At 44.0% G+C, this 1,153,433-nt stretch overlaps 1 protein-coding gene and 1 long non-coding RNA gene across 2 annotated transcripts; one reads left to right on the forward strand and one right to left on the reverse strand.

Moving 5' to 3' along the window:
- Positions 1-207,940: 207,940 nt before the first annotated feature.
- On the reverse strand, positions 207,941-209,159 carry LOC141231236 (vomeronasal type-2 receptor 26-like). Its single transcript, XM_073667681.1, has 4 exons — positions 209,084-209,159; positions 208,884-208,964; positions 208,710-208,787; positions 207,941-208,623 (listed from the first exon to the last, which is right to left on the reverse strand). The coding sequence occupies exons 1-4, from the start codon at positions 209,157-209,159 to the stop codon at positions 207,941-207,943; spliced, it is 918 nt and encodes a 305-aa protein (XP_073523782.1).
- Positions 209,160-327,308: 118,149 nt separating this feature from the next.
- On the forward strand, positions 327,309-328,284 carry LOC141173421 (uncharacterized). Its single transcript, XR_012252646.1, has 3 exons — positions 327,309-327,419; positions 327,536-327,750; positions 328,152-328,284. It is a non-coding gene; the product is annotated as an uncharacterized lncRNA (long non-coding RNA).
- The last annotated feature ends 825,149 nt before the right edge of the window (positions 328,285-1,153,433 follow it).

A 1,153,433-nucleotide genomic window follows, 5' to 3' on the forward strand; every position in this document is an offset into this window, starting at 1 on the left:
ATTGTAATAAGTAGTGATCTAATGTAATAGACAAATCATTAGATCATACATTGTAATAAGCAGTGATCTAATGTAATGAACAAATCATTAGATCATACATTGTAATAAGTAGTGATCTAATGTAATAGCACAAATCATTGGATCATACATTGTAATAAGTAGTGATCTAATGTAATAGTACAAATCATTGGATCATACAATGTAATAAGTAGTGATCTAATGTAATAGACAAATCAATAGATCATACATTGTAATAAGTAGTGATCTAATGTAATAGACAAATCATTAGATCATACATTGTAATAAGTAGTGATCTAATGTAATAGTACAAATCATTAGATCATACATTGTAATAAGTAGTGATCTAATGCAATAGTACAAATCATTAGATCATACATTGTAATAAGCAGTGATCTAATGTAATAGACAAATCATTAGATCATACATTGTAATAAGTAGTGATCTAATGTAATAGACAAATCATTAGATCATACATTGTAATAAGTAGTGATCTAATGTAATAGTACAAATCACTACATCATACATTGTAATAAATAGTGATCTAATGTAATAGTACAAATCATTGGATCATACATTGTAATAAGTAGTGATCTAATGTAATAGCACAAATCACTACATCATACATTATAATTAGTAGTGATCTAATGTAATAGCACAAATCATTGGATCATACATTGTAATAAGTAGTGATCTAAAGTAATAGTACAAATCATTGGATCATACAATGTAATAAGTAGTGATCTAATGTAATAGACAAATCATTAGATCATACATTGTAATAGTGATCTAATGTAATAGACAAATCATTAGATCATACATTGTAATAAGTAGTGATCTAATGAAATAGTACAAATCATTAGATCATACACTGTAATAAGTAGTGATCTAATGTAATAGACAAATCATTAGATCATACATTGTAATAAGTAGTGATCTAATGTAATAGTACAAATCATTAGATCATACGTTGTAATAAGTAGTGATCTAATGTAATAGCACAAATCATTGGATCATACATTATAATTAGTAGTGATCTAATGTAATAGCACAAATCATTGGATCATACATTGTAATAAGTAGTGATCTAAAGTAATAGTACAAATCATTGGATCATACAATGTAATAAGTAGTGATCTAATGTAATAGACAAATCATTAGATCATACATTGTAATAGTGATCTAATGTAATAGACAAATCATTAGATCATACATTGTAATAAGTAGTGATCTAATGAAATAGTACAAATCATTAGATCATACACTGTAATAAGTAGTGATCTAATGTAATAGACAAATCATTAGATCATACATTGTAATAAGTAGTGATCTAATGTAATAGTACAAATCATTAGATCATACATTGTAATAAGCAGTGATCTAATGTAATAGACAAATCATTAGATCATACATTGTAATAAGTAGTGATCTAATGTAATAGACAAATCATTAGATCATACATTGTAATAAGTAGTGATCTAATGTAATAGACAAATCATTGGATCATACATTGTAATAAGTAGTGATCTAATGTAATAGTACAAATCACTGCATCATACATTGTAATAAGTAGTGATCTAATGTAATAGTACAAATCATTGAATCATACATTGTAATAAGTAGTGATCTAATGTAATAGTACAAATCATTAGATCATACATTGTAATAAGTAGTGATCTAATATAATAGCACAAATCATTGGATCATACATTGTAATTAGTAGTGATCTAATGTAATAGCACAAATCATTAGATCATACATTGTAATAAGTAGTGATCTAATGTAATAGACAAATCATTAGATCATACATTGTAATAAGTAGTGATCTAATGTAATAGACAAATCATTAGATCATACATTGTAATAAGTAGTGATCTAATGTAATAGACAAATCATTAGATCGTACATTGTAATAAGTAGTGATCTAATGTAATAGTACAAATTATTGGATCATACATTGTAATAAGTAGTGATCTAATGTAATAGACAAATCATTAGATCGTACATTGTAATAAGTAGTGATCTAATGTAATAGTACAAATCATTAGATCATACATTGTAATATGCAGTGATCTAATGTAAAAGCACAAATCATTGGTTCATACATTGTAATAAGTAGTGATCTAATGTAATAGTACAAATCATTAGATCATACATTGTAATAAGTAGTGATCTAATGTAATCGACAAATCATTGGATCATACATTGTAATAAGTAGTGGTCTAATGTAATAGACAAATCATTAGATCATACATTGTAATAAGTAGTGATCTAGTGTAATAGACAAATCATTAGATCATACATTGTAATAAGTAGTGATCTAATGTAATAGTACAAATCATTAGATCATACATTGTAATAAGTAGTGATCTAATGTAATAGTACAAATCATTAGATCATACATTGTAATAAGCAGTGATCTAATGTAATAGACAAATCATTAGATCATACATTGTAATAAGTAGTGATCTAATGTAATAGACAAATCATTAGATCATACATTGTAATAAGTAGTGATCTAATGTAATAGACAAATCATTGGATCATACATTGTAATAAGTAGTGATCTAATGTAATAGCACAAATCATTGGATCATACATTGTAATAAGTAGTGATCTAATGTAATAGCACAAATCATTGGATCATACATTGTAATAAGTAGTGATCTAATGAAATAGCACTAATCATTGGATCATACAATGTAATAAGTAGTGATCTAATGTAATAGGCAAATCATTAGATCATACATTGTAATAAGTAGTGATCTAATGTAATAGACAAATCATTAGATCATACATTGTAATAAGTAGTGATCTAATGTAATAGTACAAATCATTGGATCATACATTGTAATAAGTAGTGATCTAATGTAATAGCACAAATCATTAGATCATACATTGTAATAAGTAGTGATCTAATGTAATAGACAAATCATTAGATCATACATTGTAATAAGCAGTGATCTAATGTAATGAACAAATCATTAGATCATACATTGTAATAAGTAGTGATCTATTGTAATAGCACAAATCATTGGATCATACATTGTAATAAGTAGTGATCTAATGTAATAGACAAATCATTAGATCATACATTGTAATAAGTAGTGATCTAATGTAATAGACAAATCATTAGATCATACATTGTAATAAGTAGTGATCTAATGTAATAGACAAATCATTAGATCATACATTGTAATAAGTAGTGATCTAATGTAATAGACAAATCATTAGATCGTACATTGTAATAAGTAGTGATCTAATGTAATAGTACAAATCATTAGATCATACATTGTAATAAGCAGTGATCTAATGTAATAGTACAAATCATTAGATCATACATTGTAATAAGTAGTGATCTAATGTAATAGTACAAATCATTAGATCATACATTGTAATAAGCAGTGATCTAATGTAATAGACAAATCATTAGATCATACATTGTAATAAGTAGTGATCTAATGTAATAGACAAATGATTAGATCATACATTGTAATAAGTAGCGATCTAATGTAGTAGACAAATCATTGGATCATACATTGTAATAAGTAGTGATCTAATGTAATAGCACAAATCATTAGATCATACATTGTAATAAGTAGTGATCTAATGTAATAGACAAATCATTAGATCATACATTGTAATAAGTAGTGATCTAATGTAATAGACAAATCATTAGATCATACATTGTAATAAGTAGTGATCTAATGTAATTGCACAAATCATTAGATCATACATTGTAATAAGTAGTGATCTAATGTAATAGACAAATCATTAGATCATACATTGTAATAAGCAGTGATCTAATGTAATGAACAAATCATTAGATCATACATTGTAATAAGTAGTGATCTAATGTAATAGCACAATTCATTGGATCATACATTGTAATAAGTAGTGATCTAATGTAATAGTACAAATCATTGGATCATACAATGTAATAAGTAGTGATCTAATGTAATAGACAAATCAATAGATCATACATTGTAATAAGTAGTGATCTAATGTAATAGACAAATCATTAGATCATACATTGTAATAAGTAGTGATCTAATGTAATAGTACAAATCATTGGATCATACAATGTAATAAGTAGTGATCTAATGTAATAGACAAATCAATAGATCATACATTGTAATAAGTAGTGATCTAATGTAATAGACAAATCATTAGATCATACATTGTAATAAGTAGTGATCTAATGTAATAGTACAAATCATTAGATCATACATTGTAATAAGTAGTGATCTAATGTAATAGACAAATCATTAGATCATACATTGTAATAAGTAGTGATCTAATGTAATAGTACAAATCATTAGATCATACATTGTAATAAGTAGTGATCTAATGTAATAGTACAAATCATTAGATCATACATTGTAATAAGCAGTGATCTAATGTAATAGACAAATCATTAGATCATACATTGTAATAAGTAGTGATCTAATGTAATAGACAAATCATTAGATCATACATTGTAATAAGTAGTGATCTAATGTAATAGACAAATCATTGGATCATACATTGTAATAAGTAGTGATCTAATGTAATAGTACAAATCACTACATCATACATTGTAATAAGTAGTGATCTAAAGTAATAGTACAAATCATTGGATCATACAATGTAATAAGTAGTGATCTAATGTAATAGACAAATCATTAGATCATACATTGTAATAGTGATCTATTGTAATAGACAAATCATTAGATCATACATTGTAATAAGTAGTGATCTAATGTAATAGACAAATCATTAGATCATACATTGTAATAAGTAGTGATCTAATGTAATAGTACAAATCATTAGATCATACATTGTAATAAGCAGTGATCTAATGTAATAGACAAATCATTAGATCATACATTGTAATAAGTAGTGATCTAATGTAATAGACAAATCATTAGATCATACATTGTAATAAGTAGTGATCTAATGTAATAGACAAATCATTGGATCATACATTGTAATAAGTAGTGATCTAATGTAATAGTACAAATCACTACATCATACATTGTAATAAGTAGTGATCTAATGTAATAGTACAAATCATTGAATCATACATTGTAATAAGTAGTGATCTAATGTAATAGTACAAATCATTAGATCATACATTGTAATAAGCAGTGATCTAATGTAATAGACAAATCATTAGATCATACATTGTAATAAGTAGTGATCTAATGAAATAGTACAAATCATTAGATCATACATTGTAATAAGTAGTGATCTAATGTAATAGACAAATCATTAGATCATACATTGTAATAAGCAGTGATCTAATGTAATAGACAAATCATTAGATCAAACATTGTAATAAATAGTGATCTAATGTAACAGACAAATCATTAGATCATACATTATAATAAGTAGTGATCTAATGTAATAGTACAAATCATTAGATCATACATTGTAATAAGTAGTGATCTAATGTAATAGTACAAATCATTAGATCATACATTGTAATAAGCAGTGATCTAATGTAAAAGCACAAATCATTGGATCATACATTGTAATAAGTAGTGATCTAATGTAATAGTACAAATCATTAGATCATACATTGTAATAAGTAGTGATCTAATGTAATAGTACAAATCATTAGATCATACATTGTAATAAGTAGTGATCTAATGTAATAGACAAATCATTGATCATACATTGTAATAAGTAGTGATGTAATGTAATAGACAAATCATTAGATCATACATTGTAATATGTAGTGATCTAATGTAATAGTACAAATCATTAGATCATACATTGTAATAAGTAGTGATCTAATATAATAGTACAAATCATTAGATCATAAATTGTAATAAGTAGTGATCTAATGTAATAGTACAAGTCATTAGATCATACATTGTAATAAGTAGTGATCTAATGTAATAGCACAAATCATTAGATCATACATTGTAATAAGTAGTGATCTAATGTAATAGTACAAATCACTACATCATACATTGTAATAAGTAGTGATCTAATGTGATAGTACAAATCATTAGATCATACATTGTAATATGTAGTGATCTAATGTAATAGTACAAATCATTAGATCATACATTGTAATAAGTAGTGATCTAATGTAATATTACAATGTATGATCTAATGATTTGTACTATTACATTAGATCACTACTTATTACAATGTATGATCTAATGATTTGTACTATTACATTAGATCACTACTTATTACAATGTATGATCCAATGATTTGTGCTTTTACATTAGATCACTGCTTATTACAATGTATGATCTAATGATTTGTACTATTACATTAGATCACTACTTATTACAATGTATGATCTAATGATTTGTACTATTACATTAGATCACTACTTATTACATTGTATGATCCAATGATTAGTGCTATTTCATTAGATCACTACTTATTACAATGTATGATCCAATGATTTGTGCTATTACATTAGATCACTACTTATTACAATGTATGATCTAAGGATTTGTTTATTACATTATATCACTACTTATTACAATGTATGATCTAATGATTTGTCTGTTAATTTATATCTCCACTTATTACAATGTATGATCTAATGATTTGTCCATTACATTAGATCACTACTTATTACAATGTATGATCTAATGATTTGTTTGTTACATTATATCACCACTTATTACAATGTATGATCCAATGATTTGTCTATTACATTAGATCACTACTTATTACAATGTATGATCTAATGATTTGTCTATTACATTACATCACTACTTATTACAATGTATGATCAATGATTTGTCTATTACATTAGATCACTACTTATTACAATGTATGATCTAATGATTTGTACTAAGTAGTGATCTAATGTAATAGACAAATCATTGATCATACATTGTAATAAGTAGTGATGTAATGTAATAGACAAATCATTAGATCATACATTGTAATAAGTAGTGATCTAATGTAATAGACAAATCATTGGATCATACATTGTAATAAGTGGTGATATAATGTAACAAACAAATCATTAGATCATACATTGTAATAAGTAGTGATCTAATGTAATGGACAAATCATTAGATCATACATTGTAATAAGTGGAGATATAAATTAACAGACAAATCATTAGATCATACATTGTAATAAGTAGTGATATAATGTAATAAACAAATCCTTAGATCATACATTGTAATAAGTAGTGATATAATGTAATAGCACAAATCATTAGATCATACATTGTAATAAGTATTGATCTAATGTAATAGCACAAATCATTAGATCATACATTGTAATAAGTAGTGATCTAACGTAACAGACAAATCATTAGATCATACATTGTAATAAGTAGTGATCTAATGTAATAGCACAAATCATTAGATCATACATTGTAATAAGTAGTGATCTAACGTAACAGACAAATCATTAGATCATACATTGTAATAAGTAGTGATCTAATGTTATAGCACAAATCATTGGATCATACATTGTAATAAGTAGTGATCTAATGTAATAGCACAAATCATTGGATCATACATTGTAATAAGTAGTGATCTAATGTAATAGCACAAATCATTGGATCATACAATGTAATAAGTAGTGATCTAATGTAATAGACAAATCATTGGATCATACATTGTAATAAGTAGTGATCTAATGTAATAGTACAAATCATTAGATCATACATTGTAATAAGCAGTGATCTAATGTAATAGACAAATCATTAGATCATACATTGTAATAAGCAGTGATCTAATGTAATAGACAAATCATTAGATCATACATTGTAATAAGTAGTGATCTAATGTAATAGACAAATCATTGGATCATACATTGTAATAAGTAGTGATCTAATGTAATAGTACAAATCATTAGATCATACATTGTAATAAGTAGTGATCTAATGTAATAGCACAAATCATTGGATCATACATTGTAATAAGTAGTGATCTAATGTAATAGCACAAATCATTAGATCATACATTGTAATAAGTAGTGATCTAATGTAATAGCTCAAATCATTAGATCATACATTGTAATAAGTAGTGATCTAATGTAATAGACAAATCATTAGATCATACATTGTAATAAGCAGTGATCTAATGTAATGAACAAATCATTAGATCATACATTGTAATAAGTAGTGATCTAATGTAATAGCACAAATCATTGGATCATACATTGTAATAAGTAGTGATCTAATGTAATAGTACAAATCATTGGATCATACAATGTAATAAGTAGTGATCTAATGTAATAGACAAATCATTAGATCATACATTGTAATAAGTAGTGATCTAATGTAATAGTACAAATCATTAGATCATACATTGTAATAAGTAGTGATCTAATGTAATAGTACAAATCATTAGATCATACATTGTAATAAGCAGTGATCTAATGTAATTAATAAATCATTAGATCATACATTGTAATAAGTAGTGATCTAATGTAATAGTACAAATCATTAGATCATACATTGTAATAAGCAGTGATCTAATGTAATAGACAAATCATTAGATCATACATTGTAATAAGTAGTGATCTAATGTAATAGACAAATCATTAGATCATACATTGTAATAAGTAGTGATCTAATGTAATAGACAAATCATTGGATCATACATTGTAATAAGTAGTGATCTAATGTAATAGTACAAATCACTACATCATACATTGTAATAAATAGTGATCTAATGTAATAGTACAAATCATTGGATCATACATTGTAATAAGTAGTGATCTAATGTAATAGCACAAATCATTAGATCATACATTGTAATAAGTAGTGATCTAATATAATAGTTCAAATCACTACATCATACATTGTAATAAGTAGTGATCTAAAGTAATAGTACAAATCATTGGATCATACATTGTAATAAGTAGTGATCTAATGTAATAGACAAATCATTGGATCATACAATGTAATAAGTAGTGATCTAATGTAATAGACAAATCATTAGATCATACATTGTAATAGTGATCTAATGTAATAGACAAATCATTAGATCATACATTGTAATAAGTAGTGATCTAATGAAATAGTACAAATCATTAGATCATACATTGTAATAAGTAGTGATCTAATGTAATAGACAAATCATTAGATCATACATTGTAATAAGTAGTGATCTAATGTAATAGTACAAATCATTAGATCATACATTGTAATAAGCAGTGATCTAATGTAGTAGACAAAGCATTAGATCATACATTGTAATAAGTAGTGATCTAATGAAATAGTACAAATCATTAGATCATACATTGTAATAAGTAGTGATCTAATGTAATAGACAAATCATTAGATCATACATTGTAATAAGCAGTGATCTAATGTAATAGACAAATCATTAGATCAAACATTGTAATAAATAGTGATCTAATGTAACAGACAAATCATTAGATCATACATTATAATAAGTAGTGATCTAATGTAATAGTACAAATCATTAGATCATACATTGTAATAAGTAGTGATCTAATGTAATAGTACAAATCATTAGATCATACATTGTAATAAGCAGTGATCTAATGTAAAAGCACAAATCATTGGATCATACATTGTAATAAGTAGTGATCTAATGTAATAGTACAAATCATTAGATCATACATTGTAATAAGTAGTGATCTAATGTAATAGTACAAATCATTAGATCATACATTGTAATAAGTAGTGATCTAATGTAATAGACAAATCATTGATCATACATTGTAATAAGTAGTGATGTAATGTAATAGACAAATCATTAGATCATACATTGTAATAAGTAGTGATCTAATGTAATAGTACAAATCATTAGATCATACATTGTAATAAGTAGTGATCTAATATAATAGTACAAATCATTAGATCATAAATTGTAATAAGTAGTGATCTAATGTAATAGTACAAGTCATTAGATCATACATTGTAATAAGTAGTGATCTAATGTAATAGCACAAATCATTAGATCATACATTGTAATAAGTAGTGATCTAATGTAATAGACAAATCATTGGATCATACATTGTAATAAGTAGTGATCTAATGTAATGGACAAATAATTAGATCATACATTGTAATAAGTAGAGATATAAAGTAACAGACAAATCATTAGATCATACATTGTAATAAGTAGTGATATAATGTAATAAACAAATCCTTAGATCATACATTGTATTAAGTAGTGATCTAATGTAATAGCACAAATCATTAGATCATACATTGTAATAAGTAGTGATCTAATGTAACAGACAAATCATTAGATCATACATTGTAATAAGTAGTGATATAATGTAACAGACAAATCATTAGATCATACATTGTAATAAGTAGTGCTATAATGTATTATACAAATAATTAGAACATACATTGTAATAAGTAGTGATCTAATGTAATAGACAAATCATTAGATCATACATTGTAGTAAGTAGTGATATAATGTAACAGACAAATCATTAGATCATACATTGTAATAAGTAGTGATATAATGTAACAGACAAATCATTAGATCATACATTGTAATAAGTTGTGATCTAATGTTTTAGCACAAATCATTAGATCATACATTGTAATAAGTAGTGATCTAATGTAATAGACAAATCATTAGATCATACATTGTAATAAGTAGTGATCTAATGTTATAGCACAAATCATTGGATCATACATTGTAATAAGTAGTGATCTAATGTAATTGCACAAATCATTAGATCATACATTGTAATAAGTAGTGATCTAATGTAATAGCACAAATAATTAGATCATACATTGTAATAAGTAGTGATCTAACGTAACAGACAAATCATTAGATCATACATTGTAATAAGTAGTGATCTAATGTTATAGCACAAATCATTGGATCATACATTGTAATAAGTAGTGATCTAATATAATAGCACAAATCATTGGATCATACATTGTAATAAGTAGTGATCTAATGTAATAGCACAAATCATTGGATCATACATTGTAATAAGTAGTGATCTAATGTAATAGCACAAATCATTGGATCATACAATGTAATAAGTAGTGATCTAATGTAATAGACAAATCATTAGATCATACATTGTAATAAGTAGTGATCTAATGTAATAGTACAAATCATTAGATCATACATTGTAATAAGCAGTGATCTAATGTAATAGACAAATCATTAGATCATACATTGTAATAAGTAGTGATCTAATGTAAAAGACAAATCATTAGATCATACATTGTAATAAGTAGTGATCTAATGTAATAGCACAAATCATTAGATCATACATTGTAATAAGCAGTGATCTAATGTAATAGTACAAATCATTAGATCATACATTGTAATAAGTAGTGATCTAATGTAATAGACAAATTATTAGATCATACATTGTAATAAGTAGTGATATAATGTAACAGACAAATCATTAGATCATACATTGTAGTAAGTGGTGATCTAATGTAATAGACAAATCATTAGATCATACATTGTAATAAGTAGTGATCTAACGTAACAGACAAATCATTAGATCATACATTGTAATAAGTAGTGATCTAATGTAATAGCACAAATCATTAGATCATACATTGTAATAAGTAGTGATCTAATGTAATAGCACAAATCATTAGATCATACATTGTAATAAGTAGTGATCTAATGTAATAGCACAAATCATTAGATCATACATTGTAATAAGTAGTGATCTAACGTAACAGACAAATCATTGGATCATACATTGTAATAAGTAGTGATCTAATGTTATAGCACAAATCATTGGATCATACATTGTAATAAGTAGTGATCTAATGTAATAGACAAATCATTAGATCATACATTGTAATAAGCAGTGATCTAATGTAATGAACAAATCATTAGATCATACATTGTAATAAGTAGTGATCTAATGTAATAGCACAAATCATTGGATCATATATTGTAATAAGTAGTGTTTTAATGTAAAAGTACAAATCATTGGATCATACAATGTAATAAGTTGTGATCTAATGTAATAGACAAATCATTAGATCATACATTGTAATAAGTAGTGATCTAATGTAATAGTACAAATCATTAGATCATACATTGTAATAAGCAGTGATCTAATGTAATAGACAAATCATTAGATCATACATTGTAATAAGTAGTGATCTAATGTAATAGACAAATCATTAGATCATACATTGTAATAAGTAGTGATCTAATGTAATAGACAAATCATTGGATCATACATTGTAATAAGTAGTGATCTAATGTAATGGTACAAATCACTACATCATACATTGTAATAAATAGTGATCTAATGTAATAGTACAAATCATTGGATCATACATTGTAATAAGTAGTGATCTAATGTAATAGACAAATCATTAGATCATACATTGTAATAAGTAGTGATCTAATGTAATAGTACAAATCACTACATCATACATTGTAATAAGTAGTGATCTAATGTAATAGTACAAATCATTGGATCATATATTGTAATAAGTAGTGATCTAATGTAATAGTACAAATCATTAGATCATACATTGTAATAAGCAGTGATCTAATGTAATAGCACAAATCATTGGATCATACAATGTAATAAGTAGTGATCTAAAGTAATAGTACAAATCATTGGATCATACAATGTAATAAGTAGTGATCTAATGTAATAGACAAATCATTAGATCATACATTGTAATAAGCAGTGATCTAATGTAATAGCACAAATCATTGGATCATACAATGTAATAAGTAGTGATCTAAAGTAATAGTACAAATCATTGGATCATACAATGTAATAAGTAGTGATCTAATGTAATAGACAAATCATTAGATCATACATTGCAATAAGCAGTGATCTAATGTAATAGACAAATCATTAGATCATACATTGTAATAAGTAGTGATCTAATGAAATAGTACAAATCATTAGATCATACATTGTAATAAGTAGTGATCTAATGTAATAGACAAATCATTAGATCATACATTGTAATAAGTAGTGATCTAATGTAATAGTACAAATCATTAGATCATACATTGTAATAAGCAGTGATCTAATGTAATAGACAAATCATTAGATCATACATTGTAATAAGTAGTGATCTAATGTAATAGACAAATCATTAGATCATACATTGTAATAAGTAGTGATCTAATGTAATAGCACAAATCATTAGATCATACATTGTAATAAGTAGTGATCTAATGTAATAGTACAAATCATTAGATCATACATTGTAATAAGTAGTGATCTAATGTAATAGTATAAATCATTAGATCATACATTGCAATAAGCAGTGATCTAATGTAAAAGCACAAATCATTGGATCATACATTGTAATAAGTAGTGATCTAATATAATAGTACAAATCATTAGATCATACATTGTAATAAGTAGTGATATAATGTAATATACAAATAATTAGATCATACATTGTAATAAGTAGTGATCTAATGTAATAGACAAATCATTAGATCATACATTGTAATAAGTAGTGATATAATGTAACAGACAAATCATTAGATCATACATTGTAATAAGTAGTGATATAATGTTACAGACAAATCATTAGATCATACATTGTAATAAGTGGTGATCTAATGTAATAGACAAATCATTAGATCGTACATTGTAATAAGTAGTGATCTAATGTAATAGACAAATCATTAGATCATACATTGTAATAAGTAGTGATCTAACGTAACAGACAAATCATTAGATCATACATTGTAATAAGCAGTGATCTAATGTAATAGCACAAATCATTAGATCATACATTGTAATAAGCAGTGATCTAATGTAATAGACAAATCATTAGATCATACATTGTAATAAGTAGTGATCTAATGTAATAGACAAATCATTAGATCATACATTGTAATAAGTAGTGATCTAATGTAATAGTACAAATCATTGGATCATACATTGTAATAAGTAGTGATCTAATGTAATAGTACAAATCATTAGATCATACAATGTAATAAGTAGTGATCTAATGTAATAGTACAAATCATTAGATCATACATTGTAATAAGTAGTAATCTAATGTAATAGCACAAATCATTGGATCATACATTGTAATAAGTAGTGATCTAATGTAATAGCACAAATCATTAGATCATACATTGTAATAAGTAGTGATCTAATGTAATAGCACAAATCATTAGATCATACATTGTAATAAGTAGTGATCTAATGTAATAGACAAATCATTAGATCATACATTTGAATAAGCAGTGATCTAATGTAATGAACAAATCATTAGATCATACATTGTAATAAGTAGTGATCTAATGTAATAGCACAAATCATTGGATCATACATTGTAATAAGCAGTGATCTAATGTAATAGACAAATCATTAGATCATACATTGTAATAAGTGGTGATCTAATGTAATAGACAAATCATTAGATCATACATTGTAATAAGTAGTGATCTAATGTAATAGACAAATCATTAGATCGTACATTGTAATAAGTAGTGATCTAATGTAATAGCACAAATCATTGGATCATACATTGTAATAAGTAGTGATCTAATGTAATAGACAAATCATTGAATCATACATTGTAATAAGTAGTGATCTAATGTAATAGACAAATCATTAGATCATACATTGTAATAAGTAGTGATCTAATGTAATAGACAAATCATTAGATCATACATTGTAATAAATAGTGATCTAATGTAATAGACAAATCATTAGATCATACATTGTAATAAGTAGTGATCTAATGTAATAGACAAATCATTAGATCATACATTGTAATAAGTAGTGATCTAATGTAATAGACAAATCATTAGATCGTACATTGTAATAAGTAGTGATCTAATGTCATAGACAAATCATTAGATCATACATTGTAATAAGTAGTGATCTAATGTAATAGCACAAATCATTAGATCATACATTGTAATAAGTAGTGATCTAATGTAATAGACAAATCATTAGATCATACATTGTAATAAGTAGTGATCTAACGTAACAGACAAATCATTAGATCATACATTGTAATAAGTAGTGATCTAACGTAACAGAAATCATTAGACCATACATTGTAATAAGTAGTGATCTAACGTAACAGAAATCATTAGACCATACATTGTAATAAGTTGTGATCTAATGTTTTAGCACAAATAATTAGATCATACATTGTAATAAGTAGTGATCTAATGTAATAAACAAATCATTAGATCAAACATTGTAATAAGTAGTGATCTAATGTAATAGACAAATCATTAGATCATACATTGTAATAAGTAGTGAACTAATGTAATAGACAAATCATTAGATCATACATTGTAATAAGTAGTGATCTAACGTAACAGACAAATCATTAGATCATACATTGTAATAAGTTGTGATCTAATGTTTTAGCACAAATCATTAGATCATACATTGTAATAAGTAGTGATATAATGTAATAGACAAATCATTAGATCATACATTGTAATAAGTAGTGATCTAATGTTATAGCACAAATCATTGGATCATACATTGTAATAAGTAGTGATCTAATGTAATAGCACAAATCATTAGATCACACATTGTAATAAGTAGTGATCTAATGTAATAGACAAATCATTAGAACATACATTGTAATAAGTAGTGATCTAATGTAATAGACAAATCATTAGATCATACATTGTAATAAGTAGTGATCTAATGTGATAGACAAATCATTAGATCGTACATTGTAATAAGTAGTGATCTAATGTCATAGACAAATCAATAGATCATGCATTGTAATAAGTATTGATCTAATGTAATAGACAAATCATTAGAACATACATTGTAATAAGTAGTGATCTAATGTAATAGACAAATCATTAGATCATACATTGTAATAAGTAGTGATCTAATGTCATAGACAAATCAATAGATCATGCATTGTAATAAGTAGTGATCTAATGTAATAGACAAATCATTAGAACATACATTGTAATAAGTAGTGATCTAATGTAATAGACAAATCATTAGATCATACATTGTAATAAGTAGTGATCTAATGTAATAGACAAATCATTAGATCGTACATTGTAATAAGTAGTGATCTAATATCATAGACAAATCATTAGATCATACATTGTAATAAGTAGTGATCTAATGTAATAGCACAAATCATTAGATCATACATTGTAATAAGTAGTGATCTAATATAACAGACAAATCATTAGATCATACATTGTAATAAGTTGTGAGATAATGTTATAGCACAAATCATTGGATCATACATTGTAATAAGTAGTGATCTAATGTAATAGCACAAATCATTAGATCATACATTGTAATAAGTAGTGATCTAATGTAATAGACAAATCATTGGATCATACATTGTAATAAGTGGTGATATAATGTAACAGACAAATCATTAGATCATAAATTGTAATAAGTAGTGATCTAATGTAATGGACAAATAATTAGATCATACATTGTAATAAGTAGAGATATAAAGTAACAGACAAATCATTAGATCATACATTGTAATAAGTAGTGATATAATGTAATAAACAAATCCTTAGATCATACATTGTAATAAGTAGTGATCTAATGTAATAGACAAATCATTAGATCATACATTGTAATAAGTAGTGATATAATGTAACAGACAAATCAATAGATCATACATTGTAATACGTAGTGCTATAATGTATTATACAAATAATTAGAACATACATAGTAATAAGTAGTGATCTAATGTAATAGACAAATCATTAGATCATACATTGTAATAAGTAGTGATATAATGTAACAGACAAACCATTAGATCATACATTGTAATAAGTAGTGATATAATGTAACAGACAAATCATTAGATCATACATTGTAATAAGTGGTGATCTAATGTAATAGACAACTCATTAGATCATACATTGTAATAAGTGGTGATCTAATGTCATAGACAAATCATTAGATCATACATTGTAATAAGTAGTGATCTAATGTAATAGCAAAAATCATTAGATCATACATTGTAGTAAGTAGTGATCTAATGTAATAGACAAATCATTAGATCATACATTGTAATAAGTAGTGATCTAACTTAACAGACAAATCATTAGATCATACATTGTAATAAGTTGTGATCTAATGTTTTAGCACAAATCATTAGATCATACATTGTAATAAGTAGTGATCTAATGTAATAGACAAATCATTAGATCATACATTGTAATAAGTAGTGATCTAATGTTATAGCACAAATCATTGGATCATACATTGTAATAAGTAGTGATCTAATGTAATTGCACAAATCATTAGATCATACATTGTAATAAGTAGTGATCTAATGTAATAGCACAAATAATTAGATCATACATTGTAATAAGTAATGATCTAACGTAACAGACAAATCATTAGATCATACATTGTAATAAGTAGTGATCTAATGTTATAGCACAAATCATTGGATCATACATTGTAATAAGTAGTGATCTAATGTAATAGCACAAATCATTGGATCATACATTGTAATAAGTAGTGATCTAATGTAATAGCACAAATCATTGGATCATACATTGTAATAAGTAGTGATCTAATGTAATAGCACAAATCATTGGATCATACATTGTAATAAGTAGTGATCTAATGTAATAGCACAAATCATTGGATCATACATTGTAATAAGTAGTGATCTAATGTAATAGACAAATCATTAGATCATACATTGTAATAAGTAGTGATCTAATGTATTATACAAATAATTAGAACATACATAGTAATAAGTAGTGATCTAATGTAATAGACAAATCATTAGATCATACATTGTAATAAGTAGTGATATAATGTAACAGACAAACCATTAGATCATACATTGTAATAAGTAGTGATATAATGTAACAGACAAATCATTAGATCATACATTGTAATAAGTGGTGATCTAATGTAATAGACAAATCATTAGATCATACATTGTAATAAGTGGTGATCTAATGTCATAGACAAATCATTAGATCATACATTGTAATAAGTAGTGATCTAATGTAATAGCAAAAATCATTAGATCATACATTGTAGTAAGTAGTGATCTAATGTAATAGACAAATCATTAGATCATACATTGTAATAAGTAGTGATCTAACTTAACAGACAAATCATTAGATCATACATTGTAATAAGTTGTGATCTAATGTTTTAGCACAAATCATTAGATCATACATTGTAATAAGTAGTGATCTAATGTAATAGACAAATCATTAGATCATACATTGTAATAAGTAGTGATCTAATGTTATAACACAAATCATTGGATCATACATTGTAATAAGTAGTGATCTAATGTAATTGCACAAATCATTAGATCATACATTGTAATAAGTAGTGATCTAATGTAATAGCACAAATAATTAGATCATACATTGTAATAAGTAATGATCTAACGTAACAGACAAATCATTAGATCATACATTGTAATAAGTAGTGATCTAATGTTATAGCACAAATCATTGGATCATACATTGTAATAAGTAGTGATCTAATGTAATAGCACAAATCATTGGATCATACATTGTAATAAGTAGTGATCTAATGTAATAGCACAAATCATTGGATCATACATTGTAATAAGTAGTGATCTAATGTAATAGACAAATCATTAGATCATACATTGTAATAAGTAGTGATCTAATGTAATAGTACAAATCATTAGATCATACATTGTAATAAGCAGTGATCTAATGTAATAGACAAATCATTAGATCATACATTGTAATAAGTAGTGATCTAATGTAATAGCACAAATCATTAGATCATACATTGTAATAAGCAGTGATCTAATGTAATAGACAAATCATTAGATCATACATTGTAATAAGTAGTGATCTAATGTAATAGACAAATCATTAGATCATACATTGTAATAAGTAGTGATCTAATGTAATAGTACAAATCATTGGATCATACATTGTAATAAGTAGTGATCTAATGTAATAGTACAAATCATTAGATCATACATTGTAATAAGTAGTGATCTAATGTAATAGCACAAATCATTAGATCATACATTGTAATAAGTTGTGATCTAATGTAATAGCACAAATCATTAGATCATACATTGTAATAAGTAGTGATCTAATGTAATAGCACAAATCATTAGATCATACATTGTAATAAGTAGTGATCTAATGTAATAGACAAATCATTAGAGCATACATTGTAATAAGCAGTGATCTAATGTAATGAACAAATCATTAGATCATACATTGTAATAAGTAGTGATCTAATGTAATAGCACAAATCATTGGATCATACATTGTAATAAGCAGTGATCTAATGTAATAGACAAATCATTAGATCATACATTGTAATAAGGAGTGATCTAATGTAATAGACAAATCATTAGATCATACATTGTAATAAGTAGTGATCTAATGTAATAGACAAATCATTGGATCATACATTGTAATAAGTAGTGATCTAATGTAATAGTACAAATCATTAGATCATACATTGTAATAAGTAGTGATCTAATGTAATAGTACAAATCTTTAGATAATACATTGTAATAAGCAGTGATCTAATGTAAAAGTAGAAATCATTGGATCATACATTGTAATAAGTAGTGATCTAATGTAACAGACAAATCATTAGATCATACATTGTAATAAGTGTTGATCTAATGTAATAGACAAATCATTAGATCATACATTGTAATAAGTAGTGATCTAATGTAATAGACAAATCATTAGATCGTACATTGTAATAAGTAGTGATCTAATGTAATAGCACAAATCATTGGATCATACATTGTAATAAGTAGTGATCTAATGTAATAGACAAATCATTGAATCATACATTGTAATAAGTAGTGATCTAATGTAATAGACAAATCATTAGATCATACATTGTAATAAGTAGTGATCTAATGTAATAGTACAAATCATTAGATCATACATTGTAATAAGTAGTGATCTAATGTAATAGACAAATCATTAGATCATACATTGTAATAAATAGTGATCTAATGTAATAGACAAATCATTAGATCAAACATTGTAATAAGTAGTGATCTAATGTAATAGCACAAATCATTAGATCATACATTGTAATAAGTAGTGATCTAATGTAATAGACAAATCATTAGATCATACATTGTAATAAGTAGTGATCTAACGTAACAGACAAATCATTAGATCATACATTGTAATAAGTAGTGATCTAACGTAACAGAAATCATTAGATCAAACATTGTAATAAGTTGTGATCTAATGTAATAGACAAATCATTAGATCATACAATGTAATAAGTAGTGATCTAATGTCATAGACAAATCATTAGACCATACATTGTAATAAGTAGTGATCTAATGTAATAGCACAAATCATTAGATCATACATTGTAATAAGTAGTGATCTAACGTAACAGACAAATCATTAGATCATACATTGTAATAAGTTGTGATCTAATGTTTTAGCACAAATCATTAGATCATACATTGTAATAAGTAGTGATCTAATGTAATAGACAAATCATTAGATCATACATTGTAATAAGTAGTGATCTAATGTTATAGCACAAATCATTGGATCATACATTGTAATAAGTAGTGATCTAATGTAATAGCACAAATCATTAGATCATACATTGTAATAAGTAGTGATCTAATGTAATAGCACAAATCATTAGATCGTACATTGTAATAAGTAGTGATCTAATGTCATAGACAAATCAATAGATCATGCATTGTAATAAGTAGTGATCTAATGTAATAGACAAATTATTAGAACATACATTGTAATAAGTAGTGATCTAATGTAATAGACAAATCATTAGATCATACATTGTAATAAGTAGTGATCTAATGTAATAGACAAATCATTAGATCGTACATTGTAATAAGTAGTGATCTAATGTCATAGACAAATCATTAGATCATACATTGTAATAAGTAGTGATCTAATGTAATAGCACAAATCATTAGATCATACATTGTAATAAGTAGTGATCTAATGTAACAGACAAATCATTAGATCATACATTGTAATAAGTTGTGATCTAATGTTTTAGCACAAATCATTAGAACATACATTGTAATAAGTAGTGATCTAATGTAATAGACAAATCATTAGATCATACATTGTAATAAGTAGTGATCTAATGTTATAGCACAAATCATTGGATCATACATTGTAATAAGTAGTGATCTAATGTAATAGCACAAATCATTAGATCATACATTGTAATAATTAGTGATCTAATGTAACAGACAAATCATTAGATCATACATTGTAATAAGTAGTGATCTAGTGTTATAGCACAAATCATTGGATCATACATTGTAATAAGTAGTGATCTAATGTAATAGCACAAATCATTGGATCATACATTGTAATAAGTAGTGATCTAATGTAATAGCACAAATCATTAGATCATACATTGTAATAAGTAGTGATCTAATGTTATAGCACAAATCATTAGATCATACATTGTAATAAGTAGTGATCTAATGTAATAGACAAATCATTAGATCATACATTGTAATAAGTAGTGATCTAATGTAATAGACAAATTATTAGATCATACATTGTAATAAGTAGTGATATAATGTAACAGACAAATCATTAGATCATACATTGTAGTAAGTGGTGATCTAATGTAATAGACAAATCATTAGATCATACATTGTAATAAGTAGTGATCTAACGTAACAGACAAATCATTAGATCATACATTGTAATAAGTAGTGATCTAATGTTATAGCACAAATCATTAGATCATACATTGTAATAAGTAGTGATCTAATGTTATAGCACAAATCATTAGATCATACATTGTAATAAGTAGTGATCTAATGTAATAGACAAATCATTAGATCATACATTGTAATAAGTAGTGATCTAATGTAATAGACAAATCATTAGATCATACATTGTAATAAGTAGTGATCTAATGTTATAGCACAAATCATTGGATCATACATTGTAATAAGTAGTGATCTAATGTAATAGACAAATCATTGGATCATACATTGTAATAAGTAGTGATCTAATGTAACAGACAAATCATTAGATCATACATTGTAATAAGTAGTGATCTAATGTTATAGCACAAATCATTGGATCATACATTGTAATAAGTAGTGATCTAATGTAATAGCACAAATCATTGGATCATACATTGTAATAAGTAGTGATCTAATGTAACAGACAAATCATTAGATCATACATTGTAATAAGTAGTGATCTAATGTAACAGACAAATCATTAGATCATACATTGTAATAAGTTGTGATCTAATGTTTTAGCACAAATCATTAGATCATACATTGTAATAAGTAGTGATCTAATGTAATAGACAAATCATTAGATCATACATTGTAATAAGTAGTGATCTAATGTTATAGCACAAATCATTGGATCATACATTGTAATAAGTAGTGATCTAATGTAATAGCACAAATCATTAGATCATACATTGTAATAATTAGTGATCTAATGTAACAGACAAATCATTAGATCATACATTGTAATAAGTAGTGATCTAGTGTTATAGCACAAATCATTGGATCATACATTGTAATAAGTAGTGATCTAATGTAATAGCACAAATCATTAGATCATACATTGTAATAAGTAGTGATCTAATGTAATAGACAAATCATTAGATCATACATTGTAATAAGTAGTGATCTAATGTAATAGACAAATTATTAGATCATACATTGTAATAAGTAGTGATATAATGTAACAGACAAATCATTAGATCATACATTGTAATAAGTAGTGATCTAACGTAACAGACAAATCATTAGATCACACATTGTAATAAGTAGTGATCTAATGTTATAGCACAAATCATTAGATCATACATTGTAATAAGTAGTGATCTAATGTTATAGCACAAATCATTGGATCATACATTGTAATAAGTAGTGATCTAATGTAATAGCACAAATCATTAGATCATACATTGTAATAAGTAGTGATCTAATGTTATAGCACAAATCATTAGATCATACATTGTAATAAGTAGTGATCTAATGTAATAGACAAATCATTAGATCATACATTGTAATAAGTAGTGATCTAATGTTATAGCACAAATCATTGGATCATACATTGTAATAAGTAGTGATCTAATGTAATAGACAAATCATTGGATCATACATTGTAATAAGTAGTGATCTAATGTAACAGACAAATCATTAGATCATACATTGTAATAAGTAGTGATCTAATGTTATAGCACAAATCATTGGATCATACATTGTAATAAGTAGTGATCTAATGTAATAGCACAAATCATTGGATCATACATTGTAATAAGTAGTGATCTAATGTAACAGACAAATCATTAGATCATACATTGTAATAAGTAGTGATATAATGTAACATACAAATCATTAGATCATACATTGTAATAAGTGGTGATCTAATGTAATAGACAAATCATTAGATCAAACATTGTAATAAGTAGTGATATAATGTAATAGACAAATCATTAGTTCATACATTGTAATAAGTAGTGATCTAATGTCATAGCACAAATCATTGAATCATAAATTGTAATAAGTAGTGATCTAATGTAATAGACAAATCATTAGATCATACATAATAATAAGTGGTGATCTAATGTAATAGACAAATCATTAGATCATACATTGTAATAAGTAGTGATCTAATGTAATAGTACAAATCATTAGATCATACATTGTAATAAGTAGTGATCTAATGTAATAGACAAATCATTAGATCATACATTGTAATAAGTAGTGATCTAATGTAATAGACAAATCATTAGATCATACATTGTAATAAGTAGTGATCTAATATAAAAGACAAATCATTAGATCATACATTGTAATAACTGGTGATCTAATGTAATAGACAAATCATTAGATCATACATTGTAATAAGTAGTGATCTAATGTAATAGTACAAATCATTAAATCATACATTGTAATAAGTAGTGATCTAATGTAATAGACAAATCATTAGATCATACATTGTAATAAGTAGTGATCTAATGTAATAGACAAATCATTAGATCATACATTGTAATAAGTAGTGATCTAATATAAAAGACAAATCATTAGATCATACATTGTAATAACTGGTGATCTAATGTAATAGACAAATCATTAGATCATACATTGTAATAAGTGGTGATCTAATGTAATAGTACAAATCATTAGATCATACATTGTAGTAAGTAGTGATCTAATGTAATAGACAAATCATTAGATCATACATTGTAATAAGTAGTGATCTAATGTAATAGACAAATCATTAGATCATACATTGTAATAAGTAGTGATCTAATGTAATAGACAAATCATTAGATCATACATTGTAATAAGTTGTGATCTAATGTAATAGACAAATCATTAGATCATACATTGTAATAAGTGGTGATCTAATGTAATTGTTAGAACCTTGCTCTTAGGTTTTTTCCTTTGCTGGTCACATGACCTTGTTGGCCTATTTAATCCTGCTCCGCCCTTCTGGCTTTGCTGGACTTCATTGTATAACTACTTTCTAGCTAGCCTGTGCTCTGTATCTAACTCTGTTAGTTTGCTTGGTCTACGGACCTCTATGTTCTATATATTTTGTTTGTTCGTCTGTCTGCTACTATTTCTGTTAGGAGGTGTCCCATTTTCCTCCCAGTCCTTAGTACTTGTAGGGATTCCTTCCCCACATCTATAGGTCTCCGTACAGACTAGCTTAGGACTTTAGCAGGTCTGATCGCAGGATCAGGTTCCCTGTTACATCGTAGGGATTCAGCTGAGTTCTATCGTAGGGACAGATCTCCTCTCTTTCCTTAGCTCTGGTAGCAGAACATAACAGTAATATCACAAACCATTAGATAATACATTGTAATAAGTAGTGATCTCATGTAATAGCACAAATCATTAGATAATGCATTGTAATAAGTAGTGATCTAATGTAATAGACAAATCATTAGTAGTGTTGAGCCACCCCCGTAGTGTTCGAGTTCGGTTCGGTTCGTCGAACACCCGTGTGTTCGCCGAACTGTTCGTCGAACACCTTCGAACACCGTTAAACCAATGGCAGGCAAACAAAAACACATAGAAACACATAGAAAACACCTTCAAAGGTGTCCAAAAGCTGACAAACTGCTCAGAAGACACAACTAACACATGGAAAAGTGACAAGTACATATAGACATGCGAAAAGAAAAGAGGTGGAGGAGTAAAAGGAGGGGGAGACACAGATATAGGCATGTCATGCCCTTCTAAAATCCAAAAAGTGAGAAGCCGACACGGCCAGTCCGCTCCTGCCCGTGCCACCTCCGTGTCGCCGGGTTTGTGCCAGAGCCGCGGTGAACCCTGACGGCCAGCCCCCCTCTCCCAATACTGGTGCCTGTCCGCTGGTGGGTCGAGAGAGCCCCCCTGTGGTGGAGGCAGCTCTAAGCTTTTTAATTTAAATTGTCTCTCTAATTTGAATGAATACACTTTAAATCCATTTACAAGGATCTATTGGAGGGCAAGTCTCATGCCAGCAGCCGCGTAATTCCAGCTCCAGTAGCGTCCACTAAAGCTGCTGCAGTTAAAAAGCTTTTATAAGGATCGAGCTCGGCTGTCCACCGCAAGGCATCCTACTGCCAGTCCCAGCCCCTATGCCTTGGGGTGCCTCCTGATGCTCTTCACTGAGTATCCCGTGGTCCCGAAGCATTTCCTTTAAAAAAATTAAGTGTCCAAACTACAGGTGGTGTAGCTTGCTTAACAGCCGGGATAATCCGCTGACTAGCAGACACTGCTACTAGGCACAAAGTATTTCCTGGGCTAGATGCAGTTAAAAATTTGTAAGTAGATACTCTCGTTGGATGCTGAGAAAGCATTACATAGAGTCTCCTGGCACGCCATATATGATTCTCTTAAAAAGCTTGGGGTAGGGGTCTAGGGGACCCTTTTATAGCCAAAATCACGGCCCTGTATCACAATACGTCACCTAGGCTGAAGATAAATGGAACTATAGCACCGAGGGCTCGGTTGCTACAGACGTATTGCACCTCACCCAGAGGTGTGATATCTCACTCTCAGATAAGGATGGAGTGTGGATCAGGACCCGACACCTGCATGCATTACACCACATTGCCGTGGGGCAGGGCGACCAATATGCCCCTGAGATGGGCACGACAGTCCCTGTCCCTGGCTGGAGTGGGGGGAGGGAACACTGAGGAAGGGGAACCCTGCAGTGCAGGAGCAGGGAGGAAGCAGTTCCTGGGTGCATTGAGAAGGGAGTATAAAAGGTGGGCACCATCTTAGTTCAGTGCAGAGAAGTCTGAGCAGAAGTGGCAGGGAGCAGGGGCTCTGCATGAGCTCTGCTCCGGAGGCGGGCCTAGTAACAGAGGCCCAGGCCTGCAAGAGGGAGAAGGAAGGAAGAGGAGCGGAGAAGGCTCCAGGAACGAGGAATGAAGGGATCCCAGGGGTGCGGACGGGCGAGTCGCCACCGCACGCCCGAATCCACCTGCGTGGAGGGGTCAGGCCAAAGGGGGAGACCGGTCCCCGAACTAGTGGAGGCAAGAAACGACCCTCAGCTAGAAACCGGAGGCTCTGACATTTTATGTGGCGCAGCCCCTTGCTACACCCGCTAGGAAGGCACCACATAGGGTCAGGGAAACTGGCGCCAAGTTTACCAAGAGGAGACCCGAGGCAGCAAGACAGAAGTGTTGGTAAGAAAGGCCAGACAAAGGACACACAAAGGGGGTCCTGTGAAGCGCTCCAAAGTTATCTGGGAGTTGTCTGAGCCCCTCACCTGGTGAGCACAGTACAACGTGGGCAGCCGTTACCTGCAGACGTGGTCTGGATAATAAGAACTGTGAGTAAAGGCCCTGAACTGCATCACTGACTCCGTGTCGTTACTGCTGCTGCCCTGCACCATCACCCCCATCCTCCGCATACACTGACCTGAGGCTATACTCCTCCCATGGGGAGTTATGCTACGCTCTGCTGCACCCACAACACCAGCCTTAGCGGTCTGCCCTGTAGCGGCGGTTCACTCTGACCGCAATCCACGGGTGGCGTAGTCGGACATTTAAACATCAAAACCACATAAATAGTTCCGACACTGGTTTGACCGCCCTGAGCCACGGAAACGGATCGCCGCCACGAAGACTACAACCACCAGCATCCACCAAAAAGGGTCCGGCTCTGGGTGTCCCAAGGCCCAGGGGGTGCGTCAGAACATTTTCATCACCTTTCACAATCACCAATGGGACAAGGCAGGGATGTCCTCTGTCCCCTCTCTTATACATCCTAGTGACGGAGCACCTGCTCTCATCAATTCGCCATAACCCCAATATTAGGTGGATTGAGGTGGGAGGCACCGAGTACAAGTGCTCTCTATTTGCTGATGATGTCCTAGTATATATCACTCAATCACATATATCCATCCCTGCTGTTATGGCTGAAATAGATCACTTTGTTACATGGTAAAATTTTAAAATCAATGCAGCGAAGTCTGAGGCCCTCGATGTCTCCCTCCCTAAATCCATATAGGATTCCATCCAGTCCAACTTTCCCTTTGCCTGGCCCTCACAGGGTATCAAATACTTAGGAATTCCTATTCATAGAGACCTCTCCCATCTATGTTATCTTAATTTTGGGCCCTTTATTGAACAATTCCATACAGACCACGGTTGGCAAGTTAGAACTGTAAGATTCACTACGTGAACCGCTGGTGTTTTGTGGAAAAGCACATGTACACCGCGTTCCAAATTATTATGCAAAAAGTGTTTAGGAGTGATAAGGGAAGAATTTGTTTGTTTGTCAGTTAAACTCATTGATGGTGATGTGTGTCAGGGCTCTTTATATCACTGTAAGCAATTGCAGACACCTATGCTAATTAGTTTGGCAGGTGTGTCCAATGAAAGGCAAGACTACTTAAGAAGGCTCTCTCACATTATTAAGCAGCCTACATTTTCTGCCAAAATGGGAAAGAAAAAGGATGTGTCGGCTGCTGAGAAGCAACAAATTGTGGAGTGTTTAGGTCAAGGCATGACTACAATCAACATTGTGCGATGATCAGGATGAAGTGTCTTGGCAATCAAGAAGTATGTAGCTGATTCACAGTACACACGTGTGCGTGCTGATAAGGGCAAATTGAGGACTCTTTCCTACAGGCAATTACGTCAGGTTGAAAGAGCAGCGGCAAAAAAGCCTTGTCATAGCAGCAGACAAGTTTTTGAAGCTGCTTGTGCCTCCAACGTCCCCCGAACAACAAGATGCAGGGTCCTTCAGAGGTTTGCAGCTGTGCATACGCCATCCTGTCGACCTCCTCTATCCACTTCACACAAGCAGAAACGGCTCCAGTGGGCCAAACATTACATGAAGACTGATTTCAAAACTGTTTTGTTCACGGATGAGTGCCGTGCAGCGCTCGATGGTCCAGATGGATGGAGTGGAGGATGGCTGGTTGATGGACACCCCACGCAAACACGGCTACAGCGCCAACAAGGAGGAGGTGGAGTGATGTTTTGGGCTGGAATCATGGGGAGAGAGATTGTCGGCCCCTTTAGGATCCCTGAAGGCGTTAAAGATGAACTCCATAATGTATGTGGATTTTCTCAAACAGCACTTCCTGCCATGGTTCAAGAAGAAGAACCGTGTATTTCACAGCAAGATCATTTTTCTGCATGATAATGCACCATCTCATGCTGCACATAAAACATCTGCATCTCTGACTGATATGGGCATAAAAGGGGACAAACTTATGGTGTGACCCCCATGCTCCCCTGACCTCTACCCCATTCAGAACCTTTGGAGCATCATTAAAAGGAGTGTCTATGATGGCGAGAGGCAGTTCACATCTAAGCAACAGCTCTGGGAGGGTATTCTGTCCTCATGCAAAACAATTGAAGCAGAAACCATCCAAAACATGACAAATTCAATGGACGAGAGAGTTCAGAAGCTCCTTTCGAACAAGGGGTCCTATGTGAAAATGTAACATCACCTAGAATAAAGTTTTGAGTTGAAAACTGTTTGATTTCAGTTTCTAACAACCTGCTAATGCTTATAATTTCAAAAATGACCATTTTTTTGGTCTTTATTAAAATGAAAAGGTTGATCGAAAAGTTTGGGGGATCTAAGAGTGTGGCAACCCAGTAGTCATGATTACTTCGAATTCTGACAATATGAGGGTCATGCTGCAGGTAGTGCAGCAAGAAGGCACTTATGTGTCTTGCGCATCTCGGAGCCCCAAAATTATTTTCCGGGCTAGATGCAGCTAAAAATTATTTTTAATTTTAAATCTGGTGGAGCTTATTATAGATGGCCTAATAGGATCAGTGCTGCACACTGCTACAAAGCCCAAATTATTTTCCAGTCAAGATACAGATAAACATGATTAGTAATTTGAAAGCTTAAAACGTTTGGTAGGGTGATTTTAACCAATCATCAAGCTTTTACTCTCCCCAGGATGACACAGGGGTAGAAAAGTCGTTTCGGATCCATGATTTGTTCATCTTTATGAACGTGAGTCTGTCTACATTATCAGTGGAGAGCCTCGTGCGCTTATCTGTCAGCACACCACCAGCAGCGCTGAACACACGTTCAGACAGAACGCTGGCTGCGGGGCATGACAAGATCTCCAAGGCGTAAGTGGCTAGCTCCGGCCATTTATCCAGATTGGAAGCCCAAAAAGAGCAAGGGTCCAGTGACACAGTCGTGGCTTCAATGTTTACTTGGAGATACTCCTGTACCATCGTCTCTAGGCGTTGACTATGTGTCAGACTTCTTGTCTCCTGTGGCCTTGCAAAGGATGGGCTAAAAAAGTGGTAAAATGATTCCGCAAAATTGATGTTACCAGCAGATACTGTGGTTCTGTTACGGTTTGAGTGCTGAACACTTGACGGTCCCACGGTTGGCAAGTTGGAACTGTGAGATTCACTACGTGCACCACTGGTATTTTGTGGAAAAGCACATGTAAGATTCTGCAACAGTCTCTGCTGATACTCCTGCATGCGTGCATCCCTTTCTATGGCAGGAATAATTTCTGCAAATTTACTTTTGTACCGGGGATCTAACAGTGTGGCAACCCAGTAGTCAGGATTATTTCTAATTCTCACAATTCGAGGGTCATGTTGCAGGTAGTGCAGCAAGAAGGCACTCATGTGTGTTGCGCATCCAGGAGCACCAAGTCCCTGTTGTGTTGGTGGCGAGGTAACAATCATGCTTCCTTCCTCTGTCCTCTCCCCCCAACCTCGCACAACAGAAATGTGATCAAGGTCTCCCTCATCTGATGAGTCTTCCATCAGTTCGTCCTCCACTTCTTCCTGGGCTCCTGCACCTTCCTCACTAGTTTGGCTGCTACCATGCGCCCTGGTAAAATCATCTCCCCCACCCTCACATGCCTGCCGCCTTGGTGCTGCCGACCGTCTGGACCTTGCAGATGTTAGCCCTTCCGCATACAACTCCTCCTCCTCTACTTCCTCCACCTCCTCTTGTGCAACCACCTGACTCCGCATTCTGTTTAACATGTGCTCCAGCATGTAAATCACCGGAATAGTCATGCTGATAATGGCATCGTCAGCACTAAACATCTTCGTCGCCATTTCAAAACTGTGCAGAAGGGTGCATAGGTCCCTGATCTGAGACCACTCCTCCAGCGTGATTTGCCCCACCTCTGAATCTCGTTGGCCCAGGCTATACGTCAGAACGTATTGCACCAGGGCTTGTCGGTGCTGCCACAGTCGCTGCAACATGTGCAGAGTTGAATTCCACCGGGTAGGCACATCGCATTTTAGCCGGTGAAGTGGCAGGCCCAACGACTTCTGTAGAGATGTAAGTCGCTGAGCTGCGGGATGCGAACGGCGGAAGTGAGCACACAGCGACCGTTCCCTCTGCAGAAGGCCATCTAGTCTGGGATAGTGGGCTAAAAATTGCTGGACAACCAGGTTCAACACGTGAGCCATACAAGGCACGTGTGTGACATTGCCCCGGCGAAGGGCCGCACCCAGGTTTGCAGCATTGTCGCACACGGCCTTCCCTGGTTTCAGGTCCAGTGGAGACAACCATTCATGAAATTGGTTCTCCAGAGCTGACCACAACTCCTCAGCTGTGTGACTCACATTTCCCAGACATTTCAATGTAAAAACCGCCTGATGACGTTGAGCCCTACTGTCAGCATAGTAAGGAGGTGTGCAGGATCCCTTCTGCGCAGTTAGAAAGCTTGTGGCATGACCAGACAGGCTTTGGGTGCAGGTGGAAGACCGAGAGGAGGTTGAGGAGGCAGAAGCAGTGGAGGAACTTTGACATAAAGAGGTTTGACGCACAACTCGTGGGGACGGCAAGACTTGGACAGCAGCCCCTTGTCCTGCTGTCACCATAGTTACCCAGTGCCCAGTCAGCGACATGTAACGCCCCTGTCCATGCCTACTCGTCCAAGTGTCTGTGGTGAAATGCACCCTGTCACACACAGAGTTTCTCAAAGAAGCGGTGATGTTGTGTGCGACATGCTGGTGGAGCGCAGGCACACCTTTCTTTGAGAAGTAGTGCCGACTGGGCATCTGGTACTGGGGCACTGCGACGGACATAAGGTCTCGAAAATCCTCTGTGTCCACCAGGCGGAAAGGCAGCATTTCTGTAGCCAAGAGCTTGCAGATGGTGAAATTCAACCTCTTAGCTTTCTCATGGCTAGGAGGAAATGGTCTTTTACTTGTCCACATCTGAGGGACCGAGGGCTGGCTATTGTGCTTAGATGGGGTTGATAAGGGTGTCCCCGGCAAACTGCCGGTCTGTGAGGAAGATGCAGGCGGACATGTTAGGTTGCCTTGATCCAAAGGTGGTGCTATCGATGTCGGACAGCGCTCAACACCAGCTGGTGTTACCACCTCCAAAGAAAATGATGACCTGCCAATCACGCTGGCTGTTGCGGGTAAAGAGGTGGCAGGTCTGCGCCCCAAAACAGGTGTGACTGCTGTCCCCCCAGTCACAGAGGATGAAGAGGCCGCGGATGCACAAGATATGGAAGACGGTGGTTGGCCCGGCCGGCTAGGCCGCATTGTAGCACACTGAGCTTCCCACTGCAACTTATGCTTCATGTCCATGTGCCGGTTCATGCATGAAGTACTCAAACTATGTATTTTTTGGCCTCTACTTAGCTTTTGCTGACAAATGTTACAGATAACACGAGTTGGGTCATCTTTATCGATCTGAAAAAATGCCCAGGCTATGCAAGGCTTAGCACCCATGCGACCTGAAGAGCCACCACGACTTGTGGTGAGAGGCAGAGTTGTGTTTGAGGATGCAGTTGTTGACGTGCTTCCAGTACTACGTCTCTGTCCAGGAAGGCGCAACCTGACCTCGTCGTCACTAGCATTTTCCTCCACCTCCTCTGCTGACCTCATCTCTTGGCTGACTGTGGGTTGACAGTAAGTGGGATCTCCGACCTCATCATCATCACCCTGTGCGTTATCACACCCGTCGTCCTCAGAGCCAACCTGTTCCTGCCCTGACAAAAAACTAAAGTTGTCGCTCCAATCAGGTATTTGAGTCTTATCATCGTCTTCCTCATTGTCTCCACCAACAGGAGTTACAGTTTGGGAATGAGGGTCTACATTATGGTCAGAACCTTCTGCGTCTGGTCCTGGATCCGACTCATAAAGATTCTGGGCATCAGTGCAGATCATTTCCTAGTCTGGATTCACAGAAGCGCTGGAGTCGACCTCTGATTCCCAGGCTATAGTATGAGTAAACAGCTCTACAGACTCAATCATCTGTTCTACCTCATACTCAGACGGGCAGCTGGAGATTTGGGAGCTGTGAGGAAGCAAGTGCGATTTGGGTGACACCTTTGAGGACTGGAGTATTTGTGATGTTGAAGTTGATGTGGAGGAGAGCCCACTTAAAGGAGCACTTGATATCCGTTGAAGCACCTGCTGTTTTTGTGCCTCATCTGGAATTTGTAGCGATTGGCGTGGCCGTAAGAAAGGGATCTTATCACATTGTCCGCTAAAAGAAGTAGACATTTTAGTTTGGCTGGAAGATGGTCTTTCTTCTGCAGATGTTACTGTTGCTTTAACACCTACCCCACGGACACAACCTTTTTTCCCCTTCCCAACACGCCTATTCCCCTTTCCACCAGCAGCAGGCCTTTTTCCACTCATTTTGGTGGTTAACTAAATCACAACTCTGGAGTTGTTTGCACAAAAAAACAATGGATGGTACCCGAGCAGAGCTGAGTGGCCAAACTGTGGCATTAGGCCAAAACTATTGGCTGGGTTAGATGCAGAAAAAAATTATTTTGAATTTGCAACCTGATGGAGGTCAGTATAGATGGACTAATACAACAAGTCGCACACACAGCTAGAAGCCCAAATATTTTTTCAGAGGTACTGTAGATGCAGATAAAAATTAGTTTTAATTTGCAACCTGATGGAGGTCAGTATAGATGGACTAATAGAGAAAGTCCGACACACTACTAGAAGGCCAAATATTTTTTCAGAGGTAGATGCAGAAAAAAATATATTCAGTTTGCAACCTGATGGAGGTCAGTATAGATGGACTAATACAACAAGTTCCACACACAGCTAGAAGCCGAATATTTTTTCAGAGGTAGATGCAGAAAAAAATATATTCAGTTTGCAACCTGATGGAGGTCAGTATAGATGGACTAATACAACAAGTCCCACACACAGCTAGAAGCCGAATATTTTTTCAGAGGTAGATGCAGAAAAAAATATATTCAGTTTGCAACCTGATGGAGGTCAGTATAGATGGACTAATACAACAAGTCCCACACACAGCTAGAAGCCCAAATATTTTTTCAGAGGTACTGTAGATGCAGACAAAAATTATTTTTAATTTGCAACCTGATGGAGGTCAGTATAGATGGACTAATAGACCAAGTCCCACACACTGCTAGAAGCCCAAATATTTTTTCAGAGCTAGATGCAGAAAAAAATTATTTTTAATTTGCAACCTGATGGAGGTCAGTATAGATGGACTAATAGACCAAGTCCCACACACTGCTAGAAGCCCAAATATTTTTTCAGAGCTAGATGCAGAAAAAAAATATTTTTAATTTGCAACCTGATGGAGGTCAGTATAGATGGACTAATAGACCAAGTTCCACACACCGCTAGAAGCCCAAATAATTTTTCAGAGCTAGATGAAGAAAAAAATTATTTTTAATTTGCAACCTGATGGAGGTCAGTATAGATGGACTAATAGACCAAGTCCCACACACTGCTAGAAGCCCAAATATTTTTTCAGAGCTAGATGCAGAAAAAAATTATTTTTAATTTGCAACCTGATGGAGGTCAGTATAGATGGACTAATAGACCAAGTCCCACACACCGCTAGAAGCCCAAATATTTTTTCAGAGCTAGATGCAGAAAAAAATTATATTCAATTTGCAACCTGCTGGAGGTCAGTATAGAAGGACTAATAGAACAAGTCCCACACACTGCTAGAAGCCCAAATATTTTTTCAGAGCTAAATGAAGAAAAAAATTATTTTTAATTTGCAACCTGATGGAGGTCAGTATAGATGGACTAATAGACCAAGTCCCACACACTGCTAGAAGCCCAAATATTTTTTCAGAGCTAAATGAAGAAAAAAATTATTTTTAATTTGCAACCTGATGGAGGTCAGTATAGATGGACTAATAGACCAAGTCCCACACACTGCTAGAAGCCCAAATATTTTTTCAGAGCTAGATGCAGAAAAAAATTATTTTTAATTTGCAACCTGATGGAGGTCAGTATAGATGGACTAATAGACCAAGTCCCACACACCGCTAGAAGCCCAAATATTTTTTCAGATCTAGATGCAGAAAAAAATTATATTCAATTTGCAACCTGCTGGAGGTCAGTATAGAAGGACTAATAGAACAAGTCCCACACACTGCTAGAAGCCCAAATATTTTTTCAGAGCTAAATGAAGAAAAAAATTATTTTTAATTTGCAACCTGATGGAGGTCAGTATAGATGGACTAATAGACCAAGTCCCACACACTGCTAGAAGCCCAAATATTTTTTCAGAGCTAAATGAAGAAAAAAATTATTTTTAATTTGCAACCTGATGGAGGTCAGTATAGATGGACTAATAGACCAAGTCCCACACACTGCTAGAAGCCCAAATATTTTTTCAGAGCTAGATGCAGAAAAAAATTATTTTTAATTTGCAACCTGATGGAGGTCAGTATAGATGGACTAATAGACCAAGTCCCACACACCGCTAGAAGCCCAAATATTTTTTCAGAGCTAGATGCAGAAAAAAATTATATTCAATTTGCAACCTGCTGGAGGTCAGTATAGAAGGACTAATAGAACAAGTCCCACACACTGCTAGAAGCCCAAATATTTTTTCAGAGCTAAATGAAGAAAAAAATTATTTTTAATTTGCAACCTGATGGAGGTCAGTATAGATGGACTAATAGACCAAGTCCCACACACTGCTAGAAGCCCAAATATTTTTTCAGAGCTAGATGCAGAAAAAAAATATTTTTAATTTGCAACCTGATGGAGGTCAGTATAGATGGACTAATAGACCAAGTCCCACACACCGCTAGAAGCCCAAATATTTTTTCAGAGCTAGATGCAGAAAAAAATTATATTCAATTTGCAACCTGCTGGAGGTCAGTATAGAAGGACTAATAGAACAAGTCCCACACACTGCTAGAAGCCCAAATATTTTTTCTGAGCTAAATGAAGAAAAAAATTATTTTTAATTTGCAACCTGATGGAGGTCAGTATAGATGGACTAATAGACCAAGTCCCACACACTGCTAGAAGCCCAAATATTTTTTCAGAGCTAGATGCAGAAAAAAATTATATTCAGTTTGCAACCTGATGGAGGTCAGTATAGATGGACTAATAGAATGATGCTATACCCAAAAGATTTTACTTCACTAGGTGCAGTAAAAAAATTGGTATTCTATACACAGGTGGTATATCTTGCAACACAGATAGGCTACTCCACTGACTAACACACTCTGCAATAGGCCAAAAAGGATTAGCTTTGCTAGATTCAGCCAAATGCTGTGAAAAAAACTTGCACAGCACTGGCACAGACCTGCCTGGCAAAAACTGATAGGAACTCATGTAACCTAGTCCTGAAAAGGACTCCAATTACAATTAGTCTTTACTCCCACAACCTATCTATTTAAGAGCACAGACCTCCCTGATAAAAGTCGTAGGAAATGCTGTAACCTAGTCTTTAAAAGGACTGCAATCACAACTATTCCCTACTCCCATGCTATCTGTATATTTGTGCGAAAATTGGCTTGAAATTAACAAGGTATAGCGCACACAGCAACAGCGGTGCCGTCTAACACGCAGCTGCAGCAGTGAGAAAATGGTGGCGACGATGAAAATGGCTTGGTCTTATAGGGCAAGGACATGTGACATACACTGCCAATGACACATGCCCTTGCTTGTGTGAAAAAAAGCACTTCGCTCCGTGTGTGCGCTGCTGATAGGCTGACAGATTGCACCTCCCCACTGCAAATGCGGGAAAGAGAAAAAAAAATGGAGATCTTCATTGTTCCTGCAGAGATCCATCCCCTGCCCCTCCCCCCACCCCGCTGTACACTCAAACTGCGTATTAACATTAATTTTCATCATTACTGAGAAAAAATCCAGTTATGATTTTGGTGCACGAACAGTTATCGAACATAACCTCGAACAGCCGAATTTTTCTCAAATTGTTCGTGTTCGCCGACCGGCTCGAACACCGCCCAAAACAGCTCGAATTTGAGATTGGCTTACAGTTCGAGTAGAACAACGCTCATCTCTAATCATTAGATCATACATTGTAATAAGAAATGATCTAATGTAATAGACAAATCATTAGATCATACATTGTAATAAGTAGTGATCTAATGTAATAGACAAATCATTAGATCATACATTGTAATAAGTAGTGATCTAATGTAATAGACAAATCATTAGATCATACATTGTAATAAGTAGTGATCTAATGTTATAGCACAAATCATTGGATCATACATTGTAATAAGTAGTGATCTAATGTAATAGCACAAATCATTAGATCATACATTGTAATAAGTAGTGATCTAATGTAACAGACAAATAATTAGATCATACATTGTAATAAGTAGTGATCTAATGTAACAGACAAATCATTAGATCATACATTGTAATAAGTGGTGATCTAATGTAATAGACAAATCATTAGATCATACATTGTAATAAGTAGTGATGTAATGTAATAGACAAATCATTAGATCATACCTTGTAATAAGTAGTGATCTAATGTAATAGACAAAAAATTAGATCATACATTGTAATAAGTAGTGATATAATGTACTAGACAAATCATTAGATCATACATTGTAATAAGTAGTGATCTAATGTAATAGTACAAATCATTAGATCATACATTGTAATAAGTAGTGATCTAATGTAATAGACAAATCATTAGATCATACATTGTAATAAGTAGTGATCTAATATAAAAGACAAATCATTAGATCATACATTGTAATAACTGGTGATCTAATGTAATAGACAAATCATTAGATCATACATTGTAATAAGTGGTGATCTAATGTAATAGTACAAATCATTAGATCATACATTGTAGTAAGTAGTGATCTAATATAATAGACAAATCATTAGATCATACATTGTAATAAGTAGTGATCTAATGTAATAGACAAATCATTAGATCATACATTGTAATAAGTGGTGATCTAATGTAATAGACAAATCATTAGATCATACATTGTAATAAGTGGTGATCTAATGTAATTGTTAGAACCTTGCTCTTAGGTTTTTTCCTTTGCTGGTCACATGACCTTGTTGGCCTATTTAATCCTGCTCCGCCCTTCTGGCTTTGCTGGACTTCATTGTATACCTACTTTCTAGCTAGCCTGTGCTCTGTATCTAACTCTGTTAGTTTGCTTGGTCTACGGACGTCTATGTTCTATTTATTTTGTTTGTTCGTCTGTCTGCTACTATTTCTGTTAGGAGGTGTCCCATTTTCCTCCCAGTCCTTAGTACTTGTAGGGATTCCTTCCCCACATCTATAGGTCTCCGTACAGACTAGCTTAGGACTTTAGCAGGTCTGATCGCAGGATCAGGTTCCCTGTTACATCGTAGGGATTCAGCTGAGTTCTATCGTAGGGACAGATCTCCTCTCTTTCCTTAGCTCTGGTAGCAGAACATAACAGTAATAGCACAAACCATTAGATAATACATTGTAATAAGTAGTGATCTAATGTAATAGCACAAACCATTAGATAATACATTGTAATAAGTAGTGATCTAATGTAATAGCACAAATCATTAGATAATGCATTGTAATAAGCAGTGATCTAATGTAATAGACAAATCATTAAATCATACATTGTAATAAGTAGATATCTAATGTAATAGACAAATCATTAGATCATACATTGTAATAAGCAGTGATCTAATGTAATAGACAAATCATTAGATTATTCATTTTAATAAGTGGTGATCTAATGTAATAGACAAATCATTGGATCACACATTGTAATAAGTGGTGATCTAATGTAATAGACAAATCATTAGATCATACATTGTAATAAGTGGTGATCTAATGTCATAGACAAATCATTAGATCATACATTGTAATAAGTAGTGATCTAATGTAATAGACAAATCATTAGAGCATACATTGTAATAAGTGGTGATCTAACGTCATAGACAAATCATTAGATCATACATTGTAATAAGTAGTGATCTAATGAAATAGCACAAATCATTAGATCATACATTGTAATAAGTAGTGATCTAATGTTATAGCACAAATCATTAGATCATACATTGTAATAAGTAGTGATCTAATGTAATAGCCAAATCATTGGATCATACATTGTAATAAGTAGTGATCTAATATAATAGCGCAAATCATTAGATCATACATTGTAATAAGTAGTGATATAATATAACAGACAAATCATTAGATCATACATTGTAATAAGTAGTGATCTAATGTAATAGCACAAATCATTAGATCATACATTGTAATAAGTAGTGATATAATGTAACAGACAAATCATTAGATCATACATTGTAATAAGTGGTGATCTAATGTAATAGACAAATCATTAGATCATACATTGTAATAAGTAGTGATCTAATGTAATAGACAAATCATTAGATCGTAAATTGTAATAAGTAGTGATCTAATGTAATAGACAAATCATTAGATCATACATTGTAATAAGTAGTGATCTAATGTAATAGACAAATCATTAGATCATACATTGTAATAAATAGTGATCTAATGTAATAGACAAATCATTAGATCGTACATTGTAATAAGTAGTGATCTAATGTAATAGCACAAATCAGTAGATCATACATTGTAATAAGTAGTGATCTAATGTAATAGACAAATCATTAGATTATGCATTGTAATAAGTAGTGATCTAATGTAATAGTACAAATCATTAGATCATACATTGTAATAAGTAGTGATCTAATGTAATAGACAAATCATTAGATCATACATTGTAATAAGTAGTGATCTAATGTAATAGACAAATCATTAGATCATACATTGTAATAAGTAGTGATCTAATGTAATAGTACAAATCATTAGATCATACATTGTAGTAAGTAGTGATATAATGTAATAGACAAATCATTAGATCATACATTGTAATAAGTAGTGATCTAATGTAATAGTACAAATCATCAGATCATACATTGTAATAAGTGGTGATCTAATGTAATAGACAAATCATTAGATCATACATTGTAATAAGTAGTGATCTAATGTAATAGACAAATCATTAGATTATACATTGTAATAAGTGGTGATCTAATGTAATAGACAAATCATTAGATCATACAATGTAATAAGTAGTGATCTAATGTAATAGACAAATCATTAGATCATACAATGTAATAAGCAGTGATCTAATGTAATAGACAAATCATTAGATCATACAATGTAATAAGTAGTGATCTAATGTAATAGACAAATCATTAGATCATACAATGTAATAAGTGGTGATCTAATGTAATAGTAAAAATCATTAGATCATACAATGTAATAAGTAGTGATCTAATGTAATAGACAAATCATTAGATTATACATTGTAATAAGTGGTGATCTAATGTAATAGCACAAATCATTAGATCATACATTGTAATAAGTAGTGATCTAATGTAATAGCACAAATCATTAGATCATACAATGTAATAAGCAGTGATCTAATGTAAAAGACAAATCATTAGATCATACAATGTAATAAGTAGTGATCTAATGTAATAGACAAATCATTAGATCATACATTGTAATAAGTGGTGATCTAATGTAATAGCACAAATCATTAGATCATACATTGTAATAAGTAGTGATCTAATGTAATAGACAAATCATTAGATCATACATTGTAATAAGTAGTGATCGAATGTAATAGCACAAATCATTAGATCATACATTGTAATAAGTAGTGATCTAATGTAATAGACAAATCATTAGATCATACATTGTAATAAGTAGTGATCTAAAGTAATAGACAAATCATTAGATCATACATTGTAATAAGTAGTGATATAATGTAACAGACAAATCATTAGATCATACATTGTAATAAGTAGTGATATAATGTAATAGACAAATCATTAGATCATACATTGTAATAAGTGGTGATCTAATGTAATAGACAAATCATTAGATCATACATTGTAATAAGTGGTGATCTAATGTAATAGCACAAATCATTAGATAATACATTGTAATAAGTAGTGATCTAATGTAATAGCACAAATCATTAGATAATACATTGTAATAAGTAGTGATCTAACGTAATAGTACAAATCATTAGATCATACATTGTAATAAGTAGTGATCTAATGTAATAGACAAATCATTAGATCATACATTGTAATAAGTAGTGATCTAATGTAATAGCACAAATCATTAGATAATACATTGTAATAAGTAGTGATCTAATGTAATAGTTCAAATCATTAGATCATACATTGTAATAAGTAGTGATCTAATGTAATAGACAAATCATTAGATCGTACATTGTAATAAGTAGTGATCTAATGTAATAGACAAATCATGAGATCATACATTGTAATAAGTTGGGATCTAATGTAATAGCACAAATCATTAGATCATACATTGTAATAAGTAGTGATCTAATGTAATAGACAAATCATTAGATCATACACTGTTATAAGTAGTGATCTAATGTAATAGACAAATCATTGGATCATACATTGTAATAAGTTGGGATCTAATGTAATAGCACAAATCATTAGATCAGACGTTGTAATAAGTAGAGATCTAATGTAATAGACAAATCATTAGATCATACATTGTAATAAGTAGTGATCTAATGTAAAAGACAAATCATTAGATCATACATTGTAATAAGTATTGATCTAATGTAATAGACAAATCATTGGATCATACATTGTAATAAGTTGGGATCTAATGTAATAGCACAAATCATTAGATCAGACGTTGTAATAAGTAGAGATCTAATGTAATAGACAAATCATTAGATCATACACTGTTATAAGTAGTGATCTAATGTAATAGACAAATCATTGGATCATACATTGTAATAAGTTGGGATCTAATGTAATAGCACAAATCATTAGATCAGACGTTGTAATAAGTAGAGATCTAATGTAATAGACAAATCATTAGATCATACATTGTAATAAGTAGTGATCTAATGTAAAAGACAAATCATTAGATCATACATTGTAATAAGTAGTGATCTAATGTAATAGACAAATCATTGGATCATACATTGTACTAAGTGGTGATCTAATGTAATAGCACAAATCATTAGATCATACTTTGTAATAAGTAGTGATCTAATGTAATAGCACAAATCATTAGATCATACATTGTAATAAGTAGTGATCTAATGTAATAGACAAATCATTAGATCATACATTGTAATAAGTGGTGATCTAATGTAATAGACAAATCATTGGATCATACACTGTAATAAGTAGTGATCTAATGTAATAGACAAATCATTAGATCATACATTGTTATAAGTAGTGATCTAATGTAATAGCACAAATCATTAGATCATACATTGTAATAAGTAGTGATCTAATGTAATAGACAAATCATTGGATCATACATTGTAATAAGTAGTGATCTAATGTTATAGACAAATCATTGGATCATACATTGTACTAAGTAGTGATCTAATGTAATAGACAAATCATTGGATCATACATTGTAATAAGTAGTGATCTAATGTAATAGACAAATCATTGGATCATACACTGTAATAAGCAGTGATCTAATGTAATAGACAAATCATTGGATCATACATTGTAATAAATAGTGATCCAATGTAATAGACAAATCATTGGTTCATACATTGTAATAAGTTGGGATCTAATGTAATAGCACAAATCATTGGATCATACATTGTAATAAGTAGTGATCTAATGTAATAGACAAATCAATGGATCATACATTGTAATAAGTTGGGATCTAATGTAATAGCACAAATCATTAGATCAGACGTTGTAATAAGTAGAGATCTATTGTAATAGACAAATCATTGGATCATACATTGTAATAAGTAGTGATATAATGTAATATACAAATCATTAAATCATACATTGTAATAAGTAGTGATCTAATGTAATAGTACAAATCATTAGATCATACATTGTAATAAGTAGAGATCTAATGTTATAGACAAATCATTGGATCATACATTGTAATAAGTAGAGATCTAATGTTATAGACAAATCATTGGATCATACATTGTAATAAGTAGTGATCTAATGTAATAGACAAATCATTGGATCATACATTGTAATAAGTAGTGATCTAATGTAATAGACAAATCATTGGATCATACATTGTAATAAGTAGTGATCTAATGTAATAGTACAAATCATTAGATCATACATTGTAATAAGTGGTGATCTAATGTAATAGACAAATCATTGGATCATACAATGTAATAAGTAGTGATCTAATGTAATAGAAAAATCATTAGATCATACATTGTTATAAGTAGTGATCTAATGTAATAGCACAAATCATTAGATCATACATTGTAATAAGTAGTGATCTAATGTAATAGACAAATCATTGGATCATACATTGTAATAAGTAGTGATCTAATGTTATAGACAAATCATTGGATCATACATTGTAATACGTAGTGATCTAATGTAATAGACAAATCATTGGATCATACATTGTAATAAGTGGTGATCTAATGTAATAGACAAATCATTGGATCATACATTATAATAAGTGGTGATCTAATGTAATAGCACAAATCATTAGATCATACTTTGTAATAAGTAGTGATCTAATGTAATAGCACAAATCATTAGATCATACATTGTAATAAGTAGTGATCTAATGTAACAGACAAATCCTTAGATCATACATTGTAATAAGTAGTGATCTAATGTAATAGACAAATCATTAGATCATACATTGTAATAAGTAGTGATCTAATGTAATAGAAAAATCATTGGATCATACATTGTAATAAGTAGTAATCTAATGTAATAGAAAAATCATTGGATCATACATTGTAATAAGTAGTGATCTAATGTAATAGAAAAATCATTGGATCATACATTGTAATAAGTAGTGATCTATTGTAATAGAAAAATCATTGGATCATACATTGTAATAAGTGGTGATCTAATGTAATAGACAAATCAATGGATCATACATTGTAATAAGTTGGGATCTAATGTAATAGCACAAATCATTAGATCAGATGTTGTAATAAGTAGAGATCTATTGTAATAGACAAATCATTAGATCATACATTGTAATAAGTAGTGATCTAATGTAATAGACAAATCATTGGATCATACATTGTAATAAGTAGTGATATAATGTAATATACAAATCATTAAATCATACATTGTAATAAGTAGTGATCTAATGTAATAGTACAAATCATTAGATCATACATTGTAATAAGTAGAGATCTAATGTTATAGACAAATCATTGGATCATACATTGTAATAAGTAGAGATCTAATGTTATAGACAAATCATTGGATCATACATTGTTATAAGTAGTGATCTAATGTAATAGACAAATCATTGGATCATACATTGTAATAAGTAGTGATCTAATGTAATAGACAAATCATTGGATCATACATTGTAATAAGTAGTGATCTAATGTAATAGTACAAATCATTAGATCATACATTGTAATAAGTGGTGATCTAATGTAATAGACAAATCATTGGATCATACAATGTAATAAGTAGTGATCTAATGTAATAGACAAATCATTAGATCATACATTGTTATAAGTAGTGATCTAATGTAATAGCACAAATCATTAGATCATACATTGTAATAAGTAGTGATCTAATGTAATAGACAAATCATTGGATCATACATTGTAATAAGTAGTGATCTAATGTTATAGACAAATCATTGGATCATACATTGTAATACGTAGTGATCTAATGTAATAGACAAATCATTGGATCATACATTGTAATAAGTAGTGATCTAATGTAATAGAAAAATCATTGGATCATACATTGTAATAAGTAGTGATCTAATGTAATAGACAAATCATTGGATAATACATTGTAATAAGTGGTGATCTAATGTAATAGACAAATCATTGGATCATACATTATAATAAGTGGTGATCTAATGTAATAGCACAAATCATTAGATCATACTTTGTAATAAGTAGTGATCTAATGTAATAGCACAAATCATTAGATCATACATTGTAATAAGTAGTGATCTAATGTAACAGACAAATCATTAGATCATACATTGTAATAAGTAGTGATCTAATGTAATAGACAAATCATTAGATCATACATTGTAATAAGTAGTGATCTAATGTAATAGAAAAATCATTGGATCATACATTGTAATAAGTAGTGATCTAATGTAATAGAAAAATCATTGGATCATACATTGTAATAAGTAGTGATCTAATGTAATAGAAAAATCATTGGATCATACATTGTAATAAGTAGTGATCTATTGTAATAGAAAAATCATTGGATCATACATTGTAATAAGTAGTGATCTAATGTAATAGCACAAATCATTGGATCATACATTGTAATAAGTATTGATCTAATGTAATAGCACAAATCATTAGATCATACAATGTAATAAGTAGTGATTTAATGTAATAGACAAATCATTAGATCATACATTGTAATAAGTGGTGATCTAATGTAATAGCACAAATCATTAGATCATACATTGTAATAAGTAGTGATCTAATGTAATAGACAAATCATTAGATCATACATTGTAATAAGTAGTGATCAAATGTAAAAGACAAATCATTAGATCATACATTGTAATAAGTGGTGATCTAATGTAATAGACAAATCATTAGATCATACATTGTAATAAGTAGTGATCTAATGTAATAGACAAATCATTAGATAATACATTGTAATAAGTAGTGATCTAATGTAATAGACAAATCATTAGATCATACATTGTAATAAGTGGTGATCTAATGTAATAGCACAAATCATTAGATAATACATTGTAATAGGTAGTGATCTAATGTAATAGCACAAATCATTAGATAATGCATTGTAATAAGTAGTGATCTAATGTAATAGACAAATCATTAGATCATACATTGTAATAAGTAGTGATCTATTGTAATAGACAAATCATTAGATCATACATTGTAATAAGTAGTTTTCTAATGTAATAGACAAATCATTAGATCATACATTGTAATAAGTAGTGATCTAACGTAATAGTACAAATCATTAGATCAAACATTGTAATAAGTAGTGATCTAATGTAATAGACAAATCATTGGATCATACATTGTAATAAGTAGTGATCTAATGTAATAGACAAATCATTAGATCATACATTGTAATAAGTAGTGATCTAATGTAATAGTTCAAATCATTAGATCATACATTGTAATAAGTAGTGATCTAATGTAATAGCACAAATCATTAGATCATACATTGTAATAAGTAGTGATCTAATGTAATAGACAAATCATTAGATCGTACATTGTAATAAGTAGTGATCTAATGTAATAGACAAATCATGAGATCATACATTGTAATAAGTAGTGATCTAATGTAATAGACAAATCATTGGATCATACATTGTAATAAGTAGTGATCTAATGTAATAGACAAATCATTAGATCGTACATTGTAATAAGTAGTGATCTAATGTAATAGACAAATCATTAGATCATACATTGTAATAAGTAGTGATCTAATGTAATAAAAAAATCATTAGATCATACATTGTAATAAGTAGTGATCTAATGTAATAGACAAATCATTAGATCATACATTGTTATAAGTAGTGATCTAATGTAATAGCACAAATCATTAGATCATACATTGTAATAAGTAGTGATCTAATGTAATAGACAAATCATTGGATCATACATTGTAATAAGTAGTGATCTAATGTTATAGACAAATCATTGGATCATACATTGTACTAAGTAGTGATCTAATGTAATAGACAAATCATTGGATCATACATTGTAATAAGTAGTGATCTAATGTAATAGACAAATCATTGGATCATACATTGTAATAAGCAGTGATCTAATGTAATAGACAAATCATTGGATCATACATTGTAATAAGTAGTGATCTAGTGTAATAGACAAATCATTGGTTCATACATTGTAATAAGTTGGGATCTAATGTAATAGCACAAATCATTGGATCATACATTGTAATAAGTAGTGATCTAATGTAATAGACAAATCAATGGATCATACATTGTAATAAGTTGGGATCTAATGTAATAGCACAAATCATTAGATCAGACGTTGTAATAAGTAGAGATCTATTGTAATAGACAAATCATTGGATCATACATTGTAATAAGTAGTGATATAATGTAATATACAAATCATTAAATCATACATTGTAATAAGTAGTGATCTAATGTAATAGTACAAATCATTAGATCATACATTGTAATAAGTAGAGATCTAATGTTATAGACAAATCATTGGATCATACATTGTAATAAGTAGAGATCTAATGTTATAGACAAATCATTGGATCATACATTGTAATAAGTAGTGATCTAATGTAATAGACAAATCATTGGATCATACATTGTAATAATTAGTGATCTAAGGTAATAGACAAATCATTGGATCATACATTGTAATAAGTAGTGATCTAATGTAATAGTACAAATCATTAGATCATACATTGTAATAAGTGGTGATCTAATGTAATAGACAAATCATTGGATCATACAATGTAATAAGTAGTGATCTAATGTAATAGACAAATCATTAGATCATACATTGTTATAAGTAGTGATCTAATGTAATAGCACAAATCATTAGATCATACATTGTAATAAGTAGTGATCTAATGTAATAGACAAATCATTGGATCATACATTGTAATAAGTAGTGATCTAATGTTATAGACAAACCATTGGATCATACATTGTAATACGTAGTGATCTAATGTAATAGACAAATCATTGGATCATACATTGTAATAAGTAGTGATCTAATGTAATAGACAAATCATTGGATCATACATTGTAATAAGTAGTGATCTAATGTAATAGACAAATCATTGGATAATACATTGTAATAAGTGGTGATCTAATGTAATAGACAAATCATTGGATCATACATTATAATAAGTGGTGATCTAATGTAATAGCACAAATCATTAGATCATACTTTGTAATAAGTAGTGATCTAATGTAATAGCACAAATCATTAGATCATACATTGTAATAAGTAGTGATCTAATGTAACAGACAAATCATTAGATCATACATTGTAATAAGTAGTGATCAAATGTAATAAACAAATCATTAGATCATACATTGTAATAAGTAGTGATCTAATGTAATAGACAAATCATTAGATCATACATTGTAATAAGTAGTGATCTAATGTAATAGAAAAATCGTTGGATCATACATTGTAATAAGTAGTGATCTAATGTAATAGAAAAATCATTGGATCATACATTGTAATAAGTAGTGATCTATTGTAATAGAAAAATCATTGGATCATACATTGTAATAAGTAGTGATCTAATGTAATAGCACAAATCATTGGATCATACATTGTAATAAGTATTGATCTAATGTAATAGCACAAATCATTAGATCATACATTGTAATAAGTAGTGATATAATGTAACAGACAAATCATTAGATCATACATTGTAATAAGATAAGATAAGATAAGATAAGATATACTTTATTTATCCCGTAGGAAATTGCGGTATCACAGCAGCAGAACACAGATCTCGAACATGACACATATGATAACATACCATTTGGAATACTTTAGACATTGCTTTTCAGACATTTGTTAAACACCCCCATAGCTGTTGGAACAAACGATCTCCTGTATTTTTCCTTTTTACACCTTAGTTGTATTAGGCGATTGCTGAATGTGCTCTTCTGTTTCGCAAACAGTTCATAAAGCGGGTGTGTGTTGTTGCCCATTATAGCTCTGCACTTCTTCTTAATCCTTTCCTCTACCACCTCTTCAAAAGTCCCAAGCTGTAGGCCCACCGTCGCGCTAGCCTTCTTTATAAGTTTGTTGAGCTTGTTGGCGTCAGCAACACGCACACTGTTACCCCAGCAAATTATTGCCGCAAAGGTGGCACTAGCCACAATGGATTGGTAGAACACCTCAAGCATTTTGCCACACACATTAAAAGACCTTAACTTCCTTAGGAAGTACAATCTACTCATCCCCTTCTTGTAGACCTTCTCCACGTGGCACTTCCAGTCTAGCTTGCTATCCAGGTAAACCCCCAAATATTTGAAACTGTCCACCATCTCCACATCCTGACCGTCAATGGTAACAGGTAGGCATACCTTCTTGCACCTTCCATAGCTCATCACCAACTCCCTGGTTTTCTTAACATTTAGTTCTAGATGGTTAGCCTGGCACCATACTACAAAGTCCGCAACCACCCTTCTATATTCCTCTTCATCCTGGTCCTTCCCAATACCGCCAACTATCACAGAGTCATCCGAGTACTTCTGGAGGTAACAACGGTCTGATTTATACTGAAAGTCAGCTGTGTACAATGTAAAGAGGAATGGCGACAGCACTGTTCCCTGAGGGGCTCCGACACTGCTCAGTACACTATCTGATGTAGCCGTCCCCCACCTAACAAACTGTGGCCTATCCGACAGGTAGTCAATTATCCAATTCACAAGTCCCTCATCCACCGCCATTTTAATCAACTTTCCACGCAGTAAGAGTGGCTGTAATGTGTTGAACGCACTAGAGAAATCAAAGAACAAAGCACGCACTGTGGTTCCATCATTGTCCAAAAAGGAATGTACTGTTTGTAGCAGAGACGCTACAGCATCGTCCACCCCCAGTCCCTGCCGGTACGCAAACTGAAGAGCATCAGTATGCGCCATCACCCTCGGACACAAGTGAGCAAGTACTATTCTCTCCAAGGACTTCATCGCATGCGATGTTAAGGCCACCGGTCTATAGTCCCCCGGGGAAGTCGGGAAGGTAGTCTTGGGAACCGGCACCAGGCAGGAAGTCTTCCATAGCACTGGTACTCTCTTTGATTGTAAGCTCTGGTTAAAGAGATGCTGGAAGACAGTACACAACTCATTTGCACACACTCTGAGGACACGTGGACTGAGACCGTCAGGCCCTGCTGCTTTGCCAATGGCCAGCTTACTAAACTGGTCCCTCACGTCATTTTTGGAGACCGAGAAATGATCTATTTCACCCCCTGTTAATTTAGCTAGTTGTTCCCCGGCCTCCTCCCCCTTCCCTGCTGCTACCACACCTTTATTGCTGAATCTATTGAAGAACTCATTCATTTCATTAGCCATTCTAAGTCCACCACCCACCTGCTCCGACCTTGCCTTAAACCCAGTCACTAGCTTCATTCCAGCCCACACCTCTCTGGAGCTTTTTCGTGCAAATTGATTTTCTAATTTAACTCTGAATGCCTCACGGGCAATCTTAATTTTCCCCTTTAGGTCTCGCTGTATAATTTTCAATGCCTCCTTGTCCTTCCTTTTAAAAGCCAGTTTTTTCATGTTTAGTAAATGTTTCAACTCTTTTGTAATCCATGGCTTATTGTTTGCATAACACCGAATCTCTTGAACAGGTACTACAATGTCCATACAGAAGTTGATGTAATCAGTAACTCTGCCAGTAATCTCATTAACATCACAATTCTCTTTCATGGTACACAACACCTCCCAGTCTGTACAATCAAAGCAGTCTTGTAACGCCTCCTCTGCTGCTGGACACCACTTCCTTATCTTTTTAATTGTCACTGGTTGTTTGCGGACGTCTGGTTGGTAAGCAGGAGACAATAGTATGAGGTTGTGGTCAGATTTCCCCAGGGGGGGTAATGCAGCCGATGAATAAGCATTCTTAACATTAGCAAAGAGGAGATCCAGTGTGTTGTTGTCCCGTGTAGGACATTTGACATATTGATAGAACTTTGGTATTGCAGATGAGATCTTTACTCGATTGAAATCCCCAGAAATTACAGTTAGAGAGTTTGGGTGTTTAGTCTGAAGCCGGGCCATAACCCCTGACAACACATCCCCAGCAGCCTCTGGGTTCGCACATGGTGGTATATACATCACAACTACAATAACAAGAGTGAATTCTCTAGGCAGATAGTAAGGCCTGAGGCCCACTGCTAACAGTTCAATATTTGGACAGCAATGTTTCTCCTTAACAGTTACATGCCCCTGATTGCACCATCTGTTGTTAATGTAGAGTATCACTCCTCCACCTTTTTTCTTGCCGCATCTAACTCTCTCTCTATCAGCCCGAACCATTTGAAACCCTGGTACCGAGACACATGAATCTGGGACCTCCTCATGCAGCCAGGTTTCTGTAAAGCACATGAGACTGCATTCCCTAAACTCCTTCTGGGTCTTACTCAGAGCCAGCAGTTCATCCGACTTATTTCCCAGCGATCGTACGTTACCCATGATAATGGATGGGACCACTGGTTTAAACCTTCTCCTCCAGGACTTGATCTTCTTGCCTGCTCTGCAGCCTCTGAAAGGTCTCCTTATTTCCCGTGGAACATTCAGTATTGCCTCTGCTGGAGAAGACTTTATCCTGCGCAGTTCCAGAAGATGATCCCTAGAATACACTGCTCGTTTAGCAACAGACCTAGGGTCCACCATCCCGTCATTGTTTCCACCCGTCACACCAGTCCTCTCCATGGCAAATCGTATGCAGTGACCTCCACCGCTCACATATGGCTGTATCCCTGTCACAGGCTGTGGGTAGCAGCATGCATCCTTCAGTAGCATTAGCTGAGATGGTCCGTATTGCGTGCCCCAGAGTGTCTGTACCTGCAGGAGACTTGTAAGTGGTGGAAGAAGATCCAGGTGCAGATCTCGTGCTGTGTGCCCAGCAGCAGTTGATAGTGTGGGAAGTGTTGTATCTTCCATCCCCAATAGACGAGTATACAGGAACGTTGCAATCCAGAGAAGGTAATAAAATAATAAAATAAAATAACTGTAACAAAACTGTAACTGAAATAAAGTAGAAGCTTCTGCTGCTGCAATGGGCTGCCAGTAGTCCGGCGCCGTATTGTCTCCACAATCTAGCAGAGAGGCAGACAGGCATGTCCACACCCTCCGGAGTCAGAAAGTGAAGTATAATAAGTGGTATAATAAGTGGTATAATAAGTGTAATAAGTGGTGATCTAATGTAATAGACAAATCATTAGATCATACATTGTAATAAGTAGTGATCTAATGTAATAAACAAATCATTAGATCGTACATTGTAATAAGTAGTGATCTAATGTAATAGACAAATCATTAGATCATACATTGTAATAAGTAGTGATCTAATGTAATAGACAAATCATTAGATCATACATTGTAATAAGTGGTGATCTAATGTAAAAGACAAATCATTAGATCATACATTGTAATAAGTAGTGATCTAATGTAATAGACAAATCATTAGATTATACATTGTAATAAGTGGTGATCTAATGTAATAGTACAAATCATTAGATCATACAATGTATTAAGTAGTGATCTAATGTAATAGACAAATCATTAGATCGTACATTGTAATAAGTGGTGATCTAATGTAATAGTACAAATCATTAGATCATACAATGTAATAAGCAGTGATCTAATGTAATAGACAAATCATTAGATCATGCATTGTAATAAGTGGTGATCTAATGTAATAGCACAAATCATTAGATCATACATTGTAATAAGTAGTGATCTAATGTAATAGACAAATCATTAGATCATACATTGTAATAAGTAGTGATCTATTGTAAAAGACAAATCATTAGATCATACATTGTAATAAGTGGTGATCTAATGTAATAGACAAATCATTAGATCATACATTGTAATAAGTAGTGATCTAATGTAATAGACAAATCATTAGATCATACATTGTAATAAGTGGTGATCTAATGTAATAGACAAATCATTCGATCATACATTGTAATTATTGGTGATCTAATGTAATAGCACAAATCATTAGATAATACATTGTAATAAGTAGTGATCTAATGTAATAGCACAAATCATTAGATAATGCATTGTAATAAGTAGTGATCTAATGTAATAGACAAATCATTAGATCATACATTGTAATAAGTAGTGATCTAATGTAATAGACAAATCATTAGATCATACATTGTAATAAGTAGTTTTCTAATGTAATAGACAAATCATTAGATCATACATTGTAATAAGTAGTGATCTAACGTAATAGTACAAATCATTAGATCAAACATTGTAATAAGTAGTGATCTAACGTAATAGACAAATCACTGGATCATACATTGTAATAAGTAGTGATCTAATGTAATAGACAAATCATTAGATCATACATTGTAATAAGTAGTGATCTAATGTAATAGTTCAAATCATTAGATCATACATTGTAATAAGTAGTGATCTAATGTAATAGCACAAATCATTAGATCATACATTGTAATAAGTAGTGATCTAATGTAATAGACAAATCATTAGATCATACATTGTAATAAGTAGTGATCTAATGTAATAGACAAATCATGAGATCATACATTGTAATAAGTAGTGATCTAATGTAATAGACAAATCATTGGATCATACATTGTAATAAGTAGTGATCTAATGTAATGGACAAATCATTAGATCGTACATTGTAATAAGTAGTGATCTAATGTAATAGACAAATCATTAGATCATACATTGTAATAAGTAGTGATCTAATGTAATAAACAAATCATTAGATCATACATTGTAATAAGTAGTGATCTAATGTAATAGACAAATCATTAGATCATACATTGTAATAAGAAGTGATCTAATGTAATAGAAAAATCATTGGATCATACATTGTAATAAGTAGTGATCTAATGTAATAGAAAAATCATTGGATCATACATTGTAATAAGTAGTGATCTAATGTAATAGAAAAATCATTGGATCATACATTGTAATAATTAGTGATCTATTGTAATAGAAAAATCATTGGATCATACATTGTAATAAGTAGTGATCTAATGTAATAGCACAAATCATTGGATCATACATTGTAATAAGTAGTGATCTAATGTAATAGCACAAATTATTAGATCATACATTGTAATAAGTAGTGATATAATGTAACAGACAAATCATTAGATCATACATTGTAATAAGTAGTGATCTAATGTAATAGACAAATCATTAGATCATACATTGTAATAAGTAGTGATCTAATGTAATAGACAAATCATTAGATCGTACATTGTAATAAGTAGTGATCTAATGTAATAGACAAATCATTAGATCATACATTGTAATAAGTAGTGATCTAATGTAATAGACAAATCATTATATCGTACATTGTAATAAGTAGTGATCTAATGTAATAGACAAATCATTAGATCATACATTGTAATAAGTAGTGATCTAATGTAATAGACAAATCATTAGATCATACATTGTAATAAGTAGTGATCTAATGTAATAGACAAATCATTAGATCGTACATTGTAATAAGTAGTGATCTAATGTAATAGCACAAATCATTGGATCATACATTGTAATAAATAGTGATCTAATGTAATAGCACAAATCATTAGATCATACATTGTAATAAGTAGTGATCTAATGTAATAGACAAATCATTTGATCATACATTGTAATAAGTAGTGATCTAATGTAAAAGACATATCAATAGATCATACATTGTAATAAGTAGTGATCTAATGTAATAGTACAAATCATTAGATCATACATTGTAGTAAGTAGTGATCTAATGTAATAGACAAATCATTAGATCATACATTGTAATAAGTGGTGATCTAATGTAAAAGACAAATCATTAGATCATACATTGTAATAAGTAGTGATCTAATGTAATAGACAAATCATTAGATCATACAATGTAATAAGTAGTGATCTAATGTAATAGACAAATCATTAGATCATACATTGTAATAAGTGGTGATCTAATGTAATAGTACAAATCATTAGATCATACAATGTAATAAGTAGTGATCTAAAGTAATAGACAAATCATTAGATCATACATTGTAATAAGTGGTGATCTAATGTAATACACAAATCATTAGATCATACATTGTAATAAGTAGTGATCTAATGTAATAGACAAATCATTAGATCATACATTGTAATAAGTGGTGATCTAATGTAATAGACAAATCATTAGATCATACATTGTAATAAGTGGTGATCTAATGTAATAGCACAAATCATTAGATAATACATTGTAATAAGTAGTGATCTAATGTAATAGCACAAATCATTAGATAATGCATTGTAATAAGTAGTGATCTAATGTAATAGACAAATCATTAGATCATACATTGTAATAAGTGGTGATCTAATGTAATAGACAAATCATTAGATCATACATTGTAATAAGTGGTGATCTAATGTAATAGCACAAATCATTAGATAATACATTGTAATAAGTAGTGATCTAATGTAATAGCACAAATCATTAGATAATGCATTGTAATAAGTAGTGATCTAATGTAATAGACAAATCATTAGATCATACATTGTAATAAGTAGTGATCTAATGTAATAGACAAATCATTAGATCATACATTGTAATAAGTAGTTTTCTAATGTAATAGACAAATCATTAGATCATACATTGTAATAAGTAGTGATCTAACGTAATAGTACAAATCATTAGATCAAACATTGTAATAAGTAGTGATCTAATGTAATAGACAAATCATTGGATCATACATTGTAATAAGTAGTGATCTAATGTAATAGACAAATCATTAGATCATACATTGTAATAAGTAGTGATCTAACGTAATAGTTCAAATCATTAGATCATACATTGTAATAAGTAGTGATCTAATGTAATAGCACAAATCATTAGATCATACATTGTAATAAGTAGTGATCTAATGTAATACACAAATCATTAGATCGTACATTGTAATAAGTAGTGATCTAATGTAATAGACAAATCATGAGATCATACATTGTAATAAGTAGTGATCTAATGTAATAGACAAATCATTGGATCATACATTGTAATAAGTTGGATCTAATGTAATAGCACAAATCATTAGATCAGACGTTGTAATAAGAAGAAATCTAATGTAATAGACAAATCATTAAATTATTCACTGTAATAAGTAGTGATCTAATGTAATAGGCAAATCATTGGATCATACATTGTAATAAGTTGGGATCTAATGTAATAGCACAAATCATTAGATCAGACGTTGTAATAAGTAGAGATCTAATGTAATAGACAAATCATTAGATCATACATTGTAATAAGTAGTGATCTAATGTAATAGACAAATCATTAGATCATACATTGTAATAAGTTGGGATCTAATGTAATAGACAAATCATTGGATCATACATTGTAATAAGATGGGATCTAATGTAATAGCACAAATCATTAGATCAGACGTTGTAATAAGTAGAGATCTAATGTAATAGACAAATCATTGGATCATACATTGTAATAAGTAGTGATCTAATATAATAGACAAATCGTTGGATCCTACATTGTAATAAGTAGTGATCTAATGTTATAGACAAATCATTGGATCATACATTGTAATAAGTAGTGATCTAATGTAATAGACAAATCATTAGATCATACATTGTAATAAGTAGTGATCTAATGTAATAGACAAATCATTATATCGTACATTGTAATAAGTAGTGATCTAATGTAATAGACAAATCATTAGATCATACATTGTAATAAGTAGTGATCTAATGTAATAGACAAATCATTAGATCATACATTGTAATAAGTAGTGATCTAATGTAATAGACAAATCATTAGATCGTACATTGTAATAAGTAGTGATCTAATGTAATAGCACAAATCATTGGATCATACATTGTAATAAATAGTGATCTAATGTAATAGCACAAATCATTAGATCATACATTGTAATAAGTAGTGATCTAATGTAATAGACAAATCATTTGATCATACATTGTAATAAGTAGTGATCTAATGTAAAAGACATATCAATAGATCATACATTATAATAAGTAGTGATCTAATGTAATAGACAAATCATTAGATCATACATTGTAGTAAGTAGTGATCTAATGTAATAGACAAATCATTAGATCATACATTGTAATAAGTGGTGATCTAATGTAAAAGACAAATCATTAGATCATACATTGTAATAAGTAGTGATCTAATGTAATAGACAAATTATTAGATCATACAATGTAATAAGTAGTGATCTAATGTAATAGACAAATCATTAGATCATACATTGTAATAAGTGGTGATCTAATGTAATAGTACAAATCATTAGATCATACAATGTAATAAGTAGTGATCTAATGTAATAGACAAATCATTAGATCATACATTGTAATAAGTGGTGATCTAATGTAATAGCACAAATCATTAGATCATACATTGTAATAAGTATTGATCTAATGTAATAGACAAATCATTAGATCATACATTGTAATAAGTAGTGATCTAATGTAAAAGACAAATCATTAGATCATACGTTGTAATAAGTGGTGATCTAATGTAATACACAAATCATTAGATCATACATTGTAATAAGTAGTGATCTAATGTAATAGACAAATCATTAGATCATACATTGTAATAAGTGGTGATCTAATGTAATAGACAAATCATTAGATCATACATTGTAATAAGTGGTGATCTAATGTAATAGCACAAATCATTAGATAATACATTGTAATAAGTAGTGATCTAATGTAATAGCACAAATCATTAGATAATGCATTGTAATAAGTAGTGATCTAATGTAATAGACAAATCATTAGATCATACATTGTAATAAGAAGTGATCTAATGTAATAGACAAATCATTAGATCATACATTGTAATAAGTAGTTTTCTAATGTAATAGACAAATCATTAGATCATACATTGTAATAAGTAGTGATCTAACGTAATAGTACAAATCATTAGATCAAACATTGTAATAAGTAGTGATCTAATGTAATAGACAAATCATTGGATCATACATTGTAATAAGTAGTGATCTAATGTAATAGACAAATCATTAGATCATACATTGTAATAAGTAGTGATCTAATGTAATAGTTCAAATCATTAGATCATACATTGTAATAAGTAGTGATCTAATGTAATAGCACAAATCATTAGATCATACATTGTAATAAGTAGTGATCTAATGTAATACACAAATCATTAGATCGTACATTGTAATAAGTAGTGATCTAATGTAATAGACAAATCATGAGATCATACATTGTAATAAGTAGTGATCTAATGTAATAGACAAATCATTGGATCATACATTGTAATAAGTTGGGATCTAATGTAATAGCACAAATCATTAGATCAGACGTTGTAATAAGAAGAAATCTAATGTAATAGACAAATCATTAAATTATTCACTGTAATAAGTAGTGATCTAATGTAATAGGCAAATCATTGGATCATACATTGTAATAAGTTGGGATCTAATGTAATAGCACAAATCATTAGATCAGACGTTGTAATAAGTAGAGATCTAATGTAATAGACAAATCATTAGATCATACATTGTAATAAGTAGTGATCTAATGTAATAGACAAATCATTAGATCATACATTGTAATAAGTTGGGATCTAATGTAATAGACAAATCATTGGATCATACATTGTAATAAGATGGGATCTAATGTAATAGCACAAATCATTAGATCAGACGTTGTAATAAGTAGAGATCTAATGTAATAGACAAATCATTGGATCATACATTGTAATAAGTAGTGATCTAATGTAATAGACAAATCGTTGGATCATACATTGTAATAAGTAGTGATCTAATGTTATAGACAAATCATTGGATCATACATTGTAATAAGTAGTGATCTAATGTAATAGACAAATCATTGGATCATACATGGTAATAAGTAGTGATCTAATGTAATAGACAAATCATTGGATCATACATTGTAATAAGTAGTGATCTAATGTAATAGACAAATCATTGGATCATACATTGTAATAAGTGGTGATCTAATGTAATAGGCAAATTATTGGATCATACATTGTAATAAGTGGTGATCTAATGTAATAGCACAAATCATTAGATCATACTTTGTAATAAGTAGTGATCTAATGTAATTGCACAAATCATTAGATCATACATTGTAATAAGTAGTGATCTAATGTAATAGACAAATCATTAGATCATACATTGTAATAAGTGGTGATCTAATGTAATAGACAAAACATTGGATCATACATTGTAATAAGTAGTGATCTAATGTAATAGACAAATCATTAGATCATACATTGTTATAAGTAGTGATATAATGTAATAGCACAAATCATTAGATCATACATTGTAATAAGTAGTGATCTAATGTAATAGACAAATCATTGGATCATACATTGTAATAAGTAGTGATCTAATGTTATAGACAAATCATTGGATCATACATTGTAATAAGTAGTGATCTAATGTAATAGACAAATCATTGGATCATACATTGTAATAAGTAGTAATCTAATGTAATAGACAAATCATTGGATCATACATTGTAATAAGTAGTGATCTAAGGTAATAGACAAATCATTGGATCATACATTGTAATAAGTAGTGACCTAATGTAATAGTCAAATCATTGGATCATACATTGTAATAAGTTGGGATCTAATGTAATAGCACAAATCATTGGATCATACATTGTAATAAGTTGGAATCTAATGTAATAGCACAAATCATTAGATCAGACGTTGTAATAAGTAGAGATCTAATGTAATAGACAAATCATTGGATCATACATTGTAATACGTAGTGATATAATGTAATATACAATATCATTAAATCATACATTGTAATAAGTAGTGATCTAATGTAATAGTACAAATCATTACATCATACATTGTAATAAATAGTGATCTAATGTAATAGACAAATCATTAGATCATACATTGTAATAAGTAGTGATCTAATGTAATAGACAAATCATTGGATCATACATTGTAATAAGTAGTGATCTAATGTAATAGACAAACCATTAGATTATACATTGTAAGAAGTAGAGATCTAATGTTATAGACAAATCATTGGATCATACATTGTAATAAGTAGTGATCTAATCTAATAGACAAATCATTGGATCATACATTGTAATAAGTAGTGATCTAATGTAATAGACAAATCATTGGATAATACATTGTAATAAGTAGTGATCTAATGTAATAGTACAAATCATTAGATCATACATTGTAATAAGTGGTGATCTAATGTAATAGACAAATCATTGGATCATACAATGTAATAAGTAGTGATCTAATGTAATAGACAAATCATTAGATCATACATTGTTATAAGTAGTGATCTAATGTAATAGCACAAATCATTAGATCATACATTGTAATAAGTAGTGATCTAATGTAATAGACAAATCATTGGATCATACATTGTAATAAGTAGTGATCTAATGTTATAGACAAATCATTGGATCATACATTGTAATAAGTAGTGATCTAATGTAATAGACAAATCATTGGATCATACATTGTAATAAGTAGTGATCTAATGTAATAGACAAATCATTGGATCATACATTGTAATAAGTAGTGATCTAAAGTAATAGACAAATCATTGGATCATACATTGTAATAAGTGGTGATCTAATGTAATAGACAAATCATTGGATCATACATTGTAATAAGTGGTGATCTAATGTAATAGCACAAATCATTAGATCATACTTTGTATTAAGTAGTGATCTAATGTAATAGCACAAATCATTAGATCATACATTGTAATAAGTAGTGATCTAATGTAATAGACAAATCATTAGATCATACATTGTAATAAGTAGTGACCTAATGTAACAGACAAATCATTAGATCATACATTGTAATAAGTAGTGATCTAATGTAATAAACAAATCATTAGATCATACATTGTAATAAGTAGTGATCTAATGTAATAGAGAAATCATTAGATCATACATTGTAATAAGTAGTGATCTAATGTAATAGAAAAATCATTGGATCATACATTGTAATAAGTAGTGATCTAATGTAATAGACAAATCATTGAATCATACATTGTAATAAGCAGTGATCTAATGTAATAGAAAAATCATTGGATCATACATTGTAATAAGTAGTGATCTAATGTAATAGCACAAATCATTGGATCATACATTGTAATAAGTAGTGATCTAATGTAATAGACAAATCATTAGATCATACATTGCAATAAGTAGTGATCTAATGTAATAGACAAATCATTAGATCATACATTGTAATAAGTAGTGATCTAATGTAATAGTTCAAATCATTAGATCATACATTGTAATAAGTAGTGATCTAATGTAATAGCACAAATCATTAGATCATACATTGTAATAAGTAGTGATCTAATGTAATAGACAAATCATTAGATCATACATTGTAATAAGTAGTGATCTAATGTATTAGACAAATCATTAGATCATACATTGTAATAAGTAGTGATCTAATGTAATAGACAAATCATTGGATCATACATTGTAATAAGTAGTGATCTAATGTAATAGACAAATCATTAGATTATACATTGTAATAAGTAGTGATCTAATGTAATAGACAAATCATTGGATCATACATTGTAATAAGTAGTGATCTAATGTAATAGACAAATCATTGGATCATACATTGTAATAAGTATTGATCTAATGTAATAGACAAATCATTAGATCATACATTGTAATAAGTGGTGATCTAATGTAATAGACAAATCATTGGATCATACATTGTAATAAGTGGTGATCTAATGTAATAGCACAAATCATTAGAGCATACTTTGTAATAAGTCTTGATCTAATGTAATAGCACAAATCATTAGATCATACATTGTAATGAGTATTGATCTAATGTAATAGACAAATCATTAGATCATACATTGTAATAAGTAGTGATCTAATGTAACAGACAAATCAATAGATCATACATTGTAATAAGTAGTGATCAAATGTAATAAACAAATCATTAGATCATACATTGTAATAAGTAGTGATCTAATGTAATAGACAAATCATTAGATAATACATTGTAATAAGTAGTGATCTAATGTAATAGACAAATCATTGGATCATACATTGTAATAAGTAGTGATCTAATGTTATAGCACAAATCATTGGATCATACATTGTAATAAGTAGTGATCTAATGTAATAGACAAATGATTAGATCATACATTGTAATAAGTAGTCATCTAATGTAATAGACAAATCATTAGATCATACATTGTAATAAGTAGTGATCTAATGTAATAGCTCAAATTATTAGATCATACATTGTAATAAGTAGTGATCTAATGTAATAGACAAATCATTAGATCATACATTGTAATAAGTAATGATCTAATGTAATAGCACAAATCGATAGATCATACATTGTAATAAGTAGTGATCTAATGTAATAGCACAAATCATTAGATCATACATTGTAATAAGTAGTGATCTAATGTAATAGACAAATCATTAGATCATACATTGTAATAAGTAGTGATCTAATGTACTAGACAAATCATTAGATCATACATTGTAATAAGTAGTGATCTAATGTAATAGACAAATCATTAGATCATACATTGTAATAAGTAGTGATCTAATGTAATAGACAAATCATTGGATCATACATTGTAATAAGTAGTGATCTAATGTAATAGACAAATCATTAGATCATACATTGCAATAAGTAGTGATCTAATGTAATAGACAAATGATTAGATCATACATTGCAATAAGTAGTGATCTAATGTAATAGACAAATTATTAGATCATACATTGTAATAAGTAGTAATCTAATGTAATAGACAATCATTGGATCATACATTGTAATAAGTAGTGATCTAATGTAATAGACAAATCATTGGATCATACATTGTAATATGTAGTGATCTAATGTAATAGACAATTCATTACATCATACATTGTAATAAGTAGTAATCTAATGTAATAGACAAACAATTAGATCATACATTGTAATAAGTAGTGATCTAATGTAATAGTACAAATCATTAGATCATACATTGTAATAAGTGGTGATCTAATGTAAAAGACAAATCATTGGATCATACATTGCAATAAGTAGTGATCTAATGTACTAGACAAATCATTAGATCATACATTGTAATAAGTAGTGATCTAATGTAATAGACAAATCATTGGATCATACATTGTAATAAGTAGTGATCTAATGTTATAGACAAATCATTGGATCATACATTGTAATAAGTAGTGATCTAATGTAATAGACAAATCATTGGATCATGCATTGTAATAAGTAGTGATCTAATGTAATAGACAAATCATTGGGTCATACATTGTAAAAAGTAGTGATCTAATGTAATAGACAAATCATTGGATCATACATTGTAATAAGTAATGATCTAATGTAATAGACAAAACATTGGATCATACATTGTAATAAGTAGGGATCTAATGTAATAGCACAAATCATTGGATCATACATTGTAATAAGTAGTGATCTAATGTAATAGACAAATCATTGGATCATACATTGTAATAAGTTGGGATCTAATGTAATAGCAGAAATCATTAGATCAGACATTGTAATAAGTAGAGATCTAATGTAATAGACAAATCATTGGAGACATACATTGTAATAAGTAGTGATATAATGTAATATACAAATCATTAAATCATACATTGTAATAAGTAGTGATCTAATGTAATAGTACAAATCATTAGATCATACATTGTAATAAGTAGTGATCTAATGTAATAGACAAATCATTGGATCATACATTGTAATAAGTAGTGATCTAATGTAATAGACAAATCATTGGATCATACATTGTAATAAGTAGTGATCTAATGTAATAGACAAATCATTGGATCATACATTGTAATAAGTAGTGATCTAATGTAATAGACAAATCATTAGATCATACATTGTAATAAGTAGTGATCTAATGTAATAGACAAATCATTGGATCATACATTGTAATAAGTGGTGATCTAATGTAATAGCACAAATCATTAGATCATACTTTGTATTAAGTAGTGATCTAATGTAATAGCACAAATCATTAGATCATACATTGTAATAAGTAGTGATCTAATGTAATAGACAAATCATTAGATCATACATTGTAATAAGTAGTGACCTATTGTAACAGACAAATCATTAGATCATACATTGTAATAAGTAGTGATCTAATGTAATAAATAAATCATTAGATCATACATTGTAATAAGTAGTGATCTAATGTAATAGACAAATCATTAGATCATACATTGTAATAAGTAGTGATCTAATGTAATAGAAAAATCATTGGATCATACATTGTAATAAGTAGTGATCTAATGTAATAGACAAATCATTGAATCATACATTGTAATAAGCAGTGATCTAATGTAATAGAAAAATCATTGGATCATACATTGTAATAAGTAGTGATCTAATGTAATAGCACAAATCATTGGATCATACATTGTAATAAGTAGTGATCTAATGTAATAGACAAATCATTAGATCATACATTGCAATAAGTAGTGATCTAATGTAATAGACAAATCATTGGATCATACATTGTAATAAGTAGTGATCTAATGTAATAGTTCAAATCATTAGATCATACATTGTAATAAGTAGTGATCTAATGTAATAGCACAAATCATTAGATCATACATTGTAATAAGTAGTGATCTAATGTAATAGACAAATCATTAGATCATACATTGTAATAAGTAGTGATCTAATGTATTAGACAAATCATTAGATCATACATTGTAATAAGTAGTGATCTAATGTAATAGACAAATCATTGGATCATACATTGTAATAAGTAGTGATCTAATGTAATAGACAAATCATTAGATTATACATTGTAATAAGTAGTGATCTAATGTAATAGACAAATCATTGGATCATACATTGTAATAAGTAGTGATCTAATGTAATAGACAAATCATTGGATCATACATTGTAATAAGTATTGATCTAATGTAATAGACAAATCATTAGATCATACATTGTAATAAGTGGTGATCTAATGTAATAGACAAATCATTGGATCATACATTGTAATAAGTGGTGATCTAATGTAATAGCACAAATCATTAGAGCATACTTTGTAATAAGTCTTGATCTAATGTAATAGCACAAATCATTAGATCATACATTGTAATGAGTATTGATCTAATGTAATAGACAAATCATTAGATCATACATTGTAATAAGTAGTGATCAAATGTAATAAACAAATCATTAGATCATACATTGTAATAAGTAGTGATCTAATGTAATAGACAAATCATTAGATAATACATTGTAATAAGTAGTGATCTAATGTAATAGACAAATCATTGGATCATACATTGTAATAAGTAGTGATCTAATGTTATAGCACAAATCATTGGATCATACATTGTAATAAGTAGTGATCTAATGTAATAGACAAATGATTAGATCATACATTGTAATAAGTAGTCATCTAATGTAATAGACAAATCATTAGATCATACATTGTAATAAGTAGTGATCTAATGTAATAGCTCAAATTATTAGATCATACATTGTAATAAGTAGTGATCTAATGTAATAGACAAATCATTAGATCATACATTGTAATAAGTAATGATCTAATGTAATAGCACAAATCGATAGATCATACATTGTAATAAGTAGTGATCTAATGTAATAGCACAAATCATTAGATCATACATTGTAATAAGTAGTGATCTAATGTAATAGACAAATCATTAGATCATACATTGTAATAAGTAGTGATCTAATGTACTAGACAAATCATTAGATCATACATTGTAATAAGTAGTGATCTAATGTAATAGACAAATCATTAGATCATACATTGTAATAAGTAGTGATCTAATGTAATAGACAAATCATTGGATCATACATTGTAATAAGTAGTGATCTAATGTAATAGACAAATCATTAGATCATACATTGCAATAAGTAGTGATCTAATGTAATAGACAAATGATTAGATCATACATTGCAATAAGTAGTGATCTAATGCAATAGACAAATTATTAGATCATAGATTGTAATAAGTAGTGATCTAATGTAATAGACAATCATTGGATCATACATTGTAATAAGTAGTGATCTAATGTAATAGACAAATCATTGGATCATACATTGTAATAAGTAGTGATCTAATGTAATAGACAAATCATTACATCATACATTGTAATAAGTAGTAATCTAATGTAATAGACAAACAATTAGATCATACATTGTAATAAGTAGTGATCTAATGTAATAGTACAAATCATTAGATCATACATTGTAATAAGTGGTGATCTAATGTAATAGACAAATCATTGGATCATACATTGCAATAAGTAGTGATCTAATGTAATAGACAAATCATTAGATCATACATTGTAATAAGTAGTGATCTAATGTAATAGACAAATCATTGGATCATACATTGTAATAAGTAGTGATCTAATGTTATAGACAAATCATTGGATCATACATTGTAATAAGTAGTGATCTAATGTAATAGACAAATCATTGGATCATGCATTGTAATAAGTAGTGATCTAATGTAATAGACAAATCATTGGGTCATACATTGTAATAAGTAGTGATCTAATGTAATAGACAAATCATTGGATCATACATTGTAATAAGTAATGATCTAATGTAATAGACAAAACATTGGATCATACATTGTAATAAGTAGGGATCTAATGTAATAGCACAAATCATTGGATCATACATTGTAATAAGTAGTGATCTAATGTAATAGACAAATCATTGGATCATACATTGTAATAAGTTGGGATCTAATGTAATAGCAGAAATCATTAGATCAGACGTTGTAATAAGTAGAGATCTAATGTAATAGACAAATCATTGGAGACATACATTGTAATAAGTAGTGATATAATGTAATATACAAATCATTAAATCATACATTGTAATAAGTAGTGATCTAATGTAATAGTACAAATCATTAGATCATACATTGTAATAAGTAGTGATCTAATGTAATAGACAAATCATTGGATCATACATTGTAATAAGTAGTGATCTAATGTAATAGACAAATCATTGGATCATACATTGTAATAAGTAGTGATCTAATGTAATAGACAAATCATTGGATCATACATTGTAATAAGTAGTGATCTAATGTTATAGACAAATCATTAGATCATACATTGTAATAAGTAGTGATCTAATGTAATAGCACAAATCATTAGATCATACATTGTAATAAGTAGTGATCTAATGTAATAGACAAATCATTAGATCATACATTGTAATAAGTAGTAATCTAATGTAATAGACAAATCATTGGATCATACATTGTAATAAGTAGTGATATAATGTAATATACAAATCATTAAATCATACATTGTAATAAGTAGTGATCTAATGTAATAGCACAAATCATTGGATCATACATTGTAATAAGTAGTGATCTAATGTAATAGACAAATCATTAGATTATACATTGTAATAAGTAGTGACCTAATGTAACTGACAAATCATTAGATCATACATTGTAATAAGTAGTGATCTAATGTAATAGACAAATCATTAGATCATACATTGTAATAAGTACTGATCTAATGTAATAGAAAAAGCATTGGATCATACATTGTAATAAGTAGTGATCTAATGTAATAGACAAATCATTGAATCATACATTGTAATAAGCAGTGATCTAATGTAATAGAAAAATCATTGGATCATACATTGTAATAAGTAGTGATCTAATGTAATAGCACAAATCATTGGATCATACATTGTAATAAGTAGTGATCTAATGTAATAGACAAATCATTAGATCATACATTGTAATAAGTAGTGATCTAATGTAATAGACAAATCATTAGATCATACATTGTAATACGTATTGATCTAATGTAATAGTTCAAATCATTAGATCATACATTGTAATAAGTAGTGATCTAATGTAATAGCACAAATCATTAGATCATACATTGTAATAAGTAGTGATCTAATGTAATAGACAAATCATTAGATCATACATTGTAATAAGTAGTGATCTAATGTAATAGACAAATCATTATATCATACATTGTAATAAGTAGTGATCTAATGTAATAGACAAATGATTAGATCATACATTGTAATAAGTAGTGATCTAATGTAATAGACAAATCATTGGATCATACATTGTAATAAGTAGTGATCTAATGTAATAGACAAATCATTGGATGATACATTATAATAAGAAGTGATCTAAAGTAATAGACAAATCATTGGATCATACATTGTAATAAGTAGTGATCTAATGCAATAGACAAATCATTAGATCATACATTGTTATAAGTAGTGATCTAATGTAATAGCACAAATCATTAGATCATACATTGTAATAAGTAGTGATCTAATGTAATAGCACAAATCATTAGATCATACATTGTAATAAGTAGTGATCTAATGTAATAGACAAATCATTGGATCATACATTGTAATAAGTAGTGATCTAATGTAATAGACAAATCATTAGATCATACATTGCAATAAGTAGTGATCTAATGTAATAGACAAATGATTAGATCATACATTGCAATAAGTAGTGATCTAATGTAATAGACAAATTATTAGATCATACATTGTAATAAGTAGTGATCTAATGTAATAGACAATCATTGGATCATACATTGTAATAAGTAGTGATCTAATGTAATAGACAAATCATTGGATCATACATTGTAATAAGTAGTGATCTAATGTAATAGACAAATCATTACATCATACATTGTAATAAGTAGTAATCTAATGTAATAGACAAACAATTAGATCATACATTGTAATAAGTAGTGATCTAATGTAATAGTACAAATCATTAGATCATACATTGTAATAAGTGGTGATCTAATGTAATAGACAAATCATTGGATCATACATTGCAATAAGTAGTGATCTAATGTAATAGACAAATCATTAGATCATACATTGTAATAAGTAGTGATCTAATGTAATAGACAAATCATTGGATCATACATTGTAATAAGTAGTGATCTAATGTTATAGACAAATCATTGGATCATACATTGTAATAAGTAGTGATCTAATGTAATAGACAAATCATTGGATCATGCATTGTAATAAGTAGTGATCTAATGTAATAGACAAATCATTGGGTCATACATTGTAATAAGTAGTGATCTAATGTAATAGACAAATCATTGGATCATACATTGTAATAAGTAATGATCTAATGTAATAGACAAAACATTGGATCATACATTGTAATAAGTAGGGATCTAATGTAATAGCACAAATCATTGGATCATACATTGTAATAAGTAGTGATCTAATGTAATAGACAAATCATTGGATCATACATTGTAATAAGTTGGGATCTAATGTAATAGCAGAAATCATTAGATCAGACGTTGTAATAAGTAGAGATCTAATGTAATAGACAAATCATTGGAGGCATACATTGTAATAAGTAGTGATATAATGTAATATACAAATCATTAAATCATACATTGTAATAAGTAGTGATCTAATGTAATAGTACAAATCATTAGATCATACATTGTAATAAGTAGTGATCTAATGTAATAGACAAATCATTGGATCATACATTGTAATAAGTAGTGATCTAATGTAATAGACAAATCATTGGATCATACATTGTAATAAGTAGTGATCTAATGTAATAGACAAATCATTGGATCATACATTGTAATAAGTAGTGATCTAATGTTATAGACAAATCATTAGATCATACATTGTAATAAGTAGTGATCTAATGTAATAGCACAAATCATTAGATCATACATTGTAATAAGTAGTGATCTAATGTAATAGACAAATCATTAGATCATACATTGTAATAAGTAGTAATCTAATGTAATAGACAAATCATTGGATCATACATTGTAATAAGTAGTGATATAATGTAATATACAAATCATTAAATCATACATTGTAATAAGTAGTGATCTAATGTAATAGCACAAATCATTGGATCATACATTGTAATAAGTAGTGATCTAATGTAATAGACAAATCATTAGATTATACATTGTAATAAGTAGTGACCTAATGTAACTGACAAATCATTAGATCATACATTGTAATAAGTAGTGATCTAATGTAATAGACAAATCATTAGATCATACATTGTAATAAGTACTGATCTAATGTAATAGAAAAAGCATTGGATCATACATTGTAATAAGTAGTGATCTAATGTAATAGACAAATCATTGAATCATACATTGTAATAAGCAGTGATCTAATGTAATAGAAAAATCATTGGATCATACATTGTAATAAGTAGTGATCTAATGTAATAGCACAAATCATTGGATCATACATTGTAATAAGTAGTGATCTAATGTAATAGACAAATCATTAGATCATACATTGTAATAAGTAGTGATCTAATGTAATAGACAAATCATTAGATCATACATTGTAATACGTATTGATCTAATGTAATAGTTCAAATCATTAGATCATACAATGTAATAAGTAGTGATCTAATGTAATAGACAAATCATTAGATCATACATTGTAATAAGTACTGATCTAATGTAATAGAAAAAGCATTGGATCATACATTGTAATAAGTAGTGATCTAATGTAATAGACAAATCATTGAATCATACATTGTAATAAGCAGTGATCTAATGTAATAGAAAAATCATTGGATCATACATTGTAATAAGTAGTGATCTAATGTAATAGCACAAATCATTGGATCATACATTGTAATAAGTAGTGATATAATGTAATAGACAAATCATTAGAGCATACATTGTAATAAGTAGTGATCTAATGTAATAGACAAATCATTAGATCATACATTGTAATACGTAGTGATGTAATGTAATAGACAAATCATTAGATCATACATTGTAATAAGTAGTGATCTAATGTAATAGACAAATCATTATATCATACATTGTAATAAGTAGTGATCTAATGTAATAGACAAATGATTAGATCATACATTGTAATAAGTAGTGATCTAATGTAATAGACAAATCATTGGATCATACATTGTAATAAGTAGTGATCTAATGTAATAGACAAATCATTGGATGATACATTGTAATAAGAAGTGATCTAAAGTAATAGACAAATCATTGGATCATACATTGTAATAAGTAGTTATCTAATGCAATAGACAAATCATTAGATCATACATTGTTATAAGTAGTGATCTAATGTAATAGCACAAATCATTAGATCATACATTGTAATAAGTAGTGATCTAATGTAATAGACAAATCATTGGATCATACATTGTAATAAGTAATGATCTAATGTAATAGACAAATCATTAGATTATACATTGTAATAAGTAGTGATCTAATGTTATAGACAAATCATTGGATCATACATTGTAATAAGTAGTGATCTAATGTAATAGACAAATCATTGGATCATGCATTGTAATAAGTAGTGATCTAATGCAATAGACAAATCATTGGATCATACATTGTAATAAGTAGTGATCTAATGTAACTGACAAATCATTAGATCATACATTGTAATAAGTAGTGATCTAATGTAATAGACAAATCATTAGATCATACATTGTAATAAGTAGTGATCTAATGTAATAGAAAAATCATTGGATCATACATTGTAATAAGTAGTGATCTAATGTAATAGACAAATCATTGAATCATACATTGTAATAAGCAGTGATCTAATGTAATAGAAAAATCATTGGATCATACATTGTAATAAGTAGTGATCTAATGTAATAGCACAAATCATTGGATCATACATTGTAATAAGTAGTGATCTAATGTAATAGACAAATCATTAGATCATACATTGTAATAAGTAGTGATCTAATGTAATAGACAAATCATTAGATCATACATTGTAATACGTATTGATCTAATGTAATAGTTCAAATCATTAGATCATACATTGTAATAAGTAGTGATCTAATGTAATAGCACAAATCATACATTGTAATAAGTAGTGATCTAATGTAATAGACAAATCATTAGATCATACATTGTAATAAGTAGTGATCTAATGTAATAGACAAATCATTATATCATACATTGTAATAAGTAGTGATCTAATGTAATAGACAAATGATTAGATCATACATTGTAATAAGTAGTGATCTAATGTAATAGACAAATCATTGGATCATACATTGTAATAAGTAGTGATCTAATGTAATAGACAAATCATTGGATGATACATTGTAATAAGAAGTGATCTAAAGTAATAGACAAATCATTGGATCATACATTGTAATAAGTAGTGATCTAATGCAATAGACAAATCATTAGATCATACATTGTTATAAGTAGTGATCTAATGTAATAGCACAAATCATTAGATCATACATTGTAATAAGTAGTGATCTAATGTAATAGACAAATCATTGGATCATACATTGTAATAAGTAATGATCTAATGTAATAGACAAATCATTAGATTATACATTGTAATAAGTAGTGATCTAATGTTATAGACAAATCATTGGATCATACATTGTAATAAGTAGTGATCTAATGTAATAGACAAATCATTGGATCATGCATTGTAATAAGTAGTGATCTAATGCAATAGACAAATCATTGGATCATACATTGTAATAAGTAGTGATCTAATGTAATAGACAAATCATTGGATCATACATTGTAATAAGTAGTAATCTAATGTAATAGACAAATCATTGGATCATACATTGTAATAAGTTGGGATCTAATGTAATAGCACAAATCATTAGACCAGACGTTGTAATAAGTAGAGATCTAATGTAATAGACAAATCATTGGAGACACACAGTTTAATAAGTAGTGATATAATGTAATATACAAATCATTAAATCATACATTGTAATAAGTAGTGATCTAATGTAATAGTACAAATCATTAGATCATACATTGTAATAAGTAGTGATCTAATGTAATAGACAAATCATTAAATCATACATTGTAATAAGTAGTGATCTAATGTAATAGACAAATCATTGGATCATACATTGTAATAAGTAGTGATCTAATGTAATAGACAAATCACTGGATCATACATTGTAATAAGTAGTGATCTAATGTTATAGACAAATCATTAGATCATACATTGTAATAAGTAGTGATCTAATGTAATAGACAAATCATTGGATCATACATTGTAATAAGTAGTGATGTAATGTAATATACAAATCATTAAATCATACATTGTAATAAGTAGTGATCTAATGTAATAGTACAAATCATTAGATCATACATTGTAATAAGTAGTGATCTAATGTAATAGACAAATCATTAGATCATACATTGTAATAAGTAGTGATCTCATGTAATAGTACAAATCATTAGATCATACATTGTAATAAGTGGTGATCTAATGTAATAGACAAATCATTAGATCATACATTGTAATAAGTAGTGATCTAATGTAATAGCACAAATCATTAGATCATACATTGTAATAAGCAGTGATCTAATGTAATAGAAAAATCATTGGATCATACATTGTAATAAGTAGTGATCTAATGTAATAGACAAATCATTGAATCATACATTGTAATAAGCAGTGATCTAATGTAATAGAAAAACCATTGGATCATACATTGTAATAAGTAGTGATCTAATGTAATAGACAAATCATTAGATTATACATTGTAATAAGTAGTGATCTAATGTTATAGACAAACCATTGGATCATACATTGTAATAAGTAGTGATCTAATGTAATAGACAAATCATTAGATTATACATTGTAATAAGTAGTGATCTAATGTTATAGACAAACCATTGGATCATACATTGTAATAAGTAGTGATCTAATGTAATAGACAAATCATTGGATCATGCATTGTAATAAGTAGTGATCTAATGTAATAGACAAATCATAGGATCATACATTGTAATAAGTAGTGATCTAATGTAATAGACAAATCATTGGATCATACATTGTACTAAGTAGTAATCTAATGTAATAGACAAATCATTGGATCATACATTGTAATAAGTAGGGATCTAATGTAATAGCACAAATTATTGGATCATACATTGTAATAAGTAGTGATCTAATGTAATAGACAAATCACTGGATCATACATTGTAATAAGTTGGGATCTAATGTAATAGCACAAATCATTAGATCAGACGTTGTAATAAGTAGAGATCTAATGTAATAGACAAATCATTAGATCATACATTGTAATAAGTAGTGATCTAATGTAATAGCACAAATCATTAGATCATACATTGTAAGAAGTAGTGATCTAATGTAATAGACAAATCATTAGATCATACATTGTAATAAGTAGTAATCTAATGTAATAGACAAATCATTGGATCATACATTGTAATAAGTAGTGATATAATGTAATATACAAATCATTAAATCATACATTGTAATAAGTAGTGATCTAATGTAATAGTACAAATCATTAGATCATACATTGTAATAAGTAGTGATCTAATGTAATAGACAAATCAGTAGATCATACATTGTTATAAGTAGTGATCTAATGTAATAGCACAAATCATTAGATCATACATTGTAATAAGTAGTGATCTAATGTAATAGACAAATGATTGGATCATACATTGTAATAAGTAGTGATCTAATGTAATAGACAAATCATTGGATCATACATTGTAATAAGTGGTGATCTAATGTAATAGACAAATCATTGGATCATACATTGTAATAAGTGGTGATCTAATGTAATAGCACAAATCATTGGATCATACATTGTAATAAGTAGTGATCTAATGTAATAGACAAATCATTAGATTATACATTGTAATAAGTAGTGATCTAATGTAATAGACAAATCATTAGATCATACATTGTAATAAGTAGTGATCTAATGTAATAGAAAAATCATTGTAATAAGTAGGGATCTAATGTAATAGCACAAATCATTGGATCATACATTGTAATAAGTAGTGATCTAATGTAATAGACAAATCACTGGATCATACATTGTAATAAGTTGGGATCTAATGTAATAGCAAAAATCATTTGATCAGACGTTGTAATAAGTAGAGATCTAATGTAATAGACAAATCATTAGATCATACATTGTAATAAGTAGTGATCTAATGTAATAGCACAAATCATTAGATCATACATTGTAAGAAGTAGTGATCTAATGTAATAGACAAATCATTAGATCATACATTGTAATAAGTAGTAATCTAATGTAATAGACAAATCATTGGATCATACATTGTAATAAGTAGTGATATAATGTAATATACAAATCATTAAATCATACATTGTAATAAGTAGTGATCTAATGTAATAGTACAAATCATTAGATCATACATTGTAATAAGTAGTGATCTAATGTAGTAGACAAATCATTGGATCATACATTGTAATAGGTAGTGATCTAATGTAATAGACAAATCATTAGATCATACATTGTAATAAGTAGTGATCTAATGTAATAGACAAATCATTGGATCATGCATTGTAATAAGTAGTGATCTAATGTAATAGACAAATCATAGGATCATACATTGTAATAAGTAGTGATCTAATGTAATAGACAAATCATTGGATCATACATTGTACTAAGTAGTAATCTAATGTAATAGACAAATCATTGGATCATACATTGTAATAAGTAGGGATCTAATGTAATAGCACAAATCATTGGATCATACATTGTAATAAGTAGTGATCTAATGTAATAGACAAATCACTGGATCATACATTGTAATAAGTTGGGATCTAATGTAATAGCACAAATCATTAGATCAGACGTTGTAATAAGTAGAGATCTAATGTAATAGACAAATCATTAGATCATACATTGTAATAAGTAGTGATCTAATGTAATAGCACAAATCATTAGATCATACATTGTAAGAAGTAGTGATCTAATGTAATAGACAAATCATTAGATCATACATTGTAATAAGTAGTAATCTAATGTAATAGACAAATCATTGGATCATACATTGTAATAAGTAGTGATATAATGTAATATACAAATCATTAAATCATACATTGTAATAAGTAGTGATCTAATGTAATAGTACAAATCATTAGATCATACATTGTAATAAGTAGTGATCTAATGTAATAGACAAATCATTAGATCATACATTGTAATAAGTAGTGATCTAATGTAATAGCACAAATCATTAGATCATACATTGTAATAAGTGGTGATCTAATGTAATAGACAAATCATTGGATCATACAATGTAATAAGTAGTGATCTAATGTAATAGACAAATCAGTAGATCATACATTGTTATAAGTAGTGATCTAATGTAATAGCACAAATCATTAGATCATACATTGTAATAAGTAGTGATCTAATGTAATAGACAAATGATTGGATCATACATTGTAATAAGTAGTGATCTAATGTAATGGACAAATCATTCGATCATACATTGTAATAAGTGGTGATCTAATGTAATAGACAAATCATTGGATCATACATTGTAATAAGTGGTGATCTAATGTAATAGCACAAATCATTGGATCATACATTGTAATAAGTAGTGATCTAATGTAATAGACAAATCATTAGATTATACATTGTAATAAGTAGTGATCTAATGTAATAGACAAATCATTAGATCATACATTGTAATAAGTAGTGATCTAATGTAATAGAAAAATCATTGTAATAAGTAGGGATCTAATGTAATAGCACAAATCATTGGATCATACATTGTAATAAGTAGTGATCTAATGTAATAGACAAATCACTGGATCATACATTGTAATAAGTTGGGATCTAATGTAATAGCAAAAATCATTTGATCAGACGTTGTAATAAGTAGAGATCTAATGTAATAGACAAATCATTAGATCATACATTGTAATAAGTAGTGATCTAATGTAATAGCACAAATCATTAGATCATACATTGTAAGAAGTAGTGATCTAATGTAATAGACAAATCATTAGATCATACATTGTAATAAGTAGTAATCTAATGTAATAGACAAATCATTGGATCATACATTGTAATAAGTAGTGATATAATGTAATATACAAATCATTAAATCATACATTGTAATAAGTAGTGATCTAATGTAATAGTTCAAATCATTAGATCATACATTGTAATAAGTAGTGATCTAATGTAATAGCACAAATCATTAGATCATACATTGTAATAAGTAGTGATCTAATGTAATAGACAAATCATTAGATCATACATTGTAATAAGTAGTGATCTATTGTAATAGACAAATGATTAGATCATACATTGTAATAAGTAGTGATCTAATGTAATAGACAAATGATTAGATCATACATTGTAATAAGTAGTGATCTAATGTAATAGACAAATCATTGAATCATACATTGTAATAAGTGGTGATCTAATGTAGTAGCACAAATCATTAGAACATACTTTGTAATAAGCCTTGATCTAATGTAATAGCACAAATCATTAGATCATACATTGTAATGAGTAGTGATCTAATGTAATAGACAAATAATTAGATCATACATTGTAATAAGTAGTGATCTACTGTAACAGACAAATCAATAGATCATACATTGCAATAAGTAGTGATCTAATGTAATAAACAAATCATTAGATCATACATTGTAATAAATAGTGATCTAATGTAATAGACAAATCATTAGATCATACATTGTAATAAGTAGTGATCTAATGTAACAGAAAAATCATTGGATCATACATTGTAATAAGTAGTGATCTAATGTAATAGCACAAATCATTGGATCATACATTGTAATAAGTAGTGATCTAATGTAATAGTTGAAATTATTAGATCTTACATTGTAATAAGAAATGATCTAATGTAATAGCACAAATCGATAGATCATACATTGTAATAAGTAGTGATCTAATGTAATAGCACAAATCATTAGATCATACATTGTAATAAGTAGTGATCTAATGTAATAGACAAATCATTAGATCATACATTGTAATAAGTAGTGATCTAATGTACTAGACAAATCATTAAATCATACATTGTAATAAGTAGTGATCTAATGTAATAGACAAATCATTAGATCATACATTGTAATAAGTAGTGATCTAATGTAATAGACAAATCATTGGATCATACATTGTAATAAGTTGTGATCTAATGTAATAGACAAATCATTAGATCATACATTGCAATAAGTAGTGATCTAATGTAATAGACAAATTATTAGATCATACATTGTAATAAGTAGTGATCTAATGTAATAGACAATCATTGGATCATACATTGTAATAAGTAGTGATCTAATGTAAGAGACAAATCATTGGATCATACATTGTAATAAGTAGTGATCTAATGTAATAGACAAATCATTAGATCATACATTGTAATAAGTAGTAATCTAATGTAATAGACAAACAATTAGATCATACATTGTAATAAGTAGTGATCTAATGTAATAGCACAAATCATTAGATCATACATAGTAATATGTAGTGATCTAATGTAATAGACAAATCATTGGATCATACATTGTTATAAGTATTGATCTAATGTAATATACAAATCATTAGATTATACATTGTAATAAGTAGAGATCTAATGTTATAGACAAATCATTGGATCATCCATTGTAATAAGTAGTGATCTAATGTAATAGACAAATCATTGGATCATACATTGTAATAAGTAGTAATCTAATGTAATGGACAAATCATTGGATCATGCATTGTAATAAGTAGTGATCTAATGTAATAGTGCAAATCATTAGATCATACATTGTAATAAGTGGTGATCTAATGTAATAGACAAATCATTGGATCATACATTGTAATAAGAAGTGATCTAATGTTGTAGACAAATCATTGGATCATACATTGTAATAAGTAGTGATCTAATATAATAGACAAATCATTGGATCATACATTGTAATAAGTAGTGATCTAATGTAATAGACAAATCATTGGATCATACATTGTAATAAGTTGGGATCTAATGTAATAGCACAATTCATTAGATCAGACGTTGTAATAAGTAGAGATCTAATGTAATAGACAAATCATTGGAGACATACATTGTAATAAGTAGTGATATAATGTAATATACAAATCATTAAATCATACATTGTAATAAGTAGTGATCTAATGTAATAGTACAAATCATTAGATCATACATTGTAATAAGTAGTGATCTAATGTAATAGACAAATCATTAGATCATTAATTGTAATAAGTAGTGATCTAATGTAATAGACAAATCATTGGATCATACATTGTAATAAGTAGTGATCTAATGTAATAGACAAATCATTAGATCATACATTGTTATAAGTAGTGAGCTAATGTAATAACACAAATAATTAGATCATACATTGTAATAAGTAGTGATCTAATGTAATAGACAAATCATTGGATCATACATTGTAATAAGTAGTGATCTAATGTTATAGACAAATCATTAGATCATACATTGTAATAAGTAGTGATCTAATGTAATAGCACAAATCATTAGATCATACATTGTAATAAGTAGTGATCTAATGTAATAGACAAATCATTAGATCATACATTGTAATAAGTAGTAATCTAATGTAATAGACAAATCATTGGATCATACATTGTAATAAGTAGTGATATAATGTAATATACAAATCATTAAATCATACATTGTAATAAGTAGTGATCTAATGTAATAGTACAAATCATTAGATCATACATTGTAATAAGTAGTGATCTAATGTAATAGACAAATCATTAGATCATACATTGTAATAAGTAGTGATCTAATGTAATAGTACAAATCATTAGATCATACATTGTAATAAGTGGTGATCTAATGTAATAGACAAATCATTGGATCATACAATGTAATAAGTAGTGATCTAATGTAATAGACAAATCATTAGATCATACATTGTTATAAGTAGTGATCTAATGTAATAGCACAAATCATTAGATCATACATTGTAATAAGTAGTGATCTAATGTAATAGACAAATCATTGGATCATACATTGTAATAAGTAGTGATCTAATGTTATAGACAAATCATTGGATCATACATTGTAATAAGCAGTGATCTAATGTAATAGACAAATCATTGGATCATATATTGTAATAAGTAGTGATCTAATGTAATAGACAAATCATTGGATCATACATTGTAATAAGTAGTGATCTAATGTAATAGACAAATCATTGGATCATACATTGTAATAAGTGGTGATCTAATGTAATAGACAAATCATTGGATCATACATTGTAATAAGTGGTGATCTAATGTAATAGCACAAATCATTGGATCATACATTGTAATAAGTAGTGATCTAATGTAATAGACAAATCATTAGATTATACATTGTAATAAGTAGTGACCTAATGTAACAGTCAAATCATTAGATCATACATTGTAATAAGTAGTGATCTAATGTAATAAACAAATCTTTAGACCATACATTGTAATAAGTAGTGATCTAATGTAATAGACAAATCATTAGATCATACATTGTAATAAGTAGTGATCTAATGTAATAGAAAAATCATTGGATCATACATTGTAATAAGTAGTGATCTAATGTAATAGACAAATCATTGTATCATTCATTGTAATAGGTAGTGATCTAATGTAATAGAAAAATCATTGGATCATACATTGTAATAAGTAGTGATCTAATGTAATAGCACAAATCATTGGATCATACATTGTAATAAGCAGTGATCTAATGTAATAGACAAATGATTAGATCATACATTGTAATCAGTAGTGATCTAATGTAATAGACAAATCATTAGATCATACATTGTAAAAAGTAGTGATCTAATGTAATAGTTCAAATCATTAGATCATACATTGTAATAAGTAGTGATCTAATGTAATAGCACAAATCATTAGATCATACATTGTAATAAGTAGTAATCTAATGTAATAGACAAATCATTAGATCATACATTGTAATAAGTAGTGATCTAATGTAATAGACAAATCATTAGATCATACATTGTAATAAGTAGTGATCTAATGTAATAGACAAATCATTAGATCATACATTGTAATAGGTAGTGATCTAATGTAATAGACAAATCATTGGATTATACATTGTAATAAGTAGTGATCTAATGTAATAGACAAATCATTGGATGATACATTGTAATAAGTAGTGATCTAAAGTAATAGACAAATCATTGGATCATACATTGTAATAAGTAGTGATCTAATGCAATAGACAAATCATTAGATCATACATTGTTATAAGTAGTGATCTAATGTAGTAGCACAAATCATTAGATCATACATTGTAATAAGTAGTGATCTAATGTAATAGACAAATCATTGGATCATACATTGTAATAAGTAGTGATCTAATGTAATAGACAAATCATTAGATTATACATTGTAATAAGTAGTGATCTAATGTAATAGACAAATCATTGGATCATGCATTGTAATAAATGGTGATCTAATGTAATAGCACAAATCATTAGATCATACTTTGTAATAAGTCTTGATCTAATGTAATAGCACAAATCATTAGATCCTATATTGTAATAAGTAGTGATCTAATGTATTAGACAAATCATTAGATCATACATTGTAATAAGTAATGATATAATGTAATAGAAAAATCATTAGATCATACATTGTAATAAGTAGTGATCTAATGTAATAGACAAATCATTAGATCATACATTGTAATAAGTAGTGATCTAATGTAATAGACAAATCATTGGATCATACATTGTAATAAGTAGTGATCTAATGTTATAGACAAATCATTGGATCATACATTGTAATAAGTAGTGATCTAATATAATAGACAAATCATTGGATCATATATTGTAATAAGTAGTGATCTAATGTAATAGACAAATCATTGGATCATACATTGTAATAAGTAGTGATCTAATGTAATAGACAAATCATTGGATCATACATTATAATAAGTGGTGATCTAATGTAATAGACAAATCATTGGATCATACATTGTAATAAGTGGTGATCTAATGTAATAGCACAAATCATTGGATCATACATTGTAATAAGTAGTGACCTAATGTAACAGACAAATCATTAGATCATACATTGTAATAAGTAGTGATCTAATGTAATAAACAAATCTTTAGACCATACATTGTAATAAGTAGTGATCTAATGTAATAGACAATTCATTAGATCATACATTGTAATAAGTAGTGATCTAATGTAATAGAAAAATCATTGGATCATACATTGTAATAAGTAGTGATCTAATGTAATAGCACAAATCATTGGATCATACATTGTAATAAGCAGTGATCTAATGTAATAGACAAATGATTAGATCATACATTGTAATCAGTAGTGATCTAATGTAATAGACAAATCATTAGATCATACATTGTAATAAGTAGTGATCTAATGTAATAGACAAATCATTAGATCATACATTGTAATAAGTAGTGATCTAATGTAATAGAAAAATCATTGGATCATACATTGTAATAAGTAGTGATCTAATGTAATAGCACAAATCATTGGATCATACATTGTAATAAGCAGTGATCTAATGTAATAGACAAATGATTAGATCATACATTGTAATCAGTAGTGATCTAATGTAATAGACAAATCATTAGATCATACATTGTAATAAGTAGTGATCTAATGTAATAGTTCAAATCATTAGATCATACATTGTAATAAGTAGTGATCTAATGTAATAGCATAAATCATTAGATCATACATTGTAATAAGTAGTGATCTAATGTAATAGACAAATCATTAGATCATACATTGCAATAAGTAGTGATCTAATGTAATAGACAAATCATTAGATCATACATTGTAATAAGTAGTGATCTAATGTAATAGACAAATGATTAGATCATACATTGTAATAGGTAGTGATCTAATGTAATAGACAAATCATTGGATCATTCATTGTAATAAGAAGTGATCTAATGTAATAGACAAATCATTGGATGATACATTGTAATAAGTAGTGATCTAAAGTAATAGACAAATCATTGGATCATACATTGTAATAAGTAGTGATCTAATGCAATAGACAAATCATTAGATCATACATTGTTATAAGTAGTGATGTAATGTAGTAGCACAAATCATTAGATCATACATTGTAATAAGTAGTGATCTAATGTAATAGACAAATCATTGGATCATACATTGTAATAAGTAGTGATCTAATGTAATAGACAAATCATTAGATTATACATTGTAATAAGTAGTGATCTAATGTAATTGACAAATCATTGGATCATGCATTGTAATAAATGGTGATCTAATGTAATAGCACAAATCATTAGATCATACTTTGTAATAAGTCTTGATCTAATGTAATAGCACAAATCATTAGATCCTATATTGTAATAAGTAGTGATCTAATGTATTAGACAAATCATTAGATCATACATTGTAATAAGTAGTGATCTAATGTAATAGACAAATCATTAGATCATACATTGTAATAAGTAGTGATCTAATGTAATAAACAAATCATTAGATCATACATTGTAATAAGTAGTGATCTAATGTAATAGACAAATCATTAGATCATACATTGTAATAAGTAGTGCTCTAATGTAATAGAAAAATCATTGGATCATACATTGTAATAAGTAGTCATCTAATGTAATAGACAAATCATTAGATCATACATTGTAATAAGTAGTGATCTAATGTAAAAGCACAAATCATTGGATCATACATTGTAATAAGTAGTGATCTAATGTAATAGACAAATGATTAGATCATACATTGTAATAAGTAGTCATCTAATGTAATAGACAAATCATTAGATCATACATTGTAATAAGTAGTGATCTAATGTAATAGTTCAAATTATTAGATCATACATTGTAATAAGTAATGATCTAATGTAATAGCACAAATCGATAGATCATACATTGTAATAAGTTGTGATCTAATGTAATAGACAAATGATTAGATCATACATTGTAATAAGTAGTCATCTAATGTAATAGACAAATCATTAGATCATACATTGTAATAAGTAGTGATCTAATGTAATAGTTCAAATCATTAGATCGTACATTGTAATAAGTAGTGATCTAATGTAATAGCACAAATCATTAGATCATATATTGTAATAAGTAGTGATCTAATGTAATAGACAAATCATTAGATCATACATTGTAATAAGTAGTGATCTAATGTAATAGACAAATCATTAGATCATACATTGTAATAAGTAGTGATCTAATGTAATAGACAAATCATTAGATCATACATTGTAATAAGTAGTGATCTAATGTAATAGACAAATCATTAGATCATACATTGTAATAAGTAATGATATAATGTAATAGAAAAATCATTAGATCATACATTGTAATAAGTAGTGATCTAATGTAATAGACAAATCATTGGATCATACATTGTAATAAGTAGAAATCTAATGTAATAGACAAATCATTAGATCATACATTGCAATAAGTAGTGATCTAATGTAATAGCACAAATCATTAGATCATACATTGTAATAAGTAGTGATCTAATGTAGTAGACAAATCATTAGATCATACATTGTAATAAGCAGTGATCTAATGTAATAGACAAATCATTAGATCATACATTGTAATAAGTAGTGATCTAATGTAATAGCACAAATCATTAGATCATACATTGTAATAAGTAGTGATCTAATGTAATAGACAAATCATTAGATCATACATTGTAATAAGTAGTGATCTAATGTAATAGCACAAATCATTAGATCATACATTGTAATAAGTAGTAATCTAATGTAATAGACAAATCATTAGATCATACATTGTAATAAGTAGTGATCTAATGTAATAGCACAAATCATTAGATCATACATTGTAATAAGTAGTGATCTAATGTAATAGACAAATCATTAGATCATACATTGTAATAAGTAGTAATCTAATGTAATAGACAAATGATTAGATCATACATTGTAATAAGTAGTGATCTAATGTAATAGCACAAATCATTAGATCATACATTGTAATAGGTAGTGATCTAATGTAATAGACAAATGATTAGATCATACATTATAATAAGTAGTGATCTAATGTAATAGACAAATCATTGTATCATACATTGTAATAAGTAGTGATCTAATGTAATAGACAAATGATTAGATCATACATTGTAATAAGTAGTGATCTAATGTAATAGCACAAATCATTAGATCATACATAGTAATATGTAGTGATCTAATGTAATAGACAAATCATTGGATCATACATTGTAATAAGTAGTGATCTAATGTAATAGACAAATCATTAGATCATACATTGTAATAAGTAGTGATCTAATGTAATAGACAAATCATTAGATCATACATTGTAATAAGTAGTGATCTAATGTAATAGACAAATCATTAGATCATACATTGTAATAAGTAGTGATCTAATGTAATAGACAAATCATTAGATCATACATTGTAATAAGTAATGATATAATGTAATAGAAAAATCATTAGATCATACATTGTAATAAGTAGTGATCTAATGTAATAGACAAATCATTGGATCATACATTGTAATAAGTAGAAATCTAATGTAATAGACAAATCATTAGATCATACATTGCAATAAGTAGTGATCTAATGTAATAGACAAATGATTAGATCATACATTGCAATAAGTAGTGATCTAATGTAATAGACAAATTATTAGATTATACATTGTAATAAGTAGTGATCTAATGTAATAGACAAATCATTGGATCATACATAGTAATATGTAGTGATCTAATGTAATAGACAAATCATTGGATCATACATTGTAATAAGTAGTGATCTAATGTAATAGCACAAATCATTAGATCATACATTGTAATAAGTAGTGATCTAATGTAGTAGACAAATCATTAGATCATACATTGTAATAAGCAGTGATCTAATGTAATAGACAAATCATTAGATCATACATTGTAATAAGTAGTGATCTAATGTAATAGCACAAATCATTAGATCATACATTGTAATAAGTAGTGATCTAATGTAATAGACAAATCATTAGATCATACATTGTAATAAGTAGTGATCTAATGTAATAGCACAAATCATTAGATCATACATTGTAATAAGTAGTAATCTAATGTAATAGACAAATCATTAGATCATACATTGTAATAAGTAGTGATCTAATGTAATAGCACAAATCATTAGATCATACATTGTAATAAGTAGTGATCTAATGTAATAGACAAATCATTAGATCATACATTGTAGTAAGTAGTGATCTAATGTGATAGCACAAATCATTAGATCATACATTGTAATAAGTAGTGATCTAATGTAATAGACAAATCATTAGATCATACATTGTAATAAGTAGTGATCTAATGTAATAGCACAAATCATTAGATCATACATTGTAATAAGTAGTGATCTAATGTAATAGACAAATCATTAGATCATACATTGTAATAAGTAGTGATCTAATGTAATAGCACAAATCATTAGATCATACATTGTAATAGGTAGTGATCTAATGTAATAGACAAATGATTAGATCATACATTATAATAAGTAGTGATCTAATGTAATAGACAAATCATTGTATCATACATTGTAATAAGTAGTGATCTAATGTAATAGACAAATGATTAGATCATACATTGTAATAAGTAGTGATCTAATGTAATAGCACAAATCATTAGATCATACATAGTAATATGTAGTGATCTAATGTAATAGACAAATCATTGGATCATACATTGTAATAAGTAGTGATCTAATGTAATAGCACAAATCATTAGATCATACATAGTAATAAGTAATGATCTAATGTAGTAGACAAATCATTAGATCATACATTGTAATAAGTAGTAATCTAATGTAATAGCACAAATCATTAGATCATACATTGTAATAAGTAGTGATCTAATGTAATAGATAGAGATGAGCGTTGTTCTACTCGAACTGTTCGCCAATCTCAAATTCGAGCTGTTTTGGGCGGTGTTCGAGTCGTTCGGCGAACACGAACAATTTGAGAAAAATTCAGCTGTTCGAGGTTATGTTCGATAACTGTTCGTGCACCAAAATCATAACTGGATTTTTCCTCAGTAATGATGAAAATTAATGTTAATACGCAGTTTGAGTGTACAGCGGGGTGGGGGGAGGGGCAGGGGATGGATCTCTGTAGGAACAATGAAGATCTCCATTTTTTTTTCTCTTTCCCGCATTTGCAGTGGGGAGGTGCAATCTGTCAGCCTATCAGCAGCGCACACACGGAGCGAAGTGCTTTTTTTCACACAAGCAAGGGCATGTGTCATTGGCAGTGTATGTCACATGTCCTTGCCCTATAAGATCAAGCCATTTTCCCCGTCGCCACCATTTTCTCACTGCTGCAGCTGCGTGTTAGACGGCACCGCTGTTGCTGTGTGCGCTATACCTTGTTAATTTCAAGCCAATTTTCGCACAAATCTACAGATAGCTTGGGAGTAGGGAATAGTTGTGATTGCAGTCCTTTTAAGGACTAGGTTACAGCATTCCCTACGACTTTTATCAGGCAGGTCTGTGCTCTTAAATAGATAGATTGTGGGAGTAAAGACTAATTGTAATTGCAGTCCTTTTCAGGACTAGGTTACATCAGTTCCTATCAGTTTTTGCCAGGCAGGTCTGTGCCAGTGCTGTGCAAGTTTTTTTCACAGCATTTGGCTGAATATAGCAAAGCTAATCCTTTTTGGCCTATTGCAGAGTGTGTTAGTCAGTGGAGTAGCCTATCTGTGTTGCAAGATATACCACCTGTGTATAGAATGCCAATTTTTTTACTGCACCTAGTGAAGTAAAATCTTTTGGGCATAGCATCATTCTATTAGTCCATCTATACTGACCTCCATCAGGTTGCAAACGGAATATAATTTTTTTCTGCATCTAGCTCTGAAAAAATATTTGGCCTTCTAGCAGTGTGTCGGACTTTCTCTATTAGTCCATCTATACTGACCTCCATCAGGTTGCATATTAAAAATAATTTTTATCTGCATCTACATTACCTCTGAAAAAATATTTGGGCTTCTAGCTGTGTGTGGGACTTGTTGTATTAGTCCATCTATACTGACCTCCATCAGGTTGCAAACTGAATATATTTTTTTCTGCATCTACCTCTGAAAAAATATTGGGCTTCTAGCTGTGTTTGGGTCTTGTTCTATTAATCCATCTATATTGACCTCCATCAGGTTGCAAACTGAATATAATTTTTTTCTGCATCTAGCTCTGAAAAAATATTTGGCCTTCTAGCAGTGTGTCGGACTTTCTCTATTAGTCCATCTATACTGACCTCCATCAGGTTGCAAATTAAAAATATTTTTTTTCTGTATCTAGCTCTGAAAAAATATTTGGCCTTCTAGCAGTGTATCGGACTTTCTCTATTAGTCCATCTATACTGACCTCCATCAGGTTGCAAATTAAAAATAATTTTTATCTGCATCTACAGTACCTCTGAAAAAATATTTGGGCTTCTAGCTGTGTGTGGGACTTGTTGTATTAGTCCATCTATACTGACCTCCATCAGGTTGCAAACTGAATATATTTTTTTCTGCATCTACCTCTGAAAAAATATTGGGCTTCTAGCTGTGTGTGGGTCTTGTTCTATTAATCCATCTATACAGACCTTCATCAGGTTGCAAACTGAATATAATTTTTTTCTGCATCTAGCTCTGAAAAAATATTTGGCCTTCTAGCAGTGGGTCGGACTTTCTCTATTAGTCCATCTATACTGACCTACATCAGGTTGCAAATTAAAATAAATTTTTTTCTGCATCTAGCTCTGAAAAAATATTTGGCCTTCTAGCAGTGTGTCGGACTTTCTCTATTAGTCCATCTATACTGACCTCCATCAGGTTGCAAATTAAAAATAATTTTTATCTGCATCTACAGTACCTCTGAAAAAATATTTGGGCTTCTAGCTGTGTGTGGGACTTGTTGTATTAGTCCATCTATACTGACCTCCATCAGGTTGCAAACTGAATATATTTTTTTCTGCATCTACCTCTGAAAAAATATTGGGCTTCTAGCTGTGTGTGGGACTTGTTGTATTAGTCCATCTATACTGACCTCCATCAGGTTGCAAACTGAATATATTTTTTTCTGCATCTACCGCTGAAAAAATATTGGGCTTCTAGCTGTGTGTGGGTCTTGTTCTATTAATCCATCTATACAGACCTCCATCAGGTTGCAAACTGAATATAATTTTTTTCTGCATCTAGCTCTGAAAAAATATTTGGCCTTCTAACAGTGTGTCGGACTTTCTCTATTAGTCCATCTATACTGACCTCCATCAGGTTGCAAATTAAAAATAATTTTTATCTGCATCTACAGTAACTCTGAAAAAATATTGGGCTTCTAGCTGTGTGTGGGACTTGTTGTATTAGTCCATCTATACAGACCTCCATCAGGTTGCAAATTGAATATAATTTTTTTCTGCATCTAACCCAGCCAATAGTTTTGGCCTAATAGCACAGTTTGGCCACTCAGCTCTGCTCGGTTACCATCCATTGTTTTTTTGTGCAAACAACTCCAGAGTTGTGAATTAGTTAACCACCAAAATGAGTGGAAAAAGGCCTGCTGCTGGTGGAAAGGGGAATAGGCGTGTTGGGAAGGGGAAAAAAGGTTGTGTCCGTGGGGTAGGTGTTAAAGCAACAGTAACATCTGCAGAAGAAAGACCATCTTCCAGTCAAACTAAAATGTCTATTTCTTTTAGCGGACAATGTGATAAGATCCCTTTCTTACGGCCACGCCAATCGCTACAAATTCCAGATGAGGCACAAAAACAGCAGGTGCTTCAACGGATATCAAGTGCTCCTTTAAGTGGGCTCTCCTCCACATCAACTTCAACATCACAAATACTCCAGTCCTCAAAGGTGTCACCCCAATCGCACTTGCTTCCTCACAGCTCCCAAATCTCCAGATGCCCGTCTGAGTATGAGGTAGAACAGATGGTTGAGTCTGCAGAGCTGTTTACTCATATTATATCCTGGGAATCAGAGGTCGACTCCAGCGCTTCTGTGAATCCAGACGAGGAAATGATCTGCACTGATGCTCAGAATCTTTATGAGTCGGATCCAGGACCAGACGCAGAAGGTTCTGACCATAATGTAGACCCTCATTCCCAAACTGTAACTCCTGTTGGTGGAGACAATGAGGAAGACGATGATAAGACTCAAATACCTGATTGGAGCGACAACTTTAGTTTTTTGTCAGGGCAGGAACAGGTTGGCTCTGAGGACGACGGGTGTGATAACGCACAGGGTGATGATGATGAGGTTGGAGATCCCACTTACTGTCAACCCACAGTCAGCCAAGAGATGAGGTCAGCAGAGGAGGTGGAGGAAGATGCTAGTGACGACGAGGTCAGGTTGCGCCTTCCTGGACAGAGACGTAGTACTGGAAGCACGTCAACAACTGCATCCTCAAACACAACTCTGCCTCTCACCACAAGTCGTGGTGGCTCTTCAGGTCGCATGGGTGCTAAGCCTTGCATAGCCTGGGTATTTTTTCAGATCGATAAAGATGACCCAACTCGTGTTATCTGTAACATTTGTCAGCAAAAGCTAAGTAGAGGCCAAAAAATACATAGTTTGAGTACTTCATGCATGAACCGGCACATGGACATGAAGCATAAGTTGCAGTGGGAAGCTCAGTGTGCTAGAATGCGGCCTAGCCGGCCGGGCCAACCACCGTCTGCCATATCTTGTGCATCCGCGGCCTCTTCATCCTCTGTGACTGGGGGGACAGCAGTCACACCTGTTTTGGCGCACAGACCTGCCACCTCTTTACCCGCAACAGCCAGCGTGATTGGCAGGTCATCATTTTCTTTGGAGGTGGTAACACCAGCTGGTGTTGAGCGCTGTCCGACATCGATAGCACCACCTTTGGATCAAGGCAACCTAACATGTCCGCCTGCATCCTCCTCACAGACCGGCAGTTTGCCAGGGACACCCTTATCAACCCCGTCTAAGCACAATAGCCATCCCTCGGTCCCTCAGATGTGGACAAGTAAAAGACCATTTCCTCCTAGCCATGAGAAAGCTGAGGTTGAATTTCACCATCTGCAAGCTCTTGGTTACAGAAATGCTGCCTTTCCGCCTGGTGGACACAGAGGATTTTCGAGACCTTATGTCCGTCGCAGTGCCCCAGTACCAGATGCCCAGTCAGCACTACTTCTCAAAGAAAGGTGTGCCTGCGCTCCACCAGCATGTCGCACACAACATCACCGCTTCTTTGAGAAACTCTGTGTGTGACAGGGTGCATTTCACCACAGACACTTGGACGAGTAGGCATGGACAGGGGCGTTACATGTCGCTGACTGGGCACTGGGTAACTATGGTGACAGCAGGACAAGGGGCTGCTGTCCAAGTCTTGCCATCCCCACGAGTTGTGCGTCAATCCTCTTTATCTCAAAGTTCCTCCACTGCTTCTGCCTCCTCAACCTCCTCTCGGTCTTCCACCTGCACCCAAAGCCTGTCTGGTCATGCCACAAGCTTTCTAACTGCGCAGAAGGGATCCTGCACACCTCCTTACTATGCTGGCAGTAGGGCTCAACGTCATCAGGCGGTTTTTACATTGAAATGTCTGGGAAATGTGAGTCACACAGCTGAGGAGTTGTGGTCAGCTCTGGAGAACCAATTTCATGAATGGTTGTCTCCACTGGACCTGAAACCAGGGAAGGCCGTGTGCGACAATGCTGCAAACCTGGGTGTGGCCCTTCGCCAGGGCAATGTCACACACGTGCCTTGTATGGCTCACGTGTTGAACCTGGTTGTCCAGCAATTTTTAGCCCACTATCCCAGACTAGATGGCCTTCTGCAGAGGGCACGGTCGCTGTGTGCTCACTTCCGCCGTTCGCATCCCGCAGCTCAGCGACTTACATCTCTACAGAAGTCGTTGGGCCTGCCACTTCACCGGCTAAAATGCGATGTGCCTACCCGGTGGAATTCAACTCTGCACATGTTGCAGCGACTGTGGCAGCACCGACAAGCCCTGGTGCAATACGTTCTGACGTATAGCCTGGGCCAACGAGATTCAGAGGTGGGGCAAATCACGCTGGAGGAGTGGTCTCAGATCAGGGACCTATGCACCCTTCTGCACAGTTTTGAAATGGCGACGAAGATGTTTAGTGCTGACGATGCCATTATCAGCATGACTATTCCGGTGATTTACATGCTGGAGCACATGTTAAACAGAATTCGGAGTCAGGTGGTGGCACAAGAGGAGGTGGAGGAAGTAGAGGAGGAGGAGTTGTATGCGGAAGGGCTAACATCTGCAAGGTCCAGATGGTCGGCAGCACCAAGGAGGCAGGCATGTTAGGGTGGGGGAGATGGTTTTACCAGGGCGCATGGTAGCAGCCAAACTAGTGAGGAAGGTGCAGGAGCCCAGGAAGAAGTGGAGGACGAACTGATGGAAGACTCATCAGATGAGGGAGACCTTGATCACATTTCTGTTGTGCGAGGTTGGGGGGAGAGGACAGAGGAAGGAAGCATGATTGTTACCTCACCACCAACACAACAGGGACTTGGTGCTCCTGGATGCGCAACACACATGAGTGCCTTCTTGCTGCACTACCTGCAACATGACCCTCGAATTGTGAGAATCAGAAATAATCCTGACTACTGGGTTGCCACACTGTTAGATCCCCGGTACAAAAGTAAATTTGCAGAAATTATTCCTGCCATAGAAAGGGATGCACGCATGCAGGAGTATCAGCAGAGACTGTTGCAGAATCTTACATGTGCTTTTCCACAAAACACCAGTGGTGCACGTAGTGAATCTCACAGTTCCAACTTGCCAACCGTGGGACCGTCAAGTGTTCAGCACTCAAACCGTAACAGAACCACAGTATCTGCTGGTAACATCAATTTTGCGGAATCATTTCACCACTTTTTTAGCCCATCCTTTGCAAGGCCACAGGAGACAAGAAGTCTGACACATAGTCAACGCCTAGAGATGATGGTACAGGAGTATCTCCAAGTAAACATTGAAGCCACGACTGTGTCACTGGACCCTTGCTCTTTTTGGGCTTCCAATCTGGATAAATGGCCGGAGCTAGCCACTTACGCCTTGGAGATCTTGTCATGCCCCGCAGCCAGCGTTCTGTCTGAACGTGTGTTCAGCGCTGCTGGTGGTGTGCTGACAGATAAGCGCACGCGGCTCTCCACTGATAATGTAGACAGACTCACGTTCATAAAGATGAACAAATCATGGATCCGAAATGACTTTTCTACCCCTGTGTCATCCTGGGGAGAGTAAAAGCTTGATGATTGGTTAAAATCACCCTACCAACCGTTTTAAGCTTTCAAATTACTAATCATGTTTATCTGTATCTTGACTGGAAAATAATTTGGGCTTTGTAGCAGTGTGCAGCACTGATCCTATTAGGCCATCTATACTAAAGCTTCACCAGATTTAAAAATAAAAATAATTTTTAGCTGCATCTAGCCCGGAAAATAATTTTGGGGCTCCGAGATGCGCAAGGCACATAAGTGCCTTCTTGCTGCACTACCTGCAGCATGACCCTCATATTGTCAGAATTCGAAGTAATCATGACTACTGGGTTGCCACACTCTTAGATCCCCCAAACTTTTCGATCAACCTTTTCATTTTAATAAAGACCAAAAAAATGGTCATTTTTGAAATTATAAGCATTAGCAGGTTGTTAGAAACTGAAATCAAACAGTTTTCAACTCAAAACTTTATTCTAGGTGATGTTACATTTTCACATAGGACCCCTTGTTCGAAAGGAGCTTCTGAACTCTCTCGTCCATTGAATTTGTCAGGTTTTGGATGGTTTCTGCTTCAATTGTTTTGCATGAGGACAGAATACCCTCCCAGAGCTGTTGCTTAGATGTGAACTGCCTCCCGCAATCACAGACACTCCTTTTAATGATGCTCCAAAGGTTCTGAATGGGGTAGAGGTCAGGGGAGCATGGGGGTCACACCATAAGTTTGTCCCCTTTTATGCCCATATCAGCCAGAGATGCAGATGTTTTATGTGCAGCATGAGATGGTGCATTATCATGCAGAAAAATGATCTTGCTGTGAAATACACGGTTCTTCTTCTTGAACCATGGCAGGAAGTGCTGTTTGAGAAAATCCACATACATTATGGAGTTCATCTTTAGCGCCTTCAGGGATCCTAAAGGGGCCGACAATCTCTCTCCCCATGATTCCAGCCCAAAACATTACTCCACCTCCTCCTTGTTGGCGCTGTAGCCGTGTTTGCGTGGGGTGTCCATCAACCAGCCATCCTCCACTCCATCCATCTGGACCATCGAGCGCTGCACGGCACTCATCCGTGAACAAAACAGTTTTGAAATCAGTCTTCATGTAATGTTTGGCCCACTGGAGCCGTTTCTGCTTGTGTGAAGTGGATAGAGGAGGTCGACAGGATGGCGCATGCACAGCTGCAAACCTCTGAAGGACCCTGCATCTTGTTGTTCGGGGGACGTTAGAGGCACAAGCAGCTTCAAAAACTTGTCTGCTGCTATGACAAGGCTTTTTTGCCGCTGCTCTTTCAACCTGACGTAATTGCCTGTAGGAAAGAGTCCTCAATTTGCCCTTATCAGCACGCACACGTGTGTACTGTGAATCAGCTACATACTTCTTGATTGCCAAGACACTTCATCCTGATCATCACACAATGTTGATTGTAGTCATGCCTTGACCTAAACACTCCACAATTTGTTGCTTCTCAGCAGCCGACACATCCTTTTTCTTTCCCATTTTGGCAGAAAATGTAGGCTGCTTAATAATGTGAGAGAGCCTTCTTAAGTAGTCTTGCCTTTCATTGGACACACCTGCCAAACTAATTAGCACAGGTGTCTGCAATTGCTTACAGTGATATAAAGAGCCCTGACACACATCACCATCAATGAGTTTAACTGACAAACAAACAAATTCTTCCCTTATCACTCCTAAACACTTTTTGCATAATAATTTGGAACGCAGTGTACATGTGCTTTTCCACAAAACACCAGTGGTTCACGTAGTGAATCTTACAGTTCTAACTTGCCAATCGTGGTCTGTATGGAGTTGTTCAATAAACGGCCCAAAATTAAGATAACATAGATGGGAGAGGTCTCTATGAATAGGAATTCCTAAGTATTTGATACCCTGTGAGGGCCAGGCAAAGGGAAAGTTGGACTGGATGGAATCCTATATGGATTTGGGGAGGGAGACATCGAGGGCCTCAGACTTCGCTGCATTGATTTTAAAATTTTACCATGTAACAAATTGATCTATTTCAGCCATAACAGCATGGATGGATATATGTGATTGAGTGATATATACTAGGACATCATCAGCAAATAGAGAGCACTTGTACTCGGTGCCTCCCACCTCAATCCACCTAATATTGGGGTTATGGCGAATTGATGAGAGCAGGTGCTCCGTCACTAGGATGTATAAGAGAGGGGACAGAGGACATCACTGCCTTGTCCCATTGGTGATTGTGAAAGGTGATGAAAATGTTCTGACGCACCCCCTGGGCCTTGGGACACCCGGAGCCGGACCCTTTTTGGTGGATGCTGGTGGTTGTAGTCTTCGTGGCGGCGACCCGGTTCCGTGGCTCAGGGCGGTCAAACCAGTGGCGGAACTATTTATGTGGTTTTGATGTTTAAATGTCCGACTACGCTACCCGTGGATTGCGGTCAGAGTGAACCGCTGCTACAGGGCAGACCGCTGAGGCTGGTGTTGTGGGTGCAGCAGAGCGTAGCATAACTCCCCACGGGAGGAGTATAGCCTCAGGGCAGTGTATGCGGAGGATGGGGGTGATGGTGCAGGGCAGCAGCAGTAACGACACGGAGTCAGTGATGCAGTTCAGGGCCTTTACTCACAGTTCTTATTATCCAGACCACGTCTGCAGGTAACGGCTGCCCACGGCGTACTGTGCTCACCAGGTGAGGGGCTCAGACAACTCCCAGATAACTTTGGAGCGCTTCACAGGACCCCCTTTGTGTGTCCTTTGTCTGGCCTTTCTTACCAACACTTCTGTCCGGCTGCCTCGGGCCTCCTCTTGGTAAACTTGGCGCCAGTTTCCCTGACCCTATGTGGTGCCTTCCTAGCGGGTGTAGCAAGGGGCTGCGCCACATAAAATGTCAGAGCCTCCGGTTTCTAGCTGAGGGTCGTTTCCTGCCTCCACTAGTTCGGGGACCGGTCTCCCCCTTTGGCCTGACCCCTCCACGCAGGTGGATTCGGGCGTGCGGTGGCGACACGCCCGTCCGCACCCCTGGGATCCCTTCATTCCTCGTTCCTGGAGCCTTCTCCACTCCTCTTCCTTCCTTCTCCCTCTTGCAGGCCTGGGCCTCTGTTACTAGGCCCGCCTCCGGAGCAGAGCTCATGCAGAGCCCCTGCTCCCTGCCACTTCTGCTCAGACTTCTCTGCACTGAACTAAGATGGTGCCCACCTTTTATACTCCCTTCTCAATGCACCCAGGAACTGCTTCCTCCCTGCTCCTGCACTGCAGGGTTCCCCTTCCTCAGTGTTCCCTCCCCCCACTCCAGCCAGGGACAGGGACTGTCGTGCCCATCTCAGGGGCATATTGGTCGCCCTGCCCCACGGCAATGTGGTGTAATGCATGCAGGTGTCGGGTCCTGATCCACACTCCATCCTTATCTGAGAGTGAGATATCACACCTCTGGGTGAGGTGCAATACGTCTGTAGCAACCGAGCCCTCGGTGCTATAGTTCCATTTATCTTCAGCCTAGGTGACGTAAAAGGGTCCCCTAGACCCCTACCCCAAGCTTTTTAAGAGAATCATATATGGCGTGCCAGGAGACTCTATGGAATGCTTTCTCAGCATCCAACGAGAGTATCTACTTACAAATTTTTAACTGCATCTAGCCCAGGAAATACTTTGTGCCTAGTAGCAGTGTCTGCTAGTCAGCGGATTATCCCGGCTGTTAAGCAAGCTACACCACCTGTAGTTTGGACACTTAATTTTTTCAAAGGAAATGCTTCGGGACCACGGGATACTCAGTGAAGAGCATCAGGAGGCACCCCAAGGCATAGGGGCTGGGACTGGCAGTAGGATGCCTTGCGGTGGACAGCCGAGCTCGATCCTTATAAAAGCTTTTTAACTGCAGCAGCTTTAGTGGACGCTACTGGAGCTGGAATTACGCGGCTGCTGGCATGAGACTTGCCCTCCAATAGATCCTTGTAAATGGATTTAAAGTGTATTCATTCAAATTAGAGAGACAATTTAAATTAAAAAGCTTAGAGCTGCCTCCACCACAGGGGGGCTCTCTCGACCCACCAGCGGACAGGCACCAGTATTGGGAGAGGGGGGCTGGCCATCAGGGTTCACCGCGGCTCTGGCACAAACCCGGCAACACGGAGGTGGCACGGGCAGGAGCGGACTGGCCGTGTCGGCTTCTCACTTTTTGGATTTTAGAAGGGCATGACATGCCTATATCTGTGTCTCCCCCTCCTTTTACTCCTCCACCTCTTTTCTTTTCGCATGACTATATGTACTTGTCACTTTTCCATGTGTTAGTTGTGTCTTCTGAGCAGTTTGTCAGCTTTTGGACACCTTTGAAGGTGGTTTCTATGTGTTTCTATGTGTTTTTGTTTGCCTGCCATTGGTTTTAATGGTGTTCGAAGGTGTTCGACGAACAGTTCGATGTACAGTTCGGCGAACACACGGGTGTTCGACGAACCGAACCGAACTCGAACACTACGGGGGTGGCTCAACACTAGTAGTGATCTAATATAATAGTACAAATCATTAGATCATACATAGTAATAAGTAGTGATCTAATGTAATAGACAAATCAATAGATCATACATTGTAATAAGTAGTAATCTAATGTAATAGCACAAATCATTAGATCATAAATTGTAATAAGTAGTGATCTAATGTAAGAGACAAATCATTAGATCATACATTGTAATAAGTAGTGATCTAATGTAACAGCACAAATCATTAGATCATATATTGTAATAATTAGTGATCTAATGTAATGGACAAATCATTAGATCATACATTGTAATAAGTAGTGATCTAATGTAATAGTACAAATCATTAGATCATACATTTTAATAAGTAGAGATCTAATGTAATAGCACAAATCATTGGATCATACATTGTAATAAGTAGTGATCTAATGTAATAGCACAAATCATTGGATCATACATTGTAATAAGTAGTGATCTAATGTAATAGCACAAATCATTAGATCATACATTGTAATAAGTAGTGATCTAATGTAAGAGACAAATCATTAGATCATACATTGTAATAAGTAGTGATCTAATGTAATAGTACAAATCATTAGATCATACATTGTAATAAGTAGTAATCTAATGTAATAGACAAATCATTAGATCATACATTGTAATAAGTAGTGATCTAATGTAACAGCACAAATCATTAGATCATACATAGTAATAAGTAGTGATCTAATGTAATAGACAAATCATTAGATCATACATTGTAATAAGTAGTAATCTAATGTAATAGCACAAATCATTAGATCATAAATTGTAATAAGTAGTGATCTAATGTAATAGACAAAACATTAGATCATACATTGTAATAAGCAGTGATCTAATGTAATAGTACAAATCATTACATCATACATAGTAATAAGTAGTGATCTAATGTAATAGACAAATCATTAGATCATACATTGTAATAAGTAGTAATCTAATGTAATAGCACAAATCATTAGATCATGAATTGTAATAAGTAGTGATCTAATGTAATAGCTCAAATCATTGGATCATACATTGTAATAAGTAGTGATCTAATGTAATAGACAAATCATTAGATCATACATTATAAGTAGTGATCTAATGTAATAGACAAATCATTAGATCATACATTGTAATAAGTAGTCATCTAATGTAATAGCACAAATCATTAGATCATACATTGTAATAAGTAGTGATCTAATGTAATAGCTCAAATCATTGGATCATACATTGTAATAAGTAGTGATCTAATGTAATAGCACAAATCATTGGATCATACATTGTAATAAGTAGTGATCTTATGTAATAGACAAATCATAAGATCATACATTGTAATAAGTAGTAATCTAAAGTAATAGCACAAATCATTAGATCATAAATTGTAATAAGTAGTGATCTAATGTAAGTGACAAATCATTAGATCATACATTGCAATAAGTAGAAATATAATGTAATAGCACAAATCATTAGATCATGATTTGTAATAAGTAGTGATCTAATGTAATAGCTCAAATCATTGGATCATACATTGTAATAAGTAGTGATCTAATGTAATAGCACAAATCAATAGATCATAAATTGTAATAAGTAGTGATCTAATGTAATAGCTCAAATCATTGGATCATACATTGTAATAAGTAGAAATATAATGTAATAGACAAATCATTAGATCATACATTGTAATAAGTAGAAATATAATGTAATAGACAAATCATTAGATCATACATTGTAATAAGTAGTGATCTAATGTAATAGACAAATCATTAGATCATACATTGTAATAAGTAGTGATCTAATGTAATAGCTCAAATCATTGGATCATACATTGTAATAAGTAGTGATCTAATGTAATAGCACAAATCATTGGATCATACATTGTAATAAGTAGTGATCTTATGTAATAGACAAATCATAAGATCATACATTGTAATAAGTAGTAATCTAAAGTAATAGCACAAATCATTAGATCATAAATTGTAATAAGTAGTGATCTAATGTAAGTGACAAATCATTAGATCATACATTGCAATAAGTAGAAATATAATGTAATAGCACAAATCATTAGATCATGATTTGTAATAAGTAGTGATCTAATGTAATAGCTCAAATCATTGGATCATACATTGTAATAAGTAGTGATCTAATGTAATAGCACAAATCAATAGATCATAAATTGTACTAAGTAGTGATCTAATGTAATAGCTCAAATCATTGGATCATACATTGTAATAAGTAGAAATATAATGTAATAGACAAATCATTAGATCATACATTGTAATAAGTAGAAATATAATGTAATAGACAAATCATTAGATCATACATTGTAATTAGTAGTGATCTAACGTAATAGTACATTGTAATAAGTAGTGATCTAATGTAATAGTACAACTCATTAGATGATACATTGTAATAAGTAGTGATCTAACGTAATAGTACAAATCATTAGATCAGACATTGTTATAAGTAGTGATCTAATGTAATAGACAAATCATTAGATCATACATTGTAATAAGTAGTGATCTAATGTAATAGTACAAATCATTAGATCATACATTGTAATAAGTAGTGATCTAATGTAATAGTACAAATCATTAGATAATACATTGTAATAAGTAGTGATCTAATGTAATAGTTCGAATCATTAGATCATACATTGTAATAAGTAGTGATCTAATGTAATAGTGCAAATCAATAGATCATATATTGTAATAAGTAGTGATCTAATGTAATAGTACAAATCATTAGATCATACAATGTAATAAGTAGTGATCTAACGTAATAGCAAAAATCATTAGATCATACATTGTAATAAGTAGTGATCTCATGTAATAGACAAATCATTAGATCATACATTGTAATAAGTAGTGATCTAATGTAATAGTACAAATCATTAGATCATACATTGTAATAAGTAGTGATCTATCATAATAGTACAAATTATTAGATCATACATTGTAATAAGTAGTGATCTAATGTAATAGACAAATCATTAGATCATACATTGTAATAAGTAGTGATCTAATGTAATAGCACAAATCATTAGATCATACATTGTAATAAGTAGTGATCTAATGTAATAGTAAAAATCATTAGATCATACATTGTAATAAATAGTGATCTAATGTAATAGCTCAAATCATTGGATCATACATTGTAATAAGTAGTGATCTAATGTAATAGCACAAATCAATAGATCATAAATTGTAATAATTAGTGATCTAATGTAATAGCTCAAATCATTGGATCATACATTGTAATAAGTAGAAATATAATGTAATAGACAAATCATTAGATCATACATTGTAATAAGTAGAAATATAATGTAATAGACAAATCATTAGATCATACATTGTAATAAGTAGTGATCTAATGTAATAGACATATCATTAGATCATACATTGTAATTAGTAGTGATCTAACGTAATAGTACATTGTAATAAGTAGTGATCTAATGTAATAGTACAACTCATTAGATGATACATTGTAATAAGTAGTGATCTAACTTAATAGTACAAATCATTAGATCAGACATTGTTATAAGTAGTGATCTAATGTAATAGACAAATCATTAGATCATACATTGTAATAAGTAGTGATCTAATGTAATAGTACAAATCATTAGATCTTACATTGTAATAAGTAGTGATCTAATGTAATAGTACAAATCATTAGATAATACATTGTAATAAGTAGTGATCTAATGTAATAGTTCGAATCATTAGATCATATATTGTAATAAGTAGTGATCTAATGTAATAGTACAAATCATTAGATCATACAATGTAATAAGTAGTGATCTAATGTAATAGCAAAAATCATTAGATCATACATTGTAATAAGTAGTGATCTCATGTAATAGACAAATCATTAGATCATACATTGTAATAAGTAGTGATCTAATGTAATAGTACAAATCATTAGATCATACATTGTAATAAGTAGTGATCTATCATAATAGTACAAATTATTAGATCATACATTGTAATAAGTAGTGATCTAATGTAATAGACAAATCATTAGATCATACATTGTAATAAGTAGTGATCTAATGTAATAGCACAAATCATTAGATCATACATTGTAATAAGTAGTGATCTAATGTAATAGTACAAATCATTAGATCATACATTGTAATAAATAGTGATCTAATGTAATAGCACAAATCATTGGATCATACATTGTAATAAGTAGTGATCCAATGTAATAGCACAAATCATTAGATCATACATTGTAAGTAGTGATCTAATGTAATAGCACAAATCATTAGATCATACATTGTAATAAGTAGTGATCTAATGTAATAGCACAAATCATTAGATCATACATTGTAATAAGTAGTGATCTAATGTAATAGCTCAAATCATTGGATCATACATTGTAATAAGTAGAAATATAATGTAATAGACAAATCATTAGATCATACATTGTAATAAGTAGAAATATAATGTAATAGACAAATCATTAGATCATACATTGTAATAAGTAGTGATCTAATGTAATAGACATATCATTAGATCATACATTGTAATTAGTAGTGATCTAACGTAATAGTACAAATCATTAGATCATACTTTGTAATAAGTAGTGATCTAATGTAATAGTTCAAATCATTAGATCATACATTGTAATAAATAGTGATCTAATGTAATAGACAAATCATTGGATCATACATTGTAATAAGTAGTAATCTAATGTAATAGCACAAATCATTAGATCATAAATTGTAATAAGTAGTGATCTAATGTAAGTGACAAATCATTAGATCATACATTGCAATAAGTGGTGATCTAATGTAATAGCACAAATCAATAGATCATAAATTGTAATAAGTAGTGATCTAATGTAATAGCTCAAATCATTGGATCATACATTGTAATAAGTAGAAATATAATGTAATAGACAAATCATTAGATCATACATTGTAATAAGTAGAAATATAATGTAATAGACAAATCATTAGATCATACATTGTAATAAGTAGTGATCTAATGTAATAGACATATCATTAGATCATACATTGTAATTAGTAGTGATCTAACGTAATAGTACAAATCATTAGATCATACTTTGTAATAAGTAGTGATCTAATGTAATAGTACAAATTATTGGATCATACATTGTAATAAGTAGAAATATAATGTAATAGACAAATCATTAGATCATACATTGTAATAAGTAGTGATCTAACGTAATAGTACAAATCATTAGATCATACATTGTAATAAGTAGTGATCTCATGTAATAGACAAATCATTAGATCATACATTGTAATAAGTAGTGATCTAATGTAATAGTACAAATCATTACATCATACATTGTAATAAGTAGTGATCTAACGTAATAGTACAAATCATTAGATCATACATTGTAATAAGTAGTCATCTAATGTAATAGCACAAATCATTAGATCATACATTGTAATAAGTAGTGATCTAATGTAATAGACAAATCATTAGATCATACATTGTAATAAGTAGTCATCTAATGTAATAGCACATATCATTAGATCATACATTGTAATAAGTAGTGATCTAACGTAATAGTACAAATCATTAGATCATACATTGTAATAAGTAGTGATCTAATGTAATAGTACAAATCATTATATGATACAATGTAATAAGTAGTGATCTAATGAAATAGTACAAATCATTAGATCATACATTGTAATAAGTAGTGATCTAATGTAATAGACAAATCATTAGATCATACATTGTAATAAGTAGTGATCTAATGTAATAGTACAACTCATTAGATGATACATTGTAATAAGTAGTGATCTAACGTAATAGTACAAATCATTAGATCATATTACAATGTAATAAGTAGTGATCTAATGTAATAGCAAAATTCATTAGATCATACATTGTAATAAGTAGTGATCTCATGTAATAGACAAATCATTAGATCATACATTGTAATAAGTAGTGATCTAATGTAATAGTACAAATCATTAGATCATACATTGTAATAAGTAGTGATCTAATGTAATAGCACAAATCATTAGATCATACATTGTAATAAGTAGTGATCTAATGTAATAGACAAATCATTAGATCATACATTGTAATAAGTATTGATCTAATGTAATAGACAAATCATTGGATCATACATTGTAATAAGTAGTGATCTAATGCAATAGACAAATCATTAGATCATACTTTGTAATAAGTAGTGATCTAATGTAATAGCACAAATCATTAGATGATACATTGTAATAAGTAGTGATCTAACGTAATAGTACAAATCATTAGATCATACATTGTAATAAGTAGTCATCTAATGTAATAGCACAAATCATTAGATGATACATTGTAATAAGTAGTGATCTAATGTAATAGCACAAATCATTAGATCATACATTGTAATAAACAGTGATCTAATGTAATAGACAAATCATTAGATCATACATTGTAATAAGTAGTCATCTAATGTAATAGCACATATCATTAGATCATACATTGTAATAAGTAGTGATCTAACGTAATAGTACAAATCATTAGATCATACATTGTAATAAGTAGTGATCTAATGTAATAGTACAAATCATTATATGATACAATGTAATAAGTAGTGATCTAATGAAATAGTACAAATCATTAGATCATACATTGTAATAAGTAGTGATCTAATGTAATAGACAAATCATTAGATCATACATTGTAATAAGTAGTGATCTAATGTAATAGTACAACTCATTAGATGATACATTGTAATAAGTAGTGATCTAATGTAATAGTACAAATCATTAGATCATACATTGTTATAAGTAGTGATCTAATGTAATAGACAAATCATTAGATCATACATTGTAATAAGTAGTGATCTAATGTAATAGTACAAATCATTAGATCATACATTGTAATAAGTAGTGATCTAATGTAATAGTACAAATCATTAGATAATACATTGTAATAAGTAGTGATCTAATGTAATAGTTCGAATCATTAGATCATACATTGTAATAAGTAGTGATCTAATGTAATAGTGCAAATCAATAGATCATATATTGTAATAAGTAGTGATCTAATGTAATAGTACAAATCATTAGATCATACAATGTAATAAGTAGTGATCTAATGTAATAGCAAAAATCATTAGATCATACATTGTAATAAGTAGTGATCTCATGTATTAGACAAATCATTAGATCATACATTGTAATAAGTAGTGATCTAATGTAATAGTACAAATCATTAGATCATACATTGTAATAAGTAGTGATCTATCATAATAGTACAAATTATTAGATCATACATTGTAATAAGTAGTGATCTAATGTAATAGACAAATCATTAGATCATACATTGTAATAAGTAGTGATCTAATGTAATAGCACAAATCATTAGATCGTACATTGTAATAAGTAGTGATCTAATGTAATAGTACAAATCATTAGATCATACATTGTAATAAATAGTGATCTAATGTAATAGCACAAATCATTGGATCATACATTGTAATAAATAGTGATCTAATGTAATAAAACAAATGATTGGATCATACATTGTAATAAGTAGTGATCTAATGTAATAGCACAAATCATTAGATCATACATTGTAATAAGTAGTGATCTAATGTAATAGCACAAATCATTAGATCATACATTGTAATAAGTAGTGATCTAATGTAATAGTTCAAATCATTAAATCATACATTGTAATAAATAGTGATCTAATGTAATAGACAAATCATTGGATCATACATTGTAATAAGTAGTGATATAATGTAATAGTACAAATCATTAGATCATACATTGTAATAAGTAGTGATCTAATGTAATAGTTCAAATCATTAGATCATACATTGTAATAAGTAGTGATCTAATGTAATAGCACAAATCATTAGATCATACATTGTAATAAGTAGTGATCTAATGTAATAGTTCAAATCATTAGATCATACATTGTAATAAGTAGTGATATAATGTAATAGTACAAATCATTAGATCATACATTGTAATAAGTAGTATTCTAATGTAATAGTACAAATCATTAGATCATACATTGTAATAAATAGTGATCTAATGTAATAGCACAAATCATTGGATCATACATTGTAATAAGTAGTGATCTAATGTAATAGCACAAATCATTAGATCATACATTGTAATAAGTAGTGATCTAGTGTAATAGACAAATCATTGGATCATACATTGTAATAAGTAGTGATCTAATGTAATAGACAAATCATTGGATCATACATTGTAATAAGTAGTGATCTAATGTAATAGCACAAATCATTGGATCATACATTGTTATAAGTAGTGATCTAATGTAATAGACAAATCATTGGATCATACATTGTAATAAGTAGAGATCTAATGTAATAGACAAATCATTAGATTATACATTGTAATAAGTAGAGATCTAATGTAATAGACAAATCATTAGATCATACATTGTAATAAGTAGTGATCTAATGTAATAGACAAATCATTAGATCATACATTGTAATAAGTAGTGATCTAATGTAATAGACAAATCATTGGATCATACATTGTATTAAGTAATGATCTAATGTAATAGCACAAATCATTAGATCATACATTGTAATAAGCAGTGATCTAATGTAATAGTACAAATCATTGGATCATACATTGTATTAAGTAATGATCTATTGTAATAGACAAAACATTAGATCATACATTGTAATAAGCAGTGATCTAATGTAATAGTACAAATCATTGGATCACACATTGTAATAAGTAGTGATCTAATGTAATAGACAAATCATTGGATCATACATTGTAATAAGTAGTGATCTAATGTAATAGACAAATCATTGGATCATACATTGTAATAAGTAGTGATCTAATGTAATAGCACAAATCATTGGATCATACATTGTAATAAGTAGTGATCTAATGTAATAGACAAATCATTAGATCATACATTGTAATAAGTAGTAATCTAATGTAATAACACAAATCATTAGATCATAAATTGTAATAAGTAGTGATCTAATGTAAGAGACAAATCATTAGATCACACATTGCAGTAAGTGGTGATCTAATGTAATAGCACAAATCATTAGATTATAAATTGTAATGAGTAGTGATCAAATGTAATAGTACAAATCATTAGATCATACATTGTAATAAGTAGTGATCTAATCTAATAGACAAATCATTAGATCATACATTGTAATAAGTAGTGATCTAATGTAATAGACAAATCATTAGATCATACATTGTAATAAGTAGTGATCTAATGTAATAGTACAAATCATTGGATCATACATTGTAATAAGTAGTAATCTAATGTAATAGACAAATCATTACATCATACATTGTAATAAGTAGTGATCTAACGTAATAGTACACATCATTAGATCATACTTTGTAATAAGTAGTGATCTAATGTAATAGTACAAATCATTAGATCATACATTGTAATAAGTAGTGATCTAATGTAATAGTACAAATCATTAGATCATACATTGTAATAAGTAGTGATCTAATGTAATAGCACAAATCATTAGATCATACATTGTAATAAGTAGTGATCTAATGTAATAGCACAAATCATTAGATAAGATAAGATAAGATATACTTTATTTATCCCGGAGGAAATTGCGGTATCACAGCAGCAGAACACAGATCTCGAACATGACACGTATGATAACATAACATTTGGAATGCTTTAGACATTGCTTTTCAGACAGTTGTTAAACACCCCCATAGCTGTTGGAACAAACGATCTCCTGTATTTTTCCTTTTTACACCTTAGTTGTATTAGGCGATTGCTGAATGTGCTCTTCTGTTTCGCAAACAGTTCATAAAGCGGGTGTGTGTTGTTGCCCATTATAGCTCTGCACTTCTTCTTAATCCTATCCTCTACCACCTCTTCAAAAGTCCCAAGCTGTAGGCCCACCGTCGCGCTAGCCTTCTTTATAAGTTTGTTGAGCTTGTTGGCGTCAGCAACACGCAAACTGTTACCCCAGCAAATTATTGCCGCAAAGGTGGCACTAGCCACAATGGATTGGTAGAACACCTCAAGCATTTTGCCACACACATTAAAAGACCTTAACTTCCTTAGGAAGTACAATCTACTCATCCCCTTCTTGTAGACCTTCTCCATGTGGCACTTCCAGTCTAGCTTGCTATCCAGGTAAACCCCCAAATATTTAAAACTGTCCACCATCTCCACATCCTGACCGTCAATGGTAACAGGTAGGCATACCTTCTTGCACCTTACATAGCTCATCACCAACTCCCTGGTTTTCTTAACATTTAGTTCTAGATGGTTAGCCTGGCACCATAATACAAAGTCCGCAACCACCCTTCTATATTCCTCTTCATCCTGGTCCTTCCCAATACCGCCAACTATCACAGAGTCATCCGAGTACTTCTGGAGGTGACAACGGTCTGATTCATTCTGAAAGTCAGCTGTGTATAATGTAAAGAGGAATGGCGACAGCACTGTTCCCTGCGGGGCTCCGACACTGCTAAGTACACTATCTGATGTAGCCGTCCCCCACCTAACAAACTGTGGCCTATCCGACAGGTAGTCAATTATCCAATTCACAAGTACCTCATCCACCGCCATTTTAATCAACTTTCCACGCAGTAAGAGTGGCTGTAATGTGTTGAACGCACTAGAGAAATCAAAGAACAAAGCACGCACTGTGGTTCCATCATTGTCCAAAAAGGAATGTACTGTTTGTAGCAGAGACGCTACAGCATCGTCCACCCCCAGTCCCTGCCGGTACGCAAACTGAAGAGCATCAGTATGCGCCATCACCCTCGGACACAAGTGAGCAAGTACTGTTCTCTCCAAGGACTTCATCGCATGCGATGTTAAGGCCACCGGTCTATAGTCCCCCGGGGAAGCCGGGAAGGTAGTCTTGGGAACCGGCACCAGGCAGGAAGTCTTCCATAGCACTGGTACTCTCTTTGATTGTAAGCTCTGGTTAAAGAGATGCTGGAAGACAGTACACAACTCATTTGCACACACTCTGAGGACACGTGGACTGAGACCGTCAGGCCCTGCTGCTTTGCCAATGGCCAGCTTACTAAACTGGTCCCTCACGTCATTTTTGGAGACCGAGAAATGATCTATTTCACCCCCTGTTAATTTAGCTAGTTGTTGCCCGGCCTCCTCCCCCTTCCCTGCTGCTATCGCACCTTTATTGCTGAATCTATTGAAGAACTCATTCATTTCATTAGCCATTCTAAGTCCACCACCCCCCTGCTCCGACCTTGCCTTAAGCCCAGTCACTTGCTTCATTCCAGCCCACACCTCTCTGGAGCTTTTTTGTGCAAATTGATTTTCTAATTTAACTCTGAATGCCTCACGGGCAATCTTGATTTTCCCCTTTAGGTCTCGCTGTATAATTTTCAATGCCTCCTTGTCCTTCCTTTTAAAAGCCAGTTTTTTCATGTTTAGTAAATGTTTCAACTCTTTTGTAATCCATGGCTTATTGTTTGCATAACACCGAATCTCTTGAACAGGTACTACAATGTCCATACAGAAGTTGATGTAATCAGTAACTCTGCCAGTAATCTCATTAACATCACAATTCTCTTTCATGGTACACAACACCTCCCAGTCTGTACAATCAAAGCAGTCTTGTAACGCCTCCTCTGCTGCTGGACACCACTTCCTTATCTTTTTAATTGTCACTGGTTGTTTGCGGACGTCTGGTTGGTAAGCAGGAGACAATAGTATGAGGTTGTGGTCAGATTTCCCCAGGGGGGGTAATGCAGCCGATGAATAAGCATTCTTAACATTAGCAAAGAGGAGATCCAGTGTGTTGTTGTCCCGTGTAGGACATTTGACATATTGATAGAATTTTGGTATTGAAGATGAGATATTTACTCGATTGAAATCCCCAGAAATTACAGTTAGAGAGTTTGGGTGTTTAGTCTGAAGCCGGGCCATCACCCCTGACAACACATCCCCAGCAGCCTCTGGGTTCGCACATGGTGGTATATACATCACAACTACAATAACATGAGTGAATTCTCTAGGCAGATAGTAAGGCCTGAGGCCCACTGCTAACAGTTCAATATTTGGACAGCAATGTTTCTCCTTAACAGTTACATGCCCCTGATTGCACCATCTGTTGTTAATGTAGAGTATCACTCCTCCACCTTTTTTCTTGCCGCATCTAACTCTCTCTCTATCAGCCCGAACCATTTGAAACCCTGGTACCGAGACACATGAATCTGGTACCTACTCATGCAGCCAGGTTTCTGTAAAGCACATGAGACTGCATTCCCTAAACTCCTTCTGGGTCTTACTCAGAGCCAGCAGTTCATCCGACTTATTTCCCAGCGATCGTACGTTACCCATGATAATGGATGGGACCACTGGTTTAAACCTTCTCCTCCAGGACTTGATCTTCTTGCCTGCTCTGCAGCCTCTGAAAGGTCTCCTTATTTCCTGTGGAACATTCAGTATTGCCACTGCTGGAGAAGACATTATCCTGCGCAGTTCCAGAAGACGATCCCTAGAATACACTGCTCGTTTAGCAACAGACATAGGGTCCACCATCCCATCATTGTTTCCACCCGTCACACCAGTCCTCTCCATGGCAAATCGTATGCAGTGACCTCCACCGCTCACATATGGCTGTATCCCTGTCACAGGCTGTGGGTAGCAGCATGCATCCTTCAGTAGCATTAGCTGAGATGGTCCCTATTGCGTGCCCCAGAGTGTCTGTACCTGCAGGAGACTTGTAAGTGGTGGAAGAAGATCCAGGTGCAGATCTCGTGCTGTGTGCCCAGCAGCAGTTGATAGTGTGGGAAGTGTTGTATCTTCCATCCCCAATAGACGAGTATACAGGAACGTTGCAATCCAGAGAAGGTAATAAAATAATAAAATAAAATAACTGTAACAAAACTGTAACTGAAATAAAGTAGAAGCTTCTGCTGCTGCAATGGGCTGCCAGCAGTCCGGCGCCGTATTGTCTCCACAATCTAGCAGAGAGGCAGACAGGCAAGTCCACACCCTCCGGAGTCAGAAAGTGAAGTTATGATCATACATTGTAATAAGTAGTGATCTAATGTAATAGACAAATCATTAGATCATACATTGTAATAAGTAGTGATCTAATGTAATAGACAAATCATTGGATCATACATTGTAATAAGTAGTGATCTAACGTAATAACACAAATCATTAGATCATACATTGTAATAAGTAGTGATCTAATGTAATAGACAAATCATTAGATCATACATTGTAATAAGTAGTGATCTAATGTAATAGTACAAATCATTAGATCATACATTGTAATAAGTAGTGATCTAATGTAATAGTACAAATCATTAGATCATACATTGTAATAAGTAGTGATCTAATGAAATAGTACAAATCATTAGATCATACATTGTAATAAGTAGTGATTTAATGTAATAGACAAATCATTAGATCATACATTGTAATAAGTAGTGATCTAATGTAATAGTACGAATCATTAGATCATACATTGTAATAAGTAGTGATCTAATGTAATAGTACGAATCATTAGTTCATACATTGTAATAAGTAGTGATCTAATGTAATAGTACAAATCATTAGATCATACAATGTAATAAGTAGTGATCTAATGTATTAGCAAAAATCATTAGATCATACATTGTAATAAATAGTGATCTAATGTAATAGCACAAATCATTAGATCATACATTGTAATTAGTGATCTAATGTAATAGCACAAATCATTAGATCATACATTGTAATAAGTAGTGATCTAATGTAATAGCACAAATCATTAGATCATACATTGTAATAAGTAGTGATCTATTGTAATAGTTCAAATCATTACATCATACATTGTAATAAATAGTGATCTAATGTAATAGACAAATCATTAGATCATACATTGTAATAAATAGTGATCTAATGTAATAGCACAAATCATTAGATCATACATTGTAATAAGTAGTGATCTAATGTAATAGTACAAATCATTAGATCATACATTGTAATAAATAGTGATCTAATGTAATAGCACAAATCATTGGATCATACATTGTAATAAGTAGTGATCTAATGTGATTGACAAATCATTAGATCATACATTGTAATAAGTAGTGATCTAATGTAACAGACAAATCATTAGATCACACATTGTAATAAGTAGTAATCTAATGTAATAGACAAAACATTAGATCATACATTGTAATAAGTAGTAATCTAATATAATAGCACAATTCATTAGATCATACATTGTAAATAGTAGTGAGATAATGTAATAGACAAATCATTAGATCATATAGTGTAATAAGAAGTGATCTAATGTAATAGCACAAATCATTAGATCATACATTGTAATAAGTAGTGATCTAATGTAATAGACAAATCATTCGATCATAAATTGTTATAAGTAGTGATCTAATGTAATAGACAAATCATTAGATTATACATTGTAATAAGTAGTGATCTAATGTAATAGACAAATCATTAGATCATACATTGTAGTAGGTAGTGATCTAATGTAATAGACAAATCATTAGATCATACATTGTAATAAGTAGTGATCTAATGTAATAGACAAATCATTAGATCATACATTGTAATAGGTAGTGATCTAATCTAATAGCACAAATCATTAGATCATACATTGTAATAAGTAGTGATCTAATGTAATAGACAAATCATTCGATCATAATTTGTTATAAGTAGTGATCTAATGTAATAGCACAAATCATTAGATCATACATTGTAATAAGTAGTGATCTAATGTAATAGCACAAATCATTAGATCATACATTGTAATAAGTAGTAATCTAATATAATAGCACAATTCATTAGATCATACATTGTAATAAGTAGTGATCTAATGTAATAGACAAATCATTAGATCACACATTGTAATAAGTAGTAATCTAATGTAATAGACAAAACATTAGATCATACATTGTAATAAGTAGTAATCTAATATAATAGCACAATTCATTAGATCATACATTGTAATAAGTAGTGATCTAATGTAATAGACAAATCATTGGATCATACAGTGTAATAAGTAGTGATCTAATGTAATAGACAAAACATTAGATCATACATTGTAATAAGTAGTGATCTAATGTAATAGACAAATCATTAGATCATACATTGTAATAAGTAGTAATCTAATGTAATAGTACAAATCATTAGATCATACATTGTAATAAGTAGTGATCAAATGTAATAGTACAAATCATTAGATCATACATTGTAATAAGTAGTGATCTAATGTAATAGTACAAATCATTAGATCACACATTGTAATAAGTAGTGATCTAATGTAATAGACAAATCATTAGATCATACATTGTAATAAGTAGTGATCTAATGTAATAGCACAAATCATTAGATAATATATTGTAATAAGTAGTGATCTAATGTAATAGTACAAATCATTAGATCACACATTGTAATAAGTAGTGATCTAATGTAATAGTATGAATCATTAGATCATACATTGTAATAAGTAGTGATCTAATGTAATAGTACAATTCATTAGATCATACAATGTAATAAGTAGTGATCTAATGTATTAGCAAAAATCATTAGATCATACATTGTAATAAGTAGTGATCTAATGTAATAGACAAATCATTAGATCATACATTGTAATAAGTAGTTATCTATTGTAATAGTACAAATCATTAGATCATACATTGTAATAAGTAGTGATCTAATGTAATAGCACAAATCATTAGATCATACATTGTAATAAGTAGTGATCTAATGTAATAGTATGAATCATTAGATCATACATTGTAATAAGTAGTGATCTAATGTAATAGTACAAATCATTAGATCATACATTGTAATAAGTAGTGATCTAATGTATTAGCAAAAATCATTAGATCATACATTGTAATAAGTAGTGATCTAATGTAATAGACAAATCATTAGATCATACATTGTAATAAGTAGTTATCTATTGTAATAGTACAAATCATTAGATCATACATTGTAATAAGTAGTGATCTAATGTAATAGACAAATCATTAGATCATACATTGTAATTAGTAGTGATCTAATGTAATAGTTCAAATCATTAGATCATACATTGTAATAAATAGTGATCTAATGTAATAGCACAAATCATTGGATCATACATTGTAATAAGTAGTGATCTAACGTAATAGCACAAATCATTAGATCATACATTGTAATTAGTGATCTAATGTAATAGCACAAATCATTAGATCATACATTGTAATAAGTAGTGATCTATTGTAATACTTCAAATCATTAGATCATACATTGTAATAAATAGTGATCTAATGTAATAGACAAATCATTATATCATATATTGTAATAAATAGTGATATAATGTAATAGCACAAATCATTAGATCATACATTGTAATAAGTAGTGATCTAATGTAATAGTACAAATCATTAGATCATACATTGTAATAAATAGTGATCTAATGTAATAGCACAAATCATTGGATCATACATTGTAATAAGTAGTGATCTAATGTAATAGCACAAATCATTAGATCATACATTGTAATTAGTGATCTAATGTAATAGCACAAATCATTAGATCATACATTGTAATAAGTAGTGATCTAATGTAATAGTACAAATCATTAGATCATACATTGTAATAAGTAGTGATCTAATGTAATAGCACAAATCATTAGATCATACATTGTAATTAGTGATCTAATGTAATAGCACAAATCATTGGATCATACATTGTAATAAGTAGTGATCTAATGTAACAGACAAATCATTAGATCATACATTGTAATAAGTAGTGATCTAATGTAATAGCACAAATCATTAGATCATACATTGTAATAAGTAGTGATCTAATGTAATAGCACAAATCATTAGATTATACATTGTAATAAGTAGTGATCTAATGTAATAGTTCAAATCATTAGATCATACATTGTAATAAAAAGTGATCTAATGTAATAGACAAACCATTAGATCATACATTGTAATAAGTAGTGATCTAATGTAATAGTACAAATCATTAGATCATACATTGTAATAAGTAGTGATCTAATGTAATAGCACAAATCATTGGATCATACATTGTAATTAGTGATCTAATGTAATAGCACAAATCATTAGATCATACATTGTAATAACTAGTGATCTAATGTAATAGCACAAATCATTAGATCATACATTGTAATAAGTAGTGATCTAATGTAATAGACAAATCATTAGATCATACATTGTTATAAGTAGTGATCTAATGTAATAGACAAATCATTAGATCATACATTGTTATAAGTAGTGATCTAATGTAATAGACAAATCATTGGATCATACATTGTAATAAGTAGTGATCTAATGTAATAGACAAATCATTGAATCATACATTGTATTAAGTAATGATCTAATGTAATATCACAAATCATTAGATCATACATTGTAATAAATAGTGATCTAATGTAATAAAACAAATGATTGGATCATACATTGTAATAAGTAGTGATCTAATGTAATAGCACAAATCATTAGATCATACATTGTAATAAGTGGTGATCTAATGTAATAGACAAATCAATCGATCATAAATTGTTATAAGTAGTGATCTAATGTAATAGTACTAATCATTAGATCATACATTGTAATAAGTAGTGATCTAATGTAATAGACAAATCATTAGATCATACATTGTAATAAGTAGTAATCTAATGTAATAGACAATACATTAGATCATACATTGTAATAAGTAGTGATCTAATGTAATAGACAAAACATTAGATCATACATTGTAATAAGTAGTAATCTAATGTAATAGACAAAACATTAGATCATACATTGTAATAAGTAGTAATCTAATATAATAGCACAATTCATTAGATCATACATTGTAATAAGTAGTGATCTAATGTAATAGCACAAATCATTAGATCATACATTGTAATAAGTAGTGATCTAATGTAATAGACAAATCATTAGATCATACATTGTAATTAGTGATCTAATGTAATAGACAAATCACTAGATCATATATTGTAATAAGTAGAGATCTAATGTAATAGCACAAATCAGTAGAACATACATTGTAATAAGTATTGATCTAATGTAATAGCGCAAATCATTGGATCATACATTGTAATAAGTAGTGATCTAATGTAATAGACAAATCATTAGATCATACATTGTAATAAGTAGTGATCTAATGTAATAGACAAATCATTAGATCATACATTGTAATAAGTAGTGATCTAATGTAATAGTACAAATCATTAGATCATACATTGTAATAAGTAGTGATCTAATGTAATAGACAAATCATTAGATCATACATTGTAATAAGTAGTGATCTAATGTAATAGACAAATCATTAGATCATACATTGTAATAAGTAGTGATCTAATGTAATAGCACAAATCATTAGATCATACATTGTAATAAGTAGTGATCTAATGTAGTAGACAAATCATTAGATCATACATTGTTATAAGTAGTTGTCTAATGTAATAGCACAAATCATTAGATCATACATTGTAATAAGTAGTGATCTAATGTAATAGACAAATCATTAGATCATACATTGTAATAAGTAGTTGTCTAATGTAATAGCACAAATCATTAGATCATACATTGTAATAAGTGGTGATCTAATGTAATAGACAAATCATTCGATCTAAAATTGTTATAAGTAGTGATATAATGTAATAGCACAAATCATTAGATCATACATTGTAATAAGTAGTGATCTAATGTAATAGACAAATCATTAGATCATACATTGTAATAAGTAGTTGTCTAATGTAATAGCACAAATCATTAGATCATACATTGTAATAAGTAGTGATCTAATGTAATAGACAAATCATTAGATAATACATTGTTATAAGTAGTGATCTAATGTAATAGCACAAATCATTAGATCATACATTGTAATAAGTAGTAATCTAATATAATAGCACAATTCATTAGATCATACATTGTAATAAGTAGTGATCTAATGTAATAGACAAATCATTAGATCATACATTGTAATAAGTAGTAATCTAATGTAATAGACAAAACATTAGATCATACATTGTAATAAGTAGTAATCTAATATAATAGCACAATTCATTAGATCATACATTGTAATAAGTAGTGATCTAATGTAATAGACAAATCATTAGATCATACAGTGTAATAAGTAGTGATCTAATGTAATAGACAAAACATTATATCATACATTGTAATAAGTAGTGATCTAATGTAATAGACAAATCATTAGATCATACATTGTAATAAGTAATGATCTAATGTAATAGACAAATCATTAGATCATACAATGTAATAAGTAGTGATCTAATGTAATAGCACAAATCATTAGATCATACATTGTAATAAGTAGTGATCTAATGTAATAGCACAAGTCATTAGATCATACATTGTAATAAGTAGTGATCTAATGTAATAGTAAAAATCATTAGATCATACATTGTAATAAGTAGTGATCAAATGTAATAGCACAAATCATTAGATCATACATTGTAATATGTAGTGATCTAATGTAATAGCACAAATCATTAGATCATACATTGTAATAAGTAGTAATCTAATATAATAGTACAAATCATTAGATCATACAATGTAATAAGAAGTGATCTAATGTAATAGACAAATCATTAGATTATACATTGTAATAAGAAGTGATCTAATGTAATAGACAAATCATTAGATCATACATTGTAATAAGCAGTGATCTAAGGTAATAGCACAATTCATTAGAACATACATTGTAATAAGTAGTGATCTAATGTAATAGACAAATCATTAGATCATACATTGTAATAAGTAGTGATCTATTGTAATAGTTCAAATCATTAGATCATACATTGTATTAAATAGTGATCTAATGTAATAGCAAAAATCATTAGATCATACATTGTAATAAGTAGTGATCTAATGTAATAGTACAAATCATTATATCATACATTGTAATAAATAGTGATCTAATATAATAGCACAAATCATTGGATCATACATTGTAATAAGTAGTGATCTAATGTAATAGCACAAATCATTAGATCAAACATTGTAATAAGTAGTGATCTAATGTAATAGCACAAATCATTAGATGATACATTGTAATTAGTGATCTAATGTAATAGACAAATCATTAGATCATACATTGTAATAAGTATTGATCTAATGTAATAGGACAAATCATTAGATCATACATTGTAATAAGTAATGATCTAATGTAATAGCACAAATCATTAGATCATACATTGTAATAAATAGTGATCTAATGTAATAGCACAAATCATTAGATCATACATTGTAATTAGTGATCTAATGTAATAGCACAAATCATTAGATCATACAATGTAATAAGTAATGATCTAATGTAATAGCACAAATCATTAGATCATACATTGTAATAAATAGTGATCTAATGTAATAGCACAAATCATTAGATCATACATTGTAATAAGTAGTGATCTAACGTAATAGTACAAATCATTAGATCATACATTGTAATAAGTAGTTATCTAATGTAATAGCACAAATCTTTAGATCATACATTGTAATAAGTAGTGATCTAATGTAATAGACAAATCATTGGATCATACATTGTAATAAGTAGTTATCTAATGAAATAGCACAAATCATTAGATCATACATTGTAATAAGTAGTTATCTAATGTAATAGCACAAATCATTAGATCATACATTGTAATAAGTAGTGATCTAATGTAATAGACAAATCATTGGATCATACATTGTAATAAGTAGTGATCTAATGTAATAGACAAATCATTAGATCATACATTGTATTAAGTAGTTATCTAATGTAATAGACAAATCATTAGATCATACATTGTAATAAGTAGTGATCTAATGTAATAGCACAAATCATTAGATCATACATTGTAATAAGTAGTGATCTAATGTAATAGCACAAATCATTAGATCATACATTGTAATAAGTAGTGATCTAATGTAATAGCACAAATCATTAGATCATACATTGTAATAAGTAGTGATCTAATGCAATAGACAAGTCATTGGATCATACATTGTAATAAGTAGTGATCTAATGTAATAGCACAAATCATTAGATCATACATTGTAATAAGTAGTGATCTAATGTAATAGCACAAATCATTAGATCATACATTGTAATAAGTAGTGATCTAATGTAATAGACAAATCATTAGATCATACATTGTAATAAGTAGTGATCTATTGTAATAGACAAATCATTAGATCATACATTGTTATAAGTAGTGATATAATGTAATAGACAAATCATTGGATCATACATTGTAATAAGTAGTGATCTAATGTAATAGACAAATCATTGGATCATACATTGTATTAAGTAATGATCTAATGTAATAGCACAAATCATTAGATCATACATTGTAATAAGTGGTGATCTAATGTAATAGAACAAATCATTGGATCATACATTGTAATAAGTAGTGATCTAATGCAATAGCACAAATCATTAGATCATACATTGTAATAAATAGTGATCTAATGTAATAGACAAATCATTGGATCATACATTGTAATAAGTAGTGATCTAATGTAATAGCACAAATCATTAGATCATACATTGCAATTAGTGATCTAATGTAATAGAACAAATCATTAGATCATACATTGTAATAAGTAGTGATCTAATGTAATAGCACAAATCATTGGATCATACATTGTAATAAGTAGTGATCTAATGTAATAGCACAAATCATTAGATCATACATTGTAATAAGTAGGGATCTAATGTAATAGACAAATCATTAGATCATACATTGTTATAAGTAGTGATCTAATGTAAAAGTACAAATCATTAGATCATACATTGTAATAGGTAGTGATCTAATGTAATAACACAAATCATTGGATCATACATTGTAATAAGTAGTGATCTAATGTAAAACACAAATCATTAGACCATACATTGTATTAAGTAGTGATCTAATGTAATAGACAAAACATTAGATCATACATTGTAATAAGTAGTGATCTAACGTAATAGTACAAATAATTAGATCATACATTGAAAGAAGTAGGGACCTAATGTAATAGTACAAATCATTAGATCATACATTGTAATAAGTAGTGATCTAATGTAATAGCACAAATCATTAGATCATACATTGTAATAAGTAGTGATCTAATGTAATAGTACAAATCATTAGATCATACATTGTAATAAGTAATGATCTAATGTAATAACACAAATCATTGGATCATACATTGTATTAAGTAGTGATCTAATGTAATAGACAAAACATTAGATCATACATTGTAATAAGTAGTGATCTAACGTAATAGTACAAATTATTAATTTCATACATTGAAAGAAGTAGGGACCTAATGTAATAGTACAAATCATTAGATCATACATTGTAATAAATAGTGATCTAATGTAATAGCACAAATCATTGGATCATACATTGTAATAAGTAGTGATCTAATGTAATAGCACAAATCATTAGATCATACATTGTAATAAGTAGTGATCTAATGTAATAGCACAAATCATTAGATGATACATTGTAATTAGTGATCTAATGTAATAGACAAATCATTAGATCATACATTGTAATAAGTAGTGATCTAATGTAATAGCACAAATCATTGGATCATACATTGTAATAAGTAGTGATCTAATGTAATAGCACAAATCATTAGATCATACATTGTAATTAGTGATCTAATGTAATAGCACAGATCATTAGATCATACATTGTAATAAGTAGGGATCTAATGTAATAGTACAAATCATTAGATCATACATTGTAATAAGTAGTGATCTAATGTAATAACACAAATCATTGGATCATACATTGTAATAAGTAGTGATCTAATGTAAAACACAAATCATTAGAACATACATTGTAATAAGTAGTGATCTAATGTAATACACAAAACATTAGATCACACATTGTCATAAGTAGTAATCTAATGTAATAGCACAAATCATTAGATCATACATTGTAATAAGTAGTGATCTAATGTAATAGCACAAATCATTAGATCATACATTGTAATAAGTAGTGATCTAATGTAATAGTACTAATCATTAGATCATACATTGTAATAAGTAGTGATCTAATGTAATAGACAAATCATTAGATCATACATTGATATAAGTAGTGATCTAATGTAATAGCACAAATCATTAGATCAAACATTGTAATAAGTAGTAATCTAATGTAATAGACAAATCATTAGATCATACATTGTAATAAGTAGTAATCTAATGTAATAGACAAATCATTAGATCAAACATTGTAATAAGTAGTAATCTAATGAAATAGACAAATCATTGGATCATACATTGTAATAAGTAGTGATCTAATGTAATAGACAAAACATTAGATCATACATTGTAATAAGTAGTGATCTAATGTTATAGACAAATCATTAGATCATACATTGTAATAAGTAGTGATCTAATGTAATAGCACAAATCATTAGATCATACATTGTAATATGTAGTGATCTAATGTAATAGTACAAATCATTAGATCATACATTGTAATAAGTAGTGATCAAATGTAATAGCACAAATCATTAGATCATACATTGTAATAAGTAGTGATCTAATGTAATAGACAAATCATTAGATCATACATTGTAATAAGTAGTGATCTAATGTAATAGCACAAATCATTAGATCATACATTGTAATATGTAGTGATCTAATGTAATAGTACAAATCATTAGATCATACATTGTAATAAGTAGTGATCAAATGTAATAGCACAAATCATTAGATCATACACTGTAATAAGTAGTGATCTAATGTAATAGTACAAATCATTAGATCATACGTTGTAATAAGTAGTGATCTAATGTAATAACACAAATCATTGGATCATACATTGTATTAAGTAGTGATCTAATGTAATAGACAAAACATTAGATCATACATTGTAATAAATAGTGATCTAACGTAATAGTACAAATTATTAATTTCATACATTGAAAGAAGTAGGGACCTAATGTAATAGTACAAATCATTAGATCATACATTGTAATAAATAGTGATCTAATGTAATAGCACAAATCATTGGATCATACATTGTAATAAGTAGTGATCTAATGTAATAGCACAAATCATTAGATCATACATTGTAATAAGTAGTGATCTAATGTAATAGCACAAATCATTAGATGATACATTGTAATAAGTAGTGATCTAATGTAATAGTACAAATCATTATATCATACATTGTAATAAATAGTGATCTAATGTAATAGCACAAATCATTGGATCATACATTGTAATAAGTAGTGATCTAATGTAATAGCACAAATCATTAGATCAGATATTATAATAAGTAGTGATCTAATGTAATAGCACAAATCATTAGATGATACATTGTAATTAGTGATCTAATGTAATAGACAAATCATTAGATCATACATTGTAATAAGTAGTGATCTAATGTAATAGCACAAATCATTGGATCATACATTGTAATAAGTAGTGATCTAATGTAATAGCACAAATCATTAGATCATACATTGTAATTAGTGATCTAATGTAATAGCACAGATCATTAGATCATACATTGTAATAAGTAGGGATCTAATGTAATAGTACAAATCATTAGATCATACATTGTAATAAGTAGTGATCTAATGTAATAACACAAATCATTGGATCATACATTGTAATAAGTAGTGATCTAATGTAAAACACAAATCATTAGAACATACATTGTAATAAGTAGTGATCTAATGTAATACACAAAACATTAGATCACACATTGTCATAAGTAGTAATCTAATGTAATAGCACAAATCATTAGATCATACATTGTAATAAGTAGTGATCTAATGTAATAGCACAAATCATTAGATCATACATTGTAATAAGTAGTGATCTAATGTAATAGTACTAATCATTAGATCATACATTGTAATAAGTAGTGATCTAATGTAATAGACAAATCATTAGATCATACATTGATATAAGTAGTGATCTAATGTAATAGCACAAATCATTAGATCAAACATTGTAATAAGTAGTAATCTAATGTAATAGACAAATCATTAGATCATACATTGTAATAAGTAGTAATCTAATGTAATAGACAAATCATTAGATCAAACATTGTAATAAGTAGTAATCTAATGAAATAGACAAATCATTGGATCATACATTGTAATAAGTAGTGATCTAATGTAATAGACAAAACATTAGATCATACATTGTAATAAGTAGTGATCTAATGTAATAGACAAATCATTAGATCATACATTGTAATAAGTAGTGATCTAATGTAATAGCACAAATCATTAGATCATACATTGTAATATGTAGTGATCTAATGTAATAGTACAAATCATTAGATCATACATTGTAATAAGTAGTGATCAAATGTAATAGCACAAATCATTAGATCATACATTGTAATAAGTAGTGATCCAATGTAATTGACAAATCATTAGATCATACATTGTAATAAGTAGTGATCTAATGTAATAGACAAATAATTAGATCATACATTGTAATAAGTAGTGATCTAATGTAATAGACAAATCATTACATCATACATTGTAATAAGTAGTGATCTAATGTAATAGCACAAATCATTAGATCATACATTGTAATAAGTAGTGATCTAATGTAATAGTTCAAATCATTAGATCATACATTGTAATAAATAGTGATCTAATGTAATAGCACAAATCATTAGATCATACATTGTAATAAGTAGTGATCTAATGTAATAGACAAATAATTAGATCATACATTGTAATAAGTAGTGATCTAATGTAATAGACAAATCATTACATCATACATTGTAATAAGTAGTGATCTAATGTAATAGCACAAATCATTAGATCATACATTGTAATAAGTAGTGATCTAATGTAATAGTTCAAATCATTAGATCATACATTGTAATAAATAGTGATCTAATGTAATAGCACAAATCATTAGATCATACATTGTAATAAGTAGTGATCTAATGTAATAGTACAAATCATTATATCATACATTGTAATAAATAGTGATCTAATGTAATAGCACAAATCATTGGATCATACATTGTAATAAGTAGTGATCTAATGTAATAGACAAATCATTAGATGATACATTGTAATTAGTGATCTAATGTAATAGACAAATCATTAGATGATACATTGTAATAAATAGTGATCTAATGTAATAGCACAAATCATTGGATCATACATTGTAATAAGTAGTGATCTAATGTAATAGACAAATCATTAGATGATACATTGTAATAAGTGGTGATCTAATGTAATAGTACAAATCATTAGATCATACATTGTAATAAATAGTGATCTAATGTAATAGCACAAATCATTAGATCATACATTGTAATAAGTAGTGATCTAATGTAATAGCACAAATCATTAGATCATACATTGTAATTAGTGATCTAATGTAATAGACAAATCATTAGATCATACATTGTAATAAGTAGTGATCTAATGTAATAGCACAAATCATTGGATCATACATTGTAATAAGTAGTGATCTAATGTAATAGCACAAATCATTAGATCATACATTGTAATTAGTGATCTAATGTAATAGCACAGATCATTAGATCAAACATTGTAATAAGTAGTGATCTAATGTAATAGCACAAATCATTAGATCATACATTGTTATAAGTAGTGATCTAATGTAATAGCACAAATCATTAGATCATACATTGTAATATGTAGTGATCTAATGTAATAGTACAAATCATTAGATCATACATTGTAATAAGTAGTGATCAAATGTAATAGCACAAATCATTAGATCATACATTGTAATAAGTAGTGATCCAATGTAATTGACAAATCATTAGATCATACATTGTAATAAGTAGTGATCTAATGTAATAGACAAATAATTAGATCATACATTGTAATAAGTAGTGATCTAATGTAATAGACAAATCATTACATCATACATTGTAATAAGTAGTGATCTAATGTAATAGCACAAATCATTAGATCATACATTGTAATAAGTAGTGATCTAATGTAATAGTTCAAATCATTAGATCATACATTGTAATAAATAGTGATCTAATGTAATAGCACAAATCATTAGATCATACATTGTAATAAGTAGTGATCTAATGTAATAGACAAATAATTAGATCATACATTGTAATAAGTAGTGATCTAATGTAATAGACAAATCATTACATCATACATTGTAATAAGTAGTGATCTAAAGTAATAGCACAAATCATTAGATCATACATTGTAATAAGTAGTGATCTAATGTAATAGTTCAAATCATTAGATCATACATTGTAATAAATAGTGATCTAATGTAATAGCACAAATCATTAGATCATACATTGTAATAAGTAGTGATCTAATGTAATAGTACAAATCATTATATCATACATTGTAATAAATAGTGATCTAATGTAATAGCACAAATCATTGGATCATACATTGTAATAAGTAGTGATCTAATGTAATAGACAAATCATTAGATGATACATTGTAATTAGTGATCTAATGTAATAGACAAATCATTAGATGATACATTGTAATAAATAGTGATCTAATGTAATAGCACAAATCATTGGATCATACATTGTAATACGTAGTGATCTAATGTAATAGACAAATCATTAGATGATACATTGTAATAAGTGGTGATCTAATGTAATATTACAAATCATTAGATCATACATTGTAATAAATAGTGATCTAATGTAATAGCACAAATCATTAGATCATACATTGTAATAAGTAGTGATCTAATGTAATAGCACAAATCATTAGATCATACATTGTAATTAGTGATCTAATGTAATAGACAAATCATTAGATCATACATTGTAATAAGTAGTGATCTAATGTAATAGCACAAATCATTGGATCATACATTGTAATAAGTAGTGATCTAATGTAATAGCACAAATCATTAGATCATACATTGTAATTAGTGATCTAATGTAATAGCACAGATCATTAGATCAAACATTTTTATAAGTAGTGATCTAATGTAATAGTACAAATCATTAGATCATACATTGTAATAAGTAGTGATCTAATGTAATAACACAAATCATTGGATCATACATTGTAATAAGTAGTGATCTAATGTAATAACACAAATCATTGGATCATACATTGTAATAATTAGTGATCTAATGTAAAACACAAATCATTAGATCATACATTGTAATAAGTAGTAATCTAATATAATAGTACAAATCATTAGATCATACAATGTAATAACAAGTGATCTAATGTAATAGACAAATAATTAGATTATACATTGTAATAAGAAGTGATCTAATGTAATAGACAAATCATTAGATCATACATTGTAATAAGCAGTGATCTAAGGTAATAGCACAATTCATTAGAACATACATTGTAATAAGTAGTGATCTAATGTAATAGACAAATCATTAGATCATACATTGTAATAAGTAGTGATCTATTGTAATAGTTCAAATCATTAGATCATACATTGTATTAAATAGTGATCTAATGTAATAGCACAAATCATTAGATCATACATTGTAATAAGTAGTGATCTAATGTAATAGTACAAATCATTATATCATACATTGTAATAAATAGTGATCTAATATAATAGCACAAATCATTGGATCATACATTGTAATAAGTAGTGATCTAATGTAATAGCACAAATCATTAGATCAAACATTGTAATAAGTAGTGATCTAATGTAATAGCACAAATCATTAGATGATACATTGTAATTAGTGATCTAATGTAATAGACAAATCATTAGATCATACATTGTAATAAGTATTGATCTAATGTAATAGCACAAATCATTAGATCATACATTGTAATAAGTAATGATCTAATGTAATAGCACAAATCATTAGATCATACATTGTAATAAATAGTGATCTAATGTAATAACACAAATCATTAGATCATACATTGTAATTAGTGATCTAATGTAATAGCACAAATCATTAGATCATACAATGTAATAAGTAATGATCTAATGTAATAGCACAAATCATTAGATCATACATTGTAATAAATAGTGATCTAATGTAATAGCACAAATCATTAGATCATACATTGTAATAAGTAGTGATCTAACGTAATAGTACAAATCATTAGATCATACATTGTAATAAGTAGTTATCTAATGTAATAGCAGAAATCTTTAGATCATACATTGTAATAAGTAGTGATCTAATGTAATAGACAAATCATTGGATCATACATTGTAATAAGTAGTTATCTAATGAAATAGCACAAATCATTAGATCATACATTGTAATAAGTAGTTATCTAATGTAATAGCACAAATCATTAGATCATACATTGTAATAAGTAGTGATCTAATGTAATAGACAAATCATTAGATCATACATTGTAATAAGTAGTGATCTAATGTAATAGACAAATCATTAGATCATACATTGTAATAAGTAGTTATCTAATGTAATAGACAAATCATTAGATCATACATTGTAATAAGTAGTGATCTAATGTAATAGCACAAATCATTAGATCATACATTGTAATAAGTAGTGATCTAATGTAATAGCACAAATCATTAGATCATACATTGTAATAAGTAGTGATCTAATGTAATAGCACAAATCATTAGATCATACATTGTAATAAGTAGTGATCTAATGCAATAGACAAATCATTGGATCATACATTGTAATAAGTAGTGATCTAATGTAATAGCACAAATCATTAGATCATACATTGTAATAAGTAGTGATCTAATGTAATAGCACAAATCATTAGATCATACATTGTAATAAGTAGTGATCTAATGTAATAGACAAATCATTAGATCATACATTGTAATAAGTAGTGATCTATTGTAATAGACAAATCATTAGATCATACATTGTTATAAGTAGTGATATAATGTAATAGACAAATCATTGGATCATACATTGTAATAAGTAGTGATCTAATGTAATAGACAAATCATTGGATCATACATTGTATTAAGTAATGATCTAATGTAATAGCACAAATCATTAGATCATACATTGTAATAAGTGGTGATCTAATGTAATAGAACAAATCATTGGATCATACATTGTAATAAGTAGTGATCTAATGCAATAGCACAAATCATTAGATCATACATTGTAATAAATAGTGATCTAATGTAATAGACAAATCATTGGATCATACATTGTAATAAGTAGTGATCTAATGTAATAGCACAAATCATTAGATCATACATTGTAATTAGTGATCTAATGTAATAGAACAAATCATTAGATCATACATTGTAATAAGTAGTGATCCAATGTAATAGCACAAATCATTGGATCATACATTGTAATAAGTAGTGATCTAATGTAATAACACAAATCATTGGATCATACATTGTAAAAAGTAGTGATCTAATGTAAAACACAAATCATTAGATCATACATTGTAATAAGTAGTGATCTAATGTAATAGACAAATCATTAGATCATACATTGTTATAAGTAGTGATCTAATGTAAAAGTACAAATCATTAGATCATACATTGTAATAAGTAGTGATCTAATGTAATAACACAAATCATTGGATCATACATTGTAAAAAGTAGTGATCTAATGTAAAACACAAATCATTAGATCATACATTGTAATAAGTAGTGATCTAATGTAATAGACAAAACATTAGATCATACATTGTAATAAGTAGTGATCTAAAGTAATAGTACAAATTATTAGATCATACATTGAAAGAAGTAGGGACCTAATGTAATAGTACAAATCATTAGATCATACATTGTAATAAGTAGTGATCTAATGTAATAGCACAAATCATTAGATCATACATTGTAATAAGTAGTGATCTAATGTAATAGTACAAATCATTAGATCATACATTGTAACAAGTAGTGATCTAATGTAATAACACAAATCATTGGATCATACATTGTATTAAGTAGTGATCTAATGTAATAGACAAAACATTAGATCTTACATTGTAATAAGTAGTGATCTAACGTAATAGTACAAATTATTAATTTCATACATTGAAAGAAGTAGGGACATAATGTAATAGTACAAATCATTAGATCATACATTGTAATAAATAGTGATCTAATGTAATAGCACAAATCATTGGATCATACATTGTAATAAGTAGTGATCTAATGTAATAGCACAAATCATTAGATCATACATTGTAATAAGTAGTGATCTAATGTAATAGCACAAATCATTAGATGATACATTGTAATAAGTAGTGATCTAATGTAATAGTACAAATCATTATATCATACATTGTAATAAATAGTGATCTAATGTAATAGCACAAATCATTGGATCATACATTGTAATAAGTAGTGATCTAATGTAATAGCACAAATCATTAGATCATACATTGTAATAAGTAGTGATCTAATGTAATAGCACAAATCATTAGATGATACATTGTAATTAGTGATCTAATGTAATAGACAAATCATTAGATCATACATTGTAATAAGTAGTGATCTAATGTAATAGACAAATCATTAGATCATACATTGTAATAAGTAGTGATCTAATGTAATAGACAAATCATTAGATAATACATTGTAATAAGTAGTGATCTAATGTAATAGCACAAATCATTGGATCATACATTGTAATAAGTAGTGATCTAATGTAATAGCACAAATCATTAGATCATACATTGTAATTAGTGATCTATGTAATAGCACAGATCATTAGATCATACATTGTAATAAGTAGGGATCTAATGTAATAGTACAAATCATTAGACCATACATTGTAATAAGTAGTGATCTAATGTAATAACACAAATCATTGGATCATACATTGTAATAAGTAGTGATCTAATGTAAAACACAAATCATTAGATCATACATTGTAATAAGTAGTGATCTAATGTAATACACAAAACATTAGATCATACATTGTTATAAGTAGTGATCTATTGTAATAGTACAAATCATTAGATCATACATTATAATAAGTAGTGATCTAATGTAATAACACAAATCATTGTATCATACATTGTAATAAGTAGTGATCTAATGTAAAACACAAATCATTAGAACATACATTGTAATAAGTAGTGATCTAATGTAATACACAAAACTTTAGATCACACATTGTCATAAGTAGTAATCTAATGTAATAGCACAAATCATTAGATCATACATTGTAATAAGTAGTGATCTAATGTAATAGCACAAATCATTAGATCATACATTGTAATAAGTAGTGATCTAATGTAATAGTACTAATCATTAGATCATACATTGTAATAAGTAGTGATCTAATGTAATAGACAAATCATTAGATCATACATTGATATAAGTAGTAATCTAATGTAATAGACAAATCATTAGATCAAACATTGTAATAAGTAGTGATCTAATGAAATAGACAAATCATTGGATCATACATTGTAATAAGTAGTGATCTAATGTAATAGACAAAACATTAGATCATACATTGTAATAAGTAGTGATCTAATGTAATAGACAAATCATTAGATCATACATTGTAATAAGTAGTGATCTAATGTAATAGCACAAATCATTAGATCATACATTGTAATATGTAGTGATCTAATGTAATAGTACAAATCATTAGATCATACATTGTAATAAGTAGTGATCAAATGTAATAGCACAAATCATTAGATCATACATTGTAATAAGTAGTGATCTAATGTAATAGACAAATCATTAGATCATACATTGTAATAAGTAGTGATCTAATGTAATAGCACAATTCATTAGATCATACATTGTAATAAGTAGTGATCCAATGTAATTGACAAATCATTAGATCATACATTGTAATAAGTAGTGATCTAATGTAATAGACAAATAATTAGATCATACATTGTAATAAGTAGTGATCTAATGTAATAGACAAATCATTACATCATACATTGTAATAAGTAGTGATCTAATATAATAGCACAAATCATTAGATCATACATTGTAATAAGTAGTGATCTAATGTAATAGTTCAAATCATTAGATCATACATTGTAATAAATAGTGATCTAATGTAATAGCACAAATCATTAGATCATACATTGTAATAAGTAGTGATCTAATGTAATAGTACAAATCATTATATCATACATTGTAATAAATAGTGATCTAATGTAATAGCACAAATCATTGGATCATACATTGTAATAAGTAGTGATCTAATGTAATAGACAAATCATTAGATGATACATTGTAATTAGTGATCTAATGTAATAGACAAATCATTAGATGATACATTGTAATAAATAGTGATCTAATGTAATAGCACAAATCATTGGATCATACATTGTAATAAGTAGTGATCTAATGTAATAGACAAATCATTAGATGATACATTGTAATAAGTGGTGATCTAATGTAATAGTACAAATCATTAGATGATACATTGTAATAAATAGTGATCTAATGTAATAGCACAAATCATTAGATCATACATTGTAATAAGTAGTGATCTAATGTAATAGCACAAATCATTAGATGATACATTGTAATAAGTAGTGATCTAATGTAATAGCACAAATCATTAGATCATACATTGTAATTAGTGATCTAATGTAATAGCACAGATCATTAGATCAAACATTGTAATAAGTAGTGATCTAATGTAATAGCACAAATCATTAGATCATACATTGTTATAAGTAGTGATCTAATGTAATAGCACAAATCATTAGATCATACATTGTAATAAGTAGTGATCTAATGTAATAGCACAAATCATTGGATCATACATTGTAATAAGTAGTGATCTAATGTAATAACACAAATCATTGGATCATACATTGTAATAATTAGTGATCTAATGTAAAACACAAATCATTAGATCATACATTGTAATAAGTAGTGATCTAATGTAATAGACAAATCATTAGATCATACATTGTAATAAGTAGTGATCTAATGTAATAGACTAAACATTAGATCATACATTGTCATAAGTAGTGATCTAATGTTATAGACAAAACATTATATCATACATTGTCATAAGTAGTGATCTAATGTAATAGACAAATCATTAGATCATACATTGTCATAAGTAGTGATCTAATGTAATAGCACAAATCATTAGATCATACATTGTATTAAGTAGTGATCTAATGTAATAGTACTAATCATTAGATCATACATTGTAATAAGTAGTGATCTAATGTAATAGACAAATCATTAGATCATACATTGTAATAAGTAGTAATCTAATGTAATAGACAAATCATTAGATCATACATTGTAATAAGTAGTGATCTAATGTAATAGGCAAAACATTAGATCATACATTGTAATAAGTAGTGATCTAATGTAATAGACAAATCATTAGATCATACATTGTAATAAGTAGTGATCTAATGTAATAGACAAATCATTAGATCATACATTGTAATAAGTAGTGATCTAAAGTAATAGCACAAATCATTAGATCATACATTGCAATAAGTAGTGATCTAATGTAATAGCACAAATCATTAGATCATACATTGTAATTAGTGATCTAATGTAATAGCACAAATCATTAGATCATACATTGTAATAAGTAGGGATCTAATGTAATAGACAAATCATTAGATCATACATTGTTATAAGTAGTGATCTAATGTAATAGTACAAATCATTAGATCATACATTGTAATAAGTAGTGATCTAATGTAATAACACAAATCATTGGATCATACATTGTAATAAGTAGTGATCTAATGTAAAACACAAATCATTACATCATACATTGTAATAAGTAGTGATCTAATGTAATAGTACTAATCATTAGATCATACATTGATATAAGTAGTGATCTAATGTAATAGACAAATCATTAGATCATACATTGATATAAGTAGTGATCTAATGTAATAGCACAAATCATTAGATCATACATTGTAATAAGTTGTGATCTAATGTAATAGTACTAATCATTAGATCATACATTGTAATAAGTAGTGATCTAATGTAATAGACAAATCATTAGATCATACATTGATATAAGTAGTGATCTAATGTAATAGACAAATCATTAGATCAAACATTGTAATAAGTAGTAATCTAATGTAATAGACAAATCATTAGATCAAACATTGTAATAAGTAGTAATCTAATGCAATAGACAAATCATTGGATCATACATTGTAATAAGTAGTGATCTAATGTAATAGACAAATCATTAGATCATACATTGTAATAAGTAGTGATCTAATGTAATAGCACAAATCATTAGATCATACATTGTAATAAGCAGTGATCTAATGTAATAGACAAATCATTAGATCATACATTGTAATAAGTAGTGATCTAATGTAATAGACAAATCATTAGATGATACATTGTAATAAGTAGTGATCTAATGTAATAGACAAATCATTGGATCATACATTGTAATAAGTAGTGATCTAATGTAATAGACAAATCATTAGATCATACATTGTAATAAGTAGTGATCTAATGTAATAGACAAATCATTAGATCATACATTGTAATAAGTAGTGATCTAATGTAATAGCACAAATCATTAGATCATACATTGTAATAAGTAGTGATCTAATGTAATAGTACAAATCATTATATCATACATTGTAATAAGTAGTGATCAAATGTAATAGCACAAATCATTAGATCATACATTGTAATAAGTAGTGATCTAATGTAATAGACAAATCATTAGATCATACATTGTAATAAGTAGTGATCTAATGTAATAGCACAAATCATTAGATGATACATTGTAATAAGTAGTGATCTAATGTAATAGCACAAATCATTAGATCATACATTGTAATTAGTGATCTAATGTAATAGCACAGATCATTAGATCAAACATTGTAATAAGTAGTGATCTAATGTAATAGCACAAATCATTAGATCATACATTGTTATAAGTAGTGATCTAATGTAATAGCACAAATCATTAGATCATACATTGTAATAAGTAGTGATCTAATGTAATAGCACAAATCATTGGATCATACATTGTAATAAGTAGTGATCTAATGTAATAACACAAATCATTGGATCATACATTGTAATAATTAGTGATCTAATGTAAAACACAAATCATTAGATCATACATTGTAATAAGTAGTGATCTAATGTAATAGACAAATCATTAGATCATACATTGTAATAAGTAGTGATCTAATGTAATAGACTAAACATTAGATCATACATTGTCATAAGTAGTGATCTAATGTTATAGACAAAACATTATATCATACATTGTCATAAGTAGTGATCTAATGTAATAGACAAATCATTAGATCATACATTGTCATAAGTAGTGATCTAATGTAATAGCACAAATCATTAGATCATACATTGTATTAAGTAGTGATCTAATGTAATAGTACTAATCATTAGATCATACATTGTAATAAGTAGTGATCTAATGTAATAGACAAATCATTAGATCATACATTGTAATAAGTAGTAATCTAATGTAATAGACAAATCATTAGATCATACATTGTAATAAGTAGTGATCTAATGTAATAGGCAAAACATTAGATCATACATTGTAATAAGTAGTGATCTAATGTAATAGACAAATCATTAGATCATACATTGTAATAAGTAGTGATCTAATGTAATAGACAAATCATTAGATCATACATTGTAATAAGTAGTGATCTAAAGTAATAGCACAAATCATTAGATCATACATTGCAATAAGTAGTGATCTAATGTAATAGCACAAATCATTAGATCATACATTGTAATTAGTGATCTAATGTAATAGCACAAATCATTAGATCATACATTGTAATAAGTAGGGATCTAATGTAATAGACAAATCATTAGATCATACATTGTTATAAGTAGTGATCTAATGTAATAGTACAAATCATTAGATCATACATTGTAATAAGTAGTGATCTAATGTAATAACACAAATCATTGGATCATACATTGTAATAAGTAGTGATCTAATGTAAAACACAAATCATTACATCATACATTGTAATAAGTAGTGATCTAATGTAATAGTACTAATCATTAGATCATACATTGATATAAGTAGTGATCTAATGTAATAGACAAATCATTAGATCATACATTGATATAAGTAGTGATCTAATGTAATAGCACAAATCATTAGATCATACATTGTAATAAGTTGTGATCTAATGTAATAGTACTAATCATTAGATCATACATTGTAATAAGTAGTGATCTAATGTAATAGACAAATCATTAGATCATACATTGATATAAGTAGTGATCTAATGTAATAGACAAATCATTAGATCAAACATTGTAATAAGTAGTAATCTAATGTAATAGACAAATCATTAGATCAAACATTGTAATAAGTAGTAATCTAATGCAATAGACAAATCATTGGATCATACATTGTAATAAGTAGTGATCTAATGTAATAGACAAATCATTAGATCATACATTGTAATAAGTAGTGATCTAATGTAATAGCACAAATCATTAGATCATACATTGTAATAAGCAGTGATCTAATGTAATAGACAAATCATTAGATCATACATTGTAATAAGTAGTGATCTAATGTAATAGACAAATCATTAGATGATACATTGTAATAAGTAGTGATCTAATGTAATAGACAAATCATTGGATCATACATTGTAATAAGTAGTGATCTAATGTAATAGACAAATCATTAGATCATACATTGTAATAAGTAGTGATCTAATGTAATAGACAAATCATTAGATCATACATTGTAATAAGTAGTGATCTAATGTAATAGCACAAATCATTAGATCATACATTGTAATAAGTAGTGATCTAATGTAATAGTACAAATCATTATATCATACATTGTAATAAGTAGTGATCAAATGTAATAGCACAAATCATTAGATCATACATTGTAATAAGTAGTGATCTAATGTAATAGACAAATCATTAGATCATACATTGTAATAAGTAGTGATCTAATGTAATAGACAAATCATTAGATCATACATTGTAATAAGTAGTGATCTAATGTAATAGCACAAATCATTAGATCATACATTGTAATATGTAGTGATCTAATGTAATAGTACAAATCATTAGATCATACATTGTAATAAGTAGTGATCAAATGTAATAGCACAAATCATTAGATCATACATTGTAATAAGTAGTGATCTAATGTAATAGACAAATCATTAGATCATACATTGTAATAAGTAGTGATCTAATGTAATAGCACAATTCATTAGATCATACATTGTAATAAGTAGTGATCCAATGTAATTGACAAATCATTAGATCATACATTGTAATAAGTAGTGATCTAATGTAATAGACAAATAATTAGATCATACATTGTAATAAGTAGTGATCTAATGTAATAGACAAATCATTACATCATACATTGTAATAAGTAGTGATCTAATATAATAGCACAAATCATTAGATCATACATTGTAATAAGTAGTGATCTAATGTAATAGTTCAAATCATTAGATCATACATTGTAATAAATAGTGATCTAATGTAATAGCACAAATCATTAGATCATACATTGTAATAAGTAGTGATCTAATGTAATAGTACAAATCATTATATCATACATTGTAATAAATAGTGATCTAATGTAATAGCACAAATCATTGGATCATACATTGTAATAAGTAGTGATCTAATGTAATAGACAAATCATTAGATGATACATTGTAATTAGTGATCTAATGTAATAGACAAATCATTAGATGATACATTGTAATAAATAGTGATCTAATGTAATAGCACAAATCATTGGATCATACATTGTAATAAGTAGTGATCTAATGTAATAGACAAATCATTAGATGATACATTGTAATAAGTGGTGATCTAATGTAATAGTACAAATCATTAGATGATACATTGTAATAAATAGTGATCTAATGTAATAGCACAAATCATTAGATCATACATTGTAATAAGTAGTGATCTAATGTAATAGCACAAATCATTAGATGATACATTGTAATAAGTAGTGATCTAATGTAATAGCACAAATCATTAGATCATACATTGTAATTAGTGATCTAATGTAATAGCACAGATCATTAGATCAAACATTGTAATAAGTAGTGATCTAATGTAATAGCACAAATCATTAGATCATACATTGTTATAAGTAGTGATCTAATGTAATAGCACAAATCATTAGATCATACATTGTAATAAGTAGTGATCTAATGTAATAGCACAAATCATTGGATCATACATTGTAATAAGTAGTGATCTAATGTAATAACACAAATCATTGGATCATACATTGTAATAATTAGTGATCTAATATAAAACACAAATCATTAGATCATACATTGTAATAAGTAGTGATCTAATGTAATAGACAAATCATTAGATCATACATTGTAATAAGTAGTGATCTAATGTAATAGACTAAACATTAGATCATACATTGTCATAAGTAGTGATCTAATGTTATAGACAAAACATTATATCATACATTGTCATAAGTAGTGATCTAATGTAATAGACAAATCATTAGATCATACATTGTCATAAGTAGTGATCTAATGTAATAGCACAAATCATTAGATCATACATTGTATTAAGTAGTGATCTAATGTAATAGTACTAATCATTAGATCATACATTGTAATAAGTAGTGATCTAATGTAATAGACAAATCATTAGATCATACATTGTAATAAGTAGTAATCTAATGTAATAGACAAATCATTAGATCATACATTGTAATAAGTAGTGATCTAATGTAATAGGCAAAACATTAGATCATACATTGTAATAAGTAGTGATCTAATGTAATAGACAAATCATTAGATCATACATTGTAATAAGTAGTGATCTAATGTAATAGACAAATCATTAGATCATACATTGTAATAAGTAGTGATCTAAAGTAATAGCACAAATCATTAGATCATACATTGCAATAAGTAGTGATCTAATGTAATAGCACAAATCATTAGATCATACATTGTAATTAGTGATCTAATATAATAGCACAAATCATTAGATCATACATTGTAATAAGTAGGGATCTAATGTAATAGACAAATCATTAGATCATACATTGTTATAAGTAGTGATCTAATGTAATAGTACAAATCATTAGATCATACATTGTAATAAGTAGTGATCTAATGTAATAACACAAATCATTGGATCATACATTGTAATAAGTAGTGATCTAATGTAAAACACAAATCATTACATCATACATTGTAATAAGTAGTGATCTAATGTAATAGTACTAATCATTAGATCATACATTGATATAAGTAGTGATCTAATGTAATAGACAAATCATTAGATCATACATTGATATAAGTAGTGATCTAATGTAATAGCACAAATCATTAGATCATACATTGTAATAAGTTGTGATCTAATGTAATAGTACTAATCATTAGATCATACATTGTAATAAGTAGTGATCTAATGTAATAGACAAATCATTAGATCATACATTGATATAAGTAGTGATCTAATGTAATAGACAAATCATTAGATCAAACATTGTAATAAGTAGTAATCTAATGTAATAGACAAATCATTAGATCAAACATTGTAATAAGTAGTAATCTAATGCAATAGACAAATCATTGGATCATACATTGTAATAAGTAGTGATCTAATGTAATAGACAAATCATTAGATCATACATTGTAATAAGTAGTGATCTAATGTAATAGCACAAATCATTAGATCATACATTGTAATAAGCAGTGATCTAATGTAATAGACAAATCATTAGATCATACATTGTAATAAGTAGTGATCTAATGTAATAGACAAATCATTAGATGATACATTGTAATAAGTAGTGATCTAATGTAATAGACAAATCATTGGATCATACATTGTAATAAGTAGTGATCTAATGTAATAGACAAATCATTAGATCATACATTGTAATAAGTAGTGATCTAATGTAATAGACAAATCATTAGATCATACATTGTAATAAGTAGTGATCTAATGTAATAGCACAAATCATTAGATCATACATTGTAATAAGTAGTGATCTAATGTAATAGTACAAATCATTATATCATACATTGTAATAAGTAGTGATCAAATGTAATAGCACAAATCATTAGATCATACATTGTAATAAGTAGTGATCTAATGTAATAGACAAATCATTAGATCATACATTGTAATAAGTAGTGATCTAATGTAATAGCACAATTCATTAGATCATACATTGTAATAAGTAGTGATCCAATGTAATGGACAAATCATTAGATCATACATTGTAATAAGTAGTGATTTAATGTAATAGACAAATCATTAGATCATACATTGTAATTAGTGATCTAATGTAATAGCACAAATCATTAGATCATACAATGTAATAAGTAGTGATCTAATGTAATAGACAAATCATTAGATCATACATTGTAATAAGTAGTGATCTAATGTAATAGCACAATTCATTAGATCATACATTGTAATAAGTAGTGATCCAATGTAATGGACAAATCATAAGATCATACATTGTAATAAGTAGTGATTTAATGTAATAGACAAATCATTAGATCATACATTGTAATTAGTGATCTAATGTAATAGCACAAATCATTAGATCATACAATGTAATAAGTAGTGATCTAATGTAATAGACAAATCATTAGATCATACATTGTAATAAGTAGTGATCTAATGTAATAGACAAATCATTAGATCATACATTGTAATTAGTGATCTAATGTAATAGCACAAATCATTAGATCATACAATGTAATAAGTAGTGATCTAATGTAATAGACAAATCATTGGATCATACATTGTAATAAGTAGTGATCCAATGTAATGGACAAATCATTAGATCATACATTGTAATAAGTAGTGATCTAATGTAATAGCACAATTCATTAGATCATACATTGTAATAAGTAGTGATCCAATGTAATGGACAAATCATTAGGTCATACATTGTAATAAGTAGTGATTTAATGTAATAGACAAATCATTAGATCATACATTGTAATTAGTGATCTAATGTAATAGCACAAATCATTAGATCATACATTGTAATAAGTAGTGATCTAATGTAATGGACAAATCATTAGATCATACATTGTAATAAGTAGTGATTTAATGTAATAGACAAATCATTAGATCATACATTGTAATTAGTGATCTAATATAATAGCGCAAATCATTAGATCAAACATTGTAATATGTAGTGATCTAATGTAATAGCACAAATCATTAGATCATACATTGTAATAAGTAGTGATCTAATGTAATAGACAAATCATTAGATCATACATTGTAATAAGTAGTGATCTAATGTAATAGACAAATCATTAGATCATACATTGTAATAAGTAGTGATCTAATGTAATAGACAAATCATTACATCATACACTGTAATAAGTAGTGATGTAATGTAATAGACAAATCATTACATCATACATTGTAATAAGTAGTGATCTAATGTAATAGACAAATCATTACATCATACATTGTAATAAGTAGTGATCTAATGTAAAACACAAATCATTGGATCATACATTACATTAACTTAATATCAGAAATCACTAGATCATACATTTGTCATGAAGGTGCAATAATGTAACTGGATCAGACATATATCTAGATGATGCCCTAAATACAGAGAAGTGAAAACATCGACTGCACATCAGATTCTTGTTGAATTTCATGAAATTCTCAAGTCCTGGTGAATTCACACATTGCCGAAGATTGCACCTGTCAAAGATTTGAGGTGTGGCTGTACAGTTTACCCCATAATGCACTGCAGCTGTCACATCACATGGTTTAGCACAATCAAACAAGTCACAGCCACTATTAAAGAGAAAGCAGGGATCGCCTCGGCCATTTAGAGTTCTACAACCTAAGTTTAAGCTGTCAGAGCGTATATACAGTGTATAGTTTATTGATGCAGTGCTGAAGAACATAGAAAATGAAACGGTAGTCTGTGAGTAGTGATGAGAGAGCATAAAATGCTCGGATACTCGTTGCTCAGGTCGAGCAAACTGGAATACTCGGGTGCTCGACCGGAGCAACGAGCCCAATGTAAGTCTATGGGAAACTCGAGCATTTTTCAGGCTGCTTCCCCCGGCGGTCTACAGAGGGCATAAAAATGCCCAAATCGATTGGAACAGTGCTCAAATGACATGGGAACAGCATGGGGAAGACCCCTGGAAGCATCTCTGACTCCCAGGTCACTGCTGTTAACAACGTTGTCAGCGCATTACGCCACTTTTAAGGACTCACAATAAAACATACAAAAACGAAACCAAAATGGATTTTCCTGGGAAATATGTTAAGGAACATCCTTTCCAGGGCAATGACTTGTATAGAAGGCAAAATAAATAACAAAAACCAAAAATACACCTCCACACCTTGGGCTATGTTAACACTTAGGGTGTTTGATGCATTTTTGCACTTTTGCATTGCTATAAACCAAGACAAATGCATTCACCAGGAAATGCAATTTTAACATTTTACAACCTTATCTGGCCATGTGGCGTGTGACACATCATCAGACACATGCATACAGTGCTAAATAGGCATGGGGAAGACCCCTGGAAGCATCTCTGACTCCCAGGTCACTGCCTAAAAGTGTGCCCATCATAAGTAATCATTGGCATGCAAAGATGCCTCTCGCCATGCACCTTTCATTGCAGACTTGCAACAATCACCGTCCACTTCCTTGTCCCACTGCAGCATTCAGTTGTCCCTACCCCATTTCTTGGAATGCAAGCGCAAGTATGCAGGCAGCCAGCCACCCACCCACAGGCTGCAATACTATACTGCCAAATAATTGACAGGTGTTTGTACTTGAAATATGGCCTATTAAGCTTATGGAGGCCGAAGCCTTTCACAACCTCATGCCGGCGGCAGCAGGGTGTCCATACTCTGTCCCCAGCCGCCACTATATTTCCTGGTATCGCCTACGCCTTCCACAAGCACGGGTCCCACAACATTACCCGTGCCCTCCCCAATGCACTTACGGAGAAGGACCGCCTAACCACAAACACGTGGACAGGTGAATGTGGACAGAGACGGTACGGAGCCTGTCCACACCTTTTTTTTGCTGAGTTGTATTATCTCGGTGAAAGGACTGGCAGAGAGGGAAACCCTATCTACCCTGCATGTCATTTCTCACAGGAAGTCCTGTAAAGCTGCTTGTTGCAGAAGCAATGGCAGCCCATCCAACATCAACTCACCCATGTCGGTGGTGCTTTGACACACACACATCTTTCTTTGCCCATTTAATTTCTTGACTACAGAGTTGGGCAATGGGTTGAGCTGTAATGCGGTTTGAGAAATAACATGCATAAGCATGGCCGATCCACATTAAAAAAGCAGCCATAGAGTGTCCGGGAACCTTCCCCCACACTTTTCTTAGCCAGGGTTGCTTTTTGGCAGGGTTGGACGGGCCCACCAGAGAATCGGAGACTCCTCCGGTGGGCCCTGGCTTCTCCTTCAGGAGAGTTCATAGTGCCGAGGTGAGGCCATGATGATGACAGATACCACCATCTGCTAAGTTTTCTCTTACTTGGAATGCAAGTGCAAGTATGCAGCCAGCCACCCACCCACCCACAGGCCGCAACACTAAACTGCCAGATTTCTGGGCAGCTTTTTGCACTTGAAATATGGCCTTTTAAGCTCGTGGAGGTGGAATCTTTTCACAACTTCATGCCAGTTGCGGCCGGGTGTCCATACTTGGTCCCCTGTCGCCACTAAATTTCCCGGTATCGCCTCCGCTTTCTACATGCACGGGTCCCACAACATCACCAGTGCCCTCCCCAGTGCACTTACTGGGAAGGACCGCCTAACCACAAACACCTGGACAGGTGAATGTGGCCAGGGATGGTACGGAGCCAGTCCACAACTTTTTTTGCTGACAGTTGTATTTAGCTCGGTGAAAGGACTGGCATAAAGGGAAACCCTATCTACCCAGCATGTCATTTTACACAGGAAGTCCTGTAAAGCCACTTGCACTTGAAATGTGGCCTTTTAGGCTCGTATAGGTGAAAGCTTTTCACACCCACATGTCTCATGCCTCGTTTTCATACTCGGTCCACAGCCGTCACTATTTCTCCGGGTGTTGTCTGCGTCTTCTACAAGCGCGGGTCCCTGAACATTACTGCTGGCACTTTTCTGGGGGAATTTGCTTGCCTCCTACCAGCCTGGAATATTTACAGCAAACTATGGTACGACGCCATGGTATTAGCACTGCCCCGAGTACCAGTAGGGAAACCATCCGCAATTTCCTTCTCAGGAATTTTATTTGGTTGACTGAGTGGCTACCCAAATACACTTTCTCACAAAGGAGCTGAAGATAGAGTGGCAGCAGGTGCAAGTTTCTCCAGCCTGTTAGATAATAGAGGGTGAACGGCATCACATTGGATCAGTGGTTAGCACTGAAGACTTGCAATGCTGGGTTCAAATCCCAGGAAGGACAACATCTGCAAGGACTTTGTATGTTCTCCCCATGTTTGTGTGGGTTTCCACCTCAGTAACAAAGCAGCCATAGAGTGTCTGGGAACCTTTACACACACTTTTCTTAGCCAGGACTGCTTCTCGGCAGGGTTGGATGGTCCCACCACAGAGTCCTCTGGTGTGCCTTGGCTTCTACCTCAGGAAAGTTCATGATAGCACTAACTTTGCAGCTGCTATTCGGCTCTTAAGCGGGGGAGAAAAGTTAGCCCTCAGAATCAAATCCTCTGGTGGGCACAATGTTTTTCAATCTGAAACAGCTTCTCAGTGGGAGTTGTATTTCACCACAGCCAGATTCTTTAGCTCGGTGAAAGGACTGGCATAGAGGGAAACCGTATCTACCCTGGCTGTCATTTCTCAGTCACCAGGCTCCGCCCATTGTCACACATGACCATGCCTGGCTGTATGTTCAGTGGTGAGAGCCACAGATCAGGCTGCTCTGTTACAACTTTCAACAACTCTGCAGCGCTGGGTGGTTTGTCAATTAAGCTTTAAGCATGTTATCTTCAACACAGCCTGCTGACGCTTGGTCAAGGCAGTGCTGCAGTGCTGTCAGCTTGTGACTGATTTGGTCATTTCGGAGATAGAGGAGGAGGTGCATGAGCTGAACAATGTGATTACATTGAGGTTAAATTGGTGACGCTGTTTTTTAAACTAAAGAAAGATCCTATTGTTTTGTTTTTTTTTAAGTTTTTTTTTAAGACAAATGCATTCACCGGGAAATGTCATTTTAACCTTTTACAACCTTAGCTGGCAATGTGGTGTGTGCCACATCATCAGACACTTCCTGTTTTATTTATGATGGAGGGACTATGAAAGTCATAAAGCCTATTTTTATAGGGACATCAGACGGCCCATACTATTCTTAAAATGCCAGCAGTTGGCCCTAACTACTGTTAGAGAGCCATCAGCCGGCTATGCCTTATTGTTCCCATTATTAACAAGTGGGTCTCCTATACTGTTATTGCGTTTCCAGTGACTGGAAGGGCTGGCAAAAATTTGGACATAGAGGAGGGTCTCAGTAAAAAAAATGTTCCCATTATAAAGGAGCGGGTCCCCTCTAGTGGTATTGTCCATGCTGTGACTGCAAGGGCTGCCAAAATTTGGGAAAAACCCCACTAAGAATTTAAAGACACATAGAGCAGGGCCACAGTAACAAGTACGACATGTTCCCATTAGAAAGGAGAGAGTCTGCTATACAGTTATAGGGTTTGCAGTGAGTCCAACAGCTGACCAATTTTAGTAAAAACACCACTAAGAATTTAAAGACACATGGAGTAGGGCCACAGTAACAAGTACGACATGTTCCCATTAAAAATGAGAGAGTCTGCTATTCAGTTATAGGGTATGCAGTGAGTCCAACGGCTGACAATTTTAGGAAAAACCCCGCTAAGAATTTAAAGACACATGGAGCAGGGCCACAGTAACAAGTACGACATGTTCCCATTAGAAATGAGAGAGTCTGCTATACAGTTATAGGGTATGCAGTGAGTACAACTGCTGACAATTTTAGGAAAAACTCCACTAAGAATTTAAAGACACATGGAGCAGGGCCACAGTAATGACAAATTCCCATTAGAAAGGAGAGAGTCTGCTATACAGTTATAGGGTATGCAGTGAGTCCAATGGCTGACAATTTCAGGAAAAACCCCACTGAGAATTAAAAGACACATAGAGCAGGGCCAGGGCCACAGTATCGACAAATTCCCATTAGAAAGGAGAGAGTCTCCCATAGTGGTGGCCTATGCAGTGAATGCAAGGGCTGCCAAAAATTTGGAGGCACTACCATGCCCCTTGGAAGAGACGTGGAGGAGGGCCTCATTAAAAAATGTTCCCATTAGAAAGGAACGGGCCTCCTATACTTGTAATGCCCATGCACTGATTGTATAGGCTGACAAACATTTACCCCTCGGGGGTATACATGAACATTCTCTATCAAAATTTTTTTTACGGGCATCATAAACACCCTTTAAAATAATTAGGTGAGTGTTTCATCATGGACCACGGTCACCCTGGTGATATGGTGGTGGAGGATGAGCAGAGCGAGAAGGACAAGAGCAAATAGCGAAAATCAGGAAGCGTTTACCCATGTGTGGGTATGAAAAGGTGCATGGGAAGACACCTCCCAAGAAAAGACACTGGATTGGAGTTTATGTTACGCTGCTATCATTTGGTGGTGTTGAGAAGTCTGGACCAAACCATCCCTTGTTCCTTGTTTTATAAGAGTCAGTCTGTCAGCATATTCAGTTGACAGGCGGATGCGCTTATCAACTATATTTCCACCAGCGGCACTAAAAACCCGCTCTGATAAAACGCTGGCGGCAGGGCAGGCCAGGACCTCCAGGGCATAGAGAGCCAGTTAATTCTACATATCCAGCTTGGATACCCAATAATTATAAGGCAGAAAAGAATCATGGAGGATGTTGGTACGGTCGACAAGGTACTCCTTCAGCATCTTCCCAAACTTTTCACTCCTTGTGAGAGTACCCCGCACCTTAGGCCTGTCCAATGGGAGGGTCTGAGAAAACTCTCCCAGAACTTTGACAGTGTTCCCCTGCCTCTGCAGGATTGAAGTTGTGTCTCTCTCGCCTGTACTTCTTGGTTGTCCAACGAAGTGTGACCTCTGCCGCCAGCGTTTTCAGATGGGAATTTTTTTAATAATTCCGCAGCAAGGGCCTTGTAGTACAGCTCCATTTTTGTAAACCTATCCGCCTCAGGAATAAGAGATATAAAGTTCTCCTTGTAGCGTGTGTCTAGAAGTGTCACCAACCAATAATGGCTGTCACCCAAAATTTTGAGAACGCGAGGGTCATGGGAAAGGCAGCGTAACATAAACTCAGCCATGCGTGCCAGACTGCTAACAGGCAAGACTTCTGTGTCCTCACCAAGAGGATGACTGACCATGCTCTCCTCCTCCTCCTCTCTGTCCTCTGGAAATCCATGCTTAACAGACGGTATGACAGCTTTGCAGGTAGTACCGTCTATAGTGCATGAAACTAGCTCCTGTCCTTCCTCCTCCTCCTCCTCCTCTTCCTCATTGTCACCCAATCTACATTGGAATGAGATGAGGCTTGGCTGTGTGTGATCCCCCTGTATTGTTCCTTGCTCCATCTCATCGTGCTCCGGCTGCAATGCATCCTCTTTGATTGTGAGCAGAGATCATTTCAGAAGACAGAGAAGTGGGATGGTGACGCTAATTATGGCGTCATCACTGCTCACCATCTTGGTGGAGTCCTCTAAATTTTGGAGGATGGTACATATGTCTGACATCCATGTCTACTCCTGAGGTCTTATGTGTGGAGTCTGAACTGAACAGCAACAGCCTTGTTGAGTACCAGCATCAACAACTGCCCTCTTCTGCTCACAAATCCTTCCCAACATCTGCAGTGCAAATTTCCAACGCGTGGGGACATCACACAGCATTGTGTGGTTTTTCACCTAAGCATTTTAGCTTCAGCACAGCCTGTTTCCGCTTGGCTAAGGCAGTGCTGCAGTGCTTCCAGCTTGTGACTGATTTGGTCATTTCAGAGATGGAGGCTGAATAGGAGGAAGAGACTGAGGAGGATGAGGTGCAGGAGCTGTAGACCGTGGGGGCAACCCTGATTCACCTAGGGCCCTCAATCCTTGGCGTCGGGAGGACATGTTCCGTCCCAAGTTCCGACTGGGTCCTGGCTTCCACTATGTTAACTCATCATCTTCCACCTTTTTTGACTCTTTCCCACCGTCACCTTAGTGTGTCCATGGCTGCTCAAATATTTGGGCATCGCTACACGCGATCTCCTCTTGCCCTGCTTCAAGTGGACCGGGCAAGAGGCCAGAATCTATAAATGGAAAAGTGAACAGCTCTTCAGAGTGTCCAAGTGTGGGATCAGTTGTCTCTGGGTACTCGACATGGTGGGAGGAAGGAGGATCAGGGTGAGGAATATGCAGTCCAGACTCAAGGCTACTGAGACCTGACCATGTAGAAGACAGGGTGGTGGTGGTGGTGGATAAGTGACTGGAAACATTATCCGCTATCCAATTAACAACCTTTTGACACTGCTCTGGGTTCAATAGTGGTGTGCTGTGGTCCCATAGAAATTTGGACAAGAAGGTCAGGCGAGAAGATGTGGGTGTTTGTTGTGGCACAATATCAGCTTGCCCACGGCCTTGTCCTCGGCCTCTGCATGCACCATTACCATCATGTCCAGTTCCCTGTCCCTTGCCACGTGCCTTGCCCATTTTAAATGGAGGACAGTATCTTCCACGCTCACTACAAATGTTTGGAGTGAACTTATATATGAGCCGTTTGACAGAGAAAACACCGTTTTAAATACCTGGCCTGTTGGTCAGTAGTTTGAACAGCAAACTGCTGTGAATTGCTTTACTGACACACTGAAATTTTTTTTTAATAAAGGCCAGAAATGGCAGTTTTTTCTGACAACGTATATGTGATCTGTGTGACGGAGAAAACACCGTTTTGAATACCTGGCCAGAAGGTAACTGTTTTGAGCAGCAAACCAGTGCCAAAAACTTTGCTGACACACTGAAAAATTTTTTAATGCAGGCCAGAAATGGCTGTATTTTCTGAAAACGTATATTTGATCCATTTGACAGAGAAAACACAGTTTTAAATAGCTGGATTTTTAGCGATGTAATATAGAAAGGACCTGGCTGTATTCTGCAGTGCCAACAAGCAAATGGCAAAGAAAAACAATGTTCTCTGGATTGCTTTTTAAGCAAATTCTGAGTATTAAGAAGCAAAAAAAATTATTCCTGGCCTCTGAGACCTGGGCCTATTTCTAGAAATATAACAGCAGCAGAAGGCAGAACTGGAATGCATGCCTATATACACTGCCTGCCAGATATCTCTGCAGATGTATTAGTTAGTCCTCAAAAGGACTGTTTGTTAAGTTGGATATGTGTAAGGTATGTTTTTTCTCCATACACTACCTATTAATATGATTAAATCTCTCCCTTAAACAGCAGCACCTCTCCCTACACTGTCTGATCCGGAGTGACTGCAACGAACATGGAGGTGCAAGGACTGATATGGACGTGATGACGCTGTGTGGCCAGCCAATCACTGTAATGCCACAACCAACATGGCTACGGCATTACAGTGAATGGCAGGCAATCCCTGCATGTTCTTTGGCTCTCTAAAGAACACGAAACATGCAGGGAGGAAATACTCGCCGAGCTTGTTGAGCACCATGATGCTCGGGCGATTACCGAGAAGTGGCGAGCGCGTTCTCTTATTGCTATCTTTGAATAATGTTGTATAAATTCAAGTGATAAGGGAGGATGAAAATATGAGGGGTGCAGGCTGGCTTAGACTTCCCCAGTAGGGGACTGAGAAATACGTCAGTTTGACCAAAGTGGCTTCAGCTATCTCGGTAGTAAGTGGGGCAACTATGGATCGACCTACAGTGTAGGGGACGTGGCTGGTGCCACTGCCACTTTCAGCTGGACGCACTGGTGCAAAGTATTGTGGAGCAAACAGTCTATGGCTTTACACCATGTAATATCTGTACATGCCGCAGTCCTACCAGAAGCAACAGATTCAAAATGTTGAAAAAAACCTTATACTGACCTCTCCAGCCCCTCTGCAACTCTCTTCCACCTATCCAGTCCTTGTCGTGTCTTAATATGATGGGCCTCGATAACAGGGCCATGGCTTCTGGGTTTGCTAGGCCTGGGAGGGCTCTGCACATGCACCCTCTTAGGTTGCAGCTCATGAAATCACGTCATGCGACAAGGACTGGACGAGTGATAGTGCGGAGCCAGGGGTCCAGAGTGACGAGCGGGGGGTGAGCATAAAAATGTTCTTACTTTTTTACATTTGTTATGCTTTGGGATCTGAACAGACCCCACAGCCTAATAGGGGATATTCAATTCACAATGGCAAACTTCTCTATGAATCAAATTTCCCGGGAAAAAAGCCTTAACAGACAAACTAGAATTTTGCCTGATCTTCTCATCACTAGGGACCACTTGTAAAGGAAGGGAGTATAGGTGAGTTGGAATATGCTTATTTTTTTAATATCCATGTAAAGAGCCCCACAGAGTGGGACATTAAAGTACATGGGTGCCAAGAAAGAACATTATACTAAATGTGCTTGAAAACCTTTTGTATTAAATCAATGTACAGGTGCCCAAATGCGCTATGTGGCCAATATACAAACTTATACATATACGATGTGTCAGCACACTGCGACTAATGAATAATAACTCTAATATTGCTGTAAACGTTAAAAACATAAGGTACTTAGTTAGTGTTTTTTAATCAAAGAGAGCAAAAAAATGTTAAAACAAAGTCAAGTTGTACCTTAAATATGGAAGGTCCGTAAATACTAAATATCCTACCTCTCCATGGGCCAAACCAGGGTGCTGAGCTGTGAAGAGGGCCACAGATGAGGCCTGGTTTGACACATTTAGAAGTAGGACATTTAGTGTATGTATATGTTTGTATATTGGTCATAAAGCATATTTGTTCACATATACATTAATTTAATATGAAAGGTGTACAGAACCTATTGTTTCTTTTTTTGTAGTACATATTTGGGGATGTGGCTCCCTCCGGGACTCAGCACCCTTATGCTGGTTTCCTTCCACTCCCCATTTAGATGAGATCTGATTTCGCACATGGACCATCCATATTTAATTTACACCTTTACGTGGTTGGATGACTATTTGATAAAAAAAGTAAACTAAGTACCTTAAGTTCTAATATTTACAGCAATATGTGAGTTCATGTATTCATGAATCACAGTGTGCTGACACATTGTGTATATATGTGATTATTCTTAATGGGGATCTAAGGTGAGAATATTATACTATATGGGGACCACAGAGGGGGACATTATTTTAAATGGGGCCAAAGAAGGAGACATTATACTAAGTTGGGGCTCAAGAGGGGATGTTATACTAAATAATGGCCAAAGAGGGGTACATGATATTCTTTGGGAGACGAAGAGTTGGACATAATAACATGTCGACTGGGGGGAGGGCAAATATTATATAATACAGTATCTGGTCATGATGTAGTGGTATTTAACCTTGTATGTGGTATTATTCGGTCACTATGTGGTGGTGATATGTGGTCTAGTCATGGTGTGACGGTATTTGTCCCTTGTATGTGTTATAATTCGATCACTATGTTTTGGTAATATGTGGTCTGTTCATAGTGTGGTGGTATTTACCCCTTGTATGTGGTATTATGGTATATAAGTCTTAGTGATATGTGGTATGGTCATCGCTTTGTGGTATATGTCCGTTGAACGTGGTATTATTCGGTCACTATGTGGTGGTAATATGTGGTCTGGCTATGGTATGGCAGCATTAATCCCTTGTATATCATATTGGTACATTGGTCTTGGTATAGTTGATTGTGTTGTGTATGGCATTCACTTGTTCTAGATTCTTTATTTCCATTAGAGATTAAATACTTGCAAGTTGGTTGTTTTGAAATAGGCATATTAGCAGAAAAAATGTTTCCTAATCTGTTTCCTAATCTCTCTTCCTTTGGCGTTAAAGACCTTGCCCTATCCTGGATCTCCTCATACCTTTCTAACCACACATTTAGCGTGTCCCACTCCCACACTACCTGTTCATCCCACCCCCTCTCTGTTAGAGTCCCTCAAGGCTCTGTCCTAGGACCCCTACTCTTCTCAATCTATACCCTTGGCCTGGGACAGCTTATAAAATCTCATGGTTTCCAGTACCATCTGTATGCTGGTGACACCCAGATCTACCTCTCTGGCCCAGACATCACCTCTCTGCTGTCCAGAATCCCAGCATGTCTAGCAGCCATATCCTCCTTCTTCTCCTGCTTCCTCAAGCTCAAAGCGGATAAAACTGAACTCATCATCTTTCTATCACAAAAAAATGACATTACTCTTTCCCCTGTACTGACAATCTACTGCCTCGGAGTAACCCTTGACTCTGCCCTGTCCTTCAAACCCCACACCCTAGCTCTCGCCACCTCCTGTCGCCTCCAGTTCAAAAATATTTCCAGAATCCATCATTTCCTCAATCCTCAATCTACTAAACTGCTTGTGCATGCCCTCATCATCTCCCGCCTCGACTACTGCAACATCCTCCTTTGAGGCCTACCTGCTAATACTCTCGCATCCCTCTGGTCCATCCTTAACTCGGCTACGCGACTGGTACATCTCTTCCCTCGTTACTCCTCTGCAACCTCCCTTTGTAAATCCCTTCACTGGCTTCCAATTGCCCAGCATATCCAGTTCAAACTACTAACACTGACCTACAAAGCCATCCATAACCTTTCTCCTCCGTACATCTCTGAACTAATCTCCCGATACATTCCCTAACATAATCTCCGGTCCTCCCAAGACCTCCTTCTCTCCTCCACATTTATTTGTTCCTCACCCAATCGCCTCCAATATTTCTCCCAAATATCCCCCATCCTATGGAATTCTGTGCCTCAACACGTCCGATTATCCGCCACACTTGGATCCTTCAGACGGAACCTGAAAACCCATCTCTTCAAACAAGCTTATAGCCTGCTATGACCTTGCTTGCTGCCACCTCAACAATACCGGAGCTACTGCAACCCCCCAACCTACTGTTTCCTTCCCCACTCCTGTAGAATGTAAGCCCGCAAGGGCAGGGTCCTCTACCCTCCGAACCCGTCTATCATTGTTAGTTTGTTTACTGTAAGTGATGTCTGTATCTGGTATGCAAACCCTTTTTATGTACAGCGCCATGGAATCAATGGAGCTATATAAATAAATGATAATAATAAAAATAATCTGTGCAACTGTTATACAACAAATGATTGCTGACCGTATATCTGACCAAGAGAATGTTTTCCACTCGCTGCAAAATCATCACTTCTGTAGCGCCGGCGTCCCTGCCCTCTGCTAGGCAGGGACGCTGTTCCCCTCACCTCTCTGCTCCGTGCCCAGCGTCCTCCTCCCGCTCTGCTGGCAGCGCGCGCTCCTTCCCAGCCACTGTGCTTAGGGCGCGCGCGCTCTCCCTCCCTCTTAAAGGGGCCGCGCGCGCCGTCCTAAGGAGTCCCCGGCCAATGGCCGGAGGACTTCACCATATATAAGGCACCTCCTCCAAAATGGAGGTGCCCGAGCAATGTTGTTGCACTGTTCACTGCTCTACTTCAGCCCTCAGGTCCCATTGCCAGTTACCTGCCAGATACCTGCCAGATTCCTGCCAGCTTGCTGTCTTATTCCTGTCTGATTTTCTGCTACATGCCTGCTAGCCTGAGGTCTGACGGTCTGCCTTACAACTCCTGTCAGTCTGTCTAAGGACCAGCTTGCCCGCTCACCTGGGAGCGCACATCAGCTACCTGCCTGCTTGCCTGAGGTCCGACGGTCTGCCTTCCAGCTCCTGTCAGTCTGTCTATGGACCAGCTTGCCCGCTCACCTGGGAGCGCACATCTGCTACCTGCCTGCTAGCCTACCTGGAGGCTCCGCCGTCACGTGCTGTGACCACCTGCTATTCCAGAGACTCTTGCCCGCTCACCTGGGAGCGCTCCTCTGCTACCTGCCTGCTAGCCTACCTGGAGGCTCCGCCGTCACGTGCTGTGACCACCTGCTATTCCAGAGACTCTTGCCCGCTCACCTGGGAGCGCTCCTCCGCTACCTGCCTGATTGCCTACCTGGAGGCTCCGCCGTCACGTGCTGTGACCACCTGCTATTCCAGAGACTCTTGCCCGCTCACCTGGGAGCGCTCTTCCATCTGCCTGCTAGCCTACCTGGAGGTTCAGCCATCACAGGTCGTACCTACCCTTTACCCAGAGACTGACTGCCCCGGTCACTTGCCGTGACCTCTAGCCCGTTCATCCAGAGACTGCCCCGGTCACTTGCCGTGACCTCCAGCCCATTCATCCAGAGACTGCCCCGGTCACTTGCCGTGACCTCCAGCCCGTTCATCCAGAGACTGCCCCGGTCACTTGCCGTGACCTCCAGCCCGTTCATCCAGAGACTGCCCCGGTCACTTGCCGTGACCTCCTGCCCGTTCACCCAGAGACTGTCCCGGTCACCTGCTGTGACTGCCTGCCCGTCTTCCCTGGTCGCCACCCGCTCCCTTACAAGGACCGCCCCCTTGTATAGTAGCTCAGAGGTTCCGCCTCCCAGACCCGTTACAGTTTGCTCGGGCCATGGAACCCGGTGGCACCCAAGCTCCCTCGCTCTCGGACCTCTGTCATGAACTGTCCCGTCAGAGGTCCCAACAGGAGTCCATCCTGGGTCACCTGCGGAATGTCAATTCTCGCCTGGACACTCTGACTGCTCCACCAGCAACCACCGCCAGTGCCATGACTCGCAACCCGGCAGCTCCGCTGCCCACCAATACCATGGTATCCTACCCCGGACCCCGGCTTTCTGCACCTCCTCGCTTCGGAAGGCGACTCCGCCCAGGCTCAGGGCTTCATAAATCAGTGCACCCTGCACTTTGAACTTTTGTCCCACCAGTTTAACTCCGACCGGGCCAAAATTGCCTTCATCATGTCCCATCTCACCGGGGAGGCCCTAGCCTGGCTAAATCCTCTATGGGAGAGAGGAGACCCCCAGGTGTCCGGCTTGCCTGCCTTTCTCATGGCTTTCTGGAAAGTCTTCGACGAACCCGGACGGAAGATCTCATCCGCATCATCACTGCTACGCCTCCGTCAGGGAAGTCTCACCGTGGGCCAATATGCCATACGGTTCCGTACCTTTGCCTCGGAGCTGGCCTGGGATAACGACGCTCTGGTATCCGTCTTCTGGGAGGGTCTGTCCAGCCGTATTAAAGATGAACTTGCCGGTCGGGACATTCCTACCACTCTCGATGACCTAATAACTCTCGCCACCCGGATTGACCTACGGTTCCAGGAGCGTGCCAAAGAGGTCACCCATGAGAGGAGGTTTCCACGTCTAGCTCCTACTTTTCAGAAACCCGTCTCTCCCCAGGTACACTCTCCTGAGCCTATGCAGGTCGACCAGACCAAGTTGGTCAAAACCCGTCAGGACTTACGCCGTGCCGAGGGGAGCTGCTTCTACTGTGGCAGTAAGGAGCACCGGATCCGTCCGGAGAGGTCGGGAAACGCCTGTGTCTAGGTTCGCTCAGAGAGGTCGACCTAGACAAGAATAAATCCTCTCCATCTCTGCTGCTGTCAGTCTCAATCGTCTGCGGGGAGAACCGTTATTTCGAACTAGCCCAACTTGACTCTGGAGCACCCGGGAATCTTATTTCACCTTCCCTGGTAGAGAAATACCGCATCCCCACCAAACCTCTGGCTGTACCCTTGTCTGTTGCTGCCGTGGATGAGGGTCTCTTACCACGCCCCATCCAACTCATCACCGAATCCATTACTCTGCAGGTGGGAATGCTGCATTCTGAGAGTATCTCCTTTCATGTTCTGCCTGGACTCTCTCACGCCCTCTTGCTAGGTCTACCTTGGCTCCAGAGACATGCACCCATGCTTGACTGGCAGACCGGAGAGGTCCTTCGCTGGGGACAGGACTGCCATAAGACCTGTCTGGTTCCCGTCCATCCAGTCCGTCCTTCTCCTACCCAAGCTAATCTACCTGGACTTCCGATTCCTTATTGGTCTTATGCTGATGTCTTTAATAAAAAGGAGGCAGAGACACTACCCCCTCATAGACCATACGACTGCCTATCGACCTGTTACCTGGTACTACTCCTCCCCGTGGGCGTATTTATCCATTATCAGCTGCTGAGACCCGGTCGATGTCCGAATATATTGAGGAGAATCTGGCCAGGGGATTCATCCGGAAATCTACCTCCCCGGCGGGAGCAGGCTTCTTTTTCGTCAAAAAGAAGGACGGCTCTCTCCGTCCCTGTATAGACTATAGAGGCCTTAACCAGATTACGGTGAAGAATAAGTACCCCCTTCCGCTCATTCCGGAGTTATTTGATCGTCTGAGGGGGGCTAGAATCTTCACCAAACTGGACCTCCGTGGGGCGTACAACCTGGTTCGTATCCGTCAGGGGGATGAATGGAAGACTGCATTCAACACCCGGGACGGCCACTACGAATATCTGGTAATGCCCTTTGGTCTCTGTAACGCTCCTGCCGTCTTTCAAGAGTTGGTCAATGACATCTTCCGGGACCTTCTCTACTCCTGCCTAGTGGTGTACCTGGACGACATCTTGGTCTTCTCTCCGGATCTCCAGACTCACCGGAGGGACGTTCGTCAGGTCCTGCTCAGGCTCAGGCAGAATCACCTCTTCGCTAAGTACGAGAAATGCCTCTTTGAGCAGACCTCGCTTCCGTTTTTGGGCTACATTATTTCTCAGACCAGCCTACGAATGGATCCAGAGAAACTGTCTGCCATTGAGAAATGGCCTCGACCGGAGGGGTTGAAGGCCATTCAGCGGTTCCTGGGCTTCGCCAACTACTACCGCCTCTTCATACCACACTTCTCTTCCCGGACTGCCCCAATTTCCACGCTCACCCGTAAGGGTACTAATCCCAAAGAGTGGCCGCCCGAAGCAGAGGAGGCCTTTCTTTCCTTAAAACAGGCCTTCTCTTCCGCCCCGGTGCTGCATCGCCCGGACGGCAACAAGCAGTTCTTCCTGGAAGTTGACGCCTCCTCCTCTGGAGCCGGAGCGGTACTTACTCAAAAATCATCTTGCGGGAGGATGGTAACTTGTGGCTTCTTCTCTAAACTCTTCTCCTCCTCAGAGCGCAATTATTCCATAGGAGACCGAGAGTTATTGGCCATCAAACTGGCATTGGAGGAGTGGCGTTACCTGCTCGAGGGGGCTCTTTACCCGGTAATAATTTACACTGACCACAAGAACTTGGCTTACCTCCAGCATGCCCAGAGACTTAACCCGCGCCAAGCCTGGTGGTCCTTGTTTTTTGCTCGCTTTGATTTTGTTCTTCATTTTCGTCCGGCTGACAAAAACGTGAAGGCGGACGCCTTGTCTCGATCCTTTCTGGTGTCTGATCTCGAGGAAGATCCGAAACACATCATCGATCCCGCCAGAGTAATGCAGGTGGCTCCCGTGAGTCTAAATCGTCTCCCTCCCGGAAAGACGTTCGTATCGGTACCTGATCGGGAGAAGATCCTTCACTGGGGTCACTCGTCTAAACTGGCTGGCCATGCCGGTCAGAAAAAGACCCTCCAGCTTATTACCCGGCACTACTGGTGGCCTAACCTGCACAAGGATGTAATAGACTTTGTTTCTGCCTGTGTGTCCTGCACCCGCAACAAAGTTCCGAGACACCTGCCAGCCGGTCGCCTCCTTCCTCTGCCAGTACCTGCTGCCCCCTGGCAGCATATAGCGATGGACTTCATAACTGATCTTCCCGTCTCTGCCGGTTGTACGGTCATTTGGGTGGTCGCTGACCGCTTTTCCAAGATGGCTCACTTCATTCCCCTGCCAGGCCTCCCGTCTGCACCCGAGCTGGCTAAAGACTTTATCCGCCACATCTTCCATCTTCATGGCCTGCCCCGTCACATCGTGTCGGATAGTGGGGTTCAGTTCACTTCTCGTTTCTGGAGAGCCACTTGTAAATTGCTAGACGTCACCCTGGACTTCTCCTCCGCTTACCACCCACAGTCTAATGGTCAAGTGGAGCGGATCAATCAGATCCTGACCAGTTACCTCCGGCACTTCGTTAATGCCCACCATTCTGACTGGGTGGATCTCCTGCCATGGGCCGAATTCTCGTACAACAATCACGAGAGCGAATCCTCCTCCAAATCCCCGTTTTTTGTAGTCTTCGGTCAGCATCCTCGGATCCCGTTTCCCGTCTCCACCTCGGTGGACAATCCGGCTGCGGAATCTCTTGTTAACAAATTTTCCTCCATATGGGAGAGTACCTGGTCCGCACTCCTTCTGTCATCCGAGCGTATGAAAAGACATGCTGACAAAAAACGTCTGGATCCTCCTCAATTCCGTCCTGGGGATAAGGTCTGGCTCTCGTCCAAGTATGTCCGGCTCAAGATTCCTTCCTATAAGTTAGGGCCTCGGTTCATCGGTCCTCTGGAGGTCATCAGTCAGATCAACCCGGTGGCCTATAAATTGAAACTCCCGGCCAACTTACGGATCCCTAACTCCTTCCATGTATCTCTCCTCAAACCTGTGGTACTTAACTCTTTTTCCAAGTCTACAGGTACGCCTCCTGCTCCGGTTTCTGCTGAGGACGAGTTTGAGGTAGAGAACATTCTTGCCACCAAAAGGGTAAGAGGAAAGACCTTTTTTCTAGTAGATTGCAAGGGGTTTGGTCCTGAGAAGAGAACGTGGGAGCCCCGGGAGAACATCCATGCCCCTCTTATCCTTGCTAAATTTCTGTCTGGCCTAAAAAAGGGGGGGCCTAAAGGGGGGGGTACTGTAGCGCCGGCGTCCCTGCCCTCTGCTAGTCAGGGACGCTGTTCCCCTCACCTCTCTGCTCCGTGCCCGGCGTCCTCCTCCCGCTCTGCTGGCAGCGCGCGCTCCTACCCAGCCACTGTGCTTAGGGTGCGCGCGCTCTCCCTCCCTCTTAAAGGGGCTGAGCGCGCCGTCCTAAGGAGTCCCCGGCCAATGGCCGGAGGACTTCACCATATATAAGGCACCTCCTCCAAAATGGAGGTGCCCGAGCAATATTGTTGCACTGTTCACTGCTCTGCTTCAGCCCTCAGGTCCCGTTGCCAGTTACCTGCCAGATACCTGCCAGATTCCTGCCAGCTTGCTGTCTTATTCCTGTCTGATTTTCTGCTACCTGCCTGCTAGCCTGAGGTCCGACGGTCTGCCTTACAACTCCTGTCAGTCTGTCTAAGGACCAGCTTGCCCGCTCACCTGGGAGCGCACATCAGCTACCTGCCTGCTTGCCTGAGGTCCGACGGTCTGCCTTCCAGCTCCTGTCAGTCTGTCTATGGACCAGCTTGCCCGCTCACCTGGGAGCGCACATCTGCTACCTGCCTGCTAGCCTACCTGGAGGCTCCGCCGTCACGTGCTGTGACCACCTGCTATTCCAGAGACTCTTGCCCGCTCACCTGGGAGCGCTCATCCGCTACCTGCCTGCTTGCCTACCTGGAGGCTCCGCCGTCACGTGCTGTGACCACCTGCTATTCCAGAGACTCTTGCCCGCTCACCTGGGAGCGCTCCTCCGCTACCTGCCTGCTTGCCTACCTGGAGGCTCCGCCGTCACGTGCTGTGACCACCTGCTATTCCAGAGACTCTTGCCCGCTCACCTGGGAGCGCTCTTCCATCTGCCTGCTAGCCTACCTGGAGGTTCAGCCATCACAGGTCGTACCTACCCTTTACCCAGAGGCTGCCCCGGTCACTTGCCATGACCTCCAGCCCGTTCATCCAGAGACTGCCCCGGTCACTTGCCGTGACCTCCAGCCCGTTCATCCAGAGACTGCCCCGGTCACTTGCCGTGACCTCCTGCCCGTTCACCCAGAGACTGTCCCAGTCACCTGCTGTGACTGCCTGCCCATCTTCCCTGGTCGCCACCCGCTCCCTTACAAGGACCGCCCCCTTGTATAGTAGCTCAGAGGTTCCGCCTCCCAGACCCGTTACAACTTCTATGTTTGTGCAGCCCCTTCACAGGGTACGTCAGACAGAGAAAAAATGTCAGGGGACAAAATTATTGAAAATTATACAACCAAACTTCTTTAAACATAATTCATAAGGGATTTTTTTTTCATAAATTATCAATTTTTTTCAAAAATGTTCAAAGGTTTTTAGGGCTTTGGAATTGGCAACAAAATCTGTGCTTCCTAATTGGTGAAGCTTTTGCATAGTGGGGGGTTGCCCACTCCATCTATGACCAGATGACAATTCTGTGCATTCTGCATAGTCAACACTTTTCTGTTTGTGCAACCCATAAGAAAAGGAAAATATAGCTTTTAACTATTAAATAAAAATTATTTAAATTTCTTTAAATTATATTTTTTGTCAAAAAAATATGATTTTTTTCCAAAATAATTAAAACCATTTTCAGGTGGGAAAATTGGCAAATGAACAGGGAAATAGGAGTTCTCTAATTGATGAAGCTTTTGCACAGGGTACAGTTGCCAACCGCATGTATGACCAGGTGATCACTATGTGCTTCCTGTTTGATGAACACTTCCCCAGGTCTTCAGCCCTTGCTCAAGGCAAGTCAGAAAGGGAAAAATTATCAGTAAGTGCCAAAATGTTCAACATTCTCAAAACAAAATCTTTTATTCCTTAAGTTCAATTTTCTTTTACAAAATTAACTATTTGAAAGATAATCGGGTCAGCAAAGGCTCCAATCACAATATAAATTGTATGACATGATGGATCAGATGGTTCATCTTTCGGTGTAAACTCTGATGCACATGAGGAAACAGAGTCACCACCTGAACAGTACGGTTCAATCTAAACTAGACTGTGACCTTTATCAAGCAGATCGTTTGAGTTTCAATCCCAAGGTTTTCAGGATCGACAAATTGGACCAGTGGCAAGAACTGGACCAGTTTTCAATGGGAAAACTATCATGTCCAGCCCCAGTGTAATGTCAGAGAGGGGCTTTAGCATGGACGGTAGATTTGTCACACCAAAGTGGACCCAGTTACCTGCTAAAAGCTTGAAAAACATAACATTTGTTAAAAACCTATATGAATCAGTATAGACTTTCATGGATCATTGGAAAATGCAGTTGTTAAATCGGCTGCCCTCCTTTCCCTTGATTGTCATCTACACTGTTCTGCTGACACCAAGCATGATGGACCATAATCCGCTAGACATCTCCTCCCTTTCCCGCATGTCATCTAAACTGTAGTACTGCTGCTGCTGCCATTGCTGGACTTAAACTGCTAAGTATCTCCTTACCTTCTCCATTCTAAGGCTGCATGCCCACTATGCGTTTTTCAAGCATTTTTGCCACGGAATTTCCGCAGCGAAAAAGCTTAAAAAATGCTTGGTAATACGTGCCCCATGGTCCCCAATGATAATTCGCATGTGCTGTGCACATGCCTCGAGAATTTCGGCTGCGGATTATCATTGCGGAAAAATCCGCAGCATGTCCATTAATTTTGCGGAAGAGCAGCATTTTCGCCGCCATAGAGTAACATTGGGTCGCTACAAATCCGCAATCCGTTGAAGTGCATTTGCTGCGATTTTGTAGCACAAAACCGCAGCAAATGGGAAGTGACCTCATGTGTGGGCGTTCATGCCATCCCATAATCAAGGAAGACAAGAATCCCAGACCATTCCTGTCTACCAGGATCATGGCTGCTCATCTGGGATGATATAAGCACATGAATCTCAGTGTGGAATTCATGATTAGTGTTGAGCCACACCCGTAGTGTTCGGGTTCAGTTCGGTTCATCAAACACAGGGATGTTCGTGGAACTGTATGTCGAACACCTTAGTACACTGTCGAACACCGTCGAACATGTCAAAACCAATGGCAGACAAATAAAAATACATAGAAAACACCTACAAAGGTGACCAAAAGCTGACAAACTGCTCTGAAGACACTCTCTTTAAAAAAGCCGTCCAGCAATTCAGCATCGGTACTCGACAATTTAGAATAGAAAGAATAGAGCATCACACATAGATTAGATACATGGAAACATGTCAGTCACATATATAAGAAGTACAGTGATAGTGTTGATTAGTGTACTTGTCATTTAGTGTTGAAATAAAGGATTTATAAAAAAAAAAAATTGGCGTGGGGTTCCTTGTAATTTTAGTCTCTAGCAGAGGTTAAACAGACAGCTGGGGCAGATGTTTGAAGCCTGGGAAAGGGGTAATGCCCACGGAGCTTCCCAGGCTACTAATATCAGCCGCCAGCTGAATACCTAGCCTTTACTAGCTATTAAAATGGGGGACCGCAAAAAAAATGATGTGGGGTCCCCCCTATTTTAATAGCTAGCAAAGGCTAGGCAGACAGCTGGGGGCTGATATTAATAGCCCCGTAAGGGTGCAATGAATATTGGCCCCGTCACAGGCTAGAAACACCAGACGTCAGGATGCGCCAATTCTGGCACTTGGCCTCGCTCTTCCCACTGCCCTGTAGCGGTGGCAGTGGGGTAATAGGGCTGGGGTTGAAGTCAGCTTATATGTTTCTTTCTATCTAATCTATGTCTGATGCTCTATTCTTTCTGTTCTAAATTGTCAGGCACCGGTGTATGCCGCTGCTGAATTGCTGGCTTTTCATGTTTCACTGTGAGCACTGTTCCCATCGATTTGGGCAACCACTGTAATGCCACAACCACCATGGCTGTGGCATTACAGTGAGTGGCAGACAATCCCTGAATGATGTGAACAGTTATCGAACATAGCCTCGAACAGCCAAATTTTTTGCAAATTGTTCGCGTTCGTCGAACGACTCGAACATCGCCAAAAAACAGCTCGAATTTGAGATTGGCGAACAGTTCTAGTCGAATACCGCTCATCTCTATTCATGATTAGTGTGGTAAGTAGTGTCTGTGTGTCTGTATGTGTCTGTGTGTCTGTATGTGTCTGTGTGGGGTGTATGTGGGGTCTGTGTGTGGTATATGTGGGTTCTGTGAGTGCGGGTGTCAGCAAGAAGACATAGGTCCGTTGTGGGACTACTACTCCCATCAGCCTATGTCTATCCCTAGGAAACTAGTGCCAGCAGGAGCAGCTCGATGGGAACAGTAGTTGCCATCAGCCTGCTCCTGCTGTAAAATGTTCCACAAAAATAAAATTATTGCCCTCATATATGTTTTTTTATTTGTTGCCCCCATATATTATTGCCTGAATTTATTTTTTATTTTGCCCCCCTATCTTATGTACCGTCGGCGTCCCTGCCTCCTGCTAGGCAGGGATGCTGTTCCCCTCACCTCTCTGCTCCGTGCCCGGCATCTTCCTCCCGCTCTGCTGGCAGCGCGCGCTGCTTCCCGGCCACGGTGCTTAGGGCGCCCGCGCGTGCGCTCCCCCTCTCTTGCAGGGGCCGCGCGCGCCGTCCTAAGGAGTCCCCAGCCAATGGCCGGAGGACTTCACCATATATAAGGCACCTCCTCCAAAATGGAGGTGCCCGAGCAATGTTGTAGCACAGTTCATCACTCTGCTTCAGCCCTCAGGTTCCGTTTCCAGTTACCTGCCAGTTACCTGCCAGTTACCTGCCAGTTTCCTGCCAGTTTCCTGTCTGATACCTGCCTGACTCGTGTCTACCTGCTGCTATTCCTGCGGTCCGACAGTCTGCCTACCAGCCCTGCCAGTCTGTCTATGGATCCGTCTGCCCGCTCACCTGGGAGCGCACATCTGCTACCTGCCTGCTAGCCTACCTGGAGGCTCCGCCGTCATGTGCTGTTACCACCTGCCTGTCCAGAGACTCTTGCCCGCTCACCTGGGAGCGCTCACCTGCTACCTGCCTGATAGCCTACCTGGAGGCACCGCCGTCACGTGCTGTGACCACCTGCCTGTCCAGAGACTCTTGCTCGCTCACTTGGGAGCGTCCACCTGCTACCAGCCTGCTAGCCTACCTGGAGGCTCTGCCGTCACTTGCCGTGACCACCCGCCTGTCAAGAGACTGTCCCGGTCACTTGCTGTGACCACCTGCCCTTTAACCCAGAGACTGTCCCGGTCACTTGCCGTGACCACCTGCCCATTTACCCAGAGACTGTCCCGGTCACTTGCCGTGACCACCTGCCCGTTTACCCAGAGACTGTCCCGGTCACTTGCCGTGACCACCTGCCCGTTTACCCAGAGACTGACCCTGTCACTTGCTGTGACTACCTGCCCATCTTCCCTGGGCGCCACCCGCTTCCTTACAGGGACCGCCCCCTTGTATAGTTGCTCAGAGGTTCCGCCTCCCAGACCCGTTACATCTTATTTATTTATTTGCCCTTTTTGGGTTTTTTTTCCATCAGATTTCCTTTATTTTCCTATATATATATGTATATTTATATAAAAATTATATATATATTAAAGACAGCACCATTTCATATCACTCACTAGTCGGTGCCAAGCCTCCAAACAGTCTGTCCAAACTGCTGCATATCAATAGAAAAAAATATAAAGAGGCAGCACTCCAAGAAATTTTTGAAAAAAAATGGACTTTAATGAGCCCAAAGGCGACGTTTCGGTTCACAGAACCTTTCTCAAGCAGAGTTCAAGTGCATATAGTGCAGTATATATAGTTACAAACAGTGATGCCATAATTATAATCAATTCATAAAAAAACATGATTATATAAAAAAGTGCAATAGTGCATATCTCAAAATATCATCTAGTTACATACATAGTAAAAAAATCTTTTGCAAATATATTATTATCATCAATTACAGTATCCATAATTCTCATAAAGTGATAAGTGCTTTAATTGGTATCTATCAGTGCCAGGTGTACATTATAAATCATAATATATTTGAGGCAGCGACTCACCCTACAGCAATCATGCAAAACCACATTTCCTATTTCCTCCACGTTGTCCTCGCGTCTCAAAATCTCAACTGAGCATGTCTCCCAGGAAATCCCCATTATCTCATCACATGATCGGGACAAGCCTGGTCCGCCCACTTCATGATGTCATCGGACATGCTCAGTGCATCTCTAGTGTTACAGTCGCCATCTTTAAAGTTGGCAAGCCCCATTAATTGTTTCTCCTCAAATTTAAACACCATATATGCTCTAATCGCTATTGTTATCCCCCATTTATAATAAAACACACCATGTCTCACTATCAGGGATAGTATCTTGTTAACAATTTGTATTACAATAACAAATATTCAATAGTAATTCCTGTGTTCATAAATGAACTGAGGGATAATATATTACATAACCCAAGCACCCTTCCATGGAATTCCCTATTCCTAGGTTCAACCATGGAGTGAGATTATTGGGTCAGAGGAGGAACCTTCAACAGGTCCGCACCTCCTCCCCAATCTCAGGTGTTTAATTGGGAGTACATTACAATCCAATTCCCTCCACAAATAGGAGTACTATTTTATAGTGTACATATATATATATATATTTTTATTATTTTTTTTTTTATTATATAGCTTCATTAGATGGAGGCTTGAATACTCTCAATTCTTATATATATATAGAGAAGCAATTTTTTAAGAAAAAAATACATTTTCAGAGGAAGTCTCTCTCTCTTTATACGCATGTTGCTGCAGGTCGAGTCGCTTCCACAAACCACCAATGTGAGTGATCAAACTGCAAGAAACCAGAAAAATCCATATAAATATATTATAATACAATAGGTATACATAATACTCCAAATTTCATATACTGTCAAGTCTGAACATACTCCTCAGGTGATGCCTGCTCTATTAAATTCAATATTCAATCCATTTGGTTTTAACGTATTTAAGTTATAAATCCACTCAAGTTCCTTTCTTTTTAATAATCATATTCTATCCCCACCTCGTCTTTGCATAAAAACAGTATCAATAATCCTAAATCTTAATTGTGTCACATTATGTCCGGCCTCCACAAAATGCTTTGATGCTTTGATACAGGTAAATCCATCCTCTTTTTCCTGATGGAATGTCTGTGATTATTCATACGAGTTTTAAAATCGCACGTAGTTTCTCCTATATACCACAATGAGCAAGGGCATTCCAATAGATAGATTACATAATCGGAGTCGCATGTAAAAAAAATTTTTTTGTTGTAAATTTTTTGAGTTTTCGGATGAACAAACTGATCACCCTTTAACATAAACTGGCAGTTAACACATGATAGACACGGATAGCAGCCTTTTCTATTTCTACCCGTAATAGAGGTCTGAGTCAGAGTTTTAAAGGGGCCTATATCTGAGTGTACCAATACATCCTTAATATTCTTATTCCTTCTATAAGAGAAAAGAGGGGGGTTTTTAAATTCTGGCACATCTGGTAAACATTTATTCAACATTTTCCAGTGTTTTTTAATTATATTTGCCACTTGTTCACTCTTCACCAATTTATTTAAAATAATATCCCTTTCTAATCCACTTACTTTTTTCTCCTGTTTATTCCACAATCTCTGAGGATAACCTCTTGATCTCAGTTTTTTCATGAGTTTTTGTGTACTCCTATGCAGGCCCCCCTCTTTACTCTCTCTCTCTCTCTCTATGTATATATATATATATACATATATATATATATATATATATATATATACACACTGTATATATTTCATTGCCCGCAAGATTATATATTTAATCTACTGTTCCTTTTTTAGTTTTTAGTCATTGGTGGACAGTGGTTACCTGGAAAAAAATAAATGAATTAAGTAGCTAATACATTACCTGTCCCCGACGCTCGCCACCTAAAATTAAAAAAAAAAAAAAAAAAATACACCTATACTCACCTAGACACCTAATTCCCCGAAGCCATCAATCTCCTGTAATAAAAAAAAACACAACCGTATCCTTACCCCTCCATAGTAGCACACGAGTGTCCTACGATGATCTCCAGTTTAGAGCAGCCACATAAAATGTGACCGCTTTAAACCGCCACTGCCGCTAAAATGTCATTGTGTCAGCGAGTTCACCGGAGTTTAGCTAGCGCAGCTCCGGTGGGCTCCTTTTCGGCCCCGTTGACCGTGAGAAATTCCAATGGTACAGTAGGGCCATTAAGGAGGTCACCAGAGCTGCGCTGACTGAACTCCGGTGACCTCATTCTGCGGCTCACGCTTCCGGTAGTGGACGTGTTCCCGGCAGTGTGAGCATACAGCAGTCATGATGTGACAGCTGTGCATGGGAGATCAGCGCAGGAACGTGGACAGGTAATTATTTTTTTAGTAAATTAAGAGTTTATTAAAATGGTGTGTTTTATTTCAATTAAATTATTTTTTAACTCTTTGTATGTTAGTAATGGGGGGTGGACACCCCCCTCATTACTAACCTTGGCTTCATGGCAGCTAGCGCTGACATGAACCCCACCACTATTACCCCCTGCCACCGTACCAGGGCAGCGTGGAAGAGCGAGGCAAAGTGCCAGATTTGGTGTACAAATATGATGCGCCAAATCCGGGGCGGTTGAGGGCTGATATTGTAGCCTGGGAGGGGGCCTATAACCATGGCCCCTTTTTAGGCTATTAATATCAGGTCGCAGCTGTCCGCCTAGTCTTTACTGGCTACAATTTATAGGGTGGCCCCATGTCATTTTTTGGGGGGTGTCTCCCTGTATAGTAGCCAGAAAAGGCAAAGTGGCTAGCCATTGCTTGCTTCAATTCATAGGGGGACCACAGGGCTTTTATTTTGGGTGGTCCCCTGTACAATGGCCAGTAAAGGCTAAACTAACTGCTGCAGCCTGGTATTAATAGCAAGGGAAGGGGCCATGGTTATTGGCTACTTCCCAGACTGTTAATATCAGCCCTCAACCATCTGCTTTCCCTCTGCTAGTTATTAAAATAATGCCGGAGCCCACGTTTTATAAATTTATTTATTGAAATGAAAGATTATTGGACAGTGTATGTGGGTTCATTCACTTAAAGCTCCTGCATACGCTGTAAGGTAAATTTCTCACATTCACATATCCACGTCACTGCAGATATGCGCGACCGAGCATGCTTCGGAATGGGTCTGTGTGTTGGTCTCCGGTATGTGTGGGAAATGTCATCACCACTCGTCCCGGAGATTCAGACGTGTGAAAGAGCTGTAGAATATAGGGGGGGTTGTTATGTGTGTGTGTGTGTGTGTGTGTGTGTGTGTGCGCATTGCGTGTGTATATATATATATATATATATACATACATACTGTAGATATCTATCTTAATTTTTTTTTAAAAAGGGGGACAATAAAAGAGTAATTCCCTAACGGTATGTTATTCACTCTAGATTGAAAAATATCCAGAAATCTGGGCCAGGGCCAGTGATGTCTACAGAGACAAACAGAAAAAAAAGGACGCTTGGGCCGCTGTTTTGAGGGAAATCTATCCCCAGTGGTTGCACGTGGACCCAGATGCCCAAGAGGAAATTAGTAAGTTTTGATTTTTGCATTTATTTGTACAATATTTTTATATATATTTGTAATTGCATTTTTGTTGTTAAAGCAGTACATAAATAGTTTTTTGCTTTGTTATTGCAGTGGCTGATATCAAAAGTAGGTGGTGATCAGTCGCCGACCGCCTGTTGAAGTATCACCAGGCGGTGAAAAGTGGCTCATCACCACGGAAAAGTAAGGTGTCGTTTGCAGACGAGCTGACCATCATCTTAAGCAGCAGGAGTTTGTGGAGGTAATTTCCCAATAAGTATTATTAATCAAAGTTTTACAAAAAATGTTGTATTAACATGCCTTCTTTTTTACCTTTTATTTCATACAGAACTGAAGGCAATATTAGGGCCCAAACACCAGGTCCACAAGAGGACACAAGCACGGACCATGGACCAGAGGGATCAGAGGACTTCTTTATAGTTTCATCGCCTGATCAATATGGTTGTCCATCTACTTTTAGTGCTGGTTGTCCCTCCGCTTCTTCAAGTCCTGCTGACATCGTGTCGGGTTCGGGTACTGCTGCTCCTGCTACAAGCGCTGCTGGTAGCTCTACTGGTGATGTGTGGAGGCCCACTAGGAGGGGGGCTGGTTCTGCTCGTCCCGTGGCATTGAGAAGGGAGGCAACAAAAAAGGCGAAAAGCCACGTCGGTGTGACTAGTGTGCTTGAAGCCCTCACTAATCGCACCCTCAAACTTCTTGACAGGACAAAACAAGAAGATGACCTGGACAAATTTGCCTTGTCCATAGCTGGCCGCCTCAGATCCATGCCACGGGACAAACAGAACCTGTACATGACTGCAGCAAACGCTCTGGTCATGGCAATTGATGGGACATGAGTTATGCCCTCACCCCCTGCACTACTTACTGGGATATTTAATCTTTTCAATACCCTTGGGCCTCCACCACCACCAGCAGCTGCAACCCAGCATTTTGGACAGGTTGCAGCATACCGGCCTGAAGAGACGCAAGCCACTTACAGATGCCAACCAGCCCCTGGATTATCAGCGATTCATCAAGGACCATCTCCAAACAGCAGCTTTTCTCCGGAAAGGTTTCCTGGGTATGGCTATGACCCAGAATATCATAATTTTAGTTACATTATTTACCCCCTGTCATCATTTTTGGACCATAGCAAATACAGACAGCACCTGTAGGTCGTTAGATACAGAATTTTTTAGACAATGGGACAATGTGCTAACAAACACCTTTACTTATGGTCACCTATACCAGGCTTCAGGCGTAGGGGACTGTAAGAAAAGGTGTTTAGTTTTATATAATGAAACAACCTATAGGTGCAGCCCGTATTTTATGACCCTAAACTGATGACTAGTGTTGAGCCACCCCCGTAGTGTTCGAGTTCGGTTCGGTTCGTCGAACACCCGTATGTTCGCCGAACTGTTCGTCGAACTGTTCGTCGAACACCTTCAAACACCGTTAAAACCAATGGCAGGTAAACAAAAACACAGAGAAACACATAGAAAACACCTTCAAAGGCGTCCAAAAGCTGACAAACTGCTCAGAAGACAAACTAACACATGGAAAAGTGACAAGTACATATAGTCATGCGAAAAGAAAAGAGGTGGAGGAGTAAAAGGAGGGGGAGACACAGATATAGGCATGTCATGCCCTTCTAAAACCTAAAAAGTGCGAAGCCGACACGGTCAGTCCGTTCCTGCTCGTGCGACCTCCGTGTCGCCGGGTTTGTGCCAGAGCCGCGGTGGACCCTGACGGCCAGCCCCCCTCTCCCAATACTGGTGCCTGTCCGCTGGTGGGTCGAGTGAGCCCCCCTGCGGTGGAGGCAGGTCTAATCTTTTTAATTTAAATTGTCTCTCTAAATTGAATGAGTACACTTTAAATCCTTTTACAAGGATCTATTGGAGGGCAAGTCTCATGCCAGCAGCCGGGTAATTCCAGCTCCAGTAGCGTTCACTAAAGCTGCTGCAGTTAAAAAGCTTTTATAACGATCGAGCTCGGCGGTCCACCGCAAGGCGTCCTACCGCCAGTCCCAACCCCTATGCCTTGGGGTGCCTCCCTGATGCTCTTCACTGTGTGTCCCGGGGGCCTGAACCATTTCCTTTGAAAAAATTAAGTGTCCAAACTACAGGTGGTGTAGCTTGCTTAACAGCTGGGATAATCCGCTGACTCGCAGACACTGCTACTAGGCACAAAGTATATCCTGGGCTAGATGCAGTTAAAATTTGTAATTAGATACTCTCGTTGGATGCTGAGAAAGCATTCCATAGAGTCTCCTGGCACGCCATATATTATTCTCTTAAAAAGCTTGGGGTAGGGGTCTAGGGGACCCTTTTATAGCCAAAATCACGGCCCAGTATCACAATACGTCACCTAGGCTGAAGTTAAATGGAACATATTCATCACCTTTCATAATCACCAATGGGACAAGGCAGGGATGTCCTCTGTCCCCTCTCTTATACATCCTAGTGATGGAGCACCTGCTCTCATCAATTTGCCATAAACCCAATATTAGGTAGATTGAGGTGGGAGGCACCGAGTACAAGTGCTCTGCATTTGCTGATCATGTCCTAGTATATATCACTCAATCACATATATCCATCCCTGGTGTTATGGCTGAAATAGATCACATTGTTACATGGTCAAATTTTAAAATCAATGCAGTGAAGTCTGAGGCCCTCGATGTCTCCCTCCCCAAATCCATACTGGATTCCATCCAGTCCAACTTTCCCTTTGCCTGGCCCTCACAGGGTATCAAATACTTAGGAATTCGTATTCATAGAGACCTCTCCTGTCTATGTTATCTTAATTTTGGGCCCTTTATTGAACAACTCCATACAGACCACGGTTGGCAAGTTAGAACTGTAAGATTCACTACGTGAACCACTGGTGTTTTGTAGAAAAGCACATGTGCACTGTGTTCCAAATTATTATGCAAAAAGTGTTTAGGAGTGATAAGGTAAGAATTTTTTTGTTTGTCAGTTAAACTCATTGATGGTGATGTGTGTCAGGGCTCTTTATATCTCTGTAAGCAATTACAGACACCTGTGCTAATTAGTTTGCAGGTGTGTCCAATGAAAGGCAAGACTACTTATGAAGGCTGTCCCACATTATTAAGCAGCCTACATTTTCTGCCAAAATGGGAAAGAAAAAGGATGTGTCGACTGCTGAGAAGCAACAAATTGTGGAGTGTTTAGGTCAAGGCATGACTACAATCAACATTGCCAAGAAACTTCATCCTGATCATCGCACAATCAAGAACTATGTAGCTGATTCACAGTACACATGTGTGCGTGCTGATAAGGGAAAATTGAGGACTCTTTCCTACAGGCAATTACGTCAGGTTAAAAGAGCAGTGGCAAAAAAGCCTTGTCATAGCAGCAGACAAGTTTTTGAAGCTGCTGGTGCTTCCAAAGTCCTCCGAACAACAAGATGCAGAGTCCTTCAGAGGTTTGCAGCTGTGCGTAAGCCATCCTGTCGATCTCCTCTATCCACTGCAGACAAGCAGAAACGGCTCCAGTGGGCCAAACAATACATGAAGACTGACTTCAAAACTGTTTTGTTCACCGATGAGTGCCGTGCAACGCTTGATGGTCCAGATGGATGGAGTGGAGGATGGCTGGTTGATGGACACCCCATGCAAACACGGCTACGGCGCCAACAAGAAGGAGGTGGAGTAATGTTTTGGGATGGAATCATGGGGAAAGAGATTGTCGGCCCCTTTAGGATCCCTGAAGGGGTAAAGATGAACTCCATAATGTATGTGGAGTTTCTCAAACAGCACTTCCTGCCATGGTTCAAGAAGAAGAACCGTGTATTCCGCAGCAAGATCATTTTCATGCATGATAATGCACCGTCTCATGCTGCACATAACACATCTGCATCTCTGGCTGATATGGGCATAAAAGGGGACAAACTTATGGTGTGACCCCCATGCTTCCCTGACCTCAACCCCATTCAGAACCTCTGGAGCATCATCAAAAGGAGTGTCTATGATGGTGGGAGGTAGTTCACATCTAAGCAACAGCTCTGGGAGGGTATTCTGACCTTATGCAAAACAATTGAAGCAGAAACCATCCAAAACCTGACAAATTCAATGGACGAGAGATTTCTGAAGCTTCTTTCGAACAAGGGGTTCTATGTGCAAATGTAACATCACCTAGAATAAAGTTTTGAGTTGAAAACTGTTTGATTTCAGTTTCTAATAACCTGCTAATGCTTATAATTTCAAAAATGACCATTTTTTTGTTCTTTATTAAAATGAAAAGGTTGATCGTAGAGTGTGGGGGATCTAAGAGTGTGGCAACCCAGTAGTCAGGATTATTTTGAATTCTGACAATCTGAGGGTCATGTTGCAGGTAGTGCAGCAAGAAGACACTCATGTGTCTTGCACATCTAAGAGCCCCAAAATTATTTTCCGGGCTAGAGGCAGCTAAAAATTATTATAAATTTGAAAGCTGGTGGAGCTTAGTATAGATAGCCTAATAGAATCAGTACTGCAAACTGCTACAAAGCCCAAATTATTTTCCAGCCAAGATACAGATAAACATGATTAGTAATTTTAAATCTGGTGGAGTTCAGTATAGATGGTCTAATAGAATCAGTGCTGCACACTGCTGCAAGGCCCAAATTATTTTCCAGCCAAGATACAGATAAAAATGATTAGTAATTTGAAAGCTTAAAACGGTTGGTGAGGTGATTTTAACAATCATCAAGCTTTTACTCTCCCCAGGATGACACAGGGGTAGAAAAGTAGTTTCGGATCCATGATTTGTTCATCTTCATGAACGTGAGTCTGTCTACATTATCAGAGGAGAGCCACGTGCGCTTACCTGTCCGCACACCACCAGCAGTGCTGAACACATGTTCAGACAGAACACTTGCTGCGGGGCATGACAAGATCTCCAAGGTGTAAGTGGCGAGCTCCGGCCATTTATCCAGATTGGAAGCCCAAATAGAGCAAGGGTAAAGTGACACAGTCATGGCTTCAATGTTTACTTGGAGATACTCCTGTACCATCATCTCTAGGCATTGACTATGTGTCAGACTTCTTGTCTCCTGTGGCCTTGCAAAGGATGGGCTAAAAAAGTGGTTAAATGATTCCGCAAAATTGATGTTACCAGCAGATACTGTGTTTCTGTTACGTTTTGAGTGCTGAACACTTGACGGTCCCACGGTTGGCAAGTTGGAAATGTGAGATTCACTACGTGCACCACTAGTGTTAGGGGAAAAGCACATGTAAGATTCTGCAACAGTCTCTGCTGATACTCCTGCATGCGTGCATCTCTTTCTATGGCAGGAATAATTTCTGCAAATTTACTTTTGTACCGGGGATCTAACAGTGTGGAAACCCAGTAGTCAGGATTATTTCTAATCCTCACAATTCGAGGGTCATGTTGCATGTTGTGCAGCAAGAAGGCACTCATGTGTCTTGCACATACAGGAGCACCAAGTCCCTGTTGTGTTGGTGGTGAGGTAACAATCATGCTTCCTTCCTCTGCCCTCTCCCCTCAACCTCGCACAACAGAAATGTGATCAAGGTCTCCCTCATCTGATGAGTCTTCCATCAGTTCATCCTCCACTTCTTCCTGGGCTCCTGCACCTTCCTCACTAGTTTGGCTGCTACCATGCGCCCTGGTAAAACCATCTCCCCCACCCTCACATGCCTGCCGCCTTGGTGCTGCCGACCGTCTGGACCTTGCAGACGTTAGTCTTTTCGCCTACAACTCTTCCTCCAACTCCTCTTGTGCCACCACTAGAGATGAGCGTTGTTCGACTAGAACTGTTCGCCAATCTCAAATTCGAGCTGTTTTGGGCGGTGTTCGAGTTGTTCGACGAACCTGACCGATTTGCAAAAAATTCGGCTGTTCGAGGTTATGTTCGATAACTGTTCGTGCACCAAAAGCGTGTCCTGCATGTCTGGCGCTATTTAGAGCACCAATCATGCAGGGATTGTCTGCCACTCACTGTAATGCCACTGCCATGGTGGTTGTGGCATTAGAGTGATTGCCAAATCGATGGGAACTGTGCTCACAGTGAAACATGAAAAGCCGGCAATTCAGCAGCGGCATACACCGGTACCCGACAATTTAGAACCGAAAGAATAGAGCTTCACACATAGATTAGATAGATAGAAACATGTCAGTCACATATATAAGAAGTACAGTGACAGTGTTGCTTACTGTACTTGTCATTTAGTGTAAAGGATTTATTAAAAAAATATATTAGTGTTTTCATGCACCGTCTCTTTAAAAAAGCCGGCCGGCAATTCAGCAGCGGTACCCGACAATTTAGAATGGAAGGAATAGAGAATCACACATAGATTAGATAGATAGAAACATGTCAGTCACACATATAAGAAGTACAGTGACAGTGTTGATTACTGTAATTGCCATTTAGTGTAAAGGATTTATTAAAAAAAATATTAGTGTTTTCATGCACCGTCTCTTTAAAAAAGAAGGCCGGCAATTCAGCAGGGTACCCGACAATTTAGAATGGAAGGAATAGAGCATCACACATAGATTAGATAGATAGAAACATGTCAGTCAGATATATAATACGTACAGTGATAGTGTTGATTACTGTACTTGTCATTTAGTGTTAAAAAAAAGGATTTATTTAAAAAAAATTGGCGTGGGGTTCCCCGTAATTTTAGGCTCTAGCGAAGGTTAAGCAGACAGCTGGGGAAGATGTTTGAAGCCTGGGAAGGGGTAATACCCACGGAGCTTCCCAGGCTACTAATATCAGCCCCCAGCTGAATGCCTAGCCTTTACTAGCTATTAAAATGGGGGACCCCCCAAAAAATTGACGTGGGGCCCCCCCTATTTTAATAGCTAGCAAAGGCTAGGCAGACAGCTGGGGGCTGAAATTAATAGCCCAGGAAGGGTGCCATGAATATTGGCCCCCTCCCAGGCTAGAAACACCAGCCGTCAGCCGCCCCAGAAATGGCACATCCATAGGATGCGCCAATTCTGGCACTTAGACTCGCTCTTCCCACTGCCCTGTAGCAGTGGCAGTGGGGTAATAGGGCTGGGGTTGATGTCAGCTTATAATGCCAGCGGACATCAAGCCCAGGTTAGTAATGGAGAGTCGTCTATAAGACACCCCCATTACAAACCCCGTAGTCAAAGTTAAAAAAAAACACAAACACACAGAATAAAGTCCTTTAATTGAAATAAAGACACAATTCTTTATTGTTCTAAATTAAACCATACTTTCAATCACGCCCATTCCAGCTGAAGCCAACGATCCCCTGCAATAAAAGAAAAATAATAAAGCAACATAATCCTTACCTTCCCATGGTTCCCAGGACAGCTTCAGCTCTGCTACATCGAGATGACGGGCTGGACCGCAGCAGAAAGCTGCCATCCAGCCTGTCATCCCGCAGACACTGAGAAGTGCAGGCATGCTTGCGCTCCTCAGCGTCTCTCTGTGACGGCATCCAGATGAGCCGAGTTCATGTCTAATGAACTTGGCACACCTCATGCACGTCACAGACAGCGTGGGAAAATTCTCACGCTGAAGCGCTGAGTGCAGGAGAATTCTCCCACGCTGTCAGTGACGTGCATGAGATGAGCTCATGTCCAATGAACTCAGTTCACCTCATGCACGTCACTGACAGCGTGGGAAAATTCTCCTGCACTCAGCGCTTCAGCGTGAGAATTCTCCCACGCTGAAGCGCTGAGTGCAGGAGAATTTTCCCACGCTGTCAGTGACGTGCATGTAGGTGAGCCGAGTTCATTAGCTATTAAAATAGGGGGGACCCCACGTCATTTTTTTGGGGGGTCCCCCATTTTAATAGCTAGTAAAGGCTAGGTATTCAGCTGGGGGCTAATATTAGTAGCCTGGGAAGCTCCGTGGGTATTACCCCCTTCCCAGGCTTCAAACATCTGCCCCAGCCGTCTGCTTAACCTCCGCTAGAGACTAAAATTACGAGGAGTCCCACGCCAATTTTTTTTTTAATAAATCCTTTATTTTAACACTAAATGACAAGTACAGTAACCAACACTATCACTGTACTTATTATACATCTGACTGACATGTTTCTATCTATCTAATCTATGTGTGATGCTCTATCTTTCTGTTCTAAATTGTCAAGTACAGATGCTGAATTGCCGGCCGGCTTTTTTAAAGAGACAGTGCATGAAAACACTATTTTTTTTTTAAATAAATCCTTTACACTAAATGACAAGTACTGTAAGCAACACTGTCACTGTACTTATTATATATGTGACTGACATGTTTCTATCTATCTAATCTATGTGTGAAGCTCTATTCTTTCTGTTCTAAATTGTCGGGTACCGCTGCTGAATTGCTGGCCGGCTTTTTTAAAGAGACAGTGCATGAAAACACTAATATTTTTTTAAATAAATCCTTTACACTAAATGACAAGTGCAGTAACCAACACTGTCACTGTGCTTCTTATATGTGTGACTGACATGTTTCTATCTATCTAATCTATGTGTGATGCTCTATTCCTTCTTGTCTAAATTGTCGGGTACCGGTGTATGCCTCTGCTGAATTTGCCGGCTTTTTTAAAGAGAGTGTCTTCTGAGCAGTTTGTCAGCTTTTGGACACCTTTGAAGGTGTTTTCTATGTGTTTTTGTTTGCCTGCCATTGGTTTTAACGGTGTTCGACGGTGTTCTAAGGTGTTCGACGAACAGTTCGACGAACAGTTCCTCGAACATCCCGGTGTTCGACGAACCGAACCGAACCCGAACACTATGGGGGTGGCTCAACACTAGCCACCACCTGACTCCGAATTCTGTTTAACATGTGCTTCAGCATGTAAATCACCGAAATAGTCATGCTGATAATGGCATCGTCAGCATTAAACATCTTCGTCGCCATTTCAAAACTGTGCGGAATGGTGCATAGTTCCCTGATCTGAGACCACTCCTCCAGCGTGATTTGCCCCAACTCTGGATCTCGTTGGCCAAGTCTATACGTCACACCGTATTGCACCAGGGCTTGTCTGTGTTGCCACTGTCTCTGCAACATGTGCAGAGTTGAATTCCACCGGGTAGGCACAATGCATTTTAGCCGGTGAAGTGGCAGGCCCAACGACTTCTGTAGAGATGTAAGTCACTGAGCTGCGGGATGAGAATGGCGAAAGTGAGCAGACAGCAACCGTGCCCTCTGCAGAAGGCCATCTAGTCCGGGAGAGTGGGCTAAAAATTGCTGGACAACCAGGTGTGACTCACATTTCCCAGACATTTCAATGTAAAAACCGCCTGATGATGTTGAGCCCTGCTGCCAGCATAGTAAGCAGGTGTGCAGGATCCCTTCTGTGCAGTTAGAAAGCTTGTGGCATGACCAGACAGGCTTTTGGTGCAGGTGGAGGACCGAGAGGAGATTTAGGAGGCAGAAGCAGTGTAGGAACTTTGAGATAAAGAGGATTGACGCACAACTCGTGGGGACGGCAAGACTTGGACAGCAGCCCCTTGTCCTGCTGTCATCATAGTTACCCAGTGCCCAGTCAGCGACATGTAACGCCCCTGTCCATGCCTACTCGTCCAAGTTTCTGTGGTGAAATGCACCCTGTCACACACAGAGTTTCTCAAAGAAGCGGTGATGTTGTGTGCGACATGCTGGTGTAGCGCAGGCACACCTTTCTTTGAGAAGTAGTGCCAACTGGGCATCTGGTACTGGGGCACTGCGACGGACATAAGGTCTCGAAAATCCTCTGTGTCCACCATGTGGAAAGGCAGCATTTCTGTAGCCAAGAGATTGCAGATGGTGAAATTCAACCTCTTAGCTTTCTCATGGCTAGGAGGAATTGGTCTTTTACTTGTCCACATCTGAGGGAACGAGGGCTGGCTGTTGTGTTTAGATGGGGTCGAGAAGGGTGTCCCCGGCAAACTGCCGGTCTGTGAGGAAGATGCAGGCAGACATTTTAGGTTGCCTTGATCCAAAGGTGGTGCTATCGATGTCGGACAGCGCTCAACACCAGCTGGTGTTTCCACCTCCAAAGAAAATGATGACCTGCCAATCACGCTGGCTGTTGCAGGTAAAGAGGTGGCAAGTCTGCGTCCCAAAACAGGTGTGACTGCTGTCCCCCCAGTCACAGAGGATGAAGAGGCCGTGGATGCACAAGATGTGGCAGACGGTGGCTGGCCCAGCTTGCTAGGCCGCATTGTAGCACAGTGAGCTTCCCACTGCAACTTATGCTTCATATCCTTGTGCCGGTTCATGCATGATGTACTCAAACTATGTATTTTTTGGCCTCTACTTAGCTTTTGCTGTCAAATGTTACAGATAACACGTGTAGGGTCATCTTTATCGATCTGAAAAAATGCCCAGGCTATGCAAGGCTTAGCACCCATGCGACCTGAAGAGCCACCACGACTTGTGGTCAGAGGCAGAGTTGTGTTTGAGGATGGAGTTGTTGACGTGCTTCCAGTACTATGTCTCTGTCCAAGAAGGTGCAACCTGACCTTGTCGTCACTAGCATCCTCCTCCACCTCCTCTGCTGACCTCATTTCTTGGCTGACTGTGGGTTGACAGTAAGTGGGATCTCCAACCTCGTCATCATCACCCTGTGTGTTATCACACCCGTCGTCCACAGAGCCAACCACTTCCTGCCCTGACAAAAATCTAAAGTTGTCGCTCCAATCAGGTATTTGAGTCTCATCATCATCTTCCTCATTGTCTCCACCAACAGGAGTTACAGTTTGGGAACGAGGGTCTACATTATGGTCAGAACCTTCTGCGTCTGGTCCTGGATCCGACTCATAAGGATTCTGGGCATCAGTGCAGATCATTTTCTCGTCTGGATTCACAGAAGCTCTGGAGCCGACCTCTGATTCCCAGGCTATAGTATGAGGAAACAGCTCTGCAAACTCAACCATCTGTTCTACCCCATACTCAGACGGGCAGCTGGAGAATTGGAGCTGTGAGGAAGCAAGTGTGATTGGAGTGACACCTCTCAGGGCTGGAGTATTTGTAATGTTGAAGTTGAGGTGGGGGGAGCCCACTTAAAGGAGCATTTGATATCTGTTGAAGCACCTGCTGTTTTGTGCCTCATCTGGAATTTGTAGCAATTGGCGTGACCGTAAGAAAGGGATCTTATCACATTGTCCGCTAAAAGAAGTAGACATCTTAGTTTGGCTGGAAGATGGTCTTTCTTCTGCAGATGTTACTGTTGCTTTAACACCTACCCCACGGACACAACCATTTTTCCCTTCCCAACACGCCTATTCCCCTTTCCACCAGCAGCAGGCCTTTTTCCACTCATTTTGGTGGTTAACTAATTCACAACTCTGGAGTTGTTTGCACAAAAAACAATGGATGGGAACCGAGCAGAGCTGAGTGGCAAAACTGTGGTATTAGCCCAAAAGTATTGGCTGGGTTAGATGCAGATAAAAATTATATTGAATTTACAACATTGTGGAGGTTAGCATAGATGGACTAAAAGAACATGTCCCACACACTGCTACAAGCCGAAATATATTTTCAGAGCTAGATGCAGAAAAAAATTAGATTGAATTTGCAACCTGTTGGAGGTTGGAATAGATTGACCAATACAACAAGTCCCACACACTGCTACAAGCTGAAATATTTTTTCAGAGCTAGATGCAGAAAAAAATTAGATTGAATTTGCAACCTGGTGGAGTTTGGTATAGATGGACTAATAGAACAAGTCCCACACATTGCTACAGGCCGAGATATTTTTTCAGAGCTAGATGCAGAAAAAAATTAGATTGAATTTGAAACCTGGTGGAAGATAGTATAGATTGACTAATAGAACAAGTTCCACACACTGCTACAAGCCGAAATATTTTTTCAGAGCTAGATGCAGAAATTAATTAGATTGAATTTGAAACCTGGTGGAAGATAGTATAGATGGACTAATAGAACAAGTCCCACACACTGCTACAAGCCGAAATATTTTTTCAGAGCTAGATGCAGAAAAAAATTAGATTGAATTTGAAACCTGGTGGAAGATAGTATAGATGGACTAATAGAACAAGTCCCACACACTGCTACAAGCCGAAATATTTTTTCAGAGCTAGATGCAGAAAAAATTAGATTGAATTTGCAACCTGGTAGAGGTTAGTATAGATGGACTAATAGAACAAGTCCCACACACTGCTACAAGCCGAAATATTTTTTCAGAGCTAGATGCTGAAAAAAATTAGATTGAATTTGCAACCTGGTGGAGGTTAGTATAGATGGACTAATAGAACAAGTCCCACACACTGCTACAAGCCGAAATATTTTTTCAGAGCTAGATGCAGAAATTAATTAGATTGAATTTGAAACCTGGTGGAAGATAGTATAGATGGACTAATAGAACAAGTCACACACACTGCTACAAGCCGAAATATTTTTTCAGAGCTAGATGCAGAAAAAATTAGATTGAATTTGCAACCTGGTAGAGGTTAGTATAGATGGACTAATAGAACAAGTCCCACACACTGCTAGAAGCCAAAATATTTTTTAAGAGCTAGATGCAGAAAAAAATTAGATTGAATTTGCAACTTACTGGAGGATAGTATAGATGGACTAATAGAACAAGTCTCACACACTGCTACAAGCCGAAATTTTTTTTCAGAGCTAGATGCAGAAAAAAATTTGATTGAATTTGCAACCTGGTGGAGGTTAGTATAGATGGACTAATAGAACAAGTCCCACACATTGCTACAACCCGAAATATTTTTTCAGAGCTAGATGCAGAAAAAAATTAGATTGAATTTGCAACCTGGTGGAGGTTAAAATAGATGGACTAATAGAACAAATCCCAAACACTGCTACAAGCTGAAATATTTTTTCAGAGCTAGATGCAGAAAAAAATTAGATTGAATTTGCAACCTGGAGAAGGTTAGTATAGATGGACTAATAGAACAAGTCCCACACACTGCTACAAGCCAAAATATTTTTTAAGAGCTAGATGCAGAAAAAAATTAGATTGAATTTGTAACCTGGTGGAGGTTAGTATAGATGGACTAATAGAATGATGCTATGCCCAAAAGGTTTTACTTCACTAGGTGCAGTAAAAAAAATTGCATTCTATACACACGTGGTGTAGCTTGCAACACAGATAGGCTACTCCACTGACTAACACACACTACAATAGGCCAAAAAGGATTTTCTTTGCTAGATTTAGCCAAATGCTGTGAAAAAAAAACTTGCACAGCACTGGCACAGACCTGCCTGGCAAAAACTGATAGGAACTGATGTAACCTAGCCCTGAAAAGGACTGCAATTGCAATTAGTCTTTACTTCCACAATCTATCTATTTAAGAGCACAGACCTGCCTGATAAAAGTCATAGGAAATGCTGTAACCTAGTCCTTAAAAGGGCTGCAATCACAACTATTCCCGAATCCCCAGCTATCTGTAGATTTGTGCGAAAATTGGCTTGAAATTAACAAAGTATAGCACACACAGCAACAGCAGTGCCGTCTAACACGCAGCTGCAGCAGTGAGAACATGGTGGCGACGGGGCAAATGGCTGGGTCTTATAGGGCAATGACATGTGACATACACTGCCAATGACACATGCCCTTGCTTGTGTGAGAAAAAGCAGTTCGCTCCGTGTGTGTGCTGCTGATAGGCTGACAGATTGCACTTCCCCACTGTAAATGCGGGAAAGAGAAAAAAAAAATGGAGATCTTCATTATTTTTGCAGAGATCCATCCCCTGCCCCTCACCCCGCCCCGCTGTATACTCAAACTGCGTATTAACATTAATTTTCAGCATTACTGAGAAAAAATCCAGTTATGATTTTGGTGCATGAACAGTTATGGAACATAACCTCGAACAGCCGAATTTTTTTCAAATCATTCGGGTTCGCCGAACGGCTCGAACACCGCCCAAAACAGCTCGAATTTGAGATTGGCGAACAGTTCGAGTCGAACACCGCTCATCTCTACTGATCACAGGTCTGCCGTACACAATGTGTCATATATTCAAAAGTTATGGGCAATGTTTGTCCCAAAAATTTATTTAAAAGTTTGTTGTTTTTTTGGTTAAAAAATTTGAAACAGTGGATCTATATTATGTATAAAAAAATATTATGTAAACTATTTGTGTTCATTTGACTTTTCAAGTGTATGCTTAGAGTACATGTGGTTGGATTGGGTCATAACTGAAAAAGTGGTCCCCTGATCTGCACTGACCATAGCGCTGGTCAGGGGAACTCTAAATTTTGAAAGTTATTCAGCTACTCTATGTATTTTTTTGGATAACAAAGTTTTGGATGGATACTACTCTCAACATTGTACTTTGCTAGTTCTGCTCTTAGAGCAAGCAAATGACAATGGTGAGTGATGACTTTAGCAGCCAGTACTTAGGAAGAGCGCTCTACAGTAGTAATAACGCCAATTCCCAGGCACTGATATGTGTGGGTTGTTCACACACACGTATTTGAAAAGTATCAACATGGACATGGATATCTCATGTGTTTTTTAAATTTTTGGGACAAGTACATGAAATATCTGGACGTGTGATGCACTGCTAAGCCATCTTGTGACCACAACTTGTGACTGAGCGTAATCAGAGGTAGGGGTCCCAATGTAAGTGTATGATTGCCAAGTCCTAGCCTAGTTGGGCCTGTCATACACTTACATACACTTTTGCGTTGACGTATGGTCCTAAAACAATACGTAGAAGGTGAAAATTAAAGAAATATTGGAAACAAGATTTAAAATGAAACCAAATTTATTTTGTTTTTCAAAACATTTTTTGGGCATTTTTGTTAAAAAATAATCATCTGGAAGTTCTTCTTTTATTGGTCATCAGATCTTCTCTGCTGGTCAGGCTGCTCAGCACCAACACAGGAGTATTGCCATTGCACGGCACCTTCAGGACTCAGGAAGTAGTGAAGGTTTCTCGCACCCTGTCACCAGAGTTGGATGGCCTTCCCTGACCCGAGTTGACAACTGGAATTAATTCAGACAGCTGTGACTTCTCATCTAGCTCTGTGCTGTATTCACGAGCATAGTTGTGGAGTACACAGCATGCCTTAATAACAGTGTCCACAGTCTCCGGATACAACTGGATGGCAGTGTGTAAGATCCTCCACTGACTACACATGATTCCGAAGGTTTATTCCACATATCTGTGTGCACTACTCAGCCGATAATTAAAAATCCTCCGCCAGTCATTCAGTACTCTTCGTGGGTATGGGCGCAGCAGGTTGGTGTTAAAAGGCAATGTCTCATCCGATACCATCAAAAAGGGAACTGGATGTGTGGAACCCGGCAAAGGACTTGAGGCTGGGAGCATTCCGCCATCTTGAAGAATTTGCAGCCCAATCTGTGAAGATCGAAACACCAGAGAGTCCCCAGTACTGCCATAAGCACCAACGTCAATGGCAACAAATTTGAAATGTGCATCAGCCACTGCCATCAGGACCACAGAAAAATATTTCTTATATTTAAAGAAGCGTGATCCTGATCGTGGTGGCTGCTGAACTCCCACATGTTTGCCATCAACAGCACCTGTGCAGTTGGGGAAATTGGCCACAGTTTGAAAGCCTGCTGCGACCTGCAGCCAAGTCTCCTCGGTTGGGGAAGGCATCACAATGGGCTGCAACTTCTGCCAGATGACGCTATGTGTCCATCTCACAATTCTGGAAATGGTGGATTTACCCACCCACAAATTGGAGGTGAAGTGATGTATAGCTCTCTCCTGTGGCCAAAAACCGGAAAAGGAAAAATATAAAATTAGAAAAGCCAGAAAAAGAAAATAAATACAAGTCAACACTATAATTCTCCACTATTAATTACTATGGAAAAAATCACAGACTTTATTACAAAATACTATTCCAGTAATGAGCACCACTTTTTTTGGGGGGGGGGTTGGTTACACATTTTGTAGGTGTTTTTTCATCTGTTGTTTGCTCTTGAGTACACACATATCTATTCTAATCTGTTTTCATTTTGTGGCTGTGTTTGACTACATTGTTTGCGCTAGAGTTCCCACATAAGTGACATTTTCAATATGATCTTGGTGCATTGTTATATCATGGCCAAGCAAAAATTAGGTACAAAAAAACAGTAGACGCAGCGGAGCCATCACCACAGGGTGACTAACAAAACCAGATACACCTGACAGGAGTGGTGAGATGCTGTGCCCAATCATGGGTGGTGGAACTACTGTCATTGTTCCTATGTGATCATTAAAATACAAAACAGCACAAGGGCTCTTTCACACGTCAGTTTCTCCAGTATGAGTGGTGACAGTTTCCAGACGTACCGGAGACAACAGAGACGTAATGATTGTTATTACTAGTGTTGAGCCACCCCCGTAGTGTTCGAGTTCGGTTCGGTTCGTCGAACACCCGTGTGTTCGCCGAACTGTTCGTCGAACACCTTCGAACACCGTTAAAACCAATGGCAGGCAAACAAAAACACATAGAAACACATAGAAAACACCTTCAAAGGTGTCCAAAAGCTGACAAACTGCTCAGAAGACACAACTAACACATGGAAAAGTGACAAGTACATATAGTCATGCGAAAAGAAAAGAGGTGGAGGAGTAAAAGGAGGGGGAGACACAGATATAGGCATGTCATGCCCTTCTAAAATCCAAAAAGTCAGAAGCCGAGACGGCCAGTCCGCTCCTGCCCGTGCCACCTCCGTGTCGCCGGGTTTGTGCCAGAGCCGCGGTGAACCCTGACGGCCAGCCCCCCTCTCCCAATACTGGTGCCTGTCCGCTGGTGGGTCGAGAGAGCCCCCCTGTGGTGGAGGCAGCTCTAAGCTTTTTAATTTAAATTGTCCCTCTAATTTGAATGAATACACTTTAAATCCATTTACAAGGATCTATTGGAAGGCAAGTCTCATGCCAGCAGCCGCGTAATTCCAGCTCCAGTAGCGTCCACTAAAGCTGCTGCAGTTAAAAAGCTTTTATAAGGATCGAGCTCGGCTGTCCACCGCAAGGCATCCTAGTGCCAGTCCCAGCCCCTATGCCTTGGGGTGCCTCCTGATGCTCTTCACTAAGTATCCCGTGGTCCCGAAGCATTTCCTTTGAAAAAATTAAGTGTCCAAACTACAGGTGGTGTAGCTTGCTTAACAGCCGGGATAATCCGCTGACTAGCAGACACTGCTACTAGGCACAAAGTATTTCCTGGGCTAGATGCAGTTAAAAATTTGTAAGTAGATACTCTCGTTGGATGCTGAGAAAGCATCCCATAGAGTCTCCTGGCACGCCATATATGATTCTCTTAAAAAGCTTGGGGTAGGGGTCTAGGGGACCCTTTTATAGCCAAAATCACGGCCCTGTATCACAATACGTCACGTAGGCTGAAGATAAATGGAACTGTAGCACCGAGGGCTCGGTTGCTACAGACGTATTGCACCTCACCCAGAGGTGTGATATCTCACTCTCAGATAAGGATGGAGTGTGGATCAGGACCCGACACCTGCATGCATTACACCACATTGCCGTGGGGCAGGGCGACCAATATGCCCCTGAGATGGGCACGACAGTCCCTGTCCCTGGCTGGAGTGGGGGGAGGGAACACTGAGGAAGGGGAACCCTGCAGTGCAGGAGCAGGGAGGAAGCAGTTCCTGGGTGCATTGAGAAGGGAGTATAAAAGGTGGGCACCATCTTAGTTCAGTGCAGAGAAGTCTGAGCAGAAGTGGCAGGGAGCAGGGGCTCTGCATGAGCTCTGCTCCGGAGGCGGGCCTAGTAACAGAGGCCCAGGCCTGCAAGAGGGAGAAGGAAGGAAGAGGAGCGGAGAAGGCTCCAGGAACGAGGAAGAAGGGATCCCAGGGGTGCGGACGGGCGAGTCGCCACCGCACGCCCGAATCCACCTGCGTGGAGGGGTCAGGCCAAAGGGGGAGACCGGTCCCCGAACTAGTGGAGGCAGGAAACGACCCTCAGCTAGAAACCGGAGGCTCTGACATTTTATGTGGCGCAGCCCCTTGCTCCACCCGCTAGGAAGGCACCACATAGGGTCAGGGAAACTGGCGCCAAGTTTACCAAGAGGAGGCCCGAGGCAGCCGGACAGAAGTGTTGGTAAGAAAGGCCAGACAAAGGACACACAAAGGGGGTCCTGTGAAGCGCTCCAAAGTTATCTGGGAGTTGTCTGAGCCCCTCACCTGGTGAGCACAGTACGACGTGGGCAGCCGTTACCTGCAGACGTGGTCTGGATAATAAGAACTGTGAGTAAAGGCCCTGAACTGCTTCACTGACTCCGTGTCGTTACTGCTGCTGCCCTGCACCATCACCCCCATCCTCCGCATACACTGCCCTGAGGCTATACTCCTCCCGTGGGGAGTTATGCTACGCTCTGCTGCACCCACAACACCAGCCTTAGCGGTCTGCCCTGTAGCGGCGGTTCACTCTGACCGCAATCCACGGGTGGCGTAGTCGGACATTTAAACATCAAAACCACATAAATAGTTCCGCCACTGGTTTGACCACCCTGAGCCACGGAACCGGATCGCCGCCACGAAGACTACAACCACCAGCATCCACCAAAAAGGGTCCGGCTCCGGGTGTCCCAAGGCCCAGGGGGTGCGTCAGAACATTTTCATCACCTTTCACAATCACCAATGGGACAAGGCAGGGATGTCCTCTGTCCCCTCTCTTATACATCCTAGTGACAGAGCACCTGCTCTCATCAATTCGCCATAACCCCAATATTAGGTGGATTGAGGTGGGAGGCACCGAGTACAAGTGCTCTCTATTTGCTGATGATGTCCTAGTATATATCACTCAATCACATATATCCATCCCTGCTGTTATGGCTGAAATAGATCACTTTGTTACATGGTAAAATTTTAAAATCAATGCAGCGAAGTCTGAGGCCCTCGATGTCTCCCTCCCTAAATCCATATAGGATTCCATCCAGTCCAACTTTCCCTTTGCCTGGCCCTCACAGGGTATCAAATACTTAGGAATTCCTATTCATAGAGACCTCTCCCATCTATGTTATCTTAATTTTGGGCCCTTTATTGAACAATTCCATACAGACCACGGTTGGCAAGTTAGAACTGTAAGATTCACTACGTGAACCACTGGTATTTTGTGGAAAAGCACATGTAAGATTCTGCAACAGTCTCTGCTGATACTCCTGCATGCGTGCATCCCTTTCTATGGCAGGAATAATTTCTGCAAATTTACTTTTGTACCGGGGATCTAACAGTGTGGCAACCCAGTAGTCAGGATTATTTCTAATTCTCACAATTCGAGGGTCATGTTGCAGGTAGTGCAGCAAGAAGGCACTCATGTGTGTTGCGCATCCAGGAGCACCAAGTCCCTGTTGTGTTGGTGGCGAGGTAACAATCATGCTTCCTTCCTCTGTCCTCTCCCCCCAACCTCGCACAACAGAAATGTGATCAAGGTCTCCCTCATCTGATGAGTCTTCCATCAGTTCGTCCTCCACTTCTTCCTGGGCTCCTGCACCTTCCTCACTAGTTTGGCTGCTACCATGCGCCCTGGTAAAATCATCTCCCCCACCCTCACATGCCTGCCGCCCTGGTGCTGCCGACCGTCTGGACCTTGCAGATGTTAGCCCTTCCGCATACAACTCCTCCTCCTCTACTTCCTCCACCTCCTCTTGTGCCACCACCTGACTCCGAATTCTGTTTAACATGTGCTCCAGCATGTAAATCACCGGAATAGTCATGCTGATAATGGCATCGTCAGCACTAAACATCTTCGTCGCCATTTCAAAACTGTGCAGAAGGGTGCATAGGTCCCTGATCTGAGACCACTCCTCCAGCGTGATTTGCCCCACCTCTGAATCTCGTTGGCCCAGGCTATACGTCAGAACGTATTGCACCAGGGCTTGTCGGTGCTGCCACAGTCGCTGCAACATGTGCAGAGTTGAATTCCACCGGGTAGGCACATCGCATTTTAGCCGGTGAAGTGGCAGGCCCAGCGACTTCTGTAGAGATGTAAGTCGCTGAGCTGCGGGATGCGAACGGCGGAAGTGAGCACACAGCGACCGTGCCCTCTGCAGAAGGCCATCTAGTCTGGGATAGTGGGCTAAAAATTGCTGGACAACCAGGTTCAACACGTGAGCCATACAAGGCACGTGTGTGACATTGCCCCGGCGAAGGGCCGCACCCAGGTTTGCAGCATTGTCGCACACGGCCTTCCCTGGTTTCAGGTCCAGTGGAGACAACCATTCATGAAATTGGTTCTCCAGAGCTGACCACAACTCCTCAGCTGTGTGACTCACATTTCCCAGACATTTCAATGTAAAAACCACCTGATGACGTTGAGCCCTACTGCCAGCATAGTAAGGAGGTGTGCAGGATCCCTTCTGCGCAGTTAGAAAGCTTGTGGCATGACCAGACAGGCTTTGGGTGCAGGTGGAAGACCGAGAGGAGGTTGAGGAGGCAGAAGCAGTGGAGGAAAAATGACATAAAGAGGATTGACGCACAACTCGTGGGGACGGCAAGACTTGGACAGCAGCCCCTTGTCCTGCTGTCACCATAGTTACCCAGTGCCCAGTCAGCGACATGTAACGCCCCTGTCCATGCCTACTCGTCCAAGTGTCTGTGGTGAAATGCACCCTGTCACACACAGAGTTTCTCAAAGAAGCGGTGATGTTGTGTGCGACATGCTGGTGGAGCGCAGGCACACCTTTCTTTGAGAAGTAGTGCCGACTGGGCATCTGGTACTGGGGCACTGCGACGGACATAAGGTCTCGAAAATCCTCTGTGTCCACCAGGCGGAAAGGCAGCATTTCTGTAGCCAAGAGTTTGCAGATGGTGAAATTCAACCTCTTAGCTTTCTCATGGCTAGGAGGAAATGGTCTTTTACTTGTCCACATCTGAGGGACCGAGGGCTGGCTATTGTGCTTAGACGGGGTTGATAAGGGTGTCCCCGGCAAACTGCCGGTCTGTGAGGAAGATGCAGGCGGACATGTTAGGTTGCCTTGATCCAAAGGTGGTGCTATCGATGTTGGACAGCGCTCAAGACCAGCTGGTGTTCCCACCTCCAAAGAAAATGATGACCTGCCAATCACGCTGGCTGTTGCGGGTAAAGAGGTGGCAGGTCTGCGCCCCAAAACAGGTGTGACTGCTGTCCCCCCAGGATGAAGAGGCCGCGGATGCACAAGATATGGCAGACGGTGGTTGGCCCGTCCGGCTAGGCCGCATTGTAGCACACTGAGCTTCCCACTGCAACTTATGCTTCATGTCCATGTGCCGGTTCATGCATGAAGTACTCAAACTATGTATTTTTTGGCCTCTACTTAGCTTTTGCTGACAAATGTTACAGATAACACGAGTTGGGTCATCTTTATCGATCTGAAAAAATGCCCAGGCTATGCAAGGCTTAGCACCCATGCGACCTGAAGAGCCACCACGACTTGTGGTGAGAGGCATAGTTGTGTTTGAGGATGCAGTTGTTGACGTGCTTCCAGTACTACGTCTCTGTCCAGGAAGGCGCAACCTGACCTCGTCATCACTAGCATCTTCCTCCACCTACTCTGCTGACCTCATCTCTTGGCTGACTGTGGGTTGACAGTAAGTGGGATCTCCAACCTCATCATCATCACCCTGTGCGTTATCACACCCGTCGTCCTCAGAGCCAACCTGTTCCTGCCCTGACAAAAACCTAAAGTTGTCGCTCCAATCAGGTATTTGAGTCTTATCATCGTCTTCCTCATTGTCTCCACCAACAGGAGTTACAGTTTGGGAATGAGGGTCTACATTATGGTCAGAACCTTCTGCGTCTGGTCCTGGATCCGACTCATAAAGATTCTGGGCATCAGTGCAGATCATTTCCTCGTCTGGATTCACAGAAGCGCTGGAGTCGACCTCTGATTCCCAGGCTATAGTATGAGTAAACAGCTCTGCAGACTCAACCATCTGTTCTACCTCATACTCAGACGGGCAGCTGGAGATTTGGGAGCTGTGAGGAAGCAAGTGCGATTGGGGTGACACCTTTGAGGACTGGAGTATTTGTGATGTTGAAGTTGATGTGGAGGAGAGCCCACTTAAAGGAGCACTTGATATCCATTGAAGCACCTGCTGTTTTTGTGCCTCATCTGGAATTTGTAGCGATTGGCGTGGCCGTAAGAAAGGGATCTTATCACATTGTCCGCTAAAAGAAGTAGACATTTTCGTTTGGCTGGAAGATGGTCTTTCTTCTGCAGATGTTTCTGTTGCAATAACACCTACCCCACGGACACAACCTTTTTTCCCCTTCCCAACACGCCTATTCCCCTTTCCACCAGCAGAGGCCTTTTTCCACTCATTTTGGTGGTTAACTAATTAACAACTCTGGAGTTGTTTGCACAAAAAAACAATGGATGGGAACCGAGCAGAGCTGAGTGGCCAAACTGTGGTATTAGGCCAAAACTATTGGCTGGGTTAGATGCAGAAAAAAATTATATTTAATTTGCAACCTGATGGAGGTCAGTATAGATGGACTAATAGAGAAAGTCCCACACACTGCTAGAAGGCCAAATATTTTTTCAGAGCTAGATGCAGATAAAAATTATTTTTAATTTGCAACCTGATGGAGGTCAGTATAGATGGACTAATAGAGAAAGTCCCACACACTGCTAGAAGGCCAAATAATTTTTCAGAGGTAGATGCAGAAAAAAATATATTCAGTTTGCAACCTGATGGAGGTCTGTATAGATGGATTAATAGAACAATTCCCACACACTGCTAGAAGCCCAATATTTTTTCAGAGGTAGATGCAGAAAAAAATATATTCAGTTTGCAACCTGATGGAGGTCAGTATAGATGGACTAACACAACAAGTCCCACACACAGCTAGAAACCCAATATTTTTTCAGAGGTAGATGCAGAAAAAAATATATTCAGTTTGCAACCTGATGGAGGTCTGTATAGATGGATTAATAGAACAAGTCCCACACACAGCTAGAAGCCCAATATTTTTTCAGAGGTAGATGCAGAAAAAAATATATTCAGTTTGCAACCTGATGGAGGTCTGTATAAATGGACTAATACAACAAGTCCCACACACAGCTAGAAGCCCAATATTTTTTCAGAGGTAGATGCAGAAAAAAATATATTCAGTTTGCAACCTGATGGAGGTCAGTATAGATGGACTAACACAACAAGTCCCACACACAGCTAGAAGCCCAATATTTTATCAGAGGTAGATGCAGAAAAAAATATATTCAGTTTGCAACCTGATGGAGGTCTGTATAGATGGATTAATAGAACAAGTCCTACACACAGCTAGAAGCCCAATATTTTTTCAGAGGTAGAAGCAGAAAAAAATATATTCAGTTTGCAACCTGATGGAGGTCTGTATAGATGGACTAATACAACAAGTCCCACACACAGCTAGAAGCCCAATATTTTTTCAGAGGTAGATGCAGAAAAAAATATATTCAGTTTGCAACCTGATGGAGGTCTGTATAAATGGACTAATACAACAAGTCCCACACACAGCTAGAAGCCCAATATTTTTTCAGAGGAGATGCAGAAAAAAATATATTCAGTTTGCAACCTGATGGAGGTCTGTATAGATGGATTAATAGAACAAGTCCCACACACAGCTAGAAGCCCAATATTTTTTCAGAGCTAGATGCAGAAAAAAATTATATTCAATTTGCAACCTGATGGAGGTCAGTATAGATGGACTAATAGAATGATGCTATGCCCAAAAGATTTTACTTCACTAGGTGCAGTAAAAAATTGGTATTCTATACACAGGTGGTATATCTTGCAACACAGATAGGCTACTCCACTGACTAGCACACTCTGCAATAGGCCAAAAAGGATTAGCTTTGCTAGATTCAGCCAAATGCTGTGAAAAAAACTTGCACAGCACTGGCACAGACCTGCCTGGCAAAAACTGATAGGAACTGATGTAACCTAGTCCTGAAAAGGACTCCAATTACAATTAGTCTTTACTCCCACAATCTATCAATTTAAGAGCACAGACCTGCCTGATAAAAGTCGTAGGAAATGCTGTAACCTAGTCCTTAAAAGGACTGCAATCACTACTATTCCCTACTCCCAAGCTATCTGTAGATTTGTGCGAAAATTGTCTTGAAATTAACAAGGTATAGCGCACACAGCAACAGCGGTGCCGTCTAACACGCAGCTGCAGCAGTGAGAAAATGGTGGCGACGGGGAAAATGGCTTGGTCTTATAGGGCAAGGACATGTGACATACACTGCCAATGACACATGCCCTTGCTTGTGTGAAAAAAAGCACTTCGCTCCGTGTGTGCACTGCTGATAGGCTGACAGATTGCACCTCCCCACTGTAAATGCGGGAAAGAGGAAAAAAAAATGGAGATCTTCATTGTTCCTGCAGAGATCCATCCCCTGCCCCTCCCCCCACCCCGCTGTACACTCAAACTGCGTATTAACATTAATTTTCATCATTACTGAGAAAAAATCCAGTTATGATTTTGGTGCACGAACAGTTATCGAACATAACCTCGAACAGCTGAATTTTTCTCAAATTGTTCGTGTTCGCCGAACGGCTCCAACACCGCCCAAAACAGCTCGAATTTGAGATTGGCGAACAGTTCGAGTAGAACAACGCTCATCTCTAATTGCAAGTTGCTCCGTCCTAATTTTTGGCAGCTTTTGCTGGGAAAGCATAAGCAAATACTATGGGAGACCCACTCCCCAATAATGGGTCTTATGTTTGTAATATGCTGTACTGCATGGCTCTTGTAAGGGGCATTGCAAGTTGCTCCATCCTAATTTTTGGCAGCTTTTTCTGGGAAAGCATAAGCAAATACTCTGGGAGACCCACTCCCCAATAATGGGACTTATGTTTGTAATATGCTGTACTGCATGGCTCTTGTAAGGGGCATTGCAAGTTGCTCAGTCCTAATTTTTGGCAACTTTTGCTTGCAAGGCATAAGCAAATACTATGGGACACCCACTCCCCAATAATGGGACTTATGTTTGTAATATGCTGTACTGCATGTGACGCGCCCCATGGGCCGTGTGCACACGTGTGTGGGATACCCGGTGCCGGGTCTCTGGGGTCTGTAGTCTCCGTGGCGGTGACCCGGTACCGTTGCTCAGGCTGGTCAAACCAGTGGCAATCTTTCTTAGGTTTTGAGGTTAATTGTCCGACTGCGCCACCCGTGGATTGCGGTCAGGGAGTACTACCGCTGCGAGGCAGACCGCTGAGGCTGGTGTTGTGTGCGCAGCATAAAATGGGATAACTCCCCTCGGGAGGAGTATAGCCTCAGGGCAGTGAGTGTGGATGATGGGGTTGATGGTGCACGAGCGCAGAAGGAATGACTCAGAGTCTTTGCAGTGCAGTTCAGGGTCTTTACTGATGATTATAGGGTAGACCCTCCCGGGAGTACTGGCTAGCAAAAGAGGCCTGGTCAGTCTGTGAGCAAGCAGGAGTTCCCCTGGCCAGGTGGAGTTGTAGGCCTCCCCGTCTGTCTGCACTCTTCCTGGCTACCTTGCTGTGAGCGGGTAGAAGTTGCCAACGTCCCTGAGTGTACCGTGTAGTGCTCACCCGTATGGCTGGTGACTTGGGGCCTTCTGTTAGCCTCCGCTCCACGACGGCGGTGCTGGTCCCTTGCTTGTGACTGAGCCTCCGGGCTTCAATGGCCAGAGGACCTGAAATTCCCTGCCGGCTGGTTTCTGCTGCTGGATATATAAGTCCTCACAGCTTCGGACTCCTGTGTCCGGCTCCTATTGTCTTCTGCCAGGGCGAGCTCTGCTCAGCTTCCAGCCCCTCGTCTTTAGCTCCGAGCTCCTACAGAGCTCCTTGCTGTTACTTTCCCTTGCTCTCACTCTGACTCTGACTGTTTTCTGTTCTCTGACTCACTCAACCCCACCCCAGATCCAGTTTATAAGGGCAGAATTCTCCCCTCCCAGGACTGGGGCAGGAGGATGTTGCATGTTTAAGGGATCCTGACCAGGACACCTCCCACTTGCTCTCCGACGTAATCTCTATTACTGTGGTGACCAGACCCCTGGGGTGCCACACATGGCTCTTGTAAGGGGTATTGCAGTACCTCATAATTTTTGGAAAGCTTTCCATTCACTGCTTAGGCCAACAGCGCACAGGAGACCCAGTTGCTATAAATGGAAAAAAAGGTTTAGTTAACGCCCTCTGACCTCCATGTCATTTCCAAGGGGCATTGGAGTGCCTCGAAATTTTTGGTAAGCATTGCACTCACTGTATGCCCTATAACTGTGTAGCCGAACCGCTCCTTTTGTTACAGAAACATATCCTACAAGACATATCTGGTTGACTGGCCTGATATTGATGTGAATGGTCCAGGTTCCTCCTGCTCTTTCTCCTTTGCCACTACCTCATCCATCATTTATCACCTGAAGCTTTGTTTTAACGGGAGTCATAGAACTTGGATAGTAGAATGAAAAGATCCAGCAATCCTCGGAGGAGGTAGGATATGCGCCAAAACGCTGACCTCCTCAGGCCTAGCCGCTACTACATACATGCGCTTGCATTACAACAAAACAAAGCAGATGCTAACTTCTATCATCCTCATCATGCTCCTCACCTTGGCACTCTCAACTCCCCTGATGGAGAAGCCAGGGCCCACCGGAGGAGTCTGATAGTCCGGTGGGCTCGGCCAATGCTGCCCTAAAGCAGGCCAGGCTAAGAAAAGTGTGGGAAAGGTTACCGGTACAAATAGGGGTGGCTGGGGACCGAGTATGGACACCCGGCCACCCCCTGGAGGTTGGGGAGCAAGCGGGGACACCCGGCCACCAGGCGGCTGGGGACTGAGTATGGATACCAGGACGCCGACACAGCCATGGCGTGGTAACCAGATTCCACCTCCACATGCCTAAAAGGCCCAATTTAAAGTGCAAGCAAACAAGCAGTATGGTATTGCAGCCTGGGGGTGGGTGGGTGGCAGGCTGCATACTTGCGCTTGCATTGCAAGGAATGGGAGAGGTACAATTGAACACTGCCCTGGGACAAGGACTTGAATGGGGATAGTTGAAAGTCTGCAACGACAGGTGCAAGGTGGGAGGCATCTTCGCATGTACCATGAACAGGGGTTTGGCATGCACACACTACAGCGGAATAGGCTCTCCTTCCCACTAAATGCACTGGGGAGGGCACAGGTAATGTTTTGGTATACGCGCTTAATCTTATGTATAAGGCACACCAGGACAAATAGGGGCGGCTGGGGACTGAGTATGGATACCTCGCTGCCGAAGCAGCCATGAGGTAGTGGCCAGCTTCAGCCTCCTCTAAACTAACAGGCCCCATTTCAAGTGCAAGCTAGCAGTATGGAATTGCAGTCTGGGGGTGGGTGGGTGGCAGGCTGCACACTTACACTTGCATTAAAAGAAAACATAGCAGATGCTAACTTCTGTCATCATCATCATGCTCCTCACCTTGGCACTCTCAACTCCACCGATGGAGAAGTCAGGGCCCACCGGAGGAGTCTGGTTCTCTGGTGGGCTCGTCCAATGCTGCCTAAAGCAGGCCGGGCTAAGAAAAGTGTGTGGGGGGATGGTCCAAGAAGAAATGGGGGCGGCTGGGGACCGTTTATGGACACCCAACTGCCCCCAGGCAGCTGGGGACCGTGTGGACACTCGGCCGTGGGGCGGCTGGGGACTGAGTATGGACCCCCGGCCGCCGGGTGGCTGGGGACTGAGTATGGATTCCAGGCCGCCAACACAGCCATGACGTGGTGGCCAGATTACGCCTCCACATGCCTAAAAGGCCCAATTTCAAGTTCAAGCAAGCAAGCAGTATGGTATTGCAGCCTGGGGGTGGGTGGGTGGCAGGCTGCATACTTGCGCTTGCATTGCAAGGAATGGGGAAGGTACAATTGAACACTGCCCTGGGACTAGAACTTGCATGGGGATAGTTGCAAGTCTGCATCTTCTGATGCGGCAAGGATCACTTATGATGGGCACACTTTTAGACAGGGAGTCAGAGATGCTTCCAGGGGTCTTCCCCATGCTGTTCCCTTGTCTTTTCAGCACTTTATGCATGTGTCACACAGCACATGGCCAGATAAGGTTGTAAAATGTTAAAATAACATTTCCCGGTGAATGCATTTGTCATAGTTGAAAGCAATACAAAAGTGCAAAAACCCATAAAAAATGCTACTTGTGAACATAGCCGAAGGTGTGGAGGAGTATTTTTGTTTTTGGCCATTTATTTTAACTTATACACAAGTCTTTTCCCTGGAAAGAATGTTCCTTAACATATTTCACAGGAAAAAAGTTTCACTTTCGTTTTATTGTGAGCCTGTAAAAGTGTCTTAATACCTCTGACCACGTTGTTGACAGCAGTGACCTGGGGGTCAGAAATGCTTCCTGGGGCGATCCACATGCTGTCCCTATGTCATTTGAGCACTGTCACTATCGTTTTGGGCACTTGTTAGGCTTTTAAAAGACTGCCGGGGGTGCCACCGCAAAAATGCTCGAGTCTCCCATAGACTAACATTGGGCTCGTTGCTCGGGTCGAGCACCCGAGTATCACGGCGAGCTCGGCCCGAGCTTCGAGCACCCAAGCATTTTAGTGCTCACTCAGCACTAGTCATCGCCACTCACCAACTTGGTGGACTCCTCAAAGTTTGTCAGGATGGTACATATGTCAGACATCCAGGTCCACTCCTGAGGTCTTATGTGTGGAGTCTGACCTGAATATCGACGGCCTTGTTGCAGCTGGTACTACACAACTACTGTCTTCTACTCACAAATCATTTGCAAAAGGTGGAGGGTAGAGTTCCAACGAGTGGGGACATCACACACCCGTCGATGTGATGGAAGCTGCAAACGCTGCTGCAACACAGCAAGGGCGGCGGAAGCTGTAGCCGACTTGCGAAAATGAGCTAACAGGCATCGCACTTTAACGAGCAGATCTGGCAACTCAGGGTACGATTTAATAAACCGCTGAACCACGAGGTTAAGCACATGAGCCAGGCATGGTACGTGTGTGATCTCGCCTCGCCTCAGAGCTGCCACCAGGTTACGACCATTGTCACACACGACCATGCCTGGATGTAGGTTCAGCGGTCTCAGCCACAGATCTGCCTGCTCTTTCACAGCTGTCCACAGCTCACAAGCAGTGTGAGGTTTCTTACCTTAGCTTATGAATTTCAGGACAGCCTGCTGCCGCTTGGCGGAGGCAGTACTGCAGTGCTTCCAGCTTGTAACTGCTGTGGTGATATCTGAGATGGAGGGTGAGCATGAGGAGGAGGAGGAGGATGATGCGCTGGAGCTTTACACTGTGGGGACAACTCTGACTGACATAGGGCCCGCAATCCTCGGTGTGGGGAGGATGTGTTCCGTCCCAAGGTCCGACTGGGTCCCGGCTTTCACTATGTTTACCCAGTGTGCCATCAGGGAGATGTACTGTCCCCGGCCTCAAGCACTTGTCCACGTGTCCGTTGTCAGGGGGATTCTCCAAGTAACTGCGTTGTTGAGGGCACGGCAGATGTTTTGGGACACATGCTTGTGTAGTGCGGGGATGGCATACCGGGCAAAATAGTGTCGGCTGGGGACCGAATACCGATGGATGGCCACCGCCATAAGGTTGCGGAAGGATTCCGTCTCCACCAGCCTAAAAGGCAGCATTTCCAACGTAAGCAGTCGTGAAATGTGCAAATTTAGGACTGTGGCCTGTGAGGAGTTGGCTGTGAATTTCTGCTTTCGTTCAAAGGTCTGGGATATGGACAATTGAACCGTGCGGTGGGACGTGGATGTGGACGTTAATGCAGTTTCTTGAGAAACTGCCATAACAAGTGAAAACTGAGAGGAGGGGGAAACTTTGCATGCAGTATGAACAGGGGATAGCCTTGCACACACAACAGGGGGATCTATTGCACACACAACAGCGGAAGGAGCAGTGGTGACACCCGCTGACACTGGCCGTGGACCCTGTGGTTCACCCCAAAAAGTCGGGTGCTTTGCTGCCATGTGCCTGATCATGCTGATGGTGGTCAGGCTGGTTGTTTTGTCACCCCTGCTGATGCTGGCATGGCAGGTGGTACAAATGGCCTTTTTGGGGATATCAGAGTCTTTAAAAAAAATCCAGACTCTGGAAGACCTACAGGTTGTACTGGCAATGTCCCTCATGTTGGTGTTACAGGAACTGTTGCCTGCCTTCTGTGTGCAGCAACCACACTGTTACTTCCTGCCTGTTGGGGTACTCTACCTCTCTCACCCTGTGTGCTGCTGGCCTCGCTCTGCATGTCTTCCTGCCACGTTGGGTCAGTTACTAGATCATCCACCACCTCCTCCTCTTCCACTTGCGCACCACGATCCTCCTCCTCACTTCCTTGCAATTGTGTCTCGTTATCATCCACCTCTTGTGACAAATTGCCAGCGTCGACTTCCTGTGGCTGAGGCTGTTCAAATATTTTAGCATCGCTACATGGGATCTCCTCTTCCACCACTTCAAGCAGAGAAGGCGAGGGGCACAAATCTGGAAATGGACCAGTGAACAGCTCTTCAGACTGTCCAAGTGTGGGATCAGTTGCTGTCTGACGACACTCGCTTGGCAAGCTGGGAGGAAGAAGCATCAGGGTGAGGAGGTCGAGACTCATGGCTACTAAGATTTGACCGTGTGGAAGACAGATCGGAGGTGGTGGTGCCCAGGTAACTGGAAGTATTATCTGCTATCCAATTAATAACCTGTTAACACTGATCAGTTCGCAATACTGGTGTTGCTCTGTGCTTCCCTAGTAATTCAGTCAAGAAGTGGGAGCGAGAATATGTGGCTGTTGGTTGTGGCACATTTTCACCTTGGCCACGGCCCCGTCCTCTGCATGCACCATCACCAGAATGTCCAGTTCCACGTCCCTTGCCACGCGCCTTGCCCATTGTAAAGGAAGTAAAAAAGCTTTTACTCGCACATTGGAAAAAGGGTAATAAAAAGTAGATTAGAACCGTGGAAGAGGAAATCCACTGTTCTATTTCTCTGGCCTACACCCGACTCTTTTAAACAATCTGAACATTCAGGGAGAAACTGTTACTGTTTTTCTTTACGGAAAAATTACCAAAAGCAGAATAATAGAGATTTTTTTCCGTGGAATGGCAAAACCACAGTAATTGTTTACTGGGGTATACTAGACAATTTTAAATAGATATATTTGCAGCTGAACAGTGAGCGACAAACTAAAACTGTTTTTTTTAGGTAAAAATGGCCCAAAAGTGGACAATACAGAGGTTTGAACAGTGGAACTGCAAAACCACAGTTCTATTTCTCTGGCCTACACCAGATTATTTTCAACAAATATATTTGTGTCTGAACTATCAGGGAGACACTATTATTATTTTTTTTTTACGGCAAAAAATGCCAAAAGTAGGATAATATAGATATTTTACCGTGGAACGCAAAACCACAGTTATAATTTACTGGTGTATACCCGACACTTTTAAACAGATATATTGGTGTCTGAACAATCAGAAGACACAACTACTGTTTTTCTTTATGGAAAAAATACCAAAAGTTGGATAATAGAGATTTTTTACCATGGAACTGCAAAACCACACTTCTATTTCCCTGGCCAACACCAGACTCTTTTAAAAAAATATATTTGTATCTGAACTGTCACAGACACACGTTTTTTTTTTTGGGGGGGGGAATCAAAAGGTTAATAAGATGGGTATTTGTACAGTGTGAAGGAGGAAAAAAAAAAACAGGATTTAGATGAAAAAAAAAGGATTTTTCCTGGCCTACGAGACCTGGAGCTAAGTCCAGCAATTTCAGCAACAGGAGCACACATGACTGAAATGCAGCGTTTGCTGGTATAACCACTGAATCTTCTATACAGCCTGCCTGATATATGGGATGGATATTAGTCCTGAGAATGACTGTTTGTTTGATCTGGCAGCCTTTACAGACCCTACACTAACTATTTTGCAGTATATATCTCTCCCTAAATCTGCAGCGCTATCCCTACACTGTCTGATCCCAGCCATCTGTGTCTAAGATGGCGGCACCCGGTTTTAAATACTCGAGGTGACGCTGTACGGCCAGCCAATCAATGTAATGCCCACAAACAACATGGCTGTGGCATTACAGTGACTGGCTGGCACTCCCTGCATGTTCATTGGCTCTGTAAAGAGCGCCAAACATGCAGGGCGGAGACCCAAGCTCCCTTCCGAGTAACGCAGAAATGCTCGGTGCACGCTGAACATCCCGAGTAGCGTGATTCTTGGGCGAGTATCAAGCAGAATCGAGCATGTTTGCTCAACACAAGTCATCACTTCAGACAGGTGTCGGAAATTGTTGTTTTTTTTGTTTTTTTTTTCCATGTGACAATGGGTTAAAATAGATTGGGCATTAGGTGTAAGGTTGTTTTTTTATTTTCTGTTTTTTTACAGGGCACAGTGGCTTCAAAAAATTGAGCGTTAGGTGAGTATAACATTTTAAATAAATGTGTAATAAATGATGTTGTTTTATTTAAAATAAAGGATTTTATTTTTGCTGTGTCTTTATTTTAATTTTTTTACTATGATTAATAATGGGGGTGTCTTATAGGCCTCTCTACATTACTAACCCCTGGGCTTCATGTCAGCTGCCAATACAAGACTGACAAGAACCTTACCCCTATTATCCCACTTGCTACTGCACCAGGGCAAGTGGAAATAGCCAAGGCTAAGCACTAGAGATGAGCGGTGTTCGACTAGAACTGTTCGCCAATCTCAAATTCGAGCTGTTTTGGGCGGTGTTCGAGTTGTTCGACGAACCCGAGCGATTTGCAAAAAATTCGGCTGTTCGAGGTTATGTTCGATAACTGTTCGTGCACCAAAAGCGTGTCCTGCATGTCTGGCGCTATTTAGAGCACCAATCATGCAGGGATTGTCTGCCACTCACTGTAATGCCACAGCCATGGTGGTTGTGGCATTACAGTGATTGCCCAAATCGATGGGAACAGTGCCAACAGTGAAACATGAAAAGCCGGCAATTCATCAGCGGCATACACAGGTACCCGACAATTTAGAACCGAAAGAATAGAGCTTCACACATAGATTAGATAGATAGAAACATGTCAGTCACACATATAAGAAGCACAGTGACAGTTTTGCTTACTGTACTTGTCATTTAGTGTAAAGGATTTATCAAAAAAAATAATAGTGTTTTCATGCACCGTCTCTTTAAAAAAGCCGGCCGGCAATTCAGCAGCGGTACCCGACAATTTATAACCGAAAGAATAGAGCTTCACACATAGATTAGATAGATAGAAACATGTCAGTCACATATATATGAAGTACAGTGACAGTGTTGATTACTGTACTTGTCATTTAGTGTAAAGGATTTATTAAAAAAAATAATAGTGTTTTCATGCACTGTCTCTTTAAAAAAGCCGGCCGGCAATTCAGCAGCGGTACCCGACAATTTATAACAGACAGAATAGAGCTTCACACATAGATTAGATAGATAGAAACATGTCAGTCACATATATATGAAGTACAGTGACAGTGTTGATTACTGTACTTGTCATTTAGTGTTAAAATAAAGGATTTATTTAAAAAAAAATTGGCGTGGGGTTCCCCGTAATTTTAGGCTCTAGCGGAGGTTAAGCAGACGGCTGGGGCAGAGGTTTGAAGCCTGGGAAGGGGATAATACCCACGGAGCTTCCCAGGCTACTAATATCAGCCCCCAGCTGAATACCTAGCCTTTACTAGCTATTAAAATGGGGGACCCCCCAAAAAAATGATGTGGGGTCCCCCCTATTTTAATAGCTAGCAAAGGCTAGGCAGACAGCTGGGGGCTGATATTAATAGCCCAGGAAGGGTTCCATGAATATTGGCCCCCTCCCAGGCTAGAAACACCAGCCATCAGCCGCCCCAGAAATGGCGCATCCATAGGATGCGCCAATTTTGGCACTTAGCCTCGCTCTTCCCACTGCCCTGTAGCGGTGGCAGGGGGTAATAGGGCTGGGGTTGATGTCAGCTTATAATGCCAGCTGACATCAAGCCCAGGTTAGTAATGGAGAGGCGTCTATAAGACACCCCCATTACTAACCCCATAGTCAAAGTTAAAAGAAAACACAAACACCCAGAATAAAGTCCTTTAATTGAAATAAACACACATTCCTTTGTTGTTCTTAATTAAACCATACTTACCATCACGCCCATTCCAGCTGAAGCCAACGATCTCCTGCAATAAAAGAAAAATAATAAACCAACATCATCCTTACCTTTCCATGGTTCCCACGACAGCTTCAGCTCTGCTACATCGAGATGACAGGCTGGACCGCAGCAGAACGCTGCCATCCAGCCTGTCATCCCGCAGACACTGAGAAGCGCAGGCATGCTTGCGCTCTGCAGTGTCTGGCTGTGACGGCATAAAGATGAGCCGAGGTCATGTCCAATGAACTCGGCGCACCTCATGCACGTCACTGACAGCGTGGGAAAATTCTCACGCTGTAGCGCTGAGTGCAGGAGAATTTTCCCACGCTGTCAGTGACGTGCATGAGGTGAGCTGAGATCATTGGACATGAATGAGCTCACCTCATGCACGTCACTGACAGCGTGGGAAAATTCTCCTGCACTCAGCGCTTCAGCGTGAGAATTTTCCCACGCTGTCAGTGACGTGCATGAGGTGCGCCGAGTTCATTGGACATGACCTCGGCTCATCTGGATGCCGTCACAGCGAGACACTGAGGAGCGCAAGCATGCCTGCGCTTCGCAGTGTCTGCGGGATGACAGGCTGGATGGCAGCTTTCTGCTGCGGTCCAGCCTGTCATCTCGATGTAGCAGAGCTGAAGCTGTCGTGGGAACCATGGAAAGGTAAGGATGAGGTTGCTTTATTATTTTTTTTTTATTGCAGGAGATCGTTTGCTTCAGCTGGAATGGGCGTGACGGTAAGTATGGTTTAATTTAGAACAATAAAGGATTGTATCTTTATTTCAATTAAAGGACTTTTTTCTGGGTGTTTGTGTTTTTTTTAAATACTTTACTAGAAATTCATGGTGGTCATGTCTAATATTGGCGTGACCCCATGAATTTTGGGCTTAGGGCCAGCTGATAATGCCAAGCTGGCCTTAACCCCTTTATTACCCAGTGAGCCACCGCACCAGGGCCCTGGATGAGTTGGGTACAGCGCCAGAAGATGGCACTTCTATGAACGCGCCATTTTCTGGGGCGGCTGCGGACTGCAATTTGCAGCGGGTGGGGCCCAGAAAGCTTGGGTCTCCCTGCGCTGCAGATTCCAGCTCCCAGCTGCCTAGTTGTACCTGGCTGGGCACAAAAATAGGGCGAAGCCCCACGCATTTTTTTTTTTAATTATTTCATGAAATTCATGGAATAATTAAGAAAAAAAGGGCTTCCCTATATTGTTGTGTCCAACCAGGTACAAATAGGCAGCTGGTGGTTGGGGGCAGCCCGTCCCTGCCTGCTGTACCTGGCTGGACACAAATATAGTGCGAAGCCCCACGTCAATTTTTTTTTAATTATTTCATGAAATAATTTTTTTAATAAAGGGCTTCCCTATATTGTTGTGTCCGGCCAGGTACAAATAGGCAGCTGGTGGTTGGGGGAAGCCCGTTCCTGCCTGCTGTACCTGACTGGACACAAATATAGTGCAAAGCCCCACATCAATTTTTTTTTAATTATTTCATGAAATAATTTTTTTAAAAAAGGGCTTCCCTATATTGTTGTGTCCGGCCAGGTACAAATAGGCAGCTGGTGGTTGGGGGCAGCCTGTTCCTGCCTGCTGTACCTGGCTGGACACAAATATAGTGCAAAGCCCCACGTCAATTTTTTTTAAATTATTTCAGGAAATAATTTTTTTAAAAAAGGGCTTCCCTATATTGTTGTGTCCTGCCAGCTACAAATAGGCAGCTGGTGGTTGGGGGCAGCCCGTTCCTGCCTGCTGTACCTGACTGGACACAAATATAGGGCGAAGCCCCACGTCAATTTTTTTTAAATTATTTCAGGAAATTCATGAAATAATGAAAAAAAAATTGATGTGGGGCTTCGCCCTATATTTGTGTCCAGCCAGGTACAGCAGGCAGGAACGGGCTGCTCCCAACCACCAGCTGCCTATTTGTACCTAGCCGGACACCACAATATAGGGAAGCCCTTTTTTTCTTAATTATTCCATGAATTTCAAGAATTTAAAAAAAAAATACGTGGGGCTTCGCCCTATTTTTGTGTCCAGCCAGGTACAACTAGGCAGCTGGGGGCTGGAATCTGCAGCGCAGGGAGGCCCAAGCTTTCTGGGCCCCACCCGCTGCAAATTGCAGTCCGCAGCCGCCCCGGAAAATGGCGCGTTCATAGAAGCGCCATCTTCTGGCGCTGTACCCAACTCATCCAGGGCCCTGGTGCGGTGGCTCACTGGGTAATAAAGGGGTTAAGGCCAGCTTGGCATTATCAGCTGGCCCTAAGCCCGAAATTCATGGGGTCACGCCAATATTAGACATGACCACCATGAATTTCTAGTAAAGTATTTAAAAAAAACACAAACACCCAGAAAAAAGTCCTTTAATTGAAATAAACACACAATTCTTTATTGTTCTAAATTAAACCATACTTACCGCCACGCCCATTCCAGCTGAAGCCAATGATCTCCTGCAATAAAAGTAAAATAATAAAGCAACATCATCCTTACCTTTCCATGGTTCCCACGACAGCTTCAGCTCTGCTACATCGAGATGACAGGCTGGACCGCAGCAGAACGCTGCCATCCAGCCTGTCATCCCGCAGACACTGAGAAGCGCAGGCATGCTTGCGCTACTCTGTGTCTGGCTGTGACGGCATCCAGATGAGCCGAGGTCATGTCCAATGAACTCGGCTCACCTCATGCACGTCACTGACAGCGTGGGAAAATTCTCACGCTGAAGCGCTGAGTGCAGGAGAATTTTCCCACGCTGTCAGTGACGTACATGAGGTGAGCCGAGTTCATTGTCGGCTCATCTGGATGCCGTCACAGTCAGACACTGAGGAGCGCAAGCATGCCTGCACTTCTCAGTGTGTGCGGCATGGCAAGCTGGATGGCAGCGTTCTGCTGCGGTCCAGCCTGTCATCTCGATGTAGCAGAGCTGAAGCTGTCCTGGGAACCATGGAAAGGTAAGGATGAGGTTGCTTTATTATTTTTCTTTTATTGCAGGAGATCGTTGGCTTCAGCTGGAATGGGCGTGATGGTAAGTATGGTTTAATTTAGAACAATAAAGAATTGTGTCTTTATTTCAATTAAAGGACTTTATTCTGGGTGTTTGTGTTTTTTTTTTAACTTTGACTATGGGGTTAGTAATGGGGGTGTCTTATAGACGCCTCTCCATTACTAACCTGGGCTTGATGTCAGCTGGCATTATAAGCTGACATCAACCCCAACCCTATTACCCCCTGCCACCGCACCAGGGCAGCGTGGAAGAGCGAGGCTAAGTGCCAGAATTGGCGCATCCTATGGATGCGCCATTTCTGGGGCGGCTGACGGCTGGTGTTTCTAGCCTGGGAGGGGGCCAATATTCATGGCTCCCTTCCTGGGCTATTAATATCAGCCCCCAGCTGTCTGCCTAGCCTTTGCTAGCTATTAAATTAGGGGGGACCCCACGTCATTTTTTTGGGGGGGTCCTCCATTTTAATAGCTAGTAAAGGCTAGGTATTCAGCTGGGGACTGATATTAGTAGCCTGGGAAGCTCCGTGGGTATTACCCCCTTCCCAGGCTTCAAACATCTGCCCCAGCTGTCTGCTTAACCTCCGCTAGAGACTAAAATTACGGGGAACCCCACGCCAATTTTTTTTAATAATAAATCCTTTATTTTAATACTAAATGACAAGTACAGTAACCAACACTATCACTGTACTTATTATATATGTGACTGACATGTTTCTATCTATCTAATCTATGTGTGAAGCTCTATTCTGTCTGTTATAAATTGTCGGGTACAGATGCTGAATTGCCGGCTGGCTTTCTTAAAGAGACGGTGCATGAAAACACTATTATTTTTTTTGATAAATCCTTTACACTAAATGACAATTACAGTAAGCAACACTGTCACTGTACTTCGTATATATGTGGCTGACATGTTTCTATCTATCTAATCTATGTGTGATTCTCTATTCCTTCTATTCTAAATTGTCGGGTACCGCTGCTGAATTGCCGGCCGGCTTTTTTAAAGAGACGGTGCATGAAAACACTATTATTTTTTTTAATAAATCCTTTGCAGTAAATGACAAGTACAGTAAGCAACACTGTCACAGTACTTCATATATCTGTGACTGACATGTTTCTATCTATCTAATCTATGTGTGAAGCTCTATTCTGTCTGTTATAAATTGTCGGGTACCGCTGCTGAATTGCTGGCCGGCTTTTTTAAAGAGACGGTGCATGAAAACACAATTATTTTTTTTAATAAATCCTTTGCAGTAAATGACAAGTACAGTAAGCAACACTGTCACAGTACTTCATATATATGTGACTGACATGTTTCTATCTATCTAATCTATGTGTGAAGCTCTATTCTGTCTGTTATAAATTGTCGGGTACCGCTGCTGAATTGCTGGCCGGCTTTTTTAAAGAGACGGTGCATGAAAACACTATTATATTTTTTAATAAATCCTTTACACTAAATGACAAGTACAGTAAGCAACACTGTCACTGTACTTCATATATATGTGACTGACATGTTTCTATCTATCTAATCTATGTGTGATGCTCTATTCCTTCATGTCTAAATTGTCGGGTACCGGTGTATGCCGCTGCTGAATTGCCGGCCGGCTTTTTTAAAGAAAGCGTCTTCTGAGCAGTTTGTGAGCTTTTGGACACCTTTGAAGGTGTTTTCTATGTGTTCCTATGTGTTTTTGTTTGCCTGCCATTGGTTTTAACGGTGTTCGACGGTGTTCTAAGGTGTTCGACGAACAGTTCGACGAACAGTTCCTCGAACATCCCGGTGTTTGACGAACCGAACCGAACCCGAACACTACGGGGGTGGCTCAACACTACTAAGCACCAGATTTGGCCCATCTTATTGATGTGCCATTTCAAGGGCTGCTGAGGGCTAAAATTATTAGTCTCAGAGGTGCCAATATCCACAGACCCTTTTTTGGTTATTAATATCAGCCCAAAGCTGTCATTTTAGGCTTTGCTGGTTAGAATTTTTAGGGGGACCCTAAGTCTTTTTTTTCTGCAGTCCCCTGTAATTTATCCTGTAAATTCTAAGCAAACAGCTGTCGGCTGTTATTAATAGCCAGGGAATATTTGGGCCTAATGATCCCTCCCTAGGCTATTAATATCAGCCTGCAGCTCTCTTTTAGCCTTTGCTGATAAATGAATACAGAGGAGACCCCACGTCAATTTTTGGGTGTTTTCTCTTAAAATAACAAGTAAAGGAAAGCTGTTAGCTAATATTAATAACCTGGGAACCTTTAGGGCTATTGATCCATTCCGAGAATATTACATGAGCCTCCAGCCATCGGTTTTCCATCTTCTGATTATGAAAATTACAAAGGACCCCACTCCTTTTTTTCCTTTATTTTAAATAAAACTCTACACCATTTTTTACACATCTATTTGAAAATAAAAAACACAGTTATGCTCACCTAACACCCTATCCTCTAAAGCCCTTGTCCCCTGTAAAAAAACAGAAAATAAAAAGCAACCTTATAATCACCTAACACCCAATCAATTTGAAGCCATTGTCACCTGTAAAAAAGCAAAAATAAAAAAACAATAATATCCCTTTCCTGTCCGAAGTGATGAAATAATCCAAACTGTCCCACGATGATCTCACTTCTAAAACAGTCACATCAGCAGTCACTGATGTGACTATTTTACATAATAGTCGCCTACGTACTGTAGCTGCCATGACAGAATTCACAGGAGTTCATCACTTTCTCAAACGGCAGTGCAGTAAGTGAGATCACCGTAGCTCATCAGCTGATGAACTCCTGTGACCTCTCTCATGGCAGCTCGGTGCTACACCATTGATCAGAGACCCTGTTTCCCACACTGTCATACAGATCACAGTGTGGGAAACACATGAACCCAAACTATGCTCTTCAGGTTTTCCCATCTCTATTCAAGTGCTCTGCAAATGAGACATGGTGTCTGCAATTTATTCCAGCAAAATTTATGCTACAAATAACAAATAGTGCTTCTTCTCTTCTGAGCCTTGCCATGCACCCAAACCGCAGTTCTGAGCTCATGTTGGGTATTTTCACACCTTCTGAAAATGAAAATTTGCAATTAAATCAATATTTTAGTGGAAAACATTTAATTTTTAATTTTTGAAATCAACTTAGCCCTTTGGGTGCTACAAAGAAATTAAGGCTAACAAACATCCTACTAGCAGTTTAGAAACATTTGAGAGGTGCAGTTTTTAAACGGATATCACTTCTAGATTTTTCTCAATATAAATGCCCCTCAAAGTCCCTTCAAAACTGAATAGGGTAGTAAAAAATGGAATTTGTAAATTTCCTTGAAAAAAATGACAAATTGCTGCAAAATTTTAACACTTCTTACATCGTAACAAAATAAAAGGACATTTGAAAAATATTACTTACATAAAGTAGAAATATGGGAAATGTTTTTTTTTATTTTCTGTGGTATGACAACCTGGTTTAAGGATAGAAGTTAGAAAATTGCAAATTTTTTTTCATTTTCTTGAAAAAAACACCTTTATGATTTAGATTTACCGCTAACATAAAAGTACAATGTGTCATGGAAAAACAATCTCAGAATCACTGGGATAAGTAGAAGTAACGCAGAAGTTTTTACCACTTCCAGTGACTCTAGTCAGAGTTGCAAAATGAGAATAAGCCATAAAATTTGCTCTGTAACTAAGGGGCTAATGACATTGACTCAGTATTCTGATTGATTGTTACTTTAAGTTAAAAATAAAATATCACATTCAAAAACCAGCAAGCAGCAGAAAAATCCTAGAATAGCAAATACACTGGGAGTAACTGCATGAATGTTGGAATCTAAACTATAAGATGAATATAAAATTGGCTTCAAAGCATGCACACTGTGAAGCTCATACCAAGGTTTGTAAATCTGGCTCTACTACTCTCACGGGTGTGTCAGAGGTAACAGACAGTAGCCCTGCAGGTGGCTGCAGGAGATCTTTACATTAGGCATTACAGACATCTTCTTAGAGGCTCGCTGTCTTTAGGACCCAGCGGCTACCTCCCTCTGGCTAATTAGCTTCCTGGCCTGAGTGTATAAATACCTGGTGTGTCTGAGAGGGAGGTGATGACGATATTCATTACTACTTGTGACGCTGTAGCAAGAGCAGTACTTCGTCCTCTCTGGAGCTTGAGGCCGTGTGCACATTTGTCTGGAGTCCTTCTAAAGCTAAGCAATTTGCCCCTGTTTGTCTACCCTTGTTGTCTATACAGTTTAGTGGAGATCGACTAGTTCTCATCTCTTCCCTTCACTAGCCTTAGCCATACGTCAGGGAAAGTTAGGGCGAGGCACGCCTTGCGGCGTTTGGTGAAGAGCCAATTTAGGGATGGTAGTTGAGACAGGGTGACACTAGCCAAGACTAAGAGGTCCCCACTTTCCCCCTTTCCCTAGTATCTGGGCTCCCTTTACCTCTTCCCTCTGTTTGCACTAAGTCTTTCCCATACCCTGCATGAGAACTAAAAATGCCCAGAATGCATAAAGGAATGATAAATTCAAAAGATTTCAGCACAGCTAGTCACATCAGAAGTTCTGAGAAATGTCAATCAGGAGATAAGGGCTTGGCAAAAGTTGGCAAAAGTAAAGACACCAAGACTCTTTGGACTTCCAGCACTACTCAGATGTCTACAAACAAGAAATATGCTTTTTTATAGGTTGCATAATAGCAAAACTGCTGATTTAGATAGGGACATTATTACTACCCTATTAAAAATCCCTACAGCATCGTAGCCATAATTTAATAGTCAAAAATTGCATGATGGTTCCTTTTAAAACAAGAAACTCTGAAGACACTATTGAAACAAAAATGTCCCAATTGGAAGAATCCTAAGCAAAAAAAATATATAAAATAATAAAGGACTTCAATTATATAACCATATGTAAAGGAAAATTGCATTTTATGGATTTATATATTTTTTTAGCTTATATATTTATTTTTATATTACATTAATTGTTATTATTAGATATAAATTCACATTTATGACAAGTATTATAGTAATGATTATTTTTTTTCTACATTTGTCTTCTTATATTCATCTCAATTTTAAAAAGTATCATAAACATTTTGGGAAAAATATACAACACAATATTCCAGCACTTGAGGTCAAGATGGCGAATATCTCCACAGCCACCATGCTCTTCCCTCTGGTGCTCAGATATGCCGGGATCATGGCAATCCAGACACTGCAGAACATCAGCATGCTGAAGGTGATGTACTTGGCCTCATTAAAGCTGTCCGGTAATGTCCTCACCATGAAAGCCAAAATAAAGCTCATAGATGCCAGGAACCCCAGATAACCCAACATGGAGTAGAACCAGACATCTGAGCCTTCATTACACTGAATGATGATCCTATCAGTATAAGAAGTCATGTCCAACTCCTGATATGGAGGAGAAACAGACATCCAAACAATGCAGATGAGAACTTGGACTGAGGAGCAGATCCCCACCACATAATTTGATGTCTTTACACCGACCCACTTCCTCCAGATGCTGCCTGGTTTGGTGGCTTTGAAGGCAATGCAGACTGTGATTGTTTTGGCAAGGACAGAAGATAGGGAAATAGAGAAGAATATCCCAAATGACGTCTGTCTCAGTAAGCAGGTGATGTCCACAGGACGACCAAAGAAGAAGAAGACACAGAGAAAACTCAGTGAGATGGAGACCCGGAGGATGAAGCTCACAGTGCGGTTATTGGCCATCACAATTGGGTTGTCCCAGTAATGGATGAAAATTCCTAATATGAAAATGGTAATAATGCAAAATAATAAAGATGTGAATATAAAAAGAATTACAATTTCATCCTCCTCATAGGACAGAAACTCAAAGGATTTTGGACACATTTCGCTTTCTTCTCATCCGGCCACTCATCATCAGGAGATCTGTTGCAAATTTCACTATCTGAAGGACACAGAGAAAAATATATAAATTTGTTGAGCTGTCCAATATTCCAATGTCCGTAAAAAAGCAGGAGTGTTCATAATTACAGGCGCTTACAGTGCATCTTCTCCATCCAGTAGACTGCTGATATCCTTGACATCATTAGGATAATCAGTATAAGTTCAATTAGAGACAATTCTGAGCAAGCCCCACAAGCAGATTAAAGATGTCTTGGCACATTGGAAGAGGCAAGACTCCATAGTTTGTGTAGCAGCCATAAATGCAAGCTTAACTTATTTGGATGAGAGGGTACTTACCATTTAGGATCACATTAACAAATATAGAGCTGGGTGTTATCCAGTACACCATGGACCCTTCAATCAGCGAATCCATCGGGATGCCTGAAGTCCATCCCTATTAATGTAATCCTAACAATAAGTCATCAATATTAAAGTCTTAGAAAATTCCTTCAACAAACTTCTGCTCAAATATTTTTCGTAAATTGTTGTAAAAATTCCAGCTTGACACCATAATAGCAATCTGACTTTAGTTAATGATTTGGCCTACAAGATGGAAATCTATTACTTTATTTTTGTTTAAACATCTGTAATTAATTTATTTTTGTATTCTGCTGATAAACATTTATGATGGAGTCATCTTCTTTTTATTGTGAATTACAGCCAGAGAATCGAGACCTATATTTTTCTTATATACAGTTTATTTACTTAGATGTGGTTGGTTCAGCCCCTTCCCCGGTTTTTATCCCTTCAGGCTCATATTGATTCCGATATCTCATCCTGCATGGTATTCCTCTGTGCTTTGCTATTATTTCTTGTTAAAAAATTACGTTATCACATGACCAGCTAGAGCCCATAATAGCTGTATTACAGATGAATGGATGTTTTGAAATTTGATTTCATCAGCATCGCATAATTTCCTCCCAAAATTTGGATTGCAGTGTATAAATTTGCATGCATAATGAAAAAGTCTCTAGTTGCCTGGAAAATAAGTGAACAATGTGAGTTCCCTTTTGAATAAATTTAAGACGTTTTGAGCTCATCTTTTTGATGTCCAAATTACATTGACCTATCAAAGTATTGAAATGCATGCATTGCTGTTGCTTATAACTGGTGCAAATGGAAAAAAACGTTGCATTTTCACATGGTTAGGTGCAATAATTATATAAGGTAATTATAATTATACCTATTTTGGAGAATAGAAGAGCTTTTAATTTTGCTAGATGAAGAAGTGATAGCTTTTTTATAAATCATCCAAAAACAATCCGCCTAATATGGAGACAAAACAGATGTATTTTACTGTTTTCAATATTAAAATGTAATGTCTCTCAATCTAAAATAAAAAGAAAAATCCTTTTTTATGGTCCACAACTGGTTTGCTAATTTCAAAATCATTAGGCAATTATAAAGGCTTTTTACCAAGCTGTCCAAAAATTATCCACTCATTTCTCAAAAGAAAACAAATGTGGAGAACTGGCTTATTTTCATCAAGTTTTTTTTAAAAATAGCCCTAATTTCAGGGCTGTTTCTACAGGGTACATAAACATATTCACAGCATTACCAGTGCAGTAAAGCATCGACAGTGGCTAGGATGTGGCTGGTGTGGCTGTGCAGTAGCTGCAGCCGCAGCTGAACAGTAGAGAATTAAAATGGGGCAGGAAAGCAGATGCCTGGCAGCTCAAAGCCAGCAACAGGGGTCCAAGCAGCAATAGTACAGTCAAGCAATGTAAAACACAGTGGGCATCCAGGAGGTTTATTGTTAGCATGGCTGTGCAGTGTCTGTGGGCCGAGCTTCATGTTAAAATGGGGCAGTCAAAAGAATGCTTGGTAGTTTAGGGCCAGCAACAGCAGCCCCAATATTACAGTCACTATGAAACACAGTGGGAAACAAGATATTATGTGGCTGGCATGGCTGTGCAGTGTCTGTGGGATCAGCATCATGGTACAGAGTTAAGACAGGGCAGGCAAGGAGATGTTTGGCAATTTACTGCAAGCAATGGCAGCTCTGACAGCAACAGTACTGCAGTATAGATGACATAATGAGAATAGAGGAGACAGGCAGGCAGACAGATGATATGGCCGATTTAGCCATTGGCACTAGCCAATAGTGCATGATAGTTTGCACTGATCCATCTCTGATTCATTTTAAAAAATATTTTTTCAAGTTTATAGTAGACAACATGGTCCACTTTGCTGTGACAAATCCTCTGGCCATGTTGAACATCTTCTCTGCCATTACACTGGGGCTGGACATGATAGTCCTTTCAAAAAAGCTTTGCTCTATTCTTGTCATTAGTCCAATATATTGACATGAAATCCATGGGATTGGGGGATGAAGGTATCTGCTTGAGAAAGTTCACAGTCTAGATAGGACTGAACCTTGGTGTTCAGGTGTTGTGTCTCTGCTGGCTGATTTGAATCAGTTTTTGTACTGACATATGGACCATCAGATTCATCATGTCATATACTGTCAGGCCCGAAAGTGATGGCTCTTGAAAGTGTTCTAGAAAATGAAGTATTTCTGTCAGAAAAATTATTGCAATTACACATGTTTTGTTATACACATGTTTTTTTCCCTTCTGTGTATTGAATCCGGATCTAAATTGCATACTTTGCAAAAGGTTGAAGTTAACACCCTTCATAAAAAACAACATATTTCGAAAAATTAGTCCTGGTATATGGTGAGTGAACCAAGGTTGGAGGTTTTATACCTCCACTTGTTCACAAGAGGGCAGTCCAGAGCAGATGGAACATGCATAATTAGGAATACTGAACTCCACCCAGTACAGTTAAGATATTCTTGAGAATTCACATAGTTAATAGCAAATATAAAAAAAGTAAAAAAGAGAAAAGAGAAGAGAGCATTAATGGATGCGCAATGTTATACAAATGTTCTCTCACTCTGCTTTTGGGGATCATACATATTTTAAGTTGCATTCTTTACATTAAATAATTATTGAATCTGTATTATAATATATGTATACTGTATATATATACAACCCCTGGAAAAAATTATGGAATCACCGTGCTCGGAGGATGTTCATTCAGTTGTTTAATGTTGTTGAAAAAAGCAGATCACAGACATGGCACAAAACTAATGTCATTTCAAATGGCATCTTTAGGGCTTTAAGAAATACTAATAGAAATTAATATTAATAATGTGGTACTCAGTAAGGGTAATTTTTTTCTGACCAAGCAGAGGGAAAAAATTATGGAATCACTAAATTCTGAGGAAAAAATTATGAAATCACCCTGTAAATTTTCATTTCGAAAACTAGCCTGCATCTGAAAAGGAGTGATCACAACTTGGAGAGCTGTTGCACCAATTGCACTGACATGAATCCTCCAAAATAAAGGGTTGAGAAACTTTGGGTTTACTGAGTATAGGTGCAGTGGCAAAATGATTCTTTAAGGAAGAAATATCCTGGCGGGAAGCATCAGACCATTTGGAAAAATCAGACCCCTTCTTGTCATGTCAGTAAGGGGTTTCACAATAACAGATTCATTTTGGATGAATTTCTTATAAAAATTAGTAAAGAACAGAAAACATTGTAGAGCCTTCAGGTTCTCTGGACGTTCCCTGTCAAGGACGGCCCGGATCTTCTCCAGATCCATCCAAAAACCCGAAGATGACAACAAGTACCCCAAAAACTGCACCTCTTGAACAGCGAAAACACATTTTTCTACTTTGGCATCCCTTAATATCTGGAGCACCTGCTTAACATGCCCATGTTGAGTCTCATCATCAAGTGAGTAAACCAAAATATCGTCCAGAAAGACCACCACAAACCTCCCCACCAAATGATGGAAAATATAATTTATGAAATGCTGGAATACCGCAGGTGCATTGGTCAAGCCAAAAGGCATAACCCGACTCTCTAAATGTTCTTCTGCGGTATTGAATGCTGTTTTCCATTCATCCCCTTCTCTCATTCTAACCAGGTTGTAGGCTCCCCCTTAGATCCAACTTGGAGAATACCTTAGCTCCTACAACCTGGCTGAACAAATCAGGAATCAGAGGAAGTGATGAGCGAGCATGCTCGCTACTTCTTGGTGCTCGCCCAAGCATCTCACTGCTCGAGATGCTCGGTGCTCGCCGAGTATTTACTGGGTTGCTCAGCGTGAGCTCAGGTCCCCTCGCTGCATGTTTGGTGCTCTTTACAGAGCCAATGAACATGCAGGGATTGCCTGTTACTCACTGTAATGCCGCAGCCATATTGGTTGTGGAATTACAGTGATTGGCTGGTCGCACAGCGTCATCAGGTCTATATCAGACCTGGCACCGCCATGCTCGACACAGTCATTCCTGAATCAGACAGTGAAGGGAGAGATTTGCTTGATTATATGGTAGGATAGGTACAACAGAAGTATATTACACATATCCATCTCAACAAACAGTCCTTCTGAGGACTAATCCATCTGCAGAGATATCAGGCAGGCAGTGTATATAGGTAGGCAGGCAGTGTATATAGCAGACTGCAGTGCACATAGCACAAGAGGCTCCATTCCAGTTCTGTCTGCTGCTGCTGTTAGACATTTCTAGACATAGGTCCCGGTCTCAGGGGCCAGGAATAATTTTTTTGGAACTTAATCCTCATTGTTTGCTTTAAAAGCAATCCAGAGAACACAGTTTTTCTGCGCCATTTGCTTGTTGGCCCTGCAGAATACAGCCAGGTCCTTTCCATATTACAGCGCAAGAAATCCAGCTATTTAAAATTGTGGTTTGTCCGTCACACAGATCACATATAATTGCGCTTAACATACTGCCATTTCTGGCCTCCATTAAAAATTTGTTTCAGTGTGTCAGCGAAGTTTTTGACACCGGTTTGCTGTTCAAAATAGTTACCTACAGGCCAGACATTTAAAACTGTGTTTTCTCCGTCACACGGATGACATATAAGTTTTCAGAAAATACTGCCATTTCTGGCCTCCATTAATAATTTGTTTCAGTGTGTCAGTGAAGCTATTGAAACCAGTTTGCTGTTAAAAATAGTTACCTGCAGGCCAGGTATTTAAATTGGTGATTTGTCCATCACACGGATCACATATAATTACACTCCATATTCAGCCATTTGTAGTGAGCATGGTAGATATAGTCCTCCATTTAAAATGGGCAAGGCACGTGGCAATGGACGAGGAACTGGATGTGATAGTGGTGCTGCATGCAGAGGCTGAGGCTGTGGGCAAGCTGAAATTGTGTCACAACAAACACCCATATATTCTCGCTGTCTTTCTGTCTCAAATTATAGGGGACCGCAGAACACCACTATTGAACACAGAGCAGAGCAGAGGAGTGTGAAAAGGTTACTGGTTGGATAGCAGATAATGCTTATAGTCTCTTTGCCACCACCACTCTGTCTTCCACGTGGTCAAGTTTCAGTAGCCGTGAGTCTGGACCGCATATTCCTCATGCTGAACCTCCTTCCTCTCACCATGCTGAGTGCCCAGAGACACCTGATCCCACACTTGGACACGCTGAAAAGCTGTTCACTTTTTCATTGATAGATTCGGGCCTCTTGCTCAGTCCACGGTCACACGGTGGCAACGGTGGGAAAGTGTCACAAGAGGTGGATGATGAAGAGACATGATTGTCAGAAAAACAGGAGGTGGACCAGGGTGCGGAAGTGGTGCGGAAGTGGAAGACAAGATAGTGGATGATATAGTAACTGACCCAACTTGGCAGGAGGACATGCAGAGTGAGAACAGCAGCACACTGGGGGAGGGAGGCTTAGCACCCCAACCGGCAGGAAGATGCAGTGTGGTGGAGGCAGACACAAAGCAGGCAACTGTTCCCCGTAACACCAACACAAAGGAAGACTCTGCCGAAAAAAAGGCCATTTGCACCACCTGCCAGGCCAGCATCAGTAGGGGTGGCAAAACTACCAGCCTGACCACCATCAGCATGACCAGGCACATGGCAGAAAAGCACCCAACTTTGAAGGCCGAACCCCAGGATCCAGGATGAGTGCCTGTGGGTGGCACCACTGCTTCTTCTGCTGTTGTGCATGCAAGCCAATCCCCTGTCTATGGTGTATGCGAAGATGCCTTCTGCACTGCACCTGTTGCTGCACACTCTCAAGTAGCAGCATCAGGAAATACGTCCTCGTCCTTGTCCCAGCCCAGCGTTCAGTTGTCCATGCCACAATCCTTGGAACGCAAGTGGAAATCCGCAGCTAGTGCCCCACAGGCCACACTACTAAATTCCCACATTTTGCGACTGCTTTCACTCGAAATGTTGCCATTTAGGCTAGTGGAGACAGAAGCATTCCACAACCAGATGGCGGCAGCCGTCCATCGGTACTCAGTCCCCAACCACCACTCCATTTCATCCGGTGTGCCGTCCCAGCATTACACAAGCACGTGTCCCAAAACATTGGCCATGACCTCAACAACACAGTTACCGGGAAAGTCCACCTAACCACGGACATGTGAACAAGTGCTTGTGGGCAGGGATGGTACATCTCGCTGACGGCACACTGGTTAAACATAGTGGAAACCGGGACCCAGTCGGACTTTAGTACAGAACACATCCTCCCGACGCCAAGGCTTGCGGGCCCTAGGTCAATCAGGGTTTCTCCCACAGTTTAAAGCTCCTTCACCTCATCCTCTTCAGCCACTTCCTCCTCTTCATCATCCATTTCCGAAATGACCACATCGGTCAAAAGCTAGAAGCCCTGCAGCACTGACTCGGCCAAGCAGCAACACGCTGTGCTGAAGCTATTATGCTTTGGTAACAAACCGCACAATGCTAAAGAGTTGTGGACAGCTCTGAAAGAGCAGGCAGATCTGTGGCTTACACCTCTGAACCTATACCCAGGCATGGTCGTGTGTGACAATGGCCGGAACCTGGTGGCAGCTCTGAGGTGGGGCGAGCTCACACACGTACCATGCCTTGCCCATGTGCTTAACCTCGTGGTACAGCGGTTTCTCAAATCTTACCCGGAGCTGCTTGTTAAAGTATGCCGCTTGTGTGCCCATTTTAGAAAGTCACCTACAGCTTCCGCCGCCCTTGCCGTGTTTCAGTAGCATTTGCTGCTTCCGGCTCACAGACTAGTGTGTGAAGCCCCCACGTGTTGGAACTCTACGCTGCAGATGTTGGGAAGGATTTGTGAGCAGAAGAGGGCAATTGTTGAGTACCAGCATCAACAAGACCGTCGGTATTCAGTTCATACTCTACACATAAGACCTCAGGAGTGGACATGGATGTCAGAAAACCTCCAAAACTTTGAGGACTCCACCAAGATGGTGAGCGGCGATGACACCATAATTATCATCACCATCCCACTACTCTGTCTTCTGAAACGCCCTCTGCTCACAATCAAAGAGGATGCATTGCAGACGGAGCATGATGAGATGGAGCAAGGAACCAAACAAGGTGATTACACACAGCTCAGCCTCATCTCATCCCAATGTGAATTGGGTGACAATGAGAAATAGGAGGAGGAGAGAGAACAGGAACTAGTTTCATGCGCTATAGACGGTACTACCTGCACAACTGTCATACTGTCTGTTCAGCGTGGATGGCCTGAGGACAGAGAGAAGAAGATGGAGGAGGAGGAGAGCATGGTCAGTCGTCCCCTTGGTGAGAACATGGAAGTCTTGCCTGTTAGAAGTCTGGCATGCATGGCTGAGTTTATGTTGCGCTGCCTTTCCCGTGACCCTCGCTTTCTTAAAATTTTGGGTGACAGTCATTACTGGTTGGTGACACTTCCAGACCCACGCTACAAGGAGAAATTTATTTCTCTTATTCCTGAGGCGGACAAGTCTACAAAAATGGGGCAGTACCAGAAGGCCCTTGTTGCGGAACTATTAAAAAAAAAATCCTATCTGTAAACGCTGGCGGCAGAGCTCATAGTTCATTGGACAACCAAGGACTACAGGCGAGAGAGACACAACTCCAATTCAGCAGAGGCAGGGGAACACTGTCAAAGTTCTGGGAGAATTTTCTCAGCCCCTCCCATCGCACAGGTCCTGAGGCGCAAGGTACTCTCACAAGGAGTGCAATGGTTGGGAAGATGCTGAGGGAGCAACTTTTGTTTAGGAACTGAAGGACAGGTCCCAGCAAAATATCCCTTTTTCCCACCAAAAAAACCATACACCTTTTTTCTTGCGAATCTCTGGGGAAATGTATGACGTAGAGGCACCCCCTAACTGAATGGGTTCCTCCACCTTCCCCACTGGTGGTTCACCACCAGACCGCTCTCCTGACAGAGGTACACAACCCAACAAGAATGCATCGGAGAAGGTGGTCTCACCCCTCTGTCCCGAAGGCATCTATCAAGACATATGGCCAAAGACATGGCAACCTTCAAGGACTGAGGGGTATGATATACTGCCAAAGCATCTTTCAAGCTTTCAGTAAGACCTCACTTCAGATTCCAAAGACATCGTTGCCTGTTCCCTATTTATGGAACCCAAACCCATACCCAATATGGAAATGTAGGACCTCCTCATGGCATAATTGATCTTCAAAGTCCATTATGCATGGTCCCTCTCTCCATTCTCGAGCTATTAGTTTGGTCTCCTACTTCTCTCTGATAGATCGATCCATCCTTATAGCATTGTCATCCAACTTCCTAAGGAGTCCCCTGTCTTGTCCTCTTGGTAGAGGCCTCGATTTTGGGATGCTTCCACAACACATGTTGCAGGAGGGGGCAGGGTCAGGCCTTCACAGTGATGTTTGCGCCTTCTCTGACTTCCAGTGGAAGGAATTCTGTCTTGTCACCAAACCACTAATGCCTGGCCTGTAAAGGGCGTCAATCTATTTCGCAGTACTTTCTTCCTACAGCTCCTTACACCAATTCTCCCAGCTGAGTTGACTCCTTTTCTTCAAGGTTAGGGATTATGCCAGACTCACTTTACAACTCCCATATCCGCCGCATAAGAAATTGGCATGAGAAAGAAATTTGCAGATATTTACTGCCTTACACTTTAGTATTGGGCTGAGTTCTATCCGATAAAACATTGGATAACACTCGTAGTTGTTATATGCTCGTGTGAGCGAGGTCTCACTCTCTGTCTCTTTTTTCCCCTCCAGTATTGAGGTTCAACTGAATTTATTGGCCACCAATTGTATATTTGGGAAAAATTCTGCCAAGACTATGAATTTGAATTTTACATAATCTGCACATCACTAGTGATGAGCGAATGTGCTCCCCACTGCTTAGTACTCACCCGAGCATCTCACTGCTCGAGATGCTGAGCGCTTGGCCAGTAATTCCGGGTTGCTCGGGCGGGAGCTTGGGTACCCTCCCTGTTAGTGTTGAGCGAGCACAAAAATGCTTGGGTATTCGTGGCTCGGGTCGAGCAAATTGGAATGCTCGAATGCGAGCAATAAGCCCAATATAATTCTATGGGAAACTTGAGCATTATTTTTGGCAGTCCCCCTCCCGCCCGGCGGTCTGCAGAGGGCCTAGAAATTGCTCAAATCGATAGGAACAGTGCTTAAATGATATGGGAACAGCAAGAGGAAGACCCCTGGAAGCATCTTTCACTTCCTAATCACTGCTGTCAACAACGTTGTCAGAGTATTACACCACTTTTACAGACTCACAATAAAACATACAAAAATGAAACTAAAATGGATTTTCCTGGAAAAAATGTAAAGGAACATCCTTTCCAGGGTAATGACTTGCATGTAAGGCAAAATAAATAACCAAAATCAAAAATGCTCCTCCACACTTTCGGCTATGTTGACACATGGCGTTTTTCATCCGTTTTTGCACTTTTGCATTGCTTTTAATGGTGAAAAATACATTCATCAGTAAATGTCATTTTAATATTTTACTATCTTTTCTGGCCACGTGGTGTGTGAGACATGATCAGACATATCCTGTTTCATTTATGAGGGAGGGATTCTGAAAGTCACAAAGCCTATTTTTATAGGGCCATCAAACGACACTTACTAGTCTTAAAGGGCAAGCAGTCGGCCCTCACTATTGTTAGTGAGCCCTCAGCCGGCTATGCTTTGTTGTTCTCAGTATTAAAGAGTTGGTGTCCTACACTGTTATTGCATATGCATTGAGAGGCAGGGCTCCCCAAAATTTGGACGCACCCCAATACCCCTTTCAAGAAAAATAGAGGAGGGCCTCAGTAATGACATATTCCCATAAGAAAGGAGAGGTTATGCTATACAGTTATAGGGTATGCAGTGGGTCCAATGCCTGCCTAAATTTGGGAAATACCTCAATACCAATTTGAAGACACACAGAGGTGGGCCTCAGTATTGACATGTTCACATTAAAAAGGAGCGGTTCTGCTATACAGTTATAGGTTATGCAGTGAGTACAATGGCAGTAACAATTTGGAGGCACCCCAATGCCCCTTGCAAGAGACGCAGAGGAGGGCCTCCTGAAAACAATGTTTCTGTTATTAGGAAGTGAGTCTCCCATACTGCTTGCCTATGCAGTGAATGCAAGGGCTGCAAAAAAATTGAAGGCACTCTAGTGCCCCATGGAAGAGACATAGAGGAGGGCCTCATGAAAAAAAAGTTCCCATTATTAGGAAGTGAGTCTCCCATACTATTTGCCTATGCAGAGAATGTCAGGGCTGCCAAAAATTTGGACCTACTCCGATGCCCCTTGGAAGCGACGTAGAGGACGGTCTCCTGAAAACAATGTTCTCACTATTAGGAATTGGGTCTCCCATACTGTTTGCCTATGCAGTGAATTCAAGGGCTGCCCAAAAATTTGGACCTACCCCAATGCCCATTGGAAGTGACGTAGAGGAGGGCCTCGTGAAAAAAAATTCCCATTATTAGGAAGTGGATCTCCCATACTGTTTGCCTATGCAGTGAATGCAACAGCTGGCAAATATTTGAAGGCACATGGGAACATGTCGTACTCATTACTGTTGCCCATCTCTGTGTGTCTTTAAATTGGTTTTGGGGTATTCTCCAAATTTAGGCAGCCATTGGACTCATTGCATACCCTATAACTGTATAACAGAAACACTCATTTGTAATGGACGCATGTCGTTACTGAGGCCCACCTTAATATATTTTTTCCATATTTTAATAGATTATAAGTTAAAGAAATTAATGTTCTTTAGGAAAATACAACTTGGCTGACAAAAAAAATGTTATGACTCTTGGAAGGCCAGAATGAATCAAAAGGAAACCATGAAAAGTTGCTTTGTTAGAAGGAGTTAATCAATAGATGGCAAAGGATAAGTGCTTACAAAACTAATTACTGACAGATGAGGGGATAAGCAGTGACGGAGCAGCACCACTGATCTCTGCATATTCATCAGATATACTAATGGTAAAATATAAAACTCACCTTACTTGTTTTCCATCTCATTGATATGGGAGCTATACGCATTTTATATGAATTAGTGGTGTCAGAATATACAATGTCGGCAAAGGTACTTGCTTGGTACGAACTCCCAGATTCTTCAATGTAAAATATCCAGTTGTAAATAGACATCGGAAAGGACAATTCTCTATCCCTATAGAATATAACATCCCGTCCAGTGGGGTCTCTATAATATACATTTCTTATATATCTCTGTAACTGAGAAAAGTAGAAAATGTCATAAAACTGAGGGTCCGGTATCAGAATACCAAACAATCTAATGCAGGTGATCTATCCTAAGCATTGGTGATAAAGATCTCCGGCCACAACAAGTCTTTTAGGGAATGCTCATCAGAGGTCATAAAAGGGAAGGAGTATTACACCATTTAACCCGTTCGCGCCAGGGCCTGTTTTTGCCTTCGTGACCAGACCAAATTTGTCAATTCTGATCACTGTCACTTTATGAGGTAATAGTTATGGAACGCTTCAATGGATCCCACTGATTCTGAGATTTTTTTTTGTACTTCATGATAGTGGTAAAATTTCTTTGATATGACTTGCGTTTACTTGTGAAAAAATCGAAAATTTGGTGAAAATTTTGAAAAATTCACAATTTTCAAGCTTTGAATTTTCATGTCCTTAAATCAGAGAGATATGTCACACTAAATAGTTAATAAATAGCATTTCCTACATGTCTACTTTACATCAGGGCAATTATGAAATCAACATTTTTTTTTGTTTTTGTTTTCAACAAAATTTACAAAACCATTCTTTTAGGGACCACATCTTATTTGAAGTGACTTTGAGGGGCCTTTATGACAGTAAATACCCAAAGTGACACCATTCTAAAAACTTCACTCCTCAAGGTGCTCAAAACTACATTCAAGAAGTTTATTAACCCTTTAGGTGCTTCACGGGAATTTTTGAAATGTGGAAGAAAACAATAAACATTTGACTTTTATCACAAAAATGTTACTTTGGACCCCAATTTTTGTATATTCGCAAGTGTAGCAGAAAAAAATAGACTACACAATTTGTTGTGCAATTTCTCCTGAGTAGTGTTGAGCATTCCGATACTGTAATATCGGGTATCGGCCGATATTCGCGGTATCGGAATTCCGATACTTAATTCCGATACTTTTACAATATCGAATACCGGAATCGGAAGTTCCCATAATGCCTGCGCTCTGCAGTGTCTCTGAAGGATGACAAGTTGGATGGCAGCGCGATCCAGCCTGTCATCAGAATGCCATCCCAGCGGGGGAGAATTCTCCTGATTGTTTAAAAGCCGGCGGGCGGTAAAAAGCCGCCGGCTTTTAAACAATCTCACAGCCCCATACTCTCTTCCCCGCAGCCTCCCACCCCGATCCTCCGCTCCCCTCGCCACCTCCCATCCCGATCGTAAATTAGGACCGGGCGGGGAGCGCAGCTCCAAGGAGTGAAGGACCCGGGCGGGGAAGCCGGCAGTGAAAAGACTTCACCGCCGGCTTTCCCGTTCTGTGCTGTGCTTTCCCGCCGGTTATTTCAAATGAACAGCTGAGGTATCAGGTGATGCTGATCAGCTGTTCATTTGAAGTAGCCGGGTGCCCTCAGAGGGTTCATGTGAGTTCATGCTTCACTGCATGAACTCACATGAACTTTCCCACGGCCGCACAGGTCAGCCTCACCTCCCAGACCCGTCATGATTAGTGTGTGTGCGGGGTGTCTGTGCGGGGTGTCTGTGCGGGGTGTCTGTGCGGGGTGTGTGTGCGGGGTGTGTGTGCGGGTGTGTGTGCGGGGTGTGTGTGCGGGGGTGTGTGTGTGGGGTGTGTGTGCGGGGGTGTGTGCGGGTGTGTGTGCGGGGTGTGTGTGCGGGGTGTGTGTGCGGGGTGTGTGTGCGATGTTTGTGCGGGTGTGCGCGGTGTCTGTGCGTGCAGGCAGACATAGGCCGATGTGACACTACTACTCCCATCGGCCTATGTCTGTCCCCCGTCCACTCGTGCCAGCAGGATCAGCTCGATGGGAGCAGTAGTTCCCATCAGCCTGATCCTGCTATATAAATTGCCCTACTGTGTCCCCAATAAATTTTAAATACATGTCATTGGTGGCCAGTGGTTACCTACAATAAATTAGTTCATACATTACCTGTCCCCGCCGATCGCCACCTAAAATAAAGTAAAAAATAAAAAACTACACCTATACTCACCTAGACACCTAATTCCCCGAAGCCATCGATCTCCTGTAATAAAATATAAAATAATAAACCACAACCTTATCCTTACCCCTCCGTAGTAGTCCACGAGTGTCCCATGATGATCTCCAGTTCAGAGCAGCCACATAGAATGTGACCGCTCTGAACCGCTGCCGCCGCTAGAATGACGGGGCCGTAAGGGTTCACCGGAGTTCAGGCAGCGCTGCTCCGGTTAGCTGCTTTACGGCCCCGCTGTATCGTGAGAAATTCCCACGGTACAGCAGTGCCGTAAAGGAGGTCTCCGGAGCTGCGCTGACTGAATGCACTCCGATGACCTCAGTCAGTGGCTCCCGCTGCCGGGAGCGGACGTGTTCCCGGCAGCGTGACTTTACAGCAGCCATGCACAGCTGTCACCATCTCCAGATGTGACAGCTGTGCATGGGAGATCAGCGCAGGAACGTGGACAGGTAACTATTATTTTTAGTAAACTAAGAATTAAATAAAATGGTGTGTTTTATTTCAAATAAATTATTTTTTTCTGGGTGTAGTGTGTTTTTTCTTTTTAACACTTTGTAGGTTAGTAATGGGGGTGTCTTATAGACGCCCATCATTACTAACCTGGGCTTCATGGCAGCTGGCGCTGACATGAACCCCACCACTATTACCCCCTGCCACCGCACCAGGGCAGCGTGGAAGAGCGAGGCTAAGTGCCAGAATTGGCGCATCCTATGGATGCGCCATTTCTGGGGCGGCTGACGGCTGGTGTTTCTAGCCTGGGAGGGGGCCATTATTCATGGCACCCTTCCTTGGCTATTAATATCAGCCCCCAGCTGTCTGCCTAGCCTTTGCTAGCTATTAAAATAGGGGGGACCCCACGTCATTTTTTTGGGGGGGTCCCCCATTTTAATAGCTAGTAAAGGCTAGGTATTCAGCTGGGGGCTGATATTAGTAGCTTGGGAAGCTCCGTGGGTTTTACCCCCTTCCCAGGCTTCAAACATCTGCCCCAGCCGTCTGCTTAACCTCCGCTAGAGACTAAAATTATGGGGGATCCCACGCCATTTTTTTTAAAATAAATCCTTTATTTTAACACTAAATGACATTTGAGGAGTTAATAAAGATGCAGTCCCTAAATTATTATTTATTTTTTAATTAATTTATCCCAAAACTTTTGACGTGGGCTTCGCCATATTTTTGTATGCCAGCCAGGTACAGCATCCAGCTTCTATGAACGCGCCATTTTCCGGGGCGGCTGCGGACTGCAATTTTCAGTGGGAGGGGGGGGGCAGAAAGCTTGGGCCTCCCTGCGCTGCAGATTCCATCCCCCAGCTGCCTATATGTACCTGGCTGGACACAAAAATAGAGAGAAGCTCCACGTTTTTTTTTTTTTTAATTATTTCATGAAATTCATGGAATAATTAAGAAAAAAAGGGCTTCCCTATATTGTTGTGTCCAACCAGGTACAAATAGGCAGCTGGTGGTTGGGGGCAGCCCGTTCCTGCCTGCTGTACCTGGCTGGACACAAATATAGTGCAAAGCCCCACGTCAATTTTTTTTTAATTATTTCAGGAAATTCATGAAATCATTAAAAAAAAATTATGTGGGGCTTCGCCCTATATTTGTGTCCAGTCAGGTACAGCAGGCAGGATCGGGCTGTCCCCAACCACCAGCTGCCTATTTGTACCTAGCCGGACACAACAATATAGAGAAGCCCTTTTTTTCTTAATTATTCCATGAATTTCATGAAATAATTAAAAAAAAAAATACGTGGGGCTTCGCCCTATTTTTGTGTCCAGCCAGGTACAACTAGGCAGCTGGGGGCTGGAATCTACAGCGCAGGGAGGCCCAAGCTTTCTGGGCCCCACCCGCTGCAAATTGCAGTCCGCAGCCACCCCGGAAAATAGCGCGTTCATAGAAGTGCCATCTTCTGGAGCTGTACCCAACTCATCCAGGGCCCTGGTGCGGTGGCTCACTGGGTAATAAAAGGGTTAAGGCCAGCTTGGCATTATCAGCTGGCCCTAAGCCCGAAATTCATGGGGTCATGCCAATATTAGACATGACCGCCATGAATTTCTAGTAAAGTATTTAAAAAAAACACAAACACCCAGAAAAAAGTCCTTTAATTGAAATAAAGACACAATTCTTTATTGTTCTAAATTAAACCATACTTACAGTCACGCCCATTCCAGCTGAAGCCAACGATCTCCTGCAATAAAAGTAAAATAATAAAGCAACCTCATCCTTACCTTTCCATGGTTCCCAGGACAGCTTCAGCTCTGCTACATCGAGATGACAGGCTGGACCGCAGCAGAACGTTGCCATCCAGCCTGTCATCCCGCAGACACTGAGAAGCACAGGCATGCTTGCGCTCCTCAGTGTCTCTCTGTGACATCATCCAGATGAGCCGAGTTCATGTCCAATGAACTCGGCTCACCTCATGCACGTCACTGACAGCGTGGGAAAATTCTCACGCTGAAGCGCTGAGTGCAGGAGAATTCTCCCACGCTGTCAGTGACATACATGAGGTGAGGTCATGTCCAATGAACTCAGCTCACCTCATGCACGTCACTGACAGCGTGGGAAAATTCTCCTGCACTCAGCGCTTCAGCGTGAGAATTTTCCCACGCTGTCAGTGACGTGCATGAGGTGAGCTGAGTTCATTGGACATGACCTCGGCTCATCTGGATGCCGTCACAGCCTGACACTGAGGAGCGCAAGCATGCCTGCGCTTCTCAGTGTCTGCGGGATGACAGGCTGGATGGCAGCGTTCTGCAGGTCCAGCCTGTCATCTCGATGTAGCAGAGCTGAAGCTGTCGTGGGAACCATGGAAAGGTAAGGATGATGTTGCTTTATTATTTTACTTTTATTGCAGGAGATCGTTGGCTTCAGCTGGAATGGGCGTGATGGTAGGTATGGTTTAATTTAGAACAAAAAAGAATTGTGTGTTTATTTCAATTAAAGGACTTTTTTCTGGGTGTTTGTGTTTTTTTTAAATACTTTACTAGAAATTCATGGTGGTCATGTCTAATATTGGCGTGACCCCATGAATTTCGGGCTTAGGGCCAGCTGATAATGCCAAGCTGGCCTTAACCCCTTTATTACCCAGTGAGCCACCGCACCAGGGCCCTGGATGAGTTGGGTACAGCGCCAGAAGATGGCGCTTCTATGAACGCGCCATTTTCCGGGGCGGCTGCGGACTGCAATTTGCAGCGGGTGGGGCCCAGAAAGCTTGGGCCTCCCTGCGCTGCGGATTCCAGCCCCCAGCTGCCTAGTTGTACCTGGCTGGACACAAAAATAGGGCGAAGCCCCACGTATTTTTTTTTTAAATTCATGAAATTCATGGAATAATTAAGAAAAAAAGGGCTTCCCTATATTGTTGTGTCCGGCTAGGTACAAATAGGCAGCTGGTGGTTGGGGGCAGCCCGTTCCTGCCTGCTGTACCTGGCTGGACACAAAAATATGGCGAAGCCCCACATCAATTTTTTTTAATTATTTCATGAATTTCCTGAAATGATTTAAAAAAAATTGACGTGGGGCTTCGCACTATATTTGTGTCCAGCCAGGTACAGCAGGCAGGAACGGGCTGCCCCCAACCACCAGCTGCCTATTTGTACCTGGTTGGACACAACAATATAGGGAAGCCCTTTTTTCTTAATTATTTCATGAATTTCATGAAATAATTAAAAAAAAAAAATACGTGAAGCTTCTCCCTATTTTTGTGTCCAGCCAGGTACAACTAGGCAGCTGGGGGGTGGAATCTGCAGCGCAGGGAGGCCCAAGCTTTCTGCCCCCCCCCCCACTTAAAATTGCAGTCCACAGCCACCCCGGAAAATGACGCGTTCATAGAAGCTGGATGCTGTACCTGGCTGGCATACAAAAATATGGCGAAGCCCACGTCAAAAGTTTTGGGAAAAATTAATTAAAAAATAAATAATTATTTAGGAACTGCATCTTTATTAACTCCTCAAATGTCATTTAGTGTTAAAATAAAGGATTTATTTTAAAAAAAATTGATGTGGGGCTTCGCCCTATATTTGTGTCCAGCCAGGTACAGCAGGCAGGAACAGGCTGCCCCCAACCACCAGCTGCCTATTTGTACCTGGCCGGACACAACAATATAGGGAAGCCCTTTTTTAAAAAAATTATTTCATGAAATAATTAAAAAAAAATTGATGTGGGGCTTCGCACTATATTTGTGTCCAGCCAGGTACAGCATCCAGGAACGGGCTGCCCCCAACCACCAGCTGCCTATTTGTACCTGGTTGGACACAACAATATAGGGAAGCCCTTTTTTTCTTAATTATTCCATGAATTTCATGAAATAATTTAAAAAAAAAATGCGTGGGGCTTCGCCCTATTTTTGTGCCCAGCGAGGTACAGCAAGGCAGCTGGGGGCTGGAATCTGCAGCGCAGGGAGACCCAAGCTTTCTGGGCCACCCCCGCTGCAAATTGCAGTCCGCAGCCGCCCCAGAAAATGGCGCGTTCATAGAAGCGCCATCTTCTGGCGCTGTACCCAACTCATCCAGGGCCCTGGTGCGGTGGCTCACTGGGTAATAAAGGGGTTAAGACCAGCTTGGCATTATCAGCTGGCCCTAAGCCCGAAATTCATGGGGTCACGCCAATATTAGACATGACCACCATGAATTTCTAGTAAAGTATTTAAAAAAACACAACACCCAGAATAAAGTCCTTTAATTGAAATAAACACACAATTCTTTATTGTTCTAAATTAAACCATACTTACCGTCACGCCCATTCCAGCTGAAGCCAACGATCTCCTGCAATAAAAGTAAAATAATAAAGCAACCTCATCCTTACCTTTCCATGGTTCCCACGACAGCTTCAGCTCTGCTACATCGAGATGACAGGCTGGACCGCAGCAGAACGCTGCCATTCAGCCTGTCATCCCACAGACATTGAGAAGCGCAGGCATGCTTCCACTCCTCAGTGTCTGGCTGTGACGGCATAAAGATGAGCCGAGGTCATGTCCAATGAACTCAGCTCACCTCATGCACGTCACTGACAGCGTGGGAGAATTCTCCTGCACTCAGCGCTTCAGCGTGAGAATTTTCCCACGCTGTCAGTGACATACATGAGGTGAGGTCATGTCCAATGAACTCGGCTCACCTCATGCACGTCACTGACAGCGTGGGAAAATTCTCCTGCACTCAGCACTTCAGCGTGAGAATTCTCCCACGCTGTCAGTGACGTGCATGAGGTGAGCTGAGTTCAATGGACATGACCTCACCTCATGTATGTCACTGACAGCGTGGGAGAATTCTCACGCTGAAGCGCTGAGTGCAGGAGAATTTTCCCACGCTGTCAGTGACGTGCACGAGGAGAGCTGAGTTCATTGGACATGAGCTCACCTCATGCACGTCACTGACAGCGTGGGAAAATTCTCCTGCACTCAGCGCTTCAGCGTGAGAATTTTCCCACGCTGTCAGTGACGTGCATGAGGTGAGCTGAGTTCATTGGACATGAACTCGGCTCATCTGGATGACGTCACAGAGAGACACTGAGGAGCGCAAGCATGCCTGCGCTTCTCAGTGTCTGCGGGATGACAGGCTGGATGGCAGCGTTCTGCTGCGGTCCAGCCTGTCATCTCGATGTAGCAGAGCTGGAGCTGTCGTGGGAGCCATGGAAAGGTAAGTATAATGTTGCTTTATTATTTTTCTTTTATTGCAGGAGATCGTTGGCTTCAGCTGGAATGGGCGTGATGGTAAGTATGGTTTAATTTAGAACAATAAAGGATTGTGTCTTTATTTCAATTAAAGGACTTTATTCTAGGTGTTTGTGTTTTTTTTAACTTTGACTATGGGGTTAGTAATGGGGGTGTCTTATAGACGCCTCTCCATTACTAACCTGGGCTTGATGTCAGCTGGCATTATAAGCTGACATCAACCCCCGCCCTATTACCCCACTGCCACCGCTACAGGGGAGTGGGAAGAGCGAGGCTAAGTGCCAGAATTGGCGCATCCTATGGATGCGCCATTTCTGGGGCGGCTGACGGCTGGTGTTTCTAGCCTGGGAGGGGGCCAATATTCATGGCACCCTTCCTGGGCTATTAAAATCAGCCCCCAGCTGTCTGCCTAGCCTTTGCTAGCTATTAAATTAGGGGGGACCCCACGTTATTTTTTTTGGGGGGTCCCCCATTTTAATAGCTAGTAAAGGCTAGGTATTCAGTTGGGGGCTGATATTAGTAGCCTGGGAAGCTCCGTGGGTATTACCCCCTTCCCAGGCTTCAAACATCTGCCCCAGCTGTCTGCTTAAACTCCGCTAGAGCCTAAAATTAAGGGGAACCCCACGCCAATTTTTTTTTAAATAAATCCTTTATTTTAACACTAAATGACAAGTACAGTAATCAACACTGTCACTGTACTTCATAGATATGTGACTGACATGTTTCTATCTATCTAATCTATGTGTGAAGCTCTATTCTGTCTGTTATAAATTGTCGGGTACAGATGCTGAATTGCCGGCCGGCTTTTTTAAAGAGACAGTGCACAAAAACACTAATATTTTTTTAAATAAATCCTTTACACTAAATGACAAGTACAGTAAGCAACACTGTCACTGTACTTCATATATATGTGACTGACATGTTTCTATCTATCTAATCTATGTGAGAAGCTCTATTCTTTCTGTTGTAAATTGTCGGGTACCGGTGAATGCTGCTGATGAATTGCCGGCTTTTCATGTCATTCTACATTATTCTTAGTTGTTTTACTTCATGTAGAATTAACCTACAAGGAAAGAAAGGGTTTATTTTCATTCCGATATTTGTGTCCCATTGACTTGCATTGGTTTCCGGTATCGGAATCGGCGATATCCGATACTTTTTGGGTATCGGCCCGATCCAATCCGATACGATATTTCCTGATATCGGAAGGTATCGCTCAACACTACTCCTGAGCACACCTATATGTGAGGGAAAACCACTGTTTGGGCGCATAGCAGATTTCAAAAGGGAAGGCGTGAAATTTGAATTTTTGAATGTAAAATTTGTTTGAATAATTAGGGGACACCATGTCACATTTGGGGAGCCCCTCACCAGCATCTTAAACCTACAGGTGCTTTACAGAAGTTTATAATATTGAGTCGTAAAAATAAATTTTTCTAATTTTTCCCACAAAAATGTTTTTCATCCCCTAATTTTGCATTATCATAATGGTAACAGGAGAAATTGCACCATGAAATTTGATGTGCAATTTCTCCTGAGTACGCCAATACCACATATATGGGGGAAAACCACTGTTTGGGTGCACGGCAGGGTTCCGTTTTTTGGGAGGTAAAATGAACAAAACCAAGCAATAAAGGATTTGTTTTTTGAGGTTTTTTTTATGCTATTCCGCGTATGTAAAATTGATAAGACAGATTTATTCTTCGGGTTAGTATGTTTACAGCGATACTACACTTATATCGATTTTTTATGTTTTGGTGCTTTTACACAATAAAATTATTTTATACAAAAAAAAATTATTTTTTTTTGCATCACTTTATTCTGAGAGCTATAACTTTTTTATTTTTCAGCTGATGGATCTGTATGGTGGCTTTTTTTTTGCAGGACAAGATGACGTTTTTAGCGGTACCATTATTATTTCCTTTCGGTTTTTTGATCGCATTTTATTCCACTTTGTGTTTGGTGATATGATACAAAAAGAATAGATTTTTGCTCCGTTTTCTATTTAACTTTTTTTACAGTGTGCACAGATGGGGTTAATTTGTGTAACAGTTTTATATATCAGGTTGTTCCAGATGCGGCAATACCAAATATGTGTACTTTCTTTGTTTTTGCTTAAATATACGGATTTATTGGTTTAGTATTTTTTTCTTTTTTTTTGAGATTTTTTTTTAGTTTGAAAACATTTTTTAGAATTTTTTTTACTTAGTCCCTGTATGGGACTTCAGTTTTTATATTTCTGATTACTAGTCTCATTCAATGCAATAAACATGTATTGCATTGCATGAGAGCTGACAGTTTTACACTGTCAGTATCTCCTGCTAGACTCAGCTGCTGGCTGAGCCTAGCAGGACACCGTACATGGCAGACTTGGAGGTGGTCATGTGACCTCCGGTTGCCATGACAATGCCAAGTCCTATAAGCTATCACTGGCCCGTCAGAAAGGTGAGTGGATGACCCCCTCTCCTCTCACTATCTCCTAAATGCCACAGGGTCCTGAGTGCTGCGGGACTATCGACCGTTTATTAATGTCTGCGCTGCACAAAACCCAGGCAACATCAACATTTATATAGAGTTGGCAGTCGGGAATCGGTTAAGGAAATAATGGAAAGGATTCTAGAAGTGTTTGCGCAACCTAAAATAAAGAAACCCTGTTAGTCCTTATTACATTTCTGTGCCAGTATATTATGGTTGACTAGTGTTGAGCCACCCCCGTAGTGTTCGAGTTCGGTTCGGTTCGTCGAACACCCGTGTGTTCGCCGAACTGTTCGTCGAACTGTTCGTCGAACACCTTCGAACACCGTTAAAACCAATGGCAGGCAAACAAAAACACATAGAAACACATAGAAAACACCTTCAAAGGTGTCCAAAAGCTGACAAACTGCTCAGAAGACATAACTAACACATGGAAAAGTGACAAGTACATATAGTCATGCGAAAATAAAAGAGGTGGAGGAGTAAAAGGAGGGGGAGACACAGATATAGGCATGTCATGCCCTTCTAAAATCCAAAAAGTGAGAAGCCGACACGTTCAGTCCGCTCCTGCCCGTGCCACCTCCGTGTCGCCGGGTTTGTGCCAGAGCCGCGGTGAACCCTGACGGCCAGCCCACCTCTCCCAATACTGGTGCCTGTCCGCTGGTGGGTCGAGCGAGCCCCCCTGTGGTGGAGGCAGCTCTAAGCTTTTTAATTTGAATTGTCTCTCTAATTTTAATGAATACACTTTAAATCCATTTACAAGGATCTATTGGAGGGCAAGTCTCATGCCAGCAGCCGCGTAATTCCAGCTCCAGTAGCGTCCACTAAAGCTGCTGCAGTTAAAAAGCTTTTATAAGGATCGAGCTGGGCTGTCCACCGCAAGGCATCCTACTGCCAGTCCCAGCCCCTATGCCTTGGGGTGCTTCCTGATGCTCTTCACTGAGTATCCCGTGGTCCCGATGCATTTCCTTTGAAAAAATTAAGTGTCCAAACTACAGGTGGTGTAGCTTGCTTAACAGCTGGGATAATCCGCTGACTAGCAGACACTGCTACTAGGCACAAAGTATTTCCTGGGCTAGATGCAGTTAAAAATTTGTAATTAGATACTCTCGTTGGATGCTGAGAAAGCATTCCATAGAGTCTCCTGGCACGCCATATATGATTCTCTTAAAAAGCTTGGGGTAGGGGTCTAGGGGACCCTTTTATAGCCAAAATCACGGCCCTGTATCGCAATACGTCACCTAGACTGAAGATAAATGGAACTGTAGCACCCTGAGGGCTCGGTTGCTACAGAGGTATTGCACCTCACCCAGATGTGTGATATCTCACTCTCAGGTAAGGATGGAGTGTGGATCAGGACCCGACACCTGCATGCATTACACCACATTGCCGTGGGGCAGGGCGACCAATATGCCCCTGAGATGGGCACAACAGTCCCTGTCCCTGGCTGGAGTGGGGGGAGGGAACACTGAGGAAGGAGAACCCTGTAGTGCAGAAGCAGGGAGGAAGCAGTTCCTGGGTGCATTGAGAAGGGAGTATAAAAGGTGGGCACCATCTTAGTTCAGTGCAGAGAAGTCTGAGCAGAAGTGGCAGGGAGCAGGGGCTCTGCATGAGCTCTGCTCCGGAGGCGGGCCTAGTAACAGAGGCCCAGGCCTCGAAGAGGGAGAAGGAAGGAAGAGGAGCGGAGAAGGCTCCAGGAACGAGGAACGAAGGGATCCCAGGGGTGCAGACGGGCGAGTCGCCACCGCACGCCCGAATCCACCTGCATGGAGGGGTCAGGCCAAAGGAGGAGACCGGTCCCCGAAACTAGTGGAGGCAGGAAACGACCCTCAGCTTGAAACCGGAGGCTGTGACATTTTATGTGGCGCAGCACCTCGCTACACCCGCTAGGAGGGCAGCACATAGGGTCAGGGAAACTGGCGCCAAGTTTACCAAGAGGAGGCCCGAGGCAGCCGGACAGAAGCATTGGTAAGAAAGGCCAGACAAAGGACACACAAAGGGGGTCCTGTGAAGCACTCCAAAGTTATCTGGGAGTTGTCTGAGCCCCTCAACTGGTGAGCACAGTACGACGTGGGCAACCGTTACCTGCAGACATGATCTGGATAATAAGAACTGTGAGTAAAGGCCCTGGACTGCATCACTGACTCCGTGTCGTTACTGCTGCTGCCCTGCACCATCACCCCCATCCTCCGCATACACTGCCCTGAGGCTATACTGCTCTCCACTTCTTCCTGGGCTCCTGCACCTTCCTCACTAGTTTGGCTGCTACCATGCGCCCTGGTAAAACCATCTCCCCCACCCTCACATGCCTGCCGCCTTGGTGCTGCCGACCGTCTGGACCTTGCAGATGTTAGCCCTTCCGCATACAACTCCTCCTCCTCTACTTCCTCCACCTCCTCTTGTGCCACCACGTGACTCCGAATTCTGTTTAACATGTGCTCCAGCATGTAAATCACCGGAATAGTCATGCTGATAATGGCATCGTCAGCACTAAACATCTTCGTCGCCATTTCAAAACTGTGCAGAAGGGTGCATAGGTCCCTGATCTGAGACCACTCCTCCAGCGTGATTTGCCAAACCTCCGTATCTCGTTGGCCCAGGCTATACGTCAGAACGTATTGCACCAGGGCTTGTCGGTGCTGCCACAGTCGCTGCAACATGTGCAGAGTTGAATTCCACCGGGTAGGCACATCGCATTTTAGCCGGTGAAGTGGCAGGCCCAACGACTTATGTAGAGATGTAAGTTGCTGAGCTGCGGGATGCGAACGGCGGAAGTGAGCACACAGTGACCGTGCCCTCTGCAGAAGGCCATCTAGTCTGGGATAGTGGGCTAAAAATTGCTGGACAACCAGGTTCAACACGTGAGCCATACAAGGCACGTGTGTGACATTGCCCCGGCGAAGGGCCGCACCCAGGTTTGCAGCATTGTCGCACACGGCCTTCCCTGGTTTCAGGTCCAGTGGAGACAACCATTCATGAAATTGGTTCTCCAGAGCTGACCACAACTCCTCAGCTGTGTGACTCACATTTCCCAGACATTTCAAAGTAAAAACCGCCTGATGACGTTGAGCCCTACTGCCAGCATAGTAAGGAGGTGTGCAGGATCCCTTCTGCGCAGTTAGAAAGCTTGTGGCATGACCAGACAGGCTTTGGGTGCAGGTGGAAGACCGAGAGGAGGTTGAGGAGGCAGAAGCAGTGGAGGAACTTTGACATAAAGAGGATTGACGCACAACTCGTGGGGACGGCAAGACTTGGACAGCAGCCCCTTGTCCTGCTGTCACCATAGTTACCCAGTGCCCAGTCAGCGACATGTAACGCCCCTGGCCATGCCTACTCGTCCAAGTGTCTGTGGTGAAATGCACCCTGTCACACACAGAGTTTCTCAAAGAATCGGTGATGTTGTGTGCGACATGCTGGTGGAGCGCAGGCACACCTTTCTTTGAGAAGCAGTGCCAACTGGGCATCTGGTACTGGGGCACTGCAACGGACATAAGGTCTCGAAAATCCTCTGTGTCCACCAGGCGGAAAGGCAGCATTTCTGTAGCCAAGTGCTTGTAGATGGTGAAATTCAACCTCTTAGCTTTCTCATGGCTAGGAGGAAATGGTCTTTTACTTGTCCACATCTGAGGGACCGAGGGCTGGCTATTGTGCTTAGACGGGGTTGATAAGGATGTCTCCGGCAAACTGCCGGTCTGTGAGGAAGATGCAGGCGGACATGTTAGGTTGCCTTGATCCAAAGGTGGTGCTATCGATGTCGGACAGCGCTCAACACCAGCTGGTGTTACCACCTCCAAAGAAAATGATGACCTGCCAATCACGCTGGCTGTTGCGGGTAAAGAGGTGGCAGGTCTGCGCCCCAAAATAGGTGTGACTGCTGTCCCCCCAGTCACAGAGGATGAAGAGGCCGCGGATGCACAAGATATGGCAGACGGTGGTTGGCCTGGCAGGCTAGGCCTCATTGTAGCACACTGAGCTTCCCACTGCAACTTATGCTTCATGTCCATGTGCCGGTTCATGCATGAAGTACTCAAACTATGTATTTTTTGGCCTCTACTTAGCTTTTGCTGACAAATGTTACAGATAACACGAGTTGGGTCATCTTTATCGATCTGAAAAAATGCCCAGGCTATGCAAGGCTTAGCACCCATGCGACCTGAAGAGCCACCACGACTTGTGGTGAGAGGCAGAGTTGTGTTTGAGGATGCAGTTGTTGACGTGCTTCCAGTACTACGTCTCTGTCCAGGAAGGCGCAACCTGACCTCGTCGTCACTAGCATCTTCCTCCACCTCCTCTGCTGACCTCATCTCTTGGCTGACTGTGGGTTGACAGTAAGTGGGATCTCCAACCTCATCATTATCACACCCGTCGTCCTCAGAGCCAACCTGTTCCTGCCCTGACAAAAAACTAAAGTTGTCGCTCCAATCAGGTATTTAAGTCTCATCATCGTCTTCCTCATTGTCTCCACCAACAGGAGTTACAGTTTGGGAATGAGGGTCTACATTATGGTCAGAACCTTCTGCGTCTGGTCCTGGATCCGATTCATAAAGATTCTGGGCATCAGTGCAGATCATTTCCTCGTCTGGATTCACAGAAGCGCTGGAGTCGACCCCTGATTCCCAGGCTATAGTATGAGTAAACAGCTCTGCAGACTCAACCATCTGTTTTACCTCATACTCAGACGGGCAGCTGGAGATTTGGGAGCTGTGAGGAAGCAAGTGCGATTGGGGTGACACCTTTGAGGACTGGAGTATTTGTGATGTTGAAGTTGATGTGGAGGAGAGCCCACTTAAAGGAGCACTTGATATCCGTTGAAGCACCTGCTGTTTTTGTGCCTCATCTGGAATTTGTAGCGATTGGCGTGGCCGTAAGAAAGGGATCTTATCACATTGTCCGCTAAAAGAAGTAGACATTTTAGTTTGGCTGGAAGATGGTCTTTCTTCTGCAGATGTTACTGTTGCTTTAACACCTACCCCACGGACACAACCTTTTTTCCCCTTCCCAACACGCCTATTCCCCTTTCCACCAGCAGCAGGCCTTTTTCCACTCATTTTGGTGGTTAACTAATTCACAACTCTGGAGTTGTTTGCACAAAAAAAAAATGGATGGGAACCGAGCAGAGCTGAGTGGCCAAACTGTGGTATTAGGCCAAAACTATTGGCTGGGTTAGATGCAGAAAACAATTATATTCAATTTGCAACCTGATGGAGGTCAGTATAGATGGACTAATAGAGAAAGTCCCACACACAGCTAGAAGCCCAAATATTTTTTCAGAGGTAGATGCAGAAAAAAAATATATTCAGTTTGCAACCTGATGGAGGTCAGTATAGATGGACTAATAGAGAAAGTCCCATACACTGCTAGAAGGCCAAATATTTTCTCAGAGGTAGATGCACAAAAAAATTATATTCAGTTTGCAACCTGATTGAGGTCAGTATAGATGGACTAATAGAACAAGTCCCTCACACAGCTAGAAGCCCAAATATTTTTTCAGAGGTAGATGCAGATAAAAATTATTTTTAATTTGCAACCTGATGGAGGTCAGTATAGATGGACTAATAGAGAAAGTCCCACATACTGCTAGAAGGCCAAATATTTTTTCAGAGCTAGATGCAGACAAAACATTATTTTTAGTTTGCAACCTGATGGAGGTCAGTGTAGATGGACTAATAGAACAAGTCCCACACACTGCTAGAAGGACAAATATTTTTTCAGAGGTAGATGCAGAAAAAAAATATATTCAGTTTGCAACCTGATGGAGGTCAGTATAGATGGACTAATAGAGAAAGTCCCACACACTGCTAGAAGGTCAAATATTTTTTCAGAGCTAGATGCAGACAAAAAATTATTTTTAATTTGCAACCTGATGGAGGTCAGTATAGATGGACTAATAGAGACAGTCCCACACAGTGCTAGAAGGCCAAATATTTTTTCAGAGCTGGATGCAGATAAAAATTATTTTTAATTTGCTACCTGATGGAGGTCAGTATAGAAGGACTAATAGAGAAAGTCCCACACACTGCTAGAAGCCCAAATATTTTTTCAGAGGTAGATGCAGATAAAAATTATTTTTAATTTGCAACCTGATGGAGGTCAGTATAGATGGACTAATAGAGTAAGTCCCACACACTGCTAGAAGCCCAAATATTTTTTCAGAGCTAGATGCAGACAAAAAATTATTTTCAGTTTGCAACCTGATGGAGGTCAGTATAGATGGACTAATAGAACAAGTCCCACACACAGCTAGAAGCCCAATATTTTTTCAGAGGTAGATGCAGAAAAAAATTATATTCAGTTTGCAACCTGATGGAGGTCAGTATAGATGGACTAATAGAGAAAGTCCCACACACTGCTAGAAGCCCAAATATTTTTTCAGAGCTAGATGCAGAAAAAAATTATATTCAGTTTGCAACCTGATGGAGGTCATTATAGATGGACTAATAGAACAAGTCCCACACACTGCTAGAAGCCCAATATTTTTTCAGAGGTAGATGCAGAAAAAATATATATTCAGTTTGCAACCTGATGGAGGTCAGTATAGATGGACTAATAGAGAAAGTCCCACACACTGCTAGAAGGCCAAATATTTTTTCAGAGCTAGATGCAGACAAAAAATTATTTTTAATTTGCAACCTGATGGAGGTCAGTATAGATGGACTAATAGAGAAAGTCCCACACACTGCTAGAAGGCCAAATATTTTTTCAGAGCTGGATGCAGATAAAAATTATTTTTAATTTGCAACCTGATGGAGGTCAGTATAGATGGACTAATAGAGAAAGTCCCACACACTGCTAGAAGGCCAAATATTTTTTCAGAGCTAGATGCAGAAAAAAATTATATTCAGTTTGCAACATGATGGAGGTCAGTATAGATGGACTAATAGAACAAGTCCCACACACAGCTAGAAGCCCAAATATTTTTTCAGAGTTAGATGCAGATAAAAATTATTTTTAATTTGCAACCTGATGGAGGTCAGTATAGATGGACTAATAGAGAAAGTCCCACATACTACTAGAAGGCCAAATATTTTTTCAGAGCTAGATGCAGACAAAAAATTATTTTTAGTTTGCAACCTGATGGAGGTCAGTATAGATGGACTAATAGAACAAGTCCCACACACTGCTAGAAGGACAAATATTTTTTCAGAGGTAGATGCAGAAAAAAAATTTATTCAGTTTGCAACCTGATGGAGGTCAGTATAGATGGACTAATAGAGAAAGTCCCACACACTGCTAGAAGGCCAAATATTTTTTCAGAGCTAGATGCAGACAAAAAATTATTTTTAATTTGCTACCTGATGGAGGTCAGTATTGATGGACTAATAGAGAAAGTCCCACACACTGCTAGAAGGCCAAATATTTTTTCAGAGGTAGATGCAGAAAAAAAATTTATTCAGTTTGCAACCTGATGGAGGTTAGTATAGATGGACTAATAGAACAAGTCCCACACACTGCTAGAAGGACAAATATTTTTTCAGATGTAGATGCAGAAAAAAAATTTATTCAGTTTGCAACCTGATGGAGGTCAGTATAGATGTACTAATAGAGAAAGTCCCACACAGTGCTAGAAGGCCAAATATTTTTGCAGAGCTGGATGCAGATAAAAATTATTTTTAATTTGCTACCTGATGGAGGTCAGTATAGATGGACTAATAGAGAAAGTCCCACACACTGCTAGAAGGCCAAATATTTTTTCAGAGCTAGATGCAGAAAAAAATTATATTCAGTTTGCAACCTGATGGAGGTCAGTATAGATGGACTAATAGAACAAGTCCCACACACAGCTAGAAGCCCAAATATTTTTTCAGAGGTAGATGCAGATAAAAATTATTTTTAATTTGCAACCTGATGGAGGTCAGTATAGATGGACTAATAGAGTAAGTCCCACACACTGCTAGAAGGCCAAATATTTTTTCAGAGCTAGATGCAGACAAAAAATTATTTTCAGTTTGCAACCTGATGGAGGTCAGTATAGATGGACTAATATAACAAGTCCCACACACAGCTAGAAGCCCAATATTTTTTCAGAGGTAGATGCAGAAAAAAATTATATTCAGTTTGCAACCTGATGGAGGTCAGTATAGATGGACTAATAGAGAAAGTCCCACACACTGCTAGAAGGCCAAATATTTTTTCAGAGCTAAATGCAGACAAAAAATTATTTTTATTTGCAACCTGATGGAGGTCAGTATAGATGGACTAATAGAGAAAGTCCCACACAAAGCTAGAAGCCCAAATATTTTTTCAGAGCTAGATGCAGAAAAAAATTATATTCAGTTTGCAACCTGATGGAGGTCAGTATAGATGAACTAATAGAACAAGTCCCACACACTGCTAGAAGCCCAAATATTTTTTCAGAGGTAGATGCAGAAAAAAATTATATTCAGTTTGCAACCTGATGGAGGTCTGTATAGATGGATTAATAGAACAAGTCCCACACACAGCTAGAAGCCCAATATTTTTTCAGAGGTAGATGCAGAAAAAATATATATTCAGTTTGCAACCTGATGGAGGTCAGTATAGATGGACTAATAGAGAAAGTCCCACACACTGCTAGAAGGCCAAATATTTTTTCAGAGCTAGATGCAGACAAAAAATTATTTTTAATTTGCAACCTGATGGAGGTCAGTATAGATGGACTAATAGAGAAAGTCCCACACACTGCTAGAAGGCCAAATATTTTTTCAGAGCTGGATGCAGATAAAAATTATTTTTAATTTGCAACCTGATGGAGGTCAGTATAGATGGACTAATAGAGAAAGTCCCACACACTGCTAGAAGGCCAAATATTTTTTCAGAGCTAGATGCAGAAAAAAATTATATTCAGTTTGCAACCTGATGGAGGTCAGTATAGATGGACTAATAGAACAAGTCCCACACACAGCTAGAAGCCCAAATATTTTTTCAGAGGTAGATGCAGATAAAAATTATTTTTAATTTGCAACCTGATGGAGGTCAGTATAGATGGACTAATAGAACAAGTCCCACACACAGCTAGAAGCCCAAATATTTTTTCAGAGGTAGATGCAGAAAAAAATTATATTCAGTTTGCAACCTGATGGAGGACAGTATAGATGGACTAATAGAACAAGTCCCACACACTGCTAGAAGCCCAAATGTTTTTTCAGAGCTAGATGCTGAAAAAAATTATATTCAATTTGCAACCTGATGGAGGTCAGTATAGATGGACTAATAGAATGATGCTATGCCCAAAAGATTTTACTTCACTAGGTGCAGTAAAAAAATTGGTATTCTATACACAGGTGGTATATCTTGCAACACAGATAGGCTACTCCACTGACTAACACACTCTGCAATAGGCCAAAAAGGATTAGCTTTGCTAGATTCAGCCAAATGCTGTGAAAAAAACTTGCACAGCACTGGCACAGACCTGCCTGGCAAAAACTGATAGGAACTGATGTAACCTAGTCCTGAAAAGGACTGCAATTACAATTAGTCTTTACTCCCACAATCTATCTATTTAAGAGCACAGACCTGCCTGATAAAAGTCGTAGGAAATGCTGTAACCTAGTCCTTAAAAGGACTGCAATCACAACTATTCCCTACTCCCAAGCTATCTGTAGATTTGTGCGAAAATTGGCTTGAAATTAACAAGGTATAGCGCACACAGCAACAGCGGTGCCGTCTAACATGCAGCTGCAGCAGTGAGAAAATGGTGGCGACGGGGAAAATGGCTTGGTCTTATAGGGCAAGGACATGTGACATACACTGCCAATGACACATGCCCTTGCTTGTGTGAAAAAAAGCAATTCACTCCGTGTGTGCGCTGCTGATAGGCTGACAGATTGCACCTCCCCACTGTAAATGCGGAAAAGAGAAAAAAAAATGGAGATCTTCATTATTTCTGCAGAGATCCATCCCCTGCCCCTCCCCCCACGCCGCTGTACACTCAAACTGCGTATTGACATTAATTTTCATCATTACTGAGAAAAAATCCAGTTATGATTTTGGTGCACGAACAGTTATCGAACATAACCTCGAACAGCCGCATTTTTCTCAAATCGTTCGTGTTCGCCGAACGGCTCGAACACCGCCCAAAACAGCTCGAATTTGAGATTGGCGAACAGTTCGAGTAGAACAACGCTCATCTCCATGGTTGACATTCTGCACCTCAACAAGCAACTAAACCCTTTTACAATTAAGGCCACTGGCAAAAATTATGGAATCACCGCGCTCGGAGGATGTTCATTCAGTTGTTTAATGTTGTTGAAGAAAAGCAGATCACAGACATGGCACAAAATTATAGTCATTGCAAATGGCAACTTTAGGGCTTTAATAAACACTAAAAAAAATCAAGATTAAAAATATGGTACTCAGTAAGGATAATAATTTGCTGACCAAGGGGAAAGAAAAAATTATGGAATCACTCAATTCTGAGGAAAAAATGATGGAATCACCCTGTAAATTTTCATTTCCAAAACTAACACCTGCATCAAATTAGATCTGCTTGTTAGTCTGCATCTAAAAAGGAGTGATCACACCTTGGAGAGCTGTTGTACCAAGTGGACTGACATGAATCAAGGCTGCAACACGAGAGATGTCAATTGAAACAAAGGAGATGATTATCAAACTCTTAAAAGAAGGTAAATCATCACTCAATGTTGCAAAAGATGTTGTTTTTTCACAGTCAGCAGTGTTTAAAATCTGCACTAAATACAAACAACATGGGAAGGTTGTTAAAGGCAAACATACTGGTAGACCAAGGAAGACATCAAAGCATCAAGACCAGAAACTTAAAGCAACATGTCTCCAAAACAGGAAATGCACAACAAAACAAATGAGGAACGAATGGGAGGAAACTGGAGTCAATGTCTGTGACCGAACTGTAAGAAACCGCCTAAAGGAAATGCGATTTACATACAGAAAAGCTAAACATTAGCCATCATTAACACCTAAACAGAAAAAAAAGGTTACAATGGGCTAAGGAAAAGCAATCATGGACTGTGAGTGACTGGATGAAAGTCATATTCAGTGATGAATCGCGAATCTGCATTGGGCAAGGTGATGATGCTGGAACTTTTGTTTGGTGCCGTTCCAATGAGATTTATAAAGATGACGGCATGAAGAGAACATGGAAATTCCCACAGTCATTGATGCTATGGGGCTGCATGTCAGGTAAAGGCACTGGGGAGATGGCAGTCATTACATCTTCAATAAATGCTCAAGTTTACATTGATATTTTGGACAGTTTTCTTATCCCATCAATTGAAAAGATGTTTGGGGATGATGACATCATTTTTCAAGATGATAATGCATCCTGCAGTAGAGCAAAAACTGTGAAAACATTCCTTGAAAGAAGGAAAATAGGGTCAATGTCATGGCCTGCAAATAGTCCGGATCTCAATCCAATTGAAAATCTTTGGTGGAAGTTGAAGAATATGGTCCATGACAAAGCTCCAACCTGCAAAGCTGATCTGGCAACAGCAATCAGAGAAAGTTGGAGCCAGATTTATGAAAAGTAGTGTTTGTCACTCGTTAAGTCCATGCCTCAGAGACTGCAAGCTGTTATTAAAGCCAGAGGTGGTGCAGCAAAATACTAGTGATGTATTGGAGTGTTTTTTTGTGTGTTTGTTTTTCATGATTCCGTAATTTTTTCCTCAGAATTGAGTGATTCCATAATTTTTCCCTCTTCTTGGTCTGAAAAAAATTACCCTTACTGAGTACCACATTTTTAATCTTGATTTCTTTTAGTGTTTCTTAAAGCCCAAAAGTTGCCATTTGAAATGACTTTAGTTTTGTGCCATGTCTGTGATCTGCTTTTTTTCAAAAACATTAAACAACTGAATGAACATGAACATCCTCCGAGCACGATGATTCCATATTTTTTGATACGGGTTGTACATTTGTTCTTACTTTATATTTTCTACAACAGCATGTCATTGTTGGCTTTGCTGGCCTCCATTATGTTTGCTCGATTCATGAGCTGTCCTGACCCCTGGACCTACTCTGGAGTGGACAGTAATCTTGGGGTATCTCATATGTCCCACTGACTCTCCTTTTCTGAAGAACTCTGAATATGGATCCATAGGTTATTGCTTCCTTCTGCTGCTCTCATACTGTCTCTGCATGGCCTGCTTGTTCAGATTTTACACCAAAATACTATATATATATGACATCATTGACCAGATTGTTTATCTGCCGATGCAAAAACTAATGCACATCCGCAATCAGAGTTGCACAGTGAGTTTTAATGATACCAATACTGAGTCCTTCCTGAGCCAAGATTCCATGGATTTCTGGGCCAGAAAATTGGAAAAGTGGCAAGAGCTTGTCCAGTTTGCTATGGGCATAATGTCATATCCAGCCTCGAATGTAATGTCAGAGGGGGTGTTCAGCATGCCAGTGGATTTGTCACAATGAACCAGGCATGGCTCAGTTCAGACTTTCATGTACTGTCGACTAATGCCAACAATTAAATTGTCCATACCATCTGTCTGCCTGTCTGACTATCAGGTGACTGTTGAACACACCGTTCTGCTACTATCAGCGTCAGTGGACCACACTTTGCTGGGAATCATATTATCTATACTGCAGCATTGGGGCTCCTGCGCTGATGTTGCTGGTCCTATATGGATGTGCATATTGCCATGGATCTCACGGCCTGCCCTGTCTTATCCCTCTACCATACTGCTCCTGCCACTACCATGCTACCCAAACACCTCCTGGCTGCCTACTGTGTTTCATAGCGCTGGACTATTAATAAATCAGCGATACCATTTGCCTGTAGAATATATTTGTTTGTTTCGGTAATTAAAGAAATAATTTTTTGAAGACGCTCCTTAATTTTTCAAACTAAATAGCTCTTTATACTTCCGAAACTGGAACAATTCATCCAACCATGAGAAAATGCCCATCTTCTTCTGTATGCACAACCTACCTATAGACAGCAGCAATGGATGCATCTCACATCCCAGAAAAAAAAGGGAAGATTTTTAGGCCATTTATACAATTTTGGAAACCTTAAAAGTCTTATACTGCAGTGTGCTGTTAAATATGCTGTTGGTTACATCTGGTCGCCATCCGTTTTTCCCTACCACACAGGTTGAAGTTGTTTGGAACATTTGAAAAAACTATTAGCATTACAGAATTCAGAACACACTCAATTGACTCCAAAAGGAACTCATCGTGTTTTGCACTAATTTTCCAGACAGTTTGAGGCTTTTTAACAATCTAATTAAGTGCAAATTTATTTGCTGCCAATCAAATGTTTCTGAATAATTTGTTGAGCCCGTCACATTCAAATTTTAAAAGATCTGCTCTTCTCTAACAGTAATTAGTTGCACTTGGTTGAAATGGTGCCATAGTTAAATAGATTGAAGAAAGGCCTAGATTCAACAAGTTCAACCTTCCTCCTCTAATTGTACATTTTATCACTAATTTAACTGCAGCCCACAATGTTATGTGTATTAAGGAAATCATTGAGCCCTTGTATAAAGCTGTCATAGTGTCGGCCATCACTACCTCTTGTGGTCGGCATTCCACCGTCTCACTGCTCTGACTGTAGAGAACCCTTTCCTGTTTAGGTGCGGGAATCACCTTTATTCTATCTATAATGAGCCCCCTGGTCCTTAGTATGGTCTTTGGAAGGAATAAGTCCTGTGTAAAGACCGCACATAAATGAGATCTCTTCTGAAGCGTTGTTTTTCTAAGATAAACACGCTCAACTTTTCCAACCTTTCATCATATGAGAAGCCTCCATCGTGTGTAGGAGAGGCATCCATCCTGTGTAATATAGGAGCGGCCTCCATCCCGTGTAATATAGCAGAGGCCTCCATCCTGTGTAATATAGGAGCGGCCTCCATCCCGTGTAATATAGGAGAGGCCTCTATCCTGTGTAATATAGGAATGGCCTCCATCCCATGTTTTATATAGGAGAGGCCTCCATCCCATGTAATATAGGAGAGGCCTCCATCCTGTGTAATATAGGAGAGGCCTCCATCCTGTATAATATAGTAGAGGCCTCCATCCTGTGTAATATAGGAGAGGCCTCCATCCTGTATAATATAGGAGAGGTCTCCATGCCATGTAACATAGGTTAGGCCTCCATCCTTTGTAATATAGTAGAATCCTCCATCCCATGTAATATAGGAGAGACCTCCTTCCTGTGTAATATAGGAGAGGCCTCCATCCCCTGTAAACTATGAGAGGCTTTCCACCCCCTGTAATATAGGAGAGGCCTCCATCCCCTGTAAACTATGAGAGGTCTTCCACCCCCTGTAATATTGGAGAGGCCTCCATCCTGTGTAATATAGGAGAGTCCTCCATCCTGTATAATATAGGAGAGGCCTCCATCCCATGTAATATAGGTTAGGCCTCCATCCTTTGTAATATAGGAGAGGCCTCCATCCCATGTAATATAGGAGAGACCTCTTTCCTGTGTAATATAGGAGAGGCCTCCATCCCCTGTAAACTATGAGAGGCTTTCCACCCCCTGTAATATAGGAGAGGCCTCCATCCCCTGTAAACTATGAGAGGTCTTCCACCCCCTGTAATATAGGAGAGGCCTCCATCCTGTGTAATATAGGAGAGGCCTCCATCCTGTATAATATAGGAGAGGCCTCCATCCCGTGTAATATATGAGAGGCCTCCATCCCATGTAATATAGGAAAGGCCTGAATCCTGTATAATATAGGAAAGGTCTCCATGCCATGTAACATAGGTTAGGCCTCCATCCTTTGTAATATAGTAGAATCCTCCATCCCATGTAATATAGGAGAGACCTCCTTCCTGTGTAATATAGGAGAGGCCTCCATCCCCTGTAAACTATGAGAAGCTTTCCACCCCCTGTAAAATAGGAGAGGCCTCCATCCCCTGTAAACTATGAGAGGTCTTCCACCCCCTGTAATATAGGAGAGGTCTCCATCCTGTGTAATAATCTAGTTGCTGCCTTTGAATTGACTCTAACTTCTGAATATCCTTTTAAAATGTGAAGCCCAAAACTGGATCCCATATTCCCGATGTGGCCTCACCAGTGATTTATAAAGGCATAACAATAATTTGGGATAGCGGGATTTTAATTCTCTTTTTATACATCCTAAAATCTTGTTTACTTTTGCGACTACTGCCTGACATTGAGTACTGCAGCTCAGCTTACTTGTAACCAGAATCCCCCGTCCTTCTCCTGTTCTGTAGTCCTGAGTATACTCCCATTTAATGTGTATGCATCAATAGGATTACTCCGTCCTCGGTGCATTACTCAACATTTATCTACATTAAATCTCATCTGCCAAGTGTTTGCCCATTCAATCACTTATTCAGATCGTTCTGCAGTATTGTAACGTCAAGATCAGATTTTAATATCCTATATAGTTTGGTGTCATCTGCAAAGACTAACTCTTTACTCTCAATCCCATCCACAAGATCATTAATAAAGAGGTTAAAGAGAATTGGTCCTAGCACAGATCCCTGTGGTCCCCACTGCTCCCAACACAGATCCATGTGGTCCTCACTGCTCCCAGTACAAATCCCGGTGGTCCCCACTGTTCCTAGCATAGATCCCTGTGGTCCCCACTGCTCCCAGTACAGATCCCTGCGGTCCCCACTGCTCCCAGTACAGATCCCTGCGGTCCCCCCTGCTCCTACAAAAGATCCCTGTTGTCCCCACTGCTCCCAGTACAGATCCCTGTGATCCCCACTGCTCCCAGTACAGATCCCTGCGGTCCCCCCTGCTCCTAGCATAGATCCCTGTAGTCCCCACTGCTCCCAGCATAGATGCCAGTGGTCCCCACTGCTCCCAGTACAGACCCCTGCGGTCCCCACTGCTCCTAGCACAGATCCCTGTGGTCCCCACTGCTCCCAGCACAGATCCCAGTGGTCCCCACTGCTCCCAGTACAGACCCCTGTGGTCCCAACTGCTGACTATGTCCCAATTAAAGAACGCACCATTGATGACGACTCTTTGTTTCCTGTCATTTAGCCAATTCGTTACCCATCTGCATATAGTTCCCCCAAGACTTTGCTTTTGTAGCTTCAGTGCGAGGAGCTGGCTTGTTTTATGACTATTCCATATTCCACCAATGTACGTGGAGCGGAATCCACGGCTCTAAGGGATTCAGGCTTTTTTGGGTACTGATCACCTGATCTGTTGATATTATTATTATGTTTTATATGCTGGCTGTGTTTGATTAATGCTCTGCTTGCTCATCAGTTTATTTGCACTATTTTCACTTGTAAAGTGTCCAGCTTCAGGAATCAATGATTTCATTCAGTGACAGTGAGCAGAGGAAGACATGCAGGATAGATCTTATGCATAAAGCCTTACAAGAGATTGCTAAAGGTAAAGATAGTATTCCAGTAATCTCATTAGTATCTCAGGACAGTCAAGTCATTGTTCTAACAGTCACTAGTCACTTTGTTTGAATGGGAAAAGTAGCCCTACCTGAGCCGTCACCACAGTGGCTCTCATATGCAGTCCCAGGTGAAGGGCTGATGGAATATTCTTCATTCTTTGAGCTAAAATCAAATGTTTAAGGGGGAGGGTGTGAACACTTCTGCCCATCTAGGGGGCTTATCCAAGGGAGGGACGACGATATTCCACCAACTCCACCATAAACGTGTGGCTTGACGTCAAAGGGAGAGGTTCTAGGCTGAGATCTTGGAGCCAATGGATGGAGGGCCTATGGAGTTTGGAGATCAGTTGCTGACTGGCATGGATTAACGTGCTAAAGTTGTGGGATATGTGGACTGGATTTGATTAATTTTCTTAACTTCTATTTCTAGTGGATACCTGTCTTCTATCATTTTATCTGTCATCTGCAGGAGCATGGACTGTGCGACAGGATAAAATGCTAAGTCCAGATAAATCACATCAGTCACTTGTCAACATCCAGATTTGCACATGTAATAGAAGGAGAAAAGTCTTCAGAGAATCAATGCGAGATGTATGCAATAAGGAGAAAGAGCGCCATCTGGTGAGCATTTCAAGTTTGCACTCTAGACCCGGTCAGGTGACCTCCAGCAGAGGATTTCAAAATGTAACGGCCGAGTGCTCAGTGCCTGAGGTGATTTCATCGCCAGACGCAGGAAGAGACGTGACACAGGCTGGACGCGCTGAAGGAACCAGCGAGAGAGACCGGGGCAAGAGACCCATAAGGCAAGACGGTCCCTCGGGTGTCATGGCTGCGGACGAGAACCGGGACTTGGATACGACATTAAGGAAATGTACAAGACCCTCCTACCCACGGAGTGGTATACCGCCCCGACTGACAGGACAAAGAGAGGATAGAAACGAGTCATGCCGGAGAGATCTCGTCAGCAGAAGCCGATGAGTGTCATCACAGAACAGGGCTGTCACTTCAACCGCTCCCTCACCGTACCGGGATCTATCGGGTTTAGGGTATCAGGTTGGGAGGGGGACGGGTGAGGTGGAACAAGCCAAACGGGATCTAATTGACTTTGTCAGAAAAAGACTTAAAGGCCTAGTGGGAATAACCGGAGACCCCCGCTAGGGCCATTTGCAGAACCAATGGACTTTAGTGAATAATCCCATATTTGGGCTACATACAGTATTTTAGAGAAGGATTTTATTGCTATTGTTATTGCTATTGTGATAGTGTTCTCATTACAAACCCCTGTTGCAATCCCTGTCCGCTTGTTTAACACACATATATATATATATTTATATATATTTATATATTGTTATTTATAGCTATTTGACTGCCCTCATTTTGTGACTCTGCACGTTGCATTCTGACACCTGCATTACACACATAACTCCTCATAGTACCTCAATGTGTTGGTTAGACACGGTTTATCATTCATGAATCCATGCTAGTCTTCAGTTAATATATTATTCTTTGAAATATACTTCTGCAGGTCATCTCTTATGATGCCCTCAAAAAATTTGCATACTACTGATGTCAGACTTACAAGACGGTAGCTTGGATCCAGAGGAAGTAGAGGACGTTATTTAAACACTTAGCTTCTTTGGTGGCACTATTAGACATATAATTGTGGCAACCAAAAATTCGCTAGCAATTGCGGTCGAGCTGGTAGTGGCATTCTGAGTCAGGGTAACTATAGAGGTAAGGAATAAGGAGGTATCAAGATATTTCCCACACTGAGATAACTGTCAGCAATGATGTTGATGATGATTGAGTGATGGACTATACTGAAGAACCAAGTGGCGGGGGCGAGAAGATGATGTCATCAGAGAATGGTGGCATTGGAGATAAAAAGTGGAGTCGATGTCCAGCCAAAAGCTTATCCAGAACAGAGCTGCTTCTTATGCAGTCAGCTTGGGAGCAGGTCAGGTCTCAACTGGTATCGGTGGAGGTGGATCGACAGCACATGTAAGCTCAAGTTGTAGTCATTGTGATGTCGAGTCCTTACTTCTGGACTAATCTATTGCACTTTGTAAGCTCTGCAGTAGGAAAATAAGCTGTGGTGTCATGAATCACTAAGGATTCTTGGCAGCTTTGGCTTGCTAGAATTTAAATGTTGTTTCTTTTCCTTTGGTCCAGCAAGAGTTAATATTAGTTTCTTGCTGACAAGTTTCTTTTTGTCTGGTCAGATGATGTTGGTTGGTAACCATTCCCAGCTCCCTTTAAATAGTCACATGACCCATTAGCTGATCATTGGTTATAGAGTTTCTTCTATGTAGATGAGCTAGGTATGTGGAGCCCTTCTGTGACTGATCTGAAGTAATTCTGCTTGCCTGGAGCCATTTTGGAGTGTTGCAGCAGATTTGTCTTCGGGAGCTGAGTGTTCAGCTGAGTAGTCTATCTTTCTGCCTGTCCCCTGTTTGTCTTTTGCCCTGTGTTTATTTCTTGCAGTGGCGAGGCTAACGACCTTACGAACCAGTGCACTAGCCAGGGTTAGTTGAGGTGACAGCCAGAGACAAGGAACGTGACGGCGGTGGGGAAAGGACCCGTACAGGGGGTCTTAGGGAGCTTAGGGACAGATACACGTTGGTGTCAGGAGGTGTCCCATTCCCCGCTCCCTACCGTAAGGGTCTTCCTCTCCCTTTATCATCCCATTGTACCCATATGTTGAGCTGTCCGCCAGACATACCTGTGTCTGGCCATGACATGTGGTCATCCCATTAGAAACTGACTAGGAACTTCACCTCTGTGCCAGTGTGAAGTGGCATTATCTGCTCACATGGGAAAAGCAAGCTGACCAGAAATATGAGCAAGGCTCCATCCTTTCTCCTCCTTCTCATGATCATCTTTAAACTAGCCAGGCAGCATCTTAAAATGGTGCCTGGTTCATACTCATCCTCCTCTTCCTCCTCTGCATTATCAGTAATTCATATGTGTTCCCATACAATATACGTCCAGTCATATGTGGTAACTTAAATCCCCATGTATAATTTCACCACAATCACTGCTTTCAAAATGATTGTGTGTGCGCAGAGTTGATAGAGTAAACCTATCCACCATTTTTCTTGAAAAAAGCAGCACTCATGTTTTAGTCTCATGTAGCAGAGATCATGGGTCCCTTCTTGAAATTGTCAGGCACTCAATTGTCAACTTCATCAAATAAGTCCATGATCTTCTTTATATGTCGTTATTTTTGCCATTGAGTCAACGTTTTTAATTGACCATAGGAGACACTGGTGGCACCTCCACATCAGGAGATTCATATGCACTTCTTCCATATCCTCTTCTATGGACATTTCTCCATCCCCAACAGCAACAGGAAAGAACATTGTATAAAACATCACATTGGATGACTCTTTATCAAGTACAGCTGTTCAACCTTGTAAGTGACAATGTCAGAAACATCATGGGTGCCATGCATTTGGGCAAAGTAGTACATGCTACCTGCAGGGTGCATGTCCTCAATTTGATTGTACAAGTTTTTTTAAACAAACATACCCCCTTGATCAAGGTGGTGCTTATTGTTTGGTCAGTGTGGGAGCAAGTCAATCATTCTTACATACGATTTGAAAGAACAAATCAGTGTGAGCATTGGAACTGCCAGATTTGCAATATTGCATGCTGGGTGATTGATGAAAAAAATCAATCAATTTTGAAATGTGTGGCATTTACAATAAATTTTTATATTTTTTCTACATTCCTTGTACTCATTGACAAAACCTGGGAGTCTGAACTGAAACGTAAATTGGTGTGCATGCAAAATGTAAATGCATGTTCACATAAGGCCATTAGACAGAAAAAAAAACAAAGACAAAAGCAAAATACCCAAATACCCAAAAGTAAATGGATAAATAATACAGAGCATAAAAATAATGATAAATAATAAAGGGTATTTAGTTAACATGATTTTTGATCAAAATAATGTAAAAGCCATCCCGCCACGTCACGACAGTCCTAACTCTAATATTAAAACCTTAGCATTTGTCAATTGACATAGACATACTGTACATATGGATAAAGGCAGAGAGACTGAACCCTTAGTAGAAGCATGGTCCTGAGAGGCAGAATGAACCTTCAAGCTCAGAAGAAGAGCGGCCACACCCTTATATGCACTAATGCACATTAGACTACAAAGAAAAAACCTGGGATTCTGAACTGAAATGTAAATTTGTGTGCATGAAAAATGTAAATGCATGTTCACATAGGCCATTAGACAGAAAAAAAAATAAGACAAAAGCACAATACACAAATACCCAAAAGTTAAATGATAAATAGCACAGTGCATAAAAATAATGATAAATTATAAATGGTATTTAGTTATAGGGTTGCCGTGACGTTGCCTGACCTTCTTGAATCCACCTCCATGATGAGGCTGTCATGTCTTGGCATGTAAGGTGAAGTTCCCACATTGACCTGTCCATGTAGATCTGCTCCTGTGGTCCCCGCTGACAGTTCAGAATAACCTTCTAGATAAGGTTGTCCAAAAACTCCCAGACTGTGAAACACACACCCCCTTCTCCTGTACTTTCTCCTGTGTCCTCCTGACACATCCTCACTAGTCACTGTCCCTCACTCAACTCATTCTGCCTGCAATCAGGAAGTGACTCCTTTCTTCACTAAACCTGCCACTCCCACACTGGAGCAGCTCCTAAACCCCTTAACTCTTTCCCAACCATAACGGCATACTCTGTGTGCTACAGTGCCCACCTCTGCACTACTTCTATCAATCTAATAGTCCACCCTCACCAACGTATATTGAACCTATAAGTAGAGATGAGCGGTGTTCGAGCTGTTTTGGGCGGTGTTCGAGTTGTTCGACGAACCCGAACGATTTGCAAAAAATTCGGCTGTTCGAGGTTATGTTCGATAACTGTTCGTGCACCAAAAGCGTGTCCTGCATGTCTGGTGCTATTTAGAGCACCAATCATGCAGGGATTGTCTGCCACTCACTGTAATGCCACAGCCATGGTGGTTGTGGCATTACAGTGATTGCCCAAATCGATGGGAACAGTGCCAACAGTGAAACATGAAAAGCCGGCAATTCAGCAGCGGCATACACCTGTACCCGACAATTTAGAACCGAAAGAATAGAGCATCACACATAGATTAGATAGATAGGAACATGTCAGCCACATATATACGGAGTACAGTGAAAGTGCTGCTTACTGTACTTGTCATTTAGTGTAAAGGATTTATCAAAAAAAATAAGTGTTTTCATGCACCGTCTCTTTAAAAAAGCCGGCCGGCAATTCAGCAGCGGTACCCGACAATTTAGAATAGAAGGAATAGAGAATCACACATAGATTAGATAGATAGAAACATGTCAGTCACATAAATAAGAAGTGCAGTGACAATGTTGATTACTGTACTTGTCATTTAGTGTAAAGGATTTATTTAAAAAAATAATAGTGTTTTCATGCACTGTCTCTTTAAAAAAGCCGGCCGGCAATTCAGCAGCGGTACCCGACAATTTATAACAGACAGAATAGAGCTTCACACATAGATTAGATAGATAGAAACATGTCAGTCACATATATATGAAGTACAGTGATAGTGTTGGTTACTGTACTTGTCATTTAGTATTAAAATAAAGGATTTATTATTAAAAAAATTGGCGTGGGGTTCCCCTTAATTTTAGGCTCTAGCGGAGGTTAAGCAGACAGCTGGGGCAGATGTTTGAAGCCTGGGAAGGGGGTAATACCCACGGAGCTTCCCAGGCTACTAATATCAGCCCCCAGCTGAATACATAGCCTTTACTAGCTATTAAAATGGGGGACCCCCCCAAAAAAATGACGTGGGGTCCCCCCTAATTTAATAGCTAGCAAAGGCTAGGCAGACAGCTGGGGGCTGATATTAATAGCCCAGGAAGGGAGCCATGAATATTGGCCCCCTCCCAGGCTAGAAACACCAGCCGTCAGCCGCCCCAGAAATGGCGCATTCATAGGATGCGCCAATTCTGGCACTTAGCCTCGCTCTTCCACGCTGCCCTGGTGCGGTGGCAGGGGGTAATAGGGTTGGGGTTGATGTCAGCTTATAATGCCAGCTGACATCAAGCCCAGGTTAGTAATGGAGAGGCGTCTATAAGACACCCCCATTACTAACCCCATAGTCAAAGTTAAAAAAAACACAAACACCCAGAATAAAGTCCTTTAATTGAAATAAAGACACAATCCTTTATTGTTCTAAATTAAACCATACCTACCATCACGCCCATTCCAGCTGAAGCCAACGATCTCCTGCAATAAAAGAAAAATAATAAAGCAACCTCATCCTTACCTTTCCATGCTTCCCACGACAGCTTCAGCTCTGCTACATCGAGATGACAGGCTGGACCGCAGCAGAACGCTGCCATCCAGCCTCTCATCCCGCAGACACTGAGAAGCGCAGGCTTGCTTGCGCTGCTCAGCGTCTCTCTGTGACGACATCCAGATGAGCCGAGTTCATGTCCAATGAACTCGGCTCACCTCATGCACGTCACTGACAGCGTGGGAAAATTCTCAAGCTGAAGCGGTGAGTGCAGGAGAATTCTCCCACGCTGTCAGTGACGTGCATAAGGTGAGCTCATGTCCAATGAACTCAGCTCACCTCCTGCACGTCACTGACAGCGTGGGAGAATTCTCCTGCACTCAGCGCTTCAGCGTGAGAATTCTCCCGCTGAAGCGCTGAGTGCAGGAGAATTTTCCCACGCTGTCAGTGACGTGCATAAGGTGAGCTCATGTCCAATGAACTCAGCTCACCTCCTGCACGTCACTGACAGCGTGGGAGAATTCTCCTGCACTCAGCGCTTCAGTGTGAGAATTCTCCCACGCTGAAGCGCTGAGTGCAGGAGAATTTTCCCACGCTGTCAGTGACGTGCATGAGGTGAGCCGAGTTCATTGGACATGAACTCGGCTCATCTGGATGCCCTCACAGAGAGACACTGTGGAGCGCAAGCAAGCCTGCGCTTCTCAGTGTCTGCGGGATGACAGGCTGGATGGCAGTGTTCTGCTGCGGTCCAGCCTGTCATCTCGATGTAGCAGAGCTGAAGATGTCATGGGAACCATGGAAAGGTAAGGATGATGTTGCTTTATTATTTTTCTTTTATTTCAGGAGATCGTTGGCTTCAGCTGGAATGGGCGTGATGGTAAGTATGGTTTAATTTAGAACAATAAAGGATTGTGTCTTTATTTCAATTAAAGGACTTTTTTCTGGGTGTTGTGTTTTTTTTAAATACTTTACTAGAAATTCATGGTGGTCATGTCTAATATTGGCGTGACCCCATGAATTTCGGGCTTAGGGCCAGCTGATAATGCCAAGCTGGCCCTAACCCCTTTATTACCCAGTGAGCCACCGCATCAGGGCCCTGGATGAGTTGGGTACAGCGCCAGAAGATGGCGCTTCTATGAACGCGCCATTTTCCGGGGTGGCTGCGGACTGCAATTTGCAGCGGGGGTGGCCCAGAAAGCTTGGGCCTCCCTGCGCTGCGGATTCCAGCCCCCAGCTGCCTAGTTGTACCTGGCTGGACACAAAAACAGGGCGAAGCCCCACGTCAATTTTCTTTAAATTATTTCATGAAATAATTAAGAAAAAAAGGGCTTCCCTATATTGTTGTGTCCGGCCAGGTACAAATAGGCAGCTGGTGGTTGGGGGCAGCCCGTTCCTGCCTGCTGTACCTGGCTGGACACAAATATAGTGCGAAGCCCCACGTCAATTTTTTTTAAATTATTTCATGAATTTCCTGAAATAATTAAAAAAAAAGTACGTGGGGCTTCGCCCTATTTTTGTGTCCAGCCAGGTACAACTAGGCAGCTGGGGGCTGGAATCTGCAGCGCAGGGAGGCCCAAGCTTTCTGGGCCCCCCCCCCCGCTACAAATTGCAGTCCGCAGCCACCCCGGAAAATGGCGCGTTCATAGAAGCGCCATCTTCTGGCGCTGTACCCAACTCATCCAGGGCCCTGGTGCGGTGGCTCACTGGGTAATAAAGGGGTTAGGGCCAGCTTGGTATTATCAGCTGGCCCCAAGCCCAAAATTCATGGGGTCACGCCAGTATTAGACATGACCGCCATGAATTTCTAGTAAAGTATTTAAAAAAAACACAACACCCAGAATAAAGTCCTTTAATTGAAATAAAGACACAATTCTTTATTGTTCTAAATTAAACCATACTTACCATCACACCCATTCCAGCTGAAGCCAACGATCTCCTGCAATAAAAGAAAAATAATAAAGCAACCTCATCCTTACCTTTCCATGGTTCCCACGACAGCTTCAGCTCTGCTACATCGAGATGACTGGCTGGACCGCAGCAGAACGCTGCCATCCAGTCTGTCATCCCGCAGACACTGAGAAGCGCAGGCATGCTTGCGCTCCTCACTGTCTCGGTGTGACGGCATCCAGATGAGCCGAGGTCATGTCCAATGAACTCGGCTCACCTCATGCACGTCACTGACAGCGTGGGAAAATTCTCACGCTGAAGTGCTGAGTGCAGGAGAATTCTCCCACGCTGTCAGTGATGTGCATGAGGTGAGCTCATGTCCAATGAACTCAGCTCACCTCCTGCACGTCACTGACAGCGTGGGAAAATTCTCCTGCACTCAGCGCTTCAGCGTGAGAATTCTCCCGCTGAAGCGCTGAGTGCAGGAGAATTTTCCCACGCTGTCAGTGACGTGCATAAGGTGAGCTCATGTCCAATGAACTCAGCTCACCTCCTGCACGTCACTGACAGCGTGGGAAAATTCTCCTGCACTCAGCGCTTCAGCGTGAGAATTCTCCCGCTGAAGCGCTGAGTGCAGGAGAATTTTCCCACGCTGTCAGTGACGTGCATAAGGTGAGCTCATGTCCAATGAACTCAGCTCACCTCCTGCACGTCACTGACAGCGTGGGAAAATTCTCCTGCACTCAGCGCTTCAGCGTGAGAATTCTCCCGCTGAAGCGCTGAGTGCAGGAGAATTTTCCCACGCTGTCAGTGACGTACATAAGGTGAGCTCATGTCCAATGAACTCAGCTCACCTCCTGCACGTCACTGACAGCGTGGGAAAATTCTCCTGCAATCAGCGCTTCAGCGTGAGAATTTTCCCACGCTGTCAGTGACGTGCATGAGGTGAGCCGAGTTCATTGGACATGAACTCGGCTCATCTGGATGTCGTCACAGAGAGACGCTGAGCAGCGCAAGGAAGCCTGCGCTTCTCAGTGTCTGCGGGATGACAGGATGGATGGCAGCGTTCTGCTGCGGTCCAGCCTGTCATCTCGATGGAGCAGAGCTGAAGCTGTCGTGGGAACCATGGAAAGGTAAGGATGAGGTTGCTTTATTATTTTTCTTTTATTGCAGGAGATCGTTGGCTTCAGCTGGAATGGGCGTGACGGTAAGTATGGTTTATTTTAGAACAATAAAGGATTGTGTCTTTATTTCAATTAAAGGACTTTATTCTGGGTGTTTGTGTTTTTTTTAACTTTGACTATGGGGTTAGTAATGGGGGTGTCTTATAGACGCCTCTCCATTACTAACCTGGGCTTGATGTCTGCTGGCATTATAAGCTGACATCAACCCCAGCCCTATTACCCCCTGCCACCGCACCAGGGCAGCGTGGAAGAGCGAGGCTAAGTGCCAGAATTGGCGCATCCTATGAATGCGCCATTTCTGGGGCGGCTGACGGCTGGTGTTTCTAGCCTGGGAGGGGGCCAATATTCATGGCTCCCTTCCTGGGCTATTAATATCAGTCCCCAGCTGTCTGCCTAGCCTTTGCTAGCTATTAAATTAGGGGGGACCCCACGTCATTTTTTTTGGGGGTCCCCATTTTAATAGCTAGTAAAGGCTATGTATTCAGCTGGGGGCTGATATTAGTAGCCTGGGAAGCTCCGTGGGTATTACCCCCTTCCCAGGCTTCAAACATCTGCCCCAGCCGTCTGCTTAACCTCCGCTAGAGCCTAAAATTAAGGGGAACCCCACGCCAATTTTTTTAATAATAAATCCTTTATTTTAATACTAAATGACAAGTACAGTAACCAACACTATCACTGTACTTCATATATATGTGACTGACATGTTTCTATCTATCTAATCTATGTGTGATGCTCTATCTTTCTGTTCTAAATTGTCGGGTACCGCTGCTGAATTGCCGGCCGGCTTTTTTAAAGAGACAGTGCATGAAAACACTATTATTTTTTTAAATAAATCCTTTACACTAAATGACAAGTACAGTAAGCAACACTGTCACTGTACTTATTATAAATGTGACTGACATGTTTCTATCTATCTAATCTATGTGTGATGCTCTATCTTTCTGTTCTAAATTGTCGGGTACCGCTGCTGAATTGCCGGCCGGCTTTTTTAAAGAGACAGTGCATGAAAACACTATTATTTTTTTAAATAAATCCTTTACACTAAATGACAAGTACAGTATGCAACACTGTCACTGTATTTATTATATATGTGACTGACATGTTTCTATCTATCTAATCTATGTGTGAAGCTCTATTCTTTCTGTTCTAAATTGTCGGGTACAGATGCTGAATTGCCGGCCGGCTTTTTTAAAGAGACGGTGCATGAAAACACTAATATTTTTTTTAATAAATCCTTTACACTAAATGACAAGTGCAGTAACCAACACTGTCACTGTGCTTCTTATATGTGTGACTGACATGTTTCTATCTATCTAATCTATGTGTGATGCTCTATTACTTCTTGTCTAAATTGTCGGGTACAGATGCTGAATTGCCGGCCGGCTTTTTTAAAGAGACGGTGCATGAAAACACTAATATTTTTTTTAATAAATCCTTTACACTAAATGACAAGTGCAGTAACCAACACTGTCACTGTGCTTCTTATATGTGTGACTGACATGTTTCTATCTATCTAATCTATGTGTGATGCTCTATTACTTCTTGTCTAAATTGTCGGGTACCGGTGTATGCCGCTGCTGAATTTGCCGGCCGGCTTTTTTAAAGAGAGTGTCTTCTGAGCAGTTTGTCAGCTTTTGGACACCTTTGCAGGTGTTTTCTATGTGTTTCTATGTGTTTTTGTTTGCCTGCCATTGGTTTTAACGGTGTTCGACGGTGTTCTAAGGTGTTCGACGAACAGTTCGACGAACAGTTCCTCGAACATCCCGGTGTTCGACGAACCGAACCGAACCCGAACACTACGGGGGTGGCTCAACACTACCTATAAGTAACCCATGAGACATTAGATCATATGAATACTCATATTTAAACATAGAACACAGCATTATGTGTATTTAGAGGGAAGAGAGTTACTATGTAACTATGTAAGAGGCACATGACCATCCTGGTCACCCTCTTACATACCTCCCTCCTAAAACATGGTCGCCCCGACCTTGAAAACACCTGTAAAACGAAACACCAATGCACATTTAAAACATTCAACACATAAACACATATGTTTATAATAAAATGAATGATAGATCAGTTCACTTTAATCACTTCTTCTTGCTGGTCAACCTAGACCTCTGTCCCACTCGGTTAGGACCCTGGAACACAGAGTTCAAGTTCCTTTGAATATGGGTCCGTCTGACCCTGGTCCCCTTGCTCCTAGGACCCACAAAAAAAATGTCCATCATAGGCGTGCTGGCCAACAAATCCTGCTCAGACAGTCCTGGAACAGTGACCCGGCATGATCCTCAGGTCATCCTGACAGTTTCACCCCCTCCCTCCTTTTTGATGAGTACGGTCCCTTTAAGAACCATGTACTGCTCAATAGCTCCAATACAAGAGCTCAGTCCATGGAGCAGTTTCACACAGTCCTTCAGTTAACCCTATCAGGGTTCAGTCCCGTAATCCAGTAGGGGAATGCGCAAACGTGCGCAACAGAACTTGGAGAGGGGGAAACACACAAACATAAAGTCATCTTCTGGCCGTCTGGCCAGCACCAACTCCGCTTGGTGCCATTAGGGCTCCTTGCCCTTTAGGAGAGGCAGAACAGTCTCTATTGGTGACCACATCATTGGCCACCTCCGGTAGTCACCGGGCTGAACAAGGGCTCTTGCCCCTAGGAACGCAGAACAGTTCCACTTTGTAGGCTTCACCGTGCAACTAGCCCCAACTTGGTGTGGTGGTTCACACACCGCCCATTTAGTCAATGGCCTCCGCATAGTGGCTGCAGTTAACCACCCCATTGTCCTTGAATATTAGGACCGTCTGTCCCACCGATCTAGTAGATGAAGAGGACTCTCTACTCCTTCTCCTGGTCCTCCCCGTATGGCTGGGCTAGGTGTTGGACCAGTTAGTCCCACAGGGGCACTTGATGCAGGGACAGCAGCAGCTCTAGGACTCACCCCCTGGTCTTGGGCTACCGCCACCAGTACCACGCCCATCACAGTTGCCCGCACAGGCCTTTGCATTTCTTTTTCTGCCACTGCATCTCCTGGTACCAGTCCCATTCCATCCGCCCGAGACCTCCACGGTGAGACATGCTGCTGCAGCTCTACTGTCTCTTCCAGTAATGGCGCCGCACTGCTTGACACAAGGGATGCTCTTTCCAGGCTCCGCCTGTCCGTGGGTGGAGCCGCCTCCACCAATTCCTCCCACTCTGTTTCTGGGATCTTCATTAGTGGGCGGGGTTTCTTGTTTCTTCGCCGTGCCCATCGCAGGTGGGCACCGCTCACAGAGGGCCACAGTCTCAGCCTGGCCTGGCGTCCATGCCATACAGTTTTTTGCGACATTTTGCACTCAGGATGCCCACGATGGGTGGAGCTATCGCCAGCCTCCGCGCCATCATTCGCCATCTTGGGACTCACTTTGCCGGCCACCATCTTGAGATCGCCATTTTTGTCCGCCATCTTGGTTTGATCACTTTTCAATTCTTTCCGTTTCATCTGTTTATCTTCAGGCGCCTTATCTGCACCAGGAGCATTTTTCTTGAGGTCCTTATCCGGCATATTCTCTCTCTTGCAACAGGACATGTTCACCAAGCTGTTTGGATGTGAGGACTTTGCATCCTGCCGACTATGCCAAATGTAACGGGGGGCAGGGTGGCAATCTGTGGCGAGTGGGATGTCAGTTTCAGTGATTAAATCTTCACCCTGGTCCGCTACAGAAAAAGGGGACTCTTAGTATCCCTGGGTGTGTTTGTGTTGTTGTGATTCCGTGGAGGAGACCTCCATATTCACTTCTGACCCGCCGTCCCGGGTGTTGAGTCTTTTAACATTCAGAAGGAGAAAACCAGACCAGCTTAAACACGTGAAAACTTCTTTACTTGAAGCCACAGTCACATACAGGGAGTAACAAGTGATATAGTCTCTTTGTGATCTCTTCACATACAGTAGCACTTTACCAGCGATGAAAGTCACGGACACCGATTTGGACATGAAGACCTCCGCCGAGTGCGCCAGCAACTCCATTCTCTGTCCCACTGCCTGACCTGCTTGAATACACCTCCCTGATGAGGCTGTCCTGTCTTGGCACGTAAGGTTATGTTCCCACATTTACCTCTCCATGTACATCTGATCCTGTTGTCCCTGCTGACTAGACTGTTTGGATTCACCTTCCAGATAAAGTTGTCCAAAAACTCCCAGACTGTGACACACACACCCCCTCCCACACTGGAGCAGCTCCTAAACCCCTTACCTCTTTCCCAACCATAACTGCATTCTCTATGTGCTACAGTGCCCACCTCTGCACTACTTCTTCTATCAATCTAATAGTCCACCCGCACCAACCTATATTGAACCTATAAGTAACCCATCAGACATTAGATCATATGAATGCTCATATATAAACAGAACACAGCATTATGTGCATTAAGAGGGAAGAGGCGCATGACCATCCCGGTCACCCTCTTACAAGTATATAAGGGGACAGTACAAAGACCTTTCTACTGTTCTTTTTTACTCTGAGGCCTGAGACGAAGACATGGAGGCATAGAATCATAGAATCATAGAATGGTTGAGTTGGAAGGGACCTCCTGGGTCATCTGGTCCAAACCCCTGCTCAAAGCAGGATTCACTGAATCATCCCAGACAGATATCTGTCCGGCCTCTGTTTGAAGACGTCCATTGAAGGGGAACTCACCACCTCTCATGGCCGCCTGTTCCACTCATTGATCACCCTAACTGTCAAAAAGATTTTTCCAATATCTAATCTGTGTCTCCTCCCATTCAGTTTCATCCCATTGCTTCTAGTCTTTCCTTGTGCAAATGAGAATAAAGATGATCCTTCTACAATGTGACAGCCCTTGAGATATTTATAGACAGCTATTAAGTCTCCTCTCAGTCTTTTTTTTGCAAGCTAAACATTCCCAAATCCTGTAACCGTTCCTCATAAGACTTGCAGACCGGTCACCATTCTGGTCGCTCTTCTCTGAACTTGCTCCAGTTTGTCGATGTCTCTTTTAAAATGTGGTGCCCAGAACTGGACAGAGTATTCCAGATGAGGTCTGACCAGAGAGGAGTAAAGTGCGATAATGACTTCACGTGATCTAGACTGTATGCTTCTGTTAATACATCCCAGAATTGTCTTTGATTTTTTTCTGCTGGATCACACTGTTGACTCATGTTCAGTCTATGATCTATTAATATGCCTAAGTCTTTTTCACATGTACTGTTGCTTAGCTCTATTCCTCCCATTCTGTGTATGCTTTTTTCATTCTTATTGCCCAGATATAGTAATTTGCATTTTTCCCTGTTAAAAACCATTCTATTAGTTGCTGCCCCCTGCTCCAGGATCTTCTACGTCTGCAGGAAAGAAGGTTTAATCATAATCACAGACGCGGATTCTTTACTGTAAGAGCAGTGAGACTATGGAACTCTCTGCCGCATGATGTTGTAATGAGTGATTCACTACTAAAATTTAAGGAGGGCCTGGATGCCTTTCTTGAAAAGTATAATATTAAAGGTTATATACACTAGATTTCTTTGATAGGTCGTTAATCCAGGGAACTAGTCTGATTGTCGTATGGAGTTGGGAAAGAATTTTTTTCCCCAATGTGGAGCTTAGTGTTTGCCACATGGGTTTTTTTTGCCTTCCTCTGGATCAACATGATAGGCTAAGGGTTGAACTAGATGGACTTAGTCTTCCTTCAGCCTTAAAAAACTATGTTATTATGTTAATCATCCTGGGAATCACATTTTATTCCTGGAAAACAGGAGTACATGCAACCAGTCCATTCACACTCCAGTTCCATGTTATCATCTGAGTTCTGCCTGGTCTCTTGCACAATTCCATTTTGTGAGCATCCATCTTTATTTCATCTATTTTTATTGTAAAATTTCTTCAACTTTATTTTACATTTTCAGAAAACTAGCCAGAAGTTCATCTAGATATCCCAACGCTGTTTCCAAGTTGTAAGAAACAGCACTGCACAGCCTCCAATCATCAGGACTAGAGATGAGTGAATATGTTCGATAACCGATTTCAAAAGGTAAGTTCGGCACGAATGTGAAACATTCGGATTCGTGATCGGAAAGGCGAGCTTTTTTTCCTAAATTCGGGAAAATCGGCAACGTTCGGCGAATAAGTGCGGGAACATGATTGCAGTGCTTGTGTGTGATGAGCGGGGGGACATATTTGATAAGTGGAGGGGCTGGGTAGAGCTCAGAAGAGGTCAGAGGAGCAGCACGCTTGTAATCATTTTTTTATTTTTTATGCCTGCAATTTTAAGTGAGCAAAGCGCTGCGAGCCAATCAGAGCGCCGGAAGCATCCACACTGTCCAGACACAAGAGCGTCTGCCATTGGCTGCTGAAATCACATGTCCTCTGTATATAATGAGCGGCCATGTTCTCTGAGCACTACAGTGTCCATCTTGGGACATGATCAGATATCAAACATCAGAATGATGTTAGTTTAAGGCTAAATACCTTGTCTGACAAGTGATCCTGACTAGTGTTGAGCCACCCCCGTAGTGTTCGAGTTCGGTTCGGTTCGTCGAACACCCGTGTGTTCGCCGAACTGTTCGTCGAACTGTTCGTCGAACACCTTCGAACACCGTTAAAACCAATGGCATGCAAACAAAAACACATAGAAACACATAGAAAACACATTCAAAGGTGTCCAAAAGCTGACAAACTGCTCAGAAGACACAACTAACACATGGAAAAGTGACAAGTACATATAGTCATGCGAAAAGAAAAGAGGTGGAGGAGTAAAAGGAGGGGGAGACACAGATATAGGCATGTCATGCCCTTCTAAAATCCAAAAAGTGAGAAGCCGACACGGACAGTCCGCTCCTGCCCGTGCCACCTCCGTGTCGCCGGGTTTGTGCCAGAGCCGCGGTGAACCCTGACGGCCAGCCCCCCTCTCCCAATACTGGTGCCTGTCCGCTGGTGGGTCGAGAGAGCCCCCCTGTGGTGGAGGCAGCTCTAAGCTTTTTAATTTAAATTGTCCCTCTAATTTGAATGAATACACTTTAAATCCATTTACAAGGATCTATTGGAGGGCAAGTCTCATGCCAGCAGCCGCGTAATTCCAGCTCCAGTAGCGTCCACTAAAGCTGCTGCAGTTAAAAAGCTTTTATAAGGATCGAGCTCGGCTGTCCACCGCAAGGCATCCTAGTGCCAGTCCCAGCCCCTATGCCTTGGGGTGCCTCCTGATGCTCTTCACTGAGTATCCCGTGGTCCCGAAGCATTTCCTTTGAAAAAATTAAGTGTCCAAACTACAGGTGGTGTAGCTTGCTTAACAGCCGGGATAATCCGCTGACTAGCAGACACTGCTACTAGGCACAAAGTATTTCCTTGGCTAGATGCAGTTAAAAATTTGTAAGTAGATACTCTTGTTGGATGCTGAGAAAGCATTCCATAGAGTCTCCTGGCACGCCATATATGATTCTCTTAAAAAGCTTGGGGTAGGGGTCTAGGGGACCCTTTTATAGCCAAAATCACGGCCCTGTATCACAATACGTCACCTAGGCTGAAGATAAATGGAACTGTAGCACCGAGGGCTCGGTTGCTACAGACGTATTGCACCTCACCCAGAGGTGTGATATCTCACTCTCAGATAAGGATGGAGTGTGGATCAGGACCCGACACCTGCATGCATTACACCACATTGCCGTGGGGCAGGGCGACCAATATGCCCCTGAGATGGGCACGACAGTCCCTGTCCCTGGCTGGAGTGGGGGGAGGGAACACTGAGGAAGGGGAACCCTGCAGTGCAGGAGCAGGGAGGAAGCAGTTCCTGGGTGCATTGAGAAGGGAGTATAAAAGGTGGGCACCATCTTAGTTCAGTGCAGAGAAGTCTGAGCAGAAGTGGCAGGGAGCAGGGGCTCTGCATGAGCTCTGCTCCGGAGGCGGGCCTAGTAACAGAGGCCCAGGCCTGCAAGAGGGAGAAGGAAGGAAGAGGAGCGGAGAAGGCTCCAGGAACGAGGAATGAAGGGATCCCAGGGGTGCGGACGGGCGAGTCGCCACCGCACGCCCGAATCCACCTGCGTGGAGGGGTCAGGCCAAAGGGGGAGAACGGTCCCCGAACTAGTGGAGGCAGGAAATGACCCTCAGCTAGAAACCGGAGGCTCTGACATTTTATGTGGCGCAGCCCCTTGCTCCACCCGCTAGGAAGGCACCACATAGGGTCTGGGAAACTGGCGCCAAGTTTACCAAGAGGAGGCCCGAGGCAGCCGGACAGAAGTGTTGGTAAGAAAGGCCAGACAAAGGACACACAAAGGGGGTCCTGTGAAGCGCTCCAAAGTTATCTGGGAGTTGTCTGAGCCCCTCACCTGGTGAGCACAGTACGACGTGGGCAGCCGTTACCTGCAGACGTGGTCTGGATAATAAGAACTGTGAGTAAAGGCCCTGAACTGCATCACTGACTCCGTGTCGTTACTGCTGCTGCCCTGCACCATCACCCCCATCCTCCGCATACACTGCCCTGAGGCTATACTCCTCCCGTGGGGAGTTATGCTACGCTCTGCTGCACCCACAACACCAGCCTTAGCGGTCTGCCCTGTAGCGGCGGTTCACTTTGACCGCAATCCACGGGTGGCGTAGTCGGACATTTAAACATCAAAACCACATAAATAGTTCCGCCACTGGTTTGACCGCCCTGAGCCACGGAACCGGATCGCCGCCACGAAGACTACAACCACCAGCATCCACCAAAAAGGGTCCGGCTCCGGGTGTCCCAAGGCCCAGGGGGTGCGTCAGAACATTTTCATCACCTTTCACAATCACCAATGGGACAAGGCAGGGATGTCCTCTGTCCCCTCTCTTATACTTCCTAGTGACGGAGCACCTGCTCTCATCAATTCGCCATAACCCCAATATTAGGTGGATTGAGGTGGGAGGCACCGAGTACAAGTGCTCTCTATTTGCTGATGATGTCCTAGTATATATCACTCAATCACATATATCCATCCCTGCTGTTATGGCTGAAATAGATCACTTTGTTACATGGTAAAATTTTAAAATCAATGCAGCGAAGTCTGAGGCCCTCGATGTCTCCCTCCCTAAATCCATATAGGATTCCATCCAGTCCAACTTTCCCTTTGCTTGGCCCTCACAGGGTATCAAATACTTAGGAATTCCTATTCATAGAGACCTCTCCCATCTATGTTATCTTAATTTTGGGCCCTTTATTGAACAATTCCATACAGACTACGGTTGGCAAGTTAGAACTGTAAGATTCACTACGTGAACCACTGGTGTTTTGTGGAAAAGCACATGTACACCGCGTTCCAAATTATTATGCAAAAAGTGTTTAGGAGTGATAAGGGAAGAATTTGTTTGCTTGTCAGTTAAACTCATTGATGGTGATGTGTGTCAGGGCTCTTTATATCACTGTAAGCAATTGCAGACACCTGTGCTAATTAGTTTGGCAGGTGTGTCCAATGAAAGGCAAGACTACTTAAGAAGGCTCTCTCACATTATTAAGCAGCCTACATTTTCTGCCAAAATGGGAAAGAAAAAGGATGTGTCGGCTGCTGAGAAGCAACAAATTGTGGAGTGTTTAGGTCAAGGCATGACTACAATCAACATTGTGCGATGATCAGGATGAAGTGTCTTGGCAATCAAGAAGTATGTAGCTGATTCACAGTACACACGTGTGCGTGCTGATAAGGGCAAATTGAGGACTCTTTCCTACAGGCAATTACGTCAGGTTGAAAGAGCAGCGGCAAAAAAGCCTTGTCATAGCAGCAGACAAGTTTTTGAAGCTGCTTGTGCCTCCAACGTCCCCCGAACAACAAGATGCAGGATCCTTCAGAGGTTTGCAGCTGTGCATACACCATCCTGTCGACCTCCTCTATCCACTTCACACAAGCAGAAACGGCTCCAGTGGGCCAAACATTACATGAAGACTGATTTCAAAACTGTTTTGTTCACGGATGAGTGCCGTGCAGCGCTCGATGGTCCAGATGAATGGAGTGGAGGATGGCTGGTTGATGGACACCCCACGCAAACACGGCTACAGCGCCAACAAGGAGGAGGTGGAGTAATGTTTTGGGCTGGAATCATGGGGAGAGAGATTGTCGGCCCCTTTAGGATCCCTGAAGGCGCTAAAGATGAACTCCATAATGTATGTGGATTTTCTCAAACAGCACTTCCTGCCATGGTTCAAGAAGAAGAACCGTGTATTTCACAGCAAGATCATTTTTCTGCATGATAATGCACCATCTCATGCTGCACATAAAACATCTGCATCTCTGGCTGATATGGGCATAAAAAGGGACAAACTTATGGTGTGACCCCCATGCTCCCCTGACCTCTACCCCATTCAGAACCTTTGGAGCATCATTAAAAGGAGTGTCTATGATGGCGGGAGGCAGTTCACATCTAAGCAACAGCTCTGGGAGGGTATTCTGTCCTCATGCAAAACAATTGAAGCAGAAACCATCCAAAACCTGACAAATTCAATGGACGAGAGAGTTCAGAAGCTCCTTTCGAACAAGGGGTCCTATGTGAAAATGTAACATCACCTAGAATAAAGTTTTGAGTTGAAAACTGTTTGATTTCAGTTTCTAACAACCTGCTAATGCTTATAATTTCAAAAATGACCATTTTTTTGGTCTTTATTAAAATGAAAAGGTTGATCGAAAAGTTTGGGGGATCTAAGAGTGTGGCAACCCAGTAGTCATGATTACTTCGAATTCTGACAATATGAGGGTCATGTTGCAGGTAGTGCAGCAAGAAGGCACTTATGTGTCTTGCGCATCTCGGAGCCCCAAAATTATTTTCCGGGCTAGATGCAGCTAAAAATTATTTTTAATTTTAAATCTGGTGAAGCTTATTATAGATGGCCTAATAGGATCAGTGCTGCACACTGCTACAAAGCCCAAATTATTTTCCAGTCAAGATACAGATAAACATGATTAGTAATTTGAAAGCTTAAAACGGTTGGTAGGGTGATTTTAACCAATCATCAAGCTTTTACTCTCCCCAGGATGACACAGGGGTAGAAAAGTCGTTTCGGATCCATGATTTGTTCATCTTTATGAACGTGAGTCTGTCTACATTATCAGTGGAGAGCCGCGTGCGCTTATCTGTCAGCACACCACCAGCAGCGCTGAACACACGTTCAGACAGAACGCTGGCTGCGGGGCATGACAAGATCTCCAAGGCGTAAGTGGCTAGCTCCGGCCATTTATCCAGATTGGAAGCCCAAAAAGAGCAAGGGTCCAGTGACACAGTCGTGGCTTCAATGTTTACTTGGAGATACTCCTGTACCATCGTCTCTAGGCATTGACTATGTGTCAGACTTCTTGTCTCCTGTGGCCTTGCAAAGGATGGGCTAAAAAAGTGGTGAAATGATTCCGCAAAATTGATGTTACCAGCAGATACTGTGGTTCTGTTACGGTTTGAGTGCTGAACACTTGACGGTCCCACGGTTGGCAAGTTGGAACTGTGAGATTCACTACGTGCACCACTGGTATTTTGTGGAAAAGCACATGTAAGATTCTGCAACAGTCTCTGCTGATACTCCTGCATGCGTGCATCCCTTTCTATGGCAGGAATAATTTCTGCAAATTTACTTTTGTACCGGGGATCTAACAGTGTGGCAACCCAGTAGTCAGGATTATTTCTAATTCTCACAATTCGAGGGTCATGTTGCAGGTAGTGCAGCAAGAAGGCACTCATGTGTGTTGCACATCCAGGAGCACCAAGTCCCTGTTGTGTTGGTGGCGAGGTAACAATCATGCTTCCTTCCTCTGTCCTCTCCCCCCAACCTCGCACAACAGAAATGTGATCAAGGTCTCCCTCATCTGATGAGTCTTCCATCAGTTCGTCCTCCACTTCTTCCTGGGCTCCTGCACCTTCCTCACTAGTTTGGCTGCTACCATGCGCCCTGGTAAAATCATCTCCCCCACCCTCACATGCCTGCCGCCTTGGTGCTGCCGACCGTCTGGACCTTGCAGATGTTAGCCCTTCCGCATACAACTCCTCCTCCTCTACTTCCTCCACCTCCTCTTGTGCCACCACCTGACTCCGAATTCTGTTTAACATGTGCTCCAGCATGTAAATCAGAGGAATAGTCATGCTGATAATGGCATCGTCAGCACTAAACATCTTCGTCGCCATTTCAAAACTGTGCAGAAGGGTGCATAGGTCCCTGATCTGAGAGCACTCCTCCAGCGTGATTTGCCCCACCTCTGAATCTCGTTGGCCCAGGCTATACGTCAGAACGTATTGCACCAGGGCTTGTCGGTGCTGCCACAGTCGCTGCAACATGTGCAGAGTTGAATTCCACCGGGTAGGCACATCGCATTTTAGCCGGTGAAGTGGCAGGCCCAACGACTTCTGTAGAGATGTAAGTCGCTGAGCTGCGGGATGCGAACGGCGGAAGTGAGCACACAGCGACCGTGCCCTCTGCAGAAGGCCATCTAGTCTGGGATAGTGGGCTAAAAATTGCTGGACAACCAGGTTCAACACGTGAGCCATACAAGGCACGTGTGTGACATTGCCCCGGCGAAGGGCTGCACCCAGGTTTGCAGCATTGTCGCACACGGCCTTCCCTGGTTTCAGGTCCAGTGGAGACAACCATTCATGAAATTGGTTCTCCAGAGCTGACCACAACTCCTCAGCTGTGTGACTCACATTTCCCAGACATTTCAATGTAAAAACCGCCTGATGACGTTGAGCCCTACTGCCAGCATAGTAAGGAGGTGTGCAGGATCCCTTCTGCGCAGTTAGAAAGCTTGTGGCATGACCAGACAGGCTTTGGGTGCAGGTGGAAGACCGAGAGGAGGTTGAGGAGGCAGAAGCAGTGGAGGAACTTTGACATAAAGAGGATTGACGCACAACTCGTGGGGACGGCAAGACTTGGACAGCAGCCCCTTGTCCTGCTGTCACCATAGTTACCCAGTGCCCAGTCAGCGACATGTAACGCCCCTGTCCATGCCTACTCGTCCAAGTGTCTGTGGTGAAATGCACCCTGTCACACACAGAGTTTCTCAAAGAAGCGGTGATGTTGTGTGCGACATGCTGGTGGAGCGCAGGCACACCTTTCTTTGAGAAGTAGTGCCGACTGGGCATCTGGTACTGGGGCACTGCGACGGACATAAGGTCTCGAAAATCCTCTGTGTCCACCAGGCGGAAAGGCAGCATTTCTGTAGCCAAGAGCTTGCAGATGGTGAAATTCAACCTCTTAGCTTTCTCATGGCTAGGAGGAAATGGTCTTTTACTTGTCCACATCTGAGGGACCGAGGGCTGGCTATTGTGCTTAGACGGGGTTGATAAGGGTGTCCCCGGCAAACTGCCGATCTGTGAGGAAGATGCAGGCGGACATGTTAGGTTGCCTTGATCCAAAGGTGGTGCTATCGATGTCGGACAGCGCTCAAGACCAGCTGGTGTTACCACCTCCAAAGAAAATGATGACCTGCCAATCACGCTGGCTGTTGCGGGTAAAGAGGTGGCAGGTCTGCGCCCCAAAACAGGTGTGACTGCTGTCCCCCCAGTCACAGAGGATGAAGAGGCCGCGGATGCACAAGATATGGCAGACGGTGGTTGGCCCAGCCGGCTAGGCCACATTGTAGCACACTGAGCTTCCCACTGCAACTTATGCTTCATGTCCATGTGCCGGTTCATGCATGAAGTACTCAAACTATGTATTTTTTGGCCTCTACTTAGCTTTTGCTGACAAATGTTACAGATAACACGAGTTGGGTCATCTTTATCGATCTGAAAAAATGCCCAGGCTATGCAAGGCTTAGTACCCATGCGACCTGAAGAGCCACCACGACTTGTGGTGAGAGGCAGAGTTGTGTTTGAGGATGCAGTTGTTGACGTGCTTCCAGTACTACGTCTCTGTCCAGGAAGGCGCAACCTGACCTCGTCGTCACTAGCATCTTCCTCCACCTCCTCTGCTGACCTCATCTCTTGGCTGACTGTGGGTTGACAGTAAGTGGGATCTCCGACCTCATCATCATCACCCTGTGCGTTATCACACCCGTCGTCCTCAGAGCCAACCTGTTCCTGCCCTGACAAAAAACTAAAGTTGTCGCTCCAATCAGGTATTTGAGTCTTATCATCGTCTTCCTCATTGTCTCCACCAACAGGAGTTACAGTTTGGGAATGAGGGTCTACATTATGGTCAGAACCTTCTGCGTCTGGTCCTGGATCCGACTCATAAAGATTCTGGGCATCAGTGCAGATCATTTCCTCGTCTGGATTCACAGAAGCGCTGGAGTCGACCTCTGATTCCCAGGCTATAGTATGAGTAAACAGCTCTGCAGACTCAACCATCTGTTCTACCTCATACTCAGACGGGCAGCTGGAGATTTGGGAGCTGTGAGGAAGCAAGTGCAATTTGGGTGACACCTTTGAGGACTGGAGTATTTGTGATGTTGAAGTTGATGTGGAGGAGAGCCCACTTAAAGGAGCACTTGATATCCGTTGAAGCACCTGCTGTTTTTGTGCCTCATCTGGAATTTGTAGCGATTGGCGTGGCCGTAAGAAAGGGATCTTATCACATTGTCCGCTAAAAGAAGTAGACATTTTAGTTTGGCTGGAAGATGGTCTTTCTTCTGCACCTACCCCACGGACACAACCTTTTTTCCCCTTCCCAACATGCCTATTCCCCTTTCCACCAGCAGCAGGCCTTTTTCCACTCATTTTGGTGGTTAACTAATTCACAACTCTGGAGTTGTTTGCACAAAAAAACAATGGATGGTAACCGAGCAGAGCTGAGTGGCCAAACTGTGGTATTAGGCCAAAACTATTGGCTGGGTTAGATGCAGAAAAAAATTATTTTTAATTTGCAACCTGATGGAGGTCAGTATAGATGGACTAATAGACTAAGTCCCACACACCGCTAGAAGCCCAAATATTTTTTCAGAGCTAGATGCAGAAAATTTTTTTATTCAATTTGCAACCTGATGGAGGTCAGTATAGATGGACTAATAGACCAAGTCCCACACACTGCTAGAAGCCCAAATATTTTTTCAGAGCTAGATGCAGAAAAAAATTATTTTTAATTTGCAACCTGATGGAGGTCAGTATAGATGGACTAATAGACCAAGTCCCACACACCGCTAGAAGCCCAAATATTTTTTCAGAGCTAGATGCAGAAAAAAATTATATTCAATTTGCAACCTGCTGGAGGTCAGTATAGAAGGACTAATAGAACAAGTCCCACACACTGCTAGAAGCCCAAATATTTTTTCAGAGCTAAATGAAGAAAAAAATTATTTTTAATTTGCAACCTGATGGAGGTCAGTATAGATGGACTAATAGACCAAGTCCCACACACTGCTAGAAGCCCAAATATTTTTTCAGAGCTAGATGCAGAAAAAAAATATTTTTAATTTGCAACCTGATGGAGGTCAGTATAGATGGACTAATAGACCAAGTCCCACACACCGCTAGAAGCCCAAATATTTTTTCAGAGCTAGATGCAGAAATTTTTTTTATTCAATTTGCAACCTGATGGAGGTCAGTATAGATGGACTAATAGACCAAGTCCCACACACTGCTAGAAGACCAAATATTTTTTCAGAGCTAGATGCAGAAAAAAATTATTTTTAATTTGCAACCTGATGGAGGTCAGTATAGATGGACTAATAGACCAAGTCCCACACACCGCTAGAAGCCCAAATATTTTTTCAGAGCTAGATGCAGAAAAAAATTATATTCAATTTGCAACCTGCTGGAGGTCAGTATAGAAGGACTAATAGAACAAGTCCCACACACTGCTAGGAGCCCAAATATTTTTTCAGAGCTAAATGAAGAAAAAAATTATTTTTAATTTGCAACCTGATGGAGGTCAGTATAGATGAACTAATAGACCAAGTCCCACACACTGCTAGAAGCCCAAATATTTTTTCAGAGCTCGATGCAGAAAAAAATTATTTTTAATTTGCAACCTGATGGAGGTCAGTATAGATGGACTAATAGACCAAGTCCCACACACCGCTAGAAGCCCAAATATTTTTTCAGAGCTAGATGCAGAAATTTTTTTTATTCAATTTGCAACCTGATGGAGGTCAGTATAGATGGACTAATAGACCAAGTCCCACACACTGCTAGAAGCCCAAATATTTTTTCAGAGCTAGATGCAGAAAAAAATTATTTTTAATTTGCAACCTGATGGAGGTCAGTATAGATGGACTAATAGACCAAGTCCCACACACCGCTAGAAGCCCAAATATTTTTTCAGAGCTAGATGCAGAAAAAAGTTATATTCAATTTGCAACCTGCTGGAGGTCAGTATAGAAGGACTAATAGAACAAGTCCCACACACTGCTAGAAGCCCAAATATTTTTTCAGAGCTAAATGAAGAAAAAAATTATTTTTAATTTGCAACCTGATGGAGGTCAGTATAGATGGACTAATAGACCAAGTCCCACACACTGCTAGAAGCCCAAATATTTTTTCAGAGCTAGATGCAGAAAAAAATTATATTCAGTTTGCAACCTGATGGAGGTCAGTATAGATGGACTAATAGAATGATGCTATGCCCAAAAGATTTTACTTCACTAGGTGCAGTAAAAAAATTGGTATTCTATACACAGGTGGTATATCTTGCAACACAGATAGGCTACTCCACTGACTAACACACTCTGCAATAGGCCAAAAAGGATTAGCTTTGCTAGATTCAGCCAAATGCTGTGAAAAAAACTTGCACAGCACTGGCACAGACCTGCCTGGCAAAAACTGATAGGAACTGATGTAACCTAGTCCTGAAAAGGACTCCAATTACAATTAGTCTTTACTCCCACAATCTATCTATTTAAGAGCACAGACCTGCTTGATAAAAGTCGTAGGAAATGCTGTAACCTAGTCCTTAAAAGGACTGCAATCACAACTATTCCCTACTCCCAAGCTATCTGTATATTTGTGCGAAAATTGGCTTGAAATTAACAAGGTATAGCGCACACAGCAACAGCGGTGCCGTCTAACACGCAGCTGCAGCAGTGAGAAAATGGTGGCGACGGGGAAAATGGCTTGGTCTTATAGGGCAAGGACATGTGACATACACTGCCAATGACACATGCCCTTGCTTGTGTGAAAAAAAGCACTTCGCTCCGTGTGTGCGCTGCTGATAGGCTGACAGATTGCACCTCCCCACTGCAAATGCGGGAAAGAGAAAAAAAAATGGAGATCTTCATTGTTCCTGCAGAGATCCATCCCCTGCCCCTCCCCCCGCCCCGCTGTATACTCAAACTGCGTATTAACATTAATTTTCATCATTACTGAGAAAAAATCCAGTTATGATTTTGGTGCACGAACAGTTATCGAACATAACCTCGAACAGCCGAATTTTTCTCAAATTGTTCGTGTTCGCCGACCGGCTCGAACACCGCCCTAAACAGCTCGAATTTGAGATTGGCGAACAGTTCGAGTAGAACAACGCTCATCTCTAATCCTGACATGTGATTTTGACAAGTGATATTGGCAAGTGATCCTGACAAGAGATTTTGACAAATGATTCTGACTAGTGATCCGGACAAGTTATCCTGACAAGTGATTTTGACAAGGGATCCTGACAAGTGATCCTGACAAGTGATCTTGACAAGTGATTCTGACAAGTGATCCTGACAAGTGATTTTGACAATTGATCCCGACCAGTGACTTTGACAAGTGACTTTTACAATTGTAATAATAATAATAATAATAATAATAATAAAAAAGTCACAGTTTGCTTATGGGACTTGAACCAAAAATTTTATGTCCAGAAACCAGTGCACTAACCACTGAACTATTAACTCACTTGAAGAAACCTGTGAGTTCTATTTGGTTATATGATTTTAAGTGCAAACCTGATTGAAACTCATTGGGACTTAAGCACAGACTGCAAGCAAGCCAAATTCAAATGATGTGTGATTTTGATGTGTGACTTTCTTAAAACATCAGAATCAGAATCAGAATGACTTTTAGTCACCCTGAGTATTTTCATGGTTGATCTCATAAGACAAGAAAGGCAGCCAGGCTAGCTCAATGGTAAGGTATCAGCCTCTGAAACTACAGTGTCAGGGTTCAAATCTCATTAGAAATAATATAATTATTATTATTATTAATTTTTAATTATGCCTGTTTAGCACACAAACTACAGGGTTGTTTTACTTTTAATATCTGACATTTTGATTGTCATCCTGACGTGTTAAGTGTTTCAGACACGCTGTCTATTTGCATGGTAAATTTCACAGCCAAAGTAAATTGGGTAGCACTAATTTACTACATATCTATTCCCAAGTGACTGTACATTTGCATAATTTCTTTAAGGTGTCTAATGATAAAATTTCTTTATTGTCAATTTTTCTTTACATTCATCCAAGAAGTGGCTGCAAACTCCCAATTTACTTTTGCTATGTAATTATTATTATATATCACTACCTAAATAATCAAATAATGAACCTATAGTTTAATGGTAAGGAATCTGTGTCACATAGTTTTGGTTTGAAAGGATAATAATGATAGTCATAATAATAATTATAATGATAATAATAATAATAATAATAGTAGTAGTAGTAATATTAATAATAATAATTAATAATAAAAAGTTCAGTGTCCCTACAGGTTTTTCTTGGCTTATGAGATTAACCATGATAATACTCAGGGGGTCTAAAAGTAATTGTGATTCTTATTCTGATGTGTGAGAAAAGTCAAATATCAAAGCCAAGCATCACTGAAGTTTGAGTGCTCGCCAGCATCATTTAAAAAACAGAAGATTATTTTCTCTGCACTATGGATTTAAACTCAGAACACCCACTCTGTGAGACAAGAGAGCTACCATTCTGCAATAAGCTCAAACGATGCTGCCATATGGTTTTTCTTGGTTTATGAGATTTACTATGCAAATAACTCATGGTGTCTGGAAGTCCTTCTGATTTTGATGTGTGATGAAAGTCAGGTATTAAACTCATTCATCAAACTCATACATCATTTGAATTTGGCTTGGACAATGTCTGTGTGAAAGTCCTGATTGCACTGGAAATAACATAACCAAGTAAAATGCCATCTTCCCTGCAATGAGTGTAGAGCTTACTGGTTAGTGTGCTGAGTAAGAAACATATGCTTTTGGGTTCAAGTCCCAGTAGGGACACTCAATTTTTTTTTTATTAGTGATGAGCGAGCATGTTCGCTACTGCTCGACATGCTCGGCGTTCGCCGAGTATTTCCGGGGTTGCTCAGTGAGAGATTGGATCTCCTCCTTGAATGTTTGGTGCTCTCTACAGAGCCAATGAACATGCAGGGATTGCCTGCCACTCATTGTAATTCCGTAGCCATGTTTGCTGTGGCATTACAGTGACTGGCTGGCCCCATAGCGTCATCAGGTCTATATCTGACCTGGCACCGCCATGCTCGTCACAGTCACTCCAGAATCAGACAGTGTAGGGAGAGGTGCTGCTGAGCTGGGGAGATATTTGCTTGTTTCTAGTTTGTGTAGGTGTACCAAACTATATTAGAGACACATATCCATCTCAACAAACAGTCCTTCTGAGGACTAATCCATCTGCAGAGGTATCAGGCATGCAGTGTATATAGGCAGGCAGGCAGGCAGTGTGTATAGCAGACTGCAGTGCATATAGCACAAGAGGCTCCATTCCAGTTCTTTCTGCTGCTGCTGTTATATTTCTAGAAATAGGCCCAGGTCTCAGGGGCCAGGAATAATTTTTTATGGATCGTAATCCTCATTATTTGCTTAAAAAGCAATCCAGAGAACACCGTTTTTCTGCACCATTTGCTTTTTGGCACTGCAGAATACAGCCAGGTCCTTTCCATATTACAGCGCTAAAAATCCAGCTATTGAAAACTGTGTTTTCTCTGTCACACGGATCACATAGCTGTTCTCAGAAAATATTGCCATTTCTGGCCTCCATTAAAAAAAAAATTCAGTGTGTCAGCAAAGTTTTTGACACCGGTTTGCTGTTCAAAATAGTTACCTACAGGCCAGGTATTTAAAACTGTGTTTTCTCCGTCACACGGATCACATATAAGTTTTCAGAAATTCTGCCATTTCTGGCCTCCATTAAAAATTTGTTTCAGTGTGTCAGTAAAGCAATTGACACCAGTTTTCTGTTCAAAATATTTACCTACAGGCCATGTATTTAAAACTGTGGTTTGTCCGTCACACGTATTACATATAAGTTCGCTCCAAATTCAGTCAAATTCATTCATTTGTTCTGAGCGTAGAAGATATTGTCCTCCACTTAAAATGGGCAAGGCACGTGGCAAGGGATGGGGAACTGGATGTGATGGTGATGGTGCAAGCAGAGGCCGAGGCCGTGGGCAAGATGAAATTGTGCCACAACAAACACCCACATCTTCTCGCTCGACCTTCCTGTCCGAATTAATAGGGGTCCGCAGAACACTACTATTGAACACAGAGCAGTGTCAAAAGGTTATTGGTTGGATAGCAGAAAATGCTTCCAGTCACTTAGCCACCACCACCACCTTGTCTTCCATACAGTCAAGTCTCAGTAGCTGTGAGTCTGGACCGCATGTTCCTCACTCTGAACCTCCTTCCTCTCACTATGCCGAGTGCCCAGAGACACCGGATCCCACACTTGGACACTCCGAAGAGCTGTTCACTTTTCCATTTACAGATTCGGGCGTCTCGCCTGGTTCACTTGAAGGCGGGCAAGAGGAGATTGCATGTAGCAATGCCCAAATAATTGAGCAGCCACGGTCACAAGAAGGCGATGGTGTGAAAGTGTCACAAGAGGTGGACGATGATGATACACAATTGCCAGAAAGTCAGGAGGAGGACCAGGGTGTAGAAGTGGAACACAAGGTGGTGGATGATATAGTAACTTACCCAACCTGGCAGAAGGAAATGCAGAGCGAGGATAGCAGCACACAGGGGGAGGGAGCAGAGCACCTTAACAGACAACAACAAGTAGTGTGGTGGCTTCAGACAGAAGGCGGGAAACCGTTCCCCGTAACACCAACACAACGGAAGTTGCCGGTACAACTGTTAGGTGTTCCCGAGTCTGGTTGTTTTTGAAAGACTGATGATAAACCCAAAAAGTTCATTTGCACAACCTGCCAGGCCAGTATCAGCAGGGGTAGCAAAACTAGCAGTCTGACCGCCACCAGCATGAGCAGGCAAATGACAACAAAGCACCCGACTAAGTGGTCCGAATGCAAGGCTCCAGAAACTGTGTCTGCTGGTTACACCACTGTTTGTTCCACTCTTGTGCATGCATGACAATCTCATGTTCATGGCATATGTGAAGATGCCTGCTGCCCTGCACCTGTCGTTGCACACTTTCAACTAGCACCATCAGCAAGCACGTCCCCATCCTTGACTCAGCACAGCGTTCAGTTGTCCCTATCCCAGTCCTTGTAAAGCAAGCACAAATAGCCCCAAATGCCACACTACTAAATTCACAAACTTTGTGAATGCATTGCGCTCGAAATGTTGCCTCTTAGTTTCATGGAGATGGAAGCTTTCCACAGCCTGATGTTGGTGGCCGTCCCTCGGTACTCAGTCCCTCAGCCACCACTTTTTCTCCCGGTGTGCTATCCCCGCATTACACAAACACGTGTCCCAGAACATTAGCCGTGCCTTCAACAACGCAGTTACTTGGAAGGTCCACCTAACCACGGACACGTGGACAAGTGCTTGTGGGCAGGGACGGTACATCTCACTGATGGCACACTGGTTTAATATAGTAGAAGCCGGGACCCAGTCCGACCTTGGGACTGTACACGTCCTTCCGGCGACATGGATTGCGGGCCAGGGTCAATCAGGCTTGCCCCACATTCTATAGCTCCTTCATCTCCTCCTCCTCCTGCTCCTTCTCCTCTTCAACCTCCATCTCCGAAATGCCCACATAAGTCAGAAGCTGGAGAGCACTGCAGCACTGCCTCATATAACAGGCTGTGCTGAAGCTAATGTGCTTAAGCGACAAACCGCACAATGCTGAAGAGTTGTGAACAGCTCTGAAAGAGCAGGCAAATCTGTGGCTGTCACCGCTGAACCTACAGCTAGGCATGATCATGTGTGACAATGGCAATAACCTGGTGGCAGCTCTGAAGCAAAGCTGGCTCATTCATTTACTATGCCTGGCCCACGGGCTTAACCTCGTGGTTCAATGGTTTCTCAAAACCTACCTTGGTCCGCCAGACCTGCTAGTCAAAATTTTTGAAAGTCAGGTCCAGCTTCCGCCTCTTTTACTGTTATTCACCCGTGATTCAGCAGCGTTTGCAGCTTCCAGATTACCGACTGGTGTGCGATGTCCCCATACATTGGAACTCAACCTTGCAGATGTTGTTAAGGATTTGTGAGCAGCACAGGGCAGTTGTTCAGTACCAACTTCAAAACGTTCGTTGGTTTTCAGGTCAGCCTACGCACATAAGAGCTGAGCAGTGGGCATGGATATTAGATATCTGTGACATCCTTCAAAACTTTGAGGACTCCACCAAGATGGTGAGCGGCGATAATTAAGGCCATAATTATCATCACCATCCCGCTTCTCTGTCTTCTGAAACAATTGCTACTCTCAATTAAAGAGGAGTCATTGCAGGCAAAGCACGTTGAGATGTAGCAAGGAATTATACAAGGTGATTCCATAGAGCCCAGCATCATCTCATACCAACGTGGATTGGGTGACAAAGAGGAAGAGGAGGAAGAACAGGAGCTAGTTTCCTGCGCTATAGAAGGTACTGCCCGCACAACTGTCATACCATCTGTTCAGCATGGATGACCTGAGGAGAATGAGGAGGAGGAGAATAGTATGGTCAGTTGTCCTCTTGGTGAGGACACAGAAGTCTTGCCTGTTAGCAGTCTGGCACGCATGGCTGAGTTTATGTTACGCTGCCTTTCCCGTGACCCTTGCATACTCCAAATTTTGGGTGACAGTCGTTACTGCTTGGTGACACTTCTCGACCCACGCTAAAAGGAGAACTTTCTATCTCTTATTCCCACGGCGGAAGGGTCTGCTAAAATGGGGCATTAACAGTAGGCCTTTGTTGTGGAATTATTAAAAAAATTCCCATATGAAAATGCTGGCGCAGAGTTCACAGTTTGTTGGACTAACAAGGAGTACTAGTGAGAGAGACATGAATATGATCCAACAAAGGCAGGGGAATGCTATAAAAGGTCTGGGAGGGTTTTCTCAGCCCATCCCTCGCACAGGCCCTGATGTGAGGGGTAATCTCACAAGGAGGAATAATTTTATGAAGATGCTGAAGCAGGACTTTGCCGACCGTATCAATGTCCTCCATGATTACTCTGTGCCTTATAATTTCTGGGTATTCAAGCTAGACACCTGGCATGAACTGACTCTCTACTAGTGTTGAGCCACCCCTGTAGTGTTCGAGTTCGGTTCGGTTCGTCGAACACCCGTGTGTTCGCCGAACTGTTCGTCGAACTGTTCGTCGAACATCTTCGAACACCGTTAAAACCAATGGCAGGCAAACAATAACACATAGAAACACATAGAAAACACCTTCAAAGGTGTCCAAAAGCTGACAAACTGCTCAGAAGACACAACTAACACATGGAAAAGTGACAAGTACATATAGTCATGCGAAAAGAAAAGAGGTGGAGGAGTAAAAGGAGGGGGAGACACAGATATAGGCATGTCATGCCCTTCTAAAATCCAAAAAGTGAGAAGCCGAGACGGCCAGTCCGCTCCTGCCCGTGCCACCTCCGTGTCGCCGGGTTTGTGCCAGAGCCGCGGTGAACCCTGACGGCCAGCCCCCCTCTCCCAATACTGGTGCCTGTCCGCTGGTGGGTCGAGAGAGCCCCCCTGTGGTGGAGGCAGCTCTAAGCTTTTTAATTTAAATTGTCCCTCTAATTTGAATGAATACACTTTAAATCCATTTACAAGGATCTATTGGAGGGCAAGTCTCATGCCAGCAGCCGCGTAATTCCAGCTCCAGTAGCGTCCACTAAAGCTGCTGCAGTTAAAAAGCTTTTATAAGGATCGAGCTCGGCTGTCCACCGCAAGGCATCCTAGTGCCAGTCCCAGCCCCTATGCCTTGGGGTGCCTACTGATGCTCTTCACTAAGTATCCCGTGGTCCCGAAGCATTTCCTTTGAAAAAATTAAGTGTCCAAACTACAGGTGGTGTAGCTTGCTTAACAGCCGGGATAATCCGCTGACTAGCAGACACTGCTACTAGGCACAAAGTATTTCCTGGGCTAGATGCAGTTAAAAATTTGTAAGTAGATACTCTCGTTGGATGCTGAGAAAGCATTCCATAGAGTCTCCTGGCACACCATATATGATTCTCTTAAAAAGCTTGGGGTAGGGGTCTAGGGGACCCTTTTATAGCCAAAATCACGGCCCTGTATCACAATACGTCACCTAGGCTGAAGATAAATGGAACTGTAGCACCGAGGGCTCGGTTGCTACAGACGTATTGCACCTCACCCAGAGGTGTGATATCTCACTCTCAGATAAGGATGGAGTGTGGATCAGGACCCGACACCTGCATGCATTACACCACATTGCCGTGGGGCAGGGCGACCAATATGCCCCTGAGATGGGCACGACAGTCCCTGTCCCTGGCTGGAGTGGGGGGAGGGAACACTGAGGAAGGGGAACCCTGCAGTGCAGGAGCAGGGAGGAAGCAGTTCCTGGGTGCATTGAGAAGGGAGTATAAAAGGTGGGCACCATCTTAGTTCAGTGCAGAGAAGTCTGAGCAGAAGTGGCAGGGAGCAGGGGCTCTGCATGAGCTCTGCTCCGGAGGCGGGCCTAGTAATAGAGGCCCAGGCCTGCAAGAGGGAGAAGGAAGGAAGAGGAGCGGAGAAGGCTCCAGGAACGAGGAATGAAGGGATCCCAGGGGTGCGGACGGGCGAGTCGCCACCGCACGCCCGAATCCACCTGCGTGGAGGGGTCAGGCCAAAGGGGGAGACCGGTCCCCGAACTAGTGGAGGCAGGAAACGACCCTCAGCTAGAAACCGGAGGCTCTGACATTTTATGTGGCGCAGCCCCTTGCTCCACCCGCTAGGAAGGCACCACATAGGGTCAGGGAAACTGGCGCCAAGTTTACCAAGAGGAGGCCCGAGGCAGCCGGACAGAAGTGTTGGTAAGAAAGGCCAGACAAAGGACACACAAAGGGGGTCCTGTGAAGCGCTCCAATGTTATCTGGGAGTTGTCTGAGCCCCTCACCTGGTGAGCACAGTACGACGTGGGCAGCCGTTACCTGCAGACGTGGTCTGGATAATAAGAACTGTGAGTAAAGGCCCTGAACTGCATCACTGACTCTGTGTCGTTACTGCTGCTGCCCTGCACCATCACCCCCATCCTCCGCATACACTGCCCTGAGGCTATACTCCTCCCGTGGGGAGTTATGCTACGCTCTGCTGCACCCACAACACCAGCCTTAGCGGTCTGCCCTGTAGCGGCGGTTCACTCTGACCGCAATCCACGGGTGGCGTAGTCGGACATTTAAACATCAAAACCACATAAATAGTTCCGCCACTGGTTTGACCGCCCTGAGCCACGGAACCGGATCGCCGCCACGAAGACTACAACCACCAGCATCCACCAAAAAGGGTCCGGCTCCGGGTGTCCCAAGGCCCAGGGGGTGCGTCAGAACATTTTCATCACCTTTCACAATCACCAATGGGACAAGGCAGGGATGTCCTCTGTCCCCTCTCTTATACATCCTAGTGACGGAGCACCTGCTCTCATCAATTCGCCATAACCCCAATATTAGGTGGATTGAGGTGGGAGGCACCGAGTACAAGTGCTCTCTATTTGCTGATGATGTCCTAGTATATATCACTCAATCACATATATCCATCCCTGCTGTTATGGCTGAAATAGATCACTTTGTTACATGGTAAAATTTTAAAATCAATGCAGCGAAGTCTGAGGCCCTCGATGTCTCCCTCCCTAAATCCATATAGGATTCCATCCAGTCCAACTTTCCCTTTGCCTGGCCCTCACAGGGTATCAAATACTTAGGAATTCCTATTCATAGAGACCTCTCCCATCTATGTTATCTTAATTTTGGGCCCTTTATTGAACAATTCCATACAGACCACGGTTGGCAAGTTAGAACTGTAAGATTCACTACGTGAACCACTGGTGTTTTGTGGAAAAGCACATGTACACCGCGTTCCAAATTATTATGCAAAAAGTGTTTAGGAGTGATAAGGGAAGAATTTGTTTGTTTGTCAGTTAAACTCATTGATGATGATGTGTGTCAGGGCTCTTTATATCACTGTAAGCAATTGCAGACACCTGTGCTAATTAGTTTGGCAGGTGTGTCCAATGAAAGGCAAGACTACTTAAGAAGGCTCTCTCACATTATTAAGCAGCCTACATTTTCTGCCAAAATGGGAAAGAAAAAGGATGTGTCGGCTGCTGAGAAGCAACAAATTGTGGAGTGTTTAGGTCAAGGCATGACTACAATCAACATTGTGCGATGATCAGGATGAAGTGTCTTGGCAATCAAGAAGTATGTAGCTGATTCACAGTACACACGTGTGCGTGCTGATAAGGGCAAATTGAGGACTCTTTCCTACAGGCAATTACGTCAGGTTGAAAGAGCAGCGGCAAAAAAGCCTTGTCATAGCAGCAGACAAGTTTTTGAAGCTGCTTGTGCCTCCAACGTCCCCCGAACAACAAGATGCAGGGTCCATCAGAGGTTTGCAGCTGTGCATACGCCATCCTGTCGACCTCCTCTATCCACTTCACACAAGCAGAAACGGCTCCAGTGGGCCAAACATTACATGAAGACTGATTTCAAAACTGTTTTGTTCACGGATGAGTGCCGTGCAGCGCTCGATGGTCCAGATGAATGGAGTGGAGGATGGCTGGTTGATGGACACCCCACGCAAACACGGCTACAGCGCCAACAAGGAGGAGGTGGAGTAATGTTTTGGGCTGGAATCATGGGGAGAGAGATTGTCGGCCCCTTTAGGATCCCTGAAGGCGCTAAAGATGAACTCCATAATGTATGTGGATTTTCTCAAACAGCACTTCCTGCCATGGTTCAAGAAGAAGAACCGTGTATTTCACAGCAAGATCATTTTTCTGCATGATAATGCACCATCTCATGCTGCACATAAAACATCTGCATCTCTGGCTGATATGGGCATAAAAGGGGACAAACTTATGGTGTGACCCCCATGCTCCCCTGACCTCTACCCCATTCAGAACCTTTGGAGCATCATTAAAAGGAGTGTCTATGATGGCGGGAGGCAGTTCACATCTAAGCAACAGCTCTGGGAGGGTATTCTGTCCTCATGCAAAACAATTGAAGCAGAAACCATCCAAAACCTGACAAATTCAATGGACGAGAGAGTTCAGAAGCTCCTTTCGAACAAGGGGTCCTATGTGAAAATGTAACATCACCTAGAATAAAGTTTTGAGTTGAAAACTGTTTGATTTCAGTTTCTAACAACCTGCTAATGCTTATAATTTCAAAAATGACCATTTTTTTGGTCTTTATTAAAATGAAAAGGTTGATCGAAAAGTTTGGGGGATCTAAGAGTGTGGCAACCCAGTAGTCATGATTACTTTGAATTCTGACAATATGAGGGTCATGCTGCAGGTAGTGCAGCAAGAAGGCACTTATGTGTCTTGCGCATCTCGGAGCCCCAAAATTATTTTCCGGGCTAGATGCAGCTAAAAATTATTTTTAATTTTAAATCTGGTGAAGCTTATTATAGATGGCCTAATAGGATCAGTGCTGCACACTGCTACAAAGCCCAAATTATTTTCCAGTCAAGATACAGATAAACATGATTAGTAATTTGAAAGCTTAAAACGGTTGGTAGGGTGATTTTAACCAATCATCAAGCTTTTACTCTCCCCAGGATGACACAGGGGTAGAAAAGTCGTTTCGGATCCATGATTTGTTCATCTTTATGAACGTGAGTCTGTCTACATTATCAGTGGAGAGCCGCGTGCGCTTATCTGTCAGCACACCACCAGCAGCGCTGAGCACACGTTCAGACAGAACGCTGGCTGCGGGGCATGACAAGATCTCCAAGGCGTAAGTGGCTAGCTCCGGCCATTTATCCAGATTGGAAGCCCAAAAAGAGCAAGGGTCCAGTGACACAGTCGTGCCTTCAATGTTTACTTGGAGATACTCCTGTACCATCGTCTCTAGGCGTTGACTATGTGTCAGACTTCTTGTCTCCTGTGGCCTTGCAAAGGATGGGCTAAAAAAGTGGTGAAATGATTCCGCAAAATTGATGTTACCAGCAGATACTGTGGTTCTGTTACGGTTTGAGTGCTGAACACTTGACGGTCCCACGGTTGGCAAGTTGGAACTGTGAGATTCACTACGTGCACCACTGGTATTTTGTGGAAAAGCACATGTAAGATTCTGCAACAGTCTCTGCTGATACTCCTGCATGCGTGCATCCCTTTCTATGGCAGGAATAATTTCTGCAAATTTACTTTTGTACCGGGGATCTAACAGTGTGGCAACCCAGTAGTCAGGATTATTTCTAATTCTCACAATTCGAGGGTCATGTTGCAGGTAGTGCAGCAAGAAGGCACTCATGTGTGTTGCGCATCCAGGAGCACCAAGTCCCTGTTGTGTTGGTGGCGAGGTAACAATCATGCTTCCTTCCTCTGTCCTCTCCCCCCAACCTCGCACAACAGAAATGTGATCAAGGTCTCCCTCATCTGATGAGTCTTCCATCAGTTCGTCCTCCACTTCTTCCTGGGCTCCTGCACCTTCCTCACTAGTTTGGCTGCTACCATGCGCCCTGGTAAAATCATCTCCCCCACCCTCACATGCCTGCCGCCCTGGTGCTGCCGACCGTCTGGACCTTGCAGGTGTTAGCCCTTCCGCATACAACTCCTCCTCCTCTACTTCCTCCACCTCCTCTTGTGCCACCACCTGACTCCGAATTCTGTTTAACATGTGCTCCAGCATGTAAATCACCGGAATAGTCATGCTGATAATGGCATCGTCAGCACTAAACATCTTCGTCGCCATTTCAAAACTGTGCAGAAGGGTGCATAGGTCCCTGATCTGAGACCACTCCTCCAGCGTGATTTGCCCCACCTCTGAATCTCGTTGGCCCAGGCTATACGTCAGAACGTATTGCACCAGGGCTTGTCGGTGCTGCCACAGTCGCTGCAACATGTGCAGAGTTGAATTCCACCGGGTAGGCACATCGCATTTTAGCCGGTGAAGTGGCAGGCCCAACGACTTCTGTAGAGATGTAAGTCGCTGAGCTGCGGGATGCGAACGGCGGAAGTGAGCACACAGCGACCGTGCCCTCTGCAGAAGGCCATCTAGTCTGGGATAGTGGGCTAAAAATTGCTGGACAACCAGGTTCAACACGTGAGCCATACAAGGCACGTGTGTGACATTGCCCCGGCGAAGGGCCGCACCCAGGTTTGCAGCATTGTCGCACACGGCCTTCCCTTGTCTCAGGTCCAGTGGAGACAACCATTCATGAAATTGGTTCTCCAGAGCTGACCACAACTCCTCAGCTGTGTGACTCACATTTCCCAGACATTTCAATGTAAAAACCGCCTGATGACGTTGAGCCCTACTGCCAGCATAGTAAGGAGGTGTGCAGGATCCCTTCTGCGCAGTTAGAAAGCTTGTGGCATGACCAGACAGGCTTTGGGTGCAGGTGGAAGACCGAGAGGAGGTTGAGGAGGCAGAAGCAGTGGAGGAAAAATGACATAAAGAGGATTGACGCACAACTCGTGGGGACGGCAAGACTTGGACAGCAGCCCCTTGTCCTGCTGTCACCATAGTTACCCAGTGCCCAGTCAGCGACATGTAACGCCCCTGTCCATGCCTACTCGTCCAAGTGTCTGTGGTGAAATGCACCCTGTCACACACAGAGTTTCTCAAAGAAGCGGTGATGTTGTGTGCGACATGCTGGTGGAGCGCAGGCACACCTTTCTTTGAGAAGTAGTGCCGACTGGGCATCTGGTACTGGGGCACTGCGACGGACATAAGGTCTCGAAAATCCTCTGTGTCCACCAGGCGGAAAGGCAGCATTTCTGTAGCCAAGAGCTTGCAGATGGTGAAATTCAACCTCTTAGCTTTCTCATGGCTAGGAGGAAATGGTCTTTTACTTGTCCACATATGAGGGACCGAGGGCTGGCTATTGTGCTTAGACGGGGTTGATAAGGGTGTCCCCGGCAAACTGCCGGTCTGTGAGGAAGATGCAGGCGGACATGTTAGGTTGCCTTGATCCAAAGGTGGTGCTATCGATGTCGGACAGCGCTCAACACCAGCTGGTGTTACCACCTCCAAAGAAAATGATGACCTGCCAATCACGCTGGCTGTTGCGGGTAAAGAGGTGGCAGGTCTGCGCCCCAAAACAGGTGTGACTGCTGTCCCCCCAGTCACAGAGGATGAAGAGGCCGCGGATGCACAAGATATGGCAGACGGTGGTTGGCCCGGCCGGCTAGACCGCATTGTAGCACACTGAGCTTCCCACTGCAACTTATGCTTCATGTCCATGTGCCGGTTCATGCATGAAGTACTCAAACTATGTATTTTTTGGCCTCTACTTAGCTTTTGCTGACAAATGTTACAGATAACACGAGTTGGGTCATCTTTATCGATCTGAAAAAATGCCCAGGCTATGCAAGGCTTAGCACCCATGCGACCTGAAGAGCCACCACGACTTGTGGTGAGAGGCAGAGTTGTGTTTGAGGATGCAGTTGTTGACGTGCTTCCAGTACTACGTCTCTGTCCAGGAAGGCGCAACCTGACCTCGTCGTCACTAGCATCTTCCTCCACCTCCTCTGCTGACCTCATCTCTTGGCTGACTGTGGGTTGACAGTAAGTGGGATCTCCGACCTCATCATCATCACCCTGTGCGTTATCACACCCGTCGTCCTCAGAGCCAACCTGTTCCTGCCCTGACAAAAAACTAAAGTTGTCGCTCCAATCAGGTATTTGAGTCTTATCATCGTCTTCCTCATTGTCTCCACCAACAGGAGTTACAGTTTGGGAATGAGGGTCTACATTATGGTCAGAACCTTCTGCGTCTGGTCCTGGATCCAACTCATAAAGATTCTGGGCATCAGTGCAGATCATTTCCTCGTCTGGATTCACAGAAGCGCTGGAGTCGACCTCTGATTCCCAGGCTATAGTATGAGTAAACAGCTCTGCAGACTCAACCATCTGTTCTACCACATACTCAGACGGGCAGCTGGAGATTTGGGAGCTGTGAGGAAGCAAGTGCGATTTGGGTGACACCTTTGAGGACTGGAGTATTTGTGATGTTGAAGTTGATGTGGAGGAGAGCCCACTTAAAGGAGCACTTGATATCCGTTGAAGCACCTGCTGTTTTTGTGCCTCATCTGGAATTTGTAGCGATTGGCGTGGCCGTAAGAAAGGGATCTTATCACATTGTCCGCTAAAAGAAGTAGACATTTTAGTTTGGCTGGAAGATGGTCTTTCTTCTGCACCTACCCCACGGACACAACCTTTTTTCCCCTTCCCAACACGCCTATTCCCCTTTCCACCAGCAGCAGGCCTTTTTCCACTCATTTTGGTGGTTAACTAATTCACAACTCTGGAGTTGTTTGCACAAAAAAACAATGGATGGTAACCGAGCAGAGCTGAGTGGCCAAACTGTGGTATTAGGCCAAAACTATTGGCTGGGTTAGATGCAGAAAAAAATTATTTTTAATTTGCAACCTGATGGAGGTCAGTATAGATGGACTAATAGACCAAGTCCCACACACTGCTAGAAGCCCAAATATTTTTTCAGAGCTAGATGCAGAAAAAAATTATTTTTAATTTGCAACCTGATGGAGGTCAGTATAGATGGACTAATAGACCAAGTCCCACACACTGCTAGAAGCCCAAATATTTTTTCAGAGCTAGATGCAGAAAAAAATTATTTTTAATTTGCAACCTGATGGAGGTCAGTATAGATGGACTAATAGACCAAGTCCCACACACTGCTAGAAGCCCAAATATTTTTTCAGAGCTAGATGCAGAAAAAAATTATTTTTAATTTGCAACCTGATGGAGGTCAGTATAGATGGACTAATAGACCAAGTCCCACACACCGCTAGAAGCCCAAATATTTTTTCAGAGCTAGATGCAGAAAATTTTTTTTTCAATTTGCAACCTGATGGAGGTCAGTATAGATGGACTAATAGACCAAGTCCCACACACCGCTAGAAGCCCAAATATTTTTTCAGAGCTAGATGCAGAAAATTTTTTTATTCAATTTGCAACCTGATGGAGGTCAGTATAGATGGACTAATAGACCAAGTCCCAGACACTGCTAGAAGCCCAAATATTTTTTCAGAGCTAGATGCAGAAAAAAAATATTTTTAATTTGCAACCTGATGGAGGTCAGTATAGATGGACTAATAGACCAAGTCCCACACACTGCTAGAAGCCCAAATATTTTTTCAGAGCTAGATGCAGAAAAAAATTATTTTTAATTTGCAACCTGATGGAGGTCAGTATAGATGGACTAATAGAACAAGTCCCACACGCTGCTAGAAGCCCAAATATTTTTTCAGAGATAAATGAAGAAAAAAATTATTTTTAATTTGCAACCTGATGGAGGTCAGTATAGATGGACTAATAGACCAAGTCCCACACACCGCTAGAAGCCCAAATATTTTTTCAGAGCTAGATGCAGAAAAAAATTATATTCAATTTGCAACCTGCTGGAGGTCAGTATAGAAGGACTAATAGAACAAGTCCCACACACTGCTAGAAGCCCAAATATTTTTTCAGAGCTAAATGAAGAAAAAAATTATTTTTAATTTGCAACCTGATGGAGGTCAGTATAGATGGACTAATAGACCAAGTCCCACACACTGCTAGAAGCCCAAATATTTTTTCAGAGCTAGATGCAGAAAAAAATTATATTCAGTTTGCAACCTGATGGAGGTCAGTATAGATGGACTAATAGAATGATGCTATGCCCAAAAGATTTTACTTCACTAGGTGCAGTAAAAAAATTGGTATTCTATACACAGGTGGTATATCTTGCAACACAGATAGGCTACTCCACTGACTAACACACTCTGCAATAGGCCAAAAAGGATTAGCTTTGCTAGATTCAGCCAAATGCTGTGAAAAAAACTTGCACAGCACTGGCACAGACCTGCCTGGCAAAAACTGATAGGAACTGATGTAACCTAGTCCTGAAAAGGACTCCAATTACAATTAGTCTTTACTCCCACAATCTATCTATTTAAGAGCACAGACCTGCCTGATAAAAGTCGTAGGAAATGCTGTAACCTAGTCCTTAAAAGGACTGCAATCACAACTATTCCCTACTCCCAAGCTATCTGTATATTTGTGCGAAAATTGGCTTGAAATTAACAAGGTATAGCGCACACAGCAACAGCGGTGCCGTCTAACACGCAGCTGCAGCAGTGAGAAAATGGTGGCGACGGGGAAAATGGCTTGGTCTTATAGGGCAAGGACATGTGACATACACTGCCAATCACACATGCCCTTGCTTGTGTGAAAAAATGCACTTCGCTCCGTGTGTGCGCTGCTGATAGGCTGACAGATTGCACCTCCCCACTGCAAATGCGGGAAAGAGAAAAAAAAATGGAGATCTTCATTGTTCCTGCAGAGATCCATCCCCTGCCCCTCCCCCCGCCCCGCTGTACACTCAAACTGCGTATTAACATTAATTTTCATCATTACTGAGAAAAAATCCAGTTATGATTTTGGTGCACGAACAGTTATCGAACATAACCTCGAACAGCCGAATTTTTCTCAAATTGTTCGTGTTCGCCGACCGGCTCGAACACCGCCCAAAACAGCTCGAATTTGAGATTGGCGAACAGTTCGAGTAGAACAACGCTCATCTCTACTCTCTACGCCTTGGAGGTCCTGCCTTTCCCTGTCGCTAGCGTTTTTAGTGCCGTTGGTGGAATTATAACTGATAGGCGCATCCGCCTGTCAACTGAAAATGCTGACAGGCTGACTCTTTTAAAAATGAACAAGGGTTGGATTGGGCCAGACTTCTCAACACCACCAAATGATAGCAGCGCAACATAAACTCAAATCCAGTGTCTTTTTTTTGGGAGGTCTATTCCCATGCACTTCCTCACACCCAGACATGGGTATACGCTTCCTGATTTTGCTGTTGTCCTTCTCCTTATCCTCATCCTCCACCACCATATCTAATATATCGCCATATCTACATTAGAGATGAGCGTTGTTCTACTCGAACTGTTCGCCAATCTCAAATTCGAGCTGTTTTGGGCGGTGTTCGAGCCGTTCGGCGAACACGAACAATTTGAGAAAAATTTGGCTGTTCGAGGTTATGTTCGATAACTGTTCGTGCACCAAAATCATAACTGGATTTTTTCTCAGTAATGATGAAAATTAATGTTTATACGCAGTTTGAGTGTACAGCGGGGTGGGGGGAGGGGCAGGGGATGGATCTCTGCAGGAACAATGAAGATCTCCATTTTTTTTTCTCTTTCCCGCATTAACAGTGGGGAGGTGCAATCTGTCAGCCTATCAGCAGCGCACACACGGAGCGAAGTGCTTTTTTTCACACAAGCAAGGGCATGTGTCATTGGCAGTGTATGTCACATGTCCTTGCCCTATAAGACCAAGCCATTTTCCCCGTCGCCACCATTTTCTCACTGCTGCAGCTGCGTGTTAGACGGCACCGCTGTTGCTGTGTGCGCTATACCTTGTTAATTTCAAGCCAATTTTCGCACAAATATACAGATAGCTTGGGAGTAGGGAATAGTTGTGATTGCAGTCCTTTTAAGGACTAGGTTACAGCATTTCCTACGACTTTTATCAGGGAGGTCTGTGCTCTTAAATAGATAGATTGTGGGAGTAAAGACTAATTGTAATTGGAGTCCTTTTCAGGACTAGGTTACATCAGTTCCTATCAGTTTTTGCCAGGCAGGTCTGTGCCAGTGCTGTGCAAGTTTTTTTCACAGCATTTGGCTGAATCTAGCAAAGCTAATCCTTTTTGGCCTATTGCAGAGTGTGTTAGTCAGTGGAGTAGCCTATCTGTGTTGCAAGATATACCACCTGTGTATAGAATACCAATTTTTTTACTGCACCTAGTGAAGTAAAATCTTTTGGGCATAGCATCATTCTATTAGTCCATCTATACTGACCTCCATCAGGTTGCAAACTGAATATAATTTTTTTCTGCATCTAGCTCTGAAAAAATATTTGGCCTTCTAGCAGTGTGTCGGACTTTCTCTATTAGTCCATCTATACTGACCTCCATCAGGTTGCAAATTAAAAATAATTTTTATCTGCATCTACAGTACCTCTGAAAAAATATTGGGCTTCTAGCTGTGTGTGGGACTTGTTGTATTAGTCCATCTATACTGACCTCCATCAGGTTGCAAACTGAATATACTTTTTTCTGCATCTACCTCTGAAAAAATATTGGGCTTCTAGCTGTGTGTGGGTCTTGTTCTATTAATCCATCTATACAGACCTCCATCAGGTTGCAAACTGAATATATTTTTTTCTGCATCTACCTCTGAAAAAATATTGGGCTTCTAGCTGTGTGTGGGTCTTGTTCTATTAATCCATCTATACAGACCTCCATCAGGTTGCAAACTGAATATAATTTTTTTCTGCATCTAGCTCTGAAAAAATATTTGGCCTTCTAGCAGTGTGTCGGACTTTCTCTATTAGTCCCTCTATACTGACCTCCATCAGGTTGGAAATTAAAAATAATTTTTATCTGCATCTACAGTACCTCTGAAAAAATATTTGGGCTTCTAGCTGTGTGTGGGACTTGTTGTATTAGTCCATCTATACTGACCTCCATCAGGTTGCAAACTGAATATATTTTTTTCTGCATCTACCTCTGAAAAAATATTGGGCTTCTAGCTGTGTGTGGGTCTTGTTCTATTAATCCATCTATACAGACCTCCATCAGGTTGAAAACTGAATATAATTTTTTTCTGCATCTAGCTCTGAAAAAATATTTGGCCTTCTAGCAGTGTGTCGGACTTTCTCTATTAGTCCATCTATACTGACCTCCATCAGGTTGCAAATTAAAAATAATTTTTATCTGCATCTACAGTACCTCTGAAAAAATATTTGGGCTTCTAGCTGTGTGTCGGACTTTCTCTATTAGTCCATCTATACTGACCTCCATCAGGTTGGAAATTAAAAATAATTTTTATCTGCATCTACAGTACCTCTGAAAAAATATTTGGGCTTCTAGCTGTGTGTGGGACTTGTTGTATTAGTCCATCTATACTGACGTCCATCAGGTTGCAAACTGAATATATTTTTTTCTGCATCTACCTCTGAAAAAATATTGGGCTTCTAGCTGTGTGTGGGTCTTGTTCTATTAATCCATCTATACAGACCTCCATCAGGTTGCAAACTGAATATATTTTTTTCTGCATCTACCTCTGAAAAAATATTGGGCTTCTAGCTGTGTGTGGGACTTGTTGTATTAGTCCATCTATACTGACCTCCATCAGGTTGCAAACTGAATATATTTTTTTCTGCATCTACCTCTGAAAAAATATTGGGCTTCTAGCTGTGTGTGGGTCTTGTTCTATTAATCCATCTATACAGACCTCCATCAGGTTGCAAACTGAATATAATTTTTTTCTGCATCTACCTCTGAAAAAAAATTGGGCTTCTAGCTGTGTGTGGGACTTGTTGTATTAGTCCATCTATACTGACCTCCATCAGGTTGCAAATTGAATATAATTTTTTTCTGCATCTAACCCAGCCAATAGTTTTGGCCTAATACCACAGTTTGGCCACTCAGTTCTGCTCGGTTACCATCCATTGTTTTTTTGTGCAAACAACTCCAGAGTTGTGAATTAGTTAACCACCAAAATGAGTGGAAAAGGCCTGCTGCTGGTGGAAAGGGGAATAGGCGTGTTGGGAAGGGGAAAAAAGGTTGTGTCCGTTGGGTAGGTGTTAAAGCAACAGTAACATCTGCAGAAGAAAGACCATCTTCCAGCCAAACTAAAATGTCTACTTCTTTTAGCGGACAATGTGATAAGATCCCTTTCTTACGGCCACGCCAATCGCTACAAATTCCAGATGAGGCACAAAAACAGCAGGTGCGTCAACGGATATCAAGTGCTCCTTTAAGTGGGCTCTCCTCCACATCAACTTCAACATCACAAATACTCCAGTCCTCAAAGGTGTCACCCCAATCGCACTTGCTTCCTCACAGCTCCCAAATCTCCAGCTGCCCGTCTGAGTATGAGGTAGAACAGATGGTTGAGTCTGCAGAGCTGTTTACTCATACTATAGCCTGGGAATCAGAGGTCGACTCCAGCGCTTCTGTGAATCCAGACGAGGAAATGATCTGCACTGATGCCCAGAATCTTTATGAGTCGGATCCAGGACCAGACGCAGAAGGTTCTGACCATAATGTAGACCCTCATTCCCAAATTGTAACTCCTGTTGGTGGAGACAATGAGGAAGACGATGATAAGACTCAAATACCTGATTGGAGCGACAACTTTAGTATTTTGTCAGGGCAGGAACAGGTTGGCTCTGAGGACGACGGGTGTGATAACGCACAGGGTGATGATGATGAGGTTGGAGATCCCACTTACTGTCAACCCACAGTCAGCCAAGAGATGAGGTCAGCAGAGGAGGTGGAGGAAGATGTAAGTGACGACGAGGTCAGGTTGCACCTTCCTGGACAGAGACGTAGTACTGGAAGCACGTCAACAACTGCATCCTCAAACACAACTCTGCCTCTCACCACAAGTCGTGGTGGCTCTTCAGGTCGCATGGGTGCTAAGCCTTGCATAGCCTGGGCATTTTTTCAGATCGATAAAGATGACCCAACCCGTGTTATCTGTAACATTTGTCAGCTAAGTAGAGTCCAAAAAATACACAGTTTGAGTACTTCATGCATGAACCGGCACATGGACATGAAGCATAAGTTGCAGTGGGAAGCTCAGTGTGCTACAATGCGGCCTAGCCGGCCGGGCCAACCACCGTTTGCCATATCTTGTGCATCCGCGGCCTCTTCATCCTCTGTGACTGGGGGGACAGCAGTCACACCTGTTTTGGGGCGCAGACCTGCCACCTCTTTACCCGCAACAGCCAGCATGATTGGCAGGTCATCATTTTCTTTGGAGGTGGGAACACCAGCTGGTGTTGAGCGCTGTCCGACATCGATAGCACCACCTTTGGATCAAGGCAACCTAACATGTCCGCCTGCATCTTCCTCACAGACCGGCAGTTCTCCGGGGACACCCTTATCAACCCCGTCTAAGCACAATAGCCAGCCCTCGGTCCCTCAGATGTGGACAAGTAAAAGACCATTTCCTCCGAGCCATGAGAAAGCTAAGAGGTTGAATTTCACTATCTGCAATCTCTTGGCTACAGAAATGCTGCCTTTCCGCCTGGTGGACACAGAGGATTTTTGAGACCTTATGTCCGTCGCAGTGCCCCAGTACCAGATGCCCAGTCGGCACTACTTCTCAAAGAAAGGTGTGCCTGCGCTCCACCAGCATGTCGCACACAACATCACCGCTTCTTTGAGAAACTCTGTGTGTGACAGGGTGCATTTCACCACAGACACTTGGACGAGTAGGCATGGACAGGGGCGTTACATGTCGCTGACTGGGCACTGGGTAACTATGGTGACAGCAGGACAAGGGGCTTCTGTCCAAGTCTTGCCGTCCCCACGAGTTGTGCGTCAATCCTCTTTATGTCAAAGTTCCTCCACTGCTTCTGCCTCCTCAACATCCTCTCGGTCTTCCACCTGCACCCAAAGCCTGTTTGGTCATGCCACAAGCTTTCTAACTGCACAGAAGGGATCCTGCACACCTCCTTACTATGCTGGCAGCAGGGCTCAACGGCATCAGGCGGTTTTTACATTGAAATGTCTGGGAAATGTGAGTCACACAGCTGAGGAGTTGTGGTCAGCTCTGGAGAACCAATTTCATGAATGGTTGTCTCCACTGGACCTGAAACCAGGGAAGGCCGTGTGCGACAATGCTGCAAACCTGGGTGCGGCCCTTCGCCGGGGCAATGTCACACATGTGCCTTGTATGGCTCACGTGTTGAACCTGGTTGTCCAGCAATTTTTAGCCCACTATCCCAGACTAGATGGCCTTCTGCAGAGGGCACGGTCGCTGTGTGCTCACTTCCGCCGTTCGCATCCCGCAGCTCAGCGACTTACATCTCTACAGAAGTCGTTGGGCCTGCCACTTCACCGGCTAAAATGCGATGTGCCTACCCGGTGGAATTCAACTCTGCACATGTTGCAGCGACTGTGGCAGCACCAACAAGCCCTGGTGCAATACGTTCTGACGTATAGCCTGGGCCAACGAGATTCAGAGGTGGGGCAAATCACGCTGGAGGAGTGGTCTCAGATCAGGGACCTATGCACCCTTCTGCACAGTTTTGAAATGGCGACGAAGATGTTTAGTGCTGACGATGCCATTATCAGCATGACTATTCCGGTGATTTACATGCTGGAGCACATGTTAAACAGAATTCGGAGTCAGGTGGTGGCACAAGAGGAGGTGGAGGAAGTAGAGGAGGAGGAGTTGTATGCGGAAGGGCTAACATCTGCAAGGTCCAGACGGTCGGCAGCACCAAGGCGGCAGGCATGTGAGGGTGGGGGAGATGGTTTTACCAGGGCGCATGGTAGCAGCCAAACTAGTGAGGAAGGTGCAGGAGCCCAGGAAGAAGTGGAGGACGAACTGATGGAAGACTCATCAGATGAGGGAGACCTTGATCACATTTCTGTTGTGCGAGGTTGGGGGGAGAGGACAGAGGAAGGAAGCATGATTGTTACCTCGCCACCAACACAACAGGGACTTGGTGCTCCTGGATGCGCAACACACATGAGTGCCTTCTTGCTGCACTACCTGCAACATGACCCTTGAATTGTGAGAATTAGAAATAATCCTGACTACTGGGTTGCCACACTGTTAGATCCCCGGTACAAACGTAAATTTGCAGAAATTATTCCTGCCATAGAAAGGGATGCACGCATGCAGGAGTATCAGCAGAGACTGTTGCAGAATCTTACATGTGCTTTTCCACAAAACACCAGTGGTGCACGTAGTGAATCTCACAGTTCCAACTTGCCAACCGTGGGACCGTCAAGTGTTCAGCACTCAAACCGTAACAGAACCACAGTGTCTGCTGGTAACATCAATTTTGCGGAATCATTTCACCACTTTTTTAGCCCATCCTTTGCAAGGCCACAGGAGACAAGAAGTCTGACACATAGTCAACGCCTAGAGACGATGGTACAGGAGTATCTCCAAGTAAACATTGAAGCCACGACTGTGTCACTGGACCCTTGCTCTTTTTGGGCTTCCAATCTGGATAAATGGCCGGAGCTAGCCACTTACGCCTTGGAGATCTTGTCATGCCCCGCAGCCAGCGTTCTGTCTGAACGTGTGTTCAGCGCTGCTGGTGGTGTGCTGACAGATAAGCGCACGCGGCTCTCCACTGATAATGTAGACAGACTCACGTTCATAAAGATGAACAAATCATGGATCCGAAACGACTTTTCTACCCCTGTGTCATCCTGGGGAGAGTAAAAGCTTGATGATTGGTTAAAATCACCCTACCAACCGTTTTAAGCTTTCAAATTACTAATCATGTTTATCTGTATCTTGACTGGAAAATAATTTGGGCTTTGTAGCAGTGTGCAGCACTGATCCTATTAGGCCATCTATACTAAAGCTTCACCAGATTTAAAATTAAAAATAATTTTTAGCTGCATCTAGCCCGGAAAATAATTTTGGGGCTCCGAGATGCGCAAGACACATAAGTGCCTTCTTGCTGCACTACCTGCAGCATGACCCTCATATTGTCAGAATTCGAAGTTATCATGACTACTGGGTTGCCACACTCTTAGATCCCCCAAACTTTTCGATCAACCTTTTCATTTTAATAAAGACCAAAAAAATGGTCATTTTTGAAATTATAAGCATTAGCAGGTTGTTAGAAACTGAAATCAAACAGTTTTCAACTCAAAACTTTATTCTAGGTGATGTTACATTTTCACATAGGACCCCTTGTTCGAAAGGAGCTTCTGAACTCTCTCGTCCATTGAATTTGTCAGGTTTTGGATGGTTTCTGCTTCAATTGTTTTGCATGAGGACAGAATACCCTCCCAGAGCTGTTGCTTAGATGTGAACTGCCTCCCGCCATCATAGACACTCCTTTTAATGATGGTCCAAAGGTTCTGAATGGGGTAGAGGTCAGGGGAGCATGGGGGTCACACCATAAGTTTGTCCCCTTTTATGCCCATATCAGCCAGAGATGCAGATGTTTTATGTGCAGCATGAGATGGTGCATTATCATGCAGAAAAATGATCTTGCTGTGAAATACACGGTTCTTCTTCTTGAACCATGGCAGGAAGTGCTGTTTGAGAAAATCCACATACATTATGGAGTTCATCTTAAGCGCCTTCAGGGATCCTAAAGGGGCCGACAATCTCTCTCCCCATGATTCCAGCCCAAAACATTACTCCACCTCCTCCTTGTTGGCGCTGTAGCGGTATTTGCGTGGGGTGTCCATAAACCAGCCATCCTCCACTCCATCCATCTGGACCATCGAGCGCTGCACGGCACTCATCCGTGAACAAAACTGTTTTGAAATCAGTCTTCATGTAATGTTTGGCCCACTGGAGCCGTTTCTGCTTGTGTGAAGTGGATAGAGGAGGTCGACAGGATGGCGTATGCACAGCTGCAAACCTCTGAAGGACCCTGCATCTTGTTGTTCGGGGGACGTTGGAGGCACAAGCAGCTTCAAAAACTTGTCTGCTGCTATGACAAGGCTTTTTTGCCGCTGCTCTTTCAACCTGACGTAATTGCCTGTAGGAAAGAGTCCTCAATTTGCCCTTATCAGCACGCACACGTGTGTACTGTGAATCAGCTACATACTTCTTGATTGCCAAGACACTTCATCCTGATCATCGCACAATGTTGATTGTAGTCATGCCTTGACCTAAACACTCCACAATTTGTTGCTTCTCAGCAGCCGACACATCCTTTTTCTTTCACATTTTGGCAGAAAATGTAGGCTGCTTAATAATGTGAGAGAGCCTTCTTAAGTAGTCTTGCCTTTCATTGGACACACCTGCCAAACTAATTAGCACAGGTGTCTGCAATTGCATAAAGTGATATAAAGAGCCCTGACACACATCACCATCAATGAGTTTAACTGACAAACAAACAAATTCTTCCCTTATCACTCCTAAACACTTTTTGCATAATAATTTGGAACGCAGTGTACATGTGCTTTTCCACAAAACACCAGTGGTTCACGTAGTGAATCTTACAGTTCTCACTTGCCAACCGTGGTCTGTATGGAGTTGTTCAATAAAGGGCCCAAAATTAAGATAACATAGATGGGAGAGGTCTCTATGAATAGGAATTCCTAAGTATTTGATACCCTGTGAGGGCCAGGCAAAGGGAAAGTTGGACTGGATGGAATCCTATATGGATTTGGGGAGGGAGACATCGAGGGCCTCAGACTTCGCTGCATTGATTTTAAAATTTGACCATGTAACAAAGTGATCTATTTCAGCCATAACAGCATGGATGGATATATGTGATTGAGTGATATATACTAGGACATCATCAGCAAATAGAGAGCACTTGTACTCGGTGCCTCCCACCTCAATCCACCTAATATTGGGGTTATGGCGAATTGATGAGAGCAGGTGCTCCGTCACTAGGATGTATAAGAGAGGGGACAGAGGACATCCCTGCCTTGTCCCATTGGTGATTGTGAAAGGTGATGAAAATGTTCTGACGCACCCCCTGGGCCTTGGGACACCCGGAGCCGGACCCTTTTTGGTGGATGCTGGTGGTTGTAGTCTTCGTGGCGGCGACCCGGTTCCGTGGCTCAGGGCGGTCAAACCAGTGGCGGAACTATTTATGTGGTTTTGATGTTTAAATGTCCGACTACGCCACCCGTGGATTGCGGTCAGAGTGAACCGCCGCTACAGGGCAGACCGCTGAGGCTGGTGTTGTGGGTGCAGCAGAGCGTAGCATAACTCCCCACGGGAGGAGTATAGCCTCAGGGCAGTGTATGCGGAGGATGGGGGTGATGGTGCAGGGCAGCAGCAGTAACGACACGGAGTCAGTGATGCAGTTCAGGGCCTTTACTCACAGTTCTTATTATCCAGACCACGTCTGCAGGTAACGGCTGCCCACGTCGTACTGTGCTCACCAGGTGAGGGGCTCAGACAACTCCCAGATAACTTTGGAGCACTTCACAGGACCCCCTTTGTGTGTCCTTTGTCTGGCCTTTCTTACCAACACTTCTGTCCGGCTGCCTCGGGCCTCCTCTTGGTAAACTTGGCGCCAGTTTCCCTGACCCTATGTGGTGCCTTCCTAGCGGGTGTAGCGAGGGGCTGCGCCACATAAAATGTCAGAGCCTCTGGTTTCTAGCTGAGGGTCGTTTCCTGCCTCCACTAGTTCGGGGACCGGTCTCCCCCTTTGGCCTGACCCCTCCACGCAGGTGGATTCGGGCATGCGGTGGCAACTCGCCCGTCCGCACCCCTGGGATCCCTTCATTCCTCGTTCCTGGAGCCTTCTCCGCTCCTCTTCCTTCCTTCTCCCTCTTCCAGGCCTGGGCCTCTGTTACTAGGCCCGCCTCCGGAGCAGAGCTCATGCAGAGCCCCTGCTCCCTGCCACTTCTGCTCAGACTTCTCTGCACTGAACTAAGATGGTGCCCACCTTTTATACTCCCTTCTCAATGCACCCAGGAACTGCTTCCTCCCTGCTCCTGCACTACAGGGTTCCCCTTCCTCAGTGTTCCCTCCCCCCACTCCAGCCAGGGACAGGGACTGTCGTGCCCATCTCAGGGGCATATTGGTCGCCCTGCCCCACGGCAATGTGGTGTAATGCATGCAGGTGTCGGGTCCTGATCCACACTCCATCCTTACCTGAGAGTGAGATATCACACCTCTGGGTGAGGTGCAATACGTCTGTAGCAACGAGCCCTCAGGGTGCTACAGTTCCATTTATCTTTAGCCTAGGTGACGTATTGTGATACAGGGCCGTGATTTTGGCTATAAAAGGGTCCCCTAGACACCTACCCCAAGCTTTTTAAGAGAATCATATATGGCGTGCCAGGAGACTCTATGGAATGCTTTCTCAGCATCTAACGAGAGTATCTAATTACAAATTTTTAACTGCATCTAGCCCAGGAAATACTTTGTGCCTAGTAGCAGTGTCTGCTAGTCAGCGGATTATCCCGGCTGTTAAGCAAGCTACACCACCTGTAGTTTAGACACTTAAATTTTTCAAAGGAAATGCTTCGGGACCATGGGATACTTAGTGAAGAGCATCAGGAGGCACCCCAAGGCATAGGGGCTGGGACTGGCAGTAGGATGCCTTGCGGTGGACAGCCGAGCTCGATCCTTATAAAAGCTTTTTAACTGCAGCAGCTTTAGTGGACGCTACTGGAGCTGGAATTACGCGGCTGCTGGCATGAGACTTGCCCTCCAATAGATCCTTGTAAATGGATTTAAAGTGTATTCATTCAAATTAGAGAGACAATTTAAATTAAAAAGCTTAGAGCTGCCTCCACCACAGGGGGGCTCGCTCGACCCACCAGCGGACAGGCACCAGTATTGGGAGAGGGGGGCTGGCCATCAGGGTTCACCGCGGCTCTGGCACAAACCCGGCGACACGGAGGTGGCACGGGCAGTAGCGGACTGGCCGTGTCGGCTTCTCGCTTTTTGGATTTTAGAAGGGCATGACATGCCTATATCTGTGTCTCCCCCTCCTTTTACTCCTCCACCTCTTTTCTTTTCTCATGACTATATGTACTTGTCACTTTTCCATGTGTTAGTTATGTCTTCTGAGCAGTTTGTCAGCTTTTGGACACCTTTGAAGGTGTTTTCTATGTGTTTCTATGTGTTTTTGTTTACCTGCCATTGGTTTTAACGGTGTTCGAAGGTGTTCGACGAACAGTTCGACGAACAGTTCGGCGAACACACGGGTGTTCGACGAACCGAACCGAACTCGAACACTACGGCGGTGGCTCAACACTAATCTACATGTCTTATAAGGGGCATTAGAGAGCCTCCCAATTTTTGGCAGCCCTTGCATTGACTGCAAAGGCAATAACAGTATGGGAGACCCACTTCCTGATAATGGAACATTTTTTTCATGAGGCCCTCCTCTATATCTCTTGCAAGGGGCATTGGGAATGCCTCCAAATTTTTGGCAGCCCTTGCAGTCACTGCATATGCAAGAACAGTATAGCAGACCCGCTCATTTATAATGGGAACATTTTGTTACTGAAGTCCTCCTCTGTGTCTTTCTTTAAATTGGTATTGGGGTATTTTCCTACATTTAGGCAGCCATTGCAGTCACTACATATGCCATAACTGTATAGCAGAACCGCTCCTTTATAATGGGAACATTTTGTTACTGAGGCCCACCATTATGTGTATTCAAATTGGTATTGGGGTTTTTCCCAAATTTAGGCAGCCATTGCAGTCACTGCATACGTCTTAACTGTATAGCAGAACCGCTCCTTTATAATGGGAACATTTCTATAACTGTGGCCCTCCGCTTTGTGTCTTTAAATTGATATTAGGAAAAAATACAAAACGATCCAGTGGGAACTGCAAAAAAAGTTAGTAAAACTTAGCTTTTATTTAGCCTTTAAAACATAATACTCCACCATATGTTGGCATTAGTGCACAATATGAGTTACGACCTACGTGTTTCGACGTTAGTCTTAATCATGGTCTGACCATCCTGATGGTAACAGTGACATATATAAAAAAGGGGTGTCACCCCTGTGTGCAGAAAAATAATTAGAATAGAATCATTAACATACAATTAAAATCACAACAAAAGTCATTTCCTTAATAAGAATTACATTAAAACTTATTCAAAAAGTAAAGAAGCGACCAAGTCCATCTGCATGCCTGGCTAATATTGAAGTATCAAATCATGTCTGAGATTTAACCCATGAGGTGAACGTGCCTCCAATAAAAAAATCCAAAAGGATTCTCTGTCTAGCAGCTTGCGTTCTCCCCCATGTTTATTCAAAAAATGTTTAGAAGCCGCAGATGTATTGACCACTTGGGGATTAGCCGCATCAGACAGATGCCTCCTTATACGATCTTTGAGGGGTCCTGTAGTGCAGCCCACGTACTGCACTTTACATGAGGTGCACTCTATGACATAAATAACCCAAACATGCGTTGCAATTAATGAAGTCATGTATTTGGTAGGTTTGATTGTTATATGAAGATGAAAAATTTTCCGTCTTGTTGGCAAGTGAACATGCTTTACAATGATTTGCCCCACATTTATAAAACCCTCTCAGATTTAGCCAAGTAAAATTACTGGGGGATTTACTGGTGTCACTGCAAAAAAGACTAGGTGGCAGATGTGAACCTAATGTTGGCGCGCGTTTAGCAACAAAGCATATATCACTGATTAAAATGGACTTGAGGTTCGGATCCTAATAAAGTATCAGAATATATTTTTTTATGATTGACACTATCTTATTGTATTGTGGACTGTACGTTGTAGTAAAAGTGATGTTATTGTTTTTATTCATAAATTTTATTTTATTGTTATCTGAAAGAAGACTTTTATGATCCATCCGGGACACCGCATTGTCCACCCTTTTAAGAGACCAATCAGGATAACCCCTCGTAGACAGTCTGTCACATACTTTTGATGATTCTTGAGCATGTGCATCAATAGTATGGTGTTTGGTTATTTCCTACATTTAGACAGCCGTTGTCGCCACTACATATGCAATAACTGAATATGTAAAAACATTTTTTGCTCTGTCTCTCTTGCAACATTCTGTAACCTTGAGTGTAGACTCGTACACAGATCTCATATAATGTTCTTGAAAGATTGGGACTTGGAGGAAACTGGTACAGATGTTCTTTCCTGCTGGCCACCCTCCTCTGCTAGCTGACTGGCTGAAGTTCTATCTACTGCAGCATTACCCAAGACAACACTACTCAACTTTAAGTGATTGGATTGTACACACTCACTAAGGATGACAGATGTCAGAATTTGATTTGTCCAATGTCGTTTCATACCTTAATCGGATGAAGTGAAAGGGAGAATATCTTCGAGTTCTAATTTTTCTTATAGTCCTTGAATAGGTAACCGGTTTATCCCTTAATTCATCCTCATAGTAGAGTAGTATTGTATGTGCTTTAGTAAAGTCTGTCCTGCGGTATGGGCAATGCACAGTGATAAGCAGAGGATTCCTTCACTTCATTGTAGAATGTGAACAGCTCGGAATCCTCCTAGAGTCGATCATAGTCTGAAAACGAGTTCCATATATGAACTTTTCTTTCGACAACTTTTGTAAAATCTCCATTAAATTGCAAGTAAACCTTAAATTTTCCATGTCAAGAGTGTTCTGAGTAAGATCATCTGTGTCACGGGTGTGTCAGAAGAGGCGGACAGTGGCCCTGCAGTTGGTTGCAGGAGATCTCTACATTTGGCAATCAAACACCTTCTTAGAGGCTGTCTCTAGGACCCAGCGGCTACTAGTGTTGAGCGAATTTGTTTGACGAATGTTCGAAAGTTTGAAATTCGGCACAAATATGGCACATTCGGACTCGTGATCACAAAGGCGAGCAAATTTTCTTAAAATCGGAAAAGTCCGGCGAATTTGCGCTGGACCTCGAATACAGGGCAACCACAGTGTTTTGAACAGTTTTGTTAGCATAGTGCAAGCTTATGAGGAGTGGTGACATGTGCCAGGTGAGTGTGGGGGATGTGGAGAGATTACAACAGGTCAGATCAGAGGTGCACTGTTTTTTTTTTTTTTCCTGTGGGCGGTTACTTTAACTGAGGAAAGCACGGGCAGCCAATCATAGTGCAGGAAGCATCTACACTGACCAGACATAAGGGCTTCTGCAATTGGCTGCAGAAATCACATGTCCTCTCAATATAAAAAGTGGCCATGTTCCCTCAGCGCCATTATATCCATGTCACTGCTGGAGACAGACGCTGCTCAGTGTTTTCCTGTGTAATGAGAGATATTAGCTAGATAGATGGGCGCTTGTGTGGTTTTCAGATAGTCTAGATAATTCCTGGGCTGTGTACCTCTGCAACCGCTGGTGCAGCACATTTTTGGTGTTCTTGTGCAAGTATTGAGATCCTGACAGAATCTAAGGGCCCATGCCATACAATAGTGCTGTGCACCGCTCGTATAGAGCTCTATGTCTCAGTTTACCTTGAATCTTTTTTTTGCACTTGCTAATGTGATCAAGCAAGCGCAGTTACCTCTTCATTTAGTCGGGATGAAATTGTGCTCTGCACAGTCTGCAGAGCTTCTTATTGCAGAGCACAAAATCTGTTGTTTTTTTCTGTTGTTATTGTGATATTGAAAGCTGTGTGCACTAAAGTTTTTTTAGTGTCAGATACTATTTTAGTGGAGTTGAAGCTCTGGTGGTTTCAGAGTGAAAAAATACATTTTTTCTCTTGCTACGACCAGTCCAAAAAATATTTTTTCCTGTGCCAAAAGTCATACAGTGCTATAAGCCAGCTACTACGTCAGTGGCGGTCAAATTCAGATTGTACGCACAGTCAAACCTATATATATTTTTGGTTGGCAAGAAGAGTCCACCAAAGGTTTTTTACTGTGGCAAAGTTGATCCAGTCTGCTAAAAGGCAGATCCTATTTTAGTGGGGTTGACCTTGTCCTGATTTCACAGTAAAAAAAAAAAAAAAAAAAACTTATCTTACTAGGCCCAGTCCAAAAAATATTTTTTCCTGTGCCAAAAGTCATACAGTGCTATAAGTGCTATAAGCCAGCTACTACATCAGTGGCGGTCAAAAGTCAGCAGGACGCAGAGCTTATGCAGAGTAACCCAAAAATATTTTTTCCTCTGAGTAAAGTGATACAGCTGGCTAGATCTGAGTTTGAAATATTTTGGAGCATACTTTATATTCTATGTCATACTGGCCTCATCCACATTCAAAAAAATTTTTCTTCTGTTCCTAAAATAATACAGCAGGGGACATCTCAGTTTGAAATTGTTTGGAGAATATTTCATAGTTTTTTTTGGTCTCATGCACACTAACACATTTCTTTTGTCCGTTAGTAACGTTAAACAGCAGGCCATATCTTATCTTGTCACTTAGTTTTGCTGAAATTCAAGTGTGTGCCAAGCTATTGCACAGGAAAAAAACATATTTTTCTTTAGTTAATTGCGTGCTCCTACCATCTGACCAACATGAGTGGGAAAAAGAGCAGGCGTGGTGGAAGGGGGAATAGGCTTGGTGTTCAAGGTGTATGTGAGGTACGTGGTAATGTTAGAGAAAGCACTAGTAAACCAACACAAAAACTATCCAAAAACAATTGATAACTTATGTTTTTGGACGGCATACTGCACTCCCTTCCTTTGGCAGCCGCGATACGCCTTGTTGATAAGGCCCTCAAAGAACAGGTGCTCCAGTGGATGGCAAGCTCTGCTTCCAGTGGCCTCTCCTCTTCTTCCTCCACCTCAACATCACATGCAGTACAGTCCACAGAGGTAGCACCCCAATTACCCATGCGTCCCCCTGCGTCACATCTGGCCACCTGCCCAACTGACTGTAGTGAACCACAGATGGGTGAGTCTGTAAAACTCTTCACCCATTCCACACCATGGGCATCAGAAGTGTACTCCAAACAGTCAGAGAGTCAAGGGGAGGAAAGCATCTGCACTGATGGCCAAAGTTTTTTTAGCTTGGATTCGGGGCAGGACGAAGTTGGGTCCGAGCAGGTTCCTGACCCTCATCACTAGACGTTAGCCGCAGGGGATGGAGGTGATCCTGATGAGACTCAGATACCTGAGGCTCATGCAGACTGTACTGTGCTGTCAGGGCAACAAGAGTAGAGGGGTCACTCTGAGGGCGAGGATTGGTTAACACATTGAATGATGATGAGGTTGAAGATCCTACTTGGGTGAACCCAGAGTCACGCAGCCGAGTAGCTCATCTGAGGAGGTGGATGAGGAAGACAAGGAGGTTGCATCCTTAGCCACAACCGTGGATGTGGCCAACAGCGGTCATGGGTCTGCAGCTCGCAGGGGCAGCAAGGGTTGCCTAGCATGGGCCTTTTTGTCACTGCATAGGATGAGCCTACTCAAGTTACCTGCAAACTTTGCGATAAACAACTCAGTAGAGGGAAAAACTGCAATAATTTAACTAGTACATACATGAACGTTCACATGCTCAAACAACATTCTTTATGCTGGGAATCTTATCGCACTGAAATGCGGACCAGCGGACCTCAACAACCATCAGCTGTTACCATGCCAAGTATTGTCACGCAAGTCTCCCATCGCAGAAACTCTGGTTCTTTACACACTCCAGTCAGGCTGAGTGACAGCCCGTCAGCTGTAACAGAAGCGGACATGCCTGTTGTGTTTTGTTCATCGAGCACACCACATGTTTCTCAATCCATCGTAACATCTGCACCTCGCTCATGCTCCACCAGTTTTTTTGGTTTACCATACTCGCCCTCTCTCAGCACCTTAGCCATCCCTCGGTCCCGCAGTTGTGGTCACGTAAAAGATGGCTTCATCCTACGCATGACAAAGCGTAGAGGTTGAACTCCACCAGCTCCAATCTGTTGGCTATGGAAATGCTGCCTTTCCTGGAAAATACAGACAGTTTCCGAAAACTGGTGGCCATGGCAGTCCCCCAGTACCACTTGCCCAGTCACCATTACTTCTCTAAGAAAGCTGTGCCTGTGCTACGCCAGCATTTTGCAGAGTGCATCACCCATTCCTTGTCTAAATCTGTGTGTGCCAGGGTGCATTTCACCACAGACACCTGGACGAGTAAGCATGGCCAAGGGCATTGCATCTCGCTGACTGGGCACTTGGTGACTCTGGTGGCTGTGCGGGTAGGCGGGGAAGGTGCTGTTCCACAAATCTTGGAATCCCCAAGGCTTGCAGAAGAAACCTCTGTATTTCCCACTTCCTCTGCTGCTTCTGCATCCTCCATCTCCACTAGGGCCTCCACCTGCGCACTTAACCTCTGCCTTATTGAGACATGCGTTTCAAGGGTGCGCAGTGACTACACACCACCCCTGTACTGCGCAGTCAGGGCTCACCGTAATTAATATGCCTTGGAGATCGCAGTCATACATGAAGAGTTGTGGGCAGCTCTCCAGGCTCAGTTTGAGCAATGGTTGAATCCGCTGAACCTAGAGCCAGCGAAGGACATGCGCGATAATGGTGCCAACCTGTAAGCGGCCCTAGGCTGAGGCAAGCTCGCACACATGCCTAGCATGGCTCACGTCCTCAACCTAGTGGTACAGCGATTTCTCTGCCACTATCATGGCCTGGATGAGCTGCTTCACAAAGTATGGAATCTGTGTGCTCACTTCCGCCATTTGCACTCTTCATGTCATCGACTTGCAGCGATACAAAGGTCTTTGTCTGTGCCAGTTAACAGGTTGATCTGCGATGTGCCGACGTGGTGGAATTCCACTCTGCACATGTTGCAGCAACTGTGCCAGCAGCAACAAGCTCTGACGCAGTATGTCATGATGTACAGCTTGGGGCAGCACAGTACGGACTTGGGGCTTATCACTTTTGCGGAGTGGGAACAGATTAAGGACCTCTGCATGCATCCTTCTGCATGGTTTTGACTTGGCTACTAAACTGGTTAACGCTGACGATACCATCATTAGCATCACTATTTCGGTCATATACATGCTGGAACAAACTTTGAATAACCTGCGGCAGAAGGTGTTGGCCCCAGAAGAAGAGGAGGATATGGAAGGGATGCCAATGTCTAAAATTTCCAGACTGTCAGAGATGCCAAGTGACGGTGGATTACAGCGATCGAGGGGGTTTGGTGATACCAGGCAAACTGTTAGTGAAGGTGCAAGAGCCGAGGAACTAATGGAGGAGGAAGAGGTGATGGGCGAGCAGCTGTCAGAGGATGAAGAGGATAATTATCCCTTCTCGTTTGAACGTGGTTGGCAGGAGGGCACGGAGGAAACAAGCATCAGTGTTATGCAGCCCACAATACAGCCTGGCTTTGGATCTCCTGGAAGATCCCGACGTATGAGTGCCTTCTTGATGCACTATCTGCAACATGATCCCTGTATAGTTAGGATTCAAAATAATGCTGACTACTGGTTTGCCACTCTGTTAGAACCACGTTATAAGAGTCAATTTTGCCAGATGCTTCCCACCCTGGAAAGGGACCCGGTTATGTTGGCATATCGAAACAAGCTTTTAAGCAACCTTAATAGAGGTTTTCCCCAAGATAACAGTGAGGCACACAGTGTGCATCGCAGCTGTAGTCTTTCAACCTCCGGCACGTCAGTTTGTCAACGCCAAAACATTAGCAGTAGTGTTGAGCGAGCATGCTCAACACTACTCAGTACTCGCCCGAGCATCTCATTACTCGGGATGTTCAGCGAGCACTTTCGGGTTACTCGGACGGGAGCTCGGGTCTCCGCCCTGCATGTTTGGCTCTCTTTACAGAGCCAATGATCATGCAGGGATTGCTTGCCAGTCGCTGTAATGCTGCAGCCAGCATCATCTCGATTATTTAAAACAGGGTGCCGCCATCTTGGACACAGTCGCTCTGGATCAGACTGTGTAGGGAGAGTGCTGCTGAGCTAGGGAGAGATTTATATTGCAAAATAGGTAGTGTAGAGTCTCCAAAGCCTGCAAAATCAAACAAACAGTCCTTCTGAGGACAAATATCCATCCCAGCTATTAGGCAGGCAGGCTGTATAGGGGACGCAGTGGTTATACCAACAAACACTGCATTACAATCCTGTGTGCTGCTGCTGCTCAAATTGCTAGACTTAGCCCCAGGTTTCAGGGGCCAGGAAAAATCCGTTTTTCTTCATCTAAATCCTCTTTTTTTTCCCTCAGTCAGACTGTACAAATACCCGTCTTATTAACCTTTTGGTATCCCCCCCCCTAAAAAAAAAAAAAATTGAGTGTGTCTGTGGTGAGTGTTCAGACACAAATTTATCTGTTTAAAAGACTCTGGCTTTGGCCAGATAGCTAGAACTGTGGTTTTGCAGTTCCACGGTTCAAATCTGTGTATTATACACTATTTTGCCTTTTTTTCATAACAAAAAAACAGTTTAAGTGTCTCGGTGACTATTCAGACACAAATATATCTATTTAAAAAAGTCTGGTATATGCCAGGAAATTAGAACTGTGGTTTTCCTCTTCCATGGTTCAAATCTGGGTGTTATCCACCTTTATTCCATAAAAAAAAACAGTTTGAGTGTCTCGCTGACTGTTCAGACACAAATATATCTGTTTAAAATATTCTGTTGTAGGCCAGAGAACTAGAACTGTGGTTTTCCTCTTCCACGGTTCAAATCTGGGTGTAATCCACCTTTTTGCCTTTTTTACGATAAAAAAAACAGTTTGAGTGTCTCGCTGACTATTCAGACACAAGTATATCTGTTTAAAAGATTCTGGTGTAGGCCAGAGAACTAGAACTGTGGTTTTCCTCTTCCACGGTTCTAATCTCCTTTTTATTACCCTTTTGCCATTGATATTGCGCGTGTAAGCTATTTTACTTCATTTACAATGGGCAAGGCGCGTGGCAAGGGATGTGGAACTGGACGTTCTGGTGATGATGCGTGCAGAGGACGGGGCCGTGGCCAAGGTAAAAATGTGCCACAACCAACAGCCACATGTTCTCGCTCCCAGTTCTTAACCAAACTACTATGGAAACACACAACAACACCCCTATTGTGAACTGATCAGTGTGAACAGGTTATTAATTGGATAGCTGTTAATATTTCCAGTCACCTGGGCACCACCACCTCGGGTCTTTCTTCCACACAGTCAAGTCTTAGTAGCCGTGCGTCTCGACCGCATACTCCTCCTCACCCTGATGCTCCTTCGTCCTACCTTGCCGAGTGTCGTCAGACAGCAACTGATCCCACAGTTGGACATTTTGAAGAGCTGTTAATTGGTCAATTTCCATATTTGGGCCCCTTGCCTGCTCCTCATGAAGTGGTGGAAGAGCTATGCCAAATATTTAAACAGCTACGGCCAAAGGAAGGCGACGCTGCGAAAGTAGAAGAGGAAGAGGTGGTGGATGATCTAGTAACTAACCCAATGTGGCAGGAGGACACGTAGAGCGAGGCCAGCAGCACACATGGGGAGGGAGGCATAGTACCCCAACAGGCAGGAAGAAGCGGTGTTGTGACCGCAGACAGAAGGCAGGCAACAGTTCCCCGTAACACCAACACGAGGGACATTGCCCGTACAACCGATAGGTCTTCCAGAGTCTGGAATTTTTTTAAAGACTCTGCTGATAACTCCAAAAAGGCTATTTGTACCAGCTGCCACGTCAGCATCAGCGGGGGTGACAAAACTACCAGCCTGACCACCACCAGCATGATCAGGCACATGTCAGCAAAGCACCCGACTTTGTGGGGCTAACCCCAGGGACCACGGCCAGTGTCAGCGGGTATTACCACTGCTTCTTCTGCTGTTGTGCATGTAAGAGTACCCCCTGTTGTGCTTGCAAGGCAATCCCCTGTCCAGACTGCATGCAAAGATTCCCCCTCCTCTCAGTCTTCACTTGTTATGGCAGTTTCTCAAGAAACAGCATCAACGTCCATGTCCCACCACAGAGCTCAATTGTCCATATCCCAGACCTTTGAACGAAAGCACAAATTCGCAGTCAACGCCCCACAGGCGACAGTCCTAAATTCGCACATTTCACGACTGCTTACGTTGGAAATGCTGCCTTTTAGGCTGGTGGAGACGGAATCCCTTAGCAACCTTATGGCGGTGGCCATCCCTCGGTAATCGGTCCCCAGCCGACACTATTTTGCCCGTTGTACCATCCCCGCACTACACAAGCACGTGTCTCAAAACAACTGTCGTGCCCTCAACAACGCAGTTACTGGGAGAGTCCACCTGACAACGGACACGTGGACAAGTGCTTGTGGCCAGGGATGGTACATCTCCCTGATGGCACACTGGTTAAATATAGTGGAAGCCGGGACCAAGTCGGACCTTGGGACGGAACACATCCTCCCCACACCGAGGATTGCGGGCCCTATGTCAGGCAGAGTTGCCCCCACAGTGTACAGCTCCTGCGCATCATTCTCCTCCTCCTCCTCATGTTCAGCCTCCATCTCAGATATCACACATCAGTTACCAGCAGGAATCAGTGCAGTACTTCCTCAGTCAAGTGGCAACAGACTGTGCTGAAACTCATAAGCTTAGGTGATAAACCTCACACTGCTTGTGAGTTGTGGACAGCTGTAAAAGAGCAGGCAGATCTGTGGCTGAGACCGCTGAACCTACATCCAGGCATGGTCGTGTGTGACAATGGCCATAACCTGGTGGAGGCTCTGAGGCGAGGCAAGATCACACACATACCATGCCTGGCTCATGTGCTTAACCTCGTGGTTCAGCGGTTTCTTAAATCGTAACCCGATTTGACAGATTGGCTCGTCAAAGTACGCCACCTGTCTGCTCATTTTCAGATGTCAGCTATAGCTTCCGCCTACTGTGTTGCAGTATCATTTGCATTTTCTGGCACACCGACTTGTGTGTTATGTCCCCACATGTTGGAACTCTAGCCTCCACATGTTGCAAAGGATTTGTGAGCAGAAGAGAGCAGTTGTGGAGTACCAGCTGCAACAAGGCCGTCAATATTCATGTCAGACTCCACACATAAGACCTCAGGAGTGGACCTGGATGTCTGACATATGTACCATCCTGACAAACTTTGAGGAGGCCACCAAGATGGTGAGTGGCGATGACGCCATCATTAGCATCAGCATCCCACTTGTCTGTCTTTTGAAACGCTCTCTGCAGAGTATTAAAGAGGAGGCATTGCAGCCAGAGTATGATGAGATGGATCAAGAAGCCATAGCGGACGATTACACACAGCTCAGACTCATCTCATCCCAACGAGGCATTGGGGAACAATGAGGGAGAGGAGGAGGAGGAGGAAGAACAGGAGCTGGTATCATGTGCTGTAGACGGTAGTACCTGTACAACTGTCATACCGTTGGTTCAGCGTGGGTGGCCTGAGGACAGGGGGGAGCAGGATGAGGAGGAGGAGGAGTGCATGGTCAGTTGTCATCTTGGTGAGAACATGGAAGTCTTGCCCGTTACCAGTCTGGCACGCATGGCTGACTTTATGTTACACTGACTTTACCGTGACCCTTGTGTTGTCAAAATGTTGGGTGACAGTCATTACTGGTTGTTGACAATTTTATACCCCTGCTACAAGGAGAACTTTCACTCTCTTATTCCTGAGGTGGAGAGGTCTACAAAAATGGGGCAGTACCACAAGGCCCTTGCTGCAGAACTGTTAAAAAAAATCCCATGTGAACATGCTAGCGGCAGAGGTCACAGTTCGTTTCCCAACCAAGGCGTAGAAGCGAGAGAGACGCAATTCCAATACAGCAGAGGCAGGGGATCACTGTCAACGTTCTGGCACAGTTTTCTGAGACCCGCCCAGCTTACAGGCCTTGAGGCGTGGGGTACTCTAACAATGAATGGAAAGTGTCAAAAGATGGTGAGGGAGTACCTTGTCGACCGTACCAGCATCCTCTGTGATACCTCTGTGCCTTTTAATTATTGGGTATCCAAGCTGGACACTTGAAATTATCTCGCTCTGTACGCCTTGGAGGTCCTGGCCTGCACTGCCGCTAGCGTGTTATGGGAGCGTGTTTTTAGTGCTGCTGGGGGAATTATAACTGATAAGTAGTGTTGAGCCACCCCCGTAGTGTTCGAGTTCGGTTCAGTTCGTCGAACACCCGTGTGTTCGCCGAACTGTTCGTCGAACTGTTCGTCGAACACCTTCGAACACCGTTAAAACCAATGGCAGGCAAACAAAAACACATAGAAACACATAGAAAACACCTTCAAAGGTGTCCAAAAGCTGACAAACTGCTCAGAAGACACAACTAACACATAGAAAAGTGACAAGTACATATAGTCATGCGAAAAGAAAAGAGGTGGAGGAGACAAAGGAGGGGGAGACACAGATATAGGCATGTCATGCCCTTCTAGAATCCAAAAAGTGAGAAGCCGACACGTTCAGTCCGCTCCTGCCCGTGCCACCTCCGTGTCGCCGGGTTTGTGCCAGAGCCGCGGTGAACCCTGACGGCCAGCCCCCCTCTCCCAATACTGGTGCCTGTCCGCTGGTGGGTCGAGCGAGCCCCCCTGTGGTGGAGGCAGCTCTAAGCTTTTTAATTTAAATTGTCTCTCTAATTTGAATGAATACACTTTAAATCCATTTACAAGGATCTATTGGAGGGCAAGTCTCATGCCAGCAGCCGCATAATTCCAGCTCCAGTAGCGTCCACTAAAGCTGCTGCAGCTAAAAAGCTTTTATAAGGATCGAGCTCGGCTCTCCACCGCAAGGCATCCTACTGCCAGTCCCAGCCCCTATGCCTTGGGGTGCCTCCTGATGCTCTTCACTGAGTATCCCGTGGTCCCGAAGCATTTCCTTTGAAAAAATTAAGTGTCCAAACTACAGGTGGTGTAGCTTGCTTAACAGCCGGGATAATCCGCTGACTAGCAGACACTGCTACTAGGCACAAAGTATTTCCTGGGCTAGATGCAGTTAAAAATTTGTAATTAGATACTCTCGTTGGATGCTGAGAAAGAATTCCATAGAGTCTCCTGGCACGCCATATATGATTCTCTTAAAAAGCTTGGGGTAGGGGTCTAGGGGACCCTTTTATAGCCAAAATCACGGCCCTGTATCACAATACGTCACCTAGGCTGAAGATAAATGGAACTGTAGAACCCTGAGGGCTCGGTTGCTACAGAGGTATTGCACCTCACCCAGAGGTGTGATATCTAACTCTCAGGTAAGGATGGAGTGTGGATCAGGACCCGACACCTGCATGCATTACACCACATTGCCGTGGGGCAGGGCGACCAATATGCCTCTGAGATGGGCACGACAGTCCCTGTCCCTGGCTGGAGTGGGGGGAGGGAACACTGAAGAAGGGGAACCCTGTAGTGCAGGTGCAGGGAGGAAGCAGTTCCTGGGTGCATTGAGAAGGGAGTATAAAAGGTGGGCACCATCTTAGTTCAATGCAGAGAAGTCTGAGCAGAAGTGGCAGGGAGCAGGGGCTCTGCATGAGCTCTGCTCCGGAGGCGGGCATAGTAACAGAGGCCCAGGCCTGGAAGAGGGAGAAGGAAGAGGAGAGGAGAAGGCTCCAGGAACGAGGAATGAAGGGATCCCAGGGGTGCGGACGGGCGAGTCGCCACCGCACGCCCGAATCCACCTGCGTGGAGGGGTCAGGCCAAAGGGGGAGACCGGTCCCCGAAACTAGTGGAGGCAGGAAACGACCCTCAGCTAGAAACCGGAGGCTGTGACATTTTATGTGGCGCAGCCCCTCGCTACACCCGCTAGGAAGGCACCACATAGGGTCAGGGAAACTGGCGCCAAGTTTACCAAGAGGAGGCCCGAGGCAGCCGGACAGAAGGGTTGGTAAGAAAGGCCAGACAAAGGACACACAAAGGGGGTCCTGTGAAGCGCTCCAAAGTTATCTGGGAGTTGTCTGAGCCCCTCACCTGGTGAGTACAGTACGACGTCGGCAGCCCTTACCTGCAGACGTGGTCTGGATAATAAGAACTGTGAGTAAAGGCCCTGGACTGCATCACTGACTCTGTGTCGTTACTGCTGCTGCACTGCACCATCACCCCCATCCTCCGCATACACTGCCCTGAGGCTATACTCCTCCCGTGGGGAGTTATGCTACGCTCTGCTGCACCCACAACACCAGCCTCAGCGGTCTGCCCTGCAGCGGCGGTTCACTCTGACCACAATCCATGGGTGGCGAAGTCGGACATTTAAACATCAAAACCACATAAATAGTTCCGCCACTGGTTTGACCACCCTGAACCACGGAACCGGGTCGCCGCCACGAAGACTACAACCACCAGCATCCACCAAAAAGTGTCCGGCTCCGGGTGTCCCAAGGCCCAGGGGGTGCATCAGAACATTTTCATCACCTTTCACAATCACCAATGGGACAAGGCAGGGATGTCCTCTGTCCCCTCTCTTATACATCCTAGTGACGGAGCGCCTGCTCTAATCAATTCGCCATAACCCCAATATTAGGTGGATTGAGGTGGGAAGCACCGAGTACAAGTGCTCTCTATTTGCTGATAATGTCCTAGTATATATCACTCAATCACATATATCCATCCATGCTGTTATGGCTGAAATAGATCACTTTGTTACATGGTCAAATTTTAAAATCAATGCAGCGAAGTCTGAGGCCCTCGATGTCTCCCTCCCCAAATCCATATAGGATTCCATCCAGTCCAACTTTCCGTTTGCCTGGCCCTCACAGTGTATCAAATACTTAGGAATTCCTATTCATAGAGACCTCTCCCATCTATGTTATCTTAATTTTGGGCCCTTTATTGAACAACTCCATACAGACCACGGTTGGCAAGTTAGAACTGTAAGATTCACTACGTGAACCACTGGTGTTTTGTGGAAAAGCACATGTACACTGTGTTCCAAATTATTATGCAAAAAGTGTTTAGGAGTGATAAGGGAAGAATTTGTTTGTTTGTCAGTTAAACTCATTGATGGTGATGTGTGTCAGGGCTCTTTATATCACTGTAAGCAATTGCAGACACCTGTGCTAATTAGTTTGGCAGGTGTGTCCAATGAAAGGCAAGACTACTTAAGAAGGCTGTCTCACATTATTAAGCAGCCTACATTTTCTGCCAAAATGGGAAAGAAAAAGGATGTGTCGGCTGCTGAGAAGCAACAAATTGTGGAGTGTTTAGGTCAAGGCATGACTACAATCAACATTGTGCGATGATCAGGATGAAGTGTCTTGGCAATCAAGAAGTATGTAGCTGATTCACAGTACACACGTGTGCGTGCTGATAAGGGCAAATTGAGGACTCTTTCCTACAGGCAATTACGTCAGGTTAAAAGAGCAGCGGCAAAAAAGCCTTGTCATAGCAGCAGACAAGTTTTTGAAGCTGCTGGTGCCTCCAACGTCCCCCGAACAACAAGATGCAGGGTCCTTCAGAGGTTTGCAGCTGTGCATACGCCATCCTGTCGACCTTCTCTATCCACTTTACACAAGCAGAAACGGCTCCAGTGGGCCAAACATTACATGAAGACTGATTTCAAAACTGTTTTGTTCACGGATGAGTGCCGTGCAGCGCTCGATGGTCCAGATGGATGGAGTGGAGGATGGCTGGTTGATGGACACCCCACGCAAACACGGCTACAGCGCCAACAAGGAGGAGGTGGAGTAATGTTTTGGGCTGGAATCATGGGGAGAGAGATTGTCGGCCCCTTTGGGATCCCTGAAGTCGCTAAAGATGAACTCCATAATGTATGTGGATTTTCTCAAACAGCACTTCCTGCCATGGTTCAAGAAGAAGAACCGTGTATTTCACAGCAAGATCATTTTTTTGCATGATAATGCACCATCTCATGCTGCACATAAAACATCTGCATCTCTGGCTGATATGGGCATAAAAGGGGACAAACTTATGGTGTGACCCCCATGCTCCCCTGACCTCTACCCCATTCAAAACCTCTGGAGCATCATCAAAAGGAGTGTCTATGATGGCGTGAGGCAGATCACATCTAAGCAACAGCTCTGGGAGGGTATTCTGTCCTCATGCTAAACAATTGAAGCAGAAACCATCCAAAACCTGACAAATTCAATGGACAAGAGAGTTCAGAAGCTCCTTTCGAACAAGGGGTCCTATGTGAAAATGTAACATCACCTAGAATAAAGTTTTGAGTTGAAAACTGTTTGATTTCAGTTTCTAATAACTTGCTAATGCTTATAATTTCAAAAATGACCATTTTTTTGGTCTTTATTAAAATGAAAAGGTTGATCGAAAAGTTTGGGGGATCTAAGAGTGTGGCAACCCAGTAGTCATGATTACTTCGAATTCTGACAATATGAGGGTCATGTTGCAGGTAGTGCAGCAAGAAGGCACTTATGTGTCTTGCGCATCTCGGAGCCCCAAAATTATTTTCCGGGCTAGATGCAGCTAAAAATTATTAATTTTAAATCTGGTGGAGCTTAGTATAGATGGCCTAATAGGATCAGTGCTGCACTCTGCTACAAAGCCCAAATTATTTTCCAGTCAAGATACAGATAAACATGATTAGTAATTTTAAATCTGGTGGAGCTTATTATAGATGGCCTAATAGAATCAGTGCTGCACACTGCTACAAAGCCCAAATTATTTTCCAGCCAAGATACAGATAAACATGATTAGTAATTTGAAAGTTTAAAATGGTTGGTAGGGTGATTTTAACCAATCATCAAGCTTTTACTCTCCCCAGGATGACACAGGGGTAGAAAAGTCATTTCGGATCCATGATTTGTTCATCTTTATGAACGTAAGTCTGTCTACATTATCAGTGGAGAGCCGCGTGCGCTTATCTGTCAGCACACCACCAGCAGCGCTGAACACACGTTCAGACAGAACGCTGGCTGCGGGGCATGACAAGATCTCCAAGGCGTAAGTGGCTAGCTCCGGCCATTTATCCAGATTGGATGCCCAAAAAGAGCAAGGGTCCAGTGACACAGTCGTGGCTTCAATGTTTACTTGGAGATACTCCTGTACCATCGTCTCTAGGCGTTGACTATGTGTCAGACTTCTTGTCTCCTGTGGCCTTGCAAAGGATGGGCTAAAAAAGTGGTGAAATGATTCCGCAAAACTGATGTTACCAGCAGATACTGTGGTTCTGTTACGGTTTGAGTGCTGAACACTTGACGGTCCCAGGGTTGGAACTGTGAGATTCACTACGTGCACCACTGGTGTTTTGTGGAAATGCACATGTAAGATTCTGCAACAGTCTCTGCTGATACTCCTGCATGCGTGCATCCCTTTCTATGGCAGGAATAATTTCTGCAAATTTACTTTTGTACCGGGGATCTAACAGTGTGGCAACCCAGTAGTCAGGATTATTTCTAATTCTCACAATTCGAGGGTCATGTTGCAGGTAGTGCAGCAAGAAGGCACTCATGTGTGTTGCGCATCCAGGAGCACCAAGTCCCTGTTGTGTTGGTGGCGAGGTAACAATCATGCTTCCTTCCTCTGTCCTCTCCCCCCAACCTCGCACAACAGAAATGTGACCAAGGTCTCCCTCATCTGATGAGTCTTCCATCAGTTCGTCCTCCACTTCTTCCTGGGCTCCTGCACCTTCCTCACTAGTTTGGCTGCTACCATGCGCCCTGGTAAAACCATCTCCCCCACCCTCACATGCCTGCCGCCTTGGTGCTGCCGACCGTCTGGACCTTGCAGATGTTAGCCCTTCCGCATACAACTCCTCCTCCTCTACTTCCTCCACCTCCTCTTGTGCCACCACCTGACTCCGAATTCTGTTTAACATGTGCTCCAGCATGTAAATCACCGGAATAGTCAAAGTGATAATGGCATCGTCAGCACTAAACATCTTCGTCGCCATTTCAAAACTGTGCAGAAGGGTGCATAGGTCCCTGATCTGAGACCACTCCTCCAGCGTGATTTGCCCCACCTCTGGATCTTGTTGGCCCAGGCTATACGTCAGAACGTATTGCACCAGGGCTGGTCGGTGCTGCCACAGTTGCTGCAACATGTGCAGAGTTGAATTCCACCGGGTAGGCACATCGCATTTTAGCCGGTGAAGTGGCAGGCCCAACGACTTCTGTAGAGATGTAAGTCGCTGAGCTGCGGGATGCGAATGGCGGAAGTGAGCACACAGCGACCGTGCCCTCTGCAGAAGGCCATCTAGTCTGGGATAGTGGGCTAAAAATTGCTGGACAACCAGGTTCAACACGTGAGCCATACAAGGCACTTGTGTGACATTGCCCCGGCGAAGTCCCGCACCCAGGTTTGCAGCATTGTCGCACACGGCCTTCCCTGGTTTCAGGTCCAGTGGAAACAACCATTCATGAAATTGGTTCTCCAGAGCTGACCACAACTCCTCAGCTGTGTGACTCACATTTCCCAGACATTTCAAAGTAAAAACCGCCTGATGACGTTGAGCCCTACTGCCAGCAAAGTAAGGAGGTGTGCAGGATCCCTTCTGCGCAGTTAGAAAGCTTGTGGCATGACCAGACAGGCTTTGGGTGCAGGTGGAAGACCGAGAGGAGGTTGAGGAGGCAGAAGCAGTGGAGGAACTTTGACATAAAGAGGATTGACGTACAACTCGTGGGGACGGCAAGACTTGGACAGCAGCCCCTTATCCTGCTGTCACCATAGTTACCCAGTGCCCAGTCAGCGACATGTAACGCCCCTGTCCATGCCTACTCGTCCAAGTGTCTGTGGTGAAATGCACCCTGTCACACACAGAGTTTCTCAAAGAAGCGGTGATGTTGTGTGCGACATGCTGGTGGAGCGCAGGCACACCTTTCTTTGAGAAGTAGTGCCGACTGGGCATCTGGTACTGGGGCACTGCGACGGACATAAGGTCTCGAAAATCCTCTGTGTCCACCAGGCGGAAGGGCAGCATTTCTGTAGCCAAGAGCTTGCAGATGGTGAAATTCAACCTCTTAGCTTTCTCATGGCTAGGAGGAAATGGTCTTTTACTTGTCCACATCTGAGGGACCGAGGGCTGGCTATTGTGCTTAGACGGGGTTGATAAGGGTGTCCCCGGCAAACTGCCGGTCTGTGAGGAAGATGCAGGCGGACATGTTAGGTTGCCTTGATCCAAAGGTGGTGCTATCGATGTCGGACAGCGCTCAACACCAGCTGGTGTTACCACCTCCAAAGAAAATGATGACCTGCCAATCACGCTGGCTGTTGCGGGTAAAGAGGTGGCAGGTCTGCGCCCCAAAACAGGTGTGACTGCTGTCCCCCCAGTCACAGAGGATGAAGAGGCCGCGGATGCACAAGATATGGCAGACGGTGGTTGGCCCGGCCGGCTAGGCCACATTGTAGCACACTGAGCTTCCCACTGCAACTTATGCTTCATGTCCATGTGCCGGTTCATGCATGAAGTACTCAAACTATGTATTTTTTGGCCTCTACTTAGCTTTTGCTGACAAATGTTACAGATAACACGAGTTGGGTCATCTTTATCGATCTGAAAAAATGCCCAGGCTATGCAAGGCTTAGCACCCATGCGACCTGAAGAGCCACCACGACTTGTGGTGAGAGGCAGAGTTGTGTTTGAGGATGCAGTTGTTGAGGTGCTTCCAGTACTACGTCTCTGTCCAGGAAGGCGCAACCTGACCTCGTCATCACTAGCATCTTCCTCCACCTCCTCTGCTGACCTCATCTCTTGGCTGACTGTGGGTTGACAGTAAGTGGGATCTCCAACCTCATCATTATCACCCTGTGCATTATCACACCCGTCGTCCTCAGAGCCAACCTGTTCCTGCCCTGACAAAAAACTAAAGTTGTCGCTCCAATCAGGTATTTGAGTCTCATCATCGTCTTCCTCATTGTCTCCACCAACAGGAGTTACAGTTTGGGAATGAGGGTCTACATTATGGTCAGAACCTTCTGCGTCTGGTCCTGGATCCGACTCATAAAGATTCTGGGCATCAGTGCAGATCATTTCCTCGTCTGGATTCACAGAAGCGCTGGAGTCGACCTCTGATTCCCAGGCTATAGTATGAGTAAACAGCTCTGCAGACTCAACCATCTGTTCTACCTCATACTCAGACGGGCAGCTGGAGATTTGGGAGCTGTGAGGAAGCAAGTGCGATTGGGGTGACACCTTTGAGGACTGGAGTATTTGTGATATTGAAGTTGATGTGGAGGAGAGCCCACTTAAAGGAGCACTTGATATCCGTTGAAGCACCTGCTGTTTTTGTGCCTCATCTGGAATTTGTAGCGATTGGCGTGGCCGTAAGAAAGGGATCTTATCACATTGTCCGCTAAAAGAAGTAGACAGTTTGGCTGGAAGATGGTCTTTCTTCTGCAGATGTTACTGTTGCTTTAACACCTACCCCACGGACACAACCTTTTTTCCCCTTCCCAACACGCCTATTCCGCTTTCCACCAGCAGCAGGCCTTTTTCCACTCATTTTGGTGGTTAACTAATTCACAACTCTGGAGTTGTTTGCACAAAAAAACAATGGATGGGAATCGAGCAGAGCTGAGTGGCCAAACTGTGGTATTAGGCCAAAACTATTGGCTGGGTTAGATGCAGAAAAAAATTATATTGAATTTGCAACCTGATGGAGGTCAGTATAGATGGACTAATAGAACAAGTCCCACACACAGCTTGAAGCCCAAATATTTTTTCAGAGGTAGATGCAGAAAAAAATTGTATTCAGTTTGCAACCTGATGAAGGTCAGTATAGATGGACTAATAGAGAAAGTCCCACACACTGCTAGAAGTCCAAATATTTTTTCAGAGGTAGATGCAGAAAAAAAATATATTCAGTTTGAAACCTGATGGAGGTCAGTATAGATGGACTAATAGAGAAACTCCCACACACTGCTAGAAGGCCAAATATTTTTTCAGAGCTAGATGCAGACAAAAATTAGTTTGAATTTGCAACCTGATGGAGGTCAGTATAGGTGGACTAATAGAACAAGTCCCACACACTGCTAGAAGGCCAATTATTTTTTCAGAACTAGATGCAGAAAAAAATTATATTCAGTTTGCAACCTGATGGAGGTCAGTATAGATGGACTAATAGAACAAGTCCCACACACAGCTAGAAGCCCAAATATTTTTTCAGAGGTAGATGCAGAAAAAAATTATATTCAGTTTGCAACCTGATGGAGGTCAGTATAGATGGATTAATAGAACAAGTCCCACACACAGCTAGAAGCCCAATATTTTTTCAGAGGTAGATGCAGAAAAAAAATATATTCAGTTTGCAACCTGATGGAGGTCAGTATAGATGGACTAATAGAGAAAGTCCCACACACTGCTAGAAGGCCAAATATTTTTTCAGAGGTAGATGCAGATAAAAATTATTTTTAATTTGCAGCCTGATGGAGGTCAGTATAGATGGACTAATAGAGAAAGTCCCACACACTGCTAGAAGGCCAAATATTTTTTCAGAGGTAGATGCAGATAAAAATTATTTTTAATTTGCAGCCTGATGGAGGTCAGTATAGATGGACTAATAGAGAAAGTCCCACACACTGCTAGAAGTCCAAATATTTTTTCAGAGGTAGATGCAGATAAAAATTATTTTTAATTTCCAGCCTGATGGAGGTCAGTATAGATGGACTAATAGAGAAAGTCCCACACACTGCTAGAAGGCCAAATATTTTTTCAGAGCTAGATGCAGAAAAAAATTATATTCAGCTTGCAACCTGATGGAGGTCAGTATAGATGGACTAATAGAACAAGTCCCAAACACAGCTAGAAGGCCAAATATTTTTTCAGAGGTAGATGCAGATAAAAATTATTTTTAATTTGCAGCCTGATCGAGGTCAGTATAGATGGACTAATAGAGAAAGTCCCACACACTGCTAGAAGCCCAAATATTTTTTCAGAGCTAGATGCAGACAAAAAATTATTTTTAATTTGCAACCTGATGGAGGTCAGTATAGATGGACTAATAGAACAAGTCCCACACACTGCTAGAAGGCCAAATATTTTTTCAGAGGTAGATGCAGATAAAAATTATTTTTAATTTGCAACCTGATGGAGGTCAGTATAGATGGACTAATAGAGAAAGTCCCACACACTGCTAGAAGGCCAAATATTTTTTCAGAGCTAGATGCAGACAAAAAATTATTTTGAATTTGCAGCGTGATGGAGTTCAGTATAGATGGACTAATAGAACAAGTCCCACACACTGCTAGAAGCCCAAATATTTTTTCAGAGCTAGATGCAGAAAAAAATTATATTCAATTTGCAACCTGATGGAGGTCAGTATAGATGGACTAATAGAATGATGCTATGCCCAAAAGATTTTACTTCACTAGGTGCAGTAAAAAAATTGGTATTCTATACACAGGTGGTATATCTTGCAACACAGATAGGCTACTCCACTGACTAACACACTCTGCAATAGGCCAAAAAGGATTAGCTTTGCTAGATTCAGCCAAATGCTGTGAAAAAAACTTGCACAGCACTGGCACAGACCTGCCTGGCAAAAACTGATAGGAACTGATGTAACCTAGTCCTGAAAAGGACTGAAATTACAATTAGTCTTTACTCCCACAATCTATCTATTTAAGAGCACAGACCTGCCTGATAAAAGTCGCAGGAAATGCTGTAACCTAGTCCTTAAAAGGACTGCAATCACAACTATTCCCTACTCCCAAGCTATCTGTAGATTTGTGCGAAAATTGGCTTGAAATTAACAAGGTATAGCGCACTCAGCAACAGCGGTGCCGTCTAACACGCAGCTGCAGCAGTGAGAAAATTGTGGCGACGGGGAAAATGGCTTGGTCTTATAGGGCAAGGACATGTGACATACACTGCCAATGACACATGCCCTTGCTTGTGTGAAAAAAAGCACTTCGCTCCGTGTGTGCGCTGCTGATAGGCTGACAGATTGCACCTCCCCACTGTAAATGCGGGAAAGAGAAAAAAAAATGAAGATCTTCATTATTCCTGCAGAGATCCATCCCCTGCCCCTCCCCCCACCCCGCTGTACACTCAAACTGCGTATTAACATTAATTTTCATCATTACTGAGAAAAAATCCAGTTATGATTTTGGTGCACGAACAGTTATCGAACATAACCTCGAACAGCCGAATTTTTCTCAAATCGTTCGTGTTCGCCGAACGGCTCGAACACCGCCCAAAACAGCTCGAATTTGAGATTGGCGAACAGTTCGAGTCGAACAACGCTCATCTCTACTGATAAGCGCTCTCGCCTGTCAACTGACAATGCTGACAAGCTGACCCTTATCAAAATGAACAAGGGCTGGATTGGGCCAGACTTCTCATCACCATCAAATGACAGCAAAGTAACATAAAGTCAAATCCACTGTGCTATTTTGGGAGGTGTATTCCCTTGCACCGCTTCACACCCACACATGGGTATACGCTTCCTCATTTCGGCTGTTTTTTGCTCTTCCCCTTATCCTCAGCCTCCACCACCACTATATCACCTGGGTGACCATGGTCCATGTTGCCAGCATTGCAAGTTCCTCCGTCCTAATTTTTGGCAACTTTTGCTTGGAAGGCATAGGCAAAGACTATGGGAGACCCACTCCCCAATAATCGGAATAATGTTTTAATATGCTGTACTGCATGGCTCTTGTAAGGGGCATTAAAATCGTCTTGTTAAGCTACATTGACCTCCTCGTCTCTTCCAAGGATCATTGATATTGTCTTTTTATTCCACTGGGACCTCCACGTCTCTTCCAAGGGGCATTGATATTGTCTTTTTATTCCACTGCGACCTCCACCACTCTTCCAAGGGGCATTAAAACCATCTTGTTAAGCTACTGTAACCTCCACGTCTCTTCCACAGGGCATAGATATTGTCTTTTTATTCCACTGTAACCTCCACCACTCTTCCAAGGGGCATTAAAACCGTCTTGTTAAGCTACTGTGACCTCCACGTCTCTTCCAAGGGGCATTAAAAGCGTCTTGTTAAACCACTCTGAACTCCACATCTCTTCCAAGGGGCATTGAAATGTTGTTTTTAATTACCTCTAACCTCCACGACTCTTCCAATGGGCATTGTATTTCCTCCTAATTATAGTCAGCTTTTGCTTTTCAATGCATAGGTGAAAACTAAGGGAGACCCTCTCCCCAATTATGGGTAGAAGGTTTTTAGTATGCTGTAATCTACGTCTGTTTCAAGGGGCATTGCAGTACATCACAATTTTTGGAAAGTCTTCCATTCACTGCTTAGGCCAACAGTGTACAGGAGACCCAGTTGCTATAAATAGAAAAAATGGTTTAGGTAAGGCCCTCTGACCTCCATGTCACTTCCAAGGGGCATTGGAGTGCCTCAAAATTTTTGGTAGACATTGCACTTACTGTATGTCCTATAACTGTGTAGCCAAATCGCTCCTTTTGATACAGAAACATATCCTACAAGACATGTGTGGTTGATTGTCCTGATATTGATGTGAATGGTCCCTGTTCCTCCTTCTCTTTATCCTTTGCCACCACCTCATCCATCATTCATCACCTGAAGCTTTGTTTTAACGGGAGTCATAAAGCTGGGATAGTAGCAGGAAAACATGCAGCAATCCTCGGAGGAGGTAGGATATGCACCAAAACGCTGACCACCTCAGGCCTAGCCGCTACTACATACATGCGCTTGCAATCCAAGGAACAGAAAGCTAAGGAAATGGATGGCCTCATGATCATGAATAATTTACTCATTGTGTAGGAGGCCGACCACTGCTGCTGTCTACCTTCTGAACTTTGTGTTGAAGCCTGATTGACCCAGGACCCGCAATCCTCTATGTCTGGAGGACGTGTTGCATCCCAGTGCTCAACTGTGTCCTGGCTTCCACAATATTAACCCAGTGTGAAGGCATCAGTGAGGTGGACCACATTCACTTGTCTACGTGTTTGTGGTTAGGCTATCCTTCCCACTAAATGCACTAGGGAGGGCACAGGTAATGTTTTGGCATGTGCGCTTGTGTATAAGGTGCACCGGGACAAAGAGGGGCAACTCGGGACCGAGTATGCACACCCGGCCGCCCCCTGGCGGCTGGGGACCAAGCGTGGACACCTGGCCGCCAGGCGGCTGCGGACTGAGTATGGATACGAGGCCGCCGATGCAGCCATGACGTGGTGGCCAGATTCCGCCTCCACATGCCTAAAAGGCCCAATTTCAAGTGCAAGCAAGCAAGCAGTATGGTATTGCAGCCTTAGTGGCAGGCTGCATACTTGCGCTTGCATTGCAAGGAATGGGGGAGGTACAATTGAACACTGCCCTGGGACAAGGACTTGAACAGGGTTAGTTGTATGTGCCATGAACAGGGGGTTGGCATACACACACTACAGCGAAATAGGCTGTCCTACCCACTAAATGCACTGGGGAGGGCACAGGTAATGTTTTGGTATGTGCGATTGTGTATAAGGTGCACAGGGACAAATATTGGCGGCTGGGGACCGAGTATGGACACCCGGCCGCCCCCTGGCAGCTGGGGACTGAGTGTGGACACCAGGCCACTGATGCATCCATGACATGGTGGCCAGCGTCTGCCTCCACAAGCCTAAAAGGCCTCATTTCAAGTGCAAGCAAGCTAGCAGTATGGTATTACAGCATGGGGGTGGGTTGGTGGGTGGCAGGATGCACACTTACGCTTGCATTCCAAGAAAATAAAGCAGATTCTAACTTCTATCATCATCATCATGGTCCTCACCTTGGCACTCTCAACCCCTCTGATGGAGAAGCCAAGGCCCAACGGAGGAGTCTGGTTGTCTGGTGGGCTTGCCAATGCTGCCCTAAAGCAGGCCAGGCTAAGAAAAGTGTGGGGAAGGTTATCGGGACAAATAGTGGCGGCTGGGTACTGAGTATGGAGACCTTGCTACCGAAGCAGCCATGTGGTAGTGGCCAGCTTCGGCCTCCTCAAAACTAAAAGGCCCCATTTCAAGTGGAAGCTAGCAGTATAGTATTGCAGCCTGCGGGTGGGTGGGTGGTTGGCTGCATATTTGCACTTGCATTGCAAGGAATGGGGGAGGTGCAATTGAACACTGCCCTGGGACAAGGTCTTGCAATGGAATAGTTGCAAGTCTGCATCTTCTGATGCGGCAAGGATCACTTCTGATGGGCACACTTTAAGGCAGTGACCTGGGTGTCAGAGATGCTTCCAGGGGTCTTCCCCATGCTGTTCCCATGTCTTTTCAGCACTGTATGCATGTGTCACCCAGCACATGGCCAGATAAGGTTGTAAAATGTTAAAATGACATTTCCCAGTGAATGCATGACAAAAGTGCAAAAACGCATAAAAAATGCTACTTGTGAACATAGCCCAAGATGTGGAGGAGTATTTTTGGTTTTGGTTACTTATTTTACCTTATACACAAGTCTTTACCTTGGAAAGGAGGTACCTTAACATATTTCACAGGAAAGCAGTTTCAGTTTCATTTTTGAACGTTTTATTGTGAGCCCTTAAAAATGGCTTAACACTAGAACTACTGATGGAGTCATTTTGACTCCTTTCGTTTTTTATTTCTCTTCTGTGACTACATTTTTCAGAATTCCGGCTTGAAACTCGGTGACTTTTCCTCAAATATGATGTGAAAAAAGATTTTGTGAGAATAAATAATTTTGGTGAAAAATTTGCGCGTCTTTTTCAAAATTTACCAAGAACTACTGAAGGGAGTCATTTTGACTCCCTACTATATTTTGAGGTCCTTTTGTCACTAAATGTTGCTATAAAGTTTTGTGCATAATTTTTTCACTCTGTCTTATTTACCCTGATGTTCATATAGATGTAGTTCAATTTACATGTCAACTTTTCACATTTTCCTTGTGTTTTACCTGCTTGTTTTACTGTGTAATGCTGAACAAAATAGCTTGTTTACTCTAAGCTCTTATCTTATGCTAATGAAGGGTGGTGTTTTTCTAAGGTCCTAGCAGGAGACAGTATTCTGGATAGTAACTTTACTTTCAGTTCAGCTGAAGAGACAAAGAGAACAGACGCAGACATACGAGCTCTGAAGACTCATACAGGTATGAATTGTTATGAAATAGTTTAGCTGTCTGTCAACTGATTCAGCCCACCTACTTTTGAAGGTGGCAGAACAGTTATTATTTCTTTTAGTTTTCATTTCATTTCTATTTTTCAGCAGGGAACTATATAGAATTATGGAATTTGTGAGGAATATGGAGAGAAGACGTTTGATAAAGCCTCAGGATATTCTGGCTACTTTGCAATCCATACCGGAGGATGAATCGGAATCCGAATTGCAGGAACATGTATTTGATTCTGACAGTGATGAAGATTTCATTCCTCAGAACATATCAAGTGAATCTGAAGACTCAGAAGGAACAAATCCAGAAGGTAAGCAGTTATGTGTATTTATTTGTTCTTCCACACACTGAGTTAGGGCCTGTGCACACTAGCAGAATTCTGGCTGAATAGCCATCTGGATATTCTTGCCGCAATACAGGCCGTACCTGCCCGCTCATGCCTGAAGCTCCGCTCCGAACCCCGGGCTGGAGCCGCTGTCAGGGACAGAGCAGCGCTTGCTTACGCTCGAGCACGGCTCCGTCCCAGACAGCGGCTCCAGCCCGGGGTTCGGAGCGGAGCTTCAGGTATGAAACTTCGCTCTGTACCTGAGCGGGCAGGTACGGGCCGGATTGTGGTGAGAATATCCGGTCGGATATTCCGCCGCTAATCCAGCCAGTGTGCACGGACCCTTACAAAACAAAAATTCTAAATATTCATCAACTTTTTTACAGATATTCCAAGCACATCAACTGGGGATCGGGCTCATGCAGTTATGTTGCCTCGTGACCATCCTCCTGGTTGTGGACAGAAAAAATCAGCAAAACGTCCCAGAAATGAAAGAACAACAGATAACGATGGCGGCGAAGGTAATGTAATAACAAACACCAGAGAAGGCGAATCTGAAGGAATACTAGTTTGAGCGGATGGTATTCAATGGAAACCTGTTGAAATTGGAGAACACTTGCCTGGTAGGCGTGACAGCCAAAATATTCTTCGAGAAGCACCTGGCCCTACAGGATACGCCAGAAGAAATATCATTATCGATAGTCCTTTGAGCGCATGGTGTTTATTTTTTGATTCATATATATTGACACATATAAAGAACTGTACGCTTGCAGAAGCATGCAGGAACAATAATTTACAGTTTACTCTATCTGATGAGGAGCTAGATGCATTCATTGCGATATTCTATGCTCGTGGAATATCTGGCACGAACCGTCACTCGATTAGCAGTATTTGGTGTAATGACTGGGGAATACCGTTTTGCAAAGCGACAATGTCTGGGGACCGCTTTGTTGAAATTATGAGGTTTCACAGATGTGATGAGATATCTACTCGATCGGAGAGACTGCAAACGGACAAGTTTGCTCTATTTTCTACTGTGTGGGACAGGTTTATTGAAAATTGTATTGCGTGTTACAAACCTGGCCCATACATAACGGTGCATGAGCAACTTTTCCCAAGCAAAACTAGGTGTCCATTCACGCAGTACATGCCTTCCAAACCAGATAAATATGGCCACAAATATTGGCTAGCTGTTGATAAGAGGAGCAAATATCTGGCAAATGGCTTCCCTTATCTAGGCAAAGATGACACACGCCGTGCTGAGGACCGTTTAGCTGACCATGTGGTAATGAAGTTATTGGACCCGTTTTTGAAAAAAGGTCGCAATGTTACAACCGATAATTATTTTACTTCAGTAAAATTAGCTAAACAGCTAAAAAGCAAAGGAACAACCATTGTGGGAACACTGAACAAGATAAGGCGAGAAGTGCCTAAAGAAATAAAATCCATGAAAGAGGAATTGTACAACACTAAAGTGTTTAGAAATGAAGACAATTTTACACTTACAGTATATCAAGGAAAGCCCAACAAAAATGTTGTCATTTTGAGTTCCGTCCATCCAGATGTTGTTGTTGCGTCTGATTCCGCAAAAAAAACTCCAGAAACGGTAAAGTTTTACAATGAAACAAAATATGGAGTAGATGTAGTGGATCAGATGGCACGAAAATATACCAAACGAACATGCACAAGGAGATGGCCTGTTCATGCATTTGAAAATGCCTTAGACTTTGCGGGTATAAATGCATGGATAATATTCAAGGAGATTACCCACCAAAAAATGTCACGCAAGGCATTTTTGCAAACGCTTGTGAGAGAGTTGAGTGGTCCTTATGTCACAGATAGGGAAAAGGGTTCCACTTAAGTCTTTGTGTGGGCAATGTACTGCCATAAATCAAAGGCAATGCCTAAAATGCGAAACACCAAATGTTTAGAAGGTGAATTCTGCGCCATATTTTCATTTTTATGCTCCTCCACCTACATTTTCTCTGCTTTTTGTTCTTCAGTTGTTGTTTATATGTGTGCACTTGAATAAAAAAAAAAGTTTGAAAAACGTCTATTATAATTATTGATATTTTCTGTAGAAAAATAAGAAAAGCAGAAAAAAAACAATCAAAAGCATTACTGTTGGATCTCACAATAATAATACATTACAAAAAATATAATTATTAATCAATAACCACAAATGAAACTCTAAAAATAAACGAAAACAAGCAAGGAGTCAAAATGACTCCTTTCAGTAGTTCTAGGCGGGGTCACGAGTCCAGTAGTCCTAGTGTTAATACCTCTGACCACGTTGTTGACAGCAGTGACCTGGGGGTCATAAATGCTTCCAGGGGCGATCCCCATGCTGTCCCCATGTCATTTGAGCACTGTCACTATCGTTTTGGCCACTTTTAGGCTTTCTACAGACTGCCGGGGGTGCCGCCGCAAAAATGCTCGGGTCTCCCATAGACTAACATTGGGCTCGTTGCTCGGGTTGAGCACCCGAGCATCACCGTGAGCTCGGCCCGAGCTTCGAGCATTTTAGTTCTTGCTTAACACTAACTAGCAGCAGATTAAGTGGCAAAAGCAATTTCTGGGAGACTATTCACACAATTTTTGAACCAGCTCGTGCTCCAGCATAACAGAGTACAAAGTCTGACATGCTGTGAACGACAGGAGAGGATGGTGCAGGAGTATGTAGAGTTCAATATCAATACCATCAGGGAGTGTTTGGACCCTTTTACATTTTGGTCTTCAAAAATGAATGAATGGCCTGAGCTCGCCTCTCACGCCTTGGAGGTTTTATCATGCCCGGCAGCCAGCGTTCTCTCTGGATCTCCAATTACTTTTGCACCCCAAATGCAGTCTGTACAGAGGCGTTGATGTCTTTTTGAGTGTGCTTCATTGATCTCTTGAAATTGCAGTTTGTTAAATGTCTTCTGTGCCTGCTCTTGCTGCTGCTGCTGCTGCAGGTTTTAGGCCCTAATTTTGGTAAATGTGGAGAACTCTGATTGTGTCTCCATCCATTGGTTTGTCTGTAGTGGGACAGGTTTAGGTCTGCGTGAAACTACTTGTAGTCTGATGACATTGATGCCACTTAAGTGGTGTTAGGCCCTCATTTAGGGCAATGTGAACACTCCTGGTTAGGTCTCCATCTCCTGGGTTGGCTGTACTGGGAAGAGATGTGGGTCTCATTTACACTATTTCTACAGTAGTGAAATTGATGCCACTTTGCTGGTGTCTGCCACTAATTTTTTTAAATGTGGGGAATCCTGATCGAGTCTCCATCTATTCGGTTGGCTGTAGTGGAACCTTCCTGTTCTGCAATCTAAGCTGTATAAGTTTGCGCTCCAGTCCTTGCTGCACTCCAGATACAGACTCTGCCTGCTGCACTCCTAATACAGACTCTGCCTGCTGTACTCCTGATACAGACTCTGCCTGCTGTACTCCTGATACAGACTCTGGCTGCTGCACTCCTGATACAGACTCTGGCTGCTGCACTCCTGAGACAGACTCTGCTGGCTGCACTCCTAATACAGACTCTGGCTGCTCCACTCCTGATACAGACTCTGTATGCTCCACTCCTGATACAGACTCTGCCTGCTGCAGTCCTGATACAGACTCTGCTTGCTGCCCTCCTGATACAGACTCTGCCTCCTGTACTCCTGATACAGACTCTGCCTGCTGCACTCCTGAGACAGACTCTGCCTACTGCACTCTAATACAGACTCTGGCTGCTCCACTCCTGATACAGACTCTGCCTGCTGCACTCCTGATACAGACTCTGCCTGCTCCACTCCTGATACAGACTCTGCCTGCTGCACTCCTGATACAGACTCTGCCTCCTGTACTCCTGATACAGACTCTGCCTGCTGCACTCCTGAGACAGACTCTGCCTACTGCACTCTAATACAGACTCTGGCTGCTCCACTCCTGATACAGACTCTGCCTCCTGCACTCCTGATACAGACTCTGCCTGCTGCACTCCTGATACAGACTCTGGCTGCTCCACTCCTGAGACATACTCTGCCTCCTGCACTCCTGATACAGACTCTGGCTGCTCCACTCCTGATACAGACTCTGCCTGCTGCACTCCTGATACAGACTCTGCCTGCTGCACTCTAATACAGACTCTGGCTGCTCCACTCCTGATACAGACTCTGGCTGCTCCACTCCTGATACAGACTATGCCTGCTGCACTCAAATACAGACTCTGGCTGCTCCACTCCTGATACAGACTCTGCCTGCTGCACTCCTGATACAGACTCTGGCTGCTGCACTCCTGATACAGACTCTGCCTGCTGCACTCCTGAGACAGACTCTGCCTCCTGCACTCCTGATACAGACTCTGCCTGCTGCACTCCTGATTAGTGTTGAGCCACCCCCGTAGCGTTCGAGTTCGGTTCGGTTCGTCGAACACCCGTGTGTTCGCCGAACTGTTCGTCAAACTGTTCGTCGAACACCTTCGAACACCGTTAAAACCAATGGCAGGCAAACAAAAACACATAGAAACACCTAGAAAACACCTTCAAAGGTGTCCAAAAGCTGACAAACTGCTCAGAAGACACAACTAACACATGGAAAAGTGACAAGTACATATAGTCATGCGAAAAGAAAAGAGGTGGAGGAGTAAAAGGAGGGGGAGACACAGATATAGGCATGTCATGCCCTTCTAAAATCCAAAAAGTGAGAAGCCGACACATTCAGTCTGCTCCTGCCCATGCCACCTCCGTGTCGCCGGGTTTGTGCCAGAGCCGCGGTGAACCCTGACGGCCAGCCCCCCTCTCCCAATACTAGTGCCTGTCCGCTGGTGGGTCGAGCGAGCCCCCCTGTGGTGGAGGCAGCTCTAAGCTTTTTCATTTAAATTGTCTCTCAAATTTGAATAAATACACTTTAAATCCATTTACAAGGATCTATTGGAGGGCAAGTCTCATGCCAGCAGCCGCATAATTCCAGCTCCAGTAGCGTCCACTAAAGCTGCTGCAGTTAAAAAGCTTTTATAAGGATCGAGCTCGGCTGTCCACCGCAAGGCATCCTACTGCCAGTCCCAGCCCCTATGCCTTGGGGTGCCTCCTGATGCTCTTCACTGAGTATCCCGTGGTCCCGAAGCATTTCCTTTGAAAAAATGAAGTGTCCAAACTACAGGTGGTGTAGCTTGCTTAACAGCCGGGATAATCCGCTGACTAGCAGACCCTGCTACTAGGCACAAAGTATTTCCTGGGCTAGATGCAGTTAAAAATTTGTAATTAGATACTCTCGTTGGATGCTGAGAAAGCATTCCATAGAGTCTCCTGGCACGCCATATATGATTCTCTTAAAAAGCTTGGGGTAGGGGTGTAGGGGACCCTTTTATAGCCAAAATCACGGCCCTGTATCGCAATACGTCACCTAGGCTGAAGATAAATGGAACTGTAGCACCCTGAGGGCTCGGTTGCTACAGAGGTATTGCACCTCACCCAGAGGTGTGATATCTCACTCTCAGGTAAGGATGTAGTGTGGATCAGGACCCGATACCTGCATGCATTACACCACATTGCCGTGGGGCAGGGCGACCAATATGCCCCTGAGATGGGCACGACAGTCCCTGTCCCTGGCTGGAGTGGGGGGAGGGAACACTGAGGAAGGGGAACCCTGTAGTGCAGGAGCAGGGAGGAAGCAGTTCCTGGATGCATTGAGAAGGGAGTATAAAAGGTGGGCACCATCTTAGTTCAGTGCAGAGAAGTCTGAGCAGAAGTGGCAGGGAACAGGGGCTCTGCATGAGCTCTGCACCGGAGGCGGGCCTAGTAACAGAGGCCCAGGCCTGGAAGAGGGAGAAGGAAGGAAGAGGAGCGGAGAAGGCTCCAGGAACGAGGAACGAAGGGATCTCAGGGGTGCGGACGGGCGAGTCGCCACCGCACGCCCGAATCTACCTGCGTGGAGGGGTCAGGCCAAAGGGGGAGACCGGTCCCCGAAACTAGTGGAGGCAGGAAACGACCCTCAGCTAGAAACAGGAGGCTGTGACATTTTATGTGGCGCAGCCCCTCGCTACACCCGCTAGGAAGGCACCACATAGGGTCAGGGAAACTGGCGCCAAGTTTACCAAGAGGAGGCCCGAGGCAGCCGGACAGAAGGGTTGGTAAGAAAGGCCAGACAAAGGACACACAAAGGGGGTTCTGTGAAGCACTCCAAAGTTATCTGGGAGTTGTCTGAGCCCCTCACCTGGTGAGCACAGTACGACGTGGGCAGCCGTTACCTGCAGACGTGGTCTGGATAATAAGAACTGTGAGTAAAGGCCCTGGACTGCATCACTGACTCCGTGTCATTACTGCTGCTGCCCTGCACCATTACCCCCATCCTCCGCATACACTGCCCTGAGGCTATACTCCTCCCGTGGGGAGTTATGCTACGCTCTGCTGCACCCACAACACCAGCCTCAGCGGTCTGCCCTGGAGCGGCGGTTCACTCTGACCGCAATCCACGGGTGGCGTAGTCGGACATTTAAACATCAAAACCACATAAATAGTTCCGCCACTGGTTTGACCGCCCTGAGCCACGGAACCGGGTTGCCGCCACGGAGACTACAACCACCAGCATCCACCAAAAAGGGTCCGGCTCCGGGTGTCCCAAGGCCCAGGGGGCGCGTCAGAACATTTTCATCACCTTTCACAATCACCAATGGGACAAGGCAGGGATGTTCTCTGTCCCCTCTCTTATACATCCTAGTGACGGAGCACCTGCTCTCATCAATTCGCCATAACCCCAATATTAGGTGGATTGAGGTGGGAGGCACCGAGTACAAGTGCTCTTTATTTGCTGATGATGTCCTAGTATATATCACTCAATCACATATATCCATCCATGCTGTTATGGCTGAAATAGATCACTTTGTTACATGGTCAAATTTTAAAATCAATGCAGCGAAGTCTGAGGCCCTCGATGTCTCCCTCCCCAAATCCATATAGGATTCCATCCAGTCCAACTTTCCCTTTGCCTGGCCCTCACAGGGTATCAAATACTTAGGAATTCCTATTCATAGAGACCTCTCCCATCTATGTTATCTTAATTTTGGGCCCTTTATTGAACAACTCCATACAGACCACGGTTGGCAAGTTAGAACTGTAAGATTCACTACGTGAACCACTGGTGTTTTGTGGAAAAGCACATGTACACTGTGTTCCAAATTATTATGCAAAAAGTGTTTAGGAGTGATAAGGGAAGAATTTGTTTGTTTGTCAGTTAAACTCATTGATGGTGATGTGTGTCAGGGCTCTTTATATCACTGTAAGCAATTGCAGACACCTGTGCTAATTAGTTTGGCAGGTGTGTCCAAGGAAAGGCAAGACTACTTAAGAAGGCTGTCTCACATTATTAAGCAGCCTACATTTTCTGCCAAAATGGGAAAGAAAAAGGATGTGTCGGCTGCTGAGAAGCAACAAATTGTGGAGTGTTTAGGTCAAGGCATGACTACAATCAACATTGTGCGATGATCAGGATGAAGTGTCTTGGCAATCAAGAAGTATGTAGCTGATTCACAGTACACACGTGTGCGTGCTGATAAGGGCAAATTGAGGACTCTTTCCTACAGGCAATTAGGTCAGGTTGAAAGAGCAGCGGCAAAAAAGCCTTGTCATAGCAGCAGACAAGTTTTTGAAGCTGCGTGTGCCTCCAACGTCCCCCGAACAACAAGATGCAGGGTCCTTCAGAGGTTTGCAGCTGTGCATACGCCATCCTGTCGACCTCCTCTATCCACTTCACACAAGCAGAAACGGCTCCAGTGGGCCAAACATTACATGAAGACTGATTTCAAAACTGTTTTGTTCACGGATGAGTGCCGTGCAGCGCTCGATGGTCCAGATGGATGGAGTGGAGGATGGCTGGTTGATGGACACTCCACGTAAACACGGCTACAGCGCCAACAAGGAGGAGGTGGAGTAATGTTTTGGGCTGGAATCATGGGGAGAGAGATTGTCGGCCCCTTTAGGATCCCTGAAGGCGCTAAAGATGAACTCCATAATGTATGTGGATTTTCTCAAACAGCACTTCCTGCCATGGTTCAAGAAGAAGAACCATGTATTTCACAGCAAGATCATTTTTCTGCATGATAATGCACCATCTCATGCTGCACATAAAACATCTGCATCTCTGGCTGATATGGGCATAAAAGGGGACAAACTTATGTTGTGACCCCCATGCTCCCCTGACCTCTACCCCATTCAGAACCTTTGGAGCATCATTAAAAGGAGTGTCTATGATGGCGGGAGGCAGTTCACATCTAAGCAACAGCTCTGGGAGGGTATTCTGTCCTCATGCAAAACAATTGAAGCAGAAACCATCCAAAACCTGACAAATTCAATGGACGAGAGAGTTCAGAAGCTCCTTTCGAACAAGGGGTCCTATGTGAAAATGTAACATCACCTAGAATAAAGTTTTGAGTTGAAAACTGTTTGATTTCAGTTTCTAACAACCTGCTAATGCTTATAATTTCAAAAATGACCATTTTTTTGGTCTTTATTAAAATGAAAAGGTTGATCGAAAAGTTTGGGGGATCTAAGAGTGTGGCAACCCAGTAGTCATGATTACTTCGAATTCTGACAATATGAGGGTCATGCTGCAGGTAGTGCAGCAAGAAGACACTTATGTGTCTTGCGCATCTCGGAGCCCCAAAATTATTTTCCGGGCTAGATGCAGCTAAAAATTATTATTAATTTTAAATCTGGTGAAGCTTTAGTATAGATGGCCTAATAGGATCAGTGCTGCACACTGCTACAAAGCCCAAATTATTTTCCAGTCAAGATACAGATAAACATGATTAGTAATTTTAAATCTGGTGGAGCTTATTATAGATGGTCTAATAGAATCAGTGCTGCACACTGCTACAAAGCCCAAATTATTTTCCAGCCAAGATACAGATAAACATGATTAGTAATTTGAAAGCTTAAAACGGTTGGTAGGGTGATTTTAACCAATCATCAAGCTTTTACTCTCAACAGGATGACACAGGGGTAGAAAAGTCATTTCGGATCCATGATTTGTTCATCTTTATGAACGTGAGTCTGTCTACATTATCAGTGGAGAGACGCGTGCGCTTATCTGTCAGCACACCACCAGCAGCGCTGAACACACGTTCAGACAGAACGCTGGCTGCGGGGCATGACAAGATCTCCAAGGCGTAAGTGGCTAGCTCCGGCCATTTATCCAGATTGGAAGCCCAAAAAGAGCAAGGGTCCAGTGACACAGTCATGGCTTCAATGTTTACTTGGAGATACTCCTGTACCATCGTCTCTAGGCGTTGACTATGTGTCAGACTTCTTGTCTCCTGTGGCCTTGCAAAGGATGGGCTAAAAAAGTGGTGAAATGATTCTGCAAAATTGATGTTACCAGCAGATACTGTGGTTCTGTTACGGTTTGAGTGCTGAACACTTGACGGTCCCACGGTTGGCAAGTTGGAACTGTGAGATTCACTACGTGCACCACTGGTATTTTGTGGAAAAGCACATGTAAGATTCTGCAACAGTCTCTGCTGATACTCCTGCATGCGTGCATCCCTTTCTATGGCAGGAATAATTTCTGCAAATTTACTTTTGTACCGGGGATCTAACAGTGTGGCAACCCAGTAGTCAGGATTATTTCTAATTCTCACAATTCGAGGGTCATGTTGCAGGTAGTGCAGCAAGAAGGCACTCATGTGTGTTGCGCATCCAGGAGCACCAAGTCCCTGTTGTGTTGGTGGAGAGGTAACAATCATGCTTCCTTCCTCTGTCCTCTCCCCCCAACCTCGCACAATAGAAATGTGATCAAGGTCTCCCTCATCTGATGAGTCTTCCATCAGTTCGTCCTCCACTTCTTCCTGGGCTCCTGCACCTTCCTCACTAGTTTGGCTGCTACCATGCGCCCTGGTAAAACCATCTCCCCCACCGTCACATGCCTGCCGCCTTGGTGCTGCCGACCGTCTGGACCTTGCAGATGTTAGCCCTTCCGCATACAACTTCTCCTCCTCTACTTCCTCCACCTCCTCTTGTGCCACCACCTGACTCCGAATTCTGTTTAACATGTGCTCCAGCATGTAAATCACCGGAATAGTCATGCTGATAATGGCATCGTCAGCACTAAACATCTTCGTCGCCATTTCAAAACTGTGCAGAAGGGTGCATAGGTCCCTGATCTGAGACCACTCCTCCAGCGTGATTTGCCCCACCTCTGAATCTCGTTGGCCCAGGCTATACGTCAGAACGTATTGCACCAGGGCTTGGATGTGCTGCCACAGTCGCTGCAACATGTGCAGAGTTGAATTCCACCGGGTAGGCACATCGCATTTTAGCCGGTGAAGTGGCAGGCCCAACGACTTCTGTAGAGATGTAAGTCGCTGAGCTGCGGGATGCGAACGGCGGAAGTGAGCACACAGCGACCGTGCCCTCTGCAGAAGGCCATCTAGTCTGGGATAGTGGGCTAAAAATTGCTGGACAACCAGGTTCAACACGTGAGCCATACAAGGAACGTGTGTGACATTGCCCCGGCGAAGTGCCGCACCCAGGTTTGCAGCATTGTCGCACACGGCCTTCCCTGGTTTCAGGTCCAGTGGAGACAACCATTCATGAAATTGGTTCTCCAGAGCTGACCACAACTCCTCAGCTGTGTGACTCACATTTCCCAGACATTTCAATGTAAAAACCGCCTGATGACGTTGAGCCCTACTGCCAGCATAGTAAGGAGGTGTGCAGGATCCCTTCTGCGCAGTTAGAAAGCTTGTGGCATGACCAGACAGGCTTTGGGTGCAGGTGGAAGACCGAGAGGAGGTTGAGGAGGCAGAAGCAGTGGAGGAACTTTGAGATAAAGAGGATTGACGCACAACTCGTGGGGGCGGCAAGACTTGGACAGCAGCCCCTTGTCCTGCTGTCACCATAGTTACCCAGTGCCCAGTCAGCGACATGTAACGCCCCTGTCCATGCCTACTCGTCCAAGTGTCTGTGGTGAAATGCACCCTGTCACACACAGAGTTTCTCAAAGAAGCGGTGATGTTGTGTGCGACATGCTGGTGGAGCGCAGGCACACCTTTCTTTGAGAAGTAGTGCCGACTGGGCATCTGGTACTGGGGCACTGCGACGGACATAAGGTCTCGAAAATCCTCTGTGTCCACCAGGCGGAAAGGCAGCATTTCTGTAGCCAAGAGCTTGCAGATGGTGAAATTCAACCTCTTAGCTTTCTCATGGCTAGGAGGAAATGGTCTTTTACTTGTCCACATCTGAGGGACTGAGGGCTGGCTATTGTGCTTAGACAGGGTTGATAAGGGTGTCCCCGGCAAACTGCCGGTCTGTGAGGAAGATGCAGGCGGACATGTTAGGTTGCCTTGATCCAAAGGTGGTGCTATCGATGTCGGACAGCGCTCAACACCAGCTGGTGTTACCACCTCCAAAGAAAATGATGACCTGCCAATCACGCTGGCTGTTGCGGGTAAAGAGGTGGCAGGTCTGCGCCCCAAAACAGGTGTGACTGCTGTCCCCCCAGTCACAGAGGATGAAGAGGCCGCGGATGCACAAGATATGGCAGACGGTGGTTGGCCCGGCCGGCTAGGCCGCATTGTAGCACACTGAGCTTCCCACTGCAACTTATGCTTCATGTCGATGTGCCGGTTCATGCATGAAGTACTCAAACTATGTATTTTTTGGCCTCTACTTAGCTTTTGCTGACAAATGTTACAGATAACACGAGTTGGGTCATCTTTATCGATCTGAAAAAATGCCCAGGCTATGCAAGGCTTAGCACCCATGCGACCTGAAGAGCCACCACGACTTGTGGTGAGAGGCAGAGTTGTGTTTGAGGATGCAGTTGTTGAGGTGCTTCCAGTACTACGTCTCTGTCCAGGAAGGCGCAACCTGACCTCGTCGTCACTAGCATCTTCCTCCACCTCCTCTGCTGACCTCATCTCTTGGCTGACTGTGGGTTGACAGTAAGTGGGATCTTCAACCTCATCATCATCACCCTGTGCGTTATCACACCCGTCGTCCTCAGAGCCAACCTGTTCCTGCCCTGACAAAAAACTAAAGTTGTCGCTCCAATCAGGTATTTGAGTCTTATCATCGTCTTCCTCATTGTCTCCACCAACAGGAGTTACAGTTTGGGAATGAGGGTCTACATTATGGTCAGAACCTTCTGCGTCTGGTCCTGGATCCGACTCATAAAGATTCTGGGCATCAGTGCAGATCATTTCCTCGTCTGGATTCACAGAAGCACTGGAGTCGACCTCTGATTCCCAGGCTATAGTATGAGTAAACAGCTCTGCAGACTCAACCATCTGTTCTACCTCATACTCAGACGGGCAGCTGGAGATTTGGGAGCTGTGAGGAAGCAAGTGCGATTGGGGTGACACCTTTGAGGACTGGAGTATTTGTGATGTTGAAGTTGATGTGGAGGAGAGCCCACTTAAAGGAGCACTTGATATCCGTTGAAGCACCTGCTGTTTTTGTGCCTCATCTGGAATTTGTAGCGATTGGCGTGGCCGTAAGAAAGGGATCTTATCACATTGTCCGCTAAAAGAAGTAGACATTTTAGTTTGGCTGGAAGATGGTCTTTCTTCTGCAGATGTTACTGTTGCTTTAACACCTACCCCACGGACACAACCTTTTTTCCCCTTCCCAACACGCCTATTCCCCTTTCCACCAGCAGCAGGCCTTTTTCCACTCATTTTGGTGGTTAACTAATTCACAACTCTGGAGTTGTTTGCACAAAAAAACAATGGATGGGAACCGAGCAGAGCTGAGTGGCCAAACTGTGGTATTAGGCCAAAACTATTGGCTGGGTTAGATGCAGAAAAAAATTATATTCAATTTGCAACCTGATGGAGGTCAGTATAGATGGACTAATAGAGAAAGTCCCACACACAGCTAGAAGGCCAAATATTTTTTCAGAGCTAGATGCAGATAAAAATTATTTTTAATTTGCAACCTGATGGAGGTCAGTATAGATGGACTAATAGAGAAAGTCCCACACACTGCTAGAAGGCCAAATATTTTTTCAGAGCTAGATGCAGAAAAAAATATATTCAGTTTGCAACCTGATGGAGGTCAGTATAGATGGACTAATACAACAAGTCCCACACACAGCTAGAAGCCCAATATTTTTTCAGAGCTAGATGCAGAAAAAAATTATATTCAATTTGCAACCTGATGGAGGTCAGTATAGATGGACTAATAGAATGATGCTATGCCCAAAAGATTTTACTTCACTAGGTGCAGTAAAAAAATTGGTATTCTATACACAGGTGGTATATCTTGCAACACAGATAGGCTACTCCACTGACTAACACACTCTGCAATAGGCCAAAAAGGATTAGCTTTGCTAGATTCTGCCAAATGCTGTGAAAAAAACTTGCACAGCACTGGCACAGACCTGCCTGGCAAAAATTGATAGGAACTGATGTAACCTAGTCCTGAAAAGGACTCCAATTACAATTAGTCTTTACTCCCACAACCTATCTATTTAAGAGCACAGACCTCCCTGATAAAAGTCGTAGGAAATGCTGTAACCTAGTCCTTAAAAGGACTGCAATCACAACTATTCCCTACTCCCAAGCTATCTGTAGATTTGTGCGAAAATTGGCTTAAAATTAACAAGGTATAGCGCACACAGCAACAGCGGTGCCGTCTAACACGCAGCTGCAGCAGTGAGAAAATGGTGGCGACGGGGAAAATGGCTTGGTCTTATAGGGCAAGGACATGTGGCATACACTGCCAATGACACATGCCTTTGCTTGTGTGAAAAAAAGCAGTTCGCTCCGTGTGTGCGCTGCTGATAGGCTGACAGATTGCACCTCCCCACTGTAAATGCGGGAAAGAGAAAAAAAAATGGAGATCTTCATTGTTCCTGCAGAGATCCATCCCCTGCCCCTCCCCCCACCCCGCTGTACACTCAAACTGCGTATTAACATTAATTTTCATCATTACTGAGAAAAAATCCAGTTATGATTTTTGTGCACGAACAGTTATCGAACATAACCTCGAACAGCCGAATTTTTCTCAAATTGTTCGTGTTCGCCGACCGGCTCGAACACCGCCCAAAACAGCTCGAATTTGAGATTGGCGAACAGTTCGAGTAGAACAACGCTCATCTCTAGTCCTGTTACAGACTCTGCTTGCTGCTCCACTCCTGATACAGACTCTGGCTGCTGCACTCCTGAAACAGACTCTGGCTGCTGCACTCCTGATACAGACTCTGCCTGCTGCACTCCTGAAACAGACTCTGGCTGCTGCACTCCTGATACAGATTCTGCCTGCTGCACTCTGATACAGACTCTGCCTGCTGCACTCCTGATACAGACTCTGCTTGCTGCACTCCTGATGCAGACACTGCCTGCTGCGGTCCTGATACAGACTCTGCCTGCTGCACTCTGAAACAGACTCTGCCTGCTGCTCTCTGATACAGACTCTGTCTGCAGCACTGCTGATAAAGACTATGCCTGCTGCACTCTGATACAGACTCTCGGTGCTGCACTCTGATACAGATTCTGCCTGCTGCACTCTGATACAGACTCTGCCTGCTGCACTCCTGATATAGACTCTGCTTGCTGCAATCCTGATACAGATTCTGCCTGCTGCACTCTGATACAGATTCTGCCTGCTGCACTCCTGATACAGACTCTGCTTGCTGCACTCCTGATACAGACTCTGCCTGCTGCACTCCTGATACAGATTCTGCCTGCTGCACTCTGATACAGATTCTGCCTGCTGCACTCTGATACAGACTCTTCCTGCTGCTCTCCTGATACAGACTCTGCTTGCTGCACTCCTGAAACAGATTCTGCCTGCTGCACTCCTGATACAGACTCTGCCTGCTCCACTCCTGATCCAGACTCTGCCTGCTGCAGTCCTGATACTGACTCTGCTTGCTGCACTCCTGATGCAGACACTGCCTGCTGCACTGCTGATACAGACTCTGCCTTCTGCACTCCTGAAACAGATTCTGCCTGCTGCACTCTGAAACAGACTCTGGCTGCTCCACTCCTGAAACAGACTCTGCCTGCTGCAGTCCTGATACAGACTCTGCTTGCTGACCTCCTGATACAGACTCTGCCTGCTGCACTCCTGCTACAGACTCTGCCTGCTGCACTCTGATACAGACTCTCGGTGCTGCACTCTGATACAGATTCTGCCTGCTGCACTCTGATACAGACTCTGCCTGCTGCACTCCTGATATAGACTCTGCTTGCTGCAATCCTGATACAGATTCTGCCTGCTGCACTCTGATACAGATTCTGCCTGCTGCACTCCTGATACAGACTCTTCTTGCTGCACTCCTGATACAGACTCTGCCTGCTGCACTCCTGATACAGATTCTGCCTGCTGCACTCTGATACAGATTCTGCCTGCTACACTCTGATACAGACTCTTCCTGCTGCTCTCCTGATACAGACTCTGCCTGCTGCACTCCTGAAACAGATTCTGCCTGCTGCACTCCTGATACAGACTCTGCCTGCTCCACTCCTGATCCAGACTCTGCCTGCTGCAGTCCTGATACTGACTCTGCTTGCTGCACTCCTGATGGAGACACTGCCTGCTGCACTCCTGATACAGACTCTGCCTTCTGCACTCCTGAAACAGATTCTGCCTGCTGCACTCTGAAACAGACTCTGGCTGCTCCACTCCTGAAACAGACTCTGCCTGCTGCAGTCCTGATACAGACTCTGCTTGCTGCCCTCCTGATACAGACTCTGCCTGCTGCACTCCTGCTACAGACTCTGCCTGCTGAACTCTGATGCAGACTCTGCGTGCTGCACTCCTGGTACAGACTCTGCCTGCTGCACTCCTGATACAGACTCTGCCTGCTGCACTCCTGATACAGACTCTGACTGCTGCAGTCCTGATACAGACTCTGCCTGCTGCACTCTGATGCAGACTCTGCGTGCTGCACTCCTGATACAGACTCTACCTGCTGCACTCCTGATACAGACTCTACCTGCTGCACTCCTGATACAGACTCTGCCTGCTGCACTCCTTATACAGACTCTGTCTGCAGCACTGCTGATAAAGACTATGCCTGCTGCACTCTGATACAGACTCTCGCTGCTTCACTCTGATACAGATTTTGCCTGCTGCACTCTGATGCAGACTCTGCGTGCTGCACTCCTGATACAGACTCTGCCTGCTGCACTCCTGATACAGACTCTGCCTGCTGCACTCCTTATACAGACTCTGTCTGCAGCACTGCTGATAAAGACTATGCCTGCTGCACTCTGATACAGACTCTCGCTGCTTCACTCTGATACAGATTTTGCCTGCTGCACTCTGATACAGACTTTGGCTGCTGCACTCTGATACAGACTCTCGTTGCTGCACTCTGATACAGATTTTGCCTGCTGCACTCTGATACAGACTCTGCGTGCTGCACTCCTGATACAGACTCTGTCTGCAGCACTGCTGATAAAGACTATGTCTGCTGCACTCTGATACAGACTCTCGCTGCTGCACTCTGATACAGATTCTGCCTGCTGCACTCTGATACAGACTTTGGCTGCTCCACTCTGATACAGACTCTGAGTGCTGCACCATCTAGTCTGTCATACTGGGTCCAGCTGCTGCACTTCTGTTGGCCTGTCCTGGAGTGACACCTGGCGAGAACACTCCTGGTTAGGTCTCCATCTCCCGGGTTGGCTGTACTGGGAAGAGGTATGGGTCTTATTTACACTATTTCTACAGTAGTGAAATTGATGCCACTTTGCTGGTGTCTGCCCCTAATTTTATTAAATGTGGGGAATCCTGATTGGCTCTCGATCTATTGGGTTGGCTGTTGTGGAACCTTCCTGTTCTGCGGTCTAAGCTGTTTAAGGTTGTGCTCCAGTCCTTGCCGCAGTCCTGATACAGACTCTGCCTGCTGCACTCCTGATACAGACTCTGACTGCTGCACGACTCAAACAGATTCTGCCTGCTGAACTCCTGAAACAGACTCTGCCTGCTGTACTCCTGAAACAGATTCTGCCTGCTGCACTCCTGAAACAGACTCTGCCTGCTGCACTCCTGATACAGTCTCTGCCTGCTGCACTCCTGATACAGACTCTGCCTGCTGCACTCCTGATACAGATTCTGCCTGCTGCACTCCTGATGCAGACTCTGGCTGCTCCACTCCTGAAACAGACTCTGGCTGCTGCACTCCTGATACAGATTCTGCCTGCTGCACTCTGATACAGACTCTGCCTGCTGCACTCCTGATACAGACTCTGCTTGCTGCACTCCTGATACAGACTCTGCTTGCTGCACTCCTGATGCAGACACTGCCTGCTGCAGTCCTGATACAGACTCTGCCTGCTGCACTCTGATACAGACTCTGTCTGCAGCACTCTGATACAGACTCTGTCTGCAGCACTGCTGATAAAGACTATGCCTGCTGCACTCTGATACAGACTCTCGCTGCTGCATTCTGATACAGATTCTGCCTGCTGCACTCTGATACAGACTCTGCCTGCTGCTCTCCTGATATAGACTCTGCTTGCTGCACTCCTGATACAGATTCTGCCTGCTGCACTCTGATACAGACTCTGCCTGCTGCACTCCTGATACAGACTCTGCTTGCTGCACTCCTGATACAGACTCTGCCTGCTGCACTCCTGATACAGATTCTGCCTGCTGCACTCCTGATACAGACTCTGCTTGCTGCACTCCTGATGCAGACTCTGCTTGCTGCACTCCTGATGCAGACACTGCCTGCTGCACTCCTGATACAGACTCTGCCTGCTGCACTCTGAAACAGACTCTGGCTGCTCCACTCCTGATCCTTACTTTGCCTGCTGCAGTCCTGATCCAGACTCTGGCTGCTACACTCTGATGCAGACTCTGCGTGCTGCACTCCTGGTACAGACTCTGCCTGCAGCACTGCTGATAAAGACTATGTCTGCTGCACTCTGATACAGACTCTCGTTGCTGCACTCTGATACAGATTTTGCCTGCTGCACTCTGATACAGACTTTGGCTGCTCCACTCTGATACAGACTCTGAGTGCTGCACCATCTAGTCTGTCATACTGGGTCCAGCTGCTGCACGTCTGTTGGCCTGTCCTGGAGTGACACCTGGCGAGAACACTCCTGGTTAGGTCTCCATCTCCGGGGTTGGCTGTACTGGGAAGAGGTATGGGTCTTATTTACACTATTTCTACAGTAGTGAAATTGATGCCACTTTGCTGGTGTCTGCCACTAATTTTTTTAAATGTGGGGAATCCTGATTGGCTCTCGATCTATTGGGTTGGCTGTAGTGGAACCTTCCTGTTCTGCAGTCTAAGCTGTATAAGGTTGTGCTCCAGTCCTCGCTGCACTCCTGATACATACTCTGCCTGCTGCACTCCTGATACAGACTCTACCTACTGCACTTTCATACAGACTCTGCCTGCTGGACTCTGATACAGACTCTGCCTGCTGCACTCCTGATACAGACTCTGCCTGCTGCACTCCTGATACAGACTCTGCTTGCTGTACTCCTGATACAGACTCTGCATGCTGCACTCCTTATACAGACTCTGCCTGCTGCACTCCTAATACAGACTCTGCTTGCTGCACTCCTGATACAGACTCTGCCTGCTGCAATCCTGATACAGACTCTACCTACAGCACTTTCATACAGACTCTGCCTGCTGGACTCTGATACAGACTCTGCCTGCTGAACTCCTGATACAGACTTTGGCTGCTGCACTCCTGATACAGATTCTGCCTGCTGCACTCTGATACAGACTCTGCATGCTGCACTCCTTATACAGACTCTGCCTGCTGCACTCCTGATACAGATTCTACCTGCTGCACTGCTGATACAGACTCTGCCTGCTGCACTCCTGATACAGACTCTGCCTGCTGCACTCTGATACAGACTCTGCATGCTGCACTCCTTATACAGACTCTGCCTGCTGCACTCTGATACAGACTCTGCATGCTGCACTCCTTATACAGACTCTGCCTGCTGCACTCCTTATACAGACTCTGCCTGCTGCACTCCTGATGCAAACTTTGGCTGCTACACTCTGATACAGACTCTGGCTGCTGCAGTCCTGATACAGACTCTGGCTGCTGCACTCCTGATACAGACTCTGGCTGCTGCAGCCCTGATACAGACTCTGGCTGCTCCACTCCTGATACAGACTCTGACTGCTGCAATCCTGAAACAGATTCTGCCTGCTGCACTCTGAAACAGACTATGGCTGCTCCACTCCTGATACAGACTCTGCTTGCTGCAGTCCTGATACAGGCTCTCCTTGCTGCACTCGTGATACAGGCTATGCCTGCTGCACTCCTGATACACACTCTGGCTGCTGCACTCCTGATACAGATTCTGCCTGCTGAACTCTGATGCAGACTCTGCCTGCTGCACTCCTGATACAGACTCTGCCTGCTGCACTCCTGACACAGACTCTGCCTGCTGCACTCCTGATACAGACTCTGCCTGCTGCACTCCTGATACAGACCCTGACTGCTGCACTACTCAAACAGATTCTGCCTGCTGCACTCTGATACAGACTCAGACTGCTCCTCTCCTGATACATACTCTGCCTGCTCCACTCTGATACAGACAATGCCTGCTGTACTCCTGAATCAGATTCTGCCTGCTGCACTCCTGATACAGACTCTGCCTGCTGCACTCCTGAAACAGGTTCTGCCTGCTGCACTCCTGACGCAGACTCTGCCTCCTGCACTCCTGATACATACTCTGCCTGCTGCACTCCTGATACAGACTCTGCCTCCTGCACTCTAATACAGACTCTGGCTGCTCCACTCCTGATGCAGACTCGGCCTACTGCACTCTGATTTAGAATTTGCCTTCTGCACTCCTGATACAGACTTTGCCTGCTGCACTCTAATACAGACTCTGGCTGCTCCACTCCTGACACAGACTCTGCCTGCTGCACTCCTGAAACAGATTCTGCCTGCTGCACTCCTGATGCAGACTTTGGCTGCTGCACTCCTGAAACAGTTTCTGCCTGCTGCACTCCTGATGCAGACTCTGCCTGCTGCACTCCTGTTACAGACTCTGCCTGCTGCACTCCTGAAACAGATTCTGCCTGCTGCACTCCTGATGCAGACTCTGCCTCCTGCACTCCTGATACATACTCTGCCTGCTGCACTCCTGATACAGACTCTGCCTCCTGCACTCTAATACAGACTCTGGCTGCTCCACTCCTGACACAGACTCTGCCTGCTGCACTCCTGATACAGACTCTGGCTGCTGCATTCCTGATACAGACTCTGCCTGCTGCACTCGGATACAAACTCTGGCTGCTCCACTCCTGATACAGACTCTGCCTGCTGCTGCCCTGATTCAGACTCTGCTTGCTGCACTCCTCATACAAATTCTGCTTGCTGCACCCTGAAACAGACTCTGCTTGCTCCACTCCTGATACAGACTCTGCCTGCTGCACTCTGATACAGACTCTGCGTGCTGTACTCCTGATACAGACTCTGCCTGCTGCACTCCTGATACAGACTCTGCCTGCTGCACTCCTGATACAGATTCTGCCTGCTGCACTCTGATACAGACTCTGCGTGCTGTACTCCTGATACAGACTCTGTCTGCAGCACTGCTGATAAAGACTATGTCTGCTGCACTCTGATACAGACTCTCGCTGCTGCACTCTGATACAGATTCTGCCTGCTGCACTCTGATACAGACTTTGGCTGCTCCACTCTGATACAGACTCTGAGTGCTGCACCATATAGTCTGTCATACTGGGTCCAGCTGCTGCACGTCTGTTGGCCTGTCCTGGAGTGACACCTGGCGAGAACACTCCTGGTTAGGTCTCCATCTCCTGGGTTGGCTGTACTGGGAAGAGGTATGGGTCTTATTTACACTATTTCTACAGTAGTGAAATTGATGCCACTTTGCTGGTGTCTGCCACTAATTTTATTAAATGTGGGGAATCCTGATTGGCTCTCCATCTATTGGGTTGGCTGTAGTGGAACCTTCCTGTTCTGCGGTCTAAGCTGTATAAGGTTGTGCTCCAGTCCTTGCTGCACTGCTGATACAGATTCTGCCTGCTGCACTCCTGATACATACTCTGCCTGCTGCACTCCTGATACATACTCTGCCTGCTGCACTCCTGATACAGACTCTGCCTGCTGCACTCCTGATACAGACTCTGACTCTGCCTGCTGCACTCCTGATACAGACTCTGCCTGCTGGACTCTGATACAGACTCTGCCTGCTGCACTCCTGATACAAACTCTGCCTGCTCCACTCTGATACAGAAACTGCCTGCTGCACTCCTGATACAGACTCTGCCTGCTGCACTCCTGAAACAGATTCTGCCTGCTGCACTCCTGATACAGACTCTGCCTGCTGTACTCCTGAATCAGATTCTGCCTGCTGCACTCCAGATACAGACTCTGCCTGCTGTACTCCTGATACAGACTCTGCCTGCTGCACTCCAGATACATACTCTGCGTGCTGCACTCCTGATACAGACTCTGCCTGCTGCACTCCTGACACAGACTCTGCCTGCTGCACTCCTGATATAGACTCTGCCTGCTGGACTCTGATACAGACTCTGCCTGCTGGACTCTGATACAGACTCTGCCTGCTGCACTCCTGATGCAGACACTGCCTGCTGCACTCCTTATACAGACTCTGTCTGCTGCACTCTGATACAGACTCTCGCTGCTGCACTCTGATACAGATTCTGCCTGCTGCACTCTGATACAGACTATGTCTGCTGCACTCTGATACAGACTCTCGTTGCTGCACTCTGATACAGATTTTGCCTGCTGCACTCTGATACAGACTTTGGCTGCTCCACTCTGATACAGACTCTGAGTGCTGCACCATCTAGTCTGTCATACTGGGTCCAGCTGCTGCACGTCTGTTGGCCTGTCCTGGAGTGACACCTGGCGAGAACACTCCTGGTTAGGTCTCCATCTCCGGGGTTGGCTGTACTGGGAAGAGGTATGGGTCTTATTTACACTATTTCTACAGTAGTGAAATTGATGCCACTTTGCTGGTGTCTGCCACTAATTTTATTAAATGTTGGGAACCCTGATTGGCTCTCCATCTATTGGGTTGGCTGTAGTGGAACCTTCCTGTTCTGCGGTCTAAGCTGTATAAGGTTGTGCTCCAGTCCTCGCTGCACTCCTGATACAGACTCTGCGTGCTGCACTCCTGATACATACTCAGCCTGCTGCACTCCTGATACATACTCAGCCTGCTGCAATCCTGATACAGACTCTGCCTGCTGCAATCCTGATACAGACTCTACCTACAGCACTTTCATACAGACTCTGCCTGCTCCACTCCTGATACAGATTCTGCCTGCTGCACTCTGATACAGACTCTGCATGCTGCACTCCTTATACAGACTCTGCCTGCTGCACTCCTGATACAGACTCTGCCTGCTGCACTCCTAATACAGACTCTGCTTGCTGCACTCCTGATACAGACTCTGCCTGCTGCAATCCTGATACAGACTCTGCCTGCTGCACTCTGATACAGACTCTGCCTGCTGCACTCCTGATACAGACTTTGGCTGCTGCACTCCTGATACAGATTCTGCCTGCTGCACTCTGATACAGACTCTGCATGCTGCACTCCTTATACAGACTCTGCCTGCTGCACTCCTGATACAGACTCTGCCTGCTGCACTCCTAATACAGACTCTGCTTGCTGCAATCCTGATACAGACTCTGCCTGCTGCAATCCTGATACAGACTCTACCTACAGCACTTTCATACAGACTCTGCCTGCTGGACTCTGATACAGACTCTGCCTGCTGCACTCCTGATACAGACTTTGGCTGCTGCACTCCTGATACAGATTCTGCCTGCTGCACTCTGATACAGACTCTGCCTGCTGCACTCCTTATACAGACTCTGCCTGCTGCAGTCCTGATACAGACTCTGCCTGCTGCACTCCTTATACAGACTCTGCCTGCTGCAGTCCTGATTCAGACTCTGCCTGCTGCAGTCCTGATACAGACTCTGCCTGCTGCACTCTGATACAGACTCTGGCTGCTCCACTCCTGATAAAGACTCTGCCTGCTGCACTCCTGGAACAGATTCTGCCTGCTGCACTCCTGATACAGACTATGGCTGCTCCACTCCTGATAAAGACTCTACCTGCTGCACTCCTGGAACAGATTCTGCCTGCTGCACTCCTGATACAGACTATGGCTGCTCCACTCCTGATACAGACTCTTCGTGCTGCACTCCTGATACAGACTCTGCCTGCTGCATTCCTTATGCAGTCCCTGCCTGCTGCACTCCTGATACAGATTCTGCCTGCTGAACTCTGATGCAGAGTCTGCCTGCTGCACTCCTGATACAGACTCTGCCTGCTGCACTCCTGACACAGACTCTGCCTGCTGCACTCCTGATACAGACTCTGCCTGCTGCACTCCTGATACAGACCCTGACTGCTGCACTACTCAAACAGATTCTGCCTGCTGCACTCCTGATACAGACTCTGCCTGCTCCACTCTGATACAGACACTGCCTGCTGCACTCCTGATACAGACTCTGCCTGCTGTACTCCTGAATCAGATTCTGCCTGCTGCACTCCTGATACAGACTCTGCCTGCTGCACTCCTGAAACAGATTCTGCCTGCTGCACTCCTGATGCAGACTTTGGCTGCTACACTCTGATACAGACTCTGCCTGCTGCACTCCTGTTACAGACTCTGCCAGCTGCACTCCTGAAACAGATTCTGCCTGCTGCACTCCTGATGCAGACTCTGCCTGCTGCAGTCCTGATGCAGACTCGGCCTACTGCACTCTGATTTAGACTTTGCCTTCTGCACTCCTGATACAGACTTTGCCTGCTGCACTCTAATACAGACTCTGGCTGCTCCACTCCTGATACAGACTCTGCCTGCTGCACTCCTGATACAGACTCTGGCTGTTGCATTCCTGATACAGACTCTGCCTGCTGCACTCTGATACAAACTCTGCCTGATGCACTCCTGATACAGACTCTGCCTTCTGCACTCCTGAAACAGATTCTGCCTGCTGCACTCTGAAACAGACTCTGGCTGCTCCACTCCTGATCCAGACTCTGCCTGCTGCAGTCCTGATACAGACTCTGCCTGCTGCACTCCTGATACAGACTCTGCCTGCTGCACTCCTGATACAGACTGTGACTGCTGCACTCCTGAAACAGATTCTGCCTGCTGCACTCTGATGCAGACTCTGCGTGCTGCACTCCTGATACAGACTCTGCCTGCTGCACTCCTGATACAGACTCTGCGTGCTGCACTCCTGATACATACTCTGCCTGCTGCACTCCTGATACAGACTCTGCCTGCTGCAGTCCTGATACAGACTCTGCCTGATGCCCTCCTGATACAGACTCTGCCTGCTGCACTCCTGATACAGACACTGACTGCTGCACTCCTGAAACAGATTCTGCCTGCTGCACTCTGATGCAGACTCTGCGTGCTGCACTCCTGATACAGACTCTGCCTGCTGCACTCCTGATACAGACTCTGCCTGCTGCACTCCTGATACAGACTCTGCTTGCTGCACTCCTGATGCAGACTCTGCCTGCTGCTCTCCTGATACAGACTCTGCCTGCTGCACTCTGATACATACTCTGCCTGCTGCACTCCTGATATAGACTCTGCCTGCTGCACACACGATACAGACTCTGCCTGCTGCACTCTGATACAGATTCTGCCTGCTGCACTCTGATACAGATTTTGCCTGCTGCACTCTGATACAGACTTTGGCTGCTCCACTCTGATACAGACTCTGAGTGCTGCACCATCTAGTCTGTCATACTGGGTCCAGCTGCTGCACTTCTGTTGGCCTGTCCTGGAGTGACACCTGGCGAGAACACTCCAGGTTAGGTCTCCATCTCCGGGGTTGGCTGTACTGGGAAGAGGTATGGGTCTTATTTACACTATTTCTACAGTAGTGAAATTGATGCCACTTTGCTGGTGTCTGCCACTAATTTTTTTAAATGTGGGGAATCCTGATTGGCTCTCGATCTATTCGGTTGGCTGTAGTGGAACCTTCCTGTTCTGCGGTCTAAGCTGTATAAGGTTGTGCTCCAGTCCTCGCTGCACTCCTGATACATACTCTGCCTGCTGCACTCCTGATACAGACTCTGCCTGCTGCACTTTCATACAGGCTCTGCCTGCTGGACTCTGATACAGACTCTGCCTGCTGCACTACTGATACAGACTCTGCCTGCTGCACTACTGATACAGACTCTGGCTGCTCCACTCCTGTTACAGATTCCGCCTGCTGCACTCTGATACAGACTCTGCATGCTGCACTTGTGTCACCCTGACCTGGATGCCACAAGTGTAATTAAAGCTGTGTCTGAGAGCAAGGGGGAGGTTCTCTAGTCAGGGGAACATTAGCATGCAATGCCTCCTGTCTCAGGCCAGTAGGGGGAGCTGGCTGCCCCTATAAAAGCTGGTACTGAGGGCAGGGTTAGAGAGACTGGATGACCTCCCTCAGCACTGAGAGGTGTCCCAGAGCAGGGACAGAAAGTTGTGTTGCACCTAAGAGGAAGTGTGGCAGTAGGAGAGCCACAAGCCAGAGACAAGAGGCGAAGAGAGCCTGTCTTGGCAGAGAAAAGACTTAATTTTACCAGACTTTGGTGTCTGAGGCTGGAAGGATTCCACATCCCCCAGCAGAGAACCAGTCCGCAAGGGACTGTACATTCCTTGGCCTAAGAAGCCTGGAGGCCCTGCCACAACCGAAGGGACCAGTAAAGCCGTACAAGGCTGGGAGCAGAAAGGAACCCACGTCGCAGGCCATACAGGCGAAAATACACGGAAAGCTCGGAAACGTGGGCTGTTACCCTATAACGAGGAGATAGCCAGAAGGAGCGCAGAAAGCACGGTAGGCCTACACCCTCACCCTGACCAGGGCCAATTTCCCCGTTGATCTCAGACATCCAGGTCCCCTCCTAGCCGGGACTGTTTGTGGGTCAGTTTACCTGTTTTAGTAAAGACCCTGGACTGCAACCTGTTGTCTGTGTGCTCCTTGCTGCTCCAGCACTATCAGCACTGGGACTCTCACTACCATCACTCCCAACATCCATTATACTGCCCTGGGGCCGCACTCTTCCCGTGGGGAGTCACACTACCCTAGCTGCACACCTCATCAGCCCCAGCAGTCTGCATGCAGCGGCGGTTCCTAATAACCGCAAATCCACGGGTGGTGTAGTCGGACATAAAATCAGCACATAACGGACTACCACTGGCCTGACCACCCTGAGCCACGGAACCGTATTGCCACTACTACTCCCATCGTTTCCCCTATTGCCCGGATCCGAGTGCCCCACGGCCCAGGGGGCGAGTCAGCTTTGGCGTAGTCGTCAGGATCGTTACCAGCCCACCACTAACGGGTATTGCGTGCCTGAAAAAGACTTTGCACTTAACTGAGTGAAGTTTCCCGCCATCCGGAGTCGTCTCCCGCCATCCGGAGCCGATTCCCGCCATTAGACGCCATATTGGACCGTTTCCCGCCGTCCGGAGTCGTTTCCCGCCGTCCGTAGCCGATTCCCGCCATCAGACGCCATCTTGGACGATTTCCCGCCGTCTTCTGCCTTCTTCCCGCCATACACAGCTACTTCCCGCCATCCGACGCCATCTTCGGGACACCGCGCGGGAAGAAGAGGGGCGTGGACGTCCAAACCGCGCGAGATCCGAAGCTCCCCCCACGCACCGACGCTGCGCAAGGTCCTGGAAGGGAGAGAGAGCGACGCTGACGTCATCAGGACGTGACGCCAGGTCCTCGTCCATAGCAGCAGCAGCGGAGCCGCGGCCTACAGAAAAGGATCATCGGAAGGTAGGCCACGCTTAACTAGGGGGGAGGAAGATGTCGGGCACAGAGGCGCCCACTGCCACCAACGCAGCTGCAGCAGCAGTGATGCCCTTTTCCTTGCACTACATCCCTGGAGCGGCCTGGTTGCCCCATGCCCTAACTGACTTTAAGGAAAGGCTGTACAGTTTGTTCCAGGTTTACCCCCTGACAGAGGAACAGAAGGTCAGCATACTAACAGGGCAGTTAACTGGCGCAGCCCAAAGGGAGGTAAAGTCATGGCCCACTGAGGAGAAAAGGACTGTGAAGGGTATTCTGGCCCGGCTGCGGGGTACCTTTGATACACGTACCTCCGCTGAGATTAAAATGAGGTTCTATGGGTGTAAGCAGCGGGCACAGGACAGTATCAGAGACTATGCCCTAAATCTGCAGGAAGCCTTGAGGGCTATTCAACAAACTGACCCTGGCAGTGTGCAGGAAACCGATAAGCTGCTAACAGAACAATTCATAGAGGGTCTGCTGTCTAGTGCCCACAGGGCCCAACTGCGCCTCATGTTCTTTCAGAACCCCGACCTGACCTTTGCCCAATTTAAGGACAGGGCCATAAGGGTGCTCCGTGAATCTGCAATCAGTGGCGCTATAAACCCCCGGCGCCCTGCTATCACCTACCACCAGGAGGCGGCGCCCTCCTCTATGGACTCCGTGGAGGCTGATGCACAGGCCCTGAACCAAGCCCCGTCGAAAGACCTGCACCACCACGTCCAGGAGCTGACCAGGAGCGTCGCGGCGTTGACCAGGACCATCCAGGCATTGCATGTGGACCCGTCAAGACCCATGGAGCTGGCTTCAAGTCTGGAGGATGTCCCGTGGCGTCGACAGAGGAGGATACCATCGTTCCGAGGGAGGCCCACAGACTGCTACGCAGAGGATGGACAGCCCATTTGCCGTCGTTGCAACCAGCCCGGACACATTTCCAGGTACTGTAATTTAAACGGGTCCAACCTGGGGCAGAGGGCCGACCCCCAGGCATAAGATCACCAGGCCCTTATAATTGGCGTGATAAGTAGGTTGGGGGGCGCCCAGTTTTACCCGTGGTGCTGGACGGTATCCCCATGAGCTCCTTGCTGGATACTGGGTCGCAAGTAACCACAATCCCTTATGTACTTTTTAAGCAGTATTGGACTGATGCTGATATCACACGGTATCCAGACAGTAACTTGAGCATCATCACCAGTAATGGCTTACCCATACCGCAGATGGGGTTCAAGGAGATGACCATTAAAATTGGTAAAGTTGAACTGCCGGCACAGGGAGTGATTATTGTGGACATTGACCGTCATGAAAGTCACCCTAAAATAACTGTGGGTACTAACATAATTGAAAATTGTCTTTCAGAGGTAATTGTAATTCTACAACAGGTGGCGGTGAATGCTAGTTCAAGCCAACAGAGAGTCCTCAACAAGGAGATAAAAGCCCTGATGAGACGGCAGCAGGTAGAACTGTCTGGTGGTGAGATCGGTAGCGTAAGACTGAGTGACCCATTCCCCATTTCCATGCCTCCCAAAAGTGAAATAATGATCTGGTGTCGGACTGCAATCGGGTTGAGAGGTAGAGACTACCAAGCCATGGTAGAACCCGTGTACTCAGACAGCAGGCCCACCATTTTGACAGCCCGGGGGGTGGTTGATGTCCATCATGGGAGGGTGCCCGTCCGCATCCTCAACATTGGGGAGAGGGAAGTACACTTACCCAGGTACGCTACACTCGCCAAACTGTTTGTTGTCGAACACCAAGCTATCAGGGCCGTGGAACCCTTGCCTCCATCTCCTCAGGCTGAGGGTAATGGCTCCCAGAAACAAAAGGAGGACTGGTGCCAGAAACTCCACGTGGGTGCTGACTCCACTCCCCTGCACCAAAAACAAGGAGTCTACCGGGTGGTACAGGAGTACGAGAGAGTCTTTAGTAAGCACCCGCTAGACTTCGGCAGAGTAAAAGGGATAGAACACCACATCCCCACAGGGAGCCACCCACCGATAAAAGAAAGACACCGACCTGTACCCCCTGCACATTATCAGAACGCAAAGGGCATGCTAAGAGAGATGAAGGAAGCTGGGGTCATTAGAGATAGCTGTAGCCCCTGGGCAGCACCCTTGGTTCTGGTGAAAAAGAAAGACGGCACCATGAGAATGTGCGTGGACTATAGACAAATCAACTGTATCACCCACAAAGACGCATATCCGCTGCATGGAATAGAGGAGTCTTTAGCCGCACTAAAATCTGCTAACTTCTTTTCTACTTTGGACCTTACTAGCGGGTACTGGCAGGTTCCTGTGGCAGAGGCTGACAAGGAGAAGACCGCCTTCACCACCCCGATGGGACCGAGCGAATTCAACTGTATGCCTTTCGGGCTCTGCAACGGGCTCTGCAACGCACCAGGGACCTTCCAGCGGCTGATGGAATGCTGTCTAGGGCACCGAAACTTCGAGACGGTCCTCCTTAACCTGGACGACGTGATCGTCTATTCGAAGACCAATGAGGACCATCTCAAGCACCTGGCCGAGGTGTTCGAAGCCCTGGCAGGCTATGGCCTGAAGGTGAAACCATCAAAGTGTCACCTGCTGAAACCAAAGTCCAGTACCTAGGGCACGTGGTAAGTGCGGAAGGAGTAGCCCCCGACCCTAACAAGGTCACGGCAATCAAGAGCTGGCCAAGCCCCTCGAACATCAAAGAGGTGAGACAGTTTCTCGGGTTGGTAGGCTACTACCGAAGGTTCATCCCCGGGTTCACTAAGATGGCAGCTCCTATGCAGGACCTCCTGATCGGACAGTCTAAGTCCAGGAGTCAAAAGCCACCCTTCAAGTGGGATAAACCGGAAGAGGAGTCCTTCCGCCAGCTAAAGATGGCCCTCACGGGGGATGAGATCCTGGCCTACCCTGATTACGGCCAGCCTTTCATTCTCCACACAGATGCCAGTAATGTGGGACTGGGAGCCGTACTGTCCCAAAACCAACAGGGCAGAGAACGGGTGATCGCATACGACAGTCGGAAGCTGAGGCCAACCGAGAGGAACCCGGAGAATTACAGCTCCTTCAAGCTAGAATTCTTGGCGGTGGTGTGGGCCGTGACGGAACGCTTCAAGCATTACCTGGCCTCCGCAAAGTTCACCGTGTACACGGACAACAACCCGTTGACACACCTGGACAATGCCAAACTGGGTGCCCTGGAACAGCGGTGGATGGCCCGTCTCTCCAACTATGACTTCGTGATCAAGTACCGGGCAGGCAAAACCAACGCCAATGCGGACGCCCTATCAAGAATGCCTCACTTACCTGAAGGTGACGAAGACCCAGAAGAGCTGGAGGAGGTAGAACTCCCCGCGTTTCACCAGTATGGAGCCGCTCAACACTCTCACCGCGTGAAGGAGGAGGATCTAACAACTGTGATGATCAATCCCCTACCTCACCAAAGCTGGGCCGAGACCCAAGATAGTGACCCTGAAGTCCGCCTGGTGAAAGATCTGCTGACCCGGGAAGATGCCCGCTTAGATCCAGATGCCCCAGAGGAAGCCAAGCAGCTATGGAAGGAGAAGAGCAAGCTGTTCCTCTACGAAGGCAAGTTGTGCAGAAGGATTGTCAACCACCGGACGCACGAGCTGACCTGGCAAGTCGTGGTCCCAAGGCGAGATGCAGCTATGGTCCTGGGGGCTTACCATGACAGAGCGGGACACTTCGGTTGGAAGAAACTGGAGTTCCTACTAAGAGGAAGGTTCTTTTGGGTCGGCATGAGAGGAGCTGTGGAAAAATGGTGCAGAGACTGTGGCCCTTGTCACCTAAGGAGGAAGGACCGTACCAGCCAGAAGACACCCTTGAGGCCCATCGTCACCACGCAGCCTCTTGAGCTGGTAGCTCTGGACCATGTCAAATTGGCTCCCAGCCGGTCAGGATACATCTATGCCCTGACAATCGTGGACCACTATTCCCGTTTTCTAGTGGTGGTCCCGGTAAAGGACTTGACAGCGGCCAGAGCCTTCCAGCAGTACTTCTGCCGTCCACACGGGTATCCGGAACAGGTCCTGACAGACCAGGGTCCAGCGTTCGAGGCTGAAATCTTCCAGGAGTTCTGCAACCTCTATGGCTGTAAGAAGATTCGTACAACGCCTTACCACCCCCAAACCAACGGGATGTGTGAGAAGATGAACAATATAGTCATTGATCTCCTGAAGACATTGCCCCTGGAAGAACGCAGCCTGTGGCCAGAAAAACTGCCGGACCTAATAGACCTATACAACAATATCCCGGTGAATGCTACAAACTGCACCCCGGCTTACCTGATGCGAGCCAGACCGGGTAAGCTGCCCGTAGACCTGGAGATGGGAGTCCTAATACCTGAGGACACCTCCCCGGATGCGGACTGGGATACAGAAAGGCAACTGCAGTACAAGAAGATACAGGAGAGTGTGGAGAAGAGCCTGGCCCAGGTGAGAGAGAAGCAAGAAAGACCCTTCAATCAACACGCCCCTGCTAGTTCCCTAGAACCTGGTGAGCAAGATCTAAAGCGAAAAAGAAGGCTACATAAGTTGGACGACCAGTGGGAAAGGGAACCCTACACCGTACTGCAGTCTGACCACGACAACCCAAAGGTGTGCGTAATCACCAAGGACGGAGGAGAAACTACTAGTGTCGTCTCCAGAGACCACCTCAAAAGGTGCCCCGAGCAACTCTGTAGTGCAGAAGAGGATCAGAGTGACCTTGAACCCGCAGAGGACAAGGAAGAAATGATCAGCACCGTTCTCGGAGAGTTCCCTCAGTCCTGGACTCGTATAAATGATGACATAGTGGTACCCATCCTGCATTTCCTGCAACCGGCCCAGCAACAACCAACACCAGAGCCGGAAGGTGAAGAGGAGCAAGCGGTTCCAGAGGCAGAAGAGCCTGTTCCAGCAGCCCAGGAGAGTCAACCCTCTGCTGACAGTGAGCCTGCCATGCCTGCGGTAAGCCAAAGGACCCGCAGACAGCTGCCTGCCCTACCTGTACACCCAGCTGGTAGCTGTACCCGTAACGCTAGTGGGGAAAGCCAGGTTGGTCCACCACCAGACAGTGAGCTACGTAGGTCAACCAGGAGCACAAAGGGACAGATACCCGCTCGCTGGAGAATATAGAGTGCACTAAATTGTAAATAACCTTGTTGCCAAATGTTGAATTGTTTGCCAAGTTACATGCTTGTTTGGTAATTCTGTGTTTCAGTTTCTTGCAGTTACCGTAAGGACTCACAGGTTATGGACTTTTTATAACCGGGACCTTGTATGGACTGCGTTTGGAGCCTAACCAAGGAATGAACTAAGACTGTAAAGGACTTGGGGTAGGACAGACCCCCACCTGGTTAAGGCTCCCCATTGTGCTGGTGATATGGACACCCGGTCATAGACCACACTGTGACCTAAAGAACTCAATTTGTGCGTCGTCTGTCTATTAATGTTTTATTGTTATGCATATTGTCTTTGTTTATTGTTTAGTCCCGGAGTACTAAATTTCACTAGAGGGGAATGTGTCACCCTGACCTGGATGCCACAAGTGTAATTAAAGCTGTGTCTGAGAGCAAGGGGGAGGTTCTCTAATCAAGGGAACATTAGCATGCAATGCCTCCTGTCTCAGGCCAGTAGGGGGAGCTGGCTGCCCCTATAAAAGCTGGTACTGAGGGCAGGGTTAGAGAGACTGGACGACCTGCCTCAGCACTGAGAGGTGTCCCAGAGCAGGGACAGAAAGTTGTGTTGCACCTAAGAGGAAGTGTGGCAGTAGGAGAGCCACAAGCCAGAGACAAGAGGCGAAGAGAGCCTGTCTTGGCAGAGAAAAGACTTAATTTTACCAGACTTTGGTGTCTGAGGCTGGAAGGATTCCACATCCCCCAGCAGAGAACCAGTCCGCAAGGGACTGTAAATTCCTTGGCCTAAGAAGCCTGGAGGCCCTGCCACAACCGAAGGGACCAGTAAAGCCGTACAAGGCTGGGAGCAGAAAGGAACCCACGTCGCAGGCCATACAGGCGAAAATACACGGAAAGCTCGGAAACGTGGGCTGTTACCCTATAACGAGGAGATAGCCAGAAGGAGCGCAGAAAGCACGGTAGGCCTACACCCTCACCCTGACCAGGGCCAATTTCCCCGTTGCTCTCAGACATCCAGGTCCCCTCCTAGCCGGGACTGTTTGTGGGTGAGTTTACCTGTCTTAGTAAAGACCCTGGACTGCAACCTGTTGTCTGTGTTCTCCTTGCTCCTCCAGCACTATCAGCACTGGGACTCTCACTACCATCACTCCCAACATCCATTATACTGCCCTGGGGCTGCACTCTTCCCGTGGGGAGTCACAGTACCCTAGCTGCACATCTCATCAGCCCCAGCGGTCTGCATGCAGCGGCGGTTCCTAATAACCGCAAATCCACGGGTGGCGTAGTCGGACATAAACATCAGCACATAACGGACTACCACTGGCCTGACCACCCTGAGCCACGGAACCAGGTTGCCACTACTACTCCCATCGTTCCTCCTATTGCCCGGATCCGAGTGCCCCACGGCCCAGGGGGCGAGTCACACTCCTTATACAGACTCTGCTTGCTGCACTCCTGATACAGACTCTGCTTGCTGCACTCCTGATACAGACTCTGCTTGCTGCACTCCTGATATAGACTCTGTATGCTGCACTCCTGATGCAGACTCTGCCTGCTGCAGTCCTGATACAGACTCTGCCTGCTGCAGTCCTGATAAAGACTCTGCCTGCTGCACTCCTAATACAGACTCTGCCTGCTGCACTCCTGATACAGACTCTGCCTGCTGCAGTCCTGATACAGACTCTGCCTGCTGCAGTCCTGAAACATAGTCTGCTTGCTGCACTCCTGATACAGACTCTGGCTGCTGCACTGTGATACAGACTCTGCCTGCTGCAATCCTGATGCAGACTCTGCCTGCTGCACTCCTGATACAGACTCTACCTGTTGCAGTCCTGATACAGACTCTGCCTGCGGCACTCTGATACATACTCTGTCTGCTGCACTCCTGAGATAGATTCTGCCTGCTGCACTCCTGACACAGACTCTGCTTGCTGCACTCCTGATGCAGACTCTGCCTGCTGCTGTCCTGATACAGACTCGGCCTGATGCACTCTGATACATACTCTGCCTGCTGCACTACTGATATAGACTCTGCCTGCTGCACACAGGATACATATTCTGCCTGCTGCACTCGTGATACAGACTCTGCCTGCTGCACTCTGATACAGACTCTGCTTGCTGCACTACTGATACAGACTCTGCTTGCTGCACTCCTGATACAGACTCTGGCTGCTGCACTCCTGATACAGATTCTGCCTGCTACACTACTGATACAGACTCTGCCTGCTGCAGTCCTGATACAGACTCTGCTGGCTGCACTCCTATTACAGACTCTGCCTGCTGCACTCCTGATACAGACTCTTGCTGCTGCACTCCTGATACAGATTCTGCCTGCTGCACTCTGATACAGACTCTGCCTGCTGCACTCCTGATACAGACTCTGCCTGCTGCACTCCTGTTACAGACTCTGCTTGCTGCAGTCCTGAAACAGACTCTGCTTGCTGCACTCCTGACACAGACTCTGCGTGCTGCACTCCTGATACAGACTCTGCCTGCTGCAATCCTGATAAAGACTCTGCTGGCTGCACTCCTAATACAGACTCTGCCTGCTGCACTCCTGATGCAGACTCTGCCTGCTGCAGTCATGATACAGACTCTGCCTGCTGCATTCCTGATACAGACTCTGCTGGCTGCACTCCTGACACAGACTCTGCGTGCTGCACTCCTAATACAGACTCTGCCTGCTGCACTCCTGATGCAGACTCTGCCTGCTGCAGTCCTGATTCAGACTCTGCCTGCTGCACTCTGATACATACTCTGCCTGCTGCACTCCTGATATAGAATCTGCCTGCTGCACTCCTGACTCAGGCTCAGCCTGCTGCACTCCTGATACAGACTCTGCTTGCTGTACTCTTGATATAGACTCTGCCTGCTGGACTCATGATACAGACTCGGCCTGATGCACTCTGATACAGACTCTGCTTGCAGCACTCCTGATACAGACTCTGCCTGCTGCACTCCTGATACAGACTCTGGCTGCTGCATTCCTGATACAGACTCTGCCTGCTGCACTCCTGATACAGACTCTGGCTGCTGCATTCCTGATACAGACTCTGCCTGCTGCCCTCTGATACAGACTCTGCCTGCTGTACTCTGATACAAACTCTGGCTGCTCCACTCCTGATACAGACTCTGCCTGCTGCTGCCCTGATACAGACTCTGCCTGCTGCACTCCTTATACAGACTCTGCCTGCTGCACTCCTTATACAGACTCTGTCTTTAGCACTGCTGATAAAGACTATGTCTGCTGCACTCTGATACAGACTCTCGCTGCTGCACTCTGATACAGATTCTGCCTGCTGCACTCTGATACAGACTTTGGATACTCCACTCTGATACAGACTCTGAGTGCTGCACCATCTAGTCTGTCATACTGGGTCCAGCTGCTGCACTTCTGTTGGCCTGTCCTGGAGTGACACCTGGCGAGAACACTCCTGGTTAGGTCTCCATCTCCCGGGTTGGCTGTACTGGGAAGAGGTATGGGTCTTATTTACAGTATTTCTACAGTAGTGAAATTGATGCCACTTTGCTGGTGTCTGCCACTAATTTTTTTAAATATGGGGAATCCTGATTGGCTCTCCATCTATTGGGTTGGCTGTAGTGGAACCTTCCTGTTCTGCGGTCTAAGCTGTATAAGGTTGTGCTCCAGTCCTTGCTGCACTGCTGATACAGACTCTGGCTGCTGCACTCCTGTTACAGGCTCTGCAAGCTGCACTTCTGATGCAGACTCTGCCTGCTGCACTCCTGATACAGACTCTGCCTGCTGCACTCTGATACTGACTCTGTCTGCTCCACTCCTGCTACAGACTCTGCCTCCTGCAGTCCTGATACAGACTCTGCCTGCTGCACTCCTGATACAGACTCTGCCTGCTGCACTCCTGAAACAGACTCTGCCTTCTGCACTCCTGATGCAGACTCTGCCTGCTGCACTCCTGAAACAGACTCTGCCTGCTGCACTCCTGATGCAGACTCTGCATGCTGCACTCTTGATACAGACTCTGCCTGCTGCACTCCTGATACAGACTCTGCCTGCTGCACTCCTGATGCAGACTCTGCCTGCTGCACTCTTGATACAGACTCTACCTGCTGCACTCCTGATGCAGACTCTGCCTGCTGCACTCCTGAAAACAGATTCTGCCTGCTGCACTCCTGATACAGACTCTGCCTTGTGCACTCCTGAGACAGACTCTGGCTGCTGCACTCTAATATAGACTCTGGCTGCTCCACTCCAGAAACAAACTCTGCCTGCTGCAGTCCTGATTAGAGATGAGCGGTGTTCTACTCGAACTGTTCGCCAATCTCAAATTCGAGCTGTTTTGGGCGGTGTTCGAGCCGTTCGGCGAACACGAACAATTTGAGAAAAATTCGGCTGTTCGAGGTTATGTTCGATAACTGTTCGTGCACCAAAATCATAACTGGATTTTTTCTCAGTAATGATGAAAATTAATGTTAATACGCAGTTTGAGTGTACAGCGGGGTGGGGGGAGGGGCAGGGGATGGATCTCTGCAGGAACAATGAAGATCTCCATTTTTTTTTCTCTTTCCCGCATTTACAGTGGGGAGGTGCAATCTGTCAGCCTATCAGCAGCGCACACACGGAGCGAAGTGCTTTTTTTCACACAAGCAAGGGCATGTGTCATTGGCAGTGTATGTCACATGTACTTGCCCTATAAGACCAAGCCATTTTCCCCGTCGCCACCATTTTCTCACTGCTGCAGCTGCGTGTTAGACGGCACCGCTGTTGCTGTGTGCGCTATACCTTGTTAATTTCAAGCCAATTTTCGCACAAATCTACAGATAGCTTGGGAGTAGGGAATAGTAGTGATTGCAGTCCTTTTAAGGACTAGGTTACAGCATTTCCTATGACTTTTATCAGGCAGGTCTGTGCTCTTAAATAGATAGATTGTGGGAGTAAAGACTAATTGTAATTGGAGTCCTTTTCAGGACTAGGTTACATCAGTTCCTATCAGTTTTTGCCAGGCAGGTCTGTGCCAGTGCTGTGCAAGTTTTTTTCACAGCTTTTGGCTGAATCTAGCAAAGCTAATCCTTTTTGGCCTATTGCAGAGTGTGTTAGTAAGTGGAGTAGCCTATCTGTGTTGCAAGATATACCACTTGTGTATAGAAAACCAATTTTTTTACTGCACCTAGTGAAGTAAAATCTTTTGGGCATAGCATCATTCTATTAGTCCATCTATACTGACCTCCATCAGGTTGCAAATTAAAACTAATTTTTATCTGCATCTACAGTACCTCTGAAAAAATATTTGGACTTCTAGCTGTGTGTGGGACTTGTTGTATTAGTCCATCTATACTGACCTCCATCAGGTTGCAAACTGAATATAATTTTTTTCTGCATCTAGCTCTGAAAAAATATTTGGCCTTCTAGTAGTGTGTCGGACTTTCTCTATTAGTCCATCTATACTGACCTCCATCAGGTTGCAAACTGAATATAATTTTTTTCTGCATCTAGCTCTGAAAAAATATTTGGCCTTCTAGTAGTGTGTCGGACTTTCTCTATTAGTCCATCTATACTGACCTCCATCATGTTGCAAATTAAAAATAATTTTTATCTGCATCTACAGTACCTCTGAAAAAATATTTGGGCTTCTAGCTGTGTGTGGGACTTGTTGTATTAGTCCATCTATACTGACCTCCATCAGGTTGCAAATTGAATATAATTTTTTTCTGCATCTAACCCAGCCAATAGTTTTGGCCTAATACCACAGTTTGGCCACTCAGCTCTGCTCGTTTACCATCCATTGTTTTTTTGTGCAAACAACTCCAGAGTTGTGAATTAGTTAACCACCAAAATGAGTGGAAAAAGGCCTGCTGCTGGTGGAAAGGGGAATAGGCGTGTTGGGAAGGGGAAAAAAGGTTGTGTCCATGGGGTAGGTGTTAAAGCAACAGTAACATCTGCAGAAGAAAGACCATCTTCCAGCCAAACTAAAATGTCTACTTCTTTTAGCGGACAATGTGATAAGATCCCTTTCTTACGGCCACGCCAATCGCTACAAATTCCAGATGAGGCACAAAAACAGCAGGTGCTTCAATGGATATCAAGTGCTCCTTTAAGTGGGCTCTCCTCCACATCAACTTCAACATCACAAATACTCCAGTCCTCAAAGGTGTCACCCAAATCGCACTTGCTTCCTCACAGCTCCCAAATCTCCAGCTGCCCGCCTGAGTATGAGGTAGAACAGATGGTTGAGTCTGCAGAGCTGTTTACTCATACTATAGCCTGGGAATCAGAGGTCGACTCCAGCGCTTCTGTGAATCTAGACGAGGAAATGATCTGCACTGATGCCCAGAATCTTTATGAGTCGGATCCAGGACCAGACGCAGAAGGTTCTGACCATAATGTAGACCCTCATTCCCAAACTGTAACTCCTGTTGGTGGAGACAATGAGGAAGACGATGATAAGACTCAAATACCTGATTGGAGCGACAACTTTAGTTTTTTGTCAGGGCAGGAACAGGTTGGCTCTGAGGACGACGGGTGTGATAACGCACAGGGTGATGATGATGAGGTCGGAGATCCCACTTACTGTCAACCCACAGTCAGCCAAGAGATGAGGTCAGCAGAGGAGATGGAGGAAGATGCTAGTGACGACGAGGTCAGGTTGCGCCTTCCTGGACAGAGAAGTAGTACTGGAAGCACGTCAACAACTGCATCCTCAAACACAACTCTGCCTCTCACCACAAGTCGTGGTGGCTCTTCAGGTCGCATGGGTGCTAAGCCTTGCATAGCCTGGGCATTTTTTCAGATCGATAAAGATGACCCAACTCGTGTTATCTGTAACATTTGTCAGCAAAAGCTAAGTAGAGGCCAAAAAATACATAGTTTGAGTACTTCATGCATGAACCGGCACATGGACATGAAGCATAAGTTGCAGTGGGAAGCTCAGTGTGCTACAATGCGGCCTAGCCGGCCGGGCCAACCACCGTCTGCCATATCTTGTGCATCCGCGGCCTCTTCATCCTCTGTGACTGGGGGGACAGCAGTCACACCTGTTTTGGGGCGCAGACCTGCCACCTCTTTACCCGCAACAGCCAGCGTGATTGGCAGGTCATCATTTTCTTTGGAGGTGGTAACACCAGCTGGTGATGAGCGCTGTCCGACATCGATAGCACCACCTTTGGATCAAGGCAACCTAACATGTCCGCCTGCATCTTCCTCACAGACCGGCAGTTTGCCGGGGACACCCTTATCAACCCCGTCTAAGCACAATAGCCAGCCCTCGGTCCCTCAGATGTGGACAAGTAAAAGACCATTTCCTCCTAGCCATGAGAAAGCTAAGAGGTTGAATTTCACCATCTGCAAGCTCTTGGCTACAGAAATGCTGCCTTTCCGCCTGGTGGACACAGAGGATTTTCGAGACCTTATGTCCGTCGCAGTGCCCCAGTACCAGATGCCCAGTCGGCACTACTTCTCAAAGAAAGGTGTGCCTGCGCTCCACCAGCATGTCGCACACAACATCACCGCTTCTTTGAGAAACTCTGTGTGTGACAGGGTGCATTTCACCACAGACACTTGGACGAGTAGGCATGGACAGGGGCGTTACATGTCGCTGACTGGGCACTGGGTAACTATGGTGACAGCAGGACAAGGGGCTGCTGTCCAAGTCTTGCCGTCCCCACGAGTTGTGCGTCAATCCTCTTTATGTCAAAGTTCCTCCACTGCTTCTGCCTCCTCAACCTCCTCTCGGTCTTCCACCTGCACCCAAAGCCTGTCTGGTCATGCCACAAGCTTTCTAACTGCGCAGAAGGGATCCTGCACATCTCCTTACTATGCTGGCAGTAGGGCTCAACGTCATCAGGCGGTTTTTACATTGAAATGTCTGGGAAATGTGAGTCACACAGCTGAGGAGTTGTGGTCAGCTCTGGAGAACCAATTTCATGAATGGTTGTCTCCACTGGACCTGAAACCAGGGAAGGCCGTGTGCGACAATGCTGCAAACCTGGGTGCGGCCCTTCGCCGGGGCAATGTCACACACGTGCCTTGTATGGCTCACGTGTTGAACCTGGTTGTCCAGCAATTTTTAGCCCACTATCCCAGACTAGATGGCCTTCTGCAGAGGGCACGGTCGCTGTGTGCTCACTTCCGCCGTTCGCATCCCGCAGCTCAGCGACTTACATCTCTACAGAAGTCGTTGGGCATGCCACTTCACCGGCTAAAATGCGATGTGCCTACCCGGTGGAATTCAACTCTGCACATGTTGCAGCGACTGTGGCAGCACCGACAAGCCCTGGTGCAATACGTTCTGACGTATAGCCTGGGCCAACGAGATTCAGAGGTGGGGCAAATCACGCTGGAGGAGTGGTCTCAGATCAGGGACCTATGCACCCTTCTGCACAGTTTTGAAATGGCGACGAAGATGTTTAGTGCTGACGATGCCATTATCAGCATGACTATTCCGGTGATTTACATGCTGGAGCACATGTTAAACAGAATTCGGAGTCAGGTGGTGGCACAAGAGGAGGTGGAGGAAGTAGAGGAGGAGGAGTTGTATGCGGAAGGGCTAACATCTGCAAGGTCCAGAAAGTCGGCAGCACCAAGGCGGCAGGCATGTGAGGGTGGGGGAGATGGTTTTACCAGGGCGCATGGTAGCAGCCAAACTAGTGAGGAAGGTGCAGGAGCCCAGGAAGAAGTGGAGGACGAACTGATGGAAGACTCATCAGATGAGGGAGACCTTGATCACATTTCTGTTGTGCGAGGTTGGGGGGAGAGGACAGAGGAAGGAAGCATGATTGTTACCTCGCCACCAACACAACAGGGACTTGGTGCTCCTGGATGCGCAACACACATGAGTGCCTTCTTGCTGCACTACCTGCAACATGACCCTCGAATTGTGAGAATTAGAAATAATCCTGACTACTGGGTTGCCACACTGTTAGATCCCCGGTACAAAAGTAAATTTGCAGAAATTATTCCTGCCATAGAAAGGGATGCACGCATGCAGGAGTATCAGCAGAGACTGTTGCAGAATCTTACATGTGCTTTTCCACAAAACACCAGTGGTGCACGTAGTGAATCTCACAGTTCCAACTTGCCAACCGTGGGACCGTCAAGTGTTCAGCACTCAAACCGTAACAAAACCACAGTATCTGGTGGTAACATCAATTTTGCGGAATCATTTCACCACTTTTTTAGCCCATCCTTTGCAAGGCCACAGGAGACAAGAAGTCTGACACATAGTCAACGCCTAGAGACGATGGTACAGGAGTATCTCCAAGTAAACATTGAAGCCACGACTGTGTCACTGGACCCTTGCTCTTTTTGGGCTTCCAATCTGGATAAATGGCCGGAGCTAGCCACTTACGCCTTGGAGATCTTGTCATGCCCCGCAGCCAGCGTTCTGTCTGAACGTGTGTTCAGCGCTGCTGGTGGTGTGCTGACAGATAAGCGCACGCGGCTCTCCACTGATAATGTAGACAGACTCACGTTCATAAAGATGAACAAATCATGGATCCGAAATGACTTTTCTACCCCTGTGTCATCCTGGGGAGAGTAAAAGCTTGATGATTGGTTAAAATCACCCTACCAAACGTTTTAAGCTTTCGAATTACTAATCATGTTTATCTGTATCTTGACTGGAAAATAATTTGGGCTTTGTAGCAGTGTGCAGCACTGATCCTATTAGGCCATCTATACTAAAGCTTCACCAGATTTAAAATTAATAATAATTTTTAGCTGCATCTAGCCCGGAAAATAATTTTGGGGCTCCGAGATGCGCAAGACACATAAGTGCCTTCTTGCTGCACTACCTGCAGCATGACCCTCATATTGTCAGAATTCGAAGTAATCATGACTACTGGGTTGCCACACTCTTAGATCCCCCAAACTTTTCGATCAACCTTTTCATTTTAATAAAGACCAAAAAAATGGTCATTTTTGAAATTATAAGCATTAGCAGGTTGTTAGAAACTGAAATCAAACAGTTTTCAACTCAAAACTTTATTCTAGGTGATGTTACATTTTCACATAGGACCCCTTGTTCGAAAGGAGCTTCTGAACTCTCTCGTCCATTGAATTTGTCAGGTTTTGGATGGTTTCTGCTTCAATTGTTTTGCATGAGGACAGAATACCCTCCCAGAGCTGTTGCTTAGATGTGAACTGCCTCCCGCCATCATAGACACTCCTTTTAATGATGCTCCAAAGGTTCTGAATGGGGTAGAGGTCAGGGGAGCATGGGGGTCACACCATAAGTTTGTTCCCTTTTATGCCCATATCAGCCAGAGATGCAGATGTTTTATGTGCAGCATGATGATCTTGCTGTGAAATACACGGTTCTTCTTCTTGAACCATGGCAGGAAGTGATGTTTGAGAAAATCCACATACATTATGGAGTTCATCTTTAGCGCCTTCAGGGATCCTAAAGGGGCCGACAATCTCTCTCCCCATGATTCCAGCCCAAAACATTACTCCACCTCCTCCTTGTTGGCGCTGTAGCCGTGTTTGCGTGGGGTGTCCATCAACCAGCCATCCTCCACTCCATCCATCTGGACCATCGAGCGCTGCACGGCACTCATCCGTGAACAAAACAGTTTTGAAATCAGTCTTCATGTAATGTTTGGCCCACTGGAGCCGTTTCTGCTTGTGTGAAGTGGATAGAGGAGGTCGACAGGATGGCGTATGCACAGCTGCAAACCTCTGAAGGACCCTGCATCTTGTTGTTCGGGGGACGTTGGAGGCACAAGCAGCTTCAAAAACTTGTCTGCTGCTATGACAAGGCTTTTTTGCCGCTGCTCTTTCAACCTGACGTAATTGCCTGTAGGAAAGAGTCCTCAATTTGCCCTTATCAGCACGCACACGTGTGTACTGTGAATCAGCTACATACTTCTTGATTGCCAAGACACTTCATCCTGATCATCGCACAATGTTGATTGTAGTCATGCCTTGACCTAAACACTCCACAATTTGTTGCTTCTCAGCAGCCGACACATCCTTTTTCTTTCCCATTTTGGCATAAAATGTAGGCTGCTTAATAATGTGAGAGAGCCTTCTTAAGTAGTCTTGCCTTTCATTGGACCCACCTGCCAAACTAATTAGCACAGGTGTCTGCAATTGCTTACAGTGATATAAAGAGCCCTGACACACATCACCATCAATGAGTTTAACTGACAAACAAACAAATTCTTCCCTTATCACTCCTAAACACTTTTTGCATAATAATTTGGAACGCGGTGTACATGTGCTTTTCCACAAAACACCAGCGGTTCACGTAGTGAATCTTACAGTTCTAACTTGCCAACCGTGGTCTGTATGGAATTGTTCAATAAAGGGCCCAAAATTAAGATAACATAGATGGGAGAGGTCTCTATGAATAGGAATTCCTAAGTATTTGATACCCTGTGAGGGCCAGGCAAAGGGAAAGTTGGACTGGATGGAATCCTATATGGATTTGGGGAGGGAGACATCGAGGGCCTCAGACTTCGCTGCATTGATTTTAAAATTTTACCATGTAACAAAGTGATCTATTTCAGCCATAACAGCAGGGATGGATATATGTGATTGAGTGATATATACTAGGACATCATCAGCAAATAGAGAGCACTTGTACTCGGTGCCTCCCACCTCAATCCACCTAATATTGGGGTTATGGCGAATTGATGAGAGCAGGTGCTCCGTCACTAGGATGTATAAGAGAGGGGACAGAGGACATCACTGCCTTGTCCCATTGGTGATTGTGAAAGGTGATGAAAATGTTCTGACGCACCCCCTGGGCCTTGGGACACCCGGAGCCGGACCCTTTTTGGTGGATGCTGGTGGTTGTAGTCTTCGTGGCGGCGACCCGGTTCCGTGGCTCAGGGCGGTCAAACCAGTGGCGGAACTATTTATGTGGTTTTGATGTTTAAATGTCCGACTACGCCACCCGTGGATTGTGGTCAGAGTGAACCGCCGCTACAGGGCAGACCGCTGAGGCTGGTGTTGTGGGTGCAGCACAACGTAGCATAACTCCCCACGGGAGGAGTACAGCCTCAGGGCAGTGTATGCGGAGGATGGGGGTGATGGTGCAGGGCAGCAGCAGTAACGACACGGAGTCAGTGATGCAGTCCAGGGCCTTTACTCACAGTTCTTATTATCCAGACCACGTCTGCAGGTAACGGCTGCCCACGTCGTACTGTGCTCACCAGGTGAGGGGCTCAGACAACTCCCAGATAACTTTGGAGCACTTCACAGGACCCCCTTTGTGTGTCCTTTGTCTGGCCTTTCTTACCAACACTTCTGTCCGGCTGCCTCGGGCCTCCTCTTGGTAAACTTGGCGCCAGTTTCCCTGACCCTATGTGGTGCCTTCCTAGCGGGTGTAGCGAGGGGCTGCGCCACATAAAATGTCAGAGCCTCCGGTTTCTAGCTGAGGGTCATTTCCTGCCTCCACTAGTTCGGGGACCGGTCTCCCCCTTTGGCCTGACCCCTCCACGCAGGTGGATTCGGGCGTGCGGTGGCGACTCGCCCGTCCGCACCCCTGGGATCCCTTCGTTCCTCGTTCCAGGAGCCTTCTCCGCTCCTCTTCCTTCCTTCTCCCTCTTCCAGGCCTGGGCCTCTGTTACTAGGCCCGCCTCCGGAGCAGAGCTCATGCAGAGCCCCTGCTCCCTGCCACTTCTGCTCAGACTTCTCTGCACTGAACTAAGATGGTGCCCACCTTTTATACTCCCTTCTCAATGCACCCAGGAACTGCTTCCTCCCTGCTCCTGCACTACAGGGTTCCCCTTCCTCAGTGTTCCCTCCCCCCAGTCCAGCCAGGGACAGGGACTGTCGTGCCCATCTCAGGGGCATATTGGTCGCCCTGCCCCACGGCAATGTGGTGTAATGCATGCAGGTGTCGGGTCCTGATCCACACTCCATCCTTACCTGAGAGTGAGATATCACACCTCTGGGTGAGGTGCAATACGTCTGTAGCAACCGAGCCCTCAGGGTGCTACAGTTCCATTTATCTTCAGCCTAGGTGACGTATTGCGATACAGGGCCGTGATTTTGGCTATAAAAGGGTCCCCTAGACCCCTACCCCAAGCTTTTTAAGAGAATCATATATGGCGTGCCAGGAGACTCTATGGAATGCTTTCTCAGCATCCAGCGAGAGTATCTAATTACAAATTTTTAACTGCATCTAGCCCAGGAAATACTTTGTGCCTAGTAGCAGTGTCTGCTAGTCATCGGATTATCCCGGCTGTTAAGCAAGCTACACCACCTGTAGTTTGGACACTTAATTTTTTCAAAGGAAATGCTTCGGGACCATGTGATACTCAGTGAAGAGCATCAGGAGGCACCCCAAGGCATAGGGGCTGGGACTGGCAGTAGGATGCCTTGCGATCCTTATAAAAGCTTTTTAACTGCAGCAGCTTTAGTGGACACTACTGGAGCTGGAATTACGCGGCTGCTGGCATGAGACTTGCCCTCCAATAGATCCTTGTAAATGGATTTAAAGTGTATTCATTCAAATTAGAGAGACAATTTAAATTAAAAAGCTTAGAGCTGCCTCCACCACAGGGGGGCTCGCTCGACCCACCAGCGGACAGGCACCAGTATTGGGAGAGGGGGGCTGGCCATCAGGGTTCACCGCGGCTCTGGCACAAACCCGGCGACACGGAGGTGGCACGGGCAGGAGCGGACTGGCCGTGTCGGCTTCTCACTTTTTGGATTTTAGAAGGGCATGACATGCCTACATCTGTCTCTCCCCCTCCTTTTACTCCTCCACCTCTTTTATTTTCTCATGACTATATGTACTTGTCACTTTTCCATGTGTTAGTTGTGTCTTCTGAGCAGTTTGTCAGCTTTTGGACACCTTTGAAGGTGTTTTCTATGTGTTTCTATGTGTTTTTGTTTGCCTGCCATTGGTTTTAACGGTGTTCGAAGGTGTTCGACGAACAGTTCGACGAACAGTTCGGCGAACACACGGGTGTTCGACGAACCGAACCGAACTCGAACACTACGGGGGTGGCTCAACACTAGTCCTGATACAGACTGTGCCTGCTGCAGTCCTGAAACAGACTCAGGCTTCTGCACTCCTGATGCATACTCTAGCTGCTGCAGTCCTGATACAGACTCTGCCGGCTGCAGTCCTGATACAGACTCTGCCTGCTGCACTCTGATACAGACTCTGCCTTCTGCACTCCTGAGACCGACTCTGCCTGCTGCACTCTAATACAGACTCTGGCTGCTCCAATCCTGATACAGACTCTGCCTGGTGCACTGCTGACATAGACTCTGCTTGCTGCACTCTAATACTGACTCTGTCTGCTCCACTCCTGCTACAGACTCTGCCTCCTGAAGTCCTGATACAGACTTTGCCTGTTGCACTCCTGAAACAGACTCTGCCTTCTGCACTCCTGATGCAGACTCTGCCTGCTGCACTCCTGATACAGAATCTGCCTGCTGCACTCCTAAAAACAGATTCTGCCTGCTGCACTCTGATACACACTCTGGCTGCTGCACTCCTGATGCAGACTCTGCCTGCTGCACTCCTGATACAGACTCTGCCTGCTGCACTCCTGATACAGACTCTGCCTGCTGCACTCTGAGACTGACTCTGTCTGCACCACTCCTGCTACAGACTATGCCTCCTGCAGTCCTGATACAGACTCTGCCTGTTGCACTCCTGAAACAGACTCTGCCTTCTGCACTCCTGATGCAGACTCTGCCTGCTGCACTCCTGATACAGACTCTGCCTGCTGCACTCCTAAAAACAGATTCTGCCTGCTGCACTCTGATACAGATTCTGGCTGCTGCAATCCTGATACAGACTCTGCCTTCTGCACTCCTGATTAGTGTTGAGCCACCCCCGTAGTGTTCGAGTTCGGTTCGGTTCGTCGAACACCCGTGTGTTCGCCGAACTGTTCGTCGAACTGTTCGTCGAACACCTTCGAACACCGTTAAAACCAATGGCAGGCAAACAAAAACACATAGAAACACATAGAAAACACCTTCAAAGGTGTCCAAAAGCTGACAAACTGCTCAGAAGACACAACTAACACATGGAAAAGTGACAAGTACATATAGTCATGCGAAAAGAAAAGAGGTGGAGGAGTAAAAGGAGGGGGAGACACAGATATAGGCATGTCATGCCCTTCTAAAATCCAAAAAGTGAGAAGCCGACACGGCCAGTCCGCTCCTGCCCGTGCCACCTCCGTGTCGCCGGGTTTGTGCCAGAGCCGCGGTGAACCCTGATGGCCAGCCCCCCTCTCCCAATACTGGTGCCTGTCCGCTGGTGGGTCGAGAGAGCCCCCCTATGGTGGAGGCAGCTCTAAGCTTTTTAATTTAAATTGTCTCTCTAATTTGAATGAATACACTTTAAATCCATTTACAAGGATCTATTGGAGGGCAAGTCTCATGCCAGCAGCCGCGTAATTCCAGCTCCAGTAGCATCCACTAAAGCTGCTGCAGTTAAAAAGCTTTTATAAAGATCGAGCTCGGCTGTCCACCGCAAGTCATCCTACTGCCAGTCCCAGTCCCTATGCCTTGGGGTGCCTCCTGATGCTCTTCACTGAGTATCCCGTGGTCCCGAAGCATTTCCTTTGAAAAAATTAAGTGTCCAAACTACAGGTGGTGTAGCTTGCTTAACAGCCGGGATAATCCGCTGACTAGCAGACACTGCTACTAGGCACAAAGTATTTCCTGGGCTAGATGCAGTTAAAAATTTGTAAGTAGATACTCTCGTTGGATGCTGAGAAAGCATTCCATAGAGTCTCCTGGCACGCCATATATGATTCTCTTAAAAAGCTTGGGGTAGGGGTCTAGGGGAGCCTTTTATAGCCAAAATCACGGCCCTGTATCACAATACGTCACCTAGGCTGAAGATAAATGGAACTGTAGCACCGAGGGCTCGGTTGCTACAGACGTATTGCACCTCACCCAGAGGTGTGATATCTCAGTCTCAGATAAGGATGGAGTGTGGATCAGGACCCGACACCTGCATGCATTACACCACATTGCCGTGGGGCAGGGCGACCAATATGCCCCTGAGATGGGCACGACAGTCCCTGTCCCTGGCTGGAGTGGGGGGAGGGAACACTGAGGAAGGGGAACCCTGCAGTGCAGGAGCAGGGAGGAAGCAGTTCCTGGGTGCATTGAGAAGGGAGTATAAAAGGTGGGCACCATCTTAGTTCAGTGCAGAGAAGTCTGAGCAGAAGTGGCAGGGAGCAGGGGCTCTGCATGAGCTCTGCTCCGGAGGCGGGCCTAGTAACAGAGGCCCAGGCCTGCAAGAGGGAGAAGAAAGGAAGAGGAGCGGAGAAGGCTCCAGGAATGAGGAATAAAGGGATCCCAGGGGTGCGGACGGGCGAGTCGCCACCGCACGCCCGAATCCACCTGCGTGGAGGGGTCAGGCCAAAGGGGGAGACCGGTCCCTGAACTAGTGGAGGCAGGAAACGACCCTCAGCTAGAAACCGGAGGCTCTGACATTTTATGTGGCGCAGCCCCTTGCTACACCCGCTAGGAAGGCACCACATAGGGTCAGGGAAACTGGCGCCAAGTTTACCAAGAGGAGGCCCGAGGCAGCCGGACAGAAGTGTTGGTAAGAAAGGCCAGACAAAGGACACACAAAGGGGGTCCTGTGAAGCGCTCCAAAGTTATCTGGGAGTTGTCTGAGCCCCTCACCTGGTGAGCACAGTACGACGTGGGCAGCCGTTACCTGCAGACGTGGTCTGGATAATAAGAACTGTGAGTAAAGGCCCTGAACTGCATCACTGACTCCGTGTCGTTACTGCTGCTGCCCTGCATCATCACCCCCATCCTCCGCATACACTGCCCTGAGGCTATACTCCTCCCGTGGGGAGTTATGCTACGCTCTGCTGCACCCACAACACCAGCCTCAGCGGTCTGCCCTGTAGCGGCGGTTCACTCTGACCGCAATCCACGGGTGGCGTAGTCGGACATTTAAACATCAAAACCACATAAATAGTTCCGCCACTTGTTTGACCGCCCTGAGCCACGGAACCGGGCCGCCGCCACGAAGACTACAACCACCAGCATCCACCAAAAAGGGTCCGGCTCCGGGTGTCCCAAGGCCCAGGGGGTGCGTCAGAACATTTTCCTCACCTTTCACAATCACCAATGGGACAAGGCAGTGATGTCCTCTGTCCCCTCTCTTATACATCCTAGTGACGGAGCACCTCCTCTCATCAATTCGCCATAACCCCAATATTAGGTGGATTGAGGTGGGAGGCACCGAGTACAAGTGCTCTCTATTTGCTGATGATGTCCTAGTATATATCACTCAATCACATATATCCATCCATGCTGTTATGGCTGAAATAGATCACTTTGTTACATGGTCAAATTTTAAAATCAATGCAGCGAAGTCTGAGGCCCTCGATGTCTCCCTCCCCAAATCCATATAGGATTCCATCCAGTCCAACTTTCCCTTTGCCTGGCCCTCACAGGGTATCAAATACTTAGGAATTCCTATTCATAGAGACCTCTCCCATCTATGTTATCTTAATTTTGGGCCCTTTATTGAACAACTCCATACAGACCACGGTTGGCAAGTTAGAACTGTAAGATTCACTACGTGAACCACTGGTGTTTTGTGGAAAAGCACATGTACACTGCGTTCCAAATTATTATGCAAAAAGTGTTTAGGAGTGATAAGGGAAGAATTTGTTTGTTTGTCAGTTAAACTCATTGATGGTGATGTGTGTCAGGGCTCTTTATATCACTGTAAGCAATTGCAGACACCTGTGCTAATTAGTTTGGCAGGTGTGTCCAATGAAAGGCAAGACTACTTAAGAAGGCTCTCTCACATTATTAAGCAGCCTACATTTTCTGCCAAAATGGGAAAGAAAAAGGATGTGTCGGCTGCTGAGAAGCAACAAATTGTGGAGTGTTTAGGTCAAGGCATGACTACAATCAACATTGTGCGATGATCAGGATGAAGTGTCTTGGCAATCAAGAAGTATGTAGCTGATTCACAGTACACACGTGTGCGTGCTGATAAGGGCAAATTGAGGACTCTTTCCTACAGGCAATTACGTCAGGTTGAAAGAGCAGCGGCAAAAAAGCCTTGTCATAGCAGCAGACAAGTTTTTGAAGCTGCTTGTGCCTCCAACGTCCCCCGAACAACAAGATGCAGGGTCCTTCAGAGGTTTGCAGCTGTGCATGCGCCATCCTGTCGACCTCCTCTATCCACTTCACACAAGCAGAAACGGCTCCAGTGGGCCAAACATTACATGAAGACTGATTTCAAAACTGTTTTGTTCACGGATGAGTGCCGTGCAGCGCTCGATGGTCCAGATGGATGGAGTGGAGGATGGCTGGTTGATGGACACCCCACGCAAACACGGCTACAGCGCCAACAAGGAGGAGGTGGAGTAATGTTTTGGGCTGGAATCATGGGGAGAGAGATTGTCGGCCCCTTTAGGATCCCTGAAGGCGCTAAAGATGAACTCCATAATGTATGTGGATTTTCTCAAACAGCACTTCCTGCCATGGTTCAAGAAGAAGAACCGTGTATTTCACAGCAAGATCATTTTTCTGCATGATAATGCACCATCTCATGCTGCACATAAAACATCTGCATCTCTGGCTGATATGGGCATAAAAGGGGACAAACTTATGGTGTGACCCCCATGCTCCCCTGACCTCTACCCCATTCAGAACCTTTGGAGCATCATTAAAAGGAGTGTCTGTGATGGCGGGAGGCAGTTCACATCTAAGCAACAGCTCTGGGAGGGTATTCTGTCCTCATGCAAAACAATTGAAGCAGAAACCATCCAAAACCTGACAAATTCAATGGACGAGAGAGTTCAGAAGCTCCTTTCGAACAAGGGGTCCTATGTGAAAATGTAACATCACCTAGAATAAAGTTTTGAGTTGAAAACTGTTTGATTTCAGTTTCTAACAACCTGCTAATGCTTATAATTTCAAAAATGACCATTTTTTTGGTCTTTATTAAAATGAAAAGGTTGATCGAAAAGTTTGGGGGATCTAAGAGTGTGGCAACCCAGTAGTCATGATTACTTCGAATTCTGACAATATGAGGGTCATGCTGCAGGTAGTGCAGCAAGAAGGCACTTATGTGCCTTGCGCATCTCGGAGCCCCAAAATAATTTTCCAGGCTAGATGCAGCTAAAAATTATTTTTAATTTTAAATCTGGTGAAGCTTTAGTATAGATGGCCTAATAGGATCAGTGCTGCACACTGCTACAAAGCCCAAATTATTTTCCAGTCAAGATACAGATAAACATGATTAGTAATTTGAAAGCTTAAAACGGTTGGTAGGGTGATTTTAACCAATCATCAAGCTTTTACTCTCCCCAGGATGACACAGGGGTAGAAAAGTCGTTTCGGATCCATGATTTGTTCATCTTTATGAACGTGAGTCTGTCTACATTATCAGTGGAGAGCCGCGTGCGCTTATCTGTCAGCACACCACCAGCAGCGCTGAACACACGTTCAGACAGAACGCTGGCTGCGGGGCATGACAAGATCTCCAAGGCGTAAGTGGCTAGCTCCGGCCATTTATCCAGATTGGAAGCCCAAAAAGAGCAAGGGTCCAGTGACACAGTCGTGGCTTCAATGTTTACTTGGAGATACTCCTGTACCATCGTCTCTAGGCGTTGACTATGTGTCAGACTTCTTGTCTCCTGTGGCCTTGCAAAGGATGGGCTAAAAAAGTGGTGAAATGATTCCGCAAAATTGATGTTACCAGCAGATACTGTGGTTCTGTTACGGTTTGAGTGCTGAACACTTGACGGTCCCACGGTTGGCAAGTTGGAACTGTGAGATTCACTACGTGCACCACTGGTGTTTTGTGGAAAAGCACATGTAAGATTCTGCAACAGTCTCTGCTGATACTCCTGCATGCGTGCATCCCTTTCTATGGCAGGAATAATTTCTGCAAATTTACTTTTGTACCGGGGATCTAACAGTGTGGCAACCCAGTAGTCAGGATTATTTCTAATTCTCACAATTCGAGGGTCATGTTGCAGGTAGTGCAGCAAGAAGGCACTCATGTGTGTTGCGCATCCAGGAGCACCAAGTCCCTGTTGTGTTGGTGGCGAGGTAACAATCATGCTTCCTTCCTCTGTCCTCTCCCCCCAACCTCGCACAACAGAAATGTGATCAAGGTCTCCCTCATCTGATGAGTCTTCCATCAGTTCGTCCTCCACTTCTTCCTGGGCTCCTGCACCTTCCTCACTAGTTTGGCTGCTACCATGCGCCCTGGTAAAACCATCTCCCCCACCCTCACATGCCTGCTGCATTGGTGCTGCCGACCATCTGGACCTTGCAGATGTTAGCCCTTCCGCATACAACTCCTCCTCCTCTACTTCCTCCACCTCCTCTTGTGCCACCACCTGACTCCGAATTCTGTTTAACATGTGCTCCAGCATGTAAATCACCGGAATAGTCATGCTGATAATGGCATCGTCAGCACTAAACATCTTCGTCGCCATTTCAAAACTGTGCAGAAGGGTGCATAGGTCCCTGATCTGAGACCACTCCTCCAGCGTGATTTGCCCCACCTCTGAATCTCGTTGGCCCAGGCTATACGTCAGAACGTATTGCACCAGGGCTTGTCGGTGCTGCCACAGTCGCTGCAACATGTGCAGAGTTGAATTCCACCGGGTAGGCACATCGCATTTTAGCCGGTGAAGTGGCAGGCCCAACGACTTCTGTAGAGATGTAAGTCGCTGAGCTGCGGGATGCGAACGGCGGAAGTGAGCACACAGCGACCGTGCCCTCTGCAGAAGGCCATCTAGTCTGGGATAGTGGGCTAAAAATTGCTGGACAACCAGGTTCAACACGTGAGCCATACAAGGCACGTGTGTGACATTGCCCCGGCGAAGGGCCGCACCCAGGTTTGCAGCATTGTCGCACACGGCCTTCCCTGGTTTCAGGTCCAGTGGAGACAACCATTCATGAAATTGGTTCTCCAGAGCTGACCACAACTCCTCAGCTGTGTGACTCACATTTCCCAGACATTTCAATGTAAAAACCGCCTGATGACGTTGAGCCCTACTGCCAGCATAGTAAGGAGGTGTGCAGGATCCCTTCTGCGCAGTTAGAAAGCTTGTGGCATGACCAGACAGGCTTTGGGTGCAGGTGGAAGACCGAGAGGAGGTTGAGGAGGCAGAAGCAGTGGAGGAACTTTGACATAAAGAGGATTGACGCACAACTCGTGGGGACGGCAAGACTTGGACAGCAGCCCCTTGTCCTGCTGTCACCATAGTTACCCAGTGCCCAGTCAGCGACATGTAACGCCCCTGTCCATGCCTACTCGTCCAAGTGTCTGTGGTGAAATGCACCCTGTCACACACAGAGTTTCTCAAAGAAGCGGTGATGTTGTGTGCGACATGCTGGTGGAGCGCAGGCACACCTTTCTTTGAGAAGTAGTGCCGACTGGGCATCTGGTACTGGGGCACTGCGACGGACATAAGGTCTCGAAAATCCTCTGTGTCCACCAGGCGGAAAGGCAGCATTTCTGTAGCCAAGAGCTTGCAGATGGTGAAATTCAACCTCTTAGCTTTCTCATGGCTAGGAGGAAATGGTCTTTTACTTGTCCACATCTGAGGGACCGAGGGCTGGCTATTGTGCTTAGACGGGGTTGATAAGGGTGTCCCCGGCAAACTGCCGGTCTGTGAGGAAGATGCAGGCGGATATGTTAGGTTGCCTTGATCCAAAGGTGGTGTTATCGATGTCGGACAGCGCTCAACACCAGCTGGTGTTACCACCTCCAAAGAAAATGATGACCTGCCAATCACGCTGGCTGTTGCGGGTAAAGAGGTGGCAGGTCTGCGCCCCAAAACAGGTGTGACTGCTGTCCCCCCAGTCACAGAGGATGAAGAGGCCGCGGATGCACAAGATATGGCAGACGGTGGTTGGCCTGGCCGGCTAGGCCGCATTGTAGCACACTGAGCTTCCCACTGCAACTTATGCTTCATGTCCATGTGCCGGTTCATGCATGAAGTACTCAAACTATGTATTTTTTGGCCTCTACTTAGCTTTTGCTGACAAATGTTACAGATAACACGAGTTGGGTCATCTTTATCGATCTGAAAAAATGCCCAGGCTATGCAAGGCTTAGCACCCATGCGACCTGAAGAGCCACCACGACTTGTGGTGAGAGGCAGAGTTGTGTTTGAGGATGCAGTTGTTGACGTGCTTCCAGTACTACGTCTCTGTCCAGGAAGGCGCAACCTGAACTCGTCGTCACTAGCATCTTCCTCCACCTCTTCTGCTGACCTCATCTCTTGGCTGACTGTGGGTTGACAGTAAGTGGGATCTCCGACCTCATCATCATCACCCTGTGCGTTATCACACCCGTCGTCCTCAGAGCCAACCTGTTCCTGCCCTGACAAAAAACTAAAGTTGTCGCTCCAATCAGGTATTTGAGTCTTATCATCGTCTTCCTCATTGTCTCCACCAACAGGAGTTACAGTTTGGGAATGAGGGTCTACATTATAGTCAGAACCTTCTGCGTCTGGTCCTGGATCCGACTCATAAAGATTCTGGGCATCAGTGCAGATAATTTCCTCGTCTGGATTCACAGAAGCGCTGGAGTCGACCTCTGATTCCCAGGCTATAGTATGAGTAAACAACTCTGCAGACTCAACCACCTGTTCTACCTCATACTCAGACGGGCAGCTGGAGATTTGGGAGCTGTGAGGAAGCAAGTGCGATTTGGGTGACACCTTTGAGGACTGGAGTATTTGTGATGTTGAAGTTGGTGTGGAGGAGAGCCCACTTAAAGGAGCACTTGATATCCGTTGAAGCACCTGCTGTTTTTGTGCCTCATCTGGAATTTGTAGCGATTGGCGTGGCCGTAAGAAAGGGATCTTATCACATTGTCCGCTAAAAGAAGTAGACATTTTAGTTTGGCTGGAAGATGGTCTTTCTTCTGCAGATGTTACAGTTGCTTTAACACCTACCCCACGGACACAACCTTTTTTCCCCTTCCCAACACGCCTATTCCCCTTTCCACCAGCAGCAGGCCTTTTTCCACTCATTTTGGTGGTTAACTAATTCACAACTCTGGAGTTGTTTGCACAAAAAAACAATGGATGTAACTGAGCAGAGCTGAGTGGCCAAACTGTGGTATTAGGCCAAAACTATTGGCTGGGTTAGATGCAGAAAAAAATTATTTTGAATTTGCAACCTGATGGAGGTCAGTATAGATGGACTAATACAACAAGTCCCACACACAGCTAGAAGCCCAAATATTTTTTCAGAGGTACTGTAGATGCAGATAAAAATTATTTTTAATTTGCAACCTGATGGAGGTCAGTATAGATGGACTAATAGACCAAGTCCCACACACTGCTAGAAGCCCAAATATTTTTTCAGAGCTAGATGCAGAAAAAAATTATTTTTAATTTGCAACCTGATGGAGGTCAGTATAGATGGACTAATAGACCAAGTCCCACACACTGCTAGAAGCCCAAATATTTTTTCAGAGCTAGATGCAGAAAAAAATTATTTTTAATTTGCAACCTGATGGAGGTCAGTATAGATGGACTAATAGACCAAGTCCCACACACTGCTAGAAGCCCAAATATTTTTTCAGAGCTAGATGCAGAAAAAAAATATTTTTAATTTGCAACCTGATGGAGGTCAGTATAGATGGACTAATAGACCAAGTCCCACACACTGCTAGAAGCCCAAATATTTTTTCAGAGCTAGATGCAGAAAAAAATTATTTTTAATTTGCAACCTGATGGAGGTCAGTATAGATGGACTAATAGACCAAGTCCCACACACTGCTAGAAGCCCAAATATTTTTTCAGAGCTAGATGCAGAAAAAAATTATTTTTAATTTGCAACCTGATGGAGGTCAGTATAGATGGACTAATAGACCAAGTCCCACACACTGCTAGAAGCCCAAATATTTTTTCAGAGCTAGATGCAGAAAAAAATTATTTTTAATTTGCAACCTGATGGAGGTCAGTATAGATGGACTAATAGACCAAGTCCCACACACTGCTAGAAGCCCAAATATTTTTTCAGAGCTAGATGCAGAAAAAAATTATATTCAATTTGCAACCTGCTGGAGGTCAGTATAGAAGGACTAATAGAACAAGTCCCACACACTGCTAGAAGCCCAAATATTTTTTCAGAGCTAAATGAAGAAAAAATTATTTTGAATTTGCAACCTGATGGAGGTCAGTATAGATGGACTAATAGACCAAGTCCCACACACTGCTAGAAGCCCAAATATTTTTTCAGAGCTAGATGCAGAAAAAAAATATTTTTAATTTGCAACCTGATGGAGGTCAGTATAGATGGACTAATAGACCAAGTCCCACACACTGCTAGAAGCCCAAATATTTTTTCAGAGCTAGATGCAGAAAAAAATTATATTCAATTTGCAACCTGATGGAGGTCAGTATAGATGGACTAATAGACCAAGTCCCACACACAGCTAGAAGCCCAAATATTTTTTCAGAGCTAGATGCAGAAAAAAATTATATTCAATTTGCAACCTGATGGAGGTCAGTATAGATGGACTAATAGACCAAGTCCCACACACAGCTAGAAGCCCAAATATTTTTTCAGAGCTAGATGCAGAAAAAAATTATTTTTAATTTGCAACCTGATGGAGGTCAGTATAGATGGACTAATAGACCAAGTCCCACACACTGCTAGAAGCCCAAATATTTTTTCAGAGCTAGATGCAGAAAAAAATTATATTCAATTTGCAACCTGCTGGAGGTCAGTATAGAAGGACTAATAGAACAAGTCCCACACACTGCTAGAAGCCCAAATATTTTTTCAGAGCTAAATGAAGAAAAAAATTATTTTGAATTTGCAACCTGATGGAGGTCAGTATAGATGGACTAATAGACCAAGTCCCACACACTGCTAGAAGCCCAAATATTTTTTCAGAGCTAGATGCAGAAAAAAATTATTTTTAATTTGCAACCTGATGGAGGTCAGTATAGATGGACTAATAGACCAAGTCCCACACACTGCTAGAAGCCCAAATATTTTTTCAGAGCTAGATGCAGAAAAAAATTATATTTAATTTGCAACCTGATGGAGGTCAGTATAGATGGACTAATAGACCAAGTCCCACACACCGCTAGAAGCCCAAATATTTTTTCAGAGCTAGATGCAGAAAAAAATTATATTCAATTTGCAACCTGCTGGAGGTCAGTATAGAAGGACTAATAGAACAAGTCCCACACACTGCTAGAAGCCCAAATATTTTTTCAGAGCTAAATGAAGAAAAAAATTATTTTGAATTTGCAACCTGATGGAGGTCAGTATAGATGGACTAATAGACCAAGTCCCACACACTGCTAGAAGCCCAAATATTTTTTCAGAGCTAGATGCAGAAAAAAAATATTTTTAATTTGCAACCTGATGGAGGTCAGTATAGATGGACTAATAGACCAAGTCCCACACACTGCTAGAAGCCCAAATATTTTTTCAGAGCTAGATGCAGAAAAAAATTATATTCAATTTGCAACCTGATGGAGGTCAGTATAGATGGACTAATAGACCAAGTCCCACACACAGCTAGAAGCCCAAATATTTTTTCAGAGCTAGATGCAGAAAAAAATTATATTCAATTTGCAACCTGATGGAGGTCAGTATAGATGGACTAATAGACCAAGTCCCACACACAGCTAGAAGCCCAAATATTTTTTCAGAGCTAGATGCAGAAAAAAATTATTTTTAATTTGCAACCTGATGGAGGTCAGTATAGATGGACTAATAGACCAAGTCCCACACACTGCTAGAAGCCCAAATATTTTTTCAGAGCTAGATGCAGAAAAAAATTATATTCAATTTGCAACCTGCTGGAGGTTAGTATAGAAGGACTAATAGACCAAGTCCCACACACTGCTAGAAGCCCAAATATTTTTTCAGAGCTAAATGAAGAAAAAAATTATTTTGAATTTGCAACCTGATGGAGGTCAGTATAGATGGACTAATAGACCAAGTCCCACACACTGCTAGAAGCCCAAATATTTTTTCAGAGCTAGATGCAGAAAAAAATTATTTTTAATTTGCAACCTGATGGAGGTCAGTATAGATGGACTAATAGACCAAGTCCCACACACTGCTAGAAGCCCAAATATTTTTTCAGAGCTAGATGCAGAAAAAAATTATATTTAATTTGCAACCTGATGGAGGTCAGTATAGATGGACTAATAGACCAAGTCCCACACACCGCTAGAAGCCCAAATATTTTTTCAGAGCTAGATGCAGAAAAAAATTATATTCAATTTGCAACCTGCTGGAGGTCAGTATAGAAGGACTAATAGAACAAGTCCCACACACTGCTAGAAGCCCAAATATTTTTTCAGAGCTAAATGAAGAAAAAAATTATTTTGAATTTGCAACCTGATGGAGGTCAGTATAGATGGACTAATAGACCAAGTCCCACACACTGCTAGAAGCCCAAATATTTTTTCAGAGCTAGATGCAGAAAAAAATTATTTTGAATTTGCAACCTGATGGAGGTCAGTATAGATGGACTAATAGACCAAGTCCCACACACTGCTAGAAGCCCAAATATTTTTTCAGAGCTAGATGCAGAAAAAAATTATTTTTAATTTGCAACCTGATGGAGGTCAGTATAGATGGACTAATAGACCAAGTCCCACACACTGCTAGAAGCCCAAATATTTTTTCAGAGCTAGATGCAGAAAAAAATTATATTCAATTTGCAACCTGATGGAGGTCAGTATAGATGGACTAATAGACCAAGTCCCACACACTGCTAGAAGCCCAAATATTTTTTCAGAGCTAGATGCAGAAAAAAATTATTTTTAATTTGCAACCTGATGGAGGTCAGTATAGATGGACTAATAGACCAAGTCCCATACACTGCTAGAAGCCCAAATATTTTTTCAGAGCTAGATGCAGAAAAAAATTATTTTTAATTTGCAACCTGATGGACGTCAGTATAGATGGACTAATAGACTAAGTCCCACACACTGCTAGAAGCCCAAATATTTTTTCAGAGCTAGATGCAGAAAAAAATTATATTCAGTTTGCAACCTGATGGAGGTCAGTATAGATGGACTAATAGAATGATGCTATGCCCAAAAGATTTTACTTCACTAGGTGCAGTAAAAAAATTGGTATTCTCTACACAGGTGGTATATCTTGCAACACAGATAGGCTACTCCACTGACTAACACACTCTGCAATAGGCCAAAAAGGATTAGCTTTGCTAGATTCAGCCAAATGCTGTGAAAAAACTTGCACAGCACTGGCACAGACCTGCCTGGCAAAAACTGATAGGAACTGATGTAACCTAGTCCTGAAAAGGACTCCAATTACAATTAGTCTTTACTCCCACAACCTATCTATTTAAGAGCACAGACCTCCCTGATAAAAGTCGTAGGAAATGCTGTAACCTAGTCCTTAAAAGGACTGCAATCACAACTATTCCCTACTCCCAAGCTATCTGTAGATTTGTGCGAAAATTGGCTTGAAATTAACAAGGTATAGCGCACACAGCAACAGCGGTGCCGTCTAACACGCAGCTGCAGCAGTGAGAAAATGGTGGCGACGGGGAAAATGGCTTGGTCTTATAGGTCAAGGACATGTGACATACACTGCCAATGACACTTGCCCTTGCTTGTGTGAAAAAAACCACTTCGCTCCGTGTGTGCGCTGCTGATAGGCTGACAGATTGCACCTCCCCACTGCAAATGCGGGAAAGAGAAAAAAAAATGGAGATCTTCATTGTTCCTGCAGAGATCCATCCCCTGCCCCTCCCCCCACCCCGCTGTACACTCAAACTGCATATTAACATTAATTTTCATCATTACTGAGAAAAAATCCAGTTATGATTTTGGAGCACGAACAGTTATTGAACATAACCTCGAACAGCCGAATTTTTCTCAAATTGTTCGTGTTCGCCGACCGGCTCGAACACCGCCCAAAACAGCTCGAATTTGAGATTGGCGAACAGTTCGAGTAGAACAACGCTCATCTCTACTCCTGATACAGACTCTGCCTGCTGCAGTCCTGATACAGACTCTGCCTGCTGCACTCTGATACAGACTCTGCCTGCTGCAGTCCTGATACTGACTCTGCATGCTGCACTCTCATACAGATTCTGGCTGCTGCACTCCTGATACAGACACTGCCTGCTGCAGTCCTGATACAGACTCTGCCTGCTGCACTCTGATACAAACTCTGCCTTCAGCACTCCTGAGACAGACTCTGCCTGCTGCACTCTAATACAGACTCTGGCTGCTCCATTCCTGATACAGACTCTGCCTGGTGCACTGCTGACATAGACTCTCCTTGTTGCAGTCTGATACTGACTCTGTCTGCTAAACTCCTGCTACAGACTCTGCCTGCTGCAGTTCTGATACAGACTCAGTCTTCTGTACTCCTGATGCAGACTCTGCCTGCTGCAGTCCTGATACAGACTCTGCCTGCTGCACTCCTGAAACAGACTCAGTCTTCTGTACTCCTGATGCAGACTCTGCCTGCTGCAGTCCTGATACAGACTCTGCCTGCTGCAGTCCTGATACAGACTCTGCCTGCTGCACTCTGATACAGACTCTGCCTGCTGCAGTCCTGATACAGACTCTGCCTGCTGCACTCCTGCTACAGGCTGTGCCTGCTGCAGTCCTGATACAGACTCTGCCTGCTGTACTCCTGAAACAGACTCAGCCTTTTGCACACCTGATGCAGACTCTGCCTGCTGCACTCTGAGACTGACTCTGTCTGCACCACTTATGCTACAGACTCTGCCTCCTGCAGTCCTGATACAGACTCTGCCTGTTGCACTCCTGAAACAGACTCTGCCTTCTGCACTCCTGATGCAGACTCTGCCTGCTGCACTCCTGATACAGACTCTGCCTGTTGCACTCCTAAAAACAGATTCTGCCTGCTGCACTCTGATACACACTCCGGCTGCTGCAGTCCTGATACAGACTCTGCCTGCTGCAGTACTGATACAGACTCTGCCTGCTGCACTCTGATACAGATTCTGGCTGCTGCAATCCTGATACAGACTCTGCCTTCTGCACTCCTGATACAGACTCTGCCTGCTGCAGTCCTGATACAGACTCTGCCTGCTGCACTCTGATACAGACTCTGCCTGCTGCAGTCCTGATACTGGCGAGTCGCCACCGCACGCCCGAATCCACCTGCGTGGAGGGGTCAGGCCAAAGGGGGAGACCGGTCCCCGAACTAGTGGAGGCAGGAAACGACCCTCAGCTAGAAACCGGAGGCTCTGACATTTTATGTGGCGCAGCCCCTTGCTACACCCGCTAGGAAGGCACCACATAGGGTCAGGGAAACTGGCACCAAGTTTACCAAGAGGAGGCCCGAGGCAGCCGGACAGAAATGTTGGTAAGAAAGGCCAGACAAAGGACACACAAAGGGGGTCCTGTGAAGCGCTCCAAAGTTATCTGGGAGTTGTCTGAGCCCCTCACCTGGTGAGCACAGTACGACGTGGGCAGCCGTTACCTGCAGACGTGGTCTGGATAATAAGAACTGTGAGTAAAGGCCCTGAACTGCATCACTGACTCCGTGTCGTTACTGCTGCTGCCCTGCACCATCACCCCCATCCTCCGCATACACTGCCCTGAGGCTATACTCCTCCCGTGGGGAGTTATGCTACGCTCTGCTGCACCCACAACACCAGCCTCAGCGGTCTGCCCTGTAGCGGCGGTTCACTCTGACCGCAATCCACGGGTGGCGTAGTCGGACATTTAAACATCAAAACCACATAAATAGTTCCGCCACTGGTTTGACCGCCCTGAGCCACGGAACCGGGTCGCCGCCACGAAGACTACAACCACCAGCATCCACCAAAAAGGGTCCGGCTCCGGGTGTCCCAAGGCCCAGGGGGTGCGTCAGAACATTTTCATCACCTTTCACAATCACCAATGGGACAAGGCAGTGATGTCCTCTGTCCCCTCTCTTATACATCCTAGTGACTGAGCACCTGCTCTCATCAATTCGCCATAACCCCAATATTAGGTGGATTGAGGTGGGAGGCACCGAGTACAAGTGCTCTCTATTTGCTGATGATGTCCTAGTATATATCACTCAATCACATATATCCATCCATGCTGTTATGGCTGAAATAGATCACTTTGTTACATGGTCAAATTTTAAAATCAATGCAGCGAAGTCTGAGGCCCTCGATGTCTCCCTCCCCAAATCCATATAGGATTCCATCCAGTCCAACTTTCCCTTTGCCTGGCCCTCACAGGGTATCAAATACTTAGGAATTCCTATTCATAGAGACCTCTCCCATCTATGTTATCTTAATTTTGGGCCCTTTATTGAACAACTCCATACAGACCACGGTTGGCAAGTTAGAACTGTAAGATTCACTACGTGAACCACTGGTGTTTTGTGGAAAAGCACATGTACACTGCGTTCCAAATTATTATGCAAAAAGTGTTTAGGAGTGATAAGGGAAGAATTTGTTTGTTTGTCAGTTAAACTCATTGATGGTGATGTGTGTCAGGGCTCTTTATATCACTGTAAGCAATTGCAGACACCTGTGCTAATTAGTTTGGCAGGTGTGTCCAATGAAAGGCAAGACTACTTAAGAAGGCTCTCTCACATTATTAAGCAGCCTACATTTTCTGCCAAAATGGGAAAGAAAAAGGATGTGTCGGCTGCTGAGAAGCAACAAATTGTGGAGTGTTTAGGTCAAGGCATGACTACAATCAACATTGTGCGATGATCAGGATGAAGTGTCTTGGCAATCAAGAAGTATGTAGCTGATTCACAGTACACACGTGTGCGTGCTGATAAGGGCAAATTGAGGACTCTTTCCTACAGGCAATTACGTCAGGTTGAAAGAGCAGCAGCAAAAAAGCCTTGTCATAGCAGCAGACAAGTTTTTGAAGCTGCTTCTGCCTCCAACGTCCCCCGAACAACAAGATGCAGGGTCCTTCAGAGGTTTGCAGCTGTGCATGCGCCATCCTGTCGACCTCCTCTATCCACTTCACACAAGCAGAAACGGCTCCAGTGGGCCAAACATTACATGAAGACTGATTTCAAAACTGTTTTGTTCACGGATGAGTGCCGTGCAGCGCTCGATGGTCCAGATGGATGGAGTGGAGGATGGCTGGTTGATGGACACCCCACGCAAACACGGCTACAGCGCCAACAAGGAGGAGGTGGAGTAATGTTTTGGCTGGAATCATGGGGAGAGAGATTGTCGGCCCCTTTAGGATCCCTGAAGGCGCTAAAGATGAACTCCATAATGTATGTGGATTTTCTCAAACAGCACTTCCTGCCATGGTTCAAGAAGAAGAACCGTGTATTTCACAGCAAGATCATTTTTCTGCATGATAATGCACCATCTCATGCTGCACATAAAACATCTGCATCTCTGGCTGATATGGGCATAAAAGGGGACAAACTTATGGTGTGACCCCCATGCTCCCCTGACCTCTACCCCATTCAGAACCTTTGGAGCATCAATAAAAGGAGTGTCTGTGATGGCGGGAGGCAGTTCACATCTAAGCAACAGCTCTGGGAGGGTATTCTGTCCTCATGCAAAACAATTGAAGCAGAAACCATCCAAAACCTGACAAATTCAATGGACGAGAGAGTTCAGAAGCTCCTTTCGAACAAGGGGTCCTATGTGAAAATGTAACATCACCTAGAATAAAGTTTTGAGTTGAAAACTGTTTGATTTCAGTTTCTAACAACCTGCTAATGCTTATAATTTCAAAAATGACCATTTTTTTGGTCTTTATTAAAATGAAAAGGTTGATCGAAAAGTTTGGGGGATCTAAGAGTGTGGCAACCCAGTAGTCATGATTACTTCGAATTCTGACAATATGAGGGTCATGCTGCAGGTAGTGCAGCAAGAAGGCACTTATGTGCCTTGCGCATCTCGGAGCCCCAAAATTATTTTCCGGGCTAGATGCAGCTAAAAGTTATTTTTAATTTTAAATCTGGTGAAGCTTTAGTATAGATGGCCTAATAGGATCAGTGCTGCACACTGCTACAAAGCCCAAATTATTTTCCAGTCAAGATACAGATAAACATGATTAGTAATTTGAAAGCTTAAAACGGTTGGTAGGGTGATTTTAACCAATCATCAAGCTTTTACTCTCCCCAGGATGACACAGGGGTAGAAAAGTCGTTTCGGATCCATGATTTGTTCATCTTTATGAACGTGAGTCTGTCTACATTATCAGTGGAGAGCCGCGTGCGCTTATCTGTCAGCACACCACCAGCAGCGCTGAACACACGTTCAGACAGAACGCTGGCTGCGGGGCATGACAAGATCTCCAAGGCGTAAGTGGCTAGCTCCGGCCATTTATCCAGATTGGAAGCCCAAAAAGAGCAAGGGTCCAGTGACACAGTCGTGGCTTCAATGTTTACTTGGAGATACTCCTGTACCATCGTCTCTAGGCGTTGACTATGTGTCAGACTTCTTGTCTCCTGTGGCCTTGCAAAGGATGGGCTAAAAAAGTGGTGAAATGATTCCGCAAAATTGATGTTACCAGCAGATACTGTGGTTCTGTTACAGTTTGAGTGCTGAACACTTGACGGTCCCACGGTTGGCAAGTTGGAACTGTGAGATTCACTACGTGCACCACTGGTGTTTTGTGGAAAAGCACATGTAAGATTCTGCAACAGTCTCTGCTGATACTCCTGCATGCGTGCATCCCTTTCTATGGCAGGAATAATTTCTGCAAATTTACTTTTGTACCGGGGATCTAACAGTGTGGCAACCCAGTAGTCAGGATTATTTCTAATTCTCACAATTCGAGGGTCATGTTGCAGGTAGTGCAGCAAGAAGGCACTCATGTGTGTTGCGCATCCAGGAGCACCAAGTCCCTGTTGTGTTGGTGGCGAGGTAACAATCATGCTTCCTTCCTCTGTCCTCTCCCCCCAACCTCGCACAACAGAAATGTGATCAAGGTCTCCCTCATCTGATGAGTCTTCCATCAGTTCGTCCTCCACTTCTTCCTGGGCTCCTGCACCTTCCTCACTAGTTTGGCTGCTACCATGCGCCCTGGTAAAACCATCTCCCCCACCCTCACATGCCTGCCGCCTTGGTGCTGCCGACCATCTGGACCTTGCAGTTGTTAGCCCTTCCGCATACAACTCCTCCTCCTCTACTTCCTCCACCTCCTCTTGTGCCACCACCTGACTCCGAATTCTGTTTAACATGTGCTCCAGCATGTAAATCACCGGAATAGTCATGCTGATAATGGCATCGTCAGCATTAAACATCTTCGTCGCCATTTCAAAACTGTGCAGAAGGGTGCATAGGTCCCTGATCTGAGACCACTCCTCCAGCGTGATTTGCCCCACCTCTGAATCTCGTTGGCCCAGGCTATACGTCAGAACGTATTGCACCAGGGCTTGTCGGTGCTGCCACAGTCGCTGCAACATGTGCAGAGTTGAATTCCACCGGGTAGGCACATCGCATTTTAGCCGGTGAAGTGGCAGGCCCAACGACTTCTGTAGAGATGTAAGTCGCTGAGCTGCGGGATGCGAACGGCGGAAGTGAGCACACAGCGACCGTGCCCTCTGCAGAAGGCCATCTAGTCTGGGATAGTGGGCTAAAAATTGCTGGACAACCAGGTTCAACACGTGAGCCATACAAGGCACGTGTGTGACATTGCCCCGGCGAAGGGCCGCACCCAGGTTTGCAGCATTGTCGCACACGGCCTTCCCTGGTTTCAGGTCCAGTGGAGACAACCATTCATGAAATTGGTTCTCCAGAGCTGACCACAACTCCTCAGCTGTGTGACTCACATTTCCCAGACATTTCAATGTAAAAACCGCCTGATGACGTTGAGCCCTACTGCCAGCATAGTAAGGAGGTGTGCAGGATCCCTTCTGCGCAGTTAGAAAGCTTGTGGCATGACCAGACAGGCTTTGGGTGCAGGTGGAAGACCCTTGTCCTGCTGTCACCATAGTTACCCAGTGCCCAGTCAGCGACATGTAACGCCCCTGTCCATGCCTACTCGTCCAAGTGTCTGTGGTGAAATGCACCCTGTCACACACAGAGTTTCTCAAAGAAGCGGTGATGTTGTGTGCGACATGCTGGTGGAGTGCAGGCACACCTTTCTTTGAGAAGTAGTGCCGACTGGGCATCTGGTACTGGGGCACTGCGACGGACATAAGGTCTCGAAAATCCTCTGTGTCCACCAGGCGGAAAGGCAGCATTTCTGTAGCCAAGAGCTTGCAGATGGTGAAATTCAACCTCTTAGCTTTCTCATGGCTAGGAGGAAATGGTCTTTTACTTGTCCACATCTGAGGGACCGAGGGCTGGCTATTGTGCTTAGACGGGGTTGATAAGGGTGTCCCCGGCAAACTGCCGGTCTGTGAGGAAGATGCAGGCGGACATGTTAGGTTGCCTTGATCCAAAGGTGGTGTTATCGATGTCGGACAGCGGTCAACACCAGCTGGTGTTACCACCTCCAAAGAAAATGATGACCTGCCAATCACGCTGGCTGTTGCGGGTAAAGAGGTGGCAGGTCTGCGCCCCAAAACAGGTGTGACTGCTGTCCCCCCAGTCACAGAGGATGAAGAGGCCGCGGATGCACAAGATATGGCAGACGGTGGTTGGCCTGGCCGGCTAGGCCGCATTGTAGCACACTGAGCTTCCCACTGCAACTTATGCTTCATGTCCATGTGCCGGTTCATGCATGAAGTACTCAAGCTATGTATTTTTTGGCCTCTACTTACCTTTTGCTGACAAATGTTACAGATAACACGAGTTGGGTCATCTTTATCGATCTGAAAAAATGCCCAGGCTATGCAAGGCTTAGCACCCATGCGACCTGAAGAGCCACCACGACTTGTGGTGAGAGGCAGAGTTGTGTTTGAGGATGCAGCTGTTGACGTGCTTCCAGTACTACGTCTCTGTCCAGGAAGGCGCAACCTGAACTCGTCGTCACTAGCATCTTCCTCCACCTCCTCTGCTGACCTCATCTCTTGGCTGACTGTGGGTTGACAGTAAGTGGGATCTCCGACCTCATCATCATCACCCTGTGCGTTATCACACCCGTCGTCCTCAGAGCCAACCTGTTCCTGCCCTGACAAAAAACTAAAGTTGTCGCTCCAATCAGGTATTTGAGTCTTATCATCGTCTTCCTCATTGTCTCCACCAACAGGAGTTACAGTTTGGGAATGAGGGTCTACATTATGGTCAGAACCTTCTGCGTCTGGTCCTGGATCCGACTCATAAAGATTCTGGGCATCAGTGCAGATAATTTCCTCGTCTGGATTCACAGAAGCGCTGGAGTCGACCTCTGATTCCCAGGCTATAGTATGAGTAAACAACTCTGCAGACTCAACCATCTGTTCTACCTCATACTCAGACGGGCAGCTGGAGATTGGGGAGCTGTGAGGAAGCAAGTGCGATTTGGGTGACACCTTTGAGGACTGGAGTATTTGTGATGTTGAAGTTGGTGTGGAGGAGAGCCCACTTAAAGGAGCACTTGATATCCGTTGAAGCACCTGCTGTTTTTGTGCCTCATCTGGAATTTGTAGCGATTGGCGTGGCCGTAAGAAAGGGATCTTATCACATTGTCCGCTAAAAGAAGTAGACATTTTAGTTTGGCTGGAAGATGGTCTTTCTTCTGCAGATGTTACTGTTGCTTTAACACCTACCCCACGGACACAACCTTTTTTCCCCTTCCCAACACGCCTATTCCCCTTTCCACCAGCAGCAGGCCTTTTTCCACTCATTTTGGTGGTTAACTAATTCACAACTCTGGAGTTGTTTGCACAAAAAAACAATGGATGGTAACCGAGCAGAGCTGAGTGGCCAAACTGTGGTATTAGGCCAAAACTATTGGCTGGGTTAGATGCAGAAAAAAATTATTTTGAATTTGCAACCTGATGGAGGTCAGTATAGATGGACTAATACAACAAGTCCCACACACAGCTAGAAGCCCAAATATTTTTTCAGAGGTACTGTAGATGCAGATAAAAATTATTTTTAATTTGCAACCTGATGGAGGTCAGTATAGATGGACTAATAGACCAAGTCCCACACACTGCTAGAAGCCCAAATATTTTTTCAGAGCTAGATGCAGAAAAAAATTATTTTTAATTTGCAACCTGATGGAGGTCAGTATAGATGGACTAATAGACCAAGTCCCACACACTGCTAGAAGCCCAAATATTTTTTCAGAGCTAGATGCAGAAAAAAATTATTTTTAATTTGCAACCTGATGGAGGTCAGTATAGATGGACTAATAGACCAAGTCCCACACACTGCTAGAAGCCCAAATATTTTTTCAGAGCTAGATGCAGAAAAAAATTATTTTTAATTTGCAACCTGATGGAGGTCAGTATAGATGGACTAATAGACCAAGTCCCACACACTGCTAGAAGCCCAAATATTTTTTCAGAGCTAGATGCAGAAAAAATTTATTTTTAATTTGCAACCTGATGGAGGTCAGTATAGATGGACTACTAGACCAAGTCCCACACACTGCTAGAAGCCCAAATATTTTTTCAGAGCTAGATGCAGAAAAAAATTATATTCAATTTGCAACCTGCTGGAGGTCAGTATAGAAGGACTAATAGAACAAGTCCCACACACTGCTAGAAGCCCAAATATTTTTTCAGAGCTAAATGAAGAAAAAAATTATTTTGAATTTGCAACCTGATGGAGGTCAGTATAGATGGACTAATAGACCAAGTCTCACACACTGCTAGAAGCCCAAATATTTTTTCAGAGCTAGATGCAGAAAAAAATTATTTTTAATTTGCAACCTGATGGAGGTCAGTATAGATGGACTAATAGACCAAGTCCCACACACTGCTAGAAGCCCAAATATTTTTTCAGAGCTAGATGCAGAAAAAAATTATATTCAATTTGCAACTTGATGGAGGTCAGTATAGATGGACTAATAGACCAAGTCCCACACACAGCTAGAAGCCCAAATATTTTTTCAGAGCTAGATGCAGAAAAAAATTATTTTTAATTTGCAACCTGATGGAGGTCAGTATAGATGGACTAATAGACCAAGTCCCACACACTGCTAGAAGCCCAAATATTTTTTCAGAGCTAGATGCAGAAAAAAATTATATTCAATTTGCAACCTGCTGGAGGTCAGTATAGAAGGACTAATAGAACAAGTCCCACACACTGCTAGAAGCCCAAATATTTTTTCAGAGCTAAATGAAGAAAAAAATTATTTTGAATTTGCAACCTGATGGAGGTCAGTATAGATGGACTAATAGACCAAGTCCCACACACTGCTAGAAGCCCAAATATTTTTTCAGAGCTAGATGCAGAAAAAAATTATTTTTAATTTGCAACCTGATGGAGGTCAGTATAGAATGACTAATAGACCAAGTCCCACACACTGCTAGAAGCCCAAATATTTTTTCAGAGCTAGATGCAGAAAAAAATTATATTTAATTTGCAACCTGATGGAGGTCAGTATAGATGGACTAATAGACCAAGTCCCACACACCGCTAGAAGCCCAAATATTTTTTCAGAGCTAGATGCAGAAAAAATTTTTATTCAATTTGCAACCTGCTGGAGGTCAGTATAGAAGGACTAATAGAACAAGTCCCACACACTGCTAGAAGCCCAAATATTTTTTCAGAGCTAAATGAAGAAAAAAATTATTTTGAATTTGCAACCTGATGGAGGTCAGTATAGATGGACTAATAGACCAAGTCCCACACACTGCTAGAAGCCCAAATATTTTTTCAGAGCTAAATGAAGAAAAAAATTATTTTGAATTTGCAACCTGATGGAGGTCAGTATAGATGGACTAATAGACCAAGTCCCACACACTGCTAGAAGCCCAAATATTTTTTCAGAGCTAGATGCAGAAAAAAATTATTTTTAATTTGCAACCTGATGGAGGTCAGTATAGATGGACTAATAGACCAAGTCCCACACACTGCTAGAAGCCCAAATATTTTTTCAGAGCTAGATGCAGAAAAAAATTATTTTTAATTTGCAACCTGATGGAGGTCAGTATAGATGGACTAATAGACCAAGTCCCACACACCGCTAGAAGCCCAAATATTTTTTCAGAGCTAGATGCAGAAAAAAATTATATTCAATTTGCAACCTGCTGGAGGTCAGTATAGAAGGACTAATAGAACAAGTCCCACACACCGCTAGAAGCCCAAATATTTTTTCAGAGCTAAATGAAGAAAAAAATTATATTCAATTTGCAACCTGATGGAGGTCAGTATAGATGGACTAATAGACCAAGTCCCACACACAGCTAGAAGCCCAAATATTTTTTCAGAGCTAGATGCAGAAAAAAAATATTTTTAATTTGCAACCTGATGGAGGTCAGTATAGATGGACTATTAGACCAAGTCCCACACACTGCTAGAAGCCCAAATATTTTTTCAGAGCTAGATGCAGAAAAAAATTATTTTTAATTTGCAACCTGATGGAGGTCAGTATAGATGGACTAATAGACCAAGTCCCACACACTGCTAGAAGCCCAAATATTTTTTCAGAGCTAGATGCAGAAAAAAATTATATTCAATTTGCAACCTGATGGAGGTCAGTATAGATGGACTAATAGACCAAGTCCCACACACTGCTAGAAGCCCAAATATTTTTTCAGAGCTAGATGCAGAAAAAAATTATTTTTAATTTGCAACCTGATGGAGGTCAGTATAGATGGACTAATAGACCAAGTCCCACACACTGCTAGAAGCCCAAATATTTTTTCAGAGCTAGATGCAGAAAAAAATTATTTTTAATTTGCAACCTGATGGAGGTCAGTATAGATGGACTAATAGACCAAGTCCCACACACTGCTAGAAGCCCAAATATTTTTTCAGAGCTAGATGCAGAAAAAAATTATATTCAGTTTGCAACCTGATGGAGGTCAGTATAGATGGACTAATAGAATGATGCTATGCCCAAAAGATTTTACTTCACTAGGTGCAGTAAAAAAATTGGTATTCTATACACAGGTGGTATATCTTGCAACACAGATAGGCTACTCCACTGACTAACACACTCTGCAATAGGCCAAAAAGGATTAGCTTTGCTAGATTCAGCCAAATGCTGTGAAAAAACTTGCACAGCACTGGCACAGACCTGCCTGGCAAAAACTGATAGGAACTGATGTAACCTAGTCCTGAAAAGGACTCCAATTACAATTAGTCTTTACTCCCACAACCTATCTATTTAAGAGCACAGACCTCCCTGATAAAAGTCGTAGGAAATGCTGTAACCTAGTCCTTAAAAGGACTGCAATCACAACTATTCCCTACTCCCAAGCTATCTGTAGATTTGTGCGAAAATTGGCTTGAAATTAACAAGGTATAGCGCACACAGCAATAGCGGTGCCGTCTAACACGCAGCTGCAGCAGTGAGAAAATGGTGGCGACGGGGAAAATGGCTTGGTCTTATAGGGCAAGGACATGTGACATACACTGCCAATGACACATGCCCTTGCTTGTGTGAAAAAAAGCACTTCGCTCCGTGTGTGCGCTGCTGATAGGCTGACAGATTGCACCTCCCCACTGCAAATGCGGGAAAGAGAAAAAAAAATGGAGATCTTCATTATTCCTGCAGAGATCCATCCCCTGCCCCTCCCCCCACCCCGCTGTACACTCAAACTGCGTATTAACATTAATTTTCATCATTACTGAGAAAAAATCCAGTTATGATTTTGGAGCACGAACAGTTATTGAACATAACCTCGAACAGCCGAATTTTTCTCAAATTGTTCGTGTTCGCCGACCGGCTCGAACACCGCCCAAAACAGCTCGAATTTGAGATTGGCGAACAGTTCGAGTAGAACAACGCTCATCTCTACTCCTGATACAGACTCTGCCTGCTGCAGTCCTGATACAGACTCTGCCTGCTGCACTCTGATACAGACTCTGCCTGCTGCAGTCCTGATACTGACTCTGCATGCTGCACTCTCATACAGATTCTGGCTGCTGCACTCCTGATACAGACACTGCCTGCTGCAGTCCTGATACAGACTCTGCCTGCTGCACTCTGATACAAACTCTGCCTTCAGCACTCCTGAGACAGACTCTGCCTGCTGCACTCTAATACAGACTCTGGCTGCTCCATTCCTGATACAGACTCTGCCTGGTGCACTGCTGACATAGACTCTCCTTGTTGCAGTCTAATACTGACTCTGTCTGCTAAACTCCTGCTACAGACTCTGCCTGCTGCAGTCCTGATACAGACTCAGTCTTCTGTACTCCTGATGCAGACTCTGCCTGCTGCAGTCCTGATACAGACTCTGCCTGCTGCAGTCCTGATACAGACTCTGCCTGCTGCACTCTGATACAGACTCTGCCTGCTGCAGTCCTGATACAGACTCTGCCTGCTGCACTCCTGCTACAGGCTGTGCCTGCTGCAGTCCTGATACAGACTCTGCCTGCTGTACTCCTGAAACAGACTCAGCCTTTTGCACACCTGATGCAGACTCTGCCTGCTGCACTCTGAGACTGACTCTGTCTGCACCACTCCTGCTACAGACTCTGCCTCCTGCAGTCCTGATACAGACTCTGCCTGTTGCACTCCTGAAACAGACTCTGCCTTCTGCACTCCTGATGCAGACTCTGCCTGCTGCACTCCTGATACAGACTCTGCCTGCTGCACTCCTAAAAACAGATTCTGCCTGCTGCACTCTGATACACACTCAGTCTGCTGCAGTCCTGATACAGACTCTGCCTGCTGCAGTACTGATACAGACTCTGCCTGCTGCACTCTGATACAGATTCTGGCTGCTGCAATCCTGATACAGACTCTGCCTTCTGCACTCCTGATACAGACTCTGCCTGCTGCAGTCCTGATACAGACTCTGCCTGCTGCACTCTGATACAGACTCTGCCTGCTGCAGTCCTGATACTGACTCTGCATGCTGCACTCTCATACAGATTCTGGCTGCTGCACTCCTGATACAGACACTGCCTGCTGCAGTCCTGATACAGACTCTGCCTGCTGCACTCTGATACAAACTCTGCCTTCTGCACTCCTGAGGCAGACTCTGCCTGCTGCACTCTAATACAGACTCTGGCTGCTCCATTCCTGATACAGACTCTGTCTAGTGCACTGCTGACATAGACTCTCCTTGTTGCAGTCTGATACTGACTATGTCTGCTAAACTCCTGCTACAGACTCTGCCTGCTGCAGTCCTGATACAGACTCTGCCTGCTGTACTCCTGAAACAGACTCAGTCTTCTGCACTCCTGATGCAGACTCTGCCTGCTGCAGTCCTGATACAGACTCTGCCTGCTGCAGTACTGATACAGACTCTGCCTGCTGCACTCTGATACAGACTCTGCCGGCTGCAGTCCTGATACAGACTCTGCCTGCTGCACTCCTGCTACAGGCTGTGCCTGCTGCAGTCCTGATACAGACTCTGCCTGCTGTACTCCTGAAACAGACTCAGCCTTTTGCACACCTGATGCAGACTCTGCCTGCTGCCGTCCTGATACAGACTCTGCCTGCTGCAGTCCTGATACAGACTCTGCCTGCTGCACTCTGATACAGATTCTGGCTGCTGCACTCCTGATACAGACTCTGTTCTGCACTCCTGAGACAGACTCTGCCTGCTGCACTCAAATACAGACTCTGGCTGCTCCACTCCTGATACAGACTCTACCTGGTGCACTGCTGACACAGACTCTGCTTGCTGCACTCCTGATACAGACTATGCCTGCTGCTCTCCTGATACAGACTCTGCCTGCTGCACTCTGATACTGACTCTGGCTGCTCCACTCCTGCTACAGACTTTGCCTGCTGCAGTCCTGATACAGACTCTGCCTTCTGCAATCCTGATGCAGACTCTGCCTGCTGCACTCCTGATACAGACTCCATCTGCTGCACTCCTGAAACAGATTCTGCCTGCTTCACTCTGATACAGACTCTGGCTGCTCCACTCCTGATACAGACTCTGCCTGTTGCACTCCTGACACAGACTCTGACTGCTGCACACCTGATGCAGACTCAGCCTGCTGCAGTCCTGATACAGACTCTGCCTGCTGCACTGCTGATACAGACTCTGCCTGCTGCACTCCTGATACAGACTCTGGCTGCTGCACTCCTGATACAGATTCAGCTTGCTGCACTCTGATACATACTCTGCGTGCTGCACTCCTGAAACAGACTCTGCCAGCTGCACTCCTGATGCAGACTCTGCCTGCTGCACTCCTGACACAGATTCTGCCTGCTGCACTCCTGATGCAGACTCTGCCTGCTGCACTCCTGAAACAGATTCTGGCTGCTGCACTCTGGTACAGACTCTGGCTGCTCCACTCCTGATACAGACTCTGCCTTTTGCACTCCTGACACAGACTCTGACTGCTGCACACCTGATGCAGACTCAGCCTGCTGCAGTCCTGATACAGACTCTGCCTGCTGCACTGCTGATACAGACTCTGCCTGCTGCACTCCTGATACAGACTCTGGCTGCTGCACTCCTGATACAGATTCAGCTTGCTGCACTCTGATACATACTCTGCGTGCTGCACTCCTGAAACAGACTCTGCCAGCTGCACTCCTGATGCAAACTCTGCCTGCTGCACTCCTGATACAGATTCTGCCTGCTGCACTCCTGATGCAGACTCTGCCTGCTGCACTCCTGAAACACTTTCTGGCTGCTGCACTCTGGTACAGACTCTGGCTGCTCCACTCCTGATACAGACTCTGCCTGCTGCAGTCCTGATACAGACTATGCCTGCTGCAGTCCTGACACAGACTCTGCCTGCTGCACTATGAAACAGACCCTGTCTTCTGCACTCCTGAGACAGACTCTGCCTGCTGCACTCTAATACAGACTCTGGCTGCTCCACTCCTGATACAGACTCTGCCTGGTGCACTGCTGACACAAACTCTGCTTGCTGCACTCCTGATACAGACTCTGCCTGCGGCACTCCTGATACAGACTCTGCCTGCTGCACTCTGATACTGACTCTGTCTGCTCCACTCCTGCTACAGACTCTGCCTGCTGCAGTCCTGATACAGACGCTGCCTGCAGTACTCCTGAAACAGACTCAGCCTTTTGCACTCCTGATGCAGACTTTGCCTGCTGCAGTACTGATACAGACTCTGGCTGCTGCAGTCCTGATACAGACTCTGCCTGCTGCACTCTGATACAGAATCTGGCCGCTGCACTCCTGATACAGACTCTGCCTTCTGCACTCCTGAGACAGACTCTGCCTGCTGCACTCCTGATACAGACTCTGCCTGGTGCACTGCTGACACAGACTCTGCTTGCTGTACTCCTGATACAGACTCTGCCTGCTTCTCTCCTGATACAGACTCTGCCTGCTGCACTATGATACTGACTCTGGCTGCTCCACTCCTGCTACAGACTCTGCCTGCTGCAGTCCTGATACAGACTCTGCCTGCTGCACTCCTGAAACAGACTCTGCCTTCTGCACTCCTGATGCAGACTCTGCCTGCTGCACTCCCGATACAGACTCTGCCTGCTGCACTCCTGAAACAGATTCTGCCTGCTTTACTCTGATACAGACTCTGGCAGCTCCAGTCCTGATACAGACTCTGCCTCCTGCACTCCTGACACAGACTCTGCCTGCTGCACTCCTGATGCAGACTCTGACTGCTGCAGTCCTGATACCGACTCTGCCTGCTGAACTACTGATACAGACTCTGCCTGCTGCACTCCTGATGCAGACTCTGGCTGCTGCACTCCTGATACAGATTAAGCTTGCTGCACTCTGATACATACTCTGCGTGCTGCACTCCTGAAACAGAATTTGCCTGCTGCACTCCTGATGCAGACTCTGCCTGCTGCACTCCTGATACAGACTCTGCCTGCTGCACTCCTGATACAGACTCTGCCTGCTGCACTGCTGAAACAGATTCTGCCTGCTGCACTCTGTTACAGACTCTGGCTGCTCCACTCCTGATACAGACTCTGCCTGCTGCAGTCCTGATACAGACTCTGCCTGCTGCAGTCCTGACACAGACTCTGCCTGCTGCATTCTGAAACAGACTCTGTCTTCGGCACTCCTGATACAGACTTTGCCTGCTGCACTCTAATACAGACTCTGGCTGCTCCACTCCTGATACAGACTCTGCCTGGTGCACTGCTGACACAAACTCTGCTTGCTGCACTCCTGATACAGACTCTGCCTGCAGAACTCCTGATACAGACTCTGGCTGCTGCATTCCTGATACAGACTCTGCCTGCTGCACTCTGATACTGACTCTGTCTGCGCCATTACTGCTACAGACTCTGCCTGCTGCAGTCCTGATACAGACTCTGCTTGCTGCACTCCTGATACAGACTCTGGCTGCTGCACTCCTGATACAGATTCTGCCTGCTGCATTCTAATACAGACTCTGCGTGCTGCAGTCCTCATACAGACACTGCCTGCTGCACTCCTGATGCAGACTCTGCGTTCTGCACTCCTGATATAGACTCTGCCTGCTGCACTCCTGTTACAGTCTCTGCATGCTGCACTCTGATACAGACTCTGCCTGCTGCACTCTGATTCAGACTCTGCCTGCTGCACTCCTGATACAGACTCTGCCTGCTTCACTCCTGATACAAACTCTGCCTGCTGCACTCCTGATGCAGACTCTGCCTGTTGCACTCCTGAAACAGATTCTGCCTGCTGCAGTCTGATACAGACTCTGGCTGCTCCAATCCTGATACAGACTCTGCCTGCTGCACTCCTGATACAGACTCTGCCTGCTGCACTCCAGACACAGACTCTGACTGCTGCACTCCTGATGCAGACTCTGCCTGTTGCACTCCTGATACAGACTCTGCCTGTTGCACTCCTGATACAGACTCTGCCTGTTGCACTCCTGATACAGACTCTGCCTGCTGCACTCCTGATGCAGACTCTGCCTGCTGCAGTCCTGAAAAAGATTCTGCCTGCTGCACTCTGGTACAGACTCTGGCTGCTCCACTCCAGATACAGACTCTGCCTGCTGCAGTCCTGATACAGACTCTGCCTGCTGCAGTCCTGATAAAGACTCTGCCTGCTGCACTCCTAATACAGACACTGCCTGCTGCACTCCTGATACAGACTCTGCCTGCTGCAGTCCTGATACAGACTCTGCCTGCTGCAGTCCTTAAACATAGTCTGCTTGCTGCACTCCTGATACAGACTCTGCCTGCTGCACTCTGAAACAGACTCTGTCTTCTGCACTCCTGAGACAGACTCTGCCTGCTGCACTCTAATACAGACTCTGGCTGCTCCACTCGTGATACAGACTCTGCCTGGTGCACTGCTGACACAAACTCTGCTTGCTGCACTCCTGATACAGACTCTGCTTGCTGCAGTCCTGATACAGACTCTGCCTGCGGCACTCCTGATACAGACTCTGTCTGCTGCACTCCTGCTACAGACTCTGCCTGCTGCAGTCCTGATACAGACTCTGCCTGCTGTACTCCTGAAACAGACTCAGCCTTTTGCACTCCTGATGCCGACTCTGCCTGCTGCAGTACTGATACAGACTCTGCCTTCTGCAGTCCTGATACAGACTCTGCCTGCTGCACTCTGATACAGATTCTGGCCCTGCACTCCTGATACAGACTCTGCCTTCTGCACTCCTGAGACAGACTCTGCCTGCTGCACTCTAATACAGACTCTGGCTGCTCCACTCCTGATACAGACTCTGCCTGGTGCACTGCTGACACAGACTCTGCTTGCTGCACTCCTGATACAGACTCTGCCTGGTGCTCTCCTGATACAGACTTTGCCTGCTGCACTCTGATACTGACTCTGGATGCTCCACTCCTGCTACAGACTCTGCCTGCTGCAGTCCTGATACAGACTCTGCCTGCTGCACTCCTGAAACAGACTCTGCCTTCTGCACTCCTAATGCATACTCTGCCTGCTGCACTCCTGATACAGACTCTGCCTGCTGCACTCCTGAAACAGATTCTGCCTGCTTCACTCTGATACAGACTCTGACTGCTCCACTCCTGATACAGACTCTGCCTGCTGCACTCCTGACACAGACTTTGCCTGCTGCACTCTTGATGCAGACTCTGCCTGTTGCAGTCCTGATACAGACTCTGCTTGCTGCACTCCTGATACAGACTCTGCCTGCTGCACTCCTGATACAGACTCTGGCTGCTGCACTCCTGATACAGATTCAGCTTGCTGCACTCTGATACATACTCTGCGTGCTGCACTCCTGAAACAGACTCTGCCTGCTGCACTCCTGATGCAGACTCTGCCTGCTGCACTCCTGATACAGACTCTGCCTGCTGCACTCCTGATACAGACTCTGCCTGCTGCACTCCTGAAACAGATTCTGCCTGCTGCACTCTGGTACAGACTCTGGCTGCTCCATTCCTGATACAGACTCTGCCTCCGTTTAAATTTTGTTTCAGTGTGTTAGTCAAGTTATTGACACCAGGTCGCTGTGAAAACTAGTAACCTACAAGCCAGCTATTTAAAACTGTGGTTTTTCATCACACGTATCACATATAAGTTCGCTCCAAATTTTGCCATTTCTGGCCTCCATTGAAATTTTGTTGCAGTGTGTTATCGAAGTTATTGACACAAGGTCACTGTTAAAAATAGTTACCTACATGCTAGCTATTTAAAACTGTGGTTTGTCCATCACACAGATCACATATTATTGGGCTGAAAATATTGACATTTCTGGCCTCCATTAAAATTTTGTTTCAGTGTGTCAGTGAAGTTATTGACACCAGTTTGCTGTTAAAAATAGTTACCTACAGGTCATCTATTTAAAACTGTGGTTTGTCCGTCACACGGATTATATATAATTGCGCTGAAAATATTGCCATTTCTGGCCTCCATTTAAATTTTGTTGCAGTGTGTCATTGAATTGATTGATGCAAGGTCGGCGCTGTGAAAAATAATTAGCTACTGGCCAGATATTTAAAACTGTGGTTTGTCCGTCACACGGATCACATATAAGTTTGCTCCAAATTCAGCCATTTGTAGTGAGCGTGGAAGATATTGTCCTCCATTTAAAATGGGCAAGGCACGTGGCAAGGGATAGGAACTAGATATGATGATGATGGTGCATGCAGAGGCCGAGGCAGTGGGCAAGCTGAAAATGTGCCACAACAAACACCCACATCTTCTCGCTCGACCTTTCTGTCTCAATTAATAGAGGACCGCAGCACACCACTATAGAACACAGAGCAGTGAGAAAAGCTTATTGGTTGGATAGCGGATAATGCTTCCAGTCACTTAGCCACCACCACCACCCTGTCTTCCACACGGTCAAGTCACAGTAGCCGTGAGTCTGGACTGCATATTCCTCACCTTGATCCTCCTTCCTCCCAAAATACCGAGTGGCCGGAGACTATTGATCCCACACTTGGACACTCTGACGAGCTGTTCACTCTTCCATTTATAGATTCAAGATAGGGCAAGAGGATATTGCATGTAGCAATGCCAAATATTTGAGCAGCCACGATGATTTGAAGGCGACAGTGGGAAAGTGTCACAAGAGATGGACGATGATGAGACACAATTGCCAGAAATTCAGGAGGAGGACCAGGGTGCGGAAGTGGAGGATGAGGTGTTGGATGATATAATAACTGATCCAACCTGGCAGGAAGACATGCAGAGCAAGGACAGCAGCACACAGGGGGAGGGAGGCAAAGCACCCAAACAGGCAGGAAGAAACAGTGTGGTGGCCGCAGTTTTTTAATGACTACCAATAACCCCAAAAAGGCCATTTGCACCACTTTCCAGGCCAGCATTAGCGGAAAAACTTCCAGCCTGACCACCACAAGCATGATCAGGCACATGGCTACAAAGCACCCAACTTTGTAGGCCGAACCCCAAGGTCAAGGAGTAGTGTCTGTGGGTGACACCACTGCTTCTTCCGCTGTTGTGTGTGCAAGCCAATACCCTGTTCATAGTGCAAACATGCCTCCTGCCCTGCACCTGTCATTGCACACTCTCAACTAGCAGCACCAGGAAGCACGTCCTTGTCCCAGCGCAGCGTTCAGTTGTCCATACCCCAGTCCTTGTAAAGCAAGCACAAATACGCAGCTAACACCTCACAGGTGACACTACTAAATTTCCGCACTTTGCAACTGCTTGCGCTTGAAATGCTGCCCTTTAGGCTCATGGAGACAGAATCTTTCCACAACCTGATGGCGGCAGCCATTCCTCGGTATTCGGTCCCCAGCAGCCACTATTTCTCCCGGTGTGCCATCCCGCATTACACAAGAAAGTGTCACACAACATTAGCCAAGCCCTCAAAAAGGCAGTTACAGGGAAAGTCCACCTAACCACAGAGAAGTGGACAAGTGCTTGTGGGCAGGGACGGTACATTTCGCTGACGGAACACTGGGTTAATATAGTGGAAGCCGAGACCAAGTCAGACCTTTGGACGGAACACATGCTCCCGACGACAAGGATTGCTTGCCCTAGGTCAATCAGGGTTGCCCCCAAAGTCTACAGCTCCTGCACCTCATCCTCCTCAGCCTCCTCCATCGCATCAGCCTACATCTCCGAAATTTCAACATCAGTCAGAAGCTGGAAGCACTGCAGCACTGCCTCGGCCAAGCGGCAACAGGCTGTGCTGAAGCTAATATGCTTAGGTGATAAACCGCATAATGCTGAAGAGTTGTGTACAGCTCTGAAAGAGAAGGCAGATCTGTGGATCACACCGCTGAACCTACAGCCAGGCATGGTCGAGTGTGACAATGGACGGAACCTGGCGGCTCTGAGGTGAGGCGAGCTCACACATCTACCATGCCTGGCCCATGTACTTAACCTTGTGGTTCAGTGGTTTCTCAAAAGCTACCCGGATCTGCAGGATCTTCTTGTCAAAGTACGCCGCCTGTGTGCCCATTTTAGAAAGTCCGCTACAGCTTCCACTGCCCTTGCCGTGCCTCAGCAGCATTTGCAGCTTCTGGTTCACTGACTGGTGTGTGATGTCCCCACGTGTTGGAACTCTACCCTGCACTTGTTGGAAAGGATTTGTGAGCATAAGAGGGCAGTTGTTGACTACTAGGCCATCGCTATTCAGTTCATACTCCACACATAAGACCTCAGGAGTGGACACTGATGTCAGACATCTGTACCATCCTCAAAAACTTTGAGGACGCCACCAAGATGGTGAGCGGCAATGATGCTGCACTCTAATACAGACTCTGGCAGCTCCACTCGTGATACAGACTCTGCCTGGTGCACTGCTGACACAAACTCTGCTTGCTGCACTCCTGATACAGACTCTGCTTGCTGCACTCCTGATACAGACTCTGCCTGCGGCACTCCTGATACAGACTCTGCCTGCTGCACTCTGATACTGACTCTGTCTGATGCACTCCTGCTACAGACTCTGCCTGCTGCAGTCCTGATACAGACTCTGCCTGCTGTACTCCTGAAACAGACTCAGCCTTTTGCACTCCTGATGCCGACTCTGCCTGCTGCAGTACTGATACAGACTCTGCCTGCTGCAGTCCTGATACAGACTCTGCCTTCTGCACTCCTGAGACAGACTCTGCCTGCTGCACTCTAATACAGACTCTGGCTGCTCCAATCCTGATACAGACTCTGCCTGGTGCACTGCTGACACAGACTCTGCTTGCTGCACTCCTGATACAGACTCTGCCTGGTGCTCTCCTGATACAGACTCTGCCTGCTGCACTCTGATACTGACTCTGGCTGCTCCACTCCTGCTACAGACTCTGCCTTCTGCACTCCTGATGCAGACTCTGCCTGCTGCACTCCTGATACAGACTCTGCCTGCTACATTCCTGAAACAGATTCTGCTTGCTTCACTCTGATACAGACTCTGTCTGCTCCACTCCTGATACAGACTCTGCCTGCTGCACTCCTGACACAGACTCTGCCTGCTGCACTCCTGATGCAGACTCTGCCTGCTGCACTCCTGACACAGACTCTGCCTGCTGCACTCCTGTTACAGACTCTGGCTGCTGCACTCCTGATACAGATTCAGCTTGCTGCACTCTGATACATACTCTGCGTGCTGCACTCCTGAAACAGACTCTGCCTGCTGCACTCCTGATGCAGACTCTGCCTGCTGCACTCCTGATACAGACTCTGCCTGCTGCACTCCTGATACAGACTCTGCCTGCTGCACTCCTGAAACAGATTCTGCCTGCTGCACTCTGGTACAGACTCTGGCTGCTCCATTCCTGATACAGACTCTGCCTCCGTTTAAATTTTGTTTCAGTGTGTTAGTCAAGTTATTGACACCAGGTCGCTGTGAAAACTAGTAACCTACAAGCCAGCTATTTAAAACTGTGGTTTTTCATCACACGTATCACATATAAGTTCGCTCCAAATTTTGCCATTTCTGGCCTCCATTGAAATTTTGTTGCAGTGTGTTATCGAAGTTATTGACACAAGGTCACTCTTAAAAATAGTTACCTACATGCTAGCTATTTAAAACTGTGGTTTGTCCATCACACAGATCACATATTATTGGGCTGAAAATATTGACATTTCTGGCCTCCATTAAAATTTTGTTTCAGTGTGTCAGTGAAGTTATTGACACCAGTTTGCTGTTAAAAATAGTTACCTACAGGCCATTTATTTAAAACTGTGGTTTGTCCGTCACACGGTTTATATATAATTGCGCTGAAAATATTGCCATTTCTGGCCTCCATTTAAATTTTGTTCCAGTGTGTCATTGAATTGATTGATGCAAGGTCGGCGCTGTGAAAAATAATTAGCTACTGGCCAGCTATTTAAAACTGTGGTTTGTCCGTCACACGGATCACATATAAGTTTGCTCCAAATTCAGCCATTTGTAGTGAGCGTGGAAGATATTGTCCTCCATTTAAAATGGGCAAGGCACGTGGCAAGGGATAGGAACTAGACATGATGATGATGGTGCATGCAGAGGCCGAGGCAGTGGGCAAGCTGAAAATGTGCCACAACAAACACCCACATCTTCTCGCTCGACCTTTCTGTCTCAATTAATAGAGGACCGCAGCACACCACTATAGAACACAGAGCAGTGAGAAAAGCTTATTGGTTGGATAGCGGATAATGCTTCCAGTCACTTAGCCACCACCACCACCCTTTCTTCCACACGGTCAAGTCTCAGTAGCCGTGAGTCTGGACTGCATATTCCTCACCTTGATCCTCCTTCCTCCCAAAATACCGAGTGGCCGGAGACTATTGATCCCACACTTGGACACTCTGATGAGCTGTTCACTCTTCCATTTATAGATTCAAGATAGGGCAAGAGGATATTGCATGTAGCGATGCCAAATATTTGAGCAGCCACGATGATTTGAAGACGACAGTGGGAAAGTGTCACAAGAGATGGACGATGATGAGACACAATTGCCAGAAATTCAGGAGGAGGACCAGGGTGCGGAAGTGGAGGATGAGGTGTTGGATGATATAATAACTGATCCAACCTGGCAGGAAGACATGCAGAGCAAGGACAGCAGCACACAGGGGGAGGGAGGCAAAGCACCCAAACAGGCAGGAAGAAACAGTGTGGTGGCCGCAGTTTTTTAATGACTACCAATAACCCCAAAAAGGCCATTTGCACCACTTGCTAGGCCAGCATTAGCGGAAAAACTTCCAGCCTGACCACCACCAGCATGATCAGGCACATGGCTGCAAAGCACCCAACTTTGTAGGCCGAACCCCAAGGTCAAGGAGTAGTGTCTGTGGGTGACACCACTGCTTCTTCCGCTGTTGTGTGTGCAAGCCAATACCCTGTTCATAGTGCAAACATGCCTCCTGCCCTGCACCTGTCATTGCACACTCTCAACTAGCAGCATCAGGAAACACGTCCTTGTCCCAGCGCAGCGTTCAGTTGTCCATACCCCAGTCCTTGTAAAGCAAGCACAAATACGCAGCTAACACCTCACAGGTGACACTACTAAATTTCCGCACTTTGCAACTGCTTGCGCTTGAAATGCTGCCCTTTAGGCTCATGGAGACAGAATCTTTCCACAACCTGATGGCGGCAGCCATTCCTCGGTATTCGGTCCCCAGCAGCCACTATTTCTCCCGGTGTGCCATCCCCGCATTACACAAGAAAGTGTCACACAACATTAGCCAAGCCCTCAAAAAGGCAGTTACAGGGAAAGTCCACCTGACCACAGACAAGTGGACAAGTGCTTGTGGGCAGGGACGGTACATTTCGCTGACGGAACACTGGGTTAATATAGTGGAAGCCGAGACCAAGTCAGACCTTTGGACGGAACACATGCTCCCGACGACAAGGATTGCTTGCCCTAGGTCAATCAGGGTTGCCCCCAAAGTCTACAGCTCCTGCACCTCATCCTCCTCAGCCTCCTCCATCGCATCAGCCTACATCTCCGAAATTTCAACATCAGTCAGAAGCTGGAAGCACTGCAGCACTGCCTCGGCCAAGCGGCAACAGGCTGTGCTGAAGCTAATATGCTTAGGTGATAAACCGCATAATGCTGAAGAGTTGTGTACAGCTCTGAAAGAGAAGGCAGATCTGTGGATCACACCGCTGAACCTACAGCCAGGCATGGTCGAGTGTGACAATGGACGGAACCTGGCGGCTCTGAGGTGAGGCGAGCTCACACATCTACCATGCCTGGCCCATGTACTTAACCTTGTGGTTCAGTGGTTTCTCAAAAGCTACCCGGATCTGCAGGATCTTCTTGTCAAAGTACGCCGCCTGTGTGCCCATTTTAGAAAGTCCGCTACAGCTTCCACTGCCCTTGCCGTGCCTCAGCAGCATTTGCAGCTTCTGGTTCACTGACTGGTGTGTGATGTCCCCACGTGTTGGAACTCTACCCTGCACTTGTTGGAAAGGATTTGTGAGCATAAGAGGGCAGTTGTTGACTACTAGGCCATCGCTATTCAGTTCATACTCCACACATAAGACCTCAGGAGTGGACACTGATGTCAGACATCTGTACCATCCTCAAAAACTTTGAGGACGCCACCAAGATGGTGAGCGGCAATGATGCTGCACTCTAATACAGACTCTGGCAGCTCCACTCGTGATACAGACTCTGCCTGGTGCACTGCTGACACAAACTCTGCTTGCTGCACTCCTGATACAGACTCTGCTTGCTGCACTCCTGATACAGACTCTGCCTGCGGCACTCCTGATACAGACTCTGCCTGCTGCACTCTGATACTGACTCTGTCTGATGCACTCCTGCTACAGACTCTGCCTGCTGCAGTCCTGATACAGACTCTGCCTGCTGTACTCCTGAAACAGACTCAGCCTTTTGCACTCCTGATGCCGACTCTGCCTGCTGCAGTACTGATACAGACTCTGCCTGCTGCAGTCCTGATACAGACTCTGCCTTCTGCACTCCTGAGACAGACTCTGCCTGCTGCACTCTAATACAGACTCTGGCTGCTCCAATCCTGATACAGACTCTGCCTGGTGCACTGCTGACACAGACTCTGCTTGCTGCACTCCTGATACAGACTCTGCCTGGTGCTCTCCTGATACAGACTCTGCCTGCTGCACTCTGATACTGACTCTGGCTGCTCCACTCCTGCTACAGACTCTGCCTTCTGCACTCCTGATGCAGACTCTGCCTGCTGCACTCCTGATACAGACTCTGCCTGCTACATTCCTGAAACAGATTCTGCTTGCTTCACTCTGATACAGACTCTGTCTGCTCCACTCCTGATACAGACTCTGCCTGCTGCACTCCTGACACAGACTCTGCCTGCTGCACTCCTGATGCAGACTCTGCCTGCTGCACTCCTGACACAGACTCTGCCTGCTGCACTCCTGTTACAGACTCTGGCTGCTGCACTCCTGATACAGATTCAGCTTGCTGCACTCTGATACATACTCTGCGTGCTGCACTCCTGAAACAGACTCTGCCTGCTGCACTCCTGATGCAGACTCTGCCTGCTGCACTCCTGATACAGACTCTGCCTGCTGCACTCCTGATACAGACTCTGCCTGCTGCACTCCTGAAACAGATTCTGCCTGCTGCACTCTGGTACAGACTCTGGCTGCTCCATTCCTGATACAGACTCTGCCTCCGTTTAAATTTTGTTTCAGTGTGTTAGTCAAGTTATTGACACCAGGTCGCTGTGAAAACTAGTAACCTACAAGCCAGCTATTTAAAACTGTGGTTTTTCATCACACGTATCACATATAAGTTCGCTCCAAATTTTGCCATTTCTGGCCTCCATTGAAATTTTGTTGCAGTGTGTTATCGAAGTTATTGACACAAGGTCACTCTTAAAAATAGTTACCTACATGCTAGCTATTTAAAACTGTGGTTTGTCCATCACACAGATCACATATTATTGGGCTGAAAATATTGACATTTCTGGCCTCCATTAAAATTTTGTTTCAGTGTGTCAGTGAAGTTATTGACACCAGTTTGCTGTTAAAAATAGTTACCTACAGGCCATTTATTTAAAACTGTGGTTTGTCCGTCACACGGTTTATATATAATTGCGCTGAAAATATTGCCATTTCTGGCCTCCATTTAAATTTTGTTCCAGTGTGTCATTGAATTGATTGATGCAAGGTCGGCGCTGTGAAAAATAATTAGCTACTGGCCAGCTATTTAAAACTGTGGTTTGTCCGTCACACGGATCACATATAAGTTTGCTCCAAATTCAGCCATTTGTAGTGAGCGTGGAAGATATTGTCCTCCATTTAAAATGGGCAAGGCACGTGGCAAGGGATAGGAACTAGACATGATGATGATGGTGCATGCAGAGGCCGAGGCAGTGGGCAAGCTGAAAATGTGCCACAACAAACACCCACATCTTCTCGCTCGACCTTTCTGTCTCAATTAATAGAGGACCGCAGCACACCACTATAGAACACAGAGCAGTGAGAAAAGCTTATTGGTTGGATAGCGGATAATGCTTCCAGTCACTTAGCCACCACCACCACCCTGTCTTCCACACGGTCAAGTCTCAGTAGCCGTGAGTCTGGACTGCATATTCCTCACCTTGATCCTCCTTCCTCCCAAAATACCGAGTGGCCGGAGACTATTGATCCCACACTTGGACACTCTGATGAGCTGTTCACTCTTCCATTTATAGATTCAAGATAGGGCAAGAGGATATTGCATGTAGCGATGCCAAATATTTGAGCAGCCACGATGATTTGAAGACGACAGTGGGAAAGTGTCACAAGAGATGGACGATGATGAGACACAATTGCCAGAAATTCAGGAGGAGGACCAGGGTGCGGAAGTGGAGGATGAGGTGTTGGATGATATAATAACTGATCCAACCTGGCAGGAAGACATGCAGAGCAAGGACAGCAGCACACAGGGGGAGGGAGGCAAAGCACCCAAACAGGCAGGAAGAAACAGTGTGGTGGCCGCAGTTTTTTAATGACTACCAATAACCCCAAAAAGGCCATTTGCACCACTTGCTAGGCCAGCATTAGCGGAAAAACTTCCAGCCTGACCACCACCAGCATGATCAGGCACATGGCTGCAAAGCACCCAACTTTGTAGGCCGAACCCCAAGGTCAAGGAGTAGTGTCTGTGGGTGACACCACTGCTTCTTCCGCTGTTGTGTGTGCAAGCCAATACCCTGTTCATAGTGCAAACATGCCTCCTGCCCTGCACCTGTCATTGCACACTCTCAACTAGCAGCATCAGGAAACACGTCCTTGTCCCAGCGCAGCGTTCAGTTGTCCATACCCCAGTCCTTGTAAAGCAAGCACAAATACGCAGCTAACACCTCACAGGTGACACTACTAAATTTCCGCACTTTGCAACTGCTTGCGCTTGAAATGCTGCCCTTTAGGCTCATGGAGACAGAATCTTTCCACAACCTGATGGCGGCAGCCATTCCTCGGTATTCGGTCCCCAGCAGCCACTATTTCTCCCGGTGTGCCATCCCCGCATTACACAAGAAAGTGTCACACAACATTAGCCAAGCCCTCAAAAAGGCAGTTACAGGGAAAGTCCACCTAACCACAGACAAGTGGACAAGTGCTTGTGGGCAGGGACGGTACATTTCGCTGACGGAAGACTGGGTTAATATAGTGGAAGCCGAGACCAAGTCAGACCTTTGGACGGAACACATGCTCCCGACGTCAAGGATTGCTTGCCCTAGGTCAATCAGGGTTGCCCCCAAAGTCTACAGCTCCTGCACCTCATCCTCCTCAGCCTCCTCCATCCCTTCAGCCTACATCTCCGAAATTTCAACATCAGTCAGAAGCTGGAAGCACTGCAGCACTGCCTCGGCCAAGCGGCAACAGGCTGTGCTGAAGCTAATATGCTTAGGTGATAAACCGCATAATGCTGAAGAGTTGTGTACAGCTCTGAAAGAGAAGGCAGATCTGTGGATCACACCGCTGAACCTACAGCCAGGCATGGTCGAGTGGACAATGGACGGAACCTGGTGGCTCTGAGGTGAGGCGAACTCACACATCTACCATGCCTGGCCCATGTACTTAATCTTGTGGTTCATTGGTTTCTCAAAAGCTACCCGGATCTGCAGGATCTTCTTGTCAAAGTACGCCGCCTGTGTGCCCATTTTAGAAAGTCCTCTACAGCTTCCACTGCCCTTGCCGTGCCTCAGCAGCATTTGCAGCTTCTGGTTCACTGACTGGTGTGTGATGTCCCCACGTGTTGGAACTCTACCCTGCACTTGTTGGAAAGGATTTGTGAGCATAAGAGGGCAGTTTTTGACTACTAGGCCGTCGCTATTCACTTCAGACTCCACACATAAGACCTCAGGAGTGGACACTGATGTCAGACATCTGTACCATCCTCCAAAACTTTGAGGACGCCACCAAGATGGTGAGCGGCAATGATGCCATAATTAGCGTCACCATCCCGCTTCTCTGTCTTATGAAACACTCTCTGCTCACAAGCAAAGAGATTGCATTGCAGGCGGAGCATGATGAGATGGAACAAGCAACCATACAGGGTGATTACACACAGCCCAGCCTCATCTCATCCCAACATGGATTGGGTGGCAATGAGGAAGGGGAGGAGGATGAGCTACTTTCCTGAGCTACAGATGGTACTGCCGGCACAAATGTTGTAACACGGGTACTTTAGATGCAGCGACACAGAAACATAGAGCAGCTAATACAGGGGTTAATAAACAGGGGGGATTTATTGTAACAGGGTCAGTCTCCACGCAGGTAGTATCAGGGGAAAATATGGGGGAAAACAAGGGAAGTAGCAAGTAAAAATCTTTAACTGACAGTTCACAGTTTAACTAGATATAGCAGAGTTGAACCGGTTATAAACGACAGTTTTTACACTTAGCTGACTCCGGTACCGATTCCTTCAGGCGTCCCCGCCCAAAAAATTCTCCATCTTCTGGCGGCAGCGCGTGGTCTCCGTTTTTACCCGCTGAGCCCCTAGTCCATAATACGGCAGCTCACGTGCTCGGCTCCACAGACCCTTCGTCTCTTCTCCCTCTAGTCAGCTTGACTTCTCTGGTCCACTGCACTCGGCTCTTGCTTCCAATCCTGGAGCCAGGAGCCTGGACCCTCTCACACTGCTCTGCTGAGCAGGACCCAGCTCCGCTTTCCCGCGCAAATGTCCTCGTCTCTTCCTCTCTCTACCCACGTCACTAGTCTCTCAGTCACCTGACCTCCCAGCTCTCACTCCGGACAGACCCCCAGCTTCCCAGTCACCCGACTCCTGTGCTCGCAGTCTGTCTTCCCCCTGCAACCAGAGGCACGGCCCCGGCTGTTCCGGATCCCTTGCTCTGAAAGTACTTACACAGCGGTCTTCCCCATTACACCGTCATACCATCTGTTCAGCGTGGATGGCCTGAGGACAGGGAGGAGGAGGAGGAGAGCATGGTCAGTCATCCTCTTGGTAAGGACACGGAAGTCTTGCCTGTTAGCAGTCATGGCTGCGTTTATGTTACGCTGCCTTTCCAGTGAACCTCACGTTCTCCAAATTTTGAGTGACAGTCATTACTGGTTGGTTACACTACTAGACCCACGCTACAAGGAGAACTTTCTATCTCTTTTTCCTGAGGCGGAGAAGTCTACTAAAATGGGTCAGTACTAGTAGTACAAGAAGGCCCTTATTATTAAAAAGCTTCCCATCTGAAAACGCTGGTGGCACAGGTCACAGTTCATAGGACAACCAATGAGTACCAGTGAGAGAGACACAACTCCAAGCCAACAGATGCAGGGGAACCCTGTCAAAGTACTGGGAGAGTTTTCTCAGTTCCTCTCATCTTACAGGCCCTGAGGCACAGAGTACTCTCACAAAGAGTGCAAAGATTGGGAAGATGGTGAGGGAGTACCTAGCCGACCGTACCAATGTCTTCTGTGATTCCTCTGTACCTTATAATTATTGGGTATCCAAGCTGGACACCTTGGAGGTCCTGGCCTACCCTGCTGCTAGAATTTTGTTAGAGGGGGGTTATAGTGCTGCTGGTGGAGTTATAACTGATAAACTCATCCACCTGTCAACTGAAAATGCTGACAGGCTGACTTGGGCCAGACTTCTCAACACCTCCGAATGCTAGCAGCGTATCATAAACTCAAATCCAGTGTCATTTTTTGGGAGGTCTATTCCCATGGATCTCTTCACACCTCTTCGCGCTTCCTAATTTTGTCTATTTGCTCTAGTTCTCTGCCTTCTCCTCATCCTCCATCACCATATTATTCACCACCGTATCTACCATATCACCTCCTTTACGTGTCTTGCAAGGGGCATTGGAGTTCCTCCAAATATTTGGCAGCTTTTACTTTCACTGCAAAGGCAAACACTATGGGAGACCCACTTCCTAATAATGGAAACATTTTTTTCATGAGGCTCTCTACGTCTTTTCCAAGGGGCATTGGAGTGCCTCCAAATTTTTGGCAGCTTTTGTATTCACTGCATAGTCAAACACTATGGGAGACTCGCTTCCTAATAATGGAAACATTTTTTAGGAGGCTCTATGACCTCTACGTCTCTTGAAAGGGGCATTAGAGTTCCTCCAAATTTTTGGCAGCCGTTGCTTCACTGCATAGGCAAACACTATGGGAGACCCACTTCCAAATAATGGGAACATTGTTTTTAGGAGGCTCTCCGACCACTACGTCTCTTCCAAGGGTCATTGGAGGGCCTCCAAATGTTTGGCAGCTGTTGCATTCACTGCAAGGGCAAACACTATGGGAGACCCACTTCCTAATAATGGGAACATTGATTTTAGGAGGATCTCCAACCTCTACGTCTCTTCCAAGGGGCTTTGGAGGGCCTTCAAATTTTTGGTAGCTATTGCATTCACTGTAAGGGCAAACACTATGGGAGATCCACTTCCTAATAATAGGAACATTGTTTTTAGGAGACTTTCCGATCTCTACAGCTCTTGCAAGGGCCATTGGAGTTCCGCCAAATTTTTGGCAGCCGTTACTTCACTGCATAGGTAAACACTATGGGAGACCCACTTCCTAATAATTGGAACATTGCTTTTAGGAGGCTCTCCGACCTCGTCGTCTCTTGCAAGTGGCATTGGAGTGGCACCAAATTTTAAGCAGAATTTGCATTCACTGCATAGACAAATACAATGGGAGACCCACTTCCTAATAATGGGAATATTGTTTTTAGGAGGCTCTCTGACCTCTACTTCTCTTGCAAGGGGCATTTGAGTGCTTCCAAATTTTTGGCAGCCCTTGCAGTTACTACATATGCAATAACAGTACAGGAGGCCGACACGTTAAAAATGAGAACAACAAAGCATAGCCGGCTGATGGCTCTCTAACAATAGCGAGGGTTGACTGCTGGCCCTTTAAGAATAGTAAGGGCTGCCTGATGGCCCTATAAAAATAGGCTTTGTGACTTTCAGAGTCATAAATGAAACAGGATGTGTCTGATGATGTGTCACACACCACATGGCCAGATAAGGTTGTAAAATGATAAAATGACATTTCCCAGTGAATACATTTGTCAGGGTTGAAAGCAATGCAAAAGTGCAAAACTGCATCAAAAACGCTACATGCGAATATAGACCAAGGAGTGGAAGAGCATTTTTAGTTTTGTATATTTATTTTTCCTTATATACAAGTCATTACCCTGGAAAGGATGTTCCTTAACATATTTCCCAGGGAAATCCATTTTGGTTTTGTTTTTGTATGTTTTACTGTGAGTCCGTAAAAGTGGCATAATACTCTGACAACGTTGTTGACAGCAGTGTCCTGGGAGTCAGAAATGCTTCCAGGGGTCTTCCCCATGCTGTTCCCATGTCATTTGAGCACTGTTTCCATCAATTTGGGTAATTTCTAGGCCCTCTGCAGACCGCCGAGGGGAGCCGCCTGAAAAATGCTTGAGTTTCCCATAAACTTACATTGGGCTCATTGCTCAGGTTGAGCACCCGAGTATTCCAATGTGCTCGACCCTAGCAAAAAGCACCCGAGCATTTTAGTGCGCGTCCATCACTAATGATGAGTTGTTGTGTAACCTTACACCAAATATGTTACAGCAGTCTGGAATAAGATTTTTTTAAATTGAGTTTCTGGTTCTGGCTTATATCCTAAGTCATGTGACAAGGCTCATTGAAGGGTCACTATAGACTTTTAGGATTGCTACTTCCTGAAGGTGGCACTAGAGTTCTAGTCCTCTTCCTCTCTGAAGAGACAATTTGTTGAGACATAGCGAGTTGCATGCAACTTTTAGGATGAACTTGATTATGGTGCTTCTTAATGAATCAGGCACCTCTGACACCACCACACAGCCCTCCCCCATTTAAAACTGTTGCAAGCAATGTTAGTGTTGAAAACTTGGGCCTGAATTTTGAGAGAATGCCGAGAGTGTGCAAAACTGTCATTAGATTAAAAGGGGTCTACTAGGAGGGTTCTCAGTATAAGCCATTGTGGCGCCCCTGCTGCGCATTGGTGCCACAGAACCCAGAAGGGTGCATAGATGGACTTCTCCTCAAGAGGTCCTCACTGCATTCATACACCTCCACCTTCCACCTCAGACCAGAAGAGGGAGCCCGTTAGGGATATATAAAGGGAAGGTGGAGCTAGGCAGCTCAATCTTGGTCTTAGTTTCAGTTCAGTCTGTGAGTGTCCAGAGGGGAACACAGCTCTGAGTAAGCTGAGACCGTGCCGACTCTCAGAGAGCAGTGAAGACACAGCACGCCAGCTGCCAAGTAGTGAGGGCCCCGAGTGTGGTCGATGGAAGGAGAAAAGGAGAGTGGAATTCAGGGGGCAGAGAAGCATAGCAAGCTAACCCCGATTTATATACCGGACACCGGGTCCGCACCTACAGGGACTCTCTATACCCAGTAGGAACCACCGGAACCCCTGGAGAACTACAGGTCCCAGGTCCACCTAATGCTGATTGTAGTACCAGAACCAGGAGTCACAGAGGTCCCAGTGTCCAGGGAGAATGATCTCCAAAGAGAAGACCCTACCACCAGGTCAGCAGGTGCAGAGAGAGACGGTAACCAAGCTAGGCCCAGCTCCAGGCAGGCCAGAAGCTTAGAGAGCTAAGCAACGGATCAGGAGGCCCTATACCTGCTCACTGGGGAGAGTCCAGAAGTGCGCCCTTCACCTGGAGTACCCTGCACTGTGCCTGCAACATCACCAGTAAAGGTACTGAAGCTTACCCCCATATGAGTGTCCGTCCTTCCTCCGGGACTGTCCTGCCGTCTCTCCCCTGCACCGCCATCCAGTACATCCCCCACGCTACCCTGAGGCCCGCTCCACCTGTGGGGAGCCATTCCATCCCAAGCTGCCCTACCATCGGCCTCAGAGGACTGTTGCAGCGCTGGTGATCCTCACCAGACACCACAGGTGGCATCACAAAAAACTCCATATAAAAGTATTTCCCCATTTCACAAAAACGCCCTCGGTCACGGACCAGGCCAGCCACCGTGATGTCCCCCGGCAACCAGAGGCCCGGCTGCCGAGTACCCCATGGCCATTTGGGCGCGTCAGCTTTTGGCGTCACGAACAGTATTGCGTGCCCGTTGCCACCGGGTACTGTGCGCCTTAAAAGACTGTAACCTTTACTGTAGTGAAGTTTTCCCACCATTCCTGAAGTTTTCCTGCCATATCCGCCATTTTTCCTGTTGGTGCACGGGAAGAAGAAGGGCGTAACCACTGGAAGCGCACGAAGCTTATTACACGCCCCGTCCCTGATGTTGTACCAGGAAGCGTCAGGTCCTGGAAGGAGCCAATGGACGTTCTGAAGTCAGACGCACGCGATGCATGGTCCTGGAAGAAGGCCGTCGCCCGTGGAGCTGCGGCCTACCTGTTGAAGAAGGTAGGTTCCGGTTCACTAGGGGGGCACAACAATGGCCGACGACCAGCAAGCCGCTGGAGCTTTGGTTAACGCTCCTGATGCCCAACTTGCGCCCGGCGCTGCACAGGCCAGAGCGGCCGCTCCACCAGCAGGGGTCATAACTCCGTTGATACCTATGGCCCTGCCGTATATCCCTGGAGCGAATGGGTTCCCCCAGTATAATGGTAAGCCAGACACAGTGTCCGGATTCAAGAGGAAAGTATGCGGCATACAGGATATGTATTCCATGATTGGCAAGCAGAGAGCCGCTGTAGTGTTAGGACAATTGACTGGTGCCATTGAGTGAGAAGTTGAAACCTGGCCAGCCGCAGATCAAGAATCAGTGTCCATCATCTTTAAAAGATTGCAAACAGCGTTTGAAAACTGCACTGAGACAGATCTCGGGATGAGGTTCTATCATTGTGTCCAGATACCCGAGGACAGTATCCAGGACTATGCCTGGCGCTTACAGGAGGCCCAATGGGCCCTGAAACAGATTAATCCAGCCAGCATCCATGAGGAAAATAAAATGCTGATGGAACAGTTCATCCTGGGGTTGAAGTCCCAGGAGGAGAGCAGAACTGAACGGTGGTGGGCCTTAGACCATCCAGATGCCACCTTTGACACCCTTAAGGACATGGCTATAACGGGCCTGCAGCCCCTGGAAACCACAGACACTGCTATCCAGCGTTACCAGGATGGGGCCACCCCAGTGCCTGCTGCACCCACTGCTCCTCCATTGACAGCTGAAACAAGGATGCAAACAGTGCCCCCTAGCGAGCTGGTCAGCTTACACTCTGAACTGTGCCAGTTAAGTTAAACCCTAGCCGCTGTCATGAGCACCCTGCAGATACAGACGGAGCCTGAGCCGGAAGGAAGGATCCTGCTAGCCGATAGCCCTGAGGATGTCACCTGGATGAGAAGAAGAAGGAGGACAATGCCACCCCGTAGGAGGACAACGCCACCCCGTGGGAGGACCAATGACCAATTGTGCCCTCCAGAAGACTTCATCTGCTACAGGCTGCAATAAAGCAGGCAAACACCACGCAAACCTGCCCTTTAAACGAAGAAACCCTGGGGCCGAGGGCCGACACCCAGGAGTAAACCAACCAGGCCCATCAAACTGTTACCACTGGTTCGTGGGAGGAAGACCTTTCCTGTCCATTGTGCTGGATGGCATCGCGATGCCTGCCCTGCTGGACACAGGATCTCAGGTAACCATCATGTCTGATGTCCTCTACAAAAGGTTCTGGTGCACAGATGAACTTCACCACCAGATCGCAACCTTTCCGTTTATGCCTCTAATGGCCTCCCCCTTAACCTAGTCGGGGTTAAGGATGTGGCAGTAAAGGTGGGAATAGAGGAATTGAGGGACCAGGGACTAATTGTAGTAGAGACTAATCCTGATGATACAGACTTGTATATGGTACTTGGCACAAATATTGTTAGTAACTGTATGGGAGAAGTGTTGTTCTTGCTCCAACAGATGGCTGACACCGCCAGACCAGGGCAGAGGAGGGTGCTCCAGAAAGAGATCCGAGCCCTTATGTACCAGCAACAGGTAAAGCTAACAGGCAGTGCAATTGGTAACGTATGAGTGACAGACCCGATACCCATTGTGATTCCCCCGATGAGTGAAATGCTGATTTGGTGTAGAGCAGTAATAGGTCTCAAAGGACGGAGCTACCAGGTGGTAGTAGAGCCCCTTAGCTCGGAGCATAGACCTACACTTTTGATTGCCAGAGGGGTAGTGGATGTATGCAATGGGAGGGTGCCCGTACGCCTCCTAAACTATGGGGAGGACGAGATTAGATTACCACACTACGCCACTGTTGCCAAACTGTACACAGTGGATAACATCTCCTTACACATGGCGGAGTCCTTAACCTCACCAGACGAAGTGGAGGATAATGACCCAGGTGGAGGATTGGTGTCAACAGCTCCATGTTGGGACAGACACCACTCCTGCCCATCAGAAACAGGGTGTACACCAGGTGGTTCAGGAATACAATCAGGTATTCAGAAAACACCCACTTGACTTTGGGAGGATTAAATGGGTACAACACCATATACCCACAGGTGACCATCCACCCATCAAGGAACAATACAGGCCCATACCACCAGCACACTACCAGAAGGCGAAGGAGATGTTGCACGACATGATGAAGGCAGGGGTAGTAAGGGATAGCTGTAGTCCCTGGGCAGCTCCCCTGGTCCTAGTCAGGAAAAAGGATGGAAGCATGAGAATGTGTGTAGATTACAGACAGGTAAATCACATAACACACAAAGATGCATACCCTTTGCCCCGTATAGAGGAATCCCTGGCTGCATTAAAGTCTGCAAATTACTTCTCCACCCTTGACCTCACTAGTGGGTACTGGCAAGTATCTGTTGCTGAGGAGGATTGGGAAAAGACGGCCTTTACTACTCCGATGGGACTCTGCGAGTTCAACAGTATGCCGTTTGGACTCTGCAACGCCCCCAGAATGTTCCAGAGAATGATGGAGTGCTGCCTGGGACACTGCAACTTCGAGACTGTGCTGATATACCTGGATGACGTGATAGTGTACTCCAAAACGTACGAGGACCATTTGAAGCACCTGGCAGAGGTATTTGAGTTGCTGTCCCGGTACGGGATGAAGGTGAAGCCCTCCAAGTGCCACCTGCTCAAGCGAAAGGTACAGTACCTGGGACACATAGTCAGTCCAGAAGAAGTGGCACCGTTCCCGGAGAAGGTCACTGCCATCCAGAAATGGCAGGAGCCGAAGAGCCTCAAGGAGGTACATTAGTTCCTGGGACTAGTCGAGTATTACCGGAGGTTTGTGAAGGACTATACCTAGAAAGCGGTGCCTTTGCAAGATCTCCTGATAGGACAGTCCGGGAGAGGCAGAAACCCCCGTTCCAGTGGGGTAAAGAGCAAGCTCAATCCTTTGAGGTGATGAAGGGAATCCTGACCGGCGAAGAGATACTAGCCTACCCTGAATACAGCCAACCATTCCTGCTGTACAATGATGCCAGTAACGAAGGATTAGGAGCTGTGTTAAGTCAGAAGCAGAATGGCCGAGAGAAGGTGATCACCTATGCAAGCAGAAAGCTCAGCCTGACCGAGAGGAACCCAGAGAACTATAGCAGCTTTAAGTTCCTGGCCCTGGTCTGGGCCATCACCGAGCGGTTCAAACACTACCTATCCTCCAGTAAATTCACTGCCTACACTGATAATAACCGCTTAACTCATCTCGAAACCGCCAAGTGAGGAGCCATGGAACAATGATGGATGGCTCGGCTGTCAAACTACCAGTTCACCATTAAGTTTCGGGCAGGCCGCAAGAATGCCCATGCTGATGCCCTGTCCAGGATGCCTCACCAGTCGGACACTGAAGAAGAAGTAGATGACCTGGAGGACATTGAGCTACCTGCCTTCCACCGTAATGGAATGGTCCACGAGCAACGAGCCTCCAGGAGGCATCGCGATAAGACGTTAAACCCTTTGCCTCACCACAACTGGAAGGAGACCCAGGACAGAGACCCGGTTGTCAGCCATATCAAAGAACTGATAACCCAGGAAGGTTCCTCCCTGGAGAAGGACGCGTCTCCACAAGCCAAGCAACTGTGGAATGAGAGAAGCCGGCTGTTCATCTATAGAGAGAAGCTGTGCCGAAGGTACGTCAACCCGAGGACCCATGAGATGATATGGCTGATCGTAGTGCCTAGGACGGACATCCAGATGGTGTTGGAGGCCTACCACAATCAAGCGGGGTACTTTGGCTGGAAGAAGCTAGAAATCCTGCTGAGAGGTCGGTTTTATTTGGTTGGAATGTGCAGTTCCATAGAGAGATGGTGCCGGGATTGTGGACCCTGTAGCCTCAGAAGAAAAGACTGCAGCAGCCAGAAGGCACCCCATTAACCCATCAAGACAACTCGACCCTTGGAGATCGTGGCCCTGGATAATGTCAAGCTGTCACCCAGCAGGTCAGAATATTCCTATGCCCTGACCATGGTGGATCACTACTCCCGGTTCCTGGTGGTCGCCGCCGTCAAGGATCTGACGGCTGAAACTGCGGCGAAGACGTTTCAGGCGTACTTCTGCAGGCCCCATGGATACCCGGAGCAGGTGCGGACAGATCAAGGCACTGCCTTCGAGGCCGAATTGTTCACGGAGTTCTGCCATCTGTACGGGTGTAAGAAAATACACACTACAGCGTACCACCCCCAAACCAATGGGTTATGTGAAAAGATGAATAACATTGTCATCGACCTGTTGAAGACCTTACCACAAGAGGAAAGAAACCAGTGGCCCAACAAGCTACCTGACCTGGTAGATTTGTACAACCACATACCTGTGAGTTCCACCAATTGTACTCCAGCATATCTCATGCGAGCAAGACCTGGAAAGTTGCCCATGGACCTGGAGCTTGGTGTAGTAGAACCTGAAGCAGATATGTCCACTGAGGACTGGGATACGACTTGACAGGAACAGTACAGGAGAGTACAAGCCTGTGTCGAAGACAGTCAGAATAGGGTAAGAGACAAGCAGGAAGCACAGTACAACAAGAGTGCACCAGCGGAACCCTTTACACCTGGAGAAGTTGTGCTAAAAAGAAAAAGGAAAAGCCACAAACTTGATGACCAGTGGGAGAGAGAACCCTACACTGTGTTGAACTCCAGATTTGACAATAGGAAGACCTGCCTAATTAGTAGAGACAGAGGAAGAACAACTACAACGGTATCTAGAGACCATCTGAAGTTGTGTCCAGGTCTGCTAAAGCACCAGGAAGAAATGCCTCTCATCGTACAGGAGGAGCCTAAAGAAGAAGTACTACACACTGAATTAGGAGATTTTCCGGCAGATTGGCCTCAATTGGATGGAGCAGTGATAATACCTGTGATCCCCTTCTACCCACAGCCAGAAGACCCTCCACCGCAAGTAGAACCTGTAAGTGCCCCAGAAGAGCCTGCTCAGGAATAATCCCCGGAAGAAGGATCCCCGGCTGGAGCAGAGCAAGAAGGCCCAGACAATGGTATACTTGCCAGTACCGTAGGGAGGTCAAGTCAGTCTTGTAGTCCTTCCACACGTAGAACTGACAGATTGGGAGGTAGTACAAATACCAGTACCACACGCATCCCAGTACTACGTAGGTCAACGAGTAACTCGCAAGGTCAGACCCCTGTCAGATACAGAGAGTAGAAAGAGAAACGCTGATTTTATAAATAGTTGCCCCTGGGGTATGTTGTTTTTGTGTGATTTTCATGTATTTAATTATTGATGTGTTTTGCCTTACAATGAAGAATTAATATGAACATTAGTTACCTGAAAGGGTATATATAAAAGGACTCAGTGGCTGAGGACTGTGAGCATCCCAAAAACTCTTATGTATGTAGTTGCACTCCCTGGTGTGCCCTTTTAAGTGACCACTAGAGATGAGCGTTGTTCTACTCGAACTGTTCGCCAATCTCAAATTCGAGCTGTTTTGGGCGGTGTTCGAGCCGTTCGGCGAACACGAACAATTTGAGAAAAATTCGGCTGTTCGAGGTTATGTTCGATAACTGTTCGTGCACCAAAATCATAACTGGATTTTTTCTCAGTAATGATGAAAATTAATGTTAATACGTAGTTTGAGTGTACAGCGGGGTGGGGGGAGGGGCAGGGGATGGATCTCTGCAGGAACAATGAAGATCTCCATTTTTTTTTCTCTTTCCCGCATTTACAGTGGGGAGGTGCAATCTGTCAGCCTATCAGCAGCGCACACACGGAGCGAAGTGCTTTTTTTCACACAAGCAAGGGCATGTGTCATTGGCAGTGTATGTCACATGTCCTTGCCCTATAAGACCAAGCCATTTTCCCCGTCGCCACCATTTTCTCACTGCTGCAGCTGCGTGTTAGACGGCACCGCTGTTGCTGTGTGCGCTATACCTTGTTAATTTCAAGCCAATTTTCGCACAAATATACAGATAGCTTGGGAGTAGGGAATAGTTGTGATTGCAGTCCTTTTAAGGACTAGGTTACAGCATTTCCTACGACTTTTATCAGGGAGGTCTGTGCTCTTAAATAGATAGGTTGTGGGAGTAAAGACTAATTGTAATTGGAGTCCTTTTCAGGACTAGGTTACATGAGTTCCTATCAGTTTTTGCCAGGCAGGTCTGTGCCAGTGCTGTGCAAGTTTTTTTCACAGCATTTGGCTGAATCTAGCAAAGCTAATAATTTTTGGCCTATTGCAGAGTGTGTTAGTCAGTGGAGTAGCCTATCTGTGTTGCAAGATATACCACCTGTGTATAGAGTACCAATTTTTTTACTGCACCTAGTGAAGTAAAATCTTTTGGGCATAGCATCATTCTATTAGTCCATCTATACTGACCTCCATCAGGTTGCAAATTAAAACTAATTTTTTTCTGCATCTACCTCTGAAAAAATATTTGGGCTTCTAGCTGTGTGTGGGACTTGTTGTATTAGTCCATCTATACTGACCTCCATCAGGTTGCAAACTGAATATATTTTTTTCTGCATCTACCTCTGAAAAAATATTTGGCCTTCTAGTAGTGTGTCGGACTTTCTCTATTAGTCCATCTATACTGACCTCCATCAGGTTGCAAATTAAAAATAATTTTTATCTGCATCTACAGTACCTCTGAAAAAATATTTGGGCTTCTATCTGTGTGTGGGACTTGTTGTATTAGTCCATCTATACTGACCTCCATCAGGTTGCAAACTGAATATATTTTTTTCTGCATCTACCTCTGAAAAAATATTGGGCTTCTAGCTGTGTGTGGGACTTGTTCTATTAATCCATCTATACTGACCTCCATCAGGTTGCAAACTGAATATAATTTTTTTCTGCATCTAGCTCTGAAAAAATATTTGGCCTTCTAGTAGTGTGTCGGACTTTCTCTATTAGTCCATCTATACTGACCTCCATCAGGTTGCAAATTAAAACTAATTTTTATCTGCATCTACAGTACCTCTGAAAAAATATTTGGGCTTCTAGCTGTGTGTGGGACTTGTTGTATTAGTCCATCTATACTGACCTCCATCAGGTTGCAAACTGAATATATTTTTTTCTGCATCTACCTCTGAAAAAATATTTGGCCTTCTAGTAGTGTGTCGGACTTTCTCTATTAGTCCATCTATACTGACCTCCATCAGGTTGCAAATTAAAAATAATTTTTGTCTGCATCTACAGTACCTCTGAAAAAATGTTTGGGCTTCTAGCTGTGTGTGGGACTTGTTGTATTAGTCCATCTATACTGACCTCCATCAGGTTGCAAATTCAAAATAATTTTTTCTGCATCTAACCCAGCCAATAGTTTTGGCCTAATACCACAGTTTGGCCACTCAGCTCTGCTCGGTTACCATCCATTGTTTTTTTGTGCAAACAACTCCAGAGTTGTGAATTAGTTAACCACCAAAATGAGTGGAAAAATGCCTGCTGCTGGTGGAAAGGGGAATAGGCGTGTTGGGAAGGGGAAAAAAGGTTGTGTCCGTGGGGTAGGTGTTAAAGCAACAGTAACATCTGCAGAAGAAAGACCATCTTCCAGCCAAACTAAAATGTCTACTTCTTTTAGCGGACAATGTGATAAGATCCCTTTCTTACGGCCACGCCAATCGCTACAAATTCCAGATGAGGCACAAAAACAGCAGGTGCTTCAACGGATATCAAGTGCTCCTTTAAGTGGGCTCTCCTCCACATCAACTTCAACATCACAAATACTCCAGTCCTCAAAGGTGTCACCCAAATCGCACTTGCTTCCTCACAGCTCCCAAATCTCCAGCTGCCCGCCTGAGTATGAGGTAGAACAGATGGTTGAGTCTGCAGAGCTGTTTACTCATACTATAGCCTGGGAATCAGAGGTCGACTCCAGCGCTTCTGTGAATCCAGACGAGGAAATGATCTGCACTGATGCCCAGAATCTTTATGAGTCGGATCCAGGACCAGACGCAGAAGGTTCTGACCATAATGTAGACCCTCATTCCCAAACTGTAACTCCTGTTGGTGGAGAAAATGAGGAAGACGATGATAAGACTCAAATACCTGATTGGAGCGACAACTTTAGTTTTTTGTCAGGGCAGGAACAGATTGGCTCTGAGGACGACGGGTGTGATAACGCACAGGGTGATGATGATGAGGTCGGAGATCCCACTTACTGTCAACCCACAGTCAGCCAAGAGATGAGGTCAGCAGAGGAGGTGGAGGAAGATGCTAGTGACGACGAGGTCAGGTTGCGCCTTCCTGGACAGAGACGTAGTACTGGAAGCACGTCAACAACTGCATCCTCAAACACAACTCTGCCTCTCACCACAAGTCGTGGTGGCTCTTCAGGTCGCATGGGTGCTAAGCCTTGCATAGCCTGGGCATTTTTTCAGATCGATAAAGATGACCCAACTCGTGTTATCTGTAACATTTGTCAGCAAAAGCTAAGTAGAGGCCAAAAAATACATAGTTTGAGTACTTCATGCATGAACCGGCACATGGACATGAAGCATAAGTTGCAGTGGGAAGCTCAGTGTGCTACAATGCGGCCTAGCCGGCCGGGCCAACCACCGTCTGCCATATCTTGTGCATCCGCGGCCTCTTCATCCTCTGTGACTGGGGGGACAGCAGTCACACCTGTTTTGGGGCGCAGACCTGCCACCTCTTTACCCGCAACAGCCAGCGTGATTGGCAGGTCATCATTTTCTTTGGAGGTGGTAACACCAGCTGGTGTTGAGCGCTGTCCGACATCGATAGCACCACCTTTGGATCAAGGCAACCTAACATGTCCGCCTGCATCTTCCTCACAGACCGGCAGTTTGCCGGGGACACCCTTATCAACCCCGTCTAAGCACAATAGCCAGCCCTCGGTCCCTCAGATGTGGACAAGTAAAAGACCATTTCCTCCTAGCCATGAGAAAGCTAAGAGGTTGAATTTCAGCATCTGCAAGCTCTTGGCTACAGAAATGCTGCCTTTCCGCCTGGTGGACACAGAGGATTTTCGAGACCTTATGTCCGTCGCAGTGCCCCAGTACCAGATGCCCAATCGGCACTACTTCTCAAAGAAAGGTGTGCCTGCGCTCCATCAGCATGTCGCACACAACATCACCGCTTCTTTGAGAAACTCTGTGTGTGACAGGGTGCATTTCACCACAGACACTTGGACGAGTAGGCATGGACAGGGGCGTTACATGTCGCTGACTGGGCACTGGGTAACTATGGTGACAGCAGGACAAGGGGCTGCTGTCCAAGTCTTGCCGTCCCCACGAGTTGTGCGTCAATCCTCTTTATGTCAAAGTTCCTCCACTGCTTCTGCCTCCTCAACCTCCTCTCGGTCTTCCACCTGCACCCAAAGCCTGTCTGGTCATGCCACAAGCTTTATAACTGCGCAGAAGGGATCCTGCACACCTCCTTACTATGCTGGCAGTAGGGCTCAACGTCATGAGGCGGTTTTTACATTGAAATGTCTGGGAAATGTGAGTCACACAGCTGAGGAGTTGTGGTCAGCTCTGGAGAACCAATTTCATGAATGGTTGTCTCCACTGGACCTGAAACCAGGGAAGGCCGTGTGCGACAATGCTGCAAACCTGGGTGCGGCCCTTCGCCGGGGCAATGTCACACACGTGCCTTGTATGGCTCAGGTGTTGAACCTGGTTGTCCAGCAATTTTTAGCCCACTATCCCACACTAGATGGCCTTCTGCAGAGGGCACGGTCGCTGTGTGCTCACTTCCGCCGTTCGCATCCCGCAGCTCAGCGACTTACATCTCTACAGAAGTCGTTGGGCCTGCCACTTCACCGGCAAAAATGCGATGTGCCTACCCGGTGGAATTCAACTCTGCACATGTTGCAGCGACTGTGGCAGCACGGACAAGCCCTGGTGCAATACGTTCTGACGTATAGCCTGGGCCAACGAGATTCAGATGTGGGGCAAATCACGCTGGAGGAGTGGTCTCAGATCAGGGACCTATGCACCCTTCTGCACAGTTTTGAAATGGCGACGAAGATGTTTAGTGCTGACGATGCCATTATCAGCATGACTATTCCGGTGATTTACATGCTGGAGCACATGTTAAACAGAATTCGGAGTCAGGTGGTGGCACAAGAGGAGGTGGAGGAAGTAGAGGAGGAGGAGTTGTATGCGGAAGGGCTAACATCTGCAAGGTCCAGAAGGTCGGCAGCACCAAGGCGGCAGGCATGTGAGGGTGGGGGAGATGGTTTTACCAGGGCGCATGGTAGCAGCCAAACTAGTGAGGAAGGTGCAGGAGCCCAGGAAGAAGTGGAGGACGAACTGATGGAAGACTCATCAGATGAGGGAGACCTTGATCACATTTCTGTTGTGCGAGGTTGGGGGGAGAGGACAGAGGAAGGAAGCATGATTGTTACCTCGCCACCAACACAACAGGGACTTGGTGCTCCTGGATGCGCAACACACATGAGTGCCTTCTTGCTGCACTACCTGCAACATTACCCTCGAATTGTGTGAATTAGAAATAATCCTGACTACTGGGTTGCCACACTGTTAGATCCCCGGTACAAAAGTAAATTTGCAGAAATTATTCCTGCCATAGAAAGGGATGCACGCATGCAGGAGTATCAGCAGAGACAGAGAGTGGTGCACGTAGTGAATCTCACAGTTCCAACTTGCCAACCGTGGGACCGTCAAGTGTTCAGCACTCAAACCGTAACAGAACCACAGTATCTGGTGGTAACATCAATTTTGCGGAATCATTTCACCACTTTTTTAGCCCATCCTTTGCAAGGCCACAGGAGACAAGAAGTCTGACACATAGTCAACGCCTAGAGACGATGGTACAGGAGTATCTCCAAGTAAACATTGAAGCCACGACTGTGTCACTGGACCCTTGCTCTTTTTGGGCTTCCAATCTGGATAAATGGCCGGAGCTAGCCACTTACGCCTTGGAGATCTTGTCATGCCCCGCAGCCAGCGTTCTGTCTGAACGTGTGTTCAGCGCTGCTGGTGGTGTGCTGACAGATAAGCGCACGTGGCTCTCCACTGATAATGTAGACAGACTCACGTTCATAAAGATGAACAAATCATGGATCCGAAACGACTTTTCTACCCCTGTGTCATCCTGGGGAGAGTAAAAGCTTGATGATTGGTTAAAATCACCCTACCAAACGTTTTAAGCTTTCAAATTACTAATCATGTTTATCTGTATCTTGACTGGAAAATAATTTGGGCTTTGTAGCAGTGTGCAGCACTGATCCTATTAGGCCATCTATAATAAGCTCCACCAGATTTAAAATTAAAAATAATTTTTAGCTGCATCTAGCCCGGAAAATAATTTTGGGGCTCCGAGATGCGCAAGACACATAAGTGCCTTCTTGCTGCACTACCTGCAGCATGACCCTCATATTGTCAGAATTCGAAGTAATCATGACTACTGGGTTGCCACACTCTTAGATCCCCCAAACTTTTCGATCAACCTTTTCATTTTAATAAAGACCAAAAAAATGGTCATTTTTGAAATTATAAGCATTAGCAGGTTGTTAGAAACTGAAATCAAACAGTTTTCAACTCAAAACTTTATTCTAGCTGATGTTACATTTTCAAATAGGACCCCTTGTTCGAAAGGAGCTTCTGAACTCTCTCGTCCATTGAATTTGTCAGGTTTTGGATGGTTTCTGCTTCAATTGTTTTGCATGAGGACAGAATACCCTCCCAGAGCTGTTGCTTAGATGTGAACTGCCTCCCGCCATCATAGACACTCCTTTTAATGATGCTCCAAAGGTTTGAATGGGGTAGAGGTCAGGGGAGCATGGGGGTCACACCATAAGTTTGTCCCCTTTTATGCCCATATCAGCTAGAGATGCAGATGTTTTATGTGCAGCATGAGATGGTGCATTATCATGCAGAAAAATGATCTTGCTGTGAAATACACGGTTCTTCTTCTTGAACCATGGCAGGAAGTGCTGTTTGAGAAAATCCACATACATTATGGAGTTCATCTTTAGCGCCTTCAGGGATCCTAAAGGGGCCGACAATCTCTCTCCCCATGATTCCAGCCCAAAACATTACTCCACCTCCTCCTTGTTGGCGCTGTAGCCGTGTTTGCGTGGGGAGTCCATCAACCAGCCATCCTCCACTCCATTCATCTGGACCATCGAGCGCTGCACGGCACTCATCCGTGAACAAAACAGTTTTGAAATCAGTCTTCATGTAATGTTTGGCCCACTGGAGCCGTTTCTGCTTGTGTGAAGTGGATAGAGGAGGTCGACAGGATGGCGTATGCACAGCTGCAAACCTCTGAAGGACCCTGCATCTTGTTGTTCGGGGGACGTTGGAGGCACAAGCAGCTTCAAAAACTTGTCTGCTGCTATGACAAGGCTTTTTTGCCGCTGCTCTTTCAACCTGACGTAATTGCCTGTAGGAAAGAGTCCTGCCACTTCTGCTCAGACTTTTCTGCACTGAACTAAGATGGTGCCCACCTTTTATACTCCCTTCTCAATGCACCCAGGAACTGCTTCCTCCCTGCTCCTGCACTACAGGGTTCCCCTTCCTCAGTGTTCCCTCCCCCCACTCCAGCCAGGGACAGGGACTGTCACACCATAAGTTTGTCCCCTTTTATGCCCATATCAGCTAGAGATGCAGATGTTTTATGTGCAGCATGAGATGGTGCATTATCATGCAGAAAAATGATCTTGCTGTGAAATACACGGTTCTTCTTCTTGAACCATGGCAGGAAGTGCTGTTTGAGAAAATCCACATACATTATGGAGTTCATCTTTAGCGCCTTCAGGGATCCTAAAGGGGCCGACAATCTCTCTCCCCATGATTCCAGCCCAAAACATTACTCCACCTCCTCCTTGTTGGCGCTGTAGCCGTGTTTGCGTGGGGTGTCCATCAACCAGCCATCCTCCACTCCATCCATCTGGACCATCGAGCGCTGCACGGCACTCATCCGTGAACAAAACAGTTTTGAAATCAGTCTTCATGTAATGTTTGGCCCACTGGAGCCGTTTCTGCTTGTGTGAAGTGGATAGAGGAGGTCGACAGGATGGCGTATGCACAGCTGCAAACCTCTGAAGGACCCTGCATCTTGTTGTTCGGGGGACGTTGGAGGCACAAGCAGCTTCAAAAACTTGTCTGCTGCTATGACAAGGCTTTTTTGCCGCTGCTCTTTCAACCTGACGTAATTGCCTGTAGGAAAGAGTCCTCAATTTGCCCTTATCAGCACGCACACGTGTGTACTGTGAATCAGCTACATACTTCTTGATTGCCAAGACACTTCATCCTGATCATCGCACAATGTTGATTGTAGTCATGCCTTGACCTAAACACTCCACAATTTGTTGCTTCTCAGCAGCCGACACATCCTTTTTCTTTCCCATTTTGGCAGAAAATGTAGGCTGCTTAATAATGTGAGAGAGCCTTCTTAAGTAGTCTTGCCTTTCATTGGACACACCTGCCAAACTAATTAGCACAGGTGTCTGCAATTGCTTACAGTGATATAAAGAGCCCTGACACACATCACCATCAATGAGTTTAACTGACAAACAAACAAATTCTTCCCTTATCACTCCTAAACACTTTTTGCATAATAATTTGGAACGCGGTGTACATGTGCTTTTCCACAAAACACCAGCGGTTCACGTAGTGAATCTTACAGTTCTAACTTGCTAACCGTGGTCTGTATGGAATTGTTCAATAAAGGGCCCAAAATTAAGATAACATAGATGGGAGAGGTCTCTATGAATAGGAATTCCTAAGTATTTGATACCCTGTGAGGGCCAGGCAAAGGGAAAGTTGGACTGGATGGAATCCTATATGGATTTGGGGAGGGAGACATCGAGGGCCTCAGACTTCGCTGCATTGATTTTAAAATTTTACCATGTAACAAAGTGATCTATTTCAGCCATAACAGCATGGATGAATATATGTGATTGAGTGATATATACTAGGACATCATCAGCAAATAGAGAGCACTTGTACTCGGTGCCTCCCACCTCAATCCACCTAATATTGGGGTTATGGCGAATTGATGAGAGCAGGTGCTCCGTCACTAGGATGTATAAGAGAGGGGACAGAGGACATCCCTGCCTTGTCCCATTGGTGATTGTGAAAGGTGATGAAAATGTTCTGACGCACCCCCTGGGCCTTTGGACACCTGGAGCCGGACCCTTTTTGGTGGATGCTGGTGGCTGTAGTCTCCGTGGCGGCGACCCGGTTCCGTGGCTCAGGGCGGTCAAACCAGTGGCGGAACTATTTATGTGGTTTTGATGTTTAAATGTCCGACTACGCCACCCGTGGATTGCGGTCAGAGTGAACCGCCGCTACAGGGCAGAACGCTGAGGCTGGTGTTGTGGGTGCAGCAGAGCGTAGCATAACTCCCCACGGGAGGAGTATAGCCTCAGGCAGTGTATGCGGAGGATGGGGGTGATGGTGCAGGGCAGCAGCAGTAACGACACGGAGTCAGTGATGCAGTCCAGGGCCTTTACTCACAGTTCTTATTATCCAGACCACGTCTGCAGGTAACGGCTGCCCACGTCGTACTGTGCTCACCAGGTGAGGGGCTCAGACAACTCCCAGATAACTTTGGAGCACTTCACAGGACCCCCTTTGTGTGTCCTTTGTCTGGCCTTTCTTACCAACACTTCTGTCCGGCTGCCTCGGGCCTCCTCTTGGTAAACTTGGCGCCAGTTTCCCTGACCCTATGTGGTGCCTTCCTAGCGGGTGTAGCGAGGGGCTGCGCCACATAAAATGTCAGAGCCTCCGGTTTCTAGCTGAGGGTCGTTTCCTGCCTCCACTAGTTCGGGGACCGGTCTCCCCCTTTGGCCTGACCCCTCCACGCAGGTGGATTCGGGCGTGCGGTGGCGACTCGCCCGTCCGCACCCCTGGGATCCCTTCATTCCTCGTTCCTGGAGCCTTCTCCGCTCCTCTTCCTTCCTTCTCCCTCTTCCAGGCCTGGGCCTCTGTTACTAGGCCCGCCTCCGGAGCAGAGCTCATGCAGAGCCCCTGCTCCCTGCCACTTCTGCTCAGACTTCTCTGCACTGAACTAAGATGGTGCCCACCTTTTATACTCCCTTCTCAATGCACCCAGGAACTGCTTCCTCCCTGCTCCTGCACTACAGGGTTCCCCTTCCTCAGTGTTCCCTCCCCCCACTCCAGCCAGGGACAAGGACTGTCGTGCCCATCTCAGGGGCATATTGGTCGCCCTGCCCCACGGCAATGTGGTGTAATGCATGCAGGTGTCTCGTCCTGATCCACACTCCATCCTTACCTGAGAGTGAGATATCACACCTCTGGGTGAGGTGCAATACGTCTGTAGCAACCGAGCCCTCAGGGTGCTACAGTTCCATTTATCTTCAGCCTAGGTGACGTATTGCGATACAGGGCCATGACTTTGGCTATAAAAGGGTCCCCTAGACCCCTACCCCAAGCTTTTTAAGAGAATCATATATGGCGTGCCAGGAGACTCTATGGAATGCTTTCTCAGCATCCAACGAGAGTATCTAATTACAAATTTTTAACTGCATCTAGCCCAGGAAATACTTTGTGCCTAGTAGCAGTGTCTGCTAGTCAGCAGATTATCCCGGCTGTTAAGCAAGCTACACCACCTGTAGTTTAGACACTTAATTTTTTCAAAGGAAATGCTTCGGGACCATGGGATACTCAGTGAAGAGCATCAGGAGGCACCCCAAGGCATAGGGGCTGGGACTGGCAGTAGGATGCCTTGCGGTGGACAGCCGAGCTCGATCCTTATAAAAGCTTTTTAACTGCAGCAGCTTTAGTGGACGCTACTGGAGCTGGAATTACGCGGCTGCTGGCATGAGACTTGCCCTCCAATAGATCCTTGTAAATGGATTTAAAGTGTATTCATTCAAATTAGAGAGACAATTTAAATTAAAAAGCTTAGAGCTGCCTCCACCACAGGGGGGCTCGCTCGACCCACCAGCGGACAGGCACCAGTATTGGGAGAGGGGGGCTGGCCATCAGGGTTCACCGCGGCTCTGGCACAAACCCGGCGACACGGAGGTGGCACGGGCAGGAGCGGACTGGCCGTGTCGGCTTCTCACTTTTTGGAATTTAGAAGGGCATGACATGCCTATATCTGTGTCTCCCCCTCCTTTTACTCCTCCACCTCTTTTATTTTCGCATGACTATATGTACTTGTCACTTTTCCATGTGTTAGTTGTGTCTTCTGAGCAGTTTGTCAGCTTTTGGACACCTTTGAAGGTGTTTTCTATGTGTTTCTATGTGTTTTTGTTTGCCTGCCATTGGTTTTAACGGTGTTCGAAGGTGTTCGACGAACAGTTCGACGAACAGTTCGGCGAACACATGGGTGTTCGACGAACCGAACCGAACTCGAACACTACGGGGGTGGCTCAACACTACTCACTACATACCTTATAACTGTATAGAAGATTCTCTCCTTTCTAATGGGAACATGTTGTACTAATTACTGTGGCCCTGCTCTATGTGTCTTTAAATTCATAGTGGGGTTTTTCCAAAATTTGGCTAGCCGTTGGACTCACTGCATACCCTATAACTGTATAGCAGATTCTCTCCTTTCTAATGGGAACATGTTGTACTCATTAATGTGGCCCTGCTCTATGTGTCTTTAAATTGTTAGTGGGGTTTTTCCTAAATTTGGTCAGCCATTGAACTCACAGCATACCCTCTTTCTGTATAGCAGACTCTCTCCTTTCTAATGGGAGTTTGTCGTTACTGTGGCCCTGATTTATGTGTCTTTAAATTTTTAGTGGGATTTTTCCAAAATTTGGTTAGCTGTTGGACTCACTGCATACCCTATAACTGTATAGCAGATTCTCTTCTTTCTAAGGGGAACATGTTGTACTCATTACTGTGGCCCTGCTCTATGTGTCTTTAAATTCTTAGTGGGGTTTTTCCAAAATTTGGTCAGACGTTGGACTCACTGCATACCCTATAATTGTATAGCGGATTTTCTCCTTTCTAATGGGAACATGTTGTACTCATTACTGTGGCCCTGCTCTATGTGTTTTTAAATACTTAGTGGGGTTTTTCCTAAATGTTGGCAGCCCTTGCAGTCACAGCATGGGCATTACCACTATAGGAGACCTGCTCCTTTATAATGGGAACATTTTTTTAACTGAGACCCACCTCTATGTCTCTTGAAAGGGGTATTTGGTTGCGTCCGAATTTTTGGCAGCCCTTGCAGTCACTGCATACGCAATAACAGTATAGGAAACACACTCGTTAATAATGGGAACAACAAAACATAGTCAGCTGATAGCTCTCTAACAATAGCGAGGGACCACTGCTGGCCTTTTAAGAATAGTAAGGGCCGCCTGATGGCCCTATAAAAATAGGCTTTGTGATTTTCAGGGTCCCTCCATCATAAATGAAACAGGATTAGTCTGATGATGTGTCACACACCACATTGCCAGATAAGGATGTAAAATGTTAAAATGACATTTTCCAGTGAATGCATTTGTCTTAAAAAATAAAGTAAAAAAAAACAGTAGGATCTGTTTTTAGTGTATAAAACAGAGTCACCAATGTAACCTCAATGTAATCACATTTTTCAGCTCCTGCAACTTCTCCTCCATCTCCAAAATGAACACATCAGTCATAAGCTGAAAGAACTGCAGCACTGCCTTGGCCAAGCGGCAACAGGCTGTGCTGAAGATAACATGCTTAATGCTTAGGTGACAAACCGCCCAGCGCTGCAGAGTTGTTGAAAGCTGTGGCTCTCACCACTCAACATACAGTCAGGCATGGTCGTGTGTGACAATGGGCGGAACCTCGTGGCGGAGAAATGACAGCTGGAGTAGATACGGTTTCCCTCTATGACAGTCCTTTCACCGAGCTAAAGAATATGGCTGTGGTGAAATACAGCTCCCACTGAGAAACTGTTTCAGATTGAGAAACATTGGGCCCACCAGGAGATTTGATTCTGAGGGCTTCTTTCTTCCCCACTCAAGAGCCCCATAGAAGCTGCAAAGTTAGCGCTATCATGAACTCTCCTGATGTAGAAGCCAGGGCACACCAGATGTTTCTCTGGTGGGACCGTCCAACCCTGCCGAGTAGCAGTCCTGGCTAAGAAAAGTGTGTGGGAAATTTCCCGGACATTTTATGGCTGCTTTTTTACTGAGGTGGAAGCCCACGCAAACACAGGGAGAACATACAATATCCTTGCTGATTTTGTCCTTGCTTGGATTTGAACCCAAGATCCCAGAGCTGCAAGGTTTCAGTGCAAACCACTGAGCCAATGTGCTGCCTTTCACCCTTTGATATCTAACAGGCTGGAGAAACTTGCATCTACTGCCACTCTATCTTCAGCTCCTTTGTGAGAAACTAATGTATTTGGGCAGCCACTCAGTCTACCAAATAAAAGTCATGAAATTGGGGATGGTTTCACTACTGGTACTGGGGTCAGTGCTAATACCATGGCGTCGTACCATATTTAATTGGAAATATTTTTGGCTGGTAGGAGGCATGCAGATTCTCACAGAAAATTACCAGCAGTAATGTTCAGTATGGATACCCGGTTGCCGCCGCCATAAGATTGTGGACAGCTTCCGCCTCCATGAGCCTAAAAGGCCACATTTCAAGTGCAAGCAGCTTTCAAAGATTTGGCAGTATAGTATTTCAGCCTGTGAGTGGGTGAGTGGGTGGGTGGCTGGCTGCACTCTTGCGCTTGCATTCCAAGGAATGGGGTAGGGACAACTGACCACTGCACTGGGACAAGGATATGGACGGTGATTGTTGCAAATCTGCAATGACAGGTGCATTGCGGGAGGCATCTTCGCATGCGCCAAGGATCACTTATGATGGGCACACTTTTAGGCAGTGACCTTGGAGTCAGGGATGCTTCCAGAGATCTTACCCATGCTGTTCCCATGTCTTTTCAGCACTGTATGCATGTATCTGATGATTTGTCACACACTACATGGCCAGATAAGGTTCTAAAATGTTAAAATGACAATTCCCAGTGAATGCATTTGTCTTGGTTGAAAGCAATGCAAAAGTGCAAAAATGCATCAAAAACGCTACGTGTGAACATAGCCCAAGGTGTGGAGGGGTATTTTTGTTTTTGGTTATTTATTTTGTCTTATATACAAGTCAATACCCTGGAAAGGATGTTCCTTAACATATTTCCCTAGAAAATCCATTTTGGATACGTTTTTGTATGTTTTATTGTGAGCCCGTAAAAGTGGCGTAATACCTATGACAAAATTGTTCACAGCAATGACCTGGGAGTCAGAAATGCTTCCAGGGGTCTTCCCTATGCTGTTTCCATGGCATTTGAGCACTGTTCCCATCGATTTGGGCAATTTTTAGGCCCTCTGCAGACCGCAGGGGGGAGCAGCCTGAAAAATTAGCTTTTTTCATAGGGGCATCAGGTGCCCTTTACTATTCTTAAAGGGCCAGCAGTGAGCACTCATAATTCTTAGAGAGCCATCGGCGGGCTATGCTTTGTTGTTCCCATTACTAAAGAGTGTGTCTCCTATACTGTTATTGTGCATGTAGTGATTGGCAGGGCTGCCCAAAATTTGGGTGCAACCCAATAGCTCTTTGAAAATTTGGATGCAACCCAATACCACTTTGAAGAGACTTAGAGGAGGGCCTCCTGAAAAGAAAGTTCCCATTATTAGGAAGTGGGTCTCCCATACTGTTTGCCTATGCAGTGAATGCAAGGGCTGCCAAAAATTGTGAGGCACTCCAATGCCCCTTGGAAGAGACATAGAGGGCCTCATGAAAAAATGTTCCCATTATTGGGAAATGGGTCTCCCATAGTGTTGGCCTATGCAGTGAATACAAGGGCCGGCAAAAATTTGGAAGCACTTCAATGGAATGCCCCTTGGAAGAGACGCAGAGGGCCTCATGCAAAAATGTTCCGATTATTAGGAAGTGGGTCTCCCATAGTGCTGGCCTATGCAGTGAATGCAAGGGCTGCTAAAAATTTGGAGGTACTCCAATGTACCTTGGAAGAGACGCAAAGGTCAGAGGGCCTCCTGAAAATAATGTTCCCATTATTAGGAAGTGGGTCTCCCATTGTGTTTGCCTATGCAGTGAATGCAAGGGTTGCAAAAAATTTGGAGGCACTCCAATACCCTTTGAAAGAGATGTAGAGGTCATAGGGCCTCCTTAAAACAATGTTCCCATGATTAGGAAGTGGGTCACCCATACTTTTGGCTTATGCAGTGAATGCAAGGGCTGCCAAAAATTTGGAGGCACTCCAATGCCCCTTGGAAGAGACGTGGAGTTCAGAGGCCTTCCTGAAAACAATGTTCCTATTATTAGGAAGTGTGTCTCCCATACTGTTGGCCTATGCAGTGAATGCAAGGGCTGCCAAAAATTTTGAGGCACTCCAATGCCCCTTGGAAGAGACATGGAGGTGAGACGACTTCCTGAAAACAATGTTCCGATTATTAGGAAGTGGGTCTCCCATAGTGATGACCTATGCAGTGAATTCAAGGACTGCCAATAATTAGGAGGCCCTCCAATTCCCCTTGGAAGAGATGTATAGGACCTCATGAAATTTTTTTCCCATTATTCGGAAGTGAGTCTCCCATAGTGTTTGTTGGCCTATGCAGTGAATGCAAGGGCTGATAAAAATTTGGAGGCACTCCAACGTCCCTTGGAAAAGACGAGGAGGAGGGCCTCATAAAAAAAATGTTCCCATTAGAAAGGAGCGGGTCTCCTATACTTGTAATGCCCATGCACTACGTGTATGGGCTGACAAACATTTACCCCTGGACGGTATACATGAAAATACTGTACAAAAAATTTTTTCACGGGCATTCCAGATGAAGATGGAGGCTGAAGAGGAGGAGGAGGCTGAGTAGGATGAGGTGCAGGAGTTGTAGACTTTGGGGGCAACCCTGATTGACCTAGGGCCCACAATCCTTGGCGCCAGGAGGATGTGTTCCATCCCAAGGTCCGACTGGGTCCCGGCTTCCACTATGTTAACCTAGTGTGCCATCAGGAGATGTACTGTCTCTGCCCACAAGCACTTGTTCATGTGTCCGTGGTTAGATGGACTTTCCCAGTAACTGCATTGTTGAGGGCAGGGCTAATGTTGTGGGACACGTGCTTGTGTAATGTGGGGACGGCACTCCGGGTGAAATAGTGGCAGCTGGGGACTGAGTACCGAGGGATGGCCGCCGCCATCAGGTTGCGGAAAGCTTCCGTCTCCATGAGCCTAAAAGGCAACATTTAGAGCGCAAGCAGTCGTGAAATGTGTGAATTTAGTATCGTGGACTGTAGGGCGTTGGCTGCGTATTTGCGTTTCTTTTCCAAGGACTGGAGTATGGACAACTGAACGCTGCGCTGGAACAAGGACGACATTGCTGATGGTACTAGTTGAGATTGTGCAGCGACAGGTGCAGGGCAGGATGCATCATCACGTGCACTATGGATTGGCTTTCACGCACAACAACGGAAGAAAAAGTGGTGTCACCCGCTGACACTGTTCCTGGAGCAATGTCCCACATAGAACCCCCTAGTCTTAATGTATTGTATTGTGATTAGTCTTGGCTTCAATGCAGAAAGGGAAAGCCCTTATTATAACAAATGAGGGTGTAATATCCCTTAGATGGCCCTCAGTCTGACCCTGCCTGTCAGCAGAGATTGGCACCCTTTTTTCCTGCGCAATGGCGCCCTAACTCATCAACGACCTGTGTGTCGAGTCAAATGTTTTGCTGGCCTCCATTGATGTTGAGGCTTTGTACAGCAGTATCCCCCATGATATGGGGATCAGAGCCACTGAATTATTTTCACTCTCTAGGGGCAGAAATTTAATTTCACACAACCAATTTGTACTGAAGTGCAATTATTTCTTGTTCAACGGCAGGTTTTACCACCAGCCCAGAGGCACGGCTATGTGGAGCCCTTGACCCCTTCCTATGCCAACCTGCTCCTGGGCTGGTGGGAGGACACTATAGTGTTCAAGGATTAGCCGAGGTCCTGATGGTGACCCGATATCCTTTTCTGGGGGCGCTACATTGATGATGTTCTTACCTTATGGTCAGGTGATGAAAAATCATTCACCAACTTTGTAAGAGAGTTGAACTTCAATGATTTAGGCATAAGGTTTATATCTGAATGCAATTCCTGTCCAATCAACTTTTTGGATAACAAAATTAAGAAAGATAATGAAGGCCGATTGCAAACTCAAATATACCGTAAACCCACTGCCACCAACAACTTATTAAAGTTGGACAGTCATCACCCCTTGAGCCTTAGGAGAGGGATCACAAAGGAACAATACTTGCGCATTCCATGGCACTGTTCCTCTTCACAGAGGTTCTTTACCCTAGATATACAGGGTCAGACTGAGGGCCATCTAAGGGATATTACCCCCTCATCTGTTATAATAAGGGCTTACCCTATCTGCATTGAAGCCAAGACTAATCACAATACAATACATTAAGACTAAGGGATTCTATGTGGGACATTGTGACATCCAATCATTTTGTCTGCAACTCACTTATTACTGACCTATACAAGAGAATTGTTACTAATATAGTGCAAGCAGATATTGTTAGAACCCTCTTGTTTGTTTTTTCCATCTTGTGTTTTGCTGTCACGTGACCATCTGCCTTTATATTCCAGCTCCACCTTTTTGGCTGTGCTGGACTTCAGTGTTGTTTGACTGTTTTGCTATCCAGGTGCTTCTGTGCCTTTCTCTGTCAGTTCGCTTGTTCCATTTGGGACCTTTAGTACCTTTTTGTCAGTTTTTCTTTTTGTGTTCTGCAACAACTTTCTCTATTCAGGAGGTGTCACATTTTTGTTCCAGTCCTTAATTCTTTTAGGGACCCCTTCCCTCTATTCTATAGGTCTTCATTCAGACTAGCCTAGGACTAAGGTGGGTCGATTTGCTAGGAACAGACAGCCCGCTACATCATAGGGAATCAGCTTAGTCCTACTGTAGGGAAAGCTTTCCCCTTCTTTCCTTAGTACTTGTTGCAGATCATAATAGTAAGTCCAGCCCAAAAAAAAATTAAAGGAAGAAATATTAATGCGGGGATCAGTATGGCTTCCATCCAGGAATTGGCTCAACGCTTGCAGGGGTTGACTTTGGAAGAGGCCAAGCTCCAGCAACACATGAGTAGCTGTTCCGAAGCGCATTTTGTGGAACCCAAGGTAGGACAGCCGGATGTTTTTTTTGGTAAACAGCAAGATCTTTTTCCTTTAAAAATGCTTGTTTGTTATATTTTTGTTTGATACCAAGGTCCTGTGGGAATGAATCACAGTGCATTCGTTTTATTATGTCACTTTTGCGCAATGAACCACAAGGGTGGGCCATTTCTCTTCAACCTATTGATCCATGATTGAGATCGGTAGAAGAGTTTTTTTCTGCTATGGGTCTATTATATGATGATCCTGATCGAATCTCATCTTCTGAGGCAGAACTCAGGCATTTGAATCAGGGGTCTGATGATGCTGACATTTATTGCACACACTTTAGAAGGTGGGCTTCTGAAGTCAGATGGAATGATCCTGCTCTGAAATGTCTATTTCTTGCTGGTCTGAGTGAAAGGGTTAAGGATTTGCTAATTGCATTCCCCGCACCTGAGACTCTGCAGGATGCCATGCAATTAGCTGTTGTGTGGATAGGAGGCTGAGATCTAGGCAGAATGAGGTAAAGACTCCGATAATGCCAGATCCTAGTCCCCAGAAAATCTGCTCAGACGGCGGAGAACCAATGGAGGTTGGGTCGATGTCACTCCGCTCTCAGGAAAGAGACCGGAGGTTCGCCGAGGGATTGTGTCTTTATTGTGGTAAAGCTGACCACTTGATTAAGTAAGTTTAAGTAAAGAAAAAAATGTCAGGTACGCCCGTATAGCTTGTTTACACTCTGCATATTATTTCTTTCAGGGAGTTCTACTTTGCAGGAAAATTTGATTGAATTTCAGGTATTTTTGGATTGTGGTTTAACACTTAATGTGATTGATAAAGGGTTTTTGGAAAAACTTAAATTGAAATCCAAACCTTTGTCATCACCTATTTCTGTGATTGCAATTGATAACACTCCCTTGAAATGTATTACTCACTAGGTTGCTGCATTTCCGCTCATTATCAATGGACTTCACCAAGAAATTTTGGACTTGGTTGTATTTGATAATTCACCCTCTCTGGTCATTCTAGGAATAGGAATGCCTTATTTAAAACTGCACAATCCTTTGGTGGACTGGTCTATTAATACGATAAAGTCTTGGAGTCCGAAATGCTATGATAAATGGTGTAATGGTCGCATTGCAGCTGTGAGAAAAGGGGAATTACCTGTACCTATTCAATATTTTTGGAGGGTTTTTTCGGAGGAGGAGTCACAAGTTTTACCTCCTCATAGGGATTATGATTGTGCCATTGAGTTTATTCCGGGAGCTTCTCTTCCCAAGAGTCACTTGTTTAATCTAACTATCCCTGAAAGGAAGGCCTTGGAAGAGTACATACAAACTAGCTTGGCTGCTGGTCACATTAGACCTTCTAAGTCACCTGTGGCAATTGGATTTTTCTTTGTTAGAAAAAAGGACGGGAGTTTGTGTCCATGTCTGGATTTTCGTGAAATTAATAAGATTACCGTACGCAATTCCTACCCAATGCTGTTAATTCCTGACTTGATTAACCAGTTAGTGGGGGCCAAGTGGTTCTCTAAAATTGATCTCCGGGGGGCATACAATTTGTTACGAGTGAAGGAGGGTGATGAATGGAAAACTGCTTTTAATACTCCGGTAGGTCATTTTGAGAATCTGGTGATGCCTTTTGGTCTTACCAATGCACCAGCGTTTTTTCAGAACCTTATTAATGACATCCTGAGACCTTTGATTGGTAAGAATGTGGTTGTGTATTTGGATGACATTTTGATTGATTCACCAGATCTGGAGTCCCATTGGCAGAGTGTACGTGAAGTTTTGAAATTATTGAGTGATAATTCACTCTTTGCTAAACTGGAGAAATGTAAGTTCGCTGTGCGGAAAATTAGTTTTTTGGGCTGCATTGTCTCCAGCGAGGGCTTTGAGATGGACCTGGTGAAGGTTCAGGCTGTGCAGAAATGGCCTAGGCCTATTGGTTTGAAATCTATACAGAGATTTTTGGGTTTTGCCAATTATTACAAGAAATTCATTAAGAATTTTTCCGTAATTGTTAAGCCTCTAATCGATCTCACTAGGAAAGGTGCGAATATGGTCCAATGGACTACTGAGGCCATTGAGGCGTTTAAGTATCTCAAAGAGAGTTTCAGTTCAGCCCCTATCCTTATGAAGCCCGATGAGACCAAGCCTTTTTTGATCGAGGTTGATGCTTCATCGGTGGGGGTCAGAGCAGTTTTGTCTCAGGAGAACAGGGATGGAGTACATCCTTGTGCCTTCTTTTTGAAAAAAATTTCAGAAAACAAATTGAATTATGATGTTGGAAATCGGGAGTTGCTGGCTATTAACCTCGCGTTTGAACATTGGTGTCATTTTTTGGAAGGCGCTAGATTTCCTATTCAGGTTTTCACAGATCATAAGAATTTGATCTATCTGGATGCTGCCAAGCGCTTGAAAGCCCGTCGGTTTAATTTTTCTGTTACCTATATCCCTGGTACTAAGAATGTTAAAGCCGATGCTTTATCTCGCAGCTTCTCTCCAGCTGTCGGTGCCGAGGAGGAAGAAAGCATTTTACAGAAAGGAGTTGTGGTGGCGGCATTGGACTCCGTTTTGGAGAATGTAATTCTAAAAGCTCAAGATGATGCTCCATCTAATACTCCCCATGGGAGGTTGTTCGTGCCTAGAACCTTTAGGAGATATTTGTTTGTGGAGTGTCATGAGTCTCGGTTGGCTGGTCATCCCGGAATTTCTGAGACTAAGAGACTTATCAGTCACAGTTTTTGGTGGCCTGGATGGCAGAAAGAAGTCATCAAGTGGCTGCGTCAATGTACTTTGTGTGCTAGGTCAAAGGCTTCATATACTCCTGCTGCGGGGTTGCTTGGCCCTCTGGAGGTTCCTAGTGTGCCTTGGACGCATCTCACAATGGATTTTATTACTGATCTGTCCGTGTCCAAGGGTTTTTCTGTCATCTGGGTGGTCATGGACTGTTTTAGAAAGATGTGTCATTTGGTTCCATTCATTAAGTTGCCCTGCGCCAAGACACTTTCTAAGGCGTTTGTTAAGGAGATTGCCAAGCTACATGGCGTTCCCACGGATATTGTTTCTGATAGAGAACCTTAGTTTGTGGCTGGCTTTTGGCATGCTTTTTGTGACAGGCTGGGAGTCCATTTTTCATTTTTGTCTGCGTATCATCCTGAGTCTAATGAACAGACTGAAAGAAAGAACCAGGATGTAGAACAGTTTTTGCGATATTTTGTGGCGGACAATCAAGAGGTGTGGTCTGAGTTTCTGTCTCTCGCAGAATTTGCTCTTAACAATCATACATCCTCCTCAGCTGGGTGTTCTCCTTTTTTTTGTTGTACTGGGAGACATCAATCTTTTGGTTAGTTCTCCAAATTTGGGTCGGCGGTGCCAGAGGAGTACAATTTTTCCGGTGATTTGGAGAGAGTTTGGACTAAGGTACGTTGCAACCTTCAAGAGGCTAACAAGAAGTCCAAGAAGTATTTTGACAGGAAATGTAAGGAGGAGGTTTTGTTTACTGTGGGTGACATGATTTGATTGTCCTCAAGGAACCTGCAGTTGAGGATTCCCTCTAAAAAACTGGGTCCTCAGTTAGTGGGTCCATTTAAAGTGCTTCAGGTTGTTATTCTGTCTGCGGTTAGGCTGGATGTCCCTACTTCCTGGAAGATTAATCCTGTGTTTCATGTCACTGTCACAGTTCCTGTGGTGGAAGACAGCGAATATGAAATTTCACGTATCTTGAATTCTAGATGGCGTAGAGAGAGATTACAGTATCTCGTCTCCTGGAAAGGTTTCGGTACCGAAGATAACTCATGGGTAAGGGCGGATGATGTCTCTGCTCCTAGGCTTGTTAGAGCTTTCCACAAGAGGTTTCCAGAGAGGCCTGGGCATGGAGGATCTGGAAGATCCTCTTAAAAGAGGGGGTACTGTTAGAACCCTCCTGTTTGTTTATTCCATCTTGTGTTTTGCTGTCATGTGACCATCTGCCTTTATATTCCAGCTCCGCCTTTTTGGCTGTGCTGGACTTCAGTGTTGTTTGACTGTTTTGCTAGCCAGGTGCTTCTGTGCCTTTCTCTGTCAGTTCGCTTGGTCCTTTTGGGACCTCTAGTACCTTTTTGTCAGTTTATCTTTTTGTGTTCTGCAACAATTTTCTCTGTTCAGGAGGTGTCACATTTTTTGTTCCAGTCCTTTGTTCTTTTAGGGACCCCTTCCCTTTATTCTATAGGTCTTCATTCAGACTAGCCTAGGACTAAGGCGGGTATGTTCGCTAGGAACAGATAGCCCGTTACATCATAGGGATTCAGCTTAGTCTTACTGTAGAGAAAGCTTTCCCCTTCTTTCCTTAGTACTTGTTGCAGATCATAACAGATATTCTGCATATATCTATAATTTACAGCACTAATTAAATTGTGTGATAATTGTCATACACCCAGTGATACATCTTTCTAATGTTGCCAGATATACACGATATTCTCTTTTCCCTTTCTAGTATTAGGCCCCTATAGGGATAGAAGGGAAAGCCGCCGAGGAGCGGGGGCACCACTGGCATTTTTATATATGACTTATATATGACTATCACCTGGGTGGTTTGTTCTTTATAGATTTTATTAAATATCAATTAAAAGTTAGATTTTAATTCTGCATTTATTTTATAAGGTATGGATTGTAAATGGTGATTTTTTGTTGGTGAGGTCATCACTTGACTGTGAATTGATCTTCGGCTCCCGGTCCAGCACAAACTGTCTCACTTCCAGAGTGCAAAGATGAAGAAACTGATCCTTGACTATGGGATCCTTCAGGTCTTCGAAGGTGGTAACTGACAGTCCTTGGACCCACTGCTCAAAGTTGGTTCTGAGCCCTTCCACCACATCATTGTAGCTATCATGTGGTCAACGTTGGAGGGCTCTGAACTTTTTCCAGCTAACCTCCGGAGTCAGCTAGTAATTTTTTATCAGGGCCTGCTTGACGGCCTCATTGTCTCCATCATGTTCTCAAGGGAGAGAACAAACATCTCCAGAGCTTTTCCTCTTAGCCTGGGGTTAAATATCTGGCCCACTGGGCTTCAGGCAGCAGATACTGTCTGCAGGCTTTTTAAATCCCCACAAAAATATGTCCAAGTCTCCATCTTTTTCCATTTCAGGGAAATGCTCAGGATAGGTTTTAAAGCCAATGGTGCTGCTGGACTCATTTCTTGATGGGGTGGACCTTGACAGCAGGATGCAGGCCAACTACAGCTGCTCATCTTGCCACTTTCGCTCAGCAGCCTCTCGGTCAGCTTGGGCCTGACGCTCCTCTCAGTCAGCTTGGGCCTGGCGCTCAGCAGCCTCTCGGTCAGCTTGGGCCTAGTGCTCAGCAGCCTCTTGGTTAGCTCGGGCCTGGCACTCAGCTCTCTCAGCCTCTCGCTCCTGGAATTTCAGGATCAGATGCAGTCGTCCATCACGGTCATCTGCGGCGAGCTACACCAAGGCCATCTTCAGGTGGGGGTCCACACTACCCTGGCTGCGGGTATGGCTGGCAATCACAGATGGGACCCCACAGCAGCGCCATCCAAGCCTTGGCTGGCCGCCCCATCATCAGGGCTTTGCTGTCGGACTGGCTCTGTGGCACCTTGCAACAGTTCAGCAATCATTTGGGCCTTCTTTTTGCCCATGGAGTCAATCTGTCTCAGCTCACAAAAGGGCAGTGAGAGTGGCCTTTGACTGCTGGGTATACCAGGGCTCTTCATGTGTAGCCATCTTTGCCAAATAAAAGATAGGACAGAAAAACAAGAGAGGGGAGGGGATGCAACTGCTACCTGTACCATAATGTCCCAGATAAAAAATATTAAAACACTGAGTCTGATTTCTTTAAAATCGGCACAGAATTCTTGCAAGAACCATGCAAGTTTTTAGTGACAGGAATGATTGCTTAATCCAGCCACTGATGTTCTGTAATATCCCACAGCTTGCCATCAATTTGGCAGGTATTACACAGAGATGACACCGAGGAGATCACACAATATCTCACCGTTGCCGTTACTCTGCCACGATTTTGTCAGGGATACACGAGCACACATTCCCGACTACTCACAACATAGGTATCAGCAAGCGACCAATGGCGTCACACCTATGGATTCCAACGCATGTAATATCGGTATACGAGCCTGGTATGGTCACTGTCAGCTTCACTATAGCCCAATTATTAATATTATTCGCTACCACCACCGTCCGGATTTGAAATATAATACAGGCCTGGGCGAACGCCTACATTCTGGTAGCATATGGCTTCGGAGGAGGGAACAATTACAGCACTAAAGAAACATGACTATTAAATTTTATATTTAATCCAAAAGGGAGACAGTTTTATAAAAAATATACAAGATTTTATAAAATGTGGCTATACAATACATATGCAGTTACACAAATAAAACAGGATAAAAGAAGAAACTTACTATACATTCACAGAGGTGACTCAATATAGTTGGAAGGGAGCTCTCCTATGATATGACTGTTATCAAACAGGATCCGTTGCTTAGGAAACATATACTCCCTGCAAACAATGCTCATCTATCCTGGATTCTCTTATACCTAAGGGAAGACCTACCCACACAACCTCTGTGCTGACGTCACGTGGGATGGACTCAAGCCTGCATATTTTTATTAAGAGAACTGGTTTTTGGAAAACTTATCGCTGGTTGATCCCAGAGGCCCAAAGGTGACACCATATTTTCTATTATTATTTTAGCTTCATTTAGAGACCACACATGGCACAGTTGTGATCTGCTAATTTGTTACTTATGTGCCACAGCCCCCCGGTAGGGGCTTACAGCTACAAAAAAATAAGCATCTTGTTCCTTGGCTGACCCTACCACTTAAAAATACGGGTGCCATCATTATCAGAATTATTGAATTTCCCATATTCCATATTTCGTATTGGTGCTCAAAAGTCTGGAGACTTTGGTTAAATTTCCTTTGAAGTCCTGGGAATGAAATTTCCTCAGCTACGTGTAAATTGTTGCAAGCCTGCATTTAATCATCCCCTGCTTCTGCCAGGGAGAAAGACCCTCGCATTTTAATTAGGTTGCATCAATTCTTGGCTGGCATTTGTTAATGGGGCACTTCTCAGGCGCGTGTTAATTGCATACAGACAGAGCTCTCAGCTCTCCTCTTGTGACAAATGGTGGATAAGGGAGTGGTGAAGAGGGGCTTGGGAGAAATGGTTAACATTTTCTTAATATTTCCCTGACAATCATAATAAATACAAAGTATATAACATCATAAATATGGGTGGACACATACAAATAGACCAAATAGGTCTGAATTATCACAACATGATCTGAACAGAATAATAAATAGATATTAAATATAACCTATAATAGTAATTTCCCCTTAGCCCTATTCACAACAAAACCTAAAATATAAGGTAGTTTCAAGCTGGACAATCCCTAAAGTGAATAAAAGGAAACATACTATATTAGACTGACCACTGGTGTCTAACAGAGGGAAGGGACCAAAAATATTTTTAACCCTACGCATTACATCATCCAACCTTGGCTTCCTCAGGGATATATACTGTGGATGAGGCCTGTACAACATGGGAGATATTCTCCAACCTATTTCAAACTGAGATGCTGTGCAGTATAATGTTAGGAACCAAAGGATATTTTTTGCTGTGGATGAGGCCTGTATAACATAGGAGAAAATCTCCAAACTATTTCAAACTCAGATTTAGCCTATTGTTTAACTTTAGCAACATCAAATAATAGATTTTTGACACTGCAGAAGCTCTGAACACAGCTGAATTTCACCGCCACTAAAAGGACTAGGTGGCTGATAGCAGACTGTAACTTCTGAGTGAAAGAAAACATTTTGTTTTCATTTGCTAATGTGATAGTGCAAGCTGTGTTAGACCAGTTTGTCATTTTTTTATGGATGAACTTCAGCTGTTTTCAGAGTAAAAAGAAGATGTTTTCTGTTGCTAATCACAGTCCACAAAAGATTTTTTTGTGTGGCAAACATGATACAGTCTTCTAAAAGCCATCTACTATCCTAGTGGCGATGAACTTTAGCGGTTTTCAAAGTAAACAAATATTTTTTTTGTCTTACTAAGCAGAGTCCACAAAATATTTTTTTGGGTGGCAAACGTCATACACTCTGCTATACGTCAGCTACTACGTTAGTGGCGGTGAACTTCAGCTGTTTTCATGTTGAAAAAAAGATGTTTTCTGTTGCTAGGCAAAGTCCAAAAAATATTTTTTTCTGTCGCAGACGTGTTACACTCTGCTATAAGCCACCTAGTCCTTTAAGTGGCAATGAAATTCAGCTGTATTCAGAGCTTGTGCAGAGTCAAACTTTTTGTTTTTGCTGTTCCTAACGAGATACAGCAGGCTAGATCTGAGTTTGATTTAGTTTAGGCGTCAGACACTAAGGGACATCTCAGGATGCCAAGGGAGGGTGGTTAAATGCGATCAAGATGGGTTGGTGATACCAGAAAACTGTTAGTGAAGGTGTTAGTGAAGGTGAAGAACAAATGGAAGAAGAAGATATGATGGGCAAGCAACAGTCAGAACATGAAGAGGATAAACATCCCCTCTCTGTTCGTGTTTGGCGGGAGGGGACGGAGGAAACAAGCATCAGAATTATCCATCCACCAACACTGCATGGGCTTAAACCTCAGGAAAGAGCCCAACATATGAATGCATTCTTGCTGTACTATCTGCAACATGATCCCAGTATAGTTATGATTCAAAATAGTGCTGACTACTGGGTGGCCACTCTGTTAGATCCACATTATAAAAGTAAATTTTGCCAGATGCTTCCCACCCTGGGAAAGGCACCCGAGAATCGAGTATCGAAACATGCTTTTACACAACCTTAAGATAGGTTTTCCCCAAAGCCAGCAGTGAGGAACACAGAGTTCATCGCAGCTCTACACTTCCAACCTCTGGCACATCAATTTGACGATGCCAAAATATTAGCAGCAGTAGTGTAAGTGGCAGAAGCAATTTCTGTAAGTCCTTTCACACAATTTTTAGACCAGCTCATGCAACTGCACAACAGAGTACAAGTCTGACACGTGGTGAATGACTGGAGAGGATGGTGCACTCCTGATTGAGTCTCCATCTGTTGAGTGGGCTGTACTGGAAAAGGTTTTGATCTCCATCATACTACTTCTACTGTAGTGAAATTGATACCACTTTGGTGGTTTTGAGCCCTGATTTATTAAAATGTGAACACTCCTGATTGGGTCTCCATATACTGGGTAGGCTCTGGGGGAAGAGGCGTTGTTCCTAAATTCTATTGTACTGAAATTGATGACACTTTGCTGGTGTCTGCCAATAATGTTTGGAAATGTGGGGTATCCTGATTGTGTCTCCATCTATTGGGGTAGCTGTAGTGGAAGAGGTTTGTGTCTCCATTAAACTACTTCTACTCTGGTGAAATTGTTGCCACTTTGCTGGAGTCTGCCACCAAATTTTGGAAATGTGGGGAATCATGATTGGGTCTCCATCTATTGCGTTGGCTGTAGTGGAAGCGGTGTTGGTCCCCATTATACTACTTCTACCCTAGTGAAATTGATGCGACTTTGGTGGTTTTAGGCCCTAAATCATTAAAATGTGAACACTCCTGATTGGTTCTTCATCTACTGGGTAGGCGGTAGGGGAAGAGGTGTCAGTCCTAATTATACAATTTCTAATGTACTGAAATTGATGCCACTTTGCTGATGTCTGCCACTATTGTTTGGAAATGTGGGGAATCCTGATTGTGTCTCCATTAGTGTTGAGCCACCCCCGTAGTGTTCGAGTTCGGTTCGGTTCGTCGAACACCCGTGTGTTCGCCGAACTGTTTGTCGAACTGTTCGTCGAACACCTTCGAACACCGTTAAAACCAATGGCAGGCAAACAAAAACACATAGAAACACATAGAAAACACCTTCAAAGGTGTCCAAAAGCTGACAAACTGCTCAGAAGACACAACTAACACATGGAAAAGTGACAAGTACATATAGTCATGTGAAAAGAAAAGAGGTGGAGGAGTAAAAGGAGGGGGAGACACAGATATAGGCATGTCATGCCCTTCTAAAATCCAAAAAGTGAGAAGCCGACACGGCCAGTCCGTTCCTGCCTGTGCCACCTCTGTGTCGCCGGGTTTGTGCCAGAGCCGCGGTGGACCCTGACGGCCAGCCCCCCTATCCCAATACTGGTGCCTGTCGAGGCCCCCCACGGTGGGGGGGGGGAGTAACATCTGCAGAAGAAAGACCATCTTCCAGCCAAACTAAGATGTCGACTTCTTTTCGTGGACAATGTGATACGATCCCATTCTTACGGACACGCCCATCGCTACAAATTCTAGATGAGGCACAAAAACAGCAGGTGCTTCAACGGATATCAAGTGCTCCTTCAAGTGGGCTCTCCATCACCTCAATTTCAACATCACAAATACTCCAGTCCTCAGAGGTGTCACCCCAATCGCACTTGCTTCCTCACAGCTCCCAAGTCTCCAGCTGCCCGTCTGAGTATGGGGTAACACAGATGGCTGAGTCTGCCCAGCTGTTTACTCATACTATAGCCTGGGAAACGGAGGTCTGCTCCAGAGCTTCTGTTAATCCAGATGAGGAAATGATCTGATCCGATGCCCAGAATCTTTATAAGTTGGATCCAGGACCAGATGAAGAAGGTTCTGAGCATAATGTAGACCCTTGTTCCCAAACTGTAACTCCTGTTGGTGAAGACAATGATGAAGATGATGATGAGACTCAAATACCTGATTGGAGCGACAACTTGACTTTTCGGTCAGGTCAGGAAGAGGTTGGCTCTGAGGGCGACGGGTGTGATAACACACAGGGTGATGATGACGAGGTTGGAGATCCCACTTACTGTCAACCCACAGTCAGACAGTCGATGAAGTCAGCAGAGGAGGTGGAGGAGGATGTGACTAGCCCTGGGGATGGGGATGACTCGGTACCCGGGCATTTGCCTGGCCTTGGGGATGTCGCGGTGGTCGGCTCCCTGGCCCGTACCCTGGGGTCTCTCTTTAAAAGGGTGGATAATTGTTAATTTTATAAGAGTTCATGACGCCACCTGTGGTATCTGGTGACAAGCACCAGCGCTGCAGCAGTCCACTGAGGCCGGTGATAAGGCAGCTCAATGGTATAGCTCCCCACAGGTGGAGCTAGGTCTCAGGGCAGCGTATGCAGGGGGAATGCAGGACAGGCGAGACCCAGCTGGGTCAGAGCAAGAACGGGAACGGACACGGTAGTCACTTCAGTACCTTTTACTGGTGGAAATTCAGGCACATCCCGGAGCACTGTAGGGTGAAGGGTGCATATCAGAATCCTCCCCAATGAGCGGGTGTAGGGCCTCCTGTTTCTTGCCTCTGCATAGTAAGTTTCTGACCTGCCTGGAGCTAGGCCTAACTTTGTCTCTGTCCTGCGCTGGCTGACCTTGTGGTAGGGCCTTCTCTTGGAGTTCACGCTCCCAGTATGCGGGGCCTAAGCGTCTCCTAGCTCTGTTACATATCAGCACCTTAGCGATCCTGGGACTTGTAGTTCTCCAGGGATTCCGGTTATGCCTTACTGGGTCATAGAGATACCGGTAAGCTCGGATCCTGTGTCCGGTAAATGCTTCGGGGTGAGCTGGTTAAGCTCCTCTGCCCCTTATGTACTAACTCGCCACTCGCCTTCGGCCTACTCGGGCCCTCACTAGGCTATACACACTAACGGCAGCTTGCCGCGCTTCACTGATCTTACGGCACCGGCACACCTTAAGCTCTATCTGGGCTCCCTGAATCTAGCAAGCAGGAGCCTCGTGCTCCACTGCTGAACTATTAACTGCGTTCTCTAGACTAGACTGAGCTCCACTGCAGACTGACCTCTCTTAGGCTTCTCTACTGCAGGAACTCTTCAGAGGAACTGAACTGCCTAGCTCCACCTTCCCTATTTATATCCCTAACGGGCTCCCTCTGCTGGTCTGAGGTGGAAGGTGGAGATGTGTGAATGTTTATGGGGGCCTCTTGTGGAGGATTCCATCAATGCACTCTTGTAGGATCTGTGATACCAAGCGCAGCGGGGCATCACAGATGCTATTGATGACGAGGTTAGGTTGCGCCTTCCTGAACAGAGACGGAGTACTGGAAGCACGTCAACAACTGCATCCTCAACCACAACTCTGCCTCTGACCACAAGTCATAGTGGCTCTTCAGGTCACATGGGCTCTAAGCCTTGCATAGCCTGGGCATTTATTCAGATCGATAAGGATGACCCAACTCGTGTTATCTGTAATATTTGTCAGCAAAAGCTAAGTAGAGGCCAAAAAATACATAGTTTGAGTACTTCATGCACGTACCGTCACATGGATATGAAGCACAAGTTGCAGTGGGAAGCTCACTGTGCTACAATGCGGCCTAGCCGGCTGGGCCAACCACCGTCTGCCCCATCTTGTGCATTCGCAGCCTTCATCCTCTGTGACTGGGGGGACAGCAGTCACACATGTTTTTGGACGCAGGCCTGCCACCTCTTTACCCGCAACAGCCAGTGTGATTGGCAGGTCGTCAGTTTATTGGGAAGTGGAAACAACTGCTGGTGTTGAGCGCTCTCCGACATCGAGAGCACCACCTTTGGATCAAGGCAACCTAACATGTCCGCCTGCATCTTCCTCACAGACCGGCAGTTGCCGGGGACACCCTTATCAACACCGTCTAAGCACAACAGCCAGCCCTCGGTCCCTCAGATGTGGAAAAGTAAAAGACCATTTCCTCCTAGCCATGAGAAAGCTAAGAGGTTGAATTTCACCATCTGCAAGCTGTTGGCTACAGAAATGCTGCCTTTCCACCTGGAGGACACAGAGGATTTTCAAGACCTTATGTCCGTCACAGTGCCCCAGTACCAGATGCCCAGTCGGCACTACTTCTCAAAGAAAGGTGTGCCTGCGCTCCACTAGCATGTCGCACACAACATCACTGCTTCTTTGAGAAACTCTGTGTGTGACAGGGTGCACTTCACCACAGACACTTGGACGAGAAGGCATGGACAGGGGCGTTACATGTCGCTGACTGGGCACTGGGTAACTATGGTGACAGCAGGACAAGGGGCTGCTGTCCAAGTCTTACCGTCCCCACGAGTTGTGTGTTAATCCTCTTTATCTCGAACTTCCTCCACTGCTTCTGCCTCCTCAACCTCCTCTCGGTCCTCCACCTGCACCCAAAGCCTGTCTGGTAATGCCACCTGCTTTCTAACTGCGCAGAAGGAATCCTGCACACCTCCTTACTATGCTGGCAGCAGGGCTCAATGCATCAGTGTTTACTTTGAAATGTCTGGGAAATGTGAGTCACACAGCTGAGGAGTTTTGGTCAGCTCTGGAGACCCAGTTTCATGAAAGGTTGTCTCCACTGGACCTGCAACCAGGGAAGGCCATGTGCGACAATGCTGCAAACCTGGGTGCGGCACTTCGCCGGGGCAATGTCACACACGTGCCTTGTATGGCTCACGTGTTGAACCTGGTTGTCCAGCAATTTTTAGCCCACTATCCCGGACTAGATGGCCTTCTGCAGAGTGCACGGTCGCTGTGTGCTCACTACCGCCGTTCGCATCCCGCAGTTCAACGACTTACATCTCTACAGAAGTCGTTGGGCCTGCCAGTTCACCGGCTGAAATGCGATGTGCCGACACGGTGGAATTCAACTCTGCACATGTTGCAGTGACTGTGGCAGCACCGACAAGCCCTGGTGCAATACGTTCTGACGTATAGCCTGGGCCAACGAGATCCAGAGGTTGGGCAAATCACGCTGGAGGAGTGGTCTCAGATCAGGGACCTATGCACCCTTCTGCACAGTCTTGAAATGGCGACGAAGATGTTTAGTGCTGACGATGCCATTATCAGCATGACTATTACGGTGATTTACATGCTGGAGCACATGTTAAACAGAATTCGGAGTCAGGTGGTGGGACAAGAGAAGGTGGAGGAAGTAGAGGAGGAGTCGTATGCGGAAGGGATAACATCTCCAAGGTTCAGACGGTTGGCAGCACCAAGGCGACAGGCATGGGAGGGTGAGGGAGAGGGATTAACCAGGGCGCATGGTAGCAGCCAAACTGTTGAGGAAGGTGCAGGAGCCGAGGAAGAAGTGGAGGACGAACTGGCAATGGGCATGGAAGACTCATCAGATGAGGGAGACCTTGATCACATTTCTGTTGTGCGAGGTTGGAGGGAGAGGGCAGAGGAAGGAAGCATGATTCTTACCTCGCTACCAACACAACAAGGACTTGGTCCTTCTGGATGCGCAAGACACATGAGTGCCTTCTTGCTGCACTACCTGCAACATGACCCCCGGATTGTCAGAATTCGAAGTAATCCCGACTACTGGGTTGCCACACTCTTAGATCCCTGGTACAAAAGTATATTTGCCGAAATAATTCCTGCCATAAAAAGGTATTGACGAATGCAGGAGTATCTGTTGCAGAATCTTACATGTGCTTTTCCACAAAACACCAGTGGTGCACGTAGTGAATCTCACAGTTCTAACTTGCCAAAGGTGGGACTGTCGAGTCTTCATCACTCAAACAGTAACAGTAACACAGTATCTGCTGGTAACAGCAATTTTGTGGAATCGTTTCACCACTTTTTTAGACCATCCTTTGCAAGGCCACAGGAGACAAGAAGTCTGACACATAGTCAATGCCTAGAGAGGATGGTACAGGAGAATCTCCAAGTGAACATCGAAGCCATGACTGTGTCACTGGACCCTTGCTCATTTTGGTATTCCAATCTCGAAAAATCGCTGGAGCTCGCCACTCACGCCTTGGAGATCTTGTCATGCCATGCAGCCAGCGTTCTCTCTGAACGTGTGTTCAGCGCTGCTGGTGGTGTGCTGACAGATAAGCGCACGCGGCTGTCCACTGAGAATGTAGACAGACTCACGTTCATAAAGATGATCAAATCATGGATTCGCAAGGACATTTCTACCCCTGTGTCATCCTTGGGAGACTAAAAGCTTGGGGATTTGGTAAAATCACCTCACCAACCGTTTTAAGCAACAGTGGGGCAATTGATGCCACTTAACCCTAGAACGCATGACCATAAAAATCTACACTTTCACATACCTGGGGCCCTTTAGGCCCATGTGCAAATAACATGGAATAACTCAAACTCAAATGACAAACAACTATATACATGAAGAATACCTAGAGTTTCAAAATTCTAACTAAAGCAATCTTGCAGAAAATAGAAAACAATTAACTGGGCGGGCCTGCAAGGCCACAGGTAAGCGTTCTAGGGTTAAGTGGTGTCTGTGCCACAATTTTGGGAGTCCCCTTGCTGTGTCTTACGTGACGTTGGCATCGTCAATTCCAGGTGGGTTGGGTCGCACCCCCCCCTTTTAACTGTAAGAAACTACATACACTATGGCTTGGGGTAACACAGATGGTTGAGTCTGAAGAGCTGTTTACTCAGAGGTCTGTTCCAAATCTTCAGTGTCTGCTAGTCAGCGTAGAATTTTTAACTGCATCTAGCCTAGGCAATACTTTGGGCGTAGTAGCCCAGCTGCGAAGCAAGATGCACCGCCTGTGTATCTAATAAGAATTTTTAAATTAATCTAGCCTAGGCAAACTGTGGGGACCCCAACCAAACCCAGATGCTCAGCCCCCCTACCACCCCCCTTTCATGGACAACCCAATAATGTAACTCTTACAACTGGATGGGTGAGGATCGGTCACAGCTTTATTAACTCTTTATACTCATTCCATTAGAAAGGCATTTTATTTCTAAAATAATTCAGCTTGTTGCAGCATGCCCTGTGTCCCCACTCCGGCAAGTTGGCCAACAAGTGTAACTCTCCAACATGTCCTTTCTATTTCCAGGCCACGGAGGATCCAGCGTACTCGTATGCAGGACTCTGACCCCCACCCATCACTCTTAACGCTTGTTCCACTCCGTCCTGGAGTCCTGACAGGAATATGTCCAGTCCAATATCTATTAAGTGAACACCGTCGGGCCGTATGAGGCCTGCTTTATCTCCTTCCAGTTGTCGGTGTCGTATCACTACACCGCCTCTGTCTCTTCTAAATTTTGCCATCCGAAAATTTATTACCTGCCTTGTCCATTCGATGGCCGTGATGTCTCGCGCACCTTGCCATACCGCTATCGGCACAATCTCTGACCATACTATAGCTAATTTTGTGAAAAATTCTCTGAAGCGCTCAGTGTCTAGTTTCATTATTGCCATTAGTTATGCGCTCTTGTGATGACCTAGGTTGTTTCTCCCGGCCTGTATAACTAAGATGACCGAACCTCTTGCATCTCTCCCTACCTTGATTACCTCCATTAGTACCTGTGGCCATAGCAGGCCTCTAATACCTCTCCAGTTGAAATATGTGTTATGAAACTCTAATTTCCTCCCGCCTGGGTGGACTTTCGCCCTTTTTTGTGCCCAATATATATACGAGTGGCCTATCACTCACACTGTTGGCTTAGCGTCACCTGTAAAAGAAACAATCCACGTTAGGATAACAAGTCCGGTCTTATGTATCTCGCCAAACACGTGGATCACCATCTCCCTATCCTCTGAACTTCCGTTTCTGACAGTCCTGCTCTTGCTGCTTCCGTGGCCGCACCTATGCCGAATGAGTGTGTCCCGTAATCTTTGGGGTGGTTCCCTGCCGATATTATGCATTTATTAAATATAGCTTGGAACAGGTATCTTGATAATGGCGTTCCATCAATGTGTGATACGAAGAAATTACTTTGTGATCTCATGGTTAGATATGTTTTTACTATTGTTACCCGACTCAGTGTACCATTTGTGGGTTGTAGAAGTACCCAAGTACCCCTGCCCGCTGGAACCGTTTTCGATTGGTGTATGCGTAGACGTATTGCATTATTGGCTATGACTACTTCCTGGTGTAATAAGCGTCAACTGGTGGTAATTTTGGATTGAGGGACTAATTCGCTTATACATAGCGCCCCGAAGAAGGCGATCACAAATGCAGTAGACATTAGTGTTGCTTCAAATTGTGAGTGTCATGTTAATGGTGTTAGGGATAAGATGTGAGAAATCAGTTTTAGTGACACGGGACGGGACGTCTACATTCCTGACTTGGCTGACCCCTTTTCCACCCTTTTATGGATTGTCTGATGATGAATCTTTGTCACATCTCCCCAATTCAGTAGTTGGAAGTGAAATGCTACTCCGGTCAGACACCGCTGCGTTGACGCCCCTGATATGCCCCTCATCATTAGCTGGTGGAGAAATTCTATGGTGACTTGTGATCTGGCTTGTTCACATTGGTCAACCCGTCTGCCTGCTACTAGTCGTGTCCACTCTTCCCATGCCTTACCGTATGCTTGCCACGTTGACGGGGCAACTGACGCTCTGATTAATGGCATCAACTATTCGCCAATAGATCCCATAGGGATCAACTGTTGCCCGATGGGTGGGCATTGTGGAAGAGCTCTGTGAAAATCTGCCAATTGAATTGTTATAAAGCGTTAGCAGCAGCTTTATACCCCTCAGCATAGTGGCTAGCGCGGACCCATACATTGTGTTTTAGGCACGGGAATACTAGCCTGCGTAGTAGGCCTAGCACTGGGAGAGACGATGATGCCATCTTATTAATGCAGTGCGCTAGGCTGGTGTTTTGTGTTATGAAGCGTATATTTTTGTTAGCCAGGCACGCGCCCCATATTTCTATTGCTACTAGAGATGAGCGTTGTTCTACTCGAACTGTTCGCCAATCTCAAATTCGAGCTGTTTTGGGCGGTGTTCGAGCCGTTCGGCGAACACGAACAATTTGAGAAAAATTCGGCTGTTCGAGGTTATGTTTGATAACTGTTCGTGCACCAAAATCATAACTGGATTTTTTCTCAGTAATGATGAAAATTAATGTTAATACGCAGTTTGAGTGTACAGCGGGGTGGGGGGAGGGGCAGGGGATGGATCTCTGCAGGAACAATGAAGATCTCCATTTTTTTTTCTCTTTCCCGCATTTACAGTGAGGAGGTGCAATCTGTCAGCCTATCAGCAGCGCACACACGGAGCGAAGTGCTTTTTTTCACACAAGCAAGGGCATGTGTCATTGGCAGTGTATGTCACATGTCCTTGCCCTATAAGACCAAGACATTTTCCCCGTCGCCACCATTTTCTCACTGCTGCAGCTGCGTGTTAGACGGCACCGCTGTTGCTGTGTGCGCTATACCTTGTTAATTTCAAGCCAATTTTCGCACAAATATACAGATAGCTTGGGAGTAGGGAATAGTTGTGATTGCAGTCCTTTTAAAGACTAGGTTACAGCATTTCCTACGACTTTTATCAGGGAGGTCTGTGCTCTTAAATAGATAGGTTGTGGGAGTAAAGACTAATTGTAATTGGAGTCCTTTTCAGGACTAGGTTACATCAGTTCCTATCAGTTTTTGCCAGGCAGGTCTGTGCCAGTGCTGTGCAAGTTTTTTTCACAGCATTTGGCTGAATCTAGCAAAGCTAATCCTTTTTCGCCTATTGCAGAGTGTGTTAGTCAGTGGAGTAGCCTATCTGTGTTGCAAGATATACCACCTGTGTATAGAATACCAATTTTTTTACTGCACCTAGTGAAGTAAAATCTTTTGGGCATAGCATCATTCTATTAGTCCATCTATACTGACCTCCATCAGGTTGCAAATTAAAACAAATTTTTATCTGCATCTACAGTACCTCTGAAAAAATATTTGGGCTTCTAGCTGTGTGTGGGACTTGTTGTATTAGTCCATCTATACTGACCTCCATCAGGTTGCAAACTGAATATATTTTTTTCTGCATCTACCTCTGAAAAAATATTGGGCTTCTAGCTGTGTGTGGGACTTGTTGTATTAGTCCATCTATACTGACCTCCATCAGGTTGCAAACTGAATATATTTTTTTCTGCATCTACCTCTGAAAAAATATTGGGCATCTAGCTGTGTGTGGGTCTTGTTCTATTAATCCATCTATACTGACCTCCATCAGGTTGCAAACTGAATATAATTTTTTTCTGCATCTAGCTCTGAAAAAATATTTGGCCTTCTAGTAGTGTGTCGGACTTTCTCTATTAGTCCATCTATACTGACCTCCATCAGGTTGCAAATTAAAACTAATTTTTATCTGCATCTACAGTACCTCTGAAAACATATTTGGGCTTCTAGCTGTGTGTGGGACTTGTTGTATTAGTCCATCTATACTGACCTCCATCAGGTTGCAAACTGAATATATTTTTTTCTGCATCTACCTCTGAAAAAATATTGGGCTTCTAGCTGTGTGTGGGTCTTGTTCTATTAATCCATCTATACTGACCTCCATCAGGTTGCAAACTGAATATAATTTTTTTCTGCATCTAGCTCTGAAAAAATATTTGGCCTTCTAGTAGTGTGTCGGACTTTCTCTATTAGTCCATCTATACTGACCTCCATCAGGTTGCAAATTAAAACTAATTTTTATCTGCATCTACAGTACCTCTGAAAAAATATTTGGGCTTCTAGCTGTGTGTGGGACTTGTTGTATTAGTCCATGTATACTGACCTCCATCAGGTTGCAAACTGAATATATTTTTTTCTGCATCTACCTCTGAAAAAATATTGGGCTTCTAGCTGTGTGTGGGACTTGTTGTATTAGTCCATCTATACTGACCTCCATCAGGTTGCAAACTGAATATATTTTTTTCTGCATCTACCTCTGAAAAAATATTTGGCCTTCTAGTAGTGTGTCGGACTTTCTCTATTAGTCCATCTATACTGACCTCCATCAGGTTGCAAATTAAAACTAATTTTTATCTGCATCTACAGTACCTCTGAAAAAATATTTGGGCTTCTAGCTGTGTGTGGGACTTGTTGTATTAGTCCATCTATACTGACCTCCATCAGGTTGCAAACTGAATATATTTTTTTCTGCATCTACCTCTGAAAAAATATTGGGCTTCTAGCTGTGTGTGGGTCTTGTTCTATTAATCCATCTATACTGACCTCCATCAGGTTGCAAACTGAATATAATTTTTTTCTGCATCTAGCTCTGAAAAAATATTTGGCCTTCTAGTAGTGTGTCGGACTTTCTCTATTAGTCCATCTATACTGACCTCCATCAGGTTGCAAATTAAAACTAATTTTTATCTGCATCTACAGTACCTCTGAAAAAATATTTGGGCTTCTAGCTGTGTGTGGGACTTGTTGTATTAGACCATCTATACTGACCTCCATCAGGTTGCAAACTGAATATATTTTTTTCTGCATCTACCTCTGAAAAAATATTGGGCTTCTAGCTGTGTGTGGGACTTGTTGTATTAGTCCATCTATACTGACCTCTGTAGTGCCGGCGTCCCTGCCCTCTGCTAGGCAGGGACGCTGTTCCCCTCACCGCTCTGCTCCGTGCCCGGCGTCCCTCTCCCGCTCTGCTGGCAGCGCGCGCTCCTTCCCGGCCACTGTGCTTAGGGCGCGCGCGCGCGCTCTCCCTCCCTCTTAAAGGGGCCGCGCGCGCCGTCCTAAGGAGTCCCCGGCCAATGGCCGGAGGACTTTACCATATATAAGGCACCTCCTCCAAAATGGAGGTGCCCGAGCAATGTTGTTGCACTGTTCTACTCTGCTTCAGCCCTCAGGTCCCGTTGCCAGTTACCTGCCAGATACCTGCCAGAATCCTGCCAGCTTGCTGTCCCATTCCTGCCTGATAATCTGCTACCTGCCTGCTTGCCTGAGGTCCGACGGTCTGCCTAACAACTCCAGTCAGTCTGTCTAAGGACCAGCTTGCCCGCTCACCTGGGAGCACACTTCAGCTACCTGCCTGCTTGCCTGAGGTCCGACGGTCTGCCTTACAACTCCTGTCAGTCTGTCTAAGGACTAGCTTGCCCGCTCACCTGGGAGCGCACATCTGCTACCTGCCTGTTAGCCTACCTGGAGGCTCCGCCGTCACGTGCTGTGACCACCTGCCTGTCCAGTGACTCCTGCCCGCTCACCTGGGAGCGCTCATCTGCTGCCTGTCCGCTAGCCTACCTGGAGGCTCCGCCGTCACGTGCTGTGACCACCTGCCTGTTCAGAGACTTCTGCCCGCTCACCTGGGAGCGCTCATCTACCTTCAGCCGCCACAGGTCGTAACAACCCTTCATCCAGAGACTGCCCCGGTCACTTGCCTTGACCATCTGCCCGTTCATCCAGAGACTGCCCCGGTCACTTGCTGTGACCATCTGCCCGTTCATCCAGAGACTGCCCCGGTCACTTGCCGTGACCATCTGCCCGTTCATCCAGAGACTGCCCCGGTCACTTGCCGTGACCATCTGCCCGTTCATCCAGAGACTGCCCCGGTCACTTGCCGTGACCTCCTGCCCCTTCTTCCAGAGACTGCCCCGGTCACCTGCTGTGACTGCCTGCCTGGTCGCCACCCGCTCCCTTACAAGGACCGCCCCCTTGTATAGTAGCTCAGAGGTTCCGCCTCCCAGACCCGTTACAACCTCCATCAGGTTGCAAACTGAATATATTTTTTTCTGCATCTACCTCTGAAAAAATATTGGGCTTCTAGCTGTGTGTGGGTCTTGTTCTATTAATCCATCTATACTGACCTCCATCAGGTTGCAAACTGAATATAATTTTTTTCTGCATCTAGCTCTGAAAAAATATTTGGCCTTCTAGTAGTGTGTCGGACTTTCTCTATTAGTCCATCTATACTGACCTCCATCAGGTTGCAAATTAAAACTAATTTTTATCTGCATCTACAGTACCTCTGAAAAAATATTTGGGCTTCTAGCTGTGTGTGGGACTTGTTGTAGTAGTCCATCTATACTGACCTCCATCAGGTTGCAAACTGAATATATTTTTTCCGCATCTACCTCTGAAAAAATATTGGGCTTCTAGCTGTGTGTGGGTCTTGTTCTATTAATCCATCTATACTGACCTCCATCAGGTTGCAAACTGAATATAATTTTTTTCTTCATCTAGCTCTGAAAAAATATTTGGCCTTCTAGTAGTGTGTCGGACTTTCTCTATTAGTCCATCTATACTGACCTCCATCAGGTTGCAAATTAAAACTAATTTTTATCTGCATCTACAGTACCTCTGAAAAAATATTTGGGCTTCTAGCTGTGTGTGGGACTTGTTGTATTAGTCCATCTATACTGACCTCCATCAGGTTGCAAACTGAATATATTTTTTTCTGCATCTACCTCTGAAAAAATATTTGGCCTTCTAGTAGTGTGTCGGACTTTCTCTATTAGTCCATCTATACTGACCTCCATCAGGTTGCAAATTAAAACTAATTTTTATCTGCATCTACAGTACCTCTGAAAAAATATTTGGGCTTCTAGCTGTGTGTGGGACTTGTTGTATTAGTCGATCTATACTGACCTCCATCAGGTTGCAAACTGAATATATTTTTTTCTGCATCTACCTCTGAAAAAATATTGGGCTTCTAGCTGTGTGTGGGTCTTGTTCTATTAATCCATCTATACTGACCTCCATCAGGTTGCAAACTGAATATATTTTTTTCTGCATTTACCTCTGAAAAAATATTTGGCCTTCTAGTAGTGTGTCGGACTTTCTCTATTAGTCCATCTATACTAACCTCCATCAGGTTGCAAATTAAAACTAATTTTTATCTGCATCTACAGTACCTCTGAAAAAATATTTGGGCTTCTAGCTGTGTGTGGGACTTGTTGTATTAGTCCATCTATACTGACCTCCATCAGGTTGCAAACTGAATATATTTTTTTCTGCATCTACCTCTGAAAAAATATTGGGCTTCTAGCTGTGTGTGGGTCTTGTTCTATTAATCCATCTATACTGACCTCCATCAGGTTGCAAACTGAATATAATTTTTTTCTGCATCTAGCTCTGAAAAAATATTTGGCCTTCTAGTAGTGTGTTGGACTTTCTCTATTAGTCCATCTATACTGACCTCCATCAGGTTGCAAATTAAAACTAATTTTTATCTGCATCTACAGTACCTCTGAAAAAATATTTGGGCTTCTAGCTGTGTGTGGGACTTGTTGTATTAGTCCATCTATACTGACCTCCATCAGGTTGCAAACTGAATATTTTTTTTTCTGCATCTACCTCTGAAAAAATATTTGGCCTTCTAGTAGTGTGTCGGACTTTCTCTATTAGTCCATCTATACTGACCTCCATCAGGTTGCAAATTAAAACTAATTTTTATCTGCATCTACAGTACCTCTGAAAAAATATTTGGGCTTCTAGCTGTGTGTGGGACTTGTTGTATTAGTCCATCTATACTGACCTCCATCAGGTTGCAAACTGAATATATTTTTTTCTGCATCTACCTCTGAAAAAATATTGGGCTTCTAGCTGTGTGTGGGTCTTGTTCTATTAATCCATCTATACTGACCTCCATCAGGTTGCAAACTGAATATAATTTTTTTCTGCATCTAGCTCTGAAAAAATATTTGGCCTTCTAGTAGTGTGTTGGACTTTCTCTATTAGTCCATCTATACTGACCTCCATCAGGTTGCAAATTAAAACTAATTTTTATCTGCATCTACAGTACCTCTGAAAAAATATTTGGGCTTCTAGCTGTGTGTGGGACTTGTTGTATTAGTCCATCTATACTGACCTCCATCAGGTTGCAAACTGAATATATTTTTTTCTGCATCTACCTCTGAAAAAATATTTGGCCTTCTAGTAGTGTGTCGGACTTTCTCTATTAGTCCATCTATACTGACCTCCATCAGGTTGCAAATTAAAACTAATTTTTATCTGCATCTACAGTACCTCTGAAAAAATATTTGGGCTTCTAGCTGTGTGTGGGACTTGTTGTATTAGTCCATCTATACTGACCTCCATCAGGTTGCAAACTGAATATATTTTTTTCTGCATCTACCTCTGAAAAAATATTGGGCTTCTAGCTGTGTGTGGGTCTTGTTCTATTAATCCATCTATACTGAACTCCATCAGGTTGCAAACTGAATATAATTTTTTTCTGCATCTAGCTCTGAAAAAATATTGGGCTTTCTAGTAGTGTGTCGGACTTTCTCTATTAGTCCATCTATACTGACCTCCATCAGGTTGCAAATTAAAACTAATTTTTATCTGCATCTACAGTACCTCTGAAAAAAATATTTGGGCTTCTAGCTGTGTGTGGGACTTGTTGTATTAGTCCATCTATACTGACCTCCATCAGGTTGCAAATTCAAAATAATTTTTTTCTGCATCTAACCCAGCCAATAGTTTTGGCCTAATACCACAGTTTGGCCACTCAGCTCTGCTCGGTTACCATCCATTGTTTTTTTGTGCAAACAACTCCAGAGTTGTGAATTAGTTAACCACCAAAATGAGTGGAAAAAGGCCTGCTGCTGGTGGAAAGGGGAATAGGCGTGTTGGGAAGGGGAAAAAAGGTTGTGTCCGTGGGGTAGGTGTTAAAGCAACAGTAACATCTGCAGAAGAAAGACCATCTTCCAGCCAAACTAAAATGTCTACTTCTTTTAGCGGACAATGTGATTAGATCCCTCTCTTACGGCCACGCCAATCGCTACAAATTCCAGATGAGGCACAAAAACAGCAGGTGCTTCAACGGATATCAAGTGCTCCTTTAAGTGGGCTCTCCTCCACATCAACTTCAACATCACAAATACTCCAGTCCTCAAAGGTGTCACCCAAATCGCACTTGCTTCCTCACAGCTCCCAAATCTCCAGCTGCCCGTCTGAGTATGAGGTAGAACAGATGGTTGAGTCTGCAGAGCTGTTTACTCATACTATAGCCTGGGAATCAGAGGTCGACTCCAGCGCTTCTGTGAATCCAGACGAGGAAATGATCTGCACTGATGCCCAGAATCTTTATGAGTCGGATCCAGGACCAGACGCAGAAGGTTCTGACCATAATGTAGACCCTCATTCCCAAACTGTAACTCCTGTTGGTGGAGACAATGAGGAAGACGATGATAAGACTCAAATACCTGATGGAGCGACAACTTTAGTTTTTTGTCAGGGCAGGAACAGGTTGGCTCTGAGGACGACGGGTGTGATAACGCACAGGTTGATGATGATGAGGTCGGAGATCCCACTTACTGTCAACCCACAGTCAGCCAAGAGATGAGGTCAGCAGAGGAGGTGGAGGAAGATGCTAGTGACGACGAGGTCAGGTTGCGCCTTCCTGGACAGAGACGTAGTACTGGAAGCACGTCAACAACTGCATCCTCAAACACAACTCTGCCTCTCACCACAAGTCGTGGTGGCTCTTCAGGTCGCATGGGTGCTAAGCCTTGCATAGCCTGGGCATTTTTTCAGATCGATAAAGATGACCCAACTCGTGTTATCTGTAACATTTGTCAGCAAAAGCTAAGTAGAGGCCAAAAAATACATAGTTTGAGTAGTTCATGCATGAACCGGCACATGGACATGAAGCATAAGTTGCAGTGGGAAGCTCAGTGTGCTACAATGCGGCCTAGCCGGCCGGGCCAACCACCGTCTGCCATATCTTGTGCATCCGCGGCCTCTTCATCCTCTGTGACTGGGGGGACAGCAGTCACACCTGTTTTGGGGCGCAGACCTGCCACCTCTTTACCCGCAACAGCCAGCGTGATTGGCAGGTCATCATTTTCTTTGGAGGTGGTAACACCAGCTGGTGTTGAGCGCTGTCCGACATCGATAGCACCACCTTTGGATCAAGGCAACCCAACATGTCCGCCTGCATCTTCCTCACAGACCGGCAGTTTGCCGGGGACACCCTTATCAACCCCGTCTAAGCACAATAGCCAGCCCTCGGTCCCTCAGATGTGGACAAGTAAAAGACCATTTCCTCCTAGCCATGAGAAAGCTAAGAGGTTGAATTTCACCATCTGCAAGCTCTTGGCTACAGAAATGCTGCCTTTCCGCCTGGTGGACACAGAGGATTTTCGAGACCTTATGTCCGTCGCAGTGCCCCAGTACCAGATGCCCAGTCGGCACTACTTCTCAAAGAAAGGTGTGCCTGCGCTCCACCAGCATGTCGCACACAACATCACCGCTTCTTTGAGAAACTCTGTGTGTCACAGGGTGCATTTCACCACAGACACTTGGACGAGTAGGCATGGACAGGGGCGTTACATGTCGCTGACTGGGCACTGGGTAACTATGGTGACAGCAGGACAAGGGGCTGCTGTCCAAGTCTTGCCGTCCCCACGAGTTGTGCGTCAATCCTCTTTATGTCAAAGTTCCTCCACTGCTTCTGCCTCCTCAACCTCCACTCGGTCTTCCACCTGCACCCAAAGCTTGTCTGGTCATGCCACAAGCTTTCTAACTGCGCAGAAGGGATCCTGCACACCTCCTTACTATGCTGGCAGTAGGGCTCAACGTCATTAGTCGGTTTTTACATTGAAATGTCTGGGAAATGTGAGTCACACAGCTGAGGAGTTGTGGTCAGCTCTGGAGAACCAATTTCATGAATGGTTGTCTCCACTGGACCTGAAACCAGGGAAGGCTGTGTGCGACAATGCTGCAAACCTGGGTACGGCCCTTCGCCGGGGCAATGTCACACACGTGCCTTGTATGGCTCACGTGTTGAACCTGGTTGTCCAGCAATTTTTAGCCCACTATCCCAGACTAGATGGCCTTCTGCAGAGGGCACGGTCGCTGTGTGCTCACTTCCGCCGTTCGCATCCCGCAGCTCAGCGACTTACATCTCTACAGAAGTCGTTGGGCCTGCCACTTCACCGGCTAAAATGCGATGTGCCTACCCGGTGGAATTCAACTCTGCACATGTTGCAGCGACTGTGGCAGCACCGACAAGCCCTGGTGCAATACGTTCTGACGTATAGCCTGGGCCAACGAGATTCAGAGGTGGGGCAAATCACGCTGGAGGAGTGGTCTCAGATCAGGGACCTATGCACCCTTCTGCACAGTTTTGAAATGGCGACGAAGATGTTTAGTGCTGACGATGCCATTATCAGCATGACTATTCCGGTGATTTACATGCTGGAACACATGTTAAACAGAATTCGGAGTCAGGTGGTGGCACAAGAGGAGGTGGAGGAAGTAGAGGAGGAGGAGTTGTATGCGGAAGGGCTAACATCTGCAAGGTCCACAAGGTCGGCAGCACCAAGGCAGCAGGCATGTGAGGGTGGGGGAGATGGTTTTACCAGGGCGCATGGTAGCAGCCAAACTAGTGAGGAAGGTGCAGGAGCCCAGGAAGAAGTGGAGGACGAACTGATGGAAGACTCATCAGATGAGGGAGACCTTGATCACATTTCTGTTGTGCGAGGTTGGGGGGAGAGGACAGAGGAAGGAAGCATGATTGTTACCTCGCCACCAACACAACAGGGACTTGGTGCTCCTGGATGCGCAACACACATGAGTGCCTTCTTGCTGCACTACCTGCAACATGACCCTCGAATTGTGAGAATTAGAAATAATCCTGACTACTGGGTTGCCACACTGTTAGATCCCCGGTACAAAAGTAAATTTGCAGAAATTATTCCTGCCATAGAAAGGGATTCACGCATGCAGGAGTATCAGCAGAGACTGTTGCAGAATCTTACATGTGCTTTTCCACAAAATACCAGTGGTGCACGTAGTGAATCTCACAGTTCCAACTTTCCAACCGTGGGACCGTCAAGTGTTCAGCACTCAAACCGTAACAGAACCACAGTATCTGGTGGTAACATCAATTTTGCGGAATAATTTCACCACTTTTTTAGCCCATCCTTTGCAAGGCCACAGGAGACAAGAAGTCTGACACATAGTCAACGCCTAGAGACGATGGTACAGGAGTATCTCCAAGTAAACATTGAAGCCACGACTGTGTCACTGGACCCTTGCTCTTTTTGGGCTTCCAATCTGGATAAATGGCCGGAGCTAGCCACTTACGCCTTGTAGATCTTGTCATGCCCCGCAGCCAGCGTTCTGTCTGAACGTGTGTTCAGCGCTGCTGGTGGTGTGCTGACAGATAAGCGCACGCGGCTCTCCACTGATAATGTAGACAGACTCACGTTCATAAAGATGAACAAATCATGGATCCGAAACGACTTTTCTACCCCTGTGTCATCCTGGGGAGAGTAAAAGCTTGATGATTGGTTAAAATCACCCTACCAAACGTTTTAAGCTTTCAAATTACTAATCATGTTTATCTGTATCTTGACTGGAAAATAATTTGGGCTTTGTAGCAGTGTGCAGCACTGATCCTATTAGGCCATCTATAATAAGCTCCACCAGATTTAAAATTAAAAATAATTTTTAGCTGCATCTAGCCCGGAAAATAATTTTGGGGCTCCGAGATGCGCAAGACACATAAGTGCCTTCTTGCTGCACTACCTGCAGCATGACCCTCATATTGTCAGAATTCGAAGTAATCATGACTACTGGGTTGCCACACTCTTAGATCCCCCAAACTTTTCGATCAACCTTTTAATTTTAATAAAGACCAAAAAAATGGTCATTTTTGAAATTATAAGCATTAGCAGGTTGTTAGAAACTGAAATCAAACAGTTTTCAACTCAAAACTTTATTCTAGGTGATGTTACATTTTCACATAGGACCCCTTGTTCGAAAGGAGCTTCTGAACTCTCTCGTCCATTGAATTTGTCAGGTTTTGGATGCTTTCTGCTTCAATTGTTTTGCATGAGGACAGAATACCCTCCCAGAGCTGTTGCTTAGATGTGAACTGCCTTCCGCCATCATAGACACTCCTTTTAATGATGCTCCAAAGGTTCTGAATGGGGTAGAGGTCAGGGGAGCATGGGGGTCACACCATAAGTTTGTCCCCTTTTATGCCCATATCAGCCAGAGATGCAGATGTTTTATGTGCAGCATGAGATGGTGCATTATCATGCAGAAAAATGATCTTGCTGTGAAATACACGGTTCTTCTTCTTGAACCATGGCAGGAAGTGCTGTTTGAGAAAATCCACATACATTATGTAGTTCATCTTTAGCGCCTTCAGGGATCCTAAAGGGGCCGACAATCTCTCTCCCCATGATTCCAGCCCAAAACATTACTCCACCTCCTCCTTGTTGGCGCTGTAGCCGTGTTTGCGTGGGGTGTCCATCAACCAGCCATCCTCCACTCCATCCATCTGGACCATCGAGCGCTGCACGGCACTCATCCGTGAACAAAACAGTTTTGAAATCAGTCTTCATGTAATGTTTGGCCCACTGGAGCCGTTTCTGCTTGTGTGAAGTGGATAGAGGAGGTCGACAGGATGGCGTATGCACAGCTGCAAACCTCTGAAGGACCCTGCATCTTGTTGTTCGGGGGACGTTGGAGGTACAAGCAGCTTCAAAAACTTGTCTGCTGCTATGACAAGGCTTTTTTGCCGCTGCTCTTTCAACCTGACGTAATTGCCTGTAGGAAAGAGTCCTCAATTTGCCCTTATCAGCACGCACACGTGTGTACTGTGAATCAGCTACATACTTCTTGATTGCCAAGACACTTCATCCTGATCATCGCACAATGTTGATTGTAGTCATGCCTTGACCTAAACACTCCACAATTTGTTGCTTCTCAGCAGCCGACACATCCTTTTTCTTTCCCATTTTGGCAGAAAATGTAGGCTGCTTAATAATGTGAGAGAGCCTTCTTAAGTAGTCTTGCCTTTCATTGGACACACCTGCCAAACTAATTAGCACAGGTGTCTGCAATTGCTTACAGTGATATAAAGAGCCCTGACACACATCACCATCAATGAGTTTAACTGACAAACAAACAAATTCTTTTCTTATCACTCCTAAACACTTTTTGCATAATAATTTGGAATGCGGTGTACATGTGCTTTTCCACAAAACACCAGCGGTTCACGTAGTGAATCTTACAGTTCTAACTTGCCAACCGTGGTCTGTATGGAATTGTTCAATAAAGGGCCCAAAATTAAGATAACATAGATGGGAGAGGTCTCTATGAATAGGAATTCCTAAGTATTTGATACCCTGTGAGGGCCAGGCAAAGGGAAAGTTGGACTGGATGGAATCCTATATGGATTTGGGGAGGGAGACATCGAGGGCCTCAGACTTCGCTGCATTGATTTTAAAATTTTACCATGTAACAAAGTGATCTATTTCAGCCATAACAGCAGGGATGGATATATGTGATTGAGTGATATATACTAGGACATCATCAGCAAATAGAGAGCACTTGTACTCGGTGCCTCCCACCTCAATCCACCTAATATTGGGGTTATGGCGAATTGATGAGAGCAGGTGCTCCGTCACTAGGATGTATAAGAGAGGGGACAGAGGACATCCCTGCCTTGTCCCATTGGTGATTGTGAAAGGTGATGAAAATGTTCTGACGCACCCCCTGGGCCTTGGGACACCCGGAGCCGGACCCTTTTTGGTGGATGCTGGTGGTTGTAGTCTTCGTGGCGGCGACACGGTTCCGTGGCTCAGGGCGGTCAAACCAGGGGCGGAACTATTTATGTGGTTTTGATGTTTAAATGTCCGACTACGCCACCCGTGGATTGCGGTCAGAGTGAACCACTGCTACAGTGCAGACCGCTGAGGCTGGTGTTGTGGGTGCAGCAGAGCGTAGCATAACTCCCCACGGGAGGAGTATAGCCTCAGGGCAGTGTATGTGGAGGATGGGGGTGATGGTGCAGGGCAGCAGCAGTAACGACACGGAGTCAGTGATGCAGTCCAGGGCCTTTACTCACAGTTCTTATTATCCAGACCACGTCTGCAGGTAACGGCTGCCCACGTCGTACTGTGCTCACCAGGTGAGGGGCTCAGACAACTCCCAGATAACTTTGGAGCACTTCACAGGACCCCCTTTGTGTGTCCTTTGTCTGGCCTTTCTTACCAACACTTCTGTCCGGCTGCCTCGGGCCTCCTCTTGGTAAACTTGGCGCCAGTTTCCCTGACCCTATGTGGTGCCTTCCTAGCGGGTGTAGCGAGGGGCTGCGCCACATAAAATGTCAGAGCCTCCGGTTTCTAGCTGAGGGTCGTTTCCTGCCTCCACTAGTTCGGGGACCGGTCTCCCCCTTTGGCCTGACCCCTCCACGCAGGTGGATTCGGGCGTGCGGTGGCGACTCGCCCGTCCGCACCCCTGGGATCCCTTCATTCCTCGTTCCTGGAGCCTTCTCCGCTCCTCTTCCTTCCTTCTCCCTCTTCCAGGCCTGGGCCTCTGTTACTAGGCCCGCCTCCGGAGCAGAGCTCATGCAGAGCCCCTGCTCCCTGCCACTTCTGCTCAGACTTCTCTGCACTGAACTAAGATGGTGCCCACCTTTTATACTCCCTTCTCAATGCACCCAGGAACTGCTTCCTCCCTGCTCCTGCACTACAGGGTTCCCCTTCCTCAGTGTTCCCTCCCCCCACTCCAGCCAGGGACAGGGACTGTCGTGCCCATCTCAGGGGCATATTGGTCGCCCTGCCCCACGGCAATGTGGTGTAATGCATGCAGGTGTCGGGTCCTGATCCACACTCCATCCTTACCTGAGAGTGAGATATCACACCTCTGGGTGAGGTGCAATACGTCTGTAGCAACCGAGCCCTCAGGGTGCTACAGTTCCATTTATCTTCAGCCTAGGTGACGTATTGCGATACAGGGCCGTGATTTTGGCTATAAAAGGGTCCCCTAGACCCCTACCCCAAGCTTTTTAAGAGAATCATATATGGCGTGCCAGGAGACTCTATGGAATGCTTTCTCAGCATCCAACGAGAGTATCTAATTACAAATTTTTAACTGCATCTAGCCCAGGAAATACTTTGTGCCTAGTAGCAGTGTCTGCTAGTCAGCGGATTATCCCGGCTGTTAAGCAAGCTACACCACCTGTAGTTTAGACACTTAATTTTTTCAAAGGAAATGCTTCGGGACCATGGGATACTCAGTGAAGAGCATCAGGAGGCACCCCAAGGCATAGGGGCTGGGACTGGCAGTAGGATGCCTTGCGGTGGACAGCCGAGCTCGATCCTTATAAAAGCTTTTTAACTGCAGCAGCTTTAGTGGACGCTACTGGAGCTGGAATTACGCGGCTGCTGGCATGAGACTTGCCCTCCAATAGATCCTTGTAAATGGATTTAAAGTGTATTCATTCAAATTAGAGAGACAATTTAAATTAAAAAGCTTAGAGCTGCCTCCACCACAGGGGGGCTCGCTCGACCCACCAGCGGACAGGCACCAGTATTGGGAGAGGGGGGCTGGCCATCAGGGTTCACCGCGGCTCTGGCACAAACCCGGCGACACGGAGGTGGCACGGGCAGGAGCGGACTGGCCGTGTCGGCTTCTCACTTTTTGGATTTTAGAAGGGCATGACATGCCTATATCTGTGTCTTCCCCTCCTTTTACTCCTCCACCTCTTTTATTTTCGCATGACTATATGTACTTGTCACTTTTCCATGTGTTAGTTGTGTCTTCTGAGCAGTTTGTCAGCTTTTGGACACCTTTGAAGGTGTTTTCTATGTGTTTCTATGTGTTTTTGTTTGCCTGCCATTGGTTTTAACGGTGTTCGAAGGTGTTCGACGAACAGTTCGACGAACAGTTCGGCGAACACACGGGTGTTCGACGAACCGAACCGAACTCGAACACTACGGGGGTGGCTCAACACTAATTGCTACCACTATTGGAAAAAATTATTTTCAGGGCTAGATGCAGCTAAAAATTATTATTAATTTCAAAGCTGGTGGAGCTTGGTATAGATGGCCTAATACAATGAGTCCCACACACTGCTAGAAGCCCAAATATTTTTTCAGAGGTAGATGCAGATAAAAATTATTTTTAATTTGCAACCTGATGGAGGTCAGTATAGATGGACTAATAGAGAAAGTCTCACACACTCCTAGAAGGCCAAATATTTTTTCAGAGCTAGATGCAGATAAAAATTATATTCAATTTGCAACCTGATGGAGGTCAGTATAGATGGACTAATAGAACAAGTCCCACACACAGCTAGAAGCCCAAATATTTTTTCAGAGGTACTGTAGATGCAGATAAAAATTATTTTTAATTTGCAACCTGATGGAGGTCAGTATAGATGGACTAATACAACAAGTCCCACACACAGCTAGAAGCCCAATATTTTTTCAGAGCTAGATGCAGACAAAAAATTATTTTGAATTTGCAACCTGATGGAGGTCAGTATAGATGGACTAATAGAGAAAGTCCCACACACTGCTAGAAGGCCAAATATTTTTTCAGAGCTAGATGCAGAAAAAAATTATATTCAGTTTGCAACCTGATGGAGGTCAGTATAGATGGACTAATAGAGAATGTCCCACACACTGCTAGAAGGCCACATATTTTTTCAGAGGTAGATGCAGAAAAAAATATATTCAGTTTGCAACCTGATGGAGGTCTGTATAGATGGATTAATAGAACAATTGCCACACACAGCTAGAAGCCCAATATTTTTTCAGAGGTAGATGCAGAAAAAAATATATTCAGTTTGCAACCTGATGGAGGTCAGTATAGATGGACTAATACAACAAGTCCCACACACAGCTAGAAGCCCAATATTTTTTCAGAGGTAGATGCAGAAAAAAATATATTCAGTTTGCAACCTGATGGAGGTCTGTATAGATGGATTAATAGAACAAGTCCCAAACACAGCTAGAAGCCCAAATATTTTTTCAGAGGTAGATGCAGATAAAAATTATTTTTAATTTGCAACCTGATGGAGGTCAGTATAGATGGACTAATAGAGAAAGTCCCACACACTGCTAGAAGGCCAAATATTTTTTCAAAGCTAAATGCAGATAAAAATTATATTCAATTTGCAACCTGATGGAGGTCAGTATTGATGGACTAATAGAATAAGTCCCACACACAGCTAGAAGCCCAAATATTTTTTCAGAGGTACTGTAGGTGCAGATAAAAATTATTTTTAATTTGCAACCTGATGGAGGTCAGTATAGATGGACTAATACAACAAGTCCCACACACAGCTAGAAGCCCAATATTTTTTCAGAGCTAGATGCAGACAAAAAATTATTTTGAATTTGCAACCTGATGGAGGTCAGTATAGATGGGCTAATTGAGAAAGTCCCACACACTGCTAGAAGGCCAAATATTTTTTCAGAGCTAGATGCAGAAAAAAATTATATTCAGTTTGCAACCTGATGGAGGTCAGTATAGATGGACTAATAGAGAAAGTCCCACACACTGCTAGAAGGCCACATATTTTTTCAGAGGTAGATGCAGAAAAAAATATATTCAGTTTGCAACCTGATGGAGGTCTGTATAGATGGATTAATAGAACAAGTCCCACACACAGGTAGAAGCCCAATATTTTTTCAGTGCTAGATGCAGACAAAAAATTATTTTGAATTTGCAACCTGATGGAGGTCAGTATAGATGGACTAATAGAGAACGTCCCACACACTGCTAGAAGGCCACATATTTTTTCAGAGGTAGATGCATAAAAAAATATATTCAGTTTGCAACCTGATGGAGGTCTGTATAGATGGATTAATAGAACAAGTCCCACACACAGCTAGAAGCCCAATATTTCTTCAGAGGTAGATGCAGAAAAAAATATATTCAGTTTGCAACCTGATGGAGGTCAGTATAGATGGACTAATATAACAAGTCCCACACACAGCTAGAATCCCAATATTTTTTCAGAGGTAGATGCAGAAAAAAATATATTCAGTTTGCAACCTGATGGAGGTCTGTATAGATGGATTAATAGAACAAGTCCCACACACAGCTAGAAGCCCAAATATTTCTTCAGAGGTAGATGCAGATAAAAATTATTTTTAATTTGCAACCTGATGGAGGTCAGTATAGATGGACTAATAGAGAAAGTCCCACACACTGCTAGAAGGCCAAATATTTTTTCAAAGCTAAATGCAGATAAAAATTATATTCAATTTGCAACCTGATGGAGGTCAGTATAGATGGACTAATAGAATATGTCCCACACACAGCTATACGCCCAAATATTTTTTCAGAGGTACTGTAGATGCAGATAAAAATTATTTTTAATTTGCAACCTGATGGAGGTCAGTATAGATGGACTGATACAACAAGTCCCACACACAGCTAGAAGCCCAATATTTTTTCAGAGCTAGATGCAGACAAAAAATTATTTTGAATTTGCAACCTGATGGAGGTCAGTATAGATGGACTAATAGAGAAAGTCCCACACACTGCTAGAAGGCCAAATATTTTTTCAGAGCTAGATGCAGAAAAAAATTATATTCAGTTTGCAACCTGATGAAGGTCAGTATAGATGGACTAATAGAGAAAGTCCCACACACTGCTAGAAGGCCACATATTTTTTCAGAGGTAGATGCAGAAAAAAATATATTCAGTTTGCAACCTGATGGAGGTCTGTATAGATGGATTAATAGAACAAGTCCCACACACAGCTAGAAGCCCAATATTTTTTCAGTGCTAGATGCAGACAAAAAATTATTTTGAATTTGCAACCTGATGGAGGTCAGTATAGATGGACTAATAGAGAAAGTCCCACACACTGCTAGAAGGCCACATATTTTTTCAGAGGTAGATGCATAAAAAAATATATTCAGTTTGCAACCTGATGGAGGTCTGTATAGATGGATTAATAGAACAAGTCCCACACACAGCTAGAAGCCCAATATTTCTTCAGAGGTAGATGCAGAAAAAAATATATTCAGTTTGCAACCTGATGGAGGTCAGTATAGATGGTCTAATATAACAAGTCCCACACACAGCTACAAGCCCAATATTTTTTCAGAGGTAGATGCAGAAAAAAATATATTCAGTTTGCAACCTGATGGAGGTCTGTAGAGATGGATTAATAGAACAAGTCCCACACACAGCTAGAAGCCCAAATATTTTTTCAGAGGTAGATGCAGATAAAAATTATTTTTAATTTGCAACCTGATGGAGGTCAGTATAGATGGACTAATAGAGCAAGTCCCACACACTGCTAGAAGGCCAAATATTTTTTCAGAGCTAGATGCAGATAAAAATTATATTCAATTTGCAACCTGATGGAGGTCAGTATAGATGGACTAATAGAACAAGTCCCACACACAGCTAGAAGCCCAAATATTTTTTCAGAGGTACTGTAGATGCAGATAAAAATTATTTTTAATTTGCAACCTGATGGAGGTCAGTATAGATGGATTAATACAACAAGTCCCACACACAGCTAGAAGCCCAATATTTTTTCAGAGCTAGATGCAGACAAAAAATTATTTTGAATTTGCAACCTGATGGAGGTCAGTATAGATGGACTAATAGAGAAAGTCCCACACACTGCTAGAAGGCCACATATTTTTTCAGAGGTAGATGCAGAAAAAAATATATTCAGTTTGCAACCTGATGGAGGTCTGTATAGATGGATTAATAGAACAAGTCCCACACACAGCTAGAAGCCCAATATTTTTTCAGAGGTAGATGCAGAAAAAAATATATTCAGTTTGCAACCTGATGGAGGTCAGTATAGATGGACTAATACAACAAGTCCCACACACAGCTAGAAGCCCAATATTTTTTCAGAGGTAGATGCAGAAAAAAATATATTCAGTTTGCAACCTGATGGAGGTCTGTATAGATGGATTAATAGAACAAGTCCCACACACAGCTAGAAGCCCAAATATTTTTTCAGAGGTAGATGCAGATAAAAATTATTTTTAATTTGCAACCTGATGGAGGTCAGTATAGATGGACTAATAGAGCAAGTCCCACACACTGCTAGAAGGCCAAATATTTTTTCAGAGCTAGATGCAGATAAAAATTATATTCAATTTGCAACCTGATGGAGGTCAGTATAGATGGACTAATAGAACAAGTCCCACACACAGCTAGAAGCCCAAATATTTTTTCAGAGGTACTGTAGATGCAGATAAAAATTATTTTTAATTTGCAACCTGATGGAGGTCAGTATAGATGGACTAATACAACAAGTCCCACACACAGCTAGAAGCCCAATATTTTTTCAGAGGTAGATGCAGAAAAAAATATATTCAGTTTGCAACCTGATGGAGGTCTGTATAGATGGATTAATAGAACAAGTCCCACACACAGCTAGAAGCCCAATATTTTTTCAGAGGTAGATGCAGAAAAAAATATATTCAGTTTGCAACCTGATGGAGGTCAGTATAGATGGACTAATACAACAAGTCCCACACACAGCTAGAAGCCCAATATTTTTTCAGAGCTAGATGCAGAAAAAAATTATATTCAATTTGCAACCTGATGGAGGTCAGTATAGATGGACTAATAGAATGATGCTATGCCCAAAAGATTTTACTTCACTAAGTGCAGTAAAAAAATTGGTATTCTATACACTGGTGGTATATCTTGCAACACAGATAGGCTACTCCACTGACTAACACACTCTGCAATAGGCCAAAAAGGATTAGCTTTGCTAGATTCAGCCAAATGCTTTGAAAAAAACTTGCACAGCACTGGCACAGACCTGCCTGGCAAAAACTGATAGGAACTGATGTAACCTAGTCCTGATAAGGACTCCAATTACAATTAGTCTTTACTCCCACAACCTATCTATTTAAGAGCACAGACCTGCCTGATAAAAGTCATAGGAAATGCTGTAACCTAGTCCTTAAAAGGACTGCAATCACAACTATTCCCTACTCCCAAGCTATCTGTAGATTTGTGCGAAAATTGGCTTGAAATTAACAAGGTATAGCGCACACAGCAACAGCGGTGCCGTCTAACACGCAGCTGCAGCAGTGAGAAAATGGTGGCGACGGGGAAAATGGCTTGGTCTTATAGGGCAAGGACATGTGACATACACTGCCAATGACACATGCCCTTGCTTGTGTGAAAAAAAGCACTTCGCTCCGTGTGTGCGCTGCTGATAGGCTGACAGATTGCACCTCCCCACTGTAAATGCGGGAAAGAGAAAAAAAAAATGGAGATCTTCATTGTTCCTGCAGAGATCCATCCCCTGCCCCTCCCCCCACCCCGCTGTACACTCAAACTGCGTATTAACATTAATTTTCATCATTACTGAGAAAAAATCCAGTTATGATTTTGGTGCACGAACAGTTATCGAACATAACCTCGAACAGCCGAATTTTTCTCAAATTGTTCGTGTTCGCCGAACGGCTCGAACACCGCCCAAAACAGCTCGAATTTGAGATTGGCGAACAGTTCGAGTAGAACAACGCTCATCTGTAGTCTCCATTAGTGTTGAGCGAGCTCTAAGATCCTCGGATGCTTGACCCGAGCGACGAGCCCAATGTTAGTCTATGGGAGACCAGATCATTTTTGCGGCGGCACCCCCGGCAGTCTGTAGAAAGCCTAAAAAGTGCCCAAAACGATAGTGACAGTGTTCAAATTACATGGGGACAATATGGGGATCGCCCCAGGAAGCATTTCTGACCGCCAGGTAACTGCTGTCAACAACGTGGTCAGAGGTATTAAGCCACTTTTACGGTCTCACAATAAAATGTTCAAAGAGTAAACTGAAATGGTTCTCCTGTGAAATATGTTAAGGAACATCCTTTCCATGGTAAAGACTGGTGTATAAGGTAAAATAAATAACCAAAAACAAATATACTCCTCCACATCTTGGGCTATGTTCACAAGTAGCATTTTTTATGCGTTTTTGCACTTTTGTATTGCTTTCAACCGTGACAAATGCATTCACCGTGAAATGTCATTTTAACATTTTACAACCTTATCTGGCCATGTGCTGTGTGACACATGCATACATTGCTGAAAAGACATGGGAACAGCATAGGGAAGATCCCAGGAAGCATCTCTGACACCCAGGTCACTGCCTAAAAGTATTCCCATCAGAAGTGATCTTTGCCACATGAGAAGATGCATACTTGCATGTCCTTGTCCCAGGGCAGTGTTCAATTGTACCTCCCCCATTCCTTGCAATGCAAGTGCAAGTATACAGCCTGCCACCCACCCACCCGCAGGCTGCAATACCATACTGTTTGCTTGCTTGCACTTGAAATTGGGCCTTTTAGGCATGTGGAGGCGGAATCTGGCCACCACGTCATGGATGCGTCGGTGGCCTGGTATCCAAATTCAGTCCAGAGCCGCCCAGTGGCCGGGTGTCCACGCTTAGTCCCCAGCCGCCAGGGGGCGGCTGGGTGTCCATACTTGGTCCCCAGTTTCCCAGCGGTCGGGTGCCCACAAACAGTCCCCAGCCGCCTGGGGGCATCCGGGTGTCCATAAACGGTCCCCAGCCCCCATTATTTCTCCTGTCAACTTCACACCATACACTGCCCCTATTTGAAGGACAGCCTAACCACAAACATGTGGACAAGTGAATGTGGCCAGGGATGGTCCATCTGACTGACTCCTCCACACTGGGTTAATATTGTGGAAGCCGGGACACAGTTGGACAATGGGATGCAACACGTTCTCCAGACATAGAGGATTGCGGGTCCAGGGTCAATCAGGCTTCAACACAAAGTTCAGAAGGTAGACAGCAGCAGTGGTCGGCCTCCTACACAACGAGTAAATTATTCATGATCATGAGGCCATCCATCTCCTTAGCTTTCTGTTCCTTGGAATGCAAGCGCATGTATGTAGTAGCGGCTAGGCCTGAGGTGGTCAGCATTTTGGTGCATATCCCACCTCCTCAGAGGATTGCTGGATGTTTTCCTGCTACTATCCCAGTTTTATGACTCCCATTAAAACAAAGCTTCAGGTGATGAATGATGGATGAGGTGGTGGCAAAGGAGAAAGAGCAGGAGGAACAGGGACCATTCACATCAATATCAGGCCAGTCAACCACACATGTCTTGTAGGATATGTTTCTGTACCAAATGGATTGGTTCAACAACAAAGTTATAGGGCATACAGTGATTGCAATGCCTACCAAAAATTTCGAGGCACTCTAATGCCCCTTGGATGTGACACGGAGGTCAGAGGGCCTTAACTAAACCGTTTTTCTACATTTAAAGCAACTGGGTCTCCTGTACACCGTTGGCCTAAGCAGTGAATAGAAGGCTGTCCAAAAATTATGAGGAACTGCAATGCCCCTTGAAACAGATGTGGATTACAGCGTACTAAAAAGCTTCTACCCATTATTGGGGAGTGGGTCTCCCTTAGTTTTCTCCTATGCATTGAAAAGCAAAAGCTGACTAAAATTAGGAGGAAATGCAATGCCCGTTTGAAGAGTTGTGGAGGTTATAGGTAATTAAAAACAATATTTCAATCCCCCTTGGAAGAGCTGTGGAGTTCAGAGTGGTTTAACAAGATGGTTTTAATGCCCCTTGATAGAGATGTGGAGGTCACAGTAGCTTAACAAGATGGTTTTAATGCCCCTTGGAAGAGACGTGGAGGCCACAGTAGCTTAACAAGACGGTTTTAATGCCCCTTGGAAGAGACGTGGAGGTCACAGTAGCTTAACAAGACTGTTTTAATGCCCCTTGGAAGAGACGTGGAGGTCACAGTAGCTTGACAAGACGGTTTTAATGCCCCTTGGTAGACCTGTGGAGTTCAGAGTGGTTTAACAAGACAGTTTTAAAGCCCCTTGCAAGAGTGGTGGAGGTCGCAGTGGAATAAAAAGACTGCATCATTGCCCCTTGGAAGAGACGTGGAGGTCACAGTAGCTGAACAAGACGGTTTTAAAGCCACTTGGAAGAGCTGTGAAGTTCAGAGTGGTTTAACAAGACAGTTTTAATGCCCCTTGGAAGAGACGTGGAGATCAGAGTAGCTTAACAAGATGGTTTTAACGACCCTTGGAAGAGATGTGGAGGTCGCAGTGGAAGAAAAAGACAATATCAAGGCCCCTTGGGAGAGACATGGAGGTCAAAGTAGTTTAAATAGACGGTGTTAATGCCCCTTGGAAGATCTGTGGAGTTCAGAGTGGTTTAACAAGACAGTGTTAATGCCCCTTGGAAGAGTGGTGGATGTCACAGTGAAATAAAAAGACAATATCAATACTCCTTGCAAGGGTTGTAGAGGTCACAGTAGCTTAACAAGACAGTTTTAATGCCCTTTGGAAGAGTGGTGGAGGTCACAGTAATTTAACAAGATGGTCTTAATGCCCCTTGGAAGAGACGTGAAGGTTACAGTAGGTTAAAAAGATGGTCTTAATGCTCCTTGGAAGAGACGTGGAGGTCACAGTAGGTTAAAAGACGGTTTAAATGCCCCTTGGAAGAGATGTGGAGGTCACAGTAGCTTAACAAGACAGTTTTAATGCCCCTTGGAAGAGCTGTGGAGTTCAAAGTGGTTCAACAAGATGGTTTTAATGCCCCTTGAAAGAGACGTGGACGTTACAGTAGCTTAACAAGATGGTTTTAATGCCCCTTGGAAGACACGTGAAGGTAACAGTAACTTAACAAGCTGCTTTTAATGCCCCTTGGAAGAGCTGTGAAGTTCAGAGTGGTTTTACAAGATGGTTTTAGTGCCCCTTGGAAAAGAGGTCGAGGTCGCAGTGGAATAAAAAGACAATATCAATGCCCCTTGGATGAGACGTGGAGGTCACTGTAGCTTAACAACACGGTTATAAAGTGCATTAGAAGAGTGGTGGAGGTCACAGTGGAATAAAAAGACAATATCAATGCCCCTTGGAATAGAGGTGGAGGTCACAGTAGCTGAACAAGACCCTTTAAATGCCCCTTGGAAGAGACGTGGAGGTCAGAGTATCTTAACAAGAAGGTTTTAATGCCCATTGGAACAGACGTGGATGTCACAGTAGCTTAACAAGACGGTTTTAATGACACTTGGTAGAGTGGTGGAGTTCGCAGTGGAATAAAAAGACAATATCAATGCACCTTGGAAGAGACGTGGAGGTCACAGTAGCTGAACAAGATGATTTTAATGCCCCTGGAAGAGTAGTGGAGGTCGCAGTGGAATAAAAACACAACATAAATGCTCCTTGAAAGAGACGTGGAGGTCACAATAGCTTAACAAGACGGTTTTAATGCCCCTTGGAAGAGTTGTGAAGTTCAGAGTGGTTTAGCAAGATGGTTTTAATGTCCCTTGGTAGAGACGTGGAGGTCACAGTGGCTTACCAAGATGGTTTTTATACCACTTGGAAGAGACGTGGAGGTCACAGTAGCTTAACAAGACGGTTTTAATGCCCCTTGGAAGAGACGTGGAGGTCAGAGTGGTTTAACAAGACAGTTTTAATGCCCCTTGAAAGAGACGTGGAGGTCACAGTAGCTTAACAAGACAGTATTAATGCCCCTTGGAAGAGACGTGGAGGTCACAGTATCTTAACAAGACAGTGTTAATGCCCCTTGGAAGAGTGGTGGAGGTCACAGTGGATTAAAAAGACAATATCAATGCCCCTTGGAAGAGTTGTGGAGGTCACAGTAGCTTAATAAGATAGTTTTTATGCCCCTGGGAAAAGTGGTGGAGATCGCAGTGGAATAAAAAACAAAATTAATGCCCCTTGTAAGAGACGTGGAGGTCATAGTCGCTTAACAATATGGTTTTAATGCCCCTTGGAAGACATGTGGAGGTCACTGTAGCTAAACAAGACGGTATTAATGCCCCTTGGAATAGCGGTGGAGTTCAGAGTGATTTAACAAGACAGTGTTAATGCTCCTTGGAAGAATGGTGGAGGTCACAGTGGAATAAAAAGACAATATCAATGCCCCTTTGAAGAGTTGTGGATGTCACAATAGCTTAATAAGATAGTTTTAATGCCCCTTGGAAGAGTGGTGGATGTCACAGTGGAATAAAAAGACAATATTAATGCCCCTTGGAAGAGACATGGAGGTCATAGTAGCTTAACAAGTCGGTCTTAATCCCTCTTGGAAAAGAGGTGGAGGTCACAGTAGCTTAAAAAGACGATTTTATTGCCCCTTGGAAGAGATGTGGAGGTCAGAGTAGCTTAACAGGACGGTTTTAATGCCCCTTGGAAGAGGGGTGGAGGTTGCAGTGGAATAAAAAGACATTATCAATGCCCCTTGTAAGAGCTGTGGAGTTCAGGGTGGTTCAACAAGATGGTTTTAATGCTCTTTGTAAGAGACGTGGAGGTCACAGTAGCTTAACAGGACAGTTTTAATGCCCCTTATAAGAGACGTGGAGGTCACAGTAGCATAACAAGAAGGTTTTAATGCTCCTTCGAAGAGACGAGGAGGTCACAGTAGCTTAACAAGACGGTATTAATGCCCGTTGGCAAAGCTGTGGAGTTCAGAGTGGTTTAACAAGACAGTGTTAATGCCCCTTGGAAGAGTGGTGGAGGTCGCAGTGGAATAAAAAGACAATATCAATGCCCCTTGGAAGAGAGGTGGAGGTAACAATAGCTTAACAAGTCAGTTTTAATGCCGCTTGAAAGGGACATGGAGGTCAGAGTAGCTTAACAAGACAGTTTTAATTCCCCTTGGAAGAGACTTGGAAGTCCCAGTAGCTTAACTAGACAGTTTTAATGCCCCTTGGAAGAGACGTGGATGTCACAGTAGCTTAAAAAGATGGTTTTAATATCCCTTGGAAGAGTTGTGGAGGTCGTAGTGAAATAATAATACAACACCAATGCCTCTTGGAAGTGAGATGGAGGTCCCAGTAGCTTAACAAGATGGTATTAATGTCCCTTGGAAGAGACGTGGAGGTCAGAGTAGCTTAACAAGAAGGTTTTAAATCCCCTTGGAAGAGACGTGTATGTCACAGTAGCTTAATTAGACAGTTTTAATTCCCCTTGGTAGAGACATGGAGGTCAGAGTGGTTTAACAAGACAGTTTTAATGCCCCTTGGAAGAGACGTGAGGTCACTGTAGCTTAACAAGAAGGTTTTAATGCCCCTTGGAAGAGACGTGGAGATCCCAGTAGCTTAACAAGACGGTTTTAATGCCCCTTGAAAGAGTGGTGGAGGTCGCAGTGATATAAAAAGGCAATATCAATGCCCCTTGGAAGAGACGTGGAGGTCACAGTAGCTTAACAAGACAGTTTTAATGCCCCTTGGAAGAGACGTGGAGGTTACAGTAGCTTAACTAGACCTTTGTAATGCCCCTTGTAAGAGACGTGGAGGTCAGAGTGGTTTAACAAGACAGTTTTAATGCCTCTTGGAAGAGACGGGGAGGTCACAGTAGCTTAACAAGACGGCTTTAATGCCCCTTGAAAGAGACGTGGAGGTCACAGTAGCTTAAGAAGACGGTGCTAATGCCACTTGGAAGAGCTGTGGAGTTCAGAGTGGTTTAACAAGACAGCATTAATGCACCTTGGTAGATTGGTGGAGGTCACAGTGGAATAAAATGACAACATCAATGCCCATTGGAAGAGTTGTGGAGGTCACAGTAGCCTAATAAGATAGTTTTAATGCCCTTAGGAAGAGCTGTTAAGTTCAGAGTGGTTTAACAAGATGGTTTTAGTGCCCCTTGGAAAAGTGGTCGAGGTCGCAGTGGAATAAAAAGACAATATCAATGCCACTTGGAAGAGTGGTGGAGGTCACAGTAGCTTAACAAGACGGTTTTAATGCCCCTTGGAATAGTGGTGGAGGTCGCAGTGAAATAAAAAGACAATATCAATGCCCCTTGGAAGAGACGTGGAGGTCACAGTAGCTTAACAAGATGGTTTTAAAGCCCCTTGGAAGAGTGGTGGAGGTCACAGTGGAATTCAAAGACAATATCAATGCTCCTTGGAATAGAGGTGGAGGTCACAGTAGCTGAACAAGTTCCTTTAAATGCCCCTTGGATGAGACGTGGAGGTCAGATTAGCTTAACAAAATGGTTTCAATGCCCCTTGGAAGAAACGTGGAGGTCACAGTAGCTTAACAAGATGGTTTTAATGCCCCTTGGAAGAGTGGTGGAGGTCACAGTTGAATAAAAAGACAATATCAATACCCCTTTCAAGAGACGTGGAGGTCACAGTAGCTTAACAAGATGGTTTTAATGCCCCTGGATGAGTAGTGGAGGTTGCAGTGAAATAAAAAGATAATATCAATGCATCTTGGAAGAGACGTGGAGGTCACAGTAGCTTAACAAGACTGTTTTAATACCCCTTGGAAGAGCTGTGGAGTTCAGAGTGGTTTAACAAGATGGTTTTAAAGCCCCTTGGAAAAGTGGTGGAGATTGCAGTGGAATAAAAACACAACATAAATGCCCCTTGCAAGAGACGTGGAGGTCACAGTAGCTTAACAATACGGTTTTAAAGCCCCTTAGAAGAGCTGTGAAGTTCAGAAAGGTTTAACAAGACGGTTTTAATGTCCCTTGGTAGAGATGTGGAGGTCACGTTAGCTTTTCAAGACGGTTTTAATGCCCCTTGGAAGAGACGTTGAGGTCACAGTAGCTTACCAAGATGGTTTTAATACCACTTGGAAGAGACGTGGAGGTCACAGTAGCTTAACCAGACGTTTTAATGCCCCTTGGAAGAGTGGTGGAGGTGGCAGCGTAATAAAAGACAATATCAATGCCAGTTGGAAGAGAGGTGGAGGTCACAGTGGCTTAACAATACTGTTTTAATGCCCCTTGGAAGAGACGTCGAAGTCAGAGTAGCTTAACAATACGGTTTTATTGCCCCTTGGAAGAGATGTGGAGGTCACAGTAGCTTAACTAGATGGTTTTAATGCCCCTTGGAAGAGACGTGGAGATCACAGTAGCTTAAAAATATGGTTGTAATGCCCCTTGGAAGAGTGGTGGAGGTCGCAGTGAAATAAAAATACAACATCAATGCCCAATGGAAGAGAGGTGTAGGTCACAGTAGCTTAACAAGATGGTTTTAATGCCCCTTAGAAGAGAAGTGGAGGTCAGAGTAGCCTAACAAGAAGGTTTTAATGCACCTTGGAAGAGACGTGGAGGTTACAGTAGCTTAACTAGACCTTTTTAATGCCCCTTGTAAGAGACGTGGAGTTCAGAGTGGTTTAACAAGACAGTTTTAATGCCTCTTGGAAGAGACGTGGAGGTCACAGTAGCTTAACAAGACGGCTTTAATGCCCCTTGGAAGAGACGTGGAGGTCACAGTAGCTTAAGAAGACGGTGTTAATGCCACTTTGAAGAGCTGTGGAGTTCAGAGTGGTTTAACAAGACAGCATTAATGCCCCTTGGTAGATTGGTGGAGGTCACAATGGAATAAAATGACAACATCATTGCCCATTGGAAGAGCTGTGGAGGTCACAGTAGCTTGACAAGACGGTTTTAATGAACCTTGGTAGACCTGTGGAGTTCAGAGTGGTTTAACAAGACGGTTTTAAAGCCCCTTGCAAGAGTGTTGGAGGTCGCAGTGGAATAACAAGACTACATCAATTCCCCTTGGAAGAGACGTGGAGGTCACAGTATCTTAACAAGACGGTTTTAAAGCCACTTGGAAGAGCTGTGAAGTTCAGAGTGGTTTAACAAGACGGTTTTAATGCCCCTTGACAGAGATGTGGAGGTCACATTGGCTTAACAAGATGGTTTTAATGCCCCTTAGAAGAGACGTGGACGTCAGAGTGGTTTAACAAGACAGTTTTAATGCCCCTTGGAAGAGACGTGGAGATCACAGTATCTTAACAAGATGGTTTTAATGACCCTTTGAAGAGATGTGGAGGTCGCAGTAGAAGAAAAAGACAATATCAAGGCCCCTTGGGAGAGACATGGAGGTCAAAGTAGTTTAACTTGACGGTGTTAATGCCCCTTGGAAGATCTGTGGAGTTCAGAGTGGTTTAACAATACAGTGTTAATGCCCCTTGGAAGAGTGGTGGAGGTCACAGTGGAATAAAAAGAAAATATCAATACTCCTTGCAAGAGTTGTAGAGGTCACAGTAGCTTAACAAGACAGTTTTAATGCCTTTTGGAAGAGTGGTGGAGGTCACAGTAGTTTAACAAGATGGTCTTAATGCCCCTTGGAAGAGACGTGGAGGTTACAGTAGGTTAAAAAGATGGTCTTGATGCTCCTTGGAAGAGACGTGGAGGTCACAGTAGGTTAAAAGACGGTTTAAATGCCCCTTGGAAGAGATGTGGAGGTCACAGTAGCTTAACAAGACAGTTTTAATGCCCCTTGGAAGAGCTGTGGAGTTCAAAGTGGTTCAACAAGATGGTTTTAATGCCCCTTGAAAGAGACGTGGACGTTACAGTAGCTTAACAAGATGGTTTTAATGCCCCTTGGAAGAGACGTGAAGGTAACAGTAACTTAACAAGCCGCTTTTAATGCCCCTTGGAAGAGCTGTGAAGTTCAGAGTGGTTTAACAAGATAGTTTTAGTGCCCCTTGGAAAAGAGGTCGAGGTCGCAGTGGAATAAAAAGACAATATCCATGCCCCTTGGATGAGACGTGGAGGTCACAGTAGCTTAACAAGACGGTTTTAAAGCCCATTGGAATAGTGGTGGAGGTCACAGTGGAATAAAAAGACAATATCAATGCCCCTTGGAATAGAGGTGGAGGTCACAGTAGCTGAACAAGACCCTTTAAATGCCCCTTGGAAGAGACGTGGAGGTCAGAGTAGCTTAACAAGAAGGTTTTAATGCCCCTTGGAAGAGACAAGGATGTCACAGTAGCTTAACAAGACGGTTTTAATGCCTTTTGGTAGAGTGGTGGAGTTCGCAGTGGAATAAAAAGACAATATCAATGCACCTTGGAAGAGACGTGGAGGTCACAGTAGCTGAACAAGATGATTTTAATGCCCCTGGAAGAGTAGTGGAGGTCGCAGTGGAATAAAAACACAACATAAAAGCTCCTTGAAAGAGACATGGAGGTCACAGTAGCTTATTAAGACGATTTTAATGCCCCTTGGAAGAGTTGTGAAGTTCAGAGTGGTTTAACAAGATGGTTTAAATGTCCCTTGGTAGAGACGTGGAGGTCACATTAGCTTAACAAGACGGTTTTAATGCCCCTTGGAAGAGCCGTAGAGGTCACAGTAGCTTACCAAGATGGTTTTTATACCACTTGGAAGAGACGTGGAGGTCACAGTAGCTTGACAAGACGGTTTTAATGCCCCTTGGAAGAGACGTGGAGGTCAGAGTGGTTTAACAAGACAGTTTTAATGCCCCTTGAAAGAGACGTGGAGGTCACAGTAGCTTAACAAGACAGTATTAATGCCCCTTGGAAGAGACGTGGAGGTCACAGTATCTTAACAAGACAGTGTTAATGCCCCTTGGAAGAGTGGTGGAAGTCACAGTGGATTAAAAAGACAATATCAATGCCCCTTGGAAGAGTTGTGGAGGTCACAGTAGCTTAATAAGATAGTTTTTATGCCCCTTGGAAAAGTGGTGGAGATCGCAGTGGAATAAAAAACAAAATTAATGCCCCTTGTAAGAGACGTGGAGGTCATAGTCGCTTAACAATATGGTTTTAATGCCCCTTGGAAGAGATGTGGAGGTCACAGTAGCTAAACAAGACGGTATTAATGCCCCTTGGAATAGCGGTGGAGTTCAGAGTGATTTAACAAGACAGTGTTAATGCTCCTTGGAAGAATGGTGGAGTTCACAGTGGAATAAAAAGACAATATCAATGCCCCTTTGAAGAGTTGTGGAGGTCACAGTAGTTTAATAAGATAGTTTTAATGCCCCTTTGAAGAGTGGTGGATGTCGCAGTGGAATAAAAAGACAATATTAATGCCCCTTGGAAGAGACATGGAGGTCATAGTAGCTTAACAAGATGGTCTTAATGCCCCTTGGAAAAGAGGTGGAGGTCAGAGTAGCTTATAAAGACGATTTTATTGCCCCTTGGAAGAGATGTGGAGGTCAGAGTAGCGGGAGGTCGCAGTGGAATAAAAAGACATTATCAATGCCCCTTGTAAGAGCTGTGGAGTTCAGGGTGGTTCAACAAGATGGTTTTAATGCTCTGTGCAAGAGACGTGGAGGTCACAGTAGCATAACAAGAAGGTTTTAATGCTCCTTCGAAGAGACGAGGAGGTCACAGTAGCTTAACAAGACGGTATTAATGACGGTTGGCAAAGCTGTGGAGTTCAGAGCGGTTTAACAAGACAGTGTTAATGCCCCTTGATAGAGTGGCGGAGGTCACAATGGAATAAAAAGACAATATGAATGCCCCTTTGAAGAGTTGTGGAGGTCACAGTAGCTTAATAAGATAGTTTTAATGACCCTTGGAAGAGTGGTGGACGTCACAGTGGAATAAAAAACAATATTAATGCCCCTTTGAAAAGACGTGGAGGTCATAGTAGCTTTACAAGACGGTTTTATGGCCCTTGGAAGAGACGTGAAGGTCACAGTAGCTTAGCAAGACGGTATTAATGCCCCTTGGAAGAGCTGTGGAGTTCAGAGTGGTTTAACATGACAGTGTTAATGCCCCTTGGAAGAATAGTGGAGGTCACAGTGGAATAAAAAGACAATATGAATGCCCCTTTGAAGAGCTGTGGAGGTCACAGTAGCTTAATAAGATAGTTTTAATGCCCCTTGGAAGAGTGGTAGACGTCACAGTGGAATAAAAAGACAATATTAATGCCCCTTGGAAGAGACGTGGAGGTCACAGTAGTTTAACAAGATGGTTTTAATGCCCCTTGAAAGAGTGGTGGAGGTCGCAGTGAAATAAAAAGGCAATATCAATGCCCCTTGGAAGAGACGTGGAGGTCACAGTAGCTTAACAAGACGGTTTTAATGCCCCTTGGAAGAGACTTGGAGGTTACAGTAGCTTAACTAGACCTTTTTAATGCCCCTTGTAAGAGACTTGGAGGTCAGAGTGGTTTAACAAGACATTTTTAATGCCTATTGGAAGAGACGTGGAGGTCACAGTAGCTTAACAAGACGGCTTTAATGCCCCTTGGAAGAGACGTGGAGGTCACAGTAGCTTAAGAAGACGGTGTTAATGCCACTTGGAAGAGCTGTGGAGTTCAGAGTGGTTTAAAAAGACAGCATTAATGCACCTTGGTAGATTGGTGGAGGTCGCAGTGGAATAAAATGACAACATCAATGCCCATTGGAAGAGTTGTGGAGGTCACAGTAGCTTAATAAGATAGCTTTAATGCCCCTTGGAAGAGCTGTGAAGTTCAGAGTGGTTTAACAAGATGGTTTTAGTGCCTCTTGGAAAAGTGGTCGAGGTCGCAGTGCAATAAAAAGACAATATCAATGCCCCTTGGAAGAGTGGTGGAGGTCACAGTAGCTTAACAAGACGGTTTTAATGCCCCTTGGAATAGTGGTGGAGGTCACAGTAGCTGAACAAGTCCCTTTAAATGCCCCTTGGATGAGACGTGGAGGTCAGAGTAGCTTAACAAAATGGTTTTAATGCCCCTTGGAAGAGACGTGGAGGTCACAGTAGCTTAACAAGACGGTTTTAATGCCCCTTGGAAGAGTGGTGGAGGTCACAGTTGAATAAAAAGACAATATCAATACCCCTTTCAAGAGACGTGGAGGTCACAGTAGCTTAACAAGATGGTTTTAATGCCCCTGGAAGAGTAGTGGAGGTTGCAGTGAAATAAAAAGATAATATCAATGCATCTTGGAAGAGACGTGGAGGTCACAGTAGCTTAACAAGACTGTTTTAATACCCCTTGGAAGAGCTGTGGAGTTCAGAGTGGTTTAATAAGATGGTTTTAAAGCCCCTTGGAAAAGTGATGGAGGTTGCAGTGGAATAAAAACACAACATCAATGCCCCTTGGAAGAGACGTGGAGGTCACAGTAGCTTAACAATACGGTTTTAATGCCCCTTAGAAGAGCTGTGAAGTTCAGAGTGGTTTAACAAGACGGTTTTAATGTCCCTTGGTAGAGATGTGGAGGTCACGTTAGCTTTTCAAGATGGTTTTAATGCCCCTTGGAAGAGACGTGGAGGTCACAGTAGCTTACCAAGATGGTTTTAATACCACTTGGAAGAGACGTAGAGGTCACAGTAGCTTAACCAGATGTTTTAATGCCCCTTGGAAGAGTGGTGGAGGTGGCAGCGTAATAAAAGACAATATCAATGCCAGTTGGAAGAGAGGTGGAGGTCACAGTGGCTTAACAAGACTGTTTTAATGCCCCTTAGAAGAGTGGTGGATGTGGCAGCGGAATAAAAAGACAATTTCAATGCCAGTTGGAAGAGAGGTGGAGGTCACAGTGGCTTAACAAGACGGTTTTAGCGCCCCTTTTAAGAGACGTCGAGGTCAGAGTAGCTTAACAGTACGGTTTTATTGCCCCTTGGAAGAGACGTGGAGGTCACAGTAACTTAACTAGATGGTTTTAATGCCCCTTGGAAGAGACGTGGAGATCACAGTAGTTTAAAAATATGGTTTTAATGCCCCTTGGAAGAGTGGTGGAGGTCGCAGTGAAATAAAAATACAACATCAATGCCCAATGAAAGAGAGGTGGAGGTCACAGTAACTTAACAAGATGGTTTTAATGCCCCTTAGAAGAGACGTGGAGGTCAGAGTAGCCTAACAAGAAGGTTTTAATGCACCTTGGAAGAGACATGAAGGTTACAGTAGCTTAACTAGACATTTTTAATGCCCCTTGTAAGAGACGTGGAGTTCAGAGTGGTTTAACAAGACAGTTTTAATGCCTCTTGGAAGAGACGTGGAGGTCATAGTAGCTTAACAAGACGGTTTTAATGCCCCTTGGATGAGACGTGGAGGTCAGAGTAGCTTAACAAGACGGTTTTAATGCCCCTTGGAAGAGTGGTGGAGGTCGCAGTGGAATAAAAAACAATATTAAAGCCCCTTGGAACAGACGTGGAGGTCATAGTAGCTTAACAAGACGGTTTTAATGCCCCTTGGAAGAGACATGGAGGTCACAGTAGCTTACCAAGACGGTTTTAATACCACTTGGAAGAGACGTGGAGGTCGCAGTGAAATAAAAATACAACATCAATGCCCCATGGAAGAGAGGTGGTGGTCACAAAAGCTTAAAAGATGGCTTTAATGCCCCTTACAAGAGACGTGGAGGTCAGAGTAGCTTAACCGGAAGGTTTTTTATGCCCCTTGGAAGAGACGTGGACGTCACAGTAGCTTAACTAGACATTTTTAATGCCCCTTGGAAGAGACGTGGAGGTCAGAGTGGTTTAACAAGACAGTTTTAATGCCCCTTGGAAGAGACGTGGAGGTCACAGTAGCTTTACAAGACTGCTTTAATGCCCCTTGAAAGAGACGTGGAGGTCACAGTAGCTAAACAAGACGGTGTTAATGCCCCTTGGAAGAGCTGTGGAGTTCAGAGTGGTTTAACAAGACAGCATTAATGCCCCTTGGTAGATTGGTGGAGGTCACAATGGAATAAAATGACAACATCAATGCCCATTGGAAGAGCTGTGGAGGTCACAGTAGCTTAATAAGATAGTTTTAATGCCCCTTGGAAGAGACGTGAAGGTCACAGTAACTTATCAAGCCGCTTTTAATGCCCCTTGGAAGAGCTGTGAAGTTCAGAGTGGTTTAACAAGATGGTTTTAGTGCCCCTTGGAAAAGTGGTCGAGGTCGCAGTGGAATAAAAAGACAATATCAATGCCCCTTGGAAGAGTGGTGGAGGTCACAGTAGCTTAACAAGACAGTTTTAATGCCCCTTGGAATAGTGGTGGATGTCGTAGTGAAATAAAAAGACAATATCAATGCCCCTTGGAAGAGATGTGGAGGTCACAGTAGCTTAACAAGACGGTGTTAATGCCCCTTGGAAGAGCTGTGGAGTTCAGAGTGGTTTAACAAGACAGTATTAATGCCCCTTGGTAGATTGGTGGTGGTCACAGTGGAATAAAAAGACAAAATCAATGCCCATTGGAAGAGTTGTGGAGGTCACAGTAGCTTAATAAGATACTTTTAATGCCCCTTGGAAGAGTGGTGGAGGTCGCAGTGTAATAAAAAGAAAATATTAATGCCCCTTGGAAGAGACGTGGAGGTCAAAGTAGATTAACAAGACGGTTTTAATGCCCCTTGAAAGAGACGTGGAGGTCACAGTAGCTTAAGAAGACGGTAAAAATGCCCCTTGGAAGAGCTGAGGAGTTCAGAGTGGTTTAATAAGACAGTGTTAATGCACTTTGGAAGAATAGTGGAGTTCACAGTGGAAAAAATAGACAATATTAATGCCCCTTGGAAGAGTTGTGGAGGTCACAGTAGCTTAATAAGACAGTTTTAATGCCCCTTGGTAGAGTGGTGGAGGTCGCAGTGGCTTAAAAAGACGGTTTTAATGCCCCTTGGAAGAGACTTGAAGGTCACAGTAACTTATCAAGTCAGTTTTAATGCCCATTGGAAGAGCTGTGGAGTTCAGAGTGGTTTAACAAGACGGATTTCGTGCCCCTTGGAAGAGTGGTGGAGGTTGCAGTGGAATAAAAAGACAATATCAATGCCCCTTGGAAGAATGGTGGAGGTCACAGTAGTTTAACAAGACGGTTTTAATGCCACTTGAAAGAGTGGTGGAGGTCGCAGTGGAATAAAAAGACAATATCAATGCCCCATGGAAGAGACATGGAGGTCACAGTAGCTTAACAAGACGGTTTCTAATGCCCCTTGGAAGAGAGGTAGAGGTGGCAGCGGAATAAAAATACAATATCAATGCCAGTTGGAAGAGACGTGGAGGTCACAGGAGCTTAACAAGATGGTTTTAGTGCCCCTTGGAAGAGACGTGGAGGTTAGAGTAGCTGAACGAGACTGATTTAATGCCCCTTGGAAGAGACGTGGATGTCACAGTAGCTTAACTAGACGGTTTTAATGCCCCTTGGAAGAGACGTGGCGGTCACAGTTGCTTAAAAAGACGGTTTTTAATGCCCCTTGGAAGAGTGGTGGAGGTCACAGTGAAATAAAAATACATCAATGCCCCATGGAAGAGAGGTGGAGGTCACTGCAGCTTAACAAGATGGTTTTAATGCCCCTTCGAAAAAACGTGGAGGTTAGAGTTGCTAAACAATATGGTTTTCATGCCCCTTGGAAGAGACGTGGAGGCCACAGTAGCTTAACAAGACGGTTTTAATGCCCCTTGGAAGAGACGTGGAGGTCACAGTAGCTTTACAAGACGGTTTTAATGCCCCTTGGAAGAGACGTGGAGGTCACAGAAGCTTAACAAGACAGTTTTAATGCCCTTTGGAAGAGTGGTGGAGTTCACAGTGGTTTAACAAGACGGTTTTAAAGACCCTTGCAAGAGTAGTGGAGGTTGCAGTGAAATGAAAAGTCTACATCAATGCCCCTTGGAAGAAACGTGGAGGTCACAGTAGCTTAACAAGATGGTTTTAAAGCCCCTTGGAAGAGACGTGGAGGTCAGAGTGGTTTTATAAGACTGTTTTAATGCCCCTTGGAAGCGACGTGGAGGTCACAGTAGCTTAACAAGATGGTTTTAATGACCCTTGGAAGAGCTGTGAAGTTCAGAGTGGTTTAACAAGACAGTTTTAATGCCCCTTGACAGAGACGTGGAGGTCACATTCGCTTAACAAGATGGTTTTGATGCCCATTAGAAGAGACGTGGAGGTCAGAGTGGTTTTATAAGAGTGTTTTAATGCCCCTTGGAAGCGACGTGGAGGTCACAGTAGCTTAACAAGATGGTTTTAATGACCCTTGGAAGAGATGTGGAGGTCGCAGTGGAAGAAAAAGACAATATCAAGGCCCCTTGGGAGAGACGTGGAGGTCAAAGTATCTTAACAAGACAGTTTTAATGCCCCTTGGAAGAGACGTGGAGGTCACAGTAGCTTATCAAAACGGTGTTATTGCTCCTTGGAAGATCTGTGGAGTTCAGAGTGGTTTAACAAGACAGTGTTAATGCCCCTTGGAAGAGTGGTGGAGGTCACAGTTGAATAAAAAGACAACATCAATACCCTTTGCATGAGTGGTAGAGGTCACACTAGCTTAACAAGACAGTTTTAATGTCCCTTGAAAGAGTGGTGGAGGTCACAGTAGTTTAACAAGATGATCTTAATGCCCCTTGGAAGAGACGTGGAGGTCACAGTAGGTTAACAAGACGGTTTTAATGACCCTTGGAAGAGACGTGAAGGTCACAATAGCTTAACAAGATAGTTTTAATGCCCTTTGGAAGAGCTGTGGAGTTCAGCGTGGTTCAACAAGATGGTTTTAATGCCCCTTGTAAGAGACGTGGACGTCACAGTAGCTTAACAAGATGGTTTTATTGCCCCTTGGAAGAGACGTGAAGGTCACAATAACTTAACAAGCCGCTTTTAATACCCCATGGAAGAGCTGTGAAGCTCAGAGTGGTTTAACAAGATGGTTTTAGTGCCCCTTGGAAAAGTGGTTGAGGTGGTAGTGGAATAAAATGACAATATCAAAGCACCTTGGAAGAGTGGTGGAGGTCACAGTAGCTTAACAAGATGGTTTTAATTCCCCTTGGAAGAGTGGTGGAGGTCACAGTGGAATAAAAAGACAATATCAATGCCCCTTGGAAGAGATGTGGAGGTCACAGTAGCTTAACAAGATGGTTTTAAAGCCCCTAGGAATAGTGGTGGAGGTCACAGTGGAATAAAAAGACAATAGCAATGCCCCTTGGAATAGAGGTGGAGGTCCCAGTAGCTGAACAAGACCCTTTAAATGCCCCTTGGAAGAGACTTGGAGGTCACAGTTGCTTAACAAGACGGTTTTAATGCGCCTTGCAAGAGACGTGGAGGTCAGAGTGGTTTAACAAGATAGTTTTAATGCCCCTTGGAAGAGATGTGGAGGTCACAGTAGCTTAACAAGACAGTATTAATGCCCATTCGAAGAGACGTGGAGGTCACAGTAGCTTAACAAAACAGTGTTAATGCCCCTTGGAAGAGTTGTGAAGGTCACAGTAGCTTAATAATATAGTTTTAACTCCCCTTGGAAGAGTGGTGGAGGTCGCAGTGGAATAAAAAACAATATTAATGCCCCTTGGAATAGACGTGGATGTCATAGTAGCTTAACAATACGGTTTTAAAGCCCCTTGGAAGAGATGTGGAGATCACAGTAGCTAAACAAGACGGTGTTAATGCCGCTTGGAAAAGCTGTGCAGTTCAGAGTGGTTTAACAAGACAGTGTTAATGCCCCTTGGAAGAATGGTGGAGGTCTCAGTGGAATAAAAAGACAATATCAATGAACCTTTGTAGAGTTGTGGATGTCACAGTAGCTTAATAAGATAGTTTTAATGCCCCTTGGAAGAGTGGTGGAGGTCGCAGTGGAAAAAAAAGACAATATTAATGCCCCTTGGAAGAGACCTGGAGGTCATAGTAGCTTAACAAGACGGTCTTAATGCCCCTTGGAAAAGAGGTGGAGTTCACAGTAGCTTAAAAAGACGATTTTATTGCCCCTTGGAAGAGACGTGGAGGTCAGAGTACCTTAACAAGACGGTTTTAATGCCACTTGGAAGAGTGGTGGAGGTCGCAGTGGATCAAAAAGACATGATCAATTCCCCCTTGTAAGAGACGTGGAGGTCACAGTAGCTTAACAAGATGGTTTTAATGGCACTTGAAAGAGCTTTGGAGTTCAGGGTGGTTCAACAATATGGTTTTAATGCTCTTTGTAAGAGAGGTGGAGGTCACAGTAGCTTAACCGGACGGTTTTAATGCCCCTTGGAAAAGACGTGGAGGTCACAGTAGCTTAACAAGAAGGTTTTAGTGCTCCTTCTAAGAGACGAGGAGGTCACAGTAGCTTAACAAGACTGTATTAATGCCCGTTGGAAGAGCTGTGGAGTTCAGAGTGGTTTAACAAGACAGTGTTAATGACCCTTGGAAGAGTGGTGGAGGTCGCGTTGGAATAAAAAGACAATAACAATTCCCCTTGGAAGAATGGTGGAGGTCGAGTAGTTTAACAAGACGGTTTTAATGCCCTTTGAAAGAGTGTTGGAGGTCGCAGTGGAAAAAAAAGACAATATCAATGGCCCTTGGAAGAGACGTGGAGGTCAGAGTAGCTTAACAAGACGGTTTTAATGCCCCTTGGAAGAGTGGTGGTTGTGGAAGCGGAATAAAAAGACAATATCAATGCCAGTTGGAAGAGAGGTGGAGGTAACACTAGCTTAACAAGACGATTTTAATGCCCCTTGGAAGAGACGTGGAGGTCACAGTAGCTTGATTAGATGGTTTTAATGCCCCTTGAAAAAGACGTGGAGGCCAGAGTGGTTTAACAACACAGTTTTAATGCCCCTTGAAAGAGATGTGGTCACTGTAGCTCATCAAGACGGTTTTAATGCCCCTAGGAAGAGACGTGGAGGTCACAGTAGCTTAACAAGAATGTGTTAATGCCCCTTGTAAGAGCTGTGGAGTAGAGAGTGGTTTAACAAGACAGTGTTAATGCCCCTTGGAAGAATGGTGGAGGTCACAGTGGAATAAAAAGACAATATCAATGCCCCTTGGAAGAGACATGGAGGTCACAGTAGTTTAACAAGAAGGTTTTAATGCCCGTTGAAAGAGTGGTGGAGGTCACTGTAGCTGAACAACACAGCTTTAATGCCACTTTGAAGATATGTGGAGGTCACAGTAGCTTAACAGGACGGTGTAAATGCCCCTTTAAAAAGCTGTGGAGATCAGAGTGGTTTAACAAGACAGTGCTAATGCCCCTTGGTAGAGTGGTGGTGGTCACAGTTAAATAAAAAGACAACATTAATGCCCTTTCGAAGAGTTGTGCAGGTAACGGTAGTTTAATAAGATGGTTTTAATACCCCTCGGAAGAGTGGTGGAGGTCACAGTGGAATAAAAAACAATATTAATGCCCCTTGAAAGAGACGTGGAGGTCATAGAAGCTTAACAAGACGGTTTTAATGCCACTTGGAAGAGACGTGGAAGTAACAGTAGCTTAACAAGACCGTATTAATGCCCCTTGGAAGAGCTGTGGAGTTCAGAGTGGTTTAACAAGACAGTGTTAATGCCTCTTGGAAGAATGGTGGAGGTCACAGTGGAATAAAAAGACAATATCGATGCCCCTTGGAAGAGTTGTGGAGGTCACAGTAGCTTAATAAGATAGTTTTCTTGCCCCTTGGAAGAGTGGTGGAGGTCGCAGTGGAATAAAAAGACAATATTAATGCCCCTTGGAAGAGACGTGGAGGTCACAGTAGCTTAAAAAGACGGCTTTAATGCACCTTGGAAGAGCTGTGAAGTTCAGAGTGGTTTAACAAGACGGATTGAATGCCCCTTGGAAGAGTGGTAGAGGTCGGAGTGGAATAAAAAGACATTATCACTGCCCCTTGGAAGAGTGGTGGAGGTCACAGTAGTTTAAAAAGATGGTTTTAATGCCCCTTGAAAGAGTGGTGGAGGTCGCAGTGGAATCAAAAGACAATATCAATGCCAGTTGGAAGAGAGGTGGAGGTAACACTAGCTTAACAAGACGGTTTTAATGCCCCTTGGAAGAGACGTGGAGGTCAGAGTAGCTTAACAAGACAGTTTTAGTGCCCCTTGGAAGAGACGTGGAAGTCAGAGTAGCCTTACTAGACGGTTTTAATGCCCCTTGGAAGAGACGTGGAGGTCACAGAAGCTTAATAAGACGGTTTTAATGTCCCTTAGAAGAGTGTTTGAGGTCGTAGTGAAATAAAAATACAACATCAATGCCCCTTGGAAGTGAGGTGGAGGTCACAGTAGCTTAACAAGATGGTTTTGATGCCCATTGGAAGAGACGTGGAGGTCAGAGTAGCTTAACAAGAAGGTTTTAATGCCCCTTGGAAGAGACGTGGAGGTCACAGTAACTTAAATAGACGGTTTGAATGCCCCTTGGAAGAGACGTGGAGGTCAGAGTGGTGTAACAAGACAGTTTTAATGCCCCTTGGAAGAGATGTGGTGGTCACTGTAGCTTAACAAGGCGGTTTTAAGCCCCTTGGAAGAAACATGGAGGTCACAGTAGCTTAACAAGATGGTTTTAATGTCCCTTAGAAGAGTGTTGGAGGTCGTAGTGAAATAAAAATACAACATCAATGCCCCTTTAGAGTGAGGTGGAGGTCACAGTAGCTTAACAAGATGGTTTTGATGCCCATTGGAAGAGACGTGGAGGTCAGAGTAGCTTAACAAGAAGGTTTTAATGCCCCTTGGAGGAGACGTGGAGGTCACAGTAGCTTAAATAGACGGATTGAATGCCCCTTGGAAGAGACGTGGAGGTCAGAGTGGTTTATCAAGACAGTTTAAATGCCCCTTGGAAGAGACGTGGAGGTCACTGTAGCTTAACAAGTCGGTTTTAAGCCCCTTGGAAGAGACATGGAGGTCACAGTAGCTTAACAAGACGGTGTTAATGCCCCTTGGAAGAGCTGTGGAGTTCAGAGTGGTTTAACAAGACAGTGTTAATGCCCCTTGATAGAGTGGGTGAGGTCACAGTGGAATAAAAAGACAACATCAATGCCTTTTGGAAGAGTTGTGAGGTCACAGTAGCTTAATAAGATTATTTTAATGCCCCTTGGAAGAGAAGTGGAGGTCACAGTAGCTTAACAAGACAGAATTAATGTACCTTGGAAGAACTGTGGAGTTCAGAGTGGTTTAACAAGACAGTGTTAATGCCCCTTGAAAGAGTGGTGGAGGTCGCAGTGGAATAAAAAGACAATATCAATGCCCCTTGGAAGAGTGGTGGAGGTCAAGTAGTTTAACAAGACGGTTTTAATGCCCCTTGAAAGAGTGGTGGAGGTCGCAGTGGAAAAAAAAGACAATATTAATGCCCCTTGGAAGAGACGTGGAGGTCAAAGTAGCTTAACAAGACGGTTTTAATGCCCCTTGGAAGAGACGTGGAGGTCAGAGTAGCTTAACAAGACGGTATAAATGCCCCTTGGAAGAGCTGAGGAGTTCAGAGGGGTTTAACAAGACAGTGTTAATGCACTTTGGAAGAATAGTGGAGTTCACAGTGGAAAAAATAGACAATATCAATGCCCCTTGGAAGAGTTGTGGAGGTCACAGTAGCTTAACAAGACGGTTTTAGTGCCCCTTGGAAGAGACGTGGAGGTCAGAGTAGCTTAACGAGACTGTTTTAATGCCCCTTGGTAGAGTGGTGGAGGTCGCAGTGGCTTAAAAAGACGGTTTTAATGCAACTTGGAAGAGACTTGAAGGTCAAAGTAACTTATCAAGTCAGTTTTAATGCCCCTTGGAAGAGCTGTGGAGTTCAGAGTGGTTTAACAAGATGGATTTAATACCCCTTGGAAGAGTGGTGGTGGTTGCAGTGGAATAAAAAGACAATATCAATGCCCCTTGGAAGAATGGTGGTGGTCACAGTAGTTTAACAAGACGGTTTTAATGCCACTTGAAAGAGTGGTGGAGGTCGCTGTGTAATAAAAAGACAATATCAATGCCCCTTGGAAGAGACATGGAGGTCACAGTAGCTTAACAAGATGGTTTTAATGCCCCTTGGAAGAGAGGTGGAGGTCGCAGCGGAATAAAAATACAATATCAATGCCAGTTGGAACAGACGTGGAGGTCACAGGAGCTTAACAAGATGGTTTTAGTGTCCCTTGGAAGAGACGTGCTGGTCAGAGTAGCTTATCGAGACTTTTTTAATGCCCCTTGGAAGAGACGTGGATGTCACAGTAGCTTAACTAGACGGTTTTAATGACCCTTGGAAGAGACGTGCCGGTCACAGTTGCTTAAAAAGACGGTTTTTAATGCCCCTTGGAAGAGTTGTGGAGGTCACAGTGAAATAAAAATACATCAATGCCCCATGGAAGAGAGGTGGAGGTCACTGCAGCTTAACAAGATGGTTTTAATGCCCCTTCGAAAAAACGTGGCGGTTAGAGTTGCTAAACAATATGGTTTTAATGCCCCTTGGAAGAGACGTGGAGGCCACAGTAGCTTAATAAGACGGTTTTAATGCCCCTTGGAAGAGACGTGGAGGTCACAGTAGCTTAACAAGACGGTTTTATTGCCCCTTGGAAGAGACGTGGAGGCCACAGAAGCTTAACAAGACAGTTTTAATGCCCTTTGGAAGAGTGGTGGAGTTCAGAGTGGTTTAACAAGACGGTTTTAAAGACCCTTGCAAGAGTGGTGGAGGTCGCAGTGAAATAAAAAGACTACATCAATGCCCCTTTGAAGAGACGTGGAGGTCACATTCGTTTAACAAGATGGTTTTAATGCCCATTAGAAGAGATGTGGAGGTCAGAGTGGTTTTACAAGACAGTTTTAATGCCCCTTGGAAGCGACGTGGAGGTCACAGTAGCTTAACAAGATGGTTTAAATGACCCTTGGAAGAGATGTGGAGGTCGCAGTGGAAGAAAAAGACAATATCAAGGCCCCTTGGGAGAGACGTGGAGGTCAAAGTATCTTAACAAGACAGTTTTAATGCCCCTTGGAAGAGACGTGGAGGTCACAGTAGCTTATCAAAATGGTGTTATTGCTCCTTGGAAGATCTGTGGAGTTCAGAGTGGTTTAACAAGACAGTGTTAATGCCCCTTGGAAGAGTGGTGGAGGTCACAGTTGAATAAAAAGACAACATCAATACCCTTTGCAAGAGTGGTAGAGGTCACAATAGCTTAACAAGACAGTTCTAATGCCCCTTGAAAGAGTGGTGGAGGTCACAGTAGTTTAACAAGATGGTCTTAATGCCCCTTGGAAGAGACGTGGAGGTCACAGTAGGTTAACAAGACGATTTTAATGCCCCTTGGAAGAGACGTGAAGGTCACAGTAGCTTAACAAGACAGTTTTAATGCCCCTTGGAAGAGCTGTGGAGTTCAGAGTGGTTCAACAAGATGGTTTTAATGCCCCTTGTAAGAGACGTGGACGTCACAGAAGCTTAACAAGATGGTTTTAATGCCCCTTGGAAGAGACGTGAAGGTCACAATAACTTAACAAGCCGCTTTTAATACCCCTTGGAAGAGCTGTGAAGTTCAGAGTGGTTTAACAAGATGGTTTTAGTGCCCCTTGGAAAAGTGGTTGAGGTGGCAGTGGAATAAAAAGACAATATCAAAGCACCTTGGAAGAGTGGTGGAGGTCACAGTAGCTTAACAAGACGGTTTTAATTTCTCTTGGAAGAGTGGTGGAGGTCACAGTGGAATAAAAAGACAATATCAATGCCCCTTGGAAGAGATGTGGAGGTCACAGTAGCTTAACAAGACGGTTTTAAAGCCCCTAGGAATAGTGGTGGAGGTCACAGTGGAATAAAAAGACAATAGCAATGTCTCTTGGAATAGAGGTGGAGGTCCCAGTAGCTGAATAAGACCCTTTAAATGCCCCTTGGAAGAGACGTGGAGGTCACAGTAGCTTACCAAGACGGTTTTAATACCACTTGTAAGCGACTTGGAGGTCACAGTTGCTTAACAAGACTTTTTTAATGCCCCTTGCAAGAGACGTGGAGGTCAGAGTGGTTTAACAAGATAGTTTTAATGCCCCTTGGAAGAGACATGGAGGTCACAGTAGCTTAACAAGACAATATTAATGCCCCTTCGAAGAGACGTGGAGGTCACAGTAGCTTAACAAGACACTGTTAATGCCCCTTGGAAGAGATGTGAAGGTCACAGTAGCTTAATAATATAGTTTTAACTCCCCTTGGAAGAGTGGTGGAGGTCGCAGTGGAATTAAAAACAATATTAATGCACCTTGGAATAGACGTGGAGGTCATAGTAGCTAACAATACGGTTTTAAAGCCCCTTGGAAGAGATGTGGAGGTCACAGTAGCTAAACAAGACGGTGTTAATGCCCCTTGGAATAGCTGTGCAGTTCAGAGTGGTTTAACAAGACAGTGTTAATGCTCCTTGGAAGAATGGTGGAGTTCTCAGTGAAATAAAAAGACAATATCAATGAACCTTTGAAGAGTTGTGGAGGTCACAGTAGCTTAATAAGATAGTTTTAATTGCCCTTGGAAGAGTGGTGGAGGTCGCAGTGGAAAAAAAAGACAATATTAATGCCCCTTGGAAGAGACCTGGAGGTCATAGTAGCTTAACAAAGACGATCTTAATGCCCCTTGGAAAAGAGGTGGAGTTCACAGTAGCTTAAAAAGACGATTTTATTGCCCCTTGTAAGAGACGTGGAGGTCACAGTAGCTTAACAAGACGGTTTTAATGCCCCTTGAAAGAGCTGAGGAGTTCAGGGTGGTTCAACAATATGGTTTTAATGCTCTTTGTAAGAGAGGTGGAGGTCACAGTAGCTTAACCGGACGGTTTTAATGCCCCTTGGAAGAGACGTGGAGGTCACAGTAGCTTAGCAAGAAGGTTTTAGTGCTCCTTCTAGGAGACAAGGAGGTCACAGTAGCTTAACAAGACTGTATTTATGCCCGTTGGAAGAGCTGTGGAGTTCAGAGTGGTTTAACAAGACAGTGTTAATGCCCCTTGGAAGAGTGGTGGAGGTCGCGTTGGAATAAAAAGACAATAACAATGCCCCTTGGAAGAATGGTGGAGGTCAAGTAGTTTAACAAGACGGTTTTAATGCCCTTTGAAAGAGTGTTGGAGGTCGCAGTGGAAAAAAAAGACAATATCAATGGCCCTTGGAAGAGACGTGGAGGTCAGAGTAGCTTAACAAGACGGTTTTAATGCCCCTTGGAAGAGTGGTGGTTGTGGAAGCAGAATAAAAAGACAATATCAATGCCAGTTGGAAGAGAGGTGGAGGTAACACTAGCTTAACAAGACGATTTTAATGCCCCTTGGAAGAGACGTGGAGGTCACAGTAGCTTGATTAGACGGTTTTAATGCCCCTTGAAAGAGACGTGGAGGTCAGAGTGGTTTAACAACACAGTTTTAATGCCCCTTGGAAGAGATGTGGTCACTGTAGCTCATCAAGACGGTTTTAATGCCCCTAGGAAGAGACGTGGAGGTCACAGTAGCTTAACAAGAATGTGTTAATGCCCCTTGTAAGAGCTGTGGAGTAGAGAGTGGTTTAACAAGACAGTGTTAATGCCCCTTGGAAGAATGGTGGAGGTCACAGTGAAATAAAAAGACAATATCAATGCCCCTTGGAAGAGACATGGAGGTCACAGTAGTTTAACAAGACGGTTTTAATGCCCCTTGAAAGAGTGGTGGAGGTCACTGTAGCTGAACAACACGGCTTTAATGCCCCTTTGAAGATACGTGGAGGTCACAGTAGCTTAACAGGACGGTGTAAATGCCCCTTTAAAAAGCTGTGGAGATCAGACTGGTTTAACAAGACAGTGCTAATGCCCCTTGGTAGAGTGGTGAAGGTTACAGTTAAATAAAAAGACAACATCAATGCCCTTTGGAAGAGTTGTGCAGGTCACGGTAGTTTAATAAGATGGTTTTAATACCCCTCGGAAGAGTGGTGGAGGTCGCAGTGGATTAAAAAACAATATTAATGCCCCTTGAAAGAGACGTGGAGGTCATAGAAGCTTAACAAGATGGTTTCAATGCCCCTTGGAAGAGACGTGGAAGTCACAGTAGCTTAAAAAGACGGTATTAATGCCCCTTGGAAGAGCTGTGGAGTTCAGAGTGGTTTAACAAGACAGTGTTAATGCCTCTTGGAAGAATGGTGGAGGTCACAGTGGAATAAAAAGACAATATCAATGCCCCTTGGAAGAGTTGTGGAGGTCACAGTAGCTTAATAATATAGTTTTATTGCCCCTTGGAAGAGTAGTGGAGGTTGCAGTGGAATAAAAAGACAATATTATTGACCCTTGGAAGAGACGTGGAGGTCACAGTAGCTTAACAAGACAGCTTTAATGCCCCTTGGAAGAGCTGTGGAGTTCAGAGTGGTTTAACAAGACGGATTAAATGCCCCTTGGAAGAGTGGTAGAGGTCGCAGTGGAATAAAAAGACATTATCACTGCCCCTTGGAAGAGTGGTGGAGGTCACAGTAGTTTAAAAATATGGTTTTAATGCCCCTTGAAAGAGTGGTGGAGGTCGCAGTGGAATAAAAAGACAATATCAATGCCAGTTGGAAGAGAGGTGGAGGTAACACTAGCTTAACAAGACGGTTTTAATGCCCCTTGGAAGAGACGTGGAGGTCAGAGTAGCTTAACAAGACAGTTTTAGTGCCCCTTGGAAGAGACGTGGAAGTCAGAGTAGCCTAACTAGACGGTTTTAATGCCCCTTGGAAGAGACGTGGAGGTCAGAGTGGTGTAACAAGACAGTTTTAATGCCCCTTGGAAGAGACGTGGAGGTCACTGTAGCTTAACAAGACGGTTTTAAGCCCCTTGGAAGAGACATGGAGTTCACAGTAGCTTAACAAGACGGTTTTAATGTCCCTTAGAAGAGTGTTGGAGGTCGTAGTGAAATAAAAATACAACATCAATGCCCCTTGGAAGTGAGGTGGAGGTCACAGTAGCTTAACAAGATGGTTTTGATGCCCATTGGAAGAGACGTGGAGGTCAGAGTAGCTTAACAAGAAGGTTTTAATGCCCCTTGGAAGAGACGTGGAGGTCACAGTAGCTTAAATAGACGGTTTGAATGCCCCTTAGAAGAGATTTGGAGGTCAGAGTGGTTTATCAAGACAGTTTAAATGCCCCTTGGAAGAGACGTGGAGGTCACTGTAGCTTAACAAGTCGGTTTTAAGTCCCTTGGAAGAGACATGGAGGTCACAGTAGCTTAACAAGACGGTGTTAATGCCCCTTGGAAGAGCTGTGGAGTTCAGAGTGGTTTAACAAGACAGTGTTAATGCCCCTTGATAGAGTGGATGAGGTCACAGTGGAATAAAAAGACAACATCAATGCCTTTTGGAAGAGTTGTGGAGGTCACAGTAGCTTAATAAGATTGTTTTAATGGCCCTTGGAAGAGTGGTGGAGGTCACAGTAGCTTAACAAGACAGAATTAATGTACCTTGGAAGAACTGTGGAGTTCAGAGTGGTTTAACAAGACAGTGTTAATGTCCCTTGAAAGAGTTGTGGAGGTCACAGTGGAATAAAAAGACAATATCAATGCCCCTTGGAAGAGTGGTGGAGGTCAAGTAGTTTAACAAGACGGTTTTAATGCCCCTTGAAAGAGTGGTGGAGGTCGCAGTGGAAAAAAAAGACAATATCAATGCCCCTTGGAAGAGACGTGGAAGTCACAGTAGCTTAGCAAGATGGTATTAATGCCCTTTGGAAGAGCTGTGGAGTTCAGAGTGGTCTAACAAGACAGTGTTAATGCCTCTTGGAAGAATGGTGGAGGTCACAGTGGAATAAAAAGACAATATCAATGCCCCTTGGAAGAGTTGTGGAGGTCACAGTAGCTTAATAAGATAGTTTTATTGCCCCTTGGAAGAGTGGTGGAGGTCGCATTGGAATAAAAAGACAATATTAATGCCCCTTGGGAGAGACATGGAGGTCACAGTAGCTTAACAAGACGGCTTTAATGCCCCTGTGAAAAGCTGTGGAGTTCAGAGTGGTTTAAGAAGACGGATTAAATGCCCCTTGGAAGAGTGGTAGAGTTTGCAGTGGAATAAAAAGACATTATCAATGTCCCTTGGAAGAGTGGTGGAGGTCACATTAGTTCAGCAAGGTGGTTTTAATGCCCCTTGAAAGAGTGGTGGAGGTCGCAGTGGAATAAAAAGACAATATCAATGCCAGTTGGAAGAGAGGTGGAGGTAACACTAGCTTAACAAGACAGTTTTAATGCCCCTTGGAAGAGACGTGGAAGTCAAAGTAGCCTAACTAGACGGTTTTAATGCCACATGGAAGAGACGTGGAAGTCACAGAAGCTTAATAAGATGGTTTTAATGTCCCTTGGAAGAGTGTTGGATGTCGTAGTAAAATAAAAATACAACATCAATGCCCCTTGGAAGTGAGGTGAAGGTTTCAGTAGCTTAACAAGATGGTTTTAATGCCCCTTGGAAGAGACGTGTAGGTCAGAGTAGCTTAACAAGAAGGTTTTAATGCCCCTTGGAACAGACGTGGAGGTCACAGTAGCTTAAATAGATGTTTTTAATGCTCCTTGGAAGAGACGTGGAGGTCAGAGTGGTTTAACAAGACAGTTGTAATACCCCTCGGAAGAGACGTGGAGGTCACTGTAGCTTAACAAGATGGTTTTAAGCCACTTGGAAGAGACCTGGAGGTCACAGTAGCTTAACAAGACGGTGTTAATGCCCCTTGGAAGAGCCGTTGAGTTCAGAGTGGTTTAACAAGACAGTGTTAATGCCCCTTGATAGAGTGGATGAGGTCACAGTGGAATAAAAATACAACATCAATGCCTTTTGGAAGAGTTGTGGAGGTCACAGTAGCTTAATAAAATGGTTTTAATGCCCCTTGGAAGAGTGGTGGAGGTCACAGTAGCTTAATACGATGGTTTTAATGCCCCTTGGAAGAGTGGTGGAGGTCGCAGTGGAATAAAAAGCAATATTAATGCCCCTTGGAAGAGACGTGGAAGTCACAGTAGCTTAGCAAGATGGTATTAATGCCCTTTGGAAGAGCTGTGGAGTTCAGATTGGTCTAACAAGACAGTGTTAATGCCTCTTGGAAGAATGGTGGAGGTCACAGTGGAATAAAAAGACAATATCAATGCCCCTTGGAAGAGTTGTGGAGGTCACAGTAGCTTAATAAGATAGTTTTATTGCCCCTTGGAAGAGTGGTGGAGGTCGCATTGGAATAAAAAGACAATATTAATGCCCCTTGGAAGAGACATGGAGGTCACAGTAGTTTAACAAGACGGTTTTAATGCCCCTTGAAAGAGTGGTGGAGGTCGCAGTGGAATAAAAAGACAATATCAATGCCCCTTGGAAGAGACATGGAGGTCAGAGTTGCTTAACAAGATGGTTTTAATGCCCCTTGGAAAAGTGGTGGAGGTGGCAGCGGAATAAAAAGACAATATCAATGCCAGTTGGAAGAGATGTAGAGGTAACACTACCTTAACAAGACGGTTTTAATGCACCTTGGAAGAGACTTGGAAGTCACAGTAGCTTAACTAGATGGTTTTCTTGCCCCTTGGAAGAGAAGTGGAGTTCACAGTAGCTTAAAAAGACAGATTTAATGTCCCTTGGAAGAGTTGTATAGGTCGCAGTGAAATAAAAATACAACATCAATGCCCCTTGGAAGAGAGGTGGAGGTCACTGTAGCTTAACAAGATGGTTTTAATGCCCCTTGGAAGAGATGTGGAGGTCACAGTATCTTAATTAGACGGTTTTTATGCCTCCTGGAAGTGACGTAGAGGTCAGAGTGGTTTAACAAGACAGTTTTAATGCCCCTTGGAAGAGATGTGGAGGTCACAGTAGCTTAACAGGACGGTGTAAATGCCCCTTTGAAAAGCTGTGGAGTTCAGAGTGGTTTAACAAGACAGTGCTAATGCCCCATGGTAGAGTGGTGGAGGTCACAGTTGAATAAAAAGACAACAGCAATGCCCTTTGGAAGAGTTGTGGAAGTCACGGTAATTTAATAAGATGGTTTTAATACCCCTTGGAAGAGTGGTGGAGGTCGCAGTGGAATAAAAAACAATATTAATGCCCCTTGTAAGAGACGTGGAGGTCATAGAAGCTTAACAAGACAGTTTTAATGCCCCTTGGAAGAGACGTGGAAGTCACAGTAGCTTAGCAAGACGGTATTAATGTCCCTTGGAAGAGTTGTGGAGTTCAGAGTGGTTTAACAAGACAGTGTCAATGCCTCTTGGAAGAATGGTGGAGGTCACAGTGGAATAAAAAGACAATATCAATGCCCCTTGGAAGAGTTGTGGAGGTCACAGTAGCTTAATAAGATAGTTTCATTGACCCTTAGAAGAGTGGTGGAGGTCGCAGTGGAATAAAAAGACAATATTAATGCCCCTTGGAAGAGACGTGGAGGTCACAGTAGCTTAACAAGACGGCTTTAATGCCCCTTGGAAGAGCTGTGGAGTTCAGAGTGGTTTAACAAAACGGATTAAATGCCCCTTGAAAGAGTGGTAGAAGTCGCAGTGGAATAAATAGACATTATCAATGCCCCTTGGAAGAGAGGTGGAGGTCACATTAGTTTAGCAAGATGGCTTTAATGCCCCTTGAAAGAGTGGTGGAGGTCGCAGTGGAATAAAAAGACAATATCAATGCCAGTTGGAAGAGAGGTGGAGGTCACAGTAGCTTAACAAGACAGTTTTAATGGCCCTTGGAAGAGACGTGGAAGTCACAGTAGCCTAACTAGACAGTTTCAATGCCCCTTGGAAGAGATGTGGAGGTCACAGAAGCTTAATAAGACGGTTTTAATGTCCCTTGGAAGAGTGTTGGAGGTTGTAGTGAAATAAAAATACAACATAAATGCCAGTTGGAAGTGAGGTGAAGGTCACAGTAGCTTAACAAGATGGTTTTAATTCCCCTTGGAAGAGACGTGGAGGTCAGAGTAGCTTAACAAGAAGCTTTTAATGCCCCTTGTAAGAGACATGGAAGTCACAGTAGCTTAAATAGACGGTTTTAATGCCCCTTGGAAGAGACGTGGAGGTCAGAGTCGCTTAACAAGACAGTTTTAATGCCCCTTGGAAGAGACGGGGAGGTCACTGTAGCTTAACAAGAAGGTTTTAAGCCCCTTGGAAGAGACGTGGAGGTCACAGTAGCTTAACAAGACGGTGTTAATGCCCCTTGGAAGAGCTGTGGAGATCAGAGTGGTTTAACAAGACAGTGTTAATGCCCCTTGATAGAGTGGATGAGGTCATAGTGGAATAAAAATACAACATCAATGCCTTTTGGAAGAGTTGTGGAGGTCATAGTAGCTTAAGAAGACGGCTTTAATGCCCTTGGAAGAGAAATGGAAGTAACAGTAGCTTAACAAGACGGTGTTAATGCTCCTTTAAAAAGCTGTGGAGTTAATAGTGGTTTAACAAGACAGTGTTAATGCCCCTTGGTAGAGTGGTGGAGGTCACAGTGGAATAAAAAGACAACATCAATGCCCTTTGGAAGAGTTGTGGAGGTCACAGTAGCTTAATAAGATGGTTTTAATGCCCCTTGGAAGAGTGGTGGAGGTCGCAGTGGAATAAAAAACAATATTAATGCCCCTTGGAAGAGACGTGGAGGTCGTAGTAGCTTAACAAGGCGGTTTTAATGACCCTTGGAAGAGACGTTGAGGTCACAGTAGCTTAACAAGACAGTATTAATGCCCCTTGGAAGAGCTGTGGAGTTCAGAGTAGTTTAAAAAAACAGTGTTAATGCCTCTTGGAAGAATGGTGGACTTCACAGTGGAGTAAAAAGACAATATCAATGCCCCTTGGAAAAGTTGTGGAGGTCACAGTAGCTTAAGGAGATGGTTTTAATGCCCCTTGGAAGAGCTGTGGAGTTCAGAGTGGTTTAACAAGACGGATTTAATGCCCCTTTGAAGAGTGGTGGAGGTCGCAGTTGTATAAAAAGACAATATCAATGGCCCATGGAAGAGTGGTGGAGGTCACAGTAGTTTAACAATATGGTTTTAATGCCCCTTGGAAGAGACGTGGAGGTCCCAGTAGCTTAACAAGATGGTTTTAATGCCCCTTGGAAGAGTGGTGGAGGTGGCAGCGGAATAGAAAGACAATATCAATTCCAGTTGGAAGAGAGGTGGAGGTCACAGTAGCTTAACAAGAAGGTTTTAATGCCCATTGGAAGAGACGTGGAGGTCAGAGTAGCTTAACAATACGGTTTTATTGCCCCTTGGAAAAGACTTGGAGGTCACATTAGCTTAATTAGACGGTTTGAATGTCTCTTGGAAGAGACGTGGAGGTTACAGTAGCTTAAAAAGACGGTTTTAATGCCCCTTGGAAGAGTGGTGGAGGTTGCAGTGAAATAAAAATACAACATCAATTCCCCTTGGAAGAGACCTGGAGGTCACAGTAGCTTATCTAGATGGTTTTAATGCCCCTTGGAAGAGACGTGGAGGTCAGATTAGCTTAACAAGACGTTTTTAATGCCCCTTGGAAGAGCTGTGACGTTCTGAGTGGTTTAACAAGACAATTTTAATGCCCCTTGGAATAGTGGTGGAGAGCACAGTGGAAAAAAAGACAATATCAATGCCACTTGGAAGAGACGGGGAGGTCACGGTAGCTTAACAAGTAGGTCTTAATGCCCCTTGGCAGAGTAATGGAGGTCATAGTGGAATAAAAAGACAATATCAATGCCCCTTGGACGTGGAGGTCACAGAAGCTTAACAAGACAGTTTTAATGCCCATTGGAAGAGCTGTGGAGTTCAGAGTGGTTTAACAAGGCAATTTTAATGACCCTAGGAAGAAACGTGGAGGTGACAGTAGCTTAACAAGACGGTTTTAATGCCCCTTGGAATAGCTTTGAATTTCTCAGTGGTTTAACAAGACAGGTTTTATTGCCCCTTGGAAGAGTGGTGGAGAGCACAGTGGAATAACAAGACAATATCAATGCCACTTGGAAGAGACATGGAGGTCACAGTAGCTTAGCAAGACGGTTTTAATGCCCCTTGAAAGAGTTTTGGAGGTCACAGTGGAATAAAAAGACAACATCAATGCCCCTTGGAAGAGAGGTCAAGGTCACAGTAGCCTAACAAGACTCTTTTAATGACACTTGGAAAAGACATTATGTCCAAAGTAGCTAACAAGACGGTTTTAATGCCATTTGGAAGAGACGTGGAGGTCACAGTAGCTTAACTACACGGTTTTAATGCCCCTTGGAAGTGACGTCGAGGTCAGAGTAGTTTAACAAGATGGTTGTAATGCCCCTTGGAAGAGACATGGAGGTCACAGTAGCTTAACAAGACGTTTTTAATGCCCCTTGGAATAGCTGTGAATTTCTGAGTGGTTTAACAAGACAGGTTTTAATGCCCCTTGGAAGACTGGTGGAGAGCACAGTGGAATAACAAGACAATATCAATGCCACTTGGAAGAGACGTGAAGATCACACTAGCTTAACAAGAAGGTTTTAATGCCCCTTGGCAGAATAGTGGAGGTCATAGTGGAATAAAAAGACAATATCAATGCCACTTGGAAAAGTCGTGGAGGTCACAGTAGCTTAACAAGACGGTTTTAATGCCCATTGAAAAGCTGTGGAGTTCAGAGTGGTTTAACAAGGCAGTTTTAATGACCCTAGGAAGAAACGTGGAGATCACAGTAGCTTAACAAAACAGTTTTAATGCCCCTTGGAAAAGATGTGGAGGTCACAGTATCTTAACAAGATGGTTTTAATACCATTTGGAAGAGACATCGAGGTCACAGTAGATTAACAACATGGTTTTAATGCCCCTTGGAAGAGACGTGGATGTCATAGTAGCTTAACAAGACGGTGTTAATGCCGGGGAGAAATTGCTGTGGAGTTCAGAGTGGTTTAACAAGACAGTGTTAATGCCCTTTGGAAGATTGGTGGAGGTCACAGTAGTTTAACAAGACGGTTTTAATGCCCCTTGAAAGAGTGGTGGAGGTCACTGTAGCTGAACAACACGGCTTTAATGCCCCTTTGAAGATACGTGGAGGTCACAGTAGCTTAACAGGACGGTGTAAATGCCCCTTTAAAAAGCTGTGGAGGTCAGACTGGTTTAACAAGACAGTGCTAATGCCCCTTGGTAGAGTGGTGAAGGTTACAGTTAAATAAAAAGACAACATCAATGCCCTTTGGAAGAGTTGTGCAGGTCACGGTAGTTTAATAAGATGGTTTTAATACCCCTCGGAAGAGTGGTGGAGGTCGCAGTGGAATAAAAAACAATATTAATGCCCCTTGAAAGAGACGTGGAGGTCATAGAAGCTTAACAAGATGGTTTCAATGCCCCTTGGAAGAGACGTGGAAGTCACAGTAGCTTAAAAAGACGGTATTAATGCCCCTTGGAAGAGCTGTGGAGTTCAGAGTGGTTTAACAAGACAGTGTTAATGCCTCTTGGAAGAATGGTGGAGGTCACAGTGGAATAAAAAGACAATATCAATGCCCCTTGGAAGAGTTGTGGAGGTCACAGTAGCTTAATAATATAGTTTTATTGCCCCTTGGAAGAGTAGTGGAGGTCGCAGTGGAATAAAAAGACAATATTATTGACCCTTGGAAGAGACGTGGAGGTCACAGTAGCTTAACAAGACAGCTTTAATGCCCCTTGGAAGAGCTGTGGAGTTCAGAGTGGTTTAACAAGACGGATTAAATGCCCCTTGGAAGAGTGGTAGAGGTCGCAGTGGAATAAAAAGACATTATCACTGCCCCTTGGAAGAGTGGTGGAGGTCACAGTAGTTTAAAAAGATGGTTTTAATGCCCCTTGAAAGAGTGGTGGAGGTCGCAGTGGAATAAAAAGACAATATCAATGCCAGTTGGAAGAGAGGTGGAGGTAACACTAGCTTAACAAGACGGTTTTAATGCCCCTTGGAAGAGACGTGGAGGTCAGAGTAGCTTAACAAGACAGTTTTAGTGCCCCTTGGAAGAGACGTGGAAGTCAGAGTAGCCTAACTAGACGATTTTAATGCCCCTTGGAAGAGACGTGGAGGTCAGAGTGGTGTAACAAAACAGTTTTAATGCCCCTTGGAAGAGACGTGGAGGTCACTGTAGCTTAACAAGACGGTTTTAAGCCCCTTGGAAGAGACATGGAGTTCACAGTAGCTTAACAAGACGGTTTTAATGTCCCTTAGAAGAGTGTTGGAGGTCGTAGTGAAATAAAAATACAACATCAATGCCCCTTGGAAGTGAGGTGGAGGTCACAGTAGCTTAACAAGATGGTTTTGATGCCCATTGGAAGAGACGTGGAGGTCAGAGTAGCTTAACAAGAAGGTTTTAATGCCCCTTGGAAGAGACGTGGAGGTCACAGTAGCTTAAATAGACGGTTTGAATGCCCCTTAGAAGAGATTTGGAGGTCAGAGTGGTTTATCAAGACAGTTTAAATGCCCCTTGGAAGAGACGTGGAGGTCACTGTAGCTTAACAAGTCGGTTTTAAGTCCCTTGGAAGAGACATGGAGGTCACAGTAGCTTAACAAGACGGTGTTAATGCCCCTTGGAAGAGCTGTGGAGTTCAGAGTGGTTTAACAAGACAGTGTTAATGCCCCTTGATAGAGTGGATGAGGTCACAGTGGAATAAAAAGACAACATCAATGCCTTTTGGAAGAGTTGTGGAGGTCACATTAGCTTAATAAGATTGTTTTAATGGCCCTTGGAAGAGTGGTGGAGGTCACAGTAGCTTAACAAGACAGAATTAATGTACCTTGGAAGAACTGTGGAGTTCAGAGTGGTTTAACAAGACAGTGTTAATGTCCCTTGAAAGAGTTGTGGAGGTCACAGTGGAATAAATAGACAATATCAATGCCCCTTGGAAGAGTGGTGGAGGTCAAGTAGTTTAACAAGACGGTTTTAATGCCCCTTGAAAGAGTGGTGGAGGTCGCAGTGGAAAAAAAAGACAATATCAATGCCCCTTGGAAGAGACGTGAAGTCACAGTAGCTTAGCAAGATGGTATTAATGCCCTTTGGAAGAGCTGTGGAGTTCAGAGTGGTCTAACAAGACAGTGTTAATGCCTCTTGGAAGAATGGTGGAGGTCACAGTGGAATAAAAAGACAATATCAATGCCCCTTGGAAGAGTTGTGGAGGTCACAGTAGCTTAATAAGATAGTTTAATTCCCCCTTGGAAGAGTGGTGGAGGTCGCATTGGAATAAAAAGACAATATTAATGCCCCTTGGGAGAGACATGGAGGTCACAGTAGCTTAACAAGACGGCTTTAATGCCCCTGTGAAAAGCTGTGGAGTTCAGAGTGGTTTAAGAAGACGGATTAAATGCCCCTTGGAAGAGTGGTAGAGTTTGCAGTGGAATAAAAAGACATTATCAATGTCCCTTGGAAGAGTGGTGGAGGTCACATTAGTTCAGCAAGATGGTTTTAATGCCCCTTGAAAGAGTGGTGGAGGTCGCAGTGGAATAAAAAGACAATATCAATGCCAGTTGGAAGAGAGGTGGAGGTAACACTAGCTTAACAAGACAGTTTTAATGCCCCTTGGAAGAGACGTGGAAGTCAAAGTAGCCTAACTAGACGGTTTTAATGCCACATGGAAGAGACGTGGAAGTCACAGAAGCTTAATAAGATGGTTTTAATGTCCCTTGGAAGAGTGTTGGATGTCGTAGTAAAATAAAAATACAACATCAATGCCCCTTGGAAGTGAGGTGAAGGTTTCAGTAGCTTAACAAGATGGTTTTAATGCCCCTTGGAAGAGACGTGTAGGTCAGAGTAGCTTAACAAGAAGGTTTTAATGCCCCTTGGAACAGACGTGGAGGTCACAGTAGCTTAAATAGATGTTTTTAATGCTCCTTGGAAGAGACGTGGAGGTCAGAGTGGTTTAACAAGACAGTTGTAATACCCCTCGGAAGAGACGTGGAGGTCACTGTAGCTTAACAAGATGGTTTTAAGCCACTTGGAAGAGACCTGGAGGTCACAGTAGCTTAACAAGACGGTGTTAATGCCCCTTGGAAGAGCCGTTGAGTTCAGAGTGGTTTAACAAGACAGTGTTAATGCCCCTTGATAGAGTGGATGAGGTCACAGTGGAATAAAAATACAACATCAATGCCTTTTGGAAGAGTTGTGGAGGTCACAGTAGCTTAATAAAATGGTTTTAATGCCCCTTGGAAGAGTGGTGGAGGTCACAGTAGCTTAATACGATGGTTTTAATGCCCCTTGGAAGAGTGGTGGAGGTCGCAGTGGAATAAAAAGCAATATTAATGCCCCTTGGAAGAGACGTGGAAGTCACAGTAGCTTAGCAAGATGGTATTAATGCCCTTTGGAAGAGCTGTGGAGTTCAGAGTGGTCTAACAAGACAGTGTTAATGCCTCTTGGAAGAATGGTGGAGGTCACAGTGGAATAAAAAGACAATATCAATGCCCCCTGGAAGAGTTGTGGAGGTCACAGTAGCTTAATAAGATAGTTTTATTGCCCCTTGGAAGAGTGGTGGAGGTCGCATTGGAATAAAAAGACAATATTAATGCCCCTTGGAAGAGACATGGAGGTCACAGTAGCTTAACAAGACGGCTTTAATGCCCCTGTGAAAAGCTGTGGAGTTCAGAGTGGTTTAAGAAGACGGATTAAATGCCCCTTGGAAGAGTGGTAGAGTTTGCAGTGGAATAAAAAGACATTATCAATGCCCCTTGGAAGAGTGGTGGAGGTCACATTAGTTCAGCAAGATGGTTTTAATGCCCCTTGAAAGAGTGGTGGAGGTCGCAGTGGAATAAAAAGACAATATCAATGCCAGTTGGAAGAGAGGTGGAGGTAACACTAGCTTAACAAGACAGTTTTAATGCCCCTTGGAAGAGACGTGGAAGTCAAAGTAGCCTAACTAGACAGTTTTAATGCCACATGGAAGAGGCGTGGAAGTCACAGAAGCTTAATAAGATGGTTTTAATGTCCCTTGGAAGAGTGTTGGATGTCGTAGTAAAATAAAAATACAACATCAATGCCCCTTGGAAGTGAGGTGAAGGTTTCAGTAGCTTAACAAGATGGTTTTAATGCCCCTTGGAAGAGACGTGTAGGTCAGAGTAGCTTAACAAGAAGGTTTTAATGCCCCTTGGAACAGACGTGGAGGTCACAGTAGCTTAAATAGATGTTTTTAATGCTCCTTGGAAGAGACGTGGAGGTCAGAGTGGTTTAACAAGACAGTTGTAATACCCCTCGGAAGAGACGTGGAGGTCACTGTAGCTTAACAAGATGGTTTTAAGCCACTTGGAAGAGACGTGGACGTCACAGTAGCTTAACAAGACGGTGTTAATGCCCCTTGGAAGAGCCGTTGAGTTCAGAGTGGTTTAACAAGACAGTGTTAATGCCCCTTGATAGAGTGGATGAGGTCACAGTGGAATAAAAATACAACATCAATGCCTTTTGGAAGAGTTGTGGAGGTCACAGTAGCTTAATAAAATGGTTTTAATGCCCCTTGGAAGAGTGGTGGAGGTCACAGTAGCTTAATACGATGGTTTTAATGCCCCTTGGAAGAGTGGTGGAGGTCGCAGTGGAATAAAAAGCAATATTAATGCCCCTTGGAAGAGACGTGGAGGTCATAGTAGCTTAACAAGACAGTATTAATGCCCCTTGGAAGAGCTGTGGAGTTCAGAGTAGTTTAAAAAAACAGTGTTAATGCCTCTTGGAAGAATGGTGGAATTCACAGTGGAGTAAAAAGACAATATCAATGCCCCTTGGAAAAGTTGTGGAGGTTACAGTATCTTAAGGAGATGGTTTTAATGCCCCTTGGAAGAGCTGTGGAGTTCAAAGCGGTTTAACAATATGATTTTAATGCCCCTTGAAAGAGTGGTGGAGGTCGCAGTGAAATAAAAAGACAATATCAATGCCCCTTGTAAGAGACGTGGAGGTCACAGTAGCTTAACAAGATGGTTTTAATGCCCCTTGGAAGAGTGTTGGAGGTGGCAGCGGAATAAAAAGACAATATCAATGCCAGTTGAAGAGAGGTGGAGGTCACGGTAGCTTAACAAGACTGTTTTAATGCCCCTTGGAAGAGACGTGGAGGTCAGAGTAGCTTAACAATACGGTTTTATTGCCCCTTGGAAGAGACGTGGAGGTCACAGTAGCTTAATTAGACAGTTTTAATGTCCCTTGCAAGAGACGTGGAGGTTACAGTAGCTTAAAAAGACGGTTTTAATGCCCCTTGGAAGAGTGGTGGAGGTCGCAGTGAAATAAAAATACAACATCAATGCCCCATGGAAGAGAGGTGGAGTTCACATTAGCTTAACAATATGGTTTTAATGCCCCTTAGAAGAGACGGGGAGGTCAGAGTTGCTTAACAAGAAGGTTTTAATGCCCCTTGGAAGAGACGTGGAGGTCACAGTAGCTTAACTAGACATTTTTAATGCCCCTTGGAAGAGAGGTGGAGGTCACAGTAGCTTAACTAGATGGTTTTAATGCCCCTTGGAAGAGACGTGGAGGTCACAGTAGCTTAAAAAGACAGTTTTAATGCCCCTTGGAAGAGTGGTGGAAGTCGCAGTGGAATAAAAAGACAACATCAATGCCCCTTGGAAGAGAGGTGAAGGCCACAGTAGCTTAACATGACTGTTTTTATGCCCCTTGGAAGAGACGTGATGGTCAGAGTAGCTTAACAAGACGGTTTTAATGCCATTTGGAAGAGACGTGGAGGTCACAGTCGCTTAACTACACGGTTTTAATGCCCCTTGGAAGTGACGTCGAGGTCAGAGTAGTTTAACAAGATGGTTTTAATGCCCCTTGGATGAGACGTGGAGGTCACAGTAGCTTAACTAGATGGTTTTAATGCCCCTTGGAAGAGATGTGGAGGTCAGATTAGCTTAACAAGACGTTGTTAATGCCCCTTGGAAGAGCTGTGAAGTTCTGAGTGGTTTAACAAGGCAGTTTTAATCACCCTAGGAAGAAACGTGGAGGTCACAGTATCTTAGCAAGACGGTTTTAATGCCCCTTGAAAGCGTGGTGGAGGTCGCAGTGGAACAAAAAGACAACATCAATGCCCCTTGGAAGAGAGGTGAAGGTCACAGTAGCTTATCAAGACTATTTTAATGCCCCTTGGAAGAGACGTGATGGTCATAGTAGATTAACAAGACGGTTTTAATGCCACTTGGAAGAGACGTGGAGGTCACAGTAGCTTAACTACACGGTTTTAATGCCCCTTGGAAGTGACGTCGAGGTCAGAGTTTTTTAACAAGATGGTTTTAATGCCCCTTGGAAGAGACGTGGAGGTCACAGTAGCTTAACTAGATGGTTTTAATGCCCCTTGGAAGAGACGTTGAGGTCAGATTAGCTTAACAAGACGTTTATAATGCCCCTTGGAAGAGCTGTGAAGTTCTGAGTGGTTTAACAAGACAGTTTTAATGCCCCTTGGAAGAGTAATGGAGAGCACAGTGGAAAATAAGACAATATCAATGCCACTTGGAAGAGACGTGGAGGTCACAGTAGCTTAACTACACGGTTTTAATGCCCCTTGGAAGTGACGTCGAGGTCAGAGTTTTTTAACAAGATGGTTTTAATGCCCCTTTGAAGAGACGTGGAGGTCACAGGAGCTTAACTAGATGGTTTTAATGCCCCTTGGAAGAGACGTTGAGGTCAGATTAGCTTAACAAGACGTTTTTAATGCCCCTTGGAAGAGCTGTGAAGTTCTGAGTGGTTTAACAAGACAGTTTTAATGCCCCTTGGAAGAGTAATGGAGAGCACAGTGGAAAATAAGACAATATCAATGCCACTTGGAAGAGACGTGGAGGTCACAGTTGCTTAACAAGTAGGTCTTAATGCCCCTTGGCAGAGTAGTGGAGGTCATAGTGTAATAAAAAGACAATATCAATGCCCCTTGGAAAAGACGTGGAGGTCACAGTAGCTTAACAAGACGGTTTTAATGCCCATTGGAAGAGCTGTGGAGCTCATAGTGGTTTAACAAGGCAGTTTTAATGACCCTAGGAAGAAACGTGGAGGTCACAGTAGCTTAGCAAGACGGTTTTAATGCCCCTTGAAAGCGTGGTGGAGGTCGTAGTGGAATAAAAAGACAACATCAATGCCCCTGGGAAGAGAGGTGAAGGTCACAGTAGCTTAACAAGACTGTTTTAATGACCCTTGGAAGAGACGTTATGTCCAGATTAGCTTAATAAGACGGTTTTAATGCCATTTGGAATAGACATGGAGGTCACAGTAGCTTAACTAAACGATTTTAATGCCCTTTGGAAGTGACGTCGAGGTCAGAGTAGTTTAACAAGATGATTTTAATGCCCCTTGGAAGAGACGTGGAGTTCACAGTAGCTTAACTAGATTGTTTTAATGCCCCTTGGAAGAGATGTGGAGGTCACAGTAGCTTAACAAGACGTTTTTAATGCCCCTTGGCAGAGTAGTGGAGGTCATAGTGGAATAAAAAGACAATATCAATGCCCCTTGGAAAAGACGTGGAGGTTACAGTAGCTTAAAAAGATGGTTTTAATGCCCATTGGAAGAGCTGTGGAGTTCATAGTGGTTTAACAAGGCAGTTTTAATGACCCTAGGAAGAAACGTCGAGATCACAGTAGCTTAACAAAACAGTTTTAATGCCCCTTGGAAAAGACGTGGAGGTCACAGTATCTTAACAAGATGGTTTTAATACCACTTGGAAGAGACGTCGAGGTCACAGTAGATTAACAAGATGGTTTTAATGCCCCTTCGGAAGAGGCGTGGATGTCACAGTAGCTTAACAAGATGGTTTAATGCCACTTGGAAGAGTGGTGGAGGTCGCAGTGGAATAAAAAGACACTATCAATTCCCCCTTGTAAGAGATGTGGAGGTCACAGTAGCTTAACAGGACGGTTTTAATGCCCCTTGAAAGGGCTGTGGAGTTCAGGGTGGTTCAACAATATGGTTTTAATGCTCTTTGTAAGAGAGGTGGAGGTCACAGTAGCTTAACCGGACGGTTTTAATGCCCCTTGGAAGAGACGTGGAGGTCACAGTAGCTTAACAAGAAGGTTTTAGTGCTCCTTCAAAGAGACGAGGAGGTCACAGTAGCTTAGCAAGACTGTATTAATGCCCGTTGGAAGAGTTGTGAAGTTCAGAGTGGTTTAACAAGACAGTGTTAATGCCCCTTGGAAGAGTGGTGGAGGTCGCAGTGGAATTAAAAGACAATAACAATGCCCTTGGAAGAGTGGTGGAGGTCAAGTAGTTTAACAAGACGGTTTTAATGCCCCTTGAAAGAGTGGTGGAGGTCGCAGTGGAAAAAAAAGACAATATCAATGCCCCTAGGAAGAGACGTGGAGGTCAGAGTAGCTTAACAAGATGGTTTTAATGCCCCTTGGAAGAGTGGTGGAGGTGGCAGCGGAATAAAAAACAATATCAATACCAGTTGGAAGAGCGGTGGAGGAAACACTAGCTTAACAAGACGATTTTAATGCCCCTTGGAAGAGACGTGGAGGTCAGAGTAGCTTAACAAGAAGGTTTTTATGCCTCTTGGAAGAGACATGGAGGTCAGAGTGTTTTAACAAGACAGTTTTAATGCCCCTTGGAAGAGATGTGGTCACTGTAGCTCAACAAGACGGTTTTAATGCCCCTGGGAAGAGACGTGGAGGTCACAGTAGCTTAACAAGAAGGTGTTAATGCCCCTTGGAAGAGCTGTGGAGCAGAGAGTGGTTTAAAAAGACAGTGTTAATGCCCCTTGGAAGAATGGTGGAGGTCACAGTGGAATAAAAAGACAATATTAATGCCCCTTGGAAGAGACATGGAGGTCACAGTAGTTTAACAAGACGGTTTTAATGCCCCTTGAAAGAGTGGTGGAGGTCGCAGTGGAATAAAAAGACAATATCAATGCCCCTTGGAAGAGACATGGAGGTCAGAGTTGCTTAACAAGATGGTTTTAATGCCCCTTGGAAAAGTGGTGGAGGTGGCAGCGGAATAAAAAGACAATATCAATGCCAGTTGGAAGAGATGTAGAGGTAACACTACCTTAACAAGACGGTTTTAATGCACCTTGGAAGAGACTTGGAAGTCACAGTAGCTTAACTAGATGGTTTTCTTGCCCCTTGGAAGAGAAGTGGAGTTCACAGTAGCTTAAAAAGACAGATTTAATGTCCCTTGGAAGAGTTGTATAGGTCGCCGTGAAATAAAAATACAACATCAATGCCCCTTGGAAGAGAGGTGGAGGTCACTGTAGCTTAACAAGATGGTTTTAATGCCCCTTGGAAGAGATGTGGAGGTCACAGTATCTTAATTAGACGGTTTTTATGCCTCCTGGAAGTGACGTAGAGGTCAGAGTGGTTTAACAAGACAGTTTTAATGCCCCTTGGAAGAGCCGTGGAGGTCACTGTAGCTGAACAACACGGCTTTAATGCCCCTTGGAAGAGATGTGGAGGTCACAGTAGCTTAACAGGACGGTGTAAATGCCCCTTTGAAAAGCTGTGGAGTTCAGAGTGGTTTAACAAGACAGTGCTAATGCCCCATGGTAGAGTGGTGGAGGTCACAGTTGAATAAAAAGACAACAGCAATGCCCTTTGGAAGAGTTGTGGAAGTCACGGTAATTTAATAAGATGGTTTTAATACCCCTTGGAAGAGTGGTGGAGGTCGCAGTGGAATAAAAAACAATATTAATGCCCCTTGTAAGAGACGTGGAGGTCATAGAAGCTTAACAAGACAGTTTTAATGCCCCTTGGAAGAGACGTGGAAGTCACAGTAGCTTAGCAAGACGGTATTAATGTCCCTTGGAAGAGTTGTGGAGTTCAGAGTGGTTTAACAAGACAGTGTCAATGCCTCTTGGAAGAATGGTGGAGGTCACAGTGGAATAAAAAGACAATATCAATGCCCCTTGGAAGAGTTGTGGAGGTCACAGTAGCTTAATAAGATAGTTTCATTGACCCTTAGAAGAGTGGTGGAGGTCGCAGTGGAATAAAAAGACAATATTAATGCCCCTTGGAAGAGACGTGGAGGTCACAGTAGCTTAACAAGACGGCTTTAATGCCCCTTGGAAGAGCTGTGGAGTTCAGAGTGGTTTAACAAAACGGATTAAATGCCCCTTGAAAGAGTGGTAGAAGTCGCAGTGGAATAAATAGACATTATCAATGCCCCTTGGAAGAGAGGTGGAGGTCACATTAGTTTAGCAAGATGGTTTTAATGCCCCTTGAAAGAGTGGTGGAGGTCGCAGTGGAATAAAAAGACAATATCAATGCCAGTTGGAAGAGAGGTGGAGGTCACAGTAGCTTAACAAGACAGTTTTAATGGCCCTTGGAAGAGACGTGGAAGTCACAGTAGCCTAACTAGACAGTTTCAATGCCCCTTGGAAGAGATGTGGAGGTCACAGAAGCTTAATAAGATGGTTTTAATGTCCCTTGGAAGAGTGTTGGAGGTTGTAGTGAAATAAAAATACAACATAAATGCCCCTTGGAAGTGAGGTGAAGGTCACAGTAGATTAACAAGATGGTTTTAATTCCCCTTGGAAGAGACGTGGAGGTCAGAGTAGCTTAACAAGAAGCTTTTAATGCCCCTTGTAAGAGACATGGAAGTCACAGTAGCTTAAATAGACGGTTTTAATGCCCCTTGGAAGAGACGTGGAGGTCAGAGTCGCTTAACAAGACAGTTTTAATGCCCCTTGGAAGAGACAGGGAGGTCACTGTAGCTTAACAAGAAGGTTTTAAGCCCCTTGGAAGAGACGTAGAGGTCACAGTAGCTTAACAAGACGGTGTTAATGCCCCTTGGAAGAGCTGTGGAGTTCAGAGTGGTTTAACAAGACAGTGTTAATGCCCCTTGATAGAGTGGATGAGGTCATAGTGGAATAAAAATACAACATCAATGCCTTTTGGAAGAGTTGTGGAGGTCATAGTAGCTTAAGAAGACGGCTTTAATGCCCTTGGAAGAGAAGTGGAAGTAACAGTAGCTTAACAAGACGGTGTTAATGCTCCTTTAAAAAGCTGTGGAGTTAATAGTGGTTTAACAAGACAGTGTTAATGCCCCTTGGTAGAGTGGTGGAGGTCACAGTGGAATAAAAAGACAACATCAATGCCCTTTGGAAGAGTTGTGGAGGTCACAGTAGCTTAATAAGATGGTTTTAATGCCCCTTGGAAGAGTGGTGGAGGTCGCAGTGGAATAAAAAACAATATTAATGCCCCTTGGAAGAGACGTGGAGGTCGTAGTAGCTTAACAAGGCGGTTTTAATGACCCTTGGAAGAGACGTTGAGGTCACAGTAGCTTAACAAGACAGTATTAATGCCCCTTGGAAGAGCTGTGGAGTTCAGAGTAGTTTAAAAAAACAGTGTTAATGCCTCTTGGAAGAATGGTGGACTTCACAGTGGAGTAAAAAGACAATATCAATGCCCCTTGGAAAAGTTGTGGAGGTCACAGTAGCTTAAGGAGATGGTTTTAATGCCCCTTGGAAGAGCTGTGGAGTTCAGAGTGGTTTAACAAGACGGATTTAATGCCCCTTTGAAGAGTGGTGGAGGTCGCAGTTGTATAAAAAGACAATATCAATGGCCCATGGAAGAGTGGTGGAGGTCACAGTAGTTTAACAATATGGTTTTAATGCCCCTTGGAAGAGACGTGGAGGTCTAAGTAGCTTAACAAGATGGTTTTAATGCCCCTTGGAAGAGTGGTGGAGGTGGCAGCGGAATAGAAAGACAATATCAATTCCAGTTGGAAGAGAGGTGGAGGTCACAGTAGCTTAACAAGAAGGTTTTAATGCCCATTGGAAGAGACGTGGAGGTCAGAGTAGCTTAACAATACGGTTTTATTGCCCCTTGGAAAAGACTTGGAGGTCACATTAGCTTAATTAGACGGTTTGAATGTCTCTTGGAAGAGACGTGGAGGTTACAGTAGCTTAAAAAGACGGTTTTAATGCCCCTTGGAAGAGTGGTGGAGGTTGCAGTGAAATAAAAATACAACATCAATTCCCCTTGGAAGAGACCTGGAGGTCACAGTAGCTTATCTAGATGGTTTTAATGCCCCTTGGAATAGACGTGGAGGTCAGATTAGCTTAACAAGACGTTTTTAATGCCCCTTGGAAGAGCTGTGAAGTTCTGAGTGGTTTAACAAGACAATTTTAATGCCCCTTGGAATAGTGGTGGAGAGCACAGTGGAAAAAAAGACAATATCAATGCCACTTGGAAGAGACGGGGAGGTCACGGTAGCTTAACAAGTAGGTCTTAATGCCCCTTGGCAGAGTAATGGAGGTCATAGTGGAATAAAAAGACAATATCAATGCCCCTTGGACGTGGAGGTCACAGAAGCTTAACAAGACAGTTTTAATGCCCATTGGAAGAGCTGTGGAGTTCAGAGTGGTTTAACAAGGCAATTTTAATGACCCTAGGAAGAAACGGGGAGGTGACAGTAGCTTAACAAGACGGTTTTAATGCCCCTTGGAATAGCTTTGAATTTCTCAGTGGTTTAACAAGACAGGTTTTATTGCCCCTTGGAAGAGTGGTGGAGAGCACAGTGGAATAACAAGACAATATCAATGCCACTTGGAAGAGACATGGAGGTCACAGTAGCTTAGCAAGACGGTTTTAATGCCCCTTGAAAGAGTTTTGGAGGTCACAGTGGAATAAAAAGACAACATCAATGCCCCTTGGAAGAGAGGTCAAGGTCACAGTAGCCTAACAAGACTCTTTTAATGACACTTGGAAAAGACATTATGTCCAAAGTAGCTTAACAAGACGGTTTTAATGCCATTTGGAAGAGACGTGGAGGTCACAGTAGCTTAACTACACGGTTTTAATGCCCCTTGGAAGTGACGTCGAGGTCAGAGTAGTTTAACAAGATGGTTGTAATGCCCCTTGGAAGAGACATGGAGGTCACAGTAGCTTAACAAGACGTTTTTAATGCCCCTTGGAATAGCTGTGAATTTCTGAGTGGTTTAACAAGACAGGTTTTAATGCCCCTTGGAAGACTGGTGGAGAGCACAGTGGAATAACAAGACAATATCAATGCCACTTGGAAGAGACGTGAAGATCACAGTAGCTTAACAAGAAGGTTTTAATGCCCCTTGGCAGAATAGTGGAGGTCATAGTGGAATAAAAAGACAATATCAATGCCACTTGGAAAAGTCGTGGAGGTCACAGTAGCTTAACAAGACGGTTTTAATGCCCATTGAAAAGCTGTGGAGTTCAGAGTGGTTTAACAAGGCAGTTTTAATGACCCTAGGAAGAAACGTGGAGATCACAGTAGCTTAACAAAACAGTTTTAATGCCCCTTGGAAAAGACGTGGAGGTCACAGTATCTTAACAAGATGGTTTTAATACCATTTGGAAGAGACATCGAGGTCACAGTAGATTAACAACATGGTTTTAATGCCCCTTGGAAGAGACGTGGATGTCATAGTAGCTTAACAAGACGGTGTTAATGCCCGGGAGAAATTGCTGTGGAGTTCAGAGTGGTTTAACAAGACAGTGTTAATGCCCTTTGGAAGATTGGTGGAGGTCACAGTAGTTTAACAAGACGGTTTTAATGCCCCTTGAAAGAGTGGTGGAGGTCACTGTAGCTGAACAACACGGCTTTAATGCCCCTTTGAAGATACGTGGAGGTCACAGTAGCTTAACAGGACGGTGTAAATGCCCCTTTAAAAAGCTGTGGAGATCAGACTGGTTTAACAAGACAGTGCTAATGCCCCTTGGTAGAGTGGTGAAGGTTACAGTTAAATAAAAAGACAACATCAATGCCCTTTGGAAGAGTTGTGCAGGTCACGGTAGTTTAATAAGATGGTTTTAATACCCCTCGGAAGAGTGGTGGAGGTCGCAGTGGAATAAAAAACAATATTAATGCCCCTTGAAAGAGACGTGGAGGTCATAGAAGCTTAACAAGATGGTTTCAATGCCCCTTGGAAGAGACGTGGAAGTCACAGTAGCTTAAAAAGACGGTATTAATGCCCCTTGGAAGAGCTGTGGAGTTCAGAGTGGTTTAACAAGACAGTGTTAATGCCTCTTGGAAGAATGGTGGAGGTCACAGTGGAATAAAAAGACAATATCAATGCCCCTTGGAAGAGTTGTGGAGGTCACAGTAGCTTAATAATATAGTTTTATTGCCCCTTGGAAGAGTAGTGGAGGTCGCAGTGGAATAAAAAGACAATATTATTGACCCTTGGAAGAGACGTGGAGGTCACAGTAGCTTAACAAGACAGCTTTAATGCCCCTTGGAAGAGCTGTGGAGTTCAGAGTGGTTTAACAAGACGGATTAAATGCCCCTTGGAAGAGTGGTAGAGGTCGCAGTGGAATAAAAAGACATTATCACTGCCCCTTGGAAGAGTGGTGGAGGTCACAGTAGTTTAAAAAGATGGTTTTAATGCCCCTTGAAAGAGTGGTGGAGGTCGCAGTGGAATAAAAAGACAATATCAATGCCAGTTGGAAGAGAGGTGGAGGTAACACTAGCTTAACAAGACGGTTTTAATGCCCCTTGGAAGAGACGTGGAGGTCAGAGTAGCTTAACAAGACAGTTTTAGTGCCCCTTGGAAGAGACGTGGAAGTCAGAGTAGCCTAACTAGACGGTTTTAATGCCCCTTGGAAGAGACGTGGAGGTCAGAGTGGTGTAACAAGACAGTTTTAATGCCCCTTGGAAGAGACGTGGAGGTCACTGTAGCTTAACAAGACGGTTTTAAGCCCCTTGGAAGAGACATGGAGTTCACAGTAGCTTAACAAGACGGATTTAATGTCCCTTAGAAGAGTGTTGGAGGTCGTAGTGAAATAAAAATACAACATCAATGCCCCTTGGAAGTGAGGTGGAGGTCACAGTAGCTTAACAAGATGGTTTTGATGCCCATTGGAAGAGACGTGGAGGTCAGAGTAGCTTAACAAGAAGGTTTTAATGCCCCTTGGAAGAGACGTGGAGGTCACAGTAGCTTAAATAGACGGTTTGAATGCCCCTTAGAAGAGATTTGGAGGTCAGAGTGGTTTATCAAGACAGTTTAAATGCCCCTTGGAAGAGACGTGGAGGTCACTGTAGCTTAACAAGTCGGTTTTAAGTCCCTTGGAAGAGACATGGAGGTCACAGTAGCTTAACAAGACGGTGTTAATGCCCCTTGGAAGAGCTGTTTAGTTCAGAGTGGTTTAACAAGACAGTGTTAATGCCCCTTGATAGAGTGGATGAGGTCACAGTGGAATAAAAAGACAACATCAATGCCTTTTGGAAGAGTTGTGGAGGTCACAGTAGCTTAATAAGATTGTTTTAATGGCCCTTGGAAGAGTGGTGGAGGTCACAGTAGCTTAACAAGACAGAATTAATGTACCTTGGAAGAACTGTGGAGTTCAGAGTGGTTTAACAAGACAGTGTTAATGTCCCTTGAAAGAGTTGTGGAGGTCACAGTGGAATAAATAGACAATATCAATGCCCCTTGGAAGAGTGGTGGAGGTCAAGTAGTTTAACAAGACGGTTTTAATGCCCCTTGAAAGAGTGGTGGAGGTCGCAGTGGAAAAAAAAGACAATATCAATGCCCCTTGGAAGAGACGTGGAAGTCACAGTAGCTTAGCAAGATGGTATTAATGCCCTTTGGAAGAGCTGTGGAGTTCAGAGTGGTCTAACAAGACAGTGTTAATGCCTCTTGGAAGAATGGTGGAGGTCACAGTGGAATAAAAAGACAATATCAATGCCCCTTGGAAGAGTTGTGGAGGTCACAGTAGCTTAATAAGATAGTTTTATTGCCCCTTGGAAGAGTGGTGGAGGTCGCATTGGAATAAAAAGACAATATTAATGCCCCTTGGGAGAGACATGGAGGTCACAGTAGCTTAACAAGACGGCTTTAATGCCCCTGTGAAAAGCTGTGGAGTTCAGAGTGGTTTAAGAAGACGGATTAAATGCCCCTTGGAAGAGTGGTAGAGTTTGCAGTGGAATAAAAAGACATTATCAATGTCCCTTGGAAGAGTGGTGGAGGTCACATTAGTTCAGCATAATGGTTTTAATGCCCCTTGAAAGAGTGGTGGAGGTCGCAGTGGAATAAAAAGACAATATCAATGCCAGTTGGAAGAGAGGTGGAGGTAACACTAGCTTAACAAGACAGTTTTAATGCCCCTTGGAAGAGACGTGGAAGTCAAAGTAGCCTAACTAGACGGTTTTAATGCCACATGGAAAAGACGTGGAAGTCACAGAAGCTTAATAAGATGGTTTTAATGTCCCTTGGAAGAGTGTTGGATGTCGTAGTAAAATAAAAATACAACATCAATGCCCCTTGGAAGTGAGGTGAAGGTTTCAGTAGCTTAACAAGATGGTTTTAATGCCCCTTGGAAGAGACGTGTAGGTCAGAGTAGCTTAACAAGAAGGTTTTAATGCCCCTTGGAACAGACGTGGAGGTCACAGTAGCTTAAATAGATGTTTTTAATGCTCCTTGGAAGAGACGTGGAGGTCAGAGTGGTTTAACAAGACAGTTGTAATACCCCTCGGAAGAGACGTGGAGGTCACTGTAGCTTAACAAGATGGTTTTAAGCCACTTGGAAGAGACCTGGAGGTCACAGTAGCTTAACAAGACGGTGTTAATGCCCCTTGGAAGAGCCGTTGAGTTCAGAGTGGTTTAACAAGACAGTGTTAATGCCCCTTGATAGAGTGGATGAGGTCACAGTGGAATAAAAATACAACATCAATGCCTTTTGGAAGAGTTGTGGAGGTCACAGTAGCTTAATAAAATGGTTTTAATGCCCCTTGGAAGAGTGGTGGAGGTCACAGTAGCTTAATACGATGGTTTTAATGCCCCTTGGAAGAGTGGTGGAGGTCGCAGTGGAATAAAAAGCAATATTAATGCCCCTTGGAAGAGACGTGGAAGTCACAGTAGCTTAGCAAGATGGTATTAATGCCCTTTGGAAGAGCTGTGGAGTTCAGAGTGGTCTAACAAGACAGTGTTAATGCCTCTTGGAAGAATGGTGGAGGTCACAGTGGAATAAAAAGACAATATCAATGCCCCTTGGAAGAGTTGTGGAGGTCACAGTAGCTTAATAAGATAGTTTTATTGCCCCTTGGAAGAGTGGTGGAGGTCGCATTGGAATAAAAAAACAATATTAATGCCCCTTGGAAGAGACATGGAGGTCACAGTAGCTTAACAAGACGGCTTTAATGCCCCTGTGAAAAGCTGTGGAGTTCAGAGTGGTTTAAGAAGACGGATTAAATGCCCCTTGGAAGAGTGGTAGAGTTTGCAGTGGAATAAAAAGACATTATCAATGCCCCTTGGAAGAGTGGTGGAGGTCACATTAGTTCAGCAAGATGGTTTTAATGCCCCTTGAAAGAGTGGTGGAGGTCGCAGTGGAATAAAAAGACAATATCAATGCCAGTTGGAAGAGAGGTGGAGGTAACACTAGCTTAACAAGACAGTTTTAATGTCCCTTGGAAGAGACGTGGAAGTCAAAGTAGCCTAACTAGACGGTTTTAATGCCACATGGAAGAGACGTGGAAGTCACAGAAGCTTAATAAGATGGTTTTAATGTCCCTTGGAAGAGTGTTGGATGTCGTAGTAAAATAAAAATACAACATCAATGCCCCTTGGAAGTGAGGTGAAGGTTTCAGTAGCTTAACAAGATGGTTTTAATGCCCCTTGGAAGAGACGTGTAGGTCAGAGTAGCTTAACAAGAAGGTTTTAATGCCCCTTGGAACAGACGTGGAGGTCACAGTAGCTTAAATAGATGTTTTTAATGCTCCTTGGAAGAGACGTGGAGGTCAGAGTGGTTTAACAAGACAGTTGTAATACCCCTCGGAAGAGACGTGGAGGTCACTGTAGCTTAACAAGATGGTTTTAAGCCACTTGGAAGAGACGTGGACGTCACAGTAGCTTAACAAGACGGTGTTAATGCCCCTTGGAAGAGCCGTTGAGTTCAGAGTGGTTTAACAAGACAGTGTTAATGCCCCTTGATAGAGTGGATGAGGTCACAGTGGAATAAAAATACAACATCAATGCCTTTTGGAAGAGTTGTGGAGGTCACAGTAGCTTAATAAAATGGTTTTAATGCCCCTTGGAAGAGTGGTGGAGGTCACAGTAGCTTAATACGATGGTTTTAATGCCCCTTGGAAGAGTGGTGGAGGTCGCAGTGGAATAAAAAGCAATATTAATGCCCCTTGGAAGAGACGTGGAGGTCATAGTAGCTTAACAAGACAGTATTAATGCCCCTTGGAAGAGCTGTGGAGTTCAGAGTAGTTTAAAAAAACAGTGTTAATGCCTCTTGGAAGAATGGTGGAATTCACAGTGGAGTAAAAAGACAATATCAATGCCCCTTGGAAAAGTTGTGGAGGTCACAGTATCTTAAGGAGATGGTTTTAATGCCCCTTGGAAGAGCTGTGGAGTTCAAAGCGGTTTAACAATATGATTTTAATGCCCCTTGAAAGAGTGGTGGAGGTCGCAGTGAAATAAAAAGACAATATCAATGCCCCTTGTAAGAGACGTGGAGGTCACAGTAGCTTAACAAGATGGTTTTAATGCCCCTTGGAAGAGTGTTGGAGGTGGCAGCGGAATAAAAAGACAATATCAATGCCAGTTGAAGAGAGGTGGAGGTCACGGTAGCTTAACAAGACTGTTTTAATGCCCCTTGGAAGAGACGTGGAGGTCAGAGTAGCTTAACAATACGGTTTTATTGCCCCTTGGAAGAGACGTGGAGGTCACAGTAGCTTAATTAGACAGTTTTAATGTCCCTTGCAAGAGACGTGGAGGTTACAGTAGCTTAAAAAGACAGTTTTAATGCCCCTTGGAAGAGTGGTGGAGGTCGCAGTGAAATAAAAATACAACATCAATGCCCCATGGAAGAGAGGTGGAGTTCACATTAGCTTAACAATATGGTTTTAATGCCCCTTAGAAGAGACGGGGAGGTCAGAGTTGCTTAACAAGAAGGTTTTAATGCCCCTTGGAAGAGACGTGGAGGTCACAGTAGCTTAACTAGACATTTTTAATGCCCCTTGGAAGAGAGGTGGAGGTCACAGTAGCTTAACTAGATGGTTTTAATGCCCCTTGGAAGAGACGTGGAGGTCACAGTAGCTTAAAAAGACAGTTTTAATGCCCCTTGGTAGAGTGGTGGAAGTCGCAGTGGAATAAAAAGACAACATCAATGCCCCTTGGAAGAGAGGTGAAGGCCACAGTAGCTTAACATGACTGTTTTTATGCCCCTTGGAAGAGACGTGATGGTCAGAGTAGCTTAACAAGACGGTTTTAATGCCATTTGGAAGAGACGTGGAGGTCACAGTCGCTTAACTACACGGTTTTAATGCCCCTTGGAAGTGACGTCGAGGTCAGAGTAGTTTAACAAGATGGTTTTAATGCCCCTTGGAAGAGACGTGGAGGTCACAGTAGCTTAACTAGATGGTTTTAATGCCCCTTGGAAGAGATGTGGAGGTCAGATTAGCTTAACAAGACGTTGTTAATGCCCCTTGGAAGAGCTGTGAAGTTCTGAGTGGTTTAACAAGGCAGTTTTAATCACCCTAGGAAGAAACGTGGAGGTCACAGTATCTTAGCAAGACGGTTTTAATGCCCCTTGAAAGCGTGGTGGAGGTCGCAGTGGAACAAAAAGACAACATCAATGCCCCTTGGAAGAGAGGTGAAGGTCACAGTAGCTTATCAAGACTATTTTAATGCCCCTTGGAAGAGACGTGATGGTCATAGTAGATTAACAAGACGGTTTTAATGCCACTTGGAAGAGACGTGGAGGTCACAGTAGCTTAACTACACGGTTTTAATGCCCCTTGGAAGTGACGTCGAGGTCAGAGTTTTTTAACAAGATGGTTTTAATGCCCCTTGGAAGAGACGTGGAGGTCACAGTAGCTTAACTAGATGGTTTTAATGCCCCTTGGAAGAGACGTTGAGGTCAGATTAGCTTAACAAGACGTTTATAATGCCCCTTGGAAGAGCTGTGAAGTTCTGAGTGGTTTAACAAGACAGTTTTAATGCCCCTTGGAAGAGTAATGGAGAGCACAGTGGAAAATAAGACAATATCAATGCCACTTGGAAGAGACGTGGAGGTCACAGTAGCTTAACTACACGGTTTTAATGCCCCTTGGAAGTGACGTCGAGGTCAGAGTTTTTTAACAAGATGGTTTTAATGCCCCTTTGAAGAGACGTGGAGGTCACAGGAGCTTAACTAGATGGTTTTAATGCCCCTTGGAAGAGACGTTGAGGTCAGATTAGCTTAACAAGACGTTTTTAATGCCCCTTGGAAGAGCTGTGAAGTTCTGAGTGGTTTAACAAGACAGTTTTAATGCCCCTTGGAAGAGTAATGGAGAGCACAGTGGAAAATAAGACAATATCAATGCCACTTGGAAGAGACGTGGAGGTCACAGTTGCTTAACAAGTAGGTCTTAATGCCCCTTGGCAGAGTAGTGGAGGTCATAGTGGAATAAAAAGACAATATCAATGCCCCTTGGAAAAGACGTGGAGGTCACAGTAGCTTAACAAGACGGTTTTAATGCCCATTGGAAGAGCTGTGGAGCTCATAGTGGTTTAACAAGGCAGTTTTAATGACCCTAGGAAGAAACGTGGAGGTCACAGTAGCTTAGCAAGACGGTTTTAATGCCCCTTGAAAGCGTGGTGGAGGTCGTAGTGGAATAAAAAGACAACATCAATGCCCCTGGGAAGAGAGGTGAAGGTCACAGTAGCTTAACAAGACTGTTTTAATGCCCCTTGGAAAAGACGTGGAGGTTACAGTAGCTTAAAAAGATGGTTTTAATGCCCATTGGAAGAGCTGTGGAGTTCATAGTGGTTTAACAAGGCAGTTTTAATGACCCTAGGAAGAAACGTCGAGATCACAGTAGCTTAACAAAACAGTTTTAATGCCCCTTGGAAAAGACGTGGAGGTCACAGTATCTTAACAAGATGGTTTTAATACCACTTGGAAGAGACGTCGAGGTCACAGTAGATTAACAAGATGGTTTTAATGCCCCTTCGGAAGAGGCGTGGATGTCACAGTAGCTTAACAAGATGGTTTTAATGCCACTTGGAAGAGTGGTGGAGGTCGCAGTGGAATAAAAAGACACTATCAATTCCCCCTTGTAAGAGATGTGGAGGTCACAGTAGCTTAACAGGACGGTTTTAATGCCCCTTGAAAGGGCTGTGGAGTTCAGGGTGGTTCAACAATATGGTTTTAATGCTCTTTGTAAGAGAGGTGGAGGTCACAGTAGCTTAACCGGACGGTTTTAATGCCCCTTGGAAGAGACGTGGAGGTCACAGTAGCTTAACAAGAAGGTTTTAGTGCTCCTTCAAAGAGACGAGGAGGTCACAGTAGCTTAGCAAGACTGTATTAATGCCCGTTGGAAGAGTTGTGAAGTTCAGAGTGGTTTAACAAGACAGTGTTAATGCCCCTTGGAAGAGTGGTGGAGGTTGCAGTGGAATTAAAAGACAATAACAATGCCCCTTGGAAGAGTGGTGGAGGTCAAGTAGTTTAACAAGACGGTTTTAATGCCCCTTGAAAGAGTGGTGGAGGTCGCAGTGGAAAAAAAAGACAACATCAATGCCCCTAGGAAGAGACGTGGAGGTCAGAGTAGCTTAACAAGATGGTTTTAATGCCCCTTGGAAGAGTGGTGGAGGTGGCAGCGGAATAAAAAACAATATCAATACCAGTTGGAAGAGCGGTGGAGGAAACACTAGCTTAACAAGACGATTTTAATGCCCCTTGGAAGAGACGTGGAGGTCAGAGTAGCTTAACAAGAAGGTTTTTATGCCTCTTGGAAGAGACATGGAGGTCAGAGTGTTTTAACAAGACAGTTTTAATGCCCCTTGGAAGAGATGTGGTCACTGTAGCTCAACAAGACGGTTTTAATGCCCCTGGGAAGAGACGTGGAGGTCACAGTAGCTTAACAAGAAGGTGTTAATGCCCCTTGGAAGAGCTGTGGAGCAGAGAGTGGTTTAAAAAGACAGTGTTAATGCCCCTTGGAAGAATGGTGGAGGTCACAGTGGAATAAAAAGACAATATTAATGCCCCTTGGAAGAGACATGGAGGTCACAGTAGTTTAACAAGACGGTTTTAATGCCCCTTGAAAGAGTGGTGGAGGTCGCAGTGGAATAAAAAGACAATATCAATGCCCCTTGGAAGAGACATGGAGGTCAGAGTTGCTTAACAAGATGGTTTTAATGCCCCTTGGAAAAGTGGTGGAGGTGGCAGCGGAATAAAAAGACAATATCAATGCCAGTTGGAAGAGATGTAGAGGTAACACTACCTTAACAAGACGGTTTTAATGCACCTTGGAAGAGACTTGGAAGTCACAGTAGCTTAACTAGATGGTTTTCTTGCCCCTTGGAAGAGAAGTGGAGTTCACAGTAGCTTAAAAAGACAGATTTAATGTCCCTTGGAAGAGTTGTATAGGTCGCAGTGAAATAAAAATACAACATCAATGCCCCTTGGAAGAGAGGTGGAGGTCACTGTAGCTTAACAAGATGGTTTTAATGCCCCTTGGAAGAGATGTGGAGGTCACAGTATCTTAATTAGACGGTTTTTATGCCTCCTGGAAGTGACGTAGAGGTCAGAGTGGTTTAACAAGACAGTTTTAATGCCCCTTGGAAGAGCCGTGGAGGTCACTGTAGCTGAACAACACGGCTTTAATGCCCCTTGGAAGAGATGTGGAGGTCACAGTAGCTTAACAGGACGGTGTAAATGCCCCTTTGAAAAGCTGTGGAGTTCAGAGTGGTTTAACAAGACAGTGCTAATGCCCCTTGGTAGAGTGGTGGAGGTCACAGTTGAATAAAAAGACAACAGCAATGCCCTTTGGAAGAGTTGTGGAAGTCACGGTAATTTAATAAGATGGTTTTAATACCCCTTGGAAGAGTGGTGGAGGTCGCAGTGGAATAAAAAACAATATTAATGCCCCTTGTAAGAGACGTGGAGGTCATAGAAGCTTAACAAGACAGTTTTAATGCCCCTTGGAAGAGACGTGGAAGTCACAGTAGCTTAGCAAGACGGTATTAATGTCCCTTGGAAGAGTTGTGGAGTTCAGAGTGGTTTAACAAGACAGTGTCAATGCCTCTTGGAAGAATGGTGGAGGTCACATTGGAATAAAAAGACAATATCAATGCCCCTTGGAAGAGTTGTGGAGGTCACAGTAGCTTAATAAGATAGTTTCATTGACCCTTAGAAGAGTGGTGGAGGTCGCAGTGGAATAAAAAGACAATATTAATGCCCCTTGGAAGAGACGTGGAGGTCACAGTAGCTTAACAAGACGGCTTTAATGCCCCTTGGAAGAGCTGTGGAGTTCAGAGTGGTTTAACAAAACGGATTAAATGCCCCTTGAAAGAGTGGTGGAAGTCGCAGTGGAATAAATAGACATTATCAATGCCCCTTGGAAGAGAGGTGGAGGTCACATTAGTTTAGCAAGATGGTTTTAATGCCCCTTGAAAGAGTGGTGGAGGTCTCAGTGAAATAAAAAGACAATATCAATGCCAGTTGGAAGAGAGGTGGAGGTCACAGTAGCTTAACAAGACAGTTTTAATGGCCCTTGGAAGAGACGTGGAAGTCACAGTAGCCTAACTAGACAGTTTCAATGCCCCTTGGAAGAGATGTGGAGGTCACAGAAGCTTAATAAGATGGTTTTAATGTCCCTTGGAAGAGTGTTGGAGGTTGTAGTGAAATAAAAATACAACATCAATGCCCCTTGGAAGTGAGGTGAAGGTCACAGTAGCTTAACAAGATGGTTTTAATTCCCCTTGGAAGAGACGTGGAGGTCAGAGTAGCTTAACAAGAAGCTTTTAATGCCCCTTGTAAGAGACATGGAAGTCACAGTAGCTTAAATAGACGGTTTTAATGCCCCTTGGAAGAGACGTGGAGGTCAGAGTCGCTTAACAAGACAGTTTTAATGCCCCTTGGAAGAGACGGGGAGGTCACTGTAGCTTAACAAGAAGGTTTTAAGCCCCTTGGAAGAGACGTGGAGGTCACAGTAGCTTAACAAGACGGTGTTAATGCCCCTTGGAAGAGCTGTGGAGTTCAGAGTGGTTTAACAAGACAGTGTTAATGCCCCTTGATAGAGTGGATGAGGTCATAGTGGAATAAAAATACAACATCAATGCCTTTTGGAAGAGTTGTGGAGGTCATAGTAGCTTAAGAAGACGGCTTTAATGCCCTTGGAAGAGAAGTGGAAGTAACAGTAGCTTAACAAGACGGTGTTAATGCTCCTTTAAAAAGCTGTGGAGTTAATAGTGGTTTAACAAGACGGTGTTAATGCCCCTTGGTAGAGTGGTGGAGGTCACAGTGGAATAAAAAGACAACATCAATGCCCTTTGGAAGAGTTGTGGAGGTCACAGTAGCTTAATAAGATGGTTTTAATGCCCCTTGGAAGAGTGGTGGAGGTCGCAGTGGAATAAAAAACAATATTAATGCCCCTTGGAAGAGACGTGGAGGTCGTAGTAGCTTAACAAGGCGGTTTTAATGACCCTTGGAAGAGACGTTGAGGTCACAGTAGCTTAACAAGACAGTATTAATGCCCCTTGGAAGAGCTGTGGAGTTCAGAGTAGTTTAAAAAAACAGTGTTAATGCCTCTTGGAAGAATGGTGGACTTCACAGTGGAGTAAAAAGACAATTTCAATGCCCCTTGGAAAAGTTGTGGAGGTCACAGTAGCTTAAGGAGATGGTTTTAAACCCCTTGGAAGAGCTGTGGAGTTCAGAGTGGTTTAACAAGACGGATTTAATGCCCCTTTGAAGAGTGGTGGAGGTCGCAGTTGTATAAAAAGACAATATCAATGGCCCATGGAAGAGTGGTGGAGGTCACAGTAGTTTAACAATATGGTTTTAATGCCCCTTGGAAGAGACGTGGAGGTCCCAGTAGCTTAACAAGATGGTTTTAATGCCCCTTGGAAGAGTGGTGGAGGTGGCAGCGGAATAGAAAGACAATATCAATTCCAGTTGGAAGAGAGGTGGAGGTCACAGTAGCTTAACAAGAAGGTTTTAATGCCCATTGGAAGAGACGTGGAGGTCAGAGTAGCTTAAAAATACGGTTTTATTGCCCCTTGGAAAAGACTTGGAGGTCACATTAGCTTAATTAGACGGTTTGAATGTCTCTTGGAAGAGACGTGGAGGTTACAGTAGCTTAAAAAGACGGTTTTAATGCCCCTTGGAAGAGTGGTGGAGGTTGCAGTGAAATAAAAATACAACATCAATTCCCCTTGGAAGAGACCTGGAGGTCACAGTAGCTTATCTAGATGGTTTTAATGCCCCTTGGAAGAGACGTGGAGGTCAGATTAGCTTAACAAGATGTTTTTAATGCCCCTTGGAAGAGCTGTGAAGTTCTGAGTGGTTTAACAAGACAATTTTAATGCCCCTTGGAATAGTGGTGGAGAGCACAGTGGAAAAAAAGACAATATCAATGCCACTTTTAAGAGACGGGGAGGTCACGGTAGCTTAACAAGTAGGTCTTAATGCCCCTTGGCAGAGTAATGGAGGTCATAGTGGAATAAAAAGACAATATCAATGCCCCTTGGACGTGGAGGTCACAGAAGCTTAACAAGACAGTTTTAATGCCCATTGGAAGAGCTGTGGAGTTCAGAGTGGTTTAACAAGGCAATTTTAATGACCCTAGGAAGAAACGTGGAGGTGACAGTAGCTTAACAAGACGGTTTTAATGCCCCTTGGAATAGCTTTGAATTTCTCAGTGGTTTAACAAGACAGGTTTTATTGCCCCTTGGAAGAGTGGTGGAGAGCACAGTGGAATAACAAGACAATATCAATGCCACTTGGAAGAGACATGGAGGTCACAGTAGCTTAGCAAGACGGTTTTAATGCCCCTTGAAAGAGTGGTGGAGGTCACAGTGGAATAAAAAGACAACATCAATGCCCCTTGGAAGAGAGGTCAAGGTCACAGTAGCCTAACAAGACTCTTTTAATGACACTTGGAAAAGACATTATGTCCAAAGTAGCTTAACAAGACGGTTTTAATGCCATTTGGAAGAGACGTGGAGGTCACAGTAGCTTAACTACACGGTTTTAATGCCCCTTGGAAGTGACGTCGAGGTCAGAGTAGTTTAACAAGATGGTTGTAATGCCCCTTGGAAGAGACATGGAGGTCACAGTAGCTTAACAAGACGTTTTTAATGCCCCTTGGAATAGCTGTGAATTTCTGAGTGGTTTAACAAGACAGGTTTTAATGCCCCTTGGAAGACTGGTGGAGAGCACAGTGGAATAACAAGACAATATCAATGCCACTTGGAAGAGACGTGAAGATCACAGTAGCTTAACAAGAAGGTTTTAATGCCCCTTGGCAGAATAGTGGAGGTCATAGTGGAATAAAAAGACAATATCAATGCCACTTGGAAAAGTCGTGGAGGTCACAGTAGCTTAACAAGACGGTTTTAATGCCCATTGAAAAGCTGTGGAGTTCAGAGTGGTTTAACAAGGCAGTTTTAATGACCCTAGGAAGAAACGTGGAGATCACAGTAGCTTAACAAAACAGTTTTAATGCCCCTTGGAAAAGACGTGGAGGTCACAGTATCTTAACAAGATGGTTTTAATACCATTTGGAAGAGACATCGAGGTCACAGTAGATTAACAACATGGTTTTAATGCCCCTTGGAAGAGACGTGGATGTCATAGTAGCTTAACAAGACGGTGTTAATGCCCGGGAGAAATTGCTGTGGAGTTCAGAGTGGTTTAACAAGACAGTGTTAATGCCCTTTGGAAGATTGGTGGAGGTCACAGTAGTTTAACAAGACGGTTTTAATGCCCATTGGAAGAGTGGTGGAGGTCGCAGTGGAATAAAAAGACAATATCAATGTCCCATGGAAGAGAGGTGGAGGTCACAGTAGCTTAACAAGACGGTTTTAGTGTCCCTTGGAAGATACGTGGAGGTCATAGCAGCTTAACAAGATGGTTTTCATCCCCCTTCGAAAAAACGTGGAGGTTAGAGTAGCTTAACAAGAAGGTTTCAATGCCCCTTGGAAGAGACATGGAGGTCACAGTAGCTTAACTAGATGGTTTTAATGCCCTTTGGAAGAGATTGGATGTCACAATAGCTTAACAAGACGATTTTAATGCCCCTTGGAAGAGCTGTGGAGTTCTGAGTGGTTTAACAAGACAGTTTTAATGCCCCTTGAAAGAGTGGTGCGGGGCACAGTGGAATAGAAAGACAATATCAATGCCCTTTGGTAGAGACATGGAAGTCATAGAAGTGGTGGAGGTCGCAGTGGAATAAGAAGACAATATCAATGCCCCTTGGAAGAGACGTGGAGGTCACAGGAGATTAATTAGATGGTTTTAATGCCCCTTGGAAGAGACATGGAGGTCAGAGTAGCTTAACAAGATGGTTTTAATGCCCCTTGAAATAGCTGTGAAGTTCAGAGTGGTTTAGCATGACGGTTTTAATGCCCCTTGGTAGAGACTTGGAGGTCACATTAGCTTAACAAGATGGTTTTAATGCCCCTTGGAACAGACGTGGAGGTCACAGTAGCTTAACAAGATGGATTTAATGCCCCTTGGAAGAGCTGTGGAGTTCTGAGTGGTTTAACAAAACAGTTTTAATGCCCCTTGGAAGAGTGGCGGAGGGCACAGTGGAATAAAAAGACTATATCAATGCCCCTTGAAAGAGACGTGGAGGTCACAGTAGCTTAACAAGATGGTTTTAATGCCCCTTGAAATAGCTGTGAAGTTCAGAGTGGTTTAGCATGACGGTTTTAATGCCCCTTGGTAGAGACTTGGAGGTGACATTAGCTTAACAAAATGGTTTTAATGCCCCTTGGAAAAGACGTGGAGGTCACAGTAGCTTAACAAGATGGATTTAATGCCCCTTGGAAGAGCTGTGGAGTTCTGAGTGGTTTAACAAAACAGTTTTAATGCCCCTTGGAAGAGTGGCGGAGGGCACATTGGAATAAAAAGACTATATCAATGCTCCTTGAAAGAGACGTGGAGGTCACAGTAGCTTAACAAGAAGGTTTTAATGCCCCTTGGAAGAGTAGTGGAGGTCACAGTCGCTTAACAAGATTGTTTTAATGCCTCTTGGAAGAGCTGCGGAGTTCAGAGTGGTTTAACAAGGCAGTTTTAATGACCCTAGGAAGAAACGTGGAGGTCACAGTAGCTTAGCAAGACGGTTTTAATGCCCCTTGTTAGAGTGGTGGAGGTCTCAGTGGAAAAAAAAGACAACATCAATGCCCCTTGGAAGAGAGGTGAAGGTCACAGTATCTTAACAAGACGGTTTTAATGCCCCTTGGAAGAGACGTGGAGGTCAGACTAGCTTAACAAGACGTTTTTAATGCCACTTGGAAGAGACGTGGAGGGCACAGTAGCTTAACTAGACGGTTTTAATGCCCCTTGGAAGACATGCCGAGGTCAGAGTTAGCTTAACAAGACGGTTTTAATACCCCTTGGAAGAGTAGTGGAGGTCGCAGTGGAATAAAAAGATATTATCAATGCATCTTGGAAGAGACGTGGAGGTCACAGTAGCTTAACAAGACGATTTTAATGCCCCTTGGAAGAGCTGTGAAGTTCTGAGTGGTTAAACAAGACAGTTTTAATGCCCTTGGAAGAGTGATGCAGGGCACAGTAGTTTAACAAGGTTGTCTTAATGCCCCTTGGAAAAGACGTGTAGTTCACAGTAGCTTAAAAAGACGGTTTTATTGCCCCTTGGAAGAGTGGTGGAGGTCGCAGTGGAATCAAAAGACAATATCAATGCCCCTTGGAAAAGACGTGGAGGTCAAAGTAGCTTAACAAGATGGTTTTAATGCCCCTTAAAAGAGCTGTGGAGTTCAGAGTGGTTAAAAAATATGGTTTTAATGCTACTTGTAAGAGACGTGGAGGTCACAGTAGCTTAACAAGACAGTTTTAATGCCCCTTGAAAGAAACATGGAGGTCACAGTAGCTTAACTAGACTGTACTAATGCCCCTACGAAGAGACGTCGAGGTCACAGTTGCTTAACAAGAAGGTTTTAATGCCCATTCAAAGAGATGTGAAGGTCACAGTAACTTAAAAAGTCGGTTTTAATGCCCCTTGGAAGAGCTGTGGAGTTCAGAGTGATTAAACAAGACGGTTTTAATGCTCCTTGGTAGAGTGGTGGAGGTCACAGTGGAATAAATAGACAATATCAATGCCCCTTGGAAGAGTGGTGTAGGTCACAGTAGTTTAACAAGATGGTTTTAATGCCCCTTGGAAGAGTGGTGGAGGTCGCAGTGGAAAATAAGGCAATGTCAATGCCACTTGGAAGAGACGTGGAGTTCAGAGTAGTTTAACAAGACGGTTTTAATGCCCCTTGGAAGTGACGTGGAGGTCACAGTAGCTTAACTAGATAATTTTAATGCCCCTTGGAAGAGACGTGGAGGTCAGAGTGGCTTAAAAAGACGTTTTTAATGCCCCTTGGAACAGCTGTGAAGTTCTGAGTGATTTAGAAAGACAGTTTTAATGCCCCTTGGAAGAGTGGTGGAGAGCACAGTGGAAAATAAGACAATATTAATGCCACTTGGAAGAGACGTGGAGGTCACAGGAGCTTAACAAGTAGGTCTTAATGCCCCTTGGCAGAGTAGTGGAGGTCAGAGTGGAATAAAAAGACAATATCAATGCCCCTTGGAAAAGACGTGGAGGTCACAGTAGCTTAACAAGACGGTTATAATGCTCATCGGAAGAGCTGTGGAGTTCAGAGTGGTTTAACAAGGCAGTTTTAATGACCCTAGGAAGAAAGGTGGAGGTCACAGTAGCTTAGCAAGACTGTTTTAATGCCCCTTGAAAGAGTGGTGGAGGTCGCAGTGGAATAAAAAGACAACATCAATGCCCCTTGGAAGAGAGGTGAAGGTCACAGTAGCTTAACAAGACTATTTTAATGACCCTTGGAAAAGACGTTATGTCCAGAGTAGCTTAACAAGACGGTTTTAATGACATTTGGAAGAGACGTGGAGGTCACAGTAGCTTAACTACATGGTTTTAATGCCCCTTGGAAGTGACGTTGAGGTCAGAGTAGTTTAATAATATGGTTTTAATGCCCCTTGGAAGAGACGTGGAGGTCACAGTAGCTTAACTAGATGGTTTTAATGCCCCTTGGAAGAGACGTGGAGGTCACATTAGCTTAACAAGACGTTTTTAATGCCCCTTCGAAGAGCTGTGAAGTTCTGATTGGTTTAACAAGACAGTTTTAATGCCCCTTGGAAGAGTGGTGAAGAGCAATGTGGAATAAAAAGACAATATCAATGCCACTTGGAAGAGACGTGGAGGTCACAGTAGCTTAACAAGAAGGTTTTAATGCCCCTTGGCAGAGTAGTGGAGGTCACAGTAGCTTAACATGACGGTTTTAATGCCCATTGGAAGAGCTGTGGAGTTCAGAGTGGTTTAACAAGGCAGTTTTAATGACCCTAGGAAGAAACATGGAGATCACAGTAGCTTAACAAAATGGTTTTACTGCCCCTTGGAAAAGACGTGGAGGTCATAGTATCTTAACAAGATGGTTTTAATACCACTTGGAAGAGACGTCGAGGTCACAGTAGATTAACAAGATTGTTTTAATGCCCCTTGGAAGAGACGTGGATGTCACATTAGCTTAACAAGACGGTGATAATGCCCCGTGGAAGAGCTGTGGAGTTCTGAGTGGTTTAACCAGACAGTGTTAATTCCCTTTGGAAGATTGATGAAGGTCACAGTAGTTTAACAAGACGGTTTTAATGCCCCTTGGAAGAGTGGTGGAGGTGGCAGTGGAATAAAAAGACAATATCAATGCCACTTGGAAGAGAGGTGGAAGTCAAAGTAGCTTAACAAGATCTTTTTAATGCCCCTTGGAAGAGACGTGTAGGTCAGAATAGCTTAATAAGACGGTTTTTATGCCCCTTGGAAGTGACGTGGAGGTCACAGTAGCTTAACAAGACGGTTTTAATGCCCCTTGTATGAGACGTGGAGGTCAGAGTAGCTTAACCAGACGGTTTTAATGCCCCTTCGAAGATACGTGGAGCTTACAGTAGCTTAACTAGACGGTTTTAATGCATCTCGGAAGAGAAGTTGAGGTCACAGTAGCTTAACAAGACAGTTTTAATACCCCCTGGAAGAGTAGTGGAGGTCGCAGTGGAATAAAAAGATAATATCAAGGCATCTTGGAAGAGACGTTGAGGTCACAGTAGCATAAAAAGATGGTTTTAATGCCCCTTGGAAGAGCTGTGGAGTTCTGAGTTTTTTAACAAGACAGTTTTAATGCCCCTTGGAAGAGAGGTGGAGGTCCCAATGGAACAAAAAGACAACATCAATGCCCCCTGGAAGAGAGGTGGAGGTCATAGTAGCTAAACAAGACGGTTTTAATGACCCTTGTTAGAGACTTGGAGGTCACATTAGCTTAACAAGACGGTTTTAATGCTCCTTGGAAGAGTGGTGGAGGTCACAATAGCTTAACAAGACGGTGATAATGCCCCTTGGAAGAGCTGTGGTGTTCTGAGTGGTTTAACAAAACAGTATTAATGCCCCATGGAATAGTCGCGGAGGGCACAGTGGAATAAAAAGACATTATCCATGCCCCTTGTAAGAGACGTGGCGGTCACAGTAGCTTAAGAAGATGGTTTTAATGCCCCTTGAAAGAGCTGTGGAGTTCAGAGCTGTTCAACAAGATGGATTTAATGCTCCTTGAAATAGACATGGAGGTCAGAGTAGCTTAACAAGATGGTTTAATGCCCCTTGGAAGAGACATGGAGGTCACAGTAGCTTAACAAGACGGTTTTAATGCTCCTTCGAAGAGACGTGGAGGTCACAGTAGCTTAACAAGACGGTTTTAATGCCCCTTGGAAGAGACGTGAAGGTCACATGAACTTAACAAGTCGTTTTTAATGCCCCTTGGAAGAGCTGTGGAGTTCAGAGTGGTTTAACAAGACGGATTTAATGCCCCTTGGAAGAGTGGTGGAGGTAGCAGCGGATTAAAAAGACAATATCAATGCCAGTTTGAAGAGAGGTGGAGGTCACAAGAGCTTAAAAAGACGGTTTTAATGCCTCTTGGAAGAGACGTGGAGGTCAGAGTAGCTTAACAAGATGGTTTTAATGCCCATTGGAAGAGTGGCGGAGGGCACAGTGGAATTAAAAGACAATATCCATGCCCCTTGTAAGAGACGTGGAGGTCACATTAGCTTAACAAGACGGTTTTAATGCCAGTTGAAAGAGCTGTGGAGTTCAAAGTTGTTCAACAAGATGGTTTTAATGCTCCTTGTAAGAGACATGGAGGTCACAGCAGCTTAACAAGACGGTTTTAATGGCCCTTCGAAGAGACGTGGAGGTCACAGTAGCTTAATGAGATGGTTTTAATGCTCCTTCGAAGAGACGTGGAGGTCACAGTAGCTTAATAAGACGGTTTTAATGCCCCTTGGAAGAGCTGTGGAGTTCAGAGTGGTTTAACAAGACGTATTTAATGCCCCTTGGAAGAGTGGTGGAGGTCGCAGTGAAATAAGAAGACAATATCAATGCTCCTTGGAAGAGACATGGAGGTCACAGTAGCTTAACAACACGGTTTTAATGACCCTTAGAAGAGTGGTGGAGGTGACAGAGGAATAAAAATACAATATCAATGCCAGTTGGAAGAGAGGTGGAGGTCACAGTAGCATTACAAGACGGTTTTAGTGCCCCTTGGAAGAGACGTGGGGGTCAGAGTAGCTTAACAAGACGGTTTTTAAGCCCCTTGGAAGAGTGGTGGAGGTCGCAGTGGAATAAGAAGACAACATCAATAACCATTGGAAGAGAGGTGAAGGTCACAGTATCTTAACAAAACGGATTTAATGCCGCTTGGAAGAGACGTGGAGGTCAGAATAGCTTAAATAAATGGTTTTAATGCCAATTGGAAGAGACGAGAGGTCACAGAAGCTTAACTAGATGGTTTTAATGCCCCTTGGAAGAGATGTGGAGGTCAGAGTAGCTTAACAAGACGGTTTTAATGCCCCTTGAAAGAGTGGTGGAGGTCGCAGTGGAATAAAAAGACATCAATACCCCTTGGAAGAGAGGTGAAGGTCACAGTATCTTAACAAGACGGTTTTAATGCCCCTTGGAAGAGACGTGGAGGTCAGAGTAGCTTAACAAGATGGTTTTAATGCCACTTGGAAGAGACGTGGAGGTCACCGTAGCTTAACTAGATGGTTTTAATGCCCCTTGGAAGAGAAATGGAGGTCACAGTAGCTTAACAAGACAGTTTTAATGCCCCTTGGAAGAGTAGTGTAGGACACAGTGGAATAAAAAGATAATATCATTGCATCTTGGAAGAGAAGTGGAGGTCACAGTAGCTTAACACGGTTTTAATGCCCATTGGAAGAGCTGTGATGTTCTGAGTGGTTTCACAAGACAGTTTTAAACCCCTTGGATGAGTGGTAAGTGGCACAGTAGTTTAACAAGATGGTCTTAATGCCCCTTGGAAAAGACGTGGAGGACACAGTAGCTTAAAAAGACGGCTTTATTGCCCCTTGAAGAGACGGGGAGGTCACAGTAGCTTAACAAGACGGTATTATTGCCCCTTGGAAGCGTGGTGGAGGTCGCAGTGGAATAAAAAGACAATATCAATGACCCTTGGAAGAGACATGGAGGTCACAGTCACTTAATAAGACAGTTTTAATGCCCCTTGAAAGAGCTGTGGAGTTCAGAGTGTTTCAACAAGATGGTTTTACTGCCCCTTGTAAGAGACGTGGAGGTCGCAGAGGCTTAACAAGACTGTACTAATGCCCCTTTGAAGAGACGTGGAGGTCACATTAGCTTAACAAGACCGTTTTAATGCCCCTTGGAAGAGCTGTGGAGTTCAGAGTTGTTTAAAAAGATGGTTTTAATGCTCCTTGGTAGAGTGGTGAAGGTCACAGTAAAATAAAAAGACAATATCAATTCCCCTTGGAAGAGTGGTGGAGGTCACAGTAGTTTAACAAGATGGTTATAACACCCCTTGGATTAGTAGTGGAGGCCGTAGTGGAATAAAAAGACAATATCAATGCCCCTTGGAAGAGACGTGGAGGTCACAGCAGCTTAGCAAGATGGTTTTAATGCCCCTTGGAAGAGCTGTGGAGTTCAGAGTGGTTTCACAAGGCAGTTTAATGCCCCTTGGAAGAGACGTTGAGGTCACAGTAGCTTAACAAGATGGTTTTAATGCCCCTTGGAAGAGAGGTGGAGGTCACTGTAGCTTAACAAAAAGGATTTAATGCCCCTTGGTAGAGACGTGGAGGTCACAGTAGCTAACAAAACGGTTTTAATGCCTCTTGGAAGAGACGTGGAGGTCACAGTAGCTTAACAAGATGGTTTTAGTAACCCTTGGAAGAGACGTGGATGTCACAGTAGCTTAACAAGACGGAGTTAATGCGCCGTGGAAGAGCTGTGGAGTTCAGAGTGGTTTAACAAGACAGTGTTAATGCCCCTTGGAAGAGTGGTGGAGGTGGCAGTGGAATAAAAAGACAATATCAATGCCACTTGGAAGAGAGGTGGAAGTCAAAGTAGCTTAACAAGATGGTTTTAATGCCCCTTGGAAGAGACGTGTAGGTCAGAATAGCTTAATAAGACGGTTTTTATGCCCCTTGGAAGTGACGTGGAGGTCACAGTAGCTTAACAAGACGGTTTTAATGCCCCTTGTTTGAGACGTGGAGGTCAGAGTAGCTTAACCAGACGGTTTTAATGCCCCTTGGAAGATACGTGGAGCTTACAGTAGCTTATCTAGACGGTTTTAATGCATCTTGGAAGAGAAGTTGAGGTCACAGTAGCTTAACAAGACAGTTTTAATACCCCCTGGAAGAGTAGTGGAGGTCGCAGTGGAATAAAAAGATAATATCAAGGCATCTTGAAAGAGACGTTGAGGTCACAGTAGCATAAAAAGATGGTTTTAATGCCCCTTGGAAGAGCTGTGGAGTTCTGAGTTTTTTAACAAGACAGTTTTAATGCCCCTTGGAAGAGAGGTGGAGGTCCCAATGGAACAAAAAGACAACATCAATGCCCCCTGGAAGAGAGGTGGAGGTAATAGTAGCTAAACAAGACGGTTTTAATGACCCTTGTTAGAGACTTGGAGGTCACATTAGCTTAACAAGACGGTTTTAATGCTCCTTGGAAGAGTGGTGGAGGTCACAATAGCTTAACAAGACGGTGATAATGCCCCTTGGAAGAGCTGTGGTGTTCTGAGTGGTTTAAAAAAACAGTATTAATGCCCCATGGAAGAGTGGCGGAGGGCACAGTGGAATAGAAAGACATTATCCATGCCCCTTGTAAGAGACGTGGAGGTCACAGTAGCTTAAGAAGATGGTTTTAATGCCCCTTGAAAGAGCTGTGGAGTTCAGAGCTGTTCAACAAGATGGATTTAATGCTCCTTGAAATAGACATGGAGGTCAGAGTAGCTTAACAAGATGGTTTAATGCCCCTTGGAAGAGACATGGAGGTCACAGTAGCTTAACAAGACGGTTTTAATGCTCCTTCGAAGAGACGTGGAGGTCACAGTAGCTTAACAAGACGGTTTTAATGCCCCTTGGAGGAGACGTGAAGGTCACATGAACTTAACAAGTCGTTTTTAATGCCCCTTGGAAGAGCTGTGGAGTTCAGAGTGGTTTAACAAGACGGATTTAATGCCCCTTGGAAGAGTGGTGGAGGTAGCAGCGGATTAAGAAGACAATATCAATGCCAGTTTGAAGAGAGGTGGAGGTCACAGGAGCTTAACAAGACGGTTTTAATGCCTCTTGGAAGAGACGTGGAGGTCAGAGTAGCTTAACAAGATGGTTTTAATGCCCATTGGAAGAGTGGCGGAGGGCACAGTGGAATTAAAAGACAATATCCTTGCCCCTTGTAAGAGACGTGGAGGTCACATTAGCTTAACAAGACGGTTTTAATGCCAGTTGAAAGAGCTGTGGAGTTCAAAGTTGTTCAACAAGATGGTTTTAATGCTCCTTGTAAGAGACATGGAGGTCACAGCAGCTTAACAAGACGGTTTTAATGGCCCTTCGAAGAGACGTGGAGGTCACAGTAGCTTAATGAGATGGTTTTAATGCTCCTTCGAAGAGACGTGGAGGTCACAGTAGCTTAATAAGACGGTTTTAATGCCCCTTGGAAGAGCTGTGGAGTTCAGAGTGGTTTAACAAGACGTATTTAATGCCCCTTGGAAGAGTGGTGGAGGTCGCAGTGAAATAAGAAGACAATATCAATGCTCCTTGGAAGAGACATGGAGGTCACAGTAGCTTAACAACACGGTTTTAATGACCCTTAGAAGAGTGGTGGAGGTGACAGCGGAATAAAAATACTATATCAATGCCAGTTGGAAGAGAGGTGGAGGTCACAGTAGCATTACAAGACGGTTTTAGTGCCCCTTGGAAGAGACGTGGGGGTCAGAGTAGCTTAACAAGACGGTTTTTAAGCCCCTTGGAAGAGTGGTGGAGGTCGCAGTGGAATAAGAAGACAACATCAATAACCATTGGAAGAGAGGTGAAGGTCACAGTATCTTAACAAAACGGATTTAATGCCGCTTGGAAGAGACGTGGAGGTCAGAATAGCTTAAATAAATGGTTTTAATGCCAATTGGAAGAGACGTGGAGGTCACAGAAGCTTAACTAGATGGTTTTAATGCCCCTTGGAAGAGATGTGGAGGTCAGAGTAGCTTAACAAGACGGTTTTAATGCCCCTTGAAAGAGTGGTGGAGGTCGCAGTGGAATAAAAAGACAACATCAATACCCCTTGGAAGAGAGGTGAAGGTCACAGTATCTTAACAAGACGGTTTTAATGCCCCTTGGAAGAGACGTGGAGGTCAGAGTAGCTTAACAAGATGGTTTTAATGCCACTTGGAAGAGACGTGGAGGTCACAGTAGCTTAACTAGATGGTTTTAATGCCCCTTGGAAGAGAAATGGACGTCACAGTAGCTTAACAAGACAGTTTTAATGCCCCTTGGAAGAGTAGTGTAGGACACAGTGGAATAAAAAGATAATATCATTGCATCTTGGAAGAGAAGTGGAGGTCACAGTAGCTTAACACAGTTTTAATGCCCATTGGAAGAGCTGTGATGTTCTGAGTGGTTTCACAAGACAGTTTTAAACCCCTTGGATGAGTGGTAAGTGGCACAGTAGTTTAACAAGATGGTCTTAATGCCCCTTGGAAAAGACGTGGAGGACACAGTAGCTTAAAAAGACGGCTTTATTGCCCCTTGAAGAGACGGGGAGGTCACAGTAGCTTAACAAGACGGTATTATTGCCCCTTGGAAGCGTGGTGGAGGTCGCAGTGGAATAAAAAGACAATATCAATGACCCTTGGAAGAGACATGGAGGTCACAGTCACTTAATAAGACAGTTTTAATGCCCCTTGAAAGAGCTGTGGAGTTCAGAGTGTTTCAACAAGATGGTTTTACTGCCCCTTGTAAGAGACGTGGAGGTCGCAGTAGCTTAACAAGACTGTACTAATGCCCCTTTGAAGAGACGTGGAGGTCACATTAGCTTAGCAAGACCGTTTTAATGCCCCTTGGAAGAGCTGTGGAGTTCAGAGTTGTTTAAAAAGATGGTTTTAATGCTCCTTGGTAGAGTGGTGAAGGTCACAGTAAAATAAAAAGACAATATCAATTCCCCTTGGAAGAGTAGTGGAGGTCACAGTAGTTTAACAAGATGGTTATAACACCCCTTGGAATAGTAGTGGAGGCCGTAGTGGAATAAAAAGACAATATCAATGCCCCTTGGAAGAGACGTGGAGGTCACAGCAGCTTAGCAAGATGGTTTTAATGCCCCTTGGAAGAGCTGTGGAGTTCAGAGTGGTTTCACAAGGCAGTTTAATGCCCCTTGGAAGAGACGTTGAGGTCACAGTAGCTTAACAAGATGGTTTTAATGCCCCTTGGAAGAGAGGTGGAGGTCACTGTAGCTTAACAAAAAGGATTTAATGCCCCTTGGTAGAGACGTGGAGGTCACAGTAGCTAACAAAACGGTTTTAATGCCCCTTGGAAGAGACGTGGAGGTCACAGTAGCTTAACAAGATGGTTTTATTAACCCTTGGAAGAGACGTGGATGTCACAGTAGCTTAACAAGACGGTGTTAATGCGCCGTGGAAGAGCTGTGGAGTTCAGAGTGGTTTAACAAGACAGTGTTAATGCCCCTTGGAAGAGTGGTGGAGGTTAGTGTTGAGCCACCCCGTAGTGTTCGAGTTCGGTTCGGTTCGTCGAACACCCGTGTGTTCGCCGAACTGTTCGTCGAACTGTTCGTCGAACACCTTCGAACACCGTCAAAACCAATGGCAGGCAGACAAAAACACATAGAAACACATAGAAAACACCTTCAAAGGTGTCCAAAAGCTCACAAACTGCTCAGAAGACACAACAAACACATGGAAAAGTGACAAGTACATATAGTCATGCGAAAAGAAAAGAGGTGGAGGAGTAAAAGGAGTGGGAGACACAGATATAGGCATGTCATGCCCTTCTAAAATCCAAAAAGTGAGAAGCCGACACGTTCAGTCCGCTCCTGCTTGTGCCACCTCCGTGTCGCCGGGTTTGTGCCAGAGCCGCGGTGAACCCTGACGGCCAGCCCCCCTCTCCCAATACTGGTGCCTGTCCGCTGGTGGGTCGAGCGAGACCCCCTGTGGTGGAGGCAGCTCTAAGCTTTTTAATTTAAATTGTCTCTCTAATTTGAATGAATACACTTTAAATCCATTTACAAGGATCTATTGGAGGGCAAGTCTCATGCCAGCAGCCGCGTAATTCCAGCTCCAGTAGCGTCCACTAAAGCTGCTGCAGTTAAAAAGCTTTTATAAGGATCGAGCTCGGCTGTCCACCGCAAGGCATCCTACTGCCAGTCCCAGTCCCTATGCCTTGGGGTGCCTCCTGATGCTCTTCACTGAGTATCCCGTGGTCCCGAAGCATTTCCTTTGAAAAAATTAAGTGTCCAAGCTACAGGTGGTGTAGCTTGCTTAACAGCCGGGATAATCTGCAGACTAGCAGACACTGCTACTAGGCACAAAGTTTTTCCTGGGCTAGATGCAGTTAAAAATTTGTAATTAGATACTCTCGTTGGATGCTGAGAAAGCATTCCATAGAGTCTCCTGGCACGCCATATATGATTCTCTTAAAAAGCTTGGGGTAGGGTTCTAGGGGACCCTTTTATAGCCAAAATCACGGCCCTGTATCGCAATACGTCACCTAGGCTGAAGATAAATGAAACTGTAGCACCCTGAGGGCTCGGTTGCTACAGAGGTATTGCACCTCACCCAGAGGTGTGATATCTCACTCTCAGGTAAGGATGGAGTGTGGATCAGGACCCGACACCTGCATGCAATACACCACATTGCCGTGGGGCAGGGCGACCAATATGCCCCTGAGATGGGCACGACAGTCCCTGTCCCTGGCTGGAGTGGGGGGAGGGAACACTGAGGAAGGGGAACCCTGTAGTGCAGGAGCAGGGAGGAAGCAGTTCCTGGGTGCATTGAGAAGGGAGTATAAAAGGTGGGCACCATCTTAGTTCAGTGCAGAGAAGTCTGAGCAGAAGTGGCAGGGAGCAGGGGCTCTGCATGAGCTCTGCTCTGGAGGCGGGCCTAGTAACAGAGGCCCAGGCCTGGAAGAGGGAGAAGGAAGCAAGAGGAGCGGAGAAGGCTCCAGGAACGAGGAACGAAGGGATCCCAGGCGTGCGGACGGGCGAGTCACCACCGCACGCCCGAATCCACCTGCGTGGAGGGGTCAGGCCAAAGGGGGAGACCGGTCCCCGAAACTAGTGGAGGCAGGAAACGACCCTCAGCTAGAAACCGGAGGCTGTGACATTTTATGTGGCGCAGCCCCTCGCTACACCCGCTAGGAAGGCACCACATAGGGTCAGGGAAACTGGCGCCAAGTTTACCAAGAGGAGGCCCGAGGCAGCCGGACAGAAGGGTTGGTAAGAAAGGCCAGACAAAGGACACACAAAGGGGGTCCTGTGAAGCGCTCCAAAGTTATCTGGGAGTTGTCTGAGCCCCTCACCTGGTGAGCACAGTACGACGTGGGCAGCCGTTACCTGCAGACGTGGTCTGGATAATAAGAACTGTGAGTAAAGGCCCTGGACTGCATCACTGACTCTGTGTCGTTACTGCTGCTGCCCTGCACCATCACCCCCATCCTCCGCATACACTGCCCTGAGGCTATACTCCTTCCGTGGGGAGTTATGCTACGCTCTGCTGCACCCACAACACCAGCCTTAGCGGTCTGCCCTGTAGCGGCGGTTCACTCTGACCGCAATCCACGGGTGGCGTAGTCGGACATTTAAACATCAAAACCACATAAATAGTTCCGCCACTGATTTGACCGCCCTGAGCCACGGAACCGGGTCGCCGCCACGGAGACTACAACCACCAGCATCCACCAAAAAGGGTCCGGTTCCGGGTGTCCCAAGGCCCAGGGGGTGCATCAGAACATTTTCATCACCTTTCACAATCACCAATGGGACAAGGCAGGGATGTCCTCTGTCCCCTCTCTTATACATCCTAGTGACGGAGCACCTGCTCTCATCAATTCGCCATAACCCCAATATTAGGTGGATTGAGGTGGGAGGCACCGAGTACAAGTGCTCTCTATTTGCTGATGATGTCCTAGTATATATCACTCAATCACATATATCCATCCATGCTGTTATGGCTGAAATAGATCACTTTGTTACATGGTCAAATTTTAAAATCAATGCAGCGAAGTCTGAGGCCCTCGATGTCTCCCTCCCCAAATCCATACAGGATTCCATCCAGTCCAACTTTCCCATTGCCTGGCCCTCACAGGGTATCAAATACTTAGGAATTCCTATTCATAGAGACCTCTCCCATCTATGTTATCTTAATTTTGGGCCCTTTATTGAACAACTCCATACAGACCACGGTTGGCAAGTTAGAACTGTAAGATTCACTACGTGAACCACTTGTGTTTTGTGGAAAAGCACATGTACACTGTGTTCCAAATTATTATGCAAAAAGTGTTTAGAAGTGATAACGGAAGAATTTGTTTGTCAGTTAAACTCATTGATGGTGATGTGTGTCAGGGCTCTTTATATCACTGTAAGCAATTGCAGACACCTATGCTAATTAGTTTGGCAGGTGTGTCCAATGAAAGGCAAGACTACTTAAGAAGGCTGTCTCACATTATTAAGCAGCCTACATTTTCTGCCAAAATGGGAAAGAAAAAGGATGTGTCGGCTGCTGAGAAGCAACAAATTGTGGAGTGTTTAGGTCAAGGCATGACTACAATCAACATTGTGCGATTATCAGGATGAAGTGTCTTGGCAATCAAGAAGTATGTAGCTGATTCACAGTACACACGTGTGCGTGCTGATAAGGGCAAATTGAGGACTCTTTCCTACAGGCAATTACGTCAGGTTAAAAGAGCAGCGGCAAAAAAGCCCTGTCATAGCAGCAGACAAGTTTTTGAAGCTGCTGGTGCCTCCAACGTCCCCCGAACAACAAGATGCAGGGTCCTTCAGAGGTTTGCAGTTGTGCATACGCCATCCTGTCGACCTCCTCTATCCACTTCACACAAGCAGAAACGGCTCCAGTGGGCCAAACATTACATGAAGACTGATTTCAAAACTGTTTTGTTCACGGATGAGTGCAGTGCAGCGCTCGATGGTCCAGATGGATGGAGTGGAGGATGGCTGGTTGATGGACACCCCACGCAAACACGGCTACAGCGCCAACAAGGAGGAGGTGGAGTAATGTTTTGGGCTGGAATCATGGGGAGAGAGATTGTCGGCCCCTTTAGGATCCCTGAAGGGGTAAAGATGAACTCCATAATGTATGTGGATTTTCTCACACAGCACTTCCTGCCATGGTTCAAGAAGAAGAACCGTGTATTCCACAGCAAGATCATTTTTATGCATGATAATGCATCATCTCATGCTGCACATAAAACATCTGCATCTCTGGCTGCTATGGACATAAAAGGGGACAAACTTATGGTGTGACCCCCATGCTCCCCTGACCTCTACCCCATTCAGAACCTCTGGAGCATCATCAAAAGGAGTGTCTATGATGGCGGGAGGCAGTTCACATCTAAGCAACAGCTCTGGGAGGGTATTCTGTCCTCATGCAAAACAATTGAAGCAGAAACCATCCAAAACCTGACAAATTCAATGGACGAGAGAGTTCAGAAGCTCCTTTCGAACAAGGGGTCCTATGTGAAAATGTAACATCACCTAGAATAAAGTTTTGAGCTGAAAACTGTTTGATTTCAGTTTCTAATAACCTGCTAATGCTTATAATTTCAAAAATGACCATTTTTTTGGTCTTTATTAAAATGAAAAGGTTGATCGAAAAATTTGGGGGATCTAAGAGTGTGGCAACCCAGTAGTCATGATTACTTCGAATTCTGACAATATGAGGGTCATGTTGCAGGTAGTGCAGCAAGAAGGCACTTATGTGTCTTGCGCATCTCGGAGCCCCAAAATTATTTTCCGGGCTAGATGCAGCTAAAAATTATTAATAATTTTAAATCTGGTGGAGCTTAGTATAGATGGCCTAATAGGATCAGTGCTGCACACTGCTACAAAGCCCAAATTATTTTCCAGCCAAGATACAGATAAACATGATTAGTAATTTTAAATCTGGTGGAGCTTATTATAGATGGCCTAATAGAATCAGTGCTACAAAGCCCAAATTATTTTCCAGCCAAGATACAGATAAATATGATTAGTCATTTGAAAGCTTAAAACGGTTGGTGAGGTGATTTTAACCAATCATCAAGCTTTTACTCTCCCCAGGATGACACAGGGGTAGAAAAGTCGTTTCGGATCCATGATTTGTTCATCTTTATGAACGTGAGTCTGTCTACATTATCAGTGGAGAGCCGCGTGCGCTTATCTGTCAGCACACCACCAGCAGCGCTGAACACACGTTCAGACAGAACGCTGGCTGCGGGGCATGACAAGATCTCCAAGGCATAAGTGGCTAGCTCCGGCCATTTATCCAGATTGGAAGCCCAAAAAGAGCAAGGGTCCAGTGACACAGTCATGGCTTCAATGTTTACTTGGAGATACTCCTGTACCATCGTCTCTAGGCGTTGACTATGTGTCAGACTTCTTGTCTCCTGTGGCCTTGCAAAGGATGGGCTAAAAAAGTGGTGAAATGATTCCGCAAAATTGATGTTACCAGCAGATACTGTGGTTCTGTTACGGTTTGAGTGCTGAACACTCGACGGTCCCACGGTTGGCAAGTTGGAACTGTGAGATTCACTACGTGCACCACTGGTGTTTTGTGGAAAAGCACATGTAAGATTCTGCAACAGTCTCTGCTGATACTCCTGCATGCGTGCATCCCTTTCTATGGCAGGAATAATTTCTGCAAATTTACTTTTGTACCGGGGATCTAACAGTGTGGCAACCCAGTAGTCAGGATTATTTCTAATTCTCACAATTCGAGGGTCATGTTGCAGGTAGTGCAGCAAGAAGGCACTCATGTGTGTTGCGCATCCAGGAGCACCAAGTCCCTGTTGTGCTGGTGGCGAGGTAACAATCATGCTTCCTTCCTCTGTCCTCTCCCCCCAACCTCGCACAACAGAAATGTGATCAAGGTCTCCCTCATCTGATGAGTCTTCCATCAGTTCGTCCTCCACTTCTTCCTGGGCTCCTGCACCTTCCTCACTAGTTTGGCTGCTACCATGTGCCCTGGTAAAACCATCTCCCCCACCCTCACATGCCTGCCACCTTGGTGCTGCCGACCGTCTGGACCTTGCAGATGTTAGCCCTTCCGCATACAACTCCTCCTCCTCTACTTCCTCCACCTCCTCTTGTGCCACCACCTGACTCCGAATTCTGTTTAACATGTGCTCCAGCATGTAAATCACCGTAATAGTCATGCTGATAATGGCATCGTCAGCACTAAACATCTTCGTCGCCATTTCAAAACTGTGCAGAAGGGTGCATAGGTCCCTGATCTGAGACCACTCCTCCAGCGTGATTTGCCCCACCTCTGGATCTCGTTGGCCCAGGCTATACGTCAGAACGTATTGCACCAGGGCTTGTCGGTGCTGCCACAGTTGCTGCAACATGTGCAGAGTTGAATTCCACCCGATAGGCACATCGCATTTTAGCCGGTGAAGTGGCAGGCCCAACGACTTCTGTAGAGATGTAATTCGCTGAGCTGCGGGATGCGAACGGCGGAAGTGAGCACACAGCGACCGTGCCCTCTGCAGAAGGCCATCTAGTCCGGGATAGTGGGCTAAAAATTGCTGGACAACCAGGTTCAACACATGAGCCATACAAGGCACGTGTGTGACATTGCCCCGGCTAAGGGCCGCACCCAGGTTTGCAGCATTGTCACACACGGCCTTCCCTGGTTTCAGGTCCAGTGGAGACAACCATTCATGAAATTGGTTCTCCAGAGCTGACTACAACTCCTTAGCTGTGTTACTCACATTTTCCAGACATTTCAAAGTAAAAACCGCCTGATGACATTGAGCCCTACTGCCAGCATAGTAAGGAGGTGTGCAGGATCCCTTCTGCGCAGTTAGAAAGCTTGTGGCATGACCAGACAGGCTTTGGGTGCAGGTGGAGGACCGAGAGGAGGTTGAGGAGTCAGAAGCAGTGGAGGAACTTTGACATAAAGAGGATTGACGCACAACTCGTGGGGACGGCAAGACTTGGACAGCAGCCCCTTGTCCTGCTGTCACCATAGTTACCCAGTGCCCAGTCAGCGACATGTAACGCCCCTGTCCATGCCTACTCTTCCAAGTGTCTGTGGTGAAATGCACCCTGTCACACACAGAGTTTCTCAAAGAAGCGGTGATGTTGTGTGCGACATGCTGGTGGAGCGCAGGCACACCTTTCTTTGAGAAGTAGTGCCGACTGGGCATCTGGTACTGGGGCACTGCGACGGACATAAGGTCTCGAAAATCCTCTGTGTCCACCAGGCGGAAAGGCAGCATTTCTGTAGCCAAGAGCTTGCAGATGGTGAAATTCAACCTCTTAGCTTTCTCATGGCTAGGAGGAAATGGTCTTTTACTTGTCCACATCTGAGGGACCGAGGGCTGGCTATTGTGCTTAGACGGGGTTGATAAGGGTGTCCCCGGCAAACTGCCGGTCTGTGAGGAAGATGCAGGCGGACATGTTAGGTTGCTTTGATCCAAAGGTGGTGCTATCGATGTCAGACAGCGCTCAACACCAGCTGGTGTTACCACCTCCAAAGAAAATGATGACCTGCCAATCACGCTGGCTGTTGCGGGTAAAAAGGTGGCAGGTCTGCGCCCCAAAACAGGTGTGACTGCTGTCCCCCCAGTCACAGAGGATGAAGAAGCCGCGGATGCACAAGATATGGCAGACGGTTGTTGGCCCGGCCGGCTAGGCCTCATTGTAGCACAGTGAGCTTCCCACTGCAACTTATGCTTCATGTCCATGTGCCGGTTCATGCATGAAGTACTCAAACTATGTATTTTTTGGCCTCTACTTAGCTTTTGCTGACAAATGTTACAGATAACACGAGTTGGGTCATCTTTATCGATCTGAAAAAATGCCCAGGCTATGCAAGGCTTAGCACCCATGTGACCTGAAGAGCCACCACGACTTGTGGTGAGAGGCAGAGTTGTGTTTGAGGATGCAGTTGTTGACGTGCTTTCAGTACTACGTCTCTGTCCAGGTAGCCGCAACCTGACCTCGTCGTCACTAGCATCCTCCTCCACCTCCTCTGCTGACCTCATCTCTTGGCTGACTGTGGGTTGACAATAAGTGGGATCTCCAACCTCATCATCATCACCCTGTGCGTTATCACACCTGTCGTCCTCAGAGCCAACCTGTTCCTGCCCTGACAAAAAACTAAAGTTGTCGCTCCAATCAGGTATTTGAGTCTCATCATCGTCTTCCTCATTGTCTCCACCAACAGGAGTTACAGTTTGGGAATGAGGGTCTACATTATGGTCAGAACCTTCTGCGTCTGGTCCTGGATCTGACTCATAAAGATTCTGGGCATCAGTGCAGATCATTTCCTCGTCTGGATTCACAGAAGCGCTGGAGTCGACCTCTGATGCCCAGGCTATAGTATGAGTAAACAACTCTGCAGACTCAACCATCTTTTCTACCTCATACTCAGACGGGCAGCTGGAGATTTGGGAGCTGTGAGGAAGCAAGTGCGATTGGGGTGACACCTTTGAGGACTGGAGTATTTGTGATGTTGAAGTTGATGTGGAGGAGAGCCCACTTAAAGGAGCACTTGATATCCGTTGAAGCACCTGCTGTTTTTGTGCCTCATCTGGAATTTGTAGCAATTGGCGTGGCCGTAAGAAAGGGATCTTATCACATTGTCCGGTAAAAGAAGTAGACATTTTAGTTTGGCTGGAAGATGGTCTTTCTTCTGCAGATGTTACTGTTGCTTTAACACCTACCCCACGGACACAACCTTTTTTCCCCTTCCCAACACGCCTATTCCCCTTTCCACCAGCAGCAGGCCTTTTTCCACTCATTTTGGTGGTTAACTAATTCACAACTCTGGAGTTGTTTGCACAAAAAAACAATGGATGGGAACCGAGCAGAGCTGAGTGGCCAAACTGTGGTATTAGGCCAAAACTATTGGCTGGGTTAGATGCAGAAAAAAATTATATTCAATTTGCAACCTGATGGAGGTCAGTATAGATGGACTAATAGAACAAGTCCCACACACAGCTAGAAGCCCAAATATTTTTTCAGAGGTAGAGGCAGAAAAATATTGTATTCAGTTTGCAACCTGATGGAGGTCAGTATAGATGGACTAATACAACAAGTCCCACACACAGCTAGAAGCCCAAATATGTTTTCAGAGGTAGATGCAAAAAAAATTATATTCAGTTTGCAACCTGATGGAGGTCAGTATAGATGGACTAATGGAACAAGTCCAACACACAGCTAGAAGCCCAAATATTTTTTCAGAGGTAGATGCAGAAAAAAAATATATTCAGTTTGCAACCTGATGGAGGTCAGTATAGATGGACTAATAGAGAAAGTCCCACACACTGCTAGAAGGCCAAATATTTTTTCAGAGCTAGATGCAGAAAAAAAATATATTCAGTTTGGAACCTGATGGAGGTCAGTATAGATGGACTAATAGAACAAGTCCCACACACAGCTAGAAGCCCAAATATTTTTTCAGAGGTAGATGCAGAAAAAAAATATATTCAGTTTGCAAACTGATGGAGGTCAGTATAGATGGACTAATAGAACAAGTCCAACACACTGCTAGAAGCCAAACTATTTTTTCAGAGCTAGATGCAGACAAAAAAATATTTTTAATTTGCAACCTGATGGAGGTTAGTATAGATGGACTAATAGAGAAAGTCCCACACACTGCTAGAAGCAAAAATATTTTTTCAGAGCTAGATGCAGACAAAAAAATATTTTTAATTTGCAACCTGATGGAGGTTAGTATAGATGGACTAATAGAGAAAGTCCCACACATTGCTAGAAGGCCAAATATTTTTTCAGAGCTAGATGCAGACAAAAAAATATTTTTAATTTGCAACCTGATGGAGGTTAGTATAGATGGACTAATAGAACAAGTCCCACACACTGCTAGAAGCCAAAATATTTTTTCAGAGCTAGATGCAGACAAAAAAATATTTTTAATTTGCAACCTGATGGAGGTTAGTATAGATGGACTAATAGAGAAAGTCCCACACATTGCTAGAAGGTCAAATATATTTTCAGAGCTAGATGCAGACAAAAAAATATTTTTAATTTGCAACCTGATGGAGGTCAGTATAGATGGACTAATAGAGAAAGTCCCACACACTGCTAGAAGGCCAAATATTTTTTCAGAGCTAGATGCAGAAAAAAATTATATTCAGTTTGCAACCTGATGGAGGTCAGTATAGATGGACTAATAGAACAAGTCCCACACACTGCTACAAGCCCAAATATTTTTTCAGAGCTAGATACAGAAAAAAATTATATTGAATTTGCAACCTGATGGAGGTCAGTATAGATGGACTAATAGAGAAAGTTCCACACACTGCTAGAAGGCCAAATATTTTTTCAGAGCTAGATGCAGATAAAAATTATTTTTAATTTGCAACCTGATGGAGGTCAGTATAGATGGACTAATAGAACAAGTCCCACACACAGCTAGAAGCCCAAATATTTTTTCAGAGGTAGATGCAGATAAAAATTATTTTTAATTTGCAACCTGATGGAGGTCAGTATAGATGGACTAATAGAGAAAGTCCCACACACTGCTAGAAGGCCAAATATTTTTTCAGAGCTAGATGCAGAAAAAAATTATATTCAATTTGCAACCTGATGGAGGTCAGTATAGATGGACTAATAGATTGATGCTATGCCCAAAAGATTTTACTTCACTAGGTGCAGTAAAAAAAATGGTATTCTATGCACAGGTGGTGAAGCTTGCAACACAGATAGGCTACTCCACTGACTAACACACTCTGCAATAGGCCAAAAATGATTAGCTTTGCTAGATTCAGCCAAATGCTGTGAAAAAAACTTGCACAGCACTGGCACAGACCTGCCTTGCAAAAACTGATAGGAAGTGATGTAACCTAGTCCTGAAAAGGACTGCAATTACAATTAGTCTTTACTCCCACAATCTATCTATTTAAGAGCACAGACCTGCCTGATAAAAGTCGTAGGAAATGCTGTAACCTAGTCCTTAAAAGGACTGCAATCACAACTATTCCCTACTCCCAAGCTATCTGTAGATTTGTGCGAAAATTGGCTTGAAATTAACAAGGTATAGCGCACACAGCAACAGCGGTGCCGTCTAACACGCAGCTGCAGCAGTGAGGAAATGGTGGCGACGGGGAAAATGGCTTGGTCTTATAGGGCAAGGACATGTGACATACACTGCCAATGACACATGCCCTTGCTTGCGTGAAAAAAAGCACTTCGCTCCGTGTGTGCGCTGCTGATAGGCTGACAGATTGCACCTCCCCACTGTAAATGCGGGAAAGAGAAAAAAAAATGGAGATCTTCATTATTCCTGCAGAGATCCATCCCCTGCCCCTCCCACCACCCCGCTGTACACTCAAACTGCGTATTAATATTAATTTTCATCATTACTGAGAAAAAATCCAGTTATGATTTTGGTGCACGAACAGTTATCGAACATAACCTCGAACAGCCAAATTTTTCTCAAATCGTTCGTGTTCGCCGAACGTCTCGAACACCGCCCAAAACAGCTCGAATTTGAGATTGGCGAACAGTTCAAGTCGAACAACGCTCATCTCTAGTGGAGGTCACAGTGGAATAAAAAGACAATATCAATGCCCCTTGGAAGAGTGGTGGACGTCACAGTAGTTTAACAAGATGGTCTTAATGCCCCTTGGAAAAGACATGGAGGTCACAGTAGCTTAAAAAAATGGTTTTATTGCCCCTTGGAAGAGACGTGGAGGTCACAGTAGCTTAAAAAGACGGTTTTAATGCCCCTTGGAAGAGTGGTGGAGGGCACAGTGGATTAAAAAAACAATATCAATGCTCCTTGCAAGAGACGTGGAGGTCACAGTAGCTTAACAAGATGGTTTTAATGCCCCTTGGAAGAGTGGTGGAGGTCGCAATGGAACAAAAAGACAACATCAATGCCCCTTGGAAGAGAGGTGGAGGTCACAGTAGCTGAACAAGATGGTTTTAATGCCCCTTGGTAGAGACTTGGACGTCACATTAGCTTAACAAGACGGTTTTTATGCCCCTCGGTAGAGTGGTGGAGGTCACAATAGCTTAACAAGACGGTATTAATGCCCCTTCGAAGAGCTGTGGAGTTCTGAGTGGTTTAACAAGATAGTATAAATGCACCCTTGGAAGAGTGGCGGAGGGCACAGTGGAATAAAAAGACAATATTCATGCCCCTTGTAAGAGACGTGGAGGTCGCAGTAGCTTAACAAGACTGTTTTAATGCTCCTTGAATAAGCTGTGGAGTTCAGTGTTGTTCAACAAGATGGTTTTATTGCTCCTTGAAAGAGACATGGAGGTCACAGTAGCTTAACAAGATGGTTTTAATGCCCCATGGAAGAGACGTGGAGGTCACAGTAGCTTATCAAGATGGATTTAATGCTCCTTCGAAGAGACGTGTAGGTCACAGTAGCTTAACAAGATGGTTTAAATGCCCCTTGGAAGAGACTTGAAGATCACATGAACTGAACAAGTCGGTTTTAATGCCCCTTGGAAGAGCTGTGGAGTTCAGAGTGGTTTAACAAGACGGATTTAATGCCCCTTGGAAGAGTAGTGGAGGTCGCAGTGGAATAAAAAGACAATATCAATGCCCCTTGGAAGAGTGGTGGAGGTCACAGTAGTTTAACAAGACGGTTTTAATTCCCCTTGAAAGAGTGCTGGAGGTCACAGGGGAGTAAAAAGACAATATCAATGCCCCTCGGAAGAGACGTGGAGGTCACAGAAGCTTAACAAGACGATTTTAATGCCCCTTAGAAGAGTGGTGGATGTGGCAGCAGAATAAAAAGACAATTTCAATGCCAGTTGGAAGAGAGGTGGAGGTCACAGTGGCTTAACAAGACGGTTTTAGTGCCCCTTGGGAGAGACGTGGAGGTCACAGTAGCTTAAAAAGACGGTTTTAATGCCCCTTGGGAGAGACGTGCAGTTCACATTTTCTTAAAAAGATGATTTTTAATGCCCCATGGAGAGTGGTGGAGGTCGCAGTGAAATAAATTACAACATCAATGCCCCTTGGAAGAGAGGTGGAGGTCACAGCATCTTAACAAGATGGTTTTAATGCCCTTTGGAAGAGACATGGAGGTCACAGTAGCTTAACAATACAGTTTTAATGCCCCTTGGAAGAGTACTGGAGGTCACAGTGGAATAAAAAGATATTAGCAATGCATCTTGGAAGAAATGTGGAGGTCACAGTAGTTTAACAAGACGGTTTTAATGCCCCTTGGAAGAGCTGTGGAGTTCTGAGTGGTTTAACAAGACATTTTAATGCCCCTTGGAAGAGTGGTGGAGGGCACAGTGGAATAGAAAGACAATATCAATGCCCCTTGGAAGAGACATGGAGGTCACAGGAGCTTAACAAGATGGTTTTATTGCCACTTGGAAAAGTGGGGGAGGTCGCAGTGGAATAAAAAGACAACATAAGTGCCCCTTGAAAGAGAGCTGGAGGTCACAATAGCTTAACAAGACTGTTTTAATGCCCCTTGGAAGAGACGTGAAGGTCAGAGTAGCTTAACAAGATGGTTTTAATGACCCTTGGAAGAGACTTGGAGGTCACAGTACCTTAACTAGACGGTTTTAATGCTCCTTGGAAGAAACATGGAAGTCACAGTAGCTTAACAAGACGGTTTTAATGTCCCTTGGAAGAGTAGTAGAGGTCGCAGTGGAATAAAAAGATAATATCAGTGCATCTTGAAAAAGACGTGGAGGTCACAGTAGCTTAATAAAACGGTTTTATTGAACCTTCGAAGAGCTGTGAAGTTCTGAGTGGTTTAACAGACGGTTTTAATGCCCCTTGGTAGAGACTTGGAGGACACATTGGCTTAACAAGATGGTTTTACTGCCCCTTGGAAGAGACGTGGAGGTCACAGTAGCTTAACAAGACGATTTTAATATCCCTTGGAAGAAACTTGGAGGTCACAATAGCTTAACAAGACGGTTTTAATGCCCCTTGGAAGAAACATGGAAGTCACAGTAGCTTAACAAGACGGTTTTAATAACCCTTGGAAAAGTAGTAGAGGTCGCAGTGGAATAAAAAGATAATATCAATGCATCTTGGAAGAGACGTGGAGATTACAGTAGCTTAACAAAATGGTTTTATTGCCCCTAGTAAGAGCTGTGAAGTTCTGAGAGGTCTAACAAGACAGTTTTAATGCCCCTTGGAAGAGTGGTGGAGGGCACAGTGGAATAAAAAGACATTATCAATGCCCCTTGGAAGGGGCGTGGAGTTCACAGTAGCTTAACAAGACAGTTTTAATGCCCCTTGGAAGAGACGTGGAGGTCAAAGTAGCTTAACAAGATGGTTTTAATGCCCCTTGGAAGAGCTGTGAAGTTCCGAGTGGTTTAAAAAGACGTTTTTTATGCCCCTTGGTAGAGACTTGGAGGTCACCTTGGCTTAACAAGATGGTTTTAATGCCCCTTGGAAGAGACATAGAGGTCACAGTAGCTTAACAAGATGGTTTTAATATCCCTTCGAAGAGACGTGGAGGTCAGAGTAGCTTACCAAGAGGGTTTTAATGCTCCTTGGAGGAGCTGTGGAGTTCTGAGTGGTTTAACAAGACAGTTTTAATGCCCCTTGGAAGAGACGTGGAGATCACAGTAGCTTATCAAGACGGATTTAATGCTCCTTCGAAGAGACGTGTAGGTCACAGTAGCTTAACAAGATGGTTTAAATGCCCCTTGGAAGAGACTTGAAGATCACATGAACTGAACAAGTCGGTTTTAATGCCCCTTGGAAGAGCTGTGGAGTTCAGAGTGGTTTAACAAGACGGATTTAATGCCCCTTGGAAGAGTGGTGGAGGTCGCAGTGGAATAAAAAGACAATATCAATGCCCCTTGGAAGAGTGGTGGAGGTCACAGTAGTTTAACAAGATGGTTTTAATGACCCTTGAAAGAGTGCTGGAGGTCACAGGGGAGTAAAAAGACAATATCAATGCCCCTCGGAAGAGACGTGGAGGTCACAGAAGCTTAACAAGACGGTTTTAATGCCCCTTAGAAGAGTGGTGGATGTGGCAGCGGAATAAAAAGACAATTTCAATGCCAGTTGGAAGAGAGGTGGAGGTCACAGTGGCTTAACAAGACGGTTTTAGCGCCCCTTGGAAGAGACGTGGAGGTCAGAGTAGCTTAACAAGACGGTTTTAATGCCCCTTGGAACAGACGTGGAGGTCACAGTAGCTTAACAAGACAGTTTTAATGCCCCTTGGGAGAGACGTGCAGTTCACATTTTCTTAAAAAGACGGTTTTTAATGCCCTTTGAAGAGTGGTGGAGGTCGCAGTGAAATAAATTACAACATCAATGCCCCTTGGAAGAGCGATGGAGGTCACAGCATCTTAACAAGAAGGTTTTAATGCCCTTTGGAAGAGACGTGGAGGTCACAGTAGCTTAACAATATGGTTTTAATGCCCCTTGGAAGAGTACTGGAGGCCACAGTGGAATAAAAAGATATTAGCAATGCATCTTGGAAGAAATGTGGGGGTCACAGTAGTTTAACAAGACGGTTTTAATGCCCCTTGGAAGAGCTGTGGAGTTCTGAGTGGTTTAACAAGACATTTTTAATGCCCCTTGGAAGAGTGGTGGAGGGCACAGTGGAATAGAAAGACAATATCAATGCCCCTTGGAAGAGACATGGAGGTCACAGGAGCTTAACAAGATGGTTTTATTGCCCCTTGGAAGAATGGTGGAGGTCGCAGTGGAATAAAAGACAACATAAGTGCCCCTTGGAAGAGAGGAAGAGGTCACAATAGCTTAACAAGACTGTTTTAATGCCCCTTGGAAGAGACGTGGAGGTCAGAGTAGCTTAACAAGATGGTTTTAATGACCCTTGGAAGAGACTTGGAGGTCACAGTACCTTAACTAGATGGTTTTAATGCTCCTTGGAAGTAACATTGAAGTCACAGTAGCTTAACAAGACGGTTTTAATGTCCCTTGGAAGAGTAGTAGAGGTCGCAGTGAAATAAAAAGATAATATCAGTGCATCTTGAAAGAGACGTGGATGTCACAGTAGCTTAACAAAACGGTTTTATTGCCCCTTCGAAGAGCTGTGAAGTTCTGAGTGGTTTAACAGGACAGTTTTAATGCCCCTTGGAAGAGTGGTGGAGGGCACAGTGGAATAAAAAGACAATATCAATGCCCCTTCGAATGGATGTGGAGTACACAGTAGCTTAACAAGATGGTTTTAATGCCACTTGGAAGAGATGTGGAGGTCACAGTAGCTTAACAAGACGGTTTTAATGACTGTTGGAAGATCAGTGAAGTTCAGCGTGGTTTAACAGACGGTTTTAATGCCCCTTGGTAGAGAATTGGAGGACACATTGGCTTAACAAGATGGTTTTATTGCCCCTTGGAAGAGACGTGAAGGTCACAGTAGCTTAACAATACGGTTTTAATGCCCCTTGGAAGAGTACTGGAGGTCACAGTGGAATAAAATAATATTAGCAATGCATCTTGGAAGAAATGTGGAGGTCACAGTAGTTTAACAAGACGGTTTTAATGCCCCTTGGAAGAGCTGTGGAGTTCTGAGTGGTTTAACAAGACATTTTTAATGCCCCTTGGAAGAGTGGTGGAGGGCACAGTGGAATAGAAAGACAATATCAATGCCCCTTGGAAGAGATATGGAGGTCACAGGAGCTTAACAAGATGGTTTTATTGCCCCTTGGAAGAGTGGTGGACGTCGCAGTGGAATAAAAAGACAACATAAGTGCCCCTTGGAAGAGAGGTGGAGGTCACAATAGCTTAACAAGACTGTTTTAATGCCCCTTGGAAAAGACGTGGATGTCAGAGTAGCTTAGCAAGATGGTTTTAATGCCCATTGCAAGAGACGTGGGGGTCACAGTAGCTTAACAAGACGATTTTAATATCCCTTGGAAGAGACGTGGAGGTAACAATAGCTTAACAAGACGGTTTTAATGCCCATTGGAAGAGACGTGGGGGTCACAGTAGCTTAACAAGACAGTTTTAATGCCCCTTGGAAGAGACGTTGAGGTCACAGTACCATAACTAGATGGTTTTAATGCCCCTTGGAAGAGACGTGGAGGTCAGAGTAGCTTAGCAAGATGGTTTTAATGACCCTTGGAAGAGACGTGGAGGTCACAGTACCTTAACTAGACGGTTTTAATGCCCCTTGGAAGAAACATGGAAGTCACAGTAGCTTAACAAGACGGTTTTGATGCCCCTTGGAAAAGTAGTAGAGGTCGCAGTGGAATAAAAATATAATATCAATGCATCTTGGAAGAGACGTGGAGGTCACAGTAGCTTAACAAAATGGTTTTATTGCCCCTAGGAAGAGCTGTGAAGTTCTGAGAGCTCTAACAAGACAGTTTTAATGCCCCTTGGAAGAGTGGTGGAGGGCACAGTGGAATAAAAAGACATTATCAATGCCCCTTGGAAGGGGCGTGGAGTTCACAGTAGCTTAACAATGGTTTTAATGCCCCTTGGAAGAGACGTGGAGGTCAAAGTAGCTTAACTAGATGTTTTTAATGCCCCTTGGAAGAGTTGTGAAGTTCCGAGTGGTTTAAAAAGACGGTTTTAATGCCCCTTGGTAGAGACTTGGAGGTCACCTTGGCTTAACAAGATGGTTTTAATGCACCTTGGAAGAGATGTGGAGGTCACAGTAGCTTAATAAGATGGTTTTAATATCGCTTCGAAGAGACATGGAGGTCACAGTAGGTTACCAAGACGGTTTTAATGCTCCTTGGAGGAGCTGTGGAGTTCTGAGTGGTTTAACAAGACAGTTTTAATGGCCCTTGGAAGAGTGGTGGTGGGCACAGTGGAATAAAAAGACAATATCAATGCCCCTTGGAAGAGAGATGGAGATCAAAGTAGCTTAACAAGAAAGTTTTAATGCCCCTTGGAAGAGAAGTGGAGGTCGTAATGGAATAAAAAGTCAATATCAATGCCCCTTGAAAGAGACGTGGAGGTCACAGTTGCTTAACAAGATTGCTGTAATGCTGCTTGGAAGAGCTGTGGAGTTCAGAGTGGTTTAACAAGGCAGTTTAAATGACCCTAGGAAGAAACATGGAGGTCACAGTAGCTTTGCAAGACAGTTTTAATGTACCTTGGAAGAGTGGTGGAGGTCGCAGTGGAATAAAAAGACAACATCAATGCCCCTTGGAAGAGAGGTGGAGGTCACAGTAGATTAACAAGACAGTTTTTATGCCCCTTGGAAGAGACGTGATGGTCGGAGTAGCTTAACAAGATGGTTTTAATGCCACATGGTAGAGATGTGGAGGTCACAGTAGCTTAACTAGACGGTTTTAATGCCCCTTGGAAGAGACGTCGAGGTCAGAGTAGCTTAAAAAGATGGATATAATGCCCCTTGGAAGAGTAGTGGAGGTCGCAGTGGAATAAAAAGATAATATCAATGCATTTTGGAAGAGACGTGGAGGTCACAGTAGCTTAACAAAACGGTTTTAATGCCCCTTGAAAGAGCTGTGAAGTTCTGAGTGATTTTACAAGACAGTTTTAATGCCACTTGGAAGAGTGGTGGAGGGCACAGTGGAATAAAAAGACAAAATCAATGCCCCTTGGAAGAGACGTGGAGTTCACAGTAGCTTATCAAGACGGTTTTACTGCCCCTTGGAAGAGCTGTGAAGTTCAGAGTGGTTTAACAAGACGGTTTTAATGCCCCTTGGTAGAGACTTGGAGGTCACATTAGCTTAACAAGGATGTTTTAATGCCCCTTGTAAGAGACGTGGAGGTCACAGTAGCTTAACAAGACGGTTTTATTGCCCCGGGAAGAGTAGTGGAGGTCGCAGTGGAATAAAAAGATAACATCAATGCCCCTTGGAAGGGAGGCGGAGGCCACAGTAGCTTAAAAAGACGCTTTTAATGCCCCTTGGAGGAGCTGAGGAGTTATGAGTGGCTTATCAAGTCAGTTTTCATGCCCCTTGGAAGAGTGGTGGAGGGCACAGTGGATTAAAAAAACAATATCAATGCTCTGTCACGCTGTCTCTGTGTACTGGAGGTAGGGGGCCTAAGCTGACCCTAAGCTGGGGCCCTGACTAATCCCTCTACCTGGAGGTACTGTTAAAGGTACAGAGGTCCAGGCCGCCAGCGTAACCCCTACCTCCTGAGGATCCCTGCACCTAAGTAATCTAGTCCTGAGAAGGACCCCTGATCACAACAAAAGGGGACAGTTAATAATATGCCCACACTCAGTACTTAGACGAACGAGACAGTACAAGGGTAAAACCAAAACCACCTTGCATACAAAAACTACACAACTACAACAGAGGGAACACCAACGGGAAAGGAGATAAATGATAAAGCGAGGAAGGGAAAAAACACTCCAAATGCACTTAGCTCTGAAACTCCAAATACCACGATCCGCTCTGTTAGTCTGCATGAAATGCTTTCACCGACACTTCCCTAACAGCCCGGCAGGCATTTGAAGGAGTCCCACTACAGTAGCATTGATTGCAGCTGGGCGAGGCTGGACCTCGTCTAGCACAGAGAGAGAGAGAGTTAACTCCCTCACTGCCGAAAAACACAAAGCACCAAAAACTCAGCTGCGAGAAGTCAGGCTGTGTAATCGTGACGATCTTCGTGGCGACACACCCGTGACATGCTCCTTGCAAGAGACGTGGAGGTCACAGTAGCTTAACAAGACGGTTTTAATGCCCCTTGGAAGAGTGGTGGAGGTCGCAATGGAACAAAAAGACAACATCAATGCCCGTTGGAGGAGAGGTGGAGGTCACAGTAGCTGAACAAGATGGTTTTAATGCCCCTTGGTAGAGACTTGGATGTCACATTAGCTTAACAAGATGGTTTTTATGCCCCTTGGAAGAGTAGTGGAGGTCACAGTAGCTTAACAAGACTGTATTAATGCCCCTTTGAAGAGCTGTGGAGTTCTGAGTGGTTTAACAAGATAGTATTAATGCCCCTTGGAAGAGTGGCGGAGGGCACAGTGGAATAAAAAGACAATATCCATGCCCCTTGTAAGAGATGTGGTGGTCACTGTAGCTTAACAAGGCTGTTTTAATGCCCCTTGAAAAAGCTGTGGAGTTCAGAGTTGTTCAACAAGATGGTTTTAATGCCCTTTGGAAGAGACATGGAGGTCACAGTAGCTTAACAAGATGGTTTTAATGCCCCATGGAAGAGACGTGGAGGTCACAGTAGCTTATCAAGATGGATTTAATGCTCCTTCGAAGAGATGAGTAGGTCACAGTAGCTTAACAAGACGGTTTAAATGCCCCTTGGAAAAGACTTGAAGATCACATGAAGTTAACAAGTCGGTTTTAATGCCCCTTGGAAGAGCTGTGGAGTTCAGAGTGGTTTAACAAGGTGGATTTAATGCCCCTTGGAAGAGTGGTGGAGGTCGCAGTGGAATAAAAAGACAATATCATTGCCCCTTGGAAGAGTGGTGGAGGTCACAGTAGTTTAACAAGACGGTTTTAATGCCCTTTGAAAGAGTGCTGGAGGTCGTAGTGGAATAAAAAGACAACATCAATGCCCCTCGGAAGAGACGCGGAGGTCACAGAAGCTTAACAAGACGGTTTAATGCCCCTTCGAAGAGTGGTGGATGTGGCAGCGGAATAAAAAGACAATTTCAATGCCAGTTGGAAGAGAGGTGGAGGTCACAGTGGCTTAACAAGACGTTTTTAGTGCCCCTTGGAAGAGACGTGGAGGTCATAGGAGCTTAACAAAACGATTTTAATGCCCCTTGGAACAGACGTGGAGGTCAAAGTCGCTTAACAAGACGTTTTTAATGCCCCTTGGGAGAGACGAGGAGTTCACATTTTCTTAAAAAGACGGTTTTTAATGCCACTTGGGAGAGTGGTGGAGGTCGCAGTGAAATAAAATTACAACATCAATGCCCCTTGGAAGAGAGGTGGAGGTCACAGCATCTTAACAACATGGTTTTAATGCCCTTTGGAAGAGACGTGAAGGTCAGAGTAGCATAACAAGATGGTTTTAATGCCCCTTGGTAGAGACGTGGGGGTCACAGTAGCTTAACAAGACGGTTTTAATGCCCCTTGGGAGAGACGTGGAGTTCACATTTTCTTAAAAAGACGGTTTTTAATGCCCCTTGGAGAGTGGTGGAGGTCGCAGTGAAATAAAATTACAACATCAATGCCCATTGGAAGAGAGGTGGATGTCACAGCATCTTAACAAGATGGTTTTAATGCCCTTTGGAAGAGACGTGGAGGTCACAGTATCTTAACTAGATGGTTTTAATGCCCTTTGGAAGAGACATGGAGGTCACAGTAGCTTAACAAGACAGTTTTAATGCCCCTTGGAAGAGTAGTTGAGGTCGCAATGGAATAAAAAGATAATAGCAATGCATCTTGGAAGAAATGTGGAGGTCACAGTAGTTTAACAAGACGGTTTTAATGCCCCTTGGAAGAACTGTGGAGTTCTGAGTGGTTAAACAAGACATTTTTAATGCCCCTTGGAAGAGTGGAGGAGGGCACAGTGGAGTAAAAAGACAATATCAATGCCCCTTTGAAGAGACATGGAGGTCACAGGAGCTTAACAAGATGGTTTTATTGCCCATTGGAAGAGTGGTGGAGGTCACAATAGCTTAACAAGACTGTTTTAATGCCCCTTGGAAGAGAGGTGAAGGTCAAAAAAGCTTAACAAGACTGTTTTAATGACCCTTGGAATAGACGTGGAGGTCACAGTATCTTAACTAGATGGTTTTAATGCTCCTTGGAAGAAACATGGAAGTCACAGTAGCTTAACAAGACAGATGTAATGCCCCTTGGAAGAGTAGTAGAGGTCGCAGTGGAATAAAAAGATAATATCAGTGCATCTTGAAAGAGACGTGGAGGTCACAGTAGCTTAACAAAACGGTTTAATTGCCCCTTGGAAGAGCTGTGAAGTTCTGAGTGGTTTAACAAGACAGTTTTAATGCCCTTGGAAGAGTGGTGGAGGGCACAGTGGAATAAAAAGACAATATCAATGCCCCTTGGAATGGCCGTGGAGTACACATTAGCTGAACAAGATGGTTTTAATGCCCCTTGGAAGAGATGTGGAGGTCACAGTAGCTTAACAAGACGGTTTTAATGCCCCTTAGAAGAGCAGTGAAGTTCAGAGTGGTTTAACAGACGGTTTTAATGCCCCTAGATAGAGATTTGGAGGACACATTGGCTTAACAAGATGGTTTTACTGCCCCTTGGAAGAGACGTGGAGGTCACAGTAGCTTAACAAGACACTTTTAATGCCCCTTGGAAGAGACGTGGAGGTCAGAGTAGCTTAGCAAGACGGTTTTAATGACCCTTGGAAGAGACGTGGAGGTCACAGTACCTTAACTAGACGGTTTTAATGCCACTTGGAAGAAACATGGAAGTCACAGTAGCTTAACAAGATGGTTTCAATGCCCCTTGGAAGAGATGTGGAGGTCACAGTAGCTTAACAAGATGGTTTTAATATCCCTTCGAAGAGACGTGGAGGTCACAATAGCTTAAGAAGATGGTTTTAATGCTACTTGGAGGAGCTGTGGAGTTCTGAGTGGTTTAACAAGACAGTTTTAATGCCCCTTGGAAGAGTGGCGGTGGGCACAGTGGAATAAAAAACAATACCAATGCCCCTTGGAAGAGACATGGAGATCAAAGTAGCTTAACAAGAAAGTTTTAATGCCCCTTGGAAGAGTAGTGGAGGTCGCAGTGGAACAAAAAGACAACATCAATGCCCCTTGGAAGAGAGGCGGAGGTCACAGTAGCTTAACAAAACGGTTTTAATGCCGCTTGAAAGAGCTGTGGAGTTCAGAGTGGTTTAACAAGGCAGTTTAAATGACCCTAGGAAGAAACATGGAGGTCATAGTAGCTTTGCAAGACAGTTTTAATGCCCCTTGGAACAGTGGTTGAGGTCGCAGTGGAATAAAAAGACAACATCAATGCCCCTTGGAAGAGAGGTGGAGGTCACAGTAGCTTAAAAAGACGGTTTTAATGCCCCTTGGAGGAGCTGAGGAGTTATGAGTGGCTTAACAAGACAGTTTTAATGCCCCTTGGAAGAGCTGTGGAGTTCTGAGTGGTTTAACAAGATAGTATTAATGCCCCATGGAAGAGTGGCGGAGGGCACAGTGGAATAAAAAGACAATATCCATGCCCCTTGTAAGAGACGTGGAGGTCACAGTAGCTTATCAAGACGGATTTAATGCTTCTTCGAAGAGACGAGTAGGTCACAGTAGCTTAACAAGTAAACAATGGTGCAGCGGTCTCCGGGAGCGCCAAAGGAATACTGGACAATTTAGTAGGTGTCAACCGACTTTTATTCTTCCTCCAATACCACTGCTACTTGTGAGATATCTCCATACGGAGCTAAAGCGGCAGGAGCGGCCTGGTCTATTTGGATGTTTGAGGACCTGCGGTATCCAACCACCGGGTTAAACTACTGAGGACCTGCGGTGACGTGGTATCTGGTCCAGCAGGATCGTGTGACCACTTGAGGAGCACGGAGTTGCGAGGCAAACACCGACAGGACGGTACTACAAATAGAGGTGACCCGGAGCCTCATTAATTACACGCTTAATCTTGGTTGTGTAGACGTACACAACCATCACAGGTGAGTGTACTGGCACTTTTTAAATTAAACAAATAGCCCTGTGAGTCTACACATGCGCCCTTTCTTTTCTTTTCACAGTAGCTTAACAAGTCGGTTTTAATGCCCCTTGGAAGAGCTGTGGAGTTCAGATTGGTTTAACAAGGCGGATTTAATGCCCCTTGGAAGAGTGGTGGAGGTCTCAGTGGAATAAAAAGACAATATCAATGCCCCTTGGAAGAGTGGTGGAGGTCACAGTAGTTTAACAAGACTGTTTTAATGCCCCTTGAAAGAGTGCTAGAGGTCGCAGGGGAATAAAAAGACAACATCAATGCCCCTCGGAAGAGACGTGGAGGTCACAGAAGCTTAACAAGACGGTTTTAATGCCCCTTAGAAGAGTGGTGAATGTGGCAGCAGAATAAAAAGACAATTTCAATGCCAGATGGAAGAGAGGTGGAGGTCACAGTGGCTTAACAAGACGTTTTTAGTGCCCCTTGGAAGAGACGTGGAGGTCAGAGTAGCTTAACAAGACGGTTTTAATGCCCCTTGAAACAGACGTGGAGGTCACAGTAGCTTAACAAGACGGTTTTAATGCCCCTTGGAGGAGATGTGGAGTTCACATTTTCTTAAAAAGACGGTTTTTAATGCCCCTTGGGAGAGTGGTGGAGGTCGCAGTGAAATAAAATTACAACATCAATACCCCTTGGAAGAGAGGTGGATGTCACAGCATCTTAGCAACATGGTTTTAATGCCCTTTGGAAGAGATGTGGAGGTCACAGTAGCTTAACTAGACGGTTTTAATGCCCTTTGGAAGAGACGTGGAGGTCACAGTAGCTTAACAAGACAGTTTTAATGCCCCTTGGAAGAGTAGTGGAGGTCGCAGTGTAATAAAGAGATATCAGCAATGTATCTTGGAAGAGCTGTGGAGGTCACAGTAGTCTAACAAGACAGTTTTAATGCCCCTTGGAAGAGTGGTGGAGGGCACAGTGGAATAAAAAGACAATATCAATGCCCCTTTGAAGAGACATGGAGGTCACAGGAGCTTAACAAGATAGTTTTATTGCCCCTTGGAAGAGTAGTGGAGGTCGCAGTGGAATAAGAAGACAACATCAATGCCCCTTGGAAGAGAAGTGGAGGACACAATAGCTTAACAAGACTGTTTTAATGCCCCTTGGAAGAGACGTGGAGGTCAGAGTAGCTTAAAAAGATGGTTTTAATGACCCTTGGAAGAGACATGGAGGTCACAGTACATTAACTAGACGGTTTTAATGCTCCTTGGAAGAAACATGGAAGTCACAGTAGCTTAATAAGACGGTTTTAATGCCCCTTGGAAGAGTAGTAGAGGTCACAGTGGAATAAAAAGAAAATATCAGTGCATCTTGAAAGAGACATGGAGGTCACAGTAATTTAACAAAACGGTTTTATTGCCCCTTGGAAGAGCTGTGAAGTTCTGAGTGGTTTAACAAGACAGTTTTAATGCCCCTTGGAAGAGTGGTGGAGGGCACAGTGGAATAAAAAGACAATATCAATTCCCCTTGGAATGGACGTGGAGTACACAGTAGCTGAACAAGATGGTTTTAATGCCCCTTGGAAGAGATGTGGAGGTCACAGTAGCTTAACAAGACGGTTTTAATGCCCCTTGGAACAGCAGTGAAGTTCAGAGTGGTTTAACAGACGGTTTTAATGCCCCTTGGTAGATACTTGGAGGACACATTAGCTTAACAAGATGGTTTTACTGCCCCTTGGAAGAGACGTGGAGGTCACAGTAGCTTAACAAGACGGTTTTAATATCCCTTGGAAGAGACGTGGAGGTCACAATAGCTTAACAAGACGGTTTTAATGCCCATTGGAAGAGACGTGGGGGTCACAGTAGCTTAACAAGACAGTTTTAATGTCCCTTGGAAGAGACGTTGAGGTCACAGTAGCTTAACTAAATGGTTTTAATGCCCCTTGGAAGAGACTTGGAGGTCACAGTACTTTAACTAGACGGTTTTAATGCCCCTTGGAAGAAACATGGAAGTCACAGTAGCTTAACAAGACGGTTTTAATGCCCCTTGGAACAGTGGTGGAGGGCACAGTGGAATAAAAAGACAATATCAATGCCCCTTGGAAGGGGCGTGGAGTTCACAGTAGCTTAACAAGACGGTTTTAATGCCCCTTGGAAGAGACGTGGAGGTCAAAGCAGCTTAACAAGATGGTTTTAATGCCCCTTGGAAGAGCTGTGAAGTTGAGAGTGGTTTAACAAGACGGTTTTAATGCTCCTTGGTAGAGACTTGGAGGTCACCTCAGCTTAACAAGATGGTTTTAATGCCCCTTGGAAGAGATGTGGAGGTCACAGTAGCTTAACAAGACGGTTTTAATATCCCTTCGAAGAGACATGGAGGTCACAGTAGCTTAACAAGATGGTTTTAATGCTCCTTGGAGGAGCTGTGGAGTTCTGAGTGGTTTAACAAGACAGTTTTAATGCCCCTTGGAAGAGTGGCGGTGGGCACAGTGGAATAAAAAGACAATATCAATGCCCCTTGGAAGAGACATGGAGATCAAAGTAGCTTAACAAGAAAGTTTTAATGCCCCTTGGAAGAGTAGTGGAGGTCGCAATGGAACAAAAAGACAACATCAATGCCCCTTGGAAGAGAGGTGGAGGTCACAGTAGCTTAACAAGACGGTTTTAATGCCGCTTGGAAGAGCTGTGGAGTTCAGAGTGGTTTAACAAGGCAGTTTAAATGACCCTAGGAAGAAACATGGAGGTCACAGTAGCTTTGCAAGACAATTTTAATGCCCCTTGGAAGAGTGGTGGAGGTCGCAGTGGAATAAAAAGACAACATCAATGCCCCTTGGAAGAGAGGTGGAGGTCACAGTAGCTTAACAAGACAGTTTTAATGCCCCTTGGAAGAGACGTGATGGTCAGAGTAGCTTAACAAGATGGTTTTAATGCCACATGGTAGAGATGTGGAGGTCACAGTAGCTTAACTAGACGGTTTTAATGCCCCTTGGAATAGACATTGAGGTCAGAGTAGCTTAAAAAGATGGATATAATGCCCATTGGAAGAGTAGTGGAGGTCGCAGTGGAATAAAAAGATAATATCAATGCATCTTGGAAGAGACGTGGAGGTCACAGTAGCTTAACAAGACGGTTTTAATGCCCCTTGAAAGAGCTGTGAAGTTCTGAGTGGTTTTACAAGACAGTTTTAATGCCACTTGGAAGAGTGGTGGAGGGCACAGTGGAATAAAAAGACAATATCAATGCCCCTTGGAAGAGACGTGGAGTTCACAGTAACTTATCAAGACGGTTTTAATGCCCCTTAGAAGAGCTGTGAAGTTCAGAGTGGTTTAACAAGACTGTTTTAATGCCCCTTGGTAGAGACTTGGATGTCACATTAGCTTAACAAGGTGGTTTTCATGCCCATTGGAAGAGACGTGGCGGTCACAGTTGCTTAACAAGACGGTTTTATTGCCCCTTGTTAGAGTAGTGGAGGTCGCAGTGGAATAAAAAGATAACATCAATGATCCTTGGAAGAGAGGGAGAGGTCACAGTAGCTTAAAAAGACGATTTTAATGCCCCTTGGAGGAGGAGCTGAGGAGTTATGAGTGGCTTAACAAGACAGTTTTAATGCCCCTTGGAAGAGTGGTGGAGGGGACAGTGGATTAAAAAAACAATATCAGTGCTCCTTGCAAGAGACATGGAGGTCACAGTAGCTTAACAACACGGTTTTAATGCCCCTTGGAAGAGTGGTGGAGGTCGCAATGGAACAAAAAGACAACATCAATGCCCCTTGGAAGAGAGGTGGAGGTCACAGTAGCTGATCAAGATGGTTTTAATGACCCTTGCTAGAGACTTGGACGTCACATTAGCTTAACAAGACGGTTTTTATGCCCCTTGGAAGAGTAGTGGAGGTCACAGTAGCTTAACAAGACCGTATTAATGCCCCTTGGAAGAGCTGTGGAGTTTTGAGTGGTTTAACAAGATAGTATTAATGCCCCTTGGAAGAGTGGTGGAGGGCACAGTGGAATAAAAAGACAATATCCATGCCCCTTGTAAGAGACGTGGAGGTCACAGTAGCTTAACAAGACTGTTTAAATGACCCTTGAAAAAGCTGTGGAGTTCAGAGTTGTTAAACAAGATGTTTTTAATGCTCCTTGAAACAGACATGGAGGTCACAGTAGCTTAACAAGATGGTTTAAATGCCCCATGTAAGAGACGAGGCGGTCACAGTAGCTTATCAAGACGGATTTAATGCTCCTTCGAAGAGACGAGTAGGTCACAGTAGCTTAACAAGATGGTTTAAATGCCCCATGTAAGAGACGTGGAGGTCACAGTAGCTTATCAAGACGGATTTAATGCTCCTTCGAAGAGACGAGTAGGTTACAGTAGCTTAACAAGATGGTTTAAATGCCCCTTGGAAGTGACTTGAAGATCACATGAACTTAACAAGTCAGTTTTAATGCCCCTTGGAAGAGCTGTGGAGTTCAGAGTGGTTTAACAAGATGGATTTAATGCCCCTTGGAAGAGTGGTGGAGGTCGCAGTGGAATAAAAAGACAATATCAATGCCACTTGGAAGAGTGGTGGAGGTCACAGTAGTTTAACACGACAGTTTTAATGCCCCTTGAAAGAGTGCTGGAGGTCGCAGAGGAATAAAAATACAATATCAATGCCCCTCGGAAGAGACGTGGAGGTCAAAGAAGCTTAACAAGACGGTTTTAATGCCCTTTAGAAGAGTGGTGGATGTGGCAGCGGAATAAAAAGACAATTTCAATGCCCGATGGAAGAGAGGTGGAGGTCACAGTGGCTTAACAAGACAGTTTTAGTGCCCCTTGGAAGAGACGTGGAGGTCAGAGTAGCTTAACAAGATGGTTTTAATGCCCCTTGGAACAGACTTGGAGGTCACAGTAGCTTAACAAGACGGTTTTAATGCCCCTTGGGAGAGACGTGGAGTTCACATTTTCTTAAAAATACGGTTTTAAATGCCCCTTGGGAGAGTGATGGAGGTCGCAGTGAAATAAAATTACAACATCAATGCCCCATGGAAGAGAGGTGGAGGTCACAGCATCTTAACAACATGGTTATAATGCCCTTTGGAAGAGACGTGAAGGTCAGAGTAGCATAACAAGATGGTTTTAATGCCCCTTGGTAGAGACGTGGAGGTCACAGTAGCTTAACTTGACGGTTTTAATGCCCTTTGGAAGAGACGTGGAGGTCACAGTAGCTCAACAAGATGATTTTACTGCCCCTTGGAATAGTAGTGGAGGTCGCAGTGGAATAAAAAGATATTAGCAATGCATCTAGGAAGAAATGTGGATGTCACAGTAGTTTAACAAGACGGTTTTAATGCCCCTTGGAAGAGCTGTGGAGTTCTGAGTGGTTTAACAAGACAGTTTTAATGCCCCTTGGAAGAGTGGTGGAGGGCACAGTGGAATAAAAAGACAATATCAATGCCCCTTGGAAGAGACATGGAGGTCACAGTAGCTTAACAAGACTGTTTTAATGCCCCTTGGAAGAGACGTGGAGGTCAGAGTAGCTTAACAAGATGGTTTTAATGACCCTTGGAAGAGACGTGGAGGTCACAGTACCTTAACTATACGGTTTTAATGCCCCTTGGAAGAGACGTGGAGGTCAAAGTAGCTCAACTAGACGGTTTTAATGCCCCTTGGAAGAGTAATGGATGTCGCAGTGGAATAAAAATATAATATCAATGCATCTTGGAAGAGACGTGGAGGTCACAGTAGCATAAGAAGATGGTTTTAATGACCCTTAGAAGAGCTGTGAAGTTCTGAGTGGTTTAACAAGACAGTTTTAATGCTCCTTGGAAGAGTGGTGGAGGGCACGGTGGAATAAAAAGACAATATCAATGCCAATTGGAAGAGACGTGGAGGTCACAGTAGCTTAACAAGACGGTTTTAAAGCACCGTGGAAGAGCTGTGGAGTTCAGACTGGTTTAACAAGGCAGTTTTACTGCCCCTTGGTAGAGACGTGGAGGACACAGTAGCTTAACAAGACGGTTTTAAGGCACATTTGAAGAGCTCTGAAGTTCAGAGTGGCTTAACAAGATGGTTTTTATGCCCCTTGGAAGAGACGTGGAGGTCACAGTAGCTTAACAACATGGTTTTAATGCCCCTTGGAAGAGCTGTGGAGTTCTGACTGGTTTAACTAGACAGTTTTAATGCCCCTTGGAAGAGTTGTGGAGGGCACAGTGGAATAAAAAGTCAACATCAATGTCCCTTGGAAGAGAGGTGGAGGTCACAGTAGCTTAACAAGATGGTTTTAATGCCCTTGGAAGAGACTTGGAGGTCAGAGTAGCTTAACAAGACGGTTTTAATGCCCCTTTGAAGAGCTGTGAAGTTGAAAGTGGCATGACAAGACCGTTTTAATGCCCCTTGGTAGAGACGTGGAGGTCACAGTAGCTTAAAAAGACGGTTTTAATACCCCTTGGAAGAGACGTGGAGGTCTCAGTAGCTTAACAAGATGGTGTTAATGCCCCTTGGAAGAGCTGTGGAGTTCTTATTGGTTAAACAAGACAGTATTAATGCCCCTTAGAAGAGTTGCGGAGGGAACAGTGGAATAAAAAGACAATATCAATGCCCCTTGGAAGAGACGTGGAGGTCACAGTAGCTAAACAAGAAGGTTTTAATGCCCCTTGGAAGAGTAGTGGAGGTTGTATTGAAATTAAAATACAATATTAATGCCCCTTGGAAAAGAGGTGGAGGTCACATTGGCTTAACAAGATGTTTGAATGCACCTTGGTAGTGACGTGGAGGTCAGTGTAGCTTTACAAGACGGTTTTTATGCCCCGTGGAAGAGACGTGGAGGTCACAGTAGCTTAACTAGATGGTTTAATGCCCCTTGGAAGAGACATGGAGGTCACAGTAGCTTAACAAGATGGTTTTAATGCCCCTTGGAAGAGTGGCGGAGTTTACAGTAGCTTGAAAAGACGGTTTTAATGTCCCTTGGAAGTGACTTGGAGGTCAGAGTAGCTTAACAAGACGGATTTAATGCCCCTTGGAAGAGACGTGGAGGTCACAGTAGCTTAACTAGACAGTTTTAATGCCCCTAGGAAGAGACGTGGAAGTCACAGTAGCTTAACTAGACGGTTTTAATGCCCCTTGGAAGAGACGTGGAAGTCACAGTAGCCTAAAAAGATGGTTTTAATACCCCTGGGAAGAGTAGTGGAGGTCGCAGTGGAATAAAAAGATAATATCAATGCATCTTGCAAGAGATGTGGAGGTCACAGTAGCTTAAGAAGACAGTTTTAGTGCCCCTTGGAAGAGCTGTGAAGTTCTGAGTGGTTTAACAAGACAGTTTTAATGCCCCCTTGGAAAAGTGGTGGAGGGCACAGTGGAATAAAAAGACAATATCTATGCCCCTTGGAAGAGATGAGGAGGTCACAGTAGCTTAACAAGACGGTTTTAATGCCCCTTGGAAGAGACTTGGAGGTGACATTAGCTTATCAAGATGGCTTTAATGCCCTTTGGAAGAGACTTGGAGGTCACAGTAGCTTAACAAGACGGTTTTATTACCCCTTTGAAGAGACGTGGAGGTCACAGAAGCTTAAGAAGATGGTTTTATTGCCCCTTGGAAGAGCTGTGAAGTTCTGAGTGGTTTAACAAGACAGTTTTAGTGCCCCTTGCAAGAGTGGTGGAGGGCACAGTGGAATAAAAAGACACTATCAATACCTCTTGGAAGAGAGGAGGAGGTCGCAAAAGCTTAACAAGAAGGTTTTAATGCCCCTTGGAAGAGTAGTGGAGGTCGTTGTGGAATAAAAAGACAATAGCTGGGGTGTGCACGCGTCTTCTTGTGCAAAGTGACTTCGGAGAGAAGTGGCAGTTATTTCAGAGGCCATGACTAACATTCGTCTTCTTCTTCTCTTCCCACAGGTACATGCTCTGCATAATTCCCCTGCTCCTATGTATGCTGTCTGCTAATGCTCTGCTGACCCGTCTCTCTGGTACATGCTCTGCATAATTCCCCTGCTCCTATGTATGCTGTCTGCTAATGCTCTGCTGACCCGTCTCTCTGGTACATGCTCTGCATAATTCCCCTGCTCCTATGTATGCTGTCTGCTAATGCTCTGCTGACCCGTCTCTCTGGTACATGCTCTGCATAATTCCCCTGCTCCTATGTATGCTGTCTGCTAATGCTCTGCTGACCCGTCTCTCTGGTACATGCTCTGCATAATTCCCCTGCTCCTATGTATGCTGTCTGCTAATGCTCTGCTGACCCGTCTCTCTGGTACATGCTCTGCATAATTCCCCTGCTCCTATGTATGCTGTCTGCTAATGCTCTGCTGACCCGTCTCTCTGGTACATGCTCTGCATAATTCCCCTGCTTCATCTGTCCCACTCCAATCAATATTCACATATGTTTCTTCTTTCCCCACTATATACCTTATCTGATTTTTAGAGGTGTTAAACTGCAGAGACTTGTGTCCTGGCTCTGTCTTTGATCACCCAGCCATCTCCTGTTCAAATGACCAGCTGTTAATTTATCCACAAGCCGTTCCCACAATGCCCTACACCTGATATAGTTTAATGTGGCCTATATATTTAGACTCTCTGTAAGGGGTGCACGCGTGCTGGGGTGTGCACGCGTCTTCTTGTGCAAAGTGGCTTCGGAGAGAAGTGGCAGTTATTTCAGAGGCAGTTAGTCAGGGCAGGAGTCAGGTAACCCACACTTTGACCACTTAGTCTCTTTTAACTATGTTTCTGTTAGCTCTCACTTTTTCCTCTATAGTCCTCCACTTTCTAATAACCCCTCAAATCCCTACACCAAGTAAGAAACTCTTCATCTCTCCCTCTATTCTCCCCATTCATCTCACCTCCTCCTCCAAATTATTCCTCAGCATTCAATCCTGGATCTCCAAACACAGACAGCCACCTCATGCTCTCTCTTGCTCCCACCTGCTAACACTTTCTCTGCTCCTCCTCACTGCTGGAGATATCTCTCCAAATCCTGGTCCTCCTCGCCATATCCCCACAGTCACTTCTACCTCCTATCCACGACCTTCCTCAAACTGTCGCAACCCTTCTAACCTCATACCCATCCAACTAATACCCACCTCCTCAGCTATACTAACAGGAGCTCTATGGAACGCTCGCTCTGTCTGCAACAAACTTTCCTTCATCCACGATATTTTCATTACAAACAAACTCTCCTTCCTCGCCATCACTGAAACCTGGCTCACCCCCTCTGACACAGCCTCCCCAGCTGCCCTTTCATATGGCGGATTCCACCTTTCCCACACCCCCCGCCCCAATGGCAAACATGGTGGAGGCGTAGGTTTCCTCCTATCAGAACTCTGCGCTTTCACCAAAATCCCACTGCCACCCTCCGTTACACTCCCCTCTTTTGAGGTGCACTGTGTGCGCATCTATTCCCCTCCAACCTCCAACTGGCCGTCGTTTACCGACCCCCAGGGCAAGCCACCACCTTCTTAGACCATTTCACTACCTGGCTGCTTCACTTCCTTTCCACTGACATCCCCACTATCATAATGGGTGACTTCAACATCCCCATTGACACTCCCCACTCGTCTGTCTCTAAGCTCCTATCCCTCACCTCCTCCTTTGGACTCACTCAATGGTCTTCCACACCCACCCACAAAGATGGCCACACACTGGACCTCATCTTCACCCGCCTCTGTTCCCTATCTAACCTCTCTAACTCACCACTCCCTCTCTCTGACCATAACCTCCTCACATTCTCTACCCTCTCCTCTCCGGGTGCACAATCCCCACTCCACAAACTCACACACCCTCGCAGAAATCTCAAACACCTTGACCTACACTCTCTCTCTGAATCCCTCCTTCCTCTCACAGACATAAATTCCTTGCACGATGCAGACGTTGCTGCTGCTTCATATAACACCACAATAGCTGTAGCTCTAGACTCGATCGCCCCTCTCACACACACAACACCTCGCACATTCAACAGGCAACCCTGGCACACTAAACTTACCAAAGAACTGCGCCGGGCCTCCAGGGTTGCCGAGCGGAGATGGAAAAGGTCTCACTCCATCGAGCACTTCATCGCATTCAAGCAATCCCTCACTAATTTCAAGTCCGCACTCACTACAGCAAAACAAACCTACTTCTCATCTCTCATATCCTCCCTATCTCACAACCCTAAACAGCTATTTAACACTTTCAACTCTCTCCTTCGTCCCCCAGCACCTCCTCCCTCTTCTCTCATCTCAGCCGACGACTTTGCCTCATTCTTCAAACAGAAGATTGACACCATCAGACAAAACTTTGGCCTAAAGTCCACACAACCCCTCCTCATATCTACTCAACCATCCTCCTCCAAACCCCACTTCTCCACCATTACAGAAGGTCAAGTCTCCTCTTTACTCTCCAAATCACACCTCACCACCTGCGAACTTGACCAAATCCCATCCCACCTCATCACTAACCTCACCTCAGTCTTCATCCCAACCCTAACCCACCTCTTCAATCTATCACTAACAACCGGAGTCTTCCCCTCATGTTTCAAACATGCCGCAATCACACCCATCCTCAAAAAGCCCTCCCTTGACCCTTCCTCTCTGACCAGCTACCGCCCCATATCACTTCTCCCCTTTGCCTCAAAACTTCTAGAACAACATGTCCACCTTGAACTGTCCTCCCACCTCTCCTCCTGCTCCCTCTTCGACCGTCTACAATCTGGCTTCCGACCGCATCACTCGACTGAAACTGCCCTGACCAAAGTCACCAACGACCTACTAAATGCCAAATCCAAGCGACACTACTCCATCCTCCTCCTTCTGGACCTGTCATCTGCCTTTGACACAGTGGACCATTCCCTCTTACTCCAGATTCTCTCATCTCTTGGCATCACGGACTTGGCTCTATCTTGGATCTCCTCATACTTAACAGACAGGACATTCAGCGTCTCCCACTCACGCACCACCTCCTCATCTCGCCCCCTATCTGTCGGTGTCCCCCAAGGTTCAGTTCTAGGACCCCTGCTCTTCTCCATCTACACCTTCGGCCTGGGACAGCTCATAGAGTCTCACGGCTTTCAGTATCACCTCTATGCTGACGACACACAGATCTACCTCTCTGGACCCGATATCTCCTCCCTACTAACCAGAATCCCACAATGTCTGTCCGCCATCTCATCCTTCTTCTCCGACAGGTTTCTAAAACTCAACATGGATAAAACAGAGTTCATCATCTTTCCACCCTCTCATTCACATCCCCCATCCGACCTATCCATCAACGTCAATGGCTGTTCACTCTCCCCAGTCCCACAAGCTCGCTGCCTTGGGGTAACCCTGGACTCTGATCTCTCCTTCAAGCCACATATTCAAGCCCTTTCCACCTCCTGCCGACTCCAACTCAAAAACATCTCCCGGATCCGTGCATTCCTCAGCAAAGACTCTGCAAAAACACTAGTGCATGCCCTCATCATATCCCGCCTCGACTACTGCAACCTCCTGCTCCGTGGCATCCCTTCCAACACTCTTGCACCTCTCCAATCTATCCTAAACTCTGCTGCTCGACTAATCCACCTGTCCCCCCGCTATTCCCCGGCCTCTCCTCTCTGTCAATCCCTTCACTGGCTCCCTATTGCCCAGAGAATTCAGTTCAAAACTCTAACCATGGCATACAAAGCCATCCACAACCTGTCATACATCTGTGACCTAGTCTCCCGGTACTTACCTGCACGCAACCTCCGATCCTCACAAGATCTCCTGCTCTACTCCCCTCTTATCTCCTCCTCCCACACTCGTATACAAGATTTCTCCCGTGCTTCCCCCCTACTCTGGAACTCTCTACCCCAACATATCAGACTCTCGCCGACCGTGGAAACCTTCAAAAGGAACCTGAAGACCCACCTCTTCCGACAAGCCTACAACCTGCAGTAAACACCACTGCACGACCAGCTCTACCCTCACCTACTGTATCCTCACCCATCCCTCGTTGACTGTGAGCCCTCGCGGGCAGGGTCCTCGCTCCTCCTGTACCAGTCGCTGACTCGTTTTGTTAAGATTATGTAAATGCTTTTGTTATGTATATCCCTATCACATGTAAAGCGCCATGGAATAAATGGCGCTATAATAATAAATAATAATAATAATATCAATGCCCCTTGGAAGAGACGTGGAGGTCACAGTACCTTAACAAGACTGTTTTAATGCCCATTGGAAGAGACGTGGAGGTCACAGTAGCTTAAATAAGACGGTTTTAATGCCACTTGGAAGAGACTTGGAGGTCAGAGTAGCTTAACAAGATGGTTTTTATGCCCCTTGGAAGAGACGTGGAGGTCACAGTAGCTTAACTAGTCGGTTTTAATGCACCTTGGAAAATATGTGGAGGTCAGAGTAGATTAACAAGACAGTTTTAATGCCCCTTGGAAGAGCTGTGAAGTTCAGAGTGGCTTAAAAATAGGGTTTTAATGCCCATTGGTAGAGACTTGGAGGTCACATTAGCTTAACAAGATGGTTTTAATGCCCCTTGAAAGAGACGTGGAGGTCACAATAGCTTAACAAGACGGTTTAAATAACCCTTGGAAGAGACGTGGAGGTCACGGTATCTTAACAAGATGGTGTTAATGCCCCTTGGAAAAGCTGAGGAGTTCTGGGTGGTTTAACAAGACAGTATTAATGCCCCTTGTAAGCGTGGCGGAGGGCACAGTGGAATAAAAAGTCAATATAAATGCCCCTTGGAAGAGAAGTGGAGGTCACAATAGATTAACAAGAAGGTTTTAATGCCCCTTGGAAGAGTAGTGGAGGTCGTAGTGAAATAAAAAGACAATATCAATGCCCCTTGGAAGAGACGTGGAGGTCACAGTAGCTTAACAAGATGGTTTTAATGCACGTTGGAAAAGCTATGAAGTTCTGAGTGGTTTAACAAGACAGTTTTAATGCCCCTTGCAAGAGTGGTGGAGGGCACAGTGGAATAAAAATACAATATCAATGCCCGAGGAAGTGACGTGGAGGTCAAAAAAGCTGAACAAGAAGGTTTTGATGCCCTTTGGAAGAGTAGTGGAGGTCGTTGTGGAATAAAAAAACAATATCAATGCCCCTTTGAAGAGACGTGGAGGTCACTGTAGCTTAACAAGGTTTTAATGCCCAGTGGAAGAGCTGTGAAATTCAGAGTGGTTTAACAAGATGGTTTAAATGCCCCTTGGTAGAGACGTGGAGGTCACATTAGCTTAACAAGAAGGTTTTAATGCCCCTTGGAAGAGACGTGGAGGCCACAGTAGCTTAACAAGACGGTTTTAATGCCCCTTGGAAGAGTCGTGGAGGTCAGAGTGGTTTAACAAGACAGTTTTAATGCCCCTTGGTAGAGACGTGGAGGTCACAGTAGCTTAACAAGATGGTTTTAATGCCCCTTGGAAGAAACGTAGAGGTCGCAGTGGAATAAAAAGACAATATCAATGCCCCTTAAGAGAGGCGTGGAGGTCACAGTAGCTTAACAAGATGGTTTTAATGCCCCGTGGAAGAGAAGTGGATGTCACAGTAGCTTAACAAGAGGGTGTTAATGCCCCTTGGAAGAGCTGTGGAGTTCAGAGTGGTTTAACAAGAAAGTGTTAATGCCCCTTGGAATTGAGGTGGAGGTCACAGTGGAATAAAAAGACAATATCAATGCCACTTGGAAGAGTGGTGGCGTTCACAGTAGTCTCACAAGACCGTCTTAATGCCCCTTACATTAGCTTAAAAAGAGGGGTTTTTTGCCCCTTGGAAGAGACGTGGAGGTCACAGTAGCTTAACAAGACGGTTTTATTGCCCCTTGGAAGAGTGGTGAAGGTCGCAGTGGAATAAAAAGACAATATGAATGCCCCTTGGAAGAGACGTAGAGGTCACAGTAGCTTAACATGACGGTTTTAATGCCTCTTGAAAGAGCTGTGGAGTTCAGAGTGGTTCAACAAGATGGTTTTAATGCCCCTTGTAAGAGATGTGGAGGTCATAGTAGCTTAACATGACGGTTTTAATGCCCCTTGGAAGAGACGTGGAGGTCACAGTAGATTAACAAGACTGTACTAATGCCCTTTCGAAGAGACGTGGAGGTCACATTAGTGTAACAAGAAGGTTTTAATGCCCCTTGGAAGAGACGTGAAGGCAACACTACCTCAGAAAGTCGGTTTTAATGCCCCTTGGAAGAGACATGGAGTTCAGATTGGTTTAACAACACGGTTTTAATGTTTCTTGGTAGAGTGGTGGAGGTCGCAGTGGAATAAAAAACGATATCAATGCCCGTTGGAAGAGTGTTGGAGGTCACAGTAGTTTAACAAGAGGGTTTTAATGCCCCTTGGAAGAGTGGTGGAGGTCGCAGTGGAATAAAAAGACTGTATCAATGCCCCTTGTAAGAGACGTGGAGGTCACAGTAGCTTAACAAGACAGTTTTAATGCCCCTTGGAAGAGTGGTGGAGGTGGCAGTGGAATAAAAAGACAATATCAATGCCCCTTGGAAGAGAGGTGGAGTTCACAGTAGCTTAACAAGACGGTTTTAATGCCCCATGGAAGAGATGTGAAGGTCAGAGTAGCTTAACAAGACGGTTTTAATGCCCCTTGGAAGAGAGGTGGAGGTCACAGTAGCTTAACAAGACTGTTTTAATGCCCCTTGGAAGAGTAGTGGAGGTCGCAGTGGAAGAAAAAGATAATATCAATGCATCTTGGAAGAGACGTAGAGGTCACAGTAGCTTAACAAGACGATTTTTATGCCCCTTGGAAGAGCTGAGAAGTTCTCAGTGTTTTAACAAGACAGTTTTAATGACCCCTTGGAAGAGTCGTGGAGGGCACAGTGGAATAAGAAGACAATATCAATGCCCCTTGGAAGAGACGTGGAGGTCACAGTAGCTTAACAAGTTGGTTTTAATGCCCCGTGGAAGAGTTGTGGAGGTCGTAGTGGAATAAAAAGACAATATCAATGCCCCTTGGAAGAGACGTGGAGGTCACAGTAGCTTAACAAGTTGGTTTTAATGCCCCGTGGAAGAGTTGTGGAGGTCGTAGTGGAATAAAAAGACAATATCAATGCCCCTTGGAAGAGACGTGGAGGTCACAGTAGCATAACAAGACGGTTTTAATGCCCCTTGGAAGAGACGTAGAGGTCACAATAGCTTAACAAGACGGTTTTAATACCCCTTGGAAGATCGTAGTGGAATAAAAAGACAACATCAATGCCCCTTGGAAGAGAGGTGGAGGTCACAGTAGCTTAACAAGACGGTTTTAATGCCCCTTAGAAGAGACGTGGAGGTCAGAGTAGCTTAACAAGATGGTTTTAATGCCACTTGGTAGAGATGTGGAGGTCACAGTAGCTTAACTAGACGGTTTTAATGCCGCTTGGGAGAGACGTCGAGGTCAGAGTAGCTTAAAAAGATGGTTTTATTGCACCTTGGAAGAGATGTGATGGTCACAGTAGCCTAACTATATGGTTTTAATGCCCCTTGGAAGAGACGTGGAGGTCACAGTAGCTTAACAAGACAGTTTTAATGCCCCTTGGAAGAATAGTGGAGGTCGCAGGGAATAAAAAGATAATATCAATGCATCTTTGAAGAGATGTGGAGGTCACAGTAGCTTAACAAGATGATTTTAATGCACCTTGGAGGAGACGTCGAGGTCAGAGTAGCTTAACAAGATGTTTTTAATGTCCCTTGGAAGAGATGTGGAGGTCACAGTAGCTTAACGAGATGTTTTTAATGCCCCTTGGAAAAGATGTGGAGGTCACAGTAGCTTAACAAGACTGTACTAATGCCCCTTGGAAGAGACGTGTAGGACACAGTAGCTTAACAATTCGATTTTAATACCCCTTGGAAGAGCTGTGGAGTTCAGAGTGGTTTAACAAGACGGTTTTAATGCTCCTTGGCAGAGTGGTGGAGGTCGCAGTGGAATAAAAAGACAATATCAATGCCCCTTGGAAGAGAGGTGGAGGTCAGAGTAGCTTAACAAGACTGTTTTAATGCCCCTTGAAGAGACGTCGAGGTCAGAGTAGCTTAACAAGATGTTTTTAATGCCCCTTGGAAGAGATGTGGAGGTCACAGTAGCTTAACGAGATGTTTTTAATGCCCCTTGGAAAAGACGTGGAGGTCACAGTAGCTAATCAAGACGGTTTTAATGCCCCTTTGAAGAGTGGTGGAGCTTGCAGTGGATTAAAAAGACAACATCAATGCCCCTTGGAAGAAAGGTGGAGGTCACAGCAGCTTAACAAGACAGTTTTAATGCCCCTTGGAAGAGACTTGGAGGTCAGCGTAACTTAACGAGATGGATTTAATGCCCCTTGGAAGAGACGTGGAGGTCACACTAGCTTAACTAGACGGTTTTAATACCGCTTGGAAGAGACGTGGAGGTCAGAGTAGCTTAACAAGACAGTTTTAATGCCCTTGGAAGAGACGTGGAGGTCACAATAGCTTAACTAGATGGTTTTAATGCCCCTTAGAAGAGAAGTGGAGGTCACAGTAGCTTAACAAGACGGTTTTAATGCCCCCTGGAAGAGTAGTGGAGGTCGCAGTGGAATATAAAGATAATATCGATGCATCTTGGAAGAGACGTGGAGGTCACAGTAGCTGCACAAGATGGTCTCAATGCCCCTTGGAAGAGTAGTGGAGGTTACAGTGGAATAATAAGATAATATCAATGCATCTTGGAAGAGACGTGGAGGTCACAGTAGCTTAAGAAGACGGTTTTAATGCCCCTTGGAAGAGCTGTGAAGTTTTGAGTTGTTTAACAAGACACTTTTAATGCCCCTTGGAAGAGAGGTGGAGGGCACAGTGGAATAAAAAGACAATATCAATGCCCCTTGGAAGAGGCGTGGATGTCAAAGTAGCTTAACAAGACGGTTTTAATGCCCCTTGTAAGAGATTTGGAGGTAAGAGTTGCTTAACAAGACGGTTTTTATGCCCCTTGAAAGAGACGTGGAGGTCACCGCAGCTTAACTAGACAGTTTTAATGCACCTTGAAAGAGACGCGGAGGTCAGAGTAGCTTAACAAGATGGTTTTAATGCACCTTGGTAGAGTGGTGGAGGTCGCAATGGATTAAAAAAAACATTAATGCCCCTTGGAAGATAAGTGGAGGTCACAGTAGCTTTACAAGATGGTTTTAATGCCCCTTGGAAGAGACGTGGAGGTCAGAGTAACTTAACAAGACGGTTTAATGCCCCTTGGAAGAGACATGGAGGTCACAGTAGCTTAACAAGACGGTTTTAATGCCCCTTGGAAGAGACGTGGAGGTTAGAGCAGCTTAACAAGACGGTTTTAATGACCCTTGGAAAAGACGTGGAGGTCACAGTAGCTTAACTAGATAGTTTTAATGCCCCTTGGAAGAGACGTGGAAGTCAGAGTAGCTTAACAAGACGGTTTTAAAACCCCTTGGAAGAGAAGTAGAGGTCACAGTAGCTTAACTAGATGGTTTTAATGCCCCTTGGAAGAGAAGTGGAGGTAACAGTAGTTTAACAAGACGGTTTCATTGCCCCTTAGAAGAGACTTGGAAGTCACAGTAGCTTAACAAGATTGTTTTAATGCACCTTGGAAGAAACATGGTGGTCAGAGTAGCTTAACAAGATGGTTTTAATGCCCCTTGAAAGAGACGTGGAGGTCACAGTAGCCTAACAAGACGGTTTTAATGCCCCTTGGAAAAGTAGTGGAATGCCGCAGTGCAATAAAAAGATAATATCAATGCATCTTGGAAGAGACGTGGAGGTCACAGTAGCTTAAGAAGACGATTTTAATGCCCCGTGAAAGTGCTGTGAAGTTTTGAGTTGTTAAACAAGACAGTTTTAATGCCCCTTGGAAGAGACGTGGAGGTCACAGTAGCTTAACTATATATTTTTAATGCCCCTTGGAAGAGACGTGGAGGTCAGAGTAGCTCAACAAGATGGTTTTAATGCCTCTTGGATGAGACATGGAGGTCACAGTAGCTTAACTAGATGGTTTTAATGCCCCTTGGAAGAGAAGTGGAGGTCACAGTCGCTTTCCAAAACGGTTGTAATGCCCCCTGGAAGAGTAGTGGAGGTCGCATTGGAATATAAAGATAATATCAATGCATCTTGGAAGAGAAGTGGAGGTCACAGTAGCTTAACAAGACGGTTTTAATGCCCCTTGGAAGAGCTGTGGAGTTCTGAGTGGTTTAACAAGACAGTTTTTATGCCCCTTGGAAGAGTGGTGGAGGGCACAGTGGAATAAAAAGACAATATTAATGCTCCTTGGAAGAGATGTGGAGGTCACAGTAGCTTAAAAAGACGGTTTTAATGCCCCTTGGAAGAATGGTGGAGGTCGCAGTTGGATAAAAAGACAACATTAATTCCCCTTGGAAGAGAGGTTGACGTCACAGTATCTTAACTAGACGTTTTTAATGCCCCTTGGAAGAGACTTGGTGGTCAGAGTAGCTTAACACGACATTTTTAATGCCCCTTCGAAGAAACGTGTAGGTCATAGAAGCTTAACTAGACGGTTTAAAATGCCCCTTGGAAGAGACGTGGAGGTCAGAGTAGCTTAAAAAAACGTTTTTAATGCAGCTTGGAAGACACATGGAAGACACAGTAGCTTAACTAGACGGTTTTAATGCACCTTGGAGGAGACGTGGAAGTCACAGTAGCTTAACAAGACGGTTTTAATGCCCCTTGGAAAAGTAGTGGAGGTCGCAGTGAATTATAAGATAATATCAAGGCATCTTGGAAGAGACGTGGAGGTCACAGTAGCTTAACAAGACGGTTTTAATGCCCCTTGGAATAACGGTGAAGTTCTGAGTGGTTTAACAAGACAGTTTTAATGCCCCTTGGAAGAGTGGTGGAGGGCACAGTGGAATAAAAAGACAATACAAATGCCCCTTGGAAGAGATGTGGAGGTCACAGTAGCTTAACAAGACAGTTTTAAAGCCTCTTGGAAGAGCTGTGGAGTTCAGAGTGGTTTAACAAGGCAGTTATAATGAACCTTGGTAGAGACGTGGAGATCACAGTAGCTTAACAAGACGGTTTTAATGCCCCTTGGAAGAGCTGTGAAGTTCAGATTGGCTTAACAAGACGGTTTTAATGCCCCTTGGTAGAGACTTGGAGGTCACATTAGCTTAACAAGATGTTTTTATTGCCCCTTGGAAGAGACGTGGAGATCACAGTAGCTTAACTAGAAGGTTTTAATACCCCTTTGAAGAGACGTGGAGGTCACAGTAGCTTAACAAGATGGTGTTAATGCCCCTTGGAAGAGCTGTGGAGTTCTGAGTGGTTTAAAAAGACAGTTTTAATGCCCCTTGGAAGAGTGGCGGAAGGAACAGTGGAATAAAGGAACAATATCAATGCCCCTTGGAAGAGACCTGGAGGTCACAGAAGCTTAACAAATAGGTTTTAATGCCCCATGGAAGAGTAGTGGAGGTCGTAGTGAAATAAAAAGACAATATCAATGCCCTTTGGAAGAGACATGGAGGTCACAGTAGCTTAACAAGACGGTCTTAATGCCCCTTGGAAGAGACCTGTAGGTCACAGAAGCTTAACGAGACGGTTTAAAATGCCCCTTGGAAGAGACGTGGAGGTCAGAGTAGCTTAAAAAAACGGTTTTAATGCCCCTTGGAAGAGACATGGAAGACACAGTAGCTTAACTAGACGGTTTTAATGCACCTTGGAAGAGACGTGGAAGTCACAGTAGCTTAACAAGACGGTTTTAATGCCCCTTGGAAAAGTAGTGGAGGTAGCAGTGAATTATAAGATAATATCAAGGCATCTTGGAAGAGACGTGGAGGTCACAGTAGCTTAACAAGACGGTTTTAATGCCCCTTGGAAGAACGGTGAAGTTCTGAGTGGTATAACAAGACAGTTTTAATGCCCCTTGGAAGAGTGGTGGAGGGCACAGTGGAATAAAAAGACAATATTAATGCCCCTTGGAAGAGATGTGGAGGTCACAGTAGCTAACAAGACAGTTTTAAAGCCTCTTGGAAGAGCTGTGAAGTTCAGATTGGTTTAACAAGGCAGTTATAATGCCCCTTGGTAGAGACGTGGAGGTCACAGTAGCTTAACAAGATGGTTTTAATGCCCCTTGGAAGAGCTGTGAAGTTCAGATTCGCTTAACAAGATGGTTTTAATGCCCCCTGGTAGAGACTTGGAGGTCACATTAGCTTAACAAGATGTTTTTAATGCCCCTTGGAAGAGACGTGGCGATCACAGTAGCTTAACAAGAAGGCTTTAATACCCCTTTGAAGAGACGTGGAGGTTACAGTAGCTTAATAAGATGGTGTTAATGCCCCTTGGAAGAGCTGTGGAGTTCTGAGTAGTTTAAAAAGACAGTTTTAATGCCCCTTGGAAGAGTGGCGGAAGGAACAGTGGAATAAAGGAACAATATCAATGCCCCTTGGAAGAGACCTGGAGGTCACAGAAGCTTAGCAAATAGGTTTGAAAGCCCCATGGAAGAGTAGTGGAGGTCGTAGTGAAATAAAAAGACAATATCAATGCCCCTTGGAAGAGCTGTGGAGTTCAGGGTGTTTAACAAGGCAGTTTTATTGACCCTTGGAAGAAACGTCGAGGTCACATTAGCTTAACTAGACGGTTTTAATGCCCCTTGGAAGGATCAGCGAGGTCAGAGTACCTTAACAAGACAGTTTTATTGCCCCTTGGAAGAGACGTGGAGGTCACAGTAGCTTAACTAGACGGTTTTAATGCCCCTTGGAAGAGACGTGGAGGTCACAGTATCTTAACAGGATGGTTTTAATGCCTCTTGGAAGAGTACTGTAGGTCGTAGTGGAATAAAAAGACAATATCAATGCCCCTTGGCAGAGACGTAGATTTCACAGTAGCTTAACAAGACGGTTTTAATGCCTCTTGGAAGAGCTGTGGAGTTCAGAGTGGTTTAACAAGGCAGTTTTAATGCCCATTGGTAGAGACGTGGAGGTCACAGTAGCGTAACAAGACGGTTTTAATGCCCCTTGGAAGAGTAGTGGAGGTCGTAGTGGAATAAAAAGACAATATCAATGCTCCTTGGAAGAGACGTGGAGTTCACTGTAGCTTAACAAGAAGGTTTTAAAGCCACTTGGAAGAACTGTGGAGTTCAGAGTGGTTTAACAAATCAGTTTTAATGCCCATTTGTAGAGACGTGGAGGTCACAGTAGCTTAACAAGACGGTTTTAATGCCCTTGGAAGAGCTGTGAAGTTCAGAGTGGCTTAACAAATCAGTTTTAATGCCCATTTGTAGAGACGTGGAGGTCACAGTAGCTTAACAAGACGGTTTTAATGCCCTTGGAAGAGCTGTGAAGTTCAGAGTGGCTTAACATGACGGTTTTAATGCCACTCGGTTGAGATTTGGAGGTCACATTAACCTAACAAGACGGTTTTAATGCCCCTTGGAAGAGACGTGGAGGTCACAGTAGCTGAACAAAACGGTGTTAATGCCCACTTGAAAAGCTGTGGAGTTCTGAGTGTTTTAACAAGACATTTTAAATGCCCTTTGGAAAAGTGGCGAAGGGCACAGTGGAATAAAAGGACAATATCAATGCCCCTTGGAAGAGACGTGGAGGTCACAGTAGCTAAACCAGAAGGTTTTAATGCCCCTTGGAAGAGTAGTGGAGGTCGTAGTGAAATAAAGAGACAATATCATTGCCCCTTGGAAGTGACGTGGAGGTCACAGTAGCTTAACAAGATGGTTTTAATGCCCCTTGGAAGAGCTGTGGAGGTCGCAGTGGAATAAAAATGCAATCTCAATGCACCTTAGAAGAGACGTGGAGGTCACACTAGATTAACAAGACGGTCTTAATGCCCCTTGAAAAAGACGTGGAGGTCACAGTAGCCTAAAAAGATGGTTGTATTGCTCCTTGGAAGAGACGTGGAAGTCACAGTAGCTGAAAAAGATGGTTTAAATGCCCCTTGGAAGAGTGGCGGAGGTCGCAGTGGAATAAAAAGACAATATCAAACCCCCTTGGAAGAGACGTGGAGGTCACATTAGATTAACAAGACGGTTTTAATGCCCCTTGAAATAGCTGTGGAGTTCAGTGTGGTTCAACAAAATGGTTTTAATGCCCCTTGTAATAGACGTAGAGGTCACAGTGGCTTAACAACATGGTTTTAATGCCCTTGGAAGAGACGTGGTCACAGTAGCTTAGCAAGACTGTTTTAATGCGCCTTTGAAGAGACGTGGAGGTCACAATAGCTTAACAAGGCGGTTTTAATGCCCCTTGGAAGAGACATAAAGGTCACAGTAACTTAACAAGATGGTTTTAATGCCCCTTGGAAGAGCTGTGGAGTTCAGAGTGGTTTAACAAGATGGTTTTAATGCTCCTTGGTAGTGTGGTATAGGTCGCAGTGGAATAAAAAGACAATATCAATACCCCTTGGAAGAGTGTTGGAGGTCTTAGTAGTTTAACAAGATGGTTATAATGCCCCTTGGAAGAGTGGAGGCGGTCGCAGTGGAATAATAAGACAATATCAATGCCCCTTGGAAGACACATGGAGGTCACATTAGTTTAACAAGACGGTTTTAATGCCCCTTGAAAGAGTGGTGAAGGAGGCAGTGAAATAAAAGACAATATCAATGCCCCTTGAATGAGACTTGGAGGTCAAATTAACTTAACAAGACGGTTTTAGTGCTCCTTGGAAGAGACTTGGAGGTCAAAGTAGCTTAACAAACGGTTTTAATACCCCTTGGAAGAGACGTGGAGGTCACAGTAGCTTAACAAGACGGTGTTAATGCCCCTTGGAATATCTGTGGAGTTCTGAGTCATTTAACAAGACAGTTTCAATGCCCCTTGGAAGAGTGGCAGAGGGCACAGTGGAATAAAAGGACAATATCATTGCCCCTTGTAAGAGACATGGAGGTCACAGTAGCATAACAAGAAGGTTTTAATGCCCCTTGGAAGAGTAGTGGAGGTCACAGTGAAATAAAAAGACAGTACAATGCCCCTTGGAAGAGACGTGGAGGTCACAGTAACTTAACAAGATGGTCTAATGCCCCTTGGAAGAGCTGTGGAGTTCAGAGTGGTTTAACAAGGCACTTTTAATTACCCTCAGAAGAAACGTGGCGGTCACAGTAGCTTAACAAGACTGTTTTAATGCCCTTTGGAAGAGAGGTGGAGGTCACAGTGTAATAAAAAGACAACATCAATGCCCCTTGGAAGAGAGGTGGAGGTCACAGTAGCTTAACAAGATGGTTTTAATGCCACTTAGAAGAAACGTGGAGGTCACAGTAGCTTAACGAGATGGTTTTAATGCCCCTTGGTAGAGACGTCGAGGTCAGAGCAGCTTAACAAGACGGTTTTAATGCCCCTTGGAAGAGTGGTGGAGGTCACAGTCGTTTAACAAGATGGTTTTAATGCCCCTTGGAAGAGTGGTGGAGGTCGCAGTGGAATAAAAAGACAATATCAATGCATCTTAGAAGAGACGTGGAGGTGACATTAGTTTAACAAGACGGTTTTAATGCCCCTTGGAAGAGAGGTAGAAGTCACAGGAGCTTAATAAGAGGGTTTTAATGCCCCTTGGAAGAGACTTGGAGGTCAGAGTAGCTTAACAAGACGGTTTTAATGCCCCTTGGAAGAGACGTGGAGCTCACAATAGCTTAACTAGACGGGTTTAATGCCCCTTGGAAGAGACGTGGAGGTCACAGTAACTTAACAAGATGGTCTAATGCCCCTTGGAAGAGCTGTGGAGTTCAGAGTGGTTTAACAAGGCACTTTTAATTACCCTCAGAAGAAACGTGGCGGTCACAGTAGCTTAACAAGACTGTTTTAATGCCCTTTGGAAGAGAGGTGGAGGTCACAGTGTAATAAAAAGACAACATCAATGCCCCTTGGAAGAGAGGTGGAGGTCACAGTAGCTTAACAAGATGGTTTTAATGCCACTTAGAAGAAACGTGGAGGTCACAGTAGCTTAACGAGATGGTTTTAATGCCCCTTGGTAGAGACGTCGAGGTCAGAGCAGCTTAACAAGACGGTTTTAATGCCCCTTGGAAGAGTGGTGGAGGTCACAGTAGTTTAACAAGATGGTTTTAATGCCCCTTGGAAGAGTGGTGGAGGTCGCAGTGGAATAAAAAGACAATATCAATGCATCTTAGAAGAGACGTGGAGGTGACATTAGTTTAACAAGACGGTTTTAATGCCCCTTGGAAGAGAGGTAGAAGTCACAGGAGCTTAATAAGAGGGTTTTAATGCCCCTTGGAAGAGACTTGGAGGTCAGAGTAGCTTAACAAGACGGTTTTAATGCCCCTTGGAAGAGACGTGGAGCTCACAATAGCTTAACTAGACGGGTTTAATGCCACTTGGAAGAGACGTGGAGGTCAGAGTAGCTTAAAAAGACGGTTTTAATGTCCCTTGTAAGAGAGGTGGAGGTCACAGTAGCTTAACTAGACGGTTTTAATGCCCCTTGGAAGTGACGTGGAGGTCAGAGTAGCTTAACAAGACGGTTTTAATGCCCCTAGGAAGAGTAGTGGAGGTCACAGTGGAATAAAAAGATAATATCAATGCATCTTAGAAGAGACGTGGAGGTGAAACTAGTTTAACAATACGGTTTTAATGCCCCTTGGAAGAGTGGTGGAGGTCGCAGTGGAATAAAAAGACAGTACAATGCCCCTTGGAAGAGACGTGGATGTCACAGTAGCTTAACAAGATGGTCTAATGCCCCTTGGAAGAGCTGTGGAGTTCAGAGTGGTTTAACAAGGCACTTTTAATTACCCTCGGAAGAAACGTGGCGGTCACAGTAGCTTAACAAGACTGTTTTAATGCCCTTTGGAAGAGTGGTGGAGGTCACAGTGTAATAAAAAGACAACATCAATGCCCCTTGGAAGAGATGTGGAGGTCACAGTAGCTAACAAGACAGTTTTAAAGCCTCTTGGAAGAGCTGTGAAATTCAGATTGGTTTAACAAGGCAGTTATAATGCCCCTTGGTAGAGACGTGGAGGTCACAGTAGCTTAACAAGATGGTTTTAATGCCCCTTGGAAGAGCTGTGAAGTTCAGATTCGCTTAACAAGATGGTTTTAATGCCCCCTGGTAGAGACTTGGAGGTCACATTAGCTTAACAAGATGTTTTTAATGCCCCTTGGAAGAGACGTGGCGATCACAGTAGCTTAACAAGAAGGCTTTAATACCCCTTTGAAGAGACGTGGAGGTTACAGTAGCTTAATAAGATGGTGTTAATGCCCCTTGGAAGAGCTGTGGAGTTCTGAGTAGTTTAAAAAGACAGTTTTAATGCCCCTTGGAAGAGTGGCGGAAGGAACAGTGGAATAAAGGAACAATATCAATGCCCCTTGGAAGAGACCTGGAGGTCACAGAAGCTTACCAAATAGGTTTTAAAGCCCCATGGAAGAGTAGTGGAGGTCGTAGTGAAATAAAAAGACAATATCAATGCCCCTTGGAAGAGCTGTGGAGTTCAGGGTGTTTAACAAGGCAGTTTTATTGACCCTTGGAAGAAACGTCGAGGTCACATTAGCTTAACTAGACGGTTTTAATGCCCCTTGGAAGGATCGTCGAGGTCAGAGTACCTTAACAAGACAGTTTTATTGCCCCTTGGAAGAGACGTGGAGGTCACAGTAGCTTAACTAGACGGTTTTAATGCCCCTTGGAAGAGACGTGGAGGTCACAGTATCTTAACAGGATGGTTTTAATGCCTCTTGGAAGAGTACTGTAGGTCGTAGTGGAATAAAAAGACAATATCAATGCCCCTTGGCAGAGACGTAGATTTCACAGTAGCTTAACAAGACGGTTTTAATGCCTCTTGGAAGAGCTGTGGAGTTCAGAGTGGTTTAACAAGGCAGTTTTAATGCCCATTGGTAGAGACGTGGAGGTCACAGTAGCGTAACAAGACGGTTTTAATGCCCCTTGGAAGAGTAGTGGAGGTCGTAGTGGAATAAAAAGACAATATCAATGCTCCTTGGAAGAGACGTGGAGTTCACTGTAGCTTAACAAGAATGTTTTAAAGCCACTTGGAAGAACTGTGGAGTTCAGAGTGGTTTAACAAATCAGTTTTAATGCCCATTTGTAGAGATGTGGAGGTCACAGTAGCTTAACAAGACGGTTTTAATGCCCTTGGAAGAGCTGTGAAGTTCAGAGTGGTTTAACAAATCAGTTTTAATGCCCATTTGTAGAGACGTGGAGGTCACAGTAGCTTAACAAGACGGTTTTAATGCCCTTGGAAGAGCTGTGAAGTTCAGAGTGGCTTAACATGATGGTTTTAATGCCACTCGGTTGAGATTTGGAGGTCACATTAACCTAACGAGACGGTTTTAATGCCCCTTGGAAGAGACGTGGAGGTCACAGTAGCTGAACAAAACGGTGTTAATGCCCACTTGAAAAGCTGTGGAGTTCTGAGTGTTTTAACAAGACATTTTAAATGCCCTTTGGAAGAGTGGCGAAGGGCACAGTGGAATAAAAGGACAATATCAATGCCCCTTGGAAGAGACGTGGAGGTCACAGTAGCTAAACCAGAAGGTTTTAATGCCCCTTGGAAGAGTAGTGGAGGTCGTAGTGAAATAAAGAGACAATATCATTGCCCCTTGGAAGCGACGTGGAGGTCACAGTAGCTTAACAATATGGTTTTAATGCCCCTTGGAAGAGCTGTGGAGGTCGCAGTGGAATAAAAATGCAATCTCAATGCACCTTAGAAGAGACGTGGAGGTCACACTAGATTAACAAGACGGTCTTAATGCCCCTTGAAAAAGACGTGGAGGTCACAGTAGCCTAAAAAGATGGTTTTATTGCTCCTTGGAAGAGACGTGGAAGTCACAGTAGCTGAAAAAGATGGTTTAAATGCCCCTTGGAAGAGTGGCGGAGGTCGCAGTGGAATAAAAAGACAATATCAAACCCCCTTGGAAGAGACGTGGAGGTCACATTAGATTAACAAGACGGTTTTAATGCCCCTTGAAATAGCTGTGGAGTTCAGTGTGGTTCAACAAAATGGTTTTAATGCCCCTTGTAATAGACGTAGAGGTCACAGAGGCTTAACAACATGGTTTTAATGCCCTTGGAAGAGACGTGGTCACAGTAGCTTAGCAAGACTGTTTTAATGCGCCTTTGAAGAGACGTGGAGGTCACAATAGCTTAACAAGGCGGTTTTAATGCCCCTTGGAAGAGACATAAAGGTCACAGTAACTTAACAAGATGGTTTTAATGCCCCTTGGAAGAGCTGTGGAGTTCAGAGTGGTTTAACAAGATGGTTTTAATGCTCCTTGGTAGTGTGGTATAGGTCGCAGTGGAATAAAAAGACAATATCAATACCCCTTGGAAGAGTGTTGGAGGTCTTAGTAGTTTAACAAGATGGTTATAATGCCCCTTGGAAGAGTGGAGGCGGTCGCAGTGGAATAATAAGACAATATCAATGCCCCTTGGAAGACACATGGAGGTCACATTAGTTTAACAAGACGGTTTTAATGCCCCTTGAAAGAGTGGTGAAGGAGGCAGTGAAATAAAAAGACAATATCAATGCCCCTTGAATGAGACTTGGAGGTCAAATTAACTTAACAAGACGGTTTTAGTGCTCCTTGGAAGAGACGTGGAGGTCAAAGTAGCTTAACAAATGGTTTTAATACCCCTTGGAAGAGACGTGGAGGTCACAGTAGCTTAACAAGACGGTGTTAATGCCCCTTGGAATATCTGTGGAGTTCTGAGTCATTTAACAAGACAGTTTCAATGCCCCTTGGAAGAGTGGCAGAGGGCACAGTGGAATAAAAGGACAATATCAATGCCCCTTGTAAGAGACATGGAGGTCACAGTAGCATAACAAGAAGGTTTTAATGCCCCTTGGAAGAGTAGTGGAGGTCACAGTGAAATAAAAAGACAGTACAATGCCCCTTGGAAGAGACGTGGAGGTCACAGTAGCTTAACAAGATGGTCTAATGGCCCTTGGAAGAGCTGTGGAGTTCAGAGTGGTTTAACAAGGCACTTTTAATTACCCTCGGAAAAAACGTGGCGGTCACAGTAGCTTAACAAGACTGTTTTAATGCCCTTTGGAAGAGTGGTGGAGGTCACAGTGTAATAAAAAGACAACATCAATGCCCCTTGGAAGAGAGGTGGAGGTCACAGTAGCTTAACAAGATGGTTTTAATGCCACTTAGAAGAAACGTGGAGGTCACAGTAGCTTAACGAGATGGTTTTAATGCCCATTGGTAGAGACGTCGAGGTCAGAGCAGCTTAACAAGACGGTTTTAATGCCCCTTGGAAGAGTGGTGGAGGTCACAGTAGTTTAACAAGATGGTTTTAATGCCCCTTGGAAGAGTGGTGGAGGTCGCAGTGGAATAAAAAGACAATATCAATGCATCTTAGAAGAGACGTGGAGGTGACATTAGTTTAACAAGACGGTTTTAATGCCCCTTGGAAGAGAGGTAGAAGTCACAGGAGCTTAATAAGAGGGTTTTAATGCCCCTTGGAAGAGACTTGGAGGTCAGAGTAGCTTAACAAGACGGTTTTAATGCCCCTTGGAAGAGACGTGGAGCTCACAATAGCTTAACTAGACGGGTTTAATGCCCTTTGGAAGAGACGTGGAGGTCAGAGTAGCTTAAAAAGACGGTTTTAATGTCCCTTGTAAGAGGGGTGGAGGTCACAGTAGCTTAACTAGATGGTTTTAATGCCCCTTGGAAGTGACGTGGAGGTCAGAGTAGCTTAACAAGACGGTTTTAATGCCCCTAGGAAGAGTAGTGGAGGTCACAGTGGAATAAAAAGATAATATCAATGCATCTTAGAAGAGACGTGGAGGTGAAACTGGTTTAACAATACGGTTTTAATGCCCCTTGGAAGAGTGGTGGAGGTCGCAGTGGAATAAAAAGACAGTACAATGCCCCTTGGAAGAGACGTGGAGGTCACAGTAGCTTAACAAGATGGTCTAATGCCCCTTGGAAGAGCTGTGGAGTTCAGAGTGGTTTAACAAGGCACTTTTAATTACCCTCGGAAGAAACGTGGTGGTCCCAGTAGCTTAATAAGACTGTTTTAATGCCCTTTGGAAGAGTGGTGGAGGTCACAGTGTAATAAAAAGACAACATCAATGCCCCTTGGAAGAGATGTGGAGGTCACAGTAGCTAACAAGACAGTTTTAAAGCCTCTTGGAAGAGCTGTGAAGTTCAGATTGGTTTAACAAGGCAGTTATAATGCCCCTTGGTAGAGACGTGGAGGTCACAGTAGCTTAACAAGATGGTTTAAATGCCCCTTGGAAGAGCTGTGAAGTTCAGATTCGCTTAACAAGATGGTTTTAATGCCCCCTGGTAGAGACTTGGAGGTCACATTAGCTTAACAAGATGTTTTTAATGCCCCTTGGAAGAGACGTGGCGATCACAGTAGCTTAACAAGAAGGCTTTAATACCCCTTTGAAGAGACGTGGAGGTTACAGTAGCTTAATAAGATGGTGTTAATGCCCCTTGGAAGAGCTGTGGAGTTCTGAGTAGTTTAAAAAGACAGTTTTAATGCCCCTTGGAAGAGTGGCGGAAGGAACAGTGGAATAAAGGAACAATATCAATGCCCCTTGGAAGAGACCTGGAGGTCACAGAAGCTTAGCAAATAGGTTTTAAAGTCCCATGGAAGAGTAGTGGAGGTCGTAGTGAAATAAAAAGACAATATCAATGCCCCTTGGAAGAGCTGTGGAGTTCAGGGTGTTTAGCAAGGCAGTTTTATTGACCCTTGGAAGAAACGTCGAGGTCACATTAGCTTAACTAGACGGTTTTAATGCCCCTTGGAAGGATCGTCGAGGTCAGAGTACCTTAACAAGACAGTTTTATTGCCCCTTGGAAGAGACGTGGAGGTCACAGTAGCTTAACTAGACGGTTTTAATGCCCCTTGGAAGAGACGTGGAGGTCACAGTATCTTAACAGGATGGTTTTAATGCCTCTTGGAAGAGTACTGTAGGTCGTAGTGGAATAAAAAGACAATATCAATGCCCCTTGGCAGAGACGTAGATTTCACAGTAGCTTAACAAGACGGTTTTAATGCCTCTTGGAAGAGCTGTGGAGTTCAGAGTGGTTTAACAAGGCAGTTTTAATGCCCATTGGTAGAGACGTGGAGGTCACAGTAGCGTAACAAGACGGTTTTAATGCCCCTTGGAAGAGTAGTGGAGGTCGTAGTGGAATAAAAAGACAATATCAATGCTCCTTGGAAGAGACGTGGAGTTCACTGTAGCTTAACAAGAAGGTTTTAAAGCCACTTGTAAGAACTGTGGAGTTCAGAGTGGTTTAACAAATCAGTTTTAATGTCCATTTGTAGAGACGTGGAGGTCACAGTAGCTTAACAAGACGGTTTTAATGCCCTTGGAAGAGCTGTGAAGTTCAGAGTGGCTTAACATGACGGTTTTAATGCCACTCGGTTGAGATTTGGAGGTCACATTAACCTAACAAGACGGTTTTAATGCCCCTTGGAAGAGACGTGGAGGTCACAGTAGCTGAACAAAACGGTGTTAATGCCCACTTGAAAAGCAGTGGAGTTCTGAGTGTTTTAACAAGACATTTTAAATGCCCCTTGGAAGAGCTGTGGAGGTCGCAGTGGAATAAAAATGCAATCTCAATGCACCTTAAAAGAGACGTGGAGGTCACACTAGATTAACAAGACGGTCTTAATGCCCCTTGAAAAAGACGTGGAGGTCACAGTAGCCTAAAAAGATGGTTTTATTGCTCCTTGGAAGAGACGTGGAAGTCACAGTAGCTGAAAAAGATGGTTTAAATGCCCCTTGGAAGAGTGGCGGAGGTCGCAGTGGAATAAAAAGACAATATCAAACCCCCTTGGAAGAGACGTGGAGGTCACATTAGATTAACAAGACGGTTTTAATGCCCCTTGAAATAGCTGTGGAGTTCAGTGTGGTTCAACAAAATGGTTTTAATGCCCCTTGTAATAGACGTAGAGGTCACAGTGGCTTAACAACATGGATTTAATGCCCTTGGAAGAGACGTGGTCACAGTAGCTTAGCAAGACTGTTTTAATGCGCCTTTGAAGAGACGTGGAGGTCACAACAGCTTAACAAGGCGGTTTTAATGCCCCTTGGAAGAGACATAAAGGTCACAGTAACTTAACAAGATGGTTTTAATGCCCCTTGGAAGAGCTGTGGAGTTCAGAGTGGTTTAACAAGATGGTTTTAATGCTCCTTGGTAGTGTGGTATAGGTCGCAGTGGAATAAAAAGACAATATCAATACCCCTTGGAAGAGTGTTGGAGGTCTTAGTAGTTTAACAAGATGGTTATAATGCCCCTTGGAAGAGTGGAGGCGGTCGCAGTGGAATAATAAGACAATATCAATGCCCCTTGGAAGACACATGGAGGTCACATTAGTTTAACAAGACGGTTTTAATGCCCCTTGAAAGAGTGGTGAAGGAGGCAGTGAAATAAAAAGACAATATCAATGCCCCTTGAATGATATAGTGATAACCTCAGCACACCAAATGATATAAAAGGTACTTTTATTAGCAGTCCACAGTAAAGACGTTTCGGTCAACACGACCTTCATCAGTGTACTGCATGTAAACAGAAATATACAGGAATAGAAACATTATAATGATTGTGAGATTACAATTAATATATATTACACATATATAAAAGGAGGTCTATGTGTCTATGTAACCTTTATCCAGCAAATAAAGCAAGAAAAAAGAAAAACGGAGCAACCTACCAAGTTACTGGGATGGGAGCAGGAGAAGGAAGGAGATGGGACCCAATACTGGGACTCCTATGGAAAGAGTGCATGCTATGAAGTCATGTGAAGCTGAGATAGGGTGAGGGCTATAGGAGAGCTAAACATACCGTATTTGTCAAGAAGCTGGAAATAAGTGCTGCCTGGATCGCGGTATCCACCGCTGAATGTATGCAGGGTGCACATTTAGAGGAACTTGCTATAAGTATGGGTGTAGGAGAGGAGGGTTTAGCTGTCAGCCAATAAGGGGAGTGGATGTACCGGTGAATCGCGTTACATGCGGTGACGTCACAGGAAGTGACGCGGAACAAGGAAGTGCCGGCTTATGATTGGTCCGGTGCCGCGCATGCGCACGTGCGTGCGTGTCAGCCGGCGTGCAGGTGCGTTCCAGGGACCAGGAAGTGGTTTCTGTATCGGAGTATGTGATACACTGCCGGAAAAGAGGAGCAGGAGGCGTTCCACCATCGGGAGAGGGGGTTGTAGAGTAAAGGAGGGGTATGGGAGGATGAGGGTGGGTACGGATCCATTATCTGTAACATGAAATATAATGTCAGTTGAAGTTATATGACACAACACAGTCAAAACACATCACAATATTGTTATGATATCCTTGTGTGGTCAAAATACCATGTAATAGGTAGGTATGCATCAATCATGGTCCTCATGATAAATGACAAATAGAGATTAAATTCCAGGTATTAACTCATTATGGAGTAAGAGGGATATACACATAAAAGCTGAGGTCCCTACTTAAACACTTTGGGATCAGGTGGGTTTAAATGAATGAGTGAAGATCATAATCCTTGTTGAGCCCTTTGGGATGAAGGGACTGCAGTTCATGAATCCAGAATGCCTCTCTCTGTTTGAGGGTCTGGATTCGATTACCCCCACGGCGGGGCGGTCTGATCTGCTCTATGACTTGAAATCGTAATTGGGACACATTGTGTCCTGCTGCTGTGAAGTGTTGGGGAAGAGGTAGAAGTAAATTTTTGCATCTGATGGTAGATTTGTGTTTGGAGATTCTGTCTTTGATGGGTTGAGTTGTTTCTCCTACGTAGACCAGGCCACAAGGGCATTTCACTAGGTATACAACAAAATTTGTGTCGCAGGTGTAGTAATCTTTAATTGTGTATTTCTTGCCTGTTTGTGGGTGATGGATAGTATCACCTCTAAGGATGTTATGGCACTGATGGCAATGTAGGCATGGGAAGGTTCCTTTCTTATGGGTTTGTAGGAATCTTTGCCGGGGACCGAGGGACGTTGTCCCTATGTCGGCTCGGACTAATGAGTCTCTGATGTTTGGTGCTCTTTTGAAGCAGGGTAGGAAGGGTTGATGAAAGGATTTGATGGTAGGGTAACCTGTTTGGAGAATATTCCAATGTTTGCGTATCGTTCGATGTATAGTGTATGCTAGAGGGTGATATGTGTGTACAAATGGAATACGATCGGATGTGTCTCGTCGTGGTTGTATGCGGTGGTACTGTGATTCGTATAGAAGATCCTGAGGGTATCCTCTTTCTACAAATTTCTGTGTCATTTCTTGTAGTCTGACTTCACGTAATGTCGTGTCTGTCACAATGCGTTCGACCCTCCGGAATTGTGATTTGGGGATAGCATGTTTCATAGGGGTTGGGTGGTTGCTTGAAAAATGTAGGAGTGTGTTGCGATCTGTGGGTTTCCTGTAGATGTCAGTGGTCAATAGTCCTGAACCATCTTTGATAACTAGAGTATCTAGAAAATTGATCTGATGTGGGTGGTGGTTAAGGGTGAAATGTAAACCAGGACATAATTGATTTAACCGTAGAACTACTAACAATAGTTCTCACACATAACTACTTCCTCTTTCAGGATACATTTTACGTACAGACCAAGGGGACTGCAATGGGCTCCAATGTAGCCCCTCCTTATGCAAACTCTTACATGTCCACCTTTGAGACACAGTTTGTATACAGTAATTCACTGTTTCAAGAACATTCCATTTTACGGAAGCGATATATAGATGACATCTTCTGCATCTGGACAGGTTCCCAGGACACCTTAGATGAATTCTTCATGGCTCTTAATACCTCCTGTCCTGGTTTACATTTCACCCTTAACCACCACCCACATCAGATCAATTTTCTAGATACTCTAGTTATCAAAGATGGTTCAGGACTATTGACCACTGACATCTACAGGAAACCCACAGATCGCAACACACTCCTACATTTTTCAAGCAACCACCCAACCCCTATGAAACATGCTATCCCCAAATCACAATTCCGGAGGGTCGAACGCATTGTGACAGACACGACATTACGTGAAGTCAGACTACAAGAAATGACACAGAAATTTGTAGAAAGAGGATACCCTCAGGATCTTCTATACGAATCACAGTACCACCGCATACAACCACGACGAGACACATCCGATCGTATTCCATTTGTACACACATATCACCCTCTAGCATACACTATACATCGAACGATACGCAAACATTGGAATATTCTCCAAACAGGTTACCCTACCATCAAATCCTTTCATCAACCCTTCCTACCCTGCTTCAAAAGAGCACCAAACATCAGAGACTCATTAGTCCGAGCCGACATAGGGACAACGTCCCTCGGTCCCCGGCAAAGATTCCTACAAACCCCTAAGAAAGGAACCTTCCCATGCCTACATTGCCATCAGTGCCATAACATCCTTAGAGGTGATACTATCCATCACCCACAAACAGGCAAGAAATACACAATTAAAGATTACTACACCTGCGACACAAATTTTGTTGTATACCTAGTGAAATGCCCTTGTGGCCTGGTCTACGTAGGAGAAACAACTCAACCCATCAAAGACAGAATCTCCAAACACAAATCTACCATCAGATGCAAAAATTTACTTCTACCTCTTCCCCAACACTTCACAGCAGCAGGACACAATGTGTCCCAATTACGATTTCAAGTCATAGAGCAGATCAGACCGCCCCGCCGTGGGGGTAATCGAATCCAGACCCTCAAACAGAGAGAGGCATTCTGGATTCATGAACTGCAGTCCCTTCATCCCAAAGGGCTCAACAAGGATTATGATCTTCACTCATTCATTTAAACCCACCTGATCCCAAAGTGTTTAAGTAGGGACCTCAGCTTTTATGTGTATATCCCTCTTACTCCATAATGAGTTAATACCTGGAATTTAATCTCTATTTGTCATTTATCATGAGGACCATGATTGATGCATACCTACCTATTACATGGTATTTTGACCACACAAGGATATCATAACAATATTGTGATGTGTTTTGACTGTGTTGTGTCATATAACTTCAACTGACATTATATTTCATGTTACAGATAATGGATCCGTACCCACCCTCATCCTCCCATACCCCTCCTGTACTCTACAACCCCCTCTCCCGATGGTGGAACGCCTCCTGCTCCTCTTTTCCGGCAGTGTATCACATACTCCGATACAGAAACCACTTCCTGGTCCCTGGAACGCACCTGCACGCCGGCTGACACGCACGCACGTGCGCATGCGCGGCACCGGACCAATCATAAGCCGGCACTTCCTTGTTCCGCGTCACTTCCTGTGACGTCACCGCATGTAACGCGATTCACCGGTACATCCACTCCCCTTATTGGCTGACAGCTAAACCCTCCTCTCCTACACCCATACTTATAGCAAGTTCCTCTAAATGTGCACCCTGCATACATTCAGCGGTGGATACCGCGATCCAGGCAGCACTTATTTCCAGCTTCTTGACAAATACGGTATGTTTAGCTCTCCTATAGCCCTCACCCTATCTCAGCTTCACATGACTTCATAGCATGCACTCTTTCCATAGGAGTCCCAGTATTGGGTCCCATCTCCTTCCTTCTCCTGCTCCCATCCCAGTAACTTGGTAGGTTGCTCCGTTTTTCTTTTTTCTTGCTTTATTTGCTGGATAAAGGTTACATAGACACATAGACCTCCTTTTATATATGTGTAATATATATTAATTGTAATCTCACAATCATTATAATGTTTCTATTCCTGTATATTTCTGTTTACATGCAGTACACTGATGAAGGTCGTGTTGACCGAAACGTCTTTACTGTGGACTGCTAATAAAAGTACCTTTTATATCATTTGGTGTGCTGAGGTTATCACTATATCTCAAGGCTTTGGACCCAACTCAAGCACCCAGGTCCAGTAGTGCTGCGTTTTTTCTTACTACTACTTACTCCTGTCCGCAAGCACACTGTTGTGTCATGTCATCAGTAACTTTTTCATATAACGCAGATGAAGCATCAAACATCATTTCCCAAACCAACCTTTCCAGCGAATTCCTTAGGGTACCACCCAGTGAAACACGTGGGCGGGACCTGGAAAAAGAACGCAGACATCTCACTAATATTGAGTTACACTGCGCAACACTCACAGAGTATTTAAGAGTCCAGAGGATCCCTAGGGGATTGAGGGTACCAATCCGTCCTACTCTTTTTTCTGACATTCCCGACTATCGTAGCAAATTTGAACTTATCCTTAATAAATGTTCTTTTGATTTGATGCTACTAACAGTGGACTTTTTACATAAGGCAATCACCACAACGAAGGAACAGATCAAAAACATCGAATCCCAATTGACGACCTCGATCAGCCCTGAGGATCTCCAGGCACTTCAAAGTAAAATCCAGACCAACATTGATCTACACAAACGTGACACCGAAACTAGAAAAAGGAACAAATTCGCTAGAGATCTCCAGGACTACGAACAGAACCGAGTATACAGATGGCGAGACAATCCCTCTACAAACAAATATACCCACCGTACAGCCAAGTCATCAACCGACTATACTTCCTCCGGGTCCGACATGGACCAAAGACAGCCTATTATTCAGTCTGTTCCTTTTTTAGGTCAAACACGAAGACGTCCCAACAGAAGAAGACGAGGCGAGGCAATAGGAACAAGGGGAAATCTGGACTTCACACGAATCACCCGATCACAGACCCACAACTGGTGGTAAATATTTCTTCCAAAACTCTCAACGTTGCACAAACATCTGTTCTCCAAAAGGGACTCTCTTTCTGCCCCACATACAAATACAACACCTTTAAACTAGATATGGAGCTACAACGTTTTTACCGTACCTTACGTTTGAAAACCCATTTTGCTCATAACCCTTTTAGCGTCATTCCCCCAGTCATTACGACCGATATTACAGCCCAAGACTTAGGTCTCCGCTCCAAGAGCAAATATAGGCCTCCTCGAGGCACACATCTGTAACATACCTGGCGGCGTCCTTGCATGGTGGTCCATCTCCCACTGTGCAAGAGAGCGCACTTGATCTCCTGTCCAGAATGTCTCTCTGGCTTCCCTCCATGCTGTCTGTTTGTGTCTGTCTCTGCTGCTTAAGGGCGGCGCCCGATCACTTCCTGCTCTTTGTACCTGCTGTGGGTCACGCCCCTTGTGCGTCCTCAGCCTATTGCTGTCTGACACTTGGTATATAGCTCAGCAGCTCCCTTCTATCCCTGCCTGAGCATAGTGTTTTCCTTCAGTGTGTGTTTGCACTCTGAAGGTGCCAGGTCCCGTCTTTGTTTCCTTGTCTGCCTTTCCTGGAGGCTGTATTTCCAGGCCTGTCTGAACTTAGTCCTGTATGTCTCCTGCTTTGCGGTATTAGTTCCCGTGTCTGAACTGAGTCCTTTCTGTGTATCTTGTCTGTCCTGTCTGAACACGCTCCTAGCCTGTTCCTCCCGCCTTCTAGGGGCCGATTACCTAGACCCGCTCCTGTATCTTGTCTGTCCTGTCTGAACACGCTCCTTGCCTGTTCGTCCCGCCTCTCTGGGGGCAGTATTCCCAGACCCGCTCCTGTATCCCGCTGCAGTGTCGGTCTCCTCCGTACACTCAGTTCCAGTCTGAACTCTCTCCTATCCTTTACCTGTTTTTCCTCTATGTCCGTTCCCTTCCTTTTTCTGCAGAGTCTGAACTCGTACCTAACTCCTGCCTGTTGTCTCTGTACTCCCGTTTGTGAGTTTGTGGTCCACTCGCTACTTCACTGCAAGTACCCTGTGGGTGTCTGGCTCTGTCTTTCCCTTCCTGTCTGTTCCGTGTGAACAGAGTCCTGTCCTGCCCTGTTTCTGCCCGCTGCTCCGGCAGTCCTGTCCTGCCCTGCTTCTGCCCGCTGCTCCGGCAGTCCTGTCCTGCCCTGCTTCTGCCCGCTGCTCCGGCAGTCCTGTCCTGCCCTGCTTCTGCCCGCTGCTCCGGCAGTCCTGTCCTGCCCTGCCTGTACCCTTCTGCCTGTATTGTTCCTGAGTCCCGGTGTGTACTGGGTCCTATCCCGCCTGTGTTCCTACCTGCTAGTGCCTCCCTGTCTGCACTCTTGCTGTGCTTGCCTATACCCCCCTGCCTGCTTACCCGCCTGCCTGCATACCAGTCGTGCCTGCCTATACCCACCAGTCAGTGTGCCAGCCTACCAGCCTGTTCCTGTATTCCCCTGTGTGGGTCAACAGCCGTGTCCGGGGTCTGTCCTGGAGTAGCACCTGGTCCCTCTGCTCGGTTCCTCCTTGGTGCACTGGCGTCGTATGCCGTCGTGCGACCCTGGTCGGATCGGGTGAATACCTAGTTACGCCCCTCCAGGCATTCACTCTCCGGCACGGTCCAGTGGAATCACTACCAATCACACGCACACGCCGCTTAGCCCGGGCGTGTGCATAACAGCATGCTCAGGCCATGGTTCCCGTTGAGCCCCACGGCCTTCGCTCTTTGAGAAGTTTTTCCAGCGAATACATGCATTAAAATAAATAAATAAATTTTTTTCCCCCTTTAGCTGAGTTCCAGGCGAATTACGCACCCGTCCAGATGGATCTATCAGCTCTCGTTCCTGCGGATCCGCCACGTTACTATGGGGATCCAAGACAGTGTCGTGCATTTGTGGAGCAATGCATGCTACACTTTAAGGCCTACCCTCTCTATTTTCCTTCCGATTGGGCTAAAGTGGCCTTTATGATTGACTACCTAGCGGGTGATGCCTTGAAATGGGTCACCCCCCTATGGGAAGCATGGGATCCTGTCATCCTTGACCTGCAGGCCTTCCTGGTGGCCTTTCGTATGGTCTTCGAGGACCCTAACTCTGAAGCCCCTGCTGAAGCTTCACTTCCCAATATCCCGGAGCAGCCCCGACGGGTAATGTGTGTGGGTAGCGCAATAGTCCTCCAGCCCAATGAGACTACTGCCCACCCAGAATCCTCACAGGGTGACTACGCTTTCCGGAATACTTCTCTCAACCTCAAGAGGCAGTCCAGACGTGCTAGACTTAGAGGCAAGCCGTCACGCCAGGGTCTGTCCTCCCTGAGACCTCCTGACCCCAACCTTGAAGTCCCTACTGAAGCTTCACCTCCCTGTATCCCGGAGAAACCCCAATGGGTAATGTGCGTGGGTAGTGCACCAGTTCTCCTGCCCGAAGAGACTTCTGCCCATCCAGACTCCACACAGGAGAACTTCCTGCACCCGGCATCAGATGCTTCTCTCTCTTTAACCGGTGTGCATGTCCAAGGATGCTCCAAAGCTGTGGTTACCTCTGAGTCTGTGCACCTCTACTACCTGGCGGAGGATCCCCTGTTGCCTCCTGAATCCTCCGGGATACCACTCGATGACAAATGGAGAGAGACTTCTCTACACCCGGTACTCAATACTTTGTTCGCTTCGTCCTGTGAGCCTGACAATGGGTACCCCAAAGTGGTAGTTACCTCCGAGTCTCTACACCCCTCCGACCAGGCGGAGGATCTCCAGTTATCTCCTGAACCCTTCGGGGTGCTACCTGGTAGCGAAAGGACAGAGACTCTCCTATACTCTGTACCTGATACCTCGCTCGCTTCGTCCAGTGAGTCCAACTTAGTATACTCTGAAGCAGAGGTTACCTGTGAGTCTCTACACCCCTCTGACCAGGCGGAGGACCGCCAGCTGTCTCCAGAACCCTTCGGGGTGCCACCTGGTGGTGAATGGACAGAGACTTTCCTATACTCGGTACCCGATACCTCGCCTGCTTCCTCCAGTGAGTCCAACCTAGTGTACTCCGAAGCAGAGGTTACTCCCGAGTCTCTACACCCCTCCGACCAGGCGGAGGACCTCCAGTCGTGTTCAGAACCCTTCGGGGTGCCACCTGGTGGTGAATGGACAGAGACTTTCCTATACTCGGTACCCGATACCTCGCCTGCTTCCTCCAGTGAGTCCGACCTAGTGTACTCTGAAGCAGTTGTTTTCTCTGAGCCTCTGCACTCTTCTGACCCGGCGGAGGACCTCCAGTTGTTTCCTGAATCCTCCGGGGTACCACCAGATAACAAAGAGACAGTGACTTTTCCTCATTATGTACCTGATAACCCGTCTATTTTTTCCTGTGAGCTTGACAAGATGTACCTCGAAGCAGAGATTACCCTCAAGTCTCTGTCCCCCTCCAACCCAGTGAACGACTGGTCCTCGAATTCCCTGCGGAAGATTCTGGCAGGCCTGAAGAAGAGGGGGCGTAAGGGGGGAGGTACTGTAACATACCTGGCGGCGTCCTTGCATGGTGGTCCATCTCCCACTGTGCAAGAGAGCGCACTTGATCTCCTGTCCAGAATGTCTCTCTGGCTTCCCTCCATGCTGTCTGTTTGTGTCTGTCTCTGCTGCTTAAGGGCGGCGCCCGATCACTTCCTGCTCTTTGTACCTGCTGTGGGTCACGCCCCTTGTGCGTCCTCAGCCTATTGCTGTCTGACACTTGGTATATAGCTCAGCAGCTCCCTTCTATCCCTGCCTGAGCATAGTGTTTTCCTTCAGTGTGTGTTTGCACTCTGAAGGTGCCAGGTCCCGTCTTTGTTTCCTTGTCTGCCTTTCCTGGAGGCTGTATTTCCAGGCCTGTCTGAACTTAGTCCTGTATGTCTCCTGCTTTGCGGTATTAGTTCCCGTGTCTGAACTGAGTCCTTTCTGTGTATCTTGTCTGTCCTGTCTGAACACGCTCCTAGCCTGTTCCTCCCGCCTTCTAGGGGCCGATTACCTAGACCCGCTCCTGTATCTTGTCTGTCCTGTCTGAACACGCTCCTTGCCTGTTCGTCCCGCCTCTCTGGGGGCAGTATTCCCAGACCCGCTCCTGTATCCCGCTGCAGTGTCGGTCTCCTCCGTACACTCAGTTCCAGTCTGAACTCTCTCCTATCCTTTACCTGTTTTTCCTCTATGTCCGTTCCCTTCCTTTTTCTGCAGAGTCTGAACTCGTACCTAACTCCTGCCTGTTGTCTCTGTACTCCCGTTTGTGAGTTTGTGGTCCACTCGCTACTTCACTGCAAGTACCCTGTGGGTGTCTGGCTCTGTCTTTCCCTTCCTGTCTGTTCCGTGTGAACAGAGTCCTGTCCTGCCCTGTTTCTGCCCGCTGCTCCGGCAGTCCTGTCCTGCCCTGCTTCTGCCCGCTGCTCCGGCAGTCCTGTCCTGCCCTGCTTCTGCCCGCTGCTCCGGCAGTCCTGTCCTGCCCTGCTTCTGCCCGCTGCTCCGGCAGTCCTGTCCTGCCCTGCCTGTACCCTTCTGCCTGTATTGTTCCTGAGTCCCGGTGTGTACTGGGTCCTATCCCGCCTGTGTTCCTACCTGCTAGTGCCTCCCTGTCTGCACTCTTGCTGTGCTTGCCTATACCCCCCTGCCTGCTTACCCGCCTGCCTGCATACCAGTCGTGCCTGCCTATACCCACCAGTCAGTGTGCCAGCCTACCAGCCTGTTCCTGTATTCCCCTGTGTGGGTCAACAGCCGTGTCCGGGGTCTGTCCTGGAGTAGCACCTGGTCCCTCTGCTCGGTTCCTCCTTGGTGCACTGGCGTCGTATGCCGTCGTGCGACCCTGGTCGGATCGGGTGAATACCTAGTTACGCCCCTCCAGGCATTCACTCTCCGGCACGGTCCAGTGGAATCACTACCAATCACACGCACACGCCGCTTAGCCCGGGCGTGTGCATAACAACATCCACTTGAAACCTTCATAGGGTTCGTGGATGGGGCGTTTCAAAAATTGCGCTCCAATATCGACAAGGGCAGAGCACATTATCAGACGAATCTCTCTCCCCTTGATCGACAGGCCCTACGGAGCCTGCAAGAGGACAAAGATTTGATTATAAAGCCAGCTGACAAAGGTGGAGCGGTAGTGGTCATGAACAAGTGTGATTACATCACGGAAATTTTGAGACAACTTAATGATGAGTCCACATACCGTAAACTATCTACGGACCCGACTACTAAAATACAAACACTCATCATCTCGACACTACAACGCTTTTTAACAGCCAATGTCATTGACCTGAAAACGTACGAATACTTAATCAATCCACATCCAATTATACCGGTATTTTATGTCCTACCCAAAATCCACAAAAGTCTTACCCAACCCCCTGGGCGCCCTATTGTGGCCTCCACGGATTCCATCTTATCACCTCTGGCAATTTTCTTAGAAAAAATCCTCACACCACTTACTCAAAAAAGTCCATCTTATTTATTAGATACAGGTGCCTTTCTTGAGATTATCAAAACACTCAAACAAGTTCCTTCAGAAGCCATCTTAGTGTCCCTAGACGTCACCAGTCTCTATACTTCGATTCCCCATGACCGGGGTATCCAAGCAGTCACACAAATGCTGAGGGACTCAGATACCAACCCATCAATAATTGATTTAACCGTAGAACTACTAACAATAGTTCTCACACATAACTACTTCCTCTTTCAGGATACATTTTACGTACAGACCAAGGGGACTGCAATGGGCTCCAATGTAGCCCCTCCTTATGCAAACTCTTACATGTCCACCTTTGAGACACAGTTTGTATACAGTAATTCACTGTTTCAAGAACATTCCATTTTATGGAAGCGATATATAGATGACATCTTCTGCATCTGGACAGGTTCCCAGGACACCTTAGATGAATTCTTCATGGCTCTTAATACCTCCTGTCCTGGTTTACATTTCACCCTTAACCACCACCCACATCAGATCAATTTTCTAGATACTCTAGTTATCAAAGATGGTTCAGGACTATTGACCACTGACATCTACAGGAAACCCACAGATCGCAACACACTCCTACATTTTTCAAGCAACCACCCAACCCCTATGAAACATGCTATCCCCAAATCACAATTCCGGAGGGTCGAACGCATTGTGACAGACACGACATTACGTGAAGTCAGACTACAAGAAATGACACAGAAATTTGTAGAAAGAGGACACCCTCAGGATCTTCTATACGAATCACAGTACCACCGCATACAACCACGACGAGACACATCCGATCGTATTCCATTTGTACACACATATCACCCTCTAGCATACACTATACATCGAACGATACGCAAACATTGGAATATTCTCCAAACAGGTTACCCTACCATCAAATCCTTTCATCAACCCTTCCTACCCTGCTTCAAAAGAGCACCAAACATCAGAGACTCATTAGTCCGAGCCGACATAGGGACAACGTCCCTCGGTCCCCGGCAAAGATTCCTACAAACCCCTAAGAAAGGAACCTTCCCATGCCTACATTGCCATCAGTGCCATAACATCCTTAGAGGTGATACTATCCATCACCCACAAACAGGCAAGAAATACACAATTAAAGATTACTACACCTGCGACACAAATTTTGTTGTATACCTAGTGAAATGCCCTTGTGGCCTGGTCTACGTAGGAGAAACAACTCAACCCATCAAAGACAGAATCTCCAAACACAAATCTACCATCAGATGCAAAAATTTACTTCTACCTCTTCCCCAACACTTCACAGCAGCAGGACACAATGTGTCCCAATTACGATTTCAAGTCATAGAGCAGATCAGACCGCCCCGCCGTGGGGGTAATCGAATCCAGACCCTCAAACAGAGAGAGGCATTCTGGATTCATGAACTGCAGTCCCTTCATCCCAAAGGGCTCAACAAGGATTATGATCTTTACTCATTCATTTAAACCCACCTGATCCCAAAGTGTTTAAGTAGGGACCTCAGCTTTTATGTGTATATCCCTCTTACTCCATAATGAGTTAATACCTGGAATTTAATCTCTATTTGTCATTTATCATGAGGACCATGATTGATGCATACCTACCTATTACATGGTATTTTGACCACACAAGGATATCATAACAATATTGTGATGTGTTTTGACTGTGTTGTGTCATATAACTTCAACTGACATTATATTTCATGTTACAGATAATGGATCCGTACCCACCCTCATCCTCCCATACCCCTCCTGTACTCTACAACCCCCTCTCCCGATGGTGGAACGCCTCCTGCTCCTCTTTTCCGGCAGTGTATCACATACTCCGATACAGAAACCACTTCCTGGTCCCTGGAACGCACCTGCACGCCGGCTGACACGCACGCACGTGCGCATGCGCGGCACCGGACCAATCATAAGCCGGCACTTCCTTGTTCCGCGTCACTTCCTGTGACGTCACCGCATGTAACGCGATTCACCGGTACATCCACTCCCCTTATTGGCTGACAGCTAAACCCTCCTCTCCTACACCCATACTTATAGCAAGTTCCTCTAAATGTGCACCCTGCATACATTCAGCGGTGGATACCGCGATCCAGGCAGCACTTATTTCCAGCTTCTTGACAAATACAGTATGTTTAGCTCTCCTATAGCCCTCACCCTATTTCAGCTTCACATGACTTCATAGCATGCACTCTTTCCATAGGAGTCCCAGTATTGGGTCCCATCTCCTTCCTTCTCCTGCTCCCATCCCAGTAACTTGGTAGGTTGCTCCGTTTTTCTTTTTTCTTGCTTTATTTGCTGGATAAAGGTTACATAGACACATAGACCTCCTTTTATATATGTGTAATATATATTAATTGTAATCTCACAATCATTATAATGTTTCTATTCCTGTATATTTCTGTTTACATGCAGTACACTGATGAAGGTCGTGTTGACCGAAACGTCTTTACTGTGGACTGCTAATAAAAGTACCTTTTATATCATTTGGTGTGCTGAGGTTATCACTATATCTCAAGGCTTTGGACCCAACTCAAGCACCCAGGTCCAGTAGTGCTGCGTTTTTTCTTACTACTGCCCCTTGAATGAGACTTGGAGGTCAAATTCACTTAACAAGACGGTTTTAGTGCTCCTTGGAAGAGACGTGGAGGTCAAAGTAGCTTAACAAACGGTTTTAATACCCCTTGGAAGAGACGTGGAGGTCACAGTAGCTTAACAAGACGGTGTTAATGCCCCTTGGAATATCTGTGGAGTTCTGAGTCATTTAACAAGACAGTTTCAATGCCCCTTGGAAGAGTGGCAGAGGGCACAGTGGAATAAAAGGACAATATCAATGCCCCTTGTAAGAGACATGGAGGTCACAGTAGCATAACAAGAAGGTTTTAATGCCCCTTGGAAGAGTAGTGGAGGTCACAGTGAAATAAAAAGACAGTACAATGGCCCTTGGAAGAGACGTGGAGGTCACAGTAGCTTAACAAGATGGTCTAATGCCCCTTGGAAGAGCTGTGGAGTTCAGAGTGGTTTAACAAGGCACTTTTAATTACCCTCGGAAGAAACGTGGCGGTCACAGTAGCTTAACAAGACTGTTTTAATGCCCTTTGGAAGAGTGGTGGAGGTCACAGTGTAATAAAAAGACAACATCAATGCCCCTTGGAAGAGAGGTGGAGGTCACAGTAGCTTAACAAGATGGTTTTAATGCCACTTAGAAGAAACGTGGAGGTCACAGTAGCTTAACGAGATGGTTTTAATGCCCCTTGGTAGAGACGTCGAGGTCAGAGCAGCTTAACAAGACGGTTTTAATGCCCCCTGGAAGAGTGGTGGAGGTCACAGTAGTTTAACAAGATGGTTTTAATGCCCCTTGGAAGAGTGGTGGAGGTTGCAGTGGAATAAAAAGACAATATCAATGCATCTTAGAAGAGACGTGGAGGTGACATTAGTTTAACAAGACGGTTTTAATGCCCCTTGGAAGAGAGGTAGAAGTCACAGGAGCTTAATAAGAGGGTTTTAATGCCCCTTGGAAGAGACTTGGAGGTCAGAGTAGCTTAACAAGACGGTTTTAATGCCCCTTGGAAGAGACGTGGAGCTCACAATAGCTTAACTAAACGGGTTTAATGCCCCTTGGAAGAGACGTGGAGGTCAGAGTAGCTTAAAAAGACGGTTTTAATGTCCCTTGTAAGAGAGGTGGAGGTCACAGTAGCTTAACTAGACGGTTTTAATGCCCCTTGGAAGTGACGTGGAGGTCAGAGTAGCTTAACAAGACGGTTTTAATGCCCCTAGGAAGAGTAGTGGAGGTCACAGTGGAATAAAAAGATAATATCAATGCATCTTAGAAGAGACGTGGAGGTGAAACTAGTTTAACAATACGGTTTTAATGCCCCTTGGAAGAGTGGTGGAGGTTGCAGTGGAATAAAAAGACAGTACAATGCCCCTTGGAAGAGACGTGGAGGTCACAGTAGCTTAACAAGATGGTCTAATGCCCCTTGGAAGAGCTGTGGAGTTCAGAGTGGTTTAACAAGGCACTTTTAATTACCCTCGGAAGAAACGTGGCGGTCACAGTAGCTTAACAAGACTGTTTTAATGCCCTTTGGAAGAGTGCTGGAGGTCACAGTGTAATAAAAAGACAACATCAATGCCCCTTGGAAGAGAGGTGGAGGTCACAATATCTTAATAAGATGGTTTTAATGCCACTTGGAAGAAACGTGGAGGTCACAGTAGCTTAACGAGATGGTTTTAATGCCCCTTGGTAGAGACGTCGAGGTCAGAGGAGCTTAACAGGACGGTTTTAATGCCCCTTGGAAGAGTGGTGGAGGTCACAGTAGTTTAACAAGATGGTTTTAATGCCCCTTGGAAGAGTGGTGGAGGTCGCAGTGGAATAAAAAGACAATATCAATGCATCTTAGAAGAGACGTGGAGGTGACATTAGTTTAACAAGACGGTTTTAATGCCCCTTGGAAGAGAGGTAGAAGTCACAGGAGCTTAATAAGAGGGTTTTAATGCCCCTTGGAAGAGACTTGGAGGTCAGAGTAGCTTAACAAGACGGTTTTAATGCCCCTTGGAAGAGACGTGGAGCTCACAATAGCTTAACTAGACGGGTTTAATGCCCCTTGGAAGAGACGTGGAGGTCAGAGTAGCTTAAAAAGACGGTTTTAATGTCCCTTGTAAGAGGAGTGGAGGTCACAGTAGCTTAACTAGACGGTTTTAATGCCCCTTGGAAGTGACGTGGAGGTCAGAGTAGCTTAACAAGACGGTTTTAATGCCCCTTGGAAGAGTAGTGAAGGTCACAGTGGAATAAAAAGATAATATCAATGCATCTTAGAAGAGACGTGGAGGTGAAACTAGTTTAACAATACGGTTTTAATGCCCCTTGGAAGAGTGGTGAAGGTCGCAGTGGAATAAAAAGACAATATCAATGCCCCTTAGGAGAGACGTGCATGTCACAGTAGCTTAACAAGACGGTTTTAATGCCCCTTGAAAGAGACGTGGATGTCACAATAGCTTAACAAGACGGTGTTAATGCCCCTTGGAAGTGCTGTGGAGTTCAGAGTGGTTAAACAAGACAGTGTTAATGCCCCTTGGAAGAGTGTGGAGGTCACAGTGGGATAAAAAGATAATATCAATGCCCCTTTGAAGAGTGGTGGAGGTCACAGTAGTTTAACAAGACTTTCTTAATGCCCCTTGGAAAAGATGTGGAGGTCACAGTAGCCTAAAAATACGGATTTATTGCTCCTTGGAAGAGACGTGGAAGTCACAGTAGCTGAAAAAGATGGTTTAAATGCCCCTTGGAAGAGTGGCGGAGGTCGTAGTGGAATAAAAAGACAATATCAAGGCCCCTTGGAAGAGATGTGCAGGTCACACTAGATTAATAAGACGCTTTTAATGCCCATTGAAAGAGCTGTGGAGTTCAGAGTGGTTCAACAAAATGGTTTTAATGCCCCTTGTAAGAGACGTAGAGGTCACAGTAGCTTAACAAGACGGTTTTAGTGCCCTTGGAAGAGACGTGGTCACAGTAGCTTAACAAGACTGTTTTAATGCGCCTTTGAAGAGAGGTGGAGGTCACAATAGCTTAACAAGACGGTTTTAATGCCCCTTGGAAGAGGAATGAAGGTCACAGTAACTTAACAAGTTGGTTTTAATGCCCCTTGGAAGAGCTGTGGAGTTCAGAGTGGTTTAACCAAATTGTTTTAATGCTCCTTGGTAGTGTGGTGGAGGTCGCAGTGGAATAAAAAGACAATATCAATACCCCTTGGAAGAGGGTTGAAGGTCTCAGTAGTTTAACAAGATGGTTATAATGCCCCTTGGAGAGTGTTGGCGGTCGCAGTGGAATAATAAGACAATATCAATGCCCCTTGGAAGAGTGGTGAAGGAGGCAGTGAAATAAAAAGACAATATCAATGCCCCTTGAAAGAAACTTGGAGGTCACATTAGCTTAACATTACGGTTATAGTGCCCCTTGGAAGAGACGTGGAGGTCACAGTAGCTTAACAAGACGGTTTAAATACCCCTTGGAAGAGACGTGGAGGTCACAGTAGCTTAACAAGACGGTGTTAATGCCCCTTGTAAGAGCTGTGGAGTTCTGAGTCATTTAACAAGACAGTTTCAATGCCCCTTGGAAGAGTGGCAGAGGGCACAGTGGCATAACAAGAAGGTTTTCATGCCCCTTGGAAGAGTAGTGGAGGTCATAGTGAAATAAAAAGACAGTATCAATGCCCCTTGGAAGAGATGTGGAGGTCACAGTAGCTTAACAAGATGGTTTTAATGCCCCTTGGAAGAGCTGTGGAGTTCAGAGTGGTTTAACAAGGCACTTTTAATGACCCCTGGAAAAACGTGGCGGTCACAGTAGCTTAACAAGAAGGTCTTAATGCCCCTTGGAAGAGTAGTGGAGGTCATAGTGAAATAAAAAGACAGTATCAATGCTCCTTGAAAGAAACTTGGAGGTCACATTAGCTTAACAAGACGGTTTTAATGCCCCTTGGAAGAGACGTGGAGGTCACAGTAGCTTAACTAGACGGTTTTATTGACCTTTGAAAGAGTGGTGGAGGTCACAGTTGTTTAACAAGATGGTTATAATGCCCTTTGAAAAGTGGTAGAGGTCGCAGAGTAATAATTAGACAATATCAATGCCCCTTGGAAGAGACGTGGAGGTCACAGTAGCTTAACAAGATGGTTTTAATGCCCCTTGGAAGAGTGGTGGAGGTGGCATTGAAATAAAAAGACAATATCAATGCCCTTTGGTAGAAACTTGAAGGTCACATAAGCTTAACAAGATGATTTTATTGCCCTTTGGAAGAGACGTGGACGTCACAGTAGCTTAACAAGACGGTTTTAATAACCCTTGGAAGAGAAGTGGAGGTCACAGTAGCTTAACAAGACGGTGATAATGCCCCTTGGAAAAGCTGTGGAGTTCTGAGATGTTTAACAAGACAGTTTTAATGCCCCTTGTAAGAGTGGCGGAGGGCAGAGTAGAATAACAGGACAATATCAATGCCCCTTGGAAGAGACGTGGAGATCACAGTAGCATAACAAGAAGGTTTTAATGCCCCTTGGAAGAGTAGTGGAGGTCGTAGTGAAATAAAAAGACAATACCAATGCCCCTTGGAAGAGACGTGGAGGTCACAGTAGCTTATCGAGACGGTTTTAATGCCCCTTGGTAGAGACGTCGATGGTCAGAGTAACTTAACAAGATGGATTTAATGCCCCTTGGAAGAGACATGGAGGTCACAGTAGCTTAACTAGACGGTTTTATTGCCCCTTGGAAGAGACGTGGAGTTCACAGTAGCTTAACAAGACGGTTTTAATGCCCCTTGGAAAAGTATTGGAGGTCGCAGTGGAATAAAAAGGTAATATCATTGCATCTTGGAAGAGACGTGGAGGTCACAGTAGCTTAGCAAGACGGTTTTAATGCCCCTTGGAAGAGCTGTGAAGTTCTGAGTGGTTTAACAAGACAGTTTCAATGCCCCTTGGAAGAGTGGTGGAGGGCACAGTGGAATAAAAATACAATATCAATGCCCCCTGGAAGAGACGTGGAGGTCACATTAGTTTAACAAGAAGGTTTTATTGCCCCTTGGAAGAGACGTGGAGTTCACAGTAGCTTAACAAGACGGTTTTAATGCCCCTTGGAAAAGTATTGGAGGTCGCAGTGGAATAAAAAGGTAATATCATTGCATCTTGGAAGAGACGTGGAGGTCACAGTAGCTTAGCAAGATGGATTTAATGCCCCTTGGAAGAGCTGTGAAGTTCTGAGTGATTTAACAAGACAGTTTCAATGCCCCTTGGAAGAGTGGTGGAGGGCACAGTGGAATAAAAATACAATATCAATGCCACCTGGAAGAGACGTGGAGGTCACATTAGTTTAACAAGAAGGTTTTAATGCCACTTGGAAGAGTAGTGGAGGTCGTAGTGGAATAAAAAGACAATATCAATGCACCTTGGAAGAGAAGTGGAGGTCACAGTAGCTTAACAAAACGGCTTTAATTCCCCTTGGAAGAGCTGTGGAGTTCAGAGTGGTTTTACAAGGCAGTTTTAATGCCCCTTGGAAGAGACGTGGAGGTCACAGTAGCTTAACAATACAGTTTTAATGCCCCTTGGAAGAGCTGTGAAGTTTAGAGTGGTTTAACAACATGGTTTTAATGCCCCTTGGTAGAGATGTGGAGGACACATTAGCTTAACAAGATGGTTTTAATGCCCCTTGGAAGAGTAGTGGAGGTCGTAGTGGAATAAAAAGACAATATCAATGCCCCTTGGAAGAGACGTGGAGGTCACAGAAGCTTAACAAGACGGCTTTAATGCCTCTTGGAAGAGCTGTGGAGTTCAGAGTGGTTTAGCAAGGCAGTTTTAATGCCCCTTGGAAGAGACGTGTAGGTCACAGTAGCTTAACAAGACAGTTTTAATGCCCTTGGAAGAGCTGTGAAGTTTAGAGTGGTTTAACAAGACAGATTTAAGGATCCTTGGTACAGACGTGGAGGTCACATTAGCTTAAAAATACGGTTTTAATGCCCATTGGAAGAAACGTGGAGGTCACAGTAGCTTAACAAGAAGGTTTTAATGCCCCTTGTAAGAGACGTGGAGGTCACAGTAGGTTTACAAGATGGTTTTAATGCCCCTTGGAAGAGTAGTGGAGGTCATAGTGGAATAAAAAGATAATATCAATGCATCTTGGAAGAGACGTGAATGTCAAAGTAGCTTAACAAGACGGTTTTAATGCCCCTTGGAAAAGTGGTGGAGGTCGCAATGGAATAAAAAGACAACATCAATGCCCCTTGGAAGAGAGGTGGAGGTCACAGTAGCTTAACAAGACTTTTTTAATGCCCCTTGGAAGAGACTTGGATGTCAGAGTAGATTAATAAGATGGTTTTAATGCCCCTTGGAAGAGACGTGGAGGTCACAGTAGCTTAACTAGACGGTTTTAATGCCCCTTGGAAGAGTAGTGGAGGTCACAGTGGAATAAAAAGATAATATCAATGCATCTTAGAAGAGATGTGGAGGTGACAATAGTTTAACAAGACGGTTTTAATGCCCCTTGGAAGAGTGGTGGAGGTCGCAGTGGAATAAAAAGACAACATCAATGACCCTTGGAAAAGAGGTAGAAGTCATAGGAGCTTAATAAGAGGGTTTTAATGCCCCTTGGAAGAGACTTGGAGGTCAGAGTAGCTTAACAAGACGGTTTTAATGTCCCTTGGAAGAGACGTGGAGCTCACAGTAGCTTAACTAGACGGTTTTAATGCTCCTTGGTAGAGACGTGGAGGTCAGAGTATCTTAAAAAGACGGTTTTCATGTCACTTGGAAGAGAGGTGGAGGTCACAGTAGCTTAACTAAATGGTTTTACTGCCCCTTGGAAGAGCTGTGAAGTTCAGAGTAGCTTAAAAAGACGGTTTTAATGTCACTTGGAAGAGAGGTGGAGGTAACATTAGCTTAACAAGATAGTTTTAATGCCCCCTGGAAGAGCTGTGGAGATCTGAGTCATTTAACAAGACAGTTTTAATCCCCTTTGGAAGTTTAGTGGAGGGCACAGTGGAATAAAAAGACAATATCAATGCCCCTTGGAAGAGACGTGGAGGTCACTGTAGCTTAATAAGACGGTTTTAATGCCCCTTGGAAGAGTGGTGGAGTTCACAGTGGAATAAAAAGACAACATCAATGCCCCTTGGAAGAGAGGTGGAGGTCACAGTAGCTTAACAAGACGGTTTTAATGCCCCTTGGAAGAGACGTTGAGGTCAGAGTAGCTTAACAGGATGGTTTTAATGCCACTTAGAAGAGACGTGGAGATCACAGTAGCTTAACAAGACGGTTTTAATGCCCCTTGGTAGAGACGTGGAGGTAACAGTAGCTTAACAAGACTGTTTTAATGCGCCTTCGAAGAGACGTGGAAGTCACAGTAGCTTAACAAGATGGTTTTAATGCCCCTTGGAAGAGATGTGAAGGTGACAGTAACTTAACAAGTTGGTTTTAATTCCCCTTGGAAGAGCTGTGGAGCTTAGAGTGGTTTAACAAGACGGTTTTATTGCTCCTTGGTAGAGTGGTGGAGGTCACAGTGGAATAAAAAGACAGTATCAATACCCCTTGGAAAAATGCTGGAGGTCACAGTAGTTTAACAAGATGGTTATAATGCCCCTTGGAAAAGTGGTGGAGGTCACAGTGGAATAATAAGACAATATGAATGCCCCTTGGAAGAGACGTGGAGGTCACAGTAGTTTAACAAGATGGTTTTAATGCCCCTTGGAAGAGCTGTGAAGTTCAGAGTGGTTAAACAACACAGTTTTAATGCCCCTTGGTAGAGACGTGGAGGTCACATTAGCTTAACAAGATGGTTTTAATGCCCCTTGTAAGAGTAGTGGAGGTCGTAGTGGAATAAAAAGACAATATCAATGCCCCTTGGAAGAGACGTGGAGGTCATAGAAGCTTAACATGACGGCTTTAATGCCCCTTGGAAGAGCTGTGGAATTCAGAGTGGTTTAAAAGGGCAGTTTTAATGCCCCTTGGAAGAGACGTGGAGGTCACAGTAGCTTAAGAAGACAGTTTTAATGCCCCTTGGAAGAGCTGTGAAGTTTAGAGTGGTTTAACAAGACGGATTTAAGGACCCTTGGAAGAGACGTGAAGGTCACAGTAGCTTAACAAGAAGGTTTTAATGCCCCTTGGAAGAGACGTGGAGGTCACAGTAGCTTAACAAGATGGTTTTAATGCCCCTTGGAAGAGCAGTGGAGGTCGTAGTGGAATAAAAAGATAATATCAATGCATCTTGGAAGAGACGTGGATGTCAAAGTAGCTTAAGAAGACGGTTTTAATGCCCCTTGGGAGAGACGTGGAGGTCAGAGTAGATTAACAAGACGGTTTTAATGCCCCTTGGAAAAGACGTGGAGTTCACAGTAGCTTAACTAGACGGTTTTAATGCCACTTGGAAGAGTAGTGGAAGTCGCTGTGGAATTAAAAGATAATATCAATGCATCTTAGAAGAGAAGTGGAGGTGACAGTAGTTTAACAAGATGGTTTTAATGCCCCTTGGAAGAGTGGTGGAGGTTGCAGTGGAATAAAAATACAACATCAATGCCCTTTGGAAGAGAGGTAGAAGTCACAGGAGCTTAATAAGAGGGTTTTAATGCCCCTTGGAAGAGACTTGGAGGTCAGAGTAGCTTAACAAGATGGTTTTAATGCCCCTTAGAAAAGACGTGGAGTTCACAGTAGCTTAACTAGATGGTTTTAATGCCCCTTGGAAGAGACGTGGAGGTCAGAGTATCTTAAAAAGACGGTTTTAATGTCCCTTGGAAGAGAGGTGGAGGTCACAGTAGCTTAACTAAATTGTTTTACTGCCCCTTGGAAGAGCTGTGAAGTTCAAAGTGTCTTAACAAGACGGTTTTAATGCCCCTTGTTAGACACTTGGAGGTAACATTAGCTTAACAAGATGGTTTTAATGCCCCCTGGAAGAGCTGTCGAGATCTGAGTCGTTTAACAATACCGTTTTAATTCCCCTTGGAAGAGTAGTGGAGGGCACATTGGAATAAAAAGACAATATCAATGCCCCTTGGAAGAGACGTGGAGGTCACAGTAGCTTAACAAGACGGTTTTAATGCCCCTTGGAAGAGTGGTGGAGGTCGCAGTGGAATAAAAGACAACATCAATGCCCCTTGGAAGAGAGGTGGAGGTCACAGTAGCTTAACAAGATGGTTTTAATGCCACTTGGAAGAGACGTGGAGGTCACAGTAGCTTAACAAGATGGTATAAATGCCCCTTGTTAGAGACGTGGAGGTAACAGTAGCTTAACAAGACTGTTTTAATGCGCCTTCGAAGAGATGTGGAAGTCACAGTAGCTTAACAAGATGGTTTTAATGCCCCTTGGAAGAGATGTGAAGGTCACAGTAACTTAACAAGTTGGTTTTAATTCCCCTTGTAAGAGCTGTGGAGCTCAGAATGGTTTCACAAGACGGTTTTATTGCTCCTTGGTAGTGTGGTGGAGGTCACAGTGTAATAAAAATCAGTATCAATACCCCTTGGAAGAGTGGTGGAGGTCACAGTAGTTTAACAAGATGGTTATAATGCCCCTTGGAAAAGTGGTGGAGGTCGCAGTGGAATAATAAGAAAATATCCATGCCCCTTGGAAGAGACGTGGAGGTCACAGTAGCTTAACCAGATGGTTTTAATGCCCCTTGGAAGAGTGGTGGAGGTGGCAGTGAAATAAAAAGACAATATCAATGCCCCTTGGTAGAAACTTGAAGGTCACATTAGCTTAACAAGACGATTTTATTTCCCCTTGGAAAAGACGTGGACGTCACAGTAGCTTAACAAGACGGTTTTAATACCCCTTGGAAGAGACGTGGAGGTCACAGTAGCTTAACAAGACGGTGTTAATGCCCCTTGGAAAAGCTGTGGAGTTCTGAGTCGTTTAACAAGACAGTTTTAATGCCCCTTGTAATAGTGCCGGAAGGCACAGTGGAATAAAAGGACAATATCAATGCCCCTTGGAAGGGACGTGGAGGTCACAGTAGCATAACAAGAAGGTTTTAATGCCCCTTGGAAAAGTAGTGGAGGTCGTAGTGAAATAAAAAGACAATACCAATGCCCCTTGGAAGAGACGTGGAGGTCACAGTAGCTTAAAAAGACGGTTTTAATGCCCCTTGGAATAGCTGTGGAGTTAAGAGTGGTTTAACAAGGCACTTTTAATGACCCTTGGAAGAAACGTGGAGGTCACAGTAGGTTAACAAGACGGTTTTAATGCCCCTTGGAAGAGTGGTGGAGGTTGCAGTGGATTAAAAAGACAACATCAATGCCCCTTGGAAGAGAGGTGGAGGTCACAGTAGCTTAACAAGACGGTTTTAATGCCCCTTGGAAGAAACGGTGAGGTCAGAGTAGCTTAACAAGATGGTTTTAATGCCACTTGGAAGAGACTTGGAGGTCACAGTAGCTTAACTACATGGTTTTAATGCCCCTTGGAAAGGCGTCGTGGTCAGAGTATCTTAACAAGACGGTTTTATGCACCTTGGAAGAGTGTGGAGGTCACAGTGGAATAAAAAGACAATATCAATGCCCCTTGGAAGAGTGGTGGAGGTCACAGTAGCTTAACAAGACGGCCTTAATGCCCTTTGGAAAAGACGTGGAGATCACAGTAGCTTAAAAAGACGGTTTTATTGCCCCTTGGAAGAGACGTGGAGGTCACAGTAGCTTAAAAAGCTGGTTTAAATGCCCCTTGGAAGAGTGGTGGTGTTCGCAGTGGAATAAAAAGACAATATCAATGCCCCTTGGAAGAGACGTGGAGGTCACAGTAGCTTAACAAGACGGTCTTAATGCCCCTTGAAAGAACTGTGGAGTTCAGAGTGGTTCAACAAGATGGTTTTAATGCCCCTTGCAAGAGACGTAGAGGTCACAGTAATTTAACAAGATGGTTTTACTGCCCCTTGGAAGAGACTAGGAGGTCACAGTAGCTTTACAAGACTGTTTTAATGCCCCTTCGAAGAGACGTGGAGGTCACAGTAGTTTAACAAGACTGTTGTAATGCCCCTTGGAAGAGCTGTGAAATTCTGAATGGTTTAACAAGACAGTTTTACTGCCCGTTGGAAGAGTGGTGGAGGGCACAGTGGAATAAAAAGATAATATCAATGCCCCCTGGAAGAGACGTGGAGGTCACAGTAGTTTAACAAGAAGGTTTTGATGCCCCTTGGAAGAGTAGTGGAGGTCGCAGTGGAATAAAAAGACACTATTAATGCCCCTTGGAAGAAACGTGGAGGTCACAGTAGCTTAACAAGACGGTTTTAATGCCCCTTGGAAGAGCTGTGGAGTTCACAGTGGTTTAACAAGGCAGTTTTAATGCCCCTTGGAATAGACTTGGAGGTCACAGTAGCTTAACAAGACAGTTTTAATGCCCCTTGGAAGAGCTGTGAAGTTTAGAGTGGTTTAACAAGACGGTTTTTTAATGCCCCTTGGTAGAGACATGGACGTCACATTAGCTTAACTAGACGGTTTTAATGCCCCTTGGAAGAGACGTGGTGGTCACAGTAGCTTAATCAGATGGTTTTAATACCCCTTGGAAGAGACGTGGAGGTCACAGAAGATTAACAAGACGGTTTTAATGCCCCTTGGAAGAGACGTGGAGGTCAGAGTGGTTTAACAAGACAGTTTAAATGCCCCTTGTAAGAGACGTGGAGGTCACAGTAGCTTAGCAAGATGGTTTTAATGCCCCTTGGAAGAGATGTGGATGTCGCAGTGGAATAAAAACACAATATCATTGCCCCTTGGGAGACACGTGGAGTTCACAGAAGCTTAACAAGATGGTTTTAATGCCCCTTGGAAGAGACGTGGATGTCACAGTAGCTTAACAAGACGGTGTTAATGCCCCTTGGTAGTGCTGTGAAGTTCAGAGTGGTTTAACAAGACAGTGCTAATGCCCATTGGAAGAGTGTGGAGGTCACAGTGGAATAAAAAGACAATATCAATGCCCCTTGGAAGGGTGGTGGAGGTCACAGTAGTTTAACAAGACAGTCTTAATGCCCCTTGGAAAAGATGTGGAGGTCACAGCAGCTTAAAAAGATGGTTATATTGCCCCGTGGATGAGATGTGGAGGTCACAGTAGCTTAAGAAGATGGTTTAAATGCCCCTTGGAAAAGTGGTGGAGGTCGCAGTGGAATAAAAAGACAATATCAATGCCCCTTGGAAGGGACGTGGAGGTCCCAGTAGCTTAACAAGACCGTTTTAATGCCCCTTGAAAGACCTGTGGAGTTCAGAGTGGTTCAACAAGATGGTTTTAATGCCCCTTGGAAGAGACGTAGAGGTCACAGTAGCTTAACAAGAATGTTTTAATGCCTCTTCGAAGAGATGTGGAGGTCACAGTAGCTTAACAAGACGGTTTTAATGCCCCTTTTTAGAAAAGTGAAGGTCAAATTAACTCAACATGTCGGTTTTAATGCCCCTTGGAAGAGATGTGGAGTTCAGAGTGGTTTAACAAGACGGTTTTAATGCCCTTTGGAAGAGTGGTGGAGGTGGCAGTGGAATAAAAAGACAATAACAATTCCCCTTGGAAGAGAGGTGGAGGACACAGCAGCTTAACAAGACCGTTTTAATGCCCCTTGGAATAGACGTGGAGGTCAGAGTAGCTTAACAAGACGGTTTTATTGCCCCTTGGAAGAGAAGTGGAGGTCACAGTAGCTAAAAAAGACGTTTTTAATGCCTCTTGGAAGAGACGTGGAGGTCACAGTAGCTTAAAAAGACGGTTGTAATGCCCCTTTTGAGAGTGGTGGAGGTCGCAGTGGAATAAAAAGACAACATCAATGACCGTTGGAAGAGAGGTGGAGGTCACAGCAGCTTAAGAAGACGGTTTTAATGCCCCTTTGAAGAGACGTGGAGGTCACAGTAGCTTAACTAGATGGTTTTAATGCCCCTTGGAAGAGACGTGGAGGTCAGAGTAGCCTAACAAGACAGTTTTAATGCCCCTTGGAAGAGACGTGGAGGTCACAGGAGCTTAACTAGATGGTTTTAATGCCCCTTGGAAGAGACGTGAAGTTCACAGTAGCTTAACAAGATGGTTTTAATGCCCCTTGGAAGAGAAGTGGAGGTAGCAGTGGAATGAAAAGATAATATCAATGCATCTTGGAAGAGACGTGGAGGAATAAAAAGACAATATCAATGCCCCTTGGGAGAGACGTGGAGGTCACAGTATCTTAACAAGACGGTTTTAATGCCCCTTGGAAGAGACGTGGATGTCATAGTAGCTTAACAAGACGGTTTTTTAATGCCCCTTGGTAGAGACATGGACGTCACATTAGCTTAACAAGACGGTTTTAATGCCCCTTGGAAGAGACGTGGTGGTCACAGTAGCTTAACCAGATGGTTTTAATACCCCTTGGAAGAGACGTGGAGGTCACAGAAGATTAACAAGACGGTTTTAATGCCCCTTGGAAGAGACGTGGAGGTCAGAGTGGTTTAAAAAGACAGTTTAAATGCCCCTTGGAAGAGACGTGGAGGTCACAGTAGCTTAGCAAGATGGTTTTAATGCCCCTTGGAAGAGATGTGGATGTCGCAGTGGAATAAATACACAATATCATTGCCCCTTGGGAGACACGTGGAGTTCACAGAAGCTTAACAAGATGGTTTTAATGCCCCTTGGAAGAGACGTGGATGTCACAGTAGCTTAACAAGACGGTGTTAATGCCCCTTGGTAGTGCTGTGAAGTTCAGAGTGGTTTAACAAGACAGTGCTATTGCCCCTTGGAAGAGTGTGGAGGTCACAGTGGAATAAAAAGACAATATCAATGCCCCTTGGAAGGGTGGTGGAGGTCACAGTAGTTTAACAAGACAGTCTTAATGCCCCTTGGAAAAGATGTGGAGGTCACAGCAGCTTAAAAAAATGGTTATATTGCCCCGTGGATGAGACGTGGAGGTCACAGTAGCTTAAGAAGATGGTTTAAATACCCCTTGGAAAAGTGGTGGAGGTCGCAGTGGAATAAAAAGACAATATCAATGCCCCTTGGAAGGGACGTGGAGGTCCCAGTAGCTTAACAAGACCGTTTTAATGCCCCTTGAAAGACCTGTGGAGTTCAGAGTGGTTCAAAAAGATGGTTTTAATGCCCCTTGGAAGAGACGTAGAGGTCACAGTAGCTTAACAAGAATGTTTTAATGCCCCTTCGAAGAGATGTGGAGGTCACAGTAGCTTAACAAGACAGTTTTAATGCCCCTTGGAAGAGAAGTGAAGGTCACATTAACTCAACAAGTCGGTTTTAATGCCCCTTGGAAGAGATGTGGAGTTCAGAGTGGTTTAACAAGACGGTTTTAATGCCCTTTGGAAGAGTGGTGGAGGGGGCAGTGGAATAAAAAGACAATAACAATTCCCCTTGGAAGAGAGGTGGAGGACACAGCAGCTTAACAAGACCGTTTTAATGCCCCTTGGAATAGACGTGGAGGTCAGAGTAGCTTAACAAGACGGTTTTATTGCCCCTTGGAAGAGAAGTGGAGATCACAGCAGCTTAAGAAGACGGTTTTAATGCCCCTTTGAAGAGACGTGGAGGTCACAGTAGCTTAACTAGATGGTTTTAATGCCCCTTGGAAGAGACGTGGAGGTCAGAGTAGCCTAACAAGACAGTTTTAATGCCCCTTGGAAGAGACGTGGAGGTCACAGGAGCTTAACTAGATGGTTTTAATGCCCCTTGGAAGAGACGTGAAGTTCACAGTAGCTTAACAAGATGGTTTTAATGCCCCTTGGAAGAGTAGTGGAGGTAGCAGTGGAATGAAAAGATAATATCAATGCATCTTGGAAGAGACGTGGAGGAATAAAAAGACAATATCAATGCCCCTTGGGAGAGACGTGGAGGTCACAGTATCTTAACAAGACGGTTTTAATGCCCCTTGGAAGAGACGTGGATGTCATAGTAGCTTAACAAGACGGTGTTAATGCCCCTTGGAAGTGCTGTGGAGTTCAGAGTGGTTTAACAAGACAGTGTTAATGCCACTTGGATGAGTGTGGAGGTCACAGTGGAATAAAAGGACAATATCAATGCACCTTGGAAGAGTGGTGGAGGTCACAGTAGTTTAACAAGATGTTCTTAATGCCCCTTGGAAAAGACGTGGAGGTCACAGTAGCCTAAAAAGACGGCTTTATTGCCCCTTGGAAGAGAAGTGGAAGTCACAGTAGCTTAAAAAGATGGTTTAAATGCCCCTTGGAAGAGACGTGGAGGTCACAGTAGATTAACAAGACTGTTTTAATGCCCCTTGAAAGAGCTGTGGAGTTCAGAGTGGTTCAACAAGATGGTTTTAATGCTGTTATGTTCTGCTACCAAAGCTAAGGAAAGAGAGGAGATCTGTCCCTACTATAAGACTCATCTGAATCCCTACGATGTAACAGGGAACCTGATCCTGCGATCAGACCTGCTAAAGTCCTAATCTAGTCTGTACGGAGACCTATAGATTTGGGGAGGGAATCCCTACAAGTACTAAGGACTGGGAGGAATATGGGACACCTCCTAACAGAAATAGTAGCAGACAGACGAACAAACAAAATAGATAGAACCTAGAGGTCCGTAGACCAAGCAAACTAACAGAGTTAGATACAGAGCACAGGCTAGCTAGAAAGTAGATATACAATGAAGTCCAGCAAAGCCAGAAGGGCGGAGCAGGATTAAATAGGCCAACAAGGTCATGTGACCAGCAAAGGAAAAAAAACCTAACAGCAAGGTTCTAACAGTACCCCCCCTTCTAAGAGGATCCTCCGGATCCCCTAGGACCAGGCTTATCAGGAAATCTCCTGTGAAACGCTCTGATAAGTCTGGACGCGGAAACATCATCTGACCTCACCCAAGAGTTATCCTCGGGTCCGAAACCTTTCCAGGCCACAAGATACTGCAAACTACCTCTATACCGTCTAGAGTCAAGGATGCGAGAAATTTCATATTCCCCGTCCTCCACCACCGGAGGAACAGAGGCAGAGGCGTCACCATCCGACACAACAGCTTTTTTTAACAGAGAGACATGAAAGACCGGATTAATTCTCCAGGAGGTAGGAACCTCCAACCTAACAGCAGATTGGTTGACAACCTGAAGCACCTTAAAGGGCCCTACAAACTTGGGACCCAATTTCTTAGAAGGAATCCTCAACCGCAGATTCCTAGAGGACAACCAAACCATGTCACCAACAGCGAACAAAACCTCCTGTCGTTTCCTATCAAAGTAGTCTTTAGATTTTCTGTTGGCCTCCTGAAGATTACCACGCACATCCGTCCAAACTCTTTCCAAATCACCGGAAAAATTCTCCTCCTCAGGCACGGCAGATCCCAACTTGGAGAACGACCCAAACGACGGATGTCTCCCAGAACAACAAAAAAAAGGCGAACAACCAGCAGAAGAAGATGTATGATTGTTCAGAGCAAATTCGGCAAGTGGCAGAAACTCAGACCACCCCTCTTGATTGTCTGCCACAAAACAACGCAAGAACTGCTCAACATCCTGGTTTTTCCTTTCTGTCTGGCCATTAGATTCAGGATGATATCCGGACGAAAACGACAAATGAATTCCCAACCTGTCACAAAAGGCACGCCAAAAACGAGCCACGAACTGAGGACCCCTATCAGAAACAATGTCAGTAGGAACGCCATGAAGTCTGACAATTTCCTTGACAAAGGCCTTAGCGAGAGTTTTAGCGCAGGGCAGTTTGACGAAGGGAACCAAGTGACACATCTTGCTAAAACGGTCCACGACCACCCAGATGACAGTAAAACCCTCAGAGGGGGGAAGGTCAGTTATAAAGTCCATAGCCAAATGTGTCCAAGGAGCACTGGGGACCTCCAAAGGACAAAGCAACCCCGCAGCAGGAGTATGTGAGGACTTAGATCTAGCACATATAGTACATTGGCGCACCCACTTAATGACTTCCTTCTGCCATCCAGGCCACCAAAAACTGCGACCCACCAGTCTCTTGGTCTCAGAGATTCCGGGATGACCTGCCAACCGAGATTCGTGACACTCAACAAACAAATCTCTCCTAAAGGTCCCAGGCACAAACAACCTCCCATGAGGAGTGTTAGATGGGGCATTCTCCTGAGCTTTAAGAATCTCATCTTCCAAAACGGAGTCTAAAGCAGCTATCACAACACCTTCTTGTAAAATGTTTTCCTCTTTCTCAGCACCGACTATGGGAGAAAAACTGCGAGACAAGGCATCCGCCTTAACATTCTTAGTACCAGGGATGTAAGTAACGGAGAAATTAAACCGCGAGAAAAACAGTGCCCACCTAGCCTGACGGGCATTCAGGCGCTTGGCAGCGTCAAGATATATCAGATTTTTATGATCCGTAAGAACCTGAACGGGAAATTCCGCACCTTCCAAGAAGTGGCGCCAGTGTTCAAATGCGAGTTTAATAGCCAATAATTCCCGATTACCAATATCGTAATTCAATTCAGTCTCCGAAAATTTTTTTGAAAAAAATGCACAGGGATGTAATCCATCCCCGTTATCCTGCGACAATACTGCGCCAACCCCCACAGAGGAAGCATCAACCTCAACCAAAAACGGCCTAGTAACATCAGGCTGCATAAGGATGGGAGCAGAGGTGAACCTCTCCTTGAGATACACAAAAGCTTCAATGGCCTCAGAAGACCACTGAACCGCATCAGCACCTTTCCTGGTGAGATCAGTCAGAGGTTTGACAATACTAGAAAAATTTTTTATGAATTTTCTATAGTAATTGGCGAAACCCAAAAACCTCTGTATTGATTTCAAACCAATAGGCCTAGGCCATTCCTGCACAGCCTGAACCTTAACCGGATCCATCTCAAAACCTTTGCTGGAGATAATGTAGCCCAAAAAACTAATTCTCTGTACAGCGAACTCACATTTCTCCAGCTTAGCAAAAAGCGAATTGTCCATTAATAACTGTAATACCTCACGCACGCTCCGCCAATGAGACTCCAGATCTGGCGAATAAATCAAAATGTCATCCAAATACACAACCACATTTTTACCGATCAAAGGTCTAAGGATGTCATTAATCAGATTCTGAAAAAATGCAGGAGCATTAGTAAGACCAAAAGGCATAACCAGATTCTCAAAATGACCCACAGGAGTGTTAAAAGCAGTCTTCCATTCATCACCCTCCTTCATGCGCAACAGATTGTATGCCCCCTTAAGGTCAATTTTAGAGAACCACTTGGCCCCCAATAACTGGTTAAACAGATCAGGAATCAATGGCAGTGGGTAAGGATTGCGTACCGTAATTTTGTTAATCTCACGAAAATCCAGACAAGGACGTAAACCGCCGTCCTTTTTTTTTACAAAAAAAAATCCAACCGCCACAGGAGACTTAGAGGGCCTAATGTGACCGGCGGCCAAACTTGTCTGTATGTATTCCTCCAAAGCCTTCCTCTCAGGAATAGTAAGGTTAAATAAACGACTTTTAGGAAGAGTCGCTCCAGGGACAAATTCAATAGAACAATCATAGTCTCTATGGGGAGGCAAAACCTGCGATTCTTTCTCAGAAAAAACTCTCCAAAAATCCTGAATAGGAACAGGCAATTCTCCCCTATCCAAAGCTGCAATACGCCCGTTACAACACTTGTCATAACATTTATGGCTCCAGGATTTAATTTCACTGGTAGACCAATCCAGTACAGGATTGTGAAATTTTAACCAGGGCAAACCCAATATTACTGGAGAAGGCAAGTTATTCAACACTACCAAATCCAATTTCTCATGGTGAACACCATTAATAGTGAGAGGAAATTCACTGACCTTGAGAGTAATATTCTTCAAAGGGGAGCCATCCACAGAAACCACAGCAATGGGGGATGATAAAGGTTCAGGTTTTAAATTGAGTTTTTCCACGAATCCCCCATCAATAACATTCAGTGTAGACCCGCAATCAACAAACACCCGAAATTCCATTAATTTTTCCTGAGCAATCGTGGAAGCAGCTAAAAATATACCCTTGGAATTTAAACAGGCAATACGGGCGTGACTGACCATTTTTTTTTCTTTCTTCATACGAAGCTCACAGCCTTTAATCAAATGACCAGATTTCCCGCAATAGAAACACAAGCCTTCTGAAAAACGACGGTGTTTTTCTTGAGAGCGAGGTGCCACCGATCCAATCTCCATCGGTTCACCACTGTTAGTACACACATTATCATAACCAGAAACTGACATAGCAGAGGATTTGCTCTCATTAACCCTAGCACGCAGTCTTCTGTCCACCCGTATAGCTAATTGCATAGCCTGTTGCAAATCCTCAGGTGTAGGATAAGCAATTAGCAGGTCTTTAACCTTTTCACTGAGCCCAGCAAGAAATAGACTTTTCAGAGCAGAATCGTTCCACCCTGTTTGAGTGGACCAACGACGAAAATGTGTACAATATTTTTCCATATTACCTGATCCTTGTTTTAAACGTCTCAACTCAGTCTCAGCTGATGCCACACGGTCAGGATCATCATATAATAGTCCTAAAGCAGAAAAAAAACTATCCACTGATCTGAAGCATGTATAACTAGGTTGCAAAGAAAAGGCCCACTCCTGAGGCTCTTTGCGCAAAAGTGACATTATGAACCCTACGCGCTGGGATTCATCCCCAGAGGACTTGGGTCTCAAACGAAAATACAATAAGCAAGCATTTTTAAATGAAAAAAATTCTCGATGTTCACCAAAAAATAAATCCGGCAAACATACCTTAGGCTCCAAGAAATATGCTCCAGGACAGTTACTCACGTGCTGACGGAGCTCGGCCACTTCCAGAGAGAGTCCCTGCAGGTGTTTAGCCAAATCCTGAACCGACACCATGATGGAACAAAAAAAAAATCTTTCCTTAGAGAATTTACAGGCTGGACTTACTGTTATGTTCTGCTACCAAAGCTAAGGAAAGAGAGGAGATCTGTCCCTACTATAAGACTCAGCTGAATCCCTACGATGTAACAGGGAACCTGATCCTGCGATCAGACCTGCTAAAGTCCTAATCTAGTCTGTACGGAGACCTATAGATTTGGGGAGGGAATCCCTACAAGTACTAAGGACTGGGAGGAATATGGGACACCTCCTAACAGAAATAGTAGCAGACAGACGAACAAACAAAATAGATAGAACCTAGAGGTCCGTAGACCAAGCAAACTAACAGAGTTAGATACAGAGCACAGGCTAGCTAGAAAGTAGATATACAATGAAGTCCAGCAAAGCCAGAAGGGCGGAGCAGGATTAAATAGGCCAACAAGGTCATGTGACCAGCAAAGGAAAAAAAACCTAACAGCAAGGTTCTAACAAATGCCCCTTGCAAGAGACGTAGAGGTCACAGTAGCTTAAGAAGACGGTTTTAATGCCCCTCGGTAGAGACGTGGAGGTAACAGTAGCTTAACAAGCCTGTTTTAATGCGCCTTCGAAGAGACGTGGAAGTCACAGTAATTTAACAAGTTGGTTTTAATTCCCCTTGGAAGAGCTGTGGAGTTCAGAGTGGTTTAACAAGATGGTTTTAATGCTCCTTGGTAGTGTGGTGGAGGTCGCAGTGGAATAAAAAGACAGTATCAATACCCCTTGGAAGAGTGGTGGAGGTCACAGTAGTTTAACAAGATGGTTATAATGCCCCTTGGAAAAGTGGTGGAGGTCGCAGTGGTATAATAAGACAATATCAATGCCCCTTGGAAGAGACGTGGAGGTCACAGTAACTTAACAAGATGGTTTTAATGCCCCTTGGAAAAGTGGTGGAGGTGGCAGTGAAATAAAAAGACAATATCAATGTCACTTGGTAGAAACTTGAAGGTCACATTAGCTTAACAGGACGATTTTATTGCCCCTTGGAAGAGACGTGGAGGTCACAGTAGCTTAACAAGACGGTTTTAATACCCCTTGGAAGAGACGTGGAGGTCACAGTAGCTTAACAAGACGGTGCTAATGCCCCTTGGAAAAGCTGTGGAGTTCTGAGTCGTTTAGCAAGACAGATTTAATGCCCCTTGTAAGAGTGGCGGAGCGCACAGTAGAATAAAAGGACAATATCAATGCCACTTGGAAGAGACGTGGAGGTCACAGTAGCTTAACAAGACGGTTTTAATACCCCTTGGAAGAGACGTGGAGGTCACAGTAGCTTAACAAGACGGTGCTAATGCCCCTTGGAAAAGCTGTGGAGTTCTGAGTCGTTTAGCAAGACAGATTTAATGCCCCTTGTAAGAGTGGCGGAGCGCACAGTAGAATAAAAGGACAATATCAATGCCACTTGGAAGAGACGTGGAGGTCACAGTAGCTTAACAAGAAAGTTTTAATGCCCCTTGGAAGAGTAGTGGAGGTCGTATTGAAATTGTGAGGGTCGTGATGACATTCCACTCGTCCTCCAGTCACTCCAAATTAAGGCTATGAGCATGGGTCAACCATTCAAAGGATGAGTCAGACAACAAGCTGGTTCAAACTCAGAGCACGCTCAAAAGACTACTACAGACAACGTTCTCAGCAATGTTCTGTGTTTATTTCCGCATGCACAAACTTAAATACACTACATAATGGGGAGGGAAAAGGGGTTGTCCGGGGCGGGGTAAGCCATGAAAGTCCAGTGTCTGGTCACTCCTGATTGGTCCACATCTCCTTATCTCAGTCTCTGGGCAGATATTGCAGCCGTCAGCTTATAATCTTGTTTCGTTTCTCTGAAATAAGTCTTGGCAACACTGGAACTGTCTTAGTTTAAGTTTCGATTTAAGTAATACGTAGCAAGGAAAGCTTATTGTTATAAGACACAAAATGGTGGTTAGTACATTAGCAAAAAAGCGTATAAAAGTTACAAAAGTATAAAAGTTACAAAAATATATATTCTCTTTTACCCCGACAAAATAAAAAGACAATACCAATGCCCCTCGGAAGAGACGTGGAGGTCACAATAGCTTAACTAGACGGTTTTAATGCCCCTTGGAAGAGCTGTGGCGTTCAGAGTGGTTTAACAAGGCACATTTAATGACCCTTGGAAGAAACGTGGAGGTCACAGTAGCTTAACAAGATGGTTTTAGTGCCCCTTGGAAAGGCGTCGAGGTCAGTGTAACTTAATCAGACGGTTTTATGCCCCTTAGAAGAGACGTGGAGGTCACATTAGCTTAACTAGATGGTTATATTGCCCATTGGGAGACACGTGGAGGTCACAGTAGCTTAACAAGATGGTTTTAATGCCCCTTGGAAGAGTATTGGAGGTCGCAGTGGAAAAAAAAGATAAAATCAATGCCTCTTGGTAGAGACGTGGAAGTCAAAGTAGCTTAACAAGACAGTTTTAATGCTCCTTGGAAGAGCTGTGGAGTTCAGAGTGGTTTAACAAGGCACTTTTAATGACCCTTGAAAGAAACGTGGAGGTCACAGTAGCTTAACAAGATGGTTTTAATGCCCCTTGGAAAAGTGGTGGGGGTGGCAGTGGATTAAAAAGACAACATCAATGCCCCTTGGAAGAGAGGTGGATGTCACAGTAGCTTAAAAAGATGGTTTTTATGCCACTTCGAAGAGACGTGGAGGTCACAGTAGCTTAACTAGATGGTTTTAATGCCCCTTGGAAGAGACGTTGAGGTCAGTGTAGCTTAACAAGACGGTTTTAATGCCCCTTGGAAAAGACATGGAGGTCACAGTAGCTTAACTAGACGGTTTTATTGCCCCTTGGAAGAGATGTGGAGGTCACAGAAGCTTAACAAGATGGTTTTAATGCCCCTTGGAAGAGTATTGGAGGTCGCAGTGGAATGAAAAGATAATATCAATGTATCTTGGAAGAGACGTTGAGGTCGCAGTAGCTTAACAATACTGTTTTTATGCCCCTTCGAAGAGATGTGGAGGTCACAGTAGCTTAAGTAGATGGTTTTAATGCCCCTTGGAAGAGACGTGGAGGTCACAGTAGCTTAACAAGACTGTTTTAATGCCCCTTGGAAGAGACATGGTTGTCACAGTAGCTTAACAAGACGGTGTTAATGCCCCTTGGACGAGCTGTGGAGTTCAGAATGAGTTAACAAGACAGTGTTAATGCCCCTTGGAAGAGTGTGGAGGTCACAGTAGCATAAAAAGACGGTTTTATTGCCCCTTGGAAGAGACGTGGAGGTCACAGTAGCTTAAAAAGCTGGTTTAAAAACCCCTTGGAAGAGTGGTGGAGGTCGCAGTGGAATAAAAAGAAAATATCAATGCCCCTTGCAAGAGACGTGGAGGTCAAAGTAGCTTAACAAGACGGTGTTAATGCCCCTTGGAAAAGCTGTGGAGTTCTGAGTCGTTTAACAAGACAGATTTAATGCCCCTTGTAAGAGTGGCGGAGCGCACAGTGGAATAAAAAGACAATATCAATGCCACTTGGAAGAGACGTGGAGGTCACAGTAGCTTAACAAGAAAGTTTTAATGCTCCTTGGAAGAGTAGTGGAGGTCGTAGTGAAATAAAAAGACAATACCAATGCCCCTTGGAAGAGACGTGGAGGTCACAATAGCTTAACCAGACGGTTATAATGCCCCTTGGAAGAGCTGTGGAGTTCAGAGTGGTTTAACAAGGTACTTTTAATGATCCTTGGAAGAAACGTGGAGGTCACAGTATGTAAACAAGACGGTTTTAATGCCCCTTGGTGGAGTGGTGAAGGTCTCAGTGGATTAAAAAGACAATACCAATGCTCCTTGGAAGAGACGTGGAGGTCACAATAGCTTAACCAGACGGATTTAATGCCCCTTGGAAGAGCTGTGGAGTTCAGAGTGGTTTAACAAGGCACTTTTAATGACCCTTGAAAGAAACGTGGAGGTCACAGTAGCTTAACAAGACGGTTTTAGTGCCCCTTGGAAGAGACTTGGAGGTCACAGTAGCTTAAGAAGACGGTTTTAATGCCCCTCGGTAGAGACGTGGAGGTAACAGTAGCTTAACAAGCCTGTTTTAATGTGCCTTCGAAGAGACGTGGAAGTCACAGTAATTTAACAAGTTGGTTTTAATTCCCCTTGGAAGAGCTGTGGAGTTCAGAGTGGTTTAACAAGATGGTTTTAATGCTCCTTGGTAGTGTGGTGGAGGTCGCAGTGGAATAAAAAGACAGTATCAATACCCCTTGGAAGAGTGGTGGAGGTCACAGTAGTTTAACAAGATGGTTATAATGCCCCTTGGAAAAGTGGTGGAGGTCGCAGGCGAATAATAAGACAATATCAATGCCCCTTGGAAGAGACGTGGAGGTCACAGTAACTTAACAAGATGGTTTTAATGCACCTTGGAAAAGTGGTGGAGGTGGCAGTGAAATAAAAAGACAATATCAAGGCCAATTGGTAGAAACTTGAAGGTCACATTAGCTTAACAAGACGATTTTATTGCCCCTTGGAAGAGACATGGAGATCACAGTAGCTTAACAAGACGGTTTTAATACCCCTTGGAAGAGACGTGGAGGTCACAGTAGCTTAACAAGACGGTGTTAATGCCCAATGGAAAAGCAGTGCATTTCTGAGTCGTTTAACAAGACAGATTTAATGCCCCTTGTAAGAGTGGCGGAGCGCACAGTGGAATAAAAGGACAATATCAATGCCACTTGGAAGAAACGTGGAGGTCACAGTAGCTTAACAAGAAAGTTTTAATGCCCCTTGGAAGAGTAGTGGAGGTCGTAGTGAAATAAAAAGACAATACCAATGCCCCTTGGAAGAGACGTGGAGGTCACAATAGCTTAAACAGACGGTTTTAATGCCCCTTGGAAGAGCTGTGGAGTTCAGAGTGGTTTAACAAGGCACTTTTAATGACCCTTGGAAGAAACGTGGAGGTCACAGTAGGTTAATAAGACGGTTCTAATGCCCTTTGGAGGAGTGGTGAAGGTCGCAGTGGATTAAAAAGACAATACCAATGCCCCTTGGAAGAGACGTGGAGGTCACAATAGCTTAACCAGACGGTTTTAATGCCCCTTGGAAGAGCTGTGGAGTTCAGAGTGGTTTAACAAGGCACTTTTAATTAGCCTTGGAAGAAACGTGGAGGTCACAGTAGATTAACAAGACGGTTTTAGTGCCCTTTGGAAGAGACGTGGAGGTCAGAGTAGCTTAACAAGATGGTTTTAATATCCCTTGGAAAGGCGTCTAGGTCAGTGTAACTTTACCAGACGGTTTTATGCCCCTTGGAAGAGACGTGGAGGTCACATTAGCTTAACTAGATGGTTATATTGCCCATTGAAAGACATGTGGAGGTCACAGTAGCTTAACAAGATGGTTTTAATGCCCCTTGGAAGAGTATTGGAGGTCGCAGTGGAATAAAAAGATAAAATCAACGCCTCTTGGAAGAGACGTGGAAGTCAAAGTAGCTTAACAAGACGGTTTTAATGCTCCTTGGAAGAGCTGTGGAGTTCAGAGTGGTTTAACAAGGCACTTTTATTGAACCTTGGAAGAAACGTGGAGGTCACAGTAGCTTAACAAGATGGTTTTAATGCCCCTTGGAAGAGTGGTGGGGGTGGCAGTGGATTAAAAAGACAACATCAATGCCCCTTGGAAGAGAGGTGGATGTCACAGTAGCTTAACAAGATGGTTTTAATGCCACTTGGAAGAGACGTGGAGGTCACAGTAGCTTAACTAGATGGTTTTAATGCCCCTTGGAAGAGACGTTGAGGTCAGTGTAGCTTAACAAGACGGTTTAATGCCCCTTGGAAAAGACATGGAGGTCACAGTATCTTAACTAGACGGTTTTATTGCCCCTTGGAAGAGATGTGGAGGTCACAGAAGCTTAACAAGACGGTTTTAATGTCCCTTGGAAGAGTATTGGAGGTCGCAGTGGAATGAAAAGATAATATCAATGCATCTTGGAATAGACGTGGAGGTCACAGTAGCTTAACAAGACGGTATCAATGCCCCTTGGAAGTGACGTGGAGGTCAGAGTAGCTTAACAAGATGGTTTTAATGCCACTTGGAAGAGACGTGGAGGTCACAGTAGCTTTACTAGATGGTTTTAATGCCCCTTGGAAGAGACATCGAGATCAGTGTAGCTTAACAAGATGGTTTTAATGCCCCTTAGAAGAGACATGGAGGTCACAGTAGCTTAACTAGACGGTTTTATTGCCCCTTGGAAGAGATGTGGAGGTCACAGAAGCTTAACAAGACGGTTTTAATGCCCCTTGGAAGAGTATTGGAGGTCGCAGTGGAATAAAAAGACAATATCAATGCCCCCTGGAAGAGACGTGGATGTCAAAGTAGTCAAACAAGAAGGTTTTAATACCCCTTGGAAGAGTAGTGGAGGTCGTAGTGGAATAAAAAGACAATATCAATGCCCCTTCGAAGAGACGTGGAGGTCACAGTAGCTTAACAAGAAAGTTTTAATGCCGCTTGGAAGAGCTGTGAAGTTTAGAGTGGTTTAACAAGACGGTTTTAAGGCCCATTGGTAGAGACGTGGAGGTCACTTTAGCTTAACAAGACGGTTTTAATGCCCCTTGGAAGAGACGTGGAGGTCACAGTAGCTTAACCAGACGGTTTTAGTACTCCTTCGAAGAGACATGGAGGTCACAGTAGATTAACAAGATGGTTTTAATGCCCCTTGGAAGAGACGTGGAGGTCAGAGTGGTTTAGCAAGACAGTTTTAATGCCCCTAGGAAGAGACGTGGAAGTCACTGTAGCTTAGCAAGATGGTTTTAATGCCCCTTGGAAGAGCTATAGAAGTCGCAGTGGAATAAAAAGACAATATTAATGCCCCTTGGGAGACACGTGGAGTTCACAGTAGCTTAATAAGACGGTTTTATTGCCCCTTGGAAGAGACGTGGTTGTCACAGTAGCTTAACAAGACGGTGTTAATGCCCCTTGAAAGAGCTGTGGAGTTCAGAGTGGGTCAAAAAGATGGTTTTAATGCCCCTTGCAAGAGACGTAGAGGTCATAGTATCTTAACAAGACGGTTTTACTACCCCTTGGAAGAGACGTGGAGGTCGCAGTAGCTTAACAATACTGTTTTTATGCCCCTTCGAAGAGATGTGGAGGTCACAGTAGCTTAACTAGATGGTTTTAATGCCCCTTGGAAGAGACGTGGAGGTCACAGTAGCTTAACAAGAAAGTTTTAATGCCCCTTGGAAGAGTAGTGGAGGTCGTAGTGAAATAAAAAGACAATACCAATGCCCCCTGGAATAGACGTGGAGGTCACAATAGCTTAAACAGACGGTTTTAATGCCCCTTGGAAGAGCTGTGGAGTTCAAAGTGGTTTAACAAGGCACATTTAATGACCCTTGGAAGAAACGTGGAGGTCACAGTAGGTTAACAAGATGGTTTTAATGCCCCTTGGAGGAGTGGTGAAGGTCGCAGTGGATTAAAAAGACAATACCAATGCCCTTTGGAAGAGACGTGGAGGTCACAATAGCTTAACCAGATGGTTTTAATGCCCCTTGGAAGAGCTGTGGAGTTCAGAGTGGTTTAACAAGGCACTTTTAATGACCCTTGGAAGAAACGTGGAGGTCACAGTAGCTTAACAAGACGGTTTTAGTGCCCCTTGGAAGAGACGTGGAGGTCAGAGTAGCTTAACAAGATGGTTTTAATATCCCTTGGAAAGGCGTAGAGGTCAGTGTAGCTTAACAAGACGGTTTTAATGCCCCTTGGAAAAGACATGGAGGTCACAGTATCTTAACTAGACGGTTTTATTGCCCCTTGGAAGAGAAGTGGAGGTCACAGAAGCTTAACAAGACGGTTTTAATGCCCCTTGGAAGAGTATTGGAGGTCGCAGTGGAATGAAAAGATAATACCAATGCATCTTGGAATAGACGTGGAGGTCACAGTAGCTTAACAAGACGGTTTTAATACTCCTTCGAAGAGACGTGGAGGTCAAAGTAGATTAACAAGATGGTTTTAATGCCCCTTGGAAGAGACGTGGAGGTCAGAGTGGTTTAACAAGACAGTTTTAATGCCCCTTGGAAGAGACGTGGAAGTCACTGTAGCTTAGCAAGATGGTTTTAATGCCCCTTGGAAGAGCTATAGAGGTCGCAGTGGAATAAAAAGACAATATTAATGCCCCTTGGGAGACACGTGGAGGTCACAGTAGCTTAATAAGACCGTTTTATTGCCCCTTGGAAGAGACGTGGTTGTCACAGTAGCTTAACAAGACGGTGTTAATGCCCCTTGAAAGAGCTGTGGAGTTCAGAGTGGTTCAACAAGATGGTTTTAATGCCCCTTGCAAGAGACGTAGAGGTCATAGTATCTTAACAAGACGGTTTTACTGCCCCTTGGAAGAGACGTGGAGGTTGCAGTAACTTAACAATACTGTTTTTATGCCCCTTCGAAGAGATGTGGAGGTCACAGTAGCTTAACTAGATGGTTTTAATGCCCCTTGGAAGAGACGTGGAGGTCAGAGTAGCTTAACAAGACAGTTTTAATGCCCCTTGGAAGAGACCTGGTTGTCACAGTAGCTTAACAAGACGGTGTTAATGCCCCTTGGAAGAGCTGTGGAGTTCAGAGTGGTTTAACAAGACAGTGTTAATGCCCCTTAGAAGAGTGTGGAGGTCACAGTAGCATAAAAAGACGGTTTTATTGCCCCTTGGAAGAGACGTGGAGGTCACAGTAGCTTAAAAAGCTGGTTTAAATGCCCCTTAGAACAGTGGTGGAGGTCGCAGTGGAATAAAAAGACAATATCAATGCCCCTTGCAAGAGACGTGGAGGTCACAGTAGCTTAACAAGACGGTGTTAATGCCCCTTGGAAAAGCTGTGGAGTTCTGAGTCGTTTAACAAGACAGATTTAATGCCCCTTGTAAGAGTGGCGGAGCACACAGTGGAGTAAAAGGACAATATCAATGCCACTTGGAAGAGACGTGGAGGTCACAGTAGCTTAACAAGAAAGTTTTAATGCCCCTTGGAAGAGTAGTGGAGGTCGTAGTGAAATAAAAAGACAATACCAATGCCCCTTGGAAGAGACGTGGAGGTCACAATAGCTTAAACAGATGGTTTTAATGCCCCTTGGAAGAGCTGTGGAGTTCAGAGTGGTTTAACAAGGCACTTTTAATGACCCTTGGAAGAAACATGGAGGTCACAGTAGGTTAACAAGACGGTTTTAATGCCCCTTGGAGGAGTGGTGAAGGTCGCAGTGGATTAAAAAGACAATACCAATGCCCCTTGGAAGAGACGTGGAGGTCACAATAGCTTAACCAGACGGTTTTAATGCCCCTTGGAAGAGCTGTGGAGTTCAGAGTGGTTTAACAAGGCACTTTTAATGACCCTTGGAAGAAACGTGGAGGTCACAGTAGCTTAACAAGACGGTTTAAGTGCCCCTTGGAAGAGACGTGGAGGTCAGAGTAGCTTAACAAGATGGTTTTAATATCCCTTGGAAAGGCGTCGAGTTCAGTGCAACTTAACCAGACAGTTTTATGCCCCTTGGAAGAGACGTGGAGGTCACATTAGCTTAACTTGACGGTTATATTGCCCATTGGAAGACACGTGGAGGTCACAGTAGCTTAACAAGATGGTTTTAATGCCCCTTGGAAGAGTATTGGAGGTCTCAGTGGAATAAGAAGATAAAATCAATGCCTCTTGGAAGAGACGTGGAAGTCAAAGTAGCTTAACAAGACGGTTTTAATGCTCCTTGGAAGAGCTGTGGAGTTCAGAGTGGTTTAACAAGACAGTTTTAATGCCCCCTGGAAGAGACGTGGAGGTCAAAGTAGTTAAACAAGAAGGTTTTAATACCCCTTGGAAGAGTAGTGGAGGTCGTAGTGGAATAAAAAGACAATATCAATGCCCCTTGGAAGAGACATGGAGGTCACAGTAGCTTAACAAGACGGTTTTAATACTCCTTCGAAGAGACGTGGAGGTCACAGTAGATTAACAAGATGGTTTTAATGCCCCTTGGAAGAGCTATAGAGGTCGTAGTGGAATAAAAAGACAATATCAATGCCCCTTGGAAGAGACATGGAGGTCACAGTAGCATAACAAGAAAGTTTTAATGACGCTTGGAAGAGCTGTGAAATTTAGAGTGTTTTAACAAGACAGTTTTAATGCCCATTGGTAGAGACGTGGAGGTCACATTAGCTTAACAAGACGGTTTTAATACTCCTTCGAAGAGACGTGGAGGTCACAGTAGATTAACAAGATGGTTTTAATGCCCCTTGGAAGAGACGTGGAGGTCAGAGTGGTTTAACAAGACAGTTTTAATGCCCCTAGGAAGAGACGTGGAAGTCACTGTAGCTTAGCAAGATGGTTTTAATTCCCCTTGGAAGAGCTATAGAGGTCGCAGTTCAATAAAAAGACAATATTAATGCCCCTTGGGAGACACGTGGAGGTCACAGTAGCTTAATAAGACGGTTTTATTGCCCATTGGAAGAGACGTGGTTGTCACAGTAGCTTAACAAGACGGTGTTAATGCCCCTTGAAAGAGCTGTGGAGTTCAGAGTGGTTCAACAAGATGGTTTTAATGCCCCTTGCAAGAGACGTAGAGGTCATAGTATCTTAACAAGACGGTTTTACTGCCCCTTGGAAGAGACGTGGAGGTCGCAGTAGCTTAACAATACTGTTTTTTTGCCCCTTCGAAGAGATGTGGAGGTCACAGTAGCTTAAGTAGATGGTTTTAATGCCCCTTGGAAGAGACTTGGAGGTCACAGTAGCTTAACAAGACTGTTTTAATGCCCCTTGGAAGAGACATGGTTGTCACAGTAGCTTAACAAGACGGTGTTAATGCCCCTTGGAAGAGCTGTGGAGTTCAGAGTGGTTTAACAAGACAGTGTTAATGCCCCTTGGAAGAGTGTGGAGGTCACAGTAGCATAAAAAGACAGTTTTATTGCCCCTTGGAAGAGACGTGGAGGTCACAGTAGCTTAAAAAGCTGGTTTAAATGCCCCTTGGAAGAGTGGTGGAGGTAGCAGTGGAATAAAAAGACAATATCAATGCCCCTTGCAAGAGACGTGGAGGTCACAGTAGCTTAACAAGACGGTCTTAATGCCCCTTGAAAGAACTGTGGAGTTCAGAGTGGTTCAACAAGATGGTTTTAATGCCCCTTGGAATAGATTTGGAGGTCACAGTAGTTTAACAAGACGGTTCTAATGCCCCTTGGAAGAGAGGTGGAGGTCACAGTAGCTTAACAAGACGGTTCTAATGCCCCTTGGCAGAGAGGTGGAGGTCACAGTAGCTTAACAAGACTGTTTTAATGCAGACGTGGAGGTCACAGTAGCTTAACAAGACATTTTAATGACCCTTGGAAGAGTGATGGAGGGCACAGTGGAATAAAAAGATAATATCAATTCCCCCTGGAAGAGACGTGGAGGTCACAGTAGTTTAGCAAGAAGGTTTTTATGCCCCTTAGAAGAGAAGTGGAGGTAGTAGTGTAATAAAAAGACAATATCAATGCCCCTTGGAAGAGACGTGGAAGTCACAGTAGCTTAACAAGATGATTTTAATGCCCCTTGGAAGAGCTGTGGAGTTCAGAGTGGTTTAACAAGACAGTTTTATTGCCCCTTGGAATAGATTTGGAGGTCACAGGAGATTAACAAGTCAGTTTTAATGCCCCTTGGAAGAGCTGTGAAGTTTAGAGTGGTTTAACAAGACGGTTTTAATGCCCCTTTGTAGAGACGTGGAGGTCACATTAGCTTAGCAAGACAGTTTTAATGCCCCTTGGAAGAGACGTGGAGGTCCCAGTAGCTTAAGCAGACGGTTTTAATACCCCTTGGAAGAGATGTGGAGGTCACAGTAGATTAACAAGACGGTTTTAATTCCCCTTGGAAGAGACGTGGAGGTCAGAGTGTTTTAACAAGACAGTTTTAATGCCCCTTGGAAGAGACGTGGAGGTCACAGTAGCTTAGCAGTGGAATAAAAACACAATATCAATACCCCTTGGGAGACACGTAGAGGTCAAAGTAGCTTAACAAGATGGTTTTAAAGCCCCTTGGAGGAGACGTGGATGTCACAGTAGCTTAACAAGACGGTTTTAATGCCCCTTGGAAGAGTGGTGGAGGTGGCAGTGGAATAAAAAAACAATATCAATTCCCCTTGGAAGAGAGGTGGAGGACACAGTAGCTTAACAAGATGGTTTTAATGGCCCTTGGAAGAGACGTGGAGGTCACAGTAGCTTAAAAAGACATCTTTAATGCCCCTTGGAAGAGATGTGGTGGTCACAGTAGCTTAAAAAGATGGTTTTAATGCCCCTTGGGAGAGTGGTGGAGGTCGCAGTGGAATAAAAAGACAACATCAATGCCCCTTGGAAGAGAGGTGGAGATCACAGCAGCTTACGAAGACGGTTTTAATGCCCATATGAAGAGACGTAGAGGTCACAGTTGCTAAACTAGATGGTTTTAATGCCCCTTGGAAGAGACGAGGAGGTCAGAGCAGCTTAACAAGACGGTTTTAATGCCCCTTGGAAGAGATGTGGAGGTCACAGTAGCTTAACTAGATGGTTTTAATGCCTCTTGGAAGAGACGTGAAGTTCACAGTAGCTTAACAAGATAGTTTTAATGCCCCTTGGAAGAGTAGTGGAGGTCGCAGTGGAATGAAAATATAATATCAATGCATCTTGAAAGAGACGTGGAGGTCACAGTAGCTTAACTAGACGGTTTTAATGCCCCTTGGAAGAGCTTTGGAGTTCTGAGTGGTTTAACAAGACAGTTTTAATGCCCCTTGGAAGAGTGGTGAAGGGCAAAGTGGAATAAAAGACAATATCAATGCCCCTTGGAAGAGAGGTGGAGGTCACAGTAGCTTAACAAGAAGGTTTTATTGCCCCTTGGAAAAGTAGAGTAGGTCGTAGTGGAATAAAAAGACAATATCATTGCCCCTTGGAAGAGACGTGGAGGTCACAGTAGCTTAACTAGACGGTTTTAATGCCCCTTGGAAGAGATGTGGAGTTCAGAGTGGTTTAACAAGGCAGTTTTAATGCCACTTGGAAGAGACGTGGAGGTCACAGTAGCTTAACAAGATGGTTTTAATGCCCCTTGGAAGAGTGGTGGAGGTCGCAGTGGAATAAAAAGACAACATCAATGCCCATTAGAAGAGAGGTGGAGTTCACAGTAGCTTAACAAGATGGTTTTAATGCCCCTCGGAAGAGACGTGGAGGTCAGAGTATCTTAACAAGATTGTTTTAATGCCCCTTGGAAGTGACGTGTAGGTCAGAGTAGCTTAACTAGATGGTATTAATGCCCTTGGAAGAGACCTGGTGGTCAGAGTAGCTTAACCTCACAGTTCTAATGCCCCTTTTAAGAATGGTGGAGTTCGCAGTGGAATGAAAAGACAACATCAATGCCCATTGGAAGAGAGGTGGAGGTCACAGTAGCTTAACAAGATGGTTTTAATGCCCCTTGGAAGAGACGTGGAGGTCAGATTATCTTAACAACACGGTTTTAATGCCCTTGGAAGACATGTGGAGGTCACAGTAGCTTAACAAGATGGTTTTAATGCCCCTTGGAAGAGACTTGGATGTCACAGTAGCTTAACAAGACAGTGTTAATGCCCCTTGGAAGTGCTGTGGAGTTCAGAGTAGTTTAACAAGACGGTGTTAATGCCCCTTGGAAGAGTGGTGGATGTGGCAGTGGAATAAAAAGACAATATCAATGCCCCTTGGTAGAGAGGTGCAGATCACAGTAGCTTAACAAGACGTTTTAATGCCCCTTGGAATAGGCGTGGAGGTCAGAGTAGCTTAACAAGACGGTTTTAATGCCCCTTGTAAGAGACATGGAGGTCACAGTAGCGTATCTAGACGTTTTTAATGCCCCTTGGAAGAGACGTGGAGGTCACAGTAGCTTAACAAGACTGTTTAAATTGCCCTTGGAAGAGTGGTGGAGGTCGCAGTGGAATAAAAAGACAACATCAATGCCTCTTGGAAGAGAGTTGGAGGTCACAGTAACTTAACAAGATGGTTTTAATGCCCCTTGGAAGAGACGTGGATGTCAGAGTAACTTAACAAGACGGTTTTAATGCCCCTTGGAAGAGACCTGGAGTTCAAAGTAGCTTAACTAGACGGTTTTAATGCCCCTTGGAAGAGACGTGGAGGTCATAGTAGCTTAACAAGATGGTTTTAATGACTCTTGGAAGAGACGTGGAGGTCACAGTATCTTAACTAGATGGTTTTAATGCCCCTTGGAAGAGACGTGGAGGTCACAGCAGCTTTATGTAATGCACACGCCCGGACTGACTGGCGTGTGCATGATTAGTGATTCTACTGTGCCATGAACCGGAAAGTGCCTGGAGGGGCGTAACTAAGTATCTTCCCGATCTGACCAAGGTCGCACGACGGCATACGATGCCAGTGCACCAGGAAGGAACCGAGCAGAGGGACCAGCTGCCACTCCAGGTCAGACCCCGGACACGGCTGTTGACCCACACCGGGGAAGACAGGAACAGGCAGGCTAAAGTGCATTCTGGGTAGGGTCCAGTACAGACTGGGAGACGGGTTCAGAGCGCAGATGTGGTAATCAATCAGAGCAAAGCGAAACAGCAGGTGCGGTAGACAAGGCCGAGCAGAGCAAAACCGCAGACGCGGTGGACAAGGCCGAGCAGAGCAAAACCGCAGACGCGGTGGACAGGGCTTGAGCAGAGCAAAACCGCAAGTGCGGTGGACAAGGCTGAGTGGGCAGGAACCGCCGAAGCGGTAAGTAAGACAGGACAGAGATAAATCGCCGAAGCGGTAAAAAAAGATAAAGCAAAGGGGACAGGGCTCTGTTCACACGGAACAGACTGGAAAAGAAAGGCAGAACCAGATACACACAAGGTACTTGCAAAGAAGTAGCGAAAGGACTCCATCTCACAAACGGAAGTACAATGACAACGAGTAGAATTTAGGTGCAGGTTCAGACTCTACAGAAAAAGGGAGCAAACGGACATAAAGACAAAACAGGTAAGAAGCTAGGAGACAGTTCAGACAAGAACAGTTACTGCATCAAAATGCAGAAACGAGCCTAGGTAAAGCCAAGTGCAGGTTCAGACACTGCAGAAAAAGGGAACAAACGGACATAAAGACAAAACAGGTAGGAAGCTAGGAGACAGTTCAGACAGGAACTGTACTGCAACAAATACAGGAGCGAGTATGGGCATGCGGCACCCAGAGGGCGAGACGAACAGGCTAGGAGTGTGTTCAGACAGGCCTGGAAATATAGCCTCCAGGAAGGCAGACAGACAGCTGGGTAGAGTACACAGACAGGACACAGTTCAGACACGGGAACTGATACCGCAAGGCAGGAATCATAGACAGGACATGGCACATCAGTGACAAGAAGCCAACTGACAGAACAAGATGCTCAGGTATGGATTCTAAGGAGGAGCTGGTTTAAATACCAGGTGACAGACCGCAATAGGCTGAGGACGCATTAGGGGTGAGTCTGCAGCAGCTACAAGAAACAGGAAGTTCAGCAGGCGTCGCCCTAAGCAGCCAGAGCAGAGCAAAGCAGACAGTATGGAAAGAAGCCAGAGTGGCAGTCTGGACTGGAAATCAAGTGCGCGCTCTTGCACAGTGGGAGATGAACCACTATGCAAGGACGCCGCCAGGCACGTTACACTTTACAAGATGGTTTTAATGCCCCTAGGAAGAGTAATGGAGGTCGCAGTGGAATAAAAAGATAATATCAATGCATCTTGGAAGAGACGTGAAGGTCTCAGTAGCTTAACAAGACGGATTTAATTCCCCTTGGAAGAGCTTTGGACTTCTGATTGGTTTAACAAGACAGTATTAATGCCCATTGGAAGAGACGTGGAGGTCACAGTAGCTTAACAGGAAGGTTTTAATGCCTCTTGGAAAAGTAGTGTAGGTCGTAGTGGAATAAAAAAACAATATCAATGCCACTTGGAAGAGACGTGGAGGTCACAGTAGCTTAACTAGATGGTTTTAATGCCCCTTGGAATAGCTGTGGAGTTCAGAGTGGTTTAACAAGGCAGTTTTAATGCCAGTTGGAAGAGATGTGGAGGTCACAGTAGCTTAACTAGACGGTTTTAATGCCCCTTGGAAGAGACCTGGAGGTCTGAGTAGCTTAAATAGACAGTTTTAATGCCCCTTTGAAGAGACGTGGAGGTCACAGTAGTTTAATAACACGGTTTTAATGCCCTTGGAAGAGTGGTGGAGGTCGCAGTGGAATAAAAAGACAACATCAATGCCCTTTGGAAGAGAGGTGGAGGTCACAGTAGCTTAGCAAGACGGTTTTAATGCCCCTTGGAAGAGACGTGGAGGTCAGAGTAGCTTAACAATATGGTTTTAATGCCCCTTGGAAGAGACGTGGAGGTCATAGTAGCTTAACTAGATGATTTTAATGCCCCTTGGAAGAGACCTGGAGGTCTGAGTAGCTTAACTAGACAGTTTTAATGCCCCTTTGAAGAGATGTGGAGGTCACAGTAGCTTAACAAGTCGGTTTTAATGCCCCTTGGAAGAGTAGTGGAGGTTGCAGTGGAATAAAAAGATAATATCAATGCTTCTTGGAAGAGACGTGGAGGTCACAGTAGCTTAACAAGACAGTTTTAATGCCCTTTGTAAGAGTTGTGTAGGTCTCAGTGGAATAAAAAGAAAATATCAATGCCCCTTGGAAGAGTGGTGGAGGACACAGCAGCTTAACAAGACGATTTTAATGCCCCTTGGAAGAGTGGTGGAGGTCGCAGTGTAATAAAAAGACAATATCAATGCCCTTTGGAAGAGACGTGGAGGTTACAGTAGCTTACGAAGACGGTTTTAATGCCCCTATGAAGAGACGTAGAGGTCACAGTAGCTAAACTAGATGGTTTTAATGCCCCTTGGAAGAGACGAGGACGTCAGAGCAGCTTAACAAGACGGTTTTAATGCCCCTTGGAAGAGATGTGGAGGTCACAGTAGCTTAACTAGATGGTTTTAATGCCTCTTGGAAGAGACGTGAAGTTCACAGTAGCTTAACAAGATAGTTTTAATGCCCCTTGGAAGAGTAGTGGAGGTCGCAGTGGAATGAAAATATAATATCAATGCATCTTGAAAGAGATGTGGAGGTCACAGTAGCTTAACTAGACGGTTTTAATGCCCCTTGGAAGAGCTTTGGAGTTCTGAGTGGTTTAACAAGACAGTTTTAATGCCCCTTGGAAGAGTGGTGAAGGGCAAAGTGGAATAAAAGACAATATCAATGCCCCTTGGAAGAGAGGTGAAGGTCACAGTAGCTTAACAAGAAGGTTTTATAGCCCCTTGGAAAAGCAGAGGGTCGTAGTGGAATAAAAAGACAATATCATTGCCCCTTGGAAGAGACGTGGAGGTCACAGTAGCTTATCTAGACGGTATTAATGCCCCTTGGAAGAGATGTGGAGTTCAGAGTGGTTTAACAAGGCAGTTTTAATGCCACTTGGAAGAGACGTGCAGGTCACAGTAGCTTAACAAGATGGTTTTAATGCCCCTTGGAAGAGTGGTGGAGGTCGCAGTGGAATAAAAAGACAACATCAATGTCCATTAGAAGAGAGGTGGAGTTCACAGTAGCTTAACAAGATGGTTTTAATGCCCCTTGGAAGAGACGTGGAGGTCAGAGTATCTTAACAAGATGGTTTTAATGCCCTTTGGAAGTGACGTGTAGGTCAGAGTAGCTTAACTAGATGGTATTAATGCCCTTGAAGAGACCTGGTGGTCAGAGTAGCTTAACCTCACAGTTTTAATGCCCCTTTTAAGAATGGTGGAGTTCGCAGTGGAACGAAAAGACAACATCAATGCCCATTGGAAGAGAGGTGGAGGTCACAGTAGCTTAACAAGATGGTTTTAGTGCCCCTTGGAAGAGACGTGGAGGTCAGATTATCTTAACAACACGGTTTTAATGCCCTTGGAAGACATGTGGAGGTCACAGTAGCTTAACAAGATGGTTTTAATGCCCCTTGGAAGAGACTTGGATGTCACAGTAGCTTAACAAGACAGTGTTAATGCCCCTTGGAAGTGCTGTGTTGTTCAGAGTAGTTTAACAAGACGGTGTTAATGCCCCTTGGAAGAGTGGTGGATGTGGCAGTGGAATAAAAAGACAATATCAATGCCCCTTGGTAGAGAGGTGCAGGTCACAGTAGCTTAACAAGACGGTTTTAATGCCCCTTGGAATAGGCGTGGAGGTCAGAGTAGCTTAACAAGATGGGTTTAATGCCCCTTGTAAGAGACATGGAGGTCACAGTAGCGTATCTAGACGTTTTTAATGCCCCTTGGAAGAGATGTGGAGGTCACAGTAGCTTAACAAGACTGTTTTAATTCCCCTTGGAAGAGTGGTGGAGGTCGCAGTGGAATAAAAAGACAACATCAATGCCTCTTGGAAGAGAGTTGGAGGTCACAGTAACTTAACAAGATGGTTTTAATGCCCCTTGGAAGAGACGTGGATGTCAGAGTAACTTAACAAGACGGTTTTAATGCCCCTTGGAAGAGACCTGGAGTTCAAAGTAGCTTAACTAGACGGTTTTAATGCCCCTTGGAAGAGACGTGGAGGTCATAGTAGCTTAACAAGATGGTTTTAATGACTCTTGGAAGAGACGTGGAGGTCACAGTATCTTAACTAGATGGTTTTAATGCCCCTTGGAAGAGACGTGGAGGTCACAGCAGCTTTATGTAATGCACACGCCCGGACTGACTGGCGTGTGCATGATTAGTGATTCTACTGTGCCATGAACCGGAAAGTGCCTGGAGGGGCGTAACTAAGTATCTTCCTGATCTGACCAAGGTCGCACGACGGCATACGATGCCAGTGCACCAGGAAGGAACCGAGCAGAGGGACCAGCTGCCACTCCAGGTCAGACCCCGGACACGGCTGTTGACCCACACCGGGGAAGACAGGAACAGGCAGGCTAAAGTGCATTCTGGGTAGGGTCCAGTACAGACTGGGAGACGGGTTCAGAGCCGCAGATGTGGTAATCAATCAGAGCAAAGCGAAACAGCAGGTGCGGTAGACAAGGCCGAGCAGAGCAAAACCGCAGATGCGGTGGACAAGGCCGAGCAGAGCAAAACCGCAGATGCGGTGGACAGGGCTGAGCAGAGCAAAACCGCAAGTGCGGTGGACAAGGCTGAGTGGGCAGGAACCGCCGAAGCGGTAAGTAAGACAGGACAGAGATAAATCGCCGAAGCGGTAAAAAAAGATAAAGCAAAGGGGACAGGGCTCTGTTCACACGGAACAGACTGGAAAAGAAAGGCAGAACCAGATACACACAAGGTACTTGCATCTTGTCTTCCATCTCACAAACGGAAGTACAATGACAACGAGTAGAATTTAGGTGCAGGTTCAGACTCTACAGAAAAAGGGAGCAAACGGACATAAAGACAAAACAGGTAAGAAGCTAGGAGACAGTTCAGACAAGAACAGTTACTGCATCAAAATGCAGAAACGAGCCTAGGTAAAGCCAAGTGCAGGTTCAGACACTGCAGAAAAAGGGAACAAACGGACATAAAGACAAAACAGGTAGGAAGCTAGGAGACAGTTCAGACAGTAACTGTACTGCAACAAATACAGGAGCGAGTATGGGCATGCGGCACCCAGAGGGCGAGACGAACAGGCTAGGAGTGTGTTCAGACAGGCCTGGAAATATAGCCTCCAGGAAGGCAGACAGACAGCTGGGTAGAGTACACAGACAGGACACAGTTCAGACACGGGAACTGATACCGCAAGGCAGGAATCATAGACAGGACATGGCACATCAGTGACAAGAAGCCAACTGACAGAACAAGATGCTCAGGTATGGATTCTAAGGAGGAGCTGGTTTAAATACCAGGTGACAGACCGCAATAGGCTGAGGACGCATTAGGGGTGAGTCTGCAGCAGCTACAATAAACAGGAAGTTCAGCAGGCGTCGCCCTAAGCAGCCAGAGCAGAGCAAAGCAGACAGTATGGAAAGAAGCCAGAGTGGCAGTCTGGACTGGAAATCAAGTGCGCGCTCTTGCACAGTGGGAGATGAACCACTATGCAAGGACGCCGCCAGGCACGTTACACTTTACAAGATGGTTTTAATGCCCCTAGGAAGAGTAATGGAGGTCGCAGTGGAATAAAAAGATAATATCAATGCATCTTGGAAGAGACGTGAAGGTCTCAGTAGCTTACCAAGACGGATTTAATTCCCCTTGGAAGAGCTTTGGACTTCTGATTGGTTTAACAAGACAGTATTAATGCCCATTGGAAGAGACGTGGAGGTCATAGTAGCTTAACAGGAAGGTTTTAATGCCTCTTGGAAAAGTAGTGTAGGTCGTAGTGGAATAAAAAAACAATATCAATGCCACTTGGAAGAGACGTGGAGGTCACAGTAGCTTAACTAGATGGTTTTAATGCCCCTTGGAATAGCTGTGGAGTTCAGAGTGGTTTAACAAGGCAGTTTTAATGCCAGTTGGAAGAGATGTGGAGGTCACAGTAGCTTAACTAGACTGTTTTAATGCCCCTTGGAAGAGACCTGGAGGTCTGAGTAGCTTAAATAGACAGTTTTAATGCCCCTTTGAAGAGACGTGGAGGTCACAGTAGTTTAATAACACGGTTTTAATGCCCTTGGAAGAGTGGTGGAGGTCGCAGTGGAATAAAAAGACAACATCAATGCCCTTTGGAAGAGAGGTGGAGGTCACAGTAGCTTAGCAAGACGGTTTTAATGCCCCTTGGAAGAGACGTGGAGGTCAGAGTAGCTTAACAACATGGTTTTAATGCCCCTTGGAAGAGACGTGGAGGTCATAGTAGCTTAACTAGATGATTTTAATGCCCCTTGGAAGAGACCTGGAGGTCTGAGTAGCTTAACTAGACAGTTTTAATGCCCCTTTGAAGAGATGTGGAGGTCACAGTAGCTTAACAAGTCGGTTTTAATGCCCCTTGGAAGAGTAGTGGAGGTTGCAGTGGAATAAAAAGATAATATCAATGCTTCTTGGAAGAGACGTGGAGGTCACAGTAGCTTAACAAGACAGTTTTAATGCCCTTTGTAAGAGTTGTGTAGGTCTCAGTGGAATAAAAAGAAAATATCAATGCCCCTTGGAAGAGTGGTGGAGGACACAGCAGCTTAACAAGACGATTTTAATGCCCCTTGGAAGAGTGGTGGAGGTCGCAGTGTAATAAAAAGACAATATCAATGCCCTTTGGAAGAGACGTGGAGGTTACAGTAGCTTACGAAGACGGTTTTAATTCCCCTATGAAGAGACGTAGAGGTCACAGTAGCTAAACTAGATGGTTTTAATGCCCCTTGGAAGAGACGAGGACGTCAGAGCAGCTTAACAAGACGGTTTTAATGCCCCTTGGAAGAGATGTGGAGGTCACAGTAGCTTAACTAGATGGTTTTAATGCCTCTTGGAAGAGACGTGAAGTTCACAGTAGCTTAACAAGATAGTTTTAATGCCCCTTGGAAAAGTAGTGGAGGTCGCAGTGGAATGAAAATATAATATCAATGCATCTTGAAAGAGACGTGGAGGTCACAGTAGCTTAACTAGACGGTTTTAATGCCCCTTGGAAGAGCTTTGGAGTTCTGAGTGGTTTAACAAGACAGTTTTAATGCCCCTTGGAAGAGTGGTGAAGGGCAAAGTGGAATAAAAGACAATATCAATGCCCCTTGGAAGAGAGGTGAAGGTCACAGTAGCTTAACAAGAAGGTTTTATTGCCCCTTGGAAAAGCAGAGGGTCGTAGTGGAATAAAAAGACAATATTATTGCCCCTTGGAAGAGACGTGGAGGTCACAGTAGCTTATCTAGACGGTTTTAATGCCCCTTGGAAGAGATGTGGAGTTCAGAGTGGTTTAACAAGGCAGTTTTAATGCCACTTGGAAGAGACGTGCAGGTCACAGTAGCTTAACAAGATGGTTTTAATGCCCCTTGGAAGAGTGGTGGAGGTCGCAGTGGAATAAAAAGACAACATCAATGCCCATTAGAAGAGAGGTGGAGTTCACAGTAGCTTAACAAGATGGTTTTAATGCCCCTTGGAAGAGACGTGGAGGTCAGAGTATCTTAACAAGATGGTTTTAATGCCCTTTGGAAGTGACGTGTAGGTCAGAGTAGCTTAACTAGATGGTATTAATGCCCTTGAAGAGACCTGGTGGTCAGAGTAGCTTAACCTCACAGTTTTAATGCCCCTTTTAAGAATGGTGGAGTTCGCAGTGGAATGAAAAGACAACATCAATGCCCATTGGAAGAGAGGTGGAGGTCACAGTAGCTTAACAAGATGGTTTTAGTGCCCCTTGGAAGAGACGTGGAGGTCACAGTAGCTTAACAAGACAGTGTTAATGCCCCTTGGAAGTGCTGTGTTGTTCAGAGTAGTTTAACAAGACGGTGTTAATGCCCCTTGGAAGAGTGGTGGATGTGGCAGTGGAATAAAAAGACAATATCAATGCCCCTTGGTAGAGAGGTGCAGGTCACAGTAGCTTAACAAGACGGTTTTAATGCCCCTTGGAATAGGCGTGGAGGTCAGAGTAGCTTAACAAGATGGTTTTAATGCCCCTTGTAAGAGACATGGAGGTCACAGTAGCGTATCTAGACGTTTTTAAAGCCCCTTGGAAGAGACGTGGAGGTCACAGTAGCTTAACAAGACTGTTTTAATTCCCCTTGGAAGAGTGGTGGAGGTCGCAGTGGAATAAAAAGACAACATCAATGCCTCTTGGAAGAGAGTTGGAGGTCACAGTAACTTAACAAGATGGTTTTAATGCCCCTTGGAAGAGACGTGGATGTCAGGGTAACTTAACAAGACGGTTTTAATGCCCCTTGGAAGAGACCTGGAGTTCAAAGTAGCTTAACTAGACGGTTTTAATGCCCCTTGGAAGAGACGTGGAGGTCATAGTAGCTTAACAAGATGGTTTTAATGACTCTTGGAAGAGACGTGGAGGTCACAGTATCTTAACTAGATGGTTTTAATGCCCCTTGGAAGAGACGTGGAGGTCACAGCAGCTTTATGTAATGCACACGCCCGGACTGACTGGCGTGTGCATGATTAGTGATTCTACTGTGCCATGAACCGGAAAGTGCCTGGAGGGGCGTAACTAAGTATCTTCCTGATCTGACCAAGGTCGCACGACGGCATACGATGCCAGTGCACCAGGAAGGAACCGAGCAGAGGGACCAGCTGCCACTCCAGGTCAGACCCCGGACACGGCTGTTGACCCACACCGGGGAAGACAGGAACAGGCAGGCTAAAGTGCATTCTGGGTAGGGTCCAGTACAGACTGGGAGACGGGTTCAGAGCCGCAGATGTGGTAATCAATCAGAGCAAAGCGAAACAGCAGGTGCGGTAGACAAGGCCGAGCAGAGCAAAACCGCAGACGCGGTGGACAAGGCCGAGCAGAGCAAAACCGCAGACGCGGTGGACAGGGCTGAGCAGAGCAAAACCGCAAGTGCGGTGGACAAGGCTGAGTGGGCAGGAACCGCCGAAGCGGTAAGTAAGACAGGACAGAGATAAATCGCCGAAGCGGTAAAAAAAGATAAAGCAAAGGGGACAGGGCTCTGTTCACACGGAACAGACAGGAAAAGAAAGGCAGAACCAGATACACACAAGGTACTTGCAAAGAAGTAGCGAAAGGACTCCTTCTCACAAATGGAAGTACAATGACAACGAGTAGAAGTTAGGTGCAGGTTCAGACTCTACAGAAAAAGGGAGCAAACGGACATAAAGACAAAACAGGTAAGAAGCTAGGAGACAGTTCAGACAAGAACAGTTACTGCATCAAAATGCAGAAACGAGCCTAGGTAAAGCCAAGTGCAGGTTCAGACACTGCAGAAAAAGGGAACAAACGGACATAAAGACAAAACAGGTAGGAAGCTAGGAGACAGTTCAGACAGGAACTGTACTGCAACAAATACAGGAGCGAGTATGGGCATGCGGCCCCCAGAGGGCGAGACGAACAGGCTAGGAGTGTGTTCAGACAGGCCTGGAAATATAGCCTCCAGGAAGGCAGACAGACAGCTGGGTAGAGTACACAGACAGGACACAGTTCAGACACGGGAACTGATACCGCAAGGCAGGAATCATAGACAGGACATGGCACATCAGTGACAAGAAGCCAACTGACAGAACAAGATGCTCAGGTATGGATTCTAAGCAGGAGCTGGTTTAAATACCAGGTGACAGACCGCAATAGGCTGAGGACGCATTAGGGGTGAGTCTGCAGCAGCTACAAGAAACAGGAAGTTCAGCAGGCGTCGCCCTAAGCAGCCAGAGCAGAGCAAAGCAGACAGTATGGAAAGAAGCCAGAGTGGCAGTCTGGACTGGAAATCAAGTGCGCGCTCTTGCACAGTGGGAGATGAACCACTATGCAAGGACGCCGCCAGGCACGTTACACTTTACAAGATGGTTTTAATGCCCCTTGGAAGAGTAATGGAGGTCGCAGTGGAATAAAAAGATAATATCAATGCATCTTGGAAGAGACGTGAAGGTCTCAGTAGCTTAACAAGATGGATTTAATTCCCCTTGGAAGAGCTTTGGACTTCTGATTGGTTTAACAAGACAGTATTAATGCCCATTGGAAGAGACGTGGAGGTCATAGTAGCTTAACAGGAAGGTTTTAATGCCTCTTGGAAAAGTAGTGTAGGTCGTAGTGGAATAAAAAAACAATATCAATGCCACTTGGAAGAGACGTGGAGGTCACAGTAGCTTAACTAGATGGTTTTAATGCCCCTTGGAATAGCTGTGGAGTTCAGAGTGGTTTAACAAGGCAGTTTTAATGCCAGTTGGAAGAGATGTGGAGGTCACAGTAGCTTAACTAGACGGTTTTAATGCCCCTTGGAAGAGACCTGGAGGTCTGAGTAGCTTAAATAGACAGTTTTAATGCCCCTTTGAAGAGACGTGGAGGTCACAGTAGTTTAATAACACGGTTTTAATGCCCTTGGAAGAGTGGTGGAGGTCGCAGTGGAATAAAAAGACAACATCAATGCCCTTTGGAAGAGAGGTGGAGGTCACAGTAGCTTAGCAAGACAGTTTTAATGCCCCTTGGAAGAGACGTGGAGGTCAGAGTAGCTTAACAACATGGTTTTAATGCCCCTTGGAAGAGACGTGGAGGTCATAGTAGCTTAACTAGATGATTTTAATGCCCCTTGGAAGAGACCTGGAGGTCTGAGTAGCTTAACTAGACAGTTTTAATGCCCCTTTGAAGAGATGTGGAGGTCACAGTAGCTTAACAAGTCGGTTTTAATGCCCCTTGGAAGAGTAGTGGAGGTTGCAGTGGAATAAAAAGATAATATCAATGCTTCTTGAAAGAGACGTGGAGGTCACAGTAGCTTAACAAGACAGTTTTAATGCCCTTTGTAAGAGTTGTGTAGGTCTCAGTGGAATAAAAAGAAAATATCAATGCCCCTTGGAAGAGTGGTGGAGGACACAGCAGCTTAACAAGACGATTTTAATGCCCCTTGGAAGAGTGGTGGAGGTCGCAGTGTAATAAAAAGACAATATCAATGCCCTTTGGAAGAGACGTGGAGGTTACAGTAGCTTACGAAGACGGTTTTAATTCCCCTATGAAGAGACGTAGAGGTCACAGTAGCTAAACTAGATGGTTTTAATGCCCCTTGGAAGAGACGAGGACGTCAGAGCAGCTTAACAAGACGGTTTTAATGCCCCTTGGAAGAGATGTGGAGGTCACAGTAGCTTAACTAGATGGTTTTAATGCCTCTTGGAAGAGACGTGAAGTTCACAGTAGCTTAACAAGATAGTTTTAATGCCCCTTGGAAAAGTAGTGGAGGTCGCAGTGGAATGAAAATATAATATCAATGCATCTTGAAAGAGACGTGGAGGTCACAGTAGCTTAACTAGACGGTTTTAATGCCCCTTGGAAGAGCTTTGGAGTTCTGAGTGGTTTAACAAGACAGTTTTAATGCCCCTTGGAAGAGTGGTGAAGGGCAAAGTGGAATAAAAGACAATATCAATGCCCCTTGGAAGAGAGGTGAAGGTCACAGTAGCTTAACAAGAAGGTTTTATTGCCCCTTGGAAAAGCAGAGGGTCGTAGTGGAATAAAAAGACAATATTATTGCCCCTTGGAAGAGACGTGGAGGTCACAGTAGCTTATCTAGACGGTTTTAATGCCCCTTGGAAGAGATGTGGAGTTCAGAGTGGTTTAACAAGGCAGTTTTAATGCCACTTGGAAGAGACGTGCAGGTCACAGTAGCTTAACAAGATGGTTTTAATGCCCCTTGGAAGAGTGGTGGAGGTCGCAGTGGAATAAAAAGACAACATCAATGCCCATTAGAAGAGAGGTGGAGTTCACAGTAGCTTAACAAGATGGTTTTAATGCCCCTTGGAAGAGACGTGGAGGTCAGAGTATCTTAACAAGATGGTTTTAATGCCCTTTGGAAGTGACGTGTAGGTCAGAGTAGCTTAACTAGATGGTATTAATGCCCTTGAAGAGACCTGGTGGTCAGAGTAGCTTAACCTCACAGTTTTAATGCCCCTTTTAAGAATGGTGGAGTTCGCAGTGGAATGAAAAGACAACATCAATGCCCATTGGAAGAGAGGTGGAGGTCACAGTAGCTTAACAAGATGGTTTTAGTGCCCCTTGGAAGAGACGTGGAGGTCACAGTAGCTTAACAAGACAGTGTTAATGCCCCTTGGAAGTGCTGTGTTGTTCAGAGTAGTTTAACAAGACGGTGTTAATGCCCCTTGGAAGAGTGGTGGATGTGGCAGTGGAATAAAAAGACAATATCAATGCCCCTTGGTAGAGAGGTGCAGGTCACAGTAGCTTAACAAGACGGTTTTAATGCCCCTTGGAATAGGCGTGGAGGTCAGAGTAGCTTAACAAGATGGTTTTAATGCCCCTTGTAAGAGACATGGAGGTCACAGTAGCGTATCTAGACGTTTTTAAAGCCCCTTGGAAGAGACGTGGAGGTCACAGTAGCTTAACAAGACTGTTTTAATTCCCCTTGGAAGAGTGGTGGAGGTCGCAGTGGAATAAAAAGACAACATCAATGCCTCTTGGAAGAGAGTTGGAGGTCACAGTAACTTAACAAGATGGTTTTAATGCCCCTTGGAAGAGACGTGGATGTCAGAGTAACTTAACAAGACGGTTTTAATGCCCCTTGGAAGAGACCTGGAGTTCAAAGTAGCTTAACTAGACGGTTTTAATGCCCCTTGGAAGAGACGTGGAGGTCATAGTAGCTTAACAAGATGGTTTTAATGACTCTTGGAAGAGACGTGGAGGTCACAGTATCTTAACTAGATGGTTTTAATGCCCCTTGGAAGAGACGTGGAGGTCACAGCAGCTTTATGTAATGCACACGCCCGGACTGACTGGCGTGTGCATGATTAGTGATTCTACTGTGCCATGAACCGGAAAGTGCCTGGAGGGGCGTAACTAAGTATCTTCCTGATCTGACCAAGGTCGCACGACGGCATACGATGCCAGTGCACCAGGAAGGAACCGAGCAGAGGGACCAGCTGCCACTCCAGGTCAGACCCCGGACACGGCTGTTGACCCACACCGGGGAAGACAGGAACAGGCAGGCTAAAGTGCATTCTGGGTAGGGTCCAGTACAGACTGGGAGACGGGTTCAGAGCCGCAGATGTGGTAATCAATCAGAGCAAAGCGAAACAGCAGGTGCGGTAGACAAGGCCGAGCAGAGCAAAACCGCAGACGCGGTGGACAAGGCCGAGCAGAGCAAAACCGCAGACGCGGTGGACAGGGCTGAGCAGAGCAAAACCGCAAGTGCGGTGGACAAGGCTGAGTGGGCAGGAACCGCCGAAGCGGTAAGTAAGACAGGACAGAGATAAATCGCCGAAGCGGTAAAAAAAGATAAAGCAAAGGGGACAGGGCTCTGTTCACACGGAACAGACTGGAAAAGAAAGGCAGAACCAGATACACACAAGGTACTTGCAAAGAAGTAGCGAAAGGACTCCTTCTCACAAATGGAAGTACAATGACAACGAGTAGAAGTTAGGTGCAGGTTCAGACTCTACAGAAAAAGGGAGCACACGGACATAAAGACAAAACAGGTAAGAAGCTAGGAGACAGTTCAGACAAGAACAGTTACTGCATCAAAATGCAGAAACGAGCCTAGGTAAAGCCAAGTGCAGGTTCAGACACTGCAGAAAAAGGGAACAAACGGACATAAAGACAAAACAGGTAGGAAGCTAGGAGACAGTTCAGACAGGAACTGTACTGCAACAAATACAGGAGCGAGTATGGGCATGCGGCCCCCAGAGGGCGAGACGAACAGGCTAGGAGTGTGTTCAGACAGGCCTGGAAATATAGCCTCCAGGAAGGCAGACAGACAGCTGGGTAGAGTACACAGACAGGACACAGTTCAGACACGGGAACTGATACCGCAAGGCAGGAATCATAGACAGGACATGGCACATCAGTGACAAGAAGCCAACTGACAGAACAAGATGCTCAGGTATGGATTCTAAGCAGGAGCTGGTTTAAATACCAGGTGACAGACCGCAATAGGCTGAGGACGCATTAGGGGTGAGTCTGCAGCAGCTACAAGAAACAGGAAGTTCAGCAGGCGTCGCCCTAAGCAGCCAGAGCAGAGCAAAGCAGACAGTATGGAAAGAAGCCAGAGTGGCAGTCTGGACTGGAAATCAAGTGCGCGCTCTTGCACAGTGGGAGATGAACCACTATGCAAGGACGCCGCCAGGCACGTTACACTTTACAAGATGGTTTTAATGCCCCTTGGAAGAGTAATGGAGGTCGCAGTGGAATAAAAAGATAATATCAATGCATCTTGGAAGAGACGTGAAGGTCTCAGTAGCTTAACAAGATGGATTTAATTCCCCTTGGAAGAGCTTTGGACTTCTGATTGGTTTAACAAGACAGTATTAATGCCCATTGGAAGAGACGTGGAGGTCATAGTAGCTTAACAGGAAGGTTTTAATGCCTCTTGGAAAAGTAGTGTAGGTCGTAGTGGAATAAAAAAACAATATCAATGCCACTTGGAAGAGACGTGGAGGTCACAGTAGCTTAACTAGATGGTTTTAATGCCCCTTGGAATAGCTGTGGAGTTCAGAGTGGTTTAACAAGGCAGTTTTAATGCCAGTTGGAAGAGATGTGGAGGTCACAGTAGCTTAACTAGACGGTTTTAATGCCCCTTGGAAGAGACCTGGAGGTCTGAGTAGCTTAAATAGACAGTTTTAATGCCCCTTTGAAGAGACGTGGAGGTCACAGTAGTTTAATAACACGGTTTTAATGCCCTTGGAAGAGTGGTGGAGGTCGCAGTGGAATAAAAAGACAACATCAATGCCCTTTGGAAGAGAGGTGGAGGTCACAGTAGCTTAGCAAGACGGTTTTAATGCCCCTTGGAAGAGACGTGGAGGTCAGAGTAGCTTAACAACATGGTTTTAATGCCCCTTGGAAGAGACGTGGAGGTCATAGTAGCTTAACTAGATGATTTTAATGCCCCTTGGAAGAGACCTGGAGGTCTGAGTAGCTTAACTAGACAGTTTTAATGCCCCTTTGAAGAGATGTGGAGGTCACAGTAGCTTAACAAGTCGGTTTTAATGCCCCTTGGAAGAGTAGTGGAGGTTGCAGTGGAATAAAAAGATAATATCAATGCTTCTTGGAAGAGACGTGGAGGTCACAGTAGCTTAACAAGACAGTTTTAATGCCCTTTGTAAGAGTTGTGTAGGTCTCAGTGGAATAAAAAGAAAATATCAATGCCCCTTGGAAGAGTGGTGGAGGACACAGCAGCTTAACAAGACGATTTTAATGCCCCTTGGAAGAGTGGTGGAGGTCGCAGTGTAATAAAAAGACAATATCAATGCCCTTTGGAAGAGACGTGGAGGTTACAGTAGCTTACGAAGACGGTTTTAATTCCCCTATGAAGAGACGTAGAGGTCACAGTAGCTAAACTAGATGGTTTTAATGCCCCTTGGAAGAGACGAGGACGTCAGAGCAGCTTAACAAGACGGTTTTAATGCCCCTTGGAAGAGATGTGGAGGTCACAGTAGCTTAACTAGATGGTTTTAATGCCTCTTGGAAGAGACGTGAAGTTCACAGTAGCTTAACAAGATAGTTTTAATGCCCCTTGGAAAAGTAGTGGAGGTCGCAGTGGAATGAAAATATAATATCAATGCATCTTGAAAGAGACGTGGAGGTCACAGTAGCTTAACTAGACGGTTTTAATGCCCCTTGGAAGAGCTTTGGAGTTCTGAGTGGTTTAACAAGACAGTTTTAATGCCCCTTGGAAGAGTGGTGAAGGGCAAAGTGGAATAAAAGACAATATCAATGCCCCTTGGAAGAGAGGTGAAGGTCACAGTAGCTTAACAAGAAGGTTTTATTGCCCCTTGGAAAAGCAGAGGGTCGTAGTGGAATAAAAAGACAATATTATTGCCCCTTGGAAGAGACGTGGAGGTCACAGTAGCTTATCTAGACGGTTTTAATGCCCCTTGGAAGAGATGTGGAGTTCAGAGTGGTTTAACAAGGCAGTTTTAATGCCACTTGGAAGAGACGTGCAGGTCACAGTAGCTTAACAAGATGGTTTTAATGCCCCTTGGAAGAGTGGTGGAGGTCGCAGTGGAATAAAAAGACAACATCAATGCCCATTAGAAGAGAGGTGGAGTTCACAGTAGCTTAACAAGATGGTTTTAATGCCCCTTGGAAGAGACGTGGAGGTCAGAGTATCTTAACAAGATGGTTTTAATGCCCTTTGGAAGTGACGTGTAGGTCAGAGTAGCTTAACTAGATGGTATTAATGCCCTTGAAGAGACCTGGTGGTCAGAGTAGCTTAACCTCACAGTTTTAATGCCCCTTTTAAGAATGGTGGAGTTCGCAGTGGAATGAAAAGACAACATCAATGCCCATTGGAAGAGAGGTGGAGGTCACAGTAGCTTAACAAGATGGTTTTAGTGCCCCTTGGAAGAGACGTGGAGGTCACAGTAGCTTAACAAGACAGTGTTAATGCCCCTTGGAAGTGCTGTGTTGTTCAGAGTAGTTTAACAAGACGGTGTTAATGCCCCTTGGAAGAGTGGTGGATGTGGCAGTGGAATAAAAAGACAATATCAATGCCCCTTGGTAGAGAGGTGCAGGTCACAGTAGCTTAACAAGACGGTTTTAATGCCCCTTGGAATAGGCGTGGAGGTCAGAGTAGCTTAACAAGATGGTTTTAATGCCCCTTGTAAGAGACATGGAGGTCACAGTAGCGTATCTAGACGTTTTTAAAGCCCCTTGGAAGAGACGTGGAGGTCACAGTAGCTTAACAAGACTGTTTTAATTCCCCTTGGAAGAGTGGTGGAGGTCGCAGTGGAATAAAAAGACAACATCAATGCCTCTTGGAAGAGAGTTGGAGGTCACAGTAACTTAACAAGATGGTTTTAATGCCCCTTGGAAGAGACGTGGATGTCAGAGTAACTTAACAAGACGGTTTTAATGCCCCTTGGAAGAGACCTGGAGTTCAAAGTAGCTTAACTAGACGGTTTTAATGCCCCTTGGAAGAGACGTGGAGGTCATAGTAGCTTAACAAGATGGTTTTAATGACTCTTGGAAGAGACGTGGAGGTCACAGTATCTTAACTAGATGGTTTTAATGCCCCTTGGAAGAGACGTGGAGGTCACAGCAGCTTTATGTAATGCACACGCCCGGACTGACTGGCGTGTGCATGATTAGTGATTCTACTGTGCCATGAACCGGAAAGTGCCTGGAGGGGCGTAACTAAGTATCTTCCTGATCTGACCAAGGTCGCACGACGGCATACGATGCCAGTGCACCAGGAAGGAACCGAGCAGAGGGACCAGCTGCCACTCCAGGTCAGACCCCGGACACGGCTGTTGACCCACACCGGGGAAGACAGGAACAGGCAGGCTAAAGTGCATTCTGGGTAGGGTCCAGTACAGACTGGGAGACGGGTTCAGAGCCGCAGATGTGGTAATCAATCAGAGCAAAGCGAAACAGCAGGTGCGGTAGACAAGGCCGAGCAGAGCAAAACCGCAGACGCGGTGGACAAGGCCGAGCAGAGCAAAACCGCAGACGCGGTGGACAGGGCTGAGCAGAGCAAAACCGCAAGTGCGGTGGACAAGGCTGAGTGGGCAGGAACCGCCGAAGCGGTAAGTAAGACAGGACAGAGATAAATCGCCGAAGCGGTAAAAAAAGATAAAGCAAAGGGGACAGGGCTCTGTTCACACGGAACAGACTGGAAAAGAAAGGCAGAACCAGATACACACAAGGTACTTGCAAAGAAGTAGCGAAAGGACTCCTTCTCACAAATGGAAGTACAATGACAACGAGTAGAAGTTAGGTGCAGGTTCAGACTCTACAGAAAAAGGGAGCAAACGGACATAAAGACAAAACAGGTAAGAAGCTAGGAGACAGTTCAGACAAGAACAGTTACTGCATCAAAATGCAGAAACGAGCCTAGGTAAAGCCAAGTGCAGGTTCAGACACTGCAGAAAAAGGGAACAAACGGACATAAAGACAAAACAGGTAGGAAGCTAGGAGACAGTTCAGACAGGAACTGTACTGCAACAAATACAGGAGCGAGTATGGGCATGCGGCCCCCAGAGGGCGAGACGAACAGGCTAGGAGTGTGTTCAGACAGGCCTGGAAATATAGCCTCCAGGAAGGCAGACAGACAGCTGGGTAGAGTACACAGACAGGACACAGTTCAGACACGGGAACTGATACCGCAAGGCAGGAATCATAGACAGGACATGGCACATCAGTGACAAGAAGCCAACTGACAGAACAAGATGCTCAGGTATGGATTCTAAGCAGGAGCTGGTTTAAATACCAGGTGACAGACCGCAATAGGCTGAGGACGCATTAGGGGTGAGTCTGCAGCAGCTACAAGAAACAGGAAGTTCAGCAGGCGTCGCCCTAAGCAGCCAGAGCAGAGCAAAGCAGACAGTATGGAAAGAAGCCAGAGTGGCAGTCTGGACTGGAAATCAAGTGCGCGCTCTTGCACAGTGGGAGATGAACCACTATGCAAGGACGCCGCCAGGCACGTTACACTTTACAAGATGGTTTTAATGCCCCTTGGAAGAGTAATGGAGGTCGCAGTGGAATAAAAAGATAATATCAATGCATCTTGGAAGAGACGTGAAGGTCTCAGTAGCTTAACAAGATGGATTTAATTCCCCTTGGAAGAGCTTTGGACTTCTGATTGGTTTAACAAGACAGTATTAATGCCCATTGGAAGAGACGTGGAGGTCATAGTAGCTTAACAGGAAGGTTTTAATGCCTCTTGGAAAAGTAGTGTAGGTCGTAGTGGAATAAAAAAACAATATCAATGCCACTTGGAAGAGACGTGGAGGTCACAGTAGCTTAACTAGACGGTTTTAATGCCCCTTGGAATACCTGTGGAGTTCAGAGTGGTTTAACAAGGCAGTTTTAATGCCAGTTGGAAGAGATATGGAGGTCACAGTAGCTTAACTAGACGGTTTTAATGCCCCTTGGAAGAGACCTGGAGGTCTGAGTAGCTTAAATAGACAGTTTTAATGCCCCTTTGAAGAGACGTGGAGGTCACAGTAGTTTAATAACACGGTTTTAATGCCCTTGGAAGAGTGGTGGAGGTCGCAGTGAAATAAAAAGACAACATCAATGCCCTTTGGAAGAGAGGTGGAGGTCACAGTAGCTTAGCAAGACGGTTTTAATGCCCCTTGGAAGAGACGTGGAGGTCAGAGTAGCTTAACAATATGGTTTTAATGCCCCTTGGAAGAGACGTGGAGGTCATAGTAGCTTAACTAGATGATTTTAATGCCCCTTGGAAGAGACCTGGAGGTCTGAGTAGCTTAACTAGACAGTTTTAATGCCCCTTTGAAGAGATGTGGAGGTCACAGTAGCTTAACAAGTCGGTTTTAATGCCCCTTGGAAGAGTAGTGGAGGTTGCAGTGGAATAAAAAGATAATATCAATGCTTCTTGGAAGAGACGTGGAGGTCACAGTAGCTTAACAAGACAGTTTTAATGCCCTTTGTAAGAGTTGTGTAGGTCTCAGTGGAATAAAAAGAAAATATCAATGCCCCTTGGAAGAGTGGTGGAGGACACAGCAGCTTAACAAGACGATTTTAATGCCCCTTGGAAGAGTGGTGGAGGTCGCAGTGTAATAAAAAGACAATATCAATGCCCTTTGGAAGAGACGTGGAGGTTACAGTAGCTTACGAAGACGGTTTTAATGCCCCTATGAAGAGACGTAGAGGTCACAGTAGCTAAACTAGATGGTTTTAATGCCCCTTGGAAGAGACGAGGACGTCAGAGCAGCTTAACAAGACGGTTTTAATGCCCCTTGGAAGAGATGTGGAGGTCACAGTAGCTTAACTAGATGGTTTTAATGCCTCTTGGAAGAGACGTGAAGTTCACAGTAGCTTAACAAGATAGTTTTAATGCCCCTTGGAAGAGTAGTGGAGGTCGCAGTGGAATGAAAATATAATATCAATGCATCTTGAAAGAGACGTGGAGGTCACAGTAGCTTAACTAGACGGTTTTAATGCCCCTTGGAAGAGCTTTGGAGTTCTGAGTGGTTTAACAAGACAGTTTTAATGCCCCTTGGAAGAGTGGTGAAGGGCAAAGTGGAATAAAAGACAATATCAATGCCCCTTGGAAGAGAGGTGAAGGTCACAGTAGCTTAACAAGAAGGTTTTATTGACCCTTGGAAAAGCAGAGGGTCGTAGTGGAATAAAAAGACAATATCATTGCCCCTTGGAAGAGACGTGGAGGTCACAGTAGCTTATCTAGACGGTTTTAATGCCCCTTGGAAGAGATGTGGAGTTCAGAGTGGTTTAACAAGGCAGTTTTAATGCCACTTGGAAGAGACGTGCAGGTCACAGTAGCTTAACAAGATGGTTTTAATGCCCCTTGGAAGAGTGGTGGAGGTCGCAGTGGAATAAAAAGACAACATCAATGCCCATTAGAAGAGAGGTGGAGTTCACAGTAGCTTAACAAGATGGTTTTAATGCCCCTTGGAAGAGACGTGGAGGTCAGAGTATCTTAACAAGATGGTTTTAATGCCCTTTGGAAGTGACGTGTAGGTCAGAGTAGCTTAACTAGATGGTATTAATGCCCTTGAAGAGACCTGGTGGTCAGAGTAGCTTAACCTCACAGTTTTAATGCCCCTTTTAAGAATGGTGGAGTTCGCAGTGGAATGAAAAGACAACATCAATGCCCATTGGAAGAGAGGTGGAGGTCACAGTAGCTTAACAAGATGGTTTTAGTGCCCCTTGGAAGAGACGTGGAGGTCAGATTATCTTAACAACACGGTTTTAATGCCCTTGGAAGACATGTGGAGGTCACAGTAGCTTAACAAGATGGTTTTAATGCCCCTTGGAAGAGACTTGGATGTCACAGTAGCTTAACAAGACAGTGTTAATGCCCCTTGGAAGTGCTGTGTTGTTCAGAGTAGTTTAACAAGACGGTGTTAATGCCCCTTGGAAGAGTGGTGGATGTGGCAGTGGAATAAAAAGACAATATCAATGCCCCTTGGTAGAGAGGTGCAGGTCACAGTAGCTTAACAAGACGGTTTTAATGCCCCTTGGAATAGGCGTGGAGGTCAGAGTAGCTTAACAAGATGGTTTTAATGCCCCTTGTAAGAGACATGGAGGTCACAGTAGCGTATCTATACGTTTTTAAAGCCCCTTGGAAGAGACGTGGAGGTCACAGTAGCTTAACAAGACTGTTTTAATTCCCCTTGGAAGAGTGGTGGAGGTCGCAGTGGAATAAAAAGACAACATCAATGCCTCTTGGAAGAGAGTTGGAGGTCACAGTAACTTAACAAGATGGTTTTAATGCCCCTTGGAAGAGACGTGGATGTCAGAGTAACTTAACAAGACGGTTTTAATGCCCCTTGGAAGAGACCTGGAGTTCAAAGTAGCTTAACTAGACGGTTTTAATGCCCCTTGGAAGAGACGTGGAGGTCATAGTAGCTTAACAAGATGGTTTTAATGACTCTTGGAAGAGACGTGGAGGTCACAGTATCTTAACTAGATGGTTTTAATGCCCCTTGGAAGAGACGTGGAGGTCACAGCAGCTTTATGTAATGCACACGCCCGGACTGACTGGCGTGTGCATGATTAGTGATTCTACTGTGCCATGAACCGGAAAGTGCCTGGAGGGGCGTAACTAAGTATCTTCCTGATCTGACCAAGGTCGCACGACGGCATACGATGCCAGTGCACCAGGAAGGAACCGAGCAGAGGGACCAGCTGCCACTCCAGGTCAGACCCCGGACACGGCTGTTGACCCACACCGGGGAAGACAGGAACAGGCAGGCTAAAGTGCATTCTGGGTAGGGTCCAGTACAGACTGGGAGACGGGTTCAGAGCCGCAGATGTGGTAATCAATCAGAGCAAAGCGAAACAGCAGGTGCGGTAGACAAGGCCGAGCAGAGCAAAACCGCAGACGCGGTGGACAAGGCCGAGCAGAGCAAAACCGCAGACGCGGTGGACAGGGCTGAGCAGAGCAAAACCGCAAGTGCGGTGGACAAGGCTGAGTGGGCAGGAACCGCCGAAGCGGTAAGTAAGACAGGACAGAGATAAATCGCCGAAGCGGTAAAAAAAGATAAAGCAAAGGGGACAGGGCTCTGTTCACACGGAACAGACTGGAAAAGAAAGGCAGAACCAGATACACACAAGGTACTTGCAAAGAAGTAGCGAAAGGACTCCTTCTCACAAATGGAAGTACAATGACAACGAGTAGAAGTTAGGTGCAGGTTCAGACTCTACAGAAAAAGGGAGCAAACGGACATAAAGACAAAACAGGTAAGAAGCTAGGAGACAGTTCAGACAAGAACAGTTACTGCATCAAAATGCAGAAACGAGCCTAGGTAAAGCCAAGTGCAGGTTCAGACACTGCAGAAAAAGGGAACAAACGGACATAAAGACAAAACAGGTAGGAAGCTAGGAGACAGTTCAGACAGGAACTGTACTGCAACAAATACAGGAGCGAGTATGGGCATGCGGCCCCCAGAGGGCGAGACGAACAGGCTAGGAGTGTGTTCAGACAGGCCTGGAAATATAGCCTCCAGGAAGGCAGACAGACAGCTGGGTAGAGTACACAGACAGGACACAGTTCAGACACGGGAACTGATACCGCAAGGCAGGAATCATAGACAGGACATGGCACATCAGTGACAAGAAGCCAACTGACAGAACAAGATGCTCAGGTATGGATTCTAAGCAGGAGCTGGTTTAAATACCAGGTGACAGACCGCAATAGGCTGAGGACGCATTAGGGGTGAGTCTGCAGCAGCTACAAGAAACAGGAAGTTCAGCAGGCGTCGCCCTAAGCAGCCAGAGCAGAGCAAAGCAGACAGTATGGAAAGAAGCCAGAGTGGCAGTCTGGACTGGAAATCAAGTGCGCGCTCTTGCACAGTGGGAGATGAACCACTATGCAAGGACGCCGCCAGGCACGTTACACTTTACAAGATGGTTTTAATGCCCCTTGGAAGAGTAATGGAGGTCGCAGTGGAATAAAAAGATAATATCAATGCATCTTGGAAGAGACGTGAAGGTCTCAGTAGCTTAACAAGATGGTTTTAATTCCCCTTGGAAGAGCTTTGGACTTCTGATTGGTTTAACAAGACAGTATTAATGCCCATTGGAAGAGACGTGGAGGTCATAGTAGCTTAACAGGAACGTTTTAATGCCTCTTGGAAAAGTAGTGTAGGTCGTAGTGGAATAAAAAAACAATATCAATGCCACTTGGAAGAGACGTGGAGGTCACAGTAGCTTAACTAGACGGTTTTAATGCCCCTTGGAATACCTGTGGAGTTCAGAGTGGTTTAACAAGGCAGTTTTAATGCCAGTTGGAAGAGATATGGAGGTCACAGTAGCTTAACTAGACGGTTTTAATGCCCCTTGGAAGAGACCTGGAGGTCTGAGTAGCTTAAATAGACAGTTTTAATGCCCCTTTGAAGAGACGTGGAGGTCACAGTAGTTTAATAACACGGTTTTAATGCCCTTGGAAGAGTGGTGGAGGTCGCAGTGAAATAAAAAGACAACATCAATGCCCTTTGGAAGAGAGGTGGAGGTCACAGTAGCTTAGCAAGACGGTTTTAATGCCCCTTGGAAGAGACGTGGAGGTCAGAGTAGCTTAACAATATGGTTTTAATGCCCCTTGGAAGAGACGTGGAGGTCATAGTAGCTTAACTAGATGATTTTAATGCCCCTTGGAAGAGACCTGGAGGTCTGAGTAGCTTAACTAGACAGTTTTAATGCCCCTTTGAAGAGATGTGGAGGTCACAGTAGCTTAACAAGTCGGTTTAATGCCCCTTGGAAGAGTAGTGGAGGTTGCAGTGGAATAAAAAGATAATATCAATGCTTCTTGGAAGAGACGTGGAGGTCACAGTAGCTTAACAAGACAGTTTTAATGCCCTTTGTAAGAGTGGTGTAGGTCTCAGTGGAATAAAAAGAAAATATCAATGCCCCTTGGAAGAGTGGTGGAGGACACAGCAGCTTAACAAGACGATTTTAATGCCCCTTGGAAGAGTGGTGGAGGTCGCAGTGTAATAAAAAGACAATATCAATGCCCTTTGGAAGAGACGTGGAGGTTACAGTAGCTTAATAAGACAGTTTTAATGCCCCTTGGAAGAGCTGTGGCGTTCAGAATCGTTTAAGAAGACGGTTTTAATGCCCCTTGAAAGAGTGGTGGATGTCCCAGTAGAAAAAAAAGACAATATCAATGCCCTTTGGAAGAGACGTGGAGGTCGCAGTAGCTAAACAAGATGGTTTTAATGCCCCTTGGAAGAATGGTGGAGGTCACTGTTGCTTAACAAGATGATGTTCATGCCCCTTTCATGCAGTACAGCATATTAAAAATATTATTCCCATTATTGGGGAGTCGGTCACCCATAGTCTTTGCCTATTCCTTTCAAGCAAAAGCTGCCAAAAATTAGGACGGAGGAACTTGCAATGCTGGCAACACGGACCACGGTCACCCTAGAGGTATAGTGGTTGTGGAGGCTGAGGATAAGGAGAAGAGCAGAATACAGCCGAAATGAGGAACCGTATACCCATGTGTGGGTGTGTAGCGGTGCATGGGAATACACCTCCCGAAATAACACAATGGATTTGACTTTATGTTTCCCTGCTGTCATTTGGTGGTGATGAGAAGTCTGGCCCAATACAGCACTTGTTCATTTTGATAAGGGTCAGCTAGTCAGCATTGTCAGTTGACAGGCAAGTGCGCTTATCAGATATAATTCCCCCAGCGGCACTAAAAACATGCTCCGATAACACGCTAGCGGCAGGGCAGGCCAGGACCTCCAAGGTGTACAGAGTGAATTCATTCTAAGTGTCCAGCTTGGACACCCAATAATTAAAAGGCACAGAGGAATCACGGAGGACGCTGGTACGCTTGGCAAGGTACTCCCTCACCATCTTTTGAATCTTTCCACTCCTTCTGAGAGTACCCTGCGCCTCATGGTCTGTAAGCTGGGCGGGTCTCAGAAAACTGTCCTAGAACATTGACAGTGTTCCCCTGCCTCTGCTGGATTGGATTTGCATCTCTCTCGCCTATATGCCTTGGTTCGGCAACGAACTGTGACCTCTGCCGCTAGAGTGTTCAGATGGGAATTTTTTTAACAGTTCTGCAGCAAGGGCCTTCTGGTACTGCCCCATTTTTGTACACTCCTCCACCTCAGGAATAAGAGACTGAAAGTTCTCCTTGTAGCGGGGGTCTAAAAGTGTCACCAACCAGTAATGACAATCACACAACATTTTGACAATGCGAGGGTCACTGTTAAGGCAAAGTAATATTAAGTCAGCCTTCCGTGTCCTCACCAAGATGACGAATTACCATGCTTTCCTCCTCCTCCTCCTCACCCCTGTCCTCAGGCCACCCACGCTGAACCGACGGTATGACAGTTGTACAGGTACTAACATCTACAGCGCATGATACCAGCTGCTATTCTTCCTCCTCCTCCTCCTCTCCCTCAATGTCCCCCAATGCACATTTGGATGAGATGAGGCTGGTCTGTGTGTAATCACCCGCTACGGCTTCTTGATCCATCTCATCATACTCTGGCTGCAATGCCTCCTCTTTAATTCTCTGCAGAGAGCGTTGCAAAAGACAGACAATTGGGATGCCGATGCTAATGATGGCGTTATTGCCACTCACCATCTTGGTGGACTCCTCAAAGTTTGTCTGGATGGTACATATGTCAGACATTCAGGTCCACTCCTGAGGTCTTATGTATGGAGTCTGACCTGAATATCGGCATCCTTGTTGCAGCTGGCACTCCACAACTGCTCTATTCTGCTCACAAATCCTTTGCAACATGTGGAGGATAGAGTTCCAACGTGTGGGATCTTCACACACCAGTCGGTGTTCCGGAAGCTGCAAATGCTGCTGCAACACAGCAAGGGCAGTGGAAGCTGTAGCCCACTTCTGAAAAGGAGCTGACATGCGGCGTACTTTGACGAGCAGATCTGGCAACTCGGGGTACGATTTAAGAAACCGCTGAAACATAAGGTTATGCACATGAGCCAGGCATGGTACATGGATGATCTCGCCTCGCCTCAGAGCCTCCACCAGGTTACGGCCATTGTCACACACGACCATGCCTGGATGTAGGTTCAGTGGTCTCAGCCACAGATCTGCCTGCTCTTTCACAGCTGTCCACAACTCACAAGCAGTATGAGGCTAATCACCTAAGCTTATGAGTTTCAGCACAGCCTGTTTTCGCTTGGCTGAGGCAGTACTGCAGTGCTTCCAGCTTGTAACTGATGTGGTGATGTCTGAGATGGAGGCTGAACATGCGGAGGAGGAGGATGAAGCGCAGGAGCTGTAAACTGTGGGGGCAACTCTGACTGACATAGGGCCCGCAATCTTCGGTGTGGGGAGGATGTGTTCCGTCCCAAGGTCCGACTGGGTCCCGGCTTCCACTATGTTTACTCAGTGTGCCGTCAGGGAGATGTACCCTCCCTGACCCCAATCACTTGTTCACGTGTTCGTTATCAGGTGGACTCTCCCAGTAACTGCGTTGTTGAAGGCAAGGCTGATGTTTTGGGACACGTGCTTGTGTAGTGCGGGGATGTCACACCGGGCAAAATAGTGTCGGCTGGGGACCGAGTACCGAGGGACAGCCACTGCCAAAAGGTTGCGGAAGGATTCCGTCTCCAACAGCCTAAAAGGCAGCATTTCCAACGCAAGCAGTTCTGAAATGTGCGAATTTAGGATTGTGGCCTGTTTGGCATTGGCTGAGAATCTGTGCTTTCATTCAAAGGTCTGGGATATGGACAATTGAACGCTGCGGTGGGACGTGGACGTGGACGTTGATGCTGATTCTTGAGAAACTGCCATAACAAGTGAAGTCTGAGAGGAGGGGCCATCTTTTCATGCAGTATGGACAGGGGATTTCCTTGCACGCAAAACAGGGGTTCTCTTACATGCACAAAAGCGGAAGAAACAGTGATGACACCTGCTGACACTGGTCGTGGACCCTGGGGTTTGCCCCACAAAGTCGGGTGCTTTGCTGCCATGGGCCTGATCATGCTGGTGGTGGTCAGGCTGGTAGTTTTGTCACCCCTGCTGATGCTGGCATTGCAGGTGGTACAAATGGCCTTTTTGGGGTTATCCGCAGAGTCTTTAAAAAAATTCCAGACTCTGGAAGACCTACCGGTTGTACTGGCAATGTCCCTCGTGTTTTTGTTACGGGGAACTGTTGACCGCCTTCTTTGTGCGGCCACAGCACTGCTTCTTCCTGCCTGTTGGGGTACTCTGCCTTCCTCCCCCTCTGTGCTGCTGGCCTCTCTCTGTGTGTCCTCCTGCCACGTTGGGTCAGTTACTAGATCATCCACTGACTCCTCTTCCACTTGCGCACCACGATCCTCCTCCTCACTTCGTGGCAATTGTGTCTCGTCATCGTCCACCTCTTGTGACAAACTGCCAGCGTCAACTTCCTCTGGCTGTGGCTGTTCAAATATTTGGGCATCGCTACATGGGATCTACTCTTCCACCACTTCAAGCGGAGCAGACAAGGGGCACAAATATGGAAATTAACCAGTGAACAGCTCTTCAGAGTGTCCAACTGTGGGATCAGCTGCTGTTCGACGACACTCGGCATGGTGGGAGGAAGGAGCATCAGGGTGAGGAGGAGTATGCGGTCGAGACTCACGGCTACTAAAACTTGACTATGTGGAAGACAGACCGGAGGTGGTGGTGCCCAGGTAACTGGAAGTATTATCTGCTATCCAATTAATAACCTGTTCACACTGATCAGTTCGCAATAGTGGTATTGTAGTGTGCTTCCCTAGTAATTCGATCAAGAACTGGGAGCAAGAAGATGTGGCTTTTGGTTGTGGCACATTTTCACCTTGCCCACGGCCCCATCCTCTACACGCACCATCACCAGAACGTCCAGTTCCACGTCCATTGCCATGCGCCTTGCCCATTGTAAATGAAGTAAAATGGCTTACACTCGCACTATCAATGGAAAAAGGGTAATAAAAAGGAGATTAGAACCGTGTAAGAGGAAAACCACAGTTCTATTTCTCTGGCCTACACCAGTATCTTTTAAACAGATATATTTGTGTCTGAACACTGACCGAGACACTCTTTTTTTATTTTTTAATGTAAAAAAGGCAAACAGGTGGATAATAAAGAGATTTGAACCTTGGAACTGCAAAACCACAGTTCTAGTTATCTGGTCTACACCAGAATTTTTTAAACAGATATATTTGTGTCTGAGCAGTCAGCGAGACACTATTACTGTTTTTTTTTATGAAAAAAAAGTCAAAAGCTGGATAATACAGAGATTTGAACCGTGGAACTGCAAAACCACAGTTCTAGTTATCTTGCCTACACCAGAATCTTTTAAACAGATATATTTGTGTCTGAACAGTCAGGGAGACACTATTACTGTTTTTTTTTACGGTAAAAAGGCCAAAAGCTGGATAATACTGAGATTGGAACCATGGAACTGAAAAACCAAAGTTCTAGTTATCTAGCCTACACCAGAATCTTTTAAACAGATATATTTGTGTCTGTACAGTCAAGGAAACACTATTACAGTTTTTTTTATGGAAAAAAAGGCCAAGAGCTGGATAATACTGAGATTTGAACCGTGGAACTGCAAAACCACAGTTCTAGTTATCTGGCCTACACCAGAATCTTTTAAACAGATATATTGGTGTCTGAACAGTCACAGACACACTCAATTTATTTTTTTTGGGGGGGGAATACCAAAAGGTTAATAAGATGCGCATTTGTACAGTCTGACTGAGGAAAAAAAAAATTACAGCATTTAGAAGAAAAAAAATAGGATTTTTCCTGGCCCCTGAGACCGGGGGATAAGTCTAGCAATTTGACCTGCAGGAGCACACAGGACTGTAATGCAGTGTTTGTTGGTATAACCACTGTGTCTCCTATACAGCCTGCCTTCCTGATATTTGGGATGGATATTAGTCCTGAGAAGGACTGTTTGTTTGATTTGGCAGGATTTAGAGATCCTACCCTACCTATTTCGCACTATATATCTCTTCCTAACTCAGCAGCACTCCCCTACACTGTCTGATCCCGGGCAACTGTGCCCAAGAAGGCGGCGCCCGGTTTTAAATACTCGAGGTGACACTGTGCGGCCAGCCAATCACTGTAATGCCCACAAACAACATGGCTGTGCATTACAGTGACTGGCTGGCAATTCTTGCATGTTTATTGGCTCAGTAAAGAGCACCAAACATGCAGGGTGGAGACCCGAGCTCCCACCCGAGTAACCTGGAAATGCTCGGTGCTCGCTGAACATCCCGAGTAGCGAGATGCTCGGGCGAGTACCGAGCAGTGTCGAGCATGCTCGATCAACACTAGTCTCCATCTCTTGGGATGGCTGTAGTGGAAGAGGTTTCGGTGTCCATTGAACTACTTCTACTCTTGTGAAATTGATGCCTTTTTGCTGGTGTCTGCCACTAATTTTTGGAAATATGGAGAATCATGATTGAGTCTCCATTTACTGGATTGGCTGTAGTGGAAGAGGTGTCTGTCCCCATTATACTATTTCTAATCTAGTGAAATTGATGCTACTTCGGTGGTTTCTGGCCATAATTTTTTAATGTAAACACTCCTGGTTTGGTCTCTATTTGCTGGGTTGGCTGTAGTGGAAGAGGTTTTGGTCTCCATTATAATTGTTATACTCTATTGAAATTATTTTTTTGGTGCAGATATTGTTCTCAACACAGTGGTACACAAACATGATAAACTTAAAATTGGTTTTCAATAAACAATAATCAGCCGCCCCTCAAACGCATCTGCTGCTTCTTCCTCCTCCTCTGTTACCATTCCAAAGATTGGCACGCAGGTCTCCCACCACAGAACCTCTGTTTGAATACCTGCTTCAGACAGGCTGAGTGAGAGCCTGTCAGCTCTAATGGAAACGGACATGCCTCGTGGTTTTTTTTCACCGAGCACACCACACGTTTCTCAATCCACCATAACATCTACGCCTTCACCTCACTCACGGTCGAGCAATTTGTCCTTTTCACCATACTCCACCCTCTCTCAGTACTGCAGACAGCCCTCAGTCCCTCAGTTGTAGTCACGTAAAATATTGTTTACTCCTACACATGACAAAGCTAAGAAGTTGTACTCCACCATTTAGTAGTTTAGTTCCCCAACCCCTGTTGGATATTAGTTTAGTTCTCCATGTTCTGGTGTGTATTTATTTCTTTCTCCAACCCATCCATGCCCACCCCCAGAGGTTAACGTCTGGTGACGAGGGTTTGGATTCTTCTCTGACCCTACTTCGTCTGGGCCCGGATCAATTGAAAAAAATTTGGGCATCGCTGCATATGCTTTCCCCCTCTTTATTCTGTGAAGCTTTGGATCAGATCTCTGATGCCCCGAATAGAATGTGTGAACAGCTCTGCAGACTCACTCATCTGTGCTTCCCCACAGTCAGTTTTCCAGTTGGAGAGTTGTGACACAGGTGAAAAAAAGGGTAATTGGGATGCCACCTCTGAGGACTGTACTGTATGTGATGTTAAGATGGAGGAAGAGGCACAGAGGCCACTTGATGCAGTGCTTGTCATCTACTGTAGCACATGTTCATACTACCCCTCATCTACAAGGCATACTGCTGTGCGACTGCCAAAGAAAGGTAGTGCAGTCCAGTAACAGAAGTTTTGAGAATGCTTCACAATTGCTCACTGTAGCAAAACAAACCTACTTCTCATCTCTCATATAATACGTGTCTCACAACCCTAAACACCTATTCAGTACTTTCAAGTCCATCCTCTGTCCACCAGGTTATCCTCCCTCTCCTCTCATCTCAGCTGAAGATGTAATCTCATTCTTCAAGCAGAAGATTGATAACACAGGGCAAAACTTTTGCTTAAAGTCCCAACAGCCCCTACTCATAATGACTCAACTCTCCTCCTCCAAAACCAGCTTCTCCACCATCAAGGAAGATCATCTTTACTCTGCAAATCACATCTCACCACCTGTGCACTTGACCTAATACCATGCCACCTCATTCCAAACTGTACCACAGTCTTCATCCCAAGCCTAATCCTCCTCTTCTACCTGTCACTAACAACTGGTGTCTTCCCCTCATGATTAAAACATACCTTGATCACACCCATCCTCGAAAAACCCTGCCTTGACCCAACCTATGTTTAGCTATCCCCATCTCAGTTCTCCCCATGCCTCCAAACTACTGGATTAACACGTCTATTTTGAACTGTCCTCCCACCTCTCCTCTTGCTCCCTCTTTGACCGCTTACAATCAGGATTCCAACCTCAACATTCCACTGAAACTGCCCTGACTAAAGTCACCAACGACCTACTAACTGCCAAATCCAAGCCAGACTACTTTGTCTTCCTCCTCCTAGACCTGTCATCTGCCTTTGACACAGTAGACCATACCCTCTTACTACAGACTCTAATCTCTCAGCCAAGACTTGGTCCTGTCTTGGATATTTTCATATTTAACCGACAGGACATTCAGTGTCTCCCACTCACACAACACCACCTTATCTCACCCCCTATGTGTCGGTGTCCCCTAAGGTTCAGTAGTAGGACCCAAGCTCTTCTCCATCTACACCTTCGGCCTGGGACAGCTCATGGTCTCATTGCTTTCAGTATCACCTCTATACTGATGACACACAGATATACCTCTCTGGACCTGATATCACCTCCTTATGAACCAGATTCCCACTATGTGTGTACTGTATTTCATTTTTATTCTCTACTAGATTTGTAAAAATTAATATGGATAAAACAGAATACATCATCTTTCCACCATCTCATTCATCCCCCCAACTGACCTATCCATAAAAGTGAATGGCTGCCCACTCTCCCCAGTCCTGCAAGCTAGACTTTGATCTGTCCTTCAAATATCAGATCCAAGCCCCTTCCACTTGATGCACACTCCAACCAAAGTATCTCAGGGATCCGCACATTCCTCAACCATGAATCTAGCAAAACACCAGTGCACGCCCCCATCATCTTCTCGACTACTGCAAGCCGCTGCTCTGTGGCCTCCCTTCCACTACTTTTGCACCCCTCCAATCAATCATAAACTGTGCTGCCCAATTAATCCACCTGTCACCCCGCTATTCCCAGTCTTTTCCTCTCTGTCAATACCTGTGCTTGCTCCCTGTTTCCCAGAGTCAGTTGAAAAGCCTAACTTTTGCATACAAAGCCATTGAAAACTTGTCTCCTCCACACATGTGTGACCTAGTCTCCTTGTACTAGTTACCTGCATGCAACCTCCCATCCTTCCAAGATCTTCTTCTCTACTTTCGTCTTATATCTTCTTGTCACAATCGCATACAAGATTTGTCCCATGCATCTCTGCTACTGTGTAACTCTGTACCCCAACACATCAGACTCTCGCCTACCATGCAAACCTTGAAAAGGAAGCTGAAGACCCACTTCTTGTGAGTAGCGTACAATCTGCGGTAACCCTCGCTCCAGCATACCGCTGCACTACTAGCTATACCCTGACTTACTGTATCCTCCTCCTTCCTTTGTAGATTGTTTGTGCACCCTGGCAGCCATGGTCCTCTCTCCTCTTGTACCAGTCGGTGAGTCACCGACGGTAACTCCTTTTCACATGTAAAGCGCCAAAAAATAAATGTGGCTCTATTAGGAATAATAATTATAATTTTTACTCTGGGTCAATTGATGGCACTTTCCAGGTGCCTACCCCTAATTTGATTTGTTTTGGCAGCATTTGGGCAAGTTTGAAGGTGTTGTGCATGCATTTTTTTTTGCCCCCCATTGAATACTATGGCATTCTGTAACGTTTCTCGTACTTTCGATGAATAAATCGGCAAATAATGCAAATTCGAAGATCGTAATCCGAAGTGAATATTGAAACATTAACTCATCTACAGTCTCCATCTACTGAGTTGGCTGTAGTAGAAGAGGTGTTAGTCCCCATTATACTAGTTTTACTCCACTGAAATTGATGCCACTTCGGTGGTGTTAGTCCCTAATTTAGGGAAATGTTAACATTCCTGTTTGGGTCTCCATCTACTGGATTGACTGTAGTGGAAGAGGTGTTGGACCTAATTATAATATTTCTACTCTAGGGAAATTGATGCCACTTTGGTGCTGTCTGTCCCTAATTTTTTTAAAATTTAAAGACTAAAGATTGGGTCAGTCCCCATTATACTAGTTCTACTCTACTGAAATTGATGAAACTTTGGTGGTATTTGCCCCTAATTTTTAGAAATGTGGAGACTCCTGTTGGGTCTCCATCTGCTGGGTTGGCTCTAGTGGAAGAGGTGTCGGTCCTAATTATACAATTTCTACTCTATTGAAATTGATGCCACTTCAGTGAGGTCTGCCACTAATTTTTGGAATTATGGAGACTCGTGATTGGGTCTCCATCTGCTTGGTTGGCTGTAGTGGATGAAGTGTCAGTCCCCATTACAGTAGTTCTACTCTACTAAAATTGATGCCACTTTGGTGGTGGCAGGTCTTAATTTAGGGAAATGTGCAGACTCCTGATTAGAGATGAGCGGTGTTCGACTAGAACTGTTCGCCAATCTCAAATTCGAGCTGTTTTGGGCGGTGTTCGAGTTGTTCGACGAACCCGAACGATTTGCAAAAAATTCGGCTGTTTGAGGTTATGTTCGATAACTGTTCGTGCACCAAAAGCGTGTCCTGCATGTCTGGCGCTATTTAGAGCACCAATCATGCAGGAATTGTCTGCCACTCACTGTAATGTCACAGCCATGGTGGTTGTGGCATTACAGTGATTGCCCAAATCGATGGGAACAGTGCTTACAGTGAAACATGGAAAGCCGGCAATTCAGCAGCGGCATACACCGGTACCCGACAATTTAGAACAGAAAGAATAGAGCTTCACACATAGATTAGATAGATAGAAACATGTCAGTCACATATATAAGAAGTACAGTGACAGTGTTGATTACTGTACTTGTCATTTAGTGTAAAGGATTTATTAAAAAAAATATTAGTGTTTTCATGCACCGTCTCTTTAAAAAAGCCTCCCGGCAATTCAGCAGCGGTACCCGACAATTTAGAATAGAAGGAATAGAGAATCACACATAGGTTAGATAGATAGAAACATGTCAGTCACATATATAATCACTACAGTGACAGTGTTGATTACTGTACTTGTCATTTAGTGTTAAAATAAAGGATGTATTTAAAAAAAAATTGGCGTGGGGTTCCCCATAATTTTAGGCTCTAGCGTAGGTTAAGCAGACAGCTGGGGCAGATGTTTGAAGCCTGAGAAGGGGTAATACCCACGGAGCTTCCCAGGCTACTAATATCAGCCCCCAGCTGAATGCCTAGCCTTTACTAGCAATTAAAATGGGGGACCCCCCAAAAAATTGACGTGGGGTCCCCCCTATTTTAATAGCTAGAAAAGGCTAGGCAGACAGCTGGGGACTGATATTAATAGCCCAGGAAGGGTGCCATGAATATTGGCCCCCTCCCAGGCTAGAAACACCAGCCGTCAGCCGCCCCAGAAATGGCGCATGCCTGCGCTTCTCAGTGTCTGCGGGATGACAGGCTGGATGGCAGCTTTCTGCTGCGGTCCAGCCTGTAATCTCGATGTAGCAGAGCTGGAGCTGTCGTAGGAACCATGGAAAGGTAAGGATGAGGTTGCTTTATTATTTTACTTTTATTGCAGGAGATCGTTGGCTTCAGCTTGAATGGGCGTGATGGTAAGTATGGTTTAATTTAGAACAATAAAGAATTGTGTGTTTATTTCAATTAAACGATTTTATTCTGGGTGTTTGTGTTTTTTTTAACTTTGACTATGAGGTTAGTAATGGGGGTGTCTTATAGACGCCTCTCCATTACTAACCTGGGCTTGATGTCAGCTGGCATTATAAGCTGACTTCAACCCCAGCCCTATTACCCCACTGCCACCGCTACAGGGTAGTGGGAAGAGCGAGGCTAAGTCCCAGAATTGGCGCATCATATGGATGCGCCATTTCTGGGGCGGCTGACGACTGATGTTTCTAGCCTGGGAGGGGGCCAATATTCATGGCACCCTTCCTGAGCTATTAATATCAGCCCCCAGCTGTCTGCCTAGCCTTTGCTAGCTTTTAAAATAGGGGGGACCCCACATCATTTTTTAGGGGGGGTCCCCCATTTTAATACCTAGTAAAGGCTAGGTATTGTGCTGGGGGCTGATATTAATAGCCTGGGAAGCTCCATGGGTATTACCCCCTTCCCAGGCTTCAAACATCTGCCCCAGCTGTCTGCTTAACCTCCGCTAGAGACTAAAATTACGGGGAACCCCACACCAATTTTTTTTTAATAAATCCTTTGTTTTAACACTAAATGACAAGTACAGTAACCAACACTGTCACTGTACTTCATATATATGTGACTGACATGTTTCTATCTATCTAATCTATGTGTGATGCTCTATCGTTCTCTTCTAAATTGTCGGGTACAGATGCTGAATTGCCAGCCGGCATTTTTAAAGAGACGGTGCACGAAAACACTATTATTTTTTTAATAAATCCTTTACACTAAATGACAAGTACAGTAAGCAACAATGCCACTGTACTTATTATATATGTGACTGACATGTTTCTATCTATCTTATCTATGTGTGAAGCTCTATTCTTTCTGTTCTAAATTGTCGGGTACCGCTGCTGAATTGCCGGCGGGCTTTTTTAAAGAGACTGTGCATGAAAACACTAATATTTTTTTTAATAAATCCTTTACACTAAATGACAAGTACAGTAACCAGCACTGTCACTGTGCTTCTTATATGTGTGACTGACATGTTTCTATCTATCTAATCTATGTGTGATGCTCTATTCCTTCTTGTCTAAATTGTCGGGTACCGGTGTATGCCGCTGCTCAATTTGCCGGACGGCTTTTTTAAAGAGAGTGTCTTCTGAGCAGTTTATCAGCTTTTGGACACCTTTGAAGGTGTTTTCTATGTGTTTCTATGTGTTTTTGTTTGCCTGCCATTGGTTTTAACGGTGTTCGACGGTGTTCTAAGGTGTTCGACGAACAGTTCGACGAACAGTTCCTCGAACATCCCGGTGTTCGACGAACCGAACCGAACCCGAACACTACGGGGGTGGCTCAACACTACTCCTGATTGGGTCTCTATTAGTGTTGAGCAAACATGCTCGACACTGCTCGGTACTCACCCGATCATCATGCTATTCTGGATGTTCGGCGAGCACCGAGCATTTCCGGGTTACTCGGGCGGGAGCTCGGGTCTACGCCCTGCATGTTTGGCGCTCTTTACAGAGCCAATGAACATGCAGGGATTGCCAGCCAGTCACTGTAATTCCGCAGCCATGTTGATTGTGGGCAATACAGTGATTGGCTGGCCGCACAGCGTCACCTCGAGTATTTAAAATCGGGTGCCGCCATCTTGGACACAGTCACTCCAAATCAGACAGTGTAGGGACAGCGCTGCTGATTTAGGGAGAGATATATACTGCAAAATAGTTAGTGTAGGGTCTGTAAAGACTGCCAGATCAAACAAACAGTCCTTCTCAGGACTAATATCCATCCCAGATATTAGGCAGGCAGGCAGGCTGTATAGGAGAGGCAGTGGTTATACCAGCAAACGCTGCATTACAGTCCTGTGTGGTCCTGTTGCTGAAATTGCTGGACTTAGCTCCTGGTCTCGGGGGTCCAGAAAAATCCTTTTTTTTTCATCTGAATCCTCTTTTTTTTTCCTTCTTCACACTGTACAAATACCCGTCTTATTAACCTTTTGGTGTCCCCCCCCCAAAAAAAGAAAAAAAAAAGTGTGTCTCTGATTTTTTAGACACAAATATATCTGTTGAAAATAGTCTAGTGTAGGCTAGAGAAACAGAAGTGTAGTTTTGCAGTTCCACAGGTCAAACCTCTGTATTATCCACTTTTGGGCCATTTGTATCTAAAAAAATACAGTTTGAAAGTGGCGCTCACTGTTCAGCCACAAATATATATATTTAAAAAAGTCTGGTATACACCAGTAAATTATAACTGTGGTTTTGCTGTTCCACGGTAAAAAATCTCTATTATCCTGCTTTTGGCATTTTTTCAGACAAAAATATATCTGTTGAAATCTGGTGTAGGCCACATCACTAGAAATGTGGTTTTGCAGATCCACGGGTCAAATCCCTGTATTATCCTGCTTTTTTGCATTGTTTGCTGTAAAGAAAACAGTAGTGTCTCCTGATTGTTCAGACACAAATATATCTGTTGAAAATAGTCTGGTGTAGGCCCGAGAAATACAAGTGTGGTTTTGCAGTTCCACCGGTCAAATCCCTGTATTATCCTGTTTTTTTGCATTTTTTGCCGTAAAGAAATAACAGTAGTTACTCCTGATTGTTCAGACACAAATGCATCTGTTGAAAATAGTCTGGTGTAGGCCCGGTGAAATACAAGTGTGGTTTTGCAGTTCCACGGGTTAAATCTCTGTATTATCCTGTTTTTTTGCATTTTTTGCCGTAAAGAATTAACAGTAGTGTCTCCTGATTGTTCAGACACAAATATATCTGTTGAAAATAGTCTGGTGTAGGCCCGAGAAATACAAGTGTGGTTTTGCAGTTCCACGAGTCAAATCTCTGTATTATCCTGCTTTTTCACATTTTTTGCCATAAAGAAAAACAGTAGTATCTCTTGATTGATTGTTCAGACACAAATATATCTGTTGAAAATAGTCTGGTGTAGGCCCGAGAAATACAAGTGTGGTTTTGCAGTTCCACGAGTCAAATCTCTGTATTATCCTGCTTTTTCGCATTTTTTGCCGTAAAGAAAAACAGTAGTGTCTCCTGATTGTTCAGACAGAAATATATCATTTGAAAATAGTCTGGTGTAGGCCCGAGAAATACATGTGTGGTTTTGCTGTTCCACAGGTCAAACCTCTGTATTATCCACTCTTGGGCCTTTTGTATCTAAAAAAAAACAGTTTGAGTGTGTCGCTCACTGTTCAGCCACAAATATATATATTTTAAAAAGTCTGGTATACACACCAGTAAATTATAACTGTGGTTTTGCCGTTCCACGGTAAAAAATCTCTATTATCCAGCTTTCGCTATTTTTTCCGTAAAGAAAACAGTAATAGCTTCTCCCTGATTGTTCAGATTGTTCAAAAGAGTTGGGTGTAGGCTAGAGAGATAGAACTGTGGTTTTCCTCTTCCACGGTTCTAAACTACTTTTTATTACCCTTTTTCCATTGATAGTGCGAGTGTAAGCTATTTTACTTTCTTTACAATGGGCAAGGGACGTGGAACTGGACGTTCTGGTGATGGTGCGTGCAGAGGACGGGGCCGTGGCCAAGGTGAAAATGTGCCACAACCAACAGCCACATCTTCTTGCTCCCACTTCTTGACCGAATTACTAGGGAAGCACAGAACAACACCAGTATTGCGAACTGATCAGTGTGAACAGGTTATTAATTGTATAGCAGATAATACTTCCAGTAACCTGGGCACCACCACCTCCGGTCTGTCTTCCACACGGTCAACTCTTAGTAGCCGTGAGTCTCGACCGCATACTCCTCCTCACCCTGATGCTCCTTCCTCCCACCATGCCGAGTGTCGTCAGACAGCAACTGATCCCACACTTGGACACTCTGAAGAGCTGTTCACTGGACCATTTCCAGATTTGTGCCCCTCACCTGCTCCGCTTGAAGTGGTGGAAGAGGAGATCCCATGTAGCGATGCCCAAATATTTGAACAGTCATGGCCACAGGAAGTCGACGCTGTCAATTTGTCACAAGAGGTGGACGATGACGAGACACAATTGCCACGAAGTGAGGAGGAGGATCGTGGTGCACAAGTGGAAGAGGAGGAGGTGGTGGATGATCTAGTAACTGACCCAACGTGGCAGAAGGACATGCAGAGCGAGGCTAGCAGCACATAGGGTGAGGGAGGCAGAGAACCCCAACAGGCAGGAAGAAGCAGTGCTGTGGCCGCACACTGAAGGCGGGCAACAGTTCCCCGTAACACCAACACGAGGGACGTTGCCAGAACATCTGGTAGGTCTTCCAGAGTCTGGAATTTTTTTAAAGACTGCTGATAATCCCAAAAGGCCATTTGTACCACCTGCCATGCCAGCATCAGCAGGGGTGACAAAACTACCAGCCTGACCACCACCAGCATGATCAGGCACATGTCAGCAAAGCACCCGACTTTGTGGGGTGAACCCCAGGGTCCACGACCAGTGTCAGTGGGTGTCACCACTGCTTCTTCCGCTGTTGTGCGTGCAATAGAACCCCCTGTTGTGTGTGCAAGGAAATCCCCTGTCCATACAGCATGCAAAGATGCCACCTCCTCTCTGTCTTCACTTGTTATGGCAGTTTCTCAAGAAACAGCATCAACGTCCACGTCCACGTCCCACTGCAGCGTTCAATTGTCCATATCCCAGAACTTTGAACAAAAGCGGAAATTCACAGCTAACTCCCCACAGGCCACAGTCCTAAATTCGCACATTTCACGACTGCTTGCGTTGGAAATGCTGCCTTTTAGGCTGGTGAAGACGGAATCCTTCCGCAAACTTATGACGGTGGCCGTCCCTTGGTCCCCAGCCAACACTATTTTGCCCGGTGTGACATCCCCGCACTACACAAGCACGTGTCCCAAAACAACTGCCGTGCCCTCAACAGCTCAGTTACTGGGAGAGTCCACCTGACAATGGACACGTGGACAACTGCTTTTGGCCAGAGACGGTACATCTCCCTGACGGCACACTGGGTAAACATAGAGGAAGCCGGGACCGAGTCGGACCTTGGGATGGAACACATCCTCCGAACACCGAGGATTGCGGGCCCTCTGTCAGTCAGAGTTGCCCCCACAGTGTAAAGCTCCTGCGCATCATCCTCCTCCTCATGTTCAGCCTCCATCTCAGACATCACCACATCAGTTACAAGCTGGAAGCACTGCAGTACTGCCTCAGCCAAGCGAAAACAGGCTGTGCTGAAATTCATAAGCTTAGGTGAGAAACCTCACACTGCTTGTGAGTTGTGGACAGCTGTGAAAGAGCAGGCAGATCTGTGGCTGAGACCGATGAACCTACATTTAGGCATGGTCGTGTGTGACAATGGCCGTAACCTGGTGGCGGCTCTGAGGTGAGGCGAGATCACACACGTACCATGCCTGGATCATGTGCTTAACCTCATGGTTCAGCGGTTTCTTAAATCATACCCCGAGTTGCCAGATCTGCTCGTCAAAGCACGCCGCCTGTCAGCTCATTTTCACAAGTCGACTACAGCTTCCGCCGCCCTTGCTGTGTTGCAGCAGCGTTTGCAGCTTCCGTCACACCGACTGGTGTGTGATGTCTCCACACGTTGGAACTCTACCCTCCACATGTTGCAAAGGATTTGTGAGCAGAAGAGAGCAGTTGTGGAGTAACAGATGCAACAAGGCCGTCGATATTCAAGTCAGACTCCACACATAAGACCTCAGGAGTGGACCTGGATGTCTGACATATGTACCATCTTGAGAAACTTTGAGGAGTCCACCAAGATGGTGAGTGGCGATGATGCCATAATTAGCATCAGCATTCCACTTGTCTGTCTTTTACAAATCTCTCTGCAGAGAATTAAAGAGGAGGCATAGTAGCCAGAGTTTGATGAAATGGATCAGGTAGCCTTAGCGGTCCATTACACACAGCCCAGCCTCATCTCATCCCAACGTCCATTGGGGGACAATGAGGAAGAGGAGGAGGAGGAAGAACAGGAGCTAGTATCATGTGCTGTAGAAGGTAGTACCTGTACAACTGTCATACCCTCGGTTCAGCGTGGGTGGCCTGAGGACAGGGGGGAGGAGGAGGAGGAGAGCATGGTCTGTCTTCATCTTGCTGAGGACACGGAAGTTTTGCCCGTTACCAGTCTGGCACGCATGGCTGACTTTATGTTATACTGCCTTAACTGTGACCGTCGAGTTGTCAAAATGTTGAGTGACAGTTATTACTGGTTGGTGACACTTTTAGACCCCTGCTACAAGGAGAACTTTCACTCTCTTATTCCTGAGGTGGAGAGGCCTACAAAAATGGGGCAGTACCAGAAGGCCCTTGCTGCAGAACTGTTAAAAAAATCCCCATATGAACACGCTAGCAGCAGAGGTCACAGTTCGTTGCCCAACCAAGGCATACATGCGAGAGAGAAGCAACTCCAATCCAGCAGAGGCAGGGGAACACTGTCAAAGTTCTGGGACAGTTTTCTCAGACCCTCCCTTTGGACAGACCCTGATGCGCGGGGTACTCTCACAAGGAGTGGAAAGTTTCAAAAGATGGTGAGGGAGTACCTTTCCGACTGTACCAGCATCCTTCATGATTCCTCTGTGCCTTTTAATTATTGGGTATCCAAGCTGGAAACTTGGAATGAACTCGCTCTGTACGCCTTGGAGGTCCTGGCCTGCCCTGCCGCTAGCGTGTTATCGGAGCGTTTTTTTAGTGCCGCTGGGGGAATTATAACTGATAAGCGCACTTGCCTGTCAACTGACAATGCTGACAAGCTGACCCTTATCAAAATGAACAAGGGCTGTATTGGAGCAGACTTCTCATCACCAACAAATGACAGCAGAGTAACATAAAGTCAAATCCACTGTGTTATTTTCGGAGGTGTATTCACATGCACCGCTTCACACCCACACATGGTTATACGCTTCCTCATTTCGTCTGTTTTATGTTCTTCTCCTTATCCTCAGTCTCCACCACCACTATACCACCAGGGTGACCGTGGTCTGTGTTGCCATTATTGAAAGTTCCTCCGTCCTTATTTTTGTCAGCTTTTGCTTGGAAGGCATAAGCAAAGACTGTGGGAGACCCACTCCCCAATAATGGGAATAATATTTTTAAGATGCTGTACTGTATGGCTCTTGTAAAGGGCATTAAAAACATCTTGTTAAGCTACTGGGACCTCCACATTTCATTCGAGGGGCATTAAAACCGTCTTGTTAAGGTACTGGGACCTCCACGTCTCTCCCAAGGGGCATTCAAACCGTCTTGTTAAGCTACTGCGACCTCCATCACTTTTCCAAGGGGCATTAAAACCATCTTGTTAAGCTACTGGGACCTCCACGTCTCTTCTGAGGGGCATTAAATGCATCTTGTTTAACCACTCTGAACTCCACACCTCTTCCAAAGGACATTGACATGTTGTTTTTAATTAAGTCTAACCTCCACGACTCTTCAAACGGGCATTGCATTTCCTTCTAATTTTTGGCAGCTTTTGCTTGGAAGTCATAAGCAAATACTATGGGAGACCCACTCCCCAATAATGGGAATAATGTTTGTAATATGCTGTACTGCATGGCTCTTGTAGGGGGCATTGCAAGTTCCTCCATTCTAATTTTTGGCAGCTTTTGCTTGGAAGGCATAAGCAAATACTATGGGAGACCCACTCCCCAATAATGGGAATAATGTTTTTAAGATGCTGTACTGCATGGCTCTTGTAAGGGGCATTAAAACCTTCTTGTTAAGCCTTCCATCCTCCCACCGGAGGAGTCTGGTTCTCTGGTGGGCTCGCCCAATGCATCCCTAAAGCAGGCCTGGCTAAGAAATGTGTGTGGTGGGAAGTTGACAGGAGAAATAGGGGCGGCTGGGGACCGTTTATAGACACCCGGCTTCCCCCAGGCGGCTGGCCGTACATGGACACCTGGCCGTGGGGTGGCTGGGGACCAAGTATGGACACCCGGCCGCCCCCTGGTGGCTGAGGACCGAGTGTGGACACCTGGCCGCCGGGAGTCTGGGGACTGAGTATGGATACCAGGCCGCCAACGCAGCCATGACATAGTGGCCAGATTCCCCCTCCACATACCTAAAAGGCCCAATTTAAAGTGCAAGCAAGCAGTATGGTATTGGGGGTGGGTGGGTGGCAGGCTGCATACTTGCGCTTGCATTGCAAGGAATGGGAGAGGTACAAATGAACACTGCCCTGGGACAAGGACTTGAACGACAGGTTCAGGGTGGGAGGCATCTTCGCATGTACCATGAGCAGGGGTTTGGCATGCACACACTATAGCGGAATAGGCTGTCCTTCCCACTAAATGCACTGGGGAGGGCACAGGTAATGTCTTGGCATGCGCTCTTAATCTTATGTATAAGGCACACCGGGACAAATAGGGGCTGCTGGGGACTGAGTATGGATACCTCGCTGCCGAAGCAACCATGAGGTAGTGGCCAGCTTCGGTCTACTCCAAACTAAAAGGCCCCATTTCAAGTGCGAGCTAGCAGTATGGCATTGCAGCCTGGGGGTGGGTGGGTGGCAGGCTGCACACTTACGCTTGCATTAAAAGAAAACAAAGCAGATGCTAAATTCTATCATCATCATCATGCTCCTCACCTTGGCACTCTCAACTCCCCTGATGGAGAGGCCAGGGCCCACCGGAGGAGTCTGGTTCTCTGGTGGGCTCGTCCAATGCTGCCCTAAATCAGGCCGGGCTAAGAAAAGTGTGTGGGGGGAAGTTGACAGGAGAAATAGGGGCGGCTGGGGACCGTTTATGGACACCCGGCTGCCCACAGGTGGCTGGGGACCGTGTGTGTACACCCGGCTACGGGGTGGCTGGGAACCGAGTATGGACTCCCGGCCGCCCCTTGGCGGCTGGGGACCGTGTGTGGCCGCCGGGCGGCTGGGGACTGAGTATGGATACCAGGCCAGCAACGCAGCCATGACGTGGTGGCCAGATTCCTCCTCCAAATGCCTAAAAGGCCCAATTTAAAGTGCAAGCAAGGAGTATGGTATTGCAGCCTGGGGGTGGGTGGGTGGCAGGCTGCACACTTACGCTTACATTGCAAGGAATGGGGGAGGTACAATTGAACACTGCCCTGGGACAAGAACTTGCACGGGAATAGTTGCAAGTCTGCATCTTCTGATGCGGCAAAGATGACTTCTGATGGTCACACTTTTAGGCAGTGACCTGGGTGTCAGAGATGCTTCCAGGGGTCTTCCCCATGCTGTTCCCATGTCTTTTCAGCACTGTATGCATGTGTCACACAGCACATGGCTAGATAAAGTTGTAAAATGTTAAAATGACATTTCCGGTGAATGCATTTGTCACGGTTGAAAGCAATACAAAAGTGCAAAAATGCTTAAAAAATGCTACTTGTGAACATAGCCCAAGGTGTGGAGGAGTATTTTTTTTTGGGGGGGGGGGTATTTATTTTACCTTATACACAAGTCTTTACCCTGGAAAGTAACTTCCTTAACATATTTCACAGGAAAGCAGTTTCAGTTTCGTTTTTGAATGTTTTATTGTGAGCCCTTAAAAATGGCTTAACACTAGAGATGAGCGGAGTTCGACTAGAACTGTTCGCCAATCTCAAATTCGAGCTGTTTTGGGCGGTGTTCGAGTCGTTCGATGAAACGAACGATTTGCAAAAATTTCGGCTGTTCGAGGTTATGTTTGATAACTGTTCGTGCACCGAAAGCATGTCCTGCATGTCTGGCGCTATATAGAGCACCAATCATGCAGGGAATGTCTGCCACTCACTGTAATGCCACAACTATGGTGGTTGTGGCACTACAGTGGTTGCCCAAATCGATGGGAACAGTGCTCACAGTGAAACATGAAAAGCCGGCAATTCAACAGTGGCATACACCGGTACCTGACAATTTAGAACCGAAAGAATAGAGTATCACACATAGATTAGATACAAAGAAACATGTCAGTCACATATATTAGAAGTACAGTGATAGTGTTGATTACTGTACTTGTACTTGCTTGCGCTCTGCAGTGTCTCTGAAGGATGACAAGCTGGATGGCAGCGCTCAGCTGCGATCCAGCCTGTCATCTCAATGCCATCCCAGCGTGGGAGAATTCTCCTGCTCAAGCGCTGAGCGCTGAGAATTTTCCCATGCAGTCAGTGACGTGCATGAGGTGACCCGAGTTCATTGGACATGATCTCACCTCATGCACGTCACTGACAGCGTGGGAAAATTCTCCTGCACTCAACGCATGCGCAGGAGAATTTTCCCACTCTGTCAGTGACGTGCATGAGGTGAGTCGAGTTCATTGGACATGATCTCGGCTCATCTTTATGCCGTCACAGCGAGACACTGAGGAGCACAAGCATGCCTGCGCTTCTCAGTGTCTGCCACATGTCAAGCTGGATGGCAGCGTTCTGCTGTGGTCCAGCCTGTCATGTGAATGTAGCAGAGCTGAAGCTGTCGTGGGAACCATGGAAAGGTAAGGATGAGGTTGCTTTCTTATTTTATTTTCATTGCAGAAGACATTGGCTTCAGCTGGAATGGGCGTGATGGTAAGTATGGTTTAATTTAGAACAATAAAGAATTGTGTGTTTATTTCAAATAAAGGACTTTATTCTGGGTGTTTGTGTTTTTTGTAACTTTGACTATAGGGTTAGTAATTGCGGTGTCTTATAGACGCCTCTCCATTACTAACCTGGGCTTGATGTCAGCTGGCATTATAAGCTGACATCAACCCCAACCCTATTACCCCACTGCCACCGCTACAGGGCAGTGGGAAGAGCGAGGCTAAGTGCCAGAATTGGCGCATCCTATGGATGCGCCATTTCTGGGGCGGCTGACGACTGATGTTTCTAGCCTGGGAGGGGGCCAATATTCCTTCCTGGGCTATTAATATCAGCCCCCAGCTGTCTGCCTAGCCTTTGCTAGCTATTAAAATAGGGGGGACTCCACGTCATTTTTTTGGGGGTCCCCCATTTTAATAGCTAGTAGAGGCTAGGTATTCAGCTGGGGGCTGATATTAGTAACCTGGGAAGCTCCATGGGTATTACCCCCTTCCCAGGCTTCAAACATCTGCCCCAGCCGTCTGCTTAACCTCCGCTAGAGACTAAAATTACGGGGAACCCCACGCCAATTTTTTTTTAATAAATCCCTTATTTTAACACTAAATGACAAGTACAGTAATCAACACTATCACTGTATTTCTTATATATGTGACTGACATGTTTCTATCTATCTAATCTATGTGTGATGCTCTATTCTTTCTGTTATAAATTTTTGGGTACCGATGCTGAATTGCCAGCCGGCTTTTTTAAAGAGACGGTGCATGAAAACACTAATATTTTTTTTAATAAATCATTTAACACTAAATGACAAGTACAGTAACCAACACAGTCACTGTACTTCTTATATATGTGACTGACATGTTTCTATCTATCTAATCTATGTGTGATGCTCTATTCCTTCTTGTCTAAATTGTCGGGTACCGGTGTATGCCGCTGCTGAATTGCCGGCCGGCTTTTTTAAAGAGAGTGTCTTCAGAGCAGTTTGTCAGCTTTTGGACACCTTTTAAGGTGTTTTCTATGTGTTTCTATGTGTTTTTGTTTGCCTGCCATTGGTTTTAACGGTGTTCGACGGTGTTCTAAGGTGTTCGACGAACAGTTCCACGAACATCCCGGTGTTCGACGAACCGAACCGAATCCGAACACTATGAGGGGGGTTCAACACTACTTAATACTTAATACCTCTGACCATGTTGTTGACAGCAGTGACCTGAGGGTCAGAAATGCTTCCTGGGGCGATCCACATGCAGTCCCCATGTCATTTGAGCACTGTCACTATCGTTTAGGGCACTTGTTAGGTTTTTAAAAGACTGCCGAGGGTGCCGCCGCAAAAATGCTCGAGTCTCCCATAGAATAACAATGGGCTCGCTGCTCTGGTCAAGCATCCTAGTATCACGGCGAGCTCGGCCCGAGCTTCGAGCACCCGAGCATTTTAGTGCTCGCTCAACACTAGTCTCTATCTGCTGGGTTGGCAGTAGTAGAAGAGGTGTCGTACCCATTATAATATTTCTACTCTAGTGTAATTGTTGCCACTTTGGTGGTTTCAGCTTCTAATTTTTGGAAATGTGGAGACTCCTGGTTGGGTCTCCATCTGCTGGGTTGCCTGTAGTTTAAGAGCTGTCAGTCCCCATTATAATAGTTCTCCTCTACTGAAATTGATGCCACTTCGGTAGTGTTAGCCCCTACTTTAGTTAAATGTGGACATTCCTGGTTGGGTCTCCATCTGCTATGTTGGCTGTACTGGAAGGGGTTTCGGCCCCCATTATAATATTTCTACTGTAGTGAAATAGTTGCCACTTCGGTGGTGTCTGCCCCTAATTTTTGGAAATGTGGAGACTCCTGATTGGGTCTACATCTGCTGGGTTGGCTGTAACGGAAGAGGTGTCGGTCCCCATTATACTAGTTCTACTCTACTGAAATTGATGCCACTTCGGTGGTGTTAGCCCCTAATTTAGGGAAATGTGCACATTCCTGTTTGGGTCTCCATCTGGTGGGTTGACTCTAGTGGAAGAGATGTCGGTCCCCATTATAATATTTCTACTCTAGTGAAATTGATGCCATTTCGGTTGTGTCTGCCCCAAATTATTTTAAATTTGAAGACTCCTGATTGGGTCTCCATCTGCTGGGTTGGCTATAGTGGAAGAGGTGTTGGTTCCCATTATACTAGTTCTACTCTTCTGAAACTAATGAAACTTTGTTTTTGTCTGCTACTAATTTTTGGAAATGTGAACACTCCTGGTTGGGTCTCCATCTGCTGGGGTGGCTGTAGTGGAAGAGGTGTCAGTCCTAATTCTAACATTTCTGCTCTGATGAAATTGATGCCACTTTCGAGGTGTCAGCCTTTAATATTTGGAAATGGGGAGACTCCTGGTTGGGTCTCCTTCATGTGTGTTGCCTGTGGCAGTAGGCCTCTCAGACCGGTAGGCCTCCATTAACTTCCGGTCAAGAACCTATGTTACTATTGTAATGCAGAGCCTTGCTGCATTGCTAAAATGTCCAGGGGTTGTGTTCTGGCTGACCATGTACCTCCCCTCAGGTGACTGATCACATGACTGTGACATCATCACAAGTCCTGTGTGCACAGAAGGATTTATAAATCCGGGTGGTTTTGAAACAGTTGGGGAGGCCTGGTGAGGCAAGAGGCTAGATCCCTGTGTTTGGGACGCCAGTAGCCCTGGAAGGCACATGGCTTGGAGACCACGGCTGGAGAGCCTTAATGCCACAGCTGTAGCAGAACTGAGCTGAGAGAAGCAGCTAAGACCCGGCAAAGGTAAAAATGGTTCTTTATATGGACATTGATGCTATACATTGCTGAAGTCTGTATTTAAAGCCAAGCGGGCATAGCTGCCACTGAAAAGGCTCTAGGACATTACATGTGTAACATTCCTGCGAGCCACTGAGATGGACTATGTTATAAGCAGTTTATGACTTGTAATAAACTGCTGGACTTTAGTTTACTGGAAAACGTGGCTTGTGTGTTTTAATTGACCCGCTGAAATGAGTGCCCACCAACATGATCAATACCGCTACCTTACACTATCCTAAAATTTTTGTACCAACACTAAACTATGAAACTGATTTTGTTGCCATCTGAGTGTTGCTGAGCATAAAAGCAGGTTGAGCTGTTGTATGTGGTATCAGGGCTCCTAGCACAGCAGACCTACACTGATCCCTCACCCACCTCATCCTATTTTGAAGTTCAATTCAAAGCTGTAAATGCAGGCCCAGACCCTGACACCTCATGCATGGCCCATGGCTGATTGCTGCTGTGCCATTATAAATTTGTACTGTAGGTCAAATGTTGGCAGTTTCCTGGTGCCTGTCCCTAATTTGAACTGTTTTGGCAGCTTTTGGGCTAGTTTGAAGGTGTTGGGCATGCGTTTGGTTTTGCTCCCCATTGAATCCAATGGCGTTCGGCTATGTTCAATGAATATTCGATGAATAAAAAAGTAAATATTGCAAAATTGGCGATCGTAATCCAAACTGAACATTGACATATTAGCTCATATGTACTTGTTACTCACCCGAGCATCAGAGTGGTCAGGATGCTCTTTACTCAGAGAGTACTTTTTGAATGTTTGAGCGGGAGATTGAATCACCACCCCGCATGTTTGCCACTTTTTAGGCAGCCAATTAACATGCAAGGATTGCCTGACAGTCACTGTAATGCCATAGCCAAGTTGGTTGTGGCATTACAGTGATTGACTGGCCATATAGCGTCATACAAAAGACCCGGGACCCTATGCTCGTCAGTCTACCCCTTTAAACTTGCAGAGTAGGGAGAGGTGCTGCTGAGAAAGGGACAGAATTGGCGCTTATTTCAGGCAGGGATGGCACACCACTATTATTTATTTCATCTACTTCAAATGTCCTTGTAAGGGCTCATTCTAAAGAATATTAATCCTGATGATAGTGAAGTGGGCCACTGGAGAGGCACCAGATGTTGCAGAAAGGCCAGTTGGGGTGTGTAGCCTCACTGGTAGCAGATAATGATGTCACAGTAGCTGAAGTGGGTCGCTGGACCCCTTAACACTTCCCTTGTGTCCACAACAATTTCAAAAGCGGGAGGTGGCACTTATGGATGGTATAAGACCCCCGGGGGCACTCCTTTAGCGGTGGTGTTTGGGTGCAGGTTTTGGAGTACCCGTGATGTTTGTGCAATCTCAAGCAGCCAGACACGCAGGTGAACTTGTAAAGTGCGGCTGGAGCAGAGTTCTCTTCACTTACTAGTACAGGAAATTCTATGCGCAGTCCAAGAAATATTACACTGATGGAGGGACCTTCACAGATTGGCTCTCTGTGGAAACACACTAAAGTGTGGATGTACTCACAGGTTTTTTTGCCCACCGTTCCCTCTTGCAGGGGGTAGGTTTAAGCAAAGTCGGTGGCGTGGCAGCCACGTGAATCTGGTCCTGGCTAGAAGCTATCAGGATTAGAGATGAGCATTGTTCGACTCGAACTGTTCGCCAATCTCAAATTCGAGCTGTTTTGCGCGGTGTTTGAGCCGTTCGGCGAACACGAACGATTTGAGAAAAATTCGGCTGTTCGAGGTTATGTTTGATAACTGTTCGTGCACCAAAATCATAACTGGATTTTTTCTCAGTAATGATGAAAATTAATGTTAATACGCAGTTTGAGTGTACAGCGGGGTGGGGGGAGGGGCAGGGGATGGATCTCTGCAGGAATAATGAAGATCTCCATTTTTTTTTCTCTTTCCCGCATTTACAGTGGGGAGGTGCAATCTGTCAGCCTATCAGCAGCGCACACACGGAGCGAAGTGCTTTTTTTCACACAAGCAAGGGCATGTGTCATTGGCAGTGTATGTCACATGTCCTTGCCCTATAAGACCAAGTCATTTTCCCCGTTGCCACCATTTTCTCACTGCTGCAGCTGCGTGTTAGACGGCACCGCTGTTGCTGTGTGCGCTATACCTTGTTAATTTCAAGCCAATTTTCGCACAAATCAACAGATAGCTTGGGAGTAGGGAATAGTTGTGATTGCAGTCCTTTTAAGGACTAGGTTACAGCATTTCCTACGACTTTTATCAGGCAGGTCTGTGCTCTTAAATAGATAGATTGTGGGAGTAAAGACTAATTGTAATTGCAGTCCTTTTCAGGACTAGGTTACATCAGTTCCTATCAGTTTTTACCAGGCAGGTCTGTGCCAGTGCTGTGCAAGTTTTTTTCACAGCATTTGGCTGAATCTAGCAAAGCTAATCCTTTTTGGCCTATTGCAGAGTGTGTCAGTCAGTGGAGTAGCCTATCTGTGTTGCAAGATATACCACCTGTGTATAGAATACCAATTTTTTTACTGCACCTAGTGAAGTAAAATCTTTTGGGCATAGCATCATTCTATTAGTCCATCTATACTGACCTCCATCAGGTTGCAAATTGAATATAATTTTTTTCTGCATCTAGCTCTGAAAAAATATTTGGGCTTTTAGCAGTGTGTGGGACTTGTTCTATTAGGCCATCTATACTGACCTCCATCAGGTTGCAAACTGAATATAATTTTTTTCTGCATCTAGCTCTGAAAAAATATTTGGCCTTCTAGCAGTGTGTGGGACTTGTTCTATTAGTCCATCTATACTGACCTCCATCACGCTGCAAATTCAAAATAATTTTTTGTCTGCATCTAGCTCTGAAAAAATATTTGGCCTTCTAGCAGTGTGTGGGACTTTCTCTATTAGTCCATCTATACTGACCTCCATCAGGTTGCAAATTAAAAATAATTTTTATCTGCATCTACCTCTGAAAAAATATTTGGGCTTCTAGCTGTGTGTGGGACTTGTTCTATTAGTCCATCTATACTGACCTCCACAAGGTTGCAAACTGAATATAATTTTTTTCTGCATCTAGCTCTGAAAAAATATTTGGCCTTCTAGCAGTGTGTTGGACTTTCTCTATTAGTCCTTCTATACTGACCTCCATCAGGTTGCAAATTAAAATTAATTTTTATCTGCATCTAGCTCTGAAAAAAGGTTTGGCCTTCTAGCAGTGTGTGGGACTTTCTCTATTAGTCCATCTATACTGACCTCCATCAGATTGCAAATTAAAAATAATTTTTTGTCTGCATCTAGCTCTGAAAAAATATTTGGCCTTCTAGCAGTGTGTGGGACTTTCTCTATTAGTCCATCTATACTGACCTCCATCAGGTTGCAAATTCAAAATAATTTTTTGTCTGCATCTAGCTCTGAAAAAATATTTGGCCTTCTAGCAGTGTGTGGGACTTTCTCTATTAGTCCATCTATACTGACCTCCATCAGGCTGCAAATTAAAAATAATTTTTATCTGCATCTACCTCTGAAAAAATATTTGGCCTTCTAGCTGTGTGTGGGACTTGTTCTATTAGTCCATCTATACTGACCTCCATCAGGTTGCAAACTGAATATAATTTTTTTCTGCATCTACCTCTGAAAAAATATTTGGCCTTCTAGCAGTGTGTGGGACTTGTTCTATTAGTCCACCTATACTGACCTCCATCAGGTTGCAAATTCAAAATAATTTTTTGCCTGCATCTAGCTCTGAAAAAATATTTGGCCTTCTAGCAGTGTGTGGGACTTTCTCTGTTAGTCCATCTATACTGACCTCCATCAGGTTGCAAATTAAAAATAATTTTTATCTGCATCTACCTCTGAAAAAATATTTGGGCTTCTAGCTGTGTGTGGGACTTGTTCTATTAGTCCATCTATACTGACCTCCATCAGGTTGCAAACTGAATATAATTTTTTTCTGCATCTACCTCTGAAAAAATATTTGGGCTTCTAGCTGTGTGTAGGACTTGTTCTATTAGTCCATCTATACTGACCTCCATCAGGTTGCAAACTGAATACAATTTTTTTCTGCATCTAACCCAGCCAATAGTTTTGGCCTAATACCACAGTTTGGCCACTCAGCTCTGCTCGGCTACCATCCATTGTTTTTTTGTGCGAACAACTCCAGAGTTGTGAATTAGTTAACCACCAAAATGAGTGGAAAAAGGCCTGCTGCTGGTGGAAAGGGGAATAGGCGTGTTGGGAAGGGGAAAAAAGGTTGTGTCCGTGGGGCAGGTGTTAAAGCAACAGTAACATCTGCAGAAGAAAGACCATCTTCCAGCCAAACTAAAATGTCTACTTCTTTTAGCGGACAATGTGATAAGATCCCTTTCTTACGGCCACGCCAATCGCTACAAATTCCAGATGAGGCACAAAAACAGCAGGTGCTTCAACGGATATCAAGTGCTCCTTTAAGTGGGCTCTCCTCCACATCAACTTCAACATCACAAATACTCCAGTCCTCAAAGGTGTCACCCCAATCGCACTTGCTTCCTCACAGCTCACAAATCTCCAGCTGCCCGTCTGAGTATTAGGTAGAACAGATGGTTGAGTCTGCAGAGCTGTTTACTCATACTATAGCCTGGGAATCAGAGGTCGACTCCAGTGCTTCTGTGAATCCAGACGAGGAAATGATCTGCACTGATGCCCAGAATCTTTATGAGTCGGATCCAGGAACAGACGCAGAAGGTTCTGACCATAATGTAGACCCTCATTCCCAAACTGTAACTCCTGTTGGTGGAGACAATGAGGAAGACGATGATGAGACTCAAATACCTGATTGGAGCGACAACTTTAGTTTTTTGTCAGGGCAGGAACAGGTTGGCTCTGAGGACGATGGGTCTGATAACGCACAGGGTGATGATGATGAGGTTGGAGATCCCACTTACTGTCAACCCATAGTCAGCCAAGAGTTGAGGTCAGCAGAGGAGGTGGAGGAAGATGCTAGTGATGACGAGGTCAGGTTGCGCCTTCCTGGACAGAGACGTAGTACTGGAAGCACGTCAACAACTGCATCCTCAAACACAACTCTGCCTCTAACCACAAGTCGTGGTGGCTCTTCAGGTCGCATGGGTGCTAAGACTTGCATAGCCTGGGCATTTTTTCAGATCGATAAAGATGACCCAACTCGTGTTATCTGTAACATTTGTCAGCAAAAGCTAAGTAGAGGCCAAAAAATACATAGTTTGAGTACTTCATGCATGAACCGGCACATGGACATGAAGCATAAGTTGCAGTGGGAAGCTCAGTGTTCTACAATAAGGCCTAGCCGGCCGGGCCAACCACCGTCTGCCATATCTTGTGCATCCGCGGCCTCTTCATCCTCTGTGACTGGGGGGACAGCAGTCACACCTGTTTTGGGGCGCAGACCTGCCACCTCTTTACCCGCAACAGCCAGCGTGATTGGCAGGTCATCATTTTCTTTGGAGGTGGTAACACCAGCTGGTGTTGAGCGCTGTCCGACATCGATAGCACCACCTTTGGATCAAGGCAACCTAACATGTCCGCCTGCACCTTCCTCACAGACCGGCAGTTTGCCGGGGACACCCTTATCAACCCCGTCTAAGCACAATAGCCAGCCCTCGGTCCCTCAGATGTGGACAAGTAAAAGACCATTTCCTCCTAGCCATGAGAAAGCTAAGAGGTTGAATTTCACCATCTGCAAGCTCTTGGCTACAGAAATGCTGCCTTTCCGCCTGGTGGACACAGAGGATTTTCGAGACCTTTTGTCCGTCGCAGTGCCCCAGTACCAGATGCCCAGTCGGCACTACTTCTCAAAGAAAGGTGTGCCTGCACTCCACCAGCATGTCGCACACAACATCACCGCTTCTTTGAGAAACTCTGTGTGTGACAGGGTGCATTTCACCACAGACACTTGGACGAGTAGGCATGGACAGGGGCGTTACATGTCGCTGACTGGGCACTGGGTAACTATGGTGACAGCAGGACAAGGGGCTGCTGTCCAAGTCTTGCCATCCCCACGAGTTGTGTGTCAATCCTCTTTATGTCAAAGTTCCTCCACTGCTTCTGCCTCCTCAACCTCCTCTCAGTCTTCTACCTGCACCCAAAGCCTGTCTGGTCATGCCACAAGCTTTCTAACTGCGCAGAAGGGATCCTGCACACCTCCTTACTATGTTGACAGTAGGGCTCAACGTCATCAGGCGGTTTTTACTTTGAAATGTCTGGGAAATGTGAGTCACACAGCTGAGGAGTTGTGGTCAGCTCTGGAGAACCAATTTCATGAATGGTTGTTTCCACTGGACCTGAAACCAGGGAAGGCCGTGTGTGACAATGCTGCAAACCTGGGTGCGGCCCTTCGCCGGGGCAATGTCACACACGTGCCTTGTATGGCTCACGTGTTGAACCTGGTTGTCCAGCAATTTTTAGCCCACTATCCCAGACTAGATGGCCTTCTGCAGAGGGCACGGTCGCTGTGTGCTCACTTCCGCCGTTCGCATCCCGCAGCTCAGCGACTTACATCTCTACAGAAGTCGTTGGGCCTGCCACTTCACAGGCTAAAATGCGATGTGCCTACCCGGTGGAATTCAACTCTGCACATGTTGCAGCGACTGTGGCAGCACCGACAAGCCCTGATGCAATACGTTCTGATGTATAGCCTGGGCCAACGAGATCCAGAGGTGGGGCAAATCACGCTGGAGGAGTGGTCTCAGATCAGGGACCTATGCACCCTTCTGCACAGTTTTGAAATGGCGACGAAGATGTTTAGTGCTGACGATGCCATTATCAGCATGACTATTCCGGTGATTTACATGCTGGAGCACATGTTAAACAGAATTCGGAGTCAGGTGGTGGCACAAGAGGAGGTGGAGGAAGTAGAGGAGGAGGAGTTGTATGCGGAAGGGCTAACATCTGCAAGGTCCAGACGGTCGGCAGCACCAAGACGGCAGGCATGTGAGGGTGGGGGAGATGGTTTTACCAGGGCGCATGGTAGCAGCCAAACTAGTGAGGAAGGTGCAGGAGCCCAGGAAGAAGTGGAGGACGAACTGATGGAAGACTCATCAGATGAGGGAGACCTTGATCACATTTCTGTTGTGCGAGGTTGGGGGGAGAGGACAGAGGAAGGAAGCATGATTGTTACCTCGCCACCAACACAACAGGGACTTGGTGCTCCTGGATGCGCAACACACATGAGTGCCTTCTTGCTGCACTACCTGCAACATGACCCTCGAATTGTGAGAATTAGAAATAATCCTGACTACTGGGTTGCCACACTGTTAGATCCCCGGTACAAAAGTAAATTTGCAGAAATTATTCCTGCCATAGAAAGGGATGCACGCATGCAGGAGTATCAGCAGAGAGTGTTGCAGAATCTTACATGTGCTTTTCCACAAAACACCAGTGGTGCACGTAGTGAATCTCACAGTTCCAACTTGCCAACCGTGGGACCGTCGAGTGTTCAGCACTCAAACCGTAACAGAACCACAGTATCTGCTGGTAACATCAATTTTGCGGAATCATTTCACCACTTTTTTAGCCCATCCTTTGCAAGGCCACAGGAGACAAGAAGTCTGACACACATTCAACGCCTAGAGACGATAATCTGGATAAATGGCCGGAGCTAGCCACTTACGCCTTGGAGATCTTGTCATGCCCCGCAGCCAGCGTTCTGTCTGAACGTGTGTTCAGCGCTGCTGGTGGTGTGCTGACAGATAAGCGCACGCGGCTCTCCACTGATAATGTAGACAGACTCACGTTCATAAAGATGAACAAATCATGGATCCGAAATGACTTTTCTACCCCTGTGTCATCCTGGGGAGAGTAAAAGCTTGATGATTGTTTAAAATCACCCTACCAACCGTTTTAAGCTTTCAAATTACTAATCATGTTTATCTGTATCTTGGCTGGAAAATAATTTGGGCTTTGTAGCAGTGTGAAACACTGATTCTATTAGGCCATCTATAATAAGCTCCACCAGATTTAAAATTACTAATCATGTTTATCTGTATCTTGACTGGAAAATAATTTGGGATTTGTAGCAGTTTGCAGCACTGATCCTATTAGGCCATCTATACTAAGCTCCACCAGATTTAAAATTAATAATAATTTTTAGCTGCATCTAGCCCGGAAAATAATTTTGGGGCTCCGAGATGCGCAAGACACATAAGTGCCTTCTTGCTGCACTACCTGCAACATGACCCTCATATTGTCAGAATTCGAAGTAATCATGACTACTGGGTTGACACACTCTTAGATCCCCCAAACTTTTCGATCAACCTTTTCATTTTAATAAAGACCAAAAAAATGGTCATTTTTGAAATTATAAGCATTAGCAGGTTATTAGAAACTGAAATCAAACAGTTTTCAACTCAAAACTTTATTCTAGGTGATGTTACATTTTCACATAGGACCCCTTGTTCGAAAGGAGCTTCTGAACTCTCTCGTCCATTGAATTTGTCAGGTTTTGGATGGTTTCTGCTTCATTTGTTTTGCATGAGGACAGAATACCCTCCCAGATCTGTTGCTTAGATGTGAAATGCCTCCCGCCATCATAGACACTCCTTTTGATGATGCTCCAGAGGTTCTGAATGGGGTAGAGGTCAGGGGAGCATGGGGGTCACACCATAAGTTTGTCCCCTTTTATGCCCATATCAGCCAGAGATGCAGATGTTTTATGTGCAGCATGAGATGAATCATAGAATGGTAGAGTTGGAAGGGACCTCCTGGGTCATCTGGTCCAACCCCCTGCTCAAAGCAGGATTCACTAGATCATCTCAGACAGATGTCTGTCCAGCCTCTGTTTGAAGACGTCCATTGAAGGGGAACTCACCACCTCTCGTGGCAGCCTGTTCCACTCATTAATCACCCTAACTGTCAAAAAGTTTTTTCTAATATCTAATCTGTGTCTCCTCCCATTTAGTTTCATCCCATTGCTTCTAGTCTTTCCTTGTGCAAATGAGAATAAAGATGATCCTTCTACAATGTGACAGCCCTTGACATATTTGTAGACAGCTATTAAGTCTCCTCTCAGTCTTCTTTTTTGCAAGTTAAACATTCCCAAATCCTGCAACCGTTCCTCATAGGACATGGTTTGCAGACCAGGCACCATTCTGGTCGCTCTTCTCTGAACTTGCTCCAGTTTGTCTATGTCTTTTTTAAAATGTGGTGCCCAAAACTGTACACAGTATTCCAGATGAGGTCTGACCAAAGAGGAGTAAAGACCGATAATGACTTCACGTGATCTAGACTGTATGCTTCTGTTAATACATCCCAGAATTGTATTTGCCTTTTTTGCTGCTGCATCACACTGTTGACTCATGTTCAGTCTATGATCTATTAGTATACCTAAGTCTTTTTCACATGTACTGTTGCTTAGCTCTATTCCTCCCATTCTGTATATGCTTTTTTCATTTTTATTGCCCAGATGTAGTACTTTGCATTTTTCCCTGTTAAAAACCATTCTGTTGGTTGCTGCCCACTGCTCCAGTTTATTTAGGTCTTTTTGAATCCTCTCTCTCTCTTCTCTAGTATTAGCTATCCCTCCTAGCTTTGTGTCATCAGCAAATTTAATCAGTTTACCCTCAATTCCTTCATCTAAATCATTGATAAAGATGTTGAACAATACAGGTCCCAGGACGGAGCCCTGTGGTACCCCACTTGAGACATTCACCCAGCTGGATGTGAAGCCATTTACAACCACCCTTTGAGTCCGATCACTAAGCCAGTTATGAATCCACCTAACAGTTGCCTGGTCCATTGCATACTTGGTCATTTTTTCAATAAGGATGGTGTGAGATACTTTGTCAAATGCTTTGCTGAAGTCAAGATATACTATATCTACAGCATTTCCCTGATCCACCCAGTCAGTGATTCTGTCATAGAAGGAAATTAAGTTAGTCTGACATGACTTGTTAGTTACAAACCCATGCTGGCTCTGGTTAATCACTTCATTCTTATCCATGTACTTACATACATGTTGTTTAATAATTTGTTCAAAGATCTTTCCTGGTATAGAAGTCAGACTCACCGGCCTATAGTTCCCTGGGTCCACCTTCTTCCCCTTTTTGAAGATAGGAACAACATTTGCTCTTCTCCAGTCTTCTGGGACTTCTCCTGTTCTCCAAGAATTTTCAAAGATTATGGAGAGTGGTTCTAAAATTTCTTCTACGATCTCCTTCAGTACTCTGGGGTGTAATTCATCTGGACCTGGTGACTTGAACTCATTTATGTTAGCTAAATATTCCCTCACAATCTTTCTGTTTACAGATAACTTGGATTCCTCTATTCCTTTAAAAGGACAGTGAAGATCAGTTGATGTTACATTTTCTTTCTGAGAGAAAACAGATGCAAAATAGGAATTAAAAAGTTCGGCCTTCTCAACATCCTCTCTTACCATTTCTCCATTTTCATCCTTTAAAAATCCTATAGCATCTTTGACTTTTCTTTTACTTTTGACATACCCCCAAAATCCTTTTTTATTGCTTTTGACATCTCTTGCAAGCCTTAATTCATTGTCAGCTTTAGCTAACCTGATACGTGCCCTACAGGATCTGCAGACTGCATTATAATCTTCTTTAGATATGCCTCCCTCTTTCCATTTAATAAACATTTCTTTCTTTCTTTTTAGCATGTGTTTAAGTTCTGTGTTCATCCATCCTGGTTTCCTTAAATGCTTCCCATTCTTCCTACTTTTCGGGATTGTTAACGATTGTGCTTTGAGAATCTCATTTTTAAAAATTTCCCATCCTTCCTGGACATTTTTGTCCTTAAGGACATCCAGCCATTGGATCCCTCCTATTCTCTTTCTGAGTCTCTTAAAATCTGCCTTTCTAAAATCTAACCTTGAAGTTTGAGTCTTCACATGTCTTCCTCCTCTAGTTATCCAAAATTCTATAATAGCATGATCGCTGCCTCCTAGGGTCCCAGCCACCTTTACCTCCTCAACCATTTCCTCCCTGTTTATAAGGATTAGATCCAAAGTAGCAGATCCCCTTGTTTTCTCCCCTACCTTTTGGAAGATAAAGTTGTCAGCAAGAGAGGATAAGAATTTGCTTGACCTGTTAGTTTTACTTGAGAGAGATTCCCAACAAATGTCTGGATAGTTGAAATCTCCCATGACCACTACGTCATATTTTTTGGAGAACTTGGTCATTTGATACATAAAGAGTTCATCCATATCTTCAGCTTGCCCAGGTGGCCTGTAGTAAATGCCTACAATGGTGTCCTTTCCGTTGTTCTCTCCTTGTATTCTTACCCAAACAGTTTCCACAGAACTCCCAGTCTCTGAAGCTTCCATCTCTGTGCAGATATACGCTTTTCTAACATACAATGCAACACCTCCTCCTCGTTTATCAAGTCTGTTTCTTGCAAATAAGTTGTATCCTTTTAGCCTTTTATTCCAATCATGTGTATCGTCCCACCAAGTTTCAGTGATTCCAATGACATCATATTCCTTTTCCTGCATTAGTAGTTCCAATTCTCCTTGTTTGTTGCCCATGCTTTGTGCATTTGTATAAAAACATTTTAGTTTGTGATTGGTTTCTCTTCCTCCCATATTTTTATTATTTAAATTGTTTTGTCTTTGTTCTTCCTTTCCACTTCCAGTAGCAGAGATCTCAATAGTATTTGTCAGCTGTATGGCTTTTTCTGGCCTTTTGCTTCCCTTCCCACATTGTTCTAGTTTAAAGCTCTTCTGATGAGTGTAGCAAGGCGACTTCCAAATACATGTTTTCCAGTCTTCGTAAGGTGCACCCCATCTCTAGCAAGTAGTCCATCGTATAGGTAATTCATTCCGTGATCCAGAAATCCAAATCCTTGTTGACGGCACCATCGACGTAGCCAGTTGTTCACCTGTAGAATCTTATTCCACCTCATTGTTCCATGGCCATCCACTGGGAGGATGGATGAGAAGACCACCTGCGCTCCCAATTCTTTCACTTTCTTGCCTAAGTCTTCAAAGTCACTGCAGATGGTTTCCAGGTCCTTTCTTGCGGTGTCATTTGTCCCCACATGTATTAGCAGGAATGGGTAGTGATCTGTAGGTCTGAAGAGTCTTGATATCCTGTCAGACACATCTTTAATTTTTGCTCCTGGAAGACAGCACATTGGTGCATTATCATGCAAAAAAATGATCTTGCTGTGAAATACACGGTTCTTCTTCTTGAACCATGGCAGGAAGTGCTGTTTGAGAAAATCCACATACATTATGGAGTTCATCTTTAGCGCCTTCAGGGATCCTAAAGGGGCCGACAATCTCTCTCCCCATGATTCCAGCCCAAAACATTACTCCACCTCCTCCTTGTTGGCGCTGTAGCCGTGTTTGCGTGGGGTGTCCATCAACCAGCCATCCTCCACTCCATCCATCTGGACCATCGAGCGCTGCATGGCACTCATCCGTGAACAAAACAGTTTTGAAATCAGTCTTCATGTAATGTTTGGCCCACTGGAGCCGTTTCTGCTTGTGTGAAGTGGATAGAGGAGGTCGACAGGATGGCATATGCACAGCTGCAAACCTCTGAGGGACCCTGCATCTTGTTGTTCGGGGGACGTTGGAGGCACCAGCAGCTTCAAAAACTTGTCTGCTGCTATGACAAGGCTTTTTTGCCGCTGCTCTTTTAACCTGACGTAATTGCCTGTAGGAAAGAGTCCTCAATTTGCCCTTATCAGCACGTACACGTGTGTACTGTGAATCAGCTACATACTTCTTGATTGCCAAGACACTTCATCCTGATCATCGCACAATGTTGATTGTAGTCATGCCTTGACCTAAACACTCCACAATTTGTTGCTTCTCAGCAGCCGACACATCCTTTTTCTTTCCCATTTTGGCAGAAAATGTAGGCTGCTTAATAATGTGAGACAGCCTTCTTAAGTAGTCTTGCCTTTCATTGGACACACCTGCCAAACTAATTAGCACAGGTGTCTGCAATTGCTTGCAGTGATATAAAGAGCCCTGACACACATCACCATCAATGAGTTTAACTGACAAGCAAACAAATTCTTCCCTTATCACTCCTAAACACTTTTTGCATAATAATTTGGAACACAGTGTACATGTGCTTTTCCACAAAACACCAGTGGTTCACGTAGTGAATCTTACAGTTCTAACTTGCCAACCGTGGTCTGTATGGAGTTGTTCAATAAAGGGCCCAAAATTAAGATAACATAGATGGGAGAGGTCTCTATGATTAGGAATTCCTAAGTATTTGATACCCTGTGAGGGCCAGGCAAAGGGAAAGTTGGACTGGATGGAATCCTATATGGATTTGGGGAGGGAGACATCGAGGGCCTCAGACTTCGCTGCATTGATTTTAAAATTTGACCATGTAACAAAGTGATCTATTTCAGCCATAACAGCATGGATGGATATATGTGATTGAGTGATATATACTAGGACATCATCAGCAAATAGAGAGCACTTGTACTCGGTGCCTCCCACCTCAATCCACCTAATATTGGGGTTATGGCGAATTGATGAGAGCAGGTGCTCCGTCACTAGGATGTATAAGAGAGGGGACAGAGGACATCCCTGCCTTGTCCCATTGGTGATTGTGAAAGGTGATGAAAATGTTCTGATGCACCCCCTGAGCCTTGGGACACCCAGAGCCAGACCCTTTTTGGTGGATGCTGTTGGTTGTAGGCTTCGTGGCGGCGACCCGGTTCCGTGGCTCAGGGTGGTCAAACCAGTGGTGGAACTATTTATGTGGTTTTGATGTTTAAATGTCCGACTATGCCACCCGTGGATTGCGGTCAGAGTGAACCGCCACTGCAGGGCAGACCGCTGAGGCTGGTGTTGTGGGTGCAGCAGAGCATAGCATAACTCCCCACGGGAGGAGTATAGCCTCAGGGCAGTGTATGCGGAGGATGGAGGTGATGGTGCAGGGCAGCAGCAGTAATGACACGGAGTCAGTGATGCAGTCCAGGGCCTTTACTCACAGTTCTTATTATCCAGACCACGTCTGCAGGTAACGGCTGCCCACGTCGTACTGTGCTCACCAGGTGAGGGGCTCAGAAAACTCCCAGATAACTTTGGAGCGCTTCACAGGACCCCCTTTGTGTGTCCTTTGTCTGGCCTTTCTTACCAACCCTTCTGTCCGGCTGCCTCGGGCCTCCTCTTGGTAAACTTGGCGCCAGTTTCCCTGACCCTATGTGGTGCCTTCCTAGCGGGTGTAGCGAGGGGCTGCGCCACATAAAATGTCACAGCCTCCGGTTTCTAGCTGAGGGTCGTTTCCTGCCTCCACTAGTTTTGGGGACCGGTCTCCCCCTTTGGCCTGACCCCTCCACGCAGGTGGATTCGGGCGTGCGGTGGCGACTCGCCCATCCGCACCCCTGGGATCCCTTCATTCTTCGTTCCTGGAGCCTTCTCCGCTCCTCTTCCTTCCTTCTCCCTCTTCCAGGCCTGGGCCTCTGTTACTAGGCCCGCCTCCGGAGCAGAGCTCATGCAGAGCCCCTGATCCCTGCCACTTCTGCTCAGACTTCTCTGTACTGAACTAAGATGGTGCCCACCTTTTATACTCCCTTCTCAATGCACCCAGGAACTGCTTCCTCCCTGCTCCTGCACTACAGGGTTCCCCTTCCTCAGTGTTCCTTCCCCCCACTCCAGCCAGGGACAGGGACTGTCGTGCCCATCTCAGATGCATATTGGTCGCCCTGCCCCACGGCAATGTGGTGTAATGCATGCAGGTGTCGGGTCCTGATCCACACTCCATCCTTACCTGAGAGTGAGATATCACACCTCTGGGTGAGGTGCAATACCTCTGTAGCAACCGAGCCCTCAGGGTGCTACAGTTCCATTTATCTTCAGCCTAGGTGACGTATTGTGATACAGGGCCGTGATTTTGGCTATAAAAGGGTCCCCTAGACCCCTACCCCAAGCTTTTTAAGAGAATCATATATGGCGTGCCAGGAGACTCTATGGAATGCTTTCTCAGCATCCAACGAGAGTATCTAATTACAAATTTTTAACTGCATCTAGCCCAGGAAATACTTTGTGCCTAGTAGCAGTGTCTGCTAGTCAGCGGATTATCCCGGCTGTTAAGCAAGCTACACCACCTGTAGTTTGGACACTTAATTTTTTCAAAGGAAATGCTTCGGGACCACGGGATACTCAGTGAAGAGCATCAGGAGGCACCCCAAGGCATATGGGCTGGGACTGGCAGTAGGATGCCTTGCGGTGGACAGCCGAGCTCGATCCTTATAAAAGCTTTTTAACTGCAGCAGCTTTAGTGGACGCTACTGGAGCTGGAATTACGCGGCTGCTGGCATGAGACTTGCCCTCCAATAGATCCTTGTAAATGGATTTAAAGTGTATTCATTCAAATTAGAGAGACAATTTAAATTAAAAAGCTTAGAGCTGCCTCCACCACAGGGGGGCTCGCTCGACCCACCAGCGGACAGGCACCAGTATTGGGAGAGGGGGGCTGGCCGTCAGGGTTCACCGCGGCTCTGGCACAAACCCGGCGACATGGAGGTGGCACGGGCAGGAGCGGACTGAACGTGTCGGCTTCTCACTTTTTGGATTTTAGAAGGGCATGACATGCCTATATCTGTGTCTCCCCCTCCTTTTACTCCTCCACCTCTTTTCTTTTCGCATGACTATATGTACTTGTCACTTTTCCATGTGTTAGTTGTGTCTTCTGAGCAGTTTGTCAGCTTTTGGACACCTTTGAAGGTGTTTTCTATGTGTTTTTGTTTGCCTGCCAATGGTTTTAACGATGTTCGAAGGTGTTCGACAAACAGTTCGACGAACAGTTCGGCGAACACACGGGTGTTCGACGAACCGAACCGAACTCGAACACTACGGGGGTGGCTCAACACTAATCAGGATAACAGGAGAGCACAAGTATAGCTTTTTTTCTCTAGACTAGAAGACACTTCACTCTTTTTGTGAAGGAGATTATGAGAGGAAAAATGTCCCCTCAGTGTAGACTGGCATTGAAAACTCTTCTCTGAGAGAATAATGTCTGTCCTACAATATTCCTTAGGCAGCTGGAACTGCCCACAACTGGTTTGTACCAGTGCTTTAGTCAGAGTGAGAGCCCTGAGCTGGGAGGCTCCTCCCAGCCGTTGCTATGGCCACCTGTTGTGAGGAGAATACTCGTTACTTCATATACACACATTGGTCAGCAGATGGCAGGAAAGAACAATTTACAATGCAAGGAAGTACAATTTAGAATGCAATGTATTATATCCCCTAACTCAGGACACACTATGGAACAAATCTACTGCCACACTACAACTGTCTCATTTAGCAGCAGTAGAACGGGCACCGGGATACCACAATAGCACTAGTTAGGCAGAGTTTGTGGAGAGATTCACACCACTATTATTAATCTACTCTAACAATCCTTGTAAGGGCTCATTCTAATGAACAATAATCCTGCCAATAGCACTAATTAGGCAGAATTTGTGGAGACCTAGTAAAGTACAGAATAGGGCCCATTGCACATTCTTTCTGCTGCTGGAACTCCTGTCAATAGCTCTAGATATCAGGGCTAATAATATTATTTTTGCTCTTAATCTTGATAATTTTGGTGAAAAGCAAAATGATACACCATTTTACTGCTCTATTTGCTTGTTAACAGCATACAGCCAGACTTGGTTGATTTGAATAGCATTGCCACATAGTGCAAGCAGAGAAACTTGTCCATCATCTCAGGTGGTCAAATATTACTGCAGTAATAACCGTGGATTTTTTGGGGATAGGTCAGTGTGCAAGGCTGTTAATATTATATTGTTTGCTTTGCTTTACAGACTGTAGCAACATTCTGTGAGGATTCTGCTTTATTTCAATCCAAAATTGGATCTTGATTCAGGGACAGGAGATCACATATTATGTATCCATATCCAGTTCATCTAGTTAAGTGGCTTGTGCCTCCGTCACACCGGTCCATAGGTGATACATTGTGTATTCTGGGTGTTCCACTGTTGAGACCCTGACATACACTGTAAGACATTAGTTGTAATACTATTGTAGGAACTCGAGGATTCTGATAGCGTGGGGCAATGAACAAGCAGAGACGGGTCTCTTTAGTGCAAATAGTGTATTTGTGCAACAGCAATAACACCCAAAAACAATATACAGATAACCCGTAGTGACATACAATGAAATAGTCCAGCAATATTAAGTCTTTGAAACCTATATAGCAAGTCGGCAATGTTCTTACGACGGAGTCCACACACAAACGTGATCAAAAGGAAAGTGACACACTGGTGACGTGGCTTGATTCAAACACTGCGGGTGTAGTAAAAGTCAGAACCAGGTATGCAGTAGCCACAGGGAAGTCCAAGAACAAGTTCACAAGTTAATCCTAGATGTAGCGTAGATTCAGGGAAGTCCAGAAACAAGTTCACATTTAAGTAATATTCCAGTAAATAGTTCCAGTAGCCCTCACCGGAGGGAGTGAACGAAGGGTTAAACAACACAGTCCAGAAACACAGTTCTTACCGGGTGGAGTGAGGCAAGGGTTAAATTCCAAAGTCAACAGGTTAATGATAACACAGTGAGAGTAGCTTACATAGGCAGAGAATGTCCAGAGCCACAGGCTGCTGCTGAGATCTGGGAGATAATAGTAGGACAAGGCAGCTTGACTGAAGGGATACAGAAGCAGAATACTCCAGCAAGGAAGCCAGCACCTGAGCCGGGTTTTAAACAAACGAACAGGAAGTAGGGCATACAAAAACAGCAAACTCCATCTTAACAAAGGGCAAAATCATTCACAAGGTTACCTAGAAAACCCGGAATACTGACATTACTCCCCCCCCTAAAGACGGCCTCCGGACGGTCCAGGACCAGGCTTGTCCGGGTATCTCTGATGAAACTGAGCGACCTTCAGGGGAGCATTGATGTTACTTACTGGTTCCCAAGAATTGTCTTCGGGAGAGTAACCTTGCCATCTAACTAGATACTGAAGCCGGTTCCTATGAAGTCTCGAATCAACAATATCCTGTACCACAAATTGCTCTTCGCCATCAACCAACACTGGTGGAGGGGGAGATACGATACGTCCCTGAAACGTGTTAGGAGAGACCGGTTTTAATAAAGAAACATGAAATACTGGGTGTACCTTTAAAGTCCGTGGTAGCTTCAGCCGACAGGCAACAGAGCTCACAATCCCAGTGATCTTAAATGGACCGATGAATTTCTGCCCCAGTTTCTGTGAAGGAACACCCAATCTTAGATTCTTGGTAGACAACCAAACCGCGTCTCCTACCTTATACATAGGTGCCGGTTTCCGGAACCTATCGGCCGACTTCTTGTAACGCTCCTGTGCTACGGTCAGGGTGTCCTTTAAAACTTCCAGATTACGTTGCAACACCGCCACTCTGTCTTCAACCGCCGGTACCGAAATAGCAACCGGAGACCTAGGCAAAATATTTGGATGATAACCCAGATTGGCAAAAAAAAGGCGTTACCTTCGTAGAACTGCTCTGAGAGTTGTTGTATGAAAATTCCGCTAAAGGAAGTAGCTTCAGCCAATCGTCCTGTAAATGACTGACGTAACAGCGTAGATATTGCTCCAAGGTTTGATTTGTCCGTTCGGTCTGCCCGTTGGTCTGAGGATGGTATGCAGAAGACAGGCAAACATTAATGTGTAGTGCAGAACAAAATCCTTTCCAAAATCTAGAGGTAAATTGTATTCCCCGGTCAGAAATGATCTCATCTGGTACTCCATGCAGCCGGAAAACGTTCTGGATAACCAGATCCACTGTCTCTGTAGCAGAGGGAAGACCGGTACATGGAATGAAATGAGCAGCCTTCGTTAAACGATCTACTACCACCAAAATAGTATTTTTACCGCCAGAGGTGGGTAACTCCACAATAAAGTCCATCGAAATAGACCCCCAAGGGCGAGACGGTACAGGTAGCGGTTTAAGAAGACCAGTAGGTGAAACACGAGGAACTTTGTACCGGGCACAAACCTCACAAGAGCGGACATAGTCATTCACATCTTTCAAACAGGTAGGCCACCAAAAAAAAACGGCTTAAAAATTCCTGCGTCTTCTGTACCCCCCTATGACCAGCCAATACAGAGTCGTGGACCAATTTGAGAATTCGAAGTCTCACAGCCTCTGGGACATAAATACATCGATCTCTAAGCCACACACCATTCCGAAGGACAAGATTCACGTTGTCAGGTGGAACAGCAAGAAATACGTCACCGTCATAGGCCAGCTTGATCTCCTGCCACAAGTCCCGGTCCTGGAGCACTCCTACAAAATTGGCATCAGACAAGATGGTCTTAGAAGGGGTCCCAGGCACGGAGTCCACCGTATGGATTCGGGATAATGCGTCAGCTTTCCCATTACGTGAACCTGGGCGGTACGAAATAATAAAATTAAACTGGTTCAAGAACAAACTCCACCTAGCTTGTCGAGGAGAAAGACACCTGGCAGACTTAAGGAATTCCAAATTACGATGATCCGTGAGTACCACTACCTGTTGAGTTGCTCCCTGCAAATGGTGTCTCCATTCCTTAAAGGCAGCAATGATTGCCAAAAGTTCCTTATCTGCAATATCATAGTTCAGTTCAGCAGAAGATAACCTACGAGAAAAGAAGGCACACGGGTGCAGCAAACCTTTGTCTCCGGTACGTTGTGAGAGGATAGCTCCCAATGCACAGTCAGAAGCGTCCACCTCCACGATGAAAGGCAGTGCAGGATCCGGATGCATCAATATCGGAGCCGTGGTAAAACAAACCTTGAGGCGATCAAAGGCTTCCTGAGCTTGCGAAGGCCATACAAACTTCTTCCCCTTCTTGGTGAGAAGAGTGATGGGACGGACAACTTCTGAAAAATTTCGGATGAAACGTCTATAAAAGTTAGCGAAACCAATGAATCGTTGTACCTCTTTAATGTTTCCTGGTACCGGCCAGTCTAAGATTGCCTGGATCTTGCTGGACTCCATATTCAATCCCTGAGGAGAAATAATATAGCCTAAAAATTGGATTTCGGAGCAATGAAATTCACACTTTTCGAGTTTGATGTACAAATGATTATCTCTCAAACGTCTAAGCACGGTCTTAACATGTTCCCGATGTTCCTGTAAGGAATCAGAGAAGATCAAAATGTCATCCAGGAAAATTACCACATATTGGTCCAATAAATCCCTGAAAATATCGTTGGCTAAATGTTGAAAAGCAGCAGGAGCGTTACAGAGTCCGAATGGCATCACCAAATATTCATAATGTCCATACCGGCATCTAAAAGCTGTTTTCCATTCGTCTCCGGGACGTATACGGAGTAAATTATATGCCCCGCGAAGATCTAATTTGGTAAATACCTTGGCCTGGCGAACTCTTTCCAACAATTCTGGAATTAGCGGCAACGGGTACCTGTTACGAATGGTTACCTTATTTAACTCCCGGTAGTCAATGCAGGGTCTTAGAGTCCCATCCTTCTTCTTTACAAAGAATATAGGGGCTCCCGCTGGTGAAGAAGATGGTCGGATAAACCCCTTGGCTAAATTCTCATCTATATATTCTCGTAATGATTTTAATTCCGGAGCCGCCAGCGGGTAAACATGGCCGAAAGGAATCGCTGCCCCAGGAAGCAATTCTATGGGGCAATCATACGGTCTATGTGGGGGAAGTTGATCTGCCTTCCTCTTGTCACAAACGTCCGAGAATTCCTGGTAAACCAGAGGGAGAGTGGGTACCTGTATTGCCTCTTCCAAGTTCTGGGTGACTGGAACCGCTACCGTTGGACTGATGGTAGGACTACACTTCGGAAGGAAGGATATCTCCTTGGTTTCCCAATTGATGTTTGGATTTTGTGACCGTAACCAGGGAATTCCTAAAATTACAGGAAAATGAGGAGAAGATATTAACATGAATGAAAGTGTTTCTTGATGGTCCGGTTCCATCTTACACTCCAGAAGCACTGTCTCCCGATCTACTGGTCCAGAAACTAATGGGGAACCATCCACTGTTTCCATAGTGACTGGTGAAGCTCTTAGTTGCGTCTTTATACCATGTTCCCTGGCAAAAGAAGAATCCATGAAATTCCCACCTGCTCCAGAGTCTATCATGGCAGAACTTGGTATCCACTGTCCCTCCCACTGAATCTGAATAGGAAGAGAACAATGTGAATATTTCTCCCCTTGGTCTTTAGGGGAAGTCGGCATCAATATAGGGGGAAAAACAGCATCTATCTGTAGACTGGTCTCTGAAACTTCAGACTCAGCGTCAGTGTTGTCATAATCCCCTACTACCGCTAACACCTTGTTGGGTCGCCTGGGACATCTAGGACAATTGATAAGGAAATGGTCTGATTGACCACAATAGAAACATAAGCGCTCACGGAGACGGTATTCGCGGCGTTCATTACTCTCACGTTTTAGTAGCGAGTCCACCTGCATAGGAACCTCCTCGGCCTCCCGCGAGTTTTTGCCTGTGGTTTTCCTAGACGGAAGGGAGAAATTAGTGATGCGATTTACAGCTGCCCATTTTTCTTGTCTGCGTTCAGTTAGACGGATATCAATACGTACACAGTGCTGTAAAAATAACTCAAACTCCTGTGGAGACTCTGAACGAGCTAGCTCATCCTTGATTGCACTGGACAAACCCTTTCTAAAGATTGGCAATAAAGCATTGTTATCCCAGTTGGTGTCTACCACTAACCTTTTAAATTCAGTAACATATTCTATGACTGAACGTTTCCCCTGGCGTAAGGAAAGCAAGGCAGATTCAGCGGTAGCACGGCGATTGGGATCGTCGAACATTTGTGCCATGGCTGTCAGAAAATCATCCAAATTATTTAGACGGGTATCGTGACTTTCAACCATAGGATTTGCCCAAGCCAGTGCCCGTGATGTCAACAACATAATAATACATAGTACCTTAGATCTATCAGACCGGTAATAGGAGGCATGTACATCAAAGAATAATATACATTGGTTAACAAACCCACGGAATTGACTTCGGTCACCATTAAACCGGAATGGAGGCATTTTGGGCATACTAGTGGATGATGTAGGCTCAGTAGGTAAGGTCTCCCGGACTTCTAACTTAGTACGTAGATCTTGGAGAGCCTGACCAAACACCTGTGCGTTGTGGTCAACCCGGGATTCCATGTCTCTAATCTTAGTGTGTATAGTCTCTATCTCCAGCTGCAAGGAGTTAATTATGGTGAACAGTTTGTCTGACCGTGTCTCAGTCATTGCCCCAGCAGAATCCTCTTTTGGCTGGAGTATCCTGTAATACTATTGTAGGAACTCGAGGATTCTGATAGCGTGGGGCAATGAACAAGCATAGACGGGTCTCTTTAGTGCAAATAGTGTATTTGTGCAACAGCAATAACACCCAAAAACAATATACAGATAACCCGTAGTGACATACAATGAAATAGTCCAGCAATATTAAGTCTTTGAAACCTATATAGCAAGTCGGCAATGTTCTTACGACGGAGTCCACACACAAACGTGATCAAAAGGAAAGTGACACACTGGTGACGTGGCTTGATTCAAACACTGCGGGTGTAGTAAAAGTCAGAACCAGGTATGCAGTAGCCACAGGGAAGTCCAAGAACAAGTTCACAAGTTAATCCTAGATGTAGCGTAGATTCAGGGAAGTCCAGAAACAAGTTCACATTTAAGTAATATTCCAGTAAATAGTTCCAGTAGCCCTCACCGGAGGGAGTGAACGAAGGGTTAAACAACACAGTCCAGAAACACAGTTCTTACCGGGTGGAGTGAGGCAAGGGTTAAATTCCAAAGTCAACAGGTTAATGATAACACAGTGAGAGTAGCTTACATAGGCAGAGAATGTCCAGAGCCACAGGCTGCTGCTGAGAAACACATGAAGATTAACCTGGTAAATACACAGGAGATCTGGGAGATAATAGTAGGACAAGGCAGCTTGACTGAAGGGATACAGAAGCAGAATACTCCAGCAAGGAAGCCAGCACCTGAGCCGGGTTTTAAACAAACGAACAGGAAGTAGGGCATACAAAAACAGCAAACTCCATCTTAACAAAGGGCAAAATCATTCACAAGGTTACCTAGAAAACCCGGAATACTGACATTAGTGTTTTCTAGCCTCTTGTTAGAAAATCTCTGTGGTCTAACAAGCCCACTGCTGATCTGAACATCTATATGTGATGGAAATACTGTATGCTGGCGATATTACATGCTAAACTTAAGAATGTTATGGAAAAAACAGAGGAAAAGGTCAACACCTTTTTGGAAAAAGGATGTTTGGACTTGTTGACCAAGATGGAATGGTCTACATTTTTGGTTTCTGATTGTACTTGTGATAGGGGTTAGTTGCTTGTGAAGGTGGAGAGTTGCAACTTCAATCCCCTGCTTCAGGTTACGCCGCCATTTCTGAAATCTTTTCCTAATTTGTCCTTGAGGGGAACCTGTCAGCAGGTTTACCAGATGTAAACTAAAGATGCAATATTTAACTCCTCTTGCACCACAATCCAGCAATCTGTATATAACCTTAAGTTTACACTCCATATGCAAAAAATACCTTTTATAATTCTCCCTAAGTAATATGGTCCGGTGCAATGTGCGGTGCTGGTCCATGCCAGCAATTGTATCCTCCTGCCTTGATTGATGTGGATGACGCGTCCTACTTCATCCATTGAGCACTGGGAGTCTCAGGCCTGTGCAGACATACTATGCTCTGCCCCAGTAGGGGAATAGAAGGCCTGGACCTCAATTGCAGGATCGTGAGATTTCCAGTACTGTGCAATATCCATCAAGAACTATCAATGCAGGAGGATAAGATTGCTGGATAGAGGAGACACTGGGCAAACACCTGCCAATAAGCATGCAGCGTAGGAGAATTATACAGTAAAAGGCATTTTTGGACATGAAGGGGGAATTGGGGCTTATATACATGTTGCTGGACTCCGGTCCAAGAGGAGTTAAAGGTGGTGGCTTTAGTTTATATTGGGGAAACTTGCTGACAGGCTCCCATTACATGGCTTTATATCCCCTTTACTTTATGGCCTCTGATGAGTATTCCCTTATAGACTTGTTGTGGCCGGAGATCTTTATCACCAATGCTTAGGATAGATCACCTGCATTAGATTGTTTGGTATTCTGACCCCGGACCCCCTCACTGCTCCCCTCAGTTTTATGACATTTTCTACTTTTCTCAGTTACAGAGATACATAAGAAGATTAAATTTTGAAGGTTACACTAAACATGACATCAGATTCAATAAGTATAGAGAATTGTCCCTTCCGATGTCTTTGTATAACTGGATATTTTACATTGAAGAATTTGGGAATTCTCTCACATCAATTCGCGTTGGAAGCATTCACTACAATGGCATTAAAATATTTTATGCAGAAATGAATCCCAAAGCAATGAGCTGGAAAACAAGTAATGTGAGTTTTATATGTTACTATTATTATATGTGATGAATGTGCAGAGATCGGGGGGCTGCTCCGTCACTGCTTATTCCCTCATCTGTCACTAATTAGCTTTAGAAGAATTTCTCTTATGCCATCTGTCAGTTAACCCCTTCTACCCAAGTAACTTTTTATGATTCCATTTTGATTTATCCTCGCCTTCCAAGAGCCATATCTTTTTTATTTTTTTGTCAACCAAGTTGTATTTTCAAAACAATATTCCTTTACCTCAGAATTTATTCAAGTATGGGGAAAAATATCCTTTGAGTAGTAAAATGGTAAAAATATAAACATGGAAGATTATTTGGGGCATTTATTTACTGTGTAGTGACGATTTTCTTTTTTTTGTGTTTCACTACAGTTACACCAAATTAAAGTTGACATTTTCTTAATTTTTTCTTGAAATAAAATGTGGTTAGAGCCATTATGTAAAAAAAACTGACATTGAAAAGAGTATGGCGTCACAATCTACAATACACGATCTCCAAAGGCGCAAGGTGAAGGTTTTACAATGGCCCTCACAGTCCCCTGATCTGAACATCATTGAAAATCTGTGGCTGGACCTCAAAATAGCAGTGCATGCAAGACGACCCAGGAATCTCACAGAACTGGAAGAATTCTCCAAGGAAGAATGGATGGAAATCCCTCAAACAAGAATTGAAAGATTCTTATCCGGCTGCAAAAAGCGTTTACAAGCTGTGATACTGCAAAAGAAGGCGCTACTAGGTACGAACCATGCAGGATGCCCACATTTTTGCATTGTTCTACTTTCCTTTTTGTAATTTTCAGAATGTAAAAGATGAAAGTATATATGTTTTTGCCTAAAATACAAAGGAAATGTGTCATCTTTAACTTTAGGCCTTTTAGAGATCATTTCATCTTCAACTTGATTAACTGTTCACAATAACTGTAATTTTGACCAGGGTTGCCCTGGCTGCAGAATAAGAGATCAGGACAAGAGTTGGGCTCCACACATATGAGGCAATAGATGTGCATCACATCTTACCCAGTGGTTGCATGGGAAGAGGCAATCTATGCCTTTTGTAGTCCCAATGATCTGGAGAAAGCCAGCTGATCACCAATTGCTATTTCTGCATGGTCTCCCCATGAGGAAAAGGAGTTTCACGGAAGAAGAAGTGGACTTTACAGTATCCAAACCTTCCATCTGCAATACGCCCAGTATAACATGCAGAAGAAGAGTCGGTTCCAGGCGCACCAGAAACATTTTAAGGCGAGTGAAGTGAGGAAGTAGAGGGCACTTGGTGTTATGAAGTATCTTCCTCTCACGACCCAGTCTTTCTGTCAGCAAACTCAACTGAACCCCACCTTATAACACAAAGTGAACTGATCGATCTTGTTAGAGATTTGGATTTGCCCGAGAGAAAGGCTAAGCACTTAGGTCCCAGGCTACAGCAGGGGAATTTCCTAGTGGCAAATATTTGGATCTCTTTTTTCCACAACTGTGATAAAGATCTTGTTCAATACTTCTCCAAGGAGGGCAATCTTATGGTATGCAACAACATCAACAGTTTAATGAAAGCTCTGAAGATAAGTCATAATCAAGAGGAATGGTAGCTCTTCATCGATTCATCAAAAACAAGCCTAAAAGTCATCTTATTCCATTATGGCCATGCTCTACCTTGAATTCCAGTTAATTATGCCATCCACATGAATTAGACCTATGACAAAATGAAACAGCTGTTAAGGTGCCTAAATTATGAATATTTGTGGCCCCTCCCTCTGCGATGACTTAAAGGTGGTTACCCTTCAGGGTGGATACACAAAGTATTGCTGCTTTCTGTGTGAGTGGGATAGTCATGTAAGAGAATATCACTAAAATAAAAGAGACTGGCCTCTCCAACATTCACTTCTGCCAGAAAAGAGTAAAATGTCCTGCATCCAGCTTCTTTTGACCTACATAAGATTTTGCTCAGGCGGGAACTTTGGTCCCCTCCCTGCGTACACCAAAGTACACAATTTTTGTGCTCCATTTGCTTGTTATCACTGCAGAATACAGCCAGATCTGTTCCATATTTCAGCAATAAAAATCCAGAAATTTGAACTGAATGTAGAAAATATTGGCCTCCTTTTCCATTCTGTTGCAGTCTGTCAGTCAAGCTATTCACACTAGGTGTCTGTGAAAAATTGTATTAATAAATTACAGGCCTGATATTTAAAACCATGGTTCTCTGTCAGACATATCACCTATAAAAGTGTTCCAAAATCAGCCATTTCTTCCATTTTCATTTTATTGCAGTGTGTCAGACAAGCTATTCACACTAGTTCTCTGTGTAGAATAATATTAGTATATTTCAGGCCTGCTATTAAAAATCAAGGTTCTCTGTCAGACGTATCACATATAACTGCCTTCCAAAATCAGCCATTTCTCGTAAACGTGGAAAATATTGTCCTCCATTTAAAGTGGACAAAGTGCGTGGCAAGAGACGGGGAAGTAGTCTTGATGGTGATAGTGCATGCAGAGGCTGAGACTGAGGATGTGGCCATGGGCAAGCTGAAATTGTGCCACAACAAACACTGGCAACTTTTCGCTTGACCTTCCTGTCCCAATTACTAGGGGACCACAGTATACTACTATTGAACCCAGAGAGGTGTCAAAAGGTTGTTGGGTGGATAGCGGATAATGCTTCCAGTCACTTTGCTGCCACCACCACCACCACCGTTGACAATCTTCCACATGGTCAAGTCTCAGTAGCCGTGAGTCTGAATTGCATATTCCTCACCCTGATCATCTTTTCTCCCTTCATTTTGAGTGCCCGGAGACAACTGATCCCACACTTGAACACTCAGAAGAGGTATTCACTTTTCCATTTGTAGATTTTGGCCTCTCACCCAGCAAGCTTCAAGCGAGTCAAGAGGAGATTGCATGCAGCGATGCCCAAGTATTGGAGCAGTCACGGTCACATGAAGGCGATGGTGGGAAAGTTGAATAACTTTCGCAAGAGATGGATGATGATGATGATGATGAGATACAATTGCCAGAAAGTCAGGAGGAGGACCAGGGTGCGGAAGTGGAAGACGAGGTGGTGGATGATATAGTAACTGACCCAACCTGGCAAGTAAACATAAAGAGTGAGGACAACAGCACACAGGGGGAGGAAGGTATAGCATCACAACAGGCAGGAAGAAGAAGTATGGTGGCCACAGTCGCAAGACGGGAAAGTACTCCTCGTAAAACAAACACGATGGAAGTTTCCAGTGCAACGGTTAGGTCTTCCCGACTCTGGTTGTTTTTTAAAGACTCTGCAGATAAGCCCAAAAAGCCCATTTGCACAAACTGCATGGCCAGCATCAGCAGGGGTAGCAAAACTAGCAGCCTGACCACCACCAGCATGATCAGGCACATGGCAGCAAAGCACCCAACTAAGTTGACAGAACCCCAGGGTCCAGCAACAGTGTCTGCAGATGACACCATTGCTTCTTCCACTGTAGTGCAAGCACTTCAATCCCCTTTCCATGGCGCATACCAAGATGCCTCCCACCCTGCACCTGTCGTTGCACATTCTCAAGTAGCACCATCAGCAAGTACATTTCACAATTGCATGTGCTAAAAATGTTGCCTTTTAGGGTCATGGAGATGGAAGCTTTCCGCAACCTGATGGCGGCAGCCATCCCTACTTTGTACCCAGCCACCACTATTTCTCCCGGTGTGCCATCCCCGCATTACACGAGCACGTGTCCCACAACATTAGTCGCGCCCTCAACAATGCAGTTACTGGGAAAGTCCACCTAACCATGGACACATGGACAAGTGCTTGAGGGAAGGGATGGTACATCTTGCTGATGGCACAATGGGTTTATATAGTGGAAGCCGAGACCAAGTCGGACCTTGGGACTGAACACTTCCTTCCGACGCCGAGGATTGCGGGTCCAGGATCAATCAGGGTTGCCCCCACATTCTTCAGCTCCTGCACCTCCTCTTCAGCCTCTATCTCCAAAATTACCACATCAGTCGCAAGCTGGAAGCACTGCAGCACTGCCTCAGCCAAGCGGCAACAGGTTAGGCTGAAGCTAATATGCTTAGGTGACAAACCGCACAATGCTGAAGAGTTGTGGACAGCTCTGAAAGAGCAGGCAGATCTCTGTCTCACACCGCTGGCCCTACAGCCAGGCATGGTCGTGTGTGACAATGGCCGGAACCTGTTGGTGGCTCTATGGTGAGGCAAGCTCACACACGTACCATGCCTGGCCCATGTGCTTAACCTCATGGTTCAGCAATTTCTCAAAACCGAATCTGCTGCCGAATCTGACCATTTTAGAAAGTCAGCTAGAGCTGCCCTTGCTGTGTTTCAGCATCATTTGCAGTTTCCAGCTCACCGACTGATTTGCGATGTCCCCACGCAATGGAACTCTACATTGCAGATGTTGGGAAGGATTTGTGAGCAGAAGAGGGCAGTTGCTTATTATCAGCATCAACAATGCCATTGGTATTCAGTTCAGACTCCACACATAAGTTCACAGTAGTGGACATGGATGTCAGATATATGTACCATCCTCCAAAAATTTGATGACTCCATCAAGATGGTGAGGGGCAATGATGCCATAATTAGAGTTACCTTCCTGCTCCTTCTGAAATACTCTCTGCTTACAAGTAAAGAGGATGCATTGCCGGTGGAGCATGATGATATGGAGCAAGGAACCATACAGGTGATTACACAGTCCAGCCTCATTTCACCCAGCCCATTATTGGGTGACAATGAAGAAGAGGAGGAGGAGGAAGAACAGGAGATAGTTTCCTGCACTATAAAGGGTAGTACCTGCACAACCGTCATACCATCTGTTCATCGTGGAAGGACTGAGGACAGGGAGGAGAAGAAGAGGAGGAGACCATGGTCAGTCATCCTCTTGGTGAGGACACGAAAGTTTTGCCTCTTTGCAGTCTGGTACAAATGGCTGAGTTTATGTTATGCTTCCTTTCCTGTGACCCTCGCATTGTCCAAATTTTGGGTGACAGTAATTACTGGTTGGTGACATTTATAGACCCATGCTACAAGGAAAACTATCTGTCTCTAATTCCCTTGCTATTTATATTATATGGATTGGCATACCGACCTATTTTCATGGATTTTAGTTTGTTTATTTATATGCACAGTCACTATATTTATATATATTCTTGGACACTTGTAACTAAGTAACTTGAGCTGTCAGCCCGGCGGTTGCTATTGTTATGATCTGCTACAAGAACTAAGGAAAGAAAGGGAATCTGTCCCTACAATAAGACTAAGCTGATTCCCTACGATGCAGCAGGCAACCTGTTCCTTGTGAACAGACCCGCCTTCGTCCTCAGCTAGTCTGAACGCAGCCCTATAGAATAAAGGGAGGGGTCCCTGAAAGAACTAGGGACTGGGACAAAATTTGACACCTCCTAGCAGAAGTTGTAGCGGAGCAAAAAGACAAACAGACAAAATGTACTTAGAGGTCCAAAGGACCAAACGAACTAGAGAGAGAGGTACAAAAGCACCTGGCTAGCTAGAGAGTCAAAATAACACTGAAGTGCAGCAAAGCCAGAAGGGTGGAGCTGTAAAAATAGGCAGCAGGTCACGTGACCACAAAATAGAAAAAACTAACAGGAGGGTTCTAACAGTACCCCCTCTTCTATGAGGATCCTCCGGATCCTCCAGGCCCAGGCCTATCAGGAAACCTCCTATGAAACACTCTGACAAGTCAAGGAGCAGAGACATCCTCCGCCCTTACCCTGGAGTTATCCTTGGGACTGAAACCTTTCCAAGCGACAAGATACTGCAATCTCCCTCTATGCCTTCTGGAATTCAGAATACGAGAAATTTCATATTCGCCATCTTCCACCACCGGAGGAACTGTGACAGTGGCATCCCCATCCGATACATCAGCCTTTTTCAACAAGGAAACATGAAACACAGGATTAATCTTCCAGGAGGTGGGAACGTCCAACATAACAGCAGACTGGTTAACCAGTTGAAGCACCTTAAATGGCCCCACAATCTTCGGACCCAATTTTTTAGAGGGAATCCTCAATCGCAGATTCTTTGAGGTCAACCAAACCATGTCACCCACCGTTAACAAAACCTCTTTACGTTTCCTGTCAAAATACCTCTTGGACTTTTTGTTAGCCTCCTGAAGGTTACCACGCACATCAGTCCAAACTCTCTCCAAATCACCGGAAAAATTCTCCTCCTCCGGCACAGCCGAAACCAATTTGGAGAACGAACCAAACGACAGATGTTTCCCAGTACAACAAAAAAAGGAGAACACCCAGCAGAGGAGGATATATGGTTGTTAAGAGCAAATTCAGCGAGTGGCAGAAACTCAGACCACCCCTCTTGATTGTCTGCCACAAAACAAAAAAAACAAACTGTTCAACATCCTGGTTCTTTCTTTCTGTCTGTCCAATAGACTCAGGATGATATCCAGATGAAAATGACAAATGGACTCCCAACCTGTCACAAAAGGCATGCCAAAAGCGAGCCACAAACTGAGGTCCCCTATCAGAAACAATGTCGGTGGGAATGCCATGGTGCCTGACAATTTCCTTAACAAATGCCCTACCGAGTATCTTAGTGCAGGGTAGTTTAATGAAAGGAACCAAATGACACATCTTGCTAAAACAGTCCACGACCACCCACATGACAGTAAAACCCTCGCACACAGGAAGGTCAGTAATAAAATCCATTGCCAGATGTGTCCAAGGCACACTAGGAACCTCCAGATGACAAAGCAACCCCGCAGCAGGGGTATGTGAAGCCTTTGACCTGGCACACACAGTACATTGATGCACCCACTTTATGACTTCCTTCTGCCACCCAGGCCACCAAAAACTGCGACTTATAAGTCTCTTAGTCTCAGAAATTCCTGGATGACCAGCCAACCGAGACTCATGATACTCCACAAACAAATCTCTACTAAAGGTTCTAGGCACAAACAACCTCCCATGAATAGTGTTAGATGGAGCATCCTCCTGGGCTTTCAGAATCCCATCTTCCAAAATTGAGTTCAATGCCGCTAACACAACTCCTTCCTGTAAAATGCTCTCCTCCTCCTGGGTACCAACTATGGGAGAAAAGCTGCGAGATAAAGCATCGGCTTTAACATTCTTAGTACCAGGGATGTGAGTTACAGAAAAATTAAACCTGGAAAAAAAAAGTGCCCACCTAGCTTGACGGGCATTCAAGCGCTTGGTAGCATAAAGATAGATCAAATTCTTATGATCTGTGAAAACCTGAATAGGAAATTTAGCACCTTCCATGAAATGACGCCAATGTTCAAACACGAGTTTAATAGCCTGCAATTCCCGATTACCAACATCGTAATTAAGTTCGGTTTCAGAAAATTTTTTCGAAAAAAAAGCATGTACTCCATCCTTGTTATCCTGAGACAAAACCGCACCAAGCCCCACGGAAGAAGCATCAACCTCGACCAAAAAAGGCTTGGTCTCATCAGGCTGCAAAAGGATAGGGGCAGAACTGAACCTCTCCTTGAGATACACAAAAGCTTCAATGGCCTCAGTAGTCCACTGGACCGTATTCGCACCTTTCCTGGTGAGATCGGTCAGCGGCTTAACAATTATAGAAAAATTCTTAATGAATTTTCTGTAATAATTGGCGAAACCCAAAAATCTCTGTATCGATTTCAAACCAATAGGCCTAGGCCATTCCTGCACAGCCTGAACCTTCACCGGGTCCATCTCAAAGCCCTCGCTGGAGATAATGTAGATGAAAAAAATAATTCTCTGCACAGCGAACTCACATTTCTCCAGCTTAGCAAAAAGTGAATTGTCACTTAATGACTGCAATACCTCACGTACACTCTGCCAATGAGACTCCAGATCAGGCGAATAAATCAGAATGTCATCCAAATACACAACCACATTCTTACTAATCAAAGGTCTCAGGATGTCATTAATAAGGTTCTGAAAAAAGGCGGGTGCATTGGTAAGACCCAAAGGCTTCACCAGATTCTCAAAATGACCTACTGGAGTGTTAAAAGCAGTTTTCCATTCATCACCCTACTTTATTCGTAACAAATTGTATGCCCCCCAGAGATCAATTTTAGAGAACCACTTGGCCCCCACTAACTGGTTAAACAAGACAGGAATTAACGGCAATGGGTAGGAATTGCTTAAGGTAATTTTATTAATTTCACGAAAGTCCAAACATGGATGTAAACCACCGTCCTTTTTTTTTACGAAGAAAATCCAACAGCCATATGCGACTTAGAAGGTCTAATGTGACCAGCAGCCAAGCTCGTCTGTATGTATTCCTCCAAGGCCTTTCTTTCAGGGATAGTCAGATTAAATAAGCGACTCTTGGGTAGAGTAGCTCCAGAAACAAACTCAATGGTGCAATCATAGTCCCTATGAGGAGGTAAAACTTGCGACTCCTCCTCTGAAAAAACCTTCCAAATATCCTGAATAGGTACAGGTAATTCCCCCTTTTCCACAGCCACAAAGCGACCATTGCAACATTTATCATAGCACTTAGGACTCCAAGACTTAATCTCAATAGTAGACCAGTCAAAGTAAAGGATTGTGCAGTTTTAACCTAGGTAAACCTAAAACTACTGGAGAAGGTAAATTATTTAATACCACCAAATCCAAATTTTCTTGGTGAATGCCATTGATAGTGAGGAGAAATGCAGCAACCTTGTGAGTAATACATTTCAAAGGAGTGTTATCAATTGCAATCACAGAAATAGGTGATGACAAAGGTTTGGATTCCAATTTAAGTTTTTCCAAAAAACCCTTATCAATCACATTAAGTGTAGAACCACAATTCACAAATACCTGAAATTCAATCAAATCTTCATGCAATGAGGTACTCCCTGAAATAAATACTCCCTTAGAATTTAAACAAGCAATACGGGCGTAACTGACCATTTTTTTTTTCTTTGCTTAAATGAAGCTCACAGTTCTTAACACAAACCTTTGGAAAACCTGCGGTCTTTTTCCTAACAGCGGAGTGACAACGCCCCCACCTACATAGGTTCACCGCCGTCCGAACAGACCCTCTGAGGACTAGGAGCTGCCATTGAAGGAATTTTCTCATCATAAACCCTGGCACGCAGTCTCCTGTCCACACGTATAGCTAATTGCATGGCTTCTTGCAAGGTCACATGTGCAGGAAATGCAATCAGCAGGTCCTTAACCCTTTTACTTAGACCAGAAACAAACATTTTAACGCCGAATCATTCCATCTCACTTCTGAAGACCACCTTCTGAAGTGAGTACAATAATTTTCAACATCACCTGACCCCTGTTTCAAACGTCTCAGTTCTGTCTCAGCAGATGAGATTCGATCAGGATCATCATACAATAACCCCATAGCAGAAAAAAAATCCTCCACTGATCTAAAACATGGATCATTATGTTGGAGAGAAAAGGCCCACCCCTGTGGTTCCTTGCGCAAAAGTGACATGATAAACCCAATGCGCTGATTCATTCCCAGAGGACCTGGGTCTCAAACAAAAATATAATAAACAAGCATTTTTAAAGGAAAAAAAATCTTGTTGTTTACCATAAAAAATATCAGGCAATCCTACCTTGGGTTCAACAAAATGCTCTCCAGGACAGCTACTCACATGTTGCTGGAGCTCGGCCACCTCTAGAGACAATCACTGCAGGCGCTGAGCCAAATCTTGAACAGAATCCATTCTGATCCCCGGAATTCTCTCCTTGAAGTTTTTTTTTGTTTTTGCTGGACTTACTGTTATGATCTGCTACAAGAACTATCAAAGAAAGGGAATCTGCCCCTACAATAAGACTAAGCTGATTCCCTACGATGCAGCGGGCAACCTGTTCCTTGTCAACAGACCCGCCTTCGTCCTGAGCTAGTCTGAACGCAGACCAATAGAATAAAGAGAGGGGTCCCTAAAAGAACCAGGGACTGGGACAAAATTGGACACCTCCTAGCAGATGTTGTAGTGGAGCAAAAAGACAAACAGACAAAAAGTACTTAGAGGTCCAAAGGACCAAACGAACTAGAGAGATAGGTACAAAAGCACCTGGCTAGCTAGAGAGTCAAAATAACACTGAAGTCCAGCAAAGCCAGAAATGTGGAACTGTAAAAATAGGCAGCAGGTCACGTGACCACAAAATAGAAAAAACTAACAGGAGGGTTCTAACAGCTATGTATAAAATTCAGTTATCCACATCAGATACATCCAATGATTAAATACGTTTGACTGTTATATGAAAACATTTTTGAGATTGGTGCTGTACCCCTTGTTGGTTTTCCCACATTTTGGAGTCTTTTTCTGCCTTCTTTATTTAATTTTAAATTGTACTTAATAAAAATTGTTATCTTTTATTCAATAGTAGTTGTGTAATTTCTATAGGTGCTTTCTACTGGCTAACATGGTACAAAAATATATATTTTCCCTGTATCAGGTTTAATAAAAATTATTCATTAAAGGTCATCTGCTTAACCCAGCAGGAAAATACGGTGTTGCCTCAAAATCACTAAAGTAGACAGATCATGGATGGCAAACACCCCCCGAGTACTGCAGGAATTAATCTTCGTGATAAACCGACCATTATTTCTAACATCATCGGATCTCATAATAACACGTCTGCATACACGACGGGCGCAGAACAAATGTGGTGCAAATATTCAAAAAGGGGACAAAATCTGAGCCTGGAAAATATAGGCCGGTAAATTTAACCTTTACTGTAGCTAAAATCCTTTAGGGTTTTCTAAAAATATCATCATGATTCCACAATCAATTAGGGTTTATGAGGAATCGGTTCTGTCAAACTAATCTGATGATCTTCAATCAGGTAAGTTCTAGTCTGGATCATAGTAAGACCATGGATGTTGTCTATCTGGGCTTTTCAAAGGCGTCTGATACAGCATCACATAAAAGATTGGTACATAAATGAGAATAACGGGTTTAAGGTAAAATGTGTGTAACTGCATTAACAACTGGCTCAGTGATAGGAAACAAAAGGGGATATTAATGGAAAACTTTCAGATTTATTAATGACCTTGAGGACATAGTGAGTAAAAATGCAATATTTGCAGATTATACTAAACTCTGCAGAGTAATCAACACAAAGGAGGATGATTCATTAATACAGAGGGATTTAAATAAACTGTAGGCCTGGGCTCGGAAATGGCAATTGAAGTTTCATGTAGATAAATGTATAATGCCTTGAGAAAGTATTCATACCCCATGAACTTGTCCACCTTTTTTTACGTTACATCCAAAGACTTATTTTATTGGGAATTCATGTGATGACAATACAAAGTAGTAAGTATTTGTGAAGTAAAGGAAATAATGCAAGGTTTTCTAAATACTTAAAAAATATAAATCTATGCATTTTTATTCACCCACCTGAGTCAGTACTTTGTAGGATCACTATTTGCTGAAATTACTGCTGCAGTCTTTTGGGGATGTCTATACCAGTATTGCATTGCACAGGTAGAGACTGAAATTTTTGTCCATTCTTCTTTGCAAAATAGCTCTCGCTCAGTGAGATTGGATGGAGGAGTCTGTGAAAAGCAATTTTCAAGTCTAGGCACAGATTCTCAATGGGATTTAGGTCTGGACTATGACTGGGTCACTCACACACATGAATATACTTTGACCTAAATCATCCATTATAGCTCTGGCAGGATATTTATGGTCATTGTCCTGCTGAAAGGTGAACTTACATCCCATTCTCAAGTCTTTTTTTGCAGCCTCAAACAGGTTTTCCTCCAAGATTGCTAGTATTTAACTCTTCCATCTTCACATCAACTATGACCAGTTTCTCTGCCCTTGCTGAAGAAAAGCCTCCCACAGCATGATGCTGCCACCACCATGTGTGATGTTGGGGATGGTGTTTTCAGGGTGATATGCAGTGTTATTTTTTCACCACATGTATCGTTTGCATTTAGCTCAAAAAGTTCCACTTTGGTCTCATCTGACAAGACCACCTTATTCCTTATGTTATGTAAAATCACAGGTTGAACTTGATGAATCAGTGTATTTTTTCATCCACATAATGCTTAGATTCCACATTCCCGATGTAATGAGAGATGTTCTCCTGGATTCAGAAAAGCTCCTAAGACAGGACATCAAGACTGCTGCTATGACTGCGTTGTCTGCTCTGAGGGAGAAATGTCAAATGCAACAGGTACAGAAATTCTAGTAAGAATAAATATAGAAATGGACATTTGAAATTAAAAACAAAGTGTTGGTACCCTTAAAGTTGTTCCAGAAAATGACATTTTCCTGCTAGAAAATTAATACATTTTTACATGTTTTGTTATACACATGTTTATTTCCTTTGTGTTTATTGTAACAACAGAGAGAAAAAGGCAAATTGGACATATTTTCACACTAAACCCCTAAAACAAGCCAGAAAAAAATTGTTAGCTCCTTTCTAAAATTATGAGTAAACAAATTGCTTCAAGCATGTGATGCTCATTCAAACTTACGTGTGATAAGTAACAGGACTGGACAATTTGGAAAACCAGATAAAAAGATAAGAAGTTGACTGAATTTTTGCATTGTGTGTCTGTGTATGCCACACTAAGCATGGAGAATATAAAGAGGAGAAAAGAGCTGTCTAAGACCTTGAGATCCAAACTTGTTTAACAATATCTCAAGGTTACAAGTCCATCTCCAGAGATCTTGATGTTCCTTTATGCACAACATAATCATGAAGTTTAAAACCTAAAATACTGCAGCTAATCTCCCTGGAGGTGGACAGCATTGGAAAATGAATCAAAGGTTGTAGCGCAGGTTAGTCAGTATGGTGGCTAAGCATACCCAATCAAGTTCTAATGAAATTTAAGCTGTCCTGCAGGCTCACGGTGCATCAGTGCCAGAGCAAACTATCCATCGACATTTGAATGAAATGAAACACTACTGTGTGAACGTATGTGAGTAAGGCAAAATCCTTCTGGCAAAGTATTTTGTGGACAGATGAGACCAAGATAGAGCTTTTTGGTAAAGCACATCATTCTACTGTTTACTGAAAAAATAATGAGGCTTACAAAGAAAAGAACACTACCTAAAGTCAAATATGGTAGAGGTTCAAAGATGTTTTGGGGTTGATTTTGCTGTCTCTGGCACTAGGTACCTTGACTGTGTGCATGGCATCATGAGATCTGAAGATTACCAAAGGATATTTGGTCGCAATGTAGTGCCCAGTGTCATGAAGCTGGGTTTGCGTTCTAGGTCATGGGTCTTCCAGTAGGAAAATAACCACAAACATGCTTCATGAAGCCCCAGAAATGGACGGAATCAAAGCACTGGAGAGTTCTGAAGTGGCAGCAATGAGTCCTGATCTAAATCCCATTAAAACACTGTGAAGAGATCTTAAAATTGCTGTTGGGAGAAGGAGCCTTCAAATATGAGAGACCTGGAGCTGTTTGTAAGAAGAGATGTCCAAAATTCCAGCTTAGAGATGTAAGAAGCTTGATGGTGGTTATAGACAGCTATTGATTGCAGTTATTTATTCCAAAGGATGTGCAACCAAATTTTAAGTTGGAGGTGTCAACAATTTTGTCCAGCCCATTTTGGGGGTTTTGTGTGAAAATGTGTCCAATTTGCCTTTTTTTCATTTTTTTTGCGTTGTTCCAATACTCACAAAGGAAATAAACACGTGTATAACAAAAGTGTAATTGTAATAATTTTCTGGGAGAAATACTTAATTTTCTGGAACAATTTCAAGGGTGCCAACACTTTTGGCCATGACTGTATGTAAATAATTGAAAAAAACTGACCGTCACTTCCAAAACCGAAAACTGGTGTGTACAGGTGCTTACTAAGAGCAGCCATCTCCATATATAACTAACAAACAAAGGAGCACATTGCAACGCTAAGTATGCAAACATAAAATATGTGAAATTTGAATAGCATTACTGCTCAAGAAAATAGAAATAATTGATAAATCTTAGCACATAAATTGGCAGCCTCAATAAGGTGTTTCTCGTTGCCATGAACCTACCAATGTGAATCTTCTCTTAGAGACTAAAGTCTGCATGTGTAAAGGAAGGTAAGAACGTGCTGTAATTAAAGCCGCCTGTGGCTTAGAGACAGACTGCCCAGTCAGAAGGTCTATGCTTATAAACGAAAAAAAACTGTCCCTTCCAGAACAGAAAACTGGTGTGTACAGGTGCTAACTAAGAGTTGTCTCATGCACATGCAGACTTTAGCCTCTAAGAGACAATACACATTGGTAGGTTCCTTGCAATGAGAAGCACCTTAACGTGGCTGCCAGGTGAATTGGCCAATTTATGTGCTAATATTTCTCACTTATTTCTATTCTCTTGTGCAGTGATACTATTCAAATTTCCTATATGTCATGCTCGCATACTTAGCGCTACAGTGTGCTGCTTTATTTGTTAGTTATGCACGTAAATAATTGTCACCACTTTGCGACCATCTTCTCAGTGCTACATGATTCATCTACTGTAATGTCTTAGAATTTTTTTTTACCCTTGTCCTAACTGATAGTTTTCAACGTTGAAATCCTTTGACTGATTTGTATGTTGTTTATGGACCATGGCTTTCACTGTAAAATGCAACTAAGAAAATGTCAGGAAAATCATCCAAGAACAGCGAAGCTTTCTATTGGGTTAGTCAGAATTCCTGTAAATGATGGGTTAGTGAGAATTCCTGTAAATGATGGCAGACGTGCAATTACCATTATGTAATGTGAGTAAAGATGACTGGCTAATTTAATGCAACCCCATTATTTTCATTTTGTTATTTTTTAACGATGAGTGAACGTGATCTGTGATCCTCGGATATCACTCGGGTACCTGGATGCTCTGCACTCGACGACCATTGAAGCTCGAGTTCCCGCCCCGCATGTTACTGGCGGATATTCTGCCAGTGACTGCAATGCTGTAGCCATCTTGGTAGTGGCATTACTGTGATTGGCTGGCCGCATTACTCCATCAGAGGTTATAAATGGACAGGCGCCACAATGCTCAGCACAGTGGCGCCATTGCACAGCTCAGGGATAGTAGTGGTTGGAGGGAGAGAGCAGTTATCCAGGTCTGTGTGTGAACAATTTCACCAATCAGAGTCCTCTAGTGGTGATACTGGTGCTGGCGCTGAACCATCATACTAACAGTCCTTCTAAGGGCTAATCCTATGCTTTGCAGTGTCTGTTGCAAACCACCACCTGCTTACTCCAACCTCTAACAATCTGCCTAATAGCAAATGCCTTTATCACTTCTGTCCTCTCATGCTGCTTATGAAAAAATGTAATCTCTGCTAAAGCTTTCCGAGCTTTGCACCAATTCCCCTCAATTTACTTAAATACTCTAACATTACCACCAAAAGCAATGCTGTACGTCCCTGTAAACTGTTCTTAGCGCACAACAGCCACTCACTCCAAGCTGTCGTATGCGCCTGCCATGTATTCACTGACACCAAATTCCACACTCACTTGATAAATTCCGCTCTACCAGCATCCATAAGAAATCGTGGGAAGTGTCACCCACAATTTCTGCACTCAGATGCAACTCCTTGAAGGCTCGAATCTGTGAACAGGTTAAAGCAATAGCCACTACACTCTGGCAACCTGACACGTATTTTGCTTTAAACAATATGCTGTGTTGTAAACATTTCAACACCAAATGTAGCAACAATGCCGAAACTGGAAGAGATGCTGATGTTTGTGAGTTCACTACCACTATCACTGAGCTATTATCTATCAAACACAAATCCTCCTATTACTCATCTCCTCACCCCACAACTCTAGAGCCACTAAAATTGGTAACTATTCGAGAAGCGTCATATTTTTTAGGAACATTATTTCTTTTCAATATTGAGGCCATTCAAAGATAACCTTTGAGAGAAAACCCTGCCCATAGGCATGACTTTACAAGCAAAAATCAGAAGGCCCATCAATACCTGCAGCTGATGCAGTGTTACTTTCCTAGCCCCACAAACCTCTGGTATACATTCCTATAGCTTTACCACTTTGTCTTCCGGCAACCTGAAAACCATCTGCTCTGTGTTTATCTCAATTCCCAGAAATGTTAAACGTGCACTTGGGCCCTCTGTTTTTTCAGCCAACAGTGGAACACTTAACTGTCATTAAAACTTCAAACGAGTGTAACAAATAATGACAAACTCCTGAAGCACCGGGACCTACGAAAAGAAAGTCATCCACAAAATGTGTTGTTGATAGGATGCCCGTCTCAAATCTCAGCATCCATTCCAAAATGGAGCTAAACATTTCAAAATAATGGCACAAGATCAAGCACCCCATCGGCAGACACATGTCCACTAGAGATGAGCATTCATGTTTGGAAAATGTTTGTTTTTTTCAAATTCGGAACATTGTACATTCGGATTCGTGATTGGACATCAGAGCGTTTTTACTGAAAAACGGCCAAATCAGATAGTTTAGAAAGATAGGATCCTGTGTGGTAATGAAACTGACTTTCCAGCAGATCAATCGCTTTTGCTATTAGTGTGTTCCAGACAGAGACACCAGGCCACATTTCAGCATAGAACTCTGAAGTGCTGATATTGTGCTCTATGCAGGAGTACACATTGGAAGCATTAATTTTTTCTGTTTCTACCATGATACATACATCAGGCCACGTCTGAGCTTGTATTTTTTTTGCGCTGAAATTCAGCTGTATCCAGGGCTCCACAGTAAAAAGTCAATTTTTTTCTGTTACTACCGTGTTACAGAAAGCAAGCAACATCTCAGCTTGTAATTTTTTGGCGCATATATTCTTCTGTATACAGGCCTCATCCACAGTAAAAAGTTTAATTTCTTCTGTTACTACCATGATAAATAAAGCAGGTCACATCTCAGCTTGTTATTTTTTGGTGATGAGATTCTGCTTGGTGAGTTCTTCTAGAGTCTCTGCTCCACATGTTTTGTGCTGTTTTAACAGCAAATAAACATGCGGGGATTGCCTGTCACTCACTGTAATGCCGCACCCATGTTGGTTGTGGCATTGAAGTGATTGTCTGGCCGCATAGCATAATTGGGTCTATATCAGACCAGGTGACCCTATGCTCATCAAAGTCTACCCTTCAGACAGGCAGACAAGGGAGAGATGCTGCTGAGCTAGGGAGAGAATTGGCGGATTACTAGTGAGGTATTAGGTATTCCATAGCTATATATACACATCTGAACTAACAGTCCTAAGAACTAATCAGCTGCATATATTACTACTGGCGATAGCATGAGTTAGGCAGGCAGAGTTTCTGGACAGTGTATAGAGCCGAAAAGGGTCCATTACACGTGCTGTCTGGTACTGTTACTAATATCCATAGCCCTTGATATCAGGGCTAATTTTTTTTTAATCCTAATTATTTGCTTAAAATGCAATACAGTACACCATTTTTATTGCTCCATTTGCTTGTCAGCAAAATACAGACAGATTAGGTTGATTTTATTCAGATCGCTGTATTGTGGAAGTGGAGAAACTTGTCCATCATCACACGTGATCTGACATTACTGCCGTGATAATCGTGACATTTTTTGGACGTTCAATAATATTTTCCTATGCCACTGAATGACCTCGATAATAAAAACACCCCTATTTGTTTAGGGTAGTGCATGTTTTAATTCCGGTGGCAGGTGTCTGTTTGCACCTATGGTCCTTGTGACTTTTTATATTTGGTATATTTTATCTATTTATTAGTAAAGGTTATGTTTTAACTTTTTTCACCATTTTTTTGCTTGTTTGTACCACATATTCCTCACCCTGATCCTCCTTCTTTCCACCATGCCAAGTGCACGGAGACAAGTGATCCCACACTTGTGCAATCCGAACAGCTGTTCACTTTCCCAATTATAGATTTGGGCCTCTCGCTCGGCCCGCTTCAAGCAAAGCAAAAGGAGATTGCATGCAGAGATGCTCAAATATTTGAGCAACCAATGTCACATGAAGGCGATGGTGGGAAAGTGCGATTACTGTCACAAGAGGTGGATGATGATGAGACACAATTGCCAGAAAGTCAGGAGGAGGCCTAGTGTGTGTTCAGACGAGGAAGACGAGTTGGTGGACGATGAAGTCACTGACACAACCTGGCAAGGTGATATGTATAGTCAGGGCAGCAGCATAGAGGGCGAGGGAGGCGTAGCACCACAACAGGCAGGAACAAGCAGTGGTGGCCACAGACGCAAGGTGGGCAACTGTTCCCCAGAACACCAACACAAAGGAAGTTGCAAATCCAACTGTTAGGTCTCCCAGAGTCTGGCTCTTTTTTAACCCCTTTACCCCTGAGGATCGTTTGCATGTTAATGACCAGGCCAATTATTACAATTCTGACCACTGTCACTTTATGACATAAGAACTCTGGAATACTTCAACGGATCCCAATGGTTCTGAGAATATTTTTTTGAGATATATTGTACTTCATGACAGTGGTAAAATTTCTTTGATATGACTTGCATTTATTTGTGAAAAAATCAGAAATTCTGCGAAAATTGTGAACATTTTGCCAATTTTAATCTTTAAATTTTCATGCCCTTAAATCAGAGAGATATGTCACACAAAATAGTTAATAAATAACAATTACCACATGTATAATTTACATCAGCACAATTTTGGAACCAACTTTTTTTTGTTAGGAAGTTATAAGGGTTAAAAGTTTACAACAAAATTTATAAAACCATTCTTTTAGGGACCACATCACATTTGAAGTGACTTTGAGGTGCCTTTATGACAGAAAATACCCAAAAGTCACACCATTCTAAAAAACTTAACCCCTCAAGGTGCTCAAAAGCACATTCAAGAACCTTATTAACCCTTCAGGTGCTCCACAGGAATTTTTGGAATGTGGAAGAAAAAAATTAACATTTAACTTTTTTCCCAAAATTTTACTTTAGACCTCAATTTTTTTATTTTTTCAAGGGTAACAGGAAAAAATGGACCTCAAGATTTGTTGTGCAATATCTCTTGAGCACGGCAATACCCCATATGGGGGGGCAAACCACTGCTTGGGCGCACAGCAGGATTTGGAAGGGAAGGAGCACCATTTGACTTTTTGAATGTAAAATTTGCTTGAATAATTAGCAGACACCATGTTGCGTTTGGGGAGCCTCTGATGTGCCTAAACAATGGAAACCCCCCACAAGTGACACCATTTTGGAAACTAGAACCCTCAGGGAACTTATCAAGATGTGTGGTGAGCACCTTGAACCCCCAGGTGCTTCACAGAAGTTTATATCATTTAGCCGTAAAAATAACATTTTGACATTTTGAACACAAAAATGTTTTTCAGCCCCCAATTTTGCATTTTTATAAGGGTAACAGGAGAAATTGTTCCATATTATTTGTTGTGCAATTTCTCCTGAGTAAGCCTATACCCCATATGTGGGAGAAAGCCACTGTTTGGGCACACGGAAAGGTTCGGAAGAGAAGGAGCGCCATTTGACTTTTTGAATGTAAAATTTGCTATATTTAGCGGACACCATGTTGCGTTTGGGGAGCCCCTGATGTGCCTAAACAGTAGAAACCCCCCACAAGTGACATCATTTTGAAAACTAGACCCATCATGTAACTTATCTAGATGTGTGGTGAGCACCCTGAACCCCAGGTGCTTCACAGAAGTTTATAACATGGAGCCGTGAAAAAAAAAAATCTAACTTTTTCCACGAAAATCATGTTTTAGCCCCAATTTTTTTATTTTCACATGGGTAAGAGGAGAAAATGGACCCCAAAAACTTTTGTGCAATTTCTCTAGAGTACGCCGATACCCCATATGTGGGGTAATACAAAGTCTGGGCACACGTCAGGGTTCAGAAGGGAAGGAGCACTGTATGACTTTTTAACGCAAAATTGACTGGAATTGAGAGCGGATGCCATGTTGCGCTTGGAGAGCCCCTGATGTGCCTAAACAGTGGAAACCCCCAACAAGTGACCCCACTTTGGAAACTAAACCCCTCAAGGATTATATTAAGTGAACATTTTGGACCCAGAGGTATGACACAGAAATTGATAACATTAGGTCATAATATTGAATAAGTTGTCATTAGTCTTGAGCGCAAGTGCTCAAGACTAATGAGCTCAAGTACTCATTGTTAGACACCGAAAAAAAAACATTCGGGAATCGCTCGTGCATGGCAGGCAATTCCTGCAAGGTTTTTTTGGACGCGAAGCATGCACTGCGCATGACCAAAGTAACTTCCTGCCTCTTGGTGACCCGCATGTTGTCATGATGACATCGGGTCGCCATGACGACATCCGGCACAAAGCCACAGACACCGCAGGACCCTGAAGAGGAGGTTAGTATCTGCGCTTTCCTCTCGTTGCCCCCACAAAGCTGCGATCGACATTGTTCTCAGCATTGCGGGGGTTAATGTGCCGGGAGCAATCCAGGACCGCTCCTTGAACATAGCACCGGGTGTCAGTTGTAACTATCAGCTGACAACTGGCGGCGATCGCCCCGCACCGCTTGTGTGCAGGCGCAATCACAGGACGCATAATAGTACATCCCTGGTGCAATAGGCCAAGGGCACAGGGATGTACTATTACCACAAATGTCGGAAAGGGGTTAAAGACTGTCCAGATAACCCCAAAAAAGCCATTTGCAACATCTTCCATGCCAGCATCAGCAGGGGCAGCAAAACTACCAGCCTGACCATCACCAGCATGCTAAGGCAGATGACAGCAAGAAACAGTGTCTGCGGGTGACACCACTGTCTGCTCCGCTGTTGTGCAGGCACACCAATCCCCTGTCCATTGTGCAAGTGAAGATGCCTACCATCTTGCACCTGTCGTTGCACACTCGCAACCACCATCATCAGCAATCACGTCCACGTCTTTGCTCCAGCGAAGCGTTCAGTTGTCAATACCCAGTCTTTTGAACGCAAGCACAAATATGCAGCCAACCTTCCACAGGCCACAGCTCTTAACTGCCAAATTTCTCGAATACCTGCAGTTAAAATGTTGCCTCTTAGGATCGTGGAGACAGAATATTTTCGCCACCTCATGGAAGCAGCCGTCCCTTGGTGCTTGGTCCTCAGCCTCCACTATTTCTTCAGGTGTTCCATACCCACCTAACACAAGCACGTGTCCCAGAACAGTGGCCATGCCCTCAACAATGCAGTTACTGGGAAGGTCCACATAACCAAAGACACTTGGACAAGTGCTTGTATCCAGGGATGATACATCTCGCTGACGGCATACTGGGTTAATATAGTGAAAGCCATGACCTAGTCAGGCCCTGGGATGGAACACATCCTTCCTATGCCAAGGATTGTGAGCTCTCGGTCAATCAGGGCTGCCCCCACATTCTACAGCTCCTGCACCTCCTCCTCCTCTTCAGCCTCCATATCCAAAATGACCACATGAGTCGAAAGCTGGAAGCACTGTAGCACTGGCTTGGCCAGGCGGCAACAGGCTGTGCTGAAGCTAATATGCTTAGAGGACAAAATTCTCTCTGCTGCAGAGTTGTTGACAGCTGTAACAGAGCAGGCAGATCTGTGGCATGCTTTTATGATCTCATAGCCAGGCATGGTCGTGTGTGACAATGGTCTGAAGCTAGGCAACCTCACAAACGTACCATGCCTGGCACATGTGCTCAACCTAGTAATTCTGCAGTTTCTCAAAACCTACCCGGATCTGCCTGAACTGCTTGTCAAAGTACATTGTTTGTATGCCCATTTTATAAAGTCAGCTACAGCTTATGCCACCCTTGCTGTGCTTCAGCCACGTTTGCAGCTTCCAGCTCACTGACTTGTGTGCGATGTCGCCACATGTTGGAACTCAACCTTGCATATGTTGGGAAGGATTTGTGAGCCACAGAGCGCAGTTGTTGAGTACCAGCTTCAACAAGCCCATTGGTATTCAGGTCAGTCTCCGCACATAAGATCTGATGAGTGGGCATGGATGTCTGATATGGTGAGCGGCAATGATGCCATAATTAGCATCACCATTCCGCTTCTCTGTGCACTGAAACTCTTGCTACTCACAATTAAATAGGAGGTATTGCAGTCGGAGCACGATGAGATAGAGCAATGAACCATACAGAGTGATTACGCACAGTCCAGCCTCATCTCATCCCATCGTGGATTGGGTGACAATGAGGAAGAGGAGGAGGAAGAAAATGAGCTAATTTCCTGTGCTATAGACAGTACTACCAGCACAACTGTCAAATCGTCTGTTCAGCGTGGATGGAGGAGGAAGAGGAGGAGGATGAGGAGGGGGGCATGGTCACTTGTCCTTTTGGTGAAAACATGGAAGTCTTTCCTCTTTGCAGTCTGGCACACATGGTTGAGCTTATTTTACGCTGCCTTTCCCATTGTCCAAATTCTGGGTGACAGTCATTACTGGTTGACGCTTCTAGACGCACGCTACAGGGAGAACTTTATGTCTCTTATTCCCGCGCAGGACAGGCCTAATAAAATGGTGCAGTACAAGAAGGCCCTTGTTGCAGAATTATTAAAAAAAATTCCCATCTGAAAACGCTGGCGGCTGAGGTCACAGTTCGTTGGACAACCAAAGAGTACAGGCGAGGGAGCCACAAATGCAATCCAACAGAGGCAGGGGAACACTGCCAAAGTTCTGGGAGAGTTTTCTCAGCCCCTCCCATCGCACAGGCCCTGAGGCATGGGCTACTCTCACAAGGAGTGGAAAGTTTGGAAGATGCTGAGGAAGTTCCTTACCGACCATACCAACGTCCTTCGTGATTCCTCAGTGCCTTATAATTATTGGGTATTCAAGCTGGACACGTGGAATGAACTGACTCTCTATGTCTTGGAGGTCCTTGCCTGCCTTGCCACTAGCATTTTATCAAAGCGGACTTTTATTGCTGCTGATGGAATTATAAGTGATAAGCGCATTCGCCTGTCAACTGAAAATGCTGACAGGCTGACTCTTATAAAAAAGAACAAGGGCTGGATTGGGCCAGACTTCTCAACACCACCGAATGATAGCAGTGTAACATAAGCTCAAATACAATGTATTTTTTGGGGAGGTCTAACTCTTTTCCCATGCACCTCTGTCTTCACACCCAGACATGGGTATATGCTTCCTGATTTTGTCAATTTGCTCTTGTCCTCCTCCTTCTCTGCATCCTCATCCTCCACCGTATCACCACCATATGTACTATATCAACATAGCTATGTTTCTTCCAAGGGGCATTGGAGTTCCTCTAAATTTTTGGCAGCCGTTGCTTCACTGCATAAGCAAACACTATGGGAGACCCACTTCCTTATAATGGGAACATTGTTTTGAGTAGGCTCTTTGACCTTTACATCTCTACTCCTTTACACACCAGGCATTGGAGTGTCTTCAAATTTTTGATAGCCATTTCAGTCACTGCATAGGCAAACAATATGGGAGACCCTCTCCTTTCTAATGGGAATATATCATTACTGTGGCCCTGCTCTATGTGTCTTTAAATTGTTAGTGGGGTTTTTCCTAAATTTTGTCACCCATTGAACTCACTGCATATCTTATAACTTTATAGCACACCCGATCCTTTGTAATGAAAACATATCATTACTGTGGCCCTGCTCTACATGTCTTTAAATTGTTAGTTGGGTTTTCCCAAATTTTGTCAGCCCTTCCAGTCACAACATGGGCATTACCACTATACGAGACCAGCTCCTTTATAACGGGAACACTTGTTTTTACTGAGACCCTCCTCTATGTCTCTTCAAAGCGGTATTGGGTTGCATCCACATTTTTGGCAGCCCTTACAGTCACTTAATATGCAATAACAGTTTACGAGACCCATTCGTTAATAATGGAAAAAACAAAGCATAGCCGGCTGATGGCCTCTAACAATAGTGAGGGCCGACTGCTGGCCTTTTAAGAATAGTAAGGGCCACCTGATTGCCCTATAAAAATAGTCTTTGTGACTTTCAGAATCCCTCCTTCATAAATAAAACAGGATGTGTCTGATGTGTCACACACCACATGGCAAGATAAGGTTGTAAAATGTTAAAATGACATTTCCCAGTAAATGCATTTGTCTTAAAAAATAACGTAAAAAAAAAACCAGTAGAATCTATCTTTAGTAGAAAAACCAGAGTAGCTAATATAACCACAATGTAATCACATTGTTCAGCTCCTGCACCTCCTCCTCCTCCTCCAATTCGGCCTCCATCTCCGAAATGACCACATCAGTCACAAGCTGAAAGCAGTGCAGCACTGCTTTGGCCAAGCGGCAACAGACTGTGCTGAAGATAACAAGCTTAATGCTGCTTAGGTGACAAACCACCCACCGATGCAGAGTTGTTGAAAGCTGTAACACAGCAGCCTGATATGTAATGTAACCTCAATGTAATCACATTGTTCAGCTCCTGCAACTCCTCCTCCATCTCTGAAATGACTACATCAGTCATAAGCTGAAAGCACTGCAGTACTGTCTTGGCCAAGTGGCAACAGGCTGTGCTGAAGATAACATGCTTAATTCTTAGGTGACAAACCGTCCAGCGCTGCAGAGTTGTTGAAAGCTGTGGCTCTCACCGCTAAACATACAGCCAGGTATGGTCGTGTGTTACCATGGGCGGAACCTGTTGGCGGAAAAATGACAGCCGGAGTAGTTACGGTTTCCCTCTATGCTAATCCTTTCACCGAGCAGAAGAATATGGCTGTGGTGAAATACAACTCCCACTGAGAAGCAGTTTCAGACTGAAAAACATTGGGCCCACCAGAGGAATTGATTCTGAGGGCTCACCTTTTTCCCCCACTCAAGAGCCCCATAGCAGCTGCAAATTTTGTGCTATCATCATGAACTCTCCTAATGTAGAAGCCAGGGCCCACCTGAGGATTCTCTTTTGAGACCGTCCAACCCTGCCGAGAAGCAGTCCTGGCTAAAAAAAAGTGTGTGGGAAGGTTCGCAGATACTCTTTGGCTTCTTTTCTACTGAGGTGGAAAGCCACGCAAACACGGGGAGAACATACAAAATTCTTGCAGATGTTTTCCTTGCTGGGATATGAACCCAGGATCCCAGAGCTGCAAGGCTTCAGTGCTAACCACTGAGCCAATGTGCTGTTGTTAACCCTCTGACATCTAACAAGCTGGAGAAACTTGCACCTACTGCCACTCTATCTTCAGCTCCTTTATTAAAAACTAGTGTATTTCAGCAGCCACTAAGTCTACCAAATAAAATTTCTGAGAAGGAACTTGTGGATGGCTTCACTACTGGTACTGTATAGACAAACAGAATGGGAGACCCTCTCCTTTCTATGGTACTATGGCGTCATACCATAGTTTACTAGAAATATTCCAAGCTGGTAGGAGGCAAGCAGATTCCCACAGAAGAGTTCCAGCAGTAATGTTCAGGGACCCGCGCTTGTAGAAGGTGGAAACAATACAGGGAGAAATAGTGGCGGCTGGGGACCGAGAATGGACACCCGGTGCCACCTCCATGAGGTTGTGAAAAGCTTCCGCCATCCACGAGCCAAAAAGGTCACATTTCAAGTACAAGCATCTTTAGAGGTCTTCCTGGGAGAAATGACAGCTGGAGTAGATATGGTTTCCCAAGTCCTTTCACCATGCTAAAGAATATGGCTGTGGTGAAATACAACTCTTAGCAAAAAAAGCTGTGGACTATCTCCACCATCCCTGGCCACATTCACTTGATCATGTGTGTGTGGTTAGGTGGTCCTTCCCAGTAAGTCCATAGGGGAGGGCACGGGTAATTTTGTGAGAGCCATGCTTGTGGAAGGGAGAGACGACACCTGGAGAAATAATAGCGGCTTGGGACTGAGCATGGACACCTGGCTGCCACCATGGGGTTGTGAACAGCTTCGGCCTCCACGAGCCTAAAAGGCCACATTTCAAGTGCAATCAGCTGTCCAAAAATGCGGCAGTATAGTATTGCAGCCTGTGGGTGGGTGGCTGGCTGCATACTTGCACTAGCATTCCAAGGAGTGGGTAGGGATAACTGAATGCTGAGGTGGGGCAAGGATATGGCAGTTATTGTTGCAAGTCTGCAATGACAGGCGCATGCGGGAGGAATCTTTGCATGCGCCAAGGATCACTTCTGATGGGCACACTTTTAGGCAGTGACCTGGGTGTCAGAGATGCGTCCAGGGGTCTTCCCCATGCTGTTCCCATGTCTTTTCAGCACTGTATGCATGTGTCACACAGCACATGGCCAGATAAGGTTGTAACATGTTAAAATGATATTTCCCAGTGAATGCATTTGTCTTGGTTGAAAGCAATGCAAAAGTGCAAAAACGCATCAAAAACGCTACGTGTGAAAATAGCCCAAGGTGTGGAGGAGCATTTTTGTCTTTGGTTATTTATTTTTCCTTATATACAAGTCATTACCTGGGTCAGGATGTTCTTTAACATATTTCCCAGGAAAATCCATTTTGGTTTTGTTTTTGTATGTTTTATTGTGAGTCTGTAAAAGTGGCGTAATATGTCTGACAACGTTGTTCACAGCAGTGACCTGTGAGTCAGAAATGCTTCCAGGGGTCTCTCCCATGCTGTTCCCATGTCATTTGAGCATTGTTTCCATTGATTTCTGCAATTTCTAGGCCTTCTGCAGACCGTCGGGGGGAGCCGTCGGATAAACGGTCGAGTTTCCCATAGACTTACATTGGGCTCGTTGCTCGGGTCGAGCACCCGAGTATTCCAATTTGCTCGACTCAAACAAGAAGCAGATAAGCATTTTAGTGATCGCCCATCACTATTCTTTACCATTCAGTTCTCCTTCCAATAAGCATTTTTTCCATCCACACAACATTTTCGCTGCCCCTCAGACCTTCTTGTAGAGTCTACCGGAAAAATGCTCGGATTTCCTACTGAACCACATTATAGTTGTTTCTCGAAATGAGCATTCAATCATTAGGAATTGCTCGGTTCGGCTAGCGATAATCCGAGCATTTTAGTGCTCACTCATCCCTATTATTTTTATTTCTGAAATAATTCATCTTGGTAGGATTTTTTTACATGAAAAAACCTTAGCATTCTAAGAGCGGTGTGTAGACCGTTTATATTCATTGTATATGAAATCATGTTATTCTTTTTTACGGACATTGGAAAATTGGACAGTTTAACAATTTCATATATTTTTCTTTGTTTCCTGCAGACAGTGAGACCTGCGACAGATGTCCTGATGATGAGTGGCCAGATGAGAAGAAAGTGAAATGTGTCCCTAAATCCCATGAGTTTCTGTCCTATGAGGAGGATGAAATTGCAATTATTTTTATGTTGACATCATTATTATTTTGCATTGCTACCATTTTTATATTAGGAATTTTCATCCATTTCTGGGACAACCCAATTGTGAGGGCCAATAACTGCACAGTGAGCTTCATCCTCCTGGTCTCCATCTTGCTTAGTTTTCTCTGTGTCTTCTTCTTCCTTGGTCGTCCTGTGGACATCACCTGCTTACTGAGACAGACGTCATTTGGGATATTCTTCTCTATTTCCCTATCTTCTGTCCTTGCCAAAACAATCACAGTCTGCATTGCCTTCAAAGCCACCAAACCAGGCAGCATCTGGAGGAAGTGGGTCGGTGCAAAGACATCAAATTATGTGGTGGGGATCTGCTCCTCAGTGCAAGTTCTCATCTGCATTGCTTGGATGTCTGTTTGCTCTCCCTATCAGGAGTTGGACATGACTTCTTATACTGATAGGATCATCATTCAGTGTAATGAAGGCTCAGATGTCTGGTTCTACTCCATGTTGGGTTATCTGGGGCTCCTGGCAGCTATGAGCTTTGTTCTGGCTTTCATGGTGAGGACATTACCGGACAGCTTTAATGAGGCCAAGTACATCACCTTCAGCATGCTGGTGTCCTGCAGCACCTGGATAGCCATGATCCCGGCATATCTGAGCACCAGAGGGAAGAGCATGGTGGCTGTGGAGATATTCGCCATCTTGACCTCAAGTGCTGGAATATTGTGTTGTATATTTTTCCCAAAATGTTATATGATAAATTTTAAAATTGAGATAAATATAAGAAGACAAATGTAGAGAAAAAAATATTATTACTATTCTATTAAAAATGTGTATTTATCCATAATAATAACAATAAATTAAAAATAGAAATAAATATACAGTTTAATAAGAAAAATATAAATCAATAACATAAACATTCTCTTTTTATGGTTATGTTCTGTCCCATGATTGGGACATTCATGAACAATAATGGACTTCTTGCAGTTTTTATATATATCGTTCTTTGTAAAGCTGTAATGTTTACTTTCCTGGAGTTTGTCCCTTCTCTCTCCCTGTCTCACTCTCATGTGACTGTAGCAAACCCCTCCCTTCTTGTCCCGCCTCCCCTCATTCCTCATGTATCCTCCATTAGAAGCTCATGTGCTTTACCCTGTCTCAGGTAAAGTTCTTTTTTACCTGTCACTATGTATGCCTTTAACAAGAATTCTTTAATAAAACAAAGTCTCTTTTGAATTCTTCACAACGTGCCTGCTAGCAGCCGAGTAAAGCTGTCTGTGACCATCGCCATCGTAAGTACAGGTGAAGAGACCCCGTCTCACAGAGCCATATTTACAGCCACATCCCATGGGGACAGAATAGTAAAAAATCACTTCACAGATTCATCCATGAACCCAGCTACAGCTGCGCAAGTGTGCTGCGTGCAATCCGCAGTGATCAGATGATCAGATGTTACAGCATAGTGGATGGGAATTATACAAATCCCATGCCCACTATGCGTTCCTGTTCTCCTGCGGCTCACCTGTGGAGATGGACACGCAGCATGTCTTCACAGACCGCAGCATGTCAATATCTCTCCGCAAGAGAAATTCTATAGTGCAAAGGATAGAATGCGATGAAGCTGCATGTGTTCAGTGAACACATGCGGCTTCACCTGCGTGCAGCGCTTTGGATGCAGCACAAGTATACTGCATTTAAAGCGCTGCCAAAAAAGGATCGTGTGCACATACCCTAAGGCTACTTAACATTAAGCAGAGCATTTGCTCTCATCATATAAGAGACCATACAGCTTCCCTTCTACCTGTGAATTAAGATGGCTGAGGGAATGACTACATGATCTCTGCCAGACCCATTGTTAGAGGAAGAATGCATAGAACTTGATCCACTGTCTAGTGAGAAGGCTAGACGCCCCACAAAGCCTACATGAAAGGTTATAGAGAACCTTTAAATCAGTAAGCATGAACTTTCCTGTGTTATAGCAGACTTATGGCAAAAGCTGCTAGCTCACATTGATAGTCTGTCTCAGTCTGCTTCTCTCCAACTACCAACAGAGGGAGCCCTTCTACAACTGTGTTCAGATTATCAACTGTATGTAAAAACAACAGATGAATACGCCTCCATTTTACAAAAACGTAGCCCTGTTTCTTGTAAAGCGCTGCAAGCTTTCCAACAACTTATCTCTGAGAGAGAAACATGGTGCGTGATATTAAAGCCAAGACAGAGGCAAGAATTACACTAATGGCCGAGATATTATCTTACATTTCTGGCTCAGCCAGGCAATCAAAGCGATCATCTAAGTCACGCTCTTCAAAATTTTCAACAGTCAGCAAACAGCTTATAAGAGCACATGCAGAAGCTGAGGCCACTAAAGTACAAGCTGCCTTTGCTCAAAAGAAAACTGAGATGGAAGTAGAGGCAGTCAAAGCAGTGCGCAGAAAGGCAGAAATAAAGGCAGAAAAGGAGGCGATCGCAGCACGCCAAAAGGCAGAAATGTAAGGAAGTGCAGCATGCCAAAAGGCAGAAATGGAAGTAAATGCAGCACGCTAAAAGGCAGAAATGGAAATGGAAGCAGCCGGAGCCGGCCGCAAAATGGCAGAAATCGAAGCCAGTGCAGCTGCCGAAGCAGTTCGCAAAAAGCAAAAAAGCAGAAATAGAGGCCCTAGAGAAGGAATGTGAACACACCACAGCCATGGCAAGGTTAGAGGTCCTTAAACAAACAATCAGTAGGAGCCAAAGAGACAGCATTTGTTTAAGTGATTTTGATACTGAAGACCCTCTTAAACATACTAAAGACTATGTACTAAGTCAAAATAGTGCACTCCTGTTTCCAGCAATCATTCCTGATCCCACAGATTTTCCCCTAAGGCAACAGGACACAGAGCGTTTATCAGCATCCTGCATTCAAGGTCAGTACAATACACTGCCAACCCTTCATTCTGATCCACCTCCGTGCACCAGAATGTACCAGGCTCCTGCACCTCACCAAACCGTATACACCGAAGCACACGTGCAGGCATACAGTGGTGGCCAAAAGTATTGGCACCCCTGCAATTCTGTCAAATAACACTCAGTTTCTTCCTGAAAATGATTGCAATCACAAATTCTTTGGTCTTATTATCTTCATTTAATTTGCTTGCAAGGAAAAAACACAAAAGAGAATGAAGCAAAAATCAAATCATTGATCCTTTCACACAAAAATCCAAAAATTGGCCAGACAAAAGTATTGGCACCCTCAGCCTAATACTTAGTTGCACAACCTTTAGCCAAAATAACTGGGAACTACCGCTTCAGGTAACCATCAATGAGTTTCTTACAATGCTCTGCTGGAATTGTAGACCATTCTTCTTTGGCAAGCTGCTCCAGGTCCCTGATATTTGAAGGGTACCTTCTCCAAACTGCCATTTTGATATCTTTCCACAGGTGCTCTATGGGATTCAGGTCTGGACTCATTGCTGGCCACCATAGAAGTCTCCAGTGCTTTCTCTCAAACCATTTTATAGTGCTTTTGGAAGTGTGTTTTGGGTCATTGTCCTGCTGGAAGACCCATGACCTCTGAGGGAGACACAGATATCTCACACTGGGCCCTAAATTATGCTGCAAAATTTGTTGGTAGTCTTCAGACTTCATAATTCCATGCACACGGTCAAGCAGTCCAGTACCAGAGGCAGCAAAGCAACCCCAAAATATGAGGGAACCTCCACCATGTTTGACTGTAGGGACAGTGTTCTTTTCTTTGAATGCCTCTTTTTTTTTCCTGTACACTCTATTTTGATGCTTTTTCCCAAAAAGCTCTACTTTTGTCTAATCTGACCAGAGAACATTCTTCCAAAATGTTTTAGGCTTTCTCAGGTAAGTTTTGGTAAACTCCAGCCTGGCTTTTTAATGTCTCGGGGTAAGAAGTGGGGTCTTCCTGGGTATCCTACCATACAGTCCCTTTTCATTCAGACGCCGACGGATAGTACGGGTTGACACTGTTGTAACCTCGGACTGCAGGGCAGCTTGAACTTGTTTGGATGTTAGTCGAGGTTCTTTATCCACCATCCGCACAATCTTGCGTTGAAATCTCTCGTCAATTTTTCTTTTCCATCCACATCTAGGGAGGTTAGCCACAGTGCCATGGGCTTTAAACTTCTTGATGACACTACGCACGGAAGATACAGGAACATTCAGGTCTTTGGAGATGGACTTGTAGCCTTGAGATTGGTCATGCTTCCTCACAATTTGGTTTCTCAAGTGCTCAGACAGTTCTTTAGTCTTCTTTCTTTTCTCCATGCTCAATGTGGTACACACAAGGACACAGGACAAAGGTTGAGTCAACTTTAATCCATGTTAACTGGCTGCAAGTGTGATTTAGTTATTGCCAACACCTGTTAGGTGCCACAGGTAAGTTACAGGTGCTGTTAATTACACGAATTAGAGAAGCATCACATGATTTTTCAAATAGTGCCAATACTTTTGTCCACCCTCTTTTTTGGGTTTGGTGTGGAATTATATCCAATTTGGCTTTAGGACAATTTTTTTTGTGTTTTTTAGTTGAAGACAAATTAAATGAAGATAATAATACCAAAGAATTTGTGATTGCAGTCATTTTCAGGAAGAAACTGAGCATTATCTGACAGAATTGCATGGGTGCCAAAACTTTTGGCCACCACTGTATATGCAGACAAGTCATCACATTTTGGTCAGCCACACAGTTCCAGTCCCATGTGTGGCAGAAACTAATCACATTAAGCTAGTTACTGGACTGAATGCCTACGCTGCACCATACTTTCCTGCATTCCTACGTCAAAACACCATGGACTGCATGAACAATGCTACCGAATCAGCAACTGTCTTTACAAAATAAGAGAATGCTGATATGTACATCTTCGCAAGGTACATGATTCGCCGTAATTTAACTACACCCCGTCATACAAAGTTTGATGATCAATCTGAAAACTACAAAGGTTGGAAATGTACCTTTAAAACCGCAATCAGTGAATTCGGCATCACTGCTGCTGAAGAACTAGACCGGCTGATCAAGTGGCTGGGGCCACAATCCACACAACGGGTAAAGAGACTTAAATCTGTCCACATCAGTAATCCAATGGCTGGCCTTGCTGCTGCATGGGAGAGACTAGAACAAAGCTATGGTAGTCCTGAGGCCATAGAAAATGCCCTGCTCAAGCGACATTCCAGGTGTCAGTCTGTATTAAACCCTTCACCAAATGAGGAGTATTACCTGTTGTGAACAGCATCTACAATATTCTGGGGTTTATAGCACCCATCACCATTCAAGTCAAGATTCTGTTGAGACCGTTGACTGCTGAGAACACGGATTGGAACACTCCACTACAGTCCCAGAAATCACAAAGGTGGGAGACAGGGAAGACATCTCCAAAGAGCATGAACCATCCCATCTCTTTCCTATCTGGCTCTGGCTCAAGGTCTCTTTCAGCTGCCACAAGAAGAGAAGTCCACATTCTCTCCGACGCATCTACAAAGGTCATAGCTGCAGTAGTCTACCTGAAGACCTCAGAAGCCATCAACAAGGTAGCTTGTGAATTTGTCCTGGACAGGACCAAACTAGCCTCAGGGCTACCCACACTGCACCAAAACTTGGTCTTTATGCTGCCATACTGGCAGTGGAGGTTTCAGAAGTTGCCCCTGAACCGTGGTGCCACATCTCCACTGACTTGGATCCAACTCACCCAGAAACAAAACTCATGGCTGCACCCAGCCTTTGTGACAACATCCGGCTGTCATTTCCAAGTTTAGTTCCTGAGGACCCTTGTTCTGTCAATGCTAGCAGCACATTTAAATTCAAAGAACCAGCCACTGATGGAGAGACCAGACCCGTCATCTCTACACACTGCATTGTTGTGACTCCAAAGTTGAAGCGGAGGCTGCATCCCTCTGGACGCTTCTTGAGCTGGTCACCGGTTGTGCAGGCTGGTTTTCACCTGACGTATACCGCCAAGTGCTTCATGGGAGAAGGCATTACATGAAGGACATTGCTTCTGGATACAGCTTAAGGTGCGGAGCCTACCGTCATATGCCTCCAAAAGTGTTGGCTCTTTGGAACTTTCTCCAGGGAATTGTTGGGTTGGTGGAAGTGTCTGCACGTTGCGGCTTCCCCAATCCGAAAATGGGTTTCAATTTGGACTCAAACTAGTAATGAGCGAGCATGCTCGCGATTGCTCGCTGCTTGCCCAAGCATCTCACTGCTTAAGATGCTCGGCGCTCGCTGAGTATTTCTGGGGTTGCTCGGCAGGAGCTCGGCTGCCCTCCCTGCATGTTTGGCGCTCTTTAAAGCACCAATGAACATGAAGGGATTGTCTGCCACACAGTGTAATGCTGCAGCCATGTTGGTTGTGGCATTACAGTGATTGGCTGGCCGTACAGCATCATCAGGTCTATATCAGACCTGGCACTGCCATGCTCGTCACAGTCTACTCCACAATCAAGCAGTGTAGGGAGAGGTGCTGCTGAGCCAGGGAGAGATTGGCTTGTTTCTAGTTAGTGTAGGTGTACCAAACTATATTAGGCTGCGTGCACACGATGGATTTTTCATGCGTTTCCGCTGCAGAATTTCCGCAGCGGAAACGCATCAAAAATGCATGGTAATCTGCACCCCATGGTCCGAATGGCATTCCGCAATGTCAATGCACATGCTGCGGATTTTCACAGCGTTTCTGCAGCGTTCATAAATCCGCAGCATGTTCATTAATTTTGCGGAAGCACAGCGGAAGCGCCGCCATTGACTTGCATTGAGACGCATAGAATCCATGTCTGTACATTTGTACAAGCGGATAATATGCGTTTCAATGTGAAGACTCTCATCCAGACCTAGGTACCATTGTACCTGTAAAAAAAAGAATAAAATAATAAATAAAGTTTATATTCACCTGTCCGGCGGCCCCTTCAGCGCTTCTTCTTCCAGGACCTGAGATGACGTCGCGTTCATATGACCGCAGGCTGTCTCGCGAGACGCCGGCAAGCCAGGAAGGAACCAAGAAGGAGCGCGACAGCAAACGCGGCCGGGCATCGGAGGTAAGTATAGCTTTATTTTTTTATTTTTACGGTCACACTGTATAAATCCATGCTGTTTGCATGGATTTATACAGTGTGACCTAGTTGTCAAGCACTTTCCAAGTGATGCTATCGCCTGGAAAGTGCTTGTTAGTCCGCATGCGGAAACACATGCGTTAACCCATGTGGATACGCATGTGAATCCGCATGTATTCTGCAGGAAAAACGCATGCACAATCTGCATGCGTTTTTTCTGCCAGTGAGATGCAGAAATGCTGCAGAAATTTTCTGCTTCTTTTCTGCATCGTGGGCACATAGCCTTAGAGACACATATCCATCTCAACTAATAGCCCGGATACAGACTGCACTCCTGATATCGACTCTGGCTGCTGCACTCTGATACAGACTCTGGCTGCTCCACTCTGATACAGAATCTGGCTGCTGCACTCTGATACAGACTCTGAGTGCTGCACCATCTAGTCTGTCATACTGGGTCCAGCTGCTGCACGTCCGTTGGCCTGCCTTCTGCGCTCCTGAGACAGACTCTGCCTGCTGCACTCCTGATACAGATTCTACCTGCTGCACTGCTGATACAGACTCTGCCTGCTGCACTCATGATACAGACTCTGCCTGCTGCACTCTGATACAGACACTGGCTGCTGCACTCCTGATACAGACTCTGCCTGCTGCACTCATGATACAGACTCTGCCTGCTGCACTCTGATACAGACTCTGGCTGCTGCACTCCTGATACAGACTCTGCCTGCTGTACTCCTGATACTGACTCTGCCTGCTGCACTCCTGATACCGACTCTGCCTGCTGCATTCTGATACAGACTCTGCCTTCTGCACTCCTGAGACAGACTCTGCCTGCTGCACTCTGATACAGACTCTGCCTGCTGTACTGCTGATACAGACTCTGCCTGCTGCACTCATGATACAGACTCTGCCTGCTGCACTCCTGATACAGACTCTGCCTGCTGCACTCCTGATACAGTCTCTGCCTGCTGCACTCCTGATACAGACTCTGCCTGCTGCACTCCTGATGCAGATTCTGCCTGCTGCACTCTGATACAGACTCTGCCTGCTGCACTCTGATACAGACTCTGCCTGCTGTACTCTGATACAGACTCTGCCTGCTGCACTCTGATACAGACTCTGCCTGCTGCACTCTGATGCAGACTCTGCCTGCTGCACTCTAATACAGATTCTGCCTGCTTCACCATCAAGTCTGCCCTACTGGGTCTGGCTGCTGCCCATCCGTTGGGTTGTCCTGGAGTGCCACATGGCGTTCATCAGGAGCCAAGTCTGAACTCACCATCAAAGGCTCTAGTGAACAATACGGTGCCCATTTAGTCACGCCCCTCCATGATCTCCGGGGTCCGTGGTTCAACAAACCAATCCGAGACAGGGCGCCCTCGCAGGCACGGTCCTCTCTCTTGTTGTACCAGTCGGTGACTCCTTTTGACATGTAAAGAACAAAGGAATAAATGTCGCTGTCACAGTAATAATAATTATAGTACTTGTAATCTAGGTTAATTGATGGCACTTCCCTGGTGTCTACCTCGAATTTGATGTGTTTTGGCAGCTTTTGGTCCCATTTCTAGGTGTTGTATATTCATTTTCTTGTTCCCCCCTTTGACTCCTATGGGATTCAGAAATGCTCGACGAACGGCGAATTAATTTGGTGAATTTCAATTTATTCGGCAAACTTTTCCAAACCGAACAATGAATGTTCGCTCATGCCTACTTCTGAGGACTAATCCAGCTGTATATATTCAGTGCTAGGCAAACAGTCAGTGGATATAGCAGACTGCAGTGCATACAGCACAAGAGGCTCCATTCCAGTACTGTCTGCTGCTGCTGTTACAGATATTTCTAGACAAAGCCAGGGATAATTTTTTTTTATCTTAATCCTGATTATTTGCTTAAAAAGCAATACAGAGAACACCGTTTTTCTGCTCCATTTGCTTCTTGGTGACTAGCCCAGGGGAATGGGGATTACTTGGTTACTTGGGCCTTTAGCCATGGGGATGTCACGGTGGTCGGCTCCCGGGCCCATGCCCTGGGGTCCCTCTTTAAAAAAGTGCTGATAATTGTTAAGTTCGTGACTCCACCTGTGGCTTCTGATGATATTCACCAGCGCTGCGCAGTCCACTGAGGCCGGTAATAAGGCAGCTCAATGGTATGGCTCCCCACAGGTGGAGCAAGGCCTCAGGGCAGTGTATGGATGGGGAATGCAGGACAGACGAGACCCAGCCGCGTCAGAGCAAGAACAGGGACAGACACGATAGTCACTTCAGTATTTTTACTGATGTAAATTCAGGCACTTCCCGGAGCACTGTTGGGTAAAGGGTGTATGTCTGGATCCTCCCCAATGAGCGGGTTTTGGGCCTCCTGTTTCTTGCCTCTGCATAGTAAGTTTCTGACCTGACTGAACCTGGCCTAACTTTGTCTCTTTCCTGCGCTGGCTGACCTTGTGGAAGGGCCTTTTCTTGGATTACACGATCCCGACTTTCGGGGCCTATGTGTCTCTTGGCTCTGGTACGTATCAGCACTCTAGCGATCCTGGGACTTGTAGTACTCCAGGGACTCCGGTTTATCTTACTGGGTCGTGGAGATCCAGGTAAGCTTCAGACCCGGTGTCCGGTAACTACTTCTTCTTCGGTTGAGGTAGTTAAGCTCCTCTGCCCCCTATGAACTAACTCTCTCTACTCGCCTTCGGCCTACTCGGCCCTCAATGGGCTGCTCACACTAACGGCAGTTTGCCGCGCTTCACCGATCTTATGGCGCCGGCACACCTAAAGCTAACTTCTCCGAGCTACAACTGAGTCTGGAACGTACTCTACTGCAGACTGACCTGTTTCTGTGTCTCGCTCTGCAGGAAATCTCTCAGCAGACTGACTGAGCTCGACTCTGCATTCAGGTCTGTACTAGTGTTTAGCCACCCCCATAGTGTTCGAGTTCGGTTCGCTTTGTCGAACACCCTTATGTTTGCCGAACTGTTCGTCGAATTGCTCATCGAACACCTTCGAACAACGTTAAAACCAATGGCAGGCAAACAAAAACACATAGAAACACATAGAAAACACCTTCAAAGGTGTACAAAAGCTGACAAACTGCTCAGAAGACACAACTAACACATGGAAAAGTGACAAGTAGATATAGTCATGCGAAAAGAAAAGAGGTGGAGGAGTAAAAGGAGGGGGAGACACAGATATAGACATGTCATGCCCTTCTTAAAACAAAAAAGTGCGAAGCCGACACCCCCAGTCCGTTCCTGCCCGTGCGACCTCCGTGTCACCGGGTTAGCGCCAGAGCTGCGGTGGACCCTGACGGTCAGCCCCCCTCTCCCAATACTGGTGCCTGTCTGCTGGTGGGTCGAGCGAGCCCTACTGTGGTGGAGGCAGGGCTAAGCTTTTTAATTTAAATTGCCTCTCTAATTTGAATGAATACACTTTAAATTCTTTTACAAGGATCTATTGGAGGGCAAGTCTCATGCCAGTAGCCGGGTAATTCCAGCTCCAGTAGCGTCCACTAAAGCTGCTGCAGTTAAAAAGCTTTTATAAGGATCGAGCTTGGCGGTCCACCGCAAGGCGTCCTACCGCCAGTCCCAGCCCCTATGCCTTGGGATTCCTCCCCGATGCTCTTCACTGAGTGTCCCGGGGGCCCGAACCATTTCCTTTGAAAAAATTAAGTGTCCAAACTACAGGTGGTGTAGCTTGCTTAACAGCTGGGATAATTCGCTGACTAGCAGACTCTGCTACTAGGCACAAAGTATTTCCTGGGCTAGATGCAGTTAAAAATTTGTAATTAAATACTCTCGTTGGATGCTGATAAAGCATTCCATAGACTCTCCTGGAATGCCATATATTATTCCCTTAAAAAGCTTGGAGTAGGGGTGTAGCGGACCATTTTATAGGCAAAATCATGGCCCTGTATCGCAATACGTCACCTAGGCTGAAGATAAATGGAACATTTTCATCATCTTTCATAATCACCAATGGGACAAGGCAGGGATGTCCTCTGTCCCCTCTCTTATACATCCTATTGACGGAGCACCTGCTCTCATCAATTCGACATAACCGCAATATTAGGTGGATTGAGGTGGGAGGCACGGAGTACAAGTGCTCTGCATTTGTTGATGATGTCCTAGTATATATCACTCAATCACATATATCCATCCCTGCTGTTATGGCTGAAATAGATCACTTTGTTACATGATCAAATTTTAAAATCAATGCAGTAAAGTCTGAGGCCCTCGATGTCTCCCTCCCCAAATTCATACAGGATTCCATCCAGTCCAACTTTCCCTTTGCCTGGCCCTCACAGGGTATCAAATACTTAGGAATTCCTATTCATAGAGACCTCTCCCTTCTATGTTATCTTAATTTTGGGCCCTTTATTGAACAACTCCATACAGACCACGGTTGGCAAGTTAGAACTGTAAGATTCACTACGTGAACCACTGGTGTTTTGTGGAAAAGCACATGTACACTGTGTTACAAATTATTATGCAAAAAGTGTTTAGGAATGAAAAGGTAAAAAATTTTTGGTTTGTCAGTTAGACTCATTGATGGTGATGTGTGTCAGGGCTCTTTATATCACTGTAAGCAATTACAGACACCAGTGCTAATTAGTTTGGCAGGTGTGTCCAATGAAAGGCAAGACTACTTAAGAAGGCTGTCCCACATAATTAAGCAGCCTACATTTTCTGTCAATATGGGAAGGAAAAAGGATGTGTCTGCTGCTGAGAAGCAACAAATTGTGGAGTGTTTAGGTCAAGGCATGACTACAATCAACATTGCCAAGACACTTCATCCTGATCATCGCATAATCAAGAAGTATGTAGCTGATTCACAGTACACACGTAGGCATGCTTATAAGAGAAAATTGAGGACTCTTTCCTACAGGCAATTAAGTCAGGTTAAAAGAGCAGTGGCAAAAAAGCCTTGTCATAGCAGCAGACAAGTTTTTGAAGCTGCTGGTGCCTCCAACGTCCCCCGAACAACAAGATGCAGAGTCCTTCAGAGGTTTGCAGCTTTGGTAAGCCATCCTGTCGACCTCCACTATCCACTGCTAGAGATGAGCGGTGTTCGACTAGAACTGTTCGCCAATCTCAAATTCGAGCTGTTTTGGGCGGTGTTCGAGTTGTTCGACGAACCCGAACGATTTGCAAAAAATTCGGCTGTTCGAGGTTATGTTCGATAACTGTTCGTGCACCAAAAGCGTGTCCTGCATGTCTGGCGCTATTTAGAGCACCAATCATGCAGGGATTGTCTGCCACTCACTGTAATGCCACAGCCATGGTGGTTGTGGCATTACAGTGATTGCCCAAATCGATGGGAACAGTGCTGACAGTGAAACATGAAAAGCCGGCAATTCATCAGCGGCATACACCGGTACCCGACAATTTAGAACCGAAAGAATAGAGCTTCACACATAGATTAGATAGATAGAAACATGTCAGTCACACATATAAGAAGCACAGTGACAGTGTTGCTTACTGTACTTGTCATTTAGTGTAAAGGATTTATCAAAAAAAATAATAGTGTTTTCATGCACCGTCTCTTTAAAAAAGCCGGCCGGCAATTCAGCATCTGTACCCGACAATTTAGAACCGAAAGAATAGAGCATCACACATAGATTAGATAGAAAGAAACATGTCAGCCACATATATAGGAAGTACAGTGACAGTGTTGCTTACTGTACTTGTCATTTAGTGTAAAGGATTTATTAAAAAATATAATAGTGTTTTCGTGCACCGTCTCTTTAAAAAAGCCGGCCGGCAATTCAGCAGCGGTACCCGACAATTTATAACAGACAGAATAGAGCTTCACACATAGATTAGATAGATGGAAACATGTCAGTCACATATATATGAAGTACTGTGACAGTGTTGCTTACTGTACTTGTCATTTACTGCAAAGGATTTATTAAAAAAAATAATAGTGTTTTCATGCACTGTCTCTTTAAAAAAGCCGGCCGGCAATTCAGCATCTGTACCCGACAATTTATAACAGACAGAATAGAGCTTCACACATAGATTAGATAGATAGAAACATGTCAGTCACATATATAATAAGTACAGTGACAGTGTTGGTTACTGTACTTGTCATTTAGTATTAAAATAAAGGATTTATTATTAAAAAAAATTGGCGTGGGGTTCCCCGTAATTTTAGTCTCTAGCGGAGGTTAAGCAGACAGCTGGGGCAGATGTTTGAAGCCTGGGAAGGGGGTAATACCCACGGAGCTTCCCAGGCTACTAATATCAGCCCCCAGCTGAATACCTAGCCTTTACTAGCTATTAAAATGGAGGACCCCCCCCAAAAAAATGACGTGGGGTCCCCCCTAATTTAATAGCTAGCAAAGGCTAGGCAGACAGCTGGGGGCTGATATTAATAGCCCAGGAAGGGAGCCATGAATATTGGCCCCCTCCCAGGCTAGAAACACCAGCCGTCAGCCGCCCCAGAAATGGCGCATCCATAGGATGCGCCAATTCTGGCACTTAGCCTCGCTCTTCCACGCTGCCCTGGTGCGGTGGCAGGGGGTAATAGGGTTGGGGTTGATGTCAGCTTATAATGCCAGCTGACATCAAGCCCAGGTTAGTAATGGAGAGGCGTCTATAAGACACCCCCATTACTAACCCCATAGTCAAAGTTAAAAGAAAACACAAACACCCAGAATAAAGTCCTTTAATTGAAATAAAGACACATTCCCTTATTGTTCTAAATTAAACCATACTTACCGTCACGCCCATTCCAGCTGAAGCCAACGATCTCCTGCAATAAAAGAAAAATAATAAAGCAACCTCATCCTTACCTTTCCATGTTTCCCACGACAGCTTCAGCTCTGCTACATCGAGATGACAGGCTGGACCGCAGCAGAACGCTGCCATCCAGCCTGTCATCCCGCAGACACTGAGAAGCGCAGGCATGCTTGCGCTCCTCAGTGTCTGGCTGTGACGGCATAAAGATGAGACGAGTTCATGTCCAATGAACTCGGCGCACCTCATGCACGTCACTGACAGCGTGGGAGAATTCTCCTGCACTCAGCACTTCAGCGTTGGACATGAATGAGCTCACCTCATGCACGTCACTGACAGCGTGGGAGAATTCTCACGCTGTAGCGCTGAGTGCAGGAGAATTTTCCCACGCTGTCAGTGACGTGCATGAGGTGAGCTGAGATCATTGGACATGAATGAGCTCACCTCATGGACGTCACTGACAGCGTGGGAAAATTCTCCTGCACTCAGCGCTTCAGCGTGAGAATTTTCCCACGCTGTCAGTGACGTGCATGAGGTGAGCTCATTCATGTCCAATGAACTCAGCTGACCTCATGTACGTCACTGACAGCGTGGGAGAATTTTTTAAATTATTTCAGGAAATTCATGAAATAATGAAAAAAAAATTGATGTGGGGCTTCGCCCTATATTTGTGTCCAGTCAGGTACAGCAGGCAGGAACGGGCTGCTCCCAACCACCAGCTGCCTATTTGTACCTAGCCGGACACAACAATATAGGGAAGCCCTTTTTTTCTTAATTATTCCATGAATTTCATGAATTAAAAAAAAAAATACGTGGAGCTTCGCCCTATTTTTGTGTCCAGCCAGGTACAACTAGGCAGCTGGGGGCTGGAATCTGCAGTGCAGGGAGGCCCAAGCTTTCTGGGCCCCACCCGCTGCAAATTGCAGTCCGCAGCCACACCGGAAAATGGCGCGTTCATAGAAGCGCCATCTTCTGGCGCTGTACCCAACTCATCCAGGGCCCTGGTGCGGTGGCTCACTGGGTAATAAAGGGGTTAAGGCCAGCTTGGCATTATCAGCTGGCCCTAAGCCCGAAATTCATGGGGTCACACCAATATTAGACATGACCACCATGAATTTCTAGTAAAGTATTTAAAAAAAACACAAACACCCAGAAAAAAGTCCTTTAATTGAAATAAACACACAATTCTTTATTGTTCTAAATTAAACCATACTTACCGCCACGCCCATTCCAGTTGAAGCCAATGATCTCCTGCAATAAAAGTAAAATAATAAAGCAACATCATCCTTACCTTTCCATGGCTCCCACGACAGCTTCAGCTCTGCTACATCGAGATAACAGGCTGGACCGCAGCAGAACGCTGCCATCCAGCCTGTCATCCCGCAGACACTGAGAAGCGCAGGCATGCTTGCGCTACTCAGTGTCTGGCTGTGACGGCATCCAGATGAGCCGAGGTCATGTCCAATGAACTCGGCTCACCTTATGCACGTCACTGACAGCGTGGGAAAATTCTCACGCTGAAGCGCTGAGTGCAGGAGAATTTTCCCACGCTGTCAGTGACGTACATGAGGTGAGCCGAGTTCATTGTCGGCTCATCTGGATGCCGTCACAGTCAGACACTGAGGAGCGCAAGCATGCCTGCGCTTCTCAGTGTGTGCGGCATGGCAAGCTGGATGGCAGCGTTCTGCTGCGGTCCAGCCTGTCATCTCGATGTAGCAGAGCTGAAGCTGTCGTGGGAACCATGGAAAGGTAAGGATGAGGTTGCTTTATTATTTTTCTTTTATTGCAGGAGATCGTTGGCTTCAGCTGGAATGGGCGTGACGGTAAGTATGGTTTAATTTAGAACAATAAAGAATTGTGTCTTTATTTCAATTAAAGAACTTTATTCTGGGTGTTTGTGTTTTTTTTTTAACTTTGACTATGGGGTTAGTAATGGGGGTGTCTTATAGACGCCTCTCCATTACTAACCTGGGCTTGATGTCAGCTGGCATTATAAGCTGACATCAACCCCAACCCTATTACCCCCTGACACCGCACCAGGGCAGCGTGGAAGAGCGAGGCTAAGTGCCAGAATTGGCGCATCCTATGGATGCGCCATTTCTGGGGCGGCTGACGGCTGGTGTTTCTAGCCTGGGAGGGGGCCAATATTCATGGATCCCTTCCTGGGCTATTAATATCAGCCCCCAGCTGTCTGCCTAGCCTTTGCTAGCTATTAAATTAGGGGGGACCCCACGTCATTTTTTTTGGGGGGGGTCCTCCATTTTAATAGCTAGTAAAGGCTAGGTATTCAGCTGGGGGCTGATATTAGTAGCCTGGGAAGCTCCGTGGGTATTACCCCCTTCCCAGGCTTCAAACATCTGCCCCAGCTGTCTGCTTAACCTCCGCTAGAGACTAAAATTACGGGGAACCCCACGCCAATTTTTTTTAATAATAAATCCTTTATTTTAATACTAAATGACAAGTATAGTAACCAACACTATCACTGTACTTATTATATATGTGACTGACATGTTTCTATCTATCTAATCTATGTGTGAAGCTCTATTCTGTCTGTTACAAATTGTCGGGTAGCGATGCTGAATTGCCGGTCGGCTTTTTTAAAGAGACGGTGCATGAAAACACTATTATTTTTTTTAATAAATCCTTTGCAGTAAATGACAAGTACAGTAAGCAACACTGTCACTGTACTTCATATATATGTGACTGACATGTTTCTATCTATCTAATCTATGTGTGAAGCTCTATTCTGTCTGTTATAAATTGTCGGGTACCGCTGCTGAATTGCCGGCCGGCTTTTTTAAAGAGACAGTGCACGAAAACACTATTATATTTTTTAATAAATCCTTTACACTAAATGACAAGTACAGTAAGCAACACTGTCACTGTACTTCATATATATGTGACTGACATGTTTCTATCTATCTAATCTATGTGTGATGCTCTATTCCTTCATGTCTAAATTGTCGGGTACCGGTGTATGCCGCTGCTGAATTGCCGGCCGGCTTTTTTAAAGAAAGCGTCTTCTGAGCAGTTTGTGAGCTTTTGGACACCTTTGAAGGTGTTTTCTATGTGTTCCTATGTGTTTTTGTTTGCCTGCCATTGGTTTTAACGGTGTTCGACGGTGTTCTAAGGTGTTCGACGAACAGTTCGACGAACAGTTCCTCGAACATCCCGGTGTTCGACGAACCGAACCGAACCCGAACACTACGGGGGTGGCTCAACACTATCCACTGCACACAATCAGAAACGGCACAAGTGGGCCAAACAATACATGAAGACTGACTTCAAAACTGTTTTGTTCACCGATGAGTGCCGTGCAACGCTCGATGGTCCAGATGGATGGAGTGGAGGATGGCTGGTTGATGGACACCCCACACAAACACGGCTACAGCGCCAACAAGGAGGAGGTGGAGTAATGTTTTGGGCTGGAATCATGAGAAGAGAGATTGTTGGCCCCTTTAGGATCCCTGAAGGGGTAACGATGAACTCCATAATGTATGTGGAGTTTGTCAAACAGCACTTCCTGCCATGGTTCAAGAAGAACCGCAGCAAGATCATTTTCATGCATGATAATGCACCGTCTCATGCTGCACATAACACATCTGCATCTCTGGCTGATATGGGCATAAAACGGGACAAATTTATGGTGTGACCCCCATGCTCCCCTGACCTCAACCCCATTCAGAACCTCTGGAGCATCATCAAAAGGAGTGTCTATGATGGCGGGAGGCAGTTCAAATCTAAGTAACAGCTCTGGGAGGGTATTCTGTCCTCATGCAAAACAATTGAAGCAGAAACAATCCAAAACCTGACAAATTCAATGGACGAGAGAGTTCAGAAGCTCCTTTCGAACCAGGGGTCCTATGTGCAAATGTAACCTCACGTAGAATAAAGTTTTGAGTTGAAAACTGTTTGATTTCAGTTTCTAATAACCTACTAATGCTTATAATTTCAAAAATGACCATTTTTTTGTTCTTTATTAAAATGAAAAGGTTGACCGAAGAGTGTGGGGGATATAAGAGTGTGGCAACCCAGTAGTCAGGATTGCTTCGAATTCTGACAATCTGAGGGTCATGTTGCAGGTAGTGCAGCAAGAAGGCACTCATGTGTCTTGCGCATCTAGGAGCCCCAAAATTATTTTCTGGGCTTGATGGAGCTAAAAATTATTATTCATTTGAAAGCTGGTGGAGCTTAGTATAGATGGCCTAATAAAATCAGTACTGCAAACTGCTACAAAGCCCAAATTATTTTCCAGCCAAAATACAGATAAACATGATTAGTAATTTTAAATCTGGTGGAGTTTAATATAGATGGCCTAATAGAATCAGTGCTGCACACTGCTACAAAGCCCAAATTATTTTCCAGCCAAGATACAGATAAGCATGATTAGTAATTTTAAATCTGGTGGAGTTTAATATAGATGGCCTAATAGAATCAGTGCTGCACACTGCTACAAAACCCAAATTATTTTCCAGCCAAGATACAGATAAACATGATTTGTAATTTTAAAGCTTAAATTGGTTGGTGAGATGATTTTAACAAATCATCAAGCTTTTACTCTCCCCAGGATGACACAGGGGTAGAAAAGTCATTTAGGAACCATGATTTGTTCATCTTTATGAACGTGAGTCGGTCTACATTATCAGTGGAGAGCCACGTGCGCTTATCTGTCAGCACAACACCAGCAGCGCTGAACACACGTTCAGACAGAACGCTGGCTGCGGGGCATGACATGATCTCCAAGGCATAAGTGGCGAGCTCAGGCCATTTATCCTGATTGGAAGCCCAAAAAGAGCAAGGGTCCAGTGACACAGTCATGGCTTCAATGTTTACTTGGAGATACTCCTGTACCATCGTCTCTAGGCGTTGACTATTTGTCAGACTTTTTGTCTCCTGTGGCCTTGCAAAGGATGGGCTAAAAAAGTGGTGAAATGATTCCACAAAATTGATGTTACCAGCAGATACTGTGTTTCTGTTACATTTTGAGAGCTGAACACTCGACGGTCCCACGGTTGGCAAGTTAGAACTGTGAAATTCACTACGTGCACCACTGGTGTTTTGTGGAAAAGCACATGTAAGATTCTGCAACAGTCTCTGCTGATACTCCTGCATGCGTACATCTCTTTCTATGGCAGGAATAATTTCTGCAAATTTACTTTTGTACCGGGGATCTAACAGTGTGGCAACCCAGTAGTCAGGATTATTTTAATTCTCACAATTCGAGGGTCATGTTGCAGTTAGTGCAGAAAGAAGGCACTCATTTGTATTGTGCATCCAGGAGCACCAAGTCCATGTTGTGTTGGTGGCGAGGTAACAATCATGCTTCCTTCCTCTGCCCTCTCCCCCCAACCTCAAACAACAGAAATGTGATCAAGGTCTCCCTCATCTGATGAGTCTTCCATCAGTTCGTCCTCCACTTCTTCCTGGGCTCCTGCACCTTCCTCACTAGCTTGGCTGCTACCATGCGCCCTGGTAAAACCATCTCCCACACCCTCACATGCCTGCCGCCTTGGTACTGCCGACCGTCTGGACCTTGCATATGTTAGCCCTTCTGCATACAACTCCTCCTCCTCTACTTCCTCCACCTCCTCTTGTGCCACCACCTGTCTTCGAATTCTGTTTAACATGTGCTCCAGCATGTAAATCACCGGAATAGTCATGCTGATAATGGCATCATCAGCACTAAACATCTTCGTCGCTATTTTAAAACTGTGCAGAAGGGTGCATAGGTCCCTGATCTGAGACGACTCCTCCAGCATGATTTTCCCCTCCTCTGGAGCTCGTTAGCCCAGGCTATACGTCAGAACGTATTGCACCAGGGCTTGTCGGTGCTGCCACAGTCACTGCAACATGTGCAGAGTTGAATTCCACCGGGTAGGCAAATCTCATTTTAGCCGGTGAAGTGGCAGACCCAATGACTTCTGTAGAGATGTAAGTCGCTGAGCAGCGGGATGCGAATGGCAGAAGTGAGCACACAGCGACCGTGCCCTCTGCAGAAGGCCATCTAGTCCGGGAAAGTGGGCTAAAACTTGCTGGACAACGAGGTTCAACACGTGAGACATACAAGGCACGTGTGTGACACTGCCCCGGCGAAGGGCCGCACAGAGGTTTGCAGCATTGTCGCACACGGCCTTCCCTGGATTCAGGTCCAGTGGAGACAACCATTCATGAAACTGGTTCTCCAGAGTTGACCACAACTCCTCAGCTGTGTGACTCACATTTCCCAGACATTTCAAAGTAAAAATCGCCTGATGATGTTGAGCCGTGCTGCCAGCATAGTAAGGAGGTGTGCAGGATCCCTTCTGCGCAGTGAGAAAGCTTATGGCATGACCAGACAGGCTTTGGGTGCAGGTGGAGGACCGAGAGGAGGTTGAAGAGGCAGAAGCAGTGGAGGAACTTTGAGATAAAGAGGATTGATGCACAACCCTTGGGGACGGCAAGGCTTGAACAGCAGCCCCTTGTACTGCTGTCACCATAGTTACCCAGTGCCCAGTCAGCGACATGTAACGCCCTTGTCCATGCCTACTCGTCCAAGTGTCTGAGGTGAAATGCACCCTGTCACACACAGAGTTTCTCAAACAAGCGGTGATGTTGTGTGCGACATGCTGGTGGAGCGCAGGCACACCTTTCTTTGAGAAGTAGTGCCGACTGGGCATCTGGTACTGGGGCACTGCAATGGACATAAGGTCTCAAAAATCCTCTGTGTCCACCAGGCAGAAAGGCAGCATTTCTGTAGACAAGAGCTTGCAGATGGTGAAATTCAACTTCTTAGCTTCCTCATGGCTAGGAGGAAAAGGTCTTTTACTTGTCCACATCTGAAGGACAGAGGGCTGGATGTTGTGCTTAGACGGGGTTTAGAAGGGTGTCCCCGGAAAACTGCTGGTCTGTGAGGAAGATGCAGGCGGACATGTTAGGTTGCCTTGATCCAAAGGTGCTGCTATTGATGTCGGACAGCCCTGAACACCAGCTGGTTTTTCCACCTCCAAAGAAAATGATGACCTGCCATTCACGCTGGCTGTTGCGAGTAAAGAGGTGGCAGGTCTGCGTCCCAAAACAGGCGTGACTGCTGTCTAGTGTTGAGCCACCCCCGTAGTGTTCGAGTTCGGTTCGGTTCGTCGAACACCCGTGTGTTCGCCGAACTGTTCGTCGAACTGTTCGTCGAACACCTTCGCACACCGTTAAAACCAATGGCAGGCAAACAAAAACACATAGAAACACATAGAAAACACCTTCAAAGGTGTACAAAAGCTGACAAACTGCTCAGAAGACACAAATAACACATGGAAAAGTGACAAGTACATATAGTCATGCGAAAAGAAAAGAGGTGGAGGAGTAAAAGGAGGGGGAGACACAAATATAGGCATGTCATGCCCTTCTAAAATCCAAAAAGTGAGAAGCCAACACGTTCAGTCCGCTCCTGCCCGTGCCACCTCCGCTTCGCCGAGATTGTGCCAGAGCCGTGGTGAACCCTTACGGCCAGCCCCCCTCTCCCAATACTGGTGCCTGTCCGCTGGTGGGTCGAGCGAGCCCCCCTGTGGTGGAGGCAGCTCTAAGCATTTTAATTTAAATTGTCTCTCTAATTTGAATGAATACACTTTAAATCCATTAACAAGGATCTATTGGAGGGCAAGTCTCATGCCAGCAGCCGCGTAATTCCAGCTCCAGTAGCGTCCACTAAAGCTGCTGCAGTTAAAAAGCTTTTATAAGGATCGAGCTCGGCTGTCCACCGCAAGGCATCCTACTGCCAGTCCCAGCCCCTATGCCTTGGGGTGCCTCCTGATGCTCTTCACTGAGTATCCCGTGGTCCCGAAGCATTTCCTTTGAAAAAATTAAGTGTCCAAACTACAGGTGGTGTAGCTTGCTTAACAGCCGGGATAATCCGCTGACTAGCAGACACTGCTACTAGGCACAAAGTATTTCCTGGGCTAGATGCAGTTAAAAATTTGTAATTAGATACTCTCGTTGGATGCTGAGAAAGCATTCCATACAGTCTCCTGGCACGCCATATATGATTCTCTTAAAAAGCTTGGGGTAGGGGTCTAGGGGACCCTTTTATAGCCAAAATCATGGCCCTGTATCGCAATACGTCACCTAGGCTGAAGATAAATGGAACTGTAGCACCCTGAGGGCTCCGTTGCTACAGAGGTATTGCACCTCACCCAGAGGTGTGATATCTCACTCTCAGGTAAGGATGTAGTGTGGATCAGGACCCGACACCTGCATGCATTACACCACATTGCCGTGGGGCAGGGCGACCAATATGCTTCTGAGATGGGCACGACAGTCCCTGTCCCTGGCTGGAGTGGGGGGAGGGAACACTGAGGAAGGGGAACCCTGTAGTGCAGGAGCAGGGAGGAAGCAGTTCCTGGGTGCATTGAGAAGGGAGTATAAAAGGTGGGCACCATCTTAGTTCAGTGCAGAGAAGTCTGAGCAGAAGTGGCAGGGAGCAGGGGCTCTGCATGAGCTCTGCTCCGGAGGCGGGCCTAGTAACAGAGGCCCAGGCCTGGAAGAGGGAGAAGGAAGGAAGAGGAGCGGAGAAGGCTCCAGGAACGAGGAACGAAGGGATCCCAGGGGTGCGGACGGGCGAGTCGCCACCGCACGCCCGAATCCACCTGCGTGGAGGGGTCAGGCCAAAGGGGGAGACCGATCCCCAAAACTAGTGGAGGCAGGAAACGACCCTCAGCTAGAAACAGGAGGCTGTGACATTTTATGTGGTGCAGCCCCTCGCTACACCCGCTAGGAAGGCACCACATAGGGTCAGGGAAACTGGCGCCAAGTTTACCAAGAGGAGGCCCGAGGCAACCGGACAGAAGGGTTGGTAAGAAAGGCCAGACAAAGCACACACAAAGGGGGTCCTGTGAAGCGCTCCAAAGTTATCTGGGAGTTGTCTGAGCTAGAGATGAGCGTTGTTCTACTCGAACTGTTCGCCAATCTCAAATTCGAGCTGTTTTGGGCGGTGTTCGAGCCGGTCGGCGAACACGAACAATTTGAGAAAAATTCGGCTGTTCGAGGTTATGTTCGATAACTGTTCGTGCACCAAAATCATAACTGGATTTTTTCTCAGTAATGATGAAAATTAATGTTAATACGCAGTTTGAGTGTACAGCGGGGCGGGGGGAGGGGCAGGGGATGGATCTCTGCAGGAACAATGAAGATCTCCATTTTTTTTTCTCTTTCCCGCATTTGCAGTGGGGAGGTGCAATCTGTCAGCCTATCAGCAGCGCACACACGGAGCGAAGTGCTTTTTTTCACACAAGCAAGGGCATGTGTCATTGGCAGTGTATGTCACATGTCCTTGCCCTATAAGACCAAGCCATTTTCCCCGTCGCCACCATTTTCTCACTGCTGCAGCTGCGTGTTAGACGGCACCACTGTTGCTGTGTGCGCTATACCTTGTTAATTTCAAGCCAATTTTCGCACAAATATACAGATAGCTTGGGAGTAGGGAATAGTTGTGATTGCAGTCCTTTTAAGGACTAGGTTACAGCATTTCCTACGACTTTTATCAGGCAGGTCTGTGCTCTTAAATAGATAGATTGTGGGAGTAAAGACTAATTGTAATTGGAGTCCTTTTCAGGACTAGGTTACATCAGTTCCTATCAGTTTTTGCCAGGCAGGTCTGTGCCAGTGCTGTGCAAGTTTTTTTCACAGCATTTGGCTGAATCTAGCAAAGCTAATCCTTTTTGGCCTATTGCAGAGTGTGTTAGTCAGTGGAGTAGCCTATCTGTGTTGCAAGATATACCACCTGTGTATAGAATACCAATTTTTTTACTGCACCTAGTGAAGTAAAATCTTTTGGGCATAGCATCATTCTATTAGTCCATCTATACTGACCTCCATCAGGTTGCAAACTGAATATAATTTTTTTCTGCATCTAGCTCTGAAAAAATATTTGGGCTTCTAGCAGTGTGTGGGACTTGGTCTATTAGTCCATCTATACTGACCTCCATCAGGTTGCAAATTAAAAATAATTTTTTTCTTCATTTATCTCTGAAAAAATATTTGGGCTTCTAGCAGCGTGTGGGACTTGTTCTATTAGTCCATCTATACTGACCTCCATCAGGTTGCAAATTAAAAATAATTTTTTTCTGCATCTAGCTCTGAAAAAATATTTGGGCTTCTAGCAGTGTGTGGGACTTGGTCTATTAGTCCATCTATACTGACCTCCATCAGGTTGCAAATTAAAAATAATTTTTTTCTGCATCTAGCTCTGAAAAAATATTTGGGCTTCTAGCAGTGTGTGGGACTTGGTCTATTAGTCCATCTATACTGACCTCCATCAGGTTGCAAATTGAATAAAAAAATTTTCTGCATCTAGCTCTGAAAAAATATTTGGGCTTCTAGCGGTGTGTGGGACTTGGTCTATTAGTCCATCTATACTGACCTCCATCAGGTTGCAAATTGAATAAAAAAATTTTCTGCATCTAGCTCTGAAAAAATATTTGGGCTTCTAGCAGTGTGTGGGACTTGTTCTATTAGTCCTTCTATACTGACGTCCAGCAGGTTGCAAATTGAATATAATTTTTTTCTGCATCTAGCTCTGAAAAAATATTTGGGCTTCTAGCGGTGTGTGGGACTTGGTCTATTAGTCCATCTATACTGACCTCCATCAGGTTGCAAATTAAAAATAATTTTTTTCTGCATCTAGCTCTGAAAAAATATTTGGGCTTCTAGCAGTGTGTGGGACTTGGTCTATTAGTCCATCTATACTGACCTCCATCAGGTTGCAAATTAAAAATAATTTTTTTCTGCATCTACCGTAGCTCTGAAAAAATATTTGGCCTTCTAGCAGTGTGTGGGACTTGTTCTATTAGTCCTTCTATACTGACCTCCAGCAGGTTGCAAATTGAATATAATTTTTTTCTGCATCTAGCTCTGAAAAAATATTTGGGCTTCTAGCGGTGTGTGGGACTTGGTCTATTAGTCCATCTATACTGACCTCCATCAGGTTGCAAATTAAAAATATTTTTTTTCTGCATCTAGCTCTGAAAAAATATTTGGGCTTCTAGCGGTGTGTGGGACTTGGTCTATTAGTCCATCTATACTGACCTCCATCAGGTTGCAAATTAAAAATAATTTTTTTCTGCATCTAGCTCTGAAAAAATATTTTGGCTTCTAGCAGTGTGTGGGACTTGGTCTATTAGTCCATCTATACTGACCTCCATCAGGTTGCAAATTGAATAAAAAAATTTTCTGCATCTAACTCTGAAAAAATATTTGGGCTTCTAGCGGTGTGTGGGACTTGGTCTATTAGTCCATCTATACTGACCTCCATCAGGTTGCAAATTAAAAATAATTTTTTTCTGCATCTAACCCAGCCAATAGTTTTGGCCTAATACCACAGTTTGGCCACTCAGCTCTGCTCGGTTACCATCCATTGTTTTTTTGTGCAAACAACTCCAGAGTTGTGAATTAGTTAACCACCAAAATGAGTGGAAAAAGGCCTGCTGCTGGTGGAAAGGGGAATAGGCGTGTTGGGAAGGGGAAAAAAGGTTGTGTCCGTGGGGTAGGTGCAGAAGAAAGACCATCTTCCAGCCAAACTAAAATGTCTACTTCTTTTAGCGGACAATGTGATAAGATCCCTTTCTTACGGCCACGCCAATCGCTACAAATACCAGATGAGGCACAAAAACAGCAGGTGCTTCAACGGATATCAAGTGCTCCTTTAAGTGGGCTCTCCTCCACATCAACTTCAACATCACAAATACTCCAGTCCTCAAAGGTGTCACCCAAATCGCACTTGCTTCCTCACAGCTCCCAAATCTCCAGCTGCCCGTCTGAGTATGAGGTAGAACAGATGATTGAGTCTGCAGAGCTGTTTACTCATACTATAGCCTGGGAATCAGAGGTCGACTCCAGCGCTTCTGTGAATCCAGACGAGGAAATGATCTGCACTGATGCCCAGAATCTTTATGAGTCGGATCCAGGACCAGACGCAGAAGGTTCTGACCATAATGTAGACCCTCATTCCCAAACTGTAACTCCTGTTGGTGGAGACAATGAGGAAGACGATGATAAGACTCAAATACCTGATTGGAGCGACAACTTTAGTTTTTTGTCAGGGCAGGAACAGGTTGGCTCTGAGGACGACGGGTGTGATAACGCACAGGGTGATGATGATGAGGTCGGAGATCCCACTTACTGTCAACCCACAGTCAGCCAAGAGATGAGGTCAGCAGAGGAGGTGGAAGAAGATGCTAGTGACGACGAGGTCAGGTTGCGCCTTCCTGGACAGAGACGTAGTACTGGAAGCACGTCAACAACTGCATCCTCAAACACAACTCTGCCTCTCACCACAAGTCGTGGTGGCTCTTCAGGTCGCATGGGTGCTAAGCCTTTCATAGCCTGGGCATTTTTTCAGATCGATAAAGATGACCCAACTCGTGTTATCTGTAACATTTGTCAGCAAAAGCTAAGTAGAGGCCAAAAAATACATAGTTTGAGTACTTCATGCATGAACCGGCACATGGACATGAAGCATAAGTTGCAGTGGGAAGCTCAGTGTGCTACAATGCGGTCTAGCCGGCCGGGCCAACCACCGTCTGCCATATCTTGTGCATCCGCGGCCTCTTCATCCTCTGTGACTGGGGGGACAGCAGTCACACCTGTTTTGGGGCGCAGACCTGCCACCTCTTTACCCGCAACTGCCAGCGTGATTGGCAGGTCATCATTTTCTTTGGAGGTGGGAACACCAGCTGGTCTTGAGCGCTGTCCGACATCGATAGCACCACCTTTGGATCAAGGCAACCTAACATGTCCGCCTGCATCTTCCTCACAGACCGGCAGTTTGCCGGGGACACCCTTATCAACCCCGTCTAAGCACAATAGCCAGCCCTCGGTCCCTCAGATGTGGACAAGTAAAAGACCATTTCCTCCTAGCCATGAGAAAGCTAAGAGGTTGAATTTCACCATCTGCAAGCTCTTGGCTACAGAAATTCTGCCTTTCCGCCTGGTGGACACAGAGGATTTTCGAGACCTTATGTCCGTCGCAGTGCCCCAGTACCAGATGCCCAGTCGGCACTACTTCTCAAAGAAAGGTGTGCCTGCGCTCCACCAGCATGTCGCACACAACATCACCGCTTCTTTGAGAAACTCTGTGTGTGACAGGGTGCATTTCACCACAGACACTTGGACGAGTAGGCATGGACAGGGGCGTTACATGTCGCTGACTGGGCACTGGGTAACTATGGTGACAGCAGGACAAGGGGCTGCTGTCCAAGTCTTGCCGTCCCCACGAGTTGTGCGTCAATCCTCTTTATGTCATTTTTCCTCCACTGCTTCTGCCTCCTCAACCTCCTCTCGGTCTTCCACCTGCACCCAAAGCCTGTCTGGTCATGCCACAAGCTTTCTAACTGCGCAGAAGGGATCCTGCACACCTCCTTACTATGCTGGCAGTAGGGCTCAACGTCATCAGGCGGTTTTTACATTGAAATGTCTGGGAAATGTGAGTCACACAGCTGAGGAGTTGTGGTCAGCTCTGGAGAACCAATTTCATGAATGGTTGTCTCCACTGGACCTGAAACCAGGGAAGGCCGTGTGCGACAATGCTGCAAACCTGGGTGCGGCCCTTCGCCGGGGCAATGTCACACACGTGCCTTGTATGGCTCACGTGTTGAACCTGGTTGTCCAGCAATTTTTAGCCCACTATCCCAGACTAGATGGCCTTCTGCAGAGGGCACGGTCGCTGTGTGCTCACTTCCGCCGTTCGCATCCCGCAGCTCAGCGACTTACATCTCTACAGAAGTCGTTGGGCCTGCCACTTCACCGGCTAAAATGCGATGTGCCTACCCGGTGGAATTCAACTCTGCACATGTTGCAGCGACTGTGGCAGCACCGACAAGCCCTGGTGCAATACGTTCTGACGTATAGCCTGGGCCAACGAGATTCAGAGGTGGGGCAAATCACGCTGGAGGAGTGGTCTCAGATCAGGGACCTATGCACCCTTCTGCACAGTTTTGAAATGGCGACGAAGATGTTTAGTGCTGACGATGCCATTATCAGCATGACTATTCCGGTGATTTACATGCTGGAGCACATGTTAAACAGAATTCGGAGTCAGGTGGTGGCACAAGAGGAGGTGGAGGAAGTAGAGGAGGAGGAGTTGTATGCGGAAGGGCTAACATCTGCAAGGTCCAGACGGTCGGCAGCAGCAGGGCGGCAGGCATGTGAGGGTGGGGGAGATGATTTTACCAGGGCACATGGTAGCAGCCAAACTAGTGAGGAAGGTGCAGGAGCCCAGGAAGAAGTGGAGGACGAACTGATGGAAGACTCATCAGATGAGGGAGACCTTGATCACATTTCTGTTGTGCGAGGTTGGGGGGAGAGGACAGAGGAAGGAAGCATGATTGTTACCTCGCCACCAACACAACAGGGACTTGGTGCTCCTGGATGCGCAACACACATGAGTGCCTTCTTGCTGCACTACCTGCAACATGACCCTCGAATTGTGAGAATTAGAAATAATCCTGACTACTGGGTTGCCACACTGTTAGATCCCCGGTACAAAAGTAAATTTGCAGAAATTATTCCTGCCATAGAAAGGGATGCTCGCATGCAGGAGTATCAGCAGAGACTGTTGCAGAATCTTACATGTGCTTTTCCACAAAATACCAGTGGTGCACGTAGTGAATCTCACAGTTCCAACTTGCCAACCGTGGGACCGTCAAGTGTTCAGCACTCAAACCATAACAGAACCACAGTATCTGCTGGTAACATCAATTTTGCGGAATCATTTCAACACAGGTTGTTAGAAACTGAAATCAAACAGTTTTCAACTCAAAACTTTATTCTAGGTGATGTTACATTTTCACATAGGACCCCTTGTTCGAAAGGAGCTTCTGAACTCTCTCGTCCATTGAATTTGTCAGGTTTTGGATGGTTTCTGCTTCAATGTTTTTGCATGAGGACAGAATACCCTCCCAGAGCTGTTGCTTAGATGTGAACTGCCTCCCGCCATCATAGACACTCCTTTTAATGATGCTCCAAAGGTTCTGAATGGGGTAGAGGTCAGGGGAGCATGGGGGTCACACCATAAGTTTGTCCCCTTTTATGCCCATATCAGCCAGAGATGCAGATGTTTTATGTGCAGCATGAGATGGTGCATTATCATGCAGAAAAATGATCTTGCTGTGAAATACACGGTTCTTCTTCTTGAACCATGGCAGGAAGTGCTGATTGAGAAAATCCACATACATTATGGAGTTCATCTTTAGCGCCTTCAGGGATCCTAAAGGGGCCGACAATCTCTCTCCCCATGATTCCAGCCCAAAACATTACTCCACCTCCTCCTTGTTGGCGCTGTAGCCGTGTTTGCGTGGGGTGTCCATCAACCAGCCATCCTCCACTCCATTCATCTGGACCATCGAGCGCTGCACGGCACTCATCCGTGAACAAAACAGTTTTGAAATCAGTCTTCATGTAATGTTTGGCCCACTGGAGCCGTTTCTGCTTGTGTGAAGTGGATAGAGGAGGTCGACAGGATGGCGTATGCACAGCTGCAAACCTCTGAAGGACCCTGCATCTTGTTGTTCGGGGGACGTTGGAGGCACAAGCAGCTTCAAAAACTTGTCTGCTGCTATGACAAGGCTTTTTTGCCGCTGCTCTTTCAACCTGACGTAATTGCCTGTAGGAAAGAGTCCTCAATTTGCCCTTATCAGCACGCACACGTGTGTACTGTGAATCAGCTACATACTTCTTGATTGCCAAGACACTTCATCCTGATCATCGCACAATGTTGATTGTAGTCATGCCTTGACCTAAACACTCCACAATTTGTTGCTTCTCAGCAGCCGACACATCCTTTTTCTTTCCCATTTTGGCAGAAAATGTAGGCTGCTTAATAATGTGAGAGAGCCTTCTTAAGTAGTCTTGCCTTTCATTGGACACACCTGCCAAACTAATTAGCACAGGTGTCTGCAATTGCTTACAGTGATATAAAGAGCCCTGACACACATCACCATCAATGAGTTTAACTGACAAACAAACAAATTCTTCCCTTATCACTCCTAAACACTTTTTGCATAATAATTTGGAACGCGGTGTACATGTGCTTTTCCACAAAACACCAGTGGTTCACGTAGTGAATCTTACAGTTCTAACTTGCCAACCGTGGTCTGTATGGAATTGTTCAATAAAGGGCCCAAAATTAAGATAACATAGATGGGAGAGGTCTCTATGAATAGGAATTCCTAAGTATTTGATACCCTGTGAGGGCCAGGCAAAGGGAAAGTTGGACTGGATGGAATCCTATATGGATTTAGGGAGGGAGACATCGAGGGCCTCAGACTTCGCTGCATTGATTTTAAAATTTTACCATGTAACAAAGTGATCTATTTCAGCCATAACAGCAGGGATGGATATATGTGATTGAGTGATATATACTAGGACATCATCAGCAAATAGAGAGCACTTGTACTCGGTGCCTCCCACCTCAATCCACCTAATATTGGGGTTATGGCGAATTGATGAGAGCAGGTGCTCCGTCACTAGGATGTATAAGAGAGGGGACAGAGGCATCCCTGCCTTGTCCCATTGGTGATTGTGAAAGGTGATGAAAATGTTCTGACGCACCCCCTGGGCCTTGGGACACCCGGAGCCGGACCCTATTTGGTGGATGCTGGTGGTTGTAGTCTTCGTGGCGGCGATCCGGTTCCGTGGCTCAGGGCGGTCAAACCAGTGGCGGAACTATTTATGTGGTTTTGATGTTTAAATGTCCGACTACGCCACCCGTGGATTGCGGTCAGAGTGAACCGCCGCTACAGGGCAGACCGCTAAGGCTGGTGTTGTGGGTGCAGCAGAGCGTAGCATAACTCCCCACGGGAGGAGTATAGCCTCAGGGCAGTGTATGCGGAGGATGGGGGTGATGGTGCAGGGCAGCAGCAGTAACGACACGGAGTCAGTGATGCAGTTCAGGGCCTTTACTCACAGTTCTTATTATCCAGACCACGTCTGCAGGTAACGGCTGCCCACGTCGTACTGTGCTCACCAGGTGAGGGGCTCAGACAACTCCCAGATAACTTTGGAGCGCTTCACAGGACCCCCTTTGTGTGTCCTTTGTCTGGCCTTTCTTACCAACACTTCTGTCCGGCTGCCTCGGGCCTCCTCTTGGTAAACTTGGCGCCAGTTTCCCTGACCCTATGTGGTGCCTTCCTATCGGGTGGAGCAAGGGGCTGCGCCACATAAAATGTCAGAGCCTCCGGTTTCTAGCTGAGGGTCGTTTCCTGCCTCCACTAGTTCGGGGACCGGTCTCCCCCTTTGGCCTGACCCCTCCACGCAGGTGGATTCGGGCGTGCGGTGGCGACTCGCCCGTCCGCACCCCTGGGATCCCTTCATTCCTCGTTCCTGGAGCCTTCTCCGCTCCTCTTCCTTCCTTCTCCCTCTTGCAGGCCTGGGCCTCTGTTACTAGGCCCGCCTCCGGAGCAGAGCTCATGCAGAGCCCCTGCTCCCTGCCACTTCTGCTCAGACTTCTGTGCACTGAACTAAGATGGTGCCCACCTTTTATACTCCCTTCTCAATGCACCCAGGAACTGCTTCCTCCCTGCTCCTGCACTGCAGGGTTCCCCTTCCTCAGTGCTCCCTCCCCCCACTCCAGCCAGGGACAGGGACTGTCGTGCCCATCTCAGGGGCATATTGGTCGCCCTGCCCCACGGCAATGTGGTGTAATGCATGCAGGTGTCGGGTCCTGATCCACACTCCATCCTTATCTGAGAGTGAGATATCACACCTCTGGGTGAGGTGCAATACGTCTGTAGCAACCGAGCCCTCGGTGCTACAGTTCCATTTATCTTCAGCCTAGGTGACGTATTGTGATACAGGGCCGTGATTTTGGCTATAAAAGGGTCCCCTAGACCCCTACCCCAAGCTTTTTAAGAGAATCATATATGGCGTGCCAGGAGACTCTATGGAATGCTTTCTCAGCATCCAACGAGAGTATCTACTTACAAATTTTTAACTGCATCTAGCCCAGGAAATACTTTGTGCCTAGTAGCAGTGTCTGCTAGTCAGCGGATTATCCCGGCTGTTAAGCAAGCTACACCACCTGTAGTTTGGACACTTAATTTTTTCAAAGGAAATGCTTCGGGACCACGGGATACTTAGTGAAGAGCATCAGGAGGCACCCCAAGGCATAGGGGCTGGGACTGGCACTAGGATGCCTTGCGGTGGACAGCCGAGCTCGATCCTTATAAAAGCTTTTTAACTGCAGCAGCTTTAGTGGACGCTACTGGAGCTGGAATTACGCGGCTGCTGGCATGAGACTTGCCCTCCAATAGATCCTTGTAAATGGATTTAAAGTGTATTCATTCAAATTAGAGGGACAATTTAAATTAAAAAGCTTAGAGCTGCCTCCACCACAGGGGGGCTCTCTCGACCCACCAGCGGACAGGCACCAGTATTGGGAGAGGGGGGCTGGCCGTCAGGGTTCACCGCGGCTCTGGCACAAACCCGGCGACACGGAGGTGGCACGGGCAGGAGCGGACTGGCCGTCTCGGCTTCTCACTTTTTGGATTTTAGAAGGGCATGACATGCCTATATCTGTGTCTCCCCCTTCTTTTACTCCTCCACCTCTTTTCTTTTCGCATGACTATATGTACTTGTCACTTTTCCATGTGTTAGTTGTGTCTTCTGAGCAGTTTGTCAGCTTTTGGACACCTTTGAAGGTGTTTTCTATGTGTTTCTATGTGTTTTTGTTTGCCTGCCATTGGTTTTAACGGTGTTCGAAGATGTTCGACGAACAGTTCGACGAACAGTTCGGCGAACACACGGGTGTTCTACGAACCGAACCGAACTCGAACACTACGGGGGTGGCTCAACACTAGTCTGAGCCTCTCACCTGGTGAGCACAGTACGACGTGGGCAGCCGTTACCTGCAGACGTGGTCTGGATAATAAGAACTGTGAGTAAAGGCCCTGGACTGCATCACTGACTCCATGTCGTTACTGCTGCTGCCCTGCACCATCATCCCCATCCTCCGCATACACTGCCCTGAGGCTATACTCCTCCTGTGGGGAGTTATGCTACGCTCTGCTGCACCCACAGCACCAGCCTCAGCGGTCTGCCCTGGAGCGGCGGTTCACTCTGACCGCAATCCACGGGTGGCGTAGTCGGACATTTAAACATCAAAACCACATAAATAGTTCCGCCACTGGTTTGACCGCCCTGAGCCACGGAACCGGGTCGCCGCCACGGAGACTACAACCACCAGCATCCACCAAAAAGGGTCCGGCTCCGGGTGTCCCAAGGCCCAGGGGGCGCGTCAGAACATTTCCATCATCTTTCACAATCACCAAAGGGACAAGGCAGGGATGTTCTCTGTCCCCTCTCTTATACATCCTAGTGACGGAGCACCTGCTCTCATCAATTCGCCATAACCCCAATATTAGGTGGATTGAGGTGGGAGGCACCGAGTACAAGTGCTCTCTATTTGCTGATGATGTCCTAGTATATATCACTCAATCACATATATCCATCCATGCTGTTATGGCTGAAATAGATCACTTTGTTACATGGTCAAATTTTAAAATCAATGCAGCGAAGTCTGAGGCCCTCGATGTCTCCCTCCCCAAATCCATATAGGATTCCATCCAGTCCAACTTTCCCTTTGCCTGGCCCTCACAGGGTATCAAATACTTAGGAATTCCTATTCATAGAGACCTCTCCCATCTATGTTATCTTAATTTTGGGCCCTTTATTGAACAACTCCATACAGACCACGGTTGGCAAGTTAGAACTGTAAGATTCACTACATGAACCATTGGTGTTTTGTGGAAAAGCACATGTACACTATGTTCCAAATTATTATGCAAAAAGTGTTTAGGAGTGAGAAGGGAAGAATTTGTTTGTTTGTCAGTTAAACTCATTGATGGTGATGTGTGTCAGGGATCTTTATATCACTGTAAGCAATTGCAGACACCTGTGCTAATTAGTTTGGCAGATGTGTCCAATGAAAGGCAAGACTACTTAAGAAGGCTGTCTCACATTATTAAGCAGCCTACATTTTCTGCCAAAATGGGAAAGAAAAAGGATGTGTCGGCTGCTGAGAAGCAACAAATTGTGGAGTGTTTAGGTCAAGGCATGACTACAATCAACATTGTGCGATGATCAGGATGAAGTGTCTTGGCAATCAAGAAGTATGTAGCTGATTCACAGTACACACGTGTGCGTGCTGATAAGGGCAAATTGAGGACTCTTTCCTACAGGCAATTACGTCAGGTTGAAAGAGCAGCGACAAAAAAGCCTTGTCATAGCAGCAGACAAGTTTTTGAAGCTGCTGGTGCCTCCAACGTCCCCCGAACAACAAGATGCAGGGTCCTTCAGAGGTTTGCAGCTGTGCATACGCCATCCTGTCGACCTCCTCTATCCACTTCACACAAGCAGAAACGGCTCCAGTGGGCCAAACATTACATGAAGACTGATTTCAAAACTGTTTTGTTCACGGATGAGTGCCGTGCAGCGCTCGATGGTCCAGATTGATGGAGTGGAGGATGGCTGGTTGATGGACACCCCACGCAAACACGGCTACAGCGCCAACAAGGAGGAGGTGGAGTAATGTTTTGGGCTGGAATCATGGGGAGAGAGATTGTCAGCCCCTTTAGGATCCCTGAAGGCGCTAAAGATGAACTCCATAATGTATGTGGATTTTCTCAAACAGCACTTCCTGCCATGGTTCAAGAAGAAGAACCGTGTATTTCACAGCAAGATCATTTTTTTGCATGATAATGCACCATCTCATGCTGCACATAAAACATCTGCATCTCTGGCTGATATGGGCATAAAAGGGGACAAACTTATGGTGTGACCCCCATGCTCCCCTGACCTCTACCCCATTCAGAACCTTTGGAGCATCATTAAAAGGAGTGTCTATGATGGCGGGAGGCAGTTCACATCTAAGCAACAGCTCTGGGAGGGTATTCTGTCCTCATGCAAAACAATTGAAGCAGAAACCATCCAAAACCTGACAAATTCAATGGACGAGAGAGTTCAGAAGCTCCTTTCGAACAAGGGGTCCTATGTGAAAATGTAACATCACCTAGAATAAAGTTTTGAGTTGAAAACTGTTTGATTTCAGTTTCTAACAACCTGCTAATTCTTATAATTTCAAAAATGACCATTTTTTTGGTCTTTATTAAAATGAAAAGGTTGATCGAAAAGTTTGGGGGATCTAAGAGTGTGGCAACCCAGTAGTCATGATTACTTCGAATTCTGACAATATGAGGGTCATGCTGCAGGTAGTGCAGCAAGAAGGCACTTATGTGTCTTGGCCATCTCGGAGCCCCAAAATTATTTTCCGGGCTAGATGCAGCTAAAAATTATTATTAATTTTAAATCTGGTGAAGCTTTAGTATAGATGGCCTAATAAGATCAGTGCTGCACACTGCTACAAAGCCCAAATTATTTTCCAGTCAAGATACAGATAAACATGATTAGTAATTTTAAATCTGGTGGAGCTTATTATAGATGGCCTAATAGAATCAGTGCTGCACACTGCTACAAAGCCCAAATTATTTTCCAGCCAAGATACAGATAAACATGATTAGTAATTTGAAAGCTTAAAACGGTTGGTAGGGTGATTTTAACCAATCATCAAGCTTTTACTCTCCCCAGGATGACACAGGGGTAGAAAAGTCGTTTCGGATCCATGATTTGTTCATCTTTATGAACGTGAGTCTGTCTACATTATCAGTGGAGAGCCGCGTGCGCTTATCTGTCAGCACACCACCAGCAGCGCTGAACACACGTTCAGACAGAACGCTGGCTGCGGGGCATGACAAGATCTCCAAGGCGTAAGTGGCTAGCTCCGGCCATTTATCCAGATTGGAAGCCCAAAAAGAGCAAGGGTCCAGTGACACAGTCATGGCTTCAATGTTTACTTGGAGATACTCCTGTACCATCGTCTCTAGGCGTTGACTATGTGTCAGACTTCTTGTCTCCTGTGGCCTTGCAAAGGATGGGCTAAAAAAGTGGTGAAATGATTCCGCAAAATTGATGTTACCAGCAGATACTGTGGTTCTGTTACGGTTTGAGTGCTGAACACTTGACAGTCCCACGGTTGGCAAGTTAGAACTGTGAGATTCACTACGTGCACCACTGGTGTTTTGTGGAAAAGCACATGTAAGATTCTGCAACAGTCTCTGCTGATACTCCTGCATGCGTGCATCCCTTTCTATGGCAGAAATAATTTCGGCAAATTTACTTTTGTACCGGGGATCTAACAGTGTGGCAACCCAGTAGTCAGGATTATTTCTAATTCTCACAATTCGAGGGTCATGTTGCAGGTAGTGCAGCAAGAAGGCACTCATGTGTGTTGCGCATCCAGGAGCACCAAGTCCCTGTTGTGTTGGTGGCGAGGTAACTATCATGCTTCCTTCCTCTGTCCTCTCCCCCCAACCTCGCACAACAGAAATGTGATCAAGGTCTCCCTCATCTGATGAGTCTTCCATCAGTTCGTCCTCCACTTCTTCCTGGGCTCCTGCACCTTCCTCACTAGTTTGGCTGCTACCATGCGCCCTGGTAAAACCATCTCCCCCTCCCTCACATGCCTGCCGCCTTGGTGCTGCCGACCGTCTGGACCTTGCAGATGTTAGCCCTTCCGCATACAACTCCTCCTCCTCTACTTCCTCCACCTCCTCTTGTGCCACCACCTGACTCCGAATTCTGTTTAACATGTGCTCCAGCATGTAAATCACCGGAATAGTCATGCTGATAATGGCATCGTCAGCACTAAACATCTTCGTCGCCATTTCAAAACTGTGCAGAAGGGTGCATAGGTCCCTGATCTGAGACCACTCCTCCAGCGTGATTTGTCCCACCTCTGGATCTCGTTGGCCCAGGCTATACGTCAGAACGTATTGCACCAGGGCTTGTCGGTGCTGCCACAGTCGCTGCAACATGTGCAGAGTTGAATTCCACCGGGTAGGCACATCGCATTTTAGCCGGTGAAGTGGCAGGCCCAACGACTTCTGTAGAGATGTAAGTCGCTGAGCTGCGGGATGCGAACGGCGGAAGTGAGCACACAGCGACCGTGCCATCTGCAGAAGGCCATCTAGTCTGGGATAGTGGGCTAAAAATTGCTGGACAACCAGGTTCAACACGTGAGCCATACAAGGCACGTGTGTGACATTGCCCCGGCGAAGGGCCGCACCCAGGTTTGCAGCATTGTCGCACACGGCCTTCCCTGGTTTCAGGTCCAGTGGAGACAACCATTCATGAAATTGGTTCTCCAGAGCTGACCACAACTCCTCAGCTGTGTGACTCACATTTCCCAGACATTTCAATGTAAAAACCGCCTGATGACATTGAGCCCTACTGCCAGCATAGTAAGGAGGGGTACAGGATCCCTTCTGCGCAGTTAGAAAGCTTGCGGCATGACCAGACAGGCTTTGGGTGCAGGTGGAAGACCAAGAGGAGGTTGAGGAGGCAGAAGCAGTGGACGAACTTTGACATAAAGAGGATTGACGCACAACTCGTGGGGACGGCAAGACTTGGACAGCAGCCCCTTGTCCTGCTGTCACCATAGTTACCCAGTGCCCAGTCAGCGACATGTAACGCCCCTGTCCATGCCTACTCGTCCAAGTGTCTGTGGTGAAATGCACCCTGTCACACACAGAGTTTCTCAAAGAAGCGGTGATGTTGTGTGCGACATGCTGGTGGAGCACAGGCACACCTTTCTTTGAGAAGTAGTGCCGACTGGGCATCTGGTACTGGGGCACTGCGACGGACATAAGGTCTCGAAAATCCTCTGTGTCCACCAGGCGGAAAGGCAGCATTTCTGTAGCCAAGAGCTTGCAGATGGTGAAATTCAACCTCTTAGCTTTCTCATGGCTAGGAGGAAATGGTATTTTACTTGTCCACATCTGAGGGACCGAGGGCTGGCTATTGTGCTTAGACGGGGTTGATAAGGGTGTCCCCGGCAAACTGCCAGTCTGTGAGGAAGATGCAGGCGGACATGTTAGGTTGCCTTGATCCAAAGGTGATGCTATCAATGTCGGACAGCGCTCAACACCAGCTGGTGTTACCACCTCCAAAGAAAATGATGACCTGCCAATCACGCTGGCTGTTGCGGGTAAAGAGGTGGCAGGTCTGCGCCCCAAAACATTTGTGACTGCTGTCCCCCCAGTCACAGAGGATTAAGAGGCCGCGGATGCACAAGATATGGCAGACGGTGGTTGGCCCGGCTGGCTAGGCCGCATTGTAGCACACTGAGCTTCCCACTGCAACTTATGCTTCATGTCCATGTGCCGGTTAATGCATGAAGTACTCAAACTATGTATTTTTTGGCCTCTACTTAGCTTTTGCTGACAAATGTTACAGATAACACGAGTTGGGTCATCTTTATCGATCTGAAAAAATGCCCAGGCTATGCAAGGCTTAGCACTAATGCGACCTGAAGAGCCACCACGACTTGTGGTGAGAGGCAGAGTTGTGTTTGAGGATGCAGTTGTTGACGTGCTTCCAGTACTACGTCTCTGTCCAGGAAGGCGCAACCTGACCTCGTCGTCACTAGCATCTTTCTCCACCTCCTCTGCTGACCTCATCTCTTGGCTGACTGTGGGTTGACAGTAAGTGGGATCTCCAACCTCATCATCATCACCCTGTGCGTTATCACACCCGTCGTCCTCAGAGCCAACCTGTTCCTGCACTGACATAAAACTAAAGTTGTTGCTCCAATCAGGTATTTGAGTCTTATCATCGTCTTCCTCATTGTCTCCACCAACAGGAGTTACAGTTTGGGAATGAGGGTCTACATTATGGTCAGAACCTTCTGCGTCTGGTCCTGGATCCGACTCATAAAGATTCTGGGCATCAGTGCAGATCATTTCCTCGTCTGGATTCACAGAAGCGCTGGAGTCGACCTCTGATTCCCAGGCTATAGTATGAGTAAACAGCTCTGCAGACTCAACCATCTGTTCTACCTCATACTCAGACGGGCAGCTGGAGATTTGGGAGCTGTGAGGAAGCAAGTGCGATTGGGGTGACACATTTGAGGACTCTAGTATTTGTGATGTTGAAGTTGATGTGGAGGAGAGCCCACTTAAAGGAGCACTTGATATCCGTTGAAGCACCTGCTGTTTTTGTGCCTCATCTGGAATTTGTAGCGATTGGCGTGGCCGTAAGAAAGGGATCTTATCACATTGTCCGCTAAAAAAAATAGACATTTTAGTTTGGCTGGAAGATGGTCTTTCTTCTGCAGATGTTACTGTTGCTTTAACACCTACCCCACGGACACAACCTTTTTTCCCCTTCCCAACACGCCTATTCCCCTTTCCACCAGCAGCAGGCCTTTTTCCACTCATTTTGGTGGTTAACTAATTCACAACTCTGGAGTTGTTTGCACAAAAAAACAATGGATGGGAACCGAGCAGAGCTGAGTGGCCAAACTGTGGTATTAGGCCAAAACTATTGGCTGGGTTAGATGCAGAAAAACATTATATTCAATTTGCAACCTGATGGAGGTCAGTATAGATGGACTAATAGAACAAGTCCCACACACAGCTAGAAGCCCAAATATTTTTTCAGAGGTAGATGCAGAAAAATTTTTTATTCAGTTTGCAACCTGATGGAGGTCTGTATAGATGGATTAATAGAACAAGTCCCACACATAGCTACAAGCCCAATATTTTTTCAGAGGTAGATGCAGAAAAAAAATATATTCAGTTTGCAACCTGATGGAGGTCAGTATAGATGGACTAATAGAGAAACTCCCACACACTGCTAGAAGGCTAAATATTTTTTCAGAGCTAGATGCAGACAAAAAAATATTTTGAATTTGTAACCTGATGGAGGTCAGTATAGGTGGACTAATAGAACAAGTCCCACACACTGCTGGAAGGCCAAATATTTTTTCAGAGCTAAATGCAGAAAAAAATTATATTCAGTTTGCAGCCTGATGGAGGTCTGTATAGATGGATTAATAGAACAAGTCCCACACACAGCTAGAAGCCCAAATATTTTTTCAGAGGTAGATGCAGATAAAAATTATTTTTAATTTGCAACCTGATGGAGGTCAGTATAGATGGACTAATAGAGAAAGTCCCACACACTGCTAGAAGGCCAAATATTTTTTCAGAGCTAGATGCAGATAAAAATTATTTTGAATTTGCAACCTGATGGAGGTCAGTATAGATGGACTAATAGAGAAAGTCCCACACACTGCTAGAAGGCCAAATATTTTTTCAGAGCTAGATGCAGATAAAAATTATATTCAGTTTGCAACCTGATGGAGGTCAGTATAGAGGGACTAATAGAACAAGTCCCACACACAGCTAGAAGCCCAAATATTTTTTCAGAGGTACTGTAGATGCAGATAAAAATTATTTTTAATTTGCAACCTGATGGAGGTCAGTATAGATGGACTAATAGAGCAAGTCCCACACACTGCTAGAAGCCCAAATATTTTTTCAGAGGTACTGTAGATGCAGATAAAAATTATTTTTAATTTGCAACCTGATGGAGGTCAGTATAGATGGACTAATACAACAATTCCCACACACAGCTAGAAGCCAAATATTTTTTCAGAGCTAGATGCAGATAAAAAATATATTCAGTTTGCAACCTGATGGAGGTCAGTATAGATGGACTAATAGAGAAAGTCCCACACACTGCTAGAAGGCCAAATATTTTTTCAGAGCTAGATGCAGATAAAAATTATTTTTAATTTGCAACCTGATGGAGGTCAGTATAGATGGACTAATAGAGAAAGTCCCACACACTGCTAGAAGGCCAAATATTTTTTCAGAGCAAGATGCAGATAAAAATTATATTTAGTTTGCAACCTGATGGAGGTCAGTATAGATGGACTAATAGAACAAGTCCCACACGCAGCTAGAAGCCCAAATATTTTTTCAGAGGTACTGTAGATGCAGATAAAAATTATTTTTAATTTGCAACCTGATGGAGGTCAGTATAGATGGACTTATAGAGCAAGTCCCACACACTGCTAGAAGCCCAAATATTTTTTCAGAGGTACTGTAGATGCAGATAAAAATTATTTTTAATTTGCAACCTGATGGAGGTCAGTATAGATGGACTAATACAACAAGTCCCACACACAGCTAGAAGCCCAATATTTTTTCATAGGTAGATGCAGAAAAAAAAATATTCAGTTTGCAACCTGATGGAGGTCAGTATAGATGGAGTAATAGAACAAGTCCCACACACAGCTAGAAGCCCAATATTTTTTCAGAGGTAGATGCAGATAAAAATTATTTTTAATTTGCAACCTGATGGAGGTCAGTATAGATGGACTAATAGAGAAAGTCCCACACACTGCTAGAAGGCCAAATATTTTTTCAGAGCTAGATGCAGATAAAAATGATATTCAATTTGCAACCTGATGGAGGTCAGTATAGATGGACTAATAGAGAAAGTCCCACACACTGCTAGAAGGCCAAATATTTTTTCAGAGCTAGATGCAGATAAAAATTATATTCAATTTGCAACCTGATGGAGGTCAGTATAGATGGACTAATAGAACAAGTCCCACACACAGCTAGAAGCCCAAATATTTTTTCAGAGGTACTGTAGATGCAGATAAAAATTATTTTTAAATTGCAACCTGATGGAGGTCAGTATAGATGGACTAATAGAGAAAGTTCCACACACTGCTAGAAGGCCAAATATTTTTTCAGAGCTAGATGCAGAAAAAAATTATATTCAGTTTGCAACCTGATGGAGGTCAGTATAGATGGACTAATAGAGAAAGTCCCACACACAGCTAGAAGGCCACATATTTTTTCAGAGGTAGATGCAGAAAAAAATATATTCAGTTTGCAACCTGATGGAGGTCAGTATAGATGGAGTAATAGAACAAGTCCCACACACAGCTAGAAGCCCAATATTTTTTCAGAGGTAGATGCAGATAAAAATTATTTTTAATTTGCAACCTGATGGAGGTCAGTATAGATGGACTAATAGAGAAAGTCCCACACACTGCTAGAAGGCCAAATATTTTTTCAGAGCTAGATGCAGATAAAAATGATATTCAATTTGCAACCTGATGGAGGTCAGTATAGATGGACTAATAGAGAAAGTCCCACACACTGCTAGAAGGCCAAATATTTTTTCAGAGCTAGATGCAGATAAAAATTATATTCAATTTGCAACCTGATGGAGGTCAGTATAGATGGACTAATAGAACAAGTCCCACACACAGCTAGAAGCCCAAATATTTTTTCAGAGGTACTGTAGATGCAGATAAAAATTATTTTTAAATTGCAACCTGATGGAGGTCAGTATAGATGGACTAATAGAGAAAGTCCCACACACTGCTAGAAGGCCAAATATTTTTTCAGAGCTAGATGCAGAAAAAAATTATATTCAGTTTGCAACCTGATGGAGGTCAGTATAGATGGACTAATAGAGAAAGTCCCACACACTGCTAGAAGGCCACATATTTTTTCAGAGGTAGATGCAGAAAAAAATATATTCAGTTTGCAACCTGATGGAGGTCTGTATAGATGGATTAATAGAACAAGTCCCACACACAGCTAGAAGCCCAATATTTTTTCAGAGGTAGATGCAGAAAAAAATATCTTCAGTTTGCAACCTGATGGAGGTCAGTATAGATGGACTAATAAAACAAGTCCCACACACAGCTAGAAGCCCAATATTTTTTCAGAGCTAGATGCAGAAAAAAATTATATTCAATTTGCAACCTGATGGAGGTCAGTATAGATGGACTAATAGAATGATGCTATGCCCAAAAGATTTTACTTCACTAGGTGCAGTAAAAAAAATGGTATTCTATACACAGGTGGTATATCTTGCAACACAGATAGGCTACTCCACTGACTAACACACTCTGCAATAGGCCAAAAAGGATTAGCTTTGCTAGATTCAGCCAAATGCTGTGAAAAAAACTTGCACAGCACTGGCACAGACCTGCCTGGCAAAAACTGATAGGAACTGATGTAACCTAGTCCTGAAAAGGACTCCAATTACAATTAGTCTTTACTCCCACAATCTATCTATTTAAGAGCACAGACCTGCCTGATAAAAGTCGTAGGAAATGCTGTAACCTAGTCCTTAAAAGGACTGCAATCACAACTATTCCCTACTCCCAAGCTATCTGTAGATTTGTGCGAAAATTGGCTTGAAATTAACAAGGTATAGCACACACAGCAACAGCGGTGCCATCTAACACGCAGCTGCAGCAGTGAGAAAATGGTGGCGACGGGGAAAATGGCTTGGTCTTATAGGGCAAGGACATGTGACATACACTGCCAATGACACATGCCCTTGCTTGTGTGAAAAAAAGCACTTCGCTCCGTGTGTGCGCTGCTGATAGGCTGACAGATTGCACCTCCCCACTGGGAAAGAGAAAAAAAAAATGGAGATCTTCATTGTTCCTGCAGAGATCCATCCCCTGCCCCTCCCCCCACCCCGCTGTACACTCAAACTGCGTATTAACATTAATTTTCATCATTACTGAGAAAAAATCCAGTTATGATTTTGGTGCACGAACAGTTATCGAACATAACCTCGAACAGCCGAATTTTTCTCAAATTGTTCGTGTTCGCCGAACGGCTCGAACACCGCCCAAAACAGCTCGAATTTGAGATTGGCGAACAGTTCGAGTAGAACAACGCTCATCTCTACTGCTGTCCCCCCAGTCACAGAGGATGAAGAGGTCGCGGATGCACAAGATGTGGCAGACGATGGTTGGCCCGGCCGTCTAGGCCACATTGTATCACAGTGAGCTTCCCACTGCAACTTATGCTTCATATCCATGTGCCGGTGCTTGCATGAAGTACTCAAACTATTTATTTTTTGGCCTCTACTTAGCTTTTGCTGACAAATGTTACAGATAACACGAGTTGGGTCATCTTTATCGATCTGAAAAAATGCCCAGGCTATGCAAGGCTTAGCACCCATGTGACCTGAAGAGCCACCACGACTTGTGGTCAGAGGTAGAGTTGTGTTTGAGGATGCAGTTGTTGACGTGCTTCCAGTACTCCGTCTCTGTCCAGGAAGGAGCAACCTGACCTCGTCCCCACTAGCATCCTCCTCCACCTCCTCTGCTGACCTCATCTCTTGGCTGTCTGTGGGTTGACAGTAAGTGGGATCTCCAACCTCGTCATCATCACCCTGTGTGTTATGATACCCGTCGTCCTCAGAACCAACCTCTTCCTGCCCTGACAAAAAACTAAAGTTGTCGCTCCAATCAGGTATTTGAGTCTCATCATCGTCTTCCTCATTGTCTTCACAAACAGGAGTTACAGTATGGGATCGATGGTCTACATTATGGTCAGAACCTTCTGCGTCTGGTCCTGGATCTGACTCATAAAGATTCTGAGCATCAGTGCAGATCATTTCCTCGTCTGGATTCACAGAAGCTCTGGAGCCGACCTCTGATTCCCAGGCTATAGTATGAGTAAACATCTCTGCAGACTCAACCATCTGTTCTACCCCATACTGAGACGGGCAGCTGGAGACTTGGGAGCTGTGAGGAAGTAAGTGCGATTGGGGTGACACCTCTGAGGACTGGAGTATTTGTGATGTTGAAGTTGAGGTGGAGGAGAGCCCACTTAAAGGAGCACTTGATATCCGTTGAAGCACCTGCTGTTTTAGTGCCTCATCTGGAATTTGTAGTGATTGGCGTGGCTGTAAGAAAGGGATATTATCACATTGTCCGCTAAAAGAAGTAGACTTCTTAGTTTGGCTTGAAGATGGTCTTTCATCTGCAGATGTTACTGTTGCATTAACACCTACCCCACGGACACAACCTTTTTTTCCCTTCCCAACATTCCTATTCCCGTTTCCACCAGCAGCAGGCCTTTTTCCACTCATTTTGGTGGTTAACTAATTCACAACCCTGGAGTTGTTTGCACAAAAAGCAATGGATGGGAACCGAGCAGAGCTGAGTGGCCAAACTGTGGTATTAGCCCAAAAGTATTGGCTGGGTTAGATGCAGATAAAAATTATTTAGAATTTCCAACCAGCTGGAGGTTAGTATAGATGGACTAATAGAAAAAGTCCCACACACTGCTACAAGCTGAAATATTTTTTCAGAGCTAGATGCAGAAAAAAATTATATTGAATTTGCAACCTGATGGAGGTTAGTATAGATTGACTAATAGAACAAGTCCCACACACTGCTAGAAGCCGAAATATTTTTTCAGAGCTAGATGCAGATAAAAATTATTTTGAATTTGCAACCTGCTAGATATTAGTATAGATGGACTAATAGAACAAGTCCCACACACTGCTTCAAGCTGAAATATATTTTTCAGGGCTAGATGCCGAAAAAAATTATATTGAATTTGCAACCTGATGGAGGTTAGTATAGATGGACTAATAGAACAAGTCCCACACACTGCTAGAAGCCCAAATATTTTTTCAGAGCTAGATGCAGAAAAAAATTATATTGAATTTGCAACCTGATGGAGGTTAGTATAGATGGACTAATAGAATGATGCTATGCCCAAAAGGTTTTATTTCACCCGGTGCAGTTAAAATTTGTATTCTATACATAGGTGGTGTAGCTTGCAACACAGATAGGCTACTCCACTGACTAACACACACTGCAAGAGGACAAAAAGTATTTGCTTTGCTAGATTTAGCCAAATGCTTTGAAAAAAACTTGAACAGCACTGGCACAGACCTGCCTGGCAAAAAGTGATAGGAACTGATGTTACCTAGCCCTGAAAAGGACTGCAATTACTATTAGTCTTTACTCCCAACCTATCTATTTAAGAGCACAGACCTGCCTGATAAAAGTCGAAGGAAATGATGTAACCTAGTCCTTAAAAGGACTGCAATCACAACTATTCCCTACTCCCAAGCTATCTGTAGATTTGTGCGAAAATTGGCTTGAAATTAACAAAGTATAGCGCACACAGCAACAGCGGTGACGTCTAACACGCAGCTGCAGCAGTGAGAAAATGGTGGCGACCCGGAAAATGGCTGGGTCTTATAGGGCAAGGACATTTGACATACACTGCCAATGACACATGCCCTTGCTTGTGTTAAAAAAAGCAGTTTGCTCCGTGTGTGCGCTGCTGATAGGCTGACAGATTGCACCTCCCCACTGTAAATGCGGGAAAGAGAAAAAAAAATGGAGATCTTCATTATTTATGCAGAGATCCATCCCCTGCCCCTCCCCCCGCCCCGCTGTACACTCAAACTGCGTATTAACATTAATTTTCAGCATTACTGAGAAAAAATTCAGTTATGATTTTGGTGCACCAATAGTTATCGAACATAACCTCAAACAGCCAAATTTTTTTCAAATCGTTCGTGTCCGCCGAACGGCTCGAACACCGCCCAAAACAGCTCGAATTTGAGATTGGCGAACAGTTCGAGTCGAACACAACTCATCTCTAATCTGTACTAGCTGAACTCTCCAGAGGAACTGAACTGCCTGGCTCCACCTTTCCTATTTAAATCCCTAACGGGCTTCCTCTGGTGGTCTGAGGTGGAAGGTGGAGATGTGTGAATGGTTATGGGGCCTCTGGTGGAGGAATCCTTCATAGAATCATAGAATCATAGAATCATAGAATGGTAGAGTTGGAAGGGACCTCCTGGGTCATCTGGTCCAACCCCCTGCTCAAAGCAGGATTCACTAAATCATCTCAGACAGATGTCTGTCCAGCCTCTGTTTGAAGACGTCCATTGAAGGGGAACTCACCTCCTCTCGAGGCAGCCTGTTCCACTCATTAATCACCCTAGCTGTCATAAAGTTTTTTCTAATATCTAATCTGTGTCTCCTCCCATTTAGTTTCATCCCATTGCTTCTAGTTTTTCCTTGTGCAAATGAGAATAAAGATGATCCTTCTACAATGTGACAGCCCTTGACATATTTATAGACAGCTATTAAGTCTCCTCTCAGTCTTCTTTTTTGCAAGCTAAACATTCCCAAATCCTGCAACCGTTCCTCATAGGACATGGTTTGCAGACCAGTCGCCATTCTGGTCGCTCTTCTCTGAACTTGCTCCAGTTTGTCTATGTCTTTTTTAAAATGTGGTGCCCAAAACTGTACACAGTATTCCAGATGAGGTCTGACCAAAGAGGAGTAAAGACCGATAATGACTTCACGTGATCTAGACTGTATGCTTCTGTTAATACATCCCAGAATTGTATTTGCCTTTTTTGCTGCTGCATCACACTGTTGACTCATGTTCAGTCTATGATCTATTAGTTTACCTAAGTCTTTTTCACATGTACTGTTGTTTAGCTGTATTCCTCCCATTCTGTATATGCTTTTTTCATTTTTATTGCCCACATGTAGTACTTTGCATTTTTCCCTGTTAAAAACCATTCTGTTGGTTGCTGCCCACTGCTCCAGTTTATTTAGGTCTTTTTGAATCCTCTCTCTCTCTTCTCTAGTATTAGCTATCCCTCCTAGCTTTGTGTCATCAGCAAATTTAATCAGTTTACCCTCAATTCCTTCATCTAAATCATTGATAAAAATGTTGAACAATACAGGTCCCAGGACGGAGCCCTGTGGTACCCCACTTGAGACATTCATCCAGGTGGATGTGAAGCCATTTACAACCACCCTTTGAGTCCGATCACTAAGCCAGTTATGAATCCACCTAACAGTTGCCTGGTCCATTGCATACTTGGTCATTTTTTCAATAAGGATGGTGTGAGATACTTTGTCAAATGCTTTGCTGAAGTCAAGATATACTATATCTACAGCATTTCCCTGATCCACCCAGTCAGTGATTCTGTCATAGAAGGAAATTAAGTTAGTCTGACATGACTTGTTAGTTACAAACCCATGCTGACTCTGGTTAATCACTTCATTCTTATCCATGTACTTACATACATGTTGTTTAATAATTTGTTCAAAGATCTTTCCTGGTATAGAAGTCAGACTCACTGGCCTATAGTTCAATGGGTCCACCTTCTTCCCCTTTTTGAAGATAGGAACAACATTTGCTCTTCTCCAGTCTTCTGGGACTTCTCCTGTTCTCCAAGAATTTTCAAAGATTATGGAGAGTGGTTCTAAAATTTCTTCTACAATCTCCTTCAGTACTCTGGGGTGTAATTCAACTGGATCTGGAGACTTGAACTCATTTATGTTAGCTAAATATTCCCTCACAATCTTTCTGTTTACAGATAACTTGGATTCTTCTATTCCTTTAAAAGGACAGTGAAGATCAGTTGATGTTACATTTTCTTTCTGAGCGAAAACAGATGCAAAATAGGAATTAAAAAGTTCGGCCTTCTCAACATCCTCTCTTACCATTTCTCCATTTTCATCCTGTAAAAATCCTATAGCATCTTTGACTTTTCTTTTACTTTTGACATACCCCCAAAATCCTTTTTTATTGCTTTTGACATCTCTTGCAAGCCTTAATTCATTGTCAGCTTTAGCTAACCTGATACGTGCCCTGCAGGATCTGCAGACTGCATTATAATCTTCTTTAGATATGCCTCCCTCTTTCCATTTAATAAACATTTATTTCTTTCTTTTTAGCATGTGTTTAAGTTCTGTGTTCATCCATCCTGGTTTCCTTAAATGCTTCCCATTCTTCCTACTTTTCGGGATTGTTAACGATTGTGCTTTGAGAATCTCATTTTTAAAAATTTCCCATCCTTCCTGGACATTTTTGTCCTTAAGGACATCCAGCCATTGGATCCCTCCTATTCTCTTTCTGAGTCTCTTAAAATCTGCCTTTCTAAAATCTAACCTTGAAGTTTGAGTCTTCACATGTCTTCCTCCTCTAGTTATCCAAAATTCTATAATAGCATGATCGCTGCCTCCTAGGGTCCCAGCCACCTTTACCTCCTCAACCATTTCCTCCCTGTTTATAAGGATTAGATCCAAAGTAGCAGATCCCCTTGTTTTCACCCCTACCTTTTGGAAGATAAAGTTGTCAGTAAGAGAGGATAAGAATTTGCTTGACCTGTTAGTTTTACTTGAGAGAGATTCCCAACAAATATCTGGATAGTTGAAATCTCCCATGACCACTACGTCATATTTTTTGGAGAACTTGGTCATTTGATGCATAAAGAGTTCATCCATATCTTCAGCTTGCCCAGGTGGCCTGTAGTAAATGCCTACAATGGTGTCCTTTCCGTTGTTCTCTCCTTGTATTCTTACCCAAACAGTTTCCACAGAACTCCCAGTCTCTGAAGCTTCAATCTCTGTGCAGATATACGCTTTTCTAACATACAATGCGACACCTCCTCCTCGTTTATCAAGTCTGTTTCTTGCAAATAAGTTGTATTCTTTTAGCCTTTTATTCCAATCATGTGTATCGTCCCACCAAGTTTCAGTGATTCCAATGACATCATATTCCTTTTCCTGCATTAGTAGTTCCAATTCTCCTTGTTTGTTGCCCATGCTTTGTGCATTTGTATAAAAACATTTTAGTTTGTGATTGGTTTCTCTTCCTCCCATATTTTTATTATTTAAATTGTTTTGTCTTTGTTCTTCCTTTCCACTTCCAGTAGCAGAGATCTCAATAGTATTTGTCAGCTGTATGGCTTTTTCTGGCCTTTTGCTTCCCTTCCTACATTTTTCTAGTTTAAAGCTCTCCTGATGAGTGTAGCAAGGCGACTTCCAAATACATGTTTTCCAGTCTTCATAAGGTGCACCCCATCTCTAGCAAGTAGTCCATCGTATAGGTAATTCATTCCGTGATCCAGAAATCCAAATCCTTGTTGACGGCACCATCGACGTAGCCAGTTGTTCACCTGTAGAATCTTATTCCACCTCATTGTTCCATGGCCATCCACTGGGAGGATGGATGAGAAGACCACCTGCGCTCCCAATTCTTTCACTTTCTTGCCTAAGTCTTCAAAGTCACTGCAGATGGTTTCCAGGTCCTTTCTTGCGGTGTCATTTGTCCCCACATGTATTAGCAGGAATGGGTAGTGATCTGTAGGTCTGAAGAGTCTTGATATCCTGTCAGACACATCTTTAACTTTTGCTCCTGGAAGACAGCACATTTCTCTTGAGGTTATGTCTGGTCTGCAGATAGCGGCCTCTGTTCCTCTTAACAGGGAATCCCCCCCTTCAATACACCCTTCCAGGATTTGTGATACCAAGCGCAGCTGGGCGTCACATTCCCCCCTAGTTAAGCTCAGCACTCCCGGGCTGAAGTACATTTTATAAAAACGGTAACAATAGTAAACATAAGAAATACTAGAACATTCTTCCCTTTATAGGAGGCACAAATCTTAAACGTTACATAACAGTATAACAAATACAGAGTGTCCTCAGAACTCTAGTCTCCTTTGGTGAGGTTCACAAGAAGGATGTCCATCTCACAAGGTAGAGTACATTGTGGTTTTGAGGTACCTGTCCTAAACCCTCTATGTAGGCACTGGGTTGGCTGCAGGGCATGAAGATCCTGAGTTGGACCTTCAAGAGAGCCTCTCCAGACAGGTTTTTTTTCTGAGGTCACCTAAAGGGGCACTCCAGGGAGCGCAATTATATACAAAAAGCAGTTTTTGGGCTGCACACAGTCCTCAGCCATGCAGTTCTTAGGTAATTGAGGAAGGAAGTCATTAGGCAGAACACAAAGTAATATGCATATGCATGAAAATACACAATGATTTAGTACAATCATACTCAATATCCCAGGGGTAACTATATATATTTTCAAAAATTTTTAACTTTTTTCTGAGTGTACCTAACAGGAGGTTTACCTCTTGTGCTACGTACTGATCTGCGTAATGCTGTGGTTGGTGGAGTGTCAGTGTCTGTATCCTCAGTTACTCTACCAGTTCTATGTGTGGCCATGTTGTAAAACTGCCTTAACCTCTCTCTTGGACTGGCAAGTCTACCATTGGAAGGGCCCTCTTGCTCTGCTCCTGCCGGAGATCCTTCATCCGGGGATACTTCTTGAGCTGGCTCTTCTGCAGCACTTACAGGTTCAACTTGCTGTGGAGGGTTTTCTGGCTATTCATAGAATTGGAGTACTGGAATAATTACTGCTCCTCCTATTTGAGGCCAATCAGCTGGGAAGTCTCCTAGGTCAGTGTGGATCACCGCTTCTTTAGGTTCTTCCTGGATTGTGAGAGGCCCTTTTTCTTGGGGTCTCAGTAATTCTGGACACAACTTTAGGTGGTCCCTGGACACTGTAGCAGATGTTCTTCCTCCATCTCGACTGATTATACCAGTCTTTTTGTTGTCAAACCTTGACGGCAACACAGTGTAGGGGTCTTTTTCCCACTGGTCATCAAGTTTGTGGTTGCGTCTTTCTTTTAAATACTGTTTCACCTGGTGTAAAAGGTTCTGCTCGTGCGTTTTTATTGTACTGCGCTTCCTGCTTTTCTCTCACCCGAGTAAGACTTTCCTCGACACAGGCTTGTACCCTTCTGTACTGCTCTTGTCTAGTCTTGTACCAGTCTTCAGTGGTAATATCAGCTTCAGGTTCAACAACACCAAGCTCCAAATCCATGAGCAGCTTTCCTAGGCTTGCCCGCATGAGATATGCCAGAGTGCAATTGGTGGAACTCACTGGTACATGATTGTACAGATCCACTAGGTCAGGTAGTAGGTCTGGCCACTGGTTTCTCTCCTCATGTGGTATGGTCTTCAGCAGGTCGATGATGATGTTGGTTTGTGGGTGGTATGGTGTAATTCTTATCTTTTTACACCCGTACAAATGGCAGAACTCCTTGAACAGCTCAGCCTCAAAGGCCGGGCCTTGGTCCGACAGCACCTGCTCAGGGTAACCATGGGGCCTGCAGAAATAAACTTGGAATGTCTTTGCAGCTGTTTCTGCCGTCAGGTCTTTGACAGGGGCGACCACCAGGATACGTGAGTAGTGATCCACCATAGTCAGAGCATAAGAGTACCCTGATCTGCTGGGGGACAGCTTGACATGGTCTATGGCCACGATCTCCAGGGGCCGAGTCGTCTTGATGGGTTGCAGGGGTGCTTTCTGGCTACTGTAGTCTTTCCTTCTGAGGCTACAGGGTCCACAGTCTCGGCACCACCTCTCAATGGAGCTGCGCATTCCAACCCAGTAGAATCGACATTTCAGCAGGGTCTCTAGCTTTTTCCAGCCAAAGTGCCCCGCCTGATCGTGGTAAGCTTCTAATACTATTTGGATGTCTGTCTTAGGGACTACTATCTGCCATACCATCTCATGAGTTTTTGGATTGACGTACCTCCGGCACAACTTCTCACGGTAGATAAACAGCTGGCTTCTCTCATTCCACAGCTGCTTTGCTTGCAGAGACGCATCCTTCTCCAGGGAGGCACCATCTTGGGTTATCAGCTGTTTGACGCAGCTGACAACCGGGTCGCTGTCCTGGGTCTCTTTCCAGGTGTGGTGAGGCAGGGGGTTTAACGTCTTTCCACGCTGCTTCCTGGAAGCTCGTTGCTCATGGATCATCCCACTCCGATGAAAGGCAGGTAGCTCAATCTCTTCCAAGTCATCCACTTCTTCTTCTCTGTCTGACTGGTGAGGCATCCCAGACAGGGCATCGGCATTGGCGTTCTTGCGGCCCGCCCGGTATTTGATTGTAAATTGGTAATTTGACAGCTGAGCCATCCATCGTTGTTCCAGAGCCCCCAAGTTAGCTGTTTCAAGATGGGTCAAGGGGTTGTTATCAGTAAAGGCAGTGAACTTGCTGGAAGCCAGATAGTGCATGAATCTTTCAGTGATTGCCCAGACCAAGGCCAGGAACTCCAGCTTGAAACTGCTATAGTTCTTTGGGTTTCTCTCAGTCGGGCGGAGCTTCCTGCTTGCGTATGCGATCACTTTCTCTTGGCCATTCTGCTTTTGACTTAGCACAGCACCCAGACCTTCGTTGCTGGCATCCGTATACAGCAGGAATAGTTGGCTGTAGTCAGGGTAGGCTAGGATCTCATCACCTGTCAGGATCTCCTTCATCTCCTGAAACGACTCGGCTTGCTCCTTACCCCAGTGGAATGAGGGGTTTTTGCCTTTGGGGGACTGCCTTACCAGGAGGTCTTGCAGAGGAGCTGCTTTCTTAGTGTAGTCTGTAACGGGTCTGGGAGGCGGAACCTCTGAGCAACTATACAAGGGGGCGGCCCTTGTAAGGATGCGGGTGGCGCCCAGGGAAGACGGGCAGGTAATCACAGCAAGTGACAGGGACAGTCTCTGGGTAAACGGGCTGGAGGTCACGGCAAGTGACCGGGACAGTCTCTGGGTAAACGGGCAGGTGGTCACGGCAAGTGACCAGGACAGTCTCCGGGTAAACGGGTGGGGGGTCACAGCAAGTGACCGGGACAGTCTCTTAACAGGCGGGTGGTCACGGCAAGTGACGGCAGAGCCTCCAGGTAGGCTAGCAGGCTGGTAGCAGGTGGACGCTCCCAGGTGAGCGAACAAGAGACTCTGGACAGGCAGGTGGTCACAGCACGTGATGGCAGAGCCTCCAGGTAGGCTAACAGGCAGGTAGCAGGTGAGCGCTCCCAGGTGAGCAGGCAAGAGTCTCTGGACAGGCAGGTGGACACAACACGTGACGGCAGAGCCTCCAGGTAGGCTAACAGGCAGGTAGCAGATGAGCGCTCCCAGGTGAGCAGGCAAGAGTCTCTGGACAGGCAGGTGGTCACAGCATGTGACGGCAGAGCCTCCAGGTAGGCTAACAGGCAGGTAGCAGATGAGCGCTCCCAGGTGAGCAGGCAAGAGTCCCTGGACAGGCAGGTGGTCACAGCACGTGACGGCGGAGCCTCCAGGTAGGCTAGCAGGCAGGTAGCAGATGTGCGCTCCCAGGTGAGCGGGCAGACGGATCCATAGACAGACTGGCAGGGCTGATAGGCAGACTGTCAGACCGCAGGAATAGTAGCAGGTAGACACGAGACAGGCAGGTATCAGACAGGAAGCTGGGAGGTAGCTGGAAGGTAACTGGCAGGTAACTGGAAATGGGACCTGAGGGCTGAAGCAGAGTGATGAACTGTGCTACAACATTGCTCGGGCACCTCCATTTTGGAGGAGGTGCCTTATATATGGTGAAGTCCTCCGGCCATTGGCCGGGGACTCCTTAGGATGGCGCGCGCGGCCCCTTTAAGAGAGGGGGAGCGCGCGCGCGCCCTAAGCACAGTGGCAGGGAAGGAGCGCACGCTGCTAGCAGAGCGGGAGCAAGACGCCGGGCACGGAGCGGAGAGGTGAGGGGAACATCGTCCCTGTCTAGCAGGAGGCAGGGACACCGACGCTACATAGTCCTTTATGAACCTCTGGTAGTATCCGACTAGTCCAAAGAACTGACGTACCTCCTTGAGGTTCTTCGGTTCCGGACACTTCTGGATGGCGGTGATTTTCTCCGGGTCTGGTGCTACCCCTTCCGGACTGACAATGTGCCCCAGGTACTGTACCTTTTTCTTGAGCAGGTGGCACCTTGAGGGCTTCAACTTCATCCCGTACCGGGACAGTGACTCAAATACCTCTGCCAGGTGTTTCAAGTGGTCCTCGTACATTCTGGAGTACACTATTACGTCATCCAGGTAAAGTAACACAGTCTCGAAGTTGCGGTGTCCCAGGCAGCACTCGATCAATCTCTGGAACGTTCCGAGGGCATTGCAGAGTCCATATGGCATACTGTTGAACTCGCAGAGTCCCATCGGGGTGGTGAAGGCTGTCTTCTCCCGATCTTCCACAGCCACAGCTACTTGCTGGTACCCACTAGTGAGGTCATGGGTGGAAAAGTAATTTGCAGACTTTAAGGCAGCTAGGGACTCCTCTATGCGTGGTAAAGGGTATGCATCTTTATGTGTAATGCGATTCACTTGACGGTAATCTACACACATTCTCATGCTCCCGTCCTTCTTCCTAACCAGCACTAGGGGAGCTGCCCAGGGACTACAACTATCCGTTATCACTCCTGCCTTCCTCATGTCATGCAGCATTTCTTTTGCCTTCTGGTAGTGAGCTGGGGGTATAGGCCTATAGCGTTCTTTGATTGGGGAATGGTTGCCTGTGAGGATATGATGTTGAACCCCATTAACCCTCCCTAAGTCAAGTGGATGTTTACTGAACACCTGCGAGTATTCTTGAACCACCCGGTGTATACCCTGTTTTTGATGGGCAGGAGTGGTGTATGTCCCAACATGGAGCTGTTGACACCAATCCTCCACCAGGGTTGCAGGGTCATTATCCTCCACTTCTTCTGGTAAAGTTAAGGACTCCGCCTCATGAATGCAGTTGTTGTTGACAGCATGTAATTTGGCAACAGTGGCATAACGTGGCAGTTTGACCTCGTCTTCCCCCAAGTTGAGAAGACAGACGGGCACCCTCCCATTACGTACGTCTACCACTCCCCTGGTGGTTAAGAGCGTGGGTCTGTGTTCGGAGCAAAGGGGTTCTACTACCGCCTGGTAGCTCTGTCCTCTAAGACCTATGGCAGCTCTACACCAGATGAGCATCTCACTCATTGGGGAGATGACAATGGGTATGGGATCTGTTACTCGCACGTTACCGATTTCACCGTCTGTTAACCTCACTTGCTGTTGATACATCATAACGCGGATCTCCCTCTGCAGTGCCCTTCTCTGTCTCAGTCTGGCAGTGTCAGCGATCTGTTGGAGTAAGAACACAACCTCTCCCAAACAGTTACCAACAACGTTATTGCCCAATACCATATACAGGCTGCTGTCATCAGGGTTAGTCTCCACTACAATTAGTCCCTGGTCCTTCAGCTCCACTCTCCCCACCTTTACAGTCACATTCTTAACCTCGAGTAGATTAAGGGGGAGTCCATTTGAAGCATATACAGACAAATTTGGAGCTGGCGGACGTAAATCGTCCATGGACCAGAACCTCTTGTAGAGGACTTCAGGCATGATGGTTATCTGAGATCCTGTGTCCAGCAGGGCATGCGTCGGGATCACGTCCAACACAATGGACAGGAAAGGTCTTCCTCCGACGAACCTGTTGTACCAGTCTGATGGGCCTGGTGAGTTTACTCCTGGCTGTCGGTCCTCGGACCAAGGGTTTTCTCATTTAAAGGACAATTCTGGGCGATGTGTCCGGTCTTGCGGCATCAGTAGCAGGAAGGGTCCTTCTGTGGATGGCGCTGGTCACTGGTCCTTGGCGAGGGCAGTGTTGGCCTCCTCCTCCTCCTCATCCAGGGGACATCCTCAGGGCTATCGGCCAGCAGGATCTTCCCTCCTTCCTCAGGCTCCGTCTGCAGCTGCAGAGCACTCAGCACTGTGGTCAGGGTTTTGCTCAACTGACGCACCTCAGAGCGCAGACGATCCAGCTCTTAGGGGACGTTGCTGGAACCTTAGCTTCAGCAGTCACTGGGGAAAGAGTGGGTGTTGCAGGCTCTGGGGTAGCCCCACCCTGGTAACGTTGGATGGCATTTGTTTCCAGGGGCTGCAGTCCTTTTATAGCCATGTCCTTGAGATTGTCAAAGGTGGCATCTAGATGATCCAGGGACCACCAACGCACAGTCCTGCTCTCCTCTGGAGACCTCAGTTCCTGGACAAACTGTTCTTTCAGCATCTTGTTCTCATTCTCAACGCTGGTTGGACTAACCTGGTTCAGAGCCCGCAGGGCCCCCTGCAGACGCCAAGCATAGTCCCGAACATTGTCCTCTGGTTGTTGGGAACAGCTGTAGAACCTCATCCGGAGCTCCGCCTCAGTAAGGTCCTCAAAGACAGTCTGTAGTTTTTGGAATATTGTGGACACTGACTCCTGGTCTGTGGCCGACCATGTTTCCACTTCCCATTCCGCAGCACTGTTCAGTTGTCCTAATACTACGGTGGCTCTTTGTTTGCCGGTCATAGAGTACATGTCTAAGATACCACATATCTTCCGTTTGAATCCAGACAGGGTATCTGGTTTGCTGCTGTACTGAGGGAGCCACTTTGCTCCAGGAATGTATGGTAAAGTCATAGGAATTATGGGTGTTATGGGCGCTGTTGGTGGAGCGGCGGCTTCGGCCTGCTCATCATCGGGCATGGGCTGAACTTCAGGGACGTTGACCGGTAGGTCAGCGTTCTGCTGCTCGTCGGACAACTTGGCGCCCCCCTAGTTAACCATGGCCTACCTTCTGGTTTTTCTTCCGGTAGGCCGCAGCTCTGCAGGTGACGGGTGTCTTCAGGACCTTGTGTCGCTTGCGTCCTACGTCAGCGCATTCAGCGACGCTCCTTACAGGACCTGGCGCTTGTTGGTTTGACGTCGAAGCGTGTGGCGTGTCCGGGACTTCGTGCTCTTTTGCAGGTACGCCCCTTATTTTCCCGTGGTTATGGCCTTCTTCTTTCTCAATGGCCCAACAATGGCGGCTATCTTCACCACAACTATACGTACACAGTTCAGAATAAAGGCACACAGTACCCGGTGGCAACGAGCACAACACTCTTTCGTTGTCGCGGGCATGCAATCCTGTTCGTGACGCCAGAAGAAGATGACTAGCCCAGGGGAATGGGGATTACTCAGTTACCCGGGCCTTTAGCCTTGGGGATGTCGCTGGGCTCGGCTCCCGGGCCCATACCCTGGGGTCCCTCTTTAAAAAGGCGCTGATATTTGTTAAGCTTAAGAAAGAGTTTGTGACGCCATCTGTGGCTTCTGATGATATTCACCAGCGCTGCTCAGTCCACTAAGGCCAGTGATAAGGCAGCTCGATGGTATGGCTCCCCACAGGTGGAGCTAGGCCTCAGGGCACTGTATGGATGGGGAATGCAGGACAGACGAGACCCAGCCGCGTCAGAGCAAGAACAGGGACAGACACGATAGTCACTTCAGTACCTTTTACTGATGGAAATTCAGGCACTTCCCGGAGCACTGTAGGGTGAAGGGTGTATGTCTGGATCCTCCCCAATGAGCAGGTTTTGGGCCTCCTGTTTCTTGAATCTGCGCAGTAAGTTTCTGACCTGACTGAAGCTAGGCCTAACTTTGTCTCTGTCCTGCGCTGGCTCACCTTGTGGTAGGGCCTTTTCTTGGATTACACAATCCCGACTTATGGGGCCTATGTGTCTCCTGGCTCTGGTACGTATCAGCACTTTAGCAATCCTGGGACTTGTAGTACTCCAGGGATTCCGGTTTATCTTACTGGGTCGTGGAGATCCCGGTAAGCTTAGGACCAGGGTCTGGTAACTACTTCTTCTTCGGGGTGAGCTAGTTAAGCTCCTCTGCCCCCTATGAACTAAATCTCTCTACTCGCCTTCGGCCTACTCGGGCCCTCAATGGGCTACTCACACTAACAGCAGCTTGCCGCGCTTCACCGATCTTATGGCGCCGGCACACCTAAAGCTCACTTCTTTGAGCTACAACTGAGTCTGGAACGTACTCTACTGTAGACTGACCTGTTTCTGTGTCTCGCTCTGCAGGAACTCTCTCAACAGACTGACTGAGCTCGACTCTGCATTCAGGTCTGTACTTGCTGAACTCTCCAGAGGAACTGAACTGCCTGGCTCCTCGTTCACAATTTAAATCCCTAACGGGCTTCCTCTGGTGTTGTGAGGTGGAAGGTGGAGATGTGTGAATGGTTATGGGGCCTCTTGTGGAGGAATTCTTCAAGACACCCTTCTAGGATTTGTGATACCAAGCGCATTTGGGCATTACATTGGCACTGCGGAATACCGCCAGATCCTTTTCATATTACAGCGATAAAAATCCAGAGATTTGTAGTGAATGTGGAAAATATTGGACTCCATTTAAATTTTGTTTCAGTGTGTTAGTAAAGTTATTGACACCAGGTCGCTGTGAAAACTAGTAACCTACAAGCCAGCTATTTACAACTGTGGTTTTTCATCACACGTATCACATCTATGTTCGCTCTAAATTCTGCCATTTCTGGCCTCCATTTAAATTTTGTTGCAGTGTGTCATCGAAGTTATTGATACAAGGTCACTGTTAAAAATAGTTACCTACATGCTAGCTATTTAAAACTGTGGTTTGTCCCTCACACAGATCACAAATAATTGGGCTGAAAATATTTCCATTTCTGGCCTCCATTTAAATGTTGTTGCAGTGTGTTTTGAATTGATCAACACAAGGCCGGCGCTGAAAAAATAGTTAGCTACAGGCCAGCTATTTAAAACTGTGTTTTGTCCGTCACACAGATCACATATAATTGGGCTGAAAATATTGACATTTCTGGCCTCCATTAAAATTTTGCTTCAGTGTGTCAGTGAAGCTATTGACACCAGTTTGCTGTTAAAAATAGTTACCTACAGTCCAGGTATTTAAAAGTGTGGTTTGTCCATCACACGGATCATATATAATTGTGCTGAAAATATTGACATTTCTGGCCTCTATTGAAATTTTGTTGCAGTGTCAGTGAAGCTAACACAAGTTTGCTGTTAAAAATAGATACCTACAGGCCAGCAATTTAAAACTGTTGTTTGTCTGTCACACGGATCATATATAATTGCGCTGAAAATATTGCCATTTCTGGCCTCCATTTAGATTTTGTTGCAGTTTGTCAGTGAACTGATTGACACAAGGTCGGCGCTGTGAAAAATAATTAGCTACAGGCCAGCTAATTAAAACTGTGGTTTGTCCGTCACACGGATCACATATAAGTTTGCTCCAAATTCAGCCATTTGTAGTGAGCATGGAAGATATTGTCCTCCATTTAAAATGGGCAAGGCACGTGGCAAGGGATGGGAGCTGGACATGATGGTGATGGTGCATGCAGAGGCTGAGGCCGTGGGCAAGCTGAAAATGTGCCAAATCAAACACCCACATCTTCTCGCTAGACCTTTCTGTCTCAATTAATAGGGGACCGCAGAACACCACTATTGAACACAGAGCAGTGTGAAAAGCTTATTGGTTGGATAGCAGATAATGCTTCCAGTCACTTAGCCACCACCACCATCCTGTCTTCCACACTGTCAAGTCTCAGTAGCTGTGAGTCTGGACTGCATAATCCTCACCCTGATCCTCCTCCTCCCAACATGCCGAGTGCCCGGCGATAATTGATCCCACACTTGGGCACTCCAACGAGCTGTTCACTTTTCCATTTATAGATTCGGGCCTCTCGCCCAGTCCACTTGAAGTGGGGCAAAAGGATATCGCATGTAGCAATGCCAAATATTTGAGCAGCCACGATGATTTGAAGGCGACAGTGGAAAAGTGTCACAAAAGGTGGACGATGATGAGACACAATTGCCAGAAATTCAGGAGGAGGACCAGGGTGCGGAAGTGGAGGATGAGGTGTTGGATGATATAATTACTGATCCAACCTGGCAGGAGGACATGCAGAGCAAGGACAGCAGCACACAGGGGGAGGGAGGCAAAGCACCCAAACAGGCAGGAAGAAACAGTGTGGTGGCCGCAGTTTTTTAATGACTGCCGATAACCCCAAAAAGGCCATTTGCACCACTTGCCAGGCCAGCATCAGCGGGAAAACTTCCAGCCTGACCACCACCAGCATGATTAGGCACATGGCAGCAAAGCACAAAACTTTGTAGGCCGAACCCCAAGTCATGGAGTAGTGTTTGTGGGTGACACCACTGCTTCTTCCGCTGTTGTGTGTGCAAGCCAATACCCTGTTCATAGTGCGAAGATGCCTCCAGCCCTGCACCTGTCATTGCACACTCTCAACTAGCAGCATCACGAAGCACGTCCTTGTCCCAGCGCAGCGTTCAGTTGTCCATACCCCAGTCCTTGGAAAGTAAGCACAAATACGCAGCTAACACCTCACAGGTGACACTACTAAATTTCCACATTTTGCAACTGCTTGTGCTTTAAATGCTGCCCTTTAGGCTCATGGAGACGGAATCTTTCCACAACCTGATGGCGGCAGCCGTTCCTCGGTACTCTGTCCCCAGCAGCCACTATTTCTCCCGGTGTGCCATCCCCGCATTACACAAGAAAGTGTCACACAAGATTAGCCAAGCCCTCAAAAAGGGAGTTCCAGGGAAAGTCCACCTAAAAACAGACAAGTGGACAAGTGCTTGTGGGCAGAAATGGTACATTTCGCTGATGGAACACTGGGTTAATATAGTGGATGCCAGGACCAAGTCAGACCTTGGGACGGAACACATCCTCCCGACGTCAAGGATTGCCGGCCCTAGGTCAATCAGGGTTGCCCCCAAAGTCTACAGCTCCTGCACCTCATCCTCCTCAGCCTCCTCCATCCCTTCAGCCTACATCTCCGAAATGTCCACATCAGTCACAAGCTGGAATCACTGCAGCACTGCCTCGGCCAAGTGGCCCCAGGCTGTGCTGAAGCTAATATGCTTAGGTGATAAACCGCACAATGCTGAAGAGTTGTGGACAGATCTGAAAGAGAAGGCAGATCTGTGGATCACACCGCTGAACTTAAAGCCAGGCATGATTGAGTGTGACAATGAACGGAACCTGGGCGGCTCTGAGGCGAGATGAGCTCACACATCTACCATGCCTGGCCCATGTACTTAAACTTGTGGTTCAGTGGTTTCTCAAAAGCTACCCGGATCTGCTTGATCTGCTTGTCAAAGTACGCCGCCTGTGTGCCCATTTTAGAAAGTCAGCTAAAGCTTCGACTGCCCTTGCCATGCCTCAGCAGCATTTGCAGCTTCCGGTTCACCGACTGGTGTGTGATGTCCCCACGTGTTGGAACTCTACACTGCACATGTTGGAAAGGATTTGTGAGCAGAAGAGGGCAGTTGTTGACTACCAACATCAACTAGGCCGTCGCTATTCAGTTCAGACTCGACACATAAGACCTCAGGAGTGGACATTGATGTCAGACATCTGTACCATCCTCCAAAACTTTGAGGACGCCACCAAGATGGTGAGCGGCGATGATGCCATAATTAGCATCACCATCCCGCTTCTCTGTCTTATGAAACGCACTCTGCTCACAAACAAAGAGGATGCATTGCAGGCGGAACACGATGAGATGGAACAAGCAACCATACAGGGTGAATACACACAGCCCAGCCTCATCTCATCCCAACATGGATTGGGTGACAATGAGGAAGTGGAGGAGGAGGAGGAGCTACTATTCTGAGCTATAGACGGTACTACCGGCACAACTGTTGTAACACGTGTACTTTAGATGCAGCGACACAGAAACACAGAGCAGCTAATACAGGGTTAATAAACAGGGGGGATTTACTGTAAAAGGGTCAGTCTCCACTCAGGTAGTATCAGGGGAAAATATGGGGAAAACAAGGGAAGTAGCAAGTAAAAGTCTTTAACTGACAGTCCACAGTTTATCTAGATATAGCAGAGTTCAACCTGTTGTAAATGACAGCTTTTACAATTAGCTGACTCTTTTCCTCCACAAGGCAGTTGCCAGCTGATGCCGGTGGTGATTTCTTCAGGTGTCCCCACCCAAACAATGCTCCGTCTTCTGGTGGCAGCGGGCAGTCTCCGGTTATACCCGCTGAGCCCCTAGTCCATAACACGGCACCTCACGTGCTCGGCTCCACAGACCCTGCGTCTCTTCTCACTCTAGTCGGCTTGACTCCTCCAGTCCACTGCACTCGGCTCTTGCTCCCAGTCCCTGAGCCAGGAACCTGGACCCTCTCACACTGCTCTGCTGAGCAAGACCCAGCTCTGCTTTCCCGCGCAAATGTCCTCATCTCTTCTTCTCTCTACCCACGTCACCAGTCTCTCAGTCACCTGACCACCCAGCTCTGATTCTGGACACGTCCCCAGCTTCCTAGTTACCTGACTCCTGAGCTCGCTGTCTGTCTTCCCCCTGCAACCAGAGGCACAGCCCCGGCAGTTCCGGATCCCTTGCTCTGAAAGTACTTACACCCCGGTCTTCCCCCTTACACTCCCGCTCTCCTTTAACTTGCCATTCCACTGGCGAGAGTTCCTTCATCAAACGTTCTCATTCTTGGACTTCCTGGATGATACGGTACCATATGAATTGATTTTGTTTGTAATGGTGAGGAGGCACTCCTGCTGTTGTCCATGCTGTTGAATCAACAACTCTTCTTCATCCACATCGTGGCTTGGGGCAACTGTGACAGGACCCTCTCTAGAAGCAGGTGATTCTTCTCCATCCTCGTCATCTTTAGACAGAGTCGCAGCATACTACAATGAACCACTTTGGTAGGGGCTCCTTCAGCCCCCTCAGTTTGAACTTCATACACAGGTCCTTCAGCGCCAATCCTGTGCTTCACTCTGTGCGGTGTCCGTTCCCACCGCCTACTTAATTTGCCCCGGGGCCTCCTGTCCTGAACCAACACCTGCTCCCTGGGCATCAGAGCTGTCCTCGAAGAGGCAATGTCTCATGATGTTTGAGCTCCTGAAACTTTTGTTGTACCAACCGTTGGAGGGTCTGAAGTCGATGCCGATGTTCCTGGACCCAGGAAGACACCCCCGTCTGTGGGTAGTCCTCCTTGGGGTCCAGCTCTAACTCGGTAATCTCTCGCCCGAAAAGCAAGGTATAAGGAGTGAAACCCGTCGTACTATTCACTCGGTTGTTGTAGACACACACCAGCTCGGCCACAAACTCAGGCCACCGTACCCTCCGATCTTCCTCCAACTTGCGGAGCATTTGGATCAGTGTCCGATTAAAGAATTCACAGGCCCCATTTCCTTGAGGGTGGTAAGGAGTAGTCCGTGGCTTCTCAATCTTGTACAACTGGTGCAGCTCTTCCATCACCCGGGCTTGGAAGCAGGCGCCTTGATCGGAATGAATCCTCTTTGGGCAGCCGTACATCCAAATGAAGTCTTGGCAGATGGCATGTGCAGTGGACTCAGTGGTCTGGTCTCTGGTCGAGGTCACTACCGAAAACTTTGTGAAGTGGTGTGTCATTACCAGGCAATGTTCATACCAAAGATGCGATGGTCCAACAGTCAAATAGTCGATCATCAGTACCTCCAAGTGGGCAGAAGTCACAATAGTTTGTATGGTGACCCGCTGCTCCGGGGGCTTAACCAGCTCAGAGCTCCGACATCTTCGACAAGTGTCTTCTATTGTTGCTTGCAGTCAGGGATGATACACCAGCATCTGCAACCACTGAAACGTCTTCTCTGGTCCGAAGTGAGCCCCTCGTTCATTAGCCTCCTTAGCCACTACTCCAACCAACTTTTCTGGGATCACCACTTGCCAGGTGGTCCCGAACTCTCGCAGTCGCTGCACCTGTCGGCACAGCAGCCTGTCTCGCAAACACAGTCTCTCCCATTGTCCCAGCATCTTCAGTGCTCCCGGGGACAGGGTACTCCTCTCTTCTCGACTGGGGACTTGCCGCAAAGCCACCCATTGACGTAATTGAGCAACTTCTCTGTCAGTCTGTTGAAGTCGGATGCAGTCATCTCTTGGCCGCCGTAGCACTTGTTCGTCCGACGTCCCTCCGATCTGTCCCTGCGCTGCGGCCAGCGGTCTCACGAAACTTCGGAAGCTAGGGGTCTCATCTGCCTCCAAATCTTCATCGCGGTCATGATCAGGCCGTTCATATGTCACGCTGGAGAGGGCGTCGGCATGAGTTTCCTCTGCCTTAGGCTGGTAGGCGATCTTATACCGGTTCCTGGCCATGTGGGCCACCCACCGCTGCTCCAGGGGCCCCAATTTCGCATTCTCCTGGTGGGCCAGCGGGTTGTGATCTTTTCTCACCAGTACTTCGGACCCAGACAAATACTCTGCAAACTTCTCGGTCATTGCCCAAACCAGAGCCAGCAACTCTAATTTGAAAGAGCTATAATTATCCGGGTTCCTCTCGAAGTCGTGAAGGGAGCAGCTGGCGTACGCAATCACGCGCTCTTTCCCCTCCTGTACTTGGGATAACACGGCTCCCAGACCATGTAGGCTCCCATCAGTGTGGACTATGAAGGGTTGGGAGAAATCCACATAGGCAAGTATTGGGGCCTCGGTCTGGGCCATTTTTAGGGCACGGAAAGCCTCTTCCTGGCTTCTTCCCCACCAAATCGCCAGATACTTGGAGCCCACCGGCACTGCCTTAAGTAGCTCCAGCAATGGGTTGGCTATGCAGGTGAAGTTCTTCACGAATCTTTGGTAGTACCCGGCAAGTCCTAGGAAGGCCCGAACGTCCTTCACTGTCTTCGGGGTAGGCCACTCCTGTACAGCAGCCATCTTTTCCTGGGTGGGCCTGACTCCTTCACCGGACACAGTATGACCGAGATATTCGATTTTTTTGCAAACAGGTGGCACTTTTGGGGCTTCACCTTTAGGCCATGACTCTATAGGTGACACAGTATTTGCTCTAGTCGCTGGAGGTGCTCCATGAAGGTTGCGGCATAGACAATTATGTCGTCAAGGTAAATCAGTGTCGCCTTGAAGTTTAAATCACCCAAGCACCTCTCTATCAGACGCTAGAACGTCCCGGGGGCATTAGTCATGCCGAAGGGCATCCGATTGAGCTTGAAGAGTCCCATGGGTAATATGAACGCCGTCTTCGCACGGTTATGTTCGGCCACGGGCACCTGCCAGTACCCACTGGCCATATCCAAGTAGGAGAATTATCTTGCCTTCCCTAAGGCCGACAGGGACTCTTCGATTCTGGGTAGTGGGTAAGAGTCCCGTACTGTACAGGCATTCAATCATCTATAGTCCACACAGAACCGCAGGGTCCCATCTTTCTTCCAGACCAGGACAATCAGGGCTGCTCACGGACTCTGACTCTCCTGTATCACACCATTCTCTAACATATGGGCTAGCATCTACTTAACCTCATTATACATCTGGGGAGGTATCTGCCGGTATCTCTCCCACACTGGGGAAGTGCTCCCCGTGGGAATCTCATGGATAATGGCTTCGGTGCAACCAAAATCATCCTCATGGCAAGCAAAGACTTCCTGGTACCGCTCCAGCACCTCTACAAACTGCTGCACCTGTCGAGGTGTAAGTCTCGTCAATTCAGCCTGCATTCGTTCTTGGATCCTTCGTCCCCCCTTCGCACTAGCCCAGTGGGATTCCGGTGATACGGTGACCGCCAGGGGTCTTCTCGTACAGTGGACAGCTGTACCACATCAGGTCGCACCAACTTCTCTGGCATTCCCAGAATCTGGGCTATTTTCACCCTGGGAGGGCATGTGAGATCATCTATGCCCAGATTAACACACCACACTATAACATTGCCACCCCGAACGGTGGACAGTGTCCGAGCCACCAAGAGTCCGGGGGGTACTTTGTCCATCGATGTTGGTTCTATCTGAACTTCGACCCGCACAAGAGGTGTGCAGGCCTGTGCGGATAACGTAAGTACAGTTTGTCCGGGCGGTAAGGTGATCACCGTAGCTGCTGACACTATTATTTTCCCCAGGATCTTCCCTTCACTCGATGTCTCCTGAGCCTGGGCAGTTCGGATTAGTTGTAGAAAGACCCTTCTTTGGGGGGTTTGCGGGTCCCACTGGTCTAGAGGACTCTCCTTTGGCTCACTAATCAGGATTTGCCTGATCTCTTTCAGCACATTCATTCCGAGGGTCACCGGGGGTCCACTTCTGGTTCCCCCTGTGACCAGGACGATTCCTTTTTTTCCCACATCTTTTCCACACACTCGGATCTTTATCCACACCACCCCTGCGACTGGTATGGGTAATTGATTAGCTGCCGTGAGTCTAATTACTGGTCCCCATTCAGGCCGCGCTATCTCTGGAAATCGCTGTTGGAAGTAGGTTTCTGTCATCCTAGTCACCTGGGATCCCGTGTCAATCAGGCAGTGAACAGCCCGACCGCTTATTTCGGCCCAGACAGTCGGGCTGGTGTAAACCAGGTCTTTGGGACTTCCTCTTTTTCTTTCCCCTTCCTCAGGCTCCGGGCTGTGTCCCCAAACACGGAGCCCGCTAGTTTAACGGCTGCCGTGACAGGGGCCGCCCTCGGCTAGCACAGCCCCTGTCGTAATGTCCTGCGCCTCCACACTTCCAGCAGGTCGTGTCTCTGTCTGTGTAGGGCTGCCTCACTCCCTTATGGTACTCTCCTGCAGGGGGGGTCCTGAATTCAATTCTTTCCATAACTGGAGCAATCGATCTGGGTATCTCTGGTGTCGGGGCAGGTGTCTTCTTGAGACAGGACCATTCATCCCACATGTACTGTATCTCCTTCTGCATATCTCGAGCCCATGCCGGTTCACCTGCAGGCGTGGTGGGTACCTCGTTACTCCGGACTATTCCTGCCAGGGCCGTCAACCCCATCTCCTGCTCTCTCACACGTGCCTCGGCCCCCACTTCTAGAAAAGTCATACGTGGGTTGGAGCGCAGGCGCTCCCGCAAGGCCTGCTTCAGCTGCACATCCCTGAGGCCTGCCACAAACTGGTCTCTTTAGATCACGTCAGGGGGGCCCATTCCCAAATTCCGCATGTTGTCTTTTCTAGTGATATAAGCATGCACCCTCTGTAAGGCATTAACATACTGCATCACAGTCTCCCCCTCCTGCTGCACTTGGTGAAACAGCTGTATCCTCATCTCTCCTACATTGGTGGGATCCCCATGCATCTCCTCCGGTATCTGCACCACTTTTTCTACAATATCCCGGTCATGTGGAGGGCGGTACATCACGGATTGTCGGGCATCGCTGTCCAGGGCCAGTAAGGCTATTTCGGCTTGCATAGCTGGGGTCATCGGATGCATACGTAACATACTCCTAACTCTCTTAATCCAGTCCCACAGCATCATATTGTCCCCGGTGAACTTTGGGAGATTGCTGAGCATGGCCCCCAGCGGCAAGCTAGATTCACGGGCTCCCAGGATGGACTGCTCTGCAGTGTCTGAGTCTAAAGACTGCATCATGCCGACTACGCCAAATGTAACACAGGTACTTTAGATGCAGCGACACAGAAACACAGAGCAGCTAATAAAGGGTTAATAAACAGGGGGGATTTACTGTAACAGGGTCAGTCTCCACACAGGGAGTATCAGGGGAAAATATGGGGGAAAACAAGGGAAGTAGCAAGTAAAAGTCTTTAACTGACAGTTCACAGTTTAACTAGATATAGCAGAGTTGAACCGGTTGTAAACGACAGTTTTTACACTTAGCTGACTCCGGTGATGATTTCTTCAGGCGTCGTCTACTGGCGTCAGCGGTCGGTCTCCGGTTTTACCCGCTGAGCCCCTAGTCCATAACACGGCACCTCACATGCTTGGTAGAGATGAGCGTTGTTCTACTCGAACTGTTCGCCAATCTCAAATTCGAGCTGTTTTGGGCGGTGTTCGAGCCGTTCGGCGAACACGAACAATTTGAGAAAAATTCGGCTGTTCGAGGTTATGTTCGATAACTGTTCATGCACCAAAATCATAACTGGATTTTTTCTCAGTAATGATGAAAATTAATGTTAATACGCAGTTTGAGTGTACAGCGGGGTGGGGGGAGGGTCAGGGGATGGATCTCTGCAGCAACAATGAAGATCTCCATTTTTTTTTCTCTTTCCCGCATTTACAGTGGGGAGGTGCAATCTGTCAGCCTATCAGCAGCGCACACACGGAGCGAAGTGCTTTTTTTCACACAAGCAAGGGCATGTGTCATTGGCAGTGTATGTCACATGTCCTTGCCCTATAAGACCAAGCCATTTTCCCCGTCGCCACCATTTTCTCACTGCTGCAGCTGCGTGTTAGACGGCACCGCTGTTGCTGTGTGCGCTATACATTGTTAATTTCAAGCCAATTTTCGCACAAATCTACAGATAGCTTGGGAGTAGGGAATAGTTGTGATTGCAGTCCTTTTAAGGACTAGGTTACAGCATTTCCTACGACTTTTATCAGGCAGGTCTGTGCTCTTAAATAGATAGATTGTGGGAGTAAAGACTAATTGTAATTGCAGTCCTTTTCAGGACTAGGTTACATCAGTTCCTATGAGTTTTTGCCAGGCAGGTCTATGCCAGTGCTGTGCAAGTTTTTTTCACAGCATTTGGCTGAATCTAGCAAAGCTAATCCTTTTTGGCCTATTGCAGAGTGTGTTAGTCAGTGTAGTAGCCTATCTGTGTTGCAAGATATACCACCTGTGTATAGAATACCAATTTTTTTACTGCACCTAGTGAAGAAAAATCTTTTGGGCATAGCATCATTCTATTAGTCCATCTATACTGACCTCCATCAGGTTGCAAATTGAATATAATTTTTTCTGCATCTAGCTCTGAAAAAATATTTGGGCTTCTAGCAGTGTGTGGGACTTGTTCTATTAGTCCATCTATACTGACCTCCATCACGCTGCAAATTCAAAATAATTTTTTGTCTGCATCTAGCTCTGAAAAAATATTTGGCCTTCTAGCAGTGTGTGGGACTTTCTCTATTAGTCCATCTATACAGACCTCCATCAGGCTGCAAATTAAAAATAATTTTTATCTGCATCTAGCTCTGAAAAAATATTTGGCCTTCTAGCAGTGTGTGGGACTTTCTCTATTAGTCCATCTATACTGACCTCCATCAGGCTGCAAATTAAAAATAATTTTTATCTGCATCTACCTCTGAAAAAATATTTGGCCTTCTAACTGTGTGTGGGACTTGTTCTATTAGTCCATCTATACTGACCTCCATCAGGTTGCAAACTGAATATAATTTTTTTCTGCATCTAGCTCTGAAAAAATATTTGGCCTTCTAGCAGTGTGTGGGACTTTCTCTATTAGTCCATCTATACTGACCTCCATCAGGTTGCAAATTAAAAATAATTTTTTGTCTGCATCTACCTCTGAAAAAGTATTTGGCCTTCTAGCAGTGTGTGGGACTTTCTCTATTAGTCCATCTTTACTGACCTCCATCAGGTTGCAAACTGAATATATTTTTTTCTGCATCTACCTCTGAAAAAATATTGGGCTTCTAGCTGTGTGTGGGACTTGTTCTATTAATCCATCTATACTGACCTCCATCAGGTTGCAAACTGAAATTAATTTTTTTCTGCATCTACCTCTGAAAAAATATTTGGGCTTCTAGCTGTGTGTGGGACTTGTTCTATTAGTCCATCTATACTGACCTCCATCAGGTTGCAAACTGAATATAATTTTTTTCTGCATCTAGCTCTGAAAAAATATTTGGCCTTCTAGCTGTGTGTGGGACTTTCTCTATTAGTCCATCGATACTGACCTCCATCAGGTTGCAAATTAAAAATAATTTTTTGTCTGCATGTAGCTCTGAAAAAATATTTGGCCTTCTAGCAGTGTGTGGGACTTTCTCTATTAGTCCATCTATACTGACCTCCATCAGGTTGCAAATTAAAAATAGTTTTTTGTCTGCATGTAGCTCTGAAAAAATATTTGGCCTTCTAGCAGTGTGTGGGACTTTCTCTATTAGTCCATCTATACTGACCTCCATCAGGTTTCAAATTAAAAATAATTTTTTGTCTGCATCTAGCTCTGAAAAAATATTTGGCCTTCTAGCAGTGTGTGGGACTTTCTCTATTAGTCCATCTATACTGACCTCCATCAGGTTGCAAACTGAATATATTTTTTTTCTGCATCTACCTCTGAAAAAATATTTGGGCTCCTAGCTGTGTGTGGGACTTGTTCTATTAGTCCATCTATACTGACCTCCATCAGGTTGCAAACTGAATATAATTTTTTTCTGCATCTACCTCTGAAAAAATATTTGGGCTTCTAGCTGTGTGTAGGACTTGTTCTATTAGTCCATCTATACTGACCTCCATCAGGTTGCAAACTGAATACAATTTTTTTCTGCATCTACCTCTGAAAAAATATTTGGGCTTCTAGCTGTGTGTGGGACTTGTTCTATTAGTCCATCTATACTGACCTCCATCAGGTTGCAAATTGAATATATTTTTTTTCTGCATCTACCTCTGAAAAAAAATTTGGGCTTCTAGCAGTGTGTGGGACTCATTGTATTAGGCCATCTATACCAAGCTCCACCAGCTTTGAAATTAATAATAATTTTTAGCTGCATCTAGCCCTGAAAATAATTTTTCCCAATTGTGGTAGCAATAGAAATATGGGGCGCGCGCCTGGCTAACAAAAATATACGCTTCATAACACAAAACACCAGCCTAGCGCACTGCATTAATAAGATGGCATCATCGTCTTTCCCAGTGCGAGGCCTACTACGCAGGCTAGCATTCCTGTGCCTAAAACACAATGTATGGGTCCGCGCTAGCCACTATGCTGAGGGGTATAAAGCTGCTGCTAGCGCTTTATAACAATTCAATTGGCATATTTTCACAGAGCTCTTCCACAACGCCCACCCATCGGGCAACAGTTGCCCACCCTCCCTATGGGATCTAGTGGCGAATAGTTGATGCCATTAATCAGAGCGTCAGTTGCCCCGTCAACATGGCAAGCATACGGTAAGGCATGGGAAGAGTGGACACGACTAGTAGCAGGCAGACGGGTTGACCAATGTGAACAAGCCAGATCACAAGTCACCATAGAATTTCTCCACCAGCTAATGATGAGGGGCATATCAGGGGCGTCAGCGCAGCGGTGTCTGACCGGAGTAGCATTTCACTTCCAACTACTGAATTGGGGAGATGTGACAAAAATTCATCATCAGACAATCCATAAAAGGGTGGAAAAGGGGTCAGCCAAGTCAGCAATGTAGACGTCTCGCCCCATGTCACTAAAACTGATTTCTCACATCTTATCCCTAACACCATTAACATGACACTCACAATTTGAAGCAACACTAATGTCTACTGCATTTGTGATCGCCTTCTTCGGGGCGCTATGTATAAGCGAATTAGTCCCTCAATCCAAAATTACCACCAGTGGAGGCTTATTACACCAGGACGTAGTCATAGCCAATAATGCAATACGTCTACGCATACACCAATCGAAAACGGTTCCAGCGGGCAGGTGTACTTGGGTACTTCTACAACCCACAAACGGTACACTGAGTCGGGTAACAATAGTAAAAACATATCTAACCATCAGATCACAAAGTAATTTCTTCCTATCACACATTGATGGAACGCCATTATCAAGATACCTGTTCCAAGCTATATTTAATAAATGCATAACATCGGCAGGGAACCACCCCAAAGATTACGGGACACACTCATTCCGCATAGGTGCGGCCACGGAAGCAGCAAGAGCAGGACTGTCAGAAACGGAAGTTCAGAGGATAGGGAGATGGCGATCCACGTGTTTGGCGAGATACATAAGACCGAACTTGTTATCCTAACGTGGTTTGTTTCTTTTACAGGTGACGCTAAGCCAACAGTGTGAGTGATAGGCCACTCGTATATATATTGGGCACAAAAAAGGGCGAAAGTCCGCCCAGGCGGGAGGAAATTAGAGTTTCATAACACATATTTCAACTGGAGAGGTATTAGAGGCCTGCTATGGCCACAGGTACTAATGGAGGTAATCAAGGTAGGGAGAGAGGCAAGAGGTCCGGTCATCTTAGTTATACAGGCCGGGGGAAACAACCTAGGTCATCACAAGAGCGCATAACTAATGGCAATAATGAAACTAGACACTGAGCGCTTCAGAGAATTTTTCACAAAATTAGCTATAGTATGGTCAGAGATTGTGCCGATAGCGGTATGGCAAGGTGCGCGAGACATCACGGCCATCGAATGGACAAGGCGGGTAATAAATATTCGGATGGCAAAATTTAGAAGAGACAGAGGCGGTGTAGTGATACGACACCGACAACTGGAAGGAGATAAAGCAGGCCTCATACGGCCCGATGGTGTTCACTTAATAGATATTGGACTGGACATATTCCTGTCAGGACTCCAGGACGGAGTGGAACAAGCGTTAAGAGTGATGGGTGGGGGTCAGAGTCCTGCATACGAGTACGCTGGATCCTCCGTGGCCTGGAAATAGAAAGGACATGTTGGAGAGTTACACTTATTGGCCAACTTGCCGGAGTGGGGACCCAGGGCATGCTGCAACAAGCTGAATTATTTTAGAAATAAAATGCCTTTCTAATGGAATGAGTATAAAGAGTTAATAAAGCTGTGACCGATCCTCACCCATCCAGTTGGAAGAGTTACATTATTGTATTGTCCATGAAAGGAGGGCGGTAGGGGGGCTGAGCATCTGGGTTTGGTTGGGGGTCCCCACAGTCTGCCTAGGCTAGATTCATTTAAAAATTCTTATTAGATACACAGGCGGTGCAGCTTGCTTCGCAGCTGGGCTACTACGCCCAAAGTATTGCCTAGGCTAGATGCAGTTAAAAATTCCACGCTGACTAGCAGACACTGAAGATTTGGAGCAGACCTCTGAGTAAACAGCTCTTCAGACTCAACCATCTGTGTTACCCCAAGCCATAGTGTATGTAGTTTCTTACAGTTAAAAGGGGGGGGGGTGCGACCCAACCCACCTGGAATTGACGATGCCAACGTCACGTAAGACACAGCAAGGGGACTCCCAAAATTGTGGCACAGACACCACTTAACCCTAGAACGCATACCTGCTGCCTTGCAGGCCCGCCCAGTTAATTGTTTTCTATTTTCTGCAAGATTACTTTAGTTAGAATTTTGAAACTCTAGGTATTCTTCATGTATATAGTTGTTTGTCATTTGAGTTTGAGTTATTCCATGTTATTTGTACACGGGCCTAAAGGGCCCCAGGTATGTGAAAGTGTAGATTTTTATGGTCATGCGTTCTAGGGTTAAGTGGCATCAATTGCCCCACTGTTGCTTAAAACGGTTGGTGAGGTGATTTTACCAAATCCCCAAGCTTTTAGTCTCCCAAGGATGACACAGGGGTAGAAATGTCCTTGCGAATCCATGATTTGTTCATCTTTATGAACGTGAGTCTGTCTACATTCTCAGTGGACAGCCACGTGCGCTTATCTGTCAGCACACCACCAGCAGCGCTGAACACACGTTCAGAGAGAACGCTGGCTGCATGGCATGACAAGATCTCCAAGGCTTGAGTGGCGAGCTCCGGCGATTTTTCCAGATTGGAATATGAAAATGAACAAGGGTCCAGTGACACAGTCATGGCCTCGATGTTCACTTGGAGATTCTCCTGTACCATCCTCTCTAGGCATTGACTATGTGTCAGACTTCTTGTCTCCTGTGGCCTTGCAAAGGATGGTCTAAAAAAGTGGTGAAATGATTCCACAAAATTGCTGTTACCAGCAGATACTGTGTTACTGTTACTGTTTGAGTGATGAAGACTCGACAGTCCCACCGTTGGCAAGTTAGAACTGTGAGATTCACTACGTGCACCACTGGTGTTTTGTGGAAAAGCACATGTAAGATTCTGCAACAGCGTCTGCAGATACTCCTGCATTCGTCAATACCTTTTTATGGCAGGAATTATTTCGGCAAATATACTTTTGTACCGGGGAGTGTGGCAACCCAGTAGTCGGGATTACTTCGAATTCTGACAATCCGGGGGTCATGTTGCAGGTAGTGCAGCAAGAAGGCACTCATGTGTCTTGCGCATCCAGAAGGACCAAGTCCTTGTTGTGTTGGTAGCGAGGTAAGAATCATGCTTCCTTCCTCTGCCCTCTCCCTCCAACCTCGCACAACAGAAATGTGATCAAGGTCTCCCTCATCTGATGAGTCTTCCATGCCCATCGCCAGTTCGTCCTCCACTTCTTCCTCGGCTCCTGCACCTTCCTCAACAGTTTGGCTGCTACCATGCGCCCTGGTTAATCCCTCTCCCCCACCCTCCCATGCCTGCCGCCTTGGTGCTGCCAACCGTCTGGACCTTGGAGATGTTATCCCTTCCGCATACGACTCCTCCTCTACTTCCTCCACCTCCTCTTGTCCCACCACCTGACTCTGAATTCTGTTTAATGTGTGTTCCAGCATGTAAATCACCGGAATAGTCATGCTGATAATGGCATCGTCGTCAGCACTAAACATCTTCGTCGCCATTTCAAAACTGTGCAGAAGGGTGTGTGGCGCCCCTGAGGGTTCAGTCGCCACAGAGTTACTGCATCTCACCCAGAGGTGTGGTATCTCACCCTCAGGTAAGGAAGGCGTATGGCTCGGGACCCTAACTCCTGCATCCAACACATACCCGCAGTGGGGGTAGGGCAAGATTGCTCCTAAGGGAGAGCACAGTCCCAGGTCCCTAGCTGGTTTGAGGGTCCTATGTAGTGGGTGTATAGGGGAGCAGCTTAGGGGAGCACATGACAAGGAGAGTATAAATAGGAAGCCATCTTAGAAAGAGCAAGCCAGACAGAGGAGGAAAAGTGACAGGAGCAGAGACTAGGCATGAGCTCTGCTCCGGAGGCGGGCCTAGCCTGGGAGGCCCAGGACTGAAGGAGAGAAGAGAGGAGTGGGAGCTGGAAGGCTCCAGGAACCGAAGGGACCCTACGGCTACGGGCCGTGCAGAAGGCCACCCGTACTCCCGCTGCTACCAGGAGGTAGAGGGGTCAGGCCAGATAAGGGGAACCGGTCCCTCAACTAGCGGAGAAACAGCAAGGCTCAACTAGAAACCGGAGGCTGCTGCATTTCATGTACTGCAGGCCAAAGTCCACACCAGTCTCACTAAGAAGGTAGCCACATACGACCCAGGGGACGGAACACACGTCACCCGCAAAGGCCCGAGGATACCGGATAGAAGTGTCACTGGGTGTGAGGTGCAGGGAGAAGGCCAGAGAAAGGACACACAGAAGGGGGTCCTGCTAAGTACTCCGGAGCTATCTGGGGGTGGACTGAGCCCCTCACTGAGTATGCACAGCACGACGGGGGAGATTGCTCTGGTACCTGTAATCTGGACTACAACAACTGTGAGTAATATCTTGAGACGGCATCACACGGACTCTGTGTTCATTACTGACTCCCTGCACTACAACCACCATCATCCACCCACACTGCCCTGAAGCTACACTCTTCCTGTGGTGAGTAATAATACCGTTGCTGCAAAACCACCAGCTTCAGAGGACTGTTCCGCAGCGGCGGCCCCTTTGGCCGCACTCCACAGGTGGCGTAGTCAGACATTATAAAATCCATATATACAAATTACCCTTGGATTGACCGCCCTGGGTCACGGACTGGGTCACCGCCACAGTGACTACAACCCCCAGCGTCTACCGGCCCGTTTCAGGGTACCCCATGGCCCAGGGGGCGCGTCAACTTCATAGATCCCTGATCTGAGACCACTCCTGAAGCGTGATTTGCCCCACCTCTGGATCTCGTTGGCCCAGGCTATACATCAGAACGTATTGCACCAGGGCTTGTCGGTGCTGCCACAGTCGCTGCAACATGTGCAGAGTTGAATTCCACCGTGTCGGCACATCGCAATTCAGCCGGTGAACTGGCAGGCCCAACGACTTCTGTAGAGATGTAAGTCGTTGAACTGCGGGATGCGAACGGCGGAAGTGAGCACACAGCGACCGAGCCCTCTGCAGAAGGCCATCTAGTCTGGGATAGTGGGCTAAAAATTGCTGGACAACCAGGTTCAACACGTGAGCCATACAAGGCACGTGTGTGACATTGCCCCGGCGAAGTGCCGCACCCAGGTTTGCAGCATTGTCGCACATGGCCTTCCCTGGTTGCAGGTCCAGTGGAGACAACCTTTCATGAAACTGGGTCTCCAGAGCTGACCACAACTCCTCAGCTGTGTGACTCACATTTCCCAGACATTTCAAAGTAAACACTGATGCCGTTGAGCCCTGCTGCCAGCATAGTAAGGAGGTGTGCAGGATTCCTTCTGCGCAGTTAGAAAGCAGGTGGCATTACCAGACAGGCTTTGGGTGCAGGTGGAGGACCGAGAGGAGGTTGAGGAGGCAGAAGCAGTGGAGGAACTTCGAGATAAAGAGGATTGACGCACAACTCGTGGGGACGGTAAGACTTGGACAGCAGCCCCTTGTCCTGCTGTCACCATAGTTACCCAGTGCCCAGTCAGCGACATGTAACGCCCCTGTCCATGCCTTCTCGTCCAAGTGTCTGTGGTGAAGTGCACCCTGTCACACACAGAGTTTCTCAAAGAAGCGGTGATGTTGTGTGCGACATGCTAGTGGAGCGCAGGCACACCTTTCTTTGAGAAGTAGTGCCGACTGGGCATCTGGTACTGGGGCACTGTGACGGACATAAGGTCTTGAAAATCCTCTGTGTCCTCCAGGTGGAAAGGCAGCATTTCTGTAGCCAACAGCTTGCAGATGGTGAAATTCAACCTCTTAGCTTTCTCATGGCTAGGAGGAAATGGTCTTTTACTTTTCCACATCTGAGGGACCGAGGGCTGGCAGTTGTGCTTAGACGGTGTTGAGTAGGGTGTCCCCGGCAAACTGCCGGTCTGTGAGGAAGATGCAGGCGGACATGTTAGGTTGCCTTGATCCAAAGGTGGTGCTCTCGATGTCGGAGAGCGCTCAACACTAGCAGGTGTTTCCACTTCCCAATGAACTGACGACCAGCCAATCACACTGGCTGTTGCGGGTAAAGAGGTGGCAGGTCTGCGTCCAAAAACATGTGTGACTGCTGTCCCCCCAGTCACAGAGGATGAAGAGGCTGTGGATGCACAAGATGGGGCAGACGGTGGTTGGCCCAGCCAGCTAGGCCGCATTGTAGCACAGTGAGCTTCCCACTGCAACTTATGCTTCATATCCATGTGACGGTACATGCATGAAGTATTCAAACTATGGATTTTTTGGCCTCTACTTAGCTTTTGCTGACAAATATTACAGATAACACGAGTTGGGGGAATCCTTATCGATCTGAATAAATGCCCAGGCTATGCAAGGCTTAGAGCCCATGTGACCTGAAGAGCCACCACGACTTGTGGTCAGAGGCAGAGTTGTGGTTGAGGATGATGTTGTTGATGTGCTTCCAGTACTCCGTCTCTGTTCAGGAAGGCGCAACCTAACCTCGTCGTCAATAGCATATGTGATGCCCCGCTGCGCTTGGTATCACAGATCCTAGAAGAGTGCGTTGATGGAATCCTCCACAAGAGGCCCCCATAAACATTCACACATCTCCACCTTCCACCTCAGACCAGCAGAGGGAGCCCGTTAGGGATATAAATAGGGAAGGTGGAGCTAGGCAGTTCAGTTCCCCTGAAGAGTTCCTGCAGTAGAGAAGCCTAAGAGAGGTCAGTCTGCAGTGGAGCTCAGTCTAGTCTAGAGAACACAGTTAATAGTTCAGCAGTGGAGCACGAGGCTCCTGCTTGCTAGATTCAGGGAGCCCAGATAGAGCTTAAGGTGTGCCGGTGCCGTAAGATCAGTGAAGCGCGGCAAGCTGCCGTTAGTGTGTATAGCCTAGTGAGGGCCCGAGTAGGCCGAAGGCGAGTGGTGAGTTAGTACATAAGGGGCAGAGGAGCTTAACCAGCTCACCCCGAAGCATTTACCGGACACAGGATCCGAGCTTACCGGTATCTCTATGACCCAGTAAGGCATAACCGGAATCCCTGGAGAACTACAAGTCCCAGGATCGCTAAGGAGCTGATATGTAACAGAGCCAGGAGATGCTTAGGCCCCGCATACTGGGAGCGTGAACTCCAAGAGAAGGCCCTACCACAAGGTCATCCAGCGCAGGACAGAGACAAAGTTAGGCCTAGCTCCAGGCAGGTCAGAAACTTACTACGCAGAGGCAAGAAACAGGAGGCCCTACACCCGCTCATTGGGGAGGATCCTGATATGCACCCTTCACCCTACAGTGCTCCGAGATGTGCCTGAATTTCCACCAGTAAAAGGTACTGAAGTGACTACCGTGTCCGTTCCCGTTCTTGCTCTGACCCAGCTGGGTCTCGCCTGTCCTGCATTCCCCCTGCATACGCTGCCCTGAGACCTAGCTCCACCTGTGGGGAGCTATACCATCGAGCTGCCTTATCACTGGCCTCAGTGGACTGCTGCAGCGCTGGTGCTTGTCACCAGATACCACAGGTGGCATCATGAACTCTTATAAAATTAACAATTATCCACCCTTTTAAAGAGAGACCCCAGGGTACGGGCCAGGGAGCCGACCACCGCGACATCCCCAAGGCCAGGCAAATGCCCGGGTACCGAGTCATCCCCATCCCCAGGGCTAGTCACATCCTCCTCCACCTCCTCTGCTGACCTCATCGACTGGCTGACTGTGGGTTGACAGTAAGTGGGATCTCCAACCTCGTCATCATCACCCTGTGTGTTATCACACCCGTCGTCCTCAGAGCCAACCTCTTCCTGCCCTGACCGAAAAGTCAAGTTGTCACTCCAATCAGGTATTTGAGTCTCATCATCATCTTCATCATTGTCTCCACCAACAGGAGTTACAGTTTGGGAACAAGGGTCTACATTATGCTCAGAACCTTCTGCGTCTGGTCCTGGATCCGACTTATAAAGATTCTGGGCATCAGATCAGATCATTTCCTCATCTGGATTGACAGAAGCTCTGGAGCAGACCTCCGTTTCCCAGGCTATAGTATGAGTAAACAGCTGTGCAGACTCAACCATCTGTGTTACCCCATACTCAGACGGGCAGCTGGAGACTTGGGAGCTGTGAGGAAGCAAGTGCGATTGGGGTGACACCTCTGAGGACTGGAGTATTTGTGATGTTGCAATTGAGGTGATGGAGAGCCCACTTGAAGGAGCACTTGATATCCGTTGAAGCACCTGCTGTTTTTGTGCCTCATCTAGAATTTGTAGCGATGGGCGTGTTCGTAAGAATGGGATCGTATCACATTGTCCACGAAAAGAAGTCGACATCTTAGTTTGGCTGGAAGATGGTCTTTCTTCTGCAGATGTTACTCCCCCCCCCTCCGTGGGGGGCCTCGACCCACCGGCGGACAGGCACCAGTATTGGGATAGGGGGGCTAGCCGTCAGGGTCCACCGCGGCTCTGGCACAAACCCGGCGACACAGAGGTGGCACGGGCAGGAACGGACTGGCCGTGTCGGCTTCTCACTTTTTGGATTTTAGAAGTGCATGATATGCCTATATCTGTGTCTCCCCCTCCTTTTACTCCTCCACCTCTTTTCTTTTCGCATGACTATATGTACTTGTCACTTTTCCATGTGTTAGTTGTGTCTTCTGAGCAGTTTGTCAGCTTTTGGACACCTTTGAAGGTGTTTTCTATGTGTTTCTATGTGTTTTTGTTTGCCTGCCATTGGTTGGTTTTAACGGTGTTCGAAGGTGTTCGACGAACAGTTCGACGAACAGTTCGGCGAACACACGGGTGTTCGACGAACCGAACCGAACTCGAACACTACGGGGGTGGCTCAACACTAGTGCTTGGCTCCACAGACCCTGCGTCTCTTCTCCCTCTAGTCGGCTTGACTCCTCCGGTCCACTGCACTCGGCTCTTGCTTCCAGTCCTGGAGCCAGGAGCCTGGACCCTCTCACACTGCTCTGCTGAGCAGGACCCAGCTCCACTTTCCCGCATAAATTTCCTCGTCTCTTCCTCTCTCTACCCACGTCACCAGTCTCTCAGTCACCTGACCTCTGAGCTCTCACTCTGGACATGCCCCCAGCTTCCCAGTCATCTGCCTCCTGTGCTCGCAGTCTGTCTTCCCCCTGCAACCAGAGGCACGGCCCCGGCAGTCCGGATCCCTTGCTCTGAAAGTAATTACACCCTGGTCTTCCCCATTACACTGTCATACCATCTGTTCAGCGTGGATGGCATGAGGACAGGGAGGAGGAGGAGGAGAGCATGGTCAGTCATCCTCTTGGTAAGGATACGGAAGTCTTGCCTGTTAGCAGTCATGGCTGCATTTATGTTATGCTGCCTTCCCCGTGAACTTCACGTTCTCCAAATTTTGAGTGACAGTCATTACTGATTAGTTACACTACTAGACCCATGCTACAAGGAGAACTTTCTATCTCTTATTCCCGAGGCGGAGAGGTCTACTAAAATGGGGCAGTACTAGAAGTACCAGAAGGCCCTTATTATTATAAAACTTCCCATCTGAAAACGCTGGTGGCACAGGTCACAGTTCATTGGACAACCAATGAGTACCAGCAAGAGAGACACAACTCCAAGCCAACAGATGCAGGGGAACGCTGTCAAAGTACTTGGAGAGTTTTCTCAGACCCTCCCATCTTACAGGCCCAGAGGCGCGGAGTACTCTCACAAAGAGTGCAAAGATTGGGAAGATGGTGAGGGGTTAGCTTGCCGACCCTACCAATGTCTTCTGTGATTCCTCTGTGCCTTATAATTATTGGGTATCCAAGCTGGACACATGGCATGAACTGGCTCTCTACACCTTGGAGGTCCTGGCCTACCCTGCTGCTAGAATTTTGTTAGAGGGGGGTTTTAGTGCTGCTGGTGGAATTATAACTGATAAGCTCATCCACCTGTCAACTGAAAATACTGACAGGCTGACTTTTATAAAAATGAACAAGGGCTGGATTGGGCCAGACTTCTCAACACCACTGATTGCTAGCAGTGTAACATAAACTCAAATCCAGTGTCTTTTTTTGGGAGGTCTATTCCCATGCATCTCTTCACACCTCTTCACGCTTCCTGATTTTGTCTATTTGCTCTTGTCCTCTGCCTTCTCCTCATCCTGCATCACCATATTATTCACCACCGTATCTACCCTATCACGTGTCTTGCAAGGGGCATGGAGCTCCTCCAAATATTTGGCAGCTTTTATATTCACTGCAAAGGCAAACACTATGGGAGACCCACTTCCTAATAATGTAAAAAAAATTTCATGAGGCTCTCTACGTCTCTTCCAAGGGGCATAGAAGTGCCTCCAAATTTTTGGAAGCTTTTGTATTCACTGCATAGTCAAACACTATGGGAGACCCACTTCCTAATAATGGAAACATTTTTTTAGGAGGCTCTCTGACCTCTACGTCTCTTGAAAGGGGCATTAGAGTTCCTCCAAATTTTTGGCAGCCATTGCTTCACTACATAGGCAAACACTATGGGAGACCCACTTCCTAAAAATGGAAACATTTTTTTCATGAGGCTCTCTACGTCTCTTCCAAGGGGCATTGGAGTGCCTCCAAATTTTTGGCAGCTTTTGTATTCACTGCATAGTCAAACACTATGGGAGACCCACTTCCTAATAATGGAAACATTTTTTTAGGAGGCTCTCTGACCTCTACATCTCTTGAAAGGGGCATTAGAGTTCCTCCAAATTTTTGGCAGCCGTTGCTTCACTGCATAGGCAAACACTATGGGAGACCCACTTCCTAATAATGGGAACATTGTTTTTAGGAGGCTCTCCGACCTCTATGTCTCTTCCAAGGGGCATTGGAGGGCCTCCAAATGTTTGGCTGCTTTTGCATTCACTGCAAGGGCAAACACTATGGGAGACCCACTTCCTAATAATGGGAACATTGATTTTAGGAGGCTCTCCGACCTCTATGTCTCTTCCAAGGGGCTTTGGAGGGCCTTCAATTTTTTGGTAGCTTTTGCATTCACTGTAAGAGCAAACACTATGGGAGACCCACTTCCTAATAATGGGAACATTGATTTTAGGAGGCTCTCCGACCTCTACGATTCTTCCAAGGTGCATTGGGGGGCCTTCAAATTTTTGGCAGCTTTTGCATTCACTGTAAGGGCAAACACTATGGGAGATCCACTTCCTACTAATAGGAACATTGTTTTTAGGAGACTCTCCGACCTCTACAGCTCTTGCAAGGGCCATTGGAGATCTGCCAAATTTTGACAGCAGCCGTTACTTCACTGTATAGGTAAACACTATGAGAGACCCACTTCCTAATAATTGGAACATTGTTTTTAGGAGGCTGTCCGACCTCTACGTCTCTTGCAAGTGGCTTTGGAGTGGCTCCAAATTTTAAGCAGCATTTGCATTCACTGCATAGACAAATATAATGGGAGACTCACTTCCTAATAATGGGAATATAGTTTTTAGGAGCCTCTCCGACTTTTTGGCAGCCCTTCCAGTCACTACATATGCAATAACAGTATAGGAGGCCCACTCATTAATATTGAGAACAACAAAGCATAGCCGGCTTATGGCTCTCTAACAATAGCGAGGGTCGACTGCTGGCCCATTAAGAATAGTAAAGGCTGCCTGATGGCCCTTTAAAAATTGGCTTTGTGACTTTCAGAGTCCTTCTATCATAAATGAAACAGGATGTGTCTGATGATATGTCACACACCACATGGCCAGATAAGGTTGTAAAATGTTAAAATGACATTTCCCAGTGAATACATTTATCACGGTTGAAAGCAATGCAAAAGTGCAAAACAGCATCAAAAACGCTACGTGTGAATATAGACCAAGGTGTGGAGGAGCATTTTTATGTTTGTATATTTATTTTGCCTTATATACAAGTCATAACTCTGGAAAGGATATTCCTTAACATATTTCCCAGGGATATCCATTTTGGTTTTGTTTTTGTATGTTTTATTGTGAGTCCGTAAAAGTGGCGTAATACTCTGACAACGTTGTTGACAGCAGTGACCTGGGAGTCAGAAATGCTTCCATGGGTCTTCCCCATGCTGTTCCCATGTCATTTGAGCACTGTCTCCATAAATTTGGGCAATTTCTAGGTCCTCTGCAGACCGCCGGGGGGAGCCGCCTGAAAAATGCTCGAGTTTCCCATAAACTTACATTGGGCTCGTTGCTCAGGTCGAGCACCCAAGTATTCCAATGTGCTCGACCCGAGCAAAAAGCATCTGAGCATTTTAGTGTTCGCCCATCACTAATGATGAGTTGTTGTGTAACCTTACACTAAATATCTTACAGCAGTCTGGAATAAGATTTGTTTAAATTGAGTTTCTGGTTCTGACTTATATCCTAAGTCATGTGACAAGGCTCATTGAAGGGTCACTATTGACTTTTAGGACATCTACTTCCTGTAGGTGGCACTAGAGTTCTAGTCCTCTTCCTCTCTGAAGAGACAATTTGTTGAGACATAGCAAGTTGCATGCCACTTTTAGGTTGAACTTGATTATGGAGCTTCATAATGAATCAGGCACCTCTGACAACACCACACACCCCTCCCCCATTTAAAACTGTTGTAAGCAATGGTAGTGTTGCAAACGTGGGCCTGAATCTTGAGAGAATGCCGAGAGTGTGCAAAACTGTCATTAGATTAAAAGGGGTCTACTCGGAGGGATCTCAGTATAAGACACTGTGGCGCCCCTGCTGCGCATTGGTGCCACAGAACCCAGAAGGGTGAATAGATGGACTTCTCCACAAGAGGCCCTCACTATATTCATACACCTCCACCTTCTACCTCAGACCAGCAGAGGGAGCCCGTTAGGGATATATAAAGGGAAGGTGGAGCCAGGCAGCTCAATCTTGGTCTTAGTTTCAGTTCAGTCTGTGAGTGTCCAGACAGGAACACAGCTCTGAGTGAACTGAGAGTTTGCCGATGCTCAGAGTGTGGTGAAGACGCAGCGCGCCAGCTGCCAAGTAGTGAAGGCCCCGAGTGTAGTCGACGGGAGGAGAAAAGGAGAGTGGAATTCATAGGGCAGAGGAGCATAGTAAGCTCACCCCGATCACAGGGTCCGCGCCTACAGGGACTCTCTATACCCAGTAGGAACCACCGGAACCCCTGGAGAACTACAGGTCCCAGGTCCACCTAATGCTGATTGTAGTACCAGAACCAGGAGTCACAGAGGTCCCAGCATCCAGGGAGAGTGATCTCCAAAGAGAAGGCCCTACCACCTGGTCAGCAGGTGCAGAGAGAGACGGTAACAAAGCTAGGCCCAGCTCCAGGCAGGCCAGAAGCTTTGAGAGATAAGCAACAGATCAGGAGGCCCTATACCCGCTCACTGGGGAGAGTCCAGAAGTGCGCCCTTTACCTGGAGTACCCTGGACTGTGCCTGCAGCATCACCAGTAAAGGTACTGAAGCTTACCCCCGTGTGAGTGTCAGTCCTTCCTCCGGGACCGTCCTGCCGTCTCTCCCCTGCACCGCCATCCAGTACATCCCCCACTCTGCCCTAAGGCCCTCTCCACCTGTCCAGAGGACTGTTGCAGCGCTGGTGATCCTCACCAGACACCACAGGTGGCATCACGAAAAACTCCATATAAAAGTATTTCCCCATTTCACTGACCACCCTCGGTCATGGACCAGGCCAGCCACCATGATATCCCCCAGCAACCAGAGGCCCAGCTGCCGAGTACCCCACGGCCCTTTGGGCACGTCAGCTTTTGGTGTCACGAACAGGATTGCATGCCCGTTGCCACCGTGTGCTGTGCGCCTTAAAAGACTGTAACCCTTACTGTGGTGAAGTTTTCCCGCCATTCCTGAAGTTTTCCTGCCATTTCTGCCATTTTTCCTGTTACTGCGCGGGAAGAAGAGGGGCGTAACCGCTGGAAGCACGCGAAGCCTAGGACATGCCCGTCCCTGACATTGTACCAAGAAGCGTCAGGTCCTGGAAGGAGCAAGAGGACGCTCTGATGTCTGACGCAAGCGACGTAAGGTCCTGGAAGAAGGCCGTCGCCCGTCGTGGAGCTGCGGCCTACCTGTTGAAGAAGGTAGGTTCCGGCTCACTAGGGGGGCGCAACAATGGCCGACGACAATCAAGCCACTGGAGCTCCGGTTAACGCTCCTGATGCCCAACTTGCGCCCGGCGCTGCACAGGCCAGAGCGGCCGCTCCACCAGCAGGGGTCGTAACTCCGTTGATACCTATGGCCCTGCTGTATATCCCTGGTGCGAAGTGGTTCCCCCAGTATATTGGTAAGCCAGACACACTGTCCAGATTGAAGAGGAAAATATGCGGCATACTGGATATATATTCCATGACTGGCAAGCAGAGAGCCGCTGTAGTGTTAGGACAATTGACTGGTGCCGCTGAGCGAGAAGTTGAAACCTGGCCAGCCACAGATCAAGAATCAGTGTCCATCATCTTTAAAAGATTGCAAACAGCGTTTTAAAACCGCACTGAGACAGATCTCCAGATAAGGTTCTATCATTGTGTCCAGAAACCCGAGGACAGTATCCAGGACTATGCCTGGCGCTTACAGGAGGCCCTGCGGGCCCTGAAACAGGTTAATCCAGCCAGCATCCATGAGGAAAATAAAATGCTGATGGAACAGTTCATCCAGGGGTTGAAGTCCCAGGAGGAGAGCAGAACTGTATGGTGGTGGGCCTTAGACCATCCAGATGCCACCTTTGACACCCTTAAGGACATGGCTCTAATGGGCCTGCAGCCCCTGGTAACCACAGACACTGCTATCCAGCGTTACCAGGGTGGGGCCACCCCAGAGCCTGCAGCACCCACTGCTCCTCCATTGACGGCTGGAACAAGGATGCAAACAGTGACCCCTAGCGAGCTTGACAGCTTACGCTCTGAAGTGCGCCAGTTAAGTTAAACCCTAGCCACTGTCATGAGTACCCTGCAGCTACAGACGGAGCCTGAGCCGGAAGTAATGATCCTGCTAGCCGATTGCCCTGAGGATGTCCCCTGGATGAGAAGAAGAAGGAGGACAACGCCACCCCGTAGGAGGACAATGCCACCCCGGAGGAGGACAACGCCACCCCGTGGGAGGACCAACGACCAACGGCACCGTCCAGAAGACTTTGTCTGCTACCGCTGCAATAAAGCAGGCCACACCACGTGAACCTGCCCTTTAAACGAGGAAACCCTGGGGCCGAGGGCCGACATCCAGGAGTAGACCAACCAGGCCCATCAAACTGTTACCACCAGTTCATGGGAGGAAGACCTTTCCTGTCCATTGTGCTGGATGGCATCGCGACACCTGCCCTGCTGGACACAGGATCTCAGGTAACCATAATGCCTGATGTCCTCTACAAAAGGTTCTGGTCCATAGACGAACTTCACCACCAGATCCCAACCTTTCCGTTTGTGCCTCTAATGGCCTCCCCCTTAACCTAGTTGGGGTTAAAGATGTGGCAGTAAAGGTGGGAAGAGAGGAATTGAAGGACAAGGGACTAATTGTAGTAGAGACTAATCCTGATGATACAGACTTGTATATGGTACTTGGCACAAATATTGTTAGTAACTGTTTTGGCAGAACAGGACAGAGGAGGGTGCTCCAGAAAGAGATCCGAGCCCTTATGTACCAGCAACAGGTAAAGCTAGTAGGCAGTGCAATTGGTAATGTATGGGTGACAGACCTGATACCCATTGTGATTTCCCCGATGAGTGAAATGCTGATTTGGTGTAGAGCAGTAATAGGTCTCAAAGGATGGAGCTACCAGGCAGTAGTAGAGCCCCTTAGCTCCAAGCATAGACCTACACTTTTGACTGCCAGAGGGGTAGTGGATGTCTGCAATGGGAGAGTGCCAGTACGCCTCCTAAACTATGGGGAGGACAAGATTAGATTAGCACGCTACGCCACTGTTGCCAAACTATACACAGTAGATAACAACTCCATACACACGGCGGAGTCCTTAACCTCACTAGACGAAGTGGAGGATAATGACCCAGCTGGAGGATTGGTGTCAACAGCTCCAAGTTGGGACAGACACCACTCCTATCAGAAACAGGGTGTACTCCGGGTGGTTCAGGAATACGAGCAGGTATTCAGTAAACACCCACTTGACTTTGGAAAGATTAAAGGGGTACAACACCATATACCCACAGGTGACCATCCACCCATCAAGGAACACTACAGGCCCTTACCACCAGCACACTACCAGAAGGCGAAGGAGATGTTGCACTACATGAAGAAGGCCGGGGTAGTAAGGGATTGTTGTAGTCCCTGGGCAGCTCCCCTGGTCCTAGTCAGGAAAAAGGATGGAAGCATGAGAATGTGTGTAGATTACATACAGGTAAATCACATAACACACAAAGATGCATACCCTTTGCCCCGTATAGAGGAATCCCTGGCTGCATTAAAGTCTGCAAATTACTTCTCCACCCTTGACCTCACTAGTGGGTACTGCCAAGTAGCTGTTGCTGAGGAGGATCGGGAAAAGACGGCCTTAACTACCCCGATGGGACTCTGCGAGTTCAACAGTAGAGATGAGCGTTGTTCTACTCGAACTGTTCGCCAATCTCAAATTCGAGCTGTTTTGGGCGGTGTTCGAGCCGTTCGGCTAACACGAACGATTTGAGAAAAATTCGGCTGTTCGAGGTTATGTTCGATAACTGTTCGTGCACCAAAATCATAACTGGATTTTTTCTCAGGAATGATGAAAATTAATGTTAATACGCAGTTTGAGTGTACAGCGGGGTGGGGGGAGGGGCAGGGGATGGATCTCTGCAGGAATAATGAAGATCTCCATTTTTTCTTCTCTTTCCCGCATTTGCAGTGGGGAGGTGCAGTCTGTCAGCCTATCAGCAGCGCACACACGGAGCGAACTGCTGTTTTTCACACAAGCAAGGGCATGTGTCATTGGCAGTGTATGTCACATGTCCTTGCCCTATAAGACCAAGCCATTTTCCCCGTCGCCACCATTTTCTCACTGCTGCAGCTGCGTGTTAGACGGCACCGCTGTTGCTGTGTGCGCTATACCTTGTTAATTTCAAGCCAATTTTCGCACAAATCTACAGATAGCTTGGGAGTAGGGAATAGTTGTGATTGCAGTCCTTTTAAGGACTAGGTTACAGCATTTCCTACGACTTTTATCAGGCAGGTCTGTGCTCTTAAATAGATAGATTGTGGGAGTAAAGACTAATTGTAATTGCAGTCCTTTTCAGGACTAGGTTACATCAGTACCTATCAGTTTTTGCCAGGCAGGTCTGTGCCAGTGCTGTGCAAGTTTTTTTCACAGCATTTGGCTGAATCTAGCAAAGCTAATCCTTTTTGGCCTATTGCAGAGTGTGTTAGTCAGTGGAGTAGCCTATCTGTGTTGCAAGATATACCACCTGTGTATAGAATACCAATTTTTTTACTGCACCTAGTGAAGTAAAATCTTTTGGGCATAGCATCATTCTATTAGTCCATCTATACTGACCTCCATCAGGTTGCAAATTGAATATAATTTTTTTCTGCATCTAGCTCTGAAAAAATATTTGGCCTTCTATCAGTGTGTGGGACTTGTTCTATTAGTCCATCTATACTGACCTCCATCAGGTTGCAAACTGAATATAATTTTTTTCTGCATCTAGCTCTGAAAAAATATTTGGCCTTCTAGCAGTGGGTGGGACTTTCTCTATTAGTCCATCTATACTGACCTCCATCAGGTTGCAAACTGAATATATTTTTTTTCTGCATCTACCTCTGAAAAAATATTGGGCTTCTAGCTGTGTGTGGGACTTGTTCTATTAATCCATCTATACAGACCTCCATCAGGTTGCAAACTGAATATATTTTTTTTCTGCATCTACCTCTGAAAAAATATTGGGCTTCTAGCTGTGTGTGGGACTTGTTCTATTAATCCATCTATACAGACCTCCATCAGGTTGCAAACTGAATATAATTTTTTTCTGCATCTAGCTCTGAAAAAATAGTTGGCCTTCTAGCAGTGTGTGGGACTTTCTCTATTAGTCCATCTATACTGACCTCCATCAGGTTGCAAATTAAAAATAATTTTTATCTGCATCTAGCTCTGAAAAAATATTTGGCCTTCTAGCAGTGTGTGGGACTTTCTCTATTAGTCCATCTATACTGACCTCCATCAGGTTGCAAATTAAAAATAATTTTTATCTGCATCTACCTCTGAAAAAATATTTGGGCTTCTAGCTGTGTGTGGGACTTGTTCTATTAGTCCATCTATACTGACCTCCATCAGGTTGCAAACTGAATATCATTTTTTTCTGCATCTAGCTCTGAAAAAATATTTGGCCTCCTAGAAGTGTGTGGGACTTGTTCTATTAGTCCACCTATACTGACCTCCATCAGGTTGCAAATTCAAAATAATTTTTTGTCTGCATCTAGCTCTGAAAAAATATTTGGCCTTCTAGCAGTGTGTGGAACTTTCTCTATTAGTCCATCTATACTGACCTCCATCAGGTTGCAAACTGAATATATTTTTTTTCTGCATCTACCTCTGAAAAAATATTTGGGCTTCTAGCTGTGTGTGGGACTTGTTCTATTAGTCCATCTATACTGACCTCCATCAGGTTGCAAATTGAATATAATTTTTTTCTGCATCTAACCCAGCCAATAGTTTTGGCCTAATACCACAGTTTGGCCACTCAGCTCTGCTCGGTTCCCATCCATTGTTTTTTTGTGCAAACAACTCCAGAGTTGTGAATTAGTTAACCACCAAAATGAGTGGAAAAAGGCCTGCTGCTGGTGGAAAGGGGAATAGGCGTGTTGGGAAGGGGAAAAAAGGTTGTGTCCGTGGGGTAGGTGTTAAAGCAACAGTAACATCTGCAGAAGAAAGACCATCTTCCAGCCAAACTAAAATGTCTACTTCTTTTAGCGGACAATGTGATAAGATCCCTTTCTTATGGCCACGCCAATCGCTACAAATTCCAGATGAGGCACAAAAACAGCAGGTGCTTCAACGGATATCAAGTGCTCCTTTAAGTGGGCTCTCCTCCACATCAACTTCAACATCACAAATACTCCAGTCCTCAAAGGTTTCACCCCAATCGCACTTGCTTCCTCACAGCTCCCAAATCTCCAGCTGCCCGTCTGAGTATGAGGTAGAATAGATGGTTGAGTCTGCAGAGCTGTTTACTCATACTATAGCCTGGGAATCAGAGGTCGACTCCAGCGCTTCTGTGAATCCAGATGAGGAAATGATGTGCACTGATGCCCAGAATCTTTATGAGTCGGATCCAGGACCAGACGCAGAAGGTTCTGACCATAATGTAGACCCTCATTCCCAAACTGTAACTCCTGTTGGTGGAGACAATGAGGAAGACGATGATGAGACTCAAATACCTGATTGGAGCGACAACTTTAGTTTTTTGTCAGGGCAGGAACAGGTTGGCTCTGAGGACGATGGGTGTGATAACGCACAGGGTGATGATGATGAGGTTGGAGATCCCACTTACTGTCAACCCACAGTCAGCCAAGAGATGAGGTCAGCAGAGGAGGTGGAGGAAGATGCTAGTGACGACGAGGTCAGGTTGCGCCTTCCTGGACAGAGACGTAGTACTGGAAGCACGTCAACAACTGCATCCTCAAACACAACTCTGCCTCTCACCACAAGTCGTGGTGGCTCTTCAGGTCGCATGGGTGCTAAGCTTTGCATAGCCTGGGAATTTTTTCAGATCGATAAAGATGACCCAACTCGTGTTATCTGTAACATTTGTCAGCAAAAGCTAAGTAGAGGCCAAAAAATACATAGTTTGAGTACTTCATGCATGAACCGGCACATGGACATGAAGCATAAGTTGCAGTGGGAAGCTCAGTATGCTACAATGCGGCCTAGCCGGCCGGGCCAACCACCGTCTGCCATATCTTGTGCATCCGCGGCCTCTTCATCCTCTGTGACTGGGGGGACAGCAGTCACACCTGTTTTAGGGCGCAGACCTGCCACCTCTTTACCTGCAACAGCCAGCGTGATTGGCAGGTCATCATTTTCTTTGGAGGTGGTAACACCAGCTGGTGTTGAGCGCTGTCCGACATCGATAGCACCACCTTTGGATCAAGGCAACCTAACATGTCCGCCTGCATCTTCCTCACAGACCGGCAGTTTGCCGGGGACACCCTTATCAACCCCGTCTAAGCACAATAGCCAGCCCTCGGTCCCTCAGATGTGGACAAGTAAAAGACCATTTCCTCCTAGCCATGAGAAAGCTAAGAGGTTGAATTTCACCATCTGCAAGCTCTTGGCTACAGAAATGCTGCCTTTCCGCCTGGTGGACACAGAGGATTTTCGAGACCTTATGTCCGTCGCAGTGCCCCAGTACCAGATGCCCAGTCGGCACTACTTCTCAAAGAAAGGTGTGCCTGCGCTCCACCAGCATGTCGCACACAACATCACCGCTTCTTTGAGAAACTCTGTGTGTGACAGGGTGTATTTTACCACAGACACTTGGACGAGTAGGCATGTACAGGGGCGTTACATGTCGCTGACTGGGCACTGGGTAACTATGGTGACAGCAGGAAAAGGGGCTGCTGTCCAAGTCTTGCCGTCCCCACGAGTTGTGCGTCAATCCTCTTTATGTCAAAGTTCCTCCACTGCTTCTGCCTCCTCAACCTCCTCTCGGTCTTCCACCTGCACCCAAAGCCTGTCTGGTCATGCCACAAGCTTTCTAACTGCGGAGAAGGGATCCTGCACACCTCCTTACTATGCTGGCAGTAGGGCTCAACGTCATCAGGCGGTTTTTACTTTGAAATGTCTGGGAAATGTGAGTCACACAGCTGAGGAGTTGTGGTCAGCTCTGGAGAACCAATTTCATGATTGGTTGTCTCCACTGGACCTGAAACCAGGGAAGGCCGTGTGCGACAATGCTGCAAACCTGGGTGCAGCCCTTCGCCGGGGCAATGTCACACACGTGCCTTGTATGGCTCAAGTGTTGAACCTGGTTGTCCAGCAATTTTTAGCCCACTATCCCAGACTAGATGGCCTTCTGCAGAGGGCACGGTCGCTGTGTGCTCACTTCCGCCGTTCGCATCCCGCAGCTCAGCGACTTACATCTCTACAGAAGTCGTTGGGCCTGCCACTTCACCTCCTAAAATGCGATGTGCCTACCCGGTGGAATTCAACTCTGCACATGTTGCAGCGACTGTGGCAGCACCGACAAGCCCTGGTGCAATACGTTCTGACGTATAGCCTGGGCCAACGAGATCCAGAGGTGGGGCAAATCACGCTGGAGGAGTGGTCTCAGATGAGGGACCTATGCACCCTTCTGCACAGTTTTGAAATGGCGACGAAGATGTTTAGTGCTAACAATGCCATTATCAGCATGACTATTCCTGTGATTTACATGCTGGAGCACATGTTAAACAGAATTCGGAGTCAGGTGGTGGCACAAGAGGAGGTGGAGGAAGTAGAGGAGGAAGAGTTGTATGCGGAAAGGCTAAAATCTTCAAGGTCCAGACGGTCGGCAGCACCAAGGCGGCAGGCATGTGAGGGTGGGGGAGATGGTTTTACCAGGGCGCATGGTAGCAGCCAAACTAGTGAGGAAGGTGCAGGAGCCCAGGAAGAAGTGGAGGACGAACTGATGGAAGACTCATCAGATGAGGGAGACCTTGATCACATTTCTGTTGTGCGAGGTTGGGGGGAGAGGACAGAGGAAGGAAGCATGATTGTTACCTCGCCACCAACACAACAGGGACTTGGTGCTCCTGGATGTGCAACACACATGAGTGCCTTCTTGCTGCACTACCTGCAACATGACCCTCGAATTGTGAGAATTAGAAATAATCCTGACTACTGGGTTGCCACACTGTTAGATCCCCGGTACAAAAGTAAAATTGCCGAAATTATTCCTGCCATAGAAAGGGATGCACGCATGCAGGAGTATCAGCAGAGACTGTTGCAGAATCTTACATGTGCTTTTCCACAAAACACCAGTGGTGCACGTAGTGAATCTCACAGTTCTAACTTGCCAACCGTGGGACCGTCAAGTGTTCAGCACTCAAACCGTAACAGAACCACAGTATCTGCTGGTAACATCAATTTTGCGGAATCATTTCACCACTTTTTTAGCCCATCCTTTGCAAGGCCACAGGAGACAAGAAGTCTGACACAACACATAGTCAATGCCTAGAGACGATGGTACAGGAGTATCTCCAAGTAAACATTGAAGCCATGACTGTGTCACTGGACCCTTGCTCTTTTTGGGCTTCCAATCTGGATAAATGGCCGGAGCTAGCCACTTACGCCTTGGAGATCTTGTCATGCCCCGCAGCCAGCGTTCTGTCTGAACGTGTGTTCAGCGCTGCTGGTGGTGTGCTGACAGATAAGCGCACGCGGCTCTCCACTGATAATGTAGACAGACTCACGTTCATAAAGATGAACAAATCATGGATCCGAATCGACTTTTCTACCCCTGTGTCATCCTGGGGAGAGTAAAAGCTTGATGATTGGTTAAAATCACCCTACCAACCGTTTTAAGCTTTCAAATTACTAATCATGTTTATCTGTATCTTGGCTGGAAAATAATTTGGGCTTTGTAGCAGTGTGCAGCACTGATTCTATTAGGCCATCTATAATAAGCTCCACCAGATTTAAAATTACTAATCATGTTTATCTGTATCTTGGCTGGAAAATAATTTGGGCTTTGTAGCAGTGTGCAGCACTGATCCTATTAGGCCATCTATACTAAGCTCCACCAGATTTAAAATTAATAATAACTTTTAGCTGCATCTAGCCCGGAAAATAATTTTGGGGCTCCGAGATGCGCAAGACACATAAGTGCCTTCTTGCTGCACTACCTGCAACATGACCCTCATATTGTCAGAATTCGAAGTAATCATGACTACTGGGTTGCCACACTCTTAGATCCCCCAAACTTTTCGATCAACCTTTTCATTTTAATAAAGACCAAAAAAATGGTCATTTTTGAAATTATAAGCATTAGCAGGTTATTAGAAACTGAAATCAAACAGTTTTCAACTCAAAACTTTACTCTAGGTGATGTTACATTTTCACATAGGACCCCTTGTTCGAAAGGAGCTTCTGAACTCTCTCGTCCATTGAATTTGTCAGGTTTTGGATGGTTTCTGCTTCAATTGTTTTGCGTGAGGACAGAATACCCTCCCAGAGGTGTTGCTTAGATGTGAACTGCCTCCCGCCATCATAGACACTCCTTTTGATGATGCTCCAGAGGTTCTGAATGGGGTAGAGGTCAGGGGAGCATGGGGGTCACACCATAAGTTTGTCCCCTTTTATGCCCATATCAGCCAGAGATGCAGATGTTTTATGTGCAGCATGAGATGGTGCATTATCATGCAAAAAAATGATCTTGCTGTGAAATACACGGTTCTTCTTCTTGAACCATGGCAGGAAGTGCTGTTTGAGAAAATCCACATACATTATGGAGTTCATCTTTAGCGCCTTCAGGGATCCTAAAGGGGCCGACAATCTCTCTCCCCATGATTCCAGCCCAAAACATTACTCCACCTCCTCCTTGTTGGCGCTGTAGCCGTGTTTGCGTGGGGTGTCCATCAACCAGCCATCCTCCACTCCATCCATCTGGACCATCGAGCGCTGCACGGCACTCATCCGTGAACAAAACAGTTTTGAAATCAGTCTTCATGTAATGTTTAGCCCACTGGAGCTGTTTCTGCTTGTGTGAAGTGGATAGAGGAGGTCGACAGGATGGCGTATGCACAGCTGCAAACCTCTGAAGGACCCTGCATCTTGTTGTTCGGGGGACGTTGGAGGCACCAGCAGCTTCAAAAACTTGTCTGCTGCTATGACAAGGCTTTTTTGCTGCTGCTCTTTTAACCTGACGTAATTGCCTGTAGGAAAGAGTCCTCAATTTGCCCTTATCAGCACGCACACATGTGTACTGTGAATCAGCTACATACTTCTTGATTGCCAAGACACTTCATCCTGATCATCGCACAATGTTGATTGTAGTCATGCCTTGACCTAAACACTCCACAATTTGTTGCTTCTCAGCAGCCGACACATCCTTTTTCTTTCCCATTTTGGCAGAAAATGTAGGCTGCTTAATAATGTGAGACAGCCTTCTTAAGTAGTCTTGCCTTTCATTGGACACACCTGCCAAACTAATTAGCACAGGTGTCTGCAATTGCTTACAGTGATATAAAGAGCCCTGACACACATCACCATCAATGAGTTTAAGTGACAAACAAACAAATTCTTCCCTTATCACTCCTAAACACTTTTTGCATAATAATTTGGAACACAGTGTACATGTGCTTTTCCACAAAACACCAGTGGTTCACGTAGTGAATCTTACAGTTCTAACTTGCCAACCGTGGTCTGTATGGAGTTGTTCAATAAAGGGCCCAAAATTAAGATAACATAGATGGGAGAGGTCTCTATGAATAGGAATTCCTAAGTATTTGATACCCTGTGAGGGCCAGGCAAAGGGAAAGTTGGACTGGATGGAATCCTATATGGATTTGGGGAGGGAGACATCGAGGGCCTCAGACTTCGCTGCATTGATTTAAAAATTTGACCATGTAACAAAGTGATCTATTTCAGCCATAACAGCATGGATGGATATATGTGATTGAGTGATATACAGTACAGACCAAAAGTTTGGACACACCTTCTCATTTAAAGATTTTTCTGCATTTTCATGACTGTGAAAATTGTACATTCACACTGAAGGCATCAAAACTATGAATTAACACATGTGGAATTATATACTTAACAAAAAAAGTGTGAAACAACTGAAAATTGGTCTTATGTTCTAGGTTCTTCAAAGTAGCCACCTTTTGCTTTGATGACTGCTTTGCACACTCTTGGCATTCTCTTGATGAGCTTCAAGAGGTAGTCACCAGAAATGGTATTCCAACAATCTTGTGTAACGGGTCTGGGAGGCGGAACCTCTGAGCTACTATACAAGGGGGCGGTCCTTGTAAGGGAGCGGGTGGCGACCAGGGAAGACGGGCTGGAAGTCTCAGCAGGTGAACGGGACAGTCTCTGAGTGAACGGGACAGTCTCTGAGTGAACGGGCTGGAGGTCACGGCAAGTGACCGGGGCAGTCTCTAGGTATAGGGTTGGTACGACCTGTGGCGGCTGAAGATAGACGTGAGCTCCCAGGTGAGCAGGCGAGAGTCTCTGGATGAACGGGTGGTCACAGCATGTGACGGCGGAGCCTCCAGGAAGACCAGCGAACAGGCGACAGATGAGCGCTCCCAGGTGAGCGGGCGGAAGTCTCTGGACAGGCGGGTGGTCTCAGCACGTGACGGCAGAGCCTCCGGGTAGGCAAGCAGACAGGTAGCAGATGAGCGCTCCCAGGTGAGCGGGCAGGAGTAACTGGACAGGCAGGTGGTCACAGCACCTGACGGCGGAGCCTCCAGGTAGGCTAGCAGGCAGGTAGCAGATGTGCGCTCCCAGGTGAGCGGGCAAGCTGGTCCATAGACAGACTGACAGGAGTTGGAAGGCAGACCGTCGGACCTCAGGCAAGCAGGCAGGTAGCTGATGTGTGCTCCCAGGTGAGCGGGCAGGCTGGTCCTTAGACAGACTGACAGGATTAGTAAGGCAGACCGTCGGACCTCAGACTAGCAGGCAGGTAGCAAGTAATCAGGCAGGAATCTGGCAGGTAACTGGCAGGTAACTGGCAACGGGACCTGAGGGCTGAAGCACAGGTGAGACACAGGTGCAAACAACATTGCTCGGGCACCTCCATTTTGGAGGAGGTGCCTTATATATGGTAAAGTCCTCCGGCCATTGGCCGGGGACTCCTTAGGACGGCGCGCGCGGCCCCTTTAAGAGGGAGGGAGAGCGCGCGCGTGCGCCCTAAGCACAGTGGCCGGGAAGGAGCGCGCGCTGCCAGCAGAGCGCGAGAGGGACGCCGGGCACGGAGCAGAGCGGTGAGGGGAACAGCGTCCCTGCCTAGCAGAGGGCAGGGACGCCGGCACTACAGTACCCCCCCCTTTAGGCCCCCCTTTTTTAGGCCAGACAGAAATTTAGCAAGGATGAGAGGGGCATGGATGTTCTCCCGGGGCTCCCACGTTCTCTCCTCAGGACCAAACCCCTTCCAATCTACCAGAAAAAAGGTCTTCCCTCTTACCCTTTTGGTAGCAAGAATGTTCTCTACCTCAAACTCGTCCTCAGCGGAAACCGGAGCAGGAGGCGTACCTGTAGACTTGGAAAAAGAGTTAAGCACCACGGGTTTGAGGAGAGATACATGGAAGGAGTTAGGGATCCGTAAGTTGGCCGGGAGTTTCAATTTATAGGCCACCGGGTTGATCTGACTGATGACCTCCAGAGGACCGATGAACCGAGGCCCTAACTTGTAAGAAGGTATCTTGAGTCGAACATATTTAGATGAGAGCCAGACCTTATCTCCTGGACGAAATTGTGGAGGATCCAAGCGTTTTTTGTCAGCGTGTCTTTTCATACGCTCGGATGACAGAAGGAGTGCGGACCGGGTACTCTCCCATATGGAGGAAAATTTGCTAACGAGAGATTCCGCAGCCGGGTTGTCCACAGAGGTGGAGACAGGAAAAGGAATCCGAGGATGCTGACCGAAAACTACAAAAAACGGGGATTTGGAGGAGGATTCACTCTCGTGATTATTATAAGAGAACTCGGCCCATGGTAGGAGATCCACCCAGTCAGAATGGTGGGCATTAACGAAGTGCCGGAGGTAACTGGTCAGGTTCTGATTGATCCGCTCCACTTGACCATTGGACTGTGGGTGGTAAGCGGAGGAGAAGTCCAGGGTGACGTCTAGTAGTTTACAAGTGGCTCTCCAGAAACGTGAGGTGAACTGTACCCCACGATCTGACACGATGTGGAGGGGCAGGCCATGAAGACGGAAGATATGGCGGATAAAGTCTTTAGCCAGCTCGGGTGCAGACGGGAGGCCTGGCAGGGGAATAAAGTGAGCCATCTTGGAAAAGCGGTCAGCGACCACCCAAATGACCGTACAACCGACAGAGACGGGGAGATCAGTTATGAAGTCCATAGCAATATGCTGCCAGGGGGCAGCAGGCACAGGAAGCGGAAGGAGGCGTCCGGCTGGCAGATGTCTCGGGACTTTGTTGCAGGCGCAGGACACACAGGCAGAAACAAAGTCTATTACGTCCTTGTGCAGGGTAGGCCACCAATAGTGCCGGGCAATAAGCTGGAGGGTCTTTTTCTGACCGGCGTGGCCAGCTAGCTTAGACGAATGGCCCCAGTGTAGGATCTTCTCCCGATCAGGTACTGAAACAAACGTCTTACCGGGAGGGAGACGGTTTAGACTCACGGGAGCCACCTGCATTACTCTGGCGGGATCGATGATATGTTTAGGTTCTTCCTCGAGATCGGACACCAGAAAGGATCGGGACAAGGCGTCTGCTTTGACGTTTTTGTCAGCCGGGCGAAAATGAAGAACAAAATCAAAGCGAGCAAAAAACAAGGACCACCGGGCTTGGCGCGGGTTAAGTCTCTGGGCATGCTGGAGGTAAGCCAAGTTCTTGTGGTCAGTGTAAATTATTACCGGATGAAGAGCCCCCTCGAGTAGGTAACGCCACTCCTCCAACGCCAGCTTGATGGCCAATAACTCTCGGTCTCCTATGGAATAGTTGCGCTCAGAAGAGGAGAAGAGTTTGGAGAAGAAGCCACAAGTTACCATTCTCCCGGAAGATGATTTTTGAGTAAGTACCGCTCTGGCTCCAGAGGAGGAGGCGTCAACTTCCAGGAAGAACTGCTTGTTGCCGTCCGGGCGATGCAGCACCGGGGCGGAAGAGAAGGCCTGTTTTAGGGAAAGAAAGGCCTCCTCTGCTTCGGGCGGCCACTCTTTGGGATTAGTACCCTTACGGGTGAGCGCAGAAATTGGGGCAGTTCGGGAAGAGAAGTGTGGTATGAAGAGGCGGTAGTGGTTGGCGAAGCCCAGGAATCGCTGAATGGCCTTCAACCCCTCCGGTCGGGGCCATTTCTCGATGGCAGACAGTTTCTCAGGATCCATTTGTAGGCCGGTCTGAGAGATAATGTAGCCCAGAAACGGAAGCGAGGTCTGCTCAAAGAGGCACTTCTCATATTTAGCGTAGAGATGGTTCTGCCTGAGCCTGAGCAGGACCTGACGAACGTCCCTCCGGTGAGTCTGGAGATCCGGAGAGAAGACCAAGATGTCGTCCAGGTACACCACTACGCAGGAGTAGAGAAGGTCCCGGAAGATGTCATTGACCAACTCTTGAAAGACGGCAGGAGCGTTACAGAGGCCAAAGGGCATTACCAGATATTCATAGTGGCCGTCCCCGGTGTTGAATGCCGTCTTCCATTCATCCCCCTGACGGATACGAACCAGGTTGTACGCCCCACGGAGGTCTAGTTTGGTGAAGATTCTAGCCCCCCTCAGATGATCAAATAACTCCGGAATGAGCGGAAGGGGGTACTTATTCTTCACCGTGATCTGGTTAAGGCCTCTATAGTCTATACAGGGACGGAGAGAGCCGTCCTTCTTTTTGACGAAAAAGAAGCCTGCTCCCGCCGGGGAGGTAGATTTCCTGATGAATCCCCTGGCCAGATTCTCCTCAATATATTCGGACATCGAGCGGGTCTCAGCAGCGGATAATGGATAAATACGCCCACGGGGAGGAGAAGTACCAGGTAACAAGTCGATAGGGCAGTCGTATGGTCTATGAGGGGGTAGTGTCTCTGCTTCCTTTTTATTAAAGACATCAGCATAAGACCAATAAGGGATCGGAAGTCCAGGTAGATTAGCTGGGGTAGGAGAAGGACGGACGGGATGGACGGGAACCAAACAGGTCTTATGGCAGCCCTGTCCCCAGCGAAGGACTTCTCCGGTCTGCCAGTCAAGAACGGGTGCATGTCTCTGGAGCCAAGGTAGACCTAGCAGGAGGGCGTGAGAGAGTCCAGGCAGAACATGGAAGGAGATACTTTCAGAATGCAGCATTCCCACCTGCAGAGTAATGGATTCGGTGATGAGTTGGATGGGGCGTGGTAAGAGCCCCCCATCCACGGCAGCAACAGACAAGGGTACAGCCAGAGGTTTGGTGGGGATGCGGTATTTCTCTACCAGGGACTGTGAGATAAGATTCCCGGCTGCTCCAGAGTCAAGTTGGGCTAGTTCGAAATAACGGTTCTCCCCGTAGACGATTGAAACTGACAACAGCAGGGATGGAGAGGATTTATTCTTGTCTAGGTGGACCTCTCTGAGCGAACCTAGACACAGGCGTTTCCCGACCTCTCCGGGCAGGCACGGATCCGGTGCTCCTTACTGCCACAGTAGAAGCAGGTCCCCTCGGCACGGCGTAAGTCCTGACGGGTCTTGACCATCTTGGTCTGGTCGACCTGCATAGGCTCAGGAGAGTGTACCTGGTAAGAGACAAAAGGAGTGACGGGTTTCTGAAAAGTAGGAGCTAGACGTGGTAATCTCCTCTCACGGGTGACCTCTCTGGCACGCTCCTGGAACCGTAGGTCAATCCAGGTGGCAAGAGTTATTAAATCATCGAGAGTGGTAGGAATGTCCCGACCGGCAAGCTCATCTTTAATACGGCCGGACAGACCCTCCCAGAAGACGAAAACCAGAGCGTCGTTATCCCAGGCCAGCTCCGAGGCAAGGGTACGGAACCGTATGGCATATTGGCCCACGGTGAGACTTTCCTGACGGAGGCATAGCAGAGATGATGCGGATGAGGTCTTCCGTCCGGGTTCGTCGAAGACTTTCCGGAAAGCCGTGAGAAAAGCAGGCAAGTTGGATACCAGGGGGTCTCCTCTCTCCCATAGAGGATTTAGCCAGGCCAGGGCCTCCCCGGTGAGATGGGACATGATGAATGCAATTTTGGCCCGGTCGGAGTTAAACTGGTGAGATAATAGTTCAAAGTGCAGGGTGTACTGATTTATGAAGCCCCGAGCCTGGGCGGAGTCGCCTCCGAAGCGAGGAGGTGCAGAAAGCCGGGGTCCGGGGTAAGATACCATGGTATTAGTGGGCAGTGGAGCTGCCGGATTGCGAGACATGGCACTGGCGGAGGTTGCTGGTGGAGCAGTCAGAGTGTCCAGGCGAGTATTGACATTCCGCAGGTGACCCAGAATGGACTCCTGTTGGGACCTTTGACGGGACAGTTCATGACACAGGTCCGAGAGCGAGGGAGCTTGGGTGCCACCGGGTTCCATGGCCCGAGCAAACTGTAACGAGTCTGGGAGGCGGAACCTCTGAGCTACTATACAAGGGGGCGGTCCTTGTAAGGGAGCGGGTGGTGACCAGGGAAGACGGGCTGGAAGTCTCAGCAGGTGAACGGGACAGTCTCTGAGTGAACGGGACAGTCTCTGAGTGAACGGGCTGGAGGTCACGGCAAGTGACCGGGGCAGTCTCTAGGTATAGGGTTGGTATGACCTGTGGCGGCTGAAGATAGACGTGAGCTCCCAGGTGAGCAGGCGAGAGTCTCTGGATGAACGGGTGGTCACAGCATGTGACGGCGGAGCCTCCAGGAAGACCAGCGGACAGGCGACAGATGAGCGCTCCCAGGTGAGCGGGCGGAAGTCTCTGGACAGGCGGGTGGTCACAGCACGTGACGGCAGAGCCTCCGGGTAGGCAAGCAGACAGGTAGTAGATGAGCGCTCCCAGGTGAGCGGGCAGGAGTAACTGGACAGGCAGGTGGTCACAGCACGTGACGGCGGAGCCTCCAGGTAGGCTAGCAGGCAGGTAGCAGATGTGCGCTCCTAGGTGAGCGGGCAAGCTGGTCCATAGACAGACTGACAGGAGTTGGAAGGCAGACCGTCGGACCTCAGGCAAGCAGGCAGGTAGCTGATGTGCGCTCCCAGGTGAGCGGGCAGGCTGGTCCTTAGACAGACTGACAGGATTAGTAAGGCAGACCGTCGGACCTCAGACTAGCAGGCAGGTAGCAAGTAATCAGGCAGGAATCTGGCAGGTAACTGGCAGGTAACTGGCAACGGGACCTGAGGGCTGAAGCACAGGTGAGACACAGGTGCAAACAACATTGCTCGGGCACCTCCATTTTGGAGGAGGTGCCTTATATATGGTAAAGTCCTCCGGCCATTGGCCGGGGACTCCTTAGGACGGCGCGCGCGGCCCCTTTAAGAGGGAGGGAGAGCGCGCGCGTGCGTCCTAAGCACAGTGGCCGGGAAGGAGCGCGCGCTGCCAGCAGAGCGGGAGAGGGACGCCGGGCACGGAGCAGAGCGGTGAGGGGAACAGCATCCCTGCCTAGCAGAGGGCAGGGACGCCGGCACTACATCTTGAAGGAGTTCCCAGAGATGCTTAGAACTTGTTGGGCATTTTGCCTTCACTCTGCGGTCCAGCTCACCCCAAACCATCTCGATTGGGTTCAGGTCTGGTGACTGTGCAGGCCAGGTCATCTGGCGTAGCCCCCCATCACCCTCCCTCTTGGTCAAATAGCCCTTACACAGCCTGGAGGTGTGTTTGGGGTCATTGTCCTGTTGAAAAATAAATGATGGTCCAACTAAGCGCAAACCGGATGGAATAGCATGCGATTGCAAGATGCTGTGGTAGCCATGCTGGTTCAGTATGCCTTCAATCTTGAATAAATCCCCAACAGTGTCACCAGTAAAACACCCCCACACCATCACACCTCCTCCTCCATGCTTCACAGTGGGAACCAGGCATGTAGAGTCCATCCGTTCACCTTTTCTGAGTTGCACAAAGACACGGTCGTTGGAACGAAAGATCTCAAATTTGGACTCATCAGACCAAAGCACAGATTTCCACTGGTCTAAGGTCCATTCCTTGTGTTCTTTAGCCCAAACAAGTCTCTTCTGCTTGTTGCCTGTCCTTAGCAATGGTTTCCTAAAAGCTATTTTACCATGAAGGCCTGCTGCACAATGTCTCCTCTTAACAGTTGTTGAAGAGATGTGTCTGCTGCTAGAACTCTGTGTGGCATTGACCTGGTCTCTAATCTGAGCTGCTGTTAACCTGCAATTTCTGAGGCTGGTGACTCAGATAAACTTATCCTCAGAAGCAGAGGTGACTCTTGGTCTTCCTTTCCTGGGGCAGTCCTCATGTGAGCCAGTTTCTTTGTAGCGCTTGACGGTTTTTGCAACTGCACTTGGATACACTTTCAAAGTTTTCCCAATTTTTCGGACTGACTGACCTTCATTTCTTAAAGTAATGATGGCCACTCGTTTTTCTTTACTTAGCTGCTTTTTTCTTGCCATAATACAAATTCTAACAGTCTATTCAGTAGGACTATCAGCTGTATATCCACCAGACTTCTGCACAACACAACTGATGGTCCCAACCCCATTTATAAGGCAAGAAATCCCACTTATTAAACCTGACAGGGCACACCTGTGAAGTGAAAACCATTTCCGGTGACTACCTCTTGAAGCTCATCAAGAGAATGCCAAGAGTGTGCAAAGCAGTCATCAAAGCAATAGGTGGCTACTTTGAAGAACCTAGAATATAAGACACATTTTCAGTTGTTTCACACTTTTTTTTGTTAAGTATATAATTCCACATGTGTTAATTCATAGTTTTGATGCCTTCAGTGTGAATGTACAATTTTCATAGTCATGAAAATACAGATAAATCTTTAAATGAGAAGGCGTGTCCAAACTTTTGGTCTGTACTGTATACTAGGACATCATCAGCAAATACAGAGCACTTGTACTCGGTGCCTCCCACCTCAATCCACCTAATATTGGGGTTATGGCGAATTGATGAGAGCAGGTGCTCCGTCACTAGGATGTATAAGAGAGGGGACAGAGGACATCCCTGCCTTGTCCCATTGGTGATTGTGAAAGGTGATGAAAATGTTCTGATGCACCCCCTGGGCCTTGGGACACCCGGAGCCGGACCCTTTTTGGTGGATGCTGGTGGTTGTAGTCTTCGTGGCGGCGACCCGGTTCCGTGGCTCAGGGTGGTCAAACCAGTGGCGGAACTATTTATGTGGTTTTGATGTTTAAATGTCCGACTACGCCACCCGTGGATTGCGGTCAGAGTGAACCGCCGCTGCAGGGCAGACCACTGAGGCTGGTGTTGTGGGTGCAGCAGAGCGTAGCATAACTCCCCACGGGAGGAGTATAGCCTCTGGGCAGTGTATGCGGAGGATGGGGGTGATGGTGCAGGGCAGCAGCAGTAACGACACGGAGTCAGTGATGCAGTCCAGGGCCTTTACTCACAGTTCTTATTATCCAGACCACGTCTGCAGGTAACGGCTGCCCACGTCGTACTGTGCTCACCAGGTGAGGGGCTCAGACAACTCCCAGATAACTTTGGAGCGCTTCACAGGACCCTCTTTGTGTGTCCTTTGTCTGGCCTTTCTTACCAACCCTTCTGTCCGGCTGCCTCGGGCGTCCTCTTGGTAAACTTGGTGCCAGTTTCCCTGACCCTATGTGGTGCCTTCCTAGCGGGTGTAGCGAGGGGCTGCGCCACATAAAATATCAGAGCCTCCGGTTTCTAGCTGAGGGTCGTTTCCTGCCTCCACTAGTTTCGGGGACCGGTCTCCCCCTTTGGCCTGACCCCTCCACGCAGGTGGATTCGGGCGTGCGGTGTCGACTCGCCCATCCGCACCCCTGGGATCCCTTCATTCCTCGTTCCTGGAGCCTTCTCCGCTCCTCTTCCTTCCTTCTCCCTCTTCCAGGCCTGGGCCTCTGTTACTAGGCCCGCCTCCGGAGCAGAGCTCATGCAGAGCCCCTGCTCCCTGCCACTTCTGCTCAGACTTCTCTGCACTGAACTAAGATGGTGCCCACCTTTTATACTCCCTTCTCAATGCACCCAGGAACTGCTTCCTCCCTGCTCCTGCACTACAGGGTTCCCCTTCCTCAGTGTTCCCTCCCCCCACTCCAGCCAGGGACAGGGACTGTCGTGCCCATCTCAGAGGCATATTGGTCGCCCTGCCCCACGGCAATGTGGTGTAATGCATGCAGGTTTCGGGTCCTGCTCCACACTCCATCCTTACCTGAGAGTGAGATATCACACCTCTGGGTGAGGTGCAATACCTCTGTAGCAACCGAGCCCTCAGGGTGCTACAGTTCCATTTATCTTCAGCCTAGGTGACGTATTGTGATACAGGGCCGTGATTTTGGCTATAAAAGGGTCCCCTAGACCCCTACCCCAAGCTTTTTAAGAGAATCATATATGGCGTGCCAGGAGACTCTATGGAATGCTTTCTCATCATCCAACGAGAGTATCTAATTACAAATTTTTAACTGCATCTAGCCCAGGAAATACTTTGTGCCTAGTAGCACTGTCTGCTAGTCAGCGGATTATCCCGGCTGTTAAGCAAGCTGCACCACCTGTAGTTTGGACACTTAATTTTATCAAAGGAAATGCTTCGGGACCACGGGATACTCAGTGAAGAGCATCAGGAGGCACCCCAAGGCATAGAGGCTGGGACTGGCAGTAGGATGCCTTGCGGTGGACAGCCGAGCTCGATCCTTATAAACGCTTTTTAACCGCAGCAGCTTTAGTGGACGCTACTGGAGCTGGAATTACGCGGCTGCTGGCATGAGACTTGCCCTCCAATAGATCCTTGTAAATGGATTTAAAGTGTATTCATTCAAATTAGAGAGACAATTTAAATTAAAAAGCTTAGAGCTGCCTCCACCACAGGGGGGCTCGCTCGACCCACCAGCGGACAGGCACCAGTATTGGGAGAGGGGGGCTGGCCGTCAGGGTTCACCGCGGCTCTGGCACAAACCCGGCGACACGGAGGTGGCATGGGCAGGAGCGGACTGAACGTGTTGGCTTCTCACTTTTTGGATTTTAGAAGGGCATGACATGCCTATATTTGTGTCCCCCCCTCCTTTTACTCCTCCACCTCTTTTCTTTTCGCATGACTATATATACTTGTCACTTTTCCATGTGTTAGTTGTGTCTTCTGAGCAGTTTGTCAGCTTTTGGACACCTTTGAAGGTGTTTTCTATGTGTTTCTATGTGTTTTTGTTTGCCTGCCATTGGTTTTAACGGTGTTCGAAGGTGTTCGACGAACAGTTCGACGAACAGTTCGGCGAACACACGGGTGTTCGACGAACCGAACCGAACTCGAACACTAGGGGGGTGGATCAACACTATTCAACAGTATGCCGTTTGGACTCCGGAAGGTTCCAGAGATTGATGGAGTGCAGCCTGGGACACCGCAACTTCGAGACTGTACTGCTATACCTGGATGACGTGATAGTGTACTCCAAAATGTACGAGGACCATTTGAAGCACCTGGCTGAGGTATTTGAGTCGCTGTCCCGGTACGGGATGAAGGTGAAGCCCTCCAAATGCCACCTGGTCAAGCGAAAGGTACAGTACCTGGGACACATCATCAGTCCAGAAGGAGCGGCACCAGACCCGGAGAAGGTCACTGCCATCCAGAAATGGCGGAGCTGAAGAGCCTCAAGGAGGTACGTTATTTCCTTGGACTAGTCGGGTATTACTGGAGGTTTGTGATGGACTATACCAAGAAAGCAGCGCCTTTGCAAGAACACCTGGTAGGACAGTCCGGGAGAGGCAGAAACCCCCGTTCCAGTTTGGTAAGGAGCAAGCTGAATCCTTTGAGGTGATGAAGGGAATCCTGACCGGCGAAGAGACCCTAGCCTACCCTGACTAAAGCCAACCATTCCTGCTGTACAATGATGCCAGCAACGAAGGATTAGGAGCTGTGTTAAGTCAGAAGTAGAATGGCCGAAAGAAGTTGATCGCCTATGCAAGCAGGAAGCTCCGCCTGACCGAGAGGAACCCAGAGAACTATAGCAGCTTCAAGTTGGAGTTCCTGGCCCTGGTCTGGGCCATCACCGAGCGGTTCAAGCACTACCTAGCCTCCAGTAAGTTCACTGCCTACACTGATAATAACCCCTTGACTCATCTATAAACAGCCAAGTTAGGAGCCATGGAACAATGATGGATGGCTCGGCTGTCAAACTACCAGTTCACCATTAAGAATCGTGCAGGCCGCAAGAATGCCAATGCCGATGCCCTGTCCAGGATGCCTCACCAGTCGGACACTGAAGAAGAAGTAGATGACCTGGAGGAGATTGAGCTACCTGCCTTCCATCGTAATGGAATGGTCCACGAGCAACGAGCCTCCAGGAGGCATCGCGGTAAGACATTAAACCCTTTGCCTCACCATAACTGGAAGGAGATCCAGGACAGCAACCCGGTTAGCAGCCGTATCAAAGAACTGATAACCCAGGAAGGTTCCTCCCTGGAGAAGGACGCGTCTCCACAAGCCAAGCAACTGTGGAATGAGAGAAGCTGGATGTTCATCTATAGAGAGAAGCTGTGCCGAAGGTACGTCAACCCGAGGAACCATGAGATGGTATAGCAGATCGTAGAGCCTCGGACACACATCCAGATGGTGTTGGAGGCCTACCACAATCAAGTGGGGCACTTTGACTGGAAGAAGCTAGAAACCCTGCTGAAAGGTCGGTTTTATTGGCTTGGAATGTGCAGTTCCACAGAGAGATGGTGCCGGGATTGTGGACCCTGTAGCCTCAGAAGAAGAGACTACAGCAGCCAGAAGGCACCCCTGCAACCCATCAAGACAACTTGACCCTTGGAGATCGTGGCCCTGGATCATGTCAAGCTGTCGCCCAGCAGGTCAGGATATTCCTATGCCCTGACCATGGTGGATCACTACGGTTCCTGGTGGTCGCCCCCGTCAAGGATCTGATGGCAGAAACTGCAGCGAAGACGTTTCAAGTGTACTTCTGCAGGCCCCATGGATACCTGGAGCAGGTGCTGACAGATCAAGGCACTGCCTTTGAGGCCGAATTGTTCAAGGAGTTCTGCCGTCTGTACGGTTGTAAGAAAATACAGACTACAGCGTACCACCCCCAAACCAATGGGTTATGTGAAAAGATGAATAACATTGTCTTCAACCTGTTGAAGACCTTACCACTAGAGGAAAGAAACCAGTGGCCCGACAAGCTACCTGACCTGGTAGATTTGTATAACCACATACCTGTGAGTTCCACCAATTGTACTCCAGCATATCTCATGTGAGCAAGACCCAGAAAGTTGCCCATGGACCTGGAGCTTGGTGTAGTAGAACCTGAAGCAGATATGTCCACTGGGGACTGGGATACTGTAGCGCCCCGAGGGTTCGGCCGCTACAGGGTATTGCACCTCTGCCAGAGGTGTGATATTCCACTCCCGGGTGAGGATGGAGTATGGACCAGGGCTCAGTTAGCTGCATACAGCACACTCACCCCATTTCCGAGGGACAGCTCAATTGTACTCCCATTAGACAGAAATGCAGGTACGACAGACCATGTCCCTGAATGGAGTGGGGAGGGTGGAGGAATACCCAGTGATGTAGGAGTAGATAGGGGTTGGTTCCTGAGCATAGATAGGAGCCCATTGGTTGCTGGTCACCTGGGCTCATGGCTAGAGGGAGGTATAAAAGGTGGGCACCATCTTAGGAGAGTCGGTCAGTCTGTTTAGGGAGAGAAGGAGTGCAGCCAGAGAGGGCTGACAGAGAGCTGTGGCTCAGTCTGGGCCCAGTTCCACGAGGCAGGCCTAGGGTGAAGGCCGGAGCCAGAAGAAAGGAACAGAAGCAGAAAGGAACAGTAAAGAGGAGAAGAAGGAGCAGGAAAGAAGGAGAAGAGACAGAGAAACAGAAGGGCTCAGGAACAAGAAGGTGGAAGGGACCCTAAGAACCCACGAGAATCCAGGGTGAAGGGTCAGGCAGATTAAGGGTACCGGATCCCAAGTTGGTGGAGGAGAAACAACCCTCAGCCAAACACCGGAGGCTGTGACCATTTATTGGTGCAGCACCTCATCAAACCTGCTAGGAAGGCACTATAAAGGACAGCGGGGAACAGGGCCCACGTTTACCTGAGCAGGTCCGCGGCAGCCGGACAAAAGTGGGTCACTGGTGAGGCAGGCCAGAGAAAGGAAAGAAGGGGGTCCTGTGCCATATTCCTGAACTGCCTGAGAGTTGACCGAGCCCCGCACCTGGTGGACGCAGCACGGCTCGGGCAGTCCTTATCAGCTGAAGTGACTGTGAGTAAAGACCCTGGACTGTAACTTGTTGTATGTGTGCTCCTTCGCGCCTCCAGCACTACCGATACTAGGACTCTCACCACCATCACTCCCACCATCCACTACACTGCCCTGGGGCTGCACTCTTCCCGTGGGGAGTCACACCAACTCAGCTGCACCCACCATCAGCCCCAGCGGTCTGCCCTGCAGCGGCGGTTCCTAATGACCGCAAATCCACGTGTGGCGTAGTTGGACATAATCAACAAGTACATAGCAGACTACCATTGGTCTGACCACCCTGAGCTGCGGAAACGGGCTGCCACTACTACCCCCATCGTTTCTCTATTGCCCGGATCCGCGTGCCCCACGGCCCAGGGGGCGAGTCAATACGACTCGACAGGAACAGTACAGGAGAGTACAAGCCTGTGTCAAAGACTGTCAGAATAGGGTAAGAGACAAGCAGGAAGCACAGTACAGCAAGAGTGCACCAGCAGAACCCTTTACACCTGGAGAAGTTGTGCTAAAAAGAAAAAGGAGAAGCCACAAACTTGATGACCAGTGGGAGAGAGAACCCTACACTTTGTTGAACTCCAGATTCGACAATAGGAAGACTTGCCTAATTAGTAGAGACAGAGCAAGAACAACTACAACGGTATCTAGAGACCATATGAAGCTGTGTCCAGGTCTGCTAAAGCCCCAGGAAGAAATGCCTCTCACCGTACCAGAGGAGCCTAAAGTAGAAGTACTCCACACTGAATTAGGAGATTTCCCGGTAGATTGGCCTCAATTGGATGGAGCAGTGATAATACCTGTGATCCCCTTCTACCCACAGCCAGAAGACCCTCCACTGCAAGTAGAACCTGTAAGTGCCCCAGACGAGCCTGCTCAGGAAGAATCCCCGGAAGAAGGATACCCGGCTGGAGCAGAGCAAGAAGGCCCAGACAATGGTACACTTGCCAGTACCGTAGGGAGGTCAAGTCAGTCTTGCAGTCCTTCCACACTTAGAACTGACAGATTGGGAGGTAGTACAAAGACCAGTACCACACGAATCCCAGTACTACGTAGGTCAACACGTAGCACGCAAGGTCAGACCCCTGTCAGATACAGAGAGTCGGAAGAGAAACGCTGATATTATAAATAGTTGCTCCTGGGGTATGTTGTTTTTGTGTGATTTTCATGTATTTAATTATTGATGTGTTTTGCCTTACAATGGACAATCAATATGAACATTATTTACCTGAAAGGGTATATATAAAAGTACTCAGTGGCTGAGGACTGTGAGCAGCCCAAAAACTCTTATGTATATAGTTGCACTCCCTGGAGTGCCCTTTTAAGTGACCACTGAACAAAAACCCGTTTGGCTTGGCGGAAGACGTGGTCCAGCACATGGATCACCTATGCCCTGTAGCCACGCCCAGGGCCTACGTTGAGGGTTTTCAGGCGGGTCCCTCATGTGCCTCATGTTCTTTCACTGGTGAAATGGACACCATTAACTTGTAAGACTCTGAGGACGCTCAATATTTGTATATATTTATTATTTTTATACACCTGTAACGTTTAAAAGGATGTGCCTCCCATAGAGGGAAGAAATGTTAATATTATTGTTTAACCTGTTTTGAAAATTGCTTCAGTCCAGGAGTACTCAGTTTTACTAGGGGGGAATGTGGCGCCCCTGCTGCGCATTGTTGCCACAGAACCCAAAGGGTGCATAGATGGACTTCTCCACAAGAGGCCCTCACTACATTCATACACCTCCACCTTCCACCTCAGACCAGCAGAGGGAGCCTGTTAGGGATATATAAAGGGAAGGTGGAGCCAGGCAGCTCTGTCTTGGTCTTAATTTTAGTTCAGTCTGTGAGTGTCCAGAGAGGAACACAGCTCTGAGTGAGCTGAGAGCATGCCGACGCTCAGAGAGCGGTGAAGTCGCAGCACGCCAGCTGCCAAGTAGTGAGGGCCCCGAGTGTGGTCAACGGAGGATAAAAGGAGAGTGGAATTCAGGGGGCAGAGGAGCATAGTAAGCTCACCCCGATTTATATCCCGGACACCGGGTCCACGCCTACAGGGACTCTCTATACCCAGTAGGAACCAGCGGAACCCCTGGAGAACTACAGGTCACAGGTCCACCTAATGCTGATTGTTGTACCAGAGCCAGGAGTCACAGAGGTCCTAGCATCCAGGGAGAGTGATCTCCAAAGAAAAGGCCCTACCACCAGGTCAGCAGGTGCAGAGAGAGACGGTAACCAAGCTAGGCCCAGCTCCAGGCAGGCCAGAAGCTTAAAGAGATAAGCAACGGATCAGGAGGCCCTATACCCGCTCACTGGGGAGAGTCCAGAAGTGCGCCCTTTACCTGGAGTACCCTGCACTGTGCCTGCAGCATCACCAGTAAAGGTACTGAAGCTTACTCCCGTGTGAGTGTCCGTCCTTCCTCCGGGACCGTCCTGCCGTCTCTCCCCTGCACCGCCATCCAGTACATCCCCCACGCTGCCCTGAGGCCCGCTCCACCTGTGGGGAGACATTCCATCCCAAGCTGCCCTACCATCGGGCCTCAGAGGACTGTTGCAGTGCTGGTGATCCTCACCAGACACCACAGGTGGCATCACGAAAAACTCCATATAAAAGTATTTCCTCATTTCACTGACCGCCCTCGTTCACGGACCGGGCCAGCCACCGTGATATCCCCCGGCAACCAGAGGCCCGGCTGCCGAGCACCCCACGGCCCTGGGGGCGAGTCAACACATTCTGGATTGTATCAAACTCATTCCATTAGTCCTTGCTTCAACATCTGTTCTTTCCTCCATGTTTTCTTGTCTTCTGTCTGAATTTACAATGTTCCCATTACTGTAAAAACAAGGACTATTGCATGAACAGGGGTGTCCAAACTTTTTACTGGTACTGTATAGCACTTTCTACAGCTACACCTGCATTACATAGTTTTAGGTTTGATTGGAGGGTGACTGTAATATCAATGTTTAAACATTTTGTTCATAGACAAGAATTGTTTGGACTTTACAAAACTTTCTTTTCTCATCTGTTACTTCTTTTTTTGTTCTGCTTCAATACTGTGAGTAAAAACAGGACAGACACTGAATGATGAAATCCAAAGCATTTTATAGAACTGCAGAATATTTAGTACATCTTGAATTATCTTTGTGATATTTTAGCTGTGAATGTCTGTGAGAGATGTATATAAACCCCGGCTCGTAGACAAGACCTGCAGCAGTAACCTGGGCTGCTGAGGCTGCTGAGGCTGCTGTAGACATCATGAATTTGCCTTTTGTCCATGTTATCCATTGTACATTTTATATATTATTTTATCTGCTTTCTCTATGTGCAATAACTTATGGAGAATTATCATCGAAAACCTTCTCAGCTTGTAAACTCTCATCCAACAAGCCAGTTTTTGAGTATGAGTATTACCAGCAAGGAGACGTCATCATCGGAGGAATATTTTCTGTAAATGTTCAGTACCGTCTTTTTCAGTCTTATCAGTTCTTACATCCGAGACTAATGTGCACAATGTAAGTAATTATCCCCACGTTCCCTTGTAACAGACATTTTTTGCTATTGTTTTACACATAATATTTAAAAACATTCCCTTTTTTCCTCTTTTGCTGCCTTTTTGCTGCGTTCTTGCTGTAAAAGTCCATAGGAAATAGGGAATTATGAAACACATTACAAACAATACTTTTTTAGTGATGATTTTAATATTCTAAATAAACTTCTTCTCTATTCGTGCAGAATGATAACATGGATAACATGGCCACTACTTGTTATCTATTTATCTACAACATCCAACTTATATACCGGTAGGAACTTTATCAAACTTACATAAATCTGATATTTTGAATATGATGTTCCAACATAGACGCACAGATTAGGAGTTGTGGAGGTCCCAAATCCCCAGTATAGAGGAGGAGATGGTTTCTATACTTATTACAAACAAAATCCTAACAAGAACCATCTTTTTCTTGATGATGTGATTTTTGATCAGGATGGTCATCAGCCATCACTTATAGAGTTTTTAATGAATTGAAATAAAAATACATTTTATTTGCAATTTACACGTATTAAGGGTACTCCAAAATGTAATTTCTTAGACCTAAAAATTTATAACAAAAATGGGAAGATTTAGATAAAAACATATAATAATCCAAGGAATAGCAATAGTGCAGCTACATCCTATATAGGTGGTGTCACTTTCTTCACTTACTCTTGCAATATATCTCACAGTGCCGGGCAGAGACTGCGCCATCTCTCACATCAGCCCTCACCGCACACATCCAGGATATACAAAGACCTCGCAGGAGGGTTTACAGCTCCACAAGGCAGCAGTGCGGACCCCCGAGCACCGAGCACTGCTACCTGTCCAATATATGGGACCGGAGCAATGTGGAGATTTGTGCTCAAACACTAATATCTTTTCTTTCTCTCTCATTTCAACTTTCCAAGAACTTTTTAAAATCTAATAACTATTTACAAGTACAAAACACAGGACAGATCATTAACCTCTTGTTTCTTTATGGAATAAGTAATATTTTTCGATGTTGTAATTTTGGGAGTTTATCTAATGCATCGATGCAAGTTAAAGGAAACTTAAATGCATGCAGATATAGCTAAAAATATATTTTTGCAAATGGATTTTATTAATTACTAGATGGTGGCCCGATTCCAATGCATCGGGTATTCTAGAATAGGTATGCGGCCGACAGGGCGCAATCAGCAGAGCTGTGTTTAAATTTTGCGCCAAAATTGCTGATTGGTCGAGGCCGGCAACCGTGACCAATCAGCAAAGCGGTGTTAAAATTTGGCGCCTAAATCGCAGATTGGTCATGGCCGGCGGTCGCGACTAATCAGCAGAGCGGGGTTTAAATTTGGCGCCAATAATGCTGATTGGTCGCGGCCAGCGAACGTGACCAATCACCAGAGCGGTATTTAAATTTGGCGCCAATAATGGTGATTGGTCACGGCAGCGACCAATCAGCAGAGCGGTGTTTAAATTTGGCACTAATAATGCTGATTATTCGTGACCGGTAACCGCGACCAATCAGCAGAGCGGTGTTTAAATTTGGGGCCAATTTCTCTGCTGGGTCGCGGCCGGCCACTGCGACCAATCAGCGAAGCGGTGTTTAAATTTGGCGCCAATATGGCTGATTGGTCAAGGCCGGTGGTTGCGACTAATTAGCAGAGCTAGATTTAAATTTGGCGCCAATACTGCTGATTGGTCGCGGCCGGCGACCGCGACGAATCAGCAGAGCGGTGTTTAAATTTGGCGCCAATATTGCTGATTTGTCGCGGCCGTCGACCGCTACCAATCAGCAGAGCGGGGTTTAAATTTTGTGCCAATACTGCTGATTGGTCGTGGCCGGCGACCGCAACCAATCAGCAGAGAGGGGTTTACATTTGGCGCCAAAATTGCTGATTGGCACGTCCGCCGGGTGCGAACAAGTAGCAGAGCGGGGTTTAAATTTGGCCCCAATACTGCTGATTTGTCGCGGCCGGCGACCGCGACCAATAAGCAGAGCGTTGTTTAAATTTGACACTAAAAACGCAGATTGGTCGCGGCCGGTGGTTGCGACCAATCAGCAGAGTGAGGTTTAAATTTGGCGCCAATACTGCTGATTGGTCACGGCCGACAACCGCGACCAATCAGCAGAGCGGTGTTGAAATTTTGCGCCAATACTGCTGATTGATCTCGGCCAGCGACCGCGATCAATCAGCAGAGCGGTGTTTAAATTTGGCGCCAAAATCGCTGATTGGTCGCGGCTGGCGGCCTCAACCAATCATCAGAGCGGTGTTTAAATTTGGCGCCAATCTCGCTGATTGGACGCGGCTGGAGTCCGCGACCAATCAGCAGAGCGTTGTTTAAATTTGGCGCCAATCTCGCTGATTGGACGCGTCTGGCGTCCGCGACCAATTAGCACAGCAGTGTTTAAATGTGGCAGCAAGATCGGTGATTGGTCGCGGCCGCTATTTAAATGTGGCGCCCAAATCGGTGATTGGTCACGGGCAACGGCCGCGACCAATCAGCAGAGCGGTGTTTAACTTTAGCGCTAAGATCACTGATTGGTCGCTCTCTCCGCACGCGACCAATCAGCGAATTGTATTGGTGAGGAGCGGGGAGCGGAATCGTATTAGTGAGGACCGGGGAGCGCCGCTGCCTGTGCGGGTACTTCCGCTCCGAGAACCCGGGACATGAGCGGGCACTCGGAGCAGAAGTATCCCGACCCGCAGCGCCGCTCCCCGGTCCTCCCTTGACACCCTAGCCGCTGATGTCCCCACAGTATCCGCATGGTGTTACAAAGGTCTGGACATTTGTGTTAAAAATCGCTGATTGGTAGCTGGCGCTGCCCGCGACCAATCACCGATTTGGGCGCCAAATTTAAATATTGGCCGAGACCAATCACCGATCTTGGCTCCACATTTAAACACCGCTGTGCTGATTGGTCACCGACACTGGGCGCGACCAATCACCGAATTTGGCGCCACATTTGAATAGCGTCCGCGACCAATCCGCACAGCGGTGTTTAAATGTGGAACCAAGATCGGTGATTGTTGGCTCAACATTTAAACACCGCTGTGCTGATTGGTCGCGGCACAAATCGGTGATTGGTCGCTGTCTTGGCCCGCGACCAATCACTGATCTTGGCGCCAAAGTTAAACACTATTGTGCTGATTGGTCGCGGACGCTGCCCGCGTCCAATCACCGATTTGGGTGCCAAATATAAATATCGGCCGCGACCAATCACCGATCTTGGCTCCAGATTTAAACACCGCTGTGCTGATTGATCGCGGCCGATATTTAAATTTGGCGCCCAAATCGGTGATTGGTCGCGGTCAGCGCCCGTGACCAATCAGCACAGCGGTGCTTAAGTTTTGCGCTAAGATCAGTGATTGGTCGGGTCCGAAGACCGCGACCAATCATTGAATCGTCTTGGTGAGGACTGGGGAGCGGCGCTGCCTGTGCGGCTACTTCCGCTGCGAGAACCCGGGACATAGCGGGCGCTCGCAGCAGAAGTATCCCGACCCGCAGCGCCGGTCCTCCCTTCCGCATGGAGATCAGCGGCACCGGCGGTCCTTCCGCTGCTACCGGCCGGGAGATGAGCTCCTCGCGCCGCTCACCTCCCGGCTGCTTCTCCGTCCCGCAGATGGGTCCGGCGGTCGGGTTCCTTCTGCTGTTGCCGGCCGGGAGATGAGCGCCTCGCGCCGGTCATCTCCCGGCTGCATCGCCGCTGAGCTCCGTCCCGCAGATGAGCCGCTAACGGCCGCCATCTTTTTTCAGAAATCCTGCGGCGCTGATTGGCCGCTGCTGGACCAATGAGCGATGCGGGATTTCCTGAACAGACAGACAGACAGACACACAGACAGACAGACAGACGGGATAAGACTATTATATAGTAGATTTTCCATTGTTTGGCCTCTGAATCTATTACTGGCTGCAGTGAACAAGTTAATGGGATAAAACTACCCAGATAATGATGATGTGGAAGTAGTCTACTAAAGCTATTTATTTTCCTACCACAGAATGAATAATTATCTATAGGAGCAGATGGTTATTCGGGAATAGGGTAACAGGTCACACAATCTTAGGATAATGACAATAACCAAACTATAACAATTGCAGTATCTTATTCTCTGTCCTATCTGGTTATCTCTCAGTTAAACGACTATTAATGTCTTTCTGTCTTAGCCCCACGAGCATCACTGTAATATGGTCTTCAAGCAATTCTGATTATTATACTGGCACTAATGGGGGTCACCGTTTTTTACCGCTGGGCCACAATTCCTTCATAAGTGAATCACTTATTACCCTCTGTGTGTTCATGACACTGGCTGCCCTCAGCCTCTGCTGTAGCTCGGCTCTGGCCCACACCCTGTACTATAAATGTCACGGGTGTGTCAAAAGTGACACACAGTCACCCTGCAGTTGGTTGCAGGAGATCTCTACGTTTGGAATTGCAGACATCTTCTTAGAGGCTATCTCTAGGACCTAGCGGCAACTTTCCTCTGGCTAATTAGCTCCCTGACCTGGGTGTATAAATACCTGCTGTGTATAATGGGAGGTGCCGGCGATATTCGTTTCTCCTTGTGAGACTTCAGTAAGAGCAGTACTTCCTGCTCTCTGGTGTTTGAGGACGTGTGCGCATGAGTCTGGAGACGTCTAAAAGCTAAGCAATTTCCCCTGTTTGTCCTTCCTTTTTGTCTTTAGAGTTCAGTGGAGATCGACTAGTGCTCATTTCCTCCCTTCCCCAGCCTGTGTCTAACGCCAGGGAAAGACAGGGCGAGGAACGCGTGCGTCTATTGGTTGACAGCCAATATAGGGTTGATAGTTGAGACAGGGTGACACTAGACTAGACTAGGAGGTCTCCCTTCCCCCCTTTCCCTAGTGTCTGGGTTCCCTTTCCCTCTTCCCTCTGTGTTGCACAAGTCTTTCCCACACCTTGCGTGACAACAAATCTATGCTGGAAGTAACGGCCAAGTTCACTCGGGTCTAATTGGCACCACAGCAGACGTCTTATAATGATCAGCGTCGGACCTTCGGTGCTTGACCTGTGACATCTGGATATCGGGTCTTGACTGGTGAATACTGGACTTCAGGTCTTGTCCAATGGACTCTGGGCCTTGGGTCTTGGCCGATAAAGTCTGGGCTTCGGTGCTTGACCAACAATGTCTCGCAGGCCTCTGTCACCAGCTACTCTTGGTCGCTCTGCCCCTGCGCTCCATTGCTCACCCGTCCTTTCTGTCTGGTATGCTGGCACAAGCACTCCTCCCATATTACCACTCCGGTCTTTTAGATTTGATAACTGTGCCACAGCTACCACTGGACCCCGCATTCCCTCCAAGTCCATCCATCCAGAAATGTTCCTTCCATCTTTTAATTCTGTCCTACTCGATTCGCTTAGCACATAGCGACATTTGGTTGTGAGTGCTGTAGAATGTTGATGAACCATATCTTGTACTCCCCACCCCTTACAGCAGCATGAGTTAAGTGAGAACCTGTCAGTGAGATCTTTCTGATTGCAGAGTTTGCAGTTCTTTTCTTCATTCTTCTGAGCGTCTATCAGCAGATGTAAGACAACATGAAAGTCGTGCTTTGTAGTATGTAGGAAGCTGAGAGGAGCACTTAGGAATAAAGATAAGAGGTTCAAATAAAGATAAGTGTATATTTTTGAGTGGAATTGAATTCTACATGAATATTATAAAAATATGCACTCGTCAAAATGCAGATTTTTTATAATCCACGTCTGCACAGATTCAGCAGAATGGCAGCCAGCTGGCAATCAAAAGGTTAGAAATAAAAAAAAATCCTTCTAGTCACCTCATGGCTCCTGTCTCCTGCCCCTCCACTCTTCACTATCGCCCGTCCAGTCCTCCCTGCATCTTCGTATCATCACGGCCAAGAGGTGAAACCCCGGCCCTTCACACTAGGTCGAGACTTCCGACAGTCATGACGTCAGGACGTGCGCATCAAGGTCACGCCAAGGACGAGATGGGGGAAGGTGAAGAACGAGGGACCAGAGAGATGAGCAGTGAGTGAGAATTTTTTTTTTTGTATCCTATGTTTACTATGCTCTGGGGTCTGGAGAGAGGACAGCAAATCCAGTTTCCCAGGAAAATACATAAGATTTGCAAATCTGAATCAGAATTGCATATTTTTAGAGAGGTGGGTGACCAAAGAATCGCGTTTCTGGCATTTAGAATGTTTTCCCTTAGCCACTTTTAGGACCTCCAAGTTTAACACTGCCTCTGTGCTGCTGATCTTTGTGACAGACTGCAGCAGTATCATCACAAGAACATTACACATGACCGCCGCAGCCAATCACGGTCTCAGCAGCTTGTTCCATCTTCATCAGTGTCATACTAATTAAACTTATTTATCTAGTCTTTATCTGGAGAGCCCCATTACTATTACACAATCACATAGAATAGAAATTATTTGTAAATAATTAAATGATTTTATAACCTGAAATCTGAAATGTAATATAACAACGTGTGAATTTCCCCACAGTCCAAATGTGAAGAACTATGCAGACCTGATGACTTTCATCTTTACCATTGATGAGATTAACAAGGCGTCAGATTTTCTCGCTAATGTCACCCTGGGCTATCATCTGTATGATACATGTGGAGATTACATACAATCTGTACAGAATGTTCTGAGCATTTTATCTGGAGAACAATCGGAGGTTCCTAATTATTCCTGCAGAAAACATGGAGAAGTCACGGCCTTTGTGGGTGATAATGTTCCGATGGCACAATTACTGGGCTTATACGGCTACTCAAAAGTAAGTTCAACTGGCATCCTCTGAAATTAGACTGCTCATTGTCAGCCACATCTACACAAAGACATACAGTGCTTTGAAAAAGAAATCATACCCCATGAACCTTTTCACATTTTTTCATGTCACACTCACAATCTTAAATGTATTTTATTGGGATTTTATGTGTCACCAACACAAAGTAGCCAGTATTTGTGAAGTGAAAAGGAAATGAGTAGTGATGGCAGTGCGTGCTCGACACTGCTCGGCACCCTATCGTGTGTCTGGGTACTATGGCGCAATGCTCGATTCCCCGCCCCGCATGTTTTACGGCTCATTTTCAGGCACTAAACATGCGTGAATTGCCTGCCAAGAACGGTAATGCTGTAGCCATGTTGGTAGTGGCATTACTGTGGTTGGCTGGCAGCATCACGTCATTGGGTCTATATAAGACCCGGTGACGCGATGCCCGCCACACTACACCTGGGAAAACAGTAGGAGGAGATGCTGCAGAAGGGAAAATAAGCATTATAGGCCTCGCAGAAGAAAGGTGAAACCAACAGGCCAACAGGAACATAAAGTAAACTAAAATGTTCTTTTACTAGTGTATTCCCATGCACCCCTTTCCACCGAAACAAGGGTATACAGTTTTTGTTTTCAAATTTTTGTGTCCTCGTCCTCATCCTTCTCCTCCTCCATCATATCAACAGGGTAATGATCTGACCCTTGCTCCTATTTTAAGAGTGTGTCTGATGCCCAACTATGTAAAATTCTGTTACATATGTATACAGTATATATACCCGACAGGGGTAAATGTTTCTTCAGCCATTGCACTTGGTGCATTAGGTTTACCATTATAGGAGTCCAACTCCTTCCAAAAAGCAAAAACTGTTTTCTGAGGCCCTCCTCTATGTCTCTTCCAGCGTGTTTTCTCAAGTACCTCCTTCTAATTTTTTGCAGCCCTTGCACATAGTGCGTTGGCTTTAGCAGTCTAAGAATTCTACTCCTTCCAAATGGTAAAAAAATATTTTCGGAGGACCTCCTTTAAGTCTCTTTCAGGATGTACTGCAATCCCTTCTTTAAATTTTTCATAAGTCTTTCATTAATTCCATAGGCTTTAGCAGTGTAGGAGTCTCACTGGTTTTAAAATTCTCTCTCTGTACATGAGCGTCTGAGAAAAAGTCCATGAACAGTAACTCACCACGCACTTCCTGAGGGCGTAGTTCTGCCTCTTTAAGGTGCCGGTTTATTGAAACATTGCCAGCCACTCTCTTAATTTAACTGCTCTAACTATCTACTCTTTACTAGTTAAAGTGAATGTGGCCTGCTCCATCCCATCATTGTTTTGTGTTGTTTCTTCAAATTTAAATTCAGCAGTGCTGGTAAGAACTTAAGAACTTACTATCCACATAGCCTTCACCAGGTACGTCAACGGCTTTAGTTTCATTCAAGTAAGGTTCTTTCTTTGTCCCATCTTGTTGTATTTCTCATTGTTAAATGTTAGTATCAGCTGATAGAAATGAATGTTTCTTCTGGTTGCATACATCTCTTCCACAGTCCACAACATTATAGTTTTTTTTAATGCATTTATTGAAAAATTCAGGCTGTTTATGGTCATCTGTATACAGAAATTCACAAAAGAAGGCAAAATGTACTGATTTAATGACCATTTGCAGTTTCACTGTACAATCCATGTGTACGTGGTAGTCGCGGGAGAGGGCCTTATCTTCCAATCTTTTAGCAATCCAATCCAATTCACATTATTTTGAAAATCATCCAAAAGTTTATTCTGAGCCCAAGTCAAGTTCTTGCTTTGTCCTATCTTGTTATAGTTCTCATTGTCAAATGTCAGTATCATCTGATGGAAATGACTGTTCCTTCTGATCATATACAGTGGGTACGGAAAGTATTCAGACCCCTTTAAATTTTTCACTCTTTGTTTCATTGCAGTAAATTGGTAAATTCTAAAAAGTTCATTTTTTTTCTTATTAAAGTACACTCTACACCCCATCTTGACTGAAAAAAAACAGAAATGAAGAAATTTTTGCAAATTTATTAATAAAGAAAAATTTAAATATCACATGGTCATAAGTATTCAGACCCTTTGCTCAGACCCTCATATTTAAGTCACATGCTGTCCATTTCCTTGTGATCCTCCTTGAGATGGTTATACTCCTTCATTGGAGTCCAGCTGTGTTTAATTAAACTGATAGGACTTGATTTGGAAAGGCACACACCTGCCTATATTAGACCTCACAGCTCACAGTGCATGTCAGACCAAATGAGAATCATGAGCTCAAAGGACCTGCCCAAGGAGCTCAGAGACAGAATTGTGGGAAGGCACAGATCTAGCCAAGGTTACAAATGAATATCTGCATTACTCAAGGTTCCTAAGAGCACAGTGGCCTCCATAATCCTTAAATAGAAGAAGTTCGGGACCACCAGAAGTCTTCCTAGACCTGGCCGTCCAGTCAAACTGAGCTATCGTGGGAGAAGATCCTAAAGAAGAGAGGTTAAGTAGAACCCCAAGATCACTGTGGCTGAGCTCCAGAGATGCAGACTCCACCAGTCAGGCTATTATGGCAGAGTGACCAGACGGAAGCCTCTCAGTGCAAGACATATGAAAGCCCTCAAAGAGTTTGCTCAAAAACACTTGAAGAACTCCCAGACTATGATAAATAAGATTCTCTGGTCTTATGAGATGAAGATAGAACTTTTTGGTGATAATTGTAAGCAGTATGGGTGGAGAAAACCAGGCACTGCTCATCACCTGCCCAATACAATCCCAACAGTGAAACATGGAGTTGGCAGCATCATACTATGGGACGTCTGGTTGCAATTGAAGGAAACATGAATGCTGCCAAGTACAGAGATATCTTTGATGAAATGTAAACCTCTTCCAGAGTGCTCTGGACCTCAGACTTGGCCGAAGGTTCCAACAAGACAATGACCCTAAGCACACAGCTAAAATAACAAAGGAGTGGCTTCAGAACAACTCTGCGACCATTCTTGACTGGCCCAGCCAGAGCCCTGACCTAAACCCAATTGAGCATCTCTGGAGAGACATGAAAATGGCTGTTCACCAATGTTCACCAACCATCCTGAGGGAACTGGAGAGGATCTGCAAGGAAGAATGGCAGAGGATCCACAAATCCAGGTGTGAAAACCTTATTGCATCATTTCCAAGAAAACTCATGGCTGTACTAGCTCAAAAGGGTGCTTCTACTCAATACTGAGCAAAGGGTCTGAATACTTATTACCTTGTGATATTTCAGTTTTTCATTTTTAATAAATTTGCAAAAGTTTCTACATTTCTGTTTTTTTTCAGTCTAGATGGGGTGCAGAGTGTACTTTAATGAGAAAAAAATGAACTTTTTAGAATTTACCAAATGGCTGCAATGAAACAAAGACTGGAAACTTTAAAGGGGTCTGAATACTTTCCGTGCCCACTGTACATCTTTTCCAGAGTCCACAACATCATAGCTTCGTCTCATGCCTTCATTGATAGATTCTCTTTCTACAATCTTTTTAAATTTTAAATCTTCCAATCTCTTTACAATTTAAAGCTGACAATCTTTTAACATTTGTCAAATAATTCATTCTGAGGCCCTCATGTTTGTGTCTTCCAGTGTGAATTGCAGTTCCTCCTTCTAATTTTTGGCAGACATTGCACTTAGTGCATAGGCTTTATGAGTATAGGAGTCCCACTACCTAACAATTGTAACAGAATGTGTATGAGGCCCTCCTTTATGTCTAATACCAGGTGCACTGTCCTCATAGGCTTTGTGAGTTTCAGAGTCCCTCCTTCCTAAATGAATCAGGATGTGTCTAACCATGTCACACACCAAATACCCAGATAAGGTAGTAAAATGTTAAACTACATTTACTGTTGGATGTTTTTTTCACCATTGAAAGCAATGAGAAAATGCAAAAACAGAGGAAAAATTCTTTGTGTGAACATAGCCCAAGGTGTGGAGAAGGCGTTTTTTTTCCTCTCTTTTGTTAATTTGCCTTACATACAAGTTATTATACAGGAAATAATAGTTCCTAACCCTTTTTTCCTGTAAAATCCATTTAATCTTTGGTTTGGTGTGTTTTCTTGTCAGTCCGTAAAACATTACGACAACATTGATCCCATTGATAGCATCCACGCATCTTTCTCCACGCTCTTTCCATTCCATTTGAGCACTTTTTCTTTCCATTTCAGTGATTTCTTTGCCCTCTGACTTCCTAGGAGGGTGTGCCGGAAAAATGTTTGAGTTTCCTCTTGCAATTTAATGCTTGCTCATCACTAGAAATTATACAATATTTTCTAAATATTTTAAAAATATAAAACAGTTAATTGCTAGGTGCATTTTAAAGATGATCGAATATGTTCAAAAAACGATCGCCAATTTCAAATTCGGCATGAATATGTCACATTCGGATTTGTGATTGGAAAATCTTGCATTTTTTATTAAAATTGACAAAATTTGCAAAAAAATCAGCAAAAGTGTGAGAAATTATTGCGTTGCCACTAAAGTAATTTTAGCGGTTTGGCTAGGATAGTGGTGGTGTATGATGAGCGTTGCGGACGTGTTGGATGAGGGGAGGGGGTGGGGAAAGCTCAGAGGAGCTCAGAGCAGCAGCGTGATTGTAATCTTTTTTTTGTTTCCAAACTTTGTGTTCAAATTGCGGCTAGCCAATCAGGGCGCAGGAACCATCTACAATGTCCAGATACGAGGGCTTGTGCCATTGGCTAAAGAAATCACATGTCCCTCCTTATATAAAGACTATATGTTCCCTCCATGCCATTTTATGTATGTCACTTGTGTTAGACGCTGCTCCTGCACCCATCTCCTGTGTAATGAGAGATATTAGCTAGATAGATGGGCGCTTCTGTGGAAGTCAGATAGTGTAGATAAGTCCTGTGCTGTGTTCAATCAATCTTGCAGAACTTTTTTTAGTTTTTGTGCAATTACTGAGATTCTGACAGAAAGAGCAGGGCCTATGCCATAGAACAAGGTTGTGCATCGGTTGTACTGTCTGTGCTCCTTGCAGGGGTATATCTTCAATCTACTTTGGCACTTGTTAATGTGATAAAGCAAGCCCTTGTAGGATACTTTTTGATTTTGTGAGGTTGAAATTCAGCTATCTGCAGAGCTTGTCAGTGCAGAACTTGTCAGTGCAGAGCTTCTCAGTGCAGAGTACAAAAAACTTTCCTTTTTCATTTTCTAATATGATAGTGTAAGCTGTGTTTAGCCCAGCTTGTCATTTTTTTGGTGCGTGAACTTCCGCTGCATGCACAGTAAAACAAATATATTTTTTCTTTTGCTAGCCAGAGTCCACCAAAGATTTTTTTGCGCGGCAAATGTCATGCACTCTGCTACACATCAGCTACTATGTTAGTGGCAGTGAACTTAAACTGTTTTCAGAGTAAGGAAAAAGATTCTTTCCTGTTGCTAGCCACAATCCAAAAATTATTTTTTTCTTTCTCAAACGTGTTACACTCTGCTATAAGCCACCTAGTACTTTTAGTGGCGGTGAAATTCAGCTGTATTCAGTGCTTGTACACAGTCAAAAAATCCATTTTTTGCTGTTCCTAACATGATACAGCAGGCTAGATCTGAGTTTGAAATAGTTTGAAGAATATCTCGTATGTCATACAGGACTCATCCACAGTAAAAAAAAAAACATTCTTCTGTTACTAACTTCATACACTAGGAGATATCTCAGTGTGCCAAGAGAGGGTGGTTCACTGTGCTCAAGTGGGTTTGGTGATACCAGAAAAATGGTTAATGAAGGTGTTAGTGTAGTCAAGGAACAAATGGAAGAGGAAGAGGTGATGGGAAAGCAACAGTCAGAACATGAAGAGGATAATCATCCCCTCTCTGTTCGTGTTTGGCGGGAGGGGACAGAGGAAACAAGCATCAGAATTACCCAACCACCAACACCACATGGGATTGAACGTCATGAAAGAGCCCGACATATGAATGAGTTCTTGTTGTACTATCTACAACTTGATCCCAGTATAGTAATGATTCAAAATAGTGCTGACTACTGTGTTGCCACTCAACTAGATCCTCGTAAAAAGTAAGAGTAAATTTTGCCAGATGCTGGAAAGGGACCCACGAATGCTGGAGTATCGAAACACGCTTTTACACAACGTTATAGGTTTTCCGCAAGCCAGCAGTGAGGCACACAGAGTTCATCTCAGCTCTACAATTCCAACCTCCTGCACGTCAATTCGTCAATGCCAAAATATTAGCATCAGCAGTAGTGTAAGTGGCAGAATCAAAATCTGACAGTCCTTTCACACATTTTTTAGACCAGCTCATGCACCTGCACAACAGAGTACAAGTCTGACATGTGGTGACTGTCTGGAGAGGATGGTGCACTCCTATTGAGTCTCCATCTGCTGGGTTGGCTGTAGTGGAAGAGGTTTTGGTCTCCATTATACAACTTCTACTCAAGTGAAATTGATGCCACGTTGGTGGTTTTAGGCCTTAATTAATTAAAATGTCTCCTGGGTTGGCTGTAGGTGAATAGGTGTCGTTCCTAATTCTACAATTTTTACTGTACTGAAATTTATGCCACTTTTCTGGTGTCTGCCCCTAATGTTTGGAAATGTGAGGAATCCTGATTGAGCCTCCATCTATTGGGTTGGCTGTAGTGGAAGCAGTATCGATCCTCATTATACTACTTAAAATCTAATGAAATTGATGCCACTTTGGTGGTTTTAGGCCCTCATTTTTTTAAATGTGAACACTCCTGATTGTGTCTCCATCCATTGGGTTGGCTGTAGTGCAAGAGGTTTCTGTCTCCATTAAATTACTTCTACTCTGGTGAAATTGATGCCACTTTGCTTGTGTCTGTCACTAATTTTTGGATATGTGGGGAATCCTAATTGCGTCTCCATTTACTGGGTTGGCTGTAGTGGAAGAGGTGTCTGTCCCCATTATACTACTTCTAATCTACTGAAATTGATGCCATTTCGGTGATGTCAGGCCCTAATTTTTTTAATGTGAACAATCCTGATTGGGTTTCCATTTGCTGGGTTGGCTGTAGAGGAAAAGGTTTTGGTCTCCATTATAATAGTTATACTCTAGTGAAATAGTTTTTTTGGTGCAGATATTGTTCTCAACACAGGGGTACACAAACATGATAAACTTATAATTGATTTTCAATAAACAACAATCAGCCGCCCCATCAAACACCTCTGCTGCTTCTTCCTACTCCTCTGTACAGTGCCAAGCATTGTCACGCGGGTCTCCAACCGCAGAACCTCTGATTGTATACCTGCTCCAGTCAGGCTGAGTGAGAGCCCGTCAGATATAACGGAAGTTGACATGTCTGGTGTGTTTGTTTCTCCGAGCACATCACACGGTTCTCAATCCACGGTAATATCTCCACCTGCACCTCACTCATGGTCCAGAAGTTTGTCAGTTTCACCATACTCCGCCCTCTCTCAGCACTGCAGCGAGCCCTCGGTCCCACAGTTGTGGTCACGCAAAAGATTGTTTTCTCCTTCACGTGACAAAGCCAAGAGGTTGAATCCACCATCTCCAATCTGTTGGCCACGAAAATGGTGGTCTTAGGTCTTAATTTTTTTAAATGTGAACAGTTCTGATTGTGTCTCCATCTGCTAGGTTGGCTGTAGTAGAAGAGGTTTTGGTCTTCATTAAATTACTTCTACTGTGGTGAAATTTATGCCATTTTGCTGGTGTCTGCCACTAATTTTTGGAAATGTGGGCAATCCTGATTGGGTCTCCATCTATTGGGATGGCTGTAGTTGAAGCGGTGATGATCCCCATTATACTGATTAAACTATAGTGAAATTAATGCCACTTTAGTGATTTTAGGACCTAATTTTTTTAAATGTGAACACTCGTGATTGTGTCTTCATCTTTTGGGTTGGCTGTAGTGGAAGAGGTTTCGATCTCCATTAACCACTTCGCTCCAGAGCCTGTTTTTGCCTTCGTGACGGGGCCAATTTTTTCAATTCTGACCACTGTCACTTTATGAAGTAATTACTCTGGAACACTTCAACGTTTTCCCCTGATTCTGAGAATGTTTTTTTGTGACATATTTTACTTCATAATAGTGGTAAAATTTCTTCGATATAACTTGCGTTTATTTGTGAAAAAATTGGAAATTTGGCGAAAATTGTGAAAATTTTGCAATTTTCTAACTTTGAATTTTCATGCCCTTAAATCAGAGAGATATGTCACACAAAATAGTTAATAAATAACATTTCCCACATGTCTACTTTACATCAGCACAATTTTGGAACCAAAAGGTTCTTTTGTTAGGGAGCTATAAGGGTTAAAAGTTGACCAGCAATTTCTCATTTTTCCAACAAAATTTACAAAAACATTTTTTTAGGAACCACATTACATTTGAAGTCACTTTGAGGGGTCTTTATGACAGAAAATACCAAAAAGTGACACCATTCTAAAAACTGCACCCCTCAAGGTGCTCAAAACCACATTCAAGAACTTTATTAACCCTTCAGATGCTTCACAGGAATTTTTGGAATGTGGAAGAAAAAAATTAACATTTAACTTTTTTCACAAAAATGTTACTTTAGACCCAATTTTTTCTATTTTCACAGGGGTAACAGGAAAAAATGGACCCCAAATTTTATTGTGCAATTTCTCTTTAGCGTGCTGATACCCCATATGTGAGGGAAAACCACTGTTTGGGCGCACTGCAGGGTTCAGAAGGGAATGAGCGCCATTAGACTTTTTGAATATAAAATTTGTCTGAATAATTAGCAGACTCCATGTTGCGTTTGGAGAGCTCCTGATGTGCCTAAACAGTGGAAACCCCCCACAAGTGACACCATTTTGGAAACTAGACCCCTTTGGGAACTTATCTAGATGTGTGGTGAGCACCTTGAACCCCAAGGTGCTTTACAGATGTTTATAATATTGAGCTGTAAAAATAAAATTTTCACATTTTTCCCACAAAAAGGTTTTTCATCCCTTAATTTTTCATTATCATAAGGGTAATAGGAAAAATTGCACCATGAAATTTGTTGTGCAATTTCTTCTGAACACGCTGATACCCCATATGTGGAGGCAAACCACTGTTTGGGCGCACGGCAGGGTTTGAAAGGGAAGGAGCGCTATTTGACTTTTTGAAAAGTAAAATTTGTTTGAATAATTAGCGGACGCCATGTTGCATTTGGGGAGCCCCTGATGTGCCTAAACAGTGGAAACCCCCCACAAGTGACACCATTTTGGAAACTAGACCCCTTAGGGAACTTATCTAGATGTGTGGTGAGCACCTTGAACCCCAAGGTGCTTCACAGAAGATTATAATATTGAGCTGTAAAAATAAAATTTTCACATTTTTCCCACAAAACCGTTTTTCATCCCTTAATTTTGCATTATCATAAGGGTAATAGGATAAATTGCACCATGAAATGTGTTGTGCAATTTCTCCTCAGTACGCCGATACACCATATGTGGGGGAAAACCACTGCTTTGGTGTACGGCAGGGTTCGGAAGAGAAAGCAGCGCTATGTCGGCTGGGATAGGTGGCAGACACCATGTCACATTTGAAGAGTCGCTGACATGCCGAAACAGCAGAAACCCCCACAAGTGACCCCATTTTGTAAACTACACCTCTCAAGGAATTCATCTAGGGAAGTAGTGAGTATGTTTTAATTTTTAAATTTATACCATTGGACAGTGAAAAAAGCATAATTATATTTTTACCACAAAAAAATGTTTTACCCTCAGATTTTACATTTTCACACAGGGCAATGGGTTAGAAATGGTGCCGAAATGTGTCACACAATTTCTCCTAAAAGTGGCAATACCCCATATGTGGCTGTATCGTACCGCTCAGCCATACGGCGAGATCTGGGGGGGACGGAGCGCTTTTTGACAATTGGAGAACAAATTATTGTAGAATAGGCATTTGGATTTGGGAGCACAAAATTTTCTGAATTTCTTTTGGGGGGCAAGGGCCATTTCACTTTTCCAGAGCCTTTCTGCTACCAGTAACTTGGAAGTCCCTTATATTTTTAACAGATGACGGACCTGAGTGGGGACTAGCTTTTTTTGAGGACTGAGTTGAAGCTTTTATTGGGAACATTTTACATAACATTTATCTGGCGCTCTAGGCTGAGCACTTACATCGGGGTTTCCATCTAAATTTCCAAGTAATGTAATTCAGATGAAACCCCTGCGGGATCCATTCACTGTAATGAGGCAGCAGAGTTACTCTGGACTCCGTCTGGCCTCTCTTTAGCGGTGTCCTTTTTTTCAGAAGTGCACAAAACTGTGGCCAACCACACTTTTATGCACGCCTAAAACAAATGACACCGTGGGATCCCAGGCTAGACGGCGTCCACAGTGGCCTATATCTGCCTCATTACAGGGAATCTTCCGTCATGGGTTCTGGCTGAATCACGTATTTCAGAGATTTACACGGAAACTCTGGTGTAAGTGCTCAGCGCAGAGCACAGGATAAATGTGGGCAGAGCCTTACTGCGATCTTTGGGAGACATAATAAACAATCAGTAGCAGGTGAAGAATTGGTTTTATTTATTTTTTATGCCGTTCCTCGTGCAGTAAAAGTGATGTGATTACTTTATTCTTCGGGTCGGTGCGATTACAGAGATACCAGATTTATATCGGGTTTTTATGACTGACCGCTGTCACACACTAAAAGACACTTTTTTTTGCAAAATCTAGTTTTTGCATCACCATATTTTGAGAGCTATAATTTTTCCATATTTCGGCCGACAGAGTCATGTGATGGCTTGTTTTTTGCGGGACGAGTTGACATTTTTATTGCTACCATTTTTGGGTATGTGACATTTTTTGATCGCTTTCTATTCCGTTTTTTGGGAGGTAAAGTTAACAAAAACCAACAATTCAGGAATTGTTCTTTGAGGTTTTTTTTATGCCGTTCTGCGTGTGGTAAAGTGATCAGTCAGCGTTATTCTTCGGGTCAGTACATTTACAGCGATACTACACTTACTGTATTTTTTTTTATGTTTTGGCGCTTTTACACAATAAAACAAATTTATAGAAAAAAATATTTTTTTTGCATTGCTTTATTCTGAGCACTATAACATTTTTATTTTTCAGCTGATGGAGCTGTATGGCGGCTTGTTTATTGCGGAACAAGATGACGTTTTCAGCGTTACCATTTTTATTTCTATTTTGCTTTTTGATCGCATTTTTTTCCACTTTTTGTTTGGCGATATGATGAAAAAGCATATTTTTTTGCTCCGTTTTTTTATTTATTTTTATTACGGTGTGCCCAGAAGGAGTTAATTAGTGTGACAGTTTTATAGCTCGGGTTGTTTTGGATGCGGCGATACCAAATATGTGTTCTTTTTTTGGTTTTGTAAAAATATACGGATTTATTGGTTTCATATTTTATTTATTTATTTTTATTTATTTTGAGATTTTTTTTTTAACAGTTTAAAAACTTTTTTTTTTACTTTTTTTTACATTTTTACTTAGTCCCTGTATGGGACATTATTTTTTATTTTTCTGATCACTGATCTCATGTAATGTAATAGACATATATTACATTACATTACATGAGATCTTCCCTGACTGTTTCAGTCAGAGTCTCCTGTCTGGCTCAGCTGCAGGCTGTAGCCAGGCAGGAAGGACACCATATATGGCAGAGCTGGAGGCGGTCATGTGACCTCCAGCTGCCATAGCAACCCCAGGTCCTGGAAGGAATTGGAGGTCTTCGGAGAGGTAAGTAAGACGACCCCCTCTCCTCCTGTTGTCTCCTATATGCCGCGATCACTATAGATCGCAGCATATAGAAGACAGCAAAGGGTTAACATCACTGGGACCTGATCCAATCAGGTCCCGATGATGTCCCCTGTCAAAGCTAATGCTCTGAACCGGAATCGCTCCGCTTGCAAGACCCTGGGGGTCCTGAGCGCTGCGAGACCACCCACCATTTTTAAACGTCCGCGCTGCACAGAGCCCAGGCAGCGCGGACGTTTATGTACAGTGGGCGGTCGAGAACCGGTTAAATTACTTCTACTCTGGTGAAATTAATGCCACTTTGCTGGTGTCTGCCACTAATTTTTGGATATGTGGAGAATCCTGATTAGGTCACCATCTATTGGGTTTGGCTGTAGTGGAAGAGTTGTCGGTCACCATTATACTAGTTCTACTCTAGTGAAATTAATTCTTTGGTGCAGATATTTTGTCATGTGTACACAAGATATAACAAAATTGGTTTTGGTTTTACCGTGGTAAACTTGTGCTCAAAATGTTACATACCCCGGCAGAATTTTTGCTCTCTAGGCCTTGTTTCACAGAATAATTATGAATAACAAAAAAACTTTTTCTCCACTCATGGTTATTGTTGGGTGAAGCCATTTATTGTCAAACTACTGTGTTTTCTATTTTTAAATCTTAATGACAACCAAATACATCCAAATGACCCTAATCAAAAGTTCACATACCCCAGTTCTTAATATCATGTATTGCCCCCTCTCCTTTTAACATCAATGACAGCTTGCAGTCTTTTGTGGTAGTTGTGGATGAGGTTCTTTATTTTCTCAGATGGTAAAGCTGCCCATTCTTCTTGGCAAAAAGCCTCCAGTTACTGTAAATTCCTTGGCTGTCTAGAATGAACTGCGCACTTGAGATCTCCCCAGAGTGGCTCAATGATATTGAGGTCTGGTGACTGAGATGGCCACTCCAGAACCTTCACTTTGTTCTGCTGTAGCCAATGATGGGTCGACTTGGCCTTGTGTTTTGCATCATTGTCATGTTGAAATGTCCAAGTACGTCCCATGTGCAGCTTCTGGGCTGATGAGTGCAAATTTGCCTCCAGTATTTGATGATAAAATGCTGCAAAGTGCTTCGGGATGCAAAGGAAAACCCACAAATAACAATAGCTAAAATTCAGGCTTCTTTGAAAACTAGCAGTGTGGCTGTTTCAAGATGGACAACAAGGAGGCACAAGAGTCTCCATTGCAGTTCTGTCTGCTGCTGCTGTTGCAGATAATTCTACAAATAGCCACAGGTACCAGTGGCCAGGGATAAGTATTTTTTTTTATCTTAATCCTGTTTATTTGATTAAAAATCAATCCAGAGAGCACCGTTTTTCTACTCCATTTGCTTGCTGCCACAGCAGAATACAGTCAGATTCTTTCCATACAGAGATAAAAATCCAGAAATTTGTAGTGAACGTGGAAAATATTGGTCCCCATTAGTGATGAGCGAGCATGCTCATTGCTTGAGATTTACGAGCATGCTCGGTCAAGCACCAATTATCTTCAGCGTGCTTTGGGGTTAAGTTTTTGTCGCTCCGTGAACATGATTTGAGACTGTTTGATAGCTTTATTACATGTGAAGAATGCCTGTTTTTCCAGACAGCTTTAATACATGTGAGGAATGCATGTTCTTCCACACGGTCAAGTCTCAGTAGCCATTGGTCTGGACTGCATATTCCTCACCCTGATCCTCCTTCCTCCCACCATCCAGAGTGCCTGGAGACAACTAATCCCACACTTGGACACTCCGAAGAGCTGTTCACTTTTTCATTTAGAGATTTAGGCTTCTTGCCTGGTCCACTTGAAGCAAGGCAAAAGGAGATTGCATGTAGTGATGTAGAAAAATTTGAGCAGCCACGGTCACACAAAGATGACTGTGGGAAACTGTCACAAGAGGTGGATGATGATGAGACACAATTGACAGAAAGTCAGGAGGAGGACTAGGATGCAGAAGTGGAAGATGAGGAAGTGGACTATGAAGTGAATGACCCGACCTGGCAAGGTGACAAGCAGAGCGAGTACAGCAGCACACAGGGGGAGGGAGGCATAGCACCACAACAGGCAAGAACTAGCAGTGTGGTGACCGCAGACAAAAGGCGGGCAACCGTTCCAAATAACATCAACATGATGGAAGTTGCCAGTGCAACTGTTAGGTCTTCCCGGGTATGGTTGTTTTTTAAAGACTCTGCCAATAACCCCAAAAAGGCCATTTGCACAACCTGCCAGGCCAGCCTCAGCAGGGGTAGCAAAACTACCAGCCTGACCACCACCAGCATGATCAGGCATATGGCAGCAAAGCACCCGACTAAATGGGCTGAACCCCAGGGTCCAGCAAAAGTGTCTGCGAGTGACACCTCTGCTTGTTCCGCTGTTGTGCGTGTACGCCAATCCCCTATCAACGGCGCATGCCAAGATGCTTCCTGCCCTGCATCTGTCATTCAACAGTCTCAACTAGCACCATCAGCAAGCATGTCTACGTCCTTGTCCCAGTGCAGCGTTCAGTTGTCCCCACCCCAGTCCTTGAAACACAAGCGCAAATACGCAGCTAACGCCCCACAGGCTACACTACTAAATTCACACATCTCGCAAATGTTTGTGCTCGAAATGTTGCCTTTTAGGCTCGTGGAGATGGAAGCTTTCCGCAACCTGATGGCAGCGGCCGTCCCTCGGTACTTGGTCCCCAGCCGCCACTTTTTCTCCCAGTGTTCCATCCCCGCAGTACACAAGCATGTATTCCACAACATTAGCCGAGCCCTCAACAACGCAGTTACTGGGAAAGTCAACCTAACCACGGACATGTAGGCAAGTGCTTAAGGACCGGTATGGTAAATCTCGCTGACGGCACACTGGGTTAACATAGTGGAAGCCGGGACCCAGTCGGACTTGGGACAGAACACATCTTCCGACGCCAAGGATTGTGGGCCCCGGGCCATTCAGAGTTGCCCCCACATTCTACAGCTCCTGCACCACCTCCTCCTCTTCAGTATCCATCTCCGAAATGACCACATCAGTCACAAGCTAGAAGCACTGCAGCACTGCCTCGGCCATGAAGCAACAGGCTGTGCTGAAGCTAATATGCTTAGGTGACAAACCACACAACGCTGAAGAGTTGTGGACAGCTCTGAAAGAGCAGGCAGATCTGTAGCTGACACAGTTGAATCTACAGCTAGGCATGGTCGTGTGTGACAATGGCCGGAATCTGGTGACAGCTCTGAGGCAAGGTGTGATCACACACTTACCATGCCTGGCCCATGTGCTTAACCTCATGGTTCAGCGGTTTCTCAAAACCTACCCGGATCTGCCAGATATGCTTGTCAAAATACGCCGCCTGTGTGCCCTTTTTAGAAAGTCAGCTACAGCTTCTGTCTCTCTTGCAGTGCTTAAGCAGCATTTGCAGCTTCCAGCTCACCAACTGATCAGCGATGTCCCCATGCATTGGAACTTTACATAGCAGATGTTGGAAAGGAGTTGTGAGCAGAAGAGGGCATTTGTTGAGTACCAGCCTCTACTAGGCCATCAGTATTCAGGCCAGACTCAACACATAAAACCTAAGGAGTGGACATGGATGTCAGACATATATACCATTCTCCAAAACTTTGAGGACTCCACCAAGATGGTGAGCGGCGGTGACGCCATAAGTAGCATCACCATCCTGCTTCTCTGTCTTCTGAAATGCTCTCTGCTCTCAATTAAAGAGGATGCATTGCAGGCGGTGCACTATGAGATGGAGCAAGTAACCATACAGGGTGATAACACACAGCCCAGCCTCATCTCACCAGAAAGTGGATTGGGTGACAATACGGAAGAGGAGGAGGAGGAAGAACAGGAGCTAGTTTCATGCGCAATAAATGGTACAACCTCCACAACTGCCAATGGTTTGGAATGCCAAAGATAAACTTTTCAACTGGAGTCTCTAGGCAACAGGGAGCCAGCGCAGGGATGAAAGAGGGGAGAAGCCTGGGAATAGCGGGGTGACAGGTGGATTAGTTGGCCAGCACAGTTTAGGATAGGTTGGAGGGGTGCAAGTGTGGTAGAAGGGAGGCCACAAAACAGGAGCTTGCAGTAGTCTAGGCAGGATATGATGAGGTCGTGCACTGGTGTTTTTCTAGATTTATGGTTGAGGAATGTGCAAATCCCTGAGATACTTTGAAGTTGGAGTCAGCAGCAAGTGGAATGAACATTTGAAGGACTGATCAGAGTCAAGCTTGCGAGACTTAGGAGAGTGGGCAGCCATTCACTTTGATGGACAAGTCAGTTGGAGGGGTTAATGAGAAGGTGAAAAGATGATGCACTATGTTTTATACATGTTAATTTTTACAAATCTAGCAAAGAAGAAAGATGAAAAAAAGGACACACATAATGGGATTCTGGTTAGTAAGGATATGATATCAGGTCCAGAGAGGTATATCTGTGTGTCATCAGCATAGAGGTGATACTGAAAGCCGTGAGACTCTATGAGCTGTCTCAGGCCGAAGTTGTAGATGAAAAAGAGCCTGGGTCCTATACCTGAACCTTAGGGGACACCGACACATAGGGGATGAGATGAGGAGGTGGTGTGTGAGTGGGAGACACTGAATAGAAGTGATATTAAAAGCCGAGAAACTTTATGAGCAGTTCCAGGCTGAAAGTGTAGATGGAGAAGAGCATGGGGCCTAGAACTGAACCTTGGGGAACACTGACGCATAGGGGGCTAGATGAGGAGGTGGTGTGTGAGCGGGAGACATTGAATGTCCGGTCAGTTAGGTATGAAGAGATCCAAGATAGCACCAAGTCTGTGATGCCAAGACAGCAGTACACTTTGTAGTTGAGAGCCAGAAAAAACATGTGCTCCAGTAGATGACAAGGGCTGCATCAAGTGGCCTCTGTTCCTCTTCCTCCACCTTAACATCACACACAGTGCAGTCCTCAGTGGTGACACCCCAATTACCCTTGTTTTCCCCCATGTCACAACTCTCCAACTGCCCAATTGACTTTGGGGAACCACAGATGGGCGAGTCTGCGAAGTTGTTTACACTTTTTATTCCATGGGCATCAGAGCTCCTTAACATATTTCCCAGGAAAACCCATTTTGGTTTAGCTTTTGTGTGTTTTATTGTGAGTCTGTAAAAGTGACATAATACCTATGACAACATTGTTCACAGCAGTGACCTGGGAGTCAGAAATACTTCCAGGGGTCTTCCCCATGCTGTTCCCATGTCATTCGAGCACTGTTTCCATCGATTTGGGCAATTTTTAGTCCCCCTGCCGACTGCCGTGGGGAGCCGCCTGAAAAATGCTCGAGTTTCCCATAGACTTACACTGGGCTTGTTGCCCGGGTCAAGCACCCGAGCATTCCAATTTGCTCATCCTGAGCATTGAGCACCCGAGCATTTTAGTACTCGCCCATCCCTAAAAATAACAATGATACAAATATATGCACACAAACAACAGAGGTTCACACCGGGGAGTAGAGGATGAAGTAAAACCAAATAGGGGAAGAAAAGGATTACACACAACCTAAACCACACAACAGTCTTAATATTAATCCTCCAAACATCTTCTCAAACAACTCTCCTCCACACTCCTAGCACCATGCAGCCTAAGCTAGCTCTGGAAATGATAGCCTGCCAAAGCCCAGTATACTGTATATAGGAGCGGGAAGTGACTAACACTGGACAGCTGAGAGCCTAAATAAAGATAAGCTTCCAGGAGCTCACAACTGAGCAGATTAGCCACTGCATTGCTAAAAGAAACCTGCACCGATTAATTGGAAGGCAAAAGCCTTTTTATGAGTGCAGGAGTGGGAGGAATCAGGCGCTGCAGTTTTCTGTTTTTTCTTTGTTGCTGTAAACCCATGATTCCTTGCAAACTTCAACACAGTGTTCACAAGGTAGACAGCAGTGGTGGTCGGTCTCCTAGTAAACAATCTAACTCCTTCATGGTGATAGAGGCCACCATCTTCTAAACTTGCTGGTACTTTTCTGTGGGAATGAGCAGTCTCCAACCAGCCAGGAATATCCAGTGAATTATGGCCATTGTTTGATATTAGCATCCAGTACCAGAATCTAAGACATCCACAATATTTATAGCTCAGGAATTTTATTTGGTAGACTGGCTTCCCAAACATTAGTTTCTCAAAAAGGAGCTGAAGACACTGAGTGGCAGTTGGAGCAAGTTTCCCCAGCATGACCTGTTTGTTAGTGTCATGCTAGTTATGAGGAGAACACAGCATATAATGACGGAAACAGGGGAGGGAGCCCTACTACTAGGGAAAGGGAGAGTGGAGACCCCTAAGCAGATCTAAAGACAACCTGACTCCCATATTAACCCTACATAGTCTCCCCACCTATCGTCTAGCAGGATACCTTAGCGGTAGCTGACCCTAAAGCTATGCCCTAGGTAGGGAGGGGAAGAGGCGAGCACCAGTCAGCCCCACTGCAAACAAAAGTACAAACTAGGGAAACATACAAGCGAACACCCTTAGCTTTATGAAGACACCAGAAAGAACACGGCTACAATCCACAAAGGAATGAAATTCTAGCCAGCTGCTAGAATTGCAGGTTTGAATAGAATAGGAAACTCTATCACCAGTAATTCTCTGGATAAACTGAGTGCATTTAAGGGTCCAGCAAGGGTGTGGTAATTAGTAGCAGAAGGTGAGGATAACCACTGAGTCCTAAAAGTATAATCCACAAGCAAGGTGAAGCTCATCGCTGGGTACTAGAGAGAGAGAGGGATAATGAAAGGATCAGGAAGATGTTTGCAAGGCCAAATGCAGCGACCTTCTACAGCCGGATCCAGTATTACTGTCTGTCAAACATGACACACCCGTAACAGTTAGATATCAGAGGGAGAACAGAATTGGGCTTTCCCAAGGTTCCAGATTGCATCTTAAGCAAGTCCACAGCAAGAAAGCAGCCATACAGTGTCTGGGAACCTTCACACAGACTTTTCTTAGCCAGAGCTTCTTCTCGGTGAGAGTTGTATTTCACCACAGCGATATTCTTTAGCTCAGTGAAAGGAATGAAATAGAGAAAAACCATATCTACTCTGGCTATCATTTCTCCCAGGAAGACCTCAAATGCAGCTTGTTCCATAAGCAATGGCAGAATGTCAAATATCAGCTCACACTTCTCGGTTGTGCTTTGACACACAAAGATCTTTACATCTTGAATTTCAAGACTACAGAGTTGAGCAATGGCCTCATCTGCAATGCGCTTTGAGAAATAACGTGAATAAGCAAAGCCACGTTTTAGGCCACTGAAGGTGCAAAACTCATACAGCTTTCCCACAGATTGTAAGCGGGATATCAAGACTTCCAAGACAGCCAAGACTACCCTGTTCTCACCAAGATGACATCTGTCCATGTCTTCCTCCTCCTCATTATCATCCAATCCACATTGAGATGAGGCTGGGCTGCGTAACATCACCCTGTATATTTCCTTGCTCCGTTTGCAATGTCTCCTCTATAATTGTGAGTAGCGAGCATTTTAGTAGACAGAGAAGCTGGATGGTGATGCTAATTATGGCATCATCGCCGCTCACCATCTTGGTGGATTCCTCAATGTTTTGGAGGACAGCACAGAATTCAGACATCCATGCCCACTCATGAGCTCTTATGTGTGGAGGCTGACCTGAATTCCATTGGGTGTGTTGAAGCTGGTACTCAACAACTGCCCTCTGCTGCTCACAAATCCTTCCCAACATCTGCAACATTGATTTCCACTGTGTGGTGACATCGCACATCAGTCGGTGTGCTAGAAGCTGCAGAAGCTGCTGAAGCACTGGGAGCACACGCGGCGTACTTTCACAAGCAGCTCTGGCAGATCTGAGAAAGTTTTGAGAAACCGTTGAAGCACTAAGTTAAGCACATTTAGTACTTGCTCATCACTAATCTATGGAGAGCAATATCAGCACCAAGGAATTAAAACATGAAGTGTAGCCTGCTTTATATACCACGGTAGTAAGAAAACCAATTTTGATTTTATCATGTGTACCTCTGTGACAACAACATCTGCACCAAAGAATTAATTTCACTAGAGTATAACTATTATAATGGGGACCGACACCTCTTCCACTACAGCTAACCCAGCAGTAGGAGACCCAATCAGGAGTGTTCACATTTAAACAATTAGGGCCTGACACCACCGAAGAGGCATCAAATTCACTAGAGTAGAACTAGTATAATGGGGACTGACACCTCTTCCACTACAGCTAACTCAGTAAATGGAGACCCAATCAGGAGTCTTCAAATATAAAAAAATTAGGGCTAGACACCACCATTTCCGTGGCTAATAGATTGGAGATGGTGGAGTTCAACCTCCTAGCTTTGTCATGTGTACGAGGAAACAATCTTTTACATGACCTCAACTGCGGGGACAAGGGTTGGCTGCAGTACTGGGAGAGGGCAGAGTACGGTGAAACAGACAAACTGCTGGACTGTGAGTGAGGTGCAGGTAGAGATTTTACGATGGATTGATAAAGTTGTGGTGCGCGTTCTCCGAGATCGGTCAAAAACAGCAGGCATGTCTGCTTCCGTTACAGCTGACAGGCTCTCACTCAGCCTGACAGGTTCTGCGGTATGTGACCTGCGTAACAACACTTGACATGGTAACAGAGGAGGAGGAAGAAGCAGCAGATGCGGTTGAGGTGACGGCTGATGGTTATTGAGGTCCGCTGGTCAACATTTTATCGCAGTGAGATTGCTAGAGTCATGCATGTCGATTTTGCATGCAGTAGTCAAATTATTGCATTTTGACCTCTGCTGAGTTTTTATTGCATAGTTTGCTGGTAACTTGAGTTGTCTTATCTTTTGCGGTGTCAAAAAAGGCCCAGGCTAAGCAACTATTGCCGACCCTGCGAGCTGCAGACCAGCAACAGCTGCTAGTTACTGCCACAATTGTGGCTAAGGATGAAGTCTTCATCACGGTAGCATCACTCCGTGTCTGCGCCATAGGACACAATGTAACCTCCTCGTCTTCCTCCTCCTCCACCTCTTGAGATGAGATACTCAGCTTCGAGCCTATGGGTTCACAACAAGTGGGATCTACAACCTCATAATCATCCAATGTGTTATCCCATTCCTCATCCTCATAGTCACCTTCCTCCTCTTCCTGCTCTTATAGCACAGTACTATCCGAGTGAGCCATAGGTATCTGAGCCTCATCAGGATCATCTCCCCCCAGGGGATAATGTCTGGTGATGAGGGTCTGGAAGCTGCTCGGACCCACCTTCATCCTGCCCTGAATCCAAGCTAAAAAAATTTGGGGTATTGGTGCAAATGCTTTCCTCCTCTTGACTCTGTGTATCTTTGGAGTACACTTCTGATGGCCATGGCATAGTGAATTGCTCTGCAGACTCATTCATTTGTGGTTCCCTACAGTTAGTTAGATAGTTGGAAAGTTGTGACGCAGGGGGAAGCAAGGGTAATAGGGGTGCCACCTCTGTGGACTGTATTGTTTCTGATATTGAGGTGGAGGAAGAGGAGGAGAGGCCACTTGAAGCAGTGCTTGCCATGCAATGGAGCACCTGCTCTTTCTGCTCCTCCTCAACAAGGAGTACCGCTGTGCAGCTTCCAAGAATGGGAGTGGAGTAGTCCGTCCAGTGACAGAAGTTGTAAGTTATCTTTGGATAGGACGTGACAGTGTTGATTCACTACTAGTGCTTTCTAACATTATCACCTACCCTATGTATACAATGAACACCAAACCTATTCCCCCTTCCACCCCGACCTCTCTTTTTACCACTCATATTGCAACAGATACTGTAGGTTGAGCACGCTATTATCAAAACATAAATAGATTTTTTTACTGTGCAACAACTTTTCACAAAGCTGAATTTTAGAAGCACTAAATGACAAGGTGAGACATGGCTTGCTGTATCACATTATTAAAAGAAGAAAGCATTTTTTCCCCTGTATGGAGAACAATATTTGCACCAAAGAATTTAAAGATGAAATGTAGTCAGCTTTATATACCATGGTGGTAAGAAAACCAATTTTGATTTTATCATGTGTACTAGTGATGAGCGAATGTGCTTTCTACTGCTCGGTACTCATCAAAGCATCATGGTGCTCGACAAGCTTGGCGCTCGACGAGTGTTTCCGGGTCGTTCGGGCGGGAAATCGGGTAACCCGTCCTGCATGTTTGGCGCTCTTTAGAGAGCAAATGAACATGCAGGGATTGCTTGCCACGCACTGTAATGGCATAGCCATGTTGGTTGTGGGCAATACCGTGATTGGCTGGCCGCACAGCATCATCAGGTCTATATAAGACATAGCGCTGCTTTGCATGTCACAGTCTACCTTGGAAACAGGCAGAGTAGGGAGAGGTGCTGCTGAGCTAGGGAGAGATTTGATTGTTTATATATATATATATATATATATATATCCATCTGAACTAAGTCATTCTGAGGACTAATCCAGCTGCAAATATTCAGAGCTGACAGCAGGAGTTAGGCAGTCAAGCAGTGTAATGTATGTGGCAGACAGCGCAAGAGGGTCCATTGGACATCCTGTTTGCTGCTGCTGTAATTACAGATATTTATAGACATACCCCCAGATAACAGGGGCCAGGGAAATTATTTTTTATCTTAATCCTGAAAATTTGCTTAATAAGCAATCCAGATTACACCATTTTTTTCTCCATTTGCTTGTTAGCACAGCAGAATACAGCCAGATTTGTTTGATATTTCAGTGATAAAAATCCAGAAATTTGAACTAAATGTGGAAAATATTGGCCTCCTTTTCCATTTTGTTGCAATATGTCGGTCAAGCTATTCACACTAGATCTCTGTGAAGAACAATATTAGTAAATTACAGGTCTGCAATTTAAAACCGTGTCTCTCTGTCAGCCATACCACATATAACAGCTTCCCAAATTCAGATATTTCTGCCTTCCATTTCGTTGCAGTGTGTTGGTCAAGCTATTTACACTAGATCTCTGTGCATGCAGAGGCCAAGGATGTGGCCGTGGGCATGCTGATATTGTGCCACAACAAACACCCACATTTTATCGCTACACCTTCCTGTCCCAATTAATAGGGGACCGCAGAACACCACTATAGAAGCCAGAGCAGTGTTAAAACGTTTTTGATTGGATAACAGATAATGCTTCCAGTCACTTTGCCACCACCACCACCCTGCCTTCCATACTGTTCAGTCTCAGTAGCCATGAGTCTGGACAGCATATTCCTCACTCAGATTCTCCTGCCTACCACCCTGCCGAGTGCTTGGAGACAACTGATCCCACACTTGGAAACTCAGTAGAGCCGTTCCTTTTTCCATTTTTAGATTTGGGCCTCTCGCCCAGCCAACTTCATGCGAGTAAAGAGGCAAACGTGTGTAGCAATGCCCAAATATTGGAGCATTGGTCATACAAAGGCAACTGCGGAAAAGTGCAATTACTGTCGCAAGAGGTGGATGATGATGAGATACAATTGCCAGAAAGTCAGGAGGAAGACCAAGGAGCAGAAATGGAAGACGAGGTGGGGATCATATAGTAACTGACCAAACCTGGCAGGTGGACATACAGAGCAAGGACAGCAGCACACAGAGGGAGGGAGGTGTAGCACCATAACAGGCAGGAAAAGCTTTGTGGTGGCCGCAGGCACAAGGGGGGAAAGCGTTCCCTGCAACGCAGACACAACGGAAGTTGCCATTACAACTGTTAGGTCTAGTGTTGAGCCACCCCCGTAGTGTTCGAGTTCGGTTCGGTTCGTCGAACACCCGTGTGTTCGCCGAACTGTTCGTCGAACTGTTCGTCGAACACCTTCGAACACCGTTAAAACCAATGGCAGGCAAACAAAAACACATAGAAACACATAGAAAACACCTTCAAAGGTGTCCAAAAGCTGACAAACTGCTCAGAAGACACAACTAACACATGGAAAAGTGACAAGTACATATAGTCATGTGAAAAGAAAAGAGGTGGAGGAGTAAAAGGAGGGAGAGACACAGATATAGGCATGTCATGCCCTTCTAAAATCCAAAAAGTGAGAAGCCGACACGTTCAGTCCGCTCCTGCCAGTGCCACCTCCGCGTCGCCGGGTTTGTGCCAGAGCCGCGGTGAACCCTGACGGCCAGCCCCCCTCTCCCAATACTGGTGCCTGTCCGCTGGTGGGTCGAGCGAGCCCCCCTGTGGTGAAGGCAGCTCTAAGCTTTTTAATTTAAATTGTCTCTCTAATTTGAATGAATACACTTTAAATCCATTTACAAGGATCTATTGGAGGGCAAGTCTCATGCCAGCAGCCGCGTAATTCCAGCTCCAGTAGCGTCCACTAAAGCTGCTGCAGTAAAAAGCTTTTATAAGGATCGAGCTCGGCTGTCCACCGCAAGGCATCCTACTGCCAGTCCCAGCCCCTATGCCTTGGGGTGCCTCCTGATGCTCTTCACTGAGTATCCCGTGGTCCCGAAGCATTTCCTTTGAAAAAATTAAGTGTCCAAACTACAGGTGGTGTAGCTTGCTTAACAGCCGAGATAATCCGCTGACTAGCAGACACTGCTACTAGGCACAAAGTATTTCCTGGGCTAGATGCAGTTAAAAATTTGTAATTAGATACTCTCGTTGGATGCTGAGAAAGCATTCCATAGAGTCTCCTGGCACGCCATATATGATTCTCTTTAAAAGCTTGGGGTAGGGGTCTAGGGGACCCTTTTATAGCCAAAATCACGGCCCTGTATCGCAATACGTCACCTAGGCTGAAGATAAATGGAACTGTAGCACCCTGAGGGCTCGGTTGCTACAGAGGTATTGCACCTCACCCAGAGGTGTGATATCTCACTCTCAGGTAAGGATGTAGTGTGGATCTGGACCCGACACCTGCATGCATTACACCACATTGCCGTGGGGCAGGGCGACCAATATGCCCCTGAGATGGGCACGACAGTCACAGTCCCTGGCTGGAGTGGTGGGAGGGAACACTGAGGAAGGGGAACCCTGTAGTGCAGGAGCAGGGAGGAAGCAGTTCCTGGGTGCATTGAGAAGGGAGTATAAAAGGTGGGCACCATCTTAGTTCAGTGCAGAGAAGTCTGAGCAGAAGTGGCAGGGAGCAGGGGCTCTGCATGAGTTCTGCTCCGGAGGCGGGCCTAGTAACAGAGGCCCAGGCCTGGAAGAGGGAGAAGGAAGGAAGAGGAGCGGAGAAGGCTCCAGGAACGAGGAACGAAGGGATCCCAGGGGTGCGGACGGGCGACTTGCCACCGCACGCCCGAATCCACCTGCGTGGAGGGGTCAGGCCAAAGGGGGAGACCGGTCCCCGAAACTAGTGGAGGCAGGAAACGACCCTCAGCTAGAAACAGGAGGCTGTGACATTTTATGTGGCGCAGCCCCTCACTACACCCGCTAGGAACGCACCACATAGGGTCAGGGAAACTGGCGCCAAGTTTACCAAGAGGAGGCCCGAGGCAGCCGGACAGAAGGGTTGGTAAGAAAGGCCAGACAAAGTACACACAAGGGGGGTCCTGTGAAGCGCTCCAAAGTTATCTGGGAGTTGTCTGAGCCCCTCACCTGGTGAGCACAGTACGACGTGGGCAGCCGTTACCTGCAGACGTGGTCTGGATAATAAGAACTGTGAGTAAAGGCCCTGGACTGCATCACTGACTCCGTGTCGTTACTGCTGCTGCCCTGCACCATCACCCCCATCCTCCGCATACACTGCCCTGAGGCTATACTCCTCTCGTGGGGAGTTATGCTACGCTCTGCTGCACCCACAACACCAGCCTCAGCGGTCTGCCCTGGAGCGGCGCTTCACTCTGACCGCAATCCACGGTTGGCGTAGTCGGACATTTAAACATCAAAACCACATAAATAGTTCCGCCACTGGTTTGACCGCCCTGAGTCACGGAACCGGGTCGCTGCCACAGAGACTACAACCACCAGCATCCACCAAAAAGGGTCCGGCTCCGGGTGTCCCAAGGCCCAGGGGGCGCGTCAGAACATTTTCATCACCTTTCACAATCACCAATGGGACAAGGCAGGGATGTTCTCTGTCATCTCTCTTATACATCCTAGTGACGGAGCACCTGCTCTCATCAATTCGCCATAACCCCAATATTAGGTGGATTGAGGTGGGAGGCACCGAGTACAAGTGCTCTCTATTTGCTGATGATGTCCTAGTATATGTCACTCAATCACATATATCCATCCATGCTGTTATGGCTGAAATAGATCACTTTGTTACATGGTCAAATTTTAAAATCAATGCAGCGAAGTCTGAGGCCCTCGATGTCTCCCTCCCCAAATCCATATAGGATTCCATCCAGTCCAACTTTCCCTTTGCCTGGCCCTCACATGGTATCAAATACTTAGGAATTCCTATTCATAGAGACCTCTCCCATCTATGTTATCTTAATTTTGGGCCCTTTATTGAACAACTCCATACAGACCACGGTTGGCAAGTTAGAACTGTAAGATTCACTACGTGAACCACTGGTGTTTTGTGGAAAAGCACATGTACACTGTGTTCCAAATTATTATGCAAAAAGTGTTTAGGAGTGATAAGGGAAGAATTTGTTTGTTTGTCAGTTAAACTCATTGATGGTGATGTGTGTCAGGGCTCTTTATATCACTGTAAGCAATTGCAGACACCTGTGCTAATTAGTTTGGCAGGTGTGTCCAATGAAAGGCAAGACTACTTAAGAAGGCTGTCTCACATTATTAAGCAGCCTACATTTTCTGCCAAAATGGGAAAGAAAAAGGATGTGTCGGCTGCTGAGAAGCAACAAATTGTGGAGTGTTTAGGTCAAGGCATGACTACAATCAACATTGTGCGATGATCAGGATGAAGTGTCTTGGCAATCAAGAAGTATGTAGCTGATTCACAGTACACACGTGTGCGTGCTGATAAGGGCTAATTGAGGACTCTTTCCTACAGGCAATTACATCAGGTTGAAAGAGCAGCGGCAAAAAAGCCTTGTCATAGCAGCAGACAAGTTTTTGAAGCTGCTGGTGCCTCCAACGTCCCCCGAACAACAAGATGCAGGGTCCTTCAGAGGTTTGCAGCTGTGCATACGCCATCCTGTCGACCTCCTCTATCCACTTCAAACAAGCAGAAACGGCTCCAGTGGGCCAAACATTACATGAAGACTGATTTCAAAACTGTTTTGTTCACGGATGAGTGCCGTGCAGCGCTCGATGGTCCAGATGGATGGAGTGGAGGATGGCTGGTTGATGGACACCCCACGCAAACACGGCTACAGCGCCAACAAGGAGGAGGTGGAGTAATGTTTTGGGCTGGAATCATGGGGAGAGAGATTGTCGGCCCCTTTAGGATCCCTGAAGGCGCTAAAGATGAACTCCGTAATGTATGTGGATTTTCTCAAACAGCACTTCCTGCCATGGTTCAAGAAGAAGAACCGTGTATTTCACAGCAAGATCATTTTTTTGCATGATAATGCACCATCTCATGCTGCACATAAAACATCTGCATCTCTGGCTGATATGGGCATAAAAGGGGACAAACTTATGGTGTGACCCCCATGCTCCCCTGACCTCTACCCCATTCAGAACCTTTGGAGCATCATTAAAAGGAGTGTCTATGATGGCGGGAGGCAGTTCACATCTAAGCAACAGCTCTGGAAGGGTATTCTGTCCTCATGCAAAACAATTGAAGCAGAAACCATCCAAAACCTGACAAATTCAATGGACGAGAGAGTTCATAAGCTCCTTTCGAACAAGGGGTCCTATGTGAAAATGTAACATCACCTAGAATAAAGTTTTGAGTTGAAAACTGTTTGATTTCAGTTTCTAACAACCTGCTAATGCTTATAATTTCAAAAATGACCATTTTTTTGGTCTTTATTAAAATGAAAAGGTTGATCGAAAAGTTTGGGGGATCTAAGAGTGTGGCAACCCAATAGTCATGATTACTTCGAATTCTGACAATATGAGGGTCATGCTGCAGTTAGTGCAGCAAGAAGGCACTTATGTGTCTTGCGCATCTCGGAGCGCCAAAATTATTTTCCGGGCTAGATGCAGCTAAAAATTATTATTAATTTTAAATCTGGTGAAGCTTTAGTATAGATGGCCTAATAGGATCAGTGCTGCACACTGCTACAAAGCCCAAATTATTTTCCAGTCAAGTTACAGATAAACATGAATAGTAATTTTAAATCTGGTGGAGCTTATTATAGATGGCCTAATAGAATCAGTGCTGCACACTGCTACAAAGCCCAAATTATTTTCCAGCCAAGATACAGATAAACATGATTAGTAATTTGAAAGCTTAAAACGGTTGGTAGGGTAATTTTAACCAATCATCAAGCTTTTACTCTCCCCAGGATGACACAGGGGTAGAAAAGTCGTTTCGGATCCATGATTTGTTCATCTTTATGAACGTGAGTCTGTCTACATTATCAGTGGAGAGCCGCGTGCGCTTATCTGTCAGCACACCACCAGCAGCGCTGAATACACGTTCAGACAGAACGCTGGCTGCGGGGCATGACAAGATCTCCAAGGCGTAAGTGGCTAGCTCCGGCCATTTATCCAGATTGGAAGCCCAAAAAGAGCAAGGGTCCAGTGACACAATCATGGCTTCAATGTTTACTTGGAGATACTCCTGTACCATCGTCTCTAGGCTTTGACTATGTGTCAGACTTCTTGTCTCCTGTGGCCTTGCAAAGGATGGGCTAAAAAAGTGGTGAAATGATTCCGCAAAATTGATGTTACCAGCAGATACTGTGGTTCTGTTAGGATTATTTCTAATTCTCACAATTCGAGGGTCATGTTGCAGGTAGTGCAGCAAGAATGCACTCATGTGTGTTGCGCATCCAGGAGCACCAAGTCCTGTTGTGTTGGTGGCGAGGTAACAATCATGCTTCCTTCCTCTGTCCTCTCCCCCCAACCTCGCACAACAGAAATGTGATCAAGGTCTCCCTCATCTGATGAGTCTTCCATCAGTTCGTCCTCCACTTCTTCCTGGGCTCCTGCACCTTCCTCACTAGTTTGGCTGCTACCATGCGCCCTGGTAAAACCATCTCCCCCACCCTCACATGCCTGCCGCCTTGGTGCTGCCGACCGTCTGGACCTTGCAGATGTTAGCCCTTCCGCATACAACTCCTCCTCCTCTACTTCCTCCACCTCCTCTTGTGCCACCACCTGACTCCGAATTCTGTTTAACATGTGCTCCAGCATGTAAATCACCGGAATAGTCATGCTGATAATGGCATCGTCAGCACTAAACATCTTCGTCGCCATTTCAAAACTGTGCAGAAGGATGCATAGGTCCCTGATCTGAGACCACTCCTCCAGCGTGATTTGCCCCACCTCTGGATCTCGTTGGCCCAGGCTATACCTCAGAACGTATTGCACCAGGGCTTGTCGGTGCTGCCACAGTCGCTGCAACATGTGCAGAGTTGAATTCCACCGGGTAGGCACATCGCATTTTAGCCGGTGAAGTTGCAGGCCCAACGACTTCTGTAGAGATGTAAGTCGCTGAGCTGCGGGATGCGAACGGCGGAAGTGAGCACACAGCGACCGTGCCCTCTGCAGAAGGCCATCTAGTCTGGGATAGTGGGCTAAAAATTGCTGGACAACCAGGTTCAACACGTGAGCCATACAAGGCACGTGTGTGACATTGCCCCGGCGAAGGGCCGCACCCAGGTTTGCAGCATTGTCGCACACGGCCTTCCCTGGTTTCAGGTCCAGTGGAGACAACCATTCATGAAATTGGTTCTCCAGAGCTGACCACAACTCCTCAGCTGTGTGACTCACATTTCCCAGACATTTCAATGTAAAAACCGCCTGATGACATTGAGCCCTACTGCCAGCATAGTAAGGAGGTGTGCAGGATCCCTTCTGCGCAGTTAGAAAGCTTGTGGCATGACCAGACAGGCTTTGGGTGCAGGTGGAAGACCGAGAGGAGGTTGAGGAGGCAGAAGCAGTGGAGGAACTTTGACATAAAGAGGATTGACGCACAACTCGTGGGGACGGCAAGACTTGGACAGCAGCCCCTTGTCCTGCTGTCACCATAGTTACCCAGTGCCCAGTCAGCGACATGTAACGCCCCTGTCCATGCCTACTCATCCAAGTGTCTGTGGTGAAATGCACCCTGTCACACACACAGTTTCTCAAAGAAGCGGTGATGTTGTGTGCGACATGCTGGTGGAGCGCAGGCAGACCTTTCTTTGAGAAGTAGTGCCGACTGGGCATCTGGTACTGGGGCACTGCGACGGACATAAGGTCTCGAAAATCCTCTGTGTCCACCAGGCGGAAAGGCAACTTTTCTGTAGCCAAGAGCTTGCAGATGGTGAAATTCAACCTCTTAGCTTTCTCATGGCTAGGAGGAAATGGTCCTTTACTTGTCCACATCTGAGGGACCGAGGGCTGGCTATTGTGCTTAGACCGGGTTGATAAGGGTGTCCCCGGCAAACTGCCGGTCTGTGAGGAAGATGCAGGCGGACATGTTAGGTTGCCTTGATCCAAAGGTGGTGCTATCGATGTCGGACAGCGCTCAACACCAGCTGGTGTTACCACCTCCAAAGAAAATGATGACCTGCCAATCACGCTGGCTGTTGCGGGTAAAGAGGTGGCAGGTCTGCGCCCCAAAACAGGTGTGACTGCTGTCCCCCGAGTCACAGAGGATGAAGAGGCCGCGGATGCACAAGATATGGCAGACGGTGGTTGGCACACTGAGCTTCCCACTGCAACTTATGCTTCATGTCCATGTGCCGGTTCATGCATGAAGTACTCAAACTATGTATTTTTTGGCCTCTACTTAGCTTTTGCTGACAAATGTTACAGATAACACGAGTTGGGTCATCTTTATCGATCTGAAAAAATGCCCAGGCTATGCAAGGCTTAGCACCCATGTGACCTGAAGAGCCACCACGACTTGTGGTGAGAGGCAGAGTTGTGTTTGAGGATGCAGTTGTTGACGTGCTTCCAGTACTACGTCTCTGTCCAGGAAGGCGCAACCTGACCTCGTCGTCACTAGCATCTTCCTCCACCTCCTCTGCTGACCTCATCTCTTGGCTGACTGTGGGTTGACAGTAAGTGGGATCTCCAACCTCATCATCATCACCCTGTGCGTTATCACACCCGTCGTCCTCAGAGCCAACCTGTTCCTGCCATGACAAAAAACTAAAGTTGTCGCTCCAATCAGGTATTTGAGTCTTATCATCGTCTTCCTCATTGTCTCCACCAACAGGAGTTACAGTTTGGGAATGAGGGTCTACATTATGGTCAGAACCTTCTGCGTCTGGTCCTGGATCCGACTCATAAACATTCTGGGCATCAGTGCAGATCATTTCCTCGTCTGGATTCACAGAAGCGCTGGAGTCGACCTCTGATTCCCAGGCTATAGTATGAGTAAACAGCTCTGCAGACTCAACCATCTGTTCTACCTCATACTCAGACGGGCAGCTGGAGATTTGGGAGCTGTGAGGAAGCAAGTGAGATTGGGGTGACACCTTTGAGGACTGGAGTATTTGTGATGTTGAAGTTGATGTGGAGGAGAGCCCACTTAAAGGAGCACTTGATATCCGTTGAACCACCTGCTGTTTTTGTGCCTCATCTGGAATTTGTAGCGATTGGCGTGGCCGTAAGAAAGGGATCTTATCACATTGTCCGCTAAAAGAAGTAGACATTTAGTTTGGCTGGAAGATGGTCTTTCTTCTGCAGATGTTACTGTTGCTTTAACACCTACCCCACGGACACAACCTTTTTTCCCCTTCCCAACACGCCTATTCCCCTTTCCACCAGCAGCAGGCCTTTTTCCACTCATTTTGGTGGTTAACTAATTCACAACTCTGGAGTTGTTTGCACAAAAAAACAATGGATGGGAACCGAGCAGAGCTGAGTGGCCAAACTGTGGTATTAGGCCAAAACTATTGGCTGGGTTAGATGCAGAAAAAAATTATATTCAATTTGCAACCTGATGGAGGTCAGTATAGATGGACTAATAGAACAAGTCCCACACACAGCTAGAAGCCCAAATATTTTTTCAGAGATAGATGCAGAAAAATTTTTTATTCAGTTTGCAACCTGATGGAGGTCTGTATAGATGGATTAATAGAACAAGTCCCACACACAGCTACAAGCCCAATATTTTTTCAGAGGTAGATGCAGAAAAAAAATATATTCAGTTTGCAACCTGATGGAGGTCAGTATAGATGGACTAATAGAGAAAGTCCCACACACTGCTAGAAGGCCAAATATTTTTTCAGAGCTAGATGCAGACAAAAAATTATTTTGAATTTGCAACCTGATGGAGGTCAGTATAGGTGGACTAATAGGACAAGTCCCACACACTGCTAGAAGGCCAAATATTTTTTAAGAGCTAGGTGCAGAAAATAATTATATTCAGTTTGCAACCTGATGGAGGTCTGTATAGATGGATTAATAGAACAAGTCCCACACACAGCTAGAAGCCCAAATATTTTTTCAGAGATAGATGCAGAAAAATTTTTTATTCAGTTTGCAACCTGATGGAGGTCTGTATAGATGGATTAATAGAACAAGTCCCACACACAGCTACAAGCCCAATATTTTTTCAGAGGTAGATGCAGAAAAAAAATATATTCAGTTTGCAACCTGATGGAGGTCAGTATAGATGGACTAATAGAGAAAGTCCCACACACTGCTAGAAGGCCAAATATTTTTTCAGAGCTAGATGCAGACAAAAAATTATTTTGAATTTGCAACCTGATGGAGGTCAGTATAGGTGGACTAATAGGACAAGTCCCACACACTGCTAGAAGTCCAAATATTTTTTCAGAGCTAGATGCAGAAAAAAATTATATTCAGTTTGCAACCTGATGGAGGTCTGTATAGAAGGATTAATAGAACAAGTCCCACACACAGCTAGAAGCCCAAATATTTTTTCAGAGGTAGATGCAGATAAAAATTATTTTTAATTTGCAACCTGATGGAGGTCAGTATAGATGGACTAATAGATAAAGTCCCACACACTGCTAGAAGGCCAAATATTTTTATAGAGCTAGATGCAGATAAAAATTATTTTTAATTTGCAACCTGATGGAGGTCAGTATAGATGGACTAATAGAACAAGTCCCACACACAGCTAGAAGCCCAAATATTTTTTCAGAGGTACTGTAGATGCAGATAAAAACTATTTTTAATTTGCAACCTGATGGAGGTCAGTATAGATGGATTAATAGAGAAAGTCCCACACACTGCTAGAAGGCCAAATATTTTTTCAGAGCTAGATGCAGATAAAAATTATATTCAATTTGCAACCTGATGGAGGTCAGTATAGATGGACTAATAGAGAAAGTCCCACACACTGCTAGAAGGCCAAATATTTTTTCAGAGCTAGATGCAGATAAAAATTATATTCAATTTGCAACCTGACGGAGGTCAGTATAGATGGACTAATAGAACAAGTCCCACACACAGCTAGAAGCCCAAATATTTTTTAAGAGGTACTGTAGATGCAGATAAAAATTATTTTTAATTTGCAACCTGATGGAGGTCAGTATAGATGGACTAATACAACAAGTCCCACACACAGCTAGAAGCCCAATATTTTTTCAGAGGTAGATGCAGAAAAAAATATATTCAGTTTGCAACCTGATGGAGGTCAGTATAGATGGAGTAATAGAACAAGTCCCACACACAGCTAGAAGCCCAAATATTTTTTCAGAGGTAGATGCAGATAAAAATTATTTTTAATTTGCAACCTGATGGAGGTCAGTATAGATGGACTAATAGAGAAAGTCCCACACACTGCTAGAAGGCCAAATATTTTTTTCAGAGCTAGATGCAGATAAAAATTATATTCAATTTGCAACCTGATGGAGGTCAGTATAGATGGACTAATAGAGAAAGTCCCACACACTGCTAGAAGGCTAAATATTTTTTCAGAGCTAGATGCAGATAAAAATTATTTTTAATTTGCAACCTGATGGAGGTCAGTATAGATGGACTAATAGAGAAAGTCCCACACACTGCTAGAAGGCCAAATATTTTTTCAGAGCTAGATGCAGATAAAAATTATATTCAATTTGCAACCTGATGGAGGTCAGTATAGATGGACTAATAGAGAAAGTCCCACACACTGCTAGAAGGCCAAATATTTTTTCAGAGCTAGATGCACATAAAAATTATATTCAATTTGCAACCTGATGGAGGTTAGTATAGATGGACTAATAGAACAAGTCCCACACACAGCTAGAAGCCCAAATATTTTTTCAGAGGTACTGTAGATGCAGATAAAAATTATTTTTAATTTGCAACCTGATGGAGGTCAGTAAAGATGGACTAATAGAGAAAGTCCCACACACTGCTAGAAGGCCAAATATTTTTTCCGAGCTAGATGCAGAAAAAAATTATATTCAGTTTGCAACCTGATGGAGGTCAGTATAGATGGACTAATAGAGAAAGTCCCACACACTGCTAGAAGGCCACATATTTTTTCAGAGGTAGATGCAGAAAAAAATGTATTCAGTTTGCAACCTGATGGAGGTCTGTATAGATGGATTAATAGAACAAGTCCCACACACAGCTAGAAGCCCAATATTTTTTCAGAGGTAGATGCAGAAAAACATATATTCAGTTTGCAACCTGATGGAGGTCAGTATAGATGGACTAATAGAGAAAGTCCCACACACTGCTAGAAGGCCAAATATTTTTTCAGAGCTAGATGCAGATAAAAATTATATTCAATTTGCAACCTGATGGAGGTCAGTATAGATGGACTAATAGAACAAGTCCCACACACAGCTAGAAGCCCAAATATTTTTTCAGAGGTAGATGCAGATAAAAATTATTTTTAATTTGCAACCTGATGGAGGTCAGTATAGATGGACTAATACAACAAGTCCCACACACAGCTAGAAGCCCAATATTTTTTCAGAGGTAGATGCAGAAAAAAATATATTCAGTTTGCAACCTGATGGAGGTCAGTATAGACGGAGTAATAGAACAAGTCCCACACACAGCTAGAAGCCCAAATATTTTTTCAGAGGTAGATGCAGATAAAAATTATTTTTAATTTGCAACCTGATGGAGGTCAGTATAGATGGACTAATAGAGAAAGTCCCACACACTGCTAGAAGGCCAAATATTTTTTTCAGAGCTAGATGCAGATAAAAATTATATTCAATTTGCAACCTGATGGAGGTCAGTATAGATGGACTAATAGAGAAAGTCCCACACACTGCTAGAAGGCCAAATATTTTTTCAGAGCTAGATGCAGATAAAAATTATTTTTAATTTGCAACCTGATGGAGGTCAGTATAGATGGACTAATAGAGAAAGTCCCACACACTGCTAGAAGGCCAAATATTTTTTCAGAGCTAGATGCAGATAAAAATTATATTCAATTTGCAACCTGATGGAGGTCAGTATAGATGGACTAATAGAGAAAGTCCCACACACTGCTAGAAGGCCAAATATTTTTTCAGAGCTAGATGCAGATAAAAATTATATTCAATTTGCAACCTGATGGAGGTCAGTATAGATGGACTAATAGAACAAGTCCCACACACAGCTAGAAGCCCAAATATTTTTTCAGAGGTACTGTAGATGCAGATAAAAATTATTTTTAATTTGCAACCTGATGGAGGTCAGTATAGATGGACTAATAGAGAAAGTCCCACACACTGCTGGAAGGCCAAATATTTTTTCAGAGCTAGATGCAGAAAAAAATTATATTCAGTTTGCAACCTGATGGAGGTCAGTATAGATGGACTAATAGAGAAAGTCCCACACACTGCTAGAAGGCCACATATTTTTTCAGAGGTAGATGCAGAAAAAAATATATTCAGTTTGCAACCTGATGGAGGTCTGTATAGATGGATTAATAGAACAAGTCCCACACACAGCTAGAAGCCCAATATTTTTTCAGAGGTAGATGCAGAAAAAAATATATTCAGTTTGCAACCTGATGGAGGTCAGTATAGATGGACTAATAGAACAAGTCCCACACACAGCTAGAAGCCCAATATTTTTTCAGAGGTAGATGCAGAAAAAAATATATTCAGTTTGCAACCTGATGGAGGTCTGTATAGATGGATTAATAGAACAAGTCCCACACACAGCTAGAAGCCCAATATTTTTTCAGAGGTAGATGCAGAAAAAAAAATATTCAGTTTGCAACCTGATGGAGGTCAGTATAGATGTACTAATACAACAAGTCCCACACACAGCTAGAAGTCCAATATTTTTTCAGAGGTAGATGCAGAAAAAAATATATTCAGTTTGCAACCTGATGGAGGTCTGTATAGATGGATTAATAGAACAAGTCCCACACACAGCTAGAAGCCCAATATTTTTTCAGAGGTAGATGCAGAAAAAAATATATTCAGTTTTCAACCTGATGGAGGTCAGTATAGATGGACTAATACAACAAGTCCCACACACAGCTAGAAGCCCAATATTTTTTCAGAGCTAGATGCAGAAAAAAATTATATTCAATTTGCAACCTGATGGAGGTCAGTATAGATGGACTAATAGAATGATGCTATGCCCAAAAGGTTTTACTTCACTAGGTGCAGTAAAAAAATTGGTATTCTATACACAGGTGGTATATCTTGCAACACAGATAGGCTACTCCACTGACTAACACACTCTGCAATAGGCCAAAAAGGATTAGCTTTGCTAGATTCAGCCAAATGCTGTGAAAAAAACTTGCACAGCACTGGCACAGACCTGCCTGGCAAAAACTGATAGGAACTGATGTAACCTAGTCCTGAAAAGGACTCCAATTACAATTAGTCTTTACTCCCACAATCTATCTATTTAAGAGCACAGACCTGCCTGATAAAAGTCGTAGGAAATGCTGTAACCTAGTCCTTAAAAGGACGGCAATCACAACTATTCCCTACTCCCAAGCTATCTGTAGATTTGTGCGAAAATTGGCTTGAAATTAACAAGGTATAGCGCACACAGCAACAGCGGTGCCGTCTAACACGCAGCTGCAGCAGTGAGAAAATGGTGGCGACGGGGAAAATGGCTTGGTCTTATAGGGCAAGGACATGTGACATACACTGCCAATGACACATGCCCTTGCTTGTGTGAAAAAAAGCACTTCGCTCCGTGTGTGCGCTGCTGATAGGCTGACAGATTGCACCTCCCCACTGTAAATGCGGGAAAGAGAAAAAAAAAATGGAGATCTTCATTGTTCCTGCAGAGATCCATCCCCTGCCCCTCCCCCCACCCCGCTGTACACTCAAACTGCGTATTAACATTCATTTTCATCATTACTGAGAAAAAATCCAGTTATGATTTTGGTGCACGAACAGTTATCGAACATAACCTCGAACAGCCGAATTTTTCTCAAATTGTTCGTGTTCGCCGAACGGCTCGAACACCGCCCAAAACAGCTCGAATTTGAGATTGGCGAACAGTTCGAGTAGAACAACGCTCATCTCTAGTTAGGTCTTCCCGAGTGTGGTTGTTTTTAAAAGACTCTGCAGATTACCCAAAAAAGGTAATTTGCACCACTTGCCAGGCCAGCATCAGCATGGGTAGTAAAAGAATCAGCCTGACCACTACCAGCATGACCAGGCACATGGCAGCAAAGCCCCCGACTAAGTGGGCTGAACCCCAGAGTCCAGAAATAGTGTCTGCAGGTGACACCACTGCGTCTTCCTCTGTTGTGCATGTACTCCAATCCCCTGTCCATGATGCATGCGAAGATGCCTCCTGCCCTGCACCTGTCATTGCATACTCTCAACTAGCACCATCAGCAAGAACGTCACCATCCTTGTCCAACCGTAGAGTTCAGTTGTCCCTACACCAGTCCTTGGAACGCAAGCGTAAATATGCAGCCAACGCCCCACAGGCCACACTACTAAATTCACACATTTCGCGAATGCTTGCGCTCAAAATGTTGCCTTTTAGGCTCGTGGAGATAGAAGTTTTCCTCAACCCGATGGTGGCGGCCGTCTCCCAGTACTCGGTCACCAGCTGCCACTATTTCTCCCGGAGTGCCGTCCCCGCATTACACGAGCACTTGTCCCACAAATATAGCCACGTCCTCAACAACACAGTTACTGGGAAAGCCCACCTAACCAAGGACATGTGAAAAATTGCCTGTGGGCATGTCATCTTGCTGACAGCACTCTGGGTTAATGTAGTGGAAGCCAGGACCCAGTCGGAACTTGGGACGGAACACGTCCTCCCGACGCCAAGGATTGTGGGCCCTGGGTAAATCAGGGTTGCCCCCACATTCTTAATTCCTGCACCTCCTCATCCTCTTCAGTCTCCTTCTTTGAAATTACCATCAGTCACAAGATGGAAGCACTGCAGCACTGCCTCAGCCAAGTGGCAACAGGCTGTGCTGAAGCTAATATGCTTAGGTGACAAACCGCACAACGCTGAAGAGTTGTGGAAAGCTCTGAAAGAGCAGACAGATCTGTGGCTGACACCGCTGACCCTACAGTCAGTCATGGTCGTGTGTGACAATGGATGGAACCTGATGGCAACTCTGAGGCGAGGCAAGGCAAGCTCACACACACACCATGCCTGGCCCATGTGCTAAACCTCATGGTTCAGCGGTTTCTCAAACCCTACCTGGATCTGCCGAATCTGCTTGTCAAAGTATGCCGCCTGTATGCCCATTTTAGAAAGTCAGTTACAGCTTCCGCCGCCTTTGCCGTGCTTTAGCAGCATTTGCAGCTTCCAGCTCACCGACTGGTTTGCAATATCTCCACGCGTTGGAACTTTACATTGCAGATGTTGTGAAATATTTGTGAGAAGGAGAGGGCAGTTGTTAACTACCAGCATCAACAAGGACATTGATATTCAGCTCAGAATCCACACATAAGATCTCAGGAGTGGACATGAATGTCACATATCTGTACCATCCCCCAAAACTTTGAGGACTCCACCAAGATGGTGAGCAGCGATGACGCCATGATTAGCATCACCATCCCACTTCTCTGTCTTCTGAAACACTCTCAGCTCACAATTAAAGAGGATGCATTGCAGGCAGAGCACGATGAGATGGAGGAAGGAACCATACAGGGTGATTACACACAGCCAAGCCTCATCTCATTCCAACGTGGATTGGGTGACAATGAGGAAGAGGAGGTGGAGGAAGAACAGGAGCTATTTTCCTGCACTATAGTATTACCTGCACAACTGTCATTCCATCTGTTCAGCGTGGATGGCCAGAAGAAAAGGAGGAGGATGAGGATGAGGAGGAGAGCATGGTCAGTCATCCTCTTGGTGAGGATACGGAAGTCTTGCGTGTTAGCAGTCTGGCACACATGGCTGAGTTTATGTTACGCTGACTTTCCCATGACCTTCGTGGTCTCCAAATTTCTATTTTCTGCAAGGTCTAACTCTAGTCCCATGCACCTCTGTCTTCACACCCAGACATGGGTATACACGTCCTGATTTTGTCTATTTGCTCTTGTCCTCCTCCTTATCCTCATCTCCACCACCATTTCACCACCTTATCTACCAGATCACCATATCTGCATCTGTTGCAATGACATTGGAGTTTCTTCAAATTTTTGGCATCCGTTGCTTCACTGCATAGGCAAGCATTATGGGATACCCGCTTCCTTATAATGGGAACATTGTTTTAAAGAAGCCCTCTGACCTCTACGTCTCTTGCAAGGGGAATTTGGTGTTCAGCCAAAGTTTTGGCATCCATTTCTTCACTGCATAGGTAAACAGTATGTGAGACCCACTCCTTTTTAATGGGAACATGTCGTACTCGTTACTATGACCCTGCTCTATGTGTCTTTAAATTGTTAGTGATGTTTTTCCTAAATTTGGTCAGCCGTTGGACTCACTGCATACCCTATAACTGTATAGCAGACCCTCTCCTTTCTAATTGGAATATGCCGTTACTCGTGTTATTTCCACATCACTTACCTCTTGTATTCTTTTCTCATCACTTCCCCCCTCTATTATTTAAACAAATTCCTCTTTTATTATTTCCTGTTTTCCTATTTACTATTTTGTGTCATTAGTAAATCACTTTCTTCTTGTATTATTTCCTCTTCACTGCAAGGTTGGATAATTTTCTCATCACTTTTCTCTGGTATTATTTCTTTGTCTCTCCACTTCACATAAATTATTCTGCAAGCTCTACCTCTAATTTTCATATTTTTTGAGCTATTGGGTGGAGACTAGCTGCTATGGTGATGATGTCTTTCATAAAGAGCACAAACTGACTTGAGGGATTCCTGCTCTACTTTCCCTATATAGGACATTTTCAGAAAGAAAAACAACAAAAACGACATTACATATCAGCAGTGAAGAGCGAGCACTAAAATTCTTGGGTACTCGTTGCTCAGGTCGAGTAAACTGGAATACTTGGGTGCTCGACCCAAGCAACGAGCCCAATGTAAGTCTATGGGAAACTCGAGCATTTTTCAGTTGGCTCCCCCCTGCGGTCTGCAGAGGGCCTAAAATTGCCCAAATTGATGGAAACTGTGCTCAAATGACATGGGAACAGCATGGGGAAGACCCTTTGAAGCATTTTTGACTCCCAGATCACTGCTGTCAACATCGTTGTCAGAGTATTATGCCACTTTTACGGACTCACAACAAAGCATACAAAAACTAAACCAAAATGGATTTTCCTGGGAAATATGTTAAGGAAAATCCTTTCCAGGGTAATGACTTGTATATAAGGCAAAATAAATAACCAAAACCAAAAATACTCTTCAACACTTTGGGATATGTACACACATTGCGTTTTGATGCGTTTTTGCACTTTTGTATTGCTTTCAACGAGACAAATGCGTTCACAAGGAAATTTAATTTTAACATTTTGCAACCTTATCTGGCCATGTGGTGTGTGACACATCATCAGACACATGCATACAGTGCTGAAAAGACATGGGAACAGCAATGGGAAGACCTCTGGAAGCATCTTTGACTTCCAGGTCACTGCCTAAAAGTGTGCCCATCATAAGTGATCCTTGGCGCATGCGAAGATGTCTCCCTCAATGCACCTGTCATTGCAGACTTGCAGCAATCATCGTCCACGTCCTTGTCCCACTGCAGCGTTCAGTTGTCCCTACCCCATTCCTTGGAATGCAAGCGCAAGTATGCAGGCAGCCAGCCACCCACCCACAGGCCGCAATATTAAACTGCCAGATTTCTGGGCAGCTTTTTGCACTTGAAAAGTGGCCTTTTAAGCTTGTGGAGGCGGAAGCTTTTCAATACCTCATGCCAGCGGTGTCCAGGTGTCCATACTCGGTGCCCAGCCACTACTATATTTCCCGGTATCGCCTCCGCCTTCCACAAGCACGGGTCCCACAACATTACCCGTGCCCTCCCCAGTGCACTCACTGGGAAGGACTGCCTAACCACAAACACGTGGACAGGTGAATGTGGTCAGGGACGGTACGGAGCCAGTCCACAACTTTTTTGCTGACAGTTGTATTTAGCTTGGTGAAAGGACCTGCATAGAGGGAAACCCTATCTAGCCTGCATGTTATTTCTCCAAGGAAGTCCTGTAAAGCTGCTTGCACTTCAAATGTGGCCTTTTAGGCTCACGAAGGTGGAAGCTTTTCACAACCACATGCCTCATTCCTCGTGTCAATACTCGGTCCCCAGCCATCACTATTTCTCCCGGTGTTGTCTCCGTCTTCTACAAGCGCGGGTCCCTGAAGATTACTGCTGGTACTTTTCTGTGGGAATTTGCTTGCCTCCTACCAGCCTGGAATATTTCCAGCAACTATGGTACGACGGCATGGTATTAGCACTGCCCCCAGCACCAGTAGAGAAGCCATCCCCAATTTCCTTCTCAGGAATTTTATTTGGTAGACTGAGTGGCTGCCCAAATGCATTTTCTCACAAAGAAGCTGAAGATAGACTGGCAGCAGGCGCAAGTTTCTCCAGCCTGTTAGATATTAGAGGGTGAACGGCAGCACATTGGATCAGTGGTTAGCACTGAAGACTTGCAGCGCTGGGATCCTGGGTTCAAATCCCAGCAAGGACAACATCTGCAAGGACAACATCTGCATGGACTTTGTATGTTCTCCCTGTGTCTGCGTGGGTTTCCACCTCAGTAAAAAAGCAGCCATAGAGTGTCCGGGAACCTTTCCACACACTTTTCTTAGCCAGGACTGCTTCTCGACAGGGTTGTACAGTCCCACCAGAGAATCCTCTGGTGTGCCTTGGCTTCTACCTCAGCGCTAACTTTGCAGCTGCTATGGGGCTCTTGAGCAGGGGAGAAAGGTTAGCTCTCAGAATCAAATCCTCTGGTGGGCACAATGTTTTTCAATCTGAAACAGCTTCTCAGTGGGAGTTGTATTTCACCACAGCCATATTGTTTAGCTCGGCGAAAGGACTGGCATAGAGGGAAACTGTAGCTACCCCGCCGGTCATTTCTCCATCACCAGGTTCCGCCCATTGTCACACACGACCATGCCTGGCTGTATGTTCAGCGGTGAGAGCCACAGATCAGGCTGCTGTGTTACAGCTTTCAAAAACTCTGCAGCGCTGGGCAGTTTGACATTTAAGCATTAAGCATGTTCTCCTCAACACAGCCTGTTGCCGCTTGGCCAAGGCAGTGCTGCAGTGCTGTCAGCTTGTGACTGATGTGGTCATTTCGGAGATGGAGGAGGAGGTGCATGAGCTGAACAATGTGATTACATTGTTGTTAAATTGGTGACGCAGTTTTCTATACTAAAGAAAGATCCTATTGTTTTGTTTTTTTTAAGTTTTTTTTAAGACCAATGCATTCACTTGGAAATGTCATTTTAACATTTTACAACCTTAGCTGGCCATGTGGTGTGTGACACATTATCAGACACTTCCTGTTTTATTTATGATGGAGGGACTCTGAAAGTCATAAAGCCTATTTTTATAGGGACATCAGACGGCCCATACTATTCTTAAAAGGCCAGCAGTCGGCCCTAGCTATTATTAGAGAGCCATCAGCCGGCTATGCTTTGTTGTACCCATTATTAACAAGTGGGTCTCTTATTCTGTTACTGCGTATCCAGTGACTGCAAGGGCTGCCAAAAATTTTGATGCAACCCAATACCCCTTTGAAGAGACATAGAGGAGGGTCTCAGTAAAAAAAATGTTCCCATTATAAAGGAGCGCGTCTCCTATAGTGGTAATGCCCATGCTGTGACTGCAAGGGCTGGCAAAATTTGGGAAAAACCCCACTAAGAATTTAAAGACACACGGAGCAGGGCCACAGTAAGAAGGTACAACATGTTCCCATTAGAAAGGAAAGGGTCTGCTATACAGTTATAGGGTATGCAGTGAGATCAACGGCTGACTCATTTTAGGAAAAGCCGCACTAAGAATTTAAAGACACACGGAGCAGGGCCACAGTAACAAGGTACAACATGTTCCCATTAGAAAGGAGAGGGTCTGCTATACAGTTATAGGGTATGCAGTGAGTTCAATGGCTGACTAATTTTAGGAAAAACCGCATTAAGAATTTAAAGACACACGGAGCAGGGCCACAGTAACAAGGTATGACATGTTCCCACTAGAAAGGAGAGGGTCTACCATACAGTTATAAGTTATGCAGTGAGTCCAACGGCTGAACAATTTTTAGAAAAACTCCACTAAGAATTTAAAGACACATAGAGCAGGGCCACAGTAATGACAAATTCCCATTAGAAAGGAGAGAGTCTCACATAGTGTTGGCCTATGCAGTGAATGCAAGGGCTGCCAAAAATTTGGAGGCACTTCATTGCCCCTTGGAAGATACGTTGAGGAGGGCCTCATAATAAAATGATCTCATTAGATAAGAATGAGCCTGTTAGCATTTTCATATGACAGGCGGATGTGCTTATCAGTTATAATTCCACCAGCAGCACTAAAAACCCACTCTGAGCAAACTCTGGCGGCAGGGCAGCAGGGCAGGGCAGGCCAGGACCTCCAATGCATAGAGAGCCAGTTAATTCCACGTATCCAACTTGGATACCCAATAATTATAAGGCACAGCGGAATCACAGAGGACGTTGGTTCGGTCGGCAAGGTACTCCCTCAGCATGTTCCAAAACTTTGCACTCCTTGTGAGAGTACCCCGCACCTCAGGGCCTGTCCGATGGGAGGGTCTGAGAAAACTCTCCCACAACTTTGACAGTGTTCCCCTGCCTCTGCTGGATTCAAGTTGTGTCTCTCTCGCCTGTACTCCTTGGTTGTACAATGTAGTGTGCCCTCTGCCGCCAGCGTTTTCAGATGGAAATTTTTTAAATAGTTCCGCAACAAGGGCCTTCTGGTGCAGCCCCATTTTTGTAGACCTGTCTGCCTCAGGAATAAGAGATATAAAGTTCTCCTTGTTACATGGGTCTAGAAGTGTCACCATCCAGTTATGGCTGTCACCCAAAATTTTGAAAACGCGAGGGACATGGGAAAGGCAGCTTAACATAAACTCAGCCATGCGTGCCAGACTGCTAACAGGCAAGACTTCCGTGTCCTCACCAAGAGGATGACTGACCATGCTCTCCTCCTCCTCCTCCTCTTTGTCCTCTGGCCATCCACGCTGAACAGACGGTATGACAGCTGTGCAGGTAGTACCGTCTATAGTGCATGAAACTAGCTCCTGTCCTTCCTCATCCTCCTCCTCCTCCTCTTCCTCATTTTCACACAATCCATGTTGGGATGAGATGAGGCTTGGCTGCGTGTAGTCATCCTGTATGGTTTCTTGCTCCATCTCATCGTGCTCCGCCTGCAATGCATCCTATTTGATTGTGAACAGAGAGAGTTTCAGAAGGCAGAGAAGCTTGATGTTGACGCTAATTATGGCATCATTACCGCTCACCATCTTGGTGGAGTCCTCAAGGTTTTGTAGGATGGTACATATGTCTGACATCCATGTCCACTCCTGAGGTCTTATGTGTGGAATCTGAACTGAATACCGATGGCCTGGTTGATGCTGGTACTCAACAACTGCCCTCTTCTGCTCACAAATCCTTCCCAACATCTGCAGTGTAGAGTTCCAACACGTGGGGACATCACCCACCAGTCTGTGAGCCGGAAGCTGCAAACGCTGCTGAAACACTAAAAGGGCGGCGGAAGCTGTAGCTGACTTTATAAAATGGGCACACAGGTGATGCACTTTACCAAGCAGATCCAGCAGCTCCGGGTAGGATTTGAGAAACCGCTGAACGACGAGGTTAAGCACATGGGCCAGACATGGTACGTGTGTGAGCTCGCCTCACCTTAGAGCTGCCACCAGGTTCCGGCCATTGTCACACATGACCATGCCTGATGTAGGTTCAGCGGTGTGAGCCAAAGCTCTGCCTGTTCTTTCAGAGCTGCCCACAACTCTTCAGCATTGTGCGGTTTTTCACCTAAGCATATTAGCTTCAGCACAGCCTGTTGCCGCTTGGTCGAGGCAGTGCTGCAGTGCTTCCAGCTTGTGACTGATATGGTCATTTCGGAGATGGAGGCTGAAGAGGAGCAGAAGGCTGAGGAGGATGAGTTGCAGGAGTTGTAGACCATGGAGGCAACCCTCATTGACCTAGAGCACGCAACCCTTGGCTTCGGGAGGACATGTTTCGTCCCAAGATCTGATTGGGTCCCGGCTTCCACTATGTTAACCCAGTGTGCCATCAGCGAGATGTACCGTCCCCGCCCACAAACACTTGTCCACGTGCCCGTGGTTAGGTGGACTTTACCGGTAACTGCATTGTTGATAGAACGGCTAATGTTTTGGGACACGTGCTTGTGTAATGCGGGGACGGCGCACCAGGAAAAATAGTGGCGACTGGGGACCGATTACCAAGGGACCGCCGCTGCCATCAGGTTGCGGAATGCTTCCGTCTCCACGAGCGTAAAAGGCAACATTTCGAGCACAAGCAATCGGGAAATGTGAGAATTTAGTAGTGTGGCCTGTGGGGCGTTGGCTGCATATTTGCGCTTGCGTTCCAAGGACTGGGGTATGGACACCTGATCGCTGCACTGGGACTAGGAAATGGACGTGCTTCCTGATGCTGCTACTTGAGAGTGTGCAATGACAGGTACAGGGCAGGAGGCATCTTTCCTGTATCCACGACCTTTTCATTACTAACAAACTTTCCTTCCTCGCCATCACCGATACCTGGCTCACCTCCCTCTGACACAGCCTCCCCAGCTGCACTTTCATATGGCGGATTCCACCTTTCATTCACCCCCCAACCAAACGGCAAACATGGCGGAGGTGTAGGTTTTCTCCTGTCAGATATCAATTTTGATAAGTGGTGAAAGTTGTGTTTCTTGACCTGGTAAAAGAGAAAAGGTCAGTATTAATTCAATCGTCTGCATAACATCACAGGTGACGAGAAAGAGCATACGGTTTCCTTTAAGTAAAGAAAAATATCTCTGTTTAACCACTGAAGAGCAGTGATAAATGCTGATCAGAGTGCTGAAAATGGAAGTTCCCCCATTGTCCTGGCCTTTCTGCCCCCGTAAGGGTCTCTGGTTGGTCTCTTAGTGACTATTTCCTTGGATTATATTTAAGTTTAATTACTTCTCTCACCTAAACTTTTCAAGAACAAAAAAATCATCCTTTACTAAAATAAAACAATGTGTTTTGTGTTCAGAAAGTTAATGTTTTCTGTTATATTTTGTTTTCCAACAATTTTCAGATGTATTTGTTCAAGATCCCGGGAATAAAAGTTAAAGCTTCTGAGGTTAGGGATGGGTGGTTCTCTTTTGGGTTTTCTCTTACCCGACACTTAGATCCAACTCAGATGCATAGTATAACAAAATCATGTTATACTGAGTGATCATCCCACATCTCGAGCCCTAGGATATGTCAAGCCAAGAAAACTTACTCTTATCCTACTAATGAAAATCTTTAAAAAAATCCTCAAAATTGTTCAAATAAAGTACAGTCATTCTACCGATCCTCATCAGCTTCTCTTCCTTCACTGTCCAGGTCCCTCACTGATCTCTGCACTTACTGCTCCATTGCAAACAGGAACTATGGAGACTGTCGGGGAACCAGGCAGGGTGGAAAATTGTTTTTGAGGTTTGGTAAAGAAATCACGTTTTATTATTAATAACAAGTATCTGAGGTGATTTTACAAAAGAAAGAAAATTTAAGTGTGACAACACTTTTACCAACCTACTTATGTTTTTAAAAAATTGTAATAAAATATAATAAAACTATTGTATTTATTTGAGCAGATAAGTTACGAAGATCCTGATCCATTATCAAGGAATAGTGATCTTTACAAGACATTTTTCACAACTGCTCAGCCTGAACACGTTAGATCTTCATCTATTTCCATGATTGCACAAGTCTTTGGATGGGACTGGGTTGGAATTCTTACACCCTTTGATAACAGCGGAGATGAAGAAGCGCAAAGATTAAGTAAACAACTGAAAAAGTATGGAGTCTGTGTTGCATTTATTATACAATTGTCCAGTGATAAGTCCAGTAATTTACAAAAGCTAAATATCATTCAGAAATCTACAGCCAGAGTCGTAATAATCTGCGGAAAATTCTTTCCCCATTACAGTTTTTTGACACAGCTAAAAATTGTTAGAGAAAATATCACCTTCATCCTGCACGAGTCCTGGGCTAATGGCTTTCATCTAGGAGAAGAGTTTCTACAGGTAATTAACTGCAGCTTGATAATATCACCAGAGGAACGTCATATTCCTGGTCTGAAGAACTTTCTACAGTCACTAGATGTAAAGAACCGTCCTAATGACCCAATACTGGAGGATATTATGTATTATTACTTCTCTTGTTTTATTCCAAATCAGCAGAAACTTTTATCATTTCAAACTGTCTATGATGTAACACTGAATAACTGTTCTGGAGGAAGATATCCCATTACATCACAGTTATCTGCACCACAGTATCACGGCTTCCACCTGGTCCGTACCGCAGTGTATACATTGGCTAATGCTCTAAGGAAAATAATTATCAATAGAAAAGGAAATCATGATGAATCTAGAACTAATGGCTTTAGAGGAAAGGTCAGTATTAATAATAATAAGAGTAATAATAATTATAATATTAATAATAAGCGAATCCTTTGAAATTCGTCTTCTTGGAGGAATTTTTTGCCCAATACTTGGCTTGCAGCTAATACATTTGCTGCAAATCTTACTACTACAAAGCCTCTTATTGCCCAAAAAGAGGTGTATAGCACTCTTAGACCTAATAAGATTGTATTAAACATCCTATTTAGCTCTTTACTTCAAACACAGCATTAAGAACATCCTGAAAGAAGAAGCAATAGCATTTCTAAAGTGGTTCAAATTGTATTTGCCCAAAAATAAATACATTTTCTGAAACACAAACCATGATTTCAGTATATCTCTTCTGTACCCTCATTAAGACCGAGGGGTATTAAACTGCCCTCCTTGTTTGCAAATTGGCAAAAAAAAAAACGTTGATATTAAGATGCTCTTGCTGCAGTATATCACTGATCAATCAATCTACAGACTGATTCTACAGGTCAAGCACCTCATTATATATCACCTGAACCTGAATAAAGCATTTGTACACAACCATCAGATTCACAATGTTTTATTGCTATTTAATAATGAGTAGTGTGCACTTATTTTATATTCCTTGGCTGTAAAATACAATGGCTTTCACTGACCTCATCTTATATCATCCCTATGATAGTCCCCCTGTTTGGCTGCATTCAATCATGTGATGTAATAGCTGCAGGGAATTAAGAAGAAGCCCGATCGCCCACCAATTATTGCCATCAGCCAAGCCCATTCTCTTTGTAATGCAACCTTCAGCAGTGTGTGAAATGTCCTCAGCCATTTTATTTCACTCTTCGTAAATCAAATAAAAATAGTTAGAATTTTTCAGAACCTGAGAATTCAGGAAATTCAAAGCAAAGTCTATTTGTAGCAGATGGATCTGCTCATTAATATCTACTTTTGGACTGCCCGTAGACTATAAGACTTTTGTGGTTTTAGGCCCAAATGTTTTCAGATAGGAACAGTCCTAATTGGGTCTCCATCTAAAAGCGTACAATCTGCGATAAGTCTTGCTCCAGCATACCGCTGCACAACTAGCTGTACCCCAACCTACTGTACCCTCACCCATCCCTTGTAGATTGTTTGTGCGCCCTCGCGGGCAGGAACGTCTCTCCTCTTGTACCAGTTGGTGACCCCTTTTGACTAGTGAAGAAAGAGCATGCTTGCTACTGCTCGGTGCTCGCCCAGGGTTTTTTCGGGGTTGCTCGGCAGGAGCTAGGGTGTCTTCCCTGCATGTTTGGCGCTGTTTACAGAGCCAATGAACATGCAGAGATTGCCTGCCACTCACTGTAATGCCATAGTCATGTTGGTTGTGGTATTACAGTAATTGGCTGGCTGCACAGCGTCATCGGGTCTATATTAGACCTGGAGCCGCCATGCTCATCACAGTCATTCTGGAATAAGACAGTGTAGATAGAGGTGCTCCTTAGCTAGGGCTTGTTTCTAGTTAGTGTAGGTGTACCAAACTATATTAGAGACACATATCCATCTCAACAAACAGTCCTTCTGAGGACTACTCTATCTGCAGAGATATCAGGCACGCAGAGTATATAGGCAGGTAGGGTATATAGCAGACTGCAGTACACATAGCATAAGAATTTTGTCTGCTGCTGCTGTCAGATATTTGTAGAAATTGGCCCAGGTCTCAGGGGCCAGGAATCTTTTTTTTTGGGATCTTAATCCTCATAATTTGCTTAAAAAGCAATCCAGAGAACACAGTTTTTCTGCGCCATTTGCTTGTTGGCACTGCAGAATACAGCCAGGTCCTTTCCATATTACAGCGCTAAAAATCAAGTTATTTAAAACTGTGGTTTGTCCCTCACACGGATCACATACAATTGTGCTTAATATACTGCCATTTCTGGCCTCCATTAAAAAATTGTTTCAGTGTGTCAGTGAAGCAATTGACACCAGTTTGCTGTTCAAAATAGTTACCTACAGGCCAGATATTTAAAACTGTGTTTTCTCCGTCACACGGATCACATATACGTTTTCAGAAAATACTGCCATTTCTGGCCTCCATTAAAAAAAAATTTCAGTGTGTTAGTGAAGCAATTGACATTAGTTTGATGTTGAAAATAGTTACCTACAGGTCAGCTATTTAAAACTGTGGTTTGTCCGTCACACGGATCACAGATAAGTAAGCTCCAAATTCAGTCATTTGTTGTGAGCATGGAAGATATCGTCCTCCATTTAAAATAGGCAAGGGACATGGCAAGGGATGAGGAACTGGACGTCATGGTGATGGTGCATGCAGAGTTCGAGGCCGTGGGCAAGCTAAAATTGTGCCACAACAAACTCCCACATCTTCTCGCTCGACCTTCCTGTCCCAATTAATAAGGTACCGCAGAACACCACTATTGAACACAGAGCAGTGTGAAAAGGTCATTGGTTGGATAGCAGATAATGCTTCCAGTCACTTAGCCACCACAACCACCACCTTGTCTTCCACACGGTCAAGTCTCAGTTGCTGTGAGTCTGGACCACATATTCCTCACCCTGAACCTCCTTTCTCCCACCATACCGAGTGCCCAAAGATAACCAAACCCACACTTGGATACTCTGAAGGGCTGTTCACTTTTCCATTTATAGATTTGGGCCTCTCGCCCGGTCCACTTGTAGAAGGGCAAGAGAAGATCGCATGTAGCAATGTACAAATATTTGAGCAGCCACGAAGGCGACAGTGGGAAAGTGTCATGAGAGATGGACGATGATGAGACACATTTGCCAGAAAGTCAAGAGCAGGTCCAGAGTGTGGAAATGGAAAATGAGGTGGTGGATGATATAGCAACTGACCCAACCTGGCAGGAGCACATGGAGAGCGAAGAGAGCAGCACACAGGGGGAGGGAGGCAGAGCACTCCAACAGGCAGGGAGAAGCAGTGCTGTGGCCGCAAAAAGAAGGAGGGTAACCGTTTCCCATAACACAAACAAGAAGGAAGTTGCCAGTACAACTGTTAGGTCTTCCCAAGTCTGGTTGCTTCTTCATGACTCTACCGATGACCCCAAAAAGGCTATACGCACCACCTGCCAGAATCAGCAGGGTTGGCTAAACGACCAGCCTGACCATGCGTTGCTGACCATGATTAGGTACATGGCAGCAAAGCACTCGATTTCGTGGGCCAAACCCCAGGGTCCAGGAACAGTGTCAGCAGGTTGAACCACTGCTTCCGCTGTTGTGCATGCAAGCCATTTTCCTGTCCATGGTGCATGCGAAGATGCCTCCTGCCCTGCAACTGTCATTGCATACTCTCAAGTAGCAGCATCAGGAAGCACGTCCACGTCCTTGTCACAGAGCAGAGTTCAGTTGTCCATACCCCAGTCCTTGGAACACAAGCGCAAATACGCAGCCAATGCCCCACAGGACACAATACTATATTCCCACATTTCACAACTGCTTGCGCTAGAAATGTTGCCTTTTAGGCTCATGGAGACGGAAGTATTCCGCAACCTTATGGCGGCGGCCATTCCTCGGTACTTGGTCCCCAGCCGTCACAATTTTCTCCCGGTGCCGGTGTGCCGTCCCTGCATTACACAAGTGTCCTAAAACATAAGCTGTGCCCTTAACAACGCAGTTACCGGGAAAGTCCACCTAACCACGGACACGTGAACAAGTGCTTGTGGGCAGGGATGGTACGTCTAGCTGACGGCACACTGGGTTAACATAGTGGAAGCTGGGACCCAGTCGGACCTTGGGACGGAACACGTCCTCCCGATGCCAAGGATCGCAGGTCCTAGGTCAATCAGGATTGCCCCCACAGTCTACAGCTTCTGCACCTCATCCTCCTCAGCCCCCCTCCTCTTCAGCCTCCATCTCCGAAATGAACACATCAGTCACAAGCTGGAAGCACAGCAGCACTGCCTCGGCCAAGCGGCAATAGGCTGTGTTGAATCTAATAGACTTAGGTGACAAACTGCGCAATGCTGAAGAATTGTGGACAGCTCTGAAAGAGCAGGCATATCTGTGGCTCACACCGCTGAAACTACAGCCAGGCACGGTCGTGTGTGACAATGGCCAGAACCTGTTGCGAGGCGAACTCACACAGGTACCATGCCTGGCCCATGTGCTTAACCTTGTGGTTCAGCGATTTCTCAAATCCTACCGAGAGCTGCCGGATCTACTTGTCAAAGTACGCCGCCTATGTGCCCATTTTAGAAAATCACCTACAACTTCCGCCGCCCGTGCCGTGTTTCAGCAGCATTTGCACCTTTTCACACCCACACAAGGGTATACGCTTTCTGATTATGGCTATTTGCTCTTGTCCTCCTTCTTCTCCTCATCCTCATCCTCCACCACCATATCACCAAGGTGACCATGGTCATTGATGCAACACGCACAGAATTTTTTTTTGATGCCCGTAAAAAAAAAAATGTATACAGTATGTTCATGTATACCCCCAGGGGTAAATGTTTGTCAGCCCATTCACTTAGTGCATGGGCATTAAAATTATAGGAGACCCACTCCTTTCTAATGGGAACATTTTTTTATGAGGCCCTCTAAGTCTTTTCCAAGGGACATTGGAGTGCCTCCCAATTTTTGACAACCCTTGCATTCGCTGCATAGGCCAACATAATGGGAGACCCACTTCCTAATAATGGGAACATTTTTTAATAAGGCCCTGTATGTCTCTTCCAAGGGGCATTGGAGTGCCTCCCAATTTTTGGCAGCCCTTGCATTCACTGCATAGGCCAACACTATGGGAGACTCTCTCCTTTCTAATGGGAATTTGTCGTTACTGTGGCCTTGATCTATGTGTCTTTAAATTGTTATTCTGGTTTTTCCAAAATTTGGTTAGCCGTTGGACTCACTACATACCTTATAACTGTATAGAAGATTCTCTCCTTTCTAATGGGAACATGTTGTACTAATTACTGTGGCCCTGCTCTATGTGTCTTTAAATTCTTAGTGGGGTTTTTCCAAAATTTGGTTAGCCGTTGAACTCACTGCATACCCTATAACTGTATAGCAGATTCTCTCCTTTCTAATGGGAACATGTTGTACTCATTACTGTGGCCCTGCTCTATGTGTCTTTAAATTGTTAGTGGGGTTTTTCCTAAATTTGGTCAGCCATTGAACTCACAGCATACCCTCTAACTGTATAGCAGACTCTCTCCTTTCTAATGGGAGTTTGTCATTACTGTGGCCCTGCTCTATGTGTCTTTAAATTCTTAGTGGGGTTTTTCCAAAATTTGGTCAGACGTTGGACTCACTGCATACCCTATAACTGTATAGCGGATTTTCTCCTTTCGAATGGGAACATGTTGTACTCATTACTGTGGCCCTGCTCTATTTGACTATAAATTGTTAGTGGGGTTTTTCCCAAATGTTGGCAGCCCTTGCAGTCACAGCATTGGCATTACCACTATAGGAGACCTGCTCCTTTATAATGGGAACATTTTTTTAACTGAGACCCACCTCTATGTCTCTTGAAAGGGGTATTTGGTTGTGTCCGAATTTTTGGCAGCCCTTGCAGTCACTGCACACGCAATAACAGTATAGGAAACACACTCGTTAATAATGGGAACAACAAAACAGTCGGCTGATGGCTCTCCAACAATAGCGAGGGACGGCTGCTGGCCTTTTAAGAATAGTAAGGGCCGCCTGATGGCCCTATAAAAATAGGCTTTGTGATTTTCAGGGTCCCTCCATCATAAATGAAACAGGATTAGTCTGATGATGTGTCACACACCACATTGCCAGATAAGGATGTAAAATGTTAAAATGACATTTTCCAGTGAATGCATTTGTCTTAAAAAATAAAGTAAAAAAAAACAGTAGGATCTGTTTTTAGTGTATAAAACAGAGTCGCCAATGTATCCTCAATGTAATCACATTTTTCAGCTCCCGCAACTCCTCCTCCATCTCCAAAATGACCACATCAGTCATAAGCTGAAAGAACTGCAGCACTGCCTTGGCCAAGCGGCAACAGGCTGTGCTGAAGATAACATGCTTAATTCTTAGGTGACAAACCGCCCAGGGCTGCAGAATTGTTGAAAGCTGTGGCTCTCACCGCTCAACATACAGCCAGGCATGGTCGTGTGTGACAATGGGGGGAACCTCGTGGTGGAGAAATGACAGCTGGAGTAGATACGGTTTCCCTCTATGACAGTCCTTTCTCCGAGCTAAAGAATATGGCTGTGGTGAAATACAGCTCCCACTGAGAAACTGTTTCAGATTGAGAAACATTGGGCCCACCAGGAGATTTGATTCTGAGTGCTTCTTTCTCCCCCACTCAAGAGCCCCATAGAAGCTGCAAAGTTAGCGCTATCATGAACTCTCCTGATGTAGAAGCCAGGGCACACCAGATGTTTCTCTGGTGGGACCGTCCAACCCTGCTGAGTAGCAGTCCTGGCTAAGAAAAGTGTGTGGGAAGCTTCCCGGACATTTTATGGCTGCTTTTTTACTGCGGTGGAAACACACACAAACACAGGGAGAACATACAATATCCTTGCTCATTTTGTCCTTGCTTGGATTTGAACCCAAGATCCCAGCGCTGCAAGGTTTCAGTGCTAACCACTGAGCCAATGTGCTGCCTTTCACCCTTTGATATCTAACAGGCTGGAGAAACTTGCATCTACTGCCACTCTATCTTCAGCTCCTTTGTGAGAAACTACTGTATTTGGGCAGCCACTCAGTCTACCAAATAAAAGTCCTGAAATTGGGGATGGTTTCACTACTGGTACTGGGGTCAGTGCTAATACCATGGCGTCATACCATATTTAATTGGAAATATATTTGGCTGGTAGGAGGCATGCAGATTCCCACAGAAAATTACCAGCAGTAATGTTCAGTATGGATACCCGTTGCCGCCGCCATAAGATTGTGGACAGCTTCCGCCTCCATGAGCCTTAAAGGCCACATTTCAAGTGCAAGCAGCTTTCAAAGATTTGGCTGTATAGTATTTCAGCGTGTGAGTGGGTGGGTGGCTGGCTGCACTCTTGCGCTTGCATTCCAAGGAATGAGGTAGGGACAACTGAACACTGCACTGGGACAAGGATATGGACGGTGATTGTTGCAAGTCTGCAATGACAGGTGCATTGCGGGAGTCATCTTCGCATACGCCAAGGATCACTTATGATGTGCACACTTTTAGGCAGTGACCTTGGAGTCAGGGATGCTTCCAGAGATCTTACCCATGCTGTTCCCATGTCTTTTCAGCACTGTATGCATGTTTCTGATGATTTGTCACACACTACATGGCCAGATAAGGTTGTAAAATGTTAAAATGACAATTCCCAGTGAATGCATTTGTCTTGGTTGAAAGCACTGCAAAATTGCAAAAATGCATCAAAAACGCTACGTGTGAACATAGCCCAAGGTGTGGAGGAGTATTTTTGTTTTTGGTTATTTATTTTGTCTTATATAGAAGTCAATACCCTGGAAAGGATGTTCCTTAACATATTTCCCTAGAAAATCCATTTTGGATACGTTTTTGTATGTTTTATTGTGAGTCCGTAAAAGTGGTGTAATACCTATGACAACATTGTTCACAGCAGTGACCTGGGAGTCACATATGCTTCCAGGGGTCTTTCCTATGCTATTTACATGGCATTTGAGCACTGTTCCCATCGCTTTTGGCAATTTTTAGGCCTTCTGCAGACCTCCGGGGGGAGCAGCCTGAAAAATGTGCTTTTTTCATAGGTCCATCAGGTGGCCTTTACTATTCTTAAAGGGCCAGCAGTCAGCACTCATAATTCTTAGAGAGCCATCGGCCGGCTATGCTTTATTGTTCCCATAACTAAAGAGTGTTTCTCCTATACTGTTATTGCGTATGTAGTGATTGGCAGGGCTGCCCAAAATTTGGGTGCAACCCAATAGCTCTTTGAAAATTTGGATGCAACCCAATACCACTTTGAAGAGACTTAGAGGAGGGCCTCCTGAAAAGAATGTTCCCATTATAAGGAAGTGGGTCTCCCATACTGTTTGCTTATGCAGTGAATGCAAGGGCTGCCAAAAATTGTTAAGCAATCCAATGCCCCTTGGAAGAGACGAAGAGGGCCTCATGAAAAAATGTTCCCATTATTGGGAAGTGGGTCTCCCATAGTGTTGGCCTATGCAGTGAATGCAAGGGCTGGCAAAAATTTTGAAGCACTTCAATGAAATGCCCCTTGGAAGAGACGCAGAGGGCCTCATGCAAAAATGTTCCCATTATTAGGAAGTGGGTCTCCCATAGTGCTGGCCTATGCAGTGAATGCAAGGGCTGCTAAAAATCTGGAGGTACTCCAATGTACCTTGGAAGAGATGCAAAGGTCAGAGGGCCTCCTGAAAACAATGTTCCCATTATTAGGAAGTGCGTCTCCCATTGTGTTTGCCTATTCAGTGAATGCAAGGGTTGCAAAAAATTTGGAGGCACTCCAATACCCTTTGGAAGAGATGTGGAGGCCAGAGGGCCTCATTAAAACAATGTCCCCATGATTAGGAAGTGGATCACCCATAGTTTTGGCCTATGCAGTGAATGCAAGGGCTGCCAAAAATTTGGAGGCACTTCAATGCCCCTTGGAAGAGACGTGGAGGTCAGAGGCCTTCCTGATAACAATGTTCCTTTTATTAGGAAGTGGGTCTCCCATACTGTTGGCCTATGCAGTGAATGCAAGGGCTTCCAAAAATTTTGAGGCACTCTAATGCCCCTTGGATGAGACGTGGAGGTCAGAGGCCTTCCTGAAAACAATGTTCCCATTATTAGGAAGTCGGTCTCCCATAGTTATGACCTATGCAGTGAATGCAAGGACTGCCAAAAATTAGGAGGCCCTCCAATGCCCCTTGGAAGAGTTGTATAGGGCCTCATGACATTTTTTTCCCATTATTAGGAAGTGAGTCTCCCATAGTGTTTGTTGGCCTATGCAGTGAATGCAAGGGCTGATAAAAATTTGGAGGCACTCCAACTTCCCTTGGAAAAGACGTGGAGGAGGGCCTCATAAAAAATGTTCCCATTAGAAAGGAGCGGGTCTCCTATACTTGTAATGCCCATGCACCACGTGTATGGGCTGACAAACATTTACCCCTGGAGGGTATACATGAACATACTGTATAAAAAAAAAATTTCACGGGCATTCCAGATGAAGATGGAGGTTGAAGAGGAGCAGGAGGCTGAGGAGGATGAGGTGCAGGAGTTGTGGACCGTGGGGCCAACTCTGATTGACCTAGGGCCCACAAATTGGCACCAGGAGGATGTGTTCCATCCCAAGGTCCGCCTGGGTCCCGGCTTCCACTATGTTAACCTAGTATGCCATCAGTGAGATGTACTGTCCCTGCCCACAAGCACTTGTTCATGTGTCCGTGGTTAGGTGGACTTTCCCAGTAACTGCATTGTTGAGGGCAGGGCTAATGTTGTGGGACACGTGCTTGTGTAATGTGGGGACGGCACACCGGGTGAAATAGTGGCAGCTGGGGACCGAGTACCGAGGGATGGCAAACGCCATCAGGTTGCGGAAAGCTTCCGTCTCCACGAGCCTAAAAGGCAACATTTCGAGCGGAAGCAGTCATGGAATGTGGGAATTTAGTATCGTGGCCTGTAGGGCATTGGCTGCGTATTTGCGTTTCCTTTCCAAAGGACTGTGGTATGGACAACTGAACGCTGCGCTGGAACAAGGATGTGCTTGCTGATGGTACTAGTTGAGATTGTGCAACGACAGGTGCAGGGCAGGATGCATCATCATGTGCACTATGGACTGGGGATTGGCTTGCACGCACAACAATGGAAGAAGAAGTGATGTCACCCGCAGAAACTGTTCCTGGAGCAATGTCCTACATAGAACCCCCTAGTCTTAATGTATTGTATTGTGATTACTCTTGGCTTCAATGCAGAAAGGGAAAGCCCTTATTATAAAAAATGAGGGTGTAATATCCCTTAGATGGCCCTCAGTCTGACCCTGCCTGTCAGCAGAGATTGGCACCCATTTTTCCTGCGCAATGACGCCTCAACTCATCAACGACCTGTGTGTCGAGTCAAATGTTTTGCTGGCCTCCATTGATGTTGAGGCTTTATACAGCAGTATCCCCCATGATATGGGGATCAGAGCCACTGAATTATTTTCACGCTCTAAGGGCAGATATTTAATTTCACACAACCAATTTGTACTGAAGCGCAATTATTTCTTATTCAACGGCAGGTTCTACCACCAGCCCAGAGGCACGGCTATGTGGAGCCCTTGACCCCCTCCTATGCCAACCTGCTCCTGGGCTGGTGGGAGGACACTATAGTGTTCAAGGATTAGCCAAGGTCCTGATGGGGACCTGAGATCCTTTTCTGGGGGCGCTACATTGATGACGTTCTTAAATTAGGGTCAGGTGATGAAAAATCATTCACCAACTTTGTAAGAGAGTTGAACTTCAATGATTTAGGCATATGGTTTATATCTGAATGCATTTCCTGTCCAATCAACTTTTTGGATATCAAAATTAAGAAAGATAGTGAAGGCCGATTACAAACTCAAATATACCGTAAACCCACCGCCACCAACAACTTATTAAAGTGGGACAGTCATCACCCCTTGAGCCTTAGGAGAGGGATCACAAAGGAACAATACTTGCGCATTCGGTGGCACTGTTCCTCTTCACAGAGGTTCTTTACCCAAGCTATGCAGGGTCAGACTGAGGGCCATCTAAGTGATATTACCCCCTCATCTGTTGTAATAAGGGTTTACCCTATCTGCATTGAAGCCAAGACTAATCACAATACAATACATTAAGACTAAGGGATTCTATGTGGGACATTGTGACATCCAATCATTTTGTCTGCAACTCACTTATTACTGACTTATACTAGCCAATTGTTACTAATATAGTGCAAGCAGATTGTTAGAACCTTGCTCTTAGGTTTTTTCCTTTGCTGGTCACATGACCTTGTTGGCCTATTTAATCCTGCTCCGCCCTTCTGGCTTTGCTGGACTTCATTGTATAACTACTTTCTAGCTAGCCTGTGCTCTGTATCTAACTCTGTTAGTTTGCTTGGTCTACGGACCTCTATGTTCTATATATTTTGTTTGTTCGTCTGTCTGCTACTATTTCTGTTAGGAGGTGTCCCATTTTCCTCCCAGTCCTTAGTACTTGTAGGGATTCCTTCCCCACATCTATAGGTCTCCGTACAGACTAGCTTAGGACTTTAGCAGGTCTGATCGCAGGATCAGGTTCCCTGTTACATCGTAGGGATTCAGCTGAGTTCTATCGTAGGGACAGATCTCCTCTCTTTCCTTAGCTCTGGTAGCAGAACATAACAGTAAGTCCAGCCTGCAAATTCTCTAAGGAAAGATTTTTCTGTTCCATCATGGTGTCGGTTCAGGATTTGGCTCATCGCCTGCAGGGACTCTCTCTGGAGGTGGCCGAGCTCCGTCAGCACGTGAGTAACTGTCCTGGAGCACATTTCTTGGAGCCTAAGGTATGTTTGCCGGATTTATTTTTTGGTGAACACCGAGAATTTTTTTCATTTAAAAATGCTTGCTTATTGTTTTTTCGTTTGAGACCCAAGTCCTCTGGGGATGAATCCCAGCGCATAGGGTTCATAATGTCACTTTTGCGCAAAGAGCCTCAGGAGTGGGCCTTTTCTTTGCAACCTAGTGATACATGCTTCAGATCAGTGGATAGTTTTTTTTCTGCTTTGGGACTATTATATGATGATCCTGACCGTGTCGCATCAGCTGAGACTGAGTTGAGACGTTTGAAACAGGGATCAGGTAATGTGGAAAAATATTGTACTCATTTCCGTCGTTGGTCTACTCAAACAGGGTGGAACGATTCTGCTCTGAAAAGTATATTTATTGCTGGGCTCAATGAAAGGGTTAAAGACCTGCTAATTGCTTATCCTACACCTGAAGATTTGCAACAGGCTATGCAATTAGCTATACGGGTGGATAGGAGACTGCGTGCAAGGGTTAATGAGAGCAGATCCTCTGCTATGTCAGTTTCTGGTTATGAGAATGTGTGTACTAACAGTGGTGAACCGATGGAGATTGGATCGGTGGCACCTCGCTCTCAAGAAAAAGACTGTAGATTTTTTGAAGGCTTGTGTTTCTATTGCGGAAAATCTGGTCATTTGATTAAAGGCTGTGAGCTTCGTATGAAGAAAGAAACAAAAATGGTCAGTCATGCCTGTATTGCCTGTTTAAATTCCAAGGGTGTATTTTTAGCTGCTTCCACGATTGCTCAGGAAAAATTAATGGAATTTCGGGTGTTTGTTGATTGTGGGTCTACTCTGAATGTAATTGATGGGGGATTCTTGGAAAGACTCAATTTAAAACCCGAACCTTTATCATCCCCCATTGCTGTGGTTTCTGTGGATGGTTCCCCTTTGAAGAATATTACTCTCAAGGTCTGTGAATTTCCTCTCACTATTAATGGTGTTCACCATGAGAAATTGGATTTGGTAGTTTTGAATAACTTGCCTTCTCCAGTAATATTGGGATTGCCCTGGTTAAAATTTCACAATCCTGTACTGGATTGGTCTACTAGTGAAATTAAATCCTGGAGCCATAAATGTTATGACAAGTGTTGTAACGGGCGTATTGCAGCTTTGGATAGGGGAGAATTGCCTGTTCCTATTCAGGATTTTTGGAGAGTTTTTTCTGAGAAGGAATCGCAGGTTTTGCCTCCCCATAGAGACTATGATTGTTCTATTGAATTTGTCCCTGGAGCGACTCTTCCTAAAAGTCGTTTATTTAACCTTACTATTCCTGAGAGGAAGGCTTTGGAGGAATACATACAGACAAGTTTGGCCGCCGGTCACATTAGGCCTTCTAAGTCTCCTGTGGCGGTTGGATTTTTTTTTGTAAAAAAAAAGGACGGCGGTTTACGTCCTTGTCTGGATTTTCGTGAGATTAACAAAATTACTGTATGCAATCCTTACCCACTGCCATTGATTCCTGATCTGTTTAACCAGTTAATGGGGGCCAAGTGGTTCTCTAAAATTGACCTTAAGGGGGCATACAATCTGTTGCGCATGAAGGAGGGTGACGAATGGAAGACTGCTTTTAACACTCCTGTGGGTCATTTTGAGAATCTGGTTATGCCTTTTGGTCTTACTAATGCTCCTGCATTTTTTCAGAATCTTATTAATGACATCCTTAGACCTTTGATCGGCAAAAATGTGGTTGTGTATTTGGATGACATTTTGATTTATTCGCCGGATCTGGAGTCTCATTGGCGGAGCGTACGTGAGGTATTACAGTTATTAATGGACAATTCGCTTTTTGCTAAGCTGGAGAAATGTGAGTTCGCTGTACAGAGAATTAGTTTTTTGGGTTACATTATCTCCAGCGATGGTTTTGAGATGGACCCGGTGAAAGTTCAAGCTGTACAGGAATGGCCTAGGCCTATTGGTTTGAAATCGATACAGAGGTTTTTAGGTTTCGCCAATTATTACAGAAAATTCATAAAAAATTTTTCTAGTATTGTCAAACCTCTGACCGATCTCACCAGGAAAGGTGCTGATGCGGTTCAGTGGTCTTCTGAGGCCATTGAAGCTTTTGTGTATCTCAAGGAGAGGTTCACCTCTGCTCCCATCCTTATGCAGCCTGATGTGACTAAGCCGTTTTTGGTTGAGGTTGATGCTTCCTCTGTGGGGGTTGGCACAGTATTGTCTCAGGATAGCGGGGATGGATTACATCCCTGTGCCTTTTTTTCAAAAAAATTTTCGGAGACTGAACTGAATTACGATATTGGTAATCGGGAATTATTGGCTATTAAACTCGCATTTGAACACTGATGCCACTTCTTGGAAGGTGCGGAATTTCCCGTTCAGGTTCTTACGGATCATAAAAATCTGATATATCTTGATGCTGCCAAGCGCCTGAATGCCCGTCAGGCTAGGTGGGCACTGTTTTTCTCGCGGTTTAATTTCTCCGTTACTTACATCCCTGGTACTAAGAATGTTAAGGCGGATGCCTTGTCTCGCAGTTTTTCTCCCATAGTCGGTGCTGAGAAAGAGGAGAACATTTTACAAGAAGGTGTTGTGATAGCTGCTTTGGACTCCGTTTTGGAAGATGAGATTCTTAAAGCACAGGAGAATGCCCCATCTAACACTCCTCATGGGAGGTTGTTTGTGCCTGGGACCTTTAGGAGAGATTTGTTTGTTGAGTGTCACGAGTCTCGGTTGGCAGGTCATCCCGGAATCTCTGAGACCAAGAGACTGGTGGGTCGCAGTTTTTGGTGGCCTGGATGGCAGAAGGAGGTCATTAAGTGGGTGCGTCAATGTACTATATGTGCTAGATCTAAGTCCTCACATACTCCTGCTGCGGGGTTGCTTTGTCCTTTGGAGGTTCCCAGTGCTCCTTGGACACATTTGGCTATGGACTTTACAACTGACCTTCCCCCCTCTGAGGGTTTTACTGTCATCTGGGTGGTCGTGGACCTTATTAGCAAGATGTGTCACTTGGTTCCCTTCGTCAAACTGCCCTGCGCTAAAACTCTCGCTAAGGCCTTTGTCAAGGAAATTGTCAGACTTCATGGCGTTCCTACTGACATTGTTTCTGATAGGGGTCCTCAGTTCGTGGCTCGTTTTTGGCGTGCCTTTTGTGACAGGTTGGGAGTTCATTTGTCGTTCTCGTCCGGATATCATCCTGAATCTAATGGCCAGACAGAAAGGAAAAACCAGGATGTTGAGCAGTTCTTGCGTTGTTTTGTGGCAGACAATCAAGAGGGGTGGTCTGAGTTTCTGCCACTTGCTGAATTTGCTCTGAACAATCATACATCTTCTTCTGCTGGTTGTTCGCCTTATTTTTGTTGTTCTGGGAGACATCCGTCGTTTGGGTCGTTCTCCAAGTTGGGATCTGCCGTGCCTGAGGAGGAGAATTTTTCCGGTGACTTGGAGAGAGTTTGGACGGATGTGCGTGGTAATCTTCAGGAGGCCAACAGAAAATCTAAAGACTACTTTGATAGGAAACGACAGGAGGTTTTGTTCGCTGTTGGTGACATGGTTTGGTTGTCCTCTAGGAATCTGCGGTTGAGGATTCCTTCTAAGAAATTGGGTCCCAAGTTTGTAGGGCCCTTTAAGGTTCTTCAGGTTGTCAACCAATCTGCTGTTAGGTGGGAGGTTCCTACCTCCTGGAGAATTAATCTGGTATTTCATGTCTCTCTGTTAAAAAAAGCTGTTGTGTCGGATGGTGACGCCTCTGCCTCTGTTCCTCCGGTGGTGGAGGACGGGGAATATGAAATTTCTCGCATCCTTAACTCTAGACGGTATAGAGGTAGTTTGCAGTATCTTGTGGCCTGGAAAGGTTTCGGACCCGAGGATAACTCTTGGGTGAGGTCAGATGATGTTTCCGCGTCCAGACTTATCAGAGCGTTTCACAGGAGATTTCCTGATAAGCCTGGTCCTAGGGGATCCGGAGGATCCTCTTAGAAGGGGGGGTACTGTTAGAACCTTGCTCTTAGGTTTTTTCCTTTGCTGGTCACATGACCTTGTTGGCCTATTTAATCCTGCTCCGCCCTTCTGGCTTTGCTGGACTTCATTGTATAACTACTTTCTAGCTAGCCTGTGCTCTGTATCTAACTCTGTTAGTTTGCTTGGTCTACGGACCTCTATGCTCTATATATTTTGTTTGTTCGTCTGTCTGCTACTATTTCTGTTAGGAGGTGTCCCATTTTCCTCCCAGTCCTTAGTACTTGTAGGGATTCCTTCCCCACATCTATAGGTCTCCGTACAGACTAGCTTAGGACTTTAGCAGGTCTGATCGCAGGATCAGGTTCCCTGTTACATCGTAGGGATTCAGCTGAGTTCTATCGTAGGGACAGATCTCCTCTCTTTCCTTAGCTCTGGTAGCAGAACATAACACAGATATTGTTAGAACCCTCCTGTTTGTTTTTTCCATTTTGTGTTTTGCTGTCACGTGACCATCTGCCTTTATATTCCAGCTCTGCCTTTTTGGCTGTGCTGGACTTCAGTGTTGTTTGACTGTTTTGCTAGCCAGGTGTTTCTGTGCCTTTCTCTGTCAGTTACCTTGTTTCTTTTGGGACCTTTAGTACCTTTTTGTCAGTTTATCTTTTTGTGTTCTGCAGCAACTTTCTCTGTTCAGGAGGTGTCCCATTTTTGTTCCAGTCCTTAATTCTTTTAGGGACCCCTTCCCTCTATTCTATAGGTCTTCATTCAGACTAGCCTAGGACTAAGGCGAGTCCATTTGCATGGAACAGACAGCCCACTACATCATAGGGAATCAGCTTAGTCCTACTGTAGGGAAAGCTTTCCCCTTCTTTCCTTAGTACTTGATGCAGATCATAACAGTAAGTCCAGCCCAAAAAAAAATTAAAGGAAGAAATATTAATGCGGGGATCAGTATGGATTCCTTCCAGGATTTGGCTCAACGCTTGCAGGGGTTGACTTTGGAAGTGGCCAAGCTCCAGCAACACATGAGTAGCTGTTCCGGAGCGCATTTTGTGGAACCCAAGGTAGGACTGCCAGATGTTTTTTTTTGTAAACAGCAAGCTCTTTTTCCTTTAAAAATGCTTGTTTGTTATATTTTTGTTTGAGACCAAGGTCCTGTGGGAATGAATCACAGCGCATTAGTTTTATTATGTCACTTTTGCGCAATGAACCACAAGGGTGGGCCGTTTCTCTTCAACCTATTGATCCATGCTTGAGATCGGTAGAAAAGTTTTTGTCTACTATGGGTCTATTATATAATGATCCTGATCGAATCTCATCTGCTGAGGCAGAACTCAGGCGTTTGACTCAGGGGTCAGATGATGCTGAGATTTATTGCACACACTTTAGAAGGTGGGCTTCTGAAGTCAGATGGAATGATCCTGCTCTGAAATGTCTATTTCTTGCTGGTCTGAGTGAAAGGGTTAACGATTTGCTAATTGCAATTAGCTGTTCGTGTGGATAGGAGACTGAGATCTAGGCAGAGTGAGGTAAAGACTACTGTAATGCGAGTTCCTAGTCGCCAGAAAATCTGCTCAGACGGCGGAGAACCGATGGAGGTTGGGGCAATGTCACTCCGCTCTCAGGAAAGAGACTGGAGGTTCGCCGAGGGATTGTGTCTTTATTGTGGTAAAGCTGACCACTTGATTAAGTAAGTTTAAGTAAAGAAAAAAAGGTCAGGTACGCCCGTATAGCTTGTTTTCACTCTGCAGGAGTATTTCTTTCAGGGAGTACTACTTTGCAGGAAAATTTGATTGAATTTCAGGTATTTGTGGATTGTGGTTCAACACTTAATGTGATTGATAAAGACTTTTTGGAAAAACTTAAATTGAAATCCAAACCTTTGTCATCACCTATATCTGTGATTGCAATTGATAACACTCCTTTGAAATGTATTACTCACTAGGTTGCTGCATTTCCCCTCATTATCAATAGACATTACCAAGAAATTTTTGACTTGGTTGTATTTGATAATTCACCCTCTCCGGTCGTTCTGGGATTGCCTTAGTTAAAACTGCACAATCCTTTGGTGGACTGGTCTATTAATACAATAAAGTCTTGGAGTCCGAAATGCTATGATAAATGGTGTAATGGTCGCATTGCAGCTGTGGGAAAAGGGGAATTACATGTACCTATTCAAGATTTTTGGAGGTTTTTATCGGAGGAGGAGTCACAAGTTTTACCTCCTCATAGGGATTATGATTGCGCCATTGAGTTTATTCCGGGAGCTACTCTTCCCAAGAGTCGCTTGTTTAATCTGACTATCCCTGAAAGAAAGGCCTCGGAGGAGTACATACAAACTAGCTTGGCTGCTGGTCACATTAGACCTACTAAGTCGCCTGTGGCAGTTGGATTTTTCTTTGTTAGAAAAAAGAACAGGAGTTTGTGTCCTTGTCTGGATTTTCGTGAAATTAATAAGATTATTGTACGCAATTCCTACCCATTGCTGTTAATTCCTGACTTGTTTAACCAGTTAGTGGGGGGCAAGTGGTTCTCTAAAATTGATCTCCGGGGGGCGTACAATTTGTTACGAGTGAAGGAGGGTGATGAATGGAAAACTGCTTTTAACACTCCGGTAGGTCATTTTGAGAATCTGGTGATGCCTTTTGGTCTTACCAATGCACCTGCATTTTTTCAGAACCTTATTAATGACATCCTGAGACCTTTGATTGGTAAGAATGTGGTTGTGTATTTGGATGACATTTTGATTGTTTCACCAGATCTGGAGTCCCATTGGCAGAGTGTACGTGAAGTTTTGAAGTTATTGAGTGATAATTCACTCTTTGCTAAGCAGGAGAAATGTGAGTTCGCTGTGCAGAAAATTATTTTTTCGGGCTACATTGTCTCCAGCGAGGGCTTTGAGATGGACCCGGTGAAGGTTCAGGCTGTGCAGGAATGGCCTAGGCCTATTGGTTTGAAATCTATTCAGAGATTTTTGGGTTTTGCCAATTATTACAAGAAATTCATTAAGAATTTTTCTGTCATTGTTAAACCTCTAATCGATTTCACCAGGAAAGGTGTGAATATGGTCCAATGGACTACTGAGGCCATTGAAGCGTTTAAGTACCTCAAAGAAAGGTTCAGTTCAGCCCCTATCCTTATGAAGCCCGATGAGACCAAGCCTTTTTTGGTTGAGGTTGATGCTTCATCGGGGGGGGTCAGAGCAGTTTTGTCTCAGGAGAACAGGGATGGAGTACATCCTTGTGCCTTCTTTTTGAAAAAAATTTCGGAAACCAAATTGAATTATGATGTTGGAAATCAGGAGTTGCTGGCTATTGAACTCGTGTTTGAACAATGGTGTCATTTTTTGGAAGGCGCTAGATTTCCTATTCAGGTTTTCACAGATCATAAGAATTTGATCTATCTGGATGCTGCCAAGCGCTTGAATGCCCGTCGGTTTAATTTTTCTGTTACCTATATCCCTGGTACTAAGAATGTTAAAGCCGATGCTTTATCTCACAGCTTCTCTCCTGTGGTCGGTGCCGAGGAGGAAGAAAGCATTTTACAGAAAGGAGTTGTGGTGGCGGCATTGGACTCCGTTTTGGAGAATGAGATTCTAAAAGCTCAAGATGATGCTCCATCTAACACTCCCCATGGGAGGTTGTTCGTGCCTAGAACCTTTAGGAGAGATTTGTTTATGGAGTGTCATGAGTCTTGTTTGGCAGGTCATCCAGGAATTTCTGAGACTAAGAGACTTATCAGTCACAGTTTTTGGTGGCCTGGATGGCAGAAATAAGTCATCAAGTGGGTGCGTCAATGTACTTTGTGTGCTAGGTCAAAGGGCTTTGCCCTCTGGAGGTTCCTAGTGCGCCTTGGACGCATCTCACAATGGATTTTATTACTGATCTGCCTGTGTCCGAGTGTTTTACTGTCATCTGGGTGGTCATGGACTTTTTTAGTAAGATGTGTCATTTGGTTTCTTTCATTAAGTTGCCCTGTGCCAAGACACTTGCTAAGGCGTATGTTAAGGAGATTTCCAAGCTTCATGGCGTTCCCACGGATATTGTTTCTAATAGAGAACCTTAGTTTGTGGCTCGCTTTTGGCATGCTTTTTGTGACAGGTTGGGAGTCCATTTGTCATTTTTGTCTGGGTATCATCCTGAGTCTTATGGACAGACTGAAAGAAAGAACCAGGATGTAGAACAGTTTTTGCAATATTTTGTGGCGGACAATCAAGAGGTGTGGTCTGAGTTTCTGTCTCTTGCAGAATTTGCTCTTAACAATAATACATCCTCCTCAGTTGGGTGTTCTCCTTTTTTTTTGTTGTACTGGGAGACATCCGTCTTTTGGTTCGTTCTCCAAATTGGGGTCGGCGGTGCCAGAGGAGTATAATTTTCCGGTGATTTGGAGAGAGTTTGGACTAATGTACGTTGCAACCTCCAAGAGGCTAACAAGAAGTCCAAGAAGTATTTTGACAGGAAATGTAAGGAGGAGGTTTTGTTTACTGTGGGTGACATGATTTGGTTGTCCTCAAGGAACCTGCAGTTGAAGATTTCCTCTAAAAAACTGGGTCCTAAATTATTGGGTCCATTTAAAGTGCTTCAGGTTGTTATCCCATCTGCGGTTATGCTGGATGTCCCTACTTCCTGGAAGATTAATCATGTGTTTCATGCCACTGTCACAGTTCCTCCTGTGGTGGAAGACAGCGAATATGAAATTTCACATATCTTGAATTCTAGATGGCGTAGAGAGAGATTACAGTATCTCATCTCCTGGAAGGGTTTCGGTCCTGAAGATAACTCGTGGGTAAGGGCGGATGATGTCTCTGCTCCTAGGCTTGTTAGAGCTTTCCACAAGAGGTTTCCAGATAGGCCTGGGCCTGGAGGATCCGGAAGATCCTCTTAAAAGAGGGGGTACTGTTAGAACCCTCCTGTTTGTTTTTTCCATCTTATGTTTTGCTGTCACGTGACCATCTGCCTTTATTTTCCAGCTCCGCCTTTTTGGCTGTGCTGGACTTCAGTGTTGTTTGACTGTTTTGTTAGCCAGGTGCTTCTGTGCCTTTCTCTGTCAGTTCGCTTGGTCCTTTTGGGACCTCTAGTACCCTTTTGTCAGTTTATCTTTTTGTGTTCTGCAACAATTTTCTCTGTTCAGGAGGTGTGCCATTTTTTGTTCCAGTCCTTAGTTCTTTTAGGGACCCCTTCCCTTTATTCTATAGGTCTTTGTTCAGACTAGCCTAGGACTAAGGCGGGTATGTTCTCTAGGAACAGATTAGGGAATAGGGATTCAGCTTAGTCTTACTGTAGCTTTCCCCTTCTTTCCTTAGTACTTGATGCAGATCATAACAGATATTCTGCATATATCTATAATTTACAGCACTAATTAAATTGTGTCATAATTGTCATACACCCACTGATACATCTTTCTAATGTTGCCAGATATACACAATATTCTCTTTTCCCTGTCTAGTATTAGGCCCCTATAGGGATAGAAGTGAAAGCTGCCGAGGAGCTGGGGCACCACTGGCATTTTTATATATGATTATCACCTGGGTGGTTTGTTCTTTATAGATTTTATTAAATATCTATTAAAAGTTACATTTTAATTCTGCATTTATTTTATAAGGTATGAATTGTAAACAGTGATTTCTTGTTGGTGTTTACGTACTGAGGCATCACTTGACTGTGCATTGATCTTTGGCTCCCGGTCCAGCACAAACTGTCTCACCTCCAGAGGGCAAAGATGAAGAAACTGTTCCTTGACTATCGGATCCTTCAGGTCTTCGAAGGTGGTAACTGACAGTCCTTGGACCCACTGCTCAAAGTTGGTTCTGAGCCCTTCCACCACATCATTGTAGCTATCATGTGGTCAATGTTGGAGGGCTCTGAACTTTTTCCAGTAAACCTCCGGAGTCAGCTAGTAATTTTTTATCAGGGCCTGCTTGACGGCCTCATAGTCTCCATCATGTTCTCAAGGGGGGGAACAAACATCTCCAGAGCTTTTCCTCTGAGCCCTGGGGTTAAATATCTGGCCCACTGGGCTTCAGGCAGCAGAAACTGTCTGCAGGCTTTTTCAAATCCCCACAAAAATATGTCCAAGGCTCCATCATTTTTCCATTACAGGGAAATGCTCAGGATGGGTTTTAAAGCTGATGGTGCTGCTGGACTCATTTCTTGATGGGGTGGACCTTGACAGCTAGATTAAGGCCAACTACAGCTGCTCATCTTGCCACTTTCGCTCAGCAGCCTTTCGGTCAGCTTGGGCCTGATGCTCAGCAGCCTCTCGGTCAGCTTGGGCCTGGCGCTCAGCAGCCTCTTGGTCAGCTCGGGCCTGGCACTCAGCTCTCTCAGCCTCTCACTCCTGTAATTTCAGGATCAGATGCAGTCGTCCATCACAGTCATCTGCAGCGAGCTACACCAAGGCCATTTGCAGGTGGGGGTCCACACTACCCTGGCTGCGGGTATAGCTGGCAATCACAGGTGGGACCCCGCAGCAGCACCATCTAAGCCTTGGCTGGATGCCCCATCATCAGGGCTTTGCTGTCGGACTGTTTCTGTGGCACCTTGCAACAGTTCAGCAATCATTTGGGCCTTCTTTTTGCTCATGGAGTCAATCTGTCTCAGCTCACAAAGGGCAGTGAGAGTGGCCTTTGACTGCTGGGTATACCAGGGCTCTTCATGTGTAGCCATCGTTGCCAAATAAAAGATAGGATAGAAAAACCAGAGAGGGGAGGGGATGCAACTGCTACCTGTACCGTAATGCAACTGCTACCTGTACCATAATGTCCCTGATAAAAAATATTAAAACACTGAGTCTGATTTCTTTAAACTCTGCACAGAATTCTTGCAAGAACCATGCAAGTTTTTAGTGACAGGAATGATTGCTTAATCCAGCCACTGATGTTCTGTAATATCCCACCGCTTGCCATCAATTTGTCAGGTATTACACAGAGATGACACAGAGGAGATCACTCAATATCTCACCGTTGCCATTACTCTGTCACGATTTTGTCAGGGATACACGAGCACACATTCCCGACTACTCACTCAGGTATCAGCAAGCGACCAATGTGGTCACACCTATGGATTACAATGCATGTAATATGTGTATATGCCCCCGGTATGGTCACTGTCAGCTCCACTATAGCCCAATTATTAATATTATTCGCTGCCACCACCATCCGGATTTGAAATAGAATGCCTACGTTCTGGTAGCATATGGCTTCGGAGGAGGGAACAATTACAGCACAAAAGAAACAGAACTATTAAATTTTATATTTAATCCAAAAGGGAGACAGTTTACAAAAAATATACAAGATTTTATAAAATGCTACAATACAATACATATCCAGTTACACAAATAAAACAGGATAAAAGAAGAAACTTACTATACATTCGCAGAGGCGACTCAATATAGTAGGAAGGGAGCTCTCCTATGATATCACTGTTATCAAACAGGATCCGTTGCTTAGGAAACATATACTCCCTGCAAAGAATGCTCATCTATCCTGGATTCTCTAATACCTAAGGGGAGACCTACCCACACACCCTCTGTGCTGACGTCACTTGGGATGGACTCTAGCCTGCATATTTTTATTAAGAGAACTGTTTTTGGGATAACTTATCGCTGGTTGATCCCAGAGGCCCAAAGGTGACACCATATTTTCTATTATGATTTTAGTTTCATTTAGAGACCACACATGGTATAGTTTTGATCTGCTAATTTGTTACTTATCTGCCACAGCCCCCCGGAGGGGCTTACAGCTACAAAAAATAAGCATCTTGTTCCTTGGCTGACCCTACCACTTAAAAATGTCTGGTCCCATCGTTATCAGAATTATTGAATTTCCCATATTCCATTTTTCGTATCGGTGCCCAAAAGTCTGGAGACTTTGGTTAAATTCCCTTTGAAGTCCTGGGAATGAAACTTCCTCAGCTACGTGTAAATTGTTGCAAGCCTGCATTTAATCATCCCCTGCCTCTGCCAGGGAGAAAGACCCTCGCATTTTAATTAGGTTGCTTCTCTTCTTCGCTGGCATTTGTTAATGGGGCACTTCACAGGCGCGAGTTAATTGCATACAGACAGAGCTCTCAGCTCTCCTCTTGTGACAAATGGTGGATAAGGGAGGGGTGAAGAGGGGCTTGGGAGAAATGGTTAAAATTTTCATAATATTTCCCTGACAATCATAATAAATACAATGTATATAACATCATAAATATGGGTGGACACATACAAATAGACCCAATAGGTCTGAAATATCACAAAGTGATCTGAACAGAATAGTAAATAGATATTAAATATAACCTATAATAGTAATTTCCCAAGGAAGTCCCTTAGCCCTATTCACAACAAAACCTAAAATATAAGGTAGTTTCAAAATATTTTTTGGACTTTTTGTCTAGCAACAGAAAAAAATAAAAATTTTCACTCTGAAAACAGCTGAAGTTCACCACCACTAATGTAGTAGCTGACGTATAGCAGAGTGTATGATGATTGCCACACAAAAAAATTGTTTGTGGACTCTGCCTAGCAAGACAAAAGATCTATTTTTTTACTTTGAAAACAGCTGAGGTTCACCGCCATTAAAATAGTAGGTGGATTTTAGCAGACTGTATCACATTTGCCACACAAAAAAATATTTGGTGGACTGTGGCTCTTGCTAGCAACAGAAAAAATATTTTTTTTACTCTAAAAACAGATGAATTTCACCACCACTAAAAGCACTAGGGGGCTGATAGCAGAGTGAAACTTCTGAGTGAAAGAAAACTTTTTGTTTTCATTTGCTAATGTGATCGTGCAAGCTGTGTTAGCCCAGTTTGTCATTTTTTGATGGGTGAACTTCAGCTGTTTTCAGAGTAAAAAGAAGATGTTTTCTGTTGCTAATCACAGTCCACAAAAGATTTTTTTGTGTGGCAAACGTGATACAGTCTTCTAAAAGCCATCTACTATCTTAGTGGAGATGAACTTTAGCAGTTTTCAAAGTAGGATCACATAGTCTTGATTCCATGTAAAAAGGGAAAAATTATACCGGCTAACACAAAAAACCCTTTTGTCTATTTATCTTAAAAGGTAATCTTTAATAGTCATACTTAACACATATAACATACAACAAGTGCCCATAAAAAGTGACCTAGTGCAGGTAGAACTGTTCATTTATCATGATTATTTTTATAATTATTTTTTCTTTTTACACACCTTATTGCTGACGACGATAGTCTTCCACTACTGGATATATAATTTATAGGTGTGAACTTGGACAAAAACAGCCTATACACAATAAGTCACTAAATCTCTGCAGGATGATCTTCTCCTGATGAACCATCAAACAACGGGGAAATGCATTGAGGAGTTTGGAGGAATGATGGGGGCAACCTGAATACTTATATAAGATAAGTCCTATTTTTGATCATGTCATTATCATGAAAAAGTATTTGGAATGGAGTATCAGTTTACCACATAAATGCAAACTGTGAGTGGGATTAGCATTGCTAACTATAGGAATATTATACTGGAATATGTGAATATATTTGATTAAGGACTACTGGTATAAGGCTGCACCCTTGATATATATATACTAGATGGTGGCCCGATTGTAACGCATCGGATATTCTAGAATATGTATGCGGCAGACCGGGCGCAATCAGTAGAGCGGTGTTTAAATTTGGCGCCAAAATCATTGATTGGTCGCGGCCGGCAACTGCGACCAATCAGCAAAGCGGTGTTGAAATTTGGCGACTATATCGCAGATTGGTCACGGCCAGCGGTCGCGACTAATCAGCAGAGCGGGGTTTAAATTTTGCGCGAATAATGCTGATTGGTCGCGGCCAGCGAACGTGAGCAATCAGCAGAGCGGGGTTTAAATTTTGCGCCAATAATGCTGATTGGTTGTGGCCGGCGGTCGCGATCAATCAGCAAAGCAGTGTTTAAATTTGGCGCCAATAATGGTGATTGGTCACGGCCGCGACCATTCAGCAGAGCGGTGATTAAATTTAGCCGCAATAATGTTGATTAGTTGCGGCCGGCAATTTGGCGCCAACAATGCTGATTGGTCCCGGCCAGCGAACGTGACCAATCAGCAGAGCGGGGTTTACATTTTGCGCCAATAATGCTGATTGGTTGCGGCCGGCGGTCCCAACCAATCAGCAAAGCGGTGTTTAAATTTGGCGCCAATAATGGTGATTGGTCACGGCCGCGACCATTCAGCAGAGCGGTGTTTAAATTTGGCAGCAATAATGTTGATTAGTCGCGGCCGGCAATTTGGCGCCAACAATGCTGATTAGTCGCGGCCGGCAACCGCGACCAATCAGCAGAGCGGGGTTTAAATTTGGCGCCAAAATCGCTGATTGGTGGCGGCCGGCGTTTGCGACCAATCAGCAGAGCGGGGTTTAAATTTGGTGCCAATAATGCTGATTGGTCGCAATCCCCGTCCGCGACCAATCAGCAGAGCGGTGTTTAAATTTGGCACCAAAATCGCTGATTGGTCGCTGCCGGCAACCGTGACCAATCATCAGAGCGGGGTTTAAATTTGGCGCCAATACTGCTGATTGGTCACGGCCCGCAACCGCGACCAATCAGCCGAGCAGGGTTTAAATTTGGCGCCAATACTGCTGATTGGTCACGGCCGCAACCATTCAGCAGAGCGGTGATTAAATTTAGCCGCAATAATGTTGATTAGTTGCGGCTGGCAATTTGGCGCCAACAATGCTGATTGGTCGCGGCCAGCGAACGTGACCAATCAGCAGAGCGGGGTTTACATTTTGCGCCAATAATGCTGATTGGTTGTGGCCGGCGGTCCCAACCAATCAACAAAGCGGTGTTTAAATTTGGCGCCAATAATGGTGATTGGTCACGGCCGCAACCATTCAGCAGAGCGGTGTTTAAATTTGGCGGCAATAATGTTGATTAGTCGCGGCCGGCAATTTGGCGCCAACAATGCTGATTAGTCGCGGCCGGCAACCGCGACCAATCAGCAGAGCGGGGTTTAAATTTGGTGCCAAAATCGCTGATTGGTGGCGGCCGGCGTTTGCGACCAATCAGCAGAGCGGGGTTTAAATTTGGTGCCAAAAATGCTGATTGGTCGCAATCGCCGGCCACGACCAATCAGCAGAGCGGTGTTTAAAATTGGCACCAAAATCGCAGATTGGTCGCTGCCGGCAACCGTGACCAATCATCAGAGCGGGGTTTAAATTTGGCGCCAATACTGCTGATTGGTCACGGCCGGCAACCGCGACCAATCAGCAGAGCGGGGTTTAAATTTGGCGCCAATACTGCTGATTGGTCGCGGACGGCGACCGCGACTAATCAGCAGAGCGGTGTTTAAATTTTGCGGCAATATTGCTGATTGATCTCGGCCAGCGACCGCGATCAATCAGCAGAGCGGTGTTTAAATTTGGCGCCAATAATGCTGATTAGTCGCGGCCAGCATCCGCGACCAATTAGCAGAGCGGGGTTTAAATTTGGGGCCAAAATCGCTGATTGGTCGCAGCCGGCGGCCTCGACCAATCAGCAGAGCGTTGTTTAAATTTGGCGCCAATCTCGCTGATTGGACGCGTCTGGCGTCCGCGCCCAATCAGCAGAGCGTTATTTAAATTTGGCGCCAAGCTCGCTGATTGGTCGCGGCCGCTATTTAAATGTGGCGCCCAAATCGGTGATTGGTCGCGGGCAGCGGCCGCGACCAATCAGTAGAGCGGTGTTTAACTTTAGCGCCAAGATCACTGATTGGTCACGTGCGGAGAGCGCGACCAATCAGCGAATCGCATTGGTGAGGACCGGGGAGCGCCGCTGCCTGTGCGGATACTTCCGCTGCGAGAAGCCGGGAGATGAGCGACTGCTCGCAGCAGAAGTATCCCGACACGCAGCGCCGCTCCCCAGTCCTCCCTTCACACCCTAGCCGCTGATGTCCCCACAATATCTGCATGGTGTTACAAAGGTCGGACATTTGTGATAAAAATCGCTGATTGGTCACCGACGCTGTGCGTGACCAATCACCGATTTTGGCGCCACATTTAAATAGCGTCCGCGACCAATCAGTACAGCGGTGTTTAAATGTGTAGCCAAGATCGGTGATTGGTCGCGGCCGATATTTAAATTTGGCGCCCAAATCGGTGATTGGTCGCGGGCAGCGCCAGCGACCAATCAGCGATTTTTAACACAAATGTCCCGACCTTTGTAACACCATGCAGATATTGTTGGGACATCAGCGGCTAGGGTGTGAAGGGAGGACCGGGGAGCGGCGCTGCGGGTCGGGATACTTCCGCTGTGAGTGCCCGCTCCTGTCCCTGGTTCTCGCAGCTGAAGTATCCGCACAGGCAGGGCCACTGACATCCATGCGGCTAGGGTGTAAAGGGAGGACCGGGGAGCGGCGCTGACATCCAATTGGTCGCGGCCGCTATTTAAATGTGCCGCACAAATCGGTGATTGGTCGCGGTCTTGTCCCGCGACCAATCACTGATCTTGCCGCCAAAGTTAAACACTACTGTGCTGATTGGTCGCGGATGCTGCCCGCGACCAATCACCAATTTGTGCGCCAAATTTAATTATCGGCCGCGATGAATCACCGAACTAGGCTCCACATTTAAACACCGCTGTGCAGATTGGTCGCGGCTGATATTTAAATGTGGCGCCCAAATCGGTGATTGGTCGCGGGCAGCGTCCGCGACCAATCAGCACAGCTGTGTTTAACTTTTGCGGTAAGATCAGTCATTAGTCGGATCCGAAGACCGCGACCAATCATCGAATCGTCTTGGTGAGGACAGGGGAGCGGCGCTGCCTGTGCGGGTACTTCTGCTGCGAGAACCCGGGACATGAGCGGGCGCTCGCAGCATAAGTATCCCGACCCGCAGTGCCGCTCCCCGGTCCTCCCTTCCGCATGGAGGTCAGCGACGCCGGCGGTCCTTCCGCTGCTACCGGCCGGGAGATGAGCGCCTCGTGCCGCTCATCTCCCGGCTGCATCTCCGTCCCGCAGATGGGTCCAGCTGTCGAGGTCCTTCTGCTGGTACCGGCTGGGAGATGAGCGCCTCGCGCCGGTCATCTCCCGGCTGCATCGCCGCTGAGCTCCGTCCCGCAGATGAGCCGCTAACGGCCGCCATCTTTTTTCAGAAATCCCGCGGCGCTGATTGGCCGCTGCCGGACCAATGAGCGACGCGGGATTTCCTGGAAAACAGACAGACAGACAGACAGAAAGACAGACAGACAGATGGGATAAGACAATTATATAGTAGATATGTGATATATTGATGTAGCTTGGGAAATAATAGATATGCATTCATAAGCCCCATCTCTAACAACCTTCTCCTGCTGTTTTTAAGTTTAGTGACTTGTGTATAGGCTGTTTTTGTCCAAGTTCACACCTATAAATTATATATCCAGTAGTGGAAGACTATGGTCGTCAGCAATAAGGTGTGTAAAAAGAAAAAATAATCATAAAAATAATCATGATAAATGAACAGTTCTACCTGCACTAGGTCACTTTTTTATGGGCACTTTATGGGGACTTGTTGTATGTTATATGTGTCAAGTATGACTATTAAAGATTACCTTTTAAGATAAATAGACAAAAGGGGATTTTGTGTTAGCGGTTTTCAAAGTAAACAAATATTTTTTTTGTCTTACTAAGCAGAGTCCACAAAATATTTTTTTGTGTGGCAAACGTCATACACTCTGGTATACCTCAGCTACTATGTTAGTGGCGGTGAACTTCAGCATTTTTCATAGTGAAAAAAAGATGTTTTCTGCTGCTAGGCAAAGTCCAAAAAATATTTTTTTCTGTCGCAGACGTGTTACACTTTGCTATAAGCCACCTAGTCGTTTAAGTGGCGATGAAATTCAGCTGTATTCAGAGCTTGTGCAGAGTCAAACTTTTTTTTTTGCTGTTCCTAACGTGATACAGCAGGCTAGATCTGAGTTTGAAATAGTTTCGACGTCAGACACTAAGGGACATCTCAGGGTGCCAAGGGAGGGTGGTTAAATGCGATCGAGATGGGTTGGCGATACCAGAAAAACTGTTAGTGAAGGTGTTAGTGAAGGTGAAGAACAAATGGAAGAAGAAGATATGATGGGCGAGCAACAGTCAGAACATGAAGAGGATAATCATCCCCTCTCTGTTTGTGTTTGGCGGGAGGGGACTGAGGAAACAAGCATCATAATTATCCATCCACCAACACTGCATGGGCTTGAACCTCAGGAAGGAGCCCAACATATGAATGCCTTCTTGCTGCACTATCCGCAGCATGATCCCAGTATAGTTATGATTCAAAATAGTGCTGACTACTGGGTTGCCACTCTGTTAGATCCACATTATAAAAGTAAATTTTGCCAGATGCTTCCCATCCTGGAAAGGGACCCAAGAATGCTTGAGTATCGAAACATGTTTTTACACAACCTTAAGATAGGTTTTCCCCAAAGCCAGCAGTGAGGAACACAGAGTTCATCGCAGCTCTACACTTCCAACCTCTGGCACATCAATTTGACGATGCCAAAATATTAGCAGCAGTAGTGTAAGTGGCAGAAGCAATTTCTGTAAGTCCTTTCACACAATTTTTAGACCAGCTCATGCACCTGCACAACAGAGTACAAGTCTGACACTTGGTGAATGACTGGAGAGGATGGTGCACTCCTGATTGAGTCTCCATCTGCTGAGTTGGCTGTAGTGGAGAAGGTTTTGATCTCCATCATACTACTTCTACTCTAGTGAAATTGATACCACTTTGGTGGTTTTGAGCCCTAATTTATTAAAATGTGAACACTCCTGATTGGGTCTCCATCTACTGGGTAGGCTCTGGGGGAAGAGGCGTCGTTCATAAATTCTATTGTACTGAAATTTGCTGGTGTCTGCCACTAATGTTTGGAAATGTGGGGTATCCTGATTGTGTCTCCATCTATTGGGGTAGCTGTAGTGGAAGAGGTTTGTGTCTCCATTAAACTATTTCTACTCTGGTGAAATTGTTGCCACTTTGCTGGAGTCTGCCACCAAATTTTGGAAATGTGGGGAATCATGATTGGGTCTCCATCTATTGCATTTGCTGTAGTGGAAGCGGTGTTGGTCCACATTATACTGCTTCTACTCTACAGAAATTGATGCAACTTTGGTGGTTTTAGACCCTAAATCATTAAAATGTGAACAGTCCTGATTGGTTCTTCATCTACTGGGTAGGCGGTAGGGGAAGAGATGTCAGTCGTAATTATACAATTTCTATTGTACTGAAATTGATGCCACTTTGCTGATGTCTGCCACTAATGTTTGGAAATGTGGGGAATCCTGATTGTGTCTCCATTAGTGTTGAGCGAGCTCTAAAATGCTCGGGTGCTCAAATCTCGCGCCGAGCTCACTGTGAAACTCGGATGCTTGACCCGAGCAACGAGCCCAATGTTAGTCTATGGGAGACCTGAGCAGTTTTGCGGCGGCACCCCCGGCAGTCTGTAGAAAGCCTAAAAAGTGCCCAAAACGATAGTGACAATGTTCAAATGACATGGGGACAGCATGGGTATCACCCTAGGAAGCATTTCTGACCCCCAGGTCACTGCTGTCAACAATATGGTCAGAGGTATTAAGCCACTTTACGGTCTCACAATAAAATGTTCAAAAACTAAACTGAAACGGTATTCCTGTGAAATATGTTAAGGAACATCCTTTCCAGGGTAAAGACTTGTATATAAGGTAAAATAAATAACCAAAAACAAAAATACTCCTCCACACCCTGGGCTATGTTCACAAGTAGCATTTTTTATGCGTTTTTGCACTTTTGTATTGCTTTCAACTGTGACAAATGCATTCACCGGGAAATGTCATTTTAACATTTTACAACCTTATCTGGCCATGTGCTGTGTGACATATGCATACAGTGCTGAAAAGACATGGGAACAGCATGGGGATGACCCCTAGAAGCATCTCTGACACCCAGGTCACTGCCTTATAGTGTTCCCATCAGAAGTGATCCTTGCCACATCAGAAGATGCAGACTTGTAAGTCCTTGTCCAAGGGCAGTGTTCAATTGTACCTCCCACATTCCTTGCAATGCAAGTGCAAGTATGCAGCCTGCCACCCACCTACCCGCAGGCTGAAATACCATACTGCATGCTTGCACTTGAAATTGGGCCTTTTAGGCATGTGGAGGCAGAATCTGGCCACCATGTCATGGATGCGTCGGTGGCCTGGTAGCCATATTCAGTCCGAGCCGCCCAGTGGCCTGGAGTCCACATTTGGTCCCCAGCCGCCAGGGGGCGGCTGGGTGTCCATGCTCGGTCCCCAGCTGCCCCGTGGCCGGGTGCCCACACACGGTCCCCAGCCGCCTGGTGACGGCTGGCTGCCCACAAACAGTCCCCAGGCACCTGGGGGTGGTAGGGGGTCCATAAACGGTTCCCAGCTGTCCCTATTTGAAGGACAGCCTAACCACAAACATGTGGACAAGTGAAAGTGGCCAGGGATGGTCCATCTGACTGACGCCTTCACACTGGGTTAATATTGTGGAAGCCAGGACACAGTTGGACACTGGGATGCAACACGTCCTCCAGACATAGAGGATTGCTGGTAATGGGTCAATCAGGCTTCAACACAAAGTTCAGAAGGTAGACAGCAGCAGTGGTCGGCCTCCTACACAACGAGTAAATTATTTATGATCATGAGGCCATCCATCTCCTTAGCTTTCTGTTCCCTGGAATGCAAGCGCATGTATGTAGTAGCGGCTAGGCCTGAGGTGGTCAGCGTTTTGGCGCATATTCTACCTCTTCAGAGGATTGCTGGATGTTTTCCTGATACTATCCCAGTTCTATGACTCCCGTTAAAACAAAGCTTCAGGTGATGAAAGATGGATGAGGTGGTGGCAAAAAAGAAAGAGCAGGAGGAACAAGGACCATTCACATCAATATCAGGCCAGTCAACCACACATGTCTTGTAGGATATGTTTCTGTACCAAAAGGAGTGGTTCGGCTACAAAGTTATAGGGCATACAGTGAGTGCAATGCCCCTTGGAAGTGACACGGAGGTCAGAGGGCCTTAACTAAACCGTTTTCTTACATTTATAGCAACTGGGTCTCCTGTACACTGTTGGCCTAAGCAGTGAATAGAAGGCTTTCCAAAAATTGTGAGGAAATGCAATGCCCCTTGAAACAGACGTGGATTAGAGCGTACTAAAAATCTTCTACCCTTTATTGGGGAGAGGGTCTCCCTTAGTGTTTGCCTATGCATTGAAAAGCAAAAGCTGACTAAAATTAGGAGGAAATGCAATGCCCGTTGGAAGAGTCATGGAGGTTTGAGGTAAATAAAAACAACATTTTCATCCCCCTTGGAAGAGCTGTGGAGATCTGAGTGATTTAACAAGAAGGTTTTAATGCCCCTTGGAAAAGATGTGGAGGTCACAGTAGACTAACAAGATGGTTTTAATGCCCCTTGGAAGAGATGTGCAGGCCACAGTAGCTTAACAAGATGGTTTTAATGCCCCTTGGAAGAGACGTGGAGGTCACAGTAGCTTAACAAGATGGTTTTAATGCCCCTTGGAAGAGACGTGGAGGTCACAGTAGCTTAACAAGATGGTTTTAATGCCCCTTGGAACAGCTGTGGAATTCAGAGTGGTTTAACATTACAGTTTTAAAGCCCTTTGGAAGAGTGGTGGAGGTCGAAAGTGGAATAAAAAGACAACATCATTGCCCTTTGGAAGAGACCTGGAGGTCACAGTAGCTTAACAAGACGGTTTTAATGCCCCTTGGAAGAGCTGTGAAGTTCAGAGAGGTTTAACAAGTCGGTTTTAATGGCCCTTGATAGAAATGTGGACGTCATGTTGGCTTAACAAGACAGTTTTAATGCCCCTTGGAAGAGAGATAGAAGTCACAATAGCTTAACAAGATGGTCATAATGACTCTTGGAAGAGACGTGGAGGTCAGAGTGGTTTAACAAGACAATATCAATGCCCCTTGGAAGAGACGTGGAGGTCACAGTAGCTTAACAAGACGGTTTTAATGCCCCTTGGAATAGACGTGGAGGTCAGAGTTGCTTATCAAAACGGTGTTAATGCCATTTGGAAGATCTGTGGAGGTCACAGTAGCTTAACAAGGCGGTTTTAATGCCCCTTGAAATAGACGTGGAGGTCACAGTAGCTTAACAAAATGGTTTTAGTGCCCCATCGAAGAGACGTGGACGTCACTATGGCTTAACAAGATGGTTTTAATGCCCCTTGGAAGAGACGTGAAGGTCACAGTAACTTAACAAGACAGTTTTAATGCCCCTTGGAAGAGTGGTGGAGGTCGCAGTGAAATAAAAAGACAATATCAATGCCCCTTGGAAGAGACGTGGAGGTCACAGTAGCTTAACAAGACGGTTTTAATGCCCCTTGGAAAAGTGGTGGAGGTCACAGTGGAATAAAAAGACAATATCAATGCCCCTTGGAAGAGAGGTGGAGGTCACAGTAGCTTAACAAGACGGTATTAATGCCCCTTGGAAGAGACGTGGAGGTCACAGAAGCTTAACAAGACGGTTTTAATGCCCATTGGAAGAGTGGTGGATGTCGCAGTGGAAGAAAAAGACAATATCAATGCCCCTTGGAAGAGACGCGGAGGTCACAGAAGCTTAACAATATGGTTTTAATGCTCCTTGGAAGAGTATTGGAGGTCGCAGTGGAATAAAAAGATAATATCAAAGCATCTTGGAAGAGACGTGGAGGTCACAATAGCTTAACAAGATGGTTTTAATGCTTCGTGGAAGAGATGTGGAGTTCAGAGTGGTTTAACAAGACAGTGTTAATGCCCCTTGGAAGAATGGTGGAGGTCACAGTGGAATAAAAATAAAAATATCAATGCCCCTTTGAAGAGTTGTTGAGGTCAGAGTAGCTTAATAAGATAGTTTTAATGACCCTTGGAAGAGTGTTGGAGGTCGCAGTGAAAAAAAAGACAATATTCATGCCCCTTGGAAGAGATGTGGAAGTCATAGCAGCTTAACAAGACGGTCGTAAAAGCCCTGGAAAAGACGTGGAGGTCACAGTAGCTTAAAAAGACAGTTTAATTGCCCCTTGGAAGAGACGTGAAGGTCACAGTTTCTTAACAAGACGGTTTTAATACCCCTTGGAAGAGTGGTGGAGGTTGCAGTGGAATAAAAAGACAATATCAATGCCCCTTGTAAGAGACGTGAAGGTCACAGTAGCTTAACAAGACGGTTTTAGTGCCCCTTGAAAGAGCTGTGGAGTTCAGAGTGATTCAACAAGATGGTTTTAATACTCCTTGTAAGAGACGTGGAGGTCACAGTAGCTTAACAAGATGGTTTTAATGCCCCTTGGAAGAGACGGGGAGGTCACAGTAGCTAAACAAGACAGTTTTTATGCTCCTTCGAAGAGATGTGGAGGTCACAGTAGCTTAACAAGAAGGTTTTAATGCCCATTGGAAGAGATGTGAATGTCACAGTAACTTAACAAGTCGGTTTTAATGACTCTTGGAATAGTGGTGGAGGTCGCAGTGGAATAAAAATACAATATCAATGCCCCTTGGAAGAGTGGTGGAGGTCACAGTAGTTTAACAAGACAGTTTTAATGCCCCTTGAAAGAGTGGTGGAGGTCGCAGTGGAATAAAAAGACAATATCAATGCCCCTTGGAAGAGACGTGGAGGCCACAGTAGCGTAACAAGACGGTTTTAATGCCCCTTGGAAAAGACGTAGAGGTCACAATAGCTTAACAAGATGGTTTTAATGACCTTGGAAGAGACGTGGAGGTCGCAGTGGAAGAAAAGGACAATATCAATGCCCCTTGGGAGAGACGTGGAGGTCACAGTAGCTTAACAGGATGGTTTTAATGCCCCTTGGAATAGATGTGGAGGTCACAGTAGCTTATAAAAATGGTGCTAGTGCCCCTTGGAACATCTTTGGAGTTCAGAGTGCTTTAACAAGACTGTGTTAATGCCCCTTGGAAAAGTGGTGGAGGTCGCAGTAGAAATAAAAAGACAATATTAATGCCCCTTGGAAGAGACATGGAGGTCACAGTAGCTTAAAAAGATGGTCTTAATGCCCCTTGGAAGAGATGTGGAGGTTACAGTAGGTTAACAAGACGGTTTTCATGCCCCTTGGAAGAGAGGTGGAGGTCACAGTAGCTTAACAAGATGGTTTTAATGCCCCTTGGAAGAGCTGTAGAGTTCAGAGTGGTTCAAATAGATGGTTTAAATGCCCCTTGTAAGAGACGTGGATGTCACAGTAGCTTAACAAGATGGTTTTAATGCCCCTTGGAAGAGACGTGTAGGTCACAGTAGCTTAAGAAGATGGTTTTAATGCCCCATCGAAGAGACGTGGAGGTAACAGTAGCTTAACAAGACGGTTCTAATGCCCCTTGGAAGAGACGTGAAGGTCACAGTAACTTAACATGCCAGTTTTAATGCCCCTTGGAAGAGCTTTGAAGTTCAGAGTGGTTTAACAAGATGGTTTTAAAGCCCCTTGGAAAAGAGGTGGAGGTCACAGTGGAATAAAAAGACAATATCAATGTCCCTTGGAAGAGTGGTGGAGGTCACAGTAGCTTAACATGATGGTTTTAATGCCCCTTGGAAAAGTGGTGGAGGTCGCAGTGAAATAAATAGACAATAAGAATGCCCCTTGGAAGAGACCTGGAGGTCACAGTAGCTTAACAAGACGGTTTTAATCCCCGTTGGAAGAGTGGTGGAGGTCACAGTGGAAAAAAAAGACAATATCTATGCCCCTTGGAAGAGAGATGGAGGCCACAGTAGCTTAACTAGACGGTTTTAATGCCCCTTGGAAGAGTGGTGGAGGTCAAAGTAGCTTAACAAAATGGTTTTAATGCCCCTTGGAAGAGAAGTGGAGGTCGCAGTGGAATAAAAAGATAATATCAATGCATCTTGGAAGAGACGGGGAGGTCACACTAGCTTAACAAGACGGTTTTAATGCTCCTTGGAAGAGATGTGAAGGTCACAGTAGCTTAACAAGACGGTTTTAATGCCCCTTGGAAGAGTGGTGGAGGTCGCAGTGGAACAAAAAGACAACATAAATGCGCGTTGGAAGAGACCTGGATGTCACATTAGCTTAATAAGATGGTTTTAATGCCCCTTGGAAGAGAGATAGAGGTCACAGTAGCTTAACAAGATGGTTTTAATACCCCTTGGAAAAGACGTGGAGGTTACAGTGCCTTAACAAGACGGTTTTAATGCCCCTTGGAAGAGACGTGGAGGTCAGAGTGGTTTAACAAGACAGTTTTAATGCCCCCTGGAAGAGACGTGGAGGTCACAGTAGCTTAACAAGACAGTTTTAATGCCCCTTGGAATAGACGTGGAGGTCACAGTAGCTTATCAAAACGGTGTTAATGCCCCTTGGAAGATCTGTGCAGTTCAGAGTGGTTTAACAAGACAGTGTTAATACCCCTTGGAAGAGTGGTGGAGGTCACAGTGGAATAAAAGGACAATATCAATGCCCCTTGGAAGAGTGGTGGAGGTCACAGTAGCTTAATAAGACAGTTTTAATGCCCCTTGCAAGAGTGGTGGAGGTCGCAGTGGAAATAAAAAGACAATATTAATGCCCCTTGGAAGAGACGTGGAAGTCACAGTAGCTTAACAAGATGGTCTTAATGCCCCTTGGAAGAGATGTGGAGGTCACAGTAGGTTAACAAGACGGTTTCAATGCCCCTTGGAAGAGAGGTGGAGGTCACAGTAGCTTAACAAGATGGTTTTCATGCCCCTTGGAAGAGCTGTGGACTTCAGATTGGTTCAAATAGATGGTTTTAATGCCCCTTGTAAGAGACGTGGAGGTCACAGTAGCTTAACAAGACAGTTTTAATGCCCCTTGGAACAGACGTGGAGGTCACAGTAGCTTAACAAAATGGTTTTAATGCCCTATCGAAGAGACGCAGAGGTCACAGTCACTTAACAAGACGGTTTTAATGCCCCTTGGAAGAGACGTGAAGGTAACAGTAACTTAACAAGACAGTTTTAATGCCCCTTGGAAGAGCTGTGAAGTTCAGAGAGGTTTAACAAGATGGTTTTAATGCCCCTTGGAAAAGATGTGGAGGTCGCAGTGGAATAAAAAGACAATATCAATGACCCTTGGAAGAGTGGTGGACGTCACAGTAGCTTAACAAGATGGTTTTAATGCCCATTGGAAGAGTGGTGGAGGTCGCAGTGAAATAAAAAGACAATATCAATGCCCCTTGGAAGAGATGTGGAGGTCACAATAGCTTAACAAGACAGTTTTAATGCCCCTTGGAACAGACGTGGAGGTCACAGTAGCTTAACAAAATGGTTTTAATGCCCTATCGAAGAGACGTAGAGGTCACAGTCACTTAACAAGACGGTTTTAATGCCCCTTTGAAGAGACGTGAAGGTCACAGTAACTTAACAAGACAGTTTTAATGCCCCTTGGAAGAGCTGTGAAGTTCAGAGAGGTTTAACAAGATGGTTTTAATGCCCCTTGGAAAAGAGGTGGAGGTCGCAGTGGAATAAAAAGACAATATCAATGACCATTGGAAGAGTGGTGGAGGTCACAGTAGCTTAACAAGATGGTTTTAATGCCCCTTGCAAGAGTGGTGGAGGTCGCAGTGAAATAAAAAGACAATATCAATGCCCCTTGGAAGAGAGGTGGAGGTCACAGTAGCTTAACAAGACGGTATTAATGCCCCTTGGAAGAGACGTGGAGGTCACAGTCGCTTAACAAGACGGTTTTCATGCCCCTTGGAAGAGACGTGAAGGTCACAGTAACTTAACAAGACAGTTTTAATGCCCCTTGGAAGAGCTGTGAAGTTCAGAGAGGTTTAACAAGATGGTTTTAATGCCCCTTGGAAAAGAGGTGGAGGTCGCAGTGGAATAAAAAGAAAATATCAATGACCCTTGGAAGAGTGGTGGAGGTCAAAGTAGCTTAACAAGATGGTTTTAATGCCCCTTGGAAGAGTGGTGGAGGTCGCAGTGAAATAAAAAGACAATATCAATGCCCCTTGGAAGAGAGGTGGAGGTCACAGTAGCTTAACAAGACGGTATTAATGCCCCTTGGAAGAGACGTGGAGGTCACAGAAGCTTAACAAGACGGTTTTAATGCCCCTTGGAAGAGTGGTGGATGTCGCAGTGGAAGAAAAAGACAATATCAATGCCCCTTGGAAGAGACGTGGAGGTCACAGAAGCTTAACAATATGTTTTTAATGCTCCTGGAAGAGTATTGGAGGTCACAGTGGAATAAAAAGATAATATCAAAGCATCTTGGAAGAGACGTGGAGGTCACAATAGCTTAACAAGACGGTTTTAATGCCCCTTGGAAGAGTGGTGGATGTCGCAGTGGAAGAAAAAGACAATATCAATGCCCCTTGGAAGAGACGTGGAGGTCACAGAAGCTTAACAATATGGTTTAAATGCTCCTTGGAAGAGTAGTGGAGGGCGCAGTGGAATAAGAAGATAATATCAAAGCATCTTGGAAGAGACGTGGAGGTCAAAATAGCTTAACAAGAAGGTTTTAATGCTCCTTGGAAGAGATGTGGAGTTCAGAGTGGTTTAACAAGACAGTGTTAATGCCCCTTGGAAGAATGGTGAAGGTCACAGTGGAATAAAAAGACAATATCAATGCCCCTTGGAAGAGTTGTGGAGGTCACAGTAGCTTAATAAGATAGTTTTAATGCCCCTTGGAAGAGTGGTGGAGGTCGCAGTGGAAAAAATACAATATTCATTCCCCTTGGAAGAGACGTGGAAGTCATAGCAGCTTAACAAGACGGTCTTAATACCCCTTGGAAAAGACGTGGAGGTCACAGCAGCTTAAAAAGATATTTTTATTGCCCCTTGGAAGAGACGTGAAGGTCACAGTTTCTTAACAAGATGGTTTTAATACCCCTTGGAAGAATGGTGAAGGTTGCAGTGGAATAAAAAGACAATATCAATGCCCCTTGTAAGAGACGTGAAAATCAGAGTAGCTTAACAAGACGGTTTAAGTGCCCCTTGAAAGAGCTGTGGAGTTCAGAGTGATTCAACAAGATGGTTTTAATGTTCCTTGTAAGAGACGTGGAGGTCACAGTAGCTTAACAAGACGGTTTTAATGCCACTTGGAAAAGACGAGGAGGTCACAGTAGCTAAACAAGATGGTTTTTATGCTCTTTCGAAGAGATGTTGAGGTCACAGTAACTTAACAAGTCGGTTTTAATGCCTCTTGGAATAGCGGTGGAGGTCGCAGTGGAATAAAAAGACAATATCAATGCCACTTGGAAGAGTGGTGGAGGTCACAGTAGTTTAACAAGACGGTTTTAATGCCCCTCGAAATAAAGTTGGAGGTCGCAGTGGAATAAAAAGACAATATCAATGCCACTTGGAAGAGACGTCGAGATCACAGTAGCTTAACAAGACGGTTTTAATGCCCCTTGGAAAAGACGTTGAAGTCACAATAGCTTAACAAGATGGTTTTAATGACCTTGGAAGAGACGTGGAGGTCGCAGTGGAAGAAAAGGACAATATCAATGCCCCTTGGGAGAGATATGGAGGTCACAGTAGCTTAACAGGATGGTTTTAATGCCCCTTGGAATAGACGTGGAGGTCACAGTAGCATATCAAAATGGTGCTAATGCCCCTTGGAAGATGTTTGGAGTTCAGAGTGGTTTAACAAGACAGTGTTAATGCCCCTTGGAAGAGTGGTGGAGGTCACAGTGGAATAAAAAGACAATATCAAACACCCCTTGGAAGAGTTGTGGAGGTCACAGTAGCTTAATAAGACAGTTTTTTATGCCCCTTGGAAGAGTGGTGGAGGTCGCAGTGGAAATAAAAAGACAATATTAATGCCCCTTGGAAGAGAAGTGGAGGTCACAGTAGCTTAACAAGATGGTCTAAATGCCCCTTGGAAGAGATGTGAAGGTCACAGTAGCTTAACAAGACGGTTTTAATGCCCCTTGGAGGAGAGGTGGAGGTCACAGTAGCTTAACAAGACGGTTTTAATGCCCCTTGGAAAAGCTGTGGAGTTCAGAGTGGTTCAAACAGATGGTTTTAATGCCCCTTGTAAGAGTCGTGGAGGTCACAGTAGCTTAACAAGATGGTTTTAATGACCCTTAGAAGAGACGAGGAGGACACAGTAGCTAAACAAGATGGTTTTAATGCCCTTCGAAGAGACGTGGAGGTCACAGTAGCTTAACAAGATGGTTTTAATGCCCCTTGGAAGAGACGTGAAGGTCACAGTAACTTAACAAGACGGTTTTAATGCCCCATGGAAGAGCTGTGAAGTTCAGAGTGGTTTAACAAGAAGGTTTTAATGCCCCTTGGAAAAGAGGTGGAGGTCGCAGTGGATTAAAAAAACAATATCAATGACCCTTGGAAGAGTGGTGGAGGTCACAGTAGCTTAACAAGACAGTTTTAATGCCCCTTGGAAGAGTGGTGGAGGTCGCAGTGAAATAAAAAGTCAATATCAATGCCCCTTGGAAGACACGTGGAGGTCACAGTAGCTTAACAAGGCGGTTTTAATGCACCTTGGAAGAGTGGTGAAGGTCACAGTGGAATAAAAAGACAATATCAATGCCCCTTGGAAGAGAGGTGGAGGTCACAGTAGCTTAACAAGACGGTATTAATGCCCCTTGGAAGAGATGTGGAGGTCACAGTAGCCTAACAAGATGGTTTTAATGCCCCTTCGAAGAGTGGTGGACGTCGCAGTGGAATAAAAAGACAATATCAATGCCCCTTGGAAGAGACGTGGAGGTCACAGTAGATTAACAAGATGGTTTTAATGCCCCTTGGAAGAGTAGTGGAGGTGGCAGTGGAATAAAAAGATAATATCAATGCATCTTGGAAGAGACGTGGAGGTCACAGTAGCTTAACAAGACGGTTTAAATGCTCCTTGGAAGATATGTGGAGGTCATAGTAGCTTAACAAGACGGTTTTAATGCCCCTTGTAAGAGTGGTGGAGGTCGCAGTGGAATAAAAAGACAACATAAATGCGCGTTGGAAGAGACGTGGATGTCACATTAGCTTGACAAGACGGTTTTAATGCCCCCGGAAGAGACGTGGAGGTCAGAGTGGTTTAACAAGATGGTTTAATGCCCCTTGGAAGAGAAGTGGAGGTGGCAGTGGAATAAAATGACAATATCAATGCCCCTTGGAGGAGAGGTGGATGTCAAAGTAGCTTAACAACATGGTTTTAATGCCCTTTGGAAGAGACTTGGAGGTCAGAGTAGCTTAACAAGAAGGTTTTAATGCCACATTGAAATAGTGGTGGAGGTCGCAGTGGAATAAAAAGACTATATCAATGCCCCTTGGAGGAGAGGTGGAGGTCACAGTAGCTTAACAACATGGTTTTAATGCCCTTTGGAAGAGACGTGGAGGTCAGAGTAGATAAACAAGAAGGTTTTAATGCCCCATTGAAGGGACGTGGAGGTCACAGTAGCTTAACAAGATGGTTTTAATGCCCCTTGGAAGAGATGTGGAGGTCAAAGTAGCTTAACTAGACGGTTTTAATGCTCCTTGCAAGAGACATGGAGATCACAGTAGCTTAACAAGACGGTTTCAATGCCCCTTGGAAGAGATGTGGAGGTCAGAGTAGCTTAACAAGACGGTTTTAATGCCCCTTGGAAGAGACGTGGAGGTCACAGATGCTTAACAAGACGGTCTTAATGCCCCTTGGAAGAGACTTGGAGGTCACAGTAGCTTAACTATACTGTTTTAATGCCCTTTGGAAGAGTGGTGTAGGTCGCAGTGAAATAAAAAGACATCATCAATGCCCCTTGGAAGATAGGTGTAGGTCACAGTAGCTTAAGAAGATGGTTTTAATGCCCCTTTGGAAGAGATGTGGAGGTCAGAATAGCTTAACAAGAAATTTTTAATGCCCCTTGGAAGAGACGTGAAGTTCACAGTAGCTTAACACGACGGTTTTAATGATCCTTGGAAGAGACGTGGAGGTCAGAGCAGCTTAACAAGATGGTTTTAATGCCCCTTGGAAGAGACATGGAAGTCACAGAAGCTAAACTAGACAGTTTTAATGCCCCTTAGAAGAGACGTGGAGGTCACAGTAGCTTATCAAGATGGTTTTAATGACCCCTTGGTAGAGTAGTGGAGGTCGCAGTGGAATAAAAAGATAATATCAATGCATCTTGGAAGAGACGTTGAGGTCACTGTAGCTTAACAAGTCTGTTTTAATGCCCCTTGAAGGAGCTGTGAATTTCAGAGTCATATAAAAATACGGTTTTAATACCCCTTGGTAGAGACGTGGAGGTCACATTAGCTTAACAAGATGGTTTTAATGCCCCTTGCAAGAGACGTGGAGGTCACAGTAGCTTAACAATATGTTTTTAATACTCCTTGGAAGAGTCGTGGAGGTCACAGTTGATTAACAAGACGGTTTTAATGCCCCTTGGAACAGACGTGGAGGTCGGAGTGGTTTAACAAGACAGTTTTAATTCCCCTTGGAAGAGACGTGGAGGTCACTGTAGCTTAACAAGATGATTTTAATTCCCCTTGGAAGAGACGTAGAGGTCGCAGTGTAATAAAAAGACAATATCAATGCCCCTTGGGAAAGACGTGGAGGTCACAGTAGCTTAACAAGACGGTTTTAATGCCGCTTGGAAGAGACGTTTTTGTCACAGTAGCTTAGCAAGACGGAATTAATGCCCCTTGAAAGAGCTGTGGAGTTCAGAGTCGTTTAACAAGACAGTGTTAATGCCCCTTGGAAGAATGGTGGAGGTCACAGTGGAATAAAAAGACAATATCAATGCCCCTTGGAAGAGTGGTGGAGGTCACAGTAGTTTAATAAAACGGTCTTATCGCCCCTGGTAAAAGACGTGGAGTTCACAGTAGCTTAAAAAGATGGGTTTATTGCCCCTTGGAAGAGTGGTGGAGGTCGCAGTTGAATAAAAAGACAATATCAATGCCTCTTGGTAGAGACGTGGAGGTCACAGTAGATTAACAAGATGGTTTTAATGCCCCTTGGAAGAGACGTGGAGGTCACAGTAGTTTAACAAAACTGTGCTAATGCCCCTTTGAAGAGAAGTGGAGGTCACAGTAGTTTAACAAGATGGTATTAATGCCCCTTGGAATACACGTGAAGGTCACAGTAACTTAACACTTCGGTTTTAATGCCCCTTGGAAGAGCTGTGGAGTTCAGAGTTGTTTAACAAGACGTTTTTAATGCTCCTTGATAGAGTAGTGGAGGTCGCAGTGGAATAAAAATACAATATCAATTCCCAATGGAAGAGTGGTGGAGGTCACAGTAGCTTAACAAGACGGTTTTAATGCCCCTTAGAAGAGTGGTGGAGGTCGCAGTGGAATGAAAAGACAATATCAATGCCCCTTGGAGTAGATGTGGAGGTCACAGTAGCTTAACAAGACGGTTTTAATGCCCCTTGGGAGAGTGGTGGAAATGGCAGTGGAATAAAAAGACAATATCAATGCCCCTTGGAAGAGAGGTGGAGGTCATAGTAGCTTAACAAGGTGGTTTTAATGCCCCTTGCAACAGACGTGGAGGTCAGAGTAGCTTAACAAGATGGATTTAATGCACCATGGAAAAGACGTGGAGGTCACAGTAGCTTAACTAGAAGGTTTTAATGCCCCATGGAAGAGACGTGGAGGACGCAGTAGATTAACAAGACGGTATTAATGCCCATTGGAAGAGTGGTGGAGGTCGCAGTGGATTAAAAAGACAACATCAATGCCCCTTGGAAGAGAGGTGGAGGTCATAGTAGCTTAACAAGGCGGTATTAATGCCCCTTGGAAGAGACGTGGAGGTTAAAGTAGCTTAACAAGACGGTTTTAATGCCCCTGGGAAGAGACGCGGAGGTCACAGTAGATTAACAAGACGGTTTTAATGCCCCCTGGAAGAGTGGTGGAGGTCGTAGTGGAATAAAAAGACAACATCAATGCCCCTTGGAAGAGAGGTGGAGGTCACAGTAGCTTAAAATGACGGTTTTAATGCCCCTTGGTAGAGATGTGAAGGTCAGAGTAGCTTAACAAGATGGTTTTAATGTCCCTTGGAGGGGTGGTGGAGGTCGTATTGGAATAAAAAGACAATATCAATTCCCCTTGGAAGAGACGTGGAGGTCACAGTAGATTAACAAGACGGTTTTAAAGCCCCTTGGAAGAGTAGTGGAGGTCGCAGTGGAATAAAAAGATAATATCAATGCATCTTGGGAGAGACGTGGAGGTCACTGTAGCTTAAAAAGACGGTTTTAAAGCCCCTTGGTAGAGACGTGGACGTCAGAGAAGCTTAACAAGACGGTTTTAATGCCCCTTGGAAGAGACGTGGAGGTCACAGTAGCTTAACAATATGGTTTTAATACTCCTTGGAAGAGACGTGGAGGTCACTTTTGATTAACAAGACGGTTTTAATACCCCTTGGAAGAGACGTGGAGGTCAGAGTGGTTTAACAAGACAGTCTTAATGCCCCGTCGAAGAGACGTGGAGGTCACTGTAGCTTAACAAGATGATTTTAATGCCTCTTGGAAGAGACGTAGAGGTCGCAGTGTAATAAAAAGACAATATCAATGCCCCTTGGGAGAGACGTGAAGGTCACAGTAGCTTAACAAGACGGAGTTAATGCCCCTTGGAAGAGCTGTGGAGTTCAGAGTGGTTTAACAAGACAGTGTTATTGCCCCTTGGAAGAATAGTGGAGGTCACAGTGGAATAAAAATACAATATCAATGCCCCTTGGAAGAGTGGTTGAGGTCACAGTAGTTTAACAAGACAGACTTATTGCCTCTTGTAAAAGACGTGGAGGTCACAGTAGCTTAAAAAGATGGGTTTATTGCCCCTTGGAAGAGTGGTGGAGGTCGCAGTTAAATTAAAAGACAATATCAATATCTCTTGGAAGAGACGTGGAGGTCACAGTAGATTAACAAGATGGTTTTAATGCTCCTTGGAAGAGACGTGGAGATCACAGTTGTTTAACAATACTGTGCTAATGCCCCTTTGAAGAGAAGTGGATGTCACAGTAGCTTATCAATGCGGTTTTAATGCCCCTTGGAATACACGTGAAGGTCACAGTAATTTAACACGTCGGTTTTAATGCCCTTTGGAAGAGCTGTGGAGTTCAGAGTTGTTTAACAAGACGGTTTAAATGCACCTTGGAAAAGACGTGGAGGTCACAGTAGCTTAACTAGACGGTTTTAATGCCCCTTGGAAGAGACGTGGAGGTCACAGTAGCTTAACAAAACGGTGTTAATGCCCCTTGGAAGAGCTGTGGAGTTCTGAGTGGCTTAACAAGACAGTTTTAACGCCTCTTGAAAGAGTGGGGAGGGCACAGCAGCTTAACAAGACGGTTTTAATGTCCCTTGGAAGAGCTGTGCAGTTCAGAGTGGTTTAACAAGGCAGTGGAATAAAAAGATAATATCAATGCATCTTGGGAGAGACGTGGAGGTCACTGTAGCTTAAAAAGACGGTTTTAAAGCCCCTTGGTAGAGACGTGGACGTCAGAGAAGCTTAACAAGACGGTTTTAATGACCCTTGGAAGAAATGTGGAGGTCACAGTAGCTTAACAAGACGGTTTTAATGCCCCTTGGAAGAGTGATGTAGGTCCCAGTGGAATAAAAAGACAACATCAATGCCCCTTGGAAGAGAGGTGGAGGTCAGAGTATCTTAACAAGATGGTTTTAATGCCCCTTGGAAGAGACGTGGAGGTCAGAGTAGCTTAAGAAGACTACTTCTACTCTGGTGAAATTGTTGCCACTTTGCTGGAGTCTGCCACCAAATTTTGGAAATGTGGGGAATCATGATTGGGTCTCCATCTATTGCATTTGCTGTAGTGGAAGCGGTGTTGGTCCACATTATACTGCTTCTACTCTACAGAAATTGATGCAACTTTGGTGGTTTTAGACCCTAAATCATTAAAATGTGAACAGTCCTGATTGGTTCTTCATCTACTGGGTAGGCGGTAGGGGAAGAGATGTCAGTCGTAATTATACAATTTCTATTGTACTGAAATTGATGCCACTTTGCTGATGTCTGCCACTAATGTTTGGAAATGTGGGGAATCCTGATTGTGTCTCCATTAGTGTTGAGCGAGCTCTAAAATGCTCGGGTGCTCAAATCTCGCGCCGAGCTCACTGTGAAACTCGGATGCTTGACCCGAGCAACGAGCCCTATGTTAGTCTATGGGAGACCTGAGCAGTTTTGCGGCGGCACCCCCGGCAGTCTGTAGAAAGCCTAAAAAGTACCCAAAACGATAGTGACAATGTTCAAATGACATGGGGACAGCATGGGTATCACCCTAGGAAGCATTTCTGACCCCCAGGTCACTGCTGTCAACAATATGGTCAGAGGTATTAAGCCACTTTACGGTCTCACAATAAAATGTTCAAAAACTAAACTGAAACGGTATTCCTGTGAAATATGTTAAGGAACATCCTTTCCAGGGTAAAGACTTGTATATAAGGTAAAATAAATAACCAAAAACAAAAATACTCCTCCACACCCTGGGCTATGTTCACAAGTAGCATTTTTTATGCGTTTTTGCACTTTTGTATTGCTTTCAACTGTGACAAATGCATTCACCGGGAAATGTCATTTTAACATTTTACAACCTTATCTGGCCATGTGCTGTGTGACATATGCATACAGTGCTGAAAAGACATGGGAACAGCATGGGGATGACCCCTAGAAGCATCTCTGACACCCAGGTCACTGCCTTATAGTGTTCCCATCAGAAGTGATCCTTGCCACATCAGAAGATGCAGACTTGTAAGTCCTTGTCCAAGGGCAGTGTTCAATTGTACCTCCCACATTCCTTGCAATGCAAGTGCAAGTATGCAGCCTGCCACCCACCTACCCGCAGGCTGAAATACCATACTGCATGCTTGCACTTGAAATTGGGCCTTTTAGGCATGTGGAGGCAGAATCTGGCCACCATGTCATGGATGCGTCGGTGGCCTGGTAGCCATATTCAGTCCGAGCCGCCCAGTGGCCTGGAGTCCACGTTTGGTCCCCAGCCGCCAGGGGGCGGCTGGGTGTCCATGCTCGGTCCCCAGCTGCCCCGTGGCCGGGTGCCCACACACGGTCCCCAGCCGCCTGGTGACGGCTGGCTGCCCACAAACAGTCCCCAGCCACCTGGGGGTGGTAGGGGGTCCATAAACGGTTCCCAGCTGTCCCTATTTGAAGGACAGCCTAACCACAAACATGTGGACAAGTGAAAGTGGCCAGGGATGGTCCATCTGACTGACGCCTTCACACTGGGTTAATATTGTGGAAGCCAGGACACAGTTGGACACTGGGATGCAACACGTCCTCCAGACATAGAGGATTGCTGGTAATGGGTCAATCAGGCTTCAACACAAAGTTCAGAAGGTAGACAGCAGCAGTGGTCGGCCTCCTACACAACGAGTAAATTATTTATGATCATGAGGCCATCCATCTCCTTAGCTTTCTGTTCCCTGGAATGCAAGCGCATGTATGTAGTAGCGGCTAGGCCTGAGGTGGTCAGCGTTTTGGCGCATATTCTACCTCTTCAGAGGATTGCTGGATGTTTTCCTGATACTATCCCAGTTCTATGACTCCCGTTAAAACAAAGCTTCAGGTGATGAAAGATGGATGAGGTGGTGGCAAAAAAGAAAGAGCAGGAGGAACAAGGACCATTCACATCAATATCAGGCCAGTCAACCACACATGTCTTGTAGGATATGTTTCTGTACCAAAAGGAGTGGTTCGGCTACAAAGTTATAGGGCATACAGTGAGTGCAAAGCCCCTTGGAAGTGACACGGAGGTCAGAGGGCCTTAACTAAACCGTTTTCTTACATTTATAGCAACTGGGTCTCCTGTACACTGTTGGCCTAAGCAGTGAATAGAAGGCTTTCCAAAAATTGTGAGGAAATGCAATGCCCCTTGAAACAGACGTGGATTAGAGCGTACTAAAAATCTTCTACCCATTATTGGGGAGAGGGTCTCCCTTAGTGTTTGCCTATGCATTGAAAAGCAAAAGCTGACTAAAATTAAGAGGAAATGCAATGCCCGTTGGAAGAGTCATGGAGGTTTGAGGTAAATAAAAACAACATTTTCATCCCCCTTGGAAGAGCTGTGGAGATCTGAGTGATTTAACAAGAAGGTTTTAATGCCCCTTGGAAAAGATGTGGAGGTCACAGTAGACTAACAAGATGGTTTTAATGCCCCTTGGAAGAGATGTGCAGGCCACAGTAGCTTAACAAGACGGTTTTAATGCCCCTTGGAAGAGACGTGGAGGTCACAGTAGCTTAACAAGATGGTTTTAATGCCACTTGGAAGAGACGTGGAGGTCACAGTAGCTTAACAAGATGGTTTTAATGCCCCTTGGAACAGCTGTGGAATTCAGAGTGGTTTAACATTACAGTTTTAAAGCCCTTTGGAAGAGTGGTGGAGGTCGAAAGTGGAATAAAAAGACAACATCATTGCCCTTTGGAAGAGACCTGGAGGTCACAGTAGCTTAACAAGACGGTTTTAATGCCCCTTGGAAGAGCTGTGAAGTTCAGAGAGGTTTAACAAGTCGGTTTTAATGGCCCTTGATAGAAATGTGGACGTCATGTTGGCTTAACAAGACAGTTTTAATGCCCCTTGGAAGAGAGATAGAAGTCACAATAGCTTAACAAGATGGTCATAATGACTCTTGGAAGAGACGTGGAGGTCAGAGTGGTTTAACAAGACAATATCAATGCCCCTTGGAAGAGACGTGGAGGTCACAGTAGCTTAACAAGACGGTTTTAATGCCCCTTGGAATAGAGGTGGAGGTCAGAGTTGCTTATCAAAACGGTGTTAATGCCATTTGGAAGATCTGTGGAGGTCACAGTAGCTTAACAAGGCGGTTTTAATGCCCCTTGAAATAGACGTGGAGGTCACAGTAGCTTAACAAAATGGTTTTAGTGCCCCATCGAAGAGACGTGGACGTCACTATGGCTTAACAAGATGGTTTTAATGCCCCTTGGAAGAGACGTGAAGGTCACAGTAACTTAACAAGACAGTTTTAATGCCCCTTGGAAGAGTGGTGGAGGTCGCAGTGAAATAAAAAGACAATATCAATGCCCCTTGAAAGAGACGTGGAGGTCACAGTAGCTTAACAAGACGGTTTTAATGCCCCTTGGAAAAGTGGTGGAGGTCACAGTGGAATAAAAAGACAATATCAATGCCCCTTGGAAGAGAGGTGGAGGTCACAGTAGCTTAACAAGACGGTATTAATGCCCCTTGGAAGAGACGTGAAGGTCACAGTTTCTTAACAAGACGGTTTTAATACCCCTTGGAAGAGTGGTGGAGGTTGCAGTGGAATAAAAAGACAATATCAATGCCCCTTGTAAGAGACGTGAAGGTCACAGTAGCTTAACAAGACGGTTTTAGTGCCCCTTGAAAGAGCTGTGGAGTTCAGAGTGATTCAACAAGATGGTTTTAATACTCCTTGTAAGAGACGTGGAGGTCATAGTAGCTTAACAAGATGGTTTTAATGCCCCTTGGAAGAGACGGGGAGGTCACAGTAGCTAAACAAGACAGTTTTTATGCTCCTTCGAAGAGATGTGGAGGTCACAGTAGCTTAACAAGAAGGTTTTAATGCCCATTGGAAGAGATGTGAATGTCACAGTAACTTAACAAGTCGGTTTTAATGACTCTTGGAATAGTGGTGGAGGTCGCAGTGGAATAAAACTACAATATCAATGCCCCTTGGAAGAGTGGTGGAGGTCACAGTAGTTTAACAAGACAGTTTTAATGCCCCTTGAAAGAGTGGTGGAGGTCGCAGTGGAATAAAAAGACAATATCAATGCCCCTTGGAAGAGACGTGGAGGCCACAGTAGCGTAACAAGACGGTTTTAATGCCCCTTGGAAAAGACGTAGAGGTCACAATAGCTTAACAAGATGGTTTTAATGACCTTGGAAGAGACGTGGAGGTCGCAGTGGAAGAAAAGGACAATATCAATTCCCCTTGGGAGAGACGTGGAGGTCACAGTAGCTTAACAGGATGGTTTTAATGCCCCTTGGAATAGATGTGGAGGTCACAGTAGCTTATAAAAATGGTGCTAGTGCACCTTGGAACATCTTTGGAGTTCAGAGTGCTTTAACAAGACTGTGTTAATGCCCCTTGGAAAAGTGGTGGAGGTCACAGTGGAATAAAAAGACAATATCAATGCCTCTTGGAAGAGTTGTGGAGGTCACAGTTGCTTAATAAGACAGTTTTTTATGCCCCTTGGAAGAGTGGTGGAGGTCGCAGTAGAAATAAAAAGACAATATTAATGCCCCTTGGAAGAGACATGGAGGTCACAGTAGCTTAAAAAGATGGTCTTAATGCCCCTTGGAAGAGATGTGGAGGTTACAGTAGGTTAACAAGACGGTTTTCATGCCCCTTGGAAGAGAGGTGGAGGTCACAGTAGCTTAACAAGATGGTTTTAATGCCCCTTGGAAGAGCTGTAGAGTTCAGAGTGGTTCAAATAGATGGTTTAAATGCCCCTTGTAAGAGACGTGGATGTCACAGTAGCTTAACAAGATGGTTTTAATGCCCCTTGGAAGAGACGTGTAGGTCACAGTAGCTTAAGAAGATGGTTTTAATGCCCCATCGAAGAGACGTGGAGGTAACAGTAGCTTAACAAGACGGTTCTAATGCCCCTTGGAAGAGACGTGAAGGTCACAGTAACTTAACATGCCAGTTTTAATGCCCCTTGGAAGAGCTTTGAAGTTCAGAGTGGTTTAACAAGATGGTTTTAAAGCCCCTTGGAAAAGAGGTGGAGGTCACAGTGGAATAAAAAGACAATATCAATGTCCCTTGGAAGAGTGGTGGAGGTCACAGTAGCTTAACATGATGGTTTTAATGCCCCTTGGAAAAGTGGTGGAGGTCGCAGTGAAATAAATAGACAATAAGAATGCCCCTTGGAAGAGACCTGGAGGTCACAGTAGCTTAACAAGACGGTTTTAATCCCCGTTGGAAGAGTGGTGGAGGTCACAGTGGAAAAAAAAGACAATATCAATGCCCCTTGGAAGAGAGATGGAGGCCACAGTAGCTTAACTAGACTGTTTTAATTCCCCTTGGAAGAGTGGTGGAGGTCAAAGTAGCTTAAAAAAATGGTTTTAATGCCCCTTGGAAGAGAAGTGGAGGTCGCAGTGGAATAAAAAGATAATATCAATGCATCTTGGAAGAGACGTGGAGGTCACACTAGCTTAACAAGACGGTTTTAATGCTCCTTGGAAGAGATGTGAAGGTCACAGTAGCTTAACAAGACGGTTTTAATGCCCCTTGGAAGAGTGGTGGAGGTCGCAGTGGAACAAAAAGACAACATAAATGCGCGTTGGAAGAGACCTGGATGTCACATTAGCTTAATAAGATGGTTTTAATGCCCCTTGGAAGAGAGATAGAGGTCACAGTAGCTTAACAAGATGGTTTTAATACCCCTTGGAAAAGACGTGGAGGTTACAGTGCCTTAACAAGACGGTTTTAATGCCCCTTGGAAGAGACGTGGAGGTCAGAGTGGTTTAACAAGACAGTTTTAATGCCCCCTGGAAGAGACGTGGAGGTCACAGTAGCTTAAAAAGACAGTTTTAATGCCCCTTGGAATAAACGTGGAGGTCACAGTAGCTTATCAAAACGGTGTTAATGCCCCTTGGAAGATCTGTGCAGTTCAGAGTGGTTTAACATGACAGTGTTAATACCCCTTGGAAGAGTGGTGGAGGTCACAGTGGAATAAAAGGACAATATCAATGCCCCTTGGAAGAGTGGTGGAGGTCACAGTAGCTTAATAAGACAGTTTTAATGCCCCTTGCAAGAGTGGTGGAGGTCGCAGTGGAAATAAAAAGACAATATTAATGCCCCTTGGAAGAGACGTGGAAGTCACAGTAGCTTAACAAGATGGTCTTAATGCCCCTTGGAAGAGATGTGGAGGTCACAGTAGGTTAACAAGACGGTTTCAATGCCCCTTGGAAGAGAGGTGGAGGTCACAGTAGCTTAACAAGATGGTTTTAATGCCCCTTGGAAGAGCTGTAGACTTCAGATTGGTTCAAATAGATGGTTTTAATGCCCCTTGTAAGAGACGTGGAGGTCACAGTAGCTTAACAAGACAGTTTTAATGCCCCTTGGAACAGACGTGGAGGTCACAGTAGCTTAACAAAATTGTTTTAATGCCCTATCGAAGAGACGTAGAGGTCACAGTCACTTAACAAGACGGTTTTAATGCCCCTTGGAAGAGACGTGAAGGTCACAGTAACTTAACAAGACAGTTTTAATGCCCCTTGGAAGAGCTGTGAAGTTCAGAGAGGTTTAACAAGATGGTTTTAATGCCCCTTGGAAAAGATGTGGAGGTCGCAGTGGAATAAAAAGACAATATCAATGACCCTTGGAAGAGTGGTGGACGTCACAGTAGCTTAACAAGATGGTTTTAATGCCCATTGGAAGAGTGGTGGAGGTTGCAGTGAAATAAAAAGACAATATCAATGCCCCTTGGAAGAGATGTGGAGGTCACAATAGCTTAACAAGACAGTTTTAATGCCCCTTGGAACAGACGTGGAGGTCACAGTAGCTTAACAAAATGGTTTTAATGCCCTATCGAAGAGACGTAGAGGTCACAGTCACTTAACAAGACGGTTTTAATGCCCCTTTGAAGAGACGTGAAGGTCACAGTAACTTAACAAGACAGTTTTAATGCCCCTTGGAAGAGCTATGAAGTTCAGAGAGGTTTAACAAGATGGTTTTAATGCCCCTTGGAAAAGAGGTGGAGGTCGCAGTGGAATAAAAAGACAATATCAATGACCCTTGGAAGAGTGGTGGAGGTCACAGTAGCTTAATAAGACAGTTTTAATGCCCCTTGCAAGAGTGGTGGAGGTCGCAGTGGAAATAAAAAGACAATATTAATGCCCCTTGGAAGAGACGTGGAAGTCACAGTAGCTTAACAAGATGGTCTTAATGCCCCTTGGAAGAGATGTGGAGGTCACAGTAGGTTAACAAGACGGTTTCAATGCCCCTTGGAAGAGAGGTGGAGGTCACAGTAGCTTAACAAGATGGTTTTAATGCCCCTTGGAAGAGCTGTAGACTTCAGATTGGTTCAAATAGATGGTTTTAATGCCCCTTGTAAGAGACGTGGAGGTCACAGTAGCTTAACAAGACGGTTTTAATTCCCCTTGGAACAGACGTGGAGGTCACAGTAGCTTAACAAAATGGTTTTAATGCCCTATCGAAGAGACGTAGAGGTCACAGTAGCTTAACAAGATGGTTTTAATGCCCCTTGGAAGAGACGTGAAGGTCACAGTAACTTAACAAGACAGTTTTAATGCCCCTTGGAAGAGCTGTGAAGTTCAGAGAGGTTTAACAAGATGGTTTTAATGCCCCTTGGAAAAGATGTGGAGGTCGCAGTGGAATAAAAAGACAATATCAATGAACCTTGGAAGAGTGGTGGACGTCACAGTAGCTTAACAAGATGGTTTTAATGCCCATTGGAAGAGTGGTGGAGGTCGCAGTGAAATAAAAAGACAATATCAATGCCCCTTGGAAGAGATGTGGAGGTCACAATAGCTTAACAAGACAGTTTTAATGCCCCTTGGAACAGACGTGGAGGTCACAGTAGCTTAACAAAATGGTTTTAATGCCCTATCGAAGAGACGTAGAGGTCACAGTCACTTAACAAGACGGTTTTAATTCCCCTTGGAAGAGACGTGAAGGTCACAGTAACTTAACAAGACAGTTTTAATGCCCCTTGGAAGAGCTGTGAAGTTCAGAGAGGTTTAACAAGATGGTTTTAATGCCCCTTGGAAAAGATGTGGAGGTCGCAGTGGAATAAAAAGACAATATCAATGACCCTTGGAAGAGTGGTGGACGTCACAGTAGCTTAACAAGATGGTTTTAATGCCCATTGGAAGAGTGGTGGAGGTCGCAGTGAAATAAAAAGACAATATCAATGCCCCTTGGAAGAGAGGTGGAGGTCACAGTAGCTTAACAAGACGGTATTAATGCCCCTTGGAAGAGACGTGGAGGTCACAGTCGCTTAACAAGACGGTTTTCATGCCCCTTGGAAGAGACGTGAAGGTCACAGTAACTTAACAAGACAGTTTTAATGCCCCTTGGAAGAGCTGTGAAGTTCAGAGAGGTTTAACAAGATGGTTTTAATGCCCCTTGGAAAAGAGGTGGAGGTCGCAGTGGAATAAAAAGAAAATATCAATGACCCTTGGAAGAGTGGTGGAGGTCAAAGTAGCTTAACAAGATGGTTTTAATGCCCCTTGGAAGAGTGGTGGAGGTCGCAGTGAAATAAAAAGACAATATCAATGCCCCTTGGAAGAGAGGTGGAGGTCACAGTAGCTTAACAAGACGGTATTAATGCCCCTTGGAAGAGACGTGGAGGTCACAGAAGCTTAACAAGACGGTTTTAATGCCCCTTGGAAGAGTGGTGGATGTCGCAGTGGAAGAAAAAGACAATATCAATGCCCCTTGGAAGAGACGTGGAGGTCACAGAAGCTTAACAATATGTTTTTAATGCTCCTGGAAGAGTATTGGAGGTCACAGTGGAATAAAAAGATAATATCAAAGCATCTTGGAAGAGACGTGGAGGTCACAATAGCTTAACAAGACGGTTTTAATGCCCCTTGGAAGAGTGGTGGATGTCGCAGTGGAAGAAAAAGACAATATCAATGCCCCTTGGAAGAGACGTGGAGGTCACAGAAGCTTAACAATATGGTTTTAATGCTCCTTGGAAGAGTAGTGGAGGGCGCAGTGGAATAAGAAGATAATATCAAAGCATCTTGGAAGAGACGTGGAGGTCAAAATAGCTTAACAAGAAGGTTTTAATGCTCCTTGGAAGAGATGTGGAGTTCAGAGTGGTTTAACAAGACAGTGTTAATGCCCCTTGGAAGAATGGTGAAGGTCACAGTGGAATAAAAAGACAATATCAATGCCCCTTGGAAGAGTTGTGGAGGTCACAGTAGCTTAATAAGATAGTTTTAATGCCCCTTGGAAGAGTGGTGGAGGTCGCAGTGGAAAAAATACAATATTCATTCCCCTTGGAAGAGACGTGGAAGTCATAGCAGCTTAACAAGACGGTCTTAATACCCCTTGGAAAAGACGTGGAGGTCACAGCAGCTTAAAAAGATATTTTTATTGCCCCTTGGAAGAGACGTGAAGGTCACAGTTTCTTAACAAGATGGTTTTAATACCCCTTGGAAGAATGGTGAAGGTTGCAGTGGAATAAAAAGACAATATCAATGCCCCTTGTAAGAGACGTGAAAGTCAGAGTAGCTTAACAAGACGGTTTAAGTGCCCCTTGAAAGAGCTGTGGAGTTCAGAGTGATTCAACAAGATGGTTTTAATGTTCCTTGTAAGAGACGTGGAGGTCGCAGTAGCTTAACAAGACGGTTTTAATGCCACTTGGAAAAGACGAGGAGGTCACAGTAGCTAAACAAGATGGTTTTTATGCTCTTTCGAAGAGATGTTGAGGTCACAGTAACTTAACAAGTCGGTTTTAATGCCTCGTGGAATAGCGGTGGAGGTCGCAGTGGAATAAAAAGACAATATCAATGCCACTTGGAAGAGTGGTGGAGGTCACAGTAGTTTAACAAGACGGTTTTAATGCCCCTCGAAATAAAGTTGGAGGTCGCAGTGGAATAAAAAGACAATATCAATGCCCCTTGGAAGAGACGTCGAGTTCACAGTAGCTTAACAAGACGGTTTTAATGCCCCTTGGAAAAGACGTTGAAGTCACAATAGCTTAACAAGATGGTTTTAATGACCTTGGAAGAGACGTGGAGGTCGCAGTGGAAGAAAAGGACAATATCAATGCCCCTTGGGAGAGATATGGAGGTCACAGTAGCTTAACAGGATGGTTTTAATGCCCCTTGGAATAGACGTGGAGGTCACAGTAGCATATCAAAATGGTGCTAATGCCCCTTGGAAGATGTTTGGAGTTCAAAGTGGTTTAACAAGACAGTGTTAATGCCCCTTGGAAGAGTGGTGGAGGTCACAGTGGAATAAAAAGACAATATCAAACACCCCTTGGAAGAGTTGTGGAGGTCACAGTAGCTTAATAAGACAGTTTTTTATGCCCCTTGGAAGAGTGGTGGAGGTCGCAGTGGAAATAAAAAGACAATATTAATGCCCCTTGGAAGAGAAGTGGAGGTCACAGTAGCTTAACAAGATGGTCTAAATGCCCCTTGGAAGAGATGTGAAGGTCACAGTAGCTTAACAAGATGATTTTAATGACCCTTAGAAGAGACGAGGAGGACACAGTAGCTAAACAAGATGGTTTTAATGCCCTTCGAAGAGACGTGGAGGTCACAGTAGCTTAACAAGATGGTTTTAATGCCCCTTGGAAGAGACGTGAAGGTCACAGTAACTTAACAAGACGGTTTTAATGCCCCATGGAAGAGCTGTGAAGTTCAGAGTTGTTTAACAAGAAGGTTTTAATGCCCCTTGGAAAAGAGGTGGAGGTCGCAGTGGATTAAAAAAACAATATCAATGACCCTTGGAAGAGTGGTGGAGGTCACAGTAGCTTAACAAGACAGTTTTAATGCCCCTTGGAAGAGTGGTGGAGGTCGCAGTGAAATAAAAAGTCAATATCAATGCCCCTTGGAAGATACGTGGAGGTCACAGTAGCTTAACAAGGCGGTTTTAATGCACCTTGGAAGAGTGGTGAAGGTCACAGTGGAATAAAAAGACAATATCAATGCCCCTTGGAAGAGAGGTGGAGGTCACAGTAGCTTAACAAGACGGTATTAATGCCCCTTGGAAGAGATGTGGAGGTCACAGTAGCCTAACAAGATGGTTTTAATGCCCCTTCGAAGAGTGGTGGACGTCGCAGTGGAATAAAAAGACAATATCAATGCCCCTTGGAAGAGACGTGGAGGTCACAGTAGATTAACAAGATGGTTTTAATGCCCCTTGGAAGAGTAGTGGAGGTGGCAGTGGAATAAAAAGATAATATCAATGGATCTTGGAAGAGACGTGGAGGTCACAGTAGCTTAACAAGACGGTTTAAATGCTCCTTGGAAGATATGTGGAGGTCATAGTAGCTTAACAAGACGGTTTTAATGCCCCTTGTAAGAGTGGTGGAGGTCGCAGTGGAATAAAAAGACAACATAAATGCGCGTTGGAAGAGACGTGGATGTCACATTAGCTTGACAAGACGGTTTTAATGCCCCCGGAAGAGACGTGGAGGTCAGAGTGGTTTAACAAGATGGTTTAATGCCCCTTGGAAGAGAAGTGGAGGTGGCAGTGGAATAAAATGACAATATCAATGCCCCTTGGAGGAGAGGTGGATGTCACAGTAGCTTAACAACATGGTTTTAATGCCCTTTGGAAGAGACTTGGAGGTCAGAGTAGCTTAACAAGAAGGTTTTAATGCCCCATTGAAATAGTGGTGGAGGTCGCAGTGGAATAAAAAGACTATATCAATGCCCCTTGGAGGAGAGGTGGAGGTCACAGTAGCTTAACAACATGGTTTTAATGCCCTTTGGAAGAGACGTGGAGGTCAGAGTAGCTTAACTAGACGGTTTTAATGCTCCTTGCAAGAGACATGGAGATCACAGTAGCTTGACAAGACGGTTTTAATGCCCCCGGAAGAGACGTGGAGGTCAGAGTGGTTTAACAAGATGGTTTAATGCCCCTTGGAAGAGAAGTGGAGGTGGCAGTGGAATAAAATGACAATATCAATGCCCCTTGGAGGAGAGGTGGATGTCACAGTAGCTTAACAACATGGTTTTAATGCCCTTTGGAAGAGACTTGGAGGTCAGAGTAGCTTAACAAGAAGGTTTTAATGCCCCATTGAAATAGTGGTGGAGGTCGCAGTGGAATAAAAAGACTATATCAATGCCCCTTGGAGGAGAGGTGGAGGTCACAGTAGCTTAACAACATGGTTTTAATGCCCTTTGGAAGAGACGTGGAGGTCAGAGTAGCTTAACTAGACGGTTTTAATGCTCCTTGCAAGAGACATGGAGATGACAGTAGCTTAACAAGACGGTTTCAATGCCCCTTGGAAGAGATGTGGAGGTCAGAGTAGCTTAACAAGACGGTTTTAATGCCCCTTGGAAGAGACGTGGAGGTCAGAGTAGCTTAACTAGACGGTTTTAATGCCCCTTGGAAGAGACGTGGAGGTCACAGATGCTTAACAAGACGGTCTTAATGCCCCTTGGAAGAGACTTGGAGGTCACAGTAGCTTAACTATACTGTTTTAATGCCCTTTGGAAGAGTGGTGGAGGTCGCAGTGAAATAAAAAGACAACATCAATGCCCCTTGGAAGATAGGTGTAGGTCACAGTAGCTTAAGAAGATGGTTTTAATGCCCCTTTGGAAGAGATGTGGAGGTCAGAATAGCTTAACAAGAAATTTTTAATGCCCCTTGGAAGAGACGTGAAGTTCACAGTAGCTTAACACGACGGTTTTAATGATCCTTGGAAGAGACGTGGAGGTCAGAGCAGCTTAACAAGATGGTTTTAATGCCCCTTGGAAGAGACATGGAAGTCACAGAAGCTAAACTAGACAGTTTTAATGCCCCTGAGAAGAGACGTGGAGGTCACAGTAGCTTAACAAGATGGTTTTAATGACCCCTTGGTAGAGTAGTGGAGGTCGCAGTGGAATAAAAAGATAATATCAATGCATCTTGGAAGAGACGTTGAGGCCACTGTAGCTTAACAAGTCTGTTTTAATGCCCCTTGAAAGAGCTGTGAATTTCAGAGTCATATAAAAATACGGTTTTAATACCCCTTGGTAGAGACGTGGAGGTCACATTAGCTTAACAAGATGGTTTTAATGCCCCTTGGAAGAGACGTGGAGGTCACAGTAGCTTAACAATATGTTTTTAATACTCCTTGGAAGACTCGTGGAGGTCACAGTTGATTAACAAGACGGTTTTAATGCCCCTTGGAACAGACGTGGAGGTCGGAGTGGTTTAACAAGACAGTTTTAATTCCCCTTGGAAGAGACGTGGAGGTCACTGTAGCTTAACAAGATGATTTTAATACCCCTTGGAAGAGACGTAGAGGTCGCAGTGGAATAAAAAGACAATATCAATGCCCCTTGGGAAAGACGTGGAGGTCACAGTAGCTTAACAAGACGGTTTTAATGCCGCTTGGAAGAGACGTTTTTGTCACAGTAGCTTAGCAAGACGGAATTAATGCCCCTTGAAAGAGCTGTGGAGTTCAGAGTCGTTTAACAAGACAGTGTTAATGCCCCTTGGAAGAATGGTGGAGGTCACAGTGGAATAAAAAGACAATATCAATGCCCCTTGGAAGAGTGGTGGAGGTCACAGTAGTTTAATAAAACGGTCTTATCGCCCCTGGTAAAAGACGTGGAGTTCACAGTAGCTTAAAAAGATGGGTTTATTGCCCCTTGGAAGAGTGGTGGAGGTCGCAGTTGAATAAAAAGACAATATCAATGCCTCTTGGTAGAGACGTGGAGGTTACAGTAGATTAACAAGATGGTTTTAATGCCCCTTGGAAGAGACGTGGAGGTCACAGTAGTTTAACAAAACTGTGCTAATGCCCCTTTGAAGAGAAGTGGAGGTCACAGTAGTTTAACAAGATGGTATTAATGCCCCTTGGAATACACGTGAAGGTCACAGTAACTTAACACTTCGGTTTTAATGCCCCTTGGAAGAGCTGTGGAGTTCAGAGTTGTTTAACAAGACGTTTTTAATGCTCCTTGATAGAGTAGTGGAGGTCGCAGTGGAATAAAAATACAATATCAATTCCCAATGGAAGAGTGGTGGAGGTCACAGTAGCTTAACAAGACGGTTTTAATGCCCCTTGGAAGAGTGGTGGAGGTCGCAGTGGAATGAAAAGACAATATCAATGCCCCTTGGAGTAGATGTGGAGGTCACAGTAGCTTAACAAGACGGTTTTAATGCCCCTTAGGAGAGTGGTGGAAATGGCAGTGGAATAAAAAGACAATATCAATGCCCCTTGGAAGAGAGGTGGAGGTCATAGTAGCTTAACAAGGCGGTTTTAATGCCCCTTGCAACAGACGTGGAGGTCAGAGTAGCTTAACAAGATGGATTTAATGCACCTTGGAAAAGACGTGGAGGTCACAGTAGCTTAACTAGAAGGTTTTAATGCCCCATGGAAGAGACGTGGAGGACGCAGTAGATTAACAAGACGGTATTAATGCCCATTGGAAGAGTGGTGGAGGTCGCAGTGGATTAAAAAGACAACATCAATGCCCCTTGGAAGAGAGGTGGAGGTCATAGTAGCTTAACAAGGCGGTTTTAATGCCCCTTGGAAGAGACGTGGAGGTTAAAGTAGCTTAACAAGACGGTTTTAATGCCCCTGGGAAGAGACGCGGAGGTCACAGTAGATTAACAAGACGGTTTTAATGCCCCCTGGAAGAGTGGTGGAGGTCGTAGTGGAATAAAAAGACAACATCAATGCCCCTTGGAAGAGAGGTGGAGGTCACAGTAGCTTAAAATGACGGTTTTAATGCCCCTTGGTAGAGATGTGAAGGTCAGAGTAGCTTAACAAGATGGTTTTAATGTCCCTTGGAGGGGTGGTGGAGGTCGTATTGGAATAAAAAGAAAATATCAATTCCCCTTGGAAGAGACGTGGAGGTCACAGTAGATTAACAAGACGGTTTTAAAGCCCCTTGGAAGAGTAGTGGAGATCGCAGTGGAATAAAAAGATAATATCAATGCATCTTGGGAGAGACGTGGAGGTCACTGTAGCTTAAAAAGACGGTTTTAAAGCCCCTTGGTAGAGACGTGGACGTCAGAGAAGCTTAACAAGACGGTTTTAATGCCCCTTGGAAGAGACGTGGAGGTCACAGTAGCTTAACAATATGGTTTTAATACTCCTTGGAAGAGACGTGGAGGTCACTTTTGATTAACAAGACGGTTTTAATACCCCTTGGAAGAGACGTGGAGGTCAGAGTGGTTTAACAAGACAGTCTTAATGCCCCGTCGAAGAGACGTGGAGGTCACTGTAGCTTAACAAGATGATTTTAATGCCTCTTGGAAGAGACGTAGAGGTCGCAGTGTAATAAAAAGACAATATCAATGCCCCTTGGGAGAGACGTGAAGGTCACAGTAGCTTAACAAGACGGAGTTAAAGCCCCTTGGAAGAGCTGTGGAGTTCAGAGTGGTTTAACAAGACAGTGTTAATGCCCCTTGGAAGAATAGTGGAGGTCACAGTGGAATAAAAATACAATATCAATGCCCCTTGGAAGAGTGGTTGAGGTCACAGTAGTTTAACAAGACAGTCTTATTGCCTCTTGTAAAAGACGTGGAGGTCACAGTAGCTTAAAAAGATGGGTTTATTGCCCCCTGGAAGAGTGGTGGAGGTCGCAGTTAAATTAAAAGACAATATCAATATCTCTTGGAAGAGACGTGGAGGTCACAGTAGATTAACAAGATGGTTTTAATGCTCCTTGGAAGAGACGTGGAGATCACAGTTGTTTAACAATACTGTGCTAATGCCCCTTTGAAGAGAAGTGGATGTCACAGTAGCTTATCAATGCGGTTTTAATGACCCTTGGAATACACGTGAAGGTCACAGTAATTTAACACGTCGGTTTTAATGCCCTTTGGAAGAGCTGTGGAGTTCAGAGTTGTTTAACAAGACGGTTTAAATGCACCTTGGAAAAGACGTGGAGGTCACAGTAGCTTAACTAGACGGTTTTAATGCCCCTTGGAAGAGACGTGGAGGTCACAGTAGCTTAACAAAACGGTGTTAATGCCCCTTGGAAGAGCTGTGGAGTTCTGAGTGGCTTAACAAGACAGTTTTAACGCCCCTTGAAAGAGTGGGGAGGGCACAGCAGCTTAACAAGACGGTTTTAATGTCCCTTGGAAGAGCTGTGCAGTTCAGAGTGGTTTAACAAGGCAGTTTTAATGACCCTTGGAAGAAATGTGGAGGTCACAGTAGCTTAACAAAACGGTTTTAATGCCCCTTGGAAGAGTGATGTAGGTCCCAGTGGAATAAAAAGACAACATCAATGCCCCTTGGAAGAGAGGTGGAGGTCAGAGTATCTTAACAAGATGGTTTTAATGCCCCTTGGAAGAGACGTGGAGGTCAGAGTAGCTTAACAAGACGGTTTTAATGCCACTTGGAAGAGACGTGGAGGTCACAGTAGATTAACTAGACGGTTTTAATGCCCATTGGAAGAGTAGTGAAGGTCGCAGTGGAAGAAAAAGAGAATATAAATGCATCTTGAAAAGACGTGGAGGTCACTGTAGCTTAACAAGATGGTTTTAATGCCCCTTGAAAGAGCTGTGAATTTCAGAGTCATATCAAAAGACAGTTTTAATGCCCCTTGGTAGAGTCGTGGAGGTCACAATAGCTTAACAATACGGTTTTAATGCCCCTTGGAAGAGACGTGGATGTCAGAGTGGTTTAACAAGACAGTTTTAATGCCCCTTGGAAGAAACGTGGAGGTCACTGTAGCTTAAAAAGATGATTTTAATGCCACTTCAAAGAGACGTAGAGGTCGCAGTGTAATAAAAAGACAATATCAATGCCCCTTGGGAGAGACGTGGAGGTCACAGTAGCTTAACAAGATGGTTTTATTGCCCCTTGGAAGAGACGTGGTTGTCACAGTGACTTAGCAAGACGGAGTTAATGCCCCTTGGAAGAGCTGTGGAGTACAGAGTGGTTTAACAAGACATTGTTAATGCCCCTTGGAAGAATGATGGAGGTCACAGTGGAATAGAAAGACAATATCAATTCGTCTTGGAAGAGAGGTGGAGGTCACAGTAGTTTAACAAGACGGTCTTATCTCCCCTTGTAAAAGAAGAGGAGGTCACAGTAGCTTAAAAAGATGGGTTTATTGCCCCTTGGAAGAGTGGTGGACGTCGCAGTTGAATAAAAAGACAATATCAATGCCTCTTGGAAGAGACGTGGAGGTCACAGTAGATTAACAAGATGGTTTTAATGCTCCTTGGAAGAGACGTCGAGGTCACAGTAGTTTGACAAAACTGTGCTAATGCCCCTTTGAAGAGAAGTGGAGGTCACAGTAGCTTAACAAGACAGTTTTAATGCCCCTTGGAATACACATGAAGGTCACAGTAACTTAATACGTCGGTTTTAATGCCCCTTGGAAGAGCTGTGGAGTTAAGAGTTGTTTAACAAGACGGTTTTAATGCTCCTTGGTAGGGTGGTGGAGGTCACAGTGGAATAAAAATACAATTTCAATGCCCCACGGAAGAGTGGTGGAGGTCACAGTAGCTTAACAAGACGGTTTTAATGCCCCTTGGAAGAGTGGTGGAGGTGGCAGTGGAATAAAAAGACAATATCAATGCCCCTTGGAAGAGAGGTGGAGGTCATAGTAGCTTAACAAGGCGGTTTTAATGCCCCTTGGAAGAGACGTGGAGGTCAGAGTAGCTTAACAAGACCGTTTAAAAGCACCTTGGAAAAGACGTGGAGGTCACAGTAGCTTAACTAGACGGTTTTAATGCCCCTTGGAAGAGACGTGGAGGTCTCAGTAGCTTAACAAGATGGTTTTAATGCCCCTTGGAAGAGTGGTGGAGGTTGCAGTGGATTAAAAAGACAACATCAATGCCCCTTGGAAGAGAGGTGGAGGTCACAGTAGCTTAACAAGACGGTTTTAATACCCCTTGGAAGAGACGTGGAGGTCAGAGGAGCTTAACAAGACGGGTTTAATGCCCCTTGGAAGAGACGCGGAGGTCACAGTAGATTAACAAGACGGTTTTAATGCCCCTTGGAAGAGACGTGGAGGTCAGAGTAGCTTAACAAGATGGTTTTAATGCCCCGTGTAGGAGTAGTGGAAGTCGCAGTGGAATGAAAAGACAATATCAATGCCCCTTGGAAAAGATGTGGAGGTCACAGTAGCTTAACAAGACGGTTTTAATGCCCCTTGGAAGAGAGGTGGAGGTAGCAGTGGAATAAAAAGACAATATCAATGCCCCTTGGAACAGATGTGGAGGTCATAGTAGCTTAACAAGACAGTTTTAATACCCTTTGGAAGAGACGTGGAGGTCAGAGTAGCTTAACAAGACGGTTTTAATGCTCCTTGGTAGGGTGGTGGAGGTCGCAGTGGAATAAAAATACAATATCAATGCCCCATGGAAGAGTGTTGGAGGTCACAGTAGCTTAACAAGACGGTTTTAATGCCCCTTGAAAGAGTGGTGGAGGTTGCAGTGGAATGAAAAGACAATATCAATGCCCCTTGGAGTAGTTGTGGAGGTCACAGTAGCTTAACAAGACGGTTTTAATGCCCCTTGGAAGAGTGGTGGAGGTGGCAGTGGAATAAAAAGACATTATCAATGCCCCTTGGAAGAGAGGTGGAGGTCATAGTAACTTAACAAGGCGGTTTTAATGCCCCTTGGAAGAGACGTGGAGGTCAGAGTAGCTTAACAAGATGGTTTTAATGCCCCTTGGAAGAGACGTGGAGGTCGCAGTAGCTTAACAAGATGGTTTTAATGCCCCTTGGAAGAGTGGTGGAGGTCGCAGTGGATTAAAAAGAAAACATCAATGCCCCTTGGCAGAGAGGTGGAGGTCACAGTAGCTTAACAAGACGGTTTTAATGCCCCTTGGAAGAGACGTGGAGGTCAGAGTAGCGTAACAAGATGGGTTTAATGCCCCCTGGAAGAGACGCCGAGGTCACAGTAGATTAACAAGACGGTTTTAATGCCCCTTGGAAGAGTGGTGGAGGTCGCAGTGGAATAAAAAGACAACATCTATGCCCCTTGGAAGAGAGGTGGAGGTCAGAGTAGATTAACAAGATGGTTTTAATGCCCCTTGGAAGAGACGTGGAGGTCAGAGTATCTTAACAAGACGGTTTTAATGCCACTTGGAAGGGACGTGGAGGTCACAGTAGATTAACTAGACGGTTTTAATGCCCATTGGAAGAGTAGTGAAGGTCGCAGTGGAAGAAAAAGAGAATATAAATGCATCTTGAAAAGACGTGGAGGTCACTGTAGCTAAACAAGATGGTTTTAATGCCCCTTGAAAGAGCTGTGAATTTCAGAGTCATATCAAAAGACAGTTTTAATGCCCCTTGGTAGAGTCGTGGAGGTCACAATAGCTTAACAATACGGTTTTAATGCCCCTTGGAAGAGACGTGGATGTCAGAGTGGTTTAACAAGACAGTTTTAATGCCCCTTGGAAGAAACGTGGAGGTCACTGTAGCTTAAAAAGATGATTTTAATGCCACTTCAAAGAGACGTAGAGGTCGCAGTGTAATAAAAAGACAATATCAATGCCCCTTGGGAGAGACGTGGAGGTCACAGTAGCTTAACAAGATGGTTTTATTGCCCCTTGGAAGAGACGTGGTTGTCACAGTGACTTAGCAAGACGGAGTTAATGCCCCTTGGAAGAGCTGTGGAGTACAGAGTGGTTTAACAAGACATTGTTAATGCCCCTTGGAAGAATGATGGAGGTCACAGTGGAATAAAAAGACAATATCAATTCCTCTTGGAAGAGAGGTGGAGGTCACAGTAGTTTAACAAGACGGTCTTATCTCCCCTTGTAAAAGAAGAGGAGGTCACAGTAGCTTAAAAAGATGGGTTTATTGCCCCTTGGAAGAGTGGTGGACGTCGCAGTTGAATAAAAAGACAATATCAATGCCTCTTGGAAGAGACGTGGAGGTCACAGTAGATTAACAAGATGGTTTTAATGCTCCTTGGAAGAGACGTCGAGGTCACAGTAGTTTGACAAAACTGTGCTAATGCCCCTTTGAAGAGAAGTGGAGGTCACAGTAGCTTAACAAGACAGTTTTAATGCCCCTTGGAATACACATGAAGGTCACAGTAACTTAATACGTCGGTTTTAATGCCCCTTGGAAGAGCTGTGGAGTTAAGAGTTGTTTAACAAGACGGTTTTAATGATCCTTGGTAGGGTGGTGGAGGTCACAGTGGAATAAAAATACAATTTCAATGCCCCACGGAAGAGTGGTGGAGGTCACAGTAGCTTAACAAGACGGTTTTAATGCCCCTTGGAAGAGTGGTGGAGGTGGCAGTGGAATAAAAAGACAATATCAATGCCCCTTGGAAGAGAGGTGGAGGTCATAGTAGCTTAACAAGGCGGTTTTAATGCCCCTTGGAAGAGACGTGGAGGTCAGAGTAGCTTAACAAGACCGTTTAAAAGCACCTTGGAAAAGACGTGGAGGTCTCAGTAGCTTAACAAGATGGTTTTAATGCCCCTTGGAAGAGTGGTGGAGGTTGCAGTGGATTAAAAAGACAACATCAATGCCCCTTGGAAGAGAGGTGGAGGTCACAGTAGCTTAACAAGACTGTTTTAATACCCCTTGGAAGAGACGTGGAGGTCAGAGGAGCTTAACAAGACGGGTTTAATGCCCCTTGGAAGAGACGCGGAGGTCACAGTAGATTAACAAGACGGTTTTAATGCCCCTTGGAAGAGACGTGGAGGTCAGAGTAGCTTAACAAGATGGTTTTAATGCCCCGTGTAGGAGTAGTGGAAGTCGCAGTGGAATGAAAAGACAATATCAATGCCCCTTGGAAAAGATGTGGAGGTCACAGTAGCTTAACAAGACGGTTTTAATGCCCCTTGGAAGAGAGGTGGAGGTAGCAGTGGAATAAAAAGACAATATCAATGCCCCTTGGAACAGATGTGGAGGTCATAGTAGCTTAACAAGACAGTTTTAATACCCTTTGGAAGAGACGTGGAGGTCAGAGTAGCTTAACAAGACGGTTTTAATGCTCCTTGGTAGGGTGGTGGAGGTCGCAGTGGAATAAAAATACAATATCAATGCCCCATGGAAGAGTGTTGGAGGTCACAGTAGCTTAACAAGACGGTTTTAATGCCCCTTGAAAGAGTGGTGGAGGTTGCAGTGGAATGAAAAGACAATATCAATGCCCCTTGGAGTAGTTGTGGAGGTCACAGTAGCTTAACAAGACTGTTTTAATGCCCCTTGGAAGAGTGGTGGAGGTGGCAGTGGAATAAAAAGACATTATCAATGCCCCTTGGAAGAGAGGTGGAGGTCATAGTAAATTAACAAGGCGGTTTTAATGCCCCTTGGAAGAGACGTGGAGGTCAGAGTAGCTTAACAAGATGGTTTTAATGCCCCTTGGAAGAGACGTGGAGGTCGCAGTAGCTTAACAAGATGGTTTTAATGTCCCTTGGAAGAGTGGTGGAGGTCGCAGTGGATTAAAAAGAAAACATCAATGCCCCTTGGCAGAGAGGTGGAGGTCACAGTAGCTTAACAAGACGGTTTTAATGCCCCTTGGAAGAGACGTGGAGGTCAGAGTAGCGTAACAAGATGGGTTTAATGCCCCCTGGAAGAGACGCCGAGGTCACAGTAGATTAACAAGACGGTTTTAATGCCCCTTGGAAGAGTGGTGGAGGTCGCAGTGGAATAAAAAGACAACATCTATGCCCCTTGGAAGAGACGCGGAGGTCACAGTAGATTAACAAGATGGTTTTAATGCCCCCTGGAAGAGTGGTGGAGGTCGTAGTGGAATAAAAAGACAACATCAATGCCCCTTGGAAGAGAGGTGGAGGTCAGAGTAGCTTAACAAGATGGTTTTAATGCCCCTTGGAAGAGACGTGGAGGTCAGAGTAGCTTAACAAGACGGTTTTAATGCCACTTGGAAGGGACGTGGAGGTCACAGTAGATTAACTAGACGGTTTTAATGCCCATTGGAAGAGTAGTGAAGGTCGCAGTGGAAGAAAAAGAGAATATAAATGCATCTTGAAAAGACGTGGAGGTCACTGTAGCTTAACAAGATGGTTTTAATGCCCCTTGAAAGAGCTGTGAATTTCAGAGTCATATCAAAAGACAGTTTTAATGCCACTTGGTAGAGTCGTGGAGGTCACAATAGCTTAACAATACGGTTTTAATGCCCCTTGGAAGAGACGTGGATGTCAGAGTGGTTTAACAAGACAGTTTTAATGCCCCTTGGAAGAAACGTGGAGGTCACTGTAGCTTAAAAAGATGATTTTAATGCCACTTCAAAGAGACGTAGAGGTCGCAGTGTAATAAAAAGACAATATCAATGCCCCTTGGGAGAGACGTGGAGGTCACAGTAGCTTAACAAGATGGTTTTATTGCCCCTTGGAAGAGACGTGGTTGTCACAGTGACTTAGCAAGACGGAGTTAATGCCCCTTGGAAGAGCTGTGGAGTACAGAGTGGTTTAACAAGACATTGTTAATGCCCCTTGGAAGAATGATGGAGGTCACAGTGGAATAAAAAGACAATATCAATTCCTCTTGGAAGAGAGGTGGAGGTCACAGTAGTTTAACAAGACGGTCTTATCTCCCCTTGTAAAAGAAGAGGAGGTCACAGTATCTTAAAAAGATGGGTTTATTGCCCCTTGGAAGAGTGGTGGACGTCGCAGTTGAATAAAAAGACAATATCAATGCCTCTTGGAAGAGACGTGGAGGTCACAGTAGATTAACAAGATGGTTTTAATGCTCCTTGGAAGAGACGTCGAGGTCACAGTAGTTTGACAAAACTGTGCTAATGCCCCTTTGAAGAGAAGTGGAGGTCACAGTAGCTTAACAAGACAGTTTTAATGCCCCTTGGAATACACATGAAGGTCACAGTAACTTAATACGTCGGTTTTAATGCCCCTTGGAAGAGCTGTGGAGTTAAGAGTTGTTTAACAAGACGGTTTTAATGCTCCTTGGTATGGTGGTGGAGGTCACAGTGTTATAAAAATACAATTTCAATGCCCCACGGAAGAGTGGTGGAGGTCACAGTAGCTTAACAAGACGGTTTTAATGCCCCTTGGAAGAGTGGTGGAGGTGGCAGTGGAATAAAAAGACAATATCAATGCCCCTTGGAAGAGAGGTGGAGGTCATAGTAGCTTAACAAGGCGGTTTTAATGCCCCTTGGAAGAGACGTGGAGGTCAGAGTAGCTTAACAAGACCGTTTAAAAGCACCTTGGAAAAGACGTGGAGGTCACAGTAGCTTAACTAGACGGTTTTAATGCCCCTTGGAAGAGACGTGGAGGTCTCAGTAGCTTAACAAGATGGTTTTAATGCCCCTTGGAAGAGTGGTGGAGGTTGCAGTGGATTAAAAAGACAACATCAAAGCCCCTTGGAAGAGAGGTGGAGGTCACAGTAGCTTAACAAGACGGTTTTAATACCCCTTGGAAGAGACGTGGAGGTCAGAGGAGCTTAACAAGACGGGTTTAATGCCCCTTGGAAGAGACGCGGAGGTCACAGTAGATTAACAAGACGGTTTTAATGCCCCTTGGAAGAGACGTGGAGGTCAGAGTAGCTTAACAAGATGGTTTTAATGCCCCGTGTAGGAGTAGTGGAAGTCGCAGTGGAATGAAAAGACAATATCAATGCCCCTTGGAAAAGATGTGGAGGTCACAGTAGCTTAACAAGACGGTTTTAATGCCCCTTGGAAGAGAGGTGGAGGTAGCAGTGGAATAAAAAGACAATATCAATGCCCCTTGGAACAGATGTGGAGGTCATAGTAGCTTAACAAGACAGTTTTAATACCCTTTGGAAGAGACGTGGAGGTCAGAGTAGCTTAACAAGACGGTTTTAATGCTCCTTGGTAGGGTGGTGGAGGTCGCAGTGGAATAAAAATACAATATCAATGCCCCTTGGAGTAGTTGTGGAGGTCACAGTAGCTTAACAAGACGGTTTTAATGCCCCTTGGAAGAGTGGTGGAGGTGGCAGTGGAATAAAAAGACATTATCAATGCCCCTTGGAAGAGAGGTGGAGGTCATAGTAACTTAACAAGGCGGTTTTAATGCCCCTTGGAAGAGACGTGGAGGTCAGAGTAGCTTAACAAGATGGTTTTAATGCCCCTTGGAAGAGACGTGGAGGTCGCAGTAGCTTAACAAGATGGTTTTAATGTCCCTTGGAAGAGTGGTGGAGGTCGCAGTGGATTAAAAAGAAAACATCAATGCCCCTTGGCAGAGAGGTGGAGGTCACAGTAGCTTAACAAGACGGTTTTAATGCCCCTTGGAAGAGACGTGGAGGTCAGAGTAGCGTAACAAGATGGGTTTAATGCCCCCTGGAAGAGACGCCGAGGTCACAGTAGATTAACAAGACGGTTTTAATGCCCCTTGGAAGAGTGGTGGAGGTCGCAGTGGAATAAAAAGACAACATCTATGCCCCTTGGAAGAGACGCGGAGGTCACAGTAGATTAACAAGACGGTTTTAATGCCCCCTGGAAGAGTGGTGGAGGTCGTAGTGGAATAAAAAGACAACATCAATGCCCCTTGGAAGAGAGGTGGAGGTCAGAGTAGCTTAACAAGATGGTTTTAATGCCCCTTGGAAGAGACGTGGAGGTCAGAGTAGCTTAACAAGACGGTTTTAATGCCACTTGGAAGGGACGTGGAGGTCACAGTAGATTAACTAGACGGTTTTAATGCCCATTGGAAGAGTAGTGAAGGTCGCAGTGGAAGAAAAAGAGAATATAAATGCATCTTGAAAAGACGTGGAGGTCACTGTAGCTTAACAAGATGGTTTTAATGCCCCTTGAAAGAGCTGTGAATTTCAGAGTCATATCAAAAGACAGTTTTAATGCCCCTTGGTAGAGTCGTGGAGGTCACAATAGCTTAACAATACGGTTTTAATGCCCCTTGGAAGAGACGTGGATGTCAGAGTGGTTTAACAAGACAGTTTTAATGCCCCTTGGAAGAAACGTGGAGGTCACTGTAGCTTAAAAAGATGATTTTAATGCCACTTCAAAGAGACGTAGAGGTCGCAGTGTAATAAAAAGACAATATCAATGCCCCTTGGGAGAGACGTGGAGGTCACAGTAGCTTAACAAGTTGGTTTTATTGCCCCTTGGAAGAGACGTGGTTGTCACAGTGACTTAGCAAGACGGAGTTAATGCCCCTTGGAAGAGCTGTGGAGTACAGAGTGGTTTAACAAGACATTGTTAATGCCCCTTGGAAGAATGATGGAGGTCACAGTGGAATAAAAAGACAATATCAAGGCCCCTTGGAAGAGTGGTGGAGGTCACAGTAGTTTAACAAGACGGTCTTATCGCCCATTGTAAAAGACGTGGAGGTCACAGTAGCTTAGCAAGATGCTTTTAATGTCCCTTGTAAGAGTAGTGGAGGTCTCAGTGCAATAAAAAGATAATATCAATGCCCCTGGAATAGACATGGAGGTCACAGCAGCTTAACAAGACGGTTTTAATACCTCTTGGAAAAGACGTGGAGGTCAGAGTAGCTTAACAAGACGGGTTTAATGCCCCTTGGAAGAGACGCGGAGGTCACAGTAGATTAACAAGACGGTTTTAATGCCCCTTGGAAAAGTGGTGGATGTCGCAGTGGAATAAAAAGATAACATCAATGCCCCTTGGAAGAGATTTGGAAGGTCACAGTAGCTTAACAAGATGGTTTTAATGCCCCTTGGAAGAGAGGTGGAGGTAGCAGTGGAATAAAAAGACAATATCAATGCCCCTTGGAACAGAGGTGGAGGTCATAGTAGCTTAACAAGACAGTTTTAATACCCCTTGGAAGAGACGTGGAGAACAGAGTAGCTTAACAAGACGGTTTTAATGCTCCTTGGTAGGGTGGTGGAGGTCACAGTGGAATAAAAATACAATATCAATGCCCCTTGGAAAAGTGGTGGAGGTCGCAGTGGAATAAAAAGACGATATCAATGCCGCTTGGAAGAGAGGTGGAGGTCATAGTAGCTTAACAAGACAGTTTTAATGCCACTTGGAAGAGACATGGAGGTCAGTGCAGCTTAACACGACGGTTTTAATGCCCCTTGGAAGAGACGTGGAGGTCACAGTAGCTTAACTAGACGGTTTTAATGCCCCTTGGAAGAGACGTGGAGGTCGCAGTAGCTTAACAAGACGGTTTTATTGCCCCTTGGAAGAGTGGTCGAGGTCGCAGTGGATTAACAAGACAACATCAATGCCCCTTGGAAGATACGTGGAGGTCACAGTAGCTTAACAAGACAGATTTAATGCCCCTTGGAAGAGATGCGGAGGTCAGAGTAGCTTAACAAGACGGTTTTAATGCCCCTTGGAAGAGACGTGGAAGTCACAGTAGCTTTACTAGACGGTTTTAATGCCCCTTGAAGGAGACGTGGAGGTCAGAGTAGCTTAACAAAACGGTTTTAATGCCCCTTGGAAAAGACGTGGAGGTCACAGTAGCTTTGCAAGACGCTTTTAATGCCCCTTGGAAGAGTAGTGGAGGTCTCAGTGCAATAAAAAGATAATATCAATGCCCCTGGAATAGACATGGAGGTCACAGCAGCTTAACAAGACGGTTTTAATACCCCTTGGAAGAGCTGTGAAGTTCTGAGTGGTCTTACAATACAGTTTTATTGCCCCTTGGAAGAGTGGTGGAGGGCACAGTGGAATAAAAAGACAATATCAATGCCCCTTGGAAGAGAAATGGAGGTCACAGTAGCTTAACAAGAAGGTTTTAATGACCCTTGGAAGAGTAGCGGTGGTCGTAGTGGAATAAAAAGACAATATCAATGCCCCTTGGAAGAGACGTGGAGGTCACAGTAACATAACAAGACGGTTTATTACCCCTTGGAAGAGCTGTGAAGTTCTGAATGGTTTATCAAGACAGTTTTAATGCCCCTTGGAAGAGTGGTGGAGGGCACAGTAGAATAAAAAGACAATATCAATGCCCTTTGGAAGAGACATGGAGGTCACAGTAGCTTAACAAGAAGGTTTTAATGCCCCTTGGAAGAGTAATGGAGGTCGCATTGGAATAAAAAGACAATATTAATACCCCTTGGAAGAGACGTGGAGGTCACAGTAGCTTAACAGGACGGTTTTAAAGCCCCTTGGAAGAGTAGTGGAGGTCGCAGTGGAATAAAAAGATAATATCAATGCATCTTGGAAGAGACGAGGAGGTCACTGTAGCTTAACAAAATGGTTTTAATGCCCCTTGAAAGAGCTGTGAATTTCAGAGTCATATAAAAAGACGGTTTTAATGCCCCTTGGTAGAGACATGGAGGTCACATTAGCTTAACAAGACGGTTTTAATGCCCCTTGGAAGAGACGTGGAGGTCAGAGTAGCTTAACAAGACGGTTTTAATGCCCCTTGGAAGAGACGCGGAGGTCACAGTAGATTAACATGACGGTTTTAATGCGCCTTGGAAGAGTGGTGGAGGTCGCAGTGGAATAAAAAGACAACATCAATGCCCCTTGGAAGAGAGGTGGAGATCACAGTAGCTTAACAAGATGGTTTTTAATGCCCCTTGGTTGAGACGTGGAGGTCAGTGTAGCTTAACAAGACGGTTTTAATGCCCCTTGGAAAAGACGTGGAGGTCACAGTAGCTTAGCAAGATGCTTTTAATGCCCCTTGGAAGAGTAGTGGAGGTCTCAGTGCAATGAAAAGATAATATCATTGCCCCTGAAATAGACATGGAGGTCACAGCAGCTTAACAAGAAGGTTTTAATACCCCTTGGAAGAGCTGTGAAGTTCTGAGTGGTCTTACAAGACAGTTTTATTGCCCCTTGGAAGAGTGATGGAGGGCACAGTGGAATAAAATGACAATATCAATGCCCCTTGGAAGAGACATGGAGGTCACAGTAGCTTAACAAGAAGGTTTTAATGCCCGTTGGAAGAGTAGCGGTGGTCGTAGTGGAATAAAAAGACAATATCAATGCCCCTTGGAAGAGACGTGGAGGTCACAGTAGCTTAACAAGACGGTTTATTACCCCTTTGAAGAGCTGTGAAGTTCTGAATGGTTTAACAAGACAGTTTTAATGCCCCTTGGAAGAGTGGTGGAGGGCACAGTAGAATAAAAAGACAATATCAATGCCCTTTGGAATAGACATGGAGGTCCCAGTAGCTTAACAAGAAGGTTTTAATGCCCCTTGGAAGAGTAATAGAGGTCGTATTGGAATAAAAAGACAATATCTATACCCCTTGGAAGAGACGTGGAGGTCACAGTAGCTTAACAGGACGGTTTTAAAGCCCCTTGGAAGAGTAGTGGAGGTCGCAGTGGAATAAAAAGATAATATCAATGCATCTTGGAAGAGACGTGGAGGTCACTGTAGCTTAACAAAATGGTTTTAATGCCCCTTGAAAGAGCTGTGAATTTCAGAGTCATATAAAAAGACGGGTTTATTGCCCCTTGGTAGAGACATGGAGGTCACATTAGCTTAACAAGACGGTTTTAATGCCCCTTGGAAGAGACGTGGAGGTCACAGTAGCTTAACAAGACAGTTTTAATGCCCCTTGGAATACATATGAAGGTCACATTAACTTAACACGTCGGTTTTAATGCCCCTTGGAAGAGCTGTGGAGTTCAGAGTTGTTTAACAAGACGGTTTTAATGCTCCTTTGTAGCGTGGTGGAGGTCGCAGTGGAATAAAAATACAATTTCAATGCCCCACGGAAGAGTGGTGGAGGTCACAGTAGCTTAACAAGACGGTTTTAATGCCCCTTGGAAGAGTGGTGGAGGTCGCAGTGGAATGAAAAGACAATATCAATGCCCCTTGGAGTAGATGTGGAGTTCACTGTAGCTTAACAAGAAGGTTTTAATGCCCCTTGGAAGAGTGGTGGAGGTGGCAGTGGAATAAAAAGACAATATCAATGCCCCTTGGAAGAGAGGTGGAGGTCATAGTAGCTTAACAAGGCGGTTTTAATGCCCCTTGGAAGAGACGTGGAGGTCAGAGTAGCTTAAAAAGACGGTTTAAATGCACCTTGGAAAAAACGTGGAGGTCACAGTAGCTTAACTAGACAGTTTTAATGCCCCTTGGAAGAGACGTGGAGGTCGCAGTAGCTTAACAAGATGGTTTTAATGCCCCTTGGAAGAGAGGTGGAGGTTGCAGTGGATTAAATAGACAACATCAATGCCCCTTGGAAGAGAGGTGGAGGTCACAGTAGCTTAACAAGACGGTTTTAATACCCCTTGGAAGAGACGTGGAGGTCAGAGTAGCTTAACAAGACGGGTTTAATGCCCCTTGGAAGAGACGCGGAGGTCACAGTAGATTAACAAGATGGTTTTAATGCCCCTTGGAAGAGTGGTGGAGGTCGCAGTGGAATAAAAAGATAACATCAATGCCCCTTGGAAGAGATTTGGAAGGTCACAGTAGCTTAACAAGACGGTTATAATGCCCCTTGGAAGAGACGTGGAGGTCAGAGTAGCTTAACAAGATGGTTTTAATGCCCCGTGTAGGAGTGGTGGAGGTCGCAGTGGAATGAAAGGACAATATCAATGCCCCTTGGAAAAGATGTGGAGGTCAAAGTAGCTTAACAAGACGGTTTTAATGCCCCTTGGAAGAGAGGTGGAGGTAGCAGTGGAATAAAAAGACAATATCAATGCCCCTTGGAACAGAGGTGGAGGTCATAGTAGCTTAACAAGACAGTTTTAATACCCCTTGGAAGAGACATGGAGGTCAGAGTAGCTTAACAAGACAGTTTTAATGCTCCTTGGTAGGGTGGTGGACGTCGCAGTGGAATAAAAATACAATATCAATGCCCCATGGAAGAGTGGTGGAGGTCACAGTAGCTTAACAAGACGGTTTTAATGCCCCTTGGAAGAGTGGTGGAGGTGGCAGTGGAATAAAAAGACAATATCAATGCCCCTTGGAAGAGAGGTGGAGGTCATAGTAACTTAACAAGGCGGTTTTAATGCCCCTTGGAAGAGACGTGGAGGTCAGAGTAGCTTAACAAGATGGTTTTAATGCCCCTTGGAAAAGACGTGGAGGTCACTGTAGCTTAACTAGACGGTTTTAATGCCCCATGGAAGAGACGTGGAGGTCGCAGTAGCTTAAGAAGATGGTTTTAATGCCCCTTGGAATCGTGGTGGAGGTCGCAGTGGATTAAAAAGAAAACATCAATGCCCCTTGGAAGAGAGGTGGAGGTCACAGTAGCTTAACAAGACGGTTTTAATGCCCCTTGGAAGAGACGTGGAGGTCAGAGTAGCTTAACAAGATGGGTTTAATGCCGCCTGGAAGAGACATCGAGGTCACAGTAGATTAACAAGACGGTTTTAATGCCCCTTGGAAGAGTGGTGGAGGTCGCAGTGGAATAAAAAGACAACATCAATGCCCCTTGGAAGAGACGCGGAGGTCACAGTAGATTAACAAGACGGTTTTAATGCCCCTTGGAAGAGTGGTGGAGGTCGTAGTGGAATAAAAAGACAACATCAATGCACCTTGGAAGAGAGGTGGAGGTCACAGTTAGTGTTGAGCCACCCCCGTAGTGTTGGAGTTCGGTTCGGTTCGTCGAACACCCGTGTGTTCGCCGAACTGTTCGTTGAACTGTTCGTCGAACACCTTCGAACACCGTTAAAACCAATGGCAGGCAAACAAAAACACATAGAAACACATAGAAAACACCTTCAAAGGTGTCCAAAAGCTGACAAACTGCTCAGAAGACATAACTAACACATGGAAAAGTGACAAGTACATATAGTCATGCGAAAATAAAAGAGGTGGAGGAGTAAAAGGAGGGGGAGACACAGATATAGGCATGTCATGCCCTTCTAAAATCCAAAAAGTGAGAAGCCGACACGGCCAGTCCGCTCCTGCCCGTGCCACCTCCGTGTCGCCGGGTTTGTGCCAGAGCCGCGGTGAACCCTGATGGCCAGCCCCCCTCTCCCAATACTGGTGCCTGTCCGCTGGTGGGTCGAGCGATCCCCCCTGTGGTGGAGGCAGCTCTAAGCTTTTTAATTTAAATTGTCTCTCTAATTTGAATGAAAACACTTTAAATCCATTTACAAGGATCTATTGGAGGGCAAGTCTCATGCCAACAGCCGCATAATTCCAGCTCCAGTAGCGTCCACTAAAGCTGCTGCAGTTAAAAAGCTTTTATAAGGATCGAGCTCGGCTGTCCACCGCAAGGCATCCTACTGCCAGTCCCAGCCCCTATGCCTTGGGGTGCCTCCTGATGCTCTTCACTAAGTATCCCATGGTCCCGAAGCATTTCCTTTGAAAAAATTAAGTGTCTAAACTACAGGTGGTGTAGCTTGCTTAACAGCCGGGATAATCCGCTGACTAGCAGACACTGCTACTAGGCACAAAGTATTTCCTGGGCTAGATGCAGTTAAAAATTTGTAATTAGATACTCTCGTTGGATGCTGAGAAAGCATTCCATAGAGTCTCCTGGCACGCCATATATGATTCTCTTAAAAAGCTTGGGGTAGGAGTCTAGGGGACCCTTTTATAGCCAAAATCACGGCCCTGTATCACAATACGTCACCTAGGCTGAAGATAAATGGAACTGTAGCACACTGAGGGCTCGGTTGCTACAGACGTATTGCACCTCACCCAGAGGTGTGATATCTCACTCTCAGGTAAGGATGGAGTGTGGATCAGGACCCGACACCTGCATGCATTACACCACATTGCCGTGGGGCAGGGCGACCAATATGACCCTGAGATGGGCACGACAGTCCCTGTCCCTGGCTGGAGTGGGGGGAGGGAACACTGAGGAAGGGGAACCCTGTAGTGCAGGAGCAGGGAGGAAGCAGTTCCTGGGTGCATTGAGAAGGGAGTATAAAAGGTGGGCACCATCTTAGTTCAGTGCAGAGAAGTCTGAGCAGAAGTGGCAGGGAGCAGGGGCTCTGCATGAGCTCTGCTCCGGAGGCGGGCCTAGTAACAGAGGCCCAGGCCTGGAAGAGGGAGAAGGAAGGAAGAGGAGCGGAGAAGGCTCCAGGAACGAGGAATTAAGGGATCCCAGGGGTGCGGACGGGCGAGTCGCCACCGCACGCCCGAATCCACCTGCGTGGAGGGGTCAGGCCAAAGGGGGAGACCGGTCCCCGAACTAGTGGAGGCAGGAAACGACCCTCAGCTAGAAACCGGAGGCTCTGACATTTTATGTGGCGCAGCCCCTCGCTACACCCGCTAGGAAGGCACCACATAGTGTCAGGGAAACTGGCGCCAATTTTACCAAGAGGAGGCCCGAGGCAGCCGGACAGAAGTGTTGGTAAGAAAGGCCAGACAAAGGAGACACAAAGGGGGTCCTGTGAAGTGCTCCAAAGTTATCTGGGAGTTGTCTGAGCCCCTCACCTGGTGAGCACAGTACGACGTGGGCAGCCGTTACCTGCAGACGTGGTCTGGATAATAAGAACTGTGAGTAAAGGCCCTGAATTGCATCACTGACTCCGTGTCGTTACTGCTGCTGCCCTGCACCATCACCCCCATCCTCCGCATACACTGCCCTGAGGCTATACTCCTCCCGTGGGGAGTTATGCTACGCTCTGCTGCACCCACAACACCAGCCTCAGCGGTCTGCCCTGTAGCGGCGGTTCACTCTGACCGCAATCTACGGGTGGCGTAGTCGTACATTTAAACATCAAAACCACATAAATAGTTCCGCCACTGGTTTGACCGTCCTGAGCCACGGAACCGGGTCGCCGGCACGAAGACTACAACCACCAGCATCCACCAAAAAGGGTCCGGCTCCGGGTGTCCCAAGGCCCAGGGGGTGCGTCAGAACATTTTCATCACCTTTCACAATCACCAATGGGACAAGGCAGGGATGTCCTCTGTCCCCTCTCTTATACATCCTAGTGACGGAGCACCTGCTCTCATCAATTTGCCATAACCCCAATATTAGGTGGATTGAGGTGGGAGGCACCGAGTACAAGTGCTCTCTATTTGCTGATGATGTCCTAGTATATATCACTCAATCACATATATCCATCCATGCTGTTATGGCTGAAATAGATCACTTTGTTACATGGTCAAATTTTAAAATCAATGCAGCGAAGTCTGAGGCCCTCGATGTCTCCCTCCCCAAATCCATATAGGATTCCATCCAGTCCAACTTTCCCTTTGCCTGGCCCTCACAGGGTATCAAATACTTAGGAATTCCTATTCATAGAGACCTCTCCCATCTATGTTATCTTAATTTTGGGCCCTTTATTGAACAACTCCATACAGACCACGGTTGGCAAGTTAGAACTGTAAGATTCACTACGTGAACCGCTGGTGTTTTGTGGAAAAGCACATGTACACTCCGTTCCAAATTATTATGCAAAAAGTGTTTAGGAGTGATAAGGGAAGAATTTGTTTGTTTGTCAGTTAAACTCATTGATGGTGATGTGTGTCAGGGCTCTTTATATCACTGTAAGCAATTGCAGACACCTGTGCTAATTAGTTTGGCAGGTGTGTCCAATGAAAGGCAAGACTACTTAAGAAGGCTCTCTCACATTATTAAGCAGCCTACATTTTCTGCCAAAATGGGAAAGAAAAAGGATGTGTCGGCTGCTGAGAAGCAACAAATTGTGGAGTGTTTAGGTCAAGGCATGACTACAATCAACATTGTGCGATGATCAGGATGAAGTGTCTTGGCAATCAAGAAGTATGTAGCTGATTCACAGTACACACGTGTGCGTGCTGATAAGGGCAAATTGAGGACTCTTTCCTACAGGCAATTACGTCAGGTTGAAAGAGCAGCGGCAAAAAATCCTTGTCATAGCAGCAGACAAGTTTTTGAAGCTGCTTGTGCCTCCAACGTCCCCCGAACAACAAGATGCAGGGTCCTTCAGAGGTTTGCAGCTGTGCATACGCCATCCTGTCGACCTCCTCTATCCACTTCACACAAGCAGAAACGGCTCCAGTGGGCCAAACATTACATGAAGACTGATTTCAAAACAGTTTTGTTCACGGATGAGTGCCGTGCAGCGCTCGATGGTCCAGATGGATGGAGTGGAGGATGGCTGGTTGATGGACACCCCACGCAAACACGGCTACAGCACCAACAAGGAGGAGGTGGAGTAATGTTTTGGGCTGGAATCATGGGGAGAGAGATTGTCGGCCCCTTTAGGATCCCTGAAGGCGCTAAAGATGAATTCCATAATGTATGTGGATTTTCTCAAACAGCACTTCCTGCCATGGTTCAAGAAGAAGAACCGTGTATTTCACAGCAAGATCATTTTTCTGCATGATAATGCAAGATCTCATGCTGCACATAAAACATCTGCATCTCTGGCTGATATGGGCATAAAAGGGGACAAACTTATGGTGTGACCCCCATGCTCCCCTGACCTGTACCCCATTCAGAACCTTTGGAGCATCATTAAAAGGAGTGTCTATGATGGCGGGAGGCAGTTCACATCTAAGCAACAGGTCTGGGAGGGTATTCTGTCCTCATGCAAAACAATTGAAGCAGAAACCATCCAAAACCTGACAAATTCAATGGACGAGAGAGTTCAGAAGCTCCTTTCGAACAAGGGGTCATATGTGAAAATGTAACATCACCTAGAATAAAGTTTTGAGTTGAAAACTGTTTGATTTCAGTTTCTAACAACCTGCTAATGCTTATAATTTCAAAAATGACCATTTTTTTGGTCTTTATTAAAATGAAAAGGTTGATCGAAAAGTTTGGGGGATCTAAGAGTGTGGCAACCCAGTAGTCATGATTACTTCGAATTCTGACAATATGAGGGTCATGCTGCAGGTAGTGCAGCGAGAAGGCACTTATGTGTCTTGCGCATCTCGGAGCCCCAAAATTATTTTCCGGGCTAGATGCAGCTAAAAATTATTTTTAATTTTAAATCTGGTGAAGCTTTAGTATAGATGGCCTAATAGGATCAGTGCTGCACACTGCTACAAAGCCCAAATTATTTTCCAGTCAAGATACAGATAAACATGATTAGTAATTTGAAAGCTTAAAACGGTTGGTAGGGTGATTTTAACCAATCATCAAGCTTTTACTTTCCCCAGGATGACACAGGGGTAGAAAAGTCGTTTCGGATCCATGATTTGTTCATCTTTATGAACGTGAGTCTGTCTACATTATCAGTGGAGAGCCGCGTGCGCTTATCTGTCAGCACACCACCAGCAGCGCTGAACACACGTTCAGACAGAACGCTGGCTGCGGGGTATGACAAGATCTCCAAGGCGTAAGTGGCTAGCTCCGGCCATTTATCCAGATTGGAAGCCCAAAAAGAGCAAGGGTCCAGTGACACAGTCGTGGCTTCAATGTTTACTTGGAGATACTCCTGTACCATCGTCTCTAGGCGTTGACTATGTGTCAGACTTCTTGTCTCCTGTGGCCTTGCAAAGGATGGGCTAAAAAAGTGGTGAAATGATTCCGCAAAATTGATGTTACCAGCAGATACTGTGGTTCTGTTACGGTTTGAGTGCTGAACACTTGACGGTCCCACGGTTGGCAAGTTGGAACTGTGAGATTCACTACGTGCACCACTGGTATTTTGTGGAAAAGCACATGTAAGATTCTGCAACAGTCTCTGCTGATACTCCTGCATGCGTGCATCCCTTTCTATGGCAGGAATAATTTCTGCAAATTTACTTTTGTACCGGGGATCTAACAGTGTGGCAACCCAGTAGTCAGGATTATTTCTAATTCTCACAATTCGAGGGTCATGTTGCAGGTAGTGCAGCAAGAAGGCACTCATGTGTGTTGCGCATCCAGGAGCACCAAGTCCCTGTTGTGTTGGTGGCGAGGTAACAATCATGCTTCCTTCCTCTGTCCTCTCCCCCCAACCTCGCACAACAGAAATGTGATCAAGGTCTCCCTCATGTGATGAGTCTTCCATCAGTTCGTCCTCCACTTCTTCCTGCGCTCCTGCACCTTCCTCACTAGTTTGGCTGCTACCATGCGCCCTGGTCAAACCATCTCCCCCACCCTCACATGCCTGCCGCCTTGGTGCTGCTGACCGTCTGGACCTTGAGATGTTAGCCCTTCCGCATACAACTCCTCCTCCTCTACTTCCTCCACCTCCTCTTGTGCCACCACCTGACTCCGAATTCTGTTTAACATGTGCTCCAGCATGTAAATCACCGGAATAGTCATGCTGATAATGGCATCGTCAGGACTAAACATCTTCGTCGCCATTTCAAAACTGTGCAGAAGGGTGCATAGGTCCCTGATCTGAGACCACTCCTCCAGCGTGATTTGCCCCACCTCTGAATCTCGTTGGCCCAGGCTATACGTCAGAACGTATTGCACCAGGGCTTGTCGGTGCTGCCACAGTCGCTGCAACATGTGCAGAGTTGAATTCCACCGGGTAGGCACATCGCATTTTAGCCGGTGAAGTGGCAGGCCCAACGACTTCTGTAGAGATGTAAGTCGCTGAGCTGCGGGATGCGAACGGCGGAAGTGAGCACACAGCGACCGTGCCCTCTGCAGAAGGCCATCTAGTCTGGGATAGTGGGCTAAAAATTGCTGGACAACCAGGTTCAACACGTGAGCCATACAAGGCACGTGTGTGACATTGCCCCGGCGAAGGGCCGCACCCAGGTTTGCAGCATTGTCGCACACGGCCTTCCCTAGTTTCAGGTCCAGTGGAGACAACCATTCATGAAATTGGTTCTCCAGAGCTGACCACAACTCCTCAGCTGTGTGACTCACATTTCCCAGACATTTCAATGTAAAAACCGCCTGATGACGTTGAGCCCTACTGCCAGCATAGTAAGGAGGTGTGCAGGATCCCTTCTGCGCAGTTAGAAATTTTGTGGCATGACCAGACAGGCTTTGGGTGCAGGTGGAAGACCGAGAGGAGGTTGAGGAGGCAGAAGCAGTGGAGGAACTTTGACATAAAGAGGATTGACGCACAACTCGTGGGGACGGCAAGACTTGGACAGCAGCCCCTTGTCCTGCTGTCACCATAGTTACCCAGTGCCCAGTCAGCGACATGTAACGCCCCTGTCCATGCCTACTCGTCCAAGTGTCTGTGGTGAAATGCACCCTGTCACACACAGAGTTTCTCAAAGAAGCGGTGATGTTGTGTGCGACATGCTGGTGGAGCGCAGGCACACCTTTCTTTGAGAAGTAATGCCGACTGGGCATCTTGTACTGGGGCACTGCGACGGACATAAGGTCTCGAAAATCCTCTATGTCAACCAGGCGGAAAGGCAGCATTTCTGTAGCCAAGAGCTTGCAGATGGTGAAATTCAACCTCTTAGCTTTCTCATGGCTAGGAGGAAATGGTCTTTTACTTGTCCACATCTGAGGGACCGAGGGCTGGCTATTGTGCTTAGACGGGGTTGATAAAGGTGTCCCCGGCAAACTGTCGGTCTGTGAGGAAGATGCAGGCGGACATGTTAGGTTGCCTTGATCCAAAGGTGGTGCTATCGATGTTCGACAGCGCTCAACACCAGCTGGTGTTCCCACCTCCAAAGAAAATGATGACCTGCCAATCACGCTGGCTGTTGCGGGTAAAGAGGTGGCAGGTCTGCGCCCCAAAACAGGTGTGACTGCTGTCCCCCCAGTCACAGAGGATGAAGAGGCCGCGGATGCACAAGATATGGCAGACGGTGGTTGGCCCGGCCGGCTAGGCCGCATTGTAGCACACTGAGCTTCCCACTGCAACTTATGCTTCATGTCCATGTGCCGGTTCATGCATGAAGTACTCAAACTATGTATTTTTTGGCCTCTACTTAGCTTTTGCTGACAAATGTTACAGATAACACGAGTTGGGTCATCTTTATCGATCTGAAAAAATGCCCAGGCTATGCAAAGCTTAGCACCCATGCGACCTGAAGAGCCACCACGACTTGTGGTGAGAGGCAGAGTTGTGTTTGAGGATGCAGTTGTTGACGTGCTTCCAGTACTACGTCTCTGTTCAGGAAGGCGCAACCTGACCTCGTCGTCACTAGCATCTTCCTCCACCTCCTCTGCTGACCTCATCTCTTGGCTGACTGTGGGTTGACAGTAAGTGGGATCTCCAACCTCATCATCATCACCCTGTGCGTTATCACACCCGTCGTCCTCAGAGCCAACCTGTTCCTGCCCTGACAAAAAACTAAAGTTGTCGCTCCAATCAGGTATTTGAGTCTTATCATCGTCTTCCTCATTGTCTCCACCAACAGGAGTTACAGTTTGGGAATGAGGGTCTGCATTATGGTCAGAACCTTCTGCGTCTGGTCCTGGATCCGACTCATAAAGATTCTGGGCATCAGTGCAGATCATTTCCTCGTCTGGATTCACAGAAGCGCTGGAGTCGACCTCTGATTCCCAGGCTATAGTATGAGTAAACAGCTCTGCAGACTCAACCATCTGTTCTACCTCATACTCAGACGGGCAGCTGGAGATTTGGGAGCTGTGAGGAAGCAAGTGCGATTGGGGTGACACCTTTGAGGACTGGAGTATTTGTGATGTTGAAGTTGATGTGGAGGAGAGCCCACTTAAAGGAGCACTTGATATCCGTTGAAGCACCTGCTGTTTTTGTGCCTCATCTGGAATTTGTAGCGATTGGCCTGGCCGTAAGAAAGGGATCTTATCACATTGTCCGCTAAAAGAAGTAGACATTTTAGTTTGGCTGGAAGATGGTCTTTCTTCTGCAGATGTTACTGTTGCTTTAACACCTACCCCACGGACACAACCTTTTTTCCCCTTCCCAACACGCCTATTCCCCTTTCCACCAGCAGCAGGCCTTTTTCCACTCATTTTGGTGGTTAACTAATTCACAACTCTGGAGTTGTTTGCACAAAAAAACAATGGATGGTAACCGAGCAGAGCTGAGTGGCCAAACTGTGGTATTAGGCCAAAACTATTGGCTGGGTTAGATGCAGAAAAAAATTATATTCAATTTGCAACCTGATGGAGGTCAGTATAGATGGACTAATACAACAAGTCCCACACACAGCTAGAAGCCCAATATTTTTTCAGAGGTAGATGCAGAAAAAAATTATATTCAGTTTGCAACCTGATGGAGGTCTGTATAGATGGATTAATAGAACAAGACCCACACACAGCTAGAAGCCCAATATTTTTTCAGAGGTAGATGCAGAAAAAAATATATTCAGTTTGCAACCTGATGGAGGTCAGTATAGATGGACTAATACAACAAGTCCCACACACAGCTAGAAGCCCAATATTTTTTCAGAGGTAGATGCAGAAAAAAATATATTCAGTTTGCAACCTGATGGAGGTCAGTATAGATGGACTAATACAACAAGTCCCACACACAGCTAGAAGCCCAATATTTTTTCAGAGGTAGATGCAGAAAAAAATATATTCAGTTTGCAACCTGATGGAGGTCAGTATAGATGGACTAATACAACAAGTCCCACACACAGCTAGAAGCCCAATATTTTTTCAGAGGTAGATGCAGAAAAAAATATATTCAGTTTGCAACCTGATGGAGGTCAGTATAGATGGACTAATACAACAAGTCCCACACACAGCTAGAAGCCCAAATATTTTTTCAGAGGTACTGTAGATGCAGATAAAAATTATTTTTAATTTGCAACCTGATGGAGGTCAGTATAGATGGACTAATAGAGAAAGTCCGACACACTGCTAGAAGGCCAAATATTTTTTCAGAGCTAGATGCAGAAAAAAATTATATTCAGTTTGCAACCTGATGGAGGTCAGTATAGATGGACTAATAGAATCATGCTATGCCCAAAAGATTTTACTTCACTAGGTGCAGTAAAAAAATTGGTATTCTATACACAGGTGGTATATCTTGCAACACAGAGAGGCTACTCCACTGACTAACACACTCTGCAATAGGCCAAAAAGGATTAGCTTTGCTAGATTCAGCCAAATGCTGTGAAAAAAACTTGCACAGCACTGGCACAGACCTGCCTGGCAAAAACTGATAGGAACTGATGTAACCTAGTCCTGAAAAGGACTCCAATTACAATTAGTCTTTACTCCCACAATCTATCTATTTAAGAGCACAGACCTCCCTGATAAAAGTTGTAGGAAATGCTGTAACTTAGTCCTTAAAAGGACTGCAATCACAACTATTCCCTACTCCCAAGCTATCTGTATATTTGTGCGAAAATTGGCTTGAAATTAACAAGGTATAGCGCACACAGCAACAGCGGTGCCGTCTAACACGCAGCTGCAGCAGTGAGAAAATGGTGGCGACGGGGAAAATGGCTTAGTCTTATAGGGCAAGGACATGTGACATACACTGCCAATGACACATGCCCTTGCTTGTGTGAAAAAAAGCACTTCGCTCCGTGTGTGCGCTGCTGATAGGCTGACAGATTGCACCTCCCCACTGCAAATGCGGGAAAGAGAAAAAAAAATGGAGATCTTCATTGTTCCTGCAGAGATCCATCCCCTGCCCCTCCCCCCACCCCGCTGTACACTCAAACTGCGTATTAACATTAATTTTCATCATTACTGAGAAAAAATCCAGTTATGATTTTGGTGCACGAACAGTTATCGAACATAACCTTGAACAGCCGAATTTTTCTCAAATTGTTCGTGTTCGCCGAACGGCTCGAACACCGCCCAAAACAGATCGAATTTGAGATTGGCGAACAGTTCGAGTAGAACAACACTCATCTCTAGTCACAGTAGCTTAAAAAGATGGTTTTAATGCCCCTTGGTAGAGACGTGGAGGTCAGAGTAGCTTAACAAGATGGTTTTAATGCCCCTTGGAAGAGTAGTGGAGGTCGCAGTGGAATAAAAAGATAATATCAATGCATCTTGGGAGAGACGTGGAGGTCACTGTAACTTAAAAAGACGGTTTTAAAGCCTCTTGGTAGAGACGTGGACGTCAGAGAAGCTTAACAAGACGGTTTTAATGCCCCTTGAAAGAGCTGTGAATTTCAGAATCATATAAAAAGATGGTTTTAATGCCCCTTGGTAGAGACGTGAAGGTCACATTAGCTTAACAAGACGGTTTTAATGCCCCTTGGTAGAGACGTGGAGGTCACAGTAGCTTAACAATATGGTTTTAATACTCCTTGGAAGAGACGTGGAGGTCACAGTTGATTAACAAGACGGTTTTAATACCCCTTGGAAGAGACGTGGAGGTCAGAGTGGTTTAACAAGACAGTCTTAATGCCCCGTGGAAGAGACGTGGAGGTCACTGTAGCTTAACAAGATGATTTTAATGCCCCTTGGAAGAGACGTAGAGGTCGCAGTGTAATAAAAAGACAATATCAATGCCCCTTGGGAGAGACGTGGAGGTCACAGTAGCTTAACAAGACGGTTTAAATGCCGCTTGGAAGAGAGGTGGTTGTCACAGTAGCTTAGCAAGACGGAGTTAATGCCCCTTGGAAGAGCTGTGGAGTTCAGAGTGGTTTAACAAGACAGTGTTAATGCCCCTTGGAAGAATGGTGGAGGTCACAGTGGAATAAAAATACAATATCAATGCCCCTTGGAAGAGTGGTGGAGGTCACAGTAGTTTAACAAGACAGTCTTATTGCCTCTTGTAAAAGACGTGGAGGTCACAGTAGCTTAAAAAGATGGGTTTATTGCCCCTTGGAAGAGTGGTGGAGATCGCAGTTAAATTAAAAGACAATATCAATATCTCTTGGAAGAGACGTGGAGGTCACAGTAGATTAACAAGATGGTTTTAATGCTCATTGGAAGAGACGTGGAGATCACAGTTGTTTAACAAAACTGTGCTAATGCCCCTTTGAAGAGAAGTGGAGGTCACAGTAGTTATCAAGACGGTTTTAATGCCCCTTGGAATACACGTGAAGGTCACATTAACTTAACACGTCGGTTTTAATGCCCTTTGGAAGAGCTGTGGAGATCAGAGTTGTTTAACAAGACGGTTGAAATGCACCTTGGAAAAGACGTGGAGGTCACAGTAGCTTAACTAGACGGTTTTAATGCCCCTTGGAAGAGACGTGGAGATCACAGTAGCTTAACAAAACGGTGTTAATGCCCCTTGGAAGAGCTGTGGAGTGGGGAGGGCACAGTAGCTTAACAAGACAGTTTTAATGCCCCTTGGAAGAGCTGTGCAGTTCAGAGTGGTTTAACAAGGCAGTTTTAATGACCCTTGGAAGAAATGTGGAGGTCACAGTAGCTTAACAAGATGGTTTCAATGCCCCTTGGAAGAGTGATGTAGGTCGCAGTGGAATAAAAAGACAACATCAATGCCCATTGGAAGAAAGGTGGAGGTCAGAGTAGCTTAACAAGACGGTTTTAATGCCCCTTGGAAGAGACGTGGAGGTCAGAGTAGCTTATCAAGACGGTTTTAATGCCACTTGGAAGAGACGTGGAGTTCACAGTAGATTAACTAGACGGTTTTAATGCCCATTGGAAGAGTAGTGGAGGTCGCAGTGTAAGAAAAAGAGAATATAAATGCATCTTGAAAAGACGTGGAGGTCACTGTAGCTTAACAAGATGGTTTTAATGCCCCTTGAAAGAGCTGTGAATTTCAGAGTCATATAAAAAGACAGTTTTAATGCCCCTTGGTAGAGACGTGGAGGTCACATCAGCTTAACAAGACGGTTTTAATGCCCCTTGTAAGAGACGTGGATGTCAGAGTGGTTTAACAAGACAGTTTTAATGCCCCTTGGAAGAAACGTGGAGGTCACTGTAGCTTAAAAAGATGATTTTAATGCCGCTTCAAAGAGACGTAGAGGTCGCAGTGTAATAAAAACACAATATCAATGCCCCTTGGGAGAGACGTAGAGGTCACAGTAGCTTAACAAGACGTTTTTATTGCCCCTTGGAAGAGACGTGGTTGTCACAGTAGCTTAGCAAGACGTAGTTAATGCCCCTTGGAAGAGCTGTGGAGTACAGAGTGGTTTAACAAGACATTGTTAATGCCCCTTGGAAGAATGATGGAGGTCACAGTGGAATAAAAAGACAATATCAAGGCCCCTTGGAAGAGTGGTGGAGGTCACAGTAGTTTAACAAGACGGTCTTATCTCCCCTTGTAAAAGACGAGGCGGTCACCGTAGCTTAAAAAGATGGGTTTATTGCCCCTTGGAAGAGTGGTGGAGGTCGCAGTTGAATAAAAAGACAATATCAATGCCTCTTGGAAGAGACGTGGAGGTCACAGTAGATTAACAAGATGGTTTTAATGCTCCTTGGAAGAGACGTGGAGGTCACAGTAGTTTGACAAAACTGTGCTAATGCCCCTTTGAAGAGAAGTGGAGGTCACAGTAGCTTAACAAGACGGTTTTAATGCCCCTTGGAATACACATGAAGGTCACAGTAACTTAACACGGCGTTTTTAATGGCCCTTGTTAGAGCTGTTGAGTTCAGAATTGTTTAACAAGACAGTTTTAATGCTCCTTGGTAGGGTGGTGGAGGTCGCAGTGGAATAAAAATACAATTTCAATGCCCCACGGAAGAGTGGTGGAGGTCACAGTAGCTTAACAAGACGGTTTTAATGCCCCTTGGAAGAGTGGTGGAGGTCGCAGTGGAATGAAAAGACAATATCAATGCCCCTTGGAGTAGATGTGGAGGTCACAGTAGCTTATCAAGAAGGTTTTAAGGCCCCTTGGAAGAGTGGTGAAGGTGGCAGTGGAATAAAAAGACAATATCAGTGCCCCTTGGAAGAGAGGTGGAGGTCAAAGTAGCTTAACAAGATGGTTTAAATGCACCTTGGAAAAGACGTGGAGGTCACAGTAGCTTAACTAGACGGTTTTAATGCCCCTTGGAAGAGACGTGGAGGTCGCAGTAGCTTAACAAGATGGTTTTAATGCCCCTTGGAAGAGTGGTGGAGGTTGCAGTGGATTAAAAAGACAACATCAATGCCCCTTGGAAGAGTGGTGGAGGTCACAGTAGCTTAACAAGACGGTTTTAATACCCCTTGGAAGAGACGTGGAGGTCAGAGTAGCTTAACAAGACGGGTTTAATGCCCCTTGGAAGAGACACGGAGGTCACAGTAGATTAACAAGACGGTTTTAATGCCCCTTGGAAGAGTGGTGGAGGTCGCAGTGGAATAAAAAGATAACATCAATGCCCCTTGGAAGAGATTTGGAAGGTCACAGTAGCTTAACAAGACGGTTTTAATGCCCCTTGGAAGAGACGTGGAGGTCAGAGTAGTTTAACAAGATGGTTTTAATGCCCCATGTAGGAGTGGTGGAGGTCGCAGTGGAATGAAAAGACAATATCAATGCCCCTTGGAAAAGATGTGGAGGTCACAGTAGCTTAACAAGACGGTTTTAATGCCCCTTGGAAGAGAGGTGGAGGTAGCAGTGGAATAAAAAGACAATATCAATGCCCCTTGGAACAGAGGTGGAGATCATAATAGCATAACAAGACAGTTTTAATACCCCTTGGAAGAGACGTGGAGGTCAGAGTAGCTTAACAAGACTGTTTTAATGCTCCTTGGTAGGGTGGTGGAGGTCGCAGTGGAATAAAACTACAATATCAATGCCCCATGGAAGAGTGGTCGAGGTCACAGTAGCTTAACAAGACGGTTTTAATGCTCCTTGGTAGGGTGGTGGAGGTCGCAGTGGAATGAAAAGACAATATCAATGCCCCTTGAAGTAGTTGTGGAGTTCACAGTAGCTTAACAAGACGGTTTTAATGCCCCTTGGAAGAGTGGTGGAGGTGGCAGTGGAATAAAAAGACAATATCAATGCCCATTGGAAGAGAGGTGGAGGTCATAGTAATTTAACAAGGTGGTTTTAATGCCCCTTGGAAGAGACGTGGAGGTCAGAGTAGCTTAAGAAAATGGTTTTAATGCCCCTTGGAAAAGACGTGGAGGTCACAGTAGCTTAACTAGACGGTTTTAATGCCCCTTGGAAGAGACGTGGAGGTCGCAGTAGCTTAACAAGATGGTTTTAATGCCCCTTGGAAGAGTGGTGGAGGTCGCAGTGGATTAAAAAGAAAACATCAATGCCCCTTGGAAGAGAGGTGGAGGTCACAGTAGCTTAACAAGATGGTTTTAATGCCCCTTGGAAGAGACGTGGAGGTCAGAGTAGCTTAACAAGACGGGTTTAATGCCCCCTGGAAGAGACGCCGAGGTCACAGTAGATTAACAAGACGGTTTCAATGCCCCTTGGAAGAGTGGTGGAGGTCGCAGTGGAATAAAAAGACAACATCAATGCCCGTTGGAAGAGAGGTGGAGGTCACAGTAGCTTAACAACACTGTTTTAATGCCCCTTGGAAGAGACGTGGCGGTCAGAGTAGCTTAACAAGATGGTTTTAATGCCCTTTGTAGGAGTGGTGGAGGTCGCAGTGGAATGAAAAGACAATATCAATGCCCCTTGGAAGAGATGTGGAGGTCACAGTAGCTTAACAAGACGGTTTTAATGCCCCTTGGAAAAGTGGTGGAGGTAGCAGTGGAATAAAAAGACAATATCAATGCCCATTGGAAGAGAGGTGGAGGTCACAGTAGCTTAACAAGACGGTTTTAATGCCCCTTGGAAGAGACGTGGAGGTCGCAGTAGCTTAACAAGACGGTTTTAATGCCCCTTGGAAGAGTGGTGGAGGTCGCAGTGGAATGAAAAGACAATATCAATGCCCCTTGAAGTAGTTGTGGAGTTCACAGTAGCTTAACAAGACGGTTTTAATGCCCCTTGGAAGAGTGGTGGAGGTGGCAGTGGAATAAAAAGACAATATCAATGCCCCTTGGAAGAGAGGTGGAGGTCATAGTAATTTAACAAGGTGGTTTTAATGCCCCTTGGAAGAGACGTGGAGGTCAGAGTAGCTTAAGAAGATGGTTTTAATTCCCCTTGGAAAAGACGTGGAGGTCACAGTAGCTTAACTAGACGGTTTTAATGCCCCTTGGAAGAGACGTGGAGGTCGCAGTAGCATAACAAGATGGTTTTAATGCCCCTTGGAAGAGTGGTGGAGGTCGCAGTGGATTAAAAAGAAAACATCAATGCCCCTTGGAAGAGAGGTGGAGGTCACAGTAGCTTAACAAGACGGTTTTAATGCCCCTTGGAAGAGACGTGGAGGTCAGAGTAGCTTAACAAGACGGATTTAATGCCCCCTGGAAGAGACGCCGAGGTCACAGTAGATTAACAAGACGGTTTCAATGCCCCTTGGAAGAGTGGTGGAGGTCGCAGTGGAATAAAAAGACAACATCAATGCCCGTTGGAAGAGAGGTGGAGGTCACAGTAGCTTAACAACACTGTTTTAATGCCCCTTGGAAGAGACGTGGCGGTCAGAGTAGCTTAACAAGATGGTTTTAATGCCCCTTGTAGGAGTGGTGGAGGTCGCAGTGGAATGAAAAGACAATATCAATGCCCCTTGGAAGAGATGTGGAGGTCACAGTAGCTTAACAAGACGGTTTTAATGCCCCTTGGAATAGTGGTGGAGGTAGCAGTGGAATAAAAAGACAATATCAATGCCCATTGGAAGAGAGGTGGAGGTCACAGTAGCTTAACAAGACGGTTTTAATGCCCCTTGGAATAGACGTGGAGGTCGCAGTAGCTTAACAAGACGGTTTTAATGCCCCTTGGAAGAGTGGTCGAGGTCGCAGTGGATTAAAAAGACAACATCAATGCCCCTTGGAAGAGAGGTGGAGGTCACAGTAGCTTAAAAAGACAGTTTTAATGCCCCTTGGAAGAGACGTGTAGGTCAGAGTAGCTTAACAAGACGGTTTTAATGCCCCTTGGAAGAGACGTGGAAGTCACAGTAGCTTTACTAGACGGCTTTAATGCCCCTTGAAGGAGACGTGGAGGTCAGAGTAGCTTAACAAGACGGTTTTAATGCCCCTTGGAAGAGACGCGAAAGTCACAGTAGATTAACATGACGGTTTTAATGCGCCTTGGAAGAGTGGTGGAGGTCGCAGTGGAATAAAAAGACAACATCAATGCCCCTTGGAAGAGAGGTGGAGATCACAGTAGCTTAACAAGATGGTTTTTAATGCCCCTTGGAAGAGACGTGGTGGTCAGTATAGCTTAACAAGACGGTTTTAATGCCCCTTTGAAAAGACGTGGAGTTCACAGTAGCTTAGCAAGACGCTTTTAATTCCCCTTGGAAGAGTAGTGGAGGTCTCAGAGCAATAAAAAGATAATATCAATGCCCCTGGAATAGACATGGAGGTCACAGCAGCTTAACAAGAAGGTTTTAATACCCCTTGGAAGAGCTGTGAAGTTCTGAGTGGTCTTACAAGAAAGTTTTATTGCCCCTTGGAAGAGTGGTGGAGGGCACAGTGGAATAAAAAGACAATATCAATGCCCCTTGGAAGAGACATGGACGTCACAGTAGCTTAACAAGAAGGTTTTATTGCCCCTTGGAAGAGTAGCGGTGGTTGTATTGGAATAAAAAGACAATATCAATGCCCCTTGGAAGAGACGTGGAGGTCACAGTTAGTGTTGAGCCACCCCCGTAGTGTTCGAGTTCGGTTCGGTTCGTCGAACACCCGTGTGTTCGCCGAACTGTTCGTCGAATTGTTCGTCGAACACCTTCGAACACCGTTAAAACCAATGGCAGGCAAACAAAAACACATAGAAACACATAGAAAACACCTTCAAAGGTGTCCAAAAGCTGACAAACTGCTCAGAAGACACAACTAACACATGGAAAAGTGACAAGTACATATAGTCATGCGAAAAGAAAAGAGGTGGAGGAGTAAAAGGAGGGGGAGACACAGATATAGGCATGTCATGCCCTTCTAAAATCCAAAAAGTGAGAAGCCGAGACGGCCAGTCCGCTCCTGCCCGTGCCACCTCCATGTCGCCGGGTTTGTGCCAGAGCCGCGGTGAACCCTGACGGCCAGCCCCCCTCTCCCAATACTGGTGCCTGTCCGCTGGTGGGTCGAGAGAGCCCCCCTGTGGTGGAGGCAGCTCTAAGCTTTTTAATTTAAATTGTCCCTCTAATTTGAATGAATACACTTTAAATCCATTTACAAGGATCTATTGGAGGGCAAGTCTCATGCCAGCAGCCGCGTAATTCCAGCTCCAGTAGCGTCCACTAAAGCTGCTGCAGTTAAAAAGCTTTTATAAGGATCGAGCTCGGCTGTCCACCGCAAGGCATCCTAGTGCCAGTCCCAGCCCCTATGCCTTGGGGTGCCTCCTGATGCTCTTCACTAAGTATCCCGTGGTCCCGAAGCATTTCCTTTGAAAAAATTAAGTGTCCAAACTACAGGTGGTGTAGCTTGCTTAACAGCCGGGATAATCCGCTGACTAGCAGACACTGCTACTAGGCACAAAGTATTTCCTGGGCTAGATGCAGTTAAAAATTTGTAAGTAGATACTCTCGTTGGATGCTGAGAAAGCATTCCATAGAGTCTCCTGGCACGCCATATATGATTCTCTTAAAAAGCTTGGGGTAGGGGTCTAGGGGACCCTTTTATAGCCAAAATCACAGCCCTGTATCACAATACGTCACTTAGGCTGAAGATAAATGGAACTGTAGCACCGAGGGCTCGGTTGCTACAGACGTATTGCACCTCACCCAGAGGTGTGATATCTCACTCTCAGATAAGGATGGAGTGTGGATCAGGACCCGACACCTGCATGCATTACACCACATTGCCGTGGGGCAGGGCGACCAATATGCCCCTGAGATGGGCACGACAGTCCCTGTCCCTGGCTGGAGTGGGGGGAGGGAACACTGAGGAAGGGGAACCCTGCAGTGCAGGAGCAGGGAGGAAGCAGTTCCTGGGTGCATTGAGAAGGGAGTATAAAAGGTGGGCACCATCTTAGTTCAGTGCAGAGAAGTCTGAGCAGAAGTGGCAGGGAGCAGGGACTCTGCATGAGCTCTGCTCCGGAGGCGGGCCTAGTAACAGAGGCCCAGGCCTGCAAGAGGGAGAAGGAAGGAAGAGGAGCGGAGAAGGCTCCAGGAACGAGGAATGAAGGGATCCCAGGGGTGCGGACGGGCGAGTCGCCACCGCACGCCCGAATCCACCTGCGTGGAGGGGTCAGGCCAAAGGGGGAGACCGGTCCCCGAACTAGTGGAGGCAGGAAACGACCCTCAGCTAGAAACCGGAGGCTCTGACATTTTATGTGGCGCAGCACCTTGCTCCACCCGCTAGGAAGGCACCACATAGGGTCAGGGAAACTGGCGCCAAGTTTACCAAGAGGAGGCCCGAGGCAGCCGGACAGAAGTGTTGGTAAGAAAGGCCAGACAAAGGACACACAAAGGGGGTCCTGTGAAGCGCTCCAAAGTTATCTGTGAGTTGTCTGAGCCCCTAACCTGGTGAGCACAGTACGACGTGGGCAGCCGTTACCTGCAGACGTGGTCTGGATAATAAGAACTGTGAGTAAAGGCCCTGAACTGCATCACTGACTCCGTGTCGTTACTGCTGCTGCCCTGCACCATCACCCCCATCCTCCGCATACACTGCCCTGAGGCTATACTCCTCCCGCGGGGAGTTATGCTACGCTTTGCTGCACCCACAACACCAGCCTTAGCGGTCTGCCCTGTAGCGGCGGTTCACTCTGACCGCAATCCACGGGTGGCGTAGTCGGACATTTAAACATCAAAACCACATAAATAGTTCCGCCACTGGTTTGACCGCCCTGAGCCACGGAACCGGATCGCCGCCACGAAGACTACAACCACCAGCATCCACCAAAAAGTGTCCGGCTCCGGGTGTCCCAAGGCCCAGGGGGTGCGTCAGAACATTTTCATCACCTTTCACAATCACCAATGGGACAAGGCAGGGATGTCCTCTGTCCCCTCTCTTATACATCCTAGTGACGGAGCACCTGCTCTCATCAATTCGCCATAACCCCAATATTAGTTGGATTGAGGTGGGAGGCACCGAGTACAAGTGCTCTCTATTTGCTGATGATGTCCTAGTATATATCACACAATCACATATATCCATCCCTGCTGTTATGGCTGAAATAGATCACTTTGTTACATGGTAAAATTTTAAAATCAATGCAGCGAAGTCTGAGGCCCTCGATGTCTCCCTCCCTAAATCCATATAGGATTCCATCCAGTCCAACTTTCCCTTTGCCTGGCCCTCACAGGGTATCAAATACTTAGGAATTCCTATTCATAGAGACCTCTCCCATCTATGTTATCTTAATTTTGGGCCCTTTATTGAACAATTCCATACAGACCACGGTTGGCAAGTTAGAACTGTAAGATTCACTACGTGAACCACTGGTGTTTTGTGGAAAAGCACATGTACACCGCGTTCCAAATTATTATGCAAAAAGTGTTTAGGAGTGATAAGGGAAGAATTTGTTTGTTTGTCAGTTAAACTCATTGATGGTGATGTGTGTCAGGGCTCTTTATATCACTGTAAGCAATTGCAGACACCTGTGCTAATTAGTTTGGCAGGTGTGTCCAATGAAAGGCAAGACTACTTAAGAAGGCTCTCTCACATTATTAAGCAGCCTACATTTTCTGCCAAAATGGGAAAGAAAAAGGATGTGTCGGCTGCTGAGAAGCAACAAATTGTGGAGTGTTTAGGTCAAGGCATGACTACAATCAACATTGTGCGATGATCAGGATGAAGTGTCTTGGCAATCAAGAAGTATGTAGCTGATTCACAGTACACACGTGTGCGTGCTGATAAGGGCAAATTGAGGACTCTTTCCTACAGGCAATTACGTCAGGTTGAAACAGCAGCGGCAAAAAAGCCTTGTCATAGCAGCAGACAAGTTTTTGAAGCTGCTTGTGCCTCCAACGTCCCCCGAACAACAAGATGCAGGGTCCTTCAGAGGTTTGCAGCTGTGCATATGCCATCCTGTCGACCTCCTCTATAAACTTCACACAAGCAGAAACGGCTCCAGTGGGCCAAACATTACATGAAGACTGATTTCAAAACTGTTTTGTTCACGGATGAGTGCCGTGCAGCGCTCGATGGTCCAGATGAATGGAGTGGAGGATGGCTGGTTGATGGACACCCCACGCAAACACGGCTACAGCGCCAACAAGGAGGAGGTGGAGTAATGTTTTGGGCTGGAATCATGGGGAGAGAGATTGTCGGCCCCTTTAGGATCCCTGAAGGCGCTAAAGATGAACTCCATAATGTATGTGGATTTTCTCAAACAGCACTTCCTGCCATGGTTCAAGAAGAAGAACCGTGTATTTCACAGCAAGATCATTTTTCTGCATGATAATGCACCATCTCATGCTGCACATAAAACATCTGCATCTCTGGCTGATATGGGCATAAAAGGGGACAAACTTATGGTGTGACCCCCATGCTCCCCTGACCTCTACCCCATTCAGAACCTTTGGAGCATCATTAAAAGGAGTGTCTATGATGGCGGGAGGCAGTTCACATCTAAGCAACAGCTCTGGGAGGGTATTCTGTCCTCATGCAAAACAATTGAAGCAGAAACCATCCAAAACCTGACAAATTCAATGGACGAGAGAGTTCAGAAGCTCCTTTCGAACAAGGGGTCCTATGTGAAAATGTAACATCACCTAGAATAAAGTTTTGAGTTGAAAACTGTTTGATTTCAGTTTCTAACAACCTGCTAATGCTTATAATTTCAAAAATGACCATTTTTTTGGTCTTTATTAAAATGAAAAGGTTGATCGAAAAGTTTGGGGGATCTAAGAGTGTGGCAACCCAGTAGTCATGATTACTTCGAATTCTGACAATATGAGGGTCATGCTGCAGGTAGTGCAGCAAGAAGGCACTTATGTGTCTTGCGCATCTCGGAGCCCCAAAATTATTTTCCGGGCTAGATGCAGCTAAAAATTATTTTTAATTTTAAATCTGGTGAAGCTTATTATAGATGGCCTAATAGGATCAGTGCTGCACACTGCTACAAAGCCCAAATTATTTTCCAGTCAAGATACAGATAAACATGATTAGTAATTTGAAAGCTTAAAACGGTTGGTAGGGTGATTTTAACCAATCATCAAGCTTTTACTCTCCCCAGGATGACACAGGGGTAGAAAAGTCGTTTCGGATCCATGATTTGTTCATCTTTATGAACGTGAGTCTGTCTACATTATCAGTGGAGAGCCGCGTGCGCTTATCTGTCAGCACACCACCAGCAGCGCTGAACACACGTTCAGACAGAACGCTGGCTGCGGGGCATGACAAGATCTCCAAGGCGTAAGTGGCTAGCTCCGGCCATTTATCCAGATTGGAAGCCCAAAAAGAGCAAGGGTCCAGTGACACAGTCGTGGCTTCAATGTTTACTTGGAGATACTCCTGTACCATCGTCTCTAGGCGTTGACTATGTGTCAGACTTCTTGTCTCCTGTGGCCTTGCAAAGGATGGGCTAAAAAAGTGGTGAAATGATTCCGCAAAATTGATGTTACCAGCAGATACTGTGGTTCTGTTACGGTTTGAGTGCTGAACACTTGACGGTCCCACGGTTGGCAAGTTGGAACTGTGAGATTCACTACGTGCACCACTGGTATTTTGTGGAAAAGCACATGTAAGATTCTGCAACAGTCTCTGCTGATACTCCTGCATGCGTGCATCCCTTTCTATGGCAGGAATAATTTCTGCAAATTTACTTTTGTACCAGGGATCTAACAGTGTGGCAACCCAGTAGTCAGGATTATTTCTAATTCTCACAATTCGAGGGTCATGTTGCAGGTAGTGCAGCAAGAAGGCACTCATGTGTGTTGCGCATCCAGGAGCACCAAGTCCCTGTTGTGTTGGTGGCGAGGTAACAATCATGCTTCCTTCCTCTGTCCTCTCCCCCCAACCTCGCACAACAGAAATGTGATCAAGGTCTCCCTCATCTGATGAGTCTTCCATCAGTTCGTCCTCCACTTCTTCCTGGGCTCCTGCACCTTCCTCACTAGTTTGGCTGCTACCATGCGCCCTGGTAAAACCATCTCCCCCACCCTCACATGCCTGCCGCCTTGGTGCTGCCGACCGTCTGGACCTTGCAGATGTTAGCCCTTCCGCATACAACTCCTCCTCCTCTACTTCCTCCACCTCCTCTTGTGCCACCACCTGACTCCAAATTCTGTTTAACATGTGCTCCAGCATGTAAATCACCGGAATAGTCATGCTGATAATGGCATCGTCAGCACTAAACATCTTCGTCGCCATTTCAAAACTGTGCAGAAGGGTGCATAGGTCCCTGATCTGAGACCACTCCTCCAGCGTGATTTGCCCCACCTCTGAATCTCGTTGGCCCAGGCTATACGTCAGAACGTATTGCACCAGGGCTTGTCGGTGCTGCCACAGTCGCTGCAACATGTGCAGAGTTGAATTCCACCGGGTAGGCACATCGCATTTTAGCCGGTGAAGTGGCAGGCCCAACGACTTCTGTAGAGATGTAAGTCGTTGAGCTGCGGGATGCGAACGGCGGAAGTGAGCACACAGCGACCGTGCCCTCTGCAGAAGGCCATCTAGTCTGGGATAGTGGGCTAAAAATTGCTGGACAACCAGGTTCAACACGTGAGCCATACAAGGCACGTGTGTGACATTGCCCCGGCGAAGGGCCGCACCCAGGTTTGCAGCATTGTCGCACACGGCCTTCCCTGGTTTCAGGTCCAGTGGAGACAACCATTCATGAAATTGGTTCTCCAGAGCTGACCACAACTCCTCAGCTGTGTGACTCACATTTCCCAGACATTTCAATGTAAAAACCGCCTGATGACGTTGAGCCCTACTGCCAGCATAGTAAGAAGGTGTGCAGGATCCCTTCTGCGCAGTTAGAAAGCTTGTGGCATGACCAGACAGGCTTTGGGTGCAGGTGGAAGACCGAGAGGAGGTTGAGGAGGCAGAAGCAGTGGAGGAACTTTGACATAAAGAGGATTGACGCACAACTCGTGGGGACGGCAAGACTTGGACAGCAGCCCCTTGTCCTGCTGTCACCATAGTTACCCAGTGCCCAGTCAGCGACATGTAACGCCCCTGTCCATGCCTACTCGTCCAAGTGTCTGTGGTGAAATGCACCCTGTCACACACAGAGTTTCTCAAAGAAGCGGTGATGTTGTGTGCGACATGCTGGTGGAGCGCAGGCACACCTTTCTTTGAGAAGTAGTGCCGACTGGGCATCTGGTACTGGGGCACTGCGACGGACATAAGGTCTCGAAAATCCTCTGTGTCCACCAGGCGGAAAGGCAGCATTTCTGTAGCCAAGAGCTTGCAGATGGTGAAATTCAACCTCTTAGCTTTCTCATGGCTAGGAGGAAATGGTCTTTTACTTGTCCACATCTGAGGGACCGAGGGCTGGCTATTGTGCTTAGACGGGGTTGATAAGGGTGTCCCCGGCAAACTGCCGGTCTGTGAGGAAGATGCAGGCGGACATGTTAGGTTGCCTTGATCCAAAGGTGGTGCTATCGATGTCGGACAGCGCTCAACACCAGCTGGTGTTACCACCTCCAAAGAAAATGATGACCTGCCAATCACGCTGGCTGTTGCGGGTAAAGAGGTGGCAGGTCTGCGCCCCAAAACAGGTGTGACTGCTGTCCCCCCAGTCACAGAGGATGAAGAGGCCGCGGATGCACAAGATATGGCAGACGGTGATTGGCCCGGCCGGCTAGGCCGCATTGTAGCACACTGAGCTTCCCACTGCAACTTATGCTTCATGTCCATGTGCCGGTTCATGCATGAAGTACTCAAACTATGTATTTTTTGGCCTCTACTTAGCTTTTGCTGACAAATGTTACAGATAACACGAGTTGGGTCATCTTTATCGATCTGAAAAAATGCCCAGGCTATGCAAGGCTTAGCACCCATGCGACCTGAAGAGCCACCACGACTTGTGGTGAGAGGCAGAGTTGTGTTTGAGGATGCAGTTGTTGACGTGCTTCCAGTACTACGTCTCTGTCCAGGAAGGCGCAACCTGACCTCGTCGTCACTAGCATCTTCCTCCACCTCCTCTGCTGACCTCATCTCTTGGCTGACTGTGGGTTGACAGTAAGTGGGATCTCCGACCTCATCATCATCACCCTGTGCGTTATCACACCCGTCGTCCTCAGAGCCAACCTGTTCCTGCCCTGACAAAAAACTAAAGTTGTCGCTCCAATCAGGTATTTGAGTCTTATCATCGTCTTCCTCATTGTCTCCACCAACAGGAGTTACAGTTTGGGAATGAGGGTCTACATTATGGTCAGAACCTTCTGCGTCTGGTCCTGGATCCGACTCATAAAGATTCTGGGCATCAGTGCAGATCATTTCCTCGTCTGGATTCACAGAAGCGCTGGAGTCGACCTCTGATTCCCAGGCTATAGTATGAGTAAACAGCTCTGCAGACTCAACCATCTGTTCTACCTCATACTCAGACGGGCAGCTGGAGATTTGGGAGCTGTGAGGAAGCAAGTGCGATTTGGGTGACACCTTTGAGGACTGGAGTATTTGTGATGTTGAAGTTGATGTGGAGGAGAGCCCACTTAAAGGAGCACTTGATATCCGTTGAAGCACCTGCTGTTTTTGTGCCTCATCTGGAATTTGCAGCGATTGGCGTGGCAGTAAGAAAGGGATCTTATCACATTGTCCGCTAAAAGAAGTAGACATTTTAGTTTGGCTGGAAGATGGTCTTTCTTCTGCACCTACCCCACGGACACAACCTTTTTTCCCCTTCCCAACACGCCTATTCCCCTTTCCACCAGCAGCAGGCCTTTTTCCACTCATTTTGGTGGTTAACTAATTCACAACTCTGGAGTTGTTTGCACAAAAAAACAATGGATGGTAACCGACCAGAGCTGAGTGGCCAAACTGTGGTATTAGGCCAAAAATATTGGCTGGGCTAGATGCAGAAAAAAATTATTTTTAATTTGCAACCTGATGGAGGTCAGTATAGATGGACTAATAGACCAAGTCCCACACACCGCTAGAAGCCCAAATATTTTTTCAGAGCTAGATGCAGAAATTTTTTTTATTCAATTTGCAACCTGATGGAGGTCAGTATAGATGGACTAATAGACCAAGTCCCACACACTGCTAGAAGCCCAAATATTTTTTCAGAGCTAGATGCAGAAAAAAATTATTTTTAATTTGCAACCTGATGGAGGTCAGTATAGATGGACTAATAGACCAAGTCCCACACACTGCTAGAAGCCCAAATATTTTTTCAGAGCTAGATGCAGAAAAAAATTATTTTTAATTTGCAACCTGATGGAGGTCAGTATAGATGGACTAATAGACCAAGTCCCACACACTGCTAGAAGCCCAAATATTTTTTCAGAGCTAGATGCAGAAAAAAATTATTTTTAATTTGCAACCTGATGGAGGTCAGTATAGATGGACTAATAGACCAAGTCCCACACACCGCTAGAAGCCCAAATATTTTTTCAGAGCTAGATGCAGAAAAAAATTATTTTTAATTTGCAACCTGATGGAGGTCAGTATAGATGGACTAATAGACCAAGTCCCACACACTGCTAGTAGCCCAAATATTTTTTCAGAGCTAGATGCAGAAAAAAATTATTTTTAATTTGCAACCTGATGGAGGTCAGTATAGATGGACTAATAGAACAAGTCCCACACGCTGCTAGAAGCCCAAATATTTTTTCAGAGATAAATGAAGAAAAAAAATATTTTTAATTTGCAACCTGATGGAGGTCAGTATAGATGGACTAATAGACCAAGTCCCACACACTGCTAGAAGCCCAAATATTTTTTCAGAGCTAGATGCAGAAAAAAAATATTTTTAATTTGCAACCTGATGGAGGTCAGTATAGATGGACTAATAGACCAAGTCCCACACACTGCTAGAAGCCCAAATATTTTTTCAGAGCTAGATGCAGAAAAAAATTATTTTTAATTTGCAACCTGATGGAGGTCAGTATAGATGGACTAATAGACCAAGTCCCACACACCGCTAGAAGCCCAAATATTTTTTCAGAGCTAGATGCAGAAAATTTTTTTATTCAATTTGCAACCTGATGGAGGTCAGTATAGATGGACTAATAGACCAACTCCCACACACTGCTAGAAGCCCAAATATTTTTTCAGAGCTAGATGCAGAAATTTTTTTTATTCAATTTGCAACCTGATGGAGGTCAGTATAGATGGACTAATAGACCAAGTCCCACACACTGCTAGAAGCCCAAATATTTTTTCAGAGCTAGATGCAGAAAAAAATTATTTTTAGTTTGCAACCTGATGGAGGTCAGTATAGATGGACTAATAGACCAAGTCCCACACACTGCTAGAAGCCCAAATATTTTTTCAGAGCTAGATGCAGAAAAAAATTATTTTTAATTTGCAACCTGATGGAGGTCAGTATAGATGGACTAATAGACCAAGTCCCACACACCGCTAGAAGCCCAAATATTTTTTCAGAGCTAGATGCAGAAAAAAATTATTTTTAATTTGCAACCTGATGGAGGTCAGTATAGATGGACTAATAGACCAAGTCCCACACACTGCTAGAAGCCCAAATATTTTTTCAGAGCTAGATGCAGAAAAAAATTATTTTTAATTTGCAACCTGATGGAGGTCAGTATAGATGGACTAATAGACCAAGTCCCACACACTGCTAGAAGCCCAAATATTTTTTCAGAGCTAGATGCAGAAAAAAATTATTTTTAATTTGCAACCTGATGGAGGTCAGTATAGATGGACTAATAGACCAAGTCCCACACACTGCTAGAAGCCCAAATATTTTTTCAGAGCTAGATGCAGAAAAAAATTATTTTTAATTTGCAACCTGATGGAGGTCAGTATAGATGGACTAATAGACCAAGTCCCACACACCGCTAGAAGCCCAAATATTTTTTCAGAGCTAGATGCAGAAAAAAATTATTTTTAACTTGCAGCCTGATGGAGGTCAGTATAGATGGACTAATAGACCAAGTCCCACACACTGCTAGAAGCCCAAATATTTTTTCAGAGCTAGATGCAGAAAAAAATTATTTTTAATTTGCAACCTGATGGAGGTCAGTATAGATGGACTAATAGAACAAGTCCCACACGCTGCTAGAAGCCCAAATATTTTTTCAGAGATAAATGAAGAAAAAAATTATTTTTAATTTGCAACCTGATGGAGGTCAGTATAGATGGACTAATAGACCAAGTCCCACACACTGCTAGAAGCCCAAATATTTTTTCAGAGCTAGATGCAGAAAAAAATTATTTTTAATTTGCAACCTGATGGAGGTCAGTATAGATGGACTAATAGACCAAGTCCCACACACTGCTAGAAGCCCAAATATTTTTTCAGAGCTAGATGCAGAAAAAAATTATTTTTAATTTGCAACCTGATGGAGGTCAGTATAGATGGACTAATAGACCAAGTCCCACACACCGCTAGAAGCCCAAATATTTTTTCAGAGCTAGATGCAGAAAAAAATTATATTCAGTTTGCAACCTGATGGAGGTCAGTATAGATGGACTAATAGAATGATGCTATGCCCAAAAGATTTTACTTCACTAGGTGCAGTAAAAAAATTGGTATTCTATACACAGGTGGTATATCTTGCAACACAGATAGGCTACTCCACTGACTAACACACTCTGCAATAGGCCAAAAAGGATTAGTTTTGCTAGATTCAGCCAAATGCTGTGAAAAAAACTTGCACAGCACTGGCACAGACCTGCCTGGCAAAAACTGATAGGAACTGATGTAACCTAGTCCTGAAAAGGACTCCAATTACAATTAGTCTTTACTCCCACAATCTATCTATTTAAGAGCACAGACCTGCCTGATAAAAGTCGTAGGAAATGCTGTAACCTAGTCCTTAAAAGGACTGCAATCACAACTATTCCCTACTCCCAAGCTATCTGTATATTTGTGCGAAAATTGGCTTGAAATTAACAAGGTATAGCGCACACAGCAACAGCGGTGCTGTCTAACACGCAGCTGCAGCAGTGAGAAAATGGTGGCGACGGGGAAAATGGCTTGGTCTTATAGGGCAAGGACATGTGACATACACTGCCAATCACACATGCCCTTGCTTGTGTGAAAAAAAGCACTTCGCTCCGTATGTGCGCTGCTGATAGGCTGACAGATTGCACCTCCCCACTGCAAATGCGGGAAAGAGAAAAAAAAATGGAGATCTTCATTGTTCCTGCAGAGATCCATCCCCTGCCCCTCCCCCCGCCCCGCTGTACACTGAAACTGCGTATTAACATTAATTTTCATCATTACTGAGAAAAAATCCAGTTATGATTTTGGTGCACGAACAGTTATCGAACATAACCTCGAACAGCCGAATTTTTCTCAAATTGTTCGTGTTCGCCGACCGGCTCGAACACCGCCCAAAACAGCTCGAATTTGAGATTGGCGAACAGTTCGAGTAGAACAACGCTCATCTCTAGTCACAGTAGCTTAACAAGACGGTTTATTACCCCTTGGAAGAGCTGTGAAGTTCTGAATGGTTTAACAAGACAGTTTTAATGCACCTTGGAAGAGTGGTGGAGGGCACAGTAGAATAAAAAGACAATATCAATGCCCTTTGGAAGAGACATGGAGGTCACAGTAGCTTAACAAGAAGGTTTTAATGCCCCTTGGAAGAGTAATGGAGGTCGTATTGGAATAAAAAGACAATATCAATACCCCTGGAAGAGACGTGGAGGTCACAGTAGCTTAACAGGACGGTTTTAAAGCCCCTTGGAAGAGTAGTGGAGGTCGCAGTGGAATAAAAAGATAATATCAATGCATCTTGGAAGAGACGTGGAGGTCACTGTAGCTTAACAAAATGGTTTTAATGCCCCTTGAAAGAGCTGTGAATTTCAGAGTCATATAAAAAGACGGTTTTAATGACCTTTGGTAGAGACATGGAGGTCACATTAGCTTAACAAGACGGTTTTAATGCCCCTTGGAAGAGACGTGGAGGTCACAGTAGCTTAACAATATGGTTTTAATTCTCCTTGGAAGAGACGTTGAGGTCACAGTTGATTAACAAGACGGTTTTAATGCCCCTTGGAAGAGACGTGGGGGTCAGAGTAGTTTAACAAGGCAGTTTCTTTGCCCCTTGGAAGAGACGTGGAGGTCACAGTAGTTTAAAAAGATGATTTTAGTGCCCCTTGGAAGAGATGTAGAGGTCGCAGTGTAATAAAAAGACAATATCAATGTCCCTTGGGAGAAACGTGGAGATCACAGTAGCTTAACAAGATGGTTTTAATGCCCCTTGGAAGAGACGTGGTTATGACAGTAGCTTAGCAATACGGAGTTAATGCCCCTTGGAAGAGTTGTGGAGTACAGAGTGGTTTAACAAGACAGTGTTAATGCCCCTTGGAAGAATGGTGGAGGTCACAGTGGAATAAAAAGACAATATCAATGCCCCTTGGAAGAGTGGTGGAGGTCACAGTAGTTTAACAAGACGGTCTTATCGCCCCTTGTAAAAGACGTGGAGGTCACAGTAGCTTAAAAAAATGGGTTTATTGCCCCTTGGAAGAGTGGTGGAGTTCGCAGTTGAATAAAAAGACAATACCAATGCCACTTGGAATAGACGTGGAGGTCACAGTAGATTAACAAGATGGTTTTAATGCTCCTTGGAAGAGACGTGGAGGTCACAGTAGTTTAACAAAACTGTGCTAATGCCCCTTTGAAGAGAAGTGGAGGTCACAGTAGCTTTAGAATAGAAATGAGCGGTGTTCGACTCAAACTTTTCGCCAATCTCAAATTCGAGCTGTTTTGGGCAGTGTTCGAGTCGTTCGGCGAACGCAAACGATTTGAAAAAAATTTGGCTGTTCGAGGTTATGTTCGATAACTGTTCATGCACCAAAATCATAACTGGATTTTTTTTCAGTAATGCTGAAAATTAATGTTAATATGCAGTTTTAGTGTACAGTGGGGCGGGGGGAGGGGCAGGGGATGGATCTCTGTAGGAATAATGAAGATCTCCATTTTTTTTTCTCTTTCCCGCATTTACAGTGAGGAGGTGCAATCTGTCAGACTATCAGCAGAGCACACACGGAGCGAAGTGCTTTTTTTCACACAAGCAAGGGCATGTGTCATTGGCAGTGTATGTCACATGTCCTTGCCCTATAAGACCCAGCCATTTTCCCCGTCGCCACCATTTTATCACTGCTGCAGCTGCGTATTAGACGGCACCTCTGTTGCTATGTGAGCTATACCTTGTTAATTTCAAGCCAATTTTCGCACAAATCTACAGATAGCTTGGGAGTAGGGAAGAGTTGTGATTGCAGTCCTTTTAAGGACTAGGTTACAGCATTTCCTACGAGTTTTATCAGGCAGGTCTGTGCTCTTAAATAGATAGGTTGGGAGTAAAGACTAGAGATGAGCGTTGTTCTACTCGAACTGTTCGCCAATCTCAAATTCGAGCTGTTTTGGGCGGTGTTCGAGCCGTTCGGCGAACACGAACATTTTGAGAAAAATTCGGCTGTTCGAGGTTATGTTCGATAACTGTTCGTGCACCAAAATCATAACTGGATTTTTTCTCAGTAATGATGAAAATAAATGTTAATACGCAGTTTGAGTGTACAACGGGGTGGGGGGAGGGGCAGGGGATGGATCTCTGCAGGAACAATGAAGATCTCCATTTTTTTTTTCTCTTTCCCGCATTTACAGTGGGGAGGTGCAATCTGTCAACCTATCAGCAGCGCACACACGGAGCGAAGTGCTTTTTTTCACACAAGAAAGGGCATGTGTCATTGGCAGTGTATGTCACATGTCCTTGCCCTATAAGACCAAGCCATTTTCCCCGTCGCCACCATTTTCTCACTGCTGCAGCTGCGTGTTAGACGGCACCGCTGTTGCTGTGTGCGCTATACCTTGTTAATTTCAAGCCAATTTTCGCACAAATCTACAGATAGCTTGGGACTAGGGAATAGTTGTGATTGCAGTTCTTTTAAGGACTAGGTTACAGCATTTCCTACGACTTTTATCAGGCAGGTCTGTGCTCTTAAATAGATAGATTGTGGGAGTAAAGACTAATTGTAATTGGAGTCCTTTTCAGGACTAGGTTACATCAGTTCCTATCAGTTTTTGCCAGGCAGGTCTGTGCCAGTGCTGTGCAAGTTTTTTTCACAGCATTTGGCTGAATCTAGCAAAGCTAATCCTTTTTGGCCTATTGCAGAGTGTGTTAGTCAGTGGAGTAGCCTATCTGTGTTGCAAGATATACCACCTGTGTATAGAATACCAATTTTTTTACTGCACCTAGTGAAGTAAAATCTTTTGGGCATAGCATCATTCTATTAGTCCATCTATACTGACCTCCATCAGGTTGCAAATTGAATATAATTTTTTTCTGCATCTAGCTCTGAAAAAATATTAGGCTTCTAGCTGTGTGTGGGACTTGTTGTATTAGTCCATCTATACTGACCTCCATCAGGTTGCAAACTGAATATATTTTTTTCTGCATCTACCTCTGAAAAAATATTGGGCTTCTAGCTGTGTGTGGGACTTGTTCTATTAATCCATCTATACAGACCTCCATCAGGTTGCAAACTGAATATATTTTTTTCTGCATCTACCTCTGAAAAAATATTGGGCTTCTAGCTTTGTGTGGGACTTGTTGTATTAGTCCATCTATACTGACCTCCATCAGGTTGCAAATTGAATATAATTTTTATCTGCATCTAGCTCTGAAAAAATATTTGGCCTTCTAGCAGTGTGTGGGACTTGTTCTATTAGTCCATCTATACTGACCTCCATCAGGTTGCAAATTAAAAATAATTTTTATGTGCATCTACCTCTGAAAAAATATTTGGGCTTCTAGCTGTGTGTGGGACTTGTTCTATTACTCCATCTATACTGACCTCCATCAGGTTGCAAACTGAATATATTTTTTTCTGCATCTACCTCTTAAAAAATATTGGGCTTCTAGCTGTGTGTGGGACTTGTTGTATTAGTCCATCTATACTGAACTCCATCAGGTTGCAAATTAAAAATAATTTTTATCTGCATCTTCAGTACCTCTGAAAAAATATTTGGGCTTCTAGCTGTGTGTGGGACTTGTTCTATTAGTCCATCTATACTGACCTCCATCAGGTTGCAAATTGAATATAATTTTTTTCTGCATCTAGCTCTGAAAAAATATTTGGCCTTCTAGCAGTGTGTGGGACTTTCTCTATTAGTCCATCTATACTGACCTCCATCAGGTTGCAAATTGAACATAATTTTTATCTGCATCTAGCTCTGAAAAAATATTTGGCCTTCTAGCAGTGTGTGGGACTTTCTCTATTAGTCCATCTATACTGACCTCCATCAGGTTGCAAATTAAAAATAATTTTTATCTGCATCTACAGTACCTCTGAAAAAATATTTGGGCTTCTAGCTGTGTGTGGGACTTGATCTATTAGTCCATCTATACTGACCTCCATCAGGTTGCAAATTAAAAATAATTTTTATCTGCATCTACCTCTGAAAAAATATTTGGGCTTCTAGCTGTGTGTGGGACTTGTTCTATTAATCCATCTATACAGACCTCCATCAGGTTGCAAACTGAATATAATTTTTTTCTGCATCTAGCTCTGAAAAAATATTTGGCCTTCTAGCAGTGTGTGGGACTTGTTCTATTAATCCACCTATACTGACCTCCATCAGGTTGCAAATTCAAAATAATTTTTTGTCTGCATCTAGCTCTGAAAAAATATTTGGCCTTCTAGCAGTGTGTGGGACTTTCTCTATTAGTCCATCTATACTGACCTCCATCAGGTTGCAAACTGAATATATTTTTTTTCTGCATCTACCTGTGAAAAAATATTGGGCTTGTAGCTGTGTGTGGGACTTGTTCTATTAATCCATCTATACAGACCTCCATCAGGTTGCAAACTGAATAAAAAAATTTTCTGCATCTACCTCTGAAAAAATATTTGGGCTTCTAGCTGTGTGTGGGACTTGTTCTATTAGTCCATCTATACTGACCTCCATCAGGTTGCAAATTGAATATAATTTTTTTTTGCATCTAACCCAGCCAATAGTTTTGGCCTAATACCACAGTTTGGCCACTCAGCTCTTCTCGGTTCCCATCCATTGTTTTTTTGTGCAAACAACTCCAGAGTTGTGAATTAGTTAACCACCAAAATGAGTGGAAAAAGGCCTGCTGCTGGTGGAAAGGGGAATAGGCGTGTTGGGAAGGGGAAAAAAGGTTGTGTCCGTGGGGTAGGTGTTAAAGCAACAGTAACATCTGCAGAAGAAAGACCATCTTCCAGCCAAAGTAAAATGTCTACTTCTTTTAGCGGACAATGTGATAAGATCCCTTTCTTACGGCCACGCCAATCGCTACAAATTCCAGATGAGGCACAAAAACAGCAGGTGCTTCAACGGATATCAAGTGCTCCTTTAAGTGGGCTCTCCTTCACATCAACTTCAACATCACAAATACTCCAGTCCTCAAAGGTGTCACCCCAATCGCACTTGCTTCCTCACAGCTCCCAAATCTCCAGCTGCCCGTCTGAGTATGAGGTAGAACAGATGGTTGAGTCTGCAGAGCTGTTTACTCATACTATAGCCTGGGAATCAGAGGTCGACTCCAGCGCTTCTGTGAATCCAGACGAGGAAATGATCTGCACTGATGCCCAGAATCTTTATGAGTCGGATCCAGGACCAGACGCAGAAGGTTCTGACCATAATGTAGACCCTCATTCCCAAACTGTAACTCCTGTTGGTGGAGACAATGAGGAAGACGATGATAAGACTCAAATACCTGATTGGAGCGACAACTTTAGTTTTTTGTCAGGGCAGGAACAGGTTGGCTCTGAGGACGAAGGGTGTGATAACGCACAGGGTGATGATGATGAGGTTGGAGATCCCACTTACTGTCAACCCACAGTCAGCCAAGAGATGAGGTCAGCAGAGGAGGTGGAGGAAGATGCTAGTGACGATGAGGTCAGGTTGCGCCTTCCTGGACAGAGACGTAGTACTGGAAGCACGTCAACAACTGCATCCTCAAACACAACTCTGCCTCTCAACACAAGTCGTGGTGGCTCTTCAGGTCGCATGGGTGCTAAGCCTTGCATAGCCTGGGCATTTTTTCAGATCGATAAAGATGACCCAACTCGTGTTATCTGTAACATTTGTCAGCAAAAGCTAAGTAGAGGCCAAAAAATACATAGTTTGAGTACTTCATGCATGAACCGGCCCATGGACATGAAGCATAAGTTGCAGTGGGAAGCTCAGTGTGCTACAATGCGGCCTAGCCGGCCGGGCCAACCACCGTCTGCCATATCTTGTGCATCCGCGGCCTCTTCATCCTCTGTGACTGGGGGGACAGCAGTCACACCTGTTTTGGGGCGCAGACCTGCCACCTCTTTACCCGCAACAGCCAGCGTGATTGCCAGGTCATCATTTTCTTTGGAGTTGGGAACACCAGCTGGTGTTGAGCGCTGTCCGACATCGATAGCACCACCTTTGGATCAAGGCAACCTAACATGTCCGCCTGCATCTTCCTCACAGACCGGCAGTTTGCCGGGGACACCCTTATCAACCCCGTCTAAGCACAATAGCCAGCCCTCGGTCCCTCAGATGTGGACAAGTAAAAGACCATTTCCTCCTAGCCATGAGAAAGCTAAGAGGTTGAATTTCACCATCTGCAAGCTCTTGGCTACAGAAATGCTGCCTTTCCGCCTGGTGGACACAGAGGATTTTTGAGACCTTATGTCCGTCGCAGTGCCCCAGTACCAGATGCCCAGTCGGCACTACTTCTCAAAGAAAGGTGTGCCTGCGCTCCACCAGCATGTCGCACACAACATCACCGCTTCTTTGAGCAACTCTGTGTGTGACAGGGTGCATTTCACCACAGACACTTGGACGAGTAGGCATGGACAGGGGCGTTACATGTCGCTGACTGGGCACTGGGTAACTATGGTGACAGCAGGACAAGGGGCTGCTGTCCAAGTCTTGCCGTCCCCACGAGTTGTGCGTCAATCCTCTATATGTCAAAGTTCCTCCACTGCTTCTGCCTCCTCAACCTCCTCTCGGTCTTCCACCTGCACCCAAAGCCTGTCTGGTCATGCCACAAGCTTTCTAACTGCGCAGAAGGGATCCTGCACACCTCCTTACTATGCTGGCAGTAGGGCTCAACGTCATCAGGCGGTTTTTACATTGAAATGTCTGGGAAATGTGAGTCACACAGTTGAGGAGTTGTGGTCAGCTCTGGAGAACCAATTTCATGAATGGTTGTCTCCACTGGACCTGAAACCAGGGAAGGCCGTGTGCGACAATGCTGCAAACCTGGGTGCGGCCCTTCGCTGGGGCAATGTCACACATGTGCCTTGTATGGCTCACGTGTTGAACCTGGTTGTCCAGCAATTTTTAGCCCACTATCCCAGACTAGATGGCCTTCTGCAGAGGGCACGGTCGCTGTGTGCTCACTTCCGCCGTTCGCATCCCGCAGCTCAGCGACTTACATCTCTACAGAAGTCGTTGGGCCTGCCACTTCACCGGCTAAAATGCGATGTGCCTACCCGGTGGAATTCAACTCTGCACATGTTGCAGCGACTGTGGCAGCACCGACAAGCCCTGGTGCAGTACGTTCTGACGTATAGCCTGGGCCAACGAGATCCAGAGGTGGGGCAAATCACGCTGGAAGAGTGGTCTCAGATCAGGGACCTATGCACCTTTCTGCACAGTTTTGAAATGGCGACGAAGATGTTTAGTGCTGACGATGCCATTATCAGCATGACTATTCCGGTGATTTACATGCTGGAGCACATGTTAAACAGAATTCGGAGTCAGGTGGTGGCACAAGAGGAGGTGGAGGAAGTAGAGGAGGAGGAGTTGTATGCGGAAGGGCTAACATCTGCAAGGTCCAGACGGTCGGCAGCACCAAGGCGGCAGGCATGTGAGGGTGGGGGAGATGGTTTTACCAGGGCGCATGGTAGCAGCCAAACTAGTGAGGAAGGTGCAGGAGCCCAGGAAGAAGTGGAGGACGAACTGATGGAAGACTCATCAGACGAGGGAGACCTTGATCACATTTCTGTTGTGCGAGGTTGGGGGGAGAGGACAGAGGAAGGAAGCATGATTGTTACCTCGCCACCAACACACCAGGGACTTGGTGCTCCTGGATGCGCAACACACATGAGTGCCTTCTTGCTGCACTACCTGCAACATGACCCTCGAATTGTGAGAATTAGAAATAATCCTGACTACTGGGTTGCCACACTGTTAGATCCCCGGTACAAAAGTAAATTTGCAGAAATTATTCCTGCCATAGAAAGGGATGCATGCATGCAGGAGTATCAGCAGAGACTGTTGCAGAATCTTACATGTGTTTTTCCACAAAATACCAGTGGTGCACGTAGTGAATCTCACAGTTCCAACTTGCCAACCGTGGGACCGTCAAGTGTTCAGCACTCAAACCGTAACAGAACCACGGTATCTGCTGGTAACATCAATTTTGCGGAATCATTTCACCACTTTTTTAGCCCATCCTTTGCAAGGCCACAGGAGACAAGAAGTCTGACACATAGTCAACGCCTAGAGACGATGGTACAGGAGTATCTCCAAGTAAACATTGAAGCCATGACTGTGTCACTGGACCCTTGCTCTTTTTGGGCTTCCAATCTGGATAAATGGCCGGAGCTAGCCACTTACGCCTTGGAGATCTTGTCATGCCTCGCAGCCAGCATTCTGTCTGAACGTGTGTTCAGCGCTGCTGGTGGTGTGCTGACAGATAAGCGCACGCGGCTCTCCACTGATAATGTAGACAGACTCACGTTCATAAAGATGAACAAATCATGGATCCGAAACGACTTTTCTACCCCTGTGTCATTCTGGGGAGAGTAAAAGCTTGATGATTGGTTAAAATCACCCTACCAACCGTTTTAAGCTTTCAAATTACTAATCATGTTTATCTGTATCTTGGCTGGAAAATAATTTGGGCTTTGTAGCAGTGTGCAGCACTGATTCTATTAGGCCATCTATAATAAGCTCCACCAGATTTAAAATTACTAATCATGTTTATCTGTATCTTGACTGGAAAATAATTTGGGCTTTGTAGCAGTGTGCAGCACTGATCCTATTAGGCCATCTATACTAAAGCTTCACCAGATTTAAAATTAATAATAATTTTTAGCTGCATCTAGCCCGGAAAATAATTTTGGGGCTCCGAGATGCGCAAGACACATAAGTGCCTTCTTGCTGCACTACCTGCAGCATGACCCTCATATTGTCAGAATTCGAAGTAATCATGACTACTGGGTTGCCACACTCTTAGATCCCCCAAACTTTTCGATCAACCTTTTCATTTTAATAAAGACCAAAAAAATGGTCATTTTTGAAATTATAAGCATTAGCAGGTTGTTAGAAACTGAAATCAAACAGTTTTCAACTCAAAACTTTATTCTAGGTGATGTTACATTTTCACATAGGACCCCTTGTTCGAAAGGAGCTTCTGAACTCTCTCGTCCATTGAATTTGTCAGGTTTTGGATGGTTTCTGCTTCAATTGTTTTGCATGAGGACAGAATACCCTCCCAGAGCTGTTGCTTAGATGTGAACTGCCTCCCGCCATCATAGACACTCCTTTTAATGATGCTCCAAAGGTTCTGAATTGGGTAGAGGTCAGGGGAGCATGGGGGTCACACCATAAGTTTGTCCCCTTTTATGCCCATATCAGCCAGAGATGCAGATGTTTTATGTGCAGCATGAGATGGTGCATTATCATGCAAAAAAATGATCTTGCTGTGAAATACACGGTTCTTCTTCTTGAACCATGGCAGGAAGTGCTGTTTGAGAAAATCCACATACATTATGGAGTTCATCTTTAGCGCCTTCAGGGATCCTAAAGGGGCCGACAATCTCTCTCCCCATGATTCCAGCCCAAAACATTACTCCACCTCCTCCTTGTTGGCGCTGTAGCCGTGTTTGCGTGGGGTGTCCATCAACCAGCCATCCTCCACTCCATCCATCTGGACCATCGAGCGCTGCACGGCACTCATCCGTGAACAAAACAGTTTTAAAATCAGTCTTCATGTAATGTTTGGCCCACTGGAGCCGTTTCTGCTTGTGTGAAGTGGATAGAGGAGGTCGACAGGATGGCGTATGCACAGCTGCAAACCTCTGAAGGACCCTGCATCTTGTTGTTCGGGGGACGTTGGAGGCACCAGCAGCTTCAAAAACTTGTCTGCTGCTATGACAAGGCTTTTTTGCCGCTGCTCTTTCAACCTGACGTAATTGCCTGTAGGAAAGAGTCCTCAATTTGCCCTTATCAGCACGCACACGTGTATCGGCTACATACTTCTTGATTGCCAAGACACTTCATCCTGATCATCACACAATGTTGCTTGTAGTCATGCCTTGACCTAAACACTCCACAATTTGTTGCTTCTCAGCAGCCGACACATCCTTTTTCTTTCCCATTTTGGCAGAAAATGTAGGCTGCTTAATAATGTGAGACAGCCTTCTTAAGTAGTCTTGCCTTTCATTGGACACACCTGCCAAACTAATTAGCACAGGTGTCTGCAATTGCTTACAGTGATATAAAGAGCCCTGACTCAGATCACCATCAATGAGTTTAACTGACAAACAAACAAATTCTTCCCTTATCACTCCTAAACACTTTTTGCATAATAATTTGGAACACAGTGTACATGTGCTTTTCCACAAAACACCAGTGGTTCACGTAGTGAATCTTACAGTTCTAACTTGCCAACCTTGGTCTGTATGGAGTTGTTCAATAAAGGGCCCAAAATTAAGATAACATAGATGGGAGAGGTCTCTATGAATAGGAATTCCTAAGTATTTGATACCCTGTGAGGGCCAGGCAAAGGGAAAGTTGGACTGGATGGAATCCTATATGGATTTGGGGAGGGAGACATCGAGGGCCTCAGACTTCGCTGCATTGATTTTAAAATTTGACCATGTAACAAAGTGATCTATTTCAGCCATAACAGCATGGATGGATATATCTGATTGAGTGATATATACTAGGACATCATCAGCAAATAGAGAGCACTTGTACTCGGTGCCTCCCACCTCAATCCACCTAATATTGGGGTTATGGTGAATTGATGAGAGCAGGTGCTCCGTCACTAGGATGTATAAGAGAGGGTACAGAGAACATCCCTGCCTTGTCCCATTGGTGATTGTGAAAGGTGATGAAAATGTTCTGACGCGCCCCCTAGGGCTTTGGGACACCCGGGGCCGGACCCTTTTTCGTGGATGCTGGTGGTTGTAGTCTCCGTGGCGGCGACCCGGTTCTGTGGCTCAGGGCTGTGAAACCAGTGGCGGAACTATTTATGTGGTTTTGATGTTTAAATGTCCGACTACGCCACCCGTGGATTGCGGTCAGAGTGAACCGCCGCTCCAGGGCAGACTGCTGACGCTGGTGTAGTGGGTGCAGCAGAGCGTAGCATAACTCCCCACGGGAGGAGTATAGCCTCAGGGCAGTGTATGCGGAGGATGGGGGTGATGGTGCAGGGCAGCAGCAGTAACGACACGGAGTCAGTGATGCAGTCCAGGGCCTTTACTCACAGTTCTTATTATCCAGACCACGTCTGCAGGTAACGGCTGCCCACGTCGTACTGTGCTCACCAGGTGAGGGGCTCAGACAACTCCCAGATAACTTTGGAGCGCTTCACAGGACCCCCTTTGTGTGTCCTTTGTCTGGCCTTTCTTACCAACCCTTCTGTCCGGCTGCCTCGGGCCTCCTCTTGGTAAACTTGGCGCCAGTTTCCCTGACCCTATGTGGTGCCTTCCTAGCGGGTGTAGCGAGGGGCTGCGCCACATAAAATGTCACAGCCTCCTGTTTCTAGCTGAGGGTCGTTTCCTGCCTCCACTAGTTTCGGGGACCGGTCTCCCCCTTTGGCCTGACCCCTCCACGCAGGTGGATTTGGGCGTGCGGTGGCGACTCGCCCGTCCGCACCCCTGGGATCCCTTCGTTCCTTGTTCCTGGAGCCTTCTCCACTCCTCTTCCTTCCTTCTCCCTCTTCCAGGCCTGGGCCTCTGTTACTAGGCCCGCCTCCGGAGCAGAGCTCATGCAGAGCCCCTGCTCCCTGCCACTTCTGCTCAGACTTCTCTGCACTGAACTAAAATGGTGCCCACCTTTTATACTCCCTTCTCAATGCACCCAGGAACTGCTTCCTCCCTGCTCCTGCACTACAGGGTTCCCCTTCCTCAGTGTTCCCTCCCCCCACTCCAGCCAGGGACAGGGACTGTCGTGCCCATCTCAGGGGCATATTGGTCGCCCTGCCCCACGGCAAGGTGGTGTAATGCATGCAGGTGTCGGGTCCTGATCCACACTACATCCCTACCTGAGAGTGAGATATCACACCTCTGGGTGAGGTGCAATACCTCTGTAGCAACCGAGCCCTCAGGGTGCTACAGTTCAATTTATCTTCAGCCTAGGTGATGTATTGCGATACAGGGCCGTGATTTTGGCTATAAAAGGGTCCCCTAGACCCCTACCCCAAGCTTTTTAAGAGAATCATATATGGCGTGCCAGGAGACTCTATGGAATGCTTTCTCAGCATCCAACGAGAGTATCTAATTACAAATTTTTAACTGCATTTAGCCCAGGAAATACTTTGTGCCTAGTAGCAGTGTCTGCTAGTCAGCGGATTATTCCGGCTGTTAAGCAAGCTACACCACCTGTAGCTTGTACACTTAATTTTTTCAAAGGAAATGCTTCGGGACCACGGGATACTCAGTGAAGAGCATCAGGAGGCACCTCAAGGCATAGGGGCTGGGACTGGCAGTAGGATGCCTTGCTTTGGACAGCCGAGCTCGATCCTTATAAAAGCTTTTTAACTGCAGCAGCTTTAGTGGACGCTACTGGAGCTGGAATTACGCGGCTGCTGGCATGAGACTTGCCCTCCAATAGATCCTTGTAAATGGATTTAAAGTGTATTCATTCAAATTAGAGAGACAATTTAAATTAAAAAGCTTAGAGCTGCCTCCACCACAGGGGGGCTCGCTCGACCCACCAGCGGACAGGCACCAGTATTGGGAGAGGGGGGCTGGCCGTCAGGGTTCACCGCGGCTCTGGCACAAACCCGGCGACGCGGAGGTGGCACGGGCAGGAGCGGACTGAACGTGTTGGCTTCTCACTTTTTGGATTTTAGAAGGGCATGACATGCCTATATCTGTGTCTCCCCCTCCTTTTACTCCTCCACCTCTTTTCTTTTCGCATGACTATATGTACTTGTCACTTTTCCATGTGTTAGTTGTGTCTTCTGAGCAGTTTGTCAGCTTTTGGACACCTTTGAAGGTGTTTTCTATGTGTTTCTATGTGTTTTTGTTTGCCTGCCATTGGTTTTAATGGTGTTCGAAGGTGTTCGACGAACAGTTCGACGAACAGTTCGGCGAACACACGGGTGTTTGACGAACCGAACTGAACTCGAACACTACGGGGGTGGCTCAACACTAGTAAAGACTAATTGTAATTGCAGTCCTTTTCAGGACTAAGTTACATCAGTTCCTATCAGTTTTTGCCAGGCAGGTCTGTGCCAGTGCTGTGCAAGTTTTTTTCACAGCATTTGGCTAAATCTAGCAAAGCTAATCCTTTTTGGCCTATTGCAGAATGTGTTAGTCAGTGGAGTAGCCTATCTGCGTTGCAAGCTACACCACCTGTGTACAGAATACCAATTTTTTTACTGCACCTAGTGAAGTAAAACCTTTTGAGCATAGCATCATTCTATTAGTCCATCTATACTGACCTCCATCAGGTTGCAAATTGAATATCATTTTTTTCTTCATCTAGCTCTGAAAAAATATTTCGGCTTCTAGCAGTGTGTGGGACTTGTTCTATTAGTCCATCTATACTGACCTCCATCAGGTTGCAAATTGAATATAATTTTTTTCTGCATCTAGCTCTGAAAAAATATTTGGCCTTCTAGCAGTGTGTGGGACTTATTCTATTAGTCCATCTATACTGACCTCCATCAGGTTGCAAATTGAATATAATTTTTTCAGCATCTAGCTCTGAAAAAATATTTGGCCTTCTAGCAGTGTGTGGGACTTGTTCTATTAGTCCATCTATACTGACCTCCATCAGGTTGCAAATTGAATATAATTTTTTTCTGCATATAGCTCTGAAAAAATATTTGGGATTCTAGCAGTGTGTGGGACTTGTTCTATTAGTCCATCTATACTGACCTCCATCAGGTTGCAAATTGAATATAATTTTTTTAAGCATCTAGCTCTGAAAAAATGTTTGGGCTTCTAGCAGTGTGTGGGACTTGTTCTATTAGTCCATCTATACTGACCTCCATCAGGTTGCAAATTGAATATATTTTTTTTCTACATCTAGCTCTGAAAAAATATTTGGGCTTCTAGCAGTGTGTGGGACTTGTTCTATTAGTCCATCTATACTGACCTCCATCAGGTTGCAAATTGAATATATTTTTTTTCTGAATCTAGCTCTGAAAAAATATTTGGGCTTCTAGCAGTGTGTGGGACTTGTTCTATTAGTCCATCTATACTGACCTCCATCAGGTTGAAAATTGAATATTATTTTTTTCTGAATCTAACCCAGACAATAGTTTTGGCCTAATACCACAGTTTGGCCACTCAGCTCTGCTCGGTTCCCATCCATTGTTTTTTGTGTGCAAACAACTCCAGAGTTGTGAATTAGTTAACCACCAAAATGAGTGGAAAAAGGCCTGCTGCTGGTGGAAAGGGGAATAGGCGAGTTGGGAAGGGGAAAAAAGGTTGTGTCCGTGGGGTAGGTGTTAAAGCAACAGTAACATCTGCAGAAGAAATACCATCTTCCAGCAAACTAAAATGTCTACTTCTTTTAGCGGACAATGTGATAAGATGCTTTTCTTACGGCCACGCCAATCGCTACAAATTCCAGATGAGGCACAAAAACAGCTGGTGCTTCAACGGAGATCAAGTGCTCCTTTAAGTGGGCTCTCCTCCACATCAACTTCAACATCACAAATACTCCAGTCCTCAGAGGTGTCACCCCAATCGCACTTGCTTCCTCACAGCTCCCTAATCTCCAGCTGCCTGTCTGAGTATGAGGTAGAACAGATGGTTGAGTCTGCAGAGCTGTTTACTCATACTATAGCCTGGGAATCAGAGGTCGGCTCCAGCGCTTCTGTGAATCCAGACGAGGAAATGATCTGCACTGATGCCCAGAATCTTTATGAGTCGGATCCAGGACCAGACGCAGAAGGTTCTGACCATAATGTAAACCGTCATTCCCAAACTGTAACTCCTGTTGGTGCAGACAATGATGAAGACGATGATGAGACTCAAATACCTGATTGGAGCGACAACTTTAGTTTTTTGTCAGGGCAGGAACAGGTTGGCTCTGAGGACGACGGGTGTGATAACACACAGGGTGATGATGATGAGGTTGGAGATCCCACTTACTGTCAACCCACAGTCAGCCAAGAGATGAGGTCAGCACAGGAGGTGGAGGAGGATGCTAGTGACGACGAGTTCAGGTTGCGCCTTCCTGGACAGAGACGTAGTACTGGAAGCACTTCAACTACTGCATCCTCAAACACAACTCTGCCTCTGACCACAAGTCGTGGTGGCTCTTCAGGTCGCATGGGTGCTAAGCCTTACATAGCCTGGGCATTTTTTCAGATCGATAAAGATGACCCAACTCGTGTTTTCTGTAACATTTGTCAACAAAAGCTAAGTAGAGGCCAAAAAATACATAGTTTGAGTACTTCATGCATGAACCGGCACATGGACATGAAGCATAAGTGGCAGTGGGAAGCTCACTGTGCTATAATGTGGCCTAGCCGGCCGGGCCAGCCACTGTCTGACACAACTTGTGCATTCGCAGCCTCTTTATCCTCTGTGACTGGAGGGACAGCAGTCACACCTGTTTTGGGACGCAGACCTGTCACCTCTTTAACCGCAACAGCCAGCGTGATTGGCAGGTCATCATTTTCTTTGGAGGTGGTAACACCAGCTGGTGTTGAGCGCTGTCCGACGTTGAAAGCACCACCTTTGGATCAAGGCAACCTAACATGTCCGCCTGCATCTTCCTCACAGACCGGCAGTTTGCCGAGGACACCCTTATCAACCCCGTCTAAGCACAACAGTCAGCCCTCGGTCCCTCAGATGTGGACAAGTAAAAGACCATTTCCTCCTAGCCATGAGAAAGCTAAGAGGTTGAATTTCACCATCTGCAAGCTCTTGGCTACAGAAATGCTGCCTTTCCGCCTGGTGGACACAGAGGATTTTTGAGACCTTATGTCCGTCGCAGTGCCCCAGTACCAGATGCCCAGTCGGCACTACTTCTCAAAGAAAGGTGTGCCTGCGCTCCACCAGCATGTCGCACACAACATCACCGAAACTCTGTGTGTGACAGGGTGCATTTCACCACAGACACTTGGACGAGTAGGCATGGACAGGGGCGTTACATGGCACTGACTGGACACTGGGTAACTATGGTGACAGCAGGACAAGGGGCTGCTGTCCAAGTCTTGCCGTCCCCACGAGTTGTGCGTCAATCCTCTTTATCTCAAAGTTCCTCCACTGCTTCTGCCTCCTCAACATCCTCTCGGTCCTCCACCTGCACCCAAAGCCTGTCTGGTCATGCCACAAGCTTTCTAACTGCGCAGAATGGATCCTGCACACCTCCTTACTATGCTGGCAGTAGGGCTCAATGTCATCAGGTGGTTTTTACTTTGAAATGTCTGGGAAATGTGAGTCACACAGCTGAGGAGTTGTGGTCAGCTCTGAAAAACCAATTTCATGAATGGTAGTCTCCACTGGACCTGAAACCAGGGAAGGCCGTGTGCGACAATGCTGCAAACCTGGTTGAGGCCCTTCGCCGGGGCAAAGTCACACACGTGCCTTGTATGGCTCACGTGTTGAACCTGGTTGTCCAGCAATTTTTAGCCCACTATCCCGGACTAGATGGCGTTTTGCAGAGGGCACGGTCGCTGTGTGCTCACTTCCGCCATTCGCATCCCGCAGCTCAGCGACTTACATCTCTACAGAAGTAGTTGGGCCTGCCAATTCACCGGCTAAAATGCAATGTGCCTACCCGGTGGAATTCAACTCTGCACATGTTGCAGCGACTGTGGCAGCACCGACAAGCCCTGGTGCAATACGTTCTGACGTATAGCCTGGGCCAAAGAGATCCAGAGGTGGGGCAAATTATGCTGGAGGAGTGGTCTCAGATCAGGGACCTATGCACCCTTCTGCACAGTTTTGAAATGGCGACGAAGATGTTTAGTGTTGACGATGCCATTATCAGCATGACTATTCTGGTGATTTACATGCTGGATCACATGTTAAACAGAATTCAGAGTCAGGTGGTGGCACAAGAGGAGGTGGAGGAAGTAGAGGAGGAGGAGTTGTATGTGGAAGGCATTAACATCTGCAAGGTCCAGACGGTCGGCAGCACCAAGGCGGCAGGCATGTGAGGGTGGGGGAGATGGTTTTACCAGGGCGCATGGTAGCAGCCAAACTAGTGAGGAAGGTGCAGGAGTCCAGGAAGAAGTGGAGGACGAACTGATGGAAGACTCATCAGATGAGGGAGACCTTGATCACATTTCTGTTGTGCGAGGTTGGGGAGAGAGGACATAGGAAGGAAGCATGATTGTTACCTCGCCACCAACACAACAGGGACTTGGTGCTCCTGGATGCGCAAGACACATGAGTGCCTTCTTGCTGCACTACCTGCAACATGACCCTCGAATTGTGAGAATTAGAAATAATCCTGACTACTGGGTTGCCACACTGTTAGATCCCCGGTACAAAAGTAAATTTGCAGAAATTATTCCTGCCTTAGAAAGGGATGCACGCATGCAGGAGTATCAGCAGAGACTGTTGCAGAATCTTACATGTGCTTTTCCACAAAACACCAGTGGTGCACGTAGTGAATCTCACAGTTCCAACTTGCCAACCGTGGGACCGTCGAGTGTTCAACACTCAAACCGTAACAGAACCACAGTATCTGCTGGTAACATCAATTTTGCGGAATCATTTAACCACTTTTTTAGCCCATCCTTTGCAAGGCCCAAGGAGACAAAAAGTCTGACACATAGTCAACGCCTAGAGACGATGGTACAGGAGTATCTCCAAGTAAACATTGAAGCCATGACTGTGTCACTGGACCCTTGCTATTTTTGGGCTTCCAATCTGGATAAATGGCCGGAGCTAGCCTCTTACGCCTTGGAGATCTTGTCATGCCCCGCAGCCAGCGTTCTGTGGTGTGCTTACAGATAAGCGCACGCGGCTCTCCACTGATAATGTAGACAGACTCACGTTCATAAAGATGAACAAATCATGGATCCGAAATGACTATTGTATCCCTGTGTCATCCTGGGGAGAGTAAAAGCTTGATGATTGGTCAAAATCACCTCACCAACCGTTTTAAGCTTTCAAATTACTAATCATGTTTATCTGTATCTTGGCTGGAAATTATTTGGGCTTTGAAGCAGTGTGCAGTACTAATTCTATTAGGCCATCTATACTAAGCTCCACCAGATTTAAAATTACTAATCATGTTTATCTGTATCTTGGCTGGAAAATAATTTGGGCTTTGTAGCATTGTGCAGTAATGATTCTTTTAGGCCATCTATACTAAGCTGCACCAGATTTAAAATTACTAATCATGTTTATCTGTATCTTGGCTGGAAAATTATTTGGGCTTTGTAGCAGTGTGCAGTAATGATTCTATTAGGCCATCTATACTAAGCTCCACCAGATTTAAAATTAATAATAATTTTTAGCTGCATCTAGCCCGGAAAATAATTTTGGGGCTCCTAGATGCGCAAGACACATGAGTGCCTTCTTGCTGCACTACCTGCAACATGACCCTCAGATTGTCAGAATTCGAAGTAATCCTGCCTACTGGGTTGCCACACTCTTAGATCCCCCACACTCTTCGATCAACCTTTTCATTTTAATAAAGAACAAAAAAATGGTCATTTTTGAAATTATAATCATTAGCAGGTTATTAGAAACTGAAATCAAACAGTTTTCAACTCAAAACTTTATTCTAGGTAATGTTACATTTGCACATAGGACCCCTTGTTTGAAAAGAGCTTCTGAACTCTCTCATCCATTGAATTTGTCAGGTTTTGGATGGTTTCTGCTTCAATTGTTTTGCATGAGGACAGAATACCCTCCCAGAGCTGTTGCTTAGATGTGAACTGCCTCCCGCCATCATAGACACTCCTTTTGATGATGCTCCAGAGGTTCTCAATGGGGTTGAGGTCAGGGGAGCATCGGGTTACACCAAAAGTTTGTCCCCTTTTATGCCCATATCAGCCAGAGATGCAGATGTGTTATGTCAGCATGAGACGGTGCATTATCATGCATGAAAATGATCTTGCTGTGGAATGCACGGTTCTTCTTCTTGAACCATGGCAGGAAGTGCTGTCTGAGAAACTCCACATACATTATGGAGTTCATCTTTACCCCTTCATCGATCCTAAAGGGGCCGACAATCTCTCTCCCCATGATTGTAGCCCAAAACATTACTCCACCTCCTCCTTGTTGGCGCTGTAGCCGTGTTTGCGTGGGGCGTCCATCAACCAGACATCCTCCACTCCATCCATCTGGACCATCGAGCGTTGCACGGCACTCATCCGTGAACAAAACAGTTTTGAAGTTAGTCTTCATGTATTGTTTGGCCCACTGGAGCCGTTTCTGCTTGCGTGCAGTGGATAGAGGAGATCGACAGGATGGCTTACGCACAGCTGCAAACCTCTGAAGGACCCTGCATCTTGTTGTTCGGGGGACGTTGGAGGCACCAGCAGCTTCAAAAACTTGTCTGCTGCTATGACAAGGCTTTTTTGCCGCTGCTCTTTTAACCTGACGTAATTGCCTGTAGGAAAGAATCCTCAATTTGCCCTTTTCAGCATGCACACGTGTGTACTGTGAATCAGCTACATACTTCTTGATTGCCAAGACACTTCATCCTGATCATCGCACAATGTTGATTGTAGTCATGCCTTGACCTAAACACTCCACAATTTGTTGCTTCTCAGCAGCCGACACATCCTTTTTCTTTCCCATTTTGGGAGAAAATGTAGGCTGCTTAATAATGCAGAACAGCCTTCTTAAGTAGTCTTGTCTTTCATTGGACACACCTGCCAAACTAATTAGCACAGGTGTCTGCAATTGCTTACAGTGATATAAAGAGCCCTGACACACATCACCATCAATGAGTTTAACTGACAAACAAACAAATTCTTCCCTTATCACTCCTAAACACTTTTTGCATAATAATTTGGTACACAGTGTACATGTGCTTTTCCACAAAACACCAGTAGTTCACATAGTGAATCTAACAGTTCTAACTTGCCAACCGTGGTTTGTATGGAGTTACAGTATTTGATACCCTGTGAGGGCCAGGCAAAGAGAAAGTTGGACTGGATGGAATCCTGTATGGATTTGGGGAGGGAGACATCGAGGGCCTCAGACTTCGCTGCATTGATTTTAAAATTTGACTATGTAACAAAGTGATCTATTTCAGCCATAACAACAGGGATGGATATATGTGATTGAGTGATATATACTAGGACATCATCAGCAAATGCAGAGCACTTGTACTCGGTGCCTCCCACCTCAATCCACCTAATATTGGGGTTAAGGCGAATTGATGAGAGCAGGTGCTCCGTCACTAGGATGTATAAGAGAGGGGACAGAGGACATCCCTGCCTTGTCCCATTGGTGATTATGAAAGGTGATGAAAATGTTCTGATGCACCCCCTGGGCCTTGGGACACCCGGAGCCGGACCCTTTTTGGTGGATGCTGGTGGTTGTAGTCTCCGTGGCAGCGACCCGGTTCTGTGGCTAAGGGCGGTCAAACCAGTGGTGGAACTATTTATGTGGTTTTGATGTTTAAATGTCCGACTACGCCACCCGTGGATTGCGGTCAGAGTGAACCGCCGCTGCAGGGCAGACCGCTGAGGCTGGTGTTGTGGGTGCAGCAGAGCGTAGCATAACTCCCCACAGGAGGAGTATAGCCTCAGGGCAGTGTATGCGGAGGATGGGGGTGATGGTGCAAGGTAGCAGCAGTAACGACACGGAGTCAGTGATGCAGTCCAGGGCCTTTACTCACAGTTCTTATTATCCAGACCACTTCTGCAGGAAAAGGCTGCCCACGTCGTACTGTGCTCACCAGGTGAGGGGCTCAGACAACTCCCAGATAACTTTGGAGCGCTTCACAGGACCCCCTTTGTGTGTCCTTTGTCTGGCCTTTCTTACCAACCCTTCTGTCCGGCTGCCTCGGGCCTCCTCTTGGTAAACTTGGCGCCTGTTTCCCTGACCCTATGTGTTGCCTTCCTAGCGGGTGTAGCGAGGGGCTGCGCCACATAAAATGTCACAGCCTCCGGTTTCTTTGTGAGGGTCGTTTACCGCCTCCATTAGTTTCTGGGACCGGTCTCCCCCATTGGCCTGACCCCTCCACGCAGGTGGATTCGGGTGTGCGGTGGCGACTCGCCCATCCGCACCCCTGGGATCCCTTCGTTCCTCGTTCCTGGAGTCTTCTCCGCTCCTCTTCCTTCCTTCTCCCTCTTCCAGGCCTGGGCCTCTGTTACTAGGCATGCCTCCAAAGCAGAGCTCATGCAGAGCCCCTGCTCCCTGTCACTTCTGCTCAGACTTCTCTGCACTAAACTAAGATGGTGCCCACCTTTGATACTCCCTTTTCAATGCACCCAGGAACTGCTTCCTCCCTGCTCCTGCACTACAGGGTTCCCCTTCCTCAGTGTTCCCTCCCCTCACTTCAGCCAGGGAAAAGGACTGTCCTGCCCATCTCAGGGGCATATTGGTCGCCCTGCCCCACGACAATGTGGTGTAATGCATGCAGGTGTCGGGTCCTGATCCACACTCCATCCTTACCTGAGAGTGAGATATCACACCTCTGGGTGCGGTGCAATACCTCTGTAGCAACCGAGCCCTCAAGGTGCTACAGTTCCATTTATCTTCAGCCTAGGTGACGTATTGCGATACAGGGCCGTGATTTGGGCTATAAAAGGGTCCCCTAGGCCCCTACCCCAAGCTTTTTAAGAGAATAATATATGGCGTGCCAGGAGACTCTATGGAATGCTTTCTCAGAATCCAACGAGAGTATCTAATTACAAATTTTTAACTGCATCTAGCCCAGGAAATACTTTGTGCCTAGTAGCAGTGTCTGCTAGTCAGCGGATCATCCCGGCTGTTAAGCAAGCTACACCACCTGTAGTTGGACACTTAATTTTTTCAAATGAAATGCTTTGGGACCACGGGATACTCAGTGAAGAGCATCAGGCGGCTCCCCAAGGCATAGGGGCTGGGACTGGCGGTAGGACGCCTTGCTGTGGACAGCCGAGCTCGATCCTTATAAAAGCTTTTAAACTGCAGCAGCTTTAGTGGACTCTACTGGAGCTGGAATTACGCGGCTGCTGGCATGAGACTTGCACTCCAATAGATCCTTGTAAAAGGATTTAAAGTGTATTCATTCAAATTAGAGAGACAATTTAAATTAAAAAGCTTAGAGCTGCCTCCACCACAGGGGGGCTCACTCGACCCACCAGCGGACAGGCACCAGTATTGGGAAAGGGGGACTGGCCGTCAGGGTCCACCGCGGCTCTGGCACAAACCCGGCGACACGGAGGTGGCACGGGCAGGAACGGACTGGCCGTGTCGGCTTCTCACGTTTTGGATTTTAGAAGGGCATGACATGCCTATATCTGTGTCTCCCCCTCCTTTTACTCCTCCACCACTTTTGTTTTCGCATGACTTTATGTACTTGTCACTTTTCCATGTGTTAGTTATGTCTTCTGAGCAGTTTGTCAGCTTTTGGACAACTTTGAAGGTGTTTTCTATGTGTTTCTATGTGTTTTTGTTTGCCTGCCATTGGTTTTAACTGTGTTCGAAGGTGTTCGACGAACAGTTCGACGAACAGTTCGGCGAACACACGGGTGTTCGACGAACCGAACCGAAGTCGAACACTACGGGGGTGGCTCAACACTACTTAAGAAGACGTTTTTAATGCCCCTTTTAATAGACGTGAAGGTCACAGTAACTTAACACGTCGGATTTAATGACCCCTTGGAAGAGCTGTGGAGTTCAGAGTTGTTTTACAAGATGGTTTTAATGCTCCTTGGTAAAGTGGTGTAGGTCGCAGTGGAATAAAAATACAATATCAATGCCCAATGGAAGAGTGGTGGAGGTCACAGTAGCTTAACAAGACGGTTTTAGTGCCCCTTGGAAGAGAGGTGGAGGTGTCAGTGGAATTTAAAGACAATATCAATGCCCCTTGGAAGAGAGGTGGAGGTCATAGTAGCTTAACAAGGCGGTTTTAATGCCCCTTGGAAGGGACGTGGAGCTCACAGTAGCTTAACTAGACTGTCTTAATGCCCCTTGGAAGAGACGTGGTTATCACAGTAGTTTAGCAAGACGGAGTTAATGCCCCTTGGAAGAGTTGTGGAGTTCAGAGTGGTTTAACAAGACAGTGTTAATGCCCCTTGAAAGAGAGGTGGAGGTCACAGTGGAATAAAAAGACAACATCAATGCCCCTTGGAAGAGAGGTGGAGATCACAGCTGCTTAACTAGACGGTTTTAATGCCCCTTGGAAGAGACGCGGAGGTCACAGTAGACTAATATGACGGTTTTAATGCGCCTTGGAAGAGTGGTGGAGGTCGCAGTGGAATAAATAGACAACATCAATGCCCCTTGGAAGAGAGGTGGAGGTCACAGTAGCTTAACAAGGCGGTTTTAATGCCCCTTGGAAGAGAGGTGGAGGTCACAGTAGCTTAACAAGGCGGTTTTAATGCCCCATGGAAGAGACGTGGAGGTCAGAGTAGCTTAGCAAGACGGTTTTAATGCCCCATGGAAGAGACACGGAGGTCACAGTAGACTAACAAGATGGTTTTAATGCCCCTTGGAGGAGTGGTGGAGGTTGCAGTATAATAAAAAGACAACATCCATGCCCTTGGAAGAGAGGTAGAGGTCACGGTAGCTTAGCAAGACGGTTTTAATGCCCCTTGGATGAGACATAGAGGTCAGAGTAGCTTAACAAGATGGTTTTAATGCCCCTTGGAGGAGTGGTGGAGGTCGCAGTGGAATGAAAAGACAATATCAATGCCCCTTGGAAGAGGTCTTGAGGTCACATAAGCTTAAAAAGACGGTTTTAATGCCCCTTGGAAGAGTGGTGGAGGTAGCAGTGGAATAAAAAGACAATATCAATGCCCCTTGGAAGAGAGCTGGAGGTCATAGTAGCTTAACAAGACAATTTTAATGCCCCTTGGAAGAGACGTGGAGGTCAGAGTCGCTTAACAACACGGTCTTAATGCCTCTTGGAAGAGTCGTGGAGGTCGCAGTAGTTTAACAAGACGGTTTTAATGCCCCTTGGAAGAGTGCTGGAGGTCGCAGTGGATTTAAAAGACAACATCAATGCCCCTTCGAAGAGAGGTGGAGGTCAGAGTAGCTTAAAAAGACGGTTTTAATGCCCCTTGGAACAGACGTGGAGGTCACAGTAGCTTTACTAGACGGTTTTAATGCCTCTTGAAGGAGACAGGGAGGTCAGAGTAGCTTAACAAGATGGTTTTAAAGCCCCTTGGAAGAGACGCGGAGGTCACAGTAGATTAACACGACGGTTTAAATGCGCCTTGGAAAAGTGGTGGAGGTCGCAGTGGAATAAAAAGACAACATCAATGCCCCTTGTAAGAGAGGTGGAGGTCACAGCAGCTTAACAAGACGGTTTTAATGCCCATTGGAAGAGACGTGGAGGTAGCAGTGGATTAAAAAGACAATATCAATGCCCCTTGGAAGAGAGATGGAGGTCATAGTAGCTTAACAAGACAGTTTTAATGCCCCTTGGAAGAGACATGGAGGTCAGAGTAACTTAACAACACTGTTTTAATGCCTCTTGGAAGAGACGTGGAGGTCACAGTAGCTTAACTAGACTGTTTTAATGCCCCTTGCAAGAGACGTGGACGTCGCAGTAGCTTAACAAGACGGTTTTAATACCCCTTGGAAGAGTGCTGGAGGTCGCAGTGGATTAAAGAGACAACATCAATGCCCCTTGGAAGAAAGGTGGAGGTCACAGTAGCTTAACAAGATAGTTATAATGCCCCTTGGAAGAGACGTGGAGGTCAGTATAGCATAAAAAGACGGTTTTAATGCCCCTTGGAACCGACGTGGAGGTCACAGAAGCTTTACTAGACGGTTTTAATGCCCCTTGAAGGAGACTTGGAGGTCAGAGTAGCTTAACAAGACGATTTTAAAGCCCCTTGGAAGAGACGCGGAGGTCACAGTAGATTAACACGACGGTTTTAATGCGCATTGGAAGAGTGGTGGAGGTCGCTGTGGAATAAAAAAACAACATCAATGCCCCTTGGAAGAGAGTTGGAGGGAGCAGCAGCTTAACAAGACGGTTTTATTGCCCCTTGGAAGAGACGTGGAGGTCAGAGTACCTGAACAAGACGGTTTTAATGCCCCTTGGAAGACACTTGGAGGTCACAGTAGCTTATCTAGACGGTTTTAATGCCCCTTGGAAGAGACGTGGAAGTCACAGTAGCTTAACAAGTCGGCTTTCATGCCCCTTGGATGAGTAGTGGAGGTCTCAGTGGAATAAAAAGATAATATCAATGCCCCTTGGAATAGACATGGAGGTCACAGTAGCTTAACAAGAAGGTTTTAATGCCCCTTGGAAGAGATGTGAAGTTCTGAGTGGTTTAACAAGACAGTTTTAATGCCCATTTGAAGCGTGGTGGAGGGCACAATGGAATAAAAAGACAATATCAATGCCCCTTGGAAGAGACATGGAGGTCACAGTAGCTTAACAAGAAGGTTTTAATGCCTATTGGAAGAGTAGTAGAGGTTGTATTGGAATAAAAAGACAATATCAATGCCCCTTGAAAGAGACATGGAGGTCACAGTAACTTAACAAGACGGTTTTAAAGCCCCTTGGAAGAGCTGTGCAGTTCAGAGTGGTTTAACAAGGCAGTTTTAATGCCCCTTTGAAGAGACGTGGAGGTCACAGTAGCTTAACAAGACGGTTTTAATGTCCCTTGGAAGAGCTGTGAAGTTCAGAGTGGTTTAACAAGACAGTTTTAATGCCCCTTGGTAGAGAATTGGAGGTCACATTAGCTTAACAAGACGGTTTTAATGCCCCTTGGAAGAGATGTGGAGGTCACAGTAGCTTAACAAGCTGGTTCTAATACCCCTTGGAAGAGACGTGGAGGTCACAGTAGCTTAACAAAATGGTGGTAATGCCCCTTGGAAGAGCTGTGGAGTTCTGAGTGGTTTAACAAGACAGTTTTAATGCCCCTTGGAAGAGTGGGGAGGGCACAGTGGAATAAAAAGACAATATCAATGCCCCTTGGCAGAGACGTGGAGTTCACAGTAGCTTAACAAGAAGGTTTTAATGCCCCTTGGAAGAGTAGTGGAGGTCACTGTAGCTTAACAAGACGGTTATATTGCCCCTTGGAAGAGTGGTGGAGGTCACAGTGGAATAAAAAGACTATATCAATGCCCCTTGGAAGAGACGTGGAGGTCACAGTAGCTTAACAAGACGGTTTTAATGCCCCTTGGAAGAGTGGTGGAGGTGGCAGTGGAATAAAAAGACAATATCAATGCCCCTTGGAAGAGACGTGGAGGTCAGAGTAGCTTAACAAGACAGTTTTAATACCCCTTAGAAAAGACGTGGAGGTCACAGTGGCTTAACTAGACGTTTAAATGCCCCTTGGAAGAGACGTGGAGGTCAGAGAAACTTAACAAGACGGTTTTAATGCCCCTTTTAAAAGACGTGGTGGTAACAGTAGCTTAACTAGACAGATTTAATGCCCATTGGAAGAGACGTGGAGGTCACAGTATCTTAACAAGACGGTTTTAATGCACCTTGGAAGAGTAGTGGAAGTCGCAATGGAATAAAAAGAAAATATCATTGCATTTTGGAAGAGACATGGAGGTCACAGTAGCTTAACAAGATGGTTTTAATGCCTCTTGCAGGAGTAGTGGAGGTCGCAGTGGAATAAAAAGATAATATCAATGCATCTTGGAAGAGACGTGGAGGTCACAGTAGCTTAACAAGACGTTTTTAATGCTGCTTGGAAGAGATGTGGAGGTCACAGTAGCTTAACAAAATGGTTGTAATGCCTCTTGGAAGAGTGATGGAGGTCACAGTGGAATAAAAAGACAACATAAATGCCCATTGGAAGAGACGTGGATGTCACATTAGCTTAACAAGACGGTTTTAATGCCCCTTTGAAGAGACGTGGAGATCACAGTAGCTTAACAAGACGGTTTTAATGTCCCTTGGAAGATCTGTGAAGTTCAGAGTGGTTTAACAAGACGGTTTTAATGCCCCTTGGTAGAGAATTGGAGGTCACATTAGCTTAACAAGACGGTTTTAATGCCCCTTGGAAGAGACGTGGAGGTCACAGTAGCTTAACAATATGGTTCTAATACCCCTTGGAAGAGACGTGGAGGTCACAGTAGCTTAACAAAACGGTGTTAATGCCCCTTGGAAGAGCTGTGGAGTTCTGAGTGGTTTAACAAGACAGTTTTAATGCCCCTTGGAAGAGTGGGGAGGGCACAGTGGAATAAAAAGACAATATAAATGCCCCTTGGCAGAGACGTGGATGTCACAGTAGCTTAACAAGAAGGTTTTAATGCCCCTTGGAAGAGTAGTGGAGGTCACTGTAGCTTAACAAGACAGTTATATTGCCCCTTGGAAGAGTGGTGGAGGTCGCAGTGGAATAAAAAGACTATATCAATGACCCTTGGAAGAGACGTGGAGGTCACAGTAGCTTAACAAGACAGTTTTAATGCCCCTTGGAAGAGATGTGGAGGTCAGAGTAGCTTAACAAGACAGTTTTAATGCCCCTTGTAAGAGACGTGGAGGTCACAGTAGCTTAGCAAGACGGTTTTAATGCCCCTTGTAAGAGACGTGGAGGTCACAGTAGCTGAAAAAGACTTTGTTAATGCCCCTTGGAAGAGCTGTGGAGTTCAGAGTGGTTTAACAAGACCGTGTTAATGCCCCTTGGAAACGTGTTGAAGGTCACAGTGGAATAAAAAGACAATATCAATGCCCCTTGGAAGAGTTGTGGAGGTCCCAATGGAATAAAAAACAATATTAATGCCCCTTAGAAGAGACGTGGAGGTCAGAGTAGCTTAACAAGATGCTTTTAATGCCCCTTGGAAGAGACGTGGAGGTCACAGTAGCTTAACTAGACAGTTTTAATGCCCCTTGGAAGAGTAGTATAGGTCGCAGTAGCTTAACAAGATGGTTTTAATGCCCCTTGGAATAGTAGTGGAGGTTGCAGTGGAATAAAAAGATAATATCAATGTATCTTGGAAGAGACGTGGAGGTCACAATAGCTTAACAGGAGGGTTTTTATGCCACTTGGAAGAGCTGTGGAGTTCTGAGTGGTTTAACAAGACAGTTTTAATGACCCTTGCAAGAGTGGTGGAGGTCACAGTGGAATAAAAAGACAAAATCAATGCCCCTTGGAAGAGATTTGGAGGTCACTGTAGCTCAACAAGACGATTTTAATGCCCCTTGGAAAAGTGGTGGAGGTCATACTGGAATAAAAAGACAACTTCAATGCCCCTTGGAAGAGAGGTGGAGGTCACAGTAGCTTAACAAGATGGTTTTAATGCCACTTTGAAGAGACGTGGAGGTTAGAGTAGCTTAAAAAGATGATTTTAATGCCCCTTGGAAGAGACATGTAGGTAACAGTAACTTAACTAGACTTTTTTAATGCCCCACGGAAGAGACTTGGAGGTCAGAGTAGCTTAACAAGACAGTTTTAATGCCCTTTGGAAGAGACGTGTAGGTCACAGTAACTTAACTGGACGGGTTTAATGCCCCTTGGAAGAGACGTGGAAGTCACAGTAGCTTAACAAGACGCTTTTAATGCTTCTTGGAAGAGTAGTGGAGGTCGCAGTGGAATTAAAAGATAATATCAATGCATCTTGGAATAGACGTGGAGGTCACAGTAGCTTAACAAGATGGTTTTAATGCCCCTTGGTAGAGCTGTGAAGTTCTGAGTGGTTTAACAAGACAGTTTTAATGCCCCTTGGAATAGTGGTGTAGGGCACAGTGGAATAAAAAGACAATATCAATGCCCCTTGGAAGAGACGTGGAGTTCACAGTAGCTTAACAAGAAGGTTTTAATGCCCCTTGGAAGAGCTGTGGAGTTCAGAGTGGTTTAACAAGACAGTGTTAAAGCCCCTTGGAAGAGTGTGGAGGTCACAGTGGAATAAAAAGACAATATGAAAACCCCTTGGAAGAGTGGTGGAGGTCACAGTAGTTTAACAAGACGATCTTAATGTCCCTTGGAAGAGACGAGGAGGTCACAGTAACTTAACTAGACGGTTTTAATGCCCCTTTCAAGAGATGTGTAGGTGACAGTAGCTTAGCAAGATGGTTTTAATGCCCTTTGGAAGAGACATGGAGGTCAGAGTAGCTTAAAAAGACGGTTTTAAAGCCCCTTGGAAGAGACGTGGAGGTCACAGTAGCTTAACAGGACGTTTTTAATACCCCTTGGAAGAGTGGTGGAGGTAGCAGTGCAATAAAAAGACAATATCTTTTCCCCTTGGAAGAGAGGTTGAGGTCACAGGAGCTTAACAAAACGGTTTTAATGCCCCTTGCAAGAGACGTGGAGGTCAGACTAGCTTAACAAGATGGTGTTAATGCCCCTTGGAAGAGACGTGGAGGTCATAGTAGCTTAACAAGACGGTTTTAATGCCCCTTGGAAGAGTGGTGGAGGTCGCAGTGGAATAAAAAGACAACATCAATGACCCTCCGAAGAGAGCTGGAGGTCAGACTAGCTTAACAAGACGGTTTTAATGCCCATTGGTAGAGACGTGGAGGTCACAGTAGCTTAACTAGATGGTTTTAATGCCCCTTGGAAGAGACGTGGAGGTTAGAGTATCTTAACAAGACTGTTTTAATGCCCCTTGGAAGAGACGTGATGGTCACAGTTGCTTAACTAGACTGTTTTAATGCCCCTTGGAAGAGACGTGGAAGTCACAGTAGCTTAACAAGATGGTTTTAATGCACCTTGGAAGAGTAGTGCATGTCGCAGTGGAATAAAAAGATAATATCATTGCATCTTGGAAGAGACGTGGATGTCACAGTATCTTAACAAGACGGTTTTAATGCCCCTTCGAAGAGCTGTGAAGTTCTGAGTGGTTTAACAATACAGTTTTAATGCCCCTTGGAAGAGTGGTGGAAGGCACAGTGGAATAAAAAGATAGGTTTAAAGCAACTTGGAAGAGCTGTGTAGTACAGAGTGGTTTAACAAGATGGTTTTAGTGCCCCTTGGTAGAGATGTGGAGGTCACATTAGCTTAACTAGACGGTTTTAATGCCCCTTATAAGAGACGGGGAGGTCACGGTAGCTTAACCAGACTGTTTTAATGCCCCTTAGAAGAGACGTGGAGGTCACAGTAGCTTATCAAGACAGTATTAATGCCCATTTGTAGAGACGTGGAGGTCACAGTAGCTTAACTAGAAGGTTTTAATGCTCCTTGGAAGAGACTTGGTGGTCATAGCAGCTTAACAAGACTGTTTTAATGCCCCTTGGAAGAGACGTGGAGGTCACAGTAGCTTAACAAGATGGTTTTAATGCACCTTGGAAGAGACGTAGAGGTCGCAGTGGAATAAAAAGACTATATCAATGCCCCTTGGGAGAGACGTGGAGGTCACAGTAGTCTAACAAGAAGGTTTTAATGCCCCTTGGAAGAGACGTGGATGTCACAGTAGCTTAACAAGACAGTGTTAATGCCCCTTGGGAGAGCTGTGGAGTTCACAGTGGTTTAACAGGACAGTGTGAATGCCCCATGGAAGAGTGTGGAGGTCACAGTGGAATAAAAAGACTATATCAATGCCCCTTGGAAGAGTGGTGGAGCTCACAGTACTTTAACAAGACGGTCTTAATGCCCCTTGGAAGAGACGTAGAGGTCATAGAAGCTTAAATAGACATTTTCAATGCCCCTTGGAAGAGACGTGGAGGTCACTGTAGCTTAACAAGATGATTTTAATGCACCTTGGAAAAGACGTAGAGGTCGCAGTGGAATAAAAAGACTATATCAATGCTCCTTGGGAGAGACGTGGAGGTCACAGTAGCTTAACAAGACTGTTTTAATGCCCCTTGGAAGAGACGTGGAGGTCAGAGTAGCTTAACAAGATGGTTTTAATGCCCCTTGGAAGAGACGTGGAGGTCACAGTTGCTTAACTAGATGGTTTTTATGCCCTATGGAAGAGACGTGGAGGTCACAGTAGCTTAACCTTCCTCTTGTTTTAGCTTTCTGTTACTCTTTCTTATGTTAACGGGTCGGTCTTGACCCGTGTCTTAAATCACCCCTAGGATACCCTAAAAACAGTTATTTATGATCCAATTTGTTTTTCACCTCTTAGTTACCTTGTTAGGGTTTCTCATCCATGGAAGGATTGATTTTAATATTTTTGTTGTGGCCCCCTGGGCCTTTCATTTGAGAGCATACCCTTCATTTTCAATATAAAAATATTGTCAAATGAACCTCAAGAGAATAATATGAACTTAAAAAAGTTTGTTATATTACCTGACTATTACTGAAGGGTTTTAGAACACATTTCTTAAATGTAAAAAAAAGTATACATATATATATTTTATATTATTAACTCTAGTAACATCTATGGTGTTACGGGTCAATTTTGACCCATATCTAACTACTTTATGAAAAAGGCAAAAAACAGATTATTTATTTTTTTATAGAACTTTAATACAAATAAAAGATGAAAATTATATTAACATTAATAGCAATAATAATAAAAAGTAGCTTTTCTAGGTCAAACAAACAAACAACAATCAATCAAGCAAATCAACAGAAATCAAGTACTAGTTTTTAGATGCATTAGTATTTAGATGAATGTGTGGCAAAAAGTGACACTTTTCGTGTGTTCTTTGCAGAGGTATTTTTTGCAGCCGAAGCACGATGTGTTTGTCTTTCTGTCCTTATTGCTAGGGCAGACCTGACACCTCTTTCTTTTAGAATCAATGGGGTTGTGGCTGTTGTGGTTGATGTTGAGGCAGGCCTGGTTGAGGAGGATGCTGGTGATGATGCTCTTTGTGTTTCTTTGGGTGTGGATGAAGCACTTGTTGAGCACTGGAGTTGTCGGACCAAGGCAGCAGCGGCTGGGTCTCGGGGCACTCTTTCCCTTTGGTCAATGTGTGGCTTGACAAGGGATCTTCCTAGTTCCTCAAGAAACATCCTCCGCTTGTGTTTTTTCTTTGAATTCCATCCTTGGTGAATCTGGGTCCACAACACAAATGAATTGCATGCTGACAAATCAAGGATGTTGTAAAATACAACCATTGGCCATCTCCTAGTCATTCGCTGGCAAGTGTAGGTGGCAGTCAGCTTGTCCAGTTTGTCCACTCCTCCTTTGTTTTTGTTATAGTCCAGGATGATTCTTGGCTTTTTGTCACTTCCTGATGACACAGCTGCATCTTTGTGAAGTGTGGACATCAGTACCACATTCCGTTGTTTTTTGGGGCAGTATGAAACAGCAGTGGTGGTGTCTGTAAAAACAAACTTTGAGGAATGTGGAGCCCTGTCCTTCATCTGCTACAATTCAGCGTGCAGCTCAAGTTTGTTTTTTTTCACTGTGCCCACCATGGTGATTTTCCTTCTGAGAAGTTCTTGTCCAAGGTCATAGCTGGTAAAAAAATTGTTACATGTAATGTTGTGACCCTGCAGTCCAGTAGTCATATCGAGGACTACACGTTTTCCTTGTTTTTTTTCATGGATGCCGCTTGCCGACTTGCCTGTGTAAATCTGAAGATTCCATGCATAGCTAGTTTTTGCATCACCGGCTGCCCAAATTTTTATGCCGTATTTGCCTGGCTTACTTGGCATGTATTGCCGGAAGGGGCATTTTCCGCGGAAAGGGAGAAAACGTTCGTCTACTGTCACATCTGGCCCTGGTTTGAACATCAGTGGAAGGAGCTGCACCCATTTCTCCCAAACATCCTTGATGGGAGCAAGTTTGTCAGATTTTGTTCTGGTGTCTCTGTTGTCAAATCTGAAGACTCTTGGTATCATTTGAAAATTTTGAAGTGACATTGTTGCCCGGAAAAAATTCCTGCCTGTCGATGCATCCCAGAGACTATCAGTGGCCTCATTGCAGGATTTGTACACTCCAGCAAGGAGAAGAACACCAATGTAGGCGTCCAGGACATCATCATGAAGGTCATTCCACATGTTGCCGTGGACTTTTTTTCCTTCAAGGTTTGTCATAGCAATAATGACTTTTTTTTATTGACAATGGCATAAACAGATCAAAACATGACTTGATGTCACTTACTCTTGTCACAGCAAACCTTGTGATCCCAGGGGTCATTTTTATGACATTTGCAGCATCTGCCCTGCCATGTACATCTGGAGGTACTGAGCTCCAACTGATCATGCCACTTTTGGATTTGAATCTTTCAGCGGGAGCAGCTTCAGCACCAGTGACCTCCTCATCAGACTGATCAGAACTGTCTGTGTCTTCCGGTTGATACTCCACATCATCTTCCTCCTCAGAAACCTGTTCATCTGTATCAGTTTGCTGCTGTGTGTCCTCTGATTCATTATCATCTAAGATATAATCCAGAATTTGGCTTACATCAACTCTTCTCCTCATTGTTGCATGTGTAAACTGGAGATGTATACTCTGCAAAGTACCAACTCTAAGCTGATTTGGCCATACATGCCTGGACATGTCCCTAACTCAAGTTGTTGGAGGTAGAGCTGGCTGTGGGCTGTTGGTTTATATTGTGTTTATGAGTTCAGTTTTGGGAATTATTATTGTTTTTTTACTCTTATATTAGACCTGGGTAGAAATTGACCCCAACAACACAAATGTTATAATTTTAATAGGAGCATTATTACAATTTACTAAAATAGTTTTATTTATTGTATTTTGTTTAAAAATACATTTCTGAAATAGTCAAAAAGTCTTGATGCAATAAACAAATGTATGTAGAATTTGTATGCATTTAAAACCTAAAGCGGGTCGGTCACAACCCTAACACAAGAGGAAGGTTAACAAGATGTTTTTAATGCACCTTGGAAGAGTAGTGGAGGTCGCAGTGGAAAAAAAAGATAATATCATTGCATCTTGGAAGAGACGTGGAGGTCACAGGAGCTTAACAAGACGGTTTTAATGCCCCTTGGAAGAGCTGTGAAGTTCTATGTGGTTTAACAGTCTTAATGCCCCTTAGAAGAGTGGTAGAGGGCACAGTGGAATAAAAAGACAATATCAATGCCCCTTGAAAGAGAAGTGGAGTTCACAGTAGCTTAACAAGAAGGTTTTAATGCCCCTTGGAAGAGTAGTGGAGGTCGTAGTGGAATAAAAAGACAATATCAATGCCCCTTGGAAGAGACGTGGAGGTCACAGTATCTTAACAAGACGGTTTTAATATCCCTTGGAAGAGCTGTGGAGTTCAGAGTGGTTTAACCAGTCAGTTTTAATGCCCCTTGGAAGAGACGTGGAGGTCACAGTAGCTTAACAAGACGGTTTAAATGCCCCATGGAAGAGACGTGGAGGTCACAGTAGCTTAACAAGACAGTTTTAATACCCCTAGGAAGAGACGTGGAGGTCACAGTAGATTAACAAGATGGTTTTAATGCCCCTTGGAAGAGACGTAGAGGTCGCAGTGGAATAAAAAGACAATATCAAAGCCCCTTTGGGAGAGACGTGGAGGTCACAGTAGCTTAACAAGACGGTTTAAATGCCCCTTGGAAGAGACGTGGAGTTCAGAGTGGTTTAACAAGACAGTGTTAATACCCCTTGGAAGAGTGTGGATGTCACAGTGGAATAAAAAGACAATATCAATGCACCTTGGAAGAGTGGTGGAGCTCACAGTAGTTTATCAAGACGGTCTTAATGCCCCTTGGAAGAGACGTGGGGGTCACAGAAGCTTAACTAGATGGTTTTAATGCCCCTTGGAAGAGAAGTGGGGGTCACAATAGCTTAATAAGACGGTTTTAATGCCCCTTGGAAGAGACGTGGAGGTCAGAGTAGCTTAACATGACAGTTTTAATGCCCCTTGGAAGGGACGTGCAGGTCAGAGTAGCTTAATAAGACCGTTTTAATGCCCCTTGGAAGAGACGTGGAGGTCACAGTAGCTTAACTAGACGGTTTTAATGCCTCATGGAAGAGACGTGGAGGTCAGAGTAGCTTAACAAGACTGTTTTAATGCCCCTTGGAAGAGACGTGAAGGTCACAATAGCTTAACTAGACGGGATTAATGACCCTTGGAAGAGACGTGGAGGTCACAGTAGCTTAACAAGACGGTTTTAATGCACCTTGGAAGAGTAGTGGATGATGCAGTGGAATAAAAAGATAATACAATTGCATCTTGGAAGAGACGTGGAGGTCACAGTAGCTTAACAAGACGATTCTAATGCCCCTTGGAAGAGCTGTGAAGTTCTGAGTGGTTTAACAAGATAGTTTTAATGCCCCTTGGAAGAGTGGTGGAGGGCACAGTGGAATAAAAAGACAATATCAATGCCCCTTGAAAGAGACGTGGAGGTCACAGTAGCATAACAATAAGGTTTTAATGCCCCTTGGAAGAGTAGTGGAGGTCGTAGTGGAATAAAAAGACAATATCAATGCCACTTGGAAGAGACGTGGAGGTCACAGTAATTTAACAAGACGGTTTTAATACCCCATGGAAGAGCTGTGGAGTTCAGAGTGGTTTAACAAGGCTGTATTCATGCCTCTTGGAGGAGACGTGGAGGTCACAGTAGCTTTACAAGACACTTTTAATGCCCCTTGGAAGAACAGTGTAGTTCAGAGTGGTTTAACTAGATGATTTTAATGCCCCTTATTAGAGACGTGGAGGTCACATTAGCTTAGCAAGACGGTTTTAATGCCCCTTGGAAGAGGCGTTGAAGTCACAGTAGCTTAACAAGACAGTATTAATACCACTTGGAAGAAATGTGGGGGTTCCAGTGGAATAAAAAGACATTATCAATGCCCCTTGGGAGAGACGTGGAGTTCACAGTACCTTAGCAAGACGGTTTAAATGCCCCTTGGAAGAGACGTGGAGTTCAGTGTGGTTTAACAAGACAGTGTTAATGCCCCTTGGAAGAGTGTGGATGTCACAGTGGAATAAAAAGATAATATCAATGCCCCTTGGAAGAATGGTGGAGCTCACAGTAGTTTAACAAGATGGTCTTAATGCCGCTTGGAAGAGACGTGGAGGTCACACATGCTTAACTAGACGGTTTTAATGCCCCTTGGGAGAGACGTGGCGGTCAGAGTAGCTTAACAAGACGGTTTTAGTGCCCCTTGCAAGAGACGTGGAGGTCAAAGTAGCATAGCAAGACTGTTTTAATGTCCCTTTGATGAGACGTGGAGGTCAGAGAAGCTTAACAAGACGGTTTTAATGCCCCTTGAAATAGGCGTGGAGGTCACAGTAGCTTAACTAGACGATTTTAATGCCCCTTGGAAGAGACGTGGAGGTCAGAGTAGCTTAAGAAGACGGTTTTAATGCCCCTTGGAAGAGACGTGTAGGTCACAGTTGCTTAACTAGACGGTTTTAATCCCCCTTGTAAGAGACGTGGAGGTCACAGTAGCTTAACTAGATGGTTTTAATTCACCTTGGAAGAGTAGTGGAGATCGCAGTGGAATAAAAAGATAATATCATTGCATCTTGGAAGAGACGTGGAGGTCACAGTAGCTTAACAAGACGGTTTTAATGCCCCTTGGAAGAGCTGTGAAGTTCTGAGTGGTTTAACAAGACAGTCTTAATGCCCCTTGGAAGAGTGGTAGAGGGCACAGTGGAATAAAAAGACAATATCAATGCACCTTGAAAGAGAAGTGGAGGTCACAGTAGCTTAACAAGAAAATTTTAATGCCCCTTTGAAGAGTAGTGGAGGTCGTAGTGGAAAAAAAGACAATATCAATGCCCCTTGGAAGAGACATGGAGGTCAAAGTAGCTTAACAAGACGGTTTTAATACCCCTTGGAAGAGCTGTGGAGTTCAGAGTGGTTTAACAAGGCAGTTTTAATGCCCCTTGGAAGAGATGTGGAGATCACAGCAGCTTAACAAGATGGTTTTAATGCCCCTTGGAAGAGCTGTGTAGTTCAGAGTGGTTTAACAAGATGGTTTTAATGCCCCTTGGTAGAGACGTGGAGGTCACAGTAGCTTAACAAGACGGTTTAAATGCCCCTTGGAAGAGACGTGGAGGTCACAGTAGCTTAAAAAGACAGTTTTAATACACCTTGGAAGAGACGTGGAGGTCATAGTATATTAACAAGATCGTTTTCATGCCCCTTGGAAGAGAGGTGGAGGTTACAGTATCTTAACAAGATGGTGTAAATGCCCCTTTGAAGAGCTGTGGAGTTCAGAGTGGTTTAACAAGACAGTGTTAATGTCCCTTGGAAGAATGTGGAGGTCACAGTGGATAAAAAGACAATATCAATGCACCTTGGAAGAGTGGTGGAGCTCACAGTAGTTTAACAAGATGGTCTTAATGTCCATTGGAAGAGACGTGGAGGTAATAGAAGCTTAACTCGGTTTTAATGCCCCTTGAAAGAGACATGGAGGTCACAGTAGCTTAACAAGACGGTTTTATTGCCCCTTGGAAGAGATGTGGAAGTCAGAGTAGCTAAACAAGATGGTTTTAATGCCCCTTGGACGAGACGTGGAGGTCACAGTAGCTTAACTAGACTGTTTTAATGCCCCTTGGAAGAGACGTGGAGGTCACTGTAGCTTAAGAAGATGGTTATAATGCCCCTTGGAAGAGTGGTGGAGATCGCAGTGGAATAAAAAGACTATATCAATGCATCTTGGAAGAGACATGGAGGTCACTGTAGCTTATCAAGACAGTTTTGATGCCCCTTGGAAGAGTGGTGGAGGTGGCAGTGGAATAAAAAGACAATATCAATGCCCCTTGGAAGAAAGGTTGAGGTCACAGTAGCTTAACAAGATGGTTTTAATGCCCATTGGAAGAGACGTGGAGGTCAGAGTAGCTTAACAAGACAGTTTTAATGTCCCTTGGAAGAGAAGTGGAGGACACAGTAGCTTAACTAGACGGTTTTAATGCCCCTTGGAAGAGACATGGAGGTCACAGTAGCTTAACAAGACGGTTTTAATGCACCTTGGAAGAGTGGTGAAGTTCTGAGTGGTTTAACAAGACAGTCTTAATGCCCATTGGAAGAGTGGTAGAAGGCACATTGAAATAAAAAGACAATATCAATGCCCCTTGAAAGAGACGTGGAGGTCAGAGTAGCTTAACAAGAAGGTTTTAATGCCCCTAGGAAGAGTAGTGGAGGTCGTAGTGGAATAAAAAGACAATATAAATGCCCCTTGGAAGAGACGTGGAGGTCACAGTAGCTTAACAGGATGGTTTAAATCCCCATTGGAAGAGCTGTGGAGTTCATAGTGGTTTAACAAGGCTGTTTTAATGCCCTTGGAAGAGACGTGGAGGTCAAAGTAGCTTAACAAGATGGTTTTAATGTCCCTTGGAAGAGCTGTGTAGTTCAGAGTGGTTTAATAATATGGTTTTAATGACCCTTGGTAGAGAAGTGGAGGTCACAGTAGCTTAAAAAAGACGGTTTTAATTCCCCTTGGAAGAGTAGTGGAGGTCACAGTAGCTTAACAAGATGGTTTTAATGCCCCTTGGAAGAGCTGTGGAGTTCAGTGTGGTTTAACAAGACCGTGTTAATGAACATTGGAAGAGAATGGATGTCACAGTGGAATAAAAACACAATATCAATGCACCGTGGAAGAGTGGTGGAGCTCACAGTAGTTTAACAAGATGGTCTTAATGCCCATTGGAAGAGACTTGGAGGTTACAGTAGCTTAACAAGATGGTTTTAATGCACCTTGGAAGAGTAGTGGAGGTCGCAGTGGAATAAAAAGATAATATTATTGCATCTTGTAAGAGACATGGAGGTCACAGTAGCTTAACAAGACTGTCTTAATGTCCCTAGGAAGAGCTGTGAAGTTCTGAGTGGTTTAACGAGACAGTCTTAATGCCCCTTTGAAGAGTGGTAGAGGGCACATTGAAATAAAAAGACAATATCAATGCCCCTTGAAAGAGACGTGGAGGTCACAGTAGCTTAACAAGAAAGTTTTAATGCCCTTCGGAAGAGTAGTGGAGGTCGTAGTGGAAAAAAAAGACAATATCAATGCCCCTTGGAAGAGACGTGGAGGTCACAGTAGCTTAACAAGATGGTTTTAATGCCCCTTGGAAGAGCTTTGTAGTTCAGAGTGACTTAACAAGATGGTTTTATTGCCACTTGGTGGAGACGTGGAGGTCACAGTAGCTTAAAAAGACCGTTTTAATGCCCCTTGGAAGTGACGTGGAGGTCATAGTAGCTTAACAAGATGGTTTTAATACCCCTTGGAATAGACGTGGAGGTCACATTAGATTAACAAGACGTTTTTAATACCCCTTGGAAGAGATTTGGTGGTCAGAGTGGTTTAATAAGACAGTTTTAATGCCCCTTAGAAGAGACGTGGAGGTCAAAGAAGCTTAGCAAGATGATTTTAATGTCCCTTGGAAGAAACGTAGAGGTCGCAGTGGAATAAAAAGACAATATCAATGCCCCTTGGGAGAAACGTGGAGGTCACAGTAGCTTAAAAAGACGGTTTTAACGCCCCTTGGAAGAGACATGGATGTCACAGTAGCTTAAAAGACGGTTTTAATGCACCTTGGAGGAGTGGTGGAGATCGCAGTGGATTTAAAAGACAACATCAATGCCCCTTGGAAGAGAGTTGGAGGTCACAGTAGCTTAACAAAACTGTTTTAATGCCCCTTGGAAGAGACGTGGAGGTCACAGTAGCTTAACAAGACGGTTTTAATGCCCCTTGGTAGAGTAGTGGAGGTAGCAGTGGAATAAAAAGATAATATCAATGTATCTTGGAAGAGACGTGGAGGTCACAGTAGATTAACAAGACAGTTTTCATGCCCCTTGGAAGAGCTGTGTAGTTCAGAGTGGTTTAACAAGATGGTTTTAATGCCCCTTGGTAAAGACGTGGAGGTCACATTAGCTTAACAAGTTGGTTTCAATGCCCCTTGGAAGAGACGTGGAGGTCACAGTAGCTTAACAAGACCGTTTTAATACCCCTTGGAAGAGATGTGGAGGTCACAGTAGATTAACAAGACGGTTTTAATGCCCCTTGGAAGAGATGTGGAGGTCAGATTGGTTTAACAAGACATTTATAATTCCCATTGGAAGAGACGTGGAGGTCACAGTAGCTTAACAAGACGGTTTTAATGCCCCTTGGGATAGCTGTGACGTTCTATGTCGTTTAACAAGACAGTCTTAATGCCCCTTGGACGAGTGGTATAGGGCTCAGTGGAATAATAAGACAATATCAATGCCCCTTGAAAGAGAAGTGGAGTTCACAGTAGCTTAACAAGAAGGGTTTAATGCCCCTTGGAAGAGTAGTGGAGGTCGTAGTGGAATAAAAAGACAATATCAATGCCCCTTAGAAGAGACGTGGAGGTCACAGTAGCTTAACAAGATGGTTTTAATATCCTTTGGAAGAGCTGTGGAGTTCAGAGTGGTTTAACCAGTCAGTTTTAATGCCCCTTGGAAGAGACGTGGAGGTCACAGTAGCTTAACAAGACGGTTTAAATGCCCCATGGAAGAGACGTGGAGGTCACAGTAGCTTAACAAGACAGTTTTAATACCCCTAGGAAGAGACGTGGAGGTCACAGTAAATTAACAAGATGGTTTTAATGCCCCTTGGAAGAGACGTAGAGGTCGCAGTGGAATAAAAAGACAATATCAATGCCCCTTTGGGAGAGACGTGGAGGTCACAGTAGCTTAACAAGACGGTTTAAATGCCCCTTGGAAGAGACGTGGAGTTCAGAGTGGTTTAACAAGACAGTGTCAATACCCCTTGGAAGAGTGTGGATGTCACAGTGGAATAAAAAGACAATATCAATGCACCTTGGAAGAGTGGTGGAGCTCACAGTAGTTTATCAAGACGGTCTTAATGCCCCTTGGAAGAGACGTGGAGGTCACAGAAACTTAACTAGATGGTTTTAATGCCCCTTGGAAGAGAAGTAGAGGTCACAATAGCTTAACAAGACGGTTTTAATGCCCCTTGGAAGAGACGTGGAGGTCAGAGTAGCTTAACATGACAGTTTTAATGCCCCTTGGAAGAGACGTGGAGGTCAGAGTAGCTTAATAAGACCGTTTTAATGCCCCTTGGAAGAGACGTGGAGGTCACAGTAGCTTAACAAGACTGTTTTAATGCCCCTTGGAAGAGACGTGAAGGTCACAGTAGCTTAACTAGACGGGATTAATGCCCCTTGGAAGAGACGTGGAGGTCACAGTAGCTTAACAAGACGGTTTTAATGCACCTTGGAAGAGTAGTGGATGATGCAGTGGAATAAAAAGATAATACAATTGCATCTTGGAAGAGACGTGGAGGTCACAGTAGCTTAACAAGACGATTTTAATGCCCCTTGGAAGAGCTGTGAAGTTCTGAGTGGTTTTAACAGATAGTTTTAATGCCCCTTGGAAGAGTGGTGGAGGGCACAGTGGAATAAAAAGACAATATCAATTCCCCTTGAAAGAGACGTGGAGGTCACAGTAGCATAACAGTAAGGTTTTAATGCCCCTTGCAAGAGTAGTGGAGGTCGTAGTGGAATAAAAAGACAATATCAATGCCACTTGGAAGAGACGTGGAGGTCACAGTAATTTAACAAAACGGTTTTAATACCCCATGGAAGAGCTGTGGAGTTCAGAGTGGTTTAACAAGGCTGTATTCATGCCTCTTGGAGGAGACGTGGAGGTCACAGTAGCTTAACAAGACACTTTTCATGCCCCTTGGAAGAACAGTGTAGTTCAGAGTTGTTTAACTAGATGGTTTTAATGCCCCTTGGTAGAGACGTGGAGGTCACATTAGCTTAGCAAGACGGTTTTAATGCCCCTTGGAAGAGACGTTGAAGTCACAGTAGCTTAACAAGACAGTATTAATACCCCTTGGAAGAAATGTGGGGGTTCCAGTGGAATAAAAAGATATTATTAATGCCCCTTGGAAGAGACGTGGAGGTCACAGTACCTTAGCAAGACGGTTTAAATGCCCCTTGGAAGAGACGTGGAGTTCAGTGTGGTTTAACAAGACAGTGTTAATGCCCCTTGGAAGAGTGTGGATGTCACAGTGGAATAAAAAGATAATATCAATGCCCCTAGGAAGAATGGTGGAGCTCACAGTAATTTTAACAAGATGGTCTTAATGCCGCTTGGAAGAGACGTGGAGGTCACAGATGCTTAACTAGACGGTTTTAATGCCCCTTGGGAGAGACGTGGCGGTCAGAGTAGCTTAACAAGACGGTTTTAGTGCCCCGTGCAAGAGACGTGGAGGTCACAGTAGCATAGCAAGACTGTTTTAATGCCCCTTTGAAGAGACGTGGAGGTCAGAGAAGCTTAACAAGACGGTTTTAATGCCCCTTGAAATAGACGTGGAGGTCACAGTAGCTTAACTAGACGATTTTAATGCCCCTTGGAAGAGACGTGGATGTCAGAGTAGCTTAACAAGACGGTTTTAATGCCCCTTGAAAGAGACGTGTAGGTCACAGTTGCTTAACTAGACGGTTTTAATTCCCCTTGGAAGAGACGTGGAGGTCACAGTAGCTTAACAAGACAGTTTTAATACACCTTGGAAGAGACGTGGAGGTCATAGTATATTAACAAGATGGTTTTCATGCCCCTTGGAAGAGAGGTGGAGGTTACAGTATCTTAACAAGATGGTGTAAATGCCCCTTTGAAGAGCTGTGGATTTCAGAGTGGTTTAACAAGACAGTGTTAATGCCCCTTGGAAGAATGTGGAGGTCACAGTGGAATAAAAAGACAATATCAATGCACCTTGGAAGAGTGGTGGAGCTCACAGTAGTTTAACAAGATGGTCTTAATGTCCATTTGAAGAGACGTGGAGGTAACAGAAGCTTAACTCGATGGTTTTAATGCCCCTTGAAAGAGACATGGAGGTCACAGTAGCTTAACAAGACGGTTTTAATGCCCCTTGGAAGAGATGTGGAGGTCAGAGTAGCTAAACAAGATGGTTTTAATGCCCCTTGGACGAGACGTGGAGGTCACAGTAGCATAACTAGACTGTTTTAATGCCCCTTGGAAGAGCCGTGGAGGTCACTGTAGCTTAACAAGATGGCTATAATGCCCCTTGGAAGAGTGGTGGAGATCGCAGTGGAATAAAAAGACTATATCAATGCATCTTGGAAGAGACGTGGAGGTCACTGTAGCTTATCAAGACAGTTTTGATGCCTCTTGGAAGAGTGGTGGAGGTGGCAGTGGAATAAAAAGACAATATCAATGCCCCTTGGAAGAAAGGTTGAGGTCACAGTAGCTTAACAAGATGGTTTTAATGCCCATTGGAAGAGACGTGGAGGTCAGAGTAGCTTAACAAGACAGTTTTAATGTCCCTTGGTAGAGAAGTGGAGGACACAGTAGCTTAACTAGACGGTTTTAATGCCCCTTGGAAGAGACATGGAGGTCACAGTAGCTTAACAAGATGGTTTTAATGCACCTTGGAAGAGTGGTGGAGGTCAGAGTGGATTAAAAAGACAACATCAATGCCCCTTGGAAGAAAGGTTGAGGTCACAGTAGCTTAACAAGATGGTTTTAATGCCCATTGGAAGAGACGTGGAGGTCAGAGTAGCTTAACAAGACAGTTTTAATGTCCCTTGGTAGAGAAGTGGAGGACACAGTAGCTTAACAAGACAGTTTTCATGCCCCTTGGAAGAGCTGTGTAGTTCAGAGTGGTTTAACATGATGGTTTTAATGCCCCTTGGTAGAGACATGGAGGTCAAATTAGCTTAACAAGATGGTTTCAATGCCCCTTGGAAGAGACGTGGAGGTCACAGTAGCTTAACAAAATGGTTTTAATGCCCCTTGGAAGAGACGTGGAGGTCAGAGTGGTTTAACAAGTCAGTTTTAATGGCCCTTGGAAAAGACGTGGAGGTCACAGTAGCTTATCAAGCCGGTTTTAATGCCCCTTGGAACAGACGTGGGGTCACAGTAGCTTAACTAGACGGTTTTCATGGCCCTTGGAAGAGACGTGGAGGTCAGAGTAGCTTAACAAGACGATTTTAAAGTCCCCTTGGAAGAGACGTGTAGGTCACAGTTGCTTAACTAGACAGTTTTTATGCCCCTTGGAAAAGACGTGGAGGTCACAGTAGCTTAACAAGATGGTTTTAATGCTCCTTGGAAGAGTAGTGGAGGTCGCAGTGGAATAAAAAGATAATATCATTGCATCTTGTAAGAGACGTGGAAGTCACAGTAGCTTAACAAGATGGTTTTAATGCCCCTAGGAAGAGCTGTGAAGTTCTGAGTGGTTTAACAAGACAGTCTTTATGCCCCTTGGAAGAGTGGTAGAGGGCACATTGAAATAAAAAGACAATATCAATGCCCCTTGAAAGAGACGTGGAGGTCACAGTAGCTTAACAAGAAGGTTTTAATGCCCCTAGGAAGAGTAGTGGAGGTCGTAGTGGAATAAAAAGACAATATAAATGCCCCTTGGAAGAGACGTGGAGGTCACAGTAGCTTAACAAGATGGTATAAATCCCCATTGGAAGAGCTGTGGAGTTCATAGTGTTTTAACAAGGCTGTTTTAATGCCCTTGGAAGAGACGTGGAGGTCAAAGTAGCTTAACAAGATGGTTTTAATGTCCCTTGGAAGAGCTGTGTAGTTCAGAGTGGTTTAATAATATGGTTTTAATGCCCCTTGGTAGAGAAGTGGAGGTCACAGTAGCTTAACAAGATGGTTTTAATGCCCCTTGGAAGAGCTGTGGAGTTCAGTGTGGTTTAACAAGACTGTGTTAATGAACCTTGGAAGAGAATGGATGTCACAGTGGAATAAAAACACAATATCAATGCACCGTGGAAGAGTGGTGGAGCTCACAGTAGTTTAACAAGATGGTCTTAATGCCCATTGGAAGAGACATGGAGGTTACAGTAGCTTAACAAGATGGTTTTAATGCACCTTGGAAGAGTAGTGGAGGTCGCAGTGGAATAAAAAGATATGGATGTCACAGTAGCTTAAAAGACGGTTTTAATGCACCTTGGAAGAGTGGTGGAGGTCGCAGTGGATTAAAAAGACAACATCAATGCCCCTTGAAAGAGAGTTTGAGGTCACAGTAGCTTAACAAAACTGTTTTAATGCCCCTTGGAACAGACGTGGAGGTCACAGTAGATTAACAAGACGGTTTTAATGCCCCTTGGAAGAGATGTGGAGGTGAGATTGGTTTAACAAGACATTTTTAATGCCCATTGGAAGAGACGTGGAGGTCACAGTAGCTTAACAAGACGGTTTTAATGCGCCTTGGAAGAGACGTGGAGGTCACAGTAGCTTAACTAGACAGTTTTAATGGCCCTTGGAAGAGACGTGGATGTCAGAGTAGCTTAACAAGACGAATTTAATGCCCCTTGCAAGAGACGTTTAGGTTACAGTTGCTTAACTAGACGGTTTTTATGCCGTTGGAAAATAGGTGGAGGTCACAGTAGCTTAAGAAGATGGTTTTAATGCACCTTGGAAAAGTAGTGGAGGTCACAGTGGAATAAAAAGATAATATCATTGCATCTTGTAAGAGACATGTAGGTCACAGGAGCTTAACAAGACGGTTTTAATGCCCCTAGGAAGGGCTGTGAAGTTCTGAGTGGTTTAACAAGACAGTCTTAAGGCCCCTTGGAAGAGTGGTAGAGGGCACATTGAAATAAAAAGACAATATCAATGCCCCTTGAAAGAGACGTGGAGGTCACAGTAGCTTAACAAGAAAGTTTTATTGCCCCTAGGAAGAGTAGTGGAGGTCGTAGTGGAATAAAAAGACAATATCAATGCCCCTTGGAAGAGACGTGGAGGTCACAGTAGCTTAACAAGATGGTTTTAATGCCCCTTGGAAGAGCTTTGTAGTTCAGAGTGACTTAACAAGATGGTTTTATTGCCACTTGGTGGAGACGTGGAGGTCACAGTAGCTTAAAAAGACCGTTTTAATGCCCCTTGGAAGAGACGTGGAGGTCACAGTAGCTTAACAAGATGGTTTTAATACCCCTTGGAAGAGACGTGGATGTCACATTAAATTAACAAGACGTTTATAATACCCCTTGGAAGAGATTTAGATGTCAGAGTGGTTTAATAAGACAGTTTTAATGCCCCTTGGAAGAGACGTGGAGGTCAAAGAAGCTTAGCAAGATGGTTTTAATGTCCCTTGGAAGAGACGTAGAGGTCGCAGTGGAATAAAAAGACAATATCAATGCCCCTTGGGAGAAACGTGGAGGTCACAGTAGCTTAAAAAGACGGTTCTAACGCCCCTTGGAAGAGACATGGATGTCACAGTAGCTTAAAAGACGGTTTTAATGCACCTTGGAAGAGTGGTGGAGGTCGCAGTTGATTAAAAAGACAACATCAATGCCCCTTGGAAGAGAGTTGGAGGTCACAGTAGCTTAATAAAACTGTTTTAATGCCCCTTGGAAGAGACGTGGAGGTCACAGTAGCTTAACAAGACGGTTTTAATGCCCCTTGGTAGAGTAGTGGAGGTAGCAGTGGAATAAAAAGAAAATATCAATGTATCTTGGAAGAGACGTGGAGGTCACAGTAGCTTAACAAGACGATTTTAATGTCCCTTGCAAGAGAAGTTAAGGTCACAGTTGCTTAACTAGAACGTTTTTATGCCGTTGGAAAAGAGGTGGAGGTCACAGTAGCTTAACAAGATGGTTTTAATGCACCATGGAAAAGTAGTGGAGGTCACAGTGGAATAAAAAGATAATATCATTGCGTCTTGTAAGAGACGTGGAGGTCACAGGAGCTTAACAAGACAGTTTTAATGCCCCTAGGAAGAGCTGTGAAGTTCTGAGTGGTTTAACAAGACAGTCTTAAGGCCCCTTGGAAGAGTGGTAGAGGGCACATTGAAATAAAAAGACAATATCAATGCCCCTTGAAAGAGACGTGGAGGTCACAGTAGCTTAACAAGAAAGTTTTATTGCCCCTAGGAAGAGTAGTGGAGGTGGTAGTGGAATAAAAAGACAATATCAATGCCCCTTGGAGGAGACGTGGAGGTCACAGTAGCTTAACAAGATGGTTTAAATACCCATAGGAAGAGCTGTGGAGTTCATAGTGGTTTAACAAGGCTGTTTTAATGCCCTTGGAAGAGACGTGGAGGTCACAGTAGCTTAACAAAATGGTTTTAATGCCCCTTGGAAGAGCTTTGTAGTTCAGAGTGGTTTAACAAGATGGTTTTAATGCCCCTTGGTACAGACATGGAGGTCAAAGTAGCTTAAAAAGACATTTTTAATGCCCCTTGGAAGAGACGTGTAGGTCACAGTAGCTTAACAAAACTGTTTTAATACCCCTTGGAAGAGATGTGGAGGTCACATTAGATTAACAAGACAGTTTTAATGCCCCTTGGAAGAGACGTGGAGGTCAGAGTGGTTTAACAAGACAGTTTTAATGCCCCTTGGAAGAGACGTGGAGGTCAAAGTAGCTTAACAACATGGTATTAATGCCCCTTGGAAGAGACGTATAGGTCGCAGTGTAATAAAAAGACAATATCAATGCCGCTTGGGAGAGACGTGGAGGTCACAGTTGCTTAACAAAACGGTTTTACTGCCCCTTGGAAGTGACGTGGATGTCACAGTAGCTTAACAAGATGGTGTAAATGCCCCTTGGAAGAGCTGTGGAGTTCAGAGTGGTTTAACAAGACAGTGTTAATGTCCCTTGAAAGAGTATGGATGTCACAGTGGAATAAAAAGACAATATCAATGCCCCTTGGAAGAGTGGGGGAGCTCACAGTAGTTTAAGGAGATGGTCTTAATGCCCATTGGAAGAAACGTGGAGGTTACAGAAGCTTATCTAGACGGTTTTAATGCCCCTTGAAAGAGACATGTAGTTCACAGCAGCTTAACAAGACGGTTTTAATGCCCCTTGGAAGAGACGTGGAGCTCAGAGTAGCTAAACAAGATGGTTTTAATGCCCCTTGGAAGAGATGTGGAGGTCACAGTAGCTTAACAAGACAGTTTTAATGCCCCTTGGAAGAGATGTGGAGGTCACAGTAGCTTAACTAGACGGTTTTAAAGCCGCTTGGCAGAGACGTGGAGGTCACTGTAGCTTAACAAGACGGTTTTAATGCCCCTTGGAAGAGTGGTGGAGATCGCAGTGGAATAAAAAGACTATATCAATGCCTATTGGAAGAGACGTGGAGGTCACTGTAGCTTAACAAGACAGTTTTAATCCCCCTTTGAAGAGATGTGGAGGACACAATAGCTTAACTAGACGGTTTTAATGCTCCTTGGAAGAGACATGAAGGTCACGGTAGCTTAACAAGACGGTTTTAATGCACCTTGGAAGAGTGGTGGAGGTCGCAGTGGATTAAAGAGACAACATCAGTGCACCTTGGAAGAGAGGTGGAGGTCACAGTAGCTTAACAAGACTGTTTTAATGCCCCTTGGAAGAGGCGTGGAGGTCACAGTAGATTAACAAGACGGTTTTAATGCCCCTTGGAAGAGACGTGGAGGTCAGAGGGGTTTAACAAGACAGTTTTAATGCCCCTTGGAAGAGACGTGGAGATCACAGTAGCTTAACAAGACGGTTTTAATGCCCCTTGGAAGAGACGTGGATGTCACAGTAGCTTAACAAGATGGTGTAAATGCCCCTTGTAAGAGATGTGGAGTTCAGAGTGGTTTAACAAGACAGTGTTAATGCCCCTTGGAAGAGTGTGGAGGTCATATTGGAATAAAAAGACAATATCAATGCCCCTGGAAGAGTGGTGGAGCTCACAGTAGTTTAATAAGATGGTCTTATTGCCCATTGGAAGAGACATGGAGGTTACAGAAGCTTAACTAGACGGTTTTAATGCCCCTTGAAAGAGACGTAGAGTTTACAGTAGCTTAACAAGACGGTTTTAATGCCCCTTGGATGAGACATGGAGCTCAGAGTAGCTAAGCAAGATGGTTTTAAAGCCCCTTGGAAGAGTGTTGGAGGGCACAGTGGAATAAAAAGACAATATCAATGCACCTTGGAAGAGACGTGGAGGTCACAGTAGCTTAACAAGAAGGTTTTAATGCCCCTTGGAAAAGTAGTGGAGGTCGTAGTGGAATAAAAAGACAATACCATTGCCCATTGTAAGAGAGGTGGAGGTTACAGTAGCTTAACCAGACGGTTTTCACGCCCCTTGGAAGAGCTGTGGAGTTCAGAGTAGCTTAACAAGGCATTTTTAATGCTACTTGGAAGAGAAGTGGAGGTCACAGTAGATTAACAAGATGGTTTTAATAACACATGAAAGAGATATGGAGGTCACAGTAGCTTAACAAGACGGTTTTAATACCCCTTGGAAGAAACGTGGAGGTCCCAGTGGAATAAAAAGACAATATCAATGCCCCTTGGAAGAGACGTGGAGGTCACATTAGCTTAACAAGACAGTTTTAATGCAGCTTGGAAGAGATGTGGAGGTCACAGTAGCTTAACAAGACGGTTTTAATATCCCTTGGAAGAAACGTGGAGGTCCCAGTGGAATAAAAAGACAATATCAATGCCCCTTGGGAGAGACGTGGAGGTCCCAGTGGAATAAAAAGACAATATCAATTCCCCTTGGGAGAGACATGGAGGTCACATTAGCTTAACAAGACGGTATTAATGCCCCTTGGAAGAGATGTGGAGGTCACAGTAGCTTAACAAGACTGTTTTAATACCCCTTGGAAGAAACGTGGAGGTCCCAGTGGAATAAAAGGACAATATCAATGCCCCTTGGGAGAGACGTGGAGATCCCAGTGGAATAAAAAGACAATATCAATGCCCCTTGGGTGAGACGTGGAGGTCACATTAGCTTAACAAGACGGTTTTAATGCCCCTTGGAAGAGACGTGGAGGTCACAATAGCTTAACAAGACACTTTTCATGCCCCTTGGAAGAGCTGTGTAGTTCAGAGTGGTTTAACAAGATGGTTTTAATGCCCCTTGGTAGAGACATGGAGGTCACATTAGCTTAACAAGATGGTTTTAATGCCCCTTGGAAGAGACGTGGATGTCACAGTAGCTTAACAAGATTAAGTTAGTGCCTCTTGGAAGAGCTGTGGATTTCAGAGTGGCTTAACAAGACAGTGTTAATGCCCCTTGGAAGAGTATGGATGTCACAGTGGAATAAAAAGACAATATCAGTGCCCCTTGGTAGAGTGGTGGAGCTCACAGTAGTTTAACAAGACGGTCTTAATGCTCCTTGGAAGAGACGTGGAGGGCAGAGAAGCTTAACTAGACAGTTTTAATGCCCCTTGGAAGAGACATGGAGGTCAGAGTAGCTTAACAAGACGATTTTAATGCCTCTTGAAAGAGACGTGGAGGGCACAGTAGCTTAACTAGACGGTTTTAATGCACCTTGGAAGAGTTGTGGATGTCGCATTGGAATAAATAGATAATATCATTTCATCTTGGAAGAGACGTGGAGGACACAGTAGCTGAACAAGACGGTTTTAATGCCCCTTGGAAGACCTGTGAAGTTCTGAGTGGTTTAGCAAGAAAGTTTTAATGCCCCTTGGAAGAGTGGTGGAGGGCACAGTGGAATAAAAAGACAATATTAATGCCCCATGAAAGAGACGTGGAGGTCACAGTAGCTTAACAAGAAGGTTTTAATGCCCCTTGGAAGAGACATGGAGGTCACAGTAGCTTAACAAGATGGTTTTAATGCACCTTGGAAGAGTGGTGGAGGTCAGAGTGGATTAAAAAGACAACATCAATGCCCCTTGGAAGAAAGGTTGAGGTCACAGTAGCTTAACAAGATGGTTTTAATGCCCATTGGAAGAGACGTGGAGGTCAGAGTAGCTTAACAAGACAGTTTTAATGTCCCTTGGTAGAGAAGTGGAGGACACAGTAGCTTAACAAGACAGTTTTCATGCCCCTTGGAAGAGCTGTGTAGTTCAGAGTGGTTTAACATGATGGTTTTAATGCCCCTTGGTAGAGACGTGGAGGTCAAATTAGCTTAACAAGATGGTTTCAATGCCCCTTGGAAGAGACGTGGAGGTCACAGTAGCTTAACAAAATGGTTTTAATGCCCCTTGGAAGAGACGTGGAGGTCAGAGTGGTTTAACAAGTCAGTTTTAATGGCCCTTGGAAAAGACGTGGAGGTCACAGTAGCTTATCAAGCCGGTTTTAATGCCCCTTGGAACAGACGTGGGGTCACAGTAGCTTAACTAGACGGTTTTCATGGCCCTTGGAAGAGACGTGGAGGTCAGAGTAGCTTAACAAGACGATTTTAAAGTCCCCTTGGAAGAGACGTGTAGGTCACAGTTGCTTAACTAGACAGTTTTTATGCCCCTTGGAAAAGACGTGGAGGTCACAGTAGCTTAACAAGATGGTTTTAATGCTCCTTGGAAGAGTAGTGGAGGTCGCAGTGGAATAAAAAGATAATATCATTGCATCTTGTAAGAGACGTGGAAGTCACAGTAGCTTAACAAGATGGTTTTAATGCCCCTAGGAAGAGCTGTGAAGTTCTGAGTGGTTTAACAAGACAGTCTTTATGCCCCTTGGAAGAGTGGTAGAGGGCACATTGAAATAAAAAGACAATATCAATGCCCCTTGAAAGAGACGTGGAGGTCACAGTAGCTTAACAAGAAGGTTTTAATGCCCCTAGGAAGAGTAGTGGAGGTCGTAGTGGAATAAAAAGACAATATAAATGCCCCTTGGAAGAGACGTGGAGGTCACAGTAGCTTAAAAAGATGGTATAAATCCCCATTGGAAGAGCTGTGGAGTTCATAGTGTTTTAACAAGGCTGTTTTAATGCCCTTGGAAGAGACGTGGAGGTCAAAGTAGCTTAACAAGATGGTTTTAATGTCCCTTGGAAGAGCTGTGTAGTTCAGAGTGGTTTAATAATATGGTTTTAATGCCCCTTGGTAGAGAAGTGGAGGTCACAGTAGCTTAACAAGATGGTTTTAATGCCCCTTGGAAGAGCTGTGGAGTTCAGTGTGGTTTAACAAGACTGTGTTAATGAACCTTGGAAGAGAATGGATGTCACAGTGGAATAAAAACACAATATCAATGCACCGTGGAAGAGTGGTGGAGCTCACAGTAGTTTAACAAGATGGTCTTAATGCCCATTGGAAGAGACATGGAGGTTACAGTAGCTTAACAAGATGGTTTTAATGCACCTTGGAAGAGTAGTGGAGGTCGCAGTGGAATAAAAAGATATGGATGTCACAGTAGCTTAAAAGACGGTTTTAATGCACCTTGGAAGAGTGGTGGAGGTCGCAGTGGATTAAAAAGACAACATCAATGCCCCTTGAAAGAGAGTTTGAGGTCACAGTAGCTTAACAAAACTGTTTTAATGCCCCTTGGAACAGACGTGGAGGTCACAGTAGATTAACAAGACGGTTTTAATGCCCCTTGGAAGAGATGTGGAGGTGAGATTGGTTTAACAAGACATTTTTAATGCCCATTGGAAGAGACGTGGAGGTCACAGTAGCTTAACAAGACGGTTTTAATGCGCCTTGGAAGAGACGTGGAGGTCACAGTAGCTTAACTAGACAGTTTTAATGGCCCTTGGAAGAGACGTGGATGTCAGAGTAGCTTAACAAGACGAATTTAATGCCCCTTGCAAGAGACGTTTAGGTTACAGTTGCTTAACTAGACGGTTTTTATGCCGTTGGAAAATAGGTGGAGGTCACAGTAGCTTAAGAAGATGGTTTTAATGCACCTTGGAAAAGTAGTGGAGGTCACAGTGGAATAAAAAGATAATATCATTGCATCTTGTAAGAGACATGTAGGTCACAGGAGCTTAACAAGACGGTTTTAATGCCCCTAGGAAGGGCTGTGAAGTTCTGAGTGGTTTAACAAGACAGTCTTAAGGCCCCTTGGAAGAGTGGTAGAGGGCACATTGAAATAAAAAGACAATATCAATGCCCCTTGAAAGAGACGTGGAGGTCACAGTAGCTTAACAAGAAAGTTTTATTGCCCCTAGGAAGAGTAGTGGAGGTCGTAGTGGAATAAAAAGACAATATCAATGCCCCTTGGAAGAGACGTGGAGGTCACAGTAGCTTAACAAGATGGTTTTAATGCCCCTTGGAAGAGCTTTGTAGTTCAGAGTGACTTAACAAGATGGTTTTATTGCCACTTGGTGGAGACGTGGAGGTCACAGTAGCTTAAAAAGACCGTTTTAATGCCCCTTGGAAGAGACGTGGAGGTCACAGTAGCTTAACAAGATGGTTTTAATACCCCTTGGAAGAGACGTGGATGTCACATTAAATTAACAAGACGTTTATAATACCCCTTGGAAGAGATTTAGATGTCAGAGTGGTTTAATAAGACAGTTTTAATGCCCCTTGGAAGAGACGTGGAGGTCAAAGAAGCTTAGCAAGATGGTTTTAATGTCCCTTGGAAGAGACGTAGAGGTCGCAGTGGAATAAAAAGACAATATCAATGCCCCTTGGGAGAAACGTGGAGGTCACAGTAGCTTAAAAAGACGGTTCTAACGCCCCTTGGAAGAGACATGGATGTCACAGTAGCTTAAAAGACGGTTTTAATGCACCTTGGAAGAGTGGTGGAGGTCGCAGTGGATTAAAAAGACAACATCAATGCCCCTTGGAAGAGAGTTGGAGGTCACAGTAGCTTAATAAAACTGTTTTAATGCCCCTTGGAAGAGACGTGGAGGTCACAGTAGCTTAACAAGACGGTTTTAATGCCCCTTGGTAGAGTAGTGGAGGTAGCAGTGGAATAAAAAGAAAATATCAATGTATCTTGGAAGAGACGTGGAGGTCACAGTAGCTTAACAAGACGATTTTAATGTCCCTTGCAAGAGAAGTTAAGGTCACAGTTGCTTAACTAGAACGTTTTTATGCCGTTGGAAAAGAGGTGGAGGTCACAGTAGCTTAACAAGATGGTTTTAATGCACCATGGAAAAGTAGTGGAGGTCACAGTGGAATAAAAAGATAATATCATTGCGTCTTGTAAGAGACGTGGAGGTCACAGGAGCTTAACAAGACAGTTTTAATGCCCCTAGGAAGAGCTGTGAAGTTCTGAGTGGTTTAACAAGACAGTCTTAAGGCCCCTTGGAAGAGTGGTAGAGGGCACATTGAAATAAAAAGACAATATCAATGCCCCTTGAAAGAGACGTGGAGGTCACAGTAGCTTAACAAGAAAGTTTTATTGCCCCTAGGAAGAGTAGTGGAGGTGGTAGTGGAATAAAAAGACAATATCAATGCCCCTTGGAGGAGACGTGGAGGTCACAGTAGCTTAACAAGATGGTTTAAATACCCATAGGAAGAGCTGTGGAGTTCATAGTGGTTTAACAAGGCTGTTTTAATGCCCTTGGAAGAGACGTGGAGGTCACAGTAGCTTAACAAAATGGTTTTAATGCCCCTTGGAAGAGCTTTGTAGTTCAGAGTGGTTTAACAAGATGGTTTTAATGCCCCTTGGTACAGACATGGAGGTCAAAGTAGCTTAAAAAGACATTTTTAATGCCCCTTGGAAGAGACGTGTAGGTCACAGTAGCTTAACAAAACTGTTTTAATACCCCTTGGAAGAGATGTGGAGGTCACATTAGATTAACAAGACAGTTTTAATGCCCCTTGGAAGAGACGTGGAGGTCAGAGTGGTTTAACAAGACAGTTTTAATGCCCCTTGGAAGAGACGTGGAGGTCAAAGTAGCTTAACAACATGGTATTAATGCCCCTTGGAAGAGACGTATAGGTCGCAGTGTAATAAAAAGACAATATCAATGCCGCTTGGGAGAGACGTGGAGGTCACAGTTGCTTAACAAAACGGTTTTACTGCCCCTTGGAAGTGACGTGGATGTCACAGTAGCTTAACAAGATGGTGTAAATGCCCCTTGGAAGAGCTGTGGAGTTCAGAGTGGTTTAACAAGACAGTGTTAATGTCCCTTGAAAGAGTATGGATGTCACAGTGGAATAAAAAGACAATATCAATGCCCCTTGGAAGAGTGGGGGAGCTCACAGTAGTTTAAGGAGATGGTCTTAATGCCCATTGGAAGAAACGTGGAGGTTACAGAAGCTTATCTAGACGGTTTTAATGCCCCTTGAAAGAGACATGTAGTTCACAGCAGCTTAACAAGACGGTTTTAATGCCCCTTGGAAGAGACGTGGAGCTCAGAGTAGCTAAACAAGATGGTTTTAATGCCCCTTGGAAGAGATGTGGAGGTCACAGTAGCTTAACAAGACAGTTTTAATGCCCCTTGGAAGAGATGTGGAGGTCACAGTAGCTTAACTAGACGGTTTTAAAGCCGCTTGGCAGAGACGTGGAGGTCACTGTAGCTTAACAAGACGGTTTTAATGCCCCTTGGAAGAGTGGTGGAGATCGCAGTGGAATAAAAAGACTATATCAATGCCTATTGGAAGAGACGTGGAGGTCACTGTAGCTTAACAAGACAGTTTTAATCCCCCTTTGAAGAGATGTGGAGGACACAATAGCTTAACTAGACGGTTTTAATGCTCCTTGGAAGAGACATGAAGGTCACGGTAGCTTAACAAGACGGTTTTAATGCACCTTGGAAGAGTGGTGGAGGTCGCAGTGGATTAAAGAGACAACATCAGTGCACCTTGGAAGAGAGGTGGAGGTCACAGTAGCTTAACAAGACTGTGTTAATGCCCCTTGGAAGAGGCGTGGAGGTCACAGTAGATTAACAAGACGGTTTTAATGCCCCTTGGAAGAGACGTGGAGGTCAGAGGGGTTTAACAAGACAGTTTTAATGCCCCTTGGAAGAGACGTGGAGATCACAGTAGCTTAACAAGACGGTTTTAATGCCCCTTGGAAGAGACGTGGATGTCACAGTAGCTTAACAAGATGGTGTAAATGCCCCTTGTAAGAGATGTGGAGTTCAGAGTGGTTTAACAAGACAGTGTTAATGCCCCTTGGAAGAGTGTGGAGGTCATATTGGAATAAAAAGACAATATCAATGCCCCTGGAAGAGTGGTGGAGCTCACAGTAGTTTAATAAGATGGTCTTATTGCCCATTGGAAGAGACATGGAGGTTACAGAAGCTTAACTAGACGGTTTTAATGCCCCTTGAAAGAGACGTAGAGTTTACAGTAGCTTAACAAGACGGTTTTAATGCCCCTTGGATGAGACATGGAGCTCAGAGTAGCTAAGCAAGATGGTTTTAAAGCCCCTTGGAAGAGTGTTGGAGGGCACAGTGGAATAAAAAGACAATATCAATGCACCTTGGAAGAGACGTGGAGGTCACAGTAGCTTAACAAGAAGGTTTTAATGCCCCTTGGAAAAGTAGTGGAGGTCGTAGTGGAATAAAAAGACAATACCATTGCCCATTGTAAGAGAGGTGGAGGTTACAGTAGCTTAACCAGACGGTTTTCACGCCCCTTGGAAGAGCTGTGGAGTTCAGAGTAGTTTAACAAGGCATTTTTAATGCTACTTGGAAGAGAAGTGGAGGTCACAGTAGATTAACAAGATGGTTTTAATAACACATGAAAGAGATATGGAGGTCACAGTAGCTTAACAAGACGGTTTTAATACCCCTTGGAAGAAACGTGGAGGTCCCAGTGGAATAAAAAGACAATATCAATGCCCCTTGGAAGAGACGTGGAGGTCACATTAGCTTAACAAGACAGTTTTAATGCAGCTTGGAAGAGATGTGGAGGTCACAGTAGCTTAACAAGACGGTTTTAATATCCCTTGGAAGAAACGTGGAGGTCCCAGTGGAATAAAAAGACAATATCAATGCCCCTTGGGAGAGACGTGGAGGTCCCAGTGGAATAAAAAGACAATATCAATTCCCCTTGGGAGAGACATGGAGGTCACATTAGCTTAACAAGACGGTATTAATGCCCCTTGGAAGAGATGTGGAGGTCACAGTAGCTTAACAAGACTGTTTTAATACCCCTTGGAAGAAACGTGGAGGTCCCAGTGGAATAAAAGGACAATATCAATGCCCCTTGGGAGAGACGTGGAGATCCCAGTGGAATAAAAAGACAATATCAATGCCCCTTGGGTGAGACGTGGAGGTCACATTAGCTTAACAAGACGGTTTTAATGCCCCTTGGAAGAGACGTGGAGGTCACAATAGCTTAACAAGACACTTTTCATGCCCCTTGGAAGAGCTGTGTAGTTCAGAGTGGTTTAACAAGATGGTTTTAATGCCCCTTGGTAGAGACATGGAGGTCACATTAGCTTAACAAGATGGTTTTAATGCCCCTTGGAAGAGACGTGGATGTCACAGTAGCTTAACAAGATTAAGTTAGTGCCTCTTGGAAGAGCTGTGGATTTCAGAGTGGCTTAACAAGACAGTGTTAATGCCCCTTGGAAGAGTATGGATGTCACAGTGGAATAAAAAGACAATATCAGTGCCCCTTGGTAGAGTGGTGGAGCTCACAGTAGTTTAACAAGACGGTCTTAATGCTCCTTGGAAGAGACGTGGAGGGCAGAGAAGCTTAACTAGACAGTTTTAATGCCCCTTGGAAGAGACATGGAGGTCAGAGTAGCTTAACAAGACGATTTTAATGCCTCTTGAAAGAGACGTGGAGGGCACAGTAGCTTAACTAGACGGTTTTAATGCACCTTGGAAGAGTTGTGGATGTCGCATTGGAATAAATAGATAATATCATTTCATCTTGGAAGAGACGTGGAGGACACAGTAGCTGAACAAGACGGTTTTAATGCCCCTTGGAAGACCTGTGAAGTTCTGAGTGGTTTAGCAAGAAAGTTTTAATGCCCCTTGGAAGAGTGGTGGAGGGCACAGTGGAATAAAAAGACAATATTAATGCCCCATGAAAGAGACGTGGAGGTCACAGTAGCTTAACAAGAAGGTTTTAATGCCCCTTGGAAGAGACATGGAGGTCACAGTAGCTTAACAAGATGGTTTTAATGCACCTTGGAAGAGTGGTGGAGGTCAGAGTGGATTAAAAAGACAACATCAATGCCCCTTGGAAGAAAGGTTGAGGTCACAGTAGCTTAACAAGATGGTTTTAATGCCCATTGGAAGAGACGTGGAGGTCAGAGTAGCTTAACAAGACAGTTTTAATGTCCCTTGGTAGAGAAGTGGAGGACACAGTAGCTTAACAAGACAGTTTTCATGCCCCTTGGAAGAGCTGTGTAGTTCAGAGTGGTTTAACATGATGGTTTTAATGCCCCTTGGTAGAGACGTGGAGGTCAAATTAGCTTAACAAGATGGTTTCAATGCCCCTTGGAAGAGACGTGGAGGTCACAGTAGCTTAACAAAATGGTTTTAATGCCCCTTGGAAGAGACGTGGAGGTCAGAGTGGTTTAACAAGTCAGTTTTAATGGCCCTTGGAAAAGACGTGGAGGTCACAGTAGCTTATCAAGCCGGTTTTAATGCCCCTTGGAACAGACGTGGGGTCACAGTAGCTTAACTAGACGGTTTTCATGGCCCTTGGAAGAGACGTGGAGGTCAGAGTAGCTTAACAAGACGATTTTAAAGTCCCCTTGGAAGAGACGTGTAGGTCACAGTTGCTTAACTAGACAGTTTTTATGCCCCTTGGAAAAGACGTGGAGGTCACAGTAGCTTAACAAGATGGTTTTAATGCTCCTTGGAAGAGTAGTGGAGGTCGCAGTGGAATAAAAAGATAATATCATTGCATCTTGTAAGAGACGTGGAAGTCACAGTAGCTTAACAAGATGGTTTTAATGCCCCTAGGAAGAGCTGTGAAGTTCTGAGTGGTTTAACAAGACAGTCTTTATGCCCCTTGGAAGAGTGGTAGAGGGCACATTGAAATAAAAAGACAATATCAATGCCCCTTGAAAGAGACGTGGAGGTCACAGTAGCTTAACAAGAAGGTTTTAATGCCCCTAGGAAGAGTAGTGGAGGTCGTAGTGGAATAAAAAGACAATATAAATGCCCCTTGGAAGAGACGTGGAGGTCACAGTAGCTTAAAAAGATGGTATAAATCCCCATTGGAAGAGCTGTGGAGTTCATAGTGTTTTAACAAGGCTGTTTTAATGCCCTTGGAAGAGACGTGGAGGTCAAAGTAGCTTAACAAGATGGTTTTAATGTCCCTTGGAAGAGCTGTGTAGTTCAGAGTGGTTTAATAATATGGTTTTAATGCCCCTTGGTAGAGAAGTGGAGGTCACAGTAGCTTAACAAGATGGTTTTAATGCCCCTTGGAAGAGCTGTGGAGTTCAGTGTGGTTTAACAAGACTGTGTTAATGAACCTTGGAAGAGAATGGATGTCACAGTGGAATAAAAACACAATATCAATGCACCGTGGAAGAGTGGTGGAGCTCACAGTAGTTTAACAAGATGGTCTTAATGCCCATTGGAAGAGACATGGAGGTTACAGTAGCTTAACAAGATGGTTTTAATGCACCTTGGAAGAGTAGTGGAGGTCGCAGTGGAATAAAAAGATATGGATGTCACAGTAGCTTAAAAGACGGTTTTAATGCACCTTGGAAGAGTGGTGGAGGTCGCAGTGGATTAAAAAGACAACATCAATGCCCCTTGAAAGAGAGTTTGAGGTCACAGTAGCTTAACAAAACTGTTTTAATGCCCCTTGGAACAGACGTGGAGGTCACAGTAGATTAACAAGACGGTTTTAATGCCCCTTGGAAGAGATGTGGAGGTGAGATTGGTTTAACAAGACATTTTTAATGCCCATTGGAAGAGACGTGGAGGTCACAGTAGCTTAACAAGACGGTTTTAATGCGCCTTGGAAGAGACGTGGAGGTCACAGTAGCTTAACTAGACAGTTTTAATGGCCCTTGGAAGAGACGTGGATGTCAGAGTAGCTTAACAAGACGAATTTAATGCCCCTTGCAAGAGACGTTTAGGTTACAGTTGCTTAACTAGACGGTTTTTATGCCGTTGGAAAATAGGTGGAGGTCACAGTAGCTTAAGAAGATGGTTTTAATGCACCTTGGAAAAGTAGTGGAGGTCACAGTGGAATAAAAAGATAATATCATTGCATCTTGTAAGAGACATGTAGGTCACAGGAGCTTAACAAGACGGTTTTAATGCCCCTAGGAAGGGCTGTGAAGTTCTGAGTGGTTTAACAAGACAGTCTTAAGGCCCCTTGGAAGAGTGGTAGAGGGCACATTGAAATAAAAAGACAATATCAATGCCCCTTGAAAGAGACGTGGAGGTCACAGTAGCTTAACAAGAAAGTTTTATTGCCCCTAGGAAGAGTAGTGGAGGTCGTAGTGGAATAAAAAGACAATATCAATGCCCCTTGGAAGAGACGTGGAGGTCACAGTAGCTTAACAAGATGGTTTTAATGCCCCTTGGAAGAGCTTTGTAGTTCAGAGTGACTTAACAAGATGGTTTTATTGCCACTTGGTGGAGACGTGGAGGTCACAGTAGCTTAAAAAGACCGTTTTAATGCCCCTTGGAAGAGACGTGGAGGTCACAGTAGCTTAACAAGATGGTTTTAATACCCCTTGGAAGAGACGTGGATGTCACATTAAATTAACAAGACGTTTATAATACCCCTTGGAAGAGATTTAGATGTCAGAGTGGTTTAATAAGACAGTTTTAATGCCCCTTGGAAGAGACGTGGAGGTCAAAGAAGCTTAGCAAGATGGTTTTAATGTCCCTTGGAAGAGACGTAGAGGTCGCAGTGGAATAAAAAGACAATATCAATGCCCCTTGGGAGAAACGTGGAGGTCACAGTAGCTTAAAAAGACGGTTCTAACGCCCCTTGGAAGAGACATGGATGTCACAGTAGCTTAAAAGACGGTTTTAATGCACCTTGGAAGAGTGGTGGAGGTCGCAGTGGATTAAAAAGACAACATCAATGCCCCTTGGAAGAGAGTTGGAGGTCACAGTAGCTTAATAAAACTGTTTTAATGCCCCTTGGAAGAGACGTGGAGGTCACAGTAGCTTAACAAGACGGTTTTAATGCCCCTTGGTAGAGTAGTGGAGGTAGCAGTGGAATAAAAAGAAAATATCAATGTATCTTGGAAGAGACGTGGAGGTCACAGTAGCTTAACAAGACGATTTTAATGTCCCTTGCAAGAGAAGTTAAGGTCACAGTTGCTTAACTAGAACGTTTTTATGCCGTTGGAAAAGAGGTGGAGGTCACAGTAGCTTAACAAGATGGTTTTAATGCACCATGGAAAAGTAGTGGAGGTCACAGTGGAATAAAAAGATAATATCATTGCGTCTTGTAAGAGACGTGGAGGTCACAGGAGCTTAACAAGACAGTTTTAATGCCCCTAGGAAGAGCTGTGAAGTTCTGAGTGGTTTAACAAGACAGTCTTAAGGCCCCTTGGAAGAGTGGTAGAGGGCACATTGAAATAAAAAGACAATATCAATGCCCCTTGAAAGAGACGTGGAGGTCACAGTAGCTTAACAAGAAAGTTTTATTGCCCCTAGGAAGAGTAGTGGAGGTGGTAGTGGAATAAAAAGACAATATCAATGCCCCTTGGAGGAGACGTGGAGGTCACAGTAGCTTAACAAGATGGTTTAAATACCCATAGGAAGAGCTGTGGAGTTCATAGTGGTTTAACAAGGCTGTTTTAATGCCCTTGGAAGAGACGTGGAGGTCACAGTAGCTTAACAAAATGGTTTTAATGCCCCTTGGAAGAGCTTTGTAGTTCAGAGTGGTTTAACAAGATGGTTTTAATGCCCCTTGGTACAGACATGGAGGTCAAAGTAGCTTAAAAAGACATTTTTAATGCCCCTTGGAAGAGACGTGTAGGTCACAGTAGCTTAACAAAACTGTTTTAATACCCCTTGGAAGAGATGTGGAGGTCACATTAGATTAACAAGACAGTTTTAATGCCCCTTGGAAGAGACGTGGAGGTCAGAGTGGTTTAACAAGACAGTTTTAATGCCCCTTGGAAGAGACGTGGAGGTCAAAGTAGCTTAACAACATGGTATTAATGCCCCTTGGAAGAGACGTATAGGTCGCAGTGTAATAAAAAGACAATATCAATGCCGCTTGGGAGAGACGTGGAGGTCACAGTTGCTTAACAAAACGGTTTTACTGCCCCTTGGAAGTGACGTGGATGTCACAGTAGCTTAACAAGATGGTGTAAATGCCCCTTGGAAGAGCTGTGGAGTTCAGAGTGGTTTAACAAGACAGTGTTAATGTCCCTTGAAAGAGTATGGATGTCACAGTGGAATAAAAAGACAATATCAATGCCCCTTGGAAGAGTGGGGGAGCTCACAGTAGTTTAAGGAGATGGTCTTAATGCCCATTGGAAGAAACGTGGAGGTTACAGAAGCTTATCTAGACGGTTTTAATGCCCCTTGAAAGAGACATGTAGTTCACAGCAGCTTAACAAGACGGTTTTAATGCCCCTTGGAAGAGACGTGGAGCTCAGAGTAGCTAAACAAGATGGTTTTAATGCCCCTTGGAAGAGATGTGGAGGTCACAGTAGCTTAACAAGACAGTTTTAATGCCCCTTGGAAGAGATGTGGAGGTCACAGTAGCTTAACTAGACGGTTTTAAAGCCGCTTGGCAGAGACGTGGAGGTCACTGTAGCTTAACAAGACGGTTTTAATGCCCCTTGGAAGAGTGGTGGAGATCGCAGTGGAATAAAAAGACTATATCAATGCCTATTGGAAGAGACGTGGAGGTCACTGTAGCTTAACAAGACAGTTTTAATCCCCCTTTGAAGAGATGTGGAGGACACAATAGCTTAACTAGACGGTTTTAATGCTCCTTGGAAGAGACATGAAGGTCACGGTAGCTTAACAAGACGGTTTTAATGCACCTTGGAAGAGTGGTGGAGGTCGCAGTGGATTAAAGAGACAACATCAGTGCACCTTGGAAGAGAGGTGGAGGTCACAGTAGCTTAACAAGACTGTGTTAATGCCCCTTGGAAGAGGCGTGGAGGTCACAGTAGATTAACAAGACGGTTTTAATGCCCCTTGGAAGAGACGTGGAGGTCAGAGGGGTTTAACAAGACAGTTTTAATGCCCCTTGGAAGAGACGTGGAGATCACAGTAGCTTAACAAGACGGTTTTAATGCCCCTTGGAAGAGACGTGGATGTCACAGTAGCTTAACAAGATGGTGTAAATGCCCCTTGTAAGAGATGTGGAGTTCAGAGTGGTTTAACAAGACAGTGTTAATGCCCCTTGGAAGAGTGTGGAGGTCATATTGGAATAAAAAGACAATATCAATGCCCCTGGAAGAGTGGTGGAGCTCACAGTAGTTTAATAAGATGGTCTTATTGCCCATTGGAAGAGACATGGAGGTTACAGAAGCTTAACTAGACGGTTTTAATGCCCCTTGAAAGAGACGTAGAGTTTACAGTAGCTTAACAAGACGGTTTTAATGCCCCTTGGATGAGACATGGAGCTCAGAGTAGCTAAGCAAGATGGTTTTAAAGCCCCTTGGAAGAGTGTTGGAGGGCACAGTGGAATAAAAAGACAATATCAATGCACCTTGGAAGAGACGTGGAGGTCACAGTAGCTTAACAAGAAGGTTTTAATGCCCCTTGGAAAAGTAGTGGAGGTCGTAGTGGAATAAAAAGACAATACCATTGCCCATTGTAAGAGAGGTGGAGGTTACAGTAGCTTAACCAGACGGTTTTCACGCCCCTTGGAAGAGCTGTGGAGTTCAGAGTAGTTTAACAAGGCATTTTTAATGCTACTTGGAAGAGAAGTGGAGGTCACAGTAGATTAACAAGATGGTTTTAATAACACATGAAAGAGATATGGAGGTCACAGTAGCTTAACAAGACGGTTTTAATACCCCTTGGAAGAAACGTGGAGGTCCCAGTGGAATAAAAAGACAATATCAATGCCCCTTGGAAGAGACGTGGAGGTCACATTAGCTTAACAAGACAGTTTTAATGCAGCTTGGAAGAGATGTGGAGGTCACAGTAGCTTAACAAGACGGTTTTAATATCCCTTGGAAGAAACGTGGAGGTCCCAGTGGAATAAAAAGACAATATCAATGCCCCTTGGGAGAGACGTGGAGGTCCCAGTGGAATAAAAAGACAATATCAATTCCCCTTGGGAGAGACATGGAGGTCACATTAGCTTAACAAGACGGTATTAATGCCCCTTGGAAGAGATGTGGAGGTCACAGTAGCTTAACAAGACTGTTTTAATACCCCTTGGAAGAAACGTGGAGGTCCCAGTGGAATAAAAGGACAATATCAATGCCCCTTGGGAGAGACGTGGAGATCCCAGTGGAATAAAAAGACAATATCAATGCCCCTTGGGTGAGACGTGGAGGTCACATTAGCTTAACAAGACGGTTTTAATGCCCCTTGGAAGAGACGTGGAGGTCACAATAGCTTAACAAGACACTTTTCATGCCCCTTGGAAGAGCTGTGTAGTTCAGAGTGGTTTAACAAGATGGTTTTAATGCCCCTTGGTAGAGACATGGAGGTCACATTAGCTTAACAAGATGGTTTTAATGCCCCTTGGAAGAGACGTGGATGTCACAGTAGCTTAACAAGATTAAGTTAGTGCCTCTTGGAAGAGCTGTGGATTTCAGAGTGGCTTAACAAGACAGTGTTAATGCCCCTTGGAAGAGTATGGATGTCACAGTGGAATAAAAAGACAATATCAGTGCCCCTTGGTAGAGTGGTGGAGCTCACAGTAGTTTAACAAGACGGTCTTAATGCTCCTTGGAAGAGACGTGGAGGGCAGAGAAGCTTAACTAGACAGTTTTAATGCCCCTTGGAAGAGACATGGAGGTCAGAGTAGCTTAACAAGACGATTTTAATGCCTCTTGAAAGAGACGTGGAGGGCACAGTAGTTTAACTAGACGGTTTTAATGCACCTTGGAAGAGTTGTGGATGTCGCATTGGAATAAATAGATAATATCATTTCATCTTGGAAGAGACGTGGAGGACACAGTAGCTGAACAAGACGGTTTTAATGCCCCTTGGAAGACCTGTGAAGTTCTGAGTGGTTTAGCAAGAAAGTTTTAATGCCCCTTGGAAGAGTGGTGGAGGGCACAGTGGAATAAAAAGACAATATTAATGCCCCATGAAAGAGACGTGGAGGTCACAGTAGCTTAACAAGAAGGTTTTAATGCCCCTTGGAAGAGTAGTGGAGGTCGTAGTGCAATAAAAAGACAATATCAATGCCCTTTGGAAGAGACGTGGAGGTCACAGTAGCTTAACAAGACCAATTTAATTCCCCTTGGAAGAGCTGTGCAGTTCAGAGTGGTTTAACAAGTCAGTTTTAATGACCCTTGGAAAAGAAGTGGAGGTCACAGTAGCTTAACAAGACAGTTTTCATGCCCCTTGGAAGAGCTGTGTAGTTCCGAGTGGTTTAACAAGATGGTTTTAATGCCCCTTGGTAGAGACGTGGAGGTCACATTAGCTTAACAAGACGGTTTAAATGCCCCTTGGAAGAGACGTGGAGGTCACAGTAGCTTAACAAGATGGTTTTAATACCCCTTGGAAGAGACGTGGAGTTCACAATAGATTAACAAGACAGTTTTAATGCCCCATGAAAAAGACGTGGAGGTCAGAGTGGTCTAACAAGACAATTTTAATGCCCCATGGAAGAGACGTGGAGGTCACAGTATTTAAACAAGACGGTGTTAATGCCCCTTCGGAGAGCTGTGGAGTGTAGAGTGGTTTAATAAGACAGTGTTAATGCCCCATGGAAGAGTCTGGAGTTCACAGTGGAATAAAAAGACAATATTAATGACCCTTGGAAGAGTGGTGGAGCTCACATTAGTTTAATAAGACGGCCTTAATGCCCCTTGGAAAAGAAGTGGAGGTCACTGTAGCTTAACAAGATGGTTTTAATGCCCCTTGGAAGAGACGTGGAGGTCAGAGTAGCTGAACAAGTCGGTTTAATGCCCCATGGAAGAGATGTGAAGGTCACAGTAGCTTAACAAGACAGTTATAATGCCCCTTGGAAGAGGGGTGGAGGTCGCAGTGGAATAAAAAGACAGCATAAATGCCCCTTGGAAGAGAGGTGGAGGTCACAGTATCTTAACAAGATTGTTTTAATGCCCCTTTGAAGAGACGTGGAGGTCAGAGTTGCTTAACAAGATGGTTTTAATACCCCTTGGAAGATCTGTGCAGTTCAGAGTGGTTTAACAAGACAGTGTTAATACCCCTTGGAAGAGTGTGGATGTCACAGTGGAATAAAAAGACAATATCAATGCCCCTTGGAAGAGTGGTGGAGCTCACAGTAGTTTAACAAGACGGTCTTAATGCCCCTTGGAAGAGACGTGGAGGTCACAATAGCTTAACAAGACGGTTTAATGCCCCTTGGAAGAGACGTGGAGGTCAGAGTAGCTTAACATGACGGTTTTAATGCCCCTTGGAAGAGTAGTGGATGTTGCAGTGGAATAAAAAGATAATATCATTGCATCTTGGAAGAGACGTGGAGGACACAATAACTTAACAAAATGGTTTTAATGCCCCTTGGAAGAGACGTGGAGGTCACAGAAGCTTAACTAGACAGTTTTAATGCCACTTGGAAGAAACGTGAAGGTCACAGTAGCTTAACAAGAAGGTTTTAATGCCCCTTGGAAGAGACGTGGAGGTCAGAGTAGCTGAACAAGATGGTTTAATTCCCCTTGGAAGAGATGTGAAGTTCACAGTAGCTTAACAAGACAGTTATAATGCCCCTTGGAAGATTTATGGAGGTAGCAGTGGAATTAAAGGACTATATCAATGCCCCTTGGAAGAGACGTGAAGGTCACAGTAGCTTAAGAAGATGGTTTTAATGCCACTTGGAAGAGTGGTGGAGGTCGCAGTGGAATAAAAGGACAACATAAATGCCCCTTGGAAGAGAGGTGGAGGTCACAGTAGCTTAACAAGACTGTTTTAATGCCCCTTTGAAGAGACGAGGAGGTCACAGCTGCTTAACTAGATGGTTTTAATGCCCCTTGGAAAAGACGTGGAGGTCACAGTAGCTTAACAAGATGGTTTTAATTCACCTTGGAAGAGTAGTGGAAGTCGCAGTGGAATAAAAAGATAATATCATTGCATCTTGGAACAGACGTGGAGGTCACAGTGGCTTAACAAGACGGTTTTAATGCCCCTTGGAAGAACTGTGAAGTTTTGAGTGGTTTAACAAGACAGTTTTAATGCCCCTAGGAAGAGTTGTAGAGGGCACAGTGTAATAAACAGACAATAACAATGCCCCTTGAAAGAGACGTGGAGGTCACAGTAGCTTAACAAGAAGGATTTAATGCCCCTTGGAAGAGTAGTGGAGGTCGTAGTGGAATAAAAAGACAATATCAATGCCCCTTGGAAGAGACATGGAGGTCACAGTAGCTTAACAATATGGTTTTAATACCCCTTGGAAGAGCTGTGGAGTTCAGAGTAGTTTAACAAGGCAGTTTTAATGCCCCTTGGAAGAGATGTGAAGGTCACAGTAGCTTAACAAGACGGTTTTAATGCCCCTTGGAAGAGCTGTGTATTTCAGAGTGTTTTAACGAGATGGTTTAATGCCCCTTGGTAGAGAAGTGGAGGTCACAGTAGCTTAACAATACGGTTTTAATGCCCCTTGGAAGAGACGTGGAGGTCACAGTAGCTTAACAAGATGGTTTTAATACCCCTTGGAAGAGACGTGGAGGTCACAGTATATTAACAATATGGTTTTAAAGCCCCTTGGAAGAGAGGTGGTGTCACGGGTGTGTCGCCACGAAGATCGTCACGATTACACAGCCTGACTTCTCGCAGCTGAGTTTTTGGTGCTTTGTGTTTTTCGGCAGTGAGGGATTTAACTCTCTCTCTCTCTCTCTCTGTGCTAGACGAGGTCCAGCCTCGCCCAGCTGCAATCAATGCTGCTGTAGTGGGACTCCTTCAAATGCCTGCCGGTCTGTTAGGGAAGTGTCTTTGAAAGCATTTCATACAGACATACAAAGCGGATCGTGGTGTTTTGATTACTGAGGTGCAGGGATCCTCAGGAGGTAGGGGTTACGCTGGCGGACTGGACCTCTGTACCTTTAACAGTACCTCCAGGTAGAGGGATTAGTCAGGGCCCCAGCTTAGGGTCAACTTAGGCCCCTGACCTCCAGTACGCAGAGACAGCATGACATTTTCACCGACCAACTAAGATTCTCTCCCGCTACCATGGATCCAGTAGCCAGTCTAGCTCGGCAGTTGCAGAGTTTGTCCATGGAGCTGGCGGACGTTTGGTCTAAGGTTTTATATTCCCAGGAGCAAGCCGGACCAGAACCTAAAGTAGCTCTCCCTGACAGGTTCACTGGGGGGCGGGACAAGTTTTTTGTTTTCCGGGAGGCATGCAAGTTGTACTTTCGGCTGCGGCCTCGGTCATCGGGGAGTGAAGAACAAAGGGTGGGAATAGTCATCACGCTCCTACAGGGGGACCCACAATCTTGGGCGTTCTCTCTTCCCCCGGGCTCCCCGGCTCTCCAGTCAATGGATAGGTTTTTTGCAGCTCTGGGTCTCGTATATGATGACCCGGATCGGATCTCCCTTGCTGAATCTAAGTTACGTAGGATCCAGCAGGGAGATCGTCCAGCGGAGGAATTCTGTTCGGAGTTCCGTAGGTGGGCCACGGACACCCAGTGGAATGACCCGGCTCTTAGGAGACAGTTTTGTCAAGGTTTATCCGACAAATTAAAGGATGTGTTGGCACAGTATGACTCTCCCGCGTCACTGGAAGCCGCTATGGCCCTTGCTATTCGCATTGACAGACAGCTTCGGGAGAGGTGCGGGATAACTCCACCCCCTGTGATGACTCCACCTCCTACAAGGTCCCCTCATATGGTGGTTCCCCTGGTCAGTCCAGAGGAGCCTATGCAATTAGGAGGGACATCATTTCGGGGGAGGGGACCGGTGGTGCGCCATAAGACAGGAAGGTGTTTCTTCTGCGGGAGAAAGGGACATTTTATTGGGGGGTGTCCATCCCGTCCCTTGCAGAGTGAAGAGTCGTCGGAAAACTGTTGATCCCAGGTTGTGTGGTGGACGGCAATCTGGGAGTAGGTATTTCGTCCCTAGGTTCGTCTCAGTTTCTCGTACCGGCGGAGGTGGTGGTGGGTACGAGAACTGAGAGGATATCTGTTCTTCTGGATAGTGGGGCCGGGGCAAATCTGGTGGACACTCGGTTTGCCCGGGTTCAAGGTATGCGATTGAGTGAGTTGGCTAAACCCATCCCCATATTCTCGATCGATGCCAGGCCTCTCGGTCAGGGAAGTTTTTTGCAAGCTGTGCATAGCGTAAAACTTCAAGTGGGGGCGATACATAAAGAACTGTTGTCTTGCTACGTGTTGGAGGGTCTTCCTACTCCTATAGTGTTGGGCCTTCCTTGGTTAACTAAGCATAACCCGGTTATTAATTTGCAATCTAGAGAGATAAGCCAATGGAGTAAATTCTGTAATAAAAACTGCATGAATACGGTCATCGGTACGGTTACTCCTAGGGTCTTGCCTCCATTTCTGGCGGACTTTGAGGATGTATTCTCGGAGAAAGGGTGTCAGGAACTACCTCCTCATCGCGAGTATGACTGTTCTGTAAAACTGCTCCCTGAGGCCAAGTTACCTAAAGCTAGGTTGTATAACCTTTCTGGTCCTGAGAGGCAGGCCATGAAGGATTATATTTCAGAAAGTCTGGCTAAGGGGCATATTAGACCTTCATCTTCACCGGTGGCCGCGGGGTTCTTCTTTGTTAAGAAGAAAGATGGAGGCCTACGCCCTTGCCTGGATTTCCGTGAACTTAATCGGATTACGGTCCGAGATCCGTATCCGCTCCCACTTATTCCCGATCTCTTTAATCAGATCGTGGGCGCCAAATGGTTCTCTAAGTTGGATCTCAGGGGGGCGTACAATCTGATTAGGATGAAGGAGGGGGATGAGTGGAAGACGGCGTTTAACACTCCGGAGGGGCATTATGAGAACCTTGTCATGCCATTCGGTCTGACTAATGCCCCGGCGGTGTTCCAACACTTTGTTAATGACATTTTTCGCCGCCTGGTGGGACAGTTTGTTGTCATATATCTGGATGATATCTTAATTTACTCGCCGGATCTGGTGTCTCATCAGGAGCACGTTAGGCAGGTGTTACAGATCTTGCGGGATAACAAACTGTATGCCAAATGGGAAAAGTGTGTGTTCGCCGTACAGGAACTCCAGTTTTTAGGCTTCCTGGTTTCAGCGTCCGGTTTTCGTATGGACCCTGGGAAAGTGCGGGCAGTTCTTGAGTGGGATCGGCCAGAGAATCTTAAGGCACTACAACGTTTCCTGGGGTTTGCTAATTATTACCGGAAGTTCATTCGTAATTTCTCTTCCATGGTTAAGCCTCTCACAGACATGACTAAAAAGGGGACGGATTTTTCAAGGTGGTCTGACAAGGCTTGTCAAGCATTCTCCTTCTTGAAAAAATGTTTTGCCTCGGCACCCAGACTCAGTCATCCTGATGCGTCACAGCCATTCATTGTAGAGGTAGACGCTTCCGAGATAGGGGTGGGAGCAGTGTTGTCACAAGGTTCGTCCCCTGGTAAGTGGCATCCGTGCGCCTTTTTCTCTAAAAAATTGTCGTCCGCTGAGAGGAATTACGATGTCGGCAATAGGGAACTCTTGGCCATTAAGTTAGCTTTTGAGGAGTGGTGCCATTTTTTATAGGGGGCAGTCCATCCGGTCACCGTCATCACCGATCACAAGAACCTGCTATATCTGGAGTCCTCAAAACGTCTGAATCCCAGACAAGCTAGGTGGTCATTGTTTTTTACCAGGTTTAATTTTGTCGTTACATATCGTCCTGGGTCAAAAAATGTAAAGGCGGATGCCTTATCTCGTAGTTTCCCTGGGGCCGGGAATACGGACGACCCGGTTCCTATCCTTCAGGAGGGGGTGGTGGTTTCGGCAGTATGCTCTGAGCTTGAGGAGGAGGTATTGGAGGCTCAGGGGGACGCCCCTGTTGGACCTCCGGGGAGACTGTTTGTTCCAGATCAGTTGCGACAAAAGGTGATCGATGCACACCATAACTCTGCTTTGGTAGAACACCCGGGGAGTAAAGCAACGGTGGATCTCCTCTCGCGTCGGTTTTGGTGGCCTAACTTACATAAGGAGGTGGTAACTTTTGTCGCGTCCTGTGGGGTTTGTGCGCGCTCTAAGACCTCACATACCCGTCCGTCTGGGGCCTTCTTACCTTTGAAGATCCCGGAGCGTCCTTGGACTCATCTGTCTATGGACTTTATTACCGACCTCCCACCGTCTTCGGGTAAAACGGTCATACTTGTTGTAGTGGACAGGCTCAGCAAGATGGCACATTTTATCGCTCTTCCTGCTCTTCCTAATGCTAAAACTCTTGCGCAGGTGTTCATTGGGGAGATTGTGAGGCTTCACGGGGTACCCTCCGAGGTGGTGTCTGATCGGGGGTCTCAGTTTGTGTCCAAATTCTTCGAGGCGTTTTGTATACGGCGGGGGATGCATTTATCGTTCTCATCGGCTATTCATCCTCAGACCAATTAGTCAGACGGAACGTATGAACCAGAGCTTGGAGACATATCTCCAGTGTTTTGTGTCAGAGAACCAGGAGGACTGGGCTTCTTTCTTGCCTCTGGCAGAGTTTGCTCTTAATAATAGGCGGAGCGAGTCCACTGGTAAGTCCCCGTCTTTTGGGGCATATGGTTTTCACCCCCAGTTTTGTACTTTCAGTAGGGGGGGCTCTTCGGGGGTTCCTGAGGAGGAACGATTTTCCTCATCACTCGCTTCAGTATGGAGAGGGGTACTGAATAATCTGAATACTATGGGGAACCGATACAAACGTATGGCTGATAGGAGGAGAGTGTCTGGTCCGGACCTAAGTGTGAACGATCGGGTATGGTTGTCTACCAGGAATATAAAACTTAAGGTTCCCTCCTGGAAACTGGGTCCCAGGTTCATCGGGCCGTACAGGATCAGTTCTATAATTAATCTGGTGGCATTCCGTCTTGACCTCCCCCCTACGTTTAAAATTCACAACGTGTTCCACAGATCGTTGCTTAAGAGGTATGTGGCGCCGGTGGTACCGTCACCTTTACCTCCCCCTCCAGTGGTGGTCAATGGTAACTTGGAGTTCCAGGTATCGAGGGTCATCGATTCACGCTTTAATCGCCGGTCCCTTCAGTACCTGGTTCATTGGAAGGGGTATGGTCCTGAGGAGAGGATGTGGGTTCCTGCGTCGGATATTAACGCAGACCGATTAGTTCGGGCCTTCCACACGACTCACCCGGATAAACCTGGCCCTGAGGGTCCGGAGGCCCCTCGTAAAAGGGGGGGTACTGTCACGGGTGTGTCGCCACGAAGATCGTCACGATTACACAGCCTGACTTCTCGCAGCTGAGTTTTTGGTGCTTTGTGTTTTTCGGCAGTGAGGGAGTTAACTCTCTCTCTCTCTGTGCTAGACTAGGTCCAGCCTCGCCCAGCTGCAGTCAATGCTGCTGTAGTGGGACTCCTTCAAATGCCTGCTGGTCTGTTAGGGAAGTGTCGGTGAAAGCATTTCATACAGACATACAGAGCGGATCGTGGTGTTTTGGAGTTCTGAGCTAAGTGTATTTGGTGTGATTTTTCCCTTCCTCGCTTTATCATTTATCTCCTTTCCCGTTGGTGTTCCCTCTGTTGTTGTGAGTAGTTTTTGTATGCAAGGTGGTTTTTGGTTTGACCCTTGTACTGTCTCGTTCGTCTAAGTACTGAGTGTTGGCATATTATTTCCTGTCCCCTATTGTTGTGTTCGGGGTCCTTCTCAGGACTAGATTACTGAAGTGCAGGGATCCTCAGGAGGTTGGGGTTACGCTGGCGGCCTGGACCTCTGTATCTTTAACAGTACCTCAAGGTAGAGGGATTAGTCAGGGCCCCAGCTTAGGGTCAGCTTAGGCCCCTGACCTCCAGTACGCAGAGACAGCGTGACAGGTGGAGGTCAGAGTCGTTTAACAAGACAGTCTTAATGCCCCTTGGAAGAGACGTGGAGGTCACATTAGCTTAACAAGATGGTTTTAATGCCCTATGGAAGAGACGTAGAGGTCGCAGTGGAATAAAAAGACAATATCAATGCCCCTTGGGAGAGACGTGGAGGTCGCAGTAGCGTAACAAGATGGTTTTAATGCCCCTTGGAAGAGACGTGAATGTCACATTAGCTTAACAAGACGGTGTTAATTCCCTTTGGGAGAGCTGTGGAGTTCAGAGTGGTTTAATAAGACAGTGTTAATGCCCCATGGAAGAGTGGGGAGGTCACAGTGGAATAAAAAGACAATATCAATGCCACTTGGAAGAGAGGTGGAGCTCACAGTAGTTTAACAAGACAGTCTTAATGCCCCTTGGAAGAGACGTGGAGGTCACAGAAGCTTAACTAGATGGTTCTAATGCCCCTTGGAAGAGACGTGGAGGTCACAGTAGCTTAACAAGACGGTTTTAATGTCCCTTGGAAGAGACGTGGAGGTCAGAGTTTCTGAACAAGACGGTTTTAATGCCCCTTGGAAGAGATGTGAAGATTACAGTAGCTTCACAAGACAGTTATAATGCCCCTTTAAGAGTGGTGGAGGTAGCAGTGGAATAAAAAGACTACATCAATGCCCCTTGGTCGAGACGTGGAGGTCACAGTAGCTTAAGAAGACCGTTTTAATGCCCCTTGGAAGAGTGGTGGAGGTCGCAGTGGAATAAAAAGACAACATAAATGCCCCTTGGAAGAGAGGTGGAGGTCACAGTAGCTTAACAAGACTGTTTTAATGCCCCTTTGAAGAGAAGTGGAGGTCAGAGTAGCTTAACAAGATGGTTTTAATGCCCCTTGGAAGAGACGTGGAGGTCACAGTAGCTTAACTAGATGGTTTTAATGCCCCTTGGAAGAGACGTGGAGGTCAGAGTAGCTTAACAATACTGTTTTAATGCCCCTTGGAAGAGACGTGTAGGTCACAGTTGCTTAACTAGATGGATTTAATGCCCCCTCTAAGAGACGTGGAGGTCACAGTAGCTTAACAAGATGGTTTTAATTCACCTTGGAAGAGTAGTGGAGGTTGCAGTGGAATAAAAAGATAATATCATTGCATTTTGGAACAGGCGTGGAGGTCACAGTAGCTTAACAAGACGGTTTTAATGCCCCTTGGAAGAGCTGTGAAGCTCTGAGTGACATAGTAACATAGTAACATAGTTTGTAAAGCCGAATAAAGACTTGCGTCCATCAAGTTCGACCTGTTAGTTCTGCATTTGCTAAAGTTGATCCAGAGGAGGGCAAAAACCCCAAATGATTTAGCCAATCTTCACCTGAGGAAAAATTCCCTCCCGACTCTGAAACCAGCAGTCTGAATAAATCCCTGTATCAACCTACTATTTTATTTTATTTTTAAGTATACGCTGAAATCTGCCTGGTATCTAGAAATGCATCCAGTCCCCGCTTGAACTGGTGTAGTGAATCCGACATTACCGTCTCCTCACTCAGTGAATTCCATATTCTCACTGCTCTTACCGTAAAGAACCCCTTCCTATGCTGGTGCTGAAACCTTTTCTCTTCCAGTCTTAGTGAGTGCCCTCTTGTTACCGTAATATCCCTCCTTTTGAACAAATCCCTGGCAAGGTCTCTATACTGTCCCCTAACATATTTGTACACATTTATTATGTCCCCCCTCAACCTTCTCTTTTCCAGGCTGAATAGTCCTAGCTTTGCCAGCCTCTCTGGGTATTGCAGTCCCTCCATTCCCTTTATTAATTTTGTTGCCCTCCTTTGTACCTTTTCAAGCTCATTTATATCCTTTCTATATATTGGGGCCCATATCTGAGCACAGTATTCCAAGTGTGGTCTGACCAGTGCTTTGTACAGTGGAAGAACAATGTTCTCATCCTTTGCAGCTATACCTCTTCTGATACATCCCATTACCCTCTTTGCCCTTACAGCAGCCGCCTGACTTTGGGCACTCCAATTTAGTTTGCTATCAATCAAGACACCCAAGTCCTTCTCCATCTCTGAATTCCCCAATGATTTCCCATTCAGTGAGTACTGGTGACTTCCATTTTTCCTTCCCATATGTATGACCTTACATTTCTCCTCGTTAAACCTCATTTGCCATTTAATGCTCCACCTACCCAGCTTATCCAAATCCCTCTGTAGGTCTGCACTGTCCTCTTTTGTATTAATTGTTTTACATAACTTTGTGTCATCTGCAAATATTGTTATTTTACTATTTATCCCGTTGACTATGTCGTTAATAAAGATATTAAATAACATTGGACCTAGTACAGACCCCTGTGGTACCCCACTAGTGACGCTTACCCAATCTGAGTATATTCCATTTATAACCACCCTCTGCCTTCTATCCTTTAGCCAGTTAGCTACCCACTTGCAGACATTTTCCCCCAGCCCCATCATTCTCATTTTGTATACCAACCTATTATGTGGCACGCTATCGAACGCTTTTGAGAAGTCGAGATACACGACATCCACTGGTTCCCCCTGATCTAATTGAGAGCTAACCTCCTCGTAGAAGTCAATCAGGTTTGTTTGGCAGGAGCGATTCATCATGAATCCATGTTGGTTCGGGATTAAAAGATTATTAGCCTCAAGATGCTCCGTAATTGCCTCTTTAATGAAGCTTTCAAAAATTTTGCCCACAACGGACGTCAGACTCACCGGCCGATAGTTTCTGGCGTCACTTTTTGCTCCCTTTTTGAATATTGGCACTACATTCGCCTGTCGCCAATCAAGTGGTACAGACCCAGTCTCAACAGAGTGCTTAAATATAAGATATAACGGTCTGTCTATCACATTACTTAGTTCCCTTAGTACCCGTGGGTGTATGCCATCAGGTCCTGGTGATTTGTTTATTTTAATGTTACTGAGGCGTTTCTGTACCCCAGCTTGGGTTAGATTTGTAATACTTAGTGGAGGATTAAGCTTGTCACTTCTCATTTCTCCTGTTAGTTCTATTTCCTTTGTGAAAGTTGTCGAAAAAAAATTATTTAATAGATTAGCTTTATCCTCATCTTTCTCTATAATTTTGCCTTCCTCACATTTTATCGGTCCAATATTATCCGATTTAATCCTTTTACTATTTATATACGTAAAGAACAGTTTGGGATTTGATCTACTTTCCCTAGCAATACGTCTCTCTGTTTCCTCCTTCGCTATTTTTATTTGTTTTTTACAGGTTCTCGTTTTTTCCTTGTAACACATTAGTGCCTCCTTACTGTTTTCCTGTTTTAATCTCTTGAATGCCTCTTTTTTGCTATTTAACGCCCCTTTTACGCTCTTGTTCAACCATATTGGTTTCCTCTTATTTCTAGCCCTTTTATTCCCATACGGTATATATCTCTCGCACTGAGTATTCAGAATTCTTTTGAAGGTTTCCCATTTACTATTCGTATTCCATTGATTAAGAACTTTGTCCCAGTCAATAAGTTGAAGGTTTTCTATCAGCTGATCAAACTTCGCCCTCCTAAAGTTTAATGTTTTTGTTGTTCCCTTATTGATAACCCTACTGAAGGGCATTTTGAAGTCGATAATATTATGATCGCTATTACCTAGGTGCCCCCCTATCTGTACCTCAGTTATTCTATCAGGCCTATTAGTCAATATTAAGTCCAACACGGCCTTCCCTCTCGTTGGTTCCTGCACTAGTTGGGAGAGTTAATTATCCTTAATATTTGTCAAGAACCTTTTTCCTTTCTGAGATCTACAGGTTTCTGTTTCCCAGTCAATATCCGGGTAGTTGAAATCCCCCATTACAATCACTTCATTATGTTTTGCTACTTTGTCTATTTGTCCTAATAGCAGATTCTCATTCTCCTCTGTTATATTTGGTGGCTTATAGCAGACCCCCAGTAATATTTTAATATTATTTTTTGCCCCCTCTATCTCTACTCACATGGACTCGACCCTCTCTTCCCCCTCTCCTATATCTTCCCTTAGTCTGGGCTTTAGACATGACTTTACATATAAGCAGACTCCTCCGCCTTTCCCCTGTTTCCGGTCCCTTCTAAATAAACTATAATCTAATAAATTTACCGCCCAGTCGTAGCTATCGTCTAACCAAGTCTCTGTTATACCTACGATGTCATACCTCTCCTCCGATATAAGCGCCCGCAGCTCATCCGACTTTTTGGTCAGGCTTCTTGCGTTGGTCAGCATGCAAGATAAAACTTTGGGGTTATTTAGCATTCTATTCTTCTCTAACGATCTAACTGTACTATCCCCACCCCCCTCTCCACCCTCATTATATTCACTTCTCGACTTCCCCCTTGCTTGCCTCACATCCCACCTATTTACTTGGTTCCCCCCCTCGTCTCTAGTTTAAAAACCCCTCCAACCTATTAGCCATCTTCTTCCCCAGCACCGCTGCACCCTCCCCATTGAGGTGGTTTAACAAGACAGTCGTAATGCCCCTTGGAAGAGTGGTAGAGGGCACAGTGGAATAAAAAGACAATATCAATGCCCCTAGGAAGAGACGTGGAGGTCACAGTAGCTTAACAAGAAAGATTAATGCCCCTTGGAAGAGTAGTGGAGGTCGTAGTGGAATAAAAAGGCAATATCAATGCCCCTAGGAAGAGACGTGGAGGTCACAGTAGCTTAACAAGATGGTTTTAATACCCCTTGAAAGAGCTGTGGAGTTCAGAATGGTTTAACAAGGCAGTTTTAATGCCCCTTGGAAGAGATGTGGAGGTCACAGTAGCTTAACAAGACGGTTTTAATGCCCCTTGAAAGAGCTGTGTAGTTCAGAGTGGTTTAACAAGATGGTTTTAATGCCCCTTGGTAGAGACGTGGAGGTCACAGTAGCTTAACAAGACGGTTTTAATGCCCTTTGGAAGAGACGTGGATGTCACAGTAGCTTAACAAGACGGTTTTAATACCCCTTGGAAGAGACGTGGAGGTCACAGTAGATTAACAAGACGGTTTTAATGCCCCTTGGAAGAGAGGAGGAGGTCAGAGTCGTTTAACAAGATAGTTTTAATGCCCCTTGGAAGAGACGTGAGGTCACAGTAGCTTAACAAGATGGTTTTAATGCCCATTTGAAGAAACGTAGATGTCGCAGTGGAATAAAAAGACAATATCAATGCCCCTTGGGAGAGACCTGGAGGTCACAGTAGCTTAACAAGATGATTTTAATGCACCTTGGAAGAGACGTGGTTGTCAGATTAGCTTAACAAGACGGTGTAAATGCCCAGTGGAATAAAAAGACAATATCAATGCCCCTTGGAAGAGTGATGGAGCTCACAGTAGTTTAACAAGACGGTCTTAATGCCCTTTGGAAGAGACGTGGAGGTCACAGAAGCTTAACTAGACTGTTTTAATGCCCCTTGGAAGAGACGTGGAGGTCACAGTAGCTTAACAAGACGGTTTTAATGCCTCTTGGAATAGACGTGGTGGTGAGAGTAGCTGAAGAAGACGGTTTTAATGACCCTTGGAACAGATGTGAAGGTCACAGTAGCTTAACAAGACAGTTATAATGCCCCTTTAAGAGTGGTAGAGGTAGCAGTGGAATAAAAAGACTATATCAATGCCCCTTGGAAGAGACGTGGAGGTCACAGTAGCTTAAGAAGATAGTTTTAATGCCCCTTGGAAGAGTGGTGGAGGTCGCAGTGGAATAAAAAGACAACATAAATGCCCCTTGGAAGAGAGGTGAAGGTCACAGTTGCTTAACAAGACTGCTTTAATGCCCCTTTGAAGAGACGGAAGTGTCAGAGTAGCGTAACAAGATGGTTTTAATGCCCCTTGGAAGAGACGTGGAGGTCAAAGTAGCTTAACTAAATGGTTTTAATGCCCCTTGGAAGAGACGTGGAGGTCAGAGTAGCTTAACAAGACGGTTTTAATGCCCCTTGGAAAAGACGTGTAAGTCACAGTTGCTTAACTAGACGGTTTTAATGCCCCTTGGAAGAGACGTGGATGTCACACTAGCTTAACAAGATGGTTTTAATTCACCTTGGAAGAGTAGTGGAGGTCACAATGGAATAAAAACATAATATCATTGCATCTTGGAACAGACGTGGAGGTCACAGTAGCTTAACAAGACGGTTTTAATGCCCCTTGGAAGAGCTGTGTAGTTCTGAGTGGTTTAACAAGACAGTCGTAATGCCCCTTGGAAGAGTAGTAGAGGGCACAGTGGAATAAAAAGACAATATTAATGCCCCTTGAAAGAGACGTGGAGGTCACAGCAGCTTAACAAGAAAGTTTTAATTCCCCTTGGAAGAGTAGAGGAGGTCGTAGTGGAATAAAAAGACAATATCAATGCCCCTTGGAAGAGACGTGGAGGTCACAGTACCTTAACAAGACGGTTTTAACACCCCTTTGAAGAGCTGTGTAGTTCAGAGTGGTTTAACAAGATGGTTTTAATGCCCTTTGGCAGAGACGTGGAGGTCACAGTAGCTTAACAAGACGGTTTTAATGCCCCTTGGAAGAGACGTGGAGGTCACAGTAGCGTAACAAGACAGTTTTAATACCCCTTGGAAGAGATGTGGAGGTCACAGTAGCTTAACAAGATGGTTTTAATGCACCTTTGAAGAGTAGTGGAGGTCGCAGTGGAATAAAAAGATAATATCATTGCATCTATGAAGAGACGTGGAAGTCACAGTAGCTTAACAAGACGGTTTTAATGCCCCTTGGAAGAGCTGTGAAGTTCTGAGTGGTTTAACAAGACAGTCTTAATGCCCCTTGGAAGAGTGGTAGAGGGCACAGTGGAATAAAAAGACAATATCAATGCCTCTTGAAAGAAACGTGGAGGTCACAGTAGCTTAACAAGAAGGTTTTAATGCTACTTGGAAGAGTAGTGGATGTCACAGTAGCTTAACAAGATGGTGTAAATGCCCATTGGTAGAGCTGTGGCGTTCAGAGTGGTTTAACAAGACATTGTTAATGCCCCTTGGAAAAGTGTGGAGGTCACAGTCGAATAAAAATACAATATCAATGCCCTTTGGAAGAGTGGTGGAGCTCACAGTAGTTTAACAAGATGGTCTTAATTAGTGTTGAGCCACCCCCGTAGTGTTCGAGTTCGGTTCGGTTCGTCGAACACCCGTGTGTTCGCCGAACTGTTCGTCGAACTGTTCGTCGAACACCTTCGAACACCGTTAAAACCAATGGCAGGCAAACAAAAACACATAGAAACACATAGAAAACACCTTCAAAGGTGTCCAAAAGCTGACAAACTGCTCAGAAGACACAACTAACACATGTAAAAGTGACAAGTACATATAGTCATGCGAAAAGAAAAGAGGTGGAGGAGTAAAAGGAGGGGGAGACACAGATATAGGCATGTCATGCCCTTCTAAAATCCAAAAAGTGAGAAGCCGAGACGGCCAGTCCGCTCCTGCCCGTGCCACCTCCGTGTCGCTGGGTTTGTGCCAGAGCCGGGGTGAACCCTGACGGCCAGCCCCCCTCTCCCAATACTGGTGCCTGTCCGCTGGTGGGTCGAGAGAGCCCCCCTGTGGTGGAGGCAGCTCTAAGCTTTTTAATTTAAATTGTCCCTCTAATTTGAATGAATACACTTTAAATCCATTTACAAGGATCTATTGGAGGGCAAGTCTCATGCCAGCAGCCGCGTAATTCCAGCTCCAGTAGCGTCCACTAAAGCTGCTGCAGTTAAAAAGCTTTTATAAGGATCGAGCTCGGCTGTCCACCGCAAGGCATCCTAGTGCCAGTCCCAGCCCCTATGCCTTGGGGTGCCTCCTGATGCTATTCACTGAGTATCCCGTGGTCCCGAAGCATTTCCTTTGAAAAAATTAAGTGTCCAAACTACAGGTGGTGTAGCTTGCTTAACAGCCGGGATAATCCGCTGACTAGCAGACACTGCTACTAGGCACAAAGTATTTCCTGGGCTAGATGCAGTTAAAAATTTGTAAGTAGATACTCTCGTTGGATGCTGAGAAAGCATTCCATAGAGTCTCCTGGCACGCCATATATGATTCTCTTAAAAAGCTTGGGGTAGGGGTCTAGGGGACCCTTTTATAGCCAAAATCACGGCCCTGTATCACAATACGTCACCTAGGCTGAAGATAAATGGAACTGTAGCACCGAGGGCTCAGTTGCTACAGACGTATTGCACCTCACCCGGAGGTGTGATATCTCACTCTCAGATAAGGATGGAGTGTGGATCAGGACCCGACACCTGCATGCATTACACCACATTGCCGTGGGGCAGGGCGACCAATATGCCCCTGAGATGGGCACGACTGTCCCTGTCCCTGACTGGAGTGGGGGGAGGGAACACTGAGGAAGGGGAACCCTGCAGTGCAGGAGCAGGGAGGAAGCAGTTCCTGGGTGCATTGAGAAGGGAGTATAAAAGGTGGGCACCATCTTAGTACAGTGCAGAGAAGTCTGAGCAGAAGTGGCAGGGAGCAGGGGCTCTGCATGAGCTCTGCTCCGGAGGCGGGCCTAGTAACAGAGGCCCAGGCCTGGAAGAGGGAGAAGGAAGGAAGAGGAGCGGAGAAGGCTCCAGGAACGAGGAATGAAGGGATCCCAGGGGTGCGGACGGGCGAGTCGCCACCGCACGCCCGATTCCACCTGCGTGGAGGGGTCAGTCCCCGAACTAGTGGAGGCAGGAAACGACCCTCAGCTAGAAACCGGAGGCTCTGACATTTTATGTGGCGCAGCCCCTTGCTCCACCCGCTAGGAAGGCACCACATAGGGTCAGGGAAACAGGCGCCAAGTTTACCAAGAGGAGGCCCGAGGCAGCCGGACAGAAGTGTTGGTAAGAAAGGCCAGACAAAGGACACACAAAGGGGGTCCTGTGAAGCGCTCCAAAGTTATCTGGGAGTTGTCTGAGCCCCTCACCTGGTGAGCACAGTACGACGTGGGCAGCCGTTACCTGCAGACGTGGTCTGGATAATAAGAAATGTGAGTAAAGGCCCTGAACTGCATCACTGACTCCGTGTCGTTACTGCTGCTGCCCTGCACCATCACCCCCATCCTCCGCATACACTGCCCTGAGGCTATACTCCTCCCGTGGGGAGTTATGCTACGCTCTGCTGCACCCACAACACCAGCCTTAGCGGTCTGCCCTGTAGCGGCGGTTCACTCTGACCGCAATCCACGGGTGGCGTAGTCGGACATTTAAACATCAAAACCACATAAATAGTTCCGCCACTGGTTTGACCGCCCTGAGCCACGGAACCGGATCGCCGCCACGAAGACTACAACCACCAGCATCCACCAAAAAGGGTCCGGCTCCGGGTGTCCCAAGGCCCAGGGGGTGCGTCAGAACATTTTCATCACCTTTCACAATCACCAATGGGACAAGGCAGGGATGTCCTCTGTCCCCTCTCTTATACATCCTAGTGACGGAGCACCTGCTCTCATCAATTCGCCATAACCCCAATATTAGGTGGATTGAGGTGGGAGGCACCGAGTACAAGTGCTCTCTATTTGCTGATGATGTCCTAGTATATATCACTCAATCACATATATCCATCCCTGCTGTTATGGCTGAAATAGATCACTTTGTTACATGGTAAAATTTTAAAATCAATGCAGCGAAGTCTGAGGCCCTCGATGTCTCCCTCCCTAAATCCATATAGGATTCCATCCAGTCCAACTTTCCCTTTGCCTGGCCCTCACAGGGTATCAAATACTTAGGAATTCCTATTCATAGAGACCTCTCCCATCTATGTTATCTTAATTTTGGGCCCTTTATTGAACAATTCCATACAGACCACGGTTGGCAAGTTAGAACTGTAAGATTCACTACGTGAACCACTGGTGTTTTGTGGAAAAGCACATGTACACCGCGTTCCAAATTATTATGCAAAAAGTGTTTAGGAGTGATAAGGGAAGAATTTGTTTGTTTGTCAGTTAAACTCATTGATGGTGATGTGTGTCAGGGCTCTTTATATCACTGTAAGCAATTGCAGACACCTGTGCTAACTAGTTTGGCAGGTGTGTCCAATGAAAGGCAAGACTACTTAAGAAGGCTCTCTCACATTATTAAGCAGCCTACATTTTCTGCCAAAATGGGAAAGAAAAAGGATGTGTCGGCTGCTGAGAAGCAACAAATTGTGGAGTGTTTAGGTCAAGGCATGACTACAATCAACATTGTGCGATGATCAGGATGAAGTGTCTTGGCAATCAAGAAGTATGTAGCTGATTCACAGTACACACGTGTGCGTGCTGATAAGGGCAAATTGAGGACTCTTTCCTACAGGCAATTACGTCAGGTTGAAAGAGCAGCGGCAAAAAATCCTTGTCATAGCAGCAGACAAGTTTTTGAAGCTGCTTGTGCCTCCAACGTCCCCCGAACAACAAGATGCAGGGTCCTTCAGAGGTTTGCAGCTGTGCATACGCCATCCTGTCGACCTCCTCTATCCACTTCACACAAGCAGAAACGGCTCCAGTGGGCCAAACATTACATGAAGACTGATTTCAAAACTGTTTTGTTCACGGATGAGTGCCATGCAGCGCTCGATGCTCCAGATGAATGGAGTGGAGGATGGCTGGTTGATGGACACCCCACGCAAACACGGCTACAGCGCCAACAAGGAGGAGGTGGAGTAATGTTTTATGCTGGAATCATGGGGAGAGAGATTGTCGGCCCCTTTAGGATCCCTGAAGGCGCTAAAGATGAACTCCATAATGTATGTGGATTTTCTCAAACAGCACTTCCTGCCATGGTTCAAGAAGAAGAACCGTGTATTTCACAGCAAGATCATTTTTCTGCATGATAATGCACCATCTCATGCTGCACATAAAACATCTGCATCTCTGGCTGATATGAGCATAAAAGGGGACAAACTTATGGTGTGACCCCCATGCTCCCCTGACCTCTACCCCATTCAGAACCTTTGGAGCATCATTAAAAGGAGTGTCTATGATGGCGGGAGGCAGTTCACATCTAAGCAACAGCTCTGGGAGGGTATTCTGTCCTCATGCAAAACAATTGAAGCAGAAACCATCCAAAACCTGACAAATTCAATGGACGAGAGAGTTCAGAAGCTCCTTTCGAACAAGGGGTCCTATGTGAAAATGTAACATCACCTAGAATAAAGTTTTGAGTTGAAAACTGTTTGATTTCAGTTTCTAACAACCTGCTAATGCTTATAATTTCAAAAATGACCATTTTTTTGGTCTTTATTAAAATGAAAAGGTTGATCGAAAAGTTTGGGGGATCTAAGAGTGTGGCAACCCAGTAGTCATGATTACTTCGAATTCTGACAATATGAGGGTCATGCTGCAGGTAGTGCAGCAAGAAGGCACTTATGTGTCTTGCGCATCTCGGAGCCCCAAAATTATTTTCCGGGCTAGATGCAGCTAAAAATTATTTTTAATTTTAAATCTGGTGAAGCTTATTATAGATGGCCTAATAGGATCAGTGCTGCACACTGCTACAAAGCCCAAATTATTTTCCAGTCAAGATACAGATAAACATGATTAGTAATTTGAAAGCTTAAAACGGTTGGTAGGGTGATTTTAACCAATCATCAAGCTTTTACTCTCCCCAGGATGACACAGGGGTAGAAAAGTCGTTTCGGATCCATGATTTGTTCATCTTTATGAACGTGAGTCTGTCTACATTATCAGTGGAGAGCCGCGTGCGCTTATCTGTCAGCACACCACCAGCAGCGCTGAACACACGTTCAGACAGAACGCTGGCTGCGGGGCATGACAAGATCTCCAAGGCGTAAGTGGCTAGCTCCGGCCATTTATCCAGATTGGAAGCCCAAAAAGAGCAAGGGTCCAGTGACACAGTCACTTGGAGATACTCCTGTACCATCGTCTCTAGGCGTTGACTATGTGTCAGACTTCTTGTCTCCTGTGGCCTTGCAAAGGATGGGCTAAAAAAGTGGTGAAATGATTCCGCAAAATTGATGTTACCAGCAGATACTGTGGTTCTGTTACGGTTTGAGTGCTGAACACTTGACGGTCCCACGGTTGGCAAGTTGGAACTGTGAGATTCACTACGTGCACCACTGGTATTTTGTGGAAAAGCACATGTAAGATTCTGCAACAGTCTCTGCTGATACTCCTGCATGCGTGCATCCCTTTCTATGGCAGGAATAATTTCTGCAAATTTACTTTTGTACCGGGGATCTAACAGTGTGGCAACCCAGTAGTCAGGATTATTTCTAATTCTCACAATTCGAGGGTCATGTTGCAGGTAGTGCAGCAAGAAGGCACTCATGTGTGTTGCGCATCCAGGAGCACCAAGTCCCTGTTGTGTTGGTGGCGAGGTAACAATCATGCTTCCTTCCTCTGTCCTCTCCCCCCAACCTCGCACAACAGAAATGTGATCAAGGTCTCCCTCATCTGATGAGTCTTCCATCAGTTCGTCCTCCACTTCTTCCTGGGCTCCTGCACCTTCCTCACTAGTTTGGCTGCTACCATGCGCCCTGGTAAAATCATCTCCCCCACCCTCACATGCCTGCCGCCTTGGTGCTGCCGACCGTCTGGACCTTGCAGATGTTAGCCCTTCCGCATACAACTCCTCCTCCTCTACTTCCTCCACCTCCTCTTGTGCCACCACCTGACTCCGAATTCTGTTTAACATGTGCTCCAGCATGTAAATCACCGGAATAGTCATGCTGATAATGGCATCGTCAGCACTAAACATCTTCGTCGCCATTTCAAAACTGTGCAGAAGGGTGCATAGGTCCCTGATCTGAGACCACTCCTCCAGCGTGATTTGCCCCACCTCTGAATCTCGTTGGCCCAGGCTATACATCAGAACGTATTGCACCAGGGCTTGTCGGTGCTGCCACAGTCGCTGCAACATGTGCAGAGTTGAATTCCACCGGGTAGGCACATCGCATTTTAGCCGGTGAAGTGGCAGGCCCAACGACTTCTGTAGAGATGTAAGTCGCTGAGCTGCGGGATGCGAATGGCGGAAGTGAGCACACAGCGACCGTGCCCTCTGCAGAAGGCCATCTAGTCTGGGATAGTGGGCTAAAAATTGCTGGACAACCAGGTTCAACACGTGAGCCATACAAGGCACGTGTGTGACATTGCCCCGGCGAAGGGCCGCACCCAGGTTTGCAGCATTGTCGCACACGGCCTTCCCTGGTTTCAGGTCCAGTGGAGACAACCATTCATGAAATTGGTTCTCCAGAGCTGACCACAACTCCTCAGCTGTGTGACTCACATTTCCCAGACATTTCAATGTAAAAACCGCCTGATGACGTTGAGCCCTACTGCCAGCATAGTAAGGAGGTGTGCAGGATCCCTTCTGCGCAGTTAGAAAGCTTGTGGCATGACCAGACAGGCTTTGGGTGCAGGTGGAAGACCGAGAGGAGGTTGAGGAGGCAGAAGCAGTGGAGGAACTTTGACATAAAGAGGATTGACGCACAACTCGTGGGGACGGCAAGACTTGGACAGCAGCCCCTTGTCCTGCTGTCACCATAGTTACCCAGTGCCCAGTCAGCGACATGTAACGCCCCTGTCCATGCCTACTCGTCCAAGTGTCTGTGGTGAAATGCACCCTGTCACACACAGAGTTTCTCAAAGAAGCGGTGATGTTGTGTGCGACATGCTGGTGGAGCGCAGGCACACCTTTCTTTGAGAAGTAGTGCCGACTGGGCATCTGGTACTGGGGCACTGCGACGGACATAAGGTCTTGAAAATCCTCTGTATCCACCAGGCGGAAAGGCAGCATTTCTGTAGCCAAGAGCTTGCAGATGGTGAAATTCAACCTCTTAGCTTTCTCATGGCTAGGAGGAAATGGTCTTTTACTTGTCCACATCTGAGGGACCGAGGGCTGGCTATTGTGCTTAGACGGGGTTGATAAGGGTATCCCCGGCAAACTGCCGGTCTGTGAGGAAGATGCAGGCGGACATGTTAGGTTGCCTTGATCCAAAGGTGGTGCTATCGATGTCGGACAGCGCTCAAGACCAGCTGGTGTTACCACCTCCAAAGAAAATGATGACCTGCCAATCACGCTGGCTGTTGCGGGTAAAGAGGTGGCAGGTCTGCGCCCCAAAACAGGTGTGACTGCTGTCCCCCCAGTCACAGAGGATGAAGAGGCCGCGGATGCACAAGATATGGCAGACGGTGGTTGGCCCGGCCGGCTAGGCCGCATTGTAGCACACTGTGCTTCCCACTGCAACTTATGCTTCATGTCCATGTGCCGGTTCATGCATGAAGTACTCAAACTATGTATTTTTTGGCCTCTACTTAGCTTTTGCTGACAAATGTTACAGATAACACGAGTTGGGTCATCTTTATCGATCTGAAAAAATGCCCAGGCTATGCAAGGCTTAGCACCCATGCGACCTGAAGAGCCACCACGACTTGTGGTGAGAGGCAGAGTTGTGTTTGAGGATGCAGTTGTTGACGTGCTTCCAGTACTACGTCTCTGTCCAGGAAGGCGCAACCTGACCTCATCGTCACTAGCATCTTCCTCCACCTCCTCTGCTGACCTCATCTCTTGGCTGACTGTGGGTTGACAGTAAGTGGGATCTCCGACCTCATCATCATCACCCTGTGCGTTATCACACCCGTCATCCTCAGAGCCAACCTGTTCCTGCCCTGACAAAAAACTAAAGTTGTCGCTCCAATCAGGTATTTGAGTCTTATCATCGTCTTCCTCATTGTCTCCACCAACAGGAGTTACAGTTTGGGAATGAGGGTCTACATTATGGTCAGAACCTTCTGCGTCTGGTCCTGGATCCGACTCATAAAGATTCTGGGCATCAGTGCAGATCATTTCCTCGTCTGGATTCACAGAAGCGCTGGAGTCGACCTCTGATTCCCAGGCTATAGTATGAGTAAACAGCTCTGCAGACTCAACCATCTGTTCTACCTCATACTCAGACGGGCAGCTGGAGATTTGGGAGCTGTGAGGAAGCAAGTGCGATTTGGGTGACACCTTTGAGGACTGGAGTATTTGTGATGTTGAAGTTGATGTGGAGGAGAGCCCACTTAAAGGAGCACTTGATATCCGTTGAAGCACCTGCTGTTTTTGTGCCTCATCTGGAATTTGTAGCGATTGGCGTGGCCGTAAGAAAGGGATCTTATCACATTGTCCGCTAAAAGAAGTAGACATTTTAGTTTGGCTGAAGATGGTCTTTCTTCTGCACCTACCCCACGGACACAACCTTTTTTCCCCTTCCCAACACGCCTATTCCCCTTTCCACCAGCAGCAGGCCTTTTTCCACTCATTTTGGTGGTTAACTAATTCACAACTCTGGAGTTGTTTGCACAAAAAAACAATGGATGGTAACCGAGCAGAGCTGAGTGGCCAAACTGTGGTATTAGGCCAAAACTATTGGCTGGGTTAGATGCAGAAAAAAATTATTTTTAATTTGCAACCTGATGGAGGTCAGTATAGATGGACTAATAGACCAAGTCCCACACACCGCTAGAAGCCCAAATATTTTTTCAGAGCTAGATGCAGAAAATTTTTTTATTCAATTTGCAACCTGATGGAGGTCAGTATAGATGGACTAATAGACCAAGTCCCACACACTGCTAGAAGCCCAAATATTTTTTCCGAGCTAGATGCAGAAAAAAATTATTTTTAATTTGCAACCTGATGGAGGTCAGTATAGATGGACTAATAGACCAAGTCCCACACACCGCTAGAAGCCCAAATATTTTTTCAGAGCTAGATGCAGAAAAATATTATATTCAATTTGCAACCTGCTGGAGGTCAGTATAGAAGGACTAATAGAACAAGTCCCACACACTGCTAGAAGCCCAAATATTTTTTCAGAGCTAAATGAAGAAAAAAATTATTTTTAATTTGCAACCTGATGGAGGTCAGTATAGATGGACTAATAGACCAAGTCCCACACACTGCTAGAAGCCCAAATATTTTTTCAGAGCTAGATGCAGAAAAAAATTATTTTTAATTTGCAACCTGATGGAGGTCAGTATAGATGGACTAATAGAACAAGTCCCACACGCTGCTAGAAGCCCAAATATTTTTTCAGAGATAAATGAAGAAAAAAATTATTTTTAATTTGCAACCTGATGGAGGTCAGTATAGATGGACTAATAGACCAAGTCCCACACACTGCTAGAAGCCCAAATATTTTTTCAGAGCTAGATGCAGAAAAAAATTATTTTTAATTTGCAACCTGATGGAGGTCAGTATAGATGGACTAATAGACCAAGTCCCACACACTGCTAGAAGCCCAAATATTTTTTCAGAGCTAGATGCAGAAAAAAATTATTTTTAATTTGCAACCTGATGGAGGTCAGTATAGATGGACTAATAGAACAAGTCCCACACGCTGCTAGAAGCCCAAATATTTTTTCAGAGATAAATGAAGAAAAAAATTATTTTTAATTTGCAACCTGATGGAGGTCAGTATAGATGGACTAATAGACCAAGTCCCACAAACTGCTAGAAGCCCAAATATTTTTTCAGAGCTAGATGCAGAAAAAAATTATATTCAGTTTGCAACCTGATGGAGGTCAGTATAGATGGACTAATAGAATGATGCTATGCCCAAAAGATTTTACTTCACTAGGTGCAGTAAAAAAATTGGTATTCTATACACAGGTGGTATATCTTGCAACACAGATAGGCTACTCCACTGACTAACACACTCTGCAATAGGCCAAAAAGGATTAGCTTTGCTAGATTCAGCCAAATGCTGTGAAAAAAACTTGCACAGCACTGGCACAGACCTGCCTGGCAAAAACTGATAGGAACTGATGTAACCTAGTCCTGAAAAGGACTCCAATTACAATTAGTCTTTACTCCCACAATCTATCTATTTAAGAGCACAGACCTGCTTGATAAAAGTCGTAGGAAATGCTGTAACCTAGTCCTTAAAAGGACTGCAATCACAACTATTCCCTACTCCCAAGCTATCTGTATATTTGTGCGAAAATTGGCTTGAAATTAACAAGGTATAGCGCACACAGCAACAGCGGTGCCGTCTAACACGCAGCTGCAGCAGTGAGAAAATGGTGGCGACGGGGAAAATGGCTTGGTCTTATAGGGCAAGGACATGTGACATACACTGCCAATCACACATGCCCTTGCTTGTGTGAAAAAAAGCACTTCGCTCCGTGTGTGCGCTGCTGATAGGCTGACAGATTGCACCTCCCCACTGCAAATGCGGGAAAGAGAAAAAAAAATGGAGATCTTCATTGTTCCTGCAGAGATCCATCCCCTGCCCCTCCCCCCGCCCCGCTGTACACTCAAACTGCGTATTAACATTAATTTTCATCATTACTGAGAAAAAATCCAGTTATGATTTTGGTGCACGAACAGTTATCGAACATAACCTCGAACAGCCGAATTTTTCTCAAATTGTTCGTGTTCGCCGACCGGCTCGAACACCGCCCAAAACAGCTCGAATTTGAGATTGGCGAACAGTTCGAGTAGAACAACGCTCATCTCTAGTCTTAATGTAACATAGTAACATAGTTTGTAAAGCCGAATAAAGACTTGCGTCCATCAAGTTCGACCTGTTAGTTCTGTAATTGCTAAAGTTGATCCAGAGGAGGGCAAAAACCCCAAATGATTTAGCCAATCTTCACCTGAGGAAAAATTCCCTCCCGACTCTGAAACCAGCAGTCAGAATAAATCCCTGCATCAACCTACTATTTTATTTTATTTTTAAGTATATGCTGAAATCAGCCTGGTATCTAGAAATGCATCCAGTCCCCGCTTGAACTGGTGTAGTGAATCCGACATTACCGTCTCTTCACTCAGTGAATTCCATATTCTCACTGCTCTTACCGTAAAGAACCCCTTCCTATGCTGGTGCTGAAACCTTTTCTCTTCCAGTCTTAGTGAGTGCCCTCTTGTTACCGTAATATCCCTCCTTTTGAACAAATCCCAGGCAAGATCTCTATACTGTCCCCTAACATATTTGTACACATTTATTATGTCCCCCCTCAACCTTCTCTTTTCCAGGCTGAATAGTCCTAGTTTTGCCAACCTCTCTGGGTATTGCAGTCCCTCCATTCCCTTTATTAATTTTGTTGCCCTCCTTTGTACCTTTTCAAGCTCATTTATATCCTTTCTATATATTGGGGCCCATAACTGAGCACAGTATTCCAAGTGTGGTCTGACCAGTGCTTTGCACAGTGGAAGAACAATGTTCTCATCCTTTGCAGCTATCCCTCTTCTGATACATCCCATTACCCTGTTTGCCCTTACAGCAGCGGCCTGACTTTGGGCACTCCAATTTAGTTTGCTATCAATCAAGATGCCCAAGTCCTTCTCCATCTCTGAATTCCCCAATGATTTCCCATTCAGTGAGTACTGTTGACTTCCATTTTTTCTTCCCATATGTATGACCTTACATTTCTCCTCGTTAAACCTCATTTGCCATTTAATGCTCCACCTACCCAGCTTATCCAAATCCCTCTGTAGGTCTGCACTGTCCTCTTTTGTATTAATTGTTTTACATAACTTTGTGTCATCTGCAAATATTGATATTTTACTATTTATCCCGTTGACTATGTCGTTAATAAAGATATTAATTAACATTGGGCCTAGTACAGACCCCTGTGGTACCCCACTAGTGACGCTTACCCAATCTGAGTATATTCCATTTATAACCACCCTCTGCCTTCTATCCTTTAGCCAGTTAGCTACCCACTTGCAGACATTTTCCCCCAGCCCCATCATTCTCATTTTGTATACCAACCTATTATGTGGCACGCTATCGAACGCTTTTGAGAAGTCGAGATACACGACATCCACTGGTTCCCCCTGATCTACTCGAGAGCTAACCTCCTCGTAGAAGTCAATCAGGTTTGTTTGGCAGGAGCGATTCCACATGAATCCATGTTGGTTCGGGATTAAAAGATTATTAGCATCAAGATGCTCCGTAATTGCCTCTTTAATGAAGCTTTCAAAAATTTTGCCCACAACGGACGTCAGACTCACCGGCCGATAGTTTCCGGCGTCACTTTTCGCTCCCTTTTTGAATATTGGCACTACATTCGCCTGTCGCCAATCAAGTGGTACAGACCCAGTCTCAACAGAGTCCTTAAATATAAGATATAACGGTCTGTCTATCACATTACTTAGTTCCCTTAGTACCCGTGGGTGTATGCCATCAGGTCCTGGTGATTTGTTTATTTTAATGTTACTGAGGCGTTTCTGTACCCCAACTTGGGTTAGATTTGTCATACGTAGTGGAGGATTAAGTTTGTCACTTCTCATTTCTCCTGTTAGTTCGATTTCCTTTGTGAAAGTTGTCGAAAAAAAATTATTTAATAGATTAGCGTTATCCTCATCTTTCTCTATGATTTTGCCTTCCTCACTTTTTATCGGTCCAATATTATCCGATTTAATCCTTTTACTATTTATATACGTAAAGAACAGTTTGGGATTTGATCTACTTTCCCTAGCAATATTTTCTCTGTTTCCTCCTTCGCTATTTTTATAGCCCATTGGAAGAGACGTGGAGGTCACAGTAGCTTAACAAGACGGTTTTATTGCACCTTGTAAGAGACGTGGAGGTCAGAGTGGTTTAACAAGACAGTTTTATTGCCCCTTGGATGAGACGTGGAGGTCACAGTAGCTTAACAAGATGGTTTTAATGCCCCTTGGATGAGACGTAGAGGTCGCAGTGGAATAAAAAGACAATATCAATGCCCCTTGAGAGAGACGTGGAGGTCACAGTAGCTTATCAAGACGGTTTTAATGCCCCTTGGAAGAGACGTGGATGTCACAGTAGCTTAACAAGATGCTGTAAATGCCCATTGGAAGAGCTGTGGCATTCAGAGTGGTTTAACAAGACATTGTTAATGCCCCTTGGAAGAGTGTGGAGGTCACAGTGGAATAAATATACAATATCAATGCCCGTTGGAAGAGTGGTGGAGCTCACAGTAGTTTAACAAGATGGTCTTAATGCCCATTGGAAGAGACGTGGAGGTCACAGTAGCTTAACTAGAAAGTTTTTATGCCTCTCGAAAGAGACATGGAGGTCACAGTAGCTTAACAAGATGGTTTTAATGCCCCTTGGAAGAGACGTGGAGGTCAGAGTAGCTAAACAAGATGGTTTTAATGCCCCTTGGAAGAGACGTGGAGGTCAGAGTAGCTTAACTAGATGGTTTTAATGCCCCTTGGAAGAGCCGTGGAGGTCACTGTAGCTTAACAAGATGGTTTTAATGCCCCTTGGAAGACTGGTGGAGATCGTAGTGGAATAAATAGACTATATCAATGTCTCTTGGAAGAGACGTGGAGGTCATTGAAGCTTAACAAGATGGTTTTAATGTCCCTTGAAAGAGTGGTGGAGGTGGCAGTGGAAAAAAAAGACAATATGAATGCCCCTTGGAAGAGAGGTTGATGTCACAGTAGCTTAACAAGATAGTTTTAATGCCCATTGAAAGAGACGTGAAGGTCACAGTAGCTTAACAAGACAGTTTTAATGCCCCTTGGAAGAAACGTGGAGGACACAGAAGCTTAACTAGATGGTTTTAATGCCCCTTGGAAGTGACATGGAGGTCACAGTAGCTTAACAAGACGGTTTTAATGCACCTTGGTAGAGTGGTGGAGGTCGCAGTGTATTAAAAAGACAACATCAATGCCCCTTGGAAGAGAGGTGGAGGTCACAGTAGCTTAACAAGACTGTTTAAATGCCACTTGGAAGAGACGTGGAGGTCACAGTAGATTAACAAGATGGTTTTAATGCACCTTTTTAGAGACGTGGAGGTCAGAGTTGTTTAACAAGACAGTTTTAATGCCCCTAGGAAGAGACGTGGAGGTCACAGTAGCTTAACAAGACGGTTTTTATGCCCCTTGGAAGAGACGTGGAGTTCACAGTAGCTTAACTAGATAGTTTTAATGGCCCTTGGAAGAGAAGTGGAGGTCAGATTAGCTTATCAAGACGGTTTTTATGCCCCTTGGAAGAGACGTGTAGGTCACAGTTTCTTAACTAGACGGTTTTAATGCCTCTTGGAAGAGACGTGGAGGTCACAGTAGCTTAACAAGACAGTTTTAATGCCCCTTGGAAGAGACGTGGAGGTCAGCGTAGCTGAAGAAGACGGTTTTAATGCCCCTTGGAAGAGATGTGAAGGTCACAGTAGCTTAACAATACAGTCTTAATGCCCCTTGGAAGTGTGGTAGAGGGCACAGTGGAAAAAAAATACAATATCAATGCACCTTGAAAGAGACGTGGAGGTCGCAGTAGCTTAACAAGAAGGTTTCAATGCCACTTGGAAGAGTAGTGGAGGTCGTAGTGGAATAAAAAGACAATATCTATGCCCCTTGGAAGAGACGTGGAGGTCACAGTAGCTTAACTAGATGGTTTTTATGCCCCTTGGAAGAGACGTGGAGGTCAGAGTAGCTTAACAAGACAGTTTTAATGCCCCTTGGAAGAGACGTGTAGGTCACAGTTGCTTAACTCGACGGTTTTAATGCCCCTTGGAAAAGACGTGGATGTCACAGTAGCTTAACAAGATGGTTTTAATTCACCTTGGAAGAGTAGTGGAGGTCGCAATGGAATAAAAAGATAATATCACTGCATCTTGGAACAGACGTGGAGGTCACAGTAGCTTAACAAGACTGGTTTAATGCCCCTTGGAAGAGCTGTGTAGTTCTGAGTGGTTTAACAAGACAGTCGTTATGCCCCTTGGAAGAGTGGTAGAGGGCACAGTGGAATAAAAAGACAATATTAATGCCCCTTGAAAGAGACGTGGAGGTCACAGTAGCTTAACAAGAAAGTTTTAATGCCCCTTGGAAGAGTAGTGGAGGTCGTAGTGGAATAAAAAGACAATATCAATGCCCCTTGGAAGAGACGTGGAGGTCACAGTACCTTAACAAGACGGTTTTAACATCCCTTGGAAGAGCTGTGGAGTTCAGAGTGGTTTAACAAGGCAGTTTTAATGCCCCTTGGAAGAGATGTGGAGGTCACAGTAGCTTAAGAAGACGGTTTTAATGCCCCTTGGAAGAGCTGTGTAGTTCAGAGTGGTTTAACAAGATGGTTTTAATGCCCTTTGGCAGAGACGTGGAGGTCACAGTAGCTTAACAAGATGGTTTTAATGCCACTTGGAAGAGACGTGGAGGTCACAGTAGCTTAACAAGACAGTTTTATTACCCCTTGGAAGAGATGTGGAGGTCACAGTAGCTTAACAAGATGGTTTTAATTCAACTTGGAAGAGTAGTGGAGGTCGCAGTGGAATAAAAAGATAATATCATTGCATCTTGGAACAGACGTGGAGGTCACAGTAGCTTAAAAAGACGGTTTTAATGCCCCTTGGAAGAGCTGTGAAGTTCTTAATGATTTAACAAGACAGTCTTAATGCCCCTTGGAAGAGTGGTAGAGGGCACAGTGGAATAAAAAGACAATATCAATGACCCTTGAAAGAGACGTGGAGATCACAGTAGCCTAACAAGAAAGTTTTAATGCCCCTTGGAAGAGTTACGGAGGTCGTAGTGGAATAAATAGACAATATCAATGCCCCTTGGAAGAGACGTGGAGTCACATTAGCTTAACAAGATGGTTTTAATGCCACTTGGAAGAGCTGTGGAGTTCAGAGTGGTTTAACAAGGCAGTTTTAATGCCCCTTGGAAGAGATTTGAGGTCACAGTAGCTTAACAAGACGGTTTTAATGCCCCTTGGAAGAGCTGTGTAGATCAGAGTCGTTTAAAGAGATGGTTATAATGCCCCTTGGTAGAGACGTGGAGGTCACAGTAGCTTAACAAGACGGTATTAATACCAATTGGAAGAGACGTGGAGGTCACAATAAATTAACAAGACAGTTTTAATGCCCCATGGAAGAGTGGTGGAGATCGTAGTTGAATAAATAGACTATATCAATGCCTCTTGGAAGAGACGTGGAGGTCACTGAAGCTTAACAAGATGGTTTTAATGTCCCTTAAAAGAGTGGTGGAGGTGGCAGTGGAAAAAAAAGACAATATGAATGCCCCTTGGAAGAGAGGTTGAGGTCACAGTAGCTTAACAAGATAGTTTTAATGCCCATTGAAAGAGACGTGGAGGTCACAGTAGCTTAACAAGACAGTTTTAATGCCCCTTGGAAGAAACGTGGAGGACACAGAAGCTTAACTAGATGGTTTTAATGCCCCTTGGAAGAGACATGGAGGTCACAGTAGCTTAACATGACGGTTTTAATGCACCTTGGTAGAGTGGTGGAGGTCGCAGTGTATTAAAAAGACAACATCAATGCCCCTTGGAAGAGAGGTGGAGGTCACAGTAGCTTAACAAGACTGTTTAAATGCCCCTTGGAAGAGACGTGGAGGTCACAGTAGATTAACAAGATGGTTTTAATGCACCTTTTTAGAGACGTGGAGGTCAGAGTGGTTTAACAAGACAGTTTTAATGCCCCTTGGAAGAGACGTGGAGGTCACAGTAGCTTAACAAAACGGTTTTTATGCCCCTTGGAAGAGACTTGGAGTTCACAGTAGCTTAACTAGATAGTTTTAATGGCCCTTGGAAGAGATGTGGAGGTCAGAGAAGCTTATCAAGACGGTTTTTATGCCCCTTGGAAGAGACGAGAAGGTCACAGTTTCTTAACTAGACGGTTTTAATGCCTCTTGGAAGAGACGTGGAGGTCACAGTAGCTTAACAAGACAGTTTTAATGCCCCTTGGAAGAGACGTGGAGGTCAGCGTAGCTGAAGAAGACGGTTTTAATGCCCCTTGGAAGAGATGTAAAGGTCACAGTAGCTTAACAAGACAGTCTTAATGCCCCTTGGAAGAGTGGTAGAGGTCACAGTGGAAAAAAAATACTATATCAATGCCCCTTGAAAGAGACGTGGAGGTCGCAGTAGCTTAACAAGAAGGTTTTAATGCCACTTGGAAGAGTAGTGGAGGTCGTAGTGGAATAAAAAGACAATATCTATGCCCCTTGGAAGAGACGTGGAGGTCACAGTAGCTTAACTAGATGGTTTTTCTGCCCCTTGGAAGAGACGTGGAGGTCAGAGTAGCTTAACAAGACAGTTTTAATGCCCCTTGGAAGAGACGTGTAGGTCACAGTTGCTTAACACGACGGTTTTAATGGCCCTTGGAAAAGACATGGATGTCACAGTAGCTTAACAAGATGGTTTTAATTAACCTTTGAAGAGTAGTGGAGGTCGCAATGGAATAAAAAGATAATATCATTGCATCTTGGAACAGACGTGGAGGTCACAGTAGCTTAACAAGACTGTTTTAATGCCCCTTGGAAGAGCTGTGTAGTTCTGAGTGGTTTAACAAGACAGTCGTAATGCCCCTTGGAAGAGTGGTAGAGGGCACAGTGGAATAAAAAGACAATATTAATGCCCCTTGAAAGAGACGTGGAGGTCACAGTAGCTTAACAAGAAAGTTTTAATGCCCCTTGGAAGAGAAGTGGAGGTCGTAGTGGAATAAAAAGACAATATCAATGCCCCTTGGAAGAGACATGGAGGTCACAGTACCTTAATAAGACGGTTTTAACATCCCTTGGAAGAGCTGTGGAGTTCAAAGTGGTTTAACAAGGCAGTTTTAATGCCCCTTGGAAGAGATGTGGAGGTCCCAGTAGCTTAAGAAGACGGATTTAATGCCCCTTGGAAGAGCTGTGTAGTTCAGAGTGGTTTAACAAGATGGTTTTAATGCCCTTTGGCAGAGACGTGGAGGTCACAGTAGCTTAACAAGATGGTTTTAATGCCACTTGGAAGAGACGTGGAGGTCACAATAGCTTAACAAGACAGTTTTATTACCCCTTGGAAGAGATGTGGAGGTCACAGTAGCTTAACAAGATGGTTTTAATTCAACTTGGAAGAGTAGTGGAGGTCGCAGTGGAATAAAAAGATAATATCATTGCATCTTGGAACAGACGTGGAGGTCACAGTAGCTTAAAAAGACGGTTTTAATGCCCCTTGGAAGAGCTGTGAAGTTCTTAATGGTTTAACAAGACAGTCTTAATGCCCCTTGGAAGAGTGGTAGAGGGCACAGTGGAATAAAAAGACAATATCAATGACCCTTGAAAGAGACGTGGAGATCACAGTAGCCTAACAAGAAAGTTTTAATGCCCCTTGGAAGAGTTACAGAGGTCGTAGTGGAATAAATAGACAATATCAATGCCCCTTGGAAGAGACGTGGAGTCACATTAGCTTAACAAGATGGCTTTAATGCCACTTGGAAGAGCTGTGGAGTTCAGAGTGGTTTAACAAGGCAGTTTTAATGCCCCTTGGAAGAGATTTGGAGGTCACAGTAGCTTAACAAGACGGTTTTAATGCCCCTTGGAAGAGCTGTGTAGATCAGAGTCGTTTAAAGAGATGGTTATAATGCCCCTTGGTAGAGACGTGGAGGTCACAGTAGCTTAACAAGACGGTTTTAATGCCCCTTGGAAGAGACGTGGAGGTCGCAGTAGCTTAACAAGACGGTATTAATACCAATTGGAAGAGACGTGGAGGTCACAAAAAATTAACAAGACAGTTTTAATGCCCCATGGAAAAGACGTGGAGGTCAGAGTGGTTTAACAATACATTTTTAATGATCCTTGGAAGAGACGTGGAGGTCACAGTAGCTTAACAACATGGTTTTAATGCCACTTGGAAGAGACGTAGATGTCGCAGTGGAATAAAAAGACAATATCAATGCCCCTTGGGAGACACCTGGAGGTCACAGTAGCTTAACAAGATGGTTTTAATGCCCCTTGGAAAAGACGTGGATGTCAGATTAGCTTAACAAGACGGTGTAAAATGCCCCTTGGGAGAGCTGTGGAGTTCAGAGTGGTTTAATAAGACAGTGTTAATGACCCGTGGAAGAGTGTGGAGGTCACAGTGGAATAAAAAGACAATATCAATGCTTCTTGGAAGAGTGGTGGAGCTCACAGTAGTTTAACAACACGGTCTTAATGCCCCTTGGAATGAGACGTGGAGGTCACAGAAGCTTAACTAGACGGTTTTAATGCCCCTTGGAAGAGTGTTGGAGGTCACAGTAGCTTAACTAGACGGTTTTAATGCCCCTTGGAAGAGACGTGGAGGTCAGAGTAGCTTAAGAAGACTGTTTTAATGCCCCTTTGAAGAGATGTGAAGGTCACAGTAGCTTAACAAGACAGTTATAATGCCTATTTAAGAGTGGTGGAGGTAGCAGTGAAATAAAAAGACAATATCAATTCCCCTTGAAAGAGACGTAGAGGTCACAGTAGCTTAACAAGAAGGTTTTAATGCCACTTGGAAGAGTAGTGGAGGTCGTAGTGGAATAAAAAGACAATATCAATGCCCCTTGGAAGAGACGTGGAGGTCACAGTATCTTAACTAGATGGTTTTTATGCCCCTTGGAAGAGACGTGGAGGTCAGAGTATCTTAGCAAGACGGTTTTAATGCCCCTTGGAAGAGACGTGTAGGTCACAGTTGCTTAACTAGACGGTTTTAATGCCCCTTGGAAGAGACGTGGAGGTCACAGTAGCTTAACAAGATGGTGTTAATTCACCTTGGAAGAGTAGTGGAGGTCGCAGTGGAATAAAAAGATAATATCATTGCATCTTGGAACAGACGTGGAGGTCACAGTAGCTTAACAAGACGGTTTTAATGCCCCTTGGAAGAGCTGTGAAGTTCTGAGTAGTTCAACAAGACAGTCGTAATGCCCCTTGGAAGAGTGGTAGAGGGCACAGTGGAATAAAAAGACAATATTAATGCCCCTTGAAAGAGACGTGGAGGTCACAGTAGCTTAACAATGAAGTTTTCATGCCCCTTGGAAGAGTAGTGGTGGTCATAGTGGAATAAAAAGACAATATCAATGCCCTTTGGAAGAGACGTGGAGGTCACAGTACCTTAACAAGACAGTTTTAACACCCCTTGGAAGAGCTGTGGAGTTCTGAGTGGTATAACAAGGCAGTTTTAATGCCCCTTGGAAGAGATGTGGAGGTCACAGTAGCTTAACAAGACTGTTTTAATGCACCTTGGAAGAGCTGTGTAGTTCAGAGTGGTTTAACAAGATGGTTTTAATGCCCCTTGGAAGAGACGTGGAGGTCACAGTAGCTTATCAAGACGGTTTTAATGCCCCTTGAAAGAGATGTGGAGGTCACAGTAGCTTAACAAGACGCTTTTAATGCCCCTTGGAAGAGCTGTGTAGTTCAGAGTGGTTTAACAAGATGGTTTTAATGCCCCTTGGTAGAGACGTGGAGGTCAGAGTAGCTTATCAAGATGGTTTTAATGCCCCTTGAAAGAGACGTGGAGATCACAGTAGCTTAACAAGACGGTTTTAATGCCCCTTGGAAGAGCTGTGAAGTTCTGAGTAGTATAACAAGACAGTCGTAATGCCCCTTGGAAGAGTGGTAGAGGGCACAGTGGAATAAAAAAACAATATTAATACCCCTTGAAAGAGACGTGGAGGTCACAGTAGCTTAACAATGAAGTTTTCATGCCCCTTGGAAGAGTAGTGGTGGTCATAGTGGAATAAAAAGACAATATCAATGCCCTTTGGAAGAGACGTGGAGGTCACAGTACCTTAAAAAGACAGTTTTAACACCCCTTGGAAGAGCTGTGGAGTTCTGAGTGGTATAACAAGGCAGTTTTAATGCCCCTTGGAAGAGATGTGGAGGTCACAGTAGCTTAACAAGACTGTTTTAATGCACCTTGGAAGAGCTGTGTAGTTCAGAGTGGTTTAACAAGATGGTTTTAATGCCCCTTGTTAGAGACGTGGAGGTCACAGTAGCTTATCAAGACGGTTTTAATGCCCCTTGGAAGAGATGTGGAGGTCACAGTAGCTTAACAAGACGCTTTTAATGCCCCTTGGAAGAGCTGTGTAGTTCAGAGTGGTTTAACAAGATGGTTTTAATGCCCCTTGGTAGAGACGTGGAGGTCACAGTAGCTTATCAAGATGGTTTTAATGCCCCTTGAAAGAGACGTGGAGATCACAGTAGCTTAACAAGACGGTTTTAATACCCGTTGGAAGAGATGTGGAGGTCACAGTAGCTTAACAAGATGGTTTTAATGCCCCTTTGAAGAGTAGTGGAGGTCCCAGTGGAATAAAAAGATAATATAATTGCATCTTGAAAGAGACGTGGAAGTCACAATAGCTTAACAAGACGGTTTTAATGCCCCTTGGAAGATCTGTGAAGTTCTGAGTGGTTTAACAAGACAGTCTTAATGCCCCTTGGAAGAGTGGTAGAGGGCACAGTGGAATAAAAAGACAATATCAATGCCCCTTGAAAGAGACGTGGAGGTCACAGTAGCTTAACAAGAAGGTTTTAATGCCACTTGGAAGAGTAGTGGAGGTCGTAGGGGAATAAAAAGACAATATCAATGCCCCTTGGAAGAGACGTGGAGGTCACAGTAGCTTAACAAGACGGTTTTAATGCCCCTTGTAAGAGACGTGGAGGTCAGAGTGGTTTAACAAGACAGTTTTATTGCCCCTTGGAAGAGACGTGGAAGTCACAGTAGCTTTACAAGGTGATTTTAATGCCCCTTGGAAGAGACGTAGAGGTCGCAGTTTAATAAAAATACAATATCAATGCCCCTTGGGAGAGACGTGGATGTCACAGTAGCTTAACAAGATGGTGTAAATGCCCCATGGAAGAGCTGTGGAATTCAGAGTGGTTTAACAAGACAGTGTTAAAGCCCCTCGGAAGAGACGTGGAGGTCACAGTAGCTTGACTAGACAGTTTTAATGCCCCTTGAAAGAGACGTGGAGGTCACAGTAGCTTAACAAGATGGTTTTAATGCCCCTTGGAAGAGCTGTGGAGTTCAGAGTGGTTTAACAAGTCAATTTTAATGCTCCTTGGAAGTGACGTGGAGGTCACAGTAGCTTAACAAGACAGCTTTAATGCCCCTTGGTAGAGACTTGGAGGTAACAGTAGCTTAACAAGATGGTTTTAATGCCCCTTGGAAGAGACGTGGAGGTCGCAGTGGAATAAAAGACAATATCAATTCCCCTTGGAAGAGACTTGGAGGTCACAGTAGCTTAACAAGATGGTTTTAATGCCCATTGGAAGAGTGGTGGAGGTCGCAGTGGAATAAAAAGACAATATCAATTCCCCTTGGAAGAGACGTGGAGGTCACAGTAGCTTAACAAGATGGTTTTAATGCCCCTTGGAAGACTGGTGGTGTTTGCAGTGGAATAAAAAGACAATATTAATGCCCCTTGGAAGAGAAGTTGAGGTCACAATAGCTTAACAAGATTATTTTAATGCCCCTTGGAAGAGCTGTGGAGTTCTGAGTGGTTTAACAAGACGGTTTTAATGCCCCTTGGAAGAGTCGTGGAGGTCACAGTAGCTTAAGAACACGGTTTTAATGCCCCTTGGAAGAGACGTGGAGGTCACAGTAGCTTAACAAGTCGTTTTTTATGCCCCTTGGAAGAGTATTGGAGGTCGCAGTGGAGTAAAAAGATCATATCAATGCATCTTGGAAGAGACGTGGAGGTCACAGTAGCTTAACAAGATGGTTTTAATGTCCCTTAGAAGATCTGTGGAGTTCTGAGTGGTTTAACAAGACTGTTTTAATGCCCCTTGGAATAGTGGTGGAGGGCACAGTTGAATAAGAAGACAATATCAATGCCCCTTGGAAGAGATGTGGAGGTCACAGTAGCTTAGAAAGAAGGTTTTAATGCCCTCTTGGAAGAGTAGTGGAGGTCGTAATGGAATAAAAAGACAATATCAATGCCACTTGGAAGAGACGTGGAGGTCACAGTAGCTTAACAAGATGGTTTTAATGCCCCTTGGAAGAGCTGTGGAGTTCAGAGTGGTTTAACAAGGCAATTTTAAAGCTCCTTGGAAGTGACGTGGAGGTCACAGTAGCTTAACAAGACAGTTTTAATGCCCCTTGGAAGAGACTTGGAGGTAACAGTAGCTTAACAAGATGGTTTTAATGCCCCTTGGAAGAGACGTGGAGGTCGCAGTGGAATAAAAGACATTATCAATTCCCCTTGGAAGAGACTTGGAGGTCACAGTAGCTTAACAAGATGGTTTTAATGCCCCTTGGAAGAGTGGTGGAGGTCGCAGTGGAATAAAAAGACAATATCGATTCCCCTTGGAAGAGACGTGGAGGTCACAGTAGCTTAACAAGATGGTTTTAATGCCCCTTGGAAGACTGGTGGTGTTTGCAGTGGAATAAAAAGACAATATTAATGCCCCTTGCAAGGGAAGTTGAGGTCACAATAGCTTAACAAGATTATTTTAATGCCCCTTGGAAGAGCTGTGGAGTTCTGAGTGGTTTAACAAGACGGTTTTAATGCCCCTTGGAAGAGTCGTGGAGGTCACAGTAGCTTAAGAACACGGTTTTAATGCCCCTTGGAAGAGACTTGGAAGTCACAGTAGCTTAACAAGATGGTTTTAATGCCCCTTGGAAGAGCATTTAGTTCAGAGTGGTTTAACAAGACAGTTTTAGTGCCCTTTGGAACAGTGGTGTAGGGCATAGTGGAATAAAAAGAAAATATCAATGCCCCTTGGAAGAGTGGTGGAGGTCACAGCCGCTTAACAAGATGGTTTTAATGCCCCTTGGAGAATTGGTGGAGGTCGCAGTGGAAAAAAAAGACAATATCAATGCCCCTTGGAAGAGACGTGGAGGTCACAGTAGCTTAATAAGACAGTTTTAATGCCCATTGGAAGAGCAGTGGAGTTCACAGTGGTTTAACAAGACACTTTTAATGCCCCTTGGAAGAGTGGTGGAGGTCCCAGTGGAAAAAAATGACAATATCAATGCCCCTTGCAAGAGACGTGGAGGTCGCAATAGCTTAACAAGACGGTTTTAGTGCCCCTTGGAAGAATGGTGGAGGTCACTGTAGCTTAACAAAACGATTTTAATGCCCCTTACAAGAGCCATGCAGTACAGCATATTAAAAACATTATTCCCATTATTGGGGAGTGGGTCTCCCATGGTATTTGCCTATGCCTTCGAAACAATACCTGCCAAAAGTTAGGATGGAGGAACTTGCAATGCTGGCAACTTGGACCACGGTCACCCTAGAGGTATAGTGGTGGTGCAGGCTTATGATAAAGAGCTGAAATGAGGAACCGTATACCCATGAGTGGGTGTGAAGCGGTGCACGGGAATACACCTCCCGAAATAACACAGTGGATTTGACTTTATGTTACCCTGCTGTCATTTGGTGGTGATGAGAAGTCTGGCCCAATCCAGCACTTGTTCATTTTGATAAGGGTCAGCTAGTCAGCATTGTCAGTTGACAGGCGAGTGCGCTTATCAGTTATAATTCCCCCAGCAGCACTGAAACATGCTCCGATAACACGCTAGCGGCAGGGCAGGCCAGGACCTCCAAAGCGTACAGAGCGAGTTCATTCCAAGTGTCCAGCTTGGATACCCAATAATTAAAAGGTACAGAGGAATCACAGAGGACGCAGGTACGGTCAGCAAGGTACTCCCTCACCTTCTTCCACTCCTTCTGAGAGCACCCTGCGCCTCATGGCTTGTAAGCTGGGCAGGTCTCAGAAAACTGTCCCAGAACGTTGACAGTGTTCCCCTGCCTCTGATGGATTGGAGTTGCATCTCAATCGCCTGTATGCCTTGGTTGGGCAACGAACTGTGACCTCTGCCGCTAGAGTGTTCAGATGGGAATTTTTTTAACAGTTCTGAAGCAAGGGCCTTCTGGTACTGCCCCATTTTTGTAGACTCCTCCACCTCAGGAATAAGAGAGTGAAAATTCTCCTTGTAGCTGTGGGTTTAAAAGTGTCACCAACCAGTAATTACCATCACACAACATTTTGACAATCTGAGGGTCACTGTTAAGGCAGCGTAACATTAAGTCAGCCTTGCCTGACTGTCTGGTAACGGGCAAGACTTCCGTGTCCTCACAAAGATGACGACTGACCATGTTCTCCTCCTCCTCCTCCCCCCTGTCCTCAGGCCACCCACGCTGAACCAATGGTATGACAGTTGTACAGGTACTAACGTCTACAGCGCATGATACCAGCTGCTGTTCTTCCGCCTCCTCCTCCTCTCCCTCAATGTCCCCCAATGCACATTGGGATGAGATGAGGCAGGTCTGTGTGTAATCGCCCTCTACGGCTTCTTGATCCATCTCATCATACTCTGGCTGTAATGCCTCCTCTTTAATTCTCTGCAGAGAGCGTTGCAAAAGACAGACAAGTGGGATGCTGATGTTAATGATGGCGTCATTGCCACTCACCATCTTGGTGGGGACATCACACTCCAGTCGGTGTTCCGGAAGCTGCAAACGCTGCTGCAACACAGCAAGAGCGGCGGAAGCTGCAGCTGATTTCCAAAATTGAGCTGACAGGCGGCACACTTTGACGAGCAGATCTGGATACTCAGGGAATGATTTAAGAAACCGCTGAACCACAAGGTTATGCACATGAGCCAGGCATGGTACGTGTGTGATCTCGCCTCGCCTCAGAGCCGCCACCAGGTTACGGCCATTGTCACACACGACCATGCCTGGATGTAGGTTCAGCAGTCTCAGCCTCAGATCTGCATGCTCTTTCACAGCTGTCCACAACTCACAAGCAGTGTGAGGTTTATCACCTAAGCTTATGAGTTTCAGCTTGGCTGAGGCAGTACTGCAGTACTTCCAGCTTGTAACAGATGTGGTGATATCTGAGATGGAGGCTGAACATGAGGAGGAGGAGGATGATGCGCAGGAGCTGTACACTGTGGGGGCAACTCTGACTGACATAGGGCCCGCAATCCTCGGTGTGGGGAGGATGTGTTCCGTCCCAAGGTACGACTGGGTCCCGGCTTCCACTATGTTTACTCAGTGTGCCATCAGGGAGATGTACCATCCCTGGCCCCAATCACTTGTCTACATGTCCGTTGTCAGGTGGACTCTGCCAGTAACTGCGTTGTTGAAGGCACGGCAGATGTTTTGAGACACGTGCTTTTGTAGTGCGGGGATGTCACACCTGGCAAAATAGTGTCGGCTGGGGAACGAGTAACGAGGGACGGCCACCGCCATAAGGTTGCGGAAGGATTCCGTCTCCACCAGCCTAAAAAGCAGCATTTCCAATACAAGCAGTCGTGAAATGTGCGAATTTAGGATTGTGGCCTGTGGGGCGTTGGCTGCGAATTTTCGCTTTCATTCAAAGGTCTGGGATATGGACAATTGAACGCTGAGGTGGGACGTGGATGTTGATGCTGTTTCTTAAGAAACTGCCATAACAAGGGAAGACTGAGAGGAGGGGGCATCTTTGCATGCAGTATGGACAGGGGATTTCATTGCAAGCAAAAGAGGGGGTTCTCTTACATGCACAAAAGCGGAAGAAAAAGTGGTGACACATGCTGACACTGGTCGTGGACCCTGGGGTTCGCCCCACAAAGTCGGGTGCTTTGCTGCCATGTGCCTGATCATGCTGGTGGTGGTCAGGCTGGTAGTTTTGTCACCCCTGCTGATGCTTGCATTGCAGGTAGTACAAATGGCCTTTTTGGGGTTATCAGCAGAGTCTTTAAAAAATTGCAGACTCTGGAAGACCTACCGGTTGTACTGGCAATGTCCCTCATGTGGGTGCTACGGGGAACTGTTGCCCACCTTCTGTGTGCGGCCACAACACTGCTTCTCCCTGCCTGTTGGGGTACCTTGCCTCCCTCCCCCTGTGTGCTGCTGGCCTCTCTCTGTGTGTCCTCCTGCCACGTTGGGTCAGTTACTAGATCATCCACTGACTCCTCCTCTTCCACTTGCGCACCACGATCCTCCTCCTCACTTCTTGGCAATTGTGTCTCGTCATCGTCCACCTCTTGTGACAAATTGCCAGCGTCAACTTCCTGTGGCTGTGGCTGTTCAAATATTTGGGCATTGCTACATGGGATCTCCTCTTCCACCACTTCAAGCGGAGCAGACAAGGGACACAAATATGGAAATTAACCAGTGAACAGCTCTTCACAGTGTCCAACTGTGGGATCAGCTGCTGTCCGATGACACTCGGCATGGTGGGAGGAAGGAGCATCAGGGTGAGGAGGAGCATGCGGTCGAGACTCACGACTACTAAAACTTGACCATGTGGAAGACAGACCAGAGGTGGTGGTGCCCAGGTAACTGGAAGTATTATCTGCTTTCCAATTAATAACCTGTTCACACTGATCAGTTCGCAATAGTGGTCTTGTAGTGTGCTTCCCTAGTAATTTGGTCAAGAACTGGGAGCAAGAGGATGTGGCTGTTGGTTGAGGCACATTTTCACCTTGGCTACGGTCCCATCCTCTACACGCACCATCACCAGAATGTCCAGTTCTACGTCCATTGTCACGCTCCTTGCCCATTGTAAAGGAAGTAAAATAGCTTACACTCGCACTATCAATGGAAAAAGGGTAATAGAAAAGAGATTAGAACTGTGGAAGAGGAAAACCACAGTTCTATTTCTCTGGCTTACACCAGTATCTTTTAAACAGATATATTTGTGTCTGAACAGTCAGCGAGACACTATTACTCTTTTTTTTTACGAAAAAAAGGCCAAAAGCTGGATAATACAGAGATTTGAACTGTGGAACTGCAAAACCACAGTTCTAGTTATCTGGCCTACACCAGAATCTTTTAAACAGTTATATTAGTGTCTGAACAGTCAGGGAGACACTATTACTGTTATTTTTTACGGTAAAAAGGCCAAAAACTGGATAATACTGAGATTTGAACCACGTAACTGCAAAACCAAAGTTCTAGTTATCTGGCCTACACCAGACTATTTTCAACAGATATATTTGTGTCTTAACAGTCAGCGAGACACTATTACTGTTTTTTTTTATGGAAAAAAGGCCAAAAGCTGGATAATACAGAGATCTGAACCGTGGAACTGCAAAATCAAAGTTCTAGTTTTCTGGCCTACACCAGAATCTTTTAAACAGATATATTAGTGTCTGAACAGTCACAGACACACTCAATTTTTTTGCGGGGGAGGGAAATACCAAAAGGTTAATAAGATGCGCGTTTGTACAGTCTGACTGAGGAAAAAAAAATTACAGGATTTAGAAGAAAAAGAATAGAATTTTTCTGGGCCCCTGAGACCGGTGGATAAGTCTAGCAATTTGACCAGTAAGAGCACACAGGACTGTAATGCACAGTTTGTTGGTATAACCAATGCGTCTCCTATACAGCCTGCCTGCCTGCCTGATATTTGGGATGGATATTAGTCCTGAGAAGGACTGTTTGTTTGATTTGGCAGGATTTAGAGACCCTACCCTACCTATTTTGCACTATATGTCTCTCCCTAACTCAGCAGCACTCCCTTACACTGTCTGATCCCGGGCAACTGTGTCCAAGAAGGCGGCGCCCGGTTTAAAATTCTTGAGGTGACACTGTGCGGCCAGCCAATCACTGTAATGCCCACAAACGACATGGCTGTGCATTACAGTGACTGGCTGGCAATCCCTGCATGTTTATTGGCTCTGTAAAGAGCGCCAAACATGCAGGGCGGAGACCTGAGCTCCCTCCCGAGTAACCCGGAAATGCTCGGTGCTCGCCGAACATCCCGAGCAGCAAGATGCTCGGGCGAGTACCGAGCAGTGTCGAGCATGCTCGCTCAACACCAGTCTCCATCTCTTGGGCTGGCTGTAGTGGAAGAGGTTTCGGTCTCCATTAAACTACTTCTACTCTTGTGAAATTGATGCCTTTTTGCTGGTGTCTGCCACTAATTTTTGGAAATATGGAGAATCATGATTGAGTCTCCATTTACTGGATTGGCTGTAGTGGAAGAGGTGTCTGTCCCCATTATACTATTTCTAATCTAGTGAAATTGATGCTACTTCGGTGGTTTCTGGCCATAATTTTTTAATGTGAACACTCCTGGTTTGGTCTCTATTTGCTGGGTTGGCTGTAGTGGAAGAGGTTTTGGTCTCCATTATAATTGTTATACTCTAGTGAAATTATTTTTTTGTTGCAGATATTGTTTTCAACACAGTGGTACACAAACATGATAAACTCAAAATTGGTTTTCAATAAACAATAATCAGCCGCCCCCTCAAACGCATCTGCTGCTTCTTCCTCCTCCTCTGTTACCTTTCCAAAGATTGGCACGCAGGTCTCCCACCACAGAACCTCTGGTTGTATACCTGCTTCAGTCAGGCTGAGTGAGAGCCTGTCAGCTCTAATGGAAATGGACATGCCTAGTGTTTTTGTTTCACCGAGCACACTATACGTTTCTCAATCCACCGTAACATCTACGCCTGCACCTCACTCACGGTCCAGAAATTTGTCCTTTTCACCATACTCTGCCCTCTCTCAGTACTGCAGACAGCCCTCAGTCCCGCAGTTGTAGTCACGTAAAAGATTGTTTACTCCTACACATGACAAAGCTAAGAGGTTGTACTCCACCATTTAGTAGTTTAGTTCTCCAACCCCTGTTGGATATTAGTTTAGTTCTCCATGTTCTGGTGTGTATTTATTTCTTTCTCCAACCCATCCATGCCCACTCCCAGAGGTTAACGTCTGGTGACAAGGGTTTGGATTCTTCTCGGACCCTACTTCATTTGGGCCCGGATCAATTGAAAAAAATTTGGGCATCGCTACATATGCTTTCCCCCTCTTGATTCTGTGAAGCTTTGGATCAGACCTCTGTTGCTCCGAATAGAATGTGTGAACAGCTCTGCAGACTCGCCCATCTGTGCTTCCCCACAGTCAGTTTTCCAGTTGGAGAGTTGTGACACAGGGGAAAACAAGGGTAATTGGGATGCCACCTCTGAGGACTGTACTGTATGTGATGTTAAGATGGAGGAAGAGGAACAGAGTCCACTTAACGCAGTGCTTGTCATCCACTGTAGCACATGTTCTTACTACCCCTCATCTACAAGGCATACTGCTGTGCGACAGCCAAAGAAAGGTAGTGCAGTCCAGTAACTGAAGTTTTGAGAATGCTGCACAATTGCTCACTGCAGCAAAACAAATCTACTTCTCATCTCTCATATAATACGTGTCTCACAACCCTAAACACCTATTCAGTACTTTCAAATCCATCCTCTGTCCACCAGGTTCTCCTCCCTCTTCATTTCAGATGAAGATGTAATCTCATTCTTCAAGCAGAAGATTGATAACATAGGGCAAAGCTTTTGCTTAAAGTTTCAACAGCCCCTTCTCATAACGACTCAATTCTCCTCCTCCAAAACCAGCTTCTCCACCATCAAGGAAGATCATCTTTACTCTGCAAATCACATCTCACCACCTGTGAACTTGACCTAATACCATGCCACCTCATTCCAAACTGTACCACAGTCTTCATCCCAAGCCTAATCCTCCTCTTCTACCTGTCACTAACAACTCGTGTCTTCCCCTCATGATTCAAACATACCTTGATCAAACCCATCCTCGAAAAACCCTGCCTTGACCCAACCTATGTTTAGCTATCGCCCCATCTCAGTTCTCCCCTATGCCTCCAAACTACTGGATTAACACGTCTATTTTGAACTGTCCTCCCACCTCTCCTCTTGCTCCCTCTTTGACCGCTTACAATCAGGCTTCCAACCTCACCATTCCACTGAAACTGCCCTGACTAAAGTCACCAACGACCTACTAACTGCCAAATCCAAGCCAGACTACTTTGTCTTCCTCCTCCTAGACCTGTCATCTGCCTTTGACACAGTAGACCATACCCTCTTACTACAAACTCTCATCTCTCAGCAAAGACTTGGTCCTGTCTTGGATCTTTTCATATTTAACCGACAGGACATTCAGTGTCTCCCACTCACACAACACCACCTTATCTCACCCCCTATGTGTTGGTGTCCCCTAAGGTTCAGTAGTAGGACCCAAGCATCTACACCTTTGGCCTGGGACAGCTCATGGTCTCATGGCTTTCAGTATCACCTCTATACTGATGACACACAGATATACCTCTCTGGACCTGATATCACCTCCTTACTAACCAGAATCCCACTATGTGTGTCCTGTATTTCATTTTTCTTCTCTACTAGTTTTGTAAAAATTAATATGGATAAAACAGAATACATCATCTTTCCACCATCTAATTCATCCCCCCAACTGACCTATCCATAAAAGTGAATGGCTGCCCACTTTCCCCAGTCCTGCAAGCTTGACTCTGACCTGTCCTTCAAACATCAGATCCAAGCCCCTTCCACTTGCAGCACACTCCAACCAAAGTATCTCAGGGATCCGCACATTCCTCAACCATGAATCTAGAAAAACACCAGTGCATGTCCTCATCATCTTCTTGACTACTACAAGCTGCTGCTCTGTGGCCTCCCTTCCACTACTCTCGCACCCCTCCAATCTATCATAAAATGTGCTGCCCAATTAATCCACCTGTCACCCCGCTATTCCCAGGCTTTTCCTCTCTGTCAATACCTGCGCTTGCTCCCTGTTTCCCAGAGTCAGTTGAAAAGCCTAACTTTTGCATACCAAGCCATGGAAAACTTGTCTCCTCCATACAAGTGTGACCTAGTCTCCAAGTACTAGTTACCTGCATGCAACCTCCCATTCTTCAAAGATCTTCTTCTCTACTTCCGTCTTATATCTTCTTGTCACAATCGCATACAAGATTTGTCCCATGCATCTCTGCTACTGTGTAACTCTGTACCCCAACACATGAGACTCTCACCTACCATGCAAACCTTGAAAAGGAAGCTGAAGACCCACTTCTTGTGAGTAGCGTACAATCTGCGGTAACCCTCGCTCCAGCATACCGCTGCACTGCTAGCTGTACCCTGACCTACTGTATCCTCCCCCTTCCCTTGTAGATTGTTTGTGCACCCTGGCAGCCATGGTCCTCTCTCCTCTTGTACCAGTCGGTGAGTCACCGACGGTAACTCCTTTTCACATGTAAAGCGCCACAAAATAAATGTTGCTCTACTAGGAATAATAATTATATTTTTTACTATGGGTCAATTGATGGCACTTTCCAGGTGTCTGCCCCTAATTTGATTTGTTTTGGCAGCTTTTGGGCCAGTTTGAAGGTGTTGTGTATGCATTTTTTTGGCCCCCCCATTGAATACTATGGCATTCGGTAACGTTTCTCGTACTTTTGACCAATAAATCAGCAAATATTGCAAATTCAAAGATCGTAATCCGAACTGAATATTGAAACATTCGCTCATCTACAGTCTCCATCTACTGAGTTGGCTGTAGTAGAAGAGGTGTTAGTCCCAATTATACTAGTTCTACTCCACTGAAATTGATGCCACTTCGGTGGTGTTAGTCCCTAATTTAGGGAAATGTTAACACTCCTGATTGGGTCTCCATCTGCTGGGTTGGCTGTAGTGGAAGAGATGTTGGTCCCCATTATACTATTTCTACTCTGGTGAAATTGCTGCCACTTCGGTTATGTAAGCCCTTAATTTAGGGAAATTTGAACATTCCTGTTTGGGTCTCCATCTACTGGATTGACTGTAGTGGAAGAGGTGTTGGACCTAATTATAATATTTCTACTCTAGGGAAATTGATGCCACTTTGGTGCTGTCTGTCCCTAATTTTTTTTAAATTTAAAGACTAATGATTGGGTCTCCATCAGCTGGGTTGGCTGTAGTGGAAGAGAAGTCAGTCCCCATTATACTAGTTCTACTCTACTGAAATTGATGAAGCTTTGGTGGTATTTGCCCCTTATTTTTAGAAATGTGGAGACTCCTGTTGGGTCTCCATCTGCTGGGTTGGCTGTAGTGGAAGAGGTGTCGGTCCTAATTATACTATTTCTACTCTATTGAAATTGATGCCACTTCAGTGAGGTCTGCCACTAATTTTCGGAAATATGGAGACTCCTGATTGGGTCTCCATCTGCTTGGTTGGCTGTAGAGGAAGAAGTGTCAGTCCCCATTACAGTAGTTCTACTCTACTAAAATTGATGCCACTTTGGTGGTGTCAGGCTTTAATTTAGGGAAATGTGGAGACTCCTGATTAGGTCTCTATTAGTGTTGAGCGAACATGCTCGACACTGCTCGGTATTCGCCCAAGCATCACGCTATTCGGGATGTTCGGCGAGCACCGAGCATTTCCGGATTACTCGGGCGGGAGCTCGGGTCTCCGCCCTGCATGTTTGGCGCTTTTTACAGAGCCAATGAACATGCAAGGATTGCCAGCCAGTCACTGTAATGCCGCAGCCATGTTGTTTGTGGGCAATACAGTGATTGGCTGGCAGCACAGCGTCACCTCGAGTATCTAAAACTGGGCGCCGCCATCTTGGACACATTCGCTCTGGATCAGACAGTGTAGGGACAGCGCTGCTGATTTAGGGAGAGATATATCCTGCGAAATAGTTAGTGTATGGTCTGTAAAGGCTGACAAATCAAACAAACAGTCCTTCTCAGGACTAATATCCAACCCAGATATCGGGCAGGCAGGCAGGCTGTATAGGAGACGCAGTGATAATACCAGCAAACGCTGCATTACAGTCGTGTGTGCTCCTGTTGCTGAAATTGCTGGACTTAGCTCCTGGTCTCAGGGGCCAGGAAAAATCCTTTTTTATCATCTAAATCCTCTTCTTTTTTTCCTCCTTCACACAGTACAAATACCCGTCTTATTAACCTTTTGGTGTCCCCCCCGCAAAAAAAAAAAGCGTGACTCTGATTTTTCAGACACAAATATATCTGTTGAAAATAGTCTAGTGTAGGCTAGAGAAACAGAAGTGTGGTTTTGCAGTTCCACGGTTCAGACCTCTGTGTTATCCACTTTTGGGCCATTTGTATCTAAAAAAATACAGTTTGAGAGTGTCGATCACTGTTCAGCCGCAAATATATGTATTTAAAAAAGTCTGGTTTACACCAGTAAATTATAACTGTGGTTTTGCTGTTCCACGGTAAAACATCTCTATTATCCAGATTTTGTCATTTTTTCAGACAAAAATATATCTGTTGAAAATAGTCTGGTGTAGGCCAGATTCCTAGAACTGTGGTTTTGTAGTTCCACGGGTCAAATCTCTGTATTATCCTGCTTTTTTGCATTGTTTTCCATAAAGAAAAACAATAGTGTCTCCTGATTGTTCAGACACAAATATATCTGTTGAAAATAGTCTGGTGTAGGCCCGAGAAATACAAGTGTGGTTTTGCAGTTCCACGGGTCAAATCTCTGTATTATCCTGCTTTTTTGCATTTTTTGCCGTAAAGAAAAACAGTAGTGTCTCCTGATTGTTCAGACACAAATATATCTGTTGAAAATAGTCTGGTGTAGGCCCGACATATACAAGTGTGGTTTTCCAGTTCCACGGGTCAAATCTTTGTATTATCCTGCTTTTTTACATTTTTTGCCGTAAAGAAAAAGAGTAGTGTCTCCTGATTGTTCAGACACAAATATATCTGTTGAAAATAGTCTGGTGTAGGCCCGACATATACAAGTGTGGTTTTCCAGTTCCACGGGTCAAATCTCTGTATTATCCTGCTTTTTTGCCAAAGACAAAAACAGTAGTGTCTCCTGATTGTTGAGACACAAAATTATCTGTTGAAAATAATCTGGTGTAGGCCTGAGAAATACAAGTGTGGTTTTGCAGTTCCACGGGTTAAATCTCTGTATTATCCTGCTTTTTTGCATTTTTTGCTGTAAAGAAAAACAGTAGTGTCTCCTGATTGTTCAGACACAAATATATCTGTTGAAAATAGTCTGGTGTAGGCCCAAGAAATACAAGTGTGGTTTTGCAGTTCCACGGCTCAAATCTCTGTATTATCCTGCTTTTTTGGATTTTTTGCTGTAAAGAAAAACAGTAGTGTCTCCTGATTGTTCAGACACAAATATATCTGTTGAAAATAGTCTGGTGTAGGCCCGAGAAATACAAGTGTGGTTTTGCAGTTCCTCGGGTCAAATCTCTGTATTATTCTGCTTTTTGCATTTTTTGCTATCAAGAAAAACAGTAGTTTATCCAGCTTGTTCAGACACAAATATATCTGTTGAAAATTGTCAGGTGTAGGGCCAAGAAATTCAAGTGTGGTTTCGCAGTTCCTCGGGTCAAACCTCTGTATTATCCACTCTTGGGCCGTTTGTATCTAAAAAAAAGCAGTTTGAGTGTGTCGCTCACTGTTCAGCCGCAAATATATATATTTGAAAAAGTCTGGTATACACACCAGTTAATTATAACTGTGGTTTTGCCATTCCACTGTAAAAAATCTCTATTATCCAACTTTTGTTATTTTTTCCGTAAAGAAAAACCGTAATAGTTTCTCCCTGATTGTTCAGATTGTTCAAAAGACTTGGGTGTAGGCCAGAGAAATAGAACTGTGGTTTTCCTCTTCCACGGTTCTAATATCCTTTTTATTACCCTTTTTCCATTGATAGTGCGAGTGTTAGCTATTTTACTTCCTTTACAATGGGCAAGGCGCGTGGCAAGGGACGTGGAACTGGACGTTCTAGTGATGGTGCATGCAGAGGACGGGGCCATGGCCCAGGTGAAAATGTGCCACAAAAAACAGCCACCACTTCTTCACCGAATTACTAGGGAAGCACAGAACAACACCAGCATTGCTAACTGATCAGTGTGAACTGGTTATTAATTGGATAGCAGATAATACTTCCAGTTACCTGGGCACCACCACCAACGGTCTGTCTTCCACATGGTCAACTCTTAGTAGCCGTGAGTCTCGACAGCATACTCCTCCTCACCCTGATGCTCCTTCCTCCCTCCATGCCGAGTGTTGTCAGACAGCAACTGATCCCACACTTGGACACTCTGAAGAGCTGTTCACTGGTCCATTTCCAGATTTGTGCCCCTTGCCTGCTTCGCTTGAAGTGGTGGAAGAGGAGATCCCATGTAGCGATGCCCAAATATTTGAACAGTCACGGCCACAGGAAGTCAACGCTGCAATTTGTCACAAGAGGTGGACAATGACGAAACACAAATGCCAGGAAGTGAGGAGGAGGATAGTGGTGCGCAAGTGCAAGAGGAGGAGGTGGTGGATGATATAGTAACTGACAAAACGTGGCAGAAGAACATGCAGAGCGAGGCCAGCAGCACACAGGGTGAGGGAGGCAGAGTACCCCAACAGGCAGGAAGAAGCAGTGTGGTGGCGGCACACAGAAGGTGGGCAACAGTTCCCCGTAACACCAACATGAGGGACATTGCCAGTACAACCGGTAGGTCTTCCAGTGTCTGGAATTTTTTAAAGACTCTGCTGATAACGCCAAAAAGGCCATTTGTACCACCTGCCATTCCAGCATCAGCAGGGGTGACAAAACTACTAGCCTGACCACCACCAGCATGATCAGGCACATGTCAGCAAAGCACACAACTTTGTGTGGCGAACCCCAGGGTCCACGACCAGTGTCAGCAGGTGTCACCACTGCTTCTTCGGCTATTGTGCGTGCAATAGAACCCCCTGTTGTGTGTGCAAGGCAATCCCCTGTCCATACTGCAAGCAAAGATGCCCCCTCCTCTCAGTGTTCACTTGTCATGGCAGTTTCTAAAGAAACATCATCAACTTCCACGTCCACGTCCGACCACAGCGTTCAATTGTCCATATCCCAGACCTTTGAATGAAATCAGAAATTCGCAGCTAACACCCCACAGGCCACAGTCCAATTCGCATATTTCACGACTGCTTGCATTGGAAATGCTGCCTTTTAGGCTGGTGGAGACGGAATCCATCTGCAACCTTATGGCGGTGGCCGTCCCTTAGTACTCGGTCCCCAGCCGACACTATTTTGCCTGTTGTGCCATCCCCGCACTACACAAGCACGTGTCCCAAAACATCTGCCGTGCCCTCAACAACGCAGTTACTGGGAGAGTCCACCTGACAACGGACAAGTGGACAAGTGCTTGTGGCCAGGGAGGGTACATCTCCCTGACGGCACACTGTGTAAACATAGTGGAAGCCGGGACCCAGTCGGACCTTGGGATGGAACAAATCCTCCCCACACACAGAGGATTGCGGGCCCTATGTCAGTCAGAGTTGCCCCCACAGTGTACAGCTCCTGTGCATCATCCTCCTCCTCCTCCTCATGTTCAGCCTCCATATCAGATATCACCACTTCAGTTACAAGCTGGAAGCACTGCAGTACTGCCTCCGCCAAGTGACAACAGGCTGTGCTGAAACTCATAAGCTTAGGTGAGAAACCTTACACTGCTTGTGAGTTGTGGACAGCTGTGAAAGAGCAGGCAGATCTGTGGCTGAGAACGCTGAACCTACATTTAGGCATGGTTGTGTGTGACAATGGCCGTAACCTGGTGGCAGCTCTGAGGCAAAGCGAGATCACACATGTACCATGCCTGGCTGATGTGATCTGCTCGTCAAAGCACGCCGCCTGTCAGCTTATTTTCGCATGTCGGCTACAGCTTCTGCCGCCCTTGTTGTGTTGCAGCAGCGATTGCAGCATCCATCACACCGACTGGTGTGTGATGTCCCCACACATTGGACCTCTACCCTCCACATGTTGCAAAGGATTTGTGAGCAGAAGAGAGCAGTTGTGTAGTACCAGCTGCAACAAGGCCGTCGATATGCAGGTCAGACTCCACACATAAGACCTCAGGAGTGGACATAGATGTCTGACATATGTACCATCTTGACAAACTTTGAGGAGTCCACCAAGATGATGATTGGCGATGATGCCATCATTAGCGTCAGCATTCCACTTGTTTGTCTTTTGCAACGCTCTCTGCAGAGAATTAAAGCGGAGGCATTGCAGCCAGAGTATGATGAGATGGATCAAGAAGCCATAGCGGTCTATTACACACAGCCCAGCCTCATCTCATCCCAACGTGCATTGGGGGATAATGAGGGAGAGGAGGAGGAAGAACAGGAGCTGGTATCATGAGTTGTAGACGGTAGTACCTGTACAACTGTCATACTGTCGGTTCAGCGTGGGTGGCCTGAGGACAGGGGGGAGGAGGAGGAGAGCATGGTCATTCATCATCTTGGTTAGGACACGAAAGTCTTGCCCGTTACCAGTCTGGCACGCATGGCTGACTTTATGTTACATTGCCTTAACCGTGACCCTCATGTTGTCAAAATGTTGGGTTACAGTCATTACTGGTTGGTGACACTTTTAGACCCCTGCTACAAGGAGAACTTTCACTCTCTAATTCCTGAGGTGGAGAGGTCTACAAAAATGGGGCAGTACCAGAAGGCCCTTGCTGCAGAACTGTTAAAAAAATTCCCATCTAAACACGCTAGCAGCAGAGGTCACAGTTTGTTGCCCAACCAAGGCATACATGCGAGAGAGACGCAACTCCAATCCAGCAGAGGCAGGGCAACACTGTCAATGTTCTGGGACTGTTTTCTCAGACCCTCCCTTCGGACAGACCCTGAGGCCTTGGGTACTCTCACAAGGAGTGGAAAGTTTCAAAAGATGGTGAGGGAGTACCTTTCCAACTGTACCAGCATCCTCCGTGATTCCTCTGTGCATTGTAATTATTGGGTATCCAAGCTGGACACTTGGAATGAACTAGCTCTGTACGCCTTGGAGGTCCTGGCCTGCCCTTCCGCTAGCGTGTTATCGGAGCGTTTTTTAAGTGCCGCTTGGGGGAATTATAAATAATAAGCGCACTTGCCTGTCAACTGATAATGCTGACAAGCTGACCCTTATCAAAATGAAGAAGGGCTGTATTGGGCCAGATTTCTCATCACCAACAAATGACATCAGAGTAACATAAAGTCAAAACCACTGTGTTATTTCGGGAGGTGTATTCACATGCACCGCTTCACACCCACACATGGGTATATGCTTCCTCATTTTGGCTGTTTTTTGTTCTTCTCCTTATCCTCAGCTTCCACCACCACTATACCACCAGGGTGACCATGGTCCATGTTGCCATTATTGAAAGTTCCTCCGTCCTTATTTTTGTCAGCTTTTGCTTGGAAAGCATAAGCAAAGACTGTAGGAGACCCAATCCCCAATAATGGGAATAATATTTTTAAGATGCTGTACTGTATGGCTCTAGTAAGGGGCATTAAAACCGTCTTGTTAAGCTACTGGGACCTCCACGTTTCTTTCGAGGGGCATTAAAACCATCTTGTTAAGCTACTGGGACATACACATCTCTTCCAAGGGGCATTCAAACCGTCTTGTTAAGCTACTGCAACCTCCACCACTCTTCCAAGGGGCATTAAAACTGTCTTGTTAAGCTACTGGGACCCCACGTCTCTTCTGAGGGGCATTAAAAGTGTCTTGCTAAATAACTCTGAACTCCACACCTCTTGAAAGGGGCATTGACATGTTGTTTTTAATTAACTCTAACCTCCACGACTCTTCAAACGGGCATTGCATTCCCCTCTAATTTTTGGCAGCTTTTGCTTGGAAGGCATAAGCAAATACTATTGGAGACCCACTCCCCAATAATGGGAATAATGTTTGTAATATGCTGTACTGCCTTTCTCTTGTAAGGGGCAATGCAAGTTCCTCCATCCTAATTATTGGCAGCTTTTGCTTGGAAGGCATAAGCAAGTACTATGGGAAACCCACTCCCCAATAATGAGAATAATGTTTGTAATATGTTGTACTGCATGGCTCTTGTAAGGGGCATTGCAAGTTCCTCCATCCTAATTTTTGGCAGCTTTTGCTTGGAAAGCATAAGCAAAGACTATGGGAGACAAACTCCCCAATAATGGGAATAATGTTTTTAAGATGATGTACTGCATGGCTCTTGTAAGGGGCATTAAAACCATCTTGTTAAGCTACTGCGACCTCCACCACATTTCCGAGGGGCATTAAAACCATCTTGTTAAGCTACTTTGACTTCCACGTCTCTTACAATTGGCATTCAAATCGTCTTGTTAAGCTACTGGGACCTCCACCACTTTTCCAAGGGGCATTAAAACCATCTTGTTAAGCTACTGGGACCTCCACCACTTTTCCAAGGGGCATTAAAACCATCTTGTTAAGCTACTGGGACCTCCACGTCTCTTCTGAGGGGCATTAAAAGCATCTTGTAAAACTACTGTGACCTCCACCACTTTTCCAAGTGGCATTAAAAGCATCTTGTTAAGCTACTGGGACCTCAACGTCTCTTCTGAGGGGCATTAAAAGCATATTGTTAAGCTACTGTGATCTCCACCACTTTTCCGAGGGGCATTAAAACCATCTTGTTAAGCTACTGGAACCTCCACATCTCTTCTGAGGGGCATTAAAAGCATCTTGCTAAACAACTCTGAACTCCACAGCTCTTCCAAGGGGCATTGAAATGTTGTTTTTAATTATCTTTAACCTCCACGACTCTTCCAACGAGCATTGCATTTCCTACTAATTTTAGTCAGCTTTTGCTTTTCAATGCAAAGGCAAAAACTAAGGGAGTAATCCACGTCTGTTTCAAGGGGCATTGCAGTTCCTCATAATTTTTGGAAAGCCTTCCATTCACTGCTTAAGCCAACAGTGTACAGGAGACCCAGTTGCTATAAATGGAAAAAAATGTTTAGTTAAGGCACTCTGACGTCCTTGTCATCTCCAAGGGGCATTGGAGTGCCTCAAAATTTTTGGTAGGCATTGCACTCACTGTATGCCCTATAGCTGTGTAGCTGGACTACTCCTTTTGTTACAGAAACATATCCTACAAGACATATGTGGTTGACTGGCCTGATATTGATGTGAATGTTCACTGTTCCTCCTGCTCTTTTTCCTTTGCCACTACCTCATCCATCATTTATCATCTGAAGCTTTGTTTTAACGGGAGTCATAGAACTGGTATAGTAGCAGGAAAACATCCAGCAATCCTCGGAGGAGGTAGGATATTCGCCAAATGCTAACCACCTCAGGCCTAGCCGCTACTACATACATGCGCTTGCATTCCAAGAAAACAAAGCAGATTCTAACTTCTATCATCATCACCATGCTCCTCACCTTGGCACTCCCCTGATGGAGAAGTCAGGGCCCACCGGAGGAATCTGGTTCTCTGGTGGGCTCGCCCAATGCTGCCCTAAAGCAGGCCAGGCTAAGAAAAGTGTGTGGGAGGAAGTTGACAGGAGAAATATGGGTGGCTGGGGACCGTTTATGGACACCCGGCTGCCCCATGCAGCTGGGGACCGTGTGTGGACACCCGTCCATGGGGGGGCTGGGGACTGAGTATGGATACCAGGCCGACAACGCTGCCTTGACGTGGTGGCCAGATTCCGCCTCCACGTGCCTAAAAGGCCCAATTTCAAGTGCAAGCAAGCAGTATGGTATTGGGGGTGGGTGGGTGGCAGGCTGCATACTTGCGCTTGTATTGCAAGGAATGGGAGAGGTACAATTGAACACAGCCCTGGGACAAGCACTTGAACGGGGATAGTTGCAAGTCTGCAACGACAGGTGCAGGGTGGGAGGCATCTTCGCATGTACCATGAACAGGGGTTTGGCATGCACACACTATAGCGGAATAGGCTGTCCTTCCCACTAAATGCACTGGGGAGGGCACAGGTAATGTTTTGGTATGCACTCTTAATCTTATGTATAAGGCACACCGGGACAAATAGGGACAGCTGGGGTAGTGGCCAGCTTCGGCCTCCTCCAAACTAAAAGGCCCCATTTCAAGTGCAAGCTACCAGTATGGCATTGCAGCCTGGGGGTGGGTGGGTGGCAGGCTGCACACTTACGCTTGCATTAAAAGAAAACAAAGCAGATGCTAACTTCTATCATCATCATCATGCTCCTCACCTTGGCACTCTCAACTCCCCTGATGGAGAAGCCAGGGCCCACCGGAGGAGTCTGGTTCTATGGTGGGCTCGTCCAATGCTGCCCTAAAGCAGGCCAAGCTAAGAAAAGTGTGTGGGGGGAAGTTGACAGGAGAAATAGGGGAAGCTGGGGACCGTTTATAGACACCCGGCTGCCCCCAGGCGGCTGGGGACCGTGTGTGTACACCCAGCCGCGGGGCAACTGGGGACCGTGTGTGTACACCCAGCCGCGGGGCAGCTGGGGACCGAGTGTGGACACCCGGCCGCGGGGTGGCTGGGGACTGAGTATGGACACCCGGCCGCCCCCTGGCAGCTGGGGACCTAGTGTGGACACCCGGCCGCTGGGAGGCTGGGGACTGAGTATGGATACCAGGCCGGAAATGCAGCCATGATGTGGTGGCCAGATTCCGCCTCCACATACCTAAAAGGCCCAATTTCAAGTGCAAGCAAGCAGTATGGAATTGCAGCCTGGGGGTGGGTGGGTGTCAGGCTGCACACTTACGCTTGCATTCCAACAAAGCAAAGCAGATGCTAACTTCTATCATCATAATCATGCTCCTCACCTTGGCACTCTCAACTCCCCTGATGGAGAAACCAGGGCCCACCGGAGGAGTCTTGTTTAGAGATGAGCGTTGTTCTACTCAAACTGTTCGCCAATCTCAAATTCGAGCTGTTTTGGGCGGTGTTCGAGCCGGTCGGCGAACACGAACAATTTGAGAAAAATTCGGCTGTTCGAGGTTATGTTCGATAACTGTTCGTGCACCAAAATCATAACTGGATTTTTTCTCAGTAATGATGAAAATTAATGTTAATACGCAGTTTGAGTGTACAGCGGGGCGGGGGGAGGGGCAGGGGATGGATCTCTGCAGGAACAATGAAGATCTCCATTTTTTTTTCTCTTTCCCGCATTTGCAGTGGGGAGGTGCAATCTGTCAGCCTATCAGCAGCGCACACACGGAGCGAAGTGCTTTTTTTCACACAAGCAAGGGCATGTGTGATTGGCAGTGTATGTCACATGTCCTTGCCCTATAAGACCAAGCCATTTTCCCCGTCGCCACCATTTTCTCACTGCTGCAGCTGCGTGTTAGACGACACCGCTGTTGCTGTGTGCGCTATACCTTGTTAATTTCAAGCCAATTTTCGCACAAATATACAGATAGCTTGGGAGTAGGGAATAGTTGTGATTGCAGTCCTTTTAAGGACTAGGTTACAGCATTTCCTACGACTTTTATCAGGCAGGTCTGTGCTCTTAAATATATAGATTGTGGGAGTAAAGACTAATTGTAATTGGAGTCCTTTTCAGGAATAGGTTACATCAGTTCCTATCAGTTTTTGCCAGGCAGGTCTGTGCCAGTGCTGTGCAAGTTTTTTTCACAGCATTTGGCTGAATCTAGCAAAGCTAATCCTTTTTGGCCTATTGCAGAGTGTGTTAGTCAGTGGAGTAGCCTATCTGTGTTGCAAGATATACCACCTGTGTATAGAATACCAATTTTTTTACTGCACCTAGTGAAGTAAAATCTTTTGGGCATAGCATCATTCTATTAGTCCATCTATACTGACCTCCATCAGGTTGCAAACTGAATATAATTTTTTTCTGCATCTAGCTCTGAAAAAATATTTGGGCTTCTAGCAGTGTGTGGGACTTGGTCTATTAGTCCATCTATACTGACCTCCATCAGGTTGCAAATTAAAAATAATTTTTTTCTTCATTTAGCTCTGAAAAAATATTTGGGCTTCTAGCAGTGTGTGGGACTTGTTCTATTAGTCCTTCTATACTGACCTCCAGCAGGTTGCAAATTGAATATAATTTTTTTCTGCATCTAGCTCTGAAAAAATATTTGGGCTTCTAGCGGTGTGTGGGACTTGGTCTATTAGTCCATCTATACTGACCTCCATCAGGTTGCAAATTAAAAATAATTTTTTTCTGCATCTAGCTCTGAAAAAATATTTGGGCTTCTAGCAGTGTGTGGGACTTGGTCTATTAGTCCATCTATACTGACCTCCATCAGGTTGCAAATTAAAAATAATTTTTTTCTTCATTTATCTCTTCAAAAATATTTGGGCTTCTAGCAGCGTGTGGGACTTGTTCTATTAGTCCATCTATACTGACCTCCATCAGGTTGCAAATTAAAAATAATTTTTTTCTGCATCTAGCTCTGAAAAAATATTTGGGCTTCTAGCAGTGTGTGGGACTTGGTCTATTAGTCCATCTATACTGACCTCCATCAGGTTGCAAATTAAAAATAATTTTTTTCTGCATCTAACCCAGCCAATAGTTTTGGCCTAATAACACAGTTTGGCCACTCAGCTCTGCTCGGTTACCATCCATTGTTTTTTTGTGCAAACAACTCCAGAGTTGTGAATTAGTTAACCACCAAAATGAGTGGAAAAAGGCCTGCTGCTGGTGGAAAGGGGAATAGGCGTGTTGGGAAGGGGAAAAAAGGTTGTGTCCGTGGGGTAGGTGCAGAAGAAAGACCATCTTCCAGCCAAACTAAAATGTCTACTTCTTTTAGCGGACAATGTGATAAGATCCCTTTCTTACGGCCACGCCAATCGCTACAAATTCCAGATGAGGCACAACAACAGCAGGTGCTTCAACGGATATCAAGTGCTCCTTTAAGTGGGCTCTCCTCCACATCAACTTCAACATCACAAATACTCCAGTCCTCAAAGGTGTCACCCAAATCGCACTTGCTTCCTCACAGCTCCCAAATCTCCAGCTGCCCGTCTGAGTATGAGGTAGAACAGATGGTTGAGTCTGCAGAGCTGTTTACTCATACTATTGCCTGGGAATCAGAGGTCGACTCCAGCGCTTCTGTGAATCCAGACGAGGAAATGATCTGCACTGATGCCCAGAATCTTTATGAGTCGGATCCAGGACCAGACGCAGAAGGTTCTGACCATAATGTAGACCCTCATTCCCAAACTGTAACTCCTGTTGGTGGAGACAATGAGGAAGACGATGATAAGACTCAAATACCTGATTGGAGCGACAACTTTAGTTTTTTGTCAGGGCAGGAACAGGTTGGCTCTGAGGACGACGGGTGTGATAACGCACAGGGTGATGATGATGAGGTCGGAGATCCCACTTACTGTCAACCCACAGTCAGCCAAGAGATGAGGTCAGCAGAGGAGGTGGAGGAAGATGCTAGTGACGACGAGGTCAGGTTGCGCCTTCCTGGACAGAGACGTAGTACTGGAAGCACGTCAACAACTGCATCCTCAAACACAACTCTGCCTCTCACCACAAGTCGTGGTGGCTCTTCAGGTCGCATGGGTGCTAAGCCTTGCATAGCCTGGGCATTTTTTCAGATCGATAAAGATGACCCAACTCGTGTTATCTGTAACATTTGTCAGCAAAAGCTAAGTAGAGGCCAAAAAATACATAGTTTGAGTACTTCATGCATGAACCGGCACATGGACATGAAGCATAAGTTGCAGTGGGAAGCTCAGTGTGCTACAATGCGGTCTAGCCGGCCGGGCCAACCACCGTCTGCCATATCTTGTGCATCCGCGGCCTCTTCATCCTCTGTGACTGGGGGGACAGCAGTCACACCTGTTTTGGGGCGCAGACCTGCCACCTCTTTACCCGCAACAGCCAGCGTGATTGGCAGGTCATCATTTTCTTTGGAGGTGGTAACACCAGCTGGTCTTGAGCGCTGTCCGACATCGATAGCACCACCTTTGGATCAAGGCAACCTAACATGTCCGCCTGCATCTTCCTCACAGACCGGCAGTTTGCCGGGGACACCCTTATCAACCCCGTCTAAGCACAATAGCCAGCCCTCGGTCCCTCAGATGTGGACAAGTAAAAGACCATTTCCTCCTAGCCATGAGAAAGCTAAGAGGTTGAATTTCACCATCTGCAAGCTCTTGGCTACAGAAATGCTGCCTTTCCGCCTGGTGGACACAGAGGATTTTCGAGACCTTATGTCCGTCGCAGTGCCCCAGTACCAGATGCCCAGTCGGCACTACTTCTCAAAGAAAGGTGTGCCTGCGCTCCACCAGCATGTCGCACACAACATCACCGCTTCTTTGAGAAACTCTGTGTGTGACAGGGTGCATTTCACCACAGACACTTGGACGAGTAGGCATGGACAGGGGCGTTACATGTCGCTGACTGGGCACTGGGTAACTATGGTGACAGCAGGACAAGGGGCTGCTGTCCAAGTCTTGCCGTCCCCACGAGTTGTGCGTCAATCCTCTTTATGTCATTTTTCCTCCACTGCTTCTGCCTCCTCAACCTCCTCTCGGTCTTCCACCTGCACCCAAAGCCTGTCTGGTCATGCCACAAGCTTTCTAACTGCGCAGAAGGGATCCTGCACACCTCCTTACTATGCTGGCAGTAGGGCTCAACGTCATCAGGCGGTTTTTACATTGAAATGTCTGGGAAATGTGAGTCACACAGCTGAGGAGTTGTGGTCAGCTCTGGAGAACCAATTTCATGAATGGTTGTCTCCACTGGACCTGAAACCAGGGAAGGCCGTGTGCGACAATGCTGCAAACCTGGGTGCGGCCCTTCGCCGGGGCAATGTCACACACGTGCCTTGTATGGCTCACGTGTTGAACCTGGTTGTCCAGCAATTTTTAGCCCACTATCCCAGACTAGATGGCCTTCTGCAGAGGGCACGGTCGCTGTGTGCTCACTTCCGCCGTTCGCATCCCGCAGCTCAGCGACTTACATCTCTACAGAAGTCGTTGGGCCTGCCACTTCACCGGCTAAAATGCGATGTGCCTACCCGGTGGAATTCAACTCTGCACATGTTGCAGCGACTGTGGCAGCACCGACAAGCCCTGGTGCAATACGTTCTGACGTATAGCCTGGGCCAACGAGATTCAGAGGTGGGGCAAATCACGCTGGAGGAGTGGTCTCAGATCAGGGACCTATGCACCCTTCTGCACAGTTTTGAAATGGCGACGAAGATGTTTAGTGCTGACGATGCCATTATCAGCATGACTATTCCGGTGATTTACATGCTGGAGCACATGTTAAACAGAATTCGGAGTCAGGTGGTGGCACAAGAGGAGGTGGAGGAAGTAGAGGAGGAGGAGTTGTATGCGGAAGGGCTAACATCTGCAAGGTCCAGACGGTCGGCAGCACCAGGGCGGCAGGCATGTGAGGGTGGGGGAGATGATTTTACCAGGGCGCATGGTAGCAGCCAAACTAGTGAGGAAGGTGCAGGAGCCCAGGAAGAAGTGGAGGACGAACTGATGGAAGACTCATCAGATGAGGGAGACCTTGATCACATTTCTGTTGTGCGAGGTTGGGGGGAGAGGACAGAGGAAGGAAGCATGATTGTTACCTCGCCACCAACACAACAGGGACTTGGTGCTCCTGGATGCGCAACACACATGAGTGCCTTCTTGCTGCACTACCTGCAACATGACCCTCGAATTGTGAGAATTAGAAATAATCCTGACTACTGGGTTGCCACACTGTTAGATCCCCGGTACAAAAGTAAATTTGCAGAAATTATTCCTGCCATAGAAAGGGATGCACGCATGCAGGAGTATCAGCAGAGACTGTTGCAGAATCTTACATGTGCTTTTCCACAAAATACCAGTGGTGCACGTAGTGAATCTCACAGTTCCAACTTGCCAACCGTGGTCTGTATGGAATTGTTCAATAAAGGGCCCAAAATTAAGATAACATAGATGGGAGAGATCTCTATGAATAGGAATTCCTAAGTATTTGATACCCTGTGAGGGTCAGGCAAAGGGAAAGTTGGACTGGATGGAATCCTATATGGATTTAGGGAGGGAGACATCAAGGGCCTCAGACTTCGCTGCATTGATTTTAAAATTTTACCATGTAACAAAGTGATCTATTTCTGCCATAACAGCAGGGATGGATATATGTGATTGAGTGATATATACTAGGACATCATCAGCAAATAGAGAGCACTAGTACTCGGTGCCTCCCACCTCAATCCACCTAATATTGGGGTTATGGCGAATTGATGAGAGCAGGTGCTCCGTCACTAGGATGTATAAGAGAGGGGACAGAGGACATCCCTGCCTTGTCCCATTGGTGATTGTGAAAGGTGATGAAAATGTTCTGACGCACCCCCTGGGCCTTGGGACACCCGGAGCCGGACCCTTTTTGGTGGATGCTGGTGGTTGTAGTCTTCGTGGCGGCGATCCGGTTCCGTGGCTCAGGGCGGTCAAACCAGTGGCGGAACTATTTATGTGGTTTTGATGTTTAAATGTCCGACTACGCCACCCGTGGATTGCGGTCAGAGTGAACCGCCGCTACAGGGCAGACCGCTAAGGCTGGTGTTGTGGGTGCAGCAGAGCGTAGCATAACTCCCCACGGGAGGAGTATAGCCTCAGGGCAGTGTATGCGGAGGATGGGGGTGATGGTGCAGGGCAGCAGCAGTAACGACACGCAGTCAGTGATGCAGTTCAGGGCCTTTACTCACAGTTCTTATTATCCAGACCACGTCTGCAGGTAACGGCTGCCCACGTCGTACTGTGCTCACCAGGTGAGGGGCTCAGACAACTCCCAGATAACTTTGGAGCGCTTCACAGGACCCCCTTTGTGTGTCCTTTGTCTGGCCTTTCTTACCAACACTTCTGTCTGGCTGCCTCGGGCCTCCTCTTGGTAAACTTGGTGCCAGTTTCCCTGACCCTATGTGGTGCCTTCCTAGCGGGCGGAGCAAGGGGCTGCGCCACATAAAATGTCAGAGCCTCCGGTTTCTAGCTGAGGGTCGTTTCCTGCCTCCACTAGTTCGGGGACCGGTCTCCCCCTTTGGCCTGACCCCTCCACGCAGGTGGATTCGGGCGTGCGGTGGCGACTCGCCCGTCCGCACCCCTGGGATCCCTTCATTCCTTGTTCCTGGAGCCTTCTCCGCTCCTCTTCCTTCCTTCTCCCTCTTGCAGGCCTGGGCCTCTGTTACTAGGCCCGCCTCCGGAGCAGAGCTCATGCAGAGCCCCTGCTCCCTGCCACTTCTGCTCAGACTTCTCTGCACTGAACTAAGATGGTGCCCACCTTTTATACTCCCTTCTCAATGCACCCAGGAACTGCTTCCTCCCTGCTCCTGCACTGCAGGGTTCCCCTTCCTCAGTGTTCCCTCCCCCCACTCCAGCCAGGGACAGGGACTGTCTTGCCCATCTCAGGGGCATATTGGTCGCCCTGCCCCACGGCAATGTGGTGTAATGCATGCAGGTGTCGGGTCCTGATCCACACTCCATCCTTATCTGAGAGTGAGATATCACACCTCTGGGTGAGGTGCAATACGTCTGTAGCAACCGAGCCCTCGGTGCTACAGTTCCATTTATCTTCAGCCTAGGTGACGTATTGTGATACAGGGCCGTGATTTTGGCTA

This window comes from Phyllobates terribilis, unplaced genomic scaffold (genome assembly GCF_046119375.1).
Source record: "Phyllobates terribilis strain yellow unplaced genomic scaffold, ASM4611937v1 Scaffold_1__5_contigs__length_1240528914, whole genome shotgun sequence".
Lineage (NCBI taxonomy): Eukaryota > Metazoa > Chordata > Amphibia > Anura > Dendrobatidae > Phyllobates > Phyllobates terribilis.

What these genes read in the sequence shown, in the direction of transcription:
- LOC141231236 (XM_073667681.1), bottom strand. Translation starts at nt 209,159, where the DNA reads ATGGATTCGCTGATTGAAGGGTCCATGGTGTACTGGATAACACCCAGC. An exon ending in TGTTAATGTGATCCTAAATG is followed by an intron (nt 208,965 to 209,083) that starts GTAAGTACCCTC and finishes GGGCTTGCTCAG; the next exon opens with AATTGTCTCTAATTGAACTT. An exon ending in ATGTGTCCAAAATCCTTTGA is followed by an intron (nt 208,624 to 208,709) that starts GTTTCTGTCCTA and finishes TTTTCATATTAG; the next exon opens with GAATTTTCATCCATTACTGG.